The sequence below is a fragment of the Kogia breviceps genome, chromosome 7 (assembly GCF_026419965.1).
Source record: "Kogia breviceps isolate mKogBre1 chromosome 7, mKogBre1 haplotype 1, whole genome shotgun sequence".
Lineage (NCBI taxonomy): Eukaryota > Metazoa > Chordata > Mammalia > Artiodactyla > Physeteridae > Kogia > Kogia breviceps.
The window spans coordinates 48,925,226-50,078,658 of NC_081316.1; the positions used below are offsets into that span (position 1 = coordinate 48,925,226).

At 40.5% G+C, this 1,153,433-nt stretch overlaps 1 protein-coding gene and 3 pseudogenes across 5 annotated transcripts; 2 read left to right on the forward strand and 2 right to left on the reverse strand.

The window, feature by feature from the left end:
• The first annotated feature begins 76,144 nt into the window (after nt 1–76,144).
• On the forward strand, nt 76,145–78,911 carry LOC131759456 (elongation factor 1-alpha, oocyte form-like; annotated as a pseudogene).
• A 17,705-nt stretch (nt 78,912–96,616) lies between these two features.
• On the reverse strand, nt 96,617–815,806 carry FAT3 (FAT atypical cadherin 3). 5 transcript variants are annotated; one of them, XM_059068671.2, is made up of 30 exons: nt 815,293–815,791; nt 809,770–809,843; nt 673,890–677,195; nt 500,852–501,166; nt 309,954–310,015; nt 247,669–247,983; nt 245,138–245,348; nt 244,657–244,725; nt 236,050–236,189; nt 208,479–208,754; nt 205,813–206,023; nt 196,460–200,533; nt 192,106–192,302; nt 190,934–191,087; nt 188,434–188,667; nt 156,735–157,124; nt 153,989–154,203; nt 152,605–152,742; nt 151,090–151,233; nt 147,855–148,052; nt 143,785–144,583; nt 132,067–132,201; nt 130,125–130,282; nt 122,060–122,528; nt 109,393–109,546; nt 106,218–106,873; nt 102,432–102,545; nt 100,260–100,319; nt 99,240–99,275; nt 96,617–98,611 (listed from the first exon to the last, which is right to left on the reverse strand). In XM_059068671.2, exons 3-30 carry the CDS (start codon nt 677,176–677,178, stop codon nt 97,986–97,988), a joined length of 13,839 nt encoding a protein of 4,612 aa, XP_058924654.1. In that variant the 5' UTR covers nt 677,179–677,195; nt 809,770–809,843; nt 815,293–815,791; the 3' UTR covers nt 96,617–97,985. The 5 variants fall into 5 exon arrangements, with proteins under 5 accessions (XP_058924654.1, XP_066894392.1, XP_066894393.1 ...); XM_067038291.1 differs by lacking the exon at nt 244,657–244,725; XM_067038292.1 differs by lacking the exons at nt 96,617–98,611; nt 99,240–99,275; nt 100,260–100,319; ... (16 more) ...; nt 205,813–206,023; nt 245,138–245,348 and having other exon boundaries at nt 208,670–208,754.
• LOC131759490 (synaptosomal-associated protein 23 pseudogene) lies at nt 778,366–779,080 on the forward strand (annotated as a pseudogene).
• Nucleotides 815,807–987,311: 171,505 nt separating the features above from the next.
• On the reverse strand, nt 987,312–987,672 carry LOC131759684 (microtubule-associated proteins 1A/1B light chain 3B pseudogene; annotated as a pseudogene).
• Between the last annotated feature and the right edge of the window lie 165,761 nt (nt 987,673–1,153,433).

Here is a 1,153,433-nt window from a genome sequence, read left to right on the forward strand (position 1 = left end):
GGTGCATTGGCAACATTATGTTTAATAGTGAAAAACTGAAAACAACCTAAATGTTCAACAATAAGGAAATCATAAATTCTGATATCTTAGCCTAGCATACAATGGGGATCATATTAATTATACTAATGTTATATTGAAGATTAGTAATTTAGTAAAGAATAAATACATAAAATTAATTTTTAACTGCAGCTGTGTAAAAACATGCTTTTGGACCAAGAAAGGAGGATCGGCAGAAAGTGGAACCATAGTGCTAGGAGAAAGAGATGGGTTTTACTGTTTTTAAGTGAGTAGTTAAAGGAAGGCTGTGAGAGAAAAAGAAATAAGATTTTGAGAGAGGAACAAAGAGTTTATAAAGCTTTCGTAGTAGTAGTACATGTTCTTGTCAAGCAACAGAAGGAACATAAAGACCAAAAAAAACCAACAGCCAAACAAAAAAATACAGAGTGGAGATAGGACTGGGTACATAACATACAGGTATAAATGCAATGAAATACCCTGTGGAATACTTGCTGGAGGAGAAAAATTAAATATGGCCACCTTGTTAAATTAGTGTTTTTTTAAAATGTAAAAAGTATAGTGATTGTTCTTAACAGATATGCACATTCTCTCAAAATTTTGCATATAGATTTATGGGGTTCACATTTCAAGGGGTCCACAGACCCCAGGGGAAAGAATTCTTAGAAAAGGTACATCAGTTTTTGAAGAACAGGTTTGGTTCAGAGTTTCCCTATGGAGACAGATTTGTTTGAAGGCTTAAATGGTATGAAGGTCTTTGATCTTCACTGTTACCTGGTGCCATGAAGCACAGGACCACCTGTACGAGATAACAGAATGTTTATCAAATGAAAGCTAATACATTCATCTTGCCAAGGAATTAGGGAGTAACTTCCCCATCCTCCATACTGGATCTAGATCTGGGCTACAGGACGAAGGCTGGACACTGACCACCCAGCCTGCACTGAGTGGAGAGGAAAGGTATGCTGGGCATGGATCAAGGCTGAGCAGGTCTTGAGTAGAACAAGAAAGTGAACAAAAAATGGGCAGTGCAGAAGCAAGTGCCTTCAGATCATGGACCTACAGTGCCTTACATACTTTTGTAGCTCCAGTACCTAACAATACCCCATGAGGGCACAGACTAGGTGCTACAAACTGCCCTGTCATAAATCTTCTCTCCTTCCCCAACCTCAGCTGTGAAAATATCAAGGGCCTCACTCACTCCCTGCCTCAGCCTCCAAATTACACCAAAGTGCTGGTTGCACTACAAACACACCGCACACCATCTGGTTTTCATCTTCATGACTTCATCACATCTTCATGCTGAAACTACTTCCTTCTACTCCCTCCCCCATTGTTTCCTGGCCAATCCTTGGTTATTGTTAAAATTCAGTTTAGGCATGTCTTCTACCAGGAAGCCTTCCCATCTATCCTCTCCCCCACCCAGAACGAGTTGTGTACTCCTTCCTTCACACTAGCAAATGACCTTGGGTTCATTAACCCACTTTCCACACTGTGGTAATTCATTTCTGTGTCCATCTCTCTATTAAATTGGGAGTTCTATGAGCATACCGTGTGTATGTGTGTGTGTATACATACATATATTCATTTTTTGGTTCCCTCTCTGTCCTCCCCTAGAGAATATAATAAGTTCCATGAAGGAGGCAATTTTGTCATTTGTGTTCCCTACTGAATATCCAGTGCCTAGAAGAGTGTCAGTCACATTGGAGAAGCTCAAAAAATATTTGTGGGATGAATGAATGAAATGACAAAAATAACAAGGAAAAACCATATTAGAGTTCTGGCACTTAATAAAATCTTCAAGTGCAGGGGCCAAGTCAAGCTTCTTTTTTTTTTTTTTTTTTTTTTTTGTGGTACGCGGGCCTCTCACTGTTGCGGCCTGTCCAGTTGCAGAGCACAGGCTCAGTGGCCATGGCTCACGGGCCCAGCCGCTCGACGGCATGTGGGATCTTCCTGGACCGGGGCACGAACCCGTGTACCTTGCATTGACAGGCGGACTCTCAACCACTGTGCCACCAGGGAAGCCCAAGTCAAGCTTTTTGTACTGGCCCCTCCAACCCTGTTCCTATTTATTGAATGACTGTGGCCAATGACACTCTTTTCCACTTTGTATGTGAGCTCAGCCAGCTACAGAACTATAAAGCACTCAAGTCTGAGTCTCTTATAGAAAGTCCTATGAAATAGTCAAGCCTTAAAAACATATTCAGGAGATTCTGGGAATGGATGTGAAGTCTATAGGTAGGAAAAGATTGAAAATCCTTCTTCGCAAACCTTTATGTCTTCATGTTTTATATAAGCAGATTGTTCTGTAGGGGAAAAAATGAGGTTACACTTTCTGCCTATTGTACAAAAGATTACATCTGACTTAGAATGCAAGTAGACAATTTCTGCCTAAAAAAGTATCTGTCTAAAATATAATATCTAGTCCTGATATCTGAAGGTATTTTCCTGAACTTTCGATGCCTAATGGATCCTTGCTGCTAAGACTCATACCTTCAGTTTCTTGGAATCTTCTCATGGAGGAGAGTATTCTCTGGCTGTACCAAGAAACTACCTCTTGTCAAAGTGCATCACAGTATATGCCAGAGAGGGACCCCAGTGCAAATTAAGAATGAGAAGCTATCACTGTTGGGATAAGTGATTGCCACGGTGATCATTTTGTAGAAATCGCTAAAAATAGACAGTGAAATTAAGAAGAATAGCAGAGAGGGCAGACAGCAGAAGGAAGAACAACTACAATTGTTAAGGCTGTGGAAGGAAAACCACATTCACAGAAAGATACACAAAATGAAAAGGCAGAGGACTATGTACCAGATGAAGGAACAAGATAAAACCCAGAAAAGCTACAACTAAATGAAGTGCAGATAGGCAACCTTCCAGAAAAAGAATGCAGAATAATGATAGTGAAGATGATCCAGGACCTTAGGAAAAAAATGGAGGCAAAGGTCGAGAAGATGCAAGAAATGTTTAACAAAGACCTGGAAGAATTAAAGAAAAAACACTTAGAATAATTAAAGAACAAACAAACAGAGATGAACAATACAATAACTGAAATGAAAAATACACTAGAAGGAATCAGTAGCAGAATAACTGAGGCAGAAGAACAGATAAGTGACCTGGAAGACAGAATGGTGGAATTCACTGCCATGGAACAGAATAAAGAAAAAAGAATGAAAAGAAATGAAGACAGCTTAAGAGACCTCTGGGACAATATTAAACATACCAACATTCACATTATAGGGGTCCCAGAAAGAGAAGAGAGAGAGAAAGGACCCAAGAAAATATTTGAAGAGATTATAGTCAAAAATTTCCCTAACATGGGAAAGGAGATAGCCACTCAAGTCCAGGAAGCACAGAGAGTCCCAGGCAGGATAAACCCAAGGAGAAACATGCCAAGACACATAGCAATCAAATTGGCAAAACTTAAAGACAAAGAAAAATTATTGAAAGCAACAAGGGAAAAATGACAAATAACACGCAAGGGAACTCCCATAAGGTTAACAGCTGATTCCTCAGCAGAAACTCTACAAACCAGAAGGAAGCGGCACAATATATTTAAAGTGATGAAAGAGAAGAAACTACAGCCAAGATTAATCTATCCTGAAAGGATCTCATTCAGATTCAATGGAGAAATCAAAAGATTTACAGACAAGCAAAAGCTAAGAGAATTCAGTACCACCAAACCAGCTCTACAACAAATGCTAAAGAAACTTCTCTAAGTGGGAAACACAAGAGAAGAAAAGGACCTACAAAAACAAACACAAAACAATTAAGAAAATGGTCATAGGAACATACATATCGATAATTACCTTAAAATGAATGGATTAAATGCTCCAACCAAAAGACACAGGCTCGCTGAATGGATACAGAAACAAGATCCATATATATGCTGTCTACAAGAGAACCACTTCAGACCTAGGGACACATACAGACTGAAAGTGAGGGATGGAAAAAGATATTCCATGCAAATTGAAATCACAAGAAAGCTGGAGTAGCAATACTCATAACAGATAAAATAGACTTTAAAATAAAGACTGTTATAAGAGACAAGGAAGGAGACTACATAATGATCAAGAGATCAATCCAACAAGAAGATAAAACAATTATAAATATATATGCACCCAACATAGGAGCACCTCAATATATAAGGCAACTACTAACAGCTATAAAAGAGGAAATCAACAGTAACACAATAATAGTGGAGAATTTTAACAACTCACTTACACTAATGGACAGATCATCCAGACAGAAAATTAATAAGGAAACACAAGCTTTAAATGCCACAATAGACCAGATAGATTTAACTGATATTTATAGGACATTCCATCCAAAAACAGCAGATTACACTTTCTTCTAGAGTGAACACAGAACATTCTCCAGGATAGTTCACATCTTGTGTCACAAATCAAGCCTCTGTAAAGTTAAGAAAATTGAAATCATATCAAGCATTTTTTTCTGACCACAACACTATGAGATTAGAAATGAATTACGGGGAAAAAATGTAAAAAATGCAAACACATGGAGGCTAAACAATACATTACTAAATAACCAAGAGATCACTGAAGAAATCAAAGAGGAAATCAAAAAATACCTAGAGACAAATGACAATGAAAACACGACGATCCAAAACCTATGGAATGCAGCAAAAGCAGTTCGAAGAGGGAAGTTGATAGCAATACGAGCCTACCTCAAGAAACAAGAAAAATCTCAAATAAACAATCCAATTTTAGACTTAAAGGACTAGAGAAAGAAGAACAAACAAAACCCAGTGCTAGTAGAAGGAAAGAAATCATAAAGATTAGAGCAGAAATAAATGAAATAGAAACAAAGAAAACAATAGCAAAGATCAATAAAACTAAAAGCTGGTTCTTTGAGAAGATAAACAAAATTAATAAACCGTTAGCCAGGCTCATCAAGAAAAAGAGGGAGAGGATTCAAATCAATAAACTTAGAAATGAAAAAGGAGAAGTGACAACAGACACCGCAGAAATACAAAGCATCCTAAGAGACTACTACTAGATACTGTATGTCACTAAAATGGACAACCTGTAAGAAATGGACAAGTTCTTAGAAAGGTATAACCTTCCAAGACTGAACCAGGAAGAAACAGAAAATATGAACAGACCAATCACAAGTAATGAAATTGAAACTGTGATTAAAAATCTTCCAACAAACAAACAATTGGGACCTAATGAAACTTGAAAGCTTTTGCATAGCAAAGGAAATGATAAACAAGACAAAAATACAACACACAGAATGGGAGAAAATATTTGCAAATTAATCATCGGACAAGGATTAATCTCCAAAATATATAAACAGCTCATGCAGCCCAATATTTTTTTTAAAACATCTTTATTTGAGTATAACTGTTTTATGTAGCCCAATATTAAAAAAACAAGCCACCCAATTTAAAAATGGGCAGAAGACCTAAATAGACATTTCTTTAAAGAAGATATACAGATTGCCAACAAACACATGAAAGTATGCTCAACATCACTAAGTATTAGAGAAAAGCAAATCAAAACTACCATGAGGTATCACCTCACACCTGTCAGAATTGCCATCATCAAAAAATCTACAAATAATAAATGCTTGAGAGGATGTGGAGAAAAGGGAAGCCTCTTGCACTGTTGGTGGGAATGTAAATTGATACAGCCACTATGGTGAACAGTATGGAGGTTCCTTAAAGAACTAAAACTAGAACTACCATATGATCCAGCAATCTCACTACTGGGCATATACCCAGAGGAAACCAGAATTCAAAAAGACACATGCACCCCAATGTTCATTGCAGCACTATTTACAATAGCCAGGACATGGAAGCAACCTAAATGCCCATTGACAGATGAATGGATAAAGAAGATTTGGTACATATATACAATGGAATATTACTCAGCCATAAAGGGAACGAAATTGGGTCATTTGTAGAGACGTGGATGGATCTAGAGACTGTCATACAGAGTGAAGTCAGAAAGAGAAAAACAAATATCGTATATTAACGCATGTATGTGGAACTTAGAAAAATGGTACAGATGAACTGGTTTGCAGGGCAGAAATTAAGACACAGACGTAGAGAACAAACATATGGACACAAAGGGGGGAAAGTGGCGGGGGTGCTGGGGGGAGTGGGATGAATTGGGAGATTGGGATTAACATATATACACTAATATGTATAAAATAGATAACTAATAAGAACCTGCTGTATAAAAAATAAATTAAATTTTTTTAAAAAGGTAACTGTGTGAGCTGATGGATGTGTTAATTAAAAAAAAGAAGAAGAAGAATAGCAATGACTATCTGGAAATTGGAATTAATTTAACTGAAAATCCACTTGCTCCAGCACATTGACCTTCATGATGCTTTGCCCAAGTGTGTTATTTTCACATAAAGCAGAGTGTGCTCTTTGGCATTTAAAGTGAACACAGTCATAGCTTTCAGTATAAAACAGCTGAATTTTGCCACTGGAAAAAGATAAGAGAACTCAAATTACACTCCTCTTGGAAAAAACAAATCTGGGTCATCTTTTTTACTATATATTTGTAACTCTGGTCACCCAATGTTAATGACCAGGCAATATTTATATCAAAAAGCACTGTTGGAAAACAGTATGGAAGTTTCCCAAAAAACTAAAATTGAGGTACCATATGACCCAGCAATTCCACTCCTGGGTATATATCTGAAAGAAAATGAAAACACTAATTTGAAAGGATACAATGCACCACATTTTTCATAGCAGCATTATTTACAATAGCCAAGATATGGACGCAAACTAAGTGTGCATCAACAGATTAATGGATCAAGAAGATGTGGTACATATATACAATGGAATACTACTCAGCCATAAAAAAGAATTAAATTTTCCCATTTACAACAACATGGATGGACTCGGAGGGTATTATGTTAAGTGAAATAAGCCAGAGAGAAAGATAAATGGTGTATGATATCACTTATATGTGGAATCTAAAAATACAACAAACCAGTAACTACAACAATAAAAATAGACTCACAGATACAGAGAACAAGCTAGTGGTTACCAGTGGGGAGAGGGAAGTGGGGAGGGGCAATATAAGGGTACAGGAGTAAGAGGTACAAACCATTAGGTATAAAATAAGCTACAATGATATGTTGTACAACATGGGGAATATAGCCAATATTTTATAATAACTATAAATAGAGTATAAACTTTAAAAATTGTGAATCACTGTATTGTACAGGTGTAACATATAATATTGCACGTCAACTATATGTCAATAAAAAAATTTTAAAAGACCACTGCTGCAATTGCATAATATCAGTGGCATAAGATGCTCATTAAATGGGCATGCCTTCAATGGTTCACTTTTCAACCACTGCAGTACAGTATGTATATGAAGGAAGTGTTTGACGACTTAGGGTTATTGTAATACAGAAAACACACACCGCAGGAGAAGAGATTTTTTTTTTTTTTTTTTTTTTTTTTGCGGTACGTGGGCCCCTCACTGTTGTGGCCTGTCCCGTTGCGGAGCACAGGCTCCGGACGCGCAGGCTCAGCAGCCACGGCTCACGGGCCCAGCCGCTCCGCGGCATGTGGGATCTTCCCGGACCGGGGCACGAACCCGTGTCCCCTGCATCAGCAGGAGGACTCTCAACCACCGCGCCACCAGGGAAGACCGAGAAGAGATGTTTCAATTAAAAGTTTATTTTGGAGCCATTATACAGTCTGGTGATGTGTTGTGCTCAATTCTGACAAAGGCCCAGATTCTTACAAGATTAGAAAAGTAGTCCCTAAATGCAAATCCATGTACTGCTTGGTTTTACAGAGATTAATTAGCCGTCTCTGGTAATAGTGCCTCCTGATTGCAACTTTATGTTTAATGAAGTAATCGTGAAAATTATAACTACTATCAACTTGCAGCTATTGAGTGTACAGCTTTTCAGGACTTTCTGCCAAGAAATGGACAGTGACTATAAAACTGCTTTTCCCGACTGAAGAATGCTGGTTGGCAGAGAAAAATGTGCTTCTAGGAGCTGTGAGATAAGGGATGGGGACATTCCTTCATGACATTAATAATGTCAATAAAAACCATTTCTATCATTTCAAATGCACAGTGCATCTCAGTGATGTCTTCAATTATCTTGACAATCCTGAACTGCAAAGATGAACTATTGCCAATTTTTCATGGTGAGGATAATGTGTCAGGATTAAAACAAAACAAGACATGAAGATACGGGTTGTCAATAAACAATTCTGTCCTTCCCCCATCAAGTTATCTTTCTAAATTCTAGCTGTCCTGTAAATCTACTTCTGGATTATCTTCTATGTTTCTGCTTACTTTTGTGATCTGAGAGACATAGGAAGAAACAAAAGGACTTACTATTCTGGGCTGATTTCTGATTAACCACAAATTATAATTAAATGGAAGCAGTGAGAACACATAGGTCAGTAATTTCTTCAAAGAGTACAGTTCAAACCCCACTTCTTTAATGAAAGTTTTCCTCAGCATCACAGCCTGGGGTGCTCTCTCCTAGATTGGAGTGCCCACATTTGCAGCAAAGAGTTTTGGACAACAATTTAGTATTTTAAAATTATTCTTCTATCTATCTGTGACTTGTTTCTTCAATAAATATTTCAGTTCATTGAAAAAAACAAAAAACAAAAAACACAAGACAAAACAAGCTAGGGTACAAATGCCTCAGTCACTAGGAATTTGTTTCATTCCCAGTATTTGGTGATTTTCTTTCTCATTAGAGAAAACAAAACAATGAAACATTGGGTATGTTTAAAAGCCACATCAAGATGCAGCAATACAATATAAACAAGTGCTTGACAGAGACAATGCAACCAGAGTAGATTAAGAATTTGTTTGTCGCTACCCCCAAATAAACTGCCAGCTTTCGATGTGATTGTGGACTTAGAGCTTTCAAGGTACTACTCATTAAATCTCTCCATTAATTCTGGGTCCATGTTTGACTTGAATATCCAGATTTATCAGATGGAGCCATCAAACATTCACATTCCCAATCACCTATAATTGTCATTTTAATCCCCTAATTTACCAGCAGTAAAAGAGGCAGGAAAGAAACATAATGCATGTAGAGTAGAACCTAATGCTTGAATTATTGAGCCAAAAGTGAAAAAGGTTAGCAATGGGATCATCCCTCTTCCACTGACATGAAATAATTAATCTTACCATTAATATTATGTTCCATTTTTATAATTTAAATACTTACCATGTCTCTTTCTAGTCACTTAAAATTAATGGTCCACAAGCACACTGAGTAAACCATTCGGTGGTTTGGGGATAACAAAAATTTGAGAAATGCTGGTGAGAGATTTGTTGGTGGAAGGAATGGCTAAGGGAATTGGCTAGGCTACAGAAGACCTGACAGTAATGAAAGAGCGCCCCCAGGTGGTTTTTCCTGATTGTGGACATGGAAAATTGGGAATCAGTGCTGAAAACGGGTGCCGTTGATGACGACAATGAATATGAGGATGACTGATTCTTTTGAGACTTAAAATATAAGTGATGGAAATGATCACATTTTTGTAAAATAAATTGCATCATTAATCACCATTTTTCAATAAAAATTGAGACACTGACAGAATGACAATAGATCAGAAACCCTTTAAATCTGCCAAACGATGCAAACAATTTTTCCTCTGACAAGAAGATTCACTTGCCAAAATTTCAAAATGCAATATTGCTTTTTGTACGGTATTCTGGGCATCTTCTCTCAACGATTACCGTGAAAAAGCTCATTGAGCTTTGGGGAAAAAGAAACAGGTGAAAGAACAAATATTTTTTGGTATCCACATATTTTGTTAGTCTTAGGTCTAGAAATATTGTCACAGCAAGAAAGAGAGAAACTCCCTAGATACTAAATCTCATAATATTTTCACCCTTCATTTCAGCTTCATTTTCAAAATTAACTCAATGAAATTGCATCATGATGGGTATAGCTGGTAGGAAAAAATTGTTCTAATGGTATGTTAGTCAGGACAAGTAATATAGCTGCTCTAACAAATCACCCCTGTAGTCTTAGGCAGAGGGAAAATGTGCTCCTAGGAGCTGTAAACATTATAAAATTACTACTTCTTGCTTATTATAAAATTTTACTTCTTGCTCAGGTCACAATGTGCTGTACGTTGGACCCGCCTCTCCCATGTGGGGATACAGTGATAACAAGTTCTTTGCATCTTGTGTCACTGCCACATTAAACTCATGGCCTCCAAGGTCACCAAGGAAGAGAAAGAGAAAGCATGGACAACCTTTTGTGGAGCTTTGTGGCCAGGCCTAGAAGAGGGGTACATAGCTTCTACCCACATCCCATTGCATAGAACCTCATCACATGACCTGTGTTACTAATTCCAAGAGGGACTAGGAGAGTCTTTCTGCTTGCCCAGGAAGAGGGAATGGGGCTGGCAATCATGTAGTAAGTCTCGGCTAGAGATGGTAATAAAAATACTATTTTACACCAAAAAACATTTATACTATTAAGATCCAAAAAGCATGTAAATTTTTAAAATAAAGCACAATAATTTAAAGAAATTTTGAACTTAAGGGTTTCGATGGACCCCTGAGAAAACACATTAGCACACTGATGTTTGAGGAGATATATTGGTAACGAAGTTTGAGAAGTTACTAGCAATGTCCTCAGACTGAGCGAGCCACATGGTTTCATCTTCATCTTGGTGATCAATCAACATCAGAGAGGCAGGATCAGGTACATGATCTGTACACTTAGCACAAAGTTTCCTCTCACACATTCCCTCCCATCATTCCATTAATGGACATAACCGACTCATGAAAGATGGAAACAGCTGAGGTGCTGATCTTATTAGCACTGTGATCCGAACAAAGAGACCTCAACATGGGAACCTAAAAGGAGGAGGTGATTGAGGATTAATTGCTATTATAAAAGGGGTGGGGCTTCCCTGGTGGCGCAGTGGTTGAGAGTCCGCCTGCCGATGGAGGGGACCGGGTTCGTGCCCCAGTCCGGGAAGATCCCACATGCTGCGGAGCGGCTGGGCCCCTGAGCCATGGCCGCTGAGCCTGCGCGTCTGAAGCCTGTGCTCTGCAACGGGAGAGGCCACAGCAATGAGAGGCCCGCGTATGGCAAAAAAAAAAAAAGGCGGGGGGGTGGTGGAGGAATCCAGTCTGTTCAGACTTTAACAATTAAAAAAAAAAGGAGAGGAGAAACTTCGCAGTGGAGAGGAATATGGAATGATGTTTCACGCGTGCTTCGCTCCTGAAATTTGTATGTAATTTTTCTCTTCAAAATAATGGTTAGAACTGCACAAGAATCAAACAAGGAATGCAGCCACTGAACCAAATTTAAAAGTCCCTTCTGAACACTGCAAGGTGTCAATAAACATTTGATGAATTGAGGAACACAGGTAAAGAATTGGATTGCAGGGCTTCCCTGGTGGCGCAGTGGTTGAGAGTCCGCCTGCCGATGCAGGGGACACGGGTTCGTGCCCCGGTCCCGGAAGATCCCACATGCCGGCAGCTGGGCCCATGAGCCATGGTCACTGAGCCTGCGCGTCCAGGGCCTGTGCTCCGCAACGGGAGAGGCCCGCGTACCGGAAAAAAAAAAAAAAAAAAAAAAAGAATTGGATTGCAGTACTGACAGCTCCTGAGTATAGTACCCGGTCATTTTTCATTAAAAAGGGAAAGTCAATCATTAAACCTGCTGTGTTTGAGAAATAATTGCCTGGAATTTCAATAGCATTAAACATGTAATCATTACATGACTTCAAGTATGTAAGTTTCATGTTGTTAAGTAAAAAGCATAATTTAATACAGTTAGAATAAATACATCTGGAGATAATAGGTAAACATGAAAGTAACCAAACCTTTACAATGAGTGCAAACCCTACCAAATCACAGATTAACCCTATGTGGTTTGCAAATATTTTCTCCCAGAGTGTAGGTTAACTTTTCATCCTTTACACAGGGTATTTTGCAAAGCAAAGATTTTAATTTTGATAAAGCCCAATTTAGAAAGTTTTCATTTTATAGCTCATGCTTTTGGTTTCAAGTCTAAGAACTCTTTGCCTAGCCCTAGATCCTAAGGATTTTCTCTTACTTTCAAAACAAGTTTTACATTTTTACCTTTTATGTTTAAGTCCATGATCCATTTTGAGTGAATTTTTGTTTAAGGTATGACGCTTAGGTCAAGATTCATTTTCCCCTGTCGATGTCCAATTGCTCCAGCACCATGCAATGAAAAGGCTATCGTTCCTCCATTGAATTGTTTTTGCACCTTTGTTAAAAATCATTTGAGGGCTTCCCTGGTGGCGCAGTGGTTGAGAATCCGCCTGCCGATGCAGGGGACACGGGTTCGTGCCCCGGTTCGGGAAGATCCCACATGCTGTGGAGCGGCTGGGCCCGTGAGCCATGGCCGCTGAGCCTGCGCGTCCGGAGCCTGTGCTCCGCAACGGGAGAGGCCACAACAGTGAGAGGCCCGCGTACCACAAAAAAATAAATTAAAAAAAAATCATTTGAGGTTATTTGTGGGTCTATTTCTGGTTTTTTTGTTCTGTTCCACTAATCTATGAATTTATTCCTCCACCAATATCACACTCTCCTGATTATTGTAGCTATAGAATAAATCTTGACATTTGGTAAACTGATTTCTACCACTTTATTCTTCATTTTCAAAATTGTTTTAGCTCTTCTAGTTCCTTTGCTTTCTCACATAAATTTTAGGATAATCTTGCCTGTATCCACTAAAAACCTTTTAGCAGGTTTTTTTTTAGCATAGTTATTTGCTTACAACTTTAAAAACAACAAATGTGAGAAGTCATTGTGTAATCATTTTATGTTCACATCAATTGTGTTCCCTTCTTTCTGGAGGATTCCAGTTTCAGCCTGAGGTCTTCAAGCCTGGTAGTTGTCCATCTATGTGGGAGCACAGAATGGTACTATCAGAAAGAGATGGGGAGTCCCTGGTGGCGCAGTGGTTGAGGGTCCGCCTAACGATGCAGGGAACACGGGTTCATGCCCCGGTCCGGGAAGATCCCACATGCCATGGAGCGGCTGGGCCCGTGAGCCATGGCCGCTGAGCCTGCGCGTCTCAAGCGTGTGCTCCACAATGGGAGAGGCCACAGCAGTGAGAGGCCCGTGTACTGCAAAAAAAAAAAAAAGGATGTCCTTATGCTCCCTTCCATCAGCTTCTCACCCCCAAGAATCTGTCTCACTTGGCATCCTGAGTATAGTGCTGTCTAACCCCTTGGTTTGGCATCTTGCTCCTTACTTCTAACCTGCTGCCTTGTGTCTCTATTAGACTCTATTAATGGAAGTCCAATGCAGAGAATAAAATAACCTAGGAATTATTTCAACTATTTCTGATAGTCACTTTGCCAGTGGTAGCTGAGAGTTGCCACCCAAGCACTTCATCTAAAGATTTTTCACAATAGGGCTCAGCAAGGCTTAGGGGCACTTGACTTCATAAATAGCACTTAGACCATTTATGTAAGAGACTTGAGCATCCTCAGATTTTGGTATTGGGGTTTGGGGACACCTGGAACAAATCCCCCATGGATAAGGAGGGACAACTCTATATATCATATTTTATCACTTCTTTGTGGAGGACAATGGCAGTGACAGTTAAGGGATCAAATTAATTATCATCCTCTGACATTATTCAGCTTTAATGGTAATAGCTCTTGGCATTTTTCAAAAGTCAAACAATGAAGTAGTAACTTCTTTAGGTGATTATACCAATGCTGCCACGTTGTTTTTCTCTCCTTAAAAATGTTAAGGAGACCAAAAAAAGGAGACAAGCTCAAATTAGAGCAGGTCAGATGTGGAAAAGAAGTTCCCAAAAGTGTGATAAGCATGGAAATGTTTTACTGAAAGATGGAGTGTGTTATCTTGAGATGTCTGCAAAAGGTTTAAAGGTTTCAGCTTGGAGCAAGAGGAATTGATTAAATTAATTCAGAAAGTCTTTACAGTCTTTAAATTCTTTTCATTATTAAGGAAATTCTGAACCAAAATTCAGATCCTTGAAAACACATGTCTAAAACCTCTTTGGTTATAATAAGCCAGGACCAAACAATCCCAAATCTCTCCGAATTTGAGGATTATTCAGACAATTAAGATTTTGGTATGAATTTAGTAAATTAATTTGGATTAATGTTGACAATTAAGATTTTATTGCTGATTAAGACCTCCGAAGAAGAGTTGGCTTTGCAATGAGAATTGAAATGTTAATTCAATATGGCTGAAATATCTTGGACACACACACATATACCACACATAAGTGTGTTGCAGATGAATGTGTGTATACTCCTATGTCATTAAAATTCTTCTAAATTACTTTTATAATTAAATGAAAACTTCTAAAAAATATATTTTTTATTTCAGTTACACGTTTAGAGATATAAAAGCAAAACATCTGACACCCAAATGTTGTAAAAAAAAAAAAAAATTGAAAGCTGTGCTATAAACAACACATTATAACTGCTGAAATCCCAACACTATGGATTTAACTGAATTCAATTCCATGAACATCGAAGGAGCATCTTCTAAGTATTGATTTCTATGTTGAGTACAAGATTTTCATCTCATGATGGTGGACTTAGCACATATTGGGCTGTCCTCTGTCATCAGACCCCTCTGAAATAACAGCAAAGAGATACAAAGGGAATAAAGGCATTATAGCAAAGAGAATCACAGGAGAGTTGTCAACAAATGAAAGAGACTTGAACTCCAGGACCTTGCTTCAGACGTGTAAGCTCCCCCATCCATTAAACCAGGGCTCCCCAACCCCCGGGCAGAGGACCTGTTAGGAACCGAGCTGCACAGCAAGAGGTGAGCGGCGGGCAAGCGAGCGAAGCTTCATCTGCTGCTCCCCATCACTCGCCATCACTCGCATTATTGACTGAACCTTCTTCCCCCCTCAACCCCGTCTGTGGAAAAATTGTCTTCCACGAAACAAGTCCCTGGTGCCAGAAAGGTTGGGGACCACTGCATTAAACCATTGATGTCTCTGTTGCTGACTCTGGGCTCTTTCTTTGGTCTTGAAGCTGCGCAAGGACAGGCCTTGTAGGCCTGTGGGTTGTAGGGGGGAAAATGAACAAGAAGGATGATGTGGTGTTAGTTGGCACTCTTGATCCCTCATTCCTTGCCCCCATCAAGGAAGCCCAGATGGAGCAGAACTTATACCCTCACTCCAGGGCAATGAGACTGTGAGTAAATGCTCCCGTTTCACCAGGATGTATCAATGGGGTCAAACTGGGAGCTGAACTTCCACTCTCACCTAGACCGGTACACTACCCCTAAACTGAGTGACTGCCTGCAAAAAAGAAGAGAAATAGGATCCAGGACTGATCTTGGGTGGCCTTGGCCTGTAGCAGCTTGAAGCAAGATTTTAGTTCTGCTGCCAGAGATTGAAATCAGGCCAAGGCAATAAGAGTGCTGAATCCCAGCCACTAGACCAGTGGCCAGTGACAAGGCCCTGGCCTGTTGGCTTTGTAGAAATGAATTCCCACAAAGAGACAAGTAAAGTGAAAGTAGTGAAACAAGTAAAGTGTTTATTAGGAGGAAAAAGGCTACTTGTAGATAGACACATGGGCGGGCTCAGAGAGAGAGTCACGGCCTCGTGGTAGTTTGAATCACTTCTATGGAACATTTCTTCCGGGTTTCCTTTGGCCAATCATCTTGCTTTGCCTGGTTCTGAGTCCGTATTTGGTTTAGCTCAAGGTCCTCCCATGTGTGCATGCGCATCTCTTAGCCAAGATGGATTCTAGCAAGGAGGTCTATGGGTAGGTTGACATCACTAACTGTGGGGTGGTGCCCCCTCCCTTTTGACCTCCGAGTGGCCTTTCTGCACATGTGTTGTCGGGAAGGCCTCCTTGACTTCGAGAATGAGGAATATGTGATCTCTTATGTGGGCAGGGCCCAGCTCCTTGCTCCTGCTATTAGCTTCATCTTGGAGAATCTGTGCATGGGGGACAAACTCCAGCTGCTTAGCCTGGGGCCCATTTATCTCCTGCCTCAGGATCTCACAACATTATACCCAAACTGTGGGGTACAACCAAAAAAATCACCTATAACAAGAATCATCTCAACGTGAATGAGAAAACACAATCCATGGATGCTGCAATGACAGAGACGTTGGCATTAGCTAACGAGGATTTTAGAGCAGCCACCATAAAATGAGCAATTAAGACCATGTTTGGAATAAAAGATAAAATAGAAAGTCTCAGCAAATAAATGATATATATGAGGAGAAGAAAGTGGAAGTTTTAGAACGGAAAAAATACAACATTGGACATTTTTAAAAGTCCTCCATAAACTGACATAAAAAATGAGTCCTCACTGGATGGACTCAATAACAGAAAGAATATGACAGAGGAAAGAATCAGTAAACATAAAGATACGAAAACAGAAATGACCCAATCTGAACAACAGAGAGAAAATGGGTAGAAAATAAATGAACAGAATCCCAGGGACCTGTGAAATTATAACAATAGATCTAACATTTGTATAATCAGAGACCCAGAAGGAGCAGAGTAAGAGAGGGACTCAGAGTATTTGAAGGAGATAATAATAATTCAGACCTTTTTGAGCAAGAGAGTTCTCTTTTATTTTTTATTTTATTTGAAAATTTTTTATATTGGAGTATAGTTGATTTATAATGATGTGTTAGTTTCAGGTGTACAGCAAGTGATTCAGTTATACACATGCATATATCTATTCTTTTCCAGATTCTTTTCTTGCATAGGTTATTATAGATTACTGAGTAGAGTTAAAACAGCAAAAATTTTCAGAGGCCTCTCCATGGTAGTTTCCATACTTTTTATATGCATCCATAGGAAAAATACAAATAACAAAAAACTACAATGAATTTAGTGGTGCTTTTAAGTAAATCTGTATTGTGTTATCACAATTACCTTGGACATTAGCAAGCACGGGTGTATGTGTGAAATATTTCCTCAGCCATCCAAACAAGACTTGTTGTACACCATCGTTTGCAAATCCCATGACATAACTGACTTCTAAGGATGGTCACTGGTTCATCCACATGTTCATTCCTTCAACAAATACTTACTGTTCCCTTAGTCTGGCCCACATACTGGGAAGTGTAGTGTTACAGAGAGATTTCTGCACTGGACACTGCTGTTTTGCAGCTGACCCATCACTTTCTGCTGCTGTAGGAAATGTCTCCTCTACTGGCCAGCATCAGCATATCAGAGTGTAGCCTGTAAATCTGATGAGGACCTAGTTGGTCCTTTTTGGTTTTGTTTTTTGGAGTTCTAAAAATCTTCTTTGTATTAGAAAGCCATTTTGGTATTTGCTATTTAATGTTCTGTAAACAATCTTACCTTGTAGTTGGGTTTTGGTTTTGGTTTTGGTTGTCACAAAGTCCTGTACTTATTCAACTCTTCACCAAAAGCCCAGTCTCATTCTGAATGGATCTTTCTGTTATGGAACTACCTTCTAGTTCCCCATGACAATTGCTGCCTGCTTTGTCTGTTACCATCATTGTTGCAACCACTGTCAATAGGTTTGGTCATGACCATGTGAATTACTGTCAAATGAATTGGAAATTTGGGTGAAGGGAACTTGTTTCTACTTGGATGGAATTTTAGGCCCAGCAAATATTTTGTGACCATCTTGCTGTGTTGACCAAGATGGCAAAAGGTCACACTTCTTTTCCACATCTTACTAATTACTGAAATAACAATTTGGTACAATTACTAATTAACTAAAAGGTTGTGAAAATTAAATGTGATGTCAAAGGATAATTTTCAAAAATTGATAAGAAATCATGACTTTCAGATATAAAATGAACAAAGATTTTATTCAACTTATTATATGCATGAATTATAATGCAGTAAAGAAATGTTGAAATAAATTTGCAAAAACTATTCTATGGATAGGGCAATAGTCAATTTTATCCCAGCAGGGCACATCTAATTTACATTTCCATAGACAAGAATTGTTTGCATTGCTGTCAGTTTGCAATAAATTAACCTCTGTCTCCACAGAGTTGTAAAATAGCCTAGTCAAAGTCACCTGGTGATGGAATTAAATATCAATAATTCCCGGGGCCTTCAACCTTTTATTGAAAGGATATCCAGTAACCTCTTGCCCATTTCAAAGTCTTAAATGTTTCTCTATAATGATAAAAGCTATAGTTTGCCTTAGCACAGTAAAGGAAGGCAGAATAAAAAACATGTTTGCTAAAACTACAGAGGAAGAAATTACATCTCTTTTATGTCTTGTGCTTAGTTTTTTTAGCAGATAAAAAGAACAAAGCAAGCATAAATATTAATAATTATGGTGAAGACATTGTAAAGACTAACTTCACTTTAGTTATCCAAAATATAAATTAAAAATGCAATAACTATTAACTAAATGCAAAATAGAAACTCATGGTAAATGTGTGTTTTGCTTATGCACAAAGGGCATACACTCTATCAAATGAAAATAGAGATTTTGTTTTTTAAAGATGTGGAATTATTCCAATCAATTCTTTTTCTCTTTAATGAAAAAACACGCACCCCCTTGTTAGTAAGTCAGCTGGGAACATGGGCTGTTCTTGCTTAACGTAAATAGCCTAAATGTGACATTCAAAGTGATCTCAGGTGGCCTCAGCCTGCAGTGGCTTGAAGCAGGATTTCGGTTTCTGGCTAGAAATTGAAGTCAGGCCGTGGCAGTGAGAGTGCTGAATCCTAGCCACTAGATCACCAGGGACCAGTGGTAGTGACAAGGCCGTGGCCCGTCAGCTGTGTAGAAATGAATTTCCACATAGAGGTGGAAAGTAGTGAAATAAGTAAAGTGTTTATTAGGAGGAAAAAGGGTACTTGTGGATAGACACACGGGTGGGCTCAGAGAGAGAGTCGCGCCCTCGTGGTAGTTTGAATCACTTCTATGGGACATTTCTTCTGGGTTTCCGTTGGCCCATCATCTTGCTTTGCCTGGTTCTGAGTCCGTATTTGGTTTATCTCAGGGTCCTCCCATGTGCGTGCGCACATTTCTTAGCCAAGATGGATACTAGTGAAGAGATCTATGGGTAGGTTGACATCACTTACTGTGGGGCGGCGTCCCCTCCCTTTTTGACCACCAAGGAGCCTTTCTGCGCATGTGTAGTTGGGAAGGTCTCCTTGACTTGGAGAATGAGGAATATGTGGTCTTTTATCTCTTATGTGGGCAGGGCCAAGCCTCCTCTCTCTGCTATCTTAGAGTATCTGTCTACAGAGGACAAACTTCGGCTGTTCAGACTGGGGCCCATCTATTTCCTGCCTCAAAAGGAGTCTAAGAAGCAATTTCCTTAAACTATGGGCATTTGGTTGACTTATTCGATTTAAGATTAATTTATTCTTTTGTCTACAAATTCAAAGCATTTTAATTTTCCAACAGTAGTTTGTTCAGCAAGCGTTGATTATATATCCTTACTAAGTGCCTAAAACCATACTAACTAGTTTTGTCTTCTATCATTCAATACTATAAAAAATGTTATTATGAAATCAAATTGTAATCAGACCTCCCTTAGACTTCAACCATAAGTGGAAGGCTAAGATCAAGGCAAAATTTTTGAACTCAGCTGTTAGGAAAGCTAAGTGGGTAAGGCAGCACTGGAAAATGCTCACTTCTTTGACTTGCATTTCCAAAAGGCATCAAGAGCTAAGCAGTATGTCTCTCCTGCAGCTCCCTCCAGCAACCCCATACAAATTCACAGACCTCATAGAATTCTTTGTAGAGTTCAGGCAAATATGATGCTCATTCACTTTTCCATAATTGTACCAAAACAGAATTCCACACCTTGTCATGTTAATTTCCACTACCGGAATCCCACCCCTATCTCCTCCTTCCATACTAGACTGAGTTCTTCCTAGGGCAAGATTTATGTCTTGTACCTATGGAGGCACCATACGCATATTCTTAGCACCTAGAGTGCCTAGCGTATAGTAGGCACTTTTTTTTTTTTTTTTTTTTTTTTTTTCTGTACGCGGGCCTCTCACTGCTGTGGCCTCTCCCGTTGCGGATCACAGGCTCCAGACGCGCAGGCTCAGCGGCCATGGCTCACGGGCCCAGCCGCTCCGCGGCACGTGGGATCCCCCCGGATCGGGGCACGAACCCACGACTCCTGCATCGGCAGGCGGACTCTCAACCACTGCGCCACCAGGGGAGCCCTGGCTTGTGGATTTTTATTTACTTGGTATGTTATGATTAAATCAGTTTTTAAAATATTCAAATTATTGTAAATTTTGGTGCCTTAAAGCTCATTTCTGTAAAGCAACTGGTAAATTTGTCTTTACTTAGACACTAGACTAAATAGTAGTTTTCCAAAAAAATTTATAATCTACTTTAAGGTAAAATACTGATAACATTTCAGAAGAGGTATATTCCATAGTCTGTAACATGTAGCACAGGCTATATCACAGCTGTTTTTAAAGGTTCATTTCTTATACTAACAGTGGCAGGGATTATCTGTTAGCCAGAATGTAGAAATATATTCCACCGTACTCTGTCTAAACAAAGGGGTTATTTATTTTATAAATAAAACAACTGGTGTTGAGGCAATCATAGACTGCCACTGCTAATCTTTCACTCTCCACAGACGTGTATCTCCCGACAGGTGTTCCATCAATCATGGTGATAAAGAAGATTATGATGTCATTCATAAACTGACTCGTGGTATTTTGTTTACTTTGTATTACCTTATGAGTGATTTTTCATTCTTTCCCCAAACTCATACCTTCCCCCACGCTAATAAACTAAGACATTTATTTCACATCATTTTAAAAGAAGAAAAGCAGGAATCATAAAAACTCTCTTTCCTTTTATAAAGTAAGCCAGGCTTTTCCTGTATGAGCAACTATCCTCATTCAACATCAGGATCATCTGCAGTTCCCCAGATTCACCAGACAAGCATGTTTGGGAAGCTGCACATCCTTCTATGCCTTCATGTTTCTTCAAGATAAACAGTGGAATTTGTCATACGCTTAAGCGGTGATGGAAACATCCCTCCCTTGGGCTGGTGCTTCCCTGTGCCAGCTTGCATGGCAAAGTAGTCCAGGTTAGTAATAATACACGAAACATTACTCACTTACTTTTACTCCTATAGCCCTCCTCTGACCTCACGGCTACTTGCTTATGTTACTTCATCTTGTTCAGCAGAAGTGCTGGATTTTCTCTGCAGCATCAATTCGCATTGTCCAATATTTCTGCACATGGAATATGAGTTTGGTGCAGGGATGGTCCATTGACCCTCAGGAAAGACGTGTCTAAGCATCTCTTCTTTTTGAACACGCTCTTAGACCAGAGCTGGTATAGAGCACAGCTGCAGACTTTGTCTTCCCCAGTCTATTTAATCAGAGCTGGATGAAATTTTGTCATTAGTACTGTCCAGTAAAAATATAACATAAGCTACAAATGCAAGCAAACTATGTAATTTAAAATTTGCTGAGAGCCATATATTAAAGGTATAATGAATAGGTGAAATTAAGTGCAATGATATAGTTTAATTAATACATGCACGAAAAAAATCATTTGAAGAGTTAACAAATATTAAAAAATCATTAATGGGATATTTTACACTTTTTAGAAATGATATCTTTGAAATTTGGTGTGTATTTTATACTTACATCACATCTCACTTTGGACCAGTCGCATCTCAAGTGCTCAGTGACCCTGTGTGGCTAGTGACTCAATTGAACAGCACAGGTCTATCCATATTTTCCTCGGAAAAGGAAGTAAAAGCATATTATTCTTCATTTGTTCCATCTGATGACAGCTCACCAGATAAAACTTCTTGTTATATGCTGCTAACAACTGGTCAGAAGTCTCAGAACCAGATAGTTAACAGAACATGCTAGCATTTGAGGAATTTGACTGTCTCAACTACACTTTGCAGTGCAGATCTGGTTTGGGTGGATTAGAGGGATTTTACCCTTAAGGGTATCAAGAGCAATTTCCGTGATGATAGGAAATAATTGTAGTTTTGCTGTGTTTGGAGGATGCTCACATAAGTAATTCCAATAGGCTCAGATTCCTTGGCCTGCCGTCACACACTGCCAAGTCTGCATGGTGCAGAAGCATGTGGCCGGATTGCTGGAGGATTACCCTCCTTTCCGCCTCCCAAAATGAGCATTTACTTGAGACACGCAGAAGCAGCTGATTGGGTGCAAAGATACTTGCTTTCAGTGGGAGTTTATCAAGGAGCCAAAACGTTGAGGAGCCTCCAGTGTAGTTAATTTACCCAGAGGTCTCTGCAGGAACAACTAGGTGGCACTGTGGAGGGCTTCCAGGAGGAAGCACACATGGATGGAGTACTACAGTAGTACTACACAGTAGCCTGTGTAGTTATCTGTAATTTGCCTTAGGCAGGTGATAAAAATTTTGTGATTATATTGACAGCATGGTTTCCCTTGCCCTGGTCAGAACATATTTAGAATAAGGTTAAGGACCGTGATGGTAGCATGACATGCTTGGTGAGGCATTTATTGACTTTCCCTATTGTTCGTACCAACAAGCTTACAGAGCTACCGCCCTGCAGCACTCAGTATTGCAGGAAGTTTCCATAGATCAGATGTGTGGGAGACAGTGCTCTTCCTCACTGTGTAAAGACTGCCAGCACCGGACAATTTCCTAAGAAACTTCTGATAGCATCTTATCTTCATTTCCCACTAGTTTTGTCCCCTCTCATCCCACCCGCCTCCCACCCTCGACACACCCTCACATGTGTACACAAGTTTTTCCCAGAATTAAAGGGCCTGGCTGGTATCACTGTCTGTCAAAGGATTCAGCAGCCATAAAGGCATGCTTTAAAGTCATTAATAATCACACACATAGGGTCCCCTTGCAGAGTTTCTTCTCCACATTTTCTTTATCCTTCACAGTCTTCCTTACAAATGATGGCCTACTGCTGCTTGACAACACTCGAGGGTTCATTTTTCCCTTTTGGCAATAATCAAACCTGGGGTCGTTTAACCCGTCAAAATTAACTTTGGCCACTCTTCCCAGCCTTCAGTGTGGTATCATTATTTTGAGCACCGTCGTGTTTTAGAGCTATAATACTTGGGGTCTGCAGAAATAAATCCTCAATGTGATACCTGCTCTGCGGCATGTGGGATCTTCCCGGACTGGGGCATGAACCCATGTCCCCTGCATCGGCAGGCGGACCCTCAACCACTGCGCCACCAGGGAAGCCCTGCCATATTCTTAATAATCTGTGTTTCTAACCTCAATTCTGTTATTGTAAGCAGCTAAGCATTTCCATCAAGATGGATGAGAGCTTGCTATTTTAACCCCACAGTGGTTTATTTGCTTTCAGCCGTACTACATAATATTATAATCTACATAGATACAAAATATATGTATATATTATATATACATATTTGTAATATTAAAATTTTCAATAGCACACACCTGTATCACAATTTCCAACTCTTAGCAGGCTTATCACTGGCACGTTTTTGTGCATCCAGGGGAGGGCTGGGGGTGGTATTTGAAACTGTTTTCAAATACCACCATTTTTATTGCAGCTTCTCTCATATTCATATAACAGAAGCCATCACCATTATGTAGAAGACGGAGTATGTGTCCAAAACAACCCGCACATTTCCTTAAAAAAAAGTTATATACAACCAATTTTAAACATACTTTCCTACTAAACCTCAAAAAGGAAATGTTTTCACTTACCTTGTGTTATAGGTATAATTGGACACATGGGGTGAAAAGGTATCAATACAACAAACCAGCCTCCCACCATTTCCCACCATAGTTTATTCAAATTGGTAAGAACTGCCCCATATTCACTCCCAAAATGTTTGCTTCAGATTACTGGCAGGTGAGATTCAGGGATCAATCAAAGTGACCTGCTGGGATTAGCAGGTGGGCACACAGCCTCTAACGTGGAGAGAAAAGAGTGGGCTCAGATTACCCCTTTATTTTTGTTCATGAAGGCAAAAATAAAGCACAAATTGAGAGGCACATCTTTCCTTCCAAAAACCAGGTTAGTTACTACACCGACCGTCTATATTTTTGAGTCTTTTCTAGGTTGTCAGGAAAGGACTCTTACCACGACCTGAGGAATAAGGAGGCATTTGAGCCATTTCAAGTCAACAAAGTGTCCTTTATTCTAAAGTCCCCAAATAAGATCACCATCCCCACCCCAGGGATTTGTTTGCTTCAGATGTCTTTCTGGAGACTTGAATCCTCCTGGAGTTACATGGTTGGTCCAGAGATAGCACACTCACAACGCTTCTTTCTTAAATACTGCAGGGGAGATCAACATTATACGATCTGACTGTTAGGAAAATTTATGATCCTGATGACAAGATCATGCCCTTATTAAGTGGTTAATGGGACATACTTTTGGAACTACTCCATCCATGTTGGTGCTGGCAAACCTTTATCCATTACTTTTCAAAGGAAAGAATGCTATGCTCATATGCAGACAAGATACCTCTACATATCGTTGACAAAATGTGTTAATAAAATTACTACTCATTCCTACAAAAAGTTATAATAATACTACTTAGAGTAGCAGAAATGAGTCTCTTAGGAATTATTTTAACCCCTCCCACAGTAACCTTGGGAGTTGATGGAGTGCCAGGATCTATAGATCCAAGTCCTTTCCTTCCAAAGTCATGTCTAAAATGAGTGATATGCATGCCAATGGAATGTTTTGTTTTGTTTTAGGTCTCATTGTCTCTTTTTTTGGGAAAATTAATTTTTCAGTGGTATAAGAATAGGGGAGGTGTGTTTTTGTATTGCTAACAATTGCCAGAGTCATCAAAGGTCAATGGTGAGAATTTTTGAGTCTGACTTTGTGAGAATTTTATACTTTTAGAAAATATGGTCTATTTTCTATATAGTAATTTATTTTAAAATACTTTAGTAGTAAAAGTGTGGTATAAATCTCTGTTCAGGTTAACCTTATATTATTCAGAAAGATTTGTTTAACTGATAGTGTCACTCCCCCCAATTCTGCCCCCCAGCCCTGCCCACCCCCCGGGAGAACATTTAGAAACCCTAGCCAAAGAGTGAAGTTGACTCACTCTCTCAGACACACAGCATCGCTGGTTGCTGGTTTACCTGTCTTCTGGTGTTTGAAGGCAGCTGTTCTCATTAGTACTTACTAGCTGTGAATGGGAGTTAGAGACCACCACTTCACCTGTTGGCTCACGCCTCGGGAGTAAGAGAGGAGTGGCTTCATGTTTCCAAAGGAGAAAGGTACCTTCCAGTACAGTTCATAGGGCAACAAGAAGCATTTTTCAGAATAGGTGGCTCTTTCACCATTAAATAGGACTGGAACAGCACAGGTGGGCTGTGCACATGGGCTCTGTGCCCAGAGAGAAGAGAAACGTTCAGCTGCTTTGTGCGCCTTTCCATTCACCAAGGGCTTTAATTAACTTTAGAATAATGGCAACTCCAGATCTATTCTCTCCAGCCAGGAATTCTCACCTGAGCTCCAGACAGACAGATTCATCCAGCTGTCCACTGGCTCCAGTGTCCCACACATGATCATTATTCTCTCCCCAAAACCTGTCCCTTGCAGCTGTTCCTCCTCTGTATCTATGCCACCCAGTGTGTCCTCACGTCACCCGCCATCCAGAACCCTGTGTGTGTGTCCATACTTCTGAAAGGTGAACAGCTTAATTCAATAGAATTTTGCTTTTCATTCACGGTGGGGGAGTCTGTCTCCTTTCTATCCAGCTGAAAGATGTCATTTTCACATGTGGCTCCCAAGGTCACTCTGGACAAGGACACCCAGGCATATGACAAGGGCAGAGAGAGTACATTTGGCCTGCAGCCTGTAGTTTGCTGACCCTTGATTGAGAATGTCAGCTCCATAGGACCAGGAGGCTTACCTGTCTCATTTATATTTCCCGTGTGCTCAAACATATTTGACCTTCTTGGGGAAGAATCTTCATATTGTGTTTGAACTGAAATCTGCTAGGGGTGCTCTTTAGTTCAAGCAGGATGCAGAGGGAAAAATCTTTACTAGACTCTGATGTTTTCTTGCTAATGAAAGAAAGCACTCAGCATATATAAAATAATGTGTTAATTAAGAGTAGAATTGATGTGTGCTTTTAAGGCTTGTGAGCAAAATCAGTTTCCTTTAACAAGTATATTTGACCGTCTAAATGAACAAATAAAGTTTCCTAGAATAAATGTTAAACAAGTTTTGTGGTTCTAACAAATGTATGGCTAAAATTTACAGTGCTGTGAAAGTAAATGAAATTTTTGTAGTTAAATAACTGAATATCTTAGAGAACCGTCAACTTGCTTTTCAACACCCTGGAATTATTGTTGGGAGAGAAAGAGAGAAATTTTAATCAAGAGAGAGATGTGTAACCAAGATTCATTGGATATCAGTAGGCATTGAAAAAGGGAACATAATACAGACAGGGATTTTACTTGGGCCAACTTTCCTCCTAAAAACAACTTCAAATACTATATTTAAAAAATACCTCCTCTTGGGGCTTCCGTGGTGGCGCAGTGGTTGAGAGTCCGCCTGCCGATACAGGGGACACGGGTTTGTGCCCTGGTCTGGAAGGATCCCACATGCCGCGGAGCGGCTGGGCCCGTGAGCCATGGCCGCTGAGCCTGCGTGTCCGGAGCCTGTGCTCCGCAACGGGAGAGGCCACAACAGTAAGAGGCCCACGTACCGCAAAACAACAACAACAACAACAACAAAAAACCTCCTCTGTCTGACTTATGTCACTTTGTATGATTATCTCTAGGTCCATCCATGTTGCTGTAAATGGCGTTATTTCATTCTTTTTTTATGACTAATATTCTATTGTGTATATATACCACATGTTCTTTATCATATAAAATATTATATGATATCACTTATATGTGGAACCTATTGATTTTAAAAGATACAAATGAAATTATTTACAAAACAGAAATAGACTCAGACATAGACTACAAATTTATGGTTGCCAAAGGCGAAAGAGGGCAGGAATAAATGAGGAGTTTGGGATTAACAGATACACACTGCTATATATAAAATAGATAACCAACAAGGACCTACTGTATAGCACAAGGAACTATATGTAATATCTTGTAATTATCTATAATGGAAAAGAACCTGAAAAAGCTGAATCACTCTGCTGACACCTGAAATTGACACAACATTGTAAATCAACTATACTTCAATTAAAAAAAAAAACCTCCTTAAGAACATTGAAGAGTTGAAAAGTATGCTAGTTATCAGGGATGTTTAGCACTATTTCAAGTTCTCTTTCTGAGCCCATAGTAGCTTTGCACTTCCCTACCCTCTTGAAGCTGATGCAGCCTTGTGACTTGCTTTGGACAGTAAAATATGAGCAGAGGTAAAAGATTTGTGCTCTTCTTGACAGACTTCAAGATCAATGTGTGATTCACCATGATACCTTCCTCCCACCATGACAGCCAACGACATGCAGACGATCATGCCTCTGTCAGCCTGCATGGATCCGTGAGAAAGGAAAGTGTGGAACATACCACTGCAAACTTGACACAGAGATGTATGTAATCAAGAATACATCTGTGTTGTTTTAAGTCACTGATATTAGGGGGCTTTGTATTGCAGCATACATTAGTTTATTCTGACTTATGTATTAAGATTGTAAGAAATTACCAGACTAAATTGTAAGGGAGAATGTGAACCCAGATGGCTTAAGCAGGAATAGAACACGTAGAAGCTGCTTTTACCTTGGAGACACTTGCTGATCTGGTAAAATTTGAACTTGGTTTTGTGGTGGTGGGGATAGAGGTCAAAGTCCAGTGACTGTCAAAGGAGACCCCTATCATTTTATCCTCAAATCCTAAAGGAACTACTCATTAGAGTAAGGTTGAGTCAGAAGGAAACTCACTCTCTGCGCAAGAGACTTCAAAGAAAGTTACCTTAGCATAGAGTACAACCAGGAAAGAATTAAAAACAAAAACCAAAACTCATCCTTGCAAAATTGAAACAAAAATCTAGCCCTGTAATGGATTTATAGTCCAAATTCTCATCACATCACCTGGTGGCACTAGCCTGGAAATGCCTCCTTAGATGCTTTACAGAAGAAAACACAAATTCTTCCTACAGGAAGGATCTTTTATCCTAGACCTAAAAGAACACCACAAGTAATATTTCCAGGACAGTGATCGGTAGCACACAGTAAGATCAACTTTACTAAGTACACAAGGAAGCAAAGCATTATAAGTGAGAGCCAGCAAAAAACAAGAGTTAGCAGACAGAGAATTATGAGGACTTCAGATATTAGAATCATCAGAGGCATTTTTGTTTTTGCTTTTAAAGAGGCTTATTTTGTTTAAATAGAGACAAACGTGAAAATAACTGCAGGGAAGAATGCAGTGATGTAGAAGATTACAAAATGAATCAAATAGAACTTCTAAAAATGAAAATTGCAGTTCCCTATTGCAGAATATTAATGACCTACCAGTCAGGTTTAAAAGCCAATCAGACAGTAGATGAAAAGAGAGAGCTAAAAGAGAGGCCAGCAAAAAAGTCATATGCAGCACAGACAGGTAAAATAATAGAAAACATAGAAGTGAGGTTAAGAGTTTGAAGGACAGAGTGAGACGTTCTCACATATATTTAATCTGAGTGCTAGAAGGAAGAAGGAATGGATGGGGCAGAGGCAATATTTGGTTAGATAATGGTTGAGAGTCTTCCAGAACTGATGGAAAAATACCAGTTCACAGATCTGAAATTATGATTCCCAAGTAGGATAAACATAAAGAAATCCCATCCAATACACCATAGTGAAAGTGCGTACAGTTTTGCATGCAAAGAATAAATCTTAAAAGCAGCAAGGGAAAAAAAATGGTAGTTTCCTTTCAAAGGAGCAATTTAGTTAGATCACCAGCTGACTGCTGAAGATCTTCTGTGGAGTGTCAGGAGACAGGAAAGCATTATCTTCAACGTGCTGAGAGAATGTAAACTTCCCTTCTGAAACCTATAAAAATAATTTTTTTAAATGAGAGTAAAATTGACATTTTTTCCAGACAAACTGATACTGAGAGAGTTCACCAAAATCAGTTCTGATTAGAATGAAATTCTATGGATGTACTTCAAGTACAGGTGGAAGTCTGAGGTACCAGATGGAAGGAAGAGCTAAGAAATGGTAGATCTGTGGGTAATTTGAAATGGACGTGGACTGTATAAAACAATATCAATGGTTTGTAGTATTTTAAAAATAGAATGAAACCTGTAATCTAAGAATTATTAGAAGTGTAAATGAAGTAAGTGCTCTAACGTCTCTGTGTGATCCAGAAGGAGGGTATAAGATTTGATTAACTCCAGAGATCTGTTGAACATACATGTTTAATTTCTAGGGTAACCACTAAAAGAAAAGAAGCTTCCAAACTATTGGAATTAAAATGAAATTACCAAAAAAAATTAGTCCCCCCCCCCCAAATAAAACCAGCAAGAAAGAAGAGACAAGGAATATAGAATAAGCGGGACAAATAGAAAGTACAGAATGTATACTGGTAGACTTAAACCCGAGTAAGTCAGTAATCATATTAAATATAAATGAATTAAATGTCTCAGCTAACCAATTAAAAATTGAGAAACCAGGGGACTGATCTTGCTTAAATTAGGACAGAAAAATGTTAAAATTAAGAAAATAGAAAGATACACAATGCACATAGTAACCAAAAGAAATATAACTATGTTAATATCAGTTAAAATAGCTTTAGAGCAAAAAGCTTATTAATGATAAAAAGATCTTTTTTTTTTTTTTTTTTTTTTTTTTTTTTTTTTTTTTTGCGGTACGCGGGCCTCTCACTGTTGTGGCCTCTCCCATTGCGGAGCACAGGCTCCAGACGCCCAGGCTCAGCGGCCATGGCTCACGGGCCCAGCCTCTCAGAGGCATGTGGGATCTTCCCGGACCGGGGCACGAACCCGTGTCCCCTGCATCGGCAGGCGGATTCTCAACCACTGCGCCACCAGGGAAGCCCCAAAAAGATCATTTTTAATGATAAAGCATTAATTTACCAGGAAACATAACAATTATAAAATCCTACTCACCAATAATGTCACCTCAAAATGTATAAATCAAAAATTTATAATACAAGGATAAATAAATCCAAAATATGGCAACAGATTGTAACATAATTCTGTTAGTAATTTGTAGAAGAAACAGAAAAATGATTTCTAACCATATCCAAAATTTTAACAAGTTAATAATGTTGACTTAGTAGATATATCCATGCTCTATCTGACAAATGCAGAATACACACTATTTCAAGACTACATAGAATGTTTTTATAAATTGACCAAAATAGGTCCATAGTGTATGACCAATGTATTTCAAAGGTTTGCACTCATTCAGAGCATGTTCCCTGGCCACAATGAAATAAAGCTAAAAAATATAACTAGAATGTATCTATATTTTGGAAATCATAAATACTTTACATAACTCATGAGTAAAAGAAGAAATTATAACAGAACTTAGAAAACATTTTACACTAAAAATTAACAAACTATGACATATCAAACTTGAGATGCAGCTAAAGAAAGACTCAAAGGAAAATTTATCTTTTCAGTGTGCATAATAGAAAAGAAGGGAAGTTAAAAAATTAAAGAGCTAAGCATTCAAACACCAAAAGGAATGCAATGAAATTTTTAAAGGATACAATAAAAATTTTTAAAAAAGAAAACAAACATACAACAGAAACGTTCTTTGTAAAATTAAGAAAACTAACAAATTCTTAGCAAGATTCGTAAAGTAAAAGAGAGAGAATTTACAAAAGAGAGAAATCTCTCATTTGCAGCAACACGAATGTACCTTAAGGACATTATGCTAAGTGAAATAAGTCAGACAGAGAAAGAAAAAAACATATGATCTCATTTATATGTGTAATCTAAAAAAAAAAACTGAACCCTTAGATGCAGAGAACAGATCGGTGATTGTGGGGGCAGGGAGCTGGGCATGGGAGAAATGGGAAAGAGGGTCAAAAGGTACAAACTTCCAGTTCTAAAATAAATGTGCCATGGAGATATAATGTACAGCTTGGTGACTATAGTTAATAATATTGTATTACATATTTGAAAGTTGTTAAGAGAGTAGATCTTAAAAGTTCTCATCACAAGGAAAAAAATTGTAACTGTGTGGTGTGGTGTGGTGATGGATATTGACTAGAACTATTGTGGTGATCATTTCACAGTCTATATAAATATTGAATTATTATGTAGTACACCTAAACTAATATATCAATTATATTCAATTAAGAAAGAGAGAAAAGGTACAAATAATCAATGACAGAAATATAAAGAAATATTACTACAGATGTTGCAGATATTAAAATATAGTATTATTATAAACAATTTTAGGGCAAAAACTTTAAAAATTTATATGAAATAGACAAATTTATAGAGAAATGCAATTTATCAAAACTGACAAGGAGAAATAAAAACTGAATCAGGTGAAAATCATCTAACAAATTGAAATCAGGTAGCAAAGAACTTCCCACACAGAATACAAGCCAAACTTATTCCAAATGCAAATTCTATATATTTTTTAAAGAAAAAGGAGAAAAGGGAGGAAGGGAAGAGAGAGGAAGAAAATGAAAGGAAAGAGAGAGAGTATAAATATTGGAAAGGAAGAAATAAACTTATCATTATATGAAGATAATGCATACATTTATTTAAAATCTAAATGAAATCTACTGAAATTGATAAAAGAATTTAGCAGGTTGCCACAGTTTAAAAAGTCAATATATAAGAGTGAGCTATATTTCTACATATTAACAAGAAAATTCTAGAAATGACATTTTAAAAAATATTCCATTTACAATAGGATCAGCATTGTTAGTTGCAAACAATGGAACTGACTCCAGCGATGGGGTAGCTAATGTTGAGGCTAAGCTTCTAGGAACAAAGGTTTAAAATCATGCAGCAGAACTGCCCTGAAAAGGAGAGGAATTCAACCACTCCTGCCCAACTGATGGTTTCTCTGCTCTGGAACTCAACCTTGTGACTGCCCTTCAAAGCTGAATAATTCTGTTAGAGTCCTCACCAGTGAAGGTTTTCCCACAGGGGGCTGCCTTCCTCAAGTTGCTCACTTCTAAATTGAAATCTCATGTGGGTGAACCTGGTTCGTGGAACATAGGTCACGTAAATCTGTCCCAAGTGCAAAGGACACCGTGGAACAGAACTTTCTGGGTTCATTTACTTTAAAAATATGAAGTATCTTGAAAAAAATCTAATAAAATGTGTTCAAGAACTTACAGAGAAATTTATTGGGCTTCACTGGTGGTGCAGTGGTTAAGAATCTTCATGCCAATGCAGTGACATGGGTTCAAGCCCAGGTCCAAGAAGATCCCATATGCCGCGGAGCAGCTAATCCCACGAGCCACAGCTACTGAGCCTGCACTCTAGGGCCCGCGAGCCACAGCTACTGAGCCCACACGCCACAACTACTGAAGCCTGCGCACCTAGAGCCCATGCTCTGCAACAAGAGAAGCCACCACAATGAGAAGCCTGTCGACACAACTAGAGAAAGCCCACGTGCAGCAACGAAGACACAACACAGCCAAAAATAAATAAATAAATAAATAAAAAGAACTTACAGAGAAATTTATAAATGTTACTGAAATAAATTAAAACAGTCCTAGATAAATTGAATAGTATACTACGATCATAGAATCAAAGGCTCAATATTGTTAAAATGTAAATTTTTCCCCAAATTTATGTACAGATTTTTATAATTCCAATCAAAATCCTAACTTTTCTGTGGATTCAACAAGATGATTCTAAGATTTTTTTATAGAAATTTCAAGAATGGGGTAGAGATTTTGGTCTACAAGAAATCAAGTCTCATTTTAAAGTTACAGTAATTAAGAAAATGTGGTAGTTTAGGGATAGATAAATAGATCAATGAAACAAAGTAAAGAGCCCTGGAATAAATCTATTAATATATAGGCCGAGACACATGATAGAAGTGGCACTGCAGAATAACGGAGCAAGGTCAGTCTTTATGTAACAGGGAAGAACAAATCTGACTCCATATTATATTTTTTTCCTGTACTTTAACCTTTGCATTCTATTGCTTTTACTACCAGTTAATCACTAAAGTGATGTTGCCTACAGTTTAAAATATACATAATGGCCTATCCCCTGGAACCCTGCCTCCCACGCCTGAGTTGAAGCTAAAATACCTTTGTTTAGCTCACAGGAAACATCCTGACCAGGCCCACTTGTGAATGGCTGCAGGAAAGAAGAAATTAACACATCTCTTCAGGAGTCTGGCTGGAACCAGGAAATATTTGCAACAACTTATCAGCTTTTTTACTTTACTTCCACATCCCCTCTCTTTGCTCTGTAAAAGAAATCAGCATCCAAACCTGAGCAAGATGATTCTTTGCAACATTAGTCTACCATCTTCTTTGTCTGATGGATTTCTGAAAAAAGTCGCTATTCCTTGCCCGAATAACTTGTTTCTTGGTTGATTAGGCTGTTGTGTGGTGAGCAGTATGACCTTGGACTCAGTAATTTTACCAGAAGTGGTGCTGAGACAAGTGGATATGGATATGGATAAAAATGGAATTGCATTCCTACCTTATACCATACACAAAGTCAAGTCCATGTGGAAGGCCAGATTATAAAGGATGAAGGATGATTCTTTCAAAAGGTAAAAGGTTAAAAAAAAAAGAAGAAGAAAAAGAGTAGTAACAGAGGAAAAGTTTGATATGTTGGACCACACCAAAAAAATTATAAAGAGAATAAAAAGGTAAGGCACAGAGAGGGAAAAGGTATTCATATCACATAAAACCAACAAAATACTAGAATTCAGAATACATGGCAAACTCCTACAAGTCAATAAGATAGAGATTAACCCAGTAGAAAAATAGACAAAATTCTTGAACGTGTACTTCACAAAAGAAGAGATCCAAATGCACAATAAGCATATGAAATAGTGCTCAACATACCAGTCATCAGGGAAATGCAAATTAAGGAGATAACATTGCTTGTCCTCCTGACTGGCAAAATTTAAAACATCTTGCACTACCCACCGGTGGCCAGGAGAGGGAGTCTTAATAGGCACCATCACTCTGAAAAACAATTGGGTGTGTTAGTAAATTTGAAGATGCCCCACTCCTAGGAATATTCTCTAGCAAAACATGTGCACCAGGATACATGGCTGTTCATGGCATAAAAGAACACACATTGTATGATTCCTTTATACCAAATTCAAAAACTGACTGATGTTATTTAGGTCATAAAGTGATAAAGAAAAGCAAGGAAATGATTATGACGCAATTCAGGGCAGTGATTAACTCTTTGGGTGGAGAGGTTTGTGATGGGGAAGGGGTACAAGGGGGCTTCTGGGATGTTGACAATATTCTCTTTCTTGACTACAGTGGTAGATATGTTGGTATTTGCTTTATAATTATCACTAAATCATCCTTACATACTATATTTTATGCACTATTTGCATGTGTTACATTTCACAATGAGAAAAGAAGCAGAGTGTTTTATTTTATTATTTGTTTGCTTTTAATTATTTTGTATTGGTTTATAACATTTTAAAGTTTCATGCATATAGTATGATATTCTGACTTCTGTATATTCTACAGCCTGCTCACCACCGAAAGTTTAATTTCCATCCATCACCATTCTGTTTGTCCCCTTTACCCATTTTGTTCTCCCCCCACTCCCTTCCCCTCTGGTTACCACTATGCTGTTCTCTGTATCTATGTGTTTTTGTTTGGTTTGTTCATATATTTTTTTGTTTTTATTTACATTCCAAATATGAGTGAAATCATATGGTATTTTTTTAAAGTAAGACCTTTGTTTTACTTGCCTAACCCCTGATGGTGCTCCTTTGTGATCACAAGAGTGCAAATAGTCCCTGACTTTCTCTTTCTCATTTGCTGAGAATCCAACACTTGGATTCTCCAAATACTTCCTTCAACAAAATTATTTTCTCTATGAAATATTATTATTTCTCTATGAAATATCATAGTAACATCGTTTCTTTTAATACCTGCGAAGTCTGATTTAAGTTTAAGCTTATCCTTGAATTCCACGTACAGTAGGTGCTTAAATTTGTCAAATGAATGCATATCCCATCCATACAATCCTTTTCAGTATAAAGAGTCTATCTCTTTTTTTCTCCTAGGAAATATCCCTTGATTTTAGTTAAGTTGCACTGGAAGCCTCTGTGTGGACTTGTAAACTTGTTGAAAGTACTAGAAACCAGAGTTGAATTAATTCCATTTTTCATAAAGAGGAAGAAAGCAGATTTTGCCAGACTGACAGGTCAGGATGAGATCGATTCAAAGCAAGATTCTGGGAAGGGTTGATTGTGAACATATAGATTTGATTTTAGCACTCTTAATAAAACAGGATGTGAACATTTTCTTGAAGAACTAAATAGTAGACAAAGCTTTTTTTCCTGTTAGTAACCAGCGTGAATTTTGTTTCAATTTGGATAAGAATTATGTAGTGTACTGTCTCAAATTTACTATAAGGACCTAGGAAACAGCTTTAGGCTCTAAATATCAACTATGAAAAACTTTACAGTCTGCACAATTGCATTCTATTTTCTGCCCTTGTCAGTCTTCCTATTCTGATTTACAGCTCCTTGGTCCGGCTTTATCTTGCTTATTTGTGCTCTACCATTACAATGTATGTTTTCTGTATAAGACGCTTTCACATCCTTAGTAAAATAAGATAAAGGCAGCAGGAAGAGAGAGGAGGTGAGAAAGGAGGCCAGGTAATGTAAACCTGGTAGAGAAAACCATGATCATAGGTTCCAGCATGGTTTCTTTGAGCAACAAGTCATAGTGGACAAATCAAATTTCCTTCTTTAATGAAAAAGAATTAGATTGGACAAATAGATAAGGAAGGTAGGGAGCATAGGTACCTCTGTTTGGGCAAGGGCTTACCTGAAGTGCCATGATATCCTTCTGATTGGCATGGAGAAATCTATAACAGAAAAACACCAGGGAAATTTAGAACATTTGCCTTTAAGTCAAGAAGGTGACCCAGAGGGAGTTTCTGAGGGGCAAGGCTTGTGCTTGGACCCAGGCCCTGGCCACAGGCTCAGTATCTTCACCAGTGACTTGGATAAAGACCTAAACAGCATCCTCATCAAAGTTGCTAACGTAGTAGATCACAATCGGGACCATGCATGGAATGCAGTATATCAAAACTGAACGAGGCACGGTGTAGGAGTGAAAAGATGCTGGTTTCCAATTCTACCTCTGCCCACCTATTAGGGTGTCATCTTGGGCAAGTCATTGATGAGCCTTTCTTTCATAACCTTTAAAATGGGAATGTTAATAATATTTACCTTGAGGCTTTTTATGAAAATTAAAGGCAATATATACAGCACCTGGCATAGAGTAGCTACTCAATAAATGTTGAATATATTTGATTGCATAATTAGGATCAGAAAATATTAGGCAGGCTGGAGAGATGAATCAAATCTAATGAAATAACATGAGATGGTTTTATTTTATAATTCAGATTTGGTTAAAAACAAACAAACAAGCAAATACATCAAAACAGATTACAAAAGTTCAGGAAGAGAAAGCTGTGGGCATAGCTCTCTCTACAAAACTGTCTGCAGTGGACTCTGACCGGGTCGCTTTGTGCAAACCTTTTAACCAAAGCAGATCTTGTAAAGAAACTGGGAGCTTTTAGTCAAAAAGCAAAATCCCCATATGTCAGTTGTGTGATCTGGCACCACTTTGACAACAAAAGCTGGTGGTTATTCTGCCCTAGGAGTCTGCATGGCAACCTTCCAGTGATGGAGACCATAGATCCCACCCCAGTCCTTTACAGCCCCCATTTACAGTCAGATGCAGCACATGGAAAGCATTTGCTAAATTGCATCTCCCTCACTCTGCTTTTCCTAAATCCATCTCGTCACTGCTTTGTGCACATTCCAGGAAAGCTCTGGCCCTCCTTAGAATTCAGAGGTGGAACTTATTCTTGGTAAGGACCAGAGATATATTGGATTAATATTTTATCTAGACAGATTCATGACAGCTTCCAGTTCATAGAGAATAAAAATAATCTCTTGAACTTCTTTATTCCTGGAGAGACCAGGAGGCTGAAGAGTTTCGCACAAATCCCGTTCACCAGGTCTCAGGAGAAATGTAAAGCTGGCCTTTATTTTTTGACCCCATTTATTCAACAGAATTTGGTGTGTAGCCACCATGTGTCAGGCACCACATTAGAAACATAAACATTGTCCACTGAAATAATCAATGCCAATTTATGATAGAAATAGAAGAGTTTTATTTGAGCCAAACTGAGGAATATGGCCTGGGAGACACAGATTCAAGAAGCACTTGAATTGTTTTCCACCACACTACAAAATGGGGAAGTCTTATAAAGGTAAAACCCACAAAATTATCAATACCTAAGTTGTTTGTCAAGAATTATAATTGGAGGGGCAAGAGGTAAGGGTGCTTGTTAAGCAAGGATTGATTGGGGTCTGAAATGGTCACACAGTTACAAGGGGAGACCTTGAGACCATAAGGTTGCAGTTGGCATCTGCTAACAGATACTGTTTTGAGAACGGCTGGTGGCATCCTTGAATCTGATACAGTTCAGAAAGTTCAAGTTCTCAGTGATACAGGAACGTGTCTGAAACCATGTCCACAGTGGCCTCTCAACTCTATATTAAATAAACCACATTTACTCCATTTTTATTTTTTAAATGCATTCTTTTCTTTAATGGGTAAAGCAGATGTATAATGCAGGCTTAATAGGCCATAAACAGGCTGTTCTGGTTGGCCTAAAGTTCAAGTTAAATCATGTGTAAGCCAGAATGACTTCCCCATAACTCAATATGTGAACTTTTTTTTCAGTCAAAAAGAATAATACTGGGCTTCCCTGGTGGCGCAGTGGTTGAGAGTCCGCCTGCCGATGCAGGGGACACGGGTTCGTGCCCCGGTCCGGGAAGATCCCACATGTCGCGGAGCGGCTGGGCCCGTGAGCCATGGCCGCTGAGCCTGCGCGTCCGGAGCCTGTGCTCCGCAGCGGGAGAGGCCACAACAGTGAGAGGCCCCCCCCTCAAAAAAAAGAGAAGGAGAAAGTTAGCCCTGAAGTTAGAAGGAGACATAAGACCAAGGAAAGATTTTTTTTTCTCTTAAACAAAGGAGCCCCTTTGTGTGTGTGTGTGTGTGTGTGTGTGTGTGTAAGCTAAAGGGAAAGAGACGGAAATTGAAAATACGGAAGAGAGAGAAGGAACCTGATGGAGGAGAGTTCTGTGAGAGCAGGAGAGGGAGAGAGAGAAAATACAGGGATGAACATTGGTGAGGTCTGGGCTGGGGTGAGTGACAGGGGCAGGCACAACGTCCTCAGACGCTGTCAGGAGAGCCTGAAGTGTGGCAGGTCCCAGAAAGCACACACCGAGAAACATGAAATGCCACCAGTGCCACGCAATGTGTAAGGCTCTGGAAACATAGCAAAGAGTGTAACACACACCTGGCCTTACCTTCTAAGCTGGGGCAGAGCCCTGAATCTGCCCCCCGCCATCTTCCCTCCATCCCTTCCTGTCTGCCTTGCTCTAGTGCGTGCCATCTCTGAAAAATTCAACCCAAAGCACAAGCAACAGAACCTGAAGACAGGGGAGTCCCTCCCTCAAAAAGGACAGTTAATCTAACCACCTACCCTCGCAGCAGTTGGCGAAGGAGCCGTTTTCAGACATCGTGGACCCTCCCGCAACGCGCCAGCCACCACGCACCCGGTCTCTCCGCAGGATGGGTGCGCAGGGCCGAGTCCGGCGCTCCTGCCGCCCCGTTCCCTACCCAGGTCGCGCGGGCCAGGAAGGAGGGACCTGGAAGAGATAAACTTGGGCAAGGGACGGAGAAAAAACGTAGGAAGGGGAGGAGGAGTTGGGGTGCAGGCGTTGCCCAAGGAGAGCGTTCCCCCCCCCCCCCCGCCCTCGCTAGCTCAGGAGGAGCTGCGACGGCGCCGCCCCGCGCTGCCACCCGGAGCCCAGCAGGTGCCTGGCCCAGTTCGGGCCTCAGTGCCTGAGCGCACCGTTAGAGAAGCTGTGTCTAGGGACACCCAGATTTTCGGACTAGAAAAGGTGCAGTTCGTCGGGGACCTGCTGACTGGTTGTCAGAAGGGCAGGGTTTGAGGTCCCCATGGGGCTGTACAGCCCCACAGAGGTGGTGACTCCAGGCTATGGGGACAGATCCCAGAGCAAAATAAGGGAGAGGGTTACACTCTAGGCAGCTGCAGGAGAAAGACGAACCTGCGCTATTTACTGAGCACTTGCTGTTTATGTGGGAAGCACTGCTGATGTCTCTGCCCTGTCCTCCTTAAAAAGCCACGACAATACTTAAATAGATTTAGGAATATCTATTTAAACATGATAATACTTAAATAGATGTATGGTCAATACTGGGGGTTATTATAATGTGGTTTTTGGAGGGGTTAGAACAAGAAGAAGAGTGCACTATGGTTATAGGAAAGAAGGAACTTAGATGCCCTTCCTTTAAAAGGTTTGAGCACTTTTATTCTGATAATAACAACTGCACATCCCTCTTGAGGGTAAATTTATGCCAAGCACTGTCTTAAGCTCTGTTTGCATCACTAGAATCAAAATGACTGATTATCTATATGGCGAAGAAGTAAAGTACCTGGAACTCTCATACATCGCTTTTATGAGAATGCAAAATAGTACAGCCACTTTAAAGTGCTTGGTAGTTTGGTAGTTTCTTATAGAATTAAACATATACCATCCTAGGACCAGAAATGAAAAGAAAATGAAACATATGCCCACAAAAAGATCTGTTCAAGAATTATCCAGAGTAGCCTTACTTATAGTAGCTCAGACCTGGAAACAGCCCAAAGTTCCCTCGAGAGATGAACGGGTAAACAAATTGCGGTAATTGTGAAGACCACCCAGCAATAAAAGCTATTGATTTACACAGCAACATGGATTAATCTAAAAGAACATTATATTGAGCAAAAGAAGCCAGATACGAAAAGGTACATTCTATACAATTCCAATTATAGAATGGCCAAAAGCAGGAAAAATATCATCTATGGTGATAGTATTCAGAGCAATGGTTGCCCATGGGGGTGAGGATTGACTGGAACAGGACATGAAATGAATTTCTGGGATGTTATTTGTATGTATGTTATTATATGTAAATTACACTCTCCCACCGCCCCCTCCCCCAAATCAAAACCAAAAAAGAACGCAGTGGAGAGGGAGGGACTAATGGCGGGCGTGCTGATGCAGGAGAAGATAATACTTAAAGCAATAAACTCCTTGAGAGGTGAGCCCATCCAGAGCCCAAGTAAGGTAGATTATTGTTAGGAGAGAGGCTTTCTTCCCTGCGGTAGAAATGAAGCAGAAGCCAGGACAAATTCGGAAGTGTTTCTAGATTGGCATGAGATGAGGGAGTTCCTCTCTGGCTGCTGTATTCTCAGGGTGTTCGACGCTACCTCATTAGCCAGGATTCAGGGGCAAAGAGTGTGGAAGATTTGAAGACAGGAGAAGGTCTGAAATGTCATTCCAGAAAAGAGGAACTTTAACTAGGAAAGCATGGCAGGTGTGTCAGGAGAGCCTGGGCCACTGTACAGCTTAAGATGATGGTTTGAAATGAAGCCAGTCAGCCTTGTTGGTGGTTTTTAAGCAGCAACTTGGAGCAGCTCAGGATTGACACAGAGAAGGCAGAGTGAACTTCGCTCAGGATTTCGATTAGCGGGTGAGGAGTAACTAACGAAAGGGAGTGTGAGGGTGTGATGGGGAGATGGACCCTAGGAGGACATTAAAAGAGAGAAGCTGAGAAAATGGGGGTGGGGGTGGGGAGGGGGCTGGCGGGTCATGGGAAAGAGGCGGAATCAAGGGATGGGAGGGGTTGAATTCAAAGACTGGTGGTGGATGAATCGGAAAACATAAACTGTGGTATTGAGAGAGTGACTTGTTTGAAACAGATATCTGAGGAGTGTGGATTTTATTGGTATGAGGGCTCTGAGGTGATGATGGGAGTGGGCTGCTGGACGAAGCTTGTTCGAAATGAGAAGGGCGAGGACCTGAGAAGTCACGGGCTGAATATTATGGTGGTGAGAGAAAAGGAAACCCATGATTTGGGGGCGAATCCCCAATGAACAAGGAGGAATGAGCAGCCAGTCGGTAGACACAGCTGGAACGTGATGGCATCTAGGGGCATTTTCAAAGAAGGGCCAGCCATGCTTTCCCTGTTCTTACAAGTGCACATGTAGCAAACATAGAGTAGCACTTCTCTGGCTGTCAGTGGCCCTCAGAGCAACAGGTAAGTTGAATACAATATATGTTGTCCCAGTTCAGACACACCAATAACACACAATTGATTAATTGTGTATTAAACACAGGATATTTGCCCTGTGCTGCCCTGGTCTGGGATCACGCACATAGCCACAACAGATATCTCAAGACCTTTGGACATTGGAATTGGGGTACTTGCTGCCAAGAAATCCATGCTGTCTCTTGGCACAGCTGACCAGGCTGTGCCTTAAAAGGTCAGTAGAATGGTATAGCCACTTTGAAAGACAGTTTTGGACTTCTCTGGTGGCACAGTGGTTAAGAATCTGCCTACCAATGCAGGGGACACGGGTTTGATCCCTGGTCTGGGAAGATCCCACATGCCGTGGAGCAACTAAGCCTGTGTGCCACAACTACTGAGCCTGCGCTCTAGAGCCCGCGAGCCACAACTACTGAAGCCTGTGTGACTAGAGCCCGTGCTCTGCAACAAGAGAAGCCGCTGCAATGAGAAGCTGGTGCACCACAACGAAGAGTAAGCCCCACTTGACGCAACTAGAGAAAGCCCGCTCACAGCAACAAAGACCCAACGCAGCCAAAAATAAATAAATAATAAATAAATTTTTTTTAAAAAGACAATTTGGCCATTTCTAACAAAACTAAACACACTCTTATTGCATGATCCATAAATTGTACTCCTTGACATTTCTCCAAAGAAGTTGAAAACTCATCTCCACACAAAAGCCTCCACATGGATGTTTACAGCAGCTTTATTCATCATTTCCCAGAACTGGAAACTACCAAGATGTCCTTCAACAGGTGAATGGATAAATAAACTGTGGTACATTCATACCATGAAATATTTTCCAGCACTAACAAGAAATGAGATATTAAGTCATGAAAGGACATGGAAGAAACTTAAATGCATATTACTAAGTGAAAGAAGCCAATCTGAAAAGGCTAGTATGATTTCAAATATATGATATTCTAGAAAAGGCAATACTATGCAGACACTAAAAAGATCAGTGGTTGCCAGGGGTTAGGGCAGAAAGAGAGATGAATAGGCAGAGCACAGAGGATTTTTAGAGCAGTGAAACTACTCTGTGTGATACCACAATGGTGTATACATGTCCTTACATTTGTCCAAACCCATAGAACGTACAACACCGAAAGTAGCTCTAATGTAAACTATAGACTTTGGGTGATTCATACATCTTCAGGCAAAACAGAATCCACCCTACTATCAACAAGACAAACTAAAGCAAATCTAGGGAGAGAAGTCATGATGATGGGGAGATTGGAGCTATGACATCCAAGGTGATGGAGTGGAGTGCCCAGATTTAAGAGAGAGGGTATCGCATTCAAGGAACTGAGAAGACATCCTGAAAAAAGTAAGTTCAGGCCTGAGAATCAGGCTAGAGAATAGGGGAGGAACTGGTCCAGGGAGGCCCCAAGGTCACCTTGAGGACTCTGGACTTGATCCCAAGCACAGTAGAATCTGTTGAAGGGTTTGCCAGGCATCTGCATCCTGCCCCACTCTGGCAGGTTTCCCTTCGAATGCAGAGAGGATGTCTGCCACAGAAAGCAATTCCCATGTTGACGTCCAAGTGTTAAACAGTGGTGATTGCTTCCAGTGTTCCAGGCTTATGGCCTCTTAACATAAGAGGATTCTTTTCATAATAGGTGAAACCAATAGTGGCTGCCAACAGTGAAATTAAATTATACGGGAAGAAAATTCAAACCCTAGAGAAGGGAAAGGAGAGAGCCAAAGGAGAGAGGTTCAAGATTCCTAGCTGGTTTCTTTAAAAAGTAAATCAACATTTTGAACACCTATGGAGTGTCCTAGGGCTACAAAAATGAGCAGAACTGGCATTCTTTATGCTTGCCCCCAAGTTCAAATGCAAATCAAAATATGCTCACAGAAGCTCAGCTTCCCACATCCCAACAGTAATATCTTTCACTCTGGATAGTACTTGAAACCTTTTCCAAACCATTTTTACCCAGGCCATCTTGTAGCTCCTTTCAACAGCTCTGTGAGGCCTGGGGGGCAGGTATGATTGGCCCAGATGGAAAAGAAAGGAACAGACTCTTGGAGATAAATAATGTGCCAGGGTTGGTGGCTGATGAATGGCCAAGATGAATCTGTAACCCAGCTGTCTAACAGAATCCAATTCTTCTTCTTTATTTTAATAATTAATTAATTAGGTTGCACCAGGTCTTAGTTGCAGCAGGTGGGCTCCTTAGTTGCAGCTTGAAGGTTGCTGAGTTGCAGCTTGCTGGCTCCTTAGTTGTGGCATATGAACTCATAGTTGCAGCATGCATGCTGGCCCCATGCGTTGGGAGCACAGAGTCTTAACCACTGAGCCACCAGGGAAGTCCCAGAATCCAATTCTTTGATTGAATGCATAATGGCTTATATTCCCCCATATGAAATATACAAAGCATATAATCAAAACTTTCTTTAGGAAATCAGTTTGCAACCTGGTTGAAAGAGCCACTTGCCCTTTTAGTAATACCAGAAGAAATAATCATAGCAGCCACAGCTAACACTGAGTGTTTTCTATGTGCTAGGAGACATATGGATACTTTCATTTAACCCTCGCATCTCTATGGGATGGGTAGGATTACTGTCTACTGTGAAGAAACTGAGATTCAGCTGGTAGGTCTCAGAGCTAGGATGATTCCAAAACCTGGTACAGTTTTTCCCTTGCATCAGGGAATATTAAAACCTCTGGGCTCTTTTTCACCTCAAGAGAAGGGGAGCTCGATGATGTTGGGCAGGTTGAACCCTGGAAGAAAAAGCTTGTGTGAGTTTTGAGAAAGATGGCTTTTATTTAGATAACTTAGAAGATATACCACTGCTTAGCATTGAGAAGCTGCCCTTATCTTTTCCTGAAGTGTAATCTGGAAAGAGAGATATTGTAGAAGAAAGGAGTGAAAACAAGACAAAACAACAAAAACAACAAAACCCCCACCTCTGGACAGTCTTCCTCCTGTTACCCAGCACATGCTCGTGGCAGAGACCAGTAGAGTGATCCAGGGACCCAGCTGGGCCAGGCAAGGTCAGAGAAGCAAATTCTCTCCACTGACAGTTGCATGATCTTTACCTTTTCTGACTTCTCTTTCCCTTCAGAGGAAACATCAGCCTAAGAGTTACTGTCCTGGTTACTTCAGATTTGAATCAAATCTAACAGCTCAATGTTCAAGCAGAGGGGGTTGACCCTTGCCTTGGAAACCAGTGAACTCCAGATCAGTGTTTATTATCCCACACTATCTGGAATGAATTATTTAGCATATATATATCATTTATATAGTTATATAAATAATTTAAATTGGTTAATTCTTGCTTTATTGGAAGATTTTTTTGTTTATAGTTTACAATTAACCAGAACAGTATATTTTCCTAGTAAAAATAAATTGAAGCAGAAAATCATAAGCAGCAAGAGTCCAGTGAAAGGGCTACACCAAATTTGGGATGGTTTTGACTTCTGCAGAAGGAAATTTATCTTGGAATCTTAATGCTTTCTTTTAAAACCTGGGGACAGAGGGACCCAGTCACAGGGAAATTCATTCAAGGCACTAGCTGTTAGGGAAGAGAGGTCTCCAAGCTATTAGGGGAGTACGGTCCAGAGGCCAATGTGGATTCCATTTCCAGGGACAGAGGGTGCTGTGTACCCTCCTGGAGCCTCAGCTGGGTGGGGTGTGTAACCACCCTCCTGTCTCGTGGGGACATGTTTATTTTAGGAGAATACCCCTGTGCTCCTGCAGAGATGCTGTTAGCAGACCAGGCCTCTTCCCCAGAGACTGGCTGTTATCAGCCCCCAGGGGCCTCAGTCAGTAGTGTGGTACCTTTGCCTCCAAGGCCAGTGAATGGGACACTCAGCCTGGGGCAGAATTTTAAACATGAGTGACTTGCTCTATGTTCTCCCTGTGATTGCTTAATTAATGCTATTATTTTCCAGCCAAGTTAATTTGCCAAGGCCTGGCCTGGTTCCCAAACTAATATCCACAGCCAGTTGAAGCCTTCTTGATTATAGAGAGTTGAGTCTGTTCCTATACTTGGGGAAGCAGCCCTCCATAATGCATGGGAGTATCTGTATCTTTGGCCTAAAAATCACCTAGACCAGACAAGCCTGGTTGTCATTAAAGAAGATGTGGATTAAACATGGAAAACCAGCTTGTTTGGAAGGGCCTGTCATCACCTGTGCTACCAGGCAGGGGGCAGAGTACCGCCAGCCACCACTTGATTAGTTGACTTCCTGTGATCTGTTGTTGAGGACATGAATGATTTGATCTGGAAAGTGACCTGTCCTAAGAGGAGACTGGATTCTTCATCCTGTGCCCAGGAACATCATGGGAATAGATGGGCACTTGGCTGAAGTTCCTGAGAATTCACTGTCCACTGTTCCACCCAGCACACACCTATCCCCACTTTTGGTCCCCGCCTCCACTCCCTATGCACAGGATCCTCTGGCATTCAGAATATACCTTCATCAGTAGGAGAAAGCAAAATAAGGTTGGTCCTCTTGTGGGGTCTATATCCCCAGGCCTCTCATTGTCACCCTTTACTCCTACACCTCTTCTTTTTATTTCTGCACCTACATTCCCTAGCCAGGTCTGCATCTAGTAATAATAGTTATTTATTGAGCATATTTCTATAATCTGTTACCACTTCCTGTACATTACTAAACAGCAACTCTCTGACGTAGATAAGTTTATTATCTGTGTTTTACAGATGAGGAAACCGAGACACAGAGACATTCACTAATTTTCCCAAGGCCATGGAGCTAAGAACTGGCAGGCCCAGGTTTGTCTGATTCCAAAGCCTCTTGTCTTCTCGGTTAATAATATCTCTGAGATATATAGTGTAATAGTTAACCCTAGAGCCAGACCACTAGCTGTGTGGCCCTGGACAAGCTGTTTAACCTCTCTGTGCCTTAGTTTCCTCATGTAAAATATAAAAATGTAAAATATATAAAATGTAAAGTCTTCACATGCAGATCCAGAAATGTTCTAATTTGACATTGAGGTCCTGGAGGTTAGTTGGCCTGCCCAGGATTTTGCGGCTGGTGGGGAAGCCAGGCCAGAGGCAACTTCTGGACCCCTGCACTGGACCTCTCCTCGCTCACTCTGTAAGCATACTGAGACAGGTGGCCCAACGCGGGTTCGAAGACATCTCCTCAGGAGCCAACCTCGTGAGTTTGCTGTGTGCAGGCTCACACAGACAACTGACTCAGCAGAACTGGCTAGTTCTGAATGTCTAGACCCAGATTCTACAGGCAGGAAAAAATATAACCAGTGAAATTACAAATGCCCATTGCACGCATATAAATGTTTCTAAGATCCGAACCTTGGAGTGACTATGTCTGACAGCCTGGTCTCTAAGGATGTGATGTTGAGGGTCTTACCTACAGTCCTTCGACACTCTGAGGGTAAGGGAGCAAAGCTTGGAGCCTTGACTAAATTAGAGCTAACATACAACTGATGATGACTCAGGCCCCACCCTCCTAACATGAAAATGAGACATATTCTGGGCATAAAGCTTCTGTTTACCCCCATCCTCAGGATGCACCAGGCACCTCTTCACCTCCCCTGCCCTCTGCTTTCATATCTTCCCTTTTTAATGAGCCTTCTTTTTTGGCTACATAGTTAATTCTAGAACCTCGACTCTTTATGACATTCATTTATGGTCAAATATCTCTTTCTGTTGTCAGACCTTGGGTTCCTCCCATTCTTGGTTGGAAAATGCAGGCAGCACACCTTTGTCACCTTTAGTCATTACCACTCTTTGCGGCACAGGCTTAGGTAACCCTGGCTGTATTTCATTCTCATCTCAGAGAAGACACAAATAGGACTACAAACGCATTGAAGAGGACCATAGATTATTTTTTAAATGTCTTGAGTGTACAGGGGATTATGTACATACCATATGGCAAAATATGTTGAGGTCCCTTTAAGCTTTGCCTTCTCTTTTCCTAAAGTTGTTTTCCTTTCATCAACTCAATCTCTTTGCTGCTGCTTATTGTCCCCCTTTGCCCCAGCCTTTCTCTTCCTCTCCAGATTCTCTGGCCCTGAGTCCATTCTAGAGAAATATAGGTCTCTACTAACCTCCTTAACCCATCAGCCTCGTTAGCAAAACAAACTCTCAGTGTTTCTTTTCTTGCCCACTTTCCTTCTCCAACTGGAGGAAGGGATTTCACCCTTCTTAGATAGGAGTAGGAAAGATATGGAAAAATATTGTTTCATAATGAGAAAGAGGAAGATGTTGAACATATATCATGCAACCATTATATGCCAGAGATATTCTCATTTCCTGCCCAAGTTAGTATGTGTTATTCATCCAGGGATATGGCAACTTGCTTAAGGACAGGGCCCATTTCTTCAGGGAATGAAACCAGGTTGGCTTGGCCACAGAATTATGGCTCCAAAGGTGTTTTCTAAATATTTTAATTAGATGCCAACCATTAGAAATAAGATCTGACCCCAAAATACTGACCTCTGGCTTCGCTTGAAAAACTGGAGTTTTGGCATGCCTGGCCTGACTATAGTCAGAGCTTAATTTAACCCCTCCTTGGTCCCTCGACAAACCTTGGAGTGCCCTTTTGGGCCAGATAGTCCAAAGTCTTCTGAAACTCCTGTGACTATGTAAGCAGGAGAAATATTTCAAAAATATCTTAGCAGCACGGTATCAATAAACCATGGTAGAGAGTTCCCAATTGCTGGGTTGTTATAAGCCAAGTCTAAGTTAGATATAAATAGCTCACAGTTTTGTGAATCAGCCAATTTAGTCCAGAGATTGAATTATAATCTTTTAAATCACTCAACTTAGGCCCCTTTTCTCAAAGAAAATTGGCCAAGTAGGGGTGGGGTGGGCAGGAGAGGCACTGACAAAGCAACAAATAATATTATAGGGCATCTGTTCTAGATTTTCCAGTACACCTAATTATGCCTTTTTAAATAAGGATAATTTATTAATTGGGCAATCAAATGTGATCTAATTCTTATGCCTTTATAAATATTTTCATATAAATAATTTTAAGAATTAGGGAGAAAAATTCATTGTCATACTATCTGTCTAGATTTATATGATAGTTAAACTATACAGCTCCTTTCCCAATAAAATGTGGTACTTGCTGGGGAAACACAAAGAATCCTGAGGCTAAGGTGACTGGTTGATGTTAGGGCTGGGGAAATAAGATATGTATTCCTCAAGTATCCTGGAAAAATGATGATTTTATTTCTTATTTGTGCCTACCTCTCTCTCTAGTCTACTTCACCTTTATTTTATACCCCATTTAACTCCCTACTGGTTTCTAATAAATGTACCCTCTCACTCTCATTAGACCAGAACAGTTTGAGGATGGAGTGTACCTTCTTTTCCTTTTTTAGCCCCATTAGTTCCTCACGTGGTACCCAACATGCAATAAGTTGAAAATTGCTCCTTGAATGAATGAAAATATTTTTCTGCTGAGTAGAAACTCTCACACCTTCCATCACTGTCCCCTCTCACAGCTATTCCTCACTGCTCCCTCCTCATGTGGAGGGAGACCCTGAGTGGGGTGGGGACACTGGAAGAAAGAAGCCAGAGCCAAACCCACCTGCAGTTTTTCCCACTCCTGAAGGAAGTGGGGTATGGAGGAGCATCATTGCATCATGACTGTGATGCTGGTGTGAGCTGAGGGTGTGGGCTCACAGGAAAGGGTGGCCATCAGGACACCTTGTCCCTCACTGCTGTGCGCCCACTGTGAGGACTACCCCAGCTATTTTAATGGATGCCCTCAAATAGCCTCAGGCCCTCCTCAAACTAGTCCACTGGCATCTTACCCCTAATGCTTTAAAAATGAAGTTACCACAGCCATCCCCAAACCTGCTGGTTCTCTTTCATCTCCTTGTAAGAAGACCTCCCATATTCATCCAATTCTTTCCATTCACTGCCACCATCCTATAGGTGTTACTGAACTCAGGTTCTGCTGCTCAACAATCTAATACTGAGAGACAAGTGTTGCGTAAAAGGAAATATACCTTTATTGAGGAAGCCAGCAATCTTGGGAAGAAGGTGGACTCATGTCCCAAAGAACCAACTCCCCACTGCCCAGGTTTTGCTCAGAGATAATAGAGTAAGTCCTCTACATACAAACGATTTCTGTTGCAAGAGCGTGTTTGTAAGTCCAATTTGTTTGTGAGTCCAACAAAATTAGCCTAGGTACCCAACTAACACAATAGGCTATATAGCACCGTACTGTAATAGGTTTATAATACTTTTCACACAAATAATACATAAAAAACAAACAAACACAAAAAATAAAGAAAACGTTTTTAATCTTACAGTAGAGTACCTTGAAAAGTACAGTAGTACAGTACAACAGCCAGCATCCAGGCCTGGCATCCAGTGAACAGGCAAGAAGAGATACTGACTGGAGGAGGGAGAGGAGAGGGGAGATGGTAGAGCTGAACGATAGTCAGCAACAGGAGACGGAGGGCAGGCTGCAATTTCACTCATGCCTGACGTGGATGGCACAGGTTCTGGTTCCTTGCTGGATTCGATTCTAGCTCCCCTCTTGGAAAAGTGACCCAGTGATGTCTGGGTAGTAGCTCGTCTTTCCTTGTCATAGATGACACAGTAGCACTGGATTGCTTCTGAACGGCTGCTGCAACTTTCGTGTACCATTTTACATTCGGGTCCTGTGCCTCAAAAACTAACAGTGTCTCCTCAAATAAAGAAAATTCCCTTGCCATTTCCCATGTTGTAAATCTCTTCGGTTCTTTCCAGTACCAGCTACATCACTGCTGCTTTTACTCTTGCTTCCAGACATCCTGGGCTTGAAATAAAGTTACTGTACTACTGTACTCTATACAGTACTGCACAGTACAGTACACAAAAGCACAACCACTTGTAGAGGATGCACGCACATGACAATGTACAGCAGACACGTGAACTAATTTATGTGATTAGACATGTGAACACATGTTCGCATCTTTGAAAGTTGACAACTTGAAGGTTTATATGTATAGGGAAAAGAGGAAAAGGACTACTCACTGAGGAGAGGGTTGAGGGGTGAGTGATTGGCTTGTGGACATTCTTCTGATTGGTTGGTGGTGAGGTAACCGGGAGTCAACATCAACAGCCTTTTGGTTCTAACTGGTCTGGGGTCTACGTGCATAGAGTAGACTTGGTGGGAGTTTCAGTATCTGCAAAACAGCTCAAAGGATGTGGCTCAGAATATTATCTAGAGGAGGAACCAAAGGTCCTTGACTTTATTTAATGGCTAAACTGTTATTATTTTGTCTTGTCTGACTATTTTCCCATGTTTTTGCATTTTCTCACTTACTGATTAAATTTATTCTTTGGAACTCAGGAAAGGCCTAGGAGGCTAAAGTTTTTCTATAAATAAGAGTCAGGCAGAAGACATGGAGGGGATCTGTCCAGGGGAGGCCCCACTGGATCCTGCTCGGTGACAATAAGGATAGGGTGACAACTCAAGAGCCCTAGATTAGTCAGTCTCCCTACTCCTACCTTGCCTGTCTCCAACCTTTTTTGCATTTAGTGGCAGGACTATTTTTTTTTTAATGTAAATCAGCTAATTTCCCAGCTCAGTACCCTTCAGTGATTTTCTTTCACACTTGGAATGAAAACTCCAGGCTCCTTCCCCTGGTTGCATGATTTGACCTCATTTGCTACCAGTGTCCCCTTCTCCCCATCATTCTAGTCTCCTGGCCTCCTCATGGGCAGGGTCTCTGCTCTCTCTCCACCCTCTCTCTGAAATGATTCCCTTTCACCCTGTCTTTGGAGGCTCCTTCCTAAGAGAGACAGCCCCCTTGCCACCCCCAAGCACCACCACACTGGCCTGCTTCATTTTCCTCCTGGCACTTAGTATTAACTGCAATTATCTATTCCACTTATTTCTTTACTTGTTTATTACCCACCTCCTCCCTGTCGCAAGATGTAAACAGCACACAGATTTCCAAATACATTGTTTGGGGTCTTTCTTTGCCTTTGGTGAGAGGATTCCTAAAACTGTAGTTGCATACATAAACTCTTTAAAGATGAAATCAGCAACCTCAGAATAGTCCATTTTAGTTAGCAAAAAGATTGAAGAATTATTGTTAACTTTTTCAAGGAATGACAATGGTATTGTGATCATATATCTAAAGTCTTGACCTTTTAGAAGTATATATTAAACTATTTAATACTTATATATTGACATGAGACAATGTCTGAGAATTGCTTTAAAATAAATCAGAACAGGGCAATGGGGGATGGAAATGGATAGGAGTGTTGATGAATTGGCTGTAAGTTGATAATTATGAAAGTTGAGTAATACAGGCATGGGAGTTCATTACACTAGTCTTTCTACTTTTGTATATGTTTGAAATGTTTCAAAATAAAAAGTAAGAAAGAAAAAAATTCTTAAAACATTTTCTGAAATCTGTCATGGACGTAACGGCTCTTTCATTTAGACAGAGACACACTGTCTGCACTTCAGGTCATGCCAACTCAAGTTCATCCTTGGATTGGGCTATGCACATCTCATTTTAACAGCTGGCAGAGGTCCATGGTGCACTTCCAGAATGTAAACCCTGAGAACAGGGAACTTACATGGTGCTCCTGGATGTATTCCAAGCCTCCAGACCGGTGCCTGGAAAAATACAGGCACTCAGTAAACATTGTTAAACCCATAAATAAAGTACCCATTTCAGTTCATGTCATCCTTATCTTCCCAGTCACTCAGACTACAACTTCGAGATCACCACTGCCCTCCTTCTCTGGACCGCCTCTCTCACATGGGGCCCTTTTCTCTCCCCATTTTACAGATGAAGAAACTGAGACTCAAAGACTCAAAATTAAACAGTGATTGAGTATGGACAAGAATTCAGTGTTCTACAGAATAAGGAGTTAATGGGAAGGAATGTGACTTCGTTGTGGATTAGAGTAGGATGTAGACAGGGTGTATTGTTATGTTGTTCACATCTTTTGTGGATTCTTCTATGGTGTGTGTGTGTGTGTGTGTGTGTGTGTGTGTGTGTGTGTGTGTGTGTGTTTTATTATAATGAAGTAGAAATTTTCACTTGAGTTCACTTGACTCTCAGGAGGGCTTGTCCTTTTAGCAAAGCTGCCAGGTAGGAGGTGAAGCACACTTTCCTACAGGTGGGCTGGAAGGGCTGAAAGAGGCTGGGAGGGAGAGCTTTCTAGCAGTGGCTGAGCGTGGACCTCTCAGCCGGGAGTTGTGTCTACACAGGCCCTCCAGAGGCTTGCTGTGTGGTGTGCTAAGCTAACATAGTTCTCTCATGGCTCCTTCAAAGAACCTGCAGTGAAGACTAGCAGGTCACAAACTGGAGGCTGTGAGCCAGGTGCTATTGGCAGCTGTGATTTTTTAGAAGTGTAAAAAATTTCTGAGCCAACATTTACAAATGTCCAGAGTCTACATGGCTTAAAAATCAGAAGATCTGGCATCCAAGGCCGGTCTTCCAGCACAGCCGCCCTGGGCTGAGCCACGTGACAGCTGCCCTCTGAGAAAGGGCTGAGTCTCAAGCCCAGACTAAGCTGATTAACTTCTCCATCATGCCTTCTGGCTCCTTCAAGCATCTGAGTTTGGGACCCTAAAGCTTCATTAGCTTTAAGATGTTTGGAACAAATGTTACCCTCACGTTAGGTGGGGCCAGAAGGTTGCAGAGGTCTTTGGGTTATTGAATCTTTTCAATGAGAGTATATTATCTGTATGTAAAATCCATGTAGATAAAGAGAGATATAATCATCGAGTACTCTTCCTGCCAGTCCACAGCTGCCTAACTCGTACTTCTACCTTATGATCCAGCACACTTCCCTGTGACTCAGGCATTCGGGGTGTGCATGTCTACCTGGGTCCCTGTCTCTGAGCTCATGCTGTCAACAGGAACATCCTTCCTGTGCACTGGAAGCCCATGTCAGATTCATCTTTATATCCTTCAAGTCATTTTCTACTCATTTGCAAACATATCCATATATGATTCTTTTTAACCTAAATGAGGTCATACTTTAAACACTGATCTTCAACTAGAATGCAAACTCTTGAAGACAGGAATTTTGCCTGAATTGTTCATTGTTATATTTCATGTACCTATACCACTGCTTGACATATAAGTGCTAACTAAATATTTGTTCCATGAGTAAAGTGAAAAAGTAAACTTGTTTTCTTGCTCATAATGTCTGAGAGATCTTTCCATGCCAGTAGATATACAGATCTATTGAATTTTTCTGAACGGCTGCATACCAGCCCATGTTATCAGTTACTGTAAATAAACACCTTGGTGGCATTTATATTCTTTCCGAATTTTCATTATTTTAAACAGCATTGGGAATGACTGTTTCTCCTTATGCATAATATGACTTGTGCAAGTAATTTTTGTAGAAATAATTCTTGAAAGTGAACTTTTGGGGTAAAATTGTAAACTTTTGGGGTCAAAATTTAAAATTTTTGAAATATAGCCACTTGGTGCTCTTAAAAGGCCAGGCCAATCTATAGTTCCAACAGCAGAGTATGAAAAGTGTCTGCTTCTCTATTGCCTTGCTAACCCTAAATATTACCTATCTGTTTTATTTGGCCAAATGGATTTTAGCACCTTTATTTTCCAGGGGAAGAAAAGGAGGGAAGACAGAAGGGAAGTGGGAAAAGGGGAAATGAGGCGGGTGCATGTGAAGGAAGTGAAAATGTGCCTTGTTGGATTCCATGGGGAAAAAATTGACAAGAGGTATTTCATTTTGATTCTATAAATTTTATAAGATTAATGCTAAATCTGGAATATATTACCGGCCATTGGTGCTTATCTCTGAAAGACTTCTGGGAAAGTTGTCAGAACATAGGAAATTGTTGCCAAGAAAAAAAAAAAGGAAAATTATAATTAGATATCTATAAACATTGCAAGATTATCACCATACACGTGAGGAACAAAATTGTTTTCAAGGAAATTTTAGCTATTTTGTTGTATATGATATTCACAAGAACCTGTAGGTGTGTTTCTCCATTTTTATTGATTCTCTAAAGCACAGAAAATCCAAGCGATTAGCCTAGCATCACTCAGTCAAAGGCAAAGACAAGACTTAGAACCCTGCTTCTGACTCTTAGCCCAGTTCTCTTTCCTCTATGGTCTGCACAGTTATTAAACCACCTTTCAGTCAAATGTGGTCCACAGAAGCACATCAGAGACTTTTTTCAGCTCTTGCAACATGACACCTTCAATATATTGTTTAGAGCTGGTCATTGCTGACATGATATCATGGCTCTGAGAAGGAGAAAATGGTGAGTTACTAAGAGCTTCTGTGTGTGTGCTTAACTCAAATCTATTATATCCCAAATAGTGTAGAGCCTCTAGAATGATCATTGCTCTCAGTAAAATTAATACACATAGCTTTCAGATGCAAGGACTCCTCAACTTGGGGTCCAGTTTTAAAACAAAAATATAAATAAACAAACAAACAAAATACTTGACTAGATTATGTTCTCGAGGGCAAAAATGATTTTATTCACCTTTGTCTTGCCAAGCATGTGCTTGGCATATAGAAGGAGTTCAAAGTGTCTGTTGGATAGTTACAATAATAGCATGCTCATATTTAAAAACATGAAAAGCAATAACTTCTCTGGAGTTGCTGAAGAGGAAGACAGACAGTTGCATAAAGATTCTTGCATATGTGCAGAGATGTGTGGATGTATTGATATAATAATTAAGAGCAGAGGCTTTAAAGCCCAGATTTCTACAAAAAGTCTGTTCAAGGCAATTTAGGATTTCTCTAACCATCTCCTCAAAATCCTTCCCGGCTCTTTCCACTGCCTACATGCCTACATTTTTAGATATTTATTTCAGGGCTTCCCTGGTGGCGCAGTGGTTGAGAATCAGCCTGCCGATGCAGGGGACACGGGTTCGTGCCCCGGTCCGGGAAGATCCCACATGCCGCGGAGCAACTAAGCCCGTGAGCCATGGCCACTAGGCCTGTGCGTCCGGAGCCTGTGCTCCGCAACGGGAGAGGCCACAACAGTGAGAGGCCCGCATACCGCAAAAAAAAAAAAAAAAAAAAAAAAAAAGATATTTATTTCAGCCACACTTCATTTCCAGGTACCAAAATCTATATTAGTTACCTGTTGCTGCCTAATAATTGATCATAAAATTAGCATCTTTAAATAACAAATGCTTACTGTCTCACAGTTTCTGTGTGTCTGGAAACCAGTGTGATGAGCTGGGAGTCTCACACTCAGGGTTTCTCACAAGGATGCAGTCAAGATATCGGTTGGAGCTGCAGTCATGAAGGCTCACAGGGATGACCCGCTTCCAAGCTCAGTCACTTAACTGTTGGCAGAAATCAGGTCTTCTCAAGTTGTTGGCCAGACATCAAGACCTTGCCACACCATCCTGTTGATGGAGCAGCTCACAACTTGGAAGCTGGTTTCCCTCAGAGCAAGTCAGAGAGCAAAAAGGATGCTCAAGACAGAAGTTACAGCCTTTTTGTTACCTAATCTTGGCGGTGACACTCTACCACACTTGCCATATTCTGTTTATTAGAAGTGAGTCACTAGGACCAGCCCACACTCAGGGGAGGGTCACACAAGGGCACGGATACTGGAAGATGGAGTCTTTCCATCTTCCACTGGGGGCCATCTACCACTTATACCAACTTAACATATGTACCTTCCATTCTTTCCTTCCTTCCTTTTCCCATCCTCCCTCATTCCCTCTCTACTTTCTTCCAGCACTTACTGTGAGTCTACCACCATCAAGGAGCTACACCAGGCTCTGGGAACACAAAGGCTGAGAACACGGAGGTGCCCAGCCTAGAAAGAGCCAACAAAAATAACCATTTCCCAAGCTCAGTCACTCACTCATTTGGCCATACACATGGACGTCCTAAACCTTTTCTTGCTTTCTTTCTTGTTTCAAATTGAAGTATAGTTGAGTCACAATATTGTGTTAGTTTCAGATGTACTGCAAAGTTTTTCAGTTACATAATACATATTTTTTTCAGATTATTTTCCATTGTAGGTTATTACAAGATATTGAATATTGTTCTCTGTGTTATACAGTAAGTTCTTGTTGCTTATCTGTTTTACGTATCGTAGTTTGTATCTGTTAATCCCATACTCCTAATTTATCTCTCCCCTCCTTCTCTTTCCCCTTTGTGGAATCTAAAAAATATTACAAATGAATCTATGTACAAAACAGAAACAGACTCACAGACATAGAAAACAAACTTACGGTTACCTAAACATTTTCTTATTCAATGTTTTCCTTAAGTTGATTCACCTCTAAACTCTGACCTCATCTTAAGCCAGTTCTTAACACTGGCTGGCCTTTAGCAGCGCATCAGGAGGCTATTTAGCTTATGGGTGAAGGAGATGTGGTCCACATGGGGCAGTTCTTCCCAACACCCCACAGTTGCTTTACCACCCACTTACTCCCACCCCGCCCCGAGGGGTCACCGGCAGGGAGGTGGCGGCTTCCCTGGGAGGAGCCCGCTCTCTTGCCCTGCAGCTCCAAGCTCCGCGCCCTCTTATTGCCCCTCCCCACCCACGCTGTCCCCGCACTTACACCTTTGATCAGTGACGGGGCAAAAGGACCTTGCTGCAGCCACACACAGCTCTCATTTACCAAAAAGAAACTCCTTTGCTTTCTTAGAAAGAGATGGAGCATTATTACTGTGGGCGCTTGTGACCCCCGGTGGTAGAGAAGGGAAAATACAAGCAGTGGAGTCTAGGAGGCTGGAAGGTAGCATCTGTCACCTATGTCCTGGAGTCTCCACTGACACTGTGCACAGCGGTGTCCACAGAGGGTGAAAGCAACACACACACAACGATGAAACACCTTGCCTTTCACCTCGTGTTAAGCTGCTTTATTCACTTCTAAGCAATCAGCACCTCCACTAGTACAAGAACGTCCAGAAGATACAAATGCCCCTATTGTATCTGCATTTTTGTCCCCAGTATTTTGGAGTAAGATGTTGGAGGAGCTTCTCAAACTTCCCAGGTACCCTACTGGCCAGGAGGACTGATCTATATCTCTGGGGGCCTTGGGGGGGGTAGTCCGAAGCTGCAGTAGCCAAAACAAAATTGTTTTGAAGTTTCATGATTTATTATTAAAAACTCATGTGAATGCTGCATTCCAATGCACTAATATATCACTATATTTAACATAAAATGATATTTTACCCAACTCTCTGAATAAAATCAACTCTGTAGAAAGATTCATCATCTTTATGCAAAGCACCTTACCCATGACCCCTGGGCCTAAGGGTCCCTAGTGTGAAGGGCATTGAGATCATGGTGACCTCAAGGAGCCAGGCTTCTCTGGGTCCAGTCCCAGCTCTCCTGTTTCCTGTCCATGTCACTCTGGCAAATTAACTCCCTGCTCTGAAACACAGTTTTCTTCTCTGTAAGAGCAACGTGAAGCTCTGAGCTCTGGAGAGAGCCAGAACTGCCAAGAATGGTGATACCATTCTCCATACAGTGTTTTACAAGTTACCGAGCATTTCCGTGTGTTACCTTATTTGGATCAGGCACCTCGATGTGGAAGGAAGCCAGAAACCTAGGCTTGTGCCCGGAGGGACACTGTGTTCCCTGGCAAGTGATTTAACCTTTGAGAGCATCTATAGCCTCACGCATGAATGACCTGTGATAATGATGTTGCAGGTTATTGGGATAATTAAGTATAATTTCCCCCCTACCCTTCATGAGTTCTTTTGGCTGACCTAATGATTAAACTGACACAAGACAGCTTAACAGGAGAAAAGAAAAAAAAAAAACAAATTTAATTCATATGCACAGAGGTCTTATAGAAACAGGACAATAGGAAATGACCAAAGTATCATTTTTGGACAAAGAAACTATTTGTGAAGATTTGACAAAACAAAGGGGCTTGTGCTTGGGGCAGCAGACTAATGAAGAAGTAACAAAGTCTGTCTATACAGGTTTCTTAGCCTTGAATTCCCTGATTCTGGTGATAAGGATGCTTTTTATCTTCCTGGTATGGGGAGGACACCTTTACACGGGAGATTTATTTCCTGCATTGGGGGGAAAGAGAGGGGTCAGGTGTTTTGGGTTTTGTTTTTTTAATCTCATTTTTCCCCCTACAGGCTCTTTCTCAAGTAACTTTAGTTCAAAATAATCAATATGACATTGAGGCAAATTTGGGGGCAGCCTGCCCTGGGACCCAACAACGTCTGTAACGTGGGCAAATCTCAGTAAGCAGTCAATTTCCCTGGTGCCTGGAAGCAGCTGCAGAGTGTGGGTAAGCACACCAGCTCTGCAGCCAGAATGGCTCCGCTTCTACTAGCTGGGTGACCTTGGCCAAGTTACTTAACATCTTTCTTCCTCAGTTTCCTCATCTGTCGCAGAAGTATGAAAACAGCATCCTCTCAGAGGGTTGCGAAGATAAATGACTTGATAGAAGACACACTCACAATAGTGGCTGGCCCATAGAATGTTAAGGATTCCAGTAGGTGTTTCTGTGTAGTTGATTGGCCATAGGGAAACAGAGGCTCAGAGAGGTTCCCCTCAAAATCAACATGCCTTCCTTTACCTAAGTGGAAGATCCAGGATTTGAATCCAGATAAAGATTCCAGATCTAGTCATATTTTCGCTCTTCTCCAACAAGGTCTCCTGGGAGTAGGGGCTGTGCACTCTACATTAATTTATCCTCCACTGGAAGCCTCAACTCCCTGGAGTGGGCCCATGGAGGCCAGGGTTCACACAGTATTCCCTAATATAAACTGCAAATCTTCTCAGGCTAATTACTTCTAGTTCATGAAATAATGCATTATTGCTTCCTGGAGAGGTTGGAAGGTAGACAAAAGCCCTGTGTTTAATGGAATTTCTTTCTGAGAGTAAGCAGCCCTCTCAGTTACCTTAAGATACTATAGGGAGCCAACACCATTGTTCTGATACCTAATACCTGCCTGGGCTCCAAAGAGTTATAAAACGTAAAAGTAGAAAGAGGGCTTCCCTGGTGGTGCAGTGGTTGAGAATCCGCCTGCCGATGCAGGGGACACAGGTTCGTGCCCCGGTCTGGGAAGATCCCACATACTGCGGAGCGGCTGGGCCCATGAGCCGTGGCCACTGAGCCTGTGCATCCAGAGCCTGTGCTCCGCAACGGGAGAGGCCACAACAGTGAGAGGCCGTGTACCACAAAAAATAAATAAATAAATAAAAATAAAAGTAGAAAGAGATTGTAGGTCATTTCCTCCAAATATAGAAGGGGATTGAGGTCCACCAAGCTTAGAGCCCTGACCCATACTCATATCTGTTTTGGTCTATGCTATGTGATAACCAGAGACTTCTTCATCTGGGCTCCACCAAACACTTTCCCCCACCTATGAATGCTGCCTACACCCACCCTCTGTCATTCTGTGTCCAAATGTCTTCTCATAAATCTCCCACATCGCCCTCTGCTGGTTCCTTCCACAATAAGTCCCCTACATATGAACGAGTTCTGTTCCGAGAGCGCATTCGTAAATCCAATTTGTTCGTTAAGCCCAACTCATTTAGCTTAGGTACCCAACTAACACAATCGGCTATATAGTACTGTACTGTAATAGGTTTATAATACTTTTCACACAAATAATACATAAAAAACAAACAAACACAAAAAATAAAGAAAATGTTATTAATCTTACAATACAGTACCTTGAAAAGTACAGCAGTACAGCTCAACAGCTGGCATCCAGGGGCTGGCATCCAGGGGCTGGCACCGAGTGAACAGGCAAGAAGAGTTATTGACTGCAGGAGGGAGAGGAGCGGGGAGATGGTAGAGCTGAACGACAGTCAGCAACAGGAGACGGAGGGCAGGCTGCAATTTCACTCACGCCTGACATGGATGGCACAGGTTCTGGTTCCTTGCTGGATTCGATTCTATCTCCCCTCTCGAAAAAACGATCCAGTGATGTCTGGGTAGTAGCTCTTTTTTCCTCGTCATAGATGACACAGTAACACTGGATTGCATTCTGAATGGCTGCTGCAACCTTTGTGTACTAACTTACGTGATTGGACATGCAAACACACGTTCACATCTTTGGAAGTTCACAACTTGAAGATTCGTATGTAGGGGACTTACTGTAATCAAAATTTGCACATGGTCCTGCCTCTCCCATCTTTAAGAACCAATGAAAATCTTCATTGATCTCACACCTCCCTCCAGCCACTTCCTCATCCTTCTCTTCTCCAGGTTTCAGCCAGTTTTCTCCAGGTTGTCCAAGCTCATGGCACTCCATTTCTTCATCTCTCATCCTTCACAACCCCCTCAGTCAGCCTCACACCCTCACTGCACAGCCAACAGGGCCATCACCAAGGTCACCAACAGATGAATGCTATGTCAATTTATTCATGAATTCAAGGTATGTATTTGAATATCTGCTGTGCTGCGGACACTGTCCCAGGCACTGAGAATACACTGTAAACAGATAGCAAAGATCTCTGTCCTCATGTGGCTCACCAGCTGGTAGGAGTAGAGGTCACATTTCAGTCTTCATTTTCTTACCGAAACTCAGGTCTGGCTGCTCACCACTCGAAAGCCCATACTCAAGAGGCAAGTATCGGTAGAAAAGAAAGTCCGTTCTATTTTGGAGGCCAGCAACAGTGGGAGAGGCGGACTCATGTCTAGAAGCCAACTCCCCACTGCTGATCAGCGGGCAAGGGCTTTTACAAGAGAGTTACAGAAGCGCATAGGAAGAGTGAGGGGGCTACATGCAGAAACAGTAGAGTCAGCTCCGACAATCATCTTGAAGTTAATCGTACAGTGGTCTGGTCAGCGTCGTCTTGATTGTTTTAAGTACAGTTAATCTTCCGTTCCATTTCTTTGAGGCCAGTTCTCAGAATTGTGTCAGCTTATGTAATGGTTACAATCTGGTCATCACGTAGTTAACTTCCACCTGGTGGGGGTTTCAGTATCTACAAAACAGTTCAAAGGATATGGCTCAGAATATTATCTGTAGCGCTTGAGAGGAACTAAAGGTCGTTGACTTTGTTTAATGACTAAACTATTATTATTTTGTCCTGTTTGACTGCTTTTCTTTTGTTTCTGCATTTTCTCACTTCTCTGATTAAATTTATTCTTTGACTAAAGTTTTTCTACAGTCAAAAGGCAGGAGGAGGACATGCAGGGGTGGTTCTGTTCTGGGAAGGCCCCATAGGGTCCTGCTCTGTTTCAGTTTTACTTCATCTTCAGTGGAATCTAATCACTCACTTATTTTTTTTTTTAATGCCTTGTGCTGGGCATCACTTCTCTTAAATGGCTGATATAGCTCAGATTACTTATCATCCTATCTGATTTTAAATTCTTTCATTCAACAAATTTTTATTGACTACCAAGTATGTGCCATGCACTCTTTCTGGTGCTGAGAAACAGCAATGAAAAATAGAAAGACAAAAATCTCAGCCTTCAAGAGGCTTATGGTTTAGTGGGAAGGTAGATGGAGAGTGCCAGGTGCAAGTGGGGTTACATAGGGTGATCAGAGTCACTTCACTGATAAGGTGACACGGAACTAAGGAGGCAAGCTATGCACCATCTGAGGGAAGAGCATTCCAGGCAGAGGGAACAGCCAGTACAAATGCCCTAGTGCAGAGTAAGAGGGTGAAGAGTTGACAATAAGTTCAGAGAGGAGATCAGGTGGGGGAGTATGTGTGTTAAATTGTGCAGGGCCTTGTGGTCCACCACCCTGAGTGAGCTGAGGGCTATTGGAGGGTTTTGAGCCAAGGATAGAAATGATCTGACATGTGTTCTAAAAGGAGCACCCTGGCTGCCTTGTGGGGAACAGGGATGATGGTGGCTTGGACCAGGGTGAAGGTGGTATAAGGGTGAGAAGTTATGGAATCCAACAGGGCACTGTGGAGCTCCGCAGGGCTCTTCTCCCTGCTGAGAACCCTGACATCTTTTCTCAAAGAGAAGAACTCTGATCTCTTCTCCCTGAGGAGAATCCTGACCTCTTCTCCCTGAGGAGAGAGCCCTGTAGTGAGATGCCACTTGGGTGACCCCATCTCCTCCCACAGCTCCAATTGCCTTCTGCTCAATGACAGGTCCTACCCAGGCAACTCCTCTGAGCTTCTTCTCGGTGTTTCTATCTGGTTCTTAAAGTCACCTCCAAGTCTGCATGTCTTGCCCCTCTTAGACATGCCACCACCCACCCAGTTGCTAAGCCAGACATTTGGAAATTCACCTTTGATACCTCCCCCTGCTTCACCTCCACATTCACTTAGCTCCATGCCTTGGAGTCACCACTTCTCTCCACATCTTCTCTAGGCCACCATTGTGTTGGCACTAGCCTCCCAACTGGACTCACAATGTCCATGCCTGTGCCTCCAATCCCCACCCCTTCCCTAAGCTGAGGCAAAGAGAACTTTTAAAAATACAGGGGGCTTCCCTGGTGGCGCAATGGTTGGGAGTCTGCCTGCCCATGCAGGGGACACTGGTTCATGCCCCGGTCCGGGAAGATCCCATATGCCGTGGAGCAGCTAGGCCCGTGAGCCACAACTACTGAGCCTGCACGTCTGGAGCCTGTGTCCCGTAACAAGAGAGGCCGCGACAGTGAGAGGCCCGTGCACCGCGATGAAGAGTGGCCCCCGTTTGCCACAACTGGAGAAAGCCCTTGCACAGAAACGAAGACCCAACAAGGCAAAAAATAAATAAAATAAATTTATTTTTTTTAAAAATACAGATTTCAACAGATCATACCCCTGCTTAAAATCCTTAAATGCCTTCCCATGGCTCCTAGCTAAATCCTTACTAAACAAAATTCTCACAAAACAAAATTCCAATCATACCCTGAAGTACCTCACCCCTTCCTGTGTCTCCAATCTTTCCCCATACCCTCTCCATATTTCTCTGTAATCCAGACATGTTAACCTTCTTTGGTTGCTTCCCACTTTAGGGCCTTTGCATGTGATGTTTCTTCTGCCAGGAAGACTCTCTGTCACCCTCTTTACTTTCTATATCCTCTAAGCCTCAGCTCATGTAGCTTTCCCAGGAAGACCTCCCACAAACCCTAGATGATGTCAGAGCTCTCTCTTCATATACTCCCAACACCTTGGATTTCTCTTTCACAGCACCATCACAACTGGAGGAAATTATTTGTTTAAGTAGCTGTTTAATGCTTATCCGTATGTTATGCTCTGTATCTGTCTTCTCATCATGGTATCTCCCATGTCAGGGACAGCATGGGCAACAAAGAAAGGGCCCTTAGACATAAACAAGAAGGTCCCTGCCTGGCTCCCGCTCCCGCCCTGCTCCAGTGATACCTCTTCTCATGGCACAAGGAGTCTATAAGACCAAGGGAATTGTCTATTCAAGGCTCTGTCCTCCTTCTGGATGCCCAGGACCCTGGAATTAGTTACCTCAAAGGCCCGGGGTCCACTTAGATTGCCTGTGAACACCTCTTACCTGAGTTTCCCCTCACAAGGGTAGATGATGCCATTAGGGTGAGCACCCCCCCCCCCACCAGGCCTGGGGTGGGTGAAGCTGCACAGTGCAGTTGGGACACGCAAGCTAGAGCATCCATATGCCTGTGTGCAAGGACACAGTGTGCAGACTGACCTGGGATGGGAAAAGAAGGTGTCAGGCCATGGGAGGGGTCAAGGTCAGCAGTCCTGTCACATTTGGGCATTGAACTCTGAGAATTCCAAGAATTCTAAATTCAAACCACGCTTTCCAGGTCAGCTTGAAAGCAAATAAACCATTTTATGTAATGACTTGTTACCTTGACTTAGAATTGTTAAATGGACACATGCTATGTGGATCTCTATTTGTGTTCTAGCCCAGAGCCTGATAATAAGTTTTGTTAAATGAATAGATTTTATCCCTGGATCTCAGCTCAACTCATGGAGTGACTAGATGAAAAATGTATGGATGGTTCATGCAAATCAATCCCCTCAATGGAAAATGCATTTTATTTATTTAAAGTGAAGATCTGAGGGTGAGATATTTTTCTCGGGGCAGCTCTGACTTGGATGATGTGCCCTTTCCATGATTCAATGACAAGCATGATTAATCACAATAGCTAACATTTATTTGGCCCTTATGTTCAGGCACTGTTTTAAGCTCTTTACATGAACTGATTCATTTAATAGTCACAATCCTACGAAATAGGTACTGGTTTTTGTTTGTTTGTTTGTTTTTTGTTTTTTGTTTTTTTTATGGTACGCGGGCCTCTCACTGTTGTGGCCTCTTCCGTTGTGGAGCACAGGCTCCAGACGCGCAGGCTCAGCGGTCATGGCTCACGTGAAATAAGTACTGTTATCATCCTCTTTTTACAGATGAAAAATTGAGATTCAGAAATGTTAAGTGACTTGCCTAAGGTCACACAGCTAGTAAGTAGCAAAGCTAGAGTAAAGTTCCCAGCAGCTTGGGCTACATATGTGCAGAAGCCCAAGTCTTCCTGTGCCTCTCCCTTGTTATCAATCCCTGGGAGCTCTTGGAGTCTAAGTCTGAATCTAAAGGTGTTAGGGCCGCACTCCCTAATGCTGAGTTGCCTTTGCAATGCGTGAGAAATAATAAGGGATTAAATATGGAGTTTAATTAGCCAGATGACTAATACCACCCCCACAAGGGAAGCATTCCACCCAATCTCTACATTCAGTCTCCTCTTGTAGCCTTATAGGAATGCAGAGATAAGACAAAGAGCATCTCATTTATTTTCAGTAAAGTTATTGGATTTTCATTTAATAATCGTGACATCAAGGGGCCTGGATGGGGGAAAAAATCATAGTTCCTTAAAGGTGAATTTTTTACAGGCTTTAAACTTTAATTAGCAAATATACTGACTCCCTGAAAATGCTCTAGTCTCACCTGAGTAGATATTTATTGTTAGGCTGGAAAACCCAAATCCCGAAGTGAAAACAGAGAAGCCCCTTCCTGTTCTCAGGCAATAGGATCACTGGTAGTAGCTCCAAGGACCCCCAGGGGCAGTCTGAGCTTCAGGGCTGGTGTAAGAGAACTAGGATGGGGGAAAGAGAAGGGAGGCAGAACATAGACTCAAAGCTGTGGATCCTTCAGAGAATTATGTGTCCAGCTATGTATTTTCAAAAGATGCTCACATTCTCTCCTGTGTGTTGGGGTGAGTAGGGGAGAATGAGGCCATTACCAAGATCTGGCTCAGTATCAGATTGATATATGCCCTGCACTCAGGGACATTAAGAAGCCCCTAGAGGAATATAGGGTAGCTTCAGACAATGTCAATATTAATCAACAATTTAGATATTTTGCATCACAAAAAATGTTTTTATTTTAATGGTATCCTCTGCAGCATTATTCATAACAGCAAAAAATGAAAACACCTTTTGAACTCTGTGATTGGTACTCAATGAATATCAATTCTCTTCTCCTCTTCACCTCTCATCCTGATCTTCCACTTCCAATTTTACAAACCTGTGTTTCACAGAGTCAATCCTTATGAGAATAAAATGAAACAAAACCTTTCTCCGCTCAACACAAATGCCATTTACTAGTAGCCATGATTTGTTGAAATGACATAATGTAAAATTTCCTAACACATGGTAAACATTTAACACATTTGCTAAACAAAACAAAAATAGTTGGAAAATGGCTAAACTTAAAAAGACAAGGCTCTCCCATTCTAAGCTTCTGTGGATATGTCCCAAACCAGAGTGAAGGAAATAAACCAGACTGCAAGCTTGGGATAGTCCCAGTAATTTCAAAGAAGGTAACAAAATCCAGGCTTTGGCAACAGTGTTCCTGAAATAAACTGCACACAGTTCTCAGAGGAGAGTTACTTCTGGTCCAGAAACTGGCTACCTTCTCAAATGGTCATTCAGAAGGTACATTTGTCCTGCAACAGCATGCACTGGCTGTCTCCATGACTGAATCTGATCTACTCCTTGACAGTCACCTCGTCTTCCCCTCTCCTTGGTCTCCCACCCTGCTACACAGATGGTTCTCCCCTTGTTGTCACACAGCCTGCTTTGGTAGATAGATCACATGGGCCTGGACTTGGGAAGCCTGGAAATAGATTCTGACCTTGTCTTGACCCTGCTTTAGCAATTGACCCTCAGCAAGCTGTTGGCCTCTCTGTGCTTCAGTATCTACATCTGAAAATAGTAATGGTCTGGGACTTCCCTGATGGTACAGTGGTTAAGACTCCGTACTTCCATTGCAGGGAGTGCAGGTTCTACCTCTGGTCTGGGAACTAAGGTCCCACATGCCACATGCCATGCACAGCGCATCCAAAAAAAAGAGTAACAGTCTGGTCACTGTGTGACTGTCAGTGCTAAGGGATTTTTCATGTCATACCTCATTTATAAAATGATTTCAAAGTAGAATTGGTTTCTTCATCACCATGATGGGCTTCTCTCTCTTTGAAGACCTATTTAACAGAGGAAGGTTGGTAGGAACCAGCTTTGGAAGTGTAACAGATTTGTTGAGAAGGGAGGCATATTAAAACCATCAGTTACTGAGAGTTTAATATTTACCAGGCACCATTCTACAGATCCTCCCATGAGAGGATCAAAGCAAATGTAAGAGGGTAGATAATATCATTATTTCAATTTTATGGTGCGAACCAAGGTTTATGAAGGTTTAACTGGTTGACAGTCATTTATCTATAGGAAGTAGTAGAGTGAGGTTTGGCCCAAGTGGTCTGACTCCAGATCCTCCTCCTAACTTCTAACAATTCTGCCCACAACCTTAAAGTCGTAAGTGTATTTCATCATTTTCCACCATCAGCATAAAGTATTGGCAAAGTCCCCTCATCTCCTTCCTTTATGTTATTTTTATATCATTCCATATTCTTTTAAAAATTCCTGTTTCTTCCACCATCACCATTGTTGTCCCTATCTCTCGTTATGACCTTGAACTTGAAATCATTCTATCAATTCGGTATCACAACTTGAAAAAGGTATTGGAGGGAAGAGGACCCTTCAGAAGCTTTCAAAAGGTGACCTAGTGAACTTTATTTCAAGCTCAAAGGATCATTTAAATCTCCTTTTGGTTAGGGTCCCAGCCTATTCATTATGATTGAAAACATCCACTGTGCTCCCATAGGCCTACATGAAATGCCACTTCTAACATAAAGACCTGAGAATAACAAAATATACTTGCATTATATCAGGAAAGCAATATTCCAACAGGTTTTCTGTATCTCAGTAGCTGCAGCTGTAAAATAGGGATTGTAATAGTGTCCATCTCATAGGGTTATAGTGAGGATGAGATGATGCAATGCACAAAGAGTGCTCAAAACCGTGTCAGAAGGTCAATATATACTCTTTTAAAAAAAATTTTATTTTATTTATTTATTTATTTTTGGCTGCGTTGGGTCTTCCTTGCGGTGCATGGGCTTGTCATTGTGGTGGCTTCTCTTGTTGCAGAGCATGGCCTCTAGGCACGTGGCCTTCAGTAGTTGTGGCTCACGGGCTCTAGAGCGCAGGCTCAGTAGCTGTGGTGCATGGGCTTAGTTGCTCCGCGGCATGTGGGATCTGCCCGGACCGGAGCTTGAACCCATGTCCCCTGCATTGGCAGGCAGATTCCCAACCACTGTGCCACTAGGAAGGCCAGTACATACTCTTAATGATTCTTGTTATTTTACAGGCAACCCAGTCTTTGGGGTGACAAGTCTAGTGGTGATCTTTGCAGTTTACAGTCAGGCTCTTGCTTTGTTTAACAATCATCAAAACAGGCTGGAGGTATGAGTCTTTTATCTTCCCAGTCCAGACCCAAGATGGGGATCTACATGGATCCAATGGTCAGAGACAGGGCACTGTTTTGTGTTTTAATGATGTGAAAAAAGGACAGCAATAGCTTACATTAAAAAAAACTTTATTCTCATGTTTACAGAATCAATAGGGTTTGAAGGGGTCATCTCAATGTCCCAGTTATATTCATAATACATTACACAGAGGAAATGATAAGCGTATATCCTATACTTACATACATTATATGTAGTATTCAGAAGTCTGGAGATTCAAGGTTTGGGGACATGTCTTGTGATTGTTAAGTGCCAAAGATGAACAGGAATGTGATTTGTTTCCTTACATAAGAAATATGACCTCCATGGGGACTGCTCTTCTGTAGTATTTTTCTAGGCTCTACACCATTATTTTCCAAACTGTATTCCTTAGTACATTAATTCCATGAGTGGTTAATTGTGTACCTCTAAAAAAGGTTTCCCCAGTCAAATACATGGAGTGAACTCTAAGATGAGTTTTCTTTCTATGAAACAGGGTTCCTATAGAATCTAAAGCATGGATTGCTCCGTTCTCATCACTGATGAGGCTGCTGCTCTACCCTGTGCTAATGAAGACACAGTTCTCCCGCGACTACATTTTTATTGGCTTCCAGGTACTTAAATTGTACAGATTATTGTTCAGCTGGGGCACTTCTCCAGAGCATTGACTTCACCAATTACTAATGAATTTTCTCATTGTTTCTTCTTTTTCAGTTTCATTTTCTGAGGGTTAGAAAAATAGATTTCCTCCATATGCTGACAATAGCCTCAACTCACCTGCCTCATCTTACCCTCATTCTTTCTGTTTTCATTCCTTCTGTTCTTGCCAAGTCTTTTGACTACTTCAGTGTTTCACCAGAGGTGGCAACCTTGACCTTTTCTCCTTCATGACATCCCCCTCTGCACCCTCATTCTTTGCATGAAGGCTACAAATGTTTATGCTAAAGTAACTCCTCATTCATTCGTTCACTTGTTAAATATTAAGGACCTACTACGGGCTGGGCACTGTTGCAGGATCTGATTGAAAGGATCAATAAACGAATGGATTTTCTCCTGCTGGAATTTGGGAAGTTCTGTTAAGTAATGCATGGCTAGGTATGTTTATCTTTTCGGGAGAAAAGTGCTCTATAAATCAGGGAACTATTATAACATTTACATATTGGTCCCATGAAAAATGATTTAAGCAGTTTCCCTATAATACGAATCCTGATAATTTGCATTTATATAGCACATTATTGGCAAAACAACCACTTTGTCCCTCTGAGTAGCTTCACTTAAAGTGGCTTTCCTTTAATTATCTCTCACAGAGCAACTATAAAATGATTGTAAAACAATTTGCAAGTATGTGTGTTATCCATAAAGGCTAAATAACAGTTAAATTATAAACACTATGCAGTGAATCTGACATTCCTCAGGATAATATTTTAGTTGTTCACCTGATGTACTGTCAACTCTGGAGCATTAACATCTGGATTAGGACAGATGTGCATCTGGGGAGGTAAGGAAGAGAGTGTGCTTGCCTTAGGAGCAACCCAGAGGAAGGAGAACCTTGCTTTACCTTCTAATTTTTTTTGTCTGTATCTTACTGTCTCTCAGTAGACCAAATGAAATGATTTCCAAAGGAGACCAGGGTAGTCATAAAACATGTATGTGTTCAAGGGCTAACAGCATGATTTCAGATTTATAAGATGCTTTAAATATTAACTAACGAATCGACACAATAGATAATGGAGTACTTCCTTTGATCCTTCATTAGTGGACTCTATGCAAATCACTGTGAATGGCATCTTAGAGACAGCAATGAATAAGTTCTTCATGATCCCTGAGCAGCCATCAAAAAAGGAAGCTCCTGATGATATTTACATAATCACTTTTCTCCCCCAGTGCTCTGGAGGTACATCTATTTTTGCCAGCATTGCAGAATTAAGTTTAACGTTCTCAATCTCTACTCACTTTGAGTACAGTTGCTCTGTGGATCCCTCATGGACCCTACAGTTTCACTACCAACCCATTGGTTGATTCTCTTAAGAACTGGTGGAGGGAAAAGCAGGAATGTTTATCAGTCCTATTCTACAGGTGAAGAGCCTGCGATTCAGAGTGTCAATAGCTTATGCAAATTCACACTGATAAATGAGAGAAAGAACCTGAACTTAGATTTCTAGAATCAAGGGAGGGAAGGGTGCTCACATATATGGTATATCCACAAAATGATTTTCCCTATAGCATATGCTTCACAATGAAAAAAGTTAGAATTGGAAACGTGTACTTTCACATTGCTACATGAATGGATGAAAGAATGAACGAATGGGCAGTTCTATGCTGACATCCTCCACCGACTTCTCAGACTCTTGCTGGCTTCAAAAGGAAATCCCCCAGGACATTAACTTTACCTGTGTCTGTAGCATCTCTCTTCTAGCCATGCCACCACCACCGCTACCTCATCCTATTTTCTTCTCCATCCCTGTTGAACCACAGATGAAAGGAGCCCCTCCTTTGTCCCATTTCTTTCTCTGGGACACTCCTCTGAGCAGGGTGTGGGGCTGGAGAAGGGGAAACCTTGACAGTTTCAGCCACCATCCTGTGCTGTCTCTGGGCTGAAGTTCAGAATTCACTTGCTTTTGGATTTATACTTCTATCTGGCCTATGATCCAAAGTGAGTAGAGATTGGGAGACTCCAAATTAACTGCAGTCTTGGCAGAGAGATGTCACCCCTAGAACACTGGGGAAGAAAAGCAATTATGTAAATAAATATGATGGGGAGCTTCTTTGTTGGATGAATGCTCAATAGAGGCAGCTGTGATCAAGTCGGTCAGCAGGGTCTACTGAAGGCTTCTGCTCCCATTTTGCCTGTGTACAGACCTCTGTATTATGATAGCCTACTGTGTGGGGGTGTGAGTGCGTCACCCTCGCTGCCTGGGACTGTGAATGTGTCACATTAGCTGGCCTGGGAATTCCTAGAGGTGCGGATCCTTCTTGAACCATGCTTGACATGTAAATGTTTACGTATTCAAATCAGATTGAATAGGACTTGCCTGAGACTCAGTTTTTACATCTAGGATGAGGTGCTGCACTAGAATGATGCCTAGGGGACTTCCAGGAGGTAGCATGTCCTGGCTGTGGTAAATATGTTGTTTTCAGGAAGGAACATGTCTTGATTTAAAATTCCACCCCTACTCCTGCCTACATGCTGGTTATGTGGTCTGGACAACTCATTTCACTTTTCTGAGCCGTATGTGAAATGGAGGTTAGGCAAAAACAGCTTTGGGGTGGGGATGCAGTAACACAAAGTGCTCCGGAAATATTTGTTGAATGACTAATGCTCAGAGAGTTCATAGGAAAAGCTTTCCATTTTAATAGGGCTTGACCAGATCTTCCCACACTGCCCTTTCCCCTTGAAGTTGTCAAGCTCTGGAACTTGAAGGAAAGGGCCCTCTCCCTTTGTCTCTGTGCAAGGAGTTGGTTGAGTAGAAAATCACTAATTTAGAGTCACTCCAATATCCAGTTCTTTGTCTCCTCCAGTGCTTGGACTCCAGCTCCTGGGATGTGGGCTGGATGAGCCTGGTCTTGCTTCCCCCTTGCGCTGTTGAGTCAGGGAGAGCAGATATCCTAGTCTGCCTCGTGCTTCAAGACCACCACGGGAAAGATGCTCTGTAAGTATTTGTGCAAAGAAATAACTCCTTCTTTCTTAGGATTTGATTTCCTATTTTTGCAGGTCTGCAAACTGGATATCTCCATATTCAGGTGATCAGACCCTGGGAAAGTCAGCTTTCCCTTCTTCTCATGCACACACTTGAAATTGGACTGAACTAAATCAAAACAATTCTTTTTTAAAATTAATTAATTAAAATATAATTTGTTTACAATGTTGTATTAACTTCTGCTGTACAGCAAAGCGATTTCAGTTATACATGTATATACATTCTTTTTTGTAGTCTTTTCCACTATAGTTTATCACAGGATATTAAATATTGTTCCCTGTGCTATATAGTGAGACCTTCTTCTTTATCCATTCTATATATAATAGTTTGCATCTGCTAACCCCAAACTCCCACTCCATCCCTCCTCCACCTCTTCTCCCCGTTGGCAACCCTCAAGTCTGTTCTCTATGTCTGTGCATCTGTTTCTGTTTCATAGATAAGTTTACTTGTGTTGTATTTTAGATTCCACATGTAAATTTCAGGTGTACAGCACAGTGATTCAGATATACATATATATATATATAACTGAAATATATATATTCTTTTTCAGATTCTTTTCCCTTTTAGGTTATTACAAAATGTTGAGTTCAGTTCCCTGTGCTGTACAGTAGGTCCTTGTTGTTTATTTTATATATAGTAGTGTGTATCTGTTAATCTCAAACTTGTAATTTGTCCCTCCCCTTTCCCCTTTAGTAACCATAAGTTTTTTTTCTATGTCTGTGGGCCTATTCCTGTTTCATAAATAAGATCATTTGTATCTTTTTTTTTAGATTCCACATATAAGTGATATCATATAATATTTGTCTTTGGCTGGCTTACTTCACTTAGTATGATAGTCTCCAGGTCCATCTGTGTTGTTGCAAATGGCATTATTTCATTCTTTTTTTATGGCTGAGTAATATTTCATTGTATATATATCCCACATCTTCTTTATCCATTCCTCTGTCAATGGACATTTAGGTTGCTTCTATGTCCTGGCTATTGTATCGGTATTAGGTGTTGAACATTTACCTTTAAAGTTCCCCATGACAAACTCCAGTCTGTTTCACTTTGTGGGTTTCTTCTAAAATTTATTGGTACTGTTGTGCAGACTTAGTCTATGTCTGTGATGGGTTCTGTCTCTAGAAACCTGAATAAACTGGGGAGATCTCATAGCTACACCTCTGCTCACTAACTCTAAAAACTGAAGGGTTTTGGTTAATAGTTACCTAGATAGATAAATTAATTAATAGGTATATTTAGTTCATAAGCCAATATTGGTCACATTGTCTAGTTTTTTATGAATCAAACCTCTCTGGAGGAACTTTTCACTGCAAAGTCACCTCTTCTTGTATTTATGCAGCTGCCCAACAAGCACACCTTGATCATATAACTTCATTTGTCTCAGTGAATTCTCATTGCATTGTGCTTGTCATTCGAAATGATTTTATTTCATCCTAACTCCTCTGAAGCCTACATTCCAATCACTACAGATTCACTTCTAATTCTTAACTGTCCCAGTCCAGAAATCCTGATGACTTTATGTTTATACATTGTAAATACTATTTCTAATAAAATGATAATGAATTGCCAGGGCCCTTCGAATTTGTAAATAATGGGAATATTTCCCTAGTGACAGCCAATTACACTAGACTGGGAAAGTCATTCTATCAGGAGCACTTACCCTTTAGCTGATTTCAATGTCAGAAAACCTCTTCATTCTGATTATTCTTTCAGTTCTGAGTCAGCCAAGCCATAGAGTTACTATGTAAATGGCTTAAATGGAAGAAGTATAATAATAATAATTCTTAATGGTGAGACAGTCTGGCTCAGCAGAAGCCTGGAACCTCAGAGACTGAGGGGTATCCTCCTGTTTCTTCATTTATGTGTTCTGTGACCTTGGGCAAATTGTTTGGTCTGTATATGAGCACTTCACCTCTCAGTGAGTGGAGTCTGGCAACACAAGACAGGGAGAGTAAGACAGGACCATAGTAGATACTGGTTATGGATCACTTGCCATGTGCCAGGCACTGTGCAAGATGATCAAGTTCAACCTCAAGCAAAGCAGGAGGTAATTATTATCCCCATTTTACAGATGAGGAAACAGAAGCTTGGAGATAGAAAATTCACATAACTGGGAAGTAGAAGAGGCAGGATTTAGACTCAGGTCTACCTGATTCCGAAGTGCAATTGACTTACATTCTTAATTTGCCTTTGTGCTATTTCAAAGAGGCCAAAACGAGATGGTACTATAGTCTCATTGTAAAACTAGGGAATTTCAGATCCAGCCCAGGGAGCGATCGGCTCAGCTGCACCAGGTGGAAGGGCTGCAGAGTCAGGAAGGAGTCTAGACTCTGACCCTTTAGAATTCACTGCAGGGTCCTCTGGGTACTGTTTCAGGGGCTTGAGCTTGACTTTGGGATGAGGGAGAAGACGTTGACAAAGTCATGTGTTCCCCATCTTGATGGCAAGTGGTCCCCCCTCTCTTTTCTGACCCCTCCTCTATTTATGTGGCATACACGTCAGCTGCACCCCTTGGCTGAGACCCTATTCCCCACTGCCAGGACTCCTGTGGTGGCCTCCTAAGGGGCTCCCTGCCTACAGACTGAGTCTCTTGGAGCTTCTCATCACTGAAGGAACAGAGTCATTTTTCCCCCCGAGGGCAATAAAGAGTAATCAAGAGATTGAAGCAGTGGGATTACATAATTAGACTTACAGTTTAGGAAAACTAAACTCTGAGGAATTAATGCATAATGATATTCCCCCTTCATCTCTCTAGCCATTGTTTTCTCCCATCCACTTCCTGTCCTCCAGGCAAATTGAGTACAGAATTGTGTTCAGCTGATTATTCTGAGTGACCAGCCCCTCCCTTCTCTATGGGCCTTGAGATGCCATGGTCTCGGAGACCTGTTAAAACTTCTCTGTGAAGAGGTCCTCATCACCCCCGACACTTGGGAACTCTCCAAAAGAGCCTCATTCTCAGCCCTCATGAGGCACTCATTACATGGAAATAGTTTCTTTGTGGTCTCTCTCCCTTACTAAAGTGTGAACCCCTCAAAGACAGGGGTTGCATCACTCACATTGAATCCACAGCTCCCAAGGCAGAGCTAAGCAGTGGTCCCTCTTACGTGTTAGTGGAATGAATCAGTGGGCTCCATGGCTCTGCTTCTTCTCTTCTAAAAAGTGACTGGGTAAGAGAAAGTTGCTAATAGTGGGGGACCAAGGAGTTGCAGAACCTTTGGATAATCCTTTGAACGTCTTAGAACTTGATTCTTCTATAAAATTGGGGAAGGGAAGGGAAGGGAAGGGACAGATGTTTCCTGAGGACCCCACCTCTCTGACATTCTAGCTTTTTGGTTCTTTAGGGGTAAAGGTGGGGATGATGATTTAAGAATGAGAAATGGGCTGTGCTCAAGGAGGTGGGCCTCAATGGGATGGGGAACACCGAAAGTCTAGAGTATTGGCCTCTTGCCATCCTGGACCCAAGCTTGGGCTGGGGAGAGGGGCTGGAGAAAGTCAGAGTTGACCGTGTGTGAGTGACTGAGCTCTGCTGAGAACTTTCCCCGGGAGGGGTGAAGACATGCTCAGCCTCGAAAAAAACACCAAATATCCACAGCCAGCTTCAAAGCAGTCCCACAAGCTCTCCCCTCAGCAATCCCAGACTGCTGACTTGAAGGAGCCCCCGCTGGGATTGCTGTCCCTCATGGAGCCTGAGAGCTTTCTGGAAGTCAGGCCATGACTGCTTCCTGATTTGGAAGCCTCAGCCTCCGGCACAGTGTTGAGCACTGTATTTCTCAATAAACTGCTCAATGAATGAATGAATGGCCACAACCTCTCAGCATCTTAGTCTTGGGAAGACGCATGCAAAGTCTGGTGCCATGCAGCATTCATTCCCGCCAAAATGATTTATTTCTCTTTCTTTCTATTTTTTTCCTATTTCCAAAATCTTCCCTTCCCCCACTCCACCCACACACCTTCTCACCCACCCTCTCTTCATCCATATATTCAATCAGTCAGAGAAGAAGTCTGTGCAACTGGGCTTGGGGGTAACGAGTGGCATTACTTAGCCAGTTCTAGCTCTGGTATCAGATTTGGGTGGAACCAGAGGAGGGTCCAGTGCTAGGTTTATAAAAGCAGGAGGCACAGCTGCTGCAGCTCTTGCTGGATTAACTCGGTTTCTTTTTCTCTGGAGGTAGGGACTTGCATGGGGCAGGAGAGAAGCTGCAAACTATGGCGTGTTGGAGTTTCTTGTACAGGAAGTGTGCTGGGGGTGAGGGTTGGATGGGGGGATTGGAAGGATGAGAGAAAGGGTGGGGGGAAGGCCCACACGGGAGAAACGATGGTTGGGCCAGGACTGCTTGGAAGTACCAGCTATGGCCCTGGGATCGTGACTCTTGCCATGGCGTGAGCCTGGCAAGTCTTTTACTTTTCAGTTGACGCTACCATGTCCCAGGCTCTGGGCTAGGCTGTGAAGTGGGGAGGGGGATGCTGGGCAGGAGCAGGGTGGAGGGGAGGGGAGGAGAGGCAGGCCTGGAACGCTGTGGCCTCACCCGCCCCATGCTCCCCTCTAGCAGTGATTGAAGGAAGGATCCCGCCGCCGTGGGCAAAGGGAAGACCCATATCAATAACGTTGTCATCGGCCACGTGGACTCTGGCAAGTCCACCACCGCTGGGCATCTCGTCTACGAGAGTGGGGGGATCGACAAGAGGACCATCGAGAAGTCTGAGAAGGAGGCAGCCGAGGTAAGATACCCGCGAGCGGTGGTGGCCTCTAGGAGCTGGGGTGGGGGGATGGATGTCCTGCTTCTCGGTGGGTCCAACGCAGACAGCAGGGTGCGCTGTGAGGTCTAAGGCGCCACTGAATTCCCTGGGATAGGTCAGTCTGCTCACCATCAGTGCGCTCTACTCACTCCCCACCCCTCCCCAGATGGGCAGGGGCTCCTCCAAGTACGCCCGGGTGTTGGACAGACTGAAGGCAGAGAGAGAGCGTGGCATCGCCATCCACATCTCCCTGTGGAAGTTTGAAACCAGCAAGTACTACATCACCATCTTCGAAGCCCCGGGCCACAGTGACTTCATCAAGAACGTGATCACGGGCACCTACCTCCCAGGTAAAGCAGCCCTTGTTCCCAGGGCCCTCCCTCTCGGATGGGGGCGGGGCAGGCGCAGAGGAAGGGCGGAAACTCAGGCTTTATTTCCGGGACTCTGGGAAGGAGGGTTATCATAAGCCTTAGAAGATTTTCCTCATCCATGCCAATCATCAATTCTGAAAGAACCAGAGGAGGACAGACTCTGTGAGGCTCAGATACGGGCCCCCTTTCAGGCTGGGGCAGGGACCAGGTTTTCTGACGCCCAGACAAGTAGATCACTTGGGGTCCGTCTGGGAGGAAGGAACTAAAAGCTCATTTATGGGACTAGGTGAGAGTTTAACTGGGAGGCGGGACCTCTGCGCACAGCAGCAACCAAGGGACCCACGAATTTATCAACTTCTGGGGAGCAGCCCGTCCCCGAGCTTTCCCAAGGGGCCCAGGACTGCCCGAAACTCTAGCAGGCTTCCCAGCCCGGCCGGCGCCCCCTCCCCCAACTAAGCCCTTGACCCCGTGGTGTCTGTGTCCTGCAGGCCGACTATGCAGTGCTTATCGTGGCCGGTGGCGTGGGCGAGTTCGAGGCGGGCATCTCCGAGAACGGGCAGACCCGCGAGCACACGCTTCTGGCCTTCACCTTGGGCGTGAAGCAGCTGATCGTGGCCATCGACAAGATGGACTCGACCGAGCCCGCCTGCAGCGCCGCGCGCTTCCAGCAGATCACGGAGGAAGTGAGCGCCTACATCAAGAAGATCAGCCTCCGTGGCCTTCGTGCCCATCTCGGGCTGGCACAGCGACAACATGCTGGAGCCCAGCAGCGACGTGAGTGCGGGCTGGGTGTGCGGGCGGGTGGAGTGGGCCCTGGTCCTGGTCCTGGTCCTGGGGTGGGTGTGCTGAGAGCAATGCCCCAGGCTCACCTCCACTACGTTCTGCATCCTCCCGCAGATGCCCTGGTTCGAGGGCTGGAAGGTTGAGCGAAAACAGGGAAATGCCACCCAGGTGACACTGCTGGAAGCTCTAGACTCCATCCTCCCACCCACTCACCCTGTCAACAAGCCCCTGAGGCTGCCTCTGCAAGACATGTACAAGATTGGAGGTGAGGTGACAGGGCTTCTTGAGGAATGAAGGAGTTGAGAATGAGGTCTGGTGTCTGACTTGCCAGGGTTCAGATCCTGACTTTTAAGGTAGGATAAAGTGCCAAAGCCCCCAGCGTTTCCAGTTTATCTGATAGATACATAGCATAAATAAGCCAGTCATGGGTCCTGGTGCTTCCTACTAGTCCTGTAGGTGCCTTGGTCCTTGCACCCCAGGACAAGGGACTTCCCCGAAGCCAGTTGTCCCTGGGTGGGTCTAGAGTCTTTCTGACTGCCCTTCTTCCCATTGCACAGGCATCGACACTGTGCCCTTGGGCCGTGTGGAGACCGGCCTCCTGAAACCTGGCATGGTGGTCACCATTGCCCCCAGCAACGTCACCACCGAGGTCAAGTCTATGGAGATGCACCATGAGGCCCTGCCCGAGGCCCTGCCTGGCGACAATGTGGGCTTCAACGTGAAGAACGTGTCTGTGAAGGCCATCCGTTGTGGCATTGTGGCCGGAGACAGCAAGAACGATCCCCCCACCTGCCTCCCATGGGGGCCAGCAGCTTTGTGGCACAGGTAAGCTGCCTGGGAGGCCACGGGCCTTGGTGCTTGGTGGTGATGGAAGTGCTTCTTAGAAATTAGCCCTGACGTCTACTGAAGGCACAGGTTGGCCGAGAGTTGGCTCCAGATCACAGGTGCCATCTGATCTCTTCTAATACCATCCTCCTCCCCTTGCCAGGGGATCATCTTGAATCACTTGGGACAGATCCATGCCAGCTATTCCCCGGTGCTGGACTGCCACACGGCTCACGTCTCCTGCAAGTTTGCCGAACTGAGGGAAAAGATTGACTGGCACTCAGGCAAGAAGCTGGAGGACAACCCCAAGGCCCTGATGCAGCCATAGTGCAGATGGTCCCCAGCGAGGCCATGTGTGTGGCCTCCTCTGAGTACCCACCTCTAGGTGAGCCAGGGACTGATGGCTGCTGAGTCCTGGGAAGGAAAGCACCTCTGACTGAGGCCAAGGAGCCTTTCCTTCTGTGCCTCTTTCTAGAGATTTCACTCTTTCTTCTTCCTTCCTTCCTCCTCCAGGCTGTTTGGCTGTGCAGGACATGAGGCAAACAGTGGTCACTGATGTCATCAAGGCCATGGTGAAGACAGCATTTGTGGCCAGGGTCACCAAATCAGCAGTGAAGGCCAGCAAGAAATGAAGCATGTCTTTCTCCCTGCAATTTAGTTTCCTCAGCAACCTCCACTATGTAGATTAGATCCTTCTGTGTATTGACTGAATAAAATTAATAATAAAATTTAGGCTAGCTGTCATGGTTTCTTCCAAGGAAGAAAGCGTGAGGTTGGTCAATGAGGAACCTCTGGGTAGATGAACAACTAACTTAAGGCTCATAAGCGCTTCAAAGCAGTTTTATGCTCTGGCTGGTGAACAAACCATTCAGGTCTTAACAGCCTTCTCCTACCCAGGGCTCTATCCTGTCCTTCTCCTGTTTTCCACAAGGAAGAATTGTTTGGGGATGTGATAAAGTATAGTCACAATGGCAGAGGGTGGGATCTCAGTGCCAATAAGTTAGTCCAACACTACCATGTCCTCGATTCCTGGTACTAGGTGCTTGCTTTAGCAGTCAGAATCCTGAAAGAGGAGATGAGAATTTCTCTTAGACAGAAGGGAGGTACTATATATGGATGTTTGGGTTCAACTTGCTGCCCACGGTGTTCATTTAGGTTAGGCTACTATGCATAGAGGGTGAGGAATGAATGGAGCTCTGTAACCTTTTGTTCCCTAAGTTCTGTTTTCCATTTTTCAGATGCAGCAGAGTATCGCCTCATGGCACTTAGTAAGCTAAATTACATGCTCATTCATCATATGCTGGGAATCAGGCCCCCGAGGTCTGCGTGTGGTGTATTCATCCATCCATCCAATATTGGCAGAATTTGTGCCAGATGTTAGTCTGACCCCTTAGACTTACTTAGTGTGTAGAGACAAGTAAATATCACGTGGTGATAAATGCATAAAGCAAGGGAGCGGTGAGAATGGTAGAGGTGGAAAGCAGACCATGAAAGATGCAAGGCAGTGAGGATTTCCAATCACCCAAGCAAGATGGCAACTTGGGCCAGGAGGATAGTCATGATGGAGGTAAGCAGTGAGAAGTTCTGACTATATTTAGAAACTGACAAATATCTAAAAATTGGATGTGAGATATAAGGAAAGGGGGTTAAAGGTGACATTTATGTTCTTGGCCTGAGGAGTTAGAAGGATGGAGCTTCTATAATGAGAGGTGGGGGTGGATCGCTAACTAAAAGAGATGCCGTTCTGGAGAGGGGAGAGGTCCAGCTGAGATAATCAGGGGCGTAATTGAAACATGGAAGTTTGATCCCTTGCCCAGAAGCATCTGCTAGGAGGTGCTAGGACATGCACATACACCCAGCCTTCCTGGAAGTAAATTAATCAGCTGCATGATAATTGCAATCAGTTCTCTATTGGAAAAGTCATTAATCTTCAAACATTGAGAATGCTATTAAAAAGTATCAAGGCCTAAGAGGGCTGTTGGGGTCCTTTCTATAGCCATGTTGGGGATGGGCAGGAAGTGACATTCCTAATCACTTTGGGACTTCGATGTCCAAGATTTAGACCAAATGTGCAGTGATCTATTTTTGTTTTTCACTGATCAATAACATTACCTGTTCCTGCCTGTCAAGTTGACTTCCTTTCATGTGCAAATCCCCAGGGAAACCCCCCACACAGCACAAACCTAGAAATAATAGTGGGATGACACATCAGAGCTGTCACTGTGCCAGGTATCAAAAAGCTCACCTGTCTCCAGTGCTGGGAAGCCTGTCAAGTTCCAGCTGCTGTCAGCATGACTCTGCCTAATGGAAGCTGGACAAGCTTTGGAGCACCTCAAGCCTGTCAATGTCGAAGGCTACCCAGACCCAGGCCAGTGCAGGAGTGGTGGCTGGGATAGAGTGCAAATTGCTCACCTGTTGGATTACTCATGCCTCCTGGGCTCTGTGGAAAATGGCTAGTCCTTTTTGTCCTCAGAACACTTTATTTAAAATTCTCAAAATCATAACCACAGCTTTGCTTAAAATGATTGAGGAACTAAACTTCCAACTTCGATGTGTCCTTAAGATGTACTTGAAAAACATTTGTTGATTCGTGAGTGAATGTCAACCTACTTTTGTTGAAATAAGTGAATGTTTGAGTGCCAATTTACTCAATTTTCAAGAGCACTCACGGTCTTGACCTCATTTCTTAAAGATTCCTTAAATTCAATTTGAAAAGAAAATTAAAAAGTGTCACAGTTAATCCTCTAAGTACCATATTCTCGACTGAGTAATTCCACACTGGGTGGGAGTAATTCTACACCGGGTGGGAGTAATTCCACTGCAGGTAAGTGAGAGAATCTCATCTCATTAGAAACTCCAAGAGCCTATCTGTGTAGCACTGCAAAGAGCCACCAGAATTGGCTAAGCCACCAGAGTTTGGCACCAAACTATGGCTATGGCAGTTCAGGATTATAGTGAGAGCTCTGGCATTTTACCTGAGAAGTCATTTCTGCTGGCCCAGGCCCCCTCCTTTAGTCCTTAACATATGTTGCAAATGGACCTAAGGGACCCTGTTTGTTCATAGTGATCAGGTTCTTGGTTGGCAGGTATTGGAGGCCTCTACTTGTTAGATATCACGCCCACCCCTGAGACGAGTTGGTACAATGAACCAAGTCTCAGAAAATTCCTTCACATATGCTTCTATTAGCAGGCATAAAACAATCACATGTCTGTTGTAGAGTTTGATGAAGTCTCTGAGCTACCAGAGACCTTTCAGTCTCTGATGAGCACCTGGTGTGCAGGTGGATGACATCCCAGCAGTAGGTTTCAGCTAGCCTTCTAGAGGGGGACAGAACCGCCTGAAAACGACTCAACACAGGATAGAATCCTTAGGCTCTGGCTGCCACTTCAAAGGGTCAAGGCCCCTGGGTTCACCTGTTCATCCAGAAAGATGACCGCACAATAGTTCTAGTTAACCCATGTGTCAACTCTGCTCACTTCACCAGTGAACACTCTTTACTGATACCCATTACAACAAACAACACACCCTCTGGTGCTGATTGGAGATAAATACGGTTGAGACTTGTGATTATGCTGTCCCCTACACCTCTGAGGTCAGAGGGGCTTGTGATTACTCTTTAAAATGCGAAATAACCATCTCTAGAGTCTGTTGTCCCACTTAGGGAACTTCAAATATTAAACAACCACCCCTACTGTACAGAATAAAACTACCCTATAGGGCTTCCCTGGTGGCGCAGTGGTTGAGAGTCCGCCTGCCGATTCAGGGGACGCGGGTTCGTGCCCCGGTCCGGGAGGATCCCACATGCCGTGGAGCGGCTGGGCCCATGAGCCATGGCCGCTGAGCCTGCGCATCCGGAGCCTGTGCTCCGCAACGGGAGAGGCCACAACAGTAAGAAGCCTGTGTACCGCAAAAACAAACAAACAAACAAACAAAACTACCCTACAGACCACATATCCCATCACAACACTCCATCTTGGGCCCACTCTTTCCTGAGAGGTCATGTTGCCCCAACTCAACCTCCTCTCTCCCTTCCTGGGAACCTTGACTCACTTTCCTGGCAGCTGCTTCCCTTCCAATCATGGATGGATGCTGGGGGAGCTTCCCTGCTGTCACTGGATCACCCAAAAGCCTCAGACCCAAAAGGAAGCACCCTGGCTCTGCAATTTCATTCTGTGCCTGTATCAGACTCCAGGGTTCTGAAAAGCGTCCTGTCAGGTCATCTGTAAGCCCATCTCCTCAGGCCAAATAAGGAGGTTCTTCAGCTCCCAACTCACTCCTTGGGGTGCTCTGTGCTTTCGTGAAGGGAGCTCGTTCTGTGCTGACACACAGCTCTCACCGGGTCCCAGCCACTCAGTAGCTCACTTAGATCCCACCATCTGGCAAGGGAGACAGACAAGTGAATAGAAAAGTATAACATGATGTAAGAAATGCTGTGACAGGGCTAACTTCAGGATGCTATGGAGAACACAGGAGGAGCAACAACAAAGCTTGAGGAATCAGAGAAAACTTATTGGAAATATGACCTCTTAAAAAAACACATGTACAAAGGTCCAGAGGGAGCTGAGGCCCGGAGGGCAGGATGGTGGACCTGCAGATTGGAAATGTCAAGAATGGGCAGGTCTTTGAAGGTCTGTGATGTCAAGCTGGGGCGTCTGGACTTGGTGGTGAGGGCAGTGAGAAGCCAAGCTCAGGTGAATAGTCTTTCTCTGCATGAGAAATGTAGGCTTTGAGCTGCCTTGGAAACTTATCTTGGGCTCTAATGCAAAGAGAATGTGGTGACTAGCTCTGACTTGACACTCCCCTCTTCTGCTAGGTGGTCAGGGTACCCCTCCACCCACTTTCATCAGGCTTGAGAGGGCCTAGTAGTGAGGGCATCCATGTCATTGGCATGGAAATAAAGGAGCAAGTCTACCAGACTGAGATGGTCCCTTCCCAGGGTAGAAGCTATAAATTGGAATTCTAAAATGACTCTCTTGTCATTTGTCTGAATAGAGTGGATTTCTTCTTGTTATACTAAGCCAAGTCCCAGATTCCAGAAACACAAATCCAAGCTGCCATTGCCCATTCATATAAACAATTGGTATTTTGTCCATGCAGGGAGATGCACCAGCTCATGTTTACAGAGTAGTTTGCATTTAATGATGACAAGGTAACACAACTGAGAAAAGCCACCCTATGGAAAATCTGTTTTCCTTCTGTTCTGAAAAGAAAAATCCCACCACATCAGACAGAACAAACATGTCCAGCATTCACAGATAGCAGTAGACGAAGATCCTCAAAGAGAAATCTGCCCTGCTCCTCTTTACTTATAGGTCAATGGGAAGTTGGAAATATTTCCAGAGAAAAACTTCATACCTTACTCACTCACATTCCCATAATGAGCCAAGCCCTAATTATTCCCTGTATTGTCTTTGGCACATTCCTTTTATGAGACAATGGCGTGTAAGACAATGGTTCATAACTCAAACACAATCTAAATGAGAATCTGGGGGAGGGCTCACGGGACGCTTACATTATTCACGAAAAGACATCAGAACAATTGGAGGATAACATTAGATTTTAAATCACAGCGGCAATTACAAGACAATTATCCAAAATGGTGTAATTGCCAGAGCTACAGGGTGTGTGGCAGAACCTACACAGCTTTTGTGCCACTTTCTTTTAATACCATGATTAAAACTGGTCTGTTTATTGTAAGAGGAAATTCTACAGAAATAAACATTTGTATTCCCTCCTTCTATGCCCCATAGAGCTGGCAACCTGAGCCTAAGTGAAAAATGGAACCAGAGGCCACGCTCAAGACTTTCAGGCCTCCCTGCCTTGCTTACTACAAAATGTGCTGCTCTCAGTTACTCTACCTTGTCCTTGAATTTCAATCCAAGTATAGAACTTGAATTCCACTTTTTCTAGATGATTTCCCTCAGCCAAGGACACCCCATGTTGAGAAGTGGGAAGTCACTTGCTTAGTAGGCAGCAAACTGGGGTGTACTCACTGTTCCAATACTTACTGACAACCCAATTTAGTATCTGCTACTATAAAGGCAGCTACCGTGTACTGAGTGCATACAACATGCAATATGCTTTTCATATCTTTTTATTTATTTATATTGAGGTATAGTTGATTTACAATGTTGTGTTAGCTTCAGTTGTACAGCAAAGTGATTCACTTATATATACATACACATACACATATGAATATATTCTTTTTCAGATTCTTTTACATTATATGTTATTGTAAGATGTTGAATAGAGTTTTCTGTGCTATACAGTAGGTCCTTGTTTTTTTATCTATAGCAGAACTATTTACAATAGCCAAGACATGGAAGCTACCTAGGTGTCCATCAACAGATGAATGGATAAAGAAGATGTGAGATACACACACACACACACATACACACACACACACACACACACAGAGACACACACACACACACACACACTGGAATATTACTCAGCCATATAATAAGATGGACAGAGAAAGATAAATATTATATGACATCACTTATATGTGGAATCTAAAAAAAAATACAAATGAACTTATTTACAAAACAGAAACAGACTCACAGATGTAGAAAACAAACTTATGGTTACCAAGGGGGGAAAGGAAGGGATAAATTAGGAGTTTGGGATTAACAGATACACACTACTACATATCTTTTCTTATTTAACTTAACCTCCATGGGTCTTGGTTTTCTTTGTATTATTTATTCAACAAGTATTTCTCTATCTAACTTCTTTTTTTTTTTTTTTTGCGGTATGCGCGCCTCTCACTGTTGTGGCCTCTCAGCGGCCATGGCTCAAGGGCCCAGCCGCTCCGCGGCATGTGGGATCTTCCCGGACTGGGGCACGAACTCGCATCCCCTGCATCGGCAGGCGGACTCTCAACCACTGCGCCACCAGGGAAGCCCTAGCCTCTTCTTTTTAATCAGACTCTGTTTGAACAGCTTGGGTTGCATCAATGACAAAACAAAGCCCTGCCTTCTTGGAGCTTACCTCATGGGAGTCATTTTGCACAATCTCATGGATACAAAGTACTGTCTGTAGCATGGGCAGAGCCAAATGCTGATTGGTTGCCAAACATTGTCCACCTCTTTCCTAATCTCCCTCTTTCCTTCCCCTTCCAATTCTCTCTCCTTTCCTTCCAGGCTGAATTTGCTTCAGAACTCTATGTCTTTTCAGCTCAACTCAACAAACACTCCTTAAGCACCTGTTAATTTGATAAGGAAAGTCTAGCAATATTTAAAATGAGTATATCTTTGATCTTATAATTTTGCTATTAGATCTTTACTATTAGATCTTTATTGTACAATATTCTTGCACAGGATTGCTAAAATGTGTTCAATTCCCGAACTGGAAACAAAAATATCCATCAACAAGGGAACTGTTAAATAAATTAGGGTGCATCCATGCAGCAGGATATTATGCAGCTGCTGAAAGAATGTACTGATTATAGGAAGATGTCCAGGGACTCCCACAAAGTGAAAAGGGCATGTTTCAGAACAGTGTGTACCATTGGGTCCCATATTTGTAAAACAAATTTCACACATTTACAATTCATTATTTTAAAAAGACCAGAGAATATGAATCAAATTATTACATCCGGGTGCCTTTGGGGAATAAGTTGAAGATAGGAAAGATTTTAGCTTTCTTCTCTACTTGTCTTCTGATTTTAAATGTGTGTAGATAACTTTTATAGTTAAAATAAAAACATATGAAGAATTCAGAGATGACTAAGAGGGCATGGCTTTCTGCCCTGGAGGAAGTTAACATTATGTGCCAATTCGGCTGGTCTATGGTGCCCAGATATTTGGTCAAACATTATTTATAGTGTTTGGTTAAACAATATTTTGGTCAAACAGTATTCTCTGAAGGTGTTTTTTTTGGATGAGACTAACATTTAAATCAGTGGACTTCAAGTCAAGCAGATTATCCTCCATTATACTGGTGGGTCTCACCTAATCCTTTGAAGGCCTTAACAGAGCAAAGACTGATCTCTCCAGAGCAAGAAGAAATTCTGTCAGCAGACTGCCTTTGGACTTGAACTATAACTCTTCCCTGAGTCTCCATACTGCTCGCCTACCCTATCAGATTTTGGACCCACTAAATCACCACAATCACATGAGCTGATTCCTTAAAATAAATCTCTCTCTTACCCCTCCTGTTGGTTCTGTTTTTCTGGATAACCCGGACTAATACGAGAAACATATGGCTTAGTGGACTCATGACTCTCCCAGGGGAAGTGTGGATCCTCCAGGCAGTCCTTGAGGCTAAACATGTGATCAGTGAGAACACCAACACGGTGACTTGGGGGGTGTTTAGAGCTCCATAATTTTCAGCCACCCCAAATAAATGTGAAACCTAAGAGTGTGCTTGGCCTGCAAAAATAGCTTCAAGAAAGTCTTCATAGGACCTTGTGGAGATTGCCTCTGGAAAACTAGACATGGAGTTTTAGAAAGCACCCATACCCATTCCTCATGACCAGCAGGGCCCTGGGCTTTGGTCTCTAGGTCTCCCAAGGCCTCACGGAAGCATCCATGTCTCCAAGGGGCCTCAATCTCAAACCCAAGACCCTCCCAACCCAGTGGACAGGCTCATGATCCTGGAATGTCCAGAGAGAAGGGGGCCTCCTTCTTTCTGATACCAGCCTCAGAAGATTTAAGATTCTTCTCATTCTCCCCTCCTCTCAGTTTTCCCAGCTTGGAAGCTTTGTTTTCCATGAATTCATCCATGACCCTCAAATATAAAGAAGGTAAATTATTAACACTTAATTAGGATGTCTTTGTAGAAGCAAGAAAAATATTTAAATATAACAGAGTGAAAAAATAGAAGATGCAATGTTGGCTATACTGTGATTAGAATTATGAAACATTATGCAAATGAATGAAAGACTGTAAAGAAGTCATAGAAAATGAAAACAGAAGTTGTTAGGGTACTAGTAGTGTGGCGAGTTCTCCTCTCCTGCAACAAAAGCTTATTTCATATTGCTCTTGTTGCTTGTCAATCAAAAATTTTCAATCAAAATGAAAGAACAGTCATTTGGCCTGAGGAGGACAGGGTTGGTTATCTCTATTGTGTTTGTTTCTTACCTCTAGGCCTCCTGGAACTAGTGCCAAGCACCTATCGTGTTTGTACCTGTAAGCAGCATCTCATCCCAATTTGGTAAGGTAGATATGGTTTTTTAACACCAGATTTCAAAATCCATGTGTCAGCTGGGTTCGTTCCTTCTGGAATTTCTGAGGGAAAATCTGTTCTGAGTCTCTCTCCTAGTTTCTGGTGGTTGACAAAAATCCTTGGTGTCCCCTGGCTTGTAGTCACGCCACTTCAATCTCTGTCTCCGTCTTCATATGGCATTCTCCTTGTGTGTGTGCTCTCTTCTTATAAGGAAAATAGCCGTACTGGCTTAGGGGCCACCCTAACCCAGTGTGACCTCATTTTAACTTGCTCACATCTGCAATAACCCTATTTCCAAATGAGGTCACATTCACAGGCACTAGGGCTAGGACTTCAACATCTTTTCAGGGGACAGAATTCTGAGTGGGACCTTCTGAAATCTTGCTAGTACAGTTAGAGATTTTATAGGTACAAAATGAGGTAACAGATATTGGAACATCATTGTAACTCTCTTGAAAAATGCATGTCGGATAATTGATGTATTAAAAAGCATCTCAAGTACCCCTGGAAATATTTAAATAAGCAATGCCTGAAAGAATGTGAAAAATGGGTAATTTAAGCACAGTAGATTGTAGCACGTCTTCTGCGAATGCTGGGTTCATCAAAAAGTGAATTTTTTAAAAAGCGAATTTAATTTTTAACTCTATAAGTACTAATTGGGGTCTAAAAACTGTTGACAGCCTCTTCCTGTCAAGGAAAGAGAGTTTAATTTGGTGGTAACTCAACATAACCTCCATTATATATCAGAATAATTTATTCATCCCCTTTGTCCCAGGGCAAGTAATGAAATAGATTCACACACACACACACACACACACACACACACACACACACACACACACACATGCACATAGTAATTACAAAGAGAGCAACATGGCAACTTAGTGTTAGAGAAAACGAGAGTCAATTGTAATTTTTACATTTTTCTCTCAAGTATTTTTCAGCTCTGACAATCATTTCCATGATTTAGATCCAATCATTTGATCCTAATTTTTGCTGGAAAATCAAAATCAAAAGAAATAATTTAATTTGCTCACTGCACTCTCTGAACATTGCTCTTTACATTATCCAAATTCAAACTCTATGCCACATGACAGGAAAATTAAATTTTCTCATTGTTAAAAATGATCAGAATAATTCAGAAGCATGCCTCCAGGTTACGGTTTCTCTAATTACCTTGTATCTTGAATTCTTAATTAATTATATTCTGAGACATGAAAAAGTCCCTTTGTGCTCAGAGCCCACCCTAAGCTTTTTTTCTGTGCTAGGTGAATTATTTACACAGTAAATCTTATCACTGCTTTTCAGTTTTGTCCCTGAAGTTGCTGCCCTTTTGGTCATTTTAATCTCATTCCTCTCAATTTCCTACCATTTAGAACAAGCATCCAGACCGTTAGCCTCCCCACATACCAAGATCTCATCACCTGTCACTGAATTCCTTTGTGACCTTGTTAAATGACATTTGGGGGGTGGTGGTCAAAGGAATGATACAGCCTTAAAAATCTCTGCCTGGAGAAGGAGTTCCTGAAATCGATCAGGGGCTCAGCTTCATTAGAAAATAACTGGGAGAGAAAAAGGATGAACCTCAACACAGATGTGCAGCTGCATCAAGGCCCTGTACCTCTTATCTGTGCAAAACACATTTATTTAAATAAGAGGCTGGATAATGCTCCAAAGAGTTTTCTGGCAAAGCATGACTCCAGAGAACACTGTAGCATTAACTCAAAGGATTTGTCTTTTTTATTAATAGCTTTAATCTTTATGAACTGAACGGTTCCTCCAGCAGCCAGACTAGTTGGGGATCTTGGAAATGATGAAAGCTGCTCCTACACAGGAGGGCCAGGATGAAAATTAGGAAAAATCATATGTGGCTACGATTTGAGTGTTTCTTATTTGTCAGACACTCTGTATGCATTGCATCATTGTCTTCCTGTAACCTGCCTGTCTTTCAGATGAAGCAACTGAAGTACATACAGAGTGATTAAGTAACTCATCCAAGTTTACACAGCTGGTATGTATCGGAGTCCAAGTCAAAAGTCCAGCCGTGCTTCCCAGACATTCATGTACATACATACGTATCACCTGGAGAACTTCTTAACATGCAGATTCTGATTCAGTGGGGCTGGGATTCTGTACTTCTAGCAGGCTCCCTGCTCAGGTTGATACTGCTGGTCCATGGACCACTGTTTGAGAAGCAGGGTGGTAGAGCCTAACTCCACAGCCTCTAAAGCAATACATTATAATTCCTGTCGATGGTCCTTTTTTGTTTTCAACTGACAAAAGCTCATCCGGAAATTCATGTTTTAAGGCTTCCTTTGAGTTTTTCTACATCACACAGATAAACAATCTTCAGGTTCAAGGTTGTGGAATAACGATGGCTCAGACACGGACTGATGTTATGAGAACCTCAGCATTCAAGCTCTGTAGAATCTGCTTACATTTTTCTTGCCAAAATCTGTCTTGCCTGGACCCTCCTGTTCAAATGTACAGCCTGAGGGCTTCCCTGGTGGTGCAGTGGTTGGGAGTCCGCCTGCCGATGCAGGGGACTCGATGCAGGGGACGCGGGTTCGTGCCCCGGTCTGGGAGGATCCCGCATGCTGCGGAGCGGCTGGACCCGTGAGCCATGGCCGCTGGGCCTGCGCGTCTGGAGCCTGTGCTCCGCGGCGGGAGAGACCACGGCAGTGGGAGGCCCGCATACCGCAAAAAAAAAAATAATAAATAAATAAAAATTAAAAAAAACAAATGTACAGCCTGAAAGCCAGGCATTTAGTGTTTCAGTGAGAATGAGTTCTTGGTGGTTCTGCCAGTCAGCTGTCTGGCCTTCCTCTGTGAGCCCTGCCCTGCACAGGCAGAGAAGAGTGACACATGTGACAATATTTATAGAAGATGAGACTTAATGGGTCATTTCTCATGGTGGCAGCAAGTTGCCGTAGCAGTCCCCAACCTAGGAGTTCCTAAGAATCTAGATCAGCAGTATGGCTTCTGGAACATGGGGCCAGCTCCATGTACTTGGTGGAGAGAGTGAGTTATATGTTGCTACATAGTGTGTGTAACTATTAGTGGGATTATTATTTGATGAAACCATTTCGAAAGCAATTAAAGTGGTAGAAACACTCAGACTTAAAAATGGACATATTCTTTGACCAAAAAATTCTGCTTCCAGAATCCATCCTTCAGAAATCCCAACACATGTGCACATTTACATAAGAATGTTCGTGGGAGCCTTGTCTGTAATATCCAAACATTAAAGCAGCCCATCTAGAAGAGCATGATTAACTTATATGTGGAATCTAAAAAATAAAACCAAGGAATGAATATAACAAAATAGAAACACGTTCACAGATATAGAGAAGAAACTAGTGGTAACCAGTGGGGAGAGGGACAGAATAGGTGTGTGGAATTAAGAGATACAAACTACTATGTGTAAAGTAGATAAGCAACAAGGATATATTGTACAGTGAAGGAAATATAGCCATTATCTTGTAATAACTTTAAATGGAGTATAATTCATAACAGTATTGACTATGTTGTACACCTGAAACTAATATAATATTGTAAATCAACTATATTTCAATAAGAAAAGAAGGGCATGATTGCATAAAATTAACGAAAATCATGCTGTGGAAAACAGTGCAGCCATTAAGCACAAGACAGCACTGACCTGCGAAGGTATCTAAAACAGGGTGTTATGCGAACACAGCAAGTTTCAGGCCAATATATAAAATAGGATCCTATCTTGTAACTCCCTCCCATCTACATATGTGTATTTGTACATATACAAGAAGTCTTCATTATCTGAACCCCTGAACACAGTGTGTGTTCACAAACACATCACTGTGCTGTTGGGTTGAAAGGCAGGAGACTTCAAGCATTCTCAACACTTGTGTCTCTTGAAATCTTTCTCACTGCAGTTACTAAGCTCACCAAAACGAGGAAGCATTTATAAGATCAAGGGGATTTAGCTGGAGACATCACTGATTAATTTTTCAATCAAAAACGTCTAATAAGGGCCTGTATAATACTGGGAACCTGGGAAACAAAGACAGTGAAGGCTCAACTCTGCCTTCTGGTCTAATGGGGGGAGCCAGTGGTCTGCTGGTGTTGGCTTATACTGATTTTCTAGAGCCCACTGTTAAGAGTCCCAGGAATCTGTGAGCCAGTTCACATTACCTTGGTAGTTCGAAACCAGCCATGATACAAGTGTTTATACTGAAACCCAGCAGGACCCTGTGGGGTTCCTGGGCATGGAAGTCTTTTTGTGTCCACCACTTCTTGTTTGTAGGGAATAGGCTTCAGCCTCCATGACCTTCCCTGGGTTCCAAAGGGTAGGTTCAAGCAGTTGTTAATCAGGGAAGGGAGGGGAGGCAGAAACAAGGGAGAAGCCACCAAGAAACAATAGTGCAGCCTTGGGACAGGATCCTGGTTCTGCCGCAAGGCATACACATAACAGTGTCTTTGAGCTCTTCTGCAGAACTCAAAAGCCCCAACAATGGAAGATGTTAACTACTTGATGAAGTATTCTTCATTCCAGAGAGAAGGTCACAGTTTGATAGCCTCAGGAGAACCACAGAAGCTCATCAGGAGACCGCCTGAGACCAGATTAAAGGACTGCACACCCTGATTCTCATCAGCAACCCCACCCTTGGACCATTGCTATAAAACTCTTCACCAAATTCCCCCGGGTTGATTTCCAGTAAGAAGAGACTGAATGCCTAGCCAGGGGAGAGTGGCCGCAGGGCTCCAGGATCCTCATCCGGAGCAGGTAGGTGGAGTTTTGCTGCTGGTGTAGGCAGGGCCAACTCCAGGGGCAGCCCAGGGCCTGAGGAGGGGCTTTTATGCTGCTGGCGCTCAGACACTGTGGTTCTTACAGCAGGACCTCGCCTTCCCTCACCAAGGCTGGGCTGAGGGTGCCCCTCCCCTTCTGGAGTCCTTCCTGGTCTCAAGCTAACCTCTTGTAATGTCACTTTTTGAAAGGTCAGTTTGTCTCTCCTCCCCAGCTTGTCCTGTAGGTATTTTGACTTTCACTCTGTATAAAAAAATTTCTAGAGCTCTGGTCTTTGGAGGAAAACTCAAGTGCTAATTGTGCCCCAAACTTTTGAATTTTTTTTTTTTTTTTGAGGGGGGAAGAGGCTTGCTGGAAAAAGCTGCCTATAATGTGTGGGGATGTGTTTATGAATGACTTCTGCAGAGATGTGGCTCGATGACCCTTATTCGCTCAAATCTCTAGCACTGTTTTCGTTCTCATCAGGAGAAAACCCTACAGAGTGTGTGCCCCGGAAGAAGCTACATAAAGTTCCAGCACAGGTGCACCAGAGCCAGTGGAAATCTTTCTGGAGGTAAGAAGTTTCTGAGAAAACTACCATCCCTACAAATATAAATGCCATGGAAGCAATTAGCTGAAGACAAATAAAAGGCAACACTTAAAAAGAGTCAACACAATTGCTAGTTTCATTTTTTTTCTTTTTACTTGAAAACTTGTTTTAACCATCAAATTTTGGCAGTTACAAACCTGTACACTGTTGGTGTTTCTTTTTTTTTTTTTTGTTCGTTTTTTGTTTTTCTTTCATTTTTTAGAAAAAGAACACAAGACTGAATACTGCCAACAGCATTATATGCACAAAAAATCTATTTCCATAAGGGACAAGATCCACTTTAAGTGTTAGCTTTCCCTTTGCATAACGTTTGGTGTGTGATGTGTGTGCAAGTTTAGGTGAGTGCAAATGTGTGTGAAGGAATGATGTACCTCATTCTGAATCTGAAATGGCATAAGAATCAGGTATTTAGTAACTGGGCAAAACACACTTGTTTTCTAAAATGTCAATAAAAGCGTTTTCTTGGAAACAGAGAGTTAAATGAAAATAGTAGAACCAAAGAAAGGTTACAGTACTTTTGGAAATGTTTAAAAAACATCATTTTCAAATCTAAAATGCTTTGTGTGTGTGTGTATTTACCTCAGAAGTTTGCAGATCAACAGCATGGATGACTTAGAATTATATTCGATCCCCCAAATTAAAGCATCCGGATAGGCATCAAATACAGTATATCTACAAAAGCCTGGAAAATTGAAACCATTATATACAATTTTATAAACATTTTAAACACCAAAACATACATCTTTTACAAACCAGCCTGTCTGTAACAGGTAAATTTACAAGACAATCTCTCTGATACAGTGCTTAAAAAGAACTGCTTCCATTTCCGAACACATTTGAACACGTTTGTCACTTCCCGAAATGCAGTATTATGGGCTCATAAAATTGTTAAATGGTAGCAATTCAGGTATTTGTTTGCCAGAAGGGTACTACAGTACATACTAATGGGACCAAACACACTCTAAATGACTCTATGATTCTCGAGTGCATTTTAAACACTGGAAGAGACTAATTATGGCCTTTGTGTAATATTACATACTTGTAATTATTGCTTTTCATTATTACATAAGGAAAGAAAATCTTATTCTTTTCCTATCTCTTAGCTAGCTGGCTAAATGTTAACTGATGCCAAATCCACACATGGAGACTTTAAACCCCAGAATTATACAACCAGAAGCTTAAAGACATTGTGGATTTCCACCAGAATACTGTGCAGTTGAACATTGCAGGACAAAACCCAACACAAACACAGAACCCGCCTTTTCACAGACCACACAAATTGATGACGCTAAAGAAATGCCTCTTCAAATCTCTATTTCTCATGGTTTGAAGCCAAAAACATAAAACGTAAAAGCCTAACCACTTTAGCAATATCTGTGCACTGGGAGGGCAGCAGAGTGGAGAGCCCAGACAATTATCTGGGCAACCCATGCAAAATGAACACCAGACCTTCCTGAATTATTTCCCATGAAAGTGCTTTCTGGGTCCTAAGTGATTTATTTTGCTAATGTCTATTCCCCCGACGTTGATTATGTAGACTCAGCATTAGTGGGGGCAGTGGGCGGGGTGAGGGTGGGAAGTAAACAGGAGTTGGCCAATAGTGTTTTCCTTGCTTTTTTCCCCAGGCTCTGCTAGTGATTCCCTAGGGTGGTTCCAGGTAAGTTCCAAGAATGCATCATCAATTCCCTTTCTAGGTCTTCACCCTGATTGTCTGATAGGGTAAACCTCAGATGCATAGACTTGACCTATTCATATCACTAAGTCTTCTTCAACGGCATTTCATGAACTGGCAGGATATGAGAACATGGAAAGCTGGCATGGAACGAAACTCAGAAGAAAAATACTCATAGAAGAGAGCAAATAAATTCAACACCTATTTTATTTATCTTTTACAGCCCTATAGCTTCTGCTTACTGTATGACAAACATCACTAGTCCAGCTATTCTCAACCTAATCAGAGTGTGTGCAATACAAGTAAAATGCCTACAATAGGCTATGGAAAATGGCTTCCAGAGGTAGCACATACATGTTAGAAAAATATGTATGGGAAAGATACTAATTGGCTTAAATCTTTCCCACGTGGTTCAGCATGGTGAATGGGTTAGGAATAAACACCAGGACGGGGAGGGGGGAAAAAGAAGAAAAATAAATGCACCTAGTAAGTAATATAATCAAAGTTTTACTGAATTTGCTGACTGGCCTTAGTTCCCTTCTGTAATTATCATTCCATCCTCATTTCAGAAAACATTCATTTGGCGAAAGCAGTTTTGATAGATGTCCAAAGAAATGTGTGAATTCTGTAACTGCACCTTTCCTATGGGGGCTGCAAAGAAACCTAGGATCATGAGGCTTCCAGAGAAATACTCTCCATGAGTTCTCTCTTCTAGTATATTCCAAAGCAGGAATGGTGAGAAATCAGAAGGTCTAGCAGAAGCAGGCAGATACCATGCATGTCCCAGGAAGTTTAGTCGTGAACAATGTTAATAGAAAGAATGTTGGCCAAATGGATGGGTTCTAGTTCTTGCTCAGCTACTTACCTTCTTGTGTGAGCTTGGGGAAGTCCCTTCCCCTCTCTGGGTGTGTTTACTCTTTTATAAAATAAGGGGATTGGACAAGCAGACCTTAAGGACCCTTCCAGCACTTGAATCAGTGGTCACCCCACCTAGTTCCATCTTGGCCTGACTGCAAACCATTTCAGAACCTACTGGGAAAGCTAATTATCCAAAAAGTGAAAAGATATCACGTGTTTAAAGATAATGAATCAAAGTATGACACAGGTTATCTGGGATACATTTAGCTACAGAGCTACTCTGCAAAAAATCAGGGGAAGATATCCTGAAGAAAGAGGTATTTTATTTAGGTCAGAGCCAAGAGTGGGCACAATTTTCATGGGTGACTTCACAACCGCATTAGGATCTATTTATTCCTTCATTACTGTGTTGGTCAGGCACTCTGCCTGGAGGCGATGCTGTGTAAGCAGGACTGACTCATGGGCATTAATCTCCTTCTAATATTTCCTGGGGGCAAGAAATGAATTGTTGGTTTTACTTGATTGTTTTTTATGTCATTGCATTATCGAAAGTGTAGCAGCAGTTCTATTCTAGACCATTAGTTCGTCATTTTCTCCATGCTTCTTGCAAATGGTTTCTTACATAAGAGAAATATCAACGACTTTATTCTCCCAAGCAGCCTTAGTGAAATTCATTTATTTCAAGACCGCGGTGCGGATAATGCTTCCATGAGTAGGTCTGACTAAGGGATAGGAAGAGGAGAAAAGCTGAAAAATCTGTGAAGTTTATGCATATACTCAGGAAGCTTGGGATTGAAAAGCTTTTTTTTTCTTAACCATGAACTTTCAGAAACATTGACTCCTGCAAAGAAGTGGATTGAACACAACTGAAGCAATTAAAAATATGTCTGAGTGGATGACACACAGATCAGGACAGTACGGTGGACACACCAATGCCATATGTCATCAGAAACTGTGGACACAGAGATTTGCTCATATGCAGAGAGTGCAAATATGCATTTATTTAACCATGGCCGCTGCGCCCGTGGCCACGGTCTGATTGAAGCAAAAGAGGAAAGTCACTCAACTCGTCAACTTTAAGCTTCGACTACCGGGTTATTGTATTTTCAGTGGGCTGATTCTCCTGTCAAATTTGGAAACTCAAGGCTGAAGCCCACAGGTCAGATGAGAGGAGAACCCCAGGGTGTAATGAAACTTTACACATTCTTCAAATGAGAGTTTAGTTCTGGAAAATTATAACAAAATACAGTTGTTGTTTTTTTTCCCTAAGAAAGCACAGTTTTGCTTCAAGTTAATATAAATGGCAGTACCAAAATAAAGTTAACTGAACCGGAATAAAATACGGCATTTGGTGTTTCTCTAATATCATCAAGATCAGAGAAATTGGAAGGTTGGTCTCGTCGGCAGGATTTTTAACATAGTCCATATCCTAAAACCTTCCTGTCAGCTTTCCTCAAGAGCAGCCTTATTGAGTGCAAGCACATATTTGTACATAGGACCAGAAACACACACTATTATAATTTACACACAAGAACTATCTACTTTCTTCTCCTTTTTTAAAAACATAATTGCATTTATAGTGATGACGCTAACAGTTTAAAACAATACGTACCTTTTATCTGCATTATCAAGAATTGTGATTATCTAGCTGAAAACTTTGAAAGTATTATATTTTCTTTTTTTCCCTGAATTTGTGAATTCTGCTTAAACCTCTCAATATCTCTCATTCTAGAGAACAATGTACCAAAATATTCCTTTATTTGTCTTTTTATTTCCTGATTCTCAGAACAAAGGCCAATTTCTGCAGCAATGTTAAAATTAAAGTTACAGCCAAGAATATTTACTGGAAAACACAAAGACAGATAATCACATTCTTTCTAATGTTTGCACAACCTACAAAATGGTACCCAAATATCCTCACGTATTCCTCTTCATTGATATCTTTCTCAAAGATCATAAAATCCAACTATATTATATTGGATGCTTAACACAAACAAACAAACAAAAATAACTGAGCGTACTAAACATGTTACCCAAACTTAATTTTATAGCTGAAAATTGGGCAGCTTATTAAAAACAAAAAAAAAAGAGAGTTGATTTGAAAGCCTTCATCCCATTTTCTTATTTATTTAATAATATTTATTCCTCTTTTATTTTGCCTAAGAGACTAACTTTTCCAACAATCATAACTACTATTTTCATTCCCCCCTCCCCATTGGCTCAAAATTACATGCAACAAAGCCTCTTGGCTTGTTGCCAGTTATTAATACTGCAAGGACTGATGCTATAACACTTTCCAGGGCACAGTACTGCACAAAGTCATACAGATGGACTGTATAACAATGGGTGAAATTGTTTCCCCCGTTAAAAACCAGGTGCGTCTTGTCCGTCATGAGCTCAGGGACGCACTGCCAGGGTGATGGGTCACCTCTCAGAAACAATTTCTGAACCTTTCCTTTTCAGCCAACTAGAGTCGAGCTTGCTTGGGACAGTATGGCTCGGGAAGAAGTTCCCAGCAGAAAATACCGCATTTCCCGCTCGCTCAACACAGCACCCTTCGTGGAGATGCAAGCCCAGCCAGTCTCCCTCCGCGTTTCTGTAACAAACCGCGCGCATCACCCGAGCGCATCCTCTACACTTGGGTCTGGTGCTGGGTCTCCATAAAGGGAATGTGAAGGCTGGCGAGGCTGAGCTCCCCGACGCTCTCATAGTCACTCATGGCTACTTCGGAGTCGTCGAAGCCGCAGCTGGCTGACACATCCGAGGACGAGGTGCCTCTGGAATTGTGCAAGGAGAGAGACACACTGTCTGCTGGGCCCGCTGCTGTCTCTGTGCCCTGGTTCATGCTCACGGCAAAAGTACTGAATTCACAGGTGGCAGGAGGGCCCACCAAATCCGTTTCGTTTGGGAAGGGGTGGGGAGGGAGGTACTGGCTGGGATGGAACTGGGGCCTTCTCCTGCAGTCTGGGCTCAGCGTGCTGGCCAGTGAGACCGGCTGGGAGGGCGGCAGGGCCTCGTACTGGTCCGGGAAGTCCTCTGGCAGGGGTGGGGGCAGCTGGTCCTGACTCAAGAACTCCTCTTCGTGGGGGGGTGGGTACTCGCTGTCGATGTCGTAGCCGCCCAGGTAGTAATCGCTCTCCAACTCCCGCGTGCTGCCCTGGTGCGCGGAGCCTCCCTCCTGGTTCTCGTAGTTGGGTACCTCTTCTATGTCCGACAGGCGGGCCCCCGGCATCCAGTCAGAGGTGTCCCAGTGATAGGCTGTGAGAGAGAAGCTGTGTCAGTTAGTTTCCTCCAGAATGGAGCTGGAGTCAGGGCTCAGAAAGGAGCAGACAAGGAACCTGACATGCAATTCTTAACATCCAGGAGACCCTAAGAAGCCGGGGTCACCCGCATGCTTTTTACAAGGGTCTCTCAGGACCAGCCATGCTCTGGCCCAGGAAGTACAAGGCAATGGCAACTCTGAGGATGACACGTGGTTGCTGCAGCATCTCCCACTCAGCCATGCCGGAAGCGACGGCCAGAGAGGGCATGCTGAGCAAACAACAGCTCTAGAACCCTCTCTCCTCTTCCTAGCCATAGGCTAAGTGCACATCCAGGCTGGCAACATGCTCGAAGAGGGAGATGCATCAGCCGTCCTGTGGACCACAGGAGGCAGGGAGATGTGCGTGCAAACGAATGAGTTGCCCGAGCAGGGGAAAGGTTGGGGGAGGGAGGATGCTGGGCTGGGGCTTTCACCTCCAGTCCCAAGCACACAAGACACCTGGAACATGCAAAATTCAGATCAAAGAAACTCAGAAAAGATGGAAGGAGAGTGACAGGGTAAGAACAAACTCAGCAATTCCAAACGCATAAGTAACATGTTATGCTGGGGGCATGGCAGAATCACCTCGGTTGTAGTTCTGTCCTTGATCCGTGACAGACACTGTTTAAATACAAAGTGAGAAGTAAAACTGACAGTCCAAGTCATGTGAAGAAGGTATAATAGAACATTTTAGATGATGTAAAAAAAATGTTCCTATTTCTCCTCGCTGTTATTTGCGAAACGAAAAGATAAGTTGCATCTGTACCAGGCCCTAATAGTATTAAATCACTAATAAAAGTTACCTGATTGAAATCAATTCCCATAATATTGTAGTTTTGGGTTTGTTTTTTTTTTTTTTTTTTGGCGGTACGCGGGCCTCTCACTGTTGTGGCCTCGCCCGTTGCGGAGCACAGCCTCTGAACGTGCAGGCTCAGTGGCCGTGGCTCACGGGCCTAGCCGCTCTGTGGCATGTGGGATCTTCCCGAACCAGGGCTCAAACCTGTGTCCCCTGCATCAGCAGGTGGACTCTCAACCACTGCGCCACCAGGGAAGCCCCATAATATTGTAGTTTTGAATGATTTAAATATCCCCAGCTCACAGTAGGTGCTCAATCAATACATGTTGAATGTAAGAATGAATTTAGTATTAATCTGGATTTCGATTAAGTGGGTACTCTTCTCTCGGAAGGGATTTTATAAAAAGAGTACCTCACATATTAAAAGAATTATAAACTGGATTTTTTCCCGAAATTGTAAAATTCACTCCAATCCACAGAGAGACATTCAGCGTCTCATTGAAACCACCTGTACTGCCCCCTCTGCTGCCAACTGATTAAAATCACCTCTAGTTCATAAAATAAATAAGCTACAAAGCTATATTGTACAGCACAGGAAATATAGACAATATTTTACAATAACTATAAATGGAGTATAACCTTCAAATATTCTGAATTGCTATGTTGTACATGTGAAACTTATATAACATTGTACTGTACTATACTTCAATAAAAAAAAAAATCACCCCTAGTTCAAAGTAACAAGGAAGTGATATTTCCAAAAGGTTAACTCTGCACAAAGAAATGCTATGGAAGAAAACAGTAAATACCTTCATTCTCTATAGTGTCAACTACATTGTTGACAAGCTGAATGACAGTCACTATGGATGCTTGTGGCCAGGAAAAGAAGACAGGAGGGAGGAGAAGGACAGCTTCAGGTTAGTTATGTATTTTAAACATACATTGACTTGTCTTAACAACAACAATGGTAACAACAAAAGCACAGCATGCAAACACCCAAAGCTTCCCATAGTCCATCCATTGGACTCCAGTGGACACTTTCATCCCCCCGGCTTCTTGGAGGAAGGGAAACAGCAGCAAATCCGGGGCCAGTCCTCCTGAAAGGCATGATCGGCAGGAATTGCTGGGTCATAAATTCACACCCCGTGGCCCAGTGAAATCAATCTAGGAAGGCAAAGGCCATAAGCTTATGCTAATTTCTCATTAGTGACTCCCAAAGGCTCCAAGGAAGATCTCACTATTCCCAGGGATAATTACTTTTTGGTCAGCCATGCTGCTCCAAGCCAAATGCCAGTGATGAAGGATAACCTTTGCAGCACTGATGGTTTCACACTCACATGATGCCACCAATAGCTTAGAACGACCCGAGGCCCAGATCCCACCCGTAAAGTGTAGATGGGAGTCAGCATTTGGCCTCTGAAATAGTCAGAAACTGGGAAGGAGATTTCTGTGCTCATATGGGTTGCCTTAGCACCTGATACCAGTAGCTTCTGGAGAGGCGATCAGGCACTTTAGGAAGCCTGCTTTAGTCAGGACCAACCAAGAATGCTAAGCCTGAAAGCCCAAGTGTGTGATGAAGAAGAGCCTGTGAGAACAGTCAACCAGGCATCATCGCTGGAGCTGCTGCCTGGAGTTTGGAAACAATACGTTCTTGGCTGCTTCTACATAAAATGCAAACCAGCGACAACTCTTCTTCTGGCTGGGGATGAGGAAGGGAGTAAACACCAAGGCAAAGAAATCTGGAGGACTGCCTCTGACCTTCTGAGATTGCTCAGAAGAAATCCTCTGTTACATGGTTTGTTACCCTAGTGGTCAGATACAGTGAGGTTTCCGCACCTCTCAGGAGTGCCAGGGATTTGGGATGGAGGTGGAAGAGATTTGGGGGTGGTGATGGGGAAAGTAGACTATTTTACTTCCATGACTGCTTCTATGGTCTTGGGGCTCCTTCGTTCCTATCTTTACCTGGGGCGGGCCGGGGGCGGGTGGTGGTTGGCAAAGACTATGTCATTTTTATTTTGTTCTTCAGGGTACAAAATGCCCAGCACAGGATTCAACATTCAGGAGAAACTCGGCAAGGGTTTATGGGGTGAATGATTACATAAATTATAAATATTCAATTTTGCCAATTGTTGATAAATGGGAAAATAGCATAAGGTATAGACTAAGGTAAGCCTGCCTGTCACTGTCAATGACTATTTGAAATTATTCTCTGTTCACCACCAAGTGGTAAATTCTCACTGTTTTATGACTATTTCTGCACCCTTTCCCTGCCCTGGGGAGACCAACCCATCCTCCAAGGCTGGTTCCTCAAGCTCAGAAAACCCAGTCTTTCATTAACGCCCTCTCCATAAACATGGCTTCATAAGAGGTAGAGGCTGCAGCTTTGGAGTGTCAGTGAGGTTCATGAACCACATGGAATCATATGCAACAATTTGGGTGTATGTGTATTTTTCTAAGGAGCTGACCCATCGTATCTAAGATAAGATTCTCCAAAGGCCCATGACCTCAAATGATTATAAGGGGGACTCAGCTGAATGAAGATATCACCTCTCTGGGAAGGGGGTTCTATGGGAAGGTCTTGCCTCTGAACTAATTTCTAATGATGGGGAGGTTGGATGGAGGGTGAAGAGTGAAGAGATCATCATGAGCTCGAATAAAAAAGGAAACACATCACACTTTGCTAAGAGAGTATCCTTTGGGATGAGGTAGTTCCATCATGAACCAAGTCAAAGAGGACGCATTACTGGAGGTCTGCGGGAACCTCCTCTACTTCTGTGCCTGTTCCCAGCTGCAGCTCAATGAGTGCTTGCTTTTCCAGTGGACACGCAGCAACAGTGGAGTCCAGTGAAAGCTGTGAGCATGAGTTAAAGCCCACGCTTGGGCCAGGAAACAAAACGGGTCCCAACACCTCCCTCTCAACCAGTGATCGCCAGCACGGGAAACAGAGCCCACCGGGGGGAACAAACCCCATGACCTCTTACCATTGTCGTCACCAGAATCTGACTGGAAGGAGCTCAGGGACTGAACTTCTGAGTTGCTGCCTTTATTACTGCCTGCAAAGCAGGTCACTTCTCCTGGGTCATCAACCCCTTTGTCTTCGTGGACAGCCAGAGAGAAAGCAGAAATGACACTGGTTACTTGTGCATATTTCCAGCCCTGTCCCCTGCCAGAGTTCACTTCTTGGGGCACTTTCATTTGCTTAGAGAAAATAATTTAGTGCACAATAGAAAATTGATTGTACCATCAGGGGCAAAGGTCTGTCAATCAAGAAATTTACATTGTGGATTCGAAACCCTTAACCTGTGGTAAATGAGCTTCCAAATAGCTGACAGCCGAAAGTCGCTGTTCCATCCTCAAAGGGAAGCGACTAAATGAAGAGGGGAGCTAAGATGAAGTGGCCAGGTTGCTCTTTGCCATTCAGAGTTAATTTAGATCATTTACATGAACTGATGTGGTGTCAACACCAGGTTAAATGAGATTACTTTTAAAACAGGGGTATAAATATTTTATAGGCAAGATTGCCATTACACTTATCCGAACTTCCCTCTCTGGGGAGCGAGTGGAGTTCTCAGCTTTGCCTTCTAGAGGGCAGCGCCACATCATTTTTGGGAATGACAGCATTCAGCACTCCAGAGGACAGCAGTCTGCGGCGTGGACATGCTCTTAGCCACACGCTTCTCCTTCTTTGCCATACAAAGAGAGCCTGCACACACACACACGCACGCACGCACGCACGCATGCACGCACTCTACAGGGCTACTTTCTTATTTGATGGACTAAAAGAAGCAATAAAAACAACCCATATCTTGAAGTTGTCAAGTGAAAAATGAATTAGTCGCCCAGAGACTGTCTCGCCAGCTAGCTCTGCCTTGCTTAACAAAGGGGGAAATGTAGTCGATAAACGCTCAACAATACTTTGCGGGGACACGTGAGTTTTGGCCTGAGGTGGATTCTGGAAATAAAGCTGTCACATTACGAAGTGGGTGGAGGGAATTGATCACCAGGAAAAGCTTCAAATCATCACGGAATGTGACGGTATGAAGAGACGGGGACTCGTGATTAAGGAAGGGACAGTTGTTCTTCTTCATGACTAGAGAAATCGCTGTTTCTTCCACAAAGCGTGCAGGCACTGCAGCTCTGCATCTGCCATCAGATGCTGAAGCCACAGCAAAACGATGAGTTGGATAAGCAACCAAGACAAGTGGACAGAGATGCCAGGGAGATATTCACCTCCCAACAGCCATGTGGCAGAAAACATGTGCCTTGGGGAAGCACAAGGTGGGCACCAGCATTAGCCCTGAACACAAGGAAGGAAATGCCAAATGATCCACCCTGTGAGTATAGTGTTGTGTGCAAAACTCCTTTCTCCTTTCTTCCATTTATTCCAAATCTTCATTGCTAAATAAAAGGAGGCTTTCTACTAACCAGGGGATTGGCAAGGCTGCAGTAAAGTCTAACTCTACCAATAATTCTAGAGGGAATATATTTATGGTTAAAATCCAAGGGGAAGGACTTGAAGTATAAGTGTGTCTTCTCAAAGGTGGAGTCAGCAGAGAGCATAGTTTGAGTGGTACTAGAATAGAGGCTGTCCTCCATCATCAGGAGACCCTCTCCCTCTCTTGTCCCTCTCCCTCCTCCCTGGTAAAGCTCTCAAGAGTGGTCTGGGTAAAAGCACAGGCTTTGGACCCTGATGCACCAGATGCCAATCCTCATCCCTCCCTTTCCTAGTTACTGCTCTAAGGCAAGTCATTTCACTTATCCCCTCCTCCAGTGGGCACCCATGTTGGGCAGCTGTGGGGATTTAAGGAGACGATCCAGCTCCCAGCAGTGGTGGTTTTTCATGTTCATCGGCTGTCTCTGTTTTCTCACCAAATCTCTTCGTCCTTAACCCTTGCATGCTGAACTCTGTCTTGAGGACTCATTGGGACATTCTTGAGATCGCTAAGAAACTTCTAGGTGTCAAGTGCAGTATTTTTTTAAGACTGTGTCTCCCTTGATGGTTTTACGGTGCTCAACCCTGCTGACCTTATTGGTAGTCTTGGCTTCTGCTTGGTTGCCCTTTCCGCTTTCCTTGCTCTCTTTTTGTTGACATGTGTTTGTTTCCCTTCCTGGCCCCAACTCCCTGCCCACCTCCCACATGTAGGCATCTCCAGGATTCTTTCTGAGGCCCAGATTGACCATCCTCTCTCTGTTACTGCTCCCTCGGTGAGCTCACACTCTCAGAGATTCAAACATTTTGCGTGTAGTCGGTGTCCAAACCTTCACCTCTGGCTGCCTTCCTCCTAAACAACAGAGCCAGACACCCTCAGGTAACCCCTCATGTGTCCCCTGCACTAACTGAGCTGCTTCCTGTTCCCATTAGGCCCTCTCCAATAGTTTCCTACTCAAATCTTACTCATGCTTAAAGACACCAGTAGGAATGCCCCCTTCCTTCATGGAGATGCCCTGTATCTCCTTGGGTGCATGTGCTTTCTAGCTCCATTTGAAACCAGCCCCCCACTCCCTCTTTACCCCGACATACATCATAGTACTGTAATCCTAGCCTTCGGAAACTCCTGCTACCCAGGGTGTCACTGCTACTCGAATATAAAGCCATTAGGCCTGGTGAAAAGTCATAGGATACAACGGAGCTTGCCTTAGTTTCATTCTGACTGATGTTAGGACAGAGAAAACAATCAGCGCCTCTCCCCAGATGTTCATATAGGACAACAAAATGGTCTCTGCTCCGGAACTTCCCTGCTTGGTCCTATTTAGTCTCTTCTCCATGCATCAGTCGGAGCCATCTTTTAAAAATGTAAATTAGATCAAGCTACTTACCTGATTAAAAACCGCATTAGTGTTGCTGTTAAAATGTATCCACTCTCCCCACTGCTCATCAAGCTCCAACTACATTGACCTTGTCTATGTTCTTCAGTATACTAAAGTATTTCCCACCCCAGGGCCTCTGCACTTGTGGCTCTTCTCTTTGCCTAGAATTCTGCTGTATGAGGCCAAAAGGAGAGGGAGACACTAGCATCTGGCCTGGACCACTTTTCCTGCTTGTGGTTCACCTTCTTGTTTCCTGAACCCTGCATTCCAGCCAGACAGAAGGACTTGCTTTTCTTTTGATCATGTGGGTGCCTCTATGTGGTGGAACGCCCTCCTTTTCCTAGACCTTTGATCCACCATGGTCCAACTCAAATGTCCCTCTGCTCCCCTCAAGTCTTCACCCTAAGACTAGAAATACTCTCTTCTGGCCTTCCATAGCACACTTCCTGTATGTCACATAAGTGGTTACGCTGCTTGTATTATTGCCAATGGTGTGCTAGTGTGAGAAGAGCATGGGTTCTACCGAAATGGGAAAAGAATTTGAAAAAAATAGATACATGTATATGTATAACTGAATCACTTTGCTGTACACCTGAAATTATCACAACGCTGTTAATCAACTGTACTCCAATATAAAATAAAAAGTTTTTTTTAAATTAAGACAAAAAAAAAAAAAGAAGAGCATGGGTTTTAGAGGCTGGCAGCCCTGTATTGGAGTGCCAGCTTCCTCTTACTAGCTGTGTGACCTTGGGCACCTTATGTACGTTCTCTGAGCATCATTTCCCCCATCTGTAAATGGGGATAAGAACCAGGGCAATATCTCAGGGCTGGTGTGAACATTTAGGGTCAGAACATGTCCTACTGAGAGCTCTGTGCCTCTGGGGCGCTCTCCCTTCCCGAGTTTCCTTCCAGTAAACACGAGCGGAAGAAATAATGATGCATTTCTACTTCCGACTCACTTTCAGTTCCGGCATCCCAGCCATTCTTCCGGATGGAATCGCAGTCAGAACGGCAGGGGGACACGGCAGGGAGGTTGGGGGCCACACTGCACACGACCACACCCCGCCTGGCCGTCAGGATGCGCGGTGACTCCGGGTGAAATGTAGTCATCTCCTGGGGCTCGCCGCCCAGCCCGTCCACGATCTTGTCCAGGTTGCTCCTGGAGTCGCTCTGGAAGCACGGGGTGTAGGCCATGGGGCGCACGGGGACCTGCGGGGGCCCCACCTCCTGGTAGACGTTGCGGCTGTCCCCGCCGCCCCGCAGGTTCCGGAATGGAATGCCGTTGCTCTTGTTGAGCAGGGCGGCCGTAGCAGGGTCCTGCACCAGTGTGATGTTGTTGCGGGAGTAGTTCTTGCGGAAGACCTTCTTGCGGAAGACGATGAAGAGGACGATGAGGACGAAGATGACGCAGAGGACCACGGCGATGCCGATGAGCTCCTCCTTCCCCACGTAGGAGTGGCCGGCCTGGATGTTGGGCACCACGACGGGGCGCAGGCCGCAGTACTGCCCCGCGTAGCCTGCTGTGCAGTTGCAGAGGAAGGAGCCAAACACGTTCACGCAGGCGCCGCCGTTCTCACACGCCTCCCGCTCGCACTCGTTCACGTCCTCCTCGCACCTTCGCGACAGAACACACAAAAGCCCCTCTCAAACATCAGGACCTGCGGACGTTCCATGTTTAACTGACAACTTTAAAAGCTAAAAAGCACCTAAAGGGTACCTGAAGCAAGACAAAAATGATGTGATGTTGGGCTTCCCTGGTGGCTCAGAGGTTGAGAGTCCGTCTGCCGATGCAGGGGACACGGGTTCGTGCCCCGGTCCGGGAAGATCCCACATGCCGCGGAGCGGCTGGGCCCGTGAGCCATGGCCGCTGAGCCTGCGCGTCCGGAGCCTGTGCTCCGCAATGGGAGAGGCCACAACAGTGAGAGCCAACCCCCACCACACACACAAAAAATGATGTGATGCAGTGTATATGGGAGGTGGGTGAGCATTGACGCGCCTACTGTAGACCCCGGTGATCATCATGCATTAAGGGATTTCTCCCAATGCAATGTCTCCCATATTCTGACCCTAGCGGGTCGGAGGAAGGAAACGGCTGCCATGGGAGAGAAGAGAAGGAGCAAAAAAAGAAACCACAGATGCTGTTGAAGACGTACTGATCTCTAAATGCTCAGGGCCAGATCCATCTCAGAATGTAAAATTTTGCAAGTTTAGAAATGACATACAGTACATATCTTTCATATTATGTAGAATACCCACCCCATCTCAGGAACTGGTGCTGACATAGGACCCATAATCAAATACGCCAGTGTTTCTACAGTAAACCATATGGATATTCACAATAAATGAGGGAAATAAAGACTAGAAGTAGCCTCAGAATGGGTTTGGCTGATTTTGCCACCAGATTAGTTTGCCACGAATTTATCCTCAGTCCTTTTCGTTCTCAGAGCTTTGGGGATTGTAGAGCTACACTTAAAGAGCTGTGAAGCTAGATACCCTATAATAGAGTTTCCAGGGAGGAGAAAGTTTTTGGTTCTAATAGATACAGTCATTTTTGGTCTCTCTGGGAAGCAGGGGTAATAGGGCGTATGTAGGCAGTGGGTGGAGGGCTACATAGTATCGTATCTTCTGGATTCTATGCTTATGTTAAAGGCTAATGCTAACGCAGATTATCAGGAAAAATGATTAAAGCACTCTAATGAAAAATAAATCAATTTTATTCTCTTTAAAGCAATCCATGACTTGAGTATAATTATAAGGCAAACATGTAAGTCTTACTCTTTCTTAGTTTAACATTATTTAAGGACATAGATCTTTCTTCTTCCCCGTCCTCCACTTCCCCAGTTGTTCTGATATGTTCATTTTAAAAGGCCTGATCACTTATATCTTTGGTAATCCACCTTTTAAAATGTAGTCAAATGTCCCTAATTTGAACAGATTGAGGCTAGGTCAGCTGGAAATTAGTCAGAATTACAGAGTATTTAAAAATAAATGCAGCTTTATTACTTTAAAGTACATCCAACAATTCAAAGTCAGCTAAGTATTTCCTGGTAAAGTCCTCGGGAGATTTACTTTAATGAATACGTAAGACTGATCTGTAATTAGAATATCACTTTGCTTGAGATTACATATATATATATATATACTTCTAAAACCATCAAGGATGGTTGAAAGCAGTGTTTTACCAAGAACTTAAAACATTCCCTTTCCATTTGGCTCACACTTTAATTTCCCTCTTCCTTGGGGGAAAAAAGATTTGCAAAGGAAACGTAAGTTTTCAGTTTCTCAGAATGATCATAAAACGCTAGAAAGTAGAGCCCAGTTTATGAGTTCTAGGGAAATGGATAGTATATCTGCCTCAGAGCTATACTGGAAATATTAGGGGTCAGAGAAGACTTTCTTTAAAAGGATTGTTTTCCTGATTACAGTACACATAGTAACTATAAATTCTTGAAAATATAGAGAAGTATAAAGTAAAAATATAATTAACCCATAACCTCACTACCCAGAGGTAATCCCTGATAACATTTTAGTCATTTGTAAGCACGCTTTATATTCAGATATTAACCCTTTGCCCATCCTATTAGTGGTGAATATTTTATGCCAGTTAGTTGGGTTTTTTTAAAAAATATTTATTTATTTGGCTGCGCCAGGTCTTAGTTGCAGCATGCGGGCTCTTCATCGCCAGTGCGGGGTCTTTAGTTGCAGCGTGCAAGATCTTTTTTCTTTCTTTCTTTTTTTTTTTTTTTGCGGTACACAGGCCTCTCACTGTTGTGGCCTCTCCCATTGCGGAGTACAGGCTCCGGACGCGCAGGCTCAGCGGCCATGGCTCACGGCCCATCCGCTCCGCGGCATGTGGGATCTTCCCGGACCGGGGCACAAACCCATGTCCCCTGCATCGGCAGGTGGACTCTCAACCACTGCGCCGCCAGGGAAGCCCCAGGATCTTTTTTAGTTGTGGCATGCAGGATCTAGTTCCCTGACCAAGGATTGAACCCAGGCCCCCTGCATTGGGAACGCGGAGTCTTAACCGCTGGGCCACCAGGGAAGTCCCAATCCCAGTTAGTTTTTTACTGTTTGGTTTTTTTAGCAACAAGAAGCAGCGTAGAGAAAGACTAATTGCACAATCTCACTTACGTGACTCCAGTGAGCCCAGCTTTGCAATTGCAGATGAAAGTGTTTCCTATGGGGTCACAGGAGCCTCCATTCCGGCAGGGGTTTGGGAAGCAGGCTGTGATCTCCGATTCACAGTTTCTCCCGGTGAACTGGGAGAGACAGGTACACTGATAACCTGGAGAAACAGAGGAGCTCATGAGCCATGGATGCCACTGGTAATGCTCCGAGTGCACAGACTCGGCCATACGTGGCCTCCTAATTCCTCTGAATCAAATCTTAGGCAGGGCCCAAATTCCTAAGATGATTGGCAAATTGGTTACTTTGAACTTGAAACCCATCTTGCCACAAAAATGCCAAGTAATGGTTTGGAGCTTGTGCGAGTCCACAAAAATTCACCTAATTAACCACATACATGAATGCTAGTGAGAATGGTAAGCGACACCCAGGGAACAGATCCCAAGAACAGAAACCAGGATGGGGTGGAAGACGCTTTCCCCACCAGGCTGCTACTGTAAAAGGCAGGATGTCTCCACATAGGAGTTTATCATAGGTACCATACTCATTTCATTAGAACTCATTCTGCAGTAGCTTCCTGAGAAGGGGTTTATAAGGAGTCAATGTTGTGAGACCTTGCACAGACCTTACTCCACCCTTACACTTCTTTGATAATTAAGTTATGTATGGAATTCTAAGCAATTCCCTCTATGTTACTTTTGAGAAATCCAAAGTTGTTTTGGTTCCTGAAGTTTGTGTGTGACCTAGTTTCTTTTTGTCTCTAACAGTTTGGAGGGGCTTCTCCTGTCCCCAACAATTTTCTGAGCTTTCACAATGATGTACACTTAACTTGAACCAGTACTGGGCTCTCACAATCTGGAAATTGTGAAATTTTGGGAAATTTTCTTTATTGCATTGATGATTTCCTTTGCTTTCTCTATTCTGTTTTTATGGAAGTTTTATGGTTTGGATCTTAGATCATTTGGATCTTCCTTTAATTTTATCCTTCTCTCACGTTACACTTCTATGGGCTTTTGCCTTACTTTCCGAGAGAGTTTCTCATCTTTTGAAACTTTTATTGAGATTTTAATTTATGTTGTCATAAATAGTTTCTTCCAAGTTGCTTTTCTCTGTTTCTGTGATTTTGGTCTCTGTGAAGGTAGATTTTTTGTATCAAGCTAATTAGGCTACAGTGCCCAGTTATTGGTCAAACACTAGTCTAGATGTTGCTGTGAGGGTATTTGTGGATGTGATTAATGATTACAGTCAGTTGACTTTAAGTAAAGCTTAAAGGAATAATAATGTGGGTGGATTTTATCCATTCAAAAGCCTTAAGAAGAAGGAATTCTGCCTCAAGACTGCAATACAGAAATCTTGGCTGAATTTCCAGCTACGAGGATTTCAAAGTAAAGATTGAAAAATCTACTCTTCATGAATTTCCAGCCTGCTGTCCTGCCCTATAAATTTCAGACTTGCCAGCCCCACAATCTTGTGAGCAAATTTCTTAACAATCAATCGATCAATCAATCAGTCTATCTCTCTCTCTACCTACCTATCTATAATCTATCTATCTATCTTTCCATCAATCATCTATCTATCCCTCTATCTATCGTATTGTTTCTGTTTCTCTGGAGAACCTTAATACAGTCCATATCTTCCACATGAGAGGATTTCCTTTTTCTGGTAATCCTGGCTTATCAGCTCATATTGAAGAGTGAGGTTGAAGAAAACTAGAAATCGAAATCTGATAGGAAGCTCTAAGCACATCAGTGGGGCTTGTCAACTACAATACTGTGTCAGTACCCTTGGGTTGGTCAAGGCTGGTTAATTTCCATGTTAATGGCTCTATCATCTGCCCAGAGGGAGGGTAAAGGCCTGGTTTCTAATGTTTGGGGGAGTGGGTGGTAGTAGAGGAAGAGTATTTGTGGGTCTCAGCATCCAACGAGTACATCATATTTACTTTGGTTTGCAAATAACCATCCTCACTCTTATCTGAAGGGCTCTTGGGCTAACCTCTGCTCCCCAAGTGGTCAGTGATTGATGCTGGGATATTGTAGATTGATCTCTATAGGTATAAGAGAGCTAATAATCTACAGATTGAAATACAGCGTGCTCTCATGGATGTTTTACTGAATCCACACTCCAAAGAACTCTCACATACAGGAGGGCATTACGACTGTGTGTGGGTGTTCATAGGTTTGGAGAGAGAAGGACTCATCTTCAGGAGGCAAGTGAAAGAGGCAAGAGAGAAATCTTTACATTCCTAAGAGGAAGGAACTGGGTAGCCCCAGCCTCCCTGGCACTAAGAACCCAGGGGGCCAGAGGTTGAGGCTCTGAGAGAGAGACATAATACTCTTGAATGCAACACCAAAGAAACACCAGGGAACTAATGTATAAGGAAAGACCACTGTTGATGCAAACTGTCCAGAGATGGGTGGCCTGAAGTCTATGGGCAGGATGCAATAGTCTGAGGTCTGCTTGCTTCAAATTATGCTGCTGACTTGGGGTAATTTGTTTTCCAATTTGGAAGTTGCTCACCTAAATGGAAGTGGGGATTGCTGAAAGCAGTTGGAACTGGGGAAAATGCTTCTTTATGTCACCTGGCTAGTCTTTGGTGAGGATGGCATGCCATTTAGAGGGAGAGTGACTTGTGAGAATGAATTCAATTCCTTTTAAGACTAAAGGGCAGGGTGGAACAACCACAGTACCCGAATCTGCAAAGCAGTTCAGTGATAAGGAGGGAGGGCAGTCAGGAGGGGGAACCTAAGGCAGGGTGGATCATCTCAGGTACAATTCCTCCCTCTCCAGCTCCTATTTGACAAGCCCTGGCCTTTTCTCAAATAAAACCACAGCAGCATTAGTAGGGGACCAGGGAGGGGCAAGGAGGAACTGTCTGGAAATAAGGGACATTTGAATCACTATCATAGGAACTGGATTCTAACGAGGGTCATGGGTTTGATTACTTTGATTGGGTGTCTTTCTGCCTTGGAAAATCAGAATTTAAAATGAGGCACTCCCTCTAGTGCACTATTTTACTCTCACACATTTCCTTCTGCATTTTGTCATTTTCATTATCTTCTGTGGGATATCTAGTGCTACTTGATGCAGCCACCAGCCTGACTGATTAACCTATTCACTGAGTGTCTAAGCCATCGGCAGTGGTGTGCTGGAGACAGCTCAGCTAGGGTTGAGGGTACTGAATTTTAAATATTCAGGAATTTGGCAGACAGTTATTAAACCACTGGTAGCCTGATGCCAGCAAGCCCTGGAATATTTACACCACAGAGATCAGCAAACACTGCAGATCAGGGCTTTGATTTTAGAGACTTGGTTTTCCAGCACACCCCTGAAATAGGGACTGGGGATACAAAGACAGAAAAACACCATCGACAAGCACAAATTGCACTACAAACTTTGCACGAGGGAGAAGTCCTGTTCTACCTCTGAGAAAACTAGCTGTCCATTTTGAAGAAGATGATGATGATGGTAGCTAACACTTAGTGACATTTATTATGGACCAAGAACAGTTCTAAGCACTTTACATGTATTAACTCATTTAAATCTTAAAACAAGCCTACAATGAAGGTACTGTTATTATTCCAATTTTATAGATGAGGAAACCAGGGTACAGAGAAGTAGATTACTTATTTTCAGTCATATAACTAGTGTAGACTTGAACACCTGTAGTCTGGCTCGAGTCCTGAGTTGTTCAGTATTATCCTGAATTGTAAGTTTAACAATAATACTTCATTATACTCTCTATCTGGATTTCCCTGTTTATTAAAAAGAGAAGCAAACTTTCTAGAATCTGTTCTCGTGATGTCAAACCCATAGGACAAGGGAGGCGGAGACCTTTTTGAAGAAATCTTGCCTAAAAGCAAGAAAAAACTTTAAATTTGGAGGGATTTTTATGTCAACATGATGAAAGGGAAAAGCAATTGGATTTTAAAAAGTGGTCAGATTTTTTTTTTTAATGAAAGAAAAGTTATATTTGCTATTTAGCCTTTGTGAAAAAGGCTTGTTGACAAAATTAACCTGTTCTAATGAAGCATTATTTATGATTTCATTATACTGGCCTGGGCCTTATTATTAATAATTTTTAAAATGTCAACAAGTCTGCCATAATGATATTAAGTGATGTAATGTCTAAAATCACTTTGTCATTCTATGAAGGATCACAATAATCCCATGAAAGGAAAATAAGAGGCCCCATTAACATCCCTACTCCATGGTGGTGGTGGAGAGAATAGTGGCTTAGTTCAAGTATGTATAGCTAGTAAATGATGAGTTTGAACTTGAATCCAGGCTTTCAGATTCTCAAATCTTTCTACAAGACTGTATTGGCATTGGAACTTGTCAGGAAGCCAGAACTCACAACTTACTAGGAATCAGGAGGGGCTTTTAGTTACTCCCCACAACTCTCCAGGGAGCCAATGAGTTGCAGTGAGATGGACAGCATCAGACATCCTTCTGGGAGCCAAATAATCATCAAATAATAAAGATAATAGCATGATAAAGCTTCTGCTCTCCCAAAGCATTACCATATGTTGATATAAAACACAAATAGAGGGAACAGAATTCCCAAAGATAGGCAGGCATTATTTGATCACAAATAATATTTTAACACTTTTGGGAATGTAAAAGAAAAATACAGTTCAGTGGTAATCTCAAAGTCTTATTAAAAAGAGTAGATTTTTTGCCTTGGGTTGGGGCAGAATGTCAAATAAGTAAACTATCACCAAGAACAACAGCTTATTATGTGCTAGGAAAAATGCTAGAACTTTCCATGCATTATCTCTCTTAATACTTGACAACAACCCTCTGCTGAAAGTACTATTATTTTACAAAAGGGGAACTGAGGCTTACATAAGATTGTTTGCCCAAAGCTACACAGTCAGTTAAGTGGCAGATACTACTTCATACCAGTTTCCAGATTTAAAAAAGATAATTGTCACACTAGCACTGAAATACACATTAAAAACAAACAAACCAACAATGCCATAGCTTCTCTCCTCTCAAATCCTTGTGAAATGAAAAGTGTATTTTATTTTATTTAAAAAGTTTTTAACATCTTTATTGGAGTATAATTGCTTTACAGTGCCGTGTTAGTTTCTGCTTTATAACAAAGTGAATCAGCTATACGTATGCATATATCCCCACATCTCCTCCCTCTTGCATCTCCCTCCCTCCCACCCTCCCTATCCCACCCCTCTAGGTGGTCACAAAGCACCGAGCTGATCTCCCTGTGCTATGCAGCTGCTTCCCACTAGCTATCTATTTTACATTTGGTAGTGTATATATGTCCATGCCACTCTCTCACTTTGTCCAAGCTTACCCTTCCCCCTCCCTGTGTCCTCAAGTCCATTCTCTATGTCTGCGTCTTTATTCCTATCTTGCCCCTAGGTTCTTCAGAACCATTGTTTTTTTTTTTTTTTTTTAAGATTCCTTATATATGTGTTAGCTTGTGGTATTTGTTTTTCTCTTTCTGACTTACTTCACTCTGTATGACAGACTCTAGGTCCATCCACCTCACTACAAATAACTCAATTTCGTTTCTTTTTATGGCTGAGTAATATTCCATTGTATACATGTGCCACATCGAGAAGTGTATTTTAAAGCCTTGCCTCAAAGCTGTGCTATTGTTTACAATCCTTCTAGTTACAGCCCATACAGATGGTTTTGACATCTGCACCCAGATGAACTTAAAATGCCCCCTCCTTTCCTTGCTCAAAGAAGAACATTGCAAAACCTATTAAATTCAAAAACAGAAATGGTTTGAGCAATTAGAGAATGAATTTGGGCTGTGTAGGCAAATAATCAAGATAATTCCTATCTTACTCCTTTGATTTAGTTAAGTCATTTTCTGACCTGATTCATCCAAGTAATAGCATCCACCTTTGGCCCTGTTCACCTGGGGTAGGTGAACATCATTTTGATCCAGTTTGGCTGCCTGGATAAGGAAACATCTACCTTCCACACAAAGGTGGAAATAATGACAGATGTGCAACTAGCACTTGGGATCTGAAGTCAGCATCAACCACTATGCTTGCTGAATTATGACTGCATTTAGACACTCCGGGAAGTTTACAATTTGGGGAGGCAGCTGTGATGTGGTGGGTACATGTCTAAGCTCTGGCTGTTCCTCACCAGCTGGGTATGATCATGGCCGAGCCGCCTGACCTCTAGGGACCTCCCTGTTTTTATCTGATAATTAAGCCTCACTAATACCCACTTCATGGGGGATAATAAGGTTTCTGGATTCATCAACCACAATGCAGCCCACAAATATTAGGTGCTTTATTGTTGTAATTACTGTAATAAATGTGGATTCTGAAATCAGCTTCATTTCTGGGTTGCTCATAAACCAAACAAAAGAAAGCCATGGGAGTTTTTTCACTCTGACTTTTAGGCTGAATATTGGGAAATACTGAAACTTCTAGTCCACGTGAATCTCAATGAGTTTGAGAAAACTGGTGGCCACATTATCACGTGAGATGCTGATCATAAGTGAGTGGGCTTAGCTGAGGACTGTGGCCTCTGTCATTACTTCACCCTCTCAACGTGTAGTCACTCTGACTTTTCTCTTTCACTAAGCAGGGTCCACGCAATACCTTTAGACCTTGTAAGATGAAAACCTTTGCAGGTGAGACCTCTAGTTTCCCCTAGGAAAGCTGGCTCACATTTCACATATTGTATATTGGGCCAAACCTCTAATACTTTCCTTGAGGACCTGGAAACATTTAATGTGTTAACATTAAGCACAAAGTGAATTTTCACCTTCTGGCATGTTCTTTTGTGTCTGCACATAACCTAGCTGCTTTAGGGTTTTGGGTTTTTCTATTAATATCAACATTATATTATTAATGCTGTTACCATGAGGCTTTTCTAAAGTATCCCCCAAAATTACCTCAGTAATTAGAAGAAAGTCACCCAGAAAAAAAACTTTTTCCCCATAAGCTGAAAAGCTCAGTCAAATTTGTCCATAGTATATTATCTGGGGGCCTGGCTTTTCCCTTCTCTGTCCCCCTGTGCTCAGTGGGCCAGTGGGCTGAGCACATACAGGGAACCTGTTTAATTCCCTTAAGCCAGCTGTGAAGGGAGGGAGGCCACATAAGTGGATCCACTGGTCACAGAGACAGCAACACAGAGAATTTAACACAGAGCTCGACACAAGTCAGGCACTTGATTAAAGTCTGATAGACTGAATTAGTCTAGACACTTACAAGTTAGGGGCCCAAAATACTCAGCAAAATGATGTGCTACTCAAAGTAGCACAGGTCACTCTGTAGCTGAAGATGCTTCTATGCCCAACTATTAACAAAGTCTGGGAACTTGTTGTTTTATGCACCTTGCTTAGAGGGAGTAGGTATGCACTATTACTTTTATCTTTGAAAGGGGGTTCAGGTAACCCCAAACTTCTGACTGTCTGGGGAACAAAGTTCAATCTTTACACTAAATCAATTATTAAAAATGCAGGCTGTGCATCTGACATTCAATTTCTGAATGTCCTATGTCTCCTGGAATTCACTGATTCACATTCTGGCAAATACAGTTTACCAGGATTCCCAAATGTCAGTGGTTCTCAAACTCAGAATTGCATAGAACTATCTTGGAGGCTTGTTAAAAACAGAGATGACCGAATTCCACTCTTGCAGATTCTGAGATTCTGATTCGTAGGTTTGGGTCTTTTTCTTCCTCCAAAGTTTTCACTGAGAAATTTTTTTTCGGTGGTAAATTCAGGAACTTGCAAATACAACTCAGTGACCTAGCAGAAGGTTCCTCGGATGTGGACAGTGGATGACAGAGGCAAGTCAATAGATTCTCCTTTTCCCTTAACAACCAAGAGACGCTTCTATAACAAGGTCTTGTTTTAGTCAGGTCCTCAGATGGTGCAGAGGCACCTTGGAGTTTGAGAACCGCTATATACAACACATGGAAACAGAAAAGAACTCATTTCTTTTTGGGTTTTCAGGGCTGTTCAGAGAGAGAAAGAGAAATCAGCGTATCACCTAGGGATATTGTGAAAGTACAGATTCTGATTCATTCTGAGATGCTGCATTTTTACCATTTCCAGTGATGTGGCTGCTGCTGGTCCCCGGAACACACTTTGAGTAACAAGGGTTAAGAGCATAGGCTGGGGGGCTGGGGGGCTGGGGTGGGGGAGGAGTTCCACAAACCTGGATCACATCCTGCTTCCTCACTTTACTAACTGTGTGATGTTGGGCTGGTTACTTAACCTCTCTGGCCTGTTTCTTTATTGGAAAAATGGGGGTTGAAGGGAGCAAAGAATAGTACCGATCCAGAGTACTGGGGTGAGAACTGCGTCACAGCACAGGTAACACAGTACCAAGCACATAGTAACAAAATGACAAACTAACAAATGGAACTCTACCATCGAAAAAGTTATCAACTTCTCATTTTATTATTTATTTATTTTTGATGTTGGGGGTAGGAGTTTATTAATTTATTAATTTATTTTTGCTGTGTTGGGTCTTTGTTTCTGTGCCAGGGCTTTCTCCAGTTGTGGCAAACGGGGGCCACTCTTCATCCTGGTGCTCGGGCCTCTCACTGTCGTGGCCTCTCTTGTTGCGGGGCACAGGCTCCAGATGCGCAGGCTCAGGAGTTGTGGCTCATGGGCCCAGCTGCTCCGCGGCATGTGGGACCTTCCCAGACCAGGGCTCGAACCCGTTTCCCCTGCATTGGCAGGCAGACTCTCATCCACTGCGCCACCAGGGAAGCCCCAACTTCTCATTTTAAGAGTTAAGCTTGCAGTCTCCTGAAAGCCATCTGAACGACTATTTCTGGCCTGGTAGTCATCAGTTGCTGCCTTGCTTCGCCAAATTATAGTTTAGCCTCAACTTGGCTTTCCGGTCATGGGCTTGAGCTAAGCAGGATAAGGCACGAAGGACTGGGGCCTCCTTTTCAGATCGTGGGTGCCCACTGGGCTGCTGCCCACCCACTGGGTCTGGAAACGCAGGGGTCACGATGGGACTAGGCCATTTCTTTTCCATGGTGGTTGCTAGTTCCAGTTCATGTTTATGAAATACATATAATTTTAAGGCTTTACCAAGAGAGAGCCTTCCCTCTGTGGTTGATTTACAGAGTCGTATTTACCCTCTTATTACCAGTCAGCGTTCTGGGCTTTGACTCCCCTGGAGTTTGCGTGGCTTGCTCCTGGGACAGCCAGAGGGATATCCCTGGTCAAATCTGCTGACCATGCCATTCCAAGCTAGTAGACTTGGCTTCCTTGCCCCTTATGCCAAGGGTTTTGTTGGGTTTGGAGGTGGCTGGAGCAGAATCCTGCTTCTCTGAAAGAAATCTGCTTCTTGCTGTGGGTTGCCTGCTTTTAAAACTCTGAATGCTCCGGAACAAGGGCCTGCTGCTAGGATTGTCACAATTAGAGAGTGGAGTCTGTCACCAGGAGAGCCAATGACCAATACCCTAGCATTCTTGAAGGGCCCAGAGAATGATTATGCTAAAATATGTGTCATGGAATTTTAGAGCAACACATAACTCAGGGTTCCAACAACAGTAAGATGTTCAAACCATTAACTTGAGTTATCAACATTCTCACATGGAGTCATTTTAAGCATCTCACTCTACTTTCTCCAGCTCACATTTCCTATTTGAATACTCCATGCATCCTAGCCTTCGATCTTGGGAAGCAAGACTCTTTTCCTGTGATTAGATACCCTGGTAGCCAGAGGGAATTCTTCCAGGCATGAATATTCTTTCATTAATGGCTCAGTATTATTGTTCTTTTTAAACCATCACTGACAACTAAGGTGACTTTTCCTTTATTTTAAATAAGCTTATAATTAGCTAAATACTTTCATAGATATGAGGTAAAGGGAAAATCGTTAGTTCTTCCTTTTCTTGCTCCTCCCATCCCTCCCTACTATTTGCACCAATTTAGGGAATTTGCAGATAGGATACGGAGACCTAGCAAGAATTCCTCTGATAATGGGGGCAAGAAAATGGATTCTCTCTCCTCTTTTATTAGAAGACAAAACCCCATTCCTGACAGCCAGGAAGCAGGTAGGTACCTCCTCACACATCAGAAGAGGGCTCCTGGACCCCCCTGGTGGTGCAATGGTTAAGAATCTGCCCGCCAATGCAGGGGACACGGGTTTGATCCCTGGTCCAGGAAGATCCCACATGGCACGGAGCAAATGAAGCCCGTGTACCACAACTACTGAGCCTGCACCCTAGAGCCCACGAGCCACAACTACTGAGCCTGTGTGCTGTAACTACTGAAGCCCTCACGCCTAGAGCCCACGCTCCACAACAAGAGAAGCCACCGCAATGAGAAGCCCGCGCATCGCAACGAAGAGTAGCCCTCACTTGACGCCACTAGAGAAAGCCTGCACAAAGCAATGAAGACCCAATGCAGCCAAAACAAACAAACAAACAAACAAAAAAAACCCAGAAGGCTCCTGTGCCTTTGATTCCCCAGGGAAGCAACAGAAACACTCTTCTTAGATTTCCTGGTGAGTGGCCAGGAGTTGGTGGCCCTGGGCTCAGTACTGCTGTGCATGAGAGCACCGTACTCCCCATCTGGACCACACCCGGGGGCTCCTGAAATAAGGACCACTGGGCCCTCTCAACTAAACAGGTAGTAGGCTTGAGAGAAGGGAGTTGTATAGATGGAGGTGAGGAAAGACACTTTCTTTGTCTAAGGAAAACATTAGCCTCCTGGTACAAAGGAGAGACTTAAGCTGATAAAAGGCTTTATTCCCTTGGAAGAAAGAGTACCTCCCGTAGAATCCCAAGCCCAAGCCCAATCACAGGGGAAAGTGAGGAACTGGGGACAAAGAGGAGTTTGAGAGAGGATGCAACCCATGGGTAAAGTTGGGTCCCTGGGGAGGGGACAGCAGTTTCTTTAGACCATGTGAAAAAGTATATGGCAGGTGGGTCCTCAGTCCTGAAATTTGGTTAACCCCAAAAATAGAGGAAAACTGCTGTTTCTGATGTGGGTCATAGTCATTTAATGAACATACCTGCACTGAATATTTAGCTCAGGGATTTCATGGAAATTAAAAAATTAAAATGTACACTGAAGAAAAAGCAAGATTCCTCAGTCTTTTTCCTTAGTACAGTGATTATTATTATTTTAAAGCTAACCCATTGTGTAAGCCCATAGCTTTGCCAGCAAAAACAACGTCCTGCCATCGTTAAAAGTATGTTACAAGTTGTGGCTATGTACCCAGCATTTGACATGGAGTGGTGTTCTGTTTCAACCCAAATTTAATTACATGCTCCTTTTATATATTGTGGACGGCTCACAGTAGCAGAATTATTTTGCCTGGTGAAAAACTGGCCATGACTTGTCATAATGGGCTGGTTTATAGAACCACTGAAGTATAGTTACTGCCCATCATTCAGGAATTATGGCACCATAACAACCCTTTATTTACATATACTGCTGAGACAGTAAAAACAGCAAATAGATTTCTTAAATCGAGACAGCAGAAATTTCCCCCCAGGGCACTTGGCCCTCATTGTGGCAGTAACATATGCAAGTCTAAGTAACCTCGTTGTCTGTGTTTCGGCACTGCATCATTTCATGGGCAGTTTATAACATTCTAATAATAAAATCGACTCTACATTTGGAGTTGGGCTTCACGAACATTAGATGGTAATGCACACAGAAGAATCTCTAAGTGATTTGTGAGGAAGGTTTAAATTTGGTAATCACAGTCCCACTGAGAGGCTCTGCAGAGGGGCTAAAGTGGAATCAGTAGTTACGCTGTTGCGGTGGCAAAGCCTTCAACCAGGAGAGCGCCTGACCTAGTTTACATCAACACAGATCCTGCATCTGGGTAAAGTCAGGGATGCTTTTGTCAGACTCCTAGGACTTAAATAATCTTGGCTTTTCCCCCAAACAATAGAAACCCTCTATAAATCTACACCACTCCTCCCCTCTTTTTTGGCCTACCCTGTTCTTTCTTTCGTCTTCATGATGTATCTCTGGGGGGAATTTTACAGGGGTAAAGTATCATTGCCCTCACTGACTGATTTGTCCTGATATTTCATGTAAATTGCCCTCTCCTTATTCTTGCCTTTCTAATCCTTCATAGAGTTGTCCCTAGACTTATTTGTAATACACACGTTTCAAAAGCATGCTCTAAAACATGTCCACTATACTTCTATTTCTGGGGTGGTGGGTTCACCCCACACATCCTTTAGCTTCTAGTAAAGTTATACGGCTACCTGTGAAAGGATAGTGCATGGATGTCATAATTCAGACTGTTACCCATTGTTCTGCAGTGACTTGCAAGTGGGCCAAAGGGGCAGATATTTAAAAGGAGATCCTATTCCTCCAGGCTGCTGAGGCCTGGAAGGGTGTGGAGTGGGCAGGGAAGGGGGCAGCCGTGCCAGCATCTTCTGGGCTCCTGCAGCCAGCTCACTGCGCCTGTGGGATGCTGCAAACGGATTGGCTAAACTGGACGTTCCTGTAATTGTCAAGCTTTGTGACTTCCTTAAAGGGGATTAAGAAGCTGGGCCAGCATTATGGGTGCATACACCTCTCTGGGAGAGCACTTGGGTTGGTCATGCTTGTGAGAGCGAGTCCCCCTTCGGGTCTGCCCCCCAACCCCCCTACCCCCCATACCCGCCTACCTCCCCCTCCTCCCCTACCTCCCCCCTACCCCCGCCCGGCAGGGGCAGGGTGCCAGGGCACAGGCGCACTCACCCCCGGAGGGCAGTCCGGCGCAGCTGCCTCCGTGCTGGCAGGGGCTGCGCTCGCAGGCGTCAGGGTAGAGCACGCAGCCCAGCTTCAGCTCGGTCAGGCCCACCACCTCGGCGAAGCTGCTGCGCTTGTTCTGCAGCGGCAGTTCGTTGTTATTCAGCACCACGGAGTCCAGGCAGCCCTGGAAGCCGCTCAGCACCTGCGTGACCCGCGTGTCAGTCAGGCTGCGGATATTATCCGCCTGCACCAGGGCCCCAAAGTAGATGGTACTCTCGGTGCTCAGCGTCTGGAAGTAGAGGGGCGCCCTGCGCCGCTCCACGTAGCTGTCGTCCAGGGACAGGCTCGTGAAATTGCGGTTGAGCTCCAGGAAGACAGAGTGCCAGCTCCCGTCGTTGACAGCGCGGCCCGAGATGCCCAAGATTCCGGGGCCGCTGCCGCAGTCCAGCTGGAACCACAGCTTGCCGTCCACGATCTGTGCGGGAACGAACACCGCAGCGCTTTTTAATATGCATCTGGCAATAAGTTCCTGGACACCCTGTTCCCAACCAGCCTGGGCTTTAGAATGGGCAACGCTTTTGATCCAGCCATAAATCTGCTGTGGTTTGATTTTTAATAATCATTCTCCCTCCTCATTATATGACGTGCAAACGCATGCCTGATATTTCACAAATCTTCTTGTAATTAGCAATATGAGCACAGGTTCAGAAAGCCACACTTAAATATTTAAGAATGCTCCTATTTCTTCCGTCTTCATCCTTTAAAAATTCACAGCTATTTCTTGTTTAGGGAGTCTGTTTATTTTCTGCGCCCTTCCTAGTTACTACCAGCACAGGAATGATTTCTGTGGACTCATTAATATTAATTATGAATATTTATTGAACATCTACTATGTGCTAAGCAATGTGCTAGGTGAAGTGGGGACCACTGTTAGCAAAAGGAGTTATCACCTCTGCCCTCTTGGGGCTTATATTTGATTGGGGGAGATAGCCATTAATCAGATGAGTGCAGAAATACATATATACTCCCCAGGTAAGTTTGTGTGACTGTGCTGTAGGGGAGAGAAAGAGGCCAGGTAGATGTCTTACTTCCCAGCTTCATACATATTTAAGATGTTAAAAACCCTCCTATTAAACACTAGCCATCTTCTTAAAACAGTTCTTCAGGACTGCTGCTCATCATTTAGGTTAAGGTTATCTCACAAAGTGCTCAGGGCTTGGCCATTTGCTAAGAATGTATGTATATTTGATGACCTCTGGAACTCCAGAAGGATCTGTTTAACTGTTTACACCTTGTAGATACTTCCAGCCCCTGGTCTGGGGTCAGCTACAACAGAGACTTGCCTGCTTTTTTTATTGCACTGGTGTAGGGAGAGCATCCAACCCCCCCCCCCCCCAGCAGCCTGACCCCAGAGGGACACCAAAATCAGGAAAGCGTGCTACTGAAGGATGCTGGCGAGTTGAAAGCTGTTGGGCAGGCACTGGTCCTCCATGGAGACCCAGGTTCAACTGTTGCCGAGGAGACAGGCTGACCTTTGAATCCTCTGTCATCCACCCTCATCTGCATTTCTCAGAAATGCAAGATGGTTTGAGGATCCAGGGATTGAGCGCTGGACCCGTGTCTAGTCAACAAATTGTTATTGGTCCATGAAGGAATTCACAGCTAGAAAACTGTGAAACAGAAGCTACTTTTCTGGTCTTTGTCCGTGTCCCAGCAAAAGGATCTGTGGAGGCCAGTGTCTCAGTCACGCCAGAGCAGCTGGCGTTTACTTAGGATCTACGTATAGTCCTATGCGAAAACCTGGGTAGAGAACGTGAACTTGTGGAGAAAGAGAGGGGAAGAGACAGAAGGGGAGGGAAGACAGACCTTCCAGACACTAAGTGCCAAGGAGGTACAAATGTCAAGTGAATTCATAGAAATAAACTGAACCAGTCTTTCCAAAATGCGTTTGGCTACTGATAGATCTGTTAGGAATGATCACAACATCACCCACCCTCACAAATGGGGTATTTTTCTATGCTTCAGTATCTTCTGCAGACAACTAATTCTTAGGGTCGCTCATGACTGCCCCCATGGCTCCATGAATTTGTTGTCACCCTGTCTTCCTGCATGTAAAGTTTATGCCACATAAATGTGTATATATGAAAGGCAGGGGGCTCTGTGAACCAGGCACAGCCTTGGGAATTTAGAAATGAGAACTCGAATTCTGGCTTTGTCATGTATCACCCAGGTCCCTTGGAGAGAATTGGTTGGCCCCTCTGGCTTTGAGAGCCCTTCTATGGAAAGCAGAGATAACTGCTGTGACTTATCTTAACAAGGAGACTGACTGTGTCCACTGCAGAACAGTCAGCCTCCTCATTCAGTTAGTACATACATCCTGCGCTCTGTAATGCAAATGTACGGATGTGAAAAGACTGGAGACAAATTTTAATTTTCTTTTCAGAGATCTTTCATGTGTAATCTTTGCTGTTGCCTTTGTCAGTTTTTCTGTTGTTGTTCAACACAATGGACTGAATGAATGTTGTAAATCATGCCAGAATACTTGCTCAGTGACAACTCCTGGATAATATCCATATCTTTATTTCAGTGTAAGTAATCAAATCAAATGATCAAATGTGACTTTAGGGACTACCTGTCCCTGGCACAGGCCACCTGCTGTTCTGCTCAGTGGCTGCAGAGTGGGGTCCCCAGTCTATCAAGGAAAATCTTGTGGTGAGGGTGCAGTTCATCTAAGGTTTGGAAAAGGATGTATTCAATTAATGTATTACTTGGTCCATTCCCCTCCCTAACGCCCTACCTCTTGGGATAATAACCAAGTTACAAACTCATCCAGGAGAACAGATGGGGCTCTGACAGCCTCACATACATCGACATTCTATCACTAAGGAACATAACATTCTCCCATGGTAACACCGAGCATGGTTAAGTTTCCCTTTTGCTTTCCTGTTGAAAAAAATAAGAGTGGCAACAGCGCTGAATGAATAGAAAGCCAGATGCCTACATGAGCCTCAGGCTTTTGAAAACAAAAATGATTCGTACCTTCAAAATTCTAGGAGTTTGGAATTATAAGCCTCGTTTAGATGACGAACAAGAATGTTGATGCCAAAAGCTACCTTGCAACAAGTTAAGATTTGGCCATTTCACAAGTATATTATGCCATGGAGAGGAAAGAACACTTTCATATCTGAGTCCTCTCATCTTGGAAAATTATGCGCTGATCATATTTAGTTTTTCTGTCTTCAGAATAGGGTTTATCCCGTTTTAAAGGATCTCTCTTTTAAGAGGACAAAGCTTTCTCAAAGCAGAGGGCAAGCTATTTTAATAGAAACTGAGGTGTTCATGGAACTGTTAAAAAAAAGTCTACAGCAAGGATCTGAATGATGTGCGGGGGATGGGGGAGGGGGCAGAGGCACGTAGGCAATGTGTGCAATGAAATGCAAAATTCCGAGTGTGGCCCTAATGTTACGAAATATGCGGGTGTTCAGGGTTGTCTGAAATCAGTGATGTGCTTTAACCTGGATCTTCTGTGGCCTGGAGCTTGGGAGACAAGCTATCAGAGCTATAAGAAGTTATCTTGTAGGAAAGTAGGATTTTGAGTAAAAAGTATGAATTATGGCATAAAGTCTTACTGCTTCAGATTGTTCGTATGTGGCTCTAGCAAATGCATCATCATGATAAAAGTTTTAAGAGGGTTATTAAATATTCTTTGAAAAACGAACTTCTTGAAAACCTATTTTTAAGGCAGCCATGAATAGCTATCTGGCATACACTTTGAATGAATAAATCTCAGCCCTTCAAGTAGCTCTTTTTTTTTTTTTTTTTTTTTTGCGATATGCGGGCCTCTCACTGTTGTGGCCTCTCTCGTTGCGGAGCAGGAGCTCTGGACGCGCAGGCTCAGCGGCCATGGCTCACGGGCCCACCCACTCCGTGGCACGTGGGATCTTCCCGGACCGGGGCACGAACCCGTGTCCCCTGCATTGGCAGGTGGACTCTCAACCACTGCGCCACCAGGGAAGCCCCAAATCTTTTCTTTTGATAAACACTGTTGTACTTCTGACCTGCTTGCCCCTGCCAGAGGGCCAGGTCCACTACTGATTAGTTTAGGCAAGTCACTGATTGTCTCTGAATCTCAGTTTCCTCATAGGCGAAAAAGTAGGCACTCACATCTATGCACAGGAGAGTGAGAATAAAAATATATGTACGTGAAAGTACTTCATAAACTCTTAGGTATTTCATTATTACTATAACGTGTAATTATAAGTTAGCTCACTTCTCAGTGATATGCTTTCATATATCCTTGAAACTGGAATCTTGTGAGGTTTTCCTTGTTATTCTTCTGATCTGTGTGGCAAGGATCTGGCTCTTCCAAGTGGACCGTTTTATACACCAAATGAGCTTTCCCTGACTATCTTCCTCTTAGTCCTGGGGTCTTAACTAGCCATGTCTGAGAATCATCAAAATGAAGCCATGTTTCATCTATAACTTTCCCCAAAGATCAGATGTGATATTTCTAGATTAACAAGCAAGTACTTCATGTGCTTCTGCTATAATATTGCACCTGAGAGACTAACATAGGGAAAAAGTTACTTGTGTCTCTCCTGGTGACCTGACATGTTTCTTTTATAGGTTCGAGGACAGCGACAGAATCTATCCCACCATTTTCATCCTGACTTTGGCTGCCAGGTAATTCAGAGTTATGGTTTGTGTTAAACTAACCCCTGGGCTAGGTTTTTCAATGATGATACCCTGTCCGTCCCTATTTCATTGGTTGAGTCTTAACCTTTTGCTTTCATCTTTGTTCAAATTCAAGTATAATTGACTTATTATATTAGGTTCAGGTGTGCCACATGATTCAATATTTTTATACATTACAAAATGATCATCAGCGATAAGTCTGGTTACCATCTGTTGCCATACAAAGTTACTATAATATTAACGACTACATTCCCTACACTGTACATTACATCCTCATGACTTATAACTGGAGGTTTGTACCTCCTAATGCCCTTCCCCTATTTTACCTATCCTTGCTTTCATCTTAATGGTGCTTTGATTTTATTGCATTTGAGTATTTATGGTAAGCCTGGAATCTCTTTTGGAAGAAGACAGTGTATCAATGGTTAACAGAAGAATGAGCTCCTTTACTGCTGCTAAAAGACAGCGGTGCTCCGTGTCCATGAGAATGTTCACTTCCCTCGGTCTCCATGCAGTTCTTCAACTGTCTTGAAGGGGTGCCCTTCACCCCACAGATCGTCTTAAGTACTTTTTAGGGAATGTGCTTTAACTGGGAAAATATAAACAACCAAGAGGTGCAGTTTAAACAAAGCATTTCAGCGTAGTCATTGAACCAAAGTGCAAGGCACATACTGTACCTAAAGCCAATGAAATTAAATCTTGCATGAGGCTGAAAATGTTAAGCAAACAGATTCAAATCCCCTAAGTGGATATTCCTGGCAACTGTAGGAAAGTATCTGCAATAGTTCAGTACAGCTGTGTCCTGCTTTGGGCAAAGCCAACATATGAAAAGCAAACTTACAGAACAGGCAGATTGGGGGTGATTATTCACATCACAAAGGGATTAATGGAAGGGTTCCTTCAAATAGCCACCATCCCTAGTTTATTAGAATTCCATTTATAGAGATTCATTTTACACAACTTTCAGAAACACACTTGTTTCACGAAATACAATATACCTTAGGAGCTAGCGCTGACTAAAAGGTTTAATTATTCTTCTTTCTCATCTCCAGGGTTCTGCACATTTTAGACAGTTGCCAGTGAAGTGTCAAATGGCAAGCTCCATTTTAGGATCAAGCCATTCACGTCCAATACTTTTGTTCTCTTTCAAATTTAATGCCATTTAAGAGAATTGCTAATAGAAAGTATTTGCCTCCTAAGGGTGTTCAGCCATAAGCCTTACTAAAGCTTGAAGGGGAGAGGTGCAAGGTCAGCGACACCTAGGCAGAGCCCCTGGGAGCTGGTACGTCTCAATGGGCAGAGCACCTTCCCAGTAATTATACAAACCCCACTGCTCAGGGCTATTTAGAAAGTGAGCTAAGGACCCTACGCAGGTTGCTTCACAGGCTAGGAGGTTCAACAGACAGAACTTAGGTTTTTGAATTTATATTCTTCTACCATGAAGATCTGGTTTGAATTCATTGTTTTCTAACTGTGCATCCAGAGTGTTTATCTTGTTTTCTTTTGAAAACTCTGCTTTCCTAACAGAGCTGAAATCATTCTCTGAGTTGAATGAGTCAGGGTACTGGGAGATTGCCCATGAAAATGGCCAACTTTAAACTCCAGCTCTGTGCTCACTCCCTCTGGACACCAAGTAATACCTGGCAGTACCAGAAGCAGGTACGTAAAGGTCTATGTGGTAGGAGGAGCCACTGGCATTTAATGTTCTATATACTTTCCTCCCTCCAGGATTAAAGCCTGGGTCATCTAATCGACTTGTATGTGACCTAGCCATCAAAGAACAGAAGCTAAAAAGGCCCACCATGATCCCAGTTAAGCTTAGTAACAGAACAGTAGGAAGGAGAAAATCGCCAGCCATTTCCACTTGGATGGGTATCTCCTACTGGACAGACTTCACCCGTCTCTGAACACACTTACGGTGGTGGGCTGGCATAGCAGCCTGATGAGAATAACGTTCAATTAAACATGTCTTCCTCCTATTTTTCCCTTCTCCTCTCATCCTGGAAGGTTTAATCTGCTCTACAGATGCCCAGATGTGATTCTGGATAAAATGAGTTAAAGTTACAAATCTGAGAGCTGGGGAGAGCATGGAGATGAAGAGCATGGTGTGAGAGACACTGGAAGGCAGGTTCAGGACTGCCACTCATTAGCTGTACAACTTTGGGTAAATAACTTAACCTCTCTGAACCTCTATATGCTCCTTGATCAAACGGGGCTGATCATATATATATAACACATTTATTATATTAGCTTTATGACACAAATCAAATGAGGCATGTCACACTGTTAGTATTATTGTTGTTGTTTCCATGAAGGGACCAGAAGCTCTGACCCGACTACAAATGCCAGACTTGCTCTAAGTCAGTGGTCCCCAACCTTTTTGGCACCAGGGACCAGTTTCGTGGAAGACAATTTTTCCACAGACGGGCTGGGGTGGGGTTCGGGTTGGGGAGATGGTTCAGGAGGTAACGCGAGCGATGGGGGCGGGGGGTGTTCAGGCGGTAATTGGAGCAATGGGGGGGATGGTTCAGGCAGTAATGTGAGTGATGGGGGGGATGGTTCAGGAGGTAATGCGAGCGATGGGGGGGATGGTTCAGGCGGTAATTGGAGAGATGGGGGGGATGGTTCAGGAGGTAATGTGAGCGATGGGGGGGATGGTTCAGGCGGTAATTGGAGCAATGGGGGGGATGGTTCAGGAGGTAACGCGAGCGATGGGGGGGATGGTTCAGGCGGTTACGCGAGCAATGGGGAGCGCCAGATAAAGCTCACCCGCCTGCTGCTCACCTCCTGCTGTACGGACCGGTTCCTAACAGGCCACAGACTGATACCCGTCCACGGCCCGGGGTTTGGGGACCCCTGCTCTAAAGGAAATCTGGTGCCTTTGGAGGTTTTCTGAGGCTGGGAATGTTTTAACAATTGGACTACTTGGGCCATAAGAGGGCATAAGGAATCTTCTACAGCCCAGATGTCCAGTTCCTTCCCTGAGCAAGAACACAAGTGACCTTCAGGGGTCATTGGGGATAGGCCCGTGTAGTAGAAGAGGATACAGTCAGTCTTTTGAAAGGACCACCCTGCCGTGGAATTGATTAGGAAACACATTCTAATGAACTGTTGAGTGATTACAACTCAAAGGAAGTGGGCTCTTGAACCTACTCTAGAGAGGGGTGCCCAGTCTCCAAAGAGCTAATTTTGAAGCTGAATGTACAAAAGGAAATCGGGTGTTGGCACACTCCCCAGTTCTGTTACTGCTCCCCTGGCCCTAAAGTCGGCTTCTGGTTTCCCAACTTAAAAGACAAAATGATTTCAGACCCCAGTGCAAGAGCCAAAATACTAACATGAGATCTGACTGCGGCAAAAGATAACCTATTTTAATTACCTTCAGAATGATGCAGGGATTTGCTCTGGTGTACATTATAATCCCATTGCTTTGCAGTGTTCGCAGACGCAGGGCCAGTTTAAAGTCCTCTTCTTTGCTATTTTCAGAAAGCCGGTATTTGATGTAACTGTTTCCAGCAAAGCTGAGAGAAGTGTGCCCTGAAAAGACCATGACGAGGAGATATAGATACTTTTAACATCCAGAAACGAGCAGGGACACGTGAAATCACCCAACAACTACGAAGCAAGTGGATGAAAGACCATGGGAAGTTAGGGAAGGCACTGAGGAGAAACCATTTTGGATTAAAAACTGTTTCTCCATTTCAGGTCACACGCTAATTTCAAAGTGAAAAAAAATTTTACTAGTCAGATGCTGAAAAATCTTAGTTCTCTCATGTCAAGGGCAACTTGGTATATTCTCTAACCTGAATTTTCTTAGTGTCACTAAATTCCCAATTCCTATTTTCTAAAATTAGCACTATTAAAAGATATCCCTTTACACCCACCCTCATTACTTAGATATTTAAGAATTGTCAATTCTATGAAACAAGGGAAAGACAAAACCATTCCCAAAGAATATCCATATTCCCCAAGTATCCTAATGCAGAACAGACAACTTAGGTCATTTGCTCAAATGTTGATAAGGATAATGATATAAAGGAAGTTCATGTCTTGTGCAGTCACAGCTCTGCCTTTTGACCATTAATTTCAAGGCTCCTCTTCCTAGAATCTTTAGTTGTACCCACATCACCCAATTCTGAGTTAACCCTCTCTTTTTTTATCGTCTCCAGCTTTATGTTTTAACAAGCAAAGTTACGGCTGGAAAGCCCTCTCTCTGGGGGGGAAGGGTGGAAAGTGTGGAAATATGGCAAATGGATGATAATTGTGGACAATGAAGAGTTTTCCATATGGAAAGGAGAAAGGAGATGGGCAGAAAGGGACATCTGATGTTAGGAGACTTGGCCTTACTGTCACCCTGCAGACCCACCTGCTGTGTACACAGCAGGTGTGTTGGGGTGAGGTCAACATAAATATCTTTTAAGTCTAAGCCTTAGAAGCCTTCAAAGGCAAGTATGTGGGTGATCGCTTCAGTTCAGGGGCAGTTCCATTCTCGAAGTCAACTCTGAAAGAGCTTTGGCTTCCATTTTTAAGAACAGTGCTTGTCTTTGCAAAGGCTGAGTTTCTAGAACCCAGTGCTTAACAAGTGCCTTGCAAATACTAGGCATATTTATTCCCATTATAACGGCTATTATAATCATCACTCAATAAATGTTTCTTGGATTCCAAAATCGGTATCAGCGTGCCTATATTTGAAATACATCTTCTACCAAAAAAAGTGTTCTATTGGTACCCAAAATGAACAGGACTCTTTTTAGAGGACAGAAGTGGTAGAGCATATGTGAATCAAAAGAAGTATTGAAGTTGAGTGATGATCAGAAATGGAGGATCATTTGGATTGAAATAACACAAACACTGATTTTTTTTTTTTCTTTCTTTAAGAAACAGAGGTGAGCACCTCCCTCTCCTTTTGGGAACACGCAGTTAGTTGTACATGTGCAGTGGAGAGTCTTCTTGATCTAGGCTGGACTTACCCTACAGAAGGTCAACTGAACTGGCTCAGCTTTACCTTCTGTTGAAAGGTGGAGGCTCTGAACATCAAAGGCCATGCCACAGATACTCTGACTCCTCTGCCTAACCAACAGCCTTCTATTTTCCATAATTTCACACCCTTAACATCCATGTGACATGATTGAAACACATGCTGTGACTTCCCATTATATAAGGAGCCCACAGGCATTGCATGTTTCCTGAGCACACGCTGCAGCTGTAATAAATCTCAAGTATTTGAGGGGGGGAGGCTAGCTGGGGTCCATTCGGAAGGAAAACGTTGCATGCAGACAGAATGTGAATTTAGACCCTCGTCATCCTGCCCTGCTCTGCACCTGAGCACTCTCCGAGCTTCCCCGGTGGACACTGGCAGAGGAACGGTCTCCTGCTGGCTTCGTAACCGACACATTGCATGTCCCCTGGACACGGCTTCTCCATGCAAGGATCGTTGGACCCTGGGCACAGTCCTCCTGTGACAGAGCGGAACACACATGATCAGTAGCAAGGCAATCACTCTACACTCCAGGAAGTCCAGGAAGCACAGGAATGGTTCAAGAGCTGGGCTCTACAGGCTCTGAGCTGAGAGACAAAATGGCCGCCCAGAAGCAGGAATGCCTGTGTGAGCTTCACCTGGTGTGGGTACCCATCAAACACCCCTGCATCTGCCAAAAGCTCACTGCCAGAGTGAAGTACGTTGGGGGCAAAGAGTCAATGGAGCTCCTCTGTTTAGGCTAAATAAAATATGCTAAGGTTGTGACTGGGCCAACTTCTGGTGAAGAAAGATCATACCACGTGGGCTCTGGTAGTCTTTATTGGATGGGGCTTCTGCATATTGGGGGCCATTTGAATGTATCACTTGAGTTTAGACTTCTTCTTTGCTCCTTGCCTGGAGCCCTGAAAATCTTAGGTAGACTTCAGAAGACGTTAGCTGTTGTTTTCAGATTGAGGGGAAAAAGACTTTTCTAAAGAAAAGTATGACTCATTCTAAATTGTGAAAGCACAACTCGCATTGTTTCCTAATCCTTTCTGCTCCCTGCTATTGTATTGATTAGCTGTAAATGTGCCCTGCTGGCTGTCAAACACAGCAGAATTTTCCTTGGCAAAGGAAGGCTTCCTTTTCACCTGTTCAGTGTTCATAGCACAGTGAGATGAAAGGTTAATTCCTCAGAAAGGAAATTCTGGAAGGCAGATTATCTGATGAAGGTAGAATTCAGGACCCAAGGGAGTTTTTCAGAACTGTGGTGACGGCAACTATGGGTCCACCGAAGAAAATGCACTTTCCAAAGGTCTTGGATATTTCCAATGTAATTAGGTGAGAGTTTAGGTGGTAAAAGGACTGTAGAAAAGAAGACACAAATTGAAAACAACTCACAGTTGGGTTAGCAGTGGCCTAAAGAAGCACCTTTTCTCTGTGAACCAAGAACACACTGGGCCTTAGCAGCATCTTTCCTCAGCAAGATCTGGCCCATTTTCCTCTTCCTTTCTATACCAACTCTTTCCTCCTCATTAAGCATATTATTCCATTATACCGTCATTTCTTTGCCCAGGAGAAAGCAGACATTTAATGCTAACTACACATAAACATTTTAGGAACTGTAACCCTGGAGGGGAGAGATGTAAGTAGCACTAGTAAACTCAGAGCTCATAAATCCTATTTTCCACTGGTTGAGAGCTCAGCCATAAAAGATACTCTTGGCAATGATCCAGCTTACAAAGTCTCAGAAGATGAAGGGATTTTTAACTGAAAATTTGGAATGATCTTCACAAATGGTTCTAAAAGACCTGAGTGCCCTGAAATACATCTTCCTCATTTCATTCCAAGAAATCTTTATTCCTGCCATGTATTTATCAATATTTATGGAACCTAAAACAGCTGTTCAGCCACCTTATAATCTGTTTCAAGTGGCTTTTGATACCAGATTTTTTTTTTTTTAATTTTTTTGGCCACACCATGTGGCATGAGGGATCTTAGTTCCCTGACAAGGGATCAAACCCATGCCCCCTGCAGTGGAAGCACAAAGTCTTAACCACTGGACCACCAGGGAAGAAGTTCCTTCAAGAGGCTTTTGATAACCAGTTTTGGAATTTTTGATGCATTCATCCAACAAAAATATTTTTAGGGCCAGCGAGGTAATAGGCCTGGACATATAAAGATGAAAAAAAAAAGGTCCCATCTCTTCCTCCCCACAGGAAACAACACACAAACACAAACACATGATTACAGTACAAGAAAGTAACTGCTTTGCTAGAGGTATGTGAGTGCAAGGGAAGCCCTAGAGAAGGAACAATTGTGTTTCCTGGGAGAATGTCAGAAGTCCTTGCAGAGGAAGAAAGCATTTTAAAAACTCTGGCTTGGGGCTTCCCTGGTGGCGCAGTGGTTGAGAAATCCGCCTGCCGATGCAGAGGACACGGGTTCGTGCCCCGGTCTGGGAAGATCCCACATGCCGCGGAGCGACTGGGCCCGTGAGCCATGGCCGCTGAGCCTGCGCGTCCAGACCTTGTGCTCCGCAACGGGAGAGGCCACAACAGTGAGAGGCCCACGTGACACACACACACAAAAAAACAAAACAACTCTGGCTTGAAGGATGAGCTCTTTTGAGTAGCAAGGAACTGTGTTTCTTGGGAATGAATCTACCATCGTTAGTGGCTTGACCACATGCACGTGTTAATGTTTACTTACGGTAAGTTCACAACTCTCCCAGCCTACTCTGTGCTGTCTCCATGATTGGATTAATTTCCATTTCTGAGCCCTGCAAACTCCTAGGTGGCTCCTACCTGTTGACTAGTTAGCATGGGCTCAAAAATGGAACCACGCCACAGTGAGGTAGCAATGAGCATAAATAAATCACAGAATTCATCCCATCAAATGGATGTAACTCTAAATTACCTGGGCATTAACTTCCAGTGAGACATGGGAATGGTAATTTATGTATTAAAGAAGTCTGTTCCTTTCCATTCTGTGGACATGCCTCTTCCCATGTCCTATTTTAGCCTGCCAAAAGATATCCTTTCTGTAAATGTCTGTGTCTGTTTCTGAGATACAGCTACATATACTACATTCAGAGTCTTTTTTGCCCTAATGCAATGGCTACATTGCTTAGAAAACTTGCATTATCAACAATGCAGTTTCAAAGCCTCTGTTTTAAAGGGGAAAAGAGGACTAGATAATTTCAAACCCATGATAGCAAAGCTATTTTCTCCTGCCAGGAGTTATGGTAAAAAAAATAAAATAAAATAAATTAAAGAAAAATTAAAAAAAACAATTAAAAAAATCAGCTGTAAGTGCATATAATAAAGGCTAAACACTGTATTTCAGAATAAACACAGCATTTGAGTACTTCTCCCTTTTATTCACATGTTTTGGCCTTTTCTTTTACCACCAGTCCTGCCCTGGTAATTAGCATTGGGCTTCTCACTTTATCACCTATATCGCTTATATTGGGATAAAACACAAAGTCACTTAGATCAGTAACTGGAGTTCAAATTCACAGCTCCTTTTCTTCTTCTTTCCTTATGTCATAATCATAGAACCCATATAGTTAAATTCATTAAACTAATGAATTGCGTTAGATCCAGTCCCCCTTATGAAAACTCTAGCTGGAAGACAGATAGAAAATATATTACTATATTATAATAAGTGCATTCTAAATTAATATTAATATACATATTAAACATATAATAATGTATATTTCTATTCATTCCAGCAGTCATTGACTTTGATAGGTTATTTTTCCTTCCTTTTCTTTTTAATAGGTTTCCTAAGGCAGAAGGGACAGTTCTGGCAAGCGATTTGTCTCTCGATGCTTTAAAAACCCTAGGGGGCCTCCTCTCTGCCTCCCAGCCCGGGATGGGAGGAGCCATAAGCGTTCTGGCTCCGGCTGCTGCTGTCAGCTTGCTCTCCTCACCGTCTGCTCTCTCGTGGCTCAAGGAAGTAGGAAGGCAGATTAGAGTCTGGAGGTCAGTGTAAGTGTAACATGCTCCTTAGCTGGGGACAGCTGTGAGCATGTGCACGAAATGCAGTCTTTTCCAAGTAGAGAAAGACTTCTGGCTACTGAAAAACAGGTTTCCCCAAACCAAATACTCCCCATATGCGATACTGTAGTTCTTCCCTCTCTTCAACTATGATAAGACATTAGGTCCTTTCTGAAATATTTATCGTGAGAGGGACTTGACCCTCATACGTCAACTCTGAACAATGCCGTGTGTCCTTTGACCTCCGATGTACCCAGGCCTGGGTCTTGGGGACCCTTTCCTGGGGATAACAACCAGTCTTCCCAGCCAAAGCTGTAAAGTTTCCAGCAACATAGAATCCAGTATATGCTTTCAATGGGTGTTGAGGGGTTAACTTGTTTTTAGAAAACATATGCTCACATCATCCCCTTGGCAGAGAAGCACTCATACCGACTATCGTTAGGGGTCTTAAAGACCCTCTCTCTGGTGGAAGAAAGTGCCTCATCCACTCCCGAACAACCGTTAAGGGACAACAATGTCTGCTCCCATTGGCTTCTGGGAGGAAGTTTATCTTATTAACTATCGTTAAATAATCCCGGTTTAATTAACTTGTTCTGTGATCAGTGACAGCTTGGGGGGGAACGCAGGCTCTAGACCTTCATGCTCTGCATCTCCAGGCATCCATCAGTTTGGTGCCAGAGTGAGCATGAAGGGAGAAGGGTCCCACTTTATCAAACCAACTGACACCTTTTGTGGTGAGTCAGGGCAGGGTTAGAAGGATCAGATGTTTTTAGCAATTGTGAGAGCATAAAGCAGGCAGAGAAGTCTCTGTTTCCCATCCCTAGGTCCCCTCTGGAAGGTGGGGCAGTGTAATAGGAAAGAGTGCAGCATTGACAAGCAGCAGCCCTGGATTTTGGCCCTGACTAGTTATTCAGCGTATTTCCTGTGTGGCTCTGAACAAGTCACTTGACTTCTCTGGGTCTTGCTTTTCTTTTGTGAAAAATGAGGATAATGATTCTTCATAGAGTTGTGAGCATTAGATGGGCTAATGTATGTGAAAGCAACTTGTAAAGAGAAAAATTTAGAGTAAAAACAAATTACTACAAGGTCCCCAAACTGGAGACACTAGCCTGACAATATGGCAGAGATCTAAACTCCAGTGTAATCCTTTTCTTGCTGTTCTTTCTGGGTCAGATTCACAATTTGTAAACTGACAGATGATATGAAATACTGTGTACATGGGAGGAGCTTTTTATTAATCAGCGTCACAGGCCATGTACAGCTGGGTTAGCTCCTTCCAAGCTTATCTCGGGCAGAGGTATTCTTTTCACAAAGTCTCTCTACCAGGAGAAATGTCCACGTGATGTGGTCATTCATCACAAGGTTTCCCACCCCTGAAACTTCGCTCGGGTGGAAATTTAGGTCACTTTCTACAGAGCTGACAATATACAATTCACTTGAGCAGAAGCTCAGAGCTTTGGAACCTGCAGGGAGGAGGAAGGTGATCCTCCCGTGGTTTTAAAAGGGTCTTACTTCCCTTTGTATGACTCTCCTCTCCTTATCTCCCCAGAATTCCCACAGCTCCCAGCGTTAAGTCTATGCCTTTAGCTAATACATCATTATTTAGCTGTGATTATTATTGCTGCCACTTTGAGCTTATTCAACCTCTTGATTTAGATCACTGCCTCATTATACTGAGAATCTAATGACTGATGGTAAACATCCTACACCCTGAGTTCACATGCTTTGCCAAGATGCCATGTCTCAGCCAATGCCACATAAGTCAGTAAGCTTCCTTCTTAATTCCTGGCCTGCATGAAGTTTTAAAACACATTCTCCTAAGGTCCCTTGGCTTTGAAGTGGTTTCTTGTGGTTCTCCCAGAAGCACAGAATCATGTTGATTGGTGTTTGCTTGGCTCCGCCATATTTTCTGCATGATTTTGCTAAAGGCTGAGTACAGTTTCATTCAAGATATCCTCTCTGGGGCAGCTGTGTGTGGATGGAATATATAAGGGATTATCCACATGGTGAGAAGCTGGTATCACCTCCACAGTGGGCACCTCCAAACCTCTCCTGGCACTTCAGGACTCATGCATGCTGCAGATCAGGCATCTGCAGAGACATATCTGCTGTGAATGAGAAATAAGAACTTCCCAGTTTTTCGGGGGAATCTGGTTAAGATTCGGAGACAACACTAAATTATTCAGAATCCCTGGGGTTGGGACAATGGGCTCTGTCCTTTGAGAATTAGCATTAACAATCCCCAGCCCAAGTGCAAACCCAATCTCAGGTTGTTTCATGTTTTTAAAAAACTCATCAAGGCTAAGTTTTAAGTGTCTTACTGCCTTGCAGAAGCGTTCATCATTTTATTTTATTTTATTGTGCTTAGGAGAAGTATATCACTGTGGCTGCCTCTCACAGGCTCCATTTACCTGTCCTACCATATTTTCCCAGGACTGTCCAGACTCCCCACCATCCAACTCAACCTAACTGAGCTCCCTGTTATTTGCTCAGTACATGATGCTGGTTCCTGGTCCATGAGGATGGGGACCATGTTAGCCTCACTCACCACTGTATCTCCAGCAGCCCACCTAGGGCTTGGAAAAGTATTTAATTCTCTGTTGAGTAAGTGAGCAAATGAAAGCGTGCCCCGAATCCTTGGGCTTTTTCTTCACTCCTCTCTCTGCTCAAAATGCCTTCCCAGGACTATTCATTGCTTCCAACACCTTTCATGGACTCCTTCAAGTAGGACAGAGGATTTCTTCCTTTATGCTTATTCTGTGCACCAACTACACGAATCACAACTCTTTCTCGCTCCTATTTTTCACAGCCAAGGAGCAAAGGAACTTCTGTTATTTGTCTAGAAAAAGAGGATTCAAGGGGTCCTAAAAACTATCCTTAGATGACTGGAGGGCCACTTGTACAGGAGGGGTTAGACAGGTCAGGTTCTGTGTGGCTCTAAATGGTGGAGCTGGGTGACATCACAAGGAGGTGGATTTTGGTGCCCTAGAAGAGAGAAGTTGTCTTAGGTCCATCTTGTGAGGTAGTGAGTGCCCGGACTGGGGTTCAAACCTTGGCTGAATTATTGTGCCAGGAGTACAGTAAACAGGATGTTTGTAGTGGGTGGGAGGTTGGACTGGGTGAATTTCAAGTTCCTTTCAAATCCCTGCAGAGGTGATAGGGTACAGTGGTTAGGACTACCAGCTGTGAATCCTAGCTTGACCCTTCCTAAGTTTGTGACCTTGAGCAAGTCAACGGATCTTTCCAAGTCCAAGTTTCCTTAGCTTTTGAGGAAAGTTAATGATACCTACCCTTTAGGGTTATGATGACGGTTAAGTGCAATGACACATGTATGAAAAACAGCACAGTAACAGGTCACTGCTCACTAAATGTTAGTTGCTACGTTTGTCCGTGCCTTCATCTGTGCACTGCACTGCACACGGTTTCTCACCTCTATTCCTTGGCTCTAATGCTCCTCAGCCTGGAGCACTCCCTCCCCATCACCTACCTAATTCTAGGCATCCTTTCAGACCTAGTGCAGGTGGCATCACCCTCAGTGTTCTTTTCCCTGCCCTGCAAACCCTTACAGTGGCATCACACACCACTGGCTGAGGGCACAGCCGCTGTCACCCTCACCCCTGCCGGCACAGGGCTCACCCACGGCAGACGCTCCACGCATTTTACTGGAGCTCCAGTTTCTAATATGGGTTCCATATCTGAACCAGGATTAGACAAATCAGGCATCCACTTCCACCAACATTCTCATAAACACATTGCTCTTAAACTCTGATGGTCTCATAGCGAGTCCATTCTCTTGCACAAGAGTCTCCTTTTTGATATATTTCTAGATTAGACTTTTGAAAAATCAGTGAAAATTTTCCAAAATGGACAATCACCACTGCCCCACGGGCTGCCCCAATGCTCTGTCCTCTGGCTTCCGCATAGGAGCTCAAGGGCCTTTATCATTCCCCATCGTTTAGGTTGATGTCGGGCTTTCTTACCCAAGTGCCAAAGTTCACTGAACATCTAAAGTTTACCAGGAGCCACCCCACGACCTCAGAACTCTGTAGCTCTCAAACTTTTGTTCAAACGTGATGCTTCATGGGGGCTGGAATATAATGAGGCTCTTGGGCACTAAATTTCAAGCCTGTTTTCGTTTTGTCAAAGCAACTCAGCATTTTGGTTTAAGATGTAAATGATGTTAATTTGACCCAAAAAATGTCTGCATGAGAGAAAGATGGGCTGGAAGTTGGGAGGAGGGTAGAATATTGAGGCCAAATCTGTACAAATATTACTACACAGCCCAGAATGGGCAGCTACCTCTATTTATCATCCTAATTATTCCACCAAGTGGTGGGAAAGTCCATTTATTGTCTCTGCCAACCTTCTAGGGTAAACAGACAAGCTGCAATACTGTGTGTGTGTGTGTGTGTGTGTGTGTGTGTGTGTGTGTGTGTGTGTCTGGGGGCCTGGGGCCATTTACTGACTTCAATTACCTCTCCTTTCCAATAAATGAGAAAATGTCTAAAATGATTAATGCTTTCCTTAATAGTTCTTCACTGTATTTTTATTTAAGAGGATACTTCAGAAAAACTGAGAGAGCTATTACTATTATAATTAAGAGTTTGCCCTCTGAACCCAGAGGAAATTTTTTCTATTTTATGTTGATGTGAGATTTCTTAGAGTTTGGTTTCCTCACCAAACTCGTCAGAATTAGAATCACCCAGGCTACATATATAGTGACTCCTAGGCTCCATCCAAAACCTCCTGCTATATGTGAGTGTGGGTCTCTGTAGTGTGCATTTCTAGTAAGCCACAGGCACACTGGAGTCTGAGATCCTCTGCTATTCTGCCATGGGTCTGTGAGGTTGGTGATCAGTCAGGAAAAATGGGGTTATTTGAATATTCTTAAAGAGTACATAGCACTGGGGTTATGAATCATAAAAAATGGAAGAGTTCCTGTTCTTAAGATGCAGGTAATAAAGCAGGGACCCAAGATGAACCTTTATTGAAACAGCATGCCCTTCTCACCAGCTGTATGGCCCTCGGCAAGGCAGGGAGCTACCTACCACATTTATAAAAGGGAGATTATCGTATATCAGCTGCTGAAGATGGGGATTGGGCCGGATGATGTTTTGAGGTCCTTTTACCACTAAAATCCAGTATTTTATTTTGCAGCTTAGTTACAAGAGTGACTTAAAGATGAAAAGAGGCTGAGAAGTGGGGCTGAGTCTGCACAGAGTTCTTGTTCAGAAAATGCTCGCTCTTTAAACCGAGAAAGCCTCCTCTTGGGATGTCTGGGGGCTGAATCACAAAAACTTCCAGCATTCTGGGTTTCCTGGGAGTAGAAAGATTTATGGGGACTCGAGGACAGGAGTCCTGGGCCAGGATACCACCTTGAAACTCATTGCATTTAAAACATCAGTGTCTCATGCAAAATGTGGAGCAAGACCCCTCTCTCCAGCAAAATCTAAATCCCTGCTTTGAAGAAAACTGTTAAGCCTGCCCTCCCCTTGTCTCTTCTTAAAGAACTCATACTCATCCCTCAAAACTTAGACTATAGGTGGTCTCTGGTGCCTAAATGTCACAGAAAGCTTTCCTCTGGCCACGATAGGGACTCTGTCCTTTTTCCTCCCCAGCACTCCTTATAACACTATTAATGCAAACAGGTACTTGCAACAGCTGAGTTCACAATAGCCAGCTCCTAAGAGCAGGGACTGCGTCTTTTTTCACTTTGAATCTGCAGTGCCTAGGACATTGCCGGCACCACGGTTTTTTACTGAATGAAATGAGTTCTCAGAGCTCAAGGATTAATTAGCTGGTTTAGTTTCTCCTGCAGAGTCTGCCCTGTCCTGTCTCGAACCTCTTTTGAACCCTGCTGTGAATCACTGCAGGAAGGCTCTAGCAGAGCTTTGGTGAATAAATCGATTTTTGCCTACAAAGGAAATATAGGTAGGGTCTGGACAGCTGGCATTCATAAATCCTGCATGTTGGTGGCATCTGCCAGAAATGCATTTCACCTAGCACACATGCTTGGAGTTACTTTGGAGCTACTTTGGAGCTAATTTACATATTCAACAGTTTGGACGTCACTGCATCTACCTGATGAAAACACAAACAGAATTCACTGGGGACCACAGAGTGAGTGGCCAGCACTCTTCTAGGCTGCTTGGAGGTCATCAAAAGGTCTCTCGGAGGGAACTGTGATCTCTGGGGCCTTCCTCTGATGAACTCATTCTCCAAAGTGCAACACAAAACTTTCTACAAGGGAAGAGGGCAGGGGCCCTGCCTGGCCTCAGTTACCTAAAGGATGTTTTATGAACGGCTTCTCTTCTGGCCACAGTACCTTTAGGCCAAGTTTTCACTGGCTAGAAAAACTCCAGGTGCAATTTTCTTCGAAGAGGGCAGTGAATTTATGGCACCACATGTCAGAGAGAGAAAAAGAGGGAGAGAGCAAGGTTTCTTGCTGACCACTATGGTCATGCGACTCTGTGCAGCTATGGCCTCTGACCAGGAAGGTCAAGGTTCAGTGACTCTAGTTACGTCGACAAATACAAACCATTCCATCTCTGCCGCTCTGAGGGCTGAATCCACCCCTTGACTGTGCTCCAGAATATCTGGCCCCTGTTTCTCACTGAAGCAAATCCAGCTGCCTTTACCCTCTGTGATAGCTTCTGAACTTGTTTCCATGCCTCTGGCCCGGCCCCGTCTAACCCATTCACCTCTGCAGCCAGCAGGCTCTTCATGAAATACAGACCTGATTCTGTCACTTCTCCCCCTCCGATGAGCCAATGGCTCCCATTGCTTTGAGATAATTTCTAGAACTTCACCCTGACTAATGGCTCTTCTCTGATCACTGGGCCGACTCACAAGTCTCCTTTGTCATCACTGGAAATCTCTTTCAATCCCCTCAGTGTAGGTTTCTGTCTTGTCCCTAAGCCTCATACAAACAGGCCCTCCACTGGAATGCTGTCCCTCCCCTACCTGTTTTTGCACGTTTAATTCCTACTTTTTTTTTTTTTACATTTAAATATAGTTGATTTACAATGACGTGTTAGCTTCAGGTGTACAGCAAAGTTATTCAGTTCTACATATATATATGTATATTCTTTTTCAGATTCTTTTCCATTATAGGTTATTACAAGATATTGAATATAGTTCCCTGTGCTATACAGTAGGTGCTTGTTGTTTATTTTATATATAGTACTGTTATCTGTTAATCCCATACTTCTAATTTATACCCTCCACCTTGCCCCTTTGATAACCATAAGTTTGTTTTCTATGACTGAGAGTCAATTTCTGTTCTGTAAATAAGTTCGTTCGTATAATTTTTTTTTTAGATTCCACGTGTAAGTGATATCATATGATATTTGGTGCAGCCACTATGGAGAACAGTGTGGAGGTTCCTTGAACAACTAAAAATAGAGTTACCGTATGATCCAGCAATCCCACTCCTGGCCGTATATCCAGAAAAGACAAAAACTCTAATCTGAAAAGACACATGCATCCCAATGTTCATCGCAGCACTATTTACAATATGCAAAACATGGAAGCAACCTAATTGACAGACGAATGGATAAAGAAGATGTGGTATCTATCTATAGATATCTATATATACACACACATATATGTACAATGGAATATTACTCAGCCATAAAAAGAATGAAATAATGCCATTTGCAGCAACACAGATGGACCTAGAAATTATCATACTAAGTGAAGTAAGTCAGACAGAGAGAGCCTAATTCTTACTTATCTTTTATCTCAACCTAGAGGATAGTCCCTTCAGGAAACCTTCCCTCTTGATAGGGTCCTCCCACAGGACTTTGTACTTCCCCTAGCGATACTCATCACATGGATTATGCCAGCCTGTTTGTACGTCTGTGCTGCCCACGAGCTACATGCTCCACCAGAGAAGGGGCGGAGCTTGTTTTGTTCACCCTGCAGCCCCAGCATCCCTCATGGTGATGAGGCTCATCGCTGGCGGTCAGTAAGTATTTTGTCCAATGAGTGAATGAACGAATGCATGCATGCCAGAAGGGTAACCCAGGCCACCTCTGAAAGCTCAGGACTGGGGAGGGAACTCTCCGAGCCGTACTCACCGTTGCAGGTGCAGCGCACGTTCCTGTAGAAACGCGGGCACACGAAGCTGATGCGAGCTGTGCTGTAGGTCATGAGCGCATGGGAATCCAGCGACAAGCCTTGCTTGCAGTGCTGCTCCTGGCAGTCCAGCCCGGAGCAGTTCTTCTCCAGGAGGGCCGAGATGCGCACGACGTTCTCCAGATGTCTCCTGGCGTTGGACAGCTTCTGGATCAGGTAGGCCGGCTTGTAGAACTCACTGTTGGGCGTCTCCACCGCGAACAGCATGTCCAGCTCACGGGTGCCCGCCACGGGCTGGATGCTGATGATGTGCAGGCTGTCCTGCTTCTGGGTGAGGACCGCGTTCCGCAGGGTGCGCCGGAACCCGTGCATGTGCAGCCCCACAAAGTCCTCGGGGGATACGTTCTCGAAGCGGATGGTGACGGTGTTCTGCAGCATCTCATGCACCAGCTGCTCCACATGCACGACCACGTCGATGGGCACCTGGAAACGGCCATCACTGACTGACACGTTCAGGATGTACTTCCCGCTGTCCAGGCCTCCTAGGGCGATGATTTTCCCATCATGACTGTTCACCTTGAACAAGCTTTTCTGCTCCGATTTCAGGGCAAATGTGAGGACATCATACACATCTTGATCTGTGGCGTGGATCTTCCCAATGACCCCACCAGGAAAGTCGTCCTCCATGGTGACAATGAAAATTTCCAGGGGGATGGCTGTGGGCTTGTGGATGCTTTCCTCGATGACCCGCACGCGGATGTAGGAGTGAGAAACTTGCTGAGGTTTGCCTGAGTCTTTTGCCTAAAACAACCAAGAGAGAGAAAGCCAAGGAAGTAAGAAAAAACCCATAATAATTTTTTTTAAAAATCAACAAAACTCTGAAGATGTCTGTTCCTTTAACCACGTTTGCTTCTTCCTCCGTCCCCTGCCACTATTCGGCAAGATGTTGAGGATGTGCATTTAAGTAAGAGGAGTGATTTCTCACCTGGGGTCCCCATATGTACGCTCTGTTTTGGACAATAAAATGTGTCAACACGATAAAGCCATGGGGGGTGAACTGAGAGGGAGAACAGAGGGTGCTATGGGATCCAGCATGCCCACAACAGGCTGGCCATGTTTTGATTTTGGACAGAAGCCACTGGGGAACCCCATAAAGAGGCATTCCCACTTGTAGGAGAAATCTTTGTTCTCTTTGGCTTCTTTGCTTTTGATTGGACCAGACAGCACTTTTCTGCACATTTAAGAAACAATGTTATTTAAAGTGAGAAGTACACAATATCAAGGTTTAGAATAAAAGATGGTACGCTGAAGGGCAAAATAGGTAGCCTGAACAAACCCATTTTGACTCCTTTCTTTAAATAAGAATTGACAGAACCACTCCCCTGAAACAGATCTTTACTGAGTACCTGCCATGTGCAATGTGAAGGTAATCAGTGCTGTAGGACTTCTGAGAAGGGCAGATTCTCAGGGGCTGGGTCCCCAGGGCGGGTATCGCAGGATGTGGGGCTGCAAAGGACCTTGCAGGCCAGGTACCATCTGGGGAGATGTGTCCTTGTATGTAGAAGGCAGTATAAAAGCACAGGCTCGGTCATCACAGAGACCTGAGTTTGAATTTTGGCTCTGCCTCTCACTATGTGTCTGGCCTGGAGTAAGTCACTTAACTTCTTCGAGCTTCAATTTCTGTATCTTTAATTTGAATAAAATAGTCATATCTACCTCACGGGATTCTTGTACTGTGGGGATTAACAGACACAGTGATTGCAACGTACTTAGCACAGGCTTGACTCATAGAAGTACATAGTATGTGAGAGTTAATGTCATGTTGTTATTTTTATTATTACCATCACCATATGCTGTTAAAAGTGAATTATATGAACCAGAGATGCTGAAATGGAAAATTCATGTAAGAAGAGATAAATTTAGCAAATTAGGTTGAACTTGAAGTGAAACTGTGTATGGCCTCAAAAGACAGTGATGAGTTTGGACTCTATAGGCCAGAGGTTGCCCACTCAGATGTCGAAAACCAGAAAGGTGACAGAAAGACATGAAGCCACTGGGTGTAAGGTTGCAGACTCATGGGCTTGTGGCCTGAGAAGGACTGGACAGTCATGTCTGCCTAAAGTCTGAAAGGGCCAGAATTCACAAGTTTACAGGCACTAGGGAGCTCAGATGGTTTTAGTTTAGGGGTTGGCACACCTTTTCTGTAAAGGGCTAGATAAGAAATAGTTTAGGCTTTGGGGTTATATGATCTCTATCAACTACTCAACTATCATTCCAGCATAGAAGAAGCCCAGAGCATATGTAAAGGAATCGGTGAAGCTGTGTTCTCATAAAATTTTACTTATAAAAACAGGCTGAGGACAGGATGTGGTTCAGGGGCTATTACAGTCTGTTGACCTCTGGTTTAGTGGAATGACATAATCAAAGTGGACTGATATAATCAAAGTGGAATGATTAGCCTGGAGGGGTGTAGGGATAGATCAGAAAAGAATGAGGCTGAAGCCAGAGGAACACCCAGGAGGCTTCTGCAATAGTATGAGTATCGGGCGATATAGAATAAAGTGGGGTGGTGGCAAAGGGAACATACCTGATGCACACTGGGACCTTATGAAGGCAGAAACGTGCGACTTGGTGGTAGTTTAATATAAGGGACTAGTAGGAGAAAGCTCTCCATGGTGTTTACAAAGTCTGAGTTGTGAAATATGCTCTCTAACAACCAGAGAAGGTATGCAAAGAACTGTACGAGCTTCTGTGAGAAGGCACTAAAACTCTCTCTTTGCCCTGAGGACCTATACTGTGATATAAAATCATTCACATATATTATTGGACGCGTGGGTGGCAACTGAAGAGTTTGTCAATGTGCTTGGAGCCAAAAGTCATTAATTTGGAAGGTTTCGTGGAGTAGAGTAAGCCATAATTTATCCAAAGAAATAAGGTACACAATTAAATGCTATATAAAGAATTACTATTGTTGGGCTTCCCTGGTGGCGCAGTGGTTGAGAATCTGCCTGCTGATGCAGGGAACACGGGTTGGAGCCCTGGTCAGGGAAGATCCCACATGACGCAGAGCAACTGGGCCCGTGAGCCACAACTACTGAGCCTGCGCGTCTGGAGCCTGTGCTCCGCAACAAGAGAGGCCGCGATAGTGGGAGGCCCGTGCACTGTGATGAAGAGTGAGTGGCCCCTGCTTGCCACAACTAGAGAAAGCCCTCGCACAGAAACGAAGACCCAACACAGCCACAAATAAATAAATAAATAAATAAATAAATAAATAAGCCAAGCATTTGAAGCCCTTTTTCAAGAAAAAAAAAAAAAAAAAAGAATGACTATTGTTATTATTGCCACCATTAAACCATTAATAATGAGTTTAGGTTGCCCTCTGTGCCAATTGTGGGTCAAAAAAGTCACTCAGTTTCACTGATGGGACCCACATCTTGGTACTGGCAAAATTTGCACCCAGTGAATTTTTGGTGCTCTCTCTTTCCTGCTCCTATCCACACCCTTCCCATAACCGCCACTTTTGCCTCTTTGTCTCACTTCATTTTACACCATGACCTTGAAGAAGCTGAAATGTTGGGAGGCCATTGCCACCTGAGCTCCTGTTCCCCTGCCTTCTCACTGGGGAAACTTACCAAGCAGAGGTCCCTTCAAAAGCAGAGGCCATGAAATAGCTCAATCACATTAGGACAAGGATTGGTTGCTTCCCCACTTGGGTTGACCTGGGAAATAACTTCTTAGTACCAAGCAGCAAGCCTTGACAAATGAGTTGTCTTTGGGGCTCAACTAGAACCCCAGGAATTTTCAGAATGCAGATTTAAGCCCAGTGACCGTCAGCCCTGCACACCCTACGGGAACGTCCCTCTTGAACAATGATGCTTCCTTTCCTTCCTGTTCAATTTCACATACAGAGGCCACTTTTATTGGTGTGAAATTGAATTTGAGGTTAAAAGGGGAACATTCCTGCACAGTAATGAATTATGTTGACTTGCTCGACAAAGAAAACCCAACCAACGGGCCCAGCAACCAGCACGAGAGAAAGCTGGCCTGATGCGGGCAGAGGACGAGGCTGTACCTGGACACACAGCACATACTCTGGAGACTCCATGTGCCGGAAAACCACGGCTGAGCGCAGGATCCCATCTGAGTCCAACATGAACGCCTCCTCTTCGTTTCCCGACAAAATAGAGAAGGAGAAAGGAGGCCCGTTGTGAAAGGAGTCTCTGTCTGTCACCACGAGCTGCAAAATGCTGGTGCCTACTGGCTTATTTTCCTGCATAAGAGAGTATATTAAAAGGGAAGATAAAATTACACCTCTCTTCACATTTTAAAAAAAACCCATCATTACCGGCTGAGAGTGCTGTGCTAGAAACAGGGCTTTTTGCGGAAGGGATTCCCTGTGATATTATCTTGTCTTCTGAAAATGTGCTGGCCTCTGTAAGCGTCATGTTTCCCATCCTTGGCTGCCACTCCATAACTGCCCTGTGAGACAGTGAGCTGCAGGTGAAAACATGAGGACTTGGCTTTGAATGGGTTTGCAGGTTCCAAGGATGCTGCTGGTTACACCTTGTCCTTGAAAGGCTGGAATTGCCCTGAGTTCACCCGAACGGCTCCAGAGATACACAGTGCTCACCAGCCTTCATGACGATGTCAGAAATCCTTTCGGGCCGAGAAAACATCAACCTTTCAGGATGGGAAAGCACTTCGGCACACTTACCACAGCACGGTTACGCGGAGGCCCAACATGGTGACACAAAGTCACAATACCGGACTCTTTAGGGGGACATCCTGGCAACTTCCCAGGAAAAATACAAAGGTGGGTGTCAGGTAAAAAACAGGGCTTTTCATCCCAGCCATCAGAACACAGTTTTGCTGTTTCTTAAGGGAAGGCAAAGGGGATGGGATGGATATTCCTCAGTTAGCGAACGAAGAGAAAAGGAATCTGTAACTTCATCAAAGTTTCGGAAGTCCGGCTGTCATCATGCCAACATGATTTTGCAGAAACTCTGCCTTCTACCCCAGATGGAAACACAGAGGCTCCTAGTTACTCCTTCTTGAGCCCAAGGTTGCCCTTACTTTGAAAACACCAAATTAAACTCCTCGGTGGCTCAGGCACTGGTTTCCTTGCTCTGCTCTGTTTAGACTTCAGCATTACCACGGCTCAGGCCTGAAGTCATTTTCATTAGTTCAGGCCTTCTGATGACATTGACTTCGGATTAACTGAGTTTGGGTCACAGAGATGGAGACAATGATACCCTTCACGACAGCAGTCACGGGCGGGGCGGGCACACTCATGTTTTAGGCGCTGAATTAGTCTTATAAGAACCATATGTTGCAAAAAGAAAATTATTCTGGGGTGAACAATGGGAGGAGCATTTTTTTTTTGCAGGAGAAAGAGGAGACAAGAACCTCAGAGACTTCTCAGGTTGCTTCTCCTCTCAAGTGGCCTTGAGAGGAGACACGTCTCCCTCTGGAATAAGTTGTGGAAACGTCCCAGCCCAGCGTAGATTTATTGCTGCACACTGACCGTATCCTCAGCACACACAAAATAGAAGATTTATTGATTTGCTTGCTCTCTCTATAAAAGCCATTTCCTCCATATGAGAGAGAGGGTAAGAGGATGTGTGCCTGAGGGATTGCATCCGAGGAAGGAGGGTGAAATAGAACACAGAAGGGCCCGGTGTTGCAGACAAGAAGCCACGGTCACCGTTCATGGGCTCAGAGTCTCTGTTCTTTCCCTGCTGACTTCCTGGAGTGCGTGTGAGAACAGTCTGTCAAGCTGATCGACGCGTGTCATAAAACTGAATGTTGAGTAGGCAGAGCCCATTTTGCGCTGGGCTAGTGAGCGGAGGCGGGGGAGGGGAGGCGGAGAGCAGCATCGTGGGGACAGGTGGGGAGCAGAGCCATGGAGGGAAAGAGCACGAGGGGAAGGGGCAGAGCCTGGGGGGAGCTCTGTGGAAGCTGGGGAGGAGTAGCAATGCCCAGCTGCTGGAAGGAGCATCAGAGAGGAGAGGAAACCAAAATACCGCTGGGGAAGGAACCGAGTTTCGCTGAGAAAGAGGTAGGAAGGGAGCAGAGAGCTGCTCAGCCTGATCCTGGGGGGGCTCAGTGGTGCAGGGGGGCTGGGGGCCTATAGACGGCCAGACTCAAAGTCTTGAATGTTGTTCCAAAGGTGCCCCTCAAGACTGGCTCACTCTCATCTCACCTTCGACCGACAAAGCCCTGGGAACCCGTGGTGGGTGATTCTTTTTTTTTTTTTTTTTTTTTTTGCCTTATGCGGGCCTCTCACTGCTGTGGCCTCTCCCGTTGCGGAGCACAGGCTCCGGACGCGCAGGCTCAGCGGCCACGGCTCACGGGCCTAGCTGCTCCGCGGCATGTGGGATCTTCCCGGACCGGGGCACGAACCCGTGTCCCCTGCATCAGCAGGCAGATTCTCAACCACTGCGCCACCAGGGAAGCCCGTGGTGGGTGATTCTGAGGCTGATTTCCTAAAATATCTGTGGTCCCCACAAGACACATATATCCATCCCTGTCTCCTGTAAGTCCTCCATGCTGACAGTATTCCTGGACTGGATTTCCTGATCCTCTTGAAATCGGACTTTCAGCTTCTAGAAATACTGGGAAATGGAAGTAGCTTGGCACTTAGTACCGTGCTCACGAGATATCTTTTGAATAATAATTTTTAAAAAAATAGCTGGGAAGAAAAGTCGTTCTCTCTGAGAGCAGAACATCAGCAGTAAGTCACTCTATCCTGCAGTTTAATTTTAGAGAGCAAGTGGGTTTAAACGGCTAAACAAACTGCTTATGGAAGACTGATTTTAATGAGGAATAGCTCTAGCCTGATGGCCAATCTCCCTTTGACAAATAAGATGGTTCGTATCAACCTCCCTCCCCTGCTAGAATAGCACAAAGTGGCTTAAAGGCAGCCTGTCACTGAGGGAAGAGAATAGTCTTTTCAGAAGACATACCTGAGTTCAAATACTGACTCTATCTCTTAACAGCTTCATGATCTTGGTTGAGTTACTTAACCTCTCAGATCCTTACCTCCTTCACTATAAAGTGAGGGCTGTCGTGAGGACAGACCGTGTACGGAAAGCACCTGACACTTGAAAGAACCCCATTGGCCATAGCGCTTATCGACGTTTTATTAATCAGTTACAGTAGAAGAATCAGGCTCTTTTCATACTAGCCCTATGATGGGATGAGTTGATTTTAGGTGAAAACAAGAGTAAACTATGATGAGTAATTAACAGTGGAGGAAGGAGGATGAGTGCATAAGGACAAGAGCCTGGGAGGCCAGATTTGCTCACCTGAATCACAGCGGTATAGTTCGCAGGTGTAAATACTGGGCTGTTGTCGTTTACATCGGAAATATCAATGTTGACAGTGGCAGTTGAAGACATCGCAGGAATGCCGCTGTCTACTGCCTGGACGAGCAGGGAGTATCCAGACACCTGCCAAAGCACAAAGGGCCGACAGTGAAGAATCACAGCGCTTGCTCCCTTCTGGGCCCACTCAGGCGCTGCAGGCTCACAATGCTTTGCTGAAGATGAGCCATCTTCACGTTGAGTCTTTAGACCGGGGTTTTTCAACCTCGGCACCAATTGCCATTTGGGGCCAGATAACTCTCAGTTGTCGGGGGCGGACCTGTGCGTTGCAGGATGTTTAGCAGCAACCCTGGTCTCTACTCACTAGAAGTCAATATTGCCTCTGCCTGCTTGTCACAACCAAAAATGTCTCCAAATATTGCCAGATGTCCCCTGGGGGTAAAGTCAGCCCGGGTTAGAACCACAGCTCTGGGCCGTTGTTCAGACTATAACAGTTGTCACAACTGATCTGTCCTAAGAATTAGTTTTGATACTTTGGGAGTATATTACGGGCTTCTTATTACCCAGTGAAGTCTTTCTACTTTTAAGCATCATGCCGATGGCATCTTCTTCCATATTTAAATTTCACTTTGAAGACATATTTTCAGTCAAAAAAGACAGTGTTTAGAAACTTCGTTTAACCTTGGACAGAGGAATCTGCTGGATCTTTCTTTCTGACCTAGATACCTTCAGGTATCTAGGTATCAGGTATCTGCTCACTTAGGGTCAGTGCTGTTCCTGAAACCAGGACCACAGGATCCCGATGCTGAATATACCTTTCTGCCTTCTTGCTTTGGAAGGACCAAATTTCAAACCATCTAGAAAGTCAGTTTTTTGCTTTTTCTTTAAAGCCTCCATAAATAAGAAAATACCAGCACCTATTGGCAGCAAATTCTTTCTAAGGTCTAATGAAAATACTTCCTGCTGCATTTCAGTCCATCCCTATTTACTCCCATTATTCAATGTGTGTTTTTGTTGTTGTTGTTGTTTGTTTCCTTTTTCTTTCTTTTTTTTTTTTTTTTGTGGTACGCGGGCCTCTCACTGTTGTGGCCTCTCCCGTTGTGGAGCACAGGCTCTGGACGCGCAGGCCCAGCGGCCATGGCTCACAGGCCCAGCCGCTCTGTGGCATGTGGGATCCTCCCAGACCGGGGCATGAACCCGTGTGCCCTGCATCGGCAGGCGGATTCTCAACCACTGTGCCACCAGGGAAGTCCTGTTTCTTTTTTTTTTTTTTTTTTTTGGCTGCTCTTCGAGGCTGATGGGATCTTAGTTCCCCGATCAGGGATCGAACAGGCTACGGCAGTGAAAACGCAGAGTCCTAACCACTGGACCACCAGGGAATACCCACTCCCGTTATTTAGAATGGAGAACCTTCTTACTTATACTCATGGAGTCCGTGCCTGATTTCAGTGAAGGGGTGGGTGTGGATGGGAAGGGAGCAGGCCTAAACTAGCTTACCCGTTCCCGGTCCAGTTTCTTTTTAACCTTCACAAGTCCCAAGACAGGATCCACAGCAAATTCACTGTCTCGATCTCCATTCACAATGGAAAATAGAATCTGTCCATTGGGCTGGCTGTCTGCATCTTCTGCTATTAGCTTCACGGGACACAAGCAAAACAAAGCAAAGACATGACATGACAGACAGAGAAAAGGTTTATTCTTAGGGTCCCAGGTCTGTACAAGTGGGCACAGCTCTCAGAGTTTTCTTAGGCGCTCTACTCACCAATGCCAGTGATCATGCACCAGGGGAAGAGATTTGAGGTTGGCCGAAGGAGGAAAGCACCATTACTAGAGCTGCCATTTTATTTACGTTCATTTTTATCTGCCAACAGCCTGATGCTTGTTAGGCCTGATTTTCCTCAGACCTTGAGCCAGTAAGGATAGACCCAAAACTAACTGATAGGGATACTTCCGTGATTCTTTCCCAATTTGGCAAAACAGTGGTCTCTGCCACTGAGTCAGGTATTTTCTAAACTTACGCTTTTCCATGTTAAGGAAGTCCAAGAAAATTCCCTTTCCCACATGGCAAACACACAGCCCCACTGTCTGCTGCTCCACATTGGTGATGTTGGGATTTATATGTGTGGAAATAGTCTTGTAATAGTTTCAGGCCCCAGGAGAAATGGCCTGGGAAGTCTACCTTGGATGTGTAAAGAATGAACACCTGGTGCTGCAGGAGCCAGATATGAGGGTGGATGGAAGGGACCTCTCCCACCTAGGGGTGATGAGAATGCTGAGGATGGGACTGACTCACTGTTCCCAAATATAATTTCTATGTCTAAGAGAACCTGTGTCCTCTAATACATAGCTTGCTCTTACTGGTATAGAAAAAATTCCTTCCAGAAAGAGCTCCTTTAAGAGTAACCAGTCAATCTTAAGCTTGATCCCATTTGTAGCTGTCCTTCTGTATATGTGTGTGTGTGTGTGTGTGTGTGTGTGTGTGTGTGTGTGTGTGTGTGTGTGTGTATCGGGGAGGGTCGGAAGGAGTTTTTATTCTGTCCTTGGCCATCTACTAACTTGTCATCCAAGGTCACAAACTAGTAGGAGCTATCATTAGAAATTCATCTCATGGTCTGTTTTGTTTCTCAAAAAAATACACTCCTGGGAGGAAAGTGATGAGTGATCACTTACACCTTGATATAAATGAACTTTATCAGACCCTTTCTAACAGACAATGTGTAGAAGGAGCAGTTGAAAGACTGGTGTCTGACTAAAGTTCTTGGGGACCAAAGGACACTGAAAAAAGAAAGTGTAAAGAGAATCCAAGAGACACTCTGCACACTTTTTCACTCTCTTGAGGATTATTAGTCCCAGATATCTGGACCACCCCCCTGGCACCTACCAAAATGACAGAGTCCCCGACCAAGGCGTCTTCACTTATGACAGCACTGTAGACATCTTGGCTGAACTCGGGAGGGTTGTCATTCACATCTGTGAGGTTGATGTTGACAGTGGCCATGGCACTGAGGGCGGGGGTGCCCCCGTCTTTCGCTTCCACCACCAGGTAAAACTTTCTGCATAATTCATAGTCCAGGACCTCAGACACAGAGATACTCCCTTTGAAGGAAAATGGGGAGCTTTAGATTTGATTAGGACAAACTCTGGTCAGCAGTCCCACAATCATGGTAATATTTGTAACATCATTTCCAGCCAAGAGTTTGAGATATTCAGGAATTTGTTTACTTAATGCCCAGGTGAAAGCAGCCCAGAGTCTGATTAATGTGGTCAATTAAAACATTGCTATCCATCAGACACAATGCTGAAGAAATCAGGTCTTTGCATGTTTCTGCAATAGCTTCTGAAATTCCCTCAAGCAGCCTGAAAAGCTCTGGCATTATTCACCCTCAGGCAATTTGGGAGGAGGGACAGGAGCAAGCATCCCCTATGAGCATCTCCCCAGGATTCCTCAAGTGGACCCAGGCAGACGGGGAATGAGCCAAGATGCGTGGCCGTGATTGTATGACCCCATCTCTCATCAGTAAGTATATACTTGCAGACTTAACCTAAGTCTTAAACTGAATTAACCACTAAGGTGCCTCCCCCACTTCTAAGGTGCTTTTCTAAAACTTTTATGGCACAAAGAGGACAAAGACCTCAGAAAGTTCAGGATATAGTGATGTGACGGAAAAGGAAACACCTGGGAATCCGTTGCCAAATAGCAAGTGTGAGTTTAGTGTCTACAACTACAGAGCAGAGCTAATACCCATGGCACAGAGTGACTTAAATTAAGCAAGTAGAACAGGTGAAAGCAGCTAGCTGGGGGCACCTCCACGAGGGGCTCCTTGAGTGCTCTTTCCCTCCCGTCCTAGGCCCTTCTGGTGGGCGACCCAGTCTTGCCTTCTGCACTTGGTAGCTGGTCATTGTACCGTCTGCAGAGCAGTTCTCAAGGGCATTTACCTCTCTCCCCCACCTGGAAAACAGTCACTAGGACCAAGGTGAGTACATCACATCTGTTCTCTTTCCAGACAGGCAGCTTCTCAGAGAGCTACGCCTGCCCTTCTACTTAAGGTGAGAAATAGAAGTCGTACCTAAAGCAAGAGCCTCTTTCTCTCCATAATTATGTTTTCTTAGCAATTACCACCCCTAGTGCTTTATTTTGCATCCCAGCCTCGTTATCCAGAGCCAGATTTAAACAGTACTCAACCATTTTCCCCATGGTATTCGTATACAATGGCCATAACTAGACATGCTAAGGCTAACACATATTTAAATGAGGAAAATCCCCATACATTTAAATTTGAAGTAATGCACTTAATAAACAGGGTTACTGGTGGGAGAAGCTGCTGCTGCAATCCCTCCATTAATGTTTCCACCCTCCTATACTAAGGCAGGGACTACATGTCCTTCAATTTTTACACCCCCATGACATAGCAGTGCTATTTAGAGGTTAGAGCATGTATTCCAGAGTCAGGGAGATCTGACTTCAAATCCTGGATCCCTGCACCACCCACAACTTACTCACATTGGAAAAATTAACCTCTCTGAAGGTGATTTTTTCATACAGAAAATGGGAGAAATAACTAATGACTTAATAGGAATCTGGTGTATCTGCCATGCTAAATGAACATTGCTAATTGCGATAGTTTCTTGCTCATATTTCTTGAATTATCCAACAGAAAACAGACCTCCTTTGCCCTCTTGCTCAACAAGTACATATTCCTTGAGTGATGACGGAATTATGTCCAGTGGCCAGAAGGTATGAGGGACTCACCTTTCTTATCTGTGAAATGGGGCTGCCTTGCTTATTCATAGGGGGATAGGTAAACAAATAAGAATATCCATAAAAGAGCTTTGAAAATATTAATATAAACACTCTTTGAAAACGCAAGGGTGAGTATGTTTACTTTTCAAAGAGTAGCCAAACTTTTTTCTGAATTATCCTCTTCATTTACTCAAAACAGCCCTAATAGTTATTAACTCCCTGAGGAAGAAAAAGCCCTAGGGTTCTATTTTTGTCCTCTTGGTTTCTTTCTAGACATCTCTTCCCCAGGAGATGCCACATCCTCTCCCAGAGTTTGAAAAGGGCGTGGTGAGAAGTGGCAGTGTTCTGACGAGGAGCAGGAATCAAATACAATGCCCATTCCAGCCGGCTGGGTGCTGGGTTTAGAAGGTCACCGTGTAGATCACTCATTAACGTCTGCCTTGGTAGGTGACCAGAGAGTGGCAGCCTGAGTGTGGACAGTGGCAACTGGAGGCTAATCCTCAGGAGCTGTTCCAACACAGAAATATAGGACCCAAGTAACAAAAACAAACAAACAGAAAAGAGAGAAACAAACAGACCCTTATGCTCCATCTGCAAATACTATCTCCCCATCTTGAACCCCATTACTGTTCCCGAGCTTGCCAATCTGAAAAATCCTGGAGCCAACCTAGGGGCCAAGTATTTGCCCAGTGAGCCCACAGCAAGGAGCTGAAACTTAGCAGGGGGCATCCTTGGAACAGAGTGTCAGAGGGCACTCTGGGGTCGGCATGCAGGTCCTGCTATGAGAAGACTTGTTTCCACCCAGAAGGGCGGTTGATTAGAGCGTTAGGAGGAGAACCAGGGTATAGTGAAGCCTTAGATTCTAAGTTGGTTGCTGTTTACCCACCTGTCTTTGGGTTGATCCTAAATTTCCCTTGCTCATTTCCAGACCGGATGAGGTATGTAATCTCGGCATTTGTGCCTATATCTTTGCTGGTGGCAAAAACAACAAGGACTTGGGTGCCAGGGGAGGTGTCCTCAGGCACCGTCACCAGGTAGTCCCTCCTCTCAAACACGGGGGGGTTGTCGTTAATGTCCAGGACGACGATGGTGACAGTGGCCAGAGAGGACAGGGCCTGGCCGGGGCTCTGGTCGGTGGCCTGCACGCTGATGCTGTAGGAGGACTGTTGTTCTCGGTCCAGCGGCTGCTCCAGGATGATGATGCCAGACGAGCTGTCGATGGAGAAGAACCCGTTGGCCGAGTCGGCCAGGGAGTACACGACCTTCCTGTTGGTGCCTGTGGGAGACGTGAGAGCGTGAGCGGAGAGGGACGCAGCCGGATGCTCTCTGCACTAGAAGACTGTGGCTTTGATGACTGTCTAAGGGCCACACAAAGAAAAACGGTAACTATGGAAACCAACGGCTTTGCTCCTACGACGACTTCAGTTTATAACAACTATACAACTGAACCAAATGGTAAGGAAACGGAAAATATTGGTAACAAATATCAGAAATAGTTGGATCTAAAGCAAAACGTTTTGCATGCATGTGTCACGTTGTTATGAGTCCTTACTTCAATGTTTTCAAATAACTGACCAACTGTCTTGATCATGTTAGAGAAACTGACTTCAATTCTTCTGGCTCATGTGGCTTGGACAAGTTACAGTCTTTCTTACCTGCCTAGGCCACCAGTAAGATGAAAAATGTTTTGAAAACAGTAAAGAACATATAACCTATTATTATTCAAGCCCTCAAGCAATTTCTTTATATCTTTATAACCTCCATCTGAAACTGTTACCCTGAGGATTACTATGCATCTCCTAATAAACAATCCAGCAACTTAATAAAAAAAGAAATAGTTGGATCTTCTTAATATATTAAAGGACCCCATGCATCCTTAAGAAAAACTCTAAGATGCCAGTAGGTATAAGGGTCAACATGTGCCACAGAAAGAGAAAGACAAATTAATTAATTAATTCGACAAATCGTTATCTAGAGGCTCTTGGGCACTATTCCAAAGGCTAGAGATTCTCATAATGGACAAGAGTCAAACATTTCCTGTGGGAAATTTTTACTTTCTGGTGAGAGTAAATAAGAAATGAACAAGAACAAAGAATCAGTAAAATACATGGTATGTTAGGGAGTTAAAAAGGGAGCAAAATGAAGCCATAATGGGGGGAAATTGTGAGTGCTGGGGGGAGAGGGAGCTTGGGAGCTGGGGGAAAGGGTGGTCCTTTTAATACAGGTGGTTGGAAGTTTGGCATTTGAGTGACGACCTGATGGAGGTGGGGGAGTGAGCTGTGCAGAAATCTGAGGAAGGACACTGCAGGTCGAGGGCCCCAGGCAAGCCTGGGGTGGGAGCCGAGCTTGCGTTTGAGGAGCATGGGGGAGAGGGCCAGTGTGAGCTGAGTGAAGAAGAGAGACGCAGGAGATGAGAGCAGGCCGGTGACGCATTGGGGAGCAGATCGCCCGGTGGGGTGGTGGCTGGTGGTAGCTGGGAAGTGCCGGAGGGCTCTGAGGAGGGGAGTCACACGATATGAATTAGATATTAACATGATCGCTCAGGCAGCTGGTTATGAACAGAACAGCAAGACAGGAAGCAGAGACCCACTGGCAGTCTCCTGCAGGAAGACAGGTGTGCAATAAGGGCAGCTGGAGTGGACGGTGGTGTTGGAAGGGGTGCGAGGTGGTCGGGCTCCAGATGTACTCTGAACACGTGGGTGTGAGAAGTGAGGCGCCCTAAATGTATTCTGAACTTGGAGGTGGTGAGAACAGATCGCTTTCTCACCATGGAGCCGGCAGGATGTGGGATGTGAACGAAAGAGAAGATCCCAGAATGACTCTGAGGTTTGGGCCCGAGCGACTGAAAAGAGGGAGTTATCATCAGCTGCCATGGAGAGGACTGACTGCAGGAAGACTAGGATCTGGATGAAGATCACGGGCCCTGTTTTGCATCGATTACGTGTGAGATGGACATTTTATATTTAAGTGGACATTCAAGTAGGAAGTTAGCAGAGGAGGCTGGAGATCGGAGGAGAGGTCCAAACTGGAGGTACACTTTTGAGGGTCTTCAGCATTCAGAGAGCCAGCAGAGCATAAGAATGGATGCGGTCATAAGGGAATATAAAGGGAAAAAAGAAATACAGTGGCCAGTAAGCCTAGAGCACCCCATTAAAGGAGGGAGAGGATCTAGTCAGAGGGTGGTCTCCAGTTCCATGACTTAAAGAAATGCACATAGTTATCAAAATACCATTTTAGCTTAATATATACTAAAGCTAAAACCTATCAACCAGGAAATGTTCATTAACAACCAACAAATCAGTGAATGATGATTGGACCAACTTCCGATTCTGAAGATTGATTTAACTGTTTTCATCCGAGGAGCTCAGCACTTCAAAATGGTTTATAAACCTCAAATTCACTAGGAGTTACAGTTTATAAGAAAGAAAACATAACAACTGCATAGGCTGAAAAAGCATCATGTTGATCCTAAACGCTCTTAATGAAGACAGTCATTAGTCATGACTTTAGCTATGACAACTACCTGAAAATGTCTTTTGCGAATCATGGACCCCTAGAACGTAAGCTCTTACAGGGAGGGCCTACGCACTGTTGTTTTCTACTATACCATCTCACCATGGGGACAGGCCTTTGGCAGTAATGAGTTAAACATTTTACTCCCTCAATGTACAGTTTCCCTGAAGCCAAAATTCCAAGAAAACCAATAAAATCATATATCTGGAGGGAATGACAGAAATTGCATTATGTGGCTTTAACCAGAAGATCAATACTGAGAGTTTGTTCATGGTTCCATTCCAGAGAGTCCATTTTTTCCAAAGTTTCATCATTTACTTCTATTTCTCTTTCAAAATAACCACCATGTGATTATATAAACATCAAACATCAACCTCTGATTTTATTGGTGCTGGGATGAAAAACAAGAAGTCTTTGCTCTTTCCTTGCTCCCCCTTGAAATAAGGCCCCAAAGCAGGTGTTTTAGCGATGCTTTCTGGCTACTTTTACAGGTGGCTGGGCTGCAAGATTAAACTTTTCAACATAAATTCCTGGGGTGTAAATACACAGAGGATCGCGGAGGTGATCAAGGTTGCACCTGAAAAACAATAACCCTGCCTGGGTGTCAGAGCTGACTGTGTGCCCTGGAAGCTGCCTTGACTGACTGGATAGTGTCAGGACACCTCTCAAAGGCACAAAAATGCATTTATGGAAACAGATCAGTGATTGACATAAATGCACCACATGGGTTTTCAAATCACACACATTCCCTGGGGATTTGACTCGCAGCCCCAGCATATGGAAGAGCACTCTTAGCAACAATAAGATGGGGCAGGAAGTTCATGCAGGATCTTTCATCTGAGCGTGTGCTGACAACACCCACTTCACTGATGCATAAACCAAGGGCTGCGGGATTTCCCTGGTGCCACTAGCATATGTAGGTAAGCAGGAGGGACAAAGTCCTATTTTCAGGAGATATGCTCCTGGCTAAGATTCCGCTTCAGGCTTGAAGATCATCTGACCCTGTTCTGAAAACCATAGTACTCCAACCCACTGAGTTAGCAGAGGTAGGGGCTGGGTTTGCACACTGCTGCTCTCTGGGGCAGCAAGGCCTGAAGGGAAGGTGCTTTTCATGACTGCCTGTGTTTCCTTCACTGGGACAGATAGCTGAAATCTAATCAAAAATATTGCCTGTGTTCCCAGTCTGCAGATTTCTCTCCCAGCCCTATTCAGAGGCCCTCGGCTCTGCTCAGACCCCCAGGCAGGAGAGGCTGTGTTTTTCAAGCTTCCAGCTCAAGCCCGCTAGCCCTGTTGTTGGAACCCTGCATTTACAAGGCTGACATTGATCAGCCACACAAAGACCGCGGCTCCCCTGTGGGTAGGTTCTGTTCCTTTAAAGCTTAGGGTCAGGGAGTTTCTGCTTTATCACTGCAGAAAACCATCCCCAACAAGTTGCTGACCCAAACTCCCCCCACTCCCCGTATATTTTACTTCTGACAGTATCTTGCACATTCACATCAGGAGGAACAGGGAGATTTACTGTTTACCTTTCCTTCCTGTTACCATTCAGACTTACATGAAAGTAAGACTAGAAAAGGTTGGGGCAGGGTGGGCACCCAAACCAACAAACCTGCTAAGTGTTATCACTTGTGATTTGGTAGTTCTGAAGAAAAGATCAGGATATATTTTTGGAATGTATCTAAACTCCAATTTAGACACAATTGCAACAGATTTCAGTGGTTTCTAGAAATCAAGTCAAATGCATAAATGCCAACGTGCAGGCAATACTTTTAGAGGAGCACTTGGGTCTTTTGCTGTATTACCCGGCAATGGGGGCTGTCTTTGTTAAATGAAGGCAGGTCCCGTCACTAAAGTGGAAACTTTCTATCCAAGCGCGTTTGATAAATGCCATCCTTCAGATCACCAGCTTTTCGCTACGTACCCAATAGAAAAGATGAACCCGAGCAGAAGACTTGCTTGCTAATTGGTCTAATGCTCTCACTGCATGTCACGACATGTTATATTAAGATATAGCATTAATCCATCATTTCGCGTCTGTGTTTTAAAGTACGTAATTCTCTTCTCCAATTTGCGCTTAATTTAATGAGGACGGAGCTACTTAGCTTCTTCAGATGCTGAAATGCCAGACTACCAAGAGAAGTATGATTTTCATTGCATGTGAAGTTTCTGCGCATTAACTGTGGCACATGGAGCAGGCAGGCCTTCAGAGGATTAAAGTCAAGTAAACGGAGAATGCTTAAAATCCCGATTTGCTCAAAGGAAGTAACAGGTAGTGGCATTTTGTGGAGTGGGGTGAGAGGAAAGAAATAGCATGTACAAATTCCCAGAGAGAAGGCTATGAAACCCTGGGGCGGGTGGGTTGCCAGGGGCATCTATATTCCCTCCCTTGGAAGATTTCTAAATGGAGGCTAGGTTCCTCTCAACAGGGCCAAATGAAAAGAAGGAAGAGAGACTATTTGGGGAGCATGGACTGTACAGAAAAGTCAAAGTTTTAAATGCTTGGCAATGAAGGCAATGTGGTGCAGTCTTGGAAGACAGGAGATCTTGCTTTTAGCCCATGGGTTTCCCAAGTGTACTCATGTAGCTTAACCTCGTTGGGTCTCAGGTGTCTTCATTTTTAATATGATAGAACCTAGTCCATTGAAGTGTAAGATGATCTTCCAGCATTGTGATTCATTTGCAAGTTAGTTAATGGAGTTGGTTTCATTTTTATTTTCAAAGGGCTGACCCTCTCCTCCAACTGGCCATTAAGTTGCTAGACCTGGGCATAAATGTGCTGAGTCACCAAAGGAAAAGTCCACGTTAAACCCAGTGATGATGAGCTCTTGGACTCTTCTGGATGGGATGAAAACTTAACACAGTAGTTTCATACCATTCAGTTACATGTTGAGCGTTCACACATACAGTTTACTGCAAGGCTTTTATACCTCAGTGAGAAATAACGCCCACTGCTAGGATCATTCCCAAGGATCTCACCTAGTGTTAGGAGAACTCAGCTTGATACTTGAGATTGTTAGAGGTGTTAGAATCAGCACCCAAACCAAATGGCCAGAGCAGCCAACACAGCAAGTTACACTGAGACTTTTTTTTACCTGGTCTTTAAAAATGTTTTCTCCCCTCCTTCTGAGATCAAGCTCCCTGGGCCTAAGGAACCTACAAGAGCTCTGTTCTTACTCAGGGGGCCTCATGCTGGCAGCTGCTTTGACTCTGTCAGGGCAGGGCCGTGTCTGTGACCTTCACACTATCCTCCAGTGCCTGCACAGGATCTGGCCTGTAGGCAGCACACAGAAAATGGGGGTTGTACTAAATTGCTGTAAACTGGCTTTTCTAAAGGGACTTGAACTTATACAGAATAGATATCTAGGAAAAAAGTAATTTGAAACAGTCTCAACAATCATACTCTAGAAATACTTTTAATTTCGGTTTAATCATTTGCTTTCATATCAGCTTGATTGATATACTGAGGTGTCATAATTTATGTACAATAACCTGAACACATTTTAAGTGTCTAGCTCATAAATTCTGAGAAGTGTACATCTCCATGGAACCACTATCTGCATTAAGATACAGAGCATTGAAATTGCCCCTTACAGTTCCTTCATGTCCCGTGGCTGTCAGTCCCTCAATCCCATGATCTAGGCAGTCTAATAACTTGTTTTGAACCAACACTTTCTCCTGCCTTCATGAATGTCTATTTATCAGTGCTTGAAATCCCACAAGTACATTTAGATTTCAGTCTTTAGGACCCAGGCGTGGTGATTAAGGCACATTCTTATTTAAGCTATAAGGATTACCTTTTGAAGGAAAATGCTAAACAAAGCTTTGGTTCTTGAATATGTCATTGCATTCCTTTGTAATAGCCTTATCCTTAAAATATAGTACTTTTGAGAAGCACAAGGGTTCTGTCTTTCTCACCAGAGACCCTGGCTATTACCCTCCCATTTAATAAGGATTTGTCAAATGCCACTTGTTGGACTATTCCAGGCACCATGCTGAGGTGAAGTGGAGCCCAAAAGATGCTTCCCTAATTCTAGGAGCTTAGCAACTTGACAAGGAATTATGTAAACTATTAACTATGTGTTAAACTAATATCTTAGCTATCAGATAGTTCAGGGTTTCCTGCATGTCTTCCAATCCTACCTGAACTGGAATGTTGAGTTCTTTTGATTCTACCTCTGAGAGACCTCTTGAATGTCTGTGGCCTGGACTCACAGTCAGGCAAGGCTCCACCCTCTCTCACCTACACTGTTGCAAGAGACCCCTAATGGCAAACTCGGACTCCATCCCTTCCTGGCTAAATTTAACCAGAGTTAAGTTCCTAAAACGCTGGGTCCAGTCCTGCCCCACCTGCTCAAGATAGTTACCGACTTCTCACTTCTTACAGCAAGAAGTAAAAACGATTGAGAATGGCTTTCCAGTCCTTTCCAGTCTGGTCCCAACTCACACTCTCCAGGTCATTTCCTGCTCCACTTCCCTGTTGGATGGTCTACTCCAGTCACTCCTGAAGACACACTCACATTTACTCTTGCAGGTCTCTGCTCGTGCTTTCCCTTCTACTCAAACACCCTCGTCCCCGCCTTCGCTTGTCAAAATCCTACATATTCTTTGCAGGGTCTCCTCTGGGACAGCTTCCTTAACTTCCCCAGTTGCTCCCTTCCCTTTGCTTCCTTCACATCATTATTGCATTCTCATGAGTTATATTTATATCCTTTCTCCCACTAGATTAATGTATCATTTAGGCAGAAGGGCGTCTTTTTTCTTCCTTTCCACTTTACTTTTCCCCCCAGTTTTATTGAGATATAATTAACATATAGCCCTGTATAAGTTTAAGGTGTACATAATGATGTGACTTACATATAGATATGAAATTTTTTAAAAAAGAAAAAAAATCTTTTCTTCGTGATGAGAACTCACATAGGATTTGCTCTCTTAACAACTTTCATATATCACATACAGCAGTGTTCATTATACTTATCATGTTGTACCTTACATCCCTAGTACTTATTTATCTCATAATGGGAAGTTTGTACCTTTTGACTGCCTTCATCTGATACTCCCCACTCCCTGACCCTGCTAAGGGACTGTGTATTATTATCTTTGTATCCTGGTTCTGAGTCCAGGGCATAGCACACAACAGGAGAGAATGAATGTTCAACAGCCAGGGGGCCACAGCAAGCATATGATGAGGCAGCTAACACGATGAAGGTAGGGGTGGTGTGCACACTGCCTTTACATGCCCACCGCAAATGCACGGGCCAAAGAACTGAAGAGCCTCCCAACAGTGCAAAGTCGAGAAGTCAGAAATATTTAATACTAAAAATGTACATAAAACATTCATAGATTATATACAAAGCTATTGCTAAATAGATGTTCTCATTTGTGAAATAAACTAGTAACTACACAACTTTCCAAGAATAAGGACTGGCTGAATAAAGCACAGTACACTCATATCACAGAATACTATATATATTAGTATGTAAAAGTATAAAAGAGTATATAGTGACTCAGAAATACGTTTGCAAGCCAGTGAAAAAAGCAGGTTACAAAACAGTATCTAGTTTAGAAACCCATTTTTGTAAAGAATAAGGTGGAAGGGACTTCTATCCAAATGGTAACATTGGTTAGAATTGACTGTTTTTTTCTTTTTGTCTGTCCTTCCAGATTTTACACAGTGGACACAGATCATGTTTGTAATAAGTAATAGAACTATTATAAAACTCATGTACATAGAAAATAATTCTTTAGTATCAATCTTAGAGAGTAGTCAAGTTTTCAGGTTATTTTCCAGGCCAGTTTATTTCTCAACATACATACTACTTGAAATAATTGTAGAAAAAGGTATTTTTATAAGATTATTTTTCTGGATCTTTGCATTCCTCATTTTAGTATTTGCTCAGAAAGGCACTGACTTTACTTAGAAAATCACTTTTTTGGGGGTCAAAGTTCTTATTATAAAGTTATTTCAAGGGATACATTCTTAAAACTATTTAATTAAGCAGTAGAAGAAAGTTGCTAGCCTCAAATTCTTCTCTCATTGTCTGTGGGAGGCAAATAAAATTCTATCACAGTGAAAGAGCTCAAACTGAACGTTCTTTTCCGTCTTTAAAATATGCCTTCAGGTGATAGGAAATAAAGCAGAAAGTTGCCCTGAGGAGGTCCATGGAATTGCAATTACTTCTGAAGTCAGAAATGACTTTTAAATAGACTCTCTAATTATGTCTGCTTTAAGTGCCTTCTAAAAGTTTTTCATTGGGTGATAACTAATCCTGGCACATTCCCACATGCAAAATACCAACTCTGGGGGTCAGTAGTCTCTTTTGACTCTTTTTGAATAGTCAAAAAAAAAAAAAAAAAGACAGAAGGCAGCACCAGCCACAGAGAGAGATCCTGACTGTATCATAAACTTCTTGGGGACTTGTCAGTTGGGCTGGCACCGGCTCTGCAGGGTAAGACTGGCCACAAGTTGTGAGTTCTCACAGAACATAAAAATGCAGGGGTCCTTGTGTGTGTGGGTGTGTGTGTTTCTGTTTATCCTTCATAAATTCATTTATTTATTTATTTTATTAGGGTATAGTTGATTTACAATGTTGTGTTAGTTTCTGCTGTACAGTGAAGTGAATCAGCTATATGTATACATACATTCCCTCATTTTTGGATTACTCATCCATTAAAAGGAACGAAATTGGGTCATCTGTAGAGACGTGGATGGACCTACTAGAGTCTGTCATATGGAGTGAAGTAAGTCAGAAAGAGAAAAACAAATATCATATATTAACGCATATATATGGAGTCTAGGGACACTTGTTTGAAAAATGTTAACAAATGACTTACTTACAAAACAGAAACAAACTCACAGAGGAAACAAACTTATGGTTACCAAAGGGGGAGGCATTAACAGATACACACTACTGTATATAAAATAAACAACAAGGACCTACTGTATAGTGCAGGGAACTATATTCAATATTTTGTAATAACCTGTAATGGAAAAGAATATATATATGTATATACATATACATATATATGTATATATCTGAGTCACTTTGCTGTACACACCTGAAACTAACATAATATTGTAAATCAGCTATACTTCAATTGCAAAAAAGGGTGAAGAAGTTCAATGCAGCCACAGCAGAACATTAAACCAACACGGGGCCTTTCTAAACACGGGGCCCTGTACAGTTGCAAAGGCTGCACACCGATAAAGCTGGCCCCATTGCTGAGACTGCCTTCTGTGATCCCTCAAAAGTTGCAGCTCATCAGGGTATAACTCTTTCAAGCATCTATGGCTTGGCACTTTGCTAACTGGGATAGTCAATAAATAAATAAATAAATTTATTTATTTATTAATAAATTTATTAATCTATTTTATAAATAAATTAATCCATCAACCATGTACTCAAAACTCCATCTCTATTGGGGCACAGAACTTCTATGCTGAACTGCTACTCAGCAGTAACACTAAAAATGTTTCCTGGGTAGGTTGTTGACTCTGACCATTGGATCAATTCATTCATCCATCCAATAAATATTCACAGGACTTCTGCCATATGGTAGGTACTGGGGATACAAAGAAGAGGGTCACAGCATCTCTACCCTCAAATGTCTCCTATTTCTCAGGAGACAATCATGTATATAGCTGATTGTTGGAGAGAGGTGGCCAGAGGAAGTTTCCCAGAAACGGAAACAACTGAATTGAACCATGAAGGAAAGACAGGAGTTGTCAGGAGTACCAAAGTGGGAAAGTGACAAGAAGAAAGGGCATTTCAGGTGATGTGAACATATGTGAAGTTAAGAAAGATGAAATTGCAAGGGGGCACTCAGAGAAGGGTTAAGGGATCTGTATTGCAAAATTACACATTTAGAAAGGCAGGTGCTGAAGCTGTCTGTTTTCGGAGCTGCTAGCAAATTACCAGAGCTGTTATAAGCAATTACAGCTTTAGGAAATGAAAAACTGGGCAGAAGTTAATGGATAAGTTAGCAGAGAGAGAAGAAGGAAGATTGGAAGGGGTGAGATGGAGAGGATGTGTGGGTGGGAAGTGTTATGTAATATGGGAGAAGTTATTCCAAGAGCTCCCCACTGATGATGGACAACATAATTGCCCCCATCAAGGAGGCTTCACAAGGTGAAATGATAGCATGTATTCTGCAGCAAAGCTGATAAGCACACTCCACTGACCCTCAATATACCCTGCAGAGGCACCAAGCCAAAGCTGGGGTCCTTGGATTCTGCACAAAATGCTCAGGGGTGATTGGAAATTCCTCCAGACATCTAGCACTCCCTTAAACCCATCCTGTGTTCTGCTGCGTGTTGAATCAGGATTGATCCAAAGGAGCAGCTCAGAAGGCTGTTACCAACCTGTGGCATCTATGGATGAGACAGCATGTGAACGTGTGAATTCACGGGAATGAGTCACGGAGATCAACTCTTAGAAATCAGAATTCCCTGCCTGTAGGTGGTCGCTGAAACAGTTCACTAAGATACTCCTTTCTGAAAGGAATGTGCTGTTTTATTCGATAACTATTGTTTTGACCTCTCCCTGCTTGGAAGATTTTAAAAAGAGTAATAATAATAACTTATATGTGTCCAATGCAAAGACTCCTAAACCAGGCAAGACATCACAGTCAACTACAGAAAAAAATGTTACGTCCAGACCCATCTCAGACTTCCTGAATCAGATTTTGGAGATGGAGCCTTGGCCTGTATGTTTATTTGTAAAAACTCCCAAGGGGATTCTGGTGTATAGCCAGGGTTGACAACCAGTTTGTCTGATTTTTTTGTGTTATTTTATCTCTGCTGCTGGATTCTGCATTTGGGAGTGGGTAGTTCCTAGGGCCCTAATCAACTGAAGGAATCCTATTTTCTTGGGCATAGGGGAGGTCAGTCCATTCCCAAATTAAGCCCCGTGTGACAGAAATATTATCTCCAATGACTGGAGAGGGGAATTTCCAGCCTCTGAGATTTCTACACAAGGGAGCCCAGGCTCTGCATGTAAAAACACCTGAGAAAGGAATCCACATATGTTCTAGACATGACGTTAGGGAATTTAGGTGGAATGTCTACTTAGTTCTCCCAACAACTTGGCAGTTCAGCAGACATGTATCGAGCATGTACTGGGTGGCTGGTGCCTTGCCTGCACTGGTGACTGGACTGGTATGCTAGCCCTCCAGGAGCTCACGGTCTGGAGAGAAAACAAGGAATTAATATCTAATTTTTCCAGAGAGGAAGAGGAGGTCAGAGGGGTTGGGGAACTTATTTAAGGCCAGACAGTTAGTAAGGGTTGGAACTGGGATATTTAATCTGGTCTCATCGCAAAGCCCCTTTGTGATTCCCAAAGTGACAGGACAATGTGACCCAGAGGTGATGGGGTGTCACAGTCTGCCATGTAGCTGCATGTATTGCAGCAGATGTCCTGATGCTGGTGGAAGGTAAAGAATTCAGGGAGGATTTTATGGCACCCTGGAGCTCTTTACTCAGGACTACTACCCATTTTATAGATGCCTTGGGAGGGGGCACCAAGCCTTTTTGAACTTCAGTTTCTCCATCTGTCAGTGGGAGTATCAAGGTTTGTCCTAGCCATAGCAAGATTACATGTGTAAGAGTTTGGGGCTCTTTGGAGAAAGGCTTCAAGCAGGAGATTATCTTTTTTGATATCTACAATAGACAAAGGGCTTTGGCTACAATGTGCTCCAGAGAACGGCTCATGTCTCTGTCTTTAGGGGGATTATTTAGTTTTTACAAACATTTTAACAGTTTCTCAGCTGCTTCAAAGATTTAGTACTTCAGAAAATAGCAGGGCTTGAAAGTTAAGAGAATAAATCATAAGAGTTCTTAAAAAAAAAGAAAATAGCAGGGCTTTGGGGAAGGAAAAAAAACATATTAAATCGCTGATTTATGCAGCTTAGAGGTAATAATTTCTAAAGCGTTAAGGAAAGACATAGAATACATGATACTTAAGAGCACACAGGCTGACATCAGAATTGAATCCTTCTCAAAACATCTTCTTAAATATACATATTTATATAGGTATAACTGAACCACTTTGCTGTACACCTGAAACTAACATAACATTGTAAATCAACTATATTTCAATAAAATTGTTTTTTAATTTTAAAAATAAAATAAAATTTTCATCTCTGTCAGAAGAATTGATGAAGCTATTAAAAGCTATTAAAATATATATTTTTAAAAACCCCACAACATCTTCTGGTAGAAATGACTAGAGAATAGAAAAGAGCATTGCACTGAGGTGTCAGGGTACACTCCTTTTAGATCCAGCTCTTCCACTAATGAAGTCATCTTGGGTAAGTCTCTTTATCTCTGAGCCCCAGTTCCCTCCTCAGAAAAAGAAGGGTTTCGACTGGATTTAGTCTCAGGTGCTTCCCAGCATAACACCCCAAGATCTATAAGGACTATGATTCACAGAAGGAGTAGGCCTATTGCCCCCAGGGAGAATCCATGAATCCAGGAGAACAGCAGCAAAGAGCAGCCAACAGCTGTTACGTCATCACTCACCCTGCCCACGTCATGGCAGCCGTGTTCTCAGCTTGGCTGAGCCGCTTCTCTCGGAGGGAAGGCCCTGTTTTGATTGCCCCTGACCCACTTGAGCCCTTCTTCCCTCTGGGTAAAGCCTGTGAAAGGATAATGGCTATGGTGGGGAATTCTTAAGGATTCGTGGGTAGAATTCAGGAGGTCCATGAACTTGCACTAGTGTATTAGTTCTCTATTGCTCCATGCCAAATTACCCCAGAACTTAGCATTATGAAACAACAAATATTTAGTACCTCATCATTTCTGTGGGGCAGGAATGGCTTAGCTGTCTGTCTGTGGCTCATGGTTTCCCATGAGGCTTCAGTCAAGCCATTGGGCAGGGCTGCAGTTTCATCTGAAGGTACCAGTGGAGGCAGGCGTGGGGTCCACTTTCAAGCTCACTCATGCAATCGTTGGTGGTCCCCAGTACCTTGTCATGTGGGCCCCTCACAGGGCTGCCTCACCATATCCTAGCTCTCTTCCTCAGAGTGAGCAATGCAAGAAAGAGTCAGAGGGAATGCTTTGCCCAGAATTGTGTCCCCCACCAAATCCAAATGTTGAAGAGCTAACCCTTAATGCGACTGTATTTAGAGATAGGGCTTTTAGGAGATATTAAGGTTCAAGAGGTCATAAGGGTGGGGTCCTAACCCAACACGATTGGTGGCCTATAAGAAGAGGAAGGCAGAGAGAGCTCTTTCCCTCTCTGCACACACCAAGGAAAGGTCACTTGAGCACCAAGTGAGAAGGCAGCCACCTGTGAGCCAGGAACTGACCATGCTGGCACCCTGAGCTGACATCCAGCCTCCAGAACTGAGAACATTAGTTTCTGCTGTTTAAGCCCCTCAGTCTATGGTATTTTGTTATGGCAGCCCAAGCAGACTAATACAGAGAGCATGCCCAAGAGGGAAGTCATAGTCTTTCTGTAAGCTAATCTCAGAAGTGATCTCAGCCATCACTTCTACCATATTCTATTCATTAGAAGTGAGTCAGGAGTCAGTACGTCCAGCGGACTCTCAAGGAGAGACATGGGAAGACCAAGAAGTGGGGGGGTGGTCGTTGGGGGTCATCTTAGAAGCTGCCTACCACCAAGGGAAAAATTTACATCTTTATTTTCATTAACCTCTAACTGGATGTAGCACAACATTCAATGGTAAATGTTGGCAACCGATCACTGTAATATGAGCAGCAGCTGTGCTTTTGTAACCAACAGAAATCACAGCTATTTTCATAATTTATAGTTGTGGCACATACCCCCCTGCTTACCACTACTCCAAAATATAAAAGTTATGAGATCTACTGTGCTAGATCTTATTTAATGAATTAAGGCAGAAATTCATATTACTATATAACAAGTTTAAAAAATATTTGGACCCCATTTCTTCTGTAACATTTTGTATTTTATTTTATGAATTGTAAAACATTATCCTAAGACACAATCTGTAGGTGTCACCAAACTGTCAAAGTACTGGTGGCACAAAAAGTTTAGGAATTCCTAAGCAAGTGGCTCTCCAAGTGCGGTCCTGGGACAGCAGCATTAATATCCCCTGGGAACTAGTCCTATTTCCAGCAAGCTCTCAGGTGATACTCTTGGTCTAGGGACCACTTTTTGAGAACCATTGCCCTTGACTACAATATAACTATTGATATCTGTTAACCAAGCCTCCTTTGATGCCACTAACTAGTTTTTCTTTCAGGGCAAGTTAACCCTTCAGAGTTTATTCATATGTTAAATAAAACAATAACAAAAATATCTGCCAACCTGCAGAAGTTGTTGTGAGAAGAGGAAATAATATATCTGCAGTACTTGGAACGGTGCCTGGTATGTAGTAGAAGTTCACAAAGTAAATGTTATTAGTCGTATTATGATTATTGTCATTTAAAATTCTTACCAAGTCCCAGTCTTGCCTCGGGGCTTAAGAGTAGGAGAGAAGAGATATGCAAGCAGTTCCATGTAAGGAAAATCTTGAGATGCTGCTGGAGTTTAGAGCAGGAGGATATCCAGCTGCAAAGAGGGCAGATGTGGCTCAATGCAGTTCCCTCCTTTCTAGTCACTCTTGGGTGAGCCTCTCACTCACCCTTCAAGGCTGGCAAAGCAAGAACTACTCCTGTCCTTCTAACATTATACTGATAGAAGAGGAAACAGTCTGAGGGAGACCAGTCACTGGCCAAAGGTCATGAAGCTTGCACACAGCACAAGGCACTAATCATCCAGGGCTTTCCTCACGCCCACGTGGCCTCTTGATCTCTGGTTACTAGGAGATGTGTCCCTTAAGGACATTTAGGGATTAACCCCATGATATGCAGGGTCCAGAGGAGGCCAGGGGTGCTGGCCCAGCTGAGGTATGAGGCTGCCAAGAAGCTATCTACTTGGGAAGTCCTAAAAGAGAATAATGGCAGGCCACCTGCATGCCTCCATCGTGGGATACATGGGTACCTCCAACTTCCTTCACAGACTCCACAGACTGACACTTCTCTCTGCCCCACACAGCCGGGTGCCAAAGGCTATGGAAAAGGAATGCTTCAGAATTTACCTCTTTTGTCAGGTGTGACATTTTTCTTTTGCTTTTGGGGCCCAGTGTAAAGGTAACATATTCAGCTAAGTCCTTCCAAGGGTACATGCTGAATGGATATTTGTTTTCCTCCATGAGAGGAAAGATTTAAAATCAAACTCCATTACAGGAACCTCCATGAGACCAGAAGGGTGATGAGGGAATATTTAAAATCTAACACCATCCCAGGTGTTGAAGCTTTGGCCATGATATCTGAAGGGAAGGGAGATCTCCAGTAGACAAATGTTTCTGACTCTGACAGACTGGTCTGAATGACCTTCCCTCAGACTTCATCCCAGGACGATGCAGAAAACAGCCAGCCCAGAGAGCTGGACCCACATGCTTTTCTGTCATCCTTCCAGCACTTTATGGCGCACTTAACACATCTCTTAGCTGTTCTTCCTGAGTCTTTTTTCACGGTTCAACAAGTGGCAGCCACACAAGGCTAGGATGTGTCAGAAGAGGCAAGAAACAACTGGAGAGATTCATTTAAAGTGGTTTGGTCAGAAAGATCTCTACTTAATAACCCTCAGTGGTTATTTTTGTGAACATTCCTCTCAGATAAATAATTTCCTGCTCCTTCATGAGGAGCTACCTGCTCAGAGCAAATGATGCTCTGAGATACTGGGCCAGCCCTTCATTCTGACAAGATCCATTCTCTGGAAAACCAAGTTCATTCCAGCCTCTGCCCCATGAGACCATGCTGGGAGTCATGATGCCATCTATCTCCCTCATGAAATATGCAGAAAATGAATCCCCAACATGGACTGCAAGCTTACATTACTACAGTGAATAACAGTGCAAAATTAAGGATGCTGAGGGCTGCTGGAAAACAAACACTTGGGTAAAAATGGAAAAGTTCTGGGAATTCCCTGGCGGTCCAGAGGTTGGGACTCTGCACTTCCTAGTCGGGGAGCTACGATCCCACAGGCTACGCAATGCAGTCAGGAAAAAAAATGGAAAAGTTCTGTCAAGAGATAAGTGTTCTCTGTTTCTTTCCTGTTCTCCGTTAATATGAGGACCTAACTATTAACTTTAGCGGGAAAAGCATCATTCTGGAAGACTCTGAGAGAGAACTTATCTTTTCTATTTATGTAATTCACTCTACTGGTTGGGTCCTTTCATTTCTATAACCCAGCACCTACAGAGCACTCAGTGGGTGAGGAATTTCTCTTCCCCACTTTTTGGTGACTCCCTCTCATGTTGCCTTTAGCCCCTAAAACTAGCTCCCTTCCCTCACCTCAGAGCGCCCGGCCCAGATGCTGCCATGTTAGTCTCCTCTTACCACATGGAGATGTCTGAGGGTGGATGTGTGCCTCCTAACTGGGTTATCCTCAGCATCTCCCTCTTAGTTTCTTCCTTTGAGTGTCAGTTTTTTTAAATTGTCGTTGTTGTTGTTTTCTTTTTGCCCCTCTCCTTCCTTTGATTTCTAAGGTCAAGTGGTCTCTCCAAATTGCTGAGGCTCACCCTCCCTACTCATATGAGTAATGCTACCCTCTCCAGTCTCTTTGGGACCTGCTGGGGCAATTTCCCTTTCCTGCTTTCATCATTGTGGCAGAGACAACGAGTGCTCACCAAATACCCCATGGCCTCTCCTACATTCCCCAGCCTCTTCTGACAATTTCTGGGCAAGGGAAAGTGACAGAGTGATGTGGGTCTCTCCCAGGCTAAGTTAGCTAAAAGCTTGTGTGCCTCCTTCATCCCTCTCCTCTCCTGCTGCAGTGACCTTGGGCACCAAAGGTCAAGAAGATGCTATTGACACGATGGAGGGACCAGATCTCCACGTCACTGAATGGACTCATGCTAACCTGCACTTCACAGGGGCAAGAATTAAACTTTTGCTGGACTAAGCCACTAAGATTTTAAAAAAGTTACTTCAGTCTCATCAAGCCTATCTTGGCTAATAGAATCCTCATCTCTTTCTTTCTCTTTTGCTACTGGATCGTTCCCCTCTTCTTGCCCCAAGTTCAAGTCTCCTTCCCCTCTTTTTTTAAACATCTTTATTGGAGGATAATTGCTTTACAATGGTCTGTTAGTTTCTGCTATATAACAAAGTGAATCATTTATACATATGCATATATCCCCATATCTTCTGCCTCTTGCATCTCCCTCCCACTCTCCCTATCCCTCTAGGTGGTCACAAAGCACCGAGCTGATCTCCCTGTGCTATGCGGCTGCTTCCCACTAGCTATCTCTTTTACATTTGGTAGTGTATATATGTTCATGCCACTCTCTAACTTCGTCCTAGCTTACCCTTCCCCCTCATCATGTCCTCAAGTCCATTCTCTACGTCTGTGCCTTTATTCCTGTCCTGCTCCTAGCTTCTGCATAACTATTTTTTTTAGACTCCATATATATATGTTAGCATATGGTATTTGTTTTTTTCTTTCTGACTTACTTCACTCTGTATGACAGACTCTAGGTCCATCCACCTCACTACAAATAACTCAATTTCATTTTTTATGGCTGAGTAATATTCCATTGTATATATGTGCCATATCTTCTTTATCCATTCATCTGTTGATGGACACTTAGGTTGCTTCTATGTCCTGGCTATTGTAAATAGAGGTGCAATGAACATTGTGGTACATGTCTCTCTCTCTCTCTTTTTTTAACATCTTTATTGGAGTATAATTCCTTTACAATGGTGTGTAAGTTTCTGCTTTATAACAAAGTGAATCAGTTATACATATACATATGTCCCTATATCTCTTCCCTCTTGCATCTCCCACCCTCTCACCCTCCCTATCCCACCCCTCTGGGTGGTCACAAAGCACCGAGCTGATCTCCCTGTGCTATGTGGCTGCTTCCCACTACTTATCTATTTTATGTTTGGTAGTGTATATATGTCCATGCCACTGTCTCATTTTGTCCCAGCTTACCCTTCACCCTCCCCATATCCTCAAGTCCATTCTCTAGTAGGTCTGCATCTTTGTTCCCATCTTGCCCCTAGGTTCTTCTGACCATTTACTTTTTTTTTAGATTCCATATATATGTGTTAGCATATGGTATTTGTTTTTCTCTTTCTGACTTACTTCACGCTGTATGATAGTCTCTAGGTCCATCCACCTCACTACAAATAACTCAGTTTCGTTCCTTTTTATGGCTGAGTAATATTCCATTGTATATATGTGCCACATCTTCTTTATCCATTCATCTATTGATGGACACTTCAGTTGCTTCCATGTCCTGGATATTGTAAATAGAGCTGCAATGAACATTTTGGTACATGACTCTTTTTAAATTGTGGTTTTCTCAGGGTATATGTCCAGTAGTGGGATTGTTGGGTCATATGGTAGTTCTATTTTTAGTTTATTAAGGAACCTCCATACTGTTCTCCATAGTGGCTGTATCAATTGACATTCCCACCAACAGTGCAAGAGTGTTCCCTTTTCTCCACACCCTCTCCAGCATTGTTTGTAGATTTTTTGATGATGGCCATTCTGACCAGTGTGAGGTGATACTTCTTTGTAGTTTTGATTTGCATTTTTCTGATGATTAGTGATGTTGAGCATCCTTTCATGTGTTTGTTGGCAATCTGTATATCTTCTTTGGAGAAATGTCTATTTAGGTCTCCTGCCCATTTTTGTATTGGGCTGCTTTTTTGATATTGAGCTGCATGAGCTGCTTGTAAATTTTGGAGATTAATCCTTTGTCAGTTGCTTCATTTGCAAATATTTTCTCCCATTCTAGGGGTTGTCTTTTTGTCTTGTTTATGGTTTCTTTTGCTGTGCAAAAGCTATTAAGTTTCATTAGGTCCTGTTTGTTTATTTTTGTTTTTATTTCCATTTCTCTAGGATTTGGGTCAAAAGGATCTTGCTGTGATTTACATCATAGAGTGTTTTGCCTATGTTTCCCTCTGAGAGTTTTATAGTGCCTGGCCTTACATTTAGGTCTTTAATCCATTTTGAGTTTTTTTGTGTGTATTGTGTTAGGAAGTGTTCTAATTTCATTCTTTTACATGTAGCTGTCCAGTTTTCCCAGCATCAATTATTGAAGAGGCTGTCTTTTCTACATTGTATATTCTTGCCTCCTTTATCAAAAATAAGGTGACCATATGAGCGTGGGTTTATCTCTGGGCTTTCAATACAGTTCTGTTGATCTTTATTTCTGTTTTTGTGCCAGTACCATACTGTCTTGATTACTATAGCTTTGTCATATAGTCTGAAGGCTGGGAACCTGATTCCTCCAGCTCCATTTTTCTTTTTCAAGATTGCTTTGGCTATTGGGTTTTTTTTGTGTTTCCATACAAATTCTGAATTTTTTTGTTCTACTTCTTCGAAAAATTCCATTGGTAGTTTGATAGGGATTGCATTGAATCGGTAGATTGCTTTGGGTAGTATAGTCATTTTCACAATGTTGATTCTTCCAATCCAAGAACATGGTATATCTCTCCATCTGTTTGTATCATCTGTAATTTCTTTCATCAGTGTCTTATCGTTTTCTGCATACAGGTCTTTTGTCTCCTTAGGTAGGTTTATTCCTAGGTTTTTTGTTTTTTTCATTGCATTGGTAAATGGGAGTGTTTCCTTAATTTCTATTTCAGATTTTTCATCATTAGTGTATAGGAGATTTCTGTGCATTAATTTTGTATACTGCTACTTTACCAAATTCATTGATTAGCTCTAGCAGTTTTCTGGCAGCATCTTTAGGATTCTCTATGTATAGTATCATGTAATCTGCAAACATTGACAGCTTTACTTCTTCTTTTCTGATTTGGATTGCTTTTATTTCTTTTTCTTCTCTGGTGGCTGTGGCTAAAACTTGAAATACTATATTGAATAATAGTGGTGAGAGTGGGCAACCTTGTCTTGTTCCTGATATTAGTGGAAATGGTTTCAATTTTTCACCATTGAGAATGATGTTGGCTGTGGGTTTGTCATACATGGCCTTTATTATGTTGAGGTAAGTTCCCTCTATGCCTACTTTCTGGCGGGTTTTTATCATAAATGGGTGTTGAATTTTGTCAAAAGTTTTTTCTGCATCTGTTGAGATGATCATATGGTTTTTATCCTTCAATTTGTTAATATGGTATATCACAATGGTTTATTTGCATATATTGAAGAATCCTTGCTGGGATTATTCCTGGGATAATCCCCACTTGATCATGGTGTGTGATCCTTTCAATGTGCTGTTGGATTCTATTTGCTAGTATTTTGTTAAGGATTTTTGCATCTATGTTCATCAGTGATATTGGTCTGTAATTTTCTTTTTTTGTGACATCTTTGTCTGCTTTTGGTATCAGGGTGATGGTGGCCTTGTAGAATGAGTTTGGGAGTGTTCCTCCCTCTGCTATATTTTGGAAGAGTTTGAGAAGGATAGGTGTTAGCTATTCTCTAAATGTTTGATAGAATTCGTCTGTGAAGCCATATGGTTCTGGGCTTGTGTTTGTAGGAACATTTTAAACCTCAGTCTCAATTTCAGCGTTTGTGATTCGTCTGTTTATATTTTCTATTTCTTCCTGGTTCAGTCTTGGAACGTTGTGCTTTTCTAAGAACTTGTCAATTTCTTCCAGGTTGTCCATTTTATTGGCATATAGTTGCTTGTAGTAATCTCTCATGACCCTTTGTATTTCTGCAATGTCAGTTTTAACTTCTCCTTTTTCATTTCTAATTCTATTGATTTGAGTCTTCTTTTTTTCTTGATGAGTGTGGCTAATTGTTTATCAATTTTGTTTATCTTCTCAAAGAACCAGGTTTTAGTTTTATTAATCTTTGCTACTGTGTCCTTCATTCCTTTTTCATTTTTTCTGATCTGATCTTTATGATTTCTTTCCTTCTGCTAACTTTGGTGTCTTTTGATCTTCTTTCTCTAATTGCTTTAGTTGTAAGGTTAGGTTGTTTATTTGAGATGTTTCTTGTTTCTTGAGGTTGGATTATATTGCTATAAACTTCCTGCTTAGAACTACTTTTGCTGCATCCCATAGGTTTTGGGTCATTGTGTTTTCATTGTCATTTGTTTCTAGGAATTTTTTGATTTCCTCTTTGATTTCTTTAGTTGTCTCTTGGTTATTTAGTAGTGTACTGTTTAGCCTCCATGTGTTTGTATTTTTTATATATATTTTCCTGTAATTGATATCTAGTCTCAAAACATTGTGGTTGGAAAAGATACTTGATACAATTTCAATTTTCTTACATTTACCATGGCTTGATTTGTGACCCAAGATATGATCTATCCTAGAGAATGCTACATGAGTACTTGAGAGGAAAGTGTATTCTATTGTTTTCGGATGGAATGTCCTATAAATATGAATTAAGTCCATCTTGTTTAATATATCATTTAAAGCTTATGTTTCCTTATTTATTTTCATTTTGGATGATCTGTCCATTGGTGAAAGTGGGGTGTTAAAGTCCCCTACTCTGAGTGTATTACTGTTGATTTCCCCTTCTATGGCTGTTAGTGTTTGCCTTATGTATTGAGGTGCTCCTATGTTGGGTGCATAAATATTTACAATTGTTATTTCTTCTTCTTGGATTGTCCACTGATCATTATGTAGTGTCCTTCTTTGTCTGTTGTAATAGTCTTTGTCTTAAAGTCTGTTTTGTCTGATATGAGAATTGCTACTCCAGCTTTCATTTGATTTCCATTTGCATGGTATGTCTTTTACATCCCCTTACTTTCAGTCTGTATATGTCCCTAGGTCTGAAATGGGTCTCTTGTAGACAGCATATATATGGGTCTTGTTTTTGTATCCTTTCAGCCAGTCTATGTCTTTTGGTTGGAGCATTTAATCCATTTACATTTAAGGTTATTATTGATATGTATGTTCCTATTACCATTTTCTTAATTGTCTTGGGTTTTTCATTGTAGTTCTTTTCCTTCTCTTGTGTTTCCTGACTAGAGAAATTCCTTTAGCATTTGTTTTAAAGCTGCTTTGGTGGTGCTGAATTCTGTTAGGTTTTGGTTGTCTGTAAAGGTTTTAATTTCTCCATCAAATTTGAATGAGATCCTTGCTGGGTAGAGTAATCTGGGTTGTAGGTTTTCCCCTTTCATCACTTTAAATATGTCCTGCCACTCCCTTTTGGCTTGCAGAGTTTATGTTGAAAGATCAGCTGTTAACCTTATGGGGATTCCCTTGTGTGTTATTTTTCCCTTGCTGCTTTTAATACATTTTCTTTGTATTTAACTTTTCATAGTTTGATTAATATGTGTCTTGGTATGTTTCACCTTGGATTTATCCTGTATGCACATTCTTTTTTTTTTTTTTTTTTTTTTTTGCGATATGCAGGCCTCTCATTGCTGTGGCCTCTCCCGCTGCAGAGCACAGGCTCTGGACGTGCAGGCTCAGCAACCATGGCTCACAGGCCCAGCCACTCTGCGTCATGTGGGATCTTCCCAGACCGGGTCATGAACCCATGTCCCCTGCATCGGCAGGTGGACTCTCAACCACTGTGCCACCAGGGAAGCCCAGCACTTTCTTGACTTGATTGATATTTGCTTTTCCGTATTAAGGAAGTTTTCAACTATAATCTCTTCAAATATTTTCTCAGTCTGTTTCTTTTTCTCTTCTTCTTCTGGGATCCCTATAATTCAAATGTTGGTGTGTTTCATGTTGTCCCAGAGGTCTTTGAGACTGTACTCAATTCTTTTCATTCTTTTTTCTTTTTTCTGCTCTTCAATAGTTATTTACACTATTTTATCTTCCAGGTCACTTATCCGTTTTTCTGCCTCAGTTATTCTGCTATTGATCCTTTGTAGAGAATTTTTAATTTCATTTATTGTGCTGTTCACCATTGTTTGTTTGCTCTTTAGTTCTTCTAGGCCCTTGTTAAACGTTTCTTGTATTTTTCTCCATTCTATTTGCAAGATTTTGGATCGTCTTTACTATCATTACTCTGAATTCTTTTTCAGGTAGACTGCCTATTTTCTCTTCATTTGTTTGGTCTGATGGGTTTTTACTTTGCTACTTCATCTTCTGTGTGTTTCTCTGTATTCTCATTTTGCTTAACTTACTGTGTTTGGGGTCTCCTTTTCACAGGCTGCAGGTTCATAGTTCCCATTGTTTTTGGTGTCTGCTCCCAGTGGCTAAGGTTGGTTCAGTGGGTTGTGTAGTAGGCTTCTTGGTGGAGGGGACTAGTACCTATTTTCTGGTGGATGAGGCTACATATTGTCTTTCTGGTGGGCAGGACGACATCCAGTGGTGTAATTTGGGGTATCTGTCACCTTATTATGATTTTAGGCAGCCTCTCTGCTAATGGGGGGGGAGTTGTGTTCCTGTCTTGCTAGTTGTTTGGCATAGGGTGTCCATCACTGTAGCTTGCTCGTGGTTGAGTGGAGCTGGGTCTTAGCGTTGAGATGGAGATGTCTGGGAGAGCTTTTACCGTTTGATATTATGTGGAGCTGGGAGGTCTCTGGTGGGCCAATGTCCTGAACTTGGCTCTCCGACCTCAGAAGCACAGGCCTGACACCCGGCCAGAGCACCAAGACCCTGTCAGCCATGCGGCTCAGAAGAAAAGGGAGAAAAAAAGAAAGAAAACAATAAAATAAAATAAAGTAATTAAAATAAAATATAAATATTAAAAAGTAAAAAGTAATTAAAAAAAGAAAAGAAAGAAAGAAGAGTTCAAACAAATGAAAAATCTACCAATGATAACAAGCACTAAAAACTATATTTAAAAAAATAAAAATAAAAGTATACAGAAAGACAGAACTGTAGGACAAATGGTAAAAGCATAGCTATACAGACAAAATCACTCAAGGAAGCATACACATACACACTCACAAAAAGAGAAAAAGGAAGACATATATATATATATATATATATATATATATATATATATATATATATATATATATATAATTGATCCCAAAGTCCAGCACCTCAATTCTGGGATGATTTATTGTCTATTCAGGTATTCCAGAGATTCAGGGTACATGAAGTTGATTGTGGAGATTTAATCTGATGCTCCTGAGGCTGCTGGGAGAGATTTCCCTTTCCCTTCTTTGTTTGCACAGCTCCTGTGGTTCAGCTTTGGATTGGCCCTACCTCTGCCTGTAGGTCACCTGAGGGCATCTGTTCTTCGCTCAGGCAGGACAGGGTTAAAGTAGCAGCTGATTCGGGGGCTCTGGCTCACTCAGGCTGGCGGGGAGTGAGGGGTGTGGTTGCGGGGTGAGCCTGCGGTGGCAGAGGACAGCGTGACGTTGCAGCAGCCTGAGGCGCACCATGCGTTCTCTTGGGGAAGTTGTCCCTGGGTCACGGGACCCTGGCAGTGGTGGGCTCCACAGGCTCCTGGGAGGGGAGGTGTGAATAGTGACCTGTGCTTGCACACAGGCTTCTTGGTGGCTGCAGCAGCAGCCTTAGCATTTCATGCCCGTCTCTGGGGTCTGCACTGATAGCCGTGCTTGCGCCCGTCTCTGGAGTTCATTTAGGTGGTGCTCTGAATACCCTCTCCTCAGGCACCCCAAAACAATGGTCTCTTGCCTCTTAGGCAGTTCAGACCTTTTTCTGGACTCCCTCCAGGCTAGCTGTGGCGCACTAGCCCCCTTCAAGCTGTGTTTACGCAGCCAACCCCAGTCCTCTCCCTGGGATCTGACCTCCGAAGCCCAAGCCTCAGCTCCCAGTCCCCGCCTGCCCCAGCGGGTGAGCAGACAAGGCTCTCGGGCTGGTGAGTGCTGGTCAGCACCAATCCTCTGTGCAGGAATCTCTCCCCTTTACCCCCCACACCCCTGTTGCTGTGCTCTCCTCTGTGGCTCCGAAGCTTCCCCCCTGCCACTCTCCATCTCTGCCAATGAAGGGGCTTTCTAGTGTGTGGAAACCATTCCTCCTTCACAGCTCCCTCCCACTGGTGCAGGTTCCATCCCTATTCTTTTGTCTCTGTTTTTCCTTTTTTCTTTTGCCCTACCCAGGTACATTGGGAGTTTCTTGCCTTTTGGGAGGTCTGAGGTCTTCTGCCAGTGTTCAGTAGGTGTTCTATAGGAGTTGTTCCACGTGTAGATGTAATTCTGATGTATTTGTGGGGAGGAAGGTGATCTCCACGCCTTACTCTTCTGACATCTTGAAGGTCCCTGAAAAGCCCCAACTCTTAAAACCCAACTTAAATGCTAATACCACTTTGTGAATCCTTCCTGAATTGTCCCACTTGAAAATTCATTGCTCATGTTTTCATGTTCCCACAGGGACCTGTGCTAGCATTTTACATGTATTGACTAATCCTTACAAAATCCCTATTTTTTCCAGAGAAAATCATAATCCCCAAAGATACATGCACCCCAATGTTCATTGCAGCACTATTTACAAAGCCAAGACATGGTAGCAACCTAAATGTCCATTGAGATAGGAATGGACAAAAAGACGTGGTATATATATACAATGGAATATTACATAGCCACAAATAAGAATGAAATAATGTCATTAGCAGCAACATGGATGGACCTAGAGATTATCAAACTAAGTGAAGTAAGTCAGACAGAGAAAGACAAATATTATATGATATTGCTTATATGTGGAATCTAAAAGAATGGTACAAATGAACTTATTTACAAAACAGAAACAGACTCACAGACTTTGAAAACAAACTTATGATTACCAAAGGGGAAACATCGGGGGAGGGATAAATTAGGAGTCTGGGATTAACATATACACACTACTATATATAAAACAGATAATCAACAAAGACGTACTGTGTAGTGTAGGGAACCTTACTCAATATTCCATAATAACCTATATGGGAAAAAATCTGCAAAAGAATGAACATAGGTATATGTATAACTTACTCACTTTACTGTACACTTGAAACTAACACAACATTGTAAATCAATTGTACTCCAATATAAAATAGAAATTAAATTAAAAAATAAGCAAAATTCCTACTTTTACAGATGCAACTCTATTATAACATTGATTTCATTTTTCTTTGAATGTTCTTTTGTGCTTGCCTGTTTCCCACTATGACTGTAAACCACTCGAAGGCAAAGTCTCCCTACTCTGTCATGATTAACAAACTTATCTTTGTTCCTGACTTTTTCCTGAAGGACTGTACTTTAATTCCCAATGTGTCTCCAGTTTTTCACCTTTCTACACCAGGTCCTGCTTCAGGCCACCTAAGCTATTTCTGTGCAAGCAGCACCTGCACCTGGTGCAGAGTGCAGAGTTTGAGTTCTTGTCTAGCCTGTCCATTGTGCCTTCAATCCAGTCAGTACCAAAATCGACAGATTTCACATGTAAAATCTCTCTCTCCTCTGCTCCTTCCTTTTATTTATTTATTTGGCTGCACTGGGTCTTAGTTGTGGCATTCAGTATCTTTGTTGCCGTGTGTAGGATCTTCATTGCGGCATACAGGATCTTTAGTTACAGCATGTGAACTCTTAGTTGTGGCATGGGAGATCTAGTTCCCTGACCAGGGATCAATCCTGGGCCCCCTGCATTGGGAGCATGGAGTCTTAGCCACTGGACCACCAGGGAAGTCCCTGCTCCTTCCTTTTAAATCCCAAAGCTACTACTCGAATTTTGGCCCTTGTGATCTTTCTTGATACTCTCCTAGAAGATTTCCTAACGCCCATGTTAGATGCTCCTATCAGATTAGCATTTCCCAAACCCAGAACTGATGAATTTCTTTTCTCCAAAGTGCTTGGTGGTTCTTTTCTATCTATTGGTTTAAACACACAATTCCTGGTCTTTGTGAACCACCACAATCAGGCCCCGATGCCTTCTCTCATCTCACTGCCTTCTCTCTGTCCTTGACCATGTGATGATCTCCCAACTATTTAATTGGGTCCAGAGTTTCCCAGCTTTGCAACTTCATCCTCCTGGTTCCTGTCTTCCTAAAGGCCTTTCTCCCTCGGCCTGTTGAATCCCATTCATTCTGTGAGCTCTGCCTTTTATTCAAGGTGTATGTGTTGCTGATTCATGCCCTTCACTACTGCATAAAACCTGGGCCTGTCACTGCACATTCCTTGTATAGTTCCTTCTAGAATGCCTGCTATGTAGCTACTCATTAAATATCAGTTATATAGAATGGAAAATAAATGTAATGCATGTTACAAGCTTCCAAGTTTCTCCAAAATCCCTGAAAGAAGTTCTAAACTTTGTAGGAAATATTTTACAGGAAAGGAGTGAGTTGCTCTTTAGAACATTTCCTTGCTTTATGTCCCTGATCCATAAGAGGAAAAATATGTCCTCTTGAATCTCAAATATCTGGACATTGGCCTCTCAATAAATCATGGTCTCTGGCATATTTTCCAGCGCAAGTTTACATTTTATTTCCATGTCACTTTGCCTAAAATGGTCACATACTTTAGCTCCGATTTTCACCTCTGCATATTCCCTTTGCTAGCTTAAAACACCCTCAAAATTGAGAATCTGGACACAAATCCTACCTTAAGAGATACAGTAAATAGTAAAATATTAACCCCAAAGAGGTGGTGCAACAAAAGGTCTCCTAATCTTTACTGAAAGGATTAAATTTTTATAAATGTTAGGTCATAAAGTCATGTCATTAGTTCATGGGATTGAGGATGTTTCCATTTTACAGGAAAACTAAGAATTTAATGCTGAAATCTAGACAGTTGCCATGCTATTTCTTAGAATTCATAAATTGGGTGCTAAAATGGTCTTGTCTTTCTCTGTTTTCATTTTACTCCTGACCTAGGCAGTTGGTTCATTATGAATAATGAATTTGGCATAGGAAAAGAGTTGTTTGGATAAAAGCAATAATATTTTTTAAAATTAGAAAACCAGGATATGAAAGGTTAGCAAGTCACTACTATAAGCATTTTGAATTTATGAAGCAATGGAATCAGATTTCAGATTAATATATCTTTGTCTTTTTTCTGCGGTTTATAGTGACTTAGTATATACTGCAGCCAAATGCTGTTGAAATCATTTGTAACTTTAGGTAAAGGAATATGCTTAACAAAAGAAGTTTCATGAACCAAATAGCCCTGTCATTTTTACAAATGGAACCAATGTTCTTCACTAGGGTCAGAAACCAATTAGACCACTTGGATGGATCTCAAAGGAATGATGCTGAGTGAAAAAGGCCATTTTCAAAAGGTGACAAACTACACGATTCCATTTAAATACCATTTGTGAAATAACAAAATTATAGATACAGAGATTAGTGGTTGCCAGGGGTTAGAGACTGGGAAGGAAGTGTGCGGAGGAGGTGGGTTTGGTGGTTACATGAAGCTGCACAGGTGATAAAATTGCATAGAACCACACCCACACACAACCACACCCACACAACCACAACCACACACACACAACCACACACACACACACACACACACACAACCACACACACACATGCACCTGTGCCAAAATCTGAGTGTACTACAGTTATGCAAGATGGTATCATTGGGAGAAAGGGTTGGGTGAAAAGTATATGCCACCTCCTGTACATTTTTGTTTTTGGCAACTTCCTGTGAACCTATGACTATTTCAAAATTAAAAGTTCTTTAAAAATCAGACATTTCATTGTCATTTTAGAGAGGGGCCTATGAAGTCAGGTGGCAACATAAGTAAGTGAGATGGCTGGGGATTGGGAGGGTGAGAACTGGCTGGTATCAAGGAGGCAGCTGCTATTAGGCTCCTACCATGGTGAGACTGTGCACCTGGAAATTGCTGAGTCTTCTGAGTGCTGTTTTTAGAAAAATACCAGAAATTGAAAATTCAAATAAATATCTCTTGACTTTTATTGACAATTAATTCAAACTTTTTGGAACACTGTATGTAAGCCAAACTAAAGATACTGGAGGGCTGGATTCAGTCTTAACGATTCATGTGCAAACTCAGCTTCAGGCCAGAGGCTGAGTCTGGCCACCTGATGATTTGCCCACTCCACAAACTGGTCATCTCAGTATGTGGCTCAACGCTCCTCTGTGCTGCCTTACAGAAGACGGAGAAATGGGGAATCAGGCTGCTAATGAAAATGGCTTGAGCCCCAATCACGGACACCCAGGACTCTGGAGAATGTGAGTTTGACTCTGGAAACCCCCTGCAGGCTCTGACCAAGACCTTCACACCCACCTCCTCAGCATGGTGCCTGGAAATAGCAGGTGCTCAGCTTGTCTTTTTAGCGGTGTTCATTTGTTCTTCCCCGGCTGTCTTAATTTTTATTTTTTTAAAGCTAAATGAGTTCTACAAAAACTGAGAATATGACCCAGAATCTGGTATCCTATGTTCTGGTTTTCCGGAAGTGAATACAATAGCCTGGTGAACACATCTTATATGAGCAGCACTCATAAGCTCTGTGTCTGTTTGAAGCTCTGAGCATAAGCTAACTTTTTGCTAATTAGTGCAAATGAGCAGAGGGAGGTGCTGATAAGGTCGTTATTCTGGGTTTGGTCTTTGAAAGGCTTTATCATCTCTGTCCTGCTAATGCCCAGAGTCTGGTCAACCCTTCTTCCCCAACTGCCAACATGGCCAGCTGACTCAGAAGACTTGAGAAGGACAGAGCTAACTGCATACCCTCCAGCACAACCACATCTGTGAGTCAATAACCTCTCCCCACTTCCACTGTCTGAAACATCATGTGCACTGATCAGACTCCCTCTGTGCTCAATCTCTAGTACATAGAGCATACCCAGTTCCTTTAGGAAGGAGGTGAGTAGAAAAACTCCAATTTTAAAAAATTGAAATTTTAATTTAAATTAAAACATTTTTAGATCTTAAAATTTCATCTCTGGCCCAATTACACATTCTCAGAGTCAAATTTAAATTATTAATGATTCATTTGCATGATTTCTGTCCTCTTTTCCCCAAAAGTCTGCTATCAAGAGTCCACAGATTGTTTTCCAATCCTCATTTAAAAAGAGTATTTGTAAGTATTACATAATTATAAATCAATAAAAGAGTCTTTTCTGGAATTTCCTGGTGGTCCAATGGTTAGGAGTCGGCACTTTCACTGCCAAGGGCCCGGGTTTGATCCCTGGTTGGGGAGCTAAGATCCCATAAGCCACGTGGCACAGCCAAAAAGAAGAGCCTTTTCCTGTTTATCATTTTTTTTTAAACCAAGCTTTACAGTATGCAGATTTTTAAAGGGTTGGTTCTCAGCCTCAAAAATTATGCTAATGAGATAAGAACAATAATTCATAGTGTAGCCACTAATTTCTCGAAGGGGAAACATGCAGAGACCCTGGGCTCTACATTTGTTTTCAACTAATTATCATGTATTTACTTTTCCATTAGTCCAATAATTTTTCTTTCAATTCAGAATTAAGCAATAAGACCTTGAATTATATAAAGGACTGTTTAGCATAACAGACACACCCCATCATTCTCCAGTCCCCTGACTTACAGCTCTCAAAATGCACAACCAAGAGGCTGTCTATATGCCCTTTTGTATTTAGATCCCATCAAGCAGTCACCTCAATAACTTATGCATTCTCAGAAGGACTACCTAGCAATTAACTCCGGTCTTTTCTAACTCACCATCTCATTATGTAAAGTGGATTGGAACACAAACTTTATTAGCAACTTTCAATTCTAATTCCTTCTTATCGCCCACACCCACACCCCTCCTAGTAATGTCAGTTTATATGAGCAAAATACTCTGGAAAACGGCAGTTAAAAAAAAATCCACATTGGACTGGCAGCACATTTAGTAATTGGTCTTTGCACTATGGGGTACCACCAAAAATCGAGATTGCCATATTTCAGCTAAAGCATGGGACGCAATTCTTTATAGAAATGGAAATGAATTCTCCCTGCCACACAACACAGCATTTTAACTATGTTCAGGAGGAATGGGCAAGTAAGAAAGTTATCATTTTTATTCTAAAGGTTAAAAAAAATGCAAACCCCAAGCTCTTTGTTAAAAGGTAAAGGAATTCATAGTATCGCTTCTTCAAATCCTAGAAAGAGGCGGGAAGACGCCTTGCAGAGTTCTCTTGTGCATATGAAGTGTGTCAGTGGAAAAGCTGAAATGTGGTTTAATGTACTTGTTTTCATGCTAAGGAGCCAAGATGGGCTGATGAAACTAAAGGACAGGTAGCACCTGAAGATATGTCAAATGTACAAACAGGGAGGCATCCCATTAGTGCAGCTGACTTACCGACATCGGGATCTACTGCTTGAACTCTGGTCAACAGAGCCTTGGTGGCTGTGTTTTCATAGACACAGGCGTTATAGTGGTCAGACGAAAACACTGGGGGGTTATCGTTCACATCCTCCAGGATCAGACGGATGTCAGACTGGCAGAACCTGCCACCCCCGTCGGTGGCCCTGGCGATGAGGTTGTATGCAGGGACCCTCTCCCGGTCCAACAGAGCCAAAGTTTTTAACTCACCTGTGAAAATAAATGGCCTAGCTTTTCAAAAACTGTCTTTCTTTGAAGAGCAGAGAATCAATTATTGTGCATACAGAATCCCCAGTACAGGAAGGGTCACTGACATTTGGCTCCAGTGCCTCATGCTTTGAAAAATCGAGCAAGTTCAATTTTTTAAGCATCAGGGAAAAAGTGATGGGATTCTGGACACAACAAAAAACCAACTGTACGACCTTCAGATGAATTAATCCCACTGTGAAGCCTCTTGTTTCAGGGATTCCTTCTCTTGGCAGCATGGAGAAGCTCCATACCTCTTTAAACCTCTCAAGAACTGCTCTGGAGATCGGCCTTGTTTCTGGATTTTCTCCAGAAAAAGCATGAAGAATGGACCAGTATCCTTAGTTCTCTGACCGTCAATCAGGTCAATGATTTGTAAACTCAGAAGGGGCTGCTTCCAGATATTTAACATTTTTTTTACCCCATCTTTTAGAGAAAAACAGTCAAAACAGGCTGGCTTTAGCAGAACGAGGTCATGAAGGAGTCCTACTGTGCCAGGCGAACCCCACTTGCTGGATAGTGGTAGGGCCTGTGGCTGTTGGGGGAGGATTGCAGTGGGGGGTTATCTGAGAAGCTTAAAGCAGCAGCTCTTTGGCAACCAACATGGAGGGAGGTTATGTCTGTATTTTAATCACTCGGTTAGCTGTACTGGTCCTGAGTGTCAGCCCCTGTGGGGATTTTGTTATTCTTGTTACCTAAATTTCAATGGATAATGGCAATAAGCACAATGACAGACCTGAATAAATACTGTTTGGTGAAAAGTAGGACTCATGAAATATTATTATGCACTCTTAATAAAATTAGTAGAAGTCATTGGGACGAAGCCATCTATACTTATAAAGCTGTTCCTCCTATGGCTTCCTGACTACAGCCAGTTCTCAAATCTAGCCTAGATCATTTTCCCCTTCTCCAAAACACCCAGTGGTTTTTCAGTTGGGCATTCAAGACCCTCCAAAATCTGACCTAAAGTTATTTTTCCACCACTTTTCTCACAAGCCATTCTGTGGCTCCTCTGACCAGTGACAATGTTGTATACAGCTTTCCCTGGATGTGCTGTGCTCTCTGCCCACGCTGCCCCCATGACCGGCAGTGTCCTGCTTTAGCTCCTAGAATCCTGGCTCATTTCAAATGCCAGCTCTTCTTTAAAAGTTTCTCCTTCCCTCTTATTAGCTACTTATTCCTCTGTGCCCAGATATATCTCTCCTGATATCTCTCCTGGGCTCTTATTCTGTCTTTCACTATTATTGTTGTTATTTCTGTTATTATGAGTATTGACTTACAGCTCTGTCTTCTCCACTGGGTTACAATATCCCTTGGGGATGCTTTGTTTGGTTCATCTTGGAATCAAACACAAATACCCCATAAAGTACTTTTAGGTCTAATAGTTAATAAATGTTACCTATTCAATAAAAAATTGCCAGGCCTCTTTAGCCACGTAGCATATTGTTATGTAGTTAAGCCCTTCCCAGTAAGATGCACCAGACATGGGAGAGGGCTAGGGAGGAGCTAATACCTTCTGGAGACTCAGAAATTAGTTATTGTTCATTGTGATGAACACAACACTGGAAATATGCAAATTATTCAATCTCTACACTTCATTTAAAAATTGTCAATGGATGGGCCATCCAATACACAACACAGATAATTTACCTCCATAGGAAATGCCTTTTCCATTATCTACGGCCTTCAATGTGGGCATCTGCCTTTAGGGTACATAACCTTTCACCTTATAAATTTTACCTCAATATGTAAGCAAGTTTGAGGACTCATAGCTTTGGAGAAACTAGATAGGAATGATGAATAAAAACCAGACAAGTATGTTAATAAGCATAGGGACCCAAAAGGGATTTCAACAGGGCAAAACTCTTCTTACTATGCACTGCTGTCTGGTTTGCATGGAAACTTGCATTTGTGATAGAATTCTATTTATACTATTTATAGGTCAGCTGTTTTAACTCATGGATATGAGAAAGAGGAGAAGCAAACAGACACATCTGATTACTTGGTGCTGCTAAACGTAGGTAAAGTCAGGGCAAGTTTTATAGGCCAAATGAGGTTTCTGTCCTCCAAACACCATGTGCTGCTAGTATTTCTTAAGAGTCCAAGATAGCAGGGCATCATATCAAGGCTCTTGTATACTAACTACCCCCTAGTGATAAGACCATGTGAGAGTTTAACTTCTCTCATGGATTAACAATGGCATTTACCCGAAGAATAAATTTCGCCTTACCACTTTGTGGATCTAGAAAAAATTCATTGTTTCCAGATCCATAGAGTGAGTATCGTATATCTCCATTGGATCCAATATCAGCATCCTTGGCACTGACCTTCAGGATGATTTTGTTTGATGGAATGTCTTCGGGAAATAATGCTGTATATGCAACCTAGGCAAAGGTAAAGAAAAGTAATTAAATCATTAGTATTTGTGGGGCAATTGTCATAGTTAGCATTATACATGATTTCTTTAAAAATGCATTCGCATAGTTTATCTTCAGCTATGTTTTTCCTTTACCACAGAATCATCTTATAGCATATGATGAAACAGAGAATATCTCTTGCTCTGCCCCTCCCATGCTCATCATTAACAACTACTGATTGGGCACCGACTTTGTGCTAGGTACCACTGAGATGCTAGAAGTACAACAGAGAAGAAAACAGACAAAAATCCCCACCCTTGTGGAATCATGACCCACATCACATATTGATCATGCCCCTCTTAGTCCTTGGGACCCTTCAACTCTTTAAAGAGCCACTACTAACATCTGGCAGTAGTATGAGAGACTAAATCTATTTGCAACACTTTTCTGAGCTAAAGGGCACCAATACTGTCTCTCAATCCACATGTAAGGAAAAGGTAAATGAAGGGTGATTTAACTTTGGTAAGAAAGGAAACAAAATCAATTACTGGCACCCTGCATTTGCTGTCACGCTTTGAACTGTGGTGGAAATGCCACTTCATAAGGAGTCTGGAGACCCGGCTTCATTACCAACGTTGCTACCAACCAGCTGTGTAAACTTATACAAAAAAAGTAATTCATACTTTTGAGTGGTCCATTCTTCTTTTATGAAATAGGTGATTCAGACAGAAAAATTCATAGTGTCCTTTATGAGTCCTTAAAAATTATTTAATTTTGAGACTCCTGGTTTTGTTGTTTTGTTTGTTTGATTTTTTTGGTGGGCAGAATTAGGTACTGATTGTGCTAACTATACTCTTTTCATGTTTATAATATTTCATCCTAGAGTCCACCTCTTGCCCTCTTATATCCATTTGGAGCTCATTAATTAAGGAGATAAGATAAGAAAGCAGCCTGGCCTTAAGGAGAAAAGTGAAATGGGTTTTGACTTATTTTAGATAAGCAGAGTAAAAAGCAGTGATATATCTGGCACATTCACAAATCTCACCTGATCACACACTGGGCTGTTGTCATTCACATCACTGACCGTCACTTCCACCATGGCCTGAGTGACAAAGAGCCCATCAGTGGCGGTGATATTGAGGAAGTAAATGTCTTGTTCTTCTCTATCTAGAGGTCTCTTCACATAGACCTTCCATTCGCTCTGCACCAGGCCCAGGGCAAACCTTCCTCTGGGGTTCCCTCCTGTGGTGAAAAAAGAGTTTCTGAAGAGGTGAAATGAAAAACTTTGATCTCCACCTACAGCGAGAGGCCTGTGAGGGGTCCTCCAGGTGCCTCTAAACTGCATCCTTTACGATGCTGAAAAAAAAAATGGCACTCACTTCCTTTTGACTCTCCTGCAACAAAGCATGATATTTATATGCTTGGCTTGTGTGGAAAGTAAAACAGTAACTTTCCAAGAGAAGAAAATGCACTTAGAGAAGCTGGAGATGATCTCTTGTTCAGTTCCCCTTAAGGACAATCAAATTCAAACTGTGAACAATCAATCTTCTTATCGGGCTGATACAACTGTCTTTCCACTTCGTCTCAAGAGAGGATGTAATACACTATAGCTCTTGTTACCAAGACAATTTCATTAGCCGTTGATTATGCAATCAAGGAAAGGCAGTCAGTTCTATTAAGAAATCTTAATGAAGCCTTTATCATACAGCAGTTCTTCTTATAAGGACTGAAGTTTGGGGAAGAAAAGTTTGTGTGACAGAGGAAGACCCATTAGGATTAAATAACCCCAGTGCAGGGTCATTGAAGGAGCTGTTCAAAGATAAGCACTGCAATTAGATCAAATTTAACACAGTGAAGCTGGTGAAAATGGAAGAAAAGTAGAAAGGCTGGAGTGGAACTGCTTTTGATGAGGGTGAAACACTGAATGTAGTCCCAGCCATATTACTTTCCCACATCTCTGAATTACAGGGAGACAAAAGCAGCCTGGAGGAAGGAAGAAGAAAACCACCTTGACCTTCTAAACCTGAAGGGGGAAATAATGTCACTTCAAACACGGAGGAAGACTGGACGAGACAACTGGCAAGAAGTCCGGAATCTAGTTAGGTCATCGCTGTCTCGTTTGTTTGGGCATTCACACGTATTTGTCACCTGCTCTGGGCCAGGCACTGTGCCGGGCAGTGGGGCTACAGCAATGGACAAAAGTGACAAAAATCCCTGCTCTTGTGGTGGAGCTCACTTTCTGATGGGAAATACTGACAATAAACAAGTAAATAAGGAAAGCCTACTGCCTGCTGGCTGCTGCTTCACTGAAAAAGTGGAGCCATCTCACCTTCTTACAATGAATCTTTAAAAGAACAGAGAGCAAACCCACGGTCCTGCCGGAGGGACTGAGTGACAAATAGTGGGACTTTGAGCGTCAGACTGCACTCTGGATATAAGTCATGGGGGGCGGAGTGGACGGGCATCCAGGGGCTCAGCAGTGTGGAACAACTGTAACCAAGAAGGACCCTATGAGGCCTTCCTAGAATAGACCACCACCTGCCTTTTGTCTGTATGAAAACTTTAATCAAAGAATAAATTCAATCAGAGAAGTGAGAAAATGCAGAAAGGAAGGAAAACAGTCAAGCAAGACAAAATAATAATACTTTAGCCATTAAACAAGGTCAAGGCCCTTATTCTTCCTCAAGGGCTATAGGTAATATTCTGAGCCATGTCCTTTGAGCTGTTTTGCAGATACTGAATCGTCCACCAGGTAAAAGAATTTAACTGTGTGCTGCCCACAAGCACGTAGACCCCAGACCGGTTGGAACCAGGAGGTTGATGATGCTGACTCCCCATTACCTCACCACCAGCCAGTCAGAATGTCCACGAGCTGATAACACCCTGCTCCTTGAACACTAGAAGGCTCTTCAGTACCCTCTCCAGGGTGGGACACACAGTCTTGAGGGTATTAGCCCGCTGTGGCCCCCTTTGCCTGGCAAAGCAATAAAGCGATTTCTTTCTACTGCACCCAAAACTCTGTCTCCAAGATTTAATCTGGCACCAGTGCACAGAGGCCAAACTTTGGCAACACAGCGAGAGGATAAATAGACCGTACTGGGCAGACAGTGCAGAGAAGGTGAGGGCTGCACATTCCTCTAGGGCAGTGGTTCTCAACTCAACTGACAGTGGCTGTGCACAAACCCCCGGGACCTTTGTCAGAATCTAGAGACATTTCTGAATGTCACATCAGGGGTGATGTTGGTGGTGGTGCTACTGGAATCTAGTGGATAGAAACCAGAGGTGCTGGTAATCATCCTACAATGCCACAACGAGACTTATCCAGCCTTCAATGCCAATAATGTTGAGGCTGAGAAACATGCTCTGGTGAGGCACGGGGTCCTCCCTGGAAAATCACTTTCCTCTACCACTGGCTAGGATGCAATTATACTTCAGTTGAATATGATTTCAGCATGCACAAATGTAACCTCTCTATTAAATGCTTCTGGTGCAGGCCCACACTGCTCTTTTGTGAAATAAAATGATTAATTGTCCTTTGTTCATCAGTGGCAGCACAGCCAAGTTGTGTGACATCAAGAGCAAAAGTTAAATCTAATAAAAATCAGTTGGTGATTGGCACGGTTAATAGTAAAAGTAGCTTGAAGCTACTCTGTTCTCATTACTTTGGTAAAGTCAGTGGGATGGTCCCTTAAACCATCCACTGAGAATTCAGAGACGATGTGTAAATAATTAAAGCTGAGTATTTAACCATTCTTCCAAATAGAAACGTATCTTCAGAATGCCTAAGAAGGGTTTCCCTGGTGGTGCAGTGGTTAAGAATTTGCCTGCCAATGCAGGGCACACGGGTTCGAGCCCTGGTCTGGGAAGATCCCACATGCCGTGGAAACTAAGCCCGTGTGCCACAACTACTGAGCCTGTGCACCACAACTACTGGAGCCCGCATGCCTAGAGCCTGTGCTCCACAACAAGAGAAGGCACTGCAATGAGAAGCCCACACTCTGCAATGAAGACTAGCCCCCGCTCGCCACAACTAGAGACTCAAGCCCATGCACAGCCAAAAGTAAATAAATAAAAATTTTAAAAAAACTTAAAAAAAAAGAATGCCTAGGAAGCTTTTTGTTTGAAACTGAATGCAAATAAATCAAAGTTGTGGTTTTACTCACCTTTCTTTCCTTACCACTATCACTCATGTCTTTACTGCAGAAATATACATTTCAATGAAAAAAAATCCACAATGAACGGTATCAGACAAAGCACAAATGCATTAAGACCTTTAAACAGAAAACAGCACCAAGAAAACAGTTCCATAAAGAAAAAGAGTAGTGCTGTGGAGGGGAGGTGTGTGGTCCCGAGCAATGACACATATGCTCTTCTGTGGATCTTATTCTGCAGTGATTAATTAACTTTCCCACTAACATACTTAAGCAGATTCTGTGCCCTGAGGGCATTCTAATTAATTCCTTTTTCACTTTGAATAATGTAGTTTTTCTAAAGGCAGGCCACCTGACTACAAGTACGGATGGATTCTTTAAAATCTTTTGGCACTTTGCTTATGTTCTGCCTTTGAATGTCACGACATCAAAATATTAGCTTTAAAACCCCCAAATAGTTTTTAGGAAGACTGCTCCCACACCACCAACCCTCTCCTCTTTGCAGTTTAAGGCCAGTCACCCCCAGAAAGCTATTCCTGATCAGTGACACCCCTTCTTCACTCTGACATGAGATCCTCTGCCCCTTACAGTAATGGTGATGTTTTTTGTGCACTCTGGGTGACCTCATTTGTCTATCTTGGCTTTCCTATTGAACTGCTATTTACTATCTGGAAAGACAGAAAAGGGATCCAAGAAAATTGTGATGTCAGAAGACATAACCTTTGACTTGGAGTTATAATTTAACATTTTTCAGCAAAAGGTCGAACCTTGCCCTCTGATTTGTATATGTGTGTGTTGTGTGTGTGCACGCATCTGAGTTTTTACTACCAGGAAAGACTTGTAAGTAAAGCTATTTATTTTTCTTACTGCTACAAAAAGTAGGAGAAAGGAATATACTTAAAAAAAATACATTCCCCTGCCCCCAATCAAAAAGAGCTGTTATTTTCATTTCTTCCACTGAGATATTTGGCTGGACTCTTGTTTACATGATAAAAATTGACTCAAGGACTGGGTACCAATCTGGGTAATCTGTCATAGGCAAAACAGTGAACTCCAAACTAAGGCTGAGTTAGTAACAACTAAAAAACTGACGCTACTCAGATATTTTCCTCAGCCCCAGAGAGGTAAGATAACTTCTCAATCCCTCATCTCATCTTCCTTCTTCTCTCCTACTCTTACCCCTCTGCCACCTTGCATCTTTCTTTAGAAAGCAGAGCACATAGTGAAAACCAAGGGTGACAGACTTACCTGTAATATGATAGCTCACTTGTCGATTGATGTCAGAAGAGTCTCTGTCCCATGTGCTGAGGACAGCTACCACCTCGCCCGGAGGGTCGCTCTCCTTCACGTTCCCTCGGTACACCTCGTGGGCAAAGACCGGAGCGTTGTCATTTATATCTGTCACCCTGACAGAGACCAATGCTGTGGAAGAAAGAGAGAAGGCCTCCCCGAGGTCGGAGGCCACCACGGAGAAGGTGAACGTGGGGTCTGTCTCGTGATCCAGGTCTCTCAAGGTACTGATCCAGCCTGTGTTGCTGTCAATGTTGAACGCTTCCATCACCTTTTCAGGTTGGGAATCTGAGTGGAGGGAGTAGGTGACCTGCCCATTGGCTCCCCAGTCCATATCGATGGCTCTCACCTGTGTGAGTTTGGTGCCCACAGGCATCCCTTCCATGATGATCGTCTCATAGCTTGAAGTTTCAAAGACTGGCTTGTTGTCATTCAGATCCAGTACCTTGATGTCTACATCCACCGTGAACACAAGGTCTACCTTGTCCAGGGGTATAGTGGCTGCTACTTTGAAGTGGAAAGCTGGGCTGATCTCATGGTCAAGACGTTTGTCCAGCTTGATCGTGCCTGTTTCCTGTTCTATGATGAAGACAGCTCCTTTGTTATTTTCCAGCCGCTCCCCATTAACTGTGCTGAACTTGACTTTCTGAGTGGGCAAAATCCTCAGGGTGTCCACCGTGCTCCCAATGGCTGTATCTTCTGAAATGGTGAAGGAATACTGAGACTGGGTGAAGGACGGCAAGAATGTTTCAGGGGGTAAGACGTGGATGTAGACGGGGATGAGGGAGTGCTTCACTGGAATGCCCCCATCCACTGCTTTGACAAAGAAGGACAGCACTGTGTTTTTCAGCTGGTTAAAATGGCCCTTTGTGACCATCCAGCCATTGTCAGGATCGATTTCCAGGAGGTCAGCCACTGAGACCGAGGCCTCGCTATAAAGGGAATAAGTAATCCTTGCATTCGCTCCATCATCTGGATCCATGGCTTGAACCTGAGTGACCAGGTGACCCCGTCCAACATCTGCCCTGACGCTGGCTCTGTATTCTACCGTCATGAACTGGGGGGCATTGTCATTTTCATCTACCACAATCACCCTCACGGTGCAGAAAGTTGTTCTCCCTCCACCATCAAGGGCCCTCAAAAAAATACTGATGTCTCCTTCCAGAGGGTTTTCCCGGTCGAGCCTTTCTGTTGTGATGACCTGTCCATTGCCATCTATGAGGAATCGATCCTTAGCAAAGTCATTGATGATGGCGTAACTGACCTGCCCATATGTCCCTGGATCCCCATCCGTGGCTCGAACATGAATTACCTTTGTCCCAGCAGCTGTGTTCTCTCTCACCTCAGCTACGTAGGTGCTTTGAGAAAAGGCAGGGCTATACAGGTTGGCCCCGAGGACCCTGATATGCACCTGGGCAGTGCTAGTGAACAGTCCATCAGAGACGGACACGTTAAGACTGTACAGAGGCTCCATCCGCTGCTTCCGGTGGTTGGAGAGCGTGATGACTCCACTCTTGCTGTCCATCAGAAAGCTCGTCCGGTCATTCCCAGATAAAATGCTGTATTCCAACCTGTCAAAATCAGAGCTGTCTGCATCAGAGGCTTGCACACAAGTTACAAAATGGCCCCGGGGGGCCAATTCACTCACATATGACTCATAAATGAGCTGATTAAAGACTGGAGGGTTGTCATTTACGTCCGAGATGTAGATATGAACCAGGACCTCGCTGCTCAGTGATGGGAAGCCATTATCTGTGGCCCTGACTTTCAAAGTGCAGTGTTGCACTAACTCATGGTCCAGCATCCGTGCTGTCAGGATTAAGCCACTTGCACTGTCTATGTGAAAATAATCCGTGCTGTTGTAAGTATCCTGGACAATCTGATAATAGACCATTTTGTTGTTTTCTGAGTCTGCATCCGTAGAGACAACTTGTAAAACAGGTGTCCCAATGAGAGAAGCTTCTGATAATGTTGTACTGTACGTGGGTTGATCAAAAATAGGGGGGTTGTCATTTACATCATTAAGTAGCAAGTCAACGGTGACTTCAGCCCTGGCCCCAGTAAGGGCATCACTGGCTCTTACTGTCAACTTGTAAACAGATGTAATTTCATAATCCAAAGGGCTAATGACTTTCAGGACCCCAGTGTCAAAGTCAATGTTAAATTGTTTATAAAGATCCCCATCAATAATGATGTATATGATGCCTTGGCCTTCTGGGCTGGTGGCATTGATGCTTAGAATGGGGGTGTTGACGCTGATGTCTTCGTTGATGGATGCTGTATAAAAAGGCTTATCAAACACAGGCATTGCTTTGTTGACAATAGTGATGGGAAGGTCCACGGATGTGGACAAAGAGGGTTTTCCACCATCTTTGGCTAGGATGGTGACTCCATACTCAATGTTGGACAAGTCAGAGTTGAAAGCTTCTTTTAAAATAACTTTTCCTGAATTTGGGTTAATTTCAAAGTGGTCATAGTCATCCTGTAAGAGGTAGGTCACTTCTCCATTTGCACCTTTGTCTTTGTCAATGGCTGTGACTTGGTAAATCAGGGTGCCAGGCTCAGCATCAACTTGCACAGCAGCGTAGTAAGGGAGGCCCACAAAGACTGGAGAATTGTCGTTTATGTCTTCAATGTTAACCCTGACCACCACCCTTGCCACTCGCAGATGGTCTAGCTCTCGGCTGGCTTCCACAACCAGCTCATATAACTCTTGTTCTTCACGGTCAAAGGGGACTCCGGTGGTCTGAATGACCCCTGAGGTAGATTTTATCTTGAACTTATTTCCTGGGTTTAAGATGCTGTATTTTAAGGGCTCATTAAGGCGATTTCCCACTGCATTGACAATAGCAACTTTGGTTATGTTCGTGTTGTTCTCTAAGATGGAGGTGGAGTAAAAGCTTTGTGTAAAGTGGAGGCCACTGTCCATGGCTTCTTTAACCAAGATGGTGACCATGGAAGTACTATAGAACTTTCCATCAGACACCTTAACTATCAGCATGTAGTGATCTTTGGAGAGGTTGTTGTTTTTAATAGTGAGAACTCCACTATTTGAGTCAATTAAAAAATGATCCAAGCTACCTTCCATTAGGCTGTACGTCATTTCTGGGGGCACCTCGGAGTCAGGATCCATGGCACTAACTTTCAGAACCTCCACCCCGACATAGGTAGGTAGAAGTAAGACAGTCTCAAATATAGCCTGAGTGAACACAGGTGGGTTGTCATTCACATCTGTCACTTCTATGTTGACTTCAACGGGACTCTCTGCCGTCAGCTGGGGGCTACCACTGTCTCTCACATGCACATGAAAATGGAAATGGGAGATGGTTTCATGGTCCAGGTTGGCGATTGTTCTGATCGCACCTGTGCTGGAGTCCACTGTGAAGAACTTCTTGGCTGTGGACTCAACAATCTGATACACAAGCAGAGCATTCCGATTGCTGTCGGCATCGGTGGCTCGAATCACCAGCGGGCTGTTGTGCAAGCTCCTGACGATGCTATTGATGGGGGCTGCCTCGCTTAGGCTACCCGAATATTGAGAAAAGAGAAAAACTGGCGCATTATCATTTTCATCAACAACCTGAATATTGACTGTGATGTTGGAAGCCATTCCTGCCATGTTCGTAGCCTGGACAATGAGCTGATAAGAGGAGGTACGCTCGTAATCCAGTGCCTTGCGTGTGGTGATGACTCCAGAATAGGGATTTATGGTGAAAATCCCATCAACGTTTCCATCTTTGACTTCATAAATGAGGGTGGATTGACTGATGGCAGAGATTAGAATGACTGATGTTCCAATATCAACATTTTCATTTACTTCTGCTTGGTAGTCTTTGTGAGTGAACTTGGGGTGAGAATTATCAGACATGGTGACAGAAATTCGCACAATCGCGGTGGCAGACATCGGTGGGGAACCCTGATCCGTGACTTTGACTGACAGGACAAACTGACCCATTGTTGTCATGTCTGGCTCTTTAGAAAGAGTGATGATGCCCAGGACTGGTTCTATCTTAAATGTGTTCCCAGTGTTCCCTACAATAGAAAAATCAACAGGGAAATGAGTTCAAGTGGGTCATTTTCTGCAGATTAACTTCATCTTAAGGCTACTTTACACAACATGGCAAACAGCAATTATTCATTTTCACTCCACCCCATTCTGAAATAAAATGAGAGACTTCCCTTTTAGGAGTATTCAAAAGCAACTGAAATGAGTTTTCCAGTAAATTGTGAATTTCAGATCAGTATCTTCTTAATCCAGGTTAACAAGAACAACAACACAGCTCTGTGTACATTCAAACTGGGAAATAGGAGTGTTTGCAGGAAAGACTTTCCTGCTTAGGATTTTCTTATTTCCAGACTGGGCTGGCACATGCCAATGACACTGATAAAAAGACATTTATCCTGAAACCAGTGCCATCATCCTGTGTTCTACATTATAAGAAAGAGGGTTGTAGGGACTTCCCTGGTGGTGCAGTGGTTAAAAATCTGCCTGCCAATGCAGGGGACACAGGTTCAATCCCTGGTCTGGGAAGATCCCACATGCCGTGGAGCAACTAAGCCCATGTGCCACAACTACTGAGCCTGTGCTCTAGAGCCTGCGAGACATAACTACTGAGCCCACATGCCACAACTACTGAAGCCGATGCACCTAGAGCCCATGCTCTGCAACAAGAGAAGCCATTGCAATGAGAAGCCCGTGTACCGCAACAAAGAGCAGGCCCCGCTCGCCACAACTAGACAAAGCCCACACGCAGCAACAAAGACCCAATGCAGCCAAAAATAAATAAATAAATAAATAAACAAACAAACAAATAAATAAAAAAGGAAGAGGGTTGTAGGAATCGCTTCAGAACATTATCATATAGTCATTCGGTTTAAGACTCTCCCAAAGGTAAGCTTTGCTATGTGGAATTGGTATAGTTTCATACATATCATCAAAACCAACTTCATCCCAAACACTGCTTGGTGACAGGGGTTTGTTCAGGTATGGAGAATTCTTCTCAAGTCACCATTTGCTTTGTAAGCTGTGAGAATTTTTTCTGACTCTCCTTCTATTCTTCACTCCCCTACACCCCAACACATACATATGCACACACAGACATAAAAGCAGACACAAAATGTATAAGGCAGTTGTTCCATCTGTAACCATTCCATTTGCTCAACTTTTGAGATGTTTCTGATGAAATAAAAAAGTGTTAAAAATCTGAAGCAGCACAGAAACCAAGAACTGGAGCATAATCCTTATGAAACTAAGAAACTGGCACCCCACTTTGATAAACCTGAAATGGGAAGGGCTGTGAACCATGACACTCTGGAAAAGAGGAGGAGAGAATGGGGAACACAAAACTTGAAGAATGTAAAGAATGTGTCTCACAGGTAGTGAACTGTGGGAAGCTGCATCCTTCACCATGTTACTTTTTGCTTCTCTCATGAGGCTTTCCCATACTTCTCAAAGAACACATGCTTGTGTGTCTAGATTTTTTTACATCACAAGTTAAAAGTTTGGTTATTCAATTATATCTGAATTTTTCTTTCTTTTTGAAGTGCTATAGTATGGCAACATACAGAGAGTTTAAATGTCATTTTCATTAAGATAGGCTCCAGGGTTGAGAGTGCAGTTAGATAATGTGTTTATTGAAATATACAATACATACAGCTATTTGCACACTTCTTACTACATACTTATTAACTAAACTTTTTGGGGCCTTCCCTGGTGGCGCAGTGGTTGAGAATCCACCTGCCGATGCAGGGGATACGGGTTCGTGCCCCGGTCCGGGAAGATCCCGCATGCCGCTGAGCGGCTGGGCCCGTGGAGCCATGGCTGCTGAGCCTGTGCTCCGCGCAACGGGAGAGGAAACAACAGTGAGAGGCCCGTGTACCACACACACACACAAAAAAAAACTTTTCCATGTCTGAAAACAAAAATGTCATGTTCATATAAAATCTATTTCTATAAGATGCTTGCTTATTTCTCAAGAGGGAGCAAGTCCAACAAAGAGTTAAAGAATTTGATTCTAGACCCCAAATATGAATATCAAACAAAATTATCTTTGACGTCAGCATGACTTTTTACTTTGCCACCTGAACATGACCATTTTGTGGTGACAAGAAGCAGATCAATGAGCTCATGAACAAACTTGCAAATTTTCAATAAATAGCACCGTGGAATTATGTGTGATTCCAATATTCGATTCATAGACCCTCACAAGGAGGCAGGAATCATTTCACTTTAGCATCCCAGGGGAGGAAAATATAGAGATACCTGAGTAATGGTCACCTTCCAGCAGTGGCACCAACATGCAAGTCTGAATGATGAATGCCACATCCTCATTATGGTGTCCCATGTGGAGTTTCGAGGTGAGTCCTTTCTTACTCCAGGCTCATACATACACAGCAAGATATATATGGCAGGGATGAAGGAAGACCAGCTTCCGACCTTGAGTAGAGCTTCCCCACTCTGCTCTTCCATGGCTGCTGACCTGCTTGTTACCCCCTTCCAGGATGCTGTGGTCATACGTCAGGTCCAAATGGGCTCTTTGCCTCTTTCCCTCTTCAGTGCACTGTCCCATTTTCTTAGAATCCACTTCCTGCTTATTCTCTTCTTCTGTACTTAAATCTTTGGAAGCTAATCTCTGCTTGCTTTCTTGGAATCTATGACTTCTTATAGTCTTTTGGCAACTGGGCAAAAGCTGTGCTGACCTTACTTATCATTATTAATCTGGTATACAGCACAGTGCCTGGCACAAATAAAAGGTGCTCAATAAATATTTGCTGAATGATTGAGAGAGGTAGGTCAAAAAAGATGTTTAAGTCTCTATCTGTATGTATCTTGGGGTCCAATATGCCCCCATCCTAACTCAACACTTTTTTAGTCCTGGTCTCTCCTGTACTGCCCTGTCTCTGAACCACCAATGAGCCACTGTAGGCACCAAACATCAAACCTGAACTAAATATGAGACTCGAAGTTCTGCACTTGAATTCCACCTCAGTCTTTTGGGCCAAAATGAAAAGGTTCAGTAGTTACTTTAGGCCAGAGAGGGGATAGGAAATGTATGGCCCACCAGTAAACAGAGTAAAATCTTGCTTCTCTGAGATTTTTGAGAGCACTTAAATAAAACATACACTTTACACCAACCTCTTTTTATTTGATTCAAAGTCCTGAACTATCTGGGTGGGATCTGTTTGTATCCTACCATGATCCGTGAAGAAACTTGACTTAACTAAAACCAGTCCAGGTCAAGTGTAGGTCTGTCTGTCCTGTAATTCTCATTAGCTTTTTTTCTTTTGCGGTACGCGGGCCTCTCACTGCTGTGGCCTCTCCCGTTGCGGAGCACAGGCTCCGGAAGCGCAGGCCCAGCGGCCATGGCTCACGGGCCTAGCCGCTCCACGACATGTGGGATCCTCCCAGACCGGGGCACGAACCCGCGTCCCCTGCATCGGCAGGTGGACTCCCAACCACTGTGCCACCAGGGAAGCCCCTCTGATTAGCTTTTTACACATCCAATGAAAGGCTATTTTTTGAGATACCAAGCATTCCTGTGGGTTTTCTGGAAACTCGAGTTTTCTATATAAAAGATGTTTTAAGGAAATAACTTTTCTCTCTAGTTTTAGCCAACTGTTGAAGAAATGACTGAGTCCTTTCTCTATGTTCAGCACCCGGCTATAGTCTGTGGAAGCTGAAAGGTAAGCGAGGCAGAATTTTCAGCTGGATGGTAAATTACTCTTAAATTACTCTGAAAACCTCCAAATTGGTTTCAAAATGTCTGGCTATCTGAGAGGAGTACATGTAGTACCCTTCATGACAAATATAAAAAGCAAGTACACACGCAGACAAATGCTTAGAAGATGTTAAGAAAAGTAGAAATAAAACCCTATATCAAAATGATTACAATGTCATGAAACAATGTATATGCATGAACGAATTACGAGAAAAGAAAAAATACACAAGATTAGGGGAAAACTATAGAACGGACATAAAGAGTTTTTGGGTTAGGTGACATTTCCTGTGGCATTATTTAAATATATGTATTTTAAAGTTTCCCTATATTATTTGTGAAACTAAAAGAACAAGGACTGTGTAATGAAATAATTAAAATATCCTCTGATAAACAAGAGATGAAAAATAGTGTTTAAAAAAAGAGTACTGTCAGGCTTTAGGCTAAAAGGAAATTCCATGGAAATCTGGAAAAAAAGTGGTGAATTCTCTTGGGGTACCTGGATGTTCTGAACCAACATCTTTTCTTCTTTTTTGGTATAGAGTTTAGCACAGACTCATGTAAAATGTAGGTGCCTAATTAAGGAAATAGTTTTAGATTGTCATTAAATACAGGGGCTATTTTTAAAGAAAGTCATTGGCTTTTTTTCTAATATTTTTTAGTCCAGAACTGTCATTCTAGCATTCATATTTTAATTCAACCACTCACAAAAATGCTCCATATTTACATCAAGGGAAAGAAGCCTTTCCAGTGCTGGCATGAAAGAAAACAGCATTTGGCATTATGCACGACAGACATAACGTTGCATAATGTTTTGGGAATATGAGGTTTGAATATTCAAAAAAGACAGAACAGGGGAAGGGAAAATAGAGCAGATAAAGGATATTTGTAATTTTTAGGCACGCAGTCCTGTCTTTGCTTGGATATTCATTTCTTCTGTCATAAATGTTTTCTAACTGTCAAACTGTAAACCATCAGGAAACTACGGTCTTGCTTTCTAGATACTAAAATTGATTTTTAAAAAAAATCTCAAATTTAACAACACGAGAATCTGCATTTATTTATCTGCCAGGTTAAGCAAGCAGTTCAGTACCTACCAACTACTCTGCTACTCAGATCACCTCCAATGAAGTGAGTTTGTGCTAAACCTAACCCTAACCCTAGGAATTTCTGAAGCCCATAGCCCACAGCTCACCTACTGACAAGTAAGCATTGACCTTTAAGATTCAATTCACCGAACTCTCTGGCAGCCCTCAAATGATGGGAGGCTTTGGTTATTTTAGTCTGAGGCCAAGGCTTGTTGACCCATCAGTAAAAGCCACCGAGTTTATTACACATTCTTCTCTCTTCTCCATTCCAGAAAAATCTGAGATTGAACACAGTAAAAGGAAACTCTTTCTTCGCTGTCAATGATGGAAAACACATTACTGAAATGCCAAGAACTTGATACACCATTGTTGTGCAAATAGGGCAGTTGCTTGGCCAAAAAATTCATCTGGAGACATTCCAGTGGTAACTATGTGAATTTTACATGGTGATAAATACTACTGAGGGTCCAATGCCATGCATGACACTGCAATCTGCACCAGCTCTCACCTGCTTCTATGGTATATATGAGTTCTGCATTTTCCCCTTTGTCTTTGTCCAGAGCCGTCACTTGCAGCACAGCTGATCCCAAAGCAGCCGATTCGAACACAGATGCTTCATACAGCGGGTTGGTAAAATAAGGGCTGTGATCATTAGCATCTTCCACGTTCACAATGACTCGGGCCAAGTTTCTTCGATAAGGGAACTCCTGATCTCTGACCTTTAGGCAAAATACAAGAAGCAGTAGTACTAAAATCTTTAAGTTGCGAAGAATTCACCTGGCTGTGCCTAAAGTGAAATCAAAATGAAATAATGCACAAAAACTGCTTGACCCAGTCCCAGGCCCAGAGCAGGTATTCAATAAGCAGTGCTATTATAAAGTGAGGACACTGATTGTGAACACAGTGAGAGCTGGGGCCACGCTGTCTTTATTGCTCAGCATTACGCCTGGCCTCTGGTCTGTGTTCAGTCTGTGCCTGTAGAACTGATGTCAGGATATCACAAACACAGCACTTTCCTCTGCCTCCCCTCACCCTCCACCCCCCGGAATTTGTGTATACAGTTGTTAATGGAATGGTGGATGGAGGCCCTTGTAAAGGGGAAACTAAAATGTGGAATTAATGAATGCAATGTAGCCACTGTCATTCATTCATTCATTCAACAAACATTTATTATCATCTATTATCTACCAAGTCCTGGGATTGACTCTTGTGGTGCAGCGGTGGATTAGATACAGTTCCTGACCTCAAGAACCTTGTAGTTGACTGGGGAATCCAAACAAGTAGGTAGAAAGATACCAGACCCAGAGATAAGTGCCAGAATATGAATAATTAGTAAGGATGTTAGCCTAGCTTGGAAGAGGTAACAAAACCAAGTAGAAGTAGTAAAGTGCTGGGTGGCGGGGAGGGGTGCGTGGCATATATTGCAGGCAAGAAGAGCCAACATAAATAAAGTCCCAGAACTAAGAGAGAACCACTGGGAAGATGAACCAAATCTTAAATTTTGAAATGTGAGACCCCAGCACTGTGAAATCACCAAAGAACCTTGCTGACTGCTTTAAAGTTTTCCCTGGTTTGCATATGGCAGAAGCTTACAACTAATCCGTTCCTAAACTCTAACACATGATTTTGCTATAATTGTATGTAGCATTAATCCAATGTGTGCTTTTTGCTTGTTCAATTTTAGATCCCCTAACTTCAGAGAGATTTGAAGAAATTAGAAAATATACCAAGAAAAGCTATCAAAGGGAAAGGATTTTTCAGAAATATTACCTAAAAGGAATTGAACCAAATGACTAAGAGGGCTTAGCTTGGAGAAAGGCAGCATAAAGGAGTTGTTTGCTATAAATATTCAATTCCATAAATGATAAATGATACAGGTTAAGTGCACTGAATTTTAAGTTTGTTAAGGAAAGAATGAACAGAAATGGCTTGAAGAAATCATGAGAATAGAGTTAGTCACTGGCAGTAGATTTCTGCTCCTGAAGAGATATATGCAAAAGCTAGCCGCTGAGTGTGATGAGTTTCCCTGTCTGTAGACTGGCCTGCCCCACCCAAGGACCAAACTTGACTCTGTACTTTGGGATTATTGAAATCTAGGTCTGTTCCAATCGAATGTCCAAAGGTGCAGGGACTTTGTCTCTTTTATATCCTCGGTGCCTAGAACAGAATTTAGTATACAGCAGGTGCCTGAGAATTATCTGTTGAATGAATGAATGAATGAATGGCCAGAAGGATGGATGTGATGAACCCTGAGCCCCTCCCTCTTCCATTCCCTGGAGTCTCATCTGGAAACCATAGCCAAAGGCATGGAACTCTAGTTTCTTCTTGCCCAGAGACTTGGAAAGGAAGAGTAGTATTTAGTGGAACAGTACTTCAGCTGCTTGGGAACTGGTAGCATCTTAGTGTATTTTAAAGCCAATCAGTACAAAGATTACATCTCTGCCATCCTACCTGGTCTTAAGGAACTCAGGGGGGCCCTGTTAGGCAGTGGCTGTACAATTGCCCATAGGGTTCTTGGATAGTTAAAGGGACAGGTTTTAGGTCCCAAACAAGGGCGTTTATTACAAATCTGTACTTCCCAATTATGTAAATTAGCCAAACTTTGTTTTAAAATGAAAGCATCTTCTACATAATTTGGAGACCCCGTGAACCCAAATTCAACATTCTCTGTAGGCTTTGGTGAGTTTTGAGATCTCTTTTGTGGGCCAGTATTCACCACTAGGTCCAATGCCAGTGCAATAAGTAATCAATCAGTTCTCTAAATGCTTCCAAGGACTGAGCATTGTACAGGCTGAATAAATGATTACCCTTGTAATTAACTTCTCAAGGAACTTCTTTTCAACTTTTCCACAAAATCTTCTGGATGCGAACTAGTACAGAAACACGGCCTGTTCCTTCCCGCTCAAATCAGGCTGTCAGCAGCCTTTACTGAGCGGCCACTGTCTGTAGAGCTCATCTAATATTTCAGTTTGGCAAACATATGGAGTCACTAACTAACAATAGTAATTCCTCACTGAACTAAAAAGGCAAGAATGAATGCAACCGTGTGGTTGAAAAGACCAAATTTACTACTACTTACAAAATTCAAGGTCCCTGTACATCTGAAGGCTAAGGCATGTGCCTTGGATGATCAGTGATTCTGCTAGGAGAGCATATTAAGCAGTTTGGTCCTACCATTATGTTGAGTATGTGCTTGTCCTGGGCTTCGTGGTCCAGCCTCTCAGCTGTGTAGAGCACGCCAGTGCTGGGGTCAATCCGGAACTTCCTCATGCTGACAGAATCTATGCTGCTGTGGACAGTATAGCTTAGCTTGTGCTTCTCATCTCTGTCTGTGGCTTCAATCTGCAATATCTCAGTATCTGGAAGCACATCCTCGGAAATTGTCACATCGTAATTTGGCTGAGAGAATTCTGGGCCATTATCATTATTATCCAGCACTTTGATAAATACCTATAGTTAAAAGGAGACAAGAGTGATGACTAATGCCAATTTACTCATTTCTAGTAAAAGAGGCTCCCTTCTTCTCTCCTCCCTCTGTGTTCTTGGATCCCAGCTTCTAGCAACTACTTCAATATGTAGGAAGATTCTTATGAAAGCACTCTGTAATTAGAGGTTGATGATAAACCTGTAGTTCACAGTAGCAGGAACATAAACTATGAGGATCAATATTCTCATGATTAAGTGAACAGATGAGACAGCCCCTGGGGTGGGGGGGTGATAATTCTAGGAGATTATTTGAGCCACAATGTAACAGATCACAAGGTGACCTTAGTTTGTTAAGTTCCTATTATCTTACATTCTTGTTATGTGCTTCTTATAGTAGACTTAATGTGGAGGCAGTGACAAGATAAGTAACAAAGAGGCAGAGGAAAGGGAGGTGTGAATGCAGAAGTGGCTCTCCTTCAGATGGGAGGTGTCTAGCAAAGAACATGGTACTAATGATAGTTAAAATATGAAGTTCCCAAGTTGTTTCAAAAATTTTCAGGCAGATTTTATAAAAGTAATAGCTTAATGAACCCTGAATATTCATCACTCAGCTTTGACAATGATCAATTCATGGCTAACCTTGTTTCATCTTTATGCCCATTCATCTCCACCTGCTCCCTCATATTATTTTGAAGCAAGTCCCAGACATCATATAATTTCAGTGTACATCTCTAAAAGATAGGGACTCAAAATAAACACTCACATACACACAATACCACTACTGCATCTAAACAGAGAAAAGAGGAATTTCTTAATATCTTTAAATATTCAGTTGGTGTTCATACTTCTGTAATTGTTTTGTAATGAGTTATATATGTTGGTGTCCATGTGCATATATATTTTCAGTTTCTTTTAACCAGGATATGCAAATAAGGCACAGACATTACATTTGATTGACATTTCCTTTAATTATCTTTTAATTTGTAGGTTCTCTCTCTATCTTCATCGATTTCCTTGCAATTTTTATGTTGTTATTGTTGGCAATTAAAAAATCGAGCCATTTCCTCTTTAGTTCCCACAGTCTGAATTTTGTTTATTGTGTCCCCATGGTTCTGTTCTACATGTTCCTCTGTCCCATGTATTTCTTATAACTTGGTAGTTTTATGTAGGAGACAATAAAATTCACATTCAATTTCCTTCTCTTTTTTTTTGACAAAAATCTTTCATGGGTGATATAGTATATTTCCATCTGGAGAAACATAACATCTATTTCTCTATCTTGTTCCATGATATTAGCAGCCAGTGATGATCATGATATAGATAACATTAATTCATTAAAAATACAAAACAGTAGTGTTTTAATTCTATGATTTCTTCCTCACTTATTAGATAGAATAGTTCTAAAAAGAAAGTTCTCTTCAATTATTTGGTTACTCTGAAGTACACTTAACATTGAAAAGGAAGGAGAATTCTTTTCCTTGATCATTTCAAAATAATGAGTTGGTTCTTCAGCTCCTCTCAAAGTGATAAATAAGGTGTTTTTTTTCAAGCATCATTATGAGCTCATGAATTTAATCACAACTGATGTGTTTCGGTCCACTGCAGTTACTATATTTATTGATGTACATATGGTCCTTCCTTGGCCATGGGGAGCCTCTTCAAGTTGGCTTTTGCAATGTTCTGACACAACCCAAGTAGTCTTTGATAGCTTCCTTGCTTTCCAATAATTGCTGCTGGTAATTTTTTCAGGGTCATCTTGTACATTTTTTTCTGCCCCAGTCTTGAATTATCCATTTCTTCAAGAAGTGTTGGTTTCTTTTTAGTTAGAAGTGGCATTTAGAGACCACAGTCTGGTGCTAAGAATGCTTATTGCTGCTAGCTTTGCTATTTTTTCAGTGGGCAGAGTCAGGAAAGTGTTTTGTTTTAAACAATTATTTCGTGAGTTCATATTGATACTACCAATTCAAAATTAAGTTGTCAACAACCCTGTATATCAGTGGCCTGGCACCAGCACTGGGACCCCCCGAATCATGTGGCCAGCTGCACTGGGATCCAACCTCATCCACTGTGGGACAGCAGCCACTGCATGTGTCAGGGCCTGGAAGCCAACTGAGCTGAGAGCCTACCAGCACATCCACAGTAGTTGACCTTGCCACAACAAAAGACCCCATGCAGTCCACATAGGAGGCACCACTAGAACATAAGCCCTGGTGACAAGAGTGTAGTGTGCAGCTGGGCTGCATAGGATGTCTCCTACACAAGGCTACTTCTCCAAGACCAGCAAACATAACTGAACTACCTAATACATAAAACAAACACAGAAAATAAGGTAAAATGAGGAGACATAGTAATATGTCCTAAATGAAAGAACAAGACCAAACCCCAGAAGAAGAACTAAGCATAGGGGAGATGAGCAATCTACCCCCATAGAATTTAAGAGGATGATCATAAAGATGCTTAACAAGCTTGGGGAAAGAATGGATGAGCAGAGTCATAAGTTTTAACAGAGTTAGAAAATATAAAGAAAACCAAACAGAGCTGAGGAACATGATAACTGAAGTAAAAAAATACTCTAGAAGAAGTCAACAGTAGATTAGATGATACAGAGTAAAGGATCAGTGAACTAGAAGACAGAGTAGTGGAAATCCCAAGCTAAACAGAAAAAAAAAAAAAAAAAGAATTTAAAAAAAAGAGAATAATTTAAGAGACCTCTAGGCCAACATCAAGCACACTAACAAGCACACTAAAGGTCCCAGAAGGAGAATATAGAGAGAAAGGGGCAGAGAGCATACTTGAAGATATACTAGCTGAAAATTTTCTTAACCTGGGAAAGGAAAGAGACATCCAGGCCCAGGAAGTACAGAGAGTCCACACCAAGACAAATAATAATAAAAATGTCAAAAATTAAAGATACTGATCCTTTTTTATAATTTTTATTTTTTAAAATTTATTTTTAAAATATTTATTTATTTGGCTGTATGAGTCTTAGTTGCAGCATTCAGGATCTTTCATTGTGGTGCATGGGCTCCAGACCGCTCAGGTTTAGTTGCCCTGTGGCATGTGGGATCTTAGATCCCTGACCAGTGATTGAACTCGCATCCCGTGCATTGGAAGGCAGATTCTTAACCACTGGAACACCAGGGAAGTCCCAAGAGAGATCCTTAAAAGCAGCGAGAGAAAAGCAACTAGTTATAAACAAGGGAACTCCCATAAGACTATCAGCTGACTTTTCAGCAGAATATTTGCAGGCCAGAAGGAAATGGCATAATATATCCAAGTGCTGAAAGGGAAAAAAGCCTACATCCAAAAATAATCTGTCTGGTAAGGATATCATTCAGAACTGAAGGAGAGATAAAGAGTTTTAAAGACAAGCAAAAGCTAAAGGAGTTCATCACCACTAAAACAACCTTACAGGAAATGTTAAAGGGATTTCTCTAAGTGGAAAAGAAAAGGCCACATATAGAAATTTAAAAAATTATGATGGGAAAAATCTCACTGGTAAAAGCAAAATATAGCAAAGGTAGTGGACCAAGCACTTATAAAGCTAGTAGGAAGGTGAAAAGACAAAAACAGTAAAATCATCTTTATCTACAATAAGTAGATAAGGAATACACAGAATAAAAAGATGTAAAATATGTTGTCAAAAACATAAAATGTGGGGGGAAAGGAGTAAAAATGTGGGGCTGTTAGAATGCATTTAAACTTAAGAAATCACCAACTTAAAATAGATACCCATACATATTAGATGTTATATATGAATCTCATGGTAACCACAAATCAAAAACCTTTAATAGACACAAAGAAATAGAGAGAAAAGAATCCAAACAAACACTAAAGATACTCATCAAATCACAAGGGAAGATTGCAAGAGAATAAAAGGAACAAAGGAGAACTACATAAACAATCAGAAACAATTAACAAAATGGCAGTAAGTACATATCCATCAATAATTACTTTAAATGGAAATGGACTAAATGTTCCAACAAAAGACATAGAGTGACTAAATGCTAAACAAGAAAACAAGACCTACATATATGCTGCCTACAAGAGACTCATTTCAGATCTAGAGACACGTACAGACTGAAAGTGAGAGAATGGGAAAAGGTACTCCATGCAAATGGAAATCAAAAGAAAGCTGGAGTAGTAATACTTAGACAAAATAGACTTTAAAACAAAGGCTGTAACAAGGGACAAAGAAGGGTATTACATAATGTTACAGGGATCAATCCAACAAGAAGATATAACAATTGTAAATATATATTTACTCAACATAGGTGCACATAAATACATATAGCAAATATTAACAACATAAAGGGAGAAAATAACAGTAATGCAATAATTGTAGGGAACTTTAACACTCCACTTACGCCAATGGACAGATCATCTAGACAGAAAATCAATAAGGAAACATTGGCCTTAAATGACACATTAACCACATAGACTTAATATATATATATATATAAATATACATATATACACATATGTGTATATAATATATAGAACATTACATTCAAAAGCAGCAGAATACACATTCTTTTCAGACACCCATGGAACATTCTCCAGGAGAGATCACGTGCTAGGCCACAAAACAAATCTCAATAACTTTAAGAATATTGAAATCATATCAAGCATCTTTTCCAACCACCACATTATGAGACTAGAAATCAACCACAAGAAAAAAACTGCAAAAATCACAGATGTAGAAGCTAAACAATATGCTACTAAACAACCAATGGGTCACTGAGTGAGGAAATCAAAGAAGAAATAAAAAAAATACCTGGAGACAAATGAAAATGGAAACACAATGACCCAAAATTTATGCGACGCAAACAAAGCAATTCTAAGAGGGAAGTATAATGATGTAGGCCTACCTCAGGAAACAAGAAAAACCTTTAGCCAGACTCATCAAGAAGAAAAGGGAGAGGGCCCAAATAAATAAAATTAAAAATTAAAGAGATGTTACAACTGATACCACAGAAATACAAAGGATCATAAGAGATTACTCTGACAAATTTTGTGTCAATAAAATGGACAGTCTAGAGGAAATAGATAAATTCCTAGAAACATATAATCTCTCAAGACTGTATCAGGAAGGTAGAAAATGTGAACAGATCAATTACCAGTACTGAAACTGAATCAGTAATCAAAAAACTCCCAACAAACAAAAGTCCAGGACCAGATGGCATCACAGGTGAAATTTACAAAACATTTCAAGAGTCAGTATCTATGCTTCTCAAAATATTCCAGACAACTGAAGAGGAAGGAATGCTACTGAACTCATTCTACGAGGTCAATGGAACCCTGATACCAAAACCAGACAAAGATACCTGCCAAAAAGAAAATTAGAGGCCAATATCATTGATGAACACAGATGCAAAAATCCTCAACAAAATAGTAACAAACTGAATTCAACAATACATTAAAAGGATCATACACCATAATCAAGTGGGATTTATCCCAGGGATGGAAGGATGGATGGTTCAGTATCCACAATCAGTCAATGTGATATACCATATTAACAAATTGAAGAATAAAAATCATATGATAATTTCAGTAGATGCAGAAAAGGCTTCTGACAAAATTCAACATCCATTTATGATAAAAACTCTCAACATAGTGGGTATAGAGGGAACACACCTCAACATAATAAAGCCCATATATGACAAACCCACAGCCAACATCATACTTAATGGTGAAAAACTGAAAGCATTTCCTCTAAGAAAGGAACAAGACAAGGATGCCCACTCTCACCATTTTCATGCAATTGGAAATCTTTTTACATATTGGAAATCCGAGTCACAGAAATCAGACAAGAAACTTAAACATTCAAATTGGAAAAGAAGAAGTACAACTGTCACTGTTTGCAGATGACATGATACTATATATAGAAAATGCTAGCACCACCACCAAAAAACTATTGGAACTGATAAATAAATTCAGTAAAGTTGCAGGATACAAAATTAATATACAGAAATCTGCTGCATTTTTATACATTAATGATGAACTATCAGAAAGAGAAATTAAGAAAACAATCCAACTTTCATTTGTATCAAAAAGAATAAAATACCTAGGAATAGGTCAAACCAAGGAGGTAAAAGACCTGTACTCAAAACTATAAGACACTGATGAAAGAAACTGACAATGACACAAACAGAAGGAAAGATATACCATCTTCTTAGATTGAAAGAGTTAATATTGTTAAAATGACCATACTACCTAATGCAATCTACACATTCAATGCAATCCCTATCAAAAAAATTGGCATTTTTCACAGAACTAGAACAAATAATTCTAAAATTTGTATGGAAACACAAAAGACCCCAATCTTGAGAAAGAAAAAAGCTGGAGGTATTATACTACCTGATTTCAAACTATCCTACCAGGCTACATTAATCAATGAAATATGGTACTGGCACCAAAACAGAGACATAGATCAATGGAACAGAACAGATAGGTCAGAAATAAACCTATGCTTATATGGTCCATTAATCTATGACAAAGGAGGCAAGAATATACAATGGTGAAAAGCCAGCCTCTTCAGTAAATGGTGTTGGAAAACCTGGAGAGTTATATGCAAAGGATCAAACTGAACTACTTTCTTACACCATATGCAAAAATAACCCAAAATGGATTAAAGACTTAAATGTAAGAGCTGAAGTCATAAAACTCTTAGACGAAAACAGGCATAACACTCTTTGACATTGTGTTAGCAATATATTTTTCGAATATGTCTCTTCAGGCTACAGAAATAAAAGCCATAAAAGCCAAAACAAAACCAAATGGGACTACATCAAACTGAAAAACATTTGCATAGTGAAGGAAACTATCAACAAAACAAAAAGGCAACCTGCTGAATGGGAGAAGATATTTGCAAATAATATATCTGATAAGGGGTTAATATGCAAAATATACAAAGAACTCATAAAACTCAACATCAAAAACCCAACCTGAATAAAAAATGGGCAGAGGATCTGAATAGACATTTATCTAGAGAAGACATACAGATGGCCAACAGACACATGAAAAGATGCTCAACATCACTAATCATCAGGGAAATGCAAATAAAAACCACGAGATATCACTTCACACCTGTCAGAATGGTCATAAGGACCATAAATAACAAACGTTGATGAAGAGGCTGAGAAAAGGAAACCATCATGCACTGTTAGTAGGAATGTAAATTGGTACTGCTGCAATGGAAAACAGTATGGAGGTTCCTAAAAAATTTAAAATTGAACTACCACATGATCCAGAAATCCCACTTCTGGGTATTTTTCTGAAGAAAAAAAAGCACTAATTTGAAAAGACATATGTACCCTTATGTTCATGGCAGCATTATTTACTATAGCCAAGATATGGAAGCAACCTAAGTGTCCATCAATAGATGAATGGATAAAGAAGGTGGTGTGTGTGTGTGTATACATACATACACCAGAAACACACACACAAACAATAGAATATTACTCAGCTATAAAAAAGAATGAAATCTTGCCATTTGCGACAATATGGATGGACATAGAGAGTATTATGCTAAGTGAAATAACTCAGAAAAGGACAAATACTCTATGATTTCATTTATATGTGGAATCTAAAAAACAAATCAAACATAACAAAACAGAAACAGCCTCATAGATACAGAGAACAAATTGGTGGTTTCCAGAAGGGAGAGAAGTGGGGAAACAAGTGAAATAAGTTAAGGGGATTAAGAGGTAAAACTTCCAGACACAAAGTAAATAAGTCACAGGGATGTAATGTACAGCAAAGGGAATACAGTATAATTGATAATATTATAGTAACTTTTTATGGTGACAAATGGTAAGTAGACTTATCATGGTGATCATTTTGTAATATATAAAAATATCAAGGCATTATGTTGCACACCTGAAACTAATACAATATTGTAAGTCAATTATACTTCAATAAAAAACAAAACAAAAGACAATATTAAGGTACCCATCAAGGTTTTTACTTAATCTCATTCTTTTTACCTGTCTATCTTCTTTCTCCCATGATGACATTTCTCATGCTCAATGACATCACCATAATTATTCCCCTACCTGAATGCTCACATATCTGAAATACATGCCCAAGTCTCTGAATAACACCAACATTGTTATTATAATCACATTAAAATTATGGTCATTCAAACTAATTTGATATTATTTTGTCTTTTTGTCCTTCGGATTTATCCCACTAGGCATATACAGTCAAATTAGTATATGTAAAGTCACTTAGAATAGTTCTTCCCTGTACATACATGCTCCCAACTGGATACACATATATGTTCATCTGCTTCCATTTACTTTCAAATTTTAGACTTGCTTTTTTAACATTTAATTTTGTTTTATATTATATGTAAAATTACCAATGTTAAATTTACAAAAAGTTATAGTCAAGCTTAGCTTCTGTATCTTTCTCTTTCATGTATTCCCTTCTTCTTCAGGTATACTATTTTTTTTCAGTAATGTTACATTTTATGCATCTATTTTATTAATATTAACATACTGTATACACTCCCCTCAACAGGCTATTTCACTTAACATTATATCCAGGGTCCCCAACCCCTGGGCGGTGGACCAGTAGCAGTCCATGGCCTGTTAAGAACCAGGGCCGCACAGCAGGAGGTGAGTGGCAGGCAAGTCAGCAAAGATTCATGTACCACTCCCCATTGCTTCCCATCACTCACATTTCCACCTGAACCATTACCCCTCCCCTCCTCGTGGAAAAAGTGTCTTCCATGAAACAGGTCCCTGGTGCCAAAAAGGTTGGGGACTGCTGCATTATATCAATGGTTCTTAACTGAGGATGTCGTTGTCTCCTGGGGTCATTTCACAATGTCTGGAGACATTTTTGGTTGTCACAGCTCAGGGGAGGGATTTTCCTAGAACCTAGTGGATAGAAGGCAGGGGAGTTGCTAAACATCCTAAAATGCACAGGATAATCCCCTGCAACAAAGAGCTATCTGACTCAAAAGGTCAATAATGTTGCTGCTTTATATCATGAAGACCATGCTACAGCAGTACAGAAATACTTTTCCATGGATAAATGTATCATAGTTAACTCAATCAGTCCTCTATTGATGTGCATTCCTATTTTGCTCTTCAAATGACCATGAAATGAAGAGCCTTGTGCTTGTGTCTTTTCACATTTTTGCTAACATATATTTCTGTCCCTAGAATTGGGATAGCTGAATCAAAGAAGTGCTTATATGGTTTTGTGAGATACTTCCCATATTCCCCTACCTATAAGTTTGATCACTTTGCCTTTCTATAGCAGTATTTAAGCATGACTGTCTTCCCACAGCCTTGCCAACAGAGCATGCTGTAAAACTTTTGGGTTTTTGGCCAATCTGATAGATGAGAAATGTCATCTCAATGTATTTAAAATTTTCCTTTCTCTTGTTATGAGTGAGGTTGAGCATCTTTTCATATGTTTAAGAACCATTCGCATTTATTTTTCTGTTAAAACTATATCAATTCATTTTTCTAGGGTTAGATGGTACTTTTTTCCCTTTATTTTGGGAGCATGATGATGCACATTGCAAATGTTTTCAATTTTGTCATTTATCTTTGTCATTTTGTTTATGGTAATTTTTTTTTTGCCATGCAAAAAAGTTTATTTTTATTTTCATGTAGTTGAATGCATCAATCTTTTCCCTATTGTTTCTGGATGTTAAGTCATAGTTTAGAATATTTTCTACATTTCCAGATTTTTGGTGATCACGCTTATTTCTTTAAAATTGAATTTAAATGCTTCCTTTTCTTACATTTACAGCTCTAATCCATTTGGAATTTTTCCTAGTATATTATGTGAGGAATGGGTCCAGTTTTATTTTATTCCACATGGCTCTCTATTTATTTCAATGCTATTTTTTTAGCAGACCATCACTTCCTTACTGATTTGAGAAGTCACTTTTACTGTATACTAACTCTACCTATGCAGATAGTATATTTCTAGCTTTTCTATTTTGTTGCATTGGTTTATCTGTCTTTTCATGTAACAACATCAAAATGTTTTAATTACAGAGGCTTTATAGTATTTTTTTCCTTCCAGTTTTATAGAGACATAATTGACATAAAGCACTGTGTAAGTTTAAGGTGTACAGCATAATGATTTGACTTACATACATCATGAAGTGATTATCATAATGAGTTTAGTCAACATCTATCATCTCATATAGATACAAAATTAAAGAAATGAAAAAACATTTTTCTTGTGATGAGAACTCTTAGGATTTACTCTCAACAAATTTCACATATAACATACAGCAGTGTTAATTATATTTGTCATGTTGTACATTACATCCCTAGTACTTATTTATCTTATAACTGGAAGTTTGTACCTTTTCACTACCCTTCATTCAGTTCCCCCTCTCCCTCCCACCTGCCTTTGGTAACCACAAATCTGATCTCTTTTTCTATGAGTTTATTTGTTTGCTTTTGCAGTATAATTGACCCACAATACTATGTTAGTTCCTGATGCACAAATAGTGATTCCATATTTCCATTATATATTTTTTAATTGTTTGGAAAAGCTAGGTCTTCTCTTTGTTCTCTTCAGGATTTTTATGGCTATTCTTTTTTTTTTTTTTTTTTTTTTTTTTTTTTGTTATAGGCGGACCTTTCACTGCTGTGGCCTCTCCCGTTGCGGAGCACAGGCTCCGGACGCGCAGGCTCAGCAGCCATGGCTCACGGGCCCAGCCGCTCTGCGGCACGTGGGATCTTCCTGGACTGGGGCACGAACCCGTGTCCCCTGCATTGGCAGGCGGACTCTCAACCACTGCGCCACCAGGGAAGCCCTATGGCTATTCTTGACTGTTGTTCTTTTTTTTTTTTTTTTTTTGTCTTTATTGAATTTGTTACAATATTGCTTACGTTCTATGTTTTGTTTTTTTGGCCACGAGGTATGTGGGATTGTAGATTCCCAACCAGGGATCAAACCCGCAACCCCTGCTTTGGAAGGTGAAGATTTAAACAGTGGACCTCCAGGGAAGTCCCGATTGTTGTTCTTCTAAATTAACTTTATAATCAACTTCTATAGCACTTGAAAAAGTGATAGCATTTTAAACTGGGGTTATGTTAAAAGTACAGGATAATTAAGGAAGAACTAATTTCTTCATGATGGAGTCTTCCCATCCAGAACATAGTTTGTCTTTTTTCATTTGTTCAAATCTACTATTTTGTTTTTCAGGAGTGTTTTAGTTTTCCTCAAATAGGTTTTGAACACTTTTAAAGTTTATATATGTGCTAACCTAAATGGGTTATTTTTCATTACACTTTTTCACTGTTTTTTTTGGGGGGTGGGCTATATATGGAGGCCATTAATTATTGTATGTTAAATTTATAACCTGTTACTTTACTAATTTTCCTATCATTTGAAGTAGTTTTTCCCTTCCCTCCTTGGGAGCTTTTCAGATATATAATTAAGCTACATGCAAATAGAGATCAGTTTCCCTTTATAATTTTTTCCAGTTTTCCTTTATAATTCTTATAACACATATTGCTTTATCTTAGCTAATTGTATTGGCTAATACTTACAGCACAATGTTAAATAGTAGTGGAAACAGTGATATTCTTGTCTTATTCCTGACTAATAAGAAAGCCTTTAGTGGTTCTCCATTAAATAATATGCAAGCATTTGGCTGCATTCTAGAAAATCATTTACTTTTAGAAATAAATTTAGTCAGACCATGGTTGTTCTTATACATAACTGTACTATCCATCACTTTGGTGGAGATGTGCTTTTTTGAGTGAGAGGAAAAGGGCCATGCTATGACTTCTGTGCCAGGACGACTTGCTGTGGGAGTGAGCTTGACACGGGGACAAGCTTTGCTTGTAGTTTATGGTAGAAAAAGTGTAGAGAAGTGTGCCTATAGCATTTTGGGTATTGTTTTATCTCCGCTGTATTTGGAAAGCCGTACTAGATTCTTTGAATGCCAATTCTTTCCTTTAAAAAGTTCCAGTTAACTTAGTCAAGATGCTAAAATATTTGTGTTCACAGAAGCAGTCATATTAATGGGATAAAAGAGCCTTTCTGGCCAGCAAGCCTGCCCTGACCTTCCTGAGGTTTCAAAGTTGATGTGCTCTTGAAAAGCTTGCCTCTTTCTGCTTGCTTTGTCCTGAGCCTAATCTACAGTCAGAACAAGTGTTTCTCTGTAAAAGACTTCCCTTTCCTCATTTGCTTTTTATTTCCCACAGTTGGGGCCATTTGTGAGCTCCTGAACTACCAAACAAAGCAAAGTAACTCTCAAAGATGTTGTGTTCAAAATGGTAATTGAAATGCCTAAAGAAGTACAATGGATTCAAAGCAGGAGGAAACCTGAGTGTGGGAAGTCTCTTCAGAGCTGGTTTCAATGCTGCTCACCACAAACACTTTGGGTTTTGCAGGCTCGTCTAAGCTAAGTCTGGGTAGATGCCAAGTCCAGCTTTACAAAGGCTCATGGCATGAAGTGTCCATGGGGTGAGTTGGAGGGTAAGGCCTCTGTCTTTCATTAGAACCAATTAAATCCTGAATTACTGAAAATTCTGTTCTGCCTCTGTTTGCATTTCAAAACCATACTTAAAACATTCTATAGTTGTGATTTCAAGGATGATGCCTCTTGTATTCTCTCCAAGCTTACAAGTTTTGTTTTTGAATGCCTAAGGAGAAAAATCGTGTGCTTGTTTTCCAGTTTATAAATCTGTACCATATTCATTGCTTAAACTGTATCATCTCTTGTTTCTCAATGAGGAAAATGAGAATCAGAGAAGTTAAGGGATGTGCCCAAGTCGCAAGGGCAAGGCCACACTCAAACTTAGGTCTTACGGAGCCAAATTCTGTATGCATTCCATTATACAGTTTCCATGTGCACTTAAATTATATACGCATTAACTATAAATGTACAAAACATACATGTGAACAAACATGTGCAAATATTATGTACCTTGCTATACAGAAATCCTAATTTACCAAACACATAACTGACATGACCATTCTCATTTCAGGAACATTAATCATGGGATTATTCTGAACAGAAAGCTCCCTGCTGGGCTTCCCTGGTGGCACAGTGGTTAAGGATCCGCCTGCCAATGCAGGGGACACGGGTTCGAGCCCTGGTCCGGGAAGATCCCACATGCCGCAGAGCAACTAAGTCTGTGCACCACAACTACTGAGCCTCTGCTCTAGAGCCCGCGAGCTACAACTACTGAGCCCACGTGCCACAACTACTGAAGCCCGCATGCCTAGAGCCCGTGCTCCACAACAAAAGAAGCCACTACAATGAGAAGCACGCACACCTCAATGAAGAGTAGTCCCCGCTCACCACAACTAGAGAAAGCCCGCGCACGGCAATGAAGACCCAATGCAGTCAAAAATAAATAAATAAAATAAATAAATTTATATATTAAAAAAAAGAAAGTTCCCTGCTGCCTTTAAAACTGGGATCCATTTTCAAGAATTGAGTTACTCATAAGTTGTCAGGCATGGATCTATTGCATTCAGTGAGATTTTATCATTATTATTTTTTTAACAGAAAAGTCTCACCGTAGAGTTGGCTTGCTGCCTTATTTCATCTATATAATTGTACTTGTTCCAGCATTGTCTTAGCCTAAATATAGAAGGACACTTTGGGCCACTGTCTTTTTCACCTGCTAAGAGGGAGATGATGTTAAAGGAAACAAAAGTAAACCCTTGATGAGGGTGTCTCTTGAAAGCCCCTCGATCCAGGGATCATGGAGCAGCACTACCAAAAGTGATTTGTTTCTACCGTCCACCTTCTTTTAAGCGGTGCAAAGTGGAGGAAAAGGATAAGACAAAATCCCAATCTTCAAGGTAAAGTCTGCTTTCTAAGGAAAGAGGCCAGTTAGGAACTCCCAACATCACCTAGAGATGAGAGGAATGGAATCCCCATGGCCATCAAGGGCAAGGCTAACCCAGGAACGCACATCACAGACCTCCCAGCCCCAGAGAATAGGGACCTGCTGGCTGGAAGACTTAGTGGCCAATCTAAATTAACTGCCTTATGGGGCTTAAGAAATGTGGAAATCATCTGAAAGAGAATTTTAATCTCAGATTTGGCTGTGGAGCATACAAATACAAGCTGATTTTCATATCTTTATAAATCAAAGCAGGACTTGAATAAGAAAAGCATATGAAAATCACAAAAGTACGTATCATAAGTCCCTGAATAAAATCGATGTAATTTTTAGATTATTATTTGGGCATGAATATCTCCACTGCCTTTCATGAATAACAGTAAAAGCCACACACATAATATTTTATAGTTAGTAGGTATATTATTACAGTTTTAAGTTGAGAAAAGACTACAATAATAAAACCTACATGTGTCTGACACATCACAGCTCTCATGATATCACATAATATCTTATTTATTCTTACAATAGCCCATGAGGTATGTAAGATCTTACTCGCATTATGTTGGAGAAACTGAGTCTCACAGAGATAGAGCTTCCTTCTGTGGTAACACAGTCAACCATTGGTTAAGTGCTGACTTTGAACCTGGGTCACCTGATTCAGGGTCAGTACTCCTTCCACTAGACCAAATGCTTCCCCTAATGAATTAAGCTGTATATTTTATATACATAGACATGTAAGGGAAAGTTCCTAAGATGGTATCTGATTTTGAGAAGGAAGAAGTGGGTTTGTATATCTACCTGTGTACACCTAGGGCAGCCACCTAACCTGTCTGTGCCTCAATTTTTCACTGGAAAAATGAATGTGATGATAAAACTTGATTTAACTAGTCCCAGGGTGCCAGGGAAATGAAGCTTAGAATGAGGCTTGTTAAGTGTTATTATGCAAATAACAGGTGTTATATATTAATTTTCATCCCTTGGTCTTTTGGACAAGACAGGCTCTAGATTTATTTAAATTTGCAATGAAGATGCAGCAGCTCATATGGGTTTGGTAGATATATGGGGAATGTTGTTAAAATTTGTCATTTCTGGGCTTCCCTGGTGGCGCAGTGGTTGAGAGTCCGCCTGACGATGCAGGGGACACGGGTTCGTGCCCCGGTCCGGGAGGATCCCACGTGCTGCGGAGCGGCTGGGCTCGTGGGCCGTGGCCGCTAAGCCTGCGCGTCCGGAGCCTGTGCTCCTCAACCGGAGAGGCCACAGCAGTGAGAGGCCCGCAAACCAAAAAAAAAAAAAAAAAAAAATTGTCATTTCTCATCCTTGGTAGTGTGTGTCTCTGCAGCTCATAAGCTCAGTGGGTGGAAGGGAGGGCTATAAAGAGGTTGGGGTATTTTGCTCTCTTCCTAGCATGTATGACCAGCTATGAAACATTCTAATGGCCATAGGTGGAGCCATGTTTATGGGGCAGCCACTTAAAAAAGTGTCCCCCTCGTAACTAGTAGAGCCAGATGAGTGTCTCTTCCTGCCTTAGAATAGGTAGCAAAGATTTAATTTTACTTTCGTGAGGCAGCACAGTGTAGTGGTTGAGAGTGCAGAGCAGTCTCTAGAATGCAACTGCCTACATGTAAACCCTGATCTACTCAAGTTACTTAACTTCGCTTTGCTTCAATTTCCTTATCTGTAAAATGGGGATGCCTACAGGGGATTCTTTTCCTATTTCCAATGTAATAAACTACCAAAGATTTAGCAGTTTCAAATAACACCCATTTATTATCTCCTAGTTCTACAGGTCAGAAGTTTGAGTATAGTGTGGCTTAGAGTCTCATAAGCCTGAAATCAAGCAGTCATCAGAGATGTGTTCCCTTCTGGAAGCTCTGGGGATGAATCAGTTACAAGGTCACTCAGGTTGTAGGCTGCATTTGGTTTCTTGAGGTTAAAGACCCGAGGTCCCTGCATCTTTGCTGGCTGTCAGCAGGATCCTCTCTCAGATCCTTAAGTCTGCCTACATTCCTTGCTGTGTTGCATCTTCCATATTCAAACTAGTGTTGATGTTTTAAATTCTCTCATATTTGGAATCTCTGATTTCCACTTTGCTGCATCTCTTCCGACTCCAGCTGGACAAAATCATCTGCTTAAGGGCTCGTGTGATTAGACTGGGTCCACCTAAATAATCTAGGAGAATCTCACTATCCTAAGATCTGTATCTTTAATTACATCTGCAGTGCCCCTTTTGCCATGTAACATATTTACAAATTCTGACGACTAGGAGAACATAGACATCTTGGGTGTGGGATGGGGGTGCATTCTGTCCACCCCAAAGACTGCCTTTTTTTTTTTTTTTTTTTTTTTTTTTTTGCTGTACGCGGGCCTCTCACTGTTGTGGCCTCTCCCATTGTGGAGCACAGGCTCCGTGGCCATGGCTCACGGGCCCAGCCGTTCCGCGGCACGTGGGATCTTCCTGGACCGGGGCACGAACCCACGTCCCCTGCATCGGCAGGCGGACTCTCAACCACTGCACCACCAGGGAAGCCCAGTCATTATTCTTTTTGATGCTTAAATTATCCCATCTTTGACCAGTGGAAGGCAGTTCAAGTTGTCTCTTGTCACCTTCTAACAAGATTCCACTAGCCTTTTCTGGCAGGATAAGATGCCCAGGCTCCTGCCCCAAACCTGGAATCAGCTATTTCTACAAGGAATCCTTGTTCCTTTCCATGGGAAATGGTATGTAGAGACCACAGTCTGGGTGCTAAGGGTAGAATCCCTCTTCAAATGGATCTGTAGTGCTCTTGTATGTTTGGACAAGAACTTCATCCTTCTCAGCATCTCATTATTCCTGTCCCTTATGAACCTCTGGTCCCACCTGGATGTTCCCACCTCCCCTCTTATTTATAACAGCCAGTGTTCCTGTGATTCCTCACCTTTCCGCCAACCAGACTGTCCCATTTCTCTTAATTCTTTCATTCTTCTCATCTAAGACCGACACCCTTGCTCATCTCTGACCTTCTATGGCATCAAGTGGGAATACTTCCATAATGCTGAAGAATAGTGGTACCCTTTTTCACAGATTATTTCTATTTTTAAAAAAATATCTTGAAGGGAGCTAACTTACTATTTGCTATCCAGGGCTTTGGTAGGCAAACTTAACTCTTTCTTAACCCAGAACAACAGTGCTTTGAAACACCATGGCAGCAGCCAGTCAAGTCACCAGAGGAGGGAGGCATCCGAAAACCAACAACCCCCTGAGGTATGTATGTTTCCTAGGAAGCCTGGGTGGCTGCATGTTGAAATTTTTAACTAGAATTTCTGAGTAATGAAAATATTGAGTAATTTACCTTAACCATTTTTGAGCCACCTACCCATTTAAAAACATGATCAATAATAAGGGGCTACTCTCTGAAAAAATATACATGCACACCAAGATATATCAACAATTTCATAAGATTCAAGGATCTGCCAGGGACTCAAACTATCTTGGAGATTCCAATTTGTTTGCACAACTAGGTTCTGATTTGCATCAGCTTGTTGGAAGCAGCTGGATGTGGAGGTTGGGAGGGGCTGTGGACGGAATGGAACATAGCTGGAACCAGGGTGTTGGTTTTAAATTTCTCCACTCAACATTATTCATGCTCTGGTCTAGAGTGATGAATGTTATTTCTGGAGCCAGTCATGAATTATTTGCTACCATTCCACAATATTATATATGTAGAAATTGGAAGTCAGCTCTTAATAACTTGGGATAATTCTTGGAATACAGAAAGCACTCAAAAATGTTGGTTGGTTTTAGGCAAAGAAAAGACTGTCAAATGTGGCCAACCTGGGAGGGACCATCAGGAACCAGGAAAAGCCCACTAACATACTCTGGGTCTTGTGTGCTTACAGAGCCCTTGACAATTTCTATATGGTTCATCAGCATTGACAGTGCCTTAATGGATCATCTCTCACTTTCTACCCCAAGACTAGTCAGATGGTTTCCAAGATGGTTCTCCACTAAAGGCTTGGGATGCAGCTCTGGATAATCTCTTTTTCAGAGCACTGTCTCAGGCACTCACTTATTTCTCACAACAACGTGTGGGGCAGTCCCCATGATACAAATGCTCAGAGAGGTTAAGAGATAATACTACTAATAATAGCAGTAGTAGCTAATATTTATTGAGCACTCATTACGTTTCAACCTCTTGCTATTATACTTTTTAAAAATTTACTTTTTTATTCAGCAGGTTCTTATTAGTCATCCTTTTATACATATCAGTGTATACATGTCAATCCCAATCTCCCAATTCATCACAGCACCACCCCCACCCCCCATTGCTTTCCCCCCTTGGTGTCCATACGTTTTTTCTCTACATCTGTGTCTAAATTTCTGCCCTGCAAACCAGTTCATCTGTACCATTTTTCTAGGTTCCACATATATGCATTAATATGCGATATTTGTTTTTCTCTTTCTGACTTACTTCACTCTGTATGACAGTCTCTAGATTCATCCACGTCTCTACAAATGACCCAATTTCATTCCTTTTCATGGCTGAGTAATATTCCATTGTATATATGTACCACATCTTCTTTTTCCATTTGTCTGTCAATGGGCATTTAGGTTGCATCCATGACCTAGCGATTGTAAATAGTGCTGCAATGAACATTGGGGTGCATGCATCTTTTTGAATCATGGTTTTCTCTGGGTTTATGTCCAGTAGTGGGATTGCAGGGTCATATGGTAATTCTATTTTTAGTTTTTTAAGGAACCTCTATACTGTTCTCCATAGTGGCTGTATCAATTTCCATTCCCACCAGCAGTGCAAGAGGGTTCCATTTTCTCCACACCCTCTCCAGCATTTGTTGTTTGAAGATTTTCTGATGATTCCCTTTCTAACTGGTGTGGGATGATACCTCACTGTAGTTTCATCTGCACTTCTCTAATAATTAGAGATGTTGAGCAGCTTTTCATGTGCTTCTTGGCCATCTGTATGTCTTCTTTGGAGAAACGTCTGTTTAGGTCGTCTGTCCAGTTTTGGATTGGGTTGTTTGTTTTTTAATATTGAGCTGCATGAGCTGTTTATATATTCTGGAGATTAATCCTTTGTCTGTTGATTTGTTTGCAAATATTTTCTCCCATTCTGAGGGTTGTCTTTACATGTCATTTATAGTTTCCTTTGCTGTGCAAAAGCTTTTAAGTTTCATTAGGTCCCATTTGTTTATTCTTGTTTTTATTTCCATTACTATAGGAGGTGGATCAAAAAGATCTTACTGTGATTTATGTCAAAGGGTGTTCTTCCTATGTTTTCCTCTAAGAGTTTTATGGTGTCTGGCCTTACATTTAGGTCTCTAATCCATCTTGAGCTTATTTTTGTGTACGGTGTTAGGGAGTATTCTAACTTCATTCTTTTGCATGTAGCTATCCAGTTTTCCCAGCACCACTTATTGAAGAGACTGTCATTTCTCCATTGTATATCCTTGCCTCCTTTGTCATAGATTAGGTGACCATAGGTGCATGCATTTATCTCTGGGCTTTATATCTTGTTCCATTGGGCTATATTTCTGTTCTTCTACCAGTACCATATTGTCTTGATTACTGTAGCTTTGTAGTGTAGTCTGAAGTCAGGGAGTCTGATTCCTCCAGTTCCATCTTTTTCCCTCAAGACTGCTTTGGCTATTCGGGGTCTTTTGTGTCTCCATACAAATTGTAAGATTTTTTGTTTTAGTTCTGTAAAAAATGCCATTGGTAATTTGATAGGGATTGCATTGAATCTGTAGATTGCATTGGGTAATATAGTCATTTTCACAATATTGATTCTTCCAATCCAAGAACATGGTATATCTCTCCATCTGTTGGTATCATCCTTAATTTCTTTCAACAGTGTCTTAATAGTTTTCTGCATACAGGTCTTTTGTCTCCCTAGGTAGGTATTTTCCTAGGTATTTTATTCTTTTTGTTGCAGTGGTAAATGGGAGTGTTTCCTTAATTTCTCTTTCAGATTTTTCATCATTAGTGTATAGGAATGCAAGAGATTTCTGTGCATTAATTTTGTATCCTGCGGCTTTATCAAATTCATTGATTAGCTCTAGTAGTTTTATGGTGGCATCTTTAGGATTCTCTATGTATAGTATCATGTCATCTGCAAACAGTGACAGTTTTATTTCTTCTTTTCCAATTTGTGTTCCTTTTATTTCTTTTTCTTCTCTGATTGCCATGGCTAGGACTTCCAAAACTATGTTGAATAATAGTGGCAAGAGTGGACATCCTTCTCTTGTTCCTGATCTTAGAGGAAATGCTTTCAGTTTTTCACCATTGAGAATGATGTTTGCTGTGGGTTTGTTGTATATGGCCTTTATTATGTTGAGGTAGGTTCCCTCTATGCCCGCTTTCTGGAGAGTTTTTATCATAAATGGGTGTTGAATTTTGTCAAAAGCTTTTTCTGCATCTATTGAGAAGATCACATGGTTTTTCTTCTTCAATTTGTTATTATGGTGTATCACATTTATTGATTTGCATATATTGAAGAATCCTTGCATCCCTGGGATAAATCCCACTTGATCATGTTGTATGTTGTTGAGGAATTTTGCATCTATTTTAATCAGTGATATTGGTCTGTAATTTTCTTTTTTTGTAGATTCTTTGTCTGGTTTTGGTATCAGGGTGATGGTAGCCTCATAGAATGAGTTTGGGAGTGTTCCTTCCTCTGCAATTTTTTGGAAGAGTTTGAGAGGGATGGGTGTTAGCTCTTCTCTAAATGTTTGATGGAATTCACCTGTGAAGCCATTTGGTACTGGATGTTTGATGGAATTCACCTGTGAAGCCATCTGGTGCTGGACTTCTGTTTGTTGTAAGATTTTTAGTCACAGTTTCTATTTCATTACTTGCGATTGGCCTGTTCATACTTTCTATTTCTTCCTGGTTCAGTCTTGGAATGTTATACGTTTCTAAGATTTGGTCCATTTCTTCCAGATTGTCGAGTTTCTTGTGGTAGTCTCTTAGGATGCTTTGTATTTCTGTGGTGTCTGTTGTAACTTCTCCTTTTTCATTCCTAATTTTATTGATTTGAGTCCTCTCCCTCTTTTTCTTGATGAGTCTGGTTAATGGTCTATCAATTTTGTTTATCTTCTCAAAGAACCAGCTTTTAGTTTTATTGATCTTTGCTATTGTTTTCTTTGTTTCTATTTCCTTTATTTCTGCTCTGATATTTATGATTTCTTTCCTTCTGCTAATTTTGGACTTTTTTTCTTCTTCTTTATCCATTTCCTTTAGGTGTAAGGTTAGATTGTTTATTTGTGATTTTTCTTGTTTCTTGAGGTAGGCTTGTATAGCTATAAACTTCCCTCTTAGAACTGCTTTTTCTGCATCCTATAGGTTTTGGATCGTCATATTTTCATTATCATTTGTCTCTAGGTATTTTTTGATTTCCTCTTTGATTTCTTCAGTGATCTCTTGGTTATTTAGTAACGTATTGTTTAGCCTCCATGCGTTTGTGTTCTTTTCCTTGTAATTGATTTCTAATCTCATAGAGTTGTGGTCAAAATGATGCTTAATATGATTTCAATTTTCTTAAATTTCATGAAGCTTGATTTGTGACCCAAGATGTGATCTATCCTGGAGAATGTTCCATGCACACTTGAGAAGAAAGTGTACTCTGCTGTTTTTGCATGGAATGTCCTATAAATATCAATTAAATCTATCTTGTCTATTGTGTCATTTAAAGCTTGTGTTTTCTTATTAATTTTCTGTTTGGATGATCTATCCATTGGTGTAAGTGAGGTGTTAAAGTCCCCCAGTATTATTGTGTTACTGTTGATTTCCTCTTTTATAGATGTTAGCAGTTGTCTTATGTATTGAGGTGCTCCTATGTTGGGTGCATATATATTTATAATTGTTAAATCTTCTTCTTGGATTGATCCCTTGATCATTATGTAGTGTCCTTCCTTGTTTCTTGTAACATTCTTTATTTTAAAGTCTATTTTATCTGATATGAGTATTTCTACTCTAGCTTTCTTTTGATTTCCATTTACATGGAATATATTTTTCCATCCCCTCACTTTCAGTCTGACTGTGTCCCTAGGTCTGAAGTGGGTCTCTTGTAGATAGCATATATATGGTTCTTGTTTTTGTATCCATTCAGCAAGGCTGTATCTTTTGGTTGGAGCATTAATCCATTCATGCTTATGGTAATTATCAATATGTATGTTCCTATTACCATTTTCGTAGTTATTTGGGGTTTGTTTTTGTAGGCCCTTTTCTTCTTTTGTGTTTCTTACTTAGAGAAGTTCCTTTAGCATTTGCTGTAGAACTGTTTTGGTGGTGCTGAATTCTCTTAGCTTTTTCTTGTCTGTAAAGCTTTTGATTTCTCTGTTGAATGAGAATTTTATCCTTGCCGGGTAGAGTAATTTTGTTTGTACGTTCTTCCCTTTCCTCACTTTAAATATATCATGACACCTCCTTCTGGCTTGTAGAGTTTCTGCTGAGGAATCAGCTGTTAACCTTATGGGAGTTCCCTTGTATGTTATTTGTCATTTTTCCCTTGCTGCTTTCAAAAATTTTTCTTTGTCTTTAATTTTTGCCAATTTGATTACTATGTGTCTCGGAATGTTTCTCCTTGGGTTTATCCTGTATGGGACTCTCTGTGCTTCCTGGACTTGGGTGGCTATTTCCTTTCCCATGTTAGGGAAGTTTTCAACTATAATCTCTTCAAATATTTTCTCGGGTCCTTTCTCTCTTCTCCTTCTGGGACCCCTATAATGCAAATGTTGTTGTGTTTAATGTTGTCCCTGAGGTCTCTTAGGCTGTCTTCATTTCTTTTCATTCTTTTTTTTTTTATTATTCTGTTCAGCAGCAGTGAATTCCACCATTCTTTCAGGTCACTTATCCGTTCTTCTGCCTCAGTTATTCTGCTATTGATTCCTTCTAGTGTATTTTTCATTTCAGTTATTGTGTTTTTCTTCTCTGATTGTTTGTTCTTTAATTCTTCTAGATCTTTGTTTAACATTTCTTGCATCTTCTCTACCTTTGCCTCCATTCTTTTTCCGAGGTCCTGGATCATCTTCATTATCATTATTCTGAGTTCTTTTTCTGGAAGGTTTCCTATATCCACTTCATTTAGTTGCTTTTCTGGGGTTTTATCTCATTCCTTCATCTGCTACATAGCCCTCTGCCTTTTCATCTTGTCTGTTTTTCTGTGAATGTGGTTTTTGTTCCACAGGCTGCAGGATTGTAATTCTTCTTGCTTCTGCTGTCTGCCCTCTGGTGGATGAGGCTAAGAGGCCTGTGCAAGTTTCCTGATGGGCGGGACTGGTGGTGGGTAGAGCTGGCTGTTGCTTTGGTGGGCAGAGCTCAGTAAAACTTTAATTCACTTGTCTGCTGGTGGGTGGGGCTGGGTTCCCTCCCTGTTGGTTGTTTGGCCTGAGGCGACCCAGCACTGGGGACTACCAGGGCTCTTTAGTTGCATAAATGGCAGAATCTGGGATGGCTCAAGCCAAGGAGTACTTCCCAGAACTCTGATGCCAGTGTCCTTGTCCTCATGGTGAGACACAGCCACCCCTTGCCTCCGCAGAAGACCCTCCAACACTAGCAGGTAGGTCTGGTTCAGTCTCCTATGGGGTCAACTGCTCCTTCTCCTGGGTCCTGATGTGCACACTACTTTGTGTGTGCCCTCCAAGAGTGGAGTCTCTGTTTCCCCCTGTCCTGTCGAAGTTCTGCAATCAAATCCCACTAGCCTTCAAAGTCTGATTCTCTAGGAATTCCTCCTCTCATTGCCGGACCCCCAGATTGGGAAGCTTGATGTGGGGCTCAGAACCTTCACTCCAGTGGGTGGACTTTTGTGGTATAAGTGTTCTCCAGTTGGTGAGTCACCCACCCAGCAGTTATGGGATTTGATTTTATTGTTTTTGTGCCCCTCCTACCGTCTCACTGTGGCTTCTCCTGTGTCTTTGGATGTGGGGTATCTTTTTTGATGAGTTTCAGTGTCTTCCTGTCGATTATTGTTCAGCAGTTAATTGTGACTCTGGTGTTCTTGCAAGAGGGAGCGAGAGCACATCCTTCTACTCTGCCATTTTGAACCAATCTCTCTTACTATTATTCTGTATATGTAAACTCATGTAATCCTCACAGCACCTCTAATGATGTAGGTACTGGTACCCCCATTTCATAGATGAAGGGACTAGGGTGCAGAGAAATTAAGTGACCTACACCAGCTGGAGGTGACTCAGTTAGTAAATAGCAGAGTTGGGATTAGGACATGGATTTATTCCCTATAAAGCCCAGTTTGTCAAATACTATGCTATTTATATAAAGCACAATAATATCCTACATAAAATCAACAACTCTTTTATACTGAGGCCCTTGTCCAGGAAGTTTTTGTAAAGAGGATGCTTTGTTCTTGCGTTTAGTATGTCTGCATCTTTATAACTTGAAGACCACCGAACCTTTTTACATTCTGTACTCATGCTAGAGAATCTCAGAGAGGAAAAGGATGTTTATTCATCACCAGATATTGTAGCTCTGAGGCACAAGAATTCTGGGAGAACAGGCCAAAACTGAAGATGAAGGAATGGTTTTCTTGTAGACACAGAGGTCCCTGAGGCTGTAATTTATTTGACATTTGTGAAGTGAAATTCAACAGGTTGTTTATGGCTGATTTGAAGCCCATGTCATGCCATGTTTTATGGCTCCAAATGAACAAAGTAGAGAAAAGTTCCCCAAAGAAAACTGAACAGGTGTTTTGGGGGCTACAGGACATTTCAGTTATATGGTGAAGAATCTCCATTTGATGGTAAATCATTAAGTTGTCTCAGGTCATGGGTTGGACTGTGATTTAGTGGTTTCTAAAATAAACCTAGAATGCCTTTCCTTTCCCCAAATATCCTTTTTGTAAAAATGTCCTTGACACTGAGGACTTTGACTAATTCAGAAATTGCTCCTGTCAGCACTGCCAGAGGAGCTGTGGTAAATGTGAGCAGAGGCCTGGACTGGCAGAGGCTGGTGGGTCTTCAGGCTCAAATAAAGCCAGATAGACAGAATATTGGTTTTCTGATGGTAATAATGATAGCACACAAATTTATGCTTTGGAAACTGTTAGTTCTCACTTCTTGAGAAGGTCATGGCCCTGGAGACACAGGGTAACTTGGAAAGTTTTGACAAGAAAATCTCTTGATATCCTAATTTATTAACCTATTGAGCTTGGGCTTGCCAAAGGGAACCTCCAAGTTCACCCCAATTCTCTAATTCCTGAATGGCTCTAGAGACAAGTCTAACTGTACACTAGTCTGAAGTAAGATCAGCAAAAGCAGGATGTGAACAACATGTACATTCAACGTCTTGTAATACATGCTTCCATATTAATTTTTTAAAAGTGGGTGCACATCAGTTATCTGGGTTTAAAACTCTGAACCACTGTGACTTCAGGCATGTAGTACAGTTCCCTGCACATAGTATGAACTCAAGATATATTTGTAGAGAAGATGCTTTTGAATGATTTATCATCTGGTCCTAATGAAATTCTGAAATAAAAGTTTCATAGATTAATTTTTTTTGGTTAACATTTATCAGTTGTGTGCTTTGGAGATCCAGCATACCTGCCATTCAGGCCCTATTGAAAATATAATATCTACTATCCATTAATTCATTCTAAAATATTTAATATGTATCTATAACATTCTGGCTACAATGAATCACCATTTAATTCAACTGTTATGAAATGCTGGAGAAAAGTAAGTAATGAATAGGGTTCCATGCTTTTATTTGTATTTTATTCAAATACATCATATGTTTCTAAGTGGTGCTAAAAAGTTGAAGTTGGATATGTTAAGACATGGCTAATTTTAAAAGTCTAATTTAAATTCCCATTTAAAGTGAATTAGCACTAAAGACTTAGCAATGCTACAAGTGTGTTGTTTTGTATTAGTCTTTAGATTGTGTGATTCATGCAGGATCTCAATCCTGGGGTCCTTTCCAGGTATCTCTATCTTTTGAAGATACTCTGAAGCAGTCTGGATTTAGGTAGGGTGACCATACAATTTACTGTCTCAACTGGGGCAACTTTGAGTGTCATAATTACACCAGTGCAATAAGTATAAATGGGATTCTCTCAGGCAAATAGGGTCATATATTCATCCTACAAAAGGACATGGGTTAAAGATCAGTAGTTGATACACACGGGCTGCCTTATCAAGTGCATGTCATGTCCCTTTTCTGTGTTTCAGTTTATTTGAATGAAAAGTAAAAGGGTTGTACTATAACCAACGCTACTGTTTCCTTCAAACTCCGCCACTTTATGCTTACAAACAGTCTCAAAGGAAAGAGTCTCATCATGTTTTTGAAACAGCTTCAAACTGAGAGACAGCTGGATAGACAAACACATAAAACCCTCCTCCTCTCCCTTTGTAAAAACCACACTGTTACAAAAGCTTACATCATATTTGAAATAAATCAACACTTGCTTACTTTCGGGTTGGTAAATATTTCATCTTCAATACCTGAAGCACTGTGTTGAGAAGGATTCTGAGGCCACATCTGTGCTCAGCAGGAAAAAAAAACCAAAACAAACAAACAAACAAAGACCCTTGATCGATTAGTGATGGTTTCTGGGGTCATGGGAACAGAAGAGAGAGGCAGGGAGGGTGGGAGGGGTTAGGGGCTACGTGTGTGTGCCAGCCCTCTGCCATAACTGGCTTAAGGTCTCTGGTGCTAAAATACAAAACAAACAAACAAAAATCTCATACGTAGGGTAAATCTGCTCCATATTGATATCTAACATTGTATTAGCCTCACCCAGAGATTTTTTTCGCCTCTTCTTTGTTCTCAGTGCCCTTTCATGAACACTCAAGTAGCAGAGTAGAAGTGATGGTCCTCAACCCTGGCTACATGTTAGAATCACATAGGACCTCTAGGGATGGGGCCCAAGCTTTATTGGTTTTAACACCCTCCAAAACCAGGGGATTTTACTGTGCAGCCAGGATGAAGAACCACTGGCATAGGGGCTGGAACGGGAGATTCGAGTCAGGACACACAGCTCTCTTGTTCTTTATTAAGGCTGTGTGACCTTGGATATACTACTTAGATTATCTTAGTTTGTAAAATGAATTTGGACTCAGGCATTCTCTAGCTTTAACTTTCTGGGACTAAAGCATGAGGAGGTGAAGAATATCATGGTGTGTTAACTCAGACACTACAGATGTCCTTCTCTTTGTAAATTCAAGGAAAGCTGACTTTGTTGTCAAAGAGATAAATCTTACAAGAAATGATCAGGAAACAAATACACATCACTCTTCCATGCATGAACAATCATAACTTCTTGAAAGATGCAGCTAAGTTATGTAATAATGTTGATAGAATCCTTTGTTAAGCTGTTCTTGCAAATGCTTTTTTTTTAAACACTAAAACTCCATGGACATAATTTACTACTTTCAACAGGTATTTTAATTGCTTGCACCCCCTGACTTTAGCAGACTTCTCGGCATTCCCACTATTTAGTAATTTGACATCTTACCTGAGTGACAGCAACATTTGTCCCATCGGTGACTTCCACACTCATATTATAGATGGACCTCTGCTCTGCGTCCAAAGGTTTTGCAATGACAATGGTCCCAACAGCCTTCTCTGCATCAAAAGAGCTGTCAAAATTGCCCCCTGACGAGTTCACAAAACAACATGAAATTAGCATATCTGAAAAGTTATTACACATACTGAAGCATACAGATTTAAAGGAAGATCTTATATAGAAATGTTTTTCTGACAGGCATCCCTATTACTCAGTTTTGTACATCTTAAATGGGACCCTTTGTTTTTTAACTTAATTCATATTTCAAAGCACAGCCTCTACAATGCATAACAAATGTCACAAAAAAAGAATGTATTGGAAAAATCCCCTCAGCACTAATGTTATAGCAGTGAAGCATAAACTGACTCCATAAAATATTTAGAAAGCTAAAGTCCTTCAACCCCTTGTGGCTTCTGGGCTAGGAATTTGTAGATCCTTTGCTTTTCCAAAGTATTGATAGATTAAATTCTAGGTAAACAAACAGTCCAATTATTATTAACAAAAATGAGTAGACACTCTGAAATCTATTCCAGGATTGATGGTAAACATGTGGTTGGTAGAGTTCAGATTCCCTCAATTAGATGTCAGAAATAAAGTTATAAATACTAGAAAATAAGAAAAAGCAGTAAAATTGAATTTCTTATTAAAGGTTCTCTCTCTGTAAGTTGGGATATTTATAGAAGTATATTTTTGCCATCTTGACAGTGTGAATTATCTTTCCCCCCCAAAATAGAAAGTTTATGGGAGATTTACAAAATGGAATCTGGAAAGAAGGAGATGAAAACATCAGCTATGGAACATCAGCTGATAAAATAATCCATAGAAATGTTTAGAAAACTTTACTTTTCTCCCCCTGGACTAGGTGTAATCCATAATCTGTAACTAATGTGCCTAAAACAGCATAGACTTTGTTGAAATTACTGTAGGTGTTTCCATCTCTGTGAACCAAAGTGTAGTTTATGATCTTTTTCAAAATGAAAGATTTTTTTTTTTTAAGGGGAGAGAAGATATTGGTATAAGTGCTGGAACGATTTTAATTAAGTATCAGTATATGTTCACAAGCTCTATTTACTTTAGTCTGAAATTTCATCATGTCCACAAATTTTGTTCTTGGACAGTAATTTTATTTAACACACACATAGGGCACATAGGGCAATGCATTTACTGAATTTCATATTTTAGAAAAGAAATCTTGGTTTCTCTTTTTTGCATTTAATTTTGATGATCAGTCAACAATATTATATACAATTTCTATGATATTAGAATTAGAAATGGGCAGATGAGTTAAAGGAATAGAGAATTTTACCTGAATTGCTAGAATCTGATGTATAATGATACGAAATAAATAATATGGTGTACTTAAAAAAAAAAAACCTGGTCATACATATGACCAGGTTTTTCAGGTACTTATTGTGTGTAGCTGTCATATACACTTGAGATTATTTAATTGCTAGAGAGAACATAATTGCCCTTGACATTTAATTAAAGTTATGGAGATATGGGTGTACCAGAGAATTGCTTGGAGATGATATATTTTTCAAAAATTTCATCTCAAAAAGAGACTCATCTTCCACTTAATATCTTTAATTGATTTACTGAGAAATACTAAATGTTAACTCCAAAAAGTGTCTTTTGAAGAACAGGATAAAGAGAAAGGGGAGGAAATCTAGGCTGAAAGGGAAGTAAGCCTTAGGTCACCATGCCTATTTCAAAGGGAACGTTTCATGTTGATAACCACATGAAATGAAATGTACGCCTGATTCAAGTGTCTTGAATAACCATCCTAATGAGCAAAGAAAAATCATTTGCTATCCAGTGGTATATTATGAAAAAAAAACCTCTGCCATGGAAACTTTCAAAGAAAAGACATAAAACTGCCTCAGACTGTGTAGAAGGAAAGATGGGAAAGCAACTTCTCAAGCCATTTCTAGTGGGTATTAAATCATATTTTAAATAACATTTAAAATCATCTTTAGAATGTCTTCCTAACCAAGATTTTTACTTTCTTAAATTTGAGTACTATGTTTTTTTTGGGGGGGTGGGGTGGAAGAGGGTCAATTATTTTGGAAGGTGAAAATGTGTAGGTCAAAGTAAAATAGAAACTACACAAACTATAAGCCTTTGATTTGCTCCAGTTTAAAGACAAATATAAATGAAATTTAGAGAACATACAAGCAAAGATTTCCAGTTTCAGTTACTGTTTCAATAGGGCAATACTATTTCCTCTCCCTCATTGCCCTAGAGTCACATTTTCCTCAGGGCCCTCCCTATACAGAAATACATCATCGTTTCATGTGCTTAGTGGCATAAAATTTACATATTTTACATATGGCATATAGATTGTGCACCTTCTTATTAGTCATTTTTTTAATCAAAAAACATTTTTGGCTTCTTTTATGCTGGTGCTTTTTTATTTTTATTTTATTTTGGAGTATAGTTGATTAACAATTTTGTGTTAGTTTCAGGTGTACAGCAAAGTGATTCAGTTATACATATACATGTACCTATTCCTTTTCAAATTCTTTTCCTATTTAGGTTATTGGAGAATACTGGGCAGAGCACAGGGAACTCCCCTCAATATGGTGGTGGTTTTTTACAGTTTTCTCTCCTCCTGCATGTGTGTTTATGTGTGTGTGTGTATCTCCCCCATTCACCTTTATTGTTTCAAATACTCTAGAAAAGTTGAAAGGAGCAGGGGAGATAGACAAAGAGAAAGCAGATCAAGGTGAGCTTGACAAAGAAAGCCTGTGACTGTCTTTCCATCCATCAATAAGGCTAGAGGCCTCTAATACTCACTTCTAGGGCTTTAGCTCCTAGTTAAACCAAGATTTCATGTAAAACCAGGTTCCCCAAATCTTCCCTGAGTTTTAAAATGAATTTCTGACAAGGGATACAGAATCTAGACCAGCAGTTCACCATCAACCCTCCCGCAATTTCATAACCTATCACTTAAGCCTCCCATTTCATGAACGACTCCGTCTCTCTCCCCCAGTCCTTATTTTTCAAGCTCCCTTTTAGCCTGAAAGGTGATTTCATTTTGTAGGAACTCATGTCCAATTCATCTGGGGTGAGACTATTAAATGGAAGGAGTCTGCTTTCACTAGCAGCATTCTGTTTAAAGAAGATGTGCTTCCTCAGAGCCAGTAACAACATGCAAAGCCAGAGTGTGCTGGGGCAGCAGCGCTGGGCTAAACAAAGGGTGGGGAGGAGGGAGGACACTGCGGAGCTGGTCTGATTTCAACAAAGTGGGGAATTAAGAGAAGTCACGGCCTGAGCGTTGCTGCAGGGGTGTGAGGCAGAGATGGCTAAAAGCGAGGTTGTGAACAGCCCACATAACAGAGAATTCATGTCAGGGACATTTCTTTGACCATTTTCGGTCAAGACGGGTGTTAAGGAGTAAACAAAGAGCACGAGAGGCGTGTTGGATTTCTATTGGATTCTAAAGTTAAACACTGCAAGTCGGAGTGTCCCAAAAAGCTTTGAAAATGGGACAGGAATGAAAATACTTTGAGCCAGCAGCTACTGCTGGAATGTACCGGGCAGCAGGGTGTTGGGCCATGATTTAGTTAAGTTTTTCTTTAAAGAATCACCACCTCTCCATAATGAGATCTAATGCTGACTATCTCACAGTTTTCCCTTTAGAGAAGCTTCCGGGCCCCTCCCCTAGCTATGATTCCTATCCACTCTACGTGCGATGGTAAAAATACCAACCAAAATCTAGTAGTCACCAAGGGAGACGAGCTATGGGAGAGGCTTCCAAAACACCGAGCCGCTGAATCTCAATGAATTAAGGGAGTTGTTCGCAAGCTGTTCATTCAAGTTCAGCATGTTACACCTAACTTAAGGAAAAATGTTAAACGCCATTTCTATGGTTTGATCATGAATAATTTTCTGCCTTGGAATGAAGCAAGCACAGTACGGGGCTAAAACGGATATTTACATGGAAGGCAGGAGACGCAGGCTGGAGGTGGGAAACAGTGGTAGGAAGGAAAATCCTGTCTAGAACCTGGTTTAAAATTCATTTTCGTACAAATGATCATATCCGAAGCTGTTTTAGGCTTTTTATTATTTTCCTAAAGTCTCTTCAGGTTCCTAAGTGGTTCCTATGGACCACATTGTTGCTATGGAGAAAAGAGAGGCATGTTTGGGATCCAATTGGAAGAAATGATGTCAACTGATGACTGAGCAAGAGTCATCCTGATGGAGGATGAGCTGTATTAAAAATGGGACGCAGGGCTTCCCTGGTGCCCCAGTGGTTGAGAGTCTGCCTGCTAATGCAGGGGACACGGGTTGGAGCTCTGGTCTGGGAAGATCCCACATGCCGCGGAGCAACTAGGCCCGTGAGCCACAACCACTGAGCCTGCGCCTCTGGAGACTGTTCTCTGCAGTAAGAGAGGCCGCGATAGCGAGAGGCCGGCGCACCAGGATGAAGAGTGGCCCCCGCTCGCCACAACTAGAGAAAGACCTTACGCAGAAACGAAGACCCAACACAGCCAAAAGTAAAAAAAAAATTAAAAATTAAAAATTAAAAAATTAAAAAATAAAATGGGACACAGACATGGCTTTTCTTGGGAGGGGTGGTGGGGGAGTTTTGTGATAAAGAAATCGGGCCATGAGGTTAGAGAAGACCCAGAGAGACGAAGTGCTAGTCAGGGTGCCATCAAAGACTTTAACTTGCCTCTTTGATGGAACCCTATTAAGGGATGGCTCCATTAGGGACAAGGTTCTCTAAGGACAGGTATAAGCTTATGAGACAGAAGCAGTCAAGAACCCAAATTCTGCAGGAACCTATGACAAACTAAGGGCCCAAGCAGTCCTTCTGTACCTGCAGCACAGAAATGTATTTCTGCTAGAGCTGGACCCATGTGTTACCTTGTACCATCAGAGGATTATTTTCAAAGAACAGCCTTTCTCTTCTCTACGTATTGGGTGAGGCAAATAAACAGAGATATTTTAAGTGCTTACTGTCTACAAGGAAAACAGTTTTTCTAGTCTAAGTCAGGAGAAAAGCTAGAAAAGTGGGTGGTAGCATCCCCCATCAAACTGGAGGTAAAGAGGAATTGTTTGAAGTGTGTAATAGCGGTGATCTTTACAATACAAATATTTGCCCGTGGGATAAGGATACAGGGACCAGATTGCATGCACATTAGAGAGTATGTAAATCAAGATGCTGCTGAGTTGAAATCATAGTCTCCTGAGAAGTGTGAAGATATGTGATAAAGCCACAAAGGATTGTGGGTTAGTTTTGTTCCCTTCATTTTCTTTCCCTTTTAACACAGGGAAGGAACATGCTGTGCAATGGGCTGTTTAACCACAGAACAGCTGAACTTTATAATGTTTCCTTTTAATTATAGCTTTCATAACTCGGTTACAAGTGGGCTTCTGTTTCTGGAAGCTGAGGAGAGTCCACCTCCGTAACATTGTAAGCAGTGGTCTCTTTGGAGGCACATGAAAGTATCTGGCAGGTCCTTGTTGGCGGGGTCTGGACTTGGGAATGAAATCTTGCTCTCGACGTGGTTTTTGTGAATTCATATCACGGTGGGAGGAACAGAAATGCAGTTAAACAAGATTCAGGTAGATTTCAAAATATGGAAATGAGGAGACAATACTCTCAGGGGAAAAGGCATGCTGGAACACTATTTCTGCTGATTTAATGAAATTCATTAGTTATAGCATTTGCAAGCTATAGCTGTTAGGCCGGGAGGTGGTATTGTCTATAACCGTAAGTGTCTGTATAGGTGTCTATCCAGCTATAGTACACTGCTATGTTGCTTAAGTACTCAGAAGCACTTTCCCTCTCTCTCCTCTATGTTAGCCTGGCCAGGGAAGATGCTTAGGTAAGGAGGAAGGGAAGAGACAGAGGAGAGTTTCAGTGGCCAAGGATAAACAAGCAAGAAAGCTTGAAAGGAAGAATGAAACATCTGAATATGATAAAGGAAACAATAGGTTTTTAGAGAAAGGGAAAGGCGTTGTCAGCAGGTTGAAAAAAATATGACTCTCTTAGATCAGAAAGGATTTTCAAGAGGGGGATTTGGTGGAAGGAGGACCATATCCATTCTGAGTGCAGCCAGCACCTGGGGAAAAGTTTGTAGTTTCGCCGTGAAATAAAGAGTTGACATTTCAATATGTTGGCTGGATGCGGGGATTGAAATAAAATCATGTTCTGTTTGAGCATCTGGACCAGTAAGTTCAATTTGCAGGAGAAGCTTGACTAGACGTTACGAGATATACAGTGAAATCTGTGATGGAAGTATCTAGACTGGAGGAACAACCCAGTAGGTCTTCATTAAGAGAATTACTTGTGTACTAAAACTGAGAGGATTCTATAAAAAGAGTATAGATTTAGGAATAAGGATGGAGAAACATGAAAACGGATGCCATGTTTTTGATTATGATTCCTGGATATGGATTTGAAGCAGCTTAAAGGGACTACTTCCAGTGAGGACTCTCATCTGTCAACTGCCCGTCTCTTCTTGGACCAGTCCTCATTTGGTCAAAGGTGCTGTGTTGCTCAGGCTGGGAATACAGTGAAAGGTCACACTGACTCTGGATGGGTCTCAGGAGGCATCAGTAGTGTTAACACATGGGCTGCCTGGGGCATCTCCATCGGTCACCATTGTTTAATCCACTCACCGTGGATGGACATCAAAAGAAGCATTGGCAGGAGGAAGGAATCAGGAGGCAAAGACCTTGACCTTAAGGGTTAACATTAAAGCTAGGATAAACACAAATGAAAATGTACACTAGCACTAATAATGCTGGCATGGAATTCATGCAAGTAAGGTTACACGTAGCACCACTAGGCATGCTTACCTATACACACCATACACACACATGCAGGGATGCTGAAGAATTGCAAAAGTGACTGGATAACTAGTGTCAGGTGATTGGTTGGACTGAGCATCAGTGAAGGCTGTGCTTGCAAGATTTCTGACAAGAAGTGCAAGCGAGGGCATCCTGGGGTGGGTGGGATATGCTGCATGTCGGGAGGTTGCATGCATGCATCACACAAGGGAGAGAAGCGGTGTTGTCAGGCTGTCGAGGTGCTTGCAAACTGGAGTGTCAGGGGAGGAGGGAGATGAACTGGTGGCTGATGGCAGAGGGCAACTCCTCTCACATCTCGGGACAGCACGGCAGGAGCCCTGCAGCCTGTTGGCTTTCCACTGTACTCTTCCTCGAGTTATTTAAAAGAAGTCATGATTGCACCGGGGACACATTGAGACTGAGATGCATCTTCTGTGACTGACTGAGGGTGGTTCTGAAGGAATCACCAAAGGCGACGGCACAGACAACCAGGCGATGCATAGGTGTGACCCTCTGTTTCACCAAGAAAGAAGACACTGCAGTGGATAATAAATTAATGACCTGAAAATGACTGAGAAGATACAGAAGCCGAGACATCTTTCATGGATCAGAAGAGGTTTCACTTCAAATGCGTTAAGTGGAAATGAAGACGGAGTTGAAAGTTTGGGAATGAGGATGGTCCTGTACAGGGATGGTGTGATTAATGCCCATTAAGTAAAACACAGACGCTCTACTGGCATTCCATAAAATGAAATAGGTAGAAAACAAGCCCTTTCTTTTGGGAAGTTCAGAGGACCCTCTACTGAAGTTTGATTGGCGGACATGGGGCATTCTTTTTCTGTGCTTCATTGAAACAGATGTTGAATGTTCTAAATGCTTTCCCCAGACCCAGCCATTCCTGGGAAGAGAGGCAGGTTCCTACCCATCCTATCCAAGCAGTGACATGTGGAAGGAAATGATTCCCCCAGACCAGCTCTCTACATTCACTGCATTCCACGGAGAACCGTGGGAAGTTAGCTCCAGCTCGACACAGTGTCAGATCCAGGGCTGGCGCACACTCTCTCCCCTTGTTTTGTGTCCTGGCCCTCAGCACTTATTTCCTCTCCACTGCCTCTCGCTGCCTGGTTGTGGAGGGCAGTGGTGCTGTTTTGCCCTCTCTTTTTGTAGCCTTGCGTGCTTGCTTGCTTTCTTTCAAGGAATTTAAAGGTTGACTTCCAAGGTCTATCCTGCCTGCATCCATCTGCTTTCTGTATTTGGCTCTTATGGGAAGCTCTCCCTGGCTATATATCTAGGTTGCATTTCCTGCCCTTCCTATTGTGGACAGCAGCCAGGGACTCTCCCGGTGGGGCTTTCTGGTCTACGAATGGCACTCCTGCTGCAAAACCGAGGGGTTGGGATCTATTTGAATTTACTTTTCAATTGGAAAAGGCCCAGTTAAACCAAGCTACAAAAAGATCAAAACAAAACAACAAAAAGCCCACATACCTCAAAAGCAAAGAAAAAAATTTTTTTAAGAAATCAAAACAACCCCCCACCCCTGCCCCAAATCCAAACCCATCAAACCTCAAACAAAGGAGTCACTGGATATGAGTAATGCAATAGCTGTTAGAGGCATGTATGAAATTTGTGGGCTGCACTTCAGCCTGTCACAGGCAGTTATGAAAGATGTAATTTAATTTGCTTAAAAAAAAAAACCCGTAAAAGGCAGATTGGATAGCTGTATTTTAGCAAATGTGTTTGCACTAAGGGTACCTTCTGTTGAACAGTTCTGCCCACAAGCTGTCTGTAGAATATAGAACATCTCTCGAGCATGCTTGCCACCTTGAAGCAGGGCAGTCGGGAGCAGAAAAAAAAAAAAGAACAGAATGCAGAAAAAGGTGAAGAAAAAGAGAGAAATGAAGGACAGCAAGTCCAGTACCATCAATACATTTAGAAATGAGATTAGCCAAGTGTGACAATAGAATTTAAATGACACACAGAAAGACATTAAGATTGCAGTAAATAACATACTATGGAAAATCCAGCCAGAGAGCACTTTCTGTTCAGCTTAGCTACAGAGTCAGAATGAAAGCACAGGTCGATTATTCATTTTACTGGCTCTTTTGCATTCCAGCACTATACATCTTTTAATCTTAGCGCTAATCGTTGTGTTTTTTGTTTGTTTGTTTGGTTAGTTGCTCTGAACAGTCAATGATTACATTGCCTAGTACTGCTCTGGAGGACTCGAACTTACCAACGATGTCAAACCACAGAGGGGTGTTAGCTGGCTGCACAGACACCACCCCTACAATCTCGGTGACTCTATCGCTTTCCATGACTGTAAAGTTATAAAATGGCTCATCGAAGGTCAACGGCACAGGTGAAGGAGGTGGTTTCTTAATCCATTCAATGTGGAGACGGGCCGTGGAGGACTTCTGAGGGCGGCCATTGTCCACTGCCTTTATCTACTCACACACGGAGAGAACAGAAAGCTGTCTTAGAGCCCGGATCCTGGTGGAAGTCTCGATCTGTCACTTGTATGTTGTTGGGCTGAGAGTCCATCCTCAGCACAGGGTCAGCAAGGGGAAGAAGAAAGTGGAGATCTGGAGAGAATGGGCTCAGGAATTGGGGAAAACAACTTGGTCACATGGGGGGCCCACACCACATTTGCCAGAAAGTGATTTGAATCACTGCCAACCTTGCAGATGTGGAAACCTTGAAAAATAAATGGTGCACTTACAAATTTTAGTGCTTTATGGACATGAATGATAGTTACATGAGTAGCAAGAGCTAATTTGATTCCTTATACCTCTGGTGGTAGTGTTGGAAAGGGAACAAAGTGCATCACATAGACACATAGAATTGTCACATAGGATTCCAGGAGGATAATGGGAGGGGGTGTGGGAAAAGCATCAGCCTTGCAAAATTCGTCTCAGAGGCCCTTCAGTTACGCTAACTCTGAAGGGGTGAAAGAGACCTCTCTTGGTAGAAACATGGGCTCCCCGAGCCAGTGGGGTAAGGAAGAGGGTGTTAATGACTCTTCTTTATGGTCTGATATAAGGACTGAGAAAAGCATGTTTCCTTGCTCAGATATGCAGGGTTAACAGCTGTGGTGTCCTGGATTTACATGTGTGTGTTGGGGGCAGGGGGAATGCAGTTAAGCCAACAAGTAGACATCAATGACAGAAATTTCAAAATCAAAATAAAAAACGGATTTAAAAATATTACATCAATGAAAACATTTTTAGGAGCATAGCTAATAGTTATAGTCTTTAAAAACAGTGATAACTCATAGCTCCCTAATGCTATGTTCATGGATGATCACTCTGCCCCAGAAAATTCCTGTGAGATGAAGGATGTTTGAAGGTAGATGTCTTAGGTAGGGTTTCCTAGGAGCAGAGTCTGAGATAGGGATTTGCGTACAAATGGTTTCAGGAGGAAGTGTTCCCAGGAGAAAGGGAGTGAAGAAAGCAGGATGGACGGGGAAGATGCTAAGCAAGGGTGTGGTCTCAGTTGAAGTCTAACCTCAGCCTGATCCCAAAGGGAGCTCTGAATAATTGTATCAAAATGTTGGATCCACCTGGAGGCAAGGAGGTTGGACTTTTATATCTGGTGTCAGTTAGTAGTTATTGGCTGTGGGCTGCTGGGCTGGGGTAGGAGTGTGGAACCTCTTGGGCCAAAAAGTTGAGCCAAGGATGACTCTCTGGAGAAGGGGGCAGCTGTGAGCCCTTAGCAGCCAACACTCATAACAGTTGGGGGATGTCTGCACCAGCCTGATAAAGGGGATCTGGACAGGGTACCAACAGTATCCACTGCAATCCACCCAGTCCTCAAAGATTCCCATTGGCAAGTCTCACACAACTGCAACAGCACATATTACATGAGAGCTGCTAATGGTAGAAACAGGGCTGTTTATTATTATTATTATTATTTTCTTTTCTCTGCTCACTCTTCTGGATACATTACTGAGCAGGGAAAGGAATCCAAGTCCAGACCATAGGAGCACAAAGGAAAATAAATGCACTCTGACTATCCTTTAAAATAATAAACGATTGACCATACACAGTGGAGAAGGCTGAAGACTAAGAGAAGGATGGCAGATGGTGCTAACTCTTGACAGTTGTTGAGACCCTGGGAAGTGTCCATCACCTGTGAGGCTGAGAAGTCCTCCTTTGGGCATAGGCATTACAAGTCTAAAGTGGTTAGGGGTGGGAAGTGCAGGCTGGCACCTTAGGTATGGGAGTTTAAGCCTCTATTTGAGATGGTGCTCATGTTTGTTTTTATTTTTAATTTTCTAACAATGAAAAATTTAGTCATTTTTTACTTAAGTTTTTTCACTTTTTACAGAATGAGCCTAGCTATGATTTGTGTCTCACAACTTATACAGCTAAATTCATGTTTTAACCCATTGTCAACAATTACAAGAGTTGTTTTCTTTGGGATATTTTCAGGACATAATGAGCGGTGGGAAGGTTATGTCACTCTGCTATTCCCCTTCCCTCAGTTTACATCTATGCTCAGTACCTTGAAATGATCTGGGGCCACAGGAACTGTAATTGAGTAAATGATGGAGCAGGCTGTGTACTGGGAATGGGGAGTTTGGCTGATAGGACACAACCAAAGGAAATGATCTCATTAAGAATATCACTGAAACAGAAAGTAGCCTTCCACTGTTGTGTGGCTGCACTTTTTACGCCAGAGATTTTTTTGCTTAAAAAATATACATGACTAAGAAAATAACTTCCTCCCCCGCATTAATGTTATTGAGGTTCAGAAAAATCTTACCGTTAGAATGTCATAACTCCCTGCTGTAAATTGCTTTCTGGAAGAAACCATGCCAGTTTTAGGGTCAATGAAGAACTTTCCATCATCATTCCCATCAACGATACTGTAGGAAATTTCTGCGTTTGGGCCCTCATCTCTATCAAATGCAAAAGCCCTATAAATGGGTTCTCCCCTCTTCTTCCGGTCACGTTCTGGCAGCTTGATCTGGTAGACCTTCTCTGGGAACTGGGGCTTGTTGTCATTTTCATCCAAAACCTGAACCACCACCCAAATTGTTGACTGTTTTGGAGAGAAACCACCATCTGTCACAGTCACCTGAGTTTTGAAAGAGAAAGCATTTTACAATTAGAAAAGAGAAAAACTTTTTTCGCCAGTCTTTCCCCTGTCACCCCATGAAAGGTCTATTCTGTGCCTTAGGGCATCTCAACTTCTCGTATTCCTGTAGTTCATGTCAAATGCATAACTCTTCATAGTTCATCCATAAAAGCAGGGAAGGACCTAAATCCAGTAATGGAAATCATTGCTGAAAGGGTAGGAAGGAGGCAAGGATCTTATTGTGGTGTGGAGTGGAGAGGGAGAAGAAATAGGATTGACTTTACGAAATGTGTCAGATTATATAGCTGTAGCAGACTTAAAATATGCTCCCCTCAACAGACACAAAAAAACAATATAACCTTTATTATATGTTAGCCCATGAGTATTTCATCTAATTATTGGGAACTGCTATCAGCATCCGAATTCTTTCAGTATTCATGTTCTTTTCTTTCTTTTCCATCTTCTTGTAAAATTTGTGATTTTTACATTGTCACCAAACAAAAGGAAAACTCTGATGTATACTTCACAATTCTGATGGCTGGTTGTAAGCACCTTTGACAGTTAAAATATGTTTTTAACAGTCACAAAATATTTTTTTTCCTCTTTGGGAAGTGGAGGGGGATGGCCAACCCGTTTCCATATCTGAGATGTTATTCTTATGCATGTCTGTGAAAATTGAGAGAAGAGAGAAAAGAAGAATATGTAGATAAGGAATTTGCATGGCAGATGTAAAATGTCTTTGAGTCTTAGTGTGAATAATCTTCCTCTTGGTCATAGTGATGATAATTATTATCATATTAATACTTAATATGCAGATGGTGCCATATAAGCACTCTTCCATGTATTATCTCATTCATTTTCCAAAAACACTTTCCTCAGTAAGTGGAGCAGTTTTGTTTATTTGCATTTTGCAGGTGAGAAAACAGAGGCTTGAGGTCTCATTGTTATTAAGCCTAAAGTCAGGTATTGAACTTTTGGCAATTCTTGATATTGTGTTTAACCACAAAATCTAGAGGAACCTCTACTCAATCTTTAAATCATTACCTTGAATAAGACAGCTTATTACCTCAAAATACATATTTGGAGGCTGGAAGGAACATAAAGTTGCACTCAGCATCAATACGAGAAAAACAACAGTAAATTACAGCCCCTGGTCATCCAGTTTTCCACCTAATGAAGCAACCTGACAGGAAAAATGAGGGAAAAAAGGCCCAAAATGTGGAAAAACAAATTTATGGCTTTTTACAAAATGGAACTGCAATCTAGTTAGGTTCCTCTTACAAGGGGCTTAGGAGGATGGATTTAGTAGACTTCAGATAAATTTTCATAGGAGTTCTTGCTTTCTTTGAAAAATCCATCACCCTGATACCAAAACCAGACAAAGATATTACAAAGAAATAAAATTACAGACCAATCTCACTGATGAATATAGATGCAAAAATCCTCAACAAAATATTAGTAAACAGAATCCAACAACACATTAAAGGATCATACGCCATGATCAAGTGGGATTTATCCCAGGGATGCAAGGATTCTTCAATATATGCAAATCAATCAATGTACTACACCACATTAACAAATTGAAGGATAAAAACCATATGATCATTTCAATAGATGCAGAAAAAGCTTTTGACAAAATTAAACATCCATTTATGATAAAAACTCTCCAGAAAGCGGGCATAGAGGGAACCTGCCTCAACATAATAAAGGCCATATACGACAAACCCACAGTAAACATCATTCTCAATGGTGAAAAACTGAAAGCATTTCCTCTAAGATCAGGAACAGGAGAAGGATGTCCACTCTCACCACTATTATTCAACATAGTTTTGGAAGTCCTAGCCATGGCAATCAGAGAAGAAAAAGAAATAAAAGGAACACAAATTGGAAAAGAAGAAATAAAACTGTCACTGTTTGCAGATGACATGATACTATACATAGAGAATCCTAAAGATGCCACCAGAAAACTACTAGAGCTAATCAATGAATTTGGTAAAGCTGCAGGATACAAAATTAATGCACAGAAATCTCTTGCATTCCTATACACTAACGATGAAAGATCAGTAAAAGAAATTAAGGAAACAATCCCATTCACCACTGCAACAAAAAGAATAAAATACCTAGGAATAAACCTACCTAAGGAGGTAAAAGACCTGTACTCAGAAAACTTATAAGACACTGATGAAAGAAATCAAAGATGACACAAACAGATGGAGAGATAAACCATGTTCTTGCATTGGAAGAATCAATATTGTGAAAATGACTATACTACCCAAAGCAATCTACAGATTCAATGCAATCCCTATCAAATTACCAATGGCATTTTTTATGGAACTAAAACAAAAAATCTTAAAATTTGTATGGAGACACAAAAGACCCCGAATAGCCAAAGCAGTCTTTAGGGAAAAAAATGGAGCTGGAGGAATCAGAATCCCTGACTTCAGACTATACTATAAAGCTACAGTAATCAAGACAATATGGTACTGGTAGAAGAACAGAAATATAGCCCATGGAACAAGATATAAAGCCCAGAGATAAATGCATGCACCTATGGTCACCTAATCTATGACAAAGGAGGCAGGGATAATCAATGGAGAAAAGACAGTCTCTTCAATAAGTGGTGCTGGGAAAACTGGACAGCTACATGTAGAAGAATGAAATTAGAACACTCCCTAACACCATACACAAAAATAAACTCAAAATGGATTAAAGACCTAAATGCAATACTGGACACTATAAAACTCTTCAAGAAAAACATAGGAAGAGCACTCTTTGACATAAATCACAGCAAGATCTTTTTTGACCCACCTCCTATAGTAATGGAAATAAAAACAAGAATAAACAAATGGGACCTAATGAAACTTAAAAGCTTTTGCACAGCAAAGGAAACTATAAATGAGATGTAAAGACAACCCTCAGAATGGGAGAAAATATTTGCAAACAAATCAACGGACAAAGGATTAATCTCCAAAATATATAAACAGCTCATGCAGCTCAATATTAAAAAACAAACAACCCAATCCAAAACTGGGCAGAAGACCTAAATAGACATTTCTCCAAAGAAGACATACAGATGGCCAAGAGGCACATGAAAAGCTGATCAACATCACTAATTATTAGAGAAACGCAAATCAAAACTACCATGAGGTATCACCTCACACGGGTTAGAATGGGCATCATAAGAAAATCTACAAACACAAATGCTGGAGAGGGTGTGGAGAAAAGAGAACCCTCTTGCACTGTTGGTGAGAATGTAAATTGATACAGCCACTATGGAGAACAGTATGGAGCTTCCTTAAAAAACTAAAAATAGAATTACCATATGACCCAGCAATCCCACTACTGGGCATATACCAACACCATAATTCAAAAAGATACATGCACCCCAGTGTTCATTTCAGCACTGTTTACAATAGTCAGGTCATGGAAGCAACCTAAGTGTCCATCAACAGACACATGGATAAAGAAGATGTGGTACATAAATAGAATGGAACATTATTCAACCATAAAAAGGAATGAAATTGGGTCATTTGTAGAGACATGGATGGACCCAGACTGTCATAGAGTGAAGTAAGTCAGAAAGAGAAAAACAAATATCGTATATTAATGCATATATGTGGAATCTAGAAAAATGGTACAGATGAACCAGTTTGCAGGGAAGAAATAGAGACACGGATGTAGAGAACAAACGCATGGACACCAAGGGGGAAAAGTGTGTGGGGGGGATGAATTGGGAGATTGGGATTGACATATATACACTAATATGTATGAAATAGATAACTCATAAGAATCTTCTGTGTAAAAAAATGAAAAATCCATCCAGTTTCCTTCCAAGTTTATTTTCCCAATTGGTTTGTTATGTTTTACAGAAGAAACATGTAAGGTCATTAGGTGCCAAGGCTGGATTTTGACTCTTGAGCTAATTCCTGGACATGGTAAGTTCTGGAGAGGCATGTTTTACTGCTGCTGCTGAACTAAAATGTTATACTCCCAGGTGAGCTGTGTTGACCAAAACATGTTGATTTCCTGGCTGCTGAACTCCTCTGCCTCTCTTTACTGCTTGAACGGTCCCTTTTCCAAATCCAGACAACTCTCGCTGTCATTACCGTGTACAAAATCGCCTCCTCATTGCTTGTCAACAACTCCCTGCAGTGGGCTCCGAGGTGGAACTCTGGGGCTGCCTCAGGGCCAAGTGGCTGCCAAGGAACAGAGAGGCCCTCCTGGCTGCAGTTCACTGCTCATTTGAGGATCCTGTTGCTATAAAGATGCTTCCTTTCAGAGTTGACCTGGATTTAAAAACCCAGGTCCTCGAGGTATCTGCTTATAGGCAGAGAAGGGTGGCAGCTGCACAGGCTCCTGAAGCAGCCTCTATGCACGCAATGGGAAGCAGGCACACCTACATCACCTCCTTTTCCTGAGTACCAGCTCTCATGCTCCCTCAGGCCACGCGGCCATCCTTCAGGTGCTCCAACACAGTGTCTTCCATCTCAGGACATTTGCACATGCCGTCCTCTCCCCCTCCCTTCACTGGATCTTGCCTACTCATCCTTTGGATCTAGCTGAAATGCCATTTCCTCAGAGATGCCTCCTTGACCTCACAGACCAAGTGCCGGCCCCCCACTCTCTCCGCCTCCTGAATTATGTACTCTAATTCACCCTATAGTTTTCTTTTGCAACACTTACGGTTGTGGAAATTAATTAAATACATGGTTCTCCACCAAGCTGATAGGCTGCATAAGGGTAAAAACAGATTTTTCCTTTTTGTTCACTGCTCTCACCTTTGTGTCAAGCCATGCTCCATGTTTACTTATTTAATAAATTCGACTCTAACTCAGGTCCTATTTGGACAAGATCTTTAGCCAAAGCTGTCTCACCTTGTCAAGCCTTTGTAGATCATTCAAGGCCCTTTATGAAGTCACCCCAAGCTGCCTCTCCACCCATAATGCCTCCATTTCCTTACCCAAGGCTTTAACCACCACCTGTTTGCTGATCATTCCCCGATATGCACTCTTGTGTCTAAACCATGTTCCCTATCTCCAAGCCAATGCGTTCAACTATTTCCTAGGAATCTTCTCTCTGGACCCTCACATGCACCCCAACCCCGCAAAAGTCACAGACAAATCATTACCCCTCAAACCTCCTCCTCCTTCCATTTGTGTTGTCTCAGTGATGTCCACCCTCCAACATTCACTCACACACTGGTCTGCACCAGAATCCTGGGCATCCATCTAGTGTCCCTGTTCTAACTATCCACATCCGAGCAAATGTGGTGGCCAGCAGGCATCTCTCACGTGCACCCCTCATGCCAATCTTTTCTGCCATACTGCCCTGGAACAGGCCTCATTTGCATTTGCTTGGACTCCCACAGGGGCCTCCTGGTCTCCCTGCCTCTAGCCTTCACCTTTGTTGTAAGGCGTTATTTCTTCCTCAAAAATCTGATCATGTCACTGACCTGCATAGCATTTTTTCAGGGGCTCCTTGAGGCTGAGGATGTGGCCTGCCTTGATTATCAACATGTGCTACCTGCCCCTTTCCACCCTCCATGCTCAGCTACACGGTGAGCCTGGGGGGTCCTGAGTATGCCATGCTCTTACACCTCCATTCCTCTGCAGAGCTGTTGTCTCCATAGAAGGCCTTCTTTTGGGAATACGTCTGACTCATTCCAGAAGCTTCAATTCAAACACTCCTTCTGCGAAGCCATTCCTGCCTCCTGCAGACTGCTGTAGACGCCCTCACTTTGTTCCCACTCCACTACGTGCATAGTTCCAGGATGCTAATTATCATCTTACAATTTTATGTGTCTGTTTGCTTGTTGGTCTGTGCTCAATCCTTCCAGACCATGAGCAACTTGAGGTCAGCGACCATCTCATTCCTCGTTCTGTTCTGACACCTGGGACAGTTCTAAGTGCCAAATACATGTTGTTGAGTGAAATTGAGAATTAATCGACCCCAAATTCTTCCCTATGATAATAAATGGAGAGAACATTCAGACAGTTAAGGGTCTCTGCTTCTTTATCTGTAGGAAATGAAGAGACTGATAATGTAAGATCTCCCAAGTGCTTTACGATTCTCTGAATGGGGGTCATGTAGAGGTAGACACAATTTTAACTGTACACTCTGGGGTTCATACCCATCTTGCATCACTGAGAACATTGCCGATCCCATGATTACTAATAATGATTTCTAGCTACTTCCAAAACTGTGCTTGCCACTGTGGACACTTGTCTACAGTTTACTCAAATGATCTATTTGTGTGTTGGCTCCTTCAGGACACTGTGAGTCACTCGAAGGTAGGAGCCTTGTTTTCTTCATCTCTTTCCTGGAAACTAGTGTACTCTTGATAAACGTTTGCTGAGCTGAACTAACTCAAAGTCTTAATGTCCGTTATCACTCCTCTAGACCCACTCATGTCTCCAGCCATGTTGGTACCTGGAATATTAATTGTTGATAATTCCATCAGCTCCTCAGACTTCACACTTCATGCTGCCCTAGACCTCAGCCCATCACATGGAATTAGCCTATATGGAAGGAGGAGCTGCACTGGAGACCTAAGCCAAACTGAGATGAATCCCCATTATCTCCTCCTCTGCATCATTTTTCATTAATGATGCAAGGAATTAGCCATTGTTTAGAAACTATCCATGTGTCCTCTCACTCTGCCACCCTAACCTAGATTTTCTGCTCTCATCATTGATCAATAGTCAGTGGTTTGGCAATTAATCAAAGTTCTGAAAGATTAATTTCTTTAGTTATTTACAGCTAACAAAAAGAACCAGGAATAACACAGTACCCCTGAAAGGACAGCGCAGCCTGTTTCAATTTTCTATGATACCCTTGTGGTCTGTGAATACCAGGCAGAGTCAGAAGGCAATCAGCATGGCCCAATGCATTATGATGACAAAATTACAAAGAGGAACCTGTTGTTAAGTCTATCCATGGAAGATGCAAGAGCTTTATAGGACCAAAAATGCATCAACATTGAGAATTCTGGAGTTAAGGCAGCTGGTGGAAGGCCATGTTTCTCAATCATTGAAACTGCCTGATGTATTTATTTTAGTTTTACCTCTCCATGTAGTAGAATATAAGCACATAAGCTGCCTGAGAGCCGAGACCTTGTGTTTCATCCAATGCCTTGTCCCCAGTGATTATAAGAGTGTCTGAGAATATATTCAATATTTCTAAGATGAAGAGTTCAATTCTGTCATTCTCTTCAACGCTTTATTTACCAAAAATGGCTATTTCTAGACCTCTAACAACTGGACTGCCAGGGAATTCCCCTACATTTAAAATTGTAAACCTCTCTTCAGGAATTACATCTCTCCCCCGCTCCACTTTATATTTGCCTTTCACACTTTATATCATCTGATATATTATATACATTTCACATATAAGCTTGTTTATTGCATGTCTCCCTCTTTAAGAATATGAGCTCCATATATGCATGGATTTTCATCTCTTTTGTTCACAGATATTTCCTGAGCATCTACAACAGTGGATGTAATAAGCATTCAATAAATGTTTGTTAAATGAATTAATAAAATATCCATCCAGTGCCTTCTAGGTACAAAACTCTTTTCTAGGCAAATTGGGACATCAAACAACCAACCAATAAGTGAGCATGGATTCCTATCAAATTCACCCTCCCCCTTGCCCCAATCCTCTGCAATGTTCCCGACCTGCAGTCATCTGGCCTTAATTTAGATATTTTCAAATAAGAAGAACGAATCCCTTATGAAGCAGTCCACTTGTTGTTTGATAGGTTCAATCTTTCCAAAGTTCTTCTTCTTATTGAACCTCTTTCTATCTACCTATTCTTAGCCTAGACTGACTGTAGCTTCCTATAGACTACTTTTACTCTTTGTAACTCTACAGAAAAACTCAAATTCCCCTCCCACATTGTCCCAGTTATCTGCTGCTGAGTAACCCCAAATTAGGTGGCTTAAGATAACCATAATCTTTTTATTAACTCTCCTTGTTCTAGGGGTTGAATGGAGCAGTTCTTGTGTGGAATCTTTCATGCAATTCAAGTCATAGGTATCTGGGTCTGTGGTCATCAAACAAGTGTTTTGGTTGATGGTGGCCACTGGCTGGGACCTCTGAGGTCAAGGGGGCCAATATCTACAAGTAGCCTCTTTGTGTGGCCTGTGTTTCCTCACAGCATGGTGGCTGGGCTCTGAGCAAAAGCCCTAAAGGACAGGAAGTGGCAGGCACCAGCTTCTTAAGGCTTGAACCCAGAAACTGGCACAGCATCACTTGATCAATATTCTGCTGGCCAGCAGTCCGAGTCCAGATTCAAGTGGTGGGGTCATAAACCCCATCTCTAGATGAGAAGAGGGTCAAGTAATTTGGGAGCTATATTTTAAAACTACCATACTCATAAATCCTTAAGGATATCTGAGAATCCTCAACCCAGGCTGAAAAAATTCTAATTCATATAATCATCTCTCAGGTCATTCATTATGTATAATGAATTGCTATTCATTATACTGGTTGCCTCTGTCAGGATGTTTTCTTATATACCACTTCCTTCTTAAAATACGATGGCCAGGACAAAACAATAGCATATCAAACTTACTCAGACTTGTGTAAATTGCTGTAGTTTTAGAGACAATCTCAAGTCCATTTATTCAGCTCATGACTACTTATATTGGGTGGCAGTCCTGTTACACAGCTCTGTGACATGACTGAATTAAACCATTTAAGTCTTTTTCTTATGAGAAGCAATAAACTATGTGTGGTTTCCTTTTGAAGGCCAAAGTACAGGATTTTACATTCATTCCTATTCAATTTCATCTTACTGGAGGTTTTGGCTCCCTATTCTAGGCTACTGGGATAATCCTAACGATGCCAGGAAACAGGTATCAAAAGCTTACTAGGCATCGAGGACTCACTGTGAGAGGCACAGCCCAAGCTCCTTTAATTGTTCCTTTTGTTGTTCAATCTCATGAGATAGGTACTACTATTACAACACATTTGATAGACAAAGCAACTCAATTTATGGACTTGTCCAAGGTCACACTGCTCATCATGGCAAGGCCTTGTTTTATTCCTGGCTGCTTGATTTTAAACCACGCATCAGCACACTACAGCCAAATCTGGACACTTGTTTTTGTAAATAAAGTTTTATTGGGTTGCAGCCACACCCATTCATACCATCTATGAACATGTTATCTATGACTGTTTTCCTGCTTTAAAGGTGTAGTTGAGTACTTGTTACCTATGGCTGTTTTCCTGCTTTAAAGGTGTAGTTGAGTACTTGAAGTAGAGATTGTATGGGCCACAGAGCCTAAAATATTTGTTATTTGGTTCTTTCCAGAAAAGTTTGCCACGATCTCTCTTCTAAACCTTGTGTTCTGCTGCCTGTTTGGTTACACGGATATCACTGACTGCATGTCTGCTTTGCTCAGTTCTCTGTGTGATCGTTTACGTTATCAAGATTTTTCACAGGAACCCTGGAGACACTGCCATTTCTATTCTACAGCTGGAGACAATAAGACCCAGAAGTGATGTAACTTTTGCAAGGCCATTCAGCCAGTAAGTGACGGGACGTGGGTTTGCACCCAAGTCAGCTTGGCGTCCCAGCTCCTGCTCTTTTCCCTATCCTGAGCAGCCCGTCCCGTGTAGAAGCATCTGTTAACCATCTGTTTAAAATTCCCTCCCCAAGTGTGGCTTTGGATCAGCATCAAGCTCGTAGCTGTGCTTCTAGAGTCAAGCTTTTCCCTCCTTTGATAATTGGGATCATCTTTGTCCCCAGCCTTGTGGCACCCTTCCTGTCCTCCTCAGTTGCTGAAAGACTGCCACCAGGTCATGGGTCATGGCTACAACTTCTTTCAGCTCTCCAAGACTTATTTAGTGCAGCTACACCTTCTCTTACTATTTTGTTACACGTCTACACCTTCAGCCCCCTCTTACAGAATTCACCATGCCCTTCTCCCTGATAAAAGCAATGGGAGGAAGGAGGGTGAAACTGAGGGGTCCCCAGTGGCCATTTCTGTTATCTTTAACTCATCAGGCACTTAGTGTTTACTCTGTGCACATACTCTTTAAAGTCCTTAATAAATATGAACTCATTTATCCTTATATCAGTCCCAGGGGGAAGGTGGGATAATTATCCCTACACGGCAGATTAGAAAGAGGCTTAGAGGGACTTCCCTGGTGGTCCAGTGGTTAAGACTTCACCTTTCAATGCAGGGGGTGCGGGTTCGGTCCCTGGTCGGGAAGCTAAGATCCCACATGCCTCGCAGCCAAAATGACAAAATATAAATCAGAAGCAACATTGTAACAAATTCAATAAAGACTTTAAAAATGGTTCACATCAGAAAAAAAAAAAAAAAAAGAGGCTTAGAAAGTAAAGTGGATTCAACCTGGGCCAGGGTCTATGCCCCTAACCACCACCCCACGCTGTCTTCCATCTAAATGCTCGTCCCAACTCCTTCCTGTGAACACGGTTGGAACATGCCCTCTCATTGGCCTCGGCACCATCGTTTCAGCTTGGAGCAAAGCTGGCAAGTCTATGGCATGTGGGTCTTGGCTGCTCCAATCTGGCAGCTGCACCCTGAGGCCATGGTAGGCATCAACAGTTCACTCTTCACACCGCAGGTGGGATGTGGCCTCACACGTCTAGGATGAAATTATCCAGAGTGCTGTTACTACCAACCCATCTGCCACTGTCTAGGCTGAACACGCCCCAAATCCCAAATATCTCAGCCTCCCGACTTGGCTGCCGCATACCTTCTGCCCATCTGGCAATACCCCTTCTTCTTCCGAAGTACTCTGTGCCCTTTTTCTGAGTCTCCTGATTGGTCTGAGCTATTTCAGCACCTGATACTCTTCTAAAGCAGAAGACAAAGCTTAAGAGAGATTTATTTTTACCTCCCCCCTGTTTCATTATCAAAAGTCTAAAGACCTGGCTAATAGAGTCTGTGCAAGGAAGAAATCTAAAGATAAAGCCATTTAAACTAAGGCAGAGCTTCCAACCACAGGCGGCAAGTCAGTGTCAGATGTGCTGCAATATTTGATCCTCCTAACTCTTGGGTAGATGCCTGTGACCTCTTACAGCTGGATCTCTAACTGGGGTTGGCCTTTCCCTTTACCTAGAGGTATCATACAAATGTTATCATCTTCTATGTGAACCACAAAGGGAAAATGGTTAGGAAGCCCTGTAATAAATTGCAAATAATGTCACCCTTCTCTTGGATCTGATTGTATTCTAACACATTATGCCTGGAGGTCACTGGATTCAAAGGACACTCTCTCCATGGGTAGGATTTTAGATGCTGGTGCCACTGACAGTTAATTCTGGTGAGAATGCCTATCTATTTTCACCAAGGACCAGTTGTGGAAGGCAGTTTTTACCACTTACCTGTGCTTGGGTGTCTCTATTTATGGTCACCACACAGGTAGGCAAATGGATGAAAGGACCACTGTTGAGTATTTTCTTATCCCTGCCATATGTATTGCAAAACCTCAGGGTAGGAAAAACTCTCTTTCCTTACCTCTATTATATTCAGGAAAGCACAGTCACTAGATGTTAAGAGAATTCAAGAGTACGTGGAGTTTAGACCCCATTCTGCTTCAATCTGCTCACTTTACAGATGAGGAAATGGGTGTAGACCAATGAGCTTCTTAACCCAACATCATATTACTGGCAATAACCTCAATCTTTCCAAGAGATTAGTTCCACAATTTCAAGCTGCCCTTTGAGTTTCAAATGAGGCATACATTCATCAATTCCCAGATATAGATATCTGTGTGATTTCAATATGGCAGAAGCTTTAATTTAGGTATTTTTCAAAAGGCCAGACTCTTGAAACAATAAAATAAATGTATTTAGAGTAGATGTTATGTTTACTTTTCATGTTTACCTTTTATCTTCAAAATCTTTCCCAAACATTAAATCTTTAATCCACCCAAGATAGAAGAGGAGAGGTTGAAAACAACTTTATCTCCCCCTCAGAAGTGAAGCAACAGAGAATGACCTTCTCAAAGAATACTCAGGGGCTGATACCAAGGCAGGGGGTGGAATTCAGACCTGTCTGACTATGGGTTCAGACTCCTGCATTGCTGGGAAGACAAGTGCTTCCTGTTATTTCTAGAAAGAAAACTATGAGCAAACAGTAAATTAGAGGGTAGGTTTCAAAGGAGGAGCAACTCTTGAAGATAAACTTTCTGAAACCCCCAGTATCACTTATATTTTCCATGGAGGAGGAAAAGAAATAAAAAAACAGCCTTAAACTATCTGCCTTTAGATTTATTACATGTAATTCCTCTTATTTGACCTATAATTTGGCGTTAAGAAATCAAGTGGGGATGGGATGGTATCCTGGTCCCTTCCCACCCTGCATTCCCTATCCCATGTTGCTATCTATTAGGTACAGTTGAAGGACATATTCTCAGGTATTTCAGGAGATGTATATTTACTAGGTTGAATAAATTTAGAGAACAATTTGTTTTATATGGGAAAAGTCTCTATCTGAAATTTTTAAAAGGAAGGGATGAGGAATGAAAGGAAAGAAAGGAGGGAGGGGAGGAAGAGATGAGAGGAAGGAAAAGAAAAGGAGGAAGAAAATTTGAAAGTATGCAGTGAAGTAGGGAAGGAAAGAAGGGGAGGAAGGAAATAAGGAAGGCAGGTAGGTAGGTAAGATTTAAGAAGAGGTGAATCTGGATGGAATAGAGCAGTTTTCTGAAGAGAATAGGGTGTATTACCTTCCATACAGAGAAAGCCATTGACAAAGTCATGGAAACAAGAAAATCCATTCACTTGGATAAAGAAGATACAGTGTATATATACAAAATGGAATATTACTCAGCCATAAAAAGAATGAAATGTTGCTATTTGCAGCAACATGGATGGACCTATAGATTATCACACTAAGCGAAGTTAGTCAAAGACAAATATCATATGATATCACTCATATGTGGAATCTAAAAAAATAATACAACTGAATTTATTCACAAAACAGAAACAGACTCATAGACATAGAAAACAAACTTATGGTTACCAAAGGGGAAAGGAGGGATGAAAGGGATAAATTAGAGTATGGGATTAACAGATACACATGACTATATGTAGAATAGATAAGCAACAAGGATTTACTGTATAGCACAGGGAATTATCTTCAATATCTTGTAACAACCTATAATGGAAAAGAATCTGAAAAAAATATAAATATATAACTGAATCACTTTGCTGTATACCTGAAACTAACACAATACTGCAAATCAACTACACTTCAATTGAAAAAAAAAAATCCATTCACTAAATGCTAGGATTGCCAATCTTTGGGGAACAGATTAGAAAAATCTAATGAGAGTTTGCTCCGAACTGTCTTTCAGAAAGTTTCTTTTTCCTAAAAAGTTGTTTTTGAAAAGGTACAAACCAGAGGGCCTCCGTGACCCATGGAACCATGGAACCATGGAAGTTAGGTCTTCAGGCCATTGAATCATACTCTTCATTTTTGCGATCTTTCTGCTTGCCCAAAGATACCACATTACTGGGGAGGCCCAGGACAAAATCTACTCACAATCCATCCAGAGACAGTGTGCCTGTGGTCTGTCTTCTGCAGGGCATTGACTCCTACAAGTCTGTGAGCTACTCCCAGGGATAGTACAGTGCTAGCGCAGAGTTGGTGGTCAGTAAGTATTTGTTGGTTGAATGCACGTTTGAACCTTATATCTCAGGACAATGAAGGCATCTTTTCCTTGTCATGTGTAGACCCAGCAACTGCTAAATGGCAGCTTTTTAAGAAAGATCCTTGACAGATTCACTTTGGCAGTGGCTGCTAATATTACATCTTTGTCCAAATCTCTTCTTTGCACTTCAGGAAATAAAGTATTTCCCAGCCTGACATCTCTTAAAGCTTTTCTTTCCCTGCAGAGAGGTATACATCAGCTACTAATCTCATCACATTTCCATTTCCTTCCAGGCTCATCCACTCATCATTTTCTATTCATACAACTTGCGTGATTCTAACCTTCCCTATCAGCAGGAACTAAACACCTCCTCAAAGTTTATTTAGAATGATGGTGATTACCACACGTGTGCTAACTTCCCCTTTCAAACAGATGGGTCCAATCTGTGTGCTCACATGTGGGCCATTAAGAAAGTTCTGCCATGAACCAAGATGTGACATCACATTAGCCCTGGGAATAAATCCCCCTGCACTATTTCGCAATTCCCCTGACACCAAGGCCTTGGTCAATCAATACACGATTCCACACTCCCCTCTCTGTGAAACAGAATCCACCAGGTATAAATTATAATGGGAAGTGTATATTAGTAGCTTTCCCCTCTATTTCACAGCACCGGACCTCACACTTTACATTACTTTTACCCTGGCAGACTCTCATTCCTTAGCTCTGTTGATGATGTGATTTGGTTGTAAGCTCTAACACTCTCCAGGCATCAGATTTTTGGTCTTTCTTTCCACAGTAAAGGCTTAATGCAAAAATATGGACACTGTTCTAATTATCAGCTCAGGAAACACAGCTTTTCTCCTCTCAGCAATTCAACCTAGGTTTGCAGGGCAACTTAGCGGGTCATTTACTACTTTGTCTAGCTAAAAATATGAATTTTAAAGCTATTAACTTAAAAAATTGAGGCCCATGTGTATGTATGATAGCACATATGGACTAAGGGAGAGATCATGAACTGGGGCCAAGAGATATACTTTTATTTGGCCCATACAGTTTATTGAAAAATTTCTGTCTCCATTGAAAACTAGAGAGATATCACATAAAAATTCAAATGCCCAGTGTCTCCTGAAAAAAATCACAATAACTGGCTCACCCATCTCTATTGTGTTCCTAACTGCTGCCATGTCAGGTGTCATTCATCATCAACACTGTGCAGACATTTTTCTTTTTTGTTTTTCTTTTCTTTTCTTTTTTTTTTTTTTTTTTTTGTGGTACGAGGGCCTCTCACTGCTGTGGCCTCTCCCGTTGCGGAGCACAGGCTCCAGACGCGCAGGCTCAGAGGCCATGGCTCACGGGCCCAGCCGCTCCGCGGCATGTGGGATCTTCCCGGACCGGGGCATGAACCCATGTCCCCTGTGCCACCAGGGAAGCCCTGTGCAGACATTTTTCTTGGAGTAGAGAAATATTTCTCACTATCCACATTCCTATCAAAAATGGCTATAAAAGATAGATGGAGAAGACTGTATATTCAAAGGCAAAAATGGAAGAAAGCATATTTCTTTTGGTAAGTGAAGTACATTCTCATAAGTTTAATGTGCAAACACTCAGCCTGCTACATACTTCACTCATTTATGATGCCCGAGTGGGCTCCGTAGACGTTTGAGTTTGTAACCCTTCGTTCAAGGTCTTGGTAAAAACATCTCTCCCTAATGATAGGATGTATTTGTATTTTCATGTGTGGTAGAGAGAAAAACATAGCTCTTAGCAGAGTCTGTTAAGAGCAATATAGATGCACCTTCATCATCACTCCTTCTCTAGGTATTGTGATTGCAGATACTATGGTTTTAGAATAATTAAAAGTTTGCAAAAAAAAAATTAAGGCATCTTTGGCCATGTGATCATTTAAACAAGAAACGTGAGTCATCTTGAACACTTCTCTTGCTTTCCTCCCACATCTCACCATTCGTTAATTAGGGATCCTGAAGCTGTGAAATAGAAACAGGTGTCCTTCCTCAGGATGGACACAGCCCTGCATCTGGAGGCACAACTTGGTGACAAAGAGTGCAGGCCGGATTCATGCCCAGGGACCACCTTGGCCAGGAGTCCTTGAGCAGGGCACAACCTGTGTCACTCCAATGATAGCCCTGACGAGTTCTACCTCTGAAATGTCAGTTGTAGCTCTTGGTTCTTTCTTATCACTTCTTGGGGTCCAGCTCTCATTATCTCCTGCCTAAACCAATGCACCTGTCATCAACCTGGTCTCCCTGCCTCTGGTCTTGCCTCTCCTGAGTCCATTCTTTAGAAGACCAGAGAATCTTCTAAAATAAAATTCAGATGATGTCAACCTCCTGATGAAAGGTCTTTAATGGCTCTCCATTGCTTAGGACAGATTTCCATAAAATGTGTCATGGAGAACACCAATCCTGCAAGGTGAAGAGGGTCCAGGATCCGAGAAGTTTGAAGAACACTATAGATCTTTCTTGGAGCTTCACAGTGCACATAAGCAGAGTGATGGCTGAGAAAATCTAAGCAAAGAAGCTGCCTTAACGTTGTTTAAACCAGCATTTCCCAAGTTTATCTGACAACAGAACGCTTTTGTTGAGTGATATTTATTAACATCCTTCATATTTGACATTTCAAGGAACATACTTTGGAAAGTGCTGAATTACAGGATAAAGTCCATACTCTTATTATTTATTTATTTATTTATTTTTGGCTGTGTTGGGTCTTCGTTTCTGTGTGAGGGCTTTCTCTAGTTGCGGAAAGCAGGGGCCACTCTTCATTGCGTGCGCGGGCCTCTCACTATTGTGGCCTCTCTTGTTGTGGAGCAGTCTCCAGACGCGCAGGCTTAGTAGTGGTGGCTCACAGGCCTAGTTGCTCCGCGGCATGTGGGATCTTCCCAGACCAAGGCTCAAACCCGAGTCGCCTGCATTGGCAGGTGGATTCTTAACCACTGCGCCACCAGGGAAGCCCCATACTCTTCATATTAACCTACAAGATTCTTTAGTATTGATACAGCCTGTCCACTGGGCTCTTCTCAACCTCTAGTTTCCACCCACTGTATACCTAAAGTTTTAATCACATAATCAGATCACTTATACAACAAATACATACAGGGCTTACAATGTGCAGGGTTTTAGACATGGGGTATACAGTGGTCAGCAAGATGGGCTCCCTTCCTTCCAGGACCTCACGGTCTACCTGTTCTTCTAACATGAAGCATGTACTTCAACACCCTCACAGTTTTGCTGGGGTTCCCACTGCATAGAATCCCCTTTACTTCCCTGTTCTTGCAGTTCTTACAAAATCCTCCAAGGCCCCATGCAAATGTCTGTTCTTTTATGATGTCTTCTCAAGAGGTTCAGATAGGATTACTCCTTTTCATTTTTCACTTGACTTGATTTCATATACTAATACAATGCTGATCACACATCTAATTATTACATGTCTGTCCTCTTTAACACCATTGCATTGAACTAGCCTGTAAGCTCCCTGGGGATGAAGGCAATTCCACATCAATCACTATATTGGCAGCATCCTGCTTGATGTCCCAATACGTAATAAATGCTAAACTAACATCAGTTTCTTTTGGTTTTCATAAGAGGCATCAGGGAAAAAAGCCCTGCCTTGGTGAAGGAATTATTTATCCTGCTTTATTTTCTTATTCTAGTGGCATGTTATCTTAATTTTGAATCATAGCAGAGATTGTTAATAAATTAGGATAAACTAGGTAGATAGTCTATGGGTTAGAAACAAACATTCATTATCCCATTAACACAGCCATTAAGAAGCCTGTGTTCTCTTGTATTCAACACAGAACAGGTAGGGTTTGTTCTTTATACATGATAAAATAAAAATTCCCGAGGAAACATGGCTCAGGATACAGCTACTAAAAGAGAAAGATGGTTCCTCTTAGATATTTAAAGCACCTTAATTACTTTCACAAGACAAAAAGGAGCATATGCAAGTTATAAATAAAGATCAATTCAGTAGACTTAAATACATTCAAAAAGATAAATTCAAGCGTGAATATAATGATCAATATGCAATATTTAGGAAGTATTTATCACATATCTGAATTCAGCAAATTTGTTAGATGTGTATTTACATTCATCCAGTTTTTGCCTTCCAGGGGAATATAAGAGACACATACCCAGTTCGAGGTCTAAACTATGTCTCCTCTTCTGGGAGCCTTCAGAATTTATGCTTATTTCTATCAAAACCATCTGTAAGTCTGTATTAAAACTGTCTGTGAGTTCCTTGAGGGCAGGAACTGTGTCTTTCATTTTCCCATTCTCAGTACCTAGAGCAGGATGAATGAAAGCAATGTATGGAAAAATAAACTGCCAAAGCTATGAAAACTCAGCCACGAAAAATATTAGCAATAAAATAATTCCATGCTGTATTCAGAAAATGAAAACAATCACAAATGAAAAATATAAAACCTATCCATCAAAGAACCTAGAAATGTTCATATTGTAGTAAAGAATGTGAAAGAAAAAGAAAATCACACGGATGCTCTAGTATCCCTTTTATTATAAATTCTTGAAAATATGAATGACTGTTGCAAAATCAAGAATGCAACAATTTTCTTTTTAAGCATTTATATATTTTTTTTAAAAAAATCCCTTCTTACAGAGATAAGGAAAAGAAAAAAGCCAAATTATCTTTTGACCATGGAATCAAATAGATTTCACAAATCCAATAACTTAAGAAAATGATCACCTGAAAGAATTTTTTTAAAAAATGCCTAAAACTTCCACTTTGTTCCTTGCCAACATTACCTATTGAAATCCAATTTAAAGCCTAATTCTTCACTTTTCACTCTTCAGCAGTAGAGGCTGAGGGCTAAGTAAAAACATTCTCATCATTATGCCCCAGGCAGCCCATATCACCAGGCCTAAGGAATGAAAAACAGTGCCTGGTGAACTTTCTGCCCATGTCAAAAGCAAAATAGATTAAATGTGTTAAATCATCATCGAAGATAAAAGAGTCACACTGCCCAGGAGGCAATTAAAAATGTATAACTCATTTGTGCATCTGTAAACTCTAGAAATAGTCTTTTTGCCCAGACAAAACTATTGAAAAGGCATTTGAAACAAAAGACCTCCAAGAAGTACTCAGTTTCTCTGCTGGGTGGAGATATAATACAGTAGTTTCCACAGATGATACTTTACAATCTTGAATTTTATTCTTGGAGTGAGATTATGATGATCAGATATGACTCCCTATGATGTACCATATTCACACGGGCTACTGTCATCCCCGTGCTTAACAGATATACCCTCCCCATTCATTTTGTGAACCGGGGCTTGCCATTGCCAGGGCAGTTCTACTTTCTCTATTTCCTCCCCAAACTTTCTTCTCAGAAGATCATGTCCACAAGTACCTATGAGTGAAACCTGAGATCCCTGGTGGGCAGCGCTGGAGAAAAGTGAATAATGCATAATGAATGTCTCTTTGCAAGAACTCTACTTAGCAGGGAGCTGAAACTATTTTTACTTTATGGCAAAAGCACTCTGAGAGAAATATTCCCAAACCACGTTTCAAAATGTGTGAGAGGCAGCAGAGATTGCCAAGCACTGGGTGAGATTTAACACCAGTGCACACTCAGGGAAGGTTGAGGTGTTTTGCTCCAATTGTCCAGAAAACTCTCATTCTGGACATAAACATGGAACTTTGTGAAGGTGCAAAGTTCCTTTTCCTTCTGGCTTTGTCTAAGGAGTGTTTCAGGGATCCCAATAATTGACCCATGTAAGAAAAAAGAATTCACTAGAATATATGGAAAATGTCCTAGGAAGCATTATAATTTGACAGTAAGAGGAACTGGCTTATGAAGCTCCCAAGCAGATTAGATTTTTACTAGAATAAAAAACTAACAGAAACAGACTCCCAGACATAGAGAACAGACTTGTGCTTGCCAAGAGGCAGGGGGATGGACTGGGAGTTTGGGGCTACTAGATGCAAACTATTACATTTAGAATGAATAAACAACAAGGTCTTACTGTAGAGCACAGGGAACTATATTCAAGATTCTGGGATAAACCAGAATGGAAAAGAATATAAAAAAGAATGTATATATGTGTAACTGAGTCACTTTGCTGTATAGCAGAAATTAATACAACACTATAAATCAGCTATTCTTGAATTTAAAAAAAAACTCAGCAGAGAGCTTATGATAAAACTTACTCTTGAATAGACTTAAAGAGGGTGGGAATATATACTGATCATAAAAAGTTATCAGTTTCCGTGCTCCAATGAATAGGCCCACAGCCTTCCTTGGAAATCTCAAGAAATTATTCAAACAGAAAGATCACACAAGGCATCAGGACGTTGTGTCAGCAGCAGCTGAAGGCTACCTGGCAATGAATAATGTATGGCTGTTATCTAGGTTCTGGTCCTTTTGGTTTTGAAATCTGATGGTCAGGGGCCCAGGACACATCACTGCAGCCCAGGGCAGGCTGAGAGCGAGATGACCTGTGCTCTCACAAAGCTGTCCCCCTCTGTCATTTCGGGTCTCTGAGCCAGATCAAGTCTCAGGGCTCTTTCTCAGTGCTTCTGAGTTTGGTGGGTCTGTCGCCAGGGTGATTTATTATTGAAAACCACAGGGTGACAGGGACTCTTCATATCCCTAAGCCACTACAATAACATCATTGACGCCACCTCATTCATGCCACCCCCTTTGGAGCACTTTCACATCTGTGATGTCATTTGTTCTCCCAATGAATTGACTAGGGAAGTTGGTCAAGCAATATTAATCCCATTTGACAGCAGACAGAAGACCCAGCATAGCACAGGGTCCAGTCTAGGCTGATGCTATGACACCCTCACAGACTCACAGGACACCGGCTCAAATTCACATACACTCCTAGGGAAAATCAGCTAAAAGTGGGAAAGTATCATATCTTTATATACGCAAGTGTATCGTATATATTAGAATAATTTGGATTCAATATTATCAATCTGAAATATGCATTGTCTTCAATAATTACTTCTTGGGGACCTGCAATGAGAAAGCACTCTCGGGGGAAGAGATTATGAAGGTAAATAAGAACACAGTCTCTGCTCTATGTGAACTTACCGTCTGGAAGAGACAACAGATATGTTTACAAATAATGAAGGGGTGATGGAAGAGAGAAAAAGCTCTATATGTGGGCTGTGTATGGAAGTAGTCTGTCTAAAACTTCTTAATGTGTCATCAATGCAATGGCGCCTGGGGTGTCCCAGGGAACCCACTGTTTTAAAGGAATGCCCTTTACTTTTGGAAAATCAAAGTCCCAGAAAAGAAATCTGTATTATTGATTTCTCTTTTTCTAAGGCGGTTATGGAATTCTTCCTCATAAAGTGAGATGTTTTTAAGTGTATCTGGAGACATGTAGTTGTGCTGTTTTGGAGGGCTGCCCAGAGGATTTCTCAAGGCTCTGCTTGTCCTTAAGACCTGTACTCCTCACAAAAAATGCTATAGAAGAAAAGATCATAGGCTTACACATCGTTTTTTTAATGGGTTTATAGGATATCAAGGTTATTTACCACTGATTCTCAGCTCCCCCGCCTCCCCTGCCCCTCTAGTCCTGTGTCAATGTGAACAAGGAAATAAGTAGTCCTAGTTGTTTCATAGCCTTCTTAGAATGAAGACGGTCAAGAGGGATGCTAGCTCTGGATGACCTGACATCAAGGACAGCAGGGCGGAAGAACTAGGTTTCTTAGCATCTTTACACATCTGAGCAATTCCTAGCACTGCATGGCTTCTGGACTCTTGTTATATGAGTAATACATTTTCTGACTTAAATTTTATTATTCCCAAATTTCAGTAACTAATTCCACTGAGTTAAATAAACAAAAAGTTAAAATAATTCAATAAATATTTGAAGTTTTATTTTTATATTTCATTGAAATATACTGAGATTTCTGACTGTTCATTTTTAGAAAATCTGTGTCAAAATTGAACTGGCCAGGTAAATTCTTATTGAATGGCTGGGTCATCAATTTTAGTTATTCACATGGCTTTATCATGTGTTCCTTTATGAATAAATTTTCATACACACACACACAGGCACACACAGATACACAGTGATGCAGACATACACACACTCTGTAACTGTGGTTTAGGAAGATGTTCTGGGTGAGGTCCTTAACCTGCCTTTGGATGCTGTAGGTAGGGATTAGGATCAAATTACTTGCATCTGACATCACCACATCATAATAGAACAAAATGCTCTTTGCTCTTCTTTAGACTATATGTACTGTGGCTACCCAGAGAGAAACCCTGTACATAATGAAAGGACCCCAGATAAATGGAAATCAGAGACTAAAATCAGGGCTGGTATATCCTCTTTGTTACAGAGCGTAATCAGTAGACCAGGCAGATTACTCAAAATTCCAATTTCTTCCCCCTCTGCTGACAGTACACTTCATCTTGTGCTTTTCCAAACATTTTGAATTGTGACTGAGAATTCTGTGAGGTATTACTGCTTCAGTCTTCTGAAAGTTGCAATTAAGTACACTCTATGTAGGTGTCACCTTGCCACCTTTTGGGAAAGGTATAAGAGAAAAAAATTAGCCCTCAGAGGAAATGAATTCATAGTTAAGACTCTTTCTTCTTCCTTAACAACATTCTGTTGTCTCTTTGTGGCAACAAAGGTCTGTAATCAGAGTCTGGTTCCAGCTTTCTAAAGGCATCAATGAGATGAGCAGGAGTGGAGTGGAGTCAGAGGATCGTATCTCCCTTTACACGTATGAAAGGAGGAAAAAAAAAAAGACCACCCTGGAAGTGATTGAAATTGCATCTGAGTGACAGATCTTTTAAATGAATGGATCAGATTCTGACCAGATAGCTCAAATACTAGGAATCAGTTCTTTTTCAAAAGGGTATAGGTGTTGTTATATTTATGACTTTCTTCCCAAAGACAAACTTTCTACCATCTCAGTAGCTAAATGAGGGCTAGGGACTTTCTGGAGCTTTTGGTTGGACAATGCTAATGGCCTCTGGCAGCAGGGATTCAGAGAGAAGGCATAGGTATAGCCTTGAAATGGATTTGTTCTTTTAGCAGTCTCACGTGGGTCTGACCAAACACCTAAAAGGTCAATTGGCATTCTTTATTTTCTATTACTTAACAATTCTGCCGCCATATGCCATTCTTCTACTCCATTTCACTCTTTTGCAGTGTAACTGGGTTCTACTGAATCAATGGGAATCGTTTTCATGGTTATCTGAACGCAGTCTGGTGGCCTGTGGGTGAGGAATTACAGTGTGCTCTGTGGAGGGTGAACATCTGAGACTGGGGAGCATCCTGCAAGGCTGGGGTCATAAAAGTCATTATCTTGTTCATTTCACAAAGCTGGTGGGTTGGGGGCACCTCAGCTCAGGCTCTCTGCTGGTGTTTCTTAAATGGCAGCTCCAAATGGAGATGTGAAATGTCTGTCAGCACAAACAAGTCGGCTGCCAAGAGTGGGACTTCTCCACGACCTGGAAGAATAAGTCGGTTCCCAATCAGGGCACCGTGCAGAAGCTCAAGGAGGATCACACTATACATTCAAAGAGTCATCTCCAAGATGGTGGAGAGCAAGAGAAAAACAATACTTCTGGATCACAGAGGTTTGTGTTCGATTCCAGTTTTTCCACTGCTTCCGAGCTGATCCAACCTTTTGGAAAGTTCTTTAAATTATGCCTCAATGCCCATGTCTGTAATATGGGAATAGTGATATCTACCTCATATAGAGATCTTACTAGAATTAAATGAAATGTTCTGTTAGTTATTCCGCAAACATGTTTAGAGCACCAACGACTTGTCCTGGGAATGAAAAGATAATAGATCCTCCACCTCTGTCTTCCAAGAGCTTTCTTTTCCCCCATTGCAAAATAATTACCACTATAGCTGACCACCCCCGTTGCATCACATAATTACCATTTCTTTCTTGTGGTAAGAACATTTAAGATTTACTTTCTCAGCAACGTTCAAGTATATAACACAGTATTTCCCAAGAAGGTATACAAATATCCAACAGGTACATGAAAAGGTGCTCACTAATCATCAGAATCAAAACCACAATGAGCTATCACCATATACTTGTTAGAATGGCTACCATCAAAAGGACAAGAGATAAGAATTGTTGGTGACCATGTGGAGAAAAGGGAATCTTTGTGCACTGTTGGTGGGGATGTAAAGTGTTACGACCAAGAGTCTAGTAGTGTACATAAGTGTCCAAAACAGTACCTTGCATGTAGCTGATGTTTAATAAATGTTTCCTTTTTTGTTGTTGTTTGCTTTTTACAAAATGATTTTCTTTTAAAATGTAAAAAAAATTACTTTAAAATTTTTAAAATTCTTATTATTTTTATAATTTTCCTTTAAAATTGTTAACATGCTCATGGAAGCAGAGCAGTAACTGCTATCATTAATTTCTTGTTTTAAACATATTTACTGGAGTATAATTGCTTTACAATGGTGTGTTAGTTTCTGCTTTATAACAAAGTGAATCAGTTGTACATATACATATGTTCCCATATCTCTTCCCTCTTGCGTCTCCCTCCCTCCCACCCTCCCTATCCCACCCCTCTAAGTGGTCACAAACCACCTAGCTGATCTCCATGTGCTATGCGGCTGCTTCCCACTAGCTACCTATTTTACGTTTGGTAGTGTACATATGTCCATGCCACTCACTCACTTTGTCACAGCTTACCCTTCCTCCTCCCATTTCCTCAAGTCCATTCTCTAGTAGGTCTGTGTCTTTATTCACGTCTTGCCCGTAGGTTCTTCATGACCATTTTTGTTTTTGTTTTTTTTTTAGATTCCATATATATGTGTTAGCATACGGTATTTATTTTTCTCTTTCTGACTTACTTAACTCTATATGACAGACTCTAGGTCCATCCACCTCACTACAAATAACTCAATTTCGTTTCTTTTTATGGCTGAGTAATATTCTATTGTATATATATGCCACATCTTCCTTATCCATTCATCTGTTGATAGACATTTAGGTTGCTCCCATTTCCTGCTATTGTAAATAGAGCTGCAATGAACATTGTGGTACATGACTCTTTTTGAATTATGGTTTTCTCAGGGTATATGCCCAGTAGTGGGATTTCTGGGTCATATGGTAGTTCTATTTTTAGTTTTTTAAGGAACCTCCATACTGTTCTCCAGAGTGGCTGTATCAATTTACATTTCCACCAACAGTGCAAGAGGGTTCCCTTTTCTCCACACCCTCTCCAGAATTTATTGTTTGTAGATTTTTTGATGATGGTCATTCAGACCAGTGTGAGATGTTATCTCATTGTAGTTTTGATTTGCATTTCTCTAATGATTAATGATGTTGAGCATTCTTTCATGTGCTTGTTGACAATCTGTATATCTTCTTTGGAGAAATGTCTATTTAGGTCTTCTGCCCATTTTTGGATTGGGTTGTTTGTTTTTTTGATATGGAGATGCATGTGCTGCTTGTATATCTTGGAGATTAATCCTTTGTCAGTTGCTTCATTTGCAAATATTTTCTTCCATTCTTAGGGTTGTCTTTTGGTCTTGTTTATGGTTTCCTTTGCTGTGCAATAGCTTCTAAGTTTCATTAGGTCCTGTTTGTTTATTTTTGTTTTTATTTCCATTTCTCTAGGAGGTGGGTGAAAAAGGATCTTGCTGTGATTTATGTCATGGAGTGTTCTGCCTATGTTTTCCTCTAAGAGTTTGATAGTGTCTGGCCTTACATTTAGGTCTTTAATCCATTTGAGTTTATTTTCGTGTATGGTGTTAGGGAGTGTTCTAATTTCATACTTTTACATGTACCTGTCCAGTTTTCCCAGCATCACTTATTGAAAAGGCTGTCTTTTCTCCACTCTATATTCTTGCCTCCTTTATCAAAGATAAGGTGACCATATGTGTGTGGGTTTATCTCTGGGCTTTCTATCCTGTTCCATTGATCTACATTTCTATTTTTGTGCCAGTACCATACTGTCTTGATTACTGTAGCTTTGTAGTATAGTCTGAAGTCAGGGAGTCTGATTCCTCCAGCTCCATTTTTCTTTCTCAAGATTGCTTTGGCTATTCGGGGTCTTTTGTGTTTCCATACAAATTGTGAAATTTTTTGTTCTAGTTCTGTGAAAAATGCCAGTAGTAGTTTGATAAGGATTGCATTGAATCTGTAGATTGCTTTGGGTAGTAGAGTCATTTTCACAATGTTGATTCTTCCAATCCAAGAACATGGTATATCTCTCCATCTATTTGTATCATCTTTAATTTCTTTCATCAGTGTCTTATAGTTTTCTGCATACAAGTCTTTTGTCTCCTTAGGTAGGTTTATTCCTATATATTTTATTCTTTTTGTTGCAATTGTAAATGGGAATGTTTTCTCAATTTCATTTTCAGATTTTTCATCATTTTTTTATAGGAATGCTAGAGATTTCTGTGCATTAATTTTGTATCCTGCTACTTTACCATATCATTAATTTCTATTTGTTTGTCTATCTATCTATCTATGTCCATCCATTCATCCTTCTAATAATTCATTCAGGTACAGTCTGTGCCCATCAGTTTAACACACACACACATCTGGGATGAACGAAGGATTTAGTGCTCAGTGGACTTCTGGGGTGCCTAAAAATTTGAGGGCAAAAGCTGTATAAATAATGACTCTCATGACACTAGCTTCATGGAGTGGTCTTAAGCAAATGACTTTGTCCTAAGATAGTGAAATCCTCTTCCAGGAAAGACTCCTGTGTGAACTGTGATGATTACTCTCTCTGAACTGCAATTCAGTTTTACAATCATGAAAATGGCTATGATTAGCCCTCCAGTGACCTGAAAGTGTTAATGCTACTTCCTAAGGTGTCAAACAAACAATCAAGGAGAAGAGAATTAGTGCTGGAAAAATCAAGCTCATCATTCAGCACAAGGTGGGGTCAGATCTGCATGCTCCAAGTCAGACATGACTTGCCGGGCTCTACTGAGAGTTCCATATGGTGGCTTTTGAGAACCCTTGCCTGTTCAATCAGCCACCAAGTTCCTTTAATTCTACCAGCCAAATCTATTTAAAATCCATCTTCTCTTGTCAATCCTTACCTTAGTTCAGATCGTATCCATTCTCCTCTAGACCGGGGCAATAGCCTCCTGACTTGTCTCTTTTTATTCTGGCCCTGTTCCAACCATAACGATCTTCCCTGTTGCAGGCTCAGGGATCATTTTGTACAGGAAATCTGATCATTTGCTTGACAGCATTTTCAGCACAACCTCCCAACACATCTGCATACCATGCCCACTCTTCCTCTCTGTATTTGTACACACACCTCATTCCTTCTTTCTGGAAATAAACATACCTTCTTCTTCTTCTCACCTATCTGGCAAACATTTCTTTTTTCATTTTTGAGCACTTATAATGTTCCAAGGAAACAAGTGCATTGCTTTTTAAAAAAAAAATTAATACTTTTTTTTTTTTTTTTTAGAGAAGTGTTAGGTCTGCAGAAAAGTACAGTTTTCACATGCCTCCTCTTCCCAGTTTCCCCTATTGTTTATATCTTGTATTGCTGTGGTGCCTTTGTTATAACTGGTGGACCAATATGGATATATTATTATTAACTAATGTCCCTGGTTTATAGTAGGGTTCATTATTTGTCTTGTACATTATATGGGTTGACAAATGAATAATGACATATGTCCATCATTACCGTATCATATACATTAGCTTCACCACCCTAAAAATCCCCTGTGCCCTACCTATTCAACCCTCACTCCCTGAAAACTCCTGGCAAGCACTGAACTTTTTACTATCTCCAAAGTTTGCCTTTTTCTAGAATGTCATATAATTGGAATCATATGTAGCCTTTTCAGACTGGCTTCTTTCACTTAGCAATGTGCTTTCAAGATTCCTCCATGTCTTTTGGAGGCTTGACAGCTCATTTCTTTTTATCATTGAGTAATACTCCATTGTATGAATATACTATAGTTTGTTTATCCACTTACCTATTGAAGGATATAATAATTGCTTTAATGTTTTAGCGATTATAAAGCTGCTGTAAACAGCCGTGCACAGATTTAAATATATATATATATATATATATATATATATATTTATTTATTTATTTATTTATTTATTTATTTGGCTGCGTCGGGTCTTTGTTGCTGCACATGGGATCTTCGTTGCAGCGTGCAGGATATTTAGTTGCTCTGGCATGCGGAATCTTTTAGTTGTAGCATGCAGAATCTTTAGTTGCGGCATGCGGGATCTAGTTCCCTGACCAGGGATCGAACTGGTGCCCCCTGCATGGGGAGCACGGAGTCTTAGTCACTGGACCACCAGGGAAGTCCCTGTGTGCAGATTTTTGTGTGAACACAAATTTTCAACTCATTTGGGTAAACGCTAAGGTGCCTGATTGCTGGGTCCTATGTTTAATTTTGTAAGAAACATCCAAACTATCTTCCAAAGTGGTTGTACAATTTCACATTCCCAGCAATGAATTAGAGTTCCTATTGCTCCACATCCTTACCAGCAAATACTGTAGTGTTTTGAATTTTAGTCATTCCGATAGGTGTGTAGCATGTATTTAATTGTTGTTTACCTCCCCCTTTTTTTTTCTGAAAGCCAGCTCAAGTGGTTCTATTAACTTTGTAATGAACTCAATGCCTATAAGAACTCTCATATCAGGTGCTGACATTCTTGAACAAGAAGCTCTATGACTACTATGATTTTCAGATATCTGCATGTAATGCAAGTACCATTTATGTGCTTAATGAATATTTTGTTAGTCATAACATTGTTTGTCAACTAAATCAGATAAACAAGCTTATTGTATAAACTTAGCTATAGCTAGATATTACATATAATTAATATGCCCTGGATTTGACATCATCAATAACTGCAAGAGCGCTGAATCTCTCAATTTCAAACATAACCTTGTGACATCACCTCCTATCCTCCCAGCCTGCCTCCCCCAGAACTCCTGCTCAATTTCCACTATTACTTGTGAGACCCCATATCTACTGGCCTTTTCACAGATTCACTAACCACCATGTCCTTCATTCATCCCCTCCTTACTCAGCTTGGATTCTACTCTAGCCCACTCAAGGGCTATGCTCTTGCAATTTTCACTGCTTTTCCCTGTACCACCATTTTTAAAAACATTTATTTTATTGAAGTATAGGTGATTTACTATGCTGTGTTAATTTCTGCTGCACAGCAAAGGGATTCAGTTATACACACATATACAATCTTTTTCATATTCTTTTCCATTATGGCATATCACAGGATATTGAATATGGTTCCCATGCTATACAGTAGGACCATGTTGTTGATCCATTCTATGTATAATAGTTTGCATCTGCTAATCCCAAACTTCCAATCCTTCTCTCCCCCTGCACTTTCCCTTTGGTAACCATACGTTTGTCTTCTATGTCTGTGAGTCTGTTTCTGTTTTGTAAATAAGTTCATATGTGTTATATTAAGATTCCACATATAAGTGATATATGATATTTGTCTTTCTTTTTCTGACTTACTTCACTTAGTGTGATAATCTCTAGGTCCATCCATGTTGCTGCAAATGGCATTATTTCATTCTTTTCTATGGCTGAGTAGTATGCCATTGGGGTGTGTGTGTGTGTGTGTGTGTGTGTGTGTGTGTGTGTGTGTATCACATCTTCCTTATCCATTCATCTGTCGATGGACATTTAGGTTACTTCCGCATCTTGGCTATTGTCAATAGGGCTGCTATGAACATAGGGGTGCATGTATCTTACTGAATTATAGTTTTGTCCAGATACATGCCCAGGAGTGGGATTGCTGGGTCATATGGCAGCTCTCTTTTTAGTTTTTTGAGGACCCTCCATACTGCTTTCTATAGTGGCTACAAAGATTTATATTTCCACCAACAGTTGTCCATCATTTTTTATTCCCTCAGTACTGGATCATTACTTAGGAATAAGTAATAGTAGTAGACATCTTAAAACAAAATGAAACAAAAACGTTTCTTAACTCAAAGCTTTTTTGTTATTGTTATTGCTTCATTTCTTCACTCTCATTCATAGCAAAACCCCGCAAAGAGTTGGGTCTACTTGCTATCACCACTTCCGGACGCCCTCTCCCAGTCAACCAGTTTGTGCTTCCACAGTTCCATTGAAACAGATTTATCAGTGTCACCAATGCCCTACACCAGCCACAGCCAATGGTCTGTTCTGTCTTCATTTTACTTGACTCCTCACTACTTCTGACACCTCCAACGATAGCCATTGTGAAGCACAATCTTCTCTGAGCTTCCAAGGTACCCTTGCTTGCCTGCTTCCTTCCTGCCTTCACTGTCTCCCCCTCTGCCGTCTCACTAAGATGGTGGACTGCCCAAAGCTTTCAGCACTTTCGTCTAGTCTATCTACATTCTCTGTCTCACGGCTTCAAAAACTATCCGTATGCTTATGACTCCCAGGTGTAGATCTCCAGACTTGGATCTTTTCTTACAGCTCTAATTCCCTTTAATGAATTAGAGTGTAAAATCCTTTAATGGCTTCCCATTACATTTGGAGGAAAATACAGAGGTTTTTGTTTGTTTGTTTCTTTAAACACAATGTTTTCTTAACCACGTCTTATGTGGCCTCTACACAAAGTGCTTCCTCTTACTGCTTCCCCGACTCCATCCCTTGCTGCTGACTTACCCATTTAATTGGTTCCAGCCACTCACATTGCCCTTCTTTCTGCCCCTGAGACATTCATTCCTGATTGGGGCCTTTGTACTTGCTGTGGCTTCAGTAAATCTTATCCCTTACTTGCCTTCTTCTTTTCATTTAGGTCTTAACTCAAATAGGATCTCCTCAGAGAGGTCATTTGCTGACTATATTTGCTAAGGCAACTCCCCTGCTCACTCAACTATATTATTTTACTGGTTAATATATTTCTTGTCCATTTCATCCCACTTCAACACCAGCTAAATGAGGATAGGCACTGTGACTGTCTCATCTCTGCTTTATCCTCAGTACCTGAACAGTGTCTGGCAGAGACTAGATGCTTCATATATACATTCGGTGACAGCTGACATTATCTCATTTAACTGCAAATGTGCCTTAGCCTTTAGAGTTCAATTCAAATGATTGATTTTTCTACCCTACTTCCCTGAGCAAGGAGACCTCTTCTTCCTCTAGAGCTTTATAGCCTTTGGTACAGACCTGTATTTGAGCCCTTATCCACGTTCACTGTGATTGTTCCCTTGACTTGCCCCAAGAAGAATTTGCTGTGTCCCCAGTATTTGATCCACTGACCAATACATATTAGGCACTCAAATATGTGGGGTTCTTACTGACATCACTGACACCAAACTGAACTTCAGCTTGCTTCTTTATCCCCACCAGAGATTTTTTTTTTTTTTCTTCCAGAAGAAGTAGGTAGAGTTCCATACACAGGATCTGGTTATTAAGAACTCTCACCATAATTAAAGTAGTGATGTTCCCCTATGTATTAAAACATCAGACACTCAGAGAGTGTTTCGGAGTTTGGAAAATTTAATGCAGTTTCCAAAAGTGCCAATTTATCACAAGGGAGTTACTGAGGACCCTGAACATGCTGGCTTATTAAGTAGAAGCACTTATTAACCAGATGCTTTCCAGCAAAGAAAAGTATACTTATAAGTGCCTCTCTGTTAATAAAATGTCAGACTGAAGCAACTAATTAACACTAGAAAACTTCTTTAAATAAACGGAAATAAAGAACGTGAAGAATCATTTACTTACTCTTGAACAATCATCTATGTTTTGATGATCCCCAGACCTGTACCTCCAGCTTCGATTTTTTGTTTCTCCCACATATACCCAAGGTGCAAACAGGAAGTTTCGCTTTTTTTACTCCCTTGCATCTAAAACATAATGTGCCAAACTCAACTCACTATTCTCTCTCTCAAAATACATCTGCCTATTTCATCCTGGAACCACCATGCCCTCATTTATCTCAGCTTATAGACTTAATAGGCTCTCCCCTCCCCTTTTCATACTGTTGGTTCTTCTTTCCTGAAGACTTCTATCCATCTCTTCATTTCTGTTTCTGATGCTCTCCCCAACACCTGGTCAGCAGTTTCATAACCAAATAACAATTACATATCTGGTATCAAGCCTCAAGTCTCTTCCTCATCTAGGACACTGTATACATGGTGCTAGAGCACCATGTTTGGTATATCACTTTGCAGATAAGAGACCACCATGATGACCAAATTCCATTACAGGCTTGCCTCATCATACTTACTCAAATTTGTTTCTTGAACTTTCAAACATGAGCCTTGGGCTAGTAGCCCCAGAATATGCAAAGTTTACTTGAGTCTTCACCGCAAGCCCTTCCAGCACACAAGACTATTTTAGTCATCCATTATATGGTTACCAAGTACTCTATGTCTCCCAATGGCTTCCAGTTGTATCCAAACTCTCTAATAAGACCCCCAAAGCCTGTTGACAACCAGCTTTGCTCCTCAATCTTTGCTACTCTGGTGTTCCCACTGTTCCTGTCCCTTTCCTCTCTCTCTGTCTCCTGTCTCCCCTAGATTTCAGTCAGCTACCTACCCCTCAACAAACCTGCCATCTTTATGTCTGGAACACCCTGTTCAGTTTCTTCCTGGGATGAATTTCAACTGTTTTTAACATCGAATTCAGTGGTTTTCCCTCAGAAAGCTGTCCTTTGTCACTTTCCCAGCAAACCTGCTCTGTGATTGCTTGCGCAGTACTTATCAAACTATCCTAGAAGGTTTGTTTACTGTCCATTTTTTTCCTCACCAAATCATGACCTCTTTGAGGGAAGAAACAATATCTTACTGATCTTTGTAATCTCTAGAAACATAGAAGGCACTCAAAATATGCTTATTGGGTGAGTGAGTGATGGACAAAAGAATACCTGTCCAAATATCATCCTATTTTCAGGAGTGTAGATTGGGTCAATTCACTTGCACAGGCTTCTCTATGGTTCAATTCTATTTTGATCTTTCTATGCACGGATTCCTATAGCATCCAGCCATTCTCTGTATTATAATTAAATTCTATATTGCCATATTGTCTTTACTCCAGTCTTGCTCTCTCATTCCTGAAAGATAGGTCTCTTACACCTTTCTGGCAATGCTATGAGCACCTAGCATAAGAAATAATTAGTAAATTGATGAGTGAATTAACTGGGTGAAAAATAGATCCCCAGATGGCAAAAATAAAACCAATGGAAAAAGTAAAACTGAAGTTAGAAGGCAGAGCCAGTCTGCGGAAGTTGATGGGAAACCACAGGCAACTGAAATTTATGATCTAAACTTGAATATGAAACTCTAAATACAATTAACAAACATTTATTATGTGGTTTTTATGTGCTGCTATTACCCTGGATACTGGCATTATGCCATAATTTAATTTAATGAGCTGACCAAAAAAAAAAAAAATCACCCTGAAATTATAACAGAAAACCCCCAAACCTATTCTATTAGAGATACAAAGAGAGAACACAGATGAAGGAGCAAACAACTGTACTCTTGAGGGTCTTCTTACTGTCCTGAATTCTTTTTTCCCCCCAAAATGAATCTAAGGTCTCATAGAAATCCTTAAGCTACCAGAGAGCAAGCCACTTTCATTACCCTAGATTTGAGATGATATGGGAGCCATTTGCTATGCAAAAGTTACAGAGAAGAAGTTAAGAGTGAATCTGGATTTCTTAAATTATGCTGGAGCCTCTGTTTTAAATACATGTTTTGTAAAGCCTGCGTCTCTGTGCCTTTCAGTGGGAAAAGAGCTGGGAACTCCTGTGAGATGGAGTTGAAAGATGGGTGCTGTTGTTCTATCCCAGTATTTCTTAACATGTGCAGTATTGATATTTGGGGCCGTATAGTTCTTTGCTGTGAGGGCTACCCTGTGCACTTGGGGTGTTTAGCAGCAGTCCTGGCCTCAACTCACTAGATGTCGCCTTCCCTTGTGACCACCACCAAAAAACAAAAAATGTCTCCAGACATTACTAAATGTCTCCTGGGGGCAAAACTGTGCCTTGTTGAGAACAAGTGATCTATGTCGTGCTTTGGAAGAACTTCTGGGTTTGAGAACTGAAAAGCAAACCATCAGTTAGTTTCTTTATATGCATTGCCGTATGCACTAAAAACACTTTTCCTCTCTTAATGACTTTTACTATGAGTTTTCTTTTTTGACATAGCTATTTACATATTATATATGGATAGGTATGTCTTAGTCACATTGTACATACGGTTTCATCTATGGTCTTTCATCTATCTTTGTTAAGAAACTCTAAATATTCAAGACCTCTCTTAATCATAAGGATAACCTGTCTTCTAGAATTAGTTACAAACCTAGTGATCTCAAATCTAGTCTCTGACTATCCTTAAAGTTCTAAATAAAGACTTCCCAGGAATACAAGTTCTAAAACACTACAACAGCGTAAAAATACTCCCTAGCAAGTGTCAGAGACCCAAAGGCTACATCTAATGAATTTTAGGTGTTCAACCCTGCTGTGTAGAGGTCCAGGAATGCTGTGACCAGCCAATATGTTCTCTCAAAGGCTGAGAACACTGAGAAGGGTAGAAGGGGACAGAGAATTACAAGAATAAAAATGAAGAAAAGGAAAGGGAGCCGGTGAGATCAGCCCCAGTGAGGGAAAATGGGAAGCAGTTATAGAACAGCAATGCAGCAGGTAGAGAGAAGCCAGGAGCTTACATGTGAGTGAGACAAAATACAGAAACATGTAGGAAGTTTAGGATGTCACCTTAAGGACAAAGATCATCTTTAGGGCATGTGAGGAAACAGAAAGGGCCCCTACACAAGAGGAACATGAGAGACTTTAAAGAAAGCCAGCCCCTGCTCCTCCGTCAGTGCCCACTTGGCCCTCGGTCTGCACCTGCTCCAGCGGCCCCACTGCATCACCCATGAGAACGGATGTGGTGATGCTCAACTCTACTCCCGTAGTCTGTTTCGGCAGGCAGACACTGCATTTTCTATTTTTATTCAATTAAAAATAAAAAGCTCTGGCTAACAGGTCCTCCTCTCAGACTCTCTCATTTCATGGAGTGCTTTTATTTTTTTAAAGCACTTATTACAACTCAAGCTAAATAACTATTTGTGTAACTTTAATTTAATGTTTGTCTTCCCTGTTACAGACTGTAACTCCCATGAGTTCAGGGGCAACATCTGTCTTAGTCACCTCTGTACACCTACTTTCCTAGCCCATAACTTGTGGCACTTGATATTTATTTTAAAAGAATAAGTCTTTGATTATCTAGTTTGTTCCCTGAGGGCACCAGATATCAGAAGAAAGCCAAATTGCTAAAAATTGATAGGCTGAAATAAACAATATATAGAATGACAAGTTTGCCAAAGCCAATTTGCCAAAAATCAATATGCTAAATTTACCAAAACATCTTATTTCTTGTAACTCTTTACAAAGTTAATGAAAATTCATGTTACATTGAGTGGTTCTAATAGCTTTTGACGATTTTAAGGAAACATTAGATGACTGTTTTTTCATTTTAAGAGCAGCATTTTACTGAATGTTCATTTTATTGAGAGAGTTAAGAATCAGAGTGATTTAATTTCTGACTAGATTTAATATTAAGATAAATTTAATAGTTTCCCAATCTTTTGAGTAGTCCATCCTATTTCCTTTCTACTGCTTTGGACAGTTCTCATTTTTCATGTTGAATCTGCCTGCCCACTGCTACCATGGTGACATATCCCATTTCTCAGATATCCCAGTGGCTACATAATAACAAACGAGCTTATCATTTGAGGCGGTAAGGTTTTAGACATTCCAGATTTCTTTAGTTGTTTTTGAATGTCATTTCCTTTTATGCTAGAGTTTGACCTTTTTCATACTTTCAACCAGAATGACTTACCAGCCTTAATTTGGTGTTTTTGGCAACTCAAATTTTATCATATCAAGTGTGAAAGGGTGGTTTTGGGCATCTATCTTCCATCCTTTGCCATTACAAATATTTCAAATTTTATCATTTAATCATTCTTTGACCAATGACACAAAGGGTGTTTCAACTTAAGATTTGTATTCTTTTGTTTTAATTAATTACTTAATTTATTTATTTTTGGCTGTGTTGGGTCTTCGTTGCTGCGCGTGGGCTTTCTCTAGTTGCAGTGAGCGGGGGCTACTCTTCGTTGCGGTGGCTTCTCTCTTGTTGCAGAACACAGGCTCTAGGCATGCGGGCTTCGGTAGTTGTGCCACATGGACTCAGTAGTTGTGGCACACGGGTTTAGTTGCTCCACAGCAATGTGGGGTCTTCCTGGACCGGGGATCAAACCTGTGTCCCCTGCATTGGAAGGCGAATTCTTAACCACTGTGCCACCAGGGAAGTCCCTTAAGATTTGTATTCTAACAATGAGTAACCATACTCACCATATCTTATTGATACGGTTGTTCTGGGTCTTTTCTCAGCAAATTCATGTTTATGATGAATATATAGGAAACTAGTGTCATCCTGAAATTGTGGTTGTTGGCAATAAAATATTTTTTTTCTAAAGATTAAACATATTGACAAGAAAATTAAACTATCTGTGACCCTTAGTTTTTGAGAAATTAGATCTTTTAAAGTGCTAGATATAGAAAAGAAAAACTTGAACTTTGTAGAAACTGTCAAAGCTCTTAAAGCAATTCAAGCCAATGTGAAGTTCTGTAAACTTTATAGTTGGTATTTTAATACATTTGATGAAGTGTCTTAAAGCTCTAGACAAGAGAGGTTTTTTGTAATTGATTAATTATAAATTTTAAAAATTAAACAATTTTTAAAATTGAAAAAAATAAACTGTCTACTTGCAGAGAGATAATGGAGAGATGTAAAATCTCTCCAGTGTGGCACCCTGACAAGGTTTTTGCCACTATTCCACTCTTTACTCGATAGACAGAAATGTTGAAAAAGAGCTTCTATATAACTGTAAACCTGAGGATTATAGCAAAGAAAAAGTATCTTGTTTTGAAGAAAAGAATGAAAGCTCTTTATAATCCTAAATTAACATGCTATTAAGAAATTTGCCTAGTACTTTTTTTTTTTTTTTTTTTTTTTTTTTTTTTTTTTTTTTTTTTTCAAGTGTACATTATTATTTATTATAGTCACCATGCTGTACCTTAGGTCTCCAGGCTTCACTTATAACTGAAAATCACACTTTGACCAACATCTCTCCATTTCTTCCACTCCCCCCCCCAACCCTGACCACCAGCCTTTTACTCTGTTTCCATGAGTTCAACTATTTTAGAGTCCACATCTAAGTGAGATCGTGCAGCTCTTTTCTGACCCTGGCTTTTTTCACTTTAGCATATTATGCTTCAGCTTGTTCCATGTTGTCACAAATTGCAGGATTTCCTTCTTTTTATGGCTGAATAATATTCTACTTTCTAAAGATGTAGATATATAGATATATCACATCTTTATCCATTCCTCCACTGATGGACAGTTACATTGTTTCCATATCTTGACTCTTGTGAATAATGCTGCAATAAACTTGGAAGTGCAGATATGTCTTTGATATCCTGTTTGCATTTCCTTTGGATATATATCTGGAAGTGGGATTGTTGGCTCATATGGTAATTCTATTTTTAATTATTTGAGGAACATTCATACCGTTTTCCATAGTGGCTGAAGCAATTTACATTCCTCCCACCTAGTACTTTTATTAGAAAAATCTCAACTGTATCTGAGGCAACAGATTATAGAAAGAAAATGGCCATTTAAAATACCATTTAAGATGCCAGATTTCTCTATCTATAGAGTGAGCTTTTAAAAGGTCTAAAGGGGGCTTCCCTGGTGGCGCAGTGGTTGAGAATCCGCCTGCCAATGCAGGTGACACGGGTTTGTGCCCCGGTCCGGCAAGATCTCACATGCCGCGGAGCGGCTGGGCCCGTGAGCCATGGCCGCTGAGCCTGCGCGTCCGGAGCCTGTGCTCCGCAACGGGAGAGGCCACAACAGTGAGGCCCGTATACCACAAAAAAAACAATAAAAGGTCTAAAGGAAGAAGGTCTTTTTCTTTCTCTTCTTCTATCAGGTATCTTGGAAGCAGGCATTTAATATGATACCATCACTTCGGGAGCTGTGTTTATAGAAAATGAATGCCTAGGGATAGGAAATCAAACTGAACACTCCACTTTGATTAGGTAGTTGGGTGATGGATTTCTCTACTTGAGACCCAAGCTTGAGCCTGAAGAGGATTTTCAAAGTTGGATTGTAAAATTTTTAATGACTATGCACAAAGGTCTTTGGTTCTCTTAACTAATGTCAAATACTGTGGAGTTGAGTGGTTTTTCTGGCTCGACCCTGGCCGTCTGCTTTTCACCTATAAGGTGAGTGCCCCTCTCTTAGGGACAACTGGCAGTAAGATGATGATGTCACAGATTTAACAAGGTTGTGAGATCATATTTGGCAAATTCTGACTAGTTGCTGTTGATTTTCCTTTTGATGAGTAGCTTAAACAAGACTGTGGATATTATCAATTTCTTTTCTAACATTAGTCAATAGGATATAGAGTGCTATTTCCCACTCTTGTCTTTTTTTTTTTTTTTTTTTTTTTTTTCGGTATGCGGGCCTCTCACTGTTGTGGCCTCTCCCGTTGCGGAGCACAGGCTCCGGATGCGCAGGCCTAGCGGCCATGGCTCACGGGCTTAGTTGCTCCGCAGCATGTGGGATCTTCCCGGACCAGGGCACGAACCCGTGTCCCCTGCATCGGCAGGCGGATTCTCAACCACTGCGCCACCAGGGAAGCCCTCCCATTCTTGTCTTGATGTGTTTCTTGTTGTTTTCATGTGAATGCTCTGGTCTACTCCTGAACTTTTCCCATTGCTGCGACAGAAGTTCTAGCTGGTAAGTAACCAGAATCAGAACAACAATTAAAATGAAGTTGATTCTCAATTAGACAATGTGTACTAATTACAGCCACCAGGGAAGCCCTCCCATTCTTGTCTTGATGTGTTTCTTGTTGTTTTCATGTGAATGCTCTGGTCTACTCCTGAACTTTTCCCATTGCTGCGACAGAAGTTCTAGCTGGTAAGTAACCAGAATCAGAACAACAATTAAAATGAAGTTGATTCTCAATTAGACAATGTGTACTAATTACAGCATCATTTTAATCCCATCCTGGCTTCTCCCGGCTCCTCTAGCTTTGGGCTTCTATTTAATGCTGTTCACTTTAGGAACAAAAAGAAATCTGTATACTAGGTAAATCTGTGGCAAAACTCAAAAGCAAAATTTAAACAATTTTAGCCATAGCTGCTCTTATCCCTGCCACTTTCAATGGGGTGATTAATATAAAATCAAATACACGTGTAAATATTATGACTGTACATTTAACAACACCCAGGGCCAAATCATCTTCATCATGAAACTTACTTTATTGAAAATATAAGGGATAAACTGAATAGCACCAGTTAGATTCAGCTAGATTGTTTGTCATGGTGGATTGTAAAAATGGCCACAAAATTTTGTAGCTCCTCATAGCAAGAGGTGAATTCTATTTCCCTACATTTTGAATCCACTGTGATGGCGATAGGAGGTGAGGCCTTTGGGAGGTCACTAGGTCGTGAGAGTGGAGTCCTCACAAGTGGATTAATGCCCTTATAAGAAGAGACCAGAGAGCTAGCTTGCTCTATTTCCTTCATATGAGGGTACAACATGAAGTTATCAGTCTGCAACCTGGAAGATGGCTCTCACCAGCCTCTGTCCATGCCATGCTGGCACCCTGATCATGGACTATATAAACAGTCTATGGCAATTTTTTCTAGCAGCTCAAACTGAGTAAGACGTTTGGTGACTTGCTTTGACCAATAAAATGTAGTGGGAGTGACTCCCTGTGCAAGGTCCAATCCTAAGTCTGAAGCTAGAGGATGAGCGGCCACATGGAGGAAAAGTGAACACCTTGGATGCCAGCCTGCCAACTGCCAGAGGGGTGAGTGAGTCTGTCCCAGATCAACTGGCCTTCATGTCAACTGAATACAATCTCTTGAAAAAGTCCAGCGGAGATCAGCCAAACCAATCCAGATAAGAACAACCTAGTAACCAACAGCATTGTGAGCTAAATAGAATGATGGTTGTTTTTAAGTCACTAAGTTTTGTTACATGGCAATAGGTAACTGATGCAGATGTTTCATCTTTTATACTTTTGACTCTATGGGAGCAGCCCCATCACAGTGGGACTCAATAAACACCTGCCAATTGGCATGAGCATCAATGATGCAGCATTTGTATCTCTTAAGATGCAGCCATGGCCACAGACAAGACACAACTTTTAGGAAATTTCCTAGGGAGTTGATGTTTTCACCTTTAATGTTGTAGTTACTCTTTGTTTCAACTGAAGGTTTTTTAGGATCACTGATGCCTTTATAAGTATATGTAAATCAAACCATTATTTCATTCCTGCACCAGGACACAGCTTTTAAAAAAATCAGCTTTATCAAGATATACTCTACATACCATAAAGTTCCCCTGTTTAAAGTGTGAAATTAAATGGGTTTTAGTATATTTACAGTCATGCAGTCATCACCAAAATCTAATTTTAGAACACTTCATCACCCCAAAAGGCACACAGCTTTTTGCTTCATATTTTCTAATACCGATAGCTAATAAGGACCTTTAACATCCCATTTAATTTGTGATAACATATTTCCTGCATCAGCCCATTTATCCTATATTGCAACACATGCAGTGTGCCTTGTTACTAAAAACCATGCTATGGCATTTAGAATCCTGGACCATCACACAGAAATCCGAAGAGCAAAACAACCGCTGAGTTCAAATATTATTTGCATTAAAGGAGCTTATTTAGCAGATTTTGAATTTGAAGCCCTATGGTAGTTTAGAAATTTATTTTTAATGCAGAAAAATTAAGCTAATTTAGATGGCTATTAAGACACTTCAAATTGCTATTAACAAGATGAAGAAGAGTTAAGTTCCAGAAGCTGGAGTGTGGAATCTAGAAATGGGAATGTGGAATAGAGTTGAGATGTCACACACTTCCAGAAGTGTTAGAAAGCATGTCGGCCACTCCATCATCCAGTATGCAATACTGTCCAATAAAGGGTGTTCCTTCACCAAATATTTCACAGTTCAGTATTTCAAGACATGTTTTTAATGAAAACATATCTCTATTTGTATGGTTAAAAAACAAAATGGCAGGGAAATAGATTCATTTTATAGAAACTAACTCCATAGCTCATCTTAGGTGTACCTATCTATTTCCTAAAGAAAGGTTAACAAGATTACATTTTTAAAGCATTTTAAATTATAGGTTAAAACAGCTATACTGGCAATGACTTCTTGATTCATTTGCAGTATATCAAGCTCTAGGTAAAAGAAGATAATCAACCCCAGAGTTTCAAAGATATTAAAGTGCTCCTGAAGATCAATTAGTAATTATTCCACAACAGGTTTTAGTGCCTAAGAGTTAGATGCTATGGTAAGCAGTGGGGGGATACAGATGACAATCAACCTCTTATTCTACTTAAGAGATTATCCCCTGGGGTCTCTCTGTAAAGTGGATGGTTTTCAAATTCTAGATCCCTGTATTCTACACGTTCTGGTCATAAATAAGGACATTAATTAAGCCCCAATGGCATGGAAAACACCTCAAGGGAGAGTCATGGAACAAACATTTATCAACCACTTCAAATGTGCTATGGGAGACACAAGGTAAAAAACAATCTGTCCCCCATGGAGTAACCTGAAGGCATGACTCAGCTTTACCCCCAGAGCCAGGTTTCCCTTAAACAGAGGAAGGACAACGGAAAGTAAAGTCTTCCTTGGACTATTCTGTGTGTCTCAGGAGTAAGCATCCATTTATTAATTACTAATACCAAACCTACTTCCAAATAAGGTTTGAGAACACTTAATAGGAAAAGTGTGTGTATACATTTAATCATTAAAATTATGTATATACGTAACATATGATCCAGCAATCCCACTCCTGGGCATATATCCAGAAAAGACAAAAGCTCTAATTTGAAAAGATACATGCACCCCAATGTTCATTGCAGCACTATTTACCGTAGCCAAGATATGGAAGCAACTTAAGTGTCCTTTGACAGATGAATGGATAAAGAAGATGTGGAATATATATATATATATATAATATATATATTACATATTATATATAATTATATATTATATATATATTATATATATATAATATATATAATTTATCTTTATCATTATATATTTATATAAATAAAATGGAATATTACTTAGCCATACAAAAGAGTGAAATAATGCCATTTGCAGCAATGTGGATGGGCCTAGAGATTATCATACTGAGTGAAGTAAGTCAGAGAGAGAACGACAAGTATCATATGATATCACTTATATGAGGAATCTAAAAAAATGATACAAATGAACTCGTTTACAAACAAAACAGACTCACGGACATAGAAAACAAACTTCCAGTTACCAGAGGGGAAAGGAGGGGAAGGGATAAATTAGGAGTTTGGGATTAACAGATACATACTACTATATGTAGTATGTGTAGTACTGTACAGCACAGGGAACTACATTTAATATTTGTAATAAACTATAATGGAAAAGAATCTGAAAAAGAATATATGTATGTATATATATGTATAAGAATCACTTTGCTGTACACCTGAAACACAATATTGTAAATCAATTATACTTCAATTAAAAATGCTTTAATGGAAAATTTAAAAAATTAATTATATATACATATTTAAAAGAAAGGTAAAAAGGGTTGGGGGATAATAATATGAGAAAACCTAGGATAAGGGAAGCTACTACTGTTTAGCGCAACAGTTCATTCCATAACAGAGGGCTGAACTCTTCATCTCAGAAAGGAGGAAATGCCCCTTAGCCCCACCTCTAAACTCTGAGGTCCTGCTGCAAGCATCCTTCCTGGGACACAGTGAATAACATAGATAACAGTATTCTGAGTGGCACTTTAAAAAAATATTCAGAGATAGCTGGATACGGCTCTGTAGCATAAGAACTTCAATAAAAATCAAGAACATAATGCTGTAAAAATATTTCCATGAGAAGCCAGAGTAACCCAATCCAGTAGATGGTGTTCTGGCAATCTGACTTGATACAAAGATATAGTTCAAAGCATAGAGCACCAAAGGCTAACATTTCTCAGCCATTCCTTTGGGGGCATCAACTTACAGGAGATGCAGAGCAGGTCACTCAAACTTAAGATCATTAGAATTACCTGCGGTACAATTGCTCTCTGATGGGACTCTAAGCATCAGGACTGGATACAGAGAAACTAATGTTCACTAGTAGAAGTTCATTCATATACAGATATTTACTGAGCACCTACTATGTACCAGCACTAATCTAGAGGCTGAGATTCAGGGGAGAACATACAGACTTGGTCCCAGCCATTACTGAGTTTACAATCCATAGAGGGCAGAGAAGGTAGGGAAATGAAATAATAAATACGCAATTTTTTTTAAAAGATAATTTCAGGCTCTAAGTGCTATGAAGACCCTTGCAATAAAGAGTAACAAAGAGTCTGACTCCATTTTTCAGTTTGCTGATGGTTTTCAGGCTTCACCACATTCTCTTCCCCTTACACCCCACATCTGGGCAAGCTGATAAGAAAGCTTAGGGGCACCTTTGGCGTTGGCAAGAAATTCAAGCCATGTCAGTTCCAGTCAAGGGCAGGAACCCTCACCCCAGCCTCACCCCAACTGCCATATATATAACCCCAAGCCCATCTCCCTTCCCTGCTTTCTCAAGCAATTTTTGGACCAGCTTAGGCATTCACCCTGCTCACCCCAGAAAGCACATTACTCCAATAATAGACCCTTTCATACCCTCCTGGTGAATGTGTGGCAACATGAGTCTTGACATTTGAACCAAAGTTTGGATGGAGGGGCCATATTGCCTCTGAGAAGTGATCACATCACAAAACAGGGCAAAATCTCAAGATTACATGCACAATAAGAAAAGCAGCAAGGTCTCTTGGGGCTAGGCTCAGAAACTGAACAACGTCACTTTTGCTGAATGCTATTGGTCACAGCAAGTCACCAAGCCAGGTCTTGACCTCTTGATGGGAGAAGCTGCGAAAATTTGTGGCCATTCTTTTTTTTATTTGCGGTACGCGGGCCTCTCACTGTTGCGGCCTCTCCCGTTGGGGAGCACAGGCTCCGGACGCGCAGGCTCAGCGGCCATGGCTCACAGGCCCAGCCGCTCCGCGGCATGTGGGAGCTTCCGGGACCGGGGCACGAACCCGTGTCCCCTGCATCGGCAGGCGGACTCGCAACCACTGCGCCACCAGGGAAGCCCGTGGCCATTCTTACAATCCACCATGACCATCTAGCTGAGCGCAGTTGGGCAACACCCAGTATACCCATTTCGTTGTCACGTGAGTAAAAGTCTTTTGATGAATATCACGACGGATAATTTTGTCCTGATGAAGGGCTTCTCCACTCTGTAAGAGGTCGGGGCTGGGGTCCCAGACGGCCAAGTCTTATCACCTTATATCCCTGTGAAACTGAGTATAAAACCTGCATATCCTAGGCACTGAAGAAATTATTATAGACGTGAACTAAAGTGAATTTTAAGCTAAGAACAATGTCATAGCTAAAGCATAGGAGTAAAAGGGGAAAAAGTCTGTCATAAAACATTTTGAAAAGTCTTCCATATATGTTCATACATCATCTCATACATCATTCACATTTTTCAGTCATTTTGAACTCTGCAGTGTCAAACTGAGGCCTCTTGTTAGATGGATGACAAAGCCATTGGAGATAATTCTGACACTCTAATAACATAATTAGGCACCCGATCTGTAGGAGGGTGAGTCATCATGAGCCTCCCGACAGACCTGTGGGATGGGATAGAATGGCTCACCTTGGGACGTGTGATGCACACGCCCACACTTCTATGTATGCATGCTAGCTGAAGTGCTGAATTAACTTCCCCCATTGGAAGGCAAATGTGTGTATTTGATTATGGATGCTGCTTCCTTCCTTAGGGTTACTCAAAATGCCCTTCTGATTTTGCATCCATTTGGCAAAATACTTACTGACTTTGCTAGGACTGAGTTAAGCCTTAGGAACAATGAAAAACATACAGGGGTTTTTGTCTTGAAGAAGAAGGAAACTAACGATAGTTGATATATTGCTCTATGCTAGTCTCTTTGCATATGGTTTCTGCGCAACACTTACAACAGCCCAGTGAGGTTTTAATATTATAGGTTACGAATTTGTTCTAAGTCTTTCACCAAATATATGGCAGAATCTTGATTCAACCCCTGGTCAACTTCAACCTACACAACCAGGCTCTTTCCAGGCTATAACAACAGGTTTTGTCCAGATATGCAAATATTCTATCAGTTTCGATTCTTTGTTAGAATACTAGACCACTACTACAGTTATTAAAGGAAAACCTCCCTTCTTTCACCCAATGAATCTCTCTTTAGATTCTATCTCTACACAATTGTGATTCCATGGGATGATGGGTTCATCAGACAACGTGGCCCTAGTGAATGAACTGTCTGTTCCTCAGGGTCAAGTCCAAAGTACATGCAGTAAAGAAGGAAATTAAAATGCATGGACGCTAAGTCAAACTCACCTCTGCTAGAAACAGTGCAGTTTCCAGATTAAGTTCTCCCTGATAAATCCAGCTCTTAAGTCTTGTAGGACATACAAATTGTTCCTCACAATTGGGTGCATAATTTTATTACGTACTGTTCTGCAGTTAATTATTGATTCACTTGTGTTATTCTGGTGACCTTCAACTGTTTTAGTGTAAACTTGAGTGTAATTACCATGTTTTATGTGTTGCAAGTACTCACATGTATGTGTGTATATGTGTGTGTACACAAATATGTGTATCTGTAGTTATTTATTTATTGTATTAACCATGGGCTGTTAACCAAATTTCACACCAAATATTTGCATATTCTCATGAATGATAATTTACATAGATTTAAAGTGAATTTAAATATGCCCAGAGCATTTTATTACACTTATTGATAAAATAGATTGTTAAGAAGTAAGCTAGTTGCCCGACAAGCCTCAAATGAGATACAAGAAAAGTTAAGGATTTTTGGGGTAACCCCAACAGTTTTCTCCTTTTAAATGAGGTTCTAGAACTGATGGGGATTTCCCTTCATAGATCATTCATTCATTCATTCATACAACTAAATAGTTCCAGAATGCTTACTGGATGCCAGATACTGTGTCAGGTATCAAGGACATTACTGGTATCAGAGCTCTCTATGGGAAGTTTCTATTAAGCTAAAAGGAAAATGCAATTTCATAGGAGAAAATATGTGGAAACTATCAAGATATTCCAAAGTCTAACAATAGCTGAATTAGGCTGATGCACAAACTTGGTTGTCCTGATTAAAAAAACTTGTTCCAGCTCCATTTGATTTCTATTTCAACCTCTTCCATGGACACAGATTGATTGAGGTTGGTCAGAGCTATGTAACTGTCACAGATCTACTAGAATTTTCTCTGTTTCTCTCCTTTTTTGTGTGTTAGGGGATTATGATGTAGATGGCTTGGAGGATAGAGACTGGAAAAGCCAGGATATTGAGCCTCCAAATTTTAGTGTGGGAAGTAAAGTTCCTCTGCGTTTAAATGAATTATTGGACAACCCAATGGCTTTGATCCAAAAATGGCCTGCTGGAGTGGAGGATAATCTCACATGGGTCATTACACTTCCAAGCGTTAAGCCTCAGAATGAGCATTAAATTAAAATTCCTTGCACCTAGTAGGCAGAACATTGTGAAACTCAAAAGATGTGGAAGTGCTAAATGAATTCTGAGCAATAATATTATTACCACTGCATATTTATTGAGTTCAGTAGGGTGCTAAGTACTGTACAGACAGATAATACAAGCAGCCTATACAGAAAAAAAGCAACAGCAGTAGTCTTATAACAGTCTCCCATTCATCTGCTTTAGGAATAGACAGTGTAACTAGACTTGTTAGAAATAATCTCCTCTTTTCAAAAGTATCCTCAAGGTTTTCTATGCTTTTGTTTGATTGGAAAGTGGCCGATTTTCCACAGTTACCATTTATGAATGTGGCCAAGTCTCCCAATTTCAAAATTACCACAAGAATGCTTCAGGCATTAAAATGAAGAACTTCATCCCCTTGCAACTGGAAATTACAAATGGAGTTTTCTGGGAAATCTTAAATCAGCTGTAAAATACGATATTATGTACCACTATGTTTTTTATTTGACTGGGGAAATATGCACTTTCAAAATTAATAATATTGCTCTTTTTAACTAGACTTCAATTTTCTGAAAAAAATGAATACATTTGAATGCCAAAAGAATTTAAAAATGGATGAGTGAAAATATTCAAAGTTGAAGCATGAAGCAAATTTCCTTTCTTAACAAATCTAGACACAAATAGAGGAAAAGCTCAAGTACAGTATACCCAATATGTACATGCAAGAAGCAATATGCATGTGGATGAGCCTCAAGAATAACTTTGCATACACAGAAACGAACTGAATTTCAGAATCCTAACTTTCTTTATTTAAATGCCAGCCCATCAGGGCTAGAAGAAGAAAAAATTAAGCACTTTAGAGAAAATGGGTTATAAACTGTCACTGTTGAGTTTAGTGTTCTGACAACTTTGAAAGTAACTATAATGCAATTTCTCAAGTTGGTAGCTAAAATAATGGAACAACTGAATGGCAATGAAATGTATGACAATCAAGGAGAGAACAGAAAAGCAGTGGGAAGAATGCTTTTCCTCTGCTGATAATTCTTGGTGGTTTTGAACTCTTGCTCCAAACCTTGGCTATGGCAGTCAAAGGCAGCTCTCTTCTCAATGATTCCCCTATCATTCCTGATATGGTCATTCCTGATCATATGAGCCTATGTCTGGGCTTAATTGTCATTAAGGACTTTGTAATCTGTGGTCTCATAACAGAGACATACTCGTGAATGATATATTTCTTGCCATTTTTACCTTAAGAGGGGATATTTCATAGAAGCGTATTATTTTTCCTGCCCTCCCTCACTAAAAACCACACTTCAAGGTTGTCTGAAGGTGGAGTCTCTCTGGGTGCAAAGATGACTTATTCTTGGCCTGAGCACCAGAGTCTTTCCAGAGTCCATTTTACTAACCAGCGTCAAGCTGAAACTGATGTGACATGTATAGGGGGTCAGGGCTGCCCTTCTTCCTACTAGTTCCCCTTGCATCATTTGATGGGATTTTGTTTTGAAGCACGGGAAGGCGTATGTACCCTCTCAAAGACATGTCAAGCCTCAGACACAGTTTGGTTTGGATCCTTTCCCTCTTTTGACACCACAGTTTGTCACCAGTAGAGAATGCAGGCAGCCGTGCCAAATGTGAATGTCGCCTGCATGCCCACATTTGGCAAATGTTTACCCAGATCTTTAATTTGGGATTTAAACAGTTCATCATCTAGTAGACGATATCTAAGGCCTGCTTAGCGCCGAAATTTTGTGATTCTGTGGGATTTATTTGCACTTTTGTGAAAAGATGCTGACAATACATCATTTTGCCTTCGCTGAGAAAATGTTATAAAGGAAAATATTAATCTACAGTGGAAGACGTGGGGATAGTTCATGTTTGTGGAAAAAACGTTCGGAAGTATAACGTTATCTATTTAGTTTAGGTGTTCAGGTTTCTGATATAATTTTCCAAATGACATGAGTGAATATGCAGTAGTCCCTTTTTTTCAAGTGTTTTGGAGATATTTATGTAAAAATTTTCTTACGCTGCGTACTTTTGCCCTCAGTAAGTGAATTCTATAAGGTAGGGTCTCACAACTTCAGCCAAGGGAAGGATTTTTGCTTATATTTGTGTGCAGGCTGGTCAAGTGCCTGAAACAATCTGCTAAGTGTTATTAGATCATGTCCAGGGTCTTTCTTTCGGTTGATCTACAAGCAGGAGGTTAAGGAAATGCCTGCTTGAAAGTGGGCTCCAAACCCACACTACAGAAGTGTTAATAGGAGAGCTAGGAGGCTAGGCTGTATCCATGAAGTCTTCCAGAATAAGTGATGATGATCCATTACTTAAGGTCATTAAAAACCCTACCGCAGACTGCTATTGAATGAGATCTCATGCAACCAAAAAAAAAAAAGCCATACTGAATCTGAATTTTTTAACATAAAAAATTTCCCACAATAAACTGATAAATGCAAAAAGGAGGTTATAAAACTATAGGTATAGTATGATTTCAGTCTTTTTGACAAATTTTATGCAGGATTATATGTAATATATGAGCTTATACACATAATAATAAAATAAAAGTTCCCAAAGTTTATACTCCAAAACCTAAAAAGTAAACGTCATTTCATGGGGAAATTATGAATGCTACATTTTTCTCCTTTTTTGCTTATCTTTATCTCTCTTTTTTTTAAACAATGGATGTGTATTATATATAACATGTTTCTGGTACATCATAGTTACATGTTTCTACTTATTCTGTAATTTGAAATAACTGTATTTAAAACAGAAAGTCTTACCATAGGCAGTAAGTAATTTCTGAAAAAAGTGTTTTGAAATAAACTCTAAGTTTCTCCCTTTCTCTGAAGTGTATAGACACATGCTTTAAACCATTAGAAACTGAGGTCACACTTCCTTACATATGGATGTCCTTGTGATATGACAGGAACTTTTTTTTTTTTTTTTTTTTTGCGGTAAGCGGGCCTCTCACTGCTGTGGCCTCTCCCGTCGCGGAGCACAGGCTCCGGACGCGCAGGATCAGCGGCCATGGCTCACGGGCCCAGCCGCTCCGCGGCATGTGGGATCCTCCCGGACCAGGGCACGAACCCGTGTCCCCTGAATCGGCAGGCGGACTCTCAACCACTGCGCCACCAGGGAAGCCCCGACAGGAACTTTTAAATGAGTTGCTCCTGTAAGCATCATTTTTGAAGACGGGTAAATGGTTTTGTGCACGTATCTAAGCACATATCATGAGTCTGTCACAGTCTTGCACAGAGAGACTTGTAATTCTTCATCCTGAGGTGGGGCAAGCATGTCCTGCTACCACGGACAGACAGAACAACGTCTTCTATTGTAAAAATGCTAAATAAAAACCCCTACGCGCTCTCTAGCTGAAAGCACCTCTCTGATTCCCCGACGCCACAAGAGTCTGTCTGCCATAGCCCTGTCTCCCTGCTGGCAATGCTATAATGTGCTTTAAACTTAATTTCATCCTTTCTGACTTGATGGTAGTGATGGTAAAGGTGAGACTTTGCCAAACTTATTCACAATGGTAAAGAGGCTGCCCCACATTGTAAAGAGAAAAATTCAGTCATCTGTTATCTGTGGAATACCAAAAGTTGCTTTCACAACACTCAATTTAAAGGCAACACAAGAGAAAATCAATTCCCTCTATATGGAGAAAGAAGACATTCTGCTTTTTCAGAACACAGGGCTTGATTGGTCAGAGGCCCCCTGCCCCGTGAGTACTAGTTTCTTAGCTTAAAAATGTCTTTGTGAAGCTTCTTAAGAGGGCTATTAATGAGTACTTATACATTAAAAAAAAATATTGAGCTTTTCCTATTTCATTTGAAATAGTATCCTAAAAGTAGATTTTATCTCAATTACATATTAGCAAAGTATATACCTTAGCATGGAACTTAGCCCCACGTCCAATTTAAAGATTTATTAGCATCTTTAAAAATATATAGTGGCATGCCAAGAGTTATAACAGGGTACCTCATGAAAAGTCTTCATTCTGAATTATGTATTTATGACCTCCTGAGGATGACAGATTTCAGGGAGGTAAAAGTGATTTAAGAACTGCTTTTAGGCCCCAAACATGCACTGGGGTTTGCAAGAGGCCTCTGTACTGACTGGGATGCAGTGGGGTGAAGGCTTTTCCCTTCCTGCATGGCAGTTGGCACCACGGAGGACCTGCCAACCTCTTGCCTAGGCACCTACTTTTGTGGGTTTCTGGGCAGTACAGATCACTGTAGCCTGGGAAGCATGGGTTATCTGGTTTGTAGATTTCCTGGAGCCCTAAACTTAAAGTTCAATCAATGTCCCTTGGGTACCCATGATGTTCCAGGTATTGTTCTAGCTGCTGGGAGTACAAAGAGGGGCACTCCTTAGCTTGCCCCCCACCCCCAATCTACTGCTGGCCTTTGCCAAAGACAGGGCCAGGAAGGGAGACATTGCCGAATCTCTAGGGAGCCCATCCTGCAGCTTGCTAACAGAGCTGAGATGGCCTAAAGGAGAGGCCGAACTTGAATCTACTAAGGGCAACGAATTTTGAATTACGGTATCTGTCACTGGGTATTAACTATGGTGTGGAAGACCTCTACTGAGAATCTCTTGCCTATTCATGATCAGTTTATTATTTCCACTCAATTGAGGTGTTGACATCTGAATGAAACAGGAAAAATTCCCACTATGCATTTAAATATTAACAACTAAACACGATTTAAGGCCTTAAAGTCACTATAATTCTGGGGAAAGCTTGGGAGTTAGTGATGAAGCTGGCTAGGCCTAGAGATGGCTAACCTGGAGAAATTAACTATCTGGGAATGCTACAGCTCGGCCATTTGAGCTAGGATGCCTTAGTCTCCCATCTCAGAGTTTGGCTTAGAAAGCCAGGGGATCTGCACATCATCCAGCAGAGCCCCAATGACCTTCTTCATAGCCAGGCTAGACCCATGGTTGACTCCTTATTCTGCCTATCTTTGGAGAATGAGCTATTCCAACTTAGATGGTCATAGTCCATTTAAATGGATGCTGGCAAATGGAAGATGATAAATCTCTGAAACTTTGGGCTTGTCTCCAGAAAAAGAAGGAAGAAATTAGTACTCTTTTGAGTGCACACCATATGCCAGGATCTAGGTACATTCATAGGTGCTATCTTGCTAAAGTACTATAAATATATTCAACAACCATGAGCCAAACTATACATGCAATGCAATAAAATGCACTAAGTGTTCTGAATTCTGCCACAAGAAGACTGCTTCAGGAATCAAAAGGGAAGATTTTAAGCTTCTAATCATAATAGCTGACAAATATTAAACTCTTAATATGCGCAATGTACATGCACCATGCCAATCCTCACAAAATCCTATGAAAAAAAAAATTATTATTATCATCCCAATTTTACAGGTGGGGAAACTGAGGCTAGGTAGATTAAGAAAGGTTACGTGGCTAGCAAGTGGCTAGGCTTCTCTGTCTCCAAATCCTATGCTTTAACCACCTCTGTCTACATTTGTTGTACATGATGAGTTTGGTGTAAACTTTAAGAAGACTACTATAATTAGGACATTGTTATGAGAGATGCCTTATTTCTCACTAAGTCAGACTAAATAATTGTGCAAAAAACATCCAAAAAGATGAAATAACCAAATTTATTACAGGTTTTCTCAATTTTAGAGGAACTGTATTTGCTCCAACATACTGACCTATTTTCCTGGGCTCTGAAATCTGGGACTCTCTTGACTTACCTTCCTTACAGTCATCTGTATCTTGCTTACAACCCTCTCAGCATTTCACTAAACCACTCCTGAGGCAAAATAGATGAAGTTGGTAGCCCCTGATTTGCCATGAAAGCAAGTCACTCGAAAGGTCCCAAAACAACAGCTCATTTGAAATAAAGCTGTCTGCGGCATGCAGGAAGCAAGCCAAAGTAGTTTTCCTTTTTATTAATAGAGGCAATTGAGTTGAAATCTCAAGTTCTGAACCTGCTGACACTCCATTTTTTATTTTCCCACAGACAGACTTAAAGTGCTCAGCTGGGTCATATATGGTGTTAGGCATGGGTATGGGTGGTTTCTAAAGAGCCCCCAATGAAATCAGACTAGACGGATCATTCTGTAGCTCACAGAGTGTGTTGCACAAATAAACTAGAAAAGCAACACAGTGGGAGAAGAGGGAAAAGGAGCTATGGAAGCAAACAGCAGAGGGTCAATTTACCATCTCGGCACTGTGGAGAAGCCAGTCTGGGCTTCCGGGCTGTATGGTTTGTTGGGAGCTCTCATTATTGTTCAGAGCCAGGCAGGAAATCTGAACCTCTTCTCTGAAATGGGATAAGCCATTTGTGTGATACCAGGCTTGCAAGGTAAGGGGTCCCCCCACCGGCCCACAGGACCCAACCATCGCTTGCCCCTGAGGCTTGAAGGAAGCAGCAGCATGGCACCACATCAGGAAACCATTCCTAAGTGAAAACAAAAGCGGAGTCTTGGCTCCCTGCAGCCTGTGTGTGCAACTCAACAAGCTGTGATCCCACTGGAGCAATTATCTATCTGCCCGCACATCCCCAATGAGCAGAGCGCAAAAGCCCGCTCATTTCCAGACTGAGCCACTGGCTGGAAGGACCATCCTTCCAGGTCCAAGGGCACAGGTTTCATTCACTGTTGCTCTACTAATCAGAGTTCAGATTTAAGGGGAAACGAAACAAATGCAACCTTTCGCAAACAGGTAAATTAGAGGGTGGTTATTTATGGAATCAAAGATTTATTTCGGACAACTCTCCTAGCATATATAAGTGTTTGCCTGCAGGTTATGAACTTGGAGGCTAACCAGGGGCACAGATAAGCAAGGTTAAGAGGTGGAGAACTGCCAGGGGCAGACAGAGCAGACACAGACAAAGCAGACATGATGCCCAAGCAACTCTCTGTCACCCAAGGACCCAAAGCAACCGCTCCCTCCTTCCCTCGGTTCACATGGAGGCTGAGTGGGAAGACAGCCCTCAGCTGAGATCCTAACCAACTCCGTACACTCTATCATTTCCAACCTCAACAGGCTCTCTTAAGACTTAGCCCTGAGCTCATCTCTTATTTTTTTATGGGCCCAAAGGGGCGTGCTGTGAAAGAATGGGTGAAAAGATGGCAAGAAATTAATTGCATTCTACAATACATGTGAATTATTTCCCCTGTGAGATGATTACATATTATGAGGCAAGTAAGAAGTCTTCCTTTATATCAAATGTTGCAAAACAGGGGCTCACTGGCTTACAAAGTGTTATAAAGAAATGGAGGTGCCAAATTTGGTACGCAGATCTGATTTTGTTTTTGGAAAAAATAAGACTTTCTGGTAAAACCGGCTGCTTCATCTGCCACTGGCTGAACTTCTTTAGAAGGGGCAGGTGAGACCCACAGTACTTCTCCTTTCCACCCTCACCAGCACACATACTGCTTCTCAGAATTACCTAACCAGCCCTGTGGGCATCTGGCAAGCTCTGTTTTGAACAAACTATCTTAGAATTAATTTTTGCTTTGAAAAATTTGCTTGTGTGTCTGATTCAGTATTTACTCTTCAGTCAATTGGGAAAATCAAGTGGTCCGTCTGCAATTCACACTGCTGGGGATGCTCTCACAAAAGATCATTCTTAAGGACCCACACAAACCTAGACTGCTCTGCAGGAAGTGGAACGGCAACCCTTGCTTTTACCTCATATGCATGTGTGTGCACACACACACAGACATATACACCACCACCACCAATACTCCTTTTTAACTAGACTGGAGTGCCCAAGGCCATCCCTGCCTGGCTTGCTGGGGCACTGATAAGACATAAAAATGACACTGATTTAGGAAACTCTACTGGTGGGGAAGGGTTTGTTCCTGAGCAAGAATAATTCCTGTGGGTAAAGAGACAAGATTTCTGGGAAAGACGAGCTGGAAATGCTCCCTGAGGAGAGTGGAGGAAGCAGGCAGTCAGAAAGGCAGTTGCTTGAGCCTAGGGAAGCAGGAGAGGCCTTCTCTGAAGAATTTTCACTTGCAGGTTCTCCCCTCCTTGTAGTATGGAGTGTGGAACATGGAGACAATCATATTTAGATGGAGGTTTTAGCCTCGCATACTGTAAGTGTAGTTGCCCTGGTCCCTTAGTAAAGTCTAATGCATGTACGTAGCCTTGTAAGGTGGTGGTGTGAGAAGAGAGGGGCAGGGACAGGCAGTGAATGGTCTGGCCTGCTGTATGAGTTACTAGAGCTGCCGTTACAGTGGACTACAGACTGGGTGGCCTGAACAACAGAAATTTATTTTCTTATGATGCTGGAGGCTTAGGAGTGCTACCAAACCAGACTTGGGTCCGCTCACCTGTGCACAGTAAAGCCAATCTACTGACACCGGGTTGTGGTGAAGGAAAATACAGCATTAATTGTAGGGCACCGAGCAAGGAGAACAGGCAGCTCATTCTCAAAAGACCCGGAACTCCTCAATGGCTTCCAGGGAAGAGATTTAAAGGCAGTGTGAAAGGGGGTGTGTGATCAGCTTGTGTACAATCTCGGATTGGTTGGCATCAAGGTGAAGTTTCAAGCATCATCAACTTTCTGGTTTCAACCAGTCTGGGGTCTACGTTCTTGCGGTCAGTGGTTTTCATCTGCTGGGGGTCTGTTTCCTGTAAAAACAACTTAGAAGTGAGTGTCAGGCCTTCATCTATATCTTTCAGGGAACTGGGAGTTTGGTGATTCTGCGGTGTGGTGGATTTATAGTCTAAATTGTTACAGTTTCCCAGCCCAACAGCTCTTCTTTGTTTTTACCTCATCACCTTTTCTAATCATTAGTGATTGAGTCAGCCTTTAGAGACTCAAGGGAGGCCTGGGAGACTAAAGCAAAAGCCTTTTCCTTCAAAGGACAGGGACACAGGGCCTTGCATAGTTTCAATTCCCCCTTTTCTTTGATACTCCTCAATCTTGAGGGGGACAGGTTCAGGAAAAGAAAGGGAGTAAAGATTTGGATAGAGAGGTTAATCATAAACCCAGCAGAGGAACTCAGTTTTAGGGGGACTCAGCCTCAGGAGTCGGAGGTGAAGGTATTAGCAGCGTTGGTTTCTTCTAAGGCCTCTCTCCTTGGCTTATAGATGGCCGTCTTCTCCCTCTGTCTGAACGTGGTCGTCCCTCTGTATGTGTCTGTGTCCAAATTTCCTCTTCTTGTAAAGACACCAGTCATACTGGATCACAGCTTACCCTAATGGCTTCATTTTAATTTAATTACTTCTTTAAAGACTCCAAATACAGTCACATTCTGGGGTACTGGGGGTTAGGGCTTCAACATATGAATTTTAAGTGGAATCTTAAGGGGATACAGTTCAGCCCATAACACCTGGTATACAGTCACTCTTCTGCTGGAGTCCTCTCAGATGGACTTTGTCCTGGAGCCTGGGCTGGGGCCCAGCAGCAGAGCTAGCCCCTGTCCAACGCTGGGCCTACTACTCTGAAGAGCAAACAGCTGAGGGTATGGTAAAAGAACAGCCAAAGAGTGTAAGAGAAAATGTCCTCTTTCCCTACATGTGTATGCTGATCCTTGATGGGGGGACTGAGCTGAGCCTTGGGTAAATCTGTTATAAAACGAGAGTGGGAAAAGATGATTCCGTTTGCCACGCTTTAACACACTGATGGACGTACAGGTCTATATATGCTCTACAAGAAGAGGAAGACCTATACTGGACACTACTATGAAGTGACTGTGTGACCTTGGACCCATCTCTTCTCTTTTCTAGGTCTCAGTTTCTGCATCTATATAATGGGAGAGAAGCAGTTTGGATGACCTGAATGAAAAACAGCCCCCTGATTCTAAGACAGCAGCTAACTGTAGTAGTTCATAAATAATCAGCAATGTAATCTCTGTGAATAGGCCTCAGCACGGAAGGCAAAGAAACAAACATCCAGTGGGAAAAACAGACTAACTCCAAAAACAGAACCTTGGTGCCTAGCCCAATACCAGGCTCAGAATAAGCCTTGAAGAAAGGAAATAAAAAAAAAGAGTGAGTTGCCATTAACTTCATCGAAGTTGATACAGCACAAATATGAACAACTAAGACTAGAGAAGGTACAGTTCTAGAAGTAAAGAATGGTAAGAGAGGGTTCTGGGGCTCTCTTGGGAGCTCTGGAAAACAGAAGTCACGATCACTCTCCTTTGGAGGCCCGTGCCTGCTACAGGTGCTGTTTTTGTGCATGGATACACATCTTTTCTTGAAGGCCTACTGGTACTTCCTGTGAAGTTTTTTGAGGGTGGCAGAAAAAAGAGCCTAATGAGAGAAACTGCCATTTCACTTGGAGATAAATTATCAAAATATGGACGGCTTAATGGGTTGAGATAGACCTGCAACTCTTCACCACCAGAAATTACCATCACCTCAAAAGCAGCTGCTTACTAAAGTAAGAAACCACTAAGGATGTGCACTCACTAAAGAAATCAATTTGCATCCCAAGACAAGAGGAAATGTTATAAAAAACTTACCGAAGAGCAATATTTTTTCCCTCAGAAAACAAAACTATAAAAAGGGATGAGAATTTCAGACAGGAAGAAAAAATAGTCACAGGAGATGCACCTTACAGAGGACGATGGATGAGTATTCTAAAGAGACAGATACTAAATAATTTACATTCCTATAGATCTAGCATATTCCTCTGTAATGTGTTTTGTTATATATGCTGACTGCACTATAAAATCTCAACACCTTCTCTGGGCTACTTCAAGATATACTCACACAGACAACATAATTTCTCATCTTCTATCTTTATACTGGGCCTTGTCATCTTTTTTGATTTTCAAGTAAAACACTCTCTCTGTTCTCTTCGGGACAGTTTTACCAGAACCATCTACCCCTGAACAGAGAAGCATTTCAAGATCAAAAGAGAGGCAAAATCATACTCTTTTAGCAAACAAGATAAAAATTCACACATAATTAGGCTGGGACTATAGCATTATTTAAATGGATGTAACTTTTAAGAATACTCAAACTGCTGTAAGCTATTCAAACACTGGGGCCAGCTCTGAAAAAGAAATGGAACTGTAAAGGTGTTTATTGAGGACAAGGAGAGCAGGGAGGGGAAAGATAGTGGGGCAAACAACGATTTAATAGAATAGTGTCCCTACGTGCCAGACCCTCTGTGTAGTTCATTGATGAAGTAGGGATTAGTAGCCCCATTTTACGGATGAGCAAAGGGAGGATCAGAGATCATTTAATTTGGCAAAGCAGATGGAGAGAGACAGAACAGTCCATTCTTTCTGTCTCCAAGTCTATGTACTTTCCTGTATGCTAATACCCACCTCCGTGATCTCATCTAGGAGTAAAATAAAGGTCTCTTAGAGTAATCATTCATTCACACACCCTTTATTGAGTGTCCCCTGCTTTCCAGGTACTTAACTAGATGCTCTAAATAGAGAGGTGAGTAAGACAGTTGGTGCTGACAACACCTGCCACTGTCCCTGGAACACATTTTCTAACAGAGGTCATCCTGGGGACGTCTCACCTTTCATTTTTCTTTTTTTTCACGTTGAAATCTTTTATTTTGCTAAAATTTATGTATTTTGTAAAACGTGTTTGCTAAACTAGAATATAACAGTCCACATTCTCTGGTTTCTAAACATTTAACCGCTGATAACTTCCATAAGATGTTGTTCTTCATGGTTCAGATGCCTGATCTGAACAAACGTGACTCCATATTGGATCAGTTTATTTTACTTTAACCTTTGTATTCTATTGCTTCTGCTGCAAGTTTAGAATGTTACCTTATAGACTGAAATATACAGGATAGCCCATTCTAAAGCCTCTGCCCTTTAAAGGTATAACACTTCTCCATTCATATAGAGATAAGGTTGCAGAACAGAGAATAACATTTGTCTTGCTGGAGGAATATCATGTCTCTTGATTCATTGGCCTGTCATGCAGTGAGCAGTATGAACTTGGACTCGGTAACAATTTCATATGCTCTTTACACCAACCCCATGTTAGAAACCATTATCCGCTCTTTACAGATGAAGGAAAGGGGGTTCAGAGAGTTGAGAGCCTATCTAAGTTCTGTGAGCAGTGCCCACATATAATCTCAGGTCTGCTTGAATGGAACATCCATGCTTTCCCACACCACTTCCATTCACTATCTTGATAAATCATGTTTCATGCCTGTAAGGAGATTAAATCTAGTAGGTGAGGAAACAATCTATACAAGTGATTATAACATAAGAAAGAATTAGTGCATTTATTTCCTTATTTCACAGCTGCCTTCTCCACAGCTGCCTTAATGAGATAATCAGGGCTAAAGTCACAACCACGAAGCTAAAATGTTAATTCACTGTTTAGTTTATGCATCATTTTCAACTTTGTGCATCTATTTGCTAGAATTAGCCTTCAACCTCCACTGTGATCATAACTGGCCATCAAGGAATGTGTATGACTTTGAATAAATGAGCTGAAAATTCCATATTTTTGCACTTCATGGTAGGGAGAAAAGATCAGGCCAATATTTTCACATAACAGATTTCCAAATTAGTCAAGAAGTAACACTTAGAATTCACCAGAGAAATATAAGCTGTACTTGTGAAGTTTTCTGTAGTCCTTTGCTGCTCTTGTTTCTTTAGCAAGCGCCTTAGATTCTGATAATGACAATCTCTTCTTATAGTCACAGATTTGAGAGGAATGTTCTACAGACTCCAAAACCCTTACAGCGCATACACAGTCAAGCTAAATATCTGAAATTAATGTACAGGCAGAGTACCCTCAGTATACAATTGATGTGCTTTCCATCGTGGGGATAGCAAACTATAAACAAATCATTAATGTCCTCCTGGCTACCTATGCAGAAGTGTACCTGCCAGGTCAGCTTCTAAATGGATCCTTTGAAGAAGAGTCCATTTTATTTGATTGGGAAGGAGAGATATGCAATAGAACCAGAAGGTTAATGTGAGTTTAAAAGGGTTATCTTGGCAATTAAAGGCTCTCCAGGAGGTTAATTACCCACACCCAGCACTTACAACTCACAAAATGTGTCAGCAGTTACAAAAATTTGTGTACAGCAGAGAACTCTCTTCTGCACTCTGAATGATATTATTTTACTCACTTTGTTTGCAGGGCTGAGTTAAAGCAATATTCTGTCCATGATCCATTCAGAAGAAAGAAATGAATGTCATTCAAATGCTCACAGCAATGTTATATAGAAAAAAAAAAACAATGTGTCTAGGAACTGTACAACTTAGAAAGTGAGAACAAGACTGTAAGTGAGAGAGAGAGAAGAGGAGGAGAGACAGAAAGAGTAGGAGATAGAGATTCAAGTGGTTTTTGAAAACCTTAGCAGGGTAGTTTACCAAGTGAAAGAGCACCTGTGATGGTGAATCCTGGCATGTGGGCAGAGCTGGGGGGCAAGTTAGTGTAATTCAGATGACCTGTAGGTTTTTAAATCTCTACCCTGGAAACTTCAGAAAACCCATATCTGCTTGTTAGCTAGAATCATGATGGGATTTGTATTAGACCCTCAGCCAAGTCACCGTCATCTTTCACCTGGGTCCCTCCCAGTCTTCCTGCTACTGAAGCCCTGTCCCAGCCCGATTCTGCTCAGAAGAACTGCCAGTGATCTCTCACTCTGCAATCTTATCATGCCCTGACCCACCCTGCTTACTGGCTTTCCACTGCACTTGGGAGAAAATTCAGAATCCTTACTACAGCCCTATTTGCTTTTTCCAACTTAATTTCCTACCGCCTCTACGGCCCTCTAACTTTATACTCAGTCACACTGGTCTGGGTTCTGTTTCTCCAACAGAACCTTGGCTTCATGTCACCAAATGTCACCTCCTCAAAGAGCCCCTCCTAACCGCTCCATTGAAGGTTGCCTATCACCCCCTCATTTTCAAGCACTATTATGGAAGCTTCTTTGAGTGGTCTCAGAGAGCTTGTGTCTGAAGTGATAGCATGTATTCATTGATCACGTGTCTCCCTATCCTTCCTGTGCATTCTGTATCCCTGAGACATAGCTCAGTCCTGGGGACACAGGCTGAGTCCAGTGGTTGCTGCCTGTGGCTCCTTCAGCCCTGCAGTTGCCTGGAGCTACTGTCTGTCTTCCAGTGTGGAGATGAAGCTGAATCTGTAGCAGAGTTCAGGTATTGTGACACCATATGATAATAAAACCACAACGATTCTAACTACATTTTACTGAGCACCTGTATTGTCCAAAGGACCAAACTGTTGAGTGAGTATTCATGTAAGTCTGTAAAGGATGTGAAACTTTTAAGGATTCTTTTGGGAAGTGTATTCAAATGCCTGGAAAACACTTTTACCTCTTTTCCCTAGAGTCACACTCTGCACGCCCCCAAACACCTCCAGAGCACCACCTTTCCAGGGACAAGGCAGTAAGTGATCTCAGGCAGATCCCCCAGCTAATGAGACACCCTCCCTTTTCCCTGCTGGGAGGTAATAGGTTCAACTAACTGAGAACATAGCCTCTCCAGGAGGGCTGGACACTGCTGCAAAGGAAAGAAGCCCACAAATATAACATAAGGTGTTTTTATTCTGGCAAACCGACTCTAATTCTGGACCAGGTATGTAGCCCATTAGGATGATTTTGAAAAAGAATTAAAATAATTATTTTTCGGCATCCTGGAGTCTTTCATCTTTATGTAATGGTAGCAATGCTTTAAAAGGCTTAACACAGGGCTGCAGAATAATAATAATCCTTTATTATGTGTAATGCTTTAGGAGTTTTAAAAATACTTTGATATAAAATATCAGGTTTGATCCTAATAGAGATCCTTGGAGGTATATGGAGTAGCAATTATTTGCCACACTGAAGTCCAGGGCAATTAAACAGCTTCCAAGGCTCCAACCTAATCATGGCAGGGAACCCCAGGGACCCAAGGCACTGATTGCTAGTCCAGTGTTCTTTAAATAAATCATCACTGGTGAACTGACTTAAAGGGGAACATCAGAGGAGATTTGAGGTGTGTGTGAGTGTGTATAGGACCTGTGGATTCCAGTGAATTGTTCTTGGGACTGACAGATCATTTTAGCACCATGGACACAATAAAACAAAGCTCTACCTTCTAAGCATTGTCATCCACTCGGTATCAGACTGTCACACTTAAATCGCAGCGTCATACATACTACCCAGGCTTCGAGAAGCTTCCCAATAAAGATACTCGATATGTATGGAAAGAATGTTCCACAAGACGCTTTCATATCTATTTTCTCATCCCTGGTCTTTTTCCTCCAGAAATAATGCTCTTATCGTTTTTATTGCTGTTGTTTCTGTCTTAATGAATTATAGGAGCACATTTTATGGTTTCAGAAACAGTCTTCTCAGGCAGTGAATCAACTGGCAGCTTTCGCTTTCTCAATCCTCTCCCGAGAAAAGAAATGAGGGGCTGAGCAGCGCACTTCTTCACAAAGGATGTACTTCACTTTAACTGCGGCACTTCGGCCTGCTCTCTTTTTACCTCTGAGGCCATGATGGCTTACAGGGTTCGGCTCCTGAACTTTCTTTTCCAGTTATTGACAAAGGGGCACAAAGTTGATACATCTGCTTGCTTTCTCCCCTGCCATCTACTCTCTGCACACGGGAGTGCATTCAGAGGAATGCGCCAGAAATCTCCAACTTCAGAACCAACCAGCCCAAGAGAAACAGCCACATTTTGCAACCCACTGTTCACTAACATTAAAGTTCCACTTCCCGTGGAAGGTTAAAGCAGTTGAGGAAAAGGCACTTTTAATGAATACCGGCTCCCTCTAGGCGCTTACCTCCAGAAAATGTTCTGCCTGCTGTTCTCGATCCAATTTCCTCGAAGTTGTTGTAATCAGACCTGTGTAGAAATGAGAATATTTGACTTTTAAATATCTGGGGCAAGCAGCTTACTGAGTGTGGGAAGCAAGTCCAGTTAAAGGAAAAGCAAAAGCAATGGGGAACAGTGTAACTGGCCAGTCAGATGGTCTCAGAATTACTCTTCAGACAAAATAAAATTTACAAAGAAAACTTGAAAAATTTGTTTCTCGGTTCTGCTTACCACCCATGAGGTATTTTCATCCCTTTGGGGATATGAAACCTCACTAGAGCACCATTGTTTTTCTGATAATGAGGAACTTCAATGATTCATTTGCATATGACTGATATTCTACCATTGGAACCTTATTAAAGATTTTAAGAGTTCTTGAACAATTAATAGGTTGTTGAAGCTGATTAGATTCAGGCTATAAAACAGAACTTTTCTTATTTAACATTTTTCTGCTTATATAATCTTTCTGGTATACTTGACAAAGAAGTTTATTTCTGTAATAACTACTTGTACACATAATTACTTCCAATATAATATCTCATATACGGAAGATCTCATACTGTAGTTTTATCACTTTGTATTATTTGTTTAAATCTTTACACAAAATAAGTTCCACATGGGAAATATCTATCTTTCCTATGAATGGCGTTTCCCATAAATGAATCACCCCTTTGAGTATAAAGGCAAAGAAAAGGGAAGGAGAAGACAAAACCGTCAAGGACACCCAATTTGTCTTTTGCAAGTTTAATTATGATTATTGTCAAATGGCAATTAGGAGGTCAAATTCACATTCTATTTCTTGATTCTTCAATGCCCCTGAAGATAAGAGACTATGGATTGGGCGGCTTTCATGGCATATGCTGACTGACATGAGATAACAGAGAAATCACATGAAAAGCTCACTCCCAATGCTAGTGAGGTACATGAAATATAGAAAAGGTATTTTATCAAAATCTGCTGAGGTGGGCTTCCCTGGTGGTGCAGTGGTTCAGAGTCCGCCTGCCGATGCAGGAGACTCGGGTTCGTGCCCCGGTCCGGGAGGATCCCACATGCCACGGAGCGGCTGGGCCCGTGAGCCATGGCCACTGAGCCTGCGCGTCCGGAGCCAGTGCTCCGCAACGGGAGAGGCCACAGCAGTGAGAGGCCCAAGTACCGCAAAAAAAAAAAAAAAAAAAAAAATCTGTTGAGGTGCTCACGTTTTTGTTTTCAGGCAGTAGGTGGGAGTAGGATTACCAGAGGTTAGATGGCTCCACATGGCCTTCAAAATAAAATCCCACTGCAGGTAGCATGGCTGTTTACAAGCTGACCCTGAGACAGGAGGGAAAGGCACAGGGCACAACCTTTAAAAGAATGAGATAGCCGCTGAGGATATAACAAAACTGGTTAGAACCGATTAGGCCCAAGATGGCGGAAGATTAGACTTCCAGTAGACCTTGAGCCTCATTATATGCTCATTGTACTACATTAGTATTAGCTAAATGACACACCCACAGGCACCATGACAGTTCTGAGGCTATAACCTTAAAAGGCCAAATAGTGAGTGGCGCCCAGTTCCTGAGAAGCCCCGCCCCTTCCCTGTAAGAGTTGGAATAATCCTCCCACTTGTTAGCCTATGAAATTACTCAGCCTGTAAAAATTAACCACCCCATATTTCAGGCCACTCTTGCCTTTTGAAATGTACCGCATTCTGTCTATGGAATGTGTATCTCCCTAAATACACCTTCTTTCCCACTTAGTTCTTGTGGCAGAGCCCCCTTGCCGGCCCACTTGTATCCCTCAAAAGCATCCTATATTAATAAATCTACTTCTTACCTATCACTTCGTCTCTCACTGAATTCCTTCTGTGCAGAGACATAAACAGCCTGAGCTTTAGTAAGTCCTGACCCCAGGTGAGTGATTTTAAGTAAAAGACAGTGGGTTCAAGTCCCAGCCCGTGGGTTCAAGTCCCAATCTGAGTTTTGGCTGGGTTCGAATCCCATCTGAGGTGTGATTGGGTTCTAGCCCCAATCTGTCGTGTGTGGTTTCAAACCCACTCTTCTCCACTCTCATCTGTCCACACTCCCCATGGGAGGGAAACCCATGTTCCCATTGCATAAATGATCTGCCTTTCCGTGAATGCTTTCTGGAATGTTCCCCACCCATCCACAGATTTTTTCAAATTTAGCTCAGGTGTTAGCTCAGGTGATGGAGAGGTGACCCTCTCTCCCAGGATTAAGGGTCCACCTGACACATACTAACAGAATGAGTATACTCCACCACAGTATCATTCTTGGCCTTTTACTGCAATCCTTTGCTCATATGTCTGTATTTTACTGCTAGAGAGGTTGACAGAGTGACTTCATGGGAAAGACCTGCCTTCCGATTCAGAAGCCCTGTGGTCCACCTAAGCCCCTGGCCTAAAACAAAACAGGAAATTCATTAAGGATCAGTTGACAAAAGTTGCTGTAGAAAAGATGGATTATTCATATTCTAATCTTCAGTTTTGCTACAGACAGACTTAGAAAGTGTTTGTTTAGGAGGGTATTATTTTGTATGTGGGGAGAGTATCCGTGGATGGGGATGGAGCATGTGCCTTTAGTATTCATTTAAACCATTTCCTAAATTCCTCTATGTGCACGGCACAGTGCTAGGCACCTCTGAACTATTGTCAGAGATGACAGAGAGAAGACCGCTCTCAAGAGTTTCAAGGGAGAGAATCGGTAACTTCCCTTCCCTAGCTGCCCATCAGAATCTCCCGGGAAATTCAGAAAAACAGAGATCCTGTGCCCCACTCCATCCCTCATTTACTGTGTCTAAATCTCCTGGGATGATGCCTTGAGATGGTCCTCTGATTCTAAGAGGAGGCTTGCAATTCCACTATCCTTTGTTGAATCTCGCTATGACTTTTTATTGACATGAATTTTTCTGCCCATCCAAGAATGAAATTCACCTGAGAAGCTTTAGCATCTGGATCAGACCTTGGGCTCAGTGTGCGTGTGCGTGTGCGTGTGTATGTGTGTGTTGGGGGGGGTGAGCGAGGGGGGGGATGGAGATGTGTGAATGCACTGGTGGATGAGGTGATAAAGGAAGAATAAAGAGGAGCCTGCTCTCTGAGTCCTATTGACTAAGGGTCAGCTTGGTCACACCAGGGAGCATCTAAAGCACAAATCTGACGCCTTCATTTTCAGGCCATGCTATCTCAGAAGATCATATGTCACAGTGGCTCTTTCCAAGTGGGATGCGAGTGTGTTCTCGAAAGGGGGTGGGAGGCTTTCACAGACCTCACCACCTCTTCAGGGGGCATCCTCTGTTAGAGGTCACAATGGGAATGAGAAATACTTGTCATCTGGAGGCTATAAACGGGTGAAAGGGCTGTCAGCCTCTGCTCTTGTTTGCCTGCTGCTCTTCCAGGAACAAAAGACCAGGAACCCTTTTGCCCTCTGTCTGCACTCCCCCCCCCCCCCCCCCCCCCCGCAGGATCTCCTGTCATTTCAGGTCCTCTGCCCAGGTCATGCAGCCGCAGTCCATTGTGATGCTCAGGAAGGAGGTCAGCTTCCTCTCCTGATTATCCTGAGGGTAATTCTTTAGGAAAGCCACTTCTTTTCACAATGCCCATGTATAAGTGGGAGAGCAGTGTGGCTCCCTTCCATCTGCCTACCTCCCCCAGGATGTGCTTTTCACCTATTTATCAGCCAACAGGGAAGAAGACAGGCTTCCTGAAAAGTCTGAAACAACATACACAACAGTGAACCTGGAGCTGTGAGAAAGCCAAGGAGTTTCTGTTTGTGGAGGAAAGGCAAGGAAACCTCTGCAGGTCTCACTTCTCTGTGTTTCTATCACCTTTATTTTCACAGATCTAAAGTAAAAGGCAGGGGAAAAAAATCTAAGTCAAAAGTGAAAATCAGGGCTTCCCTAGTGGCATAGTGGTTGAGAGTCCGCCTGCCGATGCAGGGGACACGGGTTCGTGCCCCGGTCTGGGAAGATCCCACATGCTGCCGAGCGGCTGGGCCCGTGAGCCATGGCCACTGAGCCTGCGCGTCCGGAGCCTGTGCTCTGCAACAGGAGAGGCCACAACAGTGAGAGGCCCGCGTACAGAAAAAAAAAAAAAAAGTGAAAATCAGTAGGAAATGGGACAAGTTGGGGCAAGGGACAGAGAGTGACTTCTAAGGGGTACAAGGTTTCTTCTGGGGCTGATGAAAATGCTCTAAAATTACAGATTATGGTGATGGTTGCATAGTTCCATAAGTATTCTAAAAACCATTGAATTGTATGCTTTAAACAGTTGATTGTTATTGTATGTATATTATGTATCAGTAAAGCCATTTAAAAATCAGTAGGAGATCACAAACTCTGCCTTTTAGATTTGAACGCGTCTTTCATGTTTGAGGAGGCAGATCTTTTCTTTTTTTTTTAATTCAACCTGCTTTTTAAAATTAATTTATTTCTTTTAAATTTTTGGCTGCGTTGGGTCTTTGTTGCTGCACACAGGCTTTCTCTAGTTGCGGCGAGCGGGAGCTACTCTTCTGTGTGGTGTGCGGGCTTCTCACTGCAGTGGCTTCTCTTGCTGTGGAGCACGGGCTCTAGGTACCCGGGCTTCAGTTGTTGTGGCAAGTGGTCTCAGTAGTTGTGGCTCACAGGCTTTAGAACGCAGGCTCAGTAGTTATGGTGCACGGGCTTGGTTGCTCTGCGGCATGTGGGATCTTCCCTGACCAGGGCTCGAACCTGTGTCCCCTGCATCAGCAGGCGGATTCTTAACCACTGCGTCACCAGGGAAGTCCCTAGAGGAGACAGATCTTTAAAAATACTTAAACGGTTGAATGACTAAGTGAAATAAGCCAGGCAAAGAAAGACAAACACTGTACGATATCTCTTACATGTAGAATCTAAAAAATACAACCAACTAGTGAATACAACAAAAAAGAAGCAGACTCGTAGATATAGAGAACACACTAGTGGTTACCAGTGGGGAGAGGGGAGCGGGGAGGGGCAAAATAGGAGCAGGGGATTAAGAGGTACAAACTATTAGGTAAAAAATAAACTACAAAGATATATTATACAACATGGGGAATATAGCCAATATTTTATAATAACTATAACTGGAGTATAACCTTTAAAAATTGAGAATCACTATATTGTATACCTGTAACTTATATAATATTGAACATCAACTACACTTCAAATAAAAAATAAATTTAAAAATACTTAAATGATGGAATGAATGAATGAGTTAATTTAGGAATCTGGTAGGAAGAGGGGCTGGAATGGATAGAGCCATCAGGTTTGTCCATGGGGAATCTAGAACATAAAAATAATGAAAAGTACATTTTGGGTTAAAGTCACAACTGGGAGTTATTTGCACTGAAAATAAACCTTGTTTTCAAGACAGGGCCAGCTAAACTAAGACGGGGCAAAAGCTTTCTTCCTTCTAAAGTTGTGTACTTAGGATGAGCTATGGAGCTTCGGCTGCACGGTGTGTTTTACAGTCAGACAGGAATGAAGTGAGCTATCCCTCCAGGTCCAGAGGAATTAGTCAAAATTGCCAAAGTTGCATCTTCCTTTCTAAACAACTTCGTTGCAGCTGAATGCAGTTGGGTCTTAGAACAGGGCAGAAACTGTAACAGAGCAATCTCCCTCTTCAACTGCTGTGATTCATCACTGTGGAAGGCACCCTCACCCTGAAATCTCTGCAAGAGAGAGGCGTATACATCACACATGTAACTGTAGACCCATTGGGCACAGTAAATTGGGGACTGACATGATGAAATTGAATTTCAAAAATAAATCATAGGCAAGCTTTTGAATGTGGTTTGGAGATATAAACAAACACATCATTTGATATAATTACATATGCAAACCTCCAATTTAGGAGGGGAATTACGCCAGTCCTAAGTGAATGATACTCAGTAAAGAGGAGGGGAGAGCATAAGGCTGGAACCGTGCAATTACTTTAAAAAGGACTGTTCGTGATCTTTTTTGTTGTGGAAATGGGGTCATCTAACGACATTTCTGATAAACGGTCTGAGAATGAAAATATGGCTGCCTTTTCAAAAAAGAACTCAAAATGTTCTATGTAGTTATGGTCAGATACTTGTAAAGATGACATCTTTTGCCGACTTTTCCGGCCTGTGGGTGTCCTGGGTCTCAGCTGTGTAATCTATTGCCATGACACTGACATTTCCTTTAAGTACTGCTTGAAGCAGTGTAGGTCTTAGCTATTTCAGCATAATTTTCCAGGACTGTTGGAAACTGAGTTTGGTATTACAAATACAAATGGAGTATCAGCCCTGTGAGCTACAATTAGTGCTTACTCTCTGTCTTTTTCCATATTCAATTTCATCTGCTTACCATTTCTCCATGCCTACCCTGGCTATCTGGTAAACCCTTTCACCATCCTTCCAGATAGTTCAAATGTCACCTATCTGCAAAGGCCTTCTCTGACCTTTCCTCTTCTAGCATGTGGTAAGTAACTCATCTATTGTTTGGATCTCTTTCTAGACCACAGTTTCAGGAAAGCTTTGGGTGGTTCACCAGTTGAGCTCAGGAACCTCAATCAGTGCCTATTATGTTTGTTGAATACAACAATACTACTAGTACAGCACCCAATATTTGGCTCTAATTATTTGTTAAAGAGTCAATTTTCCCTAACAGGATATAAGTAAAGGTAGTTAATAGATCTTATTCATCTCATGTCCCTGACATTTAATATAGAACCTGGTACATTGAGCGTACAAGCAAAACTTGTTTGAATGAGGGTGACATGGATGCAGTCTCTCAGAACTCTCAATATTGTTTTGTTTTCCTTTTTTAAAATAAATGTATTTATTTATTTATTTTTGGCTGTGTTGGGTCTTCGTTGCGGTGTGCGGGCTTCTCATTGTGGTGGCTTCTCTTGTTGCAGAGCACGGGCTCTAGGCATGTGGGCTCCAGTAGTTGTGGCACGTGGGCTCAGTAGTTGTGGCTCCCAGGCTCTAGAGCACAGGCCCAGTAGTTGTGGTGCACAGTCTTAGTTGCTCCGAGCCATGTAGGATCATCCCAGACCAGGGCTTGAACCCGTGTTCCCTGCATTGGCAAGTAGATTGTTTTTTTTTTTTAAACATCTTTATTGGAGTATAATTGCTTTACAATGGTGTGTTAGTTTCTGCTGTATAAAAAAGTGAATCATCTCTATGTATACATATATCCCCATATCCCCTCCCTCTTTTGTTTCCCTCCCACCCTCCCTATCCCACCCCACTAGGTGGTCACAAAGGACCTAGCTGATCTCCCTGTGTTATGCAGCTGCTGCCCACTAGCTATCTATTTTACATTTGGTAGTGTATATATGTCAATGCTACTCTCTCACTTCGTCCCAGGGTACACTTCCCTCTCCCCATGTCCTCAAGTCCATTCTCTACATCCACATCATTATTCCCGTCCTGCTCCTAGGTTCATCAGAACCATCGTTTTTTTTTTTTTTTTTTTTTTTTTTTTTTTTAGATTCCATATATATGTGTTAGCGTACGGTATTTGTTTTTCTCTTTCTGACTTACTTCACTCTGTATGACACACTCTAGGTCCATCCACCTCACTACAAATAGTTCAATTTTGTTTCTTTTTATGGCTGAGTAATATTCCATTGTATATATGTGCCACATCTTCCTTATCCATTCATCTGTTGATGACACTTAGGTTGCTTCTATGTGCTGGCTATTGTCAATAGTGCTGCAATGAACATTGTGGTACATGTCTCTTTTTGAATTATGGTTTTCTCAGGGTATATGCCCAGTAGTGGGATTGCTGGGTCGTATGGTAGTTCTATTTTTAGTTTTTTAAGGAACCTCCATACTGTTCTCCATAGTGGCTGTATCAATTGACATTCCCACCAACAGTGCAAGAGGGTTCCCTTTTCTCCACACGTGCTCCAGCATTGATTGTTTGTAGATTTTTTGATGATGGCCATTCTGACCAGTGTGAGGTGATACCTCATTGTAATTTTGATTTGCACTCGTCTAATGATTAGTGATGTTGAGCATCCTTTCATGTGTTTGTTGGCAATCTGTATATCTTCTTTGGAGAAATGTCTATTTAGGTCTTCTGCCCATTTTTGGATTGGGTTGTTTGTTTTTTGAATATTGGGCTCCTTGAGCTGCTTGTATATTTTGGAGATTAATCCTTTGTCAGTTGCTTCATTTGCATATATTTTCTCCCATTCTGAGGGTTGTCTTTTCATCTTGTTTATGGTTTCCTTTGCTGTGCAAAAGCTTTTAAGTTTCCTTAGGTCCCATATGTTTATTTTTGTTTTTATTTCCATTTCTCTAGGAGGTGGGTCAAAGAGGATCTTGCTGTGATTTAGTCATAGAGTGATGTGCATATGTTTTCCGCTAAGAGTTTGATAGTGTCTGGCCTTAAATTTAGGTCTTTAATCCATTTTGAGTTTATTTTTGTATACAGTGTTAGGGAGTGTTCTAATTTCATTCTTTTATGTGTAGCTGTCCAGTTTTCCCAGCACCAATAATTGAAGATGCTGTCTTTTCTTCACTGTATATTCTTGCCTCCTTTATCAAAGATAAGATGACCATATGTGCATGGGTTTATCTCTGGGCTTTCTCTCCTGTTCCGTTGATCTATATTTCTAGTTTTTGTGCCAGTATCATATTGTCTTGATTACTGTAGCTTTGTAGTATAGTCTGAAGTCAGAGAGCCTGATTTCTCCAGCTCCATTTTTCTTTCTCAAGATTGCTTTGGCTATTCAGGGTCTTTTGTGTTTCTACACAAATTGTGAAATTTTTTGTTCTAGTTCTGTGAAAAATGCCCCTGGTAGTTTGATAGGCATTGCACTGAATCTGTAGAGTGCTTTTGGTGTTATAGTCATTTTCACAGTGTTGATTCTTCCGATCTGAGAACATGATATATCTCTCCATCTGTTTGTATTATCTTTAATTTCTTTCATCAGTGTCTTATAGTTTTCTGCATATAGGTATTTTGTTTCCTTTGGCAGGTTTGTCACAATGGTAAATGGGAGTGTTTCTTTAATTTCTCTTTCAGATTTTTCATCATTGTTGTATAGGAATACAAGAGATTTCTGTACATTAATTTTGTATCAGCATGTGGATTCTTAAACACTGTGCCACCAGGGAAGTCCAATATTGTTTTATACAGAATGGCCACAATGGCCCGAAAGCATGGGAGTTAACGTTATCTGAATGCTTTCATCCATTCTTCGAATAATTTTAATGTTTTCCCAATTTTTGGACAACCTCTTCTGTGCTGATAGTTGGAGATCATTAGAACAGTTCCTGACAGTCTTTTATTTTTTATTTTTAAATTTTTCAGTGGCTAGTTAAAGATTTTAATCTTTAATGTTAGATACAGGGGCTACTTGCCCATTCTATGGTTCTCCAACATCCTGATTTCTATCTAATTTATGGGGAAAGGTGGGCAAAAAACAATACAGTAGCATCCAACATTTATTGAGTACTATGTGCCAAACACTATTCTAAACAGTTTGCATATGTGACCTCATTTAATCTCACAAGGGTTCAGAGATATAGCAACTATTTTGACTCTGTTCAGAGTAGGAAACTGAGGCAAATAACTTGCTCAAGGTCAGCTATGACTGAGCCATGATTCAAACTCAGGGACTCTTAACTCTGAAACTTCTCCACTGTGTTCCTAGCAGACAAAGATACAGAGCCATGGCAAAGCCACCTGCGTAGGAGCCAGGAGACCTGCGTCTCAGTTTCATCTTGGTCAGTAACTGGTTATGAGATTTGAGCCATCACATCTTTTATTTTCTAGACCTGTTTCCTCATCTAGGAATGTCCTAAAGTCTCTTTTCAGTGTAAAGAGTCTATAGTAATATAGAAACATTAAAAAGCGATCACTCTTCTTCTTCCTTTCCTTCTCCCTCACTGGACCCCACTTTCTGTTATGGACCTGAGTCCAGCTGTGCAGGACATGGGCAGGTCACCCAGGCAGGAACAAGAGGGGCTGTGTTCTGGTTTTTATTTATCCACAAAATCAACACTTAAGCACTCATGTGCATAATTCTAAAAGGAGCAAAATAAAAACATCAGTTAAGCATGAATGTATGTTTTTAAGTAGGAAAAAAAGAAAAACACTGTAGTTATTCTCATGTTTATTGTCTCTTCCACAAGATTCTAACTTCTAGTAATGTAACAGAGAAGAACAAACCTGACTCCATATTGGATCTATTCCTTTAGCTCTAGGGCTCTGCATCTGGGTAAAAGAATGTTGCCTATAACCGAAAATATACATGATAGTCCATTCTCAAGGCTCTGACCTTTAAAGGCATTAACACTTTTCCATTCATATAGAGATTAAAAAGTCGCAGAAAAGAAAATAACAATTGTCTCATTGGAGGTTTATAGGAATATTGTGACTAGATGTGAACAGCTGCAAGGACAAAGGATTCCTGCACCAAGTAGTTTGCAACAACCAGCCACACCCTTCCCCTTTTAGAATAAAAGAAGCCTGATCAGGTAAGTTGGTTCTTTGGGACACTAGTCCACCATCTTTTTGGTCTGCTGACTATCCAAATAAAGTTGCTGTTCCTTGCCCCAAGAATTCGTCTCTCGATTTATTGGCCTATCATATGGCAAGCAGTAAGATCTTGGACTCTGTAAGAGAAAGTCTTTTTCTACCTCTCCTTTCAGCCTATTAGGAAGGCTTAAAATATTCCCTATAGTATTTACACATGGACATCGGACTGTGCACTGAATTAATTCGAAGAAAATGAAATGGACACAGTACATGAAAGTTTCAGGTTGTAGAAAAAAATTAAAGTTGACGTGAAGACACATATCAGGTTTGCTTAAAAACAGACTAAATAATGTTTGTTTGGACTACATGATGTTTCTTTCTAAAGAAAAACCAGAAAGAAAAAACATATACATATGAGGGGGGTTAAAAAAAGGATTCTGGGAACTGGCCCAATCAGGCATTCTTCTTAAGTAAGGGCTGTTTCATTGGATGTAAAGATTTGGAGTTGCTCAATTGGACACACAGTGCTGCTATTAAATTTCCTTCAGAAAATATGGGGACTTCCTTGGTGGTCCAGTGGTAAAGAATCCACCTTCCACACGGGGAGATCAGCTAGGTGGTTTGTGACCACCTAGAGGGCTGGGATAGGGAGGGCGGGAGGGAGGGAGGGAGACGCAAGAGGGAAGGATATGGGAACATATGTATAACTGATTCATTTTGTTGTAAAGCAGAAACTAACACACCATTGTTAAGCAATTATACTCCAATAAAAATGTTAAAAAAAAAAAAAAAAAAAAAAAAAAGAATCCACCTTCCAATGTAGGGGATGCAGGTGTGATCCCTGATCAGGGAACTAAGATCCCACATGAAGCGGGACAACTAAGCCCTCGCACCACAACTACTGAGCTCACGTGCCTCAACAAGAGAAAGAAAACCCACATGCCACAACTAGAGAGAAGCCCATGCTGCGCCGCAACGAAAGATCCCGCGTGCCTTAACAAAGATCTCACGTGCCGCAACTAAGACCCGATGCAGCCAAAAACTAAAATTAATAATTTTTTTTTTTTTTTTTTTTTTTTTTTTTCGGTATGCGGGCCTCTCACTGTTGTGGCCTCTCCCGTTGCGGAGCACAGGCTCCGGACGCGCAGGCCTAGCGGCCATGGCTCACGGGCTTAGTTGCTCCGCGGCATGTGGGATCTTCCCGGACCAGGGCACGAACCCGTGTCTCCTGCATCGGCAGGCGGATTCTCAACCACTGCGCCACCAGGGAAGCCCAATAAATATTTTTAAAAAGAAAATCTGACAGGGGAAATCATCGATGGAATTCTAAGCCTGCAACTTGGACTTTTCATTATAAATAGTGATTTCCAAGATGCTGATAGAAGTTTTAAAGCTGTATAAGTGAGAATGCATCTTAAACCGAAGTCTGAAAGACCTTGTGGGTCAAACATGATTCATACTTGTTGGTTTTCTGTCACAGGTAACTTTCACTTGTTTTTCTTTGCAAGCCAATGGATAGAATTTCCCAATTCTGCCTTAGCAGTAGGGAAATCGCAGGCAGTTCTCTCCTGCCAGAAACACTTTCCCCTTTGGATATAGTATTCTGTAGGTACTACAGGTAGCAAAGGGGAAGAGCCCGCTTGTAAAGGAAAAGTGTTGATGCTGGCACATACCTTGAACCTTCCCTTCAGGCCTGGATGACAGATGGACTTGCCTGCAGCCTGGAGGGAGAGTTCTGAGGTTCAGGCAAATCCTGCTCCCTCACTGTGCTACTCATTACAGATGAAATCGATTGGGGGATCTGGGTCAAGGCAACCTGTCATTAGAGTGAAGGATAAGATAGTGGCTAACAAGGGAGGGGTAATGCTGAGGATGTATGGTGGAGAATATTTCCAAAAGCCATCTCCTCTGAATAATTACCTCTCATACAAGGTGATCCTGCCACATGCACCCACACATACACACACACACATATACATGTACACACACATACACTTAGGACCCGGAGATGCTGTGTATGAGTCTCATTTTGCCAGAATACTGGGATACTTACCAGTCCCATCTGTTCTTTCCTCAATTCCTCGCCTCATCACCAATCCTCATGGCTCTCTCCCTCCCAGTCTCACACAGCCCTCCATCTCTGCCTTCTAATTCAGCCTAGATGAAGAAGTATTTGTGCACCTGAAGAAGTCTCTAGGCGATTTAGCTAAACCTTGAATGCCATACTGGATTTCTTCAGAGCAATTAAGTTACAGATGGTGAACCAATATTAGGGATGTCGCAAGAAATGATGCCATTTTAGGTGCCATTAACATACCACTGATGTGTGTGCTCAGATGTGCAATATGGCGCACGTCTCCCCCTTTCTCTTTCTGCCAAGATATTTTTTTTTACAGAATTCTGAATATTGGATGATCAAAATAAGGAAGAAGTGGCTGGCAATCTAAATTATACTATATGGATGGGTTTTAAAGATTATCTAGCCTGAGAGGCACCATGAACCACCATCATGTACCATCAAGTAAACAGTACTCAGGCTCTAACATCAGACTGCCTGACTTCACATCCCCGTTACCAGCCCTAGGCAACTGCCTGTTCTTCAGTGAGTTATTTAGCTTCTTTAAGTAAAATGAGGCTTATTAAATTAAATAATCAATTTAAAATGCTTGGCTTGGTTCCTGGGACATATTAAATGCTCAAAAATGTTACTCTTATTATTAGTTCCAAGAATAATGCCTGGAGTATCATATGTGTTCAATGGTCTAATCCTGCTTCCTTCCCATCTTGAGATTCCCCTCACATGGGTCTGAACATTGGGGCAACAGATATTGTAAAATGTCTACTTCTTACCCTGTCATCTGACAGATAAGGAAACCAATGCTCACAGTTTAAACAACTTGTTCAAAGATATATTCGTAAGAAATCCTTCATCCATGCATTGTTAAATTTTATTGAGAGGCGAGTGTATATTCTTATTTCTCAAAGTGTGACATGGATTAGCAGCATGAGAATCACCTGGAAGCTAAGTTAGAATTGCAGAACTGCAGGCTCCTCCCATACCTCGGTGATATGTACCTATGCTAAATTTTGAGAGGCCTGACTCTAGACCATTGCTGTGCAAACTTGGCTGTGCACTGGAATCACCTGGGGAGCTTTAAAAAATACTGATGCCAGGGTCCCACATCCAGACATTCTGCATTATTTGGTGTGGATGGGGGCCTAGGTGCAGGGATTTTTAAAAAGCTCTGGATGGTTGTAATAGTCAGCCAGGGGTGAGAATCACTGTATATGCAGTCGTTACCAATAGGTGCTGGGGTTATGGTAACTAGTTTTTCTGGCTTATCTAAATGGTCTAGATTCTCCACAATGAACAACACTCAATTTTATAATATAAGATAATTTAAAGGCCAGTACAATGAGACACCTGGCACATGGACCCCTGCATATCTTCCTATGAATTCTGCAAGGTTCTATGCTGAACCCTCTCAGAAAAGGACTAAACTAAGGTTGCCAGATCTGTTCTGACTTCACATCTGCTACAGGCCTGGTGTCTTCCCCTAATACACTGGATTGCCTCAGCTACAGTTTTCCATCTTCACCCTGGCACACTTTCTTATATTGTGTTACACGTTTCCTAGCATCTTCTCGCCCTCAGGATCCTCAGAGCAGAGGTTAAACCCCACCTCTGTGGTGATGCTACCTCTTTCCCACAAAAGCATATTTTTACTTGAGACACCATGGGAAGAGCCCAGAGGATACAAGAGTAAGTCCCCATATTTGCCCTCAGGAAACTAACAATCCAGTAACAGACATGTATGCAAATAACTATGGTACTAGGTGTGAGTGAAACACCCTGGACAACTCTGGGTGCCTTGAAGAAGGATTACTGCAGAATTGTGCAACTAGAAAAGATGAGGGAATAAGTTGAATTTGTGCTGGTTTTTAGTGGTGAATAAGATTCTAACAGAGAAGTTGGAAGAAGTTAAAATGTCAAATCTGTAGCTAAGAATCGAGATAGAAGGTTAATGAAAAAGGTAAATCTAGGTTTAAATCTTGGCTCTGCTATTTCTTAGCTGTGTGACCAAGGACAAGTTACATCACCTCTCTGATCTCAGTCTTGTCATGTCTGACGTGGGGATAGTGATAACTCCCTCATAGGCTTTTGGTTAAAAATGATCCAGATGAAGTGCTTAGCATGATGCCTTGCACTTAGCAGATGCTGTTTTGAAAAATAGAAACAGCATCTATAAAAGGCAGTGCATTATCTTTAATTTTTATTAAAAACCTGAAGAGCACTGGGATGCTGTTTCTGATTATATTTTAAAGGAAAACCTTATTGTCACTAGATTGTTCACCTCTGACAATGTCTAAAAATGTAATAACCAAATAACTAAAAGTTGAAGTTTCCTTCTGCTTATTCAAATGAGCACTGTAAAGTTCATTAATTCCTGCCACACTCCAGAGGTGTGAAAGCCACCACTGCACTCCCCTTAGAAATGATTTCACTGCAAATAATTTGTCTCTACATCTGTTTTCACATGACAGATAAAATCAGGAGGATGGTTAAAGTTCAAATTACTCAGAGGATGTGCAGAGTCTTGAAAACACACACATGCTTTGTAGGTGCTCAATCCTTTAAGATCATCTATGCTCTATGAGGTCTTAGGTAAGAGCCATGTTTTGAAACCCAATTTAAAAAATCTGGGAAAAACATCACTTGTTATGGAGAGCTTTGAAAGTTATCAGAAGACTGACAACACTCTTTTTTAAAAAAATATCACACATTTTCCAGTTAATTTTCACATAATTCAATCCTTTCCTTTTGTCCTAAATTTTTATATACACTGTTAAACCTTATTATTTTTCATTCTATCTATCTGAGAATTTGTAATAGGTCTGTGGCTGGTTGAGTTTACCTTTGTACTACCTAGGTAAATTAATAGGGTGGAAAGTTCTCAGAGGAATATTTAATGTACTCCAGACAAACCATTTGCAAAGCACTTTAATTTTAAGAACCCCCATTTTGATGTTCTAATTGCAAATGGCCCACATAACTATTCATTAGAGTCCATCCAAGCAGGTCTTTTGTTTGGCAACATTTTGCTAACACTAGCATTAACCTTATATGTTTATTTGAAAGCAGGAAATGTGTGTTTTCTGGAATATTCTAGAATCTGCATTTTCAACTTCTGTAAAATCCTCCTCAATGAGAGTCTGAATTAAGGGAATTTCATGGTCCTTCTTTGGGAAGACGTACCATCTCTTGCAAGAATGATGAAATTTGTACTTAATCATTCATCAATGAATGCAGCAACTTTGTCAAGCATTTTATAATGTTGTGTGCCTTTAAAAATGTTGTGTGCCTCAGTTTCTTCCTCTGCAACATAGCAATGATTTAATGGGGAAGGAATTAACTTCTTCCTTACTATGATTAACATATGCTATTTTTTCCTTTATAAATATAAGTGGAAATAAAGGCGGAATTAGAATCCTTTCTAACTCCTTGAGAAAAATGCTTTTATCAATTCAGGGAGGAGTTGTATACTCCCTCTACTCTTTTGTAGAAAAATTTATGAACAATTCCATTATAGCTTTATTATTTTGTATTTTGTTTGTGTGTTTGTTTTCTTCAATAGACTGTGGCTTCTCCAGGCCATTATATTTTTACTCATTTAATGTTCGTTAAAGGAATAATCTTTTAAGAGCCTAGGCTAATCTGTATACCTTTCAAAGTTCCTGGCATATGGATGGTGATCAATAAATATTAGCCTATTGGATGAATAAACTATCCTACTGAAAATGTGTATGGAAGTGTGTGTGAACATAGGTATGTGTAGCACCACCCAAAGCAGGTAATGGTCCACATTCATGGGTATGATCACTCAGCATTTATATTGTGGCTTGCAAAGCTTCTATGTCTTTTGGAAAAAGCTTCCAAATAAATTCTAAATGGAATTATATGCTGTGATAATTAGTATTTTGGATTTTTAACATACAATGTTACAAGTTCATAAAGCCATGTTTTTTGGTATCTATGTCAGAGTCTGCAGTCTGTGTGGCTAATTGAGGTTAAGGGGGGGAAATGGCAGATTGCCAATGCTAATGAGTTTTTCATTACTCTTTCTAACATGTATTTTATTCCTCTTTTGCCTTTACTTTTTGTTTAACTTAGTTATGTTATTTATCCAAGAATCTGTCACATATAAGCAGAGATTGCCAACCTGTCAGACAGGGTTCAGCCCATGTTTCACTTCCCCAAAAACATTAAAACAGTGGCAGGGAGGGTGTGAAAAACAGAAAGAGGAAGCTTGCAAAAAGCAGCCAACCTCTGATTCCTCCAGGTCCACCAAGTATTCCATGGTGAATATCAAAATGGAAGATGAGTCAAAGGGCCTTGTAGGATCACACTCCCGGGTGGCTCTAATGTATTAATCCTTCCAAAATGCCACCAACAATCTAGTAAAAGGACTGTGCTAATGGGGTACCTCAGCCATGTCTTACTGAAGGGGTGACTTAGGTGCCATTTTAGTTTCTTGTTCAGAAAATGAAAACAAAACTAAAAGAACTGGCAAGTAAGTGAGTGAATTGTTGACAGAGTGAAAGGTGGGCCAGAACCAGAAAGCAGCAAATACTGGCTCTGTGGTGGTAGGGCTGGTGTGAGGAGCTGGGGGGAGATGGGCAGCCTCGAAGACCACCATAGCATCTGTGTCTAGATCTTGATTATTCCATATTAATAGAAAACATCAACATAAATGAATGTCATTTGTTGAGAGTTACATTAATATTAGCTAGCTCTGTGTGCCTTCTAAACTTGTTCCCTTAGTTAATATACTGTAGTTATTTGCTTGGCTTTCCTTTTACAGGTTCCCTTGGTAGAGGTGGCAGAAGCTTGTTTAGGTTTTCCCCTCATTTCAGGGATGAGAACAGTGATGGCAGACCTGAAATGGGGTAAATTGGAAATTCAGGGCTGCCTCTGGTGGTGGGTCAGCTGGGCACCCATGTTCAGGTTTCTCTGTCTTTCTTACTCCTTTTCTTGTCATCCCTATGTTGACCTCCATCCCCTCCCACCCAACCCAGCGAAGGGGCCAGAAGCAGAATTACAAAATGTTTCTTCTACATTTTTAGAAATTTAGCATCCCCTCTTTGGGGCTAATGGTTTGTACTGGGTAAGTACACAAGAGGTACCCATTTAAAAAACCACCAAGCCAAATAAAAATACCACCCATGTTAAAAGAAAATATCATCATCTTTGCTGGCATTCTGAGTAATTCAGTATCTTCTTAACAAATGGCTGTGCATACAGAGTCTGAGAGTGGATTTTTAAACCATTCAAAACAGTGTCAGTCCTTCTTTCTCAGTGAAAATGAGCTCAATTCTGCTGTGATTGTAATTAGTGGATAATTAGTACTTGTACATGTCGATGCTACATGTCATGGAACTGGCACCCAGTTTAGCACCCATTCAACAAGATTATTTAATTTTGCTGCAATTTTCATTCTTGCAAGTCACATTGGTGTCCTGGCACTAGAAGACTTGGAACTCAAGCTAGATAGACTAAGGTTTGAAATTATATTAATGGGTTTCATTTTTCCCATGGAAAAGAAAATTTCTGTAAGGTTCTGCATTAAACAACCAGAGCAGCAGACAGGATAGAGGGCAGGACGCATTGCACTGTCTCATCAGCCATTCTGGGCTCTGAATTTTTAATATAACATGGTCTACAGTTTGAGCCTGAGTGTTGGCTTGGCACCACTGGGGTACTTGCCTTCAGAGAACGCTGACAGTGCTGGCAGTGGATAGATAATTATAGCTAAACTGTTGAAGAAAGGTAACACGGGGGCACAGAGGAGTCTGCCTTGATCTCCACCTGAGAGTGCAAGGGAAGCCTTCCCATGATGACTACTCTTGGTTGAAACAGCAGTTTGTCAGGTAGAAAAGGAAGAGAGGACCTTTCACAGTATTCTGATGGGACAGGGAAAGTGCAGTAGGGAAGAACAAATCTGACTCCATATTGAATCTGTTTACTTTAACCTTTGTATTCTATTGCTTTTGCTACAAGGTAAGAATGTTGCCCATTCTCAAGGCTCTGATCTTTAAAGGCATAACACTTTTCCATTCATATAGAGGTACAAAGTTGCAGAATGGAGAACAACAATTGTCTTGTTGGAGGTTTATAGGGAAGTTGTGACCTGACCTACATGCACAGATGCAAAAACAAAGGATTCTGACACCAAGAAGTTTGCAGCAATCAACCACACCCCCTCCTCTTTTAGTATAAAAGAAGCCTGACTTCTAACTTTGGTAAGATGGTTCTTTGGGACACTAGTCCACCATCTTCTCGGTCTGCTGGCTTTCTGAATAAAGTTGCTATTCCTTGACCCAACACCTTGTCTCTCAATTTATTTGCCTGTTGTGTGGTGAGCAGTACAAGTTTGGACTTGGAAACAAAAGCACACAGACAAGAAGGACCCCAGTCCTGTTTCAAAGTTACTTCAGGACACCTTAGGGGAAACCTTGGAATTTTGTATTATTTATTGTTGGAAATGGAAAGAAAATAATACCCTTTTTCTTACAAGCATTCAATCAGCCAGCTCTGCAAGGTGCTCTTTCAACTTTTAACATGGAAGTGTTTTTACAGCATTGTAGGTGGCAATGGGAAAAGTTCTCTCTCTACTCCTGTCAAGCTCAGAAAAAAGGGAACAAGACCAAGTTGCAATCAAGTACCTGAGCCTAACAAAGTGACAGGTCGGGAATGCTAGGAGAACGTCGGTGAGCTACCATCTAAACAGTTTCCTCCCCACTCCCTTTGCCTCCTCTTGGAAGCAACACTTTTGGAAGGTGGGCAACCATCTGCCCAAGACCATCCTGGTTTTAGCATCAAAAGTCCCAGTTCTGCATCCCAAGAAACCCCTCAGTCTTGGGCAAATCAGGACGGTTGGTCGCCATAGTTTTAGATCACAACTGAATGCCAGGTTTCTGCAATGAACTTATTCAAACAGTAAATTTTCAAGGCCAGACACATCTTAAGAGTGTTTACTACTTGGCCTGGCATCCCCCTTGGGTTTGCAGATGAGGAAACTAAGGCCCAGAGAGTGGCAGCACCTCGTCAGATTCCACAGTGCTTAGCTCCAATTAGGTGATGGCCCTGCTCAAAACCACTCAGAACCGCTTTATGACTTCTTTTTGTCTTCCTCACATGATCACACATTTTCCTAACAGAGTTAACAATTGGCACCATTTTCTAATTATTCTCCATGTTTCCAGTGGCGTGCTGAGCACTTTACATGCAACATCTCATTTAATCCTCCTAACAGTTCTAAATTACTGTTCCTAAACTGTAAATACTATTATCATCCCCATTTTGCTGATGAAGAGATGGACTCTCAGCAAGACCAAGCAACTTGCAGAAGTTACACAGTTAGTGAGACATCTGAAACTTGATCAAGTTGTCTGACTCCAGAATCCTTATTCTTAACCACAAGGAAATAAGACTTCTCTTCTGATTCAACTTTATCTTCCACTATTTCATGTAAAATGACTCCATCATTTAACCAAAATATTTGAAAAAGCATAGGAATGATTTTGTTTATTCTGTCTTTTATTTTGTCTCTCATTCATTATTCCATTCACTGGAAAAGCATCTTCAGATAAGTGTCTATACTTGCTTTTCAGTTCCCAGTGGGTTCGGGGCCACATCAAATCTTTCCATTACAATGCTGCTTCAGAAAAGAGCAAATTTAGTGTGTGGACAGTGTTTTTGTCTTAAGCCATTGAGCTGTTGTATGATCAATTCAGTTAAGTGTCACTGGGACCCCTGCCCCCCACAATTAACCGAAGGATACCCTACAGGGATCCAAACACCATGCTTCTCTTAATAACTCTGCCAAGACCAGACCCATATAATTTGGATTCTGCTGGATCTTCTCTGAGGGTTTCTCTCCTTAGGTTCTGTCCTCTTCCATGTCTCCTTGCTAATCTCTTTCTTTTGACAGAAAGTCTTCACACTTAACAAATTCAACTCAATTCACCAAAACATTGATAATTTATCACTAGATTCCAGCTACTCAGCAATTCTTCCTTCACATTGAACATGTAAAGCTTATTTCTGCTTTAAGCCTTTGCCCTGGCCCTTCCCTGGTCCAGGATCCATCTCCCTACACCCCCTCCACTCCCCATAGCTGCAGGGCTGATTCCTTCATCACACAGACCTCAGTTCAAATATCATCAATAGAGAGAACACTTCCCTTCTCTGATCACCACATCTAATATCTCCCCCTCCTTGTTTTATTTTCTTCTGACCCTATTGTCTGAAATTATCCTGTTTGCCTACTTGTTTACTTATCTATTGTCTATCTCCTTCTCTAGAATGTAAGCCTTGCAAAGGCGGGAGCTTCAAGTTCTTCTTATGCACTATCATATCTGCAGCAACTAGAAGACTGCCTGGTACATAGTAGTCCCTCAGTAAATGACTGTTGAATGAAAGGAGAAATGCCTCTATGAAAAAATACTTGTAAACATTGCTGAAGCTCTCCTGTCCTTGCCTTTAAATATTTTGCATGCTTTTCATTCTACTTGCATTTTCCCAGTGAACGTTTTGGGTATGGGTTTTGATTACATGACTAAAAGTTTCTGGATGCTCTCCATTTGGGAACTAGCCTGAAGGACAGTGGACAGGAGTGAAGAAAGATCCAGGTTTGGTTCCAAGCTTCCCCACTTCCCAGCTAAATGATCTTGAGCAAGTGACTCAAACTCCTTGAGCTTCAGTTTTTTTCCTCACCCATAAAATGAGACTGTTCATCTCTATCTCGTGGGACCCCTGTGGATATAAAATGAGATGAGGTGTGTAAAAGCACCTATAATGCAACAAGGAAGGACTTGATGTGCTCCTTACTCTCTCCTTATATAGTTATTAAGTATATTTCACTTTTATAATTTTACCTAACTATCTGTCCATACTGAACAAGTAAATGATGAATTTGAAAATAGGAAGAATATATGGAAGTTCAGGAAAATCTTAGAATTCTCTATTCTCTTTCAAAAACCCAGGAGCCTCGAGTGTCAACTGTCAGGAAAGGTCGGTGACAAGATTGGTTCCATAGCAATGTCTGGAGGTCAGCACCCTGCTGGCAGGAAATTCCAGGGAGAGGATGTAACTTCTAGAACAGACCAAAGAGGCTAGTGTGAAGGTTAAGTGATCTAATCTCATTTGAGTCAATGGACTGAATTCAAATCTCAGAGTTGATGTTAATCTCCTGCAAATGAGATCCTCAGAACAGCTCTCTGCTCCTCTGGGCAAAGCACCTCTTACTTCCACATCCCTTCTGCTCAGTTGTAATTATTTTGTTTGTTTTTTTGGCTGCTGTGCGCAGCTTGTGGGATCTTAGTTCCCTGACCAGGGATCGAACCCAGGCCCCGGCAGTGAAAGCACCAAGTCCTAACCACTGGACTGCCAGGGAATTCCCTCAGTTGTAATCTTCTACCTGAGTAAATGGGCTCTTCTTTGGCAAGTCCACAGGTAGAAATTTTCAGCTCTCTTTTTTTTTTGACCCTGCCCCTGTTGTTTTGCTAAGGACATTAGTGGTCTTTGGTAAGAAAGACGGCAGCAGAGGATAGTGGAGAAAACTCCAGGGCCCAGAGAACAAGGCTAAACCTTGTTCTTTATATACTCTATAATCTTATGCAAGTTACATAGCCACTCTGATTCAGTGTCTGCATTCTCACAGGGATAATAACAACTTCTAACCATGTAGTTCATACATTTATTATCATCCATGACTTCCCTGCCACCATATCTTCGTAGCCTATTGAGTACAAAGTCTCAACCCCACCTGAGGTTCAGCCCCTTTTGTGATCAGCTCCCAGGCTTCCTTTCTAGTCCTAAATCTCCTCTGCATGGAGTCCAGACATAGGTTTTAATAAATGCCAGTTGAGAGAATGAATGAAAATGAGAGGCTCCAAGTAAGACAACTTTAAAAGAGCTATTTCAAATAAAAAGTGTTACTTTAACAAAAATAGGACAGTGATTAAAGTCTCTTGGTTTTCATATATAGAGATATGAATAAAAAAGGTTATACAATAAGAGTCTCTACAGCCATACTGTAATTAAACAGTCAGGCTTTGACTAAGATCCACTTCTCCTTAACCTTACCTATTTCAAAACCCAGTCTAATTTTCATCTCATGTATGGAGTCAACAAAAACGTATTGAATGCTTTGGGGCTATGCACCAGGGGTCCTTAACTCCTTCGGGAAATTTCCAGGTATGACCATTTGGGTTCAATGCCTGCCACTTCATGTGCCTGAGCGGGAAGTGTCTTTGTGGCAATGATGCTGACCTCAGCCAAATCTAGGTTAAGATAACCAGAATCAAACAGAATAGATTCTAGTCCAAGCCTTGCTATTTACTTCCCAGGTGCCATTGGGCAGACTCTCTTTCCTCATCTGTTAGGTGGGGAATAATAGCAACATTTTATGTCTTCCTGTAAATATAAATTATGATCATACACATAAAAGCATGAAGCATGAGGGTTGGAGCATAGCAGGTGGTGAGCCCATGTGAATACCTGCCTTATACTGGCCTTGGCTGGACCAAAACTAAACCACGCATTGGTAGTGGAGCCTTTATCTTGGTGCAATGCATCGTATTACAGCAAAGGTAACAACAGTGATCACAAGCCAGAACAGATAGCTGCTGCTCAGTGCTTTACAGGCATTCCCTGTTTCTTTTTTCTGACGCTTGTAACCTCCACCTCTACACTTATTGCCTGCTCTCCTGTTATTATATCCCAGAAGGGATGTCACAAAAGCTGCTCCTGTCAAGCGGTCTCAGGATGAAAACAGAAAAGACACAGGTATCCAGGCAGCAGCATCCTATTATAGCTTTCTCACCTGTGAAAGTGAGAGGCTGGAGGCATCACCCCAAATCACCCGATTGACCTAAAAGGGGAGAGCGTTTGTTTTTCTCCTGCGAAAACTTTTAACAAGCAATAATATGAGAGAAATCAATCTTGTGTTTAACTCCTCTAGGAATGATTCTTAGGGGAGAATACAATCAAGTGAAATTTAAGTTCAATTTGACCAAAGTTCTCATAAGATAAACACTCCTCAAATGGAGGATGATGGGAACCTCATTACTTAGAATTGGACAAATAACCTAAGGCAGTGTGATTATAACCTGGCAGCAGCTACGGTTTGCTCAGCAAACTGCCTGAACCTCTACTGGGAACATTTAACACCACGTGTATTTTGAAATCACAGGCTACATCTACAGGCAATAAAGACTGTTTGTTATCTCTCCGATTCATTGCAGTTGCACAAACACCCAGTTAATTCAGCTATAACACATCTGCCCAGAGAAATATTTACTTTTGGAGCCTCCAGGGTGTGCTTTAATTTTTTCCTAATTGCTATCCATTGAGTTCTAAGTTCAAGTGCTGTTGAGATAGACTTAGGTCCTCTTTCTATCCTGAGAAGTTCACTGCTATCAAATGCAAAGAGCAGATTCTCAAATGACCTTAGTCATACTCTTAGGAATTGTTTTCTTCCTGCAATCGTGCAGGTGAGATTCTCCCTGAACCTAAGAAGATGAGTTTTTCTTGCTGTTCATTCGGCTTCTCAGTAGAGCAAATAGACAATAAATGTTTCTCAAGGATCACAAAGAGAGTAACACTCATGCTTCTGGCTAGAGAATTAGATTTCTCAACCACTCAAGCCATAGGAAGCGACTTTCAGGACACATCTTTAAATTGTGAGGTTAACAAGCATTTATATCCCATTAAAATGATTAAAAAGTTGAGTCAGAGGAAGATCAGTCTCAGAGGAGGAACGGGAATAAAGCCTAGCGGATCTTGTTCTCAGAGGGGGTACTAATTATGAAAACATCTTAATAAACATAACTTATTTATCCTGCTCCTTCCAAATCTCTAATTATGTACATTTTTTCTAGATCATTATGTGCCTTTAAGAAGCAAAGTGAAGGAACACAATTCAGAGCCCAGAGGCAGGTTGGAGTGGGTAGGGGAGGAAGGGGGGAGGGGTAACATATTGACCCCAGGTTCTCAACGCTTTTGCACTCGGATCCACACCTCTCTGTGCGCCAGAGCACATGTCCAGAAACCTCTTCCTTTCTCTCCTTGCCCAAGACCTCAGGAGCTCCCAGTCCTCGGAAGCACCAATGACACAGTACTTTGTCCTCTACATCTCCAAATTACTCATTGTTTCCCACATCACATCCAGCACCTTGTCTGGACCACACAAGGAGGGCTCCTCACTCACCTGGGTTTCATACCAATCTTCAGATTTGGGACCGTCTCCATTCCAGACTCCTAAGACTGTTTTTTTTTTTTTTTTGCGGTACGTGGCCCTCTCACTGTTGTGGCCTCTCCCGTGGCGGAGCACAGGCTCCGGACGCGCAGGCGCAGCGGCCATGGCTCACGGGCCCAGCCGCTCCACGGCATGTGGGATCTTCCCGGGCCGGGGCACGAACCCGCGTCCCCTGCATCGGCAGGCGGACTCTCAACCACTGCGCCGCCAGGGAAGCCCAAGACTTTTTAATTGCAGAATTAGAGTCCAGACTAGGTTGAAAAGTAATATATAATGATCACGTTGTAGCGAAGGAAATAATAGCCCGATACGTAGTGAACAAACATAGCACCTTGTGAACATTTAGGCATCTCCTAGACGCCAAAATACCAACTGAATTGCAAACTTTTGGAGCAGAGAAATCATGTATCATCCTTTTTTTGCGTCTGGGTGCCTACCAGTTAACTGCCTCTTGGAAGCCTCCCTAATCCCTTATTCTCCCCCAGGATGTCTTATACAGTCTTCTTTGCACTCACACGGTGCCACATGCTAACATCTATCATGGCACGTACCACCGGGATTGTTATTGCTGATGTACTGATACTTGTCTGAACTTGACCATGAGCTCCTCATGACAAAGTCTATGTCCTCAGTGTCTAATACTGTCTGACCCACAGTAAATATGGAATAAAGGCTTGTTGGATGAATACACACAATAGGTGTTCCTTAGTGTTTGTTGAATTGAACATAATTGGATATTTGACAGAAAAAGTTAAAATTAAAATGACACTTGGAAAAAGCTCGATAGTTTATGACTTTGCTGAGTACTGAATATGAAAATGAGGAAATAATCTAATTTCAATTTAATTCCCCTTTTAAATCACTTTAGAAAATTAGCCTGACCTTCTGATCCCAAGGCCTGAAGTAAAGTAGCCTAAATCGAAAGCCAAATCAAACTAATGAATGGTTTTTAAGAATAACCCCATGCAGAATAAGAATAATTAACTCCCAGAGTTGGAAAGAGCTTTAAAGTCCATTTCAGAGCCAGTACATGAATACTTTTTGCAATATTCCTACCAGACAGTCAACCAACCTCTACCTGAATTCTACTCACAGTGTCAATGACAGATCATCCTTCACTTTTGAATCTAAAAAAGGATCATAAGCTCCTCCTTCTAGGGATAAAAATGGGTATCCCTATAATGCTCATCTCAGCCCTCCAGCAAAACACAGAAAAATCTTGTCCTGTTCTACATGGCACCTATTTGAATACTTAACGACAAACACTAGATTTCTCCTTTGTTTTTCAAGAATAATCATTATGTCCCAGTTTCTCCCTCTGATTCAAGGATTTCAGATCATGCTCAGTCATGGTCACCCTCCTCAAAACAAGCTACCCAAATCTGTATATCTGGTTAGATCATAAAGAGATAAAAACAATATGGTTGGTAGAGACTTCCCACTGTAAATCACGACCATTTAAAACAAAGGGCAGAGTCTTCAGCAGTATTTACTTCAAGGTTTCCAACGTTTGGAAATGCTGCAAAACCCATTTCTGCTCTAAAGATGCATCTGTTAGATTTTCCTGCCCATCCAGCAATGGGCAGCCTGCAGACCACATGGATGGAGGGCCTGACTCTGAAAGGATCTTTCAAATGGGATAATGATGCCAGGGTGCTGGGTCAAGTGAACCATGATTAGACTCATGGAGAGTCTGGGGATGGGAGGGTACCCAATGCATATTGTCCTTTGTGCTTAGCATTTAGCCCTGCCAAAGGCCTCATTCATTCATTAATTTATTCCAGAAATTATCTAATAAGCCTCTACTATTGCCTAAGCACTTTACGCAGATATAAAAAGAATACAACAAAGAGCAAAACGGATGCAATCCCTGCCCTCATAGAATTTACAGTCCACTAGGAAAAATGCACATTAAACAAATAACACACACACATAGGACGGGTTGCTATAGTAAGTGCTTTGAAGGAAAATCAGTGGATGCAATGAAATGGATAAAAGGGGACCAGATTTACACTGGAGGGTACAGAGAAGGCCAGTTTAAGCAAGAGACCTTAAAGGTGAGTCCTGGAGAATAGCCACAATTTAGTTGGCCTGAGAAGGGGAGAAACATTCTGGGCAGTAACCAGTCCGTAGTACCAACGTGAGGTGGCGAAAACTCGGTGAATTAGTGAAAATGAAAGGAGGTCAGGGGGCTTCCCTGGTGGTCCAGTGGTAAAGAATCTGCCTTACAATGCTGGGGATGTGGGTTCGATCCCTGGTCAGGGAACAAAGATCCCACATGCCTCGGGGCAACTAAGCCTGTGTGCCACAACTACTGAGCTCGCACGTCTCACCTAGGGAGCCTGTGAGCCACAAACTACAGAGCCTGCGTGCCACAACTAGAGAGAGAAAACCTGCATGCCACTAGAGAGAAGTCTGTGCACCGCAACGAAGAGCCCACATGCCGCAATGAAAGATCCCGCGTGCCTCAGTGAAGATCCCGCGAGCCGCAACTAAAAACCGACGCAGCCAAAAATAAATAATAAAATAAATAAATAAATAATAAATCTTAAAAAAAAAAAAAGATAGAAAGGAGGTCAGAGTGACTGCAGAAGAGCGAGCCAAGGAGTAATGGTGTGGGCTGAGGCTAGAGGACCAGGCAAGGGCTTTGTATGTTGGATTTTGGATTTTTTTTAACATTTATTTTTACAGCAATGGAAAGCTACTTAAGGGTTTTGAGGAAGGGAGTTACATGATTGATTATCAGCTCGGGAACTGGAGGCTTCCGGAGCCTTCCTTTTGTCCTGTGAGTAAGCTCTGGCTAGACATGGAGTGGTTTTGTGTCCAATTTGTCTACCCTAACCTGTCTCACTTCCCCACTACAGGTGTGACCCATTTATAAAATGCTTTTTCTCTTTTGCAGTTCAAGCCATTTCTTCTGCAGATGTGATCACAGTGTAAATAATCTAGCACCCACTTCGCTACCAAAAAATTTCAGGCAATGGAATTCAGGAAACTGTCATGAAACACTGTTTGGCCCCAATTCCCAAGCACTCGGGCCCACTGGCTCAAAAGGACATCTGATATGTCAACACAACTCATCCCTTAAATGAAGCTGTTCAGCTCATTAACAAAGTACTTCCTTCCAGAGGTAATTCGAGTATCCTCTAAAAGGGTGCGATTTGCTGTGTTTCATTAATAAAGAAACATGTAATGCGGTTGCCGATCTGTATCTAGAAAAGGCTGCACAGTGGTTTTGTGGAATTGGGCAGGGAGAGGCACTGGTTTTAGTGCTGATCAGTATCTGGTCAAGTGAAATGTGTGAACAGGAAGTCTGCTTTTAAGGAATACTCCAGAATGGAAAGCAGTTATCTCAACCCAAAGGAATGAAACACCCCTATTACAAACACATTCACTGAAGATAAACTAGAGGTTGCCCATGCTTTAAAAGCATGTCTAGAAAGCAGATGCCAGATCATCAGGAATGAAAGCCATCTCTGGGCAGCGCCAAGAGGAAGCGTTAGAACATTAGTAAAAATAAGGATACAACTTCTGTTTTTTTCCTTTTAGCCAGAAAGCACCACTGTGATATCCATATGAGAAGACTTATCATGGCTTTTGACAGCTAAGAAAACAGACACAGAGGAGTTAAATGGCTCCTCTGTAGTCACATGGACAGTTGTTGATGAAACTAGGTCTTTGACTTCTGATCCGTTTCCTGTCTACAGCCCATGCTGCCTGTTTGGAAGGGCAGTAGTACTAGCTAGCTCTCATGTAACTCTACCATCACACTGCAAGGCTGGCATGATTATTCCCATTTTATGGATCAGGAACAGAGTAAAATGATTTGCCCTAGGGCCTGTAGCTAGTAAGTGATGGGGCTGGAATTGGAAGCCAGTGTTGCCTGTCCACAAAGTATATGCTCTTACCACTTTTATATTGCCACCAGCTTCTGGATAAGAAGTCCAGCCAACTTTTCCTAATTCAGATAGGAAAAATGGGCTGTTTGCTCATACGGGCCATAATAGGGACAGGCAAAGTACTAAGGAACTGGTAAACGACGCGTCCAAAGTGTGGATTCTGTGTAGGAAAGACCAGGTCTGGGAAGAACAGACAAGAGAAGGGTTAGGATCAAAATCTGTATATTCACAAAGCCACGGACATAGTGAACACGGGCTTGCCTGTCAAATTCAGGAGGGGGTTGTCGGCAGGGAGTGAATTATTTCATTTAATTAGCACAACCACACAGCGTAGATTTTGTGATCACTGCTCTACAGACTCAGGAGCACTGAGTGACTACGTGAATTCACAAAGCTAGAAAGCTTTCGAGTGAAGGTCTGTCTGTCTGAAACCAAGACCAAACTCTGAAGGGTGAAAAGAATCAGTGTACAGCAAGTGAGAGAGAGGATTACTTGAGATGGCAAGAGTCAACTTCTATCCTTTATCTTAGGGCATAGAATAGTGTGAAACCATCAAAAAGCTGAAAGACGATCTAGATAAATCATGGTCGAAAGTACCATAAAAGATGTCTCGGAAAGCCAGGGACGGTTTACAGGCCCCCTTGTAATGCTGTAAATTAAAGTCACTGAAGACAGCTATGTCCTCACTAGATAGCCTTTGGCGTTGTTGTTCAAGTACCCTGCTTGGTTTATGACATCTGTACTTCAGCTCAGTCAAGGGACTCCTTCTCTGGTTGGGGGCATTTTCATGTTGCTTGGACACAACCCACTCTGAAAGTGGAGCCCAATGCTAGAGTAGCACCGTGGAATATTAAAGCTTAGAAGATGCTTAGATGTCATCTAGTCAAACTCTCACATTTTACAGATAAGAGATTGAAGAAACTGTGACCCTTTTACTAAGCAATTTACTCGGTGTCAGGCACTGTGCTAGGAGCTTGACACACATTCATTCTAAACCTCACAATGATCCTAGAGAAAAGTATTGTTTCCCTCGTTTTACAGAATATTGGAGAGCCGGGTTCAGGAAAGTGAGGACTTGATCAAGGTCACACAGCTTTCAGGTAGTAGAATCCAGATTCAAACCCCCATTGTGTGAGCCCACAGCCCATGTTATTTCTCCCTCTCTAGTTCAATCTCTCTTTCTACACTGGAGACCCCAACCACTGCCTGAGGCCAGAGTGTTTCAGAACAGCCTGGATCACTTTAAAAACAGAGATTCCCAGACCCGCTCTGACAGACCTAATGAACCTCCTGTAGGCAAGGATCACTTCTTCTTCCTTCTTTTTTAAATAACTTTTTATTTTATATTGGAGTATAGCCAATTAACAACGTTGTGATAGTTTCAGGTACACAGCAAAGCAACTCAGCCATACATATAGATGTATCCATTCTCTCCCAGACTCCCTTCCCATCCAGGCTGCCACACATAACATTGAGCAGAGGTTCCCTGTGCTATGCAGTAGGTCCTTGTTGGTTATCCTTTTTAAATATAGCAGTGTGTTCGTGTCAATCCTAAACTCCATAACTATCCCTTCCCCCCACCCTTACCCCCCCTCCGGTAACCATAAGTTCATTCTCTGAGATCACGTCATCTTCTTTGTGTTTTCCACTCTCTGTGCTGAGTTCCTGAGATGAACTGAGGATGTGCATTTGTAAAAGGCTCCCTTCCTGGGTAACAGGATGGAGAGTGATGGATTGAGGTCACATTCAGCCAACCTCAGTCCTGGGACAGGTGACTATGGGAAGGTCCACTGAGCAGCTTTTGTAAGACCTCCTAGTGAGTTCTTACAACTTTGTTGTCCTGCCACCCAGTCCTGAAGACACACTGTACTCCCAAACCAGAGGAGAGAAAAAAGGCAAAATACCAACCCACAAGCCAGGGCAGGTTTCATGCTTCTCTGATGATCTTTCCTAATAGGAAGCCCAAGGCAGTCTCTCGTCCTTCCACCCTCCCCTGAGACAGGTTCTATTTGCACAAGGAAAGCACACACATCACTAGCTGCTCTTGAAAGGGCCTCGGTGGCGAAAGTCACTCACGATCCACTTTTATATGAGAGTCTGACATTTGGGAAGCAGAAAAAAAGAAATCAGATCAAGCCAGTGACATTTCTATGGGAAAGGCCCCTGATCCACAAAAGAGTGAGTGAAAGTGGCAGTTAACCCTGTGGTGGCCTTATTGTCCCTCATTCATGCTTGGGAACACTAGGACCTCCGAGAGGAGGGCTCGGAGAAAGAGGGCTGCCACCTGTTGCTAGGGATGACATCACCACCCCAGCAAGAGCCAACATTCTTTGGGCAGCTTGTGTGTAAGTCGTTAATCAGCACTGGCTCCTCTGCAGCCCCATTCACTAAGGTCTCAACTGTCAGCACTCTGGCTTCAAAATTCCAAAGGGATCTGCCAAAATGCCTGGCCTCCATCCTAAAGGGACTTGGCTGGCATTCAAAATTACCTTGGAGGGGAGGGGTGAGGGTGGTGTGGGTATATTCTCTCAGTTTTTTGTCTCTGTTGTGTTTGTTTACAAGCCTGAGGGGGTTAAGTAGGAGAGGGGAAAGGGTATAAAGGGCTGGAGAGACTAACAAGAAAAACCTACCTCATCCAATGTAATGGGAATAGGAAAGAGTGTAATGGGGAAGGACAAATCTGGCTCCATATTAGATCTGCTCCTTTTCCTTTAACTGTTGTGCTTCCTTGCCTGTGTTTAGTTATGCCAGCTCTGCACCTTTTGTAAAAGAATGCTGCCTATAGCCTGAAATATACAGGATAGCATATTCTCAGGGCTCTGACCTTTAAGAGTGTAACATGTTTCCATTTCTTTGGGCAAGAGCCACCCATCTCCTTGCTTGGCCTGCAATAAACCTTTCTTTGCCCCAAACTCCCACGTTTTGGTTTGTTTGGCCTCACTGTGCTTTGGGCACGAGAATTTGCATTTGGTAACAAGAAGTCAGATGAAACTCTTTCTTTTAAAATAAGTGCCAAAGCCCACTTCTCTCGATTTTTTTTTTTAATGTTTAATTGCTGGAAATTTTCTTTAAGAATTAACTGCAAATGGATACAAACTACTATATATGAAATAGACAACAAGGTCCTACTGTATAGCACAGGAAACTATATTCAATATCTTGTAATAATTTATAAAGGAAAAGAATCTGAAAAAGGAGATATATAAAACTGAATCACTTTGCTGCACACCGGAAACTAACACAACATTGTAAATCAACTCTACTTCAATTAAAGTAATAAAAAAAGAATTGACTGCAAATGGTGTGGCAGTCATATAAGAGATCTGCTGTCCATTTGGAATCATAGATGTTATAGTTACAAGTGGAATCTTAGGCGTCATCCCGTCAGGTTACAAGTGAGTAGTAAACTCAGGCTCAGAGATGCTGTGTCTTGGCCCTGGTCCCCTGTTGCCATTAGCCAGCTGCTTACCAGAGCTGGTTTCCTCTTCTTCCTGGGCACACAGCTGGACTAGACTGCCCAGCTTCTCTTGCAGCTGGACACGGCCATGTGACTGACTCCAGCCAATGAAATATGAGGAGATGGGATGTATGTCACTTTCAGGTTTCCAAAGGATAACCTTCCATGCCCTGCCTTCATGCTCTTTCCCCTTCTGCTGGCTTACTGCACTCAACATTAAGGCTGGAGTATAGTTCAGTTCTCCTACCTTCCCCTCCTCCCCTCAGAGCAATTTACATCAGCAACCTGTCCCTTAAGGATATATTTTAAATACCCTTCAAATTCATCCTTAACTATGGATTAGAAATAAAATCTGGATATGCAGACCATTATACATAGGATGGATAACCAAAAGGTCCTCCTGTATAGCACAGGGAACTATATCCAATATCCTGTGCTAAACCATAGTGGAAAAGAAAATGAAAAAGAATATATATATATATATATATATATATATATATATATATATATATAATTGAATCACTTTGCTGTACAGAAGTAATTGACACAACATTGTAAATCAACCATACTTCAGTAAAATTTAAAAAGAAGAAATAAAATCTGGATAAATTAATCTGTCAAGTATTATCTATTTCCCTGCCAAATTAACATCTTGATCAATTAAACCATCAAACACAAATGTTTTACCCAGACTCCTCTCAAGCTTGATGTTCCTAGTTCACTGCTTTTACTACATTCATAACTCAACCCTTTTCTGAGCCTCTTTTTAGCAGCAAGTTGCCAACAGGCAATGTCATAAAATTGCATCAAATGAGGCAGAGAAGGTGTTTCAGAATAGAGTGCTAAAAGAGAAAAGATAAGCTTGGAGTGCAATCGATTTTTTGAAGTGGAAGAAAGGGACCCAATTAGAGCATCTTCCCCCACAGAAAATGTCAGCATCCTTGGAAGACCCTGGCTATACAGGTAGACATGGAATGTTTTTCAAGGTGGCTGGTGGAGAAGAACAGAGAAGGCTAGGACCACAATGAGACAGAAAGGAGAATATGTGCACATAGCTCATTTCCCTTGAAGCTGAGACCAGGAAATGAAAACACTGAGTTCCTGCTTGACTGATCTCTGCTTATTCCCTTAATTTTTAGGGGTTCAGGGACCAGCCACTGAGGTGACACCACTTCTTCCACAATTCAGTTGAGGAAAGTGATCGAAACCCTAGAAGAACTCTCTTGGGGACTCTTTGGGAACTATATCCATTGCTATCACCAGTCTTCCCTATCTTGAGTATTTTCTTCTTCTTCATTTTTTTTTTTTTTAAACTAATTAGAAAGAGAAACCTTGCTGTCAGTAGAACCAGATGAACATAACTACAGTTGGTACTTGTTACATTTTCAAAAATCTGTTCTTTTTACTGGAGTCGTTCTTCCGTACTTGACAACATCATGTCGTGAGATGCATCTGGACAAACATGCCTCTCTGGCAAGAGCACAGAAAACATGACTGGAGGTCAGGTATGGCAGGGCCGTGGCATTCAAACCAACTGCCAACATGCATTTGTGGGAGGTTCTTGAGGAATATTAATTTATTTTTGAGGCAAACAGGAACTCTTCTAACCTCTTCTGTCTCACAGTATTAAAATGATTTTAGCTGTAGAGCATAATTGGATAAAAATGACCTAACAAGCTCTTGGAGGAGTTTGAGCACAAATCAGCAGAGCAACTGTCATCGATGACAAATGGGACAAATATGACTCCTTGCTGAGGATTTTAGGATATGAATTTCAGACCAAACATACAACCAAAGAAAACTGTTCCTTCTTCATTAAATCTAATGCTGCAAACAAAATACCAAACAAATAACCAATCGACTCTTGTTGGGAGTGAAGGTGGGTGCAGATGGGACGGAAATACTAAACGGGGGAAGAGGAATTTATAAAAGCATTCAAATGGAAAACAGATAAATAAACAATATAATATTTGAATATTTTATATAAGAAAGATGTTTTCCTATAGGATCAGAAGTTAGTCTAACAACTAAAATTCTGGGACAAAAGGATATATCAGATGCATTACCTATTTCACGTTCTCATCTATAAGCTATATTGGTAATTATTATTCTCTAAAGAGATATAAAATTTCTCTTAAAAAGCGTATGTGTGTGCATGTGTGTGTGCGTGTGTGTGTGTTGTGTGTGTGTTGGTAGGAATGACACATTTGTCAAGTACAGACAATGTGTTAGATGTTTTATCTCTACTAACTCATTTCACAGAAGAATAAAAAGTAAATTTAAAGGAGATTTGAGAGCCGGGTTAAGAAATGGCATATCAATAATCCATCACACACTGTGGTTCTGATTGTAGTTCATCTCTGTCCTTCATTCATTTCACAGACATGGATTAGAGTCTCTTGCATATCAGGCAGCAGAAGGAGAACTGATGTCAACCAGACTATGTCACTACCTTCAAGCAGCTTACAGCCTGGTGGGAGAGGCAGATATGGGAAAACAGCTTGTTAAAATGCAACAGATTAAAAGTGCTAAACTACTCACTCTATGCACTAGCACTACAGGAGCACAGAGTAATGAATGGATTGGTCATTTTGAAGAGGAAACAAAGGGAAGAATCCAGTGGGGTTTCGAAGGATGAGTAGGAGATTGCCAAGCAGGGAAAGGACACGCCATGCCGAATGTGCATTTTGTGTAGAAGCATGTAGATGAGAACAAGCATGGATACCTGGAAAACACAAGTCCAGACGTGGTGTGTGATGTATTGGGGGTAGAGGTGTTAAGATAGGCCAAAGGTAGAAAAGGCCAAATTGTGATGGTTCTTTTATTATATTGTAAGAAGCATGGTTTTAGACAGAGAGCCAGTGGTGATTTTAGAATCTCCAAGTCATACGAGCTTATCTGTTTTCAAACAATAACCAGTGGCCACATGGAGGCTGACTGGGGAGGAAAAAAAAATAGAATTGAATCAGCAGATGTAGGATGGCAATGAGTAAGAGGAAACAATCAGGTTCATGAAGTAGGAGTGAGAATCTATCCGATGTGTTGACTGCTGTGCTGGGGGAAGTGAGAGATGGGGCATAGAAGGAGGATCAGTTTGACCAACTAAGTGGGTGGGTGTGCTGTTTCTCAAAAAAGAGGAAAGAGTTTAGACTGGAAGAACTTTTGGACATGCCGAATGCAAGATTCTACATGAGACATCCCGCTAGAGGTACACCAGAGGCAGTTAGATATTTAGGTCTCCAGCTCAGGAGAGAAGGCAGGGGCAGTGATGGTGTAGCTGGGTGTCAGTCAGCAACTTCCCTCTTCCTGAACTGTAGGTCTGTCACTTTCATGCAATAACTTCCTCTAGCTCCCCCACTGCCCATGGAATTGGGCGCAGACTCCTTATTCTGGCTTTCAAAGACTGCCCTGAACTAGTACCAACCTCTTTTCAGCCTTCTCTCCCTCAAGCTAGATGCTCAAGCCAAGCAAAACACCTGCCTGCTTCCTAAACACATCCTTAGGTATTTGCGGTTTCCCCAGCTCAGCATTCCCTTCCTGCCCGTGTTCACTTCACTGGTTGAAATCTGACGCATTTCAGGTTTCATCCCAAATCCCATCTCAGCCATCAAATGTTCTCCCAATGGTACCTCTCGGTGATAAACCACCTCCTCTTCCTCTGGCCTCCCAGAACACGCAGTTCACACCTCTGATGCATGGTCTTGCCTCCTCCACCTGGCCCATCACTGTCTCCATAAGTCACATTGTAATGGGAGTTTGCCAGAGCAGGGACATCTCCATAGGATGTGCTAAATAAAGGAGTGCAGGCTCCTTGGGCTTCCAGCATAGAACGTCCTTTGCTCTGCTCCTGGGAACACAGGGTCTTTCTATCACATCGGAAGCTAAAAGCTTCAGGGCTGATCACTTGGGCCCCAGTGGGGAATAGACCATTCAGGATGATGTGATGAAACATGACAAATGACTTAGTGAACTGACAAAATTGCAAAGATTAGACCTTCTCTCTTTTCTGGTGTTCATTCGGCTTCTCTACTTGTCATGACCCTTCCTGCCATGTCTGAGCATTAAGACTACCATGTGCGGAGCCGAAGAAGAGGCAAAAATGTGTTTTCTTTGGCAATTTAAGTGTGAGGTTTTCATGTTTACATACTCATTAGATTGAAAAAAAATGATTATCGCCACTTGTGTGAAAACATAAGCATATGTGACCCCGACGATGGCTAAATTCAGGCTGTAACCTCAGCTGTCAACAGTTTAAGATCTTTCCAGGAAAACAACACAACTCGACCTCTAATTATAAAGGAATTATTCTGGAAAGGAATCAGGTTAATGAGGGGTGGACCTCAGAGCAGAGGCAGCCTCTTCTTCTTTGTAAATTCTCTCATCACCTAAGAGTTAGTGATGCAGAAACAAGTAGAAAGATGCTCTCCACACCCCAGCTGCTGCCTCTAGTTTCTGCTGTTTGCCAGGCTGATACCACACTGATAATGGCTCCTGGCATAAGATGTCCTATTCTCACTCTACATTAGTTGACAAGACACTAGCAACTTAGATTCTGAGTGCCAACATGATGGATATGTCCTTAGATTCTGCTCATAAAATATAGCTCCTTCTATATTTATACTGGTCAAGCATGTTAATGTTATTCTAATAATTACAGTAACTATAGTAATAATGTTAATACAGAGGTAGAAGAAACACAGATCATCCGCTTGGCTACCAAGAAAGCCAGTTTTTTTGTATAATAATCACCCACATTCACAGATGTATAAGGCATGCATCTTACATCTGCTTGAAGATCTTCTGGCCGTTAAACAAAATACAAAGATTCTTTGTATCTCCCATCTTATAACTCCTTTCTCACAATCTTCACCTGGACTATATAAATAGCCAGTTCTTATTTTAGTAAAAAATTAGATGCTGATTTATTGATCATTTGTAAAACTCCTCTTCCCCCTCTCCAGTTCTCTCTGAAACACTCACTTTTTCAATTTCTAAAGACAATTGAGTTTTTCCCCTATGTGAATTTCTTGATGCTTCCAAACAGGTCAGTGGAGATGGGAGCACTTATTTATGTAAGAGGACATGTGTCAACATGCTCTAAAAGATGAAAGAAAAAAGGACACCAGTGCTTCATAGGAGCTCTGCCAGCCACATACTTTAATGCCCATCCATTATGCCTTGGAATCCATGTGTGAAACTGTCTTCATGACTCTAGGGGGTCCTTGGAGGCAGGATGTGGATCTTGGAATTGAATTCATTTCAGGGCTTTGCCACATATGGTGATGGCATCTCCTCATCAGAACGGTGGGGCAGTTCTGGACACATCATGGACCATGGCCAGGGTTCAAAAGACCATAACTTTCTGTCCCCTTGATGTGATCACATTTTATCAAGTTTAGCCCATGAATATTTTTTGCGTACCCTTGACTCAGATGTAACTGTGTGTTGTTTATGGAATCGGACAATTTGTGTCTGATTAGTTTATTACCACACAGGCACTTCCTGGAAAGCCCCTCTCGACCCCCCCCCACCCCCCACCCCCGCCCTCACATCCCAACTCCATCAGCTCCTCTTGGGTTCGGAGCCATTTCCAATACCACTCAACATATTTCTTTGGCTCAATCCCACAACTATTTTTACTTCATTATCAAGTACTTACAAAATGAAGTGGCCAGATTAGAAAATATATATATGTGTAGATAGAGAAGTAGAATAATATTTTTTTAAAGATTACGTTTTACTAGGTCTGTTGATACTACTCTCTTTTCCATGGACCTAAATGTTGAAGGTTCCCCACTGTGAAGACAGCTGTTGCTGTTTAAATCATAACCTAGAACATGATATATTTTGCGTGCTTTTGATTTTGGAGAAAAATTTAGGTGAAAGCTATATGATGAAAGACTTCCAGCCCATGATGTCAGTGGCAGGCTGATACTGTTATTTCCCTTTGTCTCAAAGCTGTGAAACCCAGAACAAGGAAAAGCTAATTCCACAGTTTAGGACCACAATTTAAAACACTGCAAGAGACCCAGACTTCTCATCCGCTGCTTTCTTCTTAGCTTAACACTGACTCTCACAATGATTACAGTCGCTCTCAAAAAGTAACGGCCATGGGACACCTCTCCACCATGTTGAAAACGAGATTTCATTAGCAAGTGGGTTGCAGTCTGGGGCGAGCAGGACTGGTCATCACTTTTGGACATTTTAGTGGACAGACCTCTACTCTGAACCTCAGAAGAATAATGCCTACTTATCATCACCCAGCACCTGCCCCCGCCACTTGGTAAGATGGCAAAGAAAATAAAATGCTCTTGAGATTTTTATTCAGTCGGGACTCTAGTGTTAATTTAGGAAATCATCTCTTTCATGAATTTAAACATACCTTTATAAACCCTGTTCCCCCCTGACCCCCAGCACAAATATTCTTGGATTTCAAAGCATCAATTTATTCTTAGCTTAGATGCTAAAATACTATATGTTATCACTTACATGTGGAATTTAAAAAATAATGAAAGGATGAATATAACAAAATAGAAACAGACCCCCACACGGATATAGAGAACAAACTAGTGGTTACCAGTGGGGAGAGGGAAGGGGGAGGGGCAAGATAGGGGTAGGGGAGTAAGAGGTACAAACTAGTATGTTTAAAGTGAATAAACCACAAAGATATATTGTACAGTACAGGCAATACTGGCAATATTTTATAGTAACTTTAAATGGGGGTGTAATCTATAAAAAGTTGGAATCATTTTGTTGTACACCTAAAACGACTATGATATTGTAAATCAACTATACCTCAATAAAAAAGATAGGTTAAATCTTTGTAACCTATCTTTATGTTAAAAATAATATAATAAAATAAAATACATAAGCTACAGTGGTATATTGTACAGCACAGGGAATACTGCCAATATTTTATAATAACTTTCAATGGAGTATAATCTATAAAAATTTTGAATAACTGTTGTACACCTGAAGCTAACACAATATTGTAAATCAACTATATTTCAATTAAAAAAACACTTTGAAATAAATAAATGGCAGTAGAAATCCAATGAGTTATTTGGGTTTTTATTATATTATATTCATACTTAAGTGGAGCACCCTACAGTTTATTAGACTGTGAAAAAAAAACCCTAAGTGGTGCACATAACTGGTACTGTCTTCCTTAATTTTCCTTTCATGTTTTCCGTATGCTGCCTGGAAAGTACAACCATATTCTCAACAGGTGGCTCTATGAGAGTCTCAAGAAAACTCTAAATCTTGGCTGCTGCTCTGTTTTTTTTTTTCTTTTATTCCCCCAGTACCTTTCCAACATTCCTCAGAGAGCTACTATGTAACAGCGGCGTTCCCATAGGGTTGGTGTCCACACAAACCGGGGGTCCAGTCTGAGCGCCCTTAGATGCTCTTGGCAGGAGTTCCATCACCCCTCCCTCTTAGATACTCCCTGCAGTGTGTCTTCCTGACTGTCAATCATCACTCATCACTCACATTTTGGGAACAAGGTCATCTACTACCATCAGCTTCACACCTTTGTCTTTTTCTTTTATGCGCCAGGCTTTACAATAGGGGTCCGACCGAGGGAGCAGCCCTCCTAAGATATTTCTCTAGAAACCAATGTTCCTACACTAACACTTGACTGTTTTTCCTCTCAGAATTTTTCATTGGCAAAATGGGGATAATGATGGGGAAACTGTGCGGGAAATTGTAAGATAGCACTTGTGAGCATTCTTAGAAAGAGAAAGTGAAAGAAGAATCCTTCTTTGATGTTGATGGGATCACGGCTTTATAACTAATGGGTAGGAAGGTAGTTTTCCCATCAGCTCTCTTGGTCTAACCACTGCACCCTCGTTTGGGAGTAGACACAACACAATTGTGTTACACTGAGGACTTGCTGTGTTATTACATTCCCTGTGTTCTGTCCTCCAATAAGGATGAACAGCAGAAATAGCATGGAGTTGGGAGTCAGAGCCCCTTGGATTTACCTTTGAGTTCTGCTGCATGATCCTGGACAAGTGAATTCACCTCTGTGAATTTTAGTATTCCCAACTGTTGTAAAGAGGGAGGGACGGCTAGCCAGGCTTCCCTCCCTCAGTGAGGGTTACGTAAGAATGCCTAGGGCTTCCCTGGTGGCGCAGTGGTTGAGAGTCCGCCTGCCGATGCAGGGGACGCGGGTTCGTGCCTCGGTCCAGAGGGATCCCACATGCCGCGGAGCGGCTGGGCCCGTGAGCCATGGGCGCTGAGCCTGCGCGTCCGGAGCCTGTGCTCCGCAACGGGAAAGGCCACAACAGTGCCCCGCGTGACACAAGGAAAAAAAAAGTGCACAAACCATGTTTCTCGTGGATGAGCATCTGCTCTCTTAAAAAAAAAAAAAAAAAAAAAAAAAAAAAAGAATGCCTAGCATATGTTAGTTTCTTTTCTCTCTTCCATAAACTCCTAGTTTGATACATAGCATGAGAATCTAGGTTCCCCATCCCCAAACAGGAGCTTCAGTTGGATAGTGAGGGTTTGATAGACTGAAAGGGGGAAAGGAATGATGACAACACTGATGATGGCCAAGATCATGAGGACAAGGACTAATTTTTAGACCCTTCTTTACCCCTAAGGCACTGACCACTCATTCAACAAGCTGTAGGCAAAGCCGATGGAGCGGGCTGAGCCAGCTGTCTCTGCAAAGGAGCATTTACCTACTCAGAAAATGCCGTGAGTCCTTGAAGAGTTATAAGCATGTCTAATTGTAGAGAAGAACTTGAGAAAGCAGGTGGCATGACTTCACAAAGACTAAAAATGCTTGGACCTTGTGTTTTATGTAATCACTGAGTCAACAGCCTCTGGGAAGGCAGCCAGGCAAAATGGCAAGATCAGTGGACTGGGGCTTTGCAAAACTGGATGAACTCCGAGGAAGCCAGAGGCCATTCAGTCCGCCTCCCTCCCACCATATCACTGATGGATGCCAAGCAACTCTTTCTGCTTTGCCTCTTGTTCCTGACTGAGACCCTGCCTCATCCCACACTTGGAATCATTCTGAATCGAGCCCCATGCTGCCCGATACACTTGCCACCATCCTCATGTGGCTACCGACCACATGACATGTGGCCAGTGCAGCTCAGGGTCTGACTTCTAAATTTCACTTAATTTTAAGTAGTTCAAATTAAAATTTAGAAACCGATACTACTTTTGGAGAACTTTTAAATAGGTTTGGAACCACTTGGATATGTGAATCTATTTTTTCAACTGTAAATTTTATGAAATCTAAATACAGACAAAGAATTGCTGATGGAAACAGCATTCAAATTGAGATGTGCCATTCGTGTAAAAGGCACATTGGATTTTGAAGATGTGGTGTGAAAAATCATGTAAAATATCTCATTAATATTTTTATATTCATTACATATCAAAATTACGTTTTGTACATAGTAAGTTAAATAAAATATATTATTAACATTTTCTCTGTTTATTTTCACCTTTTTAATGTGGCTAGTGGAAAAATTTTAATTACATATGTATATCATATTATATTCCTATTTAACAGCACTGGCCTATACACTCCAGAAATGGAGATAAAATTTCCTATATTATCGACTGTTAAAAATGTGCTGGGAATATCATATCTTTTGTAATGGATTTGTCGGGTCTAACAGGGCATAGGCTTTGGAGCCTAGAGCTGAATTTGAATCTGGTTTCTACTAATTTAGACATCATCGGCTTCTTATTGCCTGAGGTCTCCCTGAACTCTGATACAATATTCGAAAGAATTTTCTTTCCCTTTTATCTTTAGGTCCTCTGAAAATTTGATAAATATGCTTTCTACTACTCGGTTGAATGATAAAATGTTGTGGAATTCATCTGAGAGGGCTTCAAAGAAGACATGTGAATTCCACAGCACACTCCAACTTTCTGCCATCATTTGTAACGGTCAAGACACCTCCTTCCACAGCCCCATGGAAGGGGCTCTTCTATACTCCACATGTTGACTTCATAGCCCTCACCAAGAACCTGGCTAACTCAGACTCCAGGGCCACACCCACTATTTGCTTTCTGTGGGCCCACAGTGCAAATAATAATCAAATGGTGCCTTCTTGGGGGTGGTGGTAGAGGGGGATGAAAAAAAAATGGTGCCTTCTGCCATCAGAATTATTACCTAAGAAACATTCAATGCATACTTTTACCTTTTCACGATTATCTTTTTTGAGCAAAACTGACTCACTCTAAGTTATTGGGCTCATGACTGGATGCACTACAGGAGATGTATTTTGCAGATGACCAACCACTCAGTGTAATAGGGGATCAGCCCAATCCCTATTCTGGGGGTGGAGGGTGCATCTTTGGTGATGGCACTAAAAAACAGACATGCTTTATACAAAGCGATCTGAAAAATACTTAACAGAGTTACTTTCCAGTGGAAATATAAGCTTTCGATTCAAACCCACCCTCTCCTCTCCTAGGGCAGAGTCTTCTGTAGCTTAATTCTTGGTGGTGGTAATCAAGTTTTCTTCTGTGCCATAGATATTTCCTACCTTTTCTCTCCATCCTGTACACACACACACACACACACACACACACACACACACACACACAGCAATCTGTAAGGCAGGTGTTTAGGGGGAGGAAACATGTGGTAAAATGAGCAGCAGAGGAGAGGGCAGAGAAATAAATAGGAAAAGGCAGAGCTCCAAGGGGCACGTCTCAACTGATCTGTTTCAGTTCCTCCATCTATAAAATGGAATCTGGGCTGATAAAGTTTTCCACCCAGGGATGTTGTATTAATTGGCTAATTAATGACTGTATCTCACTCTTAAAAATTCAAAGAATGCCATTAATGCTAAGTATTTGCTAGGTATTTTTTTTACACAGAAACCACTTAAAGTAATTAGCAAAACTATGGTTGCTTTGAATGAGAAAGTAAATTTAAACTTGAGAACTCATTATTGGGATGGCAAAAAAAGCAGAACTAATGGTGGTCTAAGCCATTGTTGTGAGAATTTTATGTCAGTATCTGGTGGTTTGGTTGTGTCATTACATCAAGAAGATGGGCTATATGCGATAAGCAGATGATTTGGGTTATAAAAACAAGTATGTAGCAAAAAAGGCATGCATGCAGGTGCAAAGAATAAAGTAAAAAAGAAGGCATCTATATGTTGGAGGCTGAGGACCTAGCCCAAGGCAAGAAATCACTTCCGAGCCCCCAGGTCCCTAGACCAGAGCTATAGAGCAGATTTTAATGGAACAAATCAAATTCATCACCAGTTGGCTATCTATAATCTATAGTTGAGACAAAGGAAAATTTAACAACCAAGCCACATCTTCATACCACTGAACATTACATAATTTTGTTTCTATACCCAAGATGACTTAGCATTCATAGTTCCCAGCAGAAACATTTGTCAAAGGGAGCAGAGGCAATGGTTTGAATCTAATGTGAGGTCAAGGAACACAATTCCATGGACTCATAAACCCAAAATTCAGAGGTCTGTGAGCCTTTTCCAGTGTGTGGGCAAAGATTTCAAGCATTTCACAGCCCAATCCATCTTGTGCCCCCCAAGAAATGCAGAGATGGACAGGATGGAATGGATTTAGTGCATCTAGGAGGTTAAGATTTAGTTAGGGTAACTCACTCACTCAACTCATTCATTCATTCTTTCAGTATATATGCAACGAGGACTAAATGCAAGGTGTACTGCTGGACAATGTGAGGTTACAAACCTGAACATGACACAGAACTACTCTCAAGGAGCCTCCTGACAAACTTCAGAAATCAACCAATAACAAACTACAAAAATAAACACATTTGCACCCAGCACAAAGCTCAGTACCTTGTGGGTACTTAAAGAAAGTTGAATAGCTGAACACGAGGCAGAGGGGGTAGATGCCATGTTCAAAGTAAACACTCTGGCAGGTCATAGTCAGGAGAGGGCACTTCCCACTAAGGAAGGTTGCTGGAGCACCTTAAGTGAGAGCTGAGCCTGAATGATCTGGAGCGGACAGATGGGACAATGAGACAAACATGTACCGAAAAATAACAACAGTGATAACAAGCATTTATTATTGCTTATTTTGTTAAGAGGCTTATATAACTATCACATTTTGTCCTGCCAACAAACCCGTTTATGGATAAACAAATGCAGAAAAATTAAGCAATATATCCACAGACACAAAGTGACAGAGCCAGTATCCCTTCATTCATCTACTATTCACTAAGTGTCTACAAAGTGCCAGAAATTGTTCGAGGTGCTGGGGATACAGAGCTTTACAAAACTGATACTGTTGCTGCCCTCCCAGGGGGTTGGAATTCTGAATGAAATGTTTAAAGTATTCATTACTTACTAATTTAACTCCTGAACACTGCCGAGGATGCAACATGTAAAGTCCCTTAAGTAAGTGGATTTCTGCCATCATTGACCAAGAAAGAGAGTCAAACTAATTTGAAAAACTGCCACAAGAAAATAAAGGAACAATAGCTTTAAATGGAGTGATTTAGTAATTTATAAGTAAATTTTAAGACAAAATATTAAAAGGTTTAGAAATATTACAACATCTTCATGAGACTTCCAGAGAGCTTTGAGAAGTGGTGGGTAATGTGCATAGCTGTCATTTTTCTAGAACCACGAGAGATTTTGTTTTAGAGGCAGTACAACTAATCTATTCTAGTGAAAAATAAAAAAGGAAAGTGTGTGTATTTAAAATTCACTGAAATAGTAATGCTAATTAGAGCCATACTTTGGTGGCCAAGAAGAGAAGATGTAATTTCTTAGGTTCACATCAGGAAGGCATAATAAGGAACTGGACTTTCCAATTACAATTTATGAAACAGTGAACAATGCAATGATTTAAGATTGATCGTGAACCAGACTCCATTGTTTCTTAATACTGGCAGAGCAACCAATTGCTTTAGGAAAGAGAGTTCTGGATGCTCCCCAACACACTTATAATTTTATACATTTTTGGAAAGCAGAGATCTGGTTTTGATAGTCTTTGTCGGGTGCTAATACATACAAAGAATCATACTGGTGGGGAGGTGGGCTACAGAGATGATTCGGGGCTCCCATTTCCAAGGAGCTTACCTAGAGTGAGGTTTGGAAAGTCCACTACACCCCAATTTGTAACACCATCTGCTGTAACACCAGGCAGCAGATGAGGGCCACTGGAATAGTAGAAAGGGCCACTGGGACACAGAAGCAGTTTCAATGAATTCTGGCTTGGGGATTAATATAGGCTTATGGAGAAGGAACATTTTAGTTGGTTATTGAAAGATGTGCACACACAAACACTTAATGACAAGCAGAGAAGGGGGTTTTAAGCAGCCTGTGGGCCCAAATGCAAGATATAAGCAAAGGAAATGAGGTAGGAGCCAGGGCCAGAAGAGGTGGTAATACTTCAGGAAGCATCTCCCCAACTCCCATATATAAATGGGAGATGCAAAATTGTTGCAGTAATATGTACAAAACGATGGCTATCATTTCCCAGCCAAGTGCCTTCAGACTCTTTTTTTCCCCTCTGTTTCTGAGGTGCAATTAAAACAAAGGGAAACATTCATCTGAAGAAAACAGTCTTTTGGGTAAGTGGGAGAGAATAGGAGAAGCATGGCATTCCGTGACCCTTTATCCCATGTAAGCTACTGGTTTCTGATTTTAATCAAAGCTCTGTTTGCAGCTCTGAGGAACACAAGAATGGTTTTATTGGAAAATGTGAGCCAGAGTTTTGCATAAGTTTATCTCTTCAAAGTGGCCGAGTAAATTCTTGAAAGCAAAATCAGTCTGATGGCCTTAAAAGTGGTATTGGAATTAAAAATTTTTTAAATATGTCAGGGCTTCCCTGGTGGCTCAGTGGTTGAGAGTCCACCTGCCGATGCAGGGGACGCGGGTTCGTGCCCCGGTCCGGGAGGATGCCACATGCCGCGGAGTGACTAGGCCCCTGAACCGTGGCCGCTAAGCCTGCGCGTCTGGAGCCTGTGCTCCGCAACGGGAGATGCCACAACAGCGAGAGGCCCGCGTACCGCCAAAAAAAAAATATTATGTCAATTTGAATATCTGACCTCCTTAACGCGACAGACGTATGTCTGGATATGGTTTACAGCTTTGATGAGAACCAAGCTCCTCTCAGGCTGGATTGGAGGGGCCTTGCTGTCAGTGGCAAAGAGTGGGAGGTGATCAGAGCACCAGCCTTGCAAGTAGGGCTTTGGAGTCAGCTGCCCCAGTTTCACTGAGGGCAAACTGTGGAGTTTTGGGGAGGTTAGAAACCCTGTATTTCAATAGGTATGTAAAAGGCATCATAATGGCACCTCCCTCACAGGTTTACTGGGATGACTACAGTTAGGCTATGTGTTCAGTAATGTCAGGGCATATATGAGTGAGTCCCTTACTCTCAAAGTGTTTACAGTCCAGACAGGAAGATGGACAAATTAAAATGAATATATTATGCAAATTATCAAATCAATTCCCATTTCTTTAAACCAAAGCATCCCTTAGTCGTCAACCTTCAAAATCTCAGGAATTCAGGAGATGGATAGGAAAGATTTGACGAGGAGGGCTTTGGCACTGTCTATGGGAGACAAATGCTGACCTGTTAGATGCTCATTCCTGCACCGTCCAGAAGAGGTAAATAGCAATAGCTTGGAGGAAAAACTGGGAAACCGGGAAGTGTGCAGTGGGTCACCCACTCTTTTGGCAGGGGCATCTGTTCTCGTCATCAGTTTCATTTCCAGATACTGAGTGTGCACCTCTTAACTCTGACTGGCCAAGATGGAACTCTGTGGAGTAGGGGCTATGTGGTTGTATTCTGAGAATTAAAAAATTATGTCTTAACTCCTATTAAAAGACCCAGATTTTCCCTACTGAGACTCTAGTCTAAAGCAATACACAGTCTCAGATGTGATTAGAAGAGTGACGGGCATTTTTTTATTCCATACTGAGACTGAGTTCACACAGCAGGAAAGCTTGTTCCACGTTTTACCTGTCCGTGAAGCTGGGTGTGTTGACCAAGCCCAGCCGTGCTCTTGGGAGCAATCAGCCTGCAGCCCCAATAGCGCTGCCCTGACTTACCTCAGCCCAGCTGGCTTCACAATTCTGTGTTCCTTGTGCACATCTGTCTCCCTCCACTGAACAGTAAGTTGCTAAGTGAGGTCTAGACCCGCTCAGGTATCTCTCCCCACTGTATCTCTTTTGAGAACAGCTGCCATTTAATAACCAATAATTGGTTATCAAATAAATAGGATGATGGAGCTACAGGAGATGATCAGGGCTGCCAGCCCCACTTTGCTTCTCGAGTGAGTCCCCTAAGCCAAAGGAGGACAGTACTTTTCCATAACTGAAACCAACATCATGAGCTGGGTTGGTTTATATGTAGAAAGTTCACCAGAAATAATGCTATTGCAGAGAGAGGGCTGGATTACTGATGAGATAAGGGTGCCTAGTACTCCTAGCTAACTAGGTATCCCTCACTGAACGGTTACCATGTTCCTCGTGCTTAGCTAAGCTCTATGTATGAAATATCATTGAATCCTCACAATTAACCCTTTGGAGCAATTATTTTCGTTTTAACCACATTTCACATGCAAGGAACCTGGGACTTGGAGAGGGTAAGTAATGCTCCCAGGGATGAAAAGGGCTGGATCATGGGCTCAGTCCTAGGGTTGTTGGTGTCTGGTACCAGCACCAGTGAGAACCAACTGTGCTCTCATCTTTTGCTAACTGTATTTAGCGATTTCACTTGGGTAGCTTGAACTTGGCCGTGGTGGGAGTATATCACCATGGAAATCAGCAAGCACTATAAATCAGGTCTTTGTGTGTGTGTGTGTGTGTGTGTGTGTGTGTGTGTGTGAGAGAGAGAGAGAGAGAGAGAGAGAGAGAGAGAGAGAGAGAGCCAATTCTTACCAGCACATCCACTGACTAGGGCTGTCTGATTCCAAAGTCTCTCTGCTAATGAACCATTACTCCATATGTAATCAATAAACAATACTACATGGACTTGGCAGTGCCTGCACATTGGCATGACAAGGGCCATGTGTAATGATGACTTCAGACAGAAGGACAGAGGTATGTGGGGAGACTAGAAAACAAACACCAACTATTAAGATTTGTCAGGAAGCCCCCCACACAGCAGGTGAACACTGTGTCTGAAAGACCCAAGCCACCAGAAAGTTATGTTCTTGTAAAGCAGAAGGAATAGTTCATCAGTTTCCACCACAGGCTGGAACAAATATCTCTCAAGATCAACTAGTGCCCCTTCTCTGATTCCTAGCAGACTTCTGATACTTGGAAGGAAGAGCAGACACCAGCATTCTGGTTGTTAGAAAGTTATACACTCAATTGTAGTGACAGAAAAATGACACTTTTGTCAGCTCCTTGTGGACCTGGTCACTCATTCTCTAATGCTTGACCCTCCTAGGTGGTCTGATGAAAGCACTCGCCTCTATACACAAAGATAAGAACCGAGCAGTCTCCTCAGAGGAACCTGACTTCCTCTTCATTTATTTGTTCTAGAAATTAAGTGACACGGGAGAAAGAAAAAGGCAAGAAAGGCAAAGGAAGTCATATACACAATGGTACAAAGTGGGTGTTCAATCAATGCTTGACGAACAAAGGAGAAAAGGTAGTGAAGAAAAAAATCACGGTTTCAATTTGATCCTAAGTATCTCATATCTAGATCTCTGATATCAAAACTTGTCTAAGACAGCTCAATCTGGCTTCATGGGGATACAAGGCCCATTTTCCTTCATTTGGTATCCTTTGCACTGCATGACAAATCTATGAAGCCCTCTGAGATTAGAGTCTGACCAATAAAAGCACTCAGCCAAGATGCCGACGCCTGCTCGGTACCTTTGGAGAGGATCCTTCTAAAATATGGTGCATGGATGCCGGCATAGGGACCTGCTGGCAATGTGACAAGGAGATAAGTCCTCAACAACAGGTACAAGAAATGGGGAGTGAAGAAAGAAAACAGCCAATTTCAGAAGAGTTCTAGAGCTTGGTATTCAACTCAGGTGTAGCCTCTGCCTCAGTCAGGCCACTATTCTCAAGGATGACTGGGAGGCATTTGCAGATAAAGCACAAGCCATTTTTTAAGTCATAAACCCCCAGACGAGCATCAGGGGCTGATTTTTATGGTACTCTCTAGAGTCTTGCTTGCTATAAAACACCATCCTAAGGTATCTGTAGCTGTGGACTTCCATTTTGAGGTTCATAACTCTCTACAAGTTAATGGAAATCAATAGACCCAGTGATCCTATATTCTTCATAATTAGTAAGAAATGCCGGTCTTCATCACAATTCAGGGTGAGACCCGTTTCATCACGTGCCCAGACACTTTTCCACACACTAGTTATGAAAGACAAATATCACCTTTTATGCCTCACTGGGCAGGTACATGAAGCTGAATTATAAAGACGAATAGAGGCAAAGGGACTCAGAACAGGACTGTGGAGAGAAGGGATGGGAAACAGAAGGAAAGGAGAGTCAACTGCAAGGTTACCCAGGGATATTTTGCAGCATTCCTGGGTGATCCCTGTTGTTTCTTTTTTTTTTTTAAATATAAATTTATTTATTTATTTTTGACTGCATTGGGTCTTCATTGCTGAGTGCAGGCTTTCTCTAGTTGCGGTGAGCAGGGGCTACTGTTTGTTGTGGTGCGCGGGCTTCTCATTGCAGTGGCTTCTCTTGTTGCGGAGCATGGGCTCTAGGTGTGTGGGCTTCCGTAGTTGTGGCACTCAGGCTCGGTAGTTGTGGCGCACGAGCTTAGTTGCTCTGCGGCATGTGGGATCTTCCCGGACCAGGGCTCGAACCCGTGTCCCCTGCATTGGCAGGCAGATTCTTAACTGCCCTGTGCCACAAGGGAAGTCCCAATCCCTGTTGTTTCTTGACAGCTTCAGACTGTGGGGTCATCCTAGGCCTTACTTAAATGTGCATCTTCATGCCTGCTATGAGTCCCTGGTCAAAAGTTTGTGCTTCCAATGGTTGGTTGGATCCTGGTCTTGGGACACAGTTTTGAAGATGGCCTGTATTTTGGGGTCAGGTCCCCCAGGAAGTAGACTGAGATGAAGATTTGTGTGCAGGCAGTTTACTGGGGAGCTTCTTGGGATCAGCAGTCATGGAGCTGTGACAGGAGTAGATTAGGCAGATGGAGGAACTGAAATGCAACGAACGCCTCAGCTGATCCAAGGACAGCTCTGGAGCCAGGATGACCCTGCAGAGTTGTTCTACCTTGAGGAAAGTAGGCATTGGTATATCCCTGGATGCAAACTGTCTGGAGAGGGCATGTTGGTTCTCTTCAGCTAAGACTATTCCCAGAGATGGAATCAACAGAGGGTCATCAGCTGTGAGCACTCCCAGAAGCAGGAGGGATGGTGTCTCAGCCCTAAGGAGCCTGCACAGCACACCACAGCTACCGCTATAGTCAAGAGCAGTCAAAGAGGCCACAGGCGTGCAATGCTACCAGAGTGCCTTGTCTGATCTTCAGGGCTGTCAATGACTGTAATCACCCTTCCACTCACCATTTTCACCTTCTTTGCAGAAAGTCTCATTCCTCCCAACAAAAATAGGGCAACTTGATTCATCTGCTATTTACTCTACAACCCAGAAAGAATTTTATCATTTCCCTATACCCCACTCACCCCTCCACTCAACAGAACAGATATGGCAGACCAAGTCATCAGAATTAAGACAAAAATGCCTTCTCCACTTCCAATAGCCCTGGTCTCTTAACCACTTTCCTCTTCCTGGGACATTACCAGGTGAATTTCTACTGAAATCTCTGTTAAGCCCATGCTATCCCTGGGAGGTGACAGTAATCTACTGAAATCCAGGTATACTGGTGAGATGAGACTAGGCTTACTTTTCATAGGGTGAATGTACAGCATGGAAAACAAGCACATTGTCATTGCATTTAGCGATTTCCTGTTCTGTACAGCTGACATTTATTAAAAAACCCTGCTCGTGCTGGAATGGTCTATTTATCCCATCAAACACGAGACAAATGTCTATCTACTATTTCCTGTGTCCCTTGTTTAGAAAGCCAGAAAAATTAAGATCCAGAAATATAAGGGAAACAGAGCTTATTTGATAGGCTGCTCGTTGGCGATAAACCATAGGGTTGTCTTTCCACCTCTACTCTACACTTGCTGGAAGTGCAAAATGTTATCTTACTGGTCCTGACACCTCCCAGACTCCCCAGCAGAGGTTGCTGCTCAGTGCAGAGGAACTGAACAATGTTATAAGAATTTTGAGTTACTCTCTGAATGAGGAAATAATTTAGAAGAAAATACCCATGAAAAACTCAATTCATTGAGAAACATATAGGCTGTATCAGCTTGAAATACTTTGTCATACTGATGTCAGACTTTTCCAATTTTCCAGTTAAGGCAGGCTCCTTTATTCTAGCATTCAAGGATTCAATCGGGTGATCACAACTCACCTTGTTCATTTTATTTCTAGCAATTACCTCATTTGAAGTCCATGGCTCACATTTACTATTGTTCTTAACATCCTCCTGTACCTGGATCCTAACCTAAACTATATCTTCTCTTTATTTTATTTATTTATTTATTTATTGGTGGAACGCGGGCCTCTCACTCTTGTGGCCTCTCCCGTTGCGGAGCACAGGCTCCGGACGCGCAGGCTCAGCAGCCATGGCTCACGGGCCCAGCCGCTCCGCGGCATGTGGGATCTTCCCAGACCGGGGCACGAACCCGTGTCCCCTGCATGGGCAGGCGGATTCTCAACCACTGCGCCACCAGGGAAGCCCTATATTCTCTTTAAATAAGGATCTATGTTATTTGTTCTTAATGATTTCTATATCTTTTTTCTAACTCTAACAATTTGCATAAGCACTCAGTTCCTGTTTGCTCAATTTATTTTGTGGATGGTTTTGAGGTAAATTAAAGCAAAAGCTCATACAATGAGCTAGCAAAACAGAAAGAGAATTAAAGCATTAGGATTAAAGAAAAGGAGATGTTTCAGAAATGCCAGACGGAAGGCTCCACATAATTGCCAGAGGTTCAATTTTGGGTCTGAGCCTCCAGAAGCTAATAGGACAAAGAAAACAGGAATTGTCCTAGTTCTTATCAGAAAGAAGAAAGCAGAACAGGTCTAACAAAGCCTATTCTTAGCACGATTCTGAAAGATAACTCTCTACAAGGTATTCTATAAGGAGGGACGCAGTCAGTATTTCACAGGAAATGCAGTCGAAAATTATATATGTCGTTTCCTACAGTGCCCTTCCAAAAATGGTGATGGTCATGTCCTTTTATCTCCAATTTACTGCCAACTAACAACTTTTAATTAAAGAAATGCTGTTAATGTTGTCAATCCTTCTTCTACACCGATATTTAAGCAGAAGTTCCTTCTTTGGGAATACCCTCCTTCAACATCTTTTAGGTTTTGAAATCTTACCCTTTCTTCCAGGCTCAGGCCATCCATGAAGTTTTCCTTCAAACTGCTGATTTCTTACTCTGCATTCATGTGATGGTCACCTATATAGCACATACCATTCTCTTCTAAATATTGCTTTTCGGTTGCTCGGTAAATTTGCTTTTCAGTTAGATGGTGTGGTAGATTCAAGACGGCTGCAATTATTTCTGTTACTAGAGGGGGAGTCACTTACCATCCCTTGGAATCTGGGCTGACCTTAGGGACTCACTTAAATAATTAAATATGGTGGAAGTGGTGTTATGCCCATTCCAGACTTATCCTCTCAGATAACTGGCATCTTCTGTTTTGTCCTCATGAAACCTGGCGTTGCCACCCTGTTGGAAGCCCAAGCCATGTGGAAAGGCCACATAGACGCTACAATCAAGAGTCCCAGTTGAGCCCAGCCTTCCATCCATCCCCGTCAAGGACTAGCTACGATGAAGCTGAGTACCACCAAATGACCTCCATCCACACCGTGCAGAACAAAAGAACTCCTAGTGGAGTATGGCCCAAATCCTTAGCCAACGAAATCTTGAGAGCTAATGAAATGTTAGTTGTTTTAAGCCACTTAATTTTGGGGGTGGTTTATTATGTAATATTTGATAGCAAATCATAAAAATCCTGAGGCTGAAATCATGCATTTCTACTTCATTTCTTAATTAACTTCAATAAATAACCATGGAGTATCCACCATGTACCAGGCACTATTATAAAAGCTAAGAGATACAACAAAATAAATACAACAAAATCTCTGCCCTTTTTAAGCTGACATTCTAGTGAGGGAGGTAGACAATGAACATGAAAAGCAATAATGTTACTTTTGTAATATCCAAATTGCCAGGTACAGAGCTAACTACAGAAAGTGACTAAGGAACGCTGTACTTCTGTGCCCTCAACACAGTTCAATGTGTCACTCTCCATTGTAACGAAAAACAACAACCAAAAGAACGTAACTGAAACTGAATCCAAGTATTTGAAGACTAAGTTACTAACAAGTCAGATAAGCCAGAGAAGTTTATAAACAACACGTTTCTGGAACGATAGGTATAATGAAAGGATGTCTACCTATTTCTCAAAAGCAGTGTCTCTTTTACCTGTGGAGCCCTAAAACTTTTATTAGGAAAATGAGGGCAAACCTCCAGGTCTTCAGAAATGTAGGTTATTCCCTAACCAGTATAGAGCGTATCGCTCCATAAAATATCAACATCAAAACAATATAGAAAAAATAATTACAGACAGTGTTAGTCTTGTAAGCTGATAAGGACCAGATGGTCTTTTGTATTTATGGTTTTCCTTGTGCATACAAATGCTTTGGGGATCCAATTAGCCTTCTACAAAACTCAAACTGGGTAATTACTATCATTATCCCCTTTTCAAATAAATCTGAAGTCTAAACTGCAATTATGTTTTTTATCTTACATTTGGTATTCACATATTTTAAGAATTGTTCTTTGCCATCTACTCAGAAAACTTCTTAACATGAACTGAAGTAAATAAAGTGCAGGAGGCTGATAAAAAACTATTTTTTTAAAAAGATGCCTCACTCTGTTAGAGGAAAGTGCTGACAACCACTGAAGCACTTCCTCAACCAGAGTCCTGTTTCTGTCACGTTTTCACTTCAATCGAGAATAAAGTCCCTGTTCCCTGAGACTTTATATTTCTACTTACGCTTTGCACAGCAGAAGAGAACAATTTCTACATGGAGACAAAACCAGTCACGCATGTTAGAGAAAGGATTCTCTGTTAGATACGATGTGTCAGCCATTTAAATTAACTCCTGACTCTGCCCCCAAAGTGCAATACCTGGGCTGGCGATGAGCTATGGAAAAGGAGCAGCGCACATAACAAGGCTGGCATGTCATCTTTATTGGATTTTTGGCCTCGGGACAGTCAAGTCACGTGACAACATCTCTGGACTGCAAGGCTAGGGGGAGACACGATCATGTGTGCCAGTGAACTCATAATAGAGAATTCATCAAAATCTATCTCCAGTGAGAAGTACGTGGGCGCGGTGGGGGTGGTGGGTGTTAGGAAGCAATTGTTTCATTTCAGGCGCAAGGCCAAGGATTAGAGATGATCAGGGGCACATGTGTCTTCCTTGACAGGACAAAACATGGACACTGACAAGTGATGAGGAACCGGCACCTCTCCTGCGACAGCTCCCAGGAACAGGGTCAACAATACTCAGAATGTCTGGCTGACATCTCAAAATTTGGCATCATGATGAATGGTCCAGAGGGCAACATCCAAAAATAGTTGACAGAGGGAAAAAGCCAGGTGATGAACCGGAACTGAGGGGGATGCCTGGCCCTGGGGAGGTATTTCTACTAAAGAGGGCTGCTGTATGTCGATGCAGGTTTCAGAGGTGGCCCCCCTGACCTGCCTGACAGAAGGATGGCTCTGGGGCTGCCACCTGGACCCTCCAGCCTGGAGACCGCCCTGGGCTGCCCTGGCAGGCAGCAGCGCAGGCACCCAGGCATTGACAAGGATGACTGCACGTTAAGACTTTATATTCCCTGATAGGATTGCAGTAACCCTGCAGCTCACTGAAAAGAATCGCCAAGGCATGCATTCACTCTTCCATTTAATAAACAAATATTTACCAGGTATCTTCTTAGGGTTATGCATGGTGTGAGGTGATTTATGCAAGTTCAGGTGTCAATGAAGACATTGGCCTTACAATTACTGACATCATCAAAGGCGTTAGAGACGAAGCCCAACACTGTGGCAGAGTCGAAGTGCCTGGAGCAGTGCTGATGGCCAGGCAGGTGTGTGCACAAGCAGTGGTGAAGTCTTTGTGTTGGGGGATTTGTCATGCAAGGGACTGTCTGTCTATCTCTGAGTTCATGCATCTTCTTGTAATCTCATCTTAACATTTGTACAGCAATTTTTCCTCTTGTTGGAAGCATGACAGGTGATATTGTTCCAATTTTACAGATGCACAAGATGGATCAGAGGCATGAAAGGACTTGTCAGAAGCTAGACAGCAAGGAGGAAGCCTAAGCAGGACTCACACCCAAGTCTTTTCATGATAAATGCAGACTTTTCAGACACTTCCCTGTCTCATGGGGCTTTTGCTGAAGCCTCCAAATGGAAGTTTGGGTGCGAGGGCTGCTAGGCATCATGAATGTACCTCTTGCTTCTGAGGTTGCAATTCCAGGGTCCCAAGGAATCTGAATCGGGGCAGGAGCAGGGTATCTGCTTTAATTAACATGCAATCTGATACAGCAGAAAGAGCAAAGATTTACAGTCGGCAAGAATAAGTGGCCTGGATGAGCTTCATCAAATAACTTAACCTCTTTAGGAGTCTGCTTCCTGACAGGTAATCATACCTGTGGGTATGTAGCAATTCATAGTGAATCAAAAGCATCCTGGGGCTGACATCATGTGTACTACTTCATATATTCATTCATACCACCTCACAAGGTCACAACGAGCATGGAATGAGATAATGGGAATAATGCACAGGTGCAAAGCCTGGCACAGGGTAAGGATTAATTCTGCTCCTCTTTCCATCAGACTCCCCTGTGGGTTTCGTCTATTCTGAAAAGGCGAGGAAAGGGTTTTTAAGAGTTCCCGCCGGCCTTCCCTGGTGGCGCAGTGGTTGAGAGTCCGCCTGCCGATGCAGGGGACACGGGTTCGTGCCCCGGTCCGGGAAGATCCCACGTGCCGCGGAGCGGCTGGGCCCGTGAGCCATGGCTGCTGAGCCTGCGCGTCCGGAGCCTGTGCTCCTCAACGGGAGAGGCCACAACAGTGAGAGGCCCACGTACGGCAAAAAAAAAAAAGAAAAAAGAAAGAAAGAAAAAAAAGAGTTCCCGCCATGGGAATGCCCCAGAACTCTAGGCATCTAGGGAGAGCCTTGCTCTGGCTAAATGTCAGGGAGGAAGCCAGAGGGAAGTGCCAGGCATGACATCGTCTGCTGTCTCCCCAGGAGGGCGGCGGGTAGAAGCCATGTCACAGTACTCTCCAGGTATGCTTGGCCGATCCTCAAAGAGCCAGCAGTGCTTCAGAGTGTGCCCTTGTTCATGGATGCATACTAAGGGGAAGAGATAATAGCAACCATCTTTGCAATATCATAAGCATTTCTTGCTGATTTAAATATATTCTCAATCCTCTGGTTAGGATAAAATCCAAATTACCTTCTAACAACCATCTAGCAGAGTGGGCTTCCTGCCAGTCAAAGAGTTTTGTAGGGCCTGGACAATTATTGAGATGACAGTCCAGTCTTGTACTGGAGGTTAAAATAGCAGATTGTATCAGTTCTGTGTCCTGATTGTGATGCACCCTTTCAGCTTGCTCTGCTGATGGGGCAGGTGGGCCATGCACCTGCATGAAGGCATCTTTGAGTCATGGTACTCGGGGACCCAAAGACAATCATGGCACAGGGTGCAGATGGGAAAGAGGATGAAGCTTAAGGCCAAGGCATTTCTGGCAGGTACTTTTTCTCTACCAATATCCATGGCTGCCTTGGATCATTTCCTCAACTTTCACAAAGGCAAATCACAAAGGAAGATTCACAGTCCCCTGTTTCAGATACATGCATCTCACAGCTTACCACAGCTGCACCCATTTGCAGGGTACAGACATGTGGTCCATGTTAAACCATGCCTTTCACAGGAATTCAGTCTTCCTCAAAGGACTCCAACAGTGTGCTTTGTGATCTCCTTCAACCTCATGTTCCATAGATCTCAGTATCTTAGTAGTAATTAGTATGTTGAAATAATTTTTCAGCTAACCTAACAGCTAATTTTTGTCTGTGTTTTAAAGTTATAGTGATAAACTTCACTTCCAAACTTAACACAAATGATAGAATAATAGGATGGTTATAACAGGTAGGCAGAATAGTTTATAGGTGTATGTAGTGGGTCGAATGGTGGCACCCCAAAAGATAGGTCCATGTCCTCCTAACCCTCAGAACTTGTCCATGTAAATTCACTTGCAAAAAGAATCTTTGCAGATATAATTAAGAATGTTGAAATGAGATCATCCTGGATTATCTGGGTAGACCCTAAATCCAAAGATAGGTGTCTTTAAAAGAAAAAGGCAGAGAGAAAGTTGAAACACGGAAGGGAAGGCCATATGAAGATGCAGGCAGAAGCGGAGTTATGCAGCCACAGGCCAAGGAAGGCCTGGAGACACAGAAACTGGAGGAAGCAAGAAAGGATTCTCTCCTAGAGCCTTCCGCAAGAACATGGCTCTGTCATACCTTGATTTTGGACTTCTGGCCTCTAGAATGGTGAGAGAATATGTTTTTGATATTTTAAGTTATCCAGTTTGTAGTAATTTGTTACAGCAGCCCTAGGAAACTAATATAGTATGTTTATAACATGTAGATATGTGATCTCTATATCTTTGTATTTATATCTATATCTGTGTTTCTCTCTCTCTCTCTCTCTCTCTTTCTCTCTCCAGTGTGTATGTGAATTATATGGTGAATTTATTGTTTTATCACATAGGATCTAAAGTCCTTCATCATCCCAGGTCACATGATGGGACAAAGAACAAGAGAGATTGTCACCCATTGGCCAACTGCATTCAACACCTGTGGCTTATGTGGGGAAAATAAATAATTACACTGGGGCTCTTAAAATGGGAATTGAGTAGAAATAAATCCATACAGGGCTATCTCTTACTCAGAAATAAACAGTAAATACTAAACAAAGTTAGTGTACCTGAATTTGAGCTAACTGCATTAATAAAAAATATATTCAAATGGAAAGGTAGGGTAGGCTCAATATTCAAAGGGATATACAGCATGAAACTTAGAGTAACGGGTCATATAAAGTATTTTGTAATTCCATGTCCTTGTTTTTATGTGGATGTATTTAGGAAAACTTCCGGATATGTTTCTAACCTGTTCTACAAATAATAATAGTTACAATGGTTAATTAATGTAACCATTAATTAACCATTGTAATACAATGTATTAATTAATAATTAATGATACCGAGCATTTACTATGATTCAGGCACCAGGCCAAACTATTTACACGCATTATCTGGTTTAATGAATCCCTATAGAAGTCCAGTGAGGAATGGATCATTACATCTGTTTTTCAGGTAAAGAAGTAAACATCATGTTCGTCAAGATGAAGTGACTCACCCAAGCTGGCGGTCGTTATAACAAGCAGGACTGATAGGCCTCTGCCCTTCTGCTGTCCAGAGTTCCTGACCTAACAAGTACATAGTGGGCTTGGGGCAGGTGGAACCTAAAATCTGTTGTGGGATCCTCTCATATACTTATAATTAGTGACAAGACCCTGGTGGCCTCTCCAAACTCCCCGCCCCAATTTAGTTGAAGACAGAAAAAACTAAACAAACAAAACTCCACAGTACTGAAATGAAGACTTCCAGGAACTAGGAGGTATTAAAAAGATGAATAGAGTTTGGACAGGGAGAGTGGAGAAAAGGGTATTCCAAGGAGGAAGAATTGGGAGGTGGAATGCAAAGGCTCATTTGGAAATCTGTCCTGGCATTGACCATGGACGCCTCCAATGCCAAACTCATGCACCTGCCTGAGTACAGCCCAAGCCCTTTCCTATAAGGTGATTAAATAAATTTACAATCTAGAAAACACACTTGTAAAGAGGTTAAGAGTGAGTAAAAGCCATGTAGTTCATAAGATAAAGTGGTGATTCTCAATGGCAACAGAGACTACCTGTAAATAAACACCACAGCTGGCTGGTAAAGGACTGAAAAGCACAGTATATTCAGAAGCGAAGGCCCCAGAGGTGCTCAAACTCATGTTCCTCACTGGTTGAGGAGATTCACACAACTCTTAGACATTTCTGCTGTAGGGGTATTACTCGGCTCAGGTATATTATCAAGTACCATGATGAAACAGTAAATGGCTCCCAGCAGAAGTGGCAGCCTAGTGGTAGGCTAGAGATGAGAGAGAGAGAGACAGAGAGAGAGAGAGAGAGACAGAGAGACAGAGAGACAAAGAGAGAGAGGACAGAGAGAGGACAGAGGTGTGATACTGAATTTTTCACAACTGCATTTCAGTGCTATTTGCTGAGAACTACAGGATGCTGTGATTCTATCTGAATTGCAGGAAAAGGTACCCAGCTCTCTGTGTATTCATGATCCTTAGAGTTTCATTTGTTAGACTAGAGGAATCAGATTTTGTTTACTCCCCAACGTAAGCAGAATGGGGGGAACATTAAAGACAGTGCCAGGGAATCTTGTTCTAGAGTGGTAGATATTAAATCTGAAGTCCCTGAGATCCCCCTATGGCACTGTCCTTATTTCTCTCCCCTCACATGCATATGCTGATTCACATAGAAGGGAAGAGCTGGAAGGTTGATTCCAGGATAAGAGGGGATTTGGTCTGGAACGCAGCCCGACTTATTTCATCAATGCCTGTGCCTCGGGCTATTAGTATCAATATATTTACCATACTATAATAACTAATTAATGTATTAATCTGGAGAAATGTAGGTACATAGGGAATGACATACACTGACTGTGCTTGGGAGTATGGAATCTGTACCTTCTCAGTTAGACAGGGCTAATGTCAGACTCGTAGAGGCTCTAAGAGGTTAATCATGAATCTGTGAACAAGCATCATAACATTCTGAAACATGACTAATATCATTACCAGACCAATCATCATCGAGTTCCTTTATTGTATCAGGTGGAACTTTTGGAAGAAGGGATTGATGAGCATTGGAAACCAGGTCTGCAGCCCACAATGGGCCCAGTTTCACTTCTTGCTTCATGTATGTATACAATCCAGAAAAGCAAAATTCACATCAGAATGTCTTCATGACTTCTGAAAACTATTACTGACATTGATATTTGCTGTGATGCATGCTAGTAAGTTTCTAATACAATTGTAAGATCCACAGTGCATCCAAATTTGTTTCTGGAAGAAACCACATTTGAGAACTCTTAGTCATTTAGATTTAAATCTCACAGTGCCAAACATGGCTTTCCCCATTTATAAAATCTGGACTCCATAAAGTCCAAATTTATGATACAACAGAGTGTACTCAATTCACTCAGAGGTAAAGGGAGAATCAGAGAGGTTTTATCAAGATCAACAGTCACGATGGGATATACTTGAGATCTTAAGCCAACTGATGCAGAAACAAGAGTCAAGAGTGCTCAAGAAAAAAGTCTTAAAGTAGGATTCTGACTACTATATTGCACTTGGGTCAAGATCACGTTCAGTAGATCATGAAAAGGCATAGGAGTTCAAGGTTATGTATACACTTGCATACACATGCCTATTTGCTTTCCATATTATTTGATGTAGCTTAAATTTAATATGCAAATGGTTGCCCTATCACCCAGTCCAATGAGTATCTCTCAACCTTTTTAAAAAGCATTTTAGTGAGCGCTGTATATTGCAAATTGAAGTCAATAAAATCCATGTGATGAGATTCATGTTTTCACATGATCCATGCCAGCGGATGCACCACACACAACATGGAGTACATGGGATCTCCGAACCTCAATAGTACAAGTTACCTGAAGGAGGGGTATGCACTGTATTAAGGTAAAAAAAGAATATTCAAACGACATGCAGCTTTTGCTAAGAGTCCATTTTATTTCCAGTTGCCTCCTATGCCTGACATGCTGGTTCATTTATTTTAAAAACAAAAGCCCATGTATAATGTATACTGAGAAGATATCACTATCCAGAGACATGACAGAGTCAGTATTATTTCCACAGTACAGAGAGAATTCAGAAGCTCAGCAAGGCAAGGTAAACCCCCTTATTCACAGTTACCTCGCTCTTGTTTTCTTGGGAGATTTTCATAAACCGCATGGAAGTGAACACTCACAAAGTTCCTACAGCTCTTTCAGCTCTTAACAATGTATGTTGATGACCATAAGTTACTTGCCTATGCAGTGAAAATGAACATTGTGTAGCTATTTATCAAGCCCTGCTGTGAAGAAGGCATTGGTGACTTCAGTGCCATTAACGATGGAGATACCGTATAGTGATTATTAGTCTTTACAATGACACGCTGCAAAAATGAGAGGACGTAACAACATTTTCAGCAAGATAGGTAGCACATTACACTGTCTTAATTTTGTTATTAAGTGAAACAAAGGTGTAGAAATGGGATTCATCTTTCCTGACCACCTCTCCCCGCCCCACCCCACCCCCCATTAGCCATTCTCTCTTCCAAGATAAAAGCATGGGGTTCTGAGTACAAGAAGTTTGGTACTTTTTATTAAACCAATATTTGATGGAACGTTGGTCTTTCAATCATTCATTCTATGCCTTACACCACCTCCTCAACAGGCTGTCAGCTTCATGAAGGCAGGGGCTGTCTTTTCCTTTCCATATGTCTTTGGACCCTGCCCCCTTTCTCACTTTGGTCCTGACTCTCCCAACAGAACTCCTGGCAATGAATTTTTACCTAGTAAAGGTTTGCTGTAGTTGAATGAGGGATCCTTTGAACGTTGACAGAAATGGGCAAGTTGGAGGAGGGTGGAGAAACCACTCTGAGAAGAAAATGTGAATGGTAGAAATAAGACATTGTTGAGTTTGCAGTGACAGCAAGATGTCCACTTAGAAAGGATGGACAGTCCCAGTACTGAAGTCCTGGGTGATATTGATATTTGGAGCCAAGATAACTTAATTTTACTTAGGATTGGTCATTAGTCATTTGAAGAATGAACTAGCAGAGGCTAACAATGAAAAGGACACAGCTGGATTGTCACCATGGTTTTTTTTGCCAGAAACGGGCTTACTGATCAATCTAGCTTGCACCTTCACCTAAACAAAAGGAAGACGTCTAAAGCCTGGAGTCCAGTTCGAGCAAAGTCTTCAGTGAATTCCAAACTGTGCCGTCAACAGAAAGTCCAAGAGCTGTTATGAATCTTGCTGACTTTATTATTTTTTTAATAACACATTGATTTCTCCTTTACTGTTGGATCTTTGTTTCTCAGAAACTAGTAGATGCCCAGGGATACTTTTGAGAGCTGCTAAAACTCACTGCCCAATAGTTAGGAAGATCTAATTTGTCTAAATGCTATCTAACCCTCTCAAGCCATACTCGTCTCTGCTGCATTAAGTCCTTTAAGAAGCTATAATGACTGAAAGGAATTGTAACTCACAAAGAACTCTGACAGGAATAAGGATTATGGATAAGGTAATGATAAGTCTCTGATTTATAGAAAGAAGAGTCTATGGTATAACTTACCCTCACCCTCTGCTCAGTCATATATAATGACCAAAGTCAACGGATGCCTTTGAATCTTTTAAGAATAAAGACTCCTGTGGCAACCACTTACATCTCTCTCTTAGGCTGTGTTACTGAACACCTGGTATGCTTTTCCTAAAGAAATTATAGCCACTTCATATTGAAATATTTATTTTGAATTGCAAGACAGAACACTTTTCTCCTCTGCTTTAATCTTCCCTTAACACAAAAGACTGTAAGTATTTAAGTCACTCCAGTTACATCAAAAGAGAATAATCAGTCTCTGTTCAGTATTAGCTGAGTTAAATAGCAGCTCTGTTTCCAGAAAGATAATAATGTCAAAAAATTAGCGAGAAAACAGCAGGCATTCTGGGGAATTTAACCATTCAACAAATGACTGGAAGGTGCTTCAAAGTCAATTTAAATAATTAAAAAAAAATTACAGCCTGACTTGAAGCCTAAGAACTCTTTTTCTCTATATATAATTAAAACATAATGCTGAAGACCTCATCAGGCAATGATTCCTGATATTTTAATAATAAAGTAGAATATCCTCATGATATACCTTATTATTAAATAGATTTTAACATACTACAGATTAAATCAATTCTAGTGGAAAGAGTAACTACAGCATCCAGGAAAAGCCTGGTTCAACCAACTCTTCTGCATAATGGTTTCCTCAATATCAGTAACAGGAAAATGCCCTACTGAAAATGTTGTCTTAAATATTCTGCTGGAGAAGTAGATCAGAATGACAGGGGGAAGAAATCTCAGCATCCTAGCAGGCTCATGCAGGAATAAACCTGTGAGATTCCAGGCACAGAGGAGCAGTGTAAGGATTGCCCAAGAAACAGCTTGTATTTGTCTGCTCAGGCTGCCATAATGAAAGACCACAGACTGGGTGGCTTAAACAACAGAGTTTCATTTTCTCACAGTTCTGGAGGCTGGAAGTCTAAAGTCAATGTGTGGGCGTGGTCAGCTTCTGGTGAGGACTCTCTCCCTGGCTGGCAGATGGTTGTCTTCTGGCTATGTCCTTGCATGGCCTTTCCTCAGTGCATGTGTGTGGAGGACAGAGCAAGCTCTCTGGTGTTTCTTCTTATGAGGTCATTAATCCTATCAGACCAGGCCCCAGCCTTATGAGCTCCTTTAACCTTAATTACCCCCTTAGAGGGCTCACCTCCACATACAGTCACATTGGAGATTAGGGCTTCAACACAGGGATTTGGGGAGGATACAAACATACAGTCCATAACACTCTTCATCTCATTCCGGTGCTCATTTCTTTCCTGTCCTTTGTAGAGTTCCAGGTCCTTGGAGTGTGCATGACTGTCCCTAGCTGAGGAGAGCCTGGAGAGGATCTCACCACCTCTCTGCTTTCTGAGGCTCTACAAAAAACCCCATAGTCTACACCCTGAAGGACATGAGCAGTGCATGATTCAGGGATTAGAAAATGAAATTCATGGAAAAAGGTCAAAGGAACAAGAATTGCATAGCTGAGAGAAGAGAGGATGGAGGGCACTTAACACTCTTTAATATAGGAGGAGATAGTATGCACAGAATTCTGACCAGCTGTTCCATCTTGCTACTGGGGGCCAGTCAGGAGAAAAGAGAATTCAGCTACAACACTGCGAGCGATTTAAATGAGATATAATGGATAGACTGTTGGACAGTACAAATTTGTCACCTGACCATGAGGACTGAGAGATAGGAAAATAGATTACAAAGGGGGGACTTGGGGTTCCAGGAGCTGTAAGAAATAGGGGTCCAATTTATTCAAAGAAGACACATAGGTGGCCAACAGGCACATGAAAGATGCCCAACATTGCTAATTATCAGAGAAATGTAAATCAAAACCACAATGAGGCATCTCCTTACTCCTGTCAGAATAGCCATCATCAAAATGTCTATAAATAATAAAGGCTGGAGAGGGTGTGGAGGAAAGGCTACCTTCTACACTGTTGGTGGGAATGTAAATTGGTGCAGCCAGTATGGAGGTTCTTTAAAAAACTAAAAATAGAACTACCATATGATCCAGCAATCCCACTCCTGGGCATATATCTGGAGAAACTCTAATTTGAAAGATACGTGTACCCGAATGTTCATTACAGCTCTATTTACAACAGCCAAGACATGGAAGCAACCTAAATGTCCATCGACAGAGGAATGGATAAAGAAGATGTGGTATATATATATATTCAGTGGAATATTAGGCATAAAAAAATGAAATAATGCCATTTGCAGCAACATGGATGGACCTAGAGATGATCATACTAAGTGAAGTAAGTCAGAGAGAGGAAGACAAATATCATATGATATCACTTATATGTGGAATCTAAAATATGATACAAGTGAACTTATTTACAAAACAGAAACAGACTCACAGACATAGAAAACAAACTTATGGTTAGCAAAGTGGAAAGGGGGTAAGGAGGGATATATTAGGAGTTTGGGATTAACAGATACACAACTACTATATATAAAATAGATAAACAACAAGGGCCTACTGTATAGCCCAGGGAACTATATTCAATATCTGGTAATAAACCACAATGGAAAAGAATCTGAAAAAGAATATATATATAACTGAATCACTTTGCTATACAACAGAAACAAACACAATATTGTAAAACAACTATACTTCAATAAAAAGCAAAAAAAGAAAGAAACAGGGGTCTAAAATGGCAGGAAGAAGTAGTGGTAGATCAGAAACAAAGAGTTCTGTTGTGTGAAATGCTGCCTATTTAAGACTTTACTGTTGGAATCTCTGCATTTCCAAATCTGTCCTGGCCTGTGAAGGGCTGCCGTGGTCAAGAAGAAGACTGTTTATAACACGATATTCTATCAAGCAGAGGACACAGGGCCTCAATTCCTTGGCATAAGGAATGAAAAGTTACGTTATACCACGATCATTATATTATGCTCCTGTACCCATCTCTGCTTTAGTCCAAGCCCCCTGAGAGAAGAAACAGTTCATTTAATACCTATATCCACAGCACTTATTAGCACAGTACTCAGTACATACAGATAAGGACAAATAAATCTTTCCTTCCTGGAGTAAAAGTAGTGACACCTATAGGCAGATGAGGAACCCAACTGAACCCTGACACATTCAATTTTCCTATATCTTTATCCGCATCTATTGAAGGTCTCTCTTGAAGAACACCATTGGAATGGAGATCAACAGTGATCAGACTCAGATTTATCAAGTGATCTATTGCCTTCCATCCTTCACCTCCAAGATGAATAAGTAGCAAGATGAATAAGGGCCCGATAGAACATGCTTTGCTGACCAATCTATTGTTTAAAAATGGGAGCTCATTGTTTTTCACTCTTAGGCTTGAACCTTTTGTTCTCCTTTCTGAAACCAAGTCAGTCTCCTGAATTTGAGGGCAGAGAATGAATAACACACCGTGGAATTATTCATAAGTCTGTTGGACTATGCTGAGTCCCTACTCAATCGTCGACATTGTAGAGTTCACAGGGCCATTATCCTGATTTTTAGGACGCTGGCAACAAACAAGGCTCTTAAAGTTACTCTCTGATGACATATTTGGCTTATTTTGGTTTGGAAAATGTAACCATCAAATCCACTGTTCTCTAGGAACACCCATCAGACAAGAAATGGCTCTCTGAGGCTACGTGGAGCCAAGACTCGCTTACATCAAACCTGGCAAAGCTCTCTCTTCTATATTAAAAGCTATTGACCCACAAGGGATTAAAACCCCTTCAACTGTAGTCCTCTTGTGAGTGAAAGCTCCTTTATGTTTGTGAACCTACTTATACACAGAGTTGGTTATATTTAGTCAACCCCCCAGTGTGTCATAAAGTATCAGAGAAATGAAGGAAAATAACCAGGAATGCACAATTAATTTATCAAATAAATATAGTCAATTATACTACCAACATTTCAGTGAATTAGTATAAGTAAAGTTAGCAGGTACAAAATAAGGAAAAGCATGTAGAAAATAACCATAGGTGGCAATGTTCCCTTAAATACGAGACACTTATTTGGAGGCAGTGAAAATAACTGTACCTACTTCCCAGCCCACTGTGCCCACGTGGTCTAAAACCTATGTTTCTCCAAAGACACGAGAAATGAAGAGAGGCACTTCCTTTCTGACCTTATGCCAGAATAGAAATTAACCTCTGATTACACATCCACAGTGAAATTTGGAAGAATAAATTTACAGGCCAGAAGGTGAAACCGTGTCAATGCTTCTTTGTCTCCCGCCTCTGAGCCTGCAGCACATGGAATTTCCCTGATGACACAGACTGGGGCTGTGTTCTATTATAGGAATTTGTGTACAACCATGTCTTGTTTACCTTCTCGATATTTTTGCAGCCCCCTGAACAGAAGCTGGCCCTAAGGAGGCCTCGGTTAACGCCTGCAGAAAAGAAGTGACTGCCTCGCCTTCAGGAGCAGTCCAGACGAGTCGAAAAATGCTTTTTGAAACCATTTTTCAGGAGCTGATTATCCAGCTGTTGCCTCAGCTCATCCCCGAGCTACAGCTCCTTCTCCAGTAACCTGCCTACCTTTTGGCCATTTTGCCTCTCATTAGTGCCTTTCATGAAAGCAAACTGGGAAGGAAAAGAATGTGAAATTCGAGTGACTGCTGGTTTGACAGCAGGAGAAGATAGATAATACAGAGTGACTCAAGATTCTTATATTATCTGTAGATTTAAATTATCCATACCATGCCTTGTCCTCATTAGCATGGATAGTCAAGGTCTTGCTAGAATGGCTATGTTTACTATATGGCAGGTTATGCAGCAAATGAGCCTACAAGTCTTCATAGGCATTCTATGTGGATGGTTTTCCATAAAGAGGTGCTGAAGCCAAGAAAAATACTGCAGATATAATCCTAAAAACAGTAACTGGAAACATGGGCTCTCAAATGTCACCTATCACCCATGGCTACACTAATAACCACTTATTTAAGTTGACATATTTCCTCCAAGAAACTACAAACAGTTAGTTTATCATGCAAAGGGCCAGAAAACCCAGCAGGTCTTACAGTGGGAGGTGTAGGGTCAGAAGGAAGCTTCCATAATAATCAAAGGAAAAGATGGAACTTTCATTTCTCCCAAGTCATCATCTGATTGGACAAGGGCTTGTTGCCCTGAGCTATGCTTTCTGCCTGTCCCCAGGGGAAAAGAATGACAGGTTTTAACTTTTCAATGATATTTTGTTACAGATCCAACAAGGAAATCAGAGACTCTGTGAGGAGACTGCCATAGTGATCCTTGGTGACAGAGAAGACCCAAGCCACACTGACCATGCCTGTAATTCCCTGCTAATTGGAGTAGGTCTGGAGAGAAGATACAAGGGTGAGTAACTCATTGTCAAGTTGTGATTCATAGCAATGAAACTAGAGAAAGGTCAGTTTTAAACAAAATAGCTGGCTCTTGCAATGTGAGGGAAAGATTCCAGCTGACCTACTTTGGTGCTGGGGACCTGAAGGAGGGAAATAAATTGAAAAATTCTCGACTTAATACCAATACCAATCTGGTGGCTGGCAATTCGGGTTTTAAACACGCTAGCCCTGAAAGCTCATCGCTTTGTGTGTTTGATCTGTAAGTAAGAATTCCCAAAGAAGCTGTGTGCTGGATGGCTCACGCTTTCATTTATCTAACTCTATTGATCACCTGCCAGGCATTCAGCTAGATGCTGAGAATATTTTCATAACTCCATATTTTCTAACTTCATGGCTCTAACCATCCAACAGGGGTGATGAGAGCGTGAATTACTGCTAGGTACCTGGCAGAACTGTTCAAAGTCTGTCACAAAGGGTAATAAAGGCCTGAAGCTGGGAGAGGAGAAAATACAATCGAGAAATATTCAGGAGAAACATTGGAAGGATTTGGCAATGTTTAATGTTGAGGGTAAGAAAAATTAGACGAAGATGACTTCAAGTTTTGGCTTTATTGAGAGTGGGATCTCTCCGGGGAGAAAACGGGCTGTGGACAATTTAGGGAGGAAGACAAGTTTTGGACAAGCTGAGCCTAAGGCGCTTACAGGGTATCTGGGCACATGCGTCCGGCACACGGAGATTTTCATGAGAATCTGAAGCTTAATTAAGAGATGGTCAGGGTTGTAGGGACATTTGGGTGTCATCAACATATCTGAGGTAGTTAAACCATAAGAGGGGATGAAATCGCTCAGTGTCTGAGCAATTTCGTAGGGAAATACGATTAGAGGGTTGAGCATGGTATCCTGGGGAAAACCAACAGCTGAGGATAAGGATGAGAAATTAGAATCCACAAAGGATACAAAGAAGGAACCATCAAAGGGGCAGGAGGGATGCTCGGGAGAGCACAGTGTCACAGGTACCAAGTGGGGAGAGAGTTCCAAAGCGGGCGTGACCCACAATGTCCAGGGCTCAACAACAGGGCCAACGTGCCACTGCACCCAGCAGTTAGGAAGGACCGCAGTGACCCTGGCAAGAGCGTTTTCACTGGCATGAGAAGGATGAAAGTCAGATGGAGGAGGGCTGGTGAGTGGGCAGGAAGAGAGGAAATAAGAGGCAACGAGTAAAGATTAGTGTCCCAATACTTGACAGGGTCACTCAGGCAGCATGCTAAAAACAGATCTCTGAGCCACATTCTGAATCTTCTGAATCAAACCTCTTCTGAATCAAGAGGAACCTAGGAATCTGTATTTTATCAGGCTCCTCTTGTGATTCTGATATACAGGTTGGTTGGGAACAGTAGACTATTCTTTCAAAACACTTGGCACAAAATGGAATGAGAGAGATGGGTGGGAGTCTGATTTAGATGGGAGGGGGAAGGAAGGATCAAGACGGAAGAGACTTGAACATACTTATAGGTTGGTGTCGGGGGAGAGGAGTGAGAGGTCAGGAGAGAAGAGGCAGAAAGAAGATCCTGGTGATGTTAACTGCTTATCACATAGGAAGAACTCAACAAAATGTTAGTCCTCTCTCTTTTCATTTTCCCTTTAGCAGAATGAAATTTCTAGCATAGTTATGAGTCATTGAATTCTCTCCCTGCTACTATACCTTGATTCATTTCCAGTTACACTGATTAATAAAGAATGATCAGCTTGTAGGAGAAGATCTGGGTGCATGCTACACATTAATTGGCTCTGCTAGCGAGTGCTACAGTTTTAGGCATTATCTTAGGTAAGAAAAGTTGTACACCCTTCTTTCTCTTGTCGCTATTTTAATCCTGAATGTCCAAGAAGCCAGGTTGTTTGAGAGCAGAATAGAAGTTCGACTAAATTATGAAAAGAAAATTTGATGCAGTTTTTCCTTCAAAAAGTCTGTGATAGGATCATTTCAAGAATTCCTGCAGTGCAGTGTGGTGTGTGTGTGTGTGTGTGTGTGTGTGTGTGTGTGTGTGTGTGTGTGTGTGTGTGTGTGTGCCGGCGGGCATGTGCATGGGCCCTTCTTGTTTCAGGAGATCAGGCTGCTAAGTCACCACTTTAAATAATAGCTCCGCACACATGACATCATAATAGTCTCCACAGCAACTGTGAATGATATTACAAACCTGTCTGGGACTAAATAGGAAAGATACACAAGAAGACAGGAGTGGGCGATCTCCTAAGCAACAAATGTGCTTTTTCCATGGAAACACCACCTCGTGGAAGAGAAAAGGAAATAGATAATAGACATAGGTACACAATGGTTCCTAAATATAGCATTTTACTAAGCACTCTGTCAATTGCAATTTAAAGACCATTCAACCTATGAGAATAATCGCTGGAAGAAAAGCTTCCCCTAGTTTAATGCTTCAAGAGAAGGAGGGCAGAGACATTTTTCTTGAAGTCGCTCGTCACATATCATCACAGCTGCTCAGAAAAGAGGGCAAATGGGACTGGAGAAAGATATCAGTTCAGCTTTGCTCCCGCTTTAAGACAACACCAAAGAACAGAAGCCTAACTTAAGAAGCCAGATAAATTATGAGTAGGTAATGAGCATTATAAAAATCCCGTTATGAAGAGAGTCAAGATAGATTCCTTTGAAATAGCAAGCTCCCTCGTGAATGGATGATAAAATGTACATTCCGAGAGTTTTTTAAACACTTTTAGGGAATAATTTGCTCAACTGCTAACGACAGTGTGCATATGCATTACTCAGAAGTAAAGATCATATTGCTAATGACCCACTATGTGCAGTCACCTGCTACACCCTGGGCATCAGTATCTGAACTATCCCATTCAATGACCAGATGAAGAAGACTGTATCGTCCCGGGTGTCACATGAGAACCGGGAGCAAACATTCTCCAGGGCACATGGTAGGTGTCTGGCTATGATTCAGACCTGTTTCCTGACTCCAAAGCCCCTGACTCTGCTCTCTGGGCTCAGTAGCCTCCCTGCCCAGGCTGCTTACTTACGAAGCTGTTCACACCGTACTTCTTCCTGTAATCCTTTCATGACTAATGTCAACTCATCCTTATAATGCCGTCAACCTATTTATCAACGGCGTGCACATTTTGCTCTCTACATTATAATCATCCACTGTTAGAGGAAAGGGAGACTTCAAGAGAGCCTGTCCAAGTTATCTTTTTTTATTGCTCAGGAAACCAAAGTCCAAAGAGAGTAAATTCCTTCCACAAAAGTGAGACTTGAGTCACAGTATTGCCTGGCTCTCGAACCCCAGCTTCTCCCCAACCCACATTCCTATGACCTAATCCTTGTTATTTACTGTTGATAAATTATTTTCCTAAGTGGGCTTCTCTATCCCCACTTCCTTTCCCTTGCTTTGTCGCTACCAACTATAAATTCCTGGAGATTTAGGAGACATTTTATATGATAAAAGTTTAAACCCTGGGACTTATTTCACAAAGGACTCCCTTTCACTCTGTTAACTGCTTTAAAGGAGACTTTCAGAGGACCTGGCTGCCTTTTTCCATCCCTCCCCAGTGCATCATAAAGTTGTACATCTTTAGGATGTATTTCTCTTCTCTGATGTAATAGAACCTTCACCTATGAATCAAGCCATCGACCTTATTTGCTCATAGAGGGCCACTGAAATCATTGCCTCTGTCCTCCTTGCTAACCTTTATATAAAGAGGTCTCTTTCATTAATATGCAGGAACATTGATTAATGTTAACATGAGTTACATGCATATCAAAGAAGACCCCGATGCTTTCACAACATTCAATTTCCTTTGAAGACCTTTAAAAAGTAAGACGTTTAGATTACCCATCACTAATAAATGGGGATTTGCAGGCTGATTAAAATTCACAGGGAGAGGAAGTCTATGTCTATTTCTACAATGTTGCAGCTTCATTCGAAAAATTCACTCATTTTTTTCTTAACTGTATGTCACTGGGTGAGTTAAAAGTGTAGTTATATCAAATGGCTCTTACTGGGATGAAGAGCCTTAGTGATGGGGTTCCCTCCATATCAGAACAAGTACCATGCAGAGTTCATGAGAAGTAAAATAAGCAACCTTAATAGCTGGCAGAACCAATGGAGCGAAGGATATCTGCCTTGACAGCCCTGTGACAGCCATCTCATTTATTCCACACTCTCCTTAACTCTTTGTTGGGGTGGGGAGAAAATTCAAACCTCTTCACTATCATCCCAGTTCCTCGTGAAAGCTCACGTCGCTTTTCCATCAAGACAAAGTTCTAGAACTACTCCTCATTCAGTCTGGAGCTGGTGTGTGTGAGAAACTATAGAGTCTTCTGGGATATAATATTTGGCCCCAAAAGGACCCAAGCAAGTGTCAGAAACAGAAGCCACCGAGTCATTTGCTTAATTTCATTTCCTTAAATGAAATTAAGGAAAGCATCAGGTTCATGTTTGGAAGAACCCCCAAAATTGGATGTGCCATGACAATGTCAAACTCCCTTTTCCTTGATCTAAAATATCTTTCTGCTTAGCCAACAAAATGATGCACATAAATTCATTTTTTGTAACTCTCTAACCTAAAAAGACCCAGCATGTTATTTCTCCAAATTCCCTGATTAAGTCAGGGGAGTTAAATCAGGTTACCGAATGAAATCTTAACTTTGGAAACTATTATCTCAATTGTCTTTCTTTAAAAGGAACTTTCAGTAAGAATAATTTAGGCAAATACAATACCAGTGTCTTTCTTCAGTTGGGGAGAAAAACAACCTTGGAAATATCCAAAGTCAGACTTTGGGGCTGCTCCAGGGGCTATAATAAAAGGAGCTTTCCAGAGTAACACTTGGTCATTTTCCAAACCTCAGGCCTCTTCCAGCTAATCCTCCATTAGGATGTCATTTGTTGGTTCACTTCAAAGCTCTGGCTACTTTCTTGTATTTTTCTGAAAACAAGGAGTTATCTGTGGAAATGATTTTGTCTGGCGATTTGGCAAGTCACTTACAATACTCATCAATGTCAGTACTTTAATTAAACCCAGGAAATTCCTCTGCTCAATGTGATTCTCCTCTACGGGTCGCAATTTATCTCTGCCTTCAGCAGGACCCAATGTTTCAAAGCGACAAAGGTGTGGAATCTCAGGCCTGGGGTTAGCTACGTATATCTCAGGATTTGGGCAAAACTGACCAGTCTGCTTTAAAAAAAAAAAAAAAAAAAAGTGAAGGACAGATACTTGGTTTACTGACTTAGAGGCTGACAATGTACTCACCCTACCTCATGCCACAGAGCATGAAATGACCATAGCCAATGACAACTTGGGGGAAAATAGTCAGTATGGTGTCTGAGTATATTTAACTGCTAAATTTGACATCTTTGCTCTCTGGGCTCTCCGTCTGAGTTTTGTTGGGGGCTCCAGCTGACAATATGATTGTGGAGAGCTTGGAGAGGCTGTTTTTGCTGGCCTCAGGTGTCATTCCTGGGGATGACAGCCGCTATCTTGAGGAGGAGGGAGTTGAAACACGGATTAATGTCATCCGAGAAGAATATCTTCAATGCCATTGAATCTGACAGCCCTTGAATAAGCTGAACAGCTCATGGTTTCTCCACAGGACCACTCCTTTAGCCACTGTCAGAGGACTAAACCAGTAAAGTGAGATGAACACAGAAACAAAGGTGCTGCATAGGCATAAAACGAAAGTCACAAAAGCAAGCAGCTTATGAGACCGTAATACTATAATATATTTAAGCAAAACATGGCATGGGCAGCACAGCATGAAACCAGTCTCATCCTCCTACCCCCACATCTACCAAATCTCCTTCTCTTTTGCTCTCAGTGAATGGCTCCACACCCACTGTTACAGGTTGAGTTGTATTCCCCCAAAAAAGATATGTTGGATTTCTACCCCCTCAGTACCTTAGAATGTGATCTGACTTGAAGAGAGGGTCTTTGCAGAGGTTATCAAGTTAAAACAAGGTCATTAGAGTGAGCCCTAACCCATTAAGACTGGTGTCATTAAAAAACGGGGGTGAAATTTGGATACAGGGACAGACACACATATAGGGACAATGATGTGAATAGACGAAGGTAGAAGATTGCGATCTTCAAGCCAAGGAGAGAGGCTCTGAACAGAGTCTGCCCTAACAGCTCTGCTGACTCCTTGATTTCAGACTTCTACCTTCCAGAACTCCTAGAAAATAAGTTTCTGTTTAAGTCATCCAGTTTGTGGTACTTTTAACAGCAGCCCTAGCAAAGGAAAACTCCCACCAAGCCAGATATTGACATTTCCTCTGTCTTTCTCTCTGGACCTAGAGCCAAGCAGTGTTTGGTCCCACTAATTCTACCTACCTAATATTTTCAGAATCCATTCACTTTTCTCCACCCTTTGTTAGACCTCAGTTCAGACCACCATCGTCTTTCACGTGGGTCCCCACCAGAGGCTTCCAGCTGGTTGGCTGGCCTCAGATCTCATCCTCCTCCAGTTCCCACTGTTGCCAAGGTGGTCTTTCTACATTGCAAATCTGTTTCTAAATCTTCACCACAAGTAAGTCAGAAGGATAAAAACAAATACCGTATGCTAACACATATATATGGAATCTAAAATTTTTTTTAAAATGTCATGAAGAGATTAGTGGTAGGATGGGAATAAAACACAGACCTACTAGAGCATGGACTTGAGGATATGGGGAGGGGGAAGGGTAAGCTGTGACGATGTGAGAGAGTGGCAGGGACATATACACACTACCAAATGTAAATTAGATAGCTAGTGGGAAGCTGCAGCATAGCACAGGGAGTTCACCTCTGTGCTTTGTGACCACCTAGAGGGGTGGGATAGGGAGGGTGGGAGGGAGGGCGACACAAGAGGGAAGAGTTATGGGAACATATGTATATGTATAACTGATTCACTTTGTTGTAAAGGAGAAACTAACACACTATTGTAAAACAGTTACACTCAAATAAAGATGTTAAAAAAAAATAATAAAAATAAATAAATAAATCTTCACCACATACCTCTTGGCATCAGGGTAGAGAAAGTATGCTTAGCCTATACATTCCAGACCCTCAGGATCTGACCCAGCCAGCTTCTCCTAGACTTTTATCTTGTTAATTTTCCCTCCCTCAAAATCATGCTTCCAGCCTTACCTGGTTTCCTACACCTGACAGGCTCACCCATGTACATGGGTTTGTTGATGTTATTCTCTCTGCAGGGAACATCCTTCCCCTTGTTCTTTACCTGGCAAAATACTGTCCTACCACAGCCAGGTGTTATCACTTCTGGGGGCTTCTCTGGGAAACTTTCTCTCATCCCAGGTAGGCTTAGCTCCTTTCCTGAACTTCCTCCATATTTTCTGTGCATGGCGCTATCAAAAGTCTTGCTACATTGTGCATTAATAGCATCTGGCCTGTGAACAACTTGGGAGCAGAGGCTATGTCTTATGTGCTCTTGTATCCTTGTTTGTTTTGTATCTAGCATAGTGCTGGACACATATTAAGAACTTCATACACAACTGTTGCATAGGATAAAACTTTTAATATTTAAAAGCAGGTGATACTAATTCTATAACACTCTAAGTGCTACAATTTAAGAAAACATCACAGTATCTTTCCTCTCCCCCACCCAATTTATTGATAGTATCCTTTATACAGCAGTGAGCAAGTGATAGATTATCCTGCCCTCATACAACATTGATATAGCATATTCCCAATCTCTTTTTGGTGCGCATAACCAAAAACATGAGTTCACATATACTCTGCTCATCCATCTGATTTACGACTAATTAATACCAATCTGATTTAAGTCAATTCAGTGCAATTCTAACAAACACATATGCACGGTGAGTACTGCTGTATATGTTGCACGTTAAGTAAGGGACTGAAAGGGGTGGGAGTAAGGAGGGCAGGTGGCATGGGAAAGATCAGAAATACTACAGTGAACAACAAGGTCCCTGTGTTCTGTGTAAGCTCAACGATCATTGTAAGCTCACCGATCATCGGGGGGAGGCATACCTCCTTCTCTGTGATATTCAATTAAGCTGCTACATGGAACGATGTAGGGTAGACATGACAGAAATGGCTTGTGTTCACGTTCTTTTCTAAGTTTCTAAGATGATGTCAGGGCTGAACACTAAGGCTTTCAAGAGCAAAAAGTGAAAGGCACTCAAAGACATCCCTCGGGTCAGCCTCGTTACAGAAGGTGTCTTGAATCCAAACTTGCTGGGAGGCCACCCTGGGGGAGCTTTCAGTCAGTGACTGATATATCCTCATGGAACCACCCAGGAACACAGCCATAATTCTTTAAGAGGAAGCTTGTTCACACAGCAGAGGCAGACATGAGGCTGCTTTTGCAGTCAAGTTTCTTACAGAGAGTCTCAGGGAAGAAGAGCATCATTTCAGGCAGAAGATTTAAACTCCTTTTAATTAACCTCTGTGGCTTCACTATGACACTAGTAGGGCTCAAAGGATAACTCCACATGACCCTGCACTTGAGAGGCCCTCCTTTCCTCTCTTTTCAGTTGATTTTTCACTTCTTCTTCCTAAAACCTCATGAAAACAGGTCATGCATGACTTGTGATGTGTGATGCTTCTGCTCGAAGGTTTATATATAAATACACACAACATGTCTGTTTCCTATCACAAGGGAAAACCTCGCATGCTCCCCAGAAGTCAAGGCTGAGGAAGCAGCATCGATGGATTCACAATCAAAATCACTCAACAATGATCTCACCCTCTATCTCTCTATTTGCTTGTGTAAGCATTTGCTGTTGTACATCCTCTACTGCCTCCAAAGAATTGCTCAGCAAAGGATTATTGGGAATACTGTCTAGGATCAATAAATAACATATATAATAATATGAAAATAACTGCACTAATAACAGGGACCAATCTCAGGAACTCTTTCATAATTATATTCTACAAAAATTTTAAGGTGCTGGATGCTAAAGGTGAGGGCAGAATTCTTACCTACAATGGGGTATCTACACAATAAGCCCCTAAGTGTGGATCTAAAACTTGAATATATAAGAATTATGTGGTTTGCTAAAATGCAGATTCTTGGGCCTCTACTCAGAGTACCATGCCAAAATCTGATTTTTAAACAGGAATCCTAGGAGTTTCTGATAGAGGGCTTCTGCTGATCAAGTCATAAGAAACAACACTGAGTATTTATTCAGGATGGCTTTTGTTATAGGCTCATACAACTTTCATGTCATTCTTATATGAACTCAAGCAAATCAAAGAATAGACTTTAAAAATCACAAACATTCAAAGAACAGCATGGATTACAAGGATAAGCCTTTAAAGTAAAAGAACAAGTAGAAGAACCATCCTGATCATTAATGGTAAGGAAACAAGATGGTCATGAGCTATATGTGTTGTGGAAATTAATGATGTGGAGGACCAAGCCACATTACACAGTGAAGCTTTTGTCAAGTGTCTGTGGGTGATTCTCTCCATCTCCCCCAAAGAACTGATCTGGTTAAATGAGGTTCAGCATTTCAAGGAAGAGGATTAGGGAATGAAATATAAACCTTAAGGATAAGCAAGAAGTGCTGGTGATTTAATCCACTGGGAAATAGTTCATCTTAAAACTAATTTTTCTTTTCTCCCAACTTCTTCCACAAGACAAAGAATTCTTCTGCTACCTCCATTTGTTTGGATATTCTTGATTCCCTGATGAACCTAGAGCACATGTAAATACATTCCCTGGTTGACTGGGAAGAGATATTCCAGAATAAAAGGTAGAGCTAAATTTTGTAGTCAAATTAGGAAGTAGTTTTCAAGGTCAAGCCTTGATTTAGGATGGTACTTGTTATGAACTTCATGTTTGTGTTCCTCCCAAATTCATATGTTGAAACCCTAATGGCTAATGTGATATTTGGAGATGAGGTCTTTGGGAGGCAATTAGGTTATGAGGGTGGAGCCCTCATGATGGGATTAGTGCCCTTATAAAAAAAGCCTCCTTCCTCTTTCTGCTCTCCAACATATGAGGATATAATGAGAGGACAGCTGTCTGCAAACTAAGAAGAGAGCTCTCACCAGACACTGGATCAGTTAGCACCTTGATCTTGGACTTCCCAGCCTCCAGAACTGTAAGAAATAAATGTTTATTGTTTCAGCCATCAAGTTTATGATATTTTGTTACAGCAGCCTAAAAAGACTAAGGCAGTGACAGAGGGAACAAAAAACAGCACAAAAAAAAAAACAAATAAAAATGTCTTTTAAGGAAATAAACACAATGGACTCAAACTTCAATTAAAAATGTGAACTGCAAGAAGAATTTTAAAAAATAATGCAATGTTGAGAGTGTAGTAAATAAAAGAAAGAAACCAACTAACATTTCCCCTCATTAGCTGAGTAGATAGTATGATTGAAATTTGGTTAAAAAAAATAAAGCTAAGCTAAGATTTTTGTTACAGGAAGCTACTGAAGAGAAAGGTGAAAAAATTAAACATGGGGCTTAAGTCAATATAAAATTTATATTATTGAGATTTCTGTGTCAAAGCACAGACTCCACAGAACAACTAGGCAAAAGATCAACAAGGAAATAGAAGACTTGAACAATACTATAAACTAGACCAAAGAGACATCTATATATCACTCAGCAACAAATTACATTTTCTCAAGAACACATGGAACAGGATAGATTGCGGATAGGCCATAATACAAGACTCAATAAATTTTAAAAGATTAGAATCATGCAAAATACATTTTCTGACCACAATGAAATGAAATTAGAAACCAATAATAAAAGGAAGTTGTGGGACTCCTCATGTATGTAGAAATTAAACACACTTCTAAATAACACATGAGTCAATGTAGAAATCACAAGGAAAACGAGAAATACTTTGAGATAAATGAAACCAAAAGTATGACATACCAAAACTTATGAGATGAAGCTAAATCAGTGCTTAAAGGGAAATTTATAGCTGTGCATGGCTGTATTTAAAAAGAATAAAAATTTCAAATCAATAACCTACACTTCCTCTTTAAGAAGCTGGGGAAAGAAGAGAAAAGTAAACCTAAAGCAAGTAGAAAGAAAGAAATAATAAAGAAGATAGTGGGAATACCACAATTTAAAAAACAGACCTGGGGCTTCCCTGGTGGCATAGTGGTTAAGGATCCACCTGCCAATGCAGGGGACACAGGTTTGAGCTCTGGTCCAGGACAATCTCACATGCTGCAGAGCAACGAAGCCCGTGTGCCACAACTACTGAGCCTGTCCTCTAGGGCTTGCAAGCCACAGCTACTGAGCCTGCGTGCCACAACTACTGAAGCCCATGGGCCTAGAGCCCATGCTCCACAACAAGAGAAGCCACTGCAACGAATGAGAAGCCCATTCATCACAACAAAGAGTAGCCCCCACTTGCCACAACTGGAGAAAGCCCACACGCAGCAACAAAGACCCAATGCAGCCAAAGAAAAATTTTAAACTAAATACATAAATAAAACCCAGGAGTCTTAAAAAATATATATAGACCTATAATAAGTAGAGAGACTGAATTAATAATAATAATTTTAAAAAATCTTCCCCAAAATAAAAGCTGAATTTCAGATGGCTTCATTGGTGAATTCTACCAAACATTTAAACATGAATTAATTTCAAATCTTCACAAACTCTTCCAAAAAATATGGGAGAAGGGAACACTTCCCAACTCATTATAGAGCATTATCTTGCTGTCAAAACTATCATAAGAAAACTACAGACCCATATCTCTTATAAATATATATGCAAAAATTCTCAACAAAATATTAGCAAACTGAATCAAGCAATGTCTAAAAGGGATTATACAACATGTTGAGCTGGGATTTATCCCAGAAATAGAAGGTTGGTTTGACATCTGATAATTAATATAGTATTCTATTTCAATAGACTAAAGAACAAAAACCACATGATTATACTAATAGATTCAGAAAAAGTGTTTGACAAATCCAACACCCCTTTCATGAGTAAAACACTAAACAAATTAGGAATATAAGGGGACTTCCTCTATTGATAAAAGGCATCTGAAAATTCCCCACAGCTAACATAATACGTAATGGTGAAAGACTGGATGCTTTCTTTCTAAGTTCAGGAATAAGACAAGGATGTATGTTCTTGCCACTTCAATTCAACATTGTACTGAAGGCCCTAGCCAGGGCAATTAGCCATGAGAAAGAAATAACAGACATCAAGTCTGGAACAGAAGAAGTAAAACTACCTCTATATGTAGATGACATGATCTTGTATATAGAAAACCCTGAGAAATACAAAAAGAAACATTAGAGCTAATGAGTTCATCAAGGCTGTAGGGTACAAGATGAATACACAAAATATCAATTGAATTTATATGCACTAACAATGAACAATGCAAAATGAAATTAAGAAAGTAATTCTATAGGAGCCCATAACATCAAAAAGAATGAAATCCTTGGAAATTAAAATAACAAATAATTAAGTCATACATACAAGTGTATGACTTGTATGCTGAAAACTACAGTGTTGTTGAAGGAAATTAAGATGAATAAATGGAAAGATATCCCTTGTTCATAGATCACGAGACTAAATACAGTTAAGATGGCAATACTCCCCAAACTGACCTAGAGATTCACACAATACCAACAAAATCTCGGTTGGCTTTTTCTTAAGAAATTAACAAGCTAATATTAAAAATTCACATGGAAATGCAAGGGACAAAATAGCCAAAACAATCTTGAAAAAGAAGAAAAAATTTGGATGAGTCAGTCTTGCTGATTTCAAAGCTTACTATATAGCTACAGTAATCAAAACAGTGTGGTACTAGCCTTAAGATAGATGTATAGTTCTATGGACTACAACTGAGGGTATAGAAATAAACACTTCCACTTACGATTAACTGATTTTCAATAAAGATGCCAAGACAATTCAAAGGAACAAAACAGTCTATACAACAGATCCTTCTGGGACAACTGAATATCTGCATGCAAATGAATAAAGTTGGATCTCTGCTCACATCACACCAAAAAAAAAAAAGACTCAGAATGAATCATAGACCTAAATGCAAGAGCTAACACTAAGTAACACTTGGAAGAAAATATAGGATTAAATCTTCATGACCTTGGCTTAGGCAAAGCCTTCTTGGATATGACATTAAAAGCACATGTGACAAAATAACACAGATAAATCTGAGTTCATAAAATTTTTAAACCTTTGTTGTTTGAAGACCATCATCAAGGAGGTGAAAAGATAATCCACTGATTAGGAGAAAACATTTGTAAATCATCTATCTGATAAAGAACTTGTATCCAGAATATCTAAAGAACACTTACAACTCAATAGTAAAACAACAAACAATGGCAAAGAAACTAAATGGGCATTTCTCCAAGAAAGAAATACATATCCTCAATAAGCACATGGAAAGATAGTTAACATCACTAGCCACAGGGAAAGGCAAATAAAAACCACAATGAGACACTACTTCAAACTCAGTAGAATGGTTAGAATCAAAATAAACAGATAAATACAAGTGTTGGTGAGGAGGTAAAGAAATTGCTCATATATTGCTTGTAGGAATGTAAAATGGCATAGCACATTTAGAAAAAAATCTAGCAGTTACTCAAAATGATAAACATAAAGTAACCATATGACCACATCCACTCCTATGTATATTACTAAAAGAAGTGACAACATATATTCACAAAAAACTTGTACATGGATTATTCATAATAACCAAAAAGTTAAAAAATCCAAATGTCCATTAACTGATGAATGGACATACAAAATATTCCATACAATGCAATATTATTCTGCAATAAAAAAATGAAAAACTGATACATGTTACAACACAGATAATCCTTAAAAACATTATGCTAAGTGAAAAAAATTACTCATAAAAAAAACGTATATTATATGGTTTTATTTATATGAAATGTCCAGAGTAGGCAAATGTATAAAGACAGAAAGTAGATCTATGGTTGTCAGAATCTAGGAGGATTTGAGGGAGGTAGGGAATGACTGACAATAGGTACAGGGTTTCTTTTTGGGGTGATGAAAATGTTTTAAAATTGGTTGTGGTGATGGGTGTACAACTCTGTCAATGCACTAAAATATGATTGAATTGTACAATTTAAAAATAAGCAAACAAGGCACATATTTCTTCACTCATTTTATTACTATCAGCTTCTCAGTTAAGCTGTCTGATACACTGATGAAGGAAGTTCTTAGGGAGTCAGCTGCCTCATTTTCCTTGGCCAGTTCCCAAGTAGAGGCTAAAAGGTGGGGTTTGGAGGGTAACCCCAAAGGATTAATGAGAGAGGAGAGTTGATGGGTCCTTAAATATGAGTATTGTATGTATGTGTGTATATGTGTGTGTGATGTGCTCATGGGATTTTTAAAAATGAATACTGAAAAATAGTGATTAAAAGAGGAGTTAGAACCATTTTTTCTTCTCATTGCTTTTTTTAAAAACATCTTTATTGGAGTATAATTGCTTTACAATGGTGTGTTAGTTCCTGCTTTACAACAAAGTAAATCAGTTATACATATACATATGTTCCCATATCTCTTCCCTCTTGTGTCTCCCTCCCTCTCACCCTCCCTATCCCACCCCTCTAGGTGGTCACAAAAAACCTAGTTGATCTCCCTGTGCCATACGGCTGCTTCCCACTAGCTATCCACCCTACGTTTGGTAGTGTATATATGTCCATGTCACTCTCTCACTTCGTCACAGCTTACCCTTCCCCTCCCCATATCCTCAAGTCCATGCTCTAGTAGGTCTGTGTTTTATTCCCATCCTACCCCTAGTCTCTTCATGACATTTTTTTTTCTTAGATTCCAAATATATGTGTTAGCATACGGTATTTGTTTTTCTCCTTCTGACTTACTTCACTCTGTATGACAGACTCTAGGTCCATTCACCTCACTACAAATAACTCAGTTTCATTTTTTATGGCTGAGTAATATTCCATTGTATATATGTGCCACATCTTCTTTATCCATTCATCTGTTGATGGACACTTAGATTGCTTCCATGTCCTGGCTATTGTAAATAGAGATGCAATGAACATTTTGGTACATGACTCTTTTTGAATTATGGTTTTCTCAGGGTATATGACGAGTAGTGTGATTGCTGGGTCATATGGTAGTTCTATTTGTAGTTTTTTAAGGAACCTCCATACTGTTCTCCATAGTGGCTGTATCAATTTACATTCCCACCAACAATGCAAGAGGGTTCCCTTTTCTCCACACCCTCTCCAGCATTTATTGTTTCTAGATTTTTTTTAACATCTTTATTGGAGTATAACTGTTTTACAATGGTGTGTTAATTTCTGCTCTACAACAAAATGAATAAGTTATACATATACATATGTTCCCATATCTCTTCCCTCTAATGTCACCCTCTTTCCCACCCACCATATCCCACCCCTCTAGGTGGTCACAAAGCACAGAGCTGATTTCCCTGTGCTATGTGGCTGCTTCCCAATAGCTATCTAATTTACATTTAGTAGTGTATATATGTCCATGCCACTCTCTCACTTCGTCACAGCTTACCCTTCCTCCTCTCCATATCCTCAAGTCCATGCTCTAGTAGGTCTGTGTTTTATTCCCGTCCTACCACTAATCTCTTCATGACATTTTTTTTTTCTTAGATTCCATATATATGTGTTAGCATATGGTATTTGTTTTTCTCCTTCTGACTTACTTCACTCTGTATGACAGACTCCAGGTCTATCCACCTCATTACAAATAACTCAGTTTCATTTCTTTTTATGGCTGAGTAATATTCCATTGTATATATGTGCCACATCTTCTTTATCCATTCATCTGTTGATGGACACTTAGATTGCTTCCATGTCCTGGCTATCGTAAATAGAGCTGCAATGAACATTTTGGTACATGACTCTTTTTGAATTATGGTTTTCTCAGGGTATATGCCCAGTAGTGGGATTGTGGGGTCGTATGGTAGTTCTATTTGTAGTTTTTTAAGGAACCTCCATACTGTTCTCCATAGTGGCTGTATCAATTTACATTCCCACAAACAGTGCAAGAGTGTTCCCTTTTCTCCACACCCTCTCCAGCATTTATTGTTTCTAGTTTTTGATGATGGCAATTCTGACCAGTATGAGATGATATCTCATTGTAGTTTTGATTTGCATTTCTCTAATGATTAACGATGTTGAGCATTCTTTCGTGTGTTTGTTGGCAATCTGTATATCTTCTTTGGAGAAATGTCTATTTAGGTCTTCTCCCATTTTTGGATTGGGTTGTTTGTTTTTTTGTTATTGAGCTGCATGAGTTACTTATAAATTTTGGAGATTAATCCTTTGTCAGTTGCTTCATTTGCAAATATTTTCTCCCATTCTGAGGGTCTTATTTATGGTATCCTTTTCTGTGAAAAAGCTTTTAAGTTTCATTAGGTCCCATTTGTTTATTTTTGTTTTTATTTCCATTTCTCTAGGAGGTGGGTCAAAAAGGATCTTTCTGTGATTTATGTCATAGAGTGTTCTGCCTATGTTTTCCTCTAAGAGTTTGATAGTGTTTAGCCTTATATGTAGGTCTTTAACCCATTTTGAGTTTATTTTTGTGTATGGTGCTAGGGAGTGTTCTAAATTCATACTTTTACATGTACCTGTCCAGTTTTCCCAGCACCACTTATTGAAAAGGCTGACTTTTCTCCACTCTATATTCTTGCCTCCTTTATCAAAGATAAGGTGACCATATGTGTGTGGGTTTATCTCTGGGCTTTCTATCCTGTTCCATTGATCTATATTTCTGTTTTTGTGCCAGTACCATACTGTCTTTATTACTGTAGCTTTGTAGTATAGTCTGAAGTCAGGAAGCCTGATTCCTCCAGCTCTGTTTTTCGTTCTCAAGATTGCTTTGTCTATTCGGGGTCTTTTGTGTTTCCATACAAACTGTGAAATGTTTTGTTCTAGTTCTGTAAAAAATGCCAGTGGTAGTTTGATAGGGATTGCATTGAATCTGTTGATTGCTTTGGGTAGTAGAGTCATTTTCACAATATTGATTCTTCCAATCCAAGAAAAATTCTCATTGCTTTTTAAAGCAATCTAAAGTTGGTTTAGAATTTAATTGCGTTATTTAAAATAGTTCATTTTTTACACTTAATTACTTTCGAACTTGATTATTTTCACCCTCAATAAAGGTGTTTTAAAATGAACTCTCTGGTTTTCTTGTTTTTTAGATTTTAAATTTATTTATTTATTTATTTATTTATTTATTTATTTATTTATTTATCTATTTTTGGCTGCATTGGGTCTTCATTGCTGTGTGCAGGCTTTCTCTAGTTGTGACAAGTGGGGGTTACTCTTCATTGTGGTGCACGGGTTTCTCATTGCGGTGGCTCCTCTTGTTGTGGAGCATGGGTTGTAGGTGCGTGGGCTTCAGCAGTTGTGGCACATGGGCTTAGTAGTTGTGACGCACAGGCTTAGTTGCTCCACAGCATGTGGGATCTTCCTGGACCAGGACTTGAACCCGTGTCCCCTGCATTGGCAGGCAGATTCTTAACCACTGTGCCACCAGGGAAGTCCCTCTGGTTTTCTTAAGTCCTAAATAGAATAGCTAGAAAATTCCACATATGAGGAAAAGGGAAGAGGTTAAGAAGTAACAACTGTGAATGACCTAGTCTGGTGACTTCCAAAGTCTTCCTGACCAAAGAAGGCCAAGAGACATTACTCTAAAAAAACATTAAGACCAACAAAACAGAAACGTTGCACATATAGACACTATTATATACTCCACATGAGCTGCAGGAAACGCTTGCCTTGGAATCCAAGAAGGTGATCCTTGAGTTTGATAATAGCTATGATTTTCATTTAAATAACTTTAGTGACTCTAAATATAGGAGATACTTTCAGTATGTAAGTAAAGTTTACTCCATGACCCCATCCTACTTTTTAGCTTTGTTACTCTGTCTCTTCCTTCCAACACCTGTATAATACATATTCACGCTTAACAGAAACATCACTATTTCTCACACATCTACCCCCCTTTGTGCCTTTGCTTATACTCTTCCCTCTGCCTATAGTGCCTTTTCAGGGTTTTATCTTCACCTATCAAAACTGCAGCCATCTACAAATGAACCTATCTATGCAGCAGAAACAGACTCACAGACATAGAGAACAGACTTGTGGTTACCAAGGTGGAGGGGGCTTGGGAGAGGGATGGATTGGGAGTTCGGGGTTAGTAGATGCAAACTACTACATATAGAATGGGTAAACAACAAGGTCCTACTGTATAGCCCAGGGAACTATATTCAATATCCTGGGATAAACCATAATGGAAAAGAATATAAAAAAGGATGTATATATTTGTATAACTGAGTCACTTTGCTCTACAGCAGAAATTAACACAACATTGTAAATCAGCTACACTTCAATAAAAAATAAATTGAAAAAAAAAAGACTGCAGCCATCTTTCAAGTTCTGTCTTCAATGCCTCTGTCTCTTAGGAAGCGTCTTCTGATTTCTCCAATCAGTGCCATCTCTCCCACCTGTGAACTTTACCTAGCACTTCCTTTGAACATCTCTTATTTAATTTTTTTTCTTATTTAATTTTATGTCACAGAAAGTATGTACTTAAATTGTCCCTTCACTAGAATTTAAGTTAGCAATGGATTTGATTCAGAGCAGGCTCTCAAATATTTGTGAAATGAGAAAGAACACCATCACTTCTCTCTGACACGATCAATGTCATTTCTCTTCAGTCAGTCTTTACCAATTCAATTCCCCGCATCAAGACAAGCCTTCTGACAGACCTGCATATAAATCCTGGCTTAATTCAGATAAGAGAAGTCCCTGCACTTATTTCTTCCTGTTTTTCTTATCCTGCTGTCTCTATGAATATTCCCTAATTAACCAGCACTCCAAGCCCTGTTATAGTCTCCAACTTTCTCCCATTCCTCTAATTGAGAAAAAAATAATCCACTGGTAAAACTGATAAAATAGATTCATATCATTCTCATTATCAGGTATGGATTCAGAGTCAATGTGCAAAATGGGGGTTTTTTGTGGCGGTGGGATGGAGAGGTAAGTAACCAGTTGTCATTTTTATGGTTATTCTGAGACAAAGAGAAAACAATGGTTTAGTATAAAATTGAAATGTTTTTGTACAGAACACTTTAACAAGTAAGACAAGGGAAGAAAAATGTGGAGACCCTTTCACTCTGGGTTAACTCTAAATATATGAAAACAATAAAAATAGCTAACAGTGAGTGTCCCCAATGTGCCTAGTACACATTGTGTACTAGTGAATTAATAACTTTTCATGTATTATCTCTTTCAATCTTCAAGCTGCCCTGTGAAGTAGGTCCTATCTTTCTCCCCCATTTTGAAGAGGAGGAAACTAAGACATAAAAAGTTAAGAACTTTGTTAGAGGTCACACAGTGAGAGCAAATGTACAAATCAAGTGTCCTTATGCAGTCTCAACTCTTCTATTCTTCTTTCTTCTGAGGTGTAGACATGTTTGGCCCTTCACAATATTTCCTGAATGGCCCCTATTGAGGCCACTGCAATTGGATCTCTTCCCTCCTCCAATTATTCCTATACCACCGGAGTATATCAAGAAACAGAAAGAAGACAGTCATTCAATAATCTTCTTATTTGGCCATTTACTAATTCTTCCTTGAATTCAGAAAAAAAAAAAACCTCTTTGAAGATCAGAAGCCAAATAGGACATATTAGAGATCCAAAGTCAAAGAAAGAAACTAAACTGGCTTTAATCTCTCCTAATCCTGGATTTTGAAATACTCTCCAATTAAGTGTGTTCAAACAAGAACATCTCACATGAAGGACGCCAAGGACTGAGACCAGTAATAGTCTTTGCACATTTGCTCTTTTAGTCCGCGGGGAGTATCTGTTAAGTGCCTACTGTGTGTGAGGCATTGTCTTCAAGTCAGACATGCATGGTCTTTATCCAGTGAAGCTTTTAGGATGGAAGAGGGAAGCACTAAAGCAATGTCTTTAATGATGGGATTTCAATTCTGATAAGTGTTCTCAAGAAATGTAGGGTGCTTTGAGATCTTAAAGAGGGGAACCTCACCTGATCTAAGATGCCAAAGACAGCTTCCCTTGAGGACAAGACACTTAAACCAAGATTTCACAGGTAAAGAGAGGAAGATCGGAAGCCTGTAACTTAAAAGGGAAAAGTTTTAAGAGACACTAAAAGTCCAAAGAAGAGAAATTGGGCCTAAATATTGAACTGAAATATACAAATGATTGAATTTTAGAATATCGTTAAAAGAGTGTAGGTTTATTTTTTTCAGATATGTAATGTAGCATAAATAAATGCTATTAGAGTGTTTTCAGAGATAACACAAACTTGTTTTAAGGACTAGGTATGGACTCATTAAAATTACTCTGCAGAGTCCCATTAGTATCTTTAAAAAAATTCAAAAGATAGTGTCCTTAAGAAGAATCTGTCTGACAAAAACCCGTGCATGTACTAGATGCTCAGTAAATACCTCCTGTAAGGGTGACTCAAATACTCCTTCTGATATAGATTTTAGAGCTATATATATGTATATATGTACATATATATATTCTTTTTCATATTCGTTTCCATTATGGTTTATTACAGCATATTGAATATAATTCTCTGTGCTATATAGTAGGACCTTGTTGTTTATCTATTTTATATACAGTAGTTTGTATCTGCTAATCCCAAACTCCTAATTTATCCCTCCACCCTTCCCCCTTTGGTAACCATAAGTTTATTTAAGATGAACAAACTTTTATTTGCAGCTCTCATAACTGCTGGTTTTCACTTTTGTATCTGATCTCTAGTTTTGTTTTGTTTTTTAATCCCCAAACAAGCTTTGACACCAAAATATATTGTTTTGCCCACCATGTCACTCAGCTTAGACAGTACCTGAGCTAGAATAAGCTTTTGGCACACTTGTTTTTCATGAATGCACAAAGCAAATCCACATTCAGATTCCATCAGGGATCATGTGCTTCACAACAAATATACACACACTCTCGCACGCACAAAGCAATTACACAGAACAACTTGCAAATTCCAAACAAGTTTTAACCTACATTTACAATAATTATGAACTAGAAACTCTCCAACCCCCATTTTATACCTCTGTAAGTGCTTTGCTATTATCAAGGAATTACTTAAAAGTTCATTTCTGCTATGGGAGTTGCAGAGACACACCGTGGAACAAGGGCTGTACATAGTACATTTGAGTTCTGAAAACCAAATGAACCACAGTTAATTATTCAGCGATCACGAATAAATATCAGTGGGAAAGCAAAGACCTTTTTGCTCAGTAAGTGCTCAAGGATACATTGCTCAAAATGTATGCAAAACAAAACAGCTATATTATAAGCAGCCACATTCATAAACCTCAGACTCAAAAACTAAAAAATTAGGAGATATCTCTGGGAAAGGTTTCCATTTATCTTAATGCTTTCCCTTCCTTGCTCTGTGCCACAAAGCTGTAGCCTCCGGAAGCCTGGCAACGGTTTGCTTCCAGCCTTTCCAAAGCTCCTGCAAAGGGAGGCTCTGAGTGTTCCCTGGCTGGCTGACTCTCTGTGGTTACTTCCACCTTCCCTGGCTGAGATGTTGTTCCCTAGGCACTGAGAACACTGCCGAGCTAGATAGGAGTTGTTGTTGTTTTTAATGCTGAACTCAGGACTGTATTTCCACAAAGAACATTATCTCACTATCAGGTTCTTTTTAATTCCCTGATTCTTACAGGCATAATTACCCAGGAATGCTCCTACGTAATCAGCTAGCCCATTCAAAAAGCTATACCCTGTTTCATGATGCTATCGGGAGAGAAGAGGTAGGCTGGAGAAGTTTTGAGGTAGGGTGCAAAAGGAAGACACAGGCAGAAAATATGTAACCTGCAAATTCACATATTTCACACCCAAGCAGGATTTCTCCATTTCATTTTCCATTAAAAGCTGAGTAATTGCAATATGAAAGCGTGAATGCAGATTGAAAAGTAACAACTAACAGCATATCATTCTGTGAGGAGTTGAAAATGAAAAGTAAATTAGCTGAGTGTTGGCAAGTATTAATATCCCGGTAATATAAAACCCATCAGAACTCATGTGTGTAATACTGCCTCAAACAACTCACTGGAAATGGAAATAAAATGCATTAACTTAATGTCTGAAGATTTTTAAGGTCAGGGAATTGGTATTTGTTCACAGCAAAAAGGCAGTGATGACTCAGTTCCTTCAGATGTATGTGAAATTTGTTATACTTATCATCCAGCTATCATTATCTTATGGTTCCTGCAGGGATCCCAGCTTTTAATTTCCTGAACACACTTAAAACCTCAATGACAGTGTTAGATGTCATGGTATTTCATTTTAAGGTGAAAAAGATAAATGTTCCAAAATGGAAGGTACTCTTTGTTTACCTGACCACATTTCTAAGGAAATTTAGGTAGATATGAGAGATGTTGGTCCAAAGCCTTATCAGGATAAAGGAAATTGGACAGGGCTATGGTAAGTGGAAATCAGTAATATTAAGGGTGACCAAACACATATTCATGTTTACTCACAGGTATATAGAGAACTTGCCTCACAAATGAATCAGCAAGAAAAGTAAATTACCTTTAAAATGGAAAATTGAGAGATGAGAAAATGTAAATGAGAAATTAATACTAATTTTTTGACCAGTGTGACTCATGTGCCAGGAAAAGTTTATAGTAATACATGAAAAATGGGGGCAATTTTAACCACATGGTATTCAAGAGGATGCTCAGCATTTGAATTGTTTATTTTAAATACATGTTTAAAATATAGTTCTGCTTGGTTAATTAAAGACTGAACAGCAAAACACTCATTATCCCTTCATATATGCAAGAAATTCCTAAACATTTGCTTCTAAGCTAGTTTGAAAACAGTGTGGGAAGAACAGATAAAGTTCCCCAAGGAGACATAATATCCTGTTACTAACCAATTGTTATATTCAAATGTCTCTAGAAGTTAATTTTAAAAATCAGTGTAATTGCTACCACATTTCTTTGATCAATGATGACAGATTAAGGCAGCTAGCTGCACTAGAGCAAGTCATTTTCCCCCTCTCTTAGTCTCCACTGTCAGCAGCCACCCTACCCTGCTTCCAGGCTGGTGAGGAAGAGGTGAGAGAGTGTAAGAGAAATGATGGGTTTCCATGGGAAAATCTCATGAAGTAAATTTCAGCGAGTACTTTCACTGATCACCAACAAAAATTTCGAAGCATCACAGAAAATTCACATCCACCAAAAATACTAAGTGGGCTCCAAACCAAGAGATACAAACATTACAATAGACTACTCAGGTGAAAACTAAGGTCACCAAGGGGATGTGATGGTTAGATTACACATCTTCATTGCTCATGGTCGGTGGCTTGGAACAGAGAGGATGAAGATGCAGGAAGCTGCCAAGCTGCTCTGTAATCTAACAATGTGTTAGGGTCACTGTTCTACCCTCCATTTTCCCACATCACTGTCTTAGTTGGGAAGGGGTCCCCACGGCGAACCAAATGAAATTGAAGAGAGGTATGGGTACTTCCCACCCCTATCTGCTCACAGGAACTGATTAAGAACAAGACTGGGATTGAGACAGAGCCAGGTTTGAGTCATGAGCAAATCAGTTTCCTCAACTTTAAAATGTGATTTAGGGCTTCCCTGGTGGCACAGTGATTAAGAATCTGCCTGCCAATACGGGGGACACGGGTTCGAGCCCTGGTTCAGGAAGATCTCACATGCCGCAGAGCAACTAAGCCTGTGTGCCACAACTACTGAGCCTGCGCTCTAAAGCCCAGAAGCCACAACTACTGAAGCCCATGCGCCTAGAGGCCGTGATCCGCAACAAGAGAAGCCACCGCAATGAGAAGCCCACACACCGCAATGAAGCGTAGTCCCCACTCGCCGCAACTAGAGAAAGCCCACACTCAGCAACGAAGAACCAATGTAGCTAAAAATAAATAAACAGAAAAATATATATATATAAATAAATAAAATAAAATGTGATTTAATAATGGCGACCTCAAGATTAAATTAAACCATGCATATAAAGAAGTTAGAACGACAGGTACAGAGTGCTTTACTCAACAAATGAAAAGTGCTTTTATTACTGCTATTATCATCTTCAGGCAAATGGAGATGTTTACTCACTGGTGAGCTGGAAAGAGGAGGGGGGAGGACAGAAGCAGTCCAAAGCAGTCCACCTCTCCTGAAGGCTGGAGTTCCAGGCAATGCCCAGGGACTGGGTCTATGGGGTGCCAGGTCCTTGACCTAGAGAAGTGTCCATTCTCGGGCAAGGACATGCAGACTGCACTCCTGCCTTGGGAGGAGGAGGGATAACTGCAAACTGGGTGAGCCTGGAAAGGATGATGAGGCTTCACCCCGAATGGGAACAGAATTTTCTGGTTAGTAATTTAAAAAACTAAAATAAAACCTCATTAGGAAACTCTTAGGACAGAATTATGAGGCTCGAACACTGCAGTAACAGAAACCTCATAACTCGTTGTATTGAGAAAACACTGAAGCTTTCTTGACTTTACGGAAATAAGTAGAAAGCTGAGGGAGCTGAGGACTGGGAATCGGTCACCAGTTGTTGATGGCCTAATGAGGGAAAAAGCAGACGCTTTATCACACAACTAACTCATTCAGCTTGTAAACGAGGAGAGAACATGAGTTTTTGGTTAAAGGCTGACATTCTTTGTTCACTGAATTTAGTGTCTGCCCCGCTAGCATGCTTCCCTGGCTTGTCACCCATTCCAAAAACTGATGCTTGCAGGCGATGTGGCGAAGGGCCCCTGTCAAAGACTATTACATACTGATCACTGGACTATGGGCTCAGGACTGTGGACACTCCTGGCGGCAGTCTAGGCTCTGGCTTTCATATGAGTTGACTTGGGTGAGAATGACCCCCCCTGAGTTTCAGTTTTCTCATTTGTAAAACAGGGATAATAGTAGCTATTTTACTGCATTATTTTGAAATTTAATTTTTGTGATTTGTATAAAGCATACAAAGTAGTAACCTGTAAGTTGTTTCAATTATTATTATGTCATCTGTACATTCAGAGGGGATTTTTGTGAATTTCCAGAGAGGGCTTTCTCTTTATACTTTATTCTTTCTCATAGCACGCTCTTCTTTCCCTCAATATTTACTAATGTGTGTTTATTGAAGCATCTTTTCCCGCAGATGATACCTGTAAGGGCAGAGATCATGCTTGCTTTGTTCATCATTGCTCTGCAGGGCTGTGCCCATTGCTGGGTAAGAGTCAGCACCTGGTAAATACTGTGGGATGAGGGCCCACCAACCCCAGTCACTGCCCAGCCCACTCTAGACATCAGAGAAGCGTGGTCCCAGGTGCTGCAAGATACCCTCCCTTTGACACACATGCTGCTGATCTAAACCCTTGGCCAGAGGAGGTTGGCTCGAGTTTGTCACTTAGACAGGAGTCAATAGGTATTTGTCAAGCTCCTCTTGTCTGTCAGACTAGGCGGATGTGAGAATTCAAAGGAAGACACAATTCAGGCTTCTGCCTCGCAGGAATTCTGATAGCGAGTGCAGCAGGAAGTTGGAAGGGGACATATTCATGATGCTGGAGGCACTGGGGCAAATTTCATAGGACGCGGACGGCCCCGTTGGAGCTCCATGCCCTGAATGCAGACTGTGGGCTGGGCACTATGTTTAGTGCTTTGCATACTTACCTCATTTCCATCTCCATAAACATCTCGCAGGAGGCATTACAAGTACAGATGAGGAAGTACAAGTTCAAAATGTTTAAATAACTTGCTCACGGGCACTCAGCTAGTAGATACCAGAGCCCAAATTTGAAGCCAGGCCTGTCTGACCCCGAATCTTCTGTTCCAAGCATTACTGCATGTCCCTACTGCCCTGGCTTTTCTGAGGAGTAGGGGCACGGTGCCAGTGAGGGATGCAGGGGACCAGAGACCAGCCCTCCTGGAATTCAACACTGCTGCTAGGAACAGAGTAAGATGGTATAGGATGGGCATATACATTGGGGTCAATGACAAAATCTCTAAGTTTAAGTAGTGAAAGGAAATTCTCCTCTTGGAACAGTGATTGGTTGTGAGGTAGAGCAGGGTTTGGCTTGCGGGAAAGACTATGGAATTGTGATTTGTGATTATAATCCTAGGGAGGATTATAAACTAATCACCTGCAAAAGAGGACAATTCTTGTATCATTTATTCCTTTGTGATTCCCAGCCTGGTAATGGAGATGTAGAAGATAATAAAGTCTAATTAAATATAATTAAGTTTATAAGGTTATTCTGCATTCCTCAAGCACAAATTCATAATAAGAAAGAAGAAAATAATCCTTACCAGCAAATTGGTCCATACATATTAACACTTAATTTTTTAAAAACATATTTTTTGAATATTTTCCTATTTGTTTAGCAAGGTTACACTGGGAAATATACTCTCAGGGATCTGCCCCTCTGGGTGGGCATACTGAAAACTCATCAGCACAGCTGATAGGCACAGAACAAAACACATATAAATACTGAGAGGACCCTCAAGGAAATATATATATGACATCCATTTCACTGTAAATGAAACCTGTGTTGACCTCCTCTACATAGGGACATTCTGGTACATATCACAGCATTTCATATATAAGCAGCCGGGAGGGTATTTTAGACTGAGCGTTAAGTGTAAGATAAAAATACATATCTTAGTTTGTTATCAGGATGAAGAATATAAGAATCCAGTACATGTGAAAACAGAGATCTTAGAATGTCTAAAAGTCAGGAGGAAAAATGTATCATAAAAGGATAAATTATGGTTCTTTCTGGAACTATATTTTCAATGATCGATAGTGCAATCTGGTGAACTGTTCAGAGCTGTTCAATTGCACAAACATATAGTAGACAAGTATTATGTACAAAGCTTGGTGTTGTTAGGTGTTGTGACGATCCAAAGGTAGGGCAAGACCTTGGGGGCACAGAAATCAATGGGATAGAAGCAGACCCCAGTAAGGGCTCTGAGAGGAAAAATAAAAACCAGGTAATCTAAATAACTAATGATTTAAATGGACTCTATCCCTTTATGAGAAATGTAAAACTTCTGAAATTCCAACTCTTTTCTGAAAATGAGGTGCAGTTTTATTTCATGGGGCACTAATAAAAAGCAAACTCCTTTTATTGAAATGGCCAAGCGATTACCCTTGAGAGTTGCAAATGAACAAACACAGTTCATTATTCTCTCATCATTGAGACTTCGGTGAGTTGAAGGCTCTTGGCCTAACTCATTCATAAACAATCTAGTCCTTTGGAAGGAAAGCAGAAGTCACTACAGAACTGCGGGATCCTGGAAATGCTTTTCCCAAAACAGCACGTGACAGGCATAGCTACCATGAGGGTAGATGGGGCAGCAGCGGAGAGCTGGAGAGAGCCTGCAATTCTCACTAATGACTTGGAAGCCCAGTGAAGCTTACCAAAGTCTGAGAATTACTGAGAAAACATAAGCCATCACAACAGGACTTCTGTACATTAATTCTGATTAGTAAAGTTTGGGTTAAATGATGTATCACCCTGTCTCACAGTATGCATACTGAAAGTAATGAAGTCTTTGCAATATGAGCTTTCCTTATAGCACAGGGCTAGTAAATCTTTGTTGAAAAGCGTGTCGAAGCTGCCTGGATGATTATTTTTTATTTTTTGGCTGACACCTGGCAGAGCCAACAAATAAATGAAATGAAAATTTGCCACCAACCCTGAGTCCACTGAATCTTTTGTTCAAGGGCTCAGAAACCTTGCACTGTGTTCTTCTTCTTCTTCTTTTTTTTTTTTTTTTTAACAAATCAAGCAATAAATATTTACCATCCCTTCTATCAAGGAAGAGGTTGCCTTGGGGTTGGAGTAGATTCCAGTAGCTGTTTAGTAATGAGGAAAACAAGCATGAGGGTCGAGCTGAATAGCAAGCCGGGAGTACCAAGTAGCAGCTCATCTGCACCTCTCGGATTTACCACATGCTTCATGTGCACTTGTATCCCTAAGCATTCTTGCAGAAACATAAAGCATGGGGGAGGCAGAGTGGTGAAGAGCAGGGACTCAGAAGTCAAGCAGTCTGGGTTCAAATCCTGATGCCATCTCTCATTATCTGTCACCTTGAACAAACTAATTGGCCTATTGTGTCTGTCTCCCCATCTGCCAAATTGAGATAAAAAGGGATGGGCATCTTAAGTAAGGTAATACACATAAGCACGGAGGACTGTGCCTTGCACATGGTAGAAACTTAATAACTGTCAGCTATGATTACTCTTACTGAGGAAGAAGCAGAACCAAGTGTGTTCTAAATACCTGGCTGGAATTGGCCCAGTTTCGTCTTCCAAAGCCCCAGATTCAGAGTGCACATGCTAAGAGAGTTTAAGGACGAGCTATTTTGGAATGAGAAACTGGGTGCAGTGTAACTTCTTCTATGTGAACCCTCAGAGGCAATCAAGTCTTGGCACTGATGGTGTGAATACCAACTCTAAGCTGTTTTGCATAAGGATAAACAGAGAAATGTAGCCTTCTCAGCTACAGAAGTTTATTCCATATGTAACAGATTCCATTGGAAGATTCCACATGTCCCTCCCTCCAACTTTATATCCTTCACTGCCATTCTTCTCAGACTATCTTCCCACACCGCCCCCCTCACATAAACACACGTGTGCACGCACACACACACACACACACACACACACACCTTGCATACTATGCTTTTTCCTTTGAAGATGCCTGCTTGGAATGGCTTCAACAGTCTATACACTCATCTCCACTCCTGCCCCACCTCCACCTTCTTCTCCTCACAGCATCCGGGCGACTTTTCAAAAAACAGTTGACGGGCTTCCCTGGTGGCGCAGTGGTTGAGGGTCCGCCTGCCGATGCAGGGGACACGGGTTCGTGCCCCGGTCTGGGAAGATCCCACATGCCGCGGAGCGGCTGGGCCCGTGAGCCATGGCCGCTGAGCCTGCGCGTCCGGAGCCTGTGCTCCGCAACGGGAGAGGCCACAACAGTGAGACGCCCGCGTACCGCAAAAACAAACAAACAAACAAAAAACAGTTGGTTCACATCACTCTCCACCTAAAACCTTCTCCTGACCTCTTGTTGCCCTTATAACAAAATCTAAACTCCTATGTGCTCCTGCCCTCCTCCCTCTCTGATAACATCTCCCACCCACACCCTGGCTGTTGTCTCAGCATCTTCTCCTCTGGTCCTTGACGTTGCTAAGTTGGCTCCAGCCTCAAGGCCTTTGCATTTCTGTTTCTTTTACTGGTACTCTGCTCCTCTGCTCTTCCCATGGCCAGATCCGTCTCACCATTCAAGTTCCAGCCAGAAGCTCACCTCTGGGAAAGGTGGCCCTTTCCCAGCCACCTTCTCTAAAGCAGCCCCTGATGGCCACACCCCATCAGTCTCTATCATTATTTTTGCTACTTTTCTATCCTATTTGTTTCCAGCAGCTATTACCCTCTGATGTGCTCTATATTTTTCCCTTACTTGTCCTATTGTCTTTCTACTCTCATGTACATGTTCCATGAGAACAGAAACCTTGCTCAGCTTGTATACTGTATCTTCTGCACCTACAGTACAACCTTGCCCATAATCTTACTCCATAAATATTTATTGAACAAGTACATGAAGGAGTGAGTGAGGGAGGGGATCTACAACTCTAAGTAGTTCTTTGAGGTCCTACTCAAGAATAAGTAGAGTAAGAGTTCTTCCCTTATTCTACAAAGCCTTCTCTAATGGCTTCACCTAATGTGAACTCCCAATGCACCTACTCTCACAATTAGGCATTTTCTCATGAGCATACTTGTCCTGTTTTATCTGAAGAAATGTGCATCTTCTCTCCCCCACTCACCTAACTTCCTTGACAGCAGCAACCTTGACTATCTCAGAGACAGCTGCAAGTCATGAGTAATCAGAAGTTCATGTACTCAGTTAGGGGAGAGGCTGCTTGGGTCTCACTAAGGGTCTATATACTCTTATTTTAGGCACAGTTTCAGCATCCAAGCAGATTCTGACAATGAGAAATGATAGTTAAGAATAAGAGGTAAAGGGCTTCCCTGGTGGCGCAGTGGTTGAGAATCTGCCTGCCAGTGTAGGGGACACGGGTTCGAGTCCTGGTCTGGGAAGATCCCACATGCCATGGAGCAACTGGGCCCGTGAGCCACAACTACTGAGCCTGCGCATCTGGAGCCTGTGCTCTGCAGCAAGAGAGGCCACGACAGTGAGAGGCCTGTGCACCGCGATGAAGAGTGGCCCCTGCTCGCCACAACTAGAGAAAGCCCTCGCACAGAAACGAAGACCCAACACAGCCATAAATAAATAAATTTATAAAAAAAAAAAAAAGAATAAGAGGTAAAGAAGACAGCTATCAAAGAAAAAAGTAGGTATAAGAGGTCAAAAGGCATGTGTGGGAGGGGGATGGCATTACATGGTGAGGGCCAACACTCTGCCTACCTCAACAATGTCATGAAAGCGACTTCACTACAGCCCTTGAGATCATAGATGTGCTGGGGATCACAACCAGTTTTTTTAAAATTGGGATATGGTTGCTTTAAAACGTTGTGTTAGTTTCTGCTGCACAATGAAGTGAATCAGCTATATGTATACATATATCCCCTCCCTCTTGGACTCCCCCCTCCCCAATCTCACCCATCTAGGTCACCACAGAGCACCCAAGCTGAGCTCCCTGTGCTATACAGCAGGTTCCCGCTAGCTATCTGTTTTACACATGGTAGTGTATATATGTCAATCCCAATCTCCCAATTCATCCCCCCACCCCACTCTGTGTCCACATGTCTGTCCTCTACGTCTGTGTCTCTATTCCTGATCTGCAAATAGGTTCATCTGTACCATTTTTCTAGATTCCACATATATGCGTTAATATACTATATATTTTTTTCTCTTTCTGACTTATTTCACTCTGTATGACAGACTCTAGGTCCATCCATGGTTGGACAAACTCTAGGTCCATGGTCTTCTCAGGGTATATGCCCAGTAGTGGGATTGCTGGATCATATGGTAGCTCTATTTTTAGTTTTTTAAGGAGTCTCCATACTGTTCTCCATAGTGGCTGCACCAAGAAAATCGTAATTTGAAAAGATACATGCAGCCCAATGTTCATAGCAGCACTACTTCAATGGCCAACACATGGAAACAACCTAAATGTCTATCAACAGATGAATGGATAAAGAAGATGTGGTACATATATACAATGGAATACTAGTCAGCCTTAAAAAAAGAATGAAATAATGCCATTTGCAGCAACATGGATGGGTCCAGAAATTATCATACTAAGTGAAGAAAGTCAAAACAAAATATCATATGATATCACTTATACATGGAATCTTAAAAAAATGATGCAGATAAACTTATTTACAAATCAGAAATGGACTCACAGACATAGAAAACAAACTTCTGGTTATCAAAGGGGAAAGGAGGGGGAGGGATAAATAAGGAGTTTGGGATTAACATATATACACTACTATATATAAAAGAGATAAGCAACAAAGACTTACTGTACAGCACAGGGAGCTATATTCAATATCTTATAATAACTTATAATGGAAAAGAATCTGAAAAACAGTATATATATATATGTATATATATATATATATATATAAAACACTTCGCTATAAAAGAAAGTATACACCAGAAACTAACACAACATTGTAAATCAACTATACTTCAATAAAAAAATATATTATTGGGATAAATAAAAAAGGGGTCCTTTGAGGTATAAGCACTTAAAAGTATAGGTTTCAGTTGTAAGAATTCTCCCCTTTTGGTGGGACACCTTTTTCCAATGAGGTCAAATAAATAAGGCATTCTTGTTGTAAGCTTAGCACAGCCCTGGGCACATACTTTTTACTGCTGGAACTGTTTCCTTGTATAAGCACTTAAAAGTATAGGTTTCAGTTGTAAGAATTCTCCCCTTTTGGTGGGACACCTTTTTCCAATGAGGTCAAATAAATAAGGCATTCTTGTTGTAAGCTTAGCACAGCCCTGGGCACATACTTTTTACTGCTGGAACTGTTTCCTTGGGGAACCGGCAGCCTAGAATATAAAATTTAATCTCCACAATCCCTAATTCACTCTGCTAAGGGACAACCATTTGATTTGATATTTTCTGGGATAGCGATGGGGTTTGGTGATTGGCACTTCTGAGCTTTCTACTAAAGTTTCTTCCTGGGATGTTGAGACCATGCCCTTAGGAAAGAAATGAACTCCCTGGAAAGTAACACTACACAAAGAAGTGAGAAGAAGCAGTGGAACATTCTCATCTCCAGATGTGAAGCAGTCCACAGGGGATGTCCTCTTCTCAGAAGCTTACTCTATGGCCAGCAGGTGCAGGATGGTAAGGAGGAAAGAGCACAGAGCTAGGAGGCAAAAATCATTGCAAGAGAAACTGACACTTATTATTTCTTTTGTACTAGGAACTGTGCTGAGTACTTTTTAACCATTAACTCACTGCATATTAAGAATAGTTCTACTAGGTCTTTTCCATCACCACCACCACCACCACCACCACAACCATCATCACCATCATCATCATCACACTGAAGAAGAAACTAAGGAACAGAGAGCTTAGTAACTGACTAAGATTAGCCAGGTAGTAAACAGAGGAGCCAGGCCTCAAATCCAGACGTGGTTCCACCACTTTCTAGTTGGATGTCTTACACATCACCTAAAATTTCTGGGCTTCAGTTTTCTCATCTAGAAAATGGGAATAATCCCCACTCTCTCCTTCACAGAGTTGTGTGAAGTTCCAACGATGCCCTCAAACCCCTGTGGAAACTTTTACATGACATACAAAAGTAAGTTCTATATATCTGATTACACAGATGATTTCTATGTGAACACCCATGTAGCACAACAAAACATGTTTTTCTCAAGCCTAAGAAACCTATTTTAAAAATGAAAATGTACCTAGACTTTATACAACAAGTTCATATGTTTTTTTTTCCCCTCATCAGAGTCTTCAATATGGATTTCAAAATTGTTCTTCAACTATGAGCTTCTAAGAAAAAGTTATCCTGCGGAGATTGTTCTCTTAGGAAACTCCAAATAAAATACAGATCTTTTAAATGAATGAGGCCATTTGTATTCCCATGGGTTACTGATGCATTTTGCTTCCATATTTCAAATATTTTCCTAAAGGCTTTTTCTTCTTTTGATTCATTTAGGTCTGGCATGTTGAACTTATTTATAAACTTGAGACTAGTCATGCATCCCTGGGTCATTTGTTTTGCATCCTGTTCTCAATAATATATAATAGGACCTACTTCAGAAGAAAAGTCTACATTTCTCAGAACATACTTGAATCAACATTTTTGGCACTCTCCAAGGAAGGCAAGAAATATGCCAAAACTTTTACTCCTTTTCTCCATGCAAATACACAGCTAAGGAAGAATTGCTTAAGAAATGGTCAAAGGGGCTTCCCCAAACCGAGAACTCTCCATCCATGAAGGGGCCTCCATAATGGAAATGGTAGGGCTTGGCTAAAACCATAGACACCAAAGTTTAAATCATGGCTCTATCCCTTCATCATCAATGTGAGTCTAGGGAAAAGACTTAAACTCTGAGTCTCAGTTTCCTTAGCTATAAAATGGGAATAATGATATCCTATAAATTGCCTGTCACTTGTAGGTGCTCAATAAAATGTTAGCCAGAAAAGAGGATGTATTCATATACTTTGAAAAGATTTGATGGCTCACTATGTAAAGGCTATCAGTTAAGCTATAGCTTAATGCAGCTGTAAGAGAAGACCTCCATAGTCATTTCTAACCAGAACATCTACCCATAAATGACACAGTTAAATGTGACATCAGACAAGTTCTTAGCAATTGAGCTAATTTATGAGAACACTCTGTAAACCATAGCACATCCAAGAGGATGCAATGAGATAGGTTTAATGAGAAAGAATACTGGAGTGGGGGAGCTGTTAAAAGGAACAGAGTGAAGTAAGGAACAGGTACAGAGAAGAAAAGACGAGGTTAAACTAAAAAGTGAAGAGAACAAAATCCACACAAATTCAATACTAGTCATTCAAGTGATAAAGGGGAGGAACATGGGGAAAGAAAATCACTAAATCTCAGTACTACAGGGTGGACACACTAGGAAAGAACTACTCAGTAACTGCGATCAAGCTCATGAGAACTCAGGTGGCCTTATTGGGGGAACTGGGCACCAGCAGCTGGTGGTACTAAGAAAGGAGGGATGTCTGACAGTATTGAAGCCTGATATAGATTGTTTAGTCAAAACTTTTTGATAGGGACTTCCCTGGCAGTCCAGTGGTTAAGACTTCGCCTTCCAGTGCAGGGGGTGCAGGTTAGATCCCTGGTCAGGGAGCTAAGATCCCACATGCCTTGTGGCCAAAAAACCAAAACATAAAAAAACAGAAGCAATATTGTAACAAATTCAATAAAGATTAAAAAAAAAAACAAAAAACTTTTTGAAAATCATGGCCACTAGGAAGTTAGGAGGAAAGCGAGTTTGTTGTTCTTATAATTAGATACCAACGAGCATGGTATCTGACTCAGCAGAATAGAGAAGGAAGCCCATTCTCGCTGTACCCATGGCTCACTTCCTTGTACTGTGCATGAGAGGGTTAATAGCAAGATGGTTATGTCTCTCATCAGACATCATCATGCTCTGAACACAGTCTGCTGGCCACCCAATTCAGAAGAGCATATCACCAAAGCATGGCACCCAAAATCACCATCAGCCCCTTGGGTCTCCTGGAACATACATGCAATCTGAACAAACAATTGCGTTGGTTCTGAAAATGTGGCCCAAGGCAAGTTCCTGAAGTCCCCACTGATCCGACTACCCCCCTGTCCTATACAGAAATTACAGAGCTGTTGCTGGTGTGTCTTGGAAAGTGATATTTGGAGGGTGCGAGTGGTGGGCAGGTCGGGGGAGAAGGTGGTGGAGCTGGGTTCCACAGTGGGGAAGGCCTGACAAACCGTGTACTGGCCCAAGAAGGCTAGGCTCTCCCAAAGAATTCTTTTAAAAAGAATATATGTCCTGGCTATTGTAAATAGTGCTGCAAGAGGGCACGGGGAGGGGGAAGGGTAAGCTGGGACGAAGTGAGAGAGTAACACTGGCATATATACACTACCAGATGTAAAATAGATAAGTAGTGGGAAGCAGCCGCATAGCACAGGGAGATCAGCTCGGTGCTTTTTGACCACCTAGAGGGGTGGGATAGGGATGGTGGGACGGAGGGAGACACAAGAGGGAGGCGATATGGAGATATATGTATACGTATAGCTGATTCACTTTGTTGTACAGCAGAAACTAACACACCATTGTAAAGCAATTATACTCCAATAAAGACGTTAAAAAAAAAAAGAATATATGTTAAAATGTAGTATATTTCTTAGCAAAATAGTGGTTACCTTGTGGGAGTTGTGTATTGATAAGGATCACCTTGAAAACATCACTCTCAGAAGCCTTCTTATACCAGTGAGCTCTCTCTCCACCACCTCAATCCCCCCAATCTTTCCTGGACCACACACACAAACATTACCCAATGCTCTCTCTTGTTGTAGGCTAATCAATAAAAAATGGGTGTTGATTACCCCTCTAGGACCCAGGAACCTGGATGTCAAGCATGAGAACATGATAGTTGAGGGTGGGGAGGTGGTCTAGGACTCTGACCAACACCGTTACTGTCTAACATTAATAGCATTTGAGAAGGTGCCTGTAAGCACATGAGGTGTCAGCCTCAGGGGTGAAGCTCCATATGAATGAGGTCATATTTATTTATTCCATCTAATGCCTGATACACTACCAATGAGTACTTACAATACTTCTTAATGAGAAAGTATGCCTTGTACCTTGGAATAAGATGTGGGAATAAGCTTGTCTTTATAAAGGACTTAATTATTACTCTGTTATTTGGGTTACAAAGGTCTTGTTCTTTTCTTTCTTAGTTCACAAACCAACAAAAGAGAGACCAAATTCAACAACCATGGAAATCCTGGGCCAGGAAGTACCACCATGATGTTCGGGAAGAAAAGCAATTTGTGTTGTGGACAGAATGCATTTCTCTACCATTATAACCACAGCCTGTTAAAAGCCTGTCAGGAAATAAATAAAACACTTTTTGTTCCGTTGCCCACATCCCTGTACTCAATTCAACAGATTCCAGCCTTCTCAGAAATGCAATCGAAGGTGAAGCCAAAGAGGACATACAGCTGGGGAGGGGAAGTGCCCCAGAGGAGGCTCGACAGGGCCACGGGCCCCTCAATACTTGCTTCACCAGACACTCTGCCTCCACCACCCTCTTCTGAACTCACGTGCTGTTAAAATCAGATTCAACCAAGAGTTCACATCCCTGACAAGTCCCATCCTTCCTGCCAAAAAGAAGCATTCATCTTACCAAGGAAAAGAGGAGTGGAATTATAGAACTCACATGGTTTATGCAGAGTATATGCAGGCATCAAGATGGTCCTTATTCCTGGCTCCAGAGGAATACTATATGTATGAATGAGTACTTTAAGATGTATACATTTTCTACCATTATATCTTATTTTAAGCGAACCCTACTGCATATATCTATTTTCTCCTGCAAGCAATCCACCGCACAGTGATTCAGAAGCACTACCAAAATAGAAAGCGTTCTGAAGCATACTGTGGATTCTGGCAGCAAACATCAAGGGTGGAGAAGGGGGCTGGGTTTTATTGTAAAGCAATCTGTGGTATCATTGCAAAATGTATAGGCAATCTTTCCACTTAGAGCCTCTGCCTTATGAGTAATCCATAAATACCAAGAGACCCTAAGTGCTATCCATAAGTTCAGGAACTAAGTTATCTTTCTCACCACAATATACCCATGTCCAGCACAGTACCTGACCCATGAGGCACTGAAAGTATGCGTTCAATACAAATGTGGTCCACTGACTAAGTGAAGAATGACAAAGGTACGAGGGGAATTATTACACAGAAGTGGCAAACGGTCTGGGTTTCATGGTTCTGAACACCTAGGGAGCAAGGAAGACTATTCAATCATTCTCTTATTCTCTTACGCGGATGTGCAAATTAAATTACTGGGATCCAAACATCCCTGCAGTGCACACCCAGCCCCAGCTCCCTGAATCCTGCCTCTGATTTTTTCTGGTTCTAATGCTGAGCCCTCACTGTGACACACTCCACTGCTTACCAATGGGTGAAAAGAAGATTGAGGAGAAGGGGCCCCTGCTCCTCCTATTTTTGTTCAGGCTGTGGATGCAGTGCAGAGTAATGATCTGTGTCTCTGAAATCACAACCTGGAAGTGGGAACATACGTTAACTGAGATAATGCTTTAAAATAAAACTTATCATATCTGGTTATTACGTTTTGCTTCAATAGTCTTTCCTGACCTAGCTCAGGAATCAAATCCTATATTATAATGGTATGTGTTCCAGTAAGACATTAGTAAATACATTTGAAATATAATCTGCTCATAATCTTAAGATTCCTTTCATGTGAAGTCTTGAGACAGGGTGCTACACCTTGCAACAGGGTCAATGTTGCCCACTCTTAACCTGTTGTTAGTTACCCTTCCAGAATGTGGAAGGGACAGAATACATCTGATTGTTAGCTGAGGTCACCAGGTAACTTTTGATCAGTCAACTGACTAAAAGAGAAACACTCTCAGAGCTCAGTACAATGCAGCCCAGGGTCTTTCACCAGCAGGTGCTCCATAAACATTTGCTAAATGGCTAATTAAAACCAAATTAGACCACTTCACACCCATTAGGATGGCTACTATCAAAAAAACTCCAGAAAATAACAACAGTTGGCAAGGTTGTGGAGAAACTGGAATCCTTACGTACTGTTAGAGGGAATGTACAATGGTGGGGCTGATATACAAACAGTATGGTGGTCCTCAAAAAATTGAAAATAGAATTACCATATGATTCAGAAGTCCCACTTCTGGGTATATACCTAAAATAATTGAAAGCAGGGTCTTGAAGAGTTACTTGCACACCTGTGTTCATAGCATTATTCACAATAGCCAAAAGATGGGAGCAGCCCAGGTGTCCATCCACAGACGAACTGATAAACAAAATGCGGTGTATACATATAATGGAATATTATTCAGCCTTAAAAGTGAGGGAAACTCCGACACATGCTACAACGTAGATGAATTTTGGGGACATTATGCGTGCGAAATAAGCCAGTCACAAAGAGACAAATAGCACGTAATTCCACTTATATGAGGTACCTAGAGTAGTCAAAGTCACTGAGACAGAATAGTGGTTGCCAAGAGACTGTTGGAGAGGGGAATGGAGAGTTGTTTAATGTGTACTGTGTTTCACTTTTTCAAGATGGAAAGAGTTCTGGGATTGGCTGCCAGACGATGTGAATGTACTTAACACTACTGAACTGTTCACTAAAAAATGTTAGGACGGTAACATTTATGTTATTGCATTTTGCCACAGTTAAAAAATTATAAGTCTACAGAAACAAACAAAAAAGATATCCACAATACCTAAAGAGAGATAATTCTTTAATACCATCAAATACCCATCAGCAGTCAAATGTCTAATTGTCCCATAAATGTAATGAATACTTTAAATATAGCTTGTTTTAATCAGTACCCAAAATATGGTTCATATTCTTTAAAAAAAGAATTAGAAGATTTAGAAGATTCCTGATCTATTGTTGGGCCATATGATTGTCTACAAAAGAGTTAGTGTCTAGACAAGTTTAAAAATGACACATGTTCCTTGATCACAAGACTAAGAAGGACTTGAAGGCAAGGGCTGTGTCTTATTTACTCTGTATCCCCAAAGCCTAAGGAGGAGCACTGAATAAATGGACAGATAGTGCATTCTTTCATTTTAACTACTGCTGAAACAAGACAGGTCCAAAGAAACTTAAAATGTTTATTTTCCTTTGTAACAATTCATATGTCAGAAACTGGATGCTTGCTATTCTGCCTGCAGCTAAGATGATAAAATTGCATGCCTTTTTAGGAGTAAAAATACTTTAAATTCTTGTCATGAGCTTTGTAAAACAACTGGTTATAGTTTATATAACCAACTTATAAACTGCTTATAGTTTAGCAAAAATTGACTTGGTATTCCTACTAGTCTCTGCAATAGTGAAACTGCATTAGACATTAAAAAACTCTTTCTGAGAAGATAACATGATAGGTGGAATAAGGCAATTAAGAGTGACGTAATTCTCTACATGCCACACTCTGACATGCCATCCGAAGGCCTAAACCACGCCTGCATACCCACACCCAGGGCCTTACCTCGTAACTCCAAGGCGCCCCTCTGGCCCCTCCTCCAGCCATGCTGCCTTTCCCAGCTGCTGTAGGTCCTGAGCCCAGGCCCTACCCCACGCCTGTCACCCCCACCTAGGCACGACCGCCAAAGTTTTTTCCCCGCCAAGCAGGGTCCTAAGCCTAGGCCCCGCCCACAACCTAAACCACACCCCACCTAAGCTCCGCCCCCCCAGCCAAGGCCTTTTTTTTTTTTTAGGTTGTGGTTCTGTATTACCTTGTTGTTGATTTTTAAATATTTTTATTTTTTCTAATATATTTTTTTCCAATTTTATTTTATTCTTTATACTTTGTTATTATTCTGCTCCTTTTGGCTATTCCCCCCACCCCCCTTTTTATTTCCTTTTTCTGTTGTGGTTCTGTTTACCTTGTTGCAGTTGCTTCACTTACATATTTGTGTTTCCTACCATATTTTTTATTTTATAATTTTATTTTAATTTTTATTCTTTGTTACTATACTACTCCTTTTTTTTTCTTCACTTCTGCCATATCGTGTGGTTTGTGGGATCTTCATTCGCAGACTGGGGGTTGAGCCTGAGTCTTGTGGTGGGAGAGCCGAGAACAAACCCCTGGACTAACAAAGAACCTCAGACACCTGGGAATACTGATCAGTGTGAGGTCTCCTGGAGGTCCTCATCTTGACACCAAGACCCAGCTCTGCCCAGCTGCCTGCAAACTCCAGTGCTGGACGCCTCAGGCCAAACAACCAGTAAGAAAGGAATACAGCCCCACCCATCAAAAAAATGAGACAACATAAATATATGTTACAGACAAAGGAGCAAGGTAAAAACTTACAAGACCAAATAAATGAAGAGGAAGTAGGCAACCTACCTGAAAAAGAATTATGAGTAATGATAGTAAAGATGATCAAAAATCTTGGAAATGGAATGGAGCCACAGATCGAGAAAATACAAGAAATGTTTAACAAAGACCTAGAAGAACTAAAGAACAAACAAACAGTAGTGAACAACACAATAACTGAAATGAAAAATACACTAGAAGGAATCAATAGTAGACTAACTGAAGCAGAAGAGAGAATAAGTGAATTGGAACATAGAATGGTGGAAATAACTGCCAAGGAGCAGAATAAAGAAAAAAGAATGCAAAGAATTGAGGACAATCTCAGAGACCATTGGGACAATATTAAATGCACCAACATTCGGATTATAGCAGTCCCAGAAGAAGAACAGAAAGAGAAAGGGTCTGAGAAATATTTGAAGAGATGAGAATCGAAAACTTCTGTAACATGAGAAGGGAAATAGGGACCCAAGTCCAGGAAGTGCAAAGAGTCCCATACAGGATGAACACTAGGAGAAACACAAGAACACACATATTAATCAAACTAACAAAAATTAAATTCAAAGAAAAAATATAAAAAGCATCAAGGGAAAAGCAACAAATAACATACAAGGGAATCCCCATAAGGTTATCACCTGATTTTTCAGCACAAAATCTACAGGCCAAAAGGGAGTGGCAGGATATATCTAAAGTGATGAAAGGCAAAAGCCTACAACTAAGATTACTCTACCCAGCAAGGATCTCATTCACATTCTACAGAGAAATCAAAAGCTTTACAGACAAGCAAAAGCTAAGAGAATTCAGTACCACCAAACTTGCTTTACAACAAATGCTAAAGGAACTTCTCTAGGCAGGAAACACAGGAGAAGATACAGACCCACAAAAACAAACCCAAATCAGTTAAGAAAATGGTGATAGGAATGTACATATCAATAATCACCTTGAATGTAAATGGATTAAATGTTCCAACCAAAAGACACAGACCAACTGAACAGATATAAAAACAAGACCCATACATATGCTATCCACAAGAGACCCACTTCAGACCTAGGGACACATGAGACTGAAAGTGAGCGGATGGAAAAAATATTCCATGCAAATGGAAATCACAAGAAAGCTAGAGTAGCAATACTCGTATCAGATAAAATAGACGTTAAAGTAGACTGTTACAAGAGATAAGGAAGGACACTACATAATAATCAAGGGAGCAATCCAAGAAGAAAACATAACAATTATAAATATTTATGCACCAAACATAGCAGCACCTCAATACATAAGGCAAATGCTAACAGCCATAAAAGAGGAAATTGACAGTAACACAATAATAGTGGGGGATTTTAACACCCCACTACACCAATGGAAGGATTGTCCAGATGGAAAAGAAATAAGGAAACACAAGTTTTAAAAGCCACAATAGATCACATAGATTTAATCAACATTTATAGGTCATTCCACCCAAAAGCAGAAGAATACACTTTCTTCTCAAGAATATTCTCACAGAATATTCTCCAGGATAGATCACATTTTAGGTCACAGATCAAGCCTCAGAAAAGTTAAGAAATTTGAAATCATATGAAGCATCATTTCTAACCACAACGCTATGTGATTAGAAATCAATTACAGGAAAAAACTGTAAAAAAAAACAAACACATGGAGGCTAAACTGTGTGCTGCTAACTAACCAAGAGATCACTGAAGAAATCAGAGAATAAAAAAATACCTAGAAACAAATGACAGCAAAAACATGAAGATCCAAAACCTATGGGAGAAAGCAAAAGCAGTTCTAAGAGGGAAGTTTATAGTAATTCAATCTCACCTCAAGAAACAAGAAAAAACTCAAATAAACAATCTAATCTTATACCTAAAGCAATTAGAAAAAGAAGAACAAAGAAAACCCAAAGTTAAAAGAAGGAAAGAAATCATAAAGATCAAACCAGAAATAAATGAAAAAGAAATGAAGGAACTAATAGCAAAGATCAATACAAATAAAAGCTGGTTCTTTGAGAAGATAAACAAAATTGATAAACCATCAGCCAGACTCACCAGGAAACAAAGGGAGGAGACTCAAATCAACAGAATTAGAAAAGAAAAAGGAGAAGTAACAACTGTCACCACAGAAATACAAAGTATCATGAGAGATTACTACAAGAAATATATGCCAATAAAATGGACAACCTGGGAGAAATGGACAAATTCTTAGAAAAGCATAAACTTCCAAGACTCAACCAGGAAGAAATAGAAAATATAAAGAGACTAATCACAAGTACTGAAACTGAAACTGAAACTGTGATTAAAAATCTTCCAACAAACAAAAGCCCAGAACCAGATGGCTTCACAGGCGAATTCTATCAAGCATTTATAGAAGAGCTAACACCTATTCTTCTCAAACTCTTCCAAAATATAGCAGAGGGAGGAACAATCCCAAACTCATTCTATGAGGCCACCATCACTGTGATACCAAAACCAGACAAAGATACTACAAAAAAAAGAGAACTACAGGCCAATATCAATGATGAACATAAATGCAAAAACCCTCAACAAAGTACTAGCAAAAAGAATCCAACAGCACATTAAGAGGATCATACACCATGATCAAGTGGGGTTTATCCCAGAAATGCAAGGATTCTTCAATATATGCAAATCATTCAATGTGATACACCATATTAACAAATTGAAGGATAAAAACCATATGATCATCACAATAGATGCAGAAAAAGCTTTTGACAAAATTCAACACCCATTTATGATAAAAACTCTCCAGAAAGTAGGCATAGAGGGAACCTACCTCAACATAATAAAGGCCATATATGACAAACCCACAGCCAACATCATTCTCAATGGTGAAAAACTGAAACCATTTCCACTAAGATCAGGAACAAGACAAGGCTGCCCACTCTCACTGCTTTTATTCAACATAGTTTTGGAAGTTTTAGCCACAGTAATCAGAGAAGAAAAAGAAATAAAAGGAATACAAATTGGAAAAGAAGAAGTAGAACCGTCACTGTTTGCAGATGACATGACAGTATACACAGAGATTCCTAAAGATGCTACCAGAAAACTACTAGAACTAATCAGTGAATTTGGTAAAGGAGCAAGATGCAAAATTAATGTACAGAAATCTCTTGCATTCCTATACAAAAATGATGAAAAATCTGAAAGAGAAATTAAGGAAACACTCCCATTTACCACTGCAAAAAAAAGAATAAAATACCTAGGAAGAAACCTACCTAGGGAGACAAAAGACCTGTATGCAGAAAACTATAAGACATTGATGAAAGAAATTAAAGCCGATACAAACAGATGAAGAGGTATACCATGTTCTTGGATTGGAAGAATCAACATTGTGAAAATGACTATACTACCTACAGCAATCTACAGATTCAATGCAATCCTTATCAAACTACCAATGGCATTTTTCACAGAACTAGAACAAAAATTTTCAAAATTTGTATGGAAACCCAAAAGATGCCGAATAGCCAAAGCAATCTTGAGAACGAAAAATGGAGCTGGAGGAATCAGGCTCCCTGACTTCAGACTATACTACAAAGCTACTGTAATCATGACAGGATAGTACTGGCACAAAAACAGAAATATAGATCAATGGAACAGGATAGAAAGCCCAGAGATAAACCCACATACATATGGTCACCTTATCTTTGACAAAGAGGGCAAGAATATACAATGGAGAAAAGACAGCCTCTTCAATAAGTGGTGCTGGGAAAACTGGACAGCTACATGTAAAAGAATGAAATTAGAACACTCCCTAACACCGTACACAAAAATAAACTCAAAATGGATTAAAGACCTACATGTAAGTCCAGGCACTATAAAACTCTTAGAGGAAAACATAGGCAGAACATTCTATGATATAAATCACAGCAAGATCCTTTTTGACCCACCTCCTAGAGAAATGGAAATAAAAACAAAAATAAACAAGTGGGACCCAATGAAACTTAGAAGCTTTTGCACAGCAAAGGAAACCATAAACAAGACCAAAAGACAACCCTCAGAATGGGAGAAAATGAAGCAACTGACAAAAGATTAATCTCCAAGATATACAAGCAGCTCATGAAGCTCCATATCAAAAAAACAAACAACCCAATCCAAAAATGGGCAGAAGAACCAAATAGACATTTTCCCAAAGATATACAGATTGCCAACAAACACACGAAAGGAAGCTCAACATCACTAATCATTAGAGGAATGCAAATCAAAATTACAATGAGGTATCACCTCACACTGGTCAGAAAGACCATCATCAAAAAATCTACAAACAATAAATGCTGAAAAGGGTGTGGAGAAAAGGGAACCCTCTTGCACTGTTGGTGGGAATGTAAATTGATACAGCCACTAAGGAGAACAGTATAAAGGTTCCTAAAGAAACTAAAAATAGAACTACCATATGACCCAGCAATCCCATTACTGGGCATATACCCTGAGAAAACTATAATTCAAAAACAGTCGTGTACCACAATGTTCACTGCAACTCTATTTACAATACCCAGGGCATGGAAGCAACCTAAGTGTCTATCAACAGATGAATGGATAAAGAAGATGTGGCACAAATTTACAATTACTCAGCCATACAAAGAAATGAAACGGAACTATTTGTAATGAGGTGGATGGACCTAGAGTCTGTCATACAGAGTGAAGTAAGTCAGAAAGAGAAGAACATATATCATATGCTAACACATAGATATGGAATCTAAAAAAAAAAAAAAAGGTTCTGAAGAACCTAGGGGCAGGACAGGAAGAAAGATGCAGACACAGAGAATGGACTTGAGGACATGGGATTGGGGGAAGGGTAAGCTGGGATGAAGTGAAAGAGTAGCTTTGACATATATACACTACCAAATGTAAAATAGATAGCTAGTGGGAAGCAGCTGCATAGCACAGGGAGATCAGCTAGGTGCTTTGTGACCACCTAGAGAGGTGGGATAGGGATGGTGGGAGGGAGACTGTAGAGGGAGGGGATATGGGGATATAAGTAAACATATAGCTGATTCACTCTGTTATACAGCAGAAACTAACACAACATTGTAAAGCAATTATACTCCAATAAAGATGTTAAAAAAAAAGACACATGTACCCCAATGTTCACTGCAGCACTGTTTACAATAGCCAGGCCATGGAAACAACCTAAATGTCCATCAACAGATGAATGCATAAAGAAGATGTGGTACATATATATTAAGGAATATTACTCAGCCATAAAAAATGCAATTAAGTCATTTGTAGAGATGTGGATGGACCTAGAGTCTGTCATACAGAGTGAAGTAAGTCAGAAGGAGAAAAACAAATACCGTATATTAATGCATGTATGTGGGATCTAGAAAAATGGTACAGATGAAGCTATCTGCAGGGCAGGAATAGAAATGAAGAGGTAGAGAATGGACGTGTGGACACAGTGGGGGAAGGGAAGGGTGGGATGAACTGGGAGATTAGGTTTGACATAAATAAATTACCATGTATAAAGTATATAGCTAGTGGGAACCTACTGTATAGCACAGAGAGCTCAGTTTGGTGCTCTGTGATGACCTAGATGGGTGAGATGGGGTGGGGGGGAGGTCCAAGAGGGAGGAGATATATGTATACGTATAGCTGATTCACTTCATTGTACAGCAGAAACTGACACAACACTGTAAAGCAATTATACTCCAGTAAAAAACATAAAAATTAATAAAAGTAAAAATTTTAAATAAAAGAGTGACATAATTAACAGACTGAATCCTAGCTGCTATGCTTCTATTGCTGTGATCTGGTTGTTTACATTGAATCAATGCATTCTTGGGACTCATAGAAATACATGAATACATTCCACAGTGTTCGAGAATCCTTCCAAAATCCTCTCCTAGAATGTTCCTCTTTTACAGGGCTCCTTACATATAAGGCCTGTACTATGGACACACCCAATGCAGAAGCCCATTTGTGGGAAGCACAGGGTCCCATTAGGAACCATAAACTATTCTGGCACTTACTTCAGAAATGAGGGATATTAAACTTCAGCCTTAGAGGATATGAGGTCACCAAAGCCACATTTCAAAGCCAGAGGCAGTCCTAAGTACTTTAAAGTGGGTTTTATTGTTTTGTTCCTAGGCCAGGTAAATTTACATTTGGCTTGGTTATACAATTCTTTCAAAGGGTCCTGAATTTGAAAACGTCCAGGCCATTAGCTTCCCCTCCCTTTTGTATTTGATTTAAACACCCACAGAGGTCAGCCTCCTTGGGCTGATGGTTGAATTTTAAGTCCAGCAGTAGAAATGGGTTGGGCTGGCTGATTTCCAATTTCTACCCCTTTCTCCCTTGTAATCAACTCAGCCTGTGTCAAAATCCTAGCTCCTCTAACCATGTAAAAGCATAGAGGGATTGTTATTAAAAGATGAAGGAAAATAAAGGATGTAGGAAAAAGGCAACAAATATCTCCTTTGTTTTTTACCTCTACATAAGCATGCTATGCCCAACACATAGTGAATGCTGATAAGCTATTACAGTGAAGGCTCAATAAGCAAATGCTTTGGAAGCATTTGTACCTGATCAAATGAGATGATTACTGTAAAACAGAGGACTATTCTATGGATAAATAAATGTTAGTTTTCGAGCACTCTTTCTTCAGTCTTTTTATATAAAGTCAGCTATTTTTAAGGTATAACAGAAGCAGTGATAACTAGCTTAAAATCTGAGTATGATCTTACGATGAGAAATTGTACTTTGTGAGCCTGACGACCTTCTGTCACACAACTTCTCAGATGCGTATCCATCCACGATTTGGCCTCTACCTACTCATGTGGTTTTTCTCCCTTACCCTCCACACCCCCTCCAAACACACTAGTATGCTCTCTTTCTGAACTTTTCCATCTTGTAGCTCAGCTCTTCCTCCTGACAGGCAAAGTCTTCCTACCATGTGTGCCCACCTAAATTTTAAAGGCCAAGTTCAAATCTTCCTTCTCCCAAGAAGCCTCTGCCACACTTTCTCATTTTGATTTACTCTGTCGCTCCCGCCATCAATCTCCTACAGTATATTGCTGAAACCTTGATTATATCACTTATGAGTAAGTTCTCTGAACTAAAAAAAAAATCTCTATGTGTTGGCCTCCATGTACCAAGTGCTTGAATCATATATACAGCACTTGAATCATAGCAGCTGCTTAAAGTTTATAGAAATGATACCAAAAGAAAACAATGAGAAAAAAGGTGAGATTCCACAGGGAGAGAAATTTGTTCCAACTTAGAATTCTACTGAAATTTTATTTGGGGTAAATATGAGCACCTAGGCAACTATTTGTATTGGTCTGATGTAGCAGGATGGTATTCCATGGGCTTGCTGATGGTACAAGATTGATTTCCTGTATTTAACCATCCTTTTATGACAAACGGTGCTTGAAATGGAAGGAGACAGCAGCCTCACAATATGAATAGCCTCAATTAGGCCTCAGTTAGACGTGTCACATCTTTGTTATTGAGATCCGAGGGGAAGAAATGTCCTTTATGTGGCCACAGAGAGACAGAGACAATCAAAAGTCATTCCAAAAGATAAGCTTGCTCAAGTAAAGCAAATATGATTGATATATCTACTTTGCTGACAAGAGAGCAAGTTTAAGTTTAAATAAGCAGCACAACTTAATAGGAGGAGAAAATTGTGCCTAGGTGGCATTAGGGGAGAGAGGGTCAGGATTTGGGATCTATAGATTGAAACTTGCTATACTTCTTCATACCTGAATTAATTCATTCAGTGAAAATATATTGAGTACCCAGAAGTGCTAGTTATATGCTCTTTGACAAAACTTTCACTAGGAAAGGGGAAGTGCTGCAGAAAATAAATCTGTGGTGGAAACTGTCACTTGCCCACCACTATCTGTTCTCTTTCTTCACAGTAATAGAAAATCATGGCCACTCAGCTGGAAACCACATTCATTCCTTATCACTCTTTATGGCTGGGTATGGCTAGTTCTGGCCAATGGAATGCAACTCCTAGGTCATCTCCAATGTAGAGGTCAAGCCATATGCCCTGGACTTCCTTTCCTTTTCTCGTGAGCTAAAACATGGATGTGCTAGGACTCAGCTTCAACCATAGAGGTCAGGATAATACCCAAGGAAATGGTGAGGTCATAAGATGGAAAATTTCTAGTCCTTGATTGATCACGTGGAACAGAGCCACCCCATCTACTTGGACTATTACCTCATACCTGTCACATTAAAGAGAAATAAACTGTCTTCATTATGCCACTGTACTTTTGGAAGTTTCTTCATTATGGCAGCTTAATTTTTATCCTAATAAAATTCCTCATTATTCCCTAATATAAATTGCCCCAGAACTATTGGAAGGTGGCTGCATTTAGCCTTTTCTAGAGTCAGAATGGGGACCAGGCTATGATGATCATATTTTGTGGGAAATGTGTCACATACTATTTGCTCTTCTGTGGATCTTTGTCTGCTTTTGCTCCATCCAAACTCATCTGGCTGACGTCTAAAAAAAGACTGGCTGATTTCTTTCTCACCTGCTCTGATGGATACCAGTGACTTGCTGAATGGTCTTGGAAGAAGCTTCTTAACTCTTTTCATCTGCGACAGCATAAATACCCATTTTCCTCTGTGGAGTATTCTGTTAATTAATGTCCTAGAGCAGAGAGTGTTCCAAAGCAGGACTATTACCAAACCTCCTTTACTGCAACTGCATAAGCAACATTGGAGCTAATCACTCAGGAAGTAAAATCAGTAGGAAGTCGTCAAGAGGGTCAGCCTGTAATTAATCAATGAAGTCCTTGCCAATAACGATAGTACATTCTGGTACATGTGTAACTGGATTTAATGGATGTACCATACTGGCAAGTTACTGGAAAAGGAAAACATTCCATCTTTGCCCTGGAACAGCACCTTATCGCAAAAAACAAATGAAAAATCTGTGTATCATGCCAAATAACATCAAAAAGAAGAATAACGGAGGCCATAGCTAGAAACACTGTTACTCTACAAATGGACTCAAGTTGAATGACAGAAAAGGGACATCACTGATGAAAACATGCATGCTCTCCAAGTCTCGAGCACAAATCTATTGGAAAAGATCCTTAGACCTTGTATGGTCATCCTTTTGACAGTAAAGCAAAGTAGGAGACCGACCACCTAAAGTCTTGGAGGTTTTTAAGTGACTCAGAGAAGTGGTGAGGGATTTTACAGGAGACTTTGAATAAATGGAGAGTTGTTAGTTCATGTTGCTGGCCAACCTTGTTCCAAGTCCACTGCTGAGGAAAAATGAACAAATTTGTTCCTTACTGAGATTCAGCATTAGGCAAAGCTTGCAATCTAGTCTTCTCCGAGCCTGCCTAGGAATGAGAAGCTCTATGTTCTAGTAACATGATGTGGTCTGAGTGAACAGACTCACCATTCTAAGAACACAATGCAACATTCAAGATCAAGATTTCATTTTTCTAAGTTAAATACGCTGTACTTTAGCATTTTTAATTATTCAAAAAAGCTTAAGTAGTTAAAGTGAGAGGGGGCATTTTAGTTTGTGTGACTGCAAGTATTTTGGCAACACTTATCAAAAGTCTCAAAAATATGCATTTCTTTGACCTGCAAGTGTGCTTCTAGGAATTTTTTTCTAAAGGGGAAATAAAAACAGATCCATTTACAAAGATGTTGACCAAAGCACCTTTTAAAAAAATTGTTTTTAGTTTATATTGGAGTATAGCCAATTAACAATGTTGTGACAGTTTCAGGTGCACAGCAAAGGGACTCAGCCATACATATGCATGTATCCATTCTCCCCCAAACTCTCCTCCCATCCAGGCTGCCACATAACATTGAGCAGAGTTCCCTGTGCTATACAGTAGGTCCTTGTTGGTTGTCCATTTTAAATACAGCAGTGTGTACATGTCAGTCCCAAACTCCCTGACTATCCCTTCCCCCCATCCTTCCCCCTCCCTGTACCCATAAGTTCGTTCTCTTAAGTCTGTGAGTCTGTTTCTGTTCTGTAAATTGGTTCATTTGTATCATTTTCTTTTTAGACTCCTCATATAAGGGATATCATACATACTGAGTGAAGTAAGTCAGACAGACAAAGCACCTTTTTAATAATAGTAAAAAATTAAAAACAGACCTACCCTGGATATTGGAGACAAAAGAAAAGGGGGTACATGGGATCTGCTGAAATGAAATAACACTAATAACCAAGTTAGTATAATTAAATATTCCACTTTCTACAGATCAAGGTCCTTTTCTTGAGGATCATGAATATAATTTAATGAATTCTTTTGAATTTAAGAGGATTATAAAAGTGGGCCCACTTTAGCATCAAGTTAAAAATCCTTAGAAAATATCACATTGATATTTTCCCATGTCTAGAAGAAAGTGAAGTAAAGAGAAGAACATCAGCTGTAAAGATTCTCATCACTACCACTGCAGGTAAATGTATACTAACTAGAAATCAGTTGTGTAGCTTTGTACATTTCATTTCTGCCATGCCTCTCACATTTGAAATTATTCCAAGACAAGGAAAACCTCTTTCCCTTAATTACCTGGAACCAATGTTCTAAAAACTCTCCAGTTAGTATCATTCAGAATCATGATTTTCACAAAAGCAGTTTAGGAAAAGACGTTGCTTAAATGTAGCCCATTTCGTTTTTTTTTTTTTTAATTTTTACTTTTTGTACGCGGGCCTCTCACTGTTGGGGTTTCTCTCTCTGCGGAGCACAGGCTCCGGACGCGCAGGCCCAGCCGCTCCGCGGCACGTGGGATCCTCCCAGAGCGGGGCATGAACCCGCGCCCCCTGCATCGGCAGGCAGACTCTCAACCACTGCGCCACCAGGGAAGCCCCTAGCCCATTTCTTAAACGTATGGTATTTCAGTGAATCAGAGAGTACGTTCTCAAAAGAAAGCATATAAAAATATTGTCATTATTCAGACTTATTATTTGCAATTAACAGAAACTCTTTTTTTTTTTTTTTTTTTGCGTTACGCGGGCCTCTCATTGTTGTGGCCTCTCCCGTTGCGGAGCACAGGCTCCAGACCTGCAGGCTCAGCGGCCATGGCTCACGGGCCCAGCCTCTCTGCGGCATGTGGGATCTTCCCGGACTGGGGCACGAACCCGTGTCCCCTGCATCGGCAGGGGGACTCTCAACCACTGCGCCACCAGGAGAAGCCCAGAAACTCTTTTTAATCCACAATTAGTGGAGTTTAATAATCCCTGATTCTGGGGACTTGGTTAAATTCCAAAATTTTTAATTTACTGACAAAATAAAACTAGAAAGTAACAAGACAACTGTTACTGCCCAATATTATTTTTCTTTTAATATTATTCTTAATATTTAATATTATTAATTAATATCATTATTAATAATTAATAATATTTAATATTATTATTTATTTTAATTTTTATTTCAAATTTACAGAAAAGCTGCAAGTAGAGTATAAAGAACTCTCATACATCTTTCACTCAGAGACCCCACTCAAATTTGACTAGTGGTCCTAATAATTTCTTTTACAGTCAAAGGATCCAATCCAGGACCACATGTGGCACTTAATGGTCATGAGTCTTTAGTCTTTTTCAATCAGTCTTTTTCATTCTTCAGTCCCTCTTGACCTTCATGACCTTATCATTTTTGATGATGCAGGCTGGGCTCAGGTGTGCTTATTGATACTGAAGTGTCCCTACTGAACAGAGTTAAGAACTATCTGTATATAAGTACACACACACGTGCCCTTACATCTATATTTATTTCTACAGATACCTATATATCTTGAAAACATACCAATGCCTCTAATTCCAATCCAACATCACAGTCAGTCTAGCCTTCCTCTTCTCCTATTTGCAACATCATTCTCCTCTGACAGTAAGAAAACTGGCTTCCATTATCCACTTACTTATTTGCTCAATACCCAATATGTCACTAGTCTCATCTACTGACAAGACCCAGCCATTGATCTTCTCAGCACTTTCCTCTCTCCAGCTTTGACCTCAGTGGGCCCAACTCCAACCAGCCATCCCCCTTCACTTGGGCTTTTTTTCCTTTCTTCTGAAATAGAAAGGAGGGGGAAAGAAGAAGGAAGGAAGGGAGGGAGGGAAGGAGGGAGAGAGGGAGGGAGGGAGGGAAGAAGAAAAAAAAAATTTGATAGCAATACGTATGGTACATTTCAGGGACCAAAAATAAAAAAAATTTAAAAAAAGAGCATGGGCTCTGGAATCAAACTTGGGTTGGAATCTTGAATCTGCTACTGAGTAGCTGTGAAAATTTGGGGAATTTACTTTACCAATTTGTGCCTGGGTTCCCCATCTTTAAAACAGAAATAATGTGCCTATCTTATAGGACTAATGTGTTCACATGTGTAAAGCATTTAGAAAAGCATTTGGAAATTTGTAAGAATAACTGATGCTAGCTATTTTATTACCTATCTATAGAAGTGCATAATTTCTCTCCTCAAGGTAATAATATAAGAGATGTAACTGTGGGACAATCATTTTAATGCGTTCAGCCAAGCTTTCTACCTTAAGATGTCCTGGAAAGTATGCTGATGATGGAAACTATAGAAAAACAGTGCAAAATTAAATTTATAGTCACCAGAATTAGAAACAATGAAAATGAAACTCATTATAATATCCAGCCCTAACTCCTTCCTATTCTTCAATCCCTCAGGTCTATAGAATGTCCACATCATAAGAACAGAGACTGGGTTATCTTGATTATCAAAGACTTGCAAATATTAATTACTGTCCCAATAACTTCATTGTCAATGACTGCTGTTATCATTTCCATAATTTTTCTTCCCACAGGATGTTAAATTAGGTATTTTTTCAGCAGTTAGCATTTCTAAAATGAAAGTCTCTACATGAATACAAAAAGGTATCATTTTAAATTATAAATCTCTAGCTCAAATAATCTAAGTGAATTCCACATGCTATTCAAAACACAGCTCAAGGCAAAATACTGCCCTCCAGCTGAGATAATGACTTAATTTTCCAATCAGGTTTTGTTTTTTGGCTTTTTTCCAATCTACTGAAAACGTTCCTCTGCATGTTTAGAAAATGAACTGGAAATATTCTAATTTATAAATAGTTACCACACACATTTCTGTGAGGATCACAAACTATCCAAGTATTAAAGTATATGCATTCCCACTCTTTTGTAACACTTTTCTTTTTACTGTCATGCTCACCGTATCAGTAGCCTGCCTTAAGACTGGTTTCCACCTCTATTTCATATTCCTGGGCATAATGATCTCACAAGTCTCATGGCACTAACATGGTCACAAAGTGAAACATTAACTCAGCCTATGCTCTCACCTTTGGCTCTGCAAATGGGTTCAGGAACTGCTATTTACAGTTTGTGTCCCCCAGAATCCATATGTTGAAACCTAATCCTCAGTGTGATGGTGTTTAGAGGTGGGCCCTTTGGTAGTGATTAGGTCACGAAGGCAGAGATGTCATGAATGGGATTAGTGACCTAATAAGAAGAGCCAGGAGAGGGATTCCTTGCCCTTCCCACCATGTGAGATTACAGTGAGAAGACAACTGTCTATAAGGAAGCAGGCCCTCACAAGACACTGAATCTGCGGGCACCATGATCTTGGACTTTCCGTATTTATTTTCTCCAAACTTTGAGAAATAAATATCTGTTGCTTATAAGTCACCCAGTCTATGCTGTTTTGTTATGGCAGCCAGAACAGACTAAGACAGGCACATATGAGCAACAAGGCAAAAAAGCTCCCCCAAATGTATTGCTTAGCCTTCAGGAACAGGCTTAGCTAAATGTCAAGTAGCAAAAAAGGCTTTCTGCACCATAAAAACCACTTCAATAAACTCCGTGAATCACAGTTAAATCAATTTTTTTAATGACTGAAAATACAAAGATTGGGTCTTTGCAGAATCCAGGGCCCACCGCTTTGATCACCAACATCCTTGTGAAAGTGAAGTCTCTGTGCCCTGGGAGGGAAGTGAGGAAGCTGTGGGCAAGTGGCTGCTGAGCAAAGGGCACACCTAATCCTAACCATCGTATATAACAAGCACGACAATAAAAGCCATTGTTTACAAGAGAGTCAAAACTAGCCAAGCCATATAATGTCCTTTAATAGTCTCAGAAATACAGAGAGGCAGCTATATTTTATCACAACTTTTTAGACAAGGAAAGGGAGAATTAAAGAGTTTCTGAAACTTGCCTGAGGTCACCCAGATAGCAAGGGTCAGAGCTGAAAATCAAACCCTTTTCTATCTAAGGGTGATCCTTGCCTTGCCACAAGAATTTGCACTTTGCTTAGTACCCATAAGAATTTTGTCTAACCTCGATGACTCAATTAAAATACTTCATCTACTGTCTCTCTGGTTTTCAGTATGCTGTTTGAAATCATTTTCTGTAGGCAAGTAGAGTCAGATAACCTCAATTCTAAAATTCCTTTCAATTAAAAGTGAAAGAAGGAAGGAAGAATGGAAGGGAGGAAGGAAGGCTCTTCAGTTGCTGAGCTCCCTGGGAGCTGCATAAAATTAAAATTTTAGACAAAAATAAGCAGAACATCAACTTCAGATATAGCTGATAACAATGACAACGGAGTTGTGTCCTGTGGTCAAAGGGTACAGGAGGTCTTTTTGGAGTTTTAGTGACACGACTGGGAAAGTTGTGTAACCTTCCAGACCAAGGGTCATCAACAGAACTGTTGGCAAAAAGAGGGGCAGAGAAGGGAGAAAGACTCAGAATAGGAGGCAATAAGGCCCCAAAGACGTACCATTTACACTTTGCAGTTTCGTTAAGATCCTAAAGGCAGACTATATGTCAGATGAACTTTATCCTAGGGTGGTCATAACCTTTACCCTAGGTTGTTGAGCTTTTTTTTTTTTTTTTAAATTTATGTGTTTATCTTTGGCTGCATTGGGTCTTCGTTGCTGTGCGGGCTTTCTGTAGTTTCGGGGAGCGGGGGCTACTCTTCGTTGCAGTGCACGGGCTTCTCATTGCAGTGGCTTCTCTTGTTGCTGAGCACGGGCTCCAGACACGTGGGCTTCAGTAGTTGTGGCTCACGGGCTCAGTAGTTGTGGCACACAGGCTTAGTTGCTCCGTGGCATGTGGGATCTTCCCGGGCCAGAGCTCCAACCCGTGTCCCCTGCATTGGCAGGCAGATTCCCAATCACTGCATCACTAGGGAAGTCCCTGGTTGAGCTTTATTAGTACTTTAGAGAGGTTACAGACTTCCATCCATTTTCCTCTAAGTCTGGTTTCCACAGACCAGTCCACAGCAAAGCTTTCCAGCAAATCCCTGCCTTTACCCAACAGAAAAGAGGGAAATACAAAGGAAGGGGAAGGCTATCTTGCAAAGCTTCCTACACTTTTCCCCTGTTTTTCTTCATGAGTAGAGAAAAGAGTTTCTCTATTCAAGGGGAATAATCCAAAGCGACCTCCCTAATGGGAAAGGTCTATGTAATGCTAATTAGATTCACTAAATGCAAAGATATTTTCTTTTAGACAAGGGAGCCTCAATTAAATTTGTTTTAACATAATTGTAGGAGATGGGTGGTTTAAAAAAAATATTCTGCAAAGTGCTAATGTGATTTCACTGTAATAACAGTCTAATAAAGGAAACCAATATTTACAGGGAAGTATATTAAGTGTAACAAAATTGCTAAAGAGTATTTAATAGGTGCCTTATCATGTTCAATGTATTTCATCTCCACTGTTTTCCACAGTACCTACTGTGGCTAAGTTTTGCACCTAGGTTTTGCTTCTATGCTCAGAAGAGGTCCATTCCCATGTTAAAATTAGAGAAATGCATTTTCCAACTATTGAACAGCCTTTTATCTTCACAAAAGAAGATCTGAAGATGAGCTGGAGTTTATATGATTCACAAAGTGAAATTAGGTTAGGTGTCATGCCATTCTGTGTGCCATCACATTATTTCACACTTACTAAGCTAAATGTAGTGCTTAACGAACGTTTCCAGCCAACAGACTTCATCTGAAATCTAGCTCTGGGCAAATGACTGAATGTCACTGAGCCTCAATTTCCTCATTTATAAAATAACAGATGTAATAAATGCTTATCTCTTAGGGATGTTGTGTAAAAGGTGGCTAGATTTAGCAAATTAAAATACAGGCCGCTCAGTTAAATTTGAATATCAGATAAACAACAAATAACATTTAGGATCATTCTTTAGTGTATTACAGGACTCAATATTTGCATCCTATATTTTACCTGGCAACCCTACTTGTGTATATTAAGTTAAATAATTCATGTAGAGTTACATACCTCTGTGTGTGTGTGTGTGTGTGTGTGTGTGTGTGTGTGTGTACCTACATACATACATATATACCAGTACAATCATATTTTCTGAGGGAGGTGCAATGGCAAAAGAGAAGTCTGTGGAATATCGCCCCTGGAAGACTTTATAAGCTAGCCAGTAAGATGAGATGCCCATTCCTGGAACAATCATAAAATGACAATTTAGCCAAGGCCAAAATCATAAATGCAATGTATGGGTGAGGATGGTGAAAAAAATAAGATGGCCTGAATTGTAGGGCAAAAAAATCATAAAGAATGTATCTTGAATTAGGTTCTAAAGAAATTGTTATGAAAAAAAATAAGACTAAAGAAGAGGGTGTTCTACATGAGGGGTCATCCCAGTACAAGCAAATTTCCCCAAAGAGGCATGAGCCTGTGGTCCTCAAGGGTCACCAAGAATAGGCCACCCAAGAGATGGGACTATTTGACGGGACAGGGCAAAGAAGTTCGCCTAGAGGGGGTGAGGGCAGATTACACAAGGTTTTGGATGCTGGTGTAAGAAGTTGATTTGTTAGCTCCATAACAACTATAATTCCCTTTCCTACAAGAGGACAGCAAACCTCTGTGCCCCTGCTAGGATCTGGGGGATGCTGGATTGTGACTTGCATTTGGGCTGAAACAAATATAGGGCAAGTAAAGCCAAGAGCCAGTTCCTTCGCAGAATTGAAATGGAAAACCAAACCAAGAGCTGTCCAGTGAGGGCTGTGACATGATGGAATGATCCAGAGAGGCCAAACTCAAGCACGTGGGAACAAGTTAGAAACTAGGAACCTCAAAGCAAACATGGGAAGATGGAATCGAATGAAAAAAGCAATGGTTGGAAAAGTTCCCTGAGCTACTAAACTGTACCTGTGGGGTTTTTATGGGTTCTCAAAGCTTAGCAGGAGAGGACAAGACTGCCGAGGGATCCAAACAGGCTCTGATGAGGTAGCCAGGGCAGAAATTCAGCTATAAATCACCAAGAGAAGCCCAGAACAAGATGCCAAAAGGAAGAATGACCAGAAGACACTCAGTCCAAAGGCATAAAAAGCAAGACAATGGATGGTGGGTAAAGAGGAGATTCAGCCAATATTTAGTTAATATCCAATATGTGCAAGATGACATTCTAGGCTTTGCAAAGAAGAGAAGGATAAGTAAAACATCAATGCCTTCAAAATGCTCCTGATCAAGGGGGAAAAGATTGAGATTAAAACAGAGAAAAATAAATAGCCAGATTCTGATAAGGTCAAGAGAGGGCATGAGCTAGGTACCATGGATGTGCCCAAGACAGGAAACTGTCTTACGAAATTGGGGGTGAGGAGGGAATCGGAGAAATGCTTTTTGAGTTGAATCTTAAAGAATGAGTAGGATTTTAACAGGTGCAGCTAGTGTTGGGGAAACAGCATTTCCAACAAAGGTGACATCAATCATGGTAGCATCACCAGATGAAACAGAACTATGGGTCCAGGACATATTGAGCCATCTAAGTAAGGTTGCCCTGGAATTGGGTGGAAAAACAAAACTAGAGTTAATGTGAAAATGAGAACCATAGCAGCAGATATGAGTCATTATTCTTCCTGACCGAATCTACTTAACACAAATAAAAAGCTTACATTTAATTTTTTTCCATGCTAACTTAACAAAAACAAGATTGTGATGGAGGCTGCTTTACATGCCTTAAGCAATTCAAACAACTATTGGGCATATAATGTACCCTGAATAACTAGGCTTATGTAATATTTTAGTCTATGCCAAATTATTTGTTTACCTTAACTACTGGAGTTTTTGTTTTTTTGTTTTTTTTTTTTCCGGTACGCGGGCCTCTCACTGTTGTGGCCTCTCCCGTTGCGGAGCACAGGCTTCGGACGCGCAGGCTCAGCGGCCATGGCTCACGGGTCCAGCCGCTCCGCGGCATGCGGGATCCTCCCGGACCGGGGCACGAACCCGTATCCCCTGCATCGGCAGGCGGATTCTCAACCACTGCGCCACCAGGGAAGCCCACTACTGGAGTTTTTTTAAAGCATATTAATTATATTGAAATATTCAGAGATTACATAGTTACTGCTTTTTATAAACTTTTAATAATTTTCAAAGAAGGCATCCCATTTTCTTTGCTATCTGGGTACAAAGATGTTTCATAAGGTGTTGGAGTGTGGCTAGTCCCCTCACTTCCAAAATCTTTCCATAATACGTACTGACTATGGGGCAGCTTTTCTGATGCCATTGCCAAGGTAGTCAGACTTCTGTAGCTATGAGAAAGAGTAACGGTATTATTTCTTCTCGAAAATGGAACAGAGGTCTTTACTTAATATGCCAAGTACACTTGATTGGGGTCCTGCAATGCTGCAGCTCTTCTAGTGAGAGACTGCACATACTAAAGCACTCTGTCCCCAAATTTAATTATCTTAGGGCATGACCACACGATATGATAGAATGTACCCTTTTATCCACAGCCTCTAGCAATCCACTGAGATGGAAAGGTGGCCTATTATTAAATATATCTCCGGAAAAAAAGCGAGATTCTATAAATTCAATCAATAGTGCATTCCAGTAGCTTACAACCTTCAGACGCATCAGGGTCTCCCTTGGGCACTGCTTATAATCCTCTGGTCATAATTTAAACCAATTTCTTTTCATTCTATCCTCCAGTCACCATCAATCTCTCATATTTCTCTCATCCTGCAGCCTTGTCTTCTATTTTATTCTCTCCTTTCAACCTTTCCCTAACAAGTTCTGCTTCCCAATTCTGAGTCTTTTTCACTGATCCATTCCTGACCTTTTCCAAATAACTCATTTGTCTTAGGGGCCTGACATAGCAATTTAATAAGAACAGACCACTGATCTTTATGTTACAAATTTTACTCCCAGATTAGTCTGGATTTTAGCTTACAACACAATTAATGGGGCTATAGATACTCATCTGGTTTTGAATAAAGGACTGTCTTAGTAGAACCACTGGCTCAGAAATGCCCTTATAAGGTAATACCATCCAGTCACCAAGATAACCGACTATTTTTATTTTCATCAGTTTTTCATTCCTTTCAACTCCTCTGTCAAAGCCACATACTTAATTATTTTTCCAGCATTGGTTTTTTATGACATACTAGACGATTATGGTGAAAAATGTTACTTTGCCGTGTGCTTTTCTTCGAAAGAACATAAAGCTTCTCTCATAAGTGATCTAATGTGTCCTTAAAACACTCCCCTCTGAAAGATGGAAGGTTTTATTACTCCTTATTTTATAAACAGGCAAAGTGAGGCCTCAGAAGAGGACATGATTAAGGTTTGACAGACAGGTAAAACATGGGTGAGAATTGGGGTGGACATCCCCGGCTCTCTGCTGCCTAATGCAGCTGGAAGATTGCACTGGCTAATAACTCTCTCAAACTTGCAGTCCAATATCAAAATGGGAAAAATTTCCAACCCCATGTAAAGGTGCTGCAGGGAACAACATCACCTGGTGGAAAGCCCATGTGGTATGAGCTCTGAAGTCTTCTTAAAGGTGTGACTTCCAGTAGGTCACTCACGCAGTCTGGGTTTTTGCTTTGTAAAGTGGTCTTGATAACAGGGTAAATGTTATCAAGGGTAAGGCAGAGAGTACACAACAGGACTTCCAAACTAGCTACAGAAGTTTTCACTGCAAATGAGCAAACCATCCTCAAATCCTCGAATCTTCAATGCATTGTATAACTATTTATTTATTTATTTATTTATTTTTATTTTTTGGTGGTACGCGGGCCTCTCACTGTTGTGGCCTCTCCCGTTGCGGAGCACAGGCTCCAGACGTGCAGGCTCAGTGGCCATGGCTCACGGGCCCAGCCGCTCCGCGGTATGTGGGATCCTCCCAGGCCGGGGCACGAACCCGTGTTCCCTGCATTGGCAGGCGGATTCTCAACCACTGCGCCACCAGGGAAGCCCCTGTATAACTATTTAAAGTGACTTAGCACAAGCACAATCTGTTAATAAAGAGAACCAAGTAACCCTGTGAACACTACTAGTCAGTGTTGGTAAAGTAATCCTGCAAACACTAATAGTGAGTGTTGGTCAAATTACTATTTTTTTCTTTTTTTCTTATTCTTAATATTTAATATTCAAATAGTACTTTTCTCGCAACTATTTCAGTATCTCTGAGTCCATAATTGTTTAGCCTGCACATAATTTTTAAACATGACGCTTAGAGTTTACATAAAAACTATGTGTCCCCTTTATACCGTGCATACTATAGGTATTCCATAAGAGTCTGCTAGATTATTTCTAATATATTGGTTACTTGCAAATGATTTACTTGTCAGTGTGTGCACTCTCTTTTCACAGTTCTCTCCTTATCTCTTTTCTCTTTTTCTATCTAAATCTCAATTCTTTTCTCTCCCAGTTTTCCCACAAGATACAATCGAAGGAAATAAAACAATAAAAAATTATACCACAAAAATTAAAAACAATCACAAATAGATCTGCCTTTTTCTTTGGAAATGGCCATTATCTCCCAACATTCTGATGCCCTGTGAATTTCTTTGTTGAGTTCCAGGCAGTCTACCTGCAGGAATCTCAGTGCCGCAGTATTAATTGTTTTCTAAAGCATCTTTTCTTTCTTGAGGAGGTTAAAATTTTATTGTAATGAATGTACTGCTTAATGTTTTCTTGGAGGTTATCAAAAGTAAAATCTAAGTTAGAGAAGGAAGGATTTTGTTGTTGTTGTTCTTGTTGTTTAAGCTGTTCTTTTATCACTTGCAGGAAAGGTATAAATAGTTCTCCCTATGTTCCTCCCTCCTCTATGTGACGAAGGCTCCACTGGTTGGAACTTTTGCCTGGAAGTTAATGCCAACTTTCAGAGGAGGTATTCCTCAGAGGATGCCAACTTTGTGTGCTTTGCCCAAATCTGCCATTTTTAGCATTTCATCACAGAGGCTAGAATTTGAATGGATTATTCCTATGGCATAAAAACATTTCATGAACTGTACTTACTGAAATAAGAACAGCTTACACATCCTGCTTGGGAATGAACATGTGGTCTAAAACACGGAAATATTAACTCTCCTCTCTGGCTAAAGATTTATAAATTTGCTTGTGATACAATCCACCTGTTTGTCAAAATGTCCCAAAGACCTCACCACAAGATGCTATTCAATGACATAGGTAAGGTCGTGTTAAGGTTGGGACCAAGTAATTGAAACCAAACCAAGTAACTAAATATTCTCTAGAAATTAACTTTAGGGAGTTCTCAACCACCAGAGAAATGGAAGGCTGCGTTGCTTCTTCAGTTTCACCCCTTAAGGACCTGAGGTCCTTCCTTAAAAAACTACTCTGATCATTTGTATATGCTGCAGAATCCCATCCCAGGTTGAAGCAATTACCTACATTGGCAAAGATGATACTGAGGATCAGTGCACATTTTAATTAATTAATTAATTTTATTTTATTTATTTTTGGCTGCATTGGGTCTTTGTTGCTGCTACATGTAGGCTTTCTCTAGTTGCGGTGAGGGGGGGTGCTACTCTTCTTTGCGGTGCACGGCTTCTCATTGCAGTAGCTTCTCGTTGCGGAGCACAGGCTCTAGGCGCATGGGCTTCAGTAGTTGTGGCACATGGGCTTCAGTAGTTGTGGTGCATGGTCTTAGTTGCTCCACGGCATGCGGGATCCTCCCAGACCAGGGCTCGAGCCCGTGTCCCCTGCATTGGCAGGCGGATTCCCAACCACTGCGCCACCAGGGAAGCCCAGTGCACATTTTTAAACTCTCAATTTATAATTCATTTTTATGACAGCTCATTATTAAACTAAAGTAATTGGTATGTAAACCTCAAACTAAGTGTGGCAGATTTTACTACAACCTAAAAGGTTAGGTATCTCTGCTTTATCACAAATTCTGACTTTCCATTTCTAGTCTCAAAAAACTGAAAATAGTCCTGAAGAAAAGTCTTCTTCATTCTGCCTACTAACACTTCTGCATTAAAAAAAAATATTAAAATTAACATAATTATAAGAAGAAGACTCCCTCAGGGAAGAAGAGAGGGAGAGAGGAGTTTCAGTTTATTGCTGAAACTGTACCATTTAGAAGTACATGGTACTTCTAAGTACATGGAGTCAGCATGTGCCCTTATCACTAAATTATAATTACAATTCGGTGAAGTAACTATTATCAACCCTGTTTTATGGATAAAGAAATTGAGACTTAATGAAGAGAAATGTTAATATTATAAAAAAGATAACCCCCCTCTACCCACTCTCCCAAGAAAACCAAACAAACAAATAAAAAACCTCAACCAATTCATTTACAAGATCTTTAGAAGGGATAATTATATACTTGGATAATTAAGTTGAGAATATGAGAGACAAAATATAGAAATAGTGTTTAAATGCAAATTTGATTCATTTCAGGACATCTCATTAGAGACTTGCACACAGTATACTATTATTATTATTATTACTATTATTTCTTCTGATCATTTGCAATCAATTTATGGTGTTGCCTGAGAAGTAGAAAGAAGTAGAAGAAACTGGACTGAGGGTTATGCTGGTATCAGGCACTGAAGGGGAAGCCAGAGGGATAAGTGTTTATTTTGTGCCTTTAATGTGTCAGAAACTGGGTTAGAGTTTACCCATATTCTTTCAGCTAACCCTTACATCACCTGTATTAGTCTTATATATTGTCCCTCAAAATTCATGAAGTAGCTAAACGATATCCATGGCAAACAACAGTATAAATAATTAATAAATGAGAAAATCAGGGTAAACAAACAACAATGATAGGACAGTTTTTAAAAAACAAGTCATAGCGCAGGAGGGAAGAGATATGGGAACATGTGTATATGTATAACTGATTCACTTTGTTATAAAGCAGAAACTAACACACCATTGTAAAGCAATTATACTCCAATAAAGATGTAAAAAAAAAAAAGCAAGTCATAGGCATCATAATAATAATCTGTTTTGTGTGATTGAGAGCTTGGCCTCTGAAGACACCAGATCCGAATCCGAGTGCAGACCAGCCGCCAACCCCACTCCTTAACAGCAGTGGATCCTTGAGTCAATGACAGACAACTCAAAGCCTCAGTCTCCTTCTCTGCAAAGTGGAGAATGATAATGGGAGCGTCACTACTCCCACCCAGGCCTGGGTTAAGATATAAAGTCAAGAATATAAATACCTAGCACAGTGACTAAAATGAAGCAATGCTCCACACATACTAGTCATCGATATTAAAAATAGTGCACACTTCGTAGTGTACAAAGAGGTGTGCCAAAGACTCAGTACATTTACTAGAAGCTCACCAGGATTTGGCTCAATCTCCAACACACTGAAATAAGGAGAAAAGAGATCTCCTTCCAGATTTACAGCTTGTATTAGCAGAAAACAAATCAACTGCTAAAGAGAAGTATAGCTGCTTCCCTTCTGGTTAAGGAGGCTGGTGACAACACTTCCTGTGGTGGCATTATTATCCCCATTTTATTGACAAAGAAACAGAGCCCTGCAAAGTTAAACTCCAGGCTCAGGAGCACAAATGAGAGGCTGAGGAACACACAGGGCTCATTCTACTTGAGTCTACTGCCAGGTGAAGGGGTTTGGAGTCCACTGAGGGATTTGGGGCACACCATCATGGGAACAGACACTTCTGTCATCTCTGACATGCACCGTGAACACATTTCAAATTCTAAGTTAGATGTCAGAATGGGGAATTTGGGGAGGGATTTTTATTTCCTGTTGCTCTGTTGATACAGTATCATCTCAGACACGTGTGTCTAACTTTGGCCGCCAGAGACCGTAACACATAAAACAGGTGTGTAGCACTGCTCTGTGGCAAACAGCCTCACCCACTGCTACCCCGTTTTCAACTAGCAGGAAGACATAAATCAAATTTCTCTTTCCTCTGAAGGCCCTTGGAATGTTTGGAGGCATGTCAGCCTTGTGAAAACTAATGTTTGCTCTTTTATTAAACGTGCCTTGAATGGAATCTGTCAGTTATATGTTGTGGCTGGATGGAGACCTTTCATTGTAAGTGATTTCAATTTTCTTTATGGGTTTTTTTAATTGACCAGTATGTTAGTTTCCTAAGGCTGCTAGAACATAATACCACAAGCTGAGTGGCTTAAAGCAACAGAAATTTATTCCCTTATAGTTCTGGAGGCTACAATTCCAAAATCAAGGTGTCAGCAGGGTTGGTTTCCTTTGGAGGCTCTGGGGGAGAATTTGTCCTGTGCCTCTCTTCCAGCTTCTGCTGGCTGCTGGCAACCCTTGGCTTTCATTGGCTTGGAGCTGAATTAACTCTGTAAATTCAATCTCTGTCTCTGTCTTCATGTGATCTTCTTCTCCCTGGGTGTCTCTGTATCTTCTCCTTTCCTGTGTCTTTTAAGAACACTCACTATTAGACTTAGAGCCCACTTTATTTTTTTCAAGTTATTCCAATGAGAACCTTATTTTATTTTTTTAATTGAAGTATAGTTAATTTACAATGTGTTAGTTTCAAGTACAGCAAAGTGAGTCAATTATAGATATATTCATATTCTTTTTCAGATTCTTTTCCCTTATAGGTTATTACAAGATATTGAGTATAGTTCTTTGTGCTATACAGTAAGTCCTTGTTGTTTACCTATTTTATATATAGTAGTGTGCATATGTTAATCCCAAACTCCTAATTTGAGAGCCCACTTTAAATCCAGGATGATCTCATCTCAAAACCCTTAACTTAATTACATTTATTCCCAAGAAAAGGTCATGTTCACAGGTACTGGGGTCAGGACTTGGACCCCAAGCCTTTAAGGAAGGAGTATAACCCAGTGTAACCAGTAAAGGCTGTGGTTGTCTGTGTTCACTTCCAACAAAATTGAAAGTGGAGAGATGTTTCTAGGAGTCGTGGAGAGACTTTCTGCTGCGGTAAAGTTTGATATTTTGGGGAAATTTCTTCTATTTCCTACCAGCAGTCACCCTTAGGGGGTCAGGGAGCAGAGGCTGAATTAACCACTTCTTCAGGATCTTCCCACAGCACATTTATTTAAGCATTTATGACGCAAGATAGTAATTTAGCTGATGCTTCCCTACTAGTCTGTTGGCTTATGAGAGACAAGAACATCCCTTTTCATCTTTGTGCCTTAGCACCTGCACAGGTCCCAGAACCTAACAATTAACACAGTTAAGCTACAGGGAAGGTGGGGAAAAATTAAAGAAACTGGAATAGAAGAGAGAAGATAAAATAGCATCAGTTTTGTACGACTCATTACTGTTGCCTAAACCAAGCCATGGCATTTCTCAGTTTTTGACATGAATCTGTTTCTAACAATCCACCTTCTCTCTTTTTCACTTGCATTCCAGGCACCATCTTCATATGGCGTGTTTCTTAATTAGGTTAGCAAGAGACTGCATGATTATCAGTTAACTCATGAGGAAATCAAATGCTTAAATTGTAAGTAGTGAAAATTCAATGTATATTACAGAAGATGAAGGGTTCTGTTGTCATGGTAACCGAACAGGCTGAACAACTCACCCATTCGGCAATTAGCTACTTCAATGACTGGTTAACTAGTTAAAAACACCTCAATGTACACAGTCATTTTAATTCTTTTACTCCTGGGAGAGACTTCGGTTTTATAGCTCTCCTGACAAGTGAGTGGTCCTAATGATTCATTGCCATATGCTGCCTTTCATCTAACTATATTATTAAGATTGCAATATTGACAGATTTTTTTTAAAAACCATGGTCAGTTGTTAATACTCTGCTCGAATAGCACAGAGAGAGACATTAAAAAAAAATATCCCTTGACATTTAGGGCATGGATGAGAAAATGCTGAACTATCTGTAGTGCTTATTTCATTTTATTTTTGTCGTCAGATACTCAGGGTTACCATTTCATCCTGGCTGGCTTCAGGCTGAATCTCATTTGAGAATCTGTAGGCTTTTGAGCATAAAGATTACCCATGAAATTTGTTGGTAGAATAATACAGTAACTTAAGTAAATTATACCTTTAAAACAGTAGACCTCTAATAAGATCTTTCAATTTAAATTGTACAATGAAGGATGTCTTTCCCCATGTTTTACCATAAGTCACAATGGGTGGTGAGCCCCATGAAGACAGGAGCTGTGTCTCCTTAATGCCCATGTGAATTTCCAGTGCCAGGGACATAGGTGACACTCAGCCAACAATGTCTGAATGAAAAAGGGGATTTATGGTCAGGTACCTATGAGGGCTGTAAAAACCAAATGTCATTTTGAGGTTGAGACTTCAAGCATTCCTTCCATCCCCAAGTATGTGACAGGCAATGCTGTAGTTCAGATGTTTTCAGACATACGAAAATGCTACATCCCTGAAAACTCTCACGTAGTTACCCAAGATTAAAGCCAGGAGAAAACGGGAAGAAGGATGGTGAGAGAAAAGGAAGAAATCAAATGTGGAAGGGAATCAAAATGGGGAAGAAGCAACAAAAGAGAAGCAAGATTTAGACAGAGAAAGAAAACCAAGGACCAGAATGAAGAGCTAAGTACTGGAGGAGAAGGGGAGAGAAAAATTGGAGATAGAGAGAAAGCAAAAGTGACAGCATCTGCCCTGGTCTTAACAGCCTTGTGCAGAAGACACGTTAGTGAGCTGACAACAGTATCACATGTTCAAATTCCAGCGAAGAGTAACATTTTGCAAAACTTGTCTTAAGTCATGGTAAAACCTGCAAAGAGAAGCGAGCTGCCCCTGCACGGTGAGGACAGTGGTGACAGTCATTCCGTGAATGAGCAACCTTTAAGTTGGGGTGATGTGGCTTAACTGAGCTCACGACAGTAGGAAGGAGTCTGCCGACAGTTCGGTTTGGGGTACAGGTCCTATGGTTGATGGCTACTCCTTGTCACTGACTCTCAGAGCCCAAGAGGGAGCCACTAGCCGTCCTCCCCTCTGGCCCCTGGCTGCCTGTGCCCCAGCACCGAGCAGCACAGACCTGGGGCAGAGAAGAGAAGGACACTTCAAGAGCCTCCCTCCCTTGGCACTTAGCCTGTTCATCCAGGTCCCTTGTCGATGCCCTGGTCTTTCCCTCTTTCCCCTTCTTTCATTCTGCACTTCTAGGCTCTTTTGAAAAAAAATCTAAGATCCCAATGTTTTCAGCTAGAGAGTTTTAGAAACGGCTAAGAAGTTTGCTCTTTATTTTTAATCCGAGCACCCAATACAGTCCCTGGAATAGAGCAAAATAAAATGGTAGTCGACAACCTTTACTGAATACTGGATAGAGTACAGGAATTTCATCCTCAAAGGATAAATGCACCAACAAATTAAGAAGCTTCTGATGCTGCAATTACACCTTGCTGGTAGTTCAGTTCCACCAGCTACTAAACAATGAGATTCTTGAGAAACTCTGGAGAAGACTGTTTCTGTGTGATCAGAAGAGGGTCCAAATAGATAGGGACTGTGCCTCTTTTAATCAGTGGCATTGAAATGCCAAGTAGAGCTTGCTCTTTGCAAATATCCCTTGAAGGTGGACAATGCAAAGTAAGTTGTGTATTTATTTAATTTACTGAATTTTCTGCATGTAAGTGTCAAAATCTTTCCTATATGTTTTCTTCAAAATAGTCTGATGGCTGAAAGGAATGCTAGAGGTATAGATGAAACAAGATTAGCCAAGGGTTGATGGCTATTGAAGCTTGACAATGGGTGTACAGGAGTTTGTTATACTACTCTCCTTCTTTTGGTATATGTTTAGCAATTTTCATAATCAAACCATTGCAAAAGTTTCCCAAGATAACATCACTAATGATTATCCAACACCATGCTTAGATTCTCACTCACGCAGTCCTTAATCAGACATGTACTGAGAAGTAATATATGCTGAAGTTGCTTTATACACAAGCACAGGATGACCAAGGCTGTCTTAGGGAGCTTATCCTCTAGAGGAGAGATACAACATGTGCATCTATTATTATTATTACATGGCAGAGGCTGAAAAGCACTGCCAGTGAATATAGGGCTAAAGAGTGAATTCAACTTAATTATAATTTTTCATCCTAGCCAACTACTGCATGCTCATTTTACCCTTTGCTCAACAGCCAAAATCCAGTTTTACTACATGGTGCCCATACAACCGTGTTAAGGATGCACTGATCACAATTTTCATCACCAAGTGAAATTGTGAATTTCAGACACCTTGCTGAAAGAGACATTAAAGGAACATACATAGTCAGACAAAAGCGAGCAATAACACATCACAGGCTGACAAGGAGGCCTGCGGTGAGATGAAGCCCTCAGTCGTAGCTCCAGATAGCTTGAGCTGCTGGAAATCACTTTTCCAACCAATTATTGCGATGAGCCACTGAGACGGTAAAAGCTTGCAATTCCCACAGCAGACACCAGTCTCCTAACGAGGCAGTGAGCATGCTAGCTTTATTAAATATGCAAAATGATTAAATTAAAGGGGGGAACTTTAATTGAGTGGGGATGTGTCCACTACACTTCTTATGAATGCAATAGGACATGTAACGCAGTTTCTGTTAGGGAAAACAACAATAAGAACCACGATAACAAAAATTACACGAGCAGCAGTGTTTCTGCTCAATTTCCCTCCAGTACAGCAGCAAATCTACCAAACTTACCAATTGGGAAAATAGGGGTAATAGTATTTTTAGTGTCCCAGTCTCATCTTTCCTTACCCTTCTTCTCGTGGTTAATATTCCCTCCTTCCATCTGCCACATCAAATATTCAAAACAAGGAAGAACTTAATGACATAAATGATAATGTCATTTAAACTTTGACTGAAAGCTATGTATACGTATGTGGACTTGCATAGAGTTTGCATTTTGACCACAGTAGCTACATTGATTCAATGTTCTAGGAGTGGTGCCTTTAAAAGCACATTCCTCCTACCTCAGAAAAATGCTGTAAATAAGTATGCTTGTTATCTTCACTTTACAGAAAAGCAAACTGAGGCACTAAGGTTAAGTAACATAAGATCACAGAGCTAGTATGCAGGGGACCAGCGATTGCTCCTAGGTTGGCTGGTACCCAGCTTAGCCACTGGGCCAGATGCAGACCCACTAGAAGCTTTGACCTTATGTGTAAACAGAGGGCTTGGCTACCTGCTCAATGAACTTCAGCCCCGTGACACCCGATGGAGGAAAAGAAGATCTTTTAACTCCGGAAAGTCAAGCTATACCCAGAATGTCCTCGGAAGCAAAACCAATGGTTTTCTTTCTTTTTTTTTGAATTAGAGTATAGTTGATTTACAACAGTGTGTTAGTTTCAGGTGTACAGCAAAGTGATTTGGTTAGACATATATATATGTATATACCTGTATTCTTTTTTATTCGATTTTTCCATTATAATTTATCACAGGATATTGAATATAGTTCCCTGTGCTATGTGTGTGTCTGTAATCCCATACTTCCAATTTATCTCTCCACTTTGGTAACCATAAGTTTGTTTTCTTCGTCTGTGAGTCTGATTCTGTTTGGTAAATAAGTTCATTTGTATCATTTTTAGATTCCACATATAAGTGATATCATATGATATTTGCCTTTGTCTGTCTGACATGTCACTTAGTATGACAATCTTTATGTCCATCTATGTTGCTTCAAATGGCACTGTTTCATTCTTTTTTATGGCTGAGTAATATTTCATTTATATATCAATATACCACATCTTCTTTATCCATTCATGTGACAATGGGCATTTAGGTTGCTTCCATATCTTGGCTATTGTAAATAGTGCTGCTATGAACACTGGAGTGCATGTATTTTTTGAAGTAGACTTTTCGTCTTTTCTGGATATATGCTCAGGAATGGGATTGCTGGATCATATGGTAACTCTGTTTTCAGTTTTTTAAGGAACCTTCATACTGTTTCCCATAGTGGCTGCACCAGTTTACATTCCCACCAACAGCATAGGAGGATTTCCTTTTCTTCACACCTGCTCCAGCATTTATTATTTTTAGACTTTTGGATGATGGCCATTCTGACAGTTGTGAGGTGGTACCTCCTTGTAGTTTTGATTTGCATTTCTCTAATAATTAGCAATGTTGAGCATCTTTTCATGTGCCTGTTGGCCAAAACCACTGGTTTTCATGAGGACCAGGTGGTGACACTAGTTCACAGTTTTAGTCAGTGAAAGAGACAAGTAAAGATAATTAAAATACAGTGAGCTGAGGGTTGACAGGCATCCAGGTGGAGAAGCCACCAGCGGTCAGAGCACCGTGTGAGTAACGGTTTGGAAACATCCAGGATGACTTCACAAAGGGCATCTTTCAGCAGAGTTTTGAAGGACAAGTTGAAAACCATCAGGTAAAGAGAGTGAGGATGGCATTCGAGGCACGTACAAATATAAAAAAAAAAAAGACTTAACAAGACTAAAAAGCAAACAGCGGCCAGAGTGAAGGTGCCTGTATGCCAGGCTAAGGAGTATGGACTTCATCCTATCATCAATTGGGAGATATTCAAGGGTTTTAAGGGCTGATAACCAGTCTAGCCACGGTGATCTAATGGTTGCCTGAGGATCTGTTACACTTTTGTGTATCTGAGCCTAATAGGAACACATTTTCTGTTATTTGCATTGCTGGCATTCATCACAACAAAGCATCGTCACCTACAATTTTTGATTCACTCTAAAGCATATGCACTATATAAAAATGGCTTAATTGTCTGCTTTTCCAGTATCTGATGATGCCTGCAGGAGACTGTGACTACTACAAGTGGCAGGTCACCACCTAACTCATGGATAAAGGGCAGTGCCAATGTTAATCTGAATATTAAATATCAGTAAAATTGAAATTCTTCTGATCTTGGAGGAGAGGTTAAAGTAAATGTATTTAGAAATTACAAAATGCATTTTGCCCACTCTGCTGCTCCATTTGCCTACGGACAGATGCTGTATGTATTTTTTCCTCGCTATATTCTCAATGCCTAAAACAGTGCCAGGTAGCAGAATAGAGATTCAATAATAATTTTTTAAAATTATTTACTGATTGATTGATTTGGGGCGGTGTTAGGTCTTCGTTGCTATGCATGGGCTTTCTCTAGCTGCGGCGAGCTCTCTTTGTTGCGGTGCACAGGCTTCAGTAGTTGTGGCTCATGGGCTCTAGAGCACAAGCTCCGTAGTTGTGGCACACAGGCTTCGTTGTTCCACGGCACGTGGGACCTTCCCGGACCAGGGCTCGAACCCGTGTCCCCTGCATTGGCAGGTGGATTCACTGGCAGGTGGCACTGCACCAACAGGGAAGTCCCCTCAGTAATATTTTGTATTGACTGAAATATTTTGTATTGACTGAAATTTTTGTATTGACTGAATTTGTTTTAATTTTAATTTAAAAAAAAATTTATACAATTTTTAAAGATTACTTTCTATTGTCAGTTATTACAAAATATTGGCTATATTTCCCATGTTGTACAATACATCCTTGAGCCTATCTTACACCTCATAGTTTGTACCTCCCACTCTCCCATCCCTATAATTCCCCTCCTCCCGCCCCACCCCCATGAAAGGGGTGAATTTTAAATTGGGTTTTAAAGCAGGTTAGGTGGAGGGAAAGTCAGTCTCAAGAATTCGTTGATTTTTTTTTCAGCTAAAATGAACCATTTATCATAATGTCGATCCTTGGCTCATATCTCTTGGCTGAAAGTTAAAAAAACGCTGAGACTTTTTTATTATTGTTAATAATAATGACAATATATTTGGATAGCCTTTTAGTTTTTGAAGTTGGTTGACATAAATGTTTTTCAATCAATCACAAGATATTGAGATGACTGCTCAAAAATGTTTTACTGATAGGAGTACATGATCAAAAAGTTGGGAGAGAAGTAAGTCAGAAGGAGAAAAACAAATACCGTATGCTAACACATATATATGGACTCTAAGGAAAAAAAAAATGTCATGAAGAGATTAGTGGTAGGACGGGAATAAAACACAGACTTACTAGAGCATGGACTTGAGGATATGGGGAGGGGGAAGGGTAAGCTGTGACGAAGTGAGAGAGTGGCAGGGACATATATACACTATCAAATGTAAATTAGATAGCTAGTGGGAAGCTGCCGCATAGCACAGGGAGATCACCTCTGTGCTTTGTGACCACCTAGAGGGGTGGGATAGGGAATGTGAGAGGGAGGGTGATGCAAGAGGGAAGAGATATGGGAACATATGTATATGTATAACTGATTCACTTTGTTGTAAAGGAAAAACTAACACACTATTGTAAAACAGTTATACTCCAATAAAGATGTTTAAAAAAGAAAAAAAAAAGTTGGGAGAGGGCTTCCCTGGTGGCGCAGTGGTTGAGAATCCGCCTGCCGATTCAGGGGACCCGGGTTTGTGCCCCGGTCCAGGAGGATCCCACATGCCGCGGAGCGGCTGGGCCCGTAAGCCATGGCCACTGAGCCTGCGCGTCCGGAGTCTGGGCGCTGCAAAGGGAGAGGCCACAACAGTGAGAGCCCCGCGTACCGTAAAAAAAAAAAAAAAGTTGGGAGACCACTGGGTTACTTAATAAATCCCCATGATTACGTACAGTCCCTCCCTCTTCCTCACATACTTTCTGCTGCTTCCATAGAGCCAATATTATGAACAGAGAAATCCTTTTATATTCAAAGAATAAAGTAGTTACCCAGAAACCATTTTGAAAACATTTTCTGAGCAATTACTCCACAGATGACATTGGGCTTGGAGGAGAAGAATCTATGGGCAGAAGACAGCAGAGGAAGAAGAGGCAGAAGCCCCTTGCTCCAGCTCTTCCCAAATATAGTCCAAAAATCAAAGCTGCTCCTAAAAATGATCTCAATGCATACTCTCTGCAGCAATGTTAAGTGTTATATCCATTATACAGGTAAGATGATTGAGGCTCAGCAAAGTTAAGTACTAATTTATACCAGAGTAACTGGGAGAATATGAATTAACATAATAAATATATATCTCAGCTTTCTATATGCAAGGGGTTATTCTAGAGAATATGTAAAATGCAGAAAGAGGAGAGAAAGACAGGATAGTTGCCATAAAAAAAAAATTCTGTTTTGTACAGTTTATGTGGCTACCTAGTATAGGAGGCAGCCACATGTACACATCATATATAAACAAATATCCAGGTACTGACCCATATATGAAAAAGCTTCATGTTAAATGGTGAAAGGCTGCAAAGTGATAATCAGAGTTAAACAGAACCAGGTAAGGGATCAATTAACACTGCTGTTGAGAGGTGAAAGCATCCAGATAACAGGGCAGAGGGGTAAAGGGAAAAATTACCTTGGGCATAAACTTTAATTACTCAACTTAGTGAATGAATATAGATGCTATTAAGATCAACATCCCCAAATACCCCTTTTTCATGGCCAAGAGCCATTTAAGATTATCAAATGGTTGATGCCAATCAGAAACAAATTTACTATTCCCTCTGAGAAAACAAAAGAAGAAAGTCATGGTAGCTATTAAAGTCAAGGTTTTCATGGAGTTGGATAAATTCCTACCTGTAAAAAAATTACAGCTCAACACTATACTTTTTTATTTTTATTTTTTTGCATTACACAGGCCTCTCACTGTTGTGGCCTCTCCCCACAGGCTCCAGACGCACAGGCTCAGCGGCCATGGCTCACAGGCCCAGCCGCTCTGCGGCATGTGGGATCCTCCCGGACCGAGGCACGAACCCGTGTCCCCTGCGTCGGCAGGTGGACTCTCAACCACTGCACCACCAGGGAAACTCTAAAGTACTTTTCAATGCATGGATTTTGGTGGACATTTTATGAAAATTAAACAAATAAATTAATTTTCTCTGTATAAATGCTATACTTTCCTTAAAAGAGCTCTGAGAACATTATTAAAAAATAAAGCAGATAACATTCATGTCTAAGGCAGATAAAAATGTCACAATGGAACCATTTAGGGTAAACACACAAACACACCCTCACACACACACAGTAGAAGAATCTGAAAGACTGTCAATACTGAAGGAGAAGAACTAGAAAAGTGTCAGCCACACTGTATACACTAGGGTACTGTAGTGACAAAAACATCCGTGAAGTTTGAAGAATTTTCCTTGCAGGTGACTCAGATAGGCTATTAAGTAACTGAAAGAGAAATTTCTTTCCTACTGATAAGTGCTTCCTAACCAGTCTTAAATCACCTTTTAAATATTCTGTCAAAAAACTTGATAATATAAGAGGGTAGTGCATTGACAGGCATTCTTCCTTTTCTAAAAGCTTCTCTCAGAATTTCTAAAGCATGAAAAGTTTTTGCAGTAAATACTCCAGTATTTCTGCAGAAATGTTTAGAAGGCCAATTGGTGAGAGCAATAGAATAATAACAACAAAAAAAGCAACAGATAAATCAAAGGAGCTGAAATATATAACTCAGTCAAAAATTGACCAATAAACAACATCAAAACTCCAACCAGAGGTAACCCAGCACCTATAATGACCAAAAATGATGTTTGATTGTGGGGATGGAAATCTTTAAAAAACCCAAGGATAATATTAGATGACAGAAGTTTCTATGATCATGCACAGTAAAAACAGTATTTTTCAACAAATCCCAGTATTCTCAAACCAAGGAATATACCCATAAAAAGGAAACCATGTCTTAGGACGATAAAAGTAAGTAGGAAAGCATAGGGGTAAAATTTTGTGACTCTGGATTTGGCGACGTGTTATTAGATGTGACAGCAAAAGCACAAGAAACAAAAGAAATGAGCAGATAAATTGGACTTCATCAAAATTAAAAACTCTCATTCATTCTTCAAAAAACACTATCAAAAAGTAAAAGACAATCCACAGAATGGGAGAAAATATTTGAACATCATATATATCTGATAAGAGACTTGTACCTAGAATATATAAAGAACTCTTACAAATCAATGATAAAAGGAAAAATACCTCAATTAAAAAGTGGGCAAAGGACTTGAATAGACACTTCTAGAAAGAATAGATATATCTATAAAGAAGGTATAAAAATAGGCAAGAAGTACATGAGAAGATACTCCACATTATTAGCCATTAGGCAAATGTAAATCAAAACTACCATGTCACATGGAAGCAACCCAAATGTCCATCAACAGATGAATGGATAAAGAAGATGTGGTATATACATACAATGGAATACTACTTGGCCATGTAAAAGAATGAAATTATGCCATTTGCAGCAACGTGGGTGGACCTGGAGATTACCATACTAAGTGAAGTAAGTCAGACAGAGAAAGACAAATATCATATGATATCATTTATATGTGGAATCTAAAATATGACACAAATGAACTTATTTATGAAATAGAAACAGACCCACAGACACAGAGAACAGACTTGTGGTTGCCAAGGTGGAGGGGTGTGGGGGAGGGATGGATTGGGAGTTTGGGATTAGCAGATGCAAACTACTATATATATAATGAATAAACAACAAGGTCCTATGTATAGCACAGGGAACTATAGTCAATATCTTTTCGTGAAGCATAATGGAAGAATATGGAAAGAATATATATATATATACACACAAAAATATATATATTCAGTTTATATATATATATATATATATATATATATATATTTATATATATATATATATATATATATATATATAACTGAATCACTCTGCTGTACACCAGAAACTAACACAACATTGCAAATCAACTATACTTCAATAAAAGATAAATAAAAATCAAACAAACCAACAAAATCCCACCATGTGATACCACTTAACACCCTGTTGGGTGGCTAAAAACAAAAAGTCAGATAATAACACGTGTTAGAGAAGATATGGAGAAATTGGAACCTTCAAACTCTGCTGGTAAGAATATGAAATGAGATAGGCACTTTGAAAAACAGTAGGGAATGCCTCAAAACTTTAAACACAGGATAACCATATGACCTAGCAATTCCACTCATAGGTATATACCTAAGAGAGTGAAAGCATATATCCACATAAAAACGTGTACATGGATATTCAAAGTAGCGTTGTTCACAATAGCCACTACAACCCAAATGCCCATCTGCTGATGAGTGGGTAAACAAAATGTGGTATATGCAGATAACATTCAGCCGTAAGAAGAAATTAAGTGCTGATATATACAACAACATTAATAACCTTGAAAACACTATGTTCGGTGAAAGCAGTCAGTCACAAAAGACCACACATTATATGATTCAATTTACATGAAATGTCTAGAATAATCAAAAAAATAGAGACAGAAAATGTTAGTTTCTACATGGGGCTGGGGCACAAGGGGAAAGGAGGGTGACAGCTATAAGGTCCAGGTGTGTACAAGTTCTGAAACTGATCGTGGTGATGGTTGTACAACTCTGTGAATATATTTTAAAAGCACTGATTGTACATAAACAGGTGAGTTGTGTGGTATGTGAATTATATCTCAATAAAGGTCTTACCCAAAAAAAGTGACTTGGAGGTTGCCAGGGGCTGAGGCTGAGGGTGAAAATAGACACGATATCACAGAAATAAAGGAAATATAGTACATAATGGGGTTTTGTGGGTTTTTTTTTTTTTTTTTTTTTTTTTGGTGGTACGCGGGCCTCTCATTGTTGTGGCCTCTCCCGTTGCGGAGCACAGGCTCCAGACGCGCAGGCTCAGTGACCATGGCTCACGGGCCCAGCCACTCCGCGGCACGTGGGATCTTCCCGGACCGGGGCACGAACCCGCGTCCCCTGCATCGGCAGGCGGATTCTCAACCACTGCGCCACCAGGGAAGCCCCATAATGGGGTTTTGAGGTTGACAAACATAGGTATGAATTCCAATTACAATATTTATTAACTGAATGATTTGGGGACAGTCACTTATTCTCTCAAACCTCAATTTACCGCTTCTGAAAATAAAGTAACATTTACACCAAACTTACAGAATCATAACAATGAGCACTGTATTTCCAGTTTTCACTGAAAACTCAGAATTACCTGGTTTCAGTGGCCCACAAACCCCTACAGCTACCAGCAAGTGCAAAATACAAACAGCGTCCTTAAGGGGAGCAAGTGCTCGCCAATGTAGATTCATCCCCAGCCTACAGGTCTGGGCCCTCTAGACTACTGCGTTTGCCACTCCTGGAATAGTAATTGAGATCTTAGGGTTGAAGAAGAATTACTCTTAAAGTGCAAAAGCAACTTCAACTCTTAAATACTATGTTACTAAGTCTCAAGTCCCTCACCTCTGGTGCGGAGAGACTTCATTGGTTGTTATGAATATGAAATAAGATGCATGAAAAGAATTGAGCACATGGAATACCTAGTGTGTTAGAGCAATCTGAATGATTTCTCTGAACCATTGGCAGAAGCCAGAAAATTGTGCTGAACCATGAAGGCTCTGGCTCAGTGTTACTTTCACTGATCTGTGTTTTAATACCCTCTGAAGTTCTCCTTGACACACACTAAATGGGGCTTGGAGGCATGTGAAGGTGAAGGAAAAGACCCTGGAAGGTCTCCCCAAATTATCTCTTTGCCATCAAGGAAAGCAATTCTCCAGGCAGGTGCTGAGCAGCTATTTGGAAAAGCTCCTGAAAAATTCTTCTCTGGGTAATCAAAAATATAAAAACGCCACACAAACAATTTTGCCCCTGTATTATTAATTACCTTTCAGGACAGAAATAAAACAAAACAAATTATCCCCGCTGAGTAGCATGATAACCAGAGACGGCACCAGATGAGCTAAGCCTGTTTCATGCCAGAGACAAATAGGGCTTGCTCGGTGCCAGAGATAAATTGGACAGACTCATCTCCTACTAGAAATAACACTCAAATTACAAAAGCAGGTTTAAGCACTCAGCAGCTTAAACACGCGCGCGCGCGCACACACACACACACACACACACACACACACACACACACACACACACCCCAGTAGTACATACAAATACATCATGCTCTGCACTCATGCTTTGGCTTCTGAGAGACCATTTGAAATGTAATGTAATGCTGGTTAGGCAAGAGCTTATCTTCAGGAAAGGAAAATTCCCTCTTACCTAAACAAATATTTTCTGGAGTTATTCAAATAAATTCCTATCAGCGGTTTGTAATTATGCTTCCTGGAATAAGCCCCCTGACAACCAGTACCTCTCAGAGGACAGAAAATGTCCCCTTCTCTTCCAGAGATCCAAGTCTTTTGCACACCCAGACCCATCCTAGAGAATGATGGCCCTTTATGGGATGCTTCATATCTCAAAGCATTTCTCACAAGCCAGAGGCTGGCAGCAAATGCCTGATATGATAGCATGAACCATCTACCTTGGCCAAATAAAAAAAGCCATTCCAAAATAAGGCCCATAAAAAAGCCTTCAGGCTTACAAAATTTGCACATTTTGTCAAAGGCAATCCTGGTGAATCTTTACCCCAAAATAAGTCACCTCTCAGGAATAGGGGATGCACTCTTTTATTTTCCTTATTAAATTCAGAACATTTCTAAGTTCTTAGCACATAAGAGGCCAAGATTTCAAGACATATTTAGGCATCCTATGATTCTATTTTCCTCTCTTCCAAACCAGGACAGCCTTACTAAAGCATACGTTTTATCACTCTCTCTACTGCTCGTGAATTTACAAAGACTCGCTGCAGTCTGGCTGGGGCAGAGAGCTGCAGGCTGTCCCCAGACCATGGCTGGATTCAGGGTAGGCCCTGCATCAACACCGGAGTTTATCAAGAAAGGAGCAACCCCATCTTGGCAAGATCAGGGCTGCAGAGATAAGGGGGCTGGGGTTAAGCAGGGGGGAAGTCGGGGCTGACTTCTGGCTTGTTGGTTGGTCACAGACCACAAGGCCCAAAGTGGGCAGTGAAGGCAGACCCAGAGTGCCAAGAAGAACTTTAATTGGTTTAAGGTCTGTACTCTGAACAGCTTTGGGGGAAGGAATTTATTAATAGTTAAATTTAAACTTCCTTTGAGCCTATGATATTTTGCAGGTTATCGACCTAATCACAGGAGAAAACAGGTGGAGGAGAGTCCTAGGAGGAAGAGGATCCCACAGTCCATCCCACTGTTTCCCATAACGTGGTAGTGGGGTGCACTGAAGGTAGAAGCAACTGAAGGGAAGCCAAGGGGGCTCACATAAGGCAGTGTCAACACCCTTGATAAAATACGAGCCAGATTCTTCTGTAGAAAGCGAAGATGGAAGAGTGAAGGGTTCAGTGGAAATATTTGAAAGAGAAACTGGGAGGAATGGGATAGAGGGTAAAAGAGAGATAAAAAATATGAAAAATGGGTTTGCCAACCAGCAGTTAGAGACTATTTAAAAAGTTGAAAGTGATAAATGCATTCATTGACATGAATTCAAATGTTAATTGACTCCCTACTATAAGCCAAGTTTGGATCGGTGCACAGAGATGTATGAAACAGTGTATAGAGCTCAGAGTTCTGTTGGGAGACAGGTAAGTAAATAGGAAGTTACAATTCAGTGTGTGGTTAGTGCTGTGATTGTGTGGTTACTGTGTGATTGGGCATTTGTGAATAATAATCTGTATTGGAGCTGTGATTTTTTTTTTTTTTTCTTTCTCTAGTGGGGCTTGGCAGCCTAAAATTAACAGAACTGAGGACTTTAGTGACCCAGAGGTATGGACTGATAAATTGGGTATGGAAACAGTGTGTTCATTATTGTGTTTCAGCACCTTGGAGAGTACCAGGATCAGTGAAGAGCTTTGATTCCCACCCCCCACCCCTTTTGGTGGGGGAATTAGAACACAATTACATGAATTAAGTAATAAATCGCCATGGCTTTTCACTGAGTAGGGAGGCATGTGAATAGAGAAAGAAGACAAAGGGATTGTGAGAATTCAGTTTCAGGGGTAGGACTCAATGAAAACATACTGGCTTTGCCTTGTTAATGACCTGAAGAGTAGAGAAGTTGATTTTGTTTGAAACTATGAATTTTTGATAATCATCATGAAGTCATCATATGCCCTGAGGATAACGGTGAAGGCAAGGATAGAAAAGATGTTGGTACGGAACACAGTTCATGGGAAAACATCTGGGAGGCTGGTAGATAACAGCGAAAAGAATGAAGAGAATTTAGGGCAAGAGACTGAACATGTTCTTCAACCCTGCTCCTCCATGTTATGCAGAATAAGAGAATAGCCTCCACTTGAGAAGGTTTCCAGAAAAGTGAAATCCTCTACAGTGAGGTGGCTATGGGTAAACTCATAAAAACCAACAATAGTCATAGCCAACATTTGTTTAGTGCTAATTATTATATCCGGGTGCCAATTTAATCACGGTGCATGCCATTGCCCCACGTAATCCTCACCATAACCCAGCATGAACAGCACTATTAGTCTCATTTGAAAAATGAGCAGGCTGAGACTTTCCAGATTCTTGTTGAACTTGCTTGATCATAAGCCCACAGTAGCAGAGCCAGGATGTCAACACAAAGTGTGCTCTTAACCAATAGGCTACAGAAAAGGATGACAAGTGTTAAGATTTGCGATGAGTGGGATAATTTATGTGTGTTTGTATGTTTTTGATTAAAAACATAAAATGGCATAAACTTCCCCAAATGAATCTGTGAGTACTGCTGATTCTGTGAATGACTGAGCCGAGTCTCGCTCTGGACCAGCCATGAGGAGGGTGGGTGGCTGCCAGGATTAGTCAACCCAGGCCACCACTCTCCCGTTCTGCTCAGAACACCAGGCTCAAAAGGGCAGTGATAAGAGAAGCTTCCCTGCTTGGCTGGGCTGTGGGCGTTAGCTCAGAACGAACTGACCAGAAGGTGGCCTAGACACGCCTGAATGAACAAAGCAATACAAACCATAAAGAAAAAACAAATTTGTCCCAGGAGTTAAAGTACACAAACTGTTATCCCAGAAGGCACTTGGCTTAATAACAAAGGAAAACATCTTCAAACAACCACAACTTCCCATTTCCATTTAAAACTAATTTTATGGCATGTAGTTCAAGTTATTTCCAATGTAAAGTTACTTAAGAGTATTTTTCCTAACCATAACCAAAGGAAACATTTATTTTTTTTTTGCACTCAGCTCCTTAAATCGTCAACACTGCAGTACCATCCCTAGTACACCATAGCAGTGATAATCGCAGAAACTCAGAATCATCACATCGAACCATCATGTTTTCCAGGAAGAGAAAAATGTATCTGGGCTATGGTATCTCTGCAAATTTTCACTTTAAAGCACCAACTAGTTCTAGATATCACAGGAAAATTCTGGAATGAGTTTTGGGTTTTTTTTTTTTTTGGTCTCAAAGCTTTTGTTATGACCAAAGGATTGAAAAACATGCCTCTGTAATATTAGGTATTCTCTTTCTAAGATACTAGTGAATTAACACAGTCAGATGAATGAATAAAAACTGCTACCAGCTCTTTAATCCCCAGGGGCATCATTACCCCAAATCACATAAGCTTCTGTGCAGTAGACACATCAGAATCAGAAGGTGTGGGGAGGATGTTTCATACTTTCTCCAATGCCAGCCACGGAAGTGCTCGCAGCCAGCAAAGAAACTGGCAACAACACGTTCCTCTTAAGGAAAAGGGACTCTTCTGCCTTATAATCAGCACCCATGGGCCATAGGAAACTTAGGGCCTGGAACAAAAGCAGGGCGCAGGAGGGCATACTTCTTGACTTTTGTATTATGTTAGGAGGAAATGAGATCAAAGATTGGGGTTAGAGTTAGGTTGGAGATGTTACAAGCATTAATATCATCCACCAAGCCACCTACATCTGCTATATCTTCTCTAGTCACGGGTTTGAAATACACAACAAATGCTGCCAAGTCCTCCATTTTCTTTCTCTCCTGAACTAAATCCTATCCCACCCTGCCTCTCACAATGATAAAGAAATAATGAGTCCCGGCTCGGGGTCTCTTCCCTCCGCCGTCAAGGAACTGTCCCGGAGCCCGAGGGGACGGCGGACTCACTGAGGCTGCCGGCTCTGGAGGGGCCCCAGCCGACGAAGCCCCAACAGTCCTGGGGACCGCGGGCCGGATCACTCATCCTGGGGTAAACCAACTGCCATGTCATGAGGACGCTCAAGCAGCCCTAAGGAGAGATCCATGTGGCAAGGAGCTGGGGCCTCTTACCTACAGCCACGTGAAAAGAGTGAGGGGAGAGGAGAGAACATGGAGGAAGAGTAAGACGCGGAGATCACCTTCCTCCCCACAGATACATCAGAAATACATCTACACGTGGCACTGCTCCTACAGAACACCGACTGGACGCTGGCAGAAGACCTCAGACTTCCCAAAAGGCAAGAAACACCCCACGTACCTGGGTAGGGCAAAAAAAAAAAAAAAGAATAAACAGAGACAAAAGAATAGGGACGGGACCTGCACCAGTGGTAGGGAGCTGTGAAGGAGGAAAGGTTTCCACACACTGGAAGCCCCTTCACGGGCGGAGACTGCGGGTGGCGGAGGGGGAAGCTTCAGAGTCACGGAGGAGAGCGCAGCAACAGGGTGAGGAGGGCAAAGCGGAGAGATTCCCGCAGAGGATCAGTGCCGACCAGCACTCACCAGCCCGAGAGGCTTGTCTGCTCACCCGCCGGGGCAGGCGGGGACTGGGAGCTGAGGCTCAGGCTTCAGTATGATCGCAGGGAGAGGACTGGGTTTGGCGGCGTGAACACAGCCTGAAGGAGTTAGTGCACCACGGCTAGCCTTCCAAGGGAGTCCGGGAGAAGTCTGGAGCTGCCGAAGAGGCAAGACACCTTTTCTTCCCTCTTTGCTTCCTGGGGCGCGAGAAGAGGGGATTAAGCACGCCACGTAAAGGAGCTCCAGAGACAGGCGCGAGCCGCGGCTATCAGCGCGGACACCAGAGACGGGCATGAGATGCTAAGACTGCTGCTGCCGCCACCAAGGACCCTGTGTGCAAGCACAGGTCACTATCCACACCTCCCCTCCCAGGGGCCTGTGCAGCCTGCTACTGCCAGGGTCCCGTGATCCAGGGACAACTTCCCTGGGAGAACGCACAGCGCGCCTCAGGTTTGTGCAATGTCATGCCGGCCTCTGCCACCGCAGGCTCGCCCTGCATCCGTACCCCTCCCTCCCCCCCGGCCTGAGCCAGAGCCCCCAAATCAGCTGCTGCTTTAACCCTGTCCTGTCTGAGGGAAGAGCAGACGCCCTTGGACGACCTATGCGCAGAGGCGGGGTCAAGTCCAAAGTTGAACCCCAGGAGCTGTGTGAACAAAGAAGAGAGGGAGAGGTCTCTCCCAGCGGCCTCAGAATCAGCATATTAAACCTCCACAATCAACTTGAAGTGCCCTGCATCTGTGGAATATCTGAATAGACAGCAAATCATCCCAAATTGAGGAGGTGGACTTTGGGAGTAAGATATATTATTTTCCCTTTTGTCTCTTTTTGTGAGTGTGTATGTGTGTGCTGCTGTGTGAGATTTTGTCTGTATAGCTTTGCTTACACCATTTGTCCTAGGGTTCTGGCTGACCAGTTTTGTTTGTTTGTTTGTTTTACTTTTTAAAATTTTTCTTCTTAATAATTATTTTTTAATTTAATAACCGTATTTTATTCTACTTTATTTTGTCTTCTTTTTCTTCCTTCCTTCCTTCCTTCCACCCTTCCTTCTGTGCTTCCTTCCTTTCTTCCTTCTTTTATTCCTTCCTTTCTTCCTTCCTTCCTTCCTTCCTTCCTTCCTTCCTTCCTTCCTTCTGTCCTTCCCTCCCTCCTTGCTTCCTTCTCTCCTTCCTTCCTTCCTTGCTTCCCTCCTTCCTTCCTTTCTTTCCTTTCTATTTTTTCTCCCTTTTATTCTGAGCCATATGGATCAAAGGCTCTTGGTGCTCCAGCCAGGCATCAGGGCTGTGTCTGTGAGGTGGGAGAACCAACTTCAGGACACGGGTCCACAAGAGACCTCCGACCTCCACATAATATCAAATGGTGAAAATCTCCCAGATATCTCCATCTCAACACCAAGACGCAGCTTCACTCAACGACCAGCAAGCTACAGTGCTGGACACACTAAGCCCAACAACTAGAAAGACAGGAGTACAGCCCCATCCATTAGCAGAGAGGCTGTCTAAAATCATAATAAATCTACAGACACCCCAAAACACACCATCAGACGTGGACCTGACCACCAGAAAGACAAGATCCAGCCTCATCCACCAGAACACAGGCACTAGTCCCCACAACCAGGAAACCTCCTCAACCCACTGAACCAACCTTAGCCACTGGGGACAGACACCAAAAACAATGGGAACTACGAACCTGCAGCCTGCAAAAAGGAGACCTCAAACACAGTAAGCTAAATGAAAAGACAGAAAAACACACAGCACATGAAGGAGCAAGGTAAAAACCCACCAGACCTAACAAATGAAGAGGAAATAGGCAGTCTACCTGAAAAAGAATTTAGAATGATAGTAGAGATGATACAAAATCTTGGAAATAGAATGGACAAAATGCAAGAAACATTTAACAAGGATCTAGAAGAAATAAAGAGGAAGTAAGCAACGATGAGCAACACAATAAATGAAATTTAAAATTACTCTAGATGGGATCAATAGCAGAATAACTGAGGCAGAAGAACGGATAAGTGACCTGGAAGATAAAATAGTGGAAATAACTACTGCTGAGCAGAATAAAGAAAAAAGAATGAAAAGAATTGAGGACAGTCTCAGAGACCTCTGGGACAACATTAAATGCAGCAACATTCGAATTACAGGGGTCCCAGAAGAAGAAGAGAAAATGAAAGGGACTGAGAAAATATTTGAAGAGATTATAGTTGAAAACTTCCCTAATATGGGAAAGGAAATAGCTAATCAAGTCCAGGAAGCACTGAGAGTCCCATACAGGATAAATCCAAGGAGAAACACGCCAAGACACATATTAATCAAACTGTCAAAAATTAAATGCAAAGAAAACATATTAAAAGCAGCAAGGGAAAAACAAGAAATAACACACAAGGGAATCCCCATAAGGGTAACAGCTGATCTTTCAGCAGAAACTCTGCAAGCCAGAAGGGAGTGGCAGGACATATTTAAAGTGATGAAGGAGAAAAACTTACAACCAAGATTACTCTACCCAGCAAGGAACTCATTCAGATTTGATGGAGAAATTAAAACCTTTACAGACAAGCAAAAGCTGAGAGAGTTCAGCACAACCAAACCAGCTTTACAACAAATGCTAAAGGAAGTTCTCTAGGAAAGAAAGACAAGAGAAGGAAAAGACCTACAAGAACAACTGGAAACAATTAAGTAAATGGTAATAGGAATTTACATATCAATAATTACCTTAAATGTAAATGGATTAAATGCTCCCACCAAAAGACACAGACTAGCTGAATGGATACAAAAACAAGACCCATATCTATGCTGTCTACAAGAGACCCACTTCAGACCTAGGGACACATACAGGCTGAAAGTGAGGGGATGGAAAAAGATATTCCATACAAATGGAAATCAGAAGAAAGCTGGAGTAACAATTCTCATATCAGACAAAATAGACATTAAAATAAAGACTATTACAGAGAAAAAGAAGGACACTACATAATGATCAAGGGATCGATCCATGAAGAAGATATAACAATTGTAAATATTTATGCACCCAACATAGGAGCACCTCAATACATAAGGCAAATACTAACAGCCATAAAAGGGGAAATCAACAGTAACACAATCATAGTAGGGGACTTTAACACCCCACTGTCACCAATGGACAGATCATCCAAAATGAAAATAAATAAGGAAACACAAGTTTTAAATGATACATTAAACAAGATGGACTTAATTGATATTTATAGGACATTGCATCCAAAAACAACAGAATACACATTTTTCTCAAGTGCTCATGGAACATTCTCCAGGATAGATCATATCTTGGGTCACAAATCTACCCTTGGTAAATTTAAGAAAATTGAAATTGTATCAAGTATCTTTTCCGACCACAAAGCTATGAGACTAGATATCAATTACAGGAAAATATCTATAAAAAATACAAACACATGGAGGCTAAACAATACAGTACTTAATAACGAAGTGATCACTGAAGAAGTCAAACAGGAAATCAAAAAATACTTAGAAACAAATGGAGATGGAGACACGATGACCCAAAACCTATGGGATGCAGCAAAAGCAGTTCTAAGAGGGAAGTTTATAGCAGTACAATCATACCTTAAGAAACAGGAAACATCTTGAAGAAACAACCTAACTTTGCATCTAAAGCAATTAGAGAAAGAAGAACAAAAAAACCCCAAATTTAGCAGAAGGAAAGAAATCATAAAGATCAGATCAGAAATAAATGAAAAAGAAATGAAGGAAATGATAGCAAAGATCAATAAAACTAAAAGCTGGTTCTTTGAAAAGATAAACAAAATTGATAAACCATTAGCCAGACTCATCAAGGAAAAAAGGGAGAAGACTCAAATCAATGGAATTAGAAATGAAAGGAGAAGTAACAACGGACACTGCAGAAATACAAAAGATTACTAGAGATTACTATAAGCAACTGTATGCCAATAAAATAGACAACCTGGAAGAAATGGACAAATTCTTAGAAATACACCACCTGCCGAGACTGAACCAGGAAGAAATAGAAAATATGAATAGACAAATCACAAGCACTGAAATTGAAACTGTGATTTAAAATCTTCCAACAAACAAAAGCCCAGGACCAAATGGCTTCACAGGTGAATTCTATCAAGCATTTAGAGAAGAGCTAACACCTATCCTTCTCAAACTCTTCCAAAAGATAGCAGATGAAGGAACACTCCCAAACTCATTCTATGAGGCCACCATCACCCTGATACCAAAACCAGATAAAGACGTTGCAAAGAAAGAAAACTAGAGGCCAATATTACTGACGAACATAGATGCAAAAATCCTCAACAAAATACTAGCAAACAGAATCCAACAGCACATTAAAAGGATCATACGCCATGATCAAGTGAGGTTTATTCCAGAAATGCAAGGATTCTTCAATATATGCAAATCAATCAACGTGATACACCATATCAACAAACTGAAGGAGAAAAACCATATGATCATCTCAACAGATGCAGAGAAAGCTTTTGACAAAATTCAACACCCATTTATGATAAAAACCCTGCAGAAAGTAGGCATAGAGGGAACTTTCCTCAACATAATAAAGGCCATATATGACAGACCCACAGCCAACATCGTCCTCAATGGTGAAAAACTGAAACCATTTCCACTAAGATCAGGAAGAAGACAAGGTTGCCCACTGTCACCACTCTTATTCAACATAGTTTTGGAAGTTCTAGACACAGCAATCAGAGAAGAAAAAGAAATAAAAGGAATCCAAATTGGAAAAGAAGAAGTAAAGCTGTCACTGTTTGCAAATGACATGATACTATACATAGAGAATCCTAAGTATGCTACCAGAAAACTACTAGAGCTAATCAATAAATTTGGTAAAGTAGCAGGATACAAAATCAATGCACAGAAATCTCTGGCATTCTTATAAACTAATGATGAAAAAATCTGAGAGTGAAATTAAGAAAACACTCTCATTTACCATTGCAACAAAAAGAATAAAATATCTAGGAATAAACCTCCCTAAGGAGAAAAAAGACCTGTATGCAGAAAATTATAAGACACTGATGAAAGAAATAAAAGATGATACAAATAGATGGAGAGATACACCATGTTATTGGATTGGAAGAATCAACATTTTGAAAATGACTCTACTATCCAAAGCAATCTACAGATTCAGTGTAATCCCTATCAAACTACCACTGGCATTTTTTACAGAACTAGGACAAATAATTTCACAATTTGTATGGAACCACAAAAGACCTCGAATAGCCAAAGCAATCTTGAGAAAGAAAAAGGGAGCTGGCAGAATCAGGCTCCCTGACTTCAGACTATACTACAAAGCTACAGTAATCAAGACAGTATGGTACTGGCACAAAAACAGAAACAGAGATCAATGGAACAGGATAGAAAGCCCAGAGATAAACGCACACACATACGGTCACCTTATCTTTGATAAAGGAGGCAAGAATATACAGTGGAGAAAAGACCGCCTCTTCAATAAGTGGTGCTGGGAAAACTGGACAGGTACATTTAAAAGTATGAAATTAGAACACTCCCTACCACCATACACAAAAATAAACTCAATATGGGTTAAAGACCTACATGTAAGGCCAGACACTATCAAACTCTTAGAGGAAAACATAGGCAGAACACTCTATGACATAAATCACAGCAAGATCCTTTTTGACCCACCTCCTAGAGCAATGGAAATAAAAACAAAAATAAACAAATGGGACCTAATGAAACTTAAAAGGTTTTGCACAGCAAAGGATACCGTAAACAAGACCAAAAGACAACGCTCAGAATGGAGAAAATAGTTGCAAATGAAGCAACTGACAAAGGATTACTATCCAAAAATTATAAGCAACTCATGCAGCTCAATAACAAAAAAACAATCAACCCAGTCCAAAAATGGGTAGAACACCTAAATAGACATTTCTCCAAAGAAGGTATACAGATTGCCAACAAACACATGAAAGAATGATGAACATCATTAATCATTAAAGAAATGCAAATCAAAACTACAATGAGATATCATCTCACACCGGTCAGAATGGCCATCGTCAAAAAATCTAGAAACGATAAATGCTGGAGAGGGTGTGGAGAAAAGGGAACACTCTTGCACTGCTGGTGGGAATGTAAATGGATACAGCCACTATGGAGAACAGTATGGAGGTTCCTTAAAAAACTACAAATAGAACTACCATACGACCCAGGAATCCCACTACTGGGCGTATACCCTGAGAATACCATAATTCAAAAAGAGTCATGTACCAAAATGTTCATTGCAGCTCTATTTACAATAGCTATTTACAATGGAAGCAACCTAAGTGTCCATCAACAGATGAATGGATAAAGAAGATGTGGCACATATATACAATGGAATATTACTCAGCCATAAAAAGGAACGAAACTGAGTTATTTGTAGTGAGTTGGATGGACCTGGAGTCTGTCATACAGAGTGAAGTAAGTCAGAAGGAGAAAAACAAATACCATATACAACATATATATATGGAATCTAAGAAAAAAAAATGTCATTAGGAGACTAGGGGTAGGATGCGAATAAAACACAGACCTACTAGAGAATGGACTTGAGTATATGGGGAGGGGGAAGGGTAAGCTGTGACGAAGTGAGAGAGTGTCATGGACATATATACACTACCAAACTTAAGGTGGATAGCTTAGTGGGAAGCAGCCGCATGGTACAGGGAGATCAGCTAGGTGGTTTGTGACCACCTAGAGAGGTGGGATAAGGAGGGAGATGCAAGAGGGAAGACATATGGGAACATATGTATAACTGATTCACTTTGTTATAAAGCAAAAACTAACACACCATTGTAAAAAAATTATACTGCAATAAAGATGTTAAAAAAAAAAGAAAGAATGAATTCTAGAACTTCTGTCCTCAATTTCCCCATGAGTATCTCTCTATGGCTTAGATTTGCTCCTAGTGTGGCAAGAAAAACCACCTTTATTCTCTGTTTTACACATAAATTTCTGGTTTTCATGAATAATATCAGCCTTCCCACATTTGAAAGCTAAACAGGTGCCTGGTAACTCCAGGGTCAGAATATTCCCAGTGTGAATTCCTTCTTTCTGGAAGAAACAACCTCTCTAAACTCTAAATTCTTTTAAGCCAATACTTGTGTCTCATTATCTTGACACAAAGTAGAAACTCCACAAACATTATTATTACTTCAAAAGGAAAATATCTGTTATTTGGACAAGATCTAGCCTTTGACCTAAGTATAAAGAGGTGATGCTTATACTTGCAAAAATACAACTGGACTATTTATTTTTAGCCATAATATTATCAAATGCCATAAGGGAGTAATATTATTCCTTGAAAACTGGGGATTTCCTTTTTTTTCTGTTTCTATTTTCTTTTATGCCCCCCTCCCATTTCTAATTTCTTTTTTCTTTTCTTTCTTCAGGAAATTTTTTATTAAGACTTTATCAAGGACGGGACTTCCCTGGTGGCACAGTGGTTAAGAATCCACCTGCCAATGCAGGGGACACAAGTTCGATCCCTGGTCCAGGAAGATCCCACATGCCGAGGAACAGCTAAGTCCGTGTGCCACAACTACTGAGCCTGTGCCCTTGAGTCCGTGAGCCACAACTACTAAGCCCGCGTGCCACATCTACTGAAGCCCCTGTGCCTAGAGCCCGTGCTCGCAACAAAGAGAAACCACTGAAGTGAGAAATCTGTGCAACACAACGAAGAGCAGCCCCCACTCACCGCAACTAGAGAAAGCCCACATGCAGCAACAAAGACCCAACACAGCGAAAAAATGAATAAATAAATTTATATTTTAAAAAAAGACTTTATCAAGGGTGTTAGAGACCATGTTAGAAGAAAGGAGTAGCCTCTATAGCAAAAATACCAATATGTCCTGAGACTTTAAGAAACTTCAAGTTATTTATCTTAAAAATAGCAGACCAAGGACTTGAATCCAGAACTCAGTAATCTAAAACCAGAATTCATTTCACCATAAGAGTATGCCTCTCCCGGGCTTCCCTGGTGGCGCAGTGGTTGAGAATCCGTCTGCCGATGCAGGGGACATGGGTTCGTGCTCCGGTCTGGGAAGATCCCACATGTCGCGGAGCGGCTGGGCCCGTGATCCATGGCCGCTGAGCCTGCGCGTCCGGAGCCTGTGCTCCGCAAAGGGAGAGGCCACAACAGTGAGAGGCCCGCGTACCGCAAAAAAAAAAAAAAAAAAAAGAGTATGCCTCTCCCCTTCTCTCAACAGTTAATGAAGTACATTCCTTATATTTATTGACAGTAGTAAATATGAGTGCTGTCCTTCATTTTAAAAGCAGAATATTTTGTTTTCCTCTCTGTTAGAATCTTCAAGTGAGCTAGAATTTACTAATATGATTCTTTTTTTTTTTTTTTTTTTGCGGTATGCGGGCCTCTCACTGTTGTGGCCTCTCCCATTGCGGAGCACAGGCTCCGGACGCGCAGGCCTAGTGGCCATGGCTCACGGGCTTAGTTGCTCCGCGGCATGTGGGATCTTCCCGGACCAGGGCACGAACCCGTGTCTCCTGCATCGGCAGGCGGATTCTCAACCGCTGCGCCACCAGGGAAGCCCACTAATATGATTCTTAAACATGACTTTTTCCATTTGAGTGTGTGACTTGCTATAAAAAGAGACACTCAAAACTAAATAATTTCAAATTTAATTATTCAAGTGATAATTGGTTACAAACACATCATATTTTTATGTTAAAGAAAGAGTGTCCCTTTAAGTGATTTTTGCCATGATTTTCTACTGTCATTCAATAACCACTTGGTGCTGAGAAGGCTGAAGTTTTCATTTGAATTCTTTGCTTTTTTTTTTTTTGCGGTACGCGGGCCTCTCACCGCTGCGGCATCTCCAATTGCGGAGCACAGGTTCCGGACGCGTAAGCTCAGCGGCCATGGCTCACGGGCCCAGGCACGAACCGGCGTCCCCTGCATCGGCAGGCGGACTCCCAACCACTGCGCCACCAGGGAAGCCCATTTGAATTCTTATATTTAAATTTTTACATCACTGGCTGCCCCTTCAGGGTATAAGCAATTTGTAATGTTAGCAATTCTTTGGGAGCTGAATATTAAAATCTACTTTTATATTTCAAGGGTTATTTCTAATTACATGCACAATTGCTGATCCATCTGTGCCTACTACGTAGATGTCTGTGGTTATATATGCTTGAATAATTATTGAAAATTAAATAACATCGTAAACAATCAAATTAATTTCTTTGAGCATACTAAAGGCAAGAAGGCTGTGCTAAGACAAAATATGATTTGCCCTAAGAAACATAAAGACAGGCTTATCTTATACCTCACTGAATTTGTCACATGCTATCCTTACTTGATAGAATCTTTTTTTAAAAATTCTGAAATTTGAAACAAGTAACACCTGAGAATTATTACAGAACATCAACCACCCTTAGCTGGCTGAGTAATTTAAAATTTTAGTCTAAAGATGTTTCACGTTCAAAACACATCCATAGCGTGTTTCCTGTAATAACATGACCAAGTGTAGCAGTTTCAATAAGAAATGATTTCATTGCATGTTCTAATGTAATAGAGAACTGTAAAAGACTAAAAATTCCTGGCCTGTCTTCTGTTTCTACAATAACAGGCATTCGTTATAAAATATGAAAAAAATATGAAAGGCTGGATTTCAAAGTCGGTGAAAATGATATTTTTCCAAATTTTAGTAGAGAAGTTGAGGAAAAATGGCTGAGAAAACACACACACACACACACACACACACACACACACACACACACACACACACACACTCCCTCCCTCACGGGGAAAAAGACAAAGATCACCTAAGCAAGTTGCAATAGTGAAACAGGTCAGGTGGGAGGAAGCCTAAATAGGTCTCCCTGTTTTAAATGCAAAAGGTGAGAGAAAATTAGATCCTCTATTTTAAAGTTGGCTGAGCGTGTTGGTAATGACATAATAGTTTTCTTAGAGTAGAGAGATTTAGAAAGTCCCAAGAAAGGCAAATTTGAGCCATATATTTCCACTACAGGTTCTTTCAGAGAATGACCCCCAGGCTGAACTCAGACATCTGATGAAGTTGAGGATATTTTCTGGCCTCCAATTGGTCTATAGAAACCACTGGGGCTTAGCCCTGCCCCAGAGGGATCAGATCAAAGATACAGATAGAGGATGATGGGTAGAAAGGAAAATGTACTTTGAGGTTCAGACTCATCTGGGCCATAGAATTTGGGAATCTGGAGGCTGGGCCACACTCAAAGACTGAGGCTAGTGAGGGGCCTGGGGTCAGATCCAAGTGGTAGCTCAGGTACCAGGAGAAGAGCAGAAAACAAGTGCTGGTTCATGGAGCTAGTGACAAGCAGCAAGTAGGGTGCGTAGAAACTCAGAGCCAAAGAGGCAGCTTAGCTGGAATGCTGCTGAGGGAGGTCAGAGGGGCAAGCAAGGGGCCTGCTGAACACAAAGAAACCCATAATGAGCTGCCAGAAGACCAAGGGTATACTCCAGTTGGCGCCAAAAGGCAAGTGTCTCCTGGATCATCCAGGGTCCAAGATACCCCAAAGACCAATGTATGTCAACACATCATCATATCAAGCCATGTTTAAAACCATGTTTTAAATGTTAACTAAAATCCTTTTCCATAAGTGGTTTCTTAAGAGTACAGCTCTCCGTGATGCAGACCTAAGTTAGAATCCTACTTCTCTATCTGCTGGCTATGCGACTTTGGGCAAGTCACTTGACCTCAGTTAATAATATACATACCACTTAACATTGTTGTGAGAATTAGAAAAGATACTGCATGGAAAGTGTTTAGCACAGTGCTCAGCACAGGGCTCTTCCCCAGGCAATTCATGTTCTCATCCTCTTTATGCTGGCTCCCTCCCAGAATGCCCTCCATCACACCTCCACCTATGGGTTTATACACAATCCATCCCCAGACTCCTGGAATCTGGGTTTAGTGTCCCCCAACTCTGAATTTCCACAGCATCCTGTCTCTTCAGAAGACTCATCACACTGTTCTACTCCTCCCCATCTATCTCTGTGCCCCAATGAACCTTGAACTCTATGATGGCAGCAACAACCACATGCACCTTATTTGCTGGGCCATCTCCAAACTCTAGGAAGTGCCTGGCAAATAGTAAGCAAAGCATTAACTTTGCTGAGTTAATAAATGAGTGAACGAGTTCAGGGTCTGGATCCTCTGTAATCTCTTAAACAATGTTGAGCTCTTCTTTTCTCAATTAAAGTAGCTATTACCCATGATAATATTTTTTCTTAATTACACAGATTTATACTGTGGCTTATGTCCTGCATATATGTAGGTATACCCCTAACAATATATTTTAAATTTTCTTATTGCCACCCTCTTCCACATTTAGCAGGGGGTCAACAAACATCCAATGAATTAAATTAGGTTCATGACTTTTGGCAAATCAATTAAACTTTGTGTATCTCAGTTTCCTTCTCAGTAAAATGGTTACATAAGCTCTGGACACCTTTGATTCTATGCTTGGACTAAAAGAAAAAATCAGGCGTGAATTACCACTCAACACATTGATATACAGCACAGACCCACACACACAATCTGTCTTCTTATAATTTTCAATTAAGGTGCCACAGGATATCAAGAAGCAGAGGACTCTCAAATCAAATCCTGTATCCAAGGAAAGAATTGCATTTCCATATGGAAGGGCACTCATTTTGCTAAGCACCTTTAAAGACCCAAATCCGCTCATGCCAAGGACAGTTTTAGCATGAAGGCTATCAAATAACATACTTGCACACACAAAGCCTATTTTTTTAAAAGAGAGAAATGTAGCAACCAGGTGGAAGGAACAAGGTAATTTCAAAAGTCCTAGCTTTCTCTTGGCAGGGGATTTGGGTAATAGCTTGCCAACTGCTGGTTACCGCTGCCAAGGACCAAGACTGCTGTGTTCAAATTGCTGGCAATGGCCACCTATTGTTTGTGAATTTCTATCTTAGCAGGGACTCTGCAGAGAGGCTACTCAGGACAGCAGGGAAGTGGATTTCGCCAATTCTCACAGGGGTCATCACTGCCTAATGTAGAGAAGTCACAAGAGAGCAACTTGAGAAAGAGGACACATATGAAAATCTCCCTGAAAAATTTCCTGAATCTTTAGCCAAATATAAATATATACATATACATATATATGTATATACATACAGATGGATTATGTCTTCTGCAAAATAAATCAAAATAATATTAATAATTATCCACTCTAATCACTGAACATTTACAAAACCACAGCTTGCAGCCTGCTGGCTCTTCTCGCTTGGCTGGTAGTCTATTCATTTAAACTGGGTGGTGATACACCACACAATAGCTCACACAACCCGATGAAGGAATCCACTGGGAAATTTTTGTTTGGTGAACTCAAATATATACACTTTGGCATCTCTTTATGGCTTAATTCCCTAGTGTTGTCTGCTAAATACCATAGAAAATGATTTAAAACAAAAGTTGGCTTTTAACTCTTGAAGGTTTCTCCCCTTTCTGGTCAAAAGGCCCAGCATTCTAGAGGCCCTGGAGTAAATCCCAACTCTTGTATTTACAATCTGTGTGATTTGGGCACATTTATAAAAACTCTCCGGGCTTCAGTGTCCTCATCTATAAAATGCAGCTAATCATAATGCCCTTCTCTGGCTTGCTGAAATGAAATGGAGTGAGAGCATATGTGTAAGGCAGCTCCTAATACTAAAAAATTTTGGTTATCATTTCTGTCTCTGTATCCACAGTGTATTGGACAAAAACACAGGCTCTTGAGTCACTGGCTCTGACCTTGAGTCCTTATCCTGCTACTTATTAGTTGAGTGACCCCGGCAAGTTCGATTCCTGAATTTCATTTTTTTCAATGATGAACTGGGAACGATCATATTGATCATTAAGTATGCTTGGCAGATACACCAAAGTATGAGTCATCATCATCATCAACCTATACCTTCACTAAATGCCAAAATCACAGCATTCTCGTATATCTTCTACTATTATTTGGGATCCACTACTTAATCAGTGTTCCAGCTCACTGGGTCATGGAAACCATGAGGAGAGAAAGGAACTTCAATAATAGGCTGATGGCAGGTGAACAATAACAACCTTTATCTCCAACATAATAAAACTATGTTATGACTAAAGGAGCAGAAAACATTTTGAATGGGCTTCTTGGTTTGAAATATTCTCATATACAACTAGATCTGCTTGTACTAAAATATGGGTTATCGCTTGTCCTAAAGGAAAATGTCCTCATAGTGGGGGACAATGCCTAAGATAAGAAAAATGTGGATGAGTCTGTGTGGAAGTGTGTATCCAATAATATCTATTGCCTTTCCAAGATGAAGAGGCAATTATGGCATTTTCAGGCATTAGGGACTATTCTGCACATAAAAGAAGTATTCCATAATGGGGTTTTCAGGCTTATATAGCCTTAGAACCAGACAGTATTATGATCTTGGCAGGCTAATTAGCCAGACTTTCTTTTTTTAAACAACTGACTTAATATACTAAATAAAAGAGAATATAAGCCCGATGCCAGCACTCAATGGTCATTGCTGGTGGCCAATGAAACCTGCAAATTCCAGCTTCTCTCACTTCAGTATTACATTCTAAATTCCACACCAAATAACTAGTCTTTTAATTTAGGAAAAACTTTGATTTAAACTGTGTTTAAAATATTTTCCTCTTAGTAAGGAAACTGTCTCTCCCTCTTTTCTCTCCTGTCTTCCTAAAACAAAAACATAAACAAAAGTCTGTCTTTGAAAAGATCATTTACTGATACATAAAAGCTACATGGGTATAAGTTTCCAGGGAAACTTAGGCAAGAATCTAAGCACCAAGTCCTTTGAACAAATTAATTTTAGAAATTACACATAGCTTTGAAAATGGTTACAAGGGCCCTAAAAAATGAAAACTTATCACCATTAGATTCAGAGGAAAGACATTAACTTTTTCATGTTTAAACAACATCAACAAGCTAATTTCCTTATGCTGTTCTTTTCTCATGGAAAAGTGAAAGATAATTCAAGTACTAGAAAGGCAGCCTCAGACTGTCCTTGTGTTTAACCAGAAGAGCCAAAAGCAAACATCTGCGGTTGAGAGAGAGTTCCATGGAATAGACATTCCCTAGGGAGGAGGTTCTGCTAGGATGAACTATTAATGGAAGGCCTCAACCATAACTGGTTAGAAAAGCCCTTGATAGGCCAGAAAAAAGTTTATTTCATCTCCATTTTCCAGAGGAGGAAACCAAGGCTCAAGGAAGCTAGGTAACATGTCACTGATCTGGCAAATGACTGGACTAAGGATTAGGTTCAAATACGTCTGATACAGTTGACTAAAAAGCCTTTGATTCTACATGAATGGACACTGCCTCTCATTAGCCAGGATCCTCCTTTGTAAACTGAGGTCTTGGACTAATAAGATGATCTCTAAGATCTCACTGGGAACAAATATTCTATAAATCAAGGGCCTAAACACTGCCCTGAGATTCCAGCCACTGAAGTCCCTGCTCCTATAATGCAGAAGGCACCCCCCTGGCCCTCCTTCAGCCATGCATCCCCAAACAAAACCAAGAGTCTGAGGACCAAGGAGATGTGCCCACATGGTGTCACTGCATGACCCTCCACACACATTGTACAGTCTAGATTCTGGACCAAGCTCTGGTTTTAGGGATTCTGGAATTCTCTGCCTCAATGACCACCTATAGCCTGTTTCCAGGCCTGAGTGGGTCTCTTCACTGGATCCATTCTCCCTGGGGTAGGCCATGCCTCCGCATTGCCCAGGACAGAGGGTTGGTTAAGAGGCAGCTATTTATAGGAGGCAAGTGTTGGAGCGTGAGAGAGCAGAGATTAGCCACGTGGCCTGAGGTGTCCACACACGTGCACCTGGAACAGAGTCGGGGGTAAGAAGAGAAGCTGGGTAGGAGTAGCGGCTTGCAGGACCTTTTCTTTCCACTCCACTTTGTCTGGTACTCGTAGGATGCAGAGAACTCTAGTTTTAAATACGGCCTTTCAGATTTGAATATTTGTCAAAGTCTGAGGATGGAACATATTTTATTAACAGTTTTGCTAGCTTGATTTATTACTTTTAAATATTTATACTTGTGGCATGTGGGCCTCTATTTGTTCTCATTTTGATCTTGGACCTGCAAAAGTTAAGGCCATAGGCACGTTGTTAGGTTGGTGCCTACGATTGCTTCTTTTAGATTTAACTAACATTATATAAAAATCGAGGGATTTTGCATGAAAACCGTGATTTATAGCATCCCTTGAAGAAAGATCTGGCCACTTCAATGCAACATTCTGTACTCAATCATCCTTTGGGATTAAAAAGTGGCAACCCTCTTCTATGGGTTGGCCAAAAAGTTCGTTCGTATTTTTCTGTACGATAGCTCTAGTAGCTCTAAGTTGTCTTTAACTTCATTTGAAACAATTTTGTTAGTTGTATTGTGACAGCTGTCATATCAGCGGGCATTTTAAAAGAACTTATCACAATTGGTGAATTTTTGTGTAGCCATTTTAGTACTGAAGATGGAAGAAAAAAAGCAACATTTTCAGCATATTATACTTTATTATTTCAAGAAAGGTAAGAACGCAAATGAAATGCAAAAAAAACAGATTTGTGCAGTGTATGGAGAAGGTGCTGTGACTGATCAAACTTGTCAAAAGTCATTTGCGATGTTTCATGCTGGAGATTTCTCGCTGGATGGTGATCCACAGTTGGGTAGACCAGTTGAAGTTGATGGTAATCAAATCGAGACATTAATTGAGAACAATCAATGTTATACCACGCAGGAGATAGCTGACATACTCAAATATCCAAATCAAGTGTTGAAAATCATTTACACCAGCTTGGTTATGTTCATCACTTTGATGTTTGGGTGCCACATAAGTTAAGTGAAAAAAAACCCTATTTCTTGACCGTATTTCCGCATGCGATTCTCTATTGAAACGTACCGAAAATGTTCTGTTTTTAAAACAAATTGTGACAGGCAATGACAAGAGGATACTGTACAATAATGTGGAATAGAAGAGATGGTGGGGCAAGAGAAATGAACCACCACCAACTACACCAAAGGCCGGTCTTCATCCAAAGAAGGTGATGTTGTGTATATGGTGGGATTGGAAGGGAGTCCTCTATTATGAGCTCCTTCCGGGAAAGCAAATGATTAATTCCAAAAAGTACTGCTCCCAATTAGACCAACTGAAAGCAGCACTCGACGAAAAGCATCCGGAATTAGTCAACAGAAAACACATCATCTTCCATCAGGATAACACAAGACTGCATGTTTCTTTAATGACCAGGCAAAAACTGTTACAGCTTGGCTGGGAAATTCTGATTCATCCTCCATATTCACCAGACATTGCACCTTTGGATTTCCATTTATTTTGGTCTTTACAAAATTCCCTTAATGGAAAAAATTTCAATTCCCTGGAAGACTGTAAAAGGCACCTGGAACAGTTCTTTGTTCACAAAGATAAAAAGTTTGGGGAAGATGGAATTATGAAGTTGCCTGAAAAATGGCAGAAGGTAGTGGAACAAAAAGGTGAATACGTTGTTCAATAAAATTCTTGGTGAAAATGAAAAATGTGTCTTTTATTTTTACTTAAAAACAGAAGGAACTTCTTGGCCCACCCAAATAGATGGGGGTTGAGGGATGGGGGGCAGGATTGTCTGTTTGGCCACCTTCAGTGGTTTAAGGTAAAGCTGCCAGCTAGACCTGTGTAGCCAGTGTCCTGTTTTCTGTGCAAGCTATTTGACCAGGCTCATACCACTCCCTTATGTTACCACCTACCTGTCCTGGCAGGCATCTGAGCACAAGACACCTGAGTTGAAGAAACCTTAAGGTATTAGCTGAATCACCTCACCTAAAATTAATCTAACTGAGCTTGTTTTGTGAACAAATAAGTGTGATTTGATGTGACTGAAGATATAACCCTTGGCCTCAGAACTCTCTCACTTAAGACAAGAACATGCTGTAATCACTTGAATTGAGAGAGAAGTCTCTTTAACTCTCCATCTTTCTCCAGTTCAGGGCACACTGGATGAGCAGTTAGTTAAAGAGATCCTTCCTGACTGTGCTCACAAAAAGAAAATTACCCCCTTAAAAAGCTTTGTTGGAAAATAATGAATTAGAACACTGAGGATATTATTTGTATCCTCGTGTTGGAATCTCAGTCTTTAAAAGAAGGGCAATGTTGCTTGTGCTTCCCTGTGACAATGATATTTTTTCTGGATGTTGAAAACTCTAGGGTGACTCTAATTTCAGTTCAGATCAGAAAGCACCAAGATATGGTTTATGAAAGCAAAATTAATGATGGCCTCAACATACCTTCTTGTTTTTTTTTCTCCTCATCATGTATTAATCTGCTGGGGATTGTTCTACATGTTAAAATACGAGGTATGAATTGCTGTTAATACGCTGTTGCCAGGTTAAAGTACTATAGAATGTGAAGATGTCAGAAAACAAATCCCAGAGAGAAATGAAACACTGTTTTCCTTAGCTTACAATTACCATACAAATAGACTCCTTCTGAATTTAAATTACAATGACAAAAAAAAAGTCCTTTACATTCACTTAAACACACTGACAAGAATGGAAGGGCAGAGGAGCTGCACACTGCAGGTCTGGGGCTATTATCACCATTTCCACTGTTTCACATGCAAAAACACAATCAGACAACACACTCTCACTTTGAAACTTGGAAAGTATCATGTTGCAAAACATTACGGCAGACGACATTTCTTGAAGTAAAAGCAAAAATCTGTTATCTTCAACCACAGGGAAAAGTTATTATAAACAACGTATGGAAAATCTAACAAGCACGCAGACAGAGAAGTGGAAAAAAATGACAATTTCTCTAAGTGCAGTTGTAAATGTTTCCAGGATCAAAAGCTTAACTTTAGAAATGCCCGGTCACATCCTACTATCAGTTGTCATCTCAGGATGGGAAGGCTATTTGTTAAGCAACAACACGTCCAGAGGTGGCTCAGAAATGGCTTTGGTTTAGAGCATGAAACACCCATGACTGCACAGGGGAAACGCTGTCTTTAAATAGATGCTTGGCAAGGCAAATTCCCATACAAACCCAGGACAGTGGGGAAAGGATGTGTAACAGGGAAGAACCAAATCTGACTACATGTTGGATCTGTTTCTTTTACTTTAACCTTTGCTTCCTGTTGCTTTTGTTCACTAAAACGAGGCTGTCTATACACAATGGCCTGCCTCAGGGAACCCTGCCCCTCTGCCTGAATGTCAAACCAAAGTGCCTTTGTTCAGGGAAACATCCTGGCCCTGTCCACCTGTGGACTGGCTGCAAGAAAGAAGAAATTAACACATCCCCTCCCCGAGCCTGGCCATTCCAGGGGACAATTGCAAATCTTATGGCCTTTTTACTTTACTTCACTTGCTCATCTCCTCTCCCTCTCTGTGCTATAAAAGAAACTGGCATCCAAACCCCAATAAGATAGTTTTTCAAGAGACAGTAGTCTGCCATCTTCTTGGTCTGCCAGCCTTCCGAATGAAGTCGTATTCCTTGCCTCAGCACCTCGTCTCCAGATTCACTGGCCTGTCGTGCGGCGAGCAGGGCAAGCTTGGTCTCAGTAACAGACGTACCAGACGGCCTCTGCTTCCACACCTTCATGTAGAGGTCTCTTCTCTCCTTGACACCTGCGCATTTTAAAAATCAAGTTCATGTCGTCCCTACTCCCTAGCCTTTTGGTTTGGAAGGTTATAATGCATGGCCTCTTGACAGAGTGAGTACAAATTTGGACCTCCTTATTTGTAACCTCTCAGAGTAAGAATTCTGGCAAATGTATTCTCTCACTAATTTATCCAATCATTCATTTATTCATTCAACAAATAATTTACTAAACATCTACTACTTGCCAGTCACTGTTCAAGACAGAATATACAGGGGTCAACAAACAGACAAAAGCCCTGTCTTCATGGAGCCTCCATTCTAGTGGGGAAATAAAGAAGAAGCAAAATAAACAGGTTACAGATATACTCTGTTAGGTAGTGGTAAGTGTTTGTGAGAGAAATAAGGCAGGGAGGGGCATAGGAAGAATTGGGAATTGCAGTACTAGATGGGGTGGGCAAGGAAAGCTGCTTTAGAGGGTGGCACTGGAGGAAGGAACGAGCGAGCCAATCATGCAGGGGACCAAGGGGAAAAGCATTCCAGGCAGCAGGACCAGAGGGGGCCACAGCCCCAGGGCAAGAGTGTGCCCAAGTGCACAGGTGACAGAAGGCAGGCAGTGAGGAGTGGGGCGTGGAGGGGCAGAGAGGGGAACCCATCACAACCGTCCTTAGAGGCCAAGGGACGAACTCGTGCTTTGACCTGGTAAGACAGACTGTACTTTTTGAGCATCTGTGGTGCAGTGAACGTTAGTTACAGCACATGCCTCTGACAGTTCAATGACATGGGCATGGTGTCTGGCTCACCTCATCTCAAAACCTGCTGGAAGGGAGTTAGTGGCTTCACTGCCATAAGATCCAACCACAAGAACGACCATTGCCGCTCAAACAGGAGGTCCCTGAGGGCTGAGGTGGCCAGCTACTCCCTCCTGCCCGCCAGAGGAGGGCGCTGCCCATCGAAAGCACCAGGAGTCTTGGTCAATTCTGAGAGCTTTCCTGGTTGGGGACAGGACTCTGGGAATCTCTACTAAAGGTGATGACTCTGCTAAAGGTCCAGGTTTCACAGCGTGATTTACTTCCTGGGTTGGAGGAGACAGGTTAGGTGATGACAGTCCGTTGGTACTAGGGCATGTCTGATTTGTGGTTAAAACAGATCCGTGGCTCTATATTTACCTTTTTAAAACAATTTTACTGAAGTATAGTTGATTTACAATGCTGTGTTAATTTCTGCTGTACAGCAAAGGGATTCAGTTATACATACATATATATATATTCTTTTTCGTATAGTTCCCTGTGCTATACAGTAGGACCTCATTGTTCATCCATCCTATATATAATAGTTTGCATCTGCTAATCCCAAACTCCCAATCCATCCCTGCCCCTGTAGGACCTTAACTATACTTACACCCCTACCCCCCTGGGCAGAAACCGTTCCGAGCAAACAACAAAGGCCTGGAAAACAGGACATGTCTGAGACATGCCCTAACCGCGAGCAAACAACTAGGGCGGGGGGATAAGAATGATTAAGCCAAAGAGTTTAAAGGTCGCCCCAGCCAACCATAACTCATGTGACTCAACCCCCCACCACAAAAACACGAAAATGTAAAGTAGGCATCCGACAGCTAACCAATCAAGGAACTAGAGCCAAGACCCCCCACTCCGGTAAATGTAAAGTAGGCATCCGACAGCCAACCAACCAAGGAACTAGAGCCAAGTCCCCACTCCGGTCCGGAACAAACAAACCAATGAGAAAAAAACCCTTGATATATCCACACTTTGCATAATGAAAAATGAAAGCTATAAAATGTATGTGATTCCGCTTGGGCGGGGTTCCTCTTCGGCCTCCTGCGTGAGGACCAAGGAACCCCAGTGCACCGGCTCCTAATAAACCTCTTGCGTGTTGCAGCGACTCTCGACTCTTGGCGGTTCTTGGGCAAGCTGGGATCCCTCGGAGACCGTTCAGGTCTAACACCCCACCCCCTCCCCCTTGACAACCACAAGTCTGTTCTCTGAGTCTGTTTCTGTTTCAGCTCTACATTTAGTTTTGAAAGGATACCAGCTTCTCACCAACATCCTTTTAGAAATGTATTCACTTTAATGTTTAGCTGAGGACTGTATACCCCAAACAGACCCATCTGAGATTCTTCTTTCCACAACAGGCCTGACACCAGAGTTCAGGCAGGCTCCTCCAGTGCATGGAAGTATTGGTTTACAGTCATTCTTGTCTTGACAAAGAACCCAGGATGCAGGGGAAATTAAAGCTATTTATGGGTAAGGAGCCATTTGTTCAGTAGGGATCAATAAAAATGACATGGAGTACTGCAAAAATTGTAAGAAAAGTTTGAAGACCCTGCCTATCTTTTTTTTTTTTTTTTGGTGGTACGCGGGCCTCTCACTGTTGTGGCCTCTCCCGTTGCGGAGCACAGGCTCCGGACACGCAGGCTCAGCGGCCATGGCTCACGGGCCCAGCCGGTCCGCGGCATGTGGGATCTTCCCGGACCAGGGAACGAACCCATGTCCCCTGCATCGGCAGGCGGACTCTCAACCACTGCACCACCAGGGAAGCCCGACTCTGCCTATCTTAAGGGATGATGAGTTATTCCTTTCGCACTCCCAGGGCCTAGCACAGCACCTGACACAGAGAAGGTTTTCCATATGTGTTTGCTGAATTAATTAATTCATAATTATTATATAAGTCAAGGCACAACAATATCATCAACTCATGGAAGGCCAGAAAATACTGCGTTCAGGGCTTCCCTGGTGGTGCAATGGTTGAGAATCCGCCTGCCAATGCAGGGAACACAGGTTCGTGCCCCGGTCCGGGAGGATCCCACATGCCGCGGAGCGGCTGGGCCCGTGAACCATGACCGCTGAGCCTGTGCGTCCAGAGCGTGCGCTCCGCAATGGGAGAGGCCACAACAGTGAGAGGCCCGCATACCACCAAAAAAAAAAAAAAAAAAGAAAGAAAAAAAGAAAATACTGAGTTTAGTTATGATGAATTTATGATACAGACCAAACCCACAGGTATACAACATGCTGCTTCCAATATTTTGTTTCTAATGAGGTTTATAGATATCTGGCCATATTTTTATCACAACCACTTTCTTTATTTTAACTCTCAGTACAATGGTTGGCCTTCCTCAAATATAAAGGATCTAAATAAGATTGCTTAGTAACCGGGATTTGTCTGCTGCTTTGGATTCTCAGGTATAAAATTCTAATTCTAGAGAACTTTTCTACCTAGGTGGCCTAGGTAGACTTTCATCTTGTAAAAGGTTATTCTAAACCTATCATAGATAAAATATGTGAGAGTTTTAATACTGTGAAGCATCATATAAATTATAATTATGATTGCAATTATTAATATATCTATTAGCAAAGACCAACTCCCATTTTCCTCCTGTTTATGAAAGTAGAAGGCATTTCCCAAATAATTACCTGCTTTCCCCGCTCCACATGTCAAATCACATTAAAATCCAACATATTAGAAGGACAGCATCACAGAGGTAGATGGTCACCGTGACATTGTTTTAACCATGCCCACACCTTTAACCATTTCAGTTAATGTTAAGACCTGGCACAAAATTGATGCTGCAATTCCCAAAGCACTCTGATAACCTAGGATTAACTGATTTAAAAAATGACTAAGGACCACTTAATTTTCTTTTGTGAACACTTATGAAATTTCCAGGACTGTACACACTCTGATGACTTGTAGACTGTGTCAATATAAACTTTCTTTCAATTCCTCAGAGGCAACTGAATCCAGAGATGACATTTTGAAAATAGTTCAAATGTCAAATGGAAGTTTAAACAAAAGCAATTAGTCAGGAGAATTTCAACCATGGTTGGACTTCAGAAAGGTGTAAGTGCTTTTTGCTACAAAAGGAGTTCAGAAATCCCTGAGCAATGTTAATAAATGATATATATTATCCGAAGCATGTATTTCCTTCCCCCCTCCCTCCCTCCCTTCCTTCCATGTTTCCTTAGAGCATCTGCTGTGTGTAAAGCACTGTTATTGGAACTAAAAACAACCCCCTATTTCCCACTGTACCCTGGTGCCTACTACAGTGTCTGGCACACAGTTAAGGGCTCAGTAAACAACACTGAATGTTGAATAAATGAACAAGTAAACAAATGATAAGTAAGAAACACCCCTTTCCACTCTGAAGACTCTTGTTTTCTTATAATACAAATGCCAGCACATTTCTTATACTATGAACAGCCTAAAAAAAATAACAGAACATTTACTTGGCTTTACTTGCTTTTGCCACAGATAGCTTGGATGCTGGAAACCAGAAAACCGTACCAGAAGAAAACTAGAAATCACCTCAGAGATTAGCTAATAGGACTCTAAGTAGACAATGAAAAATGAAGTTGCATAATTGTAGGGAAAGCCTAATAACTATGTCCGAAAAAAAAAAAAAGAAAGAAAGAAAAGAAAAAAAGAAAATCATCCAGAATGCTGTGATATACAAAGGTACTTATATTAAAAAAAAAAAAAAAAAAAAAAGTATAGCATGGTTTCCTTTAGGACAAGAGGACATCAAGCAAGAACAATGCTTTGAAGGTACATGAACAGTTTGAAGGGACAGAAATTACTGGAATAAAAACGTTCTCCCTCAGTCAACAGGGAAAGCTTCAAAGCTCATAAGGTTTATGTGACAGGAGTTTCATGAAAAGAAACCTCCCTCACCATCTTACCATCTATGATTAATTTTGAAAATAATTTGTTTCCAACAATTTTCTTTTACTGGAAATGGACCAGAATTGTACCGTCCCACATGGCGTTTCTACAGAGGCAGCCTCTTCACCAAAGCAGTCAGTCCAGGAGAGGAGCACAAACGGCCCTGTGATCACTGAAATTAATGCCACAAAGCCTGGTTACTGATGCTGTGCACTTTTACTCTGTGGGAGGGGTCTTCAAGGTCACCCTTCAGAGCCTGGTGATTCTCAACCTACTTACTATTCGAATCCCTTATTTATATGATGTCTCAGCAGTTGAGAAGCATCAAATTAGAAGACAGAGCCCTGGGAGAGAGAGGCATGCTGATAACAGAAGCCAGTGCTGTCAAGCTGAGCTTAAGTGAGGAAACCCAAACAGTAGTACATTTGATGGCCCCAGACAACCATTAAGATTCCAGAGGAAATCCTGTATCCATGACAGACTACGTAATTCGCAGGGCCCAGTGCAAAATGAAAGCACCAAGCCTTGTGTTCAAAAATTATTAAGCATTTCCAGATAGTGCCAGCAGAGCATTAAACCATACAAGTGGCCCTTCTGAACATGGGCCCTAGGTAACTGTCCGGGTTGTAGGCCCATGAAACCAGAACTGCTGGTATCATCATGTTCAGCATACTATGCTTGCTGAGTTGAAAGACACATTTAATACACTTTAGAAAGTGATCCAGAAACACAGGTGTTTTACTGTAGTTTTGGCACTTAAAGGTGTTTTTTTTTAATTGAAGTATAGTTAATTTATAATGTGTTAGTTTCAGGTGTACAGCAAAGTGATTCAGTTTTATATATATATATATATTCTTCTTGAGATTCTTTTCCATTATAGGTTATTACAAGAAATTGAGTATAGTTTCCTGTGCCCAGTAGGTCCTTGTTGTTTACCTATTTTATATATAGTAGTGTGTATATGTTAATCCCAAACTTGTAATTTATCTCCCCGCCCCGCCCCATCGCTATGTAACCATAAGTTTGTTTTCTATGTCTGTAAGTCTATTTCTGTTTTGTAGATAAGTTAAAGGGTTAAACTTCAGTTACGTGGGAAAACCACTTACGTGTAATTCCTCTATCTTGGGAGGTACTAGATATGACTATAATTCCAACATGTAACTTCAATAACAAGCTCCAAGTTCAGCCTCAAACACGGGTTTTCCCTTTGTTATAAAGTGGTTTTTTGTCTTGTAAAAACAGCCTGTTTTTTCTTTTAGGGCTGAGAAGTTTCCTATTTTTTTGTGTTCCTCCCACACCTATGTACAGAGTCCCAAATCCACAAAGGCGTATTAAATCAGAGAGGAATGAAAACACAAAATAACTTAAGCCAAATACTAATTATGATAACCCAGCAAAGCACTGATAGAGATCTATCAAAACCATCTCTGGTATTTCTAAACATATGCATGTAAATATAAATCCACCAGGTATATTTGATTAACTATAAAAGTGAGACTTCGGAGACTGATTATCAAAGCCCACTTTACATTGAAAATCATTTCATTGGACACTAAAACCACTTAAATACAAAATTATAGAAATATGTCTAAATCTAGTTTCATAATAAACCATTTTAATAAATAACCCTATTTCCCGTGCATGAACATCATTTCTTTAGAGAAAAGCATTTCTCACTGTGACAGAAAACAATTTAACTAAGTAAAAAAATGAACAATTTAGTATGTACATAGTCAAGATAAAGTATGTCTTTATAAAATAGGAAATTTTACAGAGAAGAGAAATTAACTTAAGTGCTAGGAGGTAAAATTGGATTTGTCTTCCTTAACTGAAGTATCTGTAATGGCAACATATTTTAAAACGGTGCACTGGCAAAGGCTCAGCACTTTCTACCTGTAATAGTAAGTTTCTAAAGTGATGGGTTTATTTTACATCTCCTCACTCATGATCTCAGATGTTTTCCTTCCGAAAATAGCCTATAAATATTATAACATTTATTATTGCCAGAAAAATGTCCCATATAAGCCCTTAATATTATTTACTTAATCTATTCATTTTAAAGCTGTGTGACAGCAGCAATGAATGACAGCTGATGGTGAAATAATTCTGCACTATGAGATCTTAAAGAGTAGGGTTCTTGTTTTATCATCCTTGGACCCTCTATGCCTAGCACAGTATACTGGTGTACAGTAAGCACTCGTAAAAAAATGAACATTTAGTATATATCTGATATCTTCAAGGCATTTAATCAGACTGCTTCTTCGTCAATTTTCGAGAAAATATTCTTTATAAAGCACATTTTGATGAGTCAAGAATGTTGAATGCATTTAATAATAACTATGATAGCTAACATTTGTTGAGCGCTTCATATGTACAAGGCTTAGCTAAGTGCTTTATAAAATACAGTGATCTGTTAAATCTTAGCAACAACTGAGTTAGTATCCCCATTTTCCTGATGGACAGACAACCTGATCCACTCAGCTGTACTCTTTGCCCTTAGATTCTCTAATGTACCCTGCAGTAATAATACGTACTTTTTTCCATTAAAGTTTGATATAGGTGTCTCTTTTGTAAATGAAAGGACCATAAAAGACTGTTGCTGTGGAAACCAAGTCAGGAGAGAGGCTCAAGAATAAAGAAATGTTCTCTAATGTCAGTTGTGCACAAAGGTTAAAGCCTAAAAGAAGGCTTTAGATTTAGTACTTAGGGGAGAAATCAGTGAAAGGCGTTTGTCTTTATAAGTCTCATTATTGCTGGGAGTTTTCATCTACATTAGCTTGAATGTTGACCATCACTTTTCATCTTTTATTTGTGAAATTCTGTGGGTCGTGACCTGAAATATCTGTGGTGTCCAGCATGTGCTTGGATTAAGCTCTGTCTCTCTTTATTAATAGTTCTTAGATGGATATTTGCTAGTTTAAATGTTATGTGTAGTGTTCCATAGGAAAACTTGCCAACAATTCTGTTAAAAGCAAATTATCCTGTTTTAGACAACCCAATTTATCCTTAATCTTTTGAACAATATGTGCATGATAACCACCTGTTTTCTCAGAGTTTCACCCTGTGAAATTCACCAAGTACACCCATGAGAAGCATGGATTCTTCCTGGATTGGCGCCCCATCTCGTTCACATACTAACCTTATGGTGATAAACAAGTTTCTTAACCTCTTATGGATCAGTCATTCATTGCTGCTGTCACACAGCTTTAAAATGAATAGATTAAGTAAATAATATTAAGGGCTTATACGGGACATTTTCCTGGCAATAATAAATGTTATAATTATTTCTGGACCAGCCATTGGAAAGCCTTCAGGGTCAAGCCTATCAGAGCCTGTCTGTCTCTCCCTCAGCTGCTTCATGCCCACAGCCCCTGTCTTAGTCCGTTTGGATGGCTCTAACAAAATATCATCAGCTCACTGTTTTATAAACAACAGAGATTTATTCCTCCCAATTTTGGATGATGGAAGTCCAAGATCAAGATGAGGTAGATTCAGTGTCTTGTGAAGTCCCACTTCCTGCATCTTCTAGATGCATCCTCACATGGCAGAAGTGGAGAGGGATCTCCCTAACGTTTCTCTTTTAAGACACTAATCCTACTCATAAGGGCTCCACCATCATGATGTAATTACTACCCAAAGGCCCCACCTTCAAATACTATCACAACAGTGATTGTTTCAACATATGAATTTTAGGGAGACACAAACATTCAACCACAGTTGTCAGGTTTACAACTCTTCATTTCTACCCCCACTAGAGATTATCTTTGAATCCCAGCAATAAATTCCTGGGAGAGAGAATCTTGGTCCCAGTGTCAAGGAAGGAAGGATTGGGGGTCAATACTCAGAGAAAAGGGATGATGTTGCGGGCTACACAGATATCTCTAATGTTATTTATAACAAGGTATCTTCCTGTGAGATTTCAAGCCTGAGGCTCCTTTGCACTACACTCCGAAGACTGTCTTCACCTCTTGTGTTCACCCCTTCTCAGAGTTACCAAGTTCCAGTTAACTGTATTTCTATTCTGTCTCTCCTATCAGTCCCCTTCTTTTCTTCCCTTCAATGTCACTGTCACTGAAAAGACTCAAAGATTTAATCATACAATATGGATGCCAAATTAGCTAAAATAAACTCCATACATATGAAGACAATAGCACTTTACATTTACTGAGAATTTACCACATGTTAAATGCTTATTAAAGTACTTTACATATATTAACTCATCTAATCTTGGTGGCGAGCCAATTCATTAGTTAATGAACTTATCCCCATTTTCACAGTGGAGTAAACTGAAGCTCAGAGAGGTTAAGTTATGTGCCCAACATCACACAGCAAAGAAGTGGTAGAGCTGGGATTCAAATGCAAAGACATCTGATTTCAGTGTCCAATCTCTTGGACACTACTCCTTGTGGCTTCTTTCCTCCCAGTGTTATTATGAAGCCCGACCATGATAATGAATGGCAAAGAGCTAAACAGACATTTGTCCTTGCGCTATGATAATGAATGGCAAAGTGCTAAACAGACATTTGTCCTTGTGCTATTAAGTCACGAGACTACTATCAGTAACTCACCACAGGCTGGTTTTGTAATTTTATTGTTAGATTTCCATATGCTTTCCTAGAATAATCTACCTCAACATGAATAAAATTTATGGATTTTTAAAACACTTGTTCATTTTTATAAGAATGTCGAGAAACTAAGAACAAAGTCATTTAAAAATGACAGCAAATGCCAAGGCCAGACTATAAAGTAGCAACAATACTAAAACTGGACTTTGGGTTCTCAAGGTCAATGGTGAAACTACACCTCATCCTGTATTTACTTTTCAGGTAGAAACTTCCCGTGCTTTGAAAGAAAAGTGCTTCCAGAGAATCCACTTTAAATGATTGAAAAGTGACAAAATAAATGAGACTCGGATGAGATTCTGATTTATGAAGCACACCAATGACACTCAATAGTAACTTCCACATGGCCTTGTGAGTTACATAAAAATACTCCCACAATTGGCCCTGTGGGGCATGAAAGCACCACCCACGGATGATCCTTCAGGACCACAGATGATCCTTCAGGAGTCCTGAAATGATTATAGCAACTCAATGCCACACAAATCACTCAGCAAATCCCCTATCCCTTTTATTTATTTATTTTTAAAATTTTCATTGGAGTATAGTTGCTTTGCAATATTGTGTTAGTTTCTACTGTACAGGAAAGTTAATCAGCTATACATATACATATATCCCCTCTTTTTTGGATTTCCTTCCCATTTAGGTCACCACAGAGCACTGAGTAGAGTTCCCTGAGCTATACAGTAGGTTCTCTCATTAGTTATCTATTTTATACATAGTATCAATAGTGTATATACTATCCCTTTTACAACTCCCCAAATCATTAAACTTTACCAGATCATAAGTACTGCAAAACAAACAAAAACGATCTATCTAACCAAAGCCTGGATTGACTAATGCATAAACTGCTAAAATTCTTAGGTTCCATCATAAGTGATATCATATGATATTTGTCTTTCTCTGTCTGGCTTACTTCCCTTAGTATGATAATCTCTAGGTCCATCCGTGTAACACTTATATACGGAATCTTAAAAAAAAATGATACGAATGAATTTATATACAAAACAGAAATACACCCACAGACATAGAAAACAAACTTACGGTTATCAGAGGCAAAGGCGAGGGAGAGATAAATGAGGAGTTTGGGATTAACAGATACATACTACTATACATAAAATAGATAAACAACAAGGACCTACTGTAGAGCACAGGGACCTCTACTCAGTATTTTGTAATAACCGAGAAGGGAAAAGAATCTGAAAAAAAAAAAAAAATATATATATATATATATGTATATATATATGTATGTATAACTGAATCACTTTGCTGTACACCTGAAACTAACACAACATTGTAAATCAACTATACTTCAATAGGAAAAAAATCTGAACTATATATTTTTTAAAAACTGGAAAAAAACACCTGCTAAATTCTTAACATTTGGTGTAGTACGAAGAGCACCACACACTATGAGACCTTGGTTATACCAACCACCTTTACTCCCTCAGGAGAACTCAAGCTTCCCACCTGTACCCTTGGACTGCCCCTTGCATAGTTTCCAGGGCCTGCCATAAAGGAGTACCACAAACTTGGTGGCTGAACACAACAGAAACTTCTTCTAATAGAGTTCTGGAAGCTAGAGGGTGAAACTCAGGGTGTCAGCTGGGCCATGCTCCCTCTGAAGGGAGCCAGTCCTTTCCTGGCTTCTGGTAGACGCTGGGAATCCTTGGCCCGTGGCAGCGTACCTTCAACCTCTGCCTCTATCTCCACCTTCCCATGGCCGTCTTCCCTCTGTGTCTGTGTCTCTGTGTCCAGCGGTCCTTCAATTAGGGTCCACCCTAATGCAATAGGACCTGATTTTAACTTGATTATATTTACAAAGACCTTATTTCCAAATAGGGTCACATTCATGGGTACAGGGGGATAAGGACATCAACATGTCTTTTGGGAGGGACCCAATTCAACCCCTAAATACCTGCAAAACAAAGAGTGTGTACAATCATCAAAAAGAATTCCCTGAGCACCAGAGTCCTCAGATCATGAATGCATTCATCGAGTTGCTCACGTTTTCACTTTCAACGGCATATGTCTTTAGCATTGGGGACCATTAATCAGAGCAACCCTAGTTCTGTATGACCAGCTGGGTGACCTTGGGCAGGTCACCAAGGTGCCCGGAGGCCCAGTTTCTTCCCAGGACTGTGGTGAGAGCTAAAGTAGATAATATGTGAAAACACAGGTCTGGCTCGGGCACAGAGCAGACCTGCACTCTGTCTTCCCTGGCTTAAGGTCCCTCTTTCCACCTTTCCATCACCCCTGGGAGGGAGGGGGCACACACCAAGGAGTATCCAGGAGTCCCCCTAACAATGTCGGGGAAGAATGAAGAGAGAGGCAGGCAGTGGTTTCAATTAAAATTCACTGTTTCTCTCAGAACAGAAGAAAGTAATAAACCAATGCAGTAAATTACTGCTGTGGAATTAATGCCCACATAAAAGAAATAAAAGGGAAATTTACAACATTAATCAATCTCTTTTTTTCATATATACATATAACTCCATCATCTGCTTTATTTACATGACTCTATCACCCTCCCAAATAATTCTCAGTAATTTCCAGCAGCAGCTACGCCTGCAGCTGAGCCCCAGGAGCAGGCTGGGTATCTACAGGAAATCTGGGAACACCGCCCCTCCCTCCCACCCCTCCTCAGTGGGCTAGAGGACACGGAGGAGCCTGGAGGCCCAAGCAATACCACCAGCCACACAGAATGAGCAGCATCCATCGCCTTGGGGAGGCGCCTCTGAGCCACCTGCATGCCCAGGGTTGGTTCCCAGCCAGGCATCTCTTCGCTCCAGCTCGTGTCTGTTCAGTCTTCCCTCCCTTTTACCCAAGTTCCTCATACCTGCCTGGAATTCAATTTTATAAAGGTCAAGACCTGAAACTCTTTTTTTCCAAGTAACAGTCATATTAACTCAAAGATCCGAATCTGTTTCTCATGAATGCTGTTGCCTAATTAGCAGAGCTGTCCATCGAAATGTGACTCAATTTGGGGGTCAAAGTTTTCTTTCCTATTACTGATGGTGGCACCAGTTAGCAAAGTCTTCACAACCTAAGGTGTATCCAAGGACGGTGACCTGAGACACTGGTCTAAGTCCCCACAAATCTACCAGTTCCCTGAGGCTTGTAAATGAACACTGCATACTTACAAGCGATTCCAAAGACCTCAGAGAGCCTTAATCTAGATACAGGACTGCAGACTCCCCAACTGAGGGCTAAAGGATTCTTTTTTTTTTCACTCCCTTTTATTCCAGGGAAGTAACAATCCTCATATTTATCTGTCAGAGGCTGACATTAAGCAGGAACAGGATTTGGAGCTACTTAAGTATTTCAAGGGAATAAACTCTGGGACCCTCAAAATAACCCCTTGATGCTGTTTTCTGAAGAATGCTGTGCAAAACCGACATTGATGAGAATTCTGTCCAAACACTCAGTTGAGAAAACAATAACTTCCTCCACTTTCATTCTGTTGGAAGTTTTGTTATTGTTTTGTTCTTTTTTTGCTAATGGATTTGATTTCAAATATTCATAAAGCCTTTAAAATACAAAGAACCTGGAGTGAGAGGGAAGTGAGAGGCAGCTTTGGATTTCTTCCTTTTTTATTTTATATCATTTTATTACTGCTAATAATATATATTTGCATCTGTTTCTATATATAGATATATGCACACAAGCACTTTCTGAAAATGTTAACAATACCACCACAACTCCCTAATTAATTACTCATTTTGTAGGGTGTTTTGTTAAGGGCAAGTGAAATAAGAGTCTTAGAAAATATTCCACATTAGTTCGGTAGTTTTCAACAGAGGCATTTTTTACCCCAGGGGATGTTTGACAATGTCTGGAGGTATTTTGGCTGTCACAACTAGGGGAAGGGACACTACTGGCATCTCCCGGAGGCCCAGAAATGTTGCTAAACATCTTATAATGCCTAGCACAGCTCCCAAAACAAAGACTGATCCAATCCAAAATGTCGAAAGTATTGAAGTTGAGAAACTCTGCAATCGGTACTTACATTCACAAGCAGCAGCATTCAAAAAAAAAAAAAATCAAGTCACAGGAAGGCAGAACCTCAGTCCACTCTAGGTGAGAGCACGCTCTCCTTTGCAATGTCCCCCGCTGCACCCTCAGAACCCCTCCACCCCCAGTCCACACTTATGAGTTGATCAAATGGGGAAATGCACAGTCTCCCCAGTGACACAATGACAGTCCAGAAAAGTTCCCTTTGTCCTTGTTCATGTGAAGCACATTCACAGGGATGCAAAGGTCACTGCTGAATTTAAATAACCTCCTGTGATAAATCTGCATGAGGCCTATTTGTTCTACTGGACTCGTTGGATTAAATGAACACAATTTAATGTTCTATAGGACAAGGCCTCCTTTCATGGCTGAAAGAAGGAGCGAGGGTGATTTACAGTTTCATACGTACTTATTCGCTACATTATCTTCTTTGTGCCTGGACTTATGAATATCAGCTCATCATCCCGCAGTCATTTCTACCCATCCAGGAGAATTTAGCTTTCCATTAGGAAGGAACAAGGAACAAGAGACTGTAACAAGAGATTTCTGCAATGTTCACTTGAAAGAAAAATCATCAATATTTGTCCCCTTGTCCTTTACCTTGTGTGTTTTTTTCTTTTTAATTTCTGATGTTATAACATAAAGCCAGGTCTCCTTCTGTTTTCCAGGAAAAGGTGGTTTGTTAAGCAGCTTATCCCCAAACAGAACTGGGCGTCAACAGAAGGCTTAGCTTACTTATGATACCAGATTATTTTTAAGCACCACTCTCTTATGAGCCATCGCTTTTTATTTATTTATTTTATTTTATTTTATTTTTTTTTTTTGCGGTATGCGGGCCTCTCACTGTTGTGGCCTCTCCCGTTGCGGAGCACAGGCTCCGGACGCGCAGGCCTAGCGGCCATGGCTCACGGGCTTAGTTGCTCCGCGGCATGTGGGATCTTCCCGGACCAGGGCACGAACCCGTGTCTCCTGCATCGGCAGGCGGATTCTCAACCACTGCGCCACCAGGGAAGCCCAGCCATCGCTTTTTATAATGATAAACTAATATCAAATGTTTGTTGATTCATTAAAGTATTTCTGAATTCCATTTAGCAACAGTTTCTGCTTAATGTTATATATTTGGAAACAAGGGAAGTTTATCCAAACATTAATATAACCAAGAATTTTTTTTTTTTTTTTTTTTTTTTTTTTCGGTACGCGGGCCTCTCACTGTTGTGGCCTCTCCCGTTGCGGAGCACAGGCTCCGGACGCGCAGGCTCAGCGGCCATGGCTCACGGGCCCAGCCGCTCCGCGGCATGTGGGATCTTCCCGGACCGGGGCACGAACCCGTGTCCCCTGCATCGGCAGGCGGACTCTCAACCACTGCGCCACCAGGGAAGCCCTAACCCAGAATTTTTATTAACCACAAGTCTTAGGTATCACAATGTTTTTGCTTATGGACCCTTAAAGAGACAGGATTTCCATTTTTCTCTACTTCATAAAACAGAACCTATAAGCAAGGGTATGAAAGTTGATTCTGGGGGTGGGTACAGAGAGCACTTTGCATTCATGGTCAAATTTCAAAACCCCAGCACTGTAAGTCAAGAGTATACACCTGAAACTAACACAACGTTGTAAATCAACTACACTCCAGTAAAATTTAAAATAAAAGAGTGTATAAATTACAAAGTTGGCTACCTTGTCCTCAGGTCATCTCTCAGCACTGTGTTACCTCCCTCTTCCATTTCTCTTTGGATACTGAAGTCTAGAGTGTTGCTAACCTAGTTTTCAGGGGAGCAATGTCAGCATCACATAGGAACTTGTTAGAAATGCAAATGATTGAGCTCCACCCTAGGAATCTGTAGTCTAACAAGCCTGCCAGTCGATCATCATCATGCTGAAATGTGGTCTAGATTTTTCTCTCTCTGTTACTCCTCCAGGTAACACTTACTGGCTTCGTCTTATACCGTACACTGAAAGGCAAGCTGATATTATTTATTTATTTGTTTGTTTGTTTGTTTATTTTTGGCCACGCAGTGCAGCAGGCTGGATCTTAGCTCCCCAACCAGGGATCAAACCCATGCACGCCCCCTGCAGTGGAACCAGAAAGCACAGAGTCTTAACCGCTGGACCGCCAGGGAAGTCCCAAGCTGTTATTATTTAGAGTTGGTTAAAAAACTAATGACATCCAATATTATAATAAGTTATCCCCCCTCATTGTATAGGGAAAAATGTCTAAGCCCAAGGGAATCAATCGTTAAGGTTAGGCTTTGAGGTATTCCTACAGCACACATGCTTTTGAAGAGGTTCACTTTCTGTCAGCTCCCCTGAGAAGAAGGGAGGGCAGCAAGTCTTCCTACACATAAGGATGCTTTCATCAGGTTAATCCCAAGAGGCCCACACAAAGTGAAAGCAAGACGAGCTTCACCTCCGCTCAAATTTCGGTGGCAATGCCAGCGGCCAGTGCATGGACCAAAGGGAGACATCCCAACTGAAGGAAAGAATTTAGAAAGCCCATGCCCTGGCTAGTCAACCATCAAAAGGTCTGGATTAAGTAAGGCTCACTTCCAGAGACACAGGCTCTCAATACAGCATACCCTAATCCTGGATCAATGTTTAACAGAGACAAGGGAAAGAATAAAGGGATCTATCTTAGGTATGTTTTTTCCCCTCTAAAAAGTTATTTTATTAGGCCTCTCAGAAGGAAGATATAAGACCCAAGGCTTTAAAAAATCTAAATATCATCAAACAAGAATAAAAGAGATGTGCATAGTTGCTACTTCTAATGTCTTCCAACACTCCAGACATTTATGAGTCTTTTAAAATTCCTTTTCTAATGATATAAAGCCTCTCCAACTAGCTCAAGTAGCAACGGATGGGCTTTCAAGGTCAGCTTAACTTGTTCATAGTCCCTGGGTAATTTTCTCGCTTCTCTCTTTGCAGACTGACCCATTCTTCGGGGCCCATTTCAGGGGTCTGCAAAGTCCTCACACCATCCTCTCCTACTCCAGCTGGCACTGAACTCTGCCCCACCCAGACATGTTATCCTGTTCACAGCTTACATTCCACAGAGTTTGACCATTCATTTTTTACAAACCGCCTTACATTCTTGCTAAAGTGCGTAGTATGTGTGTGATGGTCCTATTTTTCCCATGAGAATAAATTCCCTGAATGCAGTAATGTCTTATACTTCTGTTCTATCCCCCATCCCACCAATACTTGGGGTCTAGAACAGCAGTGGCACACAGTAGTGCACAATACACTTTATAAAACCCCGTGGAAGGTTTCAGTGCTACACACTGATTAGGAAGGAAAGACATCACCGCCTTTCAAGTATGTCTCGTTTGCAGCAACATGGCTATACCTAGAGATTATCATACTAAGTGAAATAAGTCAGAGAAAGACAAATATCATATGATATCACATATGTGGAATCTTTAAAAATGATACAAATGGGGCTTCCCTGGTGGCGCAGTGGTTGAGAGTCCGCCTGCCGATGCAGGGGACACGGGTTCGTGCCCCGGTCCGGGAGGATCCCACATGCTGCGGAGCGGCTGGGCCCATGAGCCATGGCCGCTGAGCCTGTGCGTCCGGAGCCTGTGCTCCGCAAAGGGAGAGGCCACAGCAGTGAGAGGCCCGCGTACCTCAAAAAAAGGATACAAATGAACTTATTTACAGAACAGAAACAGACGCATAAACATAGATGGTGAAAGGGGGGGATAAATTAGGAGTTTGGGATTATCAGATACACATTACCATATATAAAACAGATAAACAACAGGGTCCTACTGTATAGCACAGGGAACTATATTCAATATCTTGTAATAACTTATGATGGAAAAGAATCTGAAAAAGAATATATATATATGTATGTATAACTGAATCACTTTGCTGTACACCTGAAACTAAGACAACTTTTTTTTTTGTGGGGGCGGGTATGCAGGCCTCTCACTGTTATGGCCTCTCCCGTTGCGTAGCACAGGCTCCGGACGCGCAGGCTCAGCAGCCATGGCTCACGAGCCCAGCCGCTCCGCGGCATGTGGGATCTTCCCGGACCGGGGCACGAACCCACGTCTCCCGCATCAGCAGGCGGACTCTCAACCACTGCACCACCAGGGAAGCCCAAGACAACATTTTAAATCGACTATACTTCAAAAAAAAGGGCAGTGGGCTTTGGGAGAAGTATGCTTGCAACTCACACAGACTTGACTCTAGTGGGGAAAACAGGATGATTAATAATAATAAAAACAACAATATTTATCGAGTGCTCCACTAAATGCTGGCATGCTGGCACTGTGCCAAATGGTTCCTATACTACTGACATGACTACAATAAACATTCTGAAATCCTAGAGGAACTTCCCACACCTGTTCCCCAATTCAGCCTGGATGACCACTCAGCAGCCAGCTTGGATTTCGTTACAAGTGCTGGAAGGAAGCATTTAAGTTCCTGCTCACCCAGAGAGACAGATGAGCACCAGCCTGCTGGATGTCTCCGGCTCAGAACACGTGGGTAGGACTCCCGTTACTGACTAGCTAAGGCAGGCGCATGCAGGAAGCTGCCTTTGATTAAAATCACCTGTTCAGCCTGGAATTAATCAAGGGTTCTCTGTACAGGCCAGAAAGGACCTCAGAGCATTACAGCTTTTGTTTTCCTTCTTAAGCCACAGGAATTACTAAAGAAAGTCCACAGACTACTGACTCTAAGTGATTTTAGGTCTGGTAGGAAAAAAACAAACAAACAGTTCTTTAGGTAGAGAACAGAGTGTTCATTAGAGAAATCTCTCTCCCTTTCTGGATCCCGGACATCTGTTATCTGCTGCAAGCTGTGGACCCTAAGTATTGATATTATTCGAGTTTGCATTAATCATGTTAATCTTTATTTATTATGTAGCACATTGCCAAAGGAAAATGGAACTCTATAAATTTCAGCTCTACCACAGAGGAAGGAATGAAAGGTCAGTTTACCAGAGTCTACAACCAGTTGAAAAAATCTAAAGCATAAATATTACCTAAATATACCAGTTAGGTACACCTCCCCCTTCATTACTGAAAAATGTTACATTAACATAACTATTGCAGACAAAGGACTTTAGAGAGACAGGAAGTGTGCCAAAAATTAGACCATCTCTTTGGAGAGCTTGTTGAATCGGATGGAAATTGCTCCATAGGCAGCAGGGTTACACCAGGCTCATGGTTCTGCGAATCTCAATAGAAATAAGAATAGTAATAACATGATTCTTTTAGAACTTTGTAGTTCACCAATGGCCTTCAAACACATCATGAATTCAGACTTCTTGAGCAACTAGTATGAAGTAAGCAAGGTCATTTTCATTTTCTAGATAAGAATCTGAGGTCCGAGGAGATTAACTGATGTACCTGTAATCAGAGTTACAGCAATTAGGATGGGGTATCAACTTTCTTTGCAGTTTCACTGTGCCAGGGACCGTGGTAAGCATTTTTTTTTTTTGCGGTACGCGGGCCTCTCACTGTTGTGGCCTCTCCCGTTGCGGAGCACAGGCTCCAGACGCGCCGGCCCAGCGGCCATGGCTCACGGGCCTAGCCGCTCCGCGGCATGTGGGATCTTCCCGGAACGGGGCACGAACCCATGTCCCCTGCATCGGCAGGCGGACTCTCAACCACTGCGCCACCAGGGAAGCCCCCGTGGTAAGCATTTTACATGAGGACCGCTTTATGCTTTGCAACTATCCTTTCTCATTGAAAACCGAAGTTCAGAGAGGTTCAGTAACCTGCCCAAGCTCACAGAGCCCAGAGTGTCTGAGTTAGTCTATGTTTTCCCTGCTGTGGTTGATGGTGTTTCCCAGTTAGAAGTGCAGAGCAAGGGTTTGAAAACCAGGAATTCTAATCCCAAATGCTACCCTCCTCCATGAAACACTCCCTAACTACCACTCTTGCCCACCCCATATTGAGTGAAACTCCTCTACCGTAATCAATTATTGCAAACTTTCACTCTACTTTCACTCTATCATAAATATTTGTCAGTTTAGTAATTTCACGTACCTTGGGTCCCTGATAGGCTTGGGCCATCTCTTAAGTTTATAACTCTCTCTATAAGATCCTGTTTGGAAACTAGTAGGCACAATAAGTGCTTGGTGAATGACTAAATGCATAAACAAAATCCAGTGTTTTCTTATCGTGTGTCTGAGAATTACAAAGTGTGCTATATGTTCCTTTTAGACTATTAGGAAAGTTGCTCTAAAACGTCATTCCTGGCACAAATCCTTTTTAAAAATCTACAGCTAGGACAGAGAAATTATAAATATGATTAAGGCTCTTATGTAACACAGTCCAAATTTCAATAATACAGGAATTTCTGAAAATCCAAGGGCAAATTTTTCAAAGCTAGATAAAAGACAGCTTTAAAAAAAAAAAAAAAAAAAAAGACAGCTTTAGTTACATGAGTCTCCATGTTCTTCTCTGCAAATACTGCACGGTCTATGGTCTTCACTTCCAGTCCAAATTCTTCCCTGTGACATTTATTCTTTCTTTAATTTCAGCCATGAGTGGAGGAATAGACCAGTTGACATTGCCCTTGTGCAGTGTCTTTTATAAAAGAGGGTGCTGGGCTCACTCTTACTGACTCAAGTGCCAATGGAATCAAGAGGTAGGATTCGGAATATGACTGGGGTGTTTCAGGCTCGACAAGGGCTGTGAAATGTGAAGCCGTCTATGCCCTCAACTTCTTTCCTGTGACTTTTTTGGTCTTTGTTCTTTTTCCTTCTTGACCTTCTCAGGTATCTGAATTCATTTCTCTGTCACCATATTACACAGAGCTCTTGGCTACAGTGAGAAAGTGAATCAGGAAGGTGGGGGTCCTCACGTGCATGGGAGGCTCCCCGTACTTAAGGGGGTGCTGAAAGGATGGGCGTGGCTCCAGTTCTGAGTCTTCTCCTTCAAGTTCAAGGACACCTGAATCAGACACTGATAGCTAATGACCAATCTCTGTCTTCTAATGAAATTAAAGTCAGATCCTGATTCAACGCTATTCAAATGCTAAACTCTGCTTAACAAAATGACTGACCCACTCATAATTAGAAAAAAATCAATGGTTTCAAAAAAACCCTTGGCATTCTCTTTAAATTATGTTAATGGGAACCTGGCATTTATAAGACGCGTGGCATCAGTTATATGTGTCTACTTGAACAAACATGAGCAGGAGAAAGAACTATCAACTCGATCAGTACTTTGTTAGGAAAATGGGGCATGTCCCAACCGACAAACATCAATCACCTAGCCTAGGGCCTCTCACTGTTGTGGCCTCTCCCGATGCTGAGCACAGGCTCCAGACGCGCAGGCTCAGCGGCCATGGCTCATGGGCCCAGCCGCTCCGCGGCACGCGGGATCTTCCCGGACCGGGGCACGAACCAGCGTCCCCTGCATCGGCAGGCAGACTCCCAACCACTGCGCCACCAGGGAAGCCCTAGCCTAACTTTTGACCAATATCAACTCACCCAGAGTGAGATAGCTATAGTATCTTCTAATTCTTCTAAATTTCATTTAATTAAAACTCTATCCATCACAACTCTCACCGAGTGTTTTACCTGCTTGTTCAGATCTAAAAGAGGCAAATCACAAGAAAGCAACAAACTTCTGAGATTTACTCTGCAAAGCACCTTTTTCCAGTGTATGTACTTGTCTCAGAATGCATTCAACCAAACTCCACACCTGTCCTTTCTGGTCCTTAGTCAACAAGTTAAGTTTTCGGCGCACTCTCTAGAAACTTTTTGAGCAAAAACCAAGAAAATTAAAATGTGTATGTTTTATGTAAAGATTTAGATACTGGAAGTTCTAGTAAACATTGACATTTCATCGATGGGTAGTACAGAAATCACAAAACATCCGGGGCTTAAAGTTAAGGCTTTAAGGAGATTATTTATGGCATGATGGACTAAGGCCAAGCAAGGGAGAAGTTTCTAGAAAGAGAAGTGTGACAAAGCCAGCTACCCATAGAACTCAGCATGGCCCAGGTTATTCTCTCCCAAGATAGAGAAAGGGGGCAGCTGGCTCTCTGAATGGCTTAAGAACCACATTTTACAATTATGAGTAAAGCAAATCTAAGGCTTCCTGTGAAAGCCTCCGATTTCTATTAGATCACTTCACCTCAATGTCACTTGAAATTAAAACATACCAAACCAGACAGGTAAAACGCTCACCTTTTCAAGCAATTCCCAGAAAGGAGGATGCTGTTCTCCACACAATAAAATAAATAAGAGGGTATAGCAAGTGTCAGACTCATGAATTTAAAAGGTGGACGAACAACTAAAAACAGTCATACAAGCATTCCCTTACCTGTTTTGATGTTGATGGCAAAAAAGTTCTGAGGATTCCCACTTGTAATCCTGTATGTCAGTTTTTCACTGGAACTAGAGTCAGGGTCCTCAGCCTGGATCTGAATGACAGATACATCCTTCGGAGAGTTTTCCATGACAACAGGATAATAAATAGGTTCAGAGGTCAGTGGGGCATTGTCATTCACATCTTCAATTTCAATGTAGACCTCAATCGTGGAATAGAGTGGAACAACGCCCCGATCTGTGGCGTACACAGTCAGCCAGTATGACCCTGTCGTCTCTCGATCAAGAATGTCTGCAGTAGAGATGACTCCTAAGAGAAAGCAGGGAAAGTGTAACTGCTATAGCAAAACAGGAAGACATTAAGTCAATCACCCCAAACTGAGGACGGCTGTGCTAAGTGATCTTGGCATATGAAAAAAAAAAAAAAAAATCCATCACACAAAATTAAATGAAGATGTCTCCCTTTACATCAGAACACTATTTTCTGCAAAACTGTACTAGCCAGTTCTTCTACCATTTGAGAAGTATAATTATATTCACAAATACTTTATTTGAATTTCGGGGATAGACGTATCTATACACACACACACACACACACACACACACAAACCCACGAGACAGTTGGGAGCAATGGGAAGAGAGTGGGCCAGAGGTCAAAACACTTTCCATAATGCACTATCACATCAAAAATTTCCATTTGACCTGATATGGAATTGATTTCCTATACAACAGAGAGCTTTCCTGGGATACATTATTTTGTCTGTTCATTCACAACAATGAAAAAGACCTTTAAAATGTTCTTTTGCCTGTTAGGATAGAAACTATTTTGCATGCAAAAGTACAAACCTCCTTGATACTATTTCTCTACAAATCTAATGTCACAGTTATTCCAAAAGACTCAGAGAAGAAGCCGTAAGCCATACCAACATGCTTTCTGAATGAGCTCTAGCCCCCTCAAGAACTCGACAGAGGGCACTAAATAAACTCTAAGCCACTTTGAGGGATACTCAGGGACAATCATTTTAAATTAGGAGCAGAAAACTGCCCAGTCTGCTCCCTCCCACCTTTCCCATTTCATGGTTGAAACAAGCACCAACCAGGAAATCAAACACCTGACAGAAAAGCCAAAGAGAAAATACTGTGCTCTTGAATATCTTTACAGCCCTCACCCGAACCACCAAGGCTATAGAAACTTACTACAGGAACTCTTAAGTACTTTCCACTGTGATGGGAAAACTCTGGGATTCAGCTTATAAAATCTCTAAAAGTAGTCAGGATACACCTGGAAGGCGTGTAATTCATGTAAACCTTTATACCCTAAAAAAGATCCATGGAAGGAGTCAGGAAACACTTATCCAGTTCTGACCTGAATCTTACATCCGCTGTACTCCTGTTGGATTAGGCACATAATTTGGCCTGTAGATCTTGCATAAGCAAACTGCCAAGTATAGCACCTGGGAGGGAGGAGGGCATCTTTCCAGAAACAGGCCAGAAAAGTGAAGGTTGCCTGTAATTCCGAACAGCTATATGATTCAAAGGGAGATCGCCCAACTGATAATGAGGTTTCAGTTCTAAAGTTATCCACCAAAGAACTCTGTAAGCTTTATAATTCTCTCTTATAATGAGTGCATCAAGTCTCAAATGTGAGTACATAATTTGTCCAAGGTCACACAGCTAGTTGCAGAAGAATCCAGATCTGTCTGCCTCGAATGCTCCAGTTTCAACCCAGACTCCATGACTTACTACCTCTTTGACCCTGTACAAGGTGTTTGAACCAAGCAAGCCTAGTTCTATCACCCATATCTCAGTGCTGTGGTGGCAATCATGTAATTAAATGTATGCCGAGAGTTTGGCAAAATGCTTGCAACACAGTAGATGCTGAGTATATGTTAAATCAATATGAATCAAAAGCAATACCCAAAGCCTTGTAAATAGTAACCACCCCCCAAAGCAAGGAACAATCTTGAGAGGAGAGAAGTTTGCGATGGAAAGTCCTGTTAGATATTTGTTTTCTCCTCTGGTCATGCGGCATATTGTTGCTTGATCTTTGTGACTTGCCCATGATACCTTTTCATGAAAATATCTGGCCTGTTTGGGGAACAGCAAAGTCACTCCATTAAAAAGACAACTTAAGAAGGAACAAAATCAAAGAAGTTAGGTCAGCTTTGTCTGTACCTTGCCTGATCACCTACCATGCACATACGCACTTGTGTGCACGCGCACACACACACACAGATTTGTAGTCACAGAATTGCTCTGGGATCCCTGGAAGTCACTTAAATCCCTTTTCTTGGACCTGTCAAACTGGGACGGGCTTTGGACGGTACAGGCTTTGGACATTAAATGATTTTGAGAAGTCCTTAGATAAAAGGCATCCACTAATGCAAATTAAAATATATGGATGGAATTTTACTCTATTTTTTAATGAAACATCAGATATGTCCTCTAGAAATTAAAATTCTCTCTCATTATGATAAAATATGTCTATGGCTATATTTACTCATTAGGTAGAAGTGCAAATGAGTATCTTGGAACATAAGTGTTCAGGCTTTGCTCTCATGATCCAAAAATTTGAGGACAAAATGAAAAGAAGGACTATGAAATGTGTTGACAATTATTATAAGATTTATCCAAGGCTCCATATTAACTATATTAAACAACCAATGCCCAGTGACAGCATTTTCTCACTTTCTTCAGTACTTCACAGCTAATTATGATCCACGTGGTCACAATTAAAAATGTAAATCCACATGAGCTTTTCTATCAAGCAAAAACTCACTTCTGAGGTTGCCCAAAGACTGCCAAAATCATATCATAAGCCCATAGCTTTGTAACAACTACCATACATTCTTTATTACTTTTTTTTTCAGTTGAGGAATAATTGACATACAATAAACTATACACATTTAAGGTAAACAATAGGTGTGACTTCCCTGGTGGTCCAGTGGGTAAGACTCCACGCTCCCAATGCAGGGGGCCAGGTTCAGCCCCTGGTCAGGGAACTAGACCTGCATGCATGCCTCAACAAAGAGTTAGCATGCTGCAGCTAAAAGATCCTATGTGCCGCAATGAAGATACAGCATGCCACAACTAAGACCCGGTGCAGCCAAAATAAATAAATAAAATAAATTAAAAAAAAATAAAATCCTCTACAATTTCTCTAAAACAATTTAAAAATAAACAGTTTGTAAGTTTTGACACCCATGAAACCATCACCACCAAGATAAAAAATGTGACCATGACCTCTGAAAGTATTCACCTTCCCATTTTTAATCTAATTAAAATGCTCTCAAATTTTCCCTACCCACAGACAACCAGATTAGCTTTGTCACTACAGACTAATTAGCATTTTCTAGAATTTTACAGAAACAGAATGATACAGTATGTGCTCTTTTTGTCTGGCTTCTTTCACCCAGATAATTATTTTTGAGATTCATCCATGTTGTTGTACATTTAAAAATACAACAGACTTTCTAATTTCTGAGTAGTATTCCATTGCATGCATATAGCACAATTTTTTTAACCATTGACTTGTTGGACATTTAGGTTGCTTTCAGTTTTTAGATATTATCTAAGTATCTAAGAAATCTTTGCCTATCCAAGGTCACAAAGATTTTCCTCCTGTGTTTTCTTCCAGAAGTTTAAAGTCTTAGGTTTTACATTTATACCTATGATGAATTTTGAGTTAATGTTTGTATATGGTACAAGCTATGGACCTAAGCTCATTTTTTCATATGTAGATGTTCATTGTGCCAACCCCATTTGTTGAAAAAAACTATCTTTTCTCCACTGAATTGCCTTTGCATCTTTGTTGAAATTCAATTGACCATATAAGTATGGGTCTACATTTGGACTCTCCATTCTGTTTCATTGATCTATTTGTCTATTTTTATATCAATATCACACTTTCTTAATAATGCTTCATAATTAGTCTTGAAGTCAGGAAGTGTAAGTCTGGCAATTTTGCTCTTCTTTTTCAAAGTTGTTTGGGTTATTCCAAATCCTTTGTGTTTCCATATGAAGTATAGAATCAGCTTTAGAATCCATATGAAATTTAGAAAAACCTATTCGGATTTTTACTGGGATTATAATGACTCTATAAATCATTTTGGAAAGAACTGACATCTTAACTTTGAGTCTACTGATCCATGAAAATGGTATATCTCTCTATTAATTTATGTTTTCTTTTATTTCTCTAAGCTATGCTGTATAGTTTCAGAATACAGATCTAGCACATCTTTTGTCAAATTTATCCCTAAGCATTTCATATTTTGATATTATTAGAAATGGCATTATTATCTTAATTTCAATTTTAATTGTTTGTTGTTAATATATAAAATACAACTGACTTTTGTATATTGATCTTGTATGTTGCAACCTTGTTATACTCACTTATTAGTTATTACAGGGTTTTTACAAATTCCATAGGGTTTTCTACATAGATGATCATATTATCTCCAAATAGGGACAGTTTTACAACCACTATCATCACCTACACATTCACGACTATTTAATCATTGTGTGCTGGGATTAGTGCAATAAATGCATTCATCATTAAATTTTCTAAACCCATCATTCATTCAGCAAATATTTCTTAGTGCCAAGCACTCATGAGGTAGTTACTATTTTTATAGCCATATTACAGGTAAGGAAAGACATTTAAGTTAAGTAACTTATGAATGATCACTCAGCCAGTAAACAGAAGATCCCATTCTCAAACACTGATCTGCCAAACTTGAGACCGTTTGTTCACCAAACCAACATTATTTTCTTTTTTTTTAAACATCTTTATTGGAGTATAATCACTTCACAATGGTGTGTTAGTTTCTGCTTTATAACAAAGTGAATCAGCTATACATATACATATATCCCTATATCTCATTATTGTCTTTTTAATCTATATAGACATCAGACTCACATAGTATAGTATTTTATGTCCAAAGAAATGCTTTTTTCCCCTCTGTTAGATAAGTGTCATTAATTGGGCTAACAGTGTTGAGTTAATATGATACTTTCCTATTTGACTTCTCCAAATTGACTGTAGAAATCATAAAAAGGTACTTCTTGGTATTTCTTTGTAAAATATAAAAACACAATCACAACAGTACTGATTCTCTGCAAAGAGAGTCTTTTTTTGATTTATCAAAATATGCAGAACAAATGTTTGTGACATATTCATAGTCCATTACCTAACACAGTCCTGGAGTGTTTATCCCCAGAAAAGAGTCTCCTTCTGGGCTTCCCTGGTGGCGCAGTGGTTGAGAGTCCACCTGCCTATTCAGGGGACACGGGTTCGTGCCCCGGTCCGGGAGGATCCCACATGCCGCGGAGCGGCTGGGCCCGTGAGCCATGGCCGCTGAGCCTGCGCGTCCGGAGCCTGTGCTACGCAACTGGAGAGGCCACAGCAGTGAGAGGCCCGCGTACCGAAAAAAAAAAAAAAAAAAAAAAAGTCTCCTTCCATCTGCCTGTTAGAGAAAGTACATTCTACAAGGAGAGTATCTGGATGCTTAATCACTGTGGTCTCACTGCACACAACAGTGCCTGGCATGTAGTAGACACTCAAAAAATGTTCATGTATGAATTTAAATCCTCACACTGAATCAGCAGTGGGTTAGTTTACATCACTGATGAGATAAGTCAGCCTCACTAAATCAGATCTGGAAGGGACTTCGAAGATCAATAGGTATAACCAAACCCCTAATAATCAATAGGTATATGCTCCCACATGATGCCTGACCCAGCACCCAGCCTCTGCTCTGACTGAGTTTGGTGACAGGGTCCGCCTCATTTACTAGGGAGTTTCAGCTAATGCAGAGTTCTTCACACTGAGGCAAAACTTCAGTCTCTCTAATTTGAATGTTTTCCTAACTCACATCCTAGAATAAAATAGAACAAGTCTGTAAACCACCATTCACCTGTGAGAGCTCTTCAAATATCAAAAAATGACCCTCTCCATGGTTTTTCTTCTCCAGTCTAAGAATTTCTTTCTCATGTGCCACATAGGCTTCTATTCTCTTCTTCCTTGTCTCTGCTCTGAACCAAGAATGAGCAATTAATAAATCTTATTTTAAAAATAAACCATCCACAGTGAGCTTCTAGCAAATTTCAGGGAGTGCTGCTCATTAGAAAGAACTCGGGTGGAATATTCCAGATGGAGATACATCCTTACCCTCTTTGCATTTTCACCTATCACAGAAATGCTCAATGTGGATTCAGTTGAGATGCCAAATTTATGCTGATATTCATGAAAATTTAAAAAAATTTAGAAATACAGTTGGGATTTTTTATTTTTGAGATAAGCTTATGTTTATAACATTTTTCTTTTCCTGTTTCTTCTTTACTTGCTGTATAATTCTAGTAGCAGACTAGAATGATTTGAGAAACCTAATATTTAATTGTATAAGCAGATACACAAACAGTATTTATTTATTTATTTATTTATTAGAACTGTGCACAGCTTGAAATGGAATTAGTTGATCCCAGCATGAAGCACATGTTAGCTGTAATTGTTCTTTCTTATTCACAAATATTAGAAAAACTATATGCACCTTGTTCTCATAGAATAAGCCCTACATATTGGAGATGAAGGGAAAAAAATGTATGGAGCTGTTCAAATCAGATGACATCACACACTGGGTTATTCAATTTAACTTTTTTCCAGCCATATCCCCGTATGTGGCACCAAAATCTCAAATGACATCTTGCCTCCAAAGAATGGCAACCAAATACCCACAACAGCTCTAAAACGACCTGTCAACAAATGTTTCAGGGAGTGCTTTGGAGGCTATGGTCCCATAACTGATGAAAAGCCCTCTACCAGGATAAGTACTATAGCTTCTGAGGCAGTTAAAAAAAAGACAACAAAATTTTAAAAACACCCTGGTTGCATATTCTTTGTAGATACCTCTAATAGACGTTTACTTGTTTACTTGTGCATATATATTTAATTCTCATTCCCAATCAGTCAAAATATTGACTCCCAATTCTCAGTGCATTTAAAATTTGTATTGACGCTTTATTTTGAAATAATTATAGACTAACAGGAAGGTGCAAAGAAATGGACAGGAGTCTCTGGGCAACCTTCACCCAGCTTCCACCAATGTTAATATCTACATGTATTTTTAAATTGCTTATTTCTTCAAGAATCAAACACTTAACTACATTCATTTCGGAGAGAATATGAATTCTTTCATGGGCTCCATAACCCCCTTTAGCCAACCCTTGCTTGCCTTTATTTAGGAGGATCACACAGATACTATTTTTCTTTCTTTTCCTATTCATCTCCAGACTTGTATAAAGCTCTTATTGCCTTAGGAAGGATCACTGTTCTGAGCAGAGTGTGGTGATAATTAAGGGAAGACTGGGGATTTTATCCTCATAGGCCCAACCCAAGGTCAGTCCACACACACCCATGGTCATATCTATAACTGTTACCACTCTGAAATATACTGAAGTCAACTGAAATCAGCTAAAATGGGATGAACCAAGATGCACAGAGCAATTGCGGGTGGAGGAAATCTTAACTTAGATGTTTAAAATGCTTCAAATACATTTTAGCGTACACATATTATATACGCATACACTTTTATATACTTCGTATATCACGTATTTGACACAAAATATATTTAAATATATAATTTAAGGCACTTTTAAAATCGGGAATTTTAAGTGAATCACCCAGCTAATCAAGTGGCAAAGTCAGGCCTGGAATCTGGAGCTGTGAATCGGAGTATACACTCTTTTCATTACTGGAGTTGCCCGCTGGTTTAGCCACATGTGTCCATTATCATGAAAAAAGAAGGCAATTCCATGCCCCTGCGCTCCTCTCAGTGGGCTGGTATCAGCTCTTTAGTAATAGGAAATTCAATAGTTTCATTACTTTCCTCCATTTCTAAAAGTTGCTGCAAGATATTATTCTGAATCCATTTTTATACCTTCTCATAAGATTCTCAGTTGTTGGAATGGTTTGAGACCAGGAGAATTAGAATACAGAGTCTTCCTTAAATATCCAGTACTCCTTTGCTTTTGTACAAAGGAGTCTGCAGGCACTGCTCCTTCATCGCCTGTCTCCCCAAACCAAACCTTCTTCGCTGTTCTTCAAGGAGGTTTCAGATTCAGAGAACACCCCTCACCCACCAGCCAGCGGTCAGGGGTGTCCCCTATTTGCCTTTATCTTAGCACTTAATTTTTGTCCCCTTCCCAATCTACAACAAGCTTCCTATGGGTAGAGACCATTCTATCTTGTTTTTCTCTATTCTAGGATGGTGGCTAGAAATTTGGAACACTCTAAATGTTGAATAAATGAATGAAGGATAACATCATAATATTTGGTAAATGCAGGCAAGTTGGGATGTCTGGCTCTTTTACAGACAAGCACTCTGACGCATAAGCTACATTAGGAAAAACAAAATGAGTCATCTAGCTATCCTATTTGCCTGTGATCACTAGACAAAATAAAATGGGATAGACTGAGCTTGTCATTGATTTTAGACTTCTCTAGCGTATATGCAGAACTGATAGCTAAGTGGCTCTGAAAGTCAACACTCCAACTGTGAATGATCCTATGTGATAAGACAATTTTCTTAAAAACCATGTCCAGTTTTGAGTTCTCCCTTTACTACCAAGAATGAGGATGGTGTCATGGTAACATCTTCAAGGCTTAAAGCCAAGATGCAGCTTGATGAAGACATCAGTTGATTTTATCATGCACTTAAATGCTGCACTGCCCACAGGCACACACCATAGGCAGCCAGAATTAAAGCCCCGGGCCTCCCGATAGAGAACACCAGCAAGCTGCTCTCTCTCTGGCCTCTCATCCACTGATTCTCACCCGAAACTTTTGTTCTACTCCGTTCCCTCTTCTTCATGCCAACTCCTACTGATTAGCTATCTTTTATCTTTGCAGAAGGAGAAGAAAACATCCACAGCACAGTCGTGGGGAACAATTATGTCCTGAAATGCAAGCCACCTTCATTCCGTGTTATTTCACAAGGCTCAAAGCTGGAGATCTGCACATTAGATTAAGGGGAAAGGATGCAGGCTGAATTCAAGCTTTTATTTGGAGTTAATGAAAATGGACAGCTCTCCCTGTCTGTCTGGGACCCAGAAATTCTAAAACTTAGCTGCGTGCTCAAAAGCTTCACGTGAAGTTCCGTGCGCTCAGTAAACATACACTTGGTGTTTGATTTTTTCTTAAAGACAGACTTTTCAGGACCTGTTTTCAATGAACTCAAAATGTACACCTGTGCTCTCTCTTCAGTAATTCTGGTCTGTGTAGCTGGCACCAGGTGCCAACAGCCTAAAAACAGGAAATGGACAGAGGACCAGGCTGTGAGCAACACATCCAGCTTGCATTATTGGGTTTTTTTTCTTCTTTTCTGTAACCCAGATTATTCCCAGCCTCAGATTCTTTCTGTGGTCTGTGCTAATTTGCATACCCCATACCCAGCAGAACGATCTGGGTCCTCACAGCCGAATAGAAAGGAAGATTGAAATTTAAAGCAATGGAAAAAATGATCTCAATATATGCAATCAAGTCAAGAAGTAATTTTGTTAAGTGTCTAAAAACATGTAGGTTATTTCACGAAGGGCAGTAATTAGCTGGATTCTGTTTCTTTAGAAGAACTGAGCATAAACTTTAGCACAAAGCATTTTGGTTAGATACCTAGAAATATTTTCTGATAGTAATGGAGAGGAACAAAGGGATAGCTCTCTGAGGGAAGCTGAAGCTTCTGTCTATTCCTATGTTTCAGTGATAGGAGAGAGAGAGAGAGAGAGACAGACAGACAGACAGACAGAGAGACAGAGACAGAGAGACAGAGAGACAGAGAGAGACAGAGAGAATGAAAGGAAGGAAGGAAGGAAGAACGGGAGAAAGAAAGGGAAAGAAGAAAAATAAAGAGGCACTCTTTTGCCTAGCAGAAGCTTTTGGAGCATTCAAATTGGTTACTTAGGTAAATTTGTGTTGAAAAAAAAAAAAAACTTCAGTGTAGAAGAAAATATGCAAAATAAATGTTTTTAAAACACTCATTATTTCATGACCCAGAGATAATGACTGTTAATATCCTTGATGTATTGCCTTTGTCCTATCTTATCTTCACCCCAAAGCAGCATATCTCTCTGTAATTGTGGATCCTCACGAACCATCTTCTACTGAACAGCTTTCCATATTGATAACTGTAATTCTATACATTTTGTTTATGCCTGTGTAGTAATGCCCACTTGCCCACTAGCCCACTAATAATAAAATGTAAGCTCCTTACATGCAAGAGTTTTCTATGTTGCATCTCTGTTGTATACCCCAGAGGAGTGGCTAGTATACACTAGATGCTCAATAAATACTTGTTGAAATACTCACACAGTGTTTATCATTTATATAATGAAGGCCCTCTTGCTAAGTCATTTATTAGGTCGTATTTTATTTTTCACTATTATAACTCATGCTTAGATGAATAACCTTGCATCTATATCTTTTTTCGATTATTTCTTAGGATAAATTCCTAGAAGCAGAAACAATGAGTCAAAGGGTCTGTACATTTTTAAGTGTATTTGAATCAACTGTCTTCCAGAAAGGCTACACTAATTATAATCTTACCAGCAGTTTCTGATCACATTTTTGACTAAATCTTTATAAGATCTGTATTATTGTTGGTGAAACAAAAACCCAAAATAGGGATTTCCCTGGTGGCACAGTGGTTGGGAATCCGCCTGCCAATGCAGGGGACACAGGTTCGATCCCTGGTCCGGGAAGATCCCACATGACAGGGAGCAAGTAAGCCTGTGCACCACAACTACTGAGCCTGCTCTCTAGAGCCCGTGAGCCACAACTACCGGAGGCCGCATGCCACAACTACCGAAGCCCGCGTGCCGAGAGTTTGTGGTCTGCAACAAAAGAAGCCACCACAATAAGAAGACCGGGCACCACAATGAAGAGTAGCCCCTGCTCGCTGCAACTAGAGAAAGCCCACGCGAAGCAACAAAGACCCAACACAGCCAAAAATAAAAATTAATTAATTAATTAAAAATAAACCCCAAATTTTAAAAAATCTGCAATTTACCATCTATAGAGGTAACAGCTGACCTTATAAAAACCTTTAATCCATTCCTCATTGTATTTTTTAAAAATCTGTTTTAAAGGGCAGTTATTTCCTTCTGCCTCATTTTTTTATTTTTTATTTTTTCTGTGTTGGGTCTTCGTTTCTGTGTGAGGGCTTTCTCTAGTTGTGGCAAGCGGTGGCCACTCTTCATCGCGGTGCGCGGGCCTCTCACTATCGCGACCTCTCTTGTTTCGCAGCACAGGCTCCAGATGCGCAGGCTCAGTAGTTGTGGCTCACGGGCCTAGTTGCTCCGCGGCATGTGGGATCTTCCCAGACCAGGGCTCGAACCCGTGTCTCCTGCATTAGCAGGCAGATTCTCAACCACTGCGCCACCAGGGAAGCCCTCCTCATTGTATTTTAACCATTGGACTCAACGACAAAATGCCATGTTTTTGTGGTGAGATAAAACATAATTGACAGAGAGCTGGTGATAAAATTTTTATTGAAAAGAAAGACTTTACATGAGGCACAACTTTAATTAAATTAAAATCCGTCCACAAAACCAAATTCTTTAGCCTTGAAAAGTGCTGTGGGATTTTTTAAACGAAATGTCAGAGCACAAACTTTAGCTCTTCGAGTAACATTACATATTAGATATTAGTCATACTTTAAGCCAATATTTAGACTTATTTACTACCAAATTTCATTCAGCATAAAGGACACATGGATTCTCTGAGCAAACTAGCTCTGTTTTGGACTGGGAAATTTTTTATTTTTTCTCCCCAGTTTTATTGAGATACAGTTGACGTACATCCCAGGATAAGTTTAAGGTGTATGGCATAACGGTTTGACTTACATATATTGTGAAATGTTTACCACAATATATTGAGTTAGCATCCATGATCTTATGTAGATACAATTAAAAAAACAATCTGAGACTGGGAATTTGAGTTTTGCTTGGAAAAGGCTTTTCACTTTCAAGAACTTAGACTTGAAGAAAGACCCCCGTGAACCAAAATGACTGGGTAAATGCTTTGGAGTGTGTGCACGTACAGACGTATTCTCAAAAGCTCCTATGTTTACTCTGCAAGCAATGCAGGATGGTACAAAGCCCACTCTTAAAAATGGGACTTCTCCACTTGAACTTTCTGGAAATTTTCCCTTTTGGAAAACTTTTTCTTCAAGTTAAAGGGAACACTTTTTCCTTCTTTTTGATTTCTCCTATTATCAGAATATGGAAACTGTAAGTCAAGCCACATCCACCCAGATACAAAGCTCTTATCTACCACCCCATAGGGAGCAATAACCTTCAGTAACTTCCTAATAAAATAATGAAAGCATACAGCTCATTATTCTTTTCTCAAGTGAATGCACTCTGACTTTCACAGCTGAGTGGATATTTACCAAGAAAATATTTTTACTGAGGTTGCACAGATAACTGCATATTTGATACCCAAACAGCTGAATTGATTCCCTTGGCAAAAACACAATCTAGGTGATGGAAGAGAGCAAAGAAAGAAAGCTGGATCAGCGTCTAAGTTTAGTATTATGGTTGCTTTTTCCTATATGTGGCCAAAAACTTAATAATTACGTTTATTAGGGATATGTTTATTAAAGCTTACCTAGGAGAAAAGTACCCTACAGAACTTCTGTCTTCTTTCATCCTTTCAGGTTAAATCTCACTAAATTGTCTTTTCCTTTGATCAATGTTGTGGAAATCACACAGACAATGCCATACTTAAGTAATTAAGTTAGGTTGATTAGGTTATAGGGACTATACATGCCCATTAGAGCACATGAATAAAATCCTTGAAACCACCTTACCTTTCTTCACAATGGAAACAATAAACTCTTTGTTTTCCTATTTATAACCAAATAAGCACCTACAATAGCCCAAAGAAGCCAGGGCCCAGAAGGAGGAAAGTGTCGGGTTTTCGCTAATTGAGTCTCCCCCATTCTCATCTTCTATAGATTCCTTGGATTGTTTTCCAATTTTCATTCACATTTCATCCCATTAAATGGTTCTAACCTCTGACAAGCGCACACCACCCCAGATTCATCTTCTATTCATAACTGAGATGAAATGTGCCCACTTGTTCTGTCCACAGTACCAGAGGCATTGACAGGACACAGATAAATACTCATTCTGTCTGATCAGCCTTGGAGGAGAAAACAAATGCACACTCCTCATCTAACTATAGTCCTTAAAATCAGTGTGCACAGCACAAGGCATTTTGGGTAAATATGTAGCTGTTGATGTGCAGTGAGAAGTGAAAAGAAGAGGGAAAAAACGCTGCTATTAAGACTAGTTTGTTGTTACCATGCTGATTTTATGCTGCAGATAGGAAAGCTTTTTCAACATTTCTATATTTAAAAGTGCTTAGCAATTCTAAGCTGTGTAAATAGCAATACAGGTAAATGTTAGTTTTAGGACAAATTATTGAGATTTGTGAACAAATCGCTCTGCACTTTTCTCAACATGGAGATGAAAAATCATGTTGATTTTTCTCCCCTTTGTAAGAACATTAATTTAGATACTGCCCATAATGTGACTCAAGTAATATGCATGGGATCATAAACAACTATATTACTAACTCTGAAAACAAAGCAGTAATAATGTGATCGCTGTATTACTGTGAAAATTCAAGATAATATGAAAATTATTTTATCATATTATATTCCACTAACATACTGATTAAAACATGTACGTGAATGGCTCCCACGAAGGTTTCTGATGCTAGTACAGACAGTGTATGGACATTACTGATAAATTTCCAATATCCAAAGGAAAGTTGAGTCACTGAAACTAAAATGTATAAGACTGGTATTTGGGAGGTATCACTCAACAAATGTGGCTCTAAGTTAAACTTAGGATAGCTCCCTGTCAGACAATATGGACAAAATAAGATCAAAGAGAAAAGAGAGGAGGTGTTCAGAAAGGAGGCCACTGGGCTCTCATGGGCATTGCTACACCCACCATTCCTCCTTTCCTGCATCTACACTTCAGAGTCCAACAGGGGTGAAATCCCAGGTACCTATGGAAGGTTGCAACAGCAAAGAACATGGGAAATGTGGCATTAAAGAGAATGCAGGGAGAAAGACAAATACCATATGATATCACTTATATGTGGAATCTAAAATATGACACAAGTGAATTTATCTACGAAACAGAAACAGACTCACAGACATAGAAAACAGACTTGTGGTTGCCAAGGGGGAGATGGGGGAAGGCTGGAGTGGGAGTTTGGGATTAGCAGATGCAAACTATTAAATATAGAACGGATAAACAATAAGGTCCTACTGTATAGTGCAGGGAACCATATTCAGTATCCTGTGATAAAATATAATGGAAAAGAATATGAAAAAGAATGCAAATATATGTAGAACTGAATCACTATACTGCAAAACAGACATTAACACAACATTGTAAATCAATTATACTTCAATAAAATAAATTTTTAAAAACTAAAATAAAGAGAACACAAGAATAACCTTGGATTTTCAGGAGATCATCCTGGACTGTAGGTTGCATAGGGAATTTTTGTGTTGGGGTCCGTTTGGACCAGCTATCTCCTCAAAGCCTTAGGGATGCTTTATAGGCACAGAGGTATTGCCTTGCCTTTACGAGGAACAGGTTTCATTGCATGTGACCTTAATTCTGGGCTTAGTGTCTCTCTCCCCACTAGATTGTAATATCCCCCAGGGCAGAGAGGATCATGCATGTCTTACTCAACACAGACCTAGCACCTATCTCAAAGAGCCCATCTCAAAGAGCCCCTGACAGCTTGTGCAAAAAATACTTGAACATTAAATATTTGTTGAATGAGTGAATGGTGTTTCTACTTCCAATGGAGCATTGATGGCTGTGTAGGAAGAGCCCAGCCAAGAATTATTATAAATCCATTAACAGTGTCCAACATATGGCAATGAGTTAAAAAGCAAGGAAAAAAAAAGCACCTAGTTAGCCCCAGCAGACTGGAAACAGGAAGAGCTGCTAAAAGCAAAGTTTAATTAAAATAGCAGGAGGCCCAGCTGAGAAAGTCTAAGCTTCTCACCGGTGTCACGGTCTTCACATAACCCATGTAAAGCTGCAGTAGAGGTGGATCAGTAACCTCACCCCACTGCAGAGACAGTCCCAGAGAGGGCAGCGACACATACCAGCACCACACTGGAACTGTCAGCTTCAGCTCATCCAACGTGCATCTGCTGCATAACCGGAAGCTGTGACCAGAGATGTAAACAAACACCCCAAGTCAGGAGTCAAGTGTAACATCTGCTCATCTCCAACAGAAAGTCTTAGCAAGTCCAAGAACAGTTGCAGAGGGAGAGCCAGCCAGAGCCATTCTCTCCAGCAGAGACCTGAGAGCCGTTGCTCAGAAAAACTTGGTTTGTACATGAGCAGGTAAACCCCAGAATCCAGAGTTGGTTCAAAGGAGATAGCAAGTCTACCTCGGCAATCTCTAGTAGGCACGTATGGCCATCTCGAAGACCTTTCCACTCCTCTCTCCAATCTCATCTCCTGCCACCCCCTGCCCCATCCACCTGGATACTCCAGACACCCTAGAATTGCTCATGTTGTCTCCTCTGTCTGGAAGAACCACCCTCCTACACCTTTAAGACACAAATTCAGCACTTCCTGCTTTGTGAAGCCATTAACCCCCAAAACAGACTTGGCCACTTCTTCTACCAATATATTTACAGCTGCCTTTACTATGGCACTGAATACGCTCTTTTGCAGTTTTCCTTGTATGTCTGACACCTCAATGAGTGTCTTAAAGGGGGCCAATGTCCTATTCATCTTCTGCGTGCTTGGTCCCTGACACACATAATCACTTAGCCAGTGTGAACTGGATGAAAAGGAAACCCGTTCCTGAGCTGCAGCCATTCACAGAAGTGTCCTGCCGGGGAACGTGTCAACAGGTAAATCTTCTTGGGAAGATCGTAAAGTCCAGGATAACAGGATAACTGTTCTTTTGAAAAGAGAAATTATGGCAAGGAAGAGGAGGCAAATGTGTAATATATTCATTCATAACCAGTTCAAGGAATGCTTCAAAGACATGGCTGATACAGGATTTTTAAATCAGCTATAAAAATGCTTTATTTTTAATGCGTAGAACTGATCCGTCCTTTGCATGTTTTCTTGCAGACAACCAGTATTAAACTCCTAAGTCACAGTTGTTCACAACCAGCAGACCTTTGGAATACCTTACTTCTGTTTCTGCTATCAAATCCGAGCCCTGAGCTGAGACCAGAAAGGTTTCAAATGCCCATTAAACAAACAGTCATATTCTCTGGGCATCATCCAGAAGAGATGAGTGGAAAAAGAATCACTAAAATAAGTTAGACCTGCTCCCTCCATGCCAGAGTCTGAGCACCGACCTCCCAAGAAGCCTGGCTTGTTCATGGAATCTGTGCGGTCTTCTGGCTATTACATTGTATTTTTCATGGCACAACTAGCTTTTGTGTATGATCTGGACCTGACAGCTACGGCTGTTCTGAAATGAAAAACTACAACTATTTAGCTTCCATTACATTACAATTCACAATCTCTGATGTAAATGTTCAAGTCACTTAGGACTCTGATTTGGAACAATGTATCTGTTTTAATTCAGATGACAGCAGTAATTCATTTGGACAACATGATTCATATAATGTGCTTCTCCTTCACTGTAACCTCTGCCATTATGAAACGACACTGTTTCACGAGACCACCTCGAAAGAGTAAGAAGCAAATCCGTTTACATATATGAGTCCTATAATTTATCCAACCTATAGAACTTTTTATTCCTACAGGAAGAGAAAGAACAAGGGTGCATTATTGTTTAAATTATAATTAGTAATGATCACTTAGTAAGATATGAAATCAATTTAATAGGTCCAACCTGTATATTTTTTTGAATGAAATATAATAGGATGGAAAAATCAGTGTGTTCTGTGTGATAAGGATAAATAGCGTTTTGTAAAACTTGTATGTGTGAGAATGAGAGAAAGAGTAAGTACAGTGGGTTGTGATACAAAATATATTTAAATGTATTTTTTACTGAGGCTGATAGCTAAATAAGGTAGAAAACCACTGATAAACCAACTGTAAATGACTCCAATTCTGAAGTCAGGAAGCACGGTGAAAATGAAGGTGAAAAATCCTAATTTTATTTCTGTCATTTATTGGTGATGTGTGCCCTTGTGCAAGAAACAACTTCTCTGCCCGTTTCCTTATCTATAATATAGGGATGGCACCTCATAAAGTTACTTGAGGTTTAAATAATATAATGTGCTTAATTCACCTATTAAGATAGTGGTAGGAAACACTGTTTACTATTTAGAATGCCTAGCACAGTGCCTGGTATATAATAAACACTCTTTCAATGCTAGCAATTAATTGTTTTATATATTATTATTTTTAAAGTATTACTATTGTTATGTGAGGTAATATGTGTATTATGATCAGGTATTGCCTAAAATGTAAGAATCAAATATTACTCTCCACGTTCACTGGACATCACTAAGCAAAGTAGACTGGCACTCTTTTTTTGTCCTTGCCACCCTTTCTCATTCAAATCGCTTGATGTTCACCTCTAAATTAAACCCTGCCTAACAATACCAAGGAACTGTATTAGCACTTCATCAGCTGATCTTAAACTCACTTCCCAGACTAAAGCAAAGAAGAAGATAGGTATATAAGGTTAGAGCAATAGCTATCTTTTATTGAGTGCTTACAGGCACTGTATTAAACCCATTTTACAGATGAGAAAACAGGTTTGAGAGTTTCAGTAATGTCTTCCAGGCCTTATTATTAGTAAGTGAGAGAATCAGGCTTTGCTCCCATGTCCATTTGGCACATCTTGAGACCCTCAACATGGTAAGTTACATCACGATCATCAAATCCAAACATCCATCTGTGGCAGGCCTCAACTTGTAGCATCCTTTTGGTCTGGGTTTGAAGGCCCATTATATTCATGAGCTTCCTACTCCCCAAGCCCTTCGACTCCTTCAATAGGCAGTTGTGACTGTTAGAAAGCCGTTTCTCATATCTGGCCCACACATTTGCCTGCCTACACTTTCCACCCATTGAAACAGTACAGAGTATATATTCAGTCTCTTCTACTTCACATAACTTAATATGATGAATGACTCTCTCCTCTTTGTCTTTTCTTCTCTGGAGTCAACATTCCTAGTTGTCTTTGGACTTCACTCTTATGAGATGTCTCTTACCCGTTTTTCACATGCTGTTCATCTTCTTTTAGATGATATTCAATCTGAAAACATCCTTTAATGCAATACTCCTGATGCGTGTGGCCTGTCCAGGTTACTGGAGAACTGGTTTGTTTAAAACCACACTTGTGTATCCCTGTCCTTGGAAGCTGTGTTAAGCTCCTTGGAAACAAACTACCTCACACTCTGCTTCATCTCCAGGTTTTGGTCACCGAAAGTATCAAAGTAGTTTTCAAATGAACTGCCAGGCCATCTTTCCACCCTGCATTTCTACAACCACACTTCTGAACCTCAATGAAAGTTTTATTTGTATCCCTGTAATATTTCCTTGCCTTGCTTTTGGCCCAGCTTTCCAGCCTAGAGAAGTCACTTCGATTCTTAATTCTGTCTTTCATAAAATTAACTCTTATTCTCAGGAGCATATCACATGCAAATGTAAAAAGCATGCAGTTACATTAAACCGTTATAAGTTGACAGACTACTTGAGCAGATGGAAATATATACATACACCCACAAAAAGCATCCATTTTTGCTTCTCTCATGAAACTGTAAACTCCACGAGTTCACGAGCACTGCATCCCTCTCCTTTTACTACATCGTGTGGGCACGAAGGTCACCATATTCATTTTCACTGAATGATTATTAATTTTCATGTGTCAAAATTCACTGCTAGAATTGATGATAAGCCAAGAGGCAGGAGAGGAAATAAAACGCCACACATGTGAAGTACGGGTGCAAAGGCAAGGACTGGCACATGTTGCTTCCCTGAACCCAATCAATCATAGGGTTGACAGAAAATGGAAATTCTTATTAGAAAAGAGCCCGACAGAAAAACAAAGAAAAGAGAAAGAGACAGGAAGAAAACACACACATGCACATGCCTACACACACACACACACACACACACACACACTTGACTGGTGAAATTTTAAAGTAGTTACTAGAAGGCTTTCACACATGAATACCACCATTTAATGGCATTAGATCCTTGACTTTGTGTTACTATTAATAGACAGCCTATTAGGGCCTTGCTATTAACGGGTTTCCACAAGACAACATGATTTCCCAGTAGTATATTACCATTAATTGGTAAAAGGCACTCTAGGAATACCAGTCTAAGACAATAGCTCAGCCACAATTAAAACAGAATTGCATTTGCTGACCTAAACGACAAAGCAAAGTGTGCCTGGGAAATTCTCTGCAATATTTTACAACCTGAACTAATTAAAGATCACATTCTCCATACAGCCAAAGAACAAACACAGAAATACCCCCAGCTGAAGACTTTCTAGTTTGATGGTTACTATAATGAGTTCAGTCCCAAAGGTACAAGACAATAGAAAGCAGCTTCTATCTGAAGGCTGTGAAATGAAACTCTGACATCCCTTAATTTTGGAGCAGTTCTTTCTTGTGTAGTATCAACTCCATCCAAAGGCCACAGTCCAATTTTTCTACAATGAACATAGGGAATGTAGGGGGAAAATTGATCTCATTGTAGCCTGCTAAATTTCTTACACAGATTTAATGTTGACAAAGATTAAGAATAGCATATCATCATTGCCAGACTGTGTGCTGGATGAATTTCATATATTAAATTAGAGGAGTCTTCATGCATCTAAAGCAGGCAGCAGGCTAAAAATGTTTTTACTATATGATTGAAGTATCTTTACACAGGCAGCCCTAGGTACCCCAAGTTATTGCTCTATTGCCTGGAGGTAAATTAAGGTGATACTTTTCCTTTTCCCCAACTCTAACAGGATTGTACATTCTGCTTCTGGCAAAACCGATTACACTATTACCTACTGCCAAAACCTCATTCCTGAATGCTGATGTGTGTTCTGTCACATTTGGCTTGAAAAAATTACCTCTTACTACTTTGTTCTGATAAGGGGGAATCTTGCAAGAAGGCTGTTTTCTGGGAGAGAAAGAGAAACACAAAGGAAAAATGCACATTAGACACTTAATGTGAGTTACCAGATGTCATTATTTGAAAACACTTCATCTTGTTTTTCCTTCTTCAAATTTCTTTTACAATCAAATCATGTTGGCCAGCCTTTGAGAGCATCAATGCTGTCCCAATAGGTGCAGGTTATTTTTAATCTTCAAGATAAATCTGTCCTTAGGAGAAAAAAATACCTCACGATAATAAGATATTTGAAATTAAACTAAATGATATGATAACTTAATCTAAAGTAATGTTCTATGGCCCAATACAAATCTTTGGGAATTGATCCTTAAAGGAAAAAATAAATATGTAATGTGTGTGATGAGTCTTAGTATTTGTGTCAACGAGCCTTTTTAATTCCAGTCAACAAATATTTATTGAGCAGCTACTACATTGCATACACTTTCTCAGTCTGGAGTGTGGAATGTGAAAGCCCAAAGAGACTTAAAAACATTTTCAATTTTACAACATTATTTAAGCTTTTTCTAGCATATTGCATAGGCCTCAGTACAATCTCAATCTGAGTATGAAAAATTTCTACATCTATCAGACCCCTGACATTTGTAAAGGGAATGGATATTCTGCATTAATACTTCAAGTCTCAGATGCTGTTATAGGTTCTTCAACTTCTATGCTATCCCTTTTTTGACAAGTCACATTTTTTGTGCATTCCCTTCCAGCACAAGTTAATAACTGGCTTTCCAAGTTTTTCAAGATGTAATATTTCAAACGATGGTCATTTGCAACAAAGCAATAAAAGCTTTGCTCATGTACAAGGTGGCTCAAGGTGCCATGGAGAACAACAAAGCCAAGTTCAGATGTGACTGCTGGGAAGTCAGCCAAGGCTCACTCAGTCTGCGAATCCTTTGCTTCCATGCAGCATTCCAAAGCCAGGAGATTACAGCTGGATTCTCAGCAAAATTAGGAAGTGCTCATATCTGGTACCCTCAGAGCAGCTCTTATTCAAGAACCGTTGGTGTTAAATCCCTGATTACTAAAGGTATACTCTGCTGGGTACTATTTAGCAAGATTTCACTTGGTTATTAATTACAGTTAACATTTGGATAGTAGATGACAGTTGCCCTTTATAAATTGTGATAAAATACATGGTCCCGAGCTACCACTCAGAAAATCATCTCAAATGATTAGATCAGCTCACACCATGTGCAGACTTTCCCAATTCCTTTCCTGCCTCCCCCCAGCAGAATTAGTCACTCCATCCACTAGATTTCTATAATAAATTCTCTGTACCGCTAATAAAGCACTCACATGCTATACAGCAATTATCCCTTTTAACATATCTATTCAAGGTCATAGGACATATAGCAGTCACTTCTGTATCAAAACGACAGTAGGTCTTCAACAAATGTTTACTATATGAATGACACCAAAATAGCCTTTATAAGTACACCTGCACTAAACATTACAAGTCATGCAAAATTGCATGGAATTGCAGAGCAGTGGGGAAAGAGGAAACTCTGCGAAGCCCTTTAGTCCACCTTTGCTTTTAAGCAAGACCTCACAAAAAAGCCCCCAAACTGCATTCCTTTATACAGTATCCTTGTCCTATTGATCGATGGTATCTGACCAATTTAAGCTGTGTCACCTTAATAATTACCAGATGATGTCATATCAGAAAGTCTTGGAGACAGACCTGGGTCAAGGTCTGACACTGTCATGAACCAGCTGTGTGACCTTCAGCCGACAATTAAACTTCTCAAGGGCTTCGGTTTCCTCCTTCATAAAAATCAAGCTGAGAATGGCACCTACCTCACAGGGGAGTTAAGCGAGAAATGTTTGTGCCAGAGCCACATCGTCTTTCGTTTCTATTTGTATCGAATTTTCCAGGCTAAAATGATATTTTCCCAGCCCAAAGCTCTGCACTAGGCACCTGCTGGTGGTATTTAAAATGCACAGACATTAACTCTGATTTGAATCCTTTCACTAAAAATAAACCTCCCGACAGAGATTCACTTATCAAACAAAAATGGCTCAGACCTCAATTAAGTGCCAGGCAGCAGAGAAACAGCTGTGGTCCCTTCTCTGATGGAGTGAAAAGACTAAGAGGGGATGGAAACCAAACCCACCACAGTGGAGAAGTAAGATGAAGTGTGTCACTGGATACACATCAAGTTCATAAGGAAGGGGAATCCCAGGGACGTCAGGAAACACGTAATAGAGGTGCAAACTGGGCTACAGAATTCCAGATAAACTCTAGACAAATGCAGCTGAACTCCATCACCAAAGTCAGATTCAGTGCAAAACATGCTCTACTCAAGTGAGGAAGCTAAACAGAGGCCATCCTGTGGCATGTTAAGTGTTTAAGTAATCACAGTGAAGGGGCTGGAGGACCGAGTGCAAGTGTGTGAAGTCACCTTATGATTATCACCTACCGCTGTGAATGCTGGGCATATATCATAGTACTTCCCAGCTCTGGAGTGTTGCCTTCAGGCTCCTGTGGCTCTCTTCAACAGCACGGAAGGGTCTCTTCAAACTCTTTTCTCAGAAAGTAAAACTTAACCTCCTCCCTCTTTTCCTAAAGTGGTTTGCAAGACTAATACTTTTGGGCTAGGTGCTGAATTCCTTCCTTCCTTCCTTCCTTCAATCCAACAAGTAATTGGCAAGTGTCTGCCACGTGCCCATCACTGCCCTAGAGAGAGAGCCACCAGTGTGACTAGGGCAGAGGCCCTGCACTTGGGGTACAGCTTAGGGGAACTTTGACATATGGCCATAGAGTGTGACAGATAAGGCCACGGAAGGCTGTGCAGGGGAAAGAGAAGCACAGATGGGGATGCTGTGAACTCTGCCTTGGAAAGGTGTCATAGAAGGTCCCACAGAGGAAGAGCATGTGATCTGGGTTCACAGATCGCTAGGCAGGAGAGGAGTTATGGGAGAAGAGGTTTTCCAAGAGGCAGTAGAAAGTCTGGTGCTTGTAAAGGAGGATGCCAGGCTTAGAAGTGGGGAGGGAGGGAGCAGGGGTGAGGTGGAGAGGCTGGGGAAGCAGATGACATTACATTCCGACAACAAACACTTACTGACTGCTATGTGCCGGGCACTGGGGATAGAATCGTGAGCAAAATCTCAATTCAGCTGGAATATTCTTTCAGTAAAAGGTTACATATGCTGTAAAATCCATTGGCTTTTATTAAATGTCCATTCAGTAGGTGGGGCAGCTGACAGGCTGGTTATGTGACGGTAGCAATCCTAATCCAGGCCTTCACCCAATGCCCTGAACAACAGATTTAATCAATCCACAGCCCCCCAGTCTTTTGCACTGAAAATTGTCAGTGCTCATCTTTTGGATGGATCTGGACCAGAGAAAATGCACTTATAAGGAAGATTTTCCAGATTACCAAAATTAATAGCTAAAACTTGGAAATGTCTCTTCAACTCTGATTTAAACCAGCTGATTTGGACTCAAATCGCTAAGAGCTCAGGACCAAAATCTGCCCTATCCCACATGGCTCGCACTACAAAGAACTCTAATAAACTACTCTGTCAAGGGTCTGAAAAAATAGTGTACTGTGTACATAGTTCTATTACTCTCTCAGGACCTTCCAGTGGATGTTATGTCTCAGAAGTCGCTGGAGTTGGTTGGACGACCTCTCCAATATGGACTCCATTTACTAGCTGCAAGGAGATTATTCCCAGTGATGACTAAAGAGAGGAGAGTGTGTGTTAGCCATTGACTCAAACAGCAAACTTCCTTGCTGTGAAAAGTTTTACGTGCCTGAGGAAAAGACTTTCAAAACTGATCAATGGTTTGATTTCTGCTTCTTTCCCGCACATGGGCAAACTGGAGATAATGTGCCTCTAAACTACTTTAGGAGAAACAATGGAAATCACAGTGACAAGTATCTTCAGTTGTTTTGAGCCAAATCAGCCAGTCAATATTTGCTGAAGCTTTCATTGTGTGCAAATTGTTGCAGCTGTCTAGTTCCATCCCGTTAAAATAGGCGTTTCGGAGAAGATGCACGCGGAGGCAAGAGACCTGTCACTAATCACTTGTGTGACCTCGGATAACTCACCCTTGCTAAAAGCCTCAGCCACCTCACCTGTTCACAAAGAAGGATGTCCTTTGCCCTGCCTACCTCGCTGGGTTGCTATGAGTAGCAAATGAGATGAGTTTACAAAAGCACTTCGGAAAGTATGATTTGTTAGACAAATACAATGATTCATCATTCAACAGAAGACGTTCTCCTATCCTTGAGGAGGTTAGAGAGCAGCAGGGAAGAAAAAAACATACTAGACTGCTGTAGATTTCTATTAACCTGACAGCTTTAAAAAAAAAAAAAAAAATCCTTTAAATTCCATCTCCCAAACCAGTTTTCATGCTGCCCCTAAATTATGCTCAGTGGTCTCATGATTCAAGCTTATAATTTATGTATTAGGATTATTAACATGTTAGGATTATTTGGTCCTTTGGTCCATTCCTGGGTAGAACTGAAAACTTGAAATACAGTGTTTTTTAAGGTAGAAATCGCATTTTCCACACATTCTGTTAAGGCTCCCACATTACCCAGGACAACTTCCCCTAGTTGTTTCCTGACAACACCAGCAGCTACATATAGGGTGGTCGGGGGGGTGGGGGTGGGGGGAGTGCAGGTTCCACAGTAGGACTGGTTGGCTTTAAATCCCAGTTACTTATTATGGAAAATATTGGGCAAGTCACCTACATTCTCTAATCCCCAGTTTCCTCATCTGTGTAGTATGTATGACAATACCACCTCTTATCTTACAGGGTTATTGGGGAAAAATTAAAGAAGAAAATGTACAGAAAATGCCCACCACGGTGCCCGGCGCATTAATGTTTATTAATGATCATGATGATGGCAACCAGAGAGTAGACGCAATAAACTCAGACCGTGGAGCAGTTATATGCAAGGGACACCCTAAAGTCACTCACACAATGGGTATGGTAACCATAAAGACTTCTCAATTAGTGTCAAATACAGGTCAAATGCATTATCTCTAAGTAGATCATACTAACCACCTTTAACCAAAACTGCAAGTAAGCATCAGAGAACTTAAACAATTTGCATGAGATCACAGAGCTACTAAGCGATGGAATGGAGACTCTCCCCCAGGTCTGTGAGGCTCCTGCTGATTCCAGCAGGCCATTCTCCCAGCCCACTGCTGATTCTAGCTAAGTGTCTGAAACTCTTGGACTTCATATATGGTCAGTTCCCAGTGGCACCAAGACAATGAAGTTTGAAGGATCTACTCATAGCTCCATTCCTGCCATTATCCTTCAGAATGTCTGTAAATCCTTTTTCTTCCTTCCCTGTCTCCTTTATATGCATTGGGGCACAGGTACCAGGGCTGTGAATTCAATGAAGATTCCTTTTTCATAGCCCATTGGCCCTGAGAACTCAGTCTTGTTGGGGACACACAGGAAACTAACAAGCATTGTAAGTATTATAATAAAGATGATCACACATGCTATGTGATTACAGGAGGGAGAGAAGTACTATGGGTTAAGCCTTGGAAATGATGGCCGTGCCCATCCTTGAGGGTGGAAGGGCAATTCAACCAGAGCATCAGCATATTCAAGGAACAGCAAGCAGAGGAAGGTGTCTGAAGAAATAACAGAAGATTTGGGGCAAAGCTTACTTAAGATACCTGAACTCCAGGTGGAGTTCAATCTGGACCAGGGGAACTCTAAGGGCTTGAGACAGGAAACTACACACCATCAGTAAAGTGCCAGGGCAGTAGCTACAGCTCAGAGTAAGGCCAGGAGCCAAAGGGCAGGAGCTCTGAGTGTAAATAGGAAAATGCTGTCCACCTCCTGGGGGTCTAGTGCAAGCAGACCCCCAGAAGCCATGGCAGAAGTGACTGAGCCAGAGAAGAAATTCTGGGAGTTCAAGCTAGGCCTGGAGGGGGTGCAACCAGGAGATTGGTGCAGACAAGGTTGAGACCTCCATCCAAGGTGAAAATCATCCATGAGAAATGTCTAGAGTTGTCTAGAGATCAATGCTGAAAAATTTCACCTTGGAGAATGACAAGACATCAACTTCACTGAAGTTTGGAGGAGAGACGACTCTCTGCATCTTATGCAAAACTGAAAGAAAACAAAGCCAAAGAAAACAAAAACTCTGTAATTCCCCTTATTTTTACCCCTGACTTTTATTTAACCTTGTTTTTGCCAGCAGTAAAATCCAGAGAACATCTTGATGATAACTGCCTCAGGGAGAAAGGAACCAGCATTTGTTCAGCATCTACCGTGTGCCAAGAATTTTCAATGTTTTATTTCATTTAGCTCTTGCAAATCAGCCGGTGAGACTCAGAGAAGTGAAACAACTTACCCAAGGTAACAAAGCTCTGATTTACCGCTGCTGCTGCAGGGTTAGTACCAGATTGGGATGGCAGGACTATTGTCATGGTGGGCTGTCCGTGTGAGCTCCAAAAGATAGGAATGCATCTCATCAACCTTCGTTTCCTCCAAAGCACCAATCAAAATGCTGTGCACACTGTCATCATCCTTGTCATAATAGCAGTAAAAAGAAAACTAACATTTATGTAGCATATCTGCTACCAGTGTTTTAGATTCTTTGCATACTATCTCTAATGCTGAATACAATCTTGCTCATTAAGTGTTATGAGCTCCATTTTAGAGATGCAGAAAGTGAAACAGAGAGGGGAAAGCATTTGTCCTAAGTCACACAGCAAGCAAAAGCCCAAACCAGGATGCAAACACAGATTTGTCGGTGCACACACATGTATAGGGTTGATGAATATATTAAATAGAATGGATTTTCACCAAGTTGAAGCTGTGGTATAATACAAAGGAGGGAAATCTTCCATGATATGAGTACATACATAGTTATAAATAGGTTCAGAGCACATAGGGCTGGCAAATTGCATTGGCTGGAGATCCACAGCCCTGCATTACTGCAGAAGAGCACACTGGGAACCACTTCCACATCCTGGCCCATCAAAATTTTCTGCAGCATAGACTGTGCAGGGGACATTGTACCAGGAGCCATGGATACAAAGCTAGGAAAGATGTGTTTGGCTCATGTGTTCAAATGTTCACCTACACGTGGTTCAATTCGTAGAAACACCCACCAAGGGGAAACAAGCCCAGGTCTGTGAAGCCCCGAGGCTGGGCTTGACTATCTGCCTGTATCATCACTGCAGCATAGTCTCGGCATGAGCATCTTAAGAACTGGTGATATTCACAGGCTGTCTGGCAGAAATAATTATTTATTCTCAGGAACAAAGTGAATTTACAATGCAACTCTTAATGTGAATTACTGCTGGAAAAAAAGGAACTTAACACGTCGTTCTAGTGTCATCCCACTACTTCTCCTCCCAGAAACACTGCAACAAGGCCAAAGAGCTCAGGATTTCTTACACCTGAGGCACAATTTCAGGCCTCTGTACTTTTGCAAACATCACATTCTTTGTCAGGAATGCCCTTTCCTTCCCTTGTCTGCCTGGAGAACTTTTAGTTATTTTTAAAAACACAGTTCTGCTGTCACCTCCCCCCAGGAAGCCTTCCCTGACTCCTCCAGCTTGAGTAAAGTTTCTTAGCCTTGGCACTATTAACATTTTGGGCTATATAATTCTTTGTTGTGAGAGGTAGGGCTGTCCTGCACATTGTAGGATGTTTGGCAGTATCCCTGGTCTCTAAACATTTAAATGTCAATAGCACCTGGCCAGTTGCAACAATAACAGATGTCTCCAGATATAGTTAAATGTGGGGTTGGGGTAGGAGGCATTACCCCCAGTTGAGAACCACTGAGCTAGAGTATTTTTGTGCTAGGTCTGTACCTTGGTCATACTGGCTGAGCCTTAATCTAAGCAGAGGAATAAATCATTGGAAGTCCCTTCTGGTTCCATGTTTCTATGCTAAGTGAGGTTAAGATTTAAAAAGAATTTGCCAAGGTGTCCACTCTGGCAAACACAAGATCCCTTCCTATATTTTTAAAATTTCTTCACAGAAGAGAACTATCCCAGTGAGGACAAGAGAACGATAAATTCAAGCTGTATGGACCTTGGACCCTGTCCTAAGTTTACATATCCTAAAAGTGGAACTAATTTTTGCTTCCTCATAACGTTTCTGGGAAAAGTGTAATACTTACATCAAGCTGCCTAGCAAGACCACATCTCCCCCTGCACCAGAAGGTTAGGAATGGGTTAATGTGTGAGAAAATGCTTTATAAATTGTAAGTGCTAAACAATGGTGAGGTGTTACTATCTGGTTTTTAAAAATCAGTAATAAAATTTGAGCTTTCTTTTCTCAATGCAGCGTTCAAACAAATTTTTTAAAATCCCTGTTATATGAATTAGCAATAATAATGACCCCCTTTCACATGCATGGTCTCTTTCGATGGTCTCTTTCCTCAGGCTGGAGTTATCTGGAAAGTGAGGAGACAACCTGAAAGAACTAAAGAATTGCCCTATGTTCCCAGAGCCAGAAAGCAGACACTCAAATCCAGTTTGTGAGAACAGCCCTCTTTCCAGTGAGCACTGAAGTGATATTTTAAATGCAGAACAAAGAGTCATTCAGCCCAGCCTTTCTGAAATTTGAATTACATCCCTATATGCAAAACTAGGTAGACAGTGGAGACCATTAGAACTGAATATGTCATGGCTATCATCATTAGTTGCACATAAGCCAGGATTAAGGATTTGCAGACATAAAAGAGAGCTATTTCTTTTGTCAAAAGCAATTATAATTAATTCTCAAAATATGTATATGTTCAACCCAAATCAGATGAAGGAATAAACCAAGGGGAGAGATGGGCTCCTGCCATAACTCCATGCAAGAACTCTTAATTAAACCCAGACATTCAAAAGTATTTTCAGAAGAAAGGTTAATGAAATGGGGTAGGGAGGGAAAACATCTCCAGAGAACCTTGCAGACTCTAGTTTTCTGGGCCAGCTCTTTAGTTGCTCTCAGGATAAATAAAAAAGCTACAAAATGCATTTCTCTTTTTGGAATCAAGGCTGGAACTAAGCTCCTCTCCAGCACACTGCAAAGAGAACTATGTTGTCATGTATTTTCCAGCACTCTAACCGGCCCTGGCGAAGAGTAGCCGAGTTCTGGACACATAGTACTTGATCTCAGAGAGAAGCCAATATAGTTTGGTTTAGATCAATAATGCCTATTAGCATCTGGTAGATGTTACAACTTTGGAAATACCTTAAAGGAAGAAGGAAAATCTTAAGAAGCAAAGATGCTCAAGTGTTTGACCTCATACAGTTACTCAAGACTACCTTTCCTCTGTGCTCCACAGCAACAACAAATCAACAAATTACAGCTGATGCTACAGAGTGCACTGGAACCCATGATCAAGAACGAATCTAGGGCTTCCCTGGTGGCGCAGTGGTTGAGAGTCCGCCTGTCGATGCAGGGGACACGGGTTCGTGTCCTGGTCCGGGAAGATCCCACATGCCGTGGAGTGGCTGGGCCCGTGAGCCATGGCCGCTGAGCCTGAGCGTCCGGAGCCTGCGCTCCGCAACGGGAGAGGCCACAGCAGTGAGAGGCCTGCGTACCGCAAAAACAAACAAACAACAACAACAAAAAAGAACGAATCTAACAGACTCTCCATATGATCTCAACACAACCCAGCTAGTGAAAAGTGGAGTTTAAGGACCAGTACAATTAGAGATTGAAATACAGAGGAAACTGCATTCCACCAAAGTGGAGAGAATACACATGGATTTGAGAATAGGCCTCCTGGTAATAAGTCCTGGCCCTGTTACTGATCATTCAGTCATCACCTATGCACTGTAGCTTTTGACTGTCCATGTCATGCCAGCTACTGCAGGAAGCACAGGAGCTGAGATGAGAAACAAAAATGGCCACGGTTCCTACTCTCATGCAGCTTATAATTTAGAAGGGGAGATGGACATGTGCATTAACAAATTAAAATTTCAAGCAGTGAAGTAAAGGAATATGCGTCTACGGAAGATCACAACAGTCACAACACAAAAAGCAGCACCCTCACCATTTACTGAGCCCATACCAGTTACCAGGAATAGCCCTCTGCATTTAACTCATTTGATTTTTCTAACTTGATGATGTAACCCCACTTTCCCATCACCCCCTTTTACTGCAGAAGATGTTAATTTTCCTAACTTGATGAAGGAACCTGCACTCATCGCTTTAGTATTGAAGAAATGGAGGCACCGAAAGGTTAACAAATTTTGTCCAAGATTCCACAGAGATTAAATGGTGGAACTGAGATTGAAACCCAGACAGATGGATTTCAGCGGCCATACTTGTAACCTCCAAGTGGGTGTGTAACAAGGACTCCTTGTCCAGGCTGAAGTCAGAGAAGGCTTTGCCGAGGAGGTGACCCTTGAGTTGGAAGGCGGTTATGGGTTCATCTAAAGAGAGATCGGAAGTGAATCTGGGGGGAGGGAGGTTCTAGGCAGAGGAGGGAAAGCGGGGAGTGGGGCTTGAGTGGCTGCAACAGCAGAACACGTGAGACAGGCTGGGACCTGAGACCTGGGACCCTTTACTGCAGTGCTTGTACCTGGTCAAACATCTCCAGCAACAGAATACAGAGAAGCTATAGGGGACTAAAAACAACTGCATGCATGCACAGTTGGGGCAAATTATGAACAACGAGATAAAAAAAGCCAAAACCCAACTGCCACTTCTGAGATGTCAGGAGCAAAACAGGGTACTGTGCATGGTCCCTGCACACAGCACCACCAAGGGGATGGGCAGACCACCTAAGCCCCTCTTTGGCCCGCTTCCTGGACCCACCCCTACTCTCACCCCATATGAGGGATCAGCTCACCACCGGCCTCAGGGAGCGAGCAAGGCAACCTGGTACTTGTGTCCGCTTTCTCTTGCTGCAGCACGAGCCCCAGTATAGTCTTGCCTGAACTCCTTGCCTGTCCTCTTATCAACTTCTATTGATTAGAGAATCCAAAAACCCTGGTCGGTAACACATGCACCTTGCAGGCCAAGGTAAGAATTTGCATCTTTATCCTAAAGCAGCGGGAAGTTGCTGAAAGGATTTTAGGAAGCAGTAATACGATTTGTGTTTAAAGAAATTCTCTGGCTGCAGTGTAGACAATGCAGCAGAGAGGTTCAGAGTATGTATGGAGAGAACAAGTAGGATATAATGCCACTGTCTAGGGTCCAGGCCAGTGATTCTCAAAGTGCAGTCTCTGGACAAGCAGCATTACTGTCCCCAGGGAAGGTTTTATAAATTGAAATTCTTGGGACCCACCCCAGACCTATTGAATCAGAAACTCTGGGGATGTATTAGTCATCCACAGCTGGGTAAAAACATACCACAAACTTAGCAGCTTAAAACAGCTTATACTTATACTTTCGTAGGTCTGGGGGGCCACTGCTTAGGTGGGTCCTCTGCTCAGGGTCTCATAAGGTGGAAATCAAGGGATCGGCGGGGCTGTGTTTTCATCTGCAGGCTCAACTAGGGAAAATCGGCTTCCAAGCTTACTCAGGTTGTTGGCAGAATTAATTCCTTGTGATTGTAGAGCTGAGGGCCCTGGCGGCTTCCTGCTAGCTGTCCTCTGGAGGCTGATCTCAGGTGCTGGAGGCTGCCCACAATTCCTTACCTCATGAGCTTGCTCAAGGTGGCTGATGACTTCAAGCCAGCAATGTCTCTAGAGCAAATCCATTAGCAAGACAGAGTCCTCTATAATGTACCATAATCATGGGAGTGACACTCATTACTTTTGCCAAATGCTATTGGTTAGAAGCAAGTCACAGATCCCTTGCACCAAGGGAGAGGATTATACCAATGTAGGAATGCCAGGAGGCTGAAATTGTGGAGGACCACCTCAGAGTCTGTCCACCATACTCTGTATTTTAAGAAGTCTTCCAGATAACTGTGATGCATGCTCAAAGTTAAGAACTACTAGTCCAGACTATGGATTTAAGGGGCACGTAGAAGGTACAATCAAAAGAACTAGAAGCTGTAGTAGCTCTATTAGCTTATGTAGTTTAGCACTGTGGTCCTGAGCATGGCCTTTGGAGCCATGATTTAGATTCAAGTTTCTGCCACTTTCTGGATTGTGTGACCTTGGACAAGTTACTTAACCTCCAGCAGCTTCAGGTTCTCTACCTATATCATGGCAGTCCCATGGAATCTACTTCTTAGAGTTTAGAGTTGTGGTGAGAGATAACTGATGATCAGTGTAAACTATGTCTGGCTGTCTGACACAGAGACATGCTCAATAAATGCAGGCTACTATTAAAAACATCTGTGGGATTCAGCTTCCTCTGTAAAAATGAGATTAGATCACATAATATATAAGGCTCCTGATTCTAGAATTCAAATATTATAGATGAAAAATCTTGCTTTACAGAACAGTGGGGTCTTTTTTCTTTCCTCTGCTACCTATAATGGTAATAGCAACACCCAGACTATGAGGTTGTTGTGTCTTTTTTGTTTTTTGGTTTTTTCTGTAACTCTATTGTGTTACTGGAAGGAAGCCCCACCAGTCTCCTTTTGTTTGCTAGAGAAATGTCTTTTGTGTAGACCTCCCGAAAGCTTTGTATACCCTCCAGGGACGCAGTTCCTGTACTTGTCTCCTCTGAAAGAAATAATCCGAAACCGATTAAAACAAGTCATACAGACACCCTCAAGGACGTATCTAAACAATTATTAAGTAAGGATCCCATTCTATGGGAATGTGTGTGCTTTAGGCACTTACCATGAAACGTTGTCATTGTGGATTTACTTTTCTATCTCCCTTACTTGACTAAAAACTCCTTGGAGGCAGGAACCACATCATACTGCCCTGGATAAGGGGGAGGAGAAGATTCTTCCCCTAAGAGGTGATGACTTTTATACGCCGCCTTTCTTTCTCCTCTATTCTGTCATGGCCCCTCCCTTTTCCCCAGTCAAGGTTATACTTCCCAATATTTGGGAAAGGCTTTGCACTAAGAATGCCTGAGAGTAGGGATCAGAAGAGAGCTGGACACTGGGGTAAGATCTTGGTAGAATGTAAAGGAAAACTAATTTCAAACCCTCCTCTAGTTCTCTGTGCCCATAAAGGTAAAGATCAGAGTTCATTGTTGTGTAAAGAAAGCTGTTTTGTTAAGGAAAACCACCTGAACGGGCTTTTAGCCTTGCAAAGGTGAAACAAGACTCAGAGAATAGAGATGAGGATGCAATAGAGGAGGACATGAGGAAACTTCTGGATGATACCAAACTTATAGCTATTGGTTGTAGAGTTCTGGGTAATATTCTTTGGGGAGGCAAAGAGGAAAGATAGACTATCTGGGATTTTTAGATTGCACTTGATCGCAGTATCTTGCACAAAGAAAGTGCTTAAAAATCCTTACAGATTAAACTAAAGAATGAATGAATTAATGAAATCAAATGCCATATTCTTCTCCCTGTACACTGTAATTTGACCTCTCTTCACTGACTGCTGAAATAAGAGATGGACATGGCCCCAATAGAGAACAGATTCATGTGTAAAAGAAGCACCAGAAGATGCCCATCTAAAATAGGCACCGCCATCTGCCTACGTTGGAAAGTACAATTTAGTAAAGAAACAGAACACGTAGTTCAGAGAATGTTAATCCACAGTCAATAAAGTAACTAACCAATCCATAGTAACAGACCCCCAAAGGACAATTCTGGAGTATTTTATTCCGAGAGCAAATTAAAGCAAAACAAAGAGGAGTCTACCAAAAAAAACAGCAGACTCTCCTCTATTTCACATATGAGTCCTCAGAGGAACTCATGGAAATTATCCATATCTTACCCATATCTCCTACCTGCAGTGTACAGTGTCAACCTAAAATCCCCTTTGTTCAAGTGCAGCTACACTGGATGAAATCTGAGCTGAGGGCTCTACCCTTTCTATTCCCTGCATGCAGAATTCTGTTCAGAATTAACTATTCATGAGCAGTATTGATCTAGGAAGAGAGTCAGAGTTTTGATAAGGTTACAATGAGCCAGTTACCCAATCAGAAGTCCTTTCATCAAATCTTTAAAGATTACTTTAAAACAGTAGAATTCTTAGCTATAGAATTCTTAAAAGCTGGTATTTTATTCTTTGCAATTGAGAAGTGTTTCCATGCTTTTCTGGTGTGCTCCAGTGGCTGGCAAGCATTCCCACAGGACCTGTCGTTGTTTAGCACATACAAATTTGTGTGCTTGTGTTGCGGGGGGAAGCCAGGATGGGGACAAATGTTTTCATTCACATCATATATACATGACCATAGCATTCGCTTTTCAGACACTATTTTGGGGTTTTGGGCTCCTCATTTCTGTGCAATCTATTGGATTTGGTGCTCTTATCAAGATTATTGAAATAAGCCAGTCTATCAATATGTGGTCCAATTATTTCAATGGTCTAAACACAGCTTTAGTCTGGTCCTTTTCTGTATCAAGAGAAGCATGACTTAAGAGAACACTCTTCTGGGCTTTTCTAGACACTTGGGACACTCCAACCTCCCATACATCTTCCAAAATGAAATCAGCACAGAGAAGAGATGAACAACACATATTTCAGTCTTTAACATATATTTACTATAAACGATATGCCACAGTTTCCAGAGAGTAAGTAATGAACACACATACAACCCAATACTAGGATTCCAAGCAGTTAAATTGGCCTGTTTTTCATTACATTATTGCTGTCATGATGCAGGCAAGCTTCTCTTTAATTTGAAGAATTGTTCTATTTGCAGTCAATTGAGATTAAATACGACCTGTTTTTTCCTTAGAGGAGCCACCTATGGTCTTACTTTTTTGTACTTTAAACTGTGAATCTTGTTCTCCAGAAACTGTACACTGAGTAAACTGTTAGGCTTATAAACATACACGTGAACACTCCCTCATTCATTTCATCACACACACATTTTCAAAAATGTTTCTCGGGCTTCCCTGGTGGCGCAGTGGTTGAGAGTCCGCCTGCCGATGCAGGGGACACGGGTTCGTGCCCCGGTCTGGGAAGATCCCACATGCCGCGGAGCGGCTGGGCCCGTGAGCCATGGCCGCTGGGCCTGCGCGTCCGGAGCCTGTGCTCCGCAAGGGAGAGGCCACAACAGTGAGGCCCGCATACCACAAAAAAAAAAAAAAAAAAATGTTTCTCAAAAATTACTTGTCTAATTAACATCTTTATGAACAAATTCTCTTCACCTACAGATGAGCTACAGTTGCAATCTACCAACTGGTGTCAGATTTCAGAATATTATTAATAGTGGTTATTAGCTGAAGATACAAAGTAGAGGTGAACATAGAGAGTGAAATTTGCAGTTACTGCTCTGCGGAGAGATGGCAAGAATCACTCAGTCTCTAAAATCTAATTTACGTACAATAAATTGGGTTTTAGATTAAATGATTTGGTTTTTTTCTGTAGTTCACATAATTTACATAAGATAAAATTAATGCATCTTTATTATCATCCTCCAACATTTTTTTAAAATTTTATTTATTTATTTTTTTTTGGCGGTACGCGGGCCTCTCACTGTTGTGGCCTCTCCCGTTGCGGAGCACAGGTTCCGGACGCACAGGCTCAGCGGCCACGGCTCACGGGCCCAGCCGCTTCGCGGCACGTGGGATCTTCCCGGACCGGGGCACGAACCTGCGTCCCCTGCATCAGCAGGCGGACTATCAACCACTGCGCCACCAGAGAAGCCCAAATCCTCCAACATTTTAAATCTTTGTTTTTCTTTCCCTGGGGAGGCCTAAGGAAGGCAATATTCCATTGTTCTAAAGTGATTTTCATTTTCTCCCTTTCCCAGGTAGATTTCCTATTGAGTGGAAAACTATACCTGTATCTATCTGCCTGGTACAAAGAGGCACTCTTATTAACAGTCTTTAAGAAGTATCTTCCAGAGGTTTCTTTCTTTATGATACTCAAACACGAGTGAAAATTCTAAAATGGGTAAAATTTGTCCAAACTCAGAATCTACTTTATGGTAATAGTTCTAGAATAAGAAAGTAAATACAATATAAAAGAAAAACAACAAAAAATAAAACTGCTAAGGGGGGGAATACCACAGTGGACCTGGTGAAGTCACAAGAATTTATTTTTATAATTTATGTAGCAGGCATAGGGCCCAAGTTTCTATGCCAAGAAGACAGACCTTAGGACAGAAGATTGATCTCTTAGAAAATTTGTGCAATGGTCACTTTGAAAAAGTGAAGGAATGACAGCCCTTGACCATCTATCTGTCCCACATGCTATTCTTAGGATCATTAACACTGATTATGACAGATGATATACCACTCTCACCTTAGTGTGTAACAGCAATAAAAACTACCTTAACTGGGCTGGCTAGTTGGGAATTACGGCATGGCAACAGGCAATCAAAACTTGCATTCTGTGAGAGAGCGGGCAAGTCAGTGAATAATCTTGAAAATCAGTTTCCTTATTATCTGTAAGAATTTGAAAGATAAATGTAATAAGTATTTAGAGTCCCATTCTGTGTCAGATACTATGAAAGAGTCTAGGTTATTCAACCTTTTGTGTTAGATTATGAGCCTAGTGACAGAAGAGGATGTATCTTCCGCACACATCATTGTAACCTCTAGGGGTATGATGTGCTTGGCAGTGCTTGACATAGCAGAGATGCTTAATACACTTGCATGGAAGAAAGGGAGCAAAATAAGGGTAGAGGAAAATATAGATGAGAATAAAAGAGAAATGGGATAGGATTCATACCCACACAGTCTCATGGTCTAATAGAGTTGCATAAATAAATATTAGAAAACAACTTGGTTTAGAAACAACAAAAGAAAATAAAAGATAGGGGAAAAAAGTGTTTTGTAGGGGAAGTGGGGAAACATTAAGAAAGGTGTTGGGTTATGATGGACAGGCAGAAAATTTCCAGAAAAATGTGCTCCTCCTAACAATACTCAGAGGTCGTTCAAATACTGTGTTATCTGTGCACTGTAGTTCATGTAGCTTGTCTAAGAATCAGCACTGGCTCGTGGCTATTTTTGCAATACGAGTTTTACCAAAAGACACACCAACATCTCCCAGTTCGTTTACTTGGCTACTCCCAATACCTGGTTGTGCCAGTGTAATTCAAAGCACCAAAGAGCATTTATGACTCTTTCCGTACTGTACATGCAGTAATTTTTCTTTCTTTTTTCCACCTTGATTTATGATGACAGCTGCTCTTTGTGACTGCTTCTGAGATTGCTGGTCAGCTGAAATCTGCTGGCTGACAGCAAAGGCATTATAAATCCATGAAAGCTAAATAAATGGAACTCTCCCTCTCCTCTCACACCTAGGGAGGCTGCGCTTTCTACCAGGAATGCAGTCTCAGCAACGGAGGAGGCTGATATGGAGCTGGGGAAGGGTCGGGTGCAAAAGGGAGAGAGGAACTGGATGCCCAGGCCAGTCTCCAGATGTGAGGTGGAAAGCAGAGGTCTTGGGGGTTTCTACAGCAATCTGGCAGCACAGCAAGGTGGAGAAGAAGCTCAAGCAGAGATAAAAGGATGCACTGGGATGACCAACTGAAGTACTGATGCAGACCTGGCAATGGGGCCAGAGGACAGTGATGGGCTATAAAATCAGAAAGAACAGGGTTTAAGTCCTGATGCCGTTTCTTATTTGCTAGGTGACTTTGGGGAAGCTTTTAAATTTCTTTAAAACGTAGTTTCCTCGGCTATAAAATGGGGAAACATAAAAGAACATGCCCCACAAGGCTGTTCTAAGGATTAGAAGGGAATACTGCACATTCTCAGCAGAAGACCTGGCACATAGTAAGGACCCCAAAGTTACCAACGGCGACTGCTGTTACGATTTAATCTATGATCCCCACTATAAGAATTTTAATTTGAAGAAATGCTCTCATAAGTGGAAAAGACTACCCATTGTAATAATGTTGGAAATGATGAAAAATGGAACACGATCTAAGTGTTCACTAACAGAAGCAGGGTTTATGGTGCAGTACATCCTTACTGTATTAAAATGAATGAGATCTACTTATGTGCACTGACATGGCAGGTGCCCAAATGTATAATTAAGTAAAAACCACATTAAACAATACATATAGTATCAGCCAATTTCTCTAAGTAAAATTCATTTTTAAAAACTTGAAAAATATAAGCATCAAGTTATTAGAAATGGTTATCTCTGTGGAGTGAAATTAAAGGAGACTTGACTTTTCTAAATTATACTTTGCATAGTGTGTTTTAACAAAAATGTATCCATTTTGTAATCATATTTTTGACCATTATTTTCAAGGAGCAGACTTTGAGATGGCTGAACTTTTTCTTAATAGTCTTTTCTCAATGGTCTGTTTGCTACATGGTGTCCTTATGGGCACTAGAATCACATATCTGCTATTTTTCTACTTCCTAGTCAGAAATTTAAAGCCACCCCTGATCTGATAACTCACAAAAGAGAGAAATCAAAAAGTGTAGTAACTGACAAGACAAGAGCTACAAGCATGAAACACTTATATTTTAGATGTTGACTCAATTCATTTCATTAGTCAATTTGCTTCTTAAAATCCTGAGAAATTATCAGAACGAATTCAACGTTACTCTGTAGTTTTCCTTGTATAATACTAAATGAACAAATCCAAGTCCACCTTCAATTAAAAACACTCTTCAAAAAAAATTTTGCAACAAAATAAACTGGATTAATGCACTAAAATAGGTAACATACTATTCCCTTGAATTTAGAAGTTTCCACTAACCTCATAGCTTATGCTTTGATTGTTTTTTTTTCCCAGAGCTTTAGAATTTGATTTCTGAAGCAATAATGCAAAGCTAAAAATATCACCAGCATCCCAATATATAATACAAAGATGTAAATATACTAGACAAACATAATTTTTCAAACTATATATAATTGGAATATCATCATTGCCCAGGGAATTTTACTAAGATGAGCCATGGTAGAAACAGCATGATTCCAGTTTAACTGACTGGAATAATTGAGTATTTTCCTTGCAATGCATACTCATATACGAGACAGCAAGTCAACAAATGCTAAAATGAAGCAAAGATCACACTGACGATCCAAGTCTTCCTGATCACCAGTTTAGGTTCTTATAAATGAAGCCCTCTTAGTCATCTTTAAGGAAGAAACTCTTAAGTTTGCAACAAAATTTTGTCACATATGAGTGAACAGAAGGGATTGGACAATAACAGAAGCTTAGTCACTTCCCTAAGCTTCGCTCACACAACACATGTTTGCAGGAACTCCCTTTAGCATCTTCTCTTATGGCCTCATCCACAAAGATCGTTTCACTCCACATGATTTATGCATTTCTTTACTTGGCTATGCAGCATTCAATGAAAGGATTTTATTAAAGTCACAATCAGCAACTGGTTGACTCCCCTTGTGCTTATAACAAAGCATTTACATTCACTTATGGTCACAATAAAATGGGCACTGCTTCCATGTATATGATCCTGGAGCCTTTCTGATCTCCCTGGAAAATCCACATACATCGTATAACGCTACAAAAAGGGGACCTATGGAGGACTAGCTACCTTTTGCTCATAATCTTTGAGGACACTGGAAAATCTGTTTTGTGTAAACTTACCAGGGAAGCAGAACACCAAGTCAGTTGTTCCTCTTGCCTTTCACCCTGTGGGTTGCATTCCCAAAACACACTCACCAGTGCAATTTTGGTATAGGAAGCCCTTTGATGCAAATGCTTTCCTTAATTTGATAGTAAAAGTTCTAGTATTAGTTTGCTTCATAATTCAAATATGCAGAGGCAGCCAACTCCAAAATACATCAACTCTTTGAACTTCCTCCACTTAAAATGTGTGTTTCTGGCACTGTTTTAATGGCCTCCTATTCACCCTGTCATTAAGGAAAGGGTTCCTGTCCTACAGTCATGGGGATGGCTGGACACAGGACACTCAACACTGGACAGATGAGATCAACTGCAGTTTACCAGTCCCAAACACTCACAGGCCAGGGAAGGGGAATGTGTGTCAGGCAGGACCACACAGGGGCTGCACTTGGGAACAAAGTGAACCCACAGGGGCGATGGGAGACAGGCTTTAATACCAAGACCGTAGCGTGGCCCCTGTCTCTCACCAGACAACGTGATTGGCTTCTTTGAATAATTCTGCAGGCTGGCAGGAGCCGGACCTGGTCCCTTTGATAAGGGGGAGTATTTGACCAGGGAGCTGAGTGGGGAGAGGAACTTGCAGTCAGGCCATGTAAGGCCCTCCTGAGTTGACCAGATGCTATTAGGGCAGCACATAATACTGATCCCCAATTTTAGGACTTACCCCAGAGGCACATAGTAAATACTCATAAATATTTGCTAAACAAGTGAGCAAATGAGTGTTGAAAGAGGGACCTTGGGCTAGACACTTAACGTCTTAGCTGCACTGCAGCCATTTATAAAGTCTATAAAATGGAAATTCTAGTATCTTTTCTGTTTTTCTCAGGAGGCTGTTTGTGGGAATAAAATCGTTAACATATGTGGACAACATCCCAAAGCCTTTAAAAGGCCTGAAGCGTCCTCCACAGATGACCTGTCACCCTTCCCATCCATTCTCCTCATATTCCAGGCACATTGGCCTTTTTCCATAGATGGCTCCACAGCCTTCATGCAAGAGCATTGGAAGGTAAAGATATTCCCTTAACATGCTTTCAGAGCACCCCGAATTTCATCTACAACTCATGCTGAAATTGTCTGTTTGATGTATGTCTCCTGAATGCCTGGCACACAGTAAGTGCTCAAAAAAATGTCTGTGGCTGGAATAAATGAATAGAATGTGATACAACTATAAAACCATGCTTAGAAGCTATAAGCATGACACACGATTAAGAGGGCAAAATTATCATGACTTCAGCTGTGGGGAGAGTCCACTTACACCCTCGTCCACCTTGCCTCCTCACCCCGAGCCTCGTAGCTGTGGCACTGTCTGCCTTGCGGAGAAGGGACACTTGGTCTGGGCTCATGGGTCAGATCACTCAGGTCTTTTTACCTTTCCCAGCCCAAGAGCAACCATATCAGCCACCTATGAAGCAAGAGGAGAATTTGCAGCATTAATAGACGTCCATTTTTTTTTTACAGTATAAATGGAATTTGACACAACCAAAAAAGTCTGTAAGAAACCAGTTCTCCCATCTGTTATAGGTAACAGATTATCATGAAAAATTCTCAATTTTTTAGAGAGTTCTACACAAACTGAACAATTTTATTGGTGGAAGAAGCTGTGGATGGCATCTGACCTCATCATTTGGTCTATAAGATGAAGAAATGGAGGCCCAGAAGTGACTTGCCCAAAGTTACACTAGCAGCCAGTAACTAAGCTGGAGTGAAAGCCAGGTCTCTAGCCATATATGTTCTTTTCTGCATTTTCTGCAGTGTTCTTTTCTTTCGTGTGTGTGTGTGTGTGTGTGTGTGTGTGTGACAATATTGAAGATTGTGGGTTCCCATACTGACATGCAAGAGAGTGAACAGAAGCAAAGCAACATAATTTTTCCAAACTCAACAGATATGTTAACATACACATACATTCTTATAAATGTTTGCAGGTATTTTTGCCACCAAAGGGGGTAAAACCTTTTCTTCAAGGGAAGCTCTTTCCCCTGAAAGTAAATGAGTGGGAAAGATTTAAAACATAATAGTTTTGATTATCAATTAAGCACTAGCATACTGGTTGTCTATATTTAGGTTGAACCATCGAAACAGCCATTTTTGGAGGTCAAAAACAATCTAATATTGTCAGGGTCAACTGGTTCATGTACTACACATAAATAGAAGTAGAACATCAAGTTTCTGCCCTCAAGAAGTTTACATCTTCTTGGAAAGAAAAGTCAAAAAGCTATAAAAAAGAAAACTAATAACCCAGAGCAGTAGAAGGGGTTGGGGGGTGCAGCATCGTCATGTAACTACTGTCATGTGTTAACATTGTAATGGGGTATAAATACAAATAGTTTATTCTTTGAACAACTATTTTCAACCATGCCCTATCAAATCACCATTTCCTGACCCTTAATGACAGGGTGGGTTGTAGCGATTTTTAGTTATTAAACTTGGGCCAATCCTGTTTCAATTGCTTTCCCAACATTACTTCAATTAATACTCCCCAAATTTCCAAGAGTTAGAGACTATTGTTGACCTTATTTCCCATTGGGAAAAAAATCTGAGGTTCAGAGAAGTTAGTAGACATCCCCACTAGCCATGAGCTAGTATACGGGAAAGTTCCAGATTTACATGCTACCACTTAAGCAAGGAGGCAGGGATTCATGGCAGGGGGCAGTCACAGGTAGTCACTAAATGAGCTGAAGACAATGCTGGTGAAACTGGAAGAAACACATGGACACCAAGCATCGTGCTGAAGTTACACCTACAGAATCTGGCTCGTGACTCAATAAGGAAGTCCAGAAAGAAAGTTTTAAAGAAGAGGAAAAAATGGCCTTCAGGATGTCAAGTCGGGGTGACTGGGAAAATGATGTTGCCATCTGTAGAAATTTTAAACTACTCTGAGAGAGAGCCACAGTGATGAATTACCAGCTCTTGATGTTCTCTGTGAAATAAATATCTTGAATATTGAAATTAGTTATTTTACAGGCCTAGAAAAGCATTTTATCTTGAAAATGTTTGGCCTCACATAGCCAGTTCTTAACTAATAAGAACACAGCGGTTCTTAACTGCCTTAAATAACTTTTCTACACTGTAATTTTTCCCTTAAGAACACTTCAGAGAAGTAACACTTCACTGTGCTAGCCAACTGGGTCTACCAGGCCTTCTGGTTTCTACTCTGAAGGCTATTACCAGGGATAGAGTTACTGACTGTTAACGAGCCACCTGGTTTCACAGACCCACACCATCCTGCCATTTTGACAGACCTCCCAGAGCATGCTCTTGTAAGTTAACCAAGGTCAAGGCTGATTATGACTTGCATACCCAAAGCTGTCTAACCGATCTCATGTTCTAATACAGACATAGAAAAATTCAGTGAACGTTGAACAGATGCAACCCTGTACATTTCCTGGGCCTTTGCTCTGGGGTCAGGCTCCAGCTGTGTTAAGTGTAAGAGCTACAAAGCTGAATAACATGTTTTCTGCCTTCAAGAAGCTCACATCCAAGCCTGCATGTGGACAACAGAATAAATAAGTACACTAACACAAATTAAGTACTAGAGGAGATGTAGATATAAAGGGTGAGAGAGTAATTGATTCCAGTGAGATAATAAATAAGGTCAGGGAAAGAACATGATGGACTATTTAAAGTGAAGACATGTCTATAAGAACAAGTGCTTACAAAAGCATAGGTATATGAATTACCCAGAAAAGAGAGGAGAGGCACACTTAATTTGGGGGGTTAGGATGCATATCTCATTTTGTACCTATTTATTCACTTCCCTAAAGTAGGAGTCTGACAGTTTGAATTTTTAGAATGCTGCATTCACCACCTACAAAAAGCATGAGACCATGGACAACAAAAATACACTTCACACCAGAAACCCCCAAATAGTGAAATCTACATTGTCATCTGCTATACAGAACAAACAGTCTTATGTTACCATAGAAACCCCACTCTCTTTGTGGTAAAGTATTTTAAATAAAGCTGTCAGATTAAAGCTGTCTCTATTAAAAATAATAAACGAAAGACCAATCATGGTCCCTTTGGATTTACCAAGAAAGTTCATCAATGAACTTTCCATCAGGTATTAAGAAACAAAAATGGTAGCATATGGAGGAATTTTCAACCCAATTAAAGTACACCATTAACATTTTACATGACTACCTTTGGCTGCTGGCAGTCTGAACAGAATTAAATAACTGGTTACACAAAGCAAGGCTTCACATGATGGTCAAGGTGGTGGAAGAAATAAACAAGTAGAGGAGAAAGTCACAGCAAATAAACTTGATATGGGTAATTTTCTACCATTTTCCAGAACAAATTTAATTAGTTTTTAGCTCCTCTGTACCACTTTCTTCAACTCCAAATGCAGAGCACTCATAATAGCTGGCTTATTTTTAGTAAATGTACATTACCCTCTTCCATCCATGTTCCCCCCCACCAAGCTCTTTGGGTGTCCTAGTTTATAAAGCTTATGGGTTTCATGAGGGCAAGGATTAGCTTCTTATTCTCACAGAGCTCACTCAGTACCTAACACATAGCCCACTCAATTTATTTTGATCAATTCACTGCAATCAAATGTCTTCTATGCCACTCCAAGTGAACTGCTAAAGCACTCTCCACTTTCTGCACTATCATGCTATTGACTAGTTTTGTGAATGCTGTGTGTGCTGCTCTGCTGCTGAGTCTCATAAAATTCCGAACTTTCTTTCTGCTTCCACAATAAGAGGTAGAAGAGATAGTAGACTTTGATGTAATTTTATGACCCAAATATATTTAGATGGCTTCTAAGAATGGTTTTGAAAGTGGGTTACACAAATGAGAGAGATCCTTGCTCTAACATTGCCATTTGGTCAACTGATTTGAGCTGACCTGGTCAGGTGGCTCCAACAAAAAGATAGTGGTGATCTAGCCAAAGCTGAAACAAAACAAAAGGCTGCCCTCTTTTTTTTTTTTTTTTTTAAATTAATTAATGGCTGCGTTGGGTCTTCGTTGCTGCACGCCGGCTTTCTCTAGTTGCGGCGAGCGGGGGTTTCTCTTCGTTGCGGTGCGCGGGCTTCTCATTGCAGTGGTTTCTCTTGTTGTGGAACATGGGCTCTAGACAAGCAGGCTTCAGTAGTTGTGGCACGCAGGCTCAGTAGTTGTGACTCGCAGGCTCTAGAGCACAGGCTCGGTAGTTGTGGCACAAGGGCTTAGTTGCTCCGTGGCATGTGGGATCTTCCCGGACCAGGGCTTGAACCCGTGTCCCCTGCATTGGCAGGCAGATTCTTAACCACTGCACCACCAGGAAAGTCCCAAGGCTGCTCTCTTGACATGAGTCCTCCAGTCATATTCTGCGTTTCGTAGATGCCTCTTTGCCTCCCACTAACCCAGTCCTGGAATCTCCCCTCCCCACACATGCTCACCCACACTTGTGCACACACAGGCTCACTAACTCACTGCTGGCCAGCCTGGTTACCTCCATTAGATACGTGAACCTAGAAAGGGAGTTGACCTCTCAGTTGAGCTGTCTCATAAATCACTTAACCTCTTCCTTTGCTCCACATAAACCTTAGGTCTTTAGTTTCTTCCTTTTCACTTGATTTTATGACCTGCTCTCTCAATAAAGCCTTTTTATAAAGATTCGTATGGAGATGACTCCCTAAAAATAAATTTCAATTTATATTAGACTATGATGATTCTAGTCTGTAACGGTAGATTTAAAATATCACGCTCCAAACACATACACATAAATAAGTGAACGAAGGATAATCAAAACTCTTAACTATTTGAAATATTCTCATATATTTCTTGTTCTGCTGAGGTTCTCTGTTTGCTTCTTTGTTTCACCTGCCTCTGGTCAATAAATAAGTGCTAAAAAACTAACAGGGAATTTAGTATTTTGTAAAGTTAGGAACTGAAAAATTCCACCCCTAAGAGAGAATTGTAAGACTTTGTCTCTGTGGGGAACACGAAGTCAGCTTTTCACATGTATATGTGGGTTCTTTCTGAACTGTTTCACCTTTTCCCTGACCCTGGGCTCCCCACATGAATAGCAGTTCAGAGCAGCATCCCAGGGTACATCCATGGCCACTGTTCATCACTGACCCAAAGACAATAAACAGACAGCCTGGAACAGAATAGCCAGCAGAGTGCTACTGGTACATGGAGTTCTCTGCCAGGAGAGGAGCAATGCAACTTGGGAGAGGTCACTAAATAGACAGCTAGTGGGAAGCAGCCGTAGAGGGGTGGGATAGGGAGGGTGGGAGGGAGGGAGACGCAAGAGGGAAGAGATATGGGAACATGTGTATATGTATAACTGATTCACTTTGTTATAAAGCAGAAACTAACACACCATTGTAAAGCAGTTATACTCCAATAAAGATGTTAAAAAACAAAACAAAACAAAAAACAGCACAAGGATTTAAAAAAAAAAAGGTGCAGAGGATCTTAGAATCTCCAAAGAGACAGGAGAACTAAGGAAGAGTGGTATCCCAGAAACTAGAAGAGAGATACAATCTCCACATTCAAGGACCATACCATGAAAATGGTGAGATACTCAAATAAAAAACAGCCTTTAATCAAGACCCACAATGGTAAGACCTAAAACAGCCATCCATATCCAGGTAAGGTATGCAGAAGGGAAAATTACTGAAGACCAGTGGACAACTAAGAAAGGTGATGTTCCCATGGGGCCTTCCATGTGTCGTCCTCCTGATGACATTACTGCTTATAAAATAATCTGTGAGGAACAACAGATTATAAAGACAGCAAAGCACATTTTTAGGCATCTCCAGTATTATCCCCACCTTCCAGGCTTCTTAACTCCTTTTTGTCACCAGCCTAGGAGTAATCTGATATCATCTCTACCTTGGCATCACCTAAATGGAAAGAAACACTCTACTCTTTCCCTCTTCACTTGATAACTTCAGGTTTTAGCTTTGATTTCTGATTATTGTCTCAGAAAGTCTTTCGAGGGCCCCTAGCTTACAGCAGTCACCCCTACTCTAGGAGTCCAGCATCTCCTGAGACACCCCGACCCTCTGATCCCTTGTCTGAGGCCACTTGCCTCTACCACACGACATTCTAAGCACCTGGAGGGCAGAGATGGCACGATGACATCTATCCCTTCATCCCTGCATTCCTAGAACATAGAACACACTCAGTCTGTAAGTTCTGACCACTAAAGGTAGAATCTGTGCCCACCTCACTAGTCTCAAACCCAGAATTAGTTTGGCTGTAGTGGCTTGAGGCTGTCATAGGCGTTAACCTATTCTTCACTATTCTTTAACCTATTCTTCACTATTCTTTATATTTTATGTATGCTCTTTTGAGGGAACATATTGGTATATCTTTCTATTATATCTCCTCCTGGTAATAAATTTCTGATAAAGAAATGTATCACTGACACAACCATCCTTCATTAGAAGAGAAATTATGATAGCCTATTAGCTGGCCTAGGAGGCCCTGATACAAACTGACCTGCACTTGTGTTGGAAACAACCAGAGGAGTGAGCCTTAATGCAGGGTTTATTGGAGATCACTGGGGTGGTCCAGGAGAGCATTTCATCCCAAAGGAAAAGAAGCCCGCTCCTTTATCTTCTGACAATCAAGCATCATACATTCCAGTTCGAGTTAACATCACCTAATAACAAAGTATCCATGCAATGTTTGTGACTCCCAGCTTCACAAGCATGCTGGAAGAAGAAGTGTCCTGAGAAGAGCCTTAAGTGACAGAAATAGGTACAAAAAAATCCTATGGATGCCTGAGGAGGTCCCTTCTTTAACAGTCTTTCTACACAAAAGGCCCAAGAAGAACCCTAATCTTGGGCTTCCCTGGTGGCGCAGTGGTTGAGAATCCGCCTGCCGATGCAGGGGTCACGGGTTCGTGCCCTGGTCCGGGAAGATCCCACATGCCGCGGAGCAACTAAGCCCGTGAGCCATGGCCGCTAGGCCTGTGCGTCCGGAGCCTGTGCTCCGCAACGGGAGAGGCCACAGCAGTGAGAGGCCCGCATACCGCAAAAACAAAAACAAAAACAAAAACAAACAAACAAACAAACAAAAAAAAAAAAAGAACCCTAATCTTTCTGGACTAGGACTGCAGGAATGGCATATTTTTTTAAACCTATGTTAAAAATACATTCTGATTTTCTTGCCAGTTCTGACATTCACACAGTGTTTTCTCTGTGAGGGGACTTGCTGACTTGCATGAGGCATGAAATATATGATTCATGGGACTCCCAGCTTTAGGAGTTAGTTTTTAACTTCAGTGCAAAAACAAGAAAAACAAGTGTCTCATAAGCACTTGGAGAGCTCTACCACATTTTGTCACAGGAATAAATCCTAAAATGCAATCTATTTCTGTCTGTATTGATGCCTAAGATGAAGGAATCAAAGATGTGCTTGCTATGTAAAGTTAAGCTAGGTGACATTCCAATACTATAAATGACTGGATAAAACTACAAAATAATTGCAATCAACTAAAAAAGGATCCCAGTGGAAAAGGATGAAATGCTAAAGATGGATAGAAGATGTGAAAAGATAAGATGGTGGCTGCCTGATTTGATCTTTCTCTTTTCTTTCTCTCCACCCCACTCCCTGAACAGCCTCCTTCTCACACACATGACTGAGATTATTGCTAATTGCAATTAAGTTAACAAACATTTACTGAGTACCTGCTGTATGGTAAGTACTGCACCAATTAAGTGTACAAACATGAAGGACATAGTCTCTGACTCTAAGAAGTTTATAAGCCTAATTAGGGAAATAGATACACACACCAAGAGTCACAAGTGAGGACCAAAGCCTGCAGAAGTTGATATTCACAGGGACCCAGGAGGACTCAGGAGACACTGAGCATCAGGGAAGACTTTCCCCAGCCATTTCCATTTAAGCTAAATTTTAAAGGGTAAGTGGGGTTTACCAAGCAGATAAAGAGCAAAGAAAATTTCAAACCTGTAGAAAGAACAATCTGGAAGTCACCGATGAATGGAAGAGTAAGCAGCCTTCTAAGGACCATGATCTGGCCTGTAGAGTGAGGGCTGGTTAGGAGAGTGCAGAGCTCAGATGACTAAAGGCCTTCAATGCCAGGTTAAGGGGCTGAACATCATCTAGAATCTTCAGAAGCATTTAACTGCAGGGCAAGATAAGAGCTTTACAAAGACACTTCTGGCCACTGGGTAAAGGGGAGGCAAAAAGTGGGGATGGCAGGCAGTCTGGAGGCCATGACAGTTATGTTGTGTTTACACTGAAGAGTAGATTCAAACTCTGAAAGGGTGTTAGTAGTTCAGTTTTTATGTAGAAAATTCAGTTGCAAGGGAGGCTCACAGCACTGTAGGTTGTACATCGTAGACACTCAAAAACGTGTGTTGACTTGAATTATTAACTTAGCTGGAAACAACTTGGGAGTCTAACCAAGGGCCAGGTAGTTTTCTTTACAGAGAAAAATTTGTTCCACTGCATTCAAAAACACCCTTGACTCTTGTTAGTGTCTTCAATCGCTTGTTGGTTATCACAAGACAGACTAGAGAGTATGGGTTCAAACCTATCATGAATGGTAGAAAAAATATTCAAAATTAAGCTACGGAGACCAAATTACCAAACTGCCATCAGAAACGGTGTTGGCCTGTTTTGGAAAAGGCAGGAGGAATGGATATTCACTTATAGTACTTGTGGAAGGAAAAATCATTTATTTTTATTTCAGAACACTAAAAAGTATAGTGGAATAATATAATATATATACTATGTACTGTTTACTTAGCTTAAGAGCTAAAACTCACAGATATAAATAAAACCCCACCCCATTTCCCTCCATACATCACTACTGTGAATTTCTCATTTTCATGCACACTTTTTAATATATTTCCTCCATGTGAATATCTCCAAAGATAATATATGATGTTTTGTTTGTTTTAAATATTATTTAAATGATATATATGAAACACAAAAAGCTGGCTTTTTTGATTCTTTTTTTTCTCTCAGTATGTTTTTTGAGATTTATTTGTACTGATAAATGTAGCTCTGGTTTATTCATTTCACATCTATATAGTATTCCACTGTGTGAATACACTGCACTATGTTAGATCCATTCTTCCAGAAATGGACTTTTTAGATGTTCCCAGTTTCTTATTATTAGAAGCAACACTGTCATAAACTTCATGCTCTTTTAGGAGAGTTTTCTCCAATACTGATTAGTGTCAGTGCATTTTCAACTCTTCTAGATATTGTCGAATTGTTGTCCAAAGTTGTTGAAACAATTTACACCCTTCCCAGCAGTGCATGAGTTTCTATTGCTTCACAGCCTCAAAATCACTTGGTTAGAGCCAAATTTAATTTTTGTCAAGCTGATAGGTGTGAAATGGTTCTTGTCATTTTAATTTGTTTTCTTGATTACCAGTGGAGGTGAGCATCTTTTCATGTTCACTGACCATTTGGCTTACTTTTCTGTATACTAATCCTTCATTTAAAAATTTTATAGAAAACAAATTTTTGTTATATATTAATTTTAAGGTATTTAAAATGCTTTCATACCCTTTAACCCAATAATTACACTTAACTAATTAAAACTAAGAAAGTAATAAAAGTCTGTTAAAAGATTTAGGCTTCAAAGATGCTCATCAAAGCACTGTTTGTAATAACAAAACTTACAAGCAATATACTTAAGTAATAGCCAGAAACATATGAAATTCTCCAACAACAAAAAAAGGAATTGGCATATCCATAAATAGACTGCTATATAGACATTAAAACTGACATTTATAGAAGAATGTTTAATGTGTAGAAGAATGTTAAAAATATATTAAATGGGAGAAGCAGGTTACAAAAAATATGATAGTGTGATCATTGTTAGTTTCTTCTTTTTATTCTTATCTTTTTTCAAAAATTTCTATAAAGGATATAAAATTTTTTTAAGCTATGCATATAAATATAATGGGGAGACTTTCAGAATTGGATTATCAGGAGAAAAATTAATCTAAGAGACAATTTTGAAAAGCACCAGATTGCAAAGAGCATTGAAAGCTACAAATAAGACCCAGTGTGTACATGTATGCAAGACTTCTGTTCCCAAGACCAGATATTTCAGCCAAACCCACTGAATATGATCACCCTTGGATCACTGCTGTCTCACTTAATGGAGAATAATAACCTGAGAAGTTCTGTGGGTTCCATATACAGCAGGACTCAGTGTTTCCCAAAGGATTTACAATCTAAGTAAGACAGATGACACAATTAAGACAAACAGACACAGGATGGAAAAGGCAATTTGTACCTCAGTCATGGAGTGGGCATATGGTTTCTATGTCTAGGCTTGCATTTGAGGACAGCTTAAGGAGAGTCAAGCGAGATTTAAGTAGAAAATATAGTTAGAACTGGATTCTGAGTGTTATAAGAAGTACATTTTATGCAGTTGATGGTAAAAGACATCATCAACTCAGAATGAAAAGACTGATTTTAAAACAGCTTGACCATATTGTAAAACAGTTATACTCAAATAAAGATGTTAAAAAAAAATAAAAAAATAAAACACCTTGACCAGAAGTCTAATGGTTTGAACCACTGGCATAACTGTCTTTTGTTTATGAAACACTTGTTTATAATTACCCCAGTTTTTGAAAGAATCAAGGTCAAGTGTAGAAAAGAAGAGAGAGAACATCCTTCAGAGTCGGACTCAGATGAGCCTTGCACATATTTCTCAACCTCTTTAGACTCAATTTCCTCATCAAAAGAATGGGATAATAACACAGTATCAACCTTGCATGGCTATTGGACCGTTAGAAATAATGAGAATAAATACTATGTGCAGCATATTGGAAGCATTCAAAAAGGGGGAAAGGTGAACCCCAGGAATATGGTGGTTTCTTGGGCAAATGGAATTGGAGCATCATTGGATAATATACCCCAGATATTTAACTGCTGCACTATGTAAACTAAATGAAACTCTAAAAGCTTTGATTAAAAGCTTACTAGCAACACAAGTTGATTTCAGCTTTATTTTTTCTATTTAGATTATATTTATTTTTCATCTTAAATGATCACAAGGTAGAACAATTTAAAAGATACTTTATAGAAAGGAGTCACCCACAGTCAAAGGCAAATCCTAGCTCCCCTGGTTTCTTGCTCCTGTAAAATATACAATTAATATTTTAATCTAGCTCCTAAAATAGTATCCAACCATTTGTCCTTTGTTTTGCCAAGAAGCCACAGATGGTGAATCAGCTTATAAATCATCCCCCAAAATTCTTGAAGGCAAATAAGTGCTTTATAAATCAGGGTTTTAAAAAGGTCTCATTTTTATAACAGTTATTACTTTGAAGCAATCTTTCCCTAATTATCTTCATTAAACAGGGCTAATTTATGAGTTCCTGAACAATTTTGGGTTTTTGAATGAAACAATCAAGATCCCACATGCCTGACTTTTCTCTTTTAATTATCACTAACATATACACTGACCTTGATCAGCCTTATGATAGGTTCATTAAGCTATGAACCTAATAGACAGTGAAACCATGCTGAGAAATTATTATTCAGCATTAAAACTCAGAATACATTTGAAAATGACTTTGGGATGATGAGACACCTTGGTAGTTCGGCTATGGCCTCACATCCAAGAAAAAGAAATGATCAGGAAAGAAAAGTTATATATAAAGATTGACACAAGCCTCTAAAACTATGCAAGCTCTCCACCCATTGTTTGCCCTTGTGCTGATCTTATCTCAGTTTCTCAGAGGGGAAAAAGGGGGACATTATGTTACACCTCTCTTCTGAATATATTGAGAGCTAGTGCATTATAGATGCTATAAGAAAGAGTATATATGACAAGACCACATTAGGTCAACCATATTCTAATCTGGTACATTTTGTTATAAGAAAATGTTTACTATTGTCTAATTGAAGAAAAGAAAGTCAAATTTCTATAAAAAGGCATGTGGCATGGAGAGTTACTTTATACAGTGATTATTCTGTTAGTACAGGGCTCCAATCCCTGATCTATCCATAATTCTAAAATCCCCAAAGCTCTGAAAACTCATTTAACTTCAAAACCTGATTTAACCAGAAACGATTTAATGATTAAACACAACCTGGCCCAATGTGAGACTCTTATACTCAGCCCACCAGTGTGACTCTCCATATGTTTTGTCACTGAAATATTAAAGTATTTGATTACAAGCTACTGCCCTAGACCCAGCTGAGGATGTCATGTAAATGTTACAGTATATGCTCCCTCCCCATTGCCTTTCAAAAATTCTGGAGAATTCTGAATTCTGAAACACATCTGGTCCCAAGGGTTTGGATATGGGATAATGGACCTGTGTTAACATTTGTATTTTTCTTTCTTCTAATGGGAAGAAGGAGGAAGTTAACGCTGTAGCCCTAGGGTTGGAGAAACACTGAAACCTCAGCAAATGTTCAGAGATGGTGATGTTCTTCCCTCCAGATTAGAGGGCACCGCAGTCAGGTCAGCCTTCAACAACATTCATCATCAAGTGTAAGGTTCATTCTGGGCACAGGATGCAGGCACAGCCTGAAGGAACTGACAATGGGTGACAGACCAACAAAAAGGAACAAATCTATGACTACAGAGCCCTGGACGTACACAGACGTGATTAACTAAATTATATAGAGGCCAAGGGATAAGGGCATGGAGGACTGGTGAGCGAGGTCATCATGGGTTTGCTTCTTTACACAGAGTAGGAATTGAAGCCGGGATCATGACTCTTCTCATTAACCCAAGGAAGGGAAGGATTAATGGAAAAAGCAAGATAATAAGTAAAGGGTCCCCAAGGTTCGTGCATGTCTGTGTGTGTGTGTGTGTGTGTGTGTGTGTGTGTGTTCACAAAAGAGAAGAGGATAGTTATTATACATGTCAAAAGACATTAGAAAATGAGTCACAGATGTGGCAACTTGGCCACGCCAAGCGGACGGCACGTTGGGGACAAGGTGAGGGACGCTGAGTGCAGAAGTGATAGATTTTGAATCATGGTTTCAGAACCTAGAGATAAAATTCTAATAACTCAACATCCGGGAATGATTTTCTTCTCAATTATATATAAGCATACCTCATTCTACTGCACTTTGCTTTATTGCCCTTTTTTACAAATTGAAGTTTTGTGCAACACTGCTTTGTCAGATGGCGGCTAGCATTTTTTAGCAATGAAGTATTTTTTTAATTAGTGTATGTACATTGTTTTTTAGACATAATGTTATTGCACACTTAATAGACTACAGTATAGTGTGAACATAAATTTTATATGCACTGGGACACCAAAACATTTGTGTGAGTCACTTTACTACAATACTCGCTTTATGGCAGTAGTCTGGAACTGAACCCACAATACCTACGAGGTATGCCTGTTCACCCCGCAATTTTAGGTTTTCAATTGCTTGTTGTCCATTTGATGTTCCCACCTTCTCGTTTAACTGTATAATTGATAGCAGTAATAATCATCCTGTATATCTACATAGATAGTACTCCATAATTTAATAAATACATCCAACGCATGATTTGTTGAGACAACAATGTTCCAAGGACAGGTATTATTATCCCTAAAAATGAAACTGAGGTTTCAGAGAGTCAGAGTTCAAATCACCATTTGAGCATTCCTACCTTGGATAAATATATTAAGCTATTAAAGCCTCGGTTTCCTCATCTGGAAGATGAAAACAATAGTACCTACTGTACAGAATTGTTAGCAGAATTAAATGAGGTGATATACATGAATGTGCTTTTCAACACTTATTAACACTAAAGCCCTATAACTAGTGCCTGTAACTGTGGCAATTACATGTGTGACTTTGTTTCTGTTTTAGTCTTAGGACTCATCCCTAATCTTTGCTTTTCTCTTTCTCCAAGCCACAATTTATTTTTGAAGGCAGAGCTTTATAACATAGCCGAAGTAACTACTGGGAAGCCTCAATTCAATTTTCACTTTAAAAATAATTCTGATAATTATACTGTCTTAATACGAACATTCTGGTGTAAAGCAAACCATAGTTTAGCAAGATACTCAACATTTAAAATTCAATTCCATTAACTCGCAATTGGTAGTTTTCACACGTACAGGAAAATTAAATTGATTTAGCACCTTTTTCCTGTCCACAGTAATACTGAGGATTTTTTCCCTTGCCGTTATTGTACCCTGGCTGCGAATATTAGTTACCCTAACTGCGTATCACATAAGTCAAATAAATGTTTCCTCCTCCCACCCCTTCCCCCATAATCATGTCTGCAGCTGCTCCAGCATGTTTCAATGGCCATCCACTGGAACTCATTAAGAAAGCATTATGTATAGTAAATTAAAATGCAAGGTCTATGATCTGCAGACAAAAAGATGACAAAGCTTATCAAATGTATGCTTTGGCCTTCTCATTAGCTCTCAGAGTTTAAATGGCATTGTCCTCTCAAACAGGTTCGAGCGCATTTTTATTTGTTAGAAGCAGAGCAAAGTCAGGCAAGCTTTATGTGTTACAGATATTTCAACATTTCAAAGAAATAACTTTAAACAGAAATTGGAGCCTGCGATTAAGGTTTGGGATAGTCTAAGAAATATTCAGAAGTACTTATTTTTGTATTCACCCTATCAATGTTCTTTCACAATAACCAAATCCATCTGCTTCTGCATTACTGGTCAATCCATGATTATGAAATGCAATGGTATTATTTCATATGAGAAATAGTTCCCACATAGGCCTTTTAAGGGGCTTTAGATGCACTTCTACTGAGGCATTCACGGCATGCTAGCTGTCCCCTGAGCTTCTCTGATGGTTGAAGATATCCCTGCTAATGGGAGCCCAATGGAAGGATGGGGGGGAGCCCCAAATCTCCCGGTATGAGAAACAACTGAAGTCATTGGGGATGCTGACTTGGAAAATCAAAGCCAGGGGATATGACATCTGCCCTCAGATATTTCAATATGGCAACTTCCACCAAAGATGAGACTTACTCTGCAGGAAGAGAGAGGGGCAGATATGCCAGAGCCAATAATTAGACTGTATCAGGAGGCAGGCCCACTTGTGATAGAGTTGTGTTCCATTTAGATGACCATCACTTCCGAGGAATGTTAAAGGAGTAACCATCCCTCCACCAGATGGGACTAGGTGATCTTTAAATGCCCTTCTTACTACTGGATGCTCTTCTTCATTAAAGCCCTAGTCAGCCTTTACACTGCTGACTGCAAACTGAAAGATGACTGTGGTCTTGTATCCCCAGCATCTAGCACAGTGGGTAGCACACACTCTTGAGACCAGCAGCCATGCTTTACTGAGCATTTACTATGTGCTAAGTATTCCACATTCACTGTGTCTCCACATTCATGGACCTTCATGAGATACCTACAAGGTCTTATCTCTGTTTTACAAGTTAGGAAACAGAGGGTCAGAGAACTTAATCGTCCAGAGACACGCAGACAGAAAGGGGTTGAGAACTACAGTGCAAACTCATGCTTTTCTAACTGTAAAGTCCAGACATTGATCCTTTGCAGTCCTGTAATTGACAAGCCTCAGCACAGATATGGGTACCAGAGTGCCTATGTAAGAATAACCTGGGGTGCAAACACTGATTCTGAAAATAACCTAGAAAAGCTGACTGAGTGAGTTTCAGTGGGAACAAAGAGCTGGCATTTTTAACAAACTCCCGAAGTCAAATCTGATGCTAATAATAATGGCTACCATTTACTGAACACTTACTACACTAAGTGCTTTACATGGACCATTTCATTAATTCTCCCGGGAACTCTAGGAGGGAGCTGCAGTATTGTCCCCATTTTACAGATAAGGAAACTGATCTTTGGAGGGGTTCAGAGTCCTCCCCAAGGTTACACATGCTGTCAGCTAGCAGAGCTGGAATTTGTCCATGGGCCATTTTGTTCTGGAACTAGTACTCAACCATTGTACTATATTATCTCCCAATAAACACAAATGATTCAATAATTTGTTAAAGAATATCAGCCACTCATTTGTTGAGAAAAGGCTGATATAAACTAAATGCATTCCAGAGACTATATTTAGAAAACAGTATACAAATTTGTATACATTTGTTAGGCATCTTTTAAGTGCTGGCACAAATATTTGTTCCTTGATGAAACTTATACCCCTTAAAAATAAACTTCTCACTCTACGGTTGCTTCCAAAGCCCATCAAACTACCCTCTGTCCTCACTCCCCACCTCCCCCCTACTCTTGCAGGGCATCTCCAGAGGCCACAGGACTTGTAGATCTGGGTGCTTAGTTAGAACAGTTCTCAGCAGACACCAGCGTGTGTTTATGGGAGGAAAAAAATAAAAGGCATAAAAGGTGCCAAACGGACAACAGATTTGGTTGCAGGAAAGCTGTATTTCTTTCTGAGACAAAAGAGAGCATGAGGTGTTGGAAGTTTTGTTGGCCAGGGAATAAGACAGACATTCTTTTAACCTCTTACATTTTACTGGAATTCCGCTTCCTAAAACAATTCTCCCCACCCCCAGCTTTATTGATGTTCCATTGGAATATAACAAATCTAAGTTGAAGATGATTTGATATGTTTATATTGTGAAATGGTTACCACAATAGGGTTAGTTAACAAATCCATCATTTCACATAGTTACGTTGTGTGTGTGTGTGTACAATTAGAATTTTTAAGAACTCTCTTAGCAATTTTCAAGAATACCACACAGTACTGTTAACTATAACCCCATGCTGTACATTAGAGCCCCAGAACTTATTCATTTTATCATTGGAAGTTTGTACCCTTTGACCAATATTTCCCCATTTCCTCCACCGTCCAGTCCATGGCAACCATCACTCTACTGTCTGCTTTTATAAATTTGACTTAAAAAAAAATTCCACATGTAAGTGAGATCATACAGCATTTGTCTTTCCCTGACTCATTTTACTCAGCATAATGCTCTCAAGGTTCATACATGTTGTTGTCAATGGCAGGATTTCCTTCTTATTTTATGGACGAATAATATCCCATTATATTATATATAGGAATAACATTCACATATATGTAATATATTACATTTTCTTTATCCGTCGTTCTTTGCCCGTCGTCGACAGACACTTAGGCTGTTTCCACATCTTGGCTATAAAACACAATTCTTAATGAAAAGCATTACCAAAGGAGAATCAGTCACTGCATCAGGATATTCAAACTTGAAAGCTAATTAATAATATAGATTTGGAACTCTCCCGCATGAACTGAATGACTCTGGGTAAAACATGCACAAAGCATCCTAGATTTTCTCTGAGAATAAAAAGGTAGGAGACTGCACTTTGTGGAACTTCTCGATGTGCTCCTCCACGCTCCCCTGGGTTCTCTCTTCTCCTTCGTGTTTTCTCATCTGGTTTTGCCTTCTCCCGCCATTTCAAAACACGGAAGGATGATGAATCTGCCTCAACACCCCAAATAAAATCTTAAAGCTAAGATGAGTGGGCATTTGCTTTATAAGCCAAGGCAAAGAGAATGAACTAAAGACAACATGAACAATATAAAAGAGCTCACGGATTCGGAGTATAGGATTCTGGTCCTAAGAATATCCACGGATACAGCAAAATGCTTTCCTGAGTCCCAAATCATTTTTTTCTGGCAGATTGTTGCCCTCAGCCCCAAAGGGAGAGTATCAAGTCACTCCCTGCTTTTTTTTCCCAGCCAGGTTGATCTCTGGCTACCGGCGTGTGTTCCTGAACAGTAAGGATTAGTTATGTCACAATGCTTGTTGAGCCCCATGGTGGACATAAGAAATACCAGTTAAGTCCCATCCCTTGTTTCAGTCTAGAAGAGGAGACAACACCTGAAAAGCACTTATTGGGAAGCTGTGGGCGCACCAAGATGAGGCACAGGGAGAGAGAGGAGAGTTTCTCGGAGGAGACAGACTTCTGACCTTAACCTCCAAAGGCTTCTCTCATCTGGCCTCTGCCTCTAACTCCAGGCCCCTCTCTTGCTACTTCACTACACCTCTGCCCCATCTGCCACTTAGTTACTGAAAAGACCACCGTTTTTTCGCTGAAGTCAGCCCTTCACCCAGTGTCCTCTGCCTTGAAGTCCCCTCTCCCAGCTCGTCACCGTCTCCTCAGGTGTTGATCCGGATGCCAGCTCCTCCTCCGTGTGTGGCTGTTTCTAACTCTGCTCTAAGGATTCTCCAGCATCACAACTCCCATTCTTTTTCATATCCCAATGTTCTCTTCTGAAAACAGCGCTTCACGTTTTGTAAACAAACAAATTATAAATGTGTTTACTGTAATTTTTATAAACATGTTTACTCTGATTTTATACATGTGTTTAATCTGATGTTGTCTATCATTTCTTCCAGACCATTAACTCCATGAACGTGGGGACTACTCCTGATGCAGTTACTATCACACAACCAGGCTTACTGGGGAAGGAGAGAAAGTGCCAGGCAGCAGAGCCAGCATGAGGGAAGCTCCTATCTCTGTGCTCTCATCTTCTAGAAAAATGCAAAGGACCCTCCAAGGGACCAGGATTAGAGTGAGACAAGCAAGGTACCTGTCCCAGGTGCAAAACTTAAGAGGGTGCCCCCCCAAAACACCATAATCTAGACAGAAAATATCCTAATACAACATTTTTTTTCTTAAAAATCAACATTAATGCAATCCTTGATTAAAAAGTATCAAAATTTTAAATAAAGACAGGATCAGTATTACTGATTTTTCCTTTAACAACAGGCTCGAAGATGGTAAGGCATGGCACAGCCCTTCAAACACTTCCTGGGTCCTTACAGCTCAGAACAAAAAGCATCTCCTATTTGGTTTCTGGATGACTTCACAATATATCTGTACGTCAGTGGTGATGGCTTCTCAGGAGAGGCGTCCCCTCCCCTGTTCACAGAGAAACATTCTAAATCATAAAGCTTCCCACTATATGTCTATAACATAATTATACTTTAGCTATACAACACCCGTAACATACATCTAATGAGAGAAGAGCTACTGGGTGCATGTGTCCTGCGTGTGAATGAACATGTTCCTGCAAGGTATAAAGGTCACTGACTCACAGCACGATTCTAAATTTAGTCTATTTGTCTTACTAGCAGTGGTGCCTTTGGACGGGTAGCAAGCACGCTCTATATCATGGGACCCCAAGTGCAGACAGATATACTTTCTAATACTGTTTTCAGAAAGTTTTCAATTTCACACGAGTGCTTTCTGGCCTGCTAAAAGATCACTGTTAAAAAAGTGAAATCCAAACCCACAAACACTGTCACAGATAAGGCAGCAGCACTTCCAGTCCATTCATTTGTGTGATTCTGACAGCTGCGTAGTTAGTCCAGCCCTGTCGCCTGCCTGTGGGTTAGAGCCGGACCCGTGCAGAACACGGTGCACGGTATGCATCAATGCAGGGATCACTGCTATGCTTCAGCAGAGATCTGATTTCCCAACTGGCACCTCCCTTTGAAAAACATCACTCATTCACTAGAAAATAAAAACACATCAACAAGCTGCCGGGGAACATACAAGAGCTTAATTACCTACCCTCTCTTTAATATGTGGATTCAATATTTATACTTCCATTTCTCTAACCTCTGAAAAAGATACAAAATCCATTTCCCAGGACTCACTTTACAGAGCACTGTTAAAATTAAGCTGTGCCCAAATATCCAAGGCAGGCATCATTGGAGGCAAAACGAAGACAGAGAACAGCTGCTTTTTAAAGCTGGCTAATAAATAGGTCTCTGGCAGCAATAAACACTGGGCTAAAGACAAAATAAAGGAAAACATTTTTTTCTTTGGCTTGCACTAATCATAGCTCTTCTTGTTTAATATTACACTTTGAAGGAGCTCCAGGCTTGCCGACAAGGCATGCAAAGTTCAAGATTAACTAGCATTTGAAGCAATGGCAAAAACACATCATGTCCTGCAACAGCTAGCTTCCCATTCTTGATCCCCAGGGAAACGTGGTTTTGATGTTTGGCCAGAGAGATGTGTGGTGACCTCAAACCAGTGTTGGCTGTTCCCTCAATTAAGTAAGTGGGGGACTTGCTCTACCCTCAAATGAGCAGGAAGAGAATGAGACCCCATCTGCTCAAATTTGAAAATTCGAATTTGACCAGAATGATCCATGTAGTGCTTTCAATTCATTCCATCATCAAATACTTCCAAGCCCCTCCTCTGCTCCAGGTGTAGACAGGGAAGTTAGAGAGCATTTCCAAGAATGCAAGGAGCTTATTTAATGGAACTTGACCACAGCTTGGAAGGTAAGCACACTTGGTGTATTATGGCTATAATGTGGAAGAGGACTCAGGCTCAGAGATGCGCTGAGATTTACCCAAGCTGCGAAGCTGTCCAGGAGCGGAGCCAGGCACCCATGTTCCCCCTTCAGTTTCCCTCATTCCATGCTCTTTTGCCTCCTGAGCGCTACGAGAGCAGCTGTCAGGATCAACTGCAAGGGCCTAGAGGCAAGGGGATATTCACTGCAGTTTCTGAAGCCACAGGCTCTGATGGCTGAGCATCCACCCTGATGCACTCGCAGGCGCCAACGCCACCTCATTCAGGCAGCCGTCCTTCCCGGGCTGTGCTCTAACAGGGTCCTTGCACTGCGAAAGGACAGATGGTCCCACACCTTAGCAGAGGGTCATAGGACTGTAACAAAGGACAATCTGCATTTCAAGGTTGTCAACCAACGTCTTCTTAATATGGAGAGATGTAATCAATGGTCTCAACACATTATGATAAATAGGTGTAAAGGTTGCTTAAATTCAAATTTAGCAAATCATTATCAAGTGCCTGTGCTTGGCCCCCAGAAGGCATACACAATGTTGGTTGATGAATTTTGCTGAATGAAGGCAATGGGCTAAATGTTGATGGAATCACAGTGCAAGGACTCCCGTGTTCTCCTTAGGACTAGGCTCAGCTCTGCCTGGCAGCCTGCTCAGACCCCAGACCATGCAAAACCGTGCTGCCTCTTGTCAGTTCTCCCAACACCATATAAAAGCTCATCATGTAAAACATCTTCAGGAAAGCCAGTGAAAAACTATCTATCTTTCAAATGACAGTCACCATGGCCTGCACCACTTAGGAAACTGAAAAGTCCCTCTTCTGTGGCTGGGAAGTGGAATGGCAGAAATAAGGGGGGTGCAGAGAGCAGTGTTGGGTTTCTCAAAGTTTCATGGCAAAATACGGAACACAAGTTCGACCTCACTCTCAAACGAACAAGTGGTGGAGAAAAACATACGTTACGGGTCCTAGAAGTTTAAAGAAAACGATTCCGTGGAAAATGCAGCTAATGTAAACCTACATAGTCAGGGGCAAAGTGTACAAAGTCAATGTCAGAAACTGGAAAGAGCAACAGAAACATTGCTTCCAAATATAGATTAATGGGCATTGTGGCATTTATTATTTATCAGTTAGCCCTGTATAGTTCTACCTACCGCTTCAAGTCCCCAGGGCAAAAATACAATAAAATTCCATTAGTTAAAATATGCAGACCAACGGAACTGGAATTCCACAGTCTCATTATAGCGCTCTTCACCATAGAAGAAAAAATTTGGAAACCACCTAATAAAAGGTGATGATCTGGGGAAAACTAGAGATTTTCTTCTGGTCACAAGTAAGAGGCTTTGAAGAAGAAGGTAATGTTTTTTTTTTTACTTGTTTCTCTGTGAGAGATAAGTAAACTGCTGGCTTAATTCTGACCCAATGCCTTAAGATGTTTCAGTTTGTTCGTTTTAATGTATAATTATATTAAATAGAATCTTATTCTGAGAGATCAGACTGATTGGATGAGGTCATTTTTGATGATTATTTTAAGGCAAGGATATCCACTAATATTCATCAATTAGCTCTTCTCCATTCCTCTGGACATGCAAGGTGGGCCAGGGTCCTTTTTGCAAAGCAACTCACATGCAACTACCAGAAGCTCTGCAGAGTGACTACAACCACAAAATCCCACTGCTAGCTTCTCAAAGCTCACAGGTCCAAGCCACACCAGGCCATACATGCTATTCTCCCATCTGAAACACTCTTATGTTTCTTCTGGACCTATTTGTACTTATCTTGTATTTATCGCCCACAATATCTACTTCAAGAAGGTTTTCCAGCTGCCCTCTCTCACAGAGCTTTTGGCCTTTCTCTGACCTCTTGGGGCAGAGGGTCGTAGCCTCAAATAGCAAGGGGCTCAGGCGACTGGCAATGCAGAGAAGGGTTAGTTCTTTCATCTACAGGACCTCCAGGCTCTCTTTTGCTTGCCTTGGAAAACACATTCTAAATAGATCACATTCTATACTCCATCTCCCCTTACTCTTAGATTTACTGCTTGGGATCATCTTGCTCCTGTGTCCTCCTCTACCCAGGAAGTGGATGACAGTTCCACCTTGGCCCTTACCTCCTAGCTATAGACCCATGACCATCCTCTTTACTCATGAGTTTAGGTCAAGCAAAACACTGGAATGAGCTGCATGTCATTTAAGCATAAGATAGTTTCATCATAGTGCTGTTTGCCATGGCACACACACACAGAGGAAAGCACCAGAAGTGGAGGTTGGCTGAAAGAATTACAGTGCATTCATACAATGAAATAGTCTTCAGCCATTAAAAAACATTTGTTGTTGAGAAACATTTATTAACAGATAAAAATATTCACCATTAAGGATAAAAATAGGTTGTAAACAGTATGGATATTATAATTCCATTTTCAGAAAATTTATATATACACACACTAAGACAGGGATATGAAGAGCTATACATCAAGGTATTAACCACATGTATCTCTGAGTAGTGTGATTATAGATTTCAATGTTATTCCTCACTTCGCGTATTTATATTTTATAATTTGTCTATGATGTCCAATTTATTGCTTTTACAATAAGAAAAAAATTAAAGTTTTTGTGTTGTTGTTTTGTTTTTTTAACAGTCATTAGAGAAGGCAATGATAAGGAGGTACTTGGGGTGAAAAAGTTGGAAATTACTGTTCTTGATTACAAGATATACCACATATGTGGCCATGAATCATAGGTTGCTTATAATTTCGCATGCTAGGTCTGCCTCCCCAGGGAAACTATAAACTCCAGAAGTAATAATATTATTATAGGACTTCCCTGGTGGCGCAGTGGTTAAGAATCCACCTGCCAATGCAGGGGACATGGCTTGGAGACCTGGTCCGGGAAGATCCCACATGCTGCAGAGCAACTAAGCCTGTGTGCCGCAACTACTGAGCCTGCGCTTTAGAGCCCGTGAGCCACAAGTACTGAGCCCCCGTGCCACAACTACTGAAGCCCGTGAACCTAGAGCCTGTGCTCCACAACAAGAGAAGCCACCACAATGAGAAACCTGTGCACCACAACAAAGAGTAGCCCCCAATTGCCACAACTAGAGAAAGCCCACATGCAGCAACAAAGACCCAACACAGCCAAAAATAAATAAATAAATATTTAAAATAATAATATTATTATACGCACTAGCTAATTGTTCCTGAGTATTTACCATGAGATAGGTACAGATTTAGGTCCTTGATATGCTTTACTTATTTAATACTCATAGAGACCCTATGAAGTAGATATTATTCCTGCACCTTTTTAGATGAAGGAACCAAGTGATGGAGAAACTTGCCCAGGGTCACTCAGATAAGAAGTAGTGGAGGCAAGGTTCTAGTCCAAGTACTTCAAAATCACAACATCACATAGAACTGAAAGGCAAAAATCTCGTTGCAGATTCTCAGAGCCCAAGGATCCAAACCACACCAGACCACACAAAGCTTTGCTCCCCCATCTGTAATGCTCTTCTATCTTATCTCTACTTATTTTTAAATGGCTGAACTAGAATATTATATTATTCAAGAAGCTTTTCCATGTTGCTACTTAATAGTAACCATTGATATATATTTGCTAAATAATAATAATAGAAGTTAACATATATTGAGTGTTTATTGGGTTAAGAGTTTGCATCTTATAATGCTAGCTCTATTATCATTCTTTCATACAAGAAAAGACTCTGAGAGGTAAGATCCCAGATTAAGAAATAGAGCGAGGATTTAGGTCCTAGCTCCATTTAGGTCATCTCACTCAAGAATTCATGTTTTATCCCACCATTCAATTAACAGAATTTCTGCTGTGGCCAAATGAAAAAGACCATATTCACCAAAAGGCATTCTTTCCACCCAAAGTCATGCCATATCCTCAAGCTGGCAGAAGCAGACAATTGTCAATGTTTTCCTTGCTTCCTTGATTTGATTTCCCAGATCACTGCCTACAGGAAGCCATGCTTCAGCCTGGAAAACATCAGCCCATGAATTAACAACATAATTACCGCATGATATCAGCCGACACTGCACAGTAGTGAACAGGTGTCCTGGTAGAGTAAGATTAATGAAGTGACTGCAGCAGAAGCTTGTCAGAGCCACAGTTTCTGGGAACAGAGTCATCATGTTGAAATTGCAAGGCTTGGATAAACTGAAACTATACTTAGAGAATTATCTTGATTCTCCCAGACTAGGTTCAAACTATCCCCTGATTTTTAAAATAGAAATGTTATCATCTTCACATAAACAGAAAGGAAGAAAGTATTTAAACATCCTAGTATCAAGGATATTTAGAGATGTTCCCTGAAGCACATTCTCATGCAGTGGTTGGTCTACAGCCATCCTACCATGACTACCCAAACTCAGTTTCCATTCAGAGCCTATAAGATTGTCAATTATTGAATGGAGGGCACATGGGAATTCCATGTTCTTTAAGAGCATGGGCTCCAGCACTGAATAGAGCTGACAACAGGGGAAGCTCAGTCAAAATTTCCTAACCTGCCTAAGCCTTATTTTCCTCATCTATACAATGAGGCAATTCATAGAACTGTAAGGATTAAAAGAGATGATGCATATTAATAGGGCTTGGTCCATGGAAAACACTAAGGAAAGGTTAAATATTACTATTATCATCTACTTCATAATAAATGCATGCACACATTTCTACGTAAATTACACTGTAGTTGAGATTTCTCTGGCCCTCAAAGACTAGTCCAATGTTCTAGTGAAATACCTTGTTTTAAAAATCCACATCCACCTGTCCATCAGGGTTCCAAGACACAGAAAGTCAACTTAAGGGCCTACTTAAGTAAAATTAAATGTTATCCTGACAAGGTTAAATGAGGTTTCTGGATACTTTCCTGCTGATTTTCATTAAATAATAAAGGCTTCCCCCATTTGTGTTCCCTCTCCATTGGGGAAACTTGACACTGCAGCTGGATGAAACAGCAACATCAAAGAATTAGAAATGTGTGTCTACAGATATTCACCATCTTATCTGCATTCCAGATGGTGTTGTCGCGAGTAAAGGAGAACTGGATGCACTGCACTCCTGGAAGGAAAGGCAGGGAAGACTTTCCCACAGGTGCCACCTTGGAATGGACCCACATGGTCCAGAAGAGTAGCCACTGGTCACATGTGGCGACTGAGTTATTGAAATGAAGCTGTGGAAACTGAGGAATGTTTAAGTGTAAAATATGCCCTGAATTTTGAAGATTTAATAGGAAAACTGGGGAAAAAATGTAAAATATCTTTAATAAGATACTTTAACATAACTTTTCTATTTTTATTTTTATTATTTTATTTATTTTTCAATACATTGGGTCTTCGTTGCTGCACACAGTCTTTTTCTAGTTGTGGCAAGCGGGGGCTACTCTTCGTTGCGATGCACAGAATTCTCATTGCAGTGGCTTCTCTTGTTGAGGAGCATGGGTTCTAGGCATGTGGGCTTCAGTAGTTGTGGCACATGGACCAGGCTCATTAGCTGTGGCACACAGGCTTAGCTGCTCCGGGGCATGTGGGATCTTCCTGGACCAGGGCTCAAAACTGTGTCCCCTGCATTGGCAGGTGGATTCTTAAACATTGTGCCACCAGGGACGTCCTCTATTTTTAATACTAATATAACTTTTATATCTTGGATCTAGTGGGTTAATAGAAAATATTATTAAAATTATTTTCAACTGGGTTTTTTTGTCCACTTCCCTAGAAAATTTAAAAGCACCTATGTGGTTAGCATTATCTATCTATTGGATAGGGCTGATTTAGACCATGAGGTACTCAAATCATACATGTGTGTACAACATTTTTCTTCCCTTAAATGGAAAATCATTTGATGGTTTATTAGACAGTTAATAGGTGTTACATTAAAACAAAACTGGGATAGGCAATAAAATAATGCCTTGGACAATACAGTCCCCCTCAGTAAATGTTACTCACTTATATATATAGCTTTATCATGTTGAATACAGTGAGTCAAAGCTTAGGTTTAAATAAAGCAAATTTCTTTGGTCCAGGATTTCTCAGAGCTACTACTCTATATGTAATCTATATACCAAAAAGATATGTGAAGCTTTAAATGATACATTAAGCAAGATGGACTTAATTGATATTTATAGGACATTCCATCCAAAAACAACAGAATACACTTTCTTCTCAAGTGCTCTTGGAACATTCTCCAGGATAGATCATATCTTGTGTCATAAATCAACTTGGTAAATTTGAGAAAATTGAAACCGTATGAAGTATCTTTTCTGACCACAATGCTATAAGACTAGATATCAATTACAGGAAAACATCTATAAAAAACAGAAACACATGGAGGCTAAATAATACACTACTTAATAACCAAGAGATCACTGAATAAAACAAAGAGGAAATCAAAAAATACCTAGAAAAAAATGACGATGAAAACACAACGAACCAAAACCTATGGTATGCAACAAAAGCAGTTCTAAGAGGGAAGTTTATAGCAATACAATCCTACCACAAGAAACAAGAGGAGGAACCAAGATGGCAGAGTAGAAGGACATGCTCTCACTCCCTCTAGTGAGAACACCAGAATCACAACTAGATGCTGGAAAACCATCGACAGAAAGACACTGGAACTCACCAAAACAATATCCCACTTCCAAAGACAAAGGAGAAGCCACAATAAGATGGTAGAAGGGGTGCAATCACAGTAAAATCAAATCCCATAACTTCTGGGTGGGTGACTCACAAACTGGAGAACACTTATACCACAGAAGTCCACCCACTGGAGTGAAAGTTCTAAGCCCCACGTCAGGCTTCCCAAACTGGAGGTCCAGCAAGGGGAGGAGGAATTCCTAGAGAATCAGACTTTGAAGCCTAGTGGGAATTGATTGCAGAACTTCGACAGGACTGGGGGAAACAGAGACTCCACTCTTGGAGGCCACACACAAAATAGTGTGTGCATCGGGGCCCAGGGGAAGGAGCAGTGACCCTGGGGGAGACTGAACAAGACCTACCTGCTAGTGTTAGAGGGTCTCCTGCAGAGGCGGGGGGGTGGAGGGGCTGTGGCTCACTGTGGGGAGAAAGACACTGGCAACAGAAGTTCTGGGAAGTACTCCTTGGCATAAGCCCTCCCAGAGTCTGTCATTAGCCCCACCAAAGAGCCCAGGTAGGCTCCAGTGTTGGGTTGCCTCAGGCCAAACAACCAAAAGGGAGGGAACACAGCCCCACCCATCAACAGTCAAGTGGATTAAAGTTTTACTGAGCTCTGCCTGCCAGAGCAACCGTCAGCTTTACCCACCACCAGTCCCTCCCATCAAGCCTCTTAAACAGCCTCATCTACCAGAGGGCAGACAGCAGAAGCAAGAAGAACTATAATCCTGCATCCTGTGGCACAGAAAGACAGACAAGATGAAAAGGCAGAGGACTATGTACCAGATGAAGGAACAAGATAAAACCCCAGAAAATAAACTAAACGAAGTAGAGATAGGCAACCTTCCAGAAAAAGAATTCAGAATAATGATAGTGAAGATGATCTAGGACCTCGTAAAAAGAATGGAGGAAAAGATCAAGAAGATGCAAGAAATGTTTAACAAAGAACTAGAAGAATTAAAGAACAAACAAACAGAGATGAACAATACAATAACTGAAATGAAAACTAAACTAGACAGAATCAATAGCAGAATAACTGCGGCAGAAGAAGGATAAGTGACCTGGAAGACAGAATGGTGGAATTCACTGCTGTGGAACAGAATAAAGGAAAAAGAATGAAAACAAATGAAGACAGCCTAAGAGACCTCTGGGACAACATTAAACACAACAACATTTGCATTATAGGGGTCCCACAAGGAGAAGAGAGAGAGAAAGGACCCGAGAAAATATGTGAAGAGATTGTAGTCAAAAACTCCCCTAACATGGGAAAGGAAATAGCCACCCAAGTCCAGGAAGTAGAAAGAGTCCCATAAAGGAGAAACATGCCAAGACACATAATAATCAAATTGGCAAAAATTAAAGACAAAGAAAAATTATTGAAAGCAGCAAGGGAAAACTGATAAATAACATACAAGGGAACTCCCATAAGGTTAACAGCTGATTTCTCAGCAGAAACTCCACAAGGAGTGGCATGTTATATTTAAAGTTATTAAAGGGAAGAACCTACAACCAAGATTACTCTACCTGGCAAGGATCTCATTCAGATTCGATGGAGAAATCAAAACCTTTACAGACAAGCAAAAGCTAAGAGAATTCAGCACCACCAAACATGCTCTTGAACAAATGCTAAAGGAACTTCTCTAAGTGGGAAACACAAGAGAAGAAAAGGAACTACAAAAACAAACCCAAAACAAATAAGAAAATGGTCATAGGAACATACATATCGATAATTACCTTAAACATAAATGGATTAAACGCTCCAACCAAAAGACACAGGTTTGCTGAATGGATACAAAAACAAGACCCATCTATATGCTGTCTACAAGAGACCCACTTCAGACCTAGGGACACATACAGACTGAAAGTGAGGGGATGGAAAATGATATTGCATGTAAATGGAAATCAAAAGAAAGCTGGAGTAGCTATACTCATATCAGATAAAATAGACTTTAAAATAAAGAATGTTACAAGAGACAAGGAAGGACACTACATAATGATCAAGGGATCAATCCAAGAAGAAGATATAACAATTATAAATATATATGCACCCAACATAGCAGCACCTCAATACATAAGGCAACTGCTAAAAGCTATAAAAGAGGAAATCGACAGTGACACAATAATAGTGGGGGACGTTAACACCTCACTTATACCAATGGACAGATCATCCAAAATGAAAATAAATAAGGAAACAGAAACTTTAAATGACACAATAGATTAGGTAGATTTAATTGATATTTATAGGACATTCCATCCAAAAACAGCAGATTACACTTTCTTCTCAAATGTGCATGGAACATTCTCTAGGATAGATCACATCTTGGGTCACAAATCAAGCCCAGTAAATTTAAGAAAATTGAAATCATATCAAGCATCTTTTCTGACCACAACGCTAGGAGATTAGAAATGAATTACAGGGAAAAAAAACGTAAAAAATAAAAACACATGGAGGCTAAACAATACGTTACTAAACAACCAAGAGATCACTGAAGAAATCAGGGCTTCCCTGGTGGCACAGTGGTTGAGAGTCCACCTGCCGATGCAGGGGACACAGGTTCGTGCCCCAGTCTGGGAAGATCCCACATGCCGCAGAGTGGCTAGGCCCGTGAGACATGGCTGCTGAGCCTGCATGTCCGGAGCCTGTGCTCTGCAACAGAAGAGGCCACAACAGTGAAAGGCCTGCGTACTGCAAAAAAAAAAGAGAGAGAGAGAGAGAGAGAGAGAGAGATCACTGAAGAAATCAAAGAAGAAATCAAAAAATACCTAGAGACAAATGACAATGAAAACACGATGATCTAAAACCTATGGGATGCAGCCAAAGCAGTTCTAAAACGGAAGATTATAGCTATACAAGCCTACCTCAAGAAACAAGAAAAATCCGAAGAAAACAATCTAACTTTACACCTAAAGGAACTAGAGAAAGAAGAACAAACAAAACCGAAAGTTAGCAGAAGGAAAGAAATCATAAAGATAAGAGCAGAAATAAATGAAATAGAAACAAAGAAAACAATAGCAAAGATCAATAAAACTAAAAGCTGGTTCTTTGAGAAGATAAACAAAATTGATAAACCATTACCCAGACTCACCAGGAAAAAGAGGGAGAGGACTCAAATCAATAAAATTAGAAATGAAAAAGGAGAAGTTACAACAGACACCGCAGAAATAAAAGGCATCCTAAGAGACCACTACAAGCAACTCTATGCCAATAAAATGGACAACCTGGAAGAAATGGACAAATGCTTAGAAAGCTATACCCTTCCAAGACTGAACCAGGCAGCAAAAGAAAATATGAACATACCAATCACAAGAAATGAAATTGAAACTGTGATTAAAAATCTTCCAACAAACAAAGGCTCAGGACCAGATGGCTTCACAGATGAATTCTATCAAACATTTAGAGAAGAGCTAAAATCCATCCTTCTCAATCCCTTCCAAAAAATTGCAGAGTAAGGAACACTCCCAAATTCATTCTATGAGGCCACCATCACCCTGATACCAAAACCAGACGAATATACTACAAAAAAAGAAATTTACAGACCAATATCACTGATGAATATAGATGCAAAAATCCTCAACAAAATACTACCAAACAGAATCCAACAACACATTAAAAGTATCATACACCATGATCAAGTGGGATTTATCCCAGGGATGCTAGGATTCTTCAATATATGCATATCAATCAATGTGATACACCATATTAACAAACTGAAGAATAAAAACTATATGATCATATCAATATAAGCAGAAAAAGCTTTTGACAAAATTCAACACGCATTTATGATAAAAACTCTCCAGAAAGTGGGCATAGGCGGAACCTACTTCAACATAATAAAGGCCATATATGAAAAACCCACGGCAAACATCATTCTCAATGGTGAAAAACTGAAAGCATTTCCTCTAATCAGTAATGAGACAAGGATTCCACTCTCACCACTATTATTCAACATAGTTTTGGAAGTCCTAGCCACGGCAATCTGAGAAGAAAAAGAAATAATAGGAATACAAATCGGAAAAGTAGAAGTAAAACTGTCACTGTTTGCAGATGACATGATACTATACATAGAGAACCCTAAAAGTGCCACCAGAAAGCTACTAGAGCTAATCAATGAATTTGGTAAAGTTGCAGGATACAAAATTAATGCACAGAAATCTCTTGCATTCCTATACACTAATGACGAAAAATCTGAAAGAGAAATTACGGAAACACTCCCATTTACCATTGCAACAAAAAGAATAAAATACCTAGGAACAAACCTACCTAGGGAGACAAAAGACCTGGATGCAGAAAACTATAAGACACTGATGAAAGTAATTAAAGATGATACCACCAGATGGAGAGATATACCACGTTCTTGGATTGGAAGAATCAATATTGTGAAAATAACTATACTACTCAAAGCAATCTACAAATTCAATGCAATCCATATCAAATTATCAATGGCATTTTTTACAGAACTAGAATATATCATCTTAAAATTTGTATGGAGACACAAAAGACCCTGAATAGCGAAAGCAGTATTGAGGGGAAAAAAAAGGAGCTGGAAGAATCAGACTCCTTGACTTCAGACTACACTACAAAACTACAGTAATCAAGACAGTATGGTACTGGCACAAAAACAGAAATATAGATCAATGGAACAGGATAGAAAGTGCAGAGATAAACCCACATACATATGGTCACCTTATTTTTGATAAAGGAGAGAAGAATATACAATGGAGAAAAGACAGCCTCTTCAATAAGTGGTGCTGGGAAAACTGGACAGCTACATGTAAAAGAATGAATTAGAACATTCCCTAACACCATGCACAAAAGTAAATGCAAATGGATTTAAAAGCTAAATGTAAGGCCACACACTCTAAAACTCTTAGAGGAAAACATAGGCAGAACACTCTATGACATAAATCACAACAAGATCCTGTTTAACCCACCTCCTACAGAAATGAAAATAAAAACAAAAATAAACAAATGCGACCTAATGAAACTTAAAAGCTTTTGCACAGAAAAGGAAACGATAAACAAGACAAAAAGACAATCCTCAGAGTGGGAGAAAATATTTGCAAATGAAGCAACTGACAAAGGATTAATATTCTCAATTTACAAGCAGCTCACGCAGCTCAATATCACAAAAAAAAACAACCCAATCCAAAAATGGGCAAAAGACCTAAGTAGACATTTCTCCAAAGAAGATATACAGATTGTCAACAAACACATGCAAGAATGCTCAACATCATTAATCATTAGAGAAATGCAAATTAAAACTACAGTGAGATATCAGCTCACACCAGTCAGAATGGCCATCATCAAAAAATCTACAAACAATAAATGCTGGAGAGGGTGTGGAGAAAAGGGAACCTCCTTGCACTGTTGGTGGGAATGTAAATTGGTACCATCACTATGGAGAACAGTATGGACATCCCATAAAAAACTAAAAATAAAATTTCCATATGACCCTGTAATCCCATTACTGGGCATATACCCTGAGAAAACTATAATTCAAAAAGAGTCATGTACCACAATGTTCATTGCAGCTCTATTTACAATAGCTAGGACATGGAAGCAACCTAAGTGTCCATCGACAGATGAATGGATAAAGAAGATATGGCACATATATACAATGGAATATTACTCATCCATAAAAAGAAACAAAATTGAGTTATTTGTACTGAGGTGGATGGACCTAGAGTCTGTCATACAGAGTGAAGTAAGTCAGAAAGGAAAAACAAATATCATATGGTAACACATATATATGGCATCTTAAAAAAAAAAAAGGTCATGAAGAACTTAGGGGCAAGACGGGAATAAAGACGCAGACCTACTAAAGAATGGACTTGAGGATACAGGGAGGGGAAAGGGTAAGCTGGGACAAAGTGAGAGAGTGGCATGGACATATATACACTACCAAATGTAAAACCGATAGCTAGTGATAGCACAGGGAGATCAGCTTGGTGCTTTGTGACCACCTAGAGGGGTGGGAGGGAGGGAGACGGAAGAGGAAAGAGATATGGGGATATAAGTATATGTATAGCCGATTCTCTGTTAAACAGCAGAAACTAACACACCACTGTAAGACAATTATACTCCAATAAAGATGTTAAAAAGTAAAAAAGATATGTGGCCCATTGTTTCTAATACTCATTTGATCACACATCATTTTTATTCTTTTTGAGCACCTTAAGGGACTCATTTTTTTTTTTTTCCACAAAATGTTTTGGGAAATGGCTCTAGTCCTTACTTGGAATGTGAAGAGGTAAAAAAGATGAGTCTTCTATTTAGGATCAGAGAACTTAGAATTTGATTAGCACAATAAAAAGACCCAAAGAAAGGGGAAATGCCCATTTGGACTGGCTTAATGTATACAGTACATAGTACATTGTAGTAAATGATAAATGCTTAAATTATAGCATTTGGTTTTATTGGTAAACAATATGAAAAGCAGCATTTGAGCAATAATTTGCCTTACTATGACCCATTCACTGAACCCAGGCTCTATGAATATCTTTTCATTAATTTCTTAACGTTCAAATCGCCTCAAAGCTGATTTATTCTGGGCGAGAAGAAGAGAGCTAATCAGCAGTGGTGTGAGTGGTAGTGGGTAGAAATCAGTAACAAAAACAGGGATATCAATTTAGGGTTGCCACAGTGGATGTTAATAGGGCAGTTATGCCCCTGCCCTCTTTTTAGACATTTCTATCAAAGAACTAATATGTGCTTGTTCCATTTAGCATTAACTGAATCACAATGCACAGGTCATTACAGCACTGTGCCTATGGATACATGTTCCCATCACAGTACTTTAGCGATACTTCCCTGCTTTTCAGAAAATCTCTTCTCTGCCATATTCTTATTTATTTATTTATTTGTTTTTGGCTGAGTTGGGTCTTTGTTGCTGTGCATGGGCCCTCTCTAGTTGTGGCGAGTGGGGGCCACTGTTCACTGCGGTACGCAGGCTTCTCATTGCAGTGGCTTCTCGTGTTGTGGAGCACGGACTCTAGGACATGGGCTTCCGTAGTTGTGGCACACGGGCTTCAGCAGTTGTGGTACGTGGGCTCTAGAGCGCAGGCTCAGTAGTTTTGGCTCATGGGCTTAGTTGTTCCACAGCATGTGGGATCTTCCCGGACCGGGGCACGAACCTGTGTCCCCTGCATTGGCAGGCGGATTCTTAACCACTGAGCCACCAGGGAAGCCCCTCTGCCATATTCTTTATCAACTACCACTCCTAAGTAATTGATCAACCCCTCCTCAGTGGCAAAGATGTTTATGATGCTCTTCACAATGATAAAGGATTTCCATTAATCTCTAATTGCCTCTTGGTAAAAACTACTAGATGCCTGGATCATTTCCTTGAAGGTGTGTGACGTCTCTGTAAAAATCCATGTTTTGGGACTTCTTGGTGATCCAGTGGGTAAGCCTCTGTGCTCCCAATGCAGGGGGCCTGGGTTCAATCCCTGATCAGGGAACTAGATCCCGCATGCATGCTGCAACTAAGATTCCGCATGCTGCAACTAAGAGTTCGCATGTCAGAGACTAATATCCTGCATGTTGCAAGTAAGACTTGGTGCAGCCTAAATAAATAAATAAACGTTTAAAAAAAAGAATCCATGTTTTTACAGCTAGAAGGATACTCTACCGACACACAGATACTATCACTTGCATACTTTTGGCATTAGTTCCAAATGAAATAAAGGCCATAATGAGTCCAGAGGAAGAACACACCCTTTACCAGAGCTCACCAGCAAACAATATGTACAGATGGAATGCTGATGCTCATTGGCTGAGAGCATATCTACTGTCTGCTCTTTTAACTCCCATTAGCTGAAAGCAAACACCCATATTTAGAGCAGTCATTAGGTAGATAGATAGAATTCTATCCTAATGGATTGTTCTCTCTCTCTCTCTCTCTCTCATTTGTCCATCAGTCTCTCTATCTATGCACATTTAAAGAAAATTTCAGAGAAAACAGGGCTATAAAGAATCACAGTTGTTTGGAGAAATGTTTAAAAAGACATACACTCAAAAACATTCCTTGCACATTTTTTAGGCAGGTACTTGTGACCAATTCACGCTAGGCACTCTCAGAACTTAAGAAAAGAAAATGCACATACACAATTATTGTGGTCTAAAAGTTGTTTTTGTTGCAAAAACGTTAATGTAACCTGCAACTAACTTTTTTCTCCCCTATGAGGAAGTTGTTTAGTTCTCGCCCATGTTCATTAACTTGGTTGCCAATTATTCATGTCCCTCTGTTTCACATGATGGGTGCTACCAAGAAAAATAAAGGGAAAATGCATTATTAAATTTCACAGAAGTATTTACATGCATATGATAAGGAACATCCAAATACTGCCACACTCACATAACTAATGTTCACTTCCCTTCATTCAAAAAGGTTTGCTTCTTTCCTCCTTTAATGTCTTTCATAAATTTGCTCTCCAGGGACTGCTGGCTGCTGTTAATTATGCATATCAACTCCCGCTGTGCCAGAAGAAACTTAATTATTCTAATTTTCAAGGTCATAGAAATATCCAAAGGTGCCAGTTTGACAGTCCAAAGAATAACCCTAGGTCAAGGGAATCAGAGACAGGACTTGTTACGGAAGGCTGGTTACAACCTTATCCACAGAGCTGTGCTGAAGGTTCACTAGCTTCCCAACCTGAATTAAATTGTTTAGGACAAGCTCCCCAGAGTGACCGGCCAATGAACCTGGCCATAAATAGGAAACACTTCCTCGCCACATGCAGGGAGCGTAGTTTTCTTTCCAGGGTGCTCAAAGCTGCAACTTCTTACTGACAGGCAAGTGCTTACTTCTGCAACACCACTTAAACCTTCCTGCTTATCTTTTGAGGTTTCAGCCGTGAGGACGGAAAAGAGAGAAAGGAAGTGTTCTGTAGAATTTTAAATAAAAGCTGTTCTACAGTTGCTGGGAAAAGTAACTCCAGAGAAAATTTCCAGAGATGGACCAGCAAGAATCAGGATCCTGTTTTACATCGTCTTGATTTCTCAAGGAACACTTATCTGGAAGCTTTCAGTATGGAAACAGACCATACTGAAAGATGAGTTTCTAAACAATGCACATCTACCTGGATAATAATATTTCAAGGGAACATAACTTATTAAATGTCCACACTATCAGTTTTGCATAGCCACGAAGGCAAAGGATATTTTAGGCTCCTTGAAATTACTAAGAGGTAAGTAGGCTTTGGGATTTCACAGCTTCTGGGCTATAACTTCTGATTCACTGGAAGGAGATTCCAAATTCCCATGTCCAACTCTGGGTACAAGATTTACCTTTTTCTTCCTACTTCCCAAACCTTGCTGCTGCTGCTAATTGCTTCCAGCCCTGTGTGCTTCATAAAGCCTTTCAGGAACCAGAGGCTGTGATACCATGTCTCCTTCAGGACATTTATCTAGCTTATTCATAAAGATCTTCCAGGAAGCCTCCTAGTGGAAACTGCACCCATAAATCCCTCCACCACCACTCCACACCTCCCCCACGGAGCCACAAGGAAGCTGAGCTCTGAACATGAACACAGTTTGAGAGCAAGGTCCCACCCCTGCAGGAAACTGTGTAAGCTGTCCTTAAAGATGATGCCATTCAGCCATCTAATGCCAAAAATTTAAAAACGCAATTAAAAATGTAAATATTAAGCATTATGATAATCACATGTGAAAGAAAGGGATTTAAAAAAAAAAAAAAAAAAAAAAAAAAAACAAAACAGGGCTTCCCTGGTGGCGCAGTGGTTGAGAGTCTGCCTGCCAATGCAGGGGACACGGGTTCGGGCCCTGGTCCGGGAGGATCCCGCATGCCGCAGAGCGGCTGGGCCCGTGAGCCACAATTACTGAGCCTGCGCGTCTGGAGCCTGTGCTCCGCAACAAGAGAGGCCAGGATAGGGAGAGGCCCGCGCACTGCGATGAAGAGTGGTCCCCGCTTGCCACAACTAGAGAAAGCCCGCGCACAGAAACGGAGACCCAACACAGCCATAAATAAATACTGTTTAAAAAAAAAAAAAAAACAGCAAGGCTTCAAGGCAGGTAATGGGTCCTCAGCTGGCCTGCTAATGCTGAGAACATCAGGTCAGGCAGGAGGTATACAGATGGTTGTCACAGTCCATTGGTGCATGAGGCAGCATTCCTCTATGGCTAAGGAGGTGGGACGGCTGGGCAAGAGACGTCGAGGGGAAGGAAGCTGATTTGCAAATAATTTGTGGTCTAAAAGCAATTTTCTCAGCCGTGGGCTTTGGTGTACTGGGTGAGAGTCAGTTTTTTTTTTTTTTTTTTTTTCGCGGTATGCGGGCCTCTCACACTGCTGTGGCCTCTCCCGTTGCGGGGCACAGGCTCCGGACGCGCAGGCCTAGCGGCCATGGCTCACGGGCTTAGTTGCTCCGCGGCATGTGGGATCTTCCCGGACCAGGGCACGAACCCGTGACCCCTGCATTGGCAGGCGGATTCTCAACCACTGCGCCACCAGGGAAGCCCGAGAGTCAGTTTTGATTGGAAGAAGTCCAGTGGCTAAGATACCTGCATAAGGAAGTGACCTATATTATGGAAAACAAGGCCACTAGAACTTTCAACAGCCAGTTAACAGCAGAAGTAGAAGTAGCAAGCCCAAAGGAGAAAAGACCTGCCTATGCTTCTTGGATAGTTTATGTAAAATATTGTTTTGGATTCTAGAGGATGAATGACCTTTTACAGTTCTTTCCTATGTCAAGATTCCAGTCATTCAATTTGGAGAAAAGCTCTACCTCAGCCTCTGTGGAAGAGTGGAAAGATTGTATTGAAATTTCAGCTCCCCTGCTAAGGAGCTGTTGAAGCCTTTTGCAAGTTACTGAGTTTCTCTGTGCCTCAGTTTTCTCATCTGAACTTTACTCGACACTGTTTTCATGAGAGCATATATTCCCCTAAACATGCTCCTATGCCCCCTCTCCAACACTTGACTCATTCCATTCATCTCTCGTTGGAGTGACTCATTGCTTTAGCACATTTGGGAAGAAAACTAGGTGCACTCCACTCAGCTCTACACTTTCTCCTCTTGGGGTTGTGCTGTCCATAGGGAAGCCCAATTCATCTGCCTAATTCTGGGATTCATTCTTTGCAAGCTCATTTGGCTCTGGCACTAACTTACATCTGCCAATTTAGCGTCTCTACGATAAAGATGATATTCCGGCCTCCATCTTTGCTCTTTTGCTTTATTTCTCAAATTATTCAGAACTCAGGCTGAGAGGAGGGATACTCTTTCTCAGTCTCCCTCAGGCACCCCCATCAATCTGCAGACTAGGTATCAGGATGTTGTGAGGAGTAAATGCAGAGGCATCTGAAACCATCTACCCCTGAGCTCCATTCAGAGTCGGATTTCACAGAAAATTGGCTGAATCGGAATCTTGCACTGCTTTGCTGATCTGGTGACCCAAGTGGGCCTCATACCAATAGGCCAGCCAGCCACAAGCATCTCCAGACTCAAGACAGCGGCTGGCACCTGAGTAGCCACACAGTGCCCTTGGGAACTACCTGGGCAGCAAAATCTGTAATCCTTATGATATATTTTGGAGCAACAGCACGAAAAACTTAACAGCAGAATTCAGAGATCAGTGGCTCTAAAGTGGGCTTAGTGACAGTAGTCTAATCCCAGAGACTCTGAATGCAAGAAAGCTGGGAGGAGGAAGCCTGAAATCACAGTCTTATTTCCCCAACACACTTTCAGCAGGCAACAAGGACAATAAATTAATGAAGGGGGAGGGAATCCAGCCCGACAAAAAACTCCAGCTGTGGTTAAAGGAATTTATCACAGAGAATGAGAAAAGAAATTGGAATCCTGAGTAAACACGTTTGCTAAAAACTAATTCATGTTCTAACCTCAGAAGTGTGTGGATGTATAGTTTTTGTTCTGCCTGCAAATGTGTCCTGTGCTACCCAGGCCTGTCAGAGTGAAAATTCTGCATCTTGAAGATTAGGAAGTATGATGAACCATTCTTAACATAAAAAGTAACTGTCTCCATGACTTTAATAACAGAACAGGCTAAAGACTTATATTCATAATGCTATACACTTTTCTGCCCCCAGAAAACAAGAAACCTTCAAGAGTCACCTCTTAAGTGGAAATACACATAAATCCAGGTGCAATCATGGAAAAAAGAGGGGAAAAAAACTTGGCGAGAGCAAAATTGACCATTCAGCTCTCTGGGGGTAGATAGATCATGATGGCTAACATTTACCGAATGCTCACTTTTTGCCATATATTGTTCCAAGCACTTTCATAAATTAATTTCCTTAATATTCACAACAAACTTTGAAGGTAGGTGATATTTCTACCCCCATTTTACAATCAAGGGAATTGGCCACAATAAAGCAAAAAGACTTGTCCAAGGTCATACAACTAGTAAATAGCTGAGCCAGGAGCCAAACCCAGGCCATCTGGTTCCAGAATGACTTCGTTCAGCCATCTCCCACAAGCCCTCCCTCTGGCTCTAGAATGAGCTTTTACAACTCCAGGTCGGTTTGAACCTCATTCTGGATCCTGCCTACCTGTCTCTGTGTTTGCAAGATTTTATTCAGCATCCACCTTCTACAAAGGTACAAGCACTCTAGACAGGCCTGACTATCTTCCCTTCCTACTGCACAGGGGATTAGCTTTGAATAAAAGGAGCCACTCTGGTTCTTTCCTTTCCACTTCTCCTTCCAGAAATGTTTCCACATCCCTGACTATTGGTCCTGGTTCACAGCGGGGGATGGACACACTTATATGAGGACACTTGTTTTGGCAATATACACAGGGAAACCTTGCCCATATTCAGAGAAAGAAGTGTGTTATTTCCAAATAAGACCAGGGAAACTTCACTCTGTGCCTTACCCTACCCTCATAGTACTTATATGTAAACGTTTACCTTGCTTTGTACAATTACTGTACTTCAGATTGGGGTCACAGGAATTTTCATTATAATACTGTTTAGCTGTTACTGGGCATTTAGTGGGCCAGGCTTGCACATCTTGAAGAGCTCCACCTTTATTTTGTCACTTAATCTCCACCTACAAGTAGATATTACCGTCCTCACTTTACGGAAAAGAAAATTGAGATCTGAAGAGTTCAAATACTTCCCCCCAAAGTGACTCAGGGAGTGATTAGTAGAAAAAGGGTATTAGTCCAAGTCAGCCTAACTCTGAAATATGTGCTCTAAACTATTATACACACACACACACACACACACACACACACACACACACACATATATAGTTATGCATATTACATATATAAATATGTATTATGTGTTTATAGCATTTCTAGTTACAGAATATGTGAATAACAATTATTAGGCTACATTCAATCAACATTTATTTGCTACAAATTTGTTCTGCAGTATGCCAAACTGTAAATTTAGAGAAGGGTTTTAGACAGGATAGTCAATCTCAAAAAGCTTACAATCTAGGTGATTTTAAGAGATAGGAAGTGCTGAAAATGCTATGACATAAGACTGCAAATCCAGATGTATCAACTCCAAGGACTACTTGCAGATATTTACTTTGATGACTACCTGGAACTATTTGAAACTACAGAAAATGTCTTTACATAAGTGAAAAAGTGAATATGAAAAAATATATCCATTTGCAATGATAAAAAACACCAGCAGGTCAAAGACTGAAAGATAGTAGGCAAAACACAAACAGTTTTCATAGTAGGATGGGATTATGAATATAGCCTATGGATGTATGGATATATTTACAATTTAATACATGAGAAGATTATTATAGAAACATTATATTCAAGAAAATCATAGTATATTACTTTATTTTATTTTATTTTTTGCAGTATGCGGGCCTCTCACTGTTGTGGCCTCTCCCATTGCGGAGCACAGGCTCCGGAAGCGCAGGCTCAGCGGCCATGGCTCACGGGCCCAGCCGCTCTGCGGCACGTGGGATCTTCCCAGACCAGGGCACGAACCCGTGTCCCCTGCATCGGCAGGCGGATTCTCAACCACTGCGCCACCAGGGAAGCCCCCATATTACTTTTTTACAAGTGAAAATAAGAGAATTGTGTAAAGGGACCACTCACTCTAAAAATATCTATTGCATCCTTTCTGGTCTTTGATTGGGAAGCTTGTTTTAAACCTGATATCAGTTAGGATAACTGAAATCCAAAATTAGTAAAAATTAGATATAAAAGAGGTTAAAAGAGACTGAGAAAAGGGCTCATGGAGGAGTTAAGTTTAGGGCGAGTAGAGGTATAACTGTTAAGAGCATACAGAAACTGCCTCTGCCACTTCCTAGCGGCAGGACTTTGGGTGAGTTAGCCAACTCCTCTCTCCTGGCCTCAATGTCCACATCTGTAAAATGGGTATAGTAGCACATCACACAAGGTTGTTTTGAGATTATGAATATAAACATTTTTATCATTTATGACACATATAAGTTACTATTTTGAACTGACTTTCACCTTCCATAGACTTCTTTTTCCCTCCAACTAGATTTTAACTTGTTTGGCTGGGGATCAATGACTTTGGGTCAATGAAATGTTGCATGAATATATGACTATACATGACAGATAAATTCCCCAAAGAGGCTGATTAGTGTATTCATAAGGAGGCAAACAAATGGATTTGGAGTTCAATTTACACTTCAATTGTGAAGGACATAATTTGTTACCATCAAACCTTTTGCCCTAACAGCAGGTTTTATAAAGAGAAAATACCAATTAACCTGAGGTCATTACTACAAAACACCAAACTGTCCCACATCTACTTGTAAAAATCACTCCCAATGTCCCTAATACTTTCATCATTGAACTAATGGAAAAAGACATGGGGAAACAATCACAGATCAGAAACGTGAATAGGCTCCCTTGTTGGTGGAATTATAGGTAATTTTTCCTTGTTGAAGACCATACATACATAATACATATATACATATATATACACATACATAAAAATAAATGTTCAGCCATTCTTAATCTAAAATATCATCAGAATCACTCACAGACCATCTTAAACATTCAAACTCCTGCCCCTGGGCTTCCCGGGTGGTGCAGTGGTTGAGAGTACGCCTGCCGATTCAGGGGACCCGGGTTCGTGCCCCGGTCTGGGAAGATCCCACATGCCGCGGAGCAGCTGGGCCCGTGAGCCATGGCCGCTGAGCCTGCGCGTCCAGAGCCTGTGCTCCGCAGGGGGAGAGGCCATGGCAGTGAGAGGCCCGCGTACGGCAAAAAACAAAAAACAAAACAAACAAACAAAAAAAACCTCCTGCCCCCTATCCCAGAACTCCAAAGATTCACAAGTTAGAATTTCTGTGAATAAGTATTTTTAAACAGACATTCAAATGATTGTAAGGATCAGCCAGGATGGACTATCACTGGATCCATGTGGGATGTCTTCCTTTGCTCTGAGTAATGAGCTCCAACAACCCACATCTGGATGGAAGATCTGTTTTCCCTCCCCGAAAGGAACCAGTTGGGAACTCTTCTGGGAAGGAAATGTAAATCGGTGATTCTCAACCTAAACTGTATCCGAATCTCTGGGGAAGTCTTTGCAAAACACAGTCACCCAGGTCCTATCCCCTGCAATTCTGACTCCATTGTTCTGGGATGGTACCCTGAGCATTAATTGAAAAAAATTCGAATGTGATTCTAAAACACAGCTGGGCTTGAGAGCTACTGATTTTAAAAAGTATTAGTTCCTAGGGCTGCTATAGCAAAGTACCATAGACTGGGTGGATTAAACAACAGGTTTTGTTTTCTCACACTTCTGGAGGCTGGGAAGTACAAAATTAAGGTGTCAGCAGTGTTGGTTTCTTTGGAAGTCTCTCTCCTTGGCTTGTAGATAGCCATCTTTTCCTTGCATCTTCACATTGTCTCCCCACTGTGTGTGTCTGTGTCTAAACTTCTTGTTTTTATAAGGACATTAGTCAGATTGCATTAGGGACCATCCTACTGGCCTTATTTTAATTTAATCAGCCCTTTAAAGACAATCTCCAAATGCAGTCACATTCTGAGACACTGGAAGTTAGGACTTCAACATACAAATTGGGGAGTGGGGCACAATTCAGAGCATAATAAACAATTTTGAATTTTATTGTGTACTATCAAAATGACAACCTTTTCCTTCTAAGACAGAAGCCATTGAAAGGGAACAGTCATTACATTTCAATTCTGTGGTGTCTGCTAATTTCCTCGCAATGTATCTTTGAGAAAGGAAAGGGCGTATTCATTGACAGCTGCCACAGTCAAGTATCCTGAGCATTCTTATCTGACTTCAGTGAAACCGAGCCATCCATTCGTAAACATGTGTGCTTCTAAGAAAGTAATATAACCTATATTCTGCATTATTTTGCACAGTAATATTCATTAGCATCCTTAAAGTATATTTCTTCTTGGGAACCTGGTGGACATTTCCCCCTTTGTCTGAGATAAACTCTAACAATTACCTATGTTTCATTCTTTCTTCTAATGACACAATTTTTATTATATTTCTTTATCAAATTTTCAGTGTAGCACTCACTCTATGGAGGACCCTAGTTCAAGCCTTTTTACAAATAGATTAGCTCACATTGTAAACTCCACACGGTACACGCAGAGCTAGGAATGAAAATATGGAATCAACTGATAGAAAAAAAAAATGTCAGCCTTTGAATCAGAAGTTTAAGCTCTAGCTCTGTCACTTAAGCTATATGACACATAGAAAATAATGTCACACCAAAAAGTCAGTTTCCTCACTAACTCACTTTTAAATTACAAAAGAATAAACTATTTGAAGGACATTGTTATGACCTCTTCCTCTTCCTCCCATTCTTCCTAATTTCTTTTTCTTCTCCTCATTATTCTTTCCTTCTTCTTGTTATTATTATAACCCCACCACCCATAGCTTGACACTTTGGAACAAGGAATTGAAAGAGAAGAAAGCATTAAGAAATAGTTACCTTCCCACATACAATGAATTGTTTTCTTGCAAAAGCCCTTCAGGAAATAGCTCAAAAGAGAAATGTTTTAGGACAAAAATAAAATACATGCTTCCTGCTAGACTGGCCTTGGCGACTTGAAATATTAACTGGACAATTCTCAGGTGTAAGAGACCACATGGCTGTTCATCTTTGGTTTTCAACTTCTGTTTGTAGGACCAAGTCAAGGGCTTAAATCACATACTGGCAACAGTTCAAAAGATTCCAGGAGAACCTGAACATTTCTATTAAAACAAAATTTAAAAAAACAGAACAAAACATGTTGCGTTAAGTTGTTAGAATGAAACACATATGCCAGGAATTTTTTTCAGTAGCTCTGTAAGCATTTGACAATACAGCGCAGGCAGGCACTTGGGAACTTTAGCTACTGACATCCCATCCCTGCTCCCAAACAGCCATGCTAAATTTGGAAAGCTTATTTTTAGAAACAATGAACTAGGAAGAGCCTCTCCTCTCTCAAAAGACTGGTTTGCTGAGTTGATTTTTCTCTCACTGATTTAGGAGATTTCAGAATTATATTTCCAGGTTTGAAAACATAAGCTTGTATAAATGTAGAAACCTGAAAATATTCCTTGACAAAACCTCTTAAATAGTTATGTTTACAATTACAATAGAATCAAAACATCAATATAAGAGGAATCAATTTTTGGCAGGTCTATCAACTTGTGTTTGCCCATCACCGTAGAGTTTTCAAAGTGCTTATGTATATCACACACTATTTCATTTGTGCTTAGAAATGTTTCTTGGAAATAGAAAGAAGGGAAGCCTTACCTTAGTTTTAAAGGATGCTGAAGCTCCAACACCTCAGCTCAAATATCTCAGCTACTAGGTAGCATGGAAAAAATCAGACACTATAAAGATGTACTTTGGGGTTCATGATAATTACTTGCCAAGCTTCATTGGAGAAGGAGGACACATCCTGCTTTTTGGTTCAGTTGTGTGAAAATATGGCCTCTCTGGGTACCAGAGTAGCAGGCAGATATAAACGCATTACATGCAGGCAGTTGCATACAGTGCAGGAGCTTGACCAGGGTCATGTCTTGATTCCCTTTGCTATCCATCAGCTTTGAAGGAAACTTTCTGTGTCTGTGCCTGACCGCTGCTTTGTAAAGTGCATTAAGTCTACATTTGCCAAGTAATGTTTAAGTTTCTTCAATGCAGAGACAGTATGGATACATCTGTTTTATGTATGTATGTATGCATGCATGTATTATTGGTGGTGTTGCTCATAGCAATCTGAATGCCACAGGTGCTCAAACATACTTCCTAAGTGTTGCATCTCAAAAGAAAGCCAACCATTTATTTCAGAGCTTCAATATCTCACAGAATGTCTCATGAAAGAGATGCACTATTTTTCAAAACATATCAGGTCTAAAGTAAACCCTGGCTCATGAATGTGCCGGCAGAAGGTGGGCAGCTGAAAGTAAAATCAAGTCTCTGAGGGATCTTTCTAGAGTTTACTGAAGTAGCTTTCATGCCCAGGAAATTGATGAGGTCCTGGATAAAATACATCCCTAGGAGTTTCCTGGTCTACAGTGGCTGGATCTAGAATTATTCAGTTGTTACTATTTACATTTTAAATCCTAATGGAGCTCCACTTGGGTCTGTACGTTAGTTAAGGGACAGAAAGAGAAAACTGTTTTATGGTGGTTTAAAAACAGACTCCCCTAATAGGCATTTGAGATGCCATTTTGAGTTTTAAATCAGCAGGACAGACAGCAGATCCTCTGGGTTCTGATAGGGAACAATGAAATCAATCAAGCAGCTAAACACTGATCTTAAAGGCCGGTGGCACCCACTGTGGAGTTTCCATTGGTCATATTCATCCTTCCCGATTTGGGGGTCAGCTATAATTCACAGTCAGGGCTAAAATGCTTGAAGAAGTATTTATTATCTTCCAGACACAATTTATTGCTTTTCATTATTCATTTTTCATTACTATGGGAAAGCAATATTAAATTGTTTCAGAAGTGACTGCTTATATTAATCTTTCAAACACATGCTCCACGTAAAACTCTCTGTCAGGGAAACAGATATAATTCCTGCTGCCAAAACAGCCATAGATAAAAGTAAACAAATACAAAATAAAATAATTCTAGAGTCCATTTGAAGGCTGGAGAACAGAAGCAGACAGAGAAGATAGAGGGTGACGGGTTCAGAGAACGGGGGGAGGGAAAAATGCTTGAGAGAGGATTTATTAGACCCAGCAAATTTATTCTATGAACATTTTAATTTCAACAGTCATTTAAATTAGCTCTTTATTTAACTGTGAAATTAGATTACCCCTCCGTCTCATGTGCAGTACACTTATGAACTTAATAGATGACAAGGAGTGAGGCGGGAGTCACAGGACATCTTTGAGTCCAAACAAATTGCCTCTTGGCACTTGGAGAGATTGGAAATGACCACCTCACTTTACACAACAGGAACCTGAGACCCAGAAAGGTTACGGGACATTCCTGAGGTCACACAGCCAGAGAACAGCAAAACCAGAACTACAACCAACTTTCAGATCAAGCCTATTCCATTAGACCACTCAGTTAACACGTAATCGGCTAGTTTGGGGGTTTGAAAGCACAATTATGACCATGCTTTTGGTAAAATATTACTTTCCTTTCGACTTTCCCTCCTTATGGAAACTCTCCTTCGACACTGCATGGCATTCCGCTCCATCTCTAATTTCAGTTTCTTCAGTTGACACCCGCCCACCATGACCACTCATGCAATGGATGCACCTCAACACTCTAGTCTTTCTTCTTTACGTGCTGAAGACTCTAATTACAAACACCTCTGAGCATCACGGCCCCACAGCTTTTGATTCCAGCCACGGAAGTGCAAACCACCTGAGCAGGACAATCTGGAAGGGCCAGCATACACGTCCCTGGGAGCATTCCTCAAGCAGCGATGGTCCGAGAGCTGTGAACAGGGGCTGCCTTGGCCTCAGCTGGGATAAATCTAAGGTGTGTTACACATCGCTTCCCAGAGCTTTCCAGCAGGGCTGAGCTCCACTGGCCCAAAGTGCTCACTGGCTTCATGACACACCCTTTACTGACTTCTTTCCCTTCCTGGCCTCACTTCCTTACCCCCTACTAATGTTGCCCAGGATCCCCCCTAATTAAGGGCTTGAATTCAAATCCTTGCCTCCAATTCTGCTTCTGGGGAAACCCATTATCCAAACACTATGCTGGAAATCTCTAATTCTGCACTTCAAATTTGGGCTGCTCTTTCCGTCAGGAGACACCTCCTGTGCATAACCACCTTTTTCGAGTTACCCATCCTCAAGGCTCTGGGCCAGGCTCTGCCCTCCCAAACCTCCTTAGCCAATCAGCCAGGGAGACTGCCACCATCCGGAGAACTGTGCACCTCTCAGTAGCACAGGTCCCCTATGAAGATGTTTACATGTGTATTTACTTTGACTACAATCCACAGACTAAATCATGAGCTCCTGGGAGGCCAACACCCTGTCATGTTCATTCTCACCTCCACCAGAGCAACTGTGGTTCCATGTGGTAGGCTTTGCTCCACGTCTGCTGAAAAAAGGTGAACTTTTTAGAAATGTCCCTAAATAAAACCATGTGTTTCTTCTTGAAGGATGCTTCCTTATGGAGTTATTTTTCTATCTTATGGGGAGATATGGCTTTCACATTGTATAATAAACATACCTAATAAGACACAAGATATGAAAGAAAAGTGCATTTTAAATGCTCTCAATTCTGTTTTAGATCAGAGGTACTGGAGCCTGCGTGTTGCAGAAAAAAAATTTTAAATAGTCTTGTGTTTTGTTACTTTGAGACCATTTGTTTATGATGATGAAACAAACGTTCCTGTAAGTGAAGGAATTTGGGCATCAGAGAATCCAATTATAGGCAACATGAAATTGACGTGGAGATTCTTGATGCTATAACAAAGGAAGGCTCTCCCACAAGCAACCATAGGCCAAAGTAAGGATTTGTGCCTCTATCAAAGTTTTTCCTCATATATGCAACCTGAACCAGATCTGGCTCCCTTGGTTTCCTGAAGTTGGTATGACAGCTTGATCATGGATCTGGTGGTTTAGCTGCCTTACAATCTATTATGCACACCAAAAGCCTGCAAGTCCCCAGCAGCTCCTAAGTCCATTTCCCATAAACTTGGTGCCCCAAATTTATCTTGGGGGAAAAAAACACCATCTAATCCAGGGGGATCAAACATTATAAACAAAAACACGAGCACAACTTGGCCTTCTCTCAATCCCTGCACTTCCTCTCCACTCCATCGGTCATGATCTTGAGTCAGGACGTGATTTCCCTCATCCCAGCAATAATATCCCAGCAAGCCTAGGAACCTCGCTTTGTATTTTTTAACTCAAATTGTGTTTTGGTTATAAAATTTAAAAATTCAAACAGTAGATAAAAGCATGAAGAATAAAGAAAAAAATCACCTATATTCTAGAGATGGAGAATGCAGATGGCTGCAGAACAATGGTGAATGTATTTAATATGACAGAGCTGTGCTCTTAAAGATGGTTAAATAGTAAATTTTATCTTATGTATATTTTAATTCAATTAAAAAGTCACCCAAAGGTAACCACTATTAATATTTCTGTTTAAATCCCTTCCAGACTTTTATGAATGAAGGCATAGGCCATCATATATCCACATATATTTTTTATGAGATCATACCAACATAACATTTCATACCTTCTAAATAATTTTAGCATTATTTTGGTAATCTTTGTTGATAAATAACATCATTTTTAATGACTAGATAACATTAAATTATATAGATTTGTCATCCTTTAACCAAGACCCCATTATTAGATATTTAGATTGTCAGTTTTTTGTTTAATAAATGTATTAAATTTTGGCTGTGTTGGGTCTTCATTGCTGCGAGCGGGCTTTCTCTAGTTGCAGTGAGCAGGGGCTACTCTTCTTTGAGGTGCGTGGGCTTCTCATTGCGGTGGCTTCTCATGTTGCAGAGCACGGGCTCTAGAGCGCAGGCTCAGTAGTTGTGGCGCACGGTCTTAGTTGCTCCGCGGCACATGGGATCTTCGCGGACCAGGGCTTGAACTCGTGTCCCCTGAATTGGCAGGTGGATTCTTAACCACTGCACCACAACGGAAGTCCTAGGTTGTTAGTTTTAAACCATCATCTCTGCATCCTTTTCTAAAATCAGAATTGCCAGGCCAGAGGGAGACACATTTGTAAGTTTTCAACATACACTATCAGAGTAGAAGCTATAATTCCACTTTATCTAAAGAAAGCCTCCCTTCCTATCTGTCCTCACCCAATTACTCTCCCTTAGCCCAGGTCTAATCATATCTCAGTCTCTTTCTTTCTTACTGTCTGTCTGTCCATCTCTCTCTCTCTCTCTCTCTCTCTCTCTCTCTCACACACACACACACACACACACACACACACACACACACAGACATACACATACTAATGACTGAACTTTAAATTCCATGTTGGCATCCAAGACAGCCATGATCAGGTTTCAACTACTTTTTTAGAGTTTGCATCTCACTCTTGCACTCATGCATTACACAGCAGAGCCAAGCTGGATCACCCCCAATGTTCCCATTAAGACCCTCAATTCCCTGTCTCAGTGTCCTTCCTTCCTGGAATATCCTCACCCACCACAAACACCTGTTGAAAATGTAATTTCGCAGCCCAGCTCAGTGTGGATTTGTTCCTGCCCTTCTCCATGTTCCATCATCATAATAGCTAATGTTTACTGAAATGCACTAACCAGGGGCTTATTTCACTTAACTTACAACAGCCCTGTGAGCTATATTGAAACAATTTCCCCTTTCATGCAGATGAGGACACTGAAGCTTGGAGAGGTTAAATAACTTGCTCAAGGTCACATAGCTAATAAGAGGGAGAGCTGGATCCAAACCCAGTTTCTCTGCCTACAATTAATCACTGTGTAATTAACATGGGCAAAAACCATAATTCAAAAAAGAGTCATGTACCACAATGTTCACTGCAGCTCTATTTACAATAGCCAGGACATGGAAGCAACCTAAGTGTCCATCGACAGATGAATGGATAAAGATGTGGCACATATATACAATGGAATATTACTCAGCCATAAAAAGAAACGAGTTATTTGTAGTGAGGTGGATGGATCTAGAGACTGTCATACAGATAAGTCAGAAAGAGAAAAACAAATACCGTATGCTAACACACACACACACACACACACACACACACACACACACACACATATGGAATCTAAAAAAAATGGTTCTGAAGGACCTAGGGGCAGGACAGGAATAAAGACACAGATGTAGAGAATGGACTTGAGGACACGGGGAGGGGTAAAGTTAAGCTAAGACGAAGTGATAGAGTGGCATAGACATATTTACCAAATGTAAAATACATAGCTAGTAGGAAGCAGCCACATAGCACAGGGAAATCAGCTCAGTGCTTTGTGTCCACCTAGAGGGGTGGGAGAGGGAGGGTGAGAGGGAGACTCAAGAGGGAGGAGATATGGGGACATATGTATATGTATAACTGATTCACTTTGTTAAACAGCAGAAACTAACACACCATTGTAAAGCAATTATACTCCAATAAAGATGTTTAAAAAAAAAGAAAGAAAGAAACTGGAAACTCAGAGGCCAAAATGGAACCAATGGACCTCAAAGGCCAGAGCCATGTCTTGTTGGGTCCTTGCTCCAGGATCTGAGAAGCAGATTTTCATCTCTGTCCATAGGATAGGTAGTTCCTGATAGAACTAGGAACTGGGTTAGGAAGAGCCAGGTGCCTGAAGTTATGCTAAGCTGGCAGACAGTGTCTTAAATCTGACAGGTGCAAACCCACTCCTTCCAGAAAAGATTCCTGTCAAAGTAGAGTTAACTTTGGGTATCAAACTACAGGGAGGATAAAGAGCCCTTCACATCTGAGAATCCTCAAGGTGTGTCACAAAGAATGAAAGCATCATCAGAGGTACTTTATGCATTTACAAGTTAGAAATCTGGGAACTACTAGACCACAAAGATGATGTGAGGTCAGAAATTCATTCAACTTAAAATCCCCAGCACTTACCACAGTACTGGACACAGAGCAGATAACGAAAATACAAAGAAAACAGGAAGGCAGAGAGAATCCCAAAGAATGAAGTCCTTAGGAGATGTGTTATCACCTTTGGCTGTTTCTTGTGATTCTAATGCCAGTTACTATCAGTTACAGTATACACACCGGGGAAGAGCTACCCACTGGGGTGCCAAAATTTCATACATGAGAACAAAAGTTTAGAGATTATTTGGGACAGCCATTAAAAAAAATAAAAACAGCTTCATTTAGCGAATCCTGGCATACATATATCAATACTAAGTAAAGTGTACACTACTAGAATTACATTATATTTATCCAATTGCAGAACAATTCTGAGAAGCAGATGTGACATATTCATGCTACAGAGGATCAGAGGCACAGAAGGTCAAGCAGCTTGTGTCACACAGCTAATGAGTACGGGAGACTGATTTTAGGTCAAGATCTACCTGGCTCGAGAACCAGTGCTATGAACCAACATCAAAGACTGTAGAATGAGGCAAAGGTTCTACAACGGCAGATGCAGGAGAGATTCCAAGTCCCTAAATCCTACTTGGGTTCTCTCCACATTGTATCACGAGCTTCTAAAGTGATGACCTCAAGCTTGCCTGACCACTTTTTCCATAGAAATAAGGCAGTCTGAGGGTTGTTCAGACTAACTACTGATGACGATTCTATTCAACACAGATTTATTTTCAAGAGTGAAAAGAAGTACTTGGGCATGAGCCCGTATTGTGTTGGCTGTCAGCAGAAATGATGTAAATAAACCAGAACATGAGATTTTTTTAAACATCTTTATTGGAGTATAATTGCTTTACAATGGTGTGTTAGTTTCTGCTTTACAACAAAGTGAATCAGCTATACATATACATATATCCCCATATCCCCTTCCTCTTGAGTTTCCCACTCCCCCTCCCTATCCCACCCCTCTAGGTGGTCACAAAGCACTGAGCTGATCTCCCTGTGCCATGCGGCTGCTTCCCACTAGCTATCCACCCTACGTTTGGTAGGGTATATATGTCCATACCACTCTCTCACTTCATCGCAGCTTACCCTTCCCCCTCCCCATATCCTCAAGTCCATGCTCTAGTAAGTCTGTGTTTTATTCCCGTCCTACGCCTAGGCTCCTTCATGACATTTTTTTTCTTAGATTCCATATATATGTGTTAGCATACAGTATTTGTCTTTCTCCTTCTGACTTACTTCACTCTGTATGACAGACTCCAGGACCATCCACCTCACTACAAATAACTCAGTTTCGTTCCTTTTTATGGCTGAGTGATATTCCATTGTATATATGTGCCACATCTTCTTTATCCATTCATCTGTTGATGGACACTTAGGTTGCTTCCATTGTAAATAGCTATTGTAAATAGAGCTGCAATGAACATTTTGGTACATGACTCTTTTTGAATTATGGTTTTCTCAGGGTATATGCCCAGTAGTGGGATTGCTGGGTCATATGGTAGTTCTACTTGTAGTTTTTTAAGGAACCTCCATAGTTGAACATGAGATTCTAAGAGAGTGACAGTCTCCCTTCATCCTCTTTCCTAAAATTCATGTGTGATGCACTGCCAGGGAGGAACATGAGCATCCCCACCAAGAATTTCCATTGCAGCCCCACCTTGCTTTCCTGGCCTATGAGTTCTTCAAGTCCTGGACTCACCAGGCTCCCTTAATCTCTTGTGAGGTGAAACACTCCAAGACTGGTAATGCCTCTCACTTGATCAGTATCCTCTGAAGCTTATCACTCTCAACTAGAGTTAATGGCTACCTTGAAAAAGTAGCTTTCTGTTGCCGTTTAGCAAGCAGCTCAGCCCTCCATGAAGGTATCCAAGGATGCTGAGGGTTGGTTCACCCCTGGCCAACCTCAGGACCCAAAGCACACAGGGACCAATAGGAAGGCTATAATCCTATATTCAAAAGCAACTAGGAAGCTATCTTTTAAAGAAATCCAAACATGAGAAAAGTTTCATTCACAAAGCAGTTCACTGCAGCATTATTTACAATAATAAAAAAGAATTGGCAAGTATCTTGAAAGTCCGACAGGGAAGAACGCTAAATGACTTAAATGTGATGTGCTCACATGATGAAAGATTATGCCGACTACAAACATAACGCTTATAAAGGTACTTATTGTCATTGGAAAGTGTTCCCTTATTAAGTCACCTGACAAAAACACAAGACATAGAAGTATGTAAGCCATGCAATCTTACAATTTTTTAAAAGTTCACAGAAAACAAGGTGGAAGGAAAATACTCAAACATTAATGATCCTACTACACTATGATCAGAGTTATCATTTTTCATTTCTGCTCCTTCTTCGTACTTCTTCAATAGCTTCCAAATGTTCTATAATTGGCAAACAATCCTTCTAAAACTCGGGAAAATGCAAAACTTAAGATATTCAGCACTAAGTTGACTATCGGGTCAGCAAAGATGAAGGATGACAGTTTCACTTGGATATTTTTCAATATGAAAATTTGCAGAATTCTCTCTCTTTCTTCAAAGATCCTAGCAAGGCCAGCTTTCTGCTCAGGGTTTACCAGTTACTCTGTTGCAGCCAACTATACGGCAAAGCTGCCTAATGGTTAGTTCCTGCCACTTCATGAGAATTAAAGCTTTCACAAATTCTCTGGCACTTCAGAGCCCTCACAGTTTATCTTGGAGCAAGAGAAGTGGCAAGTTGTTGACTACTTATAAAGAAGTTTTCGTAGCAGTTTCTATAGGATAAACAGTGTGTCCCAAGCAGCCAAGCTATTCAGGAATATTCTTCTCCAAACATTTCATAAAAAACATTTTGTAATATATAAAACAGCTTTAAATACGAAGTTACATATAACTCACATTAGGTAAAAGGTGATCTAAACCACCAAAGTGAGATGTTAAACCTTTTTTAAAAAATTATTTTAAGAAGTCACAAGGTCAAATTGGAAATACTCAATAACTTCATTGCCAATAACTATGAATAAAAGTAAACAGCACAACAAAAGTCCTGATAAACTGTCCAGCCTCAGCAGAGCCTTGGGGCACTAAAGAAAGCGTTGTAGCTATGTTCATCCACTATCTGTCCTTCTTAAGTAAGTGGGGTGTGCTGGATAATTTTCCATGACAACTCGGCTAGACTATGATGCCCAGTTGTGTGGTCAAACACCAGTCTAGATGTTCCTGTGTAGGTATTTTTTATGTGATAAACAGTTAAGTTAAGAGACTTTGAGTCAAGCAGATTACCCTCCAGAATGTGTGTGGGCCTCATCCAATCAGCTGAAGATCTTACAAGCAAAGACTGAGGTTTCCCAAGGAAGAAGGAATTCTCCTCAAGTCTGCACCATGAAAACCCTGCCTGAGTTCCCAGCCTGCTGTCCTGCAGCAGCATTTGGACTCAAGACTGAAGCATCAACTTTTAGCTGAGTAGCCAGCCTGCTGCTGGCCTGCCTTACGCATTTCCAACTTGCTAGTCCCCATAAGCATGTAAGCCAATTCCTTAAAATAAATCTCAATATCCTCCCCATCCTCTCTCCCTCTCTCTGTCTCTCCCCTTCTATACAGAGATAGATGGATCTAGATATATATAGATCTATATATCCCATTGGTTCTGTTCCTCTGGAGAACTCTAATACAGGCAGAGTGACAGTATTTCTTAATTAGCTTAGGCAGTCCCAGTTTATACCTGTTGTGGTCTAATTAAGAGCTACCCCTTTCTCTCTGAAATGTGTCCTGGCTGGGATGAGAAATCATATGATCTCTTTACACAAAGAGCTAAAGATAGATTTATGATATTCCTAAGTAATAAGCTCTTTTCACTTACAATGTTGTGTTTCAAATTTCTCTGTGACCCACAATAAGAAATATATTTTCTGTCACAAAACAGAACTGACCCTTATGATGTGCAATGCGATGGGATGTTTTCTATTTTATAATGTGTCATTTCAAATGCTCTCTGCAACCCACTAACTTCACTGCATGATCCATGGATGGGATCATAACTCAGTTTGAAAAGCACTGACTTAGATGAATTCAGGGCTGGCTGGCATGCAGTGTTCCTAATTGCCTCAGGACACACTGGGGACAGGGAAGGAGGAAGAGCAAGGCCTGTGTATCAGAGATTTTACTTTGTCTATACTCCATTTAGTCTTCAGTATCACTTCTCCTAAATATAAATGAAGCAATAGTAAATATAAACCTGTCAACCAGGAATATGATTCTGGAGTGTTTTCCTTTAGTGCATCTCTAGTTTCTTGTGACTCCTACACACAGAGAACAGGAAAAATGAATCCATTCTACTGGGTTACGCTGCCTCTTGTTTCACTCTCCTCCAACTCAGTTAATTTCCCTTGCAGGAGGACCCATAGTGTCCAGATCCCATCTGTGGCCATTCAGTAAATATCCACCGACTACCTGCCAGGCACAGGGCAGGCAGGGTTTCCTCTGCCACCAAGTTCCCGCAGCTCTCAGTGGCCATAATCCCAGGTGTGTTTCAGGCTCCATGGCCCAGTTTCAGTCTCCTTTCAGCCTTTTGTCTCCCTTACCACACACCTTTCCATGCCCAATGCAAACACACTTATCCATACATGTACCCTGGCCCCAGCATCCTGCCCGAGCCTCTGGTCAGGCACACTTCTCCCCCACCCCATGCACCCTACCAAGTTTCTTCTTTTCAAAGCCATTCAGACTCTATCACTTCTTCTTAAAACTATTACTGTTTGCAGATAACATGATGCTACACATAAAAAATCCTAACAGTGCTACCAGAAAACTACTAGAGCTCATCAATGAATTCAGTAAAGTTACTGGATACAAAATTAATATACAGAAATCTCTCACATTCCTATACACTGACAATAAAATATCAGAATGAGAAATTAAGGAAACAATCTCATTTACCATTTCGTCAAAAAGAAAAACAATACCTAGGAATAAACCTACCTAAGGAGACAAAAGACCTTACTCCAAAAACTGTAAGACACTGATGAAAGAAACTGATGACAACACAAATGGAAAGATATACTGTGTTCTTGGATTGAAAGAATCAATATTGTTAGAATGACCATACTACCCAAGGCAATGTACAGAGTCAATGCAATTCCTATCAAATGGCATTTGTTACAGAACTAGAACAAAAAGTTATAAAATGTGTATGGAAACATAGACTCCACCCCCTTAATATGGCCTTCCAGCTTCTGCCACTGACTGAACAAGCCCCACAGCTTCAAGATGGAATTTGTCTCAAGCCAGAGGGACCCAAGTTTAACACAAGTACTTTCCCAGAAATAATTGCCATCAGGAACTGAAAAAGTGAAGGGGGATCAGAGAAGCACAAGCCAGAGACAAGGGTAGGAATGGGATTGGAAGAGTCAGGCAAACGGGGCAGGATGGCACGGTCCAGTTCAAGAATGAATGGGTCAGGACTCAAACAAAGGAGGAAACATTGTGGAAGCAGCTACAAAAGAGAACTAGGTATCTCTCTTTTATTTAGTTAGTTGCTCCAGGTCTCTTAGCTGCGGCAGGCAGGCTCCTTAGTTGCAGGAGGCGGGCTCCTTAGTTGTGGCATGTGTACTCTTAGGTGCGGCATGCATGTGGTATCTAGTTCCCTGAGCAGGGATCGAACCCGGGGCCCCCTGCATTGGAGCATGGAGCCTTAACCACTGCGCCACCAGGGAAGTCCCACTAGGTGTCTCTCTTGATGGCAGAATCAATCACATTTGACAAGCTAGGCCAAGGAACAGGTGACACAAAGGTGGCAAAGACACAAAGCAGAGCTCAAAACTTTGTTCTGCCACATTGACTGGTGGACCCAGACAAAGGTCACCTCACTATCACAATCTGCATTTGTCAGTATCTGCATTTGTCAAAAATGGAGGAAAGAACAGCAGTTTATGGACAAGAGAGGCTACGATGAAGCATGTGAAGGCTTAGCTTGCTGACCTCGGTCTACCTGGGGCTCAGTGAATATTTGTCCCCTTTCCTGGCAGTCAGTACCCCCTCATAAATGAAAAGTTGCCTCTGGCTCCAGTCTCCAAGACTACAAAGGGACAAGAAGATATGGCCAAGAGAAAAGGGAAATACATCTTTAATGTTTTGAGACTGACTGTCACTCAATAAAATGAAAAAATTTTAAGCAAAAGACAGTATTTCAGAACGCTTCCTCTTCAAGTCTGTTTAGAGACAAAAATTTAAGATCTCCAAAAGTTGATGAGGCAAATTCCATAAACCCATGTAAGCACACAATTGCTCAATTACCATACACAAGGTCATTTGTCAATAAAACATGAGGAAGATAAAAAAATAATGCAGGGCTTCCCTGGTGGCGCAGCGGTTGAGAATCCGCCTGCCGATGCAGGAGACACGGGTTCGTGCCCTGGTCCGGGAAGATCCCACATGCCGCGGAGCAGCTAAGCCCGTGAGCCATGGCCGCTGGGCCTGCGCGTCCGGAGCCTGTGCTCCGCAATGGGAGAGGCCACAACAGTGAGAGGCCCGCATACCGCAAAAAAAAAAAAAAAAAAAAAAATAATGCAGATGCCTTATGCAGGTCTAGATGGCTTCAGCAACAGAATGAAAGAGACTCAACAGAGAATAAAACACCAAACTGAAACTTATTAATACAAGACCAGACATCTTTTCTAATTAATTTTGCAGACAAGAGCTGAATGAATGAAAACTGAATCATATCTTCTTATTTAAAATGCATAAAAAGAATTTTTTTTAATGCCTAGGTTCTCAGCAATAAGAAACTACTAAATAGCAAGGCAGAAAAATTAATGTAATTAAATTCAAAGTGATATTCAGATTACATTAAAAGTGAAATTTGACTAAAACAAAAACCGAAGAATTATTCTTCAAGATATATTCAGATAAAATCATCTTATCCAAACCTCAAAGAATGCTCTGTTCATTCTTTTGAAAGACACATTTCTATTGAGTTATGCAATATCAACGGGCAGGAAAATTATCTGAGACAAGAAAACATTAGTTAATGGAAAAATGAGAAAGTTAATAAACAAAATCAAACTGGGTATTTTATAAGCGTTGCTGAAAATACAATTCATAGAAGTAAAATACCATTGTTATGACGGAGCATAATAAACCGATTACTTAAAGGTTATGTGTGATAGAAATCATTTAAATCAATTGAGTTACTGTTTCTTAGCAATTTGATAAAAAGGGAAAATAGTGTAAAAGGGAATCAAGTGCTCCTTTGGGAGCTTAAAAACAAGTTAGCTGGGTTTCTAAGTGCACTTTAATCTGTTTATTTTTCCCTTGCTTTAAAAAGAAAGAAAGAGAGGAAAGATTTACTGAGTCAAGCTGCAAAAGTCCTGGAATTTATAGAATTTAAATTATTAGTAAGCATTTAGTTATGATGGGTATTCTCTCTGCCCTCCAAGCCCCATCAGACTGGAGAGGTTGATCAGCGCTTATGCTAGCCAGGTCTTCTAAAACTGTTGAATCCTTTGCGACCAGAACTTGGATGCGGAATCCCACTCAATATAAAATTGAGTGGGATATGAGAACGGGGGCTCTAGAATGTCTCCATGAATGAACGCTGAGTGAAGCTATCTACATGCAATTTTGGTTCAGCCCTTCCACCACTGCATCCTTTATGAGTGGTCAAAAAAAAGTTCACTTTTGGGAAAGCAGAAACCATAATGTAATGACCTATTAAAAAGACCTCTTCCTATTTTTACTGGAGTATAGTTGATTTACAATGTTGTGGTAGTTTCAGGTGTACAGCCAAGTAATTCAGTAATACATATGTATATATCTGTTTTTATTCAGATCCTTTTCCCTTATAGGTTATTACAAGATACTGAGTATAGTACCCTGTGTTATACAGTAGATCCTTGTCGGTTATCTATTTTATATATAGTAGTGCATATGTTAACCTAAGACCCCTCTATTTTACAAATCATAATTATCAGCTAAATTGCCCTAATAAATATTAAGCATCAATAATACCCCAAGGCAGGGTTCTACAAACTTGCTCTGGAAAGTGTCAAATAGTAAATATTTTAAGCTTTGTAGATTTGGACGGTTTCTGTGGCAACTATTCAACTCTGCCATTGTATGGCAAAAGCTGTGTCCCATTAAAACTTAACAAAATCAGGTGGCCAGCCTGCAGGCTAGGCTTTGCTGACCTCTGCTCCTACAATCAACTATAGATATCACAATGGGCTTAAAATCTAAATGGGGGAGACCTTCAGGATGGCAAAGGAGTAAGAAGTGGAGATCACCTTCCTCCCTACAAATACATCAAAAATACACTTACATGTGGAAAAATTCCTACAAAACACCTACTGAACGCTGGCAGGAGACCTCAGACTTCCCCAAAGGCAAGAAACTCCCCACGTACCTGGCCATGTGGCTGACAGGGTCTTGGTACTCTGGCTGGGTGTCACACCTAAGCCTCTGAGGTGGGGGAGCCAAGTTCAGGACATTGGTACACCAGAGACTTCCCGGCTCCACATAATATCAATCAGCGAGAGTTCTCCCAAAGATCTCCGTCTAAACCCTAAGACCCAGATGAACTCAATGACAGGCAAGTTACAGTGCTGGACACCCCATGCCAACCAACTAGCAAGACAGAAACACAACCCCACCCATAACAAACAGGCTGCCTAAAATCATAATAAGTTCACAGACCCCACAAAACCCACCACTGGAGGCGGTCCTACCCACCAGAGAGACAAGATGCAGCCTCATCCCCTAGAACACAGGCACCAGTCCCCTCCAACAGGAAGCCTACACAACCCACTGAACCAACCTAAGCTAGTGGAGACAGACACCAAAAAAAAAAACTGGGATCTATGAACCTGCAGCCTGTGAAAAGGAGATGCAAACACAGTAAGTTAAGCAAAATAAGAAGACAGAGAAATACACAGCAGATGAAGGAGCAAAGTAAAAACCCAGCAGACCAAACGAATGAAGAGGAAATAGGCACTCTACCTGAAAAAGAATTTAGAGTAATAAGAGTAAAAATGACCCAAAAGCTTGTAAATAGAATGGAGAAAATACAAGAAATGTTTAACAAGGACCTAGAAGAAATAAAGAGCAAACAAACAATGATAAACAAAATAAATGAAATGGCAAATTCTCTAGAAGGAATCAACAGCAGAATAACTGAGGCAGAAAAAGGGATAAGTGACCTGTAAGAAAAAATAGTGGAAATAACTACAATAGAGCAGAATAAAGAAAAAAGAATGAAAAAAAATGAGGACAGTCTCAGAGACCTCTGGGACATTAAACGCACCAACATTTGAACTATAGGGGTTCCTGAAGAAGAAGAGAAAATGAAAGGGACTGAGAAAATATCTAAAGAGATTATAGTTGAAAACTTTCCTAATATGGGAAAGGAAATAGTAAATCAATGTGCAGAAGGTGCACAGTCCCATACAGGATAAATCCAAGGAGAAAAACGCCAAGATACATATTAATCAAACTATCAAAAACTAAATACAAAGAAAAAATATTAAAAGCAGCAAGGGAAAAGCAAAAAATAACATACAAGGGAATCCCCATAAGGTTAACAGTTGATCTTTCAGCACAAAATCTCCAAGCCAGAAGGGAGTGGCAGGACATATTTACAGTGATGGAAGGGAAAAACATACAACCAAGATTACTCTACCCAGCAAGTATCTCATTCAGATTCAATGGAGAAATTAAAATCTTTAGAGACAAGGAAAAGGTAAGAGAATTCAGCACCACCAAACCAACTTTACAACAAATGCCAAAGGAAATTCTCTAGGAAGGAAACACAAGAGAAGGAAAAGAACTAAAAAAACAACCCCCCCAAATTAAGAAACTGGTAAAAGGAACATACATATCAATAATTACCTTAAAAGTAAATGGATTAAATAAATGCTCCAAATGAAAGAAACAGACTGGCTGGATGGATACAAAAACAAGACCCATATATACACTGTCTACAAGAGACCAACTTCAGGCCTAGGGACACATACAGACTGAAAGTGAGGGGATGGAGAAAGATATTCCATGCAAATGGAAATCAAAGGAAAGCTGGAGTAGCAATTCTCCTATCAGGCAAAATAGACTTTAAAATAAAGACTATTACAAGAGACAAAGAAGGACACTACATAATGATCAAGGGATCAATCCAAGAAGATGTATCGATTGTAAATATTTATGCACACAACATAGGAGCACCTCAATACATAAGGCAATTGCTAACAGCCACAAAAGGGGAAATTGCAGTAACACAGTAATAGCAGGGACTTTAACACCACACTTTCACCAATGGACAGATAATCCAAATGAAAATAAATAAGGAAATATAAACTTTAAATGATACATGAAACAAGATAGACTATTGATATTTATAGGACATTCCATCCAAAAACAACAGAATACACTTTCTTCTCAAGTGCTCATGGAACAATCTCCAGGATAGACCATATCTTGGGTCACTAAACAAGCCTTGGTAAATTTAAGCAAATTGAATACATATCAAGTATCTTTCTTGATCACAATGCTGTGAGACTAGATAACAATTACAAGAAAACAATGGAAAAAATACAAACACATGGAGGCTAAACAATACACTACTAAATAACCAAGAGATCCCTGAAGAAATCAAAGAGGAAATCAAAAAATACCTAGAAATAAATGAAAATGAAGACACAACGACCAAAAACCTATGGGATGCAGCAAAAGCAGTCCTAAGAGGGAAGTTTACAGCAATACAATACTACATCAAGAAGCAAGAAATATCTCAAATAAACAACCTAACCTCACACCTAAAGCAATTAGAGAAAGATGAACAAAACAAACACAAAGTTAGCAGAAGGAAAGAAATTATAAAGATCAGATCAGAAATAAATGAACAAGAAATAAAGGAAATGATAGCAAAGATTAATAAAACTAAAAGCTGGTTCGTTGACAAGATAAACAAAATTGATAAACCATTAGCAAGACTCATCAAGACAAAAAGGGAGAAAACTCAAATCAAAGCAATTAGAAATGCAAAAGAAGTAACAATTGACACTGCAGAAATACAAAGGATCATGAGAGATTACTACAGGCAACTGTATGCCACTAAAAAGGAAAAGCTGGAAGAAATGGACAACTTCTTAGAAAATCACAACCTTCTGAGACTGAACCAGGAAAAAATAGAAAATATAAACAAACCAATCACAAGCCCTGAAATTGAACCTGTGAATAAAAATCTTCCAACAAACAAAAGCCCAGGATCAGATGGCTTTACAGGCGAGTTCTATCAAATATTTAGAGAAGAGTTAACACCTATCCTTCTCAAACTCTTCCAAAATATAGCAGAGGGAGGAACACTCCCAAACTCATTCTACAAGGCCACCATCACCCTGATACCAAAACGAGACAACAATGTCACAAAAAGAAAACTACAGGCCAATATCACTGATGAACATAGATGCAAAAACCCTCAACAAAACACTAGCAAACAGAATCCAACAGCACATTAAACGTATCATATGCCGTGATCAAATAGGGTTTAGCCCAGGGATGCAAGGATTCTTCAATATACACAAATAATTAATGTGATACACCATATTAACAAATTGAAGGATAAAAACCATATGATAATCTCAATAGATGCAGAAATACATTTCAGCAAAATTCAGCACCCATTTATGAAAAATACCCTCTAGAAAGTAGGCATAGAGGGAACTTACCTCAACATAATAAAGGCCATATATGAGAAATCCACAGCCAACATCATTCTCAATGGTGAAAAACTGAAATGATTTCCACTAAGATCAGGAACAAGACAAGGTTGCCCACTCTCAGAACTATCATTTAACATAATTTTGGAAGTTGTAGCCACAGCAAAAAGAGAAGAAAAAGAAATAAAAGGAATCTAAATTGGAAAAGAGAAAGTAAATCTGTCACTATTTGCAGATGATATGATACCATACATAGAGAATCCTAAAGATGCTATGAGAAAACTACTAGAGCTAATCAATGAATTTGGTAAAGTAGCACGATATAAAATTAATACACAGAAATCTCTTGCATTCCTATACATTAATGATGAAAAATCTGAAAGAGAAATTAAGGAAACACTCCTATTTACCACAGCAACAAAAAGAATAAAATACCTAGGAATAAACCTACCTAAAGGGACAAAAGACCTGTATGCAGAAAACTATAAGAAACTGATGAAAGAAATTAAAGACGATACCAACAGATGGAGACATATACCATGTTCTTAAAATTGAAAGAACCAACATTGTGAAAATGACTATACTACCCAAAGCAATCTACAGATTCACTGCAATCCCTATCAAGCTACCAATGCCATTTTTCACAGAACTAGAACAAAAAATTTCACAGTTTGTATGGAAACACAAAAGATCCCAAATAGCCAAGGCAGTCTTCAGAATGGAAAGTGGAGCTGGAGGAATCAGGCTCCCTGACTTCAAACTATATTACAAATCTACAGTAATCAAGACAGTATGGTACTGTCTTGACAAAAACAGAAATATATATCAACAGAACAGGAGAGAAAGCCCAGAGATAAACCCACGCACATATGGTTACCCTAACTTTGATAAAGGAGGCAAGAATATACAATGGAGAAAAGACAGCCTTTTCAATAGTGGTGCTGGGAAAACTGGACAGCCACATGTAAAAGAATGAATGTATAACACTGTATACAAAAATAAACTCAAAATGGATTAAAAACCTAAATGTAAGACCAGAAACTATAAAACTCTTAGAGGAGAACACAGGCAGAACATTCTATGACATATATCACAGCAAGGTCCTGTTTGACCCACCTCCTAGAGAAATGGAAATAAAAACAAAAATAAACAAATGGGACCTAATGAAACTTAAAAGCTTTTCCCCAGAAAAGGAAACCATAAACAAGATGAAAAGACAACCCTTAGAATGGGAGAAAATATTTGCAAACAAAGCAACTGACAAAGGATTAATCTCCAAAGTGTACAAGCAGCTCATTCAGCTCAATATCAAAAAGAGAAACAACCCAATCCAGAAATGGGCAGAACCCCTAAATAGACATTTCTCCAAGGAAGATATACAGATTGCCAACAAACACATGAAAGGATGCTCCACATCACTAATCATTAGAGAAATGCAAAACAAAACTACAAAGCAGTATCACCTCACACCAGTCAGAATGGCCATCATTAAAAAATCTACAAATATTATATGCTGGAGAGGGTGTGAAGAAAAGGGAACCCTCTTGCACTGTTGGAGGGAATGTAAATTGATACAGCCACTATGGAGGACAGTATGGAGGTTCCGTAAAACACTACAAATAGGACTACCATACGATGGAGCAATCTCACTACTGGGCATATACCCTGAGAAAACCATAATTCAAAAAGAGTCATGTACCACAATGTTCATTGCAGATCTATTTACAATAGCCAGGCCATGGAAGCAACCTAAGTGTCCATTGACAGATGAATGGATAAAGATGTGGCACATATATACAATGGAATATTACTCAGCCATAAAAAGAAATGAAATTGAGTTATTTGTAGTGAGGTGGATGGACCTAGAGACTGTCATACAGAGTGAAGTCAGTCAGAAAGAGAAAAACAAATACCGTATGCTAACACGTATATATGGGATCTAAAAACAAAAATAAATGGTTCTGAGGAACCTCAGGCCAGGACAGGAATAAAGATGCAGATGTAGAGAATGGACTTGAGGACATGGGAAGGGGGAAGGGTAAACTGGGACAACATGAGAGAGTGGCACTGACATACATACATTAACAAATGTAAAATAGATACCTAGTGGAAGCAGCCACATAGCACAGGGAGATCAACTCTGTGCTTTGTGTCCACCTAGATGGGTGGGATAGAGAGGGTGGGAGGGAGACTCAAGAGGGAGGAGATATGGAGCTATATGTATACGTACAGCTGGTTCACTTTGTTATAAGGCAGAAACTAACACACCATTTTAAAGCAATTATACTCAAATAAAGATGTCTAAAAAATATATCTAAATGAACTTTCCACGTTTCTCCTGCCTGAGATATCCTTAAGGGAATGATCTTTATATTAAACAAGTTTCCCACATTCCTTAAAGACTGTAGGAGGTTATCCTTGAAAGATGGCAAGTATCCCTTCAGTCAACTTGTGATTTTGTTATTTAGCCAGAGGGATGGCATGAAGTCTTTCAAATAAATTACAAAGAGTACACCTGAAATTGACTTGCTGGCTCCAGATTGTCACTTATCTCATTTAAGACAGGTCAGGGGTCCTGGCTTTAGTAACGGGTACACAGTTGAAATGAACAAATATACAACAGTAACACCAGTCATAAATATAAAGCATTAGAAAGGTAGAAAGTGAAATTCAAAACTCCTCAGTTACCTTGCTAATCCAATCATGAAGATAAGCACTATCCCAACACACCTAGGGATTAAAGAAATTCGAGGTCCTAAAGAAATGTAATATAATCCTCCTATCCCTGCTTTATATCGTATTATTTATCTTCATGGGGATCTTCAGTTTTTTCAAGCCCTAAACTTTCTGCTTCAGGCACCCTTTATAATGGGATTAACAAAAACTAGGGCCCCATGAATTTCCTGGATCTTTGTAGGTCAATATAAATACCCACCACCTGCAACCTGTACAAGGTTTTCCAGGACATCAGCTCAATTTAGAAATGTGGAAGTCCCTTAAACCACTTTCAAGAATGCTACATAGAAATGAACATAGCATACCACCATGAAACATAAAATTTAACAGCAACAGAAATGTTGTGTTCATGAAATCTGTTTTATCATTAAATGCTTACCTAAAGAAATAAAATTCAGAAGTCATAATAATGGTTCTGGAGAGTTTCTATAAAGAGTGTTAATAAATTTAATATAGAATATGAATTGGGGGTAGGGGAGCAGGAATTCAGATCCAGTAAATCAGAAGCCTGGTGGGGAGGCAGACAGGGAAAGGTCAAAGCCTCTTCTGAACACTCCTTTGCTTTGTTGGTAATTTCTAAAAGCTAGATTGATGTTTGACCAGGAGGTCCAGATATTATAAAAATGTTTTCTTCTCCAGGCCTAGTGATTTCCTAAAAGCTACAATAGATACATCTATGTTTTGCAAAGACTGAAAGCACTCTGAGGGCAGTGGTTCTAATATCTCTCCTAGTATCATGTACTACAAAGGCAATTTCCAGCAAAGTTATGTCAATTAAAAAAAAAGAATGGAATTGTTATTTGATAAAGAACTCAAACAAATTCCCTAAGCAAACTACATTTTGCATCTGTTACTGCAGGCATGGATGAGCCCTCTTGGTTGGAGTGGTCCCCAGAGCAGCAGGGTCAATAAGCCCTTCAAATGCTTCCTGAGGATCTGCAGGCACAGTGAGGCAGACGTGCTCTAAGTTGCGTCTTTACCAAAGGTGCTCACCGCCTTCTAATGATGCCTGGAGGGTGACAGCAAGGATCTCAGCAAGGCACCGAATCTGACAGCTGCTTGGTGGTGCTATAATGGACAAGTGTTTCTCTTTTATGGAGAGAGGAAGGTTGTTTAACACTTTCACTGAAGTTTGTTGCTGTTGTTATAATTATTCCTAAATATTATTTTTTAAAATAACTTCTTCTCTAGCCTAGTAAAAGCTGGTTTCTTCAGGGTATGAGGTTATCACTACATAAACTACATTTACTAAGTGAAAGTTTTACTAAGTGTAGCCGCAGAAATGCTAAGGTAAAAACTGAGCATGGCATTAGCATTAACATTTACTAACACTACGTCGGTTATCCACTATGAGAGAATTGTCGGGACATGTGCATTATTCTCCTTCGTGTGTCAAAATGTATTAAAAGGTATTTTGATAGGTAATGGAATCAGAGTTGGAAGGAGAATTTAGATATCAGACACAGAAACAGCTTATTTTGATCAAGATATAAGTGAGATTCCGCTAAGTGATAAGCCCGAGGCCACACTCCCCATCGGTGACTGCAGAAAGGAGGCTAGGGACTTCCCTGGTGGTGCAGTGGTTAAGAATCCACCTGCCAATGCAGGGGACACGGGTTCGAGCCCTGGTCCGGGAAGATCCCACATGCCGCAGAGCAACTAAGCCCGTGCTCCACAACTACTGAGCCTGCGCTCTAGAGCCTGCGAGCCACAACTACTCTAGCCCATGTGCCTAGAGCCCGTGGTTCCACAACAAGAGAAGCCAGCAAGATGAGAAGCCCGTGCACCACAACGAAGAGTAGCCCTTGCTTGCCGCAACTAGAGAAAGCCTGGGCGAAGCAATGAAGTCTCAACACAGCCAAAAGTAAATAAATTAATTAAATTTTTTTTTAAAAAAAGAAAGGAGGCTAGAATTCCCACCTCAGAGTCTCCTTCCAGCACCTACTCAACAGGTATGTGCAGGGCACCTTCTGGTTTAAGGGAAAAGCACCTTCTGAACCTACTACTATTATTTCCTCTCCTAAATTTAAGGAAGATGTTTCTCACGTAAGTTTAAGAACAGCTATTGCTTAAATATCCACAGGGAGCACCAATGACACTGTATGATATGATTAGTAATGTCAGAATCTATTACTTATTTGAGGTTTTTTTCAATTTTATTTTTGAAGATTCTGTAAGTCAATTCTTTCCCATCAAGAGTGGTTTAAGACTAAGTACATACATCTCGCATCTATGTGACTCAGCCCATGCTGTGTGGCTCTGCTCGGTAACTTCTTCACTGTATCTTTTCCCTTTCTGATAAATTTCTATCCATCTCATAAATCGATTCTGGTATCATTTCCTCCCTGAAGTCTTCCCTGACTCACACACTCCTGGAAAGTTGGCCATGACCTCTTCCATGCTCAGTTTTTACCTTAGCATTTCTGTGGCTACACTCAACCATCACACCACTCGGTAGTTACTGTTTACACATCTGTCTTCCTACTATATGATACATTCTAGGAGAACAAAGTCCATTCTTCTCATTTTGCTATTTCCAGAATCCAGCAAAGTACCTAAGAAGTATCCAATATGTATTTTTTAATGTTGAATTTGAGTGTGTACAATTCAAAATTGAGACCCTGGAATGGGTTTAATTATATAATGAGAAACACAGCCCTGTTACCAGCTGACAGCAAACTCTTCCCCACAGCTGTGAGTTAGAAATAACCTTCATAATAGGTTAGCATTTTTAAAAGTAGGAACTAAACAACAATAAAATCACCATGAATTCCTAAGAACTATCAAAACAGCAGGTTGTATCAAGGCAATGATGACTAGGAATTCATTTCTAAACCTGAAAAGGGATCTCAGACAATCAAACAATTGCTTAAATAACCTCTTTTATCTTTTGTTCCCTTGCTCCAGCTTCTGGATCATTCTGCATGGCTGGTATTTTCCAAGGCACACATCCAAGCTGGCTTGGCCAAATTCCCCAGGCCACTGCCTAACCTTCAGCATCTGTCCTGGTACCCATTGTCTCCAGCCAAAAGTCAGACACATCCATCTTTCTCATCAGGATGTGGACAGACCTGCACCTGTGAAGGATGTAGAGGAGCCTTTGAGAAAGGCTCTCATCAGTTTCTGTGTGCCTGTCTCTAAACTGGGACTCACGAAACAAGGGTATCTCATAGGTGACCTCACGCCTCACAAAAAATCTCATCCATCAGGCAAAGTTTCTGGGGTGGGTTGCTAAAATGTTAATTCCTTTCAAGGGACTGGTGACAACTTTTTATGTGAGCTTTTTATGTCATAAGTCAAGTCAGTGTTGTGTAATGGATAAAGCACTGACAAAATTTAGAAATAACCTGATCCAGGTGGCTCTGCCAATGGTTTCTTACATATCCTTAACAAAACACAGCATATCCATTTTCCCAATGAAAGAAAAATGTATAAGAAACACTAATTCGAGTGTCATATAAATTAATTATCATTAATGTTAACATGAAAAGTTAAACAAATAGGTTTCAAGGAGTTCTGTCTGTGTGAAGATGGTTTAATTGTAAGCAATAGCGTTTAAAACACCGCAAAAAAAAAAATCTTATACTGGAAAATGAATACATTTGCCCACATGATTATTCACACTCTTTCTCACCTTCCAAGGAATAGGGGCTATAACAAAGCATATTTCAGGGGCCAACTTGGACCTTGCAAAGCCAATGGCACCAGGGAAACCCCCAAAGTTAGTCCTATACTTCAGATGATTTGAACCATCTGCCTTGTGCCTGGTGGTATTGTTGTTCCGTTCTGACACTCTAGATGTTCTCTTGCTCAACCATGATAGTACAGGGTCTTCTGAAAGTATAGCCATTTTTACATGAAGCACAGAGGCACAGTAAGGTCTACTGAGATCCCACTCTTCTGAAGCTATGGCTAACATGAGGGGTTATGGTTATTTTGTTATGGCTAACAGAATAAGTTGCAATTCTGCTGCTCCAGTGATGCAGGAGGACACATTAGCTAATGGCCTGGGGCATCTGTCCCCAATCCAATGCTTCTGATTCTATGACCATCCTGGTTCAGACATGCCAAGAACACACAAACATCCAGAAATGCAGTACCCAAGGCATGTAACAAAATGAGAGGCTGATCAATCTGTGGAATGCCATCAGCACACATTGCTAAGTAAATTTCATCAAATGAGAACATATTTTAAAACTTGGGAAATGGCAGAATTATTCTAGGCTTATAATTTACAAACAGAACAAGTTAAACAGGCACCATGATTATTCAAGCTGAAACTGGCAGGAGAATCCATTTTTTTCCCTAGCACATCAGTAAAAGAGAGTTTTGTATTTTTTCAACTGGGAATGTTCTGAAGCAAAGACACCACTTCAAAAATATTAAAACACAACCCAAATTGATCTAAGTAAATGTATTCTTTGGGTTTTTTTTAAAGCCCAGTTGCAAAAAGGTAGTGTGTTGTGCTCTCCTGATGAGAAAATTATGCTATTATTAAATGCAGCTTTGTCACACATTTCCAAGAAAGAAAATCATCTAGCCCATGTGATGTATTTCTTGTAGGCAAAGAGGAAGTGGAGAAATACAAAACTGATGCAATGCTTTATAAAGGTAAAATAAGAGAAGACAGACTAAGTTAAAATTCTATGAACATCACTACATTTTGTTTTGCAATGGAAAACCACAAGTGCCAGATAAATCACCTAGAAGGTTTAACTTTCTAATCAATGTCAGGTATCCTGTATTGGCCAGAACACCAACGCATGGAGCATTTTTCCTGTTCTATCTACAAACATCAGTCTCTCACTTGTTCACTAGTTTCTGGGGCAGTTCAGATTTCATAAGAGCTCATAGTTCCTTGCCCATGAATTGGGGGCATGGGGCATGATGATCTCTCCCAGTTTGTTTTTCGATGAGTGAATCTTGTTGTAAACAAAATGACTCAAAACAAAGCCTAAGGGGGAGAGACCTTCAAGATGGCGGAGGAGTAAGACGTGGAGATCACTTTCCTCCCCACAGATACATCAGAAATACATCTACATGTGGAACAACTCCTACAGAACACCCACTGAACACTGGCAGAAGACCTCAGACTTCCCAAAAGGCAAGAAAGTGCCCACATACCTGGGTAGGGCAAAAGAAAAGAGAAAAAACAGAGACAAAAGAGTAGGGATGGGACCTGCACCAGTGGGAGGGAGCTGTGAAGGAGGAAAGGTTTCCACACACTAGAAGCCCCTTCAAGGGCAGAGACTGCAGGTGGCGGAGCGGGGAAGCATCAGAGCTGCGGAGGAGAGCACAGCAACAGGGTGAGGAGGGCAAAGCAGAGAGATTCCCGCAGAGGATCAGTGCCGACTGGCACTCACCAGCCCAAGAGGCTTGTCTGCTCACACTCCAGGATGGGCGAGGGCTGGGAGTGGAGGCTTAGGCTTCGGAGGTCACAGCCCAGGGACAGGACTGGGGTTGGATGCATGAACGCAGCCTGAAAGGGGCTACTGTGCCACAGCTAGCTGGGAGAGAATCCAGGAAAAAGTCTGGACCTGCCAAAGAGGCAAGACACCATTGTCTCAGGATGCACAAGGAGAGAGGATTCAGAGCACCGCCTAAATGAGCTCCAGAGACGTGCGTGAGCCGCAGCTATCATCGTAGACACCAGAGATGGGCATAAAACGTGAAGGCTGCTGCTGCAGCCACCAAGAACCCTGTGTGCAAGCACAGGTAACTGTCCACACCTCCCCTCCCAGGAGCCTGTGCAGCCTGCCACTGCCAGGGTCCCGTGATCCAGAAACAACTTCCCCAGGTTAACATACGGCATGCCTCAGGCTGGTGCAATGTCATGCAGGCCTCTGCCACCACAGGCTCGCCCCGCATTCTGTACCCCTCCCTCCCTGGCCTGAGTGAGCCAGAGCCCCCGAATCAGCTGCTATTTTAACTCCGACCTGTCTGGGTGGGGAAGAGACGCCCTCATGTGACCTACATGCAGAGGCGGGGCAAAAATCAAAGCTGAATCCCAGGAGCTGTGCGAACAAAGAAGAGAAAGGGAAATCTCTCCCAGCAGCCTCAGGAGCAGCGGATTAAATCTCCACAATCAACTTGATGTACCCTGCATCTCTGAAATACCTGAACAGACAACGAATCATCCCAAAATTGAGGCGGTAGACTTTGAGAGCAACTGTAGACTTGGGGTTTGCTTTATGCATCTGATTTGTTTCTGGTTTTATGTTTATCTTAGTTTAGTATTTAGAATTTATTATGTTTGGTAGATTTTTTTACTGATTTCGTTGTTGTCTTCCTTTTTTTTTTTTTAGACACACACACATATACATATATATTTTTTTTTATTTTTATTTTTTACTTTTTCTCTTTCTGTGAGTGTGTATGCATATGCTTCTTTGTGTGACTTTGAATGTAGAGGTTTGCTTTTACCATTTGTCCTAGGATTCTGTCTGCCCACCCTTTTTTTTTTTTTTATTATAGATTTTAGCACTTGTTATCACTGATGGATTTGTTTTCTGGTTTGGTTGCTCTCTTTTGTCTTTCTTCCTTTTGCTCTCTTTTTGCATTACTTTTTAATTTCTTTATTTTTAATAATTTTTATTTTAATAACTTTTTAATTTAATTTAGTCTTTTAATTTCTTTTCTTTTCTTTCTTTCTTTTTATCTCCATTTTCTTCTGCGTCAAGGGGCTGACAGGGTCTTGGTGCTCCAGTGGGTGTCAGGCCTAATCCTCTGAGGTGGGAGAGCTGAGTTCAGGACTTTGGTCCACCAGAGACCTCCTGAGTACACATAATAACAAACAACGAAAGTTTTCCCAGAGACCTCCATCTCAATGAAAAGACCCAGCTCCACTCAACGACAAGCAAGCTACAGTGCTGGACGCCCTATGCCAAACAACTAGCAAGACAGGAACACAACCCCACCCATTAGCAGAGAGGCTGCCGAAAATCATAAGGTCACAGATACCACAAACACACCACCAGATGTGGTCCTGCCCACGAGAAAGACAGGTCCAGTCTCATCCACTATAACACAGAAACCAGTCCCCTCCACCAGGAAGCCTACACAACCCACTGAACCAACCTTAGCCACTGGGGGAAGACACCAAAAACAACGGGAAGTAAAAATTTGCAGCCTGCGAAAAGGAGACGCAAACACAGTAAGCTAAGCAAAATGAGAAGACAGAGAAATATGCAGCAGATGAAGGAGCAAGGTAAAAAACCCACCAGACCAAACAAATGAAGAGGAAATAGGCACTCTCCCTGAAAACGAATTCAGAGTAATGATAGTAAAGATGATCCAAAATCCTGGAAATAGAATGGAGAAAATACAAGAAACATTGAACAAGGCCCTACGAGAATTAAGGAGCAAACAAACAATGATGAAAAATACAATAAATGAAATTTAAAATTCTATACAAGGATTCAATAGCAGAATAACTGAGGCAGTAGAACGGATAAAGTGACCTGGAAGATAAAATAGTGGAAATAACTACTGCAGAGCAGAATAAAGAAAAAAGAATGAAAAGAATTGAGAACAGTCTCAGAAACCTCTGGGACAACATTAAATGCCCCAACATTCGAATTATAGGGGTCCCAGAAGAAGAAGAGAAAATGAAAGGGACTGAGAAAATATTTGAAGAGATTATAGTTAAAAACTTCCCTAACATGGGAAAGGAAATAGTAAATCAAGTCCAAGAAGTGCAGAGAGTCCTATACAGTATAAATCCAAGGAGAAACATGCCAAGACATATTAATCAAACTGTCAAAAATTAAATACAAGGAAAAAATATTAAAAGTAGCAAGGGAAAAGCAGCAAGTAACATAAAAGGGAATCCCCATAAGATTAACAGCTGATACTTCAGGAGAAACTATGCAAGCCAGAAGGCAGTGGGAGCACATATTTAAAGTGTTGAAAGGGAAAAAACTACAAACAAGATTACTCCAACCAGCAAGTGGTAAATGGAGATTCGATGGAGAAATTAAAACCTTTACAGACAGGCAAATGCTAAGAGAATTCAGCACCATCAAACCAGTTTTACAACAAACGGTAAAGGAACTTCTCTAGGCAGGAAACACAAGAAAAGGAAAAGAAATTCAAAAACAAACGCCAAAACAATTAAGAAAATGGTAATGGGAACATACATATCGATAACTACCTTAAATGTAAATGGATTAAACGAGCCAACAAAACACATAAACTGGCTGAATGGATACAAAAGCAAGACCTGTATATATGCTGTTTGCCAGAGAACCACTTCAGACCTAGGGACACATATGGACTGAAAGTTAGGGGATGGAAAAAGATATTCCATGCAAATGGAAATCAAAGGAAAGCTGGAGTAGCAATCCTCATATCAGACAAAATAGACTTTAAAATAAAGACTATTACAAGTGACAAAGAAGGACACTACATAATGATCAAGGGATCGATCCAAGAAGAAGGTGTAAAAATCATAAATATTTATGCCCCCAACATAGCAGCACCTCAATACATAAGGCAATTGCTAACAGCCATAAAAGGGGAAATTGAAGTAACACGGTAATAGCAGGGACTTGAACACCCCACTTTCACCAATGGACAGATCATCCAAAATGAAAATAAATAAGGAAACACAAGCTTTAAATGATACACTAAACAAGATGGACTTAATTGATATTTATAGGACATTCCATCCAAAAACAACAGAATACACATTCTTCCCAAGTGCTCATAGAAAATTCTCCAGGATGGATCATATCTTGGGTCACAAATCAAGCCTTGGTAAATTTAAGGAAATTGAAATCGTACGAAGTAACTTTTCCAGCCACAACATTATGAGACTAGATATCACTTACAGGAAAAAGATCTATAAAAGATACAAACACATGGAGGTTAAATAATACACTACTAAATAACCAAGAGATCACTGAAGAAAACAAACAGGAAATCAAAAAATACCTAGAAACAAATGACAATGAAGACATGATGACCCAAAACCTATGAGATGCAGCAAAAGCAGTTCTAAGAGGGAAGTTTATAGCGATACAATCCTACCTCAAGAAGCAAGAAACACCTCAAATAAACAACCTAACCTTACACCTAAAGCAATTAGAGAAAGAAAAACAAAAAATCCCACAGTTAGCAGAATGAAAGAAATCATAAAGATCACATCAGAAGTCAATGAAAAAAAAATGAAGAAAACAATAGCAAAGATCAATAAAACTAAAAGCTGGTTCTTTGAGAAGATAAACAAAATTGATAAACCATTAGCCAGACTCATCAAGAAAAAGAGGAAGGAAACTCAAATCAATGGAATTCAAAATGAAAAAGGAGAAGTAACAATGGACACTGCAGAAACACAAAGATCATGAGAGATTGCTACAAGCAACTATATGCCAAAAAAATGGACAACCTGGAAGAAATGGACAAATTCTTAGAAAAGCACAACCTTTTGAGACTGAACCAGGAAGAAATAGAAAATACAAACAAACAACTCACAAGCACTGAAATTGAGACTGTGATTAAAACTCTTACAACAAACAAATGCCCAGGAACAGATGACTTCACAGGTGAATTCTACCAAACATTTAGAGAAGAGCTAACACCTATCCTTCTCAAACTCTTCCAAAATATAGCAGAGGGAGGACCACTCCCAAACTCAGTCTATGAGGCCACCATTGCCTTCATACCAAAACAACACAAAGATGTCACAAAGAAAGAAAATTGCAGGCCAATATCGCTGATGAACATAGATGCAAAAATCCTCAACAAAATACTAGCAAACAGAATCCAACAGCACATTTAAAGGATCATACAACATGATCAAGTGGGGTTTATCCCAGTAATTCAAAGATTCTGCAATATGTGCAAATCAATCAATGTGATACACCATATTAACAAATTGAAGGGGAAAAAACATGGTCATCTCAATAGCTGCAGAAAAAGCTTTTGACAAAATTCAACACCCATTTATGATAAAAACCCTCCAGAAAGTAGGCGTAGAGGGAACTTACCTCAACATAATAAAGACCATATATGACAAACCCACAGCCAACATCATTCTCAAGGGTGAAAAACTGAAACCATTTCCTCTACGTTCAGGAACAAGGCAAGGTTGTCCAGTCTCCAGTCTTACCACTATTATTCAACGTAGTTTTGGAAGCTTTAGCCACAGCATTCAGAGAAGAAAAATAAATAAAAGGAATCCAAATCGGAAAAGAGAAAGTAAATTTGTCACTGTTTGCAGATGACATGATACTATACATAGAGAATCCTAAAGATGCTACTAGAAAACTACTAGAGCTAATCAAGGAATCTGGTAAAGTAGCACAATATAAAATTAATACACAGAAATCTCTTGCATTACTATACACTAATGATGAAAAATCTGAAAGAGACATTATGTTAACACTCCCATTTACCACTGCAACAAAAAGAATAAGATACCTAGGAATAAACCTACCTAAGGAGACAAAACAAAACTATAAGACACTATAAGACACTGATGAAAGAATTAAAGGCGATACCAACAGATGGAGAGATATACCGTGTTCTTGGATTGGAAGAATCAACATTGTGAAAATGACTATACTACCCAAAGCAATCTACAGATTCAATGCAATCCCTATCAAACTACCAGTGCCATTTTTCACAGAACTAGAACAAAAAATATCACAATTTGTATGGAAACATAAAAGACCCCGAAAAGCCAAAGCAATCTTGAGAAAAAAATACAGAGCTGGCCGAATCAGGCTCCCTGACTTCAGACTATACTACAAAGCTACAGTAATCAGGACAGTATGGTACGGGCCCAAAAAGAGAAATACCGATCAATGGAACATGATAGAAGTCTCAGAGATAACCCAACGAACATATGGTTACCTTATCTTTGACAAAGGAGGCAAGAATATACAATGGAGAAAAGACAGCCTCTTCCATAAGTGGTGCTGGGAAAATTGGACAGCCATATATAAAAGAATGAAATTAGAACACTCCCTAACACCATACACAAAAATAAACTCAAAATGGATTAAAAACCTAAATGTAAAGCCAGACACTATAAAATTCTTATAGGAAAACACAGGCAGAACACTCTATGACATATATCACAGCAAGGTCCTGTTTGACCCACCTCCTAGAGAAATGGAAATAAAAACAAAAATAAACAAATGGGACCTAATGAAACTTAAAAGCTTTTCCCCAGAAAAGGAAACCATAAACAAGATGAAAAGACAACCCTTAGAATGGGAGAAAATATTTGCAAACAAAGCAACTGACAAAGGATTAATCTCCAAAGTGTACAAGCAGCTCATTCAGCTCAATATCAAAAAAAGAAACAACCCAATCCAGAAATGGGCAGAACCCCTAAATAGACATTTCTCCAAGGAAGATAAACAGATTGCCAACAAACACATGAAAGGATGCTCCACATCACTAATCATTAGAGAAATGCAAAACAAAACTACAAAGCAGTATCACCTCACACCAGTCAGAATGGCCATCATCAAAAAATCTACAAATATTATATGCTGGAGAGGGTGTGAAGAAAAGGGAACCCTCTTGCACTGTTGGAGGGAATGTAAATTGATACAGCCACTATGGAGGACAGTATGGAGATTCCATAAAACACTACAAATAGGACTACCATACGACGGAGCAATCTCACTACTGGGCATATACCCTGAGAAAACCATAATTCAAAAAGAGTCATGTACCACAATGTTCATTGCAGATCTATTTACAATAGCCAGGCCATGGAAGCAACCTAAGTGTCCATCGACAGATGAATGGATAAAGAAGATGTGGCACATATATACAATGGAATATTACTCAGCCATAAAAAGAAATGAAGTTGAGTTATTTGTAGTGAGGTGGATGGACCTAGAGTCTGTCATACAGAGGTGAAGTACATCAGAAAGAGAAAAACAAATACCATATGCCAGCACATATATATGGAATCTAAAAAAAAAAAAAAAAAATGGTTCTGAGAAACCTAGGGGCAGGACAGGAATAAAGATGCAGATGTAGAGAATGGACTTGAGGACATGGGGAGGGGCAAGGGTAAGCTGGAATGCAGTGATATAGTGGTATGGACATATATACACTACCAAATGTAAAATAGATAGCTAGTGGGAAGCAGCCACATAGCACAAGGTGATCAGCTCAGTGCTTTGTGACCACCTAATGGGGTGGGATAGGGAGAGTGGGAGGGAGACTCAAGAGGGAGGAGATATGGGAATATATGTATATGTATAGCTGATGCACTTTGTTGTAAAGCAGAAACTAACAAAAAAAATTTGGAGACTTGGAATAATTATATATATATTTGACATTTAAATAAATAAATAAATACAAATAAAGGTACCACATCGTTAGAGGAGAAAAAAGAAACAAAGCCTAAGGATAGAAGCAAATAGAAATGACAAAGATAGGAAATGATACTACAGCATGCAGCACAACAATAAATTATAAGAACTGAGCATTACTAACGGAGCAGTGATTCATCAAAGAAGCATGTGTACCAGGGCCTTCTCAGACCTCCTCACATAAAATGCAAAGCAGACCTAGAAGGTAGGTGTGGCATCACCTGTTTTCATAGCAACAGAGAAAAGGACAACCTATGTCAACATCACCAAGATAAACACACAGATCCCAGAGTTGGAAAGAGATTGAGCCATGAAAATTTCATCTCTTTCATGAAAGGCTCCATTGAGACCAGCCACACCTTCATCTCAGCTCTGCTAAGAACATTTATTTAGTCTTCAACACTTTACAGACTCCTGGGTCAGAAATTTTCCTCTCCTGCCTGTCAACATATATGGAAAAAAATGTTCTTGGTGAAAACTCAAATGACTATATAGAAAAGTGTCTTAAATTTTCAACTTTGTGCCATTCAGCTAACCTACCCACACTATTTCCTCTTTTATTGCTTTTAGTTCAAGCAGGAAATGCTGAAATTCTAGACATACAGTAGAGTATGAAGGGGCCTCTCATGGCAAGATACAACACAGGGAAGCCCAACTCAGACTAAGGACACTCTCCAAAAGGAATCTTTCCCCCATCCCCTACCCATAGAAACTTAAACCCAAGAAAGTGATAAGAACAGAGGTGTAAATGGAGAAAAATGTGGCACCATTTGACAGATGCCATCTAAATATTCTAGGGCTAGATGAGCAAATGATCATGGTGGCTTAAAAGGCACGTATGGTACACAGGAGTCAGTACACATAAATAATAACTCCCATTTGTTGAACACCTACTATGTTCTTTTACATACAGTAACCACCTTTTTGACACATGGTTCATGATGATTATCAGGAAAGGCATATCCTTTTCTTCCTATTGTACAGACGAAGACAGGGCACCATGCTCACTGTCTGGCTTATTGCCCCAATAAATGTGTTTTCCAACCAAGAAGGGCTCCTTTGCTGACTTTAAAAATCCCATAGATTCCCACCATGGTAGTTGGACTTCTACTGTGTTAAGAAAGCATAAGAAGTTAAAATAACATTTTGCTAATCCCTATTACAGCTAAATAAGTGAGGAAAAAAAGAAATGCATTTAGGTGGAAATCATGATAGTTACTGAGCTTGCAGACAATAGCCAGTACTTACATGGATCTAAGATTCCATGCGAACAATCCCCAGTTCCCCATGAATTCAAGGACAATGTGTTGAAAAATACACTCTCTTACTTCTGTAGGTAAATTCCCACAAAGAAAAATAATATGTAGGGCTCAAGATATTCATCCACTTGCCTGCAGAGGCAAAGACCCCAACCAGCTGCAGGTATAATTTGGGTCTTTGTAACTTTGGAGAAATATGGAAGATTTGGGGAAAGCCCAGACAAGGGCAATGAAAATGATAAAAGGGTTGGAAGGTGGGAGAAAAAGCTGACGAATGAGGATTAATTAGCCTGGGGAAGAAAAGACAGTAGAGAACTTAATATTCTACTTGAAATACAGCAAAGGCTGTTACACAAAATATGATCACCATGTTCACAGTTCCACTGAGAATGAAAACAGAGGAAACAGCCTTATGGAAAAGCATGATGAATTTAGATTAAGTCTAAAATAAATCTTTCATTCTAAGAGTTGAAGGCACTAAAATAGATGGCGGCTTAAGGACTTTGCAAATTTTGCTTTCCTGCAGTGCCTACTCATGTTCTGTCTGCTCCTCTTGCCTCACATAAATACCACCTCCCCCATGAAACCCCGAGTCTCTCTTTATACACTGAATATTTCTCCAATTTTAGCAAGCACCAGTATCACCTGGAGGGCTCATTAAAATACAGATTCCTGGGCCCCAGCCCCAACATAGGTTCAGGTGGGGCCAATGAAATTGCATTTCCAACAAGCAGCAGGCCTGCAGACACACTTTCAGAAGCAATGAAATAGATGCAATCTCTCCCTACTCTATGTCTCCTAAAAATACATTTGTAATTCTCTGGGCATCTGTCATTGTTCTTATACAATGCTCTTATGGCATTTTATGTATTTTCCTACTAGACTTTGGTCTGATTCAACTTTGAAATTTCTACAGTTCCTAGCACAATGGGAGTAGCATGCAGAACCTACGTAACACCATCTTTAACTTGTTCCCTTAAAAGTAGGTCATTCTATGAAATATTGCCATTGGCAGCAACATGGATGGACCTACAGATGATCGTACCAAGTGAATTAAATCTGGCAGAGAAAGACAAATATTATATGATATCACTTATATGTGGAATCTAAAAACATAATACAAATCAACTTACTTACTAAACAGAAACCAACTCATAGACATAGAAAACAAACCTATGGTTACCAAAAGAGAAGTGGGAGGAGGAGGGATAAATTAAGAGTTTGGGATTAACATACACACACTACTGTATATAAAACAGATAAATAACAAGGATTTACTGTATAGCACATGGAACTATATTCAATATCCTGTAATAACCTATTATGGAAAAGAATCTGAAGCTATACACCTGAAACTAACAAAATATTGTAAATCAACCATAGTTAAACAAATTTGTTGAAAAAGTGGGTCATTCTGACTTTGTAACTTGCCTAGAGGTTTTCCTGGCTTTATCATTCCTCATGTATTTCTTTATCCTTCCTGTTTCTTTGCCTAAGTGACTCTACAGTTTCAGGACCTTCCAATCTATGCATAGGAAATTGTCACATATACCAACTGTACCTAACATTCAATAGTAAGAAAAAAAATCTAGGGTGATATATGAAAATTTCCTTCCAGTAAGGTTTCTTTTTCCTCATTAGAGTTTTGGCTTATGTCCCCAAGACTATATTCCAAGAAAACGGCAGGAAAGGAGCCATATTTTTAATTTATTGTTTATTTTGCCTGGTTCTTGCAGGAAGGCCAAGGAGGTCAATGAGGAAACGAGGACCTGGCATGTCTGAAATCATGCTGGTTGCAGCTGAAGTCTGGGCCAGAAACCAGTCTGGAAAGTTATTCAATAAACTCACCCTCCTTTCCATCAGCTACTAAGCTAACTTACTGGCTAATAACTAAAGGCAAAAAATGACACAAGAATTTACACACTAGCAAAAATATGGACCCCCCTAATGGAAAAACTGGAGAAATGCCTCTTGGGCTTCAAGTTAACTCAAATTGACTCAACAAAGGTGTTTATCAGATTGTATGCCCCTATCATAATCTCTCAGATGTCTCAAAAGCATGGTTCAAGCTCCACTCTCCCCGCTGATTAGCCCCAGAGTGATTATTCACAAACACACACACACACACCATAAAAGAAATTCAAGTACAGTGAAATTTTAAATGGCCACATTATGCAATTAGTATACAGGTGAAGAAGCCAGGACAGAAAATGGTACAAAGGATTTCTGGATTTGTGGAATCCCAAAGCTGCAGTACATCTGATGATAACAAAACAACAACAACAACAAAATCACGGACCACCTTACAAAGAGCAGATAGAGTCATAATCCTAAAAAGATCCTCAGGTAAAAGAAATCTAAAAAGTGGACTTGTTTTTATTCCTTACATTTTGACCCTTGTTTATTCCGTGCAATGTTTTTTTTCTTTTCCGAGAACCAAACAATGCATGCTCTTTGTTACTTCTTCTTACTAATGAGTGGATAAACAAATGCACCAGCACAATTTAGCAGTCAGAAGAATGATGTCCATTCCACTCTACTTCATTCAGGAAAATTCAAGGTCTGTTATCCCAACTGCCAGTACAGAACTCTGTCTGAGGCTGGCAAAACACAAAAGAAAATAAAAAATACGAATCCACTTCATCGAGGAACCACAACAAGAAGTGACTCTAAGCTGTAAGTGCTACCCTGCAATCACAGCAGCTCAAACTGTGAAATACGGTCATTATCTTATGGAACTGATCTAATTTTGTACTCAATGCCTTAAAATAAAGGGTTTCTTCTGTATACCAAATACAAGGACTGAGACCAAAAAAAAAAAAGATAATAATTTGACAGCACTTTCAAGCACGGCTATTTTCCTTCCTTCTGTCATACTAAATAGCACCAACTGACAACGACTCCACAGGCTCAATGAATGAATCAAGATGTATTTGCTGACCTGCAGAAATGCCACCAATAAACTACAGCAGAGGACTGATACTAGCTCATTAGAGGGCTTAATACGCAAGCACAAACAGTATATTTAACAAAAATCTGCAAAGGTATTGGAATGCATCTGGCATACCACTTGATGACATTTTTTTCTTCAGTACAAAGAAAGGGAGGGGAAAATGTGCTTATCTCTTTAAAAATATCAACATTCAGGCTGCTCTGATGTGTTTATATATATTTACATTTATATATATATATATTTAAGAAAAGTTTGTTAATTCAGGTTAATAAAGAAATTAAATATACTGGGGTGACATTTATTAACATCTGTGCTAAAATTAGGAATAAGAATTATATATATAATACTTGGCCAGAGGAATTTAATTTCAAATACTATGAGAAGAAAGCCCAGAGAAGATGTAGAATCTTTTCTTAGGAGATTTATCTGCAGAGCAGGAAATAAAAACAACACGTCTATACATAATGTTTAATTCATTAACAGTTGACAGGATTATTAAAGAACAATATTTAAAGATGGGCGTACTTTTAAAACGGAATTCTGCTGAAAATAATTCCATTTTATTTTCTCATCAAAGAAAGGCCTTAGCCTAATCCCATAATTTTCTAGAATAGAATTAAAGTCACTCTCTCATTTACTCAAGTCATTAAAAATGCCTTCCTTAGCTTCACTGTTCCATAATTTCCATTGGCATTAATGTGCTTCCTAATCCTCTCATTTTCCCAACATCACCACTTATGCAGATTGTCACACATTCCACATTTAATCCCTGCTTCTGAAGATTTTTCTTCCCTCCTAGACTATGATCCACTGATCACTGAAAAGGGTATCCACACCAAAAATGTGCCTGAGAACCTGGATCCCAGCCTGGCCAGGCAAAGAAGGATGAAGTCTGAGTGGGCACAGTGGGTAAGGGAGGAGCTTGAGGGCTGGCCTTTGTGAGTGTCCGCTATGTGCCCTGCCTGGGTGAGGGCTCTCAAACACATTTAATTCACTGCAGTCTTGTGACTCAGGCTGTGATTCTTATCCTCATGCTATATAGAGTTAGAGGAATGAGACTCAGAGAGCCTAAGCAACCAGCCAGGGTCAAAACAGCTAAGCAGAAAAAGGGCTGGAATTCAAACCTCAGGCTATCCCACTGCTATGGACTGAACTGTGTCCCCCAAATTCATTCCATCTCTCCCTCTCTCTCTCTCTCTCTCTCTCTCTCTCTCTCTCTCTCTCTGTCTCTCTCTCTGTCTCTCTCTCTCTCTCTGTCTCTCTCTCTCTCTCTCTCTGTCTCTCTCTCTGTCTCTCTCTCTCTCTGTCTCTCTCTGTCTCTCTGTCTCTCTCTCTGTCTCTCTCTCTCTCTCTCTCTCTCTCTCTCTCTCTGTGCACTCAGAGGGAAAGTCCACATGAGGACAGAGCAGCCATCGAATAAGCCAGGAAGAGAGCTCTCACCAGAAACTGAATCTTGCTCGAAACTTGATCTTGAATTTCCCAGTCTCCAGAGCTCTGAGAAAATAAATTTCTATTGTTTAAGGCCCCCAGCCTGCGGTATTTTGTTACCATAGTCTGAGCTAACTACTCTTCCTTGCCTCTTTGCCTCACGGGAGGCAAAGGTTCATTCCCCCTCAATTTCTGCAGCAAAAGCCTCATTCTGGTCCCCTTGGTCTTTCACTGTCTCCTTATTAGCTGCATCTATATGAATGAAATGGATGATTCTACAGGAGGCTCATCACAATTTAACAGGAATTAATGTCCTCTTACTATAAGGGACCCTACAAGCTGCTGCTTAACAGTCAGCAACAACTGGAGTTAATTCATGTCAGACGAACATCAAGAAAAATCCATTTATGACCCCAAAGTCATGAAATTTAGCATAATTACACATGCTCTTGTTTGGGTAATTTTTTCTCTCCTCATTAAATTAGGGGTCTACATTAGATTTCAATCTGATCAGTCCTGACTAGTTATATGTCTGGAATCAAGGGCACTTACTCTCAAATCAACCCAGGGTTTCGCAGGCCAACTACACTACATGCATGAATCAAAGCCAAGGTACAAGCACTGAAAAACTTTGAAAATAACAGTCCGACGATAGCAGAGAAATTCACTGAATATTTATTCATGCTTTCCCTCAACAAACATTTACTGAATACCTACTACGTGGCAGAGAGTGTCCTAGGTGTTTGGGAGATACATATATGAAGCAATAACATGTAAGCATCATTCTAAGAAGCTCTGGAGCACCGTGCCTGCCTTTCTTTTCACCACTGTAATCCCAGCTCCTCAACAGCACCCGGCATTTGGTAGTGCTCCATCACCAAATGAACGAATAAACACATTTTCTCAGAAAGGATCCCTTAAGTGCTGCTAATCAATCTCCATATCCCAATCTTTCCCTCTTAAACATACTCTGCCCCCTCCTACTCTCTTGCAGTATCTCCTAAGTAATTTTTCTAGCAAATAAAATCATCTGGCTTAAGCCTGAACAGACAGAGTTCCCTTGAGTCTGGTCTCTGGCAATTAGAATAACTGTCATCTTCAAAAAAGTTCAGCCTTCCAGATTCCTTCTCTAATCGTCTCCAGGAGTCTAGTCTTCTAAAATATAAGAGAAAACTTCCTAAATCATTAACTTGACAACATTATGAAGAAACAGAGGCCTCTCCGGGGTCTGTAGGGTGGATTCCTCGGTTGGTCAGGAAAAGGGCACAAACCTGGAGAATCTGCTGTTGCCTAGAAGGATGTATCTATCTAATCCATGTTGGCAGCCTCAGTTACCTGGGTCCTAGAGGCACCTGGTATCTGCCCACTGGGGAGCTACTAGGATGTGCTGTTACTGGTTCCCGGAAACGGACTGAAATCTGTGTTCCTCCAGGCGAGGCTCACATGGAGCCCATGATAGGAAGGATTCCACATGAGTTATCTTTCCCTCCGGAAACAATTCTGGAAGTCCATGCAGTCTGTACAACTTTCAGGCCAGCAAACTAAGCATGTGCACTAAGGAAAGAAATCAGATTATGTTTGGGGAAATGAGATGCTGTTCCCTTGGTTACTCTGATTTAGGAAGCACTAAGGTATTTATTTAAGAAAGGGAACAATTAGTTACGAAGCAACTTTTAAGTATCCCTTATGTGCTAAATATACAATTAGAAAGGAAGTGTATAAACTACTAAAATATGGTTTTCTCGGGGACTGGGGTAACACAAGGGACAAGAAACAAAACAGCACCATTTCTGGAGACTACTAACTCCTAAAACAATTTCTCAAAGAACAAGACAATCTCCGTAGAAACATTAAGACAAAGTCATAGAATGTATGGCTCAAACGGTAAAAAAAGAATCCTTTTAAAAATCCTGCTGTTGCCACACTAAAAAGCGAAAATTGAACTCTTAGTGGAGCCTGAGAAGGATATTTGAGCAGCCATATATAAATCAAGCAACATGTACTCATGAACCAAGGAATGAAGCATTTTTTTTTTTGGCTTTTACAATAACAAGGCATATTTCAAGGGTCAAGATTATGTCCTAAAAGAGTCAAAGTTTCAGAATGTTCATGGGTTTAACTAGGAAACTCGGAAAAGTCCAAAACAGTTTTGCTAAAAGAAAGCAAAATGTCACTGGTCATAGAAAATTTTAAATTTTTGCAAATTGACTAAGGATATAAAATTTCTAGCCACTCCCACTCCTTATTTTCTCTACCCCACCAAATACATACTTTTTCTAAAAGTTCTCCAGTTGGTTCAAGGATCTTAATGTATAAATGGGAACCTCATTCTCATGCCATCCTTTGATACCACTCAAAAGAGGACTTGATGAGATCACATTATATAGCAAGTTCTTGCCAAATAATAAAACCTCTTTGAACAGGGCTTGTGCCACCATGAATGTCACATACAGCCCCCAGATGTACCTCGGTGCTACCTTTGCTTCTCTAAAGCATCACGGGACGGCATTAGGATGGAACCTTCCACGACAAGAGTGAGATATGTAAACTTGGGGAAAGTAGAAGCAACCTCTACACCTGGAAGTGAAGTATCTGTCAAACAGAAGAGTTCTGCTTGGGAAGAGATGGCCATGAAGAACACAGGAAGAAACCGTAAATAAGAGGTGTTTTAGGACAACTGCCAGTAAGCCAGCTTCATCCACTGGTCATACTGGGCTCTGAGGCCATGACCCAAACACTATGGGGTCAGGCCACGACCAAACACAGATGGAAAACCTCCAAAGTCCACAGATGCTCAGTGAGGAATAGTGCTGAGGATCTGACAAAGATGGATCATCTATTCTAAGTTATTCAGGATAGTTTACTTGGGATTAGGTTCTTCCAGCTCTTTGTTATTCTTTCTCCTGCCTGACAAAATTAATCACTCCTTATTCTTGGCCTCCCATATCCAGTCATACATTCCACCAGTACGGCACCTGTTGCAGTGCATTTTAGTTACAGACACATCTGTCTTTTTAGTTGCAAAGCTCCTTGAAAGCAGGAATCATTTCCTTTTGACCTTTGTACTCTAAATGGTGGCAGAGAGACTGGTATAGAATAGATGCTTGATATTTGTTAAATGGAGGAACAAGTGAATAAATTCACAGATGAAAGTTCCAAAACTTTTATATGTTTTCCTTCATAGGATAAAATCCATACCTCATACTTATCTTCTACCACTCCTCAATATAAACTTCCTTCTTCCCACTGGAGCAGAATGACCTACATTGACATACACATTCCCACCTCTAGGCCTTTAACAATGCTGAAGCCCTGGACTAGAACATCCTTATAAACCCGCTCTACCTCTGAAAATGGCAACCCCAAATTTTAAGGCCTAGTTCAAATCTAACTCCTTTATTTTGACTTCCTAAACGTTATCCCCAGCTTTCATCACTAAACTCCTACTATACTTGTGATCTGTAATATCTACATGACAGTTAATCACATGTTGCAATGAATTGTATTTAATTTGCTTTTTTCTGGGATCCTATGTGCCAAAGGGCAACCCTTCTTTTTATGGAATAAGTGGGAGTAAGAGTGGCTCAAGAAAACACAGCTAGTCAGTGAGAAACCTAGGAACGGAACAATTTAAGAAGATACTGAGGGTAGGGACTTAGAAGATTGGGTAAAATAGCAAAGAAACAAAAACCCTAATAAGACATCAGTGTAATGAGACATCTTGCTCAGCCACCGCAGTCTGTTTCTACTCGTTGCCATTACAGTTTTCTTTTTGCCTCCATCCGCATCCTTTTTTGTCTTTGTTCAGAGACAGAATAGTAGATGAGAGCTTAGGCTCTGAACTATGCAAGTTGAAATCTTACTCACCCATTAAGAGCTATATGAGTAAGCAATTGCTTAACTAACCCGTTTAATCTGTTAATCAGTTCTCCTAGTTGACAAATGTCTTAATGTTGAACTATCTCCTAGGAGAAATCCTTCTCAGACATAATGTATTTCTGTAGGTTACGCTGTTGGGTTCAGTTGCTAACATTTTGCTTAGGATTTTCACATTTATATTTGCAAGTGAGAATTGCCTACATTTTTCTTATCCTGGGCTTGTCCAGTTTTGATAAAAAAGGTTAGCCTTATAAAACAAATTGTGCCATCTGCTTCACTCCCCATCCCCACTTTTTAAAATTTCCTGAAAGACTTTGTATAAAATAGAGATTATGGACTCCTTGAAAGTTAGGTAAACTTGATGTAAAAATATGGATCAGTATCTTGGTGATGGAGGCCAGGTTGGGTAGAAGTGGGAAGAGAGTGGAAAAGTTTTGATTTCTGATTCTACTGTCTCATGTTCACCTCACACTTCCCCACTTCCTTTAAGATCTTCTCTTTGTCTTTGGTATCCTGCAGTTTGAATATGACATGTGTAGGTATGGGTTTTTGGTATTTGTTTGTTTGTTTGGTTGGTTATATGGTATTTAACCTGCTTGGATTTCTCTGAACTTCTTGGATCTATGATTTTTTGTCTGTCATTAATTTTGGAAAGTTCTCAACCATTTTTACTTTAAATATTTCTTCTGCCCTGTTCTCTCTCTTCTGCTGCTCATAAAAGAAACTTTGCATCTTTTATACTGTCTCACAGTTCTTGGATGTTCTGCTTGCTTTTCTTCCCATTCTTTTTTCTCTTAACATTTCAGTTTTGGAAGTTTTATTGACTTACCTTCAAGTTCACCTATTCTTTCCTTTTGGCTATGTTAAATCTACCTATGAATCTATCAAAGGCATTCTTTGTTTCTATTACTGTTTTTGTTTTTTTAAAAAAATTTCTGTCATTTCCTTCTGATTCTTTCTTAGAGTTTCCACCTCTCTGCTGACCTTAACCACATGGGCTTGTACCTTATCTATTTTTTTCACTAGAGCCTTTAACATATTAACCATAATTATTTTAAAATCTCTGATCATGACAAAATCCATGTCATATCTGGGTCTGGTTCTGATGATTGTTTTGTCTTTTCAGACTGCATATGTGTGTGTGTATGAGAGAGAGAATTTTTTCTTGCCTTTTGGTATGACTAGTAATTTCTTACTGAAAGCAGCAAGACATGTCCTATAGGATTGTTACTGAAATAAATAGGACTTTAGTGTGAGAATTTATACTAATCTGGCTAGGAGATAAGCTGTGTTTAATGTTTGGTGTAGCTACTGGTACCCAAGGCTTCAAATCCGTATAGTGGGCTTCTGTGTTACCCCCCTCTTAGCTTTTGGGCTTCCCTTTTTATTGCTTCTCAGAAAGAACCTGTGTCTTGCAGCCTCTTCAGCTCTACCCCACTGTTATTATTACTGGAAGCCTGTTAGTGTAATGGTAGGATGTGGGGGAGAGGAGTGTTCTCAAATCCTCACTTAAGTCTCAGGCTTAGTGAGCTTGTGTCTCAGGGGTGTGGCTTTCATAAGTGTTTTGTCCCTCTCCAAGAGAAGAGCCTTATTTCTCAGCTCCGGGGCTATAACATTCCAAGTCTATTTCCTTAAAGCTCCCTCCCCTGTTGACTATGGCTTTTATTTATTTATATTTCCCTTAGGTGAGAGGAAAGGCTTGGAGGCAGCTGTGGTAGAGCAAGTTCCCTTCCCTCAGCTGGGATAAGGTTTTAGAATTGCCCTCTAGAGAAGTCCTTCCCCCTTGAGAGTAGACCTTTGTTAGGGAGAAGAGTCTCAGAGGGTTTCCTTTATTTCATCCCGTCTCCTTTCCCAGAGCCAGGACAGGAGCTTTCTTGGATCCTCCTCCTGAGCACTGGGCAGGTTCCAAAGGTAAAGCTTGTGAAAATGTGGTGACCTACACATTCTCCTGGGTCTATTTCAGCTCCCAGGAGCTTCTCAATCTCCCACTTGTCTCCACTCAGCCACTAGGAATTCGTCAAAATTTCTATCAAAATGTTCCTACCAGTAAGTTTATAGCACTTACTGGTTGGTTTCTGTTTCAGGTAACCAAATTCCAAGAAAAGTCAATTTCCAGTTTGATCAGGCTTGTTGTTGTTGATGTGTATAAGAATGCTGCCTGCCGTGTCAGTAAACAAAGGAAACTGCAGCTATCAGTTACTACAGCTGCCCCCAAAGGTAAGCCCTGAGGGAACTCAGGATGGAAACAGAATGCCTGCCATCAGGCCATCAGACACTGCAGCCACTCCCCCATGGTGCACCCTGAGGATACTCAGGATGAGAAGCACAGGATACTGGCCTCAGATAGCTGAGGTGCATATCAAAGGAACGATTTCAGTAAGCCCAGATTCTTGCATCTTCCCATACATAGAAAAGCGCTAAATACCTTAACTTCAGATATCTGGTTTTCTTTCATTAGTAGTAATCTTTTGATGTACCAACTACCTGGTCTTTGTTGCAAAAACTCCTATATATCCTGCCTCCCCCCTTACCTCTTCGGAGCAGTCCCTCTGAACTATCTAAGATGCTATGTCCCGGGCTTAACTCCTCAGTTTTGCCCACAGAATAAAATGTAACTCTCAACTTTTAGCTTGTGCATATTTTTTCAATCGACATTGTAATGTTGGGGGTAACAATATCCAAGCTCTTTGCATGTCAGAGCTGGATCTAGAAGTCTCCTTTTTATGGTTTTAATCTTTTCGGTTTTTTTATTTCTTTTTGGGTCAGTTTCAGTTATCTATATATTTTCCAGAATTTTGTGAATTTTAGATTTTTTAAAAGAACTGGCACATAGTTGTTCATGTCATTCTCTTTGTGAGTGTATGCACATACACACATTTTAAAATTTCTAATAACCCTGTAAATAAGCATTCTTTTGAATATTACCGATTTTCTTCTCATTTGTTGATCATATCAATTTTCATTGTTTTATCATATATTATACTCAGTCTCTATTTTTATCTTTCCCCTATTTGGGTGTTTCATCCTATTGCTATTTATCTGGCATTTAAATGTCCAAGTCTCAGTTTCTTTGGGAAGAAAACTACATAGAGAGTACTCTTCTCATAGAGATGTTTGTAAGAAAATGCACATCTGACAAAGAATAAGTAATGCACAAATGTAAGATGATATGACCATTGACTGCCAACCCACAATACTTTTAATTTCAGACATCTTTATTTTAAATTCTTCCATAATCTGGTTCATGTACAGTGCTTACCATTTCTTACCAACCTTATCTTCTGAGCATTAGACCTGTTTGTTGAGCACTGTGATCTGCAGACGGAACACTTAAAAAAGCACAATCAAAGTCAAAGCATATTCCTTGTGTGGATAAGCGATCCATGGCTAAGACAGTTTCAAAGAAAACATCTCTTAGTTGTTTCAAGCCGGGCTGCAGATCTCCTGTGTATTTCTTTGGCTTTATCTCACTGAGTTAATAAAAACACCACTTGACATTTCCTAGTAAATCCCTAGTGAAGATACATATCTGCCTTTTTAAAAGTTCAGCTTAAACCCATTTTGCTAGATAAAAATACTGACACAAGCAAAAAGTCACCTACTTCAGTAGAGAAAGCTCTTTCACTGTGAGGTGTGCATTTTCTTCCTTACAATCTCAGAGGTGTTAAGGAAGAGCCAAGAGGAGCCAATAATCCCTGCACTGAGATAAGACCATACATCCCAAGTCCATCCCAAGAGCATCCTTGAAGCAGAGCAGGCACAAAGAAACACATCTATCAAGCTCATTTCTTTCTCCATATTGTTTCACTTTTAATGTGTCTCCTGTTGGCTGGTATATGGTCAGGCCACTCCAGATGGCTGTTCTCTTGCTCTCTGTACATCCCCTGCTTGACCAGTGCCTGCTTCACCTACACCCTCCTCACCTGCCTACATACTTGCCCCTGCCCCAGATAGTGACTGTTCTTATCAAAGGGGCAGTGAGGGACCTGCCCCCTCTGCTAGTTTCCCTGGTAACGAATGAGCCAACTGGATGTCAATTCCCACTATAACTAACCATCCCTCCTTCCCCTGGGAGCGGAAGACTGTAGCCACATCCTGCCCACCATCCACAGCAGACAGTGGGGTGTCGCTTCAGACATGTAAGCTCCCCACTGTCCATGAAACCACTGATGTCTCTATTGCTGACTCCCAGGTTTTTCTTTGGTCTTAAAGCTGGGCAAGTGCAGGCCTTGCAGGCCTGTGGGGTGCAGCCCAAATGCTGGGTTCTGCTTTCCCAGCCACATATCCTGTATCTGTGGTAGAGGTACAGATGGGGAGGGCTGCAGAAGATTTAGACAAGAGTCCCCTGAACAGAGAACTGATTCATGTAAGTGGTCATCAAAATGTAAAAGCTCCCTAATCTACCACCACTTAACCAACTCACCAAATCAACCACTGCTCTAGATTCCTTCAGTAAAATATGAACCCACACCCATGGCTAGACTGAAGGGTTTTAGCCAGTAGGCCCTTCTCTGTGATATCTTGTCTTCTACCCCCACCAACTGGGCTGTTAGGCTGAGAATCAGCTGGGTTTGTTCCCTAAACAATATATGCCAGCTTTACTTGTTAACAACACTGTATAATTTAAGCAAATATTGCATATAAAATATGAGTATGAACAAAAAAAAAATTAAGTTGAATGAGAATTGATTTTTGTTAAATTAGCCATCAAATTAGACGTGAGCAAGACCACTGTGAAATTTTCCAGGAAAATAGTTAACTATTTTCTACATCAGTAGAGAAAGCTTTACTCAGAATTCTACACTCAGATTGCTCTGTGTTTTAAAGTCTCACTTCATTATTTTGAAAAAAACCCTCCAAAAGGAAATTATAAGTGATAGGGGCTTTACGCAAGAAAACCGATGTGAGACATCAACCATGGGACTCTTAAGACAACAACAGCAGCAGTGACAAACACAACTCTTGGTCCAACGTTAAAAGACTGGAGAATAAATGAATAATTTATATCTTGTATGGTATGTGTATATAATTGTTAATAGTCTGAATTTTTTTATTAACAACTACAGATCCTGATCACGTCAGACATAATGGATTCTGTGTAGTTTCACCAAGCAGATTAAAAGGTACTGCTCCTAATTTCCCTCTCATTTTCACTCCTTTTTGTATTACATTTATCTTACCAAGTGTCTCATTACATTTTTTTCTTAATTTTCACTGCAATCCTGTAATGTAGGGATTATAATCTCTATTTTTTATAGGAGGGAACTGAAGATCAGAGAAGCCAGGTTCAAACTCAGAATAAGTGTCCCAAACAGTATTTCAAACTCATATGAAATTAATTTTGTGAGAAATAAGCAACGTTTTTAATAAAAGAAGAGAATAGATATTAAGACATTATTTAAGGGTTGGTGTTTATGATGGGTTGAATTGTGACCCCCCAAAAAAGATACGGTGGCATCTTAATTGGCGGTATCTGCCACTCCAGTTCCTCAGAAAGTGACCTTATTTGGATATAAGGTCTTTACAGAGGTAAAGTTAAAATGAAATTATTAGGGTGAGTCTTAAACCAATATGACCGGTGTCCTAATGAAAAAGGGAAATCTCACCAGGGACAGAACACACACAGAAGGAAGACGATGCAAAGACACGCCGGGAGAATAGAGCCAAGTGACTGCAGTGATACATCTACAAGCCAAGGACACCAAAGATTGCCACAAAACCCCAGGAGCCAGGAAAAGGCAAGGAAGGATTGTCCCCTTAGAGTCATCAGAGAGAACACGGCCCAAGCCAAACTTGATCTCAGACTCTGGCCTCCAGAAGTAAGACAATAAATTCCTGTTATTTTAAGCTACCCAGTTTGGGGTACACTGTTACAGCAGCCCTAGGAAACTAACACAATACTGTTTTGAGAAAGTCTCTGTAGAGTCCCTTTGGAGCATGTGCTTATGTGCATATGGATGTATATTCTGGTTCACAATGTAAAATTTAATTCCTACTGTGGATCGTGGCCAAAAAAAGTTTGTGAAACAGTGTTCCATAACACAGGCAAATATACTATCACTGAAATCTATCTGGGCAATCTCCTTAAGACAGGAGGCAGGAAAAAAAAACAAATTCTGGGTAATAAAAACAGAAAGATGGAGTGTTTGCAGGGTGGGGAATGGAAGGAGGTTCCAGCTTTTCTGGGAAGATAGGCAGGGAGAGCAGTACAATTAAACAGAGTAGCTGCTGGTCGGGGTAATATACCGTATGAAACTGGCCATGCATCACTTGCAAGAGAAGACAAAAATAGCTGTTTTTGGCAGGTATTTAGGGAAAAGGTTTTTGCCAATCCACTTTGCATAAGTAAAAATGATTTAACCCAGCTCAAGCTTCAAAAGAAACTGTGAGGCATGTTAATGATGTTGAGAACTCCATCCAGACAGGGAGAAAATCAGAGTAATGGAAAAGCAGACCTTCAGGGACCCATGCGCTGTTGACAGCAGACGGCAGAAGATTGCTTAATATTCTTACACAATTAAACTAATTCCCTTTAAGCTTCCTTCACATACCATAAACAAGATCTCCCGATCCCTTAGAAATTAACTTTTCACATCTGGGCAAATGTATTGCTTAATGCCCAAATCCCCAAAATTCCAAGTTCTTTTTTTTTTTTTTTTTTTCAACAGAGGGCAAAACAAAAACCACTTTGTAAACAGTTTTAGGCTTGCTATTGTAATGCACACTGTGACACAAATTATGTGGCACAAAATCCCTATAATGTACCATCATATTATCATTAACGGAGAAAAACTGCATTATTACCAAATCTCATGTATGTATAAATGTATGTAGTCAATTAGGGTGTCAAAGGGACAACAAAAGGAAAGCCAATGACTTATTCTGTTACCAGAACAGGAGGGTGAGATGAGGTAGCCTAGCATGATTTACTCGTGAGCTGCAGTTGCTCATCTGATCACTGTATTTGCATAGCATCCTGGGCTGGCGGAAGCCGCCGATTCATACACGTCTCAGTACCCATTACCCACTGACAGCAAACCATCCTACGATGCTATCCCTCCATGTAAACCAGATCCCCCACTCCCAGGTCAGATTCAAACAGGCTGGGACCTGGGACCTGAGACCTTGGACCCTTTGCTGCAGTGCTGCAATGCTTACACCTGGACAAACGTCTCCTTGAGCAACAAAACACAAAGAAACTATGAGAGATTAAAAACAACTGCACGCATGCACGGCTGGGGCAAATTATGGACAAGATGCAAGGAGACCAAAAATCCAACTGTCACTTCTGAAGAGATGGGAGCAAAAACAGGGTGTTGGGAGCAAAAGCAGGGTACTGCACATGCCTCCTGCACACAGCACCACCTAACCTAAGGGGTGGGCAAGACACCCAAGCCACCCCTCCGGCCTGACCCCTGGCCACACCCCTACCCTTACCCCATAGATGGAAACAGCTCGCCCCACTTCTTGGGGAGCCAGCAAGGGAAACTGTTACTGTTACTTTTGCTCCCCCCTGCTGCAGCAGGAACCCCAATAAAGCTTTGCCTGAATTTCTTGTCTGGCTTCTTATCAATTTCTATTGATTAAGGGAAGGTCAAGAACCGTGATCAGTATCAAGATGAGAACAAGCTGATGGACCTTTAAATCCTTCTGGCCCCTATAAAATACCTGCATATGAGACAGTAGGGCAGCAGAGCAAGTAGGGCCACAAAGGTTTAGATAAGGAAACAAATCACTCACACTGTAACACTCTGCTCAGTAGCTCCCCATCTCTGGTTCCTCAGGAATAAGGTGGATTTACGATCATACTCATCTCACAGAGTTTTTGAGAATTAAATGACATGGTAACTGTAAAATGCCTGGCTCACAGATGGGCTCAGATTTATGATATGCATCTTTGATTTAAACTTACCCTTCTATGTGAGGGAAGCTATCACCCAGTTCATTTCAGTGTCCTGAATGGGCAGGGGACTGAGTAGGCATCAGGGTGGGATGGCTGTTAGGGAAGGGAGAGGGGGAAGGATACAAGGGAGAAAAAGCTAGTTTCCCTGAGCTTGACAGGCTCAACACCTACAGAGAGAGACACCCAGACAAGTGTACACCACAGCACAATTGGTTAAATATTACTTGGCGTCAGGGATGCCCAAGACCAGAGAAGGTGACACTGAACCTGAGGGACAGGGATACAGAGTAAGGAGAAAAAAGAAGGCATGAAAAAAAAGTGTGTCTTTATAAAACGGCAAGAAATGTGGTGAAATGTGGTGAAACTGGAACGCAGGACTCTTAGGCAATGGTAAGAGAGAAAACTAGTAAGAAAGACCTGGGCGTACAGTCTCATTTTGTAAATACAAATGAGCAAAAAGGTGCCCACATATAGAAGGGGACTGAAAGTCAATCAGATGGGCTGCAATATTTCAACAAATATTTATTGAGCACCCAGTAAGTGATCGGTGTGACCCAAATGCTGAATAATGTCAATACTGTCAAACAATTCAACTGTCTAGTTCAACACTAAGTCTTTTTCATTTTACAGAAAGAACAAGAAATCAGTAAAGGACAAAAGGAGGATATATCTAGGGAAATCGTAGAGAAAAAGTATTTAGAACTACTGAAAATATTTAATTAATAGTCTTAAACTGAAAAAAAAAGGTTATTTATAGCACTCTTAACTGGGTTAGAAAGGATTTGGGGTTCAGGTATTCATTCAGCAAATACTCAATACCTGCTATGTGCCAGGAATTCTTCCAGCCAATGGGCGAGGCAGAAAAACAAAACAGACAAACATCCCTGCCCTAACGGAAGCTGAATTCTAGGGATATAGTTATGGTGTTCTAATTTGAAAAGTTAGAGAGAAGTAGGAAAATATTAAAACTTTTAACCTCTTTTAAAGATTCCAATAGCCTCCATCTGTGTGTAGATAGATTCAAATGCTTTATGGAATGTATATTAAGGAAAAATATTAATTTCCTATTAATTGTGGAAACTCAGGAAAGATTGTGAATCTAATTTGGGATAAAAGAGTTTTCTGCTTTAATTCTTGTATATAGATCATTCGATAAAAGTTTAAATTTTTATAATCTGTTGGTGGCTTAACCATACTGTAATGCCTCCTAAATAAATCTTATTTGTCAGTATTATTCTTTCTCTGAGTGATTTATTGAGTACCTCCTCAGGGCTCAACGTCGTAGTGGGTTCCTAGAAGTAGAAAAGAAAAACATGAGTAGCCCTATTTTTAACAGGCTCATCACTTCTTTATGAGGAAGAGGGGGTAGAAAATAAAACATATACTTTGAAACAACTAGAAAGCAATCAATTCTTGAGAGATTGCAAGGTAGCACATCAATAGCATATAAAATTCATGTGTTAGTGCCAACAGAAAGTGGGACACTCCCCAACCAGAAGTTAAGACACTCTTTCCTGCCACTTAGGAAAACAACTGCTTCATGCTATGCTGTTTAATGATGCTTCTCACTAACAACAAGCCAGTAGATTAGGCCTTGGAAAAATACTGCACTCTTTGTAATTAATTAATCCATTCATTACACTGTCAATTACTGTGGATCAGAAGTAAATTCAACATTATTTTTAATACCTATTGTTTCTGAAATCAAAATTACAACGTATCCCACCACTTCCCTTCAGCTACCAAAGCCAAGCACAAGCTGTGCTTATCCCAACCGAGATGCTGGTCATTGATCTATGATGCCTCACCCCTAAAAGACCTGGGGATGTGGGTCTTACTGCTGATGAGAACATATGGTTTGGGTAGTTTGGCAGGAGAAATCCTGGCAGAAGAGTCTCAGGGCATCAGCAGATGCTGCCATAGCACAAGCATCCAAATGGTGGCATAACTGCCGCTGCTGCTTTGATGCCACATGTTTCACTGTGATGACAGCAATGCCTTCCTCGAGAAGCTGGTGGCAAAACAGAACCCCTCCCCAATCCCCACAGGCAGAGACACAGGAGTGTGAACAAACACACTCATGCCCCACATGCACACAAAATCAGGTGAAGTTGGCCTTCCGTGGGTCTCTTTCATCTGTCTATAATGGTGTAAAGCCAGCTGGAAAGGGAATGGCAACTAGAGAACTATTTTGTTCTTCACTTACATAACTCTGACATTTAGGTTCCATCAGAAAACAGGGAGTCACCACCAGCTTTCCACCCAACTCGCAGTCAAGGAAAAGATGGCCTGTTAGCAACTCAGAGATGGGATCAGAGTCCCCTGGTCTCCCTGGCAGTCTGAGGCACTGCCAGGTCCCGAAAGCTGTCACAAATTGCTCAGATTCATCTTCATCAGACTCATTCAATTGGTCAACAAATCCTTTTTGATCACCTGCTATGGGCTTGAAGGGGAGGGGACTTCAAGAGTCACAACCACAAAATAGCTGAGGGGTGCTACACAGCATCCTCCTTCCATACCTGCTCATCACTTTTTGCCATTCATTCCACCTTGACTGAGCAGGGACAGTCTAGCACTACAGTCAGTCTGGAAACAATTCCAAACAAGACAGATGCGGTGGTCCCTGACTCTAGTAGAGGAGTGAGCCAGACATACTGGCCAATACAGTGCAGCATGCATCCTGCTGCAATACAGTATCATCTGGTGTAGAGACACTGTGGGGCGGGCAGCACCCTGAGTCCCAAAGAGAAAACACCATCAGCCAAGTGGCTAGGGAGGAGCACAGCCGAGGCAGAGCGAGCAGTTCTAGAGCCAGGCAGAAATTTGTTCTTGTGCATCAAATACTCCAAGCTCTTCCTCTTCATCTGTTAAATAAGAGAATGTGAGGAAAGAACCTGGGGCTCAATAATTCATAGTCATCACTGTCATTACTATGGTTGTATTAATCATAACAATAACAGCAACATTGGCAGATGCTTAGAGGTAAGAAAACATATGGAACATTCTGGAAAATTAACATGGTTCAATTTGGCTGAAATATAATGTGTATTTGTGTACATGTGTGTGAGAGAAAAAGAGAGGAAGACGTGAGGAGAGAGGAGAAAGAGAATAGATGGATTATCTGATAGTAGATGTCAAAGTTACTTCCAACTTGAGCATGATGCTAAACTGCTGAATTCTAATGGAATGGACACAACTGAGCATTCCAGGCAACCATCACCACTCCACTCGACAGCAGAATAACTTCTGGGCACTATGAACAGAACCCTAGGACACATATCCTATCTATCTCAAAGAATTGTTGATGTTAATGAACCCCATCCCTAACTCTGAGGTGCCAAGAAAAACTCCAGAAAGGAGAGTACAAGTAAGTGCATGGAAAGACGGCCACTGTCATGCTAATTTAGATAAATCTCCAAGTTGGAGGGAGTAAATGATCTAAAAGCACAAAACTGCCGAGCTGTCTACTTTGACTGTCAAACATTTGTGTAGTGTCCATTTGTCACTAACTGAATGAAAAGCAGACAAATTAATGAGGTGACAGAACACAGAGCTAAACCACATATAAATAAGAACTCACAGTAAAGCATACAAATTGTCCTCCCTCGACACCGGAACAAAGTTACTCTGAAGAAGCGAGGGGAAGAAAAAACATTATGCACAGGGATCTTGTACAATGCACAGATACAGGAGCTAAGATGTCAACATAAAGAACCATTTGCCTACAGCCTTGGGGCCTACGCTTATAGGTGATTGACACTGATTTCACTTTTCAGTCAGAATAAAAATTAGGAGAATGAGGGGCCACACAGCTTGGGAATGACTAGGCTAGAAAACTTTTTGGGGGACAGGGGTGTTACAATCATTGGCAAGGTTGCAGGAACACTTCGGGATCTTCAACTGTCTGACTCCAGACTCCAAGCATTATCAAGGATGCTAGCCCCAACCTGCACCTACAGGCTGAAAGACGGCTTGGAACAGTTGGAAGAACACCAGATTTTTGTCTCTGGCAGACAAACCCAGAGTTCACATCTGCGGGGTTCTACCTCTTTCCAGTTATGTAGCCTCAGACCAATTTATTTAGCCTCTCTGGAGCTGTTTTTGAATATTAAGTGGGTCATTCGTACATCTGTGCAAAATGCTTAGTAGAGCCTTTCATCAAGCCACTATGAAGATCAATAAACAAACACACAAAAGATAGCCTCAGTGACTTCCCAGTGCCCACAGGCTGAAGTCTGAACTCTAATCTCGCATTCAAGGCCCCCATGCCAGATTCCAGCCCTAACCTGTAACTACAGGATTTAAGTACATCCACAGCACTTATGCTTTTCCACGGCCATGCGCTCTGATCCCCTCCTTGAAGGCTTCTCCTACCCTCTCACTTCCCGGGTCCTACTCATCCTCAAGGTCCAGCTTTGGTCCCACCTGCTCCTGGAAACCGTCGTAGAGTGTCGTCACTTCTTTCAAAATATAGTCAGTCCTATCCAGGTCAGAGATTGGTTTCCTTTGCAAGGCTTTGAGTATCCTGGGTCATGAAAAGGGGAATGCCTAAACTGGGTGGTTCACATCAAGGCTCAGCAGAATCTCAGGAGGACATATCGGATCTAGTGGGTGGTCCACCAGTAGCGTGCAGACAGCGATCAATGAAGGCCTGATAAGCAGTGGTAAGCAACCACCGTGGTTCCTTGAGGTGCCATACGGTGCCCATTCCAAAGGTGAAGGAGAGTAGGTTTTGGCTGAGCTCCCAGACATAGCCATGACCAGCATATGGCACACTCTCCACACTTGGTTTTGCTTGTCTCCTTGACCAGCCCAGGTCTGGTCCCATCACTGCAAGTCTCAGACCCCTCCTCCCTGCTCAAGTCCTAACTAACTCTCCTTCTCTACCAACCAAAGGATCCTCAGCTAGTCTTGGGAGAATCAAGTGGGGAGAGGGAAGCTTCTAAGTCTTCCTCTAGTCTCTTTCCAATCTGTGATTATGGCATAAAGTCTAGGGTCAGCTTTTTCAGAGACCTTCATTTTTTATTCTCAGGAGGCTTTTCTTCTCCCAACAAAAGTTAGCTCTTAAGATCAAAAACTGTGCTTATAAAACATCAAAAAACTTACTTTTGATGTGGACTTATAAAACATGAAAAAACTTATTTTTGATGTGGACTTCAAAAGCCTATTTTGGAAGTTAAAAATATATATATATAGGGCTTCCCTGGTGGCACAGTGGTTGAGAGTCTGCCTGCCACACGGGTTCGTGCCCCGGTCTGGGAAGATCCCACATGCCGCGGAGCAGCAGGGCCCATGAGCCATGGCTGCTGAGCCTGTGCGTCCGGAGTCTGTGCTCCGCAACGGGAGAGGCCACAACAGTGAGGCCACAACAGTGAGAGGCCCGCGTACCTATATATATATATATATATATATATATATATATATATATATATATATATATAAAGAGAGAGAGAGAGAGAGAGAGAGAGAGAGAGAGAGCGCTGTTTTTTTCTTTTGCTTACTTTGCTTTTCTGTGCACATGCCTCCTGCTTATTCTGCTCCTTGCCTAGAATGCCCCTAATTCTCCACAAGGCAATGTGAAGACCACCAACTGATCAGAAAGATCATTCGTAAGCCAGTGTGGAAAAGAACAACTCAAAGTTTAATATGTCAGGTTGTTACACTGCTGTGATTGCACATTTAAGAGAATAAGCACTGGAAACAAACAGATCTGACATTTACTCTGATACTTACTAATATGTGATCATTAACTTCTCTGTGCTGATTTTAACCTCAGTAAAAGTGAAAACTAATAGTACATGCTTCTGACTGCTACTGAGAAGATTATTATAAAGCACTTCACCAAGATGGTCACAGCCATATCACTCAATAAATGAGAGATTTTATTGTGTATCATTCATTTGACAATTGATTATGTTTTACCTTAAGGTATATCTAATATCATTAGTCTTTATTATTTAAATCTAATTTTATTTCATCATCCTTGCACGTGAGCCTTCTCTCCCTAACGAGATTTTAAATTTGTCTACTATTTTCTCACCTGTAAAACAAGAATAAGAATAACATGCCTTGTGAAGTTATAAACATTAACAGGAGTGGTTATGAGTATTTAGTCCGATTCCAGGACAGAGAACACTAGCCATTACTGTTATATCCCTGAAAGGCAAAAAACAAGTGCTCAGGAAACTCATCTATGAGCTTGAATCCATGCAGGGAAGGCAGGAGGCTTGGGAGATACTGTCAGGGCTCCCACTGATATCCTAATGACTTTGCCATTTCAGGGTGCTTTGTATGATTTCCCTCCACATCTCTGTGTCTGAGAGTTTTTCCTGAAACTAATTAAGGCTATTTTGCCTATCTCATAGCAGGCTGAATGTGCCAGGGAATTAATCACTCCCATCCCCCAGCAGCCCCCGACCAATGACTGAACGAACATGGCACCTCAATACTTCAGCTCCATCACCCCTTGAGCAGAATAATTTCAAAATGTGTTTTACACCATTTCCCAGAGTTTCTCCTTGGAATCAGCCCCAGTTATTCTCTCCCATTTACTGGGGCTGGTTATTCTCAGCCCCAGTCAATGTCCTTCATCGGCTGCCTTCCATTCTTGAATTTCTTCCTCTCTCCCTGTACTAACACTCTTTGCTCCCTGCTAATAATCTCCCCAAATTCAAATTATGGGAGACCCAAGCTAAGAGAGGTTCTCCTGTACCTGTGCATTGTTCACAGAGCTTCCACAGAGATGTAGTACCCCTCCACCCACCTTCAGGTACAGTGATGCTAGTGAATAGGGTTGTTTAGTGAAAGGAGCCTAAGTCAAAAGATCTAGATTTGGTCTGGTTTTCACTCAACTAGCGGTGTGACCCTGTGCTATGGATTGAATGTTTCTGTCCTCCCAAAATTTCTACATTGACATAATCCTTAAAATGAGGTATTTGGAGATGGGGCCTTTGGGAGGTAATTAATTAGGTCATGAGGGTGGGGCCCTCATGATGGGATTAGGTGCCTTTATAAGAGACAGGAGAAACTTCTAATTTCTCACCCTGTTCATCCATTCTTCTCCCGAGTTGTTGGATCATCTTTACAAATCATTACTCTGGACTCTTTCTCGGGTAGATTGCTGGGCATATATTAGGAGAAAACGCTAATTCAAAAAGATACGTGCACCTCAATGTTCACTGCAGCACACTGACAACAGCTAAGACATGGAAGCTACCTAAGTATCCATCAACAGCTGAATGGATCAAGAAGACGTGGTATATATACACAATGGAATACTACTCAGCCATAAAAAAGAATGAAATAATGCCATTTGCAGCAACATGGATGGACCTATCAAATTTTCATACTAAGTGAAGCCAAGTCAGACAAAGAAAGACAAACATCATATGATATCACTTATATGTGGAATCTAGAAAAAAATGATACTTATTTACAAAACAGAAATAGACTCACATACATAGAAAAGAAACTTATGCTTACCAAAGAGGAAGGGAATGAGGAATAAATTAGGAGTTGGAAATTAAAATATACATACTAGATAAACAACAAGGCCCTACTGGATAGCACAGGGAACTATAATCAATATCTTGTGATAACCTATAATGGAGAAGAATCTAAAAAAGAATATATATGTGTGTATATATATATGTGTGTGTGTGTGTGTGTATACATATCTGAATCACTTTGCTGTATACCTGAAAATAACACAACATGGTAAATCAACTATATTTCAAATAAATTTTAAATAAAGAGGAGAGAGCTCGCTTCCTCTCTCTCTCCCACTCCCCCTGCCATATGAGGATGCAGAGAGAAGACAGCTGTCTCCAAATCAGGAAGAGGGTTCTCACCAGAACCTGACCATGCTGGCACCCTAATCTTGGACTCCTAGCTTCCAGAACTGTCAGAGAATAAATTTCTATTGTTTAAGCCACCCAGTCTATGGAATTTTGTTAAAGCGGCCGGAATTGTCTAACACCTTGAAAACAGTTTTCAATGCTCTGACTTTTAGTTTTCTTATATTTAAACATGGGACTAACAACAACATCTGTGCCATGGTGCTATTCTGAGAGTGAAGTGATAAATTGTGTGTGTTACTATGGCACTTGCTGGGCCCAGCAGGGAATAGGAAAGTTGAACAGACAGTGGCCTTGCCCTGAAGATGCTCCAGGATAGTGGAGGAGAGAAGACTCAGACGGAAAACACTGCAATACAAAGAAGCACAGATAGAATGTAAAGGAAGTCCGGTGCAGGGAAAAGGACACAGTCTGCAGTCTATTTTAAACAAGGTAAACAAGCATGCAGACTGCCCAGATAGCATTCCTATGTAAAGAATTCCTTAGCATTCCCCAGGCAATTATGCTCTGAGCCCCTGTACTATTTTGGATATACTTCTATTACAACACTTTACTCGTTGTTTTGCATTTATTTGTTTGGAAACCCATCTTCCCCAGGAAGTTAGTAACCTTCTTCAGGTCAGGACTACCAGGCCCTGTTGTTTTATACATGCAACCCCTTCATCACGCCACCAGGAAACTTACTACAATATCTGATACACAATAGTAAGTCCTAAATAAATGCTGTTGAAACATGAACCCAATTCAGTATCCTGCCTCTATATGTAACCTGAGAACAATTAAGAAGTAAATTATAGCCACAGGTTCCTGTTTCTGAATATTTCTTCTCTTTAGGTTTTTTTTTTTTGTATTGAAGTATAGTTGATTTACAATGTTGCGTTAGTTGCAGGTATACAGCAAAGTGATACAATTTTATATATAATTTTTTCCCCAGATTCTTTTCCTTTATTGGTTATTACAGGATATTCAGTAGAGTTCCCTGTGCTATACAGTATGTCCTTATTAGTTATCTATTTTATATATAGTAGTGTGTTTATGTTAATCCCAGACTCCTAATTTTTCTTTCCCACCATTTCTCTTCAGGAACGCACTTGACCTGAGGCATTGAGCACTATAAAACAAATAGGCAATAAATATTACCTTCCACCCCCTGGGCGACGGTCAGAAGATCAGGAGGCCTCCCTCTCGAAGAGCATATTAAAATGACCTGGCCCAGTGCTGGCAGGGAAAGGGCAGCGCCAGATTTAGACTGGGCCACAAGGTGAGGGCATATTTCCCTCTAAGAACCGGTTTTTCCTTCACTTTCAAATACATAAAAAATTATGACCCATCCACAAAACCATGTTGAAATCATAAAACTTTCATTACTTTATCAGCTTGGAGCCAAAGCATCAAAAACGAGTCAGTGCTAATCTCCATCTCCCTGTTTCTAAGTGCTGCCTCCAACAAGCCTGGCAAAAAGCCCCAAAATGGAAATGAGTTGTCCAGAGTAGTTCCCTTCACCAGAAAAGATCCTTGTCCTGTATTTAGAAAAAGCACAGCAGACCTCGGTTCTTTATGGACGGGACAGTTACGCTAAGAAGATAGAACTTAATGTAAGCTGGTAACTCCCAAACTACTTAGTGAGGAAAAACCAAGAGATATATATTGATGCTAGCAGAAGAAGGTCATCTGCATGAAAAAAGCCATGCTTTCCAGCATTACCTCTACAGCAGTGCTTTCTCTGGGCCACTCCCATAGGAAACTGATGTGTCAGAGGCTCAACAAAATACACTGGTATGTTTGGCATCTTCCCACCTGAACAATGACCTTTCCTCTGTATATTTAATCTAGATAAAAGGTCTTGGGCTTCCCTAGTGGCACAGTGGTTACGAATCTGCCTGCCAATGCAGGGGACTTGGGTTCGAGCCCTGCTCCGGGAAGATCCCACATGCCATGGAGCAACTAAGCCCGTGCGCCACAACTACTGAGACTGCGCTCTAGAGCCCATGAGCCACAACTACTGAAGCTTGCGCTCTAGAGCCCGTGCACCACAACTGCTGAGCCCACATGCCACAACTACGGAAGCCCGCGCACCCAGAGCCCGTGCTCCGCAACAAGAGAAGCCACCACAGTGAGAAGCCCGCGCACCACAATGAAGGGTAGCCCCTGCTCGCTGCAACTAGAGAAAGCCCGCGCACAGCAACGAAAACCCAACGCAGCAAAAAATAAATAAATTTATATTTTAAAAAATGTCTCACCATCCCATGTGCCTCATGACGAGCCAGAAACTTGAGGACCATCATTAATTCACCCCCCCACCACCCATCCTTCCAACACAGACACATTCATGGGTTACCAAACTTAATGAATTCTGCCTCCTTAATATCTCGTGCATCAGTTCCTTCTCTCATCCCTGCTGCCCCACCCTTACTCCAGCCACTTCTGGATTTTCCACAACTAGTCTTCCTGATGCCAGTCCACGCACCCCCTCCACCACTCCACGTACATGTGGCTATTGACTAGCTTTCCAAAAGGCTGCTCTAATCATGTCACTCTCTGCTTAAAAATCATTCAATGGCAACCAGCCCCATTCAGCCTTAAACTTAAAGACCCATACCCCTCCTCACTCTAGACCTCTAGCCATGCTGAATTAAGTATGATTGTTCACCTTCCCAGGTTTCTTACTCTCCTCAATGTTTGCAAATGCCACTCTTGTGTCCTTGGTTTATAATGAGCCGCACCCACCGCATGAAGCTAATACCTAGTCTTTATTGGGATGTAGTTCCAACTGGGCCTCCTTGGGGAAAGGATGCTCTGATACCCTCTCCCTCCAACACACATAAGCACACACACACCAGCTCCCACAGCCCCTGGACATTGCTGGCTTTCACCATATATCACAGTACATTATAATTCCCCTTTGAGTCACGGGTCTCTCTAACTGTGTCCCCTGCAAATGTCTTTGGAGCTACCGAATCTGACATAGCTCCTGACACTCAGTAAGGACTCAGGAAATGTTTGTTGAAAAAAAAAAAAAGAAAGAAAAAGATGAATGCATGAAGCCACAGCAGCATATTTCTTATTCTGTGATGGAATGATCTGGCCCCAGATCCGCTACCCAGTAACAATCAGGCTGTAAGTGGGAGCGTTTTAATCAACTGAACACACCAAGGAAACCTCCCAAATAAAACAGCCCCCAGGGAGCTCTCCCCTCGAATGGGTATCAAGTGGCTCACAACTCATTTATTATTTCATGAATCTTCTCTTGCCTTCTCTCTCAAGTTTAAATGACGCAAGGGCAGTGACTGACATCCATGCATTCAAGAAATATCTAACTAATACTAATGTGCCAGGCAATAATCATAACTGACACTTACACAGCACTTAAGGTACACACACTGGGCTAAGCAGGCTCCATTATGTTTTTGTGTTGCTCTAGGTTCTGGACTAGGGACCAGGTACATAACTTTGTACCACATGGGAAACATTCCACCTAAGCATTCATTCAGTGTCTTTTCCAAAAAGCATTTATTGAATGTTTACTATGTTCAAAGTCTTTTAATTAGATCAAGGCATTTTCTTGAAGTAGGTATCCTTATTTTATCAAAGATGAAACTGAGATACAGAGAGATCAATTAATTTCCCCAAATCCCACAGAGAAATGGCAGAGCTGGGGTTTCAATCCACGTAGCTGGTTCCAGAGCTCCTTTTTAAAAAATCCTCTAAACAAAACCACCTCTTGCTCATGTCTTCAAAAGAATAAGAATGGTTATCTCTGAGTGGTGGCAGTAAGAGTTTTCTATCTCCCTTTATAATCACCCCCCCCTTTTTTTTGCTTATTCGTGTTTTCTAGTTTTTCTACATTGAGCCATGTCATCTTGAGCATAATTTATAACAACAACAAAAATGATTTAGCTGACCATGAGATAAAAACAGTTGCTGCTACATTATAAAGAAAATATGCAGAGATAATAAAATGCTAATTTGATGAGCTATCTAAAATCAGCATGAGTCCACTTCCCGACTCTCCACTGATGGACACTCGGGGACCCCAGCCCACTTCCTGTGCCACCAGCTATCCCAGCCGGAGCCACAGCCAAGGAAGATGTTGCCATAATTTCAATGCTTAAAAGCAAATTTAAGAAAGAGACGTGATCAAGAAAAAAACCAGGAAGACCTGGTGGTTGGTGCTGTTTTCTTAGGAGAAAACTACAACCTGATTTCCAAGTGAAAACATTCAAGTTCAAGCTCTGTTTTCAGCACGCGGGAGTAGGCGCTAGGTGTGCCCATGCTGTGCTGTGCAGCCTGAGCTGGCAGATCCTCTCTCTGCTCTGTCTTCTGAGTGTCTGCAGAAATCTGGGTCACTCAATCACATGGCTGACCCACATTTACAGAAACTCAGCCTTCCCATACTATTAGAAAAACAGCAGCTTTGTGGAAGCAAGCTTTATGAATGACTAAATTTACAGATAAGCCCATTTTAATTAGCTAGAGAAGAAGAACCCCACTCCTTCTTCCAGACAAAGCCAATACTGATTCTTCTACATCAGCACATCTGTAAACATCTCCCCGTCTCTTCCACTGCCCTGATTAGTCTACTTTAAATTCCTTTTGAATATCATTAATTTGCTTCCCTCACTTTTTAAATTTGTACATCAGAAGGGCAGTGCTTTCGAACCATCAATTTTCGAGGGATGATGGCAGTGCGTGATCCCCCAGATGCGTGGTAGCCCAGCTCCTGCATGTGCTTAAATTCACTTTGCTTCAGATTTCCACAATGAATCACCACATTGTGAGAGTGGGGGTGGGGGGCGGGTGCTGAGCGAGGGATTAGCTTAAGTGAGTTGTGAGTCAAATTCTTTTCTGCGGTTTAATGGTCAGATTTCTGAGACACACACATATTCCAACTACTCTCTTTCCTTTTTCTAGGAATTAACCCTCTAAAAAAATACAGTTTTGTCATTCAAATGTGCTACAGGAATTTCCCTTTCTCTTTGGGCAGCAACCCTTTACCTATTTCCTCCCTGATACACAAGACAAAACAGAGGAAGGATCAGGGCCATTTAGCAAGAATGGGAGGATAGGGTATGCAGATGAGAAAGTGAAGGATGACCAGTGTGAACCCTTCAGAGATTTTTACAGGGAAATGCCCATCTCTATACCCTTGTCAAAAAATCACTGCTTCAGAGTTAAAAGATGCTCCCCTGCTTCCCATCACATAAAGAGGGAGGCTGGTACTAATGACTTACCACATTCATGTCTGCACATGTTCCTGTGGGGAGGCAAAACCTCCTTGTAAAATGCATGTAGATTTCTTTGTTAGGCTCTAGTGACTCCTGGGAAGTATACCTTACAATCTGAGCGTTCCAGATGAAATAACCAAAGAAATTTGTGGGTTCAAATTTATATGTTTGGATCAGCAGGAAAAGGGACAGCATGCCAAATTAGTCTCAGTTTTCTTTTCCTTTTTAAAATTTTATTCGCCCATCTCTTTTCTTCTTTCCTTTCAAAAAATGTGTTTGCTAAACTGTAGATCAGGGAAATTCTATAGATCTAGCATAGCTGGAAGTGAGCAAGGCATTTGACAAAAATCTCTCATGAAATCCCAGAGGACATGACAGGGAAAATATGGGCCAAATGACAAGCCAGGGAAAGGGGTATAAAACTGATTGAATTTCAGTACACACAAGGCAGTGTCAACTTAGAAAAGAGTCTCCAGTGGCTTGCCTCGGTGCTCTGAATCTAGTCTTGCATCCGTCAACTTTTTTCCTAATGACTGGGATTAGGTCATGAATATGTCACCAAATTTTCTCATGACTCAAAATCAGGAGGGACAACAAATATGCTGGATAACAAAGCAAGGCCCCCAGTGGCTTCAATAGGCTAGGACGGTGGTCCTCCAAGCATGGTCTGCACATCACCTATCTCAGAATCATCTGATTTAATATGAATCATCCAGTTTGAAATGCAGATGCTTGGCCCACTCCATACCTGCTGACTCGTGGCAGACACTCTTTAAGAAACACATGTACCCCAATGTTTATAGCAGCATTATTTACAGTCTCCTAGATATGAGAGCAACCTAAGCATCCTTCGACAGATGAATGGATAAAGATGTGGTGTATATATATATCACATATATATATATATATATATACATACACATATATATGGTGTACACACACACACACACACACACACACACACATTGGAATATTACTCAGACATAAAAAAGAATGAAATAATTCCATTTGCAGCAACATGGATGGACTTGGAGGGCCTTATGCTAAGTGAAATAAATCAGACAGAGAAAGAAAAATACTATATGATATCACTTATATGTGCAATCTAAAAGGTATAACAAACTAGTGAATAAAACAAAAAAGAAGCAGACTCACAAATATAGAGAACAAACTAGTGGTTACCAGTGTGGAGAGGGAAGGGAGGAGGGTCAATATAGGGGTAGGGGATTTTTTTTACAAGGGTTATTGTGGGATTATATGAAATCACATGTGTGAAACTTTTGAAAATTGTAAAGCACTGTAGAATTTAAAGAATCTTTCATTCAATTAAAAAATAAATTTTAAAAAAAAGAAACACTGAACAAGAACACAGTCACCTGAAACATTAGGTCCTGACCTATAGTTTGGTGGGTCTGTGAATATCTTTCCTGACACACACTTGAAAAAGGCCATCAAACTATGGCTATGTCAAAATTAGTAAAACCTGAAGGAGGAAAAACCCTCCAGAGTGTTTGTTGTTGTTATTGTTGTGTTTAATTCAAGGAAAGACCAAGGAGTATCTTAAAATGAATTTAAGCTGGAGGCTGACAGGCATCTAGGTGGTGGCAGAAGTATTAAAGTCAAAGGACACTCAGGTAGAATGAAGGAATGTTCCAGTGTAACCCTCAGGGGTCCCTTTTGTGAGGCAGGACCTCATAAGAATCTCCCCTCAGTAAATGGAAGGTTTTGTTCCAGGTGCCTTCCTGGGACAGTACCTCAGCAGGTAATTCCAGTAGCTTTGGCACTTTAATAACAACCAGATTTACCAAATGAAAACTGCAGAAAATATTGAACAAAGGACAAAATACATATTGCTTGTTCCTGAAAACGACCCTCTAGCTGACCCCCGCCCCCGCGAAAGTCTCTGTGATTCTTATATTTTATTTTATTTATTTGTTTATTTATTTATTTTTTGCGGTATGCGGGCCTCTCACTGTTGTGGCCTCTCCCGTTGCGGAGCACAGGTTCCGGACGCGCAGGCTCAGCGGCCACGGCTCACGGGCCCAGCCGCTCGGCGGCATGTGTTCTCCTCCCGGACCGGGGCACGAACCCCTGTCCCCTGCATTGGCAGGCGGACTCTCAACCACTGCGTCACCAGGGAAGCCCCGATTCTTATATTTTAAATAGCAACTCTGAAATCCACTTCCAAGGGTCAGTGTAAGACTCATGCAACTTTCAAACTTGAGGAAATTAAAAATACATGTGAAGCCATGTCTTGTTACTATTAAATACTGGAAGTCGATATTAAAATCTGGAATCAAAGGAAAATTCAGCTCCTACCCACTAACAGGAGGTGTTTTCATGAAGTCTGCTGTCTTCTAACATGATATGCAATTGATCTGAGCCAAAGGGTTCAATTTTCTCCTGGATTTTCTGGCATTTTATGAGATCTGGCCCTCTGAAAGTAATTAATACTGCAATGAAGAAGCAACAAAAACTCATGAAGCAAAAATCCTGCCGAAAATATACAAACTACCCTCCAATGTTTGAGAAAAAGACAGCATCTCATATTTCTTTCATTCTCTTTTTAATGCCTGGCACACTCGTCTTCCCATAATGAATATTCGGTGTTGAAAAATATTTCCTTTAAGAAAAAAAAGAAACAGAATGGGGTACTTAAAGTGGGAAATTAATCCATACATTTCCAGAATGTTACTAGGTTTCTCCAAAAAATACAATTCTAAAATGAAAAAAAAAAAATAGTTCAATTATCTTTCAGCTATCTCACTATCTGCTTGAACAAAAATATATGGGTTTACTCCTTAAGTCAGATCAAAGCTGCTTCAGAAAATTAACATCTTTATTTTATCACTAAAGGGAAGATAAAGCAAGATGTGGTTTTATTCTTGAAACTCACCTCCTAGATTTATGATAACATAAAAGAAATCCCAGTCCCTAAGATCCCACCTTCTCTTTTAACAATGGGGTAACTGAATCACGTGGCATCTCATTTTTTCATATGGCTATACTCTATGCTTATGAAAAACCAAAACAGAAGATAGAAAACAGACTGTTGGTCTCCAGGTGCAGGGGAGAGAGGGGTGCTTAATGGGTACCCAGTTTGGAACTAGATAGAGGTGGTGGTTGTACAACAGTGTCAATGTCACGGAACTGAACGCTTTAATATGGTTAATTTCATGTTATATGAATTTCACCTCAATCAAACAAAAACCAAAAACAAAATCAGGAAAATGCCAATGTTTCCTTAAGGACATCATCCCATGAGCAGCTCTTTGACAGAGAGGTCAGTTGCGGGTATGGGGCCTAGAGTGGGAGTCTATATTCTGGTACCCACTCATGGAAATGTGACCCCGTATCTCTCCCAACTTATGAAAGAATTCTAGCTGCTAAATAAAAGACTGACGTGTTACCAGGAGGTTATCTACTAAAAGGGAATTGGCTTAAGGATGAAGGGATCTGGGTTTCACCTTGGCTCTATGAAGAGAGCTAAATTATGCTGTGTATCTCTGAAGTCTGGATAATCATGCCTCAGATGGTGGCTGCGAAGGTCACGTGGGCACCACCTCACATGACAAAGCACAGTCCACATGGTTTCTTTTGGGGTGCTCAAAAAAGAAGAAAAGAAACAGCTGTATAACCACAGTTGACAGATCAGGCAGATGGCCAAGACTGGAAAAGGATGATGGGGGCATGCAGAACCGATTAAGAACCATAAAACGCTGAGGGCCACAGAGCAAGTAGAATGTTCATGTACCACGTCCACACTGTTCACTGCAGGCATTAGCAAGAGGCACAGTAAGTGTCAAAGGTCAACCACAGAAGGGAATTTTGAAGGTATAAGAGACACAGGCATATTCACATTTGTTTTCAAACTGCACCTTCCCCACATAAAATCCCTGTTATAAAATTTAACACCAGTTATCTTGAGAACAGACCCTCACCTGTACCATTTTGTTCCTGGCTTGCTTGAATACACACACACACACACACACACACACACACACACACACACACACACACACACAGAGGAATCTGATTACATGATTGTCAGGCTGTTTTGTCATCTATAATCCAGCTAAGTGATTTTGGTGGAGGCAAAGGCAGAATAATCTGCCTTTGTCTGGGTTACCACCAAATAGTGTTAGAACTGCCTGGTATGTACAAAAGAGATGATTTCCTGCTCGTGGAGACCGTTTTCCTGGCCCCATGAAACAGGGTAACCCCATCGAAAGTGGCATACACTACTTGCCAGAAGAAAGAAGCTATGGTTTGGTAAATATAGAAATGTTTGATAATTGAATGCCTTATGTTTCAAATTTATGAATGTCTGGGTCTATGGGGACAGGTACTACTGAGCACCAGTGATGCCCATTACGTTCCTTTCAGAATGAGAAAGGCTAAAATAAATATACAAGGAATCCTGACCGTGTTTGGTATATAAAATAACTCATTTAGTATATAGTACAAAATCATATGTGGAACAAACTTAAAACTATGTTATCCCAAGAAGAAAAATAGAATATTTCCTACCTAAGAAGAAGACGGAATGAAGGGGAAGACAGAAGATTTTTAAAGAAGTCAGAAAAGTGTTGTTGACAGAAAGCACATGGACGGGAGGGTGGTAGGCAGGGTGACAAGGCCAAAGATCTAACTTGGAAAACCAGTAAAGTACTTTTGCAAAGAAATACCAAAAGAAGTCAATGCATATAAAGTAGAAATTAAGGATGAAGATAACCTTTAAGAGTGGTGAAACTGGAGGCCCTTGGCACAGTGGAAATAGTATGGAAAGTCTTATACAAAAACTGCTGGCTGAAATGAACCCAAAGTTCCAGCCAGGGTATGAGGTAGCACCCACTCAAGGAGACAAGGGTGCAGAGGGCCTTGGTGAGCTGAAGTGACCAATAATAGGCTTATGGGGTCTTACTGACAAATAGAGGGGAGAAAAGAAAGAGAATAAAAGAATTATGTGGAGGATAAAGTCCTTCCGATAACAGAAATAGAAAGAGTCAGCCTAAGAACTGGCCACAAGAGCATTAAACACATTACAAGAGAAGAAGAAGCCAGGTAACAAGAAAGCACTGGAAATCTGAGAGGACGGAATTTATAAGGAAGCGATGGGCAGCTCTGTGGACATTTTGTTGGTTGTGTTCAGGTAGGGAGAAAGAAAGCTTACATAGAAGCTAAAAACCCTACAGTGGTCAATGAGACATAGTGAAAATCATTAAAAAGTCAAATTATTTTCAAATGTAAGCTTTTATCGTTATTTTTGTCTCTACCTTCGATGGCTGGGAAAAAATAAGCCAGTATTTACAGGGAAGCTCTTCCGTAGATAATCCACATCTCAATTTTCTTTATATATGTATTGGTTATTCAAAGCTTTGAATCACAGAAGAAGAAAAAGGTACTGGAACAAACCCCCCTGTACTCAAGAGGTGAAGCTGATGGCCATTAAACACATCTCCTTCATCTAATCCAGCCTCTTGAGAGGAATGAGACAGAGACATAGAACTGCTATTGGATATACACAGCCAGCCCATTCTTCTCTTCCTTTCCTTCCAAAAATTTCTACTCATTGATTATATGCCAAGCTCTGACTAGGCAAGGCATAGGACACAATTGTGCATAAGAAATACATCTTTGGAATTTTGGGATTGACATGTACACACTGCTATATTTAAAACGGCTAACCAACAAGGACCTACTGTAGAGCACAGGGAACTCTGCTCAATATTCTGTAACAACCTAAATGGGAAAAGAATTTGAAAAAGAATAGATACATATATATGTATAACTGAATCACTTTGCTGTACACCCGAAACTATCACAACATAGCTAATCAACTATACTCCAATATGAAATAAAACGTTTAAAAAAGAGAAACAAATCTTTGGAAATCCTTTGTAGCATATATATCCCACATCTTCTTAAATCAATCATCTGTTGATGGGCATTTAGGTTGCTTCCATGTCTTGGCTATTGTAAATAATGCTGTTATGAACACTGGGGTGCATGTGTCTTTCTGAAATAGAGTTTTTGTCTTTTCTGGATATATGCCCAGGAGTGGGGTTGCTGGGTCATATGGTAGTTCTATTTTTAGTTTTTTAAGGAACCTCCATACTGTTCTCCATGGTGGTTGCACCAATTTACATTCCCACCAACAGTGTAGGAGGGCTCCCTTTTCTCCACACCCTCTCCAGCATTTATTATTTGTAGACTTTTTGATGATAGCCATTCTGACTGGTGTGAAGTGTGACTCATTGTGGTTCTGATTTGCATTTCTCTAATAATTAGTGACATTGAGAATCTTTTCATGTGCCTGTTGGCCATCTGAAGAGGTGGTATATATATATACAATGGAATATTGCTCAGCCATGAAAAAGAATGAAATACTGCCATTTGCAGCAACATGGATGAACCTAGAGAATATCATTCTAAGTGAAGTAAGTCAGGCAGAGATGGACAAATATTATATGATATCACTTATGTGTGGAATCTAAAAAAATCGTACAAATGAATGTACATACAAAACAGAGTCACAAACATAGAAAACAAACTTATGGTTACCAAAGGGAAAAGGAGGGGAGGAAGGATAAATTAGGAGTATGGGATTAACAGGTACAAACTACTATACACAAAAAAATAGATAAGCAACAAGGATTTACTGTATAATACAGGAAACTACATTCAATATCTTATAATAATCTATAATGGAAAATCTGAAAAAAACATGTATATTATATGTATATATACATATATAACTGAATCACTTTACTGTACACCTGAAACTAACACATTATAAATAACTATACTTCAATTTTTTAAAAAAGGAAAATAAGAGAAATAAATCCTGCCTTCAAGGAGCTTACAATCAAGCAGAAAGAATAAGACAAATGCACAACTGATGCTGAACCAAGATGATGGGTGTAGTTCAAGCTGGGCCTCTACACCCAAATTTTGTGCATGCTCAGCTATTCCAACAAAACCAGCTGATCCCAGAGTGTTAGTTGGAAACAGCCAGTTCAATACCTTGGTAGTATGACTATAAAAAGTTCTGAAAAAGTTTTGTCACCTGCCCTCTGGGCAGCTGAACAGAATCTTAATACAGACAGAATACAGGATACAGAGTCTAGATATGATTTTACATGACTAGACAACAGTTTTTATTTCCTAGGTAAATGTGGAGCACAGTTGAATTTTTTACAATTATCATGTATAAGGTATTAAGTTTATCCACCAGCAATAACTCCTATTTCTGGTTGAGTGTTCCTGGAAGAAAAATATAATTAAACTTTGAAGATAGATTGTTCAAACTGTTAGTCCTAAAATTACATATTCATAGACACAAGAAGAGTCAATATAATACACTGGAAATATGAAGTATTTGGGTAAGTCACCAAACCTCCTTGTGCCTCATTTTTCTCATTTGTGAAATGGAGAGAGGGTAATAACTCATAGGATGCTATAACAATAAAATGAGATGCCACATGCAACCATAACTTTAAAACTTGTTATCATTATACATTATATGTTCTCGTTCAAGTTGCTGTATTCAACTACAGATGGTGGTCAGAAACATTTGTTCCTATGCACGAACTCTTGTTGGGTTTCATTCATTTCTTTATAACCATATGTGTACAGAATGCACAGGTTTGAAAATTTGTACCTCAGCATTCTTAAGCCTTTAAAGCTGCTTACAATTGAAAGTTTTTAGTGTCCACTGAAGGGAATTTACACTGTATTTACGACCTGCACATAATCATTACCTTCCAGTAAAAATGACTCATTAAATAAAAAGCTATTTTCACCCATGACCTCTTAGGATATATTTGCTTACTAAAGGAAATCCAATAACCTCCTGCTCAATATGTTCTGCATTTCTTACTACAGTTATGTGGGGTTCATATGTCTATTCAAGTTTTGCCAAATCTGAGTGCCTCACAAACACTAAAAGATAGAAAACAATAACAAGAAACACACAAGCTAACAAAACCACACTCATTTTCCGAAGTGAGAGATGCTAGGATCCATCTGAGAGGGACAGAGAACTTCTGATCTTTATTTGGCTTCTGGTGAGAAGCCAAAACATAGCAGGGCTGCTGTTTCCAACATCTTTATTAAGAATCCCATGTGCCAACTAGGAAAGATTCCGCTGCAACAGAGAGAAATCTTCTTGAAAGTGACAGGCTGTCTACTCAAACCTGGGTACCAAGCTCTGTATGTTAACTGAGTATCTAAGGTCGCCAGAATGATGAACTATTTGCCCCAAAGCCAACACTACCTCTGTGTTACCCACACGGTTGCTTTCCCACTATAGCTCTGTCTGCCTGAAATCAGAACTGGTACTAGACAAAGCAGATGATTTAATTTTACTAAGGGCTGGAAATTCGACCTCACAGCTGGAGAAACTGCATTGGGTTTGATCAGAACAAAAGAAGGCAGAAAACTCTCCCTCTCACCTACCCCCACTAGTGGCCTGGGCAGTCAATTCCAGCAGAGAATATTCAACAGCCCAGTGTTCACCCAGGGAAGCCAGAGGACCAGGATTGGGGGCGGGTATCACTGTGTTTAACAGACCCTGCCAGGAGCCACAGGGGAATCGTTGTGTTTGTTTGTGTTTTTCATAGCTCCCTAATATTTTATAACGACAATGCTACTGTTTCTCATTTTAATGTGTAGTGTTTTCATGTTGGGCTTATTTATCTTACCCCAAACAACATAATAATTGCAGAGTAGAAAACCACTTTGGGAAAAAGTGTTTGCATATGCTAATGATTTCATTTCAAGAGTTCCATGACTAAAAACTGAGCATGTGTGATTTAAAAAAAAAAAAAAAAGTGTGGTTTCATCTTTGCTTAAAATGCTAGGTATGATGTTTTTAGGGCAGTATACAACAGAATGTAAAATAAGTTGTAAAATACCATAGAGGATGGTCACCAAAAATCTTCACAAGTGTAAAGTGAACATACAGTCAACTCCAGTGTAAGCCATTCTGGTAAAAGGTGATGTCTGCTTATGGCCAAGTCGGTAACTCCACACCTCAATAATAAATATGGTTAACGATGAGAACCTAAGACATCAAAAGCATCTTCTGAATCATGGAGACAGCTCTGAGCAAAACAGTGTGCATGCTTACAAGTCCTCAGTTCAAGGCTCAGTGGTACCACTGACCAGCTCTGGGGCTGTGGAAAAGTCACTTTATCTCAGTAAGTCTCATCTTCCACAAATGTCAAAGCAGGGCACTGGGTGAAATGTGCTCCAAAGAATCATCAAAGAGTTTTTAAAAATCCAGTTCAATTATAATTTTAGCAGAATGTGTATTAAATTTCTCCAATTCTTTGAAAATTAGTAATTTAGGTACAGGGTGTGTACATGTTTATTTTATTAAACAGGACAGAACACTTCCACTTTGCCTGCACGCATGCCTTATCTTCCCAACTAGAATAGAAGTCCTCCAAGCAAGGAACCAAGATCCACTCCCAGCAATTAAGACATTACACCTGCTCAGTTGGACACGTTTTAATACAATACATTTGATAAAAATGAAAGTACAGTTGCTGTGAAACAGTGCCAGAAAGATAGACTGTAGAAGGAAGATGGGAAATAGTTATATAATTAACAAGGGAAACAGTTCTTCCTCTTATGACGTAGGCACGTTGAAGTTAAAGGAAATTTGATTTGTTTCTGTTTTTTGTTTTTTGCGGTACGCGGGCCTCTCACTGTTGTGGCCTCTCCCGTTGCGGAGCACAGGCTCCGGACGCGCAGGCTCAACGGCCATGGCTCACGGGCCCAGCCGCTCCGCGGCATGTGGGATCCTCCCGGACCGGGGCACGAACCCGCGTCCCCTGCATTGGCAGGCGGACTCTCAACTACTGCGCCACCAGGGAAGCCCAGGAAATTTGAGATGCGATACATTTACAACAAGACTTTTGAGTCACTGGAAAATACTTTAAAACAGGATACTTCTGTGTTGAACAAATCTGCATTTACAATTATGTCTTTTAAATTATATTCTTCCTACAGTTAACAGTGATTTTGTTAATCACAAAGAGTAGTTACAGTGTTTGTCTGTGGCAATGAACCGAGTTTGTGCCCCATGTTTCTTGCCTTCCTCCAAGTTGAAATAATAAGTTTCCACACCTAAAATCCCTTCAGGACTTAATCCAGAGGCCATCTTCTTAGTGAGGCCTTCTTTGGAACACTCCACCACCTGATTTTTCTGCATGATTTTTCTGCTTAGCACTTAAACCCATCTAACATATTATGTTATACTTATCTTGATTATTATCTTCTTCTCCATTAGAATGTTAAAAGGATAAGGATTTCTGTCCATTTGATTCGCTGGTCTAGCTTGCTGCCTAGAACAATGCTTGGCACATAGTAGGTGCTCAATATATGTAATAACATACCATATATGAAAATACCAAATACATAACATATTATAACTTGTATAACATGTAATACTATATGATGTATGTATTATAAATTATGTTGTTTTACATTATATATTTCATATTATAATTATGTTTATATTATATACTGTATTATATATTATTATATTTAGTACATATTCTATTTTGCTTATATATATTCATTATATTATATATTGCATGCTATAATATACAATGCCTATTTTAATGAATTGTTGAATATTGTAGATATTCCCTTTAAGCTCCTAGCAAAAAGGCGCATAAGAAAATCGATGCACAGGGCAGCGGCAGGGGTGGGGCAGGCATTTTTCTAAGAGGACCCAAACATGTGGGCTCCAGGAACAGTGTGTGGTCAGGACAAGAACAAGGGCTGGGAGTTAGATGATCTGAGTTGAAACCTTGGCTTTGCTACTTCCTAGCTTTGTGAAATTTAGCAAGTTATTCAACCACTCTAAACTTCAGTTCCCACTCCCATAAATCTGGGGTCATAAGAGTCCTTGGCCCATAAGTTTAATGTGAGGACTGCCTGAGTTCAAGTACATAAAACACCCTGCAGAGCATCTAGCAGATAACAAGCTCTCCAATAAAGTGCTAGATGATGGTGGTGATGATACCAATGAGGAGGATAACAAAGATGATTGTATTGTGACAAGGAATGAAGATGGGAAAGTAAGTTCAGCAGATAAAATTCTCACAAAATCCTCAGTTTCTAGTCTCTCTTCTACCTCCCCCTGAATTTCTAGCCCATGAATTCATGCACAAACATTTGATGAAATAGCACTCAGATGTCAAGAAAGGAGAGGTATTAAAAAGAGGTTTTGCCCACATCAATCAAAGAATATGAAGTGCTGGCACTTCTTCCCATGCAGTTCTTAGCAGTCCAGGGCCCAGAGAAACAGGAATCACAACACCCTGACAAATCAGAGCTATGGGGAAATGTGTCATTTTGTGTAACTGAGTTTTGTAAGTAGCTTAGCATCTGCTCAGGTAGGCATCACAATTTTATGGGTTATGTTTCATTTTGCTTAGATTTTATTTGTTTGTTTCAACGAAAAATCTTTCCCAAATACATTGCAATTCTCTGCCCAGACCCTGTTTGTGCATCACCAAGATCCACTCAATTCAGTCCGCTCCACTAGTCTCCCACAGCCTCAATTGTTCACCAGCTTCCTACGAGGAACCCACAGTGCTACAGCAGGAAAATGAGCTCCCTCACAGTAACGCAGGAACGCTGACCAGGCTGTACCCACAAAGTATTGGCTTTCCCACCAGCGGCCCAAGCACACCCAATGCAACCCAGAAGAGTTGGGGTGTTGATGCCCCCACCTGGAGGCAGATCTGACCAATAAGAGGTCAAAAATTGGAAAGAGCCAAGAGAAAAATTGCTTGCCCTTCCCTCCAACTCCAGGCCAAATGGCCCAAGATGCAGAGGTTCTAAGTGGCCTCCCTGGAGACGGCAGGGTGACTGAGAAACAGGCTGGTTTTTGTTGTAAAGCTGTGACTAACTTAATAACATACCAATTTATATTTGGACTCCCTTCCTTCAGGCCTGGCTTCCTTTTTTCCCCTCGCTCTTGTTCCCCTGGGATTGCACCCTTAATAAAACATTAGCATGTACTGTAATTTTTGCCTTGGGCTCTGTTTTCTAGGGAATCTGGGCCTCTACAATGGTTGGGACTCTTCATTATAATGATCGTCTCTTATATTGTGTGGTAATGAAGTGATGGGCTCCCTTTGGGTCAGCCCTTAAGGAGATACTTAGGGCTGTTCATCCAGAAAGTGTCTGAGGTATAGTGATTAAGAGCTCAGACTGGTGCTGGCCTGCCTCATTCAAATCCCTGCTCTACCACAAGCTGTGAAACCCTGGACAAGTAATTTAAAATCAAGCTTTTGTTTCCTCATCCATAGATGTCGATAATAGGAGTACCTACCTTACAGAATCCTCGTGAAAAGTAAATGAGTTAATACTTTTCAATGCCTGGCACGTAATAAACACCAGTGGCAATGGGGGTTAGCCACTGATTTCTCTCCCTGTCTGATGAACAGGGTTATTCCTCTTTGTTGTTAGTATACCTACCTACAGCAATCTCTCTGCTGTGCAGTTTCTAAAATACTGTAGGACTATACATCAAGAAGTCTAGCTTCCTAGAACTGTGTGCAAAGTAAAATTAAAAAGCTCTAGGTAAAGGGCTTCCCTGGTGGTGCAGTGTAAGAAAGAAGAATCTGCCTGCCAGTGCAGAGGACATGGGTTCGAGCCCTGGTCCGGGAAGATCCCACATGCCGTGGAGCAACTAGGCCTGTGAGCCACAACTACTGAGCCTGCACTCTAGAGCCCACGAGTCACAACTACTGACACCCGTGTGCTCAAAGCCCATGCTCTGCAACAAGAGAAGCCACCGCAATGAAAGCCCACACACCTCAATGAAGGGTAGTCCCTGCTTGCCGCAACTAGAGAAAGCCCGCGCGCAGCAACAAAGACCCAACGCAGCCAAAAATAAATAAGATAAAATGAATTAATGAAAAAAGAAAAGGTCTAGGTAAAAACCCAACAGTTCATGTATAGCAGAACAAATTCATTCTAAAGATTATTTAGAAGGCACCCAATAGCAATTTTTGCTTACACTCTGGTTCTTGAACATATTCTACCAAATTATCAAGTTCCAATTTAGCTAATTATACATTTTTGAGTCATGTGGTATGACTGTGGAATATAGAATTCTGACTTAGCATTAACACCATTGGGTATCTACACTACCCTAGCTGTGAAACACAGGAATTTAGTGACCATAAATGAAACTCTTACTTATTCCAATTCTGATTATTTGCCTTCTAACATAAAACTACCTGACAGGGCTTCCCTGGTGGCGCAGTGGTTGAGAATCCGCCTGCCGATGCAGGAGACACGGGTTCGTACCCTGGTCCGGGAAGATCCCACATGCCGTGGAGCGGCTGGGCCTGTGAACCATGGCCGCCGAGCCTGCGCGTCTAGAGCCTGTGCTCCGCAATGGGAGAGGCCACAATAGTGAGAGGCCCGCACACCGCAAAAAAAAAAAAAAAAAAAAAAAAAACTACCTGACAGACAGATGGATGATGCCTGCACTTTTATTTATTTATTTATTTAATTTATTTTTGGCTGCTTTGGGTCTTCGTTGCTGCGCGCGGGCTTTCTCTAGTTGTGACGAGTGGGGGATCCTCTTCTTTGTGGTGCACGGGCTTCTCATTGCGGTGGCTTCTCTTGTTGCGGAGCATGGGCTCTAGGTGCGCAGGCTTCAGTAGTTGTGGCATGCAGGCTCAGTAGTTGTGGCTTGCGGGCTCAGTAGTTGCAGTGCACAGGCCTAGCTGCTCCACGGCATGTGGGATCTTCCCAGACCAGGGCTCAAACCCGTGCCCCCTGCATTGGCAGGCGGATTCTTAACCATGGCGCCACCAGGGACACCCCGACGCCTGCACTTTTAGCAATCAGGACAATGTTTTATGAAATTGTTATGTAAAAGTTAATCACCGTGTTTTCCATTCAAGGCTCATTCAGTCTAATCATGTGGCAAATATTTCTTTAGAAGTATACTCAGGGTGTGAGAAAGATATGTATAACGCTACCCAGGTTCGGGGAAAGATGCTGATATGCATGGGAACAGGGGATAGACAAACATGGAAGAAAACCTTAACCCTGCTTTGTATCACCACAGCCTCATTCAAGATCTCAGGGCCTCATGCTGGCTCGATATGATGTGATATCTATTGAATAGAATTCCCTATTAAAGCTGACCTCAAATCAACATTTATTTTTTAAAATAACAGGGCTTTATCAAGGTTCCAGAAACATCTTACCAATGCCAGCAGCCCATGGGGATGGAAATTACCGATTGTGTGATGTGCTACTGATATGTACGATATAACAGCAATAAATTAGATTATCAAAAAACACTTTTATAATAATCTTGAATTTCTGATTAAGTGAAACCCCTAATGGTTTAGGGGAAACCTCAAAATCATGCTTTTAGGATACAGATAATGAGTCAAAGCCAAAGAACTCGTGACTGTCATTAGGACAGCTCTCAAAGACCCTTTTTCCTTGGCTTCCAGATCCTAGTTTATACTTCCTAGTGAATTCCCAAATAGGTGTTATGAAAGAGAGTGGGCCCAAGGAACAATGCATTTCTCTCACCAGCCAACCACTCAGAAAAGGCAGTGAGCTCAAACCTCTTTATTTTTTGAACTTGCAGACTTCTTACTCTTCAAGTGCTGCTTTGTCTACACACTTCCAGGGCACCTCCTTGAGATACTTGGAGATATCAGGGAGCCAGATCCACTCACATGCAACCGTGATCTTATGTCCTTTGCACAGTTTTGTCTGTTGGTTCAACAATACATGAGAATGACAAAAACCGTAAACCTGGACTAGGGGTCGGCAGTCTACAAATCAGGACTAGCCTTTGTGGCCTGGCCCAGCTCAGTCCCTCCCTCCAATGATCTTGAAGACTTAATTTCTTTCAGAAAAATGTTCATTTACCAACACTCCAAGGCAGATGCACATTTAATATGAAGCTATCAAAGTCAAAGCTTCCAAGCCCCATAGAGGACCCTAGCAATGATTCACAAGGTTACACATTTCTATAAATTTTGCAAAAGTAATATACCTAAACCACAATCATTTAAAACTTCTTTCTCTTTCCCCTCAACTTCTCCTCTATTATACTCTGAATCACCAGATAAAGTAGTTGTAAGCATCTGAGGGATTTAAGGGAGAATGAGTTGAAGATACATTAGGTTTGCATTTAGTGGCATATATTTATGTGGTTCACCATCAATTCCATGTACAGACAAATTATTGTTAGCTGTCCAGTGTAGGAATGGCTTCCCAAAACCCTTCTACTACCCATTGCACCAAGACACCCAGCATTGTAGCATGGAAGTGACGGGAAAGAACTTGTGTCACCACATGACCATATCCTGGGGAAGCCAGCACTAGAATTATGGCCATTGGGAAGGAGAAACTAGGTACAAAATGTACAGAGCCAGGAGCTAGTCTGTGGAAAATTCCCCAATCATTAGACATGTAAACTTGTAATTAGAAGATTTGGTTCTTGCCTATAGAGTCAAAATCAAAGTTTAGCTGCAAAGTTTTCTCCTGAAATGCAGCATAAGTGCACCATGAGTTCTTTCCTTTGGTGGATTAGATTCTCAGACATGGAAATTACTAGACGTTTTTTGTTTACAGAGCACAGACCTGTAGCAGTTATTATTAAGAGCAAGTAGATCTGCAACAGCTCATATGAGAAATAAACTTGATAGAGATGTTTTCAACTTTGACACCGATGGAGAGAATACACATAGCACTACCAATAACAAGCTGTGACTCTAGAGAAACATTTCTAAACTCTCAGTGAAAAAACAAACATCAACCAACCACATTGGAGGAAAAATAATCTTTCTGCACTTTTAATAGAAACAATTACAAGATTATTATCCTATAAGAGGCAATCAAAGAAAAAAGGCAACCAAAAAATGCAGGGGAAAAAAGTATTAGAAAGGTGTGTTAGACAATCAATCAACAAAATGTTATATTTTTCCTGAGCTTTGTGATATTTGTGTTTGTTGGCTTTCAAACTCATGAGTTACTGTGATTTCTTTCCTCATTCTACACAAATACAAAGATTTTTGTAGTCATACTTTTTACAATTTTTCTCAAAGCAGGCACACCAAATTGCATGAGCTTTAAGCCTCACAAAACCTGGATCCATTTCTGGGGTTATGCATTCCTTGACAATTAAGCCTTGCTTATATATCATCATCAACTGACTTTAATGCCCTGGTTATCTCTCAGACTGCCTTGTCTCTAACTGGAATTTGTAAAAATCATCCCACAGTGCCAAAGGGTGATGTTAAGGCCACAGTGAACATGATGAATGGCCACCACAAGGCACTCACTTAACGTTGTGTCACTTATGTATCCCACGGTTTGCAATTACCTGCTTTTCTGTCTCTACTACCCATCCTTGACTTAATGATCTATGCATCTTCTTCAGTGCAAAGCACTGTGCCTGCAGAGAATCTGTGCACTATAACTGTGGCAAGTAGAGAAGGAAGATGTGGAGGGCGAGAGCAAAGAGGCAGACTTTTAAGAATGTGGAGAAAAACTGTAAATGGTTTAAGCTCTATTTTATAGACCTTGGGTCTAAACCACAAAGCCTTTATGTTTTTACCATAACGTGTGTGTGTTTGTTTGTGTGTTCGTGTGTGTGTATGCTGGTGTGTGTGTACCTCAAATTCTTATCTTAATTCCTTCAACATTTATTCACTTTTTGACTCAAGATATTTCCTATTCAATATATTATTTTTACTTGGTACTATTTTCACTAGCATGCTGCTTTTTAAAAGCAACTCGAATATTAACTATGCTATGTAAATGAAAATTGGTGACTTTAATCACAAAGAGCGTGGCCCTAGAGGAGCTACTAGGTCCTCCAATGTCCAATGGGAAAATTTAGAGAGTCCTATTATATTCAATCATTATATACCAGTGCCCAGAATTTAATATAAGTTGAGTTGAATCCCACACACAACTCTTTGTAGATTCTGTATGTGGATAAGACATGCGTTCATAAAAACTGGCAAGCTAAAACTACAGGCTGCAGCCCATTTTCATTTTCATTTCATTTTCTTTTCAGTGAAACACTGTGAATGTAGCGGCATTGCATAAATATTTATCAAATTCTATAAACCTTCCAAATGTAATGATAAATGAAAGTATCCTTCAACATGCATATAAAACACCTGCCAAAAAAACATTTTTAGAAGACTGAAATGAGATGCAAGCTATCTGAAGTCACAGAGGACAGTAAATTTATCCCACTACCTTCTGGAGAGCCACTAATACATGAAGCAAGCATTTGATTGTTTTTGTAACCTCTGCTTACTAGGCCTCTGAAATTTCATTCTTTGTTAACTGAAGAAGTAAATATAATTCAGTATCACTTGGCACTGAGGAAATCATGACCCTGGCAGGAAGGGCAAGGTAAACCATGGGAAACTTCTATTATTAAAATATAAAAGGAAGACTGACTTCAGAGAAAAGACCACACAAGTTTAGGTTGTTGGCTTCCTACCCTATTTGGATTTCGTCTTTATGATGGTCACTAGTTTTATCATTTACTAGTTACCTAGGGACAATAGCAGCTCAAAGTTGATATACAAGGCAGGCATAATTACAGATTTGAACCAACAGTCTTCTGTTAAAACCTAAACTGCCTTCAGCCAACAGTTAAGAAAAAAAGGTCAAGAAGAAGGCACATGCTGAAAAGAGTAATAAAAACATGCTCTTCATTATTTTCCAGAAGCTTCTAATCCTCTCTCTGGCCTGATTTACATGACAACTATACGTTCATCTGAATGCTATGGAGTGCTCAGGGCTCCTCTGGGAACATTATATTTCTCTCAAATAATTATGATCAAGAAGTCTAGAGCTAAGGTTAAAAATCCAGAGCCGAGAAAAGTTTCTGCTATCACTTAATCATAACTTCATTCCTCTCCTTTACTTGCTCTGGTCCCAGGGGCAAATTTTGAGCCAAAATTCAGTGATTCTCTTTTGACCTAGTTGGGTGGAGACAAAATATCACCTTGAAAAAAGAATGAGGATGGGGAACACCATTTAGTTTGGAATTATCATGAATTGCACCAAAGCCGCCGAGTAACGTCTGCCTTACACCTCAAATTGTCAAAAAGGAGTTTAACAGGAAAGTTTGGGGAGAAGAACCTGGAAAGATTAACAGCCAACTAAGATAAAATATCGGCTTCCCTGGTGGCGCAGTGGTTGAGAATCCGCCTGCCGATGCAGGGGGATACGGGTTCGTGCCCCGGTCCGGGAAGATCCCACATGCTGCGGAGCGGCTGGGCCCGTGAGCCATGGCCGCTGAGCCTGCGCATCCAGAGCCTGTGCCCCGCAACGGGAGAGGCCACAACAGTGAGAGGCCCGCATACCACCAAAAAAAAATAAATAAATAAATATGATTTCTGGTGCCTCTGAATATCAGAAAAGGGAAGCTTATATTTTATGACATTATGCAAGAAACATGATCCTATGGATATTACCCATATCTGTGTTGGGACATCCGATTTCTGCAATGACAAAAGCTTCTCAAATTTCTAACAATACACATTTTCCCGTTCTTGGTTTTCATCCACCCACTCTTGACTCTCTAATGATTAGTCTTCAGATAAAAGAGTATTAGACTGAGCACTGACAGCCAGTAAACATTCTTCAGTTGAACTAAATAAATAAAAGCTCTATGTATTTATTCTTTCCCTGGCCACCTGTTGAAATGAAACCTTCTCCCTATAGAAGATCAAGTATAGCATCTCAACACTGGAGAGCTTGAAAGATCCTGGTCCCACTATAGAAGGCCCAGGTCTGATACTTGTAGCTCTCTGTGTCACCACTGCCTGTCCCAGTGCCTTCCACAAAGGTAGTGTCCAACTAACGTTAAGTTATGAAGACAATAGTGAGAGCTGTCACATGCTATGTTAGGCTGTATTATTATTCAGTAATTATTATTATTAATTATTCAGTAATTATTCATTCCTCTTCCTCCCCCCCTCTGTAAGAGAAGTACTACTTTGTACCCCACATCAATATTGAACTTGGCCCCAAGACCTTCTTTGGCCAATGGAATGTGGGTCAGTCTTGAGCAGAGGCTTTAAGAGGCACCGCAAACTTCCATCGGCCTCTTGCACTCCTGATATGACTTCGAGAACATGACATCCTAGACAGTGAGTACTCCCTTCAGCCTGGGTCCTGAAGTAGGAAACACATGTAGAACAGATCGTAACTCAATCTACAGCCTGCAACAACTTTAACTGTCTTCCCAGACTTAAGAGCAAGAAGAAAAAAATGTCTGCTTTTATAAGCCACTGAAATTTTGTGATTGTTTGTTATGCAGTAATAATACAGAAAAAATCTGACTAATACATATGCTTAGCAAGGTTATTACGGCACACTGCAATGGAAAAGAGGGGAACTGACATGAGATTTGGAGTCCATTGCACTAGAGCATCCAGTTCTAACAACTTCCAGATGCCTGACCCTGTTTGGGCAAAACTCACTGAACCTCACCGTGCTGGATTACTGTGACAACTAGAAAGTACTCACAAAGCACCTAGCATAGTGCTTAGCACACAATAGGTACTTGATAAATGGAAGAAATAATATAATTAGTAATAATGGATGGTAAAATATCTTCCTAATTACCCATGATTAATGTGCTAAACTGGAAATTGTTTATCTGGATTAAATACTTCTTTAACACCAGGTAAATAAAACAGTGAAGTCATTGCTCAAGTTTGCAGTTTACAAAAGAATCTAATAGAAAACCACTGTTTAAAATGTACAGTGTGTTCTGTATAAACCTTCTAAGACTTCTGAGTAGTCAAGAATATGCATTCCTATCATGTCAAAGAATAAGAATGCATTCTTTGTGAAGGAAAAAAAAGATTAAATTGCATCTTCCAGACTGGTCATTTAAATCGTCGTCAAATCCACTGTAGTTGGGGGCCCCTCAGTTAATCCATTTACTGTGAACATTATTAAACATTTATTAAATGCCCGTGCATGGTAAAGAATTTCAAAGGTATGGTTTTGTTCACTGAGCTCCAAAAAGGTCAAGAACATAAAACTACTAAATGGATCAACTAATCCCAGCATAAGCTGTCTCACAAAACAGGAGCACTGCAATTACTGAAGCACAGAAATAGATTTTGATCCATTGGGAAGGCATTCAGAAAACTATCACCACTAATGAATAACAGAAATTTTATTTGGATTGGAAAATTTGACTAGAAAAGAAATTTATCTAAAATATGAGCTCAATTCCCTGCCTTTCCAAAGAATAAGGAACAGGATTTTACAGAAAAGATATAATCTGATAGACACACTCTAAGGAGCCCAGGTAAATTTAGGGTAGTGTTTCTGAACCACACACAGAAGGACCACTTTGGAGTGCTTGAATGAAGATCCCTCAGCTCCTATCCCAGACCAACTGAATCAGAATCTTTGGGAATGAGACCTGGGGATCTGCACTGCTGACAAACTCTCCAGCTGATTCATGTGCATGCATAAGTTTAGACTCATTAAACAAGGCAAGCCATGACAGAACCTTTGCGGATGACTTAAGGTTCTTGAAAGATGAAAACTTCAACAACTTTAGGCCGTTTTATTATGCCCAAGGGGTCATATGAAACAAGAGAGTCCGAACTTAAGACCCAGTGACCGCTGTAGGGCTAAACAACCACTCATTCTACCAGCAGCTCAAGCCATGATTTTTCGAGCTTGGAGGCAAAGAGCTGATTCATCATTCAACAGTAACGCAAACCCAATAGTGCCATGGTGATGGCTTCTCTTGTTGGACATACATTTGCCAAACTTCTCCCTAACCCTAGCATCCCCGTGGCACAAGTCCAGGCAATCATTCCTCATCAGCTTTTTGGGCTGGGATGTTAAAATCTGCAAGAAGTGAGACAGAAGGAAGATGGTTAAGGATATTACCATATGGAAATTCTAATCTTCATAAAAATTTCAACATTAAGTTGAAACTTTTTTCCTATAACCTAGAGAAAAAGATAGTTTTACTTCCTAAAAGAGGGAAACAAAATGAAATTAAAAGGAGAAAAAGATTGGGATTGACATATATACACTAATATGTATAAAACAGATAACTAATAAGAACCTACTGTATAAAAAAATAAAATAAAATAAAATTCAGAAAAAAAGGAGGAAAATAAATAGTCACTATGGTTTTAAAAATGAATAATTCTCTAGGAAAGTAAATCAGAAACATGGGTAATGAATGCAAAGAAAAGAGCACTGAGTTAGGACTGAGGAGGGCTGGTTCTAGATCTAAATCCTCTAATGGGTATGTGGGTTTGCACAACGCACTTAGCTATTTGTTACCCCAAGGGAGTTGATGTCATAAGAAAAGAGATTTTTAAGTCACAAAGCAATGTCAAAATGAAAGTGGCATTATTATCACTCATGGCAAAACTTATTTTATACAATCCAGCATATAAGGAAACAATGCAATGTACGAAGTTGTTTTTACAACAGAGGCAAAAGACATCAAACTCTTGGAGTCAAAAACACTAATTTGAAAACATACATGCACCCCAGTGCTCACAGCAGCACTATTTACAATAACCAAGACATGGAAGCAACGTAAATGTCCATAGACAGATGAACTGATAAAGAAGATGTGGGGTGTATATATATGTATAAACACACACACACACACACACACACACCAGAATATTGCTCAGCAGTAAAATAGAATGAAATAATGCCATTTGCAGCCACATGGATGGACCTAGAGATTATCATACTAAGTGAAGTAAGTCAGACAAAGACAAATATCCTATGATATCACGTATATGTGAAATCTAAAGAAAAACACAAATCAACTTATTTACAAAACAGAAACAGACTCATAGACATAGGAAACAAACTTATGGTTACCAAAGGGGAAAGGGAGTAGGGATAAATTAGGAGTTTGGGATTAACAGATGCACACTATTATATATAAAGTAGATAAACAACAAGGTCCTACTGTATAGAACAGGGAACTATACTCAATACCTTCAAATAACCTATAATGCAAAAGGATCTGAAAAGGAATATGTATATATATACACACACATATACATACACACACACACACACACACATATATATATAACTGAATTCCTTTGCTGTACACCTGAAACTAATACAACATTATAAATCAACTGTACTTCAGTAAAAATAATTCCTTTTATGTAAAGAATTATAAAAGCAGCTACATCATCAGATGACTATACACACATTTTCTGAAATAACACACAAGATGAGAACAAAATAGCACGGTACAAACATGGAAAATCTAGGCCACTCTCACCAAATTGCTCCCGCTCTTCCCTGCATCAAGCTACAGAAAGATGAAACTAATGAAAACAACTCATTGTGGCTTGATGTAGTCATGAAGGTTGCAGTTGTTAATGATTCAGCCTAACACCTTCCTGTTGACCTACCTACCTACATCCACCTGAGTCCCAAAGGTAAGCTTCTCACACTGAAGAGCCACACAAACAGTGGGGCTGTGAGGAAGAAGGAAGGTGATTAATGGCTGGTGCCATCAGCCAACAAGCCCAGGATTGTAAGGACTTTGAAACCCGTTTAACACTTTATTGCCTTAAAGATGTTAGATCAACACCAAATTCATGTGTATCTAGGAACATGCAAGGAAGCCCATACTTGTCTTTAGATGGGAGACAGCAGTGTATACTGCAGTTACTCAGAGCTAAACTTGAAACCAGGCTCCAAGTTATGTATCTTCTCTGAACATCAGTTCATGAGTTGATGAGTATTAGTTCTGGAGGGGCTGTTGGGAGAATTAAATAAGACCTGACTATAAAACCCTTCATATGGTGTGTTGTCTATTACAAGTACTCAATGAAGTCATTATTATTAATAGTAAAGTATTAGCATAGAATAGACACCCTGTAAAGGTTACTACTTTTTCTTTCTCATTTTGTACTTCAAAGGTAAAAATATATTCTAATCAAATGACAAGTTATATATAATAAGATAGAGTATATCTCTACATCAGAACCCAGTTTTCTTGACATTTACCTTTTCCTTCATTATGGCTATGGAGATCAATTTTACAATTTACACCAGCCAAAATGAGAAACCATTTATACCAAAAATTTACAATTTACAGTTTAAATTTTTGGCAGTATACATAGTTATGTAACTCCTATCCAATATTTAATACTTTCTCAAACCCTTTTTCTAATATAATTAATGTACAACTAGTATCCCTATGATGATACCTTCCCACTATCTGTTTTCTTCACCATCATCATCATCATCATTCCTGGGAACAAAACACCCTGTGAGTGTTGTAGAAAATGATTTACTGGATACTAATGTGCCCCAAAACTCTAAAGTGCTAATAGTACAATTCACACAGGAATAGAGAAGACACAGCCCATCTTGAGATGTGTACAATCTAGAGAAAACTAGAAAAAGGCACTGTGTCGATCAAGGAACACACACACACACACACACACACACACACACACACACACACACACACAAGCAGGTATCCAAGCATCTGTACATTTAAAGGCAAATAATGACAATAATAAGAATAGAAATAAAATCTATATCTGTATCTATGACAGTGTATAAATAAACAGGTAGGGGACAACGAAAATATTGGGACTATTTTGTCCCATATTTTAAAGTGTTTCTGTAAAAGGTAAATCCTTACAGATAAAATCTTAAAACCATTTTTTAAATAAATAAAAGCCACAACATGCCTCCTCTAGTCTATCATGAAAACATTTGTAGAAGGTTGCCTCCATGCATTAATGGGACCGATACAGTGCAAATGCCTGTCATTCAAGGGCCAGATGTGCCTGGGAAACACAAGAGACCAAGCAACTAATGCAACATCACTTTAGAAAAGCCTTACTATAAAGGGAAAGACTGGTATATAAGATCCATTTGAAAATCCATTTCACACTTCTAATTTAAAGCCAATTCAAATGTAATTTACTTTATTTAGTGAAGGTGAAGTGCCCTCAACAGAGGTGACAATTATTTACACTTATTGAAAGATAACATGGTGATGGCAATGCTGAACAAGAAAAACAAAAACCAGGGACTCCCACTGAAAACCATTGGCTATCACTGTATAAACAGGTCTTCTTACAAGTCAATGCATTCTGCAGAAAAGCTTTTACTTGCATCACCTCTGCACCAAATGCAACCTCATTTGTCATTCCATTTGAGTGCAAGAATAGCCATTCACTTTTCCAATGTTGACAATTCATGAGAAGAGAAACAATTCTGGCACAAAATATGAAACTTACCACTCTCGTCATCTATGTTGAACCTTCCAAGACCACTGCCATCCCTGATGGAGTACTGGATCTCTCCGTCCCTCCCGGAGTCCTCATCATGGGCAATAACCTGCAGCACACTTGTTCCAATCCGTGAGTTTTCTTTTACAGATCCGACAACAGCAAAGTCTGGGAAATAGGGAGTATGGAGGTTTTCATTGACGTCCACCACTTCCACCTCAACAAAGGAAACGGATGACAGAGACACAGGCCGCCCTTTGTCTTTGGCCCGAACGGTGAGGTTATAGAACTGTTGCTTTTCATAGTCGAGCTCTTTGCTCAGGCGGATGGTGCCACTTGCTTTATCTATCTCAAATCTCCCATTATAATCATTGACCAAAGAATAGCGCACTTGACCCCCCAGTCCCAGGTCTGGGTCATGGGTCTCCAGCCAAGCAATGACAGTGCCAATGGGGAGATCTTCAAGAACCTTCACACTATAGCTACTGGGAATGAAAGCCGGAGAGCAGTCATTGACATCATCCAAGAAAACCTTCAGGGTGACAACCGAAAACAGCTGCTGGCCACTTTCTGCCTTGTCTCTGGCTTCTATTTTTAAAGAGTAGTTTGCTTTGGATTCCCGGTCCAATTGATCAGCTACATACACGATTCCAGTGGAGCTATTGACGGCAAACTGCTGTGTATCTGTCAAGACTGAGTAAGTCACTTCACCATTAGAACCCAAGTCTTTGTCTCTGGCTTCCACTTGAATAATCTCAGTGCCGATACTTGAACTTTCAAGAATGTTAACTGAGTAACTGTCTTGAAGAAATATCGGGCTATTGTCATTAGCATCCTCCACATTGATGGTGAGCAACCTCCACGAGGACTTTTGTGGATTACCTAAGTCATAGATAGTGATATTAAGGAGATAGAGGTCTCTGTGTTCTCGATCCATGGGCATAAGGACTTGAAGCTGCCCGGTCTCCATATCAATATTAAAACAACTATCCGTATTCCCATCAGATATTGTAAATAGCACCTTTCCATTGAAGCCAGAGTCGGCATCATAGGCTTTAATCTTCAGGATGTTAGCACCAACTGGCAGATTCTCCTTCACGGCCACATCAGAAGGAAATGACTTGTCAAAATGTGGCCCCTGCCTATTAACTGAATAAAAGTCAAGAAATCCATCTTCCAGATTCAGCTTCCCATTTGCTTTGGCCTTAATGAGTAGTTTCTCGGCCAGCTTCTGAGCCACACGAGTTTCTCGGCAACTGAAGTTCTTTGAAGACACCTTCCCATGCAGGACTGAAATGTTAACAGACATAGGGTCCGCAAAATTCTCCCCATCGGTGGCTGTAATCCTAAGGGCAAAATTTCCATTTTTAATGCCAGGATTCATCAGTGACTTTTTAAGCTGCAAAACACCAGAGTCTGGGTTTAAATAAAAGAAACCAAGTTCATTTCCGGAGATGATTTTGTACTTTACAAGTTCCAGTTCATCGATATCAATCGCTGAGACAGCTGTAATATGGCCCCCAACTGGAAAGTCATAGGAAATAATTCCCTGGCAAGCCACTTTTTCAAAGAGAGGGCTGTTGTCATTGACATTTCCTATTCGAATAGTCACATTGACCTCACTTTCATGGCGGTACGGTGAACCCCAGTCAGAGGCTCTGACGATGAACCTGTATGTTTCTGGTGAGGATTCAAAATCCAATTCTTCAGTTGTGCTAATAACACCTGTAAACTGGTTAATGGCAAATGGCAACAAATTCAAGCTGGCAATACTATAGGTGATGTACCCATTTTCTCCTTTATCCTTATCAGAAGCTGAAACTGTCAAAACGCTTGTTCCCACTGGAACACTTTCATTCACAAAAGCATCATACAGTGGCTGCTGAAATTCTGGGGTGTGATCATTTGCATCTTCTATGCTGATGGTGACTTGTGCTTTTAAATCTCCTTCTTTATTTGTCACCCCCAGTTTATAAACCTCCTTCTTAATGGTATTCAGTGGCTGTGCTGTGACGATCAGACCTGACCGAGGATTAATTTTGAAGTACTGTGCATCCTCTCCAGGGGATAATTTGTATTCCACATCTAGAGGTTCGGGACTTAATTTTACTATAGCAACCACAACACCAGGAGGGGAAAATTCACTAATGCTCACATCGTACGTTTCTTTTTCAAACCTAACTGGGACAGTGACTCTTTTGGGGTTGGCAATGTGGACTATCTTTACTGCTGAAAATTTCTGAGGTGACCCCTTGTCTTTGGCTTGAAGAGTGAGATTGTAGCCATAGGGAAAGCTCTCCCAGTCAACCTGCTTCTTCTCCTTAATCCTGAACTCATTCATCCACTTTCCTTCCTTAGCCAGGAAGAACTGATCTAAAGGATCCCCAGCCACAATGGAAACAGACTCAACCTCTCCATTGGCTCCTTCATCTAGGTCATCCACTGTCACCAGCGCATATATGGGCTCTTTGTCCAGTGAGAAAGGAACATGAGTGACCACGTGGAGAGTTGGAGCGTGCTCATTTATTCGTTCAACGTGAACGTAAAGCTTTGCAGTACTGCTCACTCCATTGTTTCCATAGAGCTTCATCCCCCGGTCCACAGCCAAAATTTCCAGATCATACCTATTCTTTTCATCATAATTTAATCGTCCACTTAAAGAGATGACACCACTCGTGGGGTGAACTGAAAAGAGATCAACTCTGTTCTTAAAATAGTAGTAGAATTCTCCATTGGAACCGATATCTGCGTCTGTTGCTGTCACCTGGGCAACACTAGTCCTTAAAGGTGTGCTTTCTGTGATTGTAACAGAGTAGGTTGTGGGTGAAAATAAGGGTCTCAGGTCATTCATATCTAAAACCTGTACGCTCACTTTAGTCCATGCTTCCAAATCTTCTCCTCGAACAGAACCTTTTACTATCAATAAATAATTGTCCTGAATTTCCCTATTCAATATGGCAGAATTGCCACCTTTAGTTCTTATTCTGAGAAAACAGAAATCTGCAATGATGACTTCCTCTGCTTTGAAAAAGCCTTCTTCATCTCCAGACACTATTCTGTATTTGATGTCCCAGGACAGATCTATTAAGGTTATGCCCATTCTACTCTGGCTGTTGACGTAGGTCCTTGCTGCCGAGTTCTCATACACGGTAGCATTATAAATGGAATGTGTGAAGTGGAAACCAAGGGGCCCGGTCCCCGGCAGCCCCTGAGAGACAGTGGCCAAAAGCTTGAGAAGCAGGAGGATGAGGCAAGAGGGAGGCCGTGTACCTACACAGTACCCCATAGTCATATCCATCACATCATACTTCCATCCTGGAGGGGGAAAAAGAGAGAGAGAAAAGATACATTAACCTAGAGGAACATGGGAGAAGGAACAGAAAATAACTGTTATAAAAGAGTGCTTTTTAAAAACTTTATTATAAAATCTTTTTACTAAAACGTCAATGAGAAAAAAATTAGAATCCTTACCACTACTAGATGACAAGGAATTCAAAACCACTAGGATTTAAATTGATCTTACTTTATTTTTTTTAAATGACACTTTTACACTGCTGATAGCATTGTTCATTGGTAGAAGATTTCTTACATTCCGAAGGTCAATTTAGAAATATGTTCTGGAAGCCTTAAAAAGTGCATTTACCTCTGACATAAAATTACCTTCTAGGCGATTATCCTATGGAAATAATTAGACAATTGTACATTTAGAGCACAGTTTAAAATACAAAAGATTGAAACGATATTAACTGCTTATCAGTAGAGAAGCAATTAATTTGTGGCACATTTCATAAAACAAAATACTATGAAGCCATTAAAAATAATGATTTAAAAAATAAATAAATAATGATAAAAAGATGTATATTTTCCGGTGAAGTAAGATGTAATGTTAAATTTTAAAAAAATCATAAAACAGTATGTATATAGGATATCATTCTATTATTATTTAAACATTTATATATACAACTGCATTTTTACATTTAACATGAATTAACTGTGTTGTGGGTTTGGGGGCATCTTTGCATTTTCTAATATTTCTTCAGTTAACATTGTTCATCTATGGTTGTGTAATTACTTTTATAACTATGATCTTTAAAGAAATGTTTTCAAGGTATCACCATCTTCTGTTGTGTTGACTTTTAAACTGATCAAGATTAAGGCATAATCTACTACCATGAGGATGAACAAATCATGTAACAAACAAAGCAGGAAGGACCAACCCTGAGGAGTTGCATGAGCTAAGGGATATTCACAAGTGGACTGTGCCACTCAGAGCAAGGGAGGTAAGAAAGATTTTGTGCAAGAAAAATTTAAAGAATGACAAGAGGGCTTCCCTGGTGGCGCCGTGGTTGAGAGTCCGCCTGCCGATGCAGGGGAAGCAGGTTCGTGCCCCGGTCCGGGAGGATCCCACATGCCGCGGAGCGGCTCGGCCCGTGAGCCATGGCCGCTGGGCCTGAGCGTCCAGAGCCTGTGCTCCGCAAAGGGAGAGGTCACAACACTGAGAGACCCGCGTACCGCCAAAAAAAAAAAAAAAAAAGCGTGACAAGAGATTTATTTTCTGAAGAGTAATTGAAGGAATTACTTCCAATTGTTTTTATCAGCCACTATTAAATTTCCAAGTGACCACAGCTCTATGACTATGTAGATTATCAAAACATTTTCCTATTTTAACTCTAAAATCTGTCAAGTGCTTTAAAAATAGAGAGGGGAAATGCTATTTAACAGGGAAGAGCTAAGTCTATTTATACCATGATGGCTCAGATTTTTAGAACAACCAAATGTATTCGTCTTCCACCAAGACATATTCATCAGACCTTCCCATTTCCTCTCTCCGTCTCTTCTATAGGAAACAGAATGGGAGAGAAGAGGAGATAGGAAATGAATCCTTTAGCAGGCACACTGTGACTTAGCCCTTTTGTTACATTTAATCCTCACAAAACCCTAAGTACGATTTCACCCAACTCCATGTTAGAAAACTGAAAGTTAGAAAAGTTAACCCACTTAGTTGGAGCACTGGCCCAACCAATGTCTCCCAGCTGGTAAGTAGCAGAGCAGGATCTCAAACCCTGGTCTTTCTTGCTCTAAAAGGCATGCTTTTTCCTACCACACCACTATTCTCCCTAAATTATCTATAAGCAAGAATGAAATAATCAAGGTTCCCTAGAAGCACATGTGACATAATTTCATTCTGTTGAACTAGTCAGTATTTACCATTGATGGAAAAGCATAAAACCCACACGTCCTCTCTATCTGATCTCCATTCTGGGTTTAAACTAGTTGCAATCACTGGCTGCAAGCTAAAAAATCCCCTATGGACTTTCAGCGTCTACAAAGATATCTTTGTAGTTTATAAAAATATCCAAGGTTGGCAAGGCACATGCTATTATACCCTTTTTTAGATGAGAACATCAAACCTCATTTTCCTAGTAGCAGACTCTCTCCACACCCCACACATTTTCTCATTTTTTTCCCCCCAACTCTGCCTTACAGGAGACTCTCATAAGTGAAATTCAGGGCCTACATGTGCTTGGTTCCAACTGAGGAGGAAATATGCCTTGCTGCTGTCACCTGGTGAAGTACCAAGGAAACACTGAGTAGGTGGGTAGAAAGAGTACAGTTTACTATAGGGATTTTGTAAGAAGAATAGACAATAAAAATGAAAAGCAGAAAGATTGGATGACTTTTTATAAAAGAAGTTAATTTCACATGCAGTTCCTCTGGCTGGCTGGCCTTTGGAAATGCCCCATGTGCTAAGTTGTGTGCAAAGCAGCAGCTTGGATGCAGAAGATTCAGGAGAGTGAACCCCAGGGGACCAGTGCGACCGGAGGTGCCTCTCTGTGGAGGACACTCAGCTGAAAGATGGGAGTGACAGAGCCCTCTGTAGAGACCACAGATAGAAACCAGCAGAAGCTTTGATAAGAACCTGTATGACACATGAGATTCTTTTATTTAATCATCTGAGAATGCTCCAAAGTAGAAGAGGTATTTTTAGGTTCCCTATGAACATAGTGGAAGGAGACAAGGTTTTTAAAAGAGGATGACCGAAGGCATGTGCACTCTCTTAAGGTAGCAAACAGGTTACTCCCAGCATCTCCCGGGAAATACATAGCAAGTTTCTTTTCTTTTCTTTTTTTTTTTTTTTTTTTTTTTTTTCAAAGCAAGTTTCTTCCTCGTTTCCCACTCACTAGTCTACACCCAGGGCACTCCTGTGGTTTCACCAATACTTAGCCCAAGGAGTCTAGACTCTTTGGTCACCAGAGAAGAAAACCATTCCAATGGTAAATTCAGTTCATTTGAAGTTTTCTTAGTCTGTCCCCCATCCCCACCCTAATCCCAGATTGACGGAAACCTGATGGGCTGAGCCGAACTTGGGCACCACTCTATTCCCAGCATGCAGTCCGGCGTGTACCACCAACCACATACCACGTAGGAGGCATACAATACTGGTTTGCTGAACAGAATATTAAGGTACAGAAGTAAACAGAGGCCCAGAAGCCTTTAACATGCTCAGTTTCCAAATCCCCAAAATAAGCACTTCTTACTTCAGGAAACAGAATCAAGAAATTATACTGATTCAAAGGAGCCTTAAAGAACATCTGTTTCAATCTCTTGAGTTTGCAGATGAGGAAACTGAGGCCCATAAAGAGGAAGAGATTCCCTAACAGGAGGTCTCAGATCTCCCAGGTTCGAGCTGATACCAAATGGAAATGTGTATCAATTGAATTAGTTTTCCTTTGAGTTATATTACAATTTTAGCTCTGTGGTTTATCAACATTTTGCAGCCATCTTTGTTTTCTGACATCTTATTAGTCTCCCTAGTGTTACTGCCTCCTCTAAGTAGTTAATTGTTTATAAGTAAACATTGAAGTGCCCTGGGGGACAATTACTTTTACAAACCCTTCTGGTGAATCCTTCAAAATACAGGATGCTGTCATAATATGAAAAACATCATTCATGTTAACTATTTGAAAATCAGTACTTTTGCATACTCAGTTTTTCTTTCAGCAAGATACACTGCTGGAATACTTTTCTTATAAAGCAGAATCAGTGGTCTTAAATGCAAATGAAAAGACTTCAAACCAGGCTGAAATGGAATTGTATTATTGTGCTCTGAAATCTGGATTTAACTCCAAAAAACCTGAGCAGGACTGAGCTTGTTGGCTTCAGTTGTTAAAACCAAAAAAATATCTCATGAGGTTTTGGTATCTTTATTTTTGAAAAAAAAAAAAAAGTCTTATATGGCACAAATTATTTCAAAACCTTGAAGTTTTCTCCATCAATTTAGAAAATAAACAAGTGCTAGAAGTGAGAAATTCTTTAAAATTCTGCAAAGTAAGTACTAGAATTAGTTTTTGGCTTCCTTTTTTTAGTATGCCAAGATGACTGTTAAGATGTTTTCTTAAAAAAAGAGTCCTGCTTTTTCCACATTGAAGCCAAGCTATTTCTGAAGCCAATATGATAGTGATGGTGTTTGAGAAGCTCTACACATTGATTTATTTTACTGCTTCTGGATTATTTTAAAGAAAGCACTTAGTTCCCAACCTCGGAGCCTATTTTCTACGACTTAGTAACATAATCAATAATTTTTGATATCATCTCCAAAGAGATCATCAAGTCATCAATCTTCGAGACATTTATTTTCCAGAAGCAGTCCAGCATGCCTCACCATCCGGCCCTGCCCACTCAGATAGAGGGGCTCTCAGCCTGGGATGTAGAAGGGCATGTGGATTTTCTTTCCAGGGATGAAAAAAATACCACAGACCTCAGGGCAATGAACAGCTCTTACAAAGGCCACCTCTCTGGGAGTGCCTTGACTCAGTGGAGTCCTGGAGTGCCTCTACTTGCTTAGGTAACCTGGGGAAGCTGTATTTTGCCATCAGTAAGCTGGCCTCTTTAAACAGCTGGGATATCTGAACAGTAGAAACAGCATCTTAGAAAAGCATTCTATTTTTACTCCATCTCTTCGTATCTTACAGATTTTCAAAGGGTTTTGTAAGCCAGAGATGATGCTTGGGGAATGTGCTATGACAGCCTGTGAAACAAAGAACAAAGTCAGTCTCTGAAGGGTCGCCGCTTTACAGGCATCCTTGATGAAGATGCCTTATGTTCGAACTGCAAAGGGAAGGTCAGTCACGGCTCAGGTGTGCTGTGACTGTGTCTGAAACCTACACAAACGCCCTGTGTACACTGGTTCTAGAAAACACACTCTGGTGCATGACTGCCTGGGTTTGAATCCCAGCACTGCTAGCTAGCTATTCATTCATTCATTCATTCATTCATTCATTCATTTATGGCTGTGTTGGGTCTTCGTTGCTACACACGGGCTTTCTCTAGTTGCGGAGAGCAGGGTCTACTCTTCATTGCAGTGCGCAGGTTTCTCATTGCGGTGGCTTCTCTTGTTGTGGAGCATGGGCTCTAAGCATGCAGGCTTCAGTAGTTGTGGCAGGCGGGCTCAGCAGTCGTGGCTCACGGGCTCTAGAGCACAAGATCAGTAGTTGTGGCGCACGGGCTTAGTTGCTCCGCCGCATGTGGGATCTTCCCAGACAAGGGCTCAAACCCGTGTCCCCTGCATTGGCAGGTGGATTCTTAACCACTGCGCCACCAGGGACGTCCCTAGCACTGCTCTTTAGTAGCTGTGTGACCTTGGGCAAGCTATTTAACCTGTCTGTGTCTCAGTTTCTTTGACTACACAATGAGAATGATACTGCCTACCAAATTGGATTTGAGTTAATAAATATAAAGCACCTAAAATAGTCAATGGCACGTGGTAAGTATACAACTGCTGGCTATTAATATCATTAACTGAGGCAGTATTTAGAGAGGGCAAAATCTGTGAGTCACAAGAGAGGGATAATGGAGGAAATTTACAACCTGCACTGACATTTTTTTTTTTTCCAACAAGAGAAGCCACATGGAAGGAAAAGGAAAGGATGTCTTCTTTACTAAAAGCAAAGGATCACTCCATGAGACCCAAAGGTCAGAGATATCTGACTTGAATAGAGGTTTGCCACTTACTGGCTGGGTGACCTTGGGGTAACACTTAAAGCTTTTTAAGTCTCAGTTTCCTTATCTTTAAAACAGGGATTATACCAGTTCCCAGTCTCATGAAACAGGCTTACAACTGTGTCTGGCACACAGTAAATGTTTCACAAATATGTACTGGCACTATAATTATTAAGGTGTTCAGAAGAAGGGATACGAAGTAGAAAATAACTGAAAACTGGGCTGAGGATAAGAGGTCAAGAGGAAGACAATCCATGGGGTAGTCCATCCCTCATAGGAAAGATACCTTTCCACAGACCCAGGCTCCTGCCATGGGTTGGGGTCAGAGCCAGGGAGGGGTCTTTTGCATGGTAACATAGGCTAAGGGTTCTTGCCAAGGCTCTGTAACACATTCCCAACTCCTGAGTGTACACTCTCAAACTTAGGAAACTATAGCTGCATTAGGGAGCTACTCCTCAGATTTGGCCTTTAATTCCTGACAAGTTCTAGCAGGATTTCTCCTTGCAATGATGAGCCCCAGCACAGCCAGATACTGCTAAGCCCTATCTTCCAGAGCAGCATATTTCGATATGGCTTAAATTACCATCCTCATGGCACTACTTTATGTTCTGGGTCCTTGCTCCTGGAATCAGTTATAGACTGGCTGTATGACACACTTGGGAATAAAGTTTTACTCTCTGGCTGATGCTAATGGCTGCCTGAAAAGTAGGAAAAATGTTTACTGTGTAGTTTTCTTAATACAAATCATTGTATCTAGAGAGTGTACAGGATAATACACTAAGCATTTGCATCACAAATAATTCATGTCATGCCATTACTCAGATGACATTATGATATACTAAACCAGAGGCAAGGAAACCCAATGAGTTTTACAGACACAAGGATCATAAAATTGTTTCATCCAACAACCCACTTTTAGAGTTGAGGAAACACACCAAAAGAGGTTATGTAATTTGGACAAGGTCACACAGCTCTCCAGTAAAAAAGCTAAAATTAGACCTCAGATCTCTACTGTGAATTTATCTCGTTGCTATTGTTTCCTTTATAATACAGGTCTCTACTTGTTCATGCCTATAATTCTTTTCCATCTTTTTAGATTTAGCTAAAATGCCACATACTTTATGAAGCAATCCTGGAGATACCCCCCCCCCCCATCCAAAAGTGAGCTCCACATCTAAAGCTGCGATTCTTAAACTTTAGCAAATGTCGGAAACATGGTAGGACTTGCTAAAGCTCACATTGCAGGGCTCCACCATAGAGATTCTGGATCCATTGATCTGGGGTAGGGGCTGAGAATTTCTTTTCTAACAAGTTCGCAGGAGATGCTGGTCTTGGGACGGCCAGTACTCTGAGAACCACTACCCTAAACTGTCTGTAGCTTATCTATATGCACCTCCTGATAGCACTGCCTTCCTTGTATCAAAGTTACTTACGTGTGTTTGTAAATTACATACTGGACAGTAAGTTCCCTTCTTTCTTCTTCTTTTACAGTATCTAACTTGAAAAGGCAAAACTTCAATCAATATTTGTCGAGTGACACTTGTCTAGCCAGTGTACACTGTAACTTCACAACATGCTCCAGGGAGAGGATGAAAGTGAGCGTTGGACAAATCAGGAATTATAGTCATTAAACCTAGACACCTTGGAGAAATAGTACACCATTTCCCAAACTGTGTCCCATGTACACATCATTCTACGATATGAAAATAGGTGTGCAACTAACAAACATTTTAGGAAATGCTGGGTGAACAAAGCTAAACAAAGCTAATCTAAATTTCTTAATTTAGAACTTCTTGGAGCCTTTAGTATGAGCCAAAATAAATTTTCCCCATCTCCCTTCCTTAGTCACCTCTAATAATTTGACCTGCTTTGTTAACTCCCTAGGAAAGCGCAATCTGTATTTATTGTATACTTACAGTAGGAGAAGTAAAGTTCCTCGGTACTTGGTCAGGATTCAGAAATTCTCATTGCATGCACAGACATACTATGTAAATTGTGATCCCAGGGGATAGTATATGCACTACTTCTAAAATGTATTTGATCATGAATTTCCTCCCCATTCCTACCCCCTCCCCATACCACCACTGGCAGGAGAAGAAACGATATTTTGTTGGGGAAACACTGATTGAGTCCCAGCTAGTTGTGGCTCAGACAGGTCAAACAGCTGCCTGGAAAGCTTTGGAAGTGAGGGCTAATCCCAAGATTCTTGAGACTGGTTCATTATTCTTCACCATATTACAGGGTATGTTTTCTCATTCCAACTAAGCTGAGACTTATCCCTGAAGAAACTGCTTCCATATTTGTCATATAAACACATCTCCATGCTCCAACTGAAGAAAAAGCTGAATGTTCTATAGTGTGCTGTATATTTTCTTTTCTCATTAAAAAAAAAAAAGGCAAATTGAGAATTTTCACAGTCCTATGAGCTACAAAGACTGGTATGAGGGGAAGAACCTTATTCATGTTAAATAATCATCCTTATATTTTCATAGTTTTTATTATCTGTTTTTACTTAGTCAATGATCAAAAGCAGTTTGCCAAATTAAAAATATTCTGAGCTGCAAAACCTAAAACCAAGTTCATATTTCACACCTCTCTGGAAAATTCTGCTTGTCTACTTGAGCCCCAAGCCTAAGCAGGGTTTTACAAGCAAAAGAGTATTTCATTGACAAGGATAAGATATCAACTTCTGTCCTTCTGAACAAGGACCAAATCCCAAACCAAAGCCTCCAGTTGGTTCTGCCAACCAGTCAAGCAGAATGTTGTTACCCAAACCCAATCTTTTTCATTATAATAATACTGTAAATTCTCATTTTTTTCCAGTTGTGTGCATCTTTCTATTGTCTAAGAGTGGTGTCTCAGGAGAAAAGTCAGTCAGCATGAAGCAAGTATAATTCAAGTTGGTCCTGAGAAAAATGGAAGATTCAGGCCACACAGCGGCAGTGTTATGAACATCCTCCTTTATTTTCTCCCCAGGTGCTAGAAATATTTCCATACAACAGTGGTTAATGTCAAGTATCATTTCATCAGTAAATGCTTCAAATTCAGGGGTAATTCAACCAGGGGCTATAAGAAGGAAGATTAGCATGTTGTTCAAGCCTTTTAAAAATCACTTTTCCCTCTGGAGAAAGAAATTCATCATGGGGTAAGAGGGAAAAAAAAATGTATGGAGTGGATATAATTTGCTTCTATGCTTGGCTGTCTGGGAAAATGTTCCAGAAAAATGCATGATTTCAATTTTTCTCTGGTGGGCCTCGCTGACAGAAACCAAAGAGTAAATACATTAGTGTTCACTTATGCTCAAGGTTTTTTAAAAATGAAGGAAAAAAAAAGCAAAAAAGAGCCTTTTCCAAGTAATAGCATTTACTCTTGCATAACTGCCTGAAAGAAAAAAGTACCCAAATAGTTTCAGATGGAACAATTCTTTTTAACAGTGTTCATTCCAATAGTTAGGGGGAAAAATGCAGTTGAAGGGAAATGTGTTCCCTGAGCCCTTAGCTTAGTATGTTCTGACACAACCCATATTTACTGCCGTGTTAAGTCCCTGTGGTCTGTCCTATTTCTAAAAGTTAACATCCTTTCAACCATCCCAATTGCTGTACCCCTTTAAAAGTGGGTCTCCTTCAAGGAAAAGAGTATTCTGCATAGTAAAATCAGGCATACGGAAAGCAGAATAAGGGGGAGCATCCCTCAGTACCTCCCTTTCCCACTGCGATAAGTGATGGTAATGTTAGGAAGTGCATTCTTGGGAGAGTTGAGGAAGGGTGAGGTACACAGAGCTCTGGGACCAAAGCAAGGTAACAGGGGTATCAGATTTCCCTCATCCCTAACCTAATCACCAAAGGAAGATGTGAAAATGATAAAACATCCTAAAGACTATTGGAGGACTTCTGGGAGAATTCACTCAACTCCAAATTTTTCCAAAATTACACATGGAATCTGGTCTTATTCTGGACAAAGCAGGTCACGAGTTCTAGAAGGCAGTTCTGGAAAGGCCTATGTGTTTGGCGAAATGCCCCCCCCCCCAAATGTAAGAAGGCAGCAGCACTGATCCCTAAATATTATGCACAGTACAGCATTGCTAAATGAATCTAATAAGAAAAGAGATACATGCTCAACTCTCTACAACGACGTGATACTATATGTGTCACCTCATGAAGGCTGGGGAACAGGCAGATGAAGATGGGAAAAAGAATACGTGGGCAAGAAACGAAGAAACAATACATCCGGGAATGGGTGAGACTCTTTAAAAAAAGGTATTCTAGGCAGCAATCCCATAAACTCAAAAAGGAGAAGAGATGAAAAAACAGGTTAACTTATGGAAGATGAACACACTATGGTGAGAGGTAAAGAATATAGGAGAAGGCAAAGAAGATGATTTGGGAATAAGCATGAAAAAAATTGGCCAGGATTTAAAACAGCTCACGTGTAGGTCAAGAAGTGCAGTCTCGAAGTTTGCTGACAATCCAGAAATCTTGTCAGTCACGTCTCCTCACATTGCCATCACTGACAACTGTGCCTTAGCAAACAAGGCATAAATGCAAATTGGCTTCCTTCAGCTTTCCCGTACTCTCCATTAAGGTTATTTGTTACTGATTCATGGGTTTATACCGACATTGCTTGGATTAGTACCCAGTGCTAATGAGACCAAGGTCACAGGTTAAGTCCCCACACGGGACTACCCAGAGTCTTCCTAAGAACAGATCATCAAAGACAGCTGAGCATCAACTTCCCTCCATCTCAACTGAGAAGCCCAAGGATGCAGAATCATGTGTCAGTGGGGTCTTCACGTTCACTAAAGAAAACATATTTCCTGAGAGGGATGAGACATTTGTAACATTTCTGTAGATCCACATGGAAGGAGTTGTCAAAGAACCTCAGAGCACCTAGATAGTAATTTTCAGCATAACCAACCTTAGCCTAACGTATTAGGTCCAGGGCAGGGTTACTATCCCAAAGCACTTGTAAAAGGACTAGGTGTGAACACTCAGTGCCTCAGAGCTGGCTTGACAAGAACTCTGCCCCCTAGAATGCAGCCCAAGGCCAAGGTTAGGTCCTATCTTTGGAGAATAGCTACTAAGCACACATGGACAAGGCTGGTCAGTAGAGTCACCCTGAGAGATGCTGAACTGCTACTTTCTGCATCTCTGTCAATACTGCTGCACATCACAATTTTGGAAGAATTAGGACCCAAAGTGGTGGGCGTGGCTAATGAAGTAGTTTCCTGGGACATCCCCTCACCCCGCTTCTTGGGACCCTCGTATCATTTTGGAACCTGAGAGCCAGAAGTGGAAAAGCAGTCAAATGTAGTAGGTTCAAAAAGACAGTGAAAAAAGAAAGAAAGAAAGAAAGTGAATGTTATAAGAAGGCAGCGAGTTCAAATCCAAGACTTTGAAGCTGGAACAGATTAAAGTTCACTCACGGCTGATGAGAATGAGGGTGCCGCTGAGGGCACATTTCCTGCGCTTTCAGGATAATAAAGACCAAAACTGTTAATATGCCTGAGAAAGTTCTGCTGAATCTGGCTTCTTTTCTGGACTCATCTCTAACCACTCTGCATTTAGCCACACTGGCCTTTTTCTTGTTCCTGGCAGATCACCTCCTGCCCCGGGCGCTTTGTACATGCTTGTTGCCCCTGAGTTTAACTCTTCCCAGCCCCATCTCCAACAGGAAACACGTTCACAGTCACCACAGCTTCTGTATCCCTCCAGGCACATTTCTCCGATCCCCAAGACTAGCTGCGGCTTCTTGTTATTGGTCCTCAGAGCACCCAGAACATTTCTTTCATCACAGTTATTACCATTTTAATTATATTTTAATAAGACTATTTGATTAATATCTGCTCTCCCAACTGGACTATAAACTATATGAAGGAAGGGACCATCTCTTAGGGTCATCATTCTTGTCCCACACCAAACCTAGTGCTTGGCACGTAACAGGTGCCCAATATTTGCTGTTGGATAAACTATAAATGTCTTATGAAAACATGGGATTAGAGCAGTGGTTCTCAACTGGGGACAATTTTGTCCCCAGAGTACATTTGACAGTGTCTGCAGACATTTTTCATTGTCACAATGAGGAGAGAGGTGCTACTAGCATTTGGTGGGCATGGGCCAGGGATGCTGCTAAACATCCTACAAGACACAAGACAGGCTCCCAAACAAAGAATTAGCATCAGGAGTAAGATGTCAACTAATGCTGAGGTTGCAACTGGACTAGGGCAACGAGGGCAATTCTATTGAGAAGGGTAGTAGCAAGTATATAAAATAAAACGACTCCCAAGAAGAAAGGTTCATGGAAGAGACACTGCACAGAGCCCTTCAGCTGCTCTTGAGATGTTCCCAGGATACTGACCCAGGGAGAACAGCTCTGAGTATCTGGTACTAAGAACTGAGCTCCCCTCTGTTAGGGATGGGATGACCTCCATCCCCACAGTATGAACCTAGCTGGGTTCTCAGCCACCTGCCCACAACACAGAATGAAGAAACCTTCACCTCTCAGTGGTGGAACCATTTGACCTGATTTCTCCAGGAAGTATTCACGTGTGGCAAGACCATCAGTCACCCTGACAGCTAGACTCCCTGCTTGTTCCCAAGGACTAATGTTCTCCAGTTTTCCAGCAACCTGACTTGGATCTCACTCTTTACAGAAGCATTTATTCTGCCAACAGAGTCAAGACGCTGGAAGATTGATCTTTCCAGGTCAATGGAGGGCCACCTCTCTCAAGGGTCACATAATTTTCTCTGCATGACTACTAAGACCACAGCCTCCCCAGGCTTTGAGCTGCCTCAGTTTTCCATGGCTTCAAAAGAGTCATTTTCCTCAGCAGCGTGGTCTACGAGTCAGGGTTCTCAAACCTAGTCCTGGATTGAGAGGCCAAACACAACTCCCCAAATTACCCCAAGCTACAAGAACCTAAATGGATTTTTTTTTTTTTTTTTTTTTTGCGGTACGCAGGCCTCTCACTGCTGTGGCCTCTCCCATTGCGAAGCACAGGCTCCGGACGCGCAGGCTCAGCGGCCACGGCTCACTGGCCCAGCCGCTCCACGGCATGTGGGATCTTCCCGGACCGGGGCACGAACCCGCGTCCCCTGCATCGGCAGGCGGACTCTCAACAACTGCGCCACCAGGGAAGCCCTAAATAGATTTTTAAACACCCCTTTACATCAACAGTTGCTGGAAAATAAATGGGGTTGCAAATCTAACAACCCTTAAACCAATACTCCCATTCCATGAAGTTAAATAGAGCTTTCTTCCAGTCCACCCTGAGTCGATGTAGTTAAAAACCAAGTCTACACTTTTCCACCAATTATGTATTACAAATAAATAGTTTACACAAGCATGTGTAAACTGTGAAAGGCGGAAGCCGCCATACAGAGCAGCCACAGCAGATGTTTAGGGACAGCTGTACAGGGAAGCTGACAAGAATTTAGATGAAATTTACTTTAAAGTCCCACAAGAGTGAGAGAAGGTTTGTTTAACCTTTATCAAACCATTCCACCTAAGGGGTTCAGATCTGAATTTTCCTTTAGAACAGATTTCTGTTGTGTTTAACATGCCTTTCCCACTTCCTTTCTTTAACTAAGGAAAGAAGCCCTAGTGGTTTGACCATTATGAGCAAATTTCATCCAACCATTACAAACGTTAAGCCCAGAAGTATGCTTTTCAATGTCCATGTGTTATTAGTAAATGCGAACAGACAAGAGTAAATATTATTAATAAAGAATGTAGAAAAAGAAAAATCTGTATACCAAGCACTTTAAGTTCTCAGCTTCACAAATCCACTAGGCTATAGTGGATATATATAGTTTTGAAAACTATAGTTTTCAAAAACCTCTATTTCCACATCCAAAAGAGAAGTGCTAGCTCTCAGCCTCACAAAGGTAACAATACCATCCTTCCACTACTTATGTGTTTTTAGGAGAAAGAACAAATGATATTAGTGAAAAATTACTTAGATTAAATGTCCCTAACTAGCATTGTAGGCATTGCTACTCTTTGCCTCCCATATTTTCTGCAAGATCAAATACCAGTCATTCAATAAATAATTGTTGACTTGGGAAATGGTTATAACAGGTAACACAGAATAAGTGCTTACCACATGGCCAGACCTTGTGCACTGTTTTGTTATCTAAGATAACTTGAACACTGGTGCTTCCAGAGTTAGGGAGGTTAAGGAGGAAGGAATTTCAGAGGTAGTTTTGTAGTAGGGAAGAACAAATCTGACTCCATATTAGATCTGTTTCTTTTACTTTAACCTTTGTACTCTGTTACCTGTGCTTAGGCATGCTAGCTCTGCACCTTTTGTAAGAGAATGTTGCCTATAGCCTGAAATATACAGGATAGCCCATTCTCAAGACTCTTTTAAACGTATAACATTTTTCCATTCATACAGAGATAAAAAGTTGCAGAACAGAGAATAACATTTGTCTTGTTGGAGGTTTACAGGAACATCATGACCTGACCTACCCGGACAGCTGCAAGAACAGCTGGAAAAGGATTCCAATACCAAGAAGTTTGCAACAACTAACCATGCCCCTCCCTCACCTTGCCTCTCAAAATGCTTTGCTGAAACACTTTGGGGGGATTCGAGGTTTTTTGGGCACGAGCCACCTATCACCTTGCATGGCCCTGCAATAAACATTTCTCTGCTCCAAACTCTGACGTTTCAGTATTGTTTAAGGTTATCTGGTTTTACAACCTAATAGTTGCTGGTGATTTGATTTTATTAAAAAATGGCCCCCAAAAGTCAGTTCTGTTCCAGACTATCATAATGTTGATCTCTCCACTAAGTAAAAGTGAAGCCAATAAACAAATGATTTGTATATTTTTGCCCTTCACAATTCAGACACAGATTATATAGAATATATACCTATGTGATTCAATACATATCAATCTTCCTTTGAAACTTTGGACTTTGATTTTGGGGACAATTTTGGAATGTCCTTCTTGCTCTAGCTTCTTCCTTTTCCACTGATTTAATTTTAGTTTCAGTTCCAGAATCTTTTTTTTTAACAACATGTTCACAATCTCTGTCACATTGTATGCAGCTATTTCTGGACTAGGACCTCCTCAATACCATTAGTCTATAGTTAGAAAACAATGTGAAAACACTTAACACTACTGAACAGTATATTTAAAAATTGATAAGATGGTTGATATTGTGTTATATGGTTTTTTTTGTTTGTTTGTTTGTGGTTTTTTTGTGGTATGCGGGCCTCTCACTGTTGTGGCCTCTCCCGCTGCAGAGCACAGGCTCAGGACGCACCGGCCCAGCGGCCATGGCCCACGGGCCCAGCCACCCCGCGGCACGTGGGATCCTCCCAGACCGGGGCACGAACCCGCGCCCCCCGCATCAGCAGGCGGACCCCCAACCACTGCGCCACCAGGGAAGCCCTGTTATATGTTTTTTAATCACAATTTAAAATAAAGTATTAAAAACATAAGCTTTCCTCAAAGCCATGCTCTTACATTTTTTTACATCAGATTTATATACTGATATACTATGCAAAGCCTCTGAGATTTTTGTTAAAAACAGTTTTTTTGGAAAGTGGGTGTGATTGTTGTAGATTACATAATGGCAAACAATCACCTCACTCAAATGCACGGAAGTACCCAATAACTCTAATACATCACCTCTGTCCATCATACATCCAATCAATCAATTGCAAAACCCCCTGCCTGACAAGAAAACCATAATCAACCACTTAACCTAAATACAAAGTCAAAGGAGTGAAATCTTCCTTTTCAAGTCATTTGGGAATTTTGCATACATTCAGTGTCTGAGTCAGAGGAAAGACAGTTGGGGAATGTTTGCTTTTTTTTTTTTAACAAAACAAGTATGTAGGTTTCCCTACTTAGATCAACAGAAGAAGGATCCAACACTGAGGAGGGGAGGAAATGGGCTAAAGGTAGCTCCTGGGATTCTCAAAGTGAGCAGATGACAGTGATAGTGTCCCGTCTCATTTTCCCGGTGCAGCATCATCAGACATTTAACGCAGTCAGCGCTTCTCCTTTCTAATACATGCAGAGTTCCTCAGGATCCTGGCCTAGAGTGCCTGCAGGATAAGAATTTCCACAGGTCTAATCAATGGTGAACATACAGGGCAGTCCCTCCGGCCCCGACATTCCCTCACAGAAGCCTAATTTAATTGTGATCAGTTGTTATCTGAGTCAGCTCTTCACTGACAGAAGAGAGCATCTCTGAACAGGTTTCACAAATGCTGGCCCAGGGCTGTTTCAAAGGCTTCCCATAATTGAAGCAGCTATCTTTTCTCCTCAAGGTGGTGTTTTCGTATTCTACCAGGGAGAGAATTATAAGCTTGATATGAATGGTATTATTTGCACATAAGATGCACCCTCCTAACTCATGGAAATACTCACTCCTTTATCAACGGCACTCTCTGGAATCCCTCTATAGATGACTGAAATTTTAAAATGGAGAAAGAAAGAAAATCATCAGCTATAGATCAGCCTCTTAGGTGGGAGTATAAAATGAATCCTGACAAAAGTCATAAGGCATTAGTAAGATATTTTGCAAAGTCTACCAAAGATAACGATGTTACTTTCTAAGTTATGACTCTCACTTCCTTCATGAAGTCACGCTAAAAGAGAAGAAGAGGGGCTTCCCTGGTGGCACAGTGGTTGGCAGCCCGCCTGCCGATACAGGGGACACGGGTTCGTGCCCCCGTCTGGGAAGATCCCACATGCCGTGGAGCGGCTGGGCCCGTGAGCCATGGTCGCTTGCGCGTCCGGAGCCTGTGCTCCGCAACGGGAGAGGCCACAACAGTGAGAGGCCCTCGTACCGCAAAAAATAAATAAATAAATAAAAATAAAATTTAAAAAATTGAAGAGAAGAAAAGCAATATGGGAATACTGGTCAGTTCCTTTGCTTAGCAATTCCATTTTCACCCTCAATCCTTTACCAATTGTAATCTACTTAACCGGGAGCAAAATGAAAAAGGTTTCCCCCCCCTTTTTGATTTTGTGGAGGGGCAGAGGTGGGAATCAGGGGAGGGTCATGATTAAACAGATGCTTTAGGAAGAGTACTAATGCTTCTTCACAGCTCAAGAGTGTGGGATATAACTGGAGAGAGCCCCTAATATCTTGTCCTTTCTTCAAAAATGTCTCGCTGCTGCCTTAATGGAGAAATAAAAATACTTTTAAATTAAAACCTACATTTATGAGGCAGATGTAAGGAGGATGATAATTTGAACATGATTTAAGGTTGGAAAAAAACTTTCACAGTTTTTCTTGTCTTTGATACTTCAAGATAAGAATCTGGAGAATTCTGAATACGTTCCAGGACTTGCAGCTTCAAATTCCCCACCAGATAAGGAAATTCAGAGAGAAAGAGCAGCTGGATAGAGAAGAGGAGGAGGAGAGGTGTAGAGGGACAGCCAAACTGAGTGCTGACTATACTTTCCTCCGGGTCACAGGTTGGGGTGCAACTTGCTGCTTCACTTGACTGCCCGACTCCCTTATACCAGAATTTCAGTGATTCAGGTAAGTCAGTTAAAATTATTAGAAAGCTAGCATTGCTAACATGATTTAATGAGAATCTGAAACACAGAGAAATCACCATTACAATAAATATTTGTAACTTTACAAAGAGTGCAGATCAAATGACTGGTGGCAATGTCCAAATACCTTGGTTATGATTCCATGTTGAATAACCTTGCATCAGCTATTTGACCTCTTTGATCCTCCCCAGTTATTTATAATTTAAGTATCTGGCTTTCATTGCTGCTTATTTTCAGCTCAGTTTTAGTTATTACACGATAAAAATGATGCTTGGGTTTTGGCATGACCTAGGAACCATTAATTATCTAAAATTCCCATTTATTTTATGATGAAATCATATAAAACCCACAGTTATTAAGCCCTGGTTCAGCACCCTAACTTAATTCAACCAACATTTATGAAACATCTAGCAGAGATAAACTTCAAGGAGCTTAAGGGAAGGAAAATGCTAACAGAACACGGCAATACTATAAAGATGCGAAGTGTTATAAGAATTCAAATAGGAGCCTAATTGTTTTGTAGGATGGAAAATAGAGAAAATCCATGAAGAAGGAAGCGTTTAAAAATATTTTACTGAGTGCCTACTAAATGCCAGGCATTGTGATCATATATGCCTCACCTATATCATTTTATTTCACTCTCGCGATAAATTCATGAGGTATCACTATCTCTGTTTCACACATGATGAAACTGAGGTTTGGAGAGTTTAAGGTTCTTGTTCATGTTCTCATTCACATATGACAGAACTACAATTCCAGCTTGGTGTGTCTGACTGCAATGCCCGGGCTCTCGCCCACCGCAGTATTACACTCTCATGTGAGGTGGGTCACAAAGGGCAGAAAGAATTGTAATGACTGATTGGAATCTTTTTGGTCCCAACTCCAAGAAAGTGAAAACACAGATGTGGGAAAGTGCAAGGCCATGAAAGAACCAGTGACCCAGTGTAGCCGGACTAGAGGAAGCAAGAGGACACGATAGGGAAAGAGGTAAATAAAGCTCAAGAGGTTGGCCTCCAAGCCTTAAATATCAAACTGAAGATCATGAACTTTAGCTTGGAGGCAATTCTGGAACCCTCTCCCTACCTATTTTTGTTGATTAAGGAAGCATCAAGATGGAAGAGCTGCTTCAGGAAAATTATAGCTCTGTAGCTGATATGTGTAGGATGCAATTAAAAGAAGAGATAAGAACCAGGGAAGTCTGATAAGGAACACTAAGCTAAGAGAAGGCAATCTTAAGAAACATAATATAATAGCCTTTAGTCAAGTTAATTCATCTCAGCTTTAGTGTTTTGTATATGCACTCTTGTCTAATGTATTATTTCTCCTCTTATAAATCCCCCTTGTTATATATCAATACTACCTTTATTCAACAAAGTAAAAAATGATTTTTTTGGAAGGAAAAGAATCACAAGAATATAGTAGAGAAAACTCTTTTTTAAAAGCAAAGTTCCAATTCTGTTTTCATTCACATTAGGTTTCATTGTATTGTGAATTTCACAAGCTAAAGACAAGAATGTTAGTATCGCACTACTGGAGTATCTCAGTCCATGATCAGGGCAAAGAAGTGAGGAAGCAATGTTACGGCCACTGATTCAAAAGGACATCAACTTCTCCTGAAGCCCTGTGGCAGACACTTTCATAAGGAGGGGTTCACTGCTAAAAGTACAGCCCGCACCTGCCCTGGGGGGCTGTATCCAGTGCTATTTTACCAGTGCATTTCATGTGCCTGTGCCATAAGCCTTTATTTGGTCAAACTATAATATATGATCTGACTGAAGAGAAAATATTTATTCAGATCAGAGAAGGACTTTTAATATCGTAGAGAGGTTTCGATGGAACCCACATTTAGAAAAACATGGAAGAAAGAAAACATACCTTATGCGCACTGCATTTCATGATCCATTCAACCATAGATAATGTTTAACTGTGCAACAGGAGTGCTAAACAATGTTAAATGACTCTTGATCTATTACATCCAGAGATAGGCTGAAAACTTATCTCAAACGGCACTCCTAAGTATACATTTTATTTGACATGATAAAGTATTTTATTACAGGTTTTATTTTCTTAACATTTATTTATTCAACTCTGTACAGATTCAGTAACAGAATCTGAAAAGCTGTAAATGTGGTTGTAGATGTTTCTCTCTCTCTCTCTCTCTCTCTCTCTCTCTCTCTCTCTCTCTCTCTCTCACACACACACACACACACACACACACACACACACACACACACACACACACACTGTCCTCCTGTCAGTTTCACTAACAAGAAATCCCTTCTTTTACTCCATTACCATAATTTGCAAACTAAAGTCAATGGAAACTCATTAAAATGCTTCACATTATTCAATATTTGCTATGTTTATCAGATATTTAAAGCCTTTCCTTCCAAAGTGCTAATGCTCCCAATAATAAAATAATTACACATTTTGAGACATAATAGCAACATGTAAATGAATATTTACTCAAATAAGTAACAATGAAGCAATAAAGTACTCCATTTATTTGCATAGTTTTTTGTCCATTACCCAATGTCAGGTCCTTACAATTTATAATAAACCCTAGCCAAGCAGTGGAGCTGAAGAAACTGGATTTGGAAAGTGAGTAGGAGGTGAATTCCTGCTTGCTTATGACCCTGGGCAAAACATTTCAACTTTCTGACCCTGTTCCACCTCTCCTATCACACAGAGCTACTATGAAGCTATGTATTTGAAAGTAACCAGAAGTGTAACATATGAACTGTTTCTCAGTATACTGAGGAGGAAGCCAAGGACAAGAGAGAGGAGATGTCTTGCAGAGTCGAAATCCAGTAGGCAACAGAGCCAAGACAGCCGGGCTAGATTCCCCCACAGGCTGACTCACAATTTGGGGGGCATCAGCAAAGCAGAAAGGGGAAGAGTGTAGCTTCTATAAATTCATGCCCAATTCTGCAGTCATACAGTCAATATATTATTTTAATTTCAATATACATGGAGCCTTGTGACACTTCCCCCAAAATAGCATTTTATTTTGGTTTACATATGGTCTCTAGGATTATAATTCAGCTCTTCTGCTATCTCCTTCAGTTTTCTTTCCACTACCCTACCACTGCTTTGGGGTTTGTCTGTTAGTTTTCTTCTTATGCTAAGGATTTACAACCCTTGCTTTAAAACATTAGAAGTACAAAACCATTAATGTTTGAGTTTAAGAACATGCCCGATTTCTAGCGACTACGAAAAATACATTCAAATGGGGCTGAAGTTTATTAAACCCAGGTAAGAACTTCCTATGATATCACCAAGTGTACACGTTTCAATCCTACCCCACAGCTTATTACTGCAGAAACTGTCAAGGTACTGACTCACTAACAGGTAAGGCTCAAGAAGGCTTGGAAAAGGGTAACAAGCTAGAAAGGAAGAGGTTTGGGGGGTTTTGTGTGTCTGTGTGTGTTTTGGGGTTTGTCTTTTGTTTCTTGTGTGTGTGTGTTTCTTTTTCATTCAGCAACAGCCTCCCTTTTGCAACCTGTTCAGACCTCCTTGCATGAAGCTCCCAGGCTATCACAAAGGCACTGGATGCTTGTGCAACCATTACCCTCTGTTTACTGTCTGAGAGAAGAAACAAAGAAAGATAGGTGCCCAGCAACGGAAGCGCAGCAGGAAGAATTTGAGTGGGCCCCCATCTTTCAGAAGCTGAAGTTAAAACAAGTTAACAAACAGAGGCAGTTTTCCCCCAGCAACTCCCTGAATCCTCAGGGCTCAGCTGGCTTGAGGTTTTTAACTGACAAGACTGTGTTAGGTGCAAACAACTCCTAAGGATCTATGAAAGCAGAAAGACTAGTGCCTGTTCAGAAATTGCCTGCCAAGATCCAATTCCCATAGAGTTCTCCAAGGTCTAGTTTTGGAAATGTCAGCTCTGGAGTAAATGAATAGTCATGGGGTTTTGTAGCAGGTAAGTGAGAACGCAGCCAAAGGGTGGATGGATGCTCTACTGCCTGTCTCTAAACAGCCCTTCATCTCCCCAAAATGAGAGGTGGGGGGATTTTTTGACACTCCAGCTGAATTCCAGCATTTTAATTTGAGCTGGTGCAGAAACAATACAGAAGCACTATGAGATTCTAAGAGGGACACAGATACACCCCAGCTCTCAGCATTGCAGGTGAATCTGGAGCAGAGTTCAGTGATGATCTGTGATCATCACCAAACCTCTGTTTAGCATCTTCTATGTGCACAGCACTACGCTAGCTGGACACTGGGGGATAAACAAAAGTAGACAATGTGATCTTCACTTCAGAAACCTTAACTAATCACCCCTATATTTACAGTGTGGAAAAGACAATTCAAATTTCCCTTTTAATGTCATAGTTCCTTAAAAATGTATCTATAATGCCAGATGTTTCAGGATACAATGAGTCAAGATACAACCTTCAATGGCATCAGAGGAAACTTGACCTATATCAGAAAGAAGGCCAAAAAAGGTTCACAATCATTTATAGCACTAGTACACCTTATAATCTCACCCTCTGCACAGAATTTTCCAAATTATTCAGGTAATTGTTATATGGACCAGCTAGCTTTTTCTTCACAGCAGCTCTCTGAAGCAGGCATTATTTCTCATCTTACAGAGGGGGAAGCTGAGGCTCAGAGAGGTTAAGTGACTTGGGAAAATTAGTCAGCTCCTAAGGCCCACAGCAAGGACAAACATCCCAGGGTCTTGGTTCACAGAGGTCTTGATTATTATGGACCCCAAGCAAAATTACTTCAGCTATGCTTCAAGTCAGATGAGACAAGCATTAATTCATGAGGATGGCTTGTTTCTCTTCAGTAGACTTTAGTTTAAGTTATAACTGGTTTCGTGAAAATCTAATCTTCAGAGATTTCTCTTGAAAAAAAGTTTGAACGCCCTTTTATGATGTGGTGTGCATCTATGTGTGTCTGTTCCATCCTGACAGAGACACGGCAAGGCTCAGGGTCTGTTTCCCTCCCTGCTCTCACCTCTGACCTTGGGATGACCACATCCTTCACATCCCGATATCCTTTTCTGCTCCCTTTCGTGAATCTAAAGTTATCTTCAGAGAAAAGGGGACTCAAAATAGATCAAAATTTCACAAGTGAGCTTCAGCTGCCTTGTAGCCCACCATCTTCCTAACCTAAGATCTGGTTTCTGTTTTTCTAAGAAAGACTTGCTGAGGATAAATCCCTTCTGCATGCATTTTTGTCCTGAGCTCATTTCCTCTATAAGCAATTCTCTAAGCCAGTTATCTATATATGTTCCCTAAGTCATTCATGCACTCGGGTGACTTGAAGACATTTTTCATGAATTCCGCTACTTTCTCATTCTGCACTGACAACAATGCATCTGCTTTATAAGTGGGATTCTCTTCCAGAAGAAATATACTAAGTTCTGCAATCCAGCATAAATGCAGGTCTTTGCCAGACTCCACTAAACTTTCCCCTTCATCTCAAGATGCTTCCCCTAGAAAATATCTTCTTGGTCATCACACCTGTTCTTTTGCATTGTCTACTACGGAACCAATTCAAATGACTAACTCATTATCTTTCATTAGTCACTAAACTCTGGTGGACTGGTCCTGAAACACCTCATAATGGGCTTAAAAGTAGGGGCATGCGATAGTTTACACCTTCTAAGATCTTGGTGGGGAAATTGCTTCAAGGGACCCCAATACCCTGTGAGTGATTTGGATCACCAACCCTCACCCCAAATGGCCCTCCAGATCCTGGATAACTAGGAGTTCATTTTATTTTTGGTGCAATTTTATATCTTATTTTCTTTCCTAAATAATTTAATTTTTAGCACTTCATAGTAAAATGAGAAGTCTACCTACAGTCATACATGAATCAGGAATCTATACCCTAAAACAAACAAACAAAAGAAAAAGAAAAAAACTTTAAAAGGACTAGAAAAAAAAATTTATAATATTTCCAAAATCTTAGCAGGGAGAAGTCCTCCCTAAAGATGGCACAGTGCTTAGAAAGCCATAAAGAAAAAGGCTAACAGATTTGACCACATATAAATTAAAAACATCTGAGTAGCAGGAGATACCATAAACAAAAGACTAATGACAGACCAGAGAGAGCTCTTACACAGGAAAACACATACAGTCAGCCTTCCATAGCCACAGGTTCTGTATCTGTGGATTCAACCAACCATGGATCAAAAAGATTCAAAAAAAAATTGCAGAAAATTCCGAAAAGCAAAATTTGAATTTGCTGCTTGCTATTTACATAGCATTTACGTTGTATTTACAACTATTTACACAGCATTTCCAATGTATTAGGCATTACAGGTAATCCAGAGGTGATTTAAAATATAGGGGAGGATTGCCTAGATATGTGCAAAGACTATGCCATTTTATGTAAGGGTTTTAAACATCCAATGATTTTGGTTTCCAAGGGGAGGAGTGGGGTGCTGGAACCAATACCCCATGGATACAGGGGGGTGGGGACTGTACTGATAAAGAAATTTGGAACAGGACATGAACTAACCCTTCACAGCAAAAGACATACAAATAGCAAAAAAACCTATGAAAAAGATGTACACCTTCACATGACCAGGGAAATATAAATCAAATGAGAGCCTGTTTTGTTTATCAAATTGGCAAACCAGAGTCATATTCCCCAATGTTGGTAAATATGCGGGGAATTGGGCACACTCAAACACTGCGACTAGAAGAGTCATTGGGGACGATAGCTTTGGAGGACAATGGTCAGCCCTTATTAAAATTTTAATACGGCACACTCTTTGACTCCGCAATTTCACTTCTTTGAATCTATCTACAGAAATAACTGGCATAATACGTTTTACGAGATTGTTTTTAGTAGTGATGTACAAAAGAAAGACTAAATGCCCTTCAGTAAGGAAGGGTAAATACCTCTGGTGACTCCATCCAGTAGAATATCAGGCACCCGTTAAGAAAAATCAAGTCTTGGGCTTCCCTGGTGGCGCAGTGGTTGAGAGTCCGCCTGCCGATGCAGGGGACACGGGTTCGTGCCCCGGTCCGGGAAGATCCCACATGCCGCGGAGCGGCTGGGCCCGTGAGCCATGGCCACTGAGCCTGTGCTCCGCAACGGGAGAGGCCACAACAGTGAGAGGCCCGCGTACCACAAAAAAAAAAAAAAAGAAAGAAAAATCAAGTCTTTTTTACTAACAGGGAAAGATTTTCTTAAAACAACTACAATTCATTTTTTTTTAAATATGTATACAGATACATACATTGTATGGTGTAGAAAAAGGTCTGGAAGATTACACACTCAAAAATCACCTGCAAGAGGGATTCAAATGGGGTAAGAGATTTTACATTTTATTTTACATTCTTCTTTATTGTTTGAAGAATGAAGAGCTGTTTAAAGCATAGTATTTGGAGAATAAAGAACTGTGATTTTTTTATTTGGTGGTTTAAACACAATCTTCTAAAGCATCAAAGCAGATGGCAGCCCTGTGCCACAGCTACCCTCCCTGTGTCACATGAAGTACTGTCACCAGGTAGACAACTGCCCACGTCATGGAATAAAATTGCCCCACTTCTTATACCACGCAATCCAACACTGGTCTTCACTGAGTCCACTTTTAAAAGATGGGGAAAGCTAAAAAAGCACATGGTGGTAGATGCTTTAAGGCTGCAAAGCTGATCCTACATACAGTTGAATACCCTCTGATTTATAAGCCATCTTCTAAAGTCAGCATGTCCCTTAAATACGTGGTGGCCCTTTGGCCAGTGTACTTGATTCAACAGGGAAAAGGAAGATGAGGAAAAAGGAAGTGGCACTTGTGAAGAGGTGCTTCTTACAGAAACCAGAGCCCAGGATGGGAAGACTTAGGTGCAAGTCTTGGTTTTTCACTTTTTAACCAGCCGGCCTTGAGCATTATCTGCTCAACCAGTCTCAGCTGCTCAAATGAAATAAATAAAGTCCTGGAGGGATATTCCTATTTAGTTCATTTTCCTGGTGTGTCTAAACATGATGATTAATGTGAAAGCCTTGTGAAGTGGATAAAACATTACACATAGCGTTCTTCTTATCTTCTCCACATATTCCACAAACTAGAGATCCTTTTCAGGGCGATGCTCTTTAAAAATGCAAATACCCTTGCTAAAGTTCAGCATCATTTAACAACCTGACTTCCATCAATGTCATCAAATAATGTGGCAGCTAGCTGAGTCTGGCTTTATGTTCAGAGAATGGAAAAGCTAACTGGAGAGGGGAGTGGCATTCTGAAGCAGGAGGGCATGTCTGGGTGGCGTACAAGCATCCAAAGCACTTAATCTCTGGGCAGAACTGAGAAGAAAGGGAGAGGGGCAATGTCCCTAAATCCCAGATGGAGGGGCAGCAAGAACAAGACAGAAACCAGAGCCCATGCAACACTCAGAGTTAGTCTGCAAAATTAAAAATCACAGCCTTTCTGGGTATTACCCTGTCTCTTGTGGGAAGAGTAAAACAAAGATAGTGACAGGGGCCCATGGAAGCTTCCACCTCTTCTTCACCCATTTTTATAATCTGTTTAGACTCGGAGCAATAATCCAAGAACCCCCAGATTACCTTTAAACTGCACACCCCAGAGTGAGAGAAACACCCTGATTTTAGAAGCTGAAGAGGCCAAACAGACCCATTGTTTTATTGGTAAGAACACCCTCAGATTAAGTGACTTCCTCAAAGTCATTGCCAAATGATCTTTACTGGCAAAACCAGTGGCTGGGACCTAGGGATCTCAGCTAAGGGGTCGGCTACTGTCTCCATTACCCAGCCATGTGGGGAGCTGGTGATGTCCAAAGATCATTCAAGGCCTACATACAACAGAAAAGACACATCCAACCCATCTTCTAATGATCTTGGGAAAAGATAATTTTTGTCTCTTCTTGACATATGATTAAAGAAAATTGCCAAATTCCTTTTACTAGGAAAAAACACACAGACTAGTAAATGTTTTTTCAATGTTTTACAGGTTACCATACTATAAATTCTTGGCTTCTGACTTTTCTGAAACACTCTGTCCCCAAATAAGAATCCATCAGAGCCTGAGCACTCCAAGAAAACCCTCATTGTCCTGGTCTTTCAAACACAATGCGACCTATTTCTGTCCATTCCCTGCCTCACTCTGCTTGAACTATAAAGAAACTTGAATCCTCTGATTCCATGGTTCTGACTCCTGGCTTTGCAAGTAGAAAAAAATAACAATAATAAAAGGAAATCTTCCATTCAGCCTAGGTGCCTTTGAATAGGAAGCCTACAGAGGTGTGTTTTTTTTTTTTTTCTTTTTATGCAGAAAAGAAAAAGTCAGTAACAAGCTGCATAAGCAAAAGCGACCCCATGTCTTTTCATACATATAATTGAAAAGCATCTAGACTGTATAAGGAATACCTTAAAGTTCTGGTTATGCCTGTTTCACCTTGAGAAAATGATAGAGGAAAGGAAAGGGAACTTCAAGGTTGCTTCTCAGATGCAATACTAGGATAAGCAAGTAGCTACTTGGTATTGGGCCAGTGAGTGCCGATTTTAGGAATGGTTTAGTCCCTAGAACTATTACAGAATTATTCAACTTTGACTCACTAATCTAGATAATGAAATTGAGTCAATATACTTCCCTATTTCTAAGTGAGTCTTGGGAGTTCATGAGACAATAGGAAATTAGCCTTCAGTTTCTGATAAAGTAGGAGTGAGGGTGGGGGTGGAGAAGTGTGGGCTCCCACCTAGGTGAATGCAGACTGTGCAAGGAGAACACACCAGGGGGCTGCCCAGGGTCCCAAGAGGGTGAGTCGGGAGCAGCAGTCTTCATGCTTGTTTGGATGTTTTTTGGTGGAGAACCAGTCATGGTCAAAGATGGTCCAACACCACATCCATTATATCCATCATAAACTACAACCATCCTGATGGATGTAACCAAGCAAAGGGAAGCCATCCTGAAGCAAAGGATGGAGACTGGGGCAGGCAACTGGTTGGTTCAAATACCTCCTTCTTTGTCCATTGCACCTAATAAATAATACAGACATTAACCATGTTCAGTTCACATGGAGGAGGGTTAGAGGGATTAGGATTAACTGTTTCCCCCCGGCATTTAATTCCTCTGGTGAGAAGGCAGCTGGTACAGAAGCTAAGCTGAGGTCTGCAATACTGCAGAAGACCATCTTTGTCTACCCAACATTCATCACCCTGCTGTTGCCTAACTAACACCATATTTATTTAGAGAGCAAATATGTCCAACTCCAGGTGATGATCACAGTTGATCTCCTTTGCAGGTAGGATGTGATTCAGTTTAGGCCAATGAGACCAGCAGAAATAAGGGATGATACTGGGTGACAGGTAGCATGCCCCTTCCTTCTTCTTTCTTTCTTCCTACCTGAATGGGGATGTGACGTCTGGAATTCAGTAGCCATTTTGCAACCATGTGGGGAAAAAAAAGGAGGGAAATCTTCGAGAATCATAGAAGCACTGACTCTAACATTGCTGAGGTCCTTAACCAAAGCTAGCAATCACCCACCTCAGGACTACTTGCTATATTAGAATGATAAACTATTTGTTTAAGCTGTTGTAGTTGGGTTTTCTATTACTTGCTATCTAATGCATTTCTAAAGAATACAAACATTTTCTATCTTCTTCAAAATGACGCATTAGATAAAATACGTTTACATATAACTAAGGGGGAAACTCTAAACACAGCCAAAGTAGAAAAGAGAAGTTAAGGAACACCTTACGACTTAAGGAAGACCAAAGACAGCCACCAACATAAGATAATTTCCTGAGAGCAGAGATGTATTAATTCAGAAATTCTATTCCAAGTTCATATCCATATCATTTATCACTTAGTCTTTCAAGGAAAAGAGATAAAAAATACATTCATTTTATGTTAGTGAAATTGACTCCAAACAATAATTATACTACCACTTATAAAGTACTTACTATGTACCTCGCACTTGTGTTTTAAATGCACTGTCTCATTTCACCTTAAGATGACCCTAGGAGGTAGTTTTAATGAGCTGCTTTTCACAGATGGGCACCTTGGGAAACTGAGGCTTAGAAGCTAAATTACTTGTGCGAAATCACATAGCTGGTACAGGATGGACCCTGAGTGATCCCGATATGTTCAGAGTTCTTAGTAAGATTATGTTGCCTACTCAAGAAATACCTGTTTTAAACTACTTTGCCAACATGAATATGGCTTGGGAGCCAGGCCCTGAATTAGAAAGGCTTAGGCACGCATGAAAGAAATGCACATATCCCCACAAATAAAAAGAATGACCCTTAATCTATGTCACTCAAGCTGCTGTAGACATGCCACAGTCCTGCATTCCAAAAGCACAGACACTATTTTAGCCAGATGTCAAATGAGAGTTAAGGTAAGGAGGTAAGGAGTTATCTGACAGAATAAAGCAATGTCTGCCTCCAATTAAAGCACAAGTAAAAACAGAAAAAAAAAAAGAAGAAGAGGAATTATACCCATTCTGTACACCTAGGGAGTCATCGATAACAGGCCCAAGGTTTCTAACTTAATAGCAACCGTCAACAGAGGGCCTTCTACCTTTTCTCAGCAAAAATTTCTTTCATGCAGCTCTAGCCACAGGGAGCAGAATATTTTCACTGTGCTACAAGGAACCAAGAAGAGGTGTCTTCGGGTCCCCACCAACTGTTCGGAGCTGTCAAGTCTGGCAGGCACATCAGAAAGGATCAAGTCTAGCTGGTCATAATTGTACCTTAATGACTTCACAAACTATAGGACTCTCACCTGCTCTAAATGTCAAACAGCAATCCCCAGAGAATGTTCCGATTCCAGAGATATCTCCCCAGAGCCTTGACATAATTTACCTAACATGCTTGAAATGGGTTTTAAATGTGATCGGATTAAAGGTCCTGGTTCCTGGAGTATCTCTGCCAGAGTCATCTTCAAATTCCTGGTGACAGTCTTCAGTCAGGGCCTCTGTCTAACCCACAGGGAGTTCCAGCTTGCAGAATGTCAGCGATAATTGGTCTTTTCTTCAGAGACTCTTTAGATCAATTATTATCATCATGAAATGGGTTAGAGGCCGCCACGTCTGTACTGCTATTGGTGCTTTGTTATCATATTGTACATGCACGTGGCTTCACTGGACCCTAAGACAAGGTCTACAGTGAACCTGAGTCTGCACTTCAGCAATTAAGGTTTTCGATGACTGAACAAAAATTTTCAAAGCCCTTTCATCTACCTATGATCTCAAAGGTCCACGGTACTGAACCTCAGCAACAGTCGCTTGAACAGAAATGGTGATCTGGTTTGCAGTGTCTTGATAAGTGAGCAGAGACTCAAATGTGAGTTTATGAGAAACAGCTTTCTACACAGAATATTCAAAATGAAAAGAAGGTTGTATTTACATTTCACCTGATTCAAATGGCTGTGAAGGGAGTTACCGTTAGAGTGTTATCATCCTCTCAAAATACAGCTGCACCCCGAACGTCTTCATGGATGTCCACACAGAACCGCAAAGTCTGCAGTGAATTGCCTCAGTTCCACAGCTCAGCTCTGAGGCTCTCAAATGTGGCATCAGAACACGTATGAGGAGAAAGTTAAACTCCTTTGGAGGGGTTTTCCCAATTTTTTTCCCCTCAGAAAAATCATCTTGTTTTCAGGACCAGTATTTTCTGTATTGTATTTGTCTAATAATATCATTTTAATTAAGTCATTGTCATAACCCCCTTCAGCATAATAAATTAATAATCTAGAGTCCAGTACTGGAAACAATCAAGATTTTTTAAAAAATGAGATCCTTCACTCTCTCCTCTCTTGGAAGATTTATCTATTTTATGCCAAGAGTTTATCAAACTCACTTTAATTACAGAGTTCCCTATCTCTGGGGATTTGAGTTTTAGAAATCAAATAAGTTTAAGCATTATTCCCTAACAAAGTGAGAGAACAGAACAGTTTACTACATATTACATTCAACCTCTTGGGAATGTCTGCTGCAAAAAAGAAAAAAAAAAAAAGTCTAAGGATAATATAAATGAAATAAACATCACTATAAAAGATAATAAATAACACATCGCTGTGGGCTCAAAAAAATGCACGTGATCTTTAGTGCTATCTGAACCACCACCACACACAAAATACACAACTCAAAGGAAAGTCCCAAACCAATACTTGTTGATGGTCGTATTTTTCTTTAAGCCTTTAGTAAGAGAATGTATTGACCAGCATTTTCTAAACTGTTAGTTCCATAAACGTCGACATGCATTTCTCAGACAAAAGGAGTTCGGCAGTTAAATCAATTGGGGAGGAGAGGGCTGCAGTCTGGCTGACAGTGGTGCCTTAGACCCCTGCTGAAATAGATGAACTCGCTGCCTAAAGGTGGTCTCCCAAAGATATTTTCAATGGAAGTCCCCAGTTCCCACCCACCTCCCACAGTTTTGATGCAGTGAGTCTTTGGAGCCCAGGAATTTGTGATTATGACTTCAGATTTGGGAACTACCTCTATAACCCACGTTGGAGGTTTACAGTGCACATCAGCAGATTAAAGATTACAAAAAAGCATGTGTAACAAAAACCTGCTTACTTCCTTTAGCCCAATGTTTACTAAACTGCTTTGACCAGGGAAACTCCTGTCCTCTCCCTTCCCCTCCCCCGTAACTATTAACATTTTTCCATTAAATAAAGTTCAGTAAACACTAATACAAGCAAATGCACCGTTTTCATAACCTTCATATTATCAGAATCTCATCATATATATATGATACATATATATATCATGAGATATATATATATATCATGAGATATATATATATATCATATATATATATATATATAATTTTTAAATGACTTTCAGAAGAAGATTCCCATAATACTTCCAAATCCAAGTTGGGATATCAAGGCTGCCACACCACTTGTCTGTATCTCAGTTTGCCCATTTCTAGAAATCCATGCCCAAATGGTGTTTTCTCTATCCCATGGGATGTTATGTGATTTGGACTTTGCAAAGTACTTTACAAAACATTTTAAAGGCAAAGGCAGATAATTTCTGTTAAAGAATAACTCTTTCCCTCCAGTCACTTTGGGCCAACTTCAATCACAGGCAGGAGCTTTCATATTAAATAAATGCAAACAGAAAAATAAAGACTATTAGAGTCAAGGTCCCATATTTTAAAGCTGGATAAGGCTGAGGCCATGTAGGTAAAAGGAACTGCTCAAAAGCAGTCGATTAAGAGTAGTGACTGCATTCCTGACCCCGGCCAGAATACTTTCTTCCACCATGTCCCCTGTAGCCTGTAATTCTAGAAGTCTGAAGACATGAAAAGCCTTCAAAAAAGTTGTGAGCACTAAAACAGTATAAGGCCACTCTAGTTAGCCTCAAGTATATACTTACTGACAAGGAAGAAGCCACAATCAACTGCAATAAGGCTTTACCCAGCCCAGCAAAGAGAACTTGATATTCAGCAATACCTGTGAGCAAGGCTTTACTGATTGCCCAACAAAGACGCTCCAGCTCTCTCTTAATTCCAAAGAACAATCTCTTTCCCCACGACCAGCTCAGCCTCTTTCTACAAGGCTGCCTTAGCCAGCCCACCAGGCAACTTGCCTTTCTGATGCTAATGCAATTCAAACAACCAAATCCTTTGGTTTCCCAGCAAAATTACCTACCTGAGGCCATTCAGCTATAAAAAGGCAAAACGGAAATGACTTCCTCTAAAAAATTTAAACATTATATTACACAAACAAAAGAATACAACTAAAGTTGAGGAAAAATACATATGAATCTCCATGTCCACACGTTTGGAGGGAGAGGATAAAAACATTTTTAAAGTACATGTTTCTGGTTTTTTTCATCCTTCATTTTTCTTCTATTTTTCCTTCCACCCACCTACCTTCCTTCCACCTTCCTTCCTTCTTTCCTTCCTACCTTCCACCTTCCTTCCTTCCTTCTGTCTTTCCTTCCTTCCTCCCTTCCTCCTTCCCTTCAGTGCCATCTGTCCTGAGGTCCCAGTTCCTCCTCTGCCAACTCCTTAGTGGCACAGCCAGTATGCTCCACGTGTCCTAGGATTGGAAAGGCAACTGGTTAATTCCTTCTTTGTTCAAATTAAGCCATGGCTTTCCCTTTTCCCAAGGCACCTGGCTCCCGAGTGGAGAAGGAAAGGAATGTGGGAAATCATTGCCTAAAAGCTACCATGAGGCTATTAAACAGTGTACTCAGCTCAACACACAGCAGCACAGAAGTCCCACAGACCTTCCCTAACCTAGACCTATGATCATAAGTAGAGTTGATGTGAAATCGAATGAATCTAAAGTGTGATCTAATCATTATTTTTTCTTCTTCAACACAAAGAGAAGGTGGGTGCACTGCAATTCCTGCTGTAATTTACCCTGTATGCATTTTTTCAGTTTAATTTTACAGAGATATTAGAAAATAGATCAACAATTTGATTCTGTCATTTGCCAAGACTAACCGAATCAGTTAATTATGAAGTAGTCAAGAGGTAAACCAATTCAACTTGTTAAGCATGGATAGCTAGGGGCTTATTTTTGGCATGATATTAAAAGAACCATTGTAAACACAGAAACAGACAGATTTTTTTAAATCAAATCAACTAAGAAATATGTATTTTGTATGTATTTTTTCAACAACCAACAGTTATACTGCTGCCAACAAGCATGTTATCTTAGGGTGCAGCCTGAGTCTGAGAACTGAAATGTCTCTTTCAGCTCAATGAAACCTTCTACACTTACGGAGTGGAGTGTCTTCTTTATACTTCCTAAGGAATCGCTTCTTTCTTTCCATCTTTGTATTCCTAATTCTGCTTTGTTCCAAGCATATCAGAGAACTATAGACTCTACAGAGGCCTTGGGGATCTTTCAGCCTAGCATTGTCTATTCGCTTTTCACTTGGGACCCCTTTTTTCACTATAATGCATCACCACTGGAAACGCCTTAGGAAAACTTTTAATCATTTCATCCTTTTTGCATGGTAGATGATAAGGGATTTAAAATAAAGCACTTCACTTGAGATCAATATATTATTAAAGATTTTATCATAAAGTTCTTTTATTAAAATTTTAATAACATCCATTATGTATGAAGACAAATTCCAATTTTTTCCCATTTAATAAGTAAGAAATGCTATTTCATTTACCTTAAGTTTGTAAGAAAACTAATCATTTGTCTACAATTTAAATTTAAAATAACATATCAGGTTTCATCTTAGGCTCAAGCACATATTAACATGTACATTGAGGCTTAACTGCACCATATTGTGTCAAAAATAAAAAAACAAACTTCGTGATCTGATAGTTGAAATGTTTGCTTCATAGGCTTAACCCACTTTCTTAGGTAATTTTCATGGTTTCAGGTTTCTATTTGCACACACATCTCAATAAATAACCATAGAGTGGATATGAATAATTTTTTTTAATGTTTTTGGCTGTGTTGGGTCTTCCTTGCTGTGCGCGGGCTTTCTCTAGTTGCGGAGAGTGGGGGCTACTCTTCATTGCGGTGCATGGGCTTCTCATTGCGGTGGCTTCTCTTGTTGCAGAGCACGGGCTCTAGACGCGCGAGCTCAGTAGTTGTGGTGCACGGGCTTAGTTGCTCCATGGCATTTGGGATCTTCCCAGACCAGGGCTCGAACCTGTGTCCCCTGCATTGGCAGGCAGATTCTTAACCACTGCGCCACCAGGGAAGCCCCTATGAATAATTTTTAATCTCGGTAAATGAAGAGCCATAGTAAATGGAGCAGGTACTGTGTCTTCTATTTTTAGCACCTGATATGCTATATAAGAACACTGTTCAACTCAGCTTGAAGATCTGCTCAGGACAATCTCAACGTTATTAATAGGATTATTATTTTTATGCTTCTTGGCAACTTACTTGTACTTCAACGTCACTTGTTTCCTCTCTTCAACCAGAAATTCATTAAGGTGATGAATTAAACTGTGTATGTGTTTTAGTCAACTTTGGCTACAATAACAAAATACCACAAGCCGGGCAGCTTAAACCACAGAAATTCATTTCTCACAGTTCTGAAGGCTGACAAGGCCAAGATTGGAGTGAAGGCTGTTTGAATTCCTGGTGAGAACTCTCTTCCTGGATTTCAGACTGCTACCACCTTCTCACTGTGTCCCCACGTAGGGAAAGAGAGAACTCTGGTATCTTCTCTTCTTACAAGGGCACCAGCCCTATCGGATTAGGGCCCTATTCTTATGACTCTCATCTCTCCATAGGCCCCATCTCCACAAACAGTCACATTGGGCTTAGGGCTCCAACATATAAATTTGAGGCAGGTACACAAATGTTCAGTCCCTAACAGGATATTTAAGAGTAAAAACGTGTTAAGCATATATAATGATCAAGGCACCAGCCCTTTAGCCAAGTGAGTAAGTTCTGAGCATAGTCATCTGACCTAAGGACCGTGGATGTGCCCAGGAAGCTTTCAAATGGCTACAGTTCAAAGGGAAAAGTTCTCATGAAGGAGCGGGATAGAAGCTCCAATTTACAGGTCAGGACAAAAGAGCCTGCCCATGTGGCCTGACAAGCACTACAGCTAGAAAACAGAGGAGACCCTAGGACAACACAAGGGCTCCATTTGCAGCTCCAAACTCTGGCCGTCATGTTCAATTCCCAGGAGAAGTTCTGCAAAGTTCTAGAGGGCAAGTTCAGTGGTGAAAGAAATATTAACAGAGTAGGTAGTGACAAGAGGATACCCTGAGCAGCATATGGTGTAACTGCTTGTGGCCAAAAGTCAGAAGCCTGAAGAGCATCAGAAAGAAAAACACAGACTCCAATTCCCAGGCTCACAGTAAGCAGACACTGAAAACAAGCCAACAACCCTACAGTATAGATTACCTCTCTACCACCTCTGAAGATGATAATCCCCTTTCCTTTCTACCAAACCAGGTCAGCATTCTTCCTTGTTTCATATAATGAAGAGTCCAGCATTTTTTTTTTTTTTTGGTAAATGTAAAAATGATCCAATTTGAATTCAATTGATAAAGTTTTATACTGCAAAATACAACATCTACATGTTTTAAAACCTGAACTTTAGAATCACTTAAAATGACATCATCCAATGACCTTAAATATTCATTAGCCAAGACCAGAAAACTCTCCTTATTCCTAAGATTGGACCACGTATATAATCATCTTTCAATGCTCTTCACTTTGGGGAATGTCATACAACTTTCTCTGGAGTTTGCAGTTTTGGAAAAGGATTATTCTGAAGCAAACCTATAAAGCCACTGGAAAAAAAAAATGCAGGTAGGAAAAAGCATGCCAAGTTGTTCACACTCATAGAAAACAATGCTAGGACATGCTAAATGTCCTCATCACCAGCCTCTAAGAATTTTATCACACCAAGATCCATTACAGTCAGTACTGCTATAACAAAACATAAGCATTCCCGAAAACTGTGATACAATACAAATCATGCAATAAAAACCATAAGACTTAGGGGGAGAATGGGGTTAGGGGTAAGCACTCAAAAAGGATATTAGTAACATTTTTAAAACACAGGACTTTAATATCAAAGTTTTGTTTGTGTTAAACGGTAAAGAAACACATAAGAACTACAATAAATATGGCACTTTACCTCATTTTTTTAAAAAAAGCTACAGTTTGCTTTGGACTTGGATGCAGGAAGAGATGCGTTTATTGTGAAGTGTGGTAGAAAAGCGATCTGAAATGGGATGGAAAGTTGTTTCACACCAAATGTGGATGGATGGGGCTCATAACTCATAAGTAAAATGAGTATGTAGATAACTGTGTGTGTCGCACACACTTTGGGGTAATCCTATGTGGTGTTAAGCTTGGCTGCACTTTTCTACCTTCACCTAGTGTCTCTCTAGGAGGAAACTGCACATAAGCAAATACATTTCTTTCATGTCTGTTCTCTAATACATGAATTGCTTTGCAACAAATCTGCATTTTCAAAACAAGTGTAATAACAGAAATGACTACTGAGAATTGATTAAACTTATAAAAGAAAGACTAAAATTCAGAGATTAGAAACCTGGGAATGACTTAAGGCTCATCTCTTCTAATTCAAGTCTTCAAATCACAGATAATATTAATATATTAGTATCTCTGAACTTTTTTTAAGGGTCTTGCCCCTATTGTCTAGATACTCTCATAATTTTTCAAGACTCATTCTAAAGTAGAAAAGACACTGGAGGAGAGAAACTTTGATAGGAAAAACAAATGCTTAGGTCACATACCAATTCCAGGTCTATGGAGACAGAACCTCATCTTATATGTAATGTCTACCTAGGTGCCTTCAGAATTGTTTGGGAAATACATAATTATTGGGTTGGCTCAAAAGTCATTCAGGTTTTTCTGTAAAAGCCCATCGAAATTTTGGCCAACCCAATATTATTCAGTATTATTCTACTGGTTCAAGTGAGAAGATACACACATAACCCAAAAATACACATGTGGAAAGAGAATGTTTTCAATTGGCTGGGTTCTCTCCATTGTATCATTTTGAGGTTCATGAGAGAATCCTAGGACTGGAGTACACAGTAATTTCTAAGAGGTATGTTAGTATCATTGCTATAGAAGTCACTTTGTTTTGTGTGCTAGAAAATGATTAAAGGGCCCTTATTCATCTATTTTCAGAGGTTTGAAAAAGTCTGCAAAAGAAGTCCAGCCTTTCAAAAGAAGCCCTGTTATTTCTCAACTTACATGTAGGAAGCATAGAAGTTGGGACATGTCCTTCTCTAAATTCAACTAAAGAGGAAGAGGAACAGATTTTGCAATGAGTTTTATCCAATGTGGCCTATTAGAATCCACTCTGAAAACATTTCAGTATTTAACATTCATTGGATATTACTGAACACCTACCATGTACCAGGCGTGGATGTAGAGTTCCAGAACAAACTCCCTGACAGTGGCATCACTCAATCATTTTACAGGTGAGTCCTATGGACATGCCCAGGCTGACAGTCACTGATTTAGTACATTAAAAAGTATCCAATTTTATATAAGGGACAAATCTAGTTTAAATTTTAGAAAATAAAGTATGAAACACTTGGAAGAGAAAAAAATTTTCATATGAAGAAGTATTTGGTTTCTTTTTTTTTCTCCTTGTTTAGTTTTTCTTTGTATTAAGGAGATGTTTGGAATAAAACATGGGAGGAAAGATTTTTAAGGTCTCCAGGAGTATGTGCTGATCTGAGCCATCTCCTGTTGATTTCAAATGGAAGGTCAATCTTAGTTTTGGACTTCCCTGGTGGTCCAGTGGTTACGACTCTACGCTTCCAATGCAGGGGGCGCAGGTTTGATCCCTGGTCGGGGAACTAAGATCCTGCATGCCATGCGCGGCCAAAATAAATAAATAAATGGAAGGTAAAGCCATCCTGCTGACACATTAAAGAAACCAGAGGGACTTAATGACAAGACACTGGACAATGAGGGTTGGGGTGAGAGGTAGCTGTGGGAGAGAAACAGCCTTTAAAATCTGGGCCCTACTCTGTCGATTCAATCTCTAGTAGTCCCACTAGGAACATGTGAGTCAGGGTTAAAAAAATAAAACTTTCCCCCTTTACAGACAGCTTCCTCCCTTCAGTATCCACGTTACTTCTTGTTTCTTCTCAAAGTCTAATCACTAAAGAAATCCAGTTCGTTTTGCTAATATCACTAGGTTTTTTAAGTAGATGTGTCAATATGTTGGAGGAATATGCATCAATATTGGAGGAAACATTTCCCACAGGTTCTTTGGCCCAAATTTTATAAAGTAATAAATAAAATAAGTTGACTTAAATTAGGTATCCAAACATATACCTTTCCTTCATTTATGGCTCATGAGACAGATTGATAAATAGAGCCAGATTGCAACACACATCACATGCCCCAAGTAGCAACCATAAAAGAAAATATCATTAAAGGGACCTCCATCTCCAATAAAATACATCCTACACTCCTACCAAAGAGTCTCCATAAATCACCAGTGCTTACGAAAATAAGGTGTAATCTTTTTTTTCAATAAAACTCATTTGGTTTCCAACTGTACAAATTCCATAGCAATGGGCAATCTGTTTTTGAAATTATGTTTAACCAAAGGTAAGCTTTTTTTCCCCAGGGATAACAGACAACTGATATTCTAGTTTCAATTACTTTAAGTAGGTAAGTTTGAGAAACATAAGTTTAAGGTCTATATAATTTTATAATAGTTCTTATTGTTAAGATTTTTTTGCCTATATTTCAGTTCATATCTGAATTCTAATCAGAAATGGAAAATTTCCTCTAAACACATAAAACAAGAGGTATAACTGGTGATTTCTATTTATCAACATATATTTACACATGCTAGAGTAACTGACCAGTCAGTCATGCTACTTCTTGTTTAAATGCTAGTTGTAAATGTTACTTCTTGTTTAAATAGTCTCTAACTTTCCTCATTCTGACTACTCAAATGCACTATAGTTCTTAATTGGTAAAAATGCAATCTGCTGAATTAAAATATTATTAGCTTGGGATAAAACTACAAGTCCTATTCCCAAAGTTTACAGAAATCACTGAAAATAGTGACTACATGTACCCCATCCCTCTTCACTGGTAAATAAAAAGTTTTAGATGAAAAGAAAGAAACATCATGGAATCAAAAGTTTTTTTCTTTTTTTTCCCCCTGGAAGACGTGTAAATAGACCTTCCATTAATGGCCATAAGATTAGCCAAGATTATATTTTCTTCAGATATTAAAAAAAAAAATCAGAGAGATCTAACAGGATAGGCCACAGAAGTCAAGCAAAAATTCTCATTCCAATCTTCCCTCAAGAGCCAATTAGTTGAAGGCCTTAGAAATAGAACAATGCACCAATTCTTTGCAGCAGCAAATTACAGAAGCCCTTACCTTTTAGTCAGAATAAGTGACAGATAACCAGCAGACTGAACTCAGCAGGCATGGCTGCAACACATTTCTCAGCGGACTCCTACTGCAGCCCCCAAAGAACTGTGCATAAAAACTCCAGCCTGCCTGCTCCATCCTTCACTGTCTGAGATACCCACCCGCTACCACGGTAACAAGAAAGGGCCAAACTAAGCAGCAATCTTAGTTTCTTAAAGACCTTTGTCCTGGAAAAAGAGAAGGGAAAAGAGAAAGGGGTAGGAAGAGGGAAAAAGGGAAAGGAACAGAATAATGACTTTCATGAAGGTGAAGTGGTGTTTGCCATAAACTAAACACACAGCTACCAGCTTATTAAGCTTGAATGGCTCTGCCTGCAAGCTCCTAAAAGAATCTGCTCTTTACCTCTGCCTCATAAGGGGAAAAAAGTGTGTGTGTGTGTGTGTGTGTGTGTGTGTGTGTGTGTGTGTGTGTGTGTGTGTGTCTGTGTGTGTCTGTGTGTGTCTGTGAGAGAGAGAGAGAGAGAGAGAGAGAGAGAGAGAGAGGGAGGGAGGGAGGGAGGGAGGGAGAGAGAGAGAGGGAGAGAGAGAGAGGGAGAGAGAGAGAGAAAACTAGCAAGTGCATGCCAATGCCTGGATGCCTGGACAGGGAAGGGGAGACTACTGAAGGGACTGGGGGGAGGGGTGGAGGAGAGAGCTAGTATGTGACCCACATATGGAATGAGCCTTAGAACAATGAGGACAGGACAGCCAAACCAGTGTGCTCTGGGGCAGCAGTTTTCAAAACAAGTCTTCACAGCTTTGCAGGAAAGGGGGGTGTGGGGAAACATAACACAAAACAAGCTAATTGAAATAAGCAACTGGATACAAAATGAGCTGGCCAAATCACCAGCAAACGGGGACACTGTGGGCTCCTGGATTTCATTTTTATGCAGCCTGTGGGTTATTTCCCCTTCTCACTAGAAAGCTTTCAGTCCCAAGGGTTTAGAATTCCAGAGGACCCAATTAACACCACACTTGGCTAGCTCCCTGGTATGATCAATATGAAATAAACTGCCTTTTAGCGTCTCCATAAAATAACACAGCCCAGAAACTGGGTCTACTGCTTTTTTATTTCCTCTGTAGAGTGACAGCCAAACTGGGGGTTGGGGAAAGCCACACACATACCAGATTATGTAAGGATAGAAGAGCATGATGACTTGGTTGAACATCTTTAAGAAGCTTAACTCTAATAGAGTTGTTTGGTTTTTTTTTTTAATTTATTTATTTTTGGCTTCGTTGCTGCACGCAGGCTTTCTCTAGTTGCCGCGAGCATGGGCTACTCTTCGTCGTGGTGAGGAGGGCTTCTCATTGCGGTGGCTTCTCTTGTTGTGGAGCATGGGCTCTAGGAGCGCGAGCTTCAGTAGTTGTGGCACACAGGCTCAGTAGTTGTGGCGCACGGGCTTAGTTGCTCCGCGGCATGTGGGATCTTCCCGGACCAGGGCTTGAACCCATGTCCCCTGCATTGGCAGGAGGATTCTCAACCTCTGCACCATCAGGGAAGTCCCTCTAATAGAGTTTTGAAGCCAATGAAATCATCTCTGCTGTATCCTCAGGTCTCTGATGGCTAGCAAGCTGTTTCACATGTGAGGTTTCCTGAGCTTTAACTCATAAGGGACTCCAGTGATTGCTGGGTTTCCATAGCCAAATTCTGGTGTTTTGGCAAATGATTCACTCATATACATTTTAGAGAACCTGACTTGGTTCCCTCAATATACTTCATAGCAAGTCTTCCTTAAAAATGGTATTCTCTCTGGCTCTGATTCATTTGATTATCAAACAATTGATTTTTTTCAAAGACCAAAGCTAAAACATCAAAAACAACATTGCTAAGGGGAACCCTCCTACACGGCTGGTGGGAATGTATATTGGTGCAGCCACTATGGAAAACAGTAAGGAGATTCCTTTAAAAACTAAAAATAGAGTTACCAGATGATCCAGATTTCTCTGGATATCGCCCAGCAATCCCAATCCTGGGTGTATATCCAGAGAAAACCATAATTCGAAAAGATACATGCACCCTGAATAGATACATTGCAGCACTATTTACAATAGCCAAGACTTGGAAGCAACTTAAATGTCCATCGACCGATGAATGGATAAAGAAGATGTGGTACATATATACAATGGAATATTACTCAGCCATAAAAAAGAAAGAAATAATGCCATTTGCAGCAACACGGCTGGACCTAGAGATTATCATACTAAGTGAAGTAAGTCAGAAAGAGAAAGACAAATATCACATAATATCACGTATATGAAAAATCTAAAATAGCACACAAATGAACTTATTTAAGAAACAGAAACAGTTTCACAGTCATAGAAAACAAACTAATGGTTACCAAAGGGCAAAGGGGGTAGGGAAGGGATAAATTAGGAGTATGGGATTAGCAGATACAAAGTACCAGATATAAAATAGATAATCAACAAGGTACTACCATATAGCATAGGGAACTATATTCAATATCCTGTAATAAACCATAATGGAAAAGAATACGAAAAAGAGTTATATATAAAACTGAATCACTTTGCTGTACAGCATAAATTAATACAACACTGTAAATCAATTATACTTCAATTAAAATATTGCTAGATTCATTTCATTAAAAACAGGAACCATCGTCAAGTGAGGGTTCCAAACCATCAGCCTCTTCATTTAACAATATTTTATTGATATTTCTAGCATAACTAGTTTAATTTGTGATTTCAAATCACTTCTACATTCTGTCCTCTGCTTACTCTGGAAACATAGATATGGAAGTAAAAATTTCTGAACACACACACACACACAACACACACAGACTGTAAAAGTCAAGAGAGAGAAGGCAACTTCAGAATGAATGCCCTGTGTCTTGTAATTCTAATCTTTGATTTCAAAAGTGTGTGGCCAGAAAAAGAAAAATGTCCTTGGTAAATTCAGGGTTAGAATAGCTAGGCTTTAAAAAAAAAAATCACTCTGATAAATTTATTAAAGATCAAATTTCCCTAAGAATAAACTCGATCTAAAATGTTCATAGAGAAAGAGGTCCTTAGTTCCCATGTGTTACAAAAGGTCTTCAAGAGTTAAATCACAGAATATGAAAACCTATGTTTAAATAATTTTTAGGCAATGACACAAGCTGAGGAGGGAAATAAAATTAATAAGTGACAGAATGAGGGGCTGTCAACACCAGCTCCAAATTTCATGCTCCTTGGCTTGATCTTATATTTTATTTAACACAGATTTCTACATATGGATAATTGGCCTCTTCTTGTGAGGTCTGGTACTTGAAAATCTGGGCTGTGAGCTTATCTGACAGATAGATGAAGTAGGATGAGCTTGTGGCTGGGCTGGGGGTCGAATTTTCAAGTATCAGCTGCAACTCCAAGTCAGTCCAAGCCATGTTGCTACTAAGTGTCCAAAGTGTGCTCCTCTGGGCAGTGACCTTTTCGATGCAGCAAAGCTGATCTTCTGACCAAATATGCTCAAGTTCTGACTGCTGACATGGATGCTTTTCATTTGCATTCGCCTTTATTTGATCCTAATTTTGCCTAGCCGAGTCGTGAACCAAATCCAGCAAAGAAAAACTTTTTTTTTTTAATTTTAAAATTTTATTTATTTATTTATTTAAATTTATTTTTTTGGATGTGTTGGGCTTTTGTTGCTGCACACAGGCTTTCTCTAGTCGTGGCAAGCGGGGGCTACTCTTTGTTGCAGTGCACAGCCTTCTCATCACGGTGGCTTCTCTTGTTGCCAAGCACGGGCTCTAGGCACACGGGCTTCAGTAGTTGCAGCACACTGGCTCAGTAGTTGTGGCCGCAGGCTCTAGAGTACGGGCTCAGTACGTGTAGCACACGGGCTTAGTTGCTCTGCAGCATGTGGGATCTTCCCGGACCAGGGCTTGAACCCGTGTCCCCTGCATTGAAAGGCAGATTCTTAACCACTGCGCCACCAGGGAAGTCCCAAAGGAAAACTTTCGAAATATTTGATTGCTGCATCTGCTTGATGTTGTTTTCTTCTCTGTTGTTTTGAACTGGTGAGCCAGAATGGAAAGAGATTGCATGAACTTGTATGGGGCCGCCTCAGGCAAAATATTTCCAGGAAGCAGGGGCATTTCAGGTATTGTGGGGCCTGAAGCTTATACTATGTGGAGGACCCTCTTTAAGAAACAAGTATAAAATTGTCAATTCAAAATTAAGTCAGAAGTCTTTGGAAGAGGCCCCTGAGCGAGAATCGTGCTGAAGCTGAAGCTTCAATAACTTCACGATAAATATGCCCTATGATCAATGGGGTCTCCCTTCAGAGCAACTCAAGGGTAGGAAGACTCAGGTAACTGGGTGGGAAAAGCTGGACCATCCCTGCCCCCTTTGGTAGAACTTCAAGTATCTTCTCTTATTGGTGATGATGAGAGGAGAGTGCAACCTTAAGAAGCTAAAAAATTTAGTCTGATATTCAAGTAAAATGATAACATCAAAAGGGAGTCTCCATGCGCTTTAATTTTCTTAGAAGAGCGACTAGGTATATGCAGAGACAGGATATGTGGGAGTTAATGAAACTATTAGTTAAATGAAGCTTAATATCTCCTAAAGAAAAGAGAGTTTTACTTCTTTTTTTATTTCAAATTTACAAAACAGTTGAAAAACTAGCACAAAGAGTTCCCATATACCTGTCGCTCAGCTTTCCAAATGCTCATATCTTATACAACCATATAACAATTATAGGAAATTAACACTGATGCTACACTCTTAACTAATCAACAGACTACACAATTTTTGCTGATTGTCACAGGTATGTCCCTTTGCTGGTCCAGAATCCAATTCAGGAGCCCTCATTGCATTAGTTGTCCTGGGTCCTTACTCTCCTTAAACCTGTGACATTTCCACAACAACCATCACTTTTACATTTGAAAAGTACTAGCTAGTTATTTTGTAGAATGTTTCTCAATTTGAGTTTACCTCATATCTCCTCATGATTAACTCAGGGTGTGTATTTTTGGAAAGAATAACATAGAAGTGATGTTCTCCTTTCTCCTGCATCAGACCAAGGGTTACATGATAGTGATATGTCGTGTAAAAATAACTTTGATCATTTGGTTAAGGTGATGGTTGCTAGGTTTCTCCATTGTAGAATCTAGACCCAGGAGGAACCCTGATTCATTACTCAGGAATATAGGTAGAGGTCAGCAAAAAAGCTACCAAGCCCCCTTCCAAGCACCCACAGAGAGCCATCCTGAGGCTCACTCCTCAAGCTGGCATGCCTCAGAGAACCAGAAAACCACCAGGAGAGGATTAAGGAAGGAAAATTCTTATGAGGAAAAGGTTAGAGAGTGGCTTGAAGACCACATCACATAGCTCCCTTACTTTCCAGGTACTTACTCTGCAAACGCCCTTTAAAATCACTAGACCACCAAACAGAACATGTCATCAAACCCCATGAGCTCTGCGTCAAAATCTTTACATAACCGTACGACTGCTAAAACAGGCTTCTATATTTATTATATTACTAGAATCAAAAACTCTCTAAATTACATTTTAATAGGCTATCAAAACTTTCTCCAGATTTTCAACACCAGTTGCCAAATTTTCATCCAAAATGAAATGATTATGTGATGAGGTGAAGCCAGCCCACTCCCTGCTATGATACCATGGTTTCTCTGACTATCCATCCCAAGCTACAAATGTTTTTTTTTTTTTTTTTTTTTTTTTGCGGTATGCGGGCCTCTCACTGCTGTGGCCTCTCCCATTGCGGAGCACAGGCTCCGGACGCACAGGCCCAGCGGCCATGGCTCACGGGCCCAGCCGCTCCGCGGCATGTGGGATCCTCCCGGACCAGGGTACGAACCCGTGTCTCCTGCATCGGCAGGCGGACTCTCAACCACTGCGCCACCAGGGAAGCCCCTACAAATGTTTTTTAAGGGAAAAAAATTAAAAAGCTAGTTCAGCACCTAAGCTCTGCTACTGAAACTCTGAGCTAAACAATACATTTATTGTTCTTAAATTCATCTTTAGGGCCAGAATTTCAAAGACCATCTAGACTCTATAAGAGCAATATACCAAAGAAACGCCTACCACTTGATTCAAAGTGCAAGCCTCAATTCTTCAAATCCTAAGGTGATCAAAACTGCGTTAGCCCCTTTAACCAACTACGTTAGTAAAACACTAACGTGTTTTAAGAATTGGAAAACTAAATACTCTGAGAGGTGAACCTTTGGAAGATACTCACAAGATACAACCACATGGGCTGGTGTAAGAGACAGAGATCTCTATTCTGACAGACGGGTTAATAACCCCATCATCATGCAATTAAGACAGGGAAAATGGAAGAGAAAACAACACAACAGAATTTTTAAACTAGCACCAATCTTAATTTTAAAATAAATTTTACCTACAAATTTGTAAATAAATTCCTCGCAAAACTGATTTCCACTTAATGGGAAATGTGTGCATCAAGAATCAGCACAAACTTAAAATTATACAGGGGATCTCAACGCTCCTCATTAATTGGCATCCACCAAGCATCCACAGACACATCACAGTCTGGTAGAAGCTAACCATCTCTGACCCAAACTGCAAACACTCCAATGAGGTTGGGCACCGCTGTGACTCACAACCTATTTTTCCACAAGCACCTGCTCCATTCATTAGCTATGCACTAAAATAGAAGGTGACAAATTCTGAATCTGTGCTTATTTCCATCATTGTTATTAATTAAATACCATTTTGGTGAATAAAATTAAACTAAACCGGGCTTCCCTGGTGGCGCAGTGGTTGAGAATCCACCTGCCGATGCAGGGGACGCGGGTTCGTGACCCGGTCCGGGAAGATCCTACATGCCGCGGAGTAGCTGGGCCCGTGAGCCGTGGCCGCTGAGCCTGCACATCCAGAGCCTGTGCTCCGCAACTGGAGAGGCCACAACAGTGAGAGGCCCGCGTACCACAAAAAAAAAAAAAAAATTAAACTAAACCCACATACATGAAATTACTTCCTCCCTTTCCTCGAAATCTTGTTAACATAACACTGCCAGAAAATTAATCAACACCACACAATTGTTAACTGATTAATAAAAAGAGTGATTATAATAATAAATTCTAACTTGAGACTAGTTCTCATTCAAAATAGATCTATGAGTTCTGTTTGGATTGAGAAAAAATTGTTCATAAGTGTAGAGACTGTTTGTAAATGCAGTACCTTCTATGCGTCTATGCTACTATGGAAGTTAGATAATATTCCACAAAGGAGTGATTTCTACCAATTGGTATTAGCAATTTTTTTCTTCTTTTCCCTTAATTAAATTCAATATACATATAAATGGTGCTGAGCCTGAAAGCTTAGGAGATAAAACAACCTTTTCAACAACAAGCTTAACATGAGAAAAGGTTAGGTAGATAATTACAATTTACATCCACACAATAAACTGCCAGAGTTTTTCAGCTAACTAAATGTACTCTAGTTCATTATGTAGCCATGCTACAGACAAAGGCCATTTTTCTCCCTTAGAATTTCAGTTTCGGCAACATGAAACCACCAGGAGGATTGAATATTATCCAATAGTATTTTAAAACTGCATAGAGAAATACTTCCATCTTTTGCTAATGATCACCAAAGAGAAACACGGTAACAATACTCTCATGGTGGAGACGGTTATAAGTACAATTGACCACGGGATTGAACTAGTGGGTCCACTTATACACGAATTTTTTTCAGGAAGGCCAGTGCCCCTAATCCCCACCTTGTTCAAGGGTCAACTGTGTGTGTGTGTGTGTGTGTGTGTGTGTGTGTATGTGTGTGTGTGTGTGTGTGTGTGTGTGTGTGTGTATGCCTGCATCTCCATCCCTAAAGCAGAGACTACAGAAGTTAACACCCTGACGTTTCATTAGGATGTGTCAGTGGGATTCTAGGAGGTTCTTCAGAGTTAACCTGTACACTGAATGATTCAGGGCTTCTATGGGCCCTTTAGAAAGAGGTGGGGGATTTTGTGGATACTTGTGCTTACAACTTAACCTAAAACACACATGCATGCACACACACACACACACACACACACACACACACACTCTAGACCTAGTATAAGGCATACAAAGATGATCCAGTTATGACATCTGACAATTCAAGTACTCTGATCCCCACGCTCCCCGGTAATAACTGCAGCAAATTATAAGCTCCCTTAGAACAGAGAAACAATAAAAACAGCTTAACTGGCTGCTCTGAGTCCCAAGGCTGAGAAAAGTAGGTATAACTGTCCACACTGGAGAGGGGTGATGGACTTGCCATCCAGCAAAGCTAGTTCCACACCCCTTATACCACTACCCACCTCTAGACTATGTAGAAGAGGGTGGTTAAAGTAAGGGTGACTGGTTGGCAGAGAGCTGCAGGCCCAGAATTGGGGCATTTTATGCCTATGGAAAGAGAAGCAGATTATACAGGGGGAGGGAGAGGGGTGCTCATGCAGTCACCTCCACCCAAGTGGGCAGGGCCCCCTGCACTCAGGACTCTCAAGTGGTTGGGACCCCAGGACTTCCCAGTCACTGGCTTATCCACTGTATCTCTCTCTCCTTTGTCATCCTATCCTCTTCTTTCAACTCCATGCCCTTAATTCCCTTTGGAACAGTCAGTAGTCATTAAGAAAAGAAGACAAAAACCTCCGTGCTGTCCCTCTCAAACGTAACTCATATATCAGGGTGGGCCAGTGGGCCAACTGACTTGATGGAGACAAACAGCTGAAAAAGACAAGGGAGATCAGAAGCCAAACTCTGACCCTGGGATGCCAGTTCCCCAAAGCACAAGAGTGGAGGGTCCAGGCCTCCATGATTCCAAAAAAACTCTGTGAAACACCTGCTGAAGACCACTCATGAAAGGCCAGCAGCCCAGAGCCAAATGTGGCAAAAGAAAACATGCCATCCTGCCGCCCTTATCTTCCAGGTGCCAGAAAAACTCAAACCAGCCCAGAGAGAGAGAAGAAAACACTGGAAATGTGCAAAGAGTTCAGTTTTAAATAATAAAAATGTATGTTAGATGAGAAATATAAATCGGGTTAAAAGGGAACCAAACGCCTTTCATGGATAAGACAAATACATACTGAAGGCTTTCTACCGGTCAGGTACTGTTCTAGGTACAAGTAATCCATCAGTGAACAAGACACACAAGATCCCCACTCTTAGAGAGCTGTCTAAGCTGTCTTAACAGACAAAAGCAATTAAGAACAAGGACCTACTGTATAGCACAGAGTGTTCAATATCTTATAATAACTTATGATGGAAAAGAATCTGAAAATTTATATATATTTATATATATATATATATATATATATATATATATATAATGGAATCACTTTGCTGTACACCTGAAACTAGCACAATATGGTAAATCAACTATTCTTCAATTAAATAAAAGCAATTAAGAAGTAGTTTCACACAGTGATGTGTGCTACGAAGACAAAACACCTTGACAAAGTGATGAAGAGAAACCTGGATGAAAGAAAGGGTCTGTTTTAGAGAAGGTGGTCAGGGAAGGCCTCTCTGAGACTGAGTCATCAATTCAGAGATCTGGGACAAACATATTCTGGACAGAGGGAAAAGCAATGGCAAAGGCCCTGCCGTAACAGCCGGCCTGCATGCCTGTAAACTTTCGTTAAGCTCCTATTCTTCACAAAGGTAAACTAGGCAAATCCCTTGCCTTTGAAGGCCCCATGGTATAGTGGGGAACACAGACCCAGTGACATAATAAGTGTACCCCCAAACTCCCACCCAAACCCTGATGGGAAGAGTCCATGAACATTTCTAAAAAGTGACCTTGGACCATGACCTCGACTGCAGAGTTGGATTTTTGCCACCAGGCTTGTTAAAAACATTCTGAGCCCAGGAAATATAATGAGGGAAGGAACAGTGGCATGAGAGTGTATGGCATGTCTATGAATGACATTTGTACACTGTAGAAGTTACTTTTATGGCATTTAAGCACTGAATTGTATGGATTTGTTCCATGCCTTTCCCCTTTGTTAGAATGTACATTCTTTAACAACAGCAAACTTCCTTATTTTGAATCCTAATAATCTAGCACAATGAGTTGGGTGAAGAGTAAAAAGACAGGTTCACAGCAGTTAGTGAAGGTCAAAAGGTGAAAGTTGGAGAGAGCTGGATTTCTTTCTGTAGGTACCAGGGCCATTAAAGGTTTTGCAATTCACAAGAAACCTCAAGGCCGACAACAGTGAGCTTAACCTACCAATGAACCCAGAAGCCTGCCCTTAGAAAGCCTATACTGGTAGTGCTAACAGCTACTGCTGATGTGGTTTAAATGAAGATTTAGCTTTTTGTGTCCTTCACTGAAGAGATATGTATTCATTGCAGTGCTTTTTCAGACATGAAACATAGTTTTTAAAGCTTGATAATCTCATCTACTAAAGGTTTCCTGCTGTGACTGTCAAATATATAAGTCTTCACCCCTTTCCTGTGATCCACCACTCTGCCATTACCTGGCTCCACACTGAATCAGTCAACCCATGTGTACGTAGCATCTTCTTCTTCTGTGCACAGCAAGGATCATCGTGTGAGATAACATATGCTTCACACATCAGAATCATAAAATAGCCTTAATGGCCTTTGAATAGAGGAAGAAAGTTTATAGCATTTTTGTTCCTACTGTACGTGACTATCAGTCCAACCCTATCATTTCATCTTAAAGATCTAGTCCAAACTAGGTAACCTGTTTGGCTCCTGGAAGAGGTCAGATGATAACCTGGGTTTCCTGGCTTCAGGTCACCAAGGGACCACACCTAGTCCTTCTTGAGTACTTTGAAGGATGACTAGCACAATGGCTCAGCACTTCCAAAGCTCAATGCATTCCCTCAGATTAATTCATCCACCCTGTGCCCCACCATTATAACTATTGTCATGTCTATCTCTGTACCCCAGCGTAGCTCTCCAATCTCTACACCCTTTTCAGACCTCAGCCAGATGTCACGGCATTAGGCTCATGGAAGCCCTGAAGCCATAGAGAGCTGGCCCCCTATGGCATAACACTGCTCACCAGCAGAAACTCGGGCATGGCAACAGATGCAACATTTGGCCAGCCAGAAATAACACAGATGTGGCCACACATCTTCAGGCACACGGGGCACTAAGATTAGATAAGTGTCTGAATTTCAGCGAAAATGAAGCAGAGATGGAGGAAGCCCAGTTGACAAAATAGATCCAATACTTCAAGGGACCCATCCCAATTATGGAAAGGTACCAGGGAGCTCCACTGATCAAGTTCAGATGCAAACCGGACACCCCAAGTTTCCCAATCTCACTCATACCCTGACAAGTCCAAAACTGTGTTGGGATGAAAATTTTTAGCTATTTAGTGTGCATGAGGTTGTCTGGCTTAGAGATAAAAATTAGAAGTAACTTAATGATTATCTTTAATAGTATGATGGATTCTCATGAGAAAGATAATGGCAGGTAGTTTTCCAGGTCAAAAATGTTGAAAAAAAAATCAGATCATCAGAGAAAGCATGAGACTTGAACAAGTATGATGAATGTCCCTTTCGCTATGCTACTATTTGTAATTCAAGTTACTTTCTAATGTTCTAATACCACCTCATTTTACAAAACACCAACTTGGAAATTAGAAAGGTAAGGCACATAAAGGAGACATCACTATACACAGAGAATCCCGAAACCCATCAAGAGAGAGGGAAACAATTGTTCGCTAAAGGAATGAGACCCATGGGAAAGGACTACTTATTCAAAGTAAACTAACAAATGAATAACTTTTCTTCAACAGTTCTGCACATTTCCATTTACTATGCACAGAAACATTTCCTTAAGCTAAATGCATTTATCTCTCCAAGACAGAAAACCTAATTTAATTAAAGTTAAAATGAAGAACTTAAAGATTTGCTACATTATTAGATCGCTTTGAAAGAGTTAAATGTTCCCCTGCTCAGATCTCCTCTCTTCCTGTGCTTCAAGATAAGTACTGGGAGATTTATGTGCCATGAATTTCCAATTACCCATTTCCGCCAGCTGGGCTGTCAATCACCACTTGTCTTATCCTGGATGTCTTCACCACCCCTATTTCCTTGTTGTTCACACAGAAACAAGCTTATTCTTCCCCCAAAGAGCTTACCACCAGGCAGGAAAATGCTGGTTTTTTATGTCCAACTTCTGCTGGACAGAATTTCTGACTCCAGTTACTGCCACCCCATCATTCCAACATATTCAAATAAAGCCAGAGTTGCCACAGATTGTGAACAATTCAAGACTTCAAAAGAGAATTTACATCGTGCACCTTCCCAGTGTCCACTGAAGCAGAATTGATGAGCTCTCAAGAGCAATCCCTCCCCCACCTTTGACATCTGGAAACAGGTGGGAGAATTCTAAATGATAACTACGCTCACTTAGACACCAGCAGAACACACAAAACAGTACGTTTGCAAATGTGTGCTTACATAATAGTTGTGAATTTGGAGGAAAAAATATTAATGGTGAAAGCTCTTCATTGCTTTTGGCCATGGGGTTTGTCTGGAGGATGGACATCAAAACTAAGATATCAAAAAATTCTTGGGCTTCCCTGGTGGCGCAGTGGTTGAGAGTCCGCCTGCCGATGCAGGGGACGCGGGTTCGTGCCCCGCTCCGGGAAGATCCCACGTGCCACGAAGCGGCTGGGCCCGTGAGCCATGGCCGCTGGTCCTGCGCGTCCGGAGCCTGTGCTCCGCAACGGGAGAGGCTACAACAGTGAGAGGCCCGCGTACCGGAAAAAAAAAAAAAAAAAAATTCTTAAAAGGACTCTACAAGGCCTGGATATCAGTGTTGCAATTAAACACCTGAAAAGTAAATGACAGCTGTCATTCAATGGTCAGGATTACAGTGGTGAGTCTTGATGGTACAGATTCATTTCTTGTAATTGTGCCCAAAACAGGCATCTATTCAGCTGACAGTCACTGAGTACTTACTTTGTAAAAAGGCTTAGATGTTAAGGGAGATACAAAAATAACTAATACAAGTCCTTTCCCACAAGAAGCTTGTAGAAATATGTGCATAAATAATTTTAATAAAAGAAAGCCTGTCATTAAAAAGTCATTGAGGGCTTCCCTGGTGGCGCAGTGGTTGAGAGTCCGCATGCCGATGCAGGGGACGCGGCTTCGTGCCCCGGTCCGGGAAGATCCCACATGCCGCGGAGCGGCTGGGCCCGTGAGCCATGGCTGCTGAGCCTGCGCGTCCGGAGCCTGTGCTCTGCAAAGGGAGAGGCCACAACAGTGAGAGGCCCGCGTACCGAAAAAAAAAAAGAAAAAAAAAGTCACACTACACGAATTCAGAAGAGGCAACGCCTTGCATCTGGCTGAAGGAGGACAAGAATTTGAGGACAGCTTCATGAAGAAGAAGGACTTTACCAGTGATGAACTAAGTCCAGTCAACTACAGTTATTCCAGTGCTGTGGCCCATCTAGTCTTTGGGCTGCTCCTCTTCCTCCTGTCATACTTTGCTTTGCTTGTTTCTAGAGGACAGGACAGAAGCAAGATAACTAAAATCAAGCTCTAATGCTGCTGCTTATTTGAAGCTTGGGTAATGTTGATGCCTACAGAGGTTTACATTACTAAAATGAAATCTAGGGATCACTTAATACTCACTGCTCTGGGTCACTGGGCGGTCAGTGGTCTAAATAACACAGGAGGCACATTCAAATCCAGGAAAGAAGTCAGTCCTTCTTTCTAGGTTCTGAGCCTGGAGAGTGCTAAGGCATCGGGACTGCCATGATTCTGGCCAGCAGGTGCAATGGAGTCATCCTTCACGTCCCATCCTGACAAATAGGGAGGTCAGTGGTGAGGTGGAAAAGGCAGGCTAACTGCTAGCTCAGCTCCATTTCATTATGGGTTTCAAAACATCTATTAAATATTTTGTCAGTTTATTCCACTGATTGTCAAAAACCCATCAAATGGACAGGCCATGACAAGTTGGACCTGATATGCAGCTGGCTACTAGTAGCTTCTTGAACTTGCTTTCCATCCCTAGGTCATCATTTAGATGGTGATAACCAGCATTGCTAGTGCTAGGATTGGCACTCAGAGCTCAGGATCTCTGGTTGACCCTCATACTAGATACACAGCTACCCTGAGAGTCAATGTCTAGTGAGCCTCCCTCTGTAGCCGACAGAATGAAGTGCTTACTCTTTGTTCCCAGCCTGTTTTAACCATTAAAAATTCTGAAATGCATGTATGATTCTACCAGTTTCCAGAGGTGGAACTAAGCCATGAAAACATAAAGTAGCTGTTTCAGACACACACCTGATAAGTGTAAAATCCAGGATTTGCATTCCTTTCTTTCCAACTTCAAAGCCTGTGACCTTGACCATGTGCTCATAGCTACAGCTCTGTAATGCTTCCCAGAAACTGTGGAAATTAGAGGTGGATTTCTGAGTTTTTAACCTAGGGAAGCTGTCAAGAATGTGGGTCTGTCAGACTTATTTCAACAAACATAATACCCTCCAAGTCCAAGAGAAAGACAAATACTGTATGATATCACTTATACGTGGAATCTAATACAACAAACTAGTGAATATAACAAAAAAGCAACAGGCTAACTGATATAGAGAACAACTAGTGGTTACCAGTGGGGAAGGGGAAGAACAAAGGGGCAAGATAGGGGTTGGGGATTAAAAGATACAAGCTACTAGTGTAAAATAAATAAACTACGAGGATATATTTTACAGCACAAGGAATATAGCCATATTTTATAATAACCATAAATGGAGTATAACCTTTAACATTGTGAATCACTATGTTGTATCTTTGAAATTTATGTGATATTATAAATCAACAATACCTCAATTTTTTTAAAAAAAGAATGTGGGTCTAGACCTGGAAAATCTATCTCAACTATATTTAGACATTCTGAGTCTGGCCCTGACCACTGAACCAAGAGAAACCACTAAGTGTCTTCCTTCATCCGCTCGTCACGTCCTATCCCCCCATTTACCAGGAGCAGCAGCACGTGATCAATCACCCAACTAACCGAGACTGGGTGAAAGCTGAACTCAACCTGGTAAGATGGCGGTTCTCCACCTTGCTGCACACTGGATCCTCAGGCCTGGGAACCCCCCAGAGACTACTGGTCTGGAGCAGGACCTGGGTGTTCAAAACATCCAAACTCAGAAATCCACCTCTAATTTCCACACAGTTTCTGGGAAGCATTACAGAGTTGTGGCTATGAGCACATGGTCAAGGTCACAAAACATCTCAGATGCATTGATTGTGCATCTGAGAATGAGAATTATTGTGTTAAAAGAAAAAAAGTCAAGGGTTTGAGGCCCCTTCTTTCCACAGTCAACAGAACAGCTGGTTTCATCTCAGGCTTTTGTGGAAGCACATGGAGATGTATATATATCTTGATGACACTACAAGGATCAGAGAACCTCTGAAAAATTATAAAGAGCTTCATGAATGCACGGCTGTGCAGCATTGTTACTACAAACAGAGCTGGGGTCCTTTCCTGGGTGATCTGACTGAGTCTCCAGTGGCGGGAGCACTGGAAGGCCTTGGGATCCTCTCCTGGAGGCCTCTCTCTACCCACGCCACAATTATTTTTCTAATTGCTCAATTAAGAAAGCTGATGGTAGGGCTTCCCTGGTGGCGCAGTGGTTGAGAGTCTGCCTGCCGATGCAGGGGACGTGAGTTCATGCCCCGGTCCGGGAGGATCCCACATGCCGCAGAGCGGCTCTCCCTGTGGGCCATGGCCGCTGAGCCTGCGTGTCCGGAGCCTGTGCTCCGCAACGGGAGAGGCCACAGCAGTGAGAGGCCCGTGTACAGCAAAAAAAAAAAAAGAGTACTGTGTTTAAGAAAGCTGATGGCTAATAGATTAACTAAAAAGGTATGTACTGTATATTCCAACTGGATAAGGAAAACCTTACTTACAGAATATCTGAAGCTCCACTTTAAAATGGTAACTGGTTATATCAGGGTCAGGTGGTTACGGGCATGATTATAATTTTCTTCTTTATATTCATGTACATTCTCTAAATCTTCAACAAATAATTAAATTACTTTTGAAAGAAGAGAAAGAAAAAAAACCACACGGGGTGAAGGCTATGGACTCCTCTAAGGAAAAGACTGACCTCCTTCCCAGCAACCTCACCACTGCCCCTCCCTCTGCAGGGAAGAGAGGAGCCGTGGAGCTGGTAGAAGCCCTCACACCTCCTCCAGGGCCTCACCCTCCTCTCTGCTCTCCATTGTCACCCTCTCCCTGGAGATCAGAGAGGTCCTGGGAGAGCACCCACCACAGTTGCCAAATTGCTCTTCTCCATCGGCTTAGGTCACTGAGAGCTGCTTTTATTCAGAAATGTTCAGGATGTCCAACCCCACTACCCTGCCCTTCTTAAAACACCCTTGCTTTCAGAGTTCAGTAGGAAATGCCAGCTCGTGCCCAAAGCATGCATATAGCCCACTACCAGGCACACAGAAGGCTCTCAATAAATGTCAGTTCCCTTCCTTCCTACTGGGCTCCACACTGAAACACCCCCCCTTTTAGATAAAAGTGGCATTTCAGGTGCACAGAAATTTGCTATACACAGTACAGTCTAAAAGTTTTTGTACATAGTCACAGAGCTATGCAGGGGCATAAACTGGACCTGCTTAATAAACACAGCAGCATCTCCATTCTGTGGTTTAAAATGACACATGCTAATTTTCTGAAAGACAGAAGGCGAGTGTCACACAAATTAAGTTTCCTCACAGACAAAAGCAGCTGTCTTACCTCACTTCCTATCCCCATGGTCATGTGCAACAGCTCCAGCTTTGAAACTCTGGCTGGAAGTATGTTTAAATTTGAGGGAAATACAGTTCTGGACATCTGGATTCATTACAAAATAACCTAGCCCCTTCTCTCCCTAAGGATAATAATGATAAACCCACACTTAATGTAGTCACAAACTTATGCACTTAGCATATTTTTAAAAAAATATTCTTCTGTTTATCATTAATCTGAGAATATGTTTAACCAACAGGCTGTGCCTTGGTTTTACAGGCCATTGATATCCATTAATTAATACACTTGTTTGGGTTTCACATCCATGGTTAAATTTTGCCTTGTGATAGATAAGAGGGATTAAAAGATTGACCAAACTTTCAGATGCTAGCATCTACATACGCAAATCAATATTTTTTTCAGAGAATAAACTGCAAACATGAAAGCAAGTCATGATGCTGCTAACCATCCTTCATTTGTATTAAAAACAATAATCGCAAGTCTTCAGTTGTGTTCTCCATACTAGGCTAAATCCTAAAGTATTTGCGAGAGAGACAGGGAGAGAACGTTTCACAGGAGAGGGAACAGAGCAAGCCAAGGGCCAGGGTGAGGAGAGAAGGGTGTTGTGGGAGCACTTGTGTATTCTTCCAGAAGGACGGAGCATACAAAATAAGGAAGTACTGCAGGATCTTTAAAATTCATTCCAGCTCTGAAATCCTCCTATTTGGGTGATCAGAGCAGATCAGGGCTTTTTCTGTGGCTCAGACCTAGGAAAGCAGAAATAACTTTTGGCCCCCAGAGCAAGACATCACATTTAGACCAAACTGCTTTGTGGAGAGAGAGGTAGGAGGCAGGCACTATATCTACGTCCAGCAAAGTTAGAGACTAGGCTTCTATTCCCAGCTGAGTTTCTGACCAACTAACTAACACTCCTCCCTCCACAGCCTGAAACACAGAGCTGGGTCCCAAAGCTGAGGGTATGGGCTGGATGGCAGCCCAGCCCTTGGGCAAGGGAGCCATCCTGTTCTCACACTGCCCTCTCTCTCCTCTCCCACTGGACCTGATTTCATGACTGTGAGTATCAAGCTCCCACCAAGGGCAGAAGCACCTTCCTGGTAAGAAAGGAAGGACCCACCCAGTGAATCTCTGAGGAGTCAGTCCTTCCAACAGAGCAGAGGAGTTAAGACATCTCCTGACTTGGCCACTTCCTCACCTTTGAACTTGACAAGTTACTTAAGCCCTTTAAACCTTAGGGTCCTCATTTGCAAAATGAAAAAAATGCCCACCTACCTCACATAATATGTGTTTGTGTGTGTATGTGTGTGAGTGATAAAAAGCATTTAGCAAAGTGTAATCCAGAGTAAAGGCTCAACAAGTGTTAGTTATTTTTGTTATGGTTGGTCTCTTTAAAGCACACTTGGGGGGCATCTGGATTCTCATATATCTTAGCAAGTCCAAGTCTTTTAATTTAGTATTTATAATATCACCATTATAATTATGCAAAAATTCCCTGATTAGTTAGACAAGTCGCACTGGTGTTCTAAGGTGGCCGGTGTGCAGCTGAAGAAAGCATTATATAAATTAAATCCATTGCTTCTGCTGGTGAGCTTGGAATATCTTTATTAAATATTAATACCACAGAAAACAGAAACTTTGAGTCATGAAAAGGCAGAATTTTGCTGGAAAGCATTCATTTATTCAAGGCACTGATGGCTTATTATGGATCAGGTCCCACTAAGGAGCTAGTGATGCAGGCCCAGACAAAAAGCAGATGATATAATCTTTGCCCCAGAGAGCTTTACATTCTGGTGGAGGGAGAAGGAAAAGAAATGAAGAGAATAACTAAAACATATGATGATAGGGACTGTGGAGAGAAAGAAGGCACGAAGAAGAAGGAGATAGGCAGCACTGCAGGCAGGTAACAGTTTTCAATAGGACATTCAGGGAAGGTGTCACCAATTAAGTGAGGCTTGAATAAGGGAAGGAGGTATGGGAGTGAGCTATGTAGGTGTGTAGGGGCTGAAGATGCAGCACAAGTAAAGGCCCTCAGGTGGGAAGAGGCCTGCTCTGCTGGAGGAACAGGAATGAGAGCACTGTGGCAAGAGTCAATGAGGTAGAGAATGGGAAAGATAAAGTCGTAGAGAAACAGGGTCCAAATTCCATACAGTCTTTGCCAGGTTGACTCAGAGTCAGATAGGAAGCCAACATTGTGAGCAGGGGAGCGAGATAATCTGATGAAGGTTTAGCAATATTACTGAGCTGAGGTGTTGAAAAAAACCACAGCACAGAGGAGTAGAAGTAAGGAGACCAGCTAAGAGGCTATTACAATAATCCAAAAGAGAGATAATGGTGACTTGAACTGAGGTGGGAGCAATGAAAAGTGGTCAGATTCTGGAACTATTTAATTTTTTAAATATATAATAAATATATTTAATATAGAAAAATATAATTCATAAATACAATTTATAAGTTTATATTATAGTTTTTATATATATATATATATATATATATATATATATATATATGGAAGACACCAAGCTGGAAGGATGATGGAGCTGCCATTATTAAGGAAGATGGCAGAAGAAGCAAGTATATGGGGTAAAGACGTACAAATCCATATTGGCCATGTGGTTTCACACGCCCTCTGAAGATCCCATTTGGATGTTGAATGAAACACTGAATATACGAGTCTGGAATATGAGGGAGTGTCAGGCTAGAGCTCTACATTTAGGATGTATAGATGGCATTAGAAGCCACGAGACTGGAGATCATTAAAGAATGAATCTTGTTTCAGAAGAGAAGGGAACTGATCCCAGGGCACCCCAATATTTTGCGACAAGGGAGACCAGGAGACATCAGCAAGGGAGACTGAGAAGGAATAGGCAGAAGAGTAGGAGGAAAGCTGGTGTTTCCTTCCATGAAGAATGAGCCTCAAGGAAGAGGGAAGAAATGATGGATTGTATCCAATGCTGCTGATGGGTCAATTAAGAAGAGGGCTGAGTACTGACCACTGGATATAGTGACCACTGGGCCACTGATGACACTGACAAGAATTGTTTCAGGGCTTCCCTGGTGGCGCAGTGGTTGAGAATCCGCCTGCTGATGCAGGGGACACGGGTTCGTGCCCCGGTCCGGGAAGATCCCACATGCCGCAGAGCGGCTGGGCCCGTGAGCCATGGCCGCTGAGCCTGTGCGTCCGGAGCCTGCGCTCCGCAATGGGAGAGGCCACAACAGTGAGAGGCCCACGTACCACAAAAAAAAAAAAAAAAAAAAAAAGAATTGTTTCAGTGGAGTGATGAGGAGGAAATGGAAAGGAAGTGAAAGAAACAAGAATAAGCAACTCTTTAAGGAGTTTTACTCAAAGGGGAGCAGAAAATGGGGCAGTGTCTGAAGGGAGATATGAAATCAAATGAAGGATTTTTTTTTAAGATGAAGGGAATTCCAACATATATGCATGCCATTAGAAAGTAACAGAAAACAAAGGATGACTCAGGAGAAAGAAACAGTGTGATAGGAATTTCCATTCAGAATCAAGGGACCCAGAAATGGGTCCCCAAACCTGAGCCTGGAACTAAAACACAGATAAGAAGCAAGGAAAACCACAGGCACTGGAGTCAGACCTGGGGGATTAACCCTTCCAACACTGGAAGTTTCCAAACTGCCAGCCAATGTGTGTGACTAAAACCATCAAAGAGGTCATTTAGAGAACACCTGCTCTTAGATGGGCCCCAGAAGGGTTATCTATGATTGTTTTTACAGCCCTGCACCTCTCTGCCTCAAGGCCTGACCTAGCGCCCTGACTCCTGAGCCCTGCAAGGAGGGCCTGGAGCTCACAACAGATTATTTTCAGGCACTAGCAGTTCTGAGGTGGAGTTGTCAGCACATTCACAAGGAATAGAAAGGGAAGCAGTGACATGGGAAACCTTGCTTTTCCTAGATCAGGTTTAACAACTACCCTTCACCAAAGAGCTAACCAAGTGTGGTCCCAGCAAACCAGGAAGATTTTTAAAATTGCAAACTTTGATTCATGAGGCTCATTCCCTAGCAACATTTTTTGAATACTCATAGGAACGTGATGGAATTTTAGATGCTATAGGTTTGTTTTTGTTTCAACAAGGTCCTTACCTTCCTGCGACTCCAATTTGAGGGGTGGAAGAAGGGAGGCAAGCAAGATAGACAATCACTTGCAGATTTACAATATGTATAAACAGACAGATGATAAGAATGAACATGTTAAAACACAGAAGGCATAAATTCATTCAGTTATTGATGTGCTGCCCTGTTCCAGGAAAGACTTGAAATAAGGAAATGTGTAAATAGCCAGCTTACAGAGCTAAAGGACAGGAGAGGCAAGAAGCAGACTCAGGCAGTATTTGGCTCTAAGGCTCCAAAGCTGTTCTTTCATAGCTCTGAGCCACAGTTTCCTCCTCTTTAAAGCAGGGGATAGCACCAGAAGATGGCAGGGCCTCCTCTACCTCAATGCTTTTCAGACATCACGATTCATCTTATTTCCCAAAAAGGTATTTCTCAGCTCAGCAGTGACTTCCCTTTGACAAATGCACGCCTCCATACACACACCTAGATCAGAGACAACTCATTTGCTCTGCAACTTTTCTGCACCTGCCAAATGGCTTCAAACTCAGGTCACTTTAACAAATGCCCTCGGTTCTGTGGCCATTCCAATGTGTTCAGTTCACAGCAGACCCATTCTGGAAGAGCTGCCCACTGGCACAGGGGGGCATTCTGGAGCTGACTGGCTCTTTCCAAGCCAGCACCACAAAGTTGAAGAGGCTGGGAGGTCTTGGGGCAGTGATCACAAAAGTCAGCAGCTTAGAAATCCAACTCCACAAAGCAACTCATAGAGAGCATAGCTGGCTTCTTCAAGAAATATTATGGCTGCTACTTGAAGACAAAAGGGGAAAAAGATGGCGATCACTTAGAGGGGAGCACAGGTATTTGGAATGGTGAGGAGAGATCTTAACCAAGGAGGAAAAATGTGAAATAGAAGATTTGGAAGATTTGGGATTTGCTTATTATTTCTGCACAAAATTCTACTTCTTGACAGGGGCATTTCCGATTCAAATGGCAAGATGGGAAACCCAGGTCCAAAATAAGAGCTAAATATGGCTACAGTACAAAATATTATACTGTACACCAGGTAGAAGAAGAACATTTGTAAAGGACCCATGGCGTTTCTGAATAAGTTTCTCAACCACCCTGCACATTTACTACCTTAGATATCACAGCAAGTTCTCACTTCAAACCACCTAAGTATGTAGATTTTTAAACACCACTTAAACGATCTTCTCCCAAAGAATTAAATTACCATGTATAGCCTATTCCTCTTTTAAAAATTAATAAATTTACTAACTCCTAGGATGGAGGCCTTCATTTGTTTTATAATGAAAAAAAAGCTTTGATCTGCAATTCTCCAAGGCTGCGATTATTTTTATTCTTCAGCTCTTCTCATTAAAAATAAATACCTCCATTCTCTAAGATACACCTGCAAAGCACTTAAAACACCCATTTGAACAGGAAACCTATTTTCGTTTCCCTGCAAAAGAATCTACTGTTTCAAGTGCTTCTGCAGTGAGAAAAGCACTTTTCTTCAGTACCCAGGCACCAATCTGGGTGGTGAAGGACCAAAATTGAAGGTTTGCCACTAATCAGTATTTACAGAGCAAGCTCAAAGGGCAACTTCTTAAAGCTGAAGATCTGAGCTATAATCAGAATTCTTCACATATTGTCTTTTGCTCAAGAGGGAGTAATGAGCCAACCTGAAGTCACAGATTGAGTCATTGAATACCTCAGGCTACACCCCTAACGCAGTCCAAACCACCAGGAGCAGCTTTTCTTAAACAGATGCCACAAGCCTTAATAGGAAAAGGCAAATGAGCTCTTAGTGTATAACCTAAAAAATTGGCTGGCACCAGCTAGAGTTTTTTCTTCCATGCTATCACTATAGTAAAATGCTCATAATCAGGTCCCTAAGTGTTTAATGTATTATTAAGATGAGGGAATTGTGAGGTTTTTCTAAACAAACTAGTTATCAGAGAGTATTGCCACTTCTCATATGGTCATTCAGGAAAACAGCTACACCAAAACCATGTTCTATATTTAAATAACAGGAGCCATTCCACTCCAGTAACTATTCGTTGATTACATAAAGAACAAACAGAGTAAGTTCCCTCCCATGTATATAAGGGAAGGTTTCTCAAAGCTATTTCCAGAATCTGGGCATTTGCATCCTTTACTCACCGCTAGATTATCCAGGCTTCTGGGACATGAAATTTAGAATAATCAAAAACCCTGGACTGGTTCTGTCACTGGCCGTAATTGCCTGCCTAGAAGTCGATAAAATAGACTTGACCCCTGAATTTTTCCAATCCACAGACACCGCATACTGAACGCCTGCAACAAATCAGCTGCCGGAATGACAAAGCATCACCAGCAATGTGTATCCCCTTTGCCAAAACTGGGGAGAGTTTCCCATTAGGAGGCATCTCTGATCTAAAGCCTCGAGCCAACAGTGAAGGGAGGCAGTCGGTCTCCAGGGAGAGGAGGGGAGTCACGTTGCTGGCTAGGAGCGGGTTTTGCCAACACTCTTATCTTGGGGAAGAGCATTAGCAGTGGTACCCAAGAGGGCACCCACTGCCTGCCATCCTGCCCAAGCGGACCCCACCATCATCCACTGCGGAGGGTCAGGGGAGCAAAGTGGAACATTCTAGAAAACAAAACACAGAATCCCCCAATACGCTGCCATTTCCACCCTCTGCTGCCTCAACTCAACACACATACACAAACACACAAGTGATTAAAGAGAATTTTGCTTAATTTTGGCATTGAATTAAAAATATATGAATGCCTCCTCTTAGGAGACAAAACACTGACCTGCACGACAGAACCAGATAGAAGATTCTTCTGCCAAGATACTGGTTTTCCCTAAGTATAAAGGAAATAATTCCAAATTTGGCTAAGATACATGATTTCATGAAAACAGAGGAGACCTAACTGCCTGTCCCCAGATATCACACGGATGATCAAATAGCCACTTGAGTAGACTCCTCAAATGAGCTGCAAGAAAGTGATGACGCTCTGAGTAAAACACGTTTAGCACTTCACAAGCTGTACTATTACTTCGGCCCAGTATCCTCTTTCCCATTCTTGCACATAGTCAATTTACTCCCATTCTAGAAAGCCTAATCATTTGGCAAAACAATGGTAATAATAAAAATACCATGTTAATAGATAACAGCTTGTTCCTAGTAAAAACTGGATGTGCATACCAGTGTGTATCTAATTGGAAAAACAAACAGACTGGGTAGGTTTTCAGAAAACCCAGTTGCATGTGTAGCTGTGCACATGCAACTCATAAGCAGAGCCTGCAGAGCTATGTTAAATACTCTGCTCTCTCTCACTCCTCCCCTATGAAAAAGGGGAGACATCAGTCTCTGACTTCACCATGCAGCCTCAACTTTCCTGAATCACCTCCTCACTCATGTCCTAGGGATAACCACTGATTTGATGACAGTTCGCTGCCTTCCTCTTTTTGCTCCCTCCCATCCCCATGGCATAAGGAAACCAGGAAGATAATACCTGTAGTGTCATTTTCCTAGGGGTAAATTCTATCACCAATAAGCTAAGAGAACCTAACTCCGACCTAGATGGAAACTTCTGCTTCTGATGTCCCCGAAGTGAGGAATACTATCTTTGGCTATACTTCAGCAATTCGATTCCACTCAGATGATATTTACAGAGGATCTTCCATGTGCCAGCACTGCACTCAGTCTGGGGAAACAAAGCAGCCTCAGCCAGTTGCAGCCATCTGTGCAGACGACTGACCTGCAAGCATCCCTAGGACAATACAGTAAGTCCGCTACATATGAACGAGTTCTGTTCCGAGAGTGCGTTCTTAAGTCCAGTTTGTTTGTAAACCCAACAAAGTTAGTCTAGGTACCCAACTAACACAATCGGCATAAGTTTATAATACTTTTGACACAAATAATACATAAAAAACAAACACAAAAAAAATAAAGAAAACATTTTAAATCTTGCAGTGCAGTACCTTGAAAAGTACAGTAGTACAGTACAACAGCTGGCATACAGCTGCTGGCATCGAGTGAACAGGCAAGGAGAGTTACTGACTGCAGGAGGGAGAGGAGGGGGGAGATGGTAGAGCTGAAGGCTCGTCAGCAACAGGAGACGGAGGCCAGGCTGCAATTTCACTCACGCCTGACGTGGATGGCACAGGTTCTGATTCCTTGCTGGATTCAATTCTATCTCCCCTCTTGAGAAAACGATCCAGTGATGTCTGGGTAGTAGCTCTTTTTTTCTCTCGTCATAGGTGACACAGTAGCACTGGATTGCATTCTGAGCAGCTGCTGCAATCTTCTTGTACCATTCTACATTTGGGCCCTGTGCCTCAAAAACTAACAGTGCCTCCTCAAATAAAGAAAACCCCTTGCCATTTCCTGTGTCATGAATCTCTTCGGTTCTTCAGTTACTTCTTCCTCTTGTCTTTCTTCGTCTTTTGCCTGGGCCTGCGATTCCATCAGGTCTTCTTATAAGCTCCTTGTGTTGCACAGCAAGGAGTTCAGTGAAGTTGTCCTCTTGCAGTTCTAGCTCCAGCTTCTTGCTGAGGGTCACTAAGTTGCTGGAGATTTCTTTGGACTCCTCATCCACCTTCTCAAATCCACGAAAATCGTGAACAAACTGCGGACAAAGATTCTTCCAAACACTTTTCATGGGGTCGGCCGTAACCTCACTCCAAGCAAAGTCAATGTTTTTTATGGCCTTGTAGATGTTATAGTCCTTCCAAAATTGTCATAAGGTTGTTCCTGATTCATCACTCGCCTTTACTGCCTGACAAAAGGTGTGACATAAATAATATTTCTTTAAAGTTATTATAACTCCCTGGTTCATAGGTTGGATGAGCGACGTAGTATTTGGTGGCAGATGCACTACTTTGATGTTAGGATGAAAGTCGTCCATGAATGGAGGGTGGTCCGGAGCATTGTCAAGCAGCAAAAAAATGGTGAATGGGATGTCCTCCTCCAAGCAATATTTCTCTACTTCTGGGATAAAGTGGTGGAAAAACTAGTCCTAGAAAATGGCCTGTGTAACCCAGGCTTTGGCATTACTCTTCCACACAACAGGAAGAGAGCACTTGGTTATGTTTTTAAGGGCTCTTGGGTTCTCTGAATGACAAACTAAGAGAGGCTTCAGCTTCATATCACTGGAAGCATTGCCACCAACCAACAGAGTTAGCCTATCCTTTGCTGCTTTATAGTCTGGCATCAACTTTTCCTCCTTACTGATGCAACTTCAGTCTGGCATCCTCTTCCAGTACAGTCCTGTCTCATCCACATTAAAAATCTTCTCAGGTAAATACGCATCTTCATCAATAATTTCTTGAAGCATTTCAGGAAATTCCTGGGCAGCTACCATATCTGCACTCTCTGCCTCGCCACTTACTTTGACAATGTTAACATTGGCTCTAGCCTTGAACCGATGAAAGCAGCCATGGCTGGCATTACAAGATGCACCCTCTGATTCCTTGCAGTGTTGTTCTTCAAATCTTCATAAAGGCTTTTATCTTTCCCTTGAATCAGCATTAAGCTGAGTGGGACTCAACCCTGATGCTGGCCTTGCACCCACACACTGAGAAGTTTCTCCATCTCCTCCATCACTTTTCCACACTTCTTCAATATTATTGTCGACATCATGGCACAGCAGACTTCACGTTCCATGATCTTGTTCTTGTTCTTTAGAATCGTGCCGATAGTTGAACAATTCATGTTATAAGAATGAGCAATGTCTACCATCTTTTCTCCTCGCCCCACTCTGAACTATTTTCATTTTTGTTTCCATCGTTATCGCTTGACGCTTCTTAGCAGTACCAGCTACATCACTGATGCTTTTACGCTTGCTTCAGGACATCCTGGCCTTGAAATAAAGATAGTGTACTACTGTACTCTATACAGTACTGTAAAGAACACAAAAGCATAACCACCTGTAGAGGATGCAGGCATGTGACAATGTACGCCAGACACGCGAACTAACTTACATGATTGGACATGCAAACATATGCTTGTATCTTTGAAAGTTCACAACTTGAAGGTTTGTATGTAGGGGACTTACCATATTTGAGGCACTATGTTGGCAGCACGTGCAGAGAGCTAAGGGGCAGAGCAACAAAGTCCTCTGAGCACTCAGCCTCTGCAAAGTTCATCTAAAAAAATCCAGCACAGGTGTTTTGAAACACAGCATGGCCCAAGACTGACAAATGAAAACAACACTCAAGTACCCTAGGGTAGGATGAGCCCATTCCAAGGGCCCTGGCTTCATCCCCATCCTAGTCCTACTCAGTGCTGAGCTCCTTGAAGGACTGCCCAGGCTTTGATTCTCAAAACATGATATTCCCCTTCTGACCCCTCACCTTTCTTTACCTTAAAACCTAAGAGGTGGAGTCTTTAGAAGTGGTGCAAAGGCCAGTGAGCTGCAACATTATTGGCTATCTGTTGCCTCCTCTGCAAAACCCATATCGGACCCAAAAGGACCAAAGCTCCTTTTCCAACATGATTTCCATTTTCTTACCTTGGTGAACCCCACACTCCATCCAAAAGGAATCACTCCTGGAATCACAGAAGCTTTCATTCTTTCCCATTTCCATATCTTCAATATGCTGCTTCCACTGCTGTAATGCCTTCTCTCCTTTTCCTTCATGTCCATCCTTCAAAGGCAGCTCAGATGCCAACGCCTCTACCATCTTCCCAATGGAACTGTACTTCATTCTGCACCTAACTTTCTTATGTGTTTAAATACTCACCATACATTTATTAAAAACCTATCCTGTGCTATGCCTGGTACTAGAGAGGTAGAAGTGAATGAACAGAATTTCTGCAAGCCCTCACAAAACTCGCAGAGATCTGGACATACAGAAATGCAATACAATAGGAGACAAGACTTAATAAAGTCCCAAGAAAACTTTTGTGTCCCAAGACACAAAAGGAAGAATGTCATCTGCTTCAGTGGGTCAGCAAAGGCTTGAAGGGAGAGGTCTTATCACCCTTTCTAGATGTTAAGTTACTTTAGGGCAAGGTCAGCACCTGGTTCGTTCTCTCAAAGTGCACTAGCCCAATAAACAGTCTGTGAAATAAAGGAGTAAATGCATGGATGAATGAATGACATACCCAATGCACCCGGTGGCTCTCACTTTGTGCAAGGCCACTTTAACGAAGACTTCCAGAAAGCACCAGGATTCCAATTGCACTGAGAAGTACATCACTAGCTCTTCCTGAATTGAAGGTGAGACCAGAAGCTTATTCAAGTGAACAGGTCATCATTAACTGTAAAAGTTGCAAAAGAAACTGGATTCGACTCTTTAGGGCATTCACTGAACTGCTAGCTAAAAAGTCTCCGGAACCCAAACAAGGAAAACTAATGAGTAGAGAATTTAGGAGGTGTTACAGAGCCAGTATCTTGATAGAACCAGGGTTATCTGACTGTCACAGTATCTAAGATGCTTCAGAAAATGATCTAAGCTTTAATTCTTGAGGTGGCAGTTTGGTGTCAAAAATTTTGTCTGATAAACAATATAATACTCCAACCTACACACCAGTAAAAAATCCTAATGCCTCTCAACTCAGGAGCAAAGCTTGTCACAGATAAGTCTCAGATTTGATTTTGCTTTAATGGGAATAAAATGGTTAGTGGTACGATCTTTTCTGAGAGATAACACCAAGATGAGAGAGGAGGATTTTCCAGAGAATTGGTCTGGGCTGTAGACAGAGCACTGAACTAGAATTTGCACAGGAGTAGAATTCTGAAGGTTATGTTCCAGTACCAGCCCCATAACTTAATTGTAACTATGGAGAAATCATTCAAACTCTATACCCTAGTTTTCTTGTCTATAAAACAAGGATGAGCATGCTTATTTCAGATGCTTATTTTATAAAAGTTAAATCAGATTGTAAATTTCAGGTAAAAGCAAAGGATAAAAGATAGAGCTGATGATTAGTAAAGTTCCAAACAGTGTTGAAATTATCTGCATTCACAACAAAGTTAATGTTCAACGAAAATTAATTTATACTTCCTAAACAGCCTCTTTAGAGGAGGCCAAAGCAAATCACTATTCTTGTTCTATAAATGAGGCAACAGAGTAAGAAGTTGAGTTCTACTGTTTCCATCTTCTAAATTTCACTTTACACTGCAAACTCTCAAGCTCCATGGATAGAATACCTCCTGCCACCCAAATCCAGCCTCTTATCAACTCATATTAGGTGGATTTCAGTAGACTCCCAACTGATCTATCTTCTTTCTGTACCTCCCCTTGACTCCAGGTTTTCCTCACTACAAACCACCTTTCCAAAGACTTTACAACATGGCCTTGCTCAGCATCCGTGGGAACGTTCATGTCTTTAAGTACAATTCCAAACTGCTTCCTCTGCCATGCCCTCCCATCCCCTTCATTTAAACTAAGACAAATGAGCTCTTAATTGTCCTCAGAAGTCATTTTGTCATCTCCCACCTTTGTTTTTCCCTCCAGCTACCCCCACTGTCTACTATTTTCTATACCACTCTCCAGATCTTACCCATGTTTCAAAATTCAGCTCATACTTTACTTCTTCCAAGAAGCCCTCATAGATACACCTAGTGCAAATCAAGTCTTCTATTCCTCAAATTCCCCCTGAACACTGTCAGTATTTTTATCATTGCACTTATCAAAGTTCATGTTGTATCGTGTCTGTATATTATATCTCTTATGAGACTGGGAAATAATTCTGTGGACCAGAAGCCATCCTTTCTCATATTTATCTACAGTTCTTTTCATAGTGCTTTACAAATAGTAAGCATTTTGTACCTGCTTATTGAAGTGAATGGAACTGAATATATTTATCCTTCACTGTGTATTCCACGAATATGGACTGAACACCATCTATTATACATACCAGACAGTCATAGGCTCTGGGGATATAGCTGTGAACAAAACTACTATTCATCTCTACCATCTATTGGAGGTTACAGAGAAATAAATGAGGAAACTATATATGTTTGGTGGTGACGATGACTCTACAGCAAAATAAAATAAAATAAAAACCAGATAGGAGACATGTGAAGTTCCAGGGCAAAGAAAATTTTCAACTTTAGATTGACGGGTGTTAGGGAAGGCCCAAGTAGGAAGAATTCCTAAGGCAGAACTGGTGATACAAGGACACAATCATTTACAAAGCACAAACTCTGTACAAAAATATCATTAGGCACTCACTGTTAAGGACTGAAATCTAAACAAGATATGCTTCACACTCCTGAGGATCCTTAAAGTCTAACAGAATAAGATGCAGACAGAAATAACTAATACAAGGCAGGAGACAAGAAGTCTTGATAAAGAGATTTCAAACCTCTGATAAGACTAAAGACATTAGGAAAAGCTTCAGGGAGCTGATGGTATTTGAAACAGACCTGAAAGAAGGGGCACAGTTTGTAGAGGTCAGATGGCAGCGATGTGGATTTGAATAGTAGGACCCTTGAATAGGAGGTCTCTAGGTTACGTTCTAAGAAAAGGAGTATTCCAAACCTACAGTCGTTTCTCCCAGGTCTCAATGCTCTCCAGGTCTCCTGTTACCACACAGTGGACCAGTGAGTGATTAGAGTGGCTGCCTAACACCAGAAGAGGCATCATTACTAGTTTATGGATTCATGACCTTTGACTAAGCACTCATCATAGGGCAGTTACCGTGCTGGGGAAAAGTCATTTAAGACTCCTGCCTGCCCTGAAGAATATCACAGTCTAGGACTGGAGAGAGATGAATAAATCGGTGACTAGCATCCAGTACCACAGATGCACAGCTGAAGTTGAGCACAGAGCCTGTGGAAATGTGGGAGAATCCCACATAGAGAACTCCCCTACCTGTGGATCCCAATGGGTAGGGGAGTTCCTGGAAGGCTTCCCAGGTAGGTGGATCCTTGAACTCATGTGTATGTGTTTAATTAGAATTGTTTTCTTGATTATAAAATACACATACATTTGTGGAAACTTGGAAGACATAATAAATTAATATAAAGAATGTTATATAATATAAATTTTACATATTATGTAAATATAAAGAAAAATTAAAATCACCTACAATTCTATCACCCAAAGAGTTTCTATCAATTTTATGCTATTTCCTTCTGGTGATATTTTCCAATCTCTCTCTTCCCCTCCTCATTAAATAAAGGAACAGACACTAAAAGAAATAAATGAGAATAAATATACATGTGTTTGTGTTTCATACATTTAACATTATCTTATAGATGTTCTCTCATGTTATCAAAAACCTATGAAAATGTAAATCTAATGTAATGTAAATGCAATATTGCATAGTACTTACTAAATCATTTCCCTGCTACTGGATATTTAAGTTGTTTCAAATACAGTATTTTTGCCATTATAAACAGTAGCAATAAACATATTTGCACATAAAATTTATTTCATTAAAGTAAATTCTTAGAAGTGGAATTATTAGGTCAAAGAGAACATACATAATTTAAATGGGCTTGAGTTTTGAAGAAGAAATAGAAGTGAAGTACAAGGAATAGTATGTATGATGGTATATGGGCATGAAACAGCGCGACAACGTTCAGGAACTTCAGGTAATTCGGCAAGGCTAGATCAAAGGGGTGTGTATGTTGGGATGAGGGAGTGGCTGAATAGAGCTGAAGAGATGGCCAAGAACCAACTCATAAAGACAAACTGTCTTGGGAGCTGAGCTACTGGCATTTAACTCCATCACAGAGTTAGTTATGAGAAACTGAAATATTTTAAGGAAAAGAGGACATGATCATATTCATGATTTAGAGGCCACACTTGTGGCAATGACAGATGGGGGGTACATTGGAGGGGAAAAGACACCCTGGAGACTTTAATAATCCGGGAGCAAACGAAGAATGGCCTGGAGCTAGGCAACAGTGATGTACAAAAAGGGGTACATACAAAGAATATTAAGCTGACTGAATCTACAAGATTTGGTGACTGATTTCAAAGACAGTTAAAGCACCCCTATGAAGAAGACCTGTCGGTTACCCTTCCCATTTAAGAGGGAGACGGTGGTATGGACTGATGAAGTTCTAGAGGGAATCTCCACATCTCTCTAGTCAAATTTCCCTGTTCAGGTTCTTTCCAGAACCTTCGCTTTGTCAACATTTATTCAATGTTTCTCCTTATTCCTGACAGATGATATGTCCTCATTAACTTAGAGCTTTGCTTCCCAATTGACCTACCCTCGCCCTTTGTACCTATGGAGGAGATGAAGACATCAGCAGTAGTCAGTGAAGGAGAGGTTGAGCCATAGGTTGGGGTGGGTCACACCAAAAATGGGAGACAGGTGGGACCCAATGGGTATTTAGACAAATCTGCATACCCTAAGGTCATCTTATACACAGTATAAAAGGCTCAAAAAGTCTTACATAAAACGTACAGCAGTGTGATTGTAAATGATATCACTTTTCTTTGGACCCATCTTTACACTGCTTAGGCTAGAATTCCATCCACTTGGGAGGGGCTAATTCAGAGCTATTGTTTCCCTTCCCTCTTCTCTCGCTATTCCTGTGGTACTCAAAATCCAGTAGTGCCCACCACAGAGGACAGGAAGCCACCCACGATGTAAACAGGCAAGAGTAAACAGGGCACACAATCAACAAACACTGTTTATCATCCTCGAGATAGAATGTCTCCTGGGATGGGCTGGTCTCCAGATAAACGTCCCTTATTCTATCACCATATCTCTTCTAATTGGCACTCATGGCAAGGGGAACTAACATGAATCACTGCATGTTGCAGATTAACTTTGTGCAAATAGGACTCAAGACTAAAGAGTTGAATCACAACTTGTTTTTGTTCATCCATTTATTTTGACGGTTGTGTATAATTTGTTTATATAGGAGTAGTATATATACATAAAATTTTATGAGGTGTATGAAGTATGTGTGTATATGTATGTACTTCATAAAGAATACATACATAAAATATTTATATATAAAATTGTTTACCCACCTCAGCTTCCAGTTTCCATAACTAATATAATCTAAAATTATTTCTAGACTTAATAACCCTGAAAATTGTGACCCTTAAAATTGTACGTGGAAAATCCAGAGGCCAAGCAAATTCTAAATGTGTAGAACATCCAAATATATGCCTACCTATAAGAAGAAATATTATAATAAAGAAAAAACATGAAGGAATGTTCACTCCAATAGTCCAAACTTCATAAATGTCCCAACAATTTACTATAAGGGAGCAAACCCCAATGAAATATCCTTAACAAAGCTGCTTTCCAACCCAATAGTTGGTCAGTTAATCAAAACAGGTGATTAAAGTAGGAAATCATGTTTTAACATGTAATTTTAACATAAAATACATAGATATGAGTTCATTCACCCATCATTTGAGATGGCCAAGTCTTCTCTCAGCTCTATCCTATGTGAATAGCACACACAGGTTTGCCTATGATTTCCAGTTCGGCATTCTTTAAAGTAAAGTAATAACTTAGGGATACTTCCATAGCAACCTTCTAGAGCTTACAATTTTTCCATTCTTATACAATTACCTCACTTGCTTTATTTGACAGAAACTTTTTGGAAACTAGCTTTTTCCCAGCATTTAATGTGGTTTCCCAGAAGCAACTATCTTTAAACAGATGTGTTTCACTAATATTTAATTGAAACATATAAGTACAACTGGTATCAGTATGTTTGAGCACAACTAAAATTTATTCTTGCAAGCACCTAACAACTGTTGGGGGCAGAAGCATATGGGCACTTTAACAAGTAAGCTACCAGCTGCCAGTGATCAGTGAGTCACGGGCATCAGTCAGACTGTTTTATCAGAGTGGGAACGGAGTGTCAGTGAACCCAGAAAGGAACTCAGTAAACCAGTTAATTAGGAAAGTTTCTACCAGAAATGGAAATGATTTAAAAACAAATATGGCTGTCCTATGCTACTACAACAATTAGAGATTGCCACAATAATGCTACATAACAAACTACCCCAAATTCAATGGCATAAAATCAATCATAAGCATTTTATTCTCATGCTTATGGGTTCCCAAGTCAGCTGGGATCTAGGCTGGTCAGCATCTCTGCTTCAAGTTGTGGGTCAGCTGAGCTTGATTCCTCACTGTGGAGGAGGCTGGGTCTGCTCGACACACATGCATTCAGGTACCCAGGCTACCCGGGGGGAAGTTCTTCTCACAACAATGGCAAAGCACAAGACACCTTTCAAACCTCTTTTTGTGTCATGAGTGCTAATATTCCACTGGCCAAAGGGAGCCACCTGGCCACACCAGTCATCAAAGGGCAGGTAACAGACTCCATGAACCTTGAGGGCAAATCAAGTCATATGGCCAAGTGCAAGATCCCAGAATGAGAAAATATATTTCTCCTATGGAGACAGGGAAGGTAGTGAACATTTTCAACAATAATCTAATCTACTGTACAGACCAAAGTAAAAGGCTTCCTTGTGGTCTTGTATAGGTCAAAATTCTGGTTAAAATTGATTGTCAGTCACTTTTAGCTCTATCATTTTATGATGTTACAATTTTGTGACTACTTTGATAAAATGTATTGCTGGACTGATTGATAATGTTAATAGAAATAAAAAGATTTAGTGTTTTAGGCATTGTTTTGTTAAATAGTTTGAGCTAAAGAAAACAGTTTTATTCAGGTCTAGTTACCCATGCAGATTCAAGCACAGAGAAATGCAATTTAGCAGAAAAAATGTTCCATCATACGACAGCTAAGCAGACTCCTTTTCACATTCAAAACTTGATGTAGTGAGTTATCAGTTTCTTTTAAAAACTACTCTTACTCTATATGTATCACATACATATGACATCATAAGCATATGATAAACTATGAACTCTTAAATTTGACTGAAATTTTAATGTTGAAAATATTCTAAAAATGAGACACTTAACTCTTTCATTTTATAGGTTAGGAAAGTTGCTGGAAAACTAGAATTATTGAAAATAAAAGGTTGTGATTAATAAGCATAAATGTACACAAGTCTCCAATTTGGGAATTATTATCATCAAAATGAACATTTAAAAGGTGTTCCTTATTTTCCACAGTGCATGTGCTCCTGAAAAGTAACCATTTAATTGGTAGTTAAGTGTTGAACTAGTGGCAGAAACAAGCGCTGTCTTCCAAATGAAGAAGAGCAGTGATTTGTGTACATGATGAAGGTAAGAATCAAGATGAACTTTACAGGATAGATAAGTACTGACAAAATGAAGGAGACTTAGGAAATACAGTCCAGAAAACCTGGGGGAAGGGAGTCATAACTGATGTCATGGAAATAAGAAGAAGCATGGTATGTTTGCCAGTCAATGGAACCAAAGATGAACAGAGGGGTCTCTCGGCATTTAGAGAAAAATAAGGTAGAATACAGAGACTGAGACCAATTATGTCAGCTTTTGAAACCCAGACACAGGTGTTTGGATTTAATATGGTGAGGGAGTTAATGCTGAAAGTGTCTGAAAGTGGGAAGTCACTCTGGCAACATGGATGGACAGCTAGGGAGAAAGTAAAAAGGCAGAGAAGTCTTGCAGAGGTCTATGGCCCTAATTCAGCATGAGATAAGGAAATGAGGGTCTGGCCCAGGATTATAGTACCCTTCAGGGAGAGACGGAGAGGTGGGGAAGGCTCCTGCTTTCAGTGTGGTACCTGGGAAGACTGAAGAATCAAGGGCTTAGAATTCATGGTTCATCATCTTGCTGCAGAAGTCCCCTGTTATTGTTGCTATGTTGATTCATATTGCATTAAATATCTGACATACACAATTAAAATGTGGAAGTGACCAACGTGTATGTATGCAAATGGGTCCTTATATGAAAGATGTTTCCTAGTAATCCTCATTTAAAAGTCGCTGTTCTTTCTTTCACAACTATGAGAAGCTCTTTATATTAACATTCATAAAAGCAAACAGCACAGCAAAATAAACATATAGGAAAGGCTAGACAAATGTGGGTGCCCACAGAGTCATAGGAGAGGTCAAGAACTCAGTATTTTATTTTCCTCTGAGTTTAAAAAAATGAGACTATTAAGATGATAGTAAGGTCAATATACTATACTTCTAACCCTAAACTGATAAATTGCAGAAATATAATGAAATAACATAAAGCTTTTCATTAAGTGTAAAATACTTTTAAAGATTTAAAAGTGTATGTACACCCTTGGCCAAAAAATCTTCTAGAAGAAGTCCTATAGAGTTTAATTATTTTAAAATGCTTTATAACTGACATCACATTCACAAAAGATGAGATTTGAAAATAAACCAGAAGTGGTCAAACAAATTATGCACCTAAAGTGCTCAAATTCTGGGACTCTATAAATTTAAACCTAACATTTACAAGCTATTTAATTACAATTAATTGCAATACTATTTAATTTTTTTAAAAACCTTTTTATCAATAATTCTAAATCAAACATTAGTGATCCTCCAAGTAATCAGAAATTTTAAATTGAAGACCAAATCAAGAAAACTTGCAGTATTATTACAGTAACAAAAAGAATACCTACTTTGTGAAATAATAGAAAAAAAATACCTATCTATGTACTGGTCTCTGCTCCCAGTTGCTGGCACAGAGTTCCTAACACGTTTCTAAATTCCTAAGTGATAACAGCACAAGGAGCATCATTTTGTTCTAATATTTGGGGTTTGGTTCCTGACAAAGAGCTCCTAAATCCCTTGGAATTTCCTGAACAATGGAGGTGTCTTTGTTCAACGAGGTGACTCTTGGTAAACTCCTGTATAGCTTCAGGATGGGGGGGTTGGTCACCAGAAAGACCAAGCCATGATTACAGCTTGAAACTCTCAAGACTAAGCCATGATTAGATGCTTGGAACTTTCCACCCCACCCTCATCCTTTGGGAAGAGGAGATGGACAGGAGACTGAGTTAATGGTTGAGCATGCCCATGTGATGAAGCCTCGATACAAATCCCCAAAGTACGGGTTTCAGGCAGCTTCCAGGCTGGAACATGTGGAGGTGATGGGAGAGTAGTGTGCCCGGAGAGGGGATGGAAGCCCCGCACCTCTTCCCACATGCTTTGATGTGTGTACCTATTCCATCTGGCTGTTCAACGGTATCCTTGATTATATAAAAAAACTGGTAAACGTAAGTGTCCCCCTGACTTATGTGAGCTGTTCTAGCAAATTATGGAACACTAGGAGGGGGTCATGGGAACCTTGATTGATAGCCTAGTCCATCAGAAGTACAGGTGACAATGTGAGACATGCCACTGGTGCCTAAGTGAAGGCAGTCTTGTGAAACTGAATCCTCAACTTGAGGGATGTGATGCTACCTCCAGGTAGATAGTGTCAGAACTGAGTTGAACTGTAGGACACCCAGCTGGTGTTGCAGAAATACCTGCTGTGTGGAAAACCCACACATCCAGTGTCAGACAGGAAGTAAAGTATGGTAGCAATATGAGAGTAAAGGAAAACACAAGGAGCGTGATTTTCCAACTTATTCTTATTTTCCAAAAAAAAGAAAGAGAAATCTCCCTTAATTATGCTCCACCATTCCTCTATAATCATGTTCTAGATTATGCATGTGAAGAAAACCGTGACAAAACAATACCAACAAAAATGTGAAACTTCAAGAATTTTAGTGCCCAAGAAAGACAACGAGAGTACAAACTGATTAAAGTAATAATGAAAGTTTTAGAAATATCAAGACCTGATTTTTAAATAAGGACACTGAGAGATACCATAATAATTTTCATTAAATTTTTAATAACAGCAGACATTTCATTATGGGCTATAAAAACCAATGTGTTGAGCTATGTGCTAAACGTGCAACCTGCTGATAGAAGGCCCCTCATAAAGTCAGTTTATTATACCAGAAATGTTCTAGTAAACTTAATCACAGTCTACAAATCAAGTAACTTTGCATGCTAACTTACATCAGCTCAGAAGAATAATAATGGTTAAAACAAATGAGGGGATGAGAGAGTCATTTTTTACTCTCTGTAGAATAACAGAGCCCAGAGACTCAGAGCCCCATGTCAACATGAACTTGACTTCCAGAAATCTATTCTGGCTACAGAGCTTTATAGTTCTCCTCTAATTTGGTCCTGTAGGACTGAATATAGTCTGTTCTTCCTCCTCCACCAACTTCTAGACCCTCTGACTTTTGTTTCATTTTACAGAGTCTCCATAACAACTTCATTTGCCAGCTTTTAAATTATTTTGATAAAGTGTATGATATTATACAGTTATTACAACTAGGACCGTAGGAAACATTACCAGATTTATATAACCATCTCCCATTAAATGGCGACTCAGTGTGTCAATAATTTCCTTTCACTGAACTTCAAATCCTAAAATACCCAAGATCTTTTTTATTATGTCCTCCATCCCTGCAGACTTAGAATGTTACAGAATCTGGAAGGGCAGGGTGAGGATGATGGCAGGGGGAGGGGGTAGAGATGAAGGGGAAGGGCTTAATAGGACTGCTACAAAGATGGTGAAGAAGTAATTTTATTTTTCCCCCAAAGCTGAAATGATTTTAAAGGCAGAAGACATAAGTTCTGTACAAACAAATTTGGCATCTCAGCAATCACTTATATAAAACACATGAGATGTATGGTAGGTGGTTTATAATTTGTGTAAACACATGGTACATCAGACTCATGATTTCCAGATACTATTTAGGATGAGATTCGATTTACTTAAGTAAAACAGATGACTGATTTAAAGGAAAATATGACATAAGTAGGGGTACAGGGGGTACCCATCAGTGGTATGTCAGTAGAAGGTGATACATGAAAATCTGACTTAGGGAAACCACTCACATTGCTGACCTCTGTTTTCAGAAGTGTGTTTAAATTATTTAATGCTAATAATCATGTTTTTCTGCATTAATGTTTGTTCAGAAAAGGAAAGCACAGTCACAGCAGTAGAAAGTTCTCCATCATCCAGCCAAAGCAAAACACTGTTTCCCCAGCCATGGCTTGAAGGATGTGCCAGTTCTGTTGTGTTTCCAGATCCTCCTGCTGTGGTAAGACAGGTTCATGGAGAACACTTCTGATTAATTTCCTTTTTGTTTTCCTTCATAATTTACTAAAATAAAGCATCTACTAGTGTCAGATCCAAGAATGTAAGCTGATTCTGTATTAATGTAAATAAGATTATCTACTGAAAAAAAAGTGGACCTCAGAGTACATGGCTGAGGCTTCCCCCAGTTTCCCTGCTGACAGATACAATACTGACAAGGTGTAGGGTCAGATCTCCAAGTGAAGCTAGATAGGAGGTTTGCAGATCAATACTTTATTGGGCTCAACAGAGCTTAATTTTTCAAAAGGTCTAGCAGGCTTCCTTGGCAATCCTCTCTTTAACAAGGTTGTCCAAGGTCATTGACAATGACAGAAGTGAAGGATGCCTGAGGATTACCCTTCCTTAACATTTCAGTCATTTGAGGCACATTTTCCTTGGCTGCCCCACCTCCATACCACATGAGCTCCTCAAATGGCCCCTATTCACTGCAGCCTTCCCTCTTCATTCTCCCCCATCCTCCTCCAATCTATATGTAATCTCTCTCCTTTCAAACACCCACCACATTTTGCTTCTTTCTTTCTTCTGGCCTAAATCATAGTATGCCCTTTATGTTGATTATTCCCATATTTATTAATGAAGAGCTCTCTGAGCACATGATCCATGTCTCAGTTATCTTCCCAAACACTGTCACCACAACTACTCAGTAACTCACAAAATGTCACACATTTACGAGGAACTCAGAAAGTAGTCTAATTGTGCCATGCGAATGCAAACTTTATGCTGAAACAGAGAGTCCTTAGCCAGAAACATGGTAAAGGCCACTCAGTCTTATATGCTACACTTCTATCCTGCTTGGTCATCTGCAACCAGGTGGGACTCCCATGGAAGTAGGGTACAGTGAACAATGGTAGCCGCCCTCAATTTCCCCTCTAATACCTTTCAGTGGCTTCACTGTTCCTTCCCATAATCACCTCTACATCTGATGTGAGCAGGAATTTACAATGACATCAATAAAAGGGCTCTTTTTGATGAATAAGCCAGGGATTTCTCCTTTTGCAACCCAAGAGAAGTAAGGTGGAGGAGGATGACTGCTTGAGAGAATTGATCTAAATTCTTACACAGCTATATAATAAAAAAGATGCAATCTTAAGGCAAGCCACTCCTGATCCAGGAGAGGAGGGAGAGAGATTAGTAGAGTCTGCTTCCAAGAGTTGCCATGCAGAGGTTAAAAATGGGACAACAATATTGAGACATAATATAAATCCACTTCCAAATGGGTACAAGAAGACAGAAAAAGGGAAATTACATCAAAAAGATTAATAGGGGAGGAATGGTTCAAGATGGCAGAGTAGAAGGACATGTGCTCACTGCCACTTGTAAGAGCACCAGAATCACAACTAACAACTGAACAATCACTGACAGGAAGACACTGGAACTCACCAAAAAAGATACCCCACATCCAAAGACAAAGGAGATGCCACAATGAGATGGTAATAGTGGCACAATCACAATAAAATCAAATCCCATAACACTAGGTGGGTGACTCACAAACTGGAGAACAATTACACCACAGAAGTTCCCCCACTGGAGTGAAGGTTCTGAGGCCCACGTCAGGCTTCCCAACCTGGGGGTCCAGCAGCGGGAGGAGCAATTCCCAGAGAATCAGAATTTGAAGGCTAGCAGGATTTGATTGTAGGACTTTGACAGGACTGGAGAAACAGAGACTTCATTCTTGGAGGTCACACACAAAGTAGTGTGCATATCAGGACCCAGGGGGAAGGAGCAGTGACCCCATAAGAGACAGAACCAGACCTACCTGCTAGTGTTGGAGGGTGTCCTGCAGAGGCAAGGGGTGGCTGTGGCTCACCGTGAGGATAAGTACACTGGCAGCAGAAGTTCTGGGAAGTACCCCTTGGCATGAGCCCTCCCAGAGTTCACCATGAGCTCCACTAAAGAGCCCATAGCATCCACTGCTGGGACACTTCAGGGCAAATAACCAACAGGGAGGAAATTCAGCCCCACCCATCAGCAGACAAGCTGATTAAAGTTTTACTGAGCTCTGCCCACCAGAGCAACACCCAGCTCTACCCTACACCAGTCCCTCCATCAGGAAGCATGCACAAGCCTCTTACATAGCCTAATCAACCAGAAGGCAGACAGCAGAAGCAAGAAGAACTACAATCCTGCAGCCTGTGGAACAAAAACCACATTCACAGAAAGAGAGACAAGATGAAAAGGCAGAGGCTACGTACCAGAAGAAGGAAAAAGATAAAACCCTAGAAAAACAACTAAATGAAGTGGAGATAGGCAATCTTCCAGAAAAAAAGTTCAGAATAATGATAGTGAAGATGATCCAGAACCTCGGAAAAAGAATGGAGGCAAAGATCGAGAAGATGCAAGAAAAGTTTAACAAAGACCTAGGAGAATTAAAGAACAAACAAACAGAGATGGACAATACAATAACTGAAATGAAAAATATACTAGAAGGAAACAATAGCAGAATAACTGAAGCAGAAGAACAGATAAGTGACCTGGAAGACAAAATGGTGGAATTCACTGCCACAGGACAGAAAAAAGAACAAAGAATGAAAGGAAATTAAGACAACCTAAGAGACCTCTGGGACAACATTAAATGCAACAACATTCAAATTATAGGGGTCGCAGAAGGAGAAGAGAGAGAAAGTACCCGAGAAAATATTTCAAGAGATTATAGTCAAAAACTTCCCTAACATGGGAAAGGAAAGAGCTACCCAAGTCCAGGAAGCACAGAGTCCCAGGCAGGATAAACCCAAGGAAAAACACACCAAGACACATAGTAATCAAATTGAAAAAAAATTAAAGACAAAGAAAAATTATTAAAAGCAACAAGCAAAAAATGACAAATAACATACAAGGGAACTCTCATAAGGTTAACAGCTGATTTCTCAGCAGAAATTCTACAAGCCAGAAGGGATTGGCATGATATATTTAAAGTGACAAAAGGGAAGAACCTACAACCAAGATTACTCTACCCGGCAAGGATCTCATTCAGATTCGACGGAGAAGTCAAAAGCTTTGCAGACAAACAAAAGCTAAGAGAATTCAGCACCACTAAACCAGCTCTACAACAAATGTTAAAGGAACTTCTCTAAGTGGGAAACACAAGAGATGAAAAGGACCTAAAAAACAAACCCAAAACAATTAAGAAAATGGTCATAGGAACATACAAATTGATAATTACCTTAAATGTGAATGGATTAAATGATCCAACCAAAAGACACAGGCTCACTGAATGGATACAAAAACAAGACCCAGGTTCTTTCCTGGTGGTGCAGTGGTTAAGAATCTGCCTGCCAATGCCAGGAACACAGGTTCGATCCTGGTCCAGGAAGATCCCACATGCCACAGAGCAACTAAGCCTGAGCACCAAAACTACTGAGCTTGTGCTCTAGAGCCCACGAGACACAACTATTGAGCCTGTGTGCTGCAACTACTGAAGCCTGCGTGCCTAGAGCCCATGCTCTGCAACAAGAGAAGCCACCACAAATGAGAAGCCCTCACACCAGAATGAAGAGCAGCCTCTGCTCACCACAATTAGAGAAATCCCGTGTGCAGCAAGAAAGACACAATATAGCCAAAAAAATTAAAAAAAAAAAAAAAATACAAGACCATACATATGCTGTCTACAAAAGACCCAATTCAGACCTAGGGCCACATACAAACTGAAAGTGAAGGGATAGAAAAAGATATTTAATGCAAAAGGAAATCAAAAGAAAGCTGGAGTAACAATACTCATATCAGATAAAAATAGACTTTAAAATTAAAAATGTTACAAAAGACAAGGAAGGATAATACATAATGATCAAGTGATCAATCCAAGAAGATATAACAATTATAAACTTATATGCACCCAACATAAGAGCACCTCAATATATAAGGCAAATGCTAACAGCTATAAAAGATGAAATCAACAGTAACATAATAGTGGGGGACTTTAACACCTCACTTACACCAATGGACAGATCATCCAGACATAAAGTTAATAAGGAACACAAACTTTAAATGACATATTAGACCAGATAGATTTAATTGATATTTACAGGACATTCCATCTGAAAACAGCAGATTACATTTTCTTCTCAAGTGCACATGGAACGTTCTCCAGGATAGATCATATCTTGGGTCACAGATCAAGCCTCAGTAAATTTAAGAAAATTGAAATCACATCAAGCATCTTTTCTGACTACAACGCTATGGGATTAGAAATAAAGTACAGGGGAAAAAAATGTAAAAAACACAAACACATGGAGGCTAAACAATATGTTGCTAAACAACCAAGACATCACTGAAGAAATCAAAGAGGAAATCAAAAAATACCTAGAGACAAATGACAATGAAAACACAATGATCCAAAATCTATGGGATGCAGCAAAAGCAGTTCTAAGAGGGAAGTTTATAGCAATAAAATCCTAACTCAAGAAACAAGAAAAATCTCAAATAAACAATCTAACCTTACACCTAAAGGAACTAGAGAAAGAAGAACAAAAAACCCACAAAGTTAGCAAAAGGAAAGAAATCATAAAGATCAGAGCAGAAATCAATGAAATAGAAACAAAGAGAAGAATAGCAAAGATCAATAAAACTAAAAGCTGGTTCTTTGAGAAGATAAAATAAATTGATAAACCCTTAGCCAGACTCATAATGAAGAGGACGCAAATCAATAAAATTAGAAATGAAAGAGGAGAAGTTAAAAAAGACACCACAGAAATACAAAGCATCATAAGAAACTACTACAAGCAACTCTATGCCAATAAAATGGACAACCTTGAAGAAATGGACAAGATCTTAGAAAGGTATAACCTTCTGAGACTGAAGCAGGATGAAATAGAAAATATGAAAAGACCAATCACAAGTAATGAAATTGAAACTGTGATTAAAAATCTTCCAACAAACAAAAGCCCAGGACCAGATGGCTTCACAGGTGAATTCTAGCAAACGTTTAGAGAAGAGCTAACACCTATCCTTCTCAAACTCTTGCAAAAAATTGCAGGGGGAGCAACACTCCCAAACTCATTCTATGAGGCCAACCATCACCCTGATACCAAAACCAGACAAAGATACTACAAAAAAAGAAAATTACAGACCAATATCACTGATGAATATAGATGCAAAAATCCTCAACAAAATACTAGCAAAACAGAATCCAACAACATATTAAATGGATCATACACCATGATCAAGTGGGATATATCCCAGGTATGCAAGGATTCTTCAATATATGCAAATCAATCAGTGTGATAAACCATATTATTTGAAGAATAAAAACCATATGATCATCTCAATAGATGCAGAAATAGCTTTTGACAAAAATTCGATACCCATTTATGATAAAAACTCTCCAGAAAGTGGGCTTATATGGAGACTACCTCAACATAATGAAGGCCATATATGAAAAACCCACAGCAAACATCATTCTCAATGGTGAAAAACTGAAAGAATTTCCTCTAAGATCAGGAAAAAGACAAGGATGTCCACTCTTGCCATTACTATTCAACATAGTTTTGGAAGTCCTAGCCACAGCAATCAGAGAAGAAAAAGAAAGAAAAGGAATCTAAATCGGAAAAGAAGAAAAACTGTTTCTGTTTGCAGGTGACATGATATTATACAGAGAGAATTCTAAGGATGCCACCAGAAAACTACTAGAGCTAATCAATGAATTTGGTAAAGTTACAGGATACAAAATTAATGCACAGAAATCTCTTGCTTTCCTATACACTAACAATGAAAGATCAGAAAGAGAAATTAAGGAAACAATCCCATTCACCATTGCAACAAAAAGAATAAAATACCTAGGAATAAACCTACCTAAGGAGGTAAAAGACCTGTACTCAGAAAACTATGACACTGATGAAAGAAATCAAAGATGACACAAACAGATGGAGAGATATACCATGTTCTGGGATTGGAAGGATCAATATTGTGAAAAGGACTACACTACTCAAAGCAATCTACAGATTCAATGCAATCCCTACTGAAGTACCAATGGCATTTTTTACAGAACTAGATTTTAAAAATCTTAAAATTTGTGTGTTCAAATGACCCTGAATAGCCAAAGCAATCTTGAGAAAGAAAAAACAGAGCTGGAGGAATCAGACTCCCTGACTTCAGACTATACTACAAAGCTAGAGTAATCAGGACAATATGACACCTGCACAAAAACAGAAATACAGATCAATGGAACAGAAGAGAAAGCCCAGAGATAGACCCATGCACCTATGGTCAACGAATCTATGACAAAGGAAGCAAGGATAAACAATGGAGAAAAGACAGTCTCTTCAATAAGTGGTGCTGGGAAAACTGGACAGCTACATGTAAAAGAACGAAATTAGAAAACTTCCTAACACCATACACAAAAATAAACTCAAAATGGATTAAAGACCTAAATGTAAGAACGGACACTATAAAACTCTTAGGGGAAAACATAGGAAGAACACTCTTTGACATAAATCACAGCAAGATTGTTTTTTGACCCACCTCTTAGAGTGTAATGGAAATAAGAACAAAAATAAACAAATGGGACCTAATGAAACTTAAAAGCTTTTGCACAGCAAGGGAAACTATAAAGAAAATGAAAAGACAACCCTCAGAATGGGAGAAAATATTTGCAAATGAACGATGGACAAAGGGTTAGTCTCCAAAATATATAGACAGGTTAATTTTTTTTTTTTTTTTTTTTTGCGGTACGCGGGCCTCTCACTGTTGTGGCCTCTCCTGTTGTGGAGCACAGGCTCCAGATGCACAGGCTCAGTGGCCATGGCTCACGGGACCAGCTGCTCCGTGGCATGTGGGATCTTCCCGGACCGGGGCATGAACCTGTGTGCCCTGCATCAGCAGGCGACTCTCAACCACTGTGCCACCAGGGAAGCCCCCTACAGGTCAATTTTTTAAAAACAAACAATCAAAAACACCCACAACCCAAACTAAAAATGGGCAGAAGACCTAAATAGACATTTCTCAAAAGAAGATATACAGATTGCCAACAAACACAGGAAAAGATGCTCAACATCACTAATCATTAGAGAAATGCAAATCAAAGCTACAATGAGATGTCACCTCACACTGGTCAGAATGGCCGTCATCAAAAAATCTACAAACAATAAGTGCTGGAGAGGGTGTGGAAGAAAGGGAATCCTCTTGCACTGTTGGTGGGAATGTAAGTTGATACAGCCACTATGGAGAACAGTATGGAGGTTCCTTAAAAAACTAAAAATAGAACTACCATATGACCCAGCAATCCCACTACTGGGCATATACCCAGAGAAAACCATAATTCAAAAAGACACATGCACCCCAGTGTTCATTGCAGCATTATTTACAATAGCCAGGTCACAGAAGCAACCTAAATGCCCATCAATGGACAAATGGATAAAGAAGATGTGGTACATATACACAATGGAATATTACTCAGCCATAAAAAGGAACAAAATTGGGTCATTTGTAGAGACATGGATGGACCTAGACACTGTCATACAGAGTGAAGTAAGTCAGAAAGAGAAAAACAAAAATATCATATATTAACGTATATATGTGGAATCTAGAAAAATGGTACAGATGAAACAGTTTGCAAGGCAGAAATAGAGACACAGACATAGAGAAAAAAACATGGACAGCAAGGGGGGAAAGGGGCATGGGGAATGGGAAGAACTGGGAGATTTGGACTGACATATATACACTAATATGTATAAAATAGATAACTAATAAGAACCTCCTGTATAAAAAATAAAATAAAATTCAAAAACAAAAAAACGATTAATAGGTTCTGGCAGGATAATTTCTTTAGATGAATGGGGCAAATCTAATTTACTCAGTCCAGCATATCAAAGGGAATTGTTACCTCTCTTTTTAAAGGAAAAAATCAAAAGAACTACAGAAACCAAGAGGCAAATATAATCGACCAGTGTTTATTGAGCAGCTACTATATACCAAGCACTGTTGTTCTGGGCACTGAGGGAACAGCAATGAACCCCACAGACAGGCCCCCAAGGACCAGAAATTCTTGTGGTGGAAGACAGAGAGTAGACTATATAAACACAATCATTTCAAGTACTAAAATGTGCTGTGAAGAAGATGAAATAGGATCTTTCAAAGAGACAAGTTTGAAGAGGGATCACCTCAACTAGGACAGTCAGGCATGGCTGCTTGGAGGGGGTGAGTCAAGAAATACATGATAAAAAGCAGAAGATGAAAGACTTGGAGGAAAAGGAAGCAGAAGGAGTAGCTGAGGTCTTCCCTGGTGGCGCAGTGGTTGAGAATCCGCCTGCCAATGCAGAGGACACGGGTTTGAGCCCTGGTCTGGGAAGATCCCACATGCCGCGGAGCAACTAGGCCCGTAAGCCACAACTACTGAGCCTGCGCGTCTGGAGCCTGTGCTCCACAACAAGAGAGGCCGCGGTAGTGAGAGGCCCGCACACCGCGATGAAGAGTGCCCCCCCCCAAAAAAGAAAAGAAGGAGCAGCAGAGACAAAGTGATGGGGCAGGACATTTTGGAGGTTTACGTTACAGAGAAAAGGCCTGTGTGCCATGATAACCAGAGAGACAGTGAAGGGAGAGGAAATCAGACAGGAGCCAAGTCACAAGGAACCTTGAGGCGAGGGTAAGGAGTCTAAATTTTATACCTATATCAATGGGAAGCCACTGGAAGGCTATAAACAAGACAGTGATGTGGCCTGATCAATACTCTGGTTCAGTGTGGAGGATGAATTTTAAGAATGGGAGACTGGAGGCAGGGAGTCCGCTCCTGGACGGGAGCCGCTGCAGTGGTCCCGGGAAGAGATGTCGATCCCCTGAACAAGGGCTGGAACAATGGAAACGGTGAGAAGTGGTCAGGTTCAGGATATATTCTGGAAGTAAAACAGACAGGACTGGATAATGGTGTGGATGTGGGAAATGAGGGAAAGAGAGGACTTGAGGATGATTCCTAGGTTTTTAGCCTGAGAAAATGGGTAGATGATGGTGCCATTTATGGAGGTTGAAAAGACTGGGGTAAAAGCAGCTTTCAGGGTGGGGACTGGGAGAACATTAGTTCTCTTTAGCCACATATGTATACATCCCTCAGACATCCAAGTGGGAGTTCAATCGTATATGTAAATTTAAGAGTAACCTATAGATGGTATTAAAAGCAATGTTAAATGATATCACTAGAGGTAAGGAAGGAGACTGCAGATAAAGAGAGAAGAGGGTCCAAGTTCAAGCCCTGAAACACTCAATATTTAGAGGTTGGTAGGAGCGTCAATAAAGGAGACCAAGAATGAATGGCCAGTGCAGTAGGAGGAAAACCAGGGCAGGGTAATATTACTGAAGACCCAAAATGAAAGTGTTTCAAGGCAAAGGAAATGGTCACCTATACCAAAAGCTGCTGAGAAATCTCACCACCTTTGGCAGCTTAGGGTCTTAAAATACAGATCAACAAGACGTCATCAATCACCTGGAGAGAAAGAGCCTTAATGGAGCAGAGAGTGGCTACAGCCAAAGTAGTAAGGGAACATCTAATTCTTCAGATGGTTTCACCATCAATTATTTCTGAAGTGTCCAAACTAGTAACTTAATGGATGTTAAAACAAATGAGTTTAAACCTACAGCAAGAAAATGAAATTGTGGGTAGCACCAGAAGGTGTAAAGTAGAACTCTTCCCAAAGCCCAACTTGCCAAATTCCCAAAGCTGCCAAATGGGAAGGGGAAGTGTGTCATAGTGGGCAGACTGGTGACAAGAGAACAGTGTTCTTGGTTTGATTCTGCAAATCATCTTACCCATTTCTAAAATGGTGATACTCAACACTAAGTACCCTCTGTATACACGTGAATAAGGAAGAAGGCAGGTAAATATTTTATTGCCCAAGAGCACTTGGTACTTGGTATATGCAGTATTGCTATATTACCCTTTCTTTTGCCATCCTTCTAATGACAAATCTGCTCAATACAGTTTCCATCTTATGACTTCAAGCCATATGCTCTTTCAACAAATAACTGAAAGACGAATTGAAAAGCAGAAAGTTGTTTGTTCCAATTATACGACCCAGTATGAACCAGATTCATTTTTTTCATGGGATGTGGATAAAACAGGAAAATGAAAATAAATCAGTAGAACAATTTCCAGTCTCATGTAAATATCTTGTGAAAAGAAGCAGTGGGCGTATTACCCAGTACACACTTGCCTACAGATCTAACAGACCCAAGTGATTTGAATTCAGGGTACTTCTGAGTGGTCGAGGGGCTAAATGGCCAGGCAAAAGAGTGTTTTTAGCTCATTAAGACCACACATCTCTCAGCTCCTGCAGCCGTTCTAGAATCTGTCAACATTGCGAATCATATCATAACTATAAGGAAATGTTTTAAACTTAACTTTTGACCTTCAGTCTAATGAATCCTCTAATTCTACTGGTTCAAACTGTTGAATAATTCAACAAACAGTGTTCTGACCCAAAGCAATTTAAGATATTTTTGCTCAGAGATGAAGAGGGAAAAAGAGCTGACAGCTCATCACGTTAAAAACACCTGAATACATCTATTTCTTAACTTCTCCTATGCTGAGGAAAAGGCTGAAATGGAAAAATTAATGGTTTCAAGCCAGTGTCTTTTCTTTAACCAAAATCTCCCTGGAAAATGTCTCTTTCTCTCCCCCCCTTCCTTAAAAGGAAGAAAATTGTAAGTTGGAACACTGCTTACTAAGGGGTATATTTTGTGCGTGTTTCTAAATGCCAGAAGTTTTCTGAAGCCAAGGGTAACTTATATTTTAGTCAACTCTGTATGAATGCCTGGGGAAATATGTAAAACATTAATCAGGGTAACCACAATTGCATACTCATCATCTGAATGGAAAAGAAATATATACAGAAGAGCAACCAGAGATTAAAATTAAGTTAGTGAAGTGTCTGAACACTCAAAAGCTTCTATGCAAAAAAAAAGCTTAAAAAAAAAAAAAAAAGGGAGGGAGGATTGTGAAATTACAGTCTCAAGGAAAACTATCTTTACTTTTGAAAAAATTAAGAAAGTGGAATTCTATATTAATCTATTTTACAATTGGCATACATGTTCAAATTTTTCCAAGTTAAGTAGTATCATATATTAGAAAGATCACTGTTTAGGGGAGTAAGATACCTGGGTTCTAGTCCATTCTCTTTAACACTAACTAGTTGAATGGCCTTAACTTGGGGTAGTAAAAAGAGTATGGCCACTGACACTAGAGAGATCTAAATTTAAAACTCATCTCTGCCTTGTGCTGTGTTTCCCTGGGCAAGCTCCTTAACCTTTCTGAGTATCAGTTTCCCAATATGTGAAATGGGGATAATAGTTATCACACAAGGTTAAGATTAAATAAGTTAGTGATCTGAAATGATTAGCCCGGAGCTGGTACTAGGGTTTGTTCTCCTTCCTTCTTTCCCTCAGAACAGATTAGTTGTTTTTGTTTTTGTTTTTGTTTCCTAATGAAGAACTTAGGGCAGATAACTAAATTCCCTTTATACTCTAAAAGGCTATAATGTTAGTGAAGTACACTGAAAGAAGAGATCAATTTTCGGTAATTTAAGCAGCCTCACGAGGAAGTGCTACCTTATTCTATCTGAAGAACCAGCTCCCCAAATCCTAACAAATCAGGGCTCACATATGTCATTACGCAAACGACATACTCCTACACAGTCCCATAAAAAGATTTTCACAGACTCGATTACTTAAGAATTTCAGGACGCCTTTATTAGATTGAGGTATGTTCCCTCTATGCCCACCTTCTGGAGAGTTTTTATCATAAAGGGATGTTGAATTTTATCAAAAGCCTTTTCTGCAACTATTAAGATGATCATATGCTTTTTATTCTTCAAATTGTTAATGTAGTGTATCACATTGATTGATTTGAGGATACTGAAAAATCCTTGCATCCCTGGGATAAATCCCACTTGATCGTGGTGTATGATCCTTGTAATGTATTGTTGGATTTGATTCCCTTGAACAACGAGGGGGTTAGGGCACCTCTGTACAGTCCAAAACCCACACATAACTTACAGTCGGCCCTCCTTATATGAGGTTCCACCATATCCGTGGTTCTGCTCTGGTGAATTCAACCATCTATGGACCATGTAGTACTGTAGTATTTACTACTGACAAAAAATCCGCATATAAGTGGACCCTTACGGTTCAAACCTGTGTTGCTCAAGGGACAACGGTATCTCCAAATTAATAATGGTAACCAATAGCTTCTGTTGAGACCTGTCAGAATTAAACATTCCATTTTTACTTCGCTTTAATACTTTCAGATAAAACTACGTTTTAGCCACTTAATCAGAGGATATAAAAAAATGGACAGGATGTGAGTAGTCTAATTGGTAGCTGTATTTAGGGAGGTTCATTTCCCATCACCATCACTGCTTTTTTCCATACTTCCAAACCCGTTCGTTGTTCCTTCCTAAAAGCAATTGTTCCCAAACTGCCTCTCTGCCCAAAGACCCTCCCCAAGTTCTATGCACCTTCAGGCTGCTAAGGGGACCTCTAGCTTCTATGCTCTCTTTCCCCTGACCCCAGCAAAACATATCCATCATATTCTTCTTATACTAAAGGTTGACTAATTAGAACAAATTAATATTAGATTTCTGGTAGGAAATTTCAGCACTTACTTAGAAATTCTTTACAAACATGAAAGAATGTACCTACAATGAACAATCTCTACGCTGTTTTCATCTTTGAGGAGAGTAGGTGCATACAGAAAGAATTTGCTTTCTGCTCCACTGCTTCTGTCCTGAATAACAAGTAATATGATAAACTCATGGAGGCCAAGTTCGTTTCTTTTCCAGTAAATGTTGTCAATAAATGAGTTGGTACAAAGCATCAGCATTGTGCAAATTTAGGGAGCTATGGCTGGTGACATGCAAGGCACTCATTGTCAGGCAGGCAGCCTTCCAACACCTTTCCACACAAGAGTGGAGCAGCGGCCAAGTCCAAGGTTCTTCCAGAGGATTTCTATCAGCTCAGGGCAGCACGCAGACACATGCTAATGGGCCCTTTGCTTATGGGACGTTACTCTGTGGGTGATATGCCAGAATGAACTGAGAACTTTGGGGCATGAATCACAGAGAATGAAAATCATCAGATGAAATCAGGAAAAGGCACCCCAAAAGCATATCCAGATTTTCAGGCAGTGTTTCCATAAAATTTCTGGCAAATAGTCACCCTGCAAATAGAAGATACACTCTCCCTGCAAAACAGAACTGCAAATGAGGTGAATCTCTGAGAACCATTCCTGTTACCCATCAGCAGAGGACTTTCAACCAGAGGGAGGGCAAAAAGGCTTTTCAGTCACAACCCTCCAGACAGAGCAGGCTGAGGCTGTCAGAGTGGAAACGGACATGCATTTCTCCAAGGCAAAATGTGGTACTAAATTCCCTAATATAAAATACACCCACTAGAGTTAACAAAGGATTGAAAGCACCCTAGATTACACTTCACTTTCTGACACAGACGGTGATAAAAGCTGAAAAATACCTATCAACGGAGGCCACACAGCTCAATATGCCTCCCTAATGACATTTTACCAAAGAGGATTTGTACATGTCAAACACGGAATAAACAGCATTTTGGATCTGAAGACACTTTAGCTCCTGCCTATACTAAAGAGAAAATACAGTTTCAAGGATGTTTGGGCATAATTTTTCATTGTGAGGCCAGGCTCTCAAACTAGAGAATGAAATGAACAGCGTGAATTGCTCAGAGAGCTACGCTGATGAATTTTGAAAAGAAATGTAGCTTATTTATTATCCTCTTTCTCTTAATGCAAAACTAGTCGGTATTTCTTTAAAAGCAGCATTTAGAACCTGAGATAAATCTCCTTCCAAGTTAAAGACTTGGAGGAAAATATTACAAATCGTGCCTTATGTTTAATAATAAAAAAGTAGTTATTGAAGACATAGTTTCAGTTTGGACAAATATTCAAGATAATCTGAGAAAATGGGAAGAAATGATGGAAGGAAAGGGAAAGGAAGAAGTCAGGAGAAGAGAAAAGAAGCCTGGAGCCTCCTGCCTTTGCCCCACTCAGGAAGTCTTCCCAGCACCAGAGGCCTTGGTGTTACCCTTGCACTCTCACGGAACGTTGAGTACCATGTTATAATCTCCTGTCTACCCATCTGTCTTCCCCCTGAGACTGGGGCTCTATGAAGATAGAAAAAGAGGTCTGGCCCAGGCATCATTTTACCTGCATCTCCTAACACAGTGCCTGGCACTCAGCCAACATTGAAGGGTACAGAAAGAAGGAGAAAAAAGAGAATGGAGGGGTGGAGGAAGAGAATACGGGGAAGCCCAAGGCTGCAGAGTTGTACTTTGTAAAATCTCCTGGGGATGGTTTGCAAATAGCCTTGACTGTTAGGCTAAGAGCCATGAGAAATTACAGCTATTTGCTGGTATTTGTAGATGCCTTCACAGGACTCACCAAATTTTGTACATATTATCTGTCTCATATATTTAATAGGCCTCCCCACTCACATGATGATGACCTAAGACTTAAGAGTTCAAGGTGGGACTTGTGAATATTTACAATTAAGTGCAAAACAATTTTGTTCCTCTTATAAAAACCATGCTCCTAATCAGCAGGAAGCACCCTATTTCCCTCAAGATTGAGGAATGTATAAAGAAATAAGGGGAAATTGAAATAGCACATAACACATTGACCAGCAAAAACAGGCTTTGCTTCCCTAAGACAGGTTGTTGAGTATTCAAACCTGTAGTTATTTCACAGAGACAGCTCTATGCATGTGCAAGACGGGAACCCATGGCTCCAGGATGATCCCGGAACCAAAAATCTTGAGTCTACAGAACTCAAAGAATAGAAACGTTGCCACTGGAGCCCTTTACAAAGTGAGAAATCCTTCAATAAGGAAAAATGACTTCCAGATGGATGAGTTGAGACCAGCCAATCAGCTTTTGCCAAGTTCGCTCTCAAATTTTGCCCTGAACTCTGGATGGGAAAGACAGATTTGAGTCCTGCCTCCTGTCCTCTTGCCCGTCAGCCTCGCAATAAAGCTCTTCCTTTCCTCCAAAGCCAGCGCCATAGTACTGGCTTCTGTACACATCAGGCAGCCGGCTGGGTAACAATCCTTCCTCGCATCTCTCCAACCTGTTTCCATCATGACATCTCCTTCTCTGACCCCGACTGTTGTAAGGACCCTGTGATGACATTGCCCACTCAAATATTCCAGGATAAACTCCCATCTCAAGATCCTTAACATAATCACATCTACAAAGTCTATTTTGCCACATGCAACATTGTGATTTATAAGAAGCATGTATATTTGGTCAGGTGGCCAAAATATTTTTTTCATATATATTTAGTCTTCATCCACAGTTCCTGGCTCACAATTCCCCAAACGCTGGGAACTTCCTGGGCAATAGGAGCATCTTTTGTCATAACATTTGGTCTGTATCCTTAGTTCCTGAAAGTATTTCAGAGCCATAAAGGTGTCCTGTTATTCATAACAAGCCCTTTTTCACCACTACTAAGTTTTTGTTAATGAGATGACTTTTGGAAAGCACCTAAGGATGGGGGCTGGTTGTCGGGGAACCGACCTTGAAGACAGAGTTGGAACTTTCAGTTCCACCCAAGGGAGAGAGGCTGGAGGTCCAATGGCCAATGATTTCATCAACCATTCCTATGCAATGAAGTCTCCATAAAAACAACAAAAAAAGGAGGTTCAGAGAGCTTCTGGGTTGGTGAACACATGGAGATTTGGGGAGATGTTGCACTCGGAGAGGGCATAGAGGCTCCGCACCCTTTCCCCATACCTTGCCCTCTGCATCTCTTCAATCTGGCTGTTCCTGAGTTATATGCTTTTATAATAAACCAGTGATCTAGTAAGCAAAAAAAAAAAAAAAAAAAAACTCCTGGGAATTCCCTGGCAGTCCAGTGGTTAGGACCCCACACTTTTACTTCCGAGGGACCAGGTTCAGTCCCTGGTCAGGGAACTAGGATGCCACAAGACTTGCAGTGCAGCCAAATACATAAATAAGCAAAAAAACAAACAAAACAAAATAAAATAAAATCTCCTTAACAATGTTCATTGTTAGCCTTGTGGAGCAGACCAGTATGTCTGCTATGTTTCAAATAAATATAGGGTTTCAGCACCTAGCTGGCTCAAAAATTGCTGAACCATCTACAGCTATTTGATTCTTTAGTGATCCTCTTAACTCACACTGTGGATCCCAAAAAAGGGACCTCAAGAGAAAAAGCCCCAGGGAGCCTTGGCTTAGCAGTTGTTTTGTTTTTTTTCTCCTCTCTTCTACCTTTTTCTTCTTTCCTGAATGCCAAGAACGCCCCCCAAAGAATACTCACAGAATGAAGTCCTTACCATCTATAAAGGGGGGGGCACTGTGTATCTCTGATTCTGAATCTTCTTTACCCAAGGAGATTTATATTTCAAATCCAAGTTGAAATAAATATGTGCTAATCTTTGAATGAGAAGAGTAATGAAAGATGTCTAATCTCTCCTCATCACTGCCTTTAAGAAGAGATGTCAGCATAGTCTAGTGACAGCCAAGCTAAATTCCAGGAACTCCACTAGGAGATGGGAGTGAAAAAGAGAAACAACTGCATTAGTCTGAAGAAATATGGTTAGTGTCTTCCTCACTTTTTTGTCTTTGTAACTTGAAGTCAGAAAAGATAAATATGAAACATGAACTTAAGCAATATTCCAGCTTTGCATGTTTATACTCTAAAAGGAGAAACTGAAAATATTTCCGTTGTCATAGCAACCTGGATTCACCCACAGTAAGTGTATGGTATGTGACAGTGGTCATCCTGAATTACTGGTTAAGCTCCCTCTAAATGCATAGTATGTTCTACAGGACAAGGGGCAGAGATGACTTTAATGTCCTTAAAACAACCCATGATTGGTTTCTACAATTTAACCATTTCAATACACATGTCACTTACACTACAAATAACCATTTTCATGTTCTGTTCTTCAGATGTGGAAACCAATGCAATAAGCCCCACTATCCTGAAATAGGTACAACACAAAAAGAAGGCTCAAAATTCAAGTCTCAAGTCATTCCAGATTCAAATCTGAAATACATATTAGCATTACGGTAATGTCCCTTGGCTTGTCATGAGACAAGGAAAATATTGTGTTACCCTGGTTTCTATTATTTATCATTTCTATACTTAAATTAGCTGAAGTCAACAAAATGACACCTTCGAATACACAAGGTAGAAGAGGCATAATGGTAAAATCGTAATGAGACAGTGGGCTTGACAGTGCTTGGTCAGTAGCTCAAATGTAACTATGGGCCTATAGTACTTATCTACTTTGCACCTAAGTTTCTCAATAGAGGTAATAATACCTACCTTGTAGCACTTCTCTGAACACTGCCTCTCTAGCACAATGCCTAGAACACAGTGGTTGTTCAGGATATGTCAGCTTTCTTTCCTCCTAAGAATTGATACCAAATGTAGATTCCTACTCTTAGGGGGCCTTAGAAAAGTAAGTCAAGATGAAAAAAAAAAGAGAGAAGTTAAAAGCAATACCAAGTAGGATATGCTCAATGCTAACAGATGATAAATTGGGGAAATATTTCATCATTCGTTCATGGGGAAGCATTTAGAATTCAAAATTAAAATTATAACACGCATATATACTTATATTCAAGTGCCACACGTACCATACCACATTTTCGAAAAAGTGGAATTTTACCTAGCAGATCCAATCTTCACAACTTATGCAGACACAAGGAAGGAAATTTTAGACAAAGGATAAACAGTGTTTTGCAAACCCTTAAAATCTTTATAAAGCAGCGATATGGTTATTACTCCCACAGCGTTGATGAAATGAAATCTTTCTCAAGGAATCAATTTTCTATTTACAACTCTCTAATGTGACATAATGGTAAATACTATATATATATATAAAATATATATATATACATATATACACACACACTATATTTTATATATATATAATATATATATGTGCTTTTTTCTTTTCTTTTTTAAAAAAATGCTTTAGTGTTTAGAAGAAGAGTAAAGATATATATATACACACACACTATATTTTATATATATATATAATATATATGTTTGATTTTTTCTTTACTTTTAAAAAAATGCTTTAATCTTTAGACGAGTAAAGATATATGTGTGTGTGTGTATGTGTGTGTGTATATATATATATATATATATATATATATATATATATATATATATATATATATAAAATTCCAAACTGGATATGACACAGGAAAACCAGGTTAAAAAATTTAAAAAGAAAATGCTGGACAGAACCTTGAGTAGTGTGAAGCCCACAGAAGGTTGGCCAGGTTAACACAGATGCCCCTCCCCACACAAACCATTATCTCTTCAGCACTGCACTGTGAATACTGAGAACAAAACCACCAAGGATTCCCATGTGGATGTGACCAATATTCCATTTATTAGAAGAAACAGCGTCGGGTACAGCAACCAGCTACAAAGTGAAAAGGAATAAAGAAGGAAAAGAAGATAAAAGACCTCATTGTAGGGGCACCACAGGCCCAAAGAGGAGTACCTGAATTTCAGTAGCTATTTTGACCAGAATAACTGTCTCTATTTCTCTATGCTTCTATTATTCTGTTCTTTATGGAACAGAACTGACAATCATCCTTCAGAAGTATTTACAATCACTTGCTTTGGGGCCAGGTGTTATAGATTCAGAAGCACGGATACTGACACCTCACCCCTTCTTCTGGGAATGTTTCCTAACCCTGGTCTTATCTCAGTCCCACATGGAATCTTCTCATTTTCTCAAGAAGTGTATGTATAGATTCCCAAATAGTTATCAAAGTAAAACTTGTTTCAATTCTTTCATTAAATTATTTGAAATGTATCATGCTCTGCCCATTCACAAAGGACCAGCGAAAATTCTATTGGATGGGGAAACGGATTTGTTTAATTTCCTGAGATGGTGAAGGTGTCATTAATGGGTCTGATGATCTTTTCTGAGTTCCAACAAGAAGGACCAGGCCAAGGATGCCTTAAAAGTGTCTCATAATGGTTAAGGGATTGTTGTCTCCAAATTCTGAGGTAAGGTTTCTTCAGCAGATGGAAAGAGCTTAATATGTTAAGTGACTCCTCTGAATTCAATAAAAGTGGAGCAAATTCAAAAATTTGCTCCTTCTATCCAGTCCTCAAAAGAGTTACCGAAACTACTTCTTGGAACCTATTTACAAGAAAATATAGGAGAAGGAAAGATGAGGAATTCTGAAGGATATTAAAACTACCCATGAGCAGTTATTACCAGTTAAGGGCAGCTAAAGAGGGCTCCTTCTATTTTGTGATCTGTTCAAGAGTGGAATTTCCAGTTAAATGTTCCTTCTCTGGATTTTCTTGTCATAATTATGCCATTTCAGATGGCTCTGGTAAGCAAAAGTTATATCTAATATGGTAGCCTTTGGGTAAGTTTCCTTAGGTCACATGGAAGCAAAATAATGCCTAAGTACATTTACTCTTCTAAAGACTAAAGCATTTTTTTTTAAAGTAAAGAAAAAAGCAAATATATAATAAAGGAAAGCAATACAGGAGTAAGAAAATCTGGAATTCAGGAGAAAGAGGACAACATAATTTAATTGAATAATTAATTAGAAGGCATTAATTTGGCGAATCCTTAATGAAAGGAATGACTAAAATACCTTTGCATCCAGCCAGCATGAGTAGGTCAAAGAGCCAGGGCTTCAGAGGTTCAAAGTACATTGCCCTTACCTCTTAGTTGTGGTATTATTCTGCTTTTAGAAAGAAATCTTTTGAGAAATCAAGTACTAATATATAAGGTATGTAACCACCAAGGGGTTGGAATAATACAAAGGTTTGTAAGATACAAGACCCTTAGATTGAATATTGTACTAAACTGGGTCCAGCTGGTGACTGCAATTTTGCTGTTCTATTCTGAGCTGGGCTAAAATGTCCATAAATAAGAAAATAGCCAAATTAAAAGACAAAAAGAGAGAGAGAGCAAACTAAGGTTTGTACCTCACCTTAAAGCACACTTCTCAACCCTTGTGAGTACGAGGCCCTTTTAATACTACCCCCAAAACAGAAAGGAATTCAGTTTTTATTCATTAAGTCTATAGGCAATGCAGGTCTGACACACACTGCAATCACCCAGAGGTCTGAGGTCCCAGGTTGGGGAAAGTTGTGTTAAGATACCTTTAAACTCGGCATATTCCTCCTTACCTTTCCTATTTAACGATATGAACTCAATAAATGGCTTTCTTGCTTGGATGAACTCCTCCTTGCATTCTAAAATTTCTCCCATGAAGAAACTGAAATAATTTTACCTCTGAAAAGACTATCTTTTCACAAATCCCCTGAGTACAGGGATTTGGGATGATTTATGGGAGCAACACTCATCTGAAGTAGTACATTGTCACAGCATTTTTTAATATGAATAATGATACATCTCTTTCTTTTTCAGTAACTCTGCCCTATAATAAACTATCACCACCCCACCCATGGCTAATGATATAACAATTTTTCCCCAGCTATTCATACTGCTTAATATCTACAGACAAAAAGCGAATAGGATACCCACTACTTAAGTTATTTTGCTGTCTATCTGATGTCCTATGTGTTGGCATACTCAGCCTGCAATTCTCAAAATCTCCTCAACTCTTCTATTAAAGGATGTTCTAATGTCCACTTTAACTTATCAAAGACAGGCTGTCCACTACACATACCCCCTCAGGTACAACCTAAGATGGTAACTACACTGTCTCAACTTCAGGATGACAGGAGAACAGGTGATATATTAACTTTAGGATCTATTTATTAGAGATACGTAAAATAGGCTTTGTGGTCTAGATCTTGGGTCCTGAATTCGTTTACAGTTTCCTTCCTGTAACATACCTGGATGGGAGCTTATTACACTGATGCATTTACCCACAGGGCCTTAAAAGACCTAAAAAAACTGTTGAACGTGGGAGTTTACAAAGATTTTAAAGAAACTGTCAGGAAAATTCAAATAAAGGAGATCAGTCTAGCTATTTCTATGCCATCTGTTCCAATTTCATGCCTTACCACTTTTATAACCAAATAAGAAAGCTGGTAAGGATTTCTGCTCTTCCTTTTCCCTAGAGGACAAAATTTTCAGAGCCCTGAGTCAAGGTTTTGGGGTTTTTTGTTTTTGTTTTTTTCTTAATATGACTCCTTGAAGACAAACAAGAGTCTGAGTTCAAGCACGCAAATCAAGACCCTTAAAACACACACACACATCCTGCTTATAAGCTGCTAAATCTGGAACATTCCTAACAGGAAACAAAAACAAAACTGATGAAAGAAGAGGGCTAGCAGGGAAACAGGCTACAGCCAAAGGCTGCATCTGCCCAAGAAACCAGGCCATACTGACAGGTTTGTAAAATGGGTGCTTAGAATTCTGCATGACAGCTGTACAAAGCTCTTCAGCCTCACTTTCCTACCTCAAAAACAGCAGCTGCTCAGGGTGTAATAGATCCTATCCCTGGTAAGTAAAACTGTCTTATCCTTGAAAGACTGGAGGACAAACTCCAGTCTCACCTTAAAAACACCCCAACCGTGGCTTCTGTTCCCCATCCCTTACATGAAAAATACCCAGAGGAAGAGGAGATAAAAGCAGGTTGAAAACTTTCTTCTCTAAAACCTGGGGAGGTCATTTAGGTGCCTTTCAGTATTTAAGAAAGCTCAATCCATTAGTTTTCAATGACAGGTTTGGTTCCTTTCCAATTCATTTCAACTCAACAAAATTTCAAGTAGCTTAGAAGCCATAAGGTTATTTACAAGTTGTAAGATATATAGAGAGATTTCAGTTCTTTCTGAAGTGCTGAGTTTTGAGCACTAAATACACCCACCTATACCACCAATCCAAAGCGGACCTCTTCTCTTGTCATCTACCATATATAAAGGCAAGACAGAAGCTTGAAGGTTCTCTTTTTTTTTCAGCTTGTAATATTCATGTTTGTGTCGGTCTCTTTGGAAATTTCAACCCATTTCTTATTTATCACTCAATGCACAATTAGCCTTGATTATAAACATGGCCAGGGTAAGTGCCACCCCAAATTATGGCCATCTGAAGTGTCAAAGGGGGAAACTTCCTATTCACTACCTAATTAACATACCCTCAATCATTCATTAAATTGTACTTTTCTGCTGTAAATGTCAAGAGTCTAAATCTTATGCAGCAGCAGAAAGTTCAAAATATTTCCATATTGCATTTCCTGTTCCTCTCTTTTCTTACTTTCTGAGAACTGATGGAACCATTCCATTCTCTATTTTTCTTAAACAAATAATATTTAGAATAATAAGTCATGAGAATTAAAGACGTATTTTACAGATGCAGAAGCATATGCTTAGGGGGGTGAAGCTGCTTGCTCAAGATTACACGGCTAAGGAAGTATCAGATCAAGTTCTGAAAGAACGCCAGCCTGGCCACAACTCCCTCCTGCCCAACAACCACACACACACACACACACACACACACACACACACACACACACTCCTCCCTCCTCAACTAATTCTGTTAATGTACCACCTGTCTCTTTGTCATCCAGACTCGAATCCTTCAGCTTCTCACCACAGCCTTCCCAAACTCCTGGTTCAACTGTTGGTTCTCCTTCCCCAGTGACCTTGGTCTCTGGTCTCCATCTGTATCCCACCTGCTCTAGGTCCGTCGCCTATCATCCTCACTCGAACTCACCTGATTCTTTTGTGTCTGTCCGTGCCCCCATGTTCCTACAATCCACTGCACACACCACACTGCTTCCAGATAACTCTACAATAATCATGCTTCTCAAAATGATGCCAAGATGTTCACATCTTTTCAGCAAAACCTGACTGCCCAATGAATAAAGTCCAAGCTCCCTCCTTGATGTCCACTACTATTCAAAATCTGGCTCCGACTTTCTCTGCCACTACCATCCTCCACACAACCCATATGCCAATCAAATGAAACCATGCACAGTCCGCTGCCAGTCACCTCTGTGCTCCCCAGTCCTGGGTCTCTGCTGCTGCTGCTGGACCCAGCCGGACCCTCCTTTCTTGGCACAGGCAAGACTGCAGCTAATTCAAATGATCTCTCCCATTATCCCTCAAGCCAAGGTGAAGTCTCCTTTGTCTGAACTTCGTAGCACTTGGATCCCTTAAAGCTCCCGCCATAGTATACCTGGTGTTTTTCTTTCTTCTGTAAATGAGTTACTTCGCCAATCACAAAAGCAGTGAGTCAGTGTTTGTTCCATGTGTGGGTCCATCGCAGCTGTAACACGACATTAGGCACCCAGGAAGCACTCACATTTATCGGTCCAATGAACGTGCGTGGGATCACAGAGGCTGGCTCCCTCTATTGGAGCGTATTTATTCCCAAAGCCAAGCACAGACTTACACACATCGGCCAATAATAAAAGTTAGGGAGCTGCCGCGGCCGGAGAGGAGTGGCCAGAACTGCTTGAATATCCACATTTCAGTTTCTCCACCTATCAAGTTTTAATTCATCATGGATAATCTGTCAGCAGAAGAAATTCAGCTGAGGGCTAACCAGGTTACTGCTGAGTCTCTGGAAAGTACAAGGAGAATCCTGGGTTTAGCCATTGAGTCTCGGGATGCAGGAATCAAGACTATCACTATGCTGGATGAACAAGGGGAACAACTGAAACACGTAGAAGAAGGCATGGACGAAATAAACAAAGACATGAGAGAAGCAGAGACGACTGTAACAGAACTAAACAAGTGCTGTGGCCTTTGTGAATGCCCCTGTAATAGGACAAAGAACTTTGAGTCTAGTAAAGCCTATAAGGCAACATGGGGAGACGGTGGAGACAACTCTCCTAGCAATGTAGTATCTAAGCAGCCAGGCCGAGTGACAAATGGTCAGTCTCAGCGAGCAACCACAGGAACAGCCAGCGGCGGATACATTAAATATAACAAATGATGCCAGGGAAGACGAAATGGAAGAGAACCTGACTCAAGTGGGCAGTATCCTAGGAAATCTAAAAAACATGGCCCTGGACATAGGCAATGAGACTGAGGCTCAAAATCGACAAATAGAACGGATCACAGAAAAGGCTGACACCAACAAAGATCGTATTGACATTGTCAATGCCAGGGCAAAGAAACTCACTGACAGCTAAAGCTACCGCTGTACTTCTTTATCATTTATTCACTTCCCTACTCCTCCTTCAAAGTCATTACCTTTCCAGAGTTTGAAATTTTGGTTCCACACTCTTCTAATCGGGAGATGATGTGGAAGAAGATCTAGGAGTAACAGCCCCCCTATTCTTTTATTTTCTCTTTTTCCCTTGAGGGTAGACTGTGGCTTAGTTTTCCTTCTAGTACTTTCTTTCTCAGTCCATACTCTTCGATTGGTTTTCATACATCATATATAGTGTTATTTTTCATTCTCTCCATTTACTTAGCAAGTTCTTCTGCTTTCAAACTTTGGAAGCATTGCCAAAGACAGCCATGTAAAAGGCTGGGGGCATTAGGGGCAGGCGCAAGGAGGAGAGGCAAGAGATAAGAGGTTGTTACCTCAGTGAAACCTGCAGACCCTAAAGCCAAAAGTTGCATAACCACAGTGCAGAACTAGTTGGGTTTAATTTCTGTTTAAGTTGCAGTTTTTGCCAATTTAGGCCAATGCTTGGTTTTGGAGCCTGTATACAAAATATTTTTATTATACATCACAACTTTGCAACCTCTGCTTCAAAAAACAGAATGAGTTTTCTTAAAGTGAGTTTAATTTCTGAACTCTTGGTGGTTCATCTCTGTACATAAATTCTATGATCCCATTTTATATTGTACCATATAGGAACACATGGTATAAATGAATGGCTTTTTATTTGCATATTATTAATAGTATCATGGTCCCATTACAGGCCTATTAACCTCATAAATTTGTCATTAGTTTTTGAAGAAAAAATATGTAAATATGGATATATAATATGAGAATTTCTCTCTACAGCAGGGCTTAAAATTTTTTGGAAAAGTTTGACAAAGTATATCACCTGAATTCAGATTTACCTCAATGCCAAGAATTATGTTTAGATAGGAAAAAAGAAACTTGTTTTGACCTCAGGTAGAAAATAGTTAGATTGCTTTGAGTTTTATGTAGGTTTAAACTTTTTTAAAAACTAGAATTTATTCTGTTTAACTAAAAATGATTTAGAAAATTATGTCTTTGGTTTATGTATTGATGATTGCACTATGATTCTTTTGGCTTTTTGTATTCAACTTCCAGAATCACATTTGCTTAGATTCTGAACAGTGTTATAAGAATCTGATTGGTATTTGTCACCTTTATTTAAAAACTAGCTTCTGCACACTTCAAAGCTATTAACGTCGATTGGTTTGACCAATAACCACTATTTGATCCTTACAATTAAATTTTGTAACTAACTAACAAAAAAAAAAAAAGTTAGAGGGGTAGGAGAGCAACAGACACTTTATCTTCCTGGGCAATCTGAATAATAACCAAACACGTTAAAATAGAACAGTTTTGAGGATGCATCCAGTGGGGGTGGGGTGGGGGACTGAGTTTAATGTTCCTGGTTCCAGATACAATTTCCAAGCAAGATGGAGGTGGGAGGTGGGCAGTGTTCTGGGTGAAAACTGACTGTGCATAATGGTTCCCTTTGAGCAGGAAACCCTGGTATGCAAAGAGCTAAGCCACTCAACAAATACCTTTATATTCCATTGAAAAACAAAATGCTCCATAATAATTAGGATATACTGGTCATTAAAATATAGTCCCAGCTGCACCCAAAGCCATCTTGAATGGAACTGAATCTCAGCATTCAGCAGTGATTCAGAAGGGGGAAATAAGGTTATGGAATTTGTGAGTTTCAATCACACTTCAATCCGTTTCTCCTGCACGTGTCTCCTCTGGCCTGTCTCTGTCCCAGAACACACCCATTCTTCAAAGGCTAGACAGGAGGGCAGGAGTTTATAGTCCTGAAGAGAAATCAAGGAGGTTCGGGTTTCACATTTTTGTTATTTTTTTAATGCAATTTTTTCCTTCCTAAAATTTTGAGAGATGGAAAATCCATTAGGTAATTATGGCCAACCCAAGAGACCAATTCAAGCTTGCTCCCTACAGTTCACTCTCCAGCAATTTTCCAGTCCACTTCCCTGGGGAAATGCTGAAGTTATCTCCCCCAGAGCTCCTTTCAAATTTAGCCTGAACCTGGTACCACTGTAAAGCTTTAAATGTAAACTATAACAAGACCTGAGCTGAAACTGCAAACAGCTATGAAAACCAGGACCTCTGCTCTTCGCAAGGGAGCAAAACAATCCTAGGCACAAATGGAAAAGACCACATCAGGTTTTTGGTTTTTTTTTTGTTTGTTTGTTTGTTTTTGTGGTATGCGGGCCTCACTGTTGTGGCCTCTCCCGTTGCGGAGCACAGGCTCCGGACGCACAGGCTCAGCGGCCATGGCTTACGGGCCCAGCCGCTCCGCGGCATGTGGGATCTTCCCGGACCGGGGCACGAACCCGCGTCCCCTGCATCGGCAGGCGGACTCTCAACCACTGCGCCACCAGGGAAGCCCCCACATCAGGTTTTTAAGCACTCCTGAATTAATTTCACCATCGTAGCTGTTCTCCGCAGCAAGCTTCCACACACAGAAATTTATTTTTCAGTGTTGTCGTTCTCAGAAGAAGTGACAACAACATAAGCTAAGGCGTGAGGTTTTCATTTGGATTCTTGTAAGTAAACACCAGAATGGTCAATAGCAGGCTATAGTCTTCTAAAACTCAAAAAAAAGAAAACTAGTAAAAGAGAGGAGCAAGATTTGCTCATCAATCTAAGACCTGTTGCTAGTGTTACCAAAAATCCAAGTTGCCCAAGGGCTGAGACTGTATGATTTGCAGCCTCATTATGGTCAAGAGTAAAGCACTGGTATCAGGACAGATATGGGTTCTAATCCAGGCTCCACAATTGATTAAGTATATAATCTCAGACAAATTAAGTGATGCCCTAAACCTCTGTTTCTCAATGGGCATAATAATACCAACCTCAGAGAACTGTGATGATCTTGACACAGCACAAGTAAAATGTTAAACAGAAAACATCCTGTGGCCCAGAGTAAATCCACAGCAAATGCAAAAGGTAATGAAACACTTAAATGACTATTAAACTCAAAAGAACCATAGCACTAAGTGTAAGCAACCTTACACTTAGAAAAGCCTTGATCATAAAAAAGAACGAAATATTTGCAGCAACATGGATGGACCTAGAGATTATTATACTTAGTGAAATAAGGCAGACAAAGAAAGACAAATATTATACAATATCACTTATATATGAAATCTAAAAAATAATACAAATGAATCTATATGTAAAACAGAAACAGGCTCACAGACAGAAAACAAACTTACAGTTACCAAAGGGGAAAGGGAGGAGGAGGATAAATTAGGTGTATGGGATTAACAGATATATATGCTATATATAAAATAGATAAGCAACAAGGATTTACTGTATAGTACAGTAAATCAGTATTCAGTATCTTGTAATAACCTGTAATGGAAAATAATCTGAAAAATGTAAATATATATATATAAACTGAATCACGTTGCTGTATACTTGAGACTAACACAATATTGTAAATCAAGTATACTTCAATTAAAAGAAAGAAAGAAAGAGAGAGAGAAAAGTCTTGATTCACACATGCCAAATGACGCCTGGATTGTCTTTTGGTTTTGTACTTTGGTTTTCTAATTCTCTATCTCCTTTTTATTTAGTTATCCCCTTGTTTGTTTATAATATTAACAATATTAAATTTGGAGGGCATCTTTTATCTTATGACCAACGGTGTTTTATAACCTTTACAAATGAGTCATGTACAACCCTGCTCACTTGGAAACTCCTTGACTATAAATTCCAAACATTTAAAGCATTCCTCTGTCACTGAGGGAAACCGTGAACGTTTTAACAGTGTGTGTGCACTAAGTGTGCACTCTTCCCAGGGGTCTCCTCTGGACCCCCATCTTCTTCCTGGAGCAACTCACCCTGCTCCATGAAGGACCCATCTGCTGTGCCAACAGACGGATGACAAATCCTTTCAAAGTGAAACTGGGAAATAACGAAACAAAACAGCGAAAAATACTCAGCGTCATTTAGGCTCCGGATAATGGATAATATATCCACTATCACATTTCAATATCCAGATAAGAACGATGGGTTTTTGTAGATCAGTTTTTCACAAAAGTTAAGGGTATTTGCATCAGAACTCAACATTCTAGTTTTACAGTTGACCCTTGAACAACAAGCACGGGTTTGAACTGCATGGGTCCACTTACTTATTTTTTTCAACGGTAAATACTACAGTACTCCATGATCTGCGGTTGGTTGAATCCACAGATGCAGAACCTCGAATATAGAGGAACTGCTTATACAGAGAGATAAATTATACATGGATTTCCCACTGCTCCCCTGGCCCCCATGTTGTTCAATGGTCAACTGTACTTGATTTTCTCTACTGTAATGGGGTAGCTGTCACCTCCATATTTCAATTACTTGGGCCTTCTCTGGTTTCACCCACTCCTGACATCCTTGTCCCAGTAAATGCCCTGTTTCTAATTAGTAACAGTCTGAAATACACAGGGCAGAGGAGTTTCTCCCGACTTAGTCAAGAGCCTGTTCATTCACCTTGACCCCACTCCTCTTGGGCACTCACTTTGTGTCAGGTCCCCCTTCACATTTTCATAAAACTCTACAGGTTAAGTGCTATTATTATCACCTTTTACAGAGAAGAACATTAAGGCACAGAAAGGTTAAGTCAATTCCCAACATCCTAAAAGCTGGGGAGTGGCAGAGCCAGACTCAATTCAGAGCACCATGTCTGTAACTACTCCAGTAGGCTGCCTCCTTGGTATCCAAAATGCCCACAACAGTTCCTTTTCCCTGATAAAAATGCAGAAATCTGATTGTTTCAGCATTCATTTATTCATTCATTCAGTATGCTCTATTTTTTTTTTCTTTTTTTTTTTTTTTTTTTTTTTTTTTTGCAGTACGCGGGCCTCTCACTGTTGTGGCCTCTCCCGTTGTGGAGCACAGGCTCCGGACGCGCAGGCCCAGCAGCCATGGCTCACGGGCCCAGCCTCTCTGCGGCATGTGGGATCCTCCCGGACCAGGGCACGAACCCGCATCCCCTGCACCGGCAGGCGGACTCCCAACCACTGCGCCACCAGGGAAGCCAAGCCCCAAGTATGCTCTTTTAATTAAGTTTCTTTTATATGGCAGGGACTGTGCAAGATAGCAGGGTTCCAGTAATGAAGAAGACACGCATTGTATCTGCCCTCAAGGCAGCTATTGAGAAATTTTTATTCAAAAAACCCTAATATTAAAACATACCCAAATAATTAAATAAAACTTACCAAAGAAAGCCCTACAAATAAATGTAAGTAATTAATTAATTAAAGTCAGGATCATAGTTACAAGCCGGGGAGGACCCTGTGAAAGGATGGATATAGCAGAGGGCCCCATCCTGGTCTGGAGGACGAGGGAACACAGATCTCTGATGCTGCTGATGGGCCCTTAGCTAGGACTAATTTTAGCCATGGCATCTACAAAGGCAAAGTGGCCACTGGACTTGTTTCTATAACATCTGGATTCCTGATTCCAGCCCAGTAGAATTGTTCAGCCAATTGCTATTTTTTGTTCTTTAATAATACGAGATGTCTGCCAACAAAGCTTCAAAATGCCAACTTTCCTTCCACCTCCCCCTGGCTGTCTATGTATGCCTAGGTATTGGGTTAGTTCCTATAAATTTTGATAAAGTAACATGTCATAAAATGCTTTCCCCAGTCCTAAAATTTCAAGTAGTTCTCTACCATCTAGCCTGGCATCCACCACCAGTTTGAAGTTTACCTAAAGCTCCTCCCTACCTAAGGATTTGAAAGTTTTAATATATAAATGCTTTAACATATTGTAATGCCCTGTTTTTCTTAGTGCTTTGTGAACAGTGTTAATATTTCTACCCATGAAGATCTTAACTCTTTGAAACATCCTTTTTACACTTTGTACTTAAAAATCTTTCTAAAATCTGTTAATACAATGTTTTATCTTAGTAACAGTCTGGTGACTAAAATAAAACTGATCTCTGATTAACTTAGGATCTTGGATCCTTCTACGAGATTTCTCAGGATATCAACATTTCTTAAATCTTGCCTCATTGTCTATATTTGGATGTGCAGATTAGGGCCCTTGGTGTGGAAAAGATGGTATAGTTTTAATGGATGACAGTGAGCAGACAGATTTGCTGGATTTCTACTTTTCCTCCACCTTCCATCTCTCAGCAAGAAGAACTAGGTAGAAAGGACCAGGGGATATGTAAGAATCCTTAATTCAGAGCCCTCTTCCTCTGCAATCAGAGAACTCTGCTTTCATCTATTTCAAATCTAGAACTTCCATGGAGAATTTCAATGTCAAGAAAGGTTGCCACTGCTTTCAGAGGTTAGAAAACTACCAATACCTGACTGGAATTAGTTCAAGTATCCGAACTCAAATAAATTAAATCTTGGTGCAATCTAGGAATTTGCAATGTGATCTTTTCAGTCCAGAAGTCATCAATAATAGATGACTAACAATCTTTCCTAAATCCCTTCCAACTTGAGATTCTATGACTCAATGAATCTGTTGTCAGCCTGGACCACTTACCTTGACGTTTCTGCAATTAAAACAAAAAAAAATCCCCACAAAGGCTGACTTTCTTAAAAGTTGTCCCTTCTAAAAGTACTGGGAAGAAAAAAATATGGCTAACTCACAGGTGTAATTTAGCGGTACTTACAGTCTAAAACCAGTATTGCTTCACATTAAAGAAACCCGAGTTACTATAAGGAAATGCTCTCTATAAATTCCAAGTACTGAATAATTATCCTCAAGCTTTCCAGTTGGTTTACTTTCCAAAGAGACAATAAATATGTCCTAGGAGTCCTTGGCAAGCAAAAGCACCTGCTCCTATCACATGGAAGAAAAACTCAGAGCAGAAACCAAGGAAATAAGCAGGAAAAACTAGCAACAATGAAGGGCAATGCTGTTAACTATGAAGTTGGTGATTTACATGATAGGTTTAAATCTACCAACAAGAGGACAGATCAACTGAAGAGAGCTCCCCACAAAAAAGAGGAGGAACCAAATCCGAAGTGCATTAGTGGGAAATAGAGAAGCGGAAGCTGTCCAGGATGTGGCGGGGAGGGGAAGAGAGGGTACAGCCCTTTTATGGTGTGATGGACCAAACTTCTTCCCTCTGAGTGGATGTATTACCCAGATCCACTCAGCAACACCAGACAGGGAGAATCCACTTCACCATTACAGTGAGAAGCTTGGGCAAAAGTGTGAAGGTCATGCTCAGGGTCGTTCACAACTGCCCAAAGCGAATAAAAGACACACCTCCAGGCTGCTCCCGGGATGGTGGAGCAGGGGTGACTGAGCTTATGCAACAGGCCCAGGTACCTACAACATACTGCTTGATTCGGGCAAAAAGGCACTAGCAGAAGGAAAATATGCAATAATTTTAGAAAGAGCAGGAGGTACCTGGGCTTGAGTGCTGCTCTCAGAGTGACAGTCAAATCCCCTGGGAAAAACAACATAGAATATTTGTGACTCATTCCTCCCCACAAGTTACTCCACACCCAGCGTTCTATAGGGCAGCAGGGGAGGATGGAGGTGATGAGAAGATGCCCTTCCAGCAAATTTGCAGTAGGGGTTCAGAGACAGAGAATTACTTATTGCTGTTGGAAGATTACTTGCACTTACTTGCTTATTCTTTGCCAAGGAAATGACCTGAAACAGTTGGACCTGGGAATCTAAATTGTAGAGCTCCCCTGATTCTAATGCACAGCAAGGTTTGGGAACCACGGCTTAGGAAACAGCTTTGACACTGGCACACGACTGTTAGGGATCCAAGTGGATGGGGCCAAGAAACAGTGAAAGGAAAGGAAATGATGCACCGTTCCAATGCTGTGCTTGCAGCCAAGTAAATTCTTTGCGATGTTCAGCAACATGATTTAGAGGAAGACTGTTCTCTCCTTGATGTCACCTCAAAGAAGAACCATAGCCCAGGGTTCATGAGAAATGGTCATAAAGTTGTAGACTTAGCCCTGCAGCTGTGTAACTGCATCAATTTGGGGCAATCCAGTTGATGGGGTCACAAAGGGCGGCTGAACCTAAAGGATGTCACTCCATTTGATTCCATGTCTCTCCAGCACTGACACGGATACACAACTTAGGAGAAAGAGCTCTCAATTCCAAGGATTGCTCAAAAAGCTGGTCTTTGGCAAAGTTGCTAAATTTATTTTCTGCGTTCTTCCCTCTGGTACTTCATTCTTTTCATCAGGTATGTAGTTCCTGACTCCCCAGGGCCTTCTAGAAGTGCCACCTGGCCCACTGGCTTCTAATGCCTTTACATACTTATGATCAACCCTCAAAGCCTTGATAATTCATCAAGTAATAATTGTTGAAAGGGGGAGGAATAAATTAGGAGTTTGGGATTAACATATACACACTACTACATATAAAATAGATAACCAACAAGGACCTACTGTAGAGCACAGGGAACTCTACTCAATATTTTGTAATAACCTATAAGGGAAAAGCATCTGAAAAAGAATATGTGTGTGTGTGTGTGTGTGTGTCTGTATCACTGAATCACTTTGCTGTACACCTGAAACTAACACAGCATTGTAAATCAACTATATTTCATTTTTTTTAATGGAGTACTATACAACCCCAGATTATCTAATCACTTTTTTTTTTTTTTTTTTTGTGGTACGCGGGCCTCTCACTGTTGTGGCCTCTCCCATTGCGGAGCGCAGGCTCCGGACGCACAGGCTCAGTCAGCGGCCATGGCTCACGGGCCCAGCCGCTCTGCGGCATGTGGGATCTTCCCGGACCGGGGCACGAACCCGTGTCCCCTGCATCGGCAGGCGGATTCTCAACCACCGCGCCACCAAGGAAGCCCTAATCACATTTTTTAAAGTAACCAGTGAATTACTTATGTGGAACTTCCAAGTTTGTTAAAGCAAAATAGGAGGGAAGGTTTTCCCAAGTAAACTAATAGTACTTTTCAACACATCCGTTTGTTTATTCCTAGGATCTTTCCAGATGATAGCTAATTCAAAATGGATAAAAGCAAATCAGTTCTTAGTTATTAGCTATCTTTCCCCTCAAAAACCTGGAAGTTTCATGAAAGCAGGACTTTGCCTGTCTTGTCCCCCATGTATCCCTGGCAAAGTAGGCACTCCAATTTCCTATTTCTTCAATGAATTAATGAAAAGGTAATTTTTAACTATGAAATATAATTTGTGGGCTTTTATCCAGAAGATTCATCTTTTTAAAATTAGATTTCTACTTTGATTAATACTGAAAGAAATATGAATTCCTTAAGCACATTACTGGAGACGTAAGAGGTAAGGAAACCACGGTAGAAAAAATATCTGGTTGTGGAAAATCATGAGGTCATTACACTTCAGTAACATCATCAATTCTTTTTTTTTTTTTTTTTTTTTTTACGTACGCGGGCCTCTCACTGTTGTGGCCTCTCCCGTTGCAGAGCACAGGCTCCGGACGCGCAGGCTCAGCGGCCATGGCTCACAGGCCCAGCCGCTCCGCGGCATGTGGGATCTTCCCGGACCGGGGCACGAACCCATGTCCCCTGCATCGGCAGGCGGACTCTCAACCACTGCGCCACCAGGGAAGCCCCATCATCAATTCTTTTTCATTGTTTTAACAATTAAGTACCTGCTTTTCTGTCTAAATGCTAACATTCTAGAGGTTCCTAAAAAAAAATTAAGATGAATAGTTAGATGAATTCAATTAGTATAACCTGATATATTCTACAGGTTTTAAAGAAAAACTATGATCGCCAACATACTTGGTTTCCATTATTCATCATATGGGGAACCATCAACTCTTTAGCCTCCCTCAAGCTCAGTTTTCTCATCTATAAAGATGAAGGACAGTATTTCCCTCAGAGGCCAGAGGTAAGGAAGCTTACATGAGACTGTCTATACAGTATTTAGCACAGTACTGCCTTTCAATTAATAATGATGCTTATTTGTACTAAAGTACTTGAAATGTATTTTATTTCAGTTTTTCGGATTCTGGTTTCAAGGGAATTTCTCTGGATCTGTTTATTTACTAAAACTGTCTCAAGAAAACATCACATGTACTGTAGACACTGACTGATCCAGAGTAAATATGGCTATCTTCTATCACCTTATTTCGTGGCTATGACTCTCCGTAGCAACATTGTGAGACTTCATGTCATTTTACTAAACTAGTGCAAAAGACACACTTCTGGGCTTCCCTGGTGGCGCAGTGGTTGAGAGTCCACCTGCCGATGCAGCAGGCACGGGTTCGTGCCCCAGTCCGGGAGGATCCCTCATGCCACGGAGCGGCTGGGCCCGTGAGCCATGGCCTCTGAGCCTGCGTGTCCGGAGCCTGTGCTCCGCAACCGGAGAGGCCACAACAGGGAGAGGCCCGCGTACCGCAAAAAAAAAAAAAAAAAGACACACTTCTGCCTGTAAATTCTGTTTGCAAACTCTGTGAAGAAAAGACAGCTGTTCCCAGAACATTTCCCGTCCTCCTTCTGCTTCCTCCTCACAGAGAAAAATAGAAGCCATGGCTCTGAATCACCAAAGTGAAGACTGGTTCACAGCCTCCCTTCTCGAGCCTCAATTGTTTTGCTCTTTCAAAGCACCATTGCTTCAGAATAAGCCACTTCTCACATGTGAGGGCTTGGAAGTCTGGAGTGCTTCAGAAGTCAGCTCTATTAATTACAGACAACCTCAATGGCAGTTTTTGCTTTCTTCTTCCCTTTTGATGTATTAAACTGGCTGTCAGAAATTAAATTAATGCAGAAAGGAATGGCTGAATATCTCCAAATTAAATCAGCTGTTAGAGAATGCCTAGAATATGATTTTTTGTTGTTGTTGCTAATGCTGGACTACAAACCTACAAAGTAGACTCCCTTGTTATTTAAGAGGACAAAAGACATTAATATTATACAACTACATAGGCCTTTCCATAAAAGTCCCATGTGACTGGTTTATATTATAAGAAAAACTGCATAGCTGCCAAAAATAGGAAACTATCCCTTCAGTGTTAACATACCAGTTTGTATCAGTAAATAAGAAAAAAAAATGAGTATTTTAGGATTCATCTGTAAAATATGAATTTTAAATGTCATGTAACTGCTTTATATTAAAATCAAAAACACTCAGGTACTAAAAATAGGAGAAAAAGTTCTTACAGAGTTTAAATATCAGTTTGTATCCAGAAACAGTAAGAAGTGGATGTTTTAGGATTCATCCATAAAACAGGAATCTAAAATGTCCATAGTAGAGAGAACAATGACCTTTTTTTCATGAAACGGACAATAACAAAGTTCAATTCCTAAGATTTATAAATTTGAAAAACTTTTAGGAGCAGAAGAGATCGTAGGTATCCAGTCTTTTATTATTCTACTGCAGGCACATAAAATGTAACCCTCCAAGACAGACAAAAATCTACTCTATCCTGTACCAGGATTATGGATTTGCAATCAGGTAGGAATATCTGTTGTTATTTGCAAAGGTAGCATTTCATTACATAATTAATACTGAATTTACTCATTTATTTATTTACTGAATAATACTTTTAATATTTTAAAATAATAATTTATTTACTGAATAATACTTTTCTTGATTGTGAAGTCCCTCCAGCTCTCTCCAATCCTTCCATTTGTGTAAGGTGAGAGTTTCCATTAAACCCAAGAGGGCTGGCTGCTAGCACTCCAGGTTTTTATAAGATGTTTCCACTGCTTTTAAATCTGTTTCATCATAATGACACTGTCTTTTGATTTCACTCTTGCATATGAAACTGAAGGAGGGAAGATGAAGTTCTTCATTACTGTGATTCGAGTATCCATCTTTTCCAGTAGACTCAGTCTACACACACAAAAGCCAAGAAGCCTCTTAAAAGAATGTGATTTATGAACTTGTAAAACCCAAGAAGTCAATCAATATGTAATGAAGTAAAGAGAAAGAGAAAGAAGAGCAGGCAGGTGTGACAGAACGCTCGGTCGATGGCAATTACTGGCATGTCTGGATTGAAAGCATTCAGTTCGCTTACGAAGACCTCCAATTCTGATAAACACTGATTGATGAGTGAGAGACACATTTCGGATTACGCGTGCCTCTGTGTTTTCACTTCTCCTGAAAGTTACAGGTGGTGGATCTGTACTTACAAACACACACTGCCTTGTTACAGTCTCCCATTCCCCCTTCCCGTTAATCATTTTCATCTCAGTTATTCCCTGCAAGTTCATTTGAGCTTGTTTCCAGAATGACATAGTTGTCAAAACGTTCCCATATTTTGTGAGCTAAATGCAGGTACTTTAACTTACTTTTAAATCACAAATAAGCCTTCTAAAATGCCTATCACACCTTCAAATTCAGTCTGAAAATGCTAAAGTGCTTAAATCTAGATGACCAATTAGTGATGGAGCACAGAATTCGGATTTTAGAATATTCGAGTCTAGCCCCTCACTAGGTCCCTAATTAGTTCCATGTTTCTGGGCAATTTATTACATCTCTCAGAACCTCGGTCCATTTGTAAAGAAAGAAGATTAAATCAGATTCACTCTAAAGTTTTTCCCAGACCTAAGACTCCGTGGTTTTTACATCTGTTCAGGATCACTAATGGAGCTATGGTGTTACAATTTATTCTACCTCTTAGGAATTGTCTATCTAGTACAGGTTATTTATTCAAACACCAAACTCTATACCTCACTAAAATGTATGTGGAAATGTCATTGTCGTGTAGTCAGTTTTGAGATTGGATGTTGGTCTGCCAAAGTACAATCACCATCAGTGGTTCTTCTTTTTCTTTTTTCCAATATATATTATTTCCCCCAATGACAACAGACATAAAGTTGGGATAGCGTTTTTGAAAGAAAATTTTATATTTATTTTTCATGTTTCAGTTCTGAAAATACCGATGGATATCAAGTGCAGGGTAAAATTTTCTGCACAGATTTAGTCAAGGAAAAACTTTTATACGTTCCAGCAAAACAGATAGGGTATTCATAACATCTGACAGCTATTCTAATAATCTTTCCCCAACATTCATTTACCTTTCATATTCATATCTTTCCTTTGGCAATTCCATACTGGAGGGAAAATATGCAAAGGGTAATGCCATCTGTATGAGATATGAAATCTAGTGTGAGATGTTATGATTCAAATATTAAAAAATGATACACTCTTTCAATTCATTTTCCCAGATTTTTCAACTGATACATGAGAGCATGAGATATAAATCAAGCTATTCTTGTAAAAAAAAAAAAAGCTTCAAAAAGGACAAATTCAAAACATAGTCCTCTTTTCTGTAGGTGAAAGAAAATGATTGTATAGAAAAAGAAAGGAAAAAGGAAGGACTGGGGCAATGGGAAATACTCCTTTTGAAGCGTGAATCCTCTGTGGCGACACCATTTAACCATTTCTTTTAAGTCCTTCTTAAATGTTCATTTAAATGTTATTTTTCTTAGTTCATTAAAGTTTTCATACATGAGCTTGCATTTTTTACTAGAAAGTATCCAGTTCCTTTTTAGAAGGTAATTTGTAACCAAAAGCTGGAAAATAAAAGACAAGTGAGGGCTTCGCTGGTGGCGCAGTGGTTGAGGGTCCGCCTGCCGATGCAGGGGAAACGGGTTCGTGCCCCTGTCTGGGAAGATCCCACATGCCGTGGAGCAGCTGGGCCCGTGAGCCATGACCGCTGAGCCTGCGCATCCAGAGCCTGTGCTCCGCAACGGGAGAGGCCACAACAGTGAGAGGCCCGCGTACCACAAAAAAAAAAGAAAGACAAGTGAGCCCAAATATTTTACAACAGACAGACTTCCTCAAAGAAGTTAGCAACAATACAGACTCAAAGGTACCAGCAAATGTTCAATGATGCCCAACAACTAGAAAGACTTGGTAGGGAGAAAAACTTGCTGTCTCTTTTTATAGAGGGAATTGGAAAATAGCTTCCTTCCAATTTGCAAGGAACAGTCACAGAAGTTCAAGTTACCAACAGAGAAGTACCCTACTTGTCTATAATCTTTCTTCATGCTTCTGCCAGGGGAGAAAAATGAGGAAAGAAAGAGGGAAAATGTATGGTGAGTTGCTTCAATGGTCACGGAAGAGATATGTCATGCCAGGCAATGGCAGAAGCAGACCAAAAGAGCAAGAACTGGGGAGCCCCACAAAAAGCAAAACAAGACAGTTTCGAGGCTCCTCCAGGTAGAAGAGGCAGGTCCCCTGCTGTGCCAAGAGCTTCCTCCTCTCCTGCGGTGACTTAAGTAACTTCAAGATCTACCTTGCTAACCTACCCAACCTACTCCCTCAATTCCTGAACACACCCCCTCAACTCGACTTCAGAGCCTAATTCCGTAGCCACAGCCCAGGCCCTTGAAATTGCCACATCTCTGAAATCACTAAGAAATCCCAACATCTCTAATAATTTCCAGTCCTCCTCAACCCCCTTACCTCTCCCTCTAAACCTGCTCTTCTTTATCTTTACCAAGACTTCAGCCTATGACACGGGTACCACTCTTGGTTTCCTTTGCTTCTCCACTTCGTTCTCCTTCATATTCCCATTCATAGGCATCTCCAATTCTATCGCCTCATGTCTTTCTGACCAACACCTCTTGACAACCTGCAATTCTGAATAAGCCTCCATCTGTTACATGTTCTACATTTTCCAGGCAGCTACAGACTACAGGAAAGTTCCAAATATCAGGATGACATATGGATGCTCATAAATGAGCTTAAACCCCAGCAGAGTCCTCAGTGCTACCTGGTATGCACAGTACTTACCTTTGGTATACTCTCTGCCTCACTGCCTACTCCAAACCATCACTGCTTTCCTTAAAATCCCTACTTTTCCCACAATCTCTTCACTCTAGCCTAGCTTCCAACCTTTCCAAGGAAACAAAGGCTATGGGTTGGGAAGTCTCTTACCTTCCTTCCTCGAAATGGAGTGATGCTCACCTGCTCTTGTCCTAAAAGGAAGTATTATCCTTCTCCGGACCAAGGGCAATTTCTGCAGGCTCTCTTAATCCCCCTTCCTGCCCTGTTTCTTTTGAGAACTTTCCACCATTAATGATCTCTTCTCTCTTGTATTTTCTTCTGCTCCCTATTCACGATCTGCACCACTTGTGGGGAACCATCTTCTTAGGAGACCATGTGTTGGCAGCCCAGGCTCCTGCTTCTACTGGCCCTTTCCTCTCTGCCTATAAACATACTTGTTTTCCTCTTATCCTCATAAGAACCTTCTCGGACCAAATTTTCTCCTTAAGTGTTAGCCTGGAACCCCTCCTTTGTTTCACTGATAAATTTCCTCAAAGAGGATTCAAAATTTGTTGCCTCCACCTCTTCCTTCACTTCAGCCCACTTCCATCTGGCAGGCATCCCTCTCCACTACTCTATTCAAACGACTCAGTCAACAGTGGTCATTACATCCTAACTGCCAAATCCAATGGCCTCTTTCAGCATTCATCCCCTCCCACATCCTTAATTGCTCTGAGACAATAGACGAGGGTGATTGCTTGGCTTTGGGCGTACTCCCCTGGGTCTTCTACCATGGCTCAGATCATTCTTCCTCTGTTTCCTTTTCTTCTGCCCAATTTTTAAACCTGGATGTCTTCAACAGTCACCTTTTTTTTTCACCCTAGAGCAGGGCCTGCAAACTGAAGCTGACCCAGGAGTCCAATCAGGCCAGTATCCTGGTTTTGTAAATTAAGTTTGATTGAAACATAGCCACACCCCATTTATTTACATACTACCTGTGGCTGCTTTCAAGCTGCAAAGGCAGAGTTGAGTCATCATAATAGAGACAGTACAGCCTACAAAGCCTAAAATATTTACTATCTGGTCTTTTACAAAAAAGGTTTGCAGATCCGTCTCTAGAGAGTCTACACTGTAGCTCCCAAAGCGTGGTGCCAGAAGAGCAGCACTGACACAGAGTGGAAACCTGTAGGATAAGCAGTCCTTGAACCCCACCTCAAGTTTACAAAATCATAAATTATGGAGTGAGGCACAGGAATCTATGTGTTACAAACCCTCCCAAGTGATTCTGACGCTCAATGCGGTTTAAGAACCTTAGGTCAACACAATGACCCTGGACCATCTCCAGGGCTTCAAGTACCACCCGTGCATGTGATGGTGACTCTTGAATCAAGCTCTGCTATACTCTAAGTTACTATTTTCAACTAACTCCTGGATATTTCCCCTTGGAGGCTCATTCAGTCATTCGACAAACCCTTTCTCAATACCCTATATAGGATGAGCTGTGATCTGTGCAGGAGTTGGGTGGACAAACAAAAATATGTCTCATGCAATATTGGAGATATATTTATGCTAAAGATTTGTTGGTTGTTCAAATTCAAATTTAACTTGAGATCTGTCTTTTTATTTACTCTACCTAGCAATCCTATGCGGGAGCTATAAAGTGAACATAAAAGAGCTTTTACTCAAGAGTAGTGTGGAGTTCAATCGGGGAGCCGATGATATAAATACAGTACAAAACAATATGATTACCTCAAAATCTCACATTTCAAAAATCTCCTCCCCTTTTCCTACATCAGTTAATAGCTGCAAGGTCTTTTGGGGCTACGCTACTTCAAAGACCTCTTCTAAATACCCCAAAAAGAGATTCTGACCCTAGAGTTGAGGGAGAAGTTGTAAGGCAGAGAGGAGCATTCTAATCAAGTGTGTGTATTAGAAAAGGGTTGCTATATGAATCACAATGGAATGATAAGAAAGGCATTAAATTTATTTGGGTGCCCATTTCTTTAAACTCTGACCTTAATCCATTGTTATATATAATGCGCAGTAACAGAGTTGATATTTACTATTTTAAGGCATTTTAATAAAGATAGGATCCATAGTTTAAAAAATCATGCCCAGTGAAAAGTTCATGATTTGGAATCTGGATCTAAAATTCAAGTCCTTGGCTTATGGTTCAGACCACAAACCAAATCCTTGTGGCTCACCTGGTAGCATTTTACCCTATTAGCAGGCCAAGGACCCAGGAAGACTTCTTTAACATTGGGTTTGCAAACACTGATGACAACAGTGATGTAGAGCAGTCTATCAACCAGCATCTTTTGCAATAAGAAAGTCGATTTCTAAAACAATGTATTGGGTAGGATGCAAAATGTTTGACCTACAATTTTCAATTTTCTGACAGTTTTCTACTGAGAAAAAAAAAGACAATTTCCTAAAACAGAGAGCAAGGTAATTTTTTTAAAAAAAATCAGGGCTTCCAGCAAAGAACATTTCCATCTAACTCTGAGCAAACTCATTTTTAAAACTTTCCTCCAAAGCCCCAGAAGAAAACTTACAACTGTGATAATTCACCCAGCCTGAAAGAATTCCACTGAATCATCTGTGTTATTGGAAACAATGACAGCAGAGACAAACGATATTCAGACTTTATCTCATTTTAGCTTCTACATTCTCTAACTTTGTCTCCTCTTTTCATTTTAATCAATATTGGTTGATTTCAGTTCAACAGGTCACACACTCAACATCTGGTTTAGGTGGAAAACTGAAGACCATAGAGAAGGGGCAGCTGCCTGCCAGGCCCCAAGATAATCTGCAAACCAAATATAATTATTCTCGGATTTTAATATTTCTAACATTGCTTTGGTAAATTCAAATTTATAACTCATAAATTATATTTGTCACTTTACAAAAGAATAACTTGGAGGGCTTCTTTACATGAAAAGATCTCACAACAATTAAAAAAAAAACCTCTGAAGATGACATACTCTGTTTCCTAGAATGCACCTACTAAGTAAGATTTCCTTCTAATTGTTCATTGAATAAAGAAGAATTACCAGGATAGATTAGGAGCATCAGGTTGAGAAATTTGACTCTTCAAGTGTTAGTTATTGGGTAACTGGCCACCCTCAGTTCCTGTATCAGGATGCTCCAGCATTGAACAGGGAGTACTGCTTTCAGAGGTGTCCATAAGAGACAGATAAGAAATCAATTCCCAGGTGAGCTCAGAGAAAACACTTCTGTGCCCAAACTAGCAGAGCACAGCCACTGCAGCAATACCACGTCTTATTCCTTGATGGTTACTGGTAGGCCTTATCTCACCCCCATACCTTAAATTCCTCGAAGTCAAGAACAGTGTTAAATTTATCTCCCTGGCCCTCCCAGCACCCAGCAAGATGCAGAGTATAACAGTGTCGCCATGAATGTTTATGATCCAGTAAAGACGAGGATAGGAGGTGGGAAACCACAGAGAAGGGTGATTCTAAGCTTTCACTCTAATGTTGCACTTAACTGGCCCTTGAAATATTGTTCCACTATTTTAACTACTAGTAGTTTTCTACTGCCCTTTATCAAAATCATGAAGGCGTAATGCCGCTCTCAGCAGAATTCAAGATAACCCGTCATTATCAGATGTCTGAGCAGTCCTTCACACCAGTAGGCAGTCAGATATGACACTCTGAAAGGTACCGGTTTATAAAAGGCCAAAGAAGCTTTTAAAAAAATTTTTTGGATTTGATTAAATACCTTAATCCAGAGATGCCTATTTAATCCACAAAAAGGGTCAAATCCTCATTCTGTAATTCTCCATGTGAAACACAGAGTTGTTCAAATCACCCCTCTCATCAATGTCAACATTTTAATTCTTAATGTGTAGGGGACCGTGGTGTAAGATGAACGTTCTTCTCCAGGGTGCCTAAGCCTTCTTACACCAAGTACAAGGTGTGCTTTCTTTGTGTTAGCAGTTATTTTACCCAAATTCTCAGAACTAACTCAGTGTGTACACAGCTCTGTATCTGCTTGTGTGTAAAGAAAATCCACTACACTGAAATAATCACTAAGAGAATAATTACATAATGAATCAACCATTTAAAATATGGCCAGTTGCTCAAACTGCAAAATGCTCATTCAAAACTGGAATTATAAGACAAGTGGATCTTACTTTCATAATCATACTACAAACAAATCATACTAGCAAATTAAAAACACCCTTTAACCAAGCAAATGAAACACCAGCAATAATCTGTACTCATTAAAGGTAGTTGCTTCTTACTGAATTAAAACCAGATTCCACCACTTACAGTTAACAACTTACTATTAACACATCTGCTAAATCAGATGAAATCAAGTTTGAACTGTGGACAATTCATTTTAAAGTAAGTATTATGTGAACATTTACCAGCCCAGACACACATTTTTCTACGGAATATTTGTAAGAACTTGTCAAAGATGCAAGTGAATAAAACATCTATCTAAATGTATAGTATTTAGCAATGATAAAAATACTTGAGACAGCAAAGGAAACATCACAAATGAGTTTTCCCAATACTGTCTTGGCATACAAACAAGTGTATCTTGCAACTAGGAGTACTGGGTTTCCTGAGGTACCCACAGTCTGCGAAGCAGAGCAGAGATGCAGAGCTCCCTAAAATGCAAACATCCACTAAAGAAGGAGCTGTTGAACTCAGCAGACTCAAATAGCAGGTTCAAAGCCAACAAAGAGTTAAACACCTAGGCCAGCTCAGTAATGAATGCTTAGTAAGTTGGGCCAACGAATATCAAGTAGATACCGGGGCTAGAGCAACTGCTAAAGGGATGACCTCCTTGAATCTCATTTGCATAGCAATGAGATGTCACAAAGGCATTAAGTCTGCAACTGCAATGCTGTTTCTAATCCATGCTTTATTTTGTTGTGACATTTAGCAAAGTGCTTTTTAAAGTAAAACAGAAAAGATTCCAGCAATGCAAGGCTGGGTGTGGGGGGAACATGTATGGATTATAAAACAGACTGGAAAACAGCTATGCAAAGAGCTACTGAGCAAAACCAGCTGAAAAGAACACTAAAATAATAACTTTCAAGGATATTTCCAAAGTGAGACCAGGTAAGTAAGTTGCTGGCTTTTGTCAACTGATATATGTTACTTGGGCCAAGAATAATGCATGTCTACTCACAACAGACAAAACAATATGTCAATATAATGAGCCAAACTCTCTCCAAGTGTATCTGTTACAGCCTTATGAGGCTGTTGCCTGTAATGATGCAAAAACCTTCAATTACAGTTTGGGTTTTGTTTTGTTTTGTTTTGTCTTAGTTTGTCTTAAAGAATTGTGCTTGCAAGTATTATTATCATTAGCTACTACTAAGGGAGATTGAGGGCTTTTTGCTCTACTATTGAGGAATGCAACTTCTTTTTAATACACTGGATTAAATTACACATACAGCCAAGGCTGCAAAAGAACGGGAAAAAAAAAGGATTGAAGTCAAGCTTTTGTGTGAAAGCAGTTACAAACTGAAAAGGCATTCAACAAAATCTTGAATATTCAAGCTCTACCTATACTGAAAGAAAAATACTTCCAAACTTCAAATGTCACAAGTTCATTTCTCTCTCAGAATCTTATGCATTAAACTCAAACCCAGTCACAGTGCAATTAAAGGAAAACAAAACAAAACAAAATCTCCTCCATGATGCCTTAAACATGCAACTTACCCAGTTACAGTTGTTTCACTGCAGTAATTACCAAAGAACATAAAGAGTTGTACTCATTTCTGTCATAAACAGAAGCAAAATGAGAGTGAGGTTTTAGCTGCGTGTTACTAAAATTCCTGAACCAAATTTTCAAAGGCATTAAAAAATAACTCTCTCACTTTGTGATTTTGACAGAACCTCAAGTTATTCACCAGACCATATGAATCTACTTTGGGCAATGAAATTAATATTTCAGTAAGTCTTCGTCCAAGAAACAGGAAGCCTTTTAGTAATGACCTTGAACCAGATAATAAGAAACGCTAGAAGTGGGGCGGGGGCGGGGGGGGGGGTCCAAAGCCAGAGGGAAATTGTGATTCAAAGAGTTTTATGCAGATAAAGCCCCTAATCAAGCTAATGCATTTTTCTCCATTTTTATCTTCCATATTTTTATTTACATTCAGCTGAGATATCAAAATCAGAAAACAGCAGATTCCCCACTTCTTGATCCAACCTGTCCTGTGCAAACACAGCCATGGATAACTGTAGGACAGTCACTTGGAACCTAACAGCCCAACTCCCAGGAGTAAAATGAACTCAGACCAGCCCAACAGTTCTGAAGTTAGTTCCAGCAAGGCTGCAACAACCCACATTTATGGGCATTGGTTAACTTCTCCATTTCCTTTTGTGTTGTTATGTTATCCCGGAAGGGAAAAGTAATTTCCAAGAGGGAACATCTATACTCTTCCCATGACCCTCTGGAGGGACTCAGTTTGCTTCCTGCCTACCTGGGTTGCATACTCAAGTTTTAGAAAATCAAACCAGATTTGCCATGCACTGGCAGGTGCTTTAAGGGATACTGCAGTCTGGAGAAGGATGCCTCTGCAGGATTACTAGATGGTCTCTATAACTATGAGTGAGGCTGAGGACAGGCCAGAACTTCACCAAGGAAAAAAACAACTGGTAGCCTAGCAGAGGGGTAAACAGCACAGGTTGTAAAGTTAGATAAAGCGGAATTTGAATCCTGACTCTGACACCTCCGAAAGTATGTCACCTCGGGCAAGTCACTTGTCAAGTGTGCCTCAAGTTCTTCATCTGTAGAGAAAATAATAGTACCTGTCTCATAGAGTTGTTGGTGGATAAATGAGATAATATGTGTAAATCTCTCATCAATGTTAGTTGTTGTAAAAAAATGTAAAAATGAATGACAAATTATAAATGGTAAAGTTCTAAACAGATGCAAGTTTTTATTGATATTATCAGGAATTACTTCCTAATAGTCTTCTACCAATAAGTGCCTGCTGACCAGCAGAAGTTTGGGAATATTCTTTTTTTCAAGGATTCTTAATTCACATTCTTTTCTCAAGTATCTCCTTTAAGTTTTATCACCCATACAGTAAAACTAGGATAAAACGCCATTTATGACTAACTGATTAATCATATGCACAGTAATTGTTATTGGCATCATTATTATTTTTCAAATAATACAGCGAAGTACGGTTCTGTGCGTACTTCTCAAACTTGGATTAATAGGAGTCACATCAGAGTACTTAAAGCTCCTGATAAACAAGACGAAATCATGGGGAGTTTTGGCACCTTCCCCATCTCTAATAGCCCCATGCCGCTGCAAATAAGCATCCAATCTAAGTAAAAAAACTACACTTGAAATGGGAACAAAATTTCAAGACAGGTTCCCCAGTCCCTTTTCCAACCAAATTGCCACCTCTGATTCTCTCTTCATGGAATTCCCAGAAAAGTCCCAGAGAATACATCTGGAGCAACTTTAGGTGGGTCCATTGTAATGAAAGACTTGGGGCAGAAAAATTAAGCACTTTGATAATCAAGTAATTTAAAATATTATTTCACATTCAACCAAACACATTATGGAACAGACTGTAAAATTCCCATAAGTGTTTGTAAAAAAATACTTAGCCTTCAAAGAAATCTGACCGATGCTTATGGCCTATCTTTGGGCTTCACCACCAAGCTCTGACAGTATGAGACCAACCTCCTCTTCCGGTATGGGGATTTGTGTGGCTCTATTTGAGAAGCCCTGGTTGTCGACAAGAGCTGTAGGTTCAAATCCCTATCCTGCCAACTAAGGTCTGTGACCTTGGTTCAATTCCTAACCATTATTTGTCACCTATGAAATGATAATGCTAACAACCACCTCCCAGAACCCAGTTGATGCTGAAACAAAAGCACATATGCAAAGAGCCTGATGTAGTAAATGCTCCATAAATCTCAGCCATTTTCTTCTTCCATCCCCTATTCCCCTTTTCCTCTGTGTTATTCAGGATCTCAGATCTTAATGATGCTTGGAACTCCTCCAAACATCATCTATAAGTTCTCTCAAAAATGCTAAATCCTTCCAGCATCCAAACCTATACAACATCCCATTCATTCCTCCATCCAGCAGATATTCATTGTGCATCTATTTTGTGGCAGACACTGCCGATGAGTGAAAGGGCAAGGAGGCAAGAAAGGGTGTGCAAATATACTACTCAGGTCATCATTCCAGAGATGAAGTGTTTTCCGTGACATCAAATGACTACGAAGCCTTCTCAGTTGTAAAGAAGGAGGGAAGCAAGGACAAAACATGCTGAAATTCCAGGTAATTCCAGTGAAGTTTAATGTTCTCTCCAGTGTTCACTAGGATACTGGGGTCCCAATTCAGTTCTCATCAGGGATATTAATAATAACCAAAAGCCATCAGTAGGGCCAAGAAAAAAGAAATGAAAAACCCCCAGACCCAAACAAAGAAGAAGGCTTCCTGCAGCAAAGAGCCACCAAGAAGAAACTGCTGGAACTTGATCACCTGTGCTTCATTCATTCATGTGTATGTACCCATCTACTGCTGATGGCAGCAGTAACAGCCATCACACCATTCAGACTCAGTGCTCACAGACTGCTCCAGCCTGCCCAGAAATCTGCATGGAAGCAAAGGATCAAAATGCCTTTTCATCTAAAGAACTGTGAATTAACTCTCTGCCTTTTTAATTACTCTCAATTACTTTCCCACTATTTATAAAGAATTTTTTTTTTTTTTGCACAACAAAATCCAACTCTAATCAATATATGCAGCATATCCCAGCTGATTAGGGTAATTCTTACTCCACCATGATGCTGGAGTTGCACCAGCCTTACCTAGCACACAATTAAATGTCTGCTAGTGCCTGCTGCTACCCAGCAGGCCTCATGAGTTAATAGGGAAAAAACAGGATTCACATTTGCCTCTACCAGCCCCTAAGTGCCCTTGCTCCCTCTCATCTGCTTGTAGACACGTACAAAGCGTGCCTGGAGAAATAAAGGCCTTGCACAATTCACACAAACCTAAAAGGCACGGAGCATCGGAAAAGGATGTCTGAAGTCTAACTCATCATCTTTTCATTACAGAGAATGAAATGAAATGAAACCCTTCCAGAAATAAGCTATCATTCTTCCCACCCCCTATTCCAATATGCACTTGTAAGCACATTCTAAGTACAGAAAAGACATGGCTATCTAGACTCACCTAAATCCAATATTATGAATTATGTTCAGTGTACCTTCAAGCCAATTTTCAATAAACACAAATCACTTAATAAGAAATTAAGAGCATTACACATTTCTCATGCTCCCATGCATTCAGCATTAATGAGATTTTGTTTGTTAAGCTCACAGAACGACAAAGCGTCTAAAAGACAGACACGGCCTTTTCCAATTTCCATTCATTCAAGAAATAGTTATTGAACATTTTTTTGTAATATGACATTCCCAAGACACACACCTGTTCACATGTCGATTTCACTGGCCTGCCCCTCAAATAATGCTTTAGTGCAGTGTAATTGAAAAAAAAAAACAAGATACTTGGAATTTTACAAGACTTGCTTTTAATTTATTCTATTACTAACTGCCAGGTAACTGTGCATTCATTTATACACACAAGCTTTACTACATGCCAGACACTGTAAATTTGTCCCTTAAAGCAGGATTCTCTTGCCCACAATGGTCAGAACTGGGTAAGCAATACCCCTGGGAACCTCTGCGTCTTCGTACCCACTGGAATGGTACACTGATTGTAATTTAGTGTAACAAGAGTTACAGCAAAGGTGTTTACAAATAATTCAATTTTTAAATATAAATTTAAAAGGCTTCAAAGTTTCTTATAATAACGTTCTTACATATGCATTCTATGCTTTCCTGAGAAGAAAAGACTCAGTACTGAGATGTGCTCCCCACTCCCAGTAAATCTGACCTTTGACTGTGAACATCCATCCAACGTGCATGTGTATGTACCCTTAGGTTAATAATTCCTCTATCAGAACCGCCTGGAAAACAAAGTGGTGCTACTAAAAGGTAACAAATATTTGGATGTACCCAACATGCCTTCTTGGTGTCTTCACCACACTGGCTGAGAACTTATTGGAAAGATCCACAGCTTTGACAGACCAGCCAATCAAGAACCTGGGTGTACATGCCTGGAGGGTCTTTTGTTCAATTAGAAAATGAGGACCTCGAATATACTACAGTCGTCCTTCAGTATCCATGGAGGATTGGCTCCAGGGTCCCCCTTGGGAACCAATATCCACGGATGCTCAAATCCTTTATATAAAATGGCATAGTATTTGCATATAACCTACACACCATCCTCCCAAATACTTTAAATCATCTCTAGATTACTTATAATACCTAATACAATGTAAATGCTATGTAAATAATTATAAAATCAATGTAAATGTTACATAAATAGTTGCTAGTGTGGCAAAATCAAATTTTGCTTTTTGAAACCACTTGGAAATTTTTTTTAATATTTTCGATCTGTGGTTGATTGAATCCACAGACACAAAACCCGTGGATATAGAGGGCCAATTGTATATCCCACCAGTACCGGTATCATAAGAAGTCCTAATATCTCAGGGATATTTTTCAATGTTTGGTCTTAGATGTTCCATTGTGAAAGTCAATAATATACTATGCAAGTTAAACATCAACAAATATGGTCATTCAGTTTTAAATATTAAACACTGGTAAGATCCAGAAGTAATAAGAATGGGGGATCAAAGATTTATGTTATTTCACTGAGCCCAGGGAATTATGGTCTATAGGAAGGAAAAGACACCAACAAAGGAAAGTGCATTACAAGATGGAATTAGGTGCCATGATAGTAACACAAACTGTAGTGGGCAACCGCATGTAGAAATATCAGCAAACAAAGGATGTTGCAGCTATCAGCCACTACAGCTGCCCCCAAAGGTGAGCCTTGAAGGAACTCAGGATGGAAATAGGATGCCTGCCATCAGGCTACCAGACACTGCAGCCACCCCCCATGGTGCACCCTGAGAAAACTCAGGATGAGAAAGTACAGGACACTGGCCCCAGATAGCTGAGGTGCATATCAAAGGAATGATTTCAGTGAGCCCAGACTCTTGCATCTTCCCCTAGAAAAGCGTTAAATTCCTTTACTTGAGATGTCTGGTTTTCTTTTTTAACAGTAATCTTGTGACGTTCCTACTACCTGGTCTTTGTTGCAAAAACTCCTATATATCCTGGCTCTTCCCTTGCCTCTTCAGAGCAGTCCCTCAGAACTATCTTAAGATGCTGTGTCCTGGAGCTTAAGTCCTCACTTTTGTCCACCAAATAAAACAACTGTCAACTTTTAAGTTGTGCACTTCTTTCAGTCGACATCACAAAGGAGTGGATATCACCAGAGGTGTAATTCTGGGTTGCAGTGGGCTGGCCCTACTGCCCAGAAATTCTCAAGCTTTATAACATTTCCTCAGTCTCCACAAATGACATGGATATTCCCATCCTCTCTAACTCCAGGCATGTCTTCCCCATTTAGCTTCCTCTCTGATGCTTCTCTTGAAAGCAGTGCAGAGGGAGAAGGACAAACTAACTTTCAGTTCATCACATATTTAAAAGAAAATATATTTTCCATAGGTATACACTCTTGCTTCTTTTTAAGAAAGCTGATATACAAACATTGAAAGTTGAAAAACAGATAAATTAAGGAGAAACAAAATATTCTTTATAAAAGAATGTGCCACAGGATCTGCTTAAATAGTGAGTTTTCCCTAATTGAATGCAGTTAAAATGTGATTTGCTTGGAAAAATGGAACTTACACTCACATTTAAAAACATATCTATTGTATAAGAGCAATCTAGGCTTATTCACTTTGATTATTACAATAACCACTGATGAGCTGTATTGTATGAAAGTGGCAAATGTTATAAAAATACCTGTATTTCCCTCTCTCTCTTTGGAGAGGAAGTATAATATGTTATTAATCCTACCTACTTAACAGAAATAGAGAGAGTATAAATTGAACAGACTGTATGTACCGCTGAATACAACTTGGGAATAAATTCATTAACGCAAATAATTACACATACAAAATCTGTGCTTCCAAAGTAAAAGAAGATTATCTAATGATTGGATAATTCAAGGAGATCTAGGAAATTGACATGGCAAGGTAGTATGTTTTTGTCTTATATTTCCCAATCAATTGCCTAGACTGCATAATTTCCTCACTGTAGTCATTGTCTTCTGAATATAAATGGAAGGCATATTGTCCCCTTGTTAATGCAGGTACTTCCAAGTAGATGATGTCACTTCATCTCAATAAAAGATGCTGGTGCCATCTTTCTGACTATGGGTCCCACAGGCATTTTGTCCTTTTCTGGGCCTATCTGGGTAAACAAGAGCCAATTGACAAAGCTAACTTTTGAAGGGTCAGGCACCACATTTGTTTAATATGCTCCATGCAAAATCAGTGCAAGGTAATAAGAGCACTCAATACATTTTTGCCAACAATGACACACAGATTCGAAGAATCCAGCACAGACCCTCAGAAAGGCTAACAATGTAATGTGTACTTAGTTCTCCCAGACTGTGAATGATCTGCTATGTCTACAGGAAAGATGAAATGCCAGATTACATTAAACTGCTGCTAGTTAGAGAACATACCTATGAAGACAAGGAATTAAGAAATTGTATAAAACTAGCTGTTCACATTAATACCAGTACAGGAGGCAGCTAAAAACTGTAATCAGGTAGTGACTAATCCTCAAGGATTAGGTGAACTGTGTTTCTCCCTCTTCCTCACTTGTTGTCAACATTCCCAAGTTATTTCTTTATTAATTACAGTATTTTCAAGGCTGTATAACCATCAAATGCAGTTGAAAATGAAATGCATCCCACAACAAGGATATTTAAAAAAGAAAAGAATTTCTCAATCTCCTGTATAACTGGGAACTTTTTCATAGCCACAATCTGGAGTAAAAAGGATTGATATCACTAACTGATCAACAATAAAACTGAAAAGGATGCAGAGAAATATGGATTTCAATAGCAGATAAATATAATATAGAGGGTGAAACATGCTATGAGAAAGAGACCTTCTGTCAATAAATGCAAGTCCTGGTTCACTAATTAAACCACAGAATAGGGCTTCCCTGGTGGCGCAGTGGTTGAGAATCCGCCTGCCGATGCAGGGGTCACGGGTTCGTGCCCTGGTCCGGGAAGATCCCACATGCCGCGGAGCAACTAAGCCCGTGAGCCATGGCCGCTAGGCCTGCGCGTCCGGAGCCTGTGCTCCGCAACGGGAGAGGCCACAGCAGTGAGAGGCCCGCATACCGCAAAAAAAAAAAAAAAAAAAAAAAACCACAGAATACAGAGTCTGAATATGTAGACACCAAACTTCAGCATTTCTTAATTATATTCAATTCCAGGCATATTTTTCCATTTAATTGACATTCTGAAATGCCTTTACAGTCCTATCAGATAGGTACCAAATTCTCAAGGGAGATTACTGCATACTTTTGAATTCTGGTTCATCTAACTGAAATGGTTATTATGGAACCTTTTTTGAAATGTGGGAAAGATTCACATTTTCTCCCTAAATCCAGCAATGCTAAAGTTGTCTGCATTTGGCCTACTTTCGTGTGTGCATTTCTTTACTGTGAGGCTCTCTACAGCCAGGCCAATCTGATGAAACCGTAGCTACACACTCCAGCCTGGCACAGGTCCACGCCACATGTATCACACAGTGCATTTCTCAACCAATCACGGCACCAATGGCCATCATTTAGCCACCACTTAAAGCCAAACAGAGACCACACCACATGTATCACACAATGCATTTCTCAACCAATCACGGCACCAAAAGCCATCATTTAGCCACCACTTAGAGCCAAACAGAGAATTTCAAACCAGTCTTAAAAACAGACTTCAGATGCCCAAAATATTAATCACATACTCAGATGTTTAAAAATCAGCAAGACATCATTTGTAACAGATGCTCTAGGTTGTAAAAAAGACCAAGCCACCCCTTCTCCCAAGATATAGCCTCCTTCTGCTTTTGAAGAGAACACACACACTCACTGTTTATCTGGTAGAAAAAAAATGATATTTATACTGTCATTAAGCACGTTTGTCACTAGATTTAATCTGTATTATCTGGCATGCTTTCAGATGTTTATGAGTGTTAAGTAATATTCAATGATATGGATATTTAGTAGCACTAATAATTTGGAGTTTATTTCAAAATGTGAAATGTAATAGCCGCTCCAGTATGCTCAATTTTTAACCTTCTCTGGTACGGTAAAGGCTATAATTTTTATCAGATTGTTGGGAATTTAATTTACTTGAAGTCCTAAAGTTACAATTAAACTTCCGGTTAACCTTTCCTATCTGTGCGTCACTCAACAGCTAGGCTTGTCTCTGACATCTCAAAAAAGAAAAGAAAAGAAAAGAAATAAAGAATAACTGAAACAGTATTTGCAACTGCTTTGCAAAGTGCAAGTTTCGGCAACTCATGCTGAACATCCAAGGTAAAAGTTCTGGCCTTTTCACCCACATTCTGAAAGCTAGCATTACTAGAATTACCATTTACTTGACTTTTTTTTTTTGAATGTTAAAAAGCCAGCAACAGACCTGAACGTTGAATTCCTAAATGACAGAACACCTCAAAGTTCTCTGTGCTAAAGCTAATTCTGAGATTACTAACTAAGCGTCAGAGGAAAATGGAACTAAGATGATGCCAATTACATCAGTATATGGGAATGAAGTTTCTTTCTAACATGTGCCAGAAGCATGCCTGCCAAACTTCATAGATCCCTTCACCTCCAACATTAAACAGTGCTGTGATTTTTTTCCTTAAGTGTACACATCTTGAGGCACAACTAGACTGTAAGCTTCTTGAAGACCTGATTCATTTTTTTGTGCAATGTATGTCTTGTAATCCCTACAAATAGAAAGAAAATTGAGCATATATTGACGGATTACATTGAATTCATTCCCCAAATTCAGAATTACATTTAAAAAAAAAAAAAAAGACTCCAGACTCCAGATAGAGCGAGAATCCAATGTGAAAAAGGAAGGAATTTCTGTTCCTGAAGATGTTTGAAACTTTCCAAATATCATTTACCATCTCCTAGACAGCACCATGATTACTAGCTGGAGAAGGCACCATGGCAAACTAGAGACAAACAGGCTAAATCCACACTAGGCAACAGGAAGAACGTTAAGCACCGGCAAAACTGAGAACCAAAAAAAACACAGGAGGATGAAAGACGGGACCTTCCTAGCCACCTCTGTCAGGGCCAGTGCAGCTTAACTTCAACAAAGTATAGAGTCCCAGGCGTTACATTCACAGCAGGAGAATGCAGAGCACGCGTTTTTGATTTCCATTCAAATTCTCTGGGGTCTGGGAGCTTTGGACAGGAGTGAACTCTAACTCCCAGATGGAGGCACAGCCTTTGTAGCAGTGGTCCTTGGCCTTGGCTAACCAATGAAATCCCCTAGGAGGCTTTTAAAAATACTGATGCCTGGGTGCTACCTCCAGAGAGTCTGATTTCAATGGTCTGGATGCAACTTGTGAGTCAGCTGTTTTAAAAGCCTTTGGGTGATTCCAAAAGGGCGGTCAAGGTTGAGGACTCCTACTTTAGCATCACTTTGGGGAGCTTTGGGTGGTGTGAGAAGCCTCCCAGAGTTCCCTGTTGAATAATAATAGGTAGTGCCATAAAGGGCCCATTAAATTTTATGCAAAACAGCAAAAATGAATGATTCTTTAAAGAATCAGTAGTTGCCTCCCTAGAAGGCAACTTATTTGCAACCATACTGTTTAAACACTACCAACAGGAAAAAAAAAAAAAACTTTAAAAACCCAGAATTAGTGATGGAACCTCTAGGAAGCCAGAGTGTGTGAATACATAGCAGAGGAAACAGGGGCAGGCAGGTGCACCTGCATGCAGGCTCCCAGACACACTTAAAACGCCTAAAAGTTCCTCTTTGAAGCTGGGGGTGGGGAGATGGGGAACCACAAAAGCATAATGGAGAATAAATTCTTGTGTCTTACCAAAATACTGAATAACATTCCAACAGCCTATTTGGACTGCTCCGTGAGTGTGTTCTTCCAGAAGGAGCACTGTCCTAAAGAAATGAAAGAATTGATTAATTTTTTACTGTCTTGCTTACATTACAGTTTCACTAAGAATTATGAAATTGGATTATATTCACTTTTATACTCCCCCTAAAAGTTTGCTCCAGCCCATATTAATCTCTCCCTCCTCCTCCAGGACCCTTCTCAGTGACACTCTTTTGTCGATTAACAAATATGTCATGTGTTGATTTCTAGTTTGCACACATGGGTATCCTCCCATCTTCTCAACAACACAGTAAGCATACAGAAGCAAAGGATACATTTTACTTTGACAATGGTCATATCTGAATCCTGCATAGGGTCGTAAATATTACTGAAAATAAATTTAAGTGAAATAAATTTCTTCAAGAGATAAAAGAAACAAAAAAAATAGTTGAAAAAAGTAAAACTTTTTTTAAAAGGAAAAAAAAAATAACCGAAATGACTTTAAATTCAGTGTGACTTAACAGAATAAAAATAAAAGGATAAATTTAAGATACACAAGGGCAAGAAGTAATTAAACAAATTTCCTTTATCAAATAGAGGTTGTAAGCCACACTCCTGGAACCCTGGAAGATCGGAAAGGTGAAATACTAAATACTAAAATCTGCTCAAGGATTCCTCTCAGGGTCCCATGTATAACCTTTCTCTCCAGGCAAGGCAATATTCTCATAAAGCATTTTCTAAAAAAGGACAATCTCACAACCCTCCCCTGACCTCTTCCCAGGCCTCCACATTCATACATATCTATCCAGCAAAGGAAGTAACACACTTTGATTATATAAAGAGTTTGCTCATTAAGTTTTGAAATCTGTTCTCTATTTTCTGCAACCGCCATCATGCCAGGAAATCCATTCTCAAATTTTCAATCCTTCTACTTTAATACAAAAATATCTCAATCCTAGAACTGGCTAAAATTAAGACTAACCAGGGAGTGCCATTCCAATCCAGAACTACTAGAATGGTCATTTGTCACTGTTACATGTAACTGATAGCCTATTTTGGTAGACCAGAAACTGGCTCGAAGCCACCCGACAAGTGTCAAATACATTCTCAATAAATTCAATCTGTGGCATTAAACTGAGCCTTTTTGCTTTTATTTCTTTAAGGAAAGGTAAGCTTTCCTAAAGTTATTCTTGGAAAGAAATTTGGGGAAAAGAAGCAGTGTAAACGAAGAAAGAAAAAAGCCAGTTAAAGAAGTAGATACTCTTCAATTGACAGAAAAATCAGTAAGTTTGAGACGCCTGTAGAATAAAATTGAGCGAAACACAGAAAAGAAATGTACCATCAGGGTCTTCACAGAGGAAGTCACCTAAGCCACAAATATTTATTTAGTGTCTACTAGGCAGTAGGCATGGTATCCTCAAAGGACAGACTATAAAAATAGAGCCAACCCTCACAATGGTGTAGAAAGAAGCTCATAAAGACATATTCAACAATTAGAGACTGAAACGTATTTCAGAAAATTATATCAATAAGCAAAGCAATCTACACTGGGGTTGTGTTTCTTCCTTTAATTTTTTAAGACTCTGCACATCTGTGGAAATCAGGGGCTCTCTTATCTTCCGGAAGGAATTTGGCAGCAGACATGTCCTCCCTACTAGGTCTGTCAGATCTCTTTTAGATTATCATTCCTTCCTGGTGTTTGTCACAATCGGCAAAGACAACAGTTCATCAATAGTCCTTCCCCAGCAATCAAAGGAAATCAATCCAAATGTATGGTCCCATCTGATCCCATCAGATGATCCCCACTCAGTGCTCTTGCAGAAGGAAAGAACGTAGAATGACTCACAATTCAAGTAACCAAACATCACCAATATTATTCTTTCCCTCTTGCTCAGCAGGAAAAAGTCAACCTACCAGTCAACCAGACAGAAGTGGGGTGTCAAGGAAAGCCACACCCAACTCCACAAACAGGAAAATAAAGCCACCATGGTCCTCTTTGCCTCATGAGCTATTAATAAAGAGCATAACAACACAAGAGCCACTCCTCACACCAGCCGCTAATGACTAAATATCCTCTCCTCACTGGTAACTGCCTACTTCTATTCATTACCCAGATTACAGTGGGTCATTCTGCAGCATATGAAGAAAGCAAGGCTGATAACATAACCTGACACATTAGAAATGTGTCATCAAAGTTATGTCATCAAAAAATTCTTCTGTGAGCAGCGTGAAGAGCCGTTGCTTTACAAAAAGCTGTGAGCTGGCAAAATAACCATACAACATACAGGTCAGTGGGCAGCCACTCTGTTTATTGCTACTCATTTCATTTTTGAGTAGCTCAGCACAATTGTAATTGCTAGTTAACAGATAGACTGGGTCCAATTTTTTTTTTAATCCCCAAAATGACTCTGCCAGGAACCAGAACAAATAAATTTGAAAAAAAGGGGAGGGGGGCTTGATAGCCAGTCACTGGTCAACAAACACTGGCTGTGAAAATTCTACAGCTCCAAGACATGGAGCCAGCCCAGCAGCTGACCGATTTCTGATCTCTGAGCCAGCTGCCTCTCATGTGAAGGTCTCTGTGTGGCTCTGATATGAAGACATTATAACTGGACAGTTCTGGGAACTTTCTCATCCCAGCTCACTGTGCACAGAAACTGGCCCCACCACCATTCATTGTCCAAGTTCCAAAAAAGGCAACAACAAGGATTCACGATTAAATATCAGCATACCGCTTAATTCTAAGAGCCAACTTTTCTCCTTGTAAAACGTTAAATACCCTTCCCCCACCCCACCCTATGAGGAAAAAAAGCACATCAAAGCGCTAAAGTTATTATGCATTTTTTTGTCTTTGTCTCTTGGCGCCCTGGTTTTCTTGTCTGTCCTTTATTCTCTCACTGCTCAACTGCTCCAATTTAGGAATACGAACTCAAAAAAAAAAAAAGGAGCAGTTGGCTCAGTGCAGTTCCAGGATTCTGCAGAATCTCAATCTCTCCATCTCTCTCCCTCCTTCTCTCTCTTCCATCCCCTCCCTTCCTTTCCTTCTCAGATTCAAATCTCCACGTCACAAACCAGAACATCATTCAGGCTTTCGATAAACGTTAAGAGAAGTTGCGTGCCTGCCGGTGGAAGCGAAATCCCGGCTCTCTTTGATTGATACTGAGAAGGGAGCACCGCAGTTCTCGATTCCTAGATGGCGGGCTTCCCCATTCCACCACCTGGACTTGCCGCCTGGATGGGGGCAAAGTCGTCTACAGTCCTTCTGGTCGGTTCTCAGTCTTTCTGCATGTATTTTAACCCAGCCGGGGCGGAATCAGAGAATCTAATCCTAGCAACAAAGCCGGGAGCACAAATCCACCGTGATGAACTGGTCGGCCCGCTCCCCCGCCCCTGGCCTCCCACCGCCCCTGACTCGCCTTTTAAAAGACAGGCGTTGGGGCCAGAAAATTAAAACGTCCGAGGCGAGGAGGAGAAAAGCGGCGGAATACAAGTGGCCAGAGCGATTTGGGTTTCGTGGTTTGTTTACGTGTCTCTTTTTTAAACATCAAGGACCCACAGATGTGAATCCAAGCTAGTCCAGCCCCCCCGTGGGAGCGTCGCACAGCCCTAGGCGCTCCCCAGACAGCTCGCCCCCGGCCCCTCCCGCGTCTGGCTGGGGCCAGGGTGAATGGGGGAGGTTCGCGCGGGTTTGTCTGACACTTGTAAATGGAAGTGGGATCCAACTGGGAAAACAAACGCGCCGGAGTCTGGGGGCGGGGAGGAGCGGGAGACTGGGGGGAGAGGAGGAGAAAAGACTCTTCAAGCAGCAGCGCGCTCCGCGCTTCCCTCCCAGCCTCCCACCGCGGTTGCTGCAGGTTCGCCCCAACCAGAAGCAAGCGTCCCGCTCGGCGCGCGGTGGCGATGAGACGGAGCCCGGGGCCGAGGAAGGTTGAACCGGCCAGACGCCGCGAGCCCAGGCCACCGAGCGGCCACGCTCCAGGCCGCCGGCGCCTTTCCCTCCCGGGGGCCTTTCCCACCCGCCCCGCCCCTCCACGATGACCTCGCCAGGTCCCTGAAGGCTCCCTCCCTCTTCACATGCTTTCTGGGATCCCCTTCCACTGCCAGGTTTGCCCCCATTATCACGCGGAGCTGCAGCCGCTGGATGCCACCACCATCACCACGCACACATCCCAGAAGCGCCCTCCTCTCCTCTTGTCGCAGGCTACACAAGAGGCTCCCTCAGTTCACAGCCAGCCTCCCGCCACCCCCGCATCCTTGCCCCCTGCTCGCCCGCGCCCACGAGAGCCGAGCAGGGAAAAGCGAACAATGAAAGTTGCTTTCCGCGAAGCCTAATCGCGGTCAATGTTTAACCGTCTCGGAAAGCACACGCGACAGAAGTCAGCGGGAGAGTGGAGGGAGGAGTACGGACCACAGTGCTGCTAAAAATACCCGGGCCCGCCACCTCGCGCAAGCCGGGGGGCCAGATGCACTTTAGCTCAGCGACCCCCACTGGCGGAATCCTGGTGCTCAGCGCGCCGCGAGAAGACTGCCCCGGCCACCTCGGCTGCCTCCCCGCCCGCGCGCCTCAAACCCCCGCCCGGACCTCGCACCCACACTGGTCCCCACCGGGGAGTCTACCCGGCACCGCCCGAGAGGGGGCCCTGAGAGTGGAGCTGGCGCGCCCTCGCGTTCGCCAACACTCCCCAACCCAGGGAGGGCCGCAACGCGGCCCCAGGACCCTCAAACCCGCGCGGCTTTCTTTTCATAGACAAGCAACCTTCACGCACGCCCGCCAAAATTCGTGCACTCCCAAGACACTCCGTTTCCCTCTCCCTGTCAAGATAGCAGGGAAAGTCCCACCTCCCCGCCACTCCGTAAAAGACTGTCGCCCCAGTCCGAGAGCCGCTGACATTCAGCACATCTCACCCTGCCCATGACCCCCGCAAACCGGAGTCAAGCATGGAGTGGACCCGCAGAATGTCTAGTAACCCTTTCCCCTCCCTGGCCAAAGTGGAGTCTGGGCTCCCTGCTCCACCCTGCGCCTTGCCAAGCGACGACCCAACTTGAGCCTCCGGGTCCCTCAAGTGCATCCATTGGCATCTGAACGTCCCCACAGCGCCCGACAGGCAACGGCTACCAAGCAGGTTCGCCGCCTGGACCCTCTCATCCACCTGCAGCGGGCGGCCGGGGCTCGGGGGGTCGGGGGATGGGTGCACTGATCTGCAAGCCCCCTCGGGGCCCCTCTCCAAATCCTCAGCCCCAAACTTAACCAACTCTCTATGCCAACCTCCCGGCTACCGCCACGAGACCTAGTCTCCTTCTCCTCCTTCTTGCAGCAGCAAAGACTGCTCGGAGCTGTGCTGAGGCAGGAACTTTACAAGGTGAAAAGTTTCCCCCACGCGCTCCGCAGGCTCTCGCCTACCCGAGCCCACCTCGCAGCCAGTTTGCACCCGGCAGCTAGAGCTGTGCTCCGGAAGGCGCGCTCCAGCCGGTGCACCGGGCAGCCAAATAATCACGTTTAAAATGCCCACACACCCTTGCCTCCGCCGGCGATCCTCCGCTACACCAGGCGCTTCCCCCGCTGTTCTTCCTCTCCCGGCGCTCGTGCCCGGGGCGAGCCGGCCACCCGGCCGCTGCCGCCGCAGTGCCTGTAGCGCGCTAGCGGGGACTGGAGCCACGAGCAGAGGCGCTCAGCGCTCGGGACGCCGCCGGGGCTCGCAGGCGGAGGAGCGGAGCTGCGAGGAGGAGAACGGCAGCGGGAGGAGGGGGACGGTGGCGCGAGATCCCAATCCGCAGCCCAGATCACAGCGCAGCCTGCCGGAAGGAGCGCCGGCTCTCGTGTGTGCTCCGAGCTGCCGCCGCCGCCGCTACTGCTCGGCGCCTGGCTGCTCCCAGCTCCCCATCACAGCCGACGCCGACTTATGGCCAAGCCCCTCTCTCTCATCTCCCCCTCTCCCTTCTCTGTCGCTGTCTCCTCCTCCCAAACCGCGAGCGCAAAGGGCGAGGGGGAGAGAAGCGCCGGCGTCCGGGATGACTAGCGATCTCGGAGCGCCGCGCAGGGGAGAAGGGGCGGGTGGAAAGGGGGGTGATGGGGGAGGCGCGGCGAGCTGGAGGGCGCTCCGGGCGCCGGGCCTGGAAGCTGGACTAATTTTAGAGCTCGAGTCTTCCCCCACCGGGTCCCTGGGGCTCCAGGATAACACCAACGTTCCTTGGTGGCGCGGGCGGAAGGAACGTGGTGCCGGCTTCAGACAGCTCACCCACACCGCTCTCAGTCTCATCTCTACCACAGCCCCGCGCAGAGGTCCAGCACGTGTTACTCTCGGAGGACAGATGAGGAAACTGAGGCACAGGAAGATTAAAATGGCTAATCTAAGATCCCGAGGTTACTTTGTAGCTTGAAGATGAAACCATCCAAAGTGACTTGATTTTATTACGTGCTTCCCAGAAAGGGTTCTTGCTGCTTTCCCACACATTTCTGGATCGTGGGGTCATCTAATTCCCCTGTGGAAGAGACAGTATTAAACTAAAGGGGTAACCGTGGCGCATTTTCTCCCCTCCTTCCCTGCCCCCAGATCGTTTTAAACATTTTGTTTCTTTCTTTTTTGTGTGTGTGTGGAGGAGAGGTACTTCTAAATGGAATGAGTGATTGATTTGGGGCTTGATGATTTGTAACTGCAACCTGTCTGTCCGCCTGTTCCAGTAACTTGTGCGCCCCCATCCCTCCTACGCCTCCCAGACCACACCCCGACTCCACCCCCGACGCACACTCTGCGGCCGCGGAGCCTACACTCGTCCCGCTCTCCGTGTATCCTCGCACTTCCGCCTTTCTTCCCCTCAGAACTGAGAAGCGTTTTAACAAGCCCCCACCCCCGTCCCCCATCCCCACTCTCCACACACAGCAACGCGCATCTGTCCTTTTAGCAGGCACACGAGCTGGCGCGTTGCCCCGGATGCTCTCTCCAAGGCGGTTTGTCCCCAACTCTACCGTTGGCACCAGGGGAGAGGTGAGCTAGGCCTGCAGATCTCTTCTCCAGAAGAAATCCTTACTTTTTTTGAACCATGAAATTCTTGTTGGGGAATGAGGTAGAGGTGGCTACCGGGGGCTTTGTGCTCAGTCACTAGAGCGAGTCCTTTGAAGAGCCAACTGAGTTTACCTTTCTGTCCTTCCAGTTCTCAGCCTGGGGGCCGCTGCCCTGCGGCAGCTACACAATGGCCCCGCCGCTCCCCACAGGTGGAAGGTTCCCCTTGAAAGCCTCCAGCAGCCTGGCTGCCTTGACTGCCCCATAAAGCACAGGCATGCTCTGGTCACTCTGCCCTGAGAGTTTAATGTGAATACTAAAGAACAGTGACAGCTCCCCATACATCAGCTAATTCGGAGGTAATCAGCATGATGTTACCTAGGGCTTCAGTGTCACAGAAGGCCAGAAGGCGGGTCTGGAGTGAGGGAAAGCACCAACAGGGCTAGGAAGACTTTCCTGTCCTCCGAAATGTTATCATTTGAATAATTTAAATCTGGTTTTATATTTATTTCAGTAGCTTTCTAAGGCACTGGAAAGTTTATTATGGGGTGTGTGTGTGTGTGTGTGTGTGTGTGTGTGTGTGTGTGTGTAACCCTGGCAGGGCATTTTGCTTGTGACCAACAGAATTCAGCCAACTGTGTATCAAAAGTTGTAAGGGGAGCTTCCCTGGTGGCGCAGTGGTTGAGAGTCCGCCTGCCGATGCAGGAGACACGGGTTCGTGCCCCGTTCCGGGAAGATCCCACATGCCGTGGAGCGGCTGGGCCCATGAGCCATGGCCGCTGGGCCTGCGCGTCCAGAGCCTGCGTTCCGCAGCGGGAGAGGCCACAACAGTGAGAGGCCCACATACCGCAAAAAAAAAAAAAAAAAAAAAAAAAAAAAAGATTGTACGGTATCAATATTTCCCACCCAGGGAAGCGCTGCAACGAGTTGGCTCCCGAAACCAGGCGCTTTGGGTAGAGTCACGCAAGTGGTTGTTTGGCCACTAGGATGCTCAAGGAAAGAGTGCTGGCAAGTGGACAGGGCATCTTCCACCTTCCGCCTGGGAAGGCTGCCAGGTGAGTGTAGGTGTGGTTGCTGCTACAGCTGCTACTGCTCCCGGATTTCAGCTCCTCCGAATGTTTTTATGCCTCGGAGGCACCTTACACTGAAGTACAGAAATCTGTCTAAATTTCAGCCTCCCCTATCCCTAGGCAGTACATAGATAATAAACAGTCTACTCCCTTGGCAGACATAAGCCATTTACAGCAGGGGGTGAGAGACTTCCTACAAGAACGATTAGGTGGTTTATCTAGTAGGACACCCTTCTGGTCATTTAAGATTTGCATAGTACTTAATGCTTATTCTCAGAAGGCCATTTCATTTCTTTAAAAAGTGCCTACTGTGTGCTAGTACTGTAGTAGGCTCAGTGTGGATAACATAGTAAGCTTTATGACAGCAGGGAGTCATGTGAGTTTATATTTCTACCCCCAGTTCCCTGCGCAGGTCTCATACACTCAATGAATATCTGTAAATACCCAATAAATATTCAAAGAATGAACAGAAAATGAAAGCTTGAGAATCTTCCATTAAACCCAATGAATATGATACATAGGACATTCCTTATAGGAAAGTAGGCCAAAAAATGAAAAACTGAATCAAATAATAAAATAATTTGATTAAAATAATAATAAAATAATGTTACTTGCTATATCACACCTCCCATGTACCACCTCCTATCCTCTGGGCCTGTCTCTTTTAGCCACTGCAGGAGCCAAGTTCTAAATGGGCTCCGACTGGTTTCACACAGGTCCAATCTGACAGTGTCTCACCCGAGGCCTCTCTTACATCTCTCGTCCCACCCAGAGGCTTGTTGGCTGAAGTTTTTGTTTAGACGAAAGCCCAGAAAGAAGTGTGACAGCTTAAACACCCTGTGGTAAATCTTTGACCAGTGGGAGTCCATGGATATCTGTTCCCTTCTCCATCCTCCAACAAAGGGTCCTGAAATGTGTTCCATAGAGCTCCTCAGATGGTCTTCCCGAGAAGCCAGGCAACTGAAGCAGTGGCCAGCTAGATAACACATCCTCGTACTGGCTCTTCATCCTTAGCTGGGTCCCTCCTTCTATCCCTCACATGCTCCCTAGGGTCACGCTCCCCAGTAAAGTATTTTCAGTAAGTCTTTGCTATCAGTCTCTACTTTCTGGCAATGCCGAGCAAATACCACCATCAATTCTAAATATTTATATTAAGGAACAAATTATTTTTCAAAATGCGCTATAGCATACACACACACACACACACACACACACACACACACACACACGCACGCACGCTCCTCTTTGTGATCAATTATATCCCATCTGGACCTGTTCTTATTAATCCCATTTACAGTGTTTCTGTGCTCAGAAAAGCAATGATCAGAGAGGAACTTGTCTAGTATGATATTTGAGGCTGGGCCTACCTCAATGTTAGCCTTCCATAAACATTCCAGAACAGTTTCCTTTAAAGAAGAATTTGTTACCACAATGGACAATTGAGAAAAGTGCTGGAATTTCCTCCCTGGAATTATTTAATCAAAGGATAGTTGTTTATCAACTTGGGATAGGAGTGGATCTGTCAAGAAACTGTGGTACTAGGACGTTTTGGAAACAGATAAAGTCAAGTTATATCATGGCAGGGAGTCGCTTTAGGGTGGTGGTGAAGTGAGCAGGCCCTGGAGGGAGACAGAATGACAGAATTCTCATTTTCCACCTTCAAGTTGTATTATCCTGGATAAGTTACCTAATTTCCCTAGATTTTAGTTACTTCATATGTAATATAGGACCTGTATAATGATAAGTATATTGTAAGAATAAATGAGATAATTCATAAAAGCATGTGCTCAACATATAATAAGCACCCAACAAATTTTAACTATTACTATTCTTTTAGATACAAATCTTTAGGCAACTATTTTATTTCACCTGAGCTTAAAGTCAGTGCTAGCAGCCGGAACTAAGTTCAGACTTACTACTATCCCTTCCATGCTAAAATTCTGTAATTCTCAGCCATTAAAGGCCAAACTTTTATTCAAACACATCAAAATGATGTTCCAGATATTCAATATCATGCAATCCATAAAATGTATATATTCACTATATAAGGGGATCACTTGTGGATGGGAACATCTATTTATATCCTTTTTTGCTCTTCATTAATAAATAAACCTCCTTAGATTTCAAATTCACCTTTTGCAAGAGTATTATATATAATATTAATATATATTATATTATAATTAACAACATGTCATATACTACATATATGACTATAATTATAATTCACATATCTTCATAGAAAAATGTTTCCTCATTTGACTCTGTGTATTATAAAATATCAAAGAATATAGAAGAGGGACTTCCCTGGTGGCACAGTGGTTAAGAATCTGCCTGCTAATGCAGGAGACACAGGTTCGAGCGCTGGTCCGGGAAGATCCCACATGCCTCAGAGCAATTAAGCTTGTGAGCCACAACTACTGAGCCTGAGCTCTAGAGTCCACGAGCCACAGGTTCTGAGCCCATGTGCCACAACTACTGAAGCCTGAATGCCTAGAACCCATGCTCTGCAACAAGAGATGCCACTGCAAGGAGAAGCCTGCGCACCGCAACAAAGAATAGCCCCCACTCGCTGCAACTAAAGAAAGCCCGCACACAGCAATGAAGACACAACGCAGCCAAAAATTTTAAAAAATTAAAAATGTTTTTTTAAAAAGGATATTATAATAGGGACTTCCCTGGCAGTCCAGTGGTTAGGACTCCACTTTCTCACTGTGGAGGGCCCGAGTTCAATCCCTGGTCTGGGAAATAAGATCCCACAAGCTGTGTGGCACAGCCAAAAAAAAAAAGAATATAGAAGAGACTTTGGATACACTTTATGTTTTTTGGGTCACAGACCTCTTTGGTTAAACTTACAGAACATCTTCTTAAAGATACACATATACACACATACACATTCTGCATTCTATTTCAGTAGTTTCTGAGACCCTCTAAAGTCCCTCCACAGAACCCAGATTAAGGAAAATGTTGCACATGAAAAAATTTAGTCCAAAACTCACATTCTGTTTCTTCAAGTTTTTAGTTACTTTAGTTGCTTTTTCAAACCTCCTGTAAGGAATACGTAGTATCTCAGGAGTTGTAGGCACAAACTGTACCTGAAATGAACTTGGATTATTCCAAACCCTTAAGAACTTACTCTTAAGATAAACATGTATATCCAAGGCCTCCTGTGTTGGGGGACCCACTATGCAACTAGAAGTTCTCTGAATTAACTTCCACTTAGACTACAAAGCTTAGTAAAAAGATAAGGAATTAAAATATGCTAATTTGGAGTTTACAAACTCCAGATGAAAACTCAATACTAACTAAATTAAAACAAGAGTAACTGCAGGAATTTTTTAGAATTTAGACCAAAAGAGATCTGGTTACAGAGGAATATTTTATCACTGATGTTTTTAGAGTTGCAGGTACATAGTAATACTAAAGAGCAGACTGACTTCTCTTTGTAAATTTTCTTTTAAAATTCTCTACATACAGAGAGCGCTTCTATCCATCCAACGCCTGCACACTGAGCAGAACTCTCCTACTGCCCCACCTTTTGTACACAAGCCTCTGATGATTCTTGCAGGGGTCCTTCTTTGCCACTGAACTATCCTAAAGCTGATCAATCCCAATCTCCCTTATTTTGAAACAACAACCAAAGAAAACTTGGACAGACCTAACAGCTTGGCTTTCACCAAGCAAATTGTATTACCAACTGTCCTTATCTCCTGGGAAATTTCTCTTTATACGTCTGTCTTTGGCTACAACTCTCCACTCTTTGGCTACACAGAGACTAATAATAAATATAATATCAGACACTCATTTTTAATGCATCTGCAATTCTATATTCTTTAGACCATTCCTCTTTTTCTTTTTTAGTCATTCAAGCAATACTTCCAAGCAGCTGTACTTGGCTCTCTGCTAAGTGCTGAGGATATAATGGTTAGCAAAGACGGATATCTGCACTCTTGGATCTTTGGGCCAGTGGATAAGTCACTATTTATCAAGTGATTATATAAAGAAATGTAACAGTAAGAAGGACTACAAATGAATGCTTCACGTTGTTTGTTTAAAGATCACTACCACCCCATCCTTCGTTTTTTATAAACTAAAGTTCAACACTAACCATGGCTAATAAGCAAACAGGATATTTAGGGTTACACCTGATATGTGTTTTGACATAATACTATAAATGATAAATGTCATCAAATACTAAGGTATTAATAGTTTCAGGATCCCACTTCATCATCTTCACCAAAAGTTTTCATCTACCCTATTGATCTTTACCTAAACCTTCTTTTCTTCGAGTATCTTGAAGTGAAATTTTAGTTTTTTATTCAAAATCACTGCTTTTAAAATTATTCATAAAGTATTGATATTTATTGTCTGCTCCTATATTTCAATACAATAGATAGGTTGTATTATAAATAAAACATGCTTATGTGGGCTAATCTAGTCAGACCACAATTTATAACATATTTCTGTGGGAAAAACATTCCAAGTTTAAAACAACTGGCTTACAAACTTTGGGAACATGGCTTATTTGTAAATTAAGACATTCCTTTACCAATCAAAGGGAAAGTTGATATGTAACATAAAAGTGAGGTCACCATTTATTATATGTTCCATAAAATCTTAGACAGGAAAAGTGTTGGACAAGTAGTTAAAATTTATCTCCCTGTCTTTTAATTTGCCTAAGTGTCTTAGCTACTTATTGCTTCAGGCTTTAGTGCATCTCCAAAAAAATAGTCCAGGCACAGAACAAAGACTTTTGTCTACTTGCTAAAAGGAAGAAGTACGTGATCTTCTACTTTGTTCATTGACTAATCCAAAAAAGGAATGTTAAAAAAAATCCATCTAAACTCAGGAGCCCCTGAACCAAAGAAAAGGAAAAAGCCTTTCCAAGAGGTTAGTGAAGGAATTATAGCAATTGATTTTATTACATGATCTTAATTGAATCAGCAAAGTATTATTAAAAATAAATGTTGGCATATTGCCTTAAATTAAGGAACATAAACACCCTCTTCATTTTGAATTCATGAAAAGGTCTACTTACCCTTATTTTTGGAATGCTTTAGCTCAAACATTAATACCTATTTCATTTCACCAGGCCAAATGTTAGCCATGAATGTCAGCATAATTTTTCAAAAATGAACTGCATCAAACTATTTGCATAACAAAAACGTCACTGTGAACAAGCACCTTGCTGCCTGTGGCTGTTGTCAAAGAATGCTGGAAGAATATCATCTATTTTTGTACCTGATAACTTTGTTCATCCAAAAATAACTACTTGCCAAATACAGTTGATTTTCAGTAAAGTGAAAAAAAAAACAAACAAACCCTACCGATTATGAGGAAGTAGCAGGTTCAAGGAGTTGATCATAGGATTCAGGGTTTTTTGTGTTTTTTTGTTTTCATTTCAAAATCTGCCAGTCCAAATTCAACCAGATTTGTGGTGATTAACTGTTCTTTTCCTCTGACTCTGATTCAGGAGTCAATTTGAAAAAAGCTACCTCTCTCCATACATTTTTCATTGGGCAGATTGTGTCCTTAGACAGCATTTATGAAACATTGACAGCAACTCATTCATACACTAAAAACCTACTGTGTGCAGACGGGCAGATGGAGATCTTAGTGGCATAAATGGTCCCTGAAATCAGGGAGCTTGCCTATGACAACCCTTGGATTCAGTAAGACTGACTTTTATGGGTGCAGCCCTTGGATTCAGTAAGGCTGACTTTTATGGATGTTAACAGACCTCTCAACCTTAACGCCTTTATTCTCAATTCTTTGCTATCCCACCAAGCCCAAAAGTGATAAACCTCCAGTCCCAGTGGAGTGTCTGTGTTCCCAGTGGCATCCAGTCTTTACCTCTGTGATATCACTTCTCACACTGCCTCATCCTCATCTTCATCTGGTTTCGTGTCTGTCTTTCCACCAGAATGGGAGCCTCTTGAGGATAAAGACTGGTGCTTATCGCTGTATCACCAAGGTGAGCATCACTTGGGTGCTCAACAAACTCTTTGCAGGTTGAATGAATAAATACATCTCAGCCTCGTTTGAGTTTCCAAGAGGTGGCAGAGCATGGATTTGCCATAGGAAGCCTTGTACTGTTTTCATTTTCTTGAGAGAGAGAGCCCCAGATCAGTGGTTCTCAAAATGTGGTCCCTGGACCAGTGGCATTCATGTCAATTTGGACTTGTTAGACATGCACTTTCCCAGGCCTCACGCCAGACTTAGTGAACCAGAAATTCTGGAGGTGGAGCCCACAGATTTGAGTTTTAACAAACTCTCCTGGTGATTCTCTTTTCTGATGCTTGTTAACACTTGAAAACCACTACTCTTCACATACACACATGTGTTCAGAGTTCAGAGTAAGCCCATGTGAAGCCTGATCTGTGTCCTCAAGGATGGAAGTGCCACACCCCTTTAACTCAACCTGTAAATCTATGCACAGGCTGCAGTCAGTCTAACTAATTTGTCAAAAACTCCACATTATTCTTTTTCCTCCTGATGATGGGGTGGTGTTTGGACTTGAATTGCCAGGTAATTGCTTCAATTAACCAATTCATTTAGCTTAGGCAGGCGCAGCTGGTGGGAAAACCATCCACAGTATCCAAAAGGTGTTCTAACCTATTCCCCTCAGGTTGGCACCAACTACAGACCTGCTGGGGAGGGGACATGAACCATCTGGGGAGAGAACAGAAGCTATATCTGCATTTATTTGGCCCTGTTTACAACTTTCTTTCCTTTACACCCTGGTTCATATGATTTTATGCTACCAGGGTCTGGCACGTGAGTGATAGAAGGAAGTGCTTCTCTGTATCAAGTATACTTTGGGTGCATCTCCCCCATAATTAGAATCAAAATAGAGGAAGTGGAGGAGACTGGGGAAAATCCTGCTGCCTCAGCAGCTTTGATCTCCTGACAATGTTAAGTGCTGTTTTGCATGGGTGTCAAGCTGAACTTGTCTGTGCACCTTATGAATGCTGTTCCCATCATAGTCACAGGGGCACACAATTTCTGAAACCTTGAGATGGGAATTTTGAGGCAGGTAATTACAAGCAATCCTGGTTGGTTGTAAGAAGCAATCAGAAAGATGGCGGAGGAGTAAGACGTGGAGATCACCTTCCTCTCCACAGATACATGAGAAATACATCTACATGTGGAACAACTCCTACAGAACACCTACTGAACTCTGGCAGAAGGCCTCAGACCTCCCAAAAGGCAAGGAACTCCCCATGTACCTGGGTAGGGCAAAAGAAAAAACAGAGACAAAAGAATAGGGACAGGACCTGCACCAGTGGGAGGGAGCTGTGAAGCAGGAAAGGTTTCCACACACTGGGAAGCCCCTTCACTAGTGTAGATGGGGGGTGGTGGGGAGGAAGCTTTGGAGCCAAGGAGGAGAACACAGCAACAGGGGTACAGAGGGCAAAGTGGAGAGATTCCCCCAAAGAGGATCGGTGCCGACCAGCACTCACCAGCCTGAGAGGCTTGTCTGCTCACCTGCCGGGGTGGGCGGGGGCTGGGAGCTAAGGCTCTGGCTTTGGAGGTCGGATCCCAGGGAGAGGACTGGAGTTGGCTGTGGGAACACAGCCTGAAGGGGCCTAGTGTGCCACAGCTAGCTGGGAGGGAGTCCGGGAAAAAGTCTGGAGCTGCCTAAGAGGCAAGAGACCATTGTTTCAGCATGCGTGAGGAGAGATGATTCAGAGCACCGCCTAAACGAGCTCTAGAGACAGGTACGAGCAGCGGCTATCAGCATGGACACTGGAGACTGGCATGAAACGCGAAGGCCGCTGCTGCAGCCACCAAGAAGCCTGTGTGCAAGCACTGTCCACACCTCCCCTCCCGGGAGCCTGTGCAGCCCACACTATCAGGGTCCCGTGATCCAGGGACAACTTCCCTGGGAGAAGGCACAGCACACCTCAGGCTGGTGCAAAGTGATACTGACCTCTGCCGCCGCAGGCTCGCTCCTCATCCGTACCCCTCCCTCCCCACAGCCTGAGTGAGCCAGAGTCCCCTAATCAGCTGCTCCTTTAACCCCGTCCTATCTGGGCAAAGAACAGATGCCAGAGGTCGACCTACATGCAGAGGGGGGGCCAAATCCAAAGCTGAACCCCGGGAGCTGTAAGAACAAAGAAGAGAAAGGGAAATCTCTCCCATCAGCCTCAGGAGCAGTGGAATAAATCTCTACAATCAACTTGATGTACCCTGCATTGGTGGAATACCTGAATAGACAACGAATCATCCTAAATTGAGGCGGTGGACTTTGGGAGCAACTGTAGACGTGGGGTTTGCTTTCTGCATCGAATTTGTTTCTAGTTTTATGTTTATCTTAGTTTATTATTTAGACCATATTATCACTGTTAGATTGGTATATTGATTTCCTTGCTCTCTTCCTTTTATATACATATTTTTTTCCTTTTTCACTTTGTGAATGTGTATGTGAGTGCTTCTTTGTGTCTAGCCAGTGCTAGACACCCCATGCCAAACAAATAGCAAGACAAGAACATAACCCCACCCACTGGCAGAGAGGCTGCCAAAAATCATAAGGTCACAGACACCCCCAAAACACTCCACCAGACTCAGTCCTGCCCACCAGAAAGACAAGATCCAGCATCATCCATCAGAACACAGGCACCGGTTGCCTCCACCAGGAAGCCTACACAACTCACTGAACCAAACTTACCCACTGGTGGCAAACACCAAAAATGATGGGAATTATGAACCTGCAGCCTGTGAAAAGGAGACCCCAAACACAGTAAGTTAAGCAAAATGAGAAGATAGAGAAATACACAGCAGATGAAGGAGCAAGGTAAAAACCCACCAGAATTAACAAATGAAAAGGAAATAGGCAGTCTACCTGAAAAAGAATTCAGAGTACCGATAGTAAAGATGATCCAATATTTTGGAAACAGAATGGAGAAAATACAAGAAATGATTATCAAGGACCTAGAAGAAATAAAGAGCAGAGAACAATGATGAACAACACAAGAAATGAAATTTAAAATTCTCTATAAGAAACAAATAGCAGAATAACTGAGGCAGAAAAATGGAAAAGTGACCTGGAAGGTAAAATAGTGGAAATAACTACTGCAGAGCAGAATAAAGGAAAAAGAATGAAAAGAATTGAAGACAGTCTCAGAGACCTCTGGGACAACATTAAACACAGCAACATTCAAATTATAGGGATCCCAGAAGAAGAAGAGAAAAAGAAAGGGACTGAGAAAATATTTGAAGAGATTATAGTTTAAAACTCCCCTAATATGGGAAAGCAAATAGTCAATCAACTCCAAGAAGTGCAGAGAGTCCCATACAGGATAACTCCAAGGAGAAACACACCAAGACACATATTAATCAAACTATCAAAAATTAAATACAAAGAAAACATATTAAAAGCAGCAAGGGAAAAACAGCATACAAGGGAATCCCCATAAGGTAAACAGCTGATCTATCAGCAGAAACTCTGAAAGCCAGAAGGGAGTGGCAGGACATATTTAAAGTGATGAAAGGGAAAAACCTACAACCAAGATTACTCTACCCAGCAAGGATCTCATTCAGATTTGATGGAGAAATTAAAACCGTTACAAACAAGCAAAAGCTAAGAGAATTCAGCACCACCAAACCAGCTTTACGACAAACGCTAAAAGATCTTCTCTAGACAGGAAACAGAAGAGAAGGAAAAGACCTACAATAACAAACTCAAAATAATTAAGAAAATGGTAATAGGAACATACATATCGATAGTTACCTTAAATGTAAATGGATTAAATGCTCCAACCAAAACACATAGACTGGCTGAATGGATAAAAAAGCCAGACCCATATATATTCTGTCTACAAGACACCCACTTCAGACCTAGGGACACATACAGACTGAAAGTGAGGGGATGGAAAAATATATTCCATGCAACTGGAAACCAAAACAAAGCTGGAGTAGCAATTCTCATATCAGACAAAATAGACTTTAAAATAAAGACTATTACAAGAGACAAAGAAGGACATTACATATTGATCAAGGGGTCAATCCAAGACGAGGCTATAACAATTATAAATAATTATGCACCCAACATAGGAGCACCACAATACATAAGGCAAATGCTAACAGCCATAAAAGGGGAAATCGACAGTAACACAATCATAGTAGGGGACTTTAACACTCCACTTTCACCAATGGACAGATCATCCAAAATGAAAATAAATAAGGAAACACAAGCTTTAAATGATACATTAAACAAGATGTACTTAGTTGATATTTATAGGACATTCCATCCAAAAACAACAGAATACATTTTCTTCTCAAGTGCACATGGAACATTCTCCAGAATACATCACATCTTAGGTCACAAATCAAGCCTCAGTAAATTTAAGAAAATTGAAATCATATCAAGTATCTTTTCCAAGAACAGTGCTATGAGATTAGAAATCAATTATAGGGAAAAAAACATAAAAAAGCACAAACAATGGAGGCTAAACAATACACTACTAAATAACCAAGAGATCACTGAAGAAATGAAAGGGGAAATCAAAAAATTCCTAGAAACAAAAGACAATGAAAACACGACAACCCCAAACCTATGGGATGCAGCAAAAGCAGTTCAAAAGGGAAGTTTATAACAATACAATCCTACCTCAAGAAGCAAGAAACATCTCAAATAAACAACCTAACCTTACACCTAAAGCAATTAGAGAAAGAAGAACAAAAACACGCCAAAGTTAGCAGAAGCAGAGAAATCATAAAGATCAGATCATAAATAAATGAAAAAGAAAAGAAGGAAATGATAGCAAAGATCAATAAAAATAAAACTTGCTTGTTTGTGAAGATAAACAAAATTGATAAACCATTAGCCAGACTCATCAAGAAAAAAAGGGGAAAGACTCAAATCAATAGAATTAGAAATGAAAAAGGTGAAGTAACAACTGGCACTGCAGAAACACAAAGGATCATGAGCGTTTACTACAAGCAACTATATGCCAATAAAATAGACCACCTTGAAGAAATGGACAAATTCTTAGGAAAACACAACCTTCTGAGACTGAACCAGAAAAAAATAGAAAATATAAACAGACAAATCGCAAGCATTGAAATTGAGACTGTGATTAAAAATCTTCCAACAAACAAAAGCCCAGGACCAGATGGCTTCATAGGAGAATTCTATCAAACGTTTTGAGAAGAGCTAACACCTATTCTTCTCAAACTCTTCCAAAATATAGCAGAGGGAGGAACACTCCCAAATTCATTCTACGAGCCCACCATCACCCTGATACCAAAACCAGACAAAGATGTCACAAATAAAGAAAACTACAGGCCAATATCACTGATGAACACTGATGCCAAAATCTTCAACAAAATACTAGCAAACAGAATCCAACAGCACATTAAAAGAATCATACACCATGATCAAGTGGGGTTTATCCCAGGAATGCAAGGATTCTTCAATATATGCAAATCAATCAATATGATACACCATATTAAAAAATTGAAGGATAAAAACCATATGATCATCTCAATAGATGCAGAAAAAGCTTTTGACAAAATTCAACACCAATTTACAATAAAAACCCTGCAGAAAGTAGGCATATAGGGAACTTACCTCAACATAATAAAGGCCATATATGACAAACTCACAGCCAACATCGTTCTCAATGGTGAAAAACTGAAAGCATTTCCTCTAAGATTAGGAACAAGAGAAGGATGTCCACTCTCACCACTATTATTCAACATAGTTTTGGAAGCTTTAGCCACGGAAATCAGAGAAGAAAAAGAAGTAAAAGGAATACAAATTGGAAAAGAAGTAAAACTGTCACTGTTTGCAGATGACATGATACTATACATAGAAAATAATAAAGATGCTACCAGAAAACTACTAGAGCTAATCAATGAATTCGGTAAAGTAACAGCGTACAAAATTAATGCACAGAAATCTCTTGCATTCCTATACACTTGTGGCGAGCATTGCCCTCTGAGGAAGGCGCCATTAAGACCCTCATAAGCCTCAGGGCCCGATTGTACTCTCCTTGGTATGCATCCTGGACTTTATGGTATGAACGTAAAAAAGGAGATGGCCTTTGGCCAAATCGCTCCAGGGACCTGCTCAGTTACTGGGAGTCCCTGGTTGTTCCCTAAAGCTAGGAAAAGCAACCCTGGAGGGGAAATTGGTGCCTTTGAGGGAGAAGCCGAGAAGCCAATCAACCAGCTGATGCCGATAAGGCGTGACTAAGCCGAAAAACCAATCAACCAGCTGATGCCGATAAAGCATGACTAAGCAAATTCCCTGCTTTAGGGGTATATATATGGCTGTGCTTTGTTATTTAACTTGCCTTGCAACCATCAGTTGCTTATGCCCTTCTGATCCCATACCTTGGTGCATTCAGTTCCCTACCCCCTCTAGTCGATTGTTGCTGCACTTTGAGGACCCACCGCGGCTGGCGGCAAGTGGCGTCCGAGCAGGGACTTGACAAGAGGGACATCTGAATCTCGGTAAGTGAATCCCCGGAGTTAAGAGTGAAAGTGTGGCCAGATAGTAAAGTTGATAGTAACTCGGGGCAATAGTCAGAAGTAAAAAAAAATATGGGACAAAAGTATCCAAGAACCGACCTGAGATCACTGATCAAGAGAAGGAGTTGTCCACCAGTGCTTTCCAGGCTTTCATAGCTGGAAAGTATGATGTCTGTCTGCAACATCTTGCCTGCCTACAAGATATAAACAAAGACGATTATAAAATAATTTTGAATACGGCAGTAGCTGAGTTTTTCAAAAGTAACCAGACAACAACAGATAGTTTAAGACAGACACTTAAGCAGTTGAAGAATCAGGTGCACTCGGCTGTTGTAGAAATGGATGGATTAGATGATGTCGAAAACAGTATGTTGTATTACAATCAAGCAGTCATCCTGTATCATGTCTGACAGTATACAGAAGCCATATCCGTTGGTGAAAAACTTTATCAGTTCATAGAACCTTTTGAAGAAAAATTTGCCCAAGCAGTGTGTTTTTTGCTCGTAGACCTGTATATATTAACCTACCAAGCTGAGAAAGCTTTACATCTTCTTGCTGTTCTAGAAAAAATGATTTCACAGGGCAACAATAACAAAAATGGAAAGAATGAGACTGGTAATTACAGCAACAAAGATAGGTCTAATCATAAAGCTGAAAGTGGAGCTCTAATAGGAGCTACAAAGTCAAAGATACTATTTTTGTGTTGAAGTATATGTAGGAGGACAAGGGACTTTACTGGCCGGCCATAGTTTAAAGGTAGTTAAAGCTGTTACAAGTTTGAAGTTTCCCTCCTTTTTTCCTTCTGATTTTCCCCAATCTGATTTTAAATTCTCAAATCTGGTGCACCTTAAATTATAATAATGGTACCATTTTAATTTCTTCAGTTTCTGTTACTAATAATTGTTTGGTTTTTTTATAAGCATTGGGATTTTGGGAAGTTTGCATTGTTTTATTCTTATCAACCGGTTATTACTTGTGTTATACCCTCATATGCCTTGCTAATAGGAGATTTACAGATTGAGTTTACTTCTGGTTCCTTAGGATATAATATAACTTGTCAAATTGTATTTTTAGTACTTGCATTCTGCCTATGAAAGGAACTTTTTCTGTTATGATGTTAAAACAACCTTCCTATGTAATGCTGCCTGTAAATATTTCTGAACCATGGTATCATAGTACTAGCATGCAAGCTTGGCTAGAATTATCTGAAGCTTTAAAAAGACCTAAACGATTCATTGGAATATTAATATGTAGCATATTAGCCTTAGCCACTTTAACAGCCACAGCCGCTACCGCCGGTTTAGCATTAAGTAAAACTGTACAACAAGCACATTATGTTAATTGTCTAAAAATACCAGTATTGCATTAGCATTACAAAGTCATATTGATACTCAACTAAAAACTGAGGTTGATGCGTTAAAAAATGCTCTCATAGGTTTAGGAGACCAAATTATGGCTTTAAAATTGAAAATGCGTTTGATTTGCCATGCTAAATATACTTGGATTTGTGTGACTCAACACGCTTATAATGAAACTGACTGGGATTGGAACAAAGTAAAAATGCACTTTTTAAGTGTATAGACTGATGGACACATTAGTTTGGACATACAAAAACTTAATGCAGAAATACAAGCAATTCAAGAAGCTCATTGCAGAAATACAAGCAATTCAAGAAGCTCATTTACAAGAAGACGGGCCCCAACAATTAATTCAAGGACTCTTGGATCAGCTTCAATGGTTAAACCCAATGCATTGGTTTCAAAATGGACTCACAGGATTGATTACCGTGGGGTCATGTGTATTGTTGATGTTAATTGCCTTACCTTGTTTATTACGCTTTATTGTTGGCCGTCTCGCTGCTCTTCGTCAGGAGGTGTATGGGTTGAAATTGCATTATCAAGCTTTAAAAAAATAAAAGAGGGGGAAATGTGGCGAGCATTGCCCTCTGAGGAAGGCGCCATTAAGACCCTCATAAGCCTCAGGGCCCGACTGTACTCTCCTTGGTATGCATCCTGGACTTTATGGTATGAACATAAAAAAGGAGATGGCCTTTGGCCAAATCGCTCCAGGGACCTGCTCAGTTACTGGGAGTCCCTGGTTGTTCCCTAAAGCTAGGAAAAGCAACCCTGGAGGGGAAATTGGTGCCTTTGAGGGAGAAGCCGAGAAGCCAATCAACCAGCTGATGCCGATAAGGCGTGACTAAGCCGAAAAACCAATCAACCAGCTGATGCCGATAAAGCATGACTAAGCAAATTCCCTGCTTTAGGGGTATATAGATGGCTATGCTTTGTTATTAAACTTGCCTTGCAACCATCAGTTGCTTGTGCCCTTCTGATCCCATACCTTGGTGCGTTCGGTTCCCTACCCCCTCTCGTCGATTGTTGCTGCACTTTGAGGACCCACCGCTGCTGGTGGCATACACTAATGATGAAAAATCTGAAAGAGAACTTACAGAAACAGTCCCATTTACCATTGCAACAAAAAGAAAGAATTACCCAGGTATAAGCCTATCTAAGGAGACAAAAGACCTGTATGCAGAAAACTGTAAGACACCAATGAAAGAAAATAAAGATGATACCTATAGATGGAGAGATATACCATGTGCTTGGATTGGATTTGAAATTACCAATTCATTCTACCCTCTCTCTGAATCCCCTCCCATCCCTTAGGATTCACCCATGTTGCACCTCTTCAACAAAGTTCCTGACTACCTCAGCAAGCAAAAATGTCTCATGTCCCAGAAACGACAAATCTCTCATTACATGTCTAGGCAGTTAAAAATGTTCCTTATGATTGTTGGTCTTTGTTAGGAGTCTAAAACATGAGTACAAGCATATTGAGAGCAAGGAATACGTCCAGAAGCAAACAAAACAGACACTATATCTGGCATCTAAGATCTGCTTTGAAGAGGGGAGAGCCTAGAATTAGAGAAACCAGTAAGAGTGAGGAGGGCTGTGGCCGAGAGTGTGGGATTTGGAATTTGATGGATCTGTGTTCCAGTCTTAGCCACTTCATTTCCTAGATTGTGCAAGTCACTTCACCCTTCTGAGTTTCAGGTTTGGATAATAACCTTTATCCTCTTAATACATTCAACAAAAACTCCTGAGAACCTACTCTGCAAGGCTCTGTTTTGGGCACTGGGGATATCGTTGTGGGCAAAAGGAACAAACCCCCTACCCTGAGCTCCAATTCTCCACGGCTGTAGGAGAATTGGGAGGATGAAGTGAGGTGATGTACAATAAATGGTGTCCATGGTGTAGAACAGATGCTCAAGAAATGGTGACTAGAAAGCCCATGGTAGTTGTACTCAGGTAATGAAATAGAAAAATTCCAACAACATGCTTTTTTAGAACCATTGGTGGCCAGAGAACAAACACAGGTACACATTTCAGGATATGGATTCCATGCCACTGGCTCTTTCTCAAGGAAGCCTCTATCCTTTTGTTCCGGTTGGGCTGGACTTCAATGACTTGAAACTTTCACGCTTGCGTGGACTTATCTTGCTTGTCGCAGACCCATTTAGTCAGATGCCAGTGATCCAGGAGGAGTTTCCCCCTCTCTGGATGTCTGGGCAGTGCAGTCTGCCCCAGGCCTTTCCTCAGCCCAAAGCAAGATGCCTTTCCTTCCCTCGGTCAGTCTTATACCCTCCTGCTTTCCACCTGACAAGAGGATGAGGACTGGGATTATCTCCCCAACATCCCTGTGGTCAGGCCAACTCTGCCAAAGCAAAATGTTTCCTTAAAGGATTTGTTCATGATCTGAGCACCTGTGGTTTTTCTCGCCAGCTGGTGGACCAAAAGAACAAACTATGTTTGATATCTTTAATATCTTCCAAAGCAATGCCAAGAAGCACTGACACATTTTATTTTTATTCTGCATTTGCAACTCTATAATTTGACTTGGAGTCTGCTGTCAGTGAGTTATTCAGCAGTATTTCCTGACTCTCCATTACAGGTGGAATATTGTTCTGGATGTTAGGGTTGAAAGTCTGGAAAAGTCCATATTCCTCATTGTTATACTTCAAAGGAAGTATCACTAGACTGGGGAGACAGAAAACAAGGGTTCTGGCCCTGGCTGCGAGGTAGGATCCTAAACAAAGCATTTAAATTCACTGTGAAATCTGAACAATATTAAAACAGTTAACATTCACTGAATTACTATATGCTTGATGTACTAAGTGCTTTACATATATTTTCTTATCTTATTCTCACAGCAACCAGACAAAGTGCATATTATCATTATTCTTCTTTTATACACGAGTGAGGTGAGGCTTGGAACCCCCCCCCCCGACCACACTGCCACTAATGGCAAAACCAAAGTTGAAGCTACATCTCTCTAAATCCAGAGCCCTGAGGCTTAACCTTCATTCCCCAGGGTCATTATAAACATCTAACTAGTTAATATATTTAAGAGTATACTTTGAGCTTGTAACAAACGTAGAAAATGCTCTTTTGTCAACTGTAAAACCTTTGAAATAAAGGGTTGTATCTGATTTTCATGTATATCTTACTCATACTTGGTGTGAATGAATGGGTGATCAAGGCGTATTGGATGGACAAAACATTTGTATACTGTGCTACCTTATTGCCAGACTCACTGCCATATTGAATTAATGTCCACTGAACTGCCCCATACGACGTTGTTTACAGAATGGGGATTGGATATCATTTATGTATTGAAATGAAGTGCCCCTAGCTCTCAAATTCTATTTTCAATTACTACACAATTTTGAAGACATGCATATCTATGAAAGGGTAAGCTGTCATTCTTAGGAATTTCTACCTTGTTAAACTGAGAGTCCATCCTACAAGATTGTCGTGGCTGCAGTATGAAGAGAGCACAGAAATACCAGGGGAGAATCAAGCAAGCAATGCTCATTCAGGGGGAGTAAATAATGAAAGTCATCCCAGAGTGATTATTTTTAGGAGGGTTTTGAAGGAATGGCAGGCGGTTGTGACTGTCCTACTAGGATGTGACACACCAACCCCTGTCCCCTGGTTTTCTTCCCTCATACCTCTCGGCCTCCTAACACTGTAGACTAACTGTAAAATTAGTAGTTCTTTTAAACAACATTGACTGTGTTTTGGGCTTGTGTTTTAAATAGTCGTGTAGTCACAGACAGAGTAGACAAGACATTAGATCAGACACCACTTCTGCACCACTTCTCTGTCTCTTTTCGGCTCAGCACCAGCTTCCTAGACCTCATGTGGTCATGTGGCCCCAGCTGACCATGCCTTGCCTCTGGCTGATGACCAGGGATCCATCTGGTATCCATGCATGTGCAAACTCTAAGTGCAGAATTAAAGCTCTGTGGACTGAATCTGAGTTGAATGGGAGATGGGTGCATGTGGATAAAGGCTCTTCCTTCTGTCTTCCTATGGATGACCTTGAGATTCTGGTTATACAGCTCCCTGAACATTCCTGTGGCAGCCAGCTTGATAATGCATCCTTGTATTGTCTCGCCTTCCTTCCCCACTTCTCTCCTCTTTTCCCCCACTTTTCCCTCCAGTAAATTAAGAGCATACATACCCTCAGCCACAGGCTCTGCTTTCTGGGAGACTCAGTTTGTGACAAGCGTTAAGAATGGGAGGTCAAGGGCTTCCCTGGTGGTGCAGTGGTTGAGAGGCCGCCTGCCGATGCAGGGGACACGGGTTTGTGCCCCGGTCCAGGAGGATCCCACATGCTGCGGAGCGGCTGGGCCTGTGAGCCATGGCCGCTGGGCCTGCACGTCCAGAGCCTGTGCTCCGCAGCGGGAGAGGCCACAACAGTGAGAGGCCCGCGTACTGCAAAAAAAAAAAAAAAAAAAAAAAAAAGAATGGGAGGTCAATATCTTAGCCATGAATATCCTTAAAATGAGGTCCTTATTTTTTGATTCATGGATATCAAGTGTGACCATGAGAAATGTAGAAGTGAAAAGGTATCAATGGATTTGTTGAACTACCCTAAAAGCATAAAAATCATGTCCTTCAAGAATATTTAGTGAAAATGATCTGGGTTAATGACCACAATATTAAAGATGAATAAAAGTAAGCCATCTATTCTCTGTGTTCTAATTTTATGTAAAATATGTATTTATGTATATGCAAGAATACCATGAAAAAAAAGCACTAACGTGTTAACTATGGTTATCTCTGGGTGATGGTATAAGGGCCGATGATTTATTTAGTCTTTTTATAATTTTCCTTATTGTTTTTTTTTTTTTTTTGGTGCTAGGCGGGCCTCTCACTGTTGTGGCCTCTCCCGTTGCGGAGCACAGGCTCCGGACGCGCAGACCCAGCGGCCATGGCTCACGGGCCCAGCCGCTCTGCGGCATGCGGGATCTTCCCAGACCGGGGCACGAACCCGTGTCCCCTGCATCGGCAGGCGGATTCTCAACCACTGCGCCACCAGGGAAGCCCTCCTTATTGTTTATGACCATACTCTACTTTTAAAATTAGAGGGGAAAAAAATCTAGTGATTAGAAGTGAGCCTAAAGAGTCATTTACTCCTTCTTTAAAGTTTTGTTCTGCATAAAAGCAAATGTGTGTTTCTGCCTGAGGAAGCATCCCAGAGCCTTCTCTTTTTCACAGATCAAAAGTTGATATGGTTTATGCTATAATTCAATTGTCAGGAGAAGCCTAGAGATGGCTTTGCACTTCAGGTGTGTGGGAGTTGCCACGGCAGTGAGGCAGACGACACATTTATGGGTAGGAGGATGATGTTAATGACAGTAATGATGGGGGAAAAGCACTGACTGAGTACTGACAGCATAAAGATGTTGTCAGAGCACACAGGTGGATACGGTCCCAAAGTCTAGATATAATCTGCATTTCTATAAGGTATCCCGACAGCCAGCCCTGAGCATCACCCTCTATTGGTGATGATTGATAAGGAGAACTAGGTACAGAGACTTTTCTGGGCCTTTAGCATCATAACTGCTTTACATAAGGGTAAAATAGGTGGCTGCCTATGTAGCATAGTGGGAGGATTCTGCTTAACCCCAACGTCCTTCATAGGTGCCTGAGATTCCTCCATTATTACCTCTTTGTCATAGATTAAGCCATATCCACCCCCAGGTTAGACAGAATCCCTCAATGTATTCCTGGGAAGACATTATATTATACCATTATCAGTACTTATCATTTTATGTTATTAGATTTTTCCATCTTTGAAAACAAACCAAGAGGAGATTAAAAGAACAAGGAGTAAAAAAAAAAGGAGAGTCTGACTTCAGATATTCTGTAGGAGCAAGCTATTGTCTAGTGTTAAGAGAGCCAAAGGACTGTGTATTACCAAAATAATAATTTCACATATTTCTCTCTCTCTCCCTCTCTCTCTATTTATCTGTCATATATCTATCACACATAACCTCAAGCCTATTTGACTGCAAGGTCCCATTTTTTTTCATTTATTTATTTTTATTTATTTATTTCTGGCTGCACTGGGTCCTCGTTTGCTGTGTGTGGGCTTTTCTCTAGTTGCGGTGAGCGGGGGCTACTCTTCATTGTGGTGCGCGGGCTTCTCAACATGGTGGCTTCTCGTTGTGGAGCACAGGCTCTAGGCACACGGGCTTCAGTAGTTGTGGCACATGGGCTCAGTAGTTGTGGCGCTCAGGCTCTAGAGCGCAGGCTCAGTAGTTGTGGCGCACGGGCTTAGCTGCTCCGCGGCATGTGGGATCTTCCCGGACTAGGGCTCGAACCCGTGTCCACTGCATTGGTAGGTGGATTCTTAACCACTGTGCCACCAGGGAAGCCCTGCAAGGTCCAATTTGAGTAGTTTGCCCCCAATCCTTCACCTTTTCTATATCTGCTCCCTTTGCCTTGTGACTTTATAGTTGCTCTCTCTAAACCTTGAACTGAGCTATAAATCTTGCTTTGACCAATGATCTATGAAGAGAAATGGCAGCCCTTGCTTGTTTCCACATGCCCTCCTCCTCCTCTGCCATTGTTATGATAAGAACATGCCTCAACCGGCCCACTGATCCAAGATGAGAGATATTTGAAGCAGGACCTCCTCACAGAAGCACAGACTAGATCAGCTGGCCCCCAGCTGGCCCACAGATGTGTGATCAGTAATACATGATTATTATTTTAAGCCAACAAGTATGGAGTGATTAATTACAGAGCAATAGCTGAGTGATACAATGTTCTTTCTGTTCTTACAACCTAATTTCATTGGATCATAGCTCAAAAAACTTAGAGCATCCGTGTGGGCATTTTTTTCTCCAGCACAATGTTTGGCACTTGATATGCGATTGATAAATGTTTGTTAAATAATGATTCTTCACAATAGTTTCCAATTGACCTTTTCAGCCTTAACTCTACGTTAAAGGTAAATTGGGTCCCCTACAAAAAGATATGTTGAAGTTCTAACCCCCAGTACCTCAGAATGTAAACTTATTTGGAAATAGGGCCTTTACAGTAGTAATCAAGTTAAGATGAGATCAGTAGGGTGAACCTTAACCTGATGTGATTGATGTTCTGTAAAAAGAGGACATTTGGATTCAGAGGCAGACACACACACACACACACGGAGAGAAAAGACAATATGAAAATACCAGGGAGAAGATGGCCAGGTGACTTGATCGAAGCATCTACAAGCCAAGGGATACCAAGAATTGCCAGCAACCACCAGCAGGTAGAACACAAGGAAGGATTCTCTCCTAGAGCTGTGAGACAGAATGTGGCCTTGGTAACACGTTGAGTTCAGACTTTGAGCCTCCAGAACTGTGAAACAATACATTTCTGTTGTTTTATTTCAAAAACAAACTTATGGTTACCAGAGGGGAAACGTGAGGGGGAGGGATAAATTAGGAGCCTGGGATTAACATACATGCACTACTATGTATAAAATAGATAACCAACAAAGACCTACTGTATAGAACAGGGAACTCTACTCAATGTGCAGTAATGGCCTATTTGGGAAAAGAATCTGGAAAAGAATGAATATATATATATGTATAACTGAATCACTATGCTGTGCACCTGAAACGAATACAACATTGTAAATCAACTATACTCCAATAAAGTTAAAAAAAAAAAAAAACAGATACCCACTGTTTGGTACTTTCTTAGAGCAGCCACAGGAAACCAGTGGACTCCACTACTTTCTCTCTACTTCATTCACATCTAGCCACTGCCTTGTCCATGTACTCCTCTCTGCCCTTATATGTAAAATTCCCCTCTTTGGGAATTCTCCTCTTTTTCTTCCTCAGCTGTTTAACTTCCTATGCAACACTGTGAAGCAATTATACTGCAATAAAAATGTGAATAAAAAAACCCAACAGAAAGCTTACCTCCTCCAAGAGGTGTGATCCAAGTACTGCAAGGAGAGTTCATTTCTCACTCTATTGTGTTCTTATTTTTCTTGCTTCATAACTGCCCTGTAATATGTGTCACGTTGTGGTTCTTTACCTGTTTGGATGCATTTGTTTCCCCTTGTGGACTGTAAACTCTTGAAGGGTAGGACCTGTGTATTATTAACCTCTCCTTACATCTTCCGCTTCTGCTATAGTTTCTGGCTGTTAGAGGTCCTTGTTCCATACTTGCTGACTGACCACAAAGGCTTAATGAATGAGGCTTCCTTTGGGAGCATAGGCTTGAGAGGTGTCCAGGGGACACCTGGATGGTGGCTGGAGGGCACTGGTATCTGCGGGGAGAGGGTATTGTGTGGGGCTGGAGACAGAAAGGAAGATATAGGCTGGCTACTTAAGCTCTTTCTCAAAGGAGAGTCTTACTCTCCCCACAGGAAAGGTGTGAGTAAAAGTGCACTTCTGGTTCTAGTCCATACACCTAGCAGCTGATTATTATTGTTGGAAGTTTATAATTAAAGAGAAGAAAATGAAGAGGGCCAGAAGCCTCCATGTAACCAACTTTCTGAGAGCCCTGATATTAGAGAATAAAGATCTTATGGAGGAATGCGTTAACAGGCAGGGCCTTTGAAGTCAGGAGGACGGGGGTTGGAATTTCCCTTGTACCACTTGTCTACTGTGTGAGCCTCTGTTTCCTCATTTATAAAAATGGAGATGTCTCTTTCTGCTTCATAAAGTTGTTGTAAGGATCAAAGGATACACGTATCTGAAAGAGACAGGAGTATGGATGGTGTTCTTAAACACCAGCTTCCCTGCTTTAGGCCTAATCAATTAATAACTCAATCCAGAACAGGGATGCGACCTCTTTGTCAACACGAACAAGCAATTAGAGCATTCTGATCTTTAGATCACACTGCTTTATCCTGCGCTAATCACAGTAAAATATACGAAAGTGATTAGAGGGTAGAAAAAATTGGGGCAAACCGTACAATTCTGAAGAATTTACATCAAGTTCAACCCTTTATACAGTTTTATAGCTGAAAAACTTACAGAAATCAGGGTTAAGATAAAAATGGACAGACTCTTAACTCAAGCAATAAAAGGGGTCTCTTTTTGTAATGATATAAGTACAATAACTCCTGGTTGAATTTTATCAGGGTTCACAGGTTTTTCACTGTTGAATAGAAATTGCAGTATGGTACCTGCATTCAGGAAAGAATACAAATAATATATTCATAAACGCTAACAATTTTGTGTTCTTATTTCATACCTGTCACCTCACATTAGGAAATACATCTTTTTGTGGGTATTCAAACACGCCAACTTTCCTTTCGTCTTTAGAACTGTTTCCATTTCCATTATTAAAGCCTGTTCAGAGGCAAATTCTTATTCTTGAAAATTACAGTTCATGAAAAACATTTTCAAACTGAGCAAAATTATTTCCATAGCATCTGGTTTCTTCATGTGTGCATTTATTTTTATTTACAAGAAGAGATTTTCTGGCAGCCAAATATAGATACAGCAACAGGTTGGCAGGTATGCCAGGTGCTTGACTGTCCTTATAGCCGTGGGTCAACCTCTACTCAGAAGGGCCACCCCAAATGTACCTTCCAAATGGGGATTCTTCTCAGCCTCAAAGCGGGAATAGAGTCAAAGCTCTGCTTTATGGTGAGTACAAATATATTTAAATTGTATTTCCCCCTTGAGGTTTAAGTTTTACTGTGTATAAAAAAGAGAATGTGAGTTTTAGTGCCTTTCCTAACCAAGATCTCCTATTAAATTCTTTAAGTTACTTGTGTGAAAAATAAAATTAAAGAAAAGCAATATAAATAACAGAATTGTAGAGCATGTATAATAAGCACCTCTAAATCAAAAGGGCTCATAAAAGTAATATTTTGAAGCTTTTTCTAATAACATTAATCTAAAAACACTTGAAAATTAATATACCTACACAGTGCTGGCCTTTCTCCTCTAGGAAGCTGAAAATGTTTCACTGATACTCTTTGCCTACCTTTAACACATGCTACAGGTTGTGGAAAGCACAGAATTTATTTCTCTTGATTTGTGTATGGGAAGACCTGACCACAGAGAGGTCAAGTAGGTCTCCTGCTTGCTAAACCCCGCGTTACAAATTTAAGATTACACTTTTTCAAATTCTTTCACACAGCACATCTCATTTTATTCTAGCCCAGAAGATCTGGCTTTAGTCATCCCACACTGCTTTCTCCCAGCCCAGAGCCAAGCGGCTTCCTCTGTAAATCTGGTGTTCACACCTCCCTTCCAATTATGAAGTTGCTTGACTCCTCTCCCAAAATTGGCCCTCAGGCAGAAACCAGCTCAGATTAGGAGAGTTTTGTGCAATCTTCTTCCTCCCACGAACTCCTATCTAACAATCAGACATTCCTCGGTGTACTAACTCAGATGGTATAAAACTAGCTGAAAAATTAAAACACTGAAGGCAAAGGTCAGACCTGACTACTTTAAGCCTCAAGATAGTCCTGTGGGCTTCCCTGGTGGCGCAGTGGTTGAGGGTCCACCTGCCGATGCAGGGGACACGGGTTCGTGCTCTGGTCCGGGAAGATCCCACATGCCGCGGAGCGGCTGGGCCCGTGAGCCATGGCCGCTAGGCCTGCGCGTCCGGAGCCTGTGCCCCGCAACGGGAGAGGCCACAACAGTGAGAGGCCTGCGTACTGCAAAAAAAAAAAAAAAAAAAAAAAAAGATAGTCCTGTAAGGTAGGTTTGCTTTCTCCTTGCAGGGAGTCATGAGTGCCTGCATTGACTCTTCAATCGTTCATGGATAAGCTGTGCTCATTACTGGGAATACAAAGATAAGAGACCTTATGTTGAGATAATGTTGTGAATTGTGCATTTAAGTACCATCCTCTACCCCAGATAGGAAAAAAAAAAAAAAAAAAACAAAACCATAGAATGAGAAATTTTTAAAGAGATTTTGGTGCTTTAAAACAAGACAAGTATCTCCATGGACCAGAAATGAAATTTAAATGCAAAGTAAGGACAAGGCTGAAGGACTGTCCTGTTGGCCTCCTGGTTTCCTGTTCCCAAATAAGCAGAGTCAATCAGGAGACCAGTTTATGCAGGACAACTGGACTGAAAGTGCTTCTCAAAGAGGTGGGAACCTGAGCCAGGCTCAGTGCTTGAAAGCAGGGATCAGGGTGCATCTTCCACTGGTGAAAATATGTGGAAAAGGTATTGTCAACTGCTTTCTAGGCTGGAGTCCATATGTAGCTATAGAACTATGGAAACTGGAAGACACATTACTGCATTAGGAGGTAACATCATTGTCAAACCAAATTAGATCAGTTGAGAAGTCACATAAAAATATAAAATCAAGATGACTTTTGAAATATTGATTTTTAAAATTCTCTTAATGATCAACCCTAAGTATAAATTGTGTCCTAAACTATTTACAATACTGTAGTTAAAAGCCAATATAATTATCAAGATATTGAGAACATTGTTTCAATTTTTATATTAAATTTTTTGTATTACATGTTGATTTAAAATATACATTATATATCAGAAGAATAGTACTGCAAGTGACATAAATACATATACATAAATTGTATAGCTACCTCAAACATGGTTCACTGATAAGATGCTGGTATCAAATAAATGTGGAGACGATGCAATGGAAGAGATGCTTATGGTGCTCAAGTGATGAAGCACTTGTGAGTGCAGAGTCATATGGGAAACATCTGAGGAGGAGGTAATCCAGCCTAGAGGAAATTAGGGCTGAAGACTGAAGGGCAGATATCATTTGCCAAGCACGGAGAGGGTAGGAGGGCATTCCAGGCAGAAGAAGCAAAATCAGCAAGGGCCTGGCAGACTTGAAGAATAGCAAGTCATACTGATGTAAAATTTCTAGTGTTTTCCTTGGGAAGCAATAAAATGTACAGGTTCAAAAAAAAAAAAAAAAAAAAAAAAAAGCACAGGCTTTAGAATCAGACAGACTGAAGTCTGAGTCCAAGCTGTACCACTAGCTCTGTAAACTTAAGTTGCTTTTCTTTGATGAGCGTGGATGCTTCATCTGCAAATGATAATAATCATGCCTATCTCATAGGATCACTTTGAGGGTTACCGGAGATGGTGTGCTCTACTGAGCACCGTGGCTCGCCTATGTCCAATGTTCAGTGATTGCTGTAGGTGGTAAAGATTTTCTAGGAAAGATTAGTGCAGGGAGGCAGCAGTGGTCCAGATCCACCAGGGGCAGCCTGCAGACGGCATTGTGAGCGAGGACACTTTTGGCTCATACATCCTACCCTGAACCTTGCACGGCAGTAGCCTTCAATACTCTGAGGTAAACGATTAAGAAAATGAAGGCCAAGGAAGAGACCTTTCGAATGAGTCATGATGGAATGGAACAAAGTATTGAAAGAGGTAAGGAACCACTTAGAGAAACTCCCTGTGGAGAGCACTTTTAAAAGAGAATTCTGAACTGGGGGAAAAATGACCCTTCTCCCTTTTCTTTGGCAGGAAAATCTGGCATATGATGCTGCCATGCTCCATAGTCAGGACTTGTCTGAGGGCTGGGGATGGGGACAGGGCAAAAGTTTCCACTTGTTTCTTCCAGCTGTGTGTCTTCAGCAATGCTCCAAGGAAGGCAGGGAAGAACAGTAAGTGGAATGTTTGACAAAGCAATGTCTGGGAAGAACTTCTATCACCAAGAAGAGAAAGGGGAACGCAAGACAGGAGAAATAGAGTTGGTGTGTGTGTGTGTGTGTGTGTGTGTGTGTGTGTGTGTGTGTGTGTGTGTGTGTGTTTCAAGGGAAGGATGTTTTGTTCTTCTATGTTGAAGAACTCACTGAAAGAGAATTCAGTCATTCTATGTTGGAAAAATTAACTCAAAAGAATGACATTAGAAATCAGAACAGGAGGCAGAGTTCTTCTCAGCTTCATGGGAAACCCCACAGCATGTTGTCACTTAATCATAGCATTGGTGACAGTTTGCTAGTGTTTTTGTTTTTTTTTTTAATCCACATGACCTCTGTCTGAATCGGCAGCTACTAGAAGGCACAGGCTGAAAGACACAGGGAATACCCACCAGCCTGAATTTGCTTTAAGTCCTTGTCTGCAACATTCAGTCTCTCTTTCCCCTGCTTGTGTGTCTGGTGACATAGCCTAGTAATTAGACAGTGGCACCTCTCACCACAGCCATGCAGTGGGCGCATTTCAGAGGAATATGTCTCATCTAGGTAGTGATAGGGTTAGACTGGGCTTCTCCCCAACTCGGCTCTCTACACAGGAACACCCACCTTTTCTGTTGGGGGAAAAAAGGTTGGGTGTAGCCACTGGACAGATTTCACTTCCATGGAGATGCTTTATCCCTATGTGGTGTGATGGAAAGAGTTCTTTTCATCCTTGCTCTGCCAAGTACTGAGGATTTGGTTTTGGGCAAGTTACCTGACTTCTTTGAGGCTTAAATTTCTCATTTGCAAGTGGAAAAACTGTACCCACCTTAAAAATTTGTTACAAAGACTGAATAAAATAATATGGTTCAAGTACCAGGCACAGTGCCTGGCATATACTATGAATGCTACAAGTGCTAATTATTTCATTTAATTAGAAGTTACTGAATTCTCTGGAAAGGCATTCTCCACTTGGTGAGGAAGATGACTCAAGACTTGAACTGTCCTCACTGCTAGTGATCCCATAGACAATAAAGTGACCGGTCTCTTGGGTCACTTCAAAGACACCAATCAGCCCTGTTTTTTTCACATGTCCCCCCTCAGACCATGACAGTGACCAGAATGATGAGATACTTTGAGCAGCCTATGTCACTTGACCACTTCTACGGTGGGAAGGGTAGACAGATGAAAACTGCTGCTTATTCAAGTGTAAATGATGTAAAGTGGTGAAGAGACAGGAGAGATACAGGATGGAAAGGTTGCAAGGTTAGACCCAATTTTCGATGACAGCTTTGACCTCCTAATCTTTAAGGTTCTTCCCATTCCTTTAATTCCATCATTCTAAAACAACTGGTCATTTGTTCTAAAAATACACCAAGTAGAAATAGTATTGTGTATTTAGTATTAAGAAGAATGAATAAAGAAACACAATAAGGAAAAGTAAATTATCTGGAATAACAGGACCATGAGACAAGAGCCTGAGAAACTATAACAATCTATCTTTTGGGCTTTACAAAAATCTAACTGCACAAAATCGTAGGAGATCTGCTACCTGGATACCTTTAGTGGGGCTGAATATCTATCTCTAATTTCTATAAGGTGGCCAGAGAATCCTGGAGAAATCTGGATGAGGCAATAAGAAAGAAGTCAGAGATGTGAACATGGCTCAGGGAGATGGCGAGACAGGTGGCTATGAGATAGTGAAAATGTACCGTGGGAATACGCCTCCAGGCAGGTACAGAGCTGAAGTCACATTTTCATGTATATAATAATAACAGTAAAAAATAGCTACATGTCTATAGCGTGTATTGTGTGCCTGGACTGAGCCTTGCATATGTCCTGTAATCCTTACAAGAGTCCTCTCAAGAGGTAAGGATGGGATATTGATCTCATTTTGACACCAGTTAGAGTGAACGAAAATAATGAGAGGGTAAAAGGCTACTTATTAAAGGAAATAACGTTTTCCCCTGATGAATTGCAACCTTCTTTTACCTATAGGAATGTCGATTTGACACTATCTTCATCTAGCACAGCAATTATCTTTAAATATTACCATTGATTTATTTTATGTAAAATTGTATGTGAGAAATCATATCATTACAATACGAGAGATCTTCCAGGTTTATTGGGGGGTGTCTTAGGACCCCTATCACCTGGTGGCATTTCTGGAAATTTTGCTTTTTACTTTTGGCCTTGTAAAAATAACAATTGTGCTTCTCTGTCCCTATAGAGGGAAAAACATTTAATTTATATGGATACCAAGTTAGGAAATAAAGCACTGTCTATAATTAACAGTCTCATTCGAATGAATTTTTCACGTTTGCTAGTTAATGGCAGTATAATTCTCTTATACTTAAGAGAATTAATGAAGGAATGTCCAAAGACAGATCATAGATATTGCAAAACATCAGATTGGGTAAAGGATGTTAGCTGACCACCAAGGAAATGTAATCTATTTAAGGGTGGTTAGCTTTATCTTTAGTATTTCTATAATACAGTGTGTCCTTCGATCCATTTATCATTCTTTTAAGAAACTATGGTGACAAAGCTACTGAATTGCTTATTCCTCATGGGTACCTGGTGATCTAGGTTTCTATTTCACTCCTTGGAGATGAGAAACAGAATTAGTGAGGCCAAACTATTTCACCCATGCTAGGACAAATTGAGAACTAGGCATAAAATCTAAATTTGCAAAAAAAAAATCTAAATTTGCATATTTCTTATTTTTGAGCCAACAACTTCTCTTTACAATCATGTATTTTTATGTTTTATATGTTTTCAAGATAATTAAAAATCATTAATATAAAGGAAAAAAAATGACTCATAAACCCATTGCTGTCTATTTTATGACAGTTATCACTCCCTAGTCCTTGTCTATATGCATAAATATTTTACGTATGTGTACCTGACAGTTCAGGTTTTAGGAACTACTCTCATTTTTAGTTCCCAAATACTAATAGCTGGAGTTCTCATCCTTTTATATTGCAGGAAGAGCAGTCTGTTTTTAGGTTCTCCTTCCCCAAAGTTTCTACATATCTGAAAGAAAGCTTAGTGTTCCACAAATTCCATTCTGCTACATAAGTGGCCCAGACCCAGTGATGCGCTGTTTCAACAACTGGCTTGCTGGAAAAAAATGTGTGCATGCATATGTACATAAGTTTATTATTAATTTTACTGATATGAAGGATGTAACACAATTTACAATAATAATAAAATATGCAATATTTTTACAGTAAATTCCTTATCAATTGATTGATATGGAATTGATTCTCATGGAGTGATTTCATCGATTTTTGCAGAACTGTTGTGCCCTAGACAACATATGGTTGCAATTGAAAAGTGTAGTTCTGACATAAATGCTGGTTGATATTTTCATTTATATTAAGGAATATAGCAAAAGTGAAGCAATGAAAACATAGGCCGAGCTTCAGTAATTTTGTTTTTGGCAATGTTTTGTGCTATTCACAATGTAATGGTTACAGAAATGACACAATTTAAAGGTTAATCTGGATTTTAAAATATTTTCTGTATCACTTCAGTCTGGAAAGTCAACAAAACAATAAATCAAACCCTATTTTATAGAAGTTGCCAATTTCCGTCGTATAAATGGAGCCACCATGGCTGATTTCAAGCTATCGACACGACTCCATCAAGCACAGAGCTGGGGAGAGTTGTGCAGTAACATTCCATTATATCAATGCAATATTTCCACCGTACAGATACAGGGCACGTAAGCAATTTCCAGATCAGAGGTGATAGTAAAATGTAATGAAATAAGAAGTGATGAGTTTTGAGTATTTGTTAACTTTATTTTCTTTTTCTTTTTTGACCACACTGCATGGCTTGCGGAATCTTAGTTCCCTGACCAGGGATTGAACCTGGGTCCTCAGCAGTGAAAGTGAGGAGTCCTAACCAGTGGACTGCCAGGGAATTCCCTAACTTTATTTTTAATAAAATTTATTTAATTATAAGATTATAATAATGAATTTTTAATAATGCCTGCTTTTAACAATGATCTCACAAAATTCCAGAGAATTTAACAATTGGGTCTTTGGAGACGTCATGAGCTGGCTTCGGTGCATTATTCCCTAACCCATGCTTCTACAGAGGTTAAGTTCCAGCCTCTTTGAAAGACCCTCTCCACCATTGCTACCCAAAGGGGAGGAGGGGATGGGAGGCTAAGGAGGTTATTCAAAAAGGAAGCAAAATCTACAGAGATGCACCTCTACCTGCATTGAAGACAAAATCATTATTACACAGAGCAGTTAAGCTCCAAACACCTTCCATGTCAGAGAAGGATTTTTGCTTCACTCTCTGTAACTAAAAGGTCCACCAAAACGTTCCTTTATAGACAAAGGAATCATCTGCTCCAAAGCCAAACTCTACTTGCCACTTCAGAAGGCAGACCCCGCTTATAACTTTTATAATAGATCTCCCTTTCTTTATAATAAGGATTGGTTTAAAAAAATATGCAAGACAACTCTATGTTCTAATGTGCTCAATTGTATTGTAGATGTTCTGTATATCTACAACATATACATACTCTAAATATTATGTTAATCATATCATAAATGTTATACAACTGTATTTTTTTGTTTGTTTGTTTGCGGTATGTGGGCCGCTCACTGTTGTGGCCTCTCACTGTTGTGGCCTCTCCCGTTGCGGAGCACAGGCTCCGGACGCGCAGGCCTAGCGGCTATGGCTCACGGGCTTAGTTGCTCCACGGCATGTGGGATCTTCCCGGACCAGGGCACGAACCCGTGTTTCCTGCATCGGCAGGCAGATTCTCAACCACTGCGCCACCAGGGAAGCCCTACAACTGTATTTTACATAACATTTCCTATTTTTCTTTCCTCACATAGTATAGTATACATTTCCCTATTGTTTGTAATTTCCATTTTACTGGCTGCATATAATATAGAATATTTCCTACTGATTATAGTAACTTAAGTTCATTTAATAAAAATTTATGGAGAACCTACGTGCCAGGTAGTGTGGTGCAAGCAAATCATGAATGATGCATAAAGTTCTCATGGTCCCCCTTCCTGCAACTTGCAGTCCAGGGGAGGAGAGAAACATTACACCAAACACACAAATACTTAGACATTGGTATAAAACATGAGTGGAAAGCATATGCTTGGAAGGAATAGCAGAAACAAGACCATATAAGGTTTTGTAGACCATTTTCAGAAGATTAAATTTTATTTATTCTGAGTGTAATAGGAAGCCTTTGAAGGTTTTTAAGAGGGGTGCGATGGAATGCAGTTTACATTTTTAAAAGCTCTCACTGGCTGTTATTTGGAGATTAGTTGGGGTGGGAGCAAGAACATAAGTGAAAGGGTCACTTTGGAGGTTGGGAGGATGATAGTAGTTTGGAGCAGGGTCTGGGATGCTAGAAGTATGTGGAGTTTTCTGACATGTCCTCTGGGATTAGCATTGACAGGATGTGGAAGTGATTTGATGGAGGAGTTTGAGCAGCTAGGTGGATGGAGCCATTCACAGTTTAGAGAGGAGAAGAGGGTAGGAACAGGCTTCAGGGGTTGGGGATTACTTGGCAGTAGAGGGTCAAGGATTCAGGGAATTTGTATGTTTTTAATTTAAACATATTTGGTACTTCAAATTTTGGTAAGATGAGGTTCATCTGTCACTTATTTTCTGTTGACAAACATAAAAAGTAAATTTAAAGTTTCAGAGCAAATTAAAGAATACATCTTATAGGCAACAAGATACACAAGAAACGAAAAAGTCTTGGAAACTACTAGAGAGAAGAAAGAAGAAAAAGTTTTTAAAGTTTCTGTCAAATCACAAAGAACCATTGGAAATATACCATGTTATGAAATTCTGCAAAAACTAGCTGGTTATTGGCATACAGTGATTGGAAGCTTATAAGTTTCATGCATGTAATTTTTTCCTACTTATTAAAATCGGCTTTTGCTTAAACCACAAAAGGGGCTAGTGGTTAAATAGTGTAATAAAAGGGAAAGAAACTCCTTATAAGTGATTTAGCTTATATTGAGGTTATATCTTAGATGATCCAAGTTATAAGGGCTTTGAATAAATTGCAAAGACACTTGCAGTTCCTTTTCTAAAAACAAGAGTCCTTCTGCAATGTGACGCCACAAAAAGAATAGACCAGATTTAGTTACTTTCTGGTTACTGGTAGTTCTAACCTGTGTACTCTGGGCTCCAGAACCTTGGTTGTGATTGTTATTTTGGTCCCACAAATTCCAAGTCTTTCCTCTTACAATATCTTAAAGTGTTCTTTATGGGAAACCTGAAAAGGACATCTAATACATATAATTAAATATATAGGTATTCAGGAAATTACACATAATATCATAGAACCATGTTCTTGGAAAAGTTGCTTAGCCTTTCTCAGACTTGGTTTCCTTTTATGGATAGTAATACTTAATTCGTAGGGTTACTTGAGGATTAAAGGAGATCCTGTTTATAAAGTGCTTCTCACTAAGCTTGGCAAAGAGAAAGCCCTTAATAACTAGCAACTATTTTTATTTTATTTACTAAGGTCAATGTTGTCCTTCTGATAGTGTTCTCCTATCTCAAGTTTTCCCCAATAAGGATTTGTTGAAACCTTATTTTCTGTGCTTTACTAGAGTTTGATCTTTTTGTCACTTTATTCCATAATACCTGCTTATCTTTCATTGGAAATTTCTCCTGCACAAATTGCTGCCCGACTACCACTTATTGAGTTGCTACTATGGATTACAGGATGTTTCAAAATGATTCTTCTTGCCTCAGTTTGGACTGAGGCCCCAAATCAGTAGGTGCAAGTGTTACTGAGTCAAGCTATACTGCTCACTGGATGATAGGCCAATAAGTTGAGAGATGAGCTGTTGGGGCAAGGAATAGCAGCATTATTTGGAAAGCCAGCAGACTGAGAAGATGGTGGACTAGTTTCCCAAAGAACCATTCTACTCAAGTTAGAATTCAGGCTTCTTTTAACTAAAAGGGGAGGGGGTATGATTGGTTGTTGCAAACTTCTTGGTGTCAGAATCCTTTGTTCTTGCATCTGTCCATGAGGGTCAGGTCATGATGTTCATGTTCCTGTAAGCCTCCAACAAGTCAAATGTTACTCTCTGTTCTACAACTTATCTCTATGTGAATGGAAAAGTGTTATACTTTTAAAAGTAAGAGCCTTGAGAAAGGGCTATCCTGTGTATTTCAGGCTGTAGGCAACATTCTTAGCTTGCAGAATACAACAGAATACAAAGGTCAAGGCAAAAGAAACAGATCCAAAATGGAGTCAGAGTTGTACTTTCCTATTACCCAAGTGCTCTTCTACAATGGAGTGAGGTGCCAGGCCACCTATGCAGGATTTGCAGAAAAGCTTTCAAAATTCAGATTTGTAGCCCTTGAATAACTATCCATTTTTGAAAGAATCATGAAGTGACAAGTAGAGAATGTGTGTGGAAGTTTTTGGGGTGCTGAGGCATTTTCTCTCATATTACCCCCACTCTATCCACACTCACCTCAAGTTGAGTGAGAGGTGCATTGAGGAAACCATTTGACAGATTGACCTACGTCTTCTGTAGGTCCTAGGTCAAGCCTAGAACAGCCTAAAGTTACAAGGTTATTGTTGGTTAGATGTGTCCATAGCATAGCTGGCAGTGTTAGGGAAGCCTGAACAAAGGATGGGTGAGCTTGAGCAAAGGATGAGTGAGGGTTGCCTGGTGAGCAGATGGGGGACAATATGAGAAAATAATCTGCCCAAAGCTGTTTTACAATGACTTTCTCCGCTAAGGAGACGTGATGGGTCCCCAAAAGGGAGAGTCTGTGCAGATTAGACCACTCAAATGGGAGGATTTTAAGGGATCAGCAGTTACGGGAACTCAGGCAGAGATCCCAGTAATGACACTGTCTACAAAGAACTAAAAAAAAAAAAAAAAAAAAAAAGTCTAAACTTCTGCCAAGCCCAAAGAGACTTAGTTTTAAACTTCCACATAGTCTAAAGGAAACTAAGGGTAGATTATTGACATCAGGAAAGCAGTAACTTTCCTGCTCCCTTACCTCTTTTCTCTTTCTTGGCTTCTCCCCTAGAAAAGTATGTGAAGCCTAGGGCTGGGAGAAAAGAGGTGGGAAAGGAAGCAGTAGCTCACCCCATTGTGGGAGGAAATCACTGAGAAGATGTGACCACTGGTTGACATGCAAGCTGGACCTGGGCAATCAGAGGCTCCTCACCTCTCCCTCCCCATCCTTGGAAAGTGGGTTCTGCTCACCAGTCCCATAGTGGGAGTCATTTTCAAGGATGCAGTGTTGAGAGAGCAATGTGTTGCTGAGACCTTCTGGATGGTATATGTGACTGATTGTCCACATTAAGAACTCTATGTAAACTTTTAAGAATCTGGTAGGTGGGTGCCAAAGATCTACACACCTTGCAGCTGCCCAAGACAAGCCATGTATGTAAGTTCCCTTGCTTATTACCTACCGCCTACCAATCTGGAGTACAGTAAGTTCCCTACATATGAACCTTCAAGTTGCGAACTTTCAAAGATGCAAACACGCGTTCGCATGTCCAACCATATACGTTAGTTCACGTGTCTGGAGTACATTGTCACGTGTGTGCATCCTCTACAAGTGGTTGTGCTTTTGTGTACTTTACTGTAAGTACTGTATAGAGTACAGTAGTACAGTACCTTTATTTCAGGCCCAGGATGTCGGAAACAAGAGTAAAAGCAGCGGTGATATAGCTGGTACTGTTAAGAAGCACCAGGAATTGGAGGCCCAGAGAAAGGAAGGAGAGAGACAAGAGGAAGAAGAAGTAACTGAAGACCTGAAGAGATTCACGACGCAGGAAATGGAAAGGGGATTTTCTTTATTTGAGGAGGCACTGTTAGTTTTTGAGGCACAGGACCCAAACGTAGAATGGTACACAAAGGTTGCAGCAATTGTTCAGAATGCAAGCCAGTGCTATCGTGACGTCTACGAAGAGAAAGAAAGAGCTAGCACCCAGACATCACAGGATCATTTTTTTCAAGAGGGTAGATAGAATTGAATCCAGCAAGGAACCAGAACCTGTGCCATCCACGTCAGGCGTGAGTAAAATTGCAGCCTGGCCTCCATCTCCTGTTGCTGACGATCCTTCAGCTCTACCATCTCCCCCCTCCTCTCCTTCCTGCAGTCAGTAACTCTTCTTGCCTGTTGACTCAATGCCAGCCCCTGGATGCCAGCTGTTGTACTGTACTACTGTACTTTTCAAGGAACTCTATTGTAAGATTAAAAATGGCTTCTTTGTTTTTTGTTTGTTTTCTATGTATTATTTGTGTGAAAAGTATTATAAACTTATTACAGTGCAGTACTATATAGCCGATTGCATCAGCTGGGTACCTAGGCTAACTTTGTTAAACTCACGAACAAACTGGACTCAGAATGGAACTCGTTCTTATGTAGGGACTTACCATAGTGTGCGCCTCTGTTTTCAGTCTCTTTTTGCCCTGTGTATGGGGGCCAGATTCAGGTTTCACCCAGGAAGCTCCTGAGGTTTTGAACCAACACCCATCCTTCTGATAGAGGAGAGGAGGAGATTTAATTTTGGATACCTTTATCATGCTGAAGTGAACATATACATTCCTGAAACAAGACTATTGTTTGGACTGCTAGTAACCCATGTATGTATGTCTTACTCAAGTGTACGCATCATCCAAGTGGGAGTAGCCAAGGTATGGAGACTACCTGAGATTTCACTTAGTGGCAGAGGAAGAACACATCCCACAGAATGAGACCGAATGCACAGTTGGAGAGCAGGGGCAACTTCATTGCCTTTGCGAGTCCCACTTAGTCAATCTGCTAGTTACATTTGTGCCTGGCTTTGTACCAAGTGTTTGAGTAATATTTGCTACCGTTTTTGAGCACTAACCACGTGGTAGATGCACTGTGTTCTGTCTGCCTCCAGCACACTTTTCCTGTCCCAATCTACTTGCCGTATTTATTATCATACATCCGCCCCCTCATCAAAATAAAAGGCCCTTATTTTCTACCCCAAAGATCCCTGAAACTCCCTAATCTAGCACTTACTAGAGGTTTTTTTTTTTTTCCTTTTGGTTTAAACAATTCCTTGTTTAATTGTCCATCTTCTCCAATAAACTGTAAAAAGTGTGAGGACAGGTCTTCCTGGGCTGGTGACTGATATTCAGGAAGGTATTTTCAGAATTTTCTCAGTTAATTATCATAACAATCTAAGATGTTATTGTGCAGGTGAGAAAGGTGAAGTTCAGAGGTCATAATGTGCCTAAATTCAATCACTTCTGGTGGGTGATGGAATCAGAATGCACACCTTAGATTGGGGTTGGTCTCCTTCCTGCCAAAGAATGTGAGAATTTATATGGTCCACTCTCCTCTGACAAAAATGACTTGGTTGCTGTCTAAACATCTCCTGGCTTTGAGAAACTGAAGATTTTAAGAACAACACAATAATCAGAAAGGATTCTACCAATTGAATGTATCATGTTACCTTAAATCATAATGCAGAATCCCAGTAGCTCTTTTTAAAAATGCCAGGGTATTAAAAATTAAATGTAAATTCAATAATTTGTTGGTCATTACTGGCTAACATTTTTTTATTAAAGAGCTAAGTGTTTTGTACATTTTAAGTCAAAATAGAATATACATTCATTCCTCATCCTAATTCAAAAGTTTAACAAAATTCCTTGGGGTTTTTTTCTGTATCAGTGTGAATATCAAAGCAAAACTGCACAGTAAAAGAAAAGTAAATGCTTCTAAAAGCCTTTCTCTTCCAAGTTCTCATGATTTAAACATTTTACAGCACTGACATTAAAGTGAACATTTTTTAGACTGAATTCAATTTAGAACTCATTTTCTTATGCCATTCATGCTCAGGCCACTGTGCCAAGTACTGCAGGAAACAAAAAAGTAAATAATCTGTAGATTCTCTGCCCTCAAGAAGTTTATGATTTGGTGAAGGCAACAAAAAGTGAAGTGTTGCAGAAAGAGAAAATGAAGAGTTCAGGAAGCAAGGGGAAAAACAAGGAGAGGAAGAAATTGTAAAAGAAACAATAGAGCAAAACTTCTTAGAGTTGAGTCAGGACAAGACTTTTGATTGAAAGCCCATTCAGTACAGAAGAAGAGAAAAGAAAAGCATCATACTTGATGTGCTGGCTACCTTTTCTTTGTCTCACTGTATTCACTCTCCACCATTTACCACTTTCTAACATGATGGATGATACCATCTGGTCCCCAGCCCTCGGGCTTTTGGGTGGGTTTTGCCACTGGGAGTCCTAGTTAGAGATGGAAGGGAGGAAGAAGGGTAGGCTCAGGGTGTTTGTCTGTGGGTCCCTCTATGTGGAGTCTCTCCAAACACAAGTCACTGCTGCTGTCAGGTCAGTTTTCTGTATGTGACTCCCTGGCCATCCCATCTTTCCTTGTCCCTTTGAGCTTAGGAGTGGTAACAGCTCTGTAATGACTGATCCTGAGTCATGGCAGCATCCCTTGAGACTCTTCCATAGCTCCCATACCCAATACCTTTGTAAATATCCTCCAGATTAAATCCTCCTCAACATTTTTTATTAACTTGTGTGTGCCACTGTTGGAAGAGGTCATTGAGAGGACGTGACTGCAGGTTGACTGGAGAGCTGGACCCAGGCAATCGAAGGTTCCTCATTCCCACACCTCCCCTGTCCTTGGAATGTATGTTCTGGCCACCATCCACATCACTGGAGTCATTTCAAGGACAAGGATGCAACCTTGAGAGAGCAATGTGTTGTTGAGACCATCTGGACCGTATACATGACTGAACCCTGTTAAGGACTCTAACTTTTAAGATTCTGGGGGGTGGATGGGGAAATCTACACATCTTATGGCCGCCAAGACAAGCCTTGTATGTAAGTTCCCTTATCAAACCTGCCACTTATCAGTCTGGAGTGGTCCGCCTCTTTCTTTGGTCTTTCCTTTCTCTCTGTGTACAGAGGCCAGTTTCAGATTTCACCTGGGGGAACTCCTCTGGTTACACGCAACAGCCAACTATTCTTATGGGGATCCTGACTGACAAACTGAGATCAATCATCATGAGATTTCAAAATATCAAGGAAAAAGAAGGACTTTAAAGCTTCTGGAAAGGAAAAAAAACCTACAGTAGGTATCTACAAGGGAATGAAAGACAAATTGGCGAGAATTCTCTTCAACAACACTTGCTGAGAGATGACAATAGAAAGATGCCTAAATATTAGTCTAAGGGAAAACTATTTTAAATCTGGAATTCCTTTCCCAGTCAAGTTACTTTGAGGGCAAAATAAAAATATTTCATACATTCAAAGATTATACCCTTCCTATCACATCTCTATGCACCCTTTCTAAGAATGAGAGTCACGGGAAATTTTGGTGAAAACCAAGAAAGAAGATAAAAAATTCAAAATACTGTGGGACTAAACTAAGAGTATGATTAAAATTTATCCTGTAATGATAATTTGTGTAGAGGTCTAAAAGAAAACTGTTGTAAATTGCAAAAGATAGAAGATTCCATAAAGAAAGTCCTCATGAAAAAAAAAATGGAGTGGATTATAAGCAGTAGAGCGAATAATCAGAGGGCTGAAAACTGGCAATATTAGTGAAGTTAGTGAATTATTTTGTCAGGAAGAAAATGAAAGACAATTAGAAACTTATGGGAAAATGAAATAGAAAGTTGTATCAGAAGTCATGGTCCAAATATGAAGGAAATAAGAGGCATTACATGAATTAACAACATATGAGATAAAACATTAGTGAATCAGTTTGGTCTGGATAGTAGAAACATTCTTCTCGGAAGGGAAGTGAGGTGGCATCAAAGGTAGGAGCACTATTAGTTTCACTGTACATAACTGAGAGTCTAGGTGTACTTTTGAAAGTTGATCAAAAAGATTAAAAGAAATCAAAAAATTGGGAGGGAGATAAGAATATGGGAAACAAGATAAATAAGTTGAAATGTAGTCTTTCATGGCAGGAACCAAGATATAATATCTTAAGTTTATAGCTCAAAAAACAAAATAGCTAATATCTAGAAGGACTATTATACAAATATTAAAAAGCTGTTACCTTTAGGCATTGGGATGGTTACAGGAGGGTGCTGCCTAGCAAGATAAGGAGGGGCAAAGACTGTTACTTTTCATGAAGACTTCTTTTGTATGATTTTTAAATCATTATCGTATGTTCATATTGTACGGTTATATTACCTTGACACAAAATGGAATAAAAACCTTTGAAAGGTGCATACAAAGAAATACAACAAGACACATGATGTTATAAAGTGAAAGACAAATGGTAAAATGTATTTGAGGAATACAAGAGGGAGAGGTCATTCTGGGCTAAGAGAACTAGAGAAACCTTCATAAAAGAGGTAGTTTTAAATCAAGGTATATTTTTGAGAAGAAAAATTTTAAGATCAAGCCATTTTAATTGTGTGTATGTGTACATAGTGAGTTGTGCATGTATTAATCACACTAACAAAAACTATTGCCTTGAGAAAGAATTCAGCAATGTGCTTTCCTTTGGTCAGAGATAGCTGTAAAAACCAAATGAAATTAAATTCTAGTGAAATAATTATAAATAATCAGTTTTGCACCTCTAACACCTAGCAAGTAGAGTGACAGAGTGGACGCTTGGTAAATACAGGTGAGGCTATTAGCTAATAAATGAGTGAATGAATCACAAGTGATTAAGGAATTACATTAGGAGAGCGTGCACATCTGCAGCAGGAAAGTCATGGCTTGATATATAAAATACACCAACATACAATGTGACAAATGTGTCATAGAGTGGAAAAAGCCCCCACGATGAATGCCAAAGCTATAGGACAAGGCCATTATCAGGTTCATGTTCTATAAATCATCGAGTATACATGAGGCTCAGTAAAAACAGAGGTATGCAATGAACTGCTTGTCTCTGGTCTTCGTACTCACATCATTTCAGAGGCATAGGCAATCAATTAGAATTTGGCTGTCTTCTCATGATCATGGCTACCTGAGGGTTTCCCAGACATAATTAAGTAAAATAAGTCAGGAAGTATTGCTCTCTGCATTTCTCCCTTTTCAACTATAGGTTTTGCAGTTTGGAGGAAAGAATGCTTAACTTGCTAACTTTAACCAGGTCTTTCCCAGGCTGGAAACACAAGTACCTGCTCACTAGCATATTTCCAGACTATATAGTTCTTGGCCCAGAGCAGGTGCATTACTGATAACTTTTTAAGAGGAACAGAAAAACAAATGCTGAAATTCTGACTTATTAATTCACTTAAAAATTGATCTCAGTGTTCTCTGAAGACCTTCAATGATGGTGAATTCATACTGGCTGGAGAAAAGGAGATTCTATTTGTAGATAGTGATACATGGGTCATATCCCTCTTATATTCTGGCCCCAGATCCAAATTACTGCCCCAGATGTGACCTCAGTAGTACAAAATAATGGGGCACTACTCCCTGCCTTATTTTTTGAACTCTGTGTATCTACGGAGTGAATTGACTTTTTGGTCAGTCATGCTAAGGGGTTTATTCATATTGAATTTATAATTATTTCTCATACTTTTACATGTATGCATATTAAATCATATATTTCTCATTTTGTATTTATAAATTTTGAAAACCAAATAAAATATGTTTATCTATGTTATATTTCTGGAGGGGGATATTTTCCATTTAAAAAATGTTGGTATATCTTGCATACAGTAAAATTTGCTTTCTTTACTGTATAGTTCTTTGAGTTTTGAAAAATTTATACAGCCATGTAACTACGATCACAATTCAGATAAAGAACAGTTTCATTGCTCCAAAATACTTCCCAGTGCAGTTTTGTAGTCAACCATTCTCCCACTCTCATGTCTGGCAATCACTGATCTGTTTTCTGTCCCTATAATTTTGCCTTTGCAAGAATGTCATTTCAATGAAATCATACAGTATGTAGTCTTTTGGCTATGGCTTCTTTCATTCAGTAGAATTCATTGGAGATGCAATTATATTGTATGTCTCAAGTGCGTTTGTTTCTTTTTACTATTGAGTAGTATTCCATCTTACAGATATACTGGGGGTTTATCTATTCCCCAGCTGAGAGACACTTGAATTATTTCTGGTTTTTGGCAATTAACAGATAAAGCTTCTCTAAACATCTGTGTGCATCTTTTTGTTTAAACATAGGTTTTCATTCACTTGGGTTAATATTTGGTAATGGAATTTCTAAGTTGTATGGTAAGTGTATGTTGAACTTTATAAGGAACTGCCAAAATATTTCCCAAAAGTGACTGTATTTTTTGCATTTCTCTGAGAAATGTTTGAGAGTCCCACTTACTCTACATCCTCATCAGGACTTGATGTTGTCAGATTTTTTAAAATTAGATTTGATTCTAATAGTTATATAGTTGTATTTTATTGTGGTTTTAATTTGCACTTCTCTAATGACTATTGATGTTGAGCATCTTTTCATGTACTTGGTTGCAATATGAATTGTCTACTCAAATATCTCCCCATTTTCAATTTGGTTGTTTGTTTTATTATTGAATTTTGAGAGTTCTTTATATAATCTGGTTACAAATTCTTTATTACAAATACTATTTGCAAATGTTTTCTCCCTCTCTATGGCTTATCTTTTCATTCTGACATTGTATTTCAAAGAGTAGATGTTCTTAATTTTGATGAAGTCCAATTTATCAAATATTTTCTTTATGGATTTTGCTTTGGATGTTTTATCTAAAAAATCATTGTTTACCTCAAGAACTTTTTACATTTTCTTTTAGAAGTTTTATAGTTTTAGGTTTTACATTTGGGTCTCTGATCCATTTTGAGTGAATTTTTGTATAGACTGAGAGGTATGGATTAAGGTTCATTAAAAAAAAAAAATTTCCCTATTGTTATCTGATTGCCTCAGCACCATTTGTTGAACTGACTTTCCTTTCTCTATTGAATTGTCTTTGCACCTTCATAAAAAACTAATGGATACTATATGTGTGCATCTATTTCTGGACTCTCCATTCTGTTCCATTTATTTATATGTATTTCTTCTCACCAACATTGGACTGTCTTGACTTCTCTAGTTTTATAGTAAGTTTGGATATCAGGTAATGTGAAACTTCCAACTTTACACTTTTTTTCCAAAAAGTTTTTGACTACTCTAGTTTCTTTGCCTGTCTACATAAATTTTAGAATGTTTGTTGATTTCTTTAAAAAAATCTTCTTGGGATTCTGATTAGGAGTCCATTAATTGTGTAGACTAGTTTGGAGAGAACTAATATAACAATTTTGAATATTCCATTCTTTGAACTGGCATATCACTCCATTTATTTAGATCCTCTTTGATTTCATTCATCAATATTTTATAGTTTTTAGCATACAGATCTTACACTTACTTTGTAATATTTGTACACATATATTTCATTTTTGGGTCCTATTAAAAATGGTACTTCAAAAAATTTAAACTTCTGATTATTCACTACTAGTATATAGACATATTATTAAATTTTTATATTGACATTGTATTCTTCAACTTTGATACTCACTAATTAGTTTTAATAGCTTTTTAAAAGGTCTGATATTTTCTATATCATGCCTGTACAATCATGTCATTTGCAAGTAGAGATGGTGTATGTCTTTCCAATGTGTATACCTTATTTTTTCTTGCATCTCTACTACATATATTTTTATTTAGCCCATTGTTCTAACCTGTGAAGAACTTTGGAATCATGAAAGTGTCATCTATTTTTTTCACCGTTGATCAGAAAGTTCACCAATTCCTCATCCTAGTTTTTATTTAAAAGTACTGAACCGGATAATTTTTGTAAACAAAACAAAACAAACCCACTTTTTGTTAGGAGAAATTTAAAGCATCTATAGATGTGGAAAAATAGTATAATGAACACCTCGCTCCCATCACAAAACTTCAAAGGTTATCAACACGTGGCCAATCTTGCTCTTTCAGTACCTCCACTGATTCCCTCTTTGTGTCCTTACCTTCTGGTTATTTTAAACAACATATTATTTTCAGATAGAGATTTGATAGTGAACTCCTCCACTATGCTATAAGCTATACAGAGTAGGGAATGATGTCTTATTTATAATTTTATATCCACTGTAAAGCTCAGCACATGGAATATATGTACAAGATATTTTTGTTGAACTAAACTTTTTTTTTTTTTTTTTTTTTTTTTTGCGTTACGTGGACCTCTCACTGTTGTGGCCTCTCCCGTTGCGGAGCACAGGTTCCGGACACAGGCTCAGCGGCCATGGCTCATGGGCCCAGCCGCTCTGCAGCATGTGGGATCTTCCCGGAACGGGGCACGAACCCGTGTCCCCTGCATCGGCAGGCGGACTCTCAACCACTGCGCCACCAGGGAAGCCCTTGAACTAAACTTTTATGGAATCTCTCACTTCAGTATAGTTCTAGATGCCCTTTCTCCCTTTGTTTTTTGAAAATCTGTCTAGTTTACTTTGAGGTCCTTTTCTATATTTAGTTATTTATATAATCTTCTTTACAAAGTATTTTATTTGACACTTATGACAAAATATAAGTAATGCATATGTATCAAAACATAGTAATGCATTGTGTACTTAACACCCAACTCAAGAACCAGAATTTCACAAAATCACTGGACCGCTATGCTCCCCATCTTGTCTAGAGATAATCTCTATTGTGAATTTTATCATTCATATTTTAGATAGTTACATACATATGTAGATGTACATCTTTAACAAGCATATTTTTTAGTTTTGCTCATTTTTGAGGCTTGTAAAAATGCTATCATGTAGTTAAGTGTCTGCAAATTATAATTTTTAAAATAACAGCATTCATACAATTTACATTTTATATAATTATTGGTATGGTTTGATTTAAATATACAATCTTGCTCTCTATTTGATCTGTTTTTGTTTCTTTTTTGGCTTTTCTTGACTTCTTTTGGATTAATAGAATATATTTAGTATTCTCTTTCATCTCCATTTGTTTTTTTCTAGTTAAATTTCCTTTACAATTTTTGGGTGATTGCTCTAAGGTTTAAAATATATGTCTTTAACTTATTATAGTCTCTCTTCACATTATATTACATTACTTCATACAGGTTGTGTGAACCTTGCAACAGAATTCTTCCATTTCTTCCCTCCCATCCTTTGTACTATTGTTGTCATTTTACTTCTCATATACTATAAACCTTGTAATACATTGTTACTACTTATGCTTTAGACAACATATTTTCTTTTAATATTATTAAAAATAAGAAAAAAATCCTCTACCTACCCCCCTTTCCCCTTCAGTAACCATAAGTTTGTTTTCTTTGTCTGTGAGTCTCTTTCTGTTTTGGAAGTAAGTTCATTTGTGTCTTTTTCTTTTTTTATTTTGGATTCCACATATAAGCAATATCATATGATATTTGTCTTTCTTTGTCTGGCTTACTTAACTTAGTATGAAAATCTCTAGGTCCATCCATGTTGCTGCAAAATCCATGTTCCATTCTTTTTTTATGGCTGAGTGATATTCCATTGAGAGTGTGTGTGTGTGTGTGTGTGTGTGTGTGTGTGTGTGTGTGTGTGTGTATATACCACATATACACACTATTTCGTATAAAATAGATAACCAACAAGGACCTACTGTATAGCACAGGAACTAAACTCAATATTATGTAATAACCTATAAGGGAAAAGATTCTGAAAAATCTTTATATATATCTATATCTATCTATCTATCTATCTATCTATCTATCTATCTATCTATCTATATGTCTGAGTCGCTGTGCTATACCCCTTACAAGCTATTGTAAATCAACAATACTTCAATAAAAATTTAATAAAATAAATAAAATAAAAAATAAAATAAATGGAACAAGATAAAATTTAAAAAATAAAAATAAAAAAAATAAGAAGAAAATCATCTCAATTTTAGCCAGCCCCTATGCACCTGGGCCTTGGGGATAGGGCATACTCAGTGTTTCTGTCAGTTCCACCTGTGTCAGCCAAACTCTGCCTTGTATCTGTGGCAGGTATTAAGAAGAAGAGTTTCCTGACCCTCCCCTAGGGTAGCAGATTTCTGCTTTGTGTTGGTTCAGAACACTGGGACTTAAAGATTTTCCTTCGGGCTTCCCTGGTGGCGCAGTGGTTGAGAATCCGCCTGCCGATGCAGGGGACACGGGTTTGTGCCCCGGTCTGGGAGGATCCCACATGCCGCGGAGAGGCTGGGCCCGTGAGCCATGGCCGCTGAGCTTGTGCGTCCGGAGCCTGTGCTCCGCAACGGGAGAGGCCACAACAGTGAGGCCCGCATACCACAAAAAAGAAAAAAAAAAAAAAAGATTTTCCTTTGTCTCTCCTGGGGAAGACATCTTTGTTCCTATCATTCCCTAAGAAGATTTCTGGTGTCAGGAAGGGGAGTGTCATACTCTTCCTCCAGAGGCTGATGGGTTTTGCTATTATCTCTTCCTCAGTGACCCTGGACACAGAGAGGATTTTCTCTTCTTCCCAAAGTGGCTTTTGTTTTTGATGAGAGATGGGTCCAGGGAAGAGGATGATGTTTTTGTGTCTGAATCTAAGCAGAAGGTATTATCCATCTGCATACACCACTGAAGGAACATCTAGCTGGTCTCCTGTCCTGCCCCTAATCTTTCTTGAGGGCATTATTGGAGCCCCATGGAGAAGAGCTGGTGTGTGAGTAAGAACTATCCTGGGTCTGGGGCTCCTAGTTATTCTAAATTACATGTTAGCCCACATTTGGCCTTTAGGAATTTGTTACAAGTTTAGCTGATGTCTCACCTTCTTCTGGAGTGGCCTCCTATTTCTCTTGATCTCTGGTAAAGGTAAAATAATGTTCATGTCTCTCTTTAGAGGAGCTTGTCTGGTTTTTTTTCTTTACATCTTTATTGGAGTATAATTGCTGCCTTGTCTGGTTTTGAAATTCAGTTCTTATGGCTGCCTTATGACCTCAGCTTCCTGATGGGTTCAAGATAAGTTATAATTTTGTATACTATATTTTACATACTATATTATTTTGTATATTGTTTTTGTTGTTGTTATTAGGCTGGGAACAACATTCTCTCTCATCTTTCTATAGCTTAAGTGGAAGTGGGGTTTATAAGGATTATTTTCTTCACTCAGCATTAAATTTTCAAGATTTATGTTACTGCATATAGCTGTAGCTCATTTATTCCCCCTGATGTGTAATATTCTAGTATGTGTATACATTACAATTTATCCATTCTCCTGTAAATGGGCATTTGGGTTGTTTTGGGTAATTTATTTTTATAAACAACATAGCTTTGAACACTCTTAGTCATATCTGTTAGTCCACTTTTGTAAGTTTCTCTAGCTTGTATATCTATAAGGGAAGCTGCTGGATTATAAGGTATGTATGCTAATGTTCAACCTTACAAAATAATGCTTTTGATTTTTAATTTATGCCACCACACCTTCTGAACAATAAAGAAAACTGCACGCATCACTTACATTTGTCCTTTTTTTTTTGTTTGTATTTTTTTGGTCATCACCTATGTCTACCCTTTCTTTCCTTATGATATTTTGAGTTCTAATTCCTTCTGTTTTTCTATTTGGATCATGTGGTTTATGATCCAGCTCTTGCTTTCATCTTAATCTTATTACTTCATTTTCTTGATTTTTGACTCAGTGTTTCCCAAAATATTTTGGCTTGGACTTGCTACTGTAGCTTGCATTGTTTTGATCTATAGACTATAATAGGCCTCATCTTATTCAGCCACTTAATCCCCCATCTCTAACTCTGGCTAACTGAGCCAGCATGCTAAGTATTTACTCCTTGGCCTACTGTGTGTGTGTGTGTGTTGGGGAGCAGGGGGCTTGTGTGACAGCATGTGCACGTGTGTGTATTACTAACTTGAGGTTATTACAACTGGAAGTATTGCAAACACTTGAGGTTGAAATAACTCTACCAATCCTTATCATTTAGGTAGACTTAATTTCATCCTAGAAACTGGTTTAAGTAGTTAACTAATCACAACTCCAAGCCACATTTCTCTGCTTAGTCTTTAAGTATATTAAGAAAGATAAAATCAAGATTTAGATAAACAGTGATTTTCTTTTTTCGTTTTTTTCCTTTTTTTTTTTTTTTTTTTTTTTGCCCTCAAACTGTGGGTGGCTCAGAGAACTTGCTTCATGAGGCACAAATTAAGATTATCCTTTCTGGTGCTTCCCTGGTGGCGCAGTGGTTGAGAGTCTGCCTGCTGATGCAGGGGACATGGGTTCGTGCCCCGGTCCGGGAAGATCCCACATGCCGCGGAGTGGCTGGGCCCGTGAGCCATGGTTGCTGGGCCTGCGCATCAGGAGCCTGTGCTCCGCAACGGGAGAGGCCACAGCAGTGAGAGGCCCGTGTACCGCAAAAAAAAATATCTATCTATCTATATATATATATATCCTTTCTGCTTTGGGTTCCTTGAAATGACTCTTTGGCCAGAATTAGAGTGCTCATGGGAAGGCATTAATACTTGGGCCATAATATGTATGAGGACAAATTTAGTGAGAGATTCAATGTTATGCTGGTGATGTCAATTGTCTGGGAATATACTTTATGCTAACAGAAATATACATAAAGAACAAGAGAGAAGTTATGGGAGGAACTTAATAAAGAAACCCAAATTTTCTATATGCTATGTGTTTTATTTTCTACAGGGAACTATTGATTCAAAGCAGCTATGAAGTGCATAGAATACTCTTACATTTATAGTTGTAAAGTTAGGAGAAAACATGGTCAGTGCTCCCAAGGATTCTAGAATTTAACAGAAATTAGTATCTAACCAATACCAATGAGTGCATCAATAAAGACGTGGCAGATAACACATATAAATAAATATAGATACTCAGAAGGATATAAGTCAGTGTTATGAAATAGCTGGATCAGAAAAAGACAGGAAAAGGCAGTTCAAGAATGAGTAGCCTCATTGAAAAGATGGCATGAGTAAACATTTCCTCATCCAAAGGTATATTTTAAAATATCTGTATCTTTGCATGCTGCAAACATTGAAGTATTGTACTGGGTGTTGTTGATGACCTGCTGAGATAACCACTTAAAAGGCCAGAACATCTAGCTGCCTTGAGTGCTGGCTGCAAAGAGATCACTGCTGCCCCACTTCCAGACAGCTGTCTGAACTCAGTGATCTCAAAGAGTGGTTCCCAAAAGTCAGTGTTAACTTCACCTGGAAACATCCTAAAAATGAAAATTCTCAGACCCCACCCCAGATCTACGGAATCAGACTTTCCAGGGGTGGTACCCAATAATCTGTGTTTCATGGAATTCCACATGACTCTGATTCACTGCCAAGTTTGAGAACTACTGTACTAGCTGATGGAAACTGCTTGGTCTTGGAGGTAAGGCACCACCGCCACCCAGCTCCACAGTGGCTGACTGACTGATAAAGGGGACAAAAGGCCAACCAAACTCCTTGCCTCTGAAGTGGGGAGAAGACAGCAACTCTGTGATGTGATTTATACTCTAGAGAAGAAGTCAGCAAACCATGACCCCTGGGCCAAATCTGGCCCACGGGTTATTTTTGTAAATAAAGTTTTATTGGAACAAAGCCAAGCTCATTTATTTTATTGCCTATGGCTGCTTATATGCTACAATGGCAGAGCTGAGAAATTGCGAGAGAGCTGATGAAGCTGCTGATCCTGTGCTAGGGTTTCACTTATTCCCAGCATATGAAGCGAACCCCAGACTACATGTGACACCCATGTCTTGCTTGGTTCTCTCTCCTTTTCTATTCTGCTTCCTTCCCTCCCTTACAGATTGCATCCAAATCTCTTCCTCAGGCTCTGCTTCTTAACAAGGGAAACTGACAGTAATACTCACATGTTCTTTAATTTTCCTGCTATTTTTTCTGTGTTTCCATTGGCTCTAAGGGAGCTGTGAACTGTCCCAGATTGATGTGCCGACAGTGCTCAATAATCAGTTTCCTCCCAAGTTGGTCTTTTGGATCTGTGATGCTCCTCTCAGAAAGGGAAGGTGCTCATCATCTCTGCAACTTTTCTTTCTGCCGCTTCTCTAATGGAGCAACGGTGATTGCCCAGAACGGTCTTTGTCACCCTAGTTCCAAGAGTCACAGGTTATTATTATTTCATCTGCATTTATAATACTTTTTTAGAGCACCAGAGGCTTCCAAGGCATTTATCACCATACGAAGCATGATGTGGCCAATGTCCAAAGACCTCTGGGAATATAAAAATGCTCACCCCATCCACCAGTGATGATAAAGTATGGGTAAGAATGAGGTGAGGATATTGTTGCAATTCATTATATTAAAAATAAGAAAGAGAAAATATTTTGTCTTCAGTTTGCTAAATGTCCTACAGAAAGAATGAAGCTTTGTTTAAATAGCACCCAGTCCTGCAATCTCCTGAGTTTTCTATCTTTATAAAAATGAAGCAGCACTGAAACCTTTCCATGATAGTAATCTTCCTTGTGCAATTACTTGCAGTTGATGCTTAGACGAATATTCATGGTTTCTAATGCAGTATGTTAAAATTTTTTTTCTTACTGAGAAAATAAAGGAAGTAGTAGGGCTAACACACAAAATGAAAAAATATAATTAGTATAAAGAGTTGAAATAGCCAGTCATTTTCTGGAAGGATAAAGAGGGGAATGAGAAGAAAGTGAGAAACTCATTAATGAAATAGGGTCAAGTGTGCTGAGGTTGCACTTTAATATTGGCTGAGTATTTGGACTAGGATGAGCAGTGAAGGGGCTATTCTTGTCTGTGAGTAGAGACAATGGATCATTTCATAAAGTCTGAGGAGGTTTCTCAGGACATAGGAGAGGTATAGTTTCTCTCTTCTCTGAAATAGCTGTTTGCAGGTCGGCAGCCCTCTGTAGGATTTTCAAATGGATGGTTTCATACAGCTTGCAGGAAGGTGCTATATATGTATGGCATAAGAATAATTTCTTTACCAGATTAGGAATTTTATGAGCTGAAGTTTAGTGTAGAATGTCATTTGTTGATGAACTTCAGTAGAATATTTTACATCTGAGGGACGTTTTCCAAAACACTTTTTAGCTTTCCAGCTGATTAAAAATCATTGCTGAGTACTAATAAGTGAATAGTGGGGCACTCAAGATTCAGAATTACATACTCACATAGAACCATTAGATTATATATATATATATGTTAAATACATAGTATTCTTCTTACCTCTGGTGCAAGTTGAGTAATATATTCTTTTTTATCTTTATGGAACTTTTTTTAAACATCTTTATTAGAGTATAATTGCTTTACAATGGTGTGTTAGACTCTGCTTTATAATAAAGTGAATCAGCTATACATATACGTATATCCCCATATCTCCTCCCTCTTGCGTCTCCCTCCCAACCTCCCTATCCCACCCCTCTAGGTGGTCACAAAGCACCGAGCTGATCTCCCTGTGCTATGCAGCTGGAATCTGAAAAAAAAAAAAGTTTCTGAAGAACCTAGGGGCAGGACAGGAGCCATTAGATTTTAATATAGTAATTCAAACCTGACAATGATCAACATGAAGGGGTAGCAGATAATAAAACACTTCACATTTGTACATCACTTTAAAATTCAAAGTACTTTCATGTTTTTAATTTTATTTTATCCTCACAACAATACTGCAAAAAGGAAGAGGTATTTAATTCATTAATGAACTTAATAATCAAGCTCAAAATAAGCTTGTTATAAAAATAAATATATATGAATTATATATATATATATATATATATATATAAAATTAATGTTGTTAAATAGATATAGTAGAGTCACAAATACGAGAATGTGCTTTGGACAAAACTAGAAAAAATATCTGGGTTCCAACACTGACCCTGATTCTTACCAGTTTTGTAACATTGATGTTGTTATTTGACACACCAGAACCTCGACTTTAAACAGAATATGGTATTATTGAATAACACCTAAGGTTGTAAATGTGAACTACCCCACACAGAGTAAATGTTTAGAGAATTCTGGTTATTTTTATACTTACCTTCAGCTGTATGCCTCCCAAATTTGAAAAGATAAAAAGCAGCTTCCAAGATTAATATCAAATGGATAGTTCATGACTGAAACAGAAGAAACACTATCTAAAAAAACACAACCAAAAATAGATAGTGCTATAAACCAAAAGTGAGTTAATTTCTAAGGTATGTGTGAATTTAGCTCTGAATTTCCTGACATCTAAAAGGAAACCTCATTAGTTACCTAAAGTTCTCTGCAGACAAAAGAAAGCATACTTTTACAGATAAGAAACAAAACTTTCCTTGGAATTATGTTAAATGAGGTGAATTTCTGTGGGCCTTTTAAAAATTGATATTTGCAAACATAGTGAGCACAGCTTGGCTCCAGCTTTACAAGAACAACAGAAATACTGATGAGAAAGCTTTCCTATCAACCCTCTATAACGGCTCAGGGCAAAACCTTGTATCATCAATCAGTGAAGGTAGTTCTATGGAGAACTGAGATAACTTGGTCCAAGTACATTGCTTCTTGATGATCTAACTTAAAATGCAGTAGGCTTAGAGAGTCTAGGAGAAAGGGTATGTAGCATGCCCATTACACTGTCTTTTTCAAATATCAGATGCCTTAAGTCAGCCCCTGGTGGATGCTGGCTCACAGACAATTCCTGATTGAGCAACAACTGATGACATGGCTATTCTACACTCTGGTTTACAGCCATAGGCACTGCGTAAAGCTACGGAAACAATCCGATCACAATTCTACTTTAGCTCATTGCTTCTGCCATTCCTTCCGGTTCAATCCATTTTAGGTCAAATTCTCAATAATCTTGTTTCATGTTCTAAAATTCTGCTTGGGATGTGTGTTTCCACAGATGAGATTTTTTCATACTTAACTGGTTGCCCTGGTGTCAATATACGTTTTCAAGGGCTTTGGCCCAGTCATGTAGAGTGGACCCAATTTCTGAGGCTCTTACAAATAGTTCCATGTATTTTTTATAATTCCTCTTTCAAGAGATGGTAATTCTGAGATTTGGAGGACAGAATGTGCTTTGGAAGTTTAAAGGTAGCCATCTCATTCACATATTTGACACACAAGTGGAATTATGTCAATGCAGGTAACATTTGTTTGAGAGATTAGACTGTTGTTTGTACACTACCTGCTCACTTATTTGTAAGATTCTTTTACTGATGATGCTGCAATTTCCATATCCTATACCTCTGACATCCACAGCAAAGGGGGATTATGGCAATAATACATGAGCTTAATTCTATCCAATGTTGCACCTGGATTCCTAGTTAATGAAGTATTTCTTTATTGTTATCTGTCTTTCATAAGAGGAAATTTTCCAGGCATGGGAAATATATCATATTCTCTTGAGTCTCATCACAGAATTAGAATTTGGCAGTTTTTGCCTCCATCTTTATTGTTTTTTTTAATTACAGAAAAGAAAGTCCAAGTTCTGAAATGTTCAAAGTGAAACAAGGAGTTAGTTCTTACCCCCATTCCATCCCTTTGGGAGTAATCCAAGAAAATACTTTGATATGAATCATTTTTGAAAATTTTTGATTAATGTTTAGTCCCAATTCAAGGGTTGATCACAAAAAAGAATATGTTCATAAATATATTGTCTCAATAGGTTACATAAGATTTTGTGCTGGGAACAATGATAGCTGTTTAGTGAGGTATTTTTAAATGTGCATGTCTGATTTTTAAGCTGTGATTAAAAACCGATAGATCCAATAAAAATAACATGAAAAGCTTCCTATAGCAAAACATGAATTATCGCCATTCCAACAACTCTCCATTCCAGAGCCAATCAGTAAAGTTATTGAGAAGGAATTTTATTCTTCATTGTTCCGGGTTCACTCAATCAGGCACAAGTAGACGCAGATTTCCAGGGCTGAAACAAACCCTTTTGTGCCTCAGAGGTTTAGAGAATAAGTTTATGCTCTTCGTGAAGAATATCTTCATTAATAAGCCTAAGTAAATGAATCATTTGCCTATTTTAATCTACTCTGTAAACGCTTCAACCAGGACTGGTGTTCATTTAGCAAGATTGAGTCACACACATGAGCTAACTACATCTAGCTCTGCACTGTGCCTTTGCAAGAGAACTCCAATTATCTCAGGAGAGGATAGGCAGGACCCCTGCAGCACAGAATGAATGCACAGAGATGTGCAATGAAGGTCTGAATTATTCAAGGCAAATGCAAGGTAGGGTCTCTAAATCCTTTTCTAATTCCTTCAAGATTCAGTGTAGAAATTAGACTGCCTTGACTGAGAAGTTTTCCATGATCCCTTAGGCCTGGGTTAACTGCATCTCCTAGTTTCCATAGTATTCTGTGCACATAGAACATTCTATTATCATCACAGTTTACTTGAATTTCTAAATGGTAAGCCTTTTGAGGGTAAGAATTATATCTTATTAATGATTGTCTCCCCATCTCCTAGCACATTTCTTGACACACAGTGGTCTCTCCATAAGTGTCTATGAAATAAATAAATACATAAACACATGAATAAATGTTTATTAAATTTTTTAACCCCATCAGTGGCTTCCAAATTCCAGCTTCAGGGTTTCAGGGTTTTGTTAAATGTCAACACTAGTAACTAAACATGCTGAAGAAGGCTAGCTTGCTCTTTTCCGAGACATGGCTCAGTTGTCACCACGTTCACGATTCTTAGATAGGGGAGGTATTATTCTGAGCTATGTACTAAGTTGATACCCTTCTAAACAGGCACATTTAGGAATTTGAGAGGGTGCCTCCCATTTACATCACCTAAAATTCTATCTCATGAACTAAATACACTCTTAACAGGCAATCCTGTTAAGGAAGTGCTGGCACCTAGCTTATTTTGCTTTGTGGTTGAAGAGCTAAAACATACCTGTAGATAACTGCCAGGGTACATATGGGCATTCCTTATATTGGACAAAATGAACACAGCATTTGAGTAGTAGGGGTACTGCTTCCAGGGTGGGGAGATAGGAATATCTCCTGCACTTCAACTGCCTGTCCTTGGGATCTCCGCTCAAAAAATAACTTTCTGGTGAGAGTTATAACATTTTTCATAACTGAATTATAATTGTCCAGTTTCTTGTCTTATTTCTTCACAAATATACAAATTCATTGAACCATGATTATATCCTGTTCATTGTTGTGATTTAGCTCCTCATACATTAAAGTAATACAAGAAGTAATGTATACGTAATTATTTCTGCTCAGTGGGGAAGATTTCTCAATTAGTATTAAATTTGGAAGTTATATCAGGAAGGACCAAGAATGTGTTTTTGGTCCTTTTCCTTCCATAACTAAGCAGAGACAGAAAATTAAAGCAGGCAGTTTCACTCTGTATGTGTTGGATAACTGGGCCTTAGGTTCTTGCACTGAACAGACATATCCAGTAGATAATTAAAAACAATCACGTACAGAGCTATAGAAATAGAGATAACAGAGAGCCTCCTGAAATTGTTAATTTCTGGAGTTAGTTTTAAAAAACATAAAGAAAAGGGAGGGAAAAGTTTCCATTATGGGAGTTGGTAAAAATAAGTGAACAGTGCAGAAAAGAATGAAGCAAGATACAGGTCAGAGAACTTTAGGTCACAAACTTATTCCTGAGAATTGAACACATTTGTTTCTTAAGAGAAATTAAAGTGACAATAATGTCTTCATTCATTCATTCAACAACTATTTTCTAGGCAAAATGTTAGGTTTGGAGGATTAAAAAAATAGTGGTACATATATATGTAATGGAATATTACTCAGCTCTTAAAAAGAATGAAACAATACCATTTGCAGCAACATGGATGGACCTGGAGATTTTCATACTAAGTGAAGTAAGTCAGACAGAGAAAAACAAATATCATATAGTACCACTTATATGCATAATCTTTAAAAATGATACAAATGAACTTACTTACAAAACAGAAACAGACTCACAGACTTAGAGAATGAATTTATGGTTACCAGAGGGGAAAGGTGGTGGAGGAGAGATAAATTGGGAGTTTGGGATTGACATGTACACACTGCTGTATTTAAAATAGATAACCAACAAGGATGTACTGTATAGCACAGGGAGCTCTGCTTAATACTCTGTAATAACCTAAATGGGAAAAGAATTTGAAAAAGAACAGATACATGTATATGAATAACTGAATCACTTTGCTGTACACCTGAAACTAACACAACATTGTTAATCAACTATACTCCAATATAAAATAAAATAATTAGTTCAAGCCTTCATGGAGTGCATTATCTAGTAAGGAACAAACAAAACCAGAATAAAATAAGAAAGCAAATAATAAAGCAAGGATAAAGCAGCAAGAATAATAACACTTTTTACTTTAAGTATGAAAGAGTACATGGAAGGGAAACTTACTGTATCTTGAGAGATGAGAGAGTAGAGAAGGTGATGTCTGAGCTTTGTCTTGAACTCTTGAAGAGTAAGGTGAGAAATACAGATAAAAGCCCCAAATATTGAAAACAATCCCCAAACAAAGCAAACAAAAATCATCATGCTCTATGTAAAGGAGTAGAAATACTTAGGTGTTTTGGAATGTTAGAAGCAAGACATAGAGTTATTGGAAGAGATTGAAAGGTAAGCAGGGTCACTTCTTTATTACTATGTTAGGAGCTTGAACCTACAGTGTAAGTCATGGGGAGTCACTGAAGAGTTTTAAACCAGGGAAACATATTTGGATGTTAGATAAACCACAGTGGTAATTGGTTGGTGGATGGATTCCAGAGAGAAAATAATGAAGGTAAGGAGGTGTGCAAGTGGTCCAGAAGAGAAATGATGAGTGTTTAAACCATGGAAGCAATTGTAGGAATGGAACAAAAGGATGTCTTCTGGGAAATATTTAGGAGGTCAAGTTGGAATTATTTAGTAATTCATTGTTATGTGGGGATGAGGGAGAAAGGTAGAGGTATGGATGACTTTTCCTTGTTCAGTGGGTAGATGTTGACATGAACAGGAAGAGGGCTCTAGGAGAAGGACGAAGAAGATGATAAGTGCAGTTTTGTGGCTGTTGAGTAGTTAAGTTTGAAGTTCCAGCTGAACACATGGGTGTAATACTAACAGGTGAGAAATAAAATGCAGATATGAATTTGCATATGCCATCAGTATACAGTTTGAAATCACCAAAATGACATCATTGTACATTGTTTTATATATGTATATATTAAATATTTGTATATTATAAATATTTATATATTATATGTATAATATGTAATTTAATATATTTATTCAATGAATAATATTAATATACTTATATAGCATTTATCAATATTAAATGAATATATTATAATGAAATATGGATGTATGGACTGTATAAATATTCATATATTAAACTTATGTATATAATACTTGCATATTTATATTGATACTTAAGCTACTTTGCTGATGCAGCATATTTTAGAAGGTAATTACTTTATATTTCAAAAAATAGTAATGCAATGTGGTCCTTGGCACTATGCTTTACTTCTGATACTTCTTTGGTCAGGAGTGAATGCTTGGGTTCAATGCCTTTGGGCCCAGTGATTATTAAATTTTCCTCTAGTATAGACCCTCAAATTTTTAGGAATGAGGGGTTGTCTGTAAAATTCCAGGCCTCCCATTCTGTTGTTTTCTGCATACAACAAAGAAAGATGTTCTGTTTGAAAATCAGAATTGTAACCATTCCAGAGTAATCAAATGAATCCTCTTTTGATTTACTAGACTACTCTGTATGAAGAGTCTCCAAAAAAGAATCAATAATCTTAACAGGAACTTTAGCTCTATAACATAAACAGGATTTAACATCCATGCAATACTATTTTCACACTATTAACCAAGATGTATGCGAATCAACAGTGTTCTGGTCTGTGTGGACATTTCATTAATACTTCATTAAGAAGAGTCAGCTCTTGGTACTTGAGGTTGTGCCAGAGATGGAATATTTCTTTTCCTTGAAATCCACATATTTTTCCCCAAAGCTCCAGAGCTTCTTGGAATATCTATTAATATTTATATATATTTCAGCTGTAATTCAAAAAAAAACAAATGGCTTCTGCTAACATTCCTATACCTCACAGAGGGTCAGAAGTTCTGAGTGTCCAAGGATTCACTTTAGATCCAAAGTGCTTTACTTGAGAATAGTTGTCCTGACAGGTAACCCCGGTGGTGATGGGTTTACGGAATAATCTAGAACTGGGTAAGTTTGTTCCATTCAACAAAGTTTTTATTCATTATTTATTAAGCACTTACTGTGTTCTAAGCACCCTGTGAGGTTTTGTGGATAAAACATAAAGAGGTTTCAATCCCCATCCTTGAGGAATCCATTGAGTAGTTGGGGAACATAACTATATATATTTTATAATGTAATAAATATAAATATATATCTTACAATGTAGCATATTAAATTTCAAGATTGGCTTATGAACAGTGTGCTATGGGAGCCCTACTTAGGGCATTGACACTAGAAAAATTGTTATTTAGTCTGAGCATTTGAGGATAATTAAAATGTTTCCATATGAAGAAAAGAGTGTGTGTGTGTGTGTGTGTGTGTGTGTGTGTGTGTGTGTGTGTGTGTGTGTGTTCCTGGGGTTGGGAATGGGATGGGGTTTGATAAACCCCAACTGTTTCCTGCAGTACAAGAGGGAATGATAGATGAGAGTATAAGTGCTATTAAAGCCTAGAGTATTGGGCCAGAGAAAGAGGTCCACCCTAGGTAATTTTAACTGAACAGCTGGACCTCAACCAATTTCAGCTCCTGGAGCCCTATTGGAAGTTCTAAGAAATTTCCAATACATAAGGTTGTAACTTATTGAGCAATAACTTCAAGATAATAGACATCTGCGTCTCAAACATCTGGATCCTAAGACCGTTGAGGTCCTGCACTGAAATACAAACTGAGGTCCCAAGTTTTTACTTAAGTAACTTTGAGTCCTGGGTTTAATGTAGGAGATGGATGATCAACTGCTCGTGACTTTCAGGTTTATGTCTGTCCACAGTGCAACTCAGACTTCTTTGTTTCTCCTTGTCTGTGGAGTTCTAATGCCACCCTGAAAGAATAAGCAAAATAAGTGTCATCCCCTGCATCCTCAGCACGCTGAGCGGTGCATGTCTACCCTTTCAGGAGGGTACCTGTGTGCACCTTGCAGCTAACGTGCTGCGACAAAGTGTCACTTTTGTAAGAAGGAAAAATGTTGGGCCACATTCAAATAGTAGCATTTCTAGAGTACGGAGTCAGTTTCACAAAGGACTGATTATTCATCATCAGCTGAGCTCCCACGATGGGATTAACACTGGTTGAGACGGGTTTTCCTTGTAGAAAGAATTTGGGTTGGCAAAATCTTTTAGTTCTTTCAAGATCCTGGGGATAGACTATTAGCTCTTTGAGGGCATTGGCTGTGTCCATCTTGTTCAGTGTTATTTCCCTGGCACTTACAAAAGTGTTGATTATTTTTGAGTAAACAAATATTTCCTGGATAGTGTTATCTAAAATTTTTCTTAGGTATCTTTTCTGTTTGAAAGTATTTAAACATGGTGGATGACAAAAAGAAATGTAGGTATCAGTCTGTATATTGGGAATTTTCTTATAAAGTATTCTTATGATCTTCTCTTGGAAACAAGGAGTAACAGAAGTCATAAAGACTATATTTAGGGTTTAGATAGTGAATGTATCTTGATTTAAAAGGAATAGAACAAAAAATAATCCCATAGATTTATTCATATTGGTCAGCATGACCCCGGCAGAAAAAATGTTTTAGTTACTATAGTTCCCTAGCTAAGGCAGAGCAGTTAAGCCAGTAGTAGTAAGACCCTAACCTTTTGCCCTTGGTTTCAGAGGAGACACCTGGAAGGGGAAAGAAAGCACCCATGTTTGAGGTTATAGCCTTGGGTAAGCTAAGTCAGAAGGTGGGAAGCTAAGTCAGGAGGTGGGAAGAAGGTGGTCACTGAGCACTCTAAGAGGCTCTAAGTCCTTCTCAGGGCTTGGGACTGACATCCTCAATTGTCACCCCATTCATTCAAATGGTCCCTTGAGACTCAACACTACATCTCCATTTCCCTCCAGGGCAGGAAAAGTCAGACAGCACAGTCGAGCTCTAGTCCAGAAGGAGTCATCATGACTGTATCTGCTTTAAGCTGTTTCTACCCTGAGGGTCTCATGCTTGATAGGGAGGGTTTATAGGGTTACCACGTGCCAAGCTTCCAGGAAGGGCCAGTCCCTTTACTGACCATTGGAGGGTTCCTTGGAGGTGTGCAGCGAGCAGTGTGGCCATGGTTGGTCCCGATCTTCTATGCTGGGAATAGGACTAGAAACATGGCGAACATGGAGGTGGTATAACTCCCCTTTTTTTCCCAACTTCAAATAATAAGCCCCTCCCCCCCTTTAAAAATATATGCTTGATACATTGCTTACATTGTTTGAATCAGACAGGTAAATTAGAGTCAACAGAAACAGATTGTCTGCAAATAGCTCAATTTGGTACAGTAGCCTTTCTGTGATTCAAACTAGAAATAACCACTTACAGGGCAAAAAATATAAATGCCTATCTCATTTACATCACCCAAGTGCTGGTCAGAGAAGGGATTCATTGTCCTTTTCATCTTAATTTTAATTATCTGTCAATTATTTATCGCTGTCTGTAAGCCATAGACTCTCTCAGATGCTTAACACAGTTTTGCTGGAGGAAGGTGCTCACCATCTTTGCAGGAGAGATCCAAAACAAAGCTTACTTCCCTTCTTTTCCTCTCTTTCTTGTTTAAGGAACTAAGAGATGATGTATGAAAGAGGGAAAAATAACTCAGTAGTTCTGCTGTTAGCATTGTGGGCTTCAGGAATATGCGATTGACAAGCATCCTAGTTTGACAATTGCATGTTATGTATTGCTGACTGGCCGTCTGTGGCTGGTGGCTGTACTTTGGTGATGCATGGGCAAGACAGTTGGTTTTACAGCTAGAATGCTCCCTCGCTCTTAATAAAACAAGGTTTCTGTCAGACATGACTTCAGATATCATAATTCTTAGAACAAGAACCAGCATTTCCAAGGAAGATTTTTGGCAGTTGCTTGGAGCAGGTTAAATTAAGGCTCAGTGCAAGGTTAATATGTTTCCTTTGATCAAATTGTAAAGAGAATAAAGCTGCAGACTCACAGGACTACCTTTGAGGATTTGTAGAATAATCATGATCCCCATAATTGGTAGGCATTTTTGGTGATTTTATCTACATAGTGTTTCAGAATGTGATGTGTGATAAAAAATTATACATTCTGGTTTCTGTTAAGTAAAAGAATTTCAGAAGGAACGGGTTACTTATTTACTTGAGATCTTTGTTTTACTGTTAATAAAATCAGTATATAACTGGTTTACCTCATGCAGGGGTTAAAGAGCAGCTTAGAGAGAGAATAACTGTATGCTGTCCTGTGAATATTTTAGTGGCACAGAAATGCTTATTATCAATAATAATAGTAATAAGCAGTGAGGGATTCAGCTGAAGAAGTCTAAGGCAAGACATTGTCACATTGTTTTCTTAGAATTAAAAAAAAAACTTTGGCTTTCTTGTGCATGTGACACTTTCAATTGTATTGGAGAGAATAAAAGCTCTAAATGTAGTGCTTTGTTGTCTAAGGAATTCTTGATGGAGACAGACTTCATAGGAAGTCTAAATTGTGTCACTCACTGTCTGAGTTGTAGCATTAAGATCTTTGGAAGATAATTTGTTTATTCTTCATGTAACTGCAGGCTGAATTCTCTCAGGTTATCATCATAGAAGAAATGTCACCCCAAAGCAGAAAATATCCCTGAGATTGCTTCAGGCATGAGCACAAATTTTCCTGTCAAAAAATTAAGTGCAATCCTGAAGGTTATCAGTATTTGCATATATACCTCTATTCTTTTTGTTTCCCTGGGACTAAAGGGCAAAGTGAGTAGAAGCAGGAGGAAAGATTATTCTCACACTGAAAAATACTAAAAGTTGGTTGATAGCATTTTCCAAGGCTGAGTACACGAAAGATCTCTGTGTACCTGCTTGGTGTATCCTTGAGTTACTGCAAAGAAATTCTGTGAGCTTTAACTTTGTAGACAGGATCCCCAGTCAACTGCTTATATTCAAGTACTTTTACCACTTCCTCCCCAAATATCAGTTTATTTTAAAGAATAGGTACTTTTTAAGTATATATGAAATTACATATAAATTACTTTTGTTGTTGGGTTTTTTTTTTTTTTTTTGGTACGCGGGCCTCTCACTGCTGTGGCCTCTCACGTTGCAGAGCACAGGCTCCGGACGCACAGGCTCAGCAGCCATGGCTCACGGACCCAGACGCTCCGCGGCATGTGGGATCTTCCCGGACCGGGGCACGAACCCGCGTCCCCTGCATTGGCAGGCGGATTCTCAACCACTGCGCCACCAGGGAAGCCCTGTAAATTACTTTTAAAGTGATATGACATTGCAAAGGGCAAATTAACAATATTTTCACTGTATGGTATGGGGTTTTTGTGTGTGTTTTCTATGTGGAAATAGCAAGGCAGCATTCACAGTAAATTCATTCGACTTTGCAATGTTCTTTCACTAATGGAAAGCAGCCTTGGTACAGAAGAGTAGATATTTTGGAAAACTAGACAGAAAGGGGCAAGGGAACAGAGGCTGGCGAGCTGCTGGAAGGATGTGTGACTCAAAGCCCACCCTTTACCTCCTAAACAGAGGGAAAATGTTAGGGTCTCATTCTGTAATTACAGTGTGGGACTCACTAGTGATCTGATGCATTCTGGAGTCCAAGATATTTCCTGATGAATTTCAGACATCAAGTTATCCTAGAGGAATTTTGTTTTTGTTTTTAAGCAGATGTTCGCAGGGCTACAATCTTTGTTAAACACCAGCACCAGGGAAGCGTTACAGACAGGAATGCTCCCTATCCATCACATAGATTGGTTTGGCAAAGAATTACTAATGATTTGGAAAATTCCAGAAAGAGTTTGATGTCAAAGTGTTAGGAACACTTTATGCTGAGGCTAGAAAGGTGACTTTCAACTTCTGGGGGTAGCCAGTAACCTAACCAAACCACACATGTTTTATTCAAGACACTACCCTAGGCCTTTAGAGGGGCACATAAAGAATTATAAGACAGTCTCTGTAGCCAAAGAGCTTGCATTTAGTTGTGGAAAAATTCAAAAGTGGATGAAAAATTAATGGGATAAGGTAGAATATGGAAAGTGCTCAGTGAAAGGTAGGGAAAGTAAAGGTTAAAGGGAAGAATGCATACGCGTTAGTGTTCTTTGATTCAAATCAATAGTAATGCTCTCTATTTGAGCAAAAGCGAATTTATTTGAAGAATTTTCATAACTCACAGACTTGCCAGGAAGTTTTGAGGGTCTGGCTTGGAGGCCCAGGGACACCAAGCTTGGGAGGGCTAAGAAGGCAGGTTTGCAGGAGCAAGCCAGAAATCTGGGGGTGCCCTCAATCCTGGGATTTGAAGAAATTCTGTGTTAGATCACTCCAAGTGGTGGAAATGATCTGACACTTTTGTATATTCCACCATAGATGTGGAAACGATATTTATTGCATACTTGGGTTGATGCATAGTTCCTTTTGCTTGGAATGAAGGGTAAATGCATGAGGAAAGAGATCAAGCTGGTAAAGTAAGTGGGAGCCAGATTATGGAGTGCCTTGCTAAAATTACCTTACTGACAGTGAGAAGCTATTTGGCATGTTTAGCAAGAGTGTATCATGGTAATAATAGCAATATTTTTAACTCTCTATTTTGCAGCGGTGTTTTCAAAGAAAATAGCTACTCCCTTCCTCCTTATTCCTGATGTTTTTGAATTCAGCCTGTGGCTAGTCTCTTCCTGAACTGCTTGCCTTCCTTGTAGCAATCTCCCTCTTGTCTTCCCTAGGGCAGTGTTTCTGAAAAGAGCATCACAAGGCTACTTGCATCAGAAGTAACTGGGGAGATTTGTTAACATGCAATTTCGGGGGGGGCTCTAATGAATTAGAATTTTGGGGAGTGGGGGCAGGAATCTGCATTTTTAACAAGTTCCCTAAGTGACTCTTTTGTGCACCAATGTTCAAAAACCACTGCCTCTGGGCTTCCTTGGTGGCGCAGTGGTTGAGAATCCGCCTGCCGATGCAGGGGACACGGGTTTGTGCCCCGGTCCAGGAAGATCCCACATGCCGCGGAGAGGCTGGGCCCGTGAGCCATGGCCAATGAGCCTGCGCGTCCGGAGCCTGTGCTCCGCAACGGGAGAGGCCACAGCAGTGAGAGGCCCGCGTACCGCAAAAAAAAAAAAAAAAAAAAAACCACAACACTGCCTCGCGGAGTGCTTAAATAGAGCAGACGGTCGCAGAGTAGAAAGAAGATGCTTTCTGCCTGCCTTTCCTTCTTGATCGTCTCTTCCTCTTCCTTTCATTCTCCAAATTTTGCTCCTCTTCCTCTGTCTTCTCTGACTCACTTAATAAACACCACATTCATCGAGCACTATTGTGTGCAGAACACGGCCGAATGCTTTTATGGACACTGGAGACTTAAAGGCATACCTGAGGAGCTTAAAATATATGTCTGTTCCAAATAAGCATTGGCAGAAAATCAGTGCTATTTCAGGGTGAGCCTTTTATGGAAAAGATGTTTAGCATTTGCTTTGAGTAAGGCTGCCTTTGATTTGCAAGCTTAGTAAGGCTTGAGTCAGGAAGATCTAAACATTTTTGGCTGTTGATAAAGGGACAGCAGCTGGTGAAATCAAATGGCAGCAATTAGGAAAAGAGAGTCTCCTTCAGGTCAACTCAGAACCTCAGTGAGATGGTAGAGCCAGTTAGCAATGCTTGGACTGATTCTCTTTCCCTGTATTCACTGTTCTTGTGTGAGATATCATAAAGAGAAACAACACTTATTTAGCATACTTCATGCTTTATAGGTGTCATCTTATTACTAGACTAATACCTAGACATAGTAAGCTTTGAACCAGTATTATTGAACCAGTATTATTGAACCAGTATTCATGGACTCACTCATCTATTCATTCAATAAATGCTAACAATGGTCTTGGCACAGGAATGCAGAAATGAAAAAATAAATACGAATCCTTGCCCTCATGTAACTTACCTTCTAGTGCTGCATGTTATTTTATGTCAACCCTAGGTGGATAATATAATTCCCATTCTACAGACGAGAAACTGGAGCTTGGAAAATTTAGCTTGCTAGAGGTCAGACAGTTGCAGATTTGGGAAGTCTGTAGGAAACAGATACCCACATCTGTTTGGCTGCCAAACTCATATATTTTCTATGACATCATTACAGCTTCAGGCAGATTTTTAAATAAAAAGTATCTTCTTTCCTCTGGATATGTTGGTCACCCTTTGGCATTGAAATGAATTTCTTAGAAAACAGCTTTTATGCATAAGAGGTGGAGAAGAACTGAGAAGACACCAAACAATCCATCACCCCATCTCTTGCACCCTGTGCAGAAAGCAAAAGACTCCAGTTAATATCCAGTAGACTGAGTCGAATTGAAAACTTACATGCTGTTTGGAAATGTCCTGTCTCGTATCTAAAATATACTCCTGGCTGTGACATTTCTGCCCATTGCTTTTGGGAAGGGCTTTGTGCTCCTGCCGATAAAGCAGCCAACTGGTGCTGTGTTAATAGTCTTGCATGTTGTTCACCTAGTTGAAAGGTTATATCCTCCAAGCCTCTCACCCACGTGCTACTTCCTGTTTCCTTTCCATCCTACTGTCTCTTTTCTCTGACAAGCCAGTGTGCTGACATTCCTAGGGCCTGTCAGACACTGCTGAAAATGATCTTAAAAATGACCATGTAAGAGATGTGATACCTTCCTTTTCCAGTGTTTGCATTTTAGAAGAGGGCAAGGCTGAGCCCCAAAGAATGACACCTGTCAAGGATGGCTTAGAGACGGTACTGTCTCTGAGGTTCACTCCAGTGCCCCTTCCACTCTGCAGAATTCCCCTTCCTCCCAAACAGAATTAATTACTTTTTCGTTTGAGTCCATAACATTTTGCAAATACTCAAACTTATCACAGTCTCACCCGTTTGATAATTAGCCGTGATTGTGACCTTGTTATAGGGCAGGACTGGACCTGTATCTTGAAAATATTTGTATGCCTGCGGTGCCCAGAACAGTCTTTGCACTCTGCAGGAGCTCCACAATGGTTTAGTGCATTGAATGGAATTGAAGGAGTTATTCTGGGAAAGGGCAAATTAAGAGAGAGCGTGTACTTGACTTTGTGTCCATTCAGAATAACTTGCCAGCGATGTAAATAGGTGTAGGGTGAAGAGATGGGCTTTCCAAGTCATTCTCTAAAAAGATCAACTAAATGCAAATTTTTGGTCCCGACTATACACTTAAACACTACAAATTTGGATACTGTCTGTCCCTTATTAACTGCATAGTGACCTTGGACAAGTTACTTTCTCTCTCAGTGACTCAGTTTCTTCATCTGTAAAATGGTATGTTTATTGTTAAGATTCAATGAGATAAAGCCGTGAACACATTCCTCAGCACATAGTAACTCCTCACTAAAAGTTCCTTATTATTACTTCTATTCTCACAACACTTTGAGAGTCATTACACCTTCACTTTACAGATAAAAAATACCAGCCACTATCATTTACTGGGTGCAATCTTTTGTTCTATTTTTACAGCAAGCTTGTGGGGAGGCATCATTATCATCCCCACTTTCACAAAGAGAAACCAGGCTGTATTCGCGATCACCCAGCTGGGTAAGCAGTGGAGCTGGAATTCAGACTTAACTGATGAACTCCTGAAGTTTCATTCTCGCCACTATGACAAGCTGCCTGTAAGGAATGATTGCCACTTCAAAATTGCACTCAGCCTTCTTAAAATACTTCTGTTCTTCAAGTGAAATCCCTCATGTCTGTTCTAAATCTGTAATACTTGGGGAATTAGAGCTTCATCTCATGTAATGCTGCAGTGTGCTCTCTGCACTGCTAAAACCTCAGACGCGAGGGTTTTGCCCCTGAGGCATCTGAATTTCACGAGGGAGTGGCTGATCTTTACCCCATCTATGAGGTGCTGTGAGAGCCCTCTGGATGAAGGACGGTTGCAAATGTAAGCCAGTATTTCTGCACAAGACGAATTTGTTGCCACTACTGAATATATTAGTTCATTATACTTCCCCCAAATACTGAGAGCGCATGTGCAACAAACGTTATAGAATGCATCCATTTCAAACCCTGAGCTGGCATTTTACAAGCTTTAGTTATTAACATATGAATTTGAACTCTTGTCCCCTGCCAGAGGTAACTGATGGCAGAATAAAAATCGTTGAATATAATAACTTCAACATTCAAATGTGAATGGATAGGACCAGAGCAAAATCTGATTGGAAACTGGCCCCTTGCCAGCTCTTGAGTTCTGAGAGAGATCTGAGACCTGGGGGAAAAATAGCCAAGATTTAAAATATGATTTCCGTTTGCTTTCACTTTGTTTCTTCAAATGTAACATTCCCATGTAGTTCTCAGTTATGTTTGATCACATCAAAGCTAACTTAGATACATCTTCTGAAATCCTCAAAACATTTTGCTGAATAACCTAGAGAGGTCATTTATTTTAGTGTGAATAAAATCCAGATCTATTAGAAGTGATTGCCAAGCTTTTTTTTTTTTCAAGATTGATACCAGTCCTTGACAAAATTTTCACAAATCTTTGGCAAAATGAAAAAAAAAAAAAAAATGAAGGGCAAAGTGGCGTATTTTCCATAAAGCTAAATACATTCAATGATAAGAGCTGATCCTCTATTTTGAGATTTGATTTTACAAAATGTTCTGTGTTGAAATGTCCCTTTTATTATAAAATGGTGGTATTAGTAGATTGAAGTTTTTACGTTTAACGTTTTTGACAGTATCCAAAGTTGCTATTTCTGTTTGTCAATGTTTTTGTTTGTTCTTAATTTACTGGACTGTATAATGTAAATCTGGAAACCACTGGTGTGGAAGAAAGAGCATAGCCTTTGAAAGCAGAAGCCCCTGTGTTCCCCTCCTTGTTGGATTTGCTATGACCAGATGAGCTGAACCCTTACTGGTTCTATGAGAATTCCAGTTTCTCCATTGGTAATGTAAAGGCAATAGCGTTGTTGAGAGAATTAAATATGATCACATATGCAAAACGTCTAGCTCACAATACTACCTAATAAACAATAATCTCTCCTCTTTATTTTTCCTGTTATAAGCTCAATTCATGAGGAGAAGAAGAATATGATCATTGGTTGAGATTTGGGGGTAGAGCAGGTAAAGGGGGACAAATCATAAAATAGAAAGTGAAGGTCCCAAAGGCAGTTTGTGTTTGAGGTAAGCCTTTTTTTCTGTCCCTTATAACATTTTCTAATATTTAGGAAAATCTTGGAGGGTAGGGACATATCTTCTTACCTTTGATTCTCCAGCATCTGGACCAGTGCAGGCTCAGAGGAGCACTGCTACAAGTGGTATGAGTAGACTCTGATTTAGCTATTTGCATGAGGGAACTTTATAAGGGTGTGTTTTCCGGTTTAATGCCTACAGGGGAAGTGAAGGAAGAAGGCCTAGGCAGAGATCTTTGCCAACACTACAGGGAGTTTTGGATTTAGGATAACTGCTAAGCTGTTCTGACCTGGGGCAAGGGATCTGAGGCCTTTATACTCCCTTCACTGATCAATCATGGGATGTAGGTTGATATGATACAGGGAGGGGACATAACTTGGGTGGCTTTCTTCAGCTGAAGACAATCTCAGGAGAGCATTTAGCTGCAAGCTCTCAGTGGCTGCTACAGGTAGAATTGTCTCTCCAAAAGATGTTGAAGTCCTAACCCCTGATGCCTGTGAACATGATCTTATTTGGAAAAGGGTCTTTGCAAATGATTAGGTTAAGATGAAATCACCAGGGTGAGTTCCAATCCAATGATGATAGATTAAAAAGGGGGAAATTTAGACAGAGAAATAGACATGTGTAGAGGGAAAAGAAGGTAAAGATTCAGGGAGAATGCCATCTTCAAACCAAGGAACGCTTGAGGCTACCAGAAACCAGGAGAGAGTCACGGACCAGATTTTCCCTCACAACTGTCAGAAGGAACCAAGCCTGCCGACATCTTGATTTTAGACTTCTGGTCTCCAGAACTTTCAGACAATCAATTTCTGTTGTTTAAGCTGCCCAGTTTGTTTGCGGTAGTTTGTTAGAGCAGCCCTGGGAAATTTAAACAGTTGCCAACACTCTGGACATCAGTACTATGCGTGCCTGAGTTCTGAAGTGGGGACAGCCCTTGGCACGTTGCAGTGTTAGTAATAGAACCCCATGATGTTTGTGGGATGAAGGAGCCTTCACATTCTAGTTTTGAACAATGCTGGCTCAAGTTTCTCTGCTACAGAATTCTACTAACTAGGCAATGGACTCATCCTTTCTTCTAATTATGTCCACATACCTCACTGCAATGAAATGCCCGGTCATGCAAGGCTACGTTGAGGCTAACTGTATCCAGAGAATGACAAAAAGAGAGGGCTCTGCACATGCTCAGAAAACACTTTGAATCTGAGGTGACCTAGAAACCAGGTATATTTACGGAGTTGAGTCTTAAGGTAGGCTAGGACTGTTCTGGGGCTTATGACCGCTCTTGCATTGTCAGTTTGAAGAGTGTATTTAAGGAAATAAGGTTTTAAAATCCATTAACAGTCCTGCCTATGGAGAAGGAAGGAGATATCACAAAGAGAGAACAAGGATTCTTTATGTCACAATATTGCTTAGCATAAACACAAATAAGCAATTCTTTTAGGATAGAAGAGAAATGGGGATGGATTCACATAATTGTAGATTGATGTTTGCAGGTACTACATGTTTCTCTACTATCTTTGGATTTTGTCCAGACTTTCAAAGGCAAGAGATGTGTCTTATTCATCTCTGTAATCTCAGAACCAAGCAGAATGGACAATGCTGGGGATTGAATATGTGTTTAGAGCTGGGGGGAGGGGGAGTTGGTATATGAAATTGGCTTGCATAATCCTCTTGTTGTATTCCTGCAAGTTGTGGGTGTTAGCTGTATTCTTCTTCCATCAATAGAGCAGAAGGAGAGGAGGAATCCATTGTCTCACTCATGCCAACAACTAAATTGTCATCAGAGTTTGAATTGCAAAATCTTTATTTCAGGTCAGAGACAGGAAATCAAGTTAACAACTTGCTTTCTGCTGAACTCCAGGTAAGTACTCAGGGCTTGAAGTTGATAAGGTCATTGTTGAATGAATACTGAAGGCAAGATGAAAGCCCTTCAATACTTGCAAGTTTTGCTTTTTGGATGGTAATATGATGTTTATACCTATTAAGGAAACCACACAGTTTAGTGCAAAAGGCCCAGACTTCCAAATCATACTATACAACTCTGAGGATTCATGATAAGCATGTAGTAGGTGCTCAGTAAATATATTTGGAATGAAATTCCACGCTTTATGATAGAAACAGGTTCCCAAAAGGGAATATACCAGGGCTCCAGCGAAACATCTTTCAGGAGAGGAGGACCATCTCTTAGAAGGTACTCTTCTCCTCTCCCCCATCTCCCCTTCCTTCTCTTTTCTTCTTTTTTTTTTTTTTTTTTTTACTGTTTATTTGTGAGCCTCCTACTCACTTTCCCAGGGTTATAACTCCAGCCCCAGGGAGGAGATGCAGTGGTGGGGACTCTGGGCAGCTCCACCTGCTGGGTTCAGTGTTGGTGGGGTCCTCAGTAGCAAAGGCGACAAATGTCCACGGGGTGATGAGGATCACTTTGCTTCTCCTATTCTCCATTTCCCTGTGGGGTGAAACCTCTCTGAGGGACTCCCTCTTGGTGCTGAGCTGCTCTAGACTAGGGGTGGGATGAAGCAGGTAAAATCTTTCCTACCCTTTTCTATGCAGCCGTCTTCAATTTTGGAGCTCAGCTGGATTTCTGCTGCTTCTTTATTGTAGTCTAGAGCTTTCCCAGAGCTGTTTTCATTTTTTGTTTTTATAAGGGAGACAAGCATTGGGAGCTCCTAACCCACCATCTTTTGGACATCTGTCTGAGGTTTTTTCAAGACAGGCCCTTCTGTACATCAGAAGCATTCACCCCAGGGACATCTCTCCAGTTTAAGGGAAAACTGAGTAGGACAAGAACCCTACATGCAAGCAACTTCCCTCAACAGCAGTCTAAAGAGTTGAGAGCCATTCCAGCCGAGCTAGAAGGAATTCTAGCTCCTAATGTTATTCTGAAAGTCTAGACTGTTTTGTATTGTATAGACTTTTCCAGATTGTCAGCCCTGTCAAGTCACCCTGGGGCCAGACTCCCATCTGTTGTCAAAAAATCTATTATAATTTCTTGTGGGGTTTCAGAGAGCAGAGACTATCCATCACTTACTTGGACAAATGGCACCACACATGGCATCTCTTATAAGGGATCCAATAATTTTTTTCTTGATGACATAATGGCTAGTGAGGCTTGGATTCTGCTATTAGCTCTGAAATTTAGGCAACTTTGAAAATCACTCTGAGCTTAACTTTCCTGACACCTACCATATAGGATCATGGCAAAGATCAAATGAGAGAGTGGATATCAAAGACCCAAGCACATGCTTGATACATATTAGGCATTACAGATCTCTTTCTTTCTTCCTCCTTCCATCTCTCTCCTTTGAGATCCTCCCTCCTACTGTACATTTACCCGTCATTGCCACCTCAATCCTAAGCATAGGACCTACATTCTTTTCTTCTTTCTTTATTCCTCCCTCAACTACTTCCTTCTTTCTCAACCTTTTCTCCTTTAGCCTCTTTCTTTGGCATCTTTATTCTTCCCTTCTACTCAGCACTCAACCCAACTTGTACCTGGCTTCTCTGCCTTTCTGAAAGTTTTGCTTGAACCCCTAGTCCCTCTAGCCTACCAAAAGACAGGCTATGGAGACTGAGCTCTTTAGATCTAAATACTAGTTCTCAAATGTCTGCGGGAAAAAGACTCCTTATGAAGCTTGTCATCTGCTCCCTAGTGAGACAAAAGGGCCTCCCAAGCCCATGCAACCCACGTGCTGAAATGTTAATAGGAAAAGACAGCGAGGCAAGGGCATGGCAATTTGGGTGTGAGACCAGCATGTCTTCTGGAGCTCTCTTCTGTGGAGCCCCACAGGAGGGATGACATTCGGCCTGCCTCTACCAGGAGGTGCAGATGGCTGCTAAGCCTATTTCAGGGAGCAGACAAGGAAGGGGATGGGAGAGACTGGCAGAACAGAACCACAGTTCCTTTCTATGGCATCAAGATGCCAAGATCGAAGACAATTAAAAATGGATAAATTGAGGGAAGACACACAGGGAGACAGTTTGAGCCTTATTAAAATGCATTGAAAAACTCTTTTTTCTTTTTTGGAAAAAGGAAGAAAACTTATTCTGATTTGTTTTTAAGTTACAAAAAAAATAAATCTCTCTCAGGATTGGCATCTCCTAAATAGGGTCAGTAGGGGCATGGGTATGTAAAAATAAATCCAATAGGACTTTCCACAGTATTTTCCTTAAAAAAGATGCCAATAAATTTGTAATACTGCCAAGTTCCAGAAGAACAGATTGAAATACTCAGGATTAAAAATTCAAAAAAATTTTTCCATTGAAATGGCATTTTAATTTCCTTCCATAGACTACCCCAGGGTGGGGAGGGATCACTGTCTTTCAGTGGTTTCTTCTTGTCGCGTTTTTCCCCCTAGTGGTGGGTTCTGGTTTCATTCAAGAAATACAAATACTTAGGTAGATTAGATTAGAAATCAGAGGATGTTTATACTCTTTAGCCCAAAGGACAGATTTTTAAAGTACAATGATGTTATGGAAGAGAATTACTAGATTCTAGAGAAAGACAATTTAGTCTTTTTTGATGAAGTAATGCTCATGCTCTGGTCTGAAGAATGAGTATAATTTTGCTGTGGAAATAAGAAAAACAAAACACGCCTGGACTAAGGTAAAAGAGAACACAGAAAATTCAAGGAATTAAAAGATATCTAGTACAGATGAAGTATAAAACACAAAGGGATAGAATAGCACTTGACAATGCTGTACAATAAGTCATATCACTTGGGCTTCTTAGACTTTATCTTAAGGACAAAGGGAATGAAGGTGTTTAAAGACAAGGTTTTGGGTTTTTTTTTTTGTATGGATATGACATAATATTTGCGTAAAGTTGGAAGAATGATTGGGGAAATAAGGGGAGGAGATAGAGTAGTAAGAGAGGAAGTGAGGATACCTATTAGGAGGCTGTTATTATATTAGCGAAAATAGATAACAGTATTTTACCTAAATTGCTAGTAGCGGACCTGAATTACAGATTTTGTCCCAAGTCCTCTGGAAAAATGCTCAACTACTGTCTGAAATATTTTTTATCAAGGTATTAATGCACACAATTTTAAATGCATAATTGCAAATCAATTCAATGTGGTTTAATAAAGAATTTTCAAGAGTCAAAAAAAATAAAGAAAGATTAGAAATCAGTTTGGGATTTCCCAGTAAAACCCCAAGATGGAAGTAGTGTCCATATGTGCAGATGACAGACTATTAGCTCAGTGTAGTTTATTATTTCTGATAATGCATTCAGGGCTGGGCAAAACCCATCTTCTCAGTTTCATTCATATGCAATAAATGAGCCTTGCTTTAAAAATGTATGCTATTTTATTTTTGGCCCTTTCTTCACCATTATAAAGTTTACTAGCTCATCATTACAGTATACTGCTTAAGAGCTTAAGCTCAAAACCTGGATTTCCTTTTGGGTTCTATTCTATCCATCATTTATTAGTTGAGTGACTTTGCGTAAATTACCTCATTGCTTTAAGCCTGGGCATATTCATCCATAGGATGGGGATGTTAATCCCTGTCCCTGACAACAGTGAGAATGGAATGGGGTCACCATGTAAAGCACTAAGCAAACTGTGTCTGGCAGGCATGCAAGGAGTCAATGTTATGTTAACTAGTATTATTTCTGCTGCCTGAAGAGTTTGTATGACACCAACATAATAACTTCTGATATTTTCATAGCACTTTGCAAAGTTCGAAGCATTTCCACTTACATCATGTCACACATCCTGTGAGGCTGATAGGGCAAGAATAATCTAATCTGCTTTAACATATCAGATTTAGACACTTACCCCAACTCATGCAGTTGGAAAGTATTAGGTCGGGCTTGAACCTTGGCGTTTTTTCAGTCCACTGCTATGTTATGAAATATTAATAATATGTTTAAAATTTAGTGAGTCCTTACAATGCACCAAGCACTATTCTATGTGATGTACATTAATGATCTCATTTAATTCTTACGATATTATGTTTTAGGTTCTCTTATTTCCCCATTTTACAGATGAGCAAACTGATCTTTAAACATTAACATCTAGGCTCTTAACATAGTCGTTACCTTTTAGGTAAAAACACTCAGGACTACTTTAAGTATGTCTGAATTTTCAGCTGTGTAACCTTGGGGAATTTCTTTGCATTCTTGCTTCCTCGTCTATAAATTGGAAACAGTGATTGAAGCCCACTTCCCAGAGTTGTGAGGATAAAATAAGAAATTCGAATGTCCTTTGGAAAAATAACATGGGGGTACTAACTATAAATATGGTAATGTCAGTTATGTGGTTGTGTGTAGCTAAAATAATCACCAATGATCTGGGTATAATTATTTTTTATTTTTAATTTTTAAAATGCTGGGTTGACAATCTATAGACACAGATATGAATAGAGCTCACTAAGAGCATGTCAGCCTAATCATTGCAGTTATAACAACTGTGATTTCTTCAAGAAATGGCTACATTAGCAACATTTCCACCGCTCAGATAATTTGACTTTCGATGCCCAAATTGTCCACAGCCGGATCTGTGTGGATGTTGATGTTTCCAGCTCATGGCTTCTGGACTGACGGCTAGTAAATCCTGGACATCACTGTTTACTGGGTTAGAAGTAGTTCTAAATTCATGGAAGGCATTTTAATATTTGTGCAGAGAACCCACACGGAATCAGCAACCACAATTGATTTTGGCTGTTTATTCCTCAACTTGAAGTTCACTTAATGCAATTGTTTGAGGAATGGTGTCTGAGTAAACATCTGTGCAAACAGACTTAGGAGCCCCTTCACCAGTGTTGTTTACCTTAGTATTAAAAAAAAAAAAAATCAAACAGTGATGAATTGAAAAACATGACTATGAGACACTGTACTCTCTTTGTCGAGATAGTTTCCAGGCTTGCAGAATGTCATGTTTTCCTAAATGTGTTAACACAGGTAAAGCCTGGATGTAGGCACACCCAATAAATGATCCCTTTCCTTTTCCTTCATTTTTAACTCCCCACTGCCTGAATATAGAGGAGCAGAACGGCAAGAGCTCTGCTACCAGACACCTCGGGAGAACTCCTGGCTCTAACCTGTATTAGTACTGCAGACTTGATAAGTTCCCTGACTCTCTTTTCCTCATATGTAAAATGGGGCTAAAAGTAGACAGTTTTGGATTAAAGATAGTGAAGATGCTATAGATAAAGTGCATACACAGTATAAAAATCATTTCATTAATTTTCGGTGAGTTCTCTACCAATTGACCATCCTCTCTTACAATATGAAGTTTTTTTTTTTTTTTTTTTTTTGCGGTACGCGGGCCTCTCACTGTTGTGGCCTCTCCCGTTGCAGAGCACAGGCTCCGGACACGCAGGCTCAGCGGCCATGGCTCACGGGCCCAGCCACTCTGTGGCATGTGTGATCCTCCCGGACCCGGGGCACGAACCCGTGTCCCCTGTATCAGAAGGCGGACTCTCAACCACTGCGCCACCAGGAAAGCCCTTTTTTTTTTTTTTTTTTTTTTTTTGCGAGAAGTTCTAAACCACAAGCCTTTAGGGAAAGTGTTGTGGAAGATGGGATGATGTTAAATGTGAGGTGTTTTACTCTCATTATTTTGTTTTCTCCTCACACAATTCTATGAGGTAGGTACCGTCTTTACCTTCCAGATAAGAAAATGAGCCCATAGAGAGATTAAGTCACGTGTCCAAAGTGCCCCATCTAGTAGGTGAAAGATTCAGACTCTGAAATTAAACAAAACACTAGATTTGGAGTCAAGTGACTTTTGTTTAGATGACAGCAGTAAAGTTAATATTACCTGAGCCTTCATCGTATATCAGCCCTGTCCTAGGCAATTCCAAGTACCAGCTCATCATGTTCACAATAACATTCTCCCCGTTTTACATGCGAGTAAACTGTGAGGTTACCAGTCTTGCTTCAGGTCAACAAGCAAGCAACAGAGTCAGGATTTGGCCGCAGGCAAACTGGTTCAAGAATTTCTATACAGTATTATTTGAGGCTACATTCACCTCTGTCACTCTCAGACATGACACTTCTCTGCTCTGGGCTTCAGCTTGTTAATTGGTAAAATGAGGGGATGGTTTAGATAAACCATAAAATCCCTTCCATGAGTCTGTCCGATAGAGTGAATCAATGCTGCCATAATAAAAATGACATCAGGGCATGCCCTGCAGGTCAGGCCCACACTCACCGCTGAATCCATAACAGGGACTTTGTACCTTCTCCTCTGTCCCTGAGCTGTTGACATGAAGTTGAGATTTATTGGATTCCAGGGAAATGTGTTATCTATACTGTAGGAACTTTCTGTCCTTTGAGGCGATTCCTCCTTGTTCTCCTTGTAATTTTCTTCCCAAACTTGAACTTCCTTTCACTACAGTCAGAGTCAAGATACATGTAGCAAAGGGATGGGTTATTACAAGGGTTGTGATCCTGGTTTCCAAAAGTGTAATTGTAATAGACACTTGGCAGAAACCCTTACACTAGTTTCTTGTTCTGTACAATGAGAACTATTGTAAAACAGGCCAAAATGAAGCTCCTCAAACTGCCCCTCAAGTAAATGAAAATAAGAACACATTTTGTCATGCCAGCTAGTAATGTCACCCTCAGCATTGGTGGTCCCTAATCATATCCCTGTTTGCTTCTGGACCCAGCAAAATCCAAGTGGATCATGGTGGATGATAGTGGATCACCCAATGACAACTATATACTGATGTGTTAGCTTTCCTAGAGCTGATTAACACAGAGTACTACTCAGCCATAAAAAAGAATGAAATAATGCCATTAGCAGCAACATGCATGCAACTAGAGATGATCATGCTAAGTGAAGTAAGTCAGAAAGAGAAAGACAAATACCATAGGATATCACTTCTATGTGGAATCTAAAATATGACACAAATGAACCTATCTACGAAGCAGAAACAGACTCACAGACATAGAGAACAGACTTGTGGTTGCCAAGGTAGGGGGATAGGGGAGGATGGACTGCGAGTTTGAGGTTAGCAGATGTAAACTATTACATATAGAATGGATGGACAACAAGGTCCTACTGTACAGCACAGGGAATTATATTCAATGTCCTGGGATAAACCATAATAGAAAAGAATATATATATATATATATATTCTTTTCTATTATGGTTTATATATATATATAACTATATATATAAATATATAGTTATATATATATATATATATATATAACTGAGTCACTTTGCTGTACAGCAAAAATTAACACAAAAATGTAAATCAACTATACTTCAAATTTAAAAAATGAAAAAAAAACCCATGCAGACTTATTACGTACATGGTACGATGCTATTAATTAATTAATTGTCCATACTCATCAAGGAGTATGACTTAAGAGCAGTTCACATTCACAAGAGACAAGTAACAATACACAGTCACAGTTTAGTGACAGCTCTCTGAACACTTATGTTCTCTGTCATAATATATTCCACAGGGGCCTCGCCTCTCTGGACAATTCAGAACATCACATTAGTCTACAGAATTGACCTGATAAACATTAAATGGCAAGTAGTTTGGATGCCTTAGAGAGATACATGCACTACAGAAGATGGGTGACACATCTTATGAAGATTTGAGGCCTGCCACATTGGAGATTTTAGGGACCCAGTGGTCTGGGATATGCCAGGATGTCGCTTTCAAAGGACAGGACAAAATTATTTCACCTTTCTCCTCCTGCCAGTAAGAAAGAAGTATAGCACTTGATAGCACTCTTTGGATTTTGGAGCCAGTCTGTTCCACACATAGGAATTGTGTTACAACCCATTTATCAGGTGATGCAGAAGACTTCTAGCTTTGGTTGGGGATGAAGTTGAGAGTCATGTAGAGTCTCTGGCAGGACCCAATAGGAGAGTCATAGAGCAGAATCTCGTGGTTCTGGAACGAGGTCCTGCCATCTACTGCAGAGCACTATATAACATTCTAAAATTTCTCCTGATGTGCTTCTGGGTCCTGATTGAAATTGATCCTCTGACTATGTGTTATCAATTGACCATGTGAGCAGAACTGTAGATCAAGTGATGTATTATTCTGTCAAACCCACCAAGTCGTAAAGATGAGAATTCCATCAGCAATTTGTCACTAAATAGAAGTGGGGCATTTAGGATGAGGCTTGAGAAGGCCCCGTGGGATCAAGTAAACTAGAGGGCAGGAGGTCCGGACCCAAATGTCACTTCGTATACTGTCACCTTTTCCTTAGCTCACACCTAGACCCTCATGGTGGGAGTTCCACAGGATCAGGTGATGATGGAAGAAAAAAACCTGCGTTTAGTTCATGAATGGGCTGGCTTTGTATGTACAAAATACAAGCCATACAGGGACTCTTGCTTCACTACAGCCAATGTACTATATTTGAAAGAAATGAGAGAAAGAGGAAAAAGGAGTGAGAAAGAGACAGAGAGAAACAGACACACACACACACACACACACACACACACACACACACACACAGAGGAAGAGAGAAAATACATGAAAATCTTGAAATGTCACTGAAATGTTAGACAAACCTTCCAGTTGCCTATATATGCAACCGAACTGTTGTTCCACAAGGACAATGGGCAGAGCTTTGGGCTTTGAACCTGGTTGGTTATCCATTTTGTGTGGACAGGGAAGTGGTTTGGAGCAAGGGTATACATAGACTTATGGGCAGTAGTGAATATCTTAGTTGGTCAGAGATGACCTTTGAAAAGTGCAAGATTGGTCACCTGGGGACAGTCCTAGGAAAGAGCCATATGGTAGTCCCAAGAAAGTGGGGAAAATGTGTGAGGATCTTGTGTCACATGTCATGGCCCATCAGAAAACATCCATGGTAGAAGAGGACTAAAATTCTAAGTAGACAAGCTAATACAGCCAGTAGATGTAAAGCAGCCTCTGTCATCAACGACCCCAGTAAACAGATTAGCCATGGTGGCAGAGACGGAGGCTATGCATGGGCTCTCATGTGTTTATGTTAGAAAGGAGTAATGCTATTGATACGAGGAAGCCAATATCCCCAATGCGGTTGTATAGGATTGCCTGGAGGGCAGCTGTGTTTGCATCTGTTCATCCGAATCATCAGCCAATAAGTAGGAAGGATGTGATTCCTACTCCTTCTCATCCAATGAAGAGTTGGAAAAGGTTGTTACCTGTAACGAGGATTAATATGGTGATGAGGAAGAGGTGTAAGTATTTGAAGAATTCGTTGATATAGGGGTTGGAGTGTATGTATCATATTGAGAACTCTATGATAGATCATGTGATGAAGGCTGATTTAGTTACTACCACTGCTGAATATCCAACCTGCCAGCAACAGCGACCCTTAGACTGTGTCATCCTTAAAAGAGACAAATGGCAAGTTGACAGATTGCACCTCTTCCATCTTGGAAAGGTCAGTAATTCATGTTTACTGGAGTTGACAAATAATCTAGTCATAGATTTGCCTTTGCCTGCCTGCCATGCCTTGGGCTGTACCACTATCCAAGACCTCATAGAGTATTTGACCTACCAACATGGAATCCCACATAACATTGCTTGGATCCACTTTACAGCAAAGGAAATGGAGCTGGGAGCACATGGCTATGGCATCCATAAGTCCTACCACCCAGAAGCTTATGGCCTGATAGAGCAAAGAAGATAAACTCTTGTTGCTATAGCTGAAGCACTAGCTTTGAGAAGACACCATACAAAGATGGAGTGCTAAGAGTACACCTTAAACCATTAAGCATTATATATTGTCTTCCCAGTAGGTAGAATACATGGCTCTGAGAACTAAGGACTGGAAGTGGAAATGACACCATTCATTTTGACTCCCTGTAATCCATTTAAGGATTTTTTGCAACCCTTTTATGCAAATTTAGGCTATGTGGGTTTAGAAGTCTTAGGTTCCAGAAGGGGATGCTTCCATCAGTAGACAGAGTAAGAATACTTCTAATCTAAAGTTGTGGCTGCCATCTGGTCACTTTGGGGTCCTCAAGCCAGCTGACCATCAGCCAAATAATGGAGTTACCATAGTGGTGGAGGTAAGTAACTCTGATGATCATGAAGTGATGGGATTGCTCATACATAATGAAGGCCAAGAGAAATATGTATAACTATCTAACATAATTAAATAATTATGTCTAATTATCTAACTAGAGATAATTCACTTAGGTGTACTTGGTACTTTCAGGCCCATTTGTAATTTCAAGTTGACAAATAGAGCAACCTAATAATAGCATACTAACCAAGGTTCCAGACCCCCTAGGGTTAAGACTTTGTGGCAACCCATCAGACAAGCCACCAACCTTAGTAGAAGCACTGGCCCCAGGGGAGGGAAATCTAACATGGATTTAGAAGTTAGGGATGATGAATATCAGTTATGCCTCAGCAGCAGAAGGGGATGGAGTTCATCCCAATTAACCATCCTCTTGTAGGTTTGCCAAGAAATTGACATCAATCAGAATTCTGAGAAGCTATACCCAGAAGGAATAAACTTAATGTAAGAAACACATGAATACAAGTAATGCAAGGGGTGGACTGTAGTGGATGCTGTTCATGCCTTGCCCAGGTTTTAAAAAATCAACCAGTACACTCATTGTTGCCTGAGAATAGTTCATAGCTGTTCTCTTTTTTGAAGAATTGCCAAAGGATCACCTCTCCTTGGAGGCTATTTATCCTTCCCTCTTTTGGGACAAAAGACTCACTGGCATAGTGATATAAAAGGTCAGCCAGCCCACTTGCCTGGAGGTGGGACTAACTCTGTCATGCAGTTTGTTCTCCAGAGTTTCCCTGTGACATCAGAATGATGAAACATCTAGATGAGACTATTCAGTTTTCTCCCCCTTGCCTTATCCCCTGTCACTCACTCCCTTATCTTGAAAATGCTTCTTGAATAAATCACTTGAATACATTTTTAGGGGACACTACCTAACACACCCTATAGCTTTCACTCATTTTGTACCCATGGTTCTTTGTACAAAAGAATGGGAAATCTTTGTGCTAAAATATAAGGGAAAATAATAAAGCATGATATGGTAATGATAAATTGTATAAATTTGTCTTTTCACTATTACAAACTCCGAAATTGAGGCCTCTTGACACCCACCTCTAAACTCATTTCCTTACTGGTCTCTGAGAACAATCTGGTTTAATTCTAGGATGGCTTAAGGAGACTAGTTAAGAAGTTGCTAAGGCATGCCATCACATTTCACATTTTGAGGGTTTCTTACTTTCCATGAAGAACTGTTCTGCTCTGACCACTTCAAATAGCTGTATCCCAGCCTTACTGCCCATACTTGAGTTCCTACTTTGCTATCTTGCCTGGTACTTAAGTTCCCTCAAGACTGAGACTTGTCATAGTTTAGATGAGCCCTGCTAGGATCTATAGTCCTGGCCCTGAATCTTATTTCAGCTGTGATGTCTTACTGCATGACACAAGACCCCACTGATGTTAACTGTTTGCTTGTCTACCTGGATCTCCCATTTCACCTCCTCTGAAACTGGCCTTTGTACCACTTCCTGGACCATCCTATCACGACACCATATTTTTCTGGATCCTGTGTCCTACCTGCCTGCCTGGACTTCCTCTAGGTACCTTTTCCAAGGAATGGCTCATCCCTATGGGCTCTGCTTAGATTTCAGAAACCCTTGGCCTCCCCTTAGCTTTTCCACTCAGTTTCTATATGATCTTGTGAATGTTACTTAACATCTCTGTTCCCAATTTCCTCATCTAATAAAGGGGACTAACAGTTTATCAAGAATAAATAAGAAAATACTCATAGAGCATCCAGAGGTGTGCCCAACAAATAGTATCATTCAATAAAGGGAGTTATTTTTGTTAGTTAGTTATTATAATCTGCCATGCAGATCTGTCAGGGAAACGAGAACCACTTTAGGAAGGAAGAAAGTTGATGCAGCAAGAGGTAGACTTTCACAACTTGGAAGGACTTGGGGAAGGAAGATTTGGAAGGCTGCTACTAAATTTCAGAACACACTCATGTTTAGGAATCACAGAGAAGCCACTGCCAGTGGTCTCAGCTGCCAGCCTCCTGGAAGGGGTTGACTATCAGGTGTTTGCTAGGAAGTTTCTGGAAAAATGCTCTACCTCTCAATGACCATATGCCTGTGTATAGCTGAAGAGGATGACTTTCTTTTTCTTTTATGTTTTATAAATCTTGTATAAGTACCTCATTGGTTAAGTATAAATCTTGGAGGAAGAATCACATTAAAGGTAATAGTCCTAGGCTTTCAGTTCTTGCAGTAGAGGGGAGCTTAAAAATGTAGGGATGGTGCTGAAGATCAACAGACAATATATGCCACAGTTATTTGGTGTGTTTATTATAATTGCCTTTCCAGCTCTGATCTGTTAAGAATCATGTAAAGGGAAATCTGAGATGGAAGTCAGAGGATATGATAATTGGAGGTGAGCACCAAAGCTTTCCTGTAGGATTCTGAGTGGATGCCTAGTTGGTTGATGTGCAGAGAGGAATGAGCAAGCTCAAAAATAGCATTTACATGATTGACTGTAATGAAGACATGCCAAAAGTCTGGTCATGGATGTTCTTGGGCAATTTATTGCTTAGCCTCTCAAAGTAGCTAAAAGAAGTCAGAAACATATACCTGGTGGAGGGGACATCAGCTCACGGGTTTTTACTGATGACACTGTATCACATTTCACCTCATCACACTTGGCTTCAGTAGCAATGCTTCTCCCTGTCACATTCAGGGATGACCTCTCGGTTATGGCATTGCCTTCATGGAGATCCAGATACAAGGTATTATCACAACACCAGTGTTGGGAACTAAGGATAGAAAGGCAAATTACAGGTAGCTCCTCTATTTCCAGGGGTTTGCACTGTGCCTGTCATGTAGAAAGTGCAAGAGTGTGGTTTGTTAAATGAATGAAAGAACATTTAATCCAACTTTTATGCTTCCATATCAAGGGCCCATACCTTCTAGGGGCAGTTTATTCCACTGAGGGTTATGATTACTCAGAAGAAGACTCCAAATGTCCTTGCAAGCTTTTGGGGATTGTGATCACGAAGGTAAGGAAACATTGAGGTAGCAACTCCATGGTTCCGCCCGGGCAGCTCTCCGGCAGTCTATCTTAACTGAGAAAACAGTGAATTCAAGGTCACTGCACACATGCTGAGCAAATAAATGACTTGAGGGGCTGTCTAGGCTCTACGGAAGGAAGAACATGCCCTTTGGGAATGCTGAAAGGCTATGCTAAGTGCTCTTTTTGACACTCTAAGAGAGTAGGAGCTTAACCCAAAGGATCTTTGGGTTCCTTTTACACTTGACAGAAGATAAGCAAACAAATCCCTTTCACATTCCCTAGGGTCACAGAATTTCAGACTCAGAAGAACTCTTGGAGACTTTCTGGCCATACTCTTATCTGGTACCTGAATATTTTTTAATATAATTTTTAAAAAGTTACTGTCCAGCTGCTATTTCAATCCTTCCATGGACAGGGAGCTCACTGCCTTCCTATTCATTGCATTACTTTTTAAAATTTATTTGGATCTGACATCTTCCCATAGTTATCGGTGTTTAAATTTATTACTCCATGAAGCCCCCAATGTCCTCAGTTATTTTTCTCTCCCTTCTTACATCTTAGCTAGAGAAGATGTGTGGTCCAGTCCACTTTAACCTTCTCTTTGTTGTGGACCATGTGATTAACAAAAATCTTGGTAAAATCAAGATGGGGTTCCAGGGTTGTTTTACACCCAAGCCTGGACTCTTAACCATCACATTACAGTGTTGGGCAAACACGTGCATATGTGTGTTCACACAGTCTTTCCATCAGAGTCAGGTTCTCCTAATTAAAATTTGGTTCCCAGGGCTTCCCTGGTGGCGCAGTGGTTAAGAGTCCGCCTGCCGATGCAGGGGACACGGGTTTCTGCCCCGGTCCGGGAAGATCCCACGTGCCGTGGAGCAGCTGGGCCCGTGAGCCATGGCCGCTGAGCCTGTGCGTGCGGAGCCTGTGCTCCGCAACGGGAGAGGCCACAACAGTGAGAGGCCTGCGTACCGCAAAAAAAAAAAAAAAAAAAAAAATTTGGTCCCCATAAACATCCTTCACATGAACTTATGTCTCAGAGGTAGTCTTTAAAGAATTCTTAAACCCTAGGAGGAATGCTCGTGTGGCACTTTACCTTTCTTGCAGACTCATTAACTAGACTATCCGAGCCAGAAGATATCTTCGTGGGTGTTAAATAAAACTCGTATTTTATTAAACGGGAATGTAAGGACCACAGTGTGAGGTGTTGGCCCAAGTTCTCTCAGCTAAGTAGCTGAAGAGTCAGCCCTCAACCTTAGGGCTCCAAAATCTTGCTTGTGTGAGCAGCAGTGCCTGGCACCATGCTGATCAGAGTGGGGCAATCACACATACCAAAAGACAGAAAGACTGAGATCTATAGTTATCTATCTATCTATCTATCATCTGTCTATCTACCTATCATCTATCTATCTGTCTTTAGGTTGGCTTTTAAACTTCTATGGAAACCTAGACTAATCTATCAGTGTAATTTCCTGTTGTTCTTTCTATTCAATAACTCACATCATTCACAGCTATGTATGCGAACACAAATTATTGTCAAACAGGAGAGCAGAGGGGGAGGAACAGATGGAGGGATCCCTGGTATTAATGGAAGACAGCTGGACCCAGGATTAGAGCTATGCTTCCTCTATAACATGAGACCAGACCCACCGTCTCAGGAACCTAGTAGGTGGCAGTGTTAAGAACCATGCTGATCTGGATTCAAATCTCACTTCTAGAACTTTCTAGCTTGAATGAGTTTCCTACTCCTGCTTGGCCTTACTTTCCTTAGCTGTAAAATAAGATTTTGTAAGGATAATGATAAGCATATACATAAAAGTGCTTTGCTTGGTAACTGGGGTATAGTAAGTGCTCAATAAATATCATACCCTATTATTATTATTATTACAGCTTATTTAACCCCTTGTTCTTTTTCCATAAAGTGAGTATGCAATAGATTTCTGTTGAATAAATGCATACAATTCACAAGCTCTTGTAGTTACCATAAGGGAAGAAAGATGGTATCTTTCATTCACAATCCTGACAATCAGAGGAAGAGGGCTCCTGGCATCAGGAATAGTGAAGGCAGATCTAAACCAGGGTTTGGAAAACTCCAGCCCACTGGCCAAATCCATTCTACTTCCTGATTTTGTAAATAAAGTTTTATTGGAACACAGGCATGATTGTTCACTTACATATTGCCTATGGCTGCTTTTACACTACAATGAGGGTTGTGGCATTGCCACAGAGACCATATGGACCTTAAAGCCAGATTTGCTATCTGACCCTTTATAGAAAAAGTTTGCTGGCCCCTGATATAAACAGATATGAGCCAGTTGGGTACATGATGGAGATCTCAGAATGTCTACATCTCTGAGCAAATGTATGTGAAGGAAAAAAGAGAAACATAGAAATTGGGCTGTATGGGTTAGTGGAGAGATTATGAACTTAAAGTCAGGAGACTTGAGTGACAGTCTCACCCTCACTAACAGTTAGCTGAATGACCTTGGGTAACCACTTTCATCCTCTAGGCCTGCTTCTTTTTCCGGAAAATGAAGGAGTTAGATTAAGTCAGCCCTATGGTCATTCAATCACTAATGGTCTATGATTCTTTGGAACCTAAGGCTAGGGCAGAGAGGAGGCAAGGCTTGGACCGATACTTCCTTTATAAAATGAAACTCCTTTATCTCTTTAGGATGTAGGAAAGGCTGGGAAAGGAACCTGGAATGATATAGAGGTGGACTAGAATTCGGAAAGAATTACAAAGTATACTTACTTCCCCCCGCAAACTGGAAGTGAAGTATAAGCTTTATTAATATTTTTCAAATTCTAAGGGAAGTCAAGAGGCTGCATTTTATAAAGCTATTTTTGGCTTTTGTCAAGTGAAATAACCACATGGTTCAGATATAAGAGACAAGCACTTAAAACATTAGGAGGAATTCCTTTCCACAGAGCATTGCTAACGTGAGATCATGGCAAGAGAGCTCTCAAGTTGAAAAGTTAAAAAGCCTTTTAGAAAGTTACTTGGAAGAAATAGATTTTAGTGTTTAAAAATTTATATAAACGTGTTGTATGTATACACTTCTTGAGATACATGAATGTATCATTAACTGGTCCCTAGCCTGACATTTAGTAGTAGTTGAAAACATGCTTTTGAATGAATGAATAAAATCCGCTAGAGCTGCTACATTATACTACTTATTCCTTCAATTCAACACATGTTCATTTTGTGGCTCTTATTTGGATTTTGGGGACTTTTTCAGGGGTTACCACCTTACAGAGCGTAATGAGTTCCTTTTAGCACTCCAGATGTTATTAATAATGTTCCTTAGATGAAATCCAAGGAGAAAATCCCAGAATCATAGTTTTAGAGCTGACAGGGGCTGGACAAAGCCTCTTAAATCTTAGAAGTCTTCTTCCTCTGTCTCTTACCCAAGGTCCTAGGGATACTTAAAGGCAGTTAGGACTAGAACCCTTTCTTTAGATTCCTAGTTCAATGTTTTTTCTTGTATAATACCTCAACTTAACATTTTAGAATTTTATAATGATATTCTAACATAGAGAATCCTTGACCATGATAAGGAATCTGGGTGTTCTTGTTAATGACAGTATTCTTCATCCATTCATTCACTTCTTCAACGAGAATTTATTAAATACCCACTATAGCTGTTGAAATTTGCTAGTCGCTCTTATGGATGAAAAGGAATGAGATGTAGTCCCTTCCCCTGACTTTGGGGTCTCCTACAGGAAGATATCCCTGAACCTCACCGGCTGCCTCAGGCTCACCTCCAGCAATATGCCTATTGGATTACATTGTAATGTCGTATTAAGAATCTATCTCTTCCATTAGTCTGCAAGATACTTGAGGGCAGAGACCATGTCTTACTAATCACTGGGCACATCCTGTCCCCTTCCCTCACCTTCCAAAAGTTATTTGAACAGTATTAACCTGATATCAATGTATACTTGAAGGAGAAAGTGAATAATATGTAGCTTATTGGTTTAATACATATATTATGGACTGACTGTTTATGCCTCTCCACCCAATTCATACATTGAAGCCCTAATCCCCAATGCAATGATGTTTAGAGATGGGGCCTTTGAAAGGCAATTAGGGTGAGATGAGGTCATGAGGGTGGGCTCCTGGTGTGATTTGATTAGTGTCCTTATAAGAAGAGACCAGATCTCTTTCTCTCTCTTTCTCTCCCTCTCTCCTTCTCATGGCACTGAGAAAAGGCCATGTGAACATATGACAAGAAGGCAGACACCTGCCAAGTCAGAAAGTGTTCACCAGGATCTGACCATAATCTCAAACTTCCAGTCTCCAGAACTTGGAGAAAATAAGTTTCTGTTTTTTAAGCCACCTAATTTGTGATATTTTGTTTTGGTAGCCTGAGATGACTAATACAAAATACTAAACAATTTTTTTTACATTATAACCATACTGAAAATCACAAAGTCTTCACAAAATTACAACATTCAAAACTTTGTAGCATTTCTGGATTTTTGTGAGATTTCCTAGTGAACCAAAGCATCTCTATTTGGTTAAGACTGAAAGTTAACAGAACACTAGTTAAATGGAGAGACTCTACTTGGGTAAGAATCATGACTGTATTTGTTTCTTGCAGCTGCTATAACAAAGTACCATAAAGTAGGTGGCTGAAAATAAGAGAAACTTATTTTCTCACAATTCTAAAGTCCAGAAGTTTGAAATCAAGGTGTTATCTGAACTATGCTCCCTCTGTATCCTCTATGGGATGATCCTTCTTGCCTCTTCCAGCTTTTGGCAGCCCCAGGGACTTCAAAACTCCAACCTGTGCCTCCAACTTCTCATGGTCATCCTCTCTGTGTGTCTCCATATCATTTTCTCCCTGTGCATGCCTCTCTCTGTGTTTCTTTTCTTCTTCTTATAAGGACTCCAGTTATATTGGATTAGGGCCCACCCTAATGATCTCATGTTAACTTGATCACCTCTGCAAAGACTCTATTTCTAAATAAGAGCACATTCACAGATATCAGGGGTTAGGACTTTGACATATATTTGGGTGGGAGGTACACATTTCAACCCATAATAATGACCTAGTCCAAAATCATATTTCTCCCTTCCTCCCAATAGTAGCATCAACTTCTACCTTTTGGACCATGAATTACATACCAATCAAGCTGCTAGATATTTAATTATTTCATCTTACCTTCCCAATAAGCCTAAGAGATGGGAAATGTTAGCATTGTTAAAGCTGTCAAATTGAGAGTCAAGGAGATTGTATACCTCATACCAGGTCCTATACTAATGGTAGAGCCAGGATTTAACAAAGATCACTGATTTGTGGGTCTACATTCTCAACTAAAATGCAAGCATTTCTTCTTTTTTAAAAATATCCATGAGCCTATTAACCATTTGGGGATTCCCTATATTTTAAAAGTTTAGAAACTCTGTTTCTAATGCCTGCCTTGAGAATCATCCTGTCATATATTCAGCCACAACCTAACTGAGGCCAGACACAGGTCTGCCGTTGCCTGGTTAGGTTCTTTAAGACTTTATTTCACGTCTTCTTTATGTCAACTCATCTGTCAGTGTCCCTTCTCATCTTTCCCTTTGTCTTCATAATCCATATCATCCCTGAAGCCATTTCTAAATGGTAGGTCAGGTCCCAAGGAGAAACTCAATCATTCTTGTATAGATTCTTGTTATTTCAACCTTAGCCTGAAGTTAATTTCTGTATCAAGAGAGCCTAATTCTCATACTGCTGTGTTCAGTCACTGTATCTTCAAAACTGACCTCAGACACGAGTTCAGTCAATTTGCCCTGGATTTGAAACTGTACCATGCACTCCACTCTCTTCCTTACCCTCTTTTTTTGACCCTGAGCTCCAGCCAGAAGCACATCCATGTACCAGACCCACTTAGCTCTGCATGGATTTTCCCAAGGCAGTTGGAGGACTCATCAAATTATTTGCAATTGTATTTCTGCATTTTGTAGCTGTTTGAAAAATTCCGGATTGATTTTCAGCCGAGCAGTGCAGCCTCAATCCTAATAAGGTTCAAGCACTAAAAAAGTACAGCGATGAACCATTGATTAAGTTGACACTGCAATCTATTTTCCCTGCCCCTGGTAGGCTGAACTGGTTGCTTGCACTTGCATTTGTTAAATGTTTCAGGCTTTTGTCTTTGTGAATAATCTAATCTGAAACCAGAGATGGTCCTGTTCTCAGTTGCTCTGTCTGGGTATCTGTCAGTACCTCTTTCTATGGATGTGAAAATGAAAGCTGAGGAAATTAAGGGTCGTGCACAGGGAATTCACCAATCTAAAAACCTAGTGTCCTGCTCTGCTACTGTGCAGTCCCAGCTTTAGAGCAGAGAAGGAAGACTGTGGTTGGAAAATGAACATGACCACAGGGAAATAACACAGCAGGAGTGCACACTACTGAGCGTCAAGTTTAAGGCAGCAATGGCCTTTCCACATTAGGCAAGAGTCCCTAGACAGTGGCAATTCTGTTGCAAACATAAATCACTAAGATATACAATAGCAGATCCTCTTCTCTCCACCGTAATTAACCTGCTTCTCCAGCTTCTTTGAAATGATGCATTCCATGGTGAATCAGATTCTTAAAACTTACCTGCTGTGTGATCTTGGGAAAGATCTTAACTTATCTCAGCTTCAATATTCTCACCTCTAAAGTGGATCTATTACTGATACTGCCCTCACAGGGTATTGTTATGATCAAATAAGCTAATGGATATAGTGAACCTAGCCTACAGTAAGCATTCAATACATTAATAAAAATGAAGCAAGGTTTCAACTGGAGACAGATAAAAGCATGTTGGAAACAATCCATTTCAACAAAGATTTTTTTTTCATTACAGTAATATTTAAATGAGTGGATGAAAAGAAGTGGTATGGTTCCCACAATGGGAATGGGTGGGAGGGAGCAGGCCGACAATCAGAGAGACCCCCCTGATGGAGTTTTTAGCCAGACTCACAATGTCACAGCAATGAGTCGTTACATCAGCAGTAACAAGATGGAAAAAAATGACTGGGGAAAAGGTATATTGCTCACAAGCTGCCCACCCCTCCCTACTCTGCCTCAGCAGAGGCAGCCTCCCTGCTCTCCTTTCTTCAAAGTGATTTCTAGTTGCATAACAGTTGTTCTAGGATGGCAAACATTAGGTCTTTTGACTCTAATGCAGATGAATTTTAACCATATGCATAGAATAAATATATACACACATCCATACATGTATATTATCTTCCATGAATATTTATTGGGAGTATATAAATGATTCACACAGAAATCCCTCTTATTCTAGGAGGAGAATGGAGAGATGCACTATTCTTTGACCTAACTCCTCAACCCCATCAGAATGCAAATCATCTAACCTGGACATGTAATTGCTCCAATAACACGGGTCCTAGAGAGCTGATTCTCATGTGGTGCACAGCCATACCCCGGAAACTTTCATCGGTCTGTGCCTTCAACAACAGTCCCCCAGACATTTCTGACCAGCCCTGTGCCTGCCTCCCGATTATCCTAAAAAATTACAGCCATCCTGTTTGTGCATTTTAAAATATAAATATATGTGGGGGGAAGCTTGAATCAGACTCTAGAGGAAGTTGTTGCCTTAAGAGGTGGAGGAAGAAGGAGGTCTTTCAAGCAGCACTGTCCAAGAACACTTTCTGTGAAGATGGAAATGTTCTTTATCTGTGCCATCCACTATAGTGGCCACTGGCCACGTGTGGCTAGAGGGCACCAGAAATGTGGCAAGTGGGAAGGAGGTATTGGATTTTTATTTCATGTTAACTAGTTTAAATTTAAATAGACGTTTGTGACCAGAGTCTACTGTATTGGAAAGCATAGCTTTAGAAAACACATAGCCCAACCTTCTTTTAAGGAGATAAACAGGAAATAGATGTAGAGATATGGTGAATTGGTGTGGGAGGGGCAGGAAGGAGCTAAAAACATTTATCTTCTGACTAAAACACTCAATCTCTTAATACTCCAGATCTTTTAGCATGAGGAAAAAATGGAAGATTTAAAGATTACTTATCAAATCCTCAGTTGTTTACTGAGAACTTTTCTGTGTCATTTGATATCCTCATTATGCAAGCAAGTGGGGATGAAGAAATAAATAAAATTTTTAAAAAAATACACCTTTGCCCAAAGTGTGTATATTCAGAACATCAGACAGACACACATCAGAATAACCTTATACAGTGTTTAGTAGAAAAGAGACCATGAAAAATAACCAAAATATTATTACATTTTGAGATTAATTCTGATTGGGGTTGACAATTCTTATTCATTATGGTATTCAACAAATATAAAGTATAACTACACAGAGTTAATACACTTGATAAAAAATTGAAATATAGTTGATATACAATATTATATTAGTTTCAGGCATATAACATAGTGATTCAACATTTAAATACATTATGAAATGATCACCATGATAAGTCTAGTAACCATCTGTCCCATACAAAGTTATTACAGCATTACTGACAATATTACTTATACTGTATGATACATCCCTGTTACTTATTCATTTTCTAATTGGAAGTTGGTACCTCTTAATTCCTTTCACCTATTTTACCCAAAGCCCCATTCTTCCCTCCCCTCTTGCAATCACCCATTTGTTCTCTGTATCCATGAGTCTGTTTTCATTTTGTTTCTTTTTTTGTTTGTTTGTTTTTTAGATTCCACATATAAGTGAAATCATACTGTATTTTTTCTCTGACTTATTTTACTTAGCATGATACACTCTAGACTCATCCATATTGTGACAAAAGGCGAGATTTAATCCTTTTTATGGCTGTGTAGTATTCCATTTTGTGTGTGTGTATGTGTGTGTGTGTATGCCACCTCTTCTTTGTCCATTCATCTATTGATAGACACTTAGGTTGTTTCCATATCTTGGCTATTGTGAATGATACTGCATTGAACATAGAGGTCCACAGATTTTTTTTCTAATTAGTGTTTTAATTTCTTCAGGTAAAATCCCAGGAATGAACTTGCTGGAATATAGGGTAATTATATTATTAACTTTTTGAGGAAACTCTTTACTGTTTTTCAAAGATGCTGCACCAATTTACCATCCCACCAACAGTGCACAAGAGTTCCCTTTTTACCATGTCCTTGCCAACACTTGTTATTTTTTGTTTTTTTCATGATAGCCATTCTGACAGGTGTGTGGTGATACCTCATTATGGTTTTGATTTGTATTTCCTTGACGACTAGTAATGTTGAGCATCTTTTCAGAAGCCTGCTGGCTATCTCTTTTTCTTCTATGGAAAAAATGTCTATTAAGATCCTCTGCTCAGTTTTTAATTAGGTTCTTTGTTTTTATGCTATTGAGTTCTATGAATTCTTTGCATATTTTGGATATTAGCATTTTATTGGATTTTTCTTCTTCATTCAGCAGGCTGCCTTTTTGTCTTGTTGATAGTTTCCTTCTCTGTGCAAAAACTTTTTAGTTTGATGTAGTCCCATTTGTTTATTCTTGCTTTTGTTTCCCTTGACTGAGGAGGTATATCCAAAAAATATTGCTAAAACCAATGTCAAAGAGGGTACTGCCTATGTTTTCTTCTAGAAGTTTTACTGTTTAAGGTATTACATTTATCCATCCTGAATTTATTTTTGTATCTGGTGTGAGAAAGTGGTCCAGTTTCATTCTTTTGTGTGTAGCTGTCCATTCTTTTGTGTGAGTCTGCCTTTTCCCCATTGTATATTCTTACCTTTTTTGTTGTAGATTAATTGATCCTACAAGCTTGGGTTTATTTCTGGACTCTATACTGTTTCATTGATCTATGTGTCTGTTTTTGTGCCAGTACAATATTGCTTTGATTATTGTAGTTTTGTAGTTTAGTTTGAAATCAAGGAATATGATACCTTCAGCTTTGTTCTTCTAAAGTTTACTTTGGCTAGTCTGAGTCTTTTGTGGTTCCGTACAAATTTTAGGATTATTTGTTCTAGTTATGTGAAAAATGCCATTGGTATTTTTATAGGGATTGCACTAAATCTGTAGATTGCCTTGGATAGTATTGAAATGTCTACTCTGTGCCACACACTTTTATAGCATGCAGGAAAACTTGCAGAACAATGAGTAGTCTCCTGGGTTCTGTCAAGATGGAGTAGCCCTAGTCCTCCCAAGTCTTCCCTCTTATGACTTAAAAATTCCTGGTGATAAAACAACAAACAAGGCCAGAAAGACTCTGAAAGATGGAAAGAAGAAGGTGCCTGCATAGGGACATTGGGGCTTGAGGAACAGCATAGTGATGAGTTTCCTAGGTTTCCTTATTGCCTCCAATATATCCCCAAAAGGGTTTTGCAGGAGCCTCCATCCCAGAACCACCAACAGGCAAAGATAAAATTCTCCAAGAATGTCCTATTCCTTTTAGCCAAAGGACTAGGGAAAGAGTGTCCTAACAACAGAAAACCTTGTGGCAATATCTACTTTAGTCTAGGCAAATGCCAACAGAAACATCCTATCACACTCCCCCCATTTCAGCTGGCCAGCAAGGAGCTGACCTTTCATTCTACCTCATAGCCCTTACCCCATGGAAGCTGATGCTGTGTACCAATTCCCTACTGGCTGAAGTCAGCTGGGTAGAGCAGGGACCTACTTTTCCATTCCCTGTTTTGCAGAAGCTGGTGGCAACCCTGCAACATCCCCACCAGATAATTTTGATGGGCTGAGTGGGAGGATGGTCTTCAATCTCTCACCCAGAAGAATCTGGCAGTACTTGAATTCCCCACCATGTTAGTATCATTGCTGTCCATTGGTGAGCTGAGCCTCCACCCATGACTGGCATCAATGAGGCTGACAAGGTGGTACAAGTTGAGAGTAGTAAACACTTTATTCTTCCCCACTCCCTACCCCATGTCAGTCGGGCACACTGGGGACCTAAGCCTCCACTCCCATTCTTCAGCAACAAAGTGTTATGAGTCAGCCCTCTGCTTATCCTGTACTTGGCGGCTGCATGACCAGAGTCAGAATGTAATCTTTACTCCTACTTGGAGACAACAAGGCAGTGTGACCTTTGGTGCCTCATTTTTAAAAGAAAGGAGTCAGTGTAACAGAAAAGGAATCTGAATGTCTTCTCCTCCAACATGAAATGGGGCAGTGTTAGTCAGTGCTTCTCTATTGCTGGATGGTATTGTGGGCCTCTTAGCCCTCATGTTACACCTCAATAGAAGGACAAACTACTAAAAAAAGAAAAAAGATTAAATAAGATCCAGAGTTTCATAATATCTAATATGTTCAGGAAATCACTTATTATACCAAGAATCAGAGAAATCACAACATGAATGATGACAGAAACCATACCAATATGAATCAGAAGACAAAATTATCTGACAAGGATTGTAAAGCAGCTCTCATAAAAATGATTCAATGATGATCTTGGAGCAGAATAAAAATATAAAATCTCAGCAAATAAATGAATGTTATAAAAAAGAACCAAATGTAAATTATAGAATTGAAATATATAATAATTGAAGTAAAAAAAAATAAAACCTCACTAGATGGGCTCAAAAAGTAGAATGGAGATGAAAGGGATAGAATCAGTGAGCTTGAAGATAGAGTTTACCCATTCTGAATATGAGAGCAAATAGACTGAACTGGGGAGGGGGAAGGGTAAGCTGGGACGAAGTGAGAGAGTTGCACTGACATATGTACACTACCAAATGTAAAATAGATAGCTAGTGGAAAGCAGCTACATAGCACAGGGAGATCAGCTCTGTGCCTTGTGACCACCTAAAGGAGTGGGATAAGGAGAGTTGGAGGGAGGCACAAGAGTGAGGGGATATGAGGATACATATAAACATATAGCTGATTCACTTTGTTATACAGCAGAAACTAACACAACATTTTAAAGCAATTATAACTCAATAAAGATGTTAAAAAAAAAAAAAAAGAACAGTCTCAGGGACCTGTGAGACAATAACAAAATTCCTAACCTTCATATCACTGGAGAGCCAGAAGGAGAGGAAAGGATGGTACTAAAGAAGTATTTAAAGAAATAATGACCAAAAACTTCCCCAGTTTGTCAAATCACAAAAACTTTTAAAGGCACATCAAAATTAAGCTTCTGTAGCTAAAGAAATAAATGAAAGCAATCAGAGAGAAGCAATGCATTACTTTTTAGGGGAACACCAGTTAGAATGACAGTAGATTTCTTATCTGGAACCATGGTGGCCAGAAGGAAGTGCTGCACCATTCTTGGAGGACTGATAGAAAAGAACTCTCATGCCTGAGTTCTATATTCAGTGAAAATATCCTTCAGGAATTAAGGGGGAAAAAAAGACATTTTTCAGATGAAGAAACACAAAGAGAATTATTTTCTAGAAAACCCCTCTTTGAAGAATGGTTAAAGAAAATTCTCTAAACAGAAAGAAAATGATAGCAGAAGAAGGCTTGGAATTTCAGAAAAAAAACCCCATCATATGGGTACAAATAGACAAAAATATAATAGGTCATCCTACTTCTCATGAGAGTTTCTTAAATAATAGTTGATAACTGAGGCAAAAATTATAAACATCTGCTGTGGTTTTTAATGCCAGTAGAGGAAATACTTAAGACATTTATAATTTAAAAGCAGGAAGTGTAAAGAGACCTATATGGAAATAGATTTCTACACTTTACTTGAAGTGGTAAAACATTGATACCACTATCACAGACCACAAAAAATTATGTATGTATATTGATATACCTAGAACAACCACTAAGGAAACTATACAAAGTTATATACTCAAAAACACTAAAAATAAATCAAAATGGCATGAAAAAATGTTCAAATAACCCTTAAGAAGGTCGAAAAAAGAAAGAAGAATGGGGAACAGAGGAAACAGAGAAAACAAACAAACCAACATAGAATGGCAGACTTAAACCATGCCATATCAATAATGACCATAAATGGTCAAAATTAATTAAAATACAAGATAAAAATTGCCAGGGTGGACAAAAAAACAAGATCTGACAATATGCTGTCTACAAGAAACTCACTTCAAATATAACAACATTGGTAGATTGAAAGTGAAAGAATGGAAAAAGTCACACCATGCAAACCGTGATTAAAAAATAAATTTAAAAATACAGGAGAGGTTCTAATATAGGATAAAGTAGATTTTAAAGTAAAGAAAGTCTCTGCTCTCAGAGAACTTAATGATTTACATGTTATTAGAATGTTACATTTTCAATTTTTAGGAGGAAAACTTTAGCTGACTGCCACCAAAGCCAGATCATGGGCTTGGAGATACAATTAAGCTGTGATTTCTAGTTAATTTCTTTTCATATATAATCAGCCCATAGTGTTTATTTTTAATATGTACTGAGCATTACGCTGTGTGCTCTTGGGTGATATACCTAATAGTGTTCCAATTTCCAATAGAAATTCCATGTGAAACATGGTATAATGAGATTTTGAGTGGTTTTGGAGATTTAGGGAAGTGATCTTTTGAGTATCAGACACTTTCAGTTGATTTGTTAAAGCATAGATGAATAAGACAAAACAAGGCAGATATGGTTCCCCTTCCCCGCTTTCATAGAAATTAGGGTGAGGATGATAATGCAGTAATTAACTTGCAAAGTTAGGAAAATAGGATAATGGTGAGGTCAGATTAGGGAGAGTTAGGAAAGGGATTGGTAAAAGGATTAACCATTGCCTTGGTTTTATCTCTTGTTAAATTTATAGTGAAAATTAACTATGTTTAATGATGAAATTCTTCTAATAACTGTTCAATCTTGGAAACAGTGATACTTGAGAAATATGTTTAAAAATTTATCTATAATATTAAGTAAAATAAAACTATTTTCTTTCCTGCCCTGTATTTAATATGTAAAAAATATTAATGCACAAAGACTGAAAGGGAAACCAGACCTATGAAAATAGCTAATTTCCTGGGGTGATGGAATTGAGGGTGATTTGTGATTCCTTTTAACTGACCTTTATTGATATAATGTAATCTTTAGAATAAGTGGAAATTGGCAGGAAATAGGTAAGCTGAACTCAGGGAAGGAATAGAAGGCTCATGTGTTCTGCTGTCCACATGTGAGAGATCTGAAGGCTGGAGGGAGGGCAGTGGGCCTTTTCTCACCAGGAGCATCGACTTCTGGCCCACTTGGAGATGTGGCTCTAATTGCTAGAGCCTATCTTTGGCTGAGGCTCATGTTTTAGAATATACTTTCCAATGCTGCGTATGGATTGGCTTGGTTTTCTCTCCATTTATCAAAAAGACAGATATAATAATAAATATACTTCATATTTGCACTTTTCTGAGCATTTTGTGTCATTATCAGTCTTTATGAGAATGCTGTGAGGTAGGCATGGGAGGAGTTATGTCTACATTTAAGAGACACAGGAGAAAACCATAATTCGAAAGGATGCATGCGCCCTGATGTCCATTGTAGCACTATTTACAATAGCCAGGACATGGAAGCCACCTAAATGGACGTCGACAAAGGAATAGATAAAGAAGATGTGGTACATATATACAATGGAATATTACTCAGCCATTAAAAAGGTATGAAGTAATGCCATTTGCAGTGACATGGATGGACTTAGAAACTGTCATACAGAGTGAAGTAGTCAGAAAGAGAAAGACAAATATATAATATCGCTTATATGTGGAATCTAGAAAAATGATACAGATGAACTTATTTGCAAAGCAGAAATAGAGTCACAGATGTAGAAAACAAACTTAAAGATACCAAGGGAGGAAGGGGGGGTGGGGTAAACTGGGAGGTTGGGATTGACATATATACACTACTATGTATAAAATAGATAACTAATGAGAACCTACTGTATAGCACAGGGAACTCTACTCCAGGCTCTGTGGTGACCTACATGGGAAAGGAATCTAAAAAGAGTGGATATATGTATATGTATAACTGATTCACTTTGCTATACAGCACAAACTAATACAACATTATAAAGCAACTACAGTTCAATTTAAAAAAAAAAGACACAAGGAAATAAGCAAAGACTTCACTACTTAGTACCTTTGGAACTTTTGGCCATAAACCTTCTGTGGCTCAGTTCCCTCATCTATAAAGTAATGATGATGATACTATTAAATTATAAGGGAATTTATGCAATTAAAGAAATTAGATATAAATTACTTTGAACAGAGACTGGCATGTAGCAAGAACTCAACAAATATTAGCTATTATTATTTAATAATTTTTAATATTATTATATTACTTAACTTTCAATGTTTATTTAATCCACTGGTGATGTTAGGATTACAACCCTCTTTCCTACACTTTCCTACATCCTATACTTTTTGAGAAAATAGCATGGTGGAGAAGAAAAAGAAAATGTGCGCATTGTATCTGAGAAAGAAAAATCCTTATTTCTAATCCTAAGTTTTTCATGAAGCTGAAAGATGTTGGAAAATTATGAATCTTAGTTTTCTCATGTTTAAAATGAAGACAATGATGATAACATGAATGAATTCAGCTTTAGCCTCAGTTCTCTAAAATACAGAGCTTGAATAAAAGATTAATTGCTGGTGTTTTACTTGGGAAATGCCATCCTGGGGCATTGAGAGTGAAAAAGGAAGTGTAGCAGGTAAGAAAGGGAAATTAAAATAGGTAACACGATGCAGTAGTATGCCAGCCACTCTGGCATGATCTACACAGACACAGACAGTCATCTGGCAAGTGTACAAGTTTGGCCTTGCAGGATGTCTCCAGACAAACAATACTGTGCTTCCACACTGACCATCAGTGAGAGGAAGGGAGAGGGAATTTATCTGCATATACTGTCTGCAACTGGTCACAGTTTATCCCACAGGGAATTAGCTTTGGCAGCTGCTCAGAAAGTCAGATTCCATATCCTGTTGCATGGCAGTTATACCGGAGTCTGGAAGTAGAAGTGGTGGAAAGAGTTAGCAACTATAGGAAAGAGGCTAGTCAGCTTGTAGAGGCAGAACTGCCCAGATCTGCACAGTTGCCTTTGCTGCCCAGTGAGGACAAAGCAGGCAGCAGTCCAGGGATCTGAGGAAGTCCATAAGACGTGCCTGTTATGTCCTCAGAGACTGAAATAGGGTACAGGGCTTGTCTTAGTTCTGGCTTCTATTCCTATTGGTAACAGAATAGGCAGTTACTTATTCACAGTTTTGTTACCTGTTCACAGTTTTGTAGGCTGAGAAGTCCAAGATCAAGGCTCCAGTAGATTCATTGTTTGGTAAGGTCCCATTTCCTGGTTCATAGATGATGGCTGTCTTCTTGTTTGCTCACACAGCAGGAGAGGAAAGGGAGCTCTCTGGGGTCTCTAAATGGGCATTAATCCCATTAATAAGAGCTCAACCTCATGAATTAATCACCTCCCAATGGCCCCACCATCACATTGGGGATTGAATTTCAACATATGAATTTGGGGGAGACACAAATATAGTCTATAGGTGGGCTGTATACTAATATTAACTATTAAAGTTCATCCACCCTGAATTGAATAGTGGTGGCAACAGGGAGATGGGCTGCTCTGTGGAACTCTAGAAGGCACTTCTAAAACCACAAGAGCCCAAATGTATTAGATACTCTGAGACACGACATCATCTACCAATGTCATTCTGAAGGCAGAGCCATTGCTGGTGTCCACGTGTGATGCCTTATTTCCTTAGCAGGGGCACCTAGTGGTCTGGCCCATAAAGAACAGTAGCTAGTAGCTTTTAGCAGCAGCATAAACATTGTATTGATATAATATTTTTAAAATGCTTATAAGTTTAGAAACCTCTGTCTTCTATAATAAGATGGCTACACTAATGTATATCTTATACCAGATGATCTATCTGCAGTGTGACATTGATACTCCTCCATAAGAAGGTAAAGTCTATGTTCCCATCAATTAAAACTTGGTTGGTGAGGGATGACTTCATAACTGCCTCACCCAATAGGATACAGTGGAAGTGATGCTGCATTTTTTTCAAGACTGGGTCATAAAATGGAAAACATCTCCCCCTGGCCCTCCCTCTTGGAACTTGCATCTTGAGAGCCTGATCTAACATTAGAAGTCTAGCTCCCCAGAAGCTGCCTGCTGGAGACATGATGTGGAAACACCAGAGAGAGAGAGAGAGAGAGATGTCTGAGTTGCTGCAGCTGTTTCAGCCCCAGCAATTGGAATCTTCCAGTCCAGGCACCAGACACATAAGATAAGCCTTTGAGATGACCCCAGTCCCAGCCACCATCTCTGACTGCAACCTCATGAGAGAATAGAACCACAGAGCTGATCTGCACAGATTCCCAGCCTATGGAAACCATGAGTAAAAATAAATGATTACTGTTGCTTCAAGCTGCTAAGTCTTGGGGAAATTTGTTCGCAGCTATAAAAACTACAACATCTGTAGACCCACGAGTGCTCTGATACAAGGCTATCGTGGCAGTTGTTTTAAAAGTGTTCGCTTTCATTGTTTAAAATGTTTAACCTTAATCACTTTGTTAATAAATAGCTTACTTATTGAGTGCCCACTCATTGCCCAAACGGATCTAGATGCAAGGAGTACGAAGAAAGCAAAACTGTCCCCGATTTCATGACACTTAGAGCCCAACTGGGAGGGGAGTCTTACAAGTATATAAAGAAGAACCACGTGATACAGAGATGCCATACACTTTTACAAAGCTATTCGTCTCCCTTTGGGGAAAACTATATATATACACATTTATATGTATGTATACAGTATAATTTGCAAAAGTAAGATATTTTAACTGAAAGCCTTTGAAACTGTTGACTGAAAAAAAGATGCACAACCTTAAAGATGAGGACTTTCTGAGGTATTTAAGCCTCGAAGACAGCCTCTTGGATAGCTCTGAGGGACTGCTCTGAAAAGATTAGGGAGGAACCAGGATATATAGGAGTTTTTGCAACAAAAACCAGGTAGTTGAACATCAAAAGGTTACTGTTAATTAAAGAAAACCAGACTTCTCAAGTTAATGAATTCAGTGCTTTTCTATGTATGGGAAGATGTAAGAGTCTGAGCTCATTGAAATCATTCCTTTGATATGCACCTCAGCTATCAGAGACCAGTATCCTGTTGATTCCTGTCCTGAGTCCCCTCAGGACTCACCATTGGGAGAGGCTATAGTCGCTGATGGCTTGATGGCTGCAACATCCTTTGTTTATTGATATGGCAGGAGACATTTTTTGTCCACACAACCCATGTTTCTTTCTGCTCTGGCTTCTCCTCCATTGTTCTTCCCCTCCTGTCAGGTGGTGTTGGAGGTGCCATGACACTTATGGTATCTTCTAAGAGGAGCTTAAGTTGAGGATGCTTTTGGTTTGACTTTAGTGGGTCATATGAACATGGCTTCCAGTTAAGTTATTGCTAGTTGCCCTAGTGGGGGAATCGTTTCCAGGAATACTCCTGCTACCCACTGTGCTGACTCAATCAATGTCCTGAAACAAAAGTTTGGAACTAGGAGTTGTCTTGTGAGAAGAGCACACCTCGTATAGCCAGCACCCACTGCTGGAAGTTCATGGGTAGTGAGAGAGAAGCAAGGTTTAATATGCATGGAGCCAGGAGCTGGTCTGTGGAAAATTCTTCTAAATCTGAAGGATTTTAAACTGAGGATTTAATAATAAATGAAATTGTAAACTGAGGATTCCATTCTCACTGACACTTTGTCAAAAGAGAAGTTTTCTCCAATCAGGAGGACTCTCAATAATTCAGTATATACAATTTAAATGTCAATGATTAAAAGTTGACAAATAGCTCAAGCATTACAAAACCCAGGAAAATAACATGATAGTTTTATTATTTAAGCATCAAATCAGCAAGAAATTAAACACTTGCCAATGTTTTTATGATCCACTCCTCTTCATTAACTGGATTATCAAATAACCCTGAAGTCTATTTATTTAAAGCTATTCAAAATTCATCTTATCCTCTTCATAAACTATTGCCTTGGGTATGATGTGGCAAAATTATTTTTACAATTTTTTCTCTCCATGTCAAAATAGTTTCTACTGATTTCAGTGCTTATCTTGTTTGCTTTCCTTTCATATTTCATTAAAATTTAATTTGATTTTTCTCTGTTCTTTACTAAGTAAATATAAGACAACAAACAAGGTAAGCTTCCATGTTGATCAAATTGTGTGTAATTTCTCACTTGCTTAAAATTTTTAATGATCAAGATATTTTTCTCATTATAGAGAAATGAAAAAAATACTTAATTTTGAATGTTTTTTATTAAAAGCATTAGGGTTTGGGGGTAAATAATTAATTACAACTAGTTTTGAGATGTCTATGTGAGCAAGTCTTTGTAGCTTGTGCATTGGCAGAATGGGCCAGAAGCTTAGAGTTGTGACCTGTTTTTTTCTAAATAATGTATCTTGAAATTAAAAAAAAAAATTATACCTAATTTTGAATGCTTTTTTTAAATTAAAGAAGGCCATCCAAATTATAGAGCTTCAGGTCTCATACACCTGGATTCATTCCTGACTGGACAGTGGGAAGAGGTGAACAAACGTGTTGAAGCATGTCTTTTGGGAATTCTGTTCCAATAGCCCAAGCCTAAGTTAAGCACTATTTTGATTTCCAGATTGTCCTGTGCTAATCTCTAGAGCTCACCACTTTGAGACACATGCATAGTTTTTCTTTTAAAGCTTACAAAAGCTCTGTGAGGTAGTGTGATACACAATTTTATGTGTCAATTTGGCTGGGATATGTTGCCTAGTTGTTTGGTCAAATACTAGTCTAGATGTCGCTGTAAAGGTCAGTTGACTTTAAGTAAAGGAGATTATCCTCGATAATGTGAGTGGATCTCATGCAATCAGTTGAACATTTTAAGAGCAAAAGTAAGGTTTCCTGGTGTTACAACAAAAATAATAATGAGGTTTTTCTTTCCTATTAGTAAACAAGTAAATAAGGAACAAGTGAATAGCCGTAGAAATAGCACACACAGTCTGAAAGTGTTGAGCAATTTTAGCATTACTTTAACTGCTACTAATCTGTAGTGTCTGTAATTAGACTTGTCCATCACAAAGCTAATTCCTTAATTACTCTCTGACTCTATGTGGATTATATCCTGCACATGGCATTCTTTTCCTCCACACTCCCCTGTAACACTACCTTGTAGCATTCTTCATTTCAGAAAGGTCATGAGCCAATAAACTGGGAAAAGACCAGCCCCAGTTACCAAGTTGCCTGACGCCAGCTGTACTGCCTTGAGCCATATCACCTACCCCAGACTATAAACCCTGACTATGAGACCTCTCCCTATTCCCCAGGTAGGGGCAGCAGAGTTTTTGAGGCTCTAGCCTGCTGTGTTCCCTCTTTGCCTGGCAAAGAACTAAAGCTACTCTTTCTCTTCCTCTAAAACTGTCTCCATATTTCTTTTTGGCATCGGTGCACAGAGAGCCAATATTTTGGCAACACGGCGATGAAGCAATTGTGTAATATAAACTGCTGCCTCAAGAGTGTAATATAAACTACTGTATAGCACAGGGAACTATATTCAATATCTTGTAATAAACTGTAATGGAAAAGAATCTGAAAAATAATATATGTGTGTGTGTATGTATGTATATATATATATATATATATATATATATATATATATATATATATATAACCGAATCACTTTGCTGTATACCTGAAAATAACATAACATGGTTAATTAACTATACTTCAATTTTTAAAAATGGTTAAAATAAATAAATAAAAAGAGTGTAATATAAAAATTCTGTCTGACTTTCCAGGCCTCTGAACTGCCCTGTGGGTTTAAGATTTGCAAGCCTCCACAGCTATACGAGCCAATTCATTAAAATAAATCTTTCTCTATCTCTCCCTCTCAGTACACACACACACACACGCTCTGTTATATTATCTTGTTGGTCGTATTTCTCTGGAGTACCCTGACTGGAAAAGGTAGCAGTTATCGGTATTTTGTGGAAACTAGACAAGGTTAGCAAGTAACTTAGAACACACAGCTGGTAAGTGGTGGACCAGGTCGGTGGACAGGTCTTGCTCTCTCTGCTCTGCAGCATTGACTGTTTCTGGAGTCAGAAAGCCTCCTTAGTCCGACTTTGTCTCATTGTGTTGAGTGATCTTAGAGGTTTGATACCCTGCCTCCTTCAATCCCTCTTTCCTCATGTGTCAAGTGTGGTAGCAATGGCTCTTGACTTAAATCCATCACATGAACTGTTTTGAGGTTCAATGAGACAAGTAGGTGAAGACAAAACAACTCTACAAATATAGTTCATTGTTAAGTAAGAAATGAACTTCATGACTTTTCCCAAAGAAAGAACTGCTTTTCCCTTTCCTGAGTATTAATTTCTTCCTCTTCGTTTTGCCACCTCTTTCTCCCACCTCACAGCTCCTCCTTTCCAGTGGTATTAGACTAAAACATTTGTGCTCTCATATACATTTTGTTTAGTCATCAGGACACGCTTGGTTGTATAAATATTATACCCATTTCACAGATGAGGAATTGACACACAGAAGTGTCCAAAGTAATATGGCCAGATAACAATAGAGCTGGAGTATTCTTTCACTCTATCAAAGTGGAGGAAAAAAAAAAAAACTATAAAATTTTAATCAGTTGAACCCTGGGACCATTGCCATAAAAAAAGAATCCCTTACTTTGCACGAAGAAATGTCTTTAATTCAAATCCCCTTTCTGCCCTAAAGGGAGCAAATTATAATTTCAGTGATTAAGCTGTTAGAGTCAGTATTTCCATTGGAAGACTCTGTGTCTGATTCACCTGCCAGCACATAACTGAAGCTATCAAGAATTTGGTGCCCAGCTGCCTGAAACAGATTAAACTCCTGAAAGGTATTTAAATAAAATTTAAATAATTCATAATTTGCCTCCATCTGAATAACGAAGCTTCTCTAGTGCACGTGGAAGAAGTAGCAGTGAAGTCTTCAATAGATGGTTGAGTTAGGGAGGGAAGAAAATCCAGAATCTGATTTTCTAAGTAGATCGTGGCAGACAAAGGGAGCTGATACCTTGCCTTTCTAAATCTCGAAACTAACGACTCTACAAACCAGTTTAAAATTAAAGTGCACAGAGAATGCAGTTTATATTGAGACTAGAATTTGGTTACCATATTTTCAGCGGGATATTGACAAACCAGAGCAAATTTTAGGATTGTGAAGACCCTGTCATAAGAGTCACAGTTGAGGAGCTCATGATGATCAGCCTGATGAAGGCTCAGAGGAAATAAGAAAACGGTTTATCAGTATTTGAAGGGTAGATGTTAACCTCCAGAGGGCCCATGGGTAGACTATAAAGGAAAGCAGGTGAAAATCCTTTGTAACAAGGAGTGTTGTCCAAGCATGGAGCAGGCTGGTTAGTGATGTGGGGCTTCTTGCGCTAAAGGTGGTGACCCGTGATGCTGATGTCTGAATTCCTGCTTTGGGGTGTGCAGTGTTGGACTGTCCAAAACCTAAGGTTTCTTCTATTGTTAACATTCAAAGAGAAGATGTTGATAGGAGCTGTCTTTCCATTAAAAATATAGAGTCTGTCATACAGAGTGAAGTAAGTCAGAAAGAGAAAAACAAATACCATATGCTAACACATATATATGGAATCTAAAAAAAAAAAAAAAGGTTATGAAGAACCTAGGGGCAGTACAGGAATAAAGACACAGACGTAGAGAATGGACTTGAGGACACAGGGAGGGGGAAGGGTAAGCTGGGACGAAGTGAGAGAGTGGCATGGACATATATACACTACCGAACGTAAAATAGCTAGCTAGTGGGAAGCAGCCGCATAGCACAGGGAGATCAGCTCGGTGCTTTGTGACCACCTAGAGGGGTGGGATAGGGAGGGTGGGAGGGAGGGAGACACAAGAGGGAAGAGATATGGGGATATATATATGTGTATAGCTGATTCACTTTGTTATAAAGCAGAAACTAACCCACCATTGTAAAGCAATTATACTCCAATAAAGATGTTAAAGAAAAAAAAATACAATGGTTTGAATCCATTTAAGCAGAAAACTATGACTTGCTCATTCATTTTGTCTCAAGGGTAATTGGTATGTATTAAAGACCTTTTACTCATTTCTAAATATCTTGATTCTAAGTCTCAGATTCTTTATACATAGAATGGAATAACTAAGGTGCATACTTCATAAGGCTATTGTGAAGACTGGTTTGAGATGATGAACATCAAATGTTGAGTGCCTGATACATAATAATTTCTTAAGAAGTGTTAACTATTATTATTGTTGTTGTTGTTATATGTTAATTTGTTCTGGCTTATAACCTTGTGAGATTGATCATGTCATCCACATTTTAGAAATAAGGTAGCAGAAGCCTCTAGGTCAAGTAAATTGCTTGAGTTCCTATAGTTGGAAAGATGTGGAAATGGAAGTGTTTGACTATGTCTTGCTGATACCAAAGCCTCACGTTTCCTTAGTATTCCACGTGGATGTAAAGTTCTTTCTTGTTTTCTCAGACATTTGCCATGAAAATGACCCTATTATTTCATTTCAATGTTTAATCTTTCTGAGTTCCAATGGAAGCAAAACTGTGGCTTTGTGTTACATACATCCAGACACATATGCACCCATATACACAACCTCAGTGACTAGAGTAGAAACTGTAGGCATTAACATGACTCTATTATTTGAAACATCATTCACTGACAGCTCCGGCAAAGCTTTTGATCATGCCAAGCTGTGTGGCTCAATGAAATCCATGTATAGAATCCTGTCTAGCTGCAGAAAGATTGCATCAGAGAAGGCTGAATGGTTCAATTGCTGCTATCCTAAAGCCAGCATTCTGGGGAGAGCATTAGTATTCACAAACATCAAAAGAGTCGCTAGAATGGAAATTGACCCTGTCTTGTAATATAAACAGGTCAGCTGTTTGAGAGTTTTCAAAGACAGTTATGATGTAATAGCCTATATACAGTACTCACACTCTAATCTGTTTTAAGCTTCTCCTCTGGCATTTCTCTTTCCCAGGAATGAAATAAAAGGAAAAGTGAATAAAGATAAAGAAGAGAGCTCATCCCTTTTGCCATTTAAGAAACGGCCTATTGTCCGACCTCCATAGGGAAATGACATTGCTTGTAAACTCAATATTTACATCACCGGGGCTGTTTTCTCAGAGCCATTTTTTCCATGTGAGATAATATCATCTTGTGATTTATGATCTATGCATCTTGGCTGACATTTTTTCTGAAGTTTTCATTGTTCATAAATGTACATGACACCAGGCAAATAACTAATGCTGATCGAGTCAGTTGCAGGTGCAGCAGACATTTTAAATAAGAGCACAATTAAATGGAAACCTGAATTCTAGCCAGCAGGATGTTAACAATAATACAGTACACAGTCATGCCATTATATTGATCCCGTGGTGTCTCTATAAGCAACAACTCACAGTGCATTTGCCACCAAAAGATGGACGTGTTTCAGCAGAGCCCTCTCCTACTCAGTGCGGTAGTTTGTAGCAGGGCTTGGGTTGAGGCAATCCGTTCAGAAGTAAAATGCAAGTTGAGGATGAAATTATACTCTGTTTTATCTAGGCTCTCCTTTTCTTTTAAATTTGCTGATTTTGCTAGTTTCTTGACAATCCCTCCCTCCCCCAATCTCCTACAACAGTTACGGTGAGCATAAAAATTAAGAGTGAAGAATTAATTTACACTGAAAAACATAAAATCACAGGTTTTCCCAAAGTGACTTTTTCTAAAATTTAAGGTGAAAAGCCACCAAGAAATTGCTTGGCAGAAATGCAGACTGATTTAACTCATCGCTCTATTAAAGTTGAATACAGAGCTAAATAACAGTGTGTGAGTTTTACCCAGGCCAGTCTTTTCTGGGGGCATGTTTGATCTGTAAGACTCAGACCAAATGTCATACATCTTTCAGAAACAGGTTAAGAGGTCCATGACTCTGAGTCAGGTCAAAAGCATGGTGAGTTTTTCATATGGCTGGAGGGTTTTCTGTTGTGTCTTTCACAATCCACACTGTAGATCTCTAAAGTTTTTTCCCACAGACACTTACTTCATCATGGGTGATGTGCAAACATGTTAACATTTTTGGAAAATCTCTCAGTATAAGGTCTTTTTCTTTCTTTCTCTCTTCCTTTCTTTCTTTCTCTCTTCCTTTCTTTCTTTCTCTCTTCCTTTCTTTCTCTCTTCCTTTCTTTCTTTCTCTCTTCCTTTCTTTCTCTCTCTCTTTCTCTCTTTCTCTCTCTCTCTCTGTCTCTCTCTCTCTCTCTCTCTCCTCGGCATGCAGGACCATGCGGGATCTTAGTTCCCTGATCAGGGATGGAACCTGTGCCCTCTGCAGTGGAAGTCTTAACCACTGGACCACCAGGGAAGTCCCTATACGGTTTCAAAAACAGAAGTTAAATGGAAAGAAAATAGCACTTTACTATATGTATTTTTCCAATTTATGATTTTTTGCATGTGTAAAAATTAACTATCCATTAGCCATCCTATAAAGTCAGCTACACTAGAGCAGTCTATGGCCAATGAGTCCTATAGTCACTCCCCATTCTCATAAAATCCTATTAATTTCCTCAACTGCTCACTGGCAGTTCAGACTCTCCCATCACCACCCCTGACACACATTTATGTGTGCAATGTAATTCTTGTATTCCAGCATTATGTACTCCGTCTATTCTCACAACTCCATTTTCTACATAAGAAAGTAGAAAGAGCAACTGAATCAGAGAAACTAAAGCCTGAGTCCCAGCTCTGCTGTTTGCTCTTTGATTTTGTCCAATTACTTATCTCCTTTGAGTTTTGGGGTTTCTCGTTTGTAAATAAAGAAATACTTTACAGAGTTGTGAATATTAAATTAAATAAGGAGTGTAAAATGCCTAGTACAATGCCTAGTATGTAGCTGTCGCTCTATAAATGTTGGTTTGCTTTTTCCCTGCGTATAGAACAGATGCAATGAATCACTCAATGTTTCCCTTTCGTTGACATGAATTATTTGCATTTTTAAAGGGATCCCTTGTAAACACAAAGGAATAAAATATTGATGGTGGAATTTTAGAGAGGAGGGCAGGCTGGTGTGAGAGTTATTGTGAGAGTTATTTTTAAGTCAGCAGATGTTCCAGGTCCACTAAATATCACAGTGAGGACACCTAGTCCATCCATGTTTCTGTTAACACAGAAATAAGAACATTATTATAAGAACATAAAAGTGCACTAAATAGTGCCTCTCATATGCTCAGTGATCCAGATTTTAGGAAATTAAAGATCATTACTATTTGATTGAATTTAATTAAACAGAACCCACCACCTTAGAGCCCCTGGGCTTTTCTAAAGAGAATATGAATGCTATGATTAAATTAAGTCACAGCCAATAAAAATTCTCAACAAAAAACAAAATGGAAAAAATTATCTGATTGAGAACTCCGAGTCAGTTACATGGCTTGGATGTTTCATGAAAAGTTATTGAAATTTACCTGTGCTGAGATGGAGAAAAGACTGCTTAGAAAATATAACTCATTTACTTGTCCATTCATTCTTCCCATATTTATCAAGCCTCTTCTCTGTGGTAGATGCTTTGTTGGACATCTTGTGAGAACTACCAGGATAAATGAGATGCATTTCCCGGCTAACCCCCAAAACTTGGAGTCGGGAATACTTCTAAATGAATATAATCCATAGAACTTGGGATGCAGAAAAATATATCCATTTTGATCTGAAAATATCAGGAAAATATTTTTGGAATAGATAGTATTGAGTTTAGGCCACAGAGTTAAGATGATTCAACAAAAGTAGTTCAAACGTTTTTCATTATATCCTTACCAGGTGTCAGGAGCTATCCTAAATCCTAGAGATACAGTTTCAGAGGGAATGGGATTGTGTCTCAGCTCTGCTATTTTCTGGTTGTGAGCTGGCTGTAGTAAAAATTATTTAATCTTTCAAATGCTCAGTGTCGTCAACTCAGATAAAATAAGTTTTGAGCTCATAGGTGAATATCGAATGAAATAATGCACATAAAAGTAATTATGTGCTCAAGAAAAGTTAGCTATTGTTATTATAACATTCAATTGAGCTCCTCTTTTCTTTTGTATTTCTCTAAAGTCTCCTATCTCTGGCTGTCAGTTTCAATCTCATTAAGCAAAACTTAACAAAATCCAAGCAAAAATTTGGTAGCTTTTCAGCTTCTCTTGAGAAACTCTAAATAAACACTTTGCTTTTGTATTCACAGTGTATCATCATCTGTTTCTAACCATTTTATTATTTGTACTGTACAGTTTCTGGATAAATCAGATTCTAGGATGTTGTGAAAATGTTCCCTGGGCTCCGCTGCCTTTGTGTCTTTAAACATCTTTGAGGGAAAGGTCTTCGCCTTTCCTTCTATTAGAATTCTTATTTCCTGAAATAGTGTTCAAGACCAGCTGAAATGTCACCTCTTCTGTTAAGCCCTCCTTGATTGTCCCAGGTAATTACCCTTCTTTGAATATAATATCGATCATGTTAAGACACTGCTCAAGAACTTTGTTGGCTTTTCATTCCCTGATGAATCAAGTCTAAACATTTTAGCATGACATGCACTTTAAAATCAAGTTATCCATATGATTTCCCAGACACGCTATGTACGTTTGTGCCTTTCTTATGCTATCTTCTCCACATGGAATTTCCTAAACTGCTTTAAAATCTTTGGCCTTTTTAGTGGCCAGATCTGTGAAGCCTTTCTGGATCTCTTCAATAGAATTAATCTCATCCATCCTTGCAGCATCTCGTTTACATTCTATTACAGCACTCAGTGACATCTCAACACACACAGCTAGCTGTATGTTCCTACCTTGCTTCAAAGAGTATGAATTCCTTAAGACAGACTAATTTTTATTTATCATTAAATGACCCATTTGTATCATAGTGCCTGTCATGTACTAGGATTCAATAAATGTTAACTGAATGGCGTAGCGAGCACAGAGTGTCCCAGGGACAGAAGAATGTCTCTCAATGTGGTGCTCATTTTGCCAGATTCAGGAAGTGGCTCATTTGGGGTCCTGAGCTTCATCTCAGTGTTACAAGCAAGTAGAAGGAACTCCTCTTGGATTTCTTCATCTCAGAATTAGGGATCTTGTTAGGTTGCTTACATAAGTCACTTTGTTTGCAATGGGCTTTAAAACCAGAAATCTTGAGGAAGTCATGGGGTGACTGACACCAGTTGGCCTGACTGGTCCCTTGACGGATGGTGAGCATTGGAGAGCCCTTCTGTAACTAAGCAGGCTCTTGCATTTGGGCTCAATGCCCAGGCTTCAGTTCCACACTCTAGGTTCAGTTGTTGCCTTTGTGAGGACTAAATAGCTATGTGTCTGGCACTGGGCCTGGAATATGATAGCTTCTCAGTAAAAATGAGATTGATTTCTCTTTCCCTCCACTCAACCAATTTAGGACTGGTTATATATTTAATAGAATATGTAATTAAAGAAATAGACTCCATCTTCTAAAATCTGTATGAGATCTTGAAACACAGTAGTTAGGATGTGTTGATGCCATAGTTTGGGTCTGCTCTATGTGCTCAAGCATCCTCTGTTGCATACCCACTTAAGGCCTGCTTCTCAAGGTCAATGGCTAGATTGCATTCTGGCTTCTGAAGAGTGGCACTCAAGCTACGAGGCAATCACAGCTTGGTGCCTTCTCTTTCTTGGATACATTTTAGATGGGAGCAAGTTCCCTGCTTGGTTTTCTTAAGGATGTGTGGTACTCTTTAGTGTTTGCTAACCAGCTGCTCTGATTTATTATTCTGCACTTGAGGTGAGAAGAGAGTCTAACACAGCACTTCTCTGTCTTTTCTATCTGGTCCATGATGCTTTGTGGAGAGCGAGGGTGGGATAATGATGGGAAGGGAGAACGGGGAATAATAACAATAGTAACGTTAACGACACAGTTGGTAAGAGATAAAACTACCATTAAAATCTAGACCAGGGACTTCCTTGGCGGTCCAGTGGTTAAGACTCTGTGTTTCCAATGCAGAGGACGCAGGTTCGATCCCTGGTCGGGGAACTAAGATCCCACATGTTGCATGGTGCAGCCAAAAAAAAAAAAAAAGTAAATATTTGGGGCTTCCCTGGTGGCGCAGTGATTGAGAGTCCGCCTGCCGATGCAGGGAACGCGGGTTCGTGCCCCGGTCCGGGAAGATCCCACATGCCGCGGAGCGGCTGGGCTCGTGAGCCATGGCCGCTGAGCCTGTGCGTCCGAAGCCTGTGCTCTGCAATGGGAGAGGCCACAACGGTGAGAGGCCCGTGTACCACAAAACAAACAAACAAACAAAAAAAACATCTAGACCAAAACATGCTCTGTATTTTGGTTGCATTAATCCTGAAACAGGGATTAACATTCAAGTCATTATTTTCCATATAGTGAACTTCTCATTAACAGTGGCATGCAAATGGTAATTTCTTTTGGAGGAGAGACAAGGAAACTTCATGATTAGTTTTCTCTCCACTCTGAGATTCTGTAGTTTCATGAAAAGATGACCACAAATCCCATGAGCTCCTACATCTCCAGACATCACTGAGCCCACAGGTGTGATAAAGATGCCAGAGCTCCAGGTGGTATCATGGAGCTGCCCAAGGGGCTGCAAAATCCATTGCCCATGATGTCTATCTGTGGTCATTATCTTGGCTATGGAAATCTCCAAATCCACTTATATTCTCTATGGGTGAAAGGACTGAACATTCTGGGCCCAGATAAGGACCCTGGGGAAAAGAGTCTATTTCTTTTAACTTCCCTTCCTGGCAGGTTTCAGCTGACAAGGATGTGAGGTGGAGGATGAAAGGAGCGCTCTGGTTCCTGAGAAAGAGTGAAGTTTGGAAGGATCCTAGTGTCCTTTAAATTTTAATCTTTAAAACTCTCTTCACTGTTGTAGCTAATAAAAACTAAGATAGAAACATCAAAAGATTAGAGTTGGTTTGAAATTGAGAGTAGAGTGATTTTTCTCAAAATACAGTCTTCTTGGTAATCCTGAAAGGATTTGAGCATTGATGTCACAGAAAATAAAACAGGCAGTCTCATTGTAGGCAAAGGTACTCTCATTGTAGGCCAAAAATTGCAAGCAAAGTGTAATGATATTTGGTCACATAACATAAGATACTCCCTTTTTAGCTTTCTGTTCAATCTAATCTGAACTTGTGACATCCCCAGTCCTGGTCATAATAGGTAATATCACTGAATATGTGAACTCTTGAGGAAAGCAAATGAATACTTTTTATACTTTTCTATAAACAGCAGTGAGAGAAGTCTTGAAGAATCTGCAATCCTAAGGATCAGGCAAAGCCATCTTCAGAAACAGTGAAATCTCTAAATGAATTTGTAATCACTCAACTACCTATTCAAAGATAAACAACAATACTTTTAAGATACAGGACCAAGAACGATGTAATAAATAATGAATAATAAAGTTAGTGGATTCCATCACTGAAGAAAGTAAAGCACTTTAAATATCTTTTTAAAAATAATAGCTTTAATGAGATATAATTCACATACAACAAAATTCACCCTTTTAAGGTGTACAATTCCTTGGGTTTTGGTGTATTTACAAAGTTGTGCAACCATCAGCACTATCTAATTTTAGAACATTTTCATCACCCCCAAAAGAAACATACCCATTTTCAGTCATTCCTCATTTTAACTGCCCCAAGCCTCTAGCAAACATGAATCTAATTTCTGTCTTCTGGATTTACCTATTCTGGACATTTCATATAAATGGAGTCATGCAATACATGGCCTTTTGTGTCTGGCTTTTTTCTTTCTTTTTTTTTTTTTTTGTGGTACACGGGCCTCTCACTGTTGTGGCCTCTCCCGTTGCGGAGCACAGGCTCCGGACGCGCAGGCTCAGCGGCCACGGCTCACGGGCCCAGCCGCTCCGCGGCATGTGGGATCTTCCCAGACTGGGGCACGAACCCGTGTCTCCTGCATCGGCAGGCGGACTCTCAACCACTGCACCACCAGGGAAGCCCCTGGCTTTTTTCAATTAGCACAATGTTTTCAAGGTTCATGAACGTTGCAGCATATATAGTACATTTTCTCTTTATATGGTTAAAAATATTTCATTGTGTGGATATACGATATTTTAAAAATCCATTCATAAGTTGATAGAAATCTTTTTTTTTCCTTCTACTTTTTGGCTGTTTGAGTAGAGCTGCTACGGACATATATGTACGAGTTTTTGTGTGGACCTAAGTTTTCAATTCTCTTGGATATATACCTAGGAGTGGAATTACTCGTCACGTGATAACTCTATGTTTAACCTTTGAGAAACTGACAAACTGTTTTTGCAAGTGGCTGCACCATTTTACATATACACATAATGTCTTTTTTAAAAATAAATTTATTTTATTTATTTATTTTTGGCTGCGTTGGGTCTTTGTTGCTGTGCACGGGCTTTTCTCTAGTTGTGACCAGCGGGGGCTACTCTTCCTTATGGTGCACGGGCTTCTCATTGCGGTGACTTCTCATTGTGGAGTACGGGCTCTGGGCGTGCGGGCTTCAGTAGTTGTGTCTCACGAGCTCTAGAGTGCAGGCTCAGTAGTTGTGGCACACAAGCTCAGTAGTTGTGGCACATGGGCTCTAGGTGCTCGGGCTTCAGTAGTTGTGGCACACGGGCTCAGTAGTTGTGGCTCGTGGGCTCTAGAGTGCGGGCTCAGTAGTTGTGGTGCACAGGCTTAGTTGCTCTGCGGCATGTGGGATCTTCCTGGAGCAGGGCTAGAACCCATGTCCCCTGCATGGACAGGTGGATTCTTAAACCCTGCGCCACCAGGGAAGCCCCCATAATGTCTTTTTAATCTCCAGTATAGATGACGAAGTTTATTCTGCCCTGGAGACCATGTTGTCCTAGAATTGCATTTGTTAAAAAGTCCATCACATTTGAGGGTATTAAATCTCGCCATTTGGCTCTCTTCCTTCTGCCTTGGCAGAGTGCCCCCGTAACATTTATAGGCAGTCCGATTATACTGAGAAAGGGCCTCAGCCAGCGAGTGAGACAAGGCCCTAGGCTACTGCATGTCACTCAACCTTGAAATTATTGCCTGTATTCTTCCTCCACTGGGAAGTCTCTGATTCTCTTGATCACATTTGCACTACCTAATTTCGATCACAATAAGAACATATGATAAGTGAGTGTCTATTTTGTTCTATGTACTATATTTAATCCTGGAGAGAGTTAAGATATCAACACTACCATTCAATGGTTTCACAGTTCCCCACAGGCACTGATAAGTGCTTCAATAGGTATGCAAAAGAATATATATCTTTCAAAGGCAGAATGAAGTAAAGCAGAGTTTTTCAATTTCAGCTATTGGTATTTTGGGCCTGATAAATCTTTGTTGTGAGTTGCTGTCCTAAGCATTGTAGGATGTTCATCAGTATCTCTGGCCTCTACTCACTGTAGTCAAAGTACCCCTCCAACTGTGATATCTACAAGTGTCTCCAGATACTGCCAAATATTTCCCTGGGGCAAAATTGCCCTTGGCTGAGATTCACTGGTTGAAAGTTTAGAGCTTGCGCTTAGGTAGGATCCAGGTTTCAGGACACTGGAGAGGTAGCTAAATCTTTCTGATCCTTATCTTCAAAAATGGAACTAATAATAGCTACCTTATAGGGTTGTTGTATGGACTACACAAGACAAAGCATATAAAACCCCCTAACAAAGGGTCTGGTGCCCTTTTCTCCTGTGCTGTGATGAAGGCAATTCAAGAAAGCTTGCATCTCAGTTTGAAGATATTGGAGAGGACGGCTCTGGGGTTTCTTTTCCTCTCATTTTTTCACTTTTGTTAAACTTGAATTTTCAAATGGTAAACTAGGAGAAGGGAAAAGGAATGAACAAGGGGGTTTTATTGAGTAACCTTGTGTGAATGAATGGCTGGAATGCTGGATGGTCACAGAACCAGACACCTGTTCATTGGTGTGTTCACTCATCCATTATTTGTTCATTAGAAATATTTACTGAGTGTCTGGCGCGGATCCCTTTTTGCCCTCTGCTCTCCAGTCATTGGGTCAGTTCTTTGACATCCCATGCTCCTTCCTGTCTCAAGGATTTTCCATATTTTCTTTCTCCTGTCCGGGACACCCATCCTAGTTCACTCCTGTTCATTGTTGAGACTGCAGTTCAAATTTACTGTTTTCACAGCTACATCCACTGACACTCCCGCATCCACTCCATCCCAGATTAAAGCAGAGTGCCCAAAGCCAACACTCAAAGCCCCTGGATTATTTTATTAGTTTAGTTCCTGTGGACCCCACTAAACTCTAAGTCCTATCAGGGAGGCAGTTGTTTCCATTTTTCTCACCACGTCTCAGCACATGAGTATTTGGTAAATATTTTCAGACTAATTGTCTGCTGACTGGCTAATTGAATGAATGAACAAGTGTTAGGCACTGTCTAGGTTTTCTCTAGTTTTTCTAAAAAATGATGGACTTGATGGTGACTCTGACCTGTGTCAGGAGTGATGAGCTCTTGCTGGCCAGTTTGTCTAAGGCTGACCCAGTGAGTGCCCTCTGAGGGTAGGAGTGAAGGTGAGATGGTCCTGGGAGAGGATGGGCGGTGGGACCCAGCCGTCTACTAAAGTTGGGCCTGAAATCTTCCTAGGGCAGAGCTGCCGTCTTTACCTTGGGGCACTGCAGTGACTTTGGCTATGGAATAAAAATCCTTTCTTTGCTCCCCACCTGACACATGCACTCTTTTTTTTCCACCAGTTGAATCTAAAATCCTACTTCACCATCTTTCATTTTTTTGCCCTAGGAAGCAGTGATCCTTAATTCTTGAACACGATTTTCTATGCAAAACAACTCTCCATATTCTGTCAGAAGTTGTTAGCTTTTTGTTTCTTTTGGCTTATTAGTAATAGGCATGATCATTGGGATGGCCAAATATGTTCTCAATATACATAGAATTTATTCTCTAAGCCTATAAGAAGTAAATTTAAACTATGCATATTTGTTATACAGTCCTTGGGCTGCTGAGAAGAATGGCTTTCTTTCTTTCTTTCTTTTTTTTTTTTTTTTTTTTTTTTTTTTTACATAAATGGGAGCAAACAGCCTTCATCAGGGTTTGCAAAGTGCACAATGAAATATTAACCTCTCACCTCCTATGAATGAATGCCTTGCTCGGCACGGACTGAGAGTTCTGCTGATTTGTGCAGTGACACTTTTGGGTTCACCAAAGAGAGGAGTCTAGCTTGTTCCTCTGGTGAATGTGGAGCAAGATCTTGTTCCCAGCACTGCTGTTGACTACCAGCTCTGAACATACATCTTGTCGTACCAGATCGGAGGCCAACGGTGCAACATAATGAAGCACCTTGCAAATCTAAACAGTGAATCTCTAGCGTGAATATTTATATGTTATTTTGGAAAGCTGCTCCTTTTTACTGTGGCAGAGGCTGGAGAGCAAGACTGATAATCAGCCTAGAGTCGGGCGGTGAGGAGGGAGAGGAGAGATGGAGAAAGGGGTGATGTATATGTGCCTCCATCCATTTCCTTGATTGTTGATGCAATTTGGATGAATGGGTTTATTTTACATCCCTTTCCTGGAGGCCTGTGAGTCTTCTGTAAGTGAATCTTCAATCTTCATTATCTACTTTAATTGTGAATTCTGAGGAGGCCACTTTCAGCATCTTGTATTAGAGGTATCATCTGCGGATGAGATTTTTCATTTCTCTGTTTACAGCAACCTGGAATTAGACTTGTTTTGTTATTTACAGCACTTGTTTGTACAGTGGTCTCAATAATTAAACCAAAATGTCACCAGATCCATATGCCTTTCCATATCTTATTTCCGTGTCAAAAGGTTTATCCCATAGGAAGTACCTCAGTTTCCGTCAAGTTCTGATTTTGCCTTGGGGAAAGAAGACACAGAAAAACAACTTGTCTTTTCAAATGTTTTACTTAAACTGTAGGACAATTAAATTTATTTATCTACAACCACGCCACAGAAGTAATGAGATGATTAAAATATTCTTAATGAATTTGCATTTTCCAACTGTTTGACTTGATGTAGCAATACATATTTATGATTTTAATTATTGTTTTGGCCTCAGAAAGTGTCTGTTTTATAAAGATAAGCAGGGTTCATGAGACAGTTGATATGTTGACTTGTTGACTTCTTGAGTTTTTTCCTTAGACTATTAGCAATTAAAATAGTATGCTGTGGTGGAGAAGTAGTTTAACAAATTTATTTAAACATGTTAAAGCCTTTAAAAAATAGAATGCTAAGGTCTCTTTTCATTTGAGTAATCTTTAAGCCCATGGGGTCTGGTAAGCATAGCATAATCCATGTAGCATGTAGAGGTGATTAACTTGTAAAATGGGGGAAGAGTCTTATGTGCTACCTCCCCTTTCTTTAACTCATTCTCATCTTGGTAGATGAGCAGGGGCTCTGAGAGGTTGAGGCTAATCCCACTATCTGTGCTCTGGCACTTTTTTCCCCCAGCGACTCAATTCATCAGTTATCCATCTCTCCTGTTTCTTCAAGCTTTGCCTCTGCTTTTCTCTTCGTCTAAAACATACTCATGTCCTTCCATGAGTATAAAACAAAAGCATAAGAAAATCCTTCCTTCACATTATAGCACTATTTTTCTATCTCTTGGCTTTTATTTTTCCCTTAACTTTTTTTTTTAACATCTTTATTGGAGTATAATTGCTTTACAATGATGTGTTAGTTTCTGCTTTACAACAAAGTGAATCAGTTATACATATACATGTGTTCCCATATCTATTCCCTCTTGCATCTCCCTCCCTCCCACCCTCCCTATCCCACCCCTCTAGATGGTCACAAAGCTGATCTCCCTGTGCTATGCGGCTGCTTCTCACTAGCTATCTATTTTACGTTTGGTAGTGTATATATGTCCATGCCACTCTCTCACTTCGTCACAGCTTACCCTTACCCCTCCCTTATATCCTCAAGTCCATGCTCTAGTAGGTCTGTGTTTTATTCCTCCCTTGACTTCTAAGCTGTCTTTTCTTTCATGCTTACTTATTCTTCAACCTCAGGCAATCTGCCTTTTACCCCATTTCTTCATGGAAAAGGCCCTTCCTTTTCTCCACACCCTCTCCAGCATTTTTTTAAAACATTTTTATTGGAGTATAATTGCTTTACAATACCAGCATTTATTGTTTGTAGACTTTTTGATGTTGGCCATCTATATATCTTCTTTGGAGAAATGTCTTTTTAGGTTTTCCGCCCATTTTTTGATTGGGTTGTTTGTTTTTTTGTTATTGAGCTATATGAGCTGTTTGTATATTTTGGAAATTAAGCCCTTCTCGGTTGCATAGTTTGCAAATATATTCTCCCATTCCATAGGTTGTCTTTTCGTTTGGTTTATGGTTTCCTTTTCTGTGCAAAAGCTTATAAGTTTGATTAGGTTTCATTTGTCTATTTTTGCTCATTTCCACCTTAGGTCATCTTTACCACTCTAGATCAAGCTTCAGTAACCAACTCTGGATTATTGCATTAAGTGTTCACAAAGGTCTACCTTTTGGGCTTCCCTGGTGGCGCAGTGGTTGAGAATCTGCCTGCCGATGCAGGGGACACGGGTTCGTGCCCCGGTCCGGGAAGATCCCACATGTCGCGGAGCGGCTGGGCCCGTGAGCCATGGCCGCTGAGCCTGTGCGTCCGGAGCCTGTGCCCCGCAACGGGAGAAGCCACAACAGTGAGAGGCCCGCGTACCACAAAAAAAAAAAAAAAAAAAAAAGGTCTACCTTTTGATCCAGCCTATTCTCTACAAAATTGACAAAATAATGTTTCTAAAGCACACATTCTTCAAAATATCTTATCACTTTGAGGAAACAACTTAAGCTAATTAGTAAGAACACTGTTCATGAATGCTTGTTGCTGTTTTCTATTACTTAAATGATGCCTGGTGGTGACGGTCTATTTTGAACTCTATGTGTTTCTGAGGATTCCTCATATGCTCTTTTGTCTTTGTGGCTTTACACTGAAATCTATATCTATAATGAACGTCCTCCCACTCATTATTCACCTGCATAATTCCTGCTTGTATTTCAAAATTCTGTCACCTTGTGGAAATGTAAAATGTTGCAGCCTCAAAGGAAAACATTTGGCGGATCCTCAAAATGTTAAATGTAGAATTACCAGGTGGCTAAGCGATTCCACTCCCAGGTATATACTCAAAAGAACTGAAAACTGGGACTCAAACATACTTGCACAGGAATGTTCATTGCAGCATTATTCATAGTACCTAGAAGGTGAAAACATCCCAAGTGAACATCAGCAGATGAATGGACAAACTAAATGTGGTATGTACATATAATGGAATATTAGTCAGCCATAAAAAGGAATGAAGTTGTGATACATGCTGCAGCATGGATGAGTTTTGAAAACATTATGCTAAGTGAAATAAACTAGCCATGGAAGGACAAATGCTTCATGTATATTTCTAGATATAAAATATCTAGAATAAGCAAGTTCATAAAACGAGAAAGTGAATTAGAATTTACCAGGGGCTGGGGGAAGAGGAAATGGGAAGTTATTGCTTAATGAGTACAGAGTTTCTGTTTGGGTTAATGAAAAAATTGGAAATAAATAGTGGTTGGTGATGGTTTTACAACATTGGGAATATAATGAATGCCACTGAATTGTACTAAAGTTAATTTCCTAGAAACTCTCATTTATTGCTAGTGGAAATGCAAAATGGTATATCCACTTTAGAAGACAGTTTGACAGCTTCCTACAAAAGTCAACATACTCTTACCATATGATCCAGGAATAACACTCCTTGACTCAAATGAGTTAAAAACTTGTGTTCACACAAAACCTGCACATGAATGTCAAGAGCAGCTTTATTCATAATTGCCCAAACTTGGAAGCAACCTGGATAATTAAGCTGTGGTACATTCAGATAATGGAATATTATTCATCACTAAAAAAGTTGAGTTATCAAGCCATGGAAAAATATAGAAGAAACTTAAATGCATGTTACTAAGCAAAAGAACAAAACTGCAAAGGCTACATACTCTATGATTCCAATTATAGGACATTCTGAAAAAGAGAAAACTATAAAGACAGTAAAAGGATCAGTGGCTGCTAGGCGTTGTAGGGGAAGGTGTGATGAATAGGCAGGCACAGAGGATTTTTAACTACCGTATAAGATACTATGATGATGGATGCATGTCATTATACATTGGTCAAAACCTATAGAATGTACTACACCAAGAGTGAACCCCAGTGTAAACCTTGGACTTAGGGTGACACTGATGTGTCAGTGTAGGTTCATCAATTATAATAAATGAACTACCCTGGTTTGGGATTTTGATGGTGAGGGAGGCTTTGCATATATGGGGGGCAGAGAGTATATGGGAAATGTCTATACTTCTGCTCAATATTGCTGTGAACCTGAAACTGAAAAATTAAGTCTACTGAAAAAGGATTTCCTCATTTCAGCCTCCACTCTATGCAGCTAAACTAGCTCCTTCTCTCCAACAAGAACCTCTTCAGTTTTCTGCCTGTCTGGCAAAATAAACCAGCAAAACCTTGCTCTCTGTGTCTTTAACCCAACTACTACTAACCTATCTCTACTGGTTTATCTCACTGCCTGTTCCTTAAGCAAGCATCTTAGAAGTGTGAGTCTCTATACACTTGTTAGTTTCACTTCCTCCTTTCCCTTTGACTCCTCAGTCACCAACAGTGTGGTTTCCATTCTTACTGAACTGACAATGCAGTCAACAATGACTTCATGTTGTCAAACATAATAGGCATATTTTGGTCCTTATCTCATTTGAACTCTTGCCAACACTGACACTTTGTACTGATCTTCTAGAACTTTTTTTGTCTTGGCTTTTGCGGTACCTTCTTTCCCCTAACTCCCTGACTCTTCCTCCATAATGTCCTTCAAAAATACTCCTCTGCTTCCCTCTAATGTTGATGCTCTGGCCCCAGACTCTGTTTATAACCCACCTTTCTTCACACTACCTATTTTGCCTGAATTAGCAACAACTTGAGCCTACATAATTCCTATATACAAATTATTCTCAGGTCTACAACTTTGCCTTTGATTTCTCCTCTTAGCTCAAGACTCCAGCTTCTTCCTGATGATGAATCCATCTGGAGGCTAAATATTTACCCTGAATTCAACGCGTTTAAAACTGATTTCCCTGTCTGCTCCTCTGACCCCAGCCTCTTCACCTTCCTACATTCACTGTCTGCTAACTTCTCAGTGTCCCTCTCTAGCCTGTAGACTTCGTGTGCTGCTTGGGTTGATAAGTGATCATGTCTAGAATAGGACCTGGCAAATATTTACATCTCAAGAAATGTGTGCAATTATTACTCTTGTTATTCTTGTCTCAGCTAGTGATATCACTGAATCACAAACTCAAGCCAGAATATTGAAAGTCATCACAAGTTTCACAATCTTCCCCCAAGCCTCTCCTTCTCCTCTATAACCAAATAACTACAAGATCTGGCCTCTGCCTAACTTGTCCATCCTTCACTCCCACCACTCCCTGCATCATGAATTTTGTTCTAGCAGGCTCAAATGGTTGAGAATTTAAAAAAATTCTCTCTCTCTCTCTCTCTCTCTCTCTCTCTCTCTCTCTCTCTCGTGCAGTTTCCTATGCCTAGAGCCATCTTCCTTTCTCTCTTTACCTGCATCATTTTATGTTGCTTCTTGAAGCATCATGTCCTTCAAGAATCTTCATTGTCTCTCACTCCTTAGAATGATTTGGATGTTTATTCTCTGATTTAGCAAAGTGTCCTACTTTTTCTTGTATCACACACAGTTTTTTACACTGGACTGTGAGTTTCAAGGACTATGCATTATTCATCTTTAGCTTCATTTCACTCAGCAAAGTGCCTGGCATATACTGTATGCTCAATAAATATTGGTTGAATTAAACTAAACTGTTGATTCAGTTTAAACATTGAATGATAACAACCTCAAAACCTTGTGCTGTGTCTCTTCATATGTTTCAGAACCCAACTCTTCTAAGTTATAGAACCACAGATAAATCCCAATTAAATTGTCTTTGTGTTAGATTCTACGTGTATTTTGAAAATAAGGAGGAGGTTTTTTCAAATGCTGATCTTTCCATTTTTTTCTTTCTAACTTTTTATTAAAGTATAGTTGATTTACAATATATATCTTTTTGATTTTTTAAAGTATTTTTATTGGAGTATAATTGCTTTACAATGTTGTGTTAATTTCTGCTGTACAACACAGTGAATCAGCTATATGTATACATATATCCCCATATCCCCTCTCTCTTAAGCCTCCCTCCCACCCTCCCTATCCCACCCCTCTAGGTGGTCACAAAGCATGGAGCTAATCTAGGTGTGCTATGCAGCAGCTTCTCACTAGCCATCCATTTTACATTTGGTAGTGTATATATGTCAATGCTACTCTCTCACTTTGTCCCAGCTGCCCCTTCCCCCACTGTGTCCTCAAATCTGCTCTCTATGTCTGCGTCTTTATTCCAGTCCTGCCCCTAAGTTCATTGGTACCATTTTTTAGATTCCAAACATGTGCGTTAGCATATGGTATTTGTTTTTCTTTCTGACTTACTTCACTCTGTATGACAGTTTCTAAGTCCACCCAGCTCACTACAAATGACTCGATTTCAGTCCTTTTTATGGCTGAGTAATATTCTATTGTATATATGTGCCACATCTTCTTTATCCATTCATCTGCCAATGGACATTTAGGTTGTTTCCATATCCTGGCTACTGTAAATAGTGCTGCAATGAATATTGTGGTACATGTCTCTTTCTGAATTATGGTTTTCTCAGGGTATACGCCCAGTAGTGGGATTGCTGGGTCATATGGCAGTTCTATTTTTAGTTTTTTAAGGAACCTCCATACTGTTCTCCATAGTGGCTGTATCAATTTACATTCCCACCAACGGTGCAGGAGGGTTCCCTTTTCTCCACACCCCCTCCCGCATTTATTGTTTGTAGATTTTTTGATGATGGCTATTCTGACTGGTGTGAGTTAATACCTCATTGTAGTTTTGATTTGCATTTCTCTAATGATTCGTGATGTTGAGAATCTTTTTATGCATTTGTTGGATATCTGTATGTTTTCTTTGGAGAAATGTCTATTTAGATCTTCTGCCCATTTTTGGATTGGGTTGTTTGTGTTTTTGATATTGAGCTGCATGAGCTGCTTGTATATATTGGAGATTAATCCTTTGCCAGTTGATTCATTTGCAAATATTTTCTCCCATTCTGAGGTTGCCTTTTTATCTTGTTTATGGTTTTCTTTGCTGTGCAAAAGCTGTTAAGTTTCACTGAGTCCCATTTGTTTATTTTTGTTTTTATTTCCATTTCTCTGGGAGGTGGGTCAAAAAGGATCTTGCTGTGATTTATGCCATAGAGTGTTCTGCCTATGTTTTCCTCTAAGAGTTTGATGGTGTCTGGCCTTACATTTAGGTCTTTAATCCATTTTGAGTTTATTTTTGTGTTAGGGAGTGTTCTAATTTCATTCTTTTACATGTGGTTGTCCAGTCTTCCCAGCACCACTTATTGAAGAGGCTGTCTTTTCTCCATTGTATATTCTTGCCTCCTTTGTCAAAGATAAGGTGATCATATGTGTGTGGGTTTATCTCTGGGCTTTCTATACTGTTCCATTGATCTGTATTTCTGTTTTTGTGCCAGTACCATATTGTCCTGATTTCTGTAGCTGTGTAGTATATTCTGAAGTCAGGGAGCCTGATTCCTCCAGCTCTGTATTTCTTTCTCAAGATTGCTATAGCTATTCAGGGTCTCTTGTGTTTCCATAGAAATTGAAAATTTTTTGTTCTATGTCTGTGAAAAATGACATTGGTAGTTTGATAGGGGTTTCACTGAGTCTGTAGATTGCTTTGGGTAGTAGAGTCATTTTCACATTGTTGATTCTTCCAATCCAAGAACATGGTATATATCTCCATCTGTTTGTATCATCTTTGATTTCTTTCATCAGTGTCTTATAGTTTTCTACATACAGGTCTTTTGTTTCCTTAGGTAGGTTGATTCCTGGGTATTTTACTCTTTTTCTTGCAATGGTAGATGGGGGTGCTTCCTTAATTTATCTTTCTGATTTTTCATTGTTAGTGTATAGGAATGAGAGAGATTTCTGTGCATTAATTTTGTATCCTGCTATTTTACCAAATTCACTGATTAGCTCTAGTAGTTTTCTGGTGGCATCTTTAGGATTTTCTATGTATAGTATCATGTCATCTGCAAACAGTGAAAGATTTACTTCTTTTCCAGCTTGGATTCCTTTTATTTCTTTTTCTTCTCTGACTGCTGTGGCTATATAATATATAAATTATATAAATTACAAAATATATAATATATAATATATAAATTAAATATTATATATAATATATAAATTATAAAATTTATAATTTTGTAATTTTAAAATTTTTATATAATATATAAATTATATAAAAATAAACATATATTTTATATATAATATATAAATTACAAAATACTATATAATATAATATATATTATATTATTATAATACTATATAATAAATAAATACTATTTAATAAATAAATAATAATAAGTAAATTATATATAATAAATAAATAAATAATAAATACTATATAATATAATATATATTATATATTACAAAATTACTATATAATATATAAATTACAAAACTATATTGAAGAATCATGGTGAGCATGGGCACCCTTATCTTGCTCCTGATTTAGAGGAAATGTTTTCAGTTTTTCACCATTGAGAATGATGTTTGCTCTGGCTTTGTCATATATGGCTTTTTTAATGTTGAGATAGTTTCCCTCTATGCCCATTTTCTAGAGAGTTTTTATCATAAATGGGTGATGAATTTTGTCAAAAGCTTTTTTTTCATCTATTGAGATGATCATATGGTTTTTCTCCTTCAATTTGTTAATATGGTGTATCACATTGATTGATTTGTGTATATGGAAGAATCCTTGCATTCTTGGGATAAACCCCACTTGATCATGGTGTATGATCCTTTTAATGTGTTGTTGGATTCGGTTTGCTAGTATTTTGTTGAGGATTTTTGCATCTATGTTAATTAGTGATATTGGCCTGTAATTTTCTTTTTTTGTGACATCTTTGTCTGGTTTTGGTATCAGGGTGATGATGGTCTCATAGAATGAGTTTGGGAGTGTTCCTCCCTCTGCCCTATTTTACAATATTTTTGTATAGCAAAGTGATTTAATTATATATATATATATATTCTTTCTCATATTCTTTTCTATTATGGTTTATTACAAGATATCAAGTATAGTTCCCTGTGCTGTATGGTAGGATCTTATTGTTTATCTATTTTTTTAATCGATCATTTTTGGAGTATAAAAGTACATATTTAACCTTGTGCAAAATTTGACTGGTTCTAGAACAGAGTACCCAGAATCATTATTATCATTAATAAGTACTATTGGTTGTGGATTCTTTATGAAATATTTTTTATTTTACCTGAAAAAAGTGGTTTCCTTTTTTTCCCTAATTACAACTATAGGAAAGTTCAATATGGTAATATTAGAAAGCATGGGAATTTATAGAGAAAGAAAACAAAAGATAACTATAATTTTACCACAAAGATAACTAAAATGTTAAATTTTGGTGTGTTATCTATCAAGATTTTCCAGAGGTTTTCTCTACAAAAATGCCACAATTTTAGAACTGTTTTGAGGTCTGTTTTATTTTTATCTTAGCAATATAAGAAAAACATTTTTTTCTGGGTCAATGAAGATTTGCCTGTAATGCTATTTGTAAATTTCTGCTTTTTTTTCAATAAAGTATTTTTATTGTATAGATATATTTCTTTACTATTAAACATTAAAGTTGTTTCTAAAAATTGCAATACAAATTTAATGCTCATCTTTGCTGTATCATCTATTTAGATAGTCTTTGCGTGGTAGAGTACTGATATACATATATAAGAATAAAGTTTAACCATACAAATATGTTTTAGAATGTTCTCTTGTTTATATGGATGTGTCTCTTGGAACACTGACCAAATAGGGCCCACAGTGATTCATATATTCCCATTCTGTAGCTGAGAGGAAAATAATACTTCCTTGCAGATTCCTGGTGCTGATTTGTAAGTGATTCATTTATGTAGGATTGTTAAGGCATGTAACTTTATGTTCCTCAAGGTTTTACCTATAAAATGGAACTAATAAAACTTGCCTGCAACTTTTGTGGAAGATAAGAGAGTGTATGAAAGCACAGAGGATAATGATGCCACATAGAGTTTTCATGGTTATTGGTTTTTAATTTTTCTCATTTTTCTTCTGTATTGTAATTTTTTCTGTATTTTTACTGCCCTACCCATCTTATGAGTGAATGATGACTCTTAAGTATAATTTCCTTTTTGCTTGTGTGTGTCCTGTGGGTTTCTTTCTTTTTAATAAGCAATTTTGTGTTACACAGAAATACATAATAAATATATTTCTAAATTACATTTCAAAATGAGCTATTGTTTCAAAGTGAACCTCAAAATATGGGAAGTCTCTGAAGTGGAGGAAAAGATGAAACAGATAGATTAAATGAGATGTGGCCACCGCAGGGGACATTCTACTTCATACAAGTCCCAGAAATCTCAATGAAATCACTACATAATTTACGCATGTTCATAAATAATCCATCTCATCCTTTTTCTTTAAGGATTCAGTTTTCAAGTGCATACACTAAGCAATCCTGGTGACCCACCTCCAGCATGAGATGGGGAAAATATATTTCAAGTTTAAATAATGACATCATGGGTTGTGGTTAATGTCATATTTGCCAGTTTCTTTATCGAGGTCAAAGGGATATTAGCAAATGCACACCCTTTGATCATTTATTAATACACCATACACTGTGCCTGTTAAAATAATTTTAGCATTCAGGAGCTGCCTTATGAGAATGCAAGAACCTTGAGAGGATGGCTGGACTGTACTTTGAAAAGTGCTATTACTGTCCTGGCTGAACTGTGCTACATAATCCTCGCCCGTGCTATAATTAGACACAGGAATCACTATTACAATTCCAGTTTTATTAGTGGGATAAAAAGTAGCAGAGGAGATAAAGGGTAGTGTTCTTTTCCTCGAATGATTCAGTCTGCACAAGAAGAGGGAACATTAGGGTCTGATGCCGAATTCTAGCGTCTCAGCAATGAGGACTGCACTGCAAGCTTCAGAAGTAACTTCAAGTATTAAAGAGCACAGATTTCTCTTCATTGATAGATGAGGATCTTGCCTTAGCCAGGATAGGAGCCTCACATGTGCCTAAAAAATGGAGATTAGCCCTGTGGAGACCAGACATGCTCGTCCCTATCTTCCCTGAAAATTATCCCACGGGCGAAGAGACTATTCATCATCAGTGAAAACACAATTCACTTCCATATTCTCACACACAGGATTGGTCTCCCAAATGTGCACATCTGGAAATCTTATCTAGGCCTGTGTAATGAGCAGTGTTTAAGCATAATCTGTGTGTAAGTGAAGTCAGCTGAGAGGGAGTTTGCCTTTTGGCTTTTGCTGTCTGAAGCCTTAGCCCTATTGTGCTTTCCTCCATTAAGTTTTATCATCTGCACAAGAAAATTAATAGGAGCTGGACAAGAGACTCTAAACTGCTGATTTTACAAAGAATGTGGCCGTGCTTCTTGCAATAACATTGTATAGAATGGATAGCACCACTGGATAGCTCAGTAACATTCAAGGCTCTGAGCAAGATTTTGTGGTCTTTTGGACTACAGTGTCTTCTGATTTCACGTGTGTATGTCCATAAGGAAGGGTGGGTATTGCACGAGGGCCTAGAATTTGTGTTCTTTTTGTATTATGGGTAAAGAGTCATCCAGCTGTCTTGTGTAGGTTATCTTAATTAATCTCTACAGAGTCTTTGGAGGGGCATTATTGCCCAGATTTATAGATGACAAACCTGATGGTCAAAGGATGAAGTGACATGCCTAGGAAGTGGTATGGAAGATATTGAAGACCACTTGTACGACTTCATGAGTTTCCCTTACAATATCTTTCAGAAAATTGTCTGTGGAACTCAAGAGGTCACCGAAGGGCACTGACTTTTTTTTTTAATCCACTAGTTGGTTCTCTACATCTGTGAGTCTGCTTCTTCTTTGTTATATTCACTAGTTTTATTTTTTAGATTTCACATATAAGTGACATCATACAGTATTTATCTTTCTCTTTTTGACTTATTTCACTTAGCATAATGCCCTCCAAGTCCATCCATGTTGCTGCAAATGGCATTATTTCATTCTTTTTTATGGTTGAGTAGTATTCCATTGTATATATATACCATTCCTTCTTTATCCATTCATCTGTTGATGGACACTTACGTTGCTTCCATATCTTGCTATAGTGCTGCCATGAACACTGGGGTGCATGTATCTTTTTGAATTAGTGTTTTCATTTTTTTTCAGATGTATACCCAGGAGTGGAATTGCTGGGTTATATGGTAGCTCTACTCTTAGTTTTTTGAGAAACTGTAATACTGTTTTCCACAGTGGTTGCACCAATTTACATTCATGCCGATAGTGTACGAGGGTTCCCTTTTCTCCACATCCTTGTCAAGATTTGTTATTTGTGGATTTTGATGTTAGCCATTCTGACAGTTGTGAGGGGATATCTCTGTTGATTTTTTTTTTCTTCTGTCAAACTGCTAGAGAAAAGGATTGGAAAGCCTTCTCTGCCGATGGAGAGAACTGGTAAATATGAAAAGACTGCATGGATATCCATGGGTCAGCTGCTGGCCTAGAGATAAATAACATCATTGAGGGTCCAAACTAAAGGGACCACCTTCCAGGGGCTTCCATGTGGATGGTCATTGGTGTACTTGTTTGGAGCAGTACTGTGGGTGGTTTCATCACAAGTCCCTTTCAGCACAACCAGAGCTGCTTATAATCTCATCTGTAGTTTTGCAAATGTCCTGGGATTTTATTGAAAGCTCAAGAGTCCCTGAATATTGACAGATAGAAATGGAAAGAAATACTACTTCTAAAGGGAGTCCTGCTACTTCTTTTTGTCTCTTTGAGAAAACTGAGACTGTTTCAGTTTTATCAGGATGTTAATCAGTGTATTGTTTTAGTTAAGAGCTTGAGCTCTGCATTCAGGCAGATCTGAGATTAAACTGTGGCTCTGCCAGGTCTCAGCTCTAAGACCATGGCAAGTTGTTTAACCTGCCTGAACTTGCTCCTTTGTGTATAAAATGGAGATGTTTGTAATTCCTTATGGGAATTCCACAATTATTTTAAAGGTCAAATAAAAGAGTGATGGTAATGCACTAGCACAGTGCCTGGCAATGTTTCTGTTGATTAATTTTATTTGTAATACTATTTCAAGTGGTTCCAGAAAATGTGTACAAAAATGTTAAACAAGAGTAGCAGAAGGTGGTGTCCACTATTATTGAAACTTTATAAAAATATGAACGACTACAAATGAAGGCAGAATAGTTTAGCCATGAAGACCTTTCCTTTAGAGTCTGACAAGTCTGAATTCAAAACTTGGTCCAGTTTATCTCTGTGATTTTGGAGATTTTTTTTTCCTAACCACTATAAGCCTCAGTTTTCCCATTTTTAAAATGGAGTTAATTATAATTCTAGTATCTTCAGGGTGCTCTAAAGATTAAATGAGGTAGGTCCTATAAAGGTCTTACCCAGTGCCTGACACATAATAAGAGATCAATACATATAAAATACTGCTAGGCAATAAATATAGATGTGACAGTGTGATGAGACTACCAGCATTTTAATTTAAACAGAATTTATCTAATATCATCTTTACATGTTATCTCAGTATAAAAGTGGGAACCCCTCCCCTGAATTAATGCAACCAAAGTCTGCCCTTAGAATTAGGATTCAATATGATACTTATCACAAACGAACCTATCTATGAAACAGAAACAACCTTGCAGACATAGAGAGCAGACTTGTGGTTGGCAAGGGGGGCGGTGAAGGAGAGATGAATTGGGAGTTTGGAGTTAGCAGATGCAAACCATTATATATAGAATGGATCAACAGCAAGGTCCTACTGTATAGCACAGGGAACTATATTCAATATCCTGTGATAAAATATAATGGAAAAGAATAGGAAAAAGAACTTGTATATATATATATATATATATATATATATATATATACGTATAAGTGAATCACTTTGCTGTACAGCAGAAATTAACACAACATTCTAAATCAACGAAACGTCAATAAAAAATAGAAAGAAAATGAACAAAACTTTCAAAATATATTTATGATTTCCATATTTACATCCGTGACTCTTGTGATCATTTTTTAATGGCCTGAAAATAGCCGGGGAAGTCTACCTTGTGACCCACTCCAGGCTGAAGATGACAAATCAAAGGAAGCAAAAAGAGGAAGTGAATTGTTCTTTGTACATATGGAAACATGATTGGTATTTGGGAATATGCTTTTCCAGATGAGGAAGTCCGCTCCCTGGGGGAAGATGGATAACAGGGCCATCCTTGAAAAGTGAAGGCAGCAGGTGATGATCCCAGTAATGTCATCACTATCAATTAGACCCACTGAGGTCCCACGAGATGCACACGTGGCTTTAAGCTTCCGAGCCTGTCACATGGAATCCATGTGTCAGAGCCAGGAGTGACCCTAGCAAACACCTTGTCAATCCTTCTCATTTACAGAGTGGTGAAGTGAATTGCCCCTTTATTTAGCTGATAAGTGGAGTAACCACTGCTTAAACTTTCTCTCACAGCTCCTAGTCTAGCTCCCTTCCCGCTGTGCAGGGACCTCCCATCTCCAGGTAGTTTTGACGAAATTCCTTAGGAGGATGGGCACAATCCTTAAAGAAATTAAGATAGTGTGGGAACCTAGGACAGTTCCTTATCCTCTCTGAATTTCAGCTGCCTCAACTGCACTGGGGAGAAAGGATTCAATTAGAAAATGTTCATAACATCTGCTACATAACAATAAAAATTAGCACCAATTGGTCACTTACTACGGACCAGTTATTACTCTAACTGCTGTCTTGCATAAATATCTCATTTAATCTTCACAACCACCCTGCAAAATAGATATTGTCATTATTCCCATATTATAGCTATTCCAAACCAAAGCTTATAGAGGTAAAATAAATTTCTCAGTGTCATATACAATTAGAAGGTAGGGGAGTGAAATTTTCTAGGGGTTCTGACTCCAAAATCCACACTGCCAATTACTCTGAAATTCTGCCTCTGTAGTTGGTACTCGATACATGGAAGCCACACAGTCATGACCAGTTTCACGCAAAAATATTTGACAATCTAAATGATAATGGCATTGCTTTATGGTAAGGGCTGTGTCAGTATCTCTGAAACAATCAAGACAGGATAGTGATGTTTCTAGCAGTTAACCAGAGGAGTCTCCCTGGTTGTTTGGGCTGTTAATGTTGTTCGTAATGATTCAGTAATGACAAAAATGGCTCTGGATGAATGCGGAGAAGACTCCCAAATTAAGGAGCATACTAGCAAGGGATGCTTTCCCCTTCAGAAGGGAAAAAGACAAAAGACACTAATGTTTGTGATGTGCCGGATATAGGCCAAGTACCTTGCCATTAGACTTGCATAGTTCGCTCAGTTAAATCTTTCCATAACCCATGAAGGTACATGCAATTGTTCTGTTTCATTGATAAGTCACTTAAACCCAGAGAAGTGAAGTAACATGCCCAAGGTCATATGACAAAGTAAATGTGAGAGGTAAGATGTAAATTTAAGTCTGTCGGTCACCAAGGTTTATTTTTATATTTTTATTTTTATATTTTACCTCTCTTAACCACATAGAGACTAATGCACATTCCTCAATGCCCACACACATCAATGCCCACACACATCTCTCCCCACATACACAGACCCTGCACGTCAGCCCCACTGACTGCATCCCGCATCATCTTCCACACCGGGTGGGTCTCATGATGAGTCCTGTGCTTCTTCACCATGATAATTAAATGGATTCTTAGAAACTGATGAGGCTGGAGAGACACTATGTGCTGATGGAGGTTCTGAATCACTGCATTAATGCACTACATCATTGATTCATCTATGCTGATCTGTAGTCTACATGTTCATTGAGAGAAAGTGGAGACTCCTTGTAATAAAACCTAGACAAGCTTGCAGAGCGTACTCCACTGGGCATTTAAATTCTGAGGAAAGCCTCAAGGCTGCCGTTGAACAAGTGCTGCAGCTGAGCCCTGGGAGAATTACAAGAAGACACGGAATTCACCCAGAAGACTCTGGGTGTCCCTAGGAGGTAAATAAGAGCTTCTCCATTGGAGTCCAGGACTTACTCTCAGACCCACCCTCTGGCCTCAGATCATCAGGCTGAGAAAGACTTGCCTTGTAATTTGCATTGAGGTATATGGAGTTCGTATGCTGCCGTCATTCATTTACTTGTTTAATCATTCATTCGTTTGTTTAACAAGCATTGAGACTCTATTGTACGAAGACACTGTGTGTGAAAACACTGTGTTCGGTGCTCAGCACACACTTACCAGTGAACTAGACACAAACCCAGGATTTGTGTTCGGATCTATCCATTGAGATACACTGCTTCACCGCATTTTTATCTGTCTGGACTCATGTGATGATAATTTTAGGCATACAGTGATTGTTATTGCTCCAATTCATTGTATAATTAGAGTTAGTCTAGTGTGTTACAACACTCTGGGCAAGGAGGGATAACAAATCAGTACACAAGGTCCATCTGTTATCAGCCAACCTCTTTCATATACCTCATATTGCAGGGTCCTCTATTAAGTGATTGGGTCACTCAAAGCCACTTGGCTGTCTTTTCTGCTGCAGTAAATTTGATCACCTGACCATGTCTATCCTCTGAAGCAGGCATCGGAGCTCCCCTTCCCAGAAACTCAGACACTGTTCAGACACAGTTTGACATTTACACCCTTATTAGGCCATGTGGTGGGACAGAAATCAGACATATCTGAGTATGCATCTTGGGCCCATCACATGTAGCCAGTGATGAAGGACAATCCCTTAGCCACAGGCATTACTTCTTCTGTAAAAGAGGGTAGCAAACTCTGCCTCTGAGGGGAGGTGGGAAGAATTGAGAGATTGGGATTGATATATATACACTACTATGTACAAAATGGATTACTAATGAGAACTTACTGTATAGCACAGGGAACTCTACTCAGTGTTCTGTGGTGACCTAAATGGGAAGGAAATCCAAAAAAAGAGGGGATATATGTGTAAGTATAGCTGACTCACATTGCGGTACAGCAGAAACTAACACAACATTGTAAAGCAACTATACTCTAATAAAAAATTAATTAAAGAAAAAAAAAGAGGGTAGCAAACTCTGCCTCTGAGGTCAGCTGGCAGGATTAAATGAGATAAACGAAGTAAATGTTTATTCCCCACACCTCAAGTAATTACTTAGTTTCACATCAGTTCTTTTGTTACCCAGGAAAGCATGTTTGGAAATATTTGACTCGTGGTACAAAAATCCTCTTAAAGGGGGCCCAGGTTATTCTCCACCCTCGTGAGTGAGAGGGAATGGTTATCCTGATCCCAATGTACTGTACACATTTAACTCTGTCCACCAGACCGGGAATCCTGGAGGGCTGCAGTCACAGAGAATTTGTTCTTGTATCTCTAGCTCAGTTCTGGCCTGTCATGGTATAGGCACTTCCTAAATTCTTGTTAAATTAAATGATGTCTTAATCTCGGAACCCCACTGCTATATGCCTAGCACCTCAATGACTTAACCTTTATGATGGCATTTGAATCTCTTCACCATCAGATTAGATCATATCTCCTGAGTCTCTTTCATTTCCAGAGCTGTTATCTTTTTAAAAAATAATAATTTAGAAAGACTTTGTGTTAAGAATGTCATTTCGAACCGCTTGACTGTCTTGGGTTATAGCCATTTGATTATGCAGCTAAGAGTGATACTGTGACATCCTGCAGCTTTCTGGGAAGACCCATAAGGCTCATACTTGAGTATAAAATCAGGTTTGCCACAACTGGAACTCTGCCTGTGTCAGCAGAGTTTCCTTAATGAGAAGGTGATTGGAACTGAAATGTCTACATTATTTTGTTTACTTGAGGTCTGTGTGACCATTTCTTCATGCTTCGTTCAGTCACATTAAGCCCTTCCTGTAAAGCATCTTACTCAAACACAGAGTTTTTAAATTTAGTGAATTCTAAGTGCCAGAAAATAAGCATTGTTCCATTATTCCTATTTGAGCGGTAAAAAAACTGAGGCTGAGATTAAAATGAGTATAGGTCAAAGATAAGCCCGAGAGTCAATACAACACTGTTTTTGATTAACAAGGGGAAAGGTCTGTGTATATTAGTGAAAAGTCTGAATATGTAGTATAAAAGTACAAGATTATTATTTCCAGTGACATAAAATTATACAAAGAAAATCTTCCTTGGTATGTTCTACATAGCATATTATTTGATAATAAGAAAGAGGGATTTAAAATTAATTTGATTTTATGCAACAGTGATCCTATAACTGAGAGCAGTCACTAAAATCATAAGCTAAACTATTGAGTTTTCCTCCATCTCATAGAAATTAAAAATAGGGGAGAAATCATTGATTAATAGTGATAACAGATATTAAAATAATACGAAGAAATTATTATGGTTGTCTTAGGCCAAACACTAAAGATTACATGACTCCAGTCTTGGTCCAGCTTTGTTTCCTTGGTGTGAAGTCTCTGGGGGAGGTCTATGTACAAAGAAATGTAGCAGGGCACACTACCGTTTATTACTCAGGACTTTGGTTCAGTAAGTTAAGCTGGAACATAAGGAGGACTGCTTTTTTCTAGGCTATTTAGGATTAAGTTTTTTCAGAAAGAAAACCGTGAGACCTATTCTTGCTACTTTTTCCAAGCCCAAAGAAGAACTTTCTCTCTTCTTAGTGGAAGAAGAGACCGTCCAAAACAAATTAGAGACACCAAGTGCATTTAGAGACAGATCCAGAGAGGTGTTTTCTCTGGAGTGCAGAGCTGAACTGGCCCAGGCCCATTCCCTCAGCCTTGCCGAGGAGAGAGAGAGAATGAATAAGAACAAAAGCTAATAAACTCTGGATATTCTTTCCACTCAGATACAATGGAAAAACTAAAGAAGAGGATGAGGTCAAACTAGGAACAAAGATCATTTAATTCTGCTAAGTTGTAGCACAACTTCTTATGCTCGATGCAGAATGAGGCCAAACAAATGAAAATGTCAGAGTTTGGAGCAGAGAAAGGTTTATTGCAGGGCCGTGCAAGGAGACAGGTGGCTCAGGCCCCAAAAGCCCCCGAGCTCCCCAAAGGGTTTTGGCAAAGCATTTTTAAAGGCCAGGTGAGGGAGGGGGTGGGGGGCGGGGTGTGTGTCGAAGGGTTTGTGATAAGCTAGTGCACAGTTCTCTGATTGGCTGACGGTGAAGGAGCAGTGCGGTGTCACAGGGGTTAACATTATCAGTCCTTAAGCTCCAGTAGACCTGGGGCTATGTGCTCCTGGTCATCAAGTAGTTAACATTTTCCATTTGGTGGGGAGTTTCCACATCTGTAAAACAACTCAGGAAATGTGCATCAAATACTGTTATCTTGGTATTTCAGAGAGGAGCTAAAGCAGAGGATATGGGGGTAGGGCCTGTCCTGGGAAGACCCCCAGAGGGTCCTGCTCAGTTACAATTCCTCCTTTTTCCTTGATACTCCTCAATCTTGAGGAGAACAAGTTTTGAATAAGAAAAGGAATAAAGGTTCAGAGAAGGAGGTTAATCATAAACTTGAGAGAGGTACCCACAGGGTCCTGCTCAGTTACAAAGTGACTGCATTTAAGGACTCAGTGCCAAAAAAACAAAACAAAACTTGTCATAAAACTTGATTTAACTACCATGGGTGGGTCTCCTTCCTCTTGGGATGCAATAAGGGAAAGGCACGTAGAATTCCTCCTGAAGGCCGCTGCTAGAACAACTTTCATATATTTTCTCAGCAGGTGGTGGGGAGGATATTATTAGACCCATTTTACAGATGATTAAGCTGAGTTTCAACGAATTTAGGAAATTTGCCCAGTTCACAGAGTCAGTAAACCATGGAGATTCTAACACAAGTCTGTCTGACTCCCAAACTTCTAAAACCAGATCTGGCAACAATTCCAGTGCCACCAATTATTCATTGCATGACCTCCAGCAAAGCAGACAAATATAAACTTGTTGGATGAATTAATTCCCAGATGAAGCTATCTGGTTTCCTAGCCTGATAATAAGTAATCCCTATTTCTTAGGGTTGCTGTAAAGATAAATGAGACAGCTAAATGATAAGCTACAGATGATAATAAGACTCTTAAAGGGCCAAAATAAATTCTTACTGATTTAAAAAGAGGAGCTAGGACCTGTTTTTCTTAATCTATAACCTTTGAGGTAGGTGGCAGAAGGAACAAGTGTTCTTTTACTGTCTATTGTCAAGAATCTAATGAGGAGTAAGACTGAGCAGTCCTCTGTGAGTTGGAAGTGACCACTTTGATATTCTTATGTTCACATACAATGGGTGCTTTTAAAGTGCTTTCAGGCACTTAGTTCCCTGAAGAAATAGAAAAATTCTTCCTCATTATCTTATGCATCTTATGCACGTGATTATTTTACCTGCCTGCTTCCTTTCTTTACTAAGTACAAAGATTCCAACTCAAAAATGAATAATCCCATTTTTCAAAATAAGTAAAGAATCAGTGAATTTTTGCTTCTTCTGCAAATACAAATCAACTCAGATACCTGATGAAGTGCCACAGACCATCTGAGTTACTCTGAAGCTCAGGTCGATCTGAAGCAAGGCTTCTGGTTTATGAAACCCCTGTGCAGTACTTGGTAAGGGTCAGTGTCTATTTACTTTGAAATTTTTCAGTAAGACTTGGAGCCGTTTTGAAATTGCTACCTTCTCTGTGTTTAAATCATTACTAAATTTGAAGAGATTTGTCAGAACCACTCAAAAATATTTATGACTTCATTAAGGTTTGCCTAGATAATTCAACCCAGGAATCTCAACATATATTCTATATGTTGAGACTCTACACCAACACTTCCTCCTTTTTTATACGTCAATACTTCACTTTTTCCTCCACCCACCACATATAATCCCAACAAAGCCTCTTGTATTTTCTTTGTCTCACTCTCTCTGAGCAAACTAAGAATATATCTTAGTCCTAAGAAGAATTTGATTTTAATCAAAATATTCTCCTTTTGTTTTTGCCATACTTCTTATATCTCTTGAAAGGACTTATTTTATCTTCACTTTTCCTTATCTTCTACTCCAAGAGACACCTCCATTTTCACAGCTAAACTCTGAGAAAACACAGAAAAATTAACACATTTTATTTGGATCCAACTGATAACAACACCAACAGAATTGATCCTCAGGTGCTAATCTGCTCTTCTCTCCTTTTTTTAATCAGCATCATCATTCATCTATGTCACCCAAGGTGGGAGAACCACCTTTGAGAGCACATTTGGTCTGCAGACTTGATAAGAGAGATTTATAATTTGCAATACTGATTTCCATATTTTATTCACGATTTTGATACTCCTAGTCATTATTTCCAGTAATCTTCCATTCAAAGGCTGCGGGTTGATGTACATGGTAAGGTTTTCTGCCAATGGCCCTAACACTTGACTGGCACGGCTGGAGACAGTCTCCGGCAAACGGTATTAGGCTCTTGGTTAGAGAGGCAATTGTATGTACAGACTAATTCAAAGGGACCTAAACTATTTGAGGGAAGGCTCTCAACCAAATTACATTTCTACAATGTGAACTTTAAGGATCAGAATTAAGCTCATTTTAAACACTGTAGTTCATAACCTTACTTTTGTAACATGGATCTGAATTCATTTTATTGAGATAACTAGAACATTCTTTTATGTAAAACATTGAACTATAATTAATGCTGGACTGGAAGAGCTATATTAGACTCAGTTATGTCAGTAATTATCTGTGTGACCTTAATTAATTAAATTAATTTCTTTGGTTCTTGGTTTTCAGATGATGGTTTGAATTCTTTGATAGTAGATGATCAACAAGTACTATGGAGTGAGTGTGTTAGAATGTAAAATCCTCTGTGCAGCCAAAATTTTATTTGGCAATCATCCAAATAAAATTGTCTGCTCTCTATTCCTGTTCTCATTCTTTTAGTTCAGATCACTCTCATTGCTCTCCAAGATTATGTCAACTGTTGCCTAACTGTTTTCCTACTTCTGATCTTGCCCCTCTGTTAATGTCTTTTTCACAACACCACAAGAATGATCTTTCTGAAACACACATTTGATTGTCACTTTCAAGATTAAGGTTTTTGCCATAGACTGAAATTTTGTCCCCCATCCCCCCTTGTATGTTGAAGTCCTAACTCTGATGTGATGTTATTTGGAGCTGGGGTCTCTGAGCAGTGATGAGGGCATGAAGGTGGAGCCTTCAGGAATGGGATTAGTGCCCTTGTCAAAGGGACCCCAGAGAGCTCCATCACCCCTTCTGCCACGTGAAGTTACAGAGAGAAGATGATCATCTACGAAACAGGAATTGGGTCCTCGCCCAACAGCAAATCTGTTCCCAGCCTCTAGAACTGGGAGAAATAAATGCTTGTTGTTTAAGCAATTCAGTCTATGGCTTAGACAGTTCCTCTGTTGCCCTTACAATAAACTGCAGGTTCTTGGCCATCTCTCAGAACTGGCTCCAGTTTACTTCTTCGGCTTCATTTCCTCAATATTCCTTTCCTCTTCGAACACTTTGAGCTTCTAGGGCTTTTCAGATGTTCTTTCACCTCTTTGCCTATGACGTTCTTTCTCTGTAAAACACTACTCTCTCTTCCCTGACAAGCTGGCGCTCTTCCTACTAATCCTTCAGATCATAACTCGCAAGTCGGTTTCTTTAAGAGGCCTTTGCTGACATCCTGAATTTAGTGTTCTTATGACCCTCTGTTCCTCACCTATCTCAGCAGGTTTAAAATTGCAGTATAATAGCCAATGTATTTGTCTGTAACTGTCCCTAGACTGTAAGTTGCACTGAGGGACAGGAACTACATCTGTCTTGATCACTGTGGAATCACAATGGTCTAGCAAAGTACCTGGAATATTATATATGTTTGTTAAATGTATTAAAAAATGCAGTAGATGAAAGGAATGCTACTAGGTTCTTTCATTCTTTTTCTATAGAACATGGAGGCAAATGTGTTACTACGCACTGTTTTCAATTTTGTACCCCTATCTGATGTAAAATGCACTTTATAACATACAGAGAAAACAGGAAATGCGAGAGAGAAAGGATAAATATGTAAGTGTTAAGAGATGGTAACAAATGAATGATTTCTTTCTTACTAATTACCATGAAGGCACACTAAGCTAAAAATGGTATGTCCTTGATTAACCTCATATACCTTAAATTGTATTAATAGGCTCTCTGGAGTGCCAAATGAATAGTATTATGCTCTTCTGGGAAAAAAATAATCGCTTTCTAATAATGAACTAGCTGTGAGACATTAGCATCTGTGAAGAAAGATATTTAGAAAAAAATAAAGCAGAGGTTAAACCAAAACTTAATTTTCTTTTGTTGAATATGTTCAGAGAAGAAAGTAAAAAACATAGTTTCAGATGGCATATGCAGATTGCTTCATAGGTTTATGACATGGTACAGAAATCCATGTGAGGATGAGAATGAAATGATGCTTGAATTATATTTCAGTAGCTTGAACTGTGTTTTTTGTCCATAAATATTTCTGGACTGGTTGACTCTCTGGTTTAATATTTTGAAGTTAGAGCCCAAAAGATTGGCTGATTAATTGGATGTGGGTGTCAGAGAAAAAGTTAGTCAAAGATGTCTGTAAGTTCTGGCCTGAGAAAATGGACAGATGGCATTGCTAACCACAGGGAGAAAGAAGGCTGAAGATAAAATAGAATTTGGGGACAAGATCAGAAATTCAGCTGCAGTCATGTTAAGACACATGCAAACGGCAATGTTGAGTAGGCAGGGGATAGATGAATCTCGATTTTGGGAAAGAAATCTGTGCCTTGAGTACAGTTTTGTACATGTTTGAGACTCATAGGCATGCGCATGATACCTACAGCTCTGAGACTAGGTAAGATCACTAAAGGACTGAGTGTAGATAGAGTAGGGGAGAGGAACAAGGATGGAGCTTGGAACACTCCAATATTAAGGGTAAGGGAAGAGGAGGAACCAGCAAGGGAGAATGAGAAGGGGGGACAAGCGAAGGAGAAGGAACACCAGGAGTGAGTGGTATCCAGGAATCCAAGTGAAGACAGTATATCTAGGAGGAGCAAGTGATCACCTGTGCTTAATACTGTTGGTAGAGCCACAAGATGAAGGCTGAGAATTGACCATTATGTTATCAATGTGGAAGTCACTGGTGACTTTGAAAAGAATAAAGGAGGACAGAGCAAGATCCCGAGTGGAGTGGGTTGAAAAGAGATTGGGGAAAAAAGGAATTTTAGACTGAGAGTGTATATCACTTTCTATAATCCATGTAGCATATATTTAAAAGTATTTTTGACCCAATTCTTAATGATCCTTTTCTGAGTTTTTACATATTAAATATTCCATGGAACTAGAGTCACTGTTTCTTCAATGAAAAAAATTCCCTAGTAACAAAAATACAATCTATGTGAGCAGCAGTGAGGAAGCATATGGGTTCTAATGATTGCTAAGAATACTACAACCCACCTGCAAGCTTGCTGGTTAGAAAGATTTTATTTTAAATGGCATTTTCCATGAACATATCCACAGAAATATATCAAGTGTCTTCATGAAGATTGTAGGTCTCTTGGTTTCCCTAGTGTATTTCCATTAAGATCTGGTATCTAACCGCTTTGTTCTGTGTCAGTTCAGCTCTTTTAACACCTTGCACATTAAATAAAAGGCTCCTCTTTGCTTATTGAGCTTAGAGAGGACATTATGGACCAGTATAGGAATGGAAAAATACTCTGAGTATTCATTAGCTGTTGTAGCTGTTCTGAAACAGGCACACTTTTTAATTAGCCAGTTTTTTGTACCATGATCACAAAGTTTGAAGATTCTATTTGACCCAGGGTGAGGATTTCATCCTTAGATTAGTGTTTTAGGTATCTTTTATAGCTCTAAGTAGCTTCCCATAGCAAATGGCCTGGAATTAGTCTGCAGTCCCATTTCTACTGCATAGGGTCCTTGGAAGGACATTAAACCCATGAATGCCTCTGTGAGTATTAACTGTGGTCTCTCCCCCATGTGTGTCTCGTCCGTTTAGTGGACTATCTTGTGACTCACTCCCATTCCATGCTAGAATGGCAACTTGGTCTACTTATTCTCAAGAAGAGGATCTCAGCAAGGAAATAGAAATAAGTCCTTTTCCTTCCCCCAGGTACCCCTACTCTAATTAAAGACCAGAGAAGTTAAAGATACTTCTGTTGAGAACCTTATTACAGTGACCGATTCATCTTTGTATCTAGGTCTTTTTTGTCGTCAAGTTCATAAGCAACAGAGCACAGGGATGCATGTGTAAGTCGGAATACAGTATGCTAAAAACTGTGATAGAGTTTGTGAAAACGCTATGGGGACATAAAGGGCGGTAACAAACTGCTGTTAGATATTTGAACTAAATATTCAAGCAAGACTAGGAGTTGACCATCTGGACAAGAGGCACAGTGGCACATGTGGCAGTGGCCAGCAGCCAGCATGAATAGAACAGAGGCTTGGAGGTGGCAGTGAACATATTTGTTAGAGTAAATGTAACATGTGCAGTGTGGCTGGAATACTGGGTGTGTAGGATGAATGTGTACAGCAGTGAGACTTGTCATCTTATTCCTGGATTACTACTGAACGAGACTCATGTCTGGTTAAGACTTGTCACTTCATGAAACATTTTGTCCTCAGTTAACTATTTTGGTCATTTGTTTAATAAGAGGCTAATCGATTTTAAGCGTCAGTCAGTAAAGAAGATAGAATCCATAAGTTCTATGGGTCAGGAAGGATGAGAGGCCACTATGGCTGAGACTTGGGAGGTGAGATTCTTCTTGGCATATTCTGTAAGATGGCAGCCTGCTTCTGGTGCTCTATCTTGACAGTAGGCTTCCACCTCCCAGGGTTGCTCCCTGCCTCTGTGACCATGACTGCATGTTTAATTTAAATAGGAAGAATGACAGATGACCTCTTTTTAACATTCTTTGAAGCTGAATCCAGCCTCTGTACCCTGACTCCAAATTAAATCTCAGAGACAGAGTTTTGGGTGAAGTAGAAAAGAATAGCTTTATTGTTTTGCCAGGCAAAAGGGGCCACAGCAGGCTAATACCCTCAAAACTGTGTGTCCTGACCTGGAGGGGGTAGTGGAAAGTTTTATAGTAATGGTTCAAAGAGGGTGTGATCAGCTTATGGATGTTCTTTGGATTGGTCGGTGGTGTGGTAAGTGGGCATCAGCATCTTCAACCTTCTGGTTTCAACTGGTCTGGGATCTATGTGACTGTGGGCAACATACAGTTAACTTCTCCCACCTGGTGGGGGTTTCAGTATCTGCAAAACAGCTCAAAGATATTATTGTGTGTGTCCCTTGAGGGGGAACCAGGACCCTGCCCCAAGGCTGCACTACTATTTCTTGACCGTTCTTCCCTTTTCTCTGTATCCCCTCCCTTCCCTGATTAGCAATTGTTTGAACCTCCCCATTGGAACTCAGGGAAGGTCAGGGAGGCTGAATGAAGCCTATTTCCTATAATCAAGAAATAGGGGACATAGAAAGGCTTTGTGCCCAGGAGCCACACAGTCTCCTGCTCAGTTTCACCTTTGCTCAGTTCCAATGGGAGAAGCTCCCCATATGGCAGTGTGTCTTCCCACAGGCTGTCTACCTTTAACTCTGCCTGGGTAGAGCCCCTCATGGCAGAACCTACTGTTTCTCTGACCCGGCTCTGTCCCTCCACTCACATAGCACATTTCCTCTCCTTGGTCATCAGAGAACAAGTGGGAATAGGGTTCCAGGGCTATGAAATTTTTGATTTAACTTCCTGCTTATTTCTTAGCACAAAATTATAGAAACTTCTGCCTTATCTCCAAAGTTACCTTCTGTCTCATTCTAAGTCTTATCTTCTTTTATTAAAACTTATATTTTGTGTTATCTTTAAATTTGTATTTTAGAAGGATCTGACAAAAACAAGTAATAAATAAGAGAAGATTCTCCTTTGCTTATATTTCCAGAGACTATCTGATTTAAAAAATATTTGTTAGCTTTCTGGAAAATGAGTCAATGTGATTAACTTGGAATGTAGCTTTTATCTGTGGTTTAAAATTCATAATATAATTAGGTCATGATTTCCTATGTTGATATTTGCTTCGTGGTAATTCTGATAGCTGATAGTTTAATTGAATTTTCATGTGTCTGAAACAGATGCTATAAGCTAACTCCCCCATCAAAGTGCAAATGTTAGCAATGCAAATTTAGAGGAGAGCACTCTTTCATTGTTCATTCCTACATTTCAGAGCTATAGCTGATTTAATAATTGACTCATTTAACCACAAACATTGACATTAATCATAGGAGTTGTGTGTTTAATTATAAGTGGCCACCAAAAGAGACATTTAAAAAAAAAATTCAAGCCAAGAGTGTGATATAAACTGGTTTTTAAAATTGTTTTCCTTACGCAGGGCTAGGGAAAGAAAATGACTAGGCTTTTCATGATCCTATGCTCTTTTAAAAAAAATTTCAGTGTGTCAAAAATTATTTTGCTTTTTCTCTTGATTAATATCAGAGCATACTGTGTGCATTTTTGGTTTAATGACTGAAATTTGGGGGGAAACAGATGCACGCATCAAGAGAACCTAAAATAACATTACCATGAGTTCTATTATAACATATGAACATCTAAAATTTATAGTAATTACATACAAACTTATAAATAATGGAAGAGACTTAATCACGTTGACCTTGCTCCATCATAAATAACAAGGTTGCTTTAAACTCAATCTAATTGCTCCCTCATTATACAGAAACTTTTCTAATCCTTTCCAGCCATCGGAACCTGTGTAACAATCTACAGTGCTCCTTTGGGTGGATGGATTTCTTTTAGAGAAATTATTCTTTGGTTATACTTTTTTCCTTGCACTCTCCCCTGTTCCTTGTGTGTTATCTCCCACTGTGATCTCTATCTTACTGAAACAAGTGATTCTCCATGTGTTTGTCACAGGAGCTCTGGGCTCTTGGGAGGGCCTACCCATGCAGAGAGTTAGTCAACACTTGCTGTCTTTAAACAGTGGCACACAGAAGTGCAAAGTTTCAGTATTGAAATTGCCACTGCTATGTAGAAAATCATGTGAATGATTTTCCCCCAATATTGTTAAATAACGCATTTTGAGAAAGAGTATATATAAGTGATGTGAGAATGATATGTACTTTTTAAAAAATAAAATGATGTGTTTGGGGGACATAATGTAATATTAAAGGGGCACAGTAAAATTCTATTACATTATTTATACAATAAGAAGAATAAACATAGGAAGAAAGAGCAAATTTTTTTTTTTTAAATGTGGGTAGAATAAGGGTATTCCCCATGTCTTCAGTCAAACACTTGGAAGATATGACCAGAATATGCTAGATGGAGAAATATTTTTTCTTAAAATTGTATGTATAAAAATATAATAGTGAAGAAAAAATCTGACTCCATATTAGATCCATTTCTTTCACTTTAATCTTTGTATTCTATTGCTTTTGCTTTGACTTAAGAATGTTGCCTATAGCCTAAAATATATAGGATAACCCATTCTCAAGGCTCTGACTTTTAAAGGTATAACACTTTTCCATTCATATAGAGAGAAAAGTTGCAGAACAGACAATAACATTTGTCTTATTGAAGGTTTACAGGAACATCGTGACCTGACCTACGTGAACAGCTGCAAGAACAAAGAATTCTGACACCAAGAAGTTCGAAACGACCAAACACACGCCTCTGTCACCTTGCCTTTAAAAATGATTTTGCACTCCTTTGGGGAGTGTGGGATTTTGGGGGGCATGAGCTACTCATTTCCTTGCATGGTGCTGCAGTAAACCTTTCTCTGCTCCAAACTCTGATGTTTCAGTATTGTTTGGCCTCACTGCTCATCACACGAACTTGCATTTGGTAACAACATGCAGACAACAGCACATACATAAACACATACATATACATGTGTTTGTTTGTGTATATGTGTAAAATAAACCCTGGGCATTAAAAAAGACAGTGAGTATTTTTAGAGAGATGTGAAACAATAAAAATTCTAATATTTTTCTATTTTAAATATTTCTTCAATATGGTTATGTCACATTAGAATGATACATAAACTTTAAAAACCTGGCACCTTGTTTGGACTGAGTTGCACTGTGCACATATTTGGTTCCAACAAGGTGGACATCAGAAGTCTTACACTATATGCTGTGATGCCCACACCTATGCTCTGGAGGAGGAATCACTAAGAACTAATTAGAAAACTCCCCTTTGTTTGCTGCATGTAGCACGGCACAGGGGGGAACATAAAGAAAGCAATGGCACAATCATCATAAAAGATTGCTGTTCTGGTCTTAACGTTTAGTGTTTTTCATCCATGTGACTTGGTCATGAATAAGTAATGGACACAGATATGCTGTTTTTCACGCTCCATGACTTTGTTGTGAGCATGCTATTCTTACCAGTGAGATAAATTTATAAATTCTTGGAACACAGGTTGCAGAATGAACCATGAGAGCTGGATCCATGTTAGTTTTCCCTGTTCTTCCTGCCAGCTTGTAAGGTTTGTCCTGTAAATGTTCCTGGGGCTTGCTACTAGCTACTGAACACATATTTCTGGTTAACAGCAAAATTCATCAATAAGCAAATGGAAAACAAATCAGCTTAGGAATAAAGTTGAAAAATATTCACAGTGTCATAGAGGAAAACTGCAAGGTGACTTCACAGTAAGAGTGATGGCAAAATTGCTGGAATGTGAGTCGAATTTACACTGCAAATGACTGTCACGGGGCCATAGCACCGAGTGCGAAATTATGGTGCTATGATGGCTGTGCAAAACCATATTTGTGCATTCCTGTTACAGACAAGAATGCCAAGAGCTTTTGAAAAGTAGAGGCCTTGAGTACTTTGTCCTGTGCTCTTTCAGAATAGGAGGAGTGTTCTTGTTCATCATGGACTTGCACTGTACAAATAGAGCAGACATCATCTTATTGGCAGGTGGCTTCCTGAGCATCTGATGAAGATGATGAAAAAAACAGCTATATTTTTGCCTGTTTCCTGTGTGCCAGGCATTGTGTTAACGACTTTAATACGCCTTGTTTCCTGACCTCAAATCCCTATGAGCTCTTTGGCACCAGTTATCTCATTATCTCCAGACTGACTTTCTGTCTTAGACACATACTTTATTCTTATTATTTGACTGATAAGCCTGACCTTCTGGATCTCCTTCTCATTTCTTATGTCTCACATGATTTCCCTGCCCTGTGCTTAATACTCCCAAGGTATGTATAATGATAGTAAAGACTTTTCAGATGCTTACTATGTGCCAACAGGCACTATTCTTCGCTCTCTCCTTCTCTCTTTCTCTCATCTCCCTCTAATCTCTCTATCAGTGCCCTTCAGCGAAAAACCATGTGAACCCAGAAGTTGAACAAATTGAGTTTATTACTAGTTACCTAGAGGGAGAACACATGAGAAAAGGAGAAGGGAACTGTGGGGTGCCTCAATAATAGGGTGTTAGAAAGTACTTAATAAAGGATTTAGGATCTAATTGAGGGATTTGGGGAAGCAGGAATTTCTTTTAAATTGGATGCTGTCAAAAAGCAGGGACAATTTTATGATGGAGTATCTTATTAAATCTTATCTACAGGGAGGGGAGATTAGAGCCAGAATCAAGCTGTAAAGAAGTAGCAGTTCTAGCCAAGGGGGGTGGTGTTTAGCATTTTATAGGCAGCATAGTGACCTTGTTTTTGTCTGTTCTTAGACAAAATTATGAAGTGGCTTTGCTTTGTCTTACTTTATCATTGTCTCAGAGTAACTTTGTCTGAGGTTGGTATTCTGTGAGATTTTTTTTTATCTCCAACAGGAGAATAATATGGCCTGGCTGTGAGTGTCTGGCCAGCTTCCACATGTTAAGGACTGTTCTTTTTTTTCTTATTTTTAAATTTATCTATCTATCTATCATTTATCTCTAACTACCAATCATCTATCTATCTATGCTCTTTTAATAATCACTACAATGCTCTGGGATAGGTATTATAGTTATTTCCATTTTAGAGATGGTGAAACTAACAGAGAGAAGTAATGTGTTCAAAGTCTTCCTGCTAATATATAAAGACCTGGGATTCAGACTCAGGCAGTCTGATACCATAGTCCATGCTATTCATCCCTCTCCTGTACTGGTTGACCATGAACTCATGTATTAGATAGTCCATTCTTCCAACACAGGTAGGCTGGACCTTTCTATAATGATCTTCCACACTGTTGCTTTAGTGCAAGAATGATAGAATATTGAGCTAGTTTGGAGGAAGGAATGCTCCTGACATGCTGCTGACATGGCAGCCTGATGGGCAGAGATTTTTTGTGAAGAAGAGGTTTAAGGGAATGTAAGTTTCATCTTGAGGATAAGCACCTCATTCACCCAGCCTTAGCTCTGAATGGGCTGAGCAAATTAGGGGCTGTCAGCAACAGACATCTGGAAAGGGAGCTGCACCAGCCTATGTTTCCTCACCTCCTGGGAGGAGAGGAGTGTCTGAGGACAGGAAGATAGATACAGTCATCTGGCCAGGAGGAAGAACGAGAAAAAAGTAAAGACAGCAAGAAAAGGAGCAGGGAGAAGGGTAGGGGACATGGAATGAGAAAGAGGGGAAGCAGGATCTGGCCCTTGCCTTACTTCCCTTGGGTTCTAAGAGTGAGAGAGTACCCAGGGTGCAGAAGCAGGGGAAGAAGAGGTGACTAGAGCATCCCTTGTGTTCTGATACTAGTTTGGCCCATTGAGGTATCTACCCAATAGAGGCTGATTGCTATGCTCCTATAGAAGATCCTTCCCCTGAGGGAAGCATGGGTCTGTCCACATCCTTGGGGCAGAGGAGATAATGTGGATAGAGGAATAAAGAGAAGGCCCATGTTTTGTTGGAGACTAACAGAAGGAAGGACAAAAATCACACACTCATGATGTCTGCCCTGAGCGTTAATCTAAAAATCCAAATAGAGTAAAAACTCCTAACATCAGAACTTCCAGTCTATCAGATTAGACAAAATAGAAAGTCAGAACGGAAAGAAACAACCAGAATCTTAATTAAATAGAAATAAGTGACACACAGAACATGTTGATAATAATTTTGGGTTTAATTTTTTATTTATTTTTCTTTTTTCTTTCCTTCATTCATCATGTATTTGTTCAGAGTCTACTATGTTTCAGGCACAGTGCCAAGCCTGGGGATACAATAACTAATGTGTCAGTCAGGATCTCTGCCGGTCACAAAGTAGGCCCCAGACACTAGGTCATACCACTGATTCAGAGACAAGAATGTATTCTGAGAACATCCATGAATTGGGGTTTTAATGTGTTAGATTTCCACCAATCAGGATGCTGCATGGGAGCCAGCTTACCTAGTTGGAAGAAATGTAATTTGAATTTTGAATCGCTGTATTTCCACACTGGGTCACTGATGCTTCTTGCTTCTTCAGGAAGCAGAGAAAAGCCCGGTTCTCCATGCTTACTCAGGATTCCTACATGATTAGGTGGATTGAATTTGCATGTCTCATCTTATCTGCCTTTGCTTTCTGTCTCCTTTCTATAATTTAGGAGCTGAAATCTCAGTTGGGTCAATGCTTCATCAGGTGCCTAGCAGAATGCAGTTGCTCAAGAAATGAATATTTGTCAAGGTAAAGCGACCTCTGAACCCAGGTGAATAGCACTTCCTAAGTGCTGCGTATCATTGCTCACTCTCTTCTTCCTTTCTAACTCTCCCCATGGGAGGATGGGTTAGCTGACAGGTCCCAACCTTTCCCACCTGAACTGAGTCTTCTAAATAGCCACATAGAGTCATTCCTGCAAGCCTCCAGAGATGGTCAATAAGTCCAGTCACAAAAGAGTATTCAGGGATTTTGTTTCTCAGTCAAAAGAAAGTAGGGGAAAAAAGTCTCTCTGATACTATCACTCTTTTAGCTTTAATTTCTCATTAGAGAGATATTTCAAAAAGTCTAAAGAAAGCTTTCAATAGCCAGACATCTTGTGAATACAAGCTATTGTGCTGCTAAAGTGTCTGTTCGTGTCAGAAAACATGAGGTCTGGGTGCGTTTGTCCTGTTGATCCACTTTAGATACCTTTTCATTGTCTCTGAGAAACCTTTCATCACAGGCCCTTTACCTTCCCCTTCTTAGTATGAGTTACAGAGCAGTTAGGCTTAGTGTGTAGCTCATTTTCTGATGCAAATGAGTCATCAGCTTCAGTTTTAATTTTTTGTCCTGCCTAAGTTGACAGCTGAGAAATCCTGAAGGACACCAACTCCTGGAGTTGGACTGTGAGATTTCTGAGAAAAAACCCTCACCCTCAGCAAATCAAAATCAAAACCAAAATCAAAACCCCACCACACACACACACACACACACACACACACACACACACACACACAATCAACAAACAAACAAAAAACCCAAAAAACAAAAAGCAGAGGAACAAGAACAAACACAAATCCCAATTTAAAAAAATTAAAACCTCTATAAAGGGCAATTTTCATCCTTTATCTCAGACAAAAATATTCATAAAACCTTATGTAACCTACTTTGTAAATTTACATCTGCTTTAAAATAGGGGGATAAGGACATGTTCTTATAATGCCTGAGATTGCAACTGAAAAGTGTCTGGATCGTAAGGGTAGCATAGTTGTAGAAAATTGACAATTTATTAGCCATCTATGCAAGTAGCAACTGTAGCTGTTTGGAGTTAACAAAGAAATGGACTTCCATATTTTTTTAATTGGGTTTTAATGGGCAGTCATCTTTTGATGAGTGAGAATGAGATACTCCTGAATTGTCACTAGATGCCACAGGAGACAATGTGGTGTCACTCCTCCTGCTTATTCTTATACCATCTAGTCTCTAATCTGATCAAAATTCCAAATACTATGGTTTCAAATCTGATTATGTCTGTTATAAATGATCTCAGCAGAAGGCGGACTGACCTCATGAATTGGATCCTATGAGGTTTGAGTCCAAGATTTCCTGGCCAAAGATTTGCTTGCTCCCAAATATCAAGTTGGGAATCCACCGTTTTCAATGATTTCTTTGGAATCATTTAATGACTCCCTTGCATTATCTTTACCTTCACAGTAGAGATTCAGCTCTTTGTGGGCTTGTTAATACTGTATTTCTAGATCTAAGCATGGTGTGGGTTGCACAGTTGGTGCTCAAGAGTTATTTATTTATGTATTTACTTTTATTTTTAATCAGTAGTTATTTGTGAAAAAATAAGAATAAATGAACAGTGTGTGTATGTTAATCCCAAGCTCCTAATGTATCCCTCCCTTCCATGTTTCCCCTTTGCTAACCGTAAGTTTGTTTTCTAAATCTGTTTTGTAAATAAGTTCATTTATGTCATTTAAAAAAATTAATTTCCATATATGAGTGATATCACATGATATTGCGTTTCTCTGTCTGACTTACTTCACTTAGTATGATAATCTCTAGGTCCATCCATGTTGCTGCAAATGGCATTAACATACACACTACTATATAGTGTTGACTACTATATATGAAATAACCAACAAGGGCCAACTGTACAGCACAGGGAACTCTATTCAATATTCTGTAATAACCTATATGGGAAAATAATCTGAAAAAGAATGAATATGTCTAAGAATAATGGAGTCACCTTGCTGTATACCTGAAACTAACAAAACATTGTAAATCAACTATACTCCAGTAAAATAAAAAAAAAGAATAGATGAAAAAATGAATGAAAGAATAAATGAATCTGAGAAGTTTTGAGTCTTTGAATTCCTCATATGAATACAGATAGAGTCTTTTCTTGAGCAGATATGAGCCAATTTTTTCAGGTGCTATGAAATGAGATAATACAGGAAAGTTTCTGGCACACAGCATGTGGTCCACAAACGCTAGCTCTCTTCCCAGCACATACTCTGGTGATGGTTTGGATGAATTCTGAAGAGAGTAAGATATTGAACAATATGGGGGAGGATAGGCCTTTAGTGCTGGCAGGGCAGAGAGGGCTGTTTTAAAGGATGAGAGAAGGTACCGAAACCACACTTTTTCAAACCCACAGCTTTCCTTACTCTGGGCCTGAAGCAGCACTTGAATTGCCAATATTCCCTCCTACTCAGGGATCCTGACTCAATAACCTACCTTTGTTAAAATTCTACTCAGTGATGCCAGGATTTCTTGAGTAATAAAAATGTTTAAATTTCTATTTGTGACCTTACGTCACATACAAAAATTAACTCAAAATGAATTGAAGACCTAAATGTAAGACCTAAAACTACAAAACTCTTAGAAAGAAACAGGGGCAAAACTTCATTACATTGGATTTGGCAGTGATTTCCTGGATATGACATCAAAAGCACTGGCAATAAAACAACAAAAAATAAATTGGACCACATCAAAATTTCTATTTGTGGCTGGTCAAAATGCCACCCAAATTTCCTCTTTCTTATGTGAGACTGACTAACAGCTAGGGTTTGTGCCTTGTAAGGATGGGTGGATTCACTTACACATTTTGTCCTGTGTTAACTACACAATGGAAAAGTACATCTGAACAACACTTGTTCCCAAAAGTCTTATGGTTGACTGAAATTATCCCCTCTCAGCACTGCAAGGTTGCGGTATCATTGTATTTTCTGTTTTTGGTTGTTTTGGGGGTGTTTGTTAGGTTTTGGTTTCTGGCAACAGAAACCCATTTTGGCTAATTTAAACAAAGAGGTTGCTTAATGAAAGTGTCTGAGTTGATTCACAGAACCAAAGGAACATTTGAGGAGCCACCGTGGGAAGGGTTTGGAAACAAGAGAGCTCTTGGGAAATCAAGTAGCAAGAGTTAACCTCAGTCTCATCAGATAACACTGTGGACCAGTCAGCTCCAGTCATCTTTTCAAGTCCTTTGTCTTATGGTCAAGGTCGCATTGGCCAAGCTTGAATCGTTAACCCCTATCCTTCCCTTCAAGAAAGAAATAATATCTTTATTTAGGACCCACTAAAACTGCATGGAGTTCAAGAGCCCATTCTATCAAAGGAAATAGGGTGATCTTTCCAGAGAAAAGGAGCTTGCTATGCAGCAAACATACAAACACGACAAACAAATCAACCAACCAACCCAAGTCCACATACTGTGAATTTACAATTATCACCTGTTCATGGGGGGAAATTGAGATCCAAGAATTAGATCCAAAGGGAATGTAAGGAGAGGTAAAGCTGCCATTGAAGTCACTCTTTCTCTCCCTGAATTGTATTCCTATGTCAGTCTCCCTAAGGTGTACTGCAACACTTGAGGCTGTTGGAGTTTTAAAAGAAAAACTTGTTTCTCATTACAGAGCAGTCATTTAGCCTTTAATTATGTTTGACTGTCCCATTTCAGGTTTACGGCCATATTTGTCAAACAGAAATGATGAGTTCCAAGTGTATCAATAATTGTGATCCTATCCTGTCATCTGTGCTGATGAACGGAACCACACCAACAGTTCACAGGCTCGCAGTATATTTTCACATATGCTTTCTCAGTCAGTTCTCATCAACAATCCGGGAAGAGAGAGATTTATCATTCCCATTTTACAGATGAAATGAGGCTCAAATTGGCCATATCTTCAACCAAAATCACAGAACAAGTCAAGTAAATGATAAGGCCCAGTCTTCTGTTTCTAAACTGTAATAGGAAGCATTTGCTCAAGTCAGGATCATATTTTCTACTGTTTTATTATTACTTTTAAAAATTTCTGATAACATGTCTCACAATGTTGGATACAAAGAAGTTATTCTGAATAAATGCAGAGGGCAGAACAGACTTTCTCCTCTCCCAGTGTTTGTTTTTTTCCCTTTCTCATTCATTCACCTTTTTCTTCATTTCTCTTATACTTTGCTCTGCTTTAGTCAGTTTCTCTCTCATCTCCAATTTATTTTACATTCACTCATGTCCTTTAAGTACTGGAGGGCATAATGATATCTCTATTTGAATAGCACCTTGTTATTGATGAAGAAATTTACCTATATCAGCTTATCTGATTCCTCTGATTCTCTTAACAATTCTGCCAAGTAGTTATTATTATTCTCAGTTTCCAGATGAGGCAAACAGAGACTCAGAGAGCTTAAGTTTCTACTTTAACTTCGTATAGCTGGTGAGACCTGGAACCAGTTGTGTAACTGAGATTTGAATCCAAATGTTTTTAAACTCCACACTCTGTTCTCTTCCTATTTCTCACACTGTCTCCCACCAGCTCATCAAAATGCAAGACAGGACATACCAGAGACTGAAGTCTTTGCAGCCTCATTCACCTGTCCCCCAGCCTTCTGCTAGTGAGAATATTTTCTTATTGGGAAATTATTAGATTGTATATATGTAATAATGAATGGAAGACAAATGTTTCATGCCCACAAACAATAATATTTCCTAAATATATTTCTTTAGTCTAATTTTATCATGCAACAGTTCTTTGTGCTATGAAAATGTGCAGCCTATTATTTTTATTGCACTTGATTTGATTCAGATTTGCTTTGCTGAGGACTTACTGCAAATGGAATAAATGACACTTGGAACGGTCGAACAGTGGACAGATATCCACTTAGTGATGTTATAGAAAGTAGTCATGTTTCAAGACTGGAGTTGGGTTTGATTGTCTCAAAGATTCCTTCTACAAGCTTTACTGAGGTTGTCTTGGGCTAGGTACATACAGATAAGGAAAAAAAAAATGTTATAGATAGTAAAAAAGGTATGTTTAAAAAATAATTTAATTTGGTTACTGGTAATCTATATGGAGTGGATATATCAGCGTAAAGAATAAGAGTTTTGGAGTGAAATAGACGTTACTTTAGTGGCCCTGGGGAAGCATTTAATCTCTATGAGCCTTAATTTCTCAACTGCAAGTTGGGAATGATACTAATATCCCTTTCAGAATAATTGTGTAGTTAGAGATAATTCCTGCAAAGGTCTGCTACCTGGCATATGTTAGGCATATATATTGGTATATAACAAACACAAAATGGTAAGTAGTTAAACTACAGAAACCGTCCTGTTTTCACATCTAGATATTTATTTATTTATTTCGGTACGCGAGCCTCTCACTGCTGTGGCCTCTCCCGTTGCGGAGCACAGGCTCTGGATGCGCAGGCGCAGCGGCCGTGGCTCACAGGCCCAGCCGCTCCGCGGCATGTGGGATCCTCCCGGGCCAGGGCACGAACCCGCGTCCCCTGCATCGGCAGGCGGACTTTCAACCACTGCGCCACCAGGGAAGCCCAAGAGTTAATGTTTAAGAATATCTAGGTGTAAGTTAATGTTTAAGAATATCTAGGTGTAAGTTAATGTTTAAGAATATCTAGGTGTAAGGGGCTTCCCTGGTGGTGCAGTGGTTGAGAGTCTGCTTGCCGATGCAGGGGACATGGGTTCGTGCCCTGGTCTGGGACGCTCCCACATGCCGTGGAGCAGCTGGGCCCGTTAGCCATGGCCGCTGAGCCTGCGCGTCCGGAGCCTGTGCTCTGCAACGGGAGAGGCCACAGCAGTGAGAGGCCCGGGTACCAAAAAACAAACAAACAAACATTAACTCTTAGACAAAACTTTCCTTTCATAAAACCAAATTCTTCTTTATTTGTTTCTGGGTACACACTTAGACAGAGCTGGCTTCATGAGTGTGTAGCCTGTGAAGTTGCATCAGACACCATGCTCAGAGGGCCCTGTGCTCAGTTAACGCTCTGCTGTTGTTGTCTTAAAAATTCTTAATAATTTTATTTTTGATCTTGTGTTTTGTAAGTCAAGTCCAATGGGAAAATAGAACATGTGTACAAGCAGGGGAACTACACATAATATGCTTGTCTCTTGTTCTCTGCTGCCCCATTTACATACGGTTTTTGCAGTGTCTCATGAGCACAGAATTCTGGTGCACCCACCATGTGTGGAAGTGCAGCGAGACTCAAGGTGAATGCAAGGCTAATATGTTACATGTATGAATAAAGAAGTCACTGACAACCTTGAGATACCACCTTAAGAGACCCTTTGAACCTGAGCTTGCTTTGAAAACAGAAAGCAATGATGGTCTAAGAAACACTACCATATCCTTTCTTACTTCCTTATGTTAGCCAACCACTTACCCTGAAAAAGATGACATAGAGAAAAAGGGAAAGATGGGGTAACCCATAGTTCCTTTTCCTTGCAGTTCTTCCTTACTCATCAGAAAGCAGAAGGTAGAGAGTGTTGGCAGAAGGTACCAAGAAGTGAAATAAAAAGAGCTGAATTCATTTTGTGCACTGTTTCCACTGTTCTGGTAAGAACAAAATATGCATGCGTGCACACGTGTGCAAGCTACCAAAACAAATTGTGAATTTCAGTGATTCCACATATGGATTAAATACTCAAACTTGCATATAAAGCTGGCATTGTGCAATACAAAGATGAAGGGCAAAATTGATGCTAATAATCTAAAATTGTTATTCTTTCCTTAGAAAGACACTCAACATCAAATTAAAAAACACTATGACAAATTGAGAGAGAGAGAGACCACAGAAGAAAAGTAAAAGCTTTATATTTTGGTATCTTTAACAGCACTTTTCCCCTGCTTTTTCAGAACGGATCCCCATCTTTTTCATTTTGAGTACAGTCCTGTTAATTTATATAATCAGTTCTGTGGCTAGAATCCATTTCTCAATCTCGATTGTAATTAGGTATAGCTATGAGACTGAGTTCCTGCCAATAGAATATGCGAGAAAGGGATGTGTGCTGCTTCCAAGTTAATAAAACTGTTAATGCACACATGAAACCTTTCCTTTTCCACTTATGGCATATCAAAGTCCTAGGTGATCTAGGAAACAGGAAAGCACATATGCAAGACGACAAAGCCCCTGTGTGCTTGGATTCCTAAATGACTGTGTGGTAACAAGTCCTCCAACTGATCTGGACACATTTTGGACAGTATACAGAGTATACATGAAAAATAAACACACTAATTCGTGCTTTAGCCCATGTGCAATGGGTCTAGGTCTTGACTTATAGAAACCATCTTGCTTACAATGCGTTTACCTCTCTCTAAACTCTTACACCATTTTTTTGCCCCTACCATAAAGTTGATAAGTACTGCATAAAATCTTCTATTGTTATTTGATTTTTATATTTCTCTTCTCCCCAGTTAAAGTAGCTCAGGACTAGACCATCTCTGGTGCTCTAACTACATCTTTTTGGCACTCACCATTCCTATTCCTCCCAATCCAATATCCTGCTGCTCTTCTCTATTGATGACATCAAGTTAATGTGACTTGATGAGTAGGAAGTGGCAAGCAGTACCAATCCCTCTGTAAGGCACCAGAGCGTGGGAGATAAAACTTACAACGTTTCAGGGGTCTGTGCATTGGTAAAGTAGTCTAGGGCAAGTCAGGACATTTCTTTTCAAGATAAAGTTATTGGTCCTGCACATTTAACCATTAGGGATAAACTACAGAAGTTTAGAGCATTTTTCTGATTTTAGAAACAGCATATGCCATACTTGAAAATATTGTTCCAACTTATTTATAAAGTGACTCTTAGAAAGCTACCAGTTTTGAGTCAGACCCGAAGCACGAGATGGCTTTACAACAAGGTAAGAGCAATTCTGCCTTTTGGACCATGAGACCTAGTAGATCCAATTGTGCTAAAGTTATTTGCAATCAGGAATAAGCAATAAATGTACTTTTAAAACTGAAACAAACATACAAACACAAATCAAAAAGCCCAAAACAAAACTTGGGCCTGGTTCATGAATAAGTTAGCTTAAGATGTTAGTAAGAGCTAAAAAGAGAGTGTTCTACCCCACCTCAGAGGTGAAAGACAAGGTGAAGGGAAATTTTTCTAGTAGTCAGAGATCTGAAGAGGTAACTGGTCATTGACTTTCTGTGGAAGGTGGTCAGAGGTAAAGATAACGATATACATACTCCTGGGAAGTGGCAAATGGCTCAGCTGGTTGATCTGAGTCCTGGAAGGAGTAATTTTGGAAGATAAAAGTCAAGCAGGCCTGGGAAAGAAGGGAGTGGATGGACCTAGAGGAGTGGGCATAAAATGTGTGGATCTCTGTGTCTCATGTAATACCCATCAGACTGTGGCAGGCATATGCTAAGATGGTCCCAATGATCTTTGTCTGTTGTTATCCATGCCCTGAGTAATCCCCTCCTCTTTATTGTGGGGTGACCTAGCTACTATAACTAGCCAATGTATTGTTGCAAAGATGATGCAATGTTTGTTACTTCTAGATTTTGTTACATAAGATAGTTACTCCCATCTTGCTGGCAGTTTCTCTTCCCCCACCTCTCTCTATCTCTCTATTTCTATCTCTCTTGCTGACTTTGGTGAAACCAACCGCCATAGTTAGGAGACCCATGCGGCAAGAAACTGCAGGCAGTCTCTAACCAACAGCCAGCAGGGAACTGAGGCCCTCAGTGTAACAGCCTGCAAGGAATTGAACCCTGCCAACAACCCCTTGAGTTCAGAAGCAGATACTTCCCCAGATGAGACTTCAGATAAGATAGATTCTATCCCTTGCAGAAACCTTGTTGCAGCTTTGTGAGATACTTGAAGCAGAGAACCCATAAAATCAGTGTCTGGATACCTAACCCACAGAAGCTGAAATAATAAACATGTTCTGTTTTGTTTTGTTTTTTTGTTTTTACCTTGTTAGTCAGGTTTATTGCCAAGTATGTTCTTGATGCGATTTTATTTTTTATTTCATTTTTAAAATGGTGGATTTTCTTTTAAATTAATTTTTATTTGAGTATAGTTGCTACATGTATTGTTTTAAATTGCTAAGTTTGGAGCTAATTTGTTATTCAACAGTCAATAACTAATACAGAGAGCATATATCACAGAAGAAGCATTGAAAAGCCAGGTGAGTAGATGACTCACCCAGGTAACACCAGCCAGTTTCTGTCCTCAACCACCCAGAATTGCACAATAGGTCAATGACAGGGTAGGGTGGCACAGATGGAGAATATGCAGGAGCTCCACAGTATGGGCTCCCTCTCGCCATAGATGACCTTGATTCTCCTGGTGCTGAATGTGTGACCTTTCAGAATAGAGGCAATTCTGACGCTTCAGTATGGTATTGTCCCTAAAAGAGAACAAATAGCTACTTGAGCCATCTGAGCTTAGAGGCTGAATTACAAGCCCATGCCTTGCAGCCAAGGTTTTAAAGTCAGTCTATGAGCAATTTCTACAAAACTCAACTAATAGCAAGGCTAATTATTAAGTATTCCTCTTAGTAATATTCATCCTTTGTTCTCTGTAACTTTGCTGTTAAAATGCTTTGGCCTCTTCACTTTTGTTGACAGATTGGCCCCATAATTGGCCCCATAATTGGTCCCATAATTCCTAAAAGCATCACAAAATTGATATTCCCCCAATTTAATTAAGCAACTATGAAAACCCAGTAACTCTAATTAAGGAAGAATAAAAATATAATTATTTGGAAGGAAAGAACCTAGGAGAATGGATAGAATATGTTTTTTTTTCATATTTATGCAGACCTCTCTGGAATGCTGTGCTATTGATTTATCCTGCTTGGTAAAGAGCAATACTTTCTTCTTTTGTGACCATTTTGTTAAGCAAAACCTTTTTGAAACTGTCTGGGTGTGCAAGTATTATTTCTGATACCAAGGCTGAAGAGTTTAACTTTCAAAGCCTCATGTTAGAGGCCAAAGGCTATCTATGTAATTCTAGAGCTGAAAATAGATACTAGGACTTTCATTCTTCACTGTATCCATCAATCACATTGCTTTCACCCTATATTTATTCACCATGAATTCCCATTGACCTAGGCACTGTACAAAACATACATCAAAATGTGACCCTGCTCTCAAGGACCTCTTGGCAACAGGCAGAATCTATATCAAATGAACTGCAGGCGTGATTTTCCATATCATCAAGGTCCTCGGGCTGTGTTCCTCATTTTTACATTTTGTGCTTAAAGAGGAGAATAGCAACTTCAAATCCTTTTAGGAATAGAATATTAAAAATTACTTTTAGAAAGCTAACAGTGAGCTAAAGTGAGCCTGGAGAAAAGGCAGTTCACCACTTTTTCTTTCAGTAACGATTAATACCTATTATTCACAAAACACTATGTCAGAGATAAATAAAATGTGAACTCTTCCCTCAAGAAAAGTTTAGGCAAGTCAACAAACTGGTAGAATAAAAGACAAGATAATGTTAGCTCTGTAACAGAATCCCTATCCGGAAGCTCTGGAAACACAGAGAAGTGGCAGATGAATTAGAGACACATAGAACGTGACCTAGAGAGTTGTGCCCATGTTTTCGCTGCTAGTGATGCAATTTATTATCATTTTTTTTCTTTGCCTCTCTTAACATTTTGGAAAAAAAATGCCTATCAAACAGAATCATTTATAAGCGATTAATGAATGCAGTGTCATTGTCTGGTAATCAGAAGTACAGTTAAGAAAGCTTGCTTGTAGGATGGGGAAATATTTGAAAGCCAGGGAGAAGTGGAGAGTGGAACAATGGAAGACAAAAAAAAGTCATGAGAGAAAGAGAGAGAAAAAGAATTAAGGAGACAAGTCCCCTGGGGAAATGAGAGGGATTTTAGACAATGATTGGGGGTGGGGTATAAAGACCTCTGACTGTTTTTCCCTGGGGAAAGATGAGAAGACGGTGGAAAGAGGGGAATGTGCTGTCAGGGTGAGGGTAGGGGGGCAGGGAGGGTGAAAGTAAGGAGGGAAGTTCCTGCCAGGGGAGGGAAAGGAAGCTGAAGAGTTTAGAGGTGTGTGACCACAATCTTCTCAGGCAGGAGGCACTTCTATTTGAGAAAATGAAGGAGGGAGGGTGTAAACTAGGGATTCAAAACAGGTGGAAAAGGTCCAGGAAAGCTGTTGAGAGCACTTGGTACAAGGACATTTAGGGTAAAGAAAAGAGATCAGTGGACTCTATTAGAATCCAGCAGGGATGGGATATTGTTATTCTGGAGCCAGTCAACTGAGTACTTTGATTTTTTGCTGACAGCCCTGAGCATTCTGGGAATAGGACTGGAAGATCAGCTGACTGGGGGGCCTGGGGAAGCAGTGGTTGCTGAATGCATAGGGTATAAGAGCATTTAGGGTGTATGCAGATAATCATGGGTCTTGGGGCCCAAGCAAGTTCTTGGGAGGTGCAGTGTAAGGAAGAGAGTTGATCAGTTGGGGTGACAGGAAGTGACAAGGAATAGGAATTCACCATAGTGGCAAAGGTTGGGTTCAGTGAGTAGAAGTAGGAGAACAGGAGGCTGGGGGTATTTACAGCAGGCATTTCCTGTCTGATAGGGCAATGTGGGTGGCCAGTGGGAAGTAGAGGGGGAGATCTCTGAAGTTCAGCAGAGAGAGACTAGGATGAGACTAGGATGTCTTTGGAGGGTCATTTACGGGGATGATGAAGTTGCTCAGGGAGCTGGAAATATAGAGAAAGAAATGGTTATCTTCTTTGTGCTGGAGAGTGATCTGGCAGAAATATCTTAAGACCAGGACTGTGACTTCAGATAAGGGCTCGCTTTCTTTCTTTCTTTCTTTCTTCTTTCTTTCTTTCTTCTTTCTTTCTTCCTTCCTTCCTTCCTTCCTTCCTTCCTTCCTTCCTTCCTTCCTTCCTTCCTTTCTTTCTTTCTTTCTTTCTTTCTTTCTTTCTTTCTTTCTTTCTTTCTTTCTTTCTTTCTCTCTTTCTTTCTCTCTTTCTTTCTTTCTTTCTTTCTTTCTTTCTTTCTCCCTTCCCTCCTTCCTTTCTCCCTTCCCTCCCTCCTTCCTTCCTTCCTTCCTTCCTCCCTCCCTCCCTCCCTTCCTTTTTCTTTCTTTCTTTGAAAACATTTTATTTTAGAATAGCTTTAAATTTTCAGAAAAGTTGGACACAGAGTACAGAGTTCCCATATACCTTAACATGAAATTTCCCCTAATATCTTACAGTAGCACGATAAGTTTGTCACAATTAATGAACCAATCTTGATGTATTATTATTATAAAAGACCATACTTTACTCAGATTTCCTTAGTTTGTACCTTATGTCATTTTTTCTCTTCCAGGATTCTATGTAGGACACCACATTACATTTACTTATACTGTCTCCTTAAGTTCCTCTTGACTGTGACATTTTCTCTGACTTTTCTTGTTTTTAGTGATCGTGACAGTTTTGAGGCACTGCTGGTCAGGTATTTTGTAAAATGTCCCTCTATTTGGATTTGTCTAATGTTTTAGGGGGTATGGGTTTTTGCAAGGAAGACCACGCAAGTATAGTGCCATTCTCATGACTTCATATCAAGGGTACATGCTACACATATGACTTATCTCTGTCAGTGTTGACTTGATCACCTACCTCAGGTGGTATCTGCCAGGTTTCTATTCTGTAAAGTTCTTCTTTCCTTACTTTTTCCTTCCTGAACTCTTTGGAAGGAAGTCTCTATGGGTAGCTCAGCTCACTGGGAATTATGCTCTACATTTCTGAGGGCAGAGCATCTGTATAAGTTATTTGGAATTCTTCTGCACAAAGAATCTGTCTACTATCTATATTATTCACCAATTCTTTTGAATTTGGATTTTTTTTTTTTTTTTTTTTGAGGAGGAGCACACTGGTGAATCGGACTTTAAGGTAGACCCAAAGCAAGAGCAGAGATTGCCCAAGGGACTTGCCCCATCCAAATAGCAGTAGATTCTTCCTCCTTCCTTGTCCAGTTCTTAGGTTATGAGACTTCTATATCTGTTTTGCCATATTTTTGCTATGAGAGTAAGGTGAAAAAAATAGAAATTGAAAACTCACTAAAATATACAATATTAAATATATATAAATAAATATTTTTAAAATGCTGATCTGAAAACCAGAAAATTCAGAGGCATAAAATACTGATAGATCACAGTAAAAACATTCTGAACATTTTCAGCTCCTCCTTCATTTGAACCGTGTCCTTTGCTATCAATTTCCCCAAGCATCTCCCTAACATCAGACTCTCATGAGGGTAGGGAAGTGTCATTCATTCAATCAAGCAACAAATATTGATTGAGTGGCAGGAACCAGTCAAGTGGCTAGTGATCCAATGATGAACAAGACATGGAGTGTTGATGGAGTTTCCATTTCAGTGTTTGCTGGTGGTGTTGAGTGGGGGAAGCAGTCAACAACTAAAGAGACAAATGGACGGGATAATACAGATTGCTAATTATCACTATGGCCTGTACATTAATGTCTTCCCTAGCATAATGACTAGTGGGTAGTAGGTACTCAATAATTATCTGCTGACCAAAATGTATAAATACATATCTGTTTCTGACTTACTTCACTCTTTATGACAGTCTCTAGGTCTGTCCACATCTCTGCAAATGACACAGTTTTGTTCCTTTTTATTCCTGAGTAATATTCCATTGTATATATGTACCACATCTTCTTTATCCATTCCTCTGTTGATGAACATTTAGGTTGCTTCCATGTCCTGGCTATTGTAAATAGTGCTGCAATGAACATTGGGGTGCATGTATCTTTTGAAGTAAGTCAGAAAGAGAAAAGCAAATACCGTATATTAATGCATATATGTGGAATCTAGAAAAATGGTATAGATGATCTTACTTGCAAAGCAGAAATAGAGACACAGATGTAGAGAACAAACGTATGGATACCAAGGGGGAGGGGGAGTGGGATGAATTAGGAGATTGGGATTGACATATATATACTACTATGTATAAAATAAATAACTAATGAGAACCTACCGTATAACACAAGGAACTCTACTCACTGCTCTGTGGTGACCTAAATGGGAAGGAAATCAAAAAAAGAGGGGATATATGTATATGTATGGCTGATTCACATTGCTATGCAGCAGAAATTGACACAGCAGTATAAAGCAACTGTACTCCAGATTTAAAAAAAATAAAACAAAATGCAAAAAAAATACATATCTGGAAACTCATTTCCTCAGGGTTTAACACTCTTTTTCTCCAACTGGTAACTCAGTTGAACTAATGTATTTTTTCTCAAACACGTATTTAAACATAAGTTTGGTTAATGCTGGACCAGAGGAAGACACTGAAATGGAACATTGATAAAGCCAAAGGGAAGCTGTTTGGGGTTCAGAAAATTGGGGTCACATTTTAGCTTTCACTTACTATGGCACCTCCTCTCTTTGAATTCAAGGTCCATATTTCAAGCAAGTGAGGTAATATAGTGTTTAATAAGTAAAGGGAATTATAAACTTCTTTTAAGAAAGCTAATTCTGAATTGTTTGAACATAATTCAGGTCATTATTTAATCAAACACAAGCTTACCAAAGACTCAATTCAACTGCATCAACAACTTAGTCAGATGAATTATTTGCTTAAATGCTTGCTAAGCACAAGTGTAAAAATGAAACCTTAAGGGACCTCTTGAAGGGATAAGATGTTTTATAAGGACTTAGGATTCTTGATAAAGAATGTAATTCAAAAAAAATCTCTGTGGGCTCTAATTATAACTATTTTCTAAAACTTTAACTCAATATAATATTCTACAGGCTAAAGATCCCACTTCCTTTGCACCATAATTTGGCTGTTTGATTTTTTTTTTTGCGGTATGCGGGCCTCTCACTGTTGCGGCCTCTCCCGTTGCGGAGCACAGGCTCCGGACGCGCAGGCTCAGCGGCCATGGCTCACAGGCCCAGCCGCTCCGCGGCATGTGGGATCTTCCCAGACCGGGGCACGAACCTGCGTTCCCTGCATCGGCAGGCGGATTCTCAACCACTGCGCCACCAGGGAAACCATGGCTGTTTGATTTTTATAAAAGCAATAATTGGCTATAAAGGATGATATGTAATAGAATTTAATCTAGTATTTGCTTAATTAACAATTTAAAGATAATACAGCATGAGGATAATTGAAAAAATAATTCTAATTTTTGGAAAGATAACATCCTATTCGTTATCTTTATAAAGATTAGTTTTACAACACTATGTTTCAGTACACTCTGAATCCTGAGGGAGGAGGGAACAGCAAGAGTATGGCTAATGGAACTGGGAATCAAGTAACATCAGCTCTTCCAGTAATAAGCTATGTTGCCTTAGGAGAATGAAAAAGTTAACTTCTCTGACTCTCTTCTCCAAAGCTATAAATTTTGAGGGTTGGAAAAGGTGATATACTTTTCTTCTAATATTGGATGATCTTTTTGATGCCGGATTTTACTGTTTTAATTGGGGAAATAGGCAAGAACCATTTCTTTGGCATACAAGTAAGAATTCATGATAAATTAAACACTATATGGTATTACTCATGTGTGTCCTGTATCAATGGTACTTAAAATATTCTGACTTAATTTAAGATTTTTCCTTCTCAAATGATATGCCTGCAATTTGTCTTCTGGCTATTAAATACCAATTTCAGTTGAGATTTCTCATTTTAAAAATTCCTATGAATTAGTTATCATTCTCTTAATAAATTATTAGAAAGTAAAGTAATGGTTCAGAAATATAAAAACAAATCTTAAGTATCTATATAAATTCTCTAGTTTAGCATTTCCCTGAATTACACAGGATGAGATTTGTGCTGAAGGCTATGAAGGAAAAAACTGATTTGGGAATTGCCATTCCACTGTGAAGAACTAGCACATTAGGCAAAATCCATGAATCAGTTATGTTCAGACATTGGACCAGAAAGAGGCTATGTAGGCTGTGACCACTGAGAGAAGGGAACACCTGAGGTGTGTCCTGTGCTTACTTTGCCTTTCTGCCTAGAGGCAATTTACAGGCCATTGTGTAGGGAGGGAGAATTCAGGTAGAGCATTGTGTCTTTCTGACTTGTGAAATAAAAATTTACTGGATGGACTTAATAGAAGATTAGATTCTACTGAAGAAAAGATTGCTGAACCGGAAAGCATTGTAATAGAAAACCTACAAAATGCAGCAGAGAGAGAAAAAGGAATGAAAAAATTTTAAGAGCACCTCAGTAACCTGGTGTACAATAGCAAGGAATTTAACTTTGCCAATATGTAATTGAAATCTAAGGTGAAGGGGAGCAGTAAAAATTTTAGAAAAAATAGTTTAAAAATTTCCATATTTGAAGAGAACTTTTACAGTATTTTATACAAAAATCCATGAATTTCAGTGGATTCCAAGCAGAGTATACTCCAGAAAACCAAACAAAGACAAACTATATAGAGGAGAAAAAAAGATTAAAATGTCCTCAGATTTTATCCAAAATCAGGGAAGCCAGAAAACAATAGAAAGACATATTGAAAATGATTAAAGAAAATAAATTCAACCTAGAAACCTATATCCAGTGAAACTGTATTTCAAAAATGAAGACAAAATGAAAACTTTTTCAGATAACCAAGCCTGAGAGAATCTATTGCTGGCATATCTTCATTATAAAAAATATTAAAGGAAGTTCTTCAGACCAATGGAAAACAATATCAGATGGAAGCGTAGATCTATAGAAAAAAAATAAAAAGTAGAAACAGTAAGTATTAGGGATTTTTCTTTTTATTTATTAAAAAATAATTCACTGTTTAATGCAAATATAGTAATATATCATAGGGTTTATGATAAAAGTAGAACTAAATTATATGTCAAGAATAACACAAAGACAGCTTCCCTGGTGGCGCAGTGGTTAAGAGTCCGCCTGCCGATTCAGGGGACACGGGTTCGTGCCCCGGTCTGGGAAGATCCTACATGCCGCGGAGCGGCTAGGCCCATGAGCTATGGCCTCTGAGCCTGCGCGTCCAGAGCCTGTGCTCCGCAATGGGAGAGGCCACAGCAGTGAGAGGCCCGCGTACCGAGAAAAAACAAACAAACAAAAAACAAAAAAAGAATAACACAAAGAACAGGAGGGGGAAAACTGAACATTTTTACATTATATATGAAGTGGCAGAATATTTGATATGTTTAGGGTATAAACTCTAGAACTCCTGCTTAAAAAAAGAGGGGATGTAGGGCTAATAAACTAATAGTACAGATGAAATGGAATTTAAGAATTCTTCTAATCCAAAAGAAGATAGAAAATGGATAATAATAGATGCAATAACAGAAAACAAATAACAGTATTATAAATTGAAATCAACCATATTGATAATTACCTTAACTATATATTGTATAAACATAACATTTAAGGCAGAGATTATCAGACTGGATAAAAAAATACCCATCCAGGGGCTTCCCTGGTGGCGCAGTGGTTGGGAGTCCGCCTGCCGATGTGGGGGACGCGGGTTTGTGCCCTGGTCCGGGGGGATCCCACGTGCCGCGTAGCGGCTGGGCCCGTGAGCCGTGGCCGCTGGGCCTGTGCGTCCGGAGCCTGTGCTCTGCGGCGGGAGAGGCCACAGCAGTGAGAGGCCCGCATACCGCAAAAAAAAAAAAAAAAAAACCAAACCATCCAATTAAATATGAATCTGCAGATAAAAGTAAATTAATGAAAAGCAAACAAGAATCAAAAGAAAGTAGGAATAGCTATATTAGTATCAGGCCAAGTGTTCTCCAAAATAGAGAGTATTACTTATGATAATGAGGGAATTTTGCTAACGATTAAGAGGTTAAATCATTATGAAGAACTAACAGATTTCAATAAAAGGAGAGGTTGTAAGCATTTGGAAAAGGAAGCAATGGTTATTATTAGACTTATGGGTTCACCAAGAATAAATCAGCCATTGTAGAATCATTTCCTTCTTTGGTGAGTTAGGTATATACAGTACATGTTTAAATTTCAACATGATGTTGGAGTACCCTATGACAGTGGTCCCCAACCTTTTTGGCAACAGGGACTAGTTTCATGGAAGACAATTTTTCCACACACCGGGGTGGGGGGATGATTTTGGGGTGATTCAAGTGCATTACATTTATTGTGCATTATATTTCTATTATTATTACTTTGTAATATATAATGAAATAATTATACAACTCACCGTAATGCCAACAGGAGGTGAAGCTCAAGGGGTAATGTGAGCAATGGGGAACAGCTGTAAATAGAGATGAAGCTTCGCTTGCTAGCCTGCTGCTCATCTCCTGCTGTGTGGCCCGGTGATTGGAGACCCCTGCCTATGACATCTTTGAATAGGTGAATAGGTGGAACAGTTAGAGGATGCTTTAGTATAAATAGAGTAATTCATAGGAAGTCCAAGGGCTAGATTCAGAGGGTCAATGTTTATTTGAATGGTGATACTTCTAGAGACATAGGACCCTTCATTCAACCTTGCGTGTGTGTGTGTGTGTGTGTGTGTGTGTGTGTGTGTAGTTTATGTTTGTTTTTCTAACACTTTAAACAATGTCATGTTGTTTTTTTAGACAAGTTCTTACATTTTTGGAAAACATTTTAAACAAGGACATGTGATTCAAATATGATATTTTATTTTATTTTTTATTTTTAAATAAATTTATTTATTTCTTCTTTATGGCTGCATTGGATCTTCGTTGCTACACGTGGGCTTTCTCTAGTTGCGGCGAGTGGGGGTTACTCTTTGTTGTGGTGAGTGGGCTTCTCTTTGCAGTGGCTTCTCGTTGTGGAGCACGGTCTCTAGGTGTGCCGGCTCAGTAGTTGTGGCTCGTGGGCTCTAGAGTGCAGGCTCAGTAGTGGCTCATGGGCTTCATTGCTCTGCAGCATGTGGGATCTTCCTGGACCAGGGCTCAAACCCGTGTCGCCCTGCATTGGCAGGTGGATTTTTAATTCCTGTGCCACCAGGGAGGTCCTTGATATTTTAAATAATGTCATGATGACCAGAAGTTTATATGGTTCAAAGTTGAGAAGGGTAGTTAAAATATTTGATTCTGGAAATGTTATCCATAAGGAATTCAAGTGACTCTGAAATAATAGGTGGACATTTGAAAGAAATAAAAGTAAATAGGTAAAGGTAAATTTATGCCACTGGTTTCACAATAAAAATAATTGTACTAGTGAAATATGACATAAAAGTGCTTAAGGATTTTAAGGTGATTCTAAATGAAATATAGGTTAACCATTGGCATACCTCACCAAAATACCAACATTTATAATGGTTATAGTTTATTGAATATCTATTATATGCCAAGCATTATTAGGGACTTTGCATACATTTGCCTGTAAAGTTTATGTACATCATTAATTTTTAAAGTTAATTTTTGCCATTTTATAAATTGACATTTTAAGCTCAGGGAGATGAAATAATTTTCTCACACAGCTAATAAGAGTAGGAACTAAGATGACTGATCCCAGATCCTTTTTTCCACAAGATTCTTACTCTTTTTCTTGTTCTGCCTCATTAGTGTGATTTTAGGGTTCATTAAGGTGGAAAAAATAACTAAAATAAAGGATGTAATAGGCACAGTTTAATCTAAACAGTTCTGAGTTCCATTTTGAGTTTTCCCTTTGATTGAGAACACCACAATTTAAGAGGAAAGCTGGAGTACTTCTAGAGTACAGGTAATCAGATGGAGAAGAGATTTGAATTTGTTTTATATGAGGAATAGTCCAAAGAACTCAGAATTTTTGACCTGGAAAGCAGAGCCCACAGTAGCTCAACATTGGGAGGACTGTTATTTGAAAAAGATGTTACATTTTTTCTCTGTGACTCTACAGAGTGGAACTAGGACTAATAAATTAAAGAGTCATGAAGCCAGCGTGGCATAACATACATTAGAATTTTTCCAACAGAGCTGTTAGCAAGTATACTGAAATCTCTGTGTGGTGGTGAGCTGACTGGCACTGGAGGTATTCAAGTAGATGGTAGCTGATCACGTAGTTGGAAATCAGTGTAGAATCACTGGTAGTCTCAGCAGACTTTTAAAATTCCTTTCAATTCTTGGAGTCTTTAATGTTATAGAAACTGCAATATATTTAAGGGGTGGTTGTTAGCACACATTTCTTTTTTTTTTTTTCAGTTGGTAACATCCTTTTTTTATTCCTTGGTAAGGATTTAAAAAATTCGAGAACAGACACATTTTTTTTTTTTTTAGTCTTACACAGGAAATTTCCTTCCAAAAGTCTCCTGAGAGGCGTATACCATACACAGGAATCCATCTTCATCCTTCTCACTTTCATACACTTCACAAATCAGCGTGGACACACTCACCATGCGATGTCCATTCACTAACAGGAAGAAGCCTTGATTAGCGTTGAGCTGTAAGCGCCTTCTAATTATCTTGATGAGCTCACTCATGTTGACATGATCAGGCACCAAGAACCGGAAGCTGCTTCTCACCTTTGTATTGTTCTATTATTACCGGGATTTTGGTAGGTTGCTGCTCTCAGGTAAGCAGGCCATCTTCTACTCTTTGTTCGAAGGTTCGGCGCTGTTTGAAGGTTTTCTCCGACGGCATGGCGGGGAAGTCTGGGCAGGGGGGGCAGCGAGGTGGAGGGTCCCGGAGGCTCCAGGCGGTGGCTGCACAGCCAGCACACATTTCTTAAAAGGTAATTTTATTGAATACTTTCATTATGAAACCAGATTCAAACAGAAACAAGCAACAACACACCTACAAGTTAAAGCAGCCAAGTAGTCGTTGGTAAGGATAGAACAAGATTTATGTACAATTCCATCCACTGTTTTAAACATTTGCCAAACAATAATTATTTACTTTTGGACAAAGATCCCTGGTGTGTATTTTCGACATTCTTTAAGGGAGCTGACTACTAAATGTTTTCATCTCCATCTCCAGCATGTCTTAAGTCTTGGCAAAGGAAGAAGCCAGGGGAACCTTTACTCTATAGAAAGTGAATGTTCTTGGCTGTGATGGTGGTAACTCTGCAGTTACATGGGGCTCATTCTTTCCATCTCATATATTGAAAAGACCTCCCAGGAAGAGCTGCCAAGACATCCATGGTCCACGTGGCCTCCTCAAGCAACACTAGGATGCTTTGTGGACAGCGTGCTGGGCCTTCATGCAGCACTTGCAAAAGATAGGGCATGTTCTGTCCTCCCTACCCTCATCCCTCCAAAAACTTCCTTTGCCAGTTTTCTTTACTGATCTATACTTAATAATAAATAATGGCCATCTGAGTAAAAGTGTCTCGAAAGTCCCTTTTTGTATTTTATAAACTTGATACTCAAAGTGTGGTCTGTGGACCAGCAACAGCACCACCAGGAATTTGTTAGAAATGCAGGTTCTTGGGCCTCACGACAGACCTACTCAACCAGAAGCCACATTTTAATAAAATTCCCAGGTGATTTATATACACATTACAGTTTGAGAAGCACTCTTTTAGACTACCTGCTCATGATCTTACACATTTTATAAGCGTGCTATATGGTTTAGTACTTTCTCACATGGCTCTAATTTCACTTTGTATCTCTTAGTTTGAGGACAGTAAGATTTCTGGAACTATTGCCTAAACTCAGATCTTCAACTAATCCTTTACTCTCAATCCTCATAACCCAATTGCCCACCAATTATATAACTTTAAATCCTTCCTTCTTATTGCCCCTCTACCTGCTACAACAGACCTGAATAAGGTTCCATCATCTCCATCTGGACTGTAATTATATCCTCTCTGCTAGATTTTTTCTGCTTTCATTCATTCTCCAAACTGTGGGCAAAGGTAATTTTTATTGAAATGTATCCTTGCTCCAGGGCAATGTCCTAACTTATTAGTTTGCATTCAAATTCTTCTCTAATTGGTCTCCAGTAACCTTTTAACTTCTGCTATTGACACATTTCTATCAAACATGTTAACTCTAACTATAAGCTACTACCGGCCATGGTGCATTTCCATTTTGCTGAAAGCCTATCCTCACATTTCTTCCTAGACTCATCATGAAAATAAAGCCTTCTACAGTTTTCTGAGGAAGAATGAATAGCTTCTTCCTTTGGTAACATAACACAGTTTACACGCCTGTGTCACGTTCCAGTTTTATTCATTTTCTTATCTTCATACACTGTTAGATTATGATGCTTGTATGGCAGGGATAAGGGAGTCATTTAGTGTATGGCTTTAAAAAACTAAGTTCTAGAGTGAAAAACTATGTCAAATTCATTCCCTCCTTACTACCATGTAACCCTAGGTCAATTACCCCTCTAAGCCTCAGTTTCCTTATCTATAATAAGGGGCAATTACACCTATATAAATGGATTTTGTGAGGATTAAAATAAAATGTGAAGGTTTAGTTCATATGATGTTTAGTTCATAATAATAATTCAGTTTTGTTTTAGAAGGACACAGTGTATTGGGTGGTAATCAAGGCAGGGGCGGTGACATACCATGAAAAGTGATATGAATGCAAATTTTAGAATTAGAAGACAAGGGTGAGGCTTCACCATAGGGGAAATAAAAAGCCCAATAATTAGAACTAAGATGTAGGACTAGAGGATTCACAGTGACTGGTCTTGATGCTGACTGAGTTCCCTGGACTGGAGCTTTTGTGGATTGACTCTAGTGGCCCCAAGAAGGTGGGCACAGGTGACGCAGAGCTAAAGGACAAATTGTGTCCCTATGAAGTGACCTGTAGTCACCTGTATAAAGTGAGAGGTCATGCTTTCCATTTTGTTTCTGCTGTCCTTCCTGATGATACCCAACATTTTGTGGGTCGTGGCAGGTGAGATTCTTCCTCCCTCCCTTCCTTCCTTCCTCTCTCCCTCCTTTCTCTCTCTCCCTCACTCTTTCTTCTTTCTTCTTTTCTGGTCTTCATTCTCCCACCTGAAAATGTCAGAAAGATCTAGCAGAGTCAGTTTAGTGACAGTGAATATTTGTTCAATATACACTCAATCAAAACCAACAGACAGCACACACAAATGGAGACAATTGTCTGTCATTATCAGCACTGACAGATTTGAACTAATATCCTAGAATGGAAAGTGACCTGCCACTTTCTTTGAGTCATATACAGTGATTCTGATTGAAGAAGACAGTACTAAATTAGAGACATAGTCCACATAATAAAAAAACCAAATCTTGAATCTTAATTTCTAACATGTATCCTAAAAAAAGCTTCATTCTTGGAGTACTGATTTATCATCCAACAAATTCTTATTACCTAGGGCTCAGACAGACTTCAGGATTTTAGGGTGGGAGAGCACAGATCTGTAGACTTAGACTCCTGACCTATTTGGAGGCCAGTCACAGACTGAGCCCAGTAGCAGGGCAGTCATAGCCATGTACCAGGGTGTTTTCATAGGTGTGCTGCCACATTTTCATTAATACACATTAATTTTTGCTACAACAGAGCATATATCCTGTTCTATGAAGTCAGGGAATATGGTATAGGATTTGAGTACAATCTGTTGCAAGAAAAAAGAGACAGAGTGTGAGGCCAAGCTGATGCCAGAAGAGTGGCGTTGACTGGATCACGTGAGAACTTGGCCTTGTATGAGATGAACACACTTATGGCAGTGAACCATTTTAATTGTACAGGAACATGGTGCTGATAGGCATATGACAACATGGATAAATTGTGTGATAACTGTGGATGTTTTTATGCTACAGGAGTCACTGGGTTGTATTTTTTTGGTTTACAGTCTAATACCTTGAGTCTTTGTTTCATTCAAGTTTGACCTACAGTGCTAGAATTTAAGTGTGCTGAAAACAAAATAAACAAACAAACAAACACTGCAACAGTGCTGTTACTGCTTTCTATTCTTTTCTCAAATTTATAAAAAGTATGGGGAAAAGTTTAATTTTTACTGCATAGCTACTATGTGCCTGGTTGTATCAGGTATTTTACCTATCTTGTTTCATTAAATTCTCAAAATCATTAAGGTAGAGATTAATAATTCCATTTTATAGATAAGGAAGCTAAAGTTTCAAGGGGTTGAATAAGATATTTAAGATCACAAAGCAAGTTCTAAGATAAGTTTTAAATACAGGTCACTTGGAATATACACACACACACACACATATATGTATATTTTTTTCTATTTGTTTTTATGGCTCTTAGATTATAGGATCCATAATCTCAAGATATTCTGACACAGACACAGGCCTGGACTCTGTTACTGTCCTCACTACCAACTCTGTGATATTAAACAAATACGCTTAACCCTTCAGGGACTCAGTTTTCTAATCTTTAAAATTAGAGGACTTGGACCATTTGCTTTATGTAACCCTTTCATGCACTAATCTCTGTGTCCACACAAAGTTTATGTATAAGAACTTCCACTTAAAATTCTACTTGGGGACAAAAACATTAGAATAGATAGAGACTTGAATAGAACTAAAGAAAAACTTCAGGGAGTAGAGTTCATGGCTTAATTGGCTTTGAACTAGCCAGTCTAGTTGGAGTAGCATGGGCTTCATGGTGGATGAGCAGAAGTGGGGAAAGTTCAATTAGGAGTAACTACTGCTGAGGCAGTGTTGGATTGTGGTAGAGTAGAAAGAGCATGGAATAACAGATACCTGAGTTTGAATCCTGATTTGATCAATTACTAGTTATATAACCTGAGCATAATTCTGACTCTTAGTTTCCTGCTCTGTACATTAGGAGTGATTGTGGAGCTCTTGTGAGAATGGAATGAGGTCCTGAGAATGAACCACCTAGCACATGACATAGAACATGGTTGGTACTCCATGAGTGCCAGCTCCCTCCTTTCTCTCCTATATGTGTGACACTGGCACAAACTCTGCACACTAAAAATCTGAGCCATGTCAGCATAAAATTCCCCAGGCAATATCTCTGGACTGTCAAACAATTCTAGGAAGATCAGAATTGTGGAAAAGAGTCTAAACTGATTCCATTACCACCTCCTGTTCCAGAAGCACCACACCATTCCTTTCCCTGATCTTTCTATTTTCTAACAGTCTCTGAATAATCCCTTTTGCATTTTTTGAGGAAAGTTTGATGTGTGAGGACATGGAGGCCTGGCCACACACCATGGATGTTTGATTTTCCTTCTCCCTCCTTCTCCCACCCTCTTCTCTTGAAGAAGACTTAATCAGAGCTGTTGCCAGGTGATGAGGTCTCCACATTCTTTCCATCAGCTGCTATATATGTATGGTGTCTGGTAGTGTTTTAATGCCTGGTTCAATATTTACCTGTGAGGACTTTACTTAACTCTCCTTAGTCACAGAATTGAGCTGTCCAGATAATACTACCTTGGGGATTGCTATGAAGTTTCCCAAAGCTGACCACTCAGTATTCACTCATCTTTCCAGAAACGTTCTTCCAGGTAGCATAGCAGGCTCTGAAATGAAGTCTGCCGCCATTTTCCCCTGGACTTTTGGAGCTGTGAACAGTAGGAACATGGTGAATTAATTAGAAGAAGCACATCACAAGTGTTTGGGTAACTGAAAGTTAGAAACAAGGGGATAGAGTGTTTTATTTGCCTCACTATATGCTCTTATGAGTCAAGAGAAGAAGTAAAATAAAACTCTTGACTCTTAAACTCTTGAGCTATAAAGCCCACTTGAAAAGTCATATTTGTGTAGAACCCTGCAATAAATATGGTGTTTTCAGATCCGTTACTTCATACCAGTAGCTCCATGTGTCAGCACATGGCTGGTGTTATTATCCCCATTTATAGATGGAAATGCAGGCCTAGAGCAGTTGGGTAACTTGTCAAGCCATTTCAAATGCTTTGCAGAATGAAATGGGAAGCAATTAGGCAAAATAATGCATATGTAGAAAGAAACACATATGATCACTTAACAACCAGATTTATGATAGGACTGTTACCATCAACCCATTCTATGGATGAGAAGACATGGCTAACGATTCTGTCTTAATTTGCCAATTTATATCAAATACTTTTCAGAATGATGGAGAGGATGCATTTGTACAGTGTTAAAATAAAATCACTGTGGTAGGAAGTATGTCATGGGGTTGGGGGCATGGACATGGGTTCGGATAAGCCTGTCTTTGAATCCTTGTTCGCCTATGGAAGTAACTTAACTCTTCTGGTTTTGACCCTTGTTGCTCATCACTCTGTAGCTCAGTTTCCTAATTTTTAAAATGGGCATGAATAATTTCTAATTAGCACTGTTTTAAGAATTGAAGTCAATATGGTGTCTGATACATGGAGTCTAGGAGAGACTTAAGGCTGGCTCACACAATGGAGATTCATTGTCAGTGTTTGCAATTCCAGAAAGGTGCTCACACCATTTTGGTTTGTCTCTATTTTTGGCTGAGCCTCTGGGAACTGAGGAGAGAGAGGAACTGGCTTGAAGCAAACCACCATTGCATGCACAGAATCTTGGCTTGCTGGCCAGGTCTGTGTCCTCTGTAATTACAATGACATCTCAATATGTTTTCATGTCTCAGGTAGTCTTGCTTGTATCACACTTGCATTTGAAAGTTACAGCTCCGGAACCATAAATGCTGAAAGGTCTCCAGGTAACTTGATGCCGTTTGGAGCAAAGAGCTCGCCTTCAAAATGCTGCCAGGAAGATTCACTTTTTACAACACTTTTTATAGGAATTCTGTGGAGGAGAATACTCAGGAGAAGAATTTGGCCTCCCGGTTTGAAGCACATCTGGTTGTCTGAGTTGTAAAAAGTAGTCCATAACAATGGAGAAAATGAGGTAAATGTGAAATTCGAGCCGGACCAAGTCAGGAGAAATACAAATTGCAGACAGCTTTGTTTATCTTTCAAAACATCCTGCTGGCTCATAAATTAGATTGAAATTCCTTAAATTAATCAAAATGAAAAACCAGTGGTGTCCCAATGGAGCTATGTTGATATAATTAATTCTCTTTATTCAGAGGATACTTACCAATTTGTGGATTTGCTGGGACTCTTTCTTTTCCCTCTTACATCCAATTGTTTATGTTTTGGTCAGTTGTCTCTCTGCCTAACGCTATATTCCGTAATGTGTGGGTAAAGAAGGCAGAAGGGACCCAGGAAATGAACTATTAGTAAAATCCAATAGCTTAGTCTCAGCATTAGGTATGCACTTATGAGATATTTACTAGATGAAGGAAATCTGCTACTTATGAGTAGTTCTGAATTAATTAAGTTCTGGGGTTGCCATGAAGTTTGTTAATCCATTTTATTCTCACTACCTATGTAGGTAACTGATTGAGCCATCAGAAGTCATAAATACAGGCTTTTCTTTGGGCTTTTTGTATTTTCATGATAGCCCATGGGTTAGAGAAAATATTCAGATTTGGAATTTTGTGAAAATTAAATTGTAACCAAACCAGTAGAGACATCCAATTATCCTAGTCAGAAGAAGCTTCTGGTTGCTCTGAACTCTTAAATAACAGTGCATATTTGTGTGTCTCCCTTTGGCAATTGCCATATGCCTTGCATTATACTGCTTTGGATACAGTCCATCTCCCCCACTAGACTGCAGTGCAGGCACCCTGAAGGCATCTCTGTACTCATCTTTGTTGTAATCAGAGCAGTCCAGTAAGACTATCATGTTAGTCACATTGGTAACTTACCATTTTCTAGTGGCCACATTAATTAAAATAAAAACAGAAAAACAGATGAAATTAACTTTAATAAAATATTTACTTAAGCCAATACATCCAAATTATTATCATTGTAATATGTAGGTGATATAAGAAACTATTAGGGATGTCTCAGACTCTTAAAAATTCAAAGTCTTGGGCTTCCCTGGTGGCGCCGTGGTGGAGAGTCCTCCTGCCGATGCAGGGGACATGGGTTCGTGCTCCGGTCTGGGAAGATCCCACATGCCGCGGAGCGGCTGGGCCCGTGAGCCATAGCCGCTGAGCCTGCGCGTCCGGAGCCTGTGCTCCGCAACGGGAGAGGCCACAACAGTGAGAGGCCCGCATACCACAAAAAAAAAAAAAAAAAAAAAAAATCGAAATCTTGAATATCTCGTATGTATTTTACACTTGCGGTACATTTCAATTCAGGCAAATCAGATTTTAAGTGCTCAATAGTTACATGTGGCTTCCTGGCTTTCATAGTGGACAGGCCAAATCTAGGCCACTTCACTATGGGAGGTGCTAGTGCTCTGCTAGCAGACTCTGGATCGTGTGGGTTCAAATCCCAGCTCTACTGATTCTCTAAGCCTCAACTTCCTTTGCACGAGTAATAGCAATAATGAGACTACTTGGCACATGGACTGTATTCAGAAGGTATTTGTTCAATGAATCAAAGTAGTTTTCATAGAGGATTGATTGAGGGTTGAGTGAGATAGGGTAAAGCCCTTAGCACAGGGTATGGCATGTGAAATCTCTTCGATAAAAATGAGCAATTACGTTTACTAAGATCGTGTCTAGACACTAAAATCGATTCAGTAGATATATACCCCCCCTCATATCTGTTAGTCAAACTTTTAGCCATTCTTTATACATGTCTCACAGAGGATCCCAGTGAAGCCTTCATCCCTTCTGACCAAATCCATAGGAATCGTTTCTTCTGCTGTTCCCTCACAAAACTGGGTTCATCCTTTTAAAGTTCCTTATTGCATTATAACTTAAGGATTGTTCTGTTTTCAATTGCCTGCAGATTGTAAGCTCCCACATGCAGAGGCATTGTCTGTTTATCTAGGGATCCCCTGTGATGAGCCACACATTAATTGGCACATGGGAAGTGCTTAGTGCATTTTTAATATACAAGAAGTAAACAAATCCATTTCTTTGCAGCATGAGAGGTTGAGCTCTTTTCCAGAAGGAAGCTTGATGGATTGCTTTTCTGGTATGAACCGTTCTTAGAAATACATAAATATGCTGTCAGCCTTGAGTTTCCTCTCAAACTTATTGAGCTGATAGAGATTTCTTGAGATATTAAACCTCATAACTGGTTTTAATATGACAGTTATGGACCCGAGGAGAGGATAAAGTGTCCATGATTGCTAGGTGATGGAAACTTTGTAAAAAGCCACTGAAACTAATATAGCCGACACGTTTAAACTGAAGATAATATGTTCCTTTTTCATTGTGGGTCACAGCTGTGTAGGGCACCAGCTAGTTCATGAACGGTGTATAGTTACCCAGGATTTAAACTCACATAAACTCCTAATCTGCAGCTGCCAATCACAGAACATTCCCTGTATTGGCCAGAGCGGAGCTGTCAGCAAGGTCTCCTTTTGCTCCTAGGGTTTGGCCCTTAGGGCCACATCTGTATTGGCCCCAAGAAGCTTCTCTTCTGGGGCTAATGTTATTCCTTTACTTCCATCAGATAATGTGGTGGTGGGGCTGAAGTCCTAATTGCTGGTGTTAGTTCAACCAGTTTTATGTATGGTAAGCTCATGTGGAAGATATTAACTTTTGCTTGTTCTTGCTGTATGTTAAACCTGCTCTTGACTTTCATTCCCATTTTCCCTGTCCTCCTGTACAGTTAAAGTGAAGGTAAATAGTGCAATCAACAAGTGTTTACTTATTCCACTGATATTGGTGTCACTGTGTTAGGCACTGGGGCACAGACATGAATAAGACGTGGCCTGTTCTCTCCTATGTGACAGGAGAGATGGACAAACCTATAACTGCAAGAGAGTACTGTAGATATGGGAACATATGTATATGTATAACTGATTCACTTTGTTGTAAAGCAGAAACTAACACACCACTGTAAAGCAATTATACTCCAATAGAGATGTTAAAAAAAAAGAGAGTACTGTAAGGGCAGTGGCAGAAGTTTGTACAGATCAGTATGGAAGTATAGAGTAAGGACAATTAAGAGTTGCTGTGCATTAGATAAAAGTTAAAACAGAAAAATCATTGGGCTCTATCTCTTCTTGACCAGGTGACCATAAGTAAGGTGTGATTGCACAGAATTCTGAATGCTTCCTTTCATAACATCCTCACAAGTGTAGCTGTAAGTTACATGAAAGTAGAGCCCATGTCCATCTGGCTTACTGCTCCTACCCTTGACATCACTTGACATATGTCAGACACTCAAAAACTATTAGACCAAGTGAAGAAACCAAGGAAAATAGAGATTTGATTAGATAAAAATTAAAATAAATAAGAAAACCTTTTGTGCCATTACAAATCACTGTAGAAAAAAAAAATGATTTCAAAATGGTAGAATAAAGACCTTTCTACTTTTTTTCTTTACTCGTAAATCACCCCCCAAACAAGAACTAAAGGCAAAACACAAACACCATCTGCAATGAAACTCTATGACAAATGGAAGAATGGTAAGTTAATGGCACAGAGCAAAATGAAAGTTAAATGCCTCCAGACTATGGCATCAACGGGAGACATTCTAATTTAACCCATTAACTTCAATAAGGCCCTGGAACTGGAAGCACCGAGCATAAGTTATGGATAAAGTGTGTGTGTGTGTGTGTGTGTGTGTGTGTGTGTGTGTGTGTGTGTGTAGTGGGGGAGGGATAAGGAGGGACTTGCTGGAAACAGAGGATTTGCTTGAAGTCTTTTTAAGGAGCAATTAGATCCCTAGATGCTGACTGTCTACCCAGAATAAGCTAGTGACTCTGGTAGAATGGAACCAGAGAGGCTAGAGGGAATGACAGGTATGGAGAAATGGGGAGCTGAGGCCTAGGACAGCATATAGATGGACTAAGTACAGGCCTTCTTGTTGAGCAGTACCCAATTCCAAAGCTTAGCAGCCAGGCTGATACTTCTCAGGGAAGAGTTGAGAGGGACCATCCCTGGAAAACTGGCATGACCACAGAGAAAATCCTAGCAGGGACTGACTTTTGTCCACACTCACTGAGCAGAGCAGCTGGTCACCTGATCACTTCTCATTGACAAACACAAGTTAACAGGCCCTGCTTCACCCCCATCCCCAGAACCTCCAGTTGGCAGTTTTGTGTTACACTCAGAAAAATGTAGACTAGCAAGGATCATTGGCATTTGAGGAAGACTCTAACATGACACAAGGAGATTAAGATAGTAAATAAATAACTAGATATATGGATAGGTAGATAATAAGAGGGAGATTTAGAGTAACAGAAAATGCAGGAAGAATACAATATTTAAAAACAAATAAAATTACCATTAATATCTTTTAAAAATAAATTTATTTGTTTATTTATTTATTTTTGGCTGCATTGGGTCTTCGTAGCGGTGAGCGGGCTTCTCATCGCGGTGGCTTCTCTTGTTGCAGAGCACGGGCTCTAGGCACGTGGGCTTCAGTAGTTGTGGCTGGCAGGCTCTAGAGCACAGGCTCAGTAGTTGTGGTGCACAGGCTTAGTCGCTCCGCGGCATGTGGGATCTTCCCGGACCGGGGCACGAACCCACGTCCCCTAGCATCGGCAGGCAGACTCTTAACCACTGCACCACCAGGGAAGCCCTGGATATAGTTTTTATGTAGCAGGATTTTCTGATGAATTGCCTGTGAAAATGATAAAAAGGGATGAGTCAAGAATAACGAAATTAGGCATTAGGCTTTCTGAGGGGGTCTTAGAACACATTGTCCATGATTCTTTTGTCCTACTTTGTTGTCATGGAGGTTAATCATAAATTGTCAGGTTTTGCAAAGATATACCATTTGTTTGTCACTCGTCTGCTAAATTATAATTCCTTCACTTTTGCCATTCACTTGTTACCCAGAGCCATCCATGACCAGAGCTTTGACTAGAATATTAAAATGAGTACTCATTTAGAGTTCCTTTAATGAAGGTATAGGCATGGTCCAAAACTGCAAATCTCATTAACCTGAACATCATAATGTCACTGTACTACCTGATCATCTTACCCCTGCACACCTAGGAAACTGGAGAAGGAGGTGAAATGAGGGTTCTAGCCCCCAGAGGAGTAGGGTCAAAGCAACACAAAACCTCTGCTTTTCGTGAACAGTATCCTTCAAGCCTAGAGGCTAATCACTAAAAACAGAAGTCAAATTGGGATTGACATATACACACCACTATATAAAAAATAGATAACTATTTATAACTCTTATAAATAGATAAGGACCTACTACTGTACAGCACAGGGAACTGTACTTAATACTCTGCAATGACCTCTATGGGAAAAGAATCTAAAAGGAATGGATATATGTATATGTATAACTGATTCACTTTGCTATACAGCAGAAACCAGCACAACATTGTAAATCAACTACACTCCAATAAAATTTTAAAAATAAAAAAAAGAATAAAACTATTTTAGGGTAGTTAATGTTCTAAAACTCTTACATCTTACAGCAGTAGGGAATCAATGTGTCCTAGTGGCTGGATGAAAAAATCAGGGAGTGAATCTAAAATGATCTTCAGTGGGTAATAAACTTCCTTTAAATCACATGTCTATAAAATTCATGTGAATTTTGAATTCTACTCCATATTATTTCTATGCTTTCTTACAAACAAAAAGTAATGTTATAAACTATTTGCTATCAAGTAAAATTGATGTATTATTTTTGTTTTGTGGCTTCCTGTACCCTCACATATGCTGCAAGTGTAACCAAAGGGCATTTGTATTAGATTGGATCAAAAAGGTGATACAGAAGAGCAGAGGAACTGAGGAAAGTCCACTGAAGGCATTATTTTAAATAGGGCAGGCAGAGTTAAGGAAAACCAACATAGAATAGTGAGGTACTGCAGTGGGTTGAGTGGTAACCTCTCCAAAATATATGTCCACGTCCCAATCTCTGGAACTGTGAATATCGCCTCATATATCAGGAGTGACAATAACCTTATAAGGTAACAGATGTGATTATGTTAAGGATATTGAGATGAGGAGATTATCTGGGATTATTCAGTTGGGACCTAAATGCCTTCTCAAGTGTCCTTGTAAGAAAGAGACAACACAGAAGGGAGATAACAGAAGAGGAGGAGGCAATGTGAAGATGGAGGTGGAGATCGGAGTGATGAGGCCATAAGCCGAGGAATGTGGACAGCCACCAAAAGCTCAAAAAGGCAAGGACTGGATTTTCCCCTAGAGCCTCTGGAGTATAACCCTGCTGGCACTGTGATTTCAGACTCTGACCTCTGAAACTAAGAGAATAAATGTCTGTTGTTTTAAGCCACCTGATTTTGTGCTAATATTGGGGCAGCCACAAGAAAGTAATGCAGGCACCTCTGTGCCAGCAATCATGTGGAGCCATTGGCATCAGTGGGTCAGCAGTGTCAGGGGAGGGAGTGGCTGCCAGCACTTGGAGAGGGCTGCAGCTGCAGCTCCAGCTGGAGCCAGAGGAGAGAGCCACTAGGCAAGTGCTGAGGCATCGGGCAGAGGAACGGCCTCACAGGAAGGAAGCCAGGGATGTAATACCCTGGCCTCTGCCTCCCTTCACTTTCTGATCTACTTTCCATGATGGCCATTGAATCCAGTTGGAAGCTTGGCATCAGAAGAGACTGGTTGATACAATCCGTAGAAATCAGCTTCCCTGGAGAGAGCAGAGTGGAGCAGGATAGTCGAGTGGGAAGAGAGAATATCCAGCATCATATTCGTACCTCAGTTCAGTCACTTCAGGATGGTGAAGATGTTATTGGCTTACGAGTCAGGAGGCTTGAATTCTAGTCTTTCTGTCACGAGCTGTCTGTGTACTTAATCTCTGGGTTCCACTTTCTGATCTATTAAAAAATGACTTTTTTTTTTTAACACTTTGGAAGTTGGAGATGTCTCAGAAGTCATTAGCCACACTGAGGCTTAAGAAGGAGAAAGAGACTTACATATGGCACATGACTATTCAGGTCAAAGCAGGGACCCCATCTCACACGTGTGAATGCTTGCCATGCTTTTCTAGACCTTGTTGAAGAATCTATTGCCACACACTGAGAGAAGCAGGAAGTGCTACACAAATAGAAGGTGAGTGACAGAACATTCCCTGTTGGAGTGCGGGCTTTAATTTTCTGGGAGATACTGTGGGATGTTGTTTCTGTTCCTTGCACTTACAATTCCCTGTTCTCCCTGCCCCATCCTCTACCCCATCCTACCTCAGGCCTCTGAGAATCAATCAAACATCTGTTCCTTAGGGATGCCTTTCCTGACCAACCAAAGTAAACCTGTTCTTAAAATAATCTGGGCCACCTATGTGCTTTGTACGTTTCTCTATTATTTCACTCATTGCACTGTATTTCAGTTATTACACTGCATGTTTGACTCTGCCCTTTGACAGAAATCCCCTCAAGAGCAAGGAAAGTGTTGTGTTTCTCCTTATCTTCACTTCTTAGCACAGTGCTTGGCACCCAGTGGTGCCAATATTACTTATTTAATGAATATATGGAGTTGCAAAGAAATGCATGAAATTGTGTAAGAGGATGACTTCGCCAGACTCTAGATATACCCAAATTTTGTACTATGTGCCTAGATTCACTCTAGGATTCAAAAATAGTTCAGTCAAAATTTATTCATTCAGAATTTTTTTTAAAAAGAGGGAATTCTCTGGTGGTCCAGTGGTTAGGACTCCGCACTTTCACTGCTGGGGCCCACGTTCGATCCCTGGTCGAGGAACTAAGATCCTTCAAGTGGCACGATGTGGCCAAAGAAATAAAAAATTTAAAAAAGTACATTAATTCTGGCTGGCTTCTTGACTGGCTGGCTCCTCGACTGTCCTAATGTTTTCCATCAATCTGAGTGATCCTGTAGCTTCTTGGACAAACATCAATCTAGAATACACCACGGTGTAAAAATTATCTCCTATGTGTGTCCCCCACTATATTGGGAGCCCGTGAGGATGTAAACTATGTCTTGTTATATTCCTAGCACATATCACAATGTCTGCCACATGCCACAATGTCTATTTATTAAAATTAACTGAAGGTCTACCTAATTGACTTTAATTTTATTATTGCTTTGGCAATTGCCACAGTATGTAAGAAATGGATGGATAGATTTTTACCAATTTTTGGATGGTATGTGTGGAAATGTATGATATAAATTTTAAAAAAAGTATGTAGCATATGCAAGATTTATTTTCGCAGGAGTCCCAGGGAGCAACTCAAAGAGCCATCCTCTGGAGAGGCTGAAACTGAGTAACAGTGAAGAGCCCATGGGACTTTGGACGCAGAGAGACACAGCATATGTATGAGAAAACATGTAGTGTTTTTAAACAGAGCCCCAAAGTGAAAGTCACTGGGGTAGGTGCTTTAAATAGTCAGCATTGATTTGTGTCCAGGCTGCTTCTCAGTTGGGCATTCCTGTGTTGCCTGGGATCTTTAACTACAGGTAATGATTCTCTCTAGCGACAGGAGACAGCCAGCTAATCTTCGTGATACCAACTGCTTTACAAGTACATTCTTGTATATTAGTCCATTTGCTCCTCCCAAGAACTCTGTGAGGAAGTTATTGTATCCTCCATTTATATGAGGAAGCTAAAGCTCAGAAAGTTTAAGTGACTTGCCCGAGCCCACAGGACTAACAGATCATCAACTGGAATGCTCACCACCATCTCCTGATGACAAAGATGAAGGTTGTTTCACTAAATCACACTCCCTTCCCTGATAAAAGTTGCTAAAGGATGTCAGTCGTCCGATGAATTCAGTGCTCTGATGGATCCCAGTCTACCTTCTCCCTCCATTGATGGATTCACATGTTAATGAGGGAGAAGCCTGAGTAACTCAGGGCTTAATCTCCTGCCTGACTGCTCTGAGGTTTCTGATGGAGCTCTCTGTCTCTTAGCAAGTTTTTAATTTAGTCTTATGATGGAGACTAATGACACAGTTAGACATTCAGATAGAACCTAAAAGAGAAGCTTTTCTGAATGTGGCTGAGTCCTTAAAAAGTTTTTCCCTGTGCGTATCTGTTTTAGACAATGAACAGGAACTAGAGTGAACCCAGGAGAGGGTTAGATGCTTAACGGCGGGTGATGGAAATCAGAGGACCTATAGCACTCTGTCAGGAAATGTGCCTTCTACCCTCAGCTCTTGCCAGGGGTGGGTACTTATCAATTGCCTCCTGATCTCTCTGACAAGGCAACTGTCATTCAATCTCATCTGCCACCAACTTCATTCCTCCTGCCAAGTACATCTTGAGTGACATTGAATGACTCCAAATGGTAATTTTCCATTGATCCATTTGGCAATGTGACAGAAGGAGGAATGAGATAGTGGGCAAAGGTGATCAGCAAGTAGAATCTGAGAAGGCTAGGAAGAAATCTGCTCTGTTTTGGTCTCTGCAAGTGAATTAACTGAGAATTTTGCCACTGCCAAATTTCAGCTGGCCTGGGATTTTGATCTCTGTTACCTGGCTTAGCTCCTTTTGGGAACAAAGTGGGATGACTGTTGACCCTGCAGTGTGAATGTGATGCTACACCATATGATGCCATATACTGTAATAAAAATGACCTGTGGAACTCGTGCCTTCCTGGCATAAGCTGGTGGCTACCAGCTTGGACTTCAAAGACAGAGACCCCAATTTAAATCTCTACCTTCCCAGTTTATAGCTGTGGGACTTTGGAAAATTATTTATCTCTGTGAGGCTCAGTGTCTTCATGAATACAATAATAGTGCTTCCCATGTACAGTTGAGAGGACTAAACGCTTAACAACGTGGCTTAGTTATCATCCATAAGTGCTCATTCATACTAGCCGTTAACATATTACAGTCTCAACACTGGCTACACGTTAGAATTACCTGGGGAGCTTAAATTCCCAATGCCCAGGCCACACCCCCAATCAATTAAATCTGAATCTCTGGTGTTAGATATCAGTAATTTTAAAAATCTCCCTTGGTGATTCTAATGTGTGGCCAAGGATGAGAACTAGTGTTAAAATATATTATTAGCCCATAAAATTTCATCTTGTGCAGACTGTTATCTGGATAAAAATGAATGATGGAATGAAGTTAAATTCTACTTAAGACCAATCATGCCTGGTGCTTTTCACGATATTCCCATTTTATGGGTGAGCAAACTGAGGGCTTCAGGATGTTAAAGTAGTATATGATAGAGCTAGAATTCCAGTTCAGGGACTCTAAATGTGAATCAATGCAGTTTCTGCTGCACGTGGTCCCCGTACTATTTTTAGGCTAGTCTTATAGACTGGTGTTTGGATTATTTCAGAATTGTCTCTTCTTGTTAAGTTTTGGAAGAAGCCCTGCAGGAAGCAAGCAGGTAAGCATTATAAAGTATTTGTTGTTCTTTTCCCCATTATCACACAGCTAAGAGGAGATTACAGCTGATAGTCGGTGGTTATTTGACTGAGTAGAGGCCTGGGAGTCAGATGTCAGTACAGATTCTGCTCCTATTATGTGTGACCCAGATGGTCTTAGGCAGGTCACTTAGCATCTCTGAGCCTTCCACTCCTCAGCTATAAAAGGGCAATAGATGATGCCCACACAAACTCTTTCACACAGGTGTTTATAGCAGCTTTATTCGTAATTGTCAAAACTTGGAAGCAATGAAGATGTCCTTTAGTAGGTGAATAGATAAATAAATTGTGGTACATCCAGACAATGGCATATTATTCCACACTAAAAAGAAATGAACTATCAAGCCGTGATAAGACACGGAAGAAACTTAAATATATATTACTAAGCAATAGAACTAATCTGAAAAGGCTACATACTGTATGATTCCAGCTATATGACATTCTGGAAAAGGCAAAACTATGGAGACAGTAAAAGTATCAGTAGTTGCCAAAGGTTGGGGGCCAAGGAGGGATGAATAGTGAAGCAGAGAGCAATGAAACTATTTTGTATGACACTATAAGAGTGGCTACATGTCATTATACATTTGTCCAAACCCATAGAATGGACGCCACCAGGATTGAACCTTGAGGTAAACTATGGACTCTGGGTGATAATGAATTGTCGAACTAGGCTCATCAGTTGTAGCAAAGGTATCACTCTGGTGGGGGTGTTGATAACGAGGGAGGCTTCGTATGTGTTGGGACAGGGGGAATATGGGAAATCTCTGTACGGTCTGCTCAATACTTCTGTGAACCCGAAGCAGTTCTAAAAAATAAAGTCTATGAAAGAAAAAAGGTAACAGACTTGAAAATTCGGATGATTTCTTCTTTATTTTTTAATGGTGAAATTAGCAAAGCAAGTTGAAACCTCATGCAGGACTCTTCATAACCCCCTTCACATCTTTCCCCAAACAAACTCCAGGCAAGCCAGACACAAACCAAGAAGGCACTGAGAGGTAGAGTCTTCCCTCATCATCATAGTCTAGGTTAGGTTTCCAAGGTCACAGAAGAAAAAGCTTATTGACAAGAAAGAAGAGCAGGGGTCAGTGTTGGGGCCCTGCAAGGGCTCCACCATGGAGCTGCCCAACTAGTGACCTGGATTAATTAGAGGCAAGGAAATTGACCTCCTCTGTTCTTGCAGCAGCCAGGATGCACTTAGAATGGCCAGACCCACAGGCCATCCCCCTTGGCCCACAGAACCTAATCCATACCCCAGGGTGATGGGATATGGTCCCCGTCTTTGTGGGTCATGCGAAGAAGCTAGGAGAGATACTGTTTTTGTTTTTCTTACCCCCTCGCTCACCTCCACTGAGGTCTGTTCTGGTTGCCAGGCACTAAGGAGGTTCTAGAAAGAATATTTACCATAACATTGTCGCCTGTTGTAGCCACAGGATCCTGGCAATTTGAGATGAATTTGCAGTGGCTTTGGGAGTCATGGAGGGTCCACTGAGGGCTGATAGGCTTAGTGTGATGTTGATCCTGGAGACACTGAGCTGATGGTAGCAGTGCTACCTAGGTAGGTTAGCCCAGGCTCAGGTCTCCAAAGAATGCTGGGGAAGATGGTGATTTTATAGTCACAGTGGGGGGTTTGTGCTTAGAGCTTTAAATTGCTGTGCAAGAGAGACAAGGAATTGGCCACTGGAGTCTCTGTCCTTCTAAAGGAAAACTCAAATTTTTGATATGTTTAGCCATAAACATTCTCCTAAGAAAATTTGGAGACCTTAAGTCAACTGTACTAGGAGTTAGACTGGGAAAAAACTCTCAGATTTAGCAAACATAAAGACCATTAATAAAGAACCTGAAAACTAAACCTCTTTACTTTGTCTTAAAATACATTCTTATAGAAAATCATGGGAAGAAGAGAAATCTAATGTTTACAACAAGTTTGGCTTGTGGCTAACATTACAGTTGAGACTTTTCCCTTAGTGGACTCACTATCTGCAGCAAAACATCTTTAAAAACCCATCACAAGAATGGAGACCTGGTTTGGACAGCACTAACAGAGGTTTTGGAAGAAAGTTTCAATCTTCAGAGAAGATAAGGTACTTTTAAAAGAATCTGAAAAATGGCAGGAAAGAGTAGGCAAAGTTTTTAAAGAGCAGGATAAGGTGTCATAAAACCCTAAACTGTCTTGAGTAAGTTCTTTATAATGAAAAAAGTAGGATCAAGCCTCTAGGTGAACCTTGCTGAAGATGAGCAGGTGGGCTGCTCCCTGGGGTCCCTCCAGTCTGACCGACTTTATCCTCGGTCAGCAGGTCCTCACTAGAGCAAGACAGAGCTGGTCTTGGTGATCTTCACGCAGGAAGCTCTGCAGCTTTCTTTGATTTAACCCTCCCATGTGAGAGAGGAGCAGCTGGCATGGGCTCTTGTCCCCCACAATGTCCTCCCATCAGAGATCAGATGCTGAAGAGGGTCCTAGGAGGAAGGTCCTGAGTAGTGACTATCCTGCCCTCCCCCCTATTCTGGCAAGTGAAGAAGAAGATTCCCAAGAATCCTTTCCACCAAAGTCACCTCTGGCCCAGCACTATCCTCCACTGGTGATAAGGAATGTCCCAACTCCAACCACAGATTTGTTCCTGTAAAACACAACCTGGACACACAAGCAGATCATATCCAATATCAAAATTAGCAACTAGAAAATTAATTCAATCACAGTGGACATATACATTTGTACAAATGGAGGTTTCAGCGTCAACTGCTTTGTTTAAGGCATTCACAGAGTATCAGCCTTTTGGAGGCCTGAATCATCCTGTTATACTTACAGTTTATTGTAATCACTATATTATTTGGTTTATATCTGGGTTATATAATTAATAGTTGGATTGAGTTGGGAAGAAAATATTTAAGCTAATGCTTATTTGTACCCAGGCTTAGAACTTTGACTGATACTTGAGACCTGAATTGGAAGGCTTGTAGAATATTTAATTTTAGGATTTGGGAATTTAGAATAAAGTCATTTTATTTTTTCAGCTTACTGTGTCTGCAACGTCAATGATTGTTACTGAGCACTGCACTGTCTGATAATCCCCATGGTTTGGCAGATAATTCACTCCAGGGTGCATACCTATGCACACCTTCAGAAGGAAATAGCTTGGCATGGATTCCTGTTTGTGTGATGGGTGTCTGGGGACCTGAATTATTTCAGTGTCTGTATGGAGGCTGAATGACTATTATACATACTATTATCCAGGGTCACTGTTCATCAAGCACATTGCAGTGTATCAAAAAGGACAGAAGCTTTGTGCTGAAGTGCAGTGGGGAAAGTCATATAAAAGACCCTGAAAAAGTCAGTAACAGGAGTAGGAACTGATAGAATGAGATTCAGTTTTGGTAAATGCAACCTGATATGTATGGGGCAAAATCATGTGAAATACAGATATTAAATGGGTTAGAAAAACCTGGAAAGCACTGATGGTGAAAAGGATCTTGGAGTCTTATTAGCAGAAGATAAATTAGATTTGGACTTGTAATGGGCAAGCAAAATAAGCTCATGCTACTTTTGGCTAAAGAGACTAACTTAAGTACCACATTATTCTAGATATAAATCTAGTAACTTGAAAAAAAGCTGTTATTCTTATCCTACTAGTCCCTTTTCGCCAATTTATGCAGCCCATCTCCCCCAGATTTTTCTTTGGTATTGGAAAAGTTACTAGTTTGGTGGGAGACAGGCCTGCAGAGTGTGAGATTTTATTTCTGGGACATCTCATTCTACAGCTGTGTATATCATTCAGTGCAATAGAAATGACATGATGATTAACAAAAATGGAAGAAAAAAAAGTACATTAATCTTTTCTGGAGTAAGTAATTTCCATTTCCCTACCGATTAGAGGTGAAGAAATAATCTTATTCTGAGTAAGAACAGATCAATTCCTGTAGGAGAAACTCAATGTGAGCCCACCAGCATCACACATACATCTGAATGCCAGCTGGCGATTAAAGTAGATTTAGGGTTTTGTGTATGTGGCCAAGACCAAAGGTCTGAAAATGGTTGGTCTAGTGTTCTTGCCTGTCTTAAGGAATTAATGACTGGATTAAAAAAGTTGAGAGCCCAAATTCTGATCTGATTTTAAAAATGCAAGTAATTCATTTGTCATCTGTACCCTGACATCTATAGACTGGTTTTGATAATGAATTACTTACAAATGTTTCTTTATTGGGTCCCTTCTAGTGTATGTATGTGCAATAATAAATAAAGAAATTGTTCTCCAGAGTCTGAAGGACTGGCAGATATATCTAAGTGTAAGAATTCTGAGCAAAGTTTCCATAAGAGGGTAAAAGATAATGAAGCAGTTACATACTGAATCTTCCCAAGGATTTCTATTTTTTCAGGAAAAGTGACCACAGAGGTCAAGTTTTAGAGGATTAAAAAAAATAAATCCCCAGAAAAATATGAGAGTAGAAGAATCACCATCACAGTAAAATAACTTTTCTTCCCCCTTCACTACTGTATTTTATGGCATACTTATAGTGCACTTACTTATTACTCTATTTATTGTGTGTTTTTCACATATACAGTGTTACACTAGACACTATGGAATACAGAAAAGTATAAAACCTAGTTTTGATGCCCTGGAAGAAAAAAGAAAGAGTGATAAAATGATGTACTGACCGGTGGAAATTGCTGGTGTATATTAACACTCTGAACTTAGCAAGTTATTAACCACTCCAAGATCCCATTTCTTCATCTGTAAATGGAATGAGTGTATGCCAAATAAGATTTTTAAAATAATTAATGTAATGATTGTATATATGCCCATACAGTACCTGATACCTAGGTAAGCACTTGATGAATTTTAAATCTCTTCTCTTAGTGTTTCCAAAGGGGAAGGGAGCTGGGAGGGATAAATTAGGAGTTTGGGATTAGCAGATCACACTACTATATATTAATATAAAATGGATAAAAAACAGGATTTACTGTATAACACAGGGAACTACATTCAATATTTTATAATAACCTATAAGGGAAAAGAATCTGAAAAAGAATATATATGTGTAAATAAATAACTGAATCACTTTGTTGTACATCTGAAACTAACACAATATTGTATGTCAACTGTACTTCAATAAAAAAATGTCTTTTAAATGACAGTATGTGGCAGTATGTGGTAATCACAGAAAGTGCTTAAGAAGGGAAAGGTTTGAAGTAGTGAGAAAAGATTTTGCAAAGATATGGGACTTCACAAAGGGAAAGATGAGCTCAATATTAATGCACATTTTGAATGGATCTTTAAAATAAGTGAGGACCCCAGTGACTAGACACTGACACTCTCTCATAGACAGGCCAATGTAGCTTTGTGAAGGAAAAAAGGCAGGTGTGGAGAGTGTAGTATAGAGCCTGAAAGCCTGTGCTTTGGCATCAGAAAGAGCTATGTTCCCATCTGGCTCCATCAATTACTTGCTGTGTGATCTTGGGAAAGTTACCTAACTTCTCTGAGCATTAGTTGCCTCGCCTATAAAAGGGAATAATGGTATCACCCTCAAAAGGAGTCTGTGAGGAGTAAAACAATTAATTGTATGGAAGGTGCTCAGAACAGTGCCTGGCATTACCTCTAAAAGAATTCACACATGTAACATCTCTGAACTCAGAACACACTTTGTAACCAATGACACGTCCACATTTCCAGTTCTAATAGCTGGAGTATCCTAGAAAACAGGACCTGAAGCCAAGATTATACACTGACGCTTTTGTGTGGGGAGGGCAAGGGAGAGAGGTAAAGATTGCAGTCCAAAAGAGTGACAGAAAGAAGGAAGTGAGTCAGGAACAGAGAGAAGCAAAGCAAACTCAGGAGATGCATTACCAGGCTGGCCACAGCTTCACAAGAAACCCAGCCAGTTCTAGGTCAGAAAGGATGTGTCTGGAAAAGCCATATGGAACTACTGTGTCTCAGAACATTTTGATGTGTGTCGGGGAATGGTGAAAATATTCCATAATGTCTCCTGTCTCTCATTGGTCAGAGTTTGGTTTAATTGCCCTCACTTCTGGGTTATGTTATCTGACCTCCTTACTGGGGCAGAGAGACCCTGCAAAGATCTGGGTAGATTGGACCTGAGTGCTGGAGCTGGGGAAGGCCCTACCACAGTGAACATGGTGGAGGTCAGGCCGAGGCTGGGTGTTCATATGTTGGAAGGCTGACCACTTTCCGGCCTTCCTGCCCTCCTAGGCCTTCGTGGCCATGTCTTTATATATAGGGAACTTCTGGAGATATCATTGGAGCTAGAAGCAGGAAAAGGAGCCCCCGCTTGGAAAGTTGGTGAGACTGAGTAAACTGATGAAGAATGCAGCTGGGTCCAGTATAGAGGTACAAACATTAATCTAAGATGGTATCTCAGATTGACTTAAATGCCATACTATTAGCACTAACTTCTTGGGGTTAAACACTAAATGAGCTTAGCATGAAGTCTCACACACCCCAAGTGCTTACTCAATTTTAACTCATGTTACTAATATTGTGGCTCTTATTCTCAGAAACCTATGGAGACAGAAAAAGGTTAAAATAAGGTGATAGAAAAAAATAAGGCTTTAGGACTGATGAAAAGACTGTGACAGGAAAGCAAAGGCAGGCCTTTTTGCTCTTTAACTTGTACTGTCCTTATTTCTCCTTATTTCCCACACTGGATGGATAATCACGGTGCATCAAAGAGATCTGTGATCTATGAAGATGACATTAAGTACAGAAAGGTCTGATATTAAAAACCTTTGTGCCTCTAGTTTTTCCAAATTCTTTTCAAGCCATTTTCTGAATATTTCTTCAGTTAAAAAAAATTATTAAAGTATAGTTGATTTACAATGTTGTTAAATATTACTGTACAGCAAAGTGATTCAGTTATATATATATATATTTTATTAGAGTATAATTGCTTTACAATGGTGTGTCAGCTTCTGCTTTATAATAAAGTGAATCAGTCATACATATACATATGTCCCCATATATCTTCCCACTTTCATCTCCCTCCCTTCCACCCTCTCTATCCCACCCCTCTACGTGGTCACAAAGCACAGAGCTGATCTCCCTGTGCTATGCGGCTGCTTCCCACTAGCTATCTATTTTGTGTTTCGTAGTGTATATATGTCCATGCCACTGTCTCACTTTGTCCCAGCTTACCCTTCGCCCTCCCCGTATCCTCAAGTCCATTCTCTAGTAGGTCTGAATCTTTATTCCCTTCTTGCCTCTAGGTTCTTCTGACCATTTATTTATTTATTTAGATTCCATATATATGTGTTAGCATATGGTATTTGTTTTTCTCTTTCTGACTTACTTCACTCTGTATAACAGTCTCTAGGTCCATCCACCTCACTACAAATAACTCAGTTTTGTTCCTTCTTATGGCTGAGTAATATTCCATTGTATATATGTGCCACATCTTCTTTATCTATTCATCTGTTGATGGACACTTAGGTTGCTTCCATGTCCTGGTTATTGTAAATAGAGCTGCAATGAAAATTTTGGTACATGACTCTTTTTGAATTATGGTTTTCTCAGAGTATATGCCCAGTAGTGGGAATGCTGGGTCATATGGTACTTCTACTTTTAGTTTTTTAAGGAAACTCCATACACTTCTCCATAGTGGCTGTATCAATTTTCATTCCCACCAACAGGGCAAGAGGGTTCCCTTTGCTCCACACCCTCTCCAGCACTTATTGTTTGTAGATTTTTTGATGATGGCCATTCTGACCGGTGTGAAATGATATCTCATTGAAGTTTTGATTTCTCTAATGATTAATGATGTTGAGCATTCTTTTATGTGATTGTTGCCAATCTGTATATCTTCCTTGGAGAAATGTCTATTTAGGTCTTCTGCCCATTTTTGAATCGGGTTGTTTGTTTTTTTGATATTGAGCTGCTTGAGTTGCTTGTATGTTTTGCAGATTAATCCTTTGTCAGTTGCTTCATTTGCAAATATTTTCTCCCATTCTGAGGGTTGTCTTTTGGTCTTCTTTATGGTTTCCTTTGCTGTGCAAAAGCTTTTAAGTTTCATTAGGTCCCATTTGTTTATTTTTGTTTTTATTTCCATTTCTCTAGGAGGTGGGTCAAAAAGGGTCTTTCTGTGATTTATGTCATAGAGTGTTCTGCCTATGTTTTCCTCTAAGAGTTTGATGGTGTCTGGCCTTACATTTAGGTCTTTAACCCATTTTGATTTTATTTCTGTGTATGGTGTTAGGGAGTGTTCTAATTTCATCCTTTTACATGTAGCTGTCCAGTTTTCCCAACACCACTTATTGAAGAGGCTGTCTTTTCTCCACTGTATATTCTTGCCACCTTTATCAAAGATAAGGTGACCATGTGTGTGTGGGTTTATCTCTGGGCTTTCTATCCTGTTCCATTGATCTATATTTCTGTTTTTTGTGCCAGGACCATACTACCTTGATTACTGTAGCTTTGTAGCATAGTCTGAAGTCAGGGAGCCTGATTCCTGCAGCTCCGTTTTTCTTTCTCAAGATTGCTTTGGCTATTCGGGGTCTTTTGTGTTTCCTTACAAATTGTGAAATTTGTTGTTCTAGTTCTGTGAAAAATGTCAGTGGTAGTTTGATAGGGATTGCATTGAATCTGTAAGTTGTTTTGGGTAGTAGAGTCATTTTCACAATGTTGAATCTTCCAATCCAAGAACATGGTATATATCTCCATCTACTTGTATCATCTTTTATTTCTTTCCTCAGTGTCTTATAATTTTCTGCATACAGGTCTTTTGTCTCCTTAGGTAGGTTTATTCCTAGATATTTTATTCTTTTTGTTGCAATGTTAAATGGGAGTGTTTTCTGAATTTCACTCTCAGATTTTTCATCATTAGTGTATAGGAATATACATTAATACATTAATTTTGTATCCTGCTACTTTATCAAATTCATTGATAAGCTCTAGTAGTTTTCTGGTAGCATCTTTAGGGTTCTGTATGTATAGAATCATGTTATCAGCAAAGATTGACAGCTTTACTTCTTCTTTCCAATTTGGATTCCTTTTATTTATTTTTCTTCTCTCACTGCTGTGGCTAAAACTTCCAATACCATGTTGAATAATAGTGGTGAGAGTGGGCAGCATTGTCTTCTTCCTGATCTTAGTGGAAATGGTTTCAGTTTTATCATCATTGAGGACGATGTTGGCTGTGGGTTTCATATATGGCCTTTATTATGTTGAGGAAAGTTCCCTCTATGCCTACTTTCTGCAGGGTTTTTATCATAAATTGGTGTTGAATTTTGTCAAAAGCTTTCTCTGCATCTATTGAGATCATCATAGGCTTTTCTCCTTCAATTTGTTAATATGGTGTATCACATTGATTGATTTGAGTATATTGAAGAATCCTTGCATTCCTGGGATAAACCCCACTTGTTCATAATGTATGATCCTTTTAATATGCTGTTGGACTCTGTTTGCTAGTATTTTGTTGAGGATTTTTGCATCTATGTTCATCAGTGATATTGGCCTGTAGTTTTCTTTCTTTGTGACATCTTTGTCTGGTTTTGGTATCAGAGTGATGGTGGCCTTGTATAGTGAGTTTGGGAGTGTTCCTCCCTCTGCTATATTTTGGAGGAGTTTGAGAAGGATAGGTGTTAGCTCTTCTCTAAATGTTTGATAGACTTTGCCTGTGAAGCTAGCTGGTCCTGGGCTTTTGTTTGTTGGAAAATTTTTAATCACAGTTTCAATTTCAGTGCTTGTGATTGGTCTGTTCATATTTTCTATTTCTTCCTGGTTCAGTCTCGGAAGGTTTTGCATTTCTAAGAATTTGTTCATTTCTTCCAGGTGGTCCATTTTATTGGCATGTAGTTGCTTGTAGTAATCTCTCATGATCCTTTGTATTCTACAGTGTCAGTTCTTACTTCTCCTTTTTCATTTCTAATTCTATTCATTTGAGTCTTCTCCATTTTTTTTCTTGATAAGTCTGGCTAATGGTTTATCAATTTTGTTTATCTTCTCAAAAAAACAACTTTTAGTTTTATTGATCTTTGCTATCGTTTCCTTCATTTCTTTGTCATTTATTTATGATCTGATGTTTATGATTTCTTCCCTTCTGCTATTTGGTGTTTTTTTGTTCTTCTCTAACTGCTTTAGGTGCAAGGTTAGGTTGTTTATTTCAGATGTTTCTTGTTTCTTAAGGTAGGCTTGTATAGCTATAAACTTCCCTCTTAGAACTGCTTTTGCTGCATCCCATAGGTTTTTGGCCATTGTGTTTTCATTGTCATTTGTTTCTAGGCATTATTTGATTAACTCTTTGATTTCTTCAGTGATCTCTTGGTTATGAAGTAGTGTGTTGTTTAGCCTCCATGTGTTTGTATTTCTTACAGATTTTTTCCTGTAATTGATATCTAGTCTCATAGCATTGTGGTTGGAAAAGATAATTGATACAATTTTAGTTTTATTAAATTTACCAAGGCTTGATTTGTGACCCAAGATATGATCTATCCTGGAGAATGTTCCATGAGCCCTTGAGAAGAATGCGTATTCTGTTGTTTTTGGACAGAATGTCCTATAAATTTCAATTAAGTCCATCTTGTTTACTGTGTCATTTAAAGCTGTGTTTCCTTATTTGTTTTCATTTTGGATGATCTGTCCATTGGTGAAAGTGGGTTGTTAAAGTCCTGTACTATGATTGTGTTACTGTCGATTTCCCCTTTTATGGCCGTTAGTATTTGCCTTATGTATTGTGGTGCTCCTAGGTTGGGTGCATAAATATTTACAATTGTTATATCTTCTTCATGGATCAATCCCTTGATCATTATGTAGTGTCCTTCTGTGTCTCTTGTAATAGTCTTTATTTTAAAGTCGATTTTTGTCTGATGTGAGAATTGCTATTCCAGCTTTCTTTTGCTTTCCATTTGCATGGAATATCTTTTTCCATCCCCTCACTTTCAGTCTGTATGTGTCCCTAGGTCTGAAGTGGGTCTCTTTTAGACAGCATATATACAGGTCTTGTATCCATTCAGCCAGTCTATGTCTTTTGGTTGGAGCATTTAATTCATTTACATTTAAGGTAATTATCGATATGTATGTTCCTATTACCATTTTCTCAATTGTTTTCGGTTTATTACTGTAGGTCTTTTCCTTTTCTTGTATTTCCTGCCTAGATAATTTCCTTTAGCATTTGTTGTAAGGCTGGATTGGTGGTGCTGAATTCTCTTAGCTTTTGCTTGTCTGTAAAGCTTTTAATTTCTCCATCAAATTTGAATGAGATCTGGGCTGGGTAGAGTAATCTTGGTTGTAGGTTTTTCCCCTTCATCACTTTAAATATGTTCTGCCACTCCCTTCCTGCTTGCAGAGTTTCTGCTGAAAGATCAACTGTTAACATTATGGGGATTCCCTTATGTGTTACTTGTTTTTCCCTTGCTGCTTTTAATATTTTTTCTTTGTATTTTTTTTGATAGCTTGATTAATATGTGTCTTGGCGTGTTTCTCCTTGGATTTATCCTGTATGGGACTCTCTGTGCATCCTGGACTTGATTAACTATTTCCTTCCCCATATTAGGGAAGTTTTCAACTATAATCTCTTGAAATATTTTCTCAGTCTCTTTCTTTTTCTCTTCTTCTTCTGGGACCCCTATAATTCGAATGTTGGTGCAGTTAATGTTGTCTCAGTGGTCTCTGAGACTGTCCTCAATTCTTTTCATTCTTTTTTCTTTATTCTGCTCTGCAGTAGTTATTTCCACTATTTTATCTTCCAGGTCACTTATTCATTCTTCTGCCTCAGTTATGCTGCTATTGATCCCTTCTAGAGAATTTTAAATTTCATTTTTTGTGTTGTTCATCTCTGTTTGTTTGCTCTTTATTTCTTCTAAGTCCTTGTTAAACATTTCTTGTATTTTCTCCATTCTATTTCCAAGATTTTGGATCATCTTTACTATCATTATTCTGAATTATTTTTCAGGTAGACTATTTCCTCTTCATTTGTTAGGTCTGGTTGGTTTTTGCCTTGCTCCTTCGTCAGCTGTGTGTTTCTCTTTCTTCTCATTTTGCTTTACTTACTGTGTTTGGGGTTGCCTTTTCGCAGGCTGCAGGTTCGTAGTTCCCATTGATTTTGGTGTCTGCCCCCAGTGGCTAAAGTTGGTTCCGTGGTTTGTGTAGGCTTCCTGGTGGAGGGGGCTAGTGCCTGTGTTGTGGTGGATGGGGCTGGATCTTTTCTTTCTGGTGGGCAGGTCCATGTCTGGTGGTGTGTTTTGGGGTGTCTGTGGCCTTATTATGATTTTAGGCAGCCTCTGTACTAATGGGGTTGTGTTACTGTCTTGCTAGTTGTTTGGCATAGGGTGTCCTGCACTGCAGTTTTCTGGTCGTCGAGTGGAGCTGGGTCTTGGCATTGAGATGGAGATCTCTGGGAGATTTTTCACTGTTTGATATTACGTGGAGATGGGAGGTCTCTTGTGGACCAGTGTCCTGAACTTGGCTCTCCCACCTCAGTGGCACAGCCCTGACCCCTGGCTGGAGCACCAAGAGCCTGTCCTCCACACGGTTCAGAATAAAATGGAAAACAAACAAACAGACAAACAAAAAAAGAAGATAAAATAAAATAATTAAAATAAAAAATAATTATTAAGAAAAAAAATTAAGAATTAAACAAAACAAAACAAAACGGACAGACAGAACCCTAGGACAAATGGTAAAAGCAAAGCTATACAGACAAAATCACACACAGAAGCATATACATAGACACTCACAGAAAGAGAAAAAGGGGGAAAAAATATATTTATTTGCTCCCAAAGTCCACCTCCTCAATTTGGGATGATTCGTTGTCTATTCAGGTATTCCACAGATGCAGGGTACATCAAGTTGATTGTGGAGATTTAATCCGCTGCTCCTGAGGCTGCTGGGAGAGATTTCCCTTTCTCTTCTGTGTTCGCACAGCTCCTGGTGTTCAGCTTTGGATTTGGACCCGCCTCTGCATGTAGGTCACCTGAGGGCATCTGTTCTTTGCTCAGACAGGATGGGGTTAAATTATCAGCTGATTAGGGGGCTCTGGCTCACTCAGGCTGGAGGGAGGGAAGGGTACGGATGCGGGATGAGCCTGCGGCGGCAGAGGCCAGCGTGATGTTGCACCAGCCGGAGGCGCGCCGTGTGTTCTCCCGGGGAAGTTGTCCCTGGATGACGGGACCCTGGAAGTGGCGGGCTGCACAGGCTTCCGGGAAGGGAGGTGTGGATAGTGACCTGTGCTTACTCACAGGCTTCTTGGTGGCGGCAGCAGCAGCCTTAGCGTCCCATGCCCGTCTCTGGGGTCTGTGCTGTTAGCCTCGGCTTGCATCCGTCTCTGGAGCTCCTTTAAGCAGTGCTCTTAATCCCCTCTCCTCGCGCACCAGGAAACAAAGAGGCAACAAAAAGTCTCTTGCCTCTTCAGCAGGTCCAGACTTTTTCCCGGACTCCCTCCCGGCTAGCTGTGGCACACTAACCCCTTCAGGCTGTGTTCACGCCACCAACCCCAGTCCTCTCCCTGCAATCCGACCGAAGCCCGAGCCTCAGCTCCCAGCTCCCAGCCCCTGCCCCGCCCCGCCCCGGCAGGTGAGCAGACAAACCTCTCGGGCTGGTGAGTGGCGGTCGGCACCGATCCTCTGCGGGAATCTCTCCGCTTTGCCCTCCGCACCCTGCGACTACGCTCTCCTCCGCGGCTCCGAAGCTTCCCCCCTCCACCACCCGCAGTATCCGCCCACGAAGGGGCTTCTAGTGTGTGGGAACCTTTCCTCCTTCACAGCTCCCTCCCACTGGTGCAGGTCCCGTCCCTATTCTTTTGTCTCTGTTCTTTTTTCTTTTGCCCTACCCAGGTACGTGGGGAATTTCTTGCCACGTCTGAGGTCTTCTGGCAGCGTTCAGTGGGTGTTCTATAGGAGCAGTTCCACATGTAGATGTATTTCTGATGTATTTGTAGGGAGGAAGGTGATCTCCGTGTCTTACTCTTCCGCCATCTTGAAGCTCCTCCTATATATATGTTCTTTTCATATTCTTTTCCATTACGGTTTATCACAGGATATTGAATACAGTTCCCTGTGCTATACATTAGGACCTTGTTGTTTATCCATCCTATATTTAGTAGTCTATTTCTTTAATTTGGCGAGCATAAAACATATGATAACGAGATGCTTCTTACATAAACTGAATATTAAAAACTAGGAATAAGAACTTAAAGGTTTTGCTATACATACAAACTTAAGTATCTGTCATATTATTTGCAAATGACATGTAATTCTTTATGCAAACATATTTCAAAATATCATTCCATGGCTACAAGGCAAAAATTCTGAATCTTGTTCCCAACTCACTTGGAAAAGCCAATCCCCACTGTCTGCCTTACGGCACAAGTGCCAGGTAATTTAGAATGGTTCCTTTCCCTTTATTATCAGTTGTCAGGGTTTTTTTTTTTTTTTTTTTTTTTTGTGTGTGTGTGTGCGTGCATGCGTGTGTGTGAAATGATATTTAATTCAAGCTTAAGGCTCAAATACCATACAGATGCCAATTAGGAGTGGGGCACAATAAAAAATTAATAGAGGAGCCAAAGCAGAATCCAGTGACTGAAGGTACCACTGACAGGTGCCACTGAGCAAACTTTACTTCACACTCTGGTTGGATAAAAGTGCCTTTGGTTGCACTGCTGACATATCATCTTTAAAAAATTATTCTGAACCCCTTTTTAAAATATGTAAATGTTATGTCCTTGTTAGGAAAGAATACAAAAAGAATTGTTGGTCATATGCTTTTATTAAAAAATTTCAACAATTCCTTATATTCCTTAGGGTAAAAGCAAACTCTGTAGCAAGGTGCTATGGACTTAATTGTGTCCCCTGCACCCCAGAAATCATATATCAGAGTCCTAACCCCCCGTGTGACTACATTTGGATATAGGATCTTTAGGAGGAAATTAAAATCAAATGAGGTCATAAAGGTTGGACTCTCACCTATTAAGGCTGATATAAGAAGAGACACCAGAGCTGGCTCCAAATGAAACCTACTTTACCTGCACTTTGATCTTAGACTTCTCAGCTTCCAGACTGTAAGAAATAAATTTCAGTTATTTAAGCCACCCAGTCTGTGGTATATTTCGTTGCGACAGTCCTAGCAGACTAATACAGATTCTGGTATCAAGAAGAGGGGTGCTGCTGTAACTACAAATGTAGAAAGGGCTTTGGGGCTGGATGGTGGACAGAGGCCGGAGGAGTTCTGAAGTGTTTGCAAGAAAAAGCCTAGATTGCCATGAACAGAATGTTGGTATAAATATGGATGTTAAAGGCCATGCTGGAGAGACCTCAGACAGAAATGAGGAACAGGTTATTAGAAACTGGAGGAAGGGTGATTCCTGTTACAAAGTGGTAAAGAACTTGGTTGACTTGTGTTCTAGTATTTTGTGGAAGGTAAACCTTGCAAGCCATGAAATCGAATATTTAGCTGAAGAAATTTCTAAGCAGAGTGTTGAAGGAGCAGTTTGGTTCCTCCTGACTGCTTTAGTAAAATGTGAGAGGAGAGAGATGAATTGAAGAAAGAATTGTTAAGCAAAAAAGAACCAAGATGGAAAGATCTGCAAAACTATCACCTTATCCAGATTGTGAAAAAATGAAGAAGCTTGTTCTGGAGAGAACACTAACGATGTAGCTGGATAATCACTCCATAAAGAGGTTACCCATAATGTTAGTCAGCCCTCTTAGCAGAAGTCAGGGATAAAAATGGGATGATAGGGCTTCCCTGGTGGCACAGTGGTTGGGAGTCCGCCTGCCGATGCAGGGGACACGGGTTCGTGCCCCGTTCCGGGAAGATCCCACATGCCGCCGAGCGGCTGGGCCTGTGAGCCATGGCCGCTGAGCCTGTGCGTCCAGAGCCTGTATTCCGCAACGGGAGAGGCCACAACAGTGAAAGGCCCGCATACCACACACACACACACACACACACACACACACACACACACACACAAAGGGATGATACCAGCAGAGAAACTGCCGGTGTGGACTAAAGGTTACAGAGAAAGTGGGACAAAATGAAGGAAAGCTGTCAGACTTCTTGGATTGTGCAGGACCAGGCCATATGCCTATTCCACTGTGAACACGGACTATTCTCCAAGGAGAGGGAGGAAGGACTCTAAAATTAATTCAGAGATCATCAGGGCTGCCACTTCCACCACAGACCCATGTGGCAAGGGTGTTTCCATCTTAATTTCAGAGGGCAAAGCCACCACAGAGAGCTGCAGGGGGTGATGCTGCCATCCCAGTGGGACTGGAAGGAGGGACATTGAGCCAAAGAAGATTATTCTAAAACCTTAAGATCTAGTGGGACTTGCCTTGCTAGGTTTTGGGTTTGCTTGGAGCCTGTCACCCGTTTCTTCTTTCTCCCTTTTGGAATGGGAATGTCTATCCTATGCCTGTCCCATCATTGTGTTTTGAAAGCACAGAACTTGTCTGGTTTCACAGGTTCACAAATGGAGAAGAACTATACCTGAGGATGAATTGTACCTTCAGTCTCACCCTTACCTGAATTAGATCATATTTAGATAAGACTTTGGACTGTAGACTTTACAGTTGATGCTGAAATGAGTTAAAACTTTGTGGGTAGTTGGGATGGAATGAATGAATTTTGCATGCAATAAGGATATAAATTCCAGGGGATGCAGTCAGGGGCAGAATGTTATGGACCTAATTGTGTCCCCCGAACATTCATATGTTGAAGTCCTGTACGTCAACAAGTGGAACCTTATTCTGACAGAATTGTTGTACTTATAAGAAGGGAAAGACACCAGAGCACTCTCTCTGCATTCTCATGCACTGAGGAAAGGCTATATTGGCACAACATGAGAAGGTGGACATTGGCAAACCAGGAAGAGATCCCTCACCAGACAGAACCTGACCATGCTGGTCTTGGACTTCCAGCTTCCAGAACTGTGAGAAAATAAATTTCTGTTGCTTTAGCCACCAGTCTAGGGTATTTTGTATGGCAGTCCTTGCTGACGAAAGCAGATTGGACCATTCAGGGCCCGGCTACTTCTGTAGTCTTTCAAATGTATCCTGTCACCCTCAACCATTCACCCCAAACCCCACTTCCAGGAAGCTGGATTCATCCATGCTACTCCTTTTTTGTTTTAGCTCATTCTCACATATTATGAAAGGCACATCTGAAATGGAACTTGTGTTAGAAACTTTCCCTTATCATTCCAGGCAGAGTGCTGGTATCATGCCTCCATGTTCCCTTTGAACTTTATACATAACTCAAGTATTAGCCACTTTTCCACGCAATTATACAATTATTGATTCAAATATTTGACTCACTGGACTGACCCTGAAGGTAAAACTTCATTCTATTGGTATTAACATTCCTTGGACCCATGGAATTTATGGGAAGAATGGTTCAGGGGTTAAGGTCTGGGACTTCAGACTCAGCACCTATAGATCTCTACTTATTAACTTGGACAAAGTACTCGACTTTCTTAGTTTCTTCATCTGTCAAGTGGGGATGATAACAAGGTTAATTGTAACTGGAAGGCTTGTTAAAACACAGATGGCTGGACCACACCAGAATTACTGATTTAGTAGGTCTGGGGGAGGTAGGGTACAGGAATTACATTCCTAATATGTTCCCAGGCAACTCTATTGGTCAAGGTATCTACTGTAAGAATCTTGGCAGTTTGAGTTCACAACAAAGTGACTCCTATATTCAGTTATTTATTAATTCATTTACATATTTATTAAGTATCTTCGTAAGTCAGATTCTAGATAGGTGTTAGGGATGCAGGAGTAAATAAGTCAAAGTTTATTTTCTTAGAGACCAAACCTCTGTTGGAAACAGATGTAAAACAGTAAATAAACAATAAAACCAACCAAAATAACTTCAGATGGTGGTCAACGTGAGGGTGAGACGATAGAGAACTTCACGAAGGGTCTTTGATTGGATTGGTGAGTAAAGGCCTCTCTGAGAAGGTGATATTTGATTTGAGATCTGAGGATAGGGAAGAATCTACTATGTTGAGAATGTGGAAAAGAGGTTTCTAGGCAGAGGGGAAAGTAAGGATAAATTCTTAGAGCAAGAAAGAGCCTGGCTTGTTCAAGGAGCAGAAAGGAACCCTATTGTGCTTAGGGACAGTTATGGGCAAAGAGAAGGTGACCTGAAGTAAGATGGTCAGGAGCCAGACCACCTACTCACTTACAAATGGTAAGCTATTTGGATTTTATTCAGAGTACAACTGGTTTAAGCATAAGAGGGGTGTCATCTACTTTACATTTTAAAAGTTGATTGGCTGCTATGTGAAGGGTTGTAGGGAGTAAGACAAAAGCTATCATTGGGTTTTGCAAAAGTTCAGGGAAGAAATGGATGTGGCTGACATTAGCACAGTGGAACCGTATATGAAGAGCAGTGGACAAGATTTGAAAACAGAGATGGTACGACTTGGTGATGGATTAGGTGTGGGGATGAGAAGAAGAGAGTGTTCAGTAGAAATTAAGTTTTCAATAAAAGAAGTATAAATGATTGAAATGCCGTCAAAAATGCTTATTGGTTCCATGCATGACATTTAGTTTATTACAAATTGTAAATTATCATGGATAGCAGATCTATTCACCCCATCCCCACCCCCAGTTAGAAAACTGCTGACTAAAGCTGCCAAGGTATTTCAGGCATTGTATCTGAGGAAGTGGACACATGCATCATCGGTCGCATGGGCTGATGCACTCCTTAAAGACAGTTATGATGGACTCTGGATGAACACATGTCTACCCTGAATTCTTGATTGTGTAGCAAATCAATCTTCAGCAGTAAGGACAGCAAGTCATTTGGAGGAGAAAGGGGGCTGAGTAGTGACCTGGGCTTTTTCTTCTACCCAAATCTTTGTATCTCCCCATAATAAGTCCTGTTCTCTAGTCCTCTTAAAATTTCCTTTATGAACTTAAGAAAAGTAATGAAAAAACAGTAGCAACCTAAGTGTCCAGCAGCGGGAGATAGGTTAAACACATTTTGGCACATGCATGCAGTGAAATGCTATTGAAACTAGATGCTGTTTGACATGGGACCAAATGCAATTTCTTCTCTTGTTGTGTCTGCCCCTGCCCTTCTTCCATTACAACTAAGCTTTCAGCCAGAGCTTATGGCTCTTGGAAAGAAAATAGAGACATCAGACATCATTGCTTTGAGTTTGAAACAACTCCCTTTTAAAATTAGTAGTTAGACTTTCAACTCAGATACACAGGATTTTACATATAAAAAAGACAATACCTAGAGGCTTGACTATAGAGAAAATCAAAGAATAGCCAAGAGGATGATGTGATATAAAGATTTTTGCCACTTATTAAAGGGAAAATTACTTCATAAAATTGTGACTGGGCAGAATAAAACTAAGGGAGAGAAGAAGATAAAGTAAAAAAAAAAAAATTAGGGACACCCAAATGTCATGGCTTCCTTTTTACAGTTGAATCGTCATGGAGAAAAAAAAAAGATCTGAGATTTGGAGAATTCAAGGAACATCAGGGCTGGTACCCTAAATCCCTAGTCATAGTCTGGGGAGGATGCAAGTTTCTCAGAAGCATTCCCAGTTCAACACAGCCCTTTTTTCAACAAGGCATCAGAATGATAAATGAACAGTGGCTGTGGGAGGTGCCTAGGCATGTAGAACTGAGGAAATTTCAGTCTTCAACACTCCAGTGTGGAATTAACAGCTGAGAATTCTCAGACTCTCTAAGCAAGATGCAGAAGTGCTAAAGGGCCAATGGAATTGAAGAATTTGGGCTTTAGGACTAGAAGAGCGTAACAATGTGGTCGAGAGTGGAGCTAAGGGCAAGGTCCATAGCCACCATCAGTGGGTCATACATAACATGACTCCTAAAAGGCCAAACAGCACCAGCCATACCAAGGAGATACTGGTGAAGGGCAACTAGTGATTCGTTAGGCTAAGCTGCACTTTAGTGAATACTGCAAGGGCCCAAATGATATCATGAGGCCCAGATGCCCCTCATATAATGCTGTGAAAAGGCCATGATTTCACTGAGACATCATTTTGGGAAGGAACGTCCAAGAAAGTTGGGGAGAAACCCTGAGAGATGGAGGAATTACCGTTTACAGAGTTTTAAACAGGAAAACAGGGATACTTTCACTTGGCAAATTTAATGTTTAATCCTCAGTGGGAATAAGAGCTCAACAATACAAAGAGATTTGCAATGGAAAATAAAAGACTTTTTGATATTTATTGCAATATTTAATAATTTTGTACATCTATGTAAACCTTTAATTTAGCTATATTTACATTATATAATCATTTTTTAAATGCTGGAACAGAACATTTATTGATATGTAGCCATTTTGCCAACATTAAAGTTTATAATGAAAAGAAGGCCATGGAATGTTTTTTATAGTGTAAAAAGTTTGTAGAAAGAAATAGTACAAAATATATACATACATCATAGTTTAAAACATTACTTGTGGGTGATTGTATTATGAGTAATTTTTCCTTTGTGATTCTCTTAGTTTTACCTACATTTAAAAGGAGACATTTAAAATCAATTTTATTGAAATACAATTTACCTATAATGAAGTGCAGGGATTTTAGGTACACAGTTCAGTCAGTTTTTACAAATGTTTAAATCCATGAAAACATAACCCTTATCAATGTCATACAGTATTCACATGTGTCCCTTTGGATTTGAAATATACCTTCTGCCCCAAGCAAACACTGATCTGATTTCTATCACCATAGACTTGACAGTATTTGTGTTTGGCTTCTTTGGGTCAAAATAATGTCTATGAAATTTATCCATGTTTTTTCGTATACAAGAAATTTATTTAAAAAGTTTCTAACTAGTATTCAATTATATAGTTTATCTATTCACCTAGTAAATGATATTTGGATTGTTTCTAGCTTTTTAAATTCATGTTAATTAGTTTCTCTAGAGATTACCATATGAAATCTTAAATTATTACAGTCTTCTTAGAAATTATATTGAAATATATTACATGCCACTTCAAAAATCATATTTCAAAAATGTATAAATATTGTGAATCTTGTAAGAGTTTAATTTCATTTGCTCCATTCTTTGTGCCGTGGTTTCCATATATTGTTGTATATATTGTCTATATTGTCTATATATTGTATATATTATTTATAGATTATAGGTAGATATTACAATGCTACTATTTTTGTTTCATACCTTCATTTCCCCTTTAAAGAAATGAAAATAAGAAAAATACTATTTTTTTATACATCTTTATTGGAGTATAATTGCTTTACAATGGTGTGTTAGTTTCTGCTTTATAACAAAGTGAATCAGCTATACCTATACATATGTTCCCATATCTCCTCCCTCTTGAATCTCCCTCCCTCCCACCCTCCCTATCCCACCCCTCTAGGTTGTCTCAAAGCACCGAGCTGATCTCCCTGTGCTATGTGGCTGCTTCCCACTAGCTATCCACCGTACGTTTGGTAGTGTATATATGTCAATACCACTCTCTCACTTTGTCCCAACTTACCCTTCCTCCTCTCCGTATCCTCAAATCCATTCTCTAGTAGGTCTGCATCTTATTCCTGACTTGCCTCTAGGTTCTTCTGACCATTTTCTATTTTTCTTTCTTTTTAAAAAAAATTCCATATATATGTGTTAGCATACTGTATTTGTTTTTCTCTTTCTGACTTACTTCACTCTGTATGACAGTCTCTAGTTCCATCCACCTCACTACAGATAACTCAGTTTTGGTCCTTTTATGGCTGAGTAATATTCCATTGTATATATGGGCCACATCTTCTTTATCCATTCATCTATCGATGGTCACTTAGGTTGCTTCCATGTCCTGGCTATCGTAAATAGAGCTGCAATGAACATTTTGGTACATGACTCTTTTTGAATTATGGTTTTCTCAGGGTATATGCCCAGTAGTGAGATTGCTGGGTTGTATGGTAGTTCTATTTTTAGTTTTTTAAGGAAAATCTGTAATGTTCTCCATAGTGACTATCAATTTACAGTCCCACCAATAGTGCAAGAGGGTTCCCTTTTCTCCACACCCTCTCCAGCATTTATTGATTGTAGATTTTTTGATGATGGCCATTCTGACCGGTGTGAGATGATATCTCATTGTAATTTTGATTTACATTTCTCTAATGATTAATGATGTTGAGCATTCTGTCATGTGTTTTTTGGCAATTTGTATATCTTCTTTGGAGCAAAGTCTATTTAGGTCTTCTGCCCATTTTTGGATTGGGGTGTTTGTTTTTTTGATATTGAGCTGCATGAGTTGCTTGTATGTTTTGGAGATTAATCCTTTGTCAGTCACTTCATTTGCAAATATTTACTCCCTTTCTGAGGGTTGTCTTTTTGTCTTGTTTATGGTTTCCTTTGCTGTGCAAAGCTGTTAAGTTTGATTAGGTCCCATTTGTTTATTTTTGTTTTTATTTCCATTTCTCTAGGAGGTGTGTCAAAAAGGATCTTGCTGTGATTTATGTCATAGAGTGTTCTGCCTATGTTTTCCTCTAAGAGTTTGATGGTGTCTGGCCTTACATTTAGGTTTTTAACCCATTTTGAGTTTATTTTTGTGCATGGTGTTAGGGAGTGTTCTAATTTCATTCTTCTACATGTAGCTGTCCAGTTTTCCCAGCACCACTTATTGAAGAGGCTGTCTTTTCTCCACTGTATAGTCTTGTCTCCTTTATCAAAGATAAGGTGACTATATGTGTGTGGGTTAATCTCTGGGCTATCTATCCTCTTCCATTGATTTATATTTCTGTTTTTATGCCAGTACCATACTGTCTGGATTACTGTAGTTTTGTAGCATAGTCTGAAGTCAGGGAGCCTGATTCCTGCAGCTCTGTTTTTCTTTCTCAAGATTGCTTTGGCTATTCGGGGTCTTTTGTGTTTCCGTACAAATTGTGAAATTTTTGTTCTAGTTCTATGAAAAGTGCCATTGGTAGTTTGATAGGGATTGCATTGAACCTGTATATTGCTTTGGGTAGTAGAGTCATTTTCACAGTGTTGATTCTTTCAATCTAAGAACATGGTATATCTTTCCACATTCTTGTATCATCTTTAATTTCTTTCATCAGTGTCTTATAATTTTCTGCATACAGGTCATTTGTTTCCTTAGGCAGGTTTATTCCTAGATATTTTATTCTTTTTGTTGAAATGGGAAATGGGAGCGTTTTCTGAATTTCACTTTCAGATTTTTCATCATTAGTTTATAGGAGTGCAAGAGATTTCTGTGCATTAATTTTGTGTCCTGCTACTTTACCAAATTCATTGATTACCTCTAGTAGTTTTCTGGTAGCATCGTTAGGATTTTGTATGTATAGTATCATGCCATCTGGAAACAGTGGCAGCTTTATTTCTTCTTTTCCAATTTGGATTCCTTCTATTTATTTTTCCTCTCTCATTGCTGTGTCTAAAACTTCCAATAGTATGTTGAATAATAGTGGTGAGAGTGGGCAGTGTTGTCTTGTTCCTGATCTTAGTGGAAATGGTTTCGGTTTTTCACCATTTAGGACGATGTTGGCTGTGGCTTTGTCATATATGGCCTTTATTATGTTGAGGAAAGTTCCCTCTATGCCTAGTTTCTGGAGGGTTTTTTATCATAAATGGCTGTTGAATTTTGTTGAAAGCTTTCTCTGCATCTGTTGAGATGATCATATGGTTTTTCTCCTTCAATTTGTTAATATGGTATATCACGTTGATTGATTTGTGTACATTGAAGTATCCTTGCATTCCAGGGTTAAACCCCACTTGATCATAATGTATGATCCTTTGAATGTGCTGTTGGATTCTGTTTGCTAGTATGTTTGTTTTTTTTTTTTTTTTTTTTTTTTTGTGTGTGTGTGTGTGTGTGTGTGTGTGTGATATGCGGGCCTCTAATGGCTGTTGCCTCTCCCATTGCAGAGCACAGGCTCTGGATGCCCAGTCTCAGTGGCCATGGCTCAAGGGCCCAGTCACTCCGTGGCATGTGGGATCTTCCCGGACCAGGGCACGAACCCGTGTCCCCTGCATCAGCAGGCGGATTCTCAACCACTGCACCACCAGGGAAGCCCTGTTTGCTAGTATTTTGTTGAGGATTTTTGCATCTATGTTCATCAGTGATATTGGCCTGTAGTTTTCTTTCTTTGTGACATCTTTTTCTAGTTTGGGTATCAAGGTGATGGTGGCCTTGTAGAATGGGTTTGGGAGTGTTCATCCCTCTGCTATATTTTGGAAGAGTTTGAGAGGGATAGGTGTTAGCTCTTCTCTAAACGTTTGATAGAATTCTCCTGTGAAGCTATCTGGTCCTGAGCTTTTGTTTGGTGGAAGATTTTTAATCATAGTTTCAATTTCAGTGCTTGTGATTGGTTTGTTGATATTTTCTATTTCTTCCTGGTTCAGTCTCAGATGGTTGTGCTCCTCTAAGAATTTGTTCATTTCTTCCAGGTGGTCCATTTTATTGGCATGTAGTTGCTTGTAGTAATCTCTCATGATCCTTTGTATTTCTGCAGTGTCAGTTGTTACTTCTTTTTCATTTCTAATTCTGTTGATTTGAGTCTTCTCCCTTTTTTTCTTGATGAGTCTGGCTAATGGTTTATCAATTTTGTTTATCTTCTCAAAGAACCAGCTTTTAGTTTTATTGATCTTTGTTATCATTTATTTCATTTCTTTTTGATTTATTTCTGATCTTTATGATTTCTTTCCTTCTGCTAAGTTTGGGTTTTTTTTTGTTCTTCCTTCTCTAATTGCTTTAGGTGCAAGGTTAGGTTGTTTATTTGAGATGTTTCTTGTTTCCTGATGTAAGATTGTATTGTAAACTTCCTTCTTAGTACTGTTTTTGTTGCATCCCATAGGTTTTGGGTCATTGTGTTTTCATTGTCATTTGTTTCTAGGTATTTTTTGATTTCCTCTTTATTTCTTCAGTGATCTCTTGGTTATTAAGTAGTGTATTGTTTAGCCTCCATGTGTTTGTATTTTTTTACAGATTTCTTTCTGTAATTGATATCTAGTCTCATAGCATTGTGGTCAGAAAAGATACTTGATGTGTTTTCAATTTTCTTAAATATACCAAGGCTTGACTTGTGACCCTAGATATGATCTATCCTGGAGAATGTTCCATGAGCACTTGAGAAAAATGTGTATTCTGTTGTTTTTGGATGGAATGTCCTTTAAATATCAATTAAGTACATCTTGTTTAATATATCATTTAAAGATTGTGTTTCCTTGTTTATTTTCCTTTTGGATGATCTGTCCATTGGTGAAACTGGGGTGTTAAAGTCCCCTACTATGATTGTATTACTGTCAATTTCCCCTTTTATGGCTGTTAGCCTTTGCCTTATGTATTGAGGTGCTCCTATGTTGGGTGCATAAATATTTACAATTGTTATATCTTCTTCATGGATCGATCCCTTGATCATTATGTAGTGTCCTTCTTTGTCTCTTGTAATAGTCTTTATTTTAAAGTCTATTTTGTCTGATGTGAGAATTGCTACTCCAGCTTTCTTTTGATATCTATTTGCATGGAATATCTTTTTCCATCCCCTCACTTTCAGTCTGTATGTGTCCCTAGATCTGAAGTGGGTCTCTTGTAGACAGCATATATATGGGTCTTGTTTTTGTATCTCTTCTGCCAGTCTATGTCATTTAGTTAGAACATTTAATCCATTTACATTTAAGGTTATTGTTGATATGTATGTTCCTATTACCATTTTCTTAATTGTTTTGGGTTTGTTATTGTAGGTCTTTTCCTCCTCTTGTGTTTCCTGCCTTGAGACTTCCTTTACCATTTGTTCTAAAGCTGGTTTGGTGGTATTGAATTCTCTTAGCTTTTGCTTGTCTGTAAACTTTTAAATTTTTCTGTCAAATCTGAATGAGATCCTTGCTGGTAGAGTAATCTTGGTTGTAGGTTTTTCCCTTTCATCACTTTACATATGTCCTGTTGCTCCCTTCTGGCTTGCAGAGTTTCTGCTGAAAGATCAGCTGTTAACCTTATGGGGATTCCCTTGTATGTTATTTTTTTGTTTGTTTTTCCCTTGCTGCTTTTAATATTTTTCTTTGTATTTCATTTTTGATCATTTGATTAATATGTATTTTGGCATGTTTCTCCTTGGATTTATCCGGTATGGGACTCTCTGTGCTTCCTGGACTTGAGTGACTATTTCCTTTCCCATATTAGGGAAGTTTTCAACTATAATTTCTTGAAATATTTTCTCAGTCTCTTTCTTTTTCTCTTCTTCTTCTGGGACCCCTATAATTCAAATGTTGGTGCCTTTAATGTTGTTCCAGATTTCTCTAAGACTGTCCTTAATTCTTTTCATTCTTTTTTCTTTATTCTGCTTTCTGGTAGTTATTTACACTATTTTATCTTCCAGGTCACTTATCCATTCTTCTGCCTCAGTTATTCTGGTATTGATTCCTTCTAGAGAATTTTTATTTCCATTTATTGTGATGTTCATCATTGTTTTGGCTCTTCTAGGTCCTTGTTAAATTTTCTTTTATTTTCTCCAATCTATTTCCAAGATTTTGGATAATCTTTAGTATCATTACTCTTAATTCTTTTTCAAGTAGACTGCCTATTTCCTGTTCATCTGTTTCGTCTGGTTGGTTTTTACCTTGCTCCTTCATCTGCTGTGTATTTCTCTGTCTTCTCATTTTGCTTAAGTTACTCTGTTTTGGGTTTCCTTTTCACAGGCTGCAGGTCTGTAGTTCCCATTGTTTTCGGTGTCTGCCCCCAGTGGCTAAGGTTGGTTCAGTGGGTTGTGTAGGCTTCCTGATGGAGGAAACTAGTGCCTGTGTTCTGGTGGATGAGGCTTGATCATTTGTTTTCTGGTGGGCAGGACCTCGCTTGGTAGTGTGTTTTGTGGTGTCTGTGACCTTGTTATGATTTAAGGCAGCCTCTGTGCTAATGGGTGGGGTTCTGTTCCTTTCTTGCTAGTTGTTTCACATAGGGTGTCCAGCACTGTATCTTGCTCCTGGTTGAGTGGAGCTGGGTCTTAGTGTTGAGATGGACATCTCTGGGAGAGCCGTTTTGATATTACATGGAGCTGGGAGGTATCTGGTGGACAAATGTCCTGAACTCAGCTCTCCCACCTGAGAAGCACAGGTCAGACACCCGTCCAGAGCACCAAGACCTTGTCAGCCACATAGCCCAGAAGAAAAGGGAGGAAAAAAGAAAGAAGGAAAGAAAAAAATAAAGTTACTAAAATAATAAATAAAATATATTTAAAATTAAAAAAAATTAAGAAGTAATAAAGAAAAAAGAAAGAAAAAAAGAAGAGAGCAACCAATCCAAAAAACAAATCCACGAATGATAACAAGTGCTAAAAACTCTACTAAAAAAAAAAAGACAGAACTCTAGGACATATGGTAAAAACAAAGCTGTAGAGACAACATCACACAAAGAAGCATACACATGCACACTCACAAAAGGAGAAAAAGGAAAAAAAAATCTTTTTTTAAAAAAAAGGGGGCTTCTCTGGTAACACAGTGGTTGAGAGTCCACCTGACAATGCAGGGGACACGGGTTCATGGCCCAGTTTGGGAAGATCCCACATGCTGCTGAGCAGCTGTGCCTGTGAGCCATGGCCGTTGAGCCTGCACGTCTGAAACCTGTGCTCTGCAACAGGAGAGGCCACAACAGTGAGAGGCCCATGTACCGCAAGAAAAAAAAAAAAAAAAAAAGGAAGAGAGCAACCAAATCAATAAACAAATCTACCAGTGTTAATAAACTCTAATAAATAAATAAATAAATAAACTCTAATAAACATAAGATGAGAAACAAATTAGTTGCAGAAAGCAAACCCCAAGTCTGCAGTTGCTACCAAAGTCCACCGCCTCAGTGTTGGGATGATGTGTTATCTCTTCAGGTATTCCAGAGATGCAGCGTACATCAAGTTTATTGTGGAGATTTAATATTCTGCTCCTGAGGCTTCTGGGAGAGATTTCCCTTTCTCTTCGTTGTTTGCACAGGTCCTGGCGTTCAGCTTTGGATTTGGCCCTGCCTCTGTGTGTAGGTCACCTGAGGGTGTCTGTTCCCTGCCCAGACAGGGTGGAGTTAAAGTAGCAGCTGATTCGGGGGCTCTGGCTCACTCAGGCTGGTGGGAGGGAGTGGTACGGGATGTGGGGCAAGCCTCCTGCGGCAGAGGATGGTGTGACTTTGCACCAGCCTGAGGCACACCGTGCGGTCTCCCGGGGAAGTTGTCCCTGGATCACGGGACCCTGGCAGTGACATGCTGCATAGGCTCCAGGGAGGGGAGGGGAGGATACTGACTTGTGCTTGCATACAGGGTTCTTGGTGGCTGCAGCCGCAGGTTTAGCAACCCATGACCATCTCTTGTGTCCGTGCTGATAGCTGTGGCTTGTGCCCATCTCTGGACTTCATTTAGGAGGTACTCTGAATCCCCTCTCCTCATGCACCCCAAAACAATGGTCTCTTGCCTCTTAAGCACTTCCAGACTTTTTCCTGGACTCCTTCCCGCTAGCTGTGGTGCACTAGCCCCCTTCAGGCTGTGTTCACTCAGCCAACCCCATTCCTCTCCCTGGGCCCTGACATCCGAAGCTGGAGCCTCAGCTCCCAGGCCCTGTCCGTCCCGGCGGGTGAACAGGCAAGCCTCTCGGGCTGGTGAGTACTGGTTGGCACTGATCTTTTGTGTGGGAATCTCTCTGCTTTGCCTTCTGCTCCCCTATGGCTGTGCTCTCCTCCGCGGCTCCAAAGCTTCCCTCCTCCACCACCCTCAGTCTCCTCCCAGGAAGGGGCTTCTTAGTGTGTGGAAACGTTTCCTCCTTCACAGCTCCCTCCCACTGGTGCAGGTTCCATCCCTATTCTTTTGTCTCTGTTTTTTCTTTTGCCTTACCCAGGTACGTGGGGAGTTTCTTGCCTTTTGGGAAGTCTGAGGTCTTCTGTCAGCATTCAGTAGGTGTTCTGTAGGAGTTGTTCCACATGTAGATGTATTTCTGATGTATTTGTGGGGGGAAAGGTGATGTCCGCATCTTACCCCTCCGCCCTCTTGAAGGTCTCTCTCCAAAAATACTATTCTTTTTCAATTAGGCACATATTACTTTTTCATGAGCTCTTCTTTCTTTTCCTTCTTTCCTTTTCTTTCCTTTCCCATCCTATATCATTTTCTTTCAGCTTGAAAACATATTCCTTTACCATTTCTTATTATATATATATGTTGGCAACACTTTTTTCAACTTTCATTCATCTAAAAATAAATTTGTTTTGTCCTCGCTTTGTGGAATATGTTCACTAGACACATAATTCTGGGTGGAAAATCTCCCCCTCTGTTCCCTCTCCCCTTCCCCAAATTCCAGTTCTTTAAATATGGACATTTCTTTGTGTTCTGACTTCCATTGTTTCTAATGAAGAAAGAATTGTCACTATTTTTTCCTTTTGTATGTAATGTACAATTTACCTCTGGGGGCTTCTAAGATTTTTCTCTTTATCTTTGATTTTCAGCAGTAAGTATGACTGTGATGTGAATAGGTTTGGTTTCATTTTTATTTATTATACTGGAAGTTAGTTAAACTTTTGGGATCTGTACACTGATATTTTTCACCAAATTTGGGAAAAATTTGGTCACAAGTCCTTTACATATTTTCTCTGCTCCATTTTCTCTCTCCTCTTATTATGGGACTCTAGGTACACATATATTAAATTTCTTAATGTCTTCCCACAGGTCAATGAGAATCTTTTTTCTTCTACCCTATTTCTCTGCTTTTCAGAGAGGTTAATTTCCATGGATATCTTAAAGTTTATTGACTTTTCCTAATGCTATTTCCAATCTTTTTTTAATGTCAAATGGTGATTATTTTAAAATTTCAGAGGTTATAATTTTCAGAGTTAGTATTTCTATTCACCTTAAAAAGATAATTTCCATTTCTTGGTGGAGATTTTCCATCATGTCACTTATTAAGACCTATTTTTGTTTAAATCCTTCAACCTATTTAACAGTTGCTTTAAAGTCATTGTCTGCCAGTTTTAATGTTGGGTCATTACCCTTTGATTTATATTTTTCTTGATGATGGATACTATTTTTCTTGCAGCTTTGAATGCATAGAAATTTTTTATTTTATTGCAAACTGGACATTGTGGAGTATATATTGTAGAGTTTAGGCTATATTGTCTTCCTTTAAAGAACATTGAGTTTTTTTCTGACAAGCAATTGATTACTGGAAGGTTTCCTTCATCCTACAGAAGCTCTCTTTAGTGTTTGTAAGGACATGTTTAGAGTAGCTGTAAACTAAGACATGGTTCTTAAGAAACTCCTGAGGCCTGGCCATTCTGGGGTTTCAGCTGTGTGCTTAGGATATTAACAATGCTTTTCACTCTCAATAGACCAGTATTTCATATTATTCTTTAAAACATCTCCATACCACCATCAACCTTGTAGCAGTAGCAGTCACTCTGATAGATGTTACAGAATCTCACACTGAATATGCACAGGCTAGGACTTGTCCAGGGATCTGAAGAAAACCCCCTCCTTCAGACACTCACCTATGGTATTATGTTGCCTCTTACTCTCTGCTATTCTGTGCTACACTTCCAGGTGCTTCTGGAGCCGTGCACTTGGACCTTTTCCTCCTTAGCTCAGTGAGACCACTGAGCTGTGCCTGGATTCTAATTCTCTGTGCAGTGGTTGGGAAATTATACATACATATATATATATACATAAGGCAGAGAACAATATAAATCATGAGGCTTACCTGTTTTGTTTCCCCTATCTCAAGAATTGTAGTACTGGGACTGCCCTGGTGGTCCAGTGGTGATGAGTCTGCCTTCCAATGCAGGGGATGTGGGTTCGATCCCTGGTCGGGGAACTAAGATCCCACATGCCACGGGGCAACTAAGCTGATGCATCACAACTACTGAGCTAGCGCCTCAACATGCTTGCCACAAACTACAGAGCCCATGTGCTCTGGAACCCAGGTGCCATAACTACAGAGAGTACACGCCCTGGAGGCTTCACTCCACAACTAGAGAGAAGTCTGTGCACCGCAACTAGGGAGACCACCTGCTGCGACTAAGACCCAATGGAGCAAAAAAAAAAAAAAAGAAAGAAAGAATTGCATTACTCTGTTGCCCACTATCCAATGACCGAAAGTAGTAGCCTTATATATTTTGTCCTGTTTTTGTTTGTTTAGGGCAGTGAGATAAGTCTAAGTCTGGTACCTGTTAATCCAACATAGCAGGAATGAGGACTCTTTCAACTGAGTACTATTTTCAAACTTTATTTTATTGAAGTATAGCTGATTAACAATGTTGTGTTAATTTCTGCTGTACAGGCAAGTCATTCATATATATATATATATATATATATATATATATATATATATATATTCTTTTTCATATTCTTTTCCATTATGGTTTGTCAAAGGATGTTGAATATAGTTCCCTGTACTATATGGTAGGACCTTTTTAAAAATCCATTCTATATATAATAGTTTGCATCTGCTAATCTCAAACTCCCACTCCATCCTTCTCTCATCTCCCCATCCCCTTGATAATCACAAGTCTCTTCTCTATGTCTTTGAGTCTATTTCTGTTTTGTAAATAAATTCATTTGTGTCATATTTTAGATCCCACACATAAGTGATATCATATGGTATTTGTCTTTCTCTTTCTGACTTACTTCACTTAGTATGATAATCTCTAGGTCCATCTATGTTGCTGCAAATGGCATTATTTCATTTGTTTTATGGCAGAGTAGTATTCCATTGTGTGTGTGTGTGTGTGTGTGTGTGTGTGTATCATATTTTCTTTATTCATCTGTTGATGGACACTTAGTTTGCTTCCATGTCTTGGCTATTGTGAATAGTGCTGCAATGAACATTGGGGTGCATGTATATTTTTGAATTATGGTTTTCCCTGGGTATGCACCCAGGAGTGGGATTGCTGGATCATATGTTATCTCTATTTTTAGTTTCTTAAGGAACCTCCATACTGTTCTCCATAGTTGCTGTATCAATTTACATTCCCATCAACAGTGTAGGAGGGTTCCCTTTTCTCCTCATCTTCTCCAGCATTTAGTATTTGTAGATTTTTAAATGATGGCCATTCTGACCCGTGTGAGGTGGTACCTCATTGTAGTTTTTATTTGCATTTCTCAACTGAGTACTATTTTTTTCTATAAATGTATTTATTTTTTTATTTTTGGCTGTGTTGGGTCTTCATTGCTACACGCAGGATTTCTGTAGTTGGGGTGAGCGGGGGCTACTCTTTGTTGCAGTGCACAGGCTTCTCATTGCAGTGGATTCTCTTGTTGTGGAGCACAGGCTCTAGGCATGTGGGCTTCAGTAGTTGTGGCATGTGGGCTCAGTAGTTGTGACTCACACGCTCTAGAGTGCAGGCTCAGTAGTTGTGGTTCACGGGCTTCATTGCTCCGTGGCATGTGGGATCTTCCTGGACCAGGGCTTGAACCCGTGTCCCCTGCATTGGCAGGCAGATTCTTAACCACTGTTCCATGAGGGCAGCCCCTGAGTACTATTTTTGATGATAAGAATATACATAATCATTATTAAAATTCACTGTGTATGCCATTTTGTTATATGGGAGCCTTGAGTTGCAAGGTAGAGAATTCACTATTAGTTCAGAGATGTGGGTCTACAGCACATAGTCAGAGGTCAAAAACATTTGTGACTGACTGACTGACTGACAGACAATCTTTTTCATAGTTGATGAGAATTTTGTTTCCAAATTCAGATTCTTTCTCTGTTATTCCCAGATTACACAATCATCTTCACAAAGTGACAGAGATTTTCACATGCACAATTCAGGATCAAGCAGGAAATGGCCAGTCTGTGTTGTCACCTGTAACAGGAACATTGATTTTATTTTGTTAATGGTGAAAGGTTAAGGAAAAAAATAAAATGGAAAAGAGAAATGTTGTATTAAACATTTTAAACTGCCAATCTGTATGAATCAAATAATCCTTCCCTTATCCCCACTTGCTCTTTCCCTTTAATTCTTTTCTTCATTATATATATTTATTTATTCTTTTGATTTGTCTTTAATGTTAAGCATTGGATACACATACAGACTTTGCTTTATTTCTCCTTCCTTTTTATACTCTCTTCTATCTTTAAACACTAGATCAAGGATATAACTAAAGACATTTTAAAACATCTAAATCAGTTTCTAAGTCAACTGTAAAATGGTCTTCCTTTTGACAAGTTATTTGAAGGATCCATCTATTTAAGCCTCTAAGTCAGATCTGGAGGAGCAATGCCTGAAAAAAAAGTCTGTTTATTTTAAAATGTTAAATCAAGGAATTCTTAACTATGCAGTTGGTTTTCAATATGACTTTCATAACACAGTACATCTATTTGTGTTGTTGCTGTTGTTTTTGGTCTGTCCCCCTTTTGAAAAGTTATAGAGAATTTTGCTCTTTTTGAATTTAGTATTTATGGTTTCCTGTTATAATACTTTGGATATTTCCCCATAAGTCTCTTGGCAAAGGGGCATCAAAACACAGAAGATTGAGTTATTAATATTAATTTTTTTCATTTTAATATAATTCTTTTGCCTCTGGTTTCTTAGCATACTACCCATTTTGGTATTTTCCCCCATTCCTAGAAGAAAAATGACCCTAGGGTCTGTCGACTGACACACCAGCAAACCTTCATGTCCTGAAATGTTCCTGGAAAAATCTATTCATGGTACATTGACTCAGCACTGCCCCACTGATCATTCAGCTGCACAACTAAATTCTTCTCTCAGATACACATTTACACAGCTCCTGTTCACAGTCATATCAAGTTTTAAATGATGTTGAAATTTCTGATACTGTAAGAAACAGTGGAAAGTGCACCGAACGTGGAATCAGATAAACCTGGATTTGATTCTTGGCTCCATTGCTTGTAAGCTCTGTACCCCTCTAAACCACAGATTACTCACTAGTAACATTCAAATTATAAATATCATTCATATGTCCCATGTAGATAATGTACCTTGCAGCATTTATGAGCCAACATAGGAGCTCTTAGCAAGTGTATCGTATTTGTAATTCTTTATAAATACTAGTCACTTAACTTCAGGAAGCCTGGAGGTAATAGATTCTCTTTTCACCAGAGTTGATTTATCAAACAATTAAATGTTTTTTTTTTGTTTTTTTGTAATTAATTCATCTTGTCTTGAGGAGAGAGTCCACACCACCCTTTAGGTAGTTGGAGCCAGTGGGCTATCCCATATTGACCAAGTGACTGGGACCAAAAGTTTTCTGGCTAACTTGGCAATGGACATTTCTCAAAGGAAAACAAAAATGGTTTGTTTTGCAAAAGTCTAAATTCTTTACTCTCTGCTGTAGATCTCATTCAAAGCTCACATCTTACTAGGTTTTTGTTAAGGTGTTTTTAAAGATAAACCACAGGCCCTGTAGCCAGAGAGAAACTGAATAAAAATCCCAACGTTTCTACTTCCTAGCTGCATGCCATCATCACTCAAATTGCCTATTCTTTATGAAACTCATCTTTATTTACTCATTAAATGGGAATAACATGACCTACCTTTTAGGGTGTTTGTCATGATTAAATGAGGTAGCCTATGTAAAAATGTTCACCCTTGACTGCCATCAAATATTAACTGCCTTTCCACTTCTCCCTTCTGCCTCTGATCTATGCTACTGAATAATGACTTGAAAGATCTCCTGGATTTTAGAAGCCAACATATTCAATATTATGACCAAAAAGTATATCTAGTATATCTTGTACTTTGGTCATTTGTGTTGGTCTAACAATCCATACAATTTCTGAATCTGAATTTTACCTTAAAGTTTTAGCATGAAAACCTATATGTGACTGAATTGTATAAGTAGAATAATTTAAACCATTTGGCATTTCTCTTAATATTATTAAATGGAATACTTTCATTGATTGCAAACTGTAAAGCCCACCATGATTTTGGTCACACACTTGGGATAATTCATGTCATATCTAGAATTTTACTCATGTATCAAGATGCCCCTATGTGATATGTATGACATCAGAGGCCCAAAGTTTTTGGATCAGTGATGAGGAGAAAATGAAAAAAACCTGGATTGATATTAGGGAATCTCCTGGCCTGGCTCCAATTAGGCATTGTTATTTAGAGCATAATATCAAATACCTTGGTAAATGTACAGATTTGAGATTATTGTGTAACTGTCTTTGGGGTTCCAAGGGACTAAACTGTGTAAATCATTCTAGAAGGAAGTGAATTTTAATGTGGGAAATAAGTACAGAAAAGACAGGTTTTGTGATGAAATGAGAGAAAAGCTTTTTTCATTTCCCTGGGACTGAGAGACAGTTTGGTGTAGGTACAGAGCCACAGAGATGACCTGAGCTTTTCTGGCAGTGGGGACGGGAAACTGCACTTGGTTCCAGGGAAGCAGCCAAGATGGCTCAGAGATATGGTCCTTAAAGAACATTGGGAGTTTTCTGGGCTCCTACAGTTTATTGTAAATCATTCTGTGTCTTGCTTGTTTCCCTTCCATCATCCCCTGGACCATCTATTAACCTTCATCAAGAGTAATGGAATGATCTTTCTTATTTTGTGAGAGATTGAAAAGAAGGGCATGTTCTATACTTGGAACAATATAAGAAAGTAATAGCTATATTGGCTCTCCTGAGTCTACAGTGGTGATCACAGCTATGGTAACCAGCAAGGATAGCTGTGTACATTGAAGTAGTGAGCTCTCAGAGGTTGCTGGCAGCAAAAGCAATCAATTGTGGCCCATCAGGAGGGGAAGACCTGGGTTGAAAGAACACAGAGACATTTTTCTGGAGATGGTGCCCTGGAAATCACTGACAAAACTGAATATACAAGGGTCTAATTACCAGCAAGGAAGGCAGTGGAAGCTCTTATTTTTGGAACTTGAATTATACATTGACTAAATAGAATTTATTCATAGGCTGTTTTGAATTAACATTTTAACATTTATAGTAAGAATTCAGAAAAAATTAAATTATTCAGATTCAGTTATGAAAATATAGTTAATATATTGTATGTTAATCTTGGAAGTGGAGTATTTTAAGCAAGATCATAAAGATTTGTAATCCTTGCCATTAGGAAAAATAAATATTTTCCAGATTGGGAAATTGAAAAAAAACACATATTGGATTGGGAAGAAGAAACGGAAGAAACGGAACGACAGGACTTTTATGTCTACACGAGGAGCATGTGGCCATGTTGGGGGAGGAGATTTCAGAGCAGCTCTTTGGTGAAGGTCATAGAATACAGTTTGTAAAGATATTTGATCTAAAGAGAAGGTACAGACTTGAAGCATTTGAGCTGCATAATTACTATCACTTTAAAAAAGCAAAAATTGTTGATTATCCTTTAAGCAGCTTATCTTCTTGTCTCTGTGATGGTACTTCTCCAGCAAGGATGTACTGCTTTATACGGATTATTTTCCTTTCTTTCCAACAGAGCTTGAAATAAACATTTGTGTTAGCATTCCTGTATGCACTAAAGCATTGGGAAGTTAGCCATCTTTTACTTCTAGGATTTAACATTAAACCAACAGACAATGACAAAGACTACCTAAAGTTCCACATTGTTCCTTAAGAAAGGATCTCACTAGGTTAAACCTCTGATTTTATTGGCTCTCTTCTAGGTACAGAACCTCACAAGGCTGAAGAATATTAAGGATACCATAACATTTTAGCTTTGGAAGTTATCTTAAATGTCATCTTGTCTGATCCTCTTAACCATTCAGGGATCTTTTCTGCATGATCTCTAATGTTTCTTCTGTTTAAATGTCCTTATAAGTAATACCATTCGGAACAACTCAAGAAGTTATGAACTTTCTGAGGTTTAAGCTATCAATCTTCAAATTACACATAGAGAAGGCCCTGATAAACTTTCCCACCCTCTTGCCCCCTTTAGAGACTCAGCAGTCTCCTCTGAGCAACAATGAACTTCCCTCCTTTTTCATAGGAGGTTAAGCCCAGTGACCTTTAAGATCTCTGCCTGCTCAAAATCTCTCTCGTTTGGAAGCCTGTAGTCGAGAAGCATGCGGAAACTTTGATGTCACTAGATCTCTCTCTAGCTATGTGAGCAGATCACCGATGTTGGGAGATCCTCACTCGTTATTGAGAGATCCAGAACTCTTTCTTTACTATGGGATTCTCTGTTTGGGATGCTTCCTCAATTGTCTCTCTGTAGTTGGTCAGAATTAATGTGAATGGAGAGAAACCATCAACCACAATGTAGCTAGACACACACTTTAAGTGCTCAGGGATGCAGCTGAACGTGAACTGTAAGCTCTGATTCATAGTAGTGCCCCTGGCGCAAGCAACAGAACACCCCAGGACCTTCTGTAAAACGAGGAAAGCTACAACAGGATTTAATCAGGCAGGGTGTTGAAATACTGTACTCACGGCTGGGTCCTCTTCTCCCATCTGTGTAGTATCTCCACATATCTGCTGCTTCCTTAGACCTGGTGGGTTCTTAGTCTACTCAGCAGGATGTGATGTTAACCCTTGGATAGTTTGGTAGAGGTGACTTTCAGAGTTTTGTGTCAGCAGTATGTTCCTCAACTATTCACTGAATGCCTATTGCCTTCTGGCATAATGCCAGAGGCTTCACCAGCTTTGTCTTACAGTTGCTTTCAACACTAACCTGTAAAGTAGGTATCATGACCTTCAGTTTGCAGATAAAGAAACTGAGACACTGAGAAGGTTAAGCAATGGGCTCAAATCACATGGCTAATGAATGGCACAGTTGTATTGAACACAAGTTCCTGTATAAGTTTCTGGAGCTGCTATAACCAATTACACAAACTTAGTGGCTTAAAAGAACAAAATTTACTACCTTATAGTACTATAGGTCAGAAATCCAACATGGTCCCCACTGAGCTAAAATCAACGTACCCATAGAGCTTCTTTTCTTTCTGGATGCTCTTTGGGTGAATTGGTTTCCTTGCCTTTTCCAGCTTCTAGAACCCACCTGCATTCCTTGACTTGTGGCCCTCTTTTTCCATCTTCAGAGCTAGCAACATGGAATCTCACTGACTCTGCTTCCATTACATCTCTTGCTCTCCACAGCTGGGAAAGATTCCCAGATTTTAGGGACCTATCTAAGAGGATTGGGCCTAGTAGAATCTCTGCATCTCAAGCGTTTTAACCACATGTGCAAGTCACTTTGCCATGCAACGTATCATATTAACAAGTTCCTGAGTTTAGGACATAAACATCTGGGGGACCTTATTCTGCGTAGCACCCCTCCTTTTGATTCTATTTCCATAAACCTATTGTTCCAGACTAGCCTTGCTTCATAAATTTTGTGACATTTCCAGCATCTAATCTATTCCTGACAAATGGTGAGCACCCAATAAATATATTTGAGCAAATGAATAAATATACTAACATACCAGAATTTGGAGGGGTTGTTTCCCTGCACACAAATGGACTAATAATGATTGATTCAAGGGGTAATTGTTTGTAACATCATTCTAGACTCTTAAATTGGAGGATAAAGGTTAATCAGTTTTCCCAGAGGAGCAGAGATGCTTACTCGGTGTGCAGTTGAAGCAATGCGATGTGCTCTTGCCACACAACCCTGGCTAATTAGTTGACAGCATTGCCAACGCATGTATTATTGGGAATATTATGAATGCAACTGATCTCTGCTTTAAGGGTGATCCCTTTGGTCTGGAATCCTTCTGGGAAAAGAATATTCAGAAATTTCAAGTAAGCTAAAAGATTCAAAAGAAAGAATTGATGAAGTTTACCTTATAAGTTTTTTTTTTTTAAACCTGGTTCGACTGGAGACTGGGTATACGCAATTAGTCAGGATGCCAGAAAATAAGCCCCTTACGTATGCACATTAATTGGAGTCGGTGGGAATACTGCAGGAATGCTTCTCTGAATTAAACACTTGGTGTTATCTAGCATGAGAGGGGGAAAATTGAAGTCTGACAATTTGGTGAAAAATAATTGTTTCTGGTCTTAAGCTTCACTGGACAGGGGGGCAGAGTGGGAACCCTGGAGGAGATGACTGAACAAAGGTGGGCTAGGTGACACATTGCGAAGACCAATCTGAATGCTGAGATTTGAGGATGGGTTTGGAGCCAGTAAGCTCCAAGGGTAGTGGTATAAGAAACTGCAATCGGTACTAAACCAATTTTTAGACAAAGTGTGAAATTAGATCATGGATCATCAGGGTACATAACAAAATAATACCTTGACTAGGTTTTGGCATCTTTATGCGGTTAAAGAATCCTGTTTAAACAGGGAGTGAAAGATGGCACAGTGCCTTTGGCAGGCTTTCAAAATGCCCAGTATCTCCCTTTGGCTTGCCTCTAGTCTCCCTAGAGACAGGTACCTATAGATGGTACACGAACCCAAACAGGCAGCTGAGCAAGGCAAGCAAACTATAAAGGGGAGATGGTGTGCCTTTAATGAAAAACTGAGGGTGTAAATGTGGGCTTCCCCAAACAGAGATACATATATGCATTTCTCAGTGGTACCGAAAAATAACTGTGAACATAACAGCAATGTCACTTCAAATTACTTACTGCTTGAGTTAGGAGAGGCAAATGTTTTATTAATAAACAGGTGGTTAGAGCATTATTTGTTCCCAACTATCAGAGTCTAGGAGGGCAGGGGAGGCCAAGCTGAAAGTTCTGACAAGAGAAATGATTTACTGATTTCGTGTGAGCGACAGACTGGTGATGAAAAGGGACTCGATTGTGCAGCGTCAGGGATCAGCTGAAGGGAGGTGGTCAGAGCTCTGGGAGCCCCAGCTTCGCTGGGATGGAGAGCTTGCTCACAGGAGCGAGATCCTCTCCTGCCTGGATTGATTAGTGTGAACCTAATCAATCCCTCCTTGGAGAGGAAGGGAGAGAGACAGAGAGAGACAGACAAAGAGAGATGGAGAGGGAAAGAGATGGAGAGGGGAGGGCGGGAGGAAGGAGGGACTGGGAAAGATACATGCTTCATTTGGTGCAGCGTATAATCTAGGAACTGCACACTCATCCATCACAAGCTGGCTAATAGCTAATCAATGATTGCAAAGCCCTCGGAAGGTAGTATGTTTTTATACAAATGCTAAGTAACAAACATGCTGGAATTTGGTCAAATCTAGCCTGCCAGGGAAAAGCTGGGAAGGTAATTGTCTTGGGGAAAGGCGAGGGTGACTCGCCCTTTATTCAACTCCAGTTGTATAAACCACAACTGGAGATCACCATGCAGGTGGTGGGAGGTGGTGTTGAAGAGCTCACGGGCAGCTTAACTGTGGTGTAATTAGGGGTACTGCACTCTAGGAGGCAACTCCCCACTCTCCTGGATTCCTGGCCATGGTTTACAAACTGGCATGTTCCAGGGACAAGCTCACAGCACTCTTGGTTTGTATGAATGAAACTTCCGGATTAGAGGCTGCACTGGTTGTGATTTATCAGTGTAGAGCCGTCACAACAAAGTCATTGTAAAGACATCCCTCATTTACTACCAACACAAACCCTCCTTCCTTTTGCAAAGGCTCTGGCTTTCCACAGACACCTGCCCCTTCCCCTAGGGGCAAGACCTCACAGTCTGGTAATTCTTCACCCCGTGACAGCTCTTTGCAGAGAAAAACTTAACACACTTTTGATTCCCAAAACTCCGTTTGCCATTTTAGGATCTTTGGTAGTTCTCTACCTATATGGTTGTTACCATAATCATTTTGTTTATTTTTTAGGAAGAGAGATATAACTCCTCCTCTTTAGGAAATTTAATTACCAGGGTATTAATCTGTCAATTTCAGGCTGCTCAATGAAGTCCTACTGGCAAAACAGCTGTAGTCAACAATATTGCAAGTGTATTCCTAAGCAAACAGCAATGTCTCTGGAATGTGCCTGCATAAATATTAATTAGGAAGAGAAACAAGACAGCAATGAAACTGTTTCTATTAATTATTTTGGCTCCTTTTCATATTTGTCACAGTTTATCTGGCTTTCTTTTTTGGAAACTCTCGGAATAATCTGTTTTGGCCTACTTATGCAGGGAAGGTGTCTGAAAGTCAGGGACTAAATTTAGTGGTAAGTCCTCAGAAGAATTTTTTTTTTTCTTCTTTGCTAATCTGGGCCCATGGTGAAGGCAGAGAGGAGTTATTTTCACTTTCCCTGTTTGGGCCAGATGGTTCTTGTGGACAAGCTGTTGGGAGATTCCCAGGACTTCTTGGCTTTTATTGGGCCTTCTTCCCAGTAACTGTTGACTCAAAACTTCCCAGAGTCTTGTGGTGCTCAAGAGCTCAGATAGTTCGCACTGAAAGTACAAAAATAAGTACAGTGCCAATGCAGAAGATTCTTAGTCATTCAGATGAATTTACCTGGGAATATCCATTCTCTGTAGCACAGTCAACACCCAGAAACAGAACACAGTGTTCTCTGAGCAGCTAAATGAGTGTCCAGAGAGAATTTCCCAGTTAATTTAACATTTTATTTGGCAAAGTTCTAGCCAGTTTATTTTTCTATTTTTTTCCAATCTGTCTATTTATTTATTTATTTGAGCCCAGAGAAGATTAGAAGTAAGATGTGAAGAAGGTAAGTACAGTGCAACTGCTAGAGATGTGTAAAGGCAGGAGCTGGAAGTGATCCCTGATGCTGGATTAAGAGAGATTAGAATAAGTAGATGCAGCAGCAGGTCTGAAAGCAGTGGCTAAACCACTGAGAATGATGAAGACAGAAACCCGCACATACCCTGCACCATCAGAGAACTCACCAGAAAATATGCCACATTCTGAACCACAGCCTTGTATCATCAAGAACGAATCAATTTAATTCACAAAAGAAGAATCACAAATGGTCGATAAACAAAGGAAGAGATGTTTGCCACAGGTAATCAAAGAAATGCAAATTAACCCTGAAAGCCATATCTATGTATCTGTCAAATTGGCAAAGCTTTAAAAACCAAATGACAGCCAGTGTTGCCAAAGGGGCAAAGCAGGCGTTCTCAGCTGTCTTGGGCAGAGTTGTGAACTGGTACAAACTTTCTAATGGACACTTTGACAGTGGATGGATAAAGCTTTCAAATTTGTACACCCTTTGGCCCAGTTTCTAAATATAAGAATTTATTCCCTAAACCACTGTGTGCTCATAATGTGTCAGGAGTTTCGCTAAGCTATGTCATGGTATTGCTGCCTTGGCAACACTTTTGTTTGGCCAAGTGGCCAGTTGGGTGTCTTAAAATGACACTAGCCCCTTTTTGCAAGCTTGTGCCCTAAATCACAGCCCAGAGAGCCACAAGCAAATGTAAGTTCCTGTGATCTACAGTCTTCTGCACCTCCCAGGGCCTTGCCCTGGAGCACCCCTTAGGTAAGACCTCCTGTGGAGATAACCCAAACCTCTTTCTTTTTGGTTCGAATTGGTGAATCCTGCCTTAGTTTGAGAACCCCGAGGCATTTCATCCATGGATCCCAGTAAAAGCAGGTGCCCAGGTCCTGCCTCTCTCTTTGCCTTCACCCTGCCTCGATTTCCCTGTGTGACCCTTTAGGTGTGCCCTGTACTTCCTCCAGGATGTGTGAGTAATAATCTTCTTGGTTTCAATTTCTCTTGTGGTCTTTTGTTGAACCTCAGTTCACCATCCAGCAGCCTGTGCTCCACTTAACAAATGTGGATTTAGCAAAATTGTAACATAAGAATTTAACTTCAAAGATTGTTAGCAGAGAATTTTTTGTTGCAAAAGAAAAATATTCTAATATTCTAAAAACCAGTTACAACCTAGGCAGGTAAAATAATACAAAGTAGTCACTAAATATGATATAGAAACTCTTTGTTGATATGGAAAGATTTTCCTGATAAATTAAGCGGAAAAAACAAAAAAGTTACAGAAAATTTACTGGTATAACTCTAGTTTTGCTTAAAAACACATAGAAAATAGAAAAACATATATCAAAATACTAATAATAATCTTTGAGTACTAGATTTGACGGGTTTTACATTTTTAATGTTCTTTTTTATTCTTTTCCTTTTTGACGAAACATATAATACTTATGTGTTAACATGGAATAAAAGTTTAAAAAATAATAAAAATTGGTCAATAAATTCTACATATTTTATAAGGAAAGTATTAAAAAGACAGACTCCAGTTATATGTGCATATTGTACTTTAAAAATAAGAGGAAATGGTGCAGCACATTTTAGAACTATCTCCTTTTTATGATTTGCTCATTTATTCATTTATCTGTTTCCTACCAATACTTTCTGAGCACCTACTATGGGCTAGGCACTGAGTATGCAACAGTGAACAAAACAATATGTTCCTACAACATAGTGATTATAGTTATTAATGACATATTATATACTTGAAAGTTGCTGAGAGAGTAGATCTTAAATGTTCTCATGGCAAAAAAATGGTAATTATGTGACATGAGGGAGGTGTTAGCTAACGCTATGATGCTAATCATTTTGCAAAATATAAGTGTATCCAATCAACACATTGTACACCTTGAATTTATACAATATTGTGTGTCAAGTGTATCTCAAATCTGGGGAAAAAAAAAAAAAGTCCTGCCTTAGTGAAGCTTACAGTCGACATGGGGAGATGGACAATCCTGTAATTACGCATAACAAAAATTGCAACCTTGACAAGTGTAAATAAGAGAGACACCAAGCCTATCAGAGAGAATTAGGATGGGTGCAGAGAGTCTTTGGAGGGAGGGGACCAGGGAGTATGATAGATTGAGGGAAGGTAAAGTGCAGCAAGTAAGGGACTGTTATGCAGGGTGTGGTTCCATAGGTAGGTATGGGTGATGGATGGTACAGGGCCTTGAAGTCCATTCTAAGTTTTGTCTTAATCCCTTGCAGGGGAGCAAAATTTGCCACCCCAAAATGTCTCTTTGGCATGTGGATTATTTCAGGCTGAAAACAATTGAGGTCAAAAAGATTCAGGAAGAAACTTTGACCTTGCCATAACTGCCTGAAAGAATATAGATAGAGGGCCTGTTCACCGACTAGAGCTATCACCAGAGATATCTGCAAGGTATATTAGCTAGATGTGATGGAGGAAAATTCCAGGAAGGGCTTAGAGACCAGAGTCCACTCTGTGTCCCATTGTCTCTGTGTGGCCCAGCAAACATTTATTTACCAAACATTTGCTTTTCCATCTCCCTGTGCATTACCTTCCTCCCCTTTGAAATACCAAAGCACTACCCCCGAACATCCCTTTTTGTCTTTAGCTGAAGATGGTATTTAAGGTGAGGTTTTCTGCCATTTTGGCAAGTTGCTTAATTCCCGTGGGTCTCTCCCATGTACACATGTTATTAAATTTTTGTTTGATTTTCTCCTATTAATCTGTCTCATGTCAAATTAATTCTATGCCAGCCAGAGGAACCTAGAAGGGTAGAGGACAATTTCTTCCTCCCCAACACCCTCTTAAGAGTTCAGGCTTAGATGTGAATATTTTGTTTGAAAGGGTAATTCTGACTCTTGTGGAAGACACATGAGAGAAAGGCCTGAATGGGTGCAGACATAAAAATTAGAATGTTATAAAAATAAGGGAAGCAGAAAAGTAGAAGAGGCGGTTGCCTTGAAACATATGGTGAGCACAGTAGAGATTGAGAAAGGAATCCTATTTGAATGTTATTCAAGAAGTGAGTTTGGTATGGAGGTTCCTTAAATAACTAAAAATAGAGCTACCATATCATCAAGCAATTCTACTCCTGGGCGTATATCCAAAAGATGAAAAGATAAAAACTCTCATTCAAAAAGATACCTGTTCCCCAGTGTTCATAGCAGCACTATTTACAATAGCCACAACATGGAAGCAACCTAAATGTCCATCGACAGAGGAATGGATAAAGAAGATGTGGCACATATATACAGTGGAGTATTACTCAGCCACGAGAAAGAATGAAATAATGCCATTTGCAGCAACATGGATTGACCTAAAGATTATCATACTAACTAAAATAAGTCAGACAATGACAAATACCCTATGATGTCATTTATATGTATAATCTAAAAAAATGATACAGATAAACTTGTTTACAAAACAGAAATAGATGCACAGACATAGAAAAAAAAAAAAAAAACTTATGGTTGCCAAAGGGGAAAGGAAGGGGAAGGGATAAATTAGGAGTTTGGAATTAAAATATACATGCTGCTATATATAAAACAATAAAGACCTACTGTATAGCACTGGAAAGCATATTCAATATCTTGTAATAACCTATAATGGAAAAGAATCTGGAAAAGAATATATATATATAAAACTGAATCACTTTGCCATACACATGAAACTAACATAACATTGTAAATCAACTACACTTCAATAAATAAAAAAGAAGCAAGTTTGGTGATACAGTGGATGTGGGGCTAATGGAGAGGAAAGTCAAAGATAACTACCGTTTTGCCTGTACCATGACTGACAGGATGCTGGTACCATCTCTTGAGGTAAGAAACGAGGGCCAGCAGCCAAGGTTGGGGGCAGGGTGCGATCTGGTAATGTTCTGATTTTGGACATGTTGGTCTGAAATATTTGAGACTCCCAACAGCACATGTCAAATGATAGGTGATAATCCTTGTAAGAAATTAAGAGAAAAGGAAGCATGACAGAACTTTCTCAAATCTGGCCGTTTATTGTCACCCGACCCTGAGCCAAAAATCTGTCCTATTTTTTTCTTTATTTTCCTCAGAATAACTCTTCCCATAGAGTTCATGTATTTTGAGGGAGCCTTGGCAGCATCTCATAAAGTAAGATCATCACACATGACCTGAAGTTTAGTTTGATGCAAAAACTGGGATCCACAGTTGATGATGGCCACCATCACGTGAGGTGATGGAGAGACCCATATTCTGGGTGTTTCATTGTATGTTGCTACTATCATCTCCTCTGAGAGCAGGTGGTGTATTTACACCTTCCTTTGTTTTTGAATAATGCCAAACACGGAGTTGTCATTTCAGTTTGTAGTTGGCCAAAGCTAGCTCAATAAATAAATCAATAGATAACTGGCTGAATCAATGTGTGAATTCAATTTATTTCTTCAGTACACATTGCTTGGGTATATGTGCCACACATTTGTTGTATGTAACTGGTGTTTCTGAAGAAGAGATGATTACGAGGACCTAGAATTCTTGGCTGGTTCCAGTCACTGCCTTGCTGCCTTGCCTTGTTCTTGCTCACAGGTCTGGCCAGGGCACACTCAATTGCTACTAGAGTTTAGCCACTAAGCCTAGTTGGCCTGGGCCAGAAGACCTCTCTTGTTCTATCAGCAGGAAAGTAGTCTGAAGTCATGCTCTAGCTGTCCTTTCATCATTTCCCTCAGCCTGCAGTGACAGGAAAGTGCAAGGGAAGAGTCCACTTTCACAGAGTGAAAACAAGAACACAGCCAATGGCGAGAAACGTGGTAAATGAAAAATAAGAAACTTAAGCAGTCAATTCACACATACGAAAGGAAACTTCTATAAATATACAAAAATGGACTAAACTAAATGATTATAAGAGTTACATTTTTATCAGATTTACAAGAATTCAAAGAACTGATCCCAATTAATACCGACCAGGATACTGGGAAAGAGACATATTTACCCACTATTGATGTAAATTGGTACAACTCTTTTTGGGGAGAGGGGAGCATCAATGCAGCAACATATGCTCTTGGCTCCAGCAGTATTACTTCTGGATATTTACCATCCTTTCCGTAATACCTAAGATTTTGGAGCTCTGACCATGTGCCAGGTGCTAGATTATGCTCTCTACAGGTATTAAGCTGTTTATTTTTCACAAAACTCTATGAGATAGTTCCTATTTGTATCCAGTTGCAGAGGTGAGGAAATTGAGTCCTAGTAAGGGTAAGCAATTGTCCAAGTCCATGCTGCTGATGAACTACAGATCATTACCGACAGTTCATTACAGGTACTTACCTGTACCTGTCTTTATTGTCTTCTTGTACAGATAGGCCAAAGGCATTGTGTTGAAGAGTTCAGGCTCTCTGAAAACTGCCCCACCACCTCTTTGAACCTAACTATAGACCCATCACAAGAATAGCAGGAGCACCACCATTCTACTAGACTTATAAGTGGGATTGAAAAATAGGCAGATGTTCTATGTCTGAGCACAGAAATTTTGACACCTCTGTGTCCTCCTTTCTGATTTACCTGACACTGTTCTGCATAAGTTTCCAGGGTACCTGGAACTTCTCTGTGCATCTTTATCAAATGCTAGCTCCAGGGGTGGGTGTGGAAGCAGGCACCTGCTTCTGTTTCTCAGGTGAGAAGCTAGGCTGAGACTAGCCCTTGGAGGTCCTTAAATAACAGGCTGCATTATTTTACTCTTTGCTTTGCAATAATAACTATGATGAAGATGACGATGATGATCATATACAAATTATAACAAATAAGAGAGCCAGCTCATGAGTTCTAACTAGACACTAAGAACCTTTATATATATATATATATATATATATATATATATATATATATATAATCTTAATTAATCCTCACAAAATCCCATGAGATAAACACTAATATTATCTCCATTTTGTAGAGAAGACTTGAGCAACAGAGTGACATTATTTGACTGATGCTTTAGAAAGGTTTGTCTGGGAGCCTAAGTGTGAAGTCACAGTCAAGACAGAAGGTAAGAAAAGTCTGGACTGGACTGGTTTGGGAATGAAGTAAGGAAAGGGGACAGATGTGGCCAAAATCGTGGAGGTAACATCCATAGGACTTAAGTCACTAACAAAATATGGGTGACTTGTGGGAGCCGGTCACCATCAATCTTCTTGGGCTTTTAAACCTAGGGAACTGGAGGGTTAAGACTGATTTATATTTATAGACTAAACTCTACCAGCTAGTTGTATTGGTACCCTTGAGTTGGTAGGGGTTGGGAATATGCCAAACTACTCACCAGAGGAAGATTATGATGGGCCAGTCATTTGATTACTGAAAGGCTTAAAATGGACTTGTTCTTAGGTGAGAAAATGAGTTCAAAATTACTCTGATATACTTTCAGAAAGAAAATACCATGATATCTATTTTAGTATTAGGATCAAAAGGAAGGAATCTGATGATGGTTGTGAATTTACAGTGTTAGGTCAATTTATGTAGTTCATGGTAAATATTTATTTACCTCAGTTGGAATTATTTTCCAGTTATCATATATAGATGAGAGAAGTGATTTGCCCCTGGTCACATGGATGGTAAATGTCAGAGCCATCTTCTGACTCTAATTTCAGTGCACTTCAGACCACCAAAAAGCTCAACATTGCCTTTTCCTACATTTTTCTTTTCTACTTAAAAAAAAAAAAAAGATTATAAAGACTGAGCACTCATCCTAGTTTCTTCAGCAGTCCCATTCTTGTCCAGTGGTCCCACTCTAACATACACCAAACTTCTATGAAACTTCTGGTCTGTGACTCACATAACTCTTAACACTGGGCCCTGGCACAGTCCAGTAATACTTGCCTCTGAGGCATTTCATCTTCTTATTTACCACCTTCAGGCCCTGATCTTGGAAAAATAATATAAAATAGTTTGCTGTTGGTGTCCTTGTTTTTGTCTACCTCTTCTGTTTCATTAACCATGTCCATCATTTCCCTGATGCCCTTCAGATGTTCAGGTATCTGCACTGGGGGCAAATTGGTTTTATTTTATTTTATTTTATTTTACATTCTATCTATTCTTTTCTATTCTATCTTCTCCATAAAATGTATTTATCTTGTGTATCATTCTTTCAGAGCCTAGAGAGCTGAATAGCTAATTTGGTATAGGATTATGATGACTGTTTTCTTTTCCTATTAAAATTTGCCCATATTACTCACAGTTCTCCAGAGAAATGTAACCAAAGGGATATATGTGTGTGCGTGTACATATGTATATATACACATATATATGTATATATATGTTTATATACGATTTCTTATAAGGAATTGGCTCATGCAATTATGAAGCTGAAAGTCCAAATCTGCGGTGTTGCTTGGCAGCCTGGAGACCCAGAAAAGCCAATGGTGCAGCTCTAGTTTGAAGGATTACAGGTAAAGACCCAGATTACCCATGCTGCAGATGAAGTCTGAAGGCAGTCTGCTGGGAAATTCCCTTTTGCTCTTGGACTTTTTGCTCTATTCAGACCTTCAACTGATTGGATGAGACCCACCCATTTTCTGGAGGGCAATCAGCTTAGTCAAAATTAACTGATGTAAATGTTAATCTCATTCAAAAAACTTTCCAAGTTGATTCATAATAATAACCATCATATTCTCTTACTAGTTATTCCTGCATAATGCATTTCAAATGGAATAACAGTTGACCTATTGGCAAGTCAAGAAGAGGGGTTTGAGTAAGAGGTTTTTCCACCATCCTGTCCCCACCCGCTCACCATATAATTAGCTAATTTTTCTTCTGTTTCATGAGAATGAGCTGTTTGGAGTCATTTTGCTACAGCATCTGTAATCTAAGGGTGTCATTTATTTTATTTTTAAAGGAGTGAGTGTGTCTTCCAGTGCCAAATTCACATGAATTTGGCGAATTCCATTAGCTTAGCAAACATGTGAGCTGCTGAGGCTACTGAAGACAGAGGGTGGTTTTCCATTTGCTTCCTCATTTATTTCCTCAATCCCCAGAGCTATCATTGTGTAGGTCATAATCTAACTTTCTTTGATGTCTCTCTGCGTATCCCTAGAACTTGGAAATGTTTGCCTGCATCGGGTGTGCCACTTTTGTGACTGGGCTGATAAAGAATACATCACAGCGTCAACTTCTGGGTGCACACATAGGGAAAATACATAAACAAATAAAAGAAAAAAATCACCGACTTGTAATTCTTATCTAGCTGTATTCTCCAGTTTATTCTGTAGAACCGAATTAGACACATGCATTGTACAGCAGCCTGGACTCCTCCCCTTCGGTTCAGAAGCCTCTTGAACATTGGACATCTATTTCTGTATGGGACCAAGCTGTACAAACTGAGACCTGAGGTGCTCTTCCTCAGATTTATAGATGTTGTTGCTGTTGCCAGAGGTTTTGGTATTTTTACTAATATCTGTATAATATGTTTGGGGGCCTAAATAGATGTTTAACAAAGTTACAAACCTTGAATATTGGGAGAATGTCCAATAGGACAGAATTCCAAACTCATATGCCTATATGGACCCAGAATGGTAGAACATATGTATGGTGAAAGAAGAACTCGGCAAATTGGAGAGCTTATGCTTCCTCTACCAGAGGCAGTCACTATTCAGGTAGAGCTATAGAGAAATGAGAGCCCACTATGGCCAGTTCTTCATGGTTTTTAAAAATATATGAATTTATATGTGATCTGTTCAAATGGAATGATAGGTAGAGGATCAGTGACATTTAAAAATGAATGAGGGTATAACGTTACTTAGATGACTGGATTTTTTATAAGGGAAAACAGTAAAGATCCCTAGCTTACTCCGTTCACCAAAATAAATTATAGATTCCTAAATATTATTAGGTTTTAAAATTCATAGAAGGACAAGAAATCATTATAGGTGAAGATTTATATGACCCAAAGTGAAAGAATTTTCCAAGAACTATATCAAAGTCAGAACCAGAAAACATGAAGAAATTGATGGATAGAATTGACTACTAAAACACTAAAGCTTAAAAATAACTTTTTGACGAAAAATATACCCTTAAGAAAATTATGAATTGGTAGTAAACTATTTATGACATATAGGAGTGAGAAAAGGTTAATATTTCTATTACATGGCAAAGTATTGACAAGTATTTGACCTAAAGAAAATTACTTTCAGAATAATGGGCAAAGGATATAAAGAAGCAGTTCACAAAAATGCAAAAATGTTTAGACTCACTAGTAATATAAGTTTCAAATTAAAATGTAATATAATTATTCCCCAACAAAATTGGAAATATTTTAAAATGATAAGTAGGAGGCTGAGGTAGTGAGAAATTACAAATCACATACGTTGTTGATGGGGAATGCAGTTGGGGAAAACATTTGGAAGGCAATTTGGCAAAAGGTATTGAAAGACTTAAAAACATGCTTGCTGTTTAACCTGAGAATTTTGCTTTTCAAATCTACCCTAAGATAGATATATATTTCAATCTCTCTCTGCCTCTCACTGCCCCTGTCTCTGTCTCTTCTCTCTCTCTCTCCTTCTCCCTTTCTCTTACTCACTAGAATATAAGGTTCATGAGGTCAAGGGACTCTTGTCTATTTAATTCCCTACGCTTTTACTTGAGCCTAGAAAACTGCCTGTCATGTAGTATGTAATTAATAAATGTTTGTTGAATGGATTGTTATTATTTTTTTATTTACCAAGTACCTTTGCATCTTAGAGTGTGTCTAGGGAAGAATGACTAGGATGTTGAGGAATTTGAAATTAGATCATGTAAAAGCAAGAGAAAAGAACTGTTGGAGGAGTTGCCAGAAAAGGATCTGATAACTGGCTTCAAACGTTGAAAGGGATATTATGTAGAAGAGTGATTGATTTGACTCATTCTGTACAACTTCTAAGTGAAGAAATAGATCAGTGGATGAAATAAATAGAAAGGCAACATGATGGCTCTATTTAAAGAACTTCCAAACAACTAGAGTTGTCCAGAATGGATTTGACTACCTTGGGAAGAAACAATTCACTATGGCTTAAAATATTCAAGTGAAAGTTCTTATAGAAAGATCCATAATGCAGAATAAGACCTTGACTAGATAACTGCAGATTTCCTCTGCTAAGAAGACTCACCTCCTTTTCTTCTCTAACATCACATTCTACACCTTCTCTCTTTTCAAAAGTAAGTTACTCCTTCTTACTTTTCAGATGCCTTACTCAATATTACCTCTCTCTAGAATGCTTTCCTGACTACACATAGCAACATAGTGCTGTTTGTTTATGCCTCTTAAAGACATCTCACTTTCCCCTTCATGTCACTTAGAGTTCATCATAATTTTCCTTTTGCCTGACTGTCCTCCACTAGCATTCAAGCTTTATGGAGGCAGAAACTAGTTCTATGTTGTTTTTTTAACTGAAGTATAGTTGATTTGCAATGTTGTATTAGTTTCAGGTGTACAACAAAGTGATTCAGATATATATCTATATACATACTCTTTTTCAGATTCTTTTCCATTGTAGGTTATTATAAGATATTGAATATAGTTCCCCAGACTATACAGTAGGTATAGTTGTTGTTTATCTATTTTTTATATAGTATTGTATATCTGTTAAGCCCAAACTCCTAATTATCCCTCCCCTCATCTTTCTATCTTATTCATCTTTTTATACCTATTGTCTAGTACAGTGCCTGGTACATAGTAAGATCAAATTAATCTTAATGAGGCATGTACAAAAGTTGAAATAACTTTATATTTAATTTCTTTGGGAACCAGGAGTTATTAAATCATGGACACATCTCTATTTTTTTCCTCCTTTGTATTCACAGTTTCCAATACCTCCTGATTCTGTTCATCTTGTGGGTGCATTGGCCTATGCATACACCTTAGGGGTTGTAACCAGAGGACTCACAATGGCCTTGCACCATCTTTGCTCCTGCAGGCCTCCAACCGTCCCACATGGATCCACTTAGTCAGTATGTGCAGATGCAGTGCAGCCCTACTTGTTGGCCTAAGTCTTTTATCAGGGAGATTATGGAAAGCTTGGTAAAATTCTCCAGAGGTTCAGCATGCTCAGCTTTGATGCAAGCCTTTCTCAGATGTTGACTCAAATTCTGGAAAAAAGACCCTTTTGTTTTTCCAAATTGGAATTAGTTTTTTTAAAAATTAAGAATGTCAGGGCTTCCCTGGTGGTGCAGTGGTTGAGGGTCTGCCTGCAGATGCATGGGACACGGGTTTGTGCCCCGGTCTGGGAAGATCCCACATGCCGTGGAGCAGATGAGCCCATGAGCCATGGCCGCTGGGCCTGCGCGTCCGGAGCCTGTGCTCCGCGGCGGGAGAGGCCACAGCAGTGAGAGGCCCGCATACTGCAAAAAAAAAAAAAAAAAAAAAAAAATTAAAAAAATTAAGAATGTCAAATATAATTATTATAAAAAATTCAGCTAAAACAGGGATATAGTAAAATCAGCCACAATCTACCTGAATATGACGTTTATTAATATTTTAGTATATATCTTTCCAGATTTTAAGAAAATAAGCATTTTATGACAAAATACTATCACGATATAGAAGCTATCTTATAACATACTTTTCCATGTGATATATTGAGAAATCCTCACCAGGTTAATAAATATATATTTATACTATCCTTTTATCATGCCTGTATAGCGTTCCACACTATGAGTATTCCATAGTTTAAATGATTTTCTGTTTTAGGATATTTGGGTTCTTTCAATTTGTCACATTTAGGAGCAATGATACAATAAAACTTCTTGCTTGCATATCTAATTGCATATAATCAATTATTACATTAACCAAAATTCAAAGATAAAAACCTAGAATTAGGATTACTGGATCACAAGATACCTACAGTATTTTAGCTTTGGTATATATTATTGTCAAGTTGCACTCTAGAAAGTAGTAATTTCCACAGGTCCAGTTAGCATAATTCCATTGATGGGACTGGCCAACTTGATGTTTTGTGGATTTTAAGATAAAGTTCATTTCAAACTACATGATGGGAAACAGGAAAGTTGATAGAGCCCTGAGGCAAGATAGTAAATATGTACTGTTATCCTTGCCATGTGTAGGAAAAGTGTTCCTCATTGTTTCTTAAAGCTGATAGGGGGCTTACCTGGTGGTGCAGTGGTTGAGGGTCTGCCTGCCAATGTGGGGGAACGCGGGTTCATGCCCCAGTCTGCGAGGATCCCACATGCTGCGGAGCGGCTGGGCCCATGAGCCGTGGCCGCTGAGCCTGCGTGTCTGGAGCCTGTGCTCCGCAACGGGAGAGGCCACAGCAGTGAGAGGCCCATGTACCGCAAAAAAAAAAAAAAAAAAAAAAAAAAAAAAAGCTGATAGGAATGAGGAAAAAGTGCATTTCTTAAGTTAAAAGTTACACATAAAGTTCCAAAGCCTGCATTGGTTTATTGACTAAAAGTTTTACATTTAAACACACACCTGTAATTTGAATCACCTATTGAATAAAGTATCCAGCTTTCCCTTAGTTGAATAGACCCAGGTGTATGAACTGGCTTAGATCTAGAAATTGTCCTATATAGGTTATGGATCCTCACTACTGATGCTTAAATTAGATTTCCGTCCACCAGACCTCTATGTGCCAAACTGTATCTTAGTGGGCTGCTTATCTATTTTATTTCTTGTGATCAATTAACTATTGCCACAGAAACCTATGAGTCAAAACATTCTGATGATCAATTCTCCATGTTTTATTGTGGCAACTTCATGCATCTTTACTCTGAGAGTTAAGAACAGCTATTTGGGGCTTCCCTGGTGGCACAGTGGTTGAGAGTCCGCCTGCCGATTCAGGGGACACGGGTTCGTGCCCCGGTCCGGGAAGATCCCACGTGCCATGGAGCAGCTGGGCCTGTGAGCCATGGCCGCGCTGAGCCTGCGCGTCCGCTGTGCTCCGCAACGGGAGAGGCCGCAACAGTGAAAGGCCCGCGTTCCGAAAAAAAAAAAAAAAAAAAAAAAAAAAGTACAGCTATTTGGTTTACCACTCTAGCATTCCATTATTCCCTTTGAAGTTAGGGACCATCCAGTGTAGCAGTCACCACCACGGTCCAGTCTACAGAGGACCACTACATAAAGCTCTTCAGGAAAACTGTCACTCCCTCTAGCCTAATATTAAAAATAATATGTTTCATAATAAGAAAGAAGTATCTTCTGAATTTTCCAATCAGATATAGTTTAGGGGGTGGATGAGAGGAAAATTGACTCATTCCATTGCTCCCCTTTCCTTAAGTCATCTATCTTTGTTCTAAAATATACCTGGGATTTTGTTTTAATCAAGTATGATAAGATGACAGATATGAGACAACTCATGAGAAAACTGCCTTGAAAGAAGGTTTACTTTTCACAGCTCCCAAGAGAATGGGACGTGCCATGTCATGTAGGGTCATATGATGAAGCACCTGGGTTAGTCAGGAGGCAGAGAAGCAAAGGGAAACATGGCCAGAGGATTTATGTATTTTTTGAGGGAAGAAATAGACAAGGTAGGGTAGGTATGCTGAGTAAACTTAGGCTTGGAGGCTCTGGGTTATTGGGGTGGTTCCTAGTTGTCAGGTACCTAGCTCTGGGGTGATTTTGGGGAGGGAGAATATTGGTTTGGTGTGTGAGAGTTTGATAGAGGAAGTGGTTGAGGGAGTATGTCCTCTGATTGGCTGGTTTGCATATCAAAAGTGTGCTTGAAGGCAAAGTTTTTGTTGTTTCTAAGAATTACTTAACCTTGGGAAGGACTATTTCTTCCTGGGTCTGCAAGGCTCTAAGATGTCAAAGCATCAAAAATATTAAAAAATATGATTAGTGCATTCATTGTCCTCTACAATACACCAGGAAAATTATGGCATTTTGAACTCATTAACTGTAGACCCCCTAGCAGTTAACTAATGCCAATCCTATACGTTTGAGCCAACATTAGGTGAATAAACACATCTCAATGAATTTGGGCTAATTGTGCCTTTGATTGATTTTGTCTGCCATTTAATGGCCTTAGAATCCACTTCCATAAAATCCAGACTTATGGTGATACAGAATGACATGGTTCTATACATTTTTCTGTTTATAGGCTATCTCATCCCAGAGAAGACCAGATATTTCTCAGTCTGGACTCTATTGAAATTTAGCTCTTGAATATGGACCTGAAGGTAATAAAGGATGCTGTGTAGGGGCCCTTAGACAAATTGACATTGGTTGGTGAGGCATTGTCCCAGCCTTCATCACTGAACAGCTTTTATGCAGGGGAATCTCAGGTCCTTAATCCTGTCAGGGGAGGGAGTCTCTTTTGCTAATAAAATTGATTCAAGCAGATTTAGGAGTTCAAAGTTCTCAGCCTCAGGGTTTTACTTTTTTCCAACAAGTGTATAAGAGATTTGGTGGAGTTCAGTTCTAAATTGAAATGCTGTTTTTCACCTTTTACAATTAGGTCCTAGATTATCAGTAATGCTACTCTGGGACCACATACAGGAGATGAGGGAATTATTCTATGCTGCCATTAGGCTTTATGATTTTCCTCAGTGTGTTCTTAATTGCATACCTTTTAATTTCTTATTTTCTCTATTCCTTTGGCTCTCTAGGGCTATAAGAGGAAAGTAGGTGACTTCATAATCTCTGTGATCATCATAGCGCTAAGTGTTATAGGCCACTTGATATCCCAATTTGCCTTCTACTTGCATTTCATCCCATGGCACTACTAGAGATAATTTCAGTAATTTTGTTGCCACCAATATTGTGGATTACTCAAGTTTCATTTGCCTTCAACTGGAGGTTTTCTATGTGCTCTTCAGTTATGTATGCAACCCAATCTCAAAATACCATATTTTGGGTCTGTTTTGTGGGATCATGATCCCAATTACTATACCAGTTAGGAGTCTAACAGGAGATAAATGACAAACCAAAATTAGCACCTTAAAATGACATCCTAAAATAAATGATCTAAAATTGGGTAATTTTAGAAGATTTTGATAAAGAAATGATTGATAAAAATACGGGCCTAGTGTAGGGAAATTGCAAGGGATAAAGCGGTTCACAGAGCTAACAATAGTGAAGGATGTTACCATTTCTAGCCCTGAAGGGTAAGGGGTGGGAACAATTATCAGAACCTGGAGACAAAAAACTCTGGGAAAGGACTATTTAACAGAATCTGGAACCTTTGGTTATGGGACACAGCCAACTGCCAGGGCTACTCGTAAGGGCAGGAAAGTAAGTAGCCTGATCTCTTCATCCTTTGTTTTGTTTTCCTGTAGCTGCTCCTCGTGGATTGAATTTAACTAAAAGCCAAAGTAACTCACTGATATAATCCTTACAAATCAGCCTCCTGGAGCACAGAGGACTTCCCTTGAGTGGGCTGTGGATATGCAAAGGCTCAGTTTGTGCCTTGTGGTATATTCTAGCTTGATTTGGGCTAGACTTGCTCTCTAAAATGGTTGAAATCTATGACCTGACTTCAACAATCCATCCATTTAGTGCTGTCACCTAGAGAGAGGTTGGAGGGACAGGAAATGAGGCCAGCTCCTGGTGGGGAATACATCAAAGAGCAATTCCTGGTGAGTTAGGGAATTTACTCTATGTTCCGATATTTAGGACAGAGTTTTAGTCATTACAGCAGGGCCAGCAAGCTTTATGCAAAGTGTCACATAATAAATATTTTAGGTCTTGCAGGTCATATGGTCTTTATCACAACTACTTAATTCTCATTATAGCTCCAAAGCAGCCATAGGCAATACCTAAGCAAATGGATGTGAACAGTTTCTTATAAAACCTTATTTACAAATTAGGTTGAGGACAGCATTTGGCTCAGGGGCCATAGTTTCCAGACTCTTACGCTATAGAAGCTGGAATCAGAAAGAAGAAATTGAATTAGAAGCTCATTATATAGCCTGAACCAACCCAGCAATAATTGGTGAATGCTGTGAATTAGTCAGCAATTTCATGCTCAGGCAAACTGACCTATAGCAGTGAGTCTATGACTACAAGATTAATTTCTGATCCCCTGGGCTGTAGGGTTGATGATGCTGAAATGCTGTTTTTCTAGTTAAGTTTGGTTCAGGGACCCAGTGGAACCAAGCCTATAGGTAGCAGGCACCCTTGACTTTTGAGAAACATAAAGATGTCAGCTACCCTGTTTCAATGGACTCTTAAGACATCTCTGCATGAGCCTCACTTTCCTACCAGACCCTCCCCCATACTTTCTTGCACTTAGGCTTCACCTGTTGCTCTGAATTTCAATCCCTTGCTTGTTCCTGGGTCTCAGAACAGATCTGCACTTATCCTGTCCAGTGGGCCTGCTCTACAGATTCTAGCTTTTCTTTATCTGGCCAGTTCTGATTAGGCAGGACATAGATTAAAACTGCTTCATTTCCAGCTAGTATATTTGTATATTTTTCATTTACTTTCACTGCTAAAGCTTTGGTTGTATTTTACTGGTTATTTTAAAAATTGACCTGGACTTCATGCCGATATTTTTAATCCATTAAAAATTTTAATTGGATATTCAGGAATGGAATCCATTTGGATCTCCAGGTTTATTAGCCCTTGAATCACACATAGGAGAAACCAGAACATTGGAGGGCTCTTATCTGGATTTTGAGTTACTTCCTTGTGGTTTCAGCATAGAGAAGAAGACCCAGTTCAGGGCTTTCAGCTCCAGATTCATACACTTGACTGTATAGAGCTCTGGATTTCTTCCAAAAGTTCTGACACTTGAAAAAGGTTATGCACTTTTCTTTTATAGTGGCGGGAATGGCTTTCCATGCACATAACAACTTTCCCTAGTTCCCCACCGATTAACTTTTCTGAACAAGGGTGTGCATTTCAGTGAAAGGGGTTGACTTGAGCATGTGGGCACATGCAGAGCCATGATAACTGGCCCATGCAGAAAGAATTGAGCTTTGTTTGTGCCTTATTAATTGGTCTAGGCAGACCTAGACCTTATTAATTGGTCTAGTGAGTCACCTGAAGTAATCTCAGAAACAGACCTGCTTACCACCCATCTAGTCTAGTGGCTATTTGCCATTCATAAGGCAGGATGTGAAAATCAGCAGCAGTGGCTGCTACTTCAACCCTTCTGGAGGGCATCCAGAGCAGCTGGAGGGGAGCACAGAGTTAGGGTGGAGGTTCCATTGGATTTCTCTCAAGACACCAAGCTGGGGCTATGGCTTCCCATAATTCTGACCACCACGGAAGAGTTAGAACAATGACAGAGAGGAAGTGCCTCTGCTTGGGGCCCTAGACAGGTACATGCATTCTGTGGAGCTTCTGAAGGCCTGAGCTTGGGCAAGATTACAAATTAGAAAGAGTCTTTGATGGAGGAACATGAAATCAGGATTCCAGTCCTAGCTTTGCCTTAATTGCTATGTAAGTGAGGTCTAATCATTCAGTCTTTTCTGGGAGTTGGTTTCCTTATCTGTAAAGTAGGGATAATTAGTCCTGTCCTATCTCACTCAAAGAGATGTTAAGTACCAAACGAGAACATTAATGAATGTGAAAGAACTTCAAAAATTGTATAAAGCAAAGGAAAAAGACATTATTATGGCTGCTGCTAATAAAATCAACTGACTCACTAGCAACACAATCCTCTCTGTACCAAACACGAACTCCTCATCTAGGCTTGCAAATCCTTCTTTCAACTGCACTTGACTTTATTGAGAGATTGATAAGCTAAGCTATTCTCACAATATTTCTTTCCGCAGCACATTTTGCTCATTCCCACCTATGCGTTTTCTATATTTTGTTTGTAGTTTTCTTCTACCTCTTTTTTTCAGCTCCCTCCTCATCCCCCACCCTGCTTCTTAAAGCTAGTTCTGTAAGAGCTCCCCACTCAGCTCCCTTCTCACTCAGAATAGTCCTTTGAAGATCACATCTACTCCTGTGGCATCAACTATCATCTATAGGCAATAAGTTCTTCTCATTTCACAGTTAATGACAACACCACCCTCCCACTGGAAGTTAAACAAGATGTAACCTTTTCCTTGCCTTCATCTTTTCTCTCATCCTCCCATTTTCTTAGACATCAAGTCCTGAGCATCTATCTCCAGAATCTCTTTATCATTGCCACCGCTTTACTTTGGGCTCATATCTCTTATAACGTGGATTATGGTCACAGCTTACTGATTAGATTCCTGTTTCCGGTCTGTTTTCCTGCCAATATATCTTACACTCTTCTGCCAAACTTATCTTTCTAACACACAAATCTGATCATGCCATTTCCCTGCTTTGAATGCTTCAGTAACTCACACTTTTCAGAATTAAGTTCAAACATAGCACAGTAGCACACAACTTTCATCGTGATTTGGCCCCCACCTATCTCTTTCTCTGCTGGTATTAATCCTTTTAGGTTGAACTCATGTAAGAATTTGAGGCAACAGAAAAATTCATAGGTAAAGATTTGCAAACAAATGATGATTTGCTCTTGGAGCTCATCCCTGCCACCCTTATGGGTCACCACGTTTGTGGTCCCTCTTCAGCTTTCCTCCCTGCCATTCCTCACCCAGACACTTGGCTCTGGTCATGCAGACGTTCTTGGAGTTCTTCAGTGATGTGTGGCTTTTGGTGCCTTTGTGCCTTCATACTTTGTGTCTCTGCCGCCAGGAATTCCCTTCTTACTGTTTTTGTCCCACTAAAGACAACTTGTCCTTCAAAACTTAGCTCAAAAATTACTAGCCCTATGACATCTTCTCTGATTCTTCATCTGATTTATCCATTCCTATCTTGTGGTTCCAGAATAGCCTGAATAGTCCTCCATCCCACCTTCCCTCAACAGTTTTAATCCATTGTGTGTTTACTTGCTAGATGATTTGAAGGCAGAGATCTTGTCTTAACTGATTATGCATTTGCAGCTTGCAGCATGTTAACATGGGTTTAAGAAGCTCTAGATAAAATGTTTGCTGAATGAAATTAATGTGTTCTTATCTAGAATGCTCTTCTCCCTCTCTCACCAGCATATATCTTATAGTTCTCTTAAAGTTAATCCGAAGACAATCTCTTTATATAATCTTGTTTTATTATCCCATCATCACGAATGATCTTCTCTTTGAATTTCTTTATAGCTAGTGTGTGGTTTTTAGCATTGTATGCTAATTTAGAGGTGGTTTTGAAATATCCCACCCCCCAACCATCATATTCTTTAAGTATAAAATGCAATGCAGGGTAAAGTATCCTGGGAAAAGAGTCAGAAGACCTTGCTCTAGTTTTACTCTGCTATGAACTAAATGTGTGGCCCTGGGCAAAATAGTGATTTTTTTCCCCTCCTGGTTTACATTTTCTTATTTTGAAAATGAGGGAATCTGTATAATCTCTAGGGTACCTTCTTGTTAAAAGAGTACATGCCACTGATGTCTTTAATTCTTTCACTTATCATATCTCATATATTTCACTTTACCAATCCCACTGCAGTTTTTGAATACAGGAGATATTTTGTGCTGCAATCCCTTTTGTCTATGTGTCACTGACTACACGTCTATATCTATATCTACATAAAATGAGCACTTAGTAAACTCTAAGTGCCTAAACTCTCGAGATTGTGTGAAAGAATAATGTAACAAAGGATTAATATAATCATTTTTTTACAACTTCAAATCTCTAGATTACTCCATGAGTTATGTGTGGTTAATGTATCCCATTGATACATACCTATAACCAGGCCTATCCTTTAGAAAGAGGGCCAGATTTGAATCTTCAAACCTTCTTTTTGAAGTAGGAATTTCCTTCCATGCTGGGAAAAGATGTATGCTGATTCAAAGAGGGAAAAAGTGCTTTAAGAGACCCTTAAAGGGCTTCAAAGGAATTTTTGGAATCCAAACTTTGCCAAGAAAATTAAGCAAAAATAAATCAGAAAAAAAAAAATGAGTTTTTTCTTCTTAATCTAAGGGAAGAGGTGCTGCTGTACAGAGTATAATTTAGGGTTTCACCAGACTATGACTTTTTTACTGGTGGTCAGAGACATTTTTCTGATTCCAAGAAAAGACCAAAGGTTAACAGCCTCAGTAATAAGCGATGGCATTTGTTACCGTCATATTGGCTTAAAACAAACAAACAAACAAACTGTGTTCATCCAGCACAGGTGCTCTTCTTCACCTTTCATCTAAGCTTTTGAAAATCAGCAGCCTCCTCCCTCAGCAATGGCCATATGTATAGAGGATGCAAACCTGGGTTACAGAGATCAAAAGAATTGCAGTTGAAGCAATTCTGTTGAGCTGAATATTGGGTCCTAAACACCAAACACTGTCTCCTAAAGAATAAATACAGTTTTTCCTTGACTAATTCAGATCAATTCTGTTGTTGAACCTGCAACAATCACTAAACACTTAATCCGCCTCAATCAGCTGCTTCTTCTCTGTTGGTCAACTTAAGTGGGAAATGACCTTGTTTTTCTAATTAAAGGAGTCACAGTGACATTAACCACACATTTATTGTAAGATTTGCATGTGTAATTATTTGTTTACTTTTTTATCTCTATCAATAGCATATTCAGAATTGACACCTAGAGCAGATCAATCTTGAACCCTCCCCTCCTCTATACAACACTATTTCTTGTGATGATTATTATTTCCTGTGGTACTTGGTATGCTACACTATGAGTTCCTTGAAGTCAGAGATTATGTCTTATTTATCTTTGAATCTCCAAGGTCTAGGATTTTGCCTGATTTTTTAGTAGGTGCTCAAGAATTGCTTATGAATTGAATAGATGAATCAATAAATGGATCATCCTCTGTAGCATGGCCAAGTTTGATTACTAAGTGACTTAGCATGCTAGAGATGATACACTGCATTGAATAGAGGTCTGCATTTTCCTTGGTAAGCCTAGACAGTGACAAGAGAATTCTTTAAAGGAGTTATGTAGTTCTACCAGAGAAAGCCTATGGACTTGACAATAGGTTCATATATTCCCATGTCAAGTCTGATCTCTTCAACTCCTTAAAAACTATAGCTCCTGGCATTTCAAGTTCTACAGCTTTAGGCCCAAAGTGGGTCAGTTGCCTGAACTGTCACAGTTAATTTTTCCGTACTATTGAAACTCTGTGCTGGATGTCAGAAATCACACAATTATGTCTCTTACCCTCCAATTGTTACTCAATTTTCATTTTTCACACTCATTTTGCAAGCACTGAAGTACAAATTAAGTAGTAATCAGGGGGTAAAAACACACAACGACACGATTCTTCAGTCATACAATACCAGTGGCTGCACAGAAATTCTCAGTAAAGATGTCAAACCAAACACCACCATTCAAATAATTTGCGTGCTCTGTCACTCTGAGGGTGATCCATTTTAAAATAACCTTTCTGCTAGGACTTCTGTTTATCTATGGCTACAAAAGCAAGTAAGTAAGCAAGAATATCAGTGTTCTTTAAAAAAGTAACTCCTTTGCCAGTTTCACAACTTTACTCTGAAAAGCAGTAGATTCCTATCAATGACTAAGATCTGAATTTGTTTCCCAAATGATCGAGACATTTTTCCACCCCGCAAGTGTAATAGATGATTCATTTCTCCAATTAGTAATATCTTAAGGAATATCAGGCCTTAGGAGGCAGGCAATATGTTGTCTTACAATATGCTTTGGAAATTCTTCAAAGTGGCCCAGTCTTCAAAGTAGAACCAGGCTGGTGGCAGGAGTGTGATCTCTGTGATTTCCCATGATTTGGGATGGGGAGCGATATTCTCCCTCTTGTTTTGTGCCCTGGCAGTTCAGAATCTCGGCCAGATAATGATGTACAGAAGAAATTCCAACGGCCTAGAGTAATTCCTTTTTTTTTCTTTTCTTTTGATATTTGCTGGGTTCTATCATTTGTATTTGCTTGGCATGCTGCTAGGGCAACTTTGCATGAATTAGATAATTGACTTTAATTCTCACAATAACCCTGGGAGGTGGCTTTGATTTCTCTTCCTTTACACCTGAGGCAAAGGAGATGTTCAGGTAATTAGACAATATTTAAAATCAGATTTTCTTATTTCATGTACAGTATTCTTCTTTATAAGATGATAGCAAGAACAGTGGGGAGGTGGTCGACGGCCACTAAGTGACTTTTTCCTTTCTAGGCTCTTCGTTTGCCCATCTTCCTTCAAACACGAGTTTTCACCAAATTGACCACTTTTCAGTTTGTCAAGCTTGCCATGTCTTCTCTCCCATCTCCTGGCTTTGCACAGGTTATTCTCAGAGACCACTATTTCCTTTCTCAGTGCCTGACAGAATTCTCCCTACTGGAGCCCTCATAAAGGTTTTTACCACCTCTGGGAAGTCTACAATTTCCCTTAGCTCCTGGCACTTCTACAATTATAGCTCTGATTACACTGTGTGCTAAAGCCCTGTTTATTGTACTGCTCATAGCTGTAAATCTTGTGAAGCAAGGAGCGGCCACGTGCAGCACCCAGCATAGTGCGTGGAGCCTAATAGGTGCTCACTGCAGACCATTGATTACCTGTGGTTGAGTCTGATTGTAATTTCTCTGCTTCCTCTTTAAAACCCTTAGTCTAGAATATGCAAGGAACACTAACAGTGGTGGTCTCTGAAGTGTGGGACTGGAAACCAGGTGGGAGGGGAGCATGCTTTTCTTTATAAACCTTTGGTGTAAATAGTTTACTATGTGCATGAATAAACTTGTAAATAAAGGCAAAAAGTATTAAAAAGAAAAACAAAAACTCTGGCGAGTTGATTTTGAAAGGCTGTACTTTTTTCCACGTTGTCTTTATTCTTTCTATGTGTTGGCAAACCAAGAGCTCTCAACTGAATCACCAATGGAGCCATTGGTGAAATATTTCACCAATATTGAAATATTGGTGAAATATTGGTGCAGGAGCAGGAATCTTCTGTTTACCTCACTCAGTAGCCCTGGCTGTGAGCCACAATCTGCTGCTACTGGACGTAGCATAGAAAACCAAAACTCATCAGGAAAAATTCTCACATGCAAGGCTTAGGAAAGAGCCATGCCGATGTATTTGTTTGATCTATAAAAAACTTTAATTTTCCCCAATATGTATTATACACCATAAATCACTTGGAGTTTGAGGAAAACTGAGATATTTTGGCTGAAATGTAATAGGGAATTCTCTTTTGATAAGAAAACAATATAAATACACTAGATATGAATCAGCCCCAATAAATAATCCAGGAGATTCTTAAGGCAGAAAAAAAAGTTTTTCAAGGCTATAAATCCATAAGGAAATAGACTGCTAGAGAATATACTGAACCAACTTAGAGGCAAACTCCATTAAAAGAAAATTAAATTAAAAGCTTGGAATGACTTCAAAGTGCTCTTGTTTTGGGGGAAAATATGGAGACTTGCAAGTGGAAATGATATGTAGAGTAGTTGATCATAAATATGATCTGTTAATAAAGGAGCAGAAATTAAAGTTATCTTAATTCAACAAATGGGTATTAAGTTCCCACTCAGGGAATGGAGTGCTCTCTTATGTACTGCAAGGTGTATAGGATGTAATGCCAAATCCTTCCATTAAGGGTATTTACAATCTAAAATCGCTGCGATGATAAGACAACTATTAAAATAACCACAATGACCAAAAAATTTGAATTATCACCTGTGGGGTATACCCAACATCCTAAAAAGTAGAGTTGGGAGACCTGACACAGTAGAAGGTCAAGGAGAGACTTCATTCATGGCAGTTGGGGTTTGGGGTCTGCAGCGGAGCAGGGAGCATTCTAGAAAGAAGGAATAATCAAGAACAGAGAGTTGGTGTTAGGAGCAAATGAGGTAAGACTGTCAAGGATAAAGAAACACACACATAAACATCACTATTCCTATCGTTGGGAGGGTTTCAGATGGAGAAACTAAGCTGTGCTTTACAACCAGAATTCAGTCATGTGTTTCTTGCTACATTTTGGTTCCTGAAATATATTTCTGTGAGTGCCTAAAGAGTTATCTGGAAAAGAACATGTTCTAAAGGAAGAACATGTTGAGGAATGAAAGCCACTACTTACCATGGGTAAGAGTACAAATTCTGAAGTCAGACCTGGACTTGAATCTTGACTCCTTAGCCCTGGTGAACTCTGCAATTTCTCTCAGTGATGGAGATAATAATTGATGGGATGTATTTAAAGTGCTTAATAGAATGTCTGGCAACTATGACAAGTTCAATAAATTATGACTATTATTATTATCATTATGTTTATGCTTGGTTTCAGGGCAGTAGGCCAGGGTCAGGGTACAAAGGTATCGGTCAGTTCTATTTTCTGGTAATACAATGCCCTAGAGTCATGTCTGAGACCTAGGGAGAGATGTGACAATAGTACAATGGGTGAAAGTTAGAAGAGTGAAATCTCGAGGTCCACAAGGAGCATGAGGTAGCAGTATTGTAGCCCATGGGACAGACTGATGGGACACTTAAGGATGAAGGTTATTGGAGCCTACTGAACATGGCACCCAGCCATCCAAGCCACTGATCACACTACATTTGGAACAAGGAAAATGACACGATGCGGTGGCACCTTTGTCATGGACATATGTAGCTTCTACAGCAGCGTCACTTCAGAGATCCAGAGGGAAGGGAAGGGAAATGGTGAAAGGCAATGTGTTGCTAAGGGGAGAACTCATGAGGTGATATGTCCATCACCTCTCTGAGGACTTAGGGAACTTTAGGGAGAAATTAGAGGAAGCTGGGCTAGGAGGCAGTGACTACTATTTATTGATTGTTTTTTGCCTTTTGTTCCCCTGCACCTCCTCCCTTTTCCCTTCCCCACGCTGATGTGAGGTAGGGCAACACCACTTACACTGAGAGAGGAACAGAAGTAGGCTTGGGAAGATGGCAGCCTGCAGGGGAATGGGTTGGGGAGAAGCTGGAAGCGAGAGATTCCTCTGATACTTCAAGCTGTGTTCTCCACCACAGAGTGTGGGCAAGACAGTTCATGATCAGAAGGAAAGAAAACATTAGATATGCAAGATCTATTTCTCTAACAAAAATAAGGAAAAAAACCCAACTCACCTAACACTTAGGTTCTATTTGATACCCGCTTCTTGACTTCATTTCTCATATTAAAGGGCTAGAATCCTAATTAAGGCCTACCACGATAACTATTAATCACTTTTAATTGGGTTTGGATAATAGCATCTTGTGGTTCAATTGATGAGTCTTTGGTTTGTAACACTTCATGGCAATTAAAGGTTTTAGACAACTTGTTATTTTAGCTGCTTAATAATGTGTTGCTACTTCAATATTTAATATTTAGCAGCACATGCTTTTGGTGACCATATAGTATTATTCCAATGCACCCCTTGATTTCTTGGCCCCTATTCTCCTTAGATAGTTATAAAATGGGTTTTCATTTCAACCTGCAGGTGACTTTGAAGACATATTGCCATATGGTGCTAAAAACATTATAATACATCACTGCTTGTTTGCCAGCTGTTGCTCTCCCCTGCTAGGCAGTGATTCAGATGCTCTGGGATGATTTTGCAAAATGAATCTTGCTAAATGAGAGAGTTTTCATCGTCACGTCCCATCTCATTATTATTATTAGCTGGGTATTTCAAACATGAGAAAAATGAACAATTTGAAAGTAATCCATTAAATAGGCAAATAACAGTATTTTCTGCTGCCCAGGTGCCTGCCAGCCTTGTTTGTGACAGCATCCCCATTTCACAGAGTGGGAAGTAGAGTCATAGAAAACTGATTCCACAGGGCATCTTGGATGTAGATGGGCACGGTCAAGTGTTCTTTCAAGGCACTGGGATTTCAAGCTGCTTTGTATGTTGTGTGAGCAGAGACAAGTCCAGCAGTTCTCTAACTGAATAGCCAGTTCTTTCGCGGCATGATTCAAGAAGGGCCAGGAAGTTCTATGCAACAGTGTCTACATTTCCACCATTATTAATTTAATATTTGAAATAAGGAAAATTTTTGCCAGAATTTCTCTTAAAAATTGTCCTATATTACAAGGGTGGGGCACAGTTTGTAGTGTGCAAGGGTTAAAACTCAGTCACTGCATTTGGTTTCCTTTTTCCTATACCCATCTTCACCTTGGTATCCTTAGTACTAGCTGAGCACTCAATGAATATTCATTGAATTAGTAATTGAATGACTGAATGCATGAACAAAAGAATGTGACCGGCCTCCATGGGAAGAGCACTGGTGAAGAATGTGTGCCTTGGAATATGTTTAGAGTAGAGAGATGCTTGGGATGGGAGGACAGTAAAATGGCAAGTCAATTCACTACCTAAAGTGCCTTGGAATTCCAGGGCATGTTTTGGCAGAAAGACTGCTGCTGGACGTCATCTCTGTAGAGTTACAGAGTGCAGCTTTATGAACGATACATGTACCCCCAATGCTGTGTACAATACAGCCATTTCCTTGTTGGGATGGGCCTTTCTACCATTAGAAGATGAGAAGGTTTTCTCCAGAATGCTCTGTACTGGTCATGGTATAGCATCAGTTTTTTACCCAGCCCAGGGTCAAGGTCAAATCTGTCCAGTTCCACTGTTATTGATGGAGCTGCCAGTCTGGTGGCCAAAAATTCCATCACTGGTTTTCTGTCAGATGCTTGCCCTCAAGTTTTGGCAGTTGGCACAAGTCTTTTCGTGGCAAAAATACCAGATTCTTATAAAAGTACCTTTAACAGGGATAACCCTGGAAATTGGAATATATTTGAAATCATTAGAGCAGGACCTGGATTTATAGACTTTGGTATTCATGACCACAAAGGAAAACATCAGATACTGGTGGATTTATGATAGTCCAGAAGGAAAGCTTAATTCAATAGGATGAAAAGGTAAAGCTGAAAGAAAAGACTGTTCTTCTGGAGAGGACTATAGGACAAAATTTAAATTTTCACTGTGTGAATTCAAACTATGGTGAGAAAATGTTTAAATGTTCTCTTATAGGGGCTGGAAATTATAAAATTTGAAATTGTTGGTGGGTTACACAAGTAATTCAACTTCTTTCAGTTCACTTTAGAAGGAAATGGGCAAAACTTCATATCAACAAGTATTTGATATATACTTGCTATGATAATAGTTGCTTGAGCATTAATTACCTGCTAAGCATAGTGCTAAATGCATTTTGTTTGTCATTTCTCTTCATTCTCATTACAGCCCTATAATGGTACAGGCATATCTAGTTTTATTGTGTTTGTTTTATACCACTTCATAGATATTATGTTTGTTACAAATTGAAGGTTTGTGGCAACCCTGTCTAGAGCAAGTTTATCGGCACCATTTTCGGAGTAACACTTGTTCACTTCGTATCTTTGTGTCACATTTTGGTAATTCTCCCAATATTTCAAACTTTTTCGTTATTATTAAATTTGTTATGGTGATCTGTGAACACTGTGTGATCTGTGACCTTCGATGTTATTGTTGTTTTGGGGCACCAAGAACTGTGTCCCTTTAAGACAGCGAACTTAATCGATAAATACTGTGTGTGTTCTGATTGGCCATTCCCTCATCTCTCTCCCTCTCCTAAGGCCTCCCTATTTCCTGAGACACAACAATATTGAAATTAGATCAATTAAAAACCCTACAATGGCCTCTAAGTATTTAAGTGAAAGGACGAGTCATATGTATCTCACTTTAAATCAAAAGCTAGAAATGATTAAGCTTTGTGAGGAAGGCATGTCAAAAGCTGAGATAGCCCCAAACTAGGTCTCTTATGCCAAACAGTTAGCCAAGTTGTAATTGCAAAGTAAAAGTTATTGAAGAAAATTAAAAGTGTTATTCCAGGGCTTCCCTGGTGGCGCAGTGGTTGAGAATCCGCCTGCGGATGCAGGAGACACGGGTTCGTGCCCTGGTCCGGGAAGATCCCACATGCCTCGGAGCAACGAAGCCCGTGAGCCATGGCCGCTGAGCCTGTGCGTCCGGAGCCTGTGCTCCGCAACGGGAGAGGCCACAGCAGGGAGAGGCCACAGCAGTGAGAGGCCCGCATACCGCAAAAAAAAAAAAAAAAAAAAAATTTAAAAAAAAAAAAAAAAGTGTTATTCCAGTGAACACATGAATGATAAAGAGAGTGAAACAACCTTATTGTTGACATGGAGAAGGTTTTAGTGGTCTGGAGAGAAGATCAAACCAGTCACAACATTCCCTTAAGTCAAAACCTAATCCAAAGCAAGGCCCACTCTCTTCAGTTCTGTGAAGACTGAGATAGGTAAGGCAGCTGCCGAAGAAAGGTTTGAAGCTAGCAGAGATTGGCTTAAAAGGCTTATGGAAAGAAGTCGTCTCCATGACGTTAAAGTGCAAAGTGAAGCAGCAAGTACTGATGTAGAAGCAGCAGCAAGTTATCCAGAAGCTCTAGCTAAGATAATTACTGAAGGTGGCTCCACTAAACAACAAATTTTCAGTGTGGACAAAACAGCCTTATATTGGAAGAAGATGCCATGTAGAACTTTCATAACTAGAGAGGAGAAGTCAATGCCTGGTTTCAAAGATTCAAAGGACAAGCTAACTCTCTCATTAGGAGCTAATGCAGCTGATGGCTTGAAGTTGAAGCCAATGCTCATTTACCATTCTGAAAATCCTGGAGCCTTTAAGATTTATGCTGAATATACTCTGCCCGTGCTCTATAGATAGAACTACAAAGCATGGAAGACAGGCCATCTATTTACAACATAGTTTACTGAATATTTTAAGCCCACTGTTGAGAACTACTGCTCAGAAAAAAGATTACTTTCAAAATACTACTGCTTATTGACAATGCACCTGGTCACCCAAGAGCTCTGATGAAGATGTACAGTGAGATTCATGTTATTTTCATGCCTGCCAGCACAACATCCATTCTACAGCCCACGGATCGAGGTGTAATTTTGACTTTCAAGTCATTATTTAAGAAAGACATTTCATAAGGCTATAGCTGCCTTAGATCATGATTTCTCTGGTGGATCTAGGTAAAGTCAATTGAAAACCTTCTGGAAGGGATTCACTATTCTGATGCCATTAAGAACATTCATGATTCACAGGAAGAGGTCAATATATCACTATTAACAGGAGTTTGGAAGTTAATTCCAATCTTCCTGGGTGACGTGAGGGGTTTGAGACTTTGGTGGAAGAAGTAACCGCAGATGTGGTGGAAACAGCAAGAGAACTAAAATTAGAAGTGGAGCCTGTGGGCTTCCCTGGTGGCGCAGTGGTTGAGAATCCGCCTGCTGATGCAGGGGACACGGGTTCGTGCCCTGGTCCGGGAAGATCCCACATGCCGCGGAGCCGCTGGGCCCGTGAGCCATGGCCGCTGAGCCTGAGCGTCCGGAGCCTGTGCTCCACAACGGGAGAGGCCACAACAGTGAGGCCCGCATACCACAAAAAAAAAAAAAAAAAAAAAAAAAAAAAAAAAAAAAGAAGTGGAGCCTGAAGCTGTGACTCACTAGCTGCGGTCTCATGATAAAACTTCAGCGGATGAGCAAAGAAAGTGGTTTCTTGAGATGGAAACTACTCCTGGTGAAAAGGCTGTGAAGATTGTTGAAATGACAATAAAGAATTGAGAATACTACATAAACTTAGTTGATAAAGCAGTGGCAGGCTTTGAGAGGATTGACTCCTATTTTGACAGAAGTTCTTTGCAAGTAGTAGACTATCAAACAGCATTGCATGCTACAGAGGAATCATTCTTGAAAAGAGTCAATGAATGCAGCAAACTTTTTTATTGTCTTATTTTAAGAAACTGCCACAGCCAACTCAACCCTCAGCAACCATGACCCTGATCAGTCAGCAGCCATCGACACTGAGGCAATACTTTGTAATGTCAAAAAGATTACAACTTGCTGAAGGGTCAGATGATGGTTAGCATTTTTTTTTAGCAATAAAGGACTTCTTAATTAAGGTATGTACATTGTCTATTTAGACATAGCAATATTGTATACATGATAGATTACAGTCTAAACATAACTTTTACACACACTGGGAAACCAAAAAAAAAAAGATTTGCTTTATTGCTATAATCTTTTTATTGCAGTTGTCTGGAAACAAACCTGAATTATCTCCAAGGTCTGCCTGTGTTATTGTGTCCATTTTACAGGTCAAGAACCAGGCTTAAAGAACCAGGCTTAAGTCACACAGCTAATAGGTGTAAATAGCAGAGGCTTAAGAATAAATTTAGGTTTTAAAACAGGCTCTACTCTATACACTCATCCTCAACCCCTTTGCTAGGCACTGTGGGCAAGTGGGAGATGCTGTGATACCCACATAGATCCCCTGTACCAGGCCTGTGCACTCTACCCCTAGCTGCTGTGTGAGCTGCTCATGGCTTGCAGCTGCCCCACCCCCTTCTCCTGGCTACCTTGCCCAGGGTTACTTGTCCCTCTCCACCACTGTGGCTCACAACAGGTAGATGCTTCAAGGCAGGCAACTTTGTGCTGTGGTTTATGTTCTATAGAGCCTTAAAGCTATGCATGGGACCAAGAATGTACTTGACTGGGACCACTTACCACTTTCCTATCCCATTCTCTTCCCTCCCTTACAAGCTCATCCTTAAGAGCACTTTGTTAATAAATCACATTCAGCTAAATCCCCATCTCAGGCTCTGCTTCTAGGCAACCTGACCAATGAAGAGCTTCTTTCTCTAAGAGTCATACAATCTTAATGCAAGGAAGAACTTTCAAAATAGCCAGTGTCGTTTAAAGATGGAATAAATGGTCTGGGTCAATGCTGAGTTCCCTCTTTCAGGAAGTATACATTATAGGCTGGGTCCGTGATCATTTGGGCAGGGAATTGTGTAGAGACTTCAGGCATGAACCAGGAGGAGGTAGTAGATAAATTTTAACTCCAAGATTCAATTTTTCCATGAGCTGAGACTTGCTGATAATAATTTTTTAATGTGTTTTGTACCCTATATTTTCTATAGAAAAAGTATTGCCTTGTGGTTTAGAATACAAATGCCATAGACTGACTTTTTGGGTTCTAACCCTAGCTCTGTTGTTTATGTGTAGTATAACCTTGGACAAGTTTCTTTACCATTCTTAGTTTCCTTTTCTGAAAAATGGAGATGTAATTGTACATATCATGGGGATTAAATGAGCTGCTAACATGTGAAATGCTTAGAACAATACCTAGCATATAGCAAGTGCTCAATAAATATTAGCTATTGTTTTATATCTCTCTGTATGTGTGAAACAACTCACCAATGCCTATTATATTGAATAGTGAATATGTTTGGTTTGCACTATAAGTGATTTCCCTCTTTTTCCTTTCCACCGTGTTGTAAATTCCTTGATTAGAAGGAACTCTGTCTTTTTAAAAAGTAAGATATAATATATATACCATAAAATTTATTCTTTTAAAGTGTATACTTCTGCGGCTTTTACGATATTCACAAGGTTATGCAACCCTCTCTACTATATAATTCCATAACATTTTCCCCTCCCCAAACAGAAACTTATGTCTATTAAGAGTCACTTCAGGGCTTCCCTGGTGGTGCAGTGGTTGAGAGTCTGCCTGCTGATGCAGGGGACACGGGTTCGTGCCGCGGTCTGGGAAGATCCCACATGTCGCGGAGCGGCTGGGCCTGTGAGCCATGGCCGCTGAGCCTGCGCGTCCAGAGCCTGTGCTCTGCAACGGGAGAGGCCACAACAGTGAGAGACCCGCGTACCGCAAAAAAAAAAATAAAAGAAAATAAAAAAGTCACTTCACATTGCCCCCTCCTTCCAGTCCCTGGCAACAACCAATTCACATTCTGTGTCTATGGATTTGACTGTTCTGGATATTTTGTATAAATGGAATCATAATATGTGGGCCTTTGTGACAAACTTTTATTGCTTAGCATAATATTTTCAAGGTTCATTCATATCATAACATGTATCAGTACTTCATTCTTCTTAATGGCCAAATAGTATTCCATGTTTATATTCATTGGTTGGTGGAGTTTCATTCTACTCATTGGTTGGTGGACATTTCCCCCCGACTTTTTGGCTATTATGAACAATGCTACTAAGAACCATGTGAGTATGTTTTCGTGTAAATATGTGTTTTCAGTTCTATTGGGTATATGGCCAGAAATGGAACTGTAGGATCATATGATAACTTTATGTTTAACTTTTTGAGGAACTGTCAAACTGTTTTCCAAGATGGCTATGTCATTTTACATTCCCACCAACAAATAGGATGGTTCTAATTCCTCCACATCCTTGCCAACAATTTTTATTGTCCATCTTTTATTTTATTTTATTTTATTTTTTGCTGTACGCGGGCCTCTCACTGTTGTGGCCTCTCCCATTGCAGAGCACAGGCTCCGGACGCGCAGGCTCATCGGCCATGGCTCACAGGCCCAGCCGCTCCGCGGCATGTGGGATCCTCCTGGAACAGGGCACAAACCCGTATCCCCTGCATTGGCAGGAGGACTCTCAACCACTGCGCCACCAGAGAAGCCCTTGTCCATCTTTTTTTTTTTTTTTTTGCGGTATGCGGGCCTCTCACTGTTGTGGCCTCTCCCGTTGCGGAGCACAGGCTCCGGACGCGCAGGCCCAGCGGCCATGGCTCACGGGCTTAGTTGCTCCGCGGCATGTGGGATCTTCCCGGACCAGGGCACGAACCCGTGTCTCCTGCATCGGCAGGCGGATTCTCAACCACTGCGCCACCAGGGAAGCCCCTTGTCCATCTTTTTGATTATAGTTATCCTAGTGGTTATAAAGAAGTATCTCACTGAGGTTTTGATTTGCATTTCTTTGACAACTTATAATGTTAAGAATCTTTTTGTATGCTACTGACCATTTGTATATCTTCTATGGAGAGATGTCTATTCAAATCTTTGCTCATCTTTAATTGGGATATATGTCATTTTATTGTTGAGTTGTAATAGTTCATTATGTATTTGAATATTAGGCCTTATCAGATATATGATTTGCAAATATTTTCTTCCATTCATTGTCTTATCATTTTATGATAGAGTTCTTTGAAAAACAGAAGTTTTAAACTTTGATGAAGTTCACTTTATCTATTTATCTTGTACTTTTATGTCATATATTATGCTTGTACTTTAGGTGTTATATCTAAGAAACCATTGCCAATTCATGAAGATTTACACTTATGTGTTCTTCTAACTTTTTGACTTTGGACCCTTAGCGAAAAGCATGATGTCTGGAACCTAGTAGATTCTCAAAAAATGTTGGTCGAATTAATGACTGGGTACATTGGAATGGCTGGCTAGGCTGTGTGCACATGGGTTGCAGTATTTTATTATCTCTGCATTTCCACCCAGCATTTGGCATTGCATTTGCACTGTAGGTAGTACTTCAAGTTTCCTTGACACTTGCTCGATGAAATCAATAAGCCTTAACTACAAACCTGTGATTGAGGCCAGGGAGGTATTATTAGTCCATTTGATAGATGAGAAAACTGAGAACCAGAGATTAAATGAATTACTCAAGGCCACATAACTAGTGGTAGAGCTTTCTCTTCAGGGCTCCCCCATTTGGCTCAAATATGTGGGCTCCTTTCTCTAGGCTTAGCAGTCACCATGGTTTCATGGCTGTTTTTTCCTTCAGTCACACTTTTATGACTGTCTCTGAGACTTCTAAATGAATACCTAGCCCTGTGTTCATTGAGTACACTGAAACTCGATAAATATTCAAACAAATAATCCCCAAAGCATTTTAGTCCTTATTCTCTTTGCCTTTGGCAATATTTGCTTCATTTCTTTTCTCTTCATGGACAAACTCGACTTAAGACCTGCAAAGCTTGCTCTCTGAGCACCACCAGTATTCTATTGCCTGTGCCACACAATTCACCATTCAATTGCTATATGGGATGCCCTAGACTGTTCTTCAATTATTTTGAATATGAGGTTCTTTTCTTCTCAATTTAACTGTAAGGTCCTTGAGCACAGAGATTATACCTCATCTGTTTTTCACATCTCCCCACAGTACTGGCAAAATGTTTCTATGAATCTCCAATTTCGATAACTTTATTTGTTTTATATTCCCATCCTATGTGTCTACTTATTTATTGAACATTGTTCAGTTTGTCCAGCACCTTCTCCAGGAAGCCTTTGCCAAGCACTGCCTTCTTCTTCTGAATGCACATGATGCCTGGTTTGAAACTTATTCCACACTACCTTGTGTCATGGATATTTACAGTCAGGCCTTATTTTTCTTACTACTCCTACTCAATTCTAATGTTCTTGAGAGGAGTTATTATTTATTATCCAGTTTTACGCTTTTCTGTTTCCAACAAAATCAGTGGCTTGCTCATATAAGGGCTCAAAACAGATATATTCTTCTTGAGACTCCTTAAAGTTGGGGAAACTGGATAGGGTTTGGACTCAAGACCCAAGTTGAATTTCCATCTCTGCTATTGTGTGATCCCTGACAAGTTACTTCTTTTTAATGGACCTCAGATTCCTCATCTATAATAATCCTTAGCTCAAATGAGAGCTGGGAAGTTTATATATATTTATGCTATATATATGGCATAATGCAAAGTTTATTAATGCTAATGATAGTTATTTTTGGTACCACTCTGAAATAACAGACAAGACTTGAGTTCATCATCAGTAAACATATATTGCATTGAGGCATCTTGTTCCTACAAAGCCTGTACCAGATGCTGAAAATAAGATGAAAAGAAAGAAAACTATCTCAGGATGTTCCCAGGCATAGGTTTAGTGCTGAAACATGTGCATTTTGATGGTGGGCATAACCAGCTCTGTGTCTTTTTATATAATTCAGTTTGCAAGTCTGCCACTTGCTTATTATTCCATTGTTGACCAATATAGCGCAGCAACAGAGAAGGAAAACGTCTCTATGCAATACAGTTTCCAGCTCACTGTTGGTGTTCAATGAATGTTAATATTAGCTACCTAAAATAGAGCAGGTCCTATTGTAAGGAGAAAAAGGATTTAACAAAAGTCAGTCTTTCTCTCTACTTGTTAACATACAGACACCCTTATTAAAGAATTGCTACTAAAATGAGTTCAGTACCTTGAATGTTCTCTGTGAAGAGTGAGCGTACTTTAAAACTTTGCATGGGGTACTTAGCACAGAACCTCACTGATAATGTTAAGGAGCCTGATTCCATTCAGTTCATCATCCACATTAAAAGCGAAACTAATAGGCGCTCAGCACTCTCTTAGGTGTTGCCAGGCAAGCCTAGTAATTGATCTTCCATTGAGTATGTATTTAAGAAGGGAGAACTGTATTACTTTTTGTTATTATTATTTTTTTAACCAGTAAGTGAGAGAGTGGAACAGATCCAAAGTAAATGGAAGGCAGTCCCATCAGCCTTTCTTCCAGGGCTGTGCCTCCACATCATTCTTCCTGTGGCCTTGGTGAGCGATCACTGTAGATCCCTTTGTAGCATCTTTATCCACTTCTACATCCAAGGTCTTTCACTGAAGAATGGGAGCGAGATAGACATGTAATAAGTGGTATAGTAAAGATGTTTCTGTGTGAGCTCCAGAATTAGGAAATTCAGTGAATGCAGTTACTTCTAGCATGCAAAAAGTCTCAGCTAATCTGTGGCAGACAAATTTGACAAAACATGATGAGATATTTATATATCTCAGCTATATGTTAGGAATTAAGAAGCTGCCTTCTTAGTGATTATTTTGAAAACCCCAGGTCCAATCTAAAATATTCAGAGAATGTCCAAAGGTAACAAAACACTGTTATAGTAGGAGATGTGGCATTCATTCTTTCAGGCCTTCAGTCACAAACATTTCTAAAATACATACTACATACTGGGTACTTGGGATACAGACATGATGCTATCCTTTCTTACAATCTAAGACAGAATACAAGTGGAAAAATACAAAAGAGAGAGAACAGCTAAATGATACAGGTGATGAAAAATGCAAACAAAATTTTTCTTAACCTTTTTTGGGTACAAAGATCTCTTTGAGGCTCCAATAAAATACAAGGATAATCATATTTACTAGAAAATAGAACATGAGCACGTACACGTAAAAATTCAAAAACAACTTCAGGGAAACACAAACTCTTTGATGACACCAAGATAAGGAGCTCATGCGATACATGTCTAGATAAATCATATTTCATATAAAATACTTTCTTCAAAGTAGGCTGTGTGGATGAATTAGGACTTGAAGAAAGGGAAGGAGAGAGAACATAAAATGAGATAATTTTTGTATTTTTGGTGAAATTATAAAGGAGTATTACATTGCTAAATCAAAAAAATTTGACGGGGTGGAGACTTTAGAGACAGGGATTCTGGCTGGCTCAAGTTGCTTGAGCAAAAGCAGAGACTTGAGGGATAAGCTTGGTGTATGGGTACTAATTTACCAACCTGGGATTGGAGATTCATGATTGGAAGTATTGAGATGCAAGTTTAGATGGATAGTGAGATATGAATTTGAGAGTCATTGCTGGCCTTTGTATACGGACTCATTACAGAATTAAAAAACCCCAAAGAAATATCTGAGCTGATTGAGTCCAACCTCCAGACATCCCCAAACCTTAATTTAGTCTATGCTTGAACATATTAGTGGATGAATCACAATGTGATATGCAAACTATTCCACTGTTGAATGTCTCTAATTGATAAAAATTACTTCTTCATACCAAGATTAATTAAAAAAACCTTCCACCTCCCATCCCATGTATAGAAACATGATTTTTGTTCTCTGGAAACACAAAATAAAGCTAATCTTTTAATTACTTGACAGTCCTTCAATTTCTTAAATGTCATATTCCCCTCAAAATATTCTCCTTAAAGACTAAGCATCATCCGGCTTCAGCCTTTTCTGGTGAATACAATATTTAAGAAGATTAGTTTGGCAATCCTGTGTGAGACAGATTAGATCAGGAAGAAAACTACATTTGGGGAGACTAGTTGGAATGTTATTGGAATGAAGATGGTTAGAGAAAAGTAGAAAGGAAATGAAAAATAAAGTTCTGGATGGAAGAATTGACAATACTAGGGGACAAGTGGCTATTGGAAATGAAGAAAAGATGTGATTCAAAGATATTTCAGAGTTCTGGCCTGGATACTGGAAGACTGATTTTACTGTAGCCATCAATTTTCAGGAGAAAGGTTTGACATCTTTCTGCTTAATAGGAGGTGTTATGGTGTAGTGGTTAAGAGCGTGAGCTCTTAGTGGCAGAATGAATGGGGAGGTTCATATTCTGGATTTAACACTTATGTTATGTGACATTGGGCAAATTACTTGACATATTTGTATATCAATGTTATCATCTATAAAATATAATATTATAATACATGTAAAGGTTTTAGCTTTACTGGCAGAGAAGAAGCTCTAAATAACAACAATCTATTAATACTCTCGTGGGTTTAATTGGAGGTAGATGAAGTCCAAATTGAGAACTTAAAAACAAACTATCTGGGAAGGAGACAAGCAGGATGTGGTCAGGTCATCATGTTAGGATAGGAGGAGATATTGCAGATGGAAATGAGGTTAGAACACACAAAAGAGCACAGTCAGTTCCAAGGTCAGAAGCAGTGGACGTTAGACCGTAGAAATATAGGTAATTTGCTACTTTTTCAAGATACATGGCAGAAACAGATCATGTTTGAAGAGGCATTTCTCTAGCCCAGGAAAGTAGGCCTTACATTTTAAATACCTGTCTCGCCATGCACTCTTTTTCTTCAGCTGACCCTGGTTTATGGGTTAACCCTTATATACACAGATTACCTATTTCTCCACCGTGAGGAGGTTAAGGTCACCCGGTTGAGGATGTCAAACTCCAGGCAATGGGCAAACACACAAGTAGAGGTGTTTTATGAGCAGTTAGAACTCAGCTAGAGATGTAGCTGGTGGCAAGGAGAGGTCAATTTATAGGTGTTGGTGGATGCATGGGAATGGTTTAGTTTACCATGTATTAACGCATTTAGATGTCAGTATCTCCCAGGACTTCTCCTTGTTTTGGTGTCTGCCTGTCATGAAAGAAACTCTTCCTATCCTATCCTTGGAAATTATAAGGTGATTTGCAACCCAAGTTTATAAAGTACATGCAAGTTCGGATAGAGCAATGCAGATGGTTTTAATCAAGGGCAAGTCAATTGCCTTTCTGAGCTTGTTTCTTCATCTGTAAAATGAGAATAACAACACCTACTTTGTGGATTTATTTTAAGGATCACATGAGATAGCATTTACACAGTTTCCTTGCATAGCACCTGGCACTTGGAGGCCCCCAAATAAAAGTTAGTTTTAGTGGATGATGACTATGATCAATTACTTATTGAAACCCATATTGTGAAAATATATATGGAGTAAGCTATGGTGGAGAAGCTATTAGCTGGGTCTAATTTACTTATTTTTTAATATGATTTTTATTTAGTCTGATTTTTACGTCAGTGTTTCTGGAAACCAGGCAAATGTCATCAGAGGTGTTTTCTTTTGTTGTTGTTGTTCTTTTTTTTCTTTTTAAAAAAATGTCCTTGGCTCCAAATGCTTGGCCTGAAAAAATCATTTCATATGTTTATTCGTCTTGAGAAGCTGAGTTTGCTGTGTCCAATTTCCCTGTTTACTCTTCCCATGCTAATGTTGCCGAGCATGTGAAAATATCGTTCTTTATCATTCCAACTAGGTCTTGGGTTTAATTACAGATTATGAGAAATGAGCTGAATGTCTGAGCATTCTGGAGCCTGGTGAGACTGATTTGTTCAGAATGGTTAAAGGCATTTTATTCCTCTGGAAAAAAAAAAAAAAAAAAAGCCTGGTGTAGCTCATTTGTGCTCCATGAAAGATGACGTGTGGCTGGCGTCAAATGATGGGACCCAGACCTCGTTCACTCACGTTGATTCATTAGGACCTGTGTCAACTTCCTCCAAGAGGTACACACACACTCAGATGCTCAGAGGATGGGGAGGACATATGTGACCTCTCAGGAAGAGAAGTTGGCATAGAGCATTGTCCTTTGAGTTGGTTGAGGAGTGATGAGGTTGTGTGAATTGCCTAGCAGCCATTCTCTTATGCCTCTTTCTTGTGCATCCCAGGGGATGTGCTTGGTAGCAGCATCTCTCCTCTATAGGGGGATTAGGACACTGTGGGAAAGTTGCACTTGGCAGACAATTTAAAATACATTGGTTTAAATTCATACCTAGTCTCCTTCCTGAATAAGGGTACTGAGGAAAACTAAGGAAACAGGGAAAATATGGAAGCATTTAAAAAAAACCTTGTTTATGAATTCACTATAGGAATTCTAAATGTATAAAATAAGGGTTAGGCATTTCAATGGGACAAATGGTACTTCTAATAAGAGCAAGTGAAAATTCAAATTCACTTATTCATTTATTCAGTTTTTCATGCAACAAACATTCCTTGAACTCTTATCCTACTAGGCACTGTGCGAGCTACAGAAAATGAAATAACAAACAAGACAAAAGACAGTCTTTGCCAGGAGTCAAAAGGCTCACACTCTAGTGTGGAAGACAGGATTGAGGGCAAGTGATTAAATCTAGGGTGAAGGACGCTATGACTGAGGGGATCCCAGGGACATGGAACACTGAACAGCAGGGGAAAGAAAGTTAAGTCATTCTGAGGAATAGTTCAGAGGGTCTTTCATGAGAAAGTGGTAGAGAAACAGGACTGGAAAGAGGAAGAGGAGGTAGCCAGTTGACGGAGGGAGAGGAAGGACTTTCAGGTGCATGGAACTGCCATGTGCAAGGACTCAGGGCTGTCAGGACCACAGAAGTAAAGCAAACTGCAGTGTGTTTAAATCAAAGGGTGTGATGGGAAAACTACGAGAGATGTTTCTGGTGGAGGCAGCAGCTAGTTGAAGTTTTTCTCATTAAAGTCTTTGGGGAAAGACAGCTTTTATTTATGGTACAAGTGGCCCTCAGAAAGTTCCTCCAAACCAGCTAAGCCAAGCACATGGTATATAAGAATCATGAGACTTTTGTTAAAATCGATGGTGAATCTAGATCATCTAAAAAAATCCCAAAGTCCCTTTTACTCTCTTAGCAATATGTGTTTTACATGTTCAAGATCAAGGCTTCATCTCCTCATTTTATTCCCATTCATACATCAGCATCTGTGATTCCCAACAATGATGGCCAGGGGAAAATACAGAAACTTGGTGAGACCAGGGATGATGACTGGTCCTTGTTCAATGAAAGGATGGCCTTGATTAGAAGCTAAAGTTGATACTTTTGTGCCTGCTTTTGGCTCTAGCTTCTCAGCCACATGGTCACATAGGCAACTCAGCACAAATACAAACATGGTGCTTGAGACTGAGTCACAGAGTATGCTTTCTTTCTGCTTCACTGCAGTCTCACAGCATTGCTGCAGTGTCTGCGACTTGATTTAGAGTGTTTGTGAAAAATGTTAGGTCCACAGTGACTGGGGATTGGCTCAGGGAAATACTGTATATCAGAGGGGGAAATCCATAATTGGCATAAAAAAGGCATTGACAATTGTACAGATAACTCTGCTACATGCACATACAGATAATTGATATACTTAGCTTTTTTGTTGGTAACTCCAGGAATATCTAAGATAACACTCTCTAGTGGGCCTTATCTATTCGGATGGTCATGAACTTGAGTATGGTGTGCTGCAACTCAGGTAGGTCAGGGATGCCTAAAAAAGATAGGTATGATTCCCCAAAATGGGAAGTTTGTGAGCCATCAGGCCAAAAAAATTTCCAAAATGTTTTTCTGTATTATTTTTCAGTTTTGCTTCAGATCCATAGTACTCAAAATTCACCAGCTTTGACACATTTAATGTGAAATGTCGTAAACTTCACTACTTAATTTAAATGCTTCAATTTAAATATATACAACCAAGCCTCATTATTCACAGATTTTGTATTTGAAAATTCGCCTACTAGGTAATGTATTTGTAATCCTCAGATCAATACTCACAGTGTTTTCATAATGATTTGAAGCCAAATGCAGAGAGATGAAAAATTTGAGTTGCCTGCCATGTGTGCTCCCAGAGGAGGTCAGACAACACATCTCTGCCTTCTTTTTTCATTTCTCATACTGTAAACAAGTATCCTTTCTGCAGTCTAGTTAGTGGTACTTTTTCATATTTTTTGTGCTTTTCGTTGGTGATTTCCCTATTTAAAATGGCCCCAAACATAATACTGACATGCTGTCTAGTATTCTAAATGCAAGAAAGCTGTGATATGCCTTAAGGAGAAAGTGCTCCTGTTAGATAAACTTCCTTCAGGCATGAGTTATAGTGCTGTTGGCTGTGAGTTCTCTGTTACTGAATTAACAAAGATATTAAATAATGTGTCTTTAAACAGAAATACACATGAAATAAGGTTATGTACTGATTGGCTGATGAAAATATTGTGACCAGAAGCTCACAGGAACCGAATCCTGTGTTTTCCCTGGGAGTAACAGTTCAATATTCACTAATTCAGCATTTGCGGTGACTTTGTAGAATGTAACCATCTTGAGTAGCGTGAATCAACTGTACATGCACATATATATGTATATATATATATATGTATATATACACACGAATAGGTATATACACACACTCATATACAAATACATAAAGCAAAAGTGAGTGAGCACATATGTAATGTTAGCCACTGGTGGATCGAGATTCCAGACATATGAGTGTTCACTGTACCATACTTACCAATTATTTTTAGGTTTGAAAGCTGGTCACCTACCTCTCTGGGCCTTGATTTCCTCAAAGAAGGGAGATTAAGTTGCCTCAGGAACCTCTTCGAGCTCCGCTATTCTGTCATTTTAAATGAGCCCCAAACAGGAGCCATTTAATTTAGATATTCAGTAGAGATTTAGTCATAGAATCCAGTCCAATGATAACTGTATGATACTAAAGTATAGAGTTTAGAAAAGAAGGCTCCCACTAAAATGATAACTTGATTGACAAAATACTCAAGGAATGGAGTTCCTCTATACAAAGTCAGGCATATTAAACAAACAAATAAAAACTTTCAAATAATATAGGAAGCATCTAGGGACAAGATAACCTTGTCATTTGAACAGTTTCTATCTGTTCCCATTTCCGATTAAGTCAAAAAAGGCTTATCATAGACAAAATTAGTCATTAGGAAAGATGTGCCGTCTATCCATAGCGTTTTTTTTTAAAAAAATTATTTATTTATTTAGATTTATTTTTGGCTGTGTTGGGTCTTCGTTTCTGTCCGAGGGCTTTCTCTAGTTGCGGCGAGCGGGGGCCATTCTTCATCGCTGTACGCGGGCCTCTCACTGTCGCGGCCTCTCTTGCTGCCGAGCACAGGCTCCAGAGGCGCAGGCTCAGTAGTTGTGGCTCACAGGCCTAGTTGCTCCGCGGCATGTGGGATCTTCCCAGACCGCGGCTCGAACCCGTATCCCCTGCATTGGCAGGCAGATTCTCAACCACTGCGCCACCAGGGACGCCCCATAGCCTTTTCTTTAAATGTCCTGTAGGCACCATTGTGTAATAGAAGGAGCATGGGGTTTGGAATAAGTCAAACCTCAATTCAAAAATTCTGGTTTCTCCAATAGCCTATTTGTGTGATCTTAACAGAATTATGTTTCTTCTCTAAGCCCCAGTTTCCTTATCTGTAAAAAATGGTGATAATATTTTCCCTGAAAGGAGAAGATTATATGAAATAAATTTGTAAAAACACCTGGCAGCAAGAGGGGTTCAAAAATGTTAGTTTTCCTTTTTTTCAGCTCATAATAAACCATTATTTTCTAGAAAGACTTATAAAGTACTAGTTAATAGCACAGTCTTAGACTACCAGAGTTCAGATCCCTGATCTGCCATTTACAAGCTGGGTGCTTAAAGTAAGTTATTTAACCTCTCTGTGCCTCAATGTCTTTGTCTGCAAAATAGGGATAATAATAGCACCTACCCCATAGAGCTGCTCTATGGATTGAAATATTAATATTTATATAAGTTACTTCCAACATTGGGAGCCATATTAGTGTTTGTTGCTGTTATTATTATTTCTAAGAATGGCAAGGAAGCAAAATTTTAGAGTAATAGAGAGTCCTGAATTGCATAAGGACTTAGCATGAAAGTAACTCTAAAGGTAAACCTGATTTTGTACTTTTAGACTGACCAGAGGAAGGACTGATCCTTAGTCATTGATTGCTTGGTTGCACTGTACTAAAGTGCAATGATTCTATTTTAAAACCTTCACCCTTGACTTCAAATCTTGGAATGCATCGCTGGTTCTTCCGTGTTACTTCTGGTATAGTCGTTGAAATGCATACTTTTTATTCATAAGAATGGCTACTTTTGTTGAGCAATTCCTAGGTGTCAGGTCTGGGATGTAGCCCTACTTGTTAGCTAATGGGTTAATCTGGGTTATGGATGCTGAGAAGACACAGGCTCCTGGATCAGAGATAAATAACTTTTTATTGCTCGTGGTACAGCAAGCATCATGAGCATCAGCAAATGTGGTGGTTCTCCTTGCCCTTCCCCACGTCTTACAGAGACAATGAAATAAGGGTCACATGGATGCTTTGCCATACTCAGATTTCATTGCAGCCAAGGAACATCACATTTGGGGAACGCACCATTTTGAAGCTAACAGTAAACAAGTGGTCTCTTAGTCCCAGAGGGAGACATTTCTTCGTCTTTCAAGGTTGCTTCCTGCAAAAATTGATACAACTCTGAGAAATGCTTGGGTAAAGAGCATTTGGTCTTTGCATTCTTGGTACATCCATCAAGAAGTGCAGGGTTCAGGGCTCTTGGCAGATTGCCTTTCCCAACACTGGGTTCCAGGAACAATGCCAAAAACTTTAATTGGGACAATGTTTCCTGGTAGATCACTTTTTAGCTAATATTCTATGTATATCTTACTCATTTTAGTAGGGTTACCTCTGGGCAGTATTATAAATTGGGTCCATTTTTTTTTTGTATCCCCATCTTCTTGTGGAAACCAGTTTTCCTTGAGCAATCCCCCCACATTCAAGACTCACATTTTTAATGGTTTTGACCTGATCTTAAAAAAAAAAAATTTATTTATTAAAAAAAAATTTTCATTTTTTGGTCATGCCCCATGGCATGTGGGACCTTAGTTCCCTGACCAGGGATCGAACCCATGCTTCCTGTAGTGGAAACATGGAATCTTAACCGCTGGACTGCCAGGGAAGTCCCCTATCCTGATCTTTGACTGCCCTTTCTCCTGCCCCCATGCCATGTTCAGCTCATTTCTTTTTCCTCTTTGTCCTGAAACAAAATTTACCCATTTTGTGGCCAGTCTCTTAGAACCCTTCTCTCTTGTAAGACAGTCACTGAGAAACAAATGGAAATTAAAATATGTTAATGTATAGAAGGGTGACTCACCAGAGAACATAAAATTTTAAGAGAGACATTTTGAAGACATGTTGCTTTAACCAAGGAATAATCTGAATGGTGGGAATTTGGGATTTCAAGATTATATATACAACTCTGTATGCTTCCTCTGTGTATGGTGAGTCTTGGGTCTAAGGGATAAATTTAGTTGTGATTTTATATGGAGCACTGATTTTGTGTTGTCTGAGAAGGAAAAAAGATATTTTGAGGTATGGATTTACATGCCATTTCCTTTTCACTCCCTATCGTCTGAGGGTTTATGAGATGAAGTTTTTGATCTTAGAGAAAGCTATGAGAGGTTGTGACTAACTTTTTATAAGTCTTCATAGTATCAGGAGTTGCTCTCCTACTAATAAGCAAACCATTACCCAAACCATATTCTTTAATGGAGGCCTGCCAAAGGGAGGTCATGGAACCGCATTAGAACGTGGAAAATAAAGCTTTCTTAGGCCACAAAGCAGCCACTCCATGAACTGATGCTTCTATTGACACCTGCATTTGGGGTCTGTAATGTTTTGCTAACTGTGCTTTCAAGACTCAAGTGATTTGAAAAGAAGTGACTGAGTTCATAAAAACGGGAGACTGTAAACCAGCATAAATGTCAGTTTTTATGTTGATATTTACATTTATCCCATGGAGAGACTGAACTGTGTAGTAATGTGATTCAATATTTGGGGTCAAATATTTTGGTAACATTTACAGATCAATAAATTAGACACATTCCATCTTAAATTATCAAAAATAGCATTGTTTCCCAATGTGACGCCAACTTAAATTTTCCAGCAGGGAATATTCCCTGCAGAATTGTTAATTGCATGGATGCTATAATAGTATTACATTTTAACTACAACTGTGTTAGATTTTCAAGCATCTCAGAGGTTATAAACTAGTCATTAAAATTCATTCCTGTTGGCAATTGAGTCTGCAGAGCCTTTATCCGGAAAAACACACTTGTAATATTTATGTGATTTCCATTTTAACACAACTGTTTGAATTACTTGCAATACTCTAGCCTTTGTAATGTGCTCCCTTTCCTATGCTTCTCCTACAAGCTCTCACTGTATTAACCTGATAAGGGTGAGATTCCCTACATTAGAAAACTGTTTCTCTCTTCCCCCCACCACCCCATGACTTCTTTTAGTAAGGACTCATGTGATAAAGGCATGTTGCTTAGATTGATAGTGGGAAGGCCAGTTTTATACTGCTCACATGAAAGAAACAAATAGGGAAAGATATAAGCTGTGTGTACATCATCACAAGGGAATATCAGATAGAAATCTGGTACCATTTATTTCCAGGTCCTTAAAAAATAATAGACCACCAGATGGTCACCAGGGATCTGGCTGTACTTCCCAAGACATTGATTTGTCTCGCTCTTCTGGTCCATCTTGGTTTTCTTTCCTGAGTGTGACTTACCATTTCTACCTTGTCTAATAGTCATCTCTTCCCTCATTTCCCCTTAGAGTGGATGCTGCTGAGAGCAGGACCCATACATGTGTAGTCTCTCTCTCTTCGTCCTAAGCATCTAAGTCAATTCCCAGCAGTTAAAAGATGCACCATAATGTGTAGAGTGTTAATGTTCTTATGGATTTGTTTTATTTCACTTAAGCTTGAGGGTTTAGCTCTGGGCAGACCTTGACACTTTAATTCCAGTCTATTTGATTAAGTTGGATCCAGCTGAAATGAACATTTATGAATTACCTACTTGGCAATTATAAAAGGTGGAAAATGTGATGTGGTCTCTGTTCTTCGAATAATTCCAAATAGTAGAGTGGGAGATAAGAAAATTAAGGTAAATAAGATATTATAAATGTTTTAAACCTAAACTAATGAATTTAAAAGGATCACACCCAACTTGTATGACCTGGAATATATTCATGGAATATTTGATGTATAGCTTTCAAAATGAAGTGGGATACAGTAGAAATCACTTGAGATAACTTGGGAGAAAAGGTTTTTGATTAGGGGAGTGACATGACGACATGTTAGGAAGCTTAATTTGGATGTGGTATGAGGATAGATTTGAGAAAGTTTGAATTAGAATGCAGTGTGACTAGAAGAAAGGAGATAGATTAGGAAGCTTTTGATACAGTTTAAGTGAGAGGTAGGTGATAGTGTTCTTCTAGTGATCTTATGGAAGCAGAATTAGCAGGACTTGGTGAGGAAAGGAGTTTAACGAGACTCTGATTTTGAGCCTGCATGGCTTGGGAAGAAGAGTTGATGACATTAACAGAAATAAGGAAGGCAGGATGATGAATGCCATAGGAAGCAAGAGGAGAAAGATGGTGACGTTGGATGTCAGTGTTTTTAGGTGTTTTGGACACTGTGAAAGCTCCTGGGTCTAGTAAGTAAGGAGTTGTAATAAATTAGGGTAGATAAGGCTAACAAAGGAGATGCCATTAGTCTGATGGACAAGGAATCCTGTTAGTTGCCAGCTCTGTGACCTAAGACAAGTTATTATCTGACCCCCTCTGTTTTTCATTTTCCTTGTAAGTATAAGAAAAAACTGGCTTTTGTAGAAGCTAGATAAATAGGTTGATGAATTCCTGGCAGGTATGAAGTGATTTGGAACCTGTTGAGAGATTCCTTGCGGGCCAAGGGAATTTGCCCTGGATTCTCTGCTTACTTTGGATCAACACTGTTATCTCCCTGTGGTCCCTTCCCAAACTTGGAGATTTGCTGCCACTGTGGTCATCAAGGCTGCTCAAGTTGATGCTTATAGATGCCACCAGGGCCTCTGCCTTATGAATCATGAATACACTTGGTGGAAAGGAGGCCTTTACATGATGTATGCTGTCAGCTTTGCAAAAGTCTACTTCCATTAAAAAAAGGCCCAATCCACTCTATCCATTGTTTTTTACCCCTTTTCCACCTTTTGATAAAAATATAAAACACTCATAATTTCCATGGAGAAAGATGGGAGCAATCACAGATTATCTTCTCTGATTTTATGAGAAGTTACTCACTGTAGTAGTTGAGTCCTCAATTCCCCTTTTAAGCACCTACATTGTAATTCAACAACATTTGATTGGATAGAGTGATGCTGCCAATGTTCAGTCAGAGTTAACTCAAAATAGAGAAAGCAAATGATAAAAAATGTTGTTCAGATGATTCACCTGCATCTGATGAAAACATTTGACTTTCTGCATGAGATATTTTCTTATATAATTAGAAATGTATAAGTTTGATATTTATAGCTGGGAATATTTCCCTGCTGGTTTTCAGTTCATTTTGTTTCTCATTAACCTTTATAAATATTCTAGTCAGAAATACCCTTTTATTTAGGATACAGTGCTTTCTTAGCTAGAGAATGAAATAATGTTTTAATATTCCTGTTATTTTCCTCTATCAACCATCCTGAGAGAACCAGAGAGAAAGGCAATGTGGCATTCTTGGAAGAATTTTGGAGTTACAAAAACCTGGAATTCCATTCTGGCTCTGTGATTTACTAGCTGTGTGATCTAAAGCAAATGATTATCCAGTCTTTCCTGGTTTTTGTTTTTTCATTGATGTGATAGGGTAATACCTGAACATCCCAGTGTTATTGAGAGGATCAAGTGAGATAATGGTGTCATTTGTCCTAAGTTCTCTAAGCCCTGGGGTTCTAGAGTTATACTCCAAGGGCCCAAATCCTGATTATACTCTGGTCAAGATATTTTACTTCTCTAAAATCCTTTCCTCATCCATAAAATGAAGGTTGTAATAGTGCCTATTTTATAAGCTACTTGCGATGGTTAATGAGCAAAGCTGTTAAAAACATAGTGACTGGATAATATTAAATATGAAGTAAATATTAGCCATTTCAATTAGTGCATAGTAAGTGCTTAGTAAACAGAAGCTTCTCTCATTTTTCTCCTTCATTTAGACACTTAAATAATCCTTCAGCGTTTCTCTTTCATATGTTAAGCAAAACAACTCTTAGAATATTGGAGAAAACAATCCTTACTCTGTGCTGCTAATCTATAAAACAGGATTATTTGCTGATTTTACCTAGTGTCTTCCTTTGAGTATAAGCCTTGGGAACTCCAAGATGAAGGAAAGGCTCCTTTCTTTAAAGTAGTTATAAATGTGTGCAGTCTTCTAGTTATTGAAATTGTAAGCTACCCTGCCTATCCCCAATCTATTGTCCTAGCTTCAAAGACATTTTAAAACTCCCTCTGGGTGCTATCTTTCTTCTTGGTTATCCTTTGCCTCACTTCTCCCTTATGAGAAAATTTCTCAGGATCCTCAAGGCACTGATTTCTCTTATGACAACTTTGAAACTTGTAGGTTTCTGTAGAGACTATTTTCTTTGGGTTAAAAAGCACTTTAGTTAGTAATGCAGCAGAATTTAAAGTTTAAGAAATAAATAACCAGTCTGCAGTTTCCTACATCCCCCCTAAATAAGATATATAAATTAGGCAGGAAATAACAAAGTGCTTCACAGTTTTCCAGAAGTCAGAATGTAGAAGAATGATCAGAGGCCCTAGCGCAGTTCAGGATGAGCTATTCCATGCTTATCTACTCATCTGCTCAGTCATATCTCACTTTTCAGTTACTCGGTATCTAATGTAGGAAGGTTGTTATTAGAGCATTAATACTATACCAGCAACAGTAATTGTTAGGGGCTGAATTGTGTTCTCCCCAAATTCACCATGTTGAAGCTCTAACACTCAGCACTGCAGAAAGTGACTGTATTTGGAGACATAGCCTTCAAAGAGGTAACTAAATTAAAATGAGGCTGTTAGCATGGGCACTAATAATATCTGACTGGTGTCTTTATAAGAAGAGAAAATTTGGCAACACAGAGACACTGAGGTGCTCACGCACAGAGAAATGACCACGTGAGGACAGTGTGAAGATGGCTGTCTGAAAGTCAAGGAGAGAGGCTTCAGTAGAAACTTACCTGCTGATACCTAGATCTTGTCCAAAACTATAATAAAATAAATTTCTTTTGTTTAAACTACCCAGTCAGTCTGTGATCTTTTGTTTAGTATCCTTAGCAAACAAATAGAGTAATATTATAAATTTGTGTTGCATTTATAATTCTATAAATTTCATATTTTTTTCATATACATGGTAAAGCATAATGGTCAAAAGCACTGACTCTTAAACCAGACATTCTGGGTTCAAGTCTTTCACCTGTGTGGCCTTAGGCAAGTTACCTAACCTCTTTGCTCAGTTTCTTCATCTTTAAAATGGAAATGATAATAATATTGTCTACTTTATAGAATTGCTATCTGCATTAAATGAATTAATGTTTGTAAATTAATAGTGCCCAGCACATAGTAATTTCTAAGTTATTTCTTAAATTAATAAAATAGAATGCATGCCTTAGTTCATTTTATTCCTCTTAAATATTGTGAGCTAGGGGGAGACAAGGTAAGTGATATATTTACTGAGTATTTATTATGCAGTAGACATGGTGACAATTGAACTCACATTTGCACATAGGAGATTAAATTATTGCCCACGTTTACATACTGCTAAACAATGGTGGCCTTGGGCCATTCTCCCATCTTAAATCTAAATCTACTGATTTTTATTTTTTCAGCATTGCCCATCTATACCAGGAACAGAATCTAAATAAATTTGAAAAGGATCTAAATAAAATGAAAAGGATAGTCATCAAATTATTGTATCAGTCAAAACTCAACCAGGGAAGCAGAAATGAATATACACACATACACACATACCTATATATCTACATATAGATATATAGTGAATCTATCTATCTATCATCTATCTAACAATACACTATTTTATGTAACTAATTTTGAGGACTAAGCAAATTCGAAGTACATAGAACAGACAGGAATGGAAGATCACAAATAGACTAAAACCCAATGGACATAAGCTGGAGTTTGTTATCCACAGGTAGGATTGTCTGTCTATCTGTCTGTCTCTCTCTCAGAGAGCAATGCACTCTTTTAAAGGACTTCCAACTGATAAGTGAGGCCCACCAAGACAATCTGTCTCATTTAAAGTCAGCTGTTTAGGGACTTTAATTACATTGGTAAAATATCTTCACAGCAGCACATAGAATTTGATTAGACAATTGGGAGGAGGTATGTGTATGTTACAAAATGCATGCTACATTCCATTCTCTGACTCTTTTGAAAAGTTATCTCTTGGAGCTCACCCTATCTGGAAAGATACCAAAAGGGGGATTCTAAGGAATACAGTTTAGTTTAGTCAACTTGAGACACCGCAAAGCCATAGCAGGTATTTTTTTTTTTTTTTTTTTTTAAGACTGTCTTTTACTATGCCTGTAACTGGGCACATTTTAACATGAGCTTCTTTTTATTTAACTTTCACAATAGCCCTTGAAATATTATTACCATTTATGAATGAGAAAATAAAGGCTCCAATGGTTAAATAACTAGCCCAAGTCACAAATCAAGCTAGTGAGAGAATTAAAATTAGAAGTCAGAGCTGACCCTGAAGACTATCATGTTTAAAAACGGTAGGTAATAACCTCAAACTACCTTCTTAATTTCTGATGGAACTTAGGGTAGAGGAGAAATCAATGCTGGTTGGGCTATCTTAGCTGAGCTGCATTTTGAGCAGGTTGGAAACATGAACTAGCAGAGGAGAATCTCTAGTTTTTAGTCCCCTCACCAAGACCAGATTGTAGGATCTTCCAATTTTCCTCTGGGGATAGTTGTGCATTTACAAGAAATTAAGAATTACTATTTTCCTGAGGGTATGTGAGTGTGTGTGTGTGTGTGTGTATGTAATACACTGTTCTAAGAAAGAGAGCTCTTAGTTTTATATTTTGGATATCTCCTCAATAAGTCATATAATACCTTTTCATAATTCTGATAGATCATGTGATACTTGAAGTTCTGCTATTTATGAAATAAAATTAAAATGTCCTTATTTCCATATTTATATATTTGTTAATGATTTGAGCCACTTGTAAATTGGTAAGTAGGTTCACTGCCCTTATAATAATTTTCATTATTTTGTATTTTACTATGTGCTAAGAATGCTACTTAGAACCTTTGTACACCCTACCTTATTTAAACCTCACAACAACCCTGTGAAGTTTATTGTATCCACACTGGACTGGTGAAGAAATGAAGGCTTAGAAAGAATAAGCAACTTGTTTCAAGTTTACTAGGCCTGTGTAGAAGAGTTCAAGTGTGAATGGTATCTGGCTAACTCCAAAGCCCAGATGCCTAATAACTAAGCAAGCAAAATCCCCACAGAATGTTTTAGTGATAGTCAATTTATTAAAGTTATAAAGTGTCTTACTGTAAAAAAAAAAACTGAACGATTTAAGAAGACAATTTTTATAAAAAATTCTTTTATTGATTTTAAGTCAATCAACTCAAGTAAAGTGTTGCAAATTAATGACCCCTAAATCTTCTGAAATATTGTTTCAAAGTCCTAAATATCTTGTCTTTGTGAATTTCACTTTTACTGTTCTTTGGTGAGAATAGCTCAGCTCTTAAGTCACAAAGCCAGCCTCGCTGGAACTCTGCCATAAATTCTAGTCCCATTTTCTACTGATCCCTCATGATCAATTCTAATTCTGTAAGAATCTCTTCAAATACCCATTTGTTGACACATAATGGAAGTTCAGGAAAATATCATTTTTAATGGGAGAACATTCCACAGATATAACATCATTTGGTGCAATTACAAATGCCAGTTAACTTTGGTGGTAATAATCTGACACCCTTGAGGGTCAGGGCAGAATGTATGCTAGTATCTGTAAACAGAACACATTAATTAGAATCTTGTTTCAGTTCTACAGTTAGGAAGTAACCATTTGTCAATTTCAGAATAGTCCTATGCTTTCATAATGGCTATATAAAAATATATGAAAATACTAAGGAAGGCTGGCATTCTTTGAGAAAATTAGGGCCATGCGATTGGTATGTACTTATGGAATTCTGGCATATCACATCTCAGTGATAAGATATAATGACTATAATAAGCCACGGAAAATTCAGTCCAAATTTCAAAATGAGGTTCTAGTTAACAATAGAAGTTTAAAGGTTAATCTAATTAATGAATGTGCTTGCAGTATTTTAACTGTATTCATTTAAGTTCAGTCATATATTATGAGGCATTTAAATCATATTAGACATGCACTCAGAAACCACATTCATTGTACTTAATAGCTGAAGACTATATTTTACATGGAGAGTACAGTTTATACCAGAGCTGTGTGTTGCAGAGTCACCAGGAGTCTTTTGGATATTAATAGTTTGAACACATACTTCTAAAACTCTAAATCCTTGGGAGAAAAGGCATAATTTGGTTTTAGTGTGAATAAGGTAACTCTAGGAGCAAAAACAAAAACGAGAGAGAAAAAAAGAAAGAAAACTGAAACACACTGATAAATAAGAAATAATACTGAAGATGTGAAGCTGGGCAACTCAGCCCGGATTCTAGGCTTATATTTTCATGGCAACATGATTTGATTTTTCTTTTTCTTCATCAGCATATGTTTGCATCCACACAAAGTAATGTCAATGAATGGTCTCTTTCATAGTGTGATTTTGTTTTTAAGAAAAAGCATGCACTTACATATTACCTTCTAAAGTAATAAAATGATCAACAGCAACAATACTCCCTCTATAAGTAACTTTATTAATGAAATGGATGCAAACTTTGGTGCAGTCTCAAAGGAACATGACACATACACACACAGACACACACCACACACACACTCACACAAACAAAACTCCTGAGACTGCCACTGTGTTTAGGCTCGGATGTTACTTTTCTATGAAAGGTACACAGATAGAGTGTTTATTAACTCTTCATAAAGCCTTTACTCATGGTATACAGATTGACCAGGACAAGAAAAGCACAGAACAAGCACCTTGGATGGGATGGTTCTATTGTTTTCTGTGAGGCATTGAGCAACAACTGTCAGCTTCTGGGGAGAGAGAGGGAGAGGGAGGGAGAAGAATGGGGGAGGGAGGAGGAGAGAAAAATCAGACACTCACACTTGCACTGAAATTGATATTTACCTCTTAAAATAGAATTCTCACCTAGACCTCACATAAGTATCATGAGATTATCTGGGAATCTGGCTTTAATTAATGGGCTTGGAGATTGCTGGCTGAGTGGCGTGAAAGCAACTGTTTCTGTGAGCTGTTTATTACCTAAGCTGTGTTGTACAGAAATGAGAATGTTCAGAAAGGAACGACCCAGCCAGGGATTCTGGGTAAAACTAGGCTGCCATAGCCCATATTTCACTCTGATTATTCAAATGATAATGTGCAGGGAGGTGAGGGGGAAAAGGGTATCAAGATGACCCTCATGCCTAGAAGAAAAGATCCAGTGAATGCGTGGTATTTTAGAGAATAGTCACACCATCTTTCAGGAGGGAGAATGAAACAAAGCAGATGAGAAAATATCTCGATTTGGGGAATCATTAGGGAATCTAGTTGCGAGACAGTTCATTTGCTTCTCATCTTTTGTTTGCTTGCTCAATATTCACAGAGGGAAGTAGGAAAGGAAAGCAAACAATAGGACTGGTTCTCTGAAAACCCATTTCCCCCCTCCTCCTCTACTTGCAATATAAGCTCTATCCCATTTTCAGAGATACTAAATAAAATACATTGAGGGTCTACTATTGGTGAGGCAGTGTGCCCCCTAAGTGACATGTACAAAGGTGATTGATACATGAGTCATGTTCAGGAAAGATCACTGGGAATGAGATCAAGCCTGGGATTTGAATTCCAGGTCCTATTACCAGTTTCATGACTTTGAGTGATTTACATGATCTCTCTGAGCCTCAATTTCCTGATCTGTAAAATAGAGATAATAATAGCTAACATTATCATCATCTTTGACATTGTCATAATTTCTTATAGAATTTTAAGAATCCTGAGAGCAAATATATGTAAAGAGATTTTATAAAATTAAAAGGGCTATATAAGGCTACTCATGATCATTACTATTTTAAAAACACTTTTGTCTCATCTCATGTGCTATTTGACAAGTTGCTCCTCCATCAGTCAGCCCTTCCTGGGACTTCACAACCCTATCCACAGATGGCAGTGAGCTAGAAATGCAAAACCTAAAAAGTATCCTTTTTGGAAGTCTTGCTATTTTGCTAGACAATTCTCTTATCTCTCTCACCTGGGATAATTGTACATTACTTGTGAAGATTACCAGTTGATGTTGCTTTTGGCCTAAATAAAAGAAAATGTAGGGATAAAAAGAACCCTTCTATTGGCAGCTGAATGTCAACTCATAAGTATAGTCTAATTTAATGTAAAGTATTACAATAATGACTTCCTCAAATAATAGTCCTGTAGTGTCTGTTGAGAGAGAAGGTTATTAGATAAGCTACCACATGACACAGACCATATGAATTCTATGCTGGCTGTTTTAAGTAGGGTTTTTTTTCACAGTAGTTAATAAGCTAGTAAAACATGAAGCTAATCTTTTGAAACACTGAACACTCTGGCTGAGAGGTTTTATTTCCTGGTATGGGAGACCCTTGTAGACCAATAGCTGGACTGATAGCATCTGTTCTGTCAGAGTTATTTTGGTGATTTAACAAAAGTAAGGCATTAGATGCTTCAGTATAATGGTTAAGAAACTGGACAGACAGATCTGGGTTCAAGGAAAATTCAGGAACTTCATAGATATATGATTACTTTTAGCCTGAATCTACTATAATAGTACTTTCATCAAGACTTCTTGAGAAGACAAAATATGAAAATGTGTAAAAAGGCATTGGCAAAATTTATCATAAATTCTGAAATTGGTTATCTATTGCTGTGTAACAAAGTATTTCAAAATTTAGTGGCTTAAAAAATAAACATTTATAATTGCACAGTTTCCATAGATTGGAAATTCCAGAACTGCTTATCTGGATGGTTCTAGCTTGAGTCTTTAATGAGATTACAGTTATGATGTTGGCCAGGGTTGCAGGCATCTGAAGACTTGACTGTGGCTGGAAAATCCACTTCCAAGATGGCTCACTCACATGGCCATTGGCATGAGGCTTTAGTTCCTTTACTGGCTGTTGGCAGGGGGCCTCAGTTCCTTGACACACGGGCCTCTCCAGAGGGCTGCTTAAGTGTCTTCACAACATGGCAGCTGGCTTCTGCCAGAGTAAGTGATCCAGAAGAGAACAAGATGTTAGCCACTGTGTCTTTGGTGACCTAGCCTTAGAAGTCATACTCTACCATTTCCATGACATCCTAGTGTTTACAAAATCAGCCCTATTCAGTGTGTAGGACAATGACTACACAAGAGTAAGAATACTATGAGGCAGAGATCATTGGGGACCATCTTTGAGACAAGCTACCACATCTGATAAAAGTAAGAAGCTATTTTGTATAGTGTATTCAGAATGTCCCTGAAGCAGAATGTCCCTCTGCTCCAAACACTGAAAGGAGGTCTGAGGGCTATTGTCTGTGACAGTGATAAAGAGGGACTCAAAGAAAGATGCAGGAAAAAAAAGAGACTTCTCATAAGTGCTAGTGGAATTAGACCTTCATAATTCTTTTGTTCTGAATTTAACATTTAATTAAAATTTCCTTGTTCTCTCTAGGGAGCTGAGGTCATGACCTAAGTAATCAGGTTTTTTCTGGCTTAAAAAATAACAGTGTCTTAAAATATCCAAAAGGAAATCCTGATAATTTTTTTAAAACTGTCTTCAACCTAGAAAAAAGAGAATTATTATGTTTAAACAAATATCTGCATTCATTGAGTGGGTTTGGTCACATTCCTTTGAAGCTAAATCATACATGGTAGGATGTAAAGTCAGTCCACAAGTGTGTTTTACCTAAAAGTGTCTTGAAGTGTCTTCCTTATCAACTCTATTATTATTTTTCTCTGTTACGGTATTATAATGAGTCTTTATAATATTTTATTTTGGGTGATGGTGGATGATAGGGATTAACCAGGGAGCCAAGGGCCTCAAGCAGGTGTCCTGGGACAAGAATGAGAAATCATATGTACTGGTGTAAATGGTGTTTCTTTTCTATTTATCAGTGCATTAGCTAAAGATTTATACATTTAGTATCCTATGGGTCATCAGTGGCTGGAACATGCAGGCTGCAACTCACTCCACCATTTTCTAGCTTTGAGACCTTGAGCAAATTACTAACCTCTTTTCACCTCAGTTTTCTCATCTGTACAATGTGAATGTTAATAATATTTATCTTTTAGGGTTTTGTAAGGATTCAATGAGTTAATATGGGTAAAGTATGTAGAACAGTGCCTAGTATATGCTAATCATCACATATTAGTTATTATTATTATCCGACTAAAAAGCAACTACATGTATTCATATCTATCTCCCTCTCTCTCCTTCCCTTCCTCCCTCCCAGTCTGAATGTGTGTGTGTGTGTGTGTGTGTGTGTGTGTGTGTGTGTGTGTGTGAAATTTGTGGTCTTTTAGCCAATTCCTTAAGCAAGATTTATATTCTTAACCTTAATAAGGGTCACTAGGGAGAAAATTTCATTCGTTCACTCTTCTGCTGTTCAACAAATCTATTTTAAGTCTTTACTAAGTGCTAAAAACTGTAGAAGGGGAAGGTCCTGGGGTAAAATCATATATATATGCATATATATATGCATATATATATATGCATATATATATATATATACACACACACACACACACATAAACATAAATGGAAATTTATATAAGGAGATTAAAATCCAGTAAGACAGACAGGCATATTTATAAATAACTCTAAACCAGTACACATATCACAGTGTTATAAGGGTAAAAAAAAGCTTAAACAAAATGCAATGATTCTTTGAAATAGAAAGCAATCAATTCCAAAACAGGACTATTGGGGCAGGTACCATAGACAGGGATGAATTTAAACTGGGCTTTAAAGATGAGTTGGTTCAGGCAGACAGAAGATGTCAAAAAAGGGAGAAAGGCACTCCAGAGAGAGGGCTCAGCAAGAAAAACTTATGCAAGAGAGAAAATACCCACTATCTGAGGTGAGTGGGGGAATATGTCAGCATCCCTAGAACATGGGCTTGAAGGTCATGAGTGAAGTTGGATGAAATGACTGCATGCTGAGGACTTGGGACATTGGCTTATAGACATCCAGAACTATGCACATGTCCATTACCAGTGTTTGAAGGTGTATTTAACTCTTTTTCCTTTGAGCCATTTATTTATTCGTTTGAATAATTTGCTTCCTTGGAAAACTGGGAAAACACTATGTGAAAAGCCACACACACACACAAAAATCTGTGAAATTAGTGTAACCATCTACTTGGGATATGCTTGGGAACCAATTTGTGCAAAATACAATGTGTGCCTTCTTTGGGATTTGAGTTTATCAGAACTGGCTTCCCTGAGGCTCAAAGGATCCATGTATGCAAGAATGATGGGCTTCATTGGAGTGGAAGGCTGGCCCCAGGCATGATGTTCGCAAGCAAGGAGTGCTGGAGTTGGTGGAAGGGGCAAAGGGAGGGAGGATATGAAATGGTTATGAGCAAAGGTTTTGGAGATAGGACTCATATTACAGAGTAGATCTGCTATTTCCTCTCTGTGTGATTTAAAGCAAATTACTTATTCTCTTATTTAAGACTCTTCCTCTATAAAATTATAATAATGAAGCCCTATTTATTGTATTGTTTTGAGGATTTATAGGTATAATTCATGTAAAGCACTTGGCACTTGGCACACAGTAAGTGCTCAATAAGTGAAGAATGATTTTTGATGTTGTTGATGTATTGCTGTTAATCTCATAGGTAATGTTCAAGACGGAGAGAGAGCAGAGTCCAAGCACAATGAAAGGATTAGTTGAGACTGAGGTTTTTGAGCTGTTACCATGTAGGACATCCTTGTGTTGAGGGACCCCTGCCCCATTTTTCTATAAATGGACAATGAAGGTTAATTTGGAAGGTCTACCAGGTCATCCCACCTTTGTGATATAAAAACAGCCTTTTTTTAACATCTTTATTGGAGTATAATTACTTTACAATGGTGTGTTAGTTTCTGATTTATAACAAAGGGAATCAGCTCTACATATACGTATATCCCCATATCTCCTCCCTCTTGCATCTCCCTCCCACCCTCCATATCTCACCCCTCGAGGGGGTCACAAAGCACCGAGCTGATCTCTGTGCTATGCGGCTGCTTCCCACTAGCTATCTATTTTACATTTGGTGGTATATATATGTCCATGCCACTCTCTCACTTTGTTCCAGCTTACCTTTCCCCCTCCCCAAGTCCTCAAGTCCATTCCCTACATCTGCATCTTTAATCCTGTCCTGCCCTTAGGTTCTTCAGCACCATTTTTTTTTTTTTTAGATTCCATATATATGTGTTAGCATACAGTATTTGTTTTTCTCTTTCTGACTTACTTCACTCTGTATGACAGACTCTAAGTTCATCCACCTCACTACAAATAGCTCATTTAGTTTCTTTTTATGGCTGAGTAATATTCCATTGTATATATGTGCCACTTCTTCTTTATCCATTCTTCTGTTGATGGACACTTAGGTTGCTTCCATGTCCTGGCTATTGTAAATAAAACTGCAATGAACTTTGTGGTACATGACTCTTAAAAACAGCCTTTTTATCTACGGAGAGATTATTTTCTTTGAGAGTGCATCAGTGGGAGTGATACTTATAATGAGTGAGAAAGAAGGTGTCTCTGTCCAGCCAATCAGAAGAGCTGAATGAACCCTGGTGTTTTATGGAGTGTTGTATTTTCTTCTTCCCAGCTTCTGAAGCACGAGTTAATGTACCCTCTCTGCACTTCCACTGCACTCTTGACAATACAGAGTAGTATGTAAGAGAAGAGACTCAGAAGTTAGGCCTTTCTATGCCTCTAGTTTCTTATCTATAAAATGTGATACATTTGTATAGCTTAACTGCACTGATCTATGTAAAGCCCTTATAACAATAACTGGAACATATGCTCTAGAATTGTTAGGCATTATTTTTTTTTTTTTTTTTTTTTTTTTTTTTTTTTTTTGCGGTATGCGGGCCTCTCACTGCTGCGGCCTCTCCCGTCGCAGAGCACAGGCTCCGGACGCGCAGGCCCAGCGGCCACGGCCCACGGGCCCAGCCGCTCCGCGGCACGTGGGATCCTCCCGGACCAGGGCACGAACCCGCGTCCCCTGCATCGGCAGGCGGACTCTCAACCACTGCGCCACCAGGGAAGCCCCCTGTTAGGCATTATTTTAAATGATCACCACAATGTACTGTAATCGTGAGTTTGATTGTTTATACTGACTGTTAGACTCTAAGCTGATTTATTTTGTGCATTTTATGTAGAAAACAAGAGCGATAATAAAGAACTTTGGTAAGTAAAATACACAGCATTTCAGATAACAGTAACTATCCTGGGGGTGGTGGTGTATATGGTAACAACAAATGTGGACAGAGTTCCAGTGTGGTGATCCAACTTCAGTTGAGTGGTCAAGAAGACCTTTACTGAGAACCGACACTGGAGCAAACCCCTGAGGAGGGAAGTTAATGATGCAGAGACCTCCAGTAATAGCTTTCTAGGCAAAGAGGAAGGTATGGGAGCATCCTTGGCAGGTTGGAAGAACAGGAAGGTAGACAGTGGGTTTGGGATGGACTGAAGGGCAGGGCAGTGGGTTAAGAAGCTGAACAGGTGGGGATGGGGTGGGGAGGGTCTTTTAGGACCTTAAAGGACTTTAAGTACTTTCACTTTTAGTTGGAGTGAAATGGGAAGCCACTGGAGGGTTTTGAGTAGGCATTACATGATCTGAAAAGTATTTCTACCAGGATTATTCCTGCCACTGTTCTGAGAATAAGCTGTAGGGAAAAAATGGGGAAATGAAAAGATCAATGAGAAGGCAATTGCAAAAATATAAGAGAAAAATGATGATGATTTGGACCAGGGTGTAGAAGCAGAAGTATAGAAAAGTAACCAGATTCTGGATGTATTTTTAAGGTAGAGTCAAAATTTGTGTCCAGAGTTGTTGTGAATGATATAGAAAGAGACCGTAGGATGATTAAGTCTCATACAACACTAATAGGAATCCTACAAGGAGAGACGAGAGAGAATGAGGAAGAAGCAATATTCAGAAAGATTTTGGCTAAGCATTTTCCAGTATAGATGATAGAAATAGTAGTCCTCAGATTAAAGAAGTGTACCAAAGCCTGAAGGGAATAAATAGAACTAGGTAGTGAAACTGTAGAACACCAAAACAAAGAGAATATAGTTTAAGCAATCAAAGAGAAAAAGCTGTTAAGTAACAAAACAATGACAATGAAGCTGGGACCTGAATTCCAGCAGCAAAATAGATGCTTGAAGAGCATGGAATAATATCTTCAAAGTGCTGATGGAATTATGACTGTAAATGTGGATTCCATGCAAGACCAAAGAAATAAAGTGTGAAATAAAGATATCTTCAGACATAAATGACTAAAATTATGCCACTCAATTAGCTTTACTGAAAAAGCCTACTAAAGATATACTTTAGGAAAAAATAAAAATCAGGATAAAGTTTAGAATACTATAGGCCCCCCCAACCAAATTCAGAAACATGCTATTAAAACTAAGTAACGTTTAATTGAAATAACAACAACAACAATGGCAACTGATGTGACATAATTAAAAATTAGGTGGACATACCATGCCAAGAGAATATTTTAAGGAAAAGAAAAGGAAATTACAGTCATTAAGTAGAAGAAAGGCAGATATGAAAGTAAGAGCAAAGATTAATAAGATAGAAAACAAGCATATAAGAAAAAGGATTAGTATGCCAGAGCTTAATTCTATGAAAACCTCATAAAATTGGTAAACTCTTTGTAAGATGTATCACCAAATAAAACAAGGCCCCCAAAATCAATATCAGGAATTAAAGACATCACTCTAGATTTATATTGTAAGAAGTTATTATGAACAAGTTATACCATAATTTGTGAAAATGTAGACAAAATGGATGAATTACTAAGAAAACATAGCTTTAAATTGATAAAAGGAGAAACAGATACCTTGAGTAGTCTAAGAATTCTCAAAGAACCTGAATTTAAAATTGAAACATTTTCCATACAAAAATCCAGGTCACAGTAGTTCGCCTGCTGAATTCTATAAAATATTTAGGGAAGAAATAATGCTAATCTCACACACAAACTTTTCCAGAGAGTAGAAAATATGAAGTATCCCAAATGGCTTTAGGAGGTTGGCATACTCTTGAAACCTGTCTTAGTCTGTTCGGGCTGCTATAACAAAATAAGATAGACTGGATAACTTATAAACAACAGAAATGTATTTCTTACAATTCTAGAGACTGAAATTGAGATCATGGTGCCAGCATGGTTGGTTGAGGGTCCTCTTCTGGATCACAGATTTCTAGTTGAATCTTCACATGCTCACTGGAACAAAGCAGCTGTCTGGAGTCTCTTTCATAAGTGTATAAATCTCATTCACAATATGCCCTCATGAGCTAATCATCTCCCAAAGGACCCACCTACCCATGTCACACTGAGCTTTAGGCACTAACATCAGCTTGGGCACATCACATTGGGTGTTAGAGTTTCAACATATATATTTTGAGGGGACACAATCATTCAGACCTTAGCAATACCCAACTCAAAGCCACAATAAGAAAGAAAAATAACAGACCAGTCTCACAAACATAGATATAAAAATTATAAACAAAGTAGGCTGAATCCAGCTATACATAAAAAGAAGATTTCTCAAGAATAATATGAATTTATTCCAGGAAAGCAAGGTTGGCAACATTTAAAAACAAATCAATTTAAATAATTTTGTGATGTATGTAAGTTAGATCATTATGCTATACACTTAAACTTCTTTAGTGCTTTCTGTCAATTATATCTCTATGAAGTTGGAAGAGAAAAAAAAACCAAATCAATTTAAGACATCATATTAATAGAATAAAAGACATGTCTTATAAAAATCTCAATAGAGGCAGAAATAGCAAGTGCTAAAATTCCATATTTATTCCCTGGAAATAAAATAGGAAAATCTTTAGAGTGGAAGAAATGTTTAAGTTGATATCTGAAAAAATAACTAGGAGAGTTTTCTAGGTGAAGAAATATTTGTGTACAACCATGTGTGCATTTGCATGTGTGTGTGTGTGTTGGAAAAGGGGGGGTGGAGGAAGGGAAATAGAATGCGAGGATGGCTGCAAAGTCATCTGAGAGATTCAGTTTTTGGAAAACTATAAGTGGTTTTCTTTGAGGGACTACATCATGGAGGTTAGTAATAGTCTCTGGGTTTTCCTAGGTGAGCATTAATATCCTGGCTTTATGAAATATTCAACTTTGCTAAACCTGACTTTTCTCATCTGAAACATGGGTGGGGTTATCAACTGTAGCAGCTACCTCATAGACAGCTGGATTTACACAGAAGCTAATTAAGCTCATTTACAAGGGTTCCTTCCAAGGCCCTGCCCTGAGAGGGACTTGAGCAATATATATACAAGGGTCTACATTTTTGTGGGTTGCAGAGAAGAAACAATGTTTAAAATGCATGGTGCCTAGTGTCAGACTGGAATCTTACCACTTGGACATTAAAGGAACTCAGTCCAGGTTTTCCCAAATGTGACAGCAGTTCTACAAATTTTGCTGACATTACCACTGATGAGTCCTGGAGTTGTAAAAAATGTTTCCTCAATTATTAATAATAAAAACAAATTTTAATCAACCATGTTAGAGGAATGACTAAATTATCACTCTACCATCACCATCAAAAATGCTATTACAGGGCTTCCCTGGTGGCGCAGTGGTTGAGAGTCCGCCTGCCGATGCAGGAGACACGGGTTTGTGCCCCGTTCCGGGAAGATCCCACATGCCGCGGAGCGGCTGGGCCCGTGAGCCATGGCCGCTGAGCCTGCGCATCCGGAGCCTGTGCTCCGCAACGGGAGAGGCCACAACAGTGAGAGGCCCGCGTACCGCAAAAAAAAAAAAAAAAAAAAAAAAAAAAAAAAAATGCTATTACAAAATTATTGTCACTTGAATAGGTGATCAAAGAGCATGAAGCCAAAACATGAAGGCTAAAGGTATGAGACATGTGTGATGAAGGTATTTAGGAAAAATAAGTATGTTTTGTGTATTTTATCATACCCTTGATACTTGCAAATTTTTCAAAATTTGTAATTTGTTGTGATTTCCTTTTGCATTCTAAAATAAATATTGACCTTGTACTGAATTTTGGATTTGTAAAAGCATGGAGCCTGGAACACTGAAAACACTAAATGAACACCAAGTTTGCTGTTGCTGTAGCATCATCAGATGTTGATTTCCCCAAATATGACAGTCTGTGAAGTGAATGTTTGTGCCATAACTTAAGTGTTAGAAAAAGTGGTCCCTAGTAAAAGGTAGCAGAGACTCCTTATTCAGCTGAGGAGTGATCTACCAGCACAGTGTCAAGGAGGAGGGAAATTTTCCCTTTTGAGTTCTTGGTTGGACTAATAATAAAATCGACACAAGACAAATTAACAGGAGAAAAGACACTAATTTTAATTCATGTGCATGGAGGTCTCATGCTGATTTTATGTTTTTTAGACAAAGAAACAATAAATCTGTGATGAATTGACAGGACAAAGAAACTTAGATTTTGGATGCTGAATTAGCGAAGACTCTAAGGGGAATTTGGGCTTGGGATAGTAATTTAGGGAAGTAGCAGGGTGTGTTTATACAGGCTTTTCAGCTCTGAATCCCTTATCTCTAGTGATAAGGGTGTCCTTCTACTTCCAGCTGCAAGGAGGGCACATTTCACTTGAGAGATTTATTTCCTCCTTTCAAGAGACAGAAGGGAAGTTCGGAGTATCCCTTTTGCCTGGGCTGTTTCTTTCTTTCTTTTTTTTTTTGTAACATCTTTATTGGAGTATAATTACTTTACAATGGTGTGTTAGTTTCTGCTGTATAACAAAGTGAATCAGCTCTATGTATACATATATCCCCATATCCCCTCCCTCTTGCATAAGAAATCATAAAGACCAGATCAGAAATAAATGAAAAAGAAATGAAGGAAACGATAGTAAAGATCAATAAAACTAAAAGCTGGTTCTTTGAGAAGACAAACAAAATTGATAAACCATCAGCCAGACTCTTCAAGAAAAAAAAGGAAGAAGACTCGAACCTTGGCTGTTTCTTAAGTAACTTTAATTCAAAATAATCAATATGCCACTGAGGCATATTTGGGGGTGGCCCGCCCTGATCCCAGCAACAGAAACTGCCTGATTACTTGACAACAATAATAAAGAAAGGGCTGCAGTATCAGACTGGAGGTTGGACTACCTCATCTTGCATGTCAGTTCCAATGCTCTAATGTCGCGATGATATGTGTTACAACTACACCTTCTCTTGGTCTGGAGAATCATCTCTGGAACAGGGTTCTAGAGACCTGAGGGTTTTAGAAATGGTGAGAGAAACCACTTCTCTCCACAGGGAACTGTGTGCAGCCAGGGAAGGACAGCTTCGGGATGAGTTTAAAATGTGTCACAAGAGGAAGATGGAGAAATTCCCGAGTTAAGCTTTGTTTATAATTCTGCAAAGTGCACACATCCATTCTTACATGACCAGAACTGGTTCAATCATTCCTTAAATGGTACTCGGTGGCAGTATTTAATTTTTTTCAGCTAAATATCCATCTAACAAATTATGGAGGCATTTCGCATATATGAATAAATCACAGACTTCTGTGATGTGCACAGAGAGCTCACCATGAACCTGAGCCTGTTTCAGGTTCAGCCGTGGGTTTCACGCGGCTGTTCTATTTTTTTCCTCTTGCAGATACATGCCACCAAGAGAAATGCTTTTCACGTGATAATGAATTTCTGTCATCCCACAAGCAGTTAGTTTGATCAGAAATTAAAGTTAAATATAGATTCAAAGGGAAAAACAGTATAATATTTAAATTTGGAAGGGTACATTTGCCTTTCAGCAACCTGCAAAATGGCAAAGGAGCACTGCATCTTATCCATTGCATCAGAGAGTGTTGCTTCTCAGAAGTAGGTTGGACATTGCTTTGTTTTGATCAGTTAGGGTCATTTATTTTCTTCCTTTGGCCTCTGCCATGTTCCTTCTTTGATGAATGTGTATTCTGTAAGACTCCTATCTGCATACTCTGGCTGCAATGAAATGTGTGTGTGTGTGTGTGTGTGTGTGTGTGTATTTGAAGTCTTTCATGCTAGAAATCTGTGAGAGGCTACCATATATAAGAGAGAAAGGTGAGATGAGAGTGAGATTCCTGGCAGCCTAGAGGATATTTTCCATATGCTCTAGATTCCACTAGGGCCTTTTCTTCCTGGCATGTATTCCTCACGTCATAAAAATAAAAATTCCACCTTTGTTAGGCTCACTTTATCATCGGCTCCCTGAGTGTGTCGACACAAATCTAGGACAACCCATTGATTCACAGTCACTAACTAAGCCTGTCAAGTTGCACTGAAAAATTCCGACTGGTATTTTGGCTGAAACCTGACTGGATCACTTTGCATAATGGGTAACATTGTGGTTTGTTTTCACCAACTTCAGTTTCCCATACTTGCCATTTTTCTAAGATAACATTTATTCATTTATCAAATTTACTAAGGTGTTTAAGTTTCTAATAACTGTGCTAGGCACCATGGGAGATATAAAGATATGTGAGATGTAATTTCTTTTCTCAGGAAGCTCATCCCAGTGAGACTGATGGATAAATGCTTATTATACACAATGGGATGCAGGCCAGTAGGCATGGGGTCTAGCTGGGACACATTTTACATGATGTAAGAAAATCTCATAATTGGCATAGGTCTAGACCCACAACATGTGTGAGAAGTATCTTTCAATATTTTCCCTGGATTTCATTACATCCCAGGGAGCTTATTTTGCAACAAAGCATTAGAAGTTTGGGCCCATTGGGTCCTGCCTGTCATGTAATAATGCGGGCATTCTCTAAGATCCCTATTATTCCAAGCAGAGCTGGGACAGAAGTACATTCAAGAGTCCCCTGGAGACATCTATTGTTTCTATTCACATAGGCCTTCAAGTCTAGCCATCAGCTGTACCACATTTCAACCATTCTCGGGAGCATGAAAGTCATTCTCCTGTACCATGTTCTTGGTATTGCAAAGTCTGTGAGGTTCTCTAAGGCCCCATCTATCAGGACCTATCTAGGTACCATGGAGTAATTTCTCCTCTAGAGTCAGGCTTCCTTCCTGAAGATCAGCCCAGGATATGGGGCCCAATTCTCTGCATCACAGGCCACCTGCTAGAGCTCATCCCAGATCCTCCCCTTGGGATACACAAAATCACCCCTGTGGCTGCCCTTTCATCTCTGCCTTCCCTTTCCTTTCAATAGAACATCCTTGAGAGTAAAGGCTGGGGCAAGATGACTTGTTCTTATGATGATTTTTTGCCTAGTTTGTTGTCTTAGCTGTATGTTCTTTATATTTTCCCAAGTGCATGAGCTTATAATGCATAAAAATAAAGAGGAACTGCCTCTCTCTCTTGCTCTCTTTCTTTGTGGGACTGTCATATCCATTTCCTAAGTCCTTGGGCACAGAAAACCTGACTATTGGAATGGGGAGAAGGGCCAAATGGAAAAACAGGAAAAAAAATCAGAAAAAAAATTTAGTTTTATATTATTATACTACTACAACATTTATTTTTAGTAGAAGATCATTTTATTTATTTATTTATTTTTTTGTGGTACGCGGGCCTCTCACTGTCGTGGCCTCTCCCGTTGCGGAGCACAGGCTCCGGACGCGCAGGCTCAGCGGCCATGGCTCACGGGCCCAGCCGCTCCGCGGCATGTGGGATCTTCCCGGACCGGGGCACGAACCCGTGACCCCTGCATCAGCAGGCGGATTCTCAACCACTGCGCCACCAGGGAAGCCCTAGAAGATCATTTTAGACATATAGAGTTGGAAATCATTTCAAGAGCTCAACTACTATAGCTTCTTTCCAAATACTGAGATATTTTCTACACATGTGTAATGGGGTGTGGCAGGAATTTGTATATTTTCTTGACTGGGAAGTTTCTATGTTGGGATTGAGGCTTTCCTGTTTATGATGGTTTAGTGTGGTTCTACACGTTGCTGCCTGATTGAACTTTACATAGACCTCATCATATAATCCCTCTGCTTTAAAATGCCCTTTGGTTCTCATGTTTTTTCAGGATCTCATTATCTGACTTGGGTGAATACAACTAATTTAGAATTGGTCCCCTAGTTTCCACCCTTTTCTCTGCTAACTCTTTTAAACTCAGCTGCTAGATTACGCTGTCTATTCCCTATCTAATATTCAAGGCTTCCCATGAAGTCCTCTATGGTTTAGTCCCTGTTTGGTAAAGGGTTAACTAGGCAGCCTTGAGGTACTCAAACCCTATACATTCTCAATAAAGGACATTGTCTTGGAGCTACCTCTAAGCCTTTGGAATATCCTGCCTGACAAGAGAGTTTTTATATACTTGGGGGCCTTGGGACAGGACAGATAGTCTATGCTAACCATGTGATTTATGGTGTGTGCCCTGGGCCATGCTGTATCATCAGTTTGACTTCTGGATGAGCTGCAGAACAAGTAACTAAGGCCCGTCAGACAGACACTCCAGGCCTATGTGACAGACTCCCAGTGAAAACCACAGACATCAAGGCTTAAGTGAGCTTTCCTAGTTGGTAATATTGAACACTTCATACCTGTTGTCACACAGTATTGCTGGGAGAATTGAGTGCTGTCCCTGGGACTCCACTGGGAGAGGACAATGAGGACAAGAGTACAAGAGGAAGATTGTACTCTGTCTCTCCTGGACTCTGCCCTGCACACTTGTTACCTTTGCTGATCTTACTTTGTACCCTTTTTGCTGCAATAAACTGAAATCATGAATATAACAACTTGTCTGAGTTCTTCTAGTCCTTCTAGCAAAACACTGAACCTGAAGGTGGCTTGGGGATCCCGAACACAATCCCCAACTGTCTTTCCAGCCTTGACTCTCACACCTCCCTCTAGATAATTGACTTTTCACCCTAAAGGAACAGTTTCCTTTTTGGCATGCTTGCTCTGGGCTTTCCTACGCCCAAGTATTTGTTTATCCTGTTTCTTCTCCATAGAACCCACCTGATGCTTCCAGTGAGTGAGTGAAGCCAGAAGAATCACAAGATGGCCTATTTCAAATTCTAGGCCACTCTGCATCCTTAGACTTCTGAATTATGGTAGATTCACTCTTAGGCTTGTTGGTATTCAGAAATCAGTTTAAATATTAACTTAAGGTGTCCTAGTCAAGCTCCCAAACCTCTACCAATTTCCCTACAATATTTTAAATTCAAAGTCTCTTCCTGCTTTCTTTTTCTTACAGTGTATCACCTGAACAGATGTGAATTCTGTCCAAGGAACTGCCAGTTGTTTTGACCTTCAGATTGGCAAATAGCCTTCTTCAGACATAAGGAATTTTGTCATTCTCATCTCAGATCCATACATATAACAACTATTTTTAAATGCTAGAAGTTTTAGATGATTTGAAGAACATTTAAGTCTCAGACCAGCAACCTCTCTGGCTATGCAAATCTGAAGCCTGTATGTGCTATTCCCTTGGGCAACAAAATACATGCATAAATCTTTGCATAGATTCTTTCTGGTGAATAGAATCTTAAGTATTCCCTGTACAACTATGAATAATTGAGGGCTGAAAATTTTTATACTTTATTAAAATGTATCTTCAGAGGAGAGATGTTCAATTTTCTCTTCTGGGAAATCCTAATTGTTGGTAACAAGATATAATAACAACATATCAAAGGCAAACAAATAAGTAATTTACATTCCTAAGTAGGAGAGCCTGGAAATGTGCAGGTGTACATTGGAAATTCTTTAAGATCTTACATAAGGAAACTGCATAAATTATCAGTTCCTTTGTAGAAGTGGTGAGTGAAGACATGAGGGCATTACAGATAAAAGAGTGGTTAGTTGGCCTCTTACTGCTGAGGTCTGGGATAAAATAGGGCTTCTCCCCTTTAGTTAATGCTGCTGGCAGAACAGACTTTCATTGCTCGAGGGCAGCTTTTATTTATCAGGAGTAGCCCCAGTTCAGGTGAAATTTGGAAGCAACTAAGGAAAAATGCTTCTTGTTTTCAGTGGCACTGCAAACTTAAACATGGCTCTCAGAGGCCTGACCTTGGATTTTATAATAGAAGTTTCTTAGTCTCCTCTCCCCTGGAGGACCATTTCTATGATCTGCACTCTCCTTGCCCATTTGCATTACTTAGGAAATAGAATTTTTTAGAGAAATCTCATTTCCTCCCTCAAATCTTCCCTAAACATTTGAAGCTTGTGTGATAGTTTTGGATCTAGGAGTTAGGAGACCTTGTTTTGAAACTTGGCTCTGCCATTTAGAGCTATGTGACCTCAGGCAAGTAATTCAAATACGGATCCCCAGTGTCCTCATCTGTGAAATGGGGGATAATAACTAACCAGCTTCCTGCACAGAGCTATTGTGAAGACCAGCTGTAAGAATGGGTATGAATTACTCTTAGATAGTAAGCCATATGTAAACGTAAGGTTTGTCTTTTCTCTCTCTTTCTTTCTGCCTTTCTTTTTCTCTCTCTCTTTTCCTTCCTTCTCCCACCTTCTCTCTCTCCTCCTTTCTTTTTTCTTTTCTTTTTTTCTTTCTTTCTTTCCTTCTTTCTTCCTTCCTTCCTCCCCTTCCTCCTTTCTTTTTTCTCTCTTTCTTCCTTTCTTCCTTCCCTTCCTTCCTTCCTCCCCTTCCTCCTTTCTTTTTTCTCTTTCTTTCTCTTTCTTTCTTTCTTCTTTCTTCCTCTTCCTTCCTTCCTTCCTCCCTCCCTCCCTCTGTCCCTCTCTCTTTCTTTCTTCTTCTTTTGGAATTTTTGAATTTTATTTTATTTTTTTTATACAGCAGGTTCTTATTAGTTATCTATTTTATACATATTAGTGTATACATGTCAATCTCAATCTCCCAATTCAACCCACTACTACCACCCCCCCATCACTTTCCCTCCTTAGTGTCCATACTTTTGCTCTCTATATCTGTGTTTCTATTTCTGCCCTGCAAACTGGTTCATCTGTACCATTTCTCTAGGTTCCACATATAAGTGTTAATATATGACATTCGTTTTTCTCTTTCAGACCGACTTCACTCTGTTTGATAGTTGCTAGATCCATCCATGTCTCTACAAATGACCCAATTTCGTTCCTTTTTATGGCTGAGTAATATTCCATTGTATATATGTACCACATCTTCTTTTTTGTTGTTTTGTTTTATATTTTCTTATTTTTTTAATTTTTACATTAGAAATAAGTATTTATTTTATTTTATTTATTTATTTTTAACATCTTTATTTGAGTATAACTGTTTTACAATAGTGTGTTAGTTTCTCCTTTACAACAAAGTGAATCGGTTATACATATACATATGTTCCCATATCTCTTCCCTCTTGCATCACCCTCCCTATCCCACCCCTCTAGGTGGTCACAAAGCACAGAGGTGAACTCCCTGTGCTATGTGGCAGCTTCCCACTAGCTATCTAATTTACATTTGGTAGTGTGTATATGTCCCTGCCACTCTCTCACATCGTCACAGCTTACCCTTCCCCCTCCCCATATCCTCAAGTCCATGCTCTAGTAGGTCTGTGTTTTAGTCCCGTCCTACCACTAATCTCTTCATGACATTTTTTTTTCTTAGATTCCATATATATGTGTTAGCATACAGTATTTGTTTTTCTCCTTCTGACTTATTTCACTCTGTATGACAGACTCCAGGTCTATCCACCTCATTACAAATAACTCAGTTTCATTTCTTTTTATGGCTGAGTAATATTCCATTGTATATATGTACCACATCTTCTTTATTCATTTGTCTGTTGATGGACATTTAGGTTGCTTCCACGACCTGGCTATTGAAAATAGTGTTTCAATGAACACTGGGGTGCATGTGTGTTTTTGAATTATGGTTTTCTCTGGGTATACGCCCAGTAGTGGGATTGCTGGGTCATATGGTAATTCTATTTGTAGTTGTTTAAGGAACCTCCATACTGTTCTCCATAGTGGCTGTATCAATTTACATTCCCACCAACAGTGCAAGAGGGTTCCCTTTCCTCCACACCCTCTCTAGCATTTGTTGTTTGTAGATTTTCTGATCATGCCCATTTTAACTGGTGTGAGGTGATACCTCATTGTAGTTTTGATTTGCATCTCTCTAATGATTAGTGATGTTGAGCAGTTTTTCATGTGCTTCTTGGCCATCTGTATGTCTTCTTTGGAGAAATGTTTATTTAGGTCTTCTGCCCATTTTTTGACTGGGTTGTTTGTTTTTTTTAATATTGAGCTGCATGAGCTATTTATATATTTTGGAGATTAATCCTTTGTCCATTGATTCATTTGCAAATATCTCCTCCTATTCTGAGGGTTGTCTTTTTGTCTTGCTTGTAGCTTCATTTGCTTTGCAAAAGCTTTTAAGTTTCATTAGGTCCCATTTGTTTATTTGTATTCCCATTACTCTAGGAAGTGGATCAAAAAAGATCTTGCTGTGATTTATGTCAAAGAGTTTTCTTCCTATGTCTTCCTCTTAGAGTTTTATAGTGTCCAGTCTTACATTTAGGTCTCTAATCCATTTTGAGTTTATTTTTGTGTAGCTCTTCCTTTCTTTTTCTTTCTTTCCTTCTTTCTTTCTCTCTTCCTCTCTTTCTTTCTCTCTTCCTTTCCCTCTCTGTTTCTTTCTCTCTCTCTTTCTCTCTTCCTTTCCTTCTCTTTCTCTCTCTCTTTTTTCTCTCTCTCTTTCTTTCTTTCTTTCTTTCTTTCTTTCTTTCTTTCTTTCTTTCTTTCTTTCTTTCTTTCTTTCTTTCTTTCTTTCTTTCTTTCTTTCTTTCTTTCTTTCTTTCTTTCTTTCTTTCTTTCTTTCTTTCTTTCTTTCTCTTTCCTTCTTTCTTTCCTGAATATTATCAAACACCTTCTTCACGACCCAATATGTACAATGGTGTATCCACATGCTACATGTGAGGATGCTGTTAATACATTTTTGTCATCTCTGCCCATCCACGAACCTGCTGTGCTTGTGCTGTTTTCAGACAGGTTCTATGCTGCTTTTGCAAAACCAAAAGGGTGGGACCAAGAGGTGTCATGCCTGAGGAAGGTGGGAAGGAACTCTCAGAGGAATTCTAGTTCACAGGACTCAAGTAGCATTTAACCTGGAGCTTTCAAAGTGCACTTCTCAGAGAGCATTTATCTTTATGGGGTTAACCTGACTATTTTGGTTTTTTTCTATTTTTAGATTTTTTTTTTCCAAATAACTTTTATTTTGACACATCAAATCTGGAAAGAAACAACAGCTCTGGGACCAAATAGAAGACTGTATTTCTGATTGGAGATAGCATACATGTGAGGGAATACAAAGATGAAAAGACAGGGCATTTCCTCAAGACACTTATAGTCTAGTTATGAAACAAATATGCAATTAAACAAGGCAAAAAGGTAATCACTATAGAGGGGCCATATGTACCATGTGTGAGGTGGGGACAGTAAGGCTCCTTTTGTATTTCTTCTAACTAGAGAAGGTATACAGGAAAGGCTTTATGGGGGAGTAAGATTGGAATAAGGGCATACAGACGCTTAGTCTGGAATGGTCAATAAAAATTCCTTGGGTGGAGAAACCCTCCTCTGTAGAAAGTATGATGAAGCAAAGGTAATAGTATTCCTCCCTTTGATTGTAGAGAGGAAGCAAATAGGCAAGGGCTCTCAGAACTGGCAGGGACAGAGCTAGAGAGGGATGGGGGCTATACTTTTCCTGGGACCATTGTCAAGGGAAAGGTTGTTGTCTTGTCCTTCTAAAGAAATGTTCTCTGCTTTCTTACACTCTCTTGGTGTCTTGAGCTAAAGTAGCACGGAGAACATCTTATATATGTGAATACGGAGAAAGAGTGTGTGTGTGTGTGTGTGTGTGTGTGTGTGTGTGTGTGTGTGTGTGTGTGTTTATGTGTGTAGGCTTAGTGTGGCACAGGCAGGAGTGGCACTTAAAAATGCCATTTGCAAAACAATTTGCTACTCAAAGATATTTATTAAGCACTAACTGTATACAAGGTATGATGATAGGCTCTAGAGAATATACTAATATTTGAGGCAGACAGGTTCTGTGTCTCCATTGAATTTATAGTCTAGAATTCATGGAATATTGGCAATTGTCTGGTGGGCTAAGGTAACAGTAACATTTTTATTAAAAAATGCCATTTCTTTGCATTGAGATGGAGCATTAAGAATTTAGGTTAAGTCATCAATGTGATCAGCACAGCAAGCTGCACCAGGATGCATAGTGATTAAGGCCACAGGGAAAGCTTGAAATGCCATTGTTTTATTGTGCACACAGACTTCTCAAGTCTCAGATATGATAAGAAAGCAAAGTGGAAGCAGGCTCTAATATGATGGGGCAAATCACATTCCGTGGGAATCCAAGAGCTCCTCAGAGACTGGCATCTGCCCTTGCACAGCTGCTTAGCGTTAGGCTGCTGGGAGAAATGTGGAGGTGGATATGGGCGATGATACAGGGGAGAGGAATAAGGACCCAGAGAGAGTCATGAAAACTTTCTCCCATGAGCAGTTGTATGGAGGAAGCCTGCCATAGAGGTTTCTGTAGCTTTTTGGTCAGGTGAGGTGGGTGTTTCTTGGTCAAATTGTTCTATTAAAACATGGAGTTATGTGTTGTCTAGGCTGAAAGGGAGGGGGCTACTTAGCTGTTTTTATATAGAATCAGAGAGATGGATAGAGAGAACAAAAGCAAAAGACAGATGTCACTGGACCTTCCATTTAATTTATAGTCTCAGAGGGTTGCAGGCACAGTGGGCCCCTGGCCATGGCAATTAGAAATGTGAGTTTTATAACTTCCCTGTGCTAGTTATTGTGTGTTATCCTCTGTATATGTTTCTATAGTTATTGGTGGTAAAACTCTTAAAACAAAGAAATGTATATCTTGCTTAAGAGGCAATGAAGAAATTAAATCACCTCCTGTAACCACAGTTACCCCCTGTATGGTCAAGCCACTCCTGATGGCTGTTCTCTTGCTCTTTGTACATCCCCTGCTGGGCCAGTGCCTGTCGCACCTACACCCTCCTCACATGACTGACCTTCCTGCATACTTGCCCCGGGGCCCAGCTGGTGCTTCTTCTTATCAAAGGGGCAGTGAGGGGCGTGCCTGTCTGCTGGTTTCCCTGGTAAATAATGAGCCCACTTGACGTTAATTCTCCTGTAAATGATAATCTCCCCTTCCTCTTGGGAACGGAGACTTCCATCGCGTCCTGCCTTCCATGCGGCACACATGATGGGGTGCTGCTCCAGGACCTTGCTTCAGACATGTACAGTCCCCCATCCATTAAGCCATTGATGTCTCTGTTGCTGACTCCGGGGGTTTTTTCTTCAGTCTTGAGACCGGGCAAGTACAGGGCTTGTAGGCTTGTGGGGTGCAGCCCAACAACCCTCTCCTTGAGGGGAAAAAAAAGAACAGAAAGGGTACTGGTCACAGTGAGAAGAAGGGCAATTGTGTTGTATCCTTGAGTCTTTTGCATGAAAGAATTTGAATTAGGCGCAGACTCTGGGCTGAGCCTGTATGAAAACCCTGAAGTTGTTATTAGACTTGTTCCAGATTATATTTTCTTTCTTCTTTAACAGTTTTGCATATTTTTATGCTTTCAGTTTTGCTCTACGCTGTCAGCATACCAGATCTATCCTGTACTTTTCTCTGTTGTATTCTGTGCTCCAGGGAGACCGATGCTTCAGATCATTAAGCAGCCTCCTCTGCTGGGATTATTGCAGACAGTAGCAGATCTTGGTGTGTGAGAGGAAAGAGGTCAAAGTATTTAGTCCCTACTTCCACCTCCTTTGTGCTCCGGTCCACATTCTGTGCCGGTGACACGTTCCTCTAGGGTTACATATCCTGCCAGATGGCTCTGCTCCAAGGCTCCATGTTTCATGGGGCCTCATTAATGCAATTTCTTCCTCTTGCCTTTTCAAATGTAGGGGTCGTGATGGCTTCTCACTTCTCACTCTTGCTAGTTTCTGTGTTCTCCAACTGCCTACCGCTTCCCTTCCTTTTGCTCAAGCCTCTAGAGATTATCCCTTCATTAAAGTCTGAGTGGGATTCTGTTTCCTACCAGGACACAGAAAAATACAGTTTGGAAGTCATTTAAATGCAGGCACTGTGCATAATCAGTGTTTCAAAACCTTTTTTTTTTTCTCTTTTCCTTTCAAGGCTTTAGTCAAAGAAGAAGTCCAGTTAGTTCTACTCTAAAATGTAATTGAAACCCACCACATTGTTTTCCATTTCTAATGCTACACCCTAGTCCAAGGGGTATTAACTCATCTGGATTCTGCAGTAGCCAGTAGCCTCCACCTTGTCCCTCTGTTTCTTCTTTTGGACCAGATAGTCTACTCTACATAGAAGCCAGAGCGATCCTTGAAAAATTCAAAATCAGAGCATGTCACTTTCAGCTCAAAAGTCTCAAATGGCTTCGCACTGCATTCCAACAAAATCCAAAGTTATTATCTCGGGCAACAAAGCTCTACATGATCTGGTTATCTCCTAGATCTGATCTTATTTATCTCCTAGAGTTTACCTATCTCTCCTCCCTTTTGTCACCAAGCCCTTGTCACTCTGTCACATATTCTCCCTTGAACACGACAAGCTTGCTTCACTTTTAGGCAATATCTGCACATGGAGTTTCCTCTGCCGCAGACCCTGCCACGGTTGGCTGCATCTGGTCATTCAGATCTTGGCTCAGACTTTCTCAAAGAGTCTTCCTCTGACCTCTCTAACATAGCACCTTGGTTCTCCACAAGTCATCCTCTAGCAAATCATGTCATTTTAGTTTTTCATGGAACTCATCTATGTCTGAAATTATCATTTTCATTTACTCACTTCCTTGCTTACAGTCTGACTCTCTAATGAGAAGTAAAGATCTCATACCTTGCCTGTCTTGCTTCCCACTGTCTCTGCAGCGTGCAGGAGTTACCAGCCCACGGCATGGGCTCAATTCATCCATGCACACACATATAAACACCCAGAAAGGAAAGATTTACTGATCAGCTTTCTTCTAAATGCTTTCCATGGATTATTTAATATAATCTGCACAACAACCTCATTCATCAGGAACTTTTATTATCCTGTTTTACAAATGAAGAAACTGAAACAGACTTAAGTTAGATAACTTGCCAAAGGATATACCCAATTAGGAAGTAGCGAAGCCAGAATTTGAAATCTGGCCATCTGGCTCTAAGGCCCATGCTCTTAGCTGTTGAACTATACAGCATCCTAACATTTGTTCAATAAATTAATGAACACTTCCTGTCAGCTTCTTCCGTTTCTCACTCAGATTTTAGAAAGAAAGAAACTATCTAATTTTTAAATGTGGGAGAGTGCCCAACCCCATGCTGAGGGGTTTTCTATCCCTGATAAAGGATTCTCTGAGCCCCGAACAGGCAGAGAAGCACGAATCTCTTTCTTGAATACAAACCCTTTGGGAGAAGTTCCCAAAGAACCTCCGAATTGCTGAACCTCTGCACTGCCAAAAATGTGTTCTGGAACTTCACTGCAGGGATATTTTTTTTTTTTTTCCAGTTTAGCATCATTAATTAATTCAGAAAACACTGAATAAGCATATCTGTTGCACTCAATACTTGGGATTCAGAGATGAACAAGACAAGGTCCCAGCTCTCTATGAGCTTATATGCTAGTGAAACATCAACTCTACTTCAGAACACACGTTCTACTTGTTCAACTATTTTTCTTGAATCAGTTAAAAATGAGAAGATAAACCAGATGTTATCTGAATTGACGCTGAGCCTGGATTGATGATGCAACCTTGTCAGAAGGTCGAAGCTGGTTTCGGGTTCAGACTCACCCTCCAAAGAGCTGTGTGTACCTTCTCCTCTACATCTGTGACAATGCTGTTTTCACAGCTCTCTGGATGACCGCGTTAAGGTTGTTGCCCATTTGGAAGTACTTGCCAACTTTTCAGAACCACCTTTTCTTCCCTGAGGCTTACTGCCCTTTTGACAAGCAACACCCCAGCACAGGGTTTTTCTCATTAGAGCACATGTTGTTCCTATGCTCGTCAGCATCTTCACTGTCCCTTGTCACCAGATGAGATTACCAACATCAATCCATCTCCCTTTCTTGGAATTCAGTCACTCCCATCCATTGATTGTTTCTGTCCATGGCTTCCATTTGCCCCCTGTTTGTCTATTTCACTCTATTACCCAAGCACCTGAAAACCAGACTCGGTCTACCCCATGGCAGCTCCACATAGGGATCACCTTGCAACCATGTCTGGCCATGAAACTTAAAATGCAGCCAAGAAATGCACCCTGTTTTCTATTCTGCTTCCCAGAACCATAAGCTTAGGTTGAAGTGTCTAATATCACCTTCCTGTTCTTTTTGTTTTTCTTTTCTTTTTCTTTCTCGACTTTTCTTGCTTTCCAGGTTTCTCCCTGGAAATTGAAATAGCTGTGTTTCAGGTTCCTTTCCTCCAGCTGTATTAGCTTTCAGGCCTCTACGCTGAGGCTCATTTGGTAATTTCCTGCCCATATTTCTGAACTCTGCAGCCCCTTTATGTTACTTGCCTGTCCTTCGTGGTTTTGCTATGCCTTTCGTTTCAGCTTGATCTGCAGATTTAATTAGTGTACTTCATGTCCTTCTATTTTAAAGAACACATAAGATCACAGCAATTCTCTGCAACAGCAGGTGGATAGTAGAAACAAGGAAAGAGACAGGTTGGACCATAAATAGCTCTCTGCAAAATAAGGAGTGAGGGGGAGTGAGAGAAGATGTGGATTACATGAACCCAACAGCTGGGAATGTGACCTTTTTATAGCAAATACCCCCCAAATTTGCCAGGCTCTTCTCACAGATGGTGTGGCAGCACTTATTGATGCAATTTCAGAAGCAGAAATGCAAAGGGTGAGTGAGGTGGGGCAGTGAAATCTCAGTTCAGGGAAGGGCCTAGGAGGATGCAGCCTCAACTATGAATGATTTTTACAGTACAGTCTCTAGGAATAAACCCCACATCTGTCTTAGGCCAGGTTTCTGCTCATACCCTACTTTTCTGTTTTTACCTTCTACTCACCCTTCCACCTACCAGTGCTCCATTCTCACTGGTCCACTCTTTTTTTTTTTTTTTTGTGGTATGTGGGCCTCTCACAGTTGTGGCCTCTCCCATTGTGGAGCACAGGCTCCGGACGCGCAGACTCAGCGGCCATGGCTCACGGGTCCAGCTGCTCCGTGGCATGTGGGATCTTCCCGGACCGGGGCATGAACCCATGTCCCCTGCATTGGCAGGCGGACTCTCAACCACTGCACCACCAGGGAAGCCCCTCACTGGTCTACTCTTAACCTGAGTACACACTCACACCTCTGTACCATCTTTTATGCTATTTCTTCTGAAACATCCTGTTTCCTTCTACTTTGCCTGTTGAAATCTCACTTAGCCTTTAAGATCCAGCTTAAATGCTTTGTCTTCCAAGAGTTCCCTCAAAGTTTCTTGCCTGAACTAATCTCAGAACACATTGGTCATCTTCATTTTGCCACACTTTCATTCTACTTTGTGTGAAGCCTAAATCTTAGCACATAGAAAAAGGCTTAGCATGCATGTGTGTTCACGTGTGTGTATGTAGTAATTAAATAGATCCATGAATGAAATAAATAAACATCTCTAATCAGCAAAGCTTATACATACTGTAATCTGTTTGACTGGAAAACTGGATTATTTCGTGGGTTTGCCAACCATAGTATCTAGATTTTCTGAGGAAATCCTATTGCAGAAAGTTTTCCATTTTTCCTATAAGTGTATTTTTATACTTGAGTATCGACTTAACAATATGGTCTTCTCTTTCATGGTCTCTAAACTGCATCACTTAGTCATCTCTGATATAGGCTTTAAGAGCCCTCTAATGAGTGATGGATTATCCTGAGTATCCCAACGCTGGTTCATCTGAGATTCCCCGTGGTTTTCCCCAAACCTGGCTGCTTGCCTTAACATCTACACATCATGCCCTCCTCCCTTCTCTTTCCCTGCCTCCCCTGGTTTCCTACTGCTGGAGTGGAAGGAGACAGAGGTATTTCCCTTTGCTAACTTTGTCTGAAGTGACAGAGTTGATCCATGAGTTGCTGTGCCTGTCCAGGAAAGCCAGTTTGATTGTCCTCCTGTGGCTGGGCTGACAACATTCTGTTTTTTATGAACTGAATTGTGAAACAGTCTTTGGAGCTCAGTTTTGCCTGTTTATGGTGGATTCCAGCTATATTTTTTATGTCTGCTGTTGTTATATCATTGCCATTGGTATTAATCTCTGGCTAGTTTATTGGCTGCGGATTTATAATGACTTTACATCATAAACATACAAAAGAGGGAAAGCAATAGAGCAAATTTTAGATAGTGAGGAGACCCAGATGAAAGGTTGAAGATACTGGAGGATAATAAGATTTACATAGCTTAACAAGTCTAGCTTGTAGGCAGTTGTACTCATGGATAAGGGAGCGCTGTTTGGATTGTAACACTTTCCATACTTGTGGAAGATGAAATAAGTTTTTTGCCCTAGCAGCAGAAATGTCCGTTCCTGGGATATGAATACTGTTTTGTTACACTTGGAGGAAAACACAAAACAACATGGAGTGAGGGACCCTCTTTGGCTGAGTATCTATTTGATTTTTAATACCAGTGAATACCAGGTTAAAAGAGTCCTTTAAAAAAAAATTTCCACGGGGACCTACAATTCCAGCTTAGGACAGTGGCCATAATCTTAGAACTCCACATTCTGTGATATTCATAGCAAAGCCTGCACTCCAGATTCCTCCACGGTTGACAGACACTGTAATTTTCTTGGCACATATGTTTTGCCTAAACGTGAATGCATTTGTCAAAGCAGGAAGATACCTGTGATAGGTGCCATGAAAATAATTAGAGAGATAATCCCCCCTTTGATAGGTGAGCCATTAAAAAAATTAAAATTTAAAATATATCCAGACTTCAATCTAATTAACATATTTTTATTGAAATACTTTAAAATGCTTTTCTGAAAAATTGGCATAGACAAATAAACCTTAGTGAGGAAGGAGACATTTTCTGTACCTCTGTATTTATTTTCTCCTGATGAGATGGCCCAGTTGTTAAGACCTTCATTTATGGAAAAGATATTTCTTATCATAGGAGGAATTAAAAACAGGGTTGATGTCCTTAAGAGCCTTAAGACAAAGTTTTCAACTGCCTGCAACTCCTATTAATTCTTTAAGCATCAGATTTGTCTCTTCTTCCATAAAGCCTTTATGATCGGTTCCATCTTCTTTGCCACCCCCAAGCAGAGCTGACTACTCTCTTTGTCATATAGTTGTCTCTTTTTCATTCCTTTTTTATGGTGCTTTTTCATGCTGTAGAACAATAATTTGGTTATGTTTCTATGAGACTGTAAGCTCCATGTGGTGGCATCATCACCATTATTTCACTTTCATCATCACCTCACCATAGCTCACATTTTTGAGTGCTTACTAGGAGCCAGTCATTATACTAAGCAATTATATGAATTAACTCATTTCATTCTCACAATGATTCTGTGAGATAGGTACTTAGGTACTTTTAAAATTCTCATTTTAGGGTAAGGGAACGGAGACACAGAGCAGTTTAGTGCATGTTATTCCCCTTTATAATCTCATTGCTTAGTACTCTGTTGGCACAGAGCAGGCACTTGATCTTTATAGAATGAGTGTCTTTCTAGATAATCTCTACCAGTCCATTGTTTAGGTATAAAATGATCTATGAGGTTGAATATAAATTCCATTGTTTAGAAATGTTCTCTCCTGCTTGTTCAATTCAAGTTTAACTCAACAAACACATTTCATTTCAATACTGGTTGATTTTGCTTCTTGTTGACAAGAGGGTCTAAAAGTTCCCTAGGAGATGCACGTGTGAAATGGTATTGACTTTAGGGGCACTGTCAAGGTCAACAGTTTCAGGACCATGGACTCTAATGCATGTAAACTGTCCTCCCAATTTACCCCAACCACTTTCGTATTCATGTCTGTCACCCTGCTCACTGATTGTTTGATTTGTTCATTAAACAAACCCTTAGCGCTAGGCCCGAAGATACAGAAATGAATATAACAAAAGAATAGCTGCTCTCGTACAGCTTAATGGCTATAGGTAGTTAAGGAGAGGATAGAAGTAGATAAATACCATCAGAAAGGTTAACAAAGTAGCACAAATAAGATACCTATTTTTATCTAATGAGAGTTCAGAGAAGGCTTCCTTCTAGATCAAGACCTGAAAAATAAGTGGACAAGGAGTAAAGAGATTGTAGGAAGAGTATTCCAGGAGTAGGCATATGCAAAGATCTTGAGGAGGAACATGTTTGGGGATATGCAGACAGTTCAGTATGACTTGAACATATGGTGTGATTACAGATGAGGATACAGACAGAAACAGAGGCCAGATCCGAAAGCTCTTGAATGTCATACCTTTGAGTTTCAACAACCTAAAGGCAAAGAAGATATATCAAAGTGTTGTAAGGAGAGAGCAAAGGCAAGAATTTTTCTTTATCACATTGTTTCTTTTCTTTTTCATTTTATTATTTGTTTATTTATTTATTTTTTTAACATATATATGCATCTATTCGTTTTCAAATTGTTTTCCCATTTAGGTTATTACAGAATATTGAGCAGCGCTCCCTGTGCAATACAGTAGGTCCTTGTGGTTATCTATTTTAAATATAGCTGTGTGTACATGTCAATCTCAAACTCCAATTCTATCCCTCCCCCTACCCTTCTCCCGGTAACCATAAATTCATTTTATAAGTCTGTGAGTCTTTCTGTTTTGTAAATAGGTTCATTTGTATAATTTTCTTTAAGATTCTGCATATAAGTGACATCATATGCTACTTGTTTTCCTCTGTCTGACTTAACTTCACTTAGTATATAATCTCCAGGTCTATCCATGTTGCTTCAAATGACATTATTGCATTCCTTTTAATGGCGGAGTAATAGTCAATTATATTGGCTTGGTCAAAATGTTCGTTTGAGTTTTTCCATAAGATCTGATGGAAAAACCCAAACCAACCCTGTGGCCAACCCTATATATATGTACTACATCTTCTTTATCCATTCAACTGTTGATGGGCATTTAGTTTGCTTCCATGTCTTGGTTATTGTAAACAGCATGGCAATAAAGATTCGGGTGCATGTATGTTTTCAAACCATGCTTTTCTCTGGATATATGCCCAGATATGGGATTGCTGAATCATATGGTAGCTCTATTTTTAGTTCTTTGAGGAATCTCCATACTGTTCTCCATAGTGGCTGTACCAATTTACACTCCCACCAACAGTGTAGGAGGGTTCTGTTTTCTCCACATCCTCTCCATCATTTATTATTTGCAGATTTTTTGATGATGGTCATCCTGACTGGTGTGAGGTGATACCTCATTGCAGTTTTGATCTGCATTTCTCTAATAATTAGCAATGTTGAGCATCTTTTCATGTGCCTCTTGGCCATCTGTATGTCTTCTTTGCAGAAATGTCTATTTAGGTCTTCTGCCCATTTTTGGATTGGGTTTTTTGTTTTTTTGATATCAAGCCACATGAGCTGTTTGTAAATTTTGGGCAGATTTTAATTTAGAATATGCTAGCTACAAACAATATATAGATTTTTCATTCCACAAGTACTTATACAGCACTTAGTATGCATCAAGACACAGTAGTACTCAATACTTGGATGGAATGGAAGGGTACTATTGTGGAGGCAGGGAGATCAGCTGAGAATGAGGTTGTTGGAATAAATACTGAGGAGATAGAAACAAAAAAAATGAGACTTATTTATAGTCAGTCCATTTTCCCAATATTCCCCCAATTAGTACCTACAGAAAAATTACTGAAGTAAGAGGTTATCCTTCAGTATACCTAGACTTACCATTAGCTTAGGCTTTTTCCACCATGTTTGTTTATTTAACAGACACCCACTAAATAGCCTGGCAAATGGTTCAGTGGGAAAAATAAGTGCTTTGGAAACAGACAGATATGGGTTGAAATTACAGCTCTGCTACTTTTTAATTGAGTGGATGTTAACACCTGTCTCATGTAGGTTCTTAAGATATGCAATCCTATTCCCTTTAATTCCTTCCTAGAAAGCTCACCTTGACATGGCTTCTATTTCTGTTTTCATGGTAAATTAGAGATATTGTAGGCTAGTGCCATCAAAAAAATGTCAAGACTAGAGAACAAGGGCCAAGAATGAATTATAACGTAGGCATTTAGAGATATAGTTCTTTAAAGGGCAAGCTCTTTGGTCAAAATTTTTGCCTCAGAAAGTACCAAAATAGCCTATCTGAATGCTACCTTTTCTGTTGTTTGGTAGATCATTGTAATAGGAATTTATTTAGTTTAATCAACCTTATACCACTGTCTTCCAGGTAGTGTGCTAAGTACTTTACATAAGTAAACTCATTCAATCTTCACCATAAACACATGAGGTAATTTTTATGTGTTCATTTTACAGATGAGAAAGCCAAAGCTCAGAGAGGTAAAGGGATGTGCCCCCAAAACCACTGACAGAGCTGAATCTCACCTAAGCTCATCAAGCTCTAGAGCCTTGTTCCTTCCAGGACACTCTGTGTCCTTTCCCTGTAAGAAACATTCAAGGCACTGAAAGGAAACTTGACCAAGTAAGGTAATATCCCTCCCTGCCCTTAGGAAATGAATAATATAGTATAATATTATATAGCTATATTATATAGCTATATATAGTATTATATAGCTATATAATATAGCTATACTACTATAGCTATACAAATAGCTATGCTAACAACACATTTATAGGTGTCACTGTGTGTCACTTGACACAGACTGATCCTGCTGATCAGGATACCAGTCTAACTTTTCCTTATCCTGCCTTATTCCTACAAACGTAACACTAAGACCCTGCCATCTATTCAGTTGGGCTTTTTGCAAGACAATGGAGGTGTGAGTTGTTTCAAACAGGGCATCAGGTACTGGCTGTCTCATCTGAGGTGTGGAATTACTGCCACTGTAACAACTGAGGCAGCAACATGGCTCGGAACAAGTTAACTGCTCAAACTGAACAGGGTTCTGTACAGTGAACCAGAAGGAATGGGCGGAGTCATGACTCCAGATCAACTTTCAGGCTACTGAAATGAATAGTCTCTGGGCAGTTCAGTTCCTGCAGTAGCCCCTGTGGGAAGTTTGGCCAGCCTGGTTTGTTTGACCAAGCCATGTAATTAGCCAGGGATGTGCAGAAGTAAATATTATTGAAGGAGAAATAAAACTGTTACCCACGGTTGCACCTACCCCGGAAATGGCAGAAACTGCTCCCGGAATGGCTGAAGTAGACCAAAATATGATCGGCCAGTAACTCTAGATGAGAATTTAAAAAGAGATTCGATTTCTGTCTGTAGGGTTGGTCAATTTTTAGGTAAAGGTTGCCTCTTCCAACCTCTGGTTTACATTAGAAGACATTTTCCCTGAATACTTCTGGCTGTTCTCCCCAGCCCTTTATTCACTCAGCACCCTGGGGAAGAACAGGGCCTAATCTGATTAGCAGATTTGTGAAGAATAAAGCTCAGCTCATCAACTTCCCTTGCGAGCAAGTGCCCAGGGAAGAGGGTTTATTCATTGCCCCTGAGTTCTGCAAATCTCACCTGCATGCACCTGGGACTTGGAGGGGGCGGGGTAGAGAGGAATAAGTCTGACCTATTCTGAGGTTTTAAGTAGCCTTAGCTCTCTTACTAGCTGACATCTTCTACCTCAGCCACTATTAGTCATTAAGGGATATTTGACATCCATCTTTCACTCACTTCTCAATTGTTCAGAACTCGTGTAGCGAAGAGGGTCATTAATTATTCTGGTCTGCTCAGAAGCCCCACCCCCCCACATGAAAGTAACAATGTAATAAATCAGATTATTAAATTGAGGGAAAGGGGGAAAGTAGAGGGGTACAGGGGCACAGGTGGTCTTTATTTCCACTCAACCTAGAATCTCTGGATGGGGCCAAGCCTGCTGCAGGTGGGTTTATCTCAGACATGTGGAAAAGCTCCCTGAGTCCATTGGATACATGACCAGAGGAAGGGATTACCAAAGAACATCGTGGAACTGTTTCCCCACTGATGTCCTTTAAAAGTCACATATGTGCAGGGGGAATTAAGCCTAGGTAGTCATCATAATCATGAATAAAATTGGCTGAGCTGGTGAGCCCCTCAGAAAGCCTACACTGCTTCTGGTGACAGCTGTGGCAGCTGCACCAACTTCCTCAGGCCAACGGAGCACTTGTTACTTGTAGCCTAGTTTAGTAGCTGCGGTAAAGAAGTGAATTAGAACCCTAGTGTTACTGAATCTCACATTCATTTCAAAGACGTTCAAAGAATCCTAGACAGTAATTTGGAATTAATTTTATCTTATTGTTTTCTTCTCTCCCACCTCATTATTTACCAACATCCTCACTCAGCTAGTTGAGATCTGTGCTTTGGCTCGTTCATATATTTTCTTCCAATATATTTTAAATAGATCCTGGACTGTGACGATTATAAAGACCTCTGAGGAGGTGAAAATAGAAGAAAGCAAGGTTGAGATCAGGTGTTAATGACCACTCCTGAGGCTTGTTAGATTGTGGGGAAAGGGTAGAATGGTAGATGAAAAGGAGAGAGTTTTGGGTACCCAGGATTAGTGGCAGACATTCAGTGGAGACTCTGGGGCTCCCTGGTCTGGTGGCAGAAATAGTATGTAGCCAGATGTGGGGTTTAAAAGCATGGGAGCAACATGAATGTGGCTCTAAGAATTCTTCCTGGTCTTTCCTGATGCCCTGTTATATTTTATTGGACCAGGTACCCATGGCGTGGTTTTATCCTGGGACTCTTGTTTTTTTTGTTTGTTTGTTTGTTTTTGCGGTACGCGGGCCTCTCACTGTTGTGGCCTCTCCCGTTGCGGAGCACAGGCTCCGGACGCGCAGGCTCAGCGGCCATGGCTCACGGGCCCAGCCGCTCCGCGGCATGTGGGATCTTCCCGGACCGGGGCACGAACCCGTGTCCCCTGCATCAGCAGGAGGACTCTCAACCACTGCGCCACCAGGGAAGCCCTATCCTGGGACTCTTGAAGGTACCATTTATTATTTTTTTTAAGTAGTTATTGTATACATTCATTCTGTTATTCAACAGACACAACCCTCAGCTGAGCGGGGAGGAAGGAAAAATTGCTGACTTAACATGGACACCACAGAGGAGGGCACAGTGTCCTGCCTGCATACTGGCCACTTTGTAAATACTTACTGCTCTGGGGTTAACATTCTGTGATTCAATGGATTGAATTAAATTAAACCAACTTGAATTTTCAGCATGATGGGAAGATACATAAGAATAACGGATGCCCTCACAGTTCAGGCAAAGAAAGACATCACATTATTTTATTGTTGGCAGTAACACAAATTGCTCTAATCCTTCAGTGAGCAAATGGCTCTCTGGGAGAGGTAGTGGGCACAGGCAATGGTTTCAAGGAGAAGAGATTTGCAGGAATTCGCTAGTGAAGACATGAAAATGTCAAAACATAACTGAAGCATTAAAACATATCCAAGGGCATGGATTTGTAAAAGTACCTTCTTTAAGAAAATGCCACAGTATACGCATCTCCTAGAACTAATCGTCATAGGAATACGAAAAAGAGCCCCTAGTTATAAATTCAAGGGTTACTATTTATAATGGCATTGGAGGGCCCTCTACATCCTTGACAGTGAGCCAAATCTTCCTTTAGAAGTTTTATGAAGAACTGGCATAAAGGAGGAAGGATAGATGCCCTCCTTCTCATTCCTATAAGTAAAAAAGTCAGTTTTTGTTAATAAAGGTCATTTAGCCAAGCTACCTACTTGAAAAGTGGATTTCCCAAAAGATGTTCAACTGGTAGACTATCCAGGACTCCACCAGCTCATACGACTTCTTCTAGGTGAACTAGGGAACCCCTTTTGGGAAGGGGCATACTTCATGTTTCCATTGAGTGGTTCAACACGTCCCTCTGCCACAGAGCATGGCTTGGGGAGTGGGGATGTGGATGTTAGGCTTCAGCCCCATCTGTCCCTGTGGGTAAACACTCGCATGCAGTGACCATTCAACACAGCTGTATGGAAACCCTGTAGAGGGCAAACCACACACTGATTTATGTATCCAAACACCAGGTAGAGATTCAGATTCATTGTAAGAGGCAACTGCAGCTATGGGGTCTGTTAAGGTTAGGAGGGACAACGTACAGCTGAAATGACTGGATTCTGATTCCTTAGACTATCACCCTGGATAATTTCTTCCTTTTTACTGGTCACTGAGAGTCTCCAGTGTTTCTGCCAGGATTCTCCTTGACCTGACCCAATTCAGTTATCCTCAACAAAGCTCCAAGGAGGGCAGAGAGAGGCTCTTGGTGCCTCTATAAATTCAGAAGAGATTATGCCATTCTTGGCTGACTCACTTCTCTTTTCAAGCTCTGGGCATTCTTGTCAATAAAGTGAAGAGTTTACACAAAGAATTTTCAAGGCCCCTTCCAGCTCCAAAGTCTGAGCTAAGCAAAGACACATTTTCTCTGATTACTTACTTATATGAAAACTCCCAAATAAAATATAAACTGCCCAGAGAAACACTGGCACATTTGTTAACAATATTTTATTTGTTGGGAAATGTGGCAGAGTTTTTTGCTTGTTGTACATTTTTTAAAGTAAACTCTAGTTTACTCCCAAAATACAATTTCTATTTTTGCTTTAATTTATAGGAATTCAAACTAAAAAAAAAAAAAAAGCATAAATTATTTAATTTCCAGTCAATCCTCAGAAGAGCCCACAGTTAACATAGCATGTATAAACATTTCTGTAGCTTTTCGGGAGGTAAAGTTGATGCTAGCCAAAATGAATGTGTGGCAAGCTTTCAGCCTATGAGTCATCTGTTAGAAAGTTCTGAAATAATAAGTACTAGTTTTTAAATTGCCAGTCATTTTTTCAAAGTGGTTATTTAAGGAAAATAGAGACATTGCCATATCAAAATTCAGCAAAACATATATTTTAAAATTTCAGATAAACCATAGAAGATTGGTCAAATGAGTGAGGACCAATTTTAGAGTGAAGAGCTCCCAGAAAGGCCGCTTTCTGATAACAGTAATATGAAAAATATATATTTCTCTCATCCTAGAAAGTTCAATTTACTGTGCTCTGGGTAAAGTCCACAATGCTTAAAAAAAAAAAAATCTCTCCAAAAGAGCACATTTTCAGAGGAATACACTGGCATGCTGAACTCCATATTGTGCTTGTCTAAACAGAATTGTGGGGTGATAAAGATATTCCAGAAATACCAGAGGCTACAGACATTTCACACTGTTTAAGAACATTAGCATGTACTTTTCAGAAAAGTAAAACAATCTAGATGAATTAATATCAAATATAATAAATTATTTACTAGAGATTCTATTCCTTCAGTCTTATTTCAAGAAAATGTCTACAGTATAACCCGGAGGACCTGGAAAGTGTCTCTCTAAGCAACCAAGGTGAATTAATTACATTCTTCCAGCCATAAAAAAAATTAAGGAAAAAGAGAAACTAAAGCAAAGGGAATTAAGAGGAGAATACATTTAGCTCAAAATATTCAAACTGTGTTTTTAGTTTCAAGTAGCATTTCTTGGAAAACTGAAAATAAGAATACAGTTTCATGTGAGAGTAAAAACTAGTAGCTATCTGTGCAGATACACCAGATCCTCAGATATTGAGAATCCTTGGTCCTCATACATTTGGGAGTTGAGGATATAGCCGTGGGCCGCAGACTGTCTGTGTCTCTGCCACCACAATGTTCCTCTTCTTACTTTTCGTCCAAATAGCCCAGCTAACTGTCTTGGTTCTCTGATGGCTTTTCTCTGGTTTTCGTATCCAAGGGATCTAGAAGGAAAAAACAAAACTGATATGGATTGTGGATGACCAAATCTCTGAGTTTATCTTACGTTCTATCTTTCAATATTCTTGGTTCTAAGGGGAAAATGTCTGTCCCTCACAGAGGACTTTTCTGGCCACCAGGCCTAAAATAGTCTCCCATTCCCCCTACAATCAGAGTCCTAGTGAGCACAACATAGAGAGAGAGTTGAGCGGAGAGCCCCGAGGCCCAGTCTCCAAGCCGATGACCTTGCAGAGAGAGCGTGAGGAAGAAAGAACCCCGGCAGCCTCTTCTTCTGCTCTCCCATCTCCTGCCAGAGCTTTCTCATTGGCAAAACCCAAACTGGACAAAGCATGTGCCAAAGGTTCAGAGCGTATCTGGAGGGAAGAGAGAAGACCTCTCCACATCCACTTCACTCTCTGTCTCTTTATCTCATGTTGTTCTTTTTAAAGCCTCTGAGGTTACATTTGATGCTAACTTTTTGCTTATTGGTTGATTATTTTTGTGGTAGGAAGAAAGCTTTATGGAAACAGAGAGTTTATTTATTCTTTTTCAAGTTCTTTTCCCATTTAGGTTGTTACATAATGCTGAGCAGAGTTCCCTGTGCTCTACAGTAGCTCCTTGTTGGTTAGCCATGGTAAATATAGCAGTGTGTACATGTCAGTCCCAAACACCCTAATTATCCCTCTCCCCAATCCTTCCCCCCCATAACAATAAATTCATTCCCTAGGTCTGTAAGTCTGTTTCTGTTTTGTAAATAAGTTCATTTGTATCTTTTTTTTTTAAAGATTCTGCATATAAGCTATATCAAACTATATTCCTCTTTCTCTGTCTGACTTATTTCACTCAGTATGACAATCTCCAGGTCCATCCATGTTGCTGCAAATGGCATTATTTCATTCTTTTTAATGGTTGAAGGAATATTCCATTGTATATACATACCACATCTTCTTTATCCATTCCTCTGCTCATGGACATTTAGGTTGCTTCCATGTCTTGGCTATTGTGAACAGTGCTGCAATGAACACTGGGGTGCATTATCCTTTCAGACCATGTTTTAAAAACATATGATCATCTCAATAGATGCAGAAAAAGCTTTTGACAAAATTCAACATCATTTATGATAAAAACTCTCTTAAAGTGAGCATAGAGGGAACATACCTCAACATAACAAAGGCCATATATGGCAAACCTACAGCTAACATCATACTCCACAGTGAAAAGCTGGAAGAATTTCCTCTAAGATCAGAAACAAGACAAGGATGTCGACTCTCGCCACTTTTATTCAACATAATTTTGGGAGTTCTAGCTACGGCAATCAGAAAATAAAAAGAAATAAAACGAATCCAAAAGAAAAGTAAAACTGTCACTATTTGCAGATGACATGATACTTTACATAGAAAATCCTAAAGACGCTACCAGAAAACTACTAGAGCTCATCAATGAATTTGGTAAAGTTGCAGGTTACAGAATTAATACACAGAAATCTGTTGCAATGAAAGATCAGAAAGAGAAATTCAAGAAACAATCCCATTTACCATTGCATCAAAAAAAATTAAAATACCTAGGAATGAACCTACCTAGGGAGACAAAAGACCTGTACTCCAAAAACTATAAGATACTGATGAAAGAAATCGAAGATGACACAAACAGATGGAAAGATATACCATATTCTCGGATTGGAAGAATTAATATTGTCAAAATGACTATTCTACCCAAGGAAATCTACAGACTCAATGCAATCACTGTCAATTTACCAATGACATTTTTCACAGAACTATGAAAAAAAATCTTAAAATTTGCAGGGAGTTTATTTTGGTTTCTCTGTAGTTTTCTAGAATGTTGCTTGACACATAGTATGCACTCATGAAGTATTTGTGAAGGAAAGGAAAAAAAGAAATGTAAAAACAAAGGAAGGTAGAAAAAAAAGAAGGAAAATATAAATAAAGGAAGAAAATAAGAAAATTTCCATTTCTGTAGACTCTCAGGAAAATCTGTTTTACCCTTCCTGGTGGTGTGTGAGATGATTTTATGCAGTATGTGGATAACCACTTTTAACTTATTATGTATTTATTTTAATTATTATTAGATGATTTTTTCCTCATGATAGGTCTTGAGTAGGTGTTTAAATATAAGAAACGAAGTTATGGAAAAACATTAGGTATATATTATTAAAAGTAAACAATGCTATGTAAATAAATGAAGCTTGGGAAAAAGGTAGAGTGAAATGTTCTCCATAACTCCAGTTTTTTTTATTTTTTTAATTTTTTATTTTTAAAATTTATTTTATTGACGTATAGTTGATTTACAATGTTGTGTTAATTTCTACTGTACAGCAAAGTGATTCAGTTTTACATACATATATATATTCTTCTTCATATTCGCTTATCTCCATGTTTTTATAAGCAACAATAAAATGCACGACTCTGTATCTTCATAGCGTTTAAAGCTGTTCAAATATGTTTCACACCTACTATGTGCTCTCACAACACTATCTGCCAGAGGGCTTAAAAGGCATTGTCCAGGGTCCTGGATCAGATGGTGCTAGATTCAGGAATATGGCCCAGGTGTTCTGATGTGCAAATAGTTCTCCTATGTTGTGCTTAGCATGGTGCTACCTACGTGCATGAGCAGTGAGTGTGCCATGTCCATTTCTCCAAGATGGCAGCACTAAGTGTACAAGCTGGATTGCCCAAGCTCAGCCCCATTTCCCCAGTCATTAGAGGTGACATTGGCAAGTTGCTGGTTTTCTCTGTGTCTTGGTTTCTTCATCTGTAACAAAATATAATGATAACTCCTCTTCTGTTGGGTTGTTACAAGGACTGCATAAATTAACATGTGCACCTAGAAAATTGTCTGGGTCATAGTGTGTTGATTTTTTAGCGTGAGAATATTTCTAGTCAGCTGGAATTCTAGACTACTTCTTTCTAGTCTTTTCATCTCCCTGCTATGTGTGCAGAGAAAGGCTCAAGTAGCATACTCTAAACCAAAAATATATTCATTTGAGGTGCTCAGCATTGATTTATATCCACTGGAGTACTGAAAAATGCATTTTAGTAATTGAACTCTAAGTGAGTGGACATTTCATAGATGTTGGAGATGGCAAGAGAATCTACTGAAATGAGACAAAATGTGCATGCCATGGCTATCAGCTGTGAGATAATGCAAAAAATATATATCTTGTTGTGAGACATAAGGTACTTCCATTAATAATAATGGTGCCTGAATTTTCACTTCTTCCACTGGGGGCATGCACTTGAATTTATTTACCATATGGAACATTCTCCCATGTGCCATGTACCTGGTGTTGGCTGAGCTTGCCTAAACCTTATTGTATTAATATAGTTAAGTCATTTTTATAAATTTGCCTGAAGTTATACACCCCTATATTTAATCTCTGAACAGTGTTACTACCTAGCAGGATCGTTATGGCCCTCCTCCCACTGTTTTAATAAATACCAATTTATTTACAATTCTTACTTCTTCTCTTCCTACTACCTTTAGTCAACATTAAGATGAAGGTACTGAATACAGCCAATTAACAAACACAAAGTCTTCAGCTTTGGAATTTACTCAATGATCCTATGAGTTCGCACATATTTTTTTCAGCCAGTATTTTTAGAGTGGACAATGTGAATAGGAAACAGGGGATTTGGGTTGACATATGAGCCCCCTTGCACTCTTTAACCCAATTCAAAGGGGGTGGATCCAGAATGATGATGGCTTCACTTCTGTTGGAAGGAAAAAAGAGTTAAAGTACCAAACAAGCAAGCAAGCAAACAAACAGGAGTTCAAAGTGTCAACCAGGTTGTCCTGAAAGAGACTGATCTTACGCTGAGTGAGGACTGTCTAGGTCTGATTGGACTGCAGAGTGGTGGTGTCTTCAAAGAATGACAGTATCAGAATTGTTGAGGGTTTGGGTACCAACTACAATTCCTTTTGGAAAGAGTTTAGATGAAAAAGGCCCTGGTGGCCTCTTAAGATTATAGATAATGTCTCTATTTTATTGATGATATTCTATCCCGTCGGATATTCTATTCTATTGTTTTATTGGAGTGTTAAGAAGAGAATTTGTTCCATTTGAGTAAGTGCAATTGGATGCTTTTGCAAAAAGAGAAATATATAGAATTCAATCAGTTGATCATCTCTTGTTTATTATTTTATAGCAAAAATTTTCTGATTTTTTTCACCTATATGGTGAAAAACATCTTGATTTATCAAAATTCCTTGTGAAATCAGTGAGTGAAGGACTTAAAAGAATAACCCTAATACGTCTTAAAAGAATAACCCTAGTGGGCTTCCCTGGTGGCACAGTTGTTAAGAGTCTGCCTGCCAACACAGGGGACACGGGTTCGAGCCCTGGTCTGGGAAGATCCCACATGCCACGCAGCAACTAAGCCCGTGCGCCACAACCACTGAGCCTGCGCTCTAGAGCCTGCGAGCCACAACTACTGAAGCCCGCGTGCCACAACTACTGAAGCCTGTGCCCCTAGAGCCCGTGCTCCGCAACAAGAGAAGCCACCGCAATGAGAAGCCCGCGCACCACAATGAAGAGTAGCCTCCACTCGCCGCAACTAGAGAAAGCCCGTGTGCAGCAACGAAGACCCAATGCAGCCAAAAATAAAATAAATAAAATAAAAATAAATTAAAAAAAAAAAAACAAACAATTTTTTTCATTAAAAAAAAAAAAAAAAAGAATAACCCTGGTAAGTCTCAAGCCTTAACACATCCCTAAGTGTGACGATGGGGAAGGTTAACAAGATACCAACACAGAGGACCAGCCTGGACTATGGGCTTGATTGGGTGAGTGGAGTCAGAGAGTTTGAGCAAACATGACCTAGACCATGCTGAGGATCAACACCAGAACTACCTAACCAAGTGGGATGGAGGACTGATCGGCTGGACCATCAGGAGTTGGACAGATATAGGACTGAGGGGAAAACTAGTCAAGAATTTGGCCAGGAATAGAGCTTGAATTTTCTCATATTCTTAGTGGGAATAATGATAGTACATATTTCATAGGGCTGTTGTGAGCATTGATTGGGATAAAAAATATAAAGCTCTTAGCAAAGTGCCTGCAACTCAACAACAACAGCTTTGCTTTTGCTTTTATAATAATATAATAATTAGTATTATTATGATTGAGGCAGCACAGAGGAGGAAAAGATCTTACTGTGATGAAGTATTCCAATAATTATTTTGTAACTTATTTAACAATCATATATATCTAACCTTGGATGTCTGAGGGAGACTTGGGCAAAGGGGAGAAGGATTTTTTAACATTTTATTTTCTACAGCACCACAGGTCAGTTGGGAGTGAAGAAGCAGACAGGATAACAGATGAAGAAATTTCAATGAGACAGAAAAATGCAACTCTGAGAGCTTTTCCAATGTTATACTAGGGATGACCTGCATTTCTTCTCGAATTATTATTTTAGTCACATGCAGTGCTCTCCAAATGGTCTCATTAAAAAAGATGCCACTTGGCATATTCCTCTTATAAAGTATAAAGTGAGTTAAATTTCAGATCTGGTCTTTTGGTTTTTTTTGTTCATGAACAAGAGACAGCAACTGTTGCTCTAAACTGGGTATCTGTAGAATGACTTAAATAAGCATATCATTGTTAAAATGCAGAGCTTCCAGAAGCCAACAGCTCCAAGTTGAATAAAACCTTGATGATGATGTTTGTAATGATATCCACTGAAAAGGCCTGCTGTTATTGGTTGAACTATGACCTCTCAAAACTCGTTTGTAGAAGTCCCAACCCTCAGGATCTCAGCATGTAACCACATTTGGTGATAAGGTCTTTAAGGAGGTGACTAAGTTAAAATGAATTCTATCTTTAGGGTGAGGTCCTATAGTCCCATAAGACTGGTGTCCTTAGAAGAAGAGGCAGAGACACACACAGAGAAAAAGCCAGGTGAGGACATAGCGAAAATGTGGCCACCTTCAGGGCTGGGAGAGAGGGCTCAGGAGAAACCAAACCTGCTGACACCTTGATCTTGGACTTCGAGCCTTTGGAGCTGTGAGAAAGTAAATTTCTGTTGTTTTGCTCTGTTATGGTAGCAAATGAATACACCTGCCTTGCTCTAGGATCTTCAGCCTGATCTTTCACATTATATGGAACTCAAAGTTCAAGAAATATGAAGAGTAGGGCTCAGAGTCCACCTCTCTGTTCAGGTTTTATAGTAACAAGCATGCTAAAGCAGCCAACTTGTCCGTGGGTGACACCGGGTTAAATATCTGAGGGATCCTCCTGGTTAGATCCAGGCTGTGGTCAAAAAGATGACACTACAGGGTAATCCCAACCCCTAGAAATATGCTCAGGAAATATGATATAGCTGTTTGGAAATACCCTTGACTTTGCTGTCACTCATAAAGATATGCATGTACACACAAGTGCCTATGTGTATACATTCACGCCCACAGACACACAAGTATACACAGATGTCCACATCTTTAAGGAAATAAAACAAACTCAAACAAGCCTCACTTGCTGAAACATCCTGGAGTGATGAGGAGTTATTATCCATCAGAAACAAGAGGAAGTATGAGAAAACCACCAAGAATACGTGCAGTCAATCTCTTTCTGTCCCTTTTAATTTTTCTCTTTTTTCACTGGACTAATGCTGTTACGGCTGGACATACTACTGTCAGATGCTACTTAGAGCTGCAATCATGTTTTCATAAAGCCTTACGAGTGATTTGAAGAAGCTTCCTCTACAGCCTAACATTAAGGAAAAAAAAAGTCAGCGAGGCTAGGAATTCCATCAGTTTTTCTATCTTCCTGGAAAAGCCACCCAGTGGCTTGTGAAGCCTACATTTCTCTCTCTACCCAGTCACCAGTGTGGTCATGACTGTGATGGCCCCCTGGCCAGCTCTCTTTTGGCCATGCAACACTCACTGTCCTTGGGGAGAGACACTGTTTCCGTCATGCTAAGTCAAGCAGGGCTGTCCATCCACAGTCTGGCTGGAAGTGCATCTGGTCCTGGAAAAGATCGTGGCACTTCATCATTCGTTTCATTGCCAGTAATGTGGTGAAAAACATAGTTGGCTCCTCTCTTAAATCACAGAAATCACAGGCAGCACCAGTTAATAGGGAATCCACATGTCAGCTCCTCCAGGCTGTGTGCTAAAGGAAGCCAGAAACAGCTCCGCTTCTCAATTAGGTGAGAGTGAGTTTGGTCCGAAGGGTGTACAAGCACCTCTTTCTTCCACCCTGACACCCCGCCCGCCTGCCCTGCTTCTCTCATTAACGTGTGCTGCAATTAAGACATGATGCTCTCAAGATGCAAGTGTTCCCTTCATGCCGAGGGTGTCTGTGCCTTTTCCTCCCTTTGTGGAAATGCTGCTGCCCGTTTGAAAAATCCAGAAATAAAGCTGTCAGTTTAAGCACATTAAATCATGAAATGATGAGAACAAAGTCACTAACGGACCTTGTCTCCCAACAATGAACCTCCAGAGGGACATTTTCCTGTCAGGGAAGCTCTTTCTGAAAGTGTCCACCTTTGAAAATATTTTGCACTCTTGAGAGAGGCATTAAATTTTATTAAGTCTAAATGAAGTTTGTCTTACTTTTATGTGTTTTAATCTATGTTTGAATGCCATGGGAGCTGTTATGGGTGGACACATCTCAGTCCCATTTGAGTGTGAGCAAATGATGCAGCTTGTTGAACAAGATTCTTAAACATTATGCATTAACATGTTGAAGGTATCTGAGGCGGAAAACCATCCAGCAGATATTTATGAATGTGAGGCTCTGTAGCTGAGATGTCCAAGCACAGCAGATCTATGGAGGGAGAAATTAAATCAGAAGAGATGAATAAGTGTCTGGTGAGCCTGAAATAAATGAACAAATGTATAAAGAACATAAAAAAGGTAGAGGGAGAGCAGGGAAGAGACAAATAAAAGAGAGATTATGACTTATAGCAGATATGCAGGTGATCATATTTTCTTTATAAAGAGTCTTGCTTCCAAGGAGTTTAAGCTGAATGTTTGATTAGTGATTTATTTATTTATTATTTTTTAAAGATGATGTTGGGGGTAGGAGTTAATTAATTAATTTATTTATTTTTGCTGTGTTGGGTCTTCGTTTCTGGGCTTCGTTTCAAGGGCTATCTCTAGTTGTGTAAGGGGCCACTCTTCATCGCGGTGTGCGGGCCTCTCACTATCGCAGCCTCTCTTGTTGCGGAGCTCAAGCTCCAGATGCACAGGCTCAGTAGTTGTGGCTCACGGCCCTAGTTGCTCCGCGGCATGTGGGATCCTCCCAGACCAGGGCTCGAACCCGTGTCCCATGCATCGGCAGGCGGACTCTCAACCACTGCGCCACCAGGGAAGCCCAGTGATTTATTTAATAAATATGTGTAGCGTACCTATGAAGTGCCTGGCATTCATTCACTTGGCCCTTGGGACATAATGGTATACTCCCCGTGTTTGTAGATATCACTGTCGGCTGGGGGAGTGAGACTCTGGCTTCACTCTAAAAACTATGAAGATGTGAAGTAAAGTACTCTGAGGAAAAAAAAGAACCTTAGGTGAAGCTGGGGGTTGGGCTCAGCTGTTGCGGATATTGGAGATTACCACTTTCTAAGTGGTACAGTTAGATCTTAAGGAAAGAAGAACATAAAGAAGAGGATAGTTTTGGGGTGGGGCATGATGCAGAGGAAAGTGGTGAGGCAGGAGCGTAGTTCTGAGTGGGGTGGAGGGTACAGCGCATGTAATCTGACAGCTTTGGGGATGGTGGAAAGCCCTACATAACAGGAGCATGTGATGATATGCAGAGAATGTGGAGGAGCTGAAGCTCAGGAGATGGATCAGCCTGGCCCAGGCTAAGGCATTTGTCCTGTCGTATCTTACAGTCATGGTAAGCTCACTGAACCTGCTAAGCAGACACCATCAGCTTTGTTTTCCTGCAAGACCATATTCTGCTAAGCGACGTGGGGAACAGTCTGAAGCAGGCAAGTGGCACCAAATGGAAGATTTTACGATGGTTTGAATCATCTTAACCCCTTTGGCTTTTCCTTCCTCACTGAGCAACACAGGTCTGCAGTTATATACTCTCTGAGCCCTCAGGAAATCCTTCCGGATTCTGCCTTTAGTTTTGACCCTGCCTGCTGTCTCTAAAGCATCTGCTTCAGCGCTTTAACTTGTGTCATGTCTCTCTGTCCTCAGGGCAGTGGCAGTGCAAGTAGAGAGGAGAGCAAGATTTGAGAGACATTTTTGAGGCATAGTCAATGTATGTGTTTATTACCTTAGTCTACCCAGTCCACACACTGACTAAAATTTAAAAGTTGCTTTGGTAACCTACCTTTATTTTTTCTTTCCTGTTTCTTTTTAAAATTTTTTATTAAAATATAACTGATTTACAATGTTGTATTAGTTTCAGCAAAGTGATTCAGATATATATATTCTTTTTCATATTCTTTTCCATTATAGGTTATTACAAGATATTTAGTCTCCTCCCTGTGCTATACATAGAGTAGAACCTTGTTGGTTATCTATTTTATATATAGTAGTGTGTATATGTTATATAGTTATAGAACTATGTTATATAGTTATAGTTTTATGTTATAGTCCACATATAAGCAATATCATATGATATTTGTCTTTTCCTGTCTAACTTACTTCACTTAGTATGATAATCTGTAGGTCTATCCATGTTGCTGCAAATGGCATTATTTCATTCTTTTTTATGGCTGAGTAATATTCCACTGTATATATGTACATCTCCTTTATCTATTCATCTGTTGATGGACATTTAGGTTGCTTCCATGTCTTGGCTATTGTAAATAGTGCTGCTGTGAACATTGGGGTGCATGTATCTTTTTGAATTAGATTTTTCTCTGTATATCAATTCAAGAATTCTAGCTTCTGCTCCCTCCTCAAATTATTTTCTCCCCTAAGGTCTATAGGGATCATGTTAATGTGATCTTCACCTAAAGAGGTCTTTACAGTGTGAAAGGAACAAGTTCTATTACCCAAAGGTACAATAAATATCTACCAGGTACAGATCTAAATGCTTGGCATGAATTAAGTCATTTAAGCCCACAGTGTTAGGTACTTCATGAATATTATCTCTTTAAAAAACACACCTTATGGTATAAATATTATTGTTCCCATTTTATAGATTTGGAAGTTGAGGTCCTTTGCAATTTCAAGCATATGGGAAAGATTTTTTTATGTTGGGAACTTTGTTTATGGTCGTCAATCACTCTACAGACAGCAAACTTCTATCAGCTTCATAGAACTATAGAATTCTAGATTCTCAGAATGAGAGGAATTTTGTAGGTAGTTTTCCAAGCCCCATAGGCAAAGCTTCCATATGTATTCTGGACCTAGAGTACATCTATTCCTTTAGTCATTCACTCACTGCCCCCATTGACTGCTGATTATTTGTCTAGATAGTCCCACTGTTAAAGGTGCTCTGTCTATCCTGTAATCTTTCTATGCTTGGTTTCAGCACTTTTAGTGATAGGTAATTCACTGCATTCCTGAAGCAGCCTATTCTGTTGTATATTTAGTTTGTGAGATTTTTTTTCTCTCTCTCTCTCTCTTTTTTTTTTTTTTTCTTTATGTCCTCACAGTGTGGCATGCGGGATCTTACTTCCCTGACCAGGGATCAAACCCGTGCCCCCTGCAGTGGAAGCTCAGAGTCTTAACCACTAGACCACCAGGGAAGTCCCCTGTGAGACTTCTTATATTGAGCCCAAATCTATTTCCCTCCAACTTCCAATCACTGATCATAATTGTATCTCATGAGACCATCTAGATTAAGTATAATCTTTCTTCCCCAGGACAGTCCTTCAGTTATTTGAAGAACCTTTTTTTCTTGGGTAAATTTCCACTCCCTTCCACCAAGTTTCCTCTTCCCTGGCTCTACATCCTTTGTTCTTTATGTGGCCCAGTTTCAAACCTCCTTAGTACTCAGTGGCTGTTCTCAGGTTGTTCATACTTGAACACATCCCACGACATCTTCATGAGCCTTTTCATGCAACACCCAGTACTCTGTGCAAGTCTCCAAGTCTGCTCTGTTCTGGTAAGAGCAGACAGCAGTTGTCCCTCACTTCTCCCTCACCTTTTCATTTGCAATTACACCCTTGTGGTGGTGTCTGTGTCCTCTTCAAGACAGCAAGAGGGGCAAAGACCATGAACCAATTTTGTTTGCAGTAGTATCTACAGCAGAGTCCCTGGCATGAATAAGTGCACAATAAACGCTTGTGGAATGAATGGTGCACTGCTGTTAAAATACCGAAGGAGAGCATGCTGGGTTTTCTAAATAGCACTGAACTAGAAGAACTTTGGAGACTCACTAGCCCTGTCAGTCCATTTTCAGGAAGGAAAACTGAGACCAGAGAAGTCATTTGCTTAAGGTCACACAGCAGAGCTAAGAGCAGAACTCGGGCCCACTGACTCCCACTTCAGTGCCAGTGAGTGAAAGGGTCACCCCAGGTCTCAGTGGGGTACGGTGGTGGTGGCGGTGGACATGAAACAGACATTTACGATCTCTGCAGACCAGGCATCTTGGGACTCTGGGTAAACCACGGTGAAGTAGCCTTTGCAGCCCAGGCCTCACTTCCAGGTCAGGAACTAACTGAGTGGGACAGGGCTGTGTTCAAGACAGCTTTCGGCCCCAGCTGTGGATTCAGGGCATTTCCAGGGCCTGCATAAGGGTCAAATATTGATTTAGCATCACTCCTCTAAGATCTCCTCAGCTGCACTGGGAAAGGATTGACAAAAAGGAAACCGCCAGGGATCTACCCAGAGAATTATTCGAGGGAAATGAAATGAAGTGTTGGCCGTACAATGAAATAAATTCCGTTTTTCTTCTGTTCCAGCTCACCGAGAGGAAGGAAAGAAGGAAGCTGAGGCCATTACCATTCTTAGCAAACAAAGCAAAACTGGATGTCAGTTACTGCTTTCCTCTGTGCGTGTTGTTCATAGATGTGTCTGGCCTGATCACAGGAGAATTACGGCTCTCATACCATAAACAGCACTGCTCCATAGCCTCCCTCTGAGACTATGAGGGGGGGATTCTGCAATACTATTTTACAGCTTGAAACGATGTATAATATAAGCCCCTAATCGAATGGTAATGGTCTACTTTGTCAGCCTGAGCTACACAAGTGCCAATAACATCGTGAGTGATGCTTACCCTGGTTAGGCTCTGTGGCTATGCATGACTTCATTCATTCCTCACAATAGCGATTAGCCCCATTTCACAGGTGGGGGAATCGAGGTTCGGAGGGTGCTAATTTTGAAATCACATCTCCCTAATGCTAGAGCCAGTGTTCTTAACCCTGTGCTCACATAATGCACTGGGAAAGTGAATGTTAATCTAGCTGTGGTTCTCCTGTTTTAGGCAGAAACTTTCTCTTCCAGGAGACATTGCGTTCTGCTTTGAATGTCCTTACAACCCCCGCTGCCTCCGCAACTTTACTCTGCTTCTACTCATCCTTCTGGAGTCCATGAAGGCGCCCCTACTTCCAAGAAGCCCTCTCTGGCCTCTCCCTCTCATCTGACTTTGCACAGCCCCTCCATCACATTTCTGCCATTAAATTAATGATTCTGTATGCTTAATATCTTGTTTCCCCCACTGCTAGACCGTGGACCCCTTGAGGTCAAAGGTCATTACTTAGTGAGCCTGTGTCCCCAATGCCTGACATAAGTAAGTGTTCATTTATTATATGAAAGACAGACTCCGGAATACCTGATAATTAGTAGGAGCATGCTTTCTAATCACTAGATGGTGGGAGGTGGTTTAAAAAGATTACTTTCCTCTAGGATGGAGGCTTTGCTTTCATCAGTATCCCCAGCAGAGCACCTGGTCGGAGTAGATATGCAATAAAGTAAATGTAACAGAACAAGAAAAATCCTACCAAAAATATACTCAACTACACAAAAGAAAAGACCAAGCTCAAGAGGGAAAGAAGAAGGTCATTCAAGGTGGCCAAGCACAGTAGGAACCATTTGGGACTCTGGAGTGAGAGGGAGACCTGGGTTCAATTCCAGCTCTGTCACTGCTTGGCACTTGATCTAGCAATTAAGTCGCTGAAACTCAGTTTCTTCACCTGAAAATGGTGGATAGTAATAATGTCAACATTAAAGGTCAGTTGTGAGAATTATTTACAATACTATGTATACGAATCTTAGCGAAAAGCTCAGCATCATGTTTGCACAAATAAATACAGCTGCCTACTCCACTCTTTTCCAACAGATTTGCGAAGGTCGTGAAATACACTTTTCTTGAAAAATGTTGCTAATCTGATATGTAGGTGGGGGTGAGTAGGTATCCATGATTCCACATCAATAGTATATAACTCGTGGAACTAATTTTTTCAGGTTGAATTCTAGGCGTATGAAAAATCTTCTTCCACATGCTGTTCTCAAGTAGAGCCAATTACTTGCACATAGCACATTTTATAAGTTAAATTTTATGGCAATTTTTATATTGTGTTTTCTTTCTATACTCTGAGTTACTCAGGGCAGAAATTGTCTCTAATTCACCTTTCCTTGGGATTTGGACTTAGTACAATGCCTGGCATACAGTAGATACTTTTTATTTTTAGCACTGATCACAACTGTTCTTGAAAGGTTTTTTTATAGTGTAATTATGTTTTACATGTCTTTCCTACGAAGTTGTGAGAATCAGAGAGTGTTAAGAGAGTAAAGGAAACTGTCCAACTATTGGTACTTATTTAATTGTATTACCGTCAATACTAGGACCTCTGCAAAACAGCACATTTTGAGCCATGGGACTTTGGAGGCCACTACCCCCCTCCATGTCTACCACTGCTCACACTCTGGGAAAGGCTGTTCTAAGGTGTGGGTCACAGAGGTGACGGCAGGGAGTCCCACGGGCTGGGCAGTCACTCACCACTATCTCCTCAATGTCTCCCACAGTGTCAGGTATGCAGCAAATGCTCAGAAAGTATTGATATTGGTTGCTTCAATCACCAGAGAGGGCAATAAGAGTTATGGGAGGGGCTTCCCTGGTGGCGCAGTGGTTGAGAATCCGCCTGCCGATGCAGGGGACACGGGTTCGTGCCCCGGTCCGGGAAGATCCCACGTGCCGCAGAGCGGCTGGACCCGTGAGCCATGGCCGCTGAGCCTGCGCGTCCGGAGCCTGTGCTCCGCAACGGGAGAGGCCACAACAGTGAGAGGCCCGCGTACTGCAAAAAAAAAAAAAAAAAAAAGAGTTATGGGAAAGAATCCCACAGAGAGTGTTTCCCAGCTATAGGTAGGAAACTTACCTCCTTTATAGGTGGTTCTGACTTCAGGGTGCATGAGGGTCACCTGGAAAAGTTGGTAAGATGCAGCTGGAGGTGCTGTTGAGGATTGAGGAGAAAACTCTAGGTGCTGATACAAATTCTATTCTGGCAGGAGAGCATGTGTGCTATTCCAGGGCAACTCCAGCAGAGCTGCTGAGCTTGGATGTGAGTCCAGCAGGCTTATGACGGGTCATCTGGGGAGGCAGTCTCAGAAACCAGGCAGAAGGAGAACCATCAAACAGCCTTTAAATGTGGTGTGGTCCCTAATCATTGGATTGAACATGAGGAAAAGACTTGGGTCTGTGGGAGATGGATTGACTGGAACAAAGTTGGACTTCTGTTTTAGAGGCATGGTCTTGCCAAGAACCTTAATAAGTCAGAGTTCAGAAACAAGAACTAGCACTTGAGATGGAGTCTGATGAGCTGCATCTTTTTCTTTATGACACAGACACAGCTCAAGCATCTCCCCACTGCAGCTTGCTTCTGCCTCTTGCACTGTAGTCATCACACTGCATTGCACTGGTCTATTTATATTTCTGACTCCCTCACTCTACGGTGAACAACTTGAGAGTATGGGCCATGGTTTGTCGTTGTTGTTATTATGATTTGTCTTCTTGTCCGTAGTACTTATCTTAGAGCCTGGCATGCAATATCTGTTTACTGAATGATGGCGTAAGTGGATTGGTGGGTGGATTGGTGAATGATTTCTTTTCCTTTCCTCCCCCAATGCCCCGTTAGGAGAGAGGTGTTTACATCCCTCTTGGAGGAAAGCAGGGCACTCCTAGGAGCTGAAGCAGCTTTGAATGTGCGTGTGGGAATTAAATGGTCCCAACTGTGGAAAAAGGCAAACCAATGAGGCAGGGACCAGAAGAAGAAAAACTTTCATCATTGGTCATTGACACCTTGGTGTGGCTGAATCTATTATTCTTTTTTATCAACGCAGCTTATCAGAGGGTGAGGAAACTGGGAAGGAAGAAGAAAAAGTTTACATTAATTGTATATTTTTTTGCATTTTGCATATTTTTTATTCATATGTTCAAATTTAAACCTTACAAGACTTTTTATAAAACAGATTCATTATTGCCCCATTTAAAGAAGCGGAAACTGAATAATTAAGATCACAGTGGTACTCCAGGGCAGTCTAGAGCTGGAGGAACTCACTGGTGAGTGCTCACCCTAACTTGGGACCCTGGGAGTAAAAGAAGGGGATTATGAGCTCATTGGATGCCTGGGGAGAGGGAGGTCTGGTCTCATATATCACTTCAGTACCTTTGACACATACAACAGGACCACCAAAACACGGCAAACCTTCTAGGAGAGATTTCATCAATTCTTATTTGTTTCTCACTGATAATTCTGTGTGTTCCCTGTGGCTTCTGTGTAGTTTTATTATACTGATTAATTATCAGCCATAGGAAAAATGGCATTCATGCAGTTAATAACCAGCAATCTGTGGCACTTGGTACTAGGGGCACAAGAATAATACAAATAGAATTCCATTTTGTTGAGTAACTGGAACAATGCTACCATTTCCCTCATATTCTCTTAATTCCTCCTCATGTGAACCCTATGAAGTAGGTTTTATTATCACCTCCAATTGGCAGATGAAGAAAAAAAGGCTCAAAAGGTAAACTAACTTAGCTCTACCACTTTCAAGTTCTGACCTTGGATGATTCCTTTTGACTTCAACGCCCGTATCCTTTGTATTATAGCATGCATGGATCAGGGGTTCATTTGGGGAGGCATATTATAAATGTATTATTAAATATAATAACTGACATAAGTGCTTTAATAGATGTTACAACAACTGGTAGGGCTAGTCAGTTCTTTAGCCAGAGAAGGTGGTAGTATGGTAGAGGGGATGTTCAAATTGAGCCTTAAATGAGGAATAGTTTGCTAAAAAGTTTCTTTTTTGCCTTGTGTATTAAAATCACTTAAAATTTCAACAAACAGGTGGAATGAAAACTGTCCAATGTGTCCAATGTATGCAACTTCCCTTTGCCCTAATGCCCATAACCTCCTATGCTTCCCTGGGACTTGCCTTCTTTCTATCACAATACTATTGGTTGCTACGCCTGGGTTCATGTTCATGGTTAAACTGATGGTCCATCTGAACAAATATTCTGATGTAAACCTTGAATATAGAACTGTCACATAGTTAAGGCAGAACTGTCAAACATCTTCTTTTCCAAAGGCCAGAGAACATTTTTAGCAATGTGTTCATGTGTCTCTGTTGCTCATTCAGGGCTGTGCTATAATCAAGAATATTTCAGGAGATTCCCTGCTGGTGCCGGAGGAGTTTGTGCATAGATTTAAGTAATAAATTGGCAGTCATCACACATATGAGAAGAACATTCAATATCCTAGGGTAAAATTTATAATTGACTCTTTAGACAGAACATCTTTACAAGTTTTATTTCCCTTTCCTTTTCATTACATCTTTTTACTAATCTGTCTTCTTCTAAGTTACCAAAACACACTTTCAAAAATCTGTTCTTTTTGATTTCTTTTCTCAGTTTTTTTTTTCCTTAATTATTGCCCTGGACAGTGTTGCAGTTGTCTGTCTTGGGTTCTTTGGAAGCTGTCCATTGTGTTAGCTCAGGGATTTGGAGTCTTAAACCTTGTTTGAATTGTAGCTCCACAACTTACCACCATGCAAAACTTTTTAATACAATTTTTCACATTTGTAAAATGGGGTGATGATAGCACTGATCTCATTGACTTGGTGTGACAACAAATGAAATAATGCTTGTAGAAGGCTGAGTACTATTCATGGTACATAGGGAGATCTCCAGAAAATATTATTATGATGTTTTCTAGCACAGTTCTTGGTACATAGCAGACACTTGAATTTGTTTGTTAAGTGGCAGAAGAAGACACAAGTCATGGGGAAAATGAATGACTTATTTAAGGACCCACAGTTAGTGGCAGAGCTGAACTGTGGTCCACCTCTTTCCAACCAAGGGTATTTCTTTTTCTAGTAGACTAATCTGTCTTTTTTCTTTTAAAACTGCCATTTGTCCACATTTTAATCTATGAAAAAAGGTTTGTGTTATTTCTATTTGCTTTTATTTGTATTTATTTATGTTTCTAAATGCCTCTTACTCCCAAAAAATTGTTTCATAAAAAGCCATAAAATATATATTAACCATCACTTAACAGATACTGAAAAATGATAATCCAAAAACTAAGCAAGAGAGGATAGGCAATTATATCTATATCCAAAGCCATAGTATCAATACAAGGCCAAAGACAGTGCTTGAACTCAGTGCGTGGCTCTGTATGGCCCAGCAGTCAGGCGCATGCGCACATGTGGCCAGAGGCGATCCTCAAGTTTTGAGCCCCCAGAGGTCCACATGGAGCTCCTTGTAGAAGTCTAGTGAAGCCTCTGTCACTGGTATTTCCACAATCCCTCTTGACACATCTAAGAGGTCAAAGTCAAAGACTGGGCAGCTATCAGACAGTCCCTCAACTGCTGAGACCTGGGTTAGCAGAGATAGACGTAGATCCGCTTACTTAGTTTTCACCAGAGGAGCTTATAGGTGAAAATGCAGCTGGGCCACAGAACCATAAGCTCATGTTCCTTCCAGCTGCTCAGGAAAAAGGTCGAGTTGGAGAGTAGCCTGAGTCCGATGTTCCAGCTGGACACATCCTTTAGATAGGCTGCAGATGACCTGTGGTTTAGCCTGTTAGATCAATCACTGCTTGCTCTTTACAAAGTGATGGTCCAACAAAGACACCTTTATTACTAATCTTTATAACTACACTTTACCCTCCGGACTTCAACACGATCACAGATAATTAGAAGCTAGCAGGGCGGTGTGCATATTCTGTGATTCGGTTAAGTGTCCTGCGAAGTGCAAAGTGGACCTCCCTAATTTTAAGCTGATGCCTGTGTTAATTGACATTGCCCAAGCAAGAAGGAAGTCTCCAGCCACCGTGAGAAAGGACATGCATTTTCCATTTTATATGACACGAAGAGAAAATGCTATCTTTGTGAATAGAGCCAAGGAATGTGGGAGCCACCAGAAGCTGGAAGATGCCAGCCTCTACAGCTCTACAGCCTCCACAGGGAGTGCAGCCCTGCAGACACCTTGATTTTAGACCTTGGGCCTCCAGAACTGCATCAGAATAAAGTTCAGTTGTTTTAAGTCACCTAGTTTGTGATAATAATCTCTTACACAGCCATAGGAAACCAGTACACATAGGTAGGATTTTATGAGGTGAGAGAAAAAGGGCAACTAAGTGAAGGAACAATGTAAACAAATAAATGGAGACAGAGGACGTTTGGGATCCAGGAAGGGTTTGGTGTGATTGGACAAATAAATGTGTCTGGAGCACAAATAAATTACCCAACATTTATTGAGCACTGTTAGGTGCCATGCCTTGTGCCCGGTGTTATCCATATCACTTCTCATTTATTCCCACAGCTACCCTGTGAGACAGGCATTTTCTCATCTCCACTTTACAGATAAAGAACCAGGCAAACAGTTGAATCATATGCCCAAGCTCACAGAGGCAGGAAGCATTTGAACTGGAATGCTGAGCCTATCTGTCTAGGCTCTAAACCTCTATGTCATCTGCTCTACTTAGTCATAAAAGGATGGCCTTCCTCTGCTCTTACCACACCATATACTCATCTGTCAGAGCACTTATCACAATGCTTTATAATTTGGTTTAATTTGCCTG

Coding starts and splice junctions, on each gene's coding strand:
- FAT3 (XM_059068671.2), bottom strand. CDS start 677,178: ATGGATATGACTATGGGGTACTGTGTAGGTACACGGCCTCCCTCTTGC. Junction 192,303..196,459: donor AGTGAGCTATCATATTACAG/GTAAGTCTGTCA, acceptor TTTTCACCACAG/GAGGGAACCCCAGAGGAAGG. Junction 98,612..99,239: donor AGGACAGAACTACAACCGAG/GTGATTCTGCCA, acceptor TCTCTCTCACAG/CCTATCACTGGGACACCTCT.